This window comes from Chrysoperla carnea, chromosome 1, assembly GCF_905475395.1.
Source record: "Chrysoperla carnea chromosome 1, inChrCarn1.1, whole genome shotgun sequence".
Lineage (NCBI taxonomy): Eukaryota > Metazoa > Arthropoda > Insecta > Neuroptera > Chrysopidae > Chrysoperla > Chrysoperla carnea.
Window position 1 is genome coordinate 124,744,831 of NC_058337.1, and position 1,046,331 is coordinate 125,791,161.

Consider the following 1,046,331-nt stretch of genomic DNA (forward strand, 5'->3'; position numbering starts at 1 on the left):
AAAAACTAATTTTTGTTAAAGTTATTAACACAGACGAATGAACTTTATTGTCCTAGCGTATTTTTTTTTGCGATAAGATTATATCTCATACTTTATTCATAAAATGTAAAATGTCTCAATTTTTATCCATGTTATTTACATTTTTTTAACGTCACATTATTCATCACACATTTCATGTCTCAAGAACATTTTACATTTAAATTATTGAATTTTTAATAAATTTCCCCATTAGATATCACCCTTTGAGACCATTCACCCCCTCACAATAACCGCCCCACAGAGTCTCTGCTCAAGGCAATACTGCTAAATAGTTTCCAGACAACAAACATAATCATGTGATTTTTCAAAAGTTCATTCGCTATTGGTTTTTCGCGAACGGTGGCGATGACTAATTCAAGTTTATGTGTTTGTTATAGTCGTTTTCATAAAATATGACTTGAAAAGACACAAACAAAATAAAACATTTTGTCAACCGAATAACTCTTATGATATTTTACAATTGAATGTTTGTCGAAAGACGTGTATTTACGTCCTTAGGTTAATTTGGCTATAGCCCCAGGCGGCAAATATAATATTTTTGTCAAAAAATATCAAAAAATAAAAAGCAAGCAAACTTAAAAATTTTAGTAGTTTTTCAAAAATTTTGTTTCAATTTCTCTTTTATATCAAATTTCACTCCGAATTTAAATTGTGCCCGCTGGAGTACGTGGGTAGGTAGGTTAGGTTAGATTAGGTTATATTGGCTGTCCAAGAAGGACACACTTAGGCAAAAGAGCCTATTGTGAGACCATATATGTGTTTTACCACCTTTTCCGCTGATAATTTCATTTATCCGCTTCTCGATTATTTACAGAGGCTTAGTGCACCTCCTTCATGCATATACCATGACGGCGGGAATCGAACCGGCTACCCTTTGCATACCGTGAATGGAATTGGTTACGCCTTAGCCAACTGAGCTTCTAGGGTTGACTAAGGTTGACGTAGGTAGGAATTGATAAAAATGCGCTACTGAATCTCAATAAATTACCGAAGGGAAGATTAGGTACAATCAAATTTGAAGTTTTTTTTTTGTAAAACCAATAGCTCTTCTTTGTTGAAAAGAAAATTTGTAAGAAAATCATTAAACATCGGATTCTACAAAGAAAAAAAATTACATTTGCAATAAAGACTATGAATATTACATGTTTCAATATCTATTTTTAGATTTTTAAGCTGTAGGAGGTATACATACGAAATATAGATATTTCCTTCCTTTTCTAGTTGGTTTTTCTAAGTACATATAGAGATATGACTCATTGAAAACTTAAAAACATATATACAAAAAGAAAATTAGAAAATGTATTATAGATATGGCATGTTTGTGTTATTATATAAATATAGACCACAGTATGGTCTATTTGCGACCACAAGAAACTATAGGTGGTACTTTAATAGCGGTTGATGAAGATATGTATCTAAAACATGTATTTTTAAGGTATAAACAAAAAAAAACCATAGAATACATGTTCTAAGATAATGTTTACGACCTCTTCTCCATTTCAAATTGAAATCAGTAGATGTCAATTTACAGTTTTGGCGTTACGAATTGCTAAGAGTTTTAAGCGAATTTTCTACGTAAATAGAACTACCGCTTTTGTACTGATGGTATCTATACGTTTATGCGTCTGTAGCTTCTCTAGTGGTCTTCTAATTTGAATAAAATTTGGTGTCAAGAGAAGGGCTGTGGTATTTGAAAGGTCAAATTCGTTAATGAGAAAAATTGACAGATAGACAAGGGGTGGGTTGGTGCGCCAAGTACAAAATTTTGAGAAGAAAAAATATTTTTGTATTTTTTGATCGGTTATAAGCAAAAAAAGTACTCTTGTGACTTTTTCTCTAGTCGCTTAATTTTCGAAATAAAAATTCTTAAAAAATTAAATATGCAATATTCGAATTTTTACGAATTGAAGTTTGTTAGCCTAGTAATTAAATTAATAATATATAATTTTAAAAAGAACTATTGGTTTAATGTACTGTGGTCTAAAATGTAAACTTTAAGTTTTTCATTATTAATATATCTATATATCTGTTTCTACAATTTTCTTGTTTAACTTTTCTCGAATGCGAGTCATAACTTTTCCTTTTATTTGAATTACCATTTACATTATAAAAACACTTTATATTATTTATTCGTGACACTCAAAATTTTTGTAAAAAACGCAATATAAATTGCATTAAATTTAGAAAATGCGCATTAATAAAGGGTGATCGAATAGTAGCTACAGTAAAAAATGTTACTAAAATCAGTTAATAAAGGAAAATGAAAGAAACCGCTCGCATTTTTCTGAAACCTCACGGATTGCGTTTCTTAGTCAAATTTCCTTAGAACAGCATGGCAAAAGTTTCTATTTGTTAATAAACAATAAATTTCTAATTCAATAGAACGATCAATGTTAAAGTTCACTTAAAAAATTATTAATTCGGCAACTTGTATGACGTACATGTTAAGTGTTTTTCAAATAATCTAAAACTATTATACATGTTTAACGTGTACGTAATTCAAGTTGCCTATTTAGTAATTTTGTAAGTCAACTTTAACATTGATAGTTTTTTTGAATTAACAATTTATTGTTTATTAACAAATAAAAACATTTGCGCCACTAACTGATGCGTTCGTTACTAATGATATATGACACCTAAGAAACATATTCCATGGGGTTTTAGCACAATGAAAGCGGTTTCTTTCATTTTACATTTTTCGCAACACCTTTGACTGTACTATAAGGTGAGTTTCCTAGCTTTAGTTTTAAAAAAAACACACACACACACACACACACACACACACACACACAAAATATACCTGTGAAACTTCTGCAGCAGTTATTTGCTTGAAGTAATTTTCTATGACTTTTTGCGAGTTCTAGAACGTTATTTTGGCTATAGTTTGGGGGATGTTAGTTTTAAGGTGCTTCAAGGTTGAATGCTTGTTGATATAAACACAACCCTTAAGAAAATTTTAAGGAAATTTCCTTAAAAGGAAATCCAATGGCGTAATCTTGGCCTCTTTTTGCCAATAGTTACAGTTTCCTCGAACTTCATACCGTAAATGGAATGTTTCAAACTAAAATTTGACGTAAGAGAAAAGCGAAAGTATTCAGAGCATGCAAATTTTCAAAGCTGCAAACATAGAAAACTGAAATGGGATCATCTTTTACATGTATATTCGACAGAGAAAGTCGTTCTAAGACATCTGTATGGTCATTAAATACAAGGGTAGCTTTTTAGAAGATACGAGTACAATTAATTGAAAGTTTGATGACCGCTGAAATTATTGACTTAAAAAACAATTAGGGTGTTTTTCAATTCTTTCTTAATTTATTTAACTTATCGAAAATCAATTTGTACAAGTTTACTATTTTCTTTTCATTGGTTGTTCAGATAAAATGAAATAATTGAATTTAGTTTGAGTGATATTTCTTTTTCTCATTTTATTTGGGTAATTCTCATTTCATATAAAGTGATAGAAGTACAGCGTGTTTGTTATTGAAATTTTCAATTTCAATTGAATATCATTTTTTATTCCATAACGTAATATAATTTTTCAGTAACTATAAAGCTTACGTACTTTTTTGGATTTATTTGCAACTTATCAAAAATTTGTGTCGATGTAGTCCTTGTCTAACATTAAAAAAGGGCAATATTGAGATAGTTAAAAATTGTAATTTTTAGATCTACCTTCGTTCGTACTCTTATAAGATGATATTCGCTTCTTCGACACTTTTGTCTAACACTCAACAAAAAGAGTGTTTGTAGTTCGACATTTTAAATATTTCAATCAAATTTCAAATAAGTTATAGTAATGACCAGAATAAAATTCGTAGAAATCGTTCATGTGTTAAACAACTTTTTTGTTTTTGTCTGTACGAACTACGTCATTAAAGAATTATGTTTTTATGTTAGTAAAACCGTGAATAATTGATAAATTAAAATAAAATCCTTTATTTAAAAAAAATTGAATTGTAAAATAGACACACGGTATAAAAATAAACACATTTTCAATTTTATATATTTATAGACAAACATGATTAAATCTTCAATTAGAATTCAAAGACAATAAATTTCTATTTACTTTAATTGAGTATTAAGTAATTCTCCTATGAGAATTGTACCAGCTATACTCTGGTATAATCTTGTACCTATAACCAGACAATTCGGTTAATAGTCATGAATATGATCCAAACTTGTTACTTGAGTGATTTTGGGATCGCTGTATAACACGTATATTACAGTCAGAATTGATCCCCGACGTAACTGCGGCCCAGGATAAAGGCTATCCAGAAAATTCGTTATGTAATCGGTCCAAACTCGTTACTCGGGGGTTTTTGGGATCGCTGAACATGAATATCGCGACAGAATCGGGCACCAGATACTTGGTGCTCGTAGTAGCCAGGATACCCAAGGTACCATTGACACCATGTACCTAGGACTCTGGTATAATCTTGTACCTAACCAGACAATTCGGTTAATAGCCATGAATATGATCCAAATTTGTTACTTGAGTGATTTTGGGATCGCTGTATAACACGTATATTACAGTCAGAATTGGTCCCCGACGTAACTGGCCATTGGCACCATGTACCTAGGAAATCAATTTTGTCATGATATTCGTGGTCAGTGACTCCAAAAACCCCCCGAGCAATGAGTTTGGACCGACTATATTCGTTTATAGAACGGGATTCCCGAATCTATAAACCGAATTGTGAATTTAGTATTCACGGTTAATTTAAAATGTATATTATTTATGCAAATTGCAGATTTTAAAATTTCTTGTAAATCAATTTAGGTAACCAAATTTTCTGATGCTCTAACGAATCGAATGCCGAAAACCGCATTCAAATCCGACTAATTATTCAAATTTTTCGAAGTTTGATCGTTTTTATTGGTGAAGTTTCTGGGACTAAAACTGGTTATCAAAATTGGATAAAATTTGAATGAGATAGAGCAAAATTAAATTTTTTGGATTCTGATGACGTCATAAAGTTCAAAAATTCGATTTTTTTGATAACACAGGCAAATTTAATTCGATCTCATTGGAGTTTTTTTTGAAACCCACTAATTTTGGGTCATTCTTTTCAGCTGTGATGTCAATTTTTCGCTAGCTATCACTTATATGCTTAATTCCGTGACCAAGACTCCACAATCTTGAAATCCATTAGAGCTAGGTTAATTTTGATCACAAATTTGAAAAGTATGACCCAAATTTAGTAGGATTACATACTTTGTTTACCAAAATTGGATAAAATTTGAATGAGATAGAGCAAAATTAAATTTTTTGGATTCTGATGACGTCATAGAGTTCCAAAATTCGATTTTTTTGATAACACAGGCAAATTTAATCCGATCTCATTGGAGTTTTTTTTGAAACCCACTAATTTTGGGTCATTCTTTTCAGCTGTGATGTCAATTTTTCGCTAGCTATCACTTATATGCTTAATTCCGTGACCAAGACTCCACAATCTTGAAATCCATTAGAGCTAGGTTAATTTTGATCACAAATTTGAAAAGTATGACCCAAATTTAGTAGGATTACATACTTTGTTTATCAAAATTGGATAAAATTTAAAAACATAGGCAATTTCCATTTTGATATTTTAATGCATTGCTTTAAAAAATACATAAATGTAGATTTTCTAATTCTAGGTACTACACACTCCCCTAATTTACTGCTATACTAACTACTATACATTTTTAAGTATCATAACGCAAACATATTATTTATTAATTAAAGACTCAAGTTGGTAAGTAAGTAAAGTAGTATTTAAGTATACTTATACTTAGAAAGTACATTACCAACGTACTATTATATTATATTGAATAATACTAAAATTATATAAAATTTTATTATGTAAAAACTTTTCAAAAAACCGTGTGGTTTTAATTTTCCTTATACATGGTGTTCTATAATTGACTACAAAACTTTCGCTTTGTGAATTAGCTGAGAAAAAAAAAGGTTATTTCCCAAATTTGGATCTGAAGCCTTATTTACGAGATAATTAACATACTCTTATATTAATAGATTAATACAAATTATATTCATCAAAATAAAATTCATCCAATAAAACACTACTTAAACAGAGGATGCGTTTTATCATAGTGTGAAGGAGTGGCTTAAATGCAAAATTACCACAAAAAAAAAAAAAAACTCAATTTGACTACCTATAAAAACTAAACCATAAAAACTTCAAAAATTAAATTGTGTTCGAATCCTATCGTGCGCATATCACATACCTTAAGTATGAATTTGATCGAAACGGACAGTGTACTAACGTATAAACCACACTATGTATATTGTGATGAAGTTGTAAATTGGTTGAAGTTGTATTAGATTTTGTTTTAGAATTTTTTTTTGTAGAAACCACAACCTTCGACCGAAGCCGAAGCCGAAGGTTTAAAAACATGATTTTAAAATTTAATTTTAAAGTTGATCTCTAGAAGTTGATTTAGAGGTTATGATCTTGAGAAGTTGATCTAGAAGTCAATCTAAAGATGACTAAAAAAAATACCTTGAAATTTATTTCAAAATAATAACATTTAGTACAATTCGTTCAATTCCGACGTTTGCTAAGAACCTTCGGCCAAAGCTTCGGCTTCGGCCTGAATTCAGGCCGAAGCTGAATCTTTGACCGCAGGAGGTTTTTTTGGCCGAAGGTGGCCGAAGCCGAAGCTTCGGTCGGACATTACATGTAAGTCACTCCTTTACATATAAAACACATCCTCTGTTTAAGTAGTGTTTTATTCGATGAATTTTATTTTGATGAATGTATTTTTTATTAATTGACAAGAGTAGGCTTATTAGAGTTATCTCGTAAATTAGTCCTCAGATCAAAATTTGGTAAAGAATATTTTCTTCTTTGTTTTTCTCAATTTATTCAGGAAGCGAAACATGTGCAGTCAATTATAGAACATCCTGTATAATCATATATAAATAATTGTGCTGTTAGCATAATGTGTTATGTTCGATTATCTCACTAGTTCATTGTTTACAAATCTAGGCTAACAAAATGAGATTCAGATAATATTTGATGAAAATAATTTAATTTGTAAAAGGGTACCTTTTGGAGGAAATATAACAAAGGTGATACAAATTGAGTTGTTTCCTGATGATTCAGTCAATATAGACGAAAAAAAGGCCGGACCTGGAAAAAATTACAATAGTGACTCTGAGGTTATAGATCGTTAGGGGGGCATGTAAATAACTTTAAAAAAAATTAAGAGAATTTTTCGTTCCGCTGTTTTTGAGAAAATTCAAAAAAATGGGAAAAAAAAATTTGGAATGCGTTTTTCTCGGAATCTATTGGTTTAAGGGAAAAGTTTTTCAAATAAAAAATGTAGAAGACATTGTCAGCTACATTTTATGTCATTGAAGCAACGTCATACGAGTTAAATTACAAAAAGTAGGTGGCGTTAAAGTATCAAAAAAAGGGTTTTTCACGATTTTCATTAAGAAAAAATGATGTTATTGTAAAAGTGTAAATGAGAAAGTTGTTTGACTCAAAATTAGCTTCAACTTTTATTTAAACCATTTTTATGAAAAACTTACCGTTTCCGAGCTATAGTAAAACAATGTATGTTTAAAATAAACCAAGAAAATAAAAAGGAAATCAAGTACTCCTTTTCAAAATTTTAAAAAACTTAACTTTCAGATTTTTTAGCAAGCTGTATTTCAAAAACGGTAAGTTTTACAAAAAAGTTGTGTAAATAAAAGTTGAAGCTAATTTTGAGTCAAACAACTTTTTCATTTACACTTTTACAAAAAAATCATTTTTTCTTAATGAAAATCGTGAAAAACCCTTTTTTTGATACTTTAACGCCACCTACTTTTTGTAATTTAACTCGCATGACGTTGCTCTAATGACATAAAATGTAGCTGACAATGTCTTCTACATTTTTTATTTGAAAAACTTTTCCCTTAAATCAATAGATTCCGAGAAAAACGCATTCCAAATTTTTTTCCCCATTTTTTTGGATTTTCTCAAAAACAGCGGAACGAAAAATTCTCTTAATTTTTTTTAAAGTTATTTACATGCCCCCCTAACGATCTATAACCTCAGAGTCACTATTGTAATTTTTTCCAGTCAAAATGCCAGATTTACTGTACCATGATTTTAATTTAAAATAATAAAAATGAAAAATAAATGTAATATAATCTTCTATTCTTTGATTGGCGTGAAACTTTATAACTTTATTAAGCATTCGCTTTAATTTTCATTGGTGGAAAAAAATTTATAAAAAAAGCAGTTTTCCAGATAAGATTGGTTAAACTTACAATTGAACTTCAAGCACTGTGAATATACCCATTACTCTATCGCTTTGAAATTCGGATATGTTATAGGTATTATTTTTTTACCTGCCCTAGATAATTTATTTTTCGAAAATTCTGTAAAGTTTCCCATTTTTCATTTTTTACATCAATTGAATAAGAAAACTTTCTAAATAGTCCTAGGGCAGGTTAAAATACTCTCTCAGCTTAGACGCTACAACTTGGTAGAACGCATCCTGTGTCGATACACATAAAAGTTTAATTAAATTGAAGATATTGTTCTTTTTCAACGGGTTTTCTTCTCCTATTTTCATCCCACGAAAAACGTTTTAATTACATTAATTAAAAAAATTAAAAAGCAATTTAATCATATTTATTTTGTTTATATATTTATTTCATCACCTAAATTGATGTCATAAGTGAATTTTTAGTTACTTAGCTTGAATTTTTAGTTAGTAACTTGGAAAAAATTATTCAATATCTTAAAAAGTCTAAATAATTGAAAAAAAAATCTTGAAAATTTTGCGAAAGGAAGGTATCGAAAACAGGCTTCTCAATCAGTACGTTCTAGTTTTTTTTACTCAACAGATCGTGTTTTATAATAATGTAATTTTCTACTTTTAAGAAGCATATGTATATTTGACTTTATTACAGAACAAAAGATCTCGTTATATAGATACAGATTAGATGTTAAAACAATGGCTTTATCTACTCTACGGTCCCGTACATATATGAAAAGTATATTAAAAACTTTTTATCTGTAATGCTATTAAGAATTTATATTTATATTTTTCAAAATCCTATGCCATTACAACAATATGCTTAAAAATATATAGGTTGGCATTTTTATGTAATAGGGAATATCGATGATTTTTTTTTGGCCTTTACTAGTTAAAGCAAAAGTTTAGCTAAAAGTTCGTGCATGTAACAAAGAGCAAAATTATTTTTCGAAAAACAACCAAGATAAAAGCTATCAAAGATTTGTTTGTATCTCTTTCGAGCAAAATGGAATTTAGCATGAACTTCTTATCTCTCTATCTAATATCAGTTTTAATTCTAATTTCATTATTTGCTAACTCTTCTAGGTATTTTCATAATTTTGTTAGGAAATGTGGGAAAAAAATCGATATTCCTTATTGTAAAATTTATAATTATTTGATTTTTAGGTTCCATATATTCTTTTAGTCTTCATATCCAAATCTTCTTCAAATCCCGAAGAAAAGATTTTATTCTACTTTCGTTATTTATTTACATTAAAAATAATAATTCTACTTTGAAAATTGGCCATAATATTGAATCCATCCTTTCTGAGTTTCCCGATTTCTACATTAAAGTCGAGATTAGAAACTCTCCAGTTAAGGATTTTAGTTTACTTTTGTTGAAATTAAGACAATTTTCACTTAACAATCTCCGTTTTGAATTAAGAATATTCTTTCTAAGGATATAGATTTGTATTCTTTCTAAGGATGCATAAGATTCGTTATATTCAAAATGATCTGTCCAATTCCCACAAAATCGATACAGAAGAGTTATATTCATCTAAAATGACACATTTATATGCAATCTTAAAATAGACTGCCTGCCTTTGGAAAAATCCTGCCGAAATTTCAACAACTAATAACGCTTTCGCTTGTTTCAAAAGTCAAATCATAGTTTGAAACATTCCATTTACAATATGACCTTCAACACTAAAATTTTGCCACCACAAATCCACAGAAATAACAATTCTGTAGGAATTGTGCTATACTTAGACTTTTACGTGAAGAATATGGTTAATTTAGTCGTCCTAGTGAGCGAACAATTCTCTTTGTTGTGCAAAAGTACGAGAAGACTGCATTTATAGATAGGGTAAAGCGTGGGTATCATTGTAGCGTGCGTTCAGCCAAGAATACGCCATTTGAGTTCTTTTTGTCCAGTTTTCTTAAAAGATGCATCTATATCAATAAACCTACAATGTTGGAACACCTAAAAGCTTGCATTCGCCAAGTTATAGCCGATATTTGCGAAAAGTCCTCGAAAAAAAAACTCGAACGAATAAACTGCAGCAGAAGGCCCAGGGGCGGTCATTAGGCTGGCATCATTTTCCATGTTAAATGGAGTAAACTTAATATTCGATTTATAAAAATATATAACTGAGGTAATATGACTTTTTGTGTGTTAAAAAAAATTCAAGTTAGAAAACTCAATTTGGATTACCCTTCGTATAAATAAAGGTTTCTAAACTTTTTCTTCACTCGATATAATGAAATTGAATTTTATTTTTTTATTCATAATAGAATATTCTTTTAACTATTTTCATCTACAGTTTTCTATTATATTCATTTAGTTTTGTCTTTGTTTGTAAAGTGAAAAAAATTTTTTTTTTTAATTTCTATTCCTTTAGGAATATGAACTATAAAGTTTTATTTATTTTACAAAAAATAAAAAAAGAATTTGTTAAATAATTAAGTGACTCGTTTATATGTTATTTAATTATTAAAAATTTTATTATCATTTTTTTTTTGTATTTTTCATGTTTATACAAGTATAATATGGACGCTTGGGATTAATCACGAATTCGTGTTGATTGTGTATTATTTTATCATAATGTGATTATATTAAAAAATATTTTTACTTTTTTCAACATTTATTATTTAATAATAAAATTTTAACATTGCATGTAAAAAAAATATTCCAAAACAAAATTAAAAAAAAAAAAAAATTGAGTTTGAACCAATCGATGGATAGTGACTTTTCTATGAAGAGATTTAATCGGAATGATTCTAAGCCGTACTTTTTCCACCATTTAAGTATTTCTAATGACATGAGACAAAAAGAATTTTGAACAAACTGTGCAAAGAAAATGTTTTCAACGACATAAAGTTGTAAAAAAAATTCTACAAGCAATGGCCGCTTCTGTTAGCTGCTTTAAATTTTCAAGGCTAACGATTTTTAGTACTTAGAAGCTTAGAAGATAAAAATCCATAGGTACTATTAGAAAAAATTTGAACAAATAAATAAAAGGCATTGCCGATGAAATTTTAAAGAAAACGTAAGAAAAAATAACACAGGATCGATATGATTATACATAGTTCGAAACTTGAAGGCGAAAATTGGTCACAATAAAACCAAGAGATTACCGAATTATAAAAAAAATTCAGTCTGCGTGGCCACTTGAGACAAAGTGGCAGGCCACATATAGGATATCAATTGAAGAGAGTGTGACGTAGAAGAAGAAATTATAGAACATATAGAACCGTTGATGTCCTAGAGAACCATTTTAATTGAGAATATGAGAAACTTTAATAGAAGTTGAAAGTGTTCTAAAGTAAAATTTGATTCGAGTTCGATTTTTTTCCAGGACTGTGAGTAGAAATCGGCACAGTTGATTAACCCCTCTAACTAAGCTTATTATAACCTCTGCTTAGAAACATTTGAATGACAGATTTTATGTATTAATCCCAGATTGAAAAAGAAGGGTGTTAAAAGTTTAACGTGTCTGTGTGTCTGCCTGTGACTTCGTAGCTCCTAAGCGGATAAACCGATTTTAATTTTTTATTTTTGTCTGAAAGGTAAAGGTAAAAGTTCGAGTTTTAAATACCCGGCAACAATTAAAAATAGGGAGATGAGCCCCGCTGACTGCTGAGCGGATTTTCTTAAAACTTAGCTAAGAAAAATCAAAACCGATTCATCCGTTTAAGAACTATAATGGCACAGCCGAATCAAATGCATATCTCTGTAATAAGAATTCTAAAAATATGTGAATACCTACTCTGTCTTATTTTTTTCTTTAGAATTAAAAATCAAAAATAAATCTTCCTATTATTAATAAATAAATCAATGTGACGTCATAATTATATTATATTATTTATTTTGAGTGAGTAATTGAAATTCTATAAATACCATCAAATATAATACATATAGATTATTTAATTATAATATTATATGAAGGTATGTATATAACAACATTTACGTATACATATAATGAATGTTTTGTTTGAAATAGTAACAGTCGCACAAGCTTATACAGGGTGGTCCACAAGTAAATACACGGCTTTAAGAGTACACAATCTGAGGTATTGAGAATATTTACACTTTTATTTAAAATCCAATAGTTTAGAAGTTATAGGCAATAAATATAAGGCTCTTAATGCAACCGTCATGTCACATGACTAGCCAAGTTAAGGTATGTCTAATAACATGATACAAAAATAAGATTTCAAAACTGTTTAAGGAATATGCTTTTAAAAGTTTGCGTATTCATTCGCGGTTGTGACACCCAGTACATAGTTTATATACGTTTTGCTTATAATAATAATATTTATTTATTTTAAAATTGATTGGATACTTTAATGATGCAAATTAAATGAAGAAGCACGTCTCTGTTAAGCATAAGCAGGCTTTTATAAATATGAAAAAAAATGCATACCTAAGGATGTATGAGCATGGCCACAATATTTTCTTTAAGGTAATACGAGTGCCACGGCAAGTATAGACTTGTGGTTTAAATTATTTGTACCTTATTTTCAACTTTGACGATGAACTTTGGCAAAGAACGAAGTAACCGACTCCACCCACATCATACCAAAAAAATTTGATTGCAATGGGATGTAGTTTAATAAATGAAGATTAAAAATAATGATGTGAGAGGCCTCTGCTATGGACATATATGTCTGGAGAACAGAGGTAAAATTCCATAAAAAAATAATTAACTTATATTTATAAATCTTTCAAATGGCGGACAAAAAGAATCATAGAAAATGCCTTTTATTATCTTCTCATCAAGGTTGCTAAGAGATTTTCTGCGAGAACTTTTGTTTTCTTTATATTTAAATGAGATTTTTATTATATACAAAGAAATCGTCGAGTATAGTTAACAACAGATGTTTTTTTATTTGAGGTTAATAATGTTCGCTTGATAAAACACTACCATTAACTTTTCGTGGAAAAATTTTTCTGTTCTAGATTCAAATGAGGTTTCAGTCTACATATAAAGGGTATCGTGTGATGTTCACACCAGAATTTTTTTTTCATGGGGTTTTTTTGTAGCTTGGTCGACAACAAAGCACTACCATAAACTGTACAACATCAAAGCTTTAAAAAATTTTTTTTACTCTGTGTATGTACGAGTTTAATGTTTAGCAGAGCTTTTGTATTGTTTTAATGATAACATGAACAAAAAGAACCGTATAATGAATTACTATTCTATGTAAAATGTTTATTTCTATATATATATATTGTTATTATTCTGATCACAAACAACCATTTGTGTCTATTGTTTTAATTATCGTAGCGGCTACATACAAATAAGGTAAGGTGTTGTACCTTCGAACCAATGTATCTAGCTTGGATGAAGCTACCAATCCTAGAACCAATCGGTGATACATTAGGTCTGATTCATGGTCTTCTAGCATGGATAACATATTAATCAAATGTACTTTAAATTCATGATTGCTTAATTTTTTTTTTCAAAAAAATACAAGGTATGTATGAATAACGATGCTATGAAGATACTTTTCCTTGTTACATTTGAGAAATCTCTTTAAAAAATATATAAATAGAAGCAGATCCGACAGACGCTGACCTGTGGAAACAAAACTCCAAGTCATTAATATCTATGCTGTGCCTAGCCTGCGCGATAAAATGCCTGAGCTTGAAAAAAACATACAGGAAATTTGTCAAGGCGAAAATTCAGGACAGTTTTCTAACATAGAGCATCACTATGGCTCTCAGAAGTGAGCTGTTGGCATTTCTGACCATGCCCTTCGAGAACGAAGGGCATGCTTAACCTAAATTAACCCAAATTTTGATCCAAGGTACGACACTCTCTCCCATACAATACAGAAACACAATCATTAATGAAACGTAAAGCTCTATAAAAGTGTGATATTTTGTTTTAATGAGATCGTTGTCAAAGGAAACGTAGAATATTAATTAATTGTAAATTTGAAAACATGTAGATTTACGTTAATTGTACCCACAATAAAGTTGATAGTGAAAAAAATGTATCGGGCCCGACTTCTGCTTTAAATAAGATTAATTCTTGATTAGTTTTTTGTATCATAAAAAACATCATTAACAATCACAAGACTTTAACGTTTATAACAAAATTTAGTAAACAATTCGATTGATAAACTTGCAAAACAACTTTTGCTATGTTATCTCTATGACAGTCGCAAATTATGACATCACCACGTGCTATTTTCCTCTTTTTTTTATTTGTACATTTAAATCTTTCTAGTTTTTGATGTTATCAAAAATTCTTTTCACACGATGTTTTGGCTTGATAACGAACGTCGATTGAGACAATAAAAAATTTAAGGTACCTACCCCATTATTTATAAACGAAAATAATGAATTAAAAACAAATTAACGTCATAGTTTTAAAATTATTTCAAATTTCATCTTCTTGAAATCATTTTTTCCCATCGATTTAGTTTCCCAATATTATTGCAACCAGTAATTACCTTCTCCCCCTAAAAACGTATAAATGTTTAAGAAAGATTGAAATGATTTGAGGCTTAGATTTTTGAACATTAAAATTATTTAAATTTTGGTATATTTTAGAGTTTTAATTTTAAACATAGAAAAATTTAATACGGAATACATATAAAATTTAACAAAAAAAAAATAAGGTCATCGTGTTTTTTTTATATTTAAAAAAAAAATACATTTTCATAATAGAGTAAGGTTTCTGTGGTTTTTATATTGAAATAACAGAAAAAAAAACACAAAACAAATCAACACTCATATATTTTATACATTTAATGTTTTTGCACGTGCCTTTTTTTTTTACTCGAATTTATTATTATTAAAACCAACCAATGATATCACAGTCATAATAAAAATATTTATAATAATAAAGAGAGCAATTTTATTAACTATATTAAAATAATAGAAAAAAAAATTATTAAATTTAAATAAAAAATTTATAATATAATATACATACATGCAAAAATAGTTGCACTTATTTAAATTTGTTATGGATCAATGGCGATCGTACTTTTAAATAAATAAAACTAAATAAAGAATACAACTGAAATTTACGAAATTTAAAACACCCCGAAAAAATTTTCGGGTACGGAACCCTAAACTCGCTCTTGAAATATAGTTAAGAACACTATCCATTAAATTACCTTTCAAATGAAACAAAAAAATCCAAATCGGTTCTTTCGTTTAAGCGCTACGATGCCACAAACAGACAGACAGACACACACACACACATAGCGGTCAAACTTATAACACCCTTTTTTTTTTAGTTCGGGGGTTAAAAATAATAAAAAATGAGCGGGTAATCCAAGAATACATGGGTATTTCACTCGGAAAGAGACAAAATATAGTTCTTTAGTAGTAGATGTCTTGGCGGAATAAATCTACCAACACTACATCTCATATTCTCATGCGCAAGCAGGACATGGTCACAACACAGAAATAAATTGTACAACGTTGCCGATTATACAATTACCTTCTCGATTAGACTAAATATTCATCAAAAAGTAATCTTTGATTATTGTTTTTCTCAAACTAATTCAATTACATTCTATTTAGGCTCAAAGCGCCCCAATTTATTTATTTATATCAAGTTTTGTTTGCAAAGTTACTTTCTGTAGCAAAAAGAACTAAAAATATTATTATATTTTACAATAAAGTTAATTTCCACAATAGAAAAGTATAATTTAATTCTAGTCTAAAAGGTAGATGACATAATCCCACCCGTTTTCCGTTTAGTGGGTAGAGCTATTTAATAGATAGCCACACGGTGCCAACTTAGATAAAAACAGACTAAATTTGTACGTTACTCAACAGTTCGTTCATAAAGATAAAAATAGATGAATATATTATTTTTGTTTTTCTACTAATAATAAAAAGTTTTCCATGAAGAGTCTTAACTTTAAACTTAAACAATCGTATTTTAAGAAGAGTATTTCATGTCATTTTGTGTGATATATTATACGATAATTAAATAGTAACCGCTTAATATCTTTGATAGTTTTGTTTATGTTTACTTTGAAGGACGTTGGATTAAATCTCAAGTTTCAACGGCTCGACGTTCGCGTGTTGTCTGGTTATTAACTGAACTGTTTGATCATCTCGGGAACGGCTCTAACGATTTTGATTGATGCAGATAGTATGTAACATAAGAAACCTAGATGGACCTTAATATCCCTGCAAAAATGCCTAAAAAAAATAGTTCCCTATGTAAATCAAAGTACCATATAGAAAACACCTATACATCAAAGAGTATTCCTACTTTATTGTCGTAATAAGCATGCTCTTATATGTATAAATAAAATAAGTGGCTTCGCGAAAAGAAAAGTTTGTTGAAATTTAGGTAATAATGAAAAATATTATAATGATACCATACAACATCCCTGTTTTAGTTTTAAAGTGATTGTAAACCTACAGTATTGTAAACAAATTTTAGTTTATTGCACGGAACATACATATAAACCAAATGCATGCTTGGCAGTCAAGTATTGAGTTATTTTTGGCTTTACAATACCACGCAACTACAAAAATATATAACATATTGTGTGCAAGTGATGCTTATAAATTTTAAAATATAGATATCGCTCTTCAATCATCAATACTCTAACTATAGTCGTCTCTGTTCATCAAATGATGGATTTTCGATGAACTCATAATTAAATTTAAATTTTGTTTTTATATCATCAACAACCTTATATTTTTATGTTATTATTATAAACTAGAAGATTGTCTATATATTTTAGATAGTTTTTTATCACACTCCCTAGATTTTTTGATATAGAAATATCCAATTGAAAAGGATAACCTATATGATTTATCCTTTTTTTAGCCAACTTGAACTGAACGATAAAATAATAATAAAAAGCCCGATGGCCTAGGAATTTTTTGTAATGTTTGGAAACTTAATAAAAATAATGTTAATAAAAAAATGTATTTATAAAGTTTTATTGAAATCCCTAGTATTATCCAATTCTTGCCTATCTCTTTAATTTATAGTATTATCCAATTCTTGCCTATCTCTTTAATTTATAGTATTATCCAATTCTTGCCTATCTCTTTAATTTATAGTATTATCCAATTCTTGCCTATCTCTTTAATTTATAGTATTATCCAATTCTTGCCTATCTCTTTAATTTATAGTATTATCCAATTCTTGCCTATCTCTTTAATATAAATTTCAGAAACGTTTAATGGAAAACCTTATATTTTCATTTATACACTTATACTTGAGTTAAGATGAGAATTTTTATGGTAAAAATATTTAAATTTTTAAGTATGTATTATAAGTGCATTACTATTATTGTACGTATATTTAAATTAAATGTGCACTTGCTATCTTTATATTTCTTCGTATGACGTATTTTTTTTTTACTTACGTTTTATTTTGTATATAAATATAAAAATAAATATACGATAAATTTTATTTTATCGAAATTAAATTTAAATTTGTTATATAAATATCCGGTAACGTAGAAATGTATTGTTTATGTAAAAAAATCTGAAGTAAGTTATTCTAACTATAATATTATAAATGTGAAAGTAATTTTGTTTGTCTGTTTATCTGTTACATTTTTGGGCCTAAACGCCGAACCAATTTTGATGATTTCCGGTTTAGATGGCACTTGAAGATGGGTTTTATATATAAGAAAAGGCTAAATCATAAATCCTCGAAAATAGGAAAACACTCCTCAAACTACCCTTTTCACTTCCATTCACGTAATAAAGCAAACGACGTAAAACAGAAACATTAAGATATGTGTCGTAAAGCTCCGAAAATAGAAAAAAACAGCTCAAAAACTATCTTTTTTTGTTCTATGTGTGCTAAACAGATGTGTGTTTTATTCTCTCGGCGTGAAATTGCATAAAACTTATGGTAAAAATCGCAAAATTTAAAATTTTAACCGCAATCCACCATTTTTCTCGTCCGAAAATCGATTTAATTTGTTTTTTATATTTGTTTTTTACATGATAGACTGCTTTCTCCTGTGATGTGGGGCCATGGCTACCTGAGGAGTCAAGCTTGCGAACAATTGGGAAATCGGCAACCTCCGTGACTAAAGGCCGTCAAGTTTGGTGTCAAGGGGGCGGCAAGTGAATAATTTTTACTTCATGTACAGAACAGTAAAAGGTGGATTGTCAGGAAACGGCCAACTGGGAACTAAAACAAGATTCGACACAAAGTACAATAAAAGGTAAACGGAATCGCCTAACAAAGAATTAAGCAACCACGCACTTTAATCTTTGGCAGACATATCTGTTAAGCCTTGCCTGACTCTAAAATCTAGCTTTTGTACGCAAATGAAATTTGAATTGGGGATTCAATATTCGAGTACTTTAAAGTGTAAAACATATTTATAATCGAAAATTCAATACTCGGACGTTTTGACTTGACCGGCCCATTCTTCCAAACTGTCATATGGCCAGTTCAGCACTGAAGAGTGTGAAGTTTCCGAAAAAATTTGGAAAAACACAAAATATGATCGCCGAAAACCCCTCACTAAACTAAGAGGTAGATACAGAAAAAGAAATATAGTCCTTTTGTATTCTTCTACATCAATAAAACCATTTCTACTATACACAATTTTACTACTTAAATGAAAATAGTACCAGACATCTGCTCAATTATAGAAACTAATGGGAAGGATATTTTACTCCTTTAAATATTTTGTCTTGCTTTTACAATTACAGTGAAACATTCAACCTGTGTTGAATTCGTTTATGTTGGCATTTCGCCACCAATCTCAGATATGAGGCTCTTTTCATGACCTATAATTTCATGGTGTATCTACATGGTATATACCATCCAATCTTTATTACAAATCGATGATATAAACAAAAAAAATCTAATAAACGAAAGAAGTAAGAAAATTGAAATACTAAAGTTGTTTAACATGTTAGGATTTGGTGTAATCATATATTCATATGGTATTAATTTTGAATGTTTCAAACAGGAGAAAAAACATAAAATGTATAAGAAATGTTTTTAGAAGAATGTAGAGATGAAAGGAGTTGAATGTGATGTAACTTATTGTGTGGGAAACTGTTTTTATATGGGTGTTGATCGTAAGGCTATTCGAAAGTGATAATTTTATGATTATTTTACCTAGTTTTAAGGAAATAAATAAAAACCGAATTGGATTTGCTTAGTTCGTTTAGGAAAATGCAACGGCAGATTCGATTTAAAATTTTGTACCTATAAGTTTAAAATACCAATTAAAAAACAAATTCACAGATATCTAAGCAATATTTTTTTTTTTAAATGTTGTTCCTGCATAACGTTTCAGTATTTAATTTTATCTTTTTCCAGGATTGAATAATACTAGGGGTTTCAATAAAACATTATAAATACATTTTTTGATTTAAAAAGTTTCCAAAAATCACAAAAAATTCCTAGGTCATTGGGCTTTTTATTATTATTTTCTCGTTCAAAGTTGACTGAACAAATGATGAATCATATAGGTTTTCCTTTTTAATTGGATATTTCTATATCCAAAAATCTATAGAGTGTGATAAAAAAACTATCTAAGATATTTAGAAAATCTTGTAGTCTGTAATAATCTTAACTAGCTGTTACCCGCCCGCTTTGCTGGGCAACATCCCCACTTGCACCCCTCCCTCCACATTTCCTTGCGTTGGATAACAGTTTTGTAATGTACACGTCATGCTCTTTTATTTGATACTCCACTTAGGTATATTTGTAAATATTCGATATTTCCTTCCCACTTTCTCGCTATACCTTTCTACCCTCCGAAGGTTAAAAAAATTTCTAAATGTAATTTAAAACATTCTGACCAAGTTTTGAACTATTAAAAGCCATAATTGAAAAATATGAATTTTTTATTCATGAACACCCCCCAACCCCCCTTGTTGGTGGAATTTCGTAAAATCCGTTCTTAGCTGACCTCTACTTGGCAAAAGGAATATTCCTGCCAAATTTCAAGTCTCTAGGTCTTATAGTTCCAGAGATATCGTGATGAGTGACTATCTATCTATATAGATCTATAGAAAGTCTCCTATATATATAGACTAGCTGTTTCCCGCCCGCTTTGCGTGGCGTAAAATATACCCGCTTTGCTGGGCAACATCCCCACTTGCACCCCTCCCTCCACATTTCCCTGCATTGGATAACAGTTTTGTAATGTACACGTCATGCTCTTTTATTTGATACCCCACTTAGGTATATTTGTAAATATTCGATATTTCCTTCCCACTGTCTCGCTACAACTTTCTACCCTCCGAAGGTAAAAAAAATTTCTAAATGTAATTTAAAACATTCTGATCAAGTTTTGAACTATTAAAAGCCATAATTTAAAAATATGAATTTTTTAGTCATGAACACCCCCGCAACCCCTCTTGTGGGTGGAATTTCGTAAAATCCGTTCTTAGCTGACCTCTACTTGGCAAAAGAAATATTCCTGCCAAATTTCAAGTCTCTAGGTCTTATAGTTCCAGAGATATCGTGATGAGTGACTATCTATCTATATCTATAGAAAGTCTCCTATATATATAAGATATATAGATATATATATTTCTTGTGTGCGTGTGTATGTAATTGAACTCCTCCTAGACGGCTGGACCGATTTTGATGAAATTTTTTTTGTGTGTTCGTGGAGATTCGAGAATGGTTTAGATTTACAATTTGGTCCAGTACAACTGTTTTTGAGGGCTCCGTACCAAAAAAATGAAATTTCATTAAATGGTGGGAGCGCATATAAATCATATCACATTATGTATACTATGTGTACTATGTATTTTTAATAGTATTCAGGTATTGTCAATAGGCATTTATTAGAGCCATATGCGAGCGCAGCGAGCTCTACTATCAAAGGTCAGGCCAAAGGTCGAAGGTCAGGCCAGTCCAATAAATAGGAGTTAAATTGGGGTTTAGCGGGATGGGTTTAGCGGACAGGCTAAACGTAGTATAGGTATTCATGAATTGGAGTTACGTTTTTACGGGACAACGTCCGTCGGGGCCGCTAGTAATACTATAAAAATATAAGGTTGCCGATGATATAAAAACAAAATTTTAAATTAATTATGAGTTCATCGAAGAGCCATCATTTGATGAACAGAGACGACTATAGTTAGAGTATTGATGATTGAAGAGCGATATCTATATTATCAAATTTATAAGCATCACTTGCACAGAATATATTATATATTTTTGTAGTTGCGTGGTATTGTAAAGCTAAAAATAACTCATTACTTGACTACAAAGCATGTATTTGGTTTATATGTATACAATCACCATAAGTTTACAATCACGTTAATCAAGGCTTCTTTAGAAAATCGAGCTAGAAATCTATTTCACGAGCTTTTACAAAACCTTCGTGTATTCTATCCCACAAGAACCGTGCATTTTTCCGAAATAAAAATTAGCCAATGTCATTTCCTGATCCCTAAACTATCACTACCTGTGTAAAAAACCATGTCAATTCTTTGCTCTACGAAAAATTAAAACAAATCTATCCCACGCGAACCATACAATTTATTGGGAAATTTGAGTTGCAAATTTCATTCAGATCCGTTAAGCCGTTTTGGCATGATTGAGTAACAATCATCCATTAATCCATTCAAACTTTCACGATTATAAAATATATCAGATTTCTTTATTTTTTGTAAAATTTGTTTTTGCTTATTTGTCCATTGTTATATAATATATATAATAGCACTTGAAAAAAATATATTTAAATATTGAAACGTTGTACAAAGTAAATTAATATTAATAAAAAAATATTGCCTACTAAAATGGTCGCCTTACTAAAAAAATCATTGAGTATAAAACCAGCAGATAATATTTTAGCAAGAGTGTTTTATAAAACTTTCAAAGTTATCCACTTTTGGACTATAACCAAAACAACAGACAAATAATTTCAGCATCAACAGGTAGATAACAGATTCTGTTATGTATGGAATGATAAAGTTTTCATCTTATATATGTATATAATATATTTACTAAACTGTAAATGGTTCGGAAAAAGCGATATATATGATAAATATATATTTTCTTCATTATGTACACACAGAGAGATTTTTTTAAAAAGTTAACACTCTTATATTCCGAAGACTGGAAAATCAAGGAAAGGAAAATCAAAAACACGTATAAGCTGATTTTTAATGGGAAATAGAAATACCCAAAGTATCTATGTAGTTTTTTATGGTGGGACATTTTCATGGTTAAACAAGGGGTAAGTTTTAGAGGTACATATTTTTTGAAACAGATTCTTTATCTTTAACTTTATCTTTTAACCTTGTGCCTTTGAGTCTTTTAGGCTTTAAAAGCACTATTTCACTCATTTTAAAGGTAAAGAAAAAGTGATTCCGTAATACCTTTTTAGACCGGATTTTTCTTGGCAACCGAAACCTCAGAGTTATTTGAAAAATGGAAAAAATCCAATGCTTGTCCCGGCACACCGCCTGTATCACGTCCTTCTTATGAAAACTGTTATACTTTTAGAGAGCAGTATTTCCCCACATCCATTTGGTTTGTGTATTCTTGCCTTGCGATTTTTTGTTCTCGAGATGTAAGTAATTTTAGTAAATACTTAAAAAATTCAAGAGCATACACAAATCTGCAATTTCGTTTTCCTCGATTTTTCATTCACACATTTTGTTATAATCATTTTTGAAGCGAATTCAATTAATCTTTTATAATTTTTTTAACCGTATTTCGCATATTTTCGAAGATATTTCGAGATATTTCAATTTAAGAGTATCATTTACAAAATAGTTATTTAACAACACAGAACTGTACGATTGTAAAATCCAAGACCTATGTTTCTCATTTAAGAGCACAACATCACTTTTTACATTCTTAGCATGCTATAAAAATTTCAACTTGATATCCCTTTTTTGTTTTTGAGTTATTCTGTCCACAGGCGGACAGCCGGATCTGGATTTCTTAGATGATTTTATGAGCATCTATACCAAAATTTTGTTCGTGGAATCAATATTTTTAAGCGTTACAAACTTGTGACTAAACTTAGTCTACCTTGATATATACGACATATATACAGGGTATAAAATTTGAATAGATAAAACAATATTTTTTATGATTTGACATCATGTGTATAAGAAATATAAAAATATGATTTGGGTGACAGAACCAACTCACCTTGTATCGAAAAGATGATACTTTATATAAATATCTATAAGTATTGTTGTTAGTCTGCTGTGGAAGGAGTGAGTAATATAATTTTATAATGAATAAATATATTTTCAGTAACGTATATTGTAAAGAATACTTTAATAGAAAAGAATAAAACTCTTGGAAAAATCAACATTACATGTTTTCTCAAACATTTTCAACTGTATAAATTTTCAATGCCTAATTCTTAACCCTGAACGAGCGGGCAATTTTGGATAAAATGCTTGATTTTTTTTTATATGAAGTTAGAGAAAGTCTAAATCAATTCTGAAAATTTCAGGGGTGCTTGCCCGATTATTTAAATAAATAAATGACTTCAAAGGTAGGCGTATTTAACATTGGTCTTATCGGAAAACAGTAAATGGAAGATATGTATCATAGATTTCTCCAAAAACTAGTCGTAGGAATTAAAAAAAAACTATTTAGATTAAAGTTAAAACCTAATAAATTTTTGAAAACAAAAACCGTTGTGCCTGACTAATTAACGATGTCTGAGCACGGTAGAGAGGACACAAATTTAACAAAAATATATATTTTCAATTTTAATGACGAATTATGTTATAACTTGGCAATATAAGACGAAAAGTAAGACGAAAATTTTTCGAAATCTGGAATAATTTTCAAAATAACGAAAATTTTTATTTGATTTTTCGCCTATGTTCATGAAGTTGTAACAAAATTCATCATTAAAGTTGAAAATATGGTACAAATGATTTCAACTACAAGTCTTAACTTGGCTTGGAGCTCGTACTACCTTAAACACCCTCCTATTATACAAAAACATCCTCTTTGTATAATAAGAGGGTGTTTTTAGTGCCGGGACACTAACAAGGATAAAATAAAATAAAGAAAAAACCCGACTGCATTAAATAAAATTTGAAAAGAAACAAGTCCAGTTGTTTACATAGCGACATCGGGGCCCATTAAATTCTAAACCGATTCAAATCTTCCCGATAATGGGCCCCGACTTTTAAAGTCGCTATGTAAACTACTAAACTAATTTCTATCTTTACAGTTCATTTAACGCAGTCGGGTTTGTCATTTTTTTAAAAAATTTATTTTATTAGTAATTTTAAGTTTATTAGGCCATTTTCATTTGGATGAGAGGGCTGAGGACAGTCGAATGAATATTTTTCAGAAAATTAATGTCCCTAATTTTCTCACCATAATTATATTTTACTATTTGCATTTGGTCTGTCTAGCTTCTTCACAATTCAGTCTGCTCTAATTTGGGTTAAACTGTAATAATTTTTTAAAATAATTTAGACCAACTTCCTAAGTGACCAATTTCTAAGACTAACCTTGAGCCCTTTTTCAAGTATTCTAAATGCTACAAAATTTAAAAAGATTAATTTTAGTGTAAGCAAGCAGTCAGTTCTTGTACCAAAACAGTTGGACCGATTATAACAGAATGACACTAAAAAAAAAAGTAAAATTATGTGCAGTTGTAATTGCGTAACCAATGGTTATTACGTCATTCGAGCGGTTTTTTTTTACATTTAAGGAAAGTTATTATTATTGTTTATATATGAAAATAAGACATAAGAAATCTTGAACGGCGCTTTGTCAATTTTTATTTACATAAATAAAAATATAAAATAACCAATTTATTTATACATAAAATTTAAACAAACAAAGCTATTTAGATTTGGAAAATACATAATTTATTTATTTATTTTATATTTTATCTACAAATAGAGATAAATGCTTAATGAGGAAATGGCACGATGTATTTATTTATTAGGAGTTACGCTCCTGAAATAACATACACCAGAAGTTTAATATTGTTTCCTTCCTAATTAATACATACTACATTCATTAAAAATTTTCAAATTATTTTATTTTTAATTAAAACAATGTCAACAATACCTATTTTTTGCTGATAATAGCAAATTTTTACATAATTTAAAAATTAAAAATAAATTAATAATAAAATAAAAATAATTTTATTTATTTTTTTTTTAATTTTCAAAAAATAATTTTTATTTTTTAAGATTTTAATAAAACAATTAAAATTGATTAATAATAAATCATAAAATTTACCTTTTTCTTTGGAAGAATAAAAAAACACACAATCAAAATTTTTCGTTAATATTTCACCAAAAATTTTCCACACACAAAAACGTGAATGATGAAAATTGAAAATAAATTCAATTTATTATATAAGATTTATAAAATTAATTTTTTTTTTAAGTAATTTTTCAGGATTATTTTATTTAATGAAAGAAAATTTAATGAAAATTTTTATTGAAAACATGCTTGTTTGACAAATGTTCGTTTCATACTGACTATACAAAATAAAAGTGATTTTCATTAAACTATAAATGTATATTCTTTGTATAGTACGTACGGACTAGAATATGGTACAAATACTATAACACGAAGCTAGTAGAGTAGAATCGGTATGGCTACAATATGCGTTGGTTTTAAAGCGCATTGAAGTGAAATTATTATATACATCTTGTCTCAAAATGTGAAATTTAGATAAATAGTAAATTGGCTAGGCATTTATGCGCACATTACTTCTTGGTGCGCTTATCTATAGCAACTGGATGACCGAGTTCTTTGCTCGGTAATTTTTGGGTTAAATACATACAAATTATATCACTTATATAAGAACCGTTTAAAATTTCTCCACAAAATACCAATTTAAATGTCCCGGTAATGTACTTTATTTCATTAACTACGATATACACCAATAGATGTCAGGAAAAATCTAATTTTGCAGTTTATGTTTCAATTTTTCCTGAAAACACGGATAAAACGACGTTTTTAAAAAATTTATTCTTGCTACCTATTGACTTTTTGCCCCAAAAGACCCCTGAATATTCATTTTTATGGAAATCGTTGGAACCATTTCCGAGATTGTTGATATATATATATATATATATATATATATATATATATATATATATATATATATATATATATATATATATATATATATATGCAAGAATTGCTCGTTTAATTATATAAGATACAGAGTGTCTTTTTTAAGTTACCATATGCTTGATTCTCGATAAATAAATTTAATCGAGGAAAGTTCTTCAAACGAAAAAAATGTTCAAAGGTACACATTTTATACCGATATCGAATTCGATCAAAGTTATCAAGTTCAATTAAAGGCTCACTCTGATTCATAACTACCAACCATTAGATGAACGCTTTAAATTAGAAAGTGGTTCTTTATAAATAAGCAAACATTTTTTGTTTGAAACATTTGTTTGTAAAGTTAATAGTTTAGACAGTAAGTGATAGCAAAAATCTAGCTTTTTGGATGATTCTTGATTCAATTTGAACAAAAATGTATCTTTATAGAAAAACAAACCACATTTAATGGATTTCCTGGAAAAAAAATTTCGAGGAGTGCACAGATTTCTCAGAAACCATTTTACGAAATAACAATTTTGATACGAAACGACAATTTTGGGTAAAACTTTTCAGTTCGTTTTGCCTAAACTGTACGGTTTGCGGAAAAATTTTTCGAACAAAAAATGTTACTTTCTTAATCAATTACAACTTTCTAATTTAAAGTGTTTATATACCGATTGCCAGTTATGAGTAGATTGAGCTTTTCATTGAGTTTGAAATTCTTGGTCAAGTATAATGTTCTCAAATAAGATGTGTCCCAAAATGCCCAGCAATGTTCGATTGATGCATTTTCATCGATACAAGTTATTTTTCGAGTTTCAAGCAAATGTCAACTTAAAAAAGACACGCTGTATATGGGTTATTCTACAAAATAAGAAAGTCTGATTTCAGATCGAATTGAGTCTGATTTCAGAACGAAATTTTTATACATTTTAGTTGTGAAATTTGGTCCATTATCAATTTACCAAATCATATAGCCAATATTAAGGGCGTTTCCAAAAAATAACGTTTTCTTTGGGTCATGTTTAAATCATGTTTTACGGTGTTAAATATTTAGATTCGTTTTTAACATGTAAATCCTATATTGAACGGTTTTAAAGGCATGCTTTATTATGTAATAAGACTATATATTATTAATAAAAAAATATTTATTAGGAAAACTAATATTTATTAGTTTAGACAAATATTTTCCTATAAAAAAAATTATAACAAGCGGGCTTTTTTCCATAAAATACATCTAGAGTAATGAAATGAATGGAATTTGAGTGTTGTTTCTTCTATAAGCGATTTTCTCTTAATCTTTAGGCATGTATATTTCAAAAACTAATGTATCTATCGAAAAATTATTGAATTAATTCGTTAATCGTTAATTTTCGTTTAATTTTCTCATTATCTAACAGAATCAACCCTCAAAGTTTGCAATACATTTTTCATGATATTTTACCTAAAACGCCGAAAATTCTCTATAATTTGTAGAACTGCCCACATAAACTATATATTTCAGTAAAAAAAAAACAAAAAAACTCGCGAGCAGAAGATATTGGTTTTATTTTCCTTATTAATATATCCACTTTATCCACGCTGCTACAATGATTAAATTTAGCTAAATCAAAAAAAGATTCGCTTGGTCAAATGATTACTTATCTAATTTTTATATTCCTACGATATACATATGATACTGTGAGTTTGTAAAATATTCAAAAGATGAATATTAAACACTTGTAGTGAGTGATATTCAATTAATTATTTATATGATAAAATATTTAATTTATAATGTCTATTTACCTTATTCAATTATTCAAATTTCGGGATTAAATAATGAAACATTACCTTCATATACCTATACGTCCATGGAAAATCGTTGATATGCAATTCCTTTTTTTTTAATATTCGAGAATAGAAAGTTTCTTAAATTAACTCATTTTTCGAAGAGCGAAAATGTATTAAATTAACTTATTTTTCTTCTTAATTATTTAATTTTAAAAATTTATTTCTCCTTTTTATTTGTAATTCACGAACTGTTTTTATTTTTAGCTCATATATTCTAATCTAATTGATGGTTGCATGTTGTTGTTCTTCAAAGTATTTTTAAATTTTTAATCTAAATACTTAATTCTATTTTTATTTTGTCGTTTTGTTGCTAAGAATTAGGAAAATGTATATATTTCCTACGAAAAAATAGGTGTAATCGGAAGTAAATTAAAATGCGCATAAAAGACAGGTTGTTTTCCTGAATTTGAGAATGGTTTGGGAGGATTTTTTTAATTATTATAATTAATTGGAGCAGAAGTAATGTGACTAATTATTATTGTATTCTATGTTATTAACCTACTAAATAATTTACAATCACTATAATACCTACATACGACATCTATCAGAAATAGTTTGCAATATCTTAGATTCTAACCATTCAAATAATTCTAGTAGATACAAATAGATGCATTATTTGTTGTTTTGTTTAACAATTTCATCGTTTTCCTACTGCAAGAAATAATCCATTTTCCTTACTGAAATTGACAAATTTCGAGCCCTTTTTCTTAGAGTGCCACCAGTTTCATATATTTTTGAATTTATATGCGAAAATGTTTCTGTCTTTATAAATCAAGATAGTCCATAAAAGAGAAAAAGAGAATCACGGAATTTTGCATTATGGTCTCATGGTCTGTTATTTTTTTCGCACATGATTTTAACGTAGTACGAGCACCAAGGCAATTTGAGATTTAGGGCTGAAATTATTTGTACCTTATTTTCAACTTTGATGATGAATTATGTTATAACTTCATGAATGTAGACGAAAAATTAGAATAAAATTTCTGCCTTGGTATTCGAAATATCGAAAGCTAAATAATTAAAAAATTTTCAATTTTCATAATTTTCAAGTTATAATATCAAACCATCAAAATGGAAAATATATATTTTTATAATATTTTGTTCCCACCACCGTGCTCATACATCGTTAATTAGTCGGGCACAACGGATTTTTTTGTTTTCAATAATTAATGATGGTTTTAACTTTAATTTAAATAGATTTTTTTAATTTCCACGGACTAGTTTTTGAGAAATCTATGAAAACGTCATCATCCATCCACCAATTTACCGTAAAACCAATGTTAAATATTCGGGCAACCGATAATATTTATTTAAATAATCGGACACCCCCCCCCCCCCCGTAAAATTTTCAGAATTGTTGTAGATTTAGTCCAACTTCATATAAAAAAAAGCTTTTTATTTATTTCCTTGGTGCACTTACATCCTTAAGGGTTCCCCAGTTTAAATACAAGAACCATTTTTCTCGATCTTGATCCAGAAAATAATCGTGAATACCTACATACTTATTTTAATATATTAAACCTAAATCCAAATGTTATTAAAATTTAATCGTGCAAAATAAAATTAATGTATCAATTTAATGATAATTATGTCTATAAAAATAATAATCTGAAAAAAATTGGAATGAAAGCCAAACAACTTCAATGTATATACCTACACGCGGTTTGGAATTTTTATAATATCCAACTATCCGTGGATATTTGAAAGTTTGCAATTCTGTTTCCAAAACTATTTGGGAATTCTGTAGCGGAGTAAAATCCTTAAGCCTCCCTTAAAAATCGAAAAAATTTCTTCAAAAATTCATCGATCCTACCTAATAGATATCAATATAATACTGTGTCCAAAAAATAAGGTGACATTTGAATTTAGACTGAGCGCGTTTGTTGTGCAATTCCTTCCGCCCGACCAAACAATCAACAAGGAATATTATTTGAACGTTATGCGTCATTTGCGTAACGCTATCCGCCTAAAAAGGCCGGAATTGTGGAAAGACAATTCATGGTTTTAACACCACGATAATGCCCCATCCCATACTGCACTCTTAACTCGTGATCATTTCGTCGAAAACTCAACTCATATCGTTTCACTACCACCGCATTCACCTGATCTGGCGCCGTGCGACTTCTGGCTGTTCAGCAAGCTCAAACGACCGCTCCGGGGACACCGTTTTGATACGATAGAGGAGATTCATACCGCAGCGAAGACGAAACTGAAGGCAATCCCAGAAAGTGACTACAACCAATATTTTGAAGATTGGAAAATCCGTTGGCATAAGTGCATTGTATCGGGAGGGGATTACTTTGAAGGGGATGAAATTGATTTCGAAGAATAAATAAATAATTTTCAAAATAAATATAATGTCACCTTATTTTTTGGGCACAGTAATCTATACGTTTATGTGTTGGTACCCTAGCGGGCGAAATTTAAGTCCGATTTGAATAAAATTTGGTAATGATATCAAGAAGGGCTTTGGTATTTGAAAGGACAAGTTCGTTTATGGGAAAAATCGACTGATAAACAACGGAGAGGGGTGAGGGGTTGCACACAGTATAAAATTTTGAATTTTTTTAAAATAAAAAATAAATTATTCTATTTTTTGATCAGTTTTAAGCAATAAAGTACTTTTGTGATTTTTTCTTTAGGCGCTTAGTTTTCGATAAAAATTCTTGAAAAATTAAAAATGCAATAGTCGATTGTGAAGAACAATTATGTGTTATTTTTTTTAATCTCTGAATTCGTTGAGTTAACTAGAGGTCCTAGGCTACGAATTTTTCCTAAATTTGGCAAATTTGGCTTTTGGTAAATCGTATAAATATATAGAGGAAAAAAATTGTACATATCTTCATAGAAAGGAAAAAAAAAAGTATTATATAATAAAAATTAATGGATGTAAGAACTAACTGTTACCAATAGTACCTACATTATAGGTGTGCGAAAGGTGTTGTACTAAAAAAACTGATTGAAAGGGTTAAACTAATGTATATATCAAGTATTTGTAATAATGAATAAGTAATGACCTTGATATGAATGAAAATTATATAAAAATAATTAAAATTAATTTTTATTCTTATTATTTCTGTTATTTAATGTATTTAATTTGTAAGTGTAATACTAATAATAATAATAAATACTTACACCTGTAATAAAATTGTGATATATAAATTAAAATTAGATCATTACCTACATATTCTTTAATTTTAAGTCGTGTATTCCGTTATTTAACAGTAGCAATTAATAGAATTAATATTGTAATAATTTTCAAGTTTATATATTTTGCAATTGTATATCTATGTTTAAGCAATAGTATGTCTTGAGGGTTAATTATTTACGCCTAAAAATCTTTGAAATCAGTGGCGGATGTACGAGAAGAAGCCTTAATAAGTGTGTGTGCACATGTATGTATGTATGTTCGGATTCAATTTTCGTTTCGCATATCTCGAGAACTAATCATATTGATTGATCATATTGACATGGGACCAGTGTCATTTAACGCATAATCAAATTAACGCATGTCACTATTATCACTTATCATTTATATAGTTTTAACGTCATGGGAGTTGCAAGAGGCGAAGCTTCCGCTGGGGGGTCTGCAAAAAAATGACAAAAAAAAGTTTACCAAAAAAAAATTATAAATATTAAAACATATGATATTTTTTTATCTTTTCCACTGTTAAGGATGTATGAGCATGACAACAATGTTTGATTTAAAGGCTCAAAATTTGTTTGTAGGTAGTCTTTTACTCAAAGAATATGTGGTTAAAATTTCAGATTAGGTATCCGTGCAAATTTTTAAGAAAAAATTCATTAAAAATCGATATAAAATACATTGGCTCTTATGGAGGAATCTCAAAAAACGACATATTTTGGAAGTTTTTGATAATTTTCATTTGGAATGAATGAAAACAAATTAAAAAAAAACTTTTTAATAGAAAGTAAACATATCAGCAATGACATAGAAAAGTAAAAAACCAAGTTTCTCCATCCATATAAGGGATGTACGAGCAGGGTAGATTAGGGGTTGAAATTATTTTTATCTTATTTTCAACTTTGATGATGAATTTTGTTATAACTTCATGAATGTAGACGAAAAATAAGAATAAAATTTTTCGATATGTGTCTTGGTTTTCGAAATATCGAAAGCTAAATAATTAAACAAAATTTTCAATTTTCGATATTTTGAAAATTAAGCCAGATATCGAAAAATTTTATTCTTACTTTTCGTCTTATATCGTCAAGTAATAATATAAATTTATCATCAAAATTGAAAATATCTATTTTTAAATTTGTGCCCCCACTACCATGCTCATACATCCTTAAGTTAGTCGTGTGGGCCGTTTCGGGTCGCACCTAGACCGCTTTTTTTAAATATGCAGTTGGATTAAATCTAACATAAATCCATTCTGAAAATTTTAGGGGGGTTACCCGATTATTTAAATAAATAAATGACTTCAAAAGTAGGCGTATTTAACATTGGTCATATCAAAAAAAAACTGTGTGTAGTGTGATCAAATTAACCTTTTGAATAATTTAATTCTGAGTTCGGAGAAAAAAATTGAATTTAGTAGATCATTATGATACAAATTGAAGAAACTAAAATCTAACATTTTTTGATGGTCGGAAGGGGTCCAAAAAAAATGGTAAAGTGGCCTAATCCGGTCTTTCGCATCAGACACCGTCGAATTGAGTTAAAAATAAAAAAGCGTTTAATAAGCTTAGGCGCCGTAAAAAGGCGTAAAAAATGAGCTGCGAATGAACCCGATCGGTCCATCGATGTCCCCACAAATTGCAAAAAACCATCGATTTTGCTCGAAATTTCAAAACTTCATAGCTCTTGTTGTTTTAAAGATTCAAAGCTGAGATTTAAATGGATTGTAGTTTTTGTACCCATGAAGTATCACAAACAATTTCAGCAAGATCGAAAGTATACTTTTTGCAAACCGCAGCTGAATGCAAAAAACAGGACTTTTGTAAAATGGCCCTAAAAAAGTTGTGGTGCGGTAACGCGCTATTTTTTTTACGCGATCATATGCTTCAATAGTTAAAGTAATACCTACTAAAGTGCCAACCTCTTATCTTTAGTAAAAGTTACTAAAATATTAATTTTAAATTACTATTATTTTAAATTATAACATTAAAAATAGGATGGAAGTAATGGGAGCTATTATTAAGAGACAGAAGTTATGTGACATTATAGTATGATACATATGCATTTAATATTGTGATTCTATTCCGCGCTTCTTATAGCAACGGAACTAATAGAAGCGTCCTTGCCGCAGATTGCACAATCGATAGTAGTATCAGCCATACTTTACAAATAAATCTCCAAACAAACACAATATTATAATAGAAGAAATATTTTGCAATATAATGTTCGAAAATTAATTATGTAACTTGCAATTTAATTGACAGTAATCAACTCAATTAATAATATAGTAAGTTACATAGGTAACTTAATTAATAAAAAAATTGAATTATATTTAACAGTCACTTATGGAAGTACTAGGAATTATTCAAACTGTTAACGGCAAATGCAACAGTTAAATTCACATGCAAAGAATATGTGTTAAATACAGTTACAATAAGATATTATACGATAAAATTTTTACTCTTGCCTTACGAAAGAGCAAAACATAATCCATCAAGGCAGCTAAATAGCAGCAAAAGTTCAATATAGTAAGTGCATCACAATATTAAATGCATATGCATCATACTATAATGTCACATAGCTTCTGTCTCTTAATAATTGCTCTCATTACTCCCATCCTATTTTTAGTGTTATAATTTAAAATAATAGTAATTTAAAATTAATATTTTAGTAACTTTTATTAAAGATAAGAGGTTGGCACTTTAGTAGGTATTACTTTAACTATTGAAGCATATGATCGCGTAAAAAAAATAGCGCGTTACCGCACCACAACTTTTTTAGGGCCATTTTACAAAAGTCCTGTTTTTTGCATTCAGTTGCGGTTTGCAAAAAGTATACTTTCGATCTTGCTGAAATTGTTTGTGATACTTCATGGGTACAAAAACTACAATCCATTTAAATCTCAGCTTTGGATCTTTAAAACAACAAGAGCTATGAAGTTTTGAAATTTCGAGCAAAATCGATGGTTTTTTGCAATTTGTGGGGACATCGATGGACCGATCGGGTTCATTCGCAGCTCATTTTTTACGCCTTTTTACGGCGCCTAAGCTTATTAAACGCTTTTTTATTTTTAACTCAATTCGACGGTGTCTGATGCGAAAGACCGGATTAGGCCACTTTACCATTTTTTTTGGACCCCTTCCGACCATCAAAAAATGTTAGATTTTAGTTTCTTCAATTTGTATCATAATGATCTACTAAATTCAATTTTTTTCCCCGAACTCAGAATTATCTAAAAATTGAAGCCATTTTTTTTTATTTGATCACACTAGTGCCCGACTAATTAAGGATGTTGGAGCATGACAGTGGAGACACAAATTTAAAAAAATTTATATTTTTTATTTGATGGTTGACATATTTTGTATTTGCTTCGAACCAAATCATCTTGGTTCGAAGCGTTTCAATAACGCTGTTTATAAAAGATATGTTCCATTGTCAGACAACGCACAGTCTAAATCATTGATAACGAAAATAGCAAATGTTATAAAGGTAATTTTCACTTAAGGAATTCAAATAGGTGTAAAAAATAATAATTAATTAATAACATTATTTCATTAGTTTCTCACCATTCCAAATATGTTATAGTTAGTAAACTACTGAAATGCATTTTGAATGAAAGAAAATTAATTAATTAATATTTGAAATTAATTGAATTTTATTGTTTTTTTATCTACTATTTTTGTTTTTAGGTTGTATAGTAATGTAATTAGAGTGTTACAAACATAGTATCAATATCTGTTTTTGAGTTATCGTGTCCACAGACGGGCGGGTAGTCGAAAATGAACTACTTAGATGATTTTTTGAACACCTATATCAAAATTTTGTTCGAAAGATCAATATTTTTAAGCGTTACAAACTTGGAACTAAACTTAGTATACCTTGGTATATTTCATATACATAGTATAATTATTTTGTCACCTATTATTTGAGAAATTTAAATTTTAATGAATTAGTAATTGAAATTTCAGTAAAAGTATAAATCCAGCTTGTATATTAAATTTACATTTAATTAATGTTTTTTTAATAAATAAAAGCTTGTTTTAACGTTTATTTTCTATCATATAGAAATTATTAAAAATGAATCATATTTTTTTCATAATCATATAATATTTAAACATTCACTTTTTATATTTAAATGTGTGCAATTACGAATAAAAAAAAAACTAATAATAAATTTAATAACTTTAAATCGATTTTTACATAAAATCATTTAATTTATAATTTTATGAATTTAAAAAATATATCTGTTTTAAACTTCATACAACCTCTATGTACAGAGTTTTAATTAATTTAATATTCTTTTTATTGCGTAAAAATATTTTTGGTTATTTCAACATATCGATCGATCATTTTAAACTTGCTAAATATCGAGACTCTAAAAAATAATAAATGAGTGACTCTAACCAAATGATTTTCTTGAGAAAATGGTTACAATCATATATAGATGAACTTTAATTTGTATACAGCGGTAAGTGAAATTATATACAGAGTTGCAAATAAAAAGTTCACTGTTTGTACTTATTGGAGCTTTAAAATCCATTTTTCTTCAAAAGTTTCAAAATTAATTACAGGAACATTATAATAGAAAGTTTTAGGCATTAAAAATTTCCAATTATGTTGTTATATGTTATTATTTTAATAACAATTTTTAAATATTAAAGGAAAAACTAAAAAAACAAGCTTTTGTAACTAGTTGAACTTAAAAGTAGAAAATAATTTCTATAACTCAAAAAATAATAATAAAGTGAAAAAAATCGTTTTATCGTAAAAAGGGTGGGGTGTTTGATTTCAATTATTGTAACTAATTTATTGGCTGGCATTGGTAATAGTAAAATCATTAAAAAATATCTTAAAAAGCATCCCAAGTTTTTTTTTTCGATAAATTGTTTTTTTTTCAGTACCAATTTTTTTTAACTTCTTATTTTCTACTTTTTAGATCAGCTAGTTGCAAAAGGGTATTTTTTAAGCTTTTTAAACTTTTTTTATTTCTTACTTTTTAGTTCAACTATCTACAAAACCGCGTTTTTTATTATTATGGAATGTTATCTGCGCTTCCACCATAAAATATTTTTTAGTTAGTCGTTAATCCTGAAGATCCTGATAGGGATAATCGAACATATTTATCAAATTATTGTATAGTCATTGTCCCTTGATAACTATGTGAATTTTCCCTTCAATCCGACGTTTTGAAGTTTGTGAAAATCACTTCCGTTAAGTAGATAATTTCATTAAAGCGTGAATGTGACACCCTGTGGAACCATATGTCCATACAGGTAAGTAAGTATTACTTATTACTAAATATATGTAAATTAAATAATAACCACTAAGTAGATAGTTACATAAATTGTAAGTAATTACCTTAAAAAATAAAAATAAAATTTTGTACATTAATTTTTAATGGATTTAATGAACAACTGAAATGTACACTTATTTTTACTTTATTACTAAAAAAAATAAATAAGGAGAATCCATTTAATTAAATTCATAAAATATTAATTTGACATTAATGAATATTTGTAATTAATAATGAAGCATTAAAAACACATTTTATTTCGTAATGTATTTTAAAAGCGTGAAGTAATTATTAAGATCAGGTGATCAAGGTGTTAGATTAAGAGCCAGACCAAAATCGTTGAATTTACTAAAGCTAATAATTTGAGGATTAGGAGGAGGTTAGATATATGCTATCGAAATGGTTTAGTACAAGCAACGTTTGATCTTTAAATAGTTTTTTTTTTTATTAAAATTTGTTTACTCTGTTAATTTCTTTCATGAAAATTGTGTCTATTTATTAATTAAAAAAACTAAAATATTGTATGTTAATTAAAATTTATATTTTGTACCTAATTTAAAATGCAATTTTATTAAAACAAACGATATAGAAATAGATATTTTCTCACTAATTTTGTTGTGTACGCAATAATATTAATAAATAAAAGATTTAATTTAATCCACAAATTCTATTCAAGTAGATTAAATGTAAGAAGTATCTTACCTATTGCAAGTAATTTTATTTAATACGAAAACGTTAAACCTGTTAAAAATTAATAGTAATTTCTTTTTAATTTTAACTTTAATATTCGTTACTTTCATTGTATTTCACTTGTGTTTAAGCGATCATAAATTTTCTATAAATATTATTACCGTAAAGAAACAAATATTAAATTTGTTAGGTGACTAAAGTGATACCCACCCGCTTCGCTGGGTTTAAAAGTAAAGATTGATAAAGATTGCTCTCGCTCATATTTCTTTATATTTATGTCCTATGATCCCGAGGGGACGTAGAGCTGTCGCTTATCCCCTTACTATAACACTCGAAATAATGGCAAGGATTGTTTTGCAGAGGTAAAATATATGTATGGTTTTCTATTTTTTTTAAATGTATAATAGTAATTATTCATTGAGTAAATCAGAGAAGATGGCCTTGAAATATTTTAAATTGACTATTTTTACAGTAATCTGCAATTTATGATAATGTCAAATTATATTAGTTTTGATTTTTTTTTTTAATTAATATATCTTTATAAATTATATCTCATGTGTTATTCTGATATATCAGCTATATTGCTGTACAGTTTCTTTAAAAACCATTCGCTAGTTTAAGCGTAACAAACAAACAAACAAACAAACATGCTTACTTCACATTTATAATATATATATATATATATATATATATATATATTAAATTTATTAGGTGATGATATTTGCTAAAAATTAATAAATTTGGCATATGGCGACATGTTTCTTATGGAAAGAATATGCAGATGGCATATGAAGAATACCTACTACACATGAGACCTTTCTAGTTTTGGCAAGATTTTTGATAAATTACTGAAAATTTAATGTAATCTTAATTTAATTAATTTTTGTTAAATTTGATTTATTTGGTTGCACTTTGCAAACAACTGGCGAGCAATATAAATATTTACATATTATTTACATAATATCATCATTTTAAATAAATTGATTATTTCTTAAACAGAGAACTTCCATTAATTTGTTACCACACATTCAATATATAAATGAAACAATAATTCATCTACACCTACAGTTTATTGAAGTAATTTTTTTTTGCAAGTGAAATTTACAAAATTTAAAAAACCCTCGACTCATTGTTCGGTTACATAACCCTAAGCTCGCACTTGAAACTACTATATAAGAACACTCTGAATTAAAATACCTTTTCCCTTAAAACATTATGAAGATTTTGGTCAATTTTTTAATTTTTCTGGGTACGCAACCCTAAACTCGCACTTGAAAGATAGCTAAGAACACTCTCCGTTAAATTACCTTTCAAACGGAAACAAAAAAATTAAAATCAGTTCATTCATTTTGGCGCTACGATGCCGCAAATAGACACACATAGCGAAAAAACTTATAACACCCCTTTTTTTAGTTCGGGAGTTAAAAATTAAAAATTCCATTTTGTTATTAATTATTAGTAAGAAATAGTTAAATTTTTAAATGTTTCTATTTGTTAATAAAAAAAAATTTTTAATTCAATGAAACAATCAATGTTAAAGTCCACCTAAAAATTAGTATTTAGGCAACTTGTATGACGTAAATGTTTGTCAAATAATCGAAATTATTATACACGTATAGCATATACGTAATTCAAGTTGCATATTTATTAATGTTGTAAGTCAACTTTAACAGTAACCGTTCCATTGAGTTAACAATTTATTGTTTATTAACAAATAGAAACATTTGCGCAACTTACTTATGCGTTACAAATGATATTTGACACCTACTACGGAACATATTCCATGAGGTTTTAGCAAAATGCGAGCTGTTTCTTTCATTTTTCTTTATTTGTAACATCTTTAACATCCTTAACCGAATCCCTTTATGAGAGTGTTACTTGGGCGGCATATGAGCTTTAGAATTCAGTATCGACTATCCTTTATATGGTTTTCTATAGAAAATTTTCGAAAACCAAATAAATGGCGGACATAATTGCTTTGTGTTGGTTTTATTGTCTCTTGTAATTTATTATCTTAATGCAAGCACTGACATTCAACCCTTTCTATACAGGGTATTTCAACAATTAACTTAGTCAATTGTTTGTTTTCACTTGTTCTTTGGTTCATTACGTTACTTACTGGTTTAATATCCCTATACATTATAAATATGAAAGTAAGGATGTTTACTTGTTTGTTTATTTGTTACGCTTTCACGCAAAATCTAGCGAATGGATTTTAATGAAACTGTACAACAATATAGTTCATACAACAGAATAACACATGAGCTATAATTTATAAAGATATGTTTGTTTTAAAAAAAAAATTAAATTTATGCTGACATATTACTGCTCCATCTATGATCTTCATCTTGAACCATAAATTAAAGATTTCTGTAAAAATTGAAAATAGTTAATTTAAAACAATTCATGGGCATCTTTACTCAATGAATTACGAATATTTTACTGTTTATATATTTTGGAAAGCTTTTGAGGTATGAAAATAACATCAGACAAGGGATATCGAAGACAATTCTTTGTGTTGAGTTACAAAATACTAAGTTATCATTATTCAGATAAAAAAGTATCTGAATCTGCAGTAATATTACACGCATTAATTAAAATTATATAGATATGGGTAAGTATTTATCTGATATATTTATAATTGATTAATTGGTTTATATTAATTTTTAATGAATATTCACAATATTAATTTAAATTATAATAAATATAAATTATTTAAAATTATTATTTACTTTTATAAGTGAAAACTTCTAATTAAAAATTATTGAAAATAAATAAATATCAATAATTATTGGAAACTTATTAATGATTACAAAACTCTTTATTGAAAGATGTCTTTTTGTCAACAGGATGACACAAAACTTCAATTTCATTTTGTTACAATTTAGCAGACTCTTCATAGGTACTACAGCAAGCCACAAAAGTCGCTCTTCCCGGAGTTAAAAGAAGCAAAACAGACCGTACTTGCGGCTAGGAGTTAAGAAAAATATCACAATCCATGGTCAGAAAGTTGAATCCGCTGGACCATTTGATATAAAGTTTCGACTTCGCTTCGAATTTTATATCACTTTTCCAGGCAATCCAACTTTCTGGCCTAGGGCCGTAATAAACTATTTCATAAATGACCTGGTCAAAACCTGAGACCATCATTTGTCCTTCAATAATTACGTTCGACCGCTTTCTTATAACGATTAAAATTTTGAGTCGGTATCTACCAGATCTTGTATCAATATTTGCCAGCAAGCTGTCAGACCTGTTTTGTCATTGATATGCCTTTGGAAATAGTAGTAAGTTTAAGGATAATTCGAAAATACAAGAATGTTATATTTGTCAATTCTTAATAAGGACGCTCTAAGCTAATGCTTAGCTTCTTTTCGGTATTACTATTAATCAGCACGAGCGAGTGTCCTGCGATCTCCAACTTCTGGCTTTCTTTTAATTATCCATCTGCATTTCTCAGAAAACCAGTTAAATAACGGTTTCGCCTAAATTCGTTCTTTCTAGATGCGTTTACTTACTTGGCACTATATTTCTTTCAAAGAAGCTTCTCTTACTATTTTCTAAGGAGTTTTATCCCTACGCTAGTCATAGTTTACGTCTTTGTTTCATATAGCTACGATTCACTTATCTAATCAGCGTCGATTTCTACTTTTATGCCCTTTCTGCAATATAAGATGGTTTCAAAATGCTTATAAGTTTTCCATGTTGGGATTTTCCGCCCTCCGCACAACTTACAACCTGAAGAACCAAACAAGATTCTCTGCTCGAAGTTTTTATGCCCTCCTGTGACCCTTTCTCAATATCTTAAAAGAAAAAGAGAAACTGCAGAAGAGTTCTTCACCAAAGATGAAACTTATACTAAAAGAAATTAATTATTAGCTAATATTTTAAGTTCCTCTGTCTTCTAGATCCAGGATATCAAGAATATTTCATTTTAATAAATTTATACATTTTTTTATGAATAGGAGTTCCACAAATTAGGAGTTCCACAGATATTAATGGTAGTTTTTAAAATTATAAATAATGGTAATTAATAAAAATATTTTCTGAAAAAAATTAACAAAATTTGATTATTCAAAAAAAAAGTTTAGATGGTAGAATTGAATAAAGTAATTTTATTTTTTCCGAATTTCACTAAACATATCACAAAGATATAAAATTATTTTTTTATAAAAAAAGTAATATTTTAAAATTTGCATGAGTCAATAATTTATGTACCTATAGTAAATATTTATTACTAATTGTTAAAAAATGTGTATGGTTTAAAACGGAACAAGACTTTTTGAATATATAATTTAATGGATATTATATTTTGTTATTATTTTCAAAGTCTAAGCGACTACAAAATACTAACATTCGAACAAAAATTAAACAGAAATAAGCCTTCGAGTAAGTAACTTACATATCAAAACGTTAAAATTAACCATATTATTTTTTATTTCGTAAGTAAATATCTTACTAGGATTTTGTTCAAGGGACACTGCAGGTCTACAGATCTACATAAAAACAAGTGAAAACCAAAAATATTTCAAACAAAAGTTGTTTATTTTTTTATAAGGAACATTTTTTACATATAAACTTTTGTTCTATCTCTAACGGTTTACAAGATGGGTCCTAAGGACCCAAGACCCAATTGTTCTATGTTGCTCATTTACGAACTTGATCTAACTTTTTACGTCTTCAGCACGCTATAAAAATTTCAACTTGATATATCTTTTAAATTTTGAGTAATCGTGATAACAGACGGGCAGACGACAGACGACAGACGACAGACGACAGATAGACAGACAGACAGACAGACAACCGGATAATTAGGTGATTTTATGAACACTTATACCAAAATTTTGTTCATAGCATCAATATTTTTAAGCGTTACAAACTTGGGACTAAACTTAGTATACCTTGGTATATATCATATATATGGTATAAAAATAAAATCCATGAAATTGTGAACAAAAGGGATTGTGTATAAATGGGTACAAGAGAAGTGAATGCTATAAACCCGGTACTCTTTATTTTTAAGTTGAAACCTTTGAAACCGGATAATTTTCGAAATGTGAATGCCAACTTCCATTGTGCTATAAGAATTAAACACATATAAGGAAATTAAAATGTGAAATTGATTAGGAATAATATTGAATTTATTTTTGTGCATATTGATTTATTCTTTTAACACTATAGATAATAAAAGTTTTATTAATTAAAAAATACTGAAGCACATGAAATTAATCGAGAAATTTCTTGAATAATTTATTTCATTTTTCAGATGTTATATTGTTCTTAAAGAAGAACTGTTACTTCTATATAGAACAAGTGAACAATTTGAACGTTGAGCGTTACTGACCGTTTGTTAGGCGATTCATATCTTTATATAAAAATTGAGATCCTTTTTCCGGTGAAAAAATCATAAAAAATATGAATAAGAAATGATATTATTTAAAAAATTTTTGGAGTCATGCACTAATTTTTATAAACATAGGACTATTAAATTTGTATTAAATTATTATTATGTAAGCAATGTTTTTCAATAACTTAATTAATTTGAAACATGTAATTAATAATTTTATGAGAGACAATTGTTAGATGTGTTAATATCATTATTTATTATTGTCTATTGTTTACAATTTTCAATGTATATAAAAATTAATAATTATCAAGTTGGTTTTTTGATTTTATGTCGAGTGGCTAGTTTTAAACGCTCCACCCTCTTTGTTTTTAGATTGCGAAATATTGAAAAAAATTAAATAAACTTATTTAAACATATGTTTATGTTTTAAGTAAAACAAATTGTTTTTTGTCCAAAATCTTTAGAAGATATAACATCCATCTTTTTTTGCACATCTTAAAAGTATGCATTTCAAAATCAAATATGTTTTTCGAATGTTATGGCAATTTTTAATGTGACAGTAAAATATTCAAACTAGCCTTATAAAAAACAATTTTAGTTTTTGCAAAATTTGCACTTTAAGAAAAAAAGGCGTGGGACGTTAATAACTGGCCACCCAGTATACAAATAAGATTACACATCAAAATTTTTTTTTAAATTATTAAACTTTAATAAGTTTTTCCTACTAGATAGGAAATTTTTAGGCACTTTCATTAAGAAGGTAATTATTGGAATTTTTAACACTTAAGAAAAATTGTTTTTCTAAAAATACTGCGTTCAAGTATAAGACCACTCGGAGAGATATTATTTCCCATTACCAATGTAATTTATTAATAGAAATGAATTCAGCAGATTATGAGTGGAAGTATATGTTATAAGGCCCACATGCGACATTTAAGGTCCACCTAAATTGACAATGCTATAAAAAGCATATATTCAGAATAAGGGCGACAAAATATACTTTATCGCATAGTTTGTACATTTCGTTTAGTTTGTAGAGCAAAGAAAAGAAAATACTACAAAAATTAAAACTTTTTAGAAATATTTTAGTTTCTAAAAGCAATTCTTTGGGCCTTATAATAAAAAAAGGAAATAAATAAATATTCTAATGTACCTTAGGACGGAACGTAGAAAAACTCATCTAATGTACCTTACTCTTAACTCATCTAATGTACCTACCCTAAGAAAAAAGTTTACCTTAAACAGAACAAGTGAAAACAAACAATTGACTGAGTAAATTGTTGAAATACCATGCATAGTCAGTGTTGATTTCTTTATCACATAACACATACAAACATGTGACACATACATAACTGATAATCAAGTATAGTACATATTTTAAAATTTCCGCCTAATTGGAGCCCTCACGGGTAAACAGTGATGTTTACGAAAAAATGTTTCAAACAAAAGTTGTTTAATTTGATAAGGAACATTTTTTACATTTAAACCTTTGTTCTATCTCTAACGGTTTACAAGATGGGTCCTACGGACCCAAGACCCAATTGACCTATGATGCTCATTTACGAACTTGACCTCACTTTTTACGTCCTGAGTACGCTGTAAAAATGTCAGCTCGACATCTTTTTTCGTTTTTGAGTTATCGTGTCCACAGACGGATGGGCGGACGGGCAACCGGAAATGGACTAATTAGGTGATTTTATGAACACCTATGACGCAATTTTTTTCCTATCATTATTTTTAAGCGTTACAAACTTGGGACTAAACTTGATATACTATGTATATTTCATATATACATGGTATAAAAATTAGTACGTTAATGAAATTTTGATAATATATTTTCTAATAATAGTGCAGTTAAAGAAGCAGGCTTTGTTTTCAACTAATTAGTAACTGTAAATTTTGTAGTTTGCCCTAATTTACATAAAATATAAAATTTTTAACCGACTTCAAACAAAAAAGGAGGAGGTTATCAATTCGTCTGTATTTTTTTTTTATGTTTGTTACCGCAGAACTTTCGACTGGGTGAAACGATTTTGATGATTCTTTATCTGTTTGAAAGCTGATGCTTCCTGTGTGGTCCTATTTCATTTTGGTCTAGTTCTGACAACGGCATCTATGAGAAAATCAAAAAAGTCTTAAATTTGCATTAAGTATGCACGACAAGAGGACGAATAACTCAATATCGCGCCAACCGATTTCGATGATTCTTTTTTTAGTGAAAAATTAGTTAGTGTATTTCAGATTCACCAAAACTCACAAAATAAAAAAACAAAAAGAAAACCGACTTCAAAAAAAAACTTTTCCAAAACAAAATAATATGCACTAAAAAGTAAAAAAATAACGATAATATAATGTAGTTAAAATTATTGTTATTTTTGGAGTTGGTGTCAGCCAAGGTAATGTAGCAAACTGTTCTGGCAGAGTTGTTTCCTAGGCTGACACCGAGTCCAAAAATAACAATAATTTTAACCGCATTATATTATCGTTATTTTTTTACTTTTTAGTGCATATTATTTTGTTTTGGAAAAGTTTTTCTTTTGAAGTCGGTTTTCTTTTTGTTAAAAGTTTTTTTTTATATGATGTACCTAGGTATCTACATAAACTTTTAGTGTTTTACGTTATCTCTACAGTAAAATTAAATTTAATTGTCGTATAGTTATTAAGATTCCGTCAGCCCATGAAAAAAATTAATCCGTATATTGACCCTGTGTCTATCATATCACCTGCCTTCGAAACTACTTCTTACGAAAAAAGTTAAAATTTGATATATGGTGTAAAAATGATAAAAACGAAGCCCTTGCTCGAAAAATGCCAAAAAGCTTTCTGTTTTAGTATTCTATCCCCTATCTCCATTTTTCTGCTGTGTACTATTTTTTGGACTCCCTGAACATGCAGAATCCGATGCTTCAATAACAAACGTATAGGATACAAGTAAATCAAACAAATTATGGTTTTTGGGGTTCGTTTTGACTACAAAATCTATGTACGTCCTTCAAGTGTATATAAGACACATGAAATAAGACACAAGTGTATAAGACACATGTTTAACCCCGTGGTGTACCCATTGTTTATACCTTATCAACCATAGATAGATGATATACGCATTTATAATTAAGTATATAATTGATTACCTATTCGTAATTAAATTAATTAAAATTGCTTGTACAATAAACCATTTTAATTTCTATATCGGTAATTAGTATGAATTGATAACCTCTAAATACTCAACAATAATGTTTACTATGTAGGTATTTCTTGACTACAAATAATGCAAAAGCTTTTAGGAATTATGTTATATGTGCTTAAACTTTTTAACACGCTTTTATTAGGGGCATACGTATGTTAACATGCTAGTATATTAGTATGTCACGGAAACTTTATACATGATTTTAGCCCCTTTCAAAATGTGGCATACTTATTATTAACCGACTTCAAACAAAAACGGAGGAGGTTATCAATTCGACTGAATTTTTTTTTTTTTTTTTGTTACCTCAAAACTTTCGACTATGTCTACCGATTTTGATGATTCTTTATGTAATTGAAAGCTGATGCTTCCCGTGTGGTCCCATTTCATTTTGGTCCAGTTCTGATAACGGCATCTATGAGAAAACCATAAAAGTCTTAAATTTGCATTAAGTATGCACGACAAGAAGACGAATAACTCAATATCACGCCAACGAATTTCGATGATTCTTTTTTTAGTGACAAATTAGTGAGTGTACTTCAGATTCACTAAAAATCACAAAATAACAAAACTTTTAACAAAAAGAAAATCGACTTCAAAATAAAAACTTTTCCAAAACAATTTAATATGCACTAAAAAATAAAAAAATAACGATAATATAATGTATTTAAAATTATTGTTATTTTTGGAGTCGGTGTCAGCCAAGCTAGTGTAGCAAACTGTTCTGTCAGAGTTGTTTCCTTGGCTGACACCGACTCCAAAAATAACAATAATTTTAAATACATTATATTATAGTTATTTTTTACTTTTTAGTGCATATTAAATTATTTTGGAAAAATTTTTATTTTGAAGTCGGTTTTCTTTTTGTTAAAAGTTTTTTATTAATCCTGTTATCCTTATCAGGATTTTCAGGATTCGCGATTTTTTGGTATCTGATTTCCGGTAATGTCTTTGCGCTGTGACCATTGTGATAATAGTTTTAAAAAATCTAAATAACACACTTTTATAGAAAATTCAACTAAAAAATAAAAAATAAATTTGAATTAAGAATAATTTATATTGATAAAAATTTCTTAAACTATTCTTAATTCAAATTTATTTTCTATTTTTTTCGTTGGATTTTCTATAAAAGCGTGTTTTTTAGTTTTTTTTTACTATTATTAATTTAGTAATTATTAACTATTGCTTTCATATTAGATAATATGAGAAAGAATTTTGTATGGGATATATCGTGTTGGAATTTAGACTGTACTTATAAACTATAGTGTATTGTTTATTAAAAAGCAGATATGTAGCCCTGAATGTATGTATTTCTAATATTATGAGACAAAAAGTATTTTTCCACGAAATATTCCAAAGAGGTATTATTTGCCATTCACGATAAATCGTATAGGAAAAAAAGTCCGAAAACATACACACAAGCACATGCACAGACATCGATTTAAAAGTAGCATTATTTCGTTTTAGATTTTCGGACTGATTACATAAACTTCCTTAAACTACCAGGGAGTTAACAGTAATCAAGACAAATTCTTAGTATTCTTCTATGGTAGTTTTTTAAGGTAGTACGAGCACCAAGGCATGTTTAGACTTTTGGTTGAAATTATTTGTACCTTATTTTCAATTTTGTTATATAACTTCATGAATTTAAACGAAAAATTGGTATATAATTTTTCGATATCTGCCTTGGTTTTCGAAATATTGAAAGCTAAATAATTTAAAAATTTTCAATTTTAGATATTTTGAAAATTACTCGCCATATCAAAAAATTTTATTGTAACTTTTAGTCTTATTGTCAAGTTATAACATAATTCACCATCAAAATTGAATAAAAATATATTTTTTTAAATTTGTGTCCCCGCTACCGTGCTCATACATCCTTAACTAGTCGTGCACAACGGGATTTTTTTTTTTTTTCAATAATTTATTAAGGTTTGAACTTTAATTTAAATAGTTTTTTTTTTAATTTCCACCGACTAGTTTTGGAGAAATCTATGAAAACATATCATACTTTTGCCAACTTTTAAAGTCCTTTAAATATTCCTACTTTTGAAGTCATTTATTTATTTAAGTAATCTTCAATTTTCAGAATTGATTAAGACTTAAAAATTAATACTTTTATCCAAATTGTCTTGGCGCTCATACATCTCGCTCGTACAAATTTTTAAAGCCCATAATTTCATAACCGAAAACTAAATAAATTAACAGGAAAACGATACGATTTAATTACATAGTGGACTTTTATTACAGATCATACTTGACCCTTCCAATTATTTTCATATTGAAAAAAAAAAATTTTTTTTATGTATTCACAAAAAATTATAAATTTAATCATTAAAAATTAACATAATATGTAAAAATTTCTCTAATCACAATCAAAACTAGACAATAAAAAAAAATAATTAAAATGTATAAAGCGATAAATCCTACGGTAATTAAACTAATTTAATTTACCCAAAAAAATAAAAAAAAGATAATATACCACCCATGTGTCAATTTATTCTTCAATAAAGAATTAATTATCACATATAAAATATAATATTGTGCATCCCCACCCAAGAGGGATACTTTCTCCTATATATGATTTGATATAAATGTATTAATAAATATTATAAAATGCTCTGTAATATATGAAAGATTTTTAAAACAATAGCGGTTACATTACCTGTACCTTATAGAGTTTGGTTGTTACCTGTTAGTGTTTAATATTCATTCCGATATCAGGAGAATAGGAATTGTATTAATTAATATTTAGTGTCATTTTTTTTTGTTATAAATAGTGATTTGTAAATGATTTCTTAATTATTTTTGTTGGACTATTTTGTTATTTTTAAATGTAAGTTTTTAAATTTTTTTTTTTTAATTTTTTAATAATGTGTTTAAAGTCTTTTATTTAATCGACTTTAACTTAATCGACTAGAAAGTGCATTTTCATGAACTAAAAGTAAAAAACTAAAATTTGATAAAGCCCTGGTTTAAAATGTTCAGAAAAGTTATATATTTCGTTTAACATAAAGACAAAAATTTATTTTATAATTTTTCATAGTTTAAAATTTTTGAAATAAAAGATTGCCTCAAAAAAATTGATTTTGAACCAACTTAATTTTCTAACATTTCCATCATTTTGTATATACTCGCGATTTTAAATTCTATAATATTCAAACAATTATTAAATATTTTTTCACCAGAACCAAAACAAAAAGTACTAGAAATTGAAAGAAACTAAACCTTGTCGATAGATTTTCTACATTAGACAATTTCTAGAAATTTTCTACATTTTGCCTATTCAATAATGGAGCTTTTTCTAGCCATTGATCACATCTTTTTTGTTTTTTTTCCTCATTTTCTGAATACCATGTACTAAGTTAAAATAAAACTCATAATCAAAGTTGAAAATAAGTTAAAAACAATTTAAACCCTAAATCTACTCTGCTGGTACATGTCTTACATGGATGGAAACACTTAATTTTTTCTTTTTTATGCCATTGCCTAGATGTTTACTTTCTATTAAAAAGTTTTTTTTTAATTTGTTTTCATTTGTTCCAAGTGAAAATTATGAAAATATGTCATTTTTTGAGATTTTTCCAACGTGGATTTTCGAAAATTTATATCTTTAGAAATATGAACGGTTACCTACCCTGAAATTTTAACCCCACATATTCTTCGAATAAAAGTCTCCCTATAAAAAAATTTTGAGCTTTTAAATCAAACATTGTTGTCTTGATTATAAATCGTTAATACTCAAACATTACTTCTTGGCTAAGCTCTCATGGATATTATCTTGAAGCGATTCATAATTATTACCTTTCAAACATTTCATGGTTGCTTTTTGAGTTACATTTATTTCTATGAACTGTCTCATTTCCTTCTGATTTACTTGTATCAGAATGATTGGTTTATACATTCAAATTATTACAATTTAACTGTGGAGCTAAATTATGAAATTAAAATTGCAAATTCGTTTTAAAAGGAAATAAATAGTACAAATATGAATTTTTATATAATGTAGATCAATGTCTTAATTATCTATTTAAAAAATAGTTGTATTATTGAAATAGATCATTATTAATCTATACGGAAATTCCGGCAATAAAAACGAAATACATACATTACACTGCATTTTTAATGAAGCGAATCAAACACACAAAAGTATCAACAATACAAGTGTAATATATTACAGAGAGATCAGAAAAGAATGATTCTAATTGAATATAGTTTATCTAGTAATATAATAATTGAGAATAATCCTGATGATGACTTGTCCATATTATCCATAAAAATGTAAAACTAAACTTGATATGATAAAACGAAGATTTAAAAAACGAAGAAGTTATAAATCAAAGATTCCTGCTTCGAGTGTATTTTTTCAGTTCGCTTTAATTAAGATTACTAGACAAGATATTTGTCAATATTTAGTTTACACTGTATGTATCATATTAAAAATCATCAATTATAATCGAGAGACCATGATGTAAATAAATATCGTATACATGATTGAAAGTAAACAAAACAAAAAGGTAATAGTAATTAAGTTTCGAGTTTACCACCTTAAAACAGAGGATTTGTATAAGGACTTGCAGTTTCAACTATTTAATATCACTTATTAAATATATCATGCTGATTGAATTGAATTATTTTTTACAAAAATATTATTTATATTATATTGATTTATTAAAAACCTTGTTTTAAAATTTATTATCCTTTGTATGTAACATGCCTTTCTCATACCTATGGTCAGTTAGGATATAATTTATTGTAAGTTAATATATCTGTTTATAGATTTTATATAACACACTAAATCCGTATAATAATGTCTGTGTCTGAGTAGTAATACTTTCATTTTCCATGCAAATTCTGCATCTTATATTAAAGACACACATTTAGCAAAATATGATCTTATTTTGTTTTATTTAAAATATTTTTAGGTACATACAGAATTTAAAATAATTGAACTAAGTACATTATCATTAAATTTTGTGATTTACGATTTTTTTTCTTCGAATTTCTAAGCTTCTTTAATTTTGTACGAGCGCCAGAGCAGTATAGGATAAAGAGTTAGATTTTTTTATATGAAGTTGAAATAAATCCAAATGAATTCTGAAAATTTTAGGTAGGGTTACCCGATTATTTAAATAAATAAATGACTTCAAAAATACTCATATTTAACATTGGTCTTATAGGAAAACGGCAGATGAATGACAACGTTAGCGGGGACACAAATTTAAAAAAATATATTTTTTCAATTTTGATGATGAATTATGTTATAACTTGACAATATAAGACGAAAAGTAAGAATAACATTTTCGATACCTGGAATAATTTTCAAAATATCGGAAAGTTGAAATTTTGTTTTATTATTTAGCTTAGAATATTTCAAAAACCAAGGCAGATATCAAAAAATTTATTCCTATTTTTCGTCTAAAATTACCTTGGCGCTCGTACTGCCTAAAAACTATAATTTTGGCATTACAGTTGAAGATCAAGCGTTGGATTTGGCGAATCCACAAAATCATAAAAATTCAGCTCGTTTGACTACTATATATGACTATTATAAAGTTTTATTGAATTCTGTAACAAATTTCTTTTACAATTCCTCAAGAAAAATGGAGAAAATTATTGTTTTCTCCGATTTAAAAAATTTTCTTCTTTAGATTAATTTTGAACCAAAAATTATTTAAAAAAAACGCGTTTATTTGATGATAAGAAGAATAGTTTTTGAGATCTCGACAAAAAACACACAACAAGGTCTTATTGATGAATACATGATGCTTTCAAAATCATTATGTTAGTTAGTATAGCTTCAAACTTTTTACAATTCTACCGGTTGAAATTTTGTGATATGTCGAGTATCAGACTACCTTTTAAATACGCAAAGTTTTTATTTTATTTTTGAATACAAAATCAATTTATATATTTATATTTTTTATATACAAGTTACAAAAAAAATGCATTAATATATAAATTATAATGCGTGCGTTTATTATTTCTCAATACCACAACAAGTACAGTGACTTCATTTAGTAAATTCTTAATGATGCGGACCAAATAGACACGTACATTATGTCCATTCGAAGCATACAAAGATTATTGTGTGTAGGTTTTTGTTTGTTTGTTTATACATTCATTACTTTTACTTTTTGAGTTAATAAACTATAACTATTAGCGTTTCGACATAAACAAACCACATTGTTATGTTTTTAACGCTTGTTATATGTTATGTCATATTGGGTTTTTCAATTAAGATTTCAATACAAAGATCGACTAGAATTGAAAATTATTATTAATTTAAGTCAAATAATTAATTTTTTCTAATTTTTGACTGTTTAAAACGTGCGTTTTTAAAAATTTTTAAGAAATATTTAGAAAATATTAAGAATAATAGGTGTATAATTTTGATTCCTTGGAAACAAAAAATAACAAAAATTGCAAATGTTGTTTAATCGAATCATAATGGATTGGGTACTACGGAAGTGTCTGACTACAGATGTGTATTAGTGTTCTCGTGACAACAGCTTGTTTTGCGTAAGCAGAGTAGGAAAACCCAATAATTTTACAAGTTAAAAAAGTTTAAACATTTTTTAAGGAAAATTAAAAGTTAATAATGGTGTTTTTACTCGTCCATCTAAAAAAAGGAAACGTCATAAGATAGAGGCAGATTTTTTTGTCTACTCCAGTGGCTCTTTTGGATAAGGCATGCCAACATCTATGTGAGATATATGTTGAGTAACGAGTTGTATTTTCTCCATCACAACAAATATTAATTTTAATGCCTACGATGCGCTGTGTACAATATTGTGCCTTCGATGAAAGATATTCAGCTTCTCAAAATAAATGAGAAACTGAAATTAATCTATAAAATAGATATCCGACTGGGTCTAATAACTTCAGTGTATCCATCTTAGACAGCCTCGGTGACTTAGCTTATTCTATACTAGTGATAGATTTGTTTGCTCCATTTTCTTGCTTTTGCTATTTTCGTCAAATGCAAAGAACCTCAAGGATGAAAAAAGTAAGAAGAAAATTAATAACTGTGAAATGTATTGAAAAATTAATTTTCAATTTTTCAAGTACTTGAACTTACTTAACCATTTTTATATTTCAGTCATAATTTTTGGGGACTCAGGTTATTTACTTTCATCTTTTTGATTGACAGAACAAAATAATTCTAAACCAGGAAATTGCTGGATTTACTTAGAAATTCTTATGTAAAAATTTTTGTCATTATTGCCAGTTTTCGATTTTGAGTTCTATTATCGAATTCATTCAGTAAACACTTCAAAGTCGACAAAATCCTACTTGTTTCGAAAAATGGAACACGAATTATTCAATATCTTATCCACGCAAAGACGATGTATTTTTCATACGACCATCCCCACCTTCTCTCTTTTGAACATTACAAAATACTTTCGTCAATTACTCACATTTTAACACTCAATACCTGTCAATGTCTGGTCTAATAACTTAGATTTATGAAATTCCTCATTAACATACAAAGTATTATGCAGGTAAATAAATAATTACTAAAGTTTGTAGATAAAACTAATAAAACATCAATCAAGTAGTTTATATACAAACTGTCTTGAAAGACACGTTATTTTTTATGTATACTTATAAAATTCAATGCCTTTTATATTAAACTTAATATATATTTTTGCACTGAATAATAAATATTTTTAACTGCAATTTATGGAATAATCATAAATTTTATAATATAAGTCATAATGGATTAATTAAAAGTAGTAAAAAAACATTTATTTTTTCTATAAATAAAATGCTTATAATAAAAAACACTTTTTAGTTTTTCTTAAAACAATAAATATTAAAATAGAATAGGAGTAAATGTGAGAAACTGGAATGCCTACATCTTCCTTTTAAATCGATAAATAAAATTCGATAGTTAAAAACTTACATATTCTCCTTTTCTTAATAGATACAGATTTTCTTTTCTGTTTCATACTTGCCTATTTTTCTTGGTGTTTAATGTTTGCCTTCGTGTCTAGCCACAGCTTTTAGCCATCAAAGAATAGAAATAAACTAGCCCTTTGTATTACTATCGCTTTAATTGATATTAACAAATACCTAGTTTTATTATTAATTAACCCAGATTTATTTAGTTAAGTTTGTGCGATCGCCAAGAAAAGTTTAGATTTATGGTTGAAATTATTTATACCTTATTTTCAACTTTGATGATGAATTTTGTCATAATTTCATAAATGTAGAAAATTTTTCGATATCTGACTTGGTTTTCGAAATATCGCGATCAATAGCCAAATAATTAAATTAAATTTGCAATTTTCGATATTTTGAAAATCACTCCAAAAATCGAAAATTTTTACTCTTGCTTTTCGTCTCATATTGTCTAGTTCTATAATAATTCACCATAAGAATTGAAAAAATAAATTTTTTTAAATTTGCGTCCCCACTATCGTGTTCATACATCCTTAATTAATCGGGCACAACGATTTTTTTCTTTCTATAATTTGTTAAGGTTTTAACTGGAATTTAAATAGCTCTTTTTTTATTTCCACCAAATAGTTTTGGTGAAATCTATGAAAACATATCATCCATCTACCGTTTTTCCACAAGACCAATGTTAAATATAACTACTTTTGAAGTCATTTATTTATTTAAATAAATGGACAACCCCCCCTAAAAATTTCAGAATTGATTTAGACTTAACTCAACTTCATATAAAAAAAAAGCCTTTTTAATGTAAAATTACCCCAGCGCCCATACTATCCTTTATTTAAATTTTTATTAAATAATATTTTAATAACTTTCCGGTTTCTGATAAAACTATAATTTTGCATGCAAATGTAATTTGGATGACAATGCATACTTATGATAAAATGGCCTGATTTTCCTATGGCTTCGCTCATATTTGATATACATACGTCCTTTAGTTTTAAATTATTAAAAATATAATAAAAACAAGTGAAAACATACAATTGTCTGAGTTAATTGTTGAAATACCAAGTATAGACAGTGTTGATTACGCAATCGTATACATTTTTTACGTCATGTAAGTAAAGAAATATAGTCACTCCCCTTAGGTACACACAAATACAATACGTGTATACATACTATATGTTCCTAACCAAATTTGTGCTTTCACGGCTAAACAGTGATGTGTACGAAAAAATATTTTAAACAAAAGCTGTTTCTTTTTTAAAGGAAAATTTTTTATATTTAAACTTTCGTTCTATCTCTAACAGTTTGCAAGATGGATCTTACGGACTCAAGACCCAATTGACCTATGTTGCTAATTTACAAACTTGACCTCACTTTTTACGTCCTAAGCACGCTAAAAATATTTCAGCTTGATATCTCTTTTCGTTTTTGAGTAATCGCGATGACAGACGAGCAGACGGCAGACGACAGACGACAGGCAGACAACCGGAAATGGACTAATTAGGTGATATTATGAACACCTATAGCAAACTTGTGTTCGTAGCATCAATATTTTTAAGCGTTACAAACTTGGGACTAAACTTAGTATATCTTGATATATTTCATATATACAAGGTATAAAAATACTTTTTAAGTTCCTTAAAAAGTAACCTAAGTAACCTTATTGTAATAATTCATAGGAAAAAATAATTTTTCCTATGAATCACTCATTTTTTGTAAAAGCTAGAGGTGCTCAATTAAAAATATCAAGGATGAATCGGAGCTCCTTTTGCAGAAATAGTCATGTATATGTGACTCATAGGAAAAATTAATTTGTAACAAAAGCTTTAAAAGCCTGTTCCTTAAATAGTATTTTCTATAATCATTTAACTTAAAATACCTTGATACTTTTTATTGCTAATTGGTAACGTTGTGCAACTTAAATTTATAAATATTGTAGTGAATGAATTACTCTGTACATAAAATAACGACTTGCTTAAAATTATGTATAAAATGTATTTATTCTTAAAAAATTGTGTACATACATTAAATTATGTATCTGATATTAATCTGCTACACTTATGTCATACGCATATTTAGACCAACCAATTATAAATGTTAAGTAATAATAATACCCATATGAAAACATAAAATCGATATTATATAACTTCGTTGTATAATTCCCAATATGTAAATTATTATCAGTAAAGACAAATTTAAAAGAGCCAATTGAGTATTGAATATAGAATGAATATATTTTATATAAAAAGAACTTTTAACAAAAATAAATCCGACTTTAAAAGAAAAACTTTTCCAAAACAAATTAATAAGCACTATAAAAAGTAAAAAAATAACGATAATAGATTGTAGTTAAAATTATTGTAATTTTTGGAGTCGGTGTCAGCTAAGGAAACAACTCTGCCAGAACAGTTTGCTACATTAGCTTGGCTGACACCGACTCCAAAAATAATAATAATTTTAACTACATTATATTTTCTTTTTTTACTATTTAGTGCATTTTAATTTGTTTTGAAAAAGTTTTTATTCTGAAGTCGGTTTTCTTTTTTTATTTAGTTTTTTTTATTTTGTGATTTTTATTGAATCTGAAATACACTTACTAATTTGTCACTAAAAAACGAATCATCGAAATCGGTTGGCGTGATATTGAGTTATTCGTCCTCTTGTCGTGCATACTTAATGCAAATTTAAGACTTTTATGGTTTTCTCATGGATGCCGTTGCCAGACTCGGACCGAAATGAAATGTAACCACGCGGAAAGCACCAGCTTTCAAATAGATAAAGAATCATCAAAATCGATTCACCCAGTCCCTGTCGAAAGTTCTGAGGTAACATACATAAAAAGAAAATACAGTCGAATTGATAACCTCCTCCTTTTTTGTTTGAAATCAGTTAAAAATAATAATAATTATTTGTATTATTACCCACAATCGGAAATTGTAATATTAATACAGTACAACCTCGATAAGAAAAAAACCATGGTGTAAATGATAAGTAATTTAAGTTACCGAGTTTTAAACTTATACGGTTTAAGTTAAGGAGTTTTTAAAAGGTTCATATTTTTCACATATTGAATTCAAGTTTTGAGAGTGAAGTCTGTTAGAACTTGGGCTAAATTAGACGAAGATTAATAGTCAAATTTTACGATATGTACTACATTTTTTGAAATATTGATGCATTAAGATTTAGAGCAAATCACTTATGGAAGAAATAACACACAAATGACATTCATTTTAAATGTATTTAATGGAAAAATGAGAGCCACTTGTTATAATTTTCTTTATAGAAACTTAGTTTTCCAAATTACTCTTAAGCATACCTTTATAAACACTTCAATATAGGATTTACCTGTTAAAAACACAAACTTTAACAGCAAAAATCTAAAAATTTAACACTGTAAGGGGTATTAAAAATTTACCTCCTTATAAAGGGCATTAATGACAATGCATATACAAGATAAAAAGATGATGACATCCTAAGATAACGTGATTTTTTGGAAACGCCCTTGAGTCTTGAGATTTTTTGGAAAGTAACTGAGGTCGTCGAAACATTTTTTGAAGCCACTGAGGTCCAATGCTGAAATTATTCGATTAAGTTGTATTGTTTTTGTATTTTAAGTAAAAAGAGGTTTTTGGATTTTAGGGGAAGGGAACAAAAATTTTTTTTCTTTTAGAGGTTTTTACATTATAGGGGATTTAGTTATCTAGGTTTTACTGTATTATAATTACTTTTCAATTAATTATAATTAAAATTTTATAATAATACTGGGCCAATGCTATACGTCACGTGAATAATAGCCAGAAATCAACGAAACACTTGAGGGCGAATAATTAAATTTAAAAAAAAAAATACGACTTCCAGTGTTCAAGTTTACTTATCAAAAGAAAGTGTAATTGTCGAGTCATTTATTTTGTAAAAACATGTAATTTAAATAATTCCATGGAGACACAGTCATATAAGTGTTACGTATATTATGTGTTATAAATTGCGTTAATTGACCAGAAATAAACAGTTTTTAATAAATTTTGTTTTTTGTTTTGTTTTTATGAGCAATTTAAAATTGAGAAATGTAAATTCCATGGAGACACAGTCATATAAGTATGTATGTCATAAATTACGTTTATTGACTAAAAATTTAATAACTTATACCTGTATACTTATACTATTTTTTAACGAGCAATTTAATTTTGAAAAATGCTATGAAAGGCCCTGTTTTTCTCAGCTTCAGTTTTTTGTTCATGTTGACCTTGGGTCGGTAAATACCAATAGTTGTTTAAATACCATACTTTCCTTTCAACGATTCAAATTTTCGATTTTCGATGCTTTTTGTGTTTCAACCATATTTGTTGTACTATATATTATCAAAAGAAAAGTATGTATAAAAAAATGAAAGGATTGATGAATCGATTAATTTTTTTCTAAAATTGTACCCCAATTTTGAAAATTTTCCGAAAGCATTCAAAAACACTGAAATTAAAAAGTAAATTTTTTGTATCGCCAAACTAGAAACACGCTGAAATCCAGTTTTCTTGATTTATAAATGTTTTTTATTTCTCCAAAAGGTTGTAAAAATAATTCGATTATTTTCACATTGTTATGAGCTCATGAACAACTTTTTATTAACAATAGTGCACTGTAGGGCAGAGAAATGTGCGATTTTGAAAACGCTGTAAAAGAAATGCCATCAATTTATCCATATTTTTTTAGCTACCTTAAACTACAGAAAAAAAGCATTTAAGATAGTTGATTATCTGATTATCTGCCGAAGAGAAGCAAAGTGTAATAAAATATTGTTAATCAAGAAAATTTTATTGGAAATTAGTGGAGCCTGCTTTCCGTTAATTTATTTATTCAGTCTGGTATACCTTCTAGCAGTGTGCATACGCTGCGAAAACGTTTTATCAAAACAATATTAAAGCATATGCTTTTGAAAAAGCAAATACGACACGAAGTGAATCAAATCTCACTATAAATTTAGTGGCATGTGGTAAATAACTTCAAGGCTCGTCTGGAAAAATTTCCTATGTCCTGATGAATATCATCTTATTGCAGTTAAAAATCTTAAAACGAATTAAATACAATTTTTTTTAAATATACATTTAATTTTCTTCTGTAGTAGTTTTTCTAAAATGCTTTTTACATGTAATTTGAGATGATAAAGAGATAATTAGGAAAGATTTGATGGAAGTTCTTATAATAATATTTTCAAAATCGCATACTTCACTGCCCTCCTCCCAACATACGATCAGAAAGTGTCAAGTAAAAGTCTTGAACTATAAATACATTTTAAATTAGAATAAACCTTCAACTTTACCACTATATTTTATTACTGTGTAATATTTATTATATAATAAATTCCGCAATATATAAAGTACATAGATATTATTATAAAAGAGATTTTTTTAAATATTTCCTGGTAATTTTTTCAAGTTATAGTTTAAAAGAACTAAAAAAATATTTTTAAAAACTATCATATAAAACACGCTTAGGTAACTAGCTGAACTAAAAAGAAGAAACAAATTTCAAAAAAACAGTATAGAGTGAAAAAATCACGCGACTTTCAAAAGCGTGTTTTTTAATTTTTAAATTGTTATTTATTAATATTATAGAGTGTAATCTGCGCTTCCACCATCCAAATTTTTTTAATTAAGTGTACAAAATTTCAGTTCAATCCGTCGTATTGAAGTGGGTGAAAATCACGTTCAAAGATTCCTTTACATACATAGACACATAGATACATACCAAGTACATTTCCCATAGATACACACTCAGTATCCGTGGGAAAAACAGGACCGTCCTAGTGTGATAGTGAATTCATTCCTGCACTAAGGCGGTAATGAATTCAGTTACTATCGTAACCTTTTTAATTTTCTCAATAAGCCATGACAAATTTTAAATAATAATTATCGTTTATTTTCACATTTTGGAGGAGTAGATAAAGTTTTGTACGATATACGTGTGATAACGCACTAATATCTTACTTCTGCGATTGTCAAACTCGCGCTACACACTCGTAATATAATTTTCGTAGGCATACGCTGTTATCTCACTTGTTTCGTAAATTACTATTAATTGTAATCTAAAATTCAAAGCGTGGGTGATCTTAAATTAAAAAATCCTGAAATCGGATGTCAAGAAAACAAAATTCCACTACGAAAATTATGTAGTTTAATTTAAAAAAACCAATTTTACCCTTGTTTGATCCGGAAGACAATCTCTACCAATATAATTAGACACATTTTTTTCATTCCTTCCAAAAATAACCCATATTTTACCACTTTTTAACTACAGTACTGGAAACTTCTTAAATAATGACCCAATTCTACAGTAAATTAGGTATATAGGTATTGTTATATAATTCATACAAGATGGGTGTAGTAAATATTACATTATTGCACTAAAACTAAATGCATCATGATCTTAATATATTGTTATTATTTTATCGCGCGAATATATATAAAATAATACATACTTTCACAATATATAGTACAACAGTACTTGAGACTAATGTTTAATGTACTTGTTTTATAATAAAATTATAATAATCAATAACAATAATTAATTAAACGTAAATATAATATTATAATTAGTTTACAGAAAATATATATAATTAATAAGTACATTTGTATAATAAATATTATATTTATTATAGTTTCAGTTGTATTTTATTGTAATTTTTTTGTAAGTATCAATAAATGTAACGTGAAATATTAATGGCCAGAAAAATTGGCCAATCAACATTTTTTAAGTATCCGCAATCTGCGTTGGTTTTTCACTAGACTTGGTTTTTCACTAGACTATCTAGTGGTAAAAAGAAGAAACACTTCTATCATTTCACAATAAATATAGACAAGATGCTAAGACTTGAAATAATGTTGTTTAACGAAAGAATTTTGACAAAAACACGTCCAAAATACGTATATAAAATTCGTCGACCGTGCCAAAATAAACCGGCTTTTCTAGTATACAGGGTGTCCGGAAGTACCGCATCCTTTTGTTGCATTCGTCGAAGGACGAATAGTACGCTATTAATTAAAATAGGCAGCCAACAGAAGCATTGTAGCTAAAAATTAAAACCATTCGACTCTGACTGAGATTGACTATAATTAATTATTTTTGATAGATTAAAATTAAATTATTAAATAATTATTATTACTATTTACAAACAAACATTTTTCCACCGCCTAGAAGGAGTGATTACCATCCTACCTCTCTACCATATAATTTTTGTTTCTTGGGGTCTTACCGTCAAATTTTGCAAGTTAATCTTTGAAACAAATGTAAAAATTTTGAGTCTCTTGCACAGAACAGAATTACCTGAACGGATTCGGATGAAATTTGACACACAGATAGTTTATTATATGGATTAACACATACTTTATTTTTTCTGGACTCTATTCTGAAGTCTATCCAGATAGATCAGATAGATATTTTCATTTTCCAGCTTCTTATCAATTTCAAATGCCCAAACTTTAAAAGCTAAAACTTTAAAATATTTAAACTGTTTCACTTAACATAGGCTCAAAGACTTTCTATTCTTGATAATAGAACGAATTTCGCAACTAGTTCAATCAGACTCATTTTCTTCTTTTGTAGAACAACCCATATGAATATATCACTCACATCATTCATTCTTCAACTTGACCACGGAAATCTAAAATACAATTGCTCTAAGACTACAAGTCTTTATTTACATATAACAATGATTATTATATTTCAACAGTTACAATGAGTTACGATCAATCAAATCTAATATATTAAACTTTTTCTATTATTAGATATTATTTAATATACATATTTATTAGAAGAAAGTATTCATTCATGTTTTTATTTTATTTTATTATTTATTAAATAATTACTATTTCATGTTCAATATTTTTGTACTTATTCTTTTTATTTAAAAAAAAAAAAAAAATTAAAACAATATCGTTATTATTATATCATATATTTTATGATTTTATTAATTTTTTGATAAAACTATCGTATTCGCCTCGAAAAATGAAAACAAGAAAATATTCTTTCTACATCGTTAGACCATAATGAAGTTCGTGTAATCAGTTTTTCATACAGAATTAGTAAAGTGGTACGCTTTATTGTGCAAAGACATTACTATCCCCACTGACAGACGAACAGCGTTAAAATCCTTAAGGTCAGTCTATATCATCTCAAAAGTAGCACAGGACTGTCTAACGTCCTAAAATGAAGTGGCGGAACAAATGAATGTAAGCTTGATATGGATACCGGTACACAGAGACATGCCAGGGAATTATAAAGCTGGCGAGCTTTCTAGAAACGGCACGAGGATGTCGAACGTAAGCATTAATAGGCACCCATGAGTTCTTTTTGTGAACTAGAGGCTGCTCTTGAAAGAACAATATTAGACTGAGGGAGGAATACACTTGACGATCTTATCGTTTCAAAGGGCCTCTATGGGCAAAATTGTTGCGGCTATAACAGAATACTGGCTAGACAGTAGACACGTTAAATGACTGCGAATACCATAGGCTGTACCCAAATGAGAAAAGCCAATATTGAGTGGAGGGTGGAAAGCACTTGTAGTACTGCAAAACAGATATGGTTGAAGTACAATCGCGTTTCAAAGAATTCATCTCGCTTCAAAGGGTCCCATTATAAGCAAAATCGTGGCTTATTAGAGGCCACTGGTTAGGTAGCAGGCAGTTTGAATGAGTGGGTCTACCAGTGAATCATGATGATTGCAGGAACTGCCACAGTGGAGAGGAAGAGAAAACGATGTATTAAGTTCTTTGTCACTGCCCAGCTCTTGCCACGAAGAAATGAACTCACTCGAAGCAGCCTTTCTTTGACAATCTCTCCAATCTGAAGTTCGTTAACGTCAAAACACTATTGCTGTTCCTAAGCAGCTCCAAATGATTCATGGACTAGTGACCAGGGATGGGCCGACCCTCTTTTCGGTATCAAAAACAGACCTAATGGTCTAAGTGTGTTCCACTTCAAAACAGTCACTTTAAACTTATCTTAAAAGATTCTTGGCACCCTTGTGGAGAAAATGCAATACAAACAATAATCCAATCAGCAAATTATTGATCTTACGTTCAACGATCGGATCCACCGTAGGCAGTTATTATAAAAGAGTAGTTATTATTATGGAAGTGTGTTTTTTTAATTTTCATCACGATTATTTTAAATAAATTCTCATCTATTGTAGTTTTCCTATAAATATAAACAGAAAAAAATTGTAAATGCCTGAAGTATCTACGCAGGTATCTACATGAAAACATGAATTTTACATATTTTTTTCTTCAAATGCAATAATATTGTCATCGACGATTTTCTCACGGTATACACAATATCTGTAATTTATTTACAATGACGGAAGGGAGAGTGGCATAAAAAATTATGCATACTTAATATCTAAATTTGATTGATTGATTATGAGAAATTGATCATTAATCGATAAACCTGTATAAAATAGTCGAAAAAATTCATGGAATAATAGGTCTTTTTCTTTAAAAAAAATTCATGTAACAAACAACAAAGAAAAATTATTTTTCGAATAACTATAAAATTAATAAAAACTTTTAACAAAAAGAAAACCGACTTCTAAAGAAAAACTTTTCCATAACAAATTAATATGCACTAAAAAGTAAACAAATAATGATAATATAATGGAGTTAAAATTATTGTTTTTTTTTTTTAAGTCGGGGTCAGCCAAGGAAACAACTCTGACAGAACAGTTTGCTACATTAGCTTGGCTGACACCGACTCCAAAAATAACAATAATTTTAACTGCATTATATTATAGTTATTTTTTACTATTTAGTGCATATTAATTTGTTTTGGAAAAGTTTTTTTATTTTGTGATTTTTAGTGAATCTGAAGTACACTCCCTAATTTGTCACTAAAAAAGAATCATCGAAATCGGTTGGCGTGATATTGAGTTATTCGTCCTCTTGTCGTGCATACTTAATACAAATTTAAGAATTTTATGGTTTTCTCATGGATGGCGTTACCAGAACTAGATCAAGACTACACGAGAAGCACCAGCTTTCAAATAGATAAAGAATCATCAAAATCGGTTCACCCAGTCAAAATTTCTGAGGTAAAAAAAAAAAAATAAAATAAAAAATACAGTCGAATTGAGAACCTCCTTTTTTTTGGTTTGAAGTCGGTTAACAAAGATAAAAGCCATTAAAGATTTATTTGAATCTCTTTCTAGCAAAACAGAATTTAGCATTGGAAATTTTGTTTAATTATTTAGCTTTCGATATTTCGAAAACAAAGACAGATATCCAAAAATTGTATGCTTATTTTTCGTCTACATTCATAAAGTTATAACAAAATTCATCATCAAAGTTGAAAAAATGGTACAAACAATTTCAACCACCACAAGTCTAGACTTGACTTGGCGCTCGTACTACCTTAATGTACTGCCAGACAGAAATTCGATTGCTTTACTAACTTATATACATCCCGCGTTAGTTGAATCCACCACTCACGCAAGTGCAAGACGTACATCATTTCTACCTTATTTCAATAAGAAAAGAAAAATCTAAAATTCAGTCACTCTTGGAAAATGTTGCAAGATTTCTTACCACTGTATTGACACCGAATCTTACAATACATGACACAATTTACATATGCAATCGGAAAAAATACACTCATATATAATTATTTCTTACAATTAATTTGAATTAATTATTTTATTTTATTCAAATAATAAAAAACTGATTTAATTAATCTACAGAATTCTATTTAATTAATTATTATCAAAACAAAACAAAACTCTGGTAGGTAAACATTATGTAACAAAAAAAAAAAAAAATTCTGCGTATATTTTTCGTGTGTACCTACTAATGAAAATTGTTTAACAGTTAGCACACTCTAATTAATTAATCAAAAATATTTTGTAATTAGTATTGTTTAAAATAAATTTTGGTATAAAAGTTTGTATAGTCAAATTAATTGTGTAAGAATTTAATATTATGTTTTTAGTTAATTCAAGAGGATATATGTCAATTATTTAATTATCGCAATATCATAAATTAATTTTGGATGTTTCAAAATTACCGCTTAAAAATTTTGACCATTGTGAAATAATGTTTTCCCTAAGTAACGATAAGAAAAAATAATGAACACAATGCTCTCATATGCTCTGTGATGATACAATTTAAGAATGTGGTAAAAGCTATAAAAATTATCATGTATGAAGGATTTACAGTTCACAAAAATTTGAAACAAAATTTGGTTTCATAATAAAAATATGATTATTACAGTGTTGATAGTGTGGCTAACAAATTAAAAAGATAAGAAAAATTCTAAATATGATCCAATGCTTATTCGATTCCAAATGCTATCTCCATCAGTTTGGCAAAAATTATTCAGGTTATTGTCTCTGTATGGTCATCTCGACAGAAAATTCTAAATTTGTGTATACTTATTCAGAATATAATAAATAATAATACATTTATCATAAAAATTTGAAGTCGATTGACCGTCCTTAACTCGAGATAAATTCAACGAAAGTTCAGTTTTTTTTAATTCTAGAAAAAAAAAACTACTGATGTAACAAAACATAACACGTATTGTTTGGATCTGTCGAAAAAATCATAGATTTAATATATTTTCAAAAAACTAACTGAACATGAATGTATTTGTTCTCAGTTTTTAAAAAAAACCAAGATTATTGACCGCTTCATTCTTGAGATATAATTACTCAAAGTTATTTAAATTGTATAACAGAAACAATTATATTAAGAGTATAAGTAGTTTGAGAGAAATGCATATTATATACAGAATTACAGATGTCTATTATTATTATTTATCATACAGAATACCTGATATATGTACATATACAAAGATATGTACAGAGTTAAAAAGAATACTATATTTGCATATGTATTTGTGTACTAAGCATGTGTATTCATACAATTGCTGCATGATGTAGTAAACAACATTTTTACAATATTTTACGGACAACAGCCTTAAATATATAAACTCTAGTTAAATTTTTGTTTAAATAACATTTATGGAGTTATGTATAACATGACAGGAGATAAGAACGAACTTTCAGACAAAAAGATTTAAAAAATCTTAAATCCAATTTTCTAATATTATTATTATTATTGACATTCTTTGTGTTGATTTGCCAACATTTTTTATCACGATACATAAAAAAATAAAATTAAATAAATGCATGATGACTCTATATCCTCTGTTTTACTTATTTCTAGAATGTCTATTGCACTTTCATACCCTCTCCTAAAAATTGCATTGCTTTAATTCCTGCCTGTCCTTTGATAGTCTTGTCTACGACTTGCCTCACATTCTCAATTCCCTATCCACACAAATCATCCTATTTTCAACATTTCTATTTTACCTCTTGTTCTTCCATCCAAATTTGTACATCGTTCGTCGAACGATTCGTCGTACACTTCTGCCTATCATATCGAATGTCAAGGTTTTTTTGCTTTAGCTTCATTTAAATACTCTGTTAGGAAGTATTCTTTTGCTTTTTCCATTAAAATTCGATTAATTTTATTGTAACTTCCCAATTTGTAATTCTTGCCAATTGATTCCCCACTCAGTAATTTTATTTCTAAGCAATTCCTCTCAACCCATCTATAGTCAGATTTTCTGTATCAATTTTCTAGAGAAGCTAACTCTAATGTAGCAATTTATAGATTGCTAAATGCCAAATGCTTTGATAGTGTATCCTCTATCTGCCTCGAATTCCCATCCATTTTCTTGAAAGCCTTTTCAAAATCAATAAACCAGCAAAATAGATGTTTCTAAGACATTGAGAGATTAAAACACGCTGGGGGTCTAAACTCAATATCTTTGGGGGTCTAAGGAAATATAGCAATTCAGATAATAAAGGGAAAATATTACATAAATATTTCACCTACAATATTAAAAATAATAATTAACAATATTAGTATTTCAAATAATGTAGAACGGATATTACTTATAAAATAATAATTTGCCAAAATAAAGTGTTAAATATTTTCGGAAGTACTGTCTCAATTCAATAATTATTCTATTCAATAATTTATTTACATTTTATTCTTTAGAATAATGAATAATTGTTTTAAATTAACCAAGGTGTAGTTTTTATAATTATCTAAAATAAATGAAAATTTCTCTTATTGTTAGCCATAATTATTATTAATCACTTATTATAAATCGGTCCGTGATCTGTCTAATTAATATTGCAATAGTTCTAAGGTTTTTAACTCATTTCGTCAAAAAATTATTAGCAATCAAAAAAACTTAAAATTCAGCGAATATTATCGGAAGGGATTCATAATGAATATGAATATTCTACGAGTCAAGAAACAATTAGAAGAAGAAGGAAATTTTTATGAAGTAAAGAAGAAAAATTTTCTAGCCTTTCGACTCAAAACAGAGATGTAAAATTAAAATATTGTCCACAATTTACAATATCCATGTTTCCGACTAAAAGTTTTCCATACTATTAGCAAACGAGGTCGCTGTATAACCTAATGCCTTGCAAACACTTCTTAAATGATAAGCAATTTTTTGTTTGTTTGTTTTTATGGAGAGACAAATATGAATTGATTAAGTTTGATTATTATTTCTCAATTAAATAATTTCTCAATTAATTAATTAATTGTACAATCATATTGTATAATTATTTAATCAAGCTGAAAAAAACTATTTAAAAAAAAAACTAATATGCGATGAATAATTTCAGAAATTTATTAATTACTCTATAACTATATTTTATATTCAGAAAATATCTTTGAAACTCTTATATGTTGAAGATAACGAATTATTTTTGTCCTAAAAACACTAGGGTATTGTGTTAAAAACTAAGTTGGTACTGCTGTAAGTGATTTTGACGTTTAGTGAGTAGTAATTATTCAATGAATTCTAAAAACGTGTTTCTGTAATTTTAAAACTAATGTTTTACAATAAATATATTTTCATTCAATTAAATTTATAATCGAATAGTTATTTTGTAACCTAATAACCGAAATTCAAGAGGTTATGGGTTCCAGTACGTTTAAATGTGGTATTTCGTGTTGTGATTAGACTGTTGGGTTAAAAATAGCTGCGGTTATGGTTGATGAATGTGTTTTGTAAAATTGTTGAAGTTTTTATACATAAACTGTTTCATATTTTTGATAAAAACAATTCGAAAATAAACATTTTCATGAGTGAACGGTTACATATTTTTGATAAAAACAATTCGAAAATAAACATTTTCATAAGTGAAACATGTAATGAGTGTACAGTTTATTTTGCTCACGTGTGATTTCGAAAATATCTTTCTCGTTCGAGTTCGCCCATCTCCAAAATGGAATATGTGAAAGGTATAAAACCACTTAAAGGGGCAGAAGACTGGCAGATATGGAAGGATCGAGTTTTAGACGTTTTAGAACTGTTTGATGCAGTAGGAATAGTTGAGGGTACGCGAATTCCACCTACTCTTTCAACACCACCTACCAACGACGAGAAGAAAGAACTAAGTGCATACAACAAATCGGCAACTCAAGCTAAAATCGTTATCTCCCAGTGTGTGAGTGATGAACTACACCAACGAATATCAGGTAGATTATCAGCTAAGGATGCATGGGACGTTTTAGTTCAGCAGTTTGATAACAAGGCTGAAGACCAGTTGTTTCGGCAATGTCTCGAATTCTTCAGCATGCAATGGGATGAAACTGAAGAAGCTGCATCTATGCTATCTCGAGTGAAGAATCAACATCGTGAGTTTGCTGCTGGCTTGAAGACACGTAACATAGAAACAGTTGAGGATTTCTTAGAGTTATTATTTGTTTCAAAAGTCATGCATATTTTACCTAAGCGTTTTGAGTCATTCAAATCAAGCTATCTTTTGATGAAAGCGAACAAAGATAAAACTATAGAAGATATCTCGTCAGCATTGATACTTCATGAACGTAATGTTGTACCATCGTTAAAATCTGGTGAGATTTTAAGCGCAACTAACGCTCCTGGTAATCAGAAGAAGAAACTCAATAATTCAAAGTGCAATTACTGTTCAGCTAAAGGCCACTGGATTCGTCAATGTGCAAAATGGAAAGCTGACGGAAAACCCCCGTATCCAGCTCGTGCTGCCAGTGGAACTAGCGCCAAATCAGCTAATGACAGTAAACCAAAAGGGTCACACGCCAATGTGACTGATTCTCGCGTTGCACTAGTTTCTTTAAGCAGTGACGTCAATATGACAACTACAAATGACCAATGGTGGATTGACAATGGGGCTACACGACACATTACGTCAAATTTGAGCTGGTTTAGTGAGTACACTCCTTTTCCTGTTAAGTCGAATGCTACCGTCAGAGCGGCAGGAAAGGAAACTCTAAAGGCTCTTGGCAGTGGAACAATTGAAGTCGCAAATTATGACAAAGGAAAATTGAAAACTTTCACTCTCAATGATGTATGGTACGTTCCTGATATATCACGGAATCTTGTGTCTGTACTTGCGGCACATGATCGGAATCATGACAGCAAATTTGAATCAACTGACACTGACTGTCACTTCAGTATAAATGGGCAGACAGTATTCAGGGGTACTCGGAACTCAGGTGGAACTTTATATTGTGCTTCATTCCACACGATTCAACCAGCAGAGGCGTGCGTTAATGTAGCTGAGAATGATCAAACGCTTCAGCTGTATCATCAGCGCTGGGGTCACATGGACAAACGATATGTCAGATTAAAACTTGAATCTGAATTAGGTATCAAAGTTCCTATGGACAAAGAAATTTGCGAGCCGTGTCAGTTTGGAAAGGCGCATCGACTACCGTTCGGAACCAGAGTTAAGGCCTCAGCCCCTGGTGAGTTGTTGTCTGGTGATGTGTGTGGTCCATTCGACCCATCTTTCAATGGTAGGCGTTATTTAATCGTTATTAAGGACCACTATTCAAGATACCGTTACTGTTTTGTTGCCAAAGAAAAATCAGCAGTTAAGGAGGCCCTGCGGGAAGTACTAGCCAAAGCTCGTACTCGAAATCACCACGTTAAGGAGTTCCTCAGTGACAACGGCGGGGAATTCGATAATGGTGATGTGCGTCAAATTCTAAAAGAGTATGGGGTGACTCAGCGGCTAACTGCCCCCTACACACCAGAACAGAATGGTGCTGTAGAACGAGAGAATCGGACAATAGTCGAAATGGCACGCACATTTAAGTATGCAAATCCTGATGCAAAATTTCCTGTGGAAATTTGGGCGGAGCTTGTCATCACCGCCGGGTACATTCTCAATCGAGTGGGAAAGTCGCCAATTGCTAATAAAACGCCATTTGAACTCTGGTTTGGTCAGAAACCACGGATCAAACACCTGCGAGTGGTGAGCTCTAAATGTTACGTTCATCTTCCAGCACAAAAGAGACGGAAAATGGATCCAAAGGCAAAAATCGGCTACCTTGTTGGATATGATGGTGATGAGCGATATCGGGTCTACATCCATGAGGAGAGAAATGTTGTTGTCTCACGTGATGTAATATTTCATGAGAAAGTTGGAAATTGTAACATCGAGAAAATATGGCCTATCAAGAAAGACGAGAGTGGTGATGTTGAGGAAGATCAGGTGCATCAAGAAAAACCTGCTGAGGAAACATTGGAAGACGAGCCCGACACAGATGTTTCAGATAGGGAATCAAGCAATGATTCGGATTCATTCTCTGTGCCTCTTAAAATTCCTATCAAACCATCTAAGCCACCGACTCGGGAAAGAAAACCCCCAAAAGGGCTAGAGGACTATGTAACATCTAATTTTGCTGAAGTATTTCTGACCGATGACGAACCAACTAATTTTGGTGAAGCGATTAAATGTAAAGATAGCATTGAATGGAGATCAGCCATGGACAACGAAATCAAGTCCATGCATAAAAATGATGCATGGGAATTGACTGAACTCCCTCCAGGAAAGAAAGCTATCAGCAATAGGTGGGTTTATCGACTCAAGCGTAATCCTGACGGAAGTGTTGACAAATATCGCGCGAGATTGGTCATAAAAGGATGCGCGCAACGACCCGGCATTGATTATGCAGACACTTTCAGTCCGGTTGCACGGTTGGAAGTCGTCCGATCGTTGTTGTCCATTGCAGCTGTGGAAAGAATGGCGCTGTGTCAGTTTGACGTTGCAACAGCATTTTTATTCGGCGATGTTCTGGAGCAAATTTTCATGAAGCAACCTGAGGGGTACGAAGATGGGACTAATCGAGTCTGCCGCTTGAAGAGAAGCTTGTATGGACTTAAGCAGGCTCCACGCTGTTGGAACAAGCGGTTTGATGATTTTATGATTAATATGGAATTTCTTCAGAGCCCTGAAGACCCATGTGTCTATATTAGACAAACTCCGGCTGGCAAGATCATCGTTGCACTTTATGTTGATGATGGGTTGGTCGCAGCAAATTGCCAATCTGAAATGGACTTGTTCATTAAACAGCTAAGTTCTCAATTTGAAATTGTCGTGAAAAAAGCGTCCTTCTTTCTTGGACTTGAAATAGAACAACATCAAAGTCGGCCAATCGGCATATATAAAGAAAATCCTTTCGCGATTTAATATGGATGGTTGCAATCCTGTCCTTACACCGATGGAAAAACTCACTGCTCAAGGTCCAGGGAAAGCTCCTGATTTTCCATATCGCTCAGCTGTTGGAGCACTACTCTACGTAGCCCGCGGAACCCGCTACGATATTGCGTTCAGTGTAAGTGTTTTGTCGCGACACTTGGCAAATCCAACGGAAGAAGATGTTGTCCGAGCAAAACGAGTAATTCGTTACCTGGCTGGTACTATTAACTTAAAATCGGTATACCAGTGTGAGCCCAAAACTCGTGTATTAGAGTGCTACAGTGATGCCGACTTTGCTGGTTGTCCAAACACCATGCACTCAACTAGCGGTGTGATCGTTAAATTTGCAGGAGCTGCCATCACTTGGCTCAGTCGTCGTCAGGAACTGGTTGCAGATTCAACTTGTGAAGCTGAAATAGTTGCAGCAAACCTTGGTTCAAAGGAAACAATTTGGATTTCCAGACTCTTCAAAGAGCTGATTGGTCTATCAGCAGTTCCTGTCCTCAGAATTGACAATGAGTCAGCAAGAAAACTTAGTGACAACCCTGAATTTCACTTTCGGACCAAGCACATTCAACGAAAATACTTGTTCATCCGAGACCGAATTAAAGCGGGCATGTTAACTGTGGCTCATATCGGAACTGAACATCAGTTGGCAGACATCTTGACGAAGCCTGTTCCTCGCCCACGACTTCAAGCTCTCAGAGAGAATCTGGGACTATCTTATTAGTTTTTACTGGACTTCAAATAAGGGAAAGTGTTGAAGATAACGAATTATTTTTGTCCTAAAAACACTAGGGTATTGTGTTAAAAACTAAGTTGGTACTACTGTAAGTGATTTTGACGTTTAGTGAGTAGTAATTATTCAATGAATTCTAAAAACGTGTTTCTGTAATTTTAAAACTAATGTTTTACAATAAATATATTTTCATTCAATTAAATTTATAATCGAATAGTTATTTTGTAACCTAATAACCGAAATTCAAGATTATATTCTTACATACTTTTTTTCGCTATATTTATTGACAAATTAGCGACACATTTTTTAATAATTGAAGGAAATAAAACAAAATATATACAGGTTATTGGATAAATGTTATTATATTCAGTTTTTTATTTGTAATATTGACTCTTATTTACCTATTTTGCAATAAAGTATCCTAAAGATAATAATAAATCGCTTTAAAATAATATTAGGATATTTTAAATGGTTCTAAATGAGTACTATGTTCTTCTAGATTTAAAAATTTTTTACGTTAACATACTTCATTGAATGTCAAATTTTCATATCACGAAATGTTTTACATAAAATATCGTGAATTCACTTTTTCGCTTTTTGAAAAATACTTATCACGTATCACTTTACATTTTTTCTTACGAATCTACAATGAAAAGTATGACAACAACACTTTGTTTTGACATTTCTACATCGCCATCATGATGGATTTGACCCAAGCAATTACATCAGATGTTGGCACGCTTAAAATCATTTGACGCTCAATCTATGTTACTTAATGGTCTAAGGTACACATAGATATCAAACTGCAAGTGGTCTAAATATATTATCCTGACTATGAATCGTAAAAACATGTTGAAAATGTCTACTTGAATTTTCAGACCTAATACAATAACTTCCCTATACTTTGAGGTCAATAAGAAGAAATAATTGGTTAAATTGTATGCAAAAAAAATTATAAACAGTGTAAATATGAGATATTGTGTAACCTGCAAACAGTAGTTACAACAAATTTTAATATGACACACCTATTTAATCGATTAAGCGAACTATTTAAGCATCAAACAATTAATACAAGTGGAATTCTACAAGGTAAACAATGCATAAATATTAATGTGTCCAGGTGTGTTTATATCACGATTTCTTATTCCCTTCTAATTGTTTAAAATTTCATCTATTTAATCCCATGAGAAATTCTATTATTTTATTACACTGCACACAAAAAAATATATAAAACACCTCATCATGTTTTCGATTGTCGAAAAAATGTACAGCAGAAATTTGTAAAACAGTTAATAAAATATTAAAACAGAAAAAAAAAATGTAATAATTAATAACGCAAATAATAGCAATAATTTATAACTAATTAATATAAATAAAATAAAATGCTGAATAAATGATAACAATCAAATGTGCAAAGTGATTCAGGAATAACTCATTTCACTCTCACTGTAATAGGGATCGTTCACAAAGTTGATTTTTTTAAATGCTACAGGGGATCGAGTGTTGGCTCATTTGAAAGGATTTTTTTAAGTAAATGCAACGGAAATGGAAAATATTCTCTTCGATTTTTTTCGCGAGCTTACGATGATATGAAAGTGTTCGGATTTAGTAGTTTTTGTAAAATTAAGCGTACCAAAAACACAGATACATTTCAGACGGAACACACGCACTAAAAACAAACAAACGTGGGAATAAACATCATAAAGACAAGGCGCGCACGAGTGTGGCGTCATAGCAGAGACAGGAACTCAAATGGTCATAATTTCCTCCTCTACTGTTTAAGCTTGCGATTTTTGCGTTAATGCAACAAAAATCTAGTAAAAAAATACTATTAAATCATCGCCAAGATAAAAATCGAAAAATCGCCAAGATAAAAACAAAAAGTCTAAAAGGAATGAACGTCACTCACGAATCAATTTACAAGAAGTAGTGTTAATATTTGGATTTTTAGACCTGCTACCAGAGCTCAATCTAAGGAGAAAGCCAGTTGGGCAAATGCAGAGCGGTATTTTCCCGACATTGAGAGCGCGGAGTGAATCCACGGAGTCCTCAGTTTTTCATCCGAAGAAAATTCTTATTAAAATTTCCATGCTTAGCAACCCGATGGAAAAGTATTAACTAAAGTTTTGCAGCTGTAAATCCTTAGACAGGTCAGAGTGTTTTAAAGTGGTGTTATGTCTTATAATTTGTGAATGCTGTCGCCTAAGAAAATCATAAGACAGCCAAGCCGAAGAAAAGAAGAGGAAATACCTAAATAGGAAAGAAGGAGTCCACTTTTTCAATGAATAACATTTATTTTAAAAACACACAAAAATTACCCCGAATTTGTTACCGATTTTACACGGCCAACTCTTTTCCTTCCGTTTATGTTTGGCGGGGATATAAGTAATTATTTCGAGTAGTTTGTATATAAGTAACATAATATTTTTTGGGGGCATCCCATCCGACAATATCTCGCATATAACATCCCATCTTTGGAATAATAAGCCCATAACTTATATGAAGTTAGTGTAAAAGGTAGCGAACATAATTTTTGCCCTAGATAGAAGAGGAGCCCTGCTTATTACAATAGCGTTACTATATTGAGAAGTTAAAAAAGTTGCGAATCGCATAGTGATTTACTTAGGTAGTAATTGAGTATTTTTATATCTGTAACACCTTGTAATAAATTGTTAATTAATTGATTATAAACGGTAAACAATAGAATTCAGTTCCAAGTTTCATTATTATATCATATTTCACTTATTATTACAATGTTTTAAATATGTCAATGTTTCTCAAGTATAAGTAAGATTTTTTTTTATTATAATTTTATGTTAATTATTGTATGTACAATGTATAAATGAATTTATAATATAAATAATTATTTTATATTAAATATTATTATCATGAGACTTTCATGAATATAAAAGGTTGATTATACTTTTTTTTATATTAATTTCCTATAATTATTGCAACAAAAATCAATTAATTGGAATGTCTCTTAACCCGTCAGCATTCGCATCAATCCTTCGGAAATTTTAAGTCGCGTGATGAGAGATTTGCTCACGCGTTCTGAACATGCGTTTTTACGCGTTAAATATTCTGTAATTTTGTAAATCATTACATTAAACTTTTACATTATTTTATATCAATATATTTTTTAATGTACTAGCTAATTTAAAACAGCTTTATTACGTGATTATTGAATGATGTTTGAGAGAGAAAATATTTGAGCAGAGAAATAATATAAATAATTAAACTAACAAAAGTACATGAACAGGCCCGATAACTTCAGTTACTTAATATTTTTTTGCTTAGCTTTTACTCGGGTGATAAAGTACTGACCATTTTTGAAGGACTTGAACAAAATTTATTTTTAAAAACTGTAGATCTGTTGAAAAAATTTAAAAAATTCATAATTCGAAAATAGATAAAATTAAATGAAAATACAAAAAGTTTCGACCTCATATATACCGAAGCGAGTCAGCGAGTGCTGACGAATTTATACATTTATAAATATCGAAATATAGTCGATATAAAGAGGATAATTTAGGTCTGAGAAAGTAGTAAAAGATATGACTCTATTAGTACAAGCTGAGATGAAAATTCTACCTCTATTAAAAAATATTAACTCGTCCGGTTTTTCGACCCGATAATTAGGAGAAAAAAGCCGGTTTTTCCAAAAAAAAAATCGCGTGTTCTTTCATTTATTTTCTCAGTTTGTATGACTCACACGCAATCAGTTCGGGGTTCAAATTGTAGCTTTTAATGTTATCTTTTTGTACAAAATTTTCGTTACAAAATAATATAAAGTTCTTCTAAAATTTCCAAAAATGCAAAAATGAGTACTTCAGAAAAGCCTTGCGCGATCGGTAACGAAGCATCCAACGACAAGAGCATTTTCTTCGTTAAAAGTTTCCCTATAACATAATTCTTTATTTCGTCGATGTGAGTTGGAACCGTGCTCAAGAAGCCGAAAATTTGAGCTTAAAAGCTCATATGTTCATTTTATATACTTATATTATGCTTTATTTTTAACCGACTTCAAACAAAAACGGGGGAGGTTATCAATTCGACTGTATTTTTTTTTTTTTATGTTTGTTACCTCAGAACTTTTGACTGGGTGAACCGATTTTGATCCGTTTTGACTGGGTGAACCGATGAATTCTTTATCTGTTTGAAAGCTGGTGCTTCCCGTTTGGTCCCATTTCATTTTGGTACAGTTCTGACAACGGTATCCATGTGAAAACCATAAAAGTCTTAAATTTGCATTAAGTATGCACGACAAGAGGACGAAAAACTCATTGGCACTTCGATGATTCTTTTTTAGTGACAAATTAGTGAGTGTACTTCAGATTCACTAAAAATCACAAAATAAAAAAACTTTTAACAAAAAGAAAACCGACTTCAAAAGGAAAACTTTTCCAATACAAATTAAAATGCACTAAAAAGTAAAAAAATAACGATAATATAATGTAGTTAAAATTATTGTTATTTCTGGAGTCGGTGTCAGCCAAGCTAATGTAGAAAACTGTTCTGTCAGAGTTGTTTCCTTGGCTGACACCGACTCCAAAACAATAATTTTAACTACATTATTATCGTTATTGTTATTTTTTTACTTTTTAGTGCATTTTAATTTGTATTGGAAAAGTTTTCCTTTTGAAGTCGGTTTTCTTTTTGTTAAAAGTTTTTTTATTTAGTAAACAAAACAGCTTGTATTTGTCAATGCATCTCAGTATGTATATAAGATTTTTTGTAACTTTATGTTAATAACTGTATGGACAATGTATAAATAATTAATTATCTATTAAATAAATTACTATAATTAATAATTATTTAATTAAAATATTATTATCATGAGATTTTCTGTCTAAAACAGTTGAATATTCTTATTTTTTCATTAAATTCTTTTAATTATTACATCAAAAATCAATTAATTAATAAATATCTGTCTATTTAATAAAATAAATCCCAACAGATTTGTATTCTTGTTTTTTTTTTCTTAAATTTTTTAATTTCGAAATAATATAAATTTTTTGCAATCAATTATTTTGTGGTAATTATTCTGTAGTTAATTGTGTTAAAAACTATAATACATGAGAAATAATTATTTATTTTGTAATCTGAAAAATAGAAATTGTTTAAGATGAAGTATATGGTTAAATTGTTTGAAGTATGAACTTTTAAAATGGTTTAAAATTTTGTATCAATTCAATGTTAACGAATAACGTTAAAATGGAAGCGAGAGTTTACGAATTTCACCTCAAATTTTAGGATTAAACAATTGCATATCGTAGAAATGTTCATCAGACTTTATAACCAATTTTAGAGCATGCATTAAATGAAAAAAAAGTTTCAGCTGATATATTTCTGCAAATTTAGTTTCTGACACTTTGGATTTGCTAATATAAAACTGACCATGATATATGGCTATTTTTAAGAATTAGTAATAATTTGTGATAATGGTTTTGGTTGAAAAATTCGCACGCGTTGTTTATAGGACACCATATCCTAAAATTAATTTTGGGATTTGATGATTACATGAAAGAAATGGAATGCTAAAAAAAAATTCAAATTTGTTAACTCTCCACTTGACCCCTTTGCATGGGCACTACGTTGTAAAATTTACATTAGAGTCTCATGGACATGTGCACCAAATGTCATTACTTGATCATGTCTGTCTTGAATATGTTCCAATTAATTAAGGCCGTTTCCAAAAACAAGTTCAGTAGTTTACAAAGCGAAATTAACAGTCGGGGCCCATTATTAGGAAGATTTGAGTCGGTTTAGATTTTAATCGACTGTTAAAGTCACTGTGCAAACTGCAGGACACAGATAGATTTTTTATTTTTTTAATTATTTATTTTATTTTAGACTTTTTAGTGTCTCAGCACTAAGAAAACCGTCTTATTATACTTTAAACATTCCTAATTAACTTTGAAAGTATAACTTAATATTTTCTTATATTCCTCTTATAATATCCTTTATATTTTCTTTATTTTGACACCATACTCGATAGGTTTTGAAAATTTTTTCTTATTCACTCATTACTAGTTCGCTCCCATAATACGCTATTTTGTTGTGTTTTTTCAAACAACCATCTAAGAACACTTGGGTTTTTGAGACAAATATATAATGATACCTTAAATTTTGAAATCCATTGAGCCGTTTAGAAGATACGAAGTAATAAAGAAGTTTACTTATATACAAATAAAAAAAGATGGGATACCTACCTTCACTAATATTAACCGTTCAGAAATTCAACACGAAGTATTTTGAGCACCCACACGTTTTTACATACAAAATTTCTATATTATTTTAATCCATATTTTAATAAAGGTGTGTTATTCTCAGTATTTTTACTGCATTAAAAATGTCTGTTTATGATATGCTTTAATAAAAATTAAGAAAAATGTCAATTTTTACCTATTTAGTTAGATTTTTTTTTTTTTCAAAATCATAATTAAAAAATGTAATTTGTCAATAAATATAGGATAAAAATATAACTAAATGAAAACTGATTGATTATTTTTTATATTTAATAAACATTCTAGTTCACCTAAATATTTATATTTAAAAATCAATAACATACATATTAAATGCTGCTATATGAAATTATTAATTAAAAATTTGTTAAAATTGCATTTGTTAATAATTAATGTAAATAGGTTTTTTTACACTAGCTTGGCGCCATAATTATATTGAAAAGCGTCGTAATTTGAAAGGGCGTGCTAGCATGTAAAAATTTGAATATTTATATGCGCTCCCACCATTTAATGAAATTCAATTTTTTTTTGGGTGCTGAATCCTCAAAAACAATTGTAGTAGATCGAATGGTGAATATCAACTATCATCGGATCCAGTTGACCACAAAATTTCATTGAAATCGGTCCATCCGTTTAGGAGAAATTCAGTGACTAACATCTACACACAACAAATATATATATAATAGATGGGACATCTAAAGAAATGTTTAACAAGCCGTCAAATAATCGTTGATACATTATTTTGCAATTTCGGAAAATACTTCTTGTATTAATATCTTTCCTGAAAACATGCAGTTTGGCAACAAAAGCGTAAATAAGAACTACCATGACGATAGGCCACTCGGTGGGAAATATATTTCTTTCGTACCTTGGGTCTTTATATTATACATGTGCTCACTTTTTTTATTTATAAGATATTTTTTGAAAATTTAAGGTAGGTATTAATTTTTGTAGGTAAGGTAGGTATTAGTTTATTTTTATAGCTACTTACTGTATGAAATAATTGTAGTATCAGTTTAAAAAAGACATACTTCTGACTTAGTAGTCAACCCAATATGTGAGCACATTACGTTTGTTTTGATCAGGATATTTATTAAGACATAACATGAAAATTTCATTGTACTTACTTTAAATTATCTCTGTTTTCTTTAACTTCTGATAACTTTCACAACTCAATGTTTTTAAATGATAAAACATAAGATTTTTGCATTTTCTCAAAATTAATGGCAATCTGAATCGATTGTAAAAGTTTTAGTTTCCTAGGTAGCCTAGATGTTGGTTTTTGGTGTCTGTTGCACTTTGTTTTGTTTTAACTTCCAACCAGAAAACATATATCGTGCGATAGGAAGCATAGTTAGAATAATACCGGCCTTGGATAAAAACATTAATGTTAATTTTCAACCCATTTTTCCGTCTTTTAATTATAATTATTTCAAATTTCATTCGTTTCATTTTATTTATATCTATACTATAATAAATAACTTTCTTGTGATGAAAGAATTAAATTCCCAAACGTCATAAGTTATCATAATTATTATAACCAATTATTTTTTTTTGTTAAAGAAAATTTTAAACATTTCTATTTTGCAATAATTATTATTTTCATGTTTGTCTCCAATATAGTTTAGGTATATGTACCATTATAGTAAGTGTATATAATTTTAAACTAAATAATATATGTTATTAAATATTTTTAATATTGACTATGTTTGGAACAATCAAGTATTAAATATTAATTTCGTAATCATTGCCAATAGTAATCATAATATTAAATATAATATAACATGTCTTTAAAATTCTTTAATATATGTATATATCTCACTTGTTTATTCATTAAAATTTAAGCCGTATAGAAACTTTTGTTGGTGGGAAGTTTTTGCTTTTGTTTACTAGAAAAAGACAAAAATCCTAGGACATTTCAGAAATTACACGTTCAAAAATCAAATAATCCAAAAAATTACTTAATTTTTATCTAAATTTGCAAACAAGAACCATTTTAAAAAATGGGAAAATCATTAAGAAATTATTGTATCGGCATATGATGGAAATTGGTATATAAAGTAATTTTAACCCGTAAATTATAAAAATCGGGATGAAATAGTGAGATATTTTTAAGACAAAAAATCTAATCTAATCGTCAAATGGCTTTTACCCAAAAAAGTGGCCTTAGTTACCCTAAATAATCACACAAATTTGGTTGATTTTGTAATAGGACCCCAAGTTTTGAAGGTAAGGACTGAAATTACTTCGAGGTATAGCATCAAATTTTGGGTAAATCTAAGAAACTACACGTTCAGTTCTCATAGAGATTTTTGCATTTATTAAGTAAAAATTACTCTGCATGTACCTTTTGCGAGGTCTTCTGCAGACGATACAATTTTTTTTATTCTACTAGAGATCTATACAGAAGCGGTGAAGCTATTTGTAACTCGATGTGGGCGGTAGAAGAAGTAAGTTTTAGGACCTTTAGCTTATACTAATTTGAAAAATTGTCTGGAAATTATAAACTATATTGGCAAATGTGATGAAAAATGATTATTATCACCTCCGTGCAGAACATGTCAACTTTCTGCCCGCTGTGCAAAACGAAGTTGCCGCTTTGTGTCTCGGTCGGGGTAAAAATAGTATACACGCCACGGGAACAATTAAAGAATGCCTCAAATGTCATTGTTATCACCTTCGGCTTCACCTTCGGCTTCACCTTCGGGTGACAATGAACTTGAGGTCTGAAGCATTCTTTACTTTTGCTCCCTACAAGTGTAATATACTATTTACAAAATTATCTTAACAGCAAGATATGAACGTTTAAACAGGTGGCAGGCGTATTTCATCCCAACCTTATATCAATAACAGAAGAAATATTTAAATCAAGGTGTCTTAAAATCAACTTTTTCGTGACGTTGCTAGATACTTATATCTCATTAGTTTTAAAAACAAACTGTATACTCATTTATACATAATATTTTTTTAATTATTTATTTTAGTTTTGGTTGTTATTACAATGTAAGCAAGTAATTTAGTGTGTTAAATTGATTTCTATTTATTAAACAATTTTTTTGCGTGTAAAAAATATGTGTAATTTTTTAATGTTTACAAAATAATTATACCTACCTTGTTTTTTGTTGAATGCAATTTGTTACAATTTGCTACTTTTTTCTAAAATCAATTTGTACCTAATTGATGCAGTTATGTTATTTTTTAGTTTTTTATTTATTAAATACAAATAAAAAGTCTTTTAACATTGAAATTTTTCCTGGTTTATTTTAATTTGAAAACTTATGTTTTATTTATAAACAATTCTTCATTTTTTCAAACAGAACTCTATATTTTTTGTAGGTGAATCGTATTTTTTAGAGGAAAAAAGATAACTTTTTGTAATTTGAGCAAAAAAGAATAGATATTTTCCTGGTTTTCGTACGCGAGAACTTTTGTTTAAATACTTAAATAAATTTAAGAAATTTAAAAATTAAGAAATGTTTCTTTTTTAAACACAAAATCATTGAGAATTTTTGTAAATGTCAAATTAAAAAAGACGCTCTGTATATTATATATATTATATATCTAAATCAAAGCTCAACAATTTTCTTTGCACAAAGAAAATATCATGTGGATATCGATTACGATAATATTTCCGTTTTAAATTATAAAGCAAGCGTTACATCAATTTAGAGTTATCAAAAATCAATATCAAATGTGTTTTTGAGATGTATATTTAGGATTTAGCCGTCACAATTTTTTCCGGGGCTATTTTTTTCGCTAACCTATTTGAATTCCTAAATAAAATATACCTATTGATGTTTTAAGACCGATTTTCATAGCATAGTAAGTAGGTGATAAGGCTAAGTTTATAAGGGTAGAAAAATCAAAGCAAATTTTTTTTAATACCTCTTATTTAGTAATCAAAAAATATTGATTCGTACGGCATTTTATCTAACATGGCAACTGTCGTTTCGATATTTTAAATTTATTTTCATTTCTACCATATTTTAAATTTTTAATTCCAATAAATAATTTATAAAATTTATTCAAGCTTTCAATAAAATTGCATTATTAATAAATTTTTATCCGATAAATAAATTAATAATTTCTATACAAAATATTAAAAACAGCAGTCACAAAAAAAAATTGTTAATTTAAATTAAAAAATATTGATAAAAACATTCAAACATAAGTCACCGCTACTTTTTATACCATGTATATATGAAAAATATACCAAGGTACAATAAGTTTAGTCCCAAGTTTGTAACGCTTAAAAATATTGATGCTATGAACAAAATTTTGGTAGAGGTGTTCGTAGAATCTTCTAATTAGTTCATTATCGTTTGTCCGTCCGTCCATCCGTCTGTCATAACTCAAAAACGAAAAAAGATATCAAGCTGATTTTTACTGTGTACTCAGGACGGAAAATGTGAGGTCGACTTCGAAAATGAGCAACATAGGTCAATTGGGTTTCATCTTGTAAACTGTTAGAGATAGAACAAAAGTTTAAATGTAAAAAATATTCTTTATAAAAAAAACCAACTTTTGTTTGAAACATTTTTTCGTAAACATCAATGTTTATCCGTGAGGGCGTAATTTTTATAGTATGTATTATATGGGATTATCAATTATATATGTGTGACATGTATGTATGTGTAATGTGATAGAGTAATCAACACTGTCTATACATGGTATTTCAACAATTAACTCAATCAATTGTTTGTTTTCACTTTTTTTTTTTAATTAACAAGTAAATAGCCAGACTAAATATTTATTTGATCATATGTTAATAATATTGTACATACAATTTTTTTCTCATGTGAGTTTCAATCTGTATCAACAACTTACTTTCGTTTTCAATTATTAATTCATTAAAATAATATGTATTTTTGCTGTAAAAAAACTTAGTAGTAGGTTTATTATCTAGGTATAAATGAATTATAAAATTATTTCAGTTTAAGGAGGACCGCCCGCTGCAGCTGGCAAGTCAAAAGCAAAAAAATAGGCATATAAAAATAATTTTATTATTGCACAATTTTTCTACTTAAATTAAAGCGATACAATCGAAGCAAAAAGTGTCATCTAAGTGTATTTCGAAGGTATTTAACGTAAAATAAAAAGTATGTCATACACTTTTTACTATAAAAAGCCTTGAAAATGAATATAGTTTCAAGTAATTTGCACGAAAATTAACGGAGTTGTAATGAAAAGAAAGTTTATCTTTCCTTTTTTATACCATGTATATGAAATATATCAAGGTATACTAAGTTTAGTCCCAAGTTTGTAACGCTTAAAAAAGTTGATACTATGAACAAAAACGAAAAGAGATATCAAGCTGAAATTTTTAAAGTGAGCTGAGTGCGTAAAAGTGAGTAAATGAGCAACATAGATCAATTGGGTCTTGGGGTCCGTAGGACCCATCTTGTAAATCGTTAGAGGTAGAATAAAAATGTTTAAATGTAAAAAATGTTCCTTATAAAAAATAAACAACTTTTGTTTGAAACATTTTTTCATAAACATCACTGTTTACCCGTGAGCGCGCAAAATATGTGCCAATTGTATAGTATGTATTATATGGGAATATCTGTTATATATGTGTGACATTGTTTGACAAAATTGTTTGTTTTCACTTGTTTTATGTTTTATTCAGCACAAAAACTGATGAATTTATCACGGGAACTAAAATTAATGCTTGCTACTTTCCAGTTTACTTTATGTAGGTACTGACAACATGCTCAAAAAGTTCTAATAAGTTCGGATATAAGCACAAGTAAATTTGATATATTCCACATATTAAAGGCGGCTTTCTCAATATGTTCCTTGCTGATTTTTCGTTAATCAGTGTTACACAATTTTCTTACTTGCTAACTTTATAACATAAATTATTTATTCTACAATTTTATTTAAAAAGTGCGTAATCAGTGGGAGGATCTCCTTAAAATCTTAAATCACTATTTAAATTAAACTAAAAGTTAAAAATTATTATGTTTAATTTTATTAATGATATTATTTGCTCTTTGTATGTAATTTAACAACAATATTAATTTGTATAAAAATTATTACATATTATGTCAGTATTTCAGTTCCTTGAATTATTAATAATAAATTATTATTAATAAAAATTATCGAAAAAATTTAGATAGTAAAACAAAATTTCTCACGATTAACTAAACTAAAACATGGTTTACAAAAATCGTGTAAAATTAATAGAAAAAAAAAAATTATTTCTAAAATTTTGTAAAAAAATTGATATAATACAAATTATTAAGTAAAAAAATTATAAAATTATCGTGATTTTACCAAAATATCTAATTTAATTTTTATTATTATTTTCGTAATGATAATTTGTTTATTCATAAATTTTCTAAAAACCTGCTACACGCGACCTATATATACAAACAAGAAAGAAAAGAAAAATATAAGGTCTTCTATAAATGAACTAAAAAATTATCTTTTGATCCTATATAAAAGCGATGGTGTATGTTAAAGCTTAAAGGGTTTGGTAGTCGGTATTAATGTAAATAAACACTTTTTGTAAGAAAAATGAAACGAAAACTACCATAATAGAATTAAACACAGAGGTAGAACATGAACATTTGTTATTGAAAACTATTATAAAATACATTTTTACAATTATTGATTTTCGATCATTATAAGGAATCAAAAGTCATGGTGCATTTATTTCATATATAAAACATTTTTGTTTAAATTTTATGTTAAACAATTTGAGATTATTTATTGACTTTTGTTTATTTTGTAAACTTTTTATAAACTTTTTTTACGGATCCCTAAAAAGTAATTGGTTTTTTTAGTAAATAAATATAAAATTTAACTTTTTTACTAAAAAAAAATTATGTATGTTTTATATATCTAATATAATCTAATAAATAAATAATATAATATTGATTGAGTCACGAGTTTGAATATAATTACCATTTATTTATTGATAATAATATAATATTGTCATTACCTATAAGATTTAATACTTTAACATGGTTTATTATTACAATATAATAATAATAAACCATATATATCAGCTAAAAATATTAACAAGTTATGTAAATGCTGTGGAAAAAGATATCTGACTCTAAAGAGAACATCGGTCTATTAGATATCGTACAACTGAAAACAAGTCGATTTACCTAAACTTGCCTTAGCTACCTTCGTTGCTTTGGGAGGATTGTTTAATGGGACAAAAAAGGCCACACAAAAACTAAGTTTGTCACAAAGCTTACAGCGTAGAACTTGGAGGTTTTTAAAGTTCAAACTTCTCACATTTCTATGCACATGGAAATAAGTGTTGAATTTAGTTTCAATAAATTGTATTATTAAAAAAAAAGGAACTTCGCTAAAAATCGATTATCCTTATGGTTTGATTATGGTTTATATCCTTCTGGTTTGACCTCCAACTGATTGTCAGGCATATTCAGTGATTACAAAAGTTTCGTCATTTACAATCAAAATTTGACAGGTCAGTTTTTTGGTGTAGGTAATACACCTCTTTGTAAGTTAGTAGTGTTTACTAAAAGAAGGTATTTTAGTCAGGTACACGGTAGTTGAATCAGTTTTTATATGAATATAATAACTATGTTTTATATGTGCTTTGATTGATTTTTAATCATATATTTAACTCTTAATTAGATATATCTAGAAAATCAAATTCTTTGTCGCATTGGATCTATAATGACTCCAAATAACATTGGTATAAAATGTAAGTAATTTATGCATCCATTACAAACTTTCACAGTAAAGATAAATCCTTACTTAAGGTAGTAAGAGCGCAAAAGCAAGTTTATACTTTTGGTTGAAATTATTAGTACCCTATTTTTCCATTTCAAACTTTCACAGCAAAGATAAATCCTTGCTTAAGGTAGTACGAGCTCCAAGGCAAGTTTAGACTTTTGGATGAAATTATTTGTACCCTATTTTCAACTTTGATGATGAATTTTGTTATAGCTTCATGAATGTATAATTTTCAATTTTCGATATTTTGATAATTACTCCAGATATCGAAAAAAGTTATTTATACTTTTCGTCTTATATTGTCAAGCTGTGAGATAATTAACCATCAAAATTGAAAATAATTTTTTTTTTAATTTGTGCCACTCCACTACCTTCCTTAAGGTAGTTCCTCCGCGACAGTCCAGTCAAAAAGTTTTGGACTAATACTATCATTCAGTGCATTAACTGTGCTATGATTACTATGACTATACCATATATTATTTTCACAAGACTGTAGTTCCTCACTACTGTTTCTCCTATATATATAAACACACACACTATGATATATATATTTAACATTAGTCTGCATATCCTTTCCACAAAAAATCATCGCTAAAACGAGTTATTTATTTAAGTTTTTTATCGAAACTATATGGTAAATAATTTTTATTTTTTTAAATATATTTTCTAAATATAGTATTCTACATTATATTAGTTTTTCATAGAGATGGTGAACGTCATTCATTGATAAATAAATATAATATTTGTAAATTTGTGTATTTTTATACGCTTCTCCCATGTACACGTACAAATTGCGTCACTTTTAATTGCTAATATCTCATGTATGACATGGTAAATCATCTTCTAATTTTAACAGCATGTGTATTATGAATTAAATATTTTATATTCTGAGTTTTGAGAAATTCTTGAAATATCACTTTCGTGTAGGTACTACCTTAACTCACACATCCTTAAATAGTCGGTCACAACGGTTCACAACAAATATGTCTACTTTTGAAGACATTTATTCATTTAAATAAGCGGAAAACCCAGCCCAAATTTTTCAGAATTGATTTTGACTTTGTACAACTTCATATAACAAAAAGCCTTTTATTCAAAATTGCCCTAGCGCTCTTGCATCCCTAATTACAGTTTATTCAACAGTATTTTAGCATAAAGACTAATATATATATAATATATCCAACTAAATCAATGGTAAATTTAAAATCAGAGGGTGAGGTTGCTGTTCTGGCCTACCCTCTCTTCGAAATATCCATATAAATAACGGATTTATTCAATCATATTATTATTAAATCACGTTGCATTATATGTATATCTACAGGTACTTTAAAAATTAAAATTATATAATAAAACCGCAAATATTTATATTAAACAATGTACGTAATGTCGACTAAAAAAATTCTACTTAAAAAATTTAGATTAATAAAACAAGATTAAAAAAATGAATTTCATGATTAATCAATTATTTATTAATTATCAATCAATTCCATTGTCACAATACATAATTAATATAAAAAAAATGACTGTAACAAATTCATTCAATTTTTTTTTAAATATTGTCTTGCGTCAAATTTTTTGGTTTTGAATAGTAAAAAATGCAGCATGAAATTTAGTATCTAAAAAATCTTATAAACCCGATTAAAACTTTTTTTGAATCACTACATAGTATAAAACAAAGTCTTTTCTCGCTGTCTGTCCCTATGTATGCTTCGATCTTTAAAACTACGCATAGGATTTTGAAACACTGATAATTTTAGAGGTTTCTAATGTGATGTCGTGAATAAACACATTTTTACAATAAAGACATTCCGTAGTATATTTAGTGTCATCATTGTACCCGTACGAAGTGTACCCGGGGTGGATCGCTAGTGCTTTGTAATATGAAGTTATATATATTTTGACCCAAAACGTGTATTTTTTTGCAATAAATCTTAATATCAATACATAGTATAAAACAAAGTCGCTTTCTCTGTCCCTATGTCCCTATGTCCCTTTGTATGCTTAAATCTTTGAAACTACGCAACGGATTTTGATGCGGTTTTTTTTAATACATCCATATTATAGTAGAGTAAGGGGTTGAAATAGGGGTTGAAAGGGATATGTTTCAAAAACTAAAAAAGTTGTGCATCGATTAAGCTCAAATATTGACACAATATACAACCAGCTTCAAAGATCTATTGTTTTTATCTACTTTTAACCTTCGGAGGGTAGAAAGGTGTAGCGAGAAAGTGGGAAGGAATTATCGAATATTTACAAATACAGTGCAACCTCGATATAACGAATCTGAAGGGAACCAGTAAATATTCGTTATATCAAGTAATTCGTTAAACTGAGGTTTGTTATATTGAGGTTAAGTTGGTCTAAAATTCGTTATAAAGAGGAAAAAAGTGTCGGAACCTCTCGCGACATGAATTACATACTATGGAGTATACTAACTGTCATATATTGGTGGGACTTTATACGTTATATAAAGGTTTTGAATTGACGAATTTCGTTATATAGAGGTATTTAAATTTTTTATGTAGTTGAAAATTCGTTATATAGAGGCTGTTCGCAAAAAATATTCGTAATGTAGAGGTATATTTTATATTGACTCTTATGGACAATTCAAGGGGATTGCGAAAAATTCGTTAAATCGAGGAATTCGTTATATTGAGGTTCGTTATATTAAGGTTGCACTGTATACCTAAGTGGGGTATCAAATAAAAGAGCATGACGTGTACATTAAAAAACTGTTATCCTACGCAAGGAAATGTGGAGGGAGGGGTGCAAGTGGGGATGTTGCCCAGCAAAGCGGGTAGTTCACAGCTAGTTATTCAATAATTTAGTGTCTCTCAATCCTTTAATTTTACAGATACTGAGATTCTAAAACACCTATAGTTCGATGGAGAGATTTTTTTTTTTTTTTGGCCCGATTACAATAGATTTGTTCATATCCTTATTCTTAATCCTTATCATAAAATATAATCATAAATCAAAATAAAAAATTTTAAATGTTCGTTCACGTTGACCTATTGACCGGGAGCTCATAATGAAGAGAAATTTCCAATATTTTTTTACGTTTGTTTTTTGGAGAATAGCTAAATGTTTGGTAATGAAGATAAATGTAGTTTCAACTGTGGCTCAAAATTTCGTATTCATAGAATTAATATATTGCCATAAATGTTTAAAAAAAGTTATTGACGTTTGCAGAAGTTTGAAAATGTCGAAAGAATAGAAAAATGGACTGCCATTGAAAGAAACAAACCCCTTTTCAAATCTTTTGACAAATTTGCAAGGTTTCTGTCATGAAATTGAGCGAAGTGTATTAAAAAAAATAAGTGTTTGTCCAAGTACGATTCAAAATTACAGAAAACGGATACATTTAATTCTGGATAATTAATGGCTATATTTAAGCCTGCTTATATCTTCCATATTTAATGCTTGACGCCATCCACGATTTTTCCAATAACAGACTGTTATACTTATGACTTTTTTTCTTTCTTTCCAGAATGTATAAAATGGCTACAAAATTGTTATTGTTAAGTTTCGCTATAACATCCTCAAAATATTTTGTAACCGCCCAAGTATATGTACAACAGTCCACACCACATTTTAAATATTCATTATTCGGTGGAGGAGCAGGAGGACTATCTGAACTAGCTGGACATGGATCAATATTCAATCGCCGAACACCAACACCTCCATTAACTACTCAAACATCACCTTTTGGTCTTAGTGAACCAGCTGGATATTTTACAAGTGCTGCATTCAGTGGTGGTGTAAATACTGTAGATTATGGTCCTCCACCTCAAGAACCTGTCGATACAAATCCAAATCGATGTGGGGTACAAGCACCAGCATGTTTAAAGAGCCGATATCGTACATACGATGGATCATGTAATAATTTACGAAATCCAATTTGGGGTACAACAAATTCGTCATATGTTCGATTATTACCAGCCAAATATGGAGATGGTATAAGTACACCAACAGATGCTGGTAATCAAGATTATCCATTACCACGGATTGTTAGTATTGTATTATTCCCGACGGGTGAAAGACAAGATCCCAAATGGACATTGGCTGCCATGCAGTATGGGCAAATTATTACCCATGATATGGCTATGATTGCTGGGAGTACACAAATTAGTAAGTATTTTCTATAAACAAAATACTAAAATACTAGGCTAGTCAAATGCAGCCCTGTCCTTTGGAAGATTAATAAGAAAAGTTTGGTCAGCACTCTCGTCAAAATTGATTTTCGATTTTTCACACTCAAAAATTCTGACAAAGGTGGCTAAAATATTCATATGATTTTAGGTGCTCACCCAATAAACTGTTGTACCGATGATGGTCAATTGCTACCCAGATCTGCTCTTCATAATCAATGTTATCCAATTATTATACCTGCAAATGACCCAGTGTTTACGGATCGTCAATGTAATAATTTTGTACGAACAATTACTGATTTAAGTCGGGGTTGTTTATCCGAAATTCGTCAAGCCGAACAAGTATGTATTCCATTTTTATTTTATAATAATTAACAGGTTGGATGAAATCTAAATTAAATCGAAGGGTTTCGAAGAAATTTCGCTAACAAACTTGCAAATAGTTAATTGATAGTATTTAGAAAATTTTACTACTTATATGCGTGTCTTTTAATAAGGCTGAAAAAAATAATCAAATTTTAAATCATTAGATCTAAATATGTAGATTTAGCAATTTTAAGTTTTTTTCTTGAAACCTATCATTTAATTTAATGCTTCATTAATATACTTATCGATGCATATCAAAACAATATCTTTCCAAATAAAATAAAATATCTCATTTTTTTTTACAAATTCAAGGGTAATTTCAAAATTTCTCAATTATTAAATATAATTTATACTTTTACTAAAACTATAGGCATTAACTATAATAGTTTAGTAATAGTGCTAATGGATTCCATAGAAGCATTCAGTTTTTTATTTAGTTTCACCTGTCCGTAGTTTGCAATCAAATCTTAAAAGTTAAATTTGACCTAATTCACGGTTTTCGTTTGAGGTGAAAGAATCCCACAGATTAGATAGGAAAATGGCTTTCTGTGAAACTTTTTCTAAATTTTCTTTGGATCATTCTAATCAAAAGCTCTCACAGCCACGGGCGGTCAAAGCTTGAATATATTACTTTTAGTTTATGACTAGAAGAATAGCTTTCTGTTTTTTTTTCTCAATTACATAAGATAACAACCGTATTTAACTAATAACACATTTATTTCTTTTTTAGCTAACGGCAGTAACATCATTCTTAGATGCACATTTAATATATGGTCAATCGGTTCAACAAAACGCCCAATTAAGAGCATTTGTTGGTGGTCGATTATTGGTAGAAGATGATCGTGGTAGACAATTCCCTCCAAGTGCCATGAACAAAACTGCAGTCTGTGATATTCAATCAGAATTAGATGTTTGTTTCGCTTCAGGTAAAATAACAAATTTTTTTCTACAAAGGGAAAAAAATATTTGTTTGTCGTTTCAGTAAGATGTCAGTACTGTATCTGTTCAATATCAATGCTTTTCGTTTCCATTCAGCAATGTTAATTAAAACATATCCTTGCTTATCTTTCAATAATCTCATGGTTTTCAATTCGATGAGGGTCTTTACGTATATATATAGAACAAAAAATTATATTAGCAAAAACATCAAAGCAAATAGTTGAATTCCACTAAACGTCTCTGGATGTCAGATCTACGGCTCAAAAGCCGATGAGCAGTTCACCTGTGGATAGCCATCGCTGCACATATGAAGTATGTCTGATACCAGTTTTACAATAACACTTTTTTCTTGCACAAATGGAGTATGTCTGATACTGAGGCACTGAGTAATGTAATGTCTTCTTCACTCACATGTGCGAGCACAATTTCAGGATGATACCAAAGATAATAGATGATAGTGAAACTTCTTGGACTAAGTTTTTTTATTCCTATTATTACATTCCATATGTTTTTTTTTTAATTTGGAAACTCAATTTGGATCACGTTTATTTACAAATTAATCTATTTTTTTTGAATTGTTCCATTAAAATAGGTGATGTTCGTATTAATCAAAATCCACAATTGGCCTTACTTCATACAATCATGTTACGTGAACATAATCGAATTGCTGATTACTTACAAAAAATTAATCCACAATGGCCTGATGAATTGACATTCCAAGAAGCAAGACGTATCCTCATTGCTGAACATCAAGCAATTACTTATAATGAATGGTTACCAATATTTTTGGGTAAGTTATACAAGAGAACAAAAATTCTTAAAGGGATTTTATGGGAATCGATTGCAAAACGTCTGGCGTGTCAAGCCAAATGTTTCTAGCAACTAAATCTCTAGATTGCATCAAGTAAACTAACGTTCTTCCATTTTTTTAGGCAAAGACAATGTTTTACAACATCGAATTATTTATCAAACTAATCAACATGTTGATGATTATAATGAAAATATTAATCCATCAATCTTAAATGAACATTCAACAGCAGCTTTCAGATACTTCCATTCTGCTATTGCCGGACAGCTTGCGTATGTTTTTTTGTTATTATTTGTTTTTTATTACATGCTAAGACAGTATTTGCTAGTATAACTCGTAGATATATTCTAAAATTTACAATTAGGAATGGTAGAGCCATTGTGATCCAAGTAACTAATATTAAAACTGGTAAAAAATCCCAACTACCCCCAAAAAAGGAGTTTAGGTCCGCCTATGTGAGTCAACTTTTTGGTACGAAGTTTTTACAACCTTATAAATAACTATGGAAAATTTCAAAGCTTTTGAACCATAATATTGTAAAGGAGCTTACTGGGAAACTACCTAACCATTTAATTATTTACAGGCTTGTTTCACCTCATCGAAATGCAGCTAGATCAATTCGTTTAAGTGATTGGTTTGATCGTCCATCAGTTGTCGTAGAAAATTTCGATGATTTAACACGAGGATTAGCATCACAACCAGAAGAAGAAAATGATGTGATATTTAACGCTGAAGTAAGTTCCTTTTTTTAATAAATATATAAATCAGGGATCAACTAAATGATTCATTTTCTTCCAGATCAAAAACTATTTATTCAGAGGTAACAATATATTAGGCCAAGATTTACGATCAATTGATATTCAACGTAATCGTGATCATGGATTAGCATCATATAATGATTACAGACAATTTTGTGGCTTACCAAGAGCACAAACATTTGAAGGTTTCCTGGATTTAATAAGTAAAGATGTAAGTTTAATATTTTTAGACATTTAAAACCTCTTAAGGTAGTACCAGCATGAAATCACTTTTCGACAGATTTGGCCGAATTTTTTTTCTCGGGTTTATAATAGCTTTATTTATGAATTCCTAAAATTTCATAATTTTTGGCCGTTTAGATCGCGAGATATTTAAAGACAAAGTTCGCGATTTTGAGGTTCATGTCCCATTTAAAGCATGTAAAATGTCCGGTCTCTCCAACTATTTTTTATGATATTATTATATATTGAAGAAAAAGTAGAAAAAAATGTTTATACAATACAATTCTAAAAAAAAAATTTAGAAATTAATTTTCACTTTCGAGATATTAATTTTGACGTAAATTGATCGAAATTGGGACGTTGGCATAATTATTTCCCATTTTAAACGGTCAAAATTTCTGAAACTTTGGGAATTAATAGTAAGCATTATTAAATTCTTAAATTTAATTTTTTGTTAAATTCTGTCGAAAAAAATTTGTACCATTGCTTTAACATAGAAACTGCAAATACCATGCTGGAACATCCTTAACTAAAAAAAAAGGGTGTTAGAAGTTTAAAAGCTATGTGTGTGTGTGTCTGTCTGTCTGTGGCATCGTAGCGCCTAAACAGATGAACCGATTTTGTTTCGTTTGAAAGGTAATTTTATGGCGAGTGTTCATAGCTATGTTTTAAGTGCAATTTTGGAGTTCCTTACCCGAAAAAATTAAAAATTTGCAATTTTTTCTACTTTTTATTTCAGTTAGTTACACAAGCGTGTTTTGTAGTTTTTTTAACTATTATTTATTTTGCTATGTTTTAAGAAAATCGGTTCAGTTTGGAGAGAGCCACAATAAAATGACTGCATTTGTCGAGGTTTAAAAAAAAATTTAAATTTCTCTTTATCTGCTTTAATTTCTTTAGAAGAAATTTTGAGATTCACATTCCCAGATGTTTAGTTTCCTTCTTTCTAACTTTTTTTTTTGTATTATTTAGAATGTTGAAAAATTGGCCAGTTTATATAAAACTCCAGACCATGTAGATTTAACAGTAGGTGGTAGCTTGGAAGCTCACGTACCAGGTGCTTTAGCTGGACCAACATTTATTTGTATAATGACTGAACAATTCTTTAGAACACGTGTAGGAGATCGTTATTGGTATGAAAATCCTAATGCTGGATTTACTGTCGGTATGTACTGAAACATGTCTTTTAAATTTTAATTATTACAAGAGTTTTAACTCAAATTTTATTTATTTTAGAACAAGTAAACGAATTACGTAAATCATCAATTTCAAGATGGTTCTGTGATAATGGTGATGCTATTAAAATAATGCAACCACGAGGATTTGAAGTCATTTCTGCTGAGTAAGTAACATAAACTTAAGCGTATGTTTGTGCCTTGTTTTTAATAATGCACGAGCAAAGTGCATTCAAAAATCTAGAAAAAATTATAGAATTAAATTAGCAAAATTTTCTTTTCAGTAATCCATTATTACATTGTGAAGAATTACCGAGTGTCAATTTGGACTTATGGAAAGATATTTCTGGTGCACCCGTTCCTGGACAAAGTAATTTACATGATGAATTCTACTTTAAGAAAAAATAATTCATAATTAAACCATTAATTAAGTGTAAAATATTTGTTATATAAATTGAAAACAAAATATTTAAAAAGTAATTTTATACGTATATTTCATATTTAAAATTGAAATATATCAAAGCCGTACTTTGCATACAAAATAATTTGTAAATTTTTCTTTAGTGAAATATTTGTATCCATATTGAAAAAGTACGACTTTGATGCCTTTTTTTATTGTTAAAATTATTATTATTAATTCACAAGTAGCCATAGAAATATATTATTAAGATTTAAAAACTTTGTTAATTTATATGTTTATTAATTTTTATTACCTGGAAATTTTTTTTCAAAATGTATTTATAAAATAAAACAGTATTAAATAATTTTTATCAATAAAATTCTTTTTTTTTTAACTATGAATGCGGATCTAGCCGCGCCCCATCGATGGGGAGAAGGGGGAGGTAGGCTGCAAACCAGTGCACTTGCTCTGGAAATCATAATATTTGTTTGAAGAAAAATGTTTTAAAATGAATAATCCATAATATTTTACATTAAGCGCGTCCAGCTTTTACTAATAGTCATGTATAAATGATTTATAAGAAAAATTATTTTCTACTTTTTAATACAATAAAAGCTTGTGCCTAGAAAAGTATTTTTTATTTAAATTTTTTTAACTTTTGATTAGAAACACTTTTTTTATTAAAATTCCATTATAATTAATATATTATGTCATATAAATCAGAATTCATTCTCCGAAAAAACAAATTAATTTCGGTGAAGTGTTTTGTATGCCAATTAAAATTATTTCGTATTTTCTCCAGTGATTGATGAACCCCAACTGTTGAATCCTTTAATATAGCCTTGTATTTGTTACATAATTCTTCAAACTACAAAAAAAAACATAATTCTTCAAAATTAATCAATGTAAAAATATAGTCCATAATTTATTTAAGAAAGTATGTTCGATAATTTAACCGGATTTAGAACGGAGAGTTTCGAATTGTTATTGGTTGTGACGTATTTACATCCGTTGAGGTTGTGAGTTAATCGGAATCATGCTAAATTCACATTTTTCGTCTTGTTTCAATGGAAAATTACGTTACGATATAGTGAAAACAGGTTGAAAGACAAACCAATTATCATTCTGCATGTTACTTTATCATTTCTCCGTACGGTAGCGTAACTAAAGCAATGTGTTGACGTTAGTTGCATTTGAATTTCTAGTTTTAATAAACTTTGGAAAAAACAAAACATTTAAACACATGCAACTTCTCTATTGAAAAGTTCTAAAAAATTAAAGGATTTAACAGCTTTCTCGATGACATATATTTTTTACTTTAAAAAAACACATCTTATAACCAATTCGGCGGAATATTTCCGCTTGATTTGGAGAACACTGAAGAAGTAGTCCTCTAATTTTAGGGGAAATACCTGTTGTGTAATATAACTTACCTCTTCCAATTCTAATGTTGTATACATTTGTCTTGCTAATAACTTCATAAACCTGGATAATCGATCGCTTTTGGTTCCAAAACTTTAAATCAATGTTAGCCAGATCAAAATCAGTTAGTTTTAAAAATCATTTTGAAACTTACTACTTATGTAACTCTTCAATGTTCGTTTTAAAAAACTCTTTGGCTAAATAAAATCCAACTATATTTTTAGAGACAGACTCAAATACATACAGCATATCTTGCTTACGAATACCAGACACCGATTTTAGAGACCAATCTAAATATCTGTTGCAAAAGGAAAAATTTTCGAAATAAAATGAAATAAAACTGAAAAGAAAAAAAGAAGATTAAATGAATTTACCTCTTTAAAATCCACACTTCTTTGGAACACCCTAAACATTGTAATAAAGTTTGTTGCTCTGATCCAACATTTGATATTAAATATTTTTGCCATAAAAAATCCCATTCTTTTTCGCCACCATTTCGAATGGCTGTGCAATACACTAAATCGCGTAAGTCTTTTGGAATCCTACAGAATTTCGAAGAGTTACAATATTGGATGTTTATAATAATAATTTCGAAGTAAGTATTATACACTTACGGATTAACATTATCTGAATTTTTCATTTTCATCCAAGTAGCATACAAGTGATTTGCTTGCTCTTCACAATCACCGACTCCAAAACGACATGCCCATGCACTAATTAATACTAGACGTTTGATACCTTGTGTTGAATTTTTTTCCAATTGATAGGCAACTTTTTCATAAATTGGTGAAACCAATTGCCTTACATATTTCTGTAAAAAACAAAGTTGTAAAAAAAATGCTTAGAACAAATTAAAATTTAAATAATTTTCAAATTTCTCGAAACTGTGGACAGTTTCAATATTCTACCTTAATTAAAAGTAGTTTAAATATTGATTTCTCGATAAGGAACATTTTTTATCAAAATCTCAGAAATAAATTCAGAAATTTGTGGTAAAAACTGTTTTTGTTTTCTTAGGGGTCTACTTTTAAGGCAGTTATCTTGCTACAATATTATCAAAAAGTTTTGGATCATATGAGCGGTAAGAGTATATAAGCCTGTAGTAAAATTAAGTATAATTTTTGCCTAATACTGTATCACATATCTGTTTTTCATACCAAACTTTGTATAATCAGTTGTTTAAAATTCTGCTACTATAGTTTTATCTCTTACAACCACAATACTCGAACTATATTTGTTTTTATTCAACAATAAAATGTTTTTCACTTTGCGTTATTATATCTCAACAATGAAAGGGGCAGTTAGTTTTTTTTTTAGAATTAAAAATTTGTTAAAAACACAACCTCTCGGATGCTCTCGTGTTAATGATCCGAGCTTAAACAATTCTTAAGCTTACAGATTAAAGAATTGTTTTCATAAGTCCAGAATGTTATCATATATACTTACAGAAAATATACCATCAACATGAGTCCGTCTTAACATGACATTCAAATAATTTAAATGATGAAATGCAACGCTCCATGGTAAATATTCAGTTTCATGTTTCAGATATCTTAACAATTTAAATGCATAATGGTAGTCTAAATGATCAGCGCTTGCTAAATCCATTGAATCATCAATTAATTGTACACGATTTAAAACTGGTATGGAATTATGATCGTTTATTAGAGCCCTTATTAATAATTCCCAATTTTTTGTATCATAATTTACTTTATATAATCCTATAAATAAAAGGAAAAAATGATTAAAAACTATCCGTGAATAGAGTCTGATGCGACCCTTGAGGTCCGCACGAATAACTTCCCAGCAAAATAAAGAGTTATAAAAAATTTAAAAAAATTAAAATTCGACCGACACGGAACAACTTAATCGAATGTTATGCTGGGAGTTTAAAAACACTACCCTATATAAATAATTTTCCCGGTCTAGCACTCCATGTTTTTCTTAATCATGGCCAATCCACAACGAATACCAACAATTAGAATATATTTCAATTGATTCTCACCTGCTAATTGAATATTAAAAATAACCCATTGACTGCTATCTGGTAAATCTTTAGCAAATTTAATCGATGTGTGAGATTTTTCACCCAAACTACATTTCAACCATGCTTTCGGAGTTGTATCATTGAAATTAGATATTTTTGCCGTTGTATAACTCAACGGTATCCACCAACAGGATTTATCACGTGATTTTGTACCAAAACGTTCTTGTTTGATAAATAATCCACGATTATTTTTGTTACGAGTAACGGTAACTAATGGATAGCCAGTTTGTACAGTCCATGTGTCCATAACAGTTTTCACATCAACATCACTTTCTAATACACCACGCTTATGTGCTTCTTCGGTTAATGTTGCCCATAAATCATTTTTATCAGCATTTCCATATGCATATTTTCGTAAATAATTTGAAACACCTTGACGGAAAACTTTTTCACCCAAAAAAAAAGACATCATTCGTATTATAAACGAACCTTTACGATATGTAATTATATCAAATATATGCGTAATTTCACTTGGATGTCCAATCGGAACGGATATTGGATGCGACGATTCTAATCGATCTAATTTATAAATTTCCAATATATTATCAACATTTTCGTCCGCTATTGAATTCCATTCAGGATTTAAATAATGTACTGCTTTTGCAGCCATAAATGTTGCAAAACCTTCATTTAACCATAAATCAGTCCACCATTTCATTGTAACTAAATTACCAAACCATTGATGTGCAAGTTCATGGGCAATTGTGCTTGTGACATGATGCTGAGCTGCGGCCGAGGATATATTTGGATCGTAGAGTAATGCTGTTTCACGGTATGTAATTAAACCCCAATTTTCCATTGCGCCAGAATTGAAATCAGGTATGGCAATCATATCTTGTTTGGGTAATGGAAATGAAATATTAAAGTAATTTTCAAAAAATTTTAAATATTTTGGACCAACAGTTGCAGCATAGTCCACCTAAAAATATTCATAATTATTATTATTGTATGTCAATAATTATGTTAAGACCGTAACTCCAAATTTTTCGTCATTAGCCTGCACGATTAGCTTTAAAATAAGGGGTAAACCTAGGAAACTGCTAAAGGAATAAGATAAGATGTCTAACGATTGCAAGAACGATTAACATTCTACAAAATTAATAACATACGCTTTGATCTTATAAAATTGAAAATAAAATTGTGCATATACCTGTTTCATAGCATCTTTTCTCGCCCATACTCTAAAAATAGTGTTTGTAGCATTATCAACATATCGATAATCAAATTCTGTAACAGCATATGCCACCAAATATGTAGACATCTTTACTGTTGGAGCGAAATAATCCACTACCCACTTATAACCTCTAAAATAAACAAAATCTTTTAAGGATGTACGAGCGCCAGGGAAATTTTGAATAAAAGGCTTAAATAAGTAATGTTTTGTTACCTTTGTATGGTACTTTCCAATGGCATATTACTTATTGCAGTATATTTACGGTCATGGCCCATACTTATTCTAAACGTAGCCTTCATTCCAGGCTCATCGAAGCATGGAAATGCTCGTCGCGCATCAGTTGATTCGAATTGAGTAATAGCTAACCATTTTTTCTTATAGCTGGTACGATCTATATAACTGCTTCGATAATACCCAGCTAAGGCTTCCGTTAAGGTAGCATTAAATGCTATATAAAGGGAATAATTTAGATTCCACTTTTGTAAATAATCTTGTAATTCGATGAAATAAAAATCATTGGATCTATCAAAATATTGTCTTTCAATTCCAACTTCTCGTAAAGTATTGTCTATCAGTTTAACTTTATCAAATGCAATATCTAAATCCACTGAATGTAATATTACTGCATTAGTTGATTCCAAAATTTTTAACTGCAAAAAAATATAGCCTACATTGTATTTAACATTAATAAAATAGGGTTCTAGAAAAATCACAAAAACCATATCCATGAAAAGAGGTCCCCGGGAAGTACGATTAAACTCTATTTAGCTGGGATATCAAAGATTAAGTAAGTATTTTGAGTGATTGTTATACCTTTATGCCAACAATTGATTTTTCATCAAACTGTATTCTACACAACTGTAACTGAATCATTAACAGTATTAGCACTAGTCAATTATTATCCGTTAGCTATCTATTTTGATATTTTAACTTTGTAAGCGAAAGTTTCTTTACCCAAATTATACATTTATATTAATTCCTATATTACTTTGGGGGCGTAGAGCCGCAATAAATGCCTTGAACCGTACTCGATTCTAAAATCCAATTATATTTACCTTAATTAAAACATCTCCGTCAAACTTAAAATCATTTTCCAAGTATGTATTAATATGTAATATATAATGTTCAGGTACTATCGCACGAGGAAGACGATAATTATTCGATTTACGAATGGATGTTATCCCATCTGCAGTCCAAAACATACATAAGCTAACATAAATCAATATCTTTTTTGATAAACATTTAGTAGCCCTTTTTAACATTTTAAACTCTGAAATAAAACAATTATTACCTTGTTATACCATGCATATATGAAATATACATAGTATATTAAGTTTAGTCCCAAGTTTGTAACGCTTAAAAATAATGATGCTAGGAAAAATATTTTGTCATAGGTGTTCATAAAATCACCTAATTAGTCCATTTCCGGTTGTCCGTTCGTCTGTGGACACGATAACTCAAAAACGAAAAAACGTTTTTACGTACTCAGGACGTAAAAAGTGAGGTCAAGTTCGTAAATGAGCATCATAGGTCAATTGGGTCTTGGGTCCGTAGGACCCATCTTGTAAACCGTTAGAGGTAGAACAAAAGTTTAAATGTAAAAAATGTTCCTTATCAAAAATTAAACAACTTTTGTTTGAAACATTTTTTTCGTAAACATCACTGTTTACCCGTGAGGGCGCTAATTAGGCGGAAATTTTATAATATGTACTATACTTGATTATCAGTTATGTATGTGTCACATGTTTGTATGTGTTATGTGATAAAGAAATCAACACTGACTATGCATGGTATTTCAACAATTAACTCAGTCAATTGTTTCTTTTCACTTGTTTATTATAGATTTGATACCCTAATTTTACTTTAATTTTCTCATATTTTTAGAGCTTGCTGACTGTAAAGTCAAACTGGTTCCTCTATAGTAGGTAGTGTACCAACAAAAGTTTTTAATAAATAAAACTACTTTACTCAACAATATCTTTACTTTATTGGTTGAATTTAAGTAACTTCTTAACTATTGGGTTTTAGACAAAAGTAAGACACTTTCGACATAATAAAATTTTCCAAATAATTCGCTCTAAACTAAGCTATGTTCATCAAGTCATGGGACACCATGTATAAAAACGCCAACACTAATAATAAAAAATCGGAAATCAACACTTAATTTTGAAATAATCAACTCATTGAGTCTATTGAATTTGTAAATAATTTGAAAATTAGCTTAAAACAAAGCATCGCAACGTATTGTAGATTATATTATTGAAAGCATCATATTTTTATTATCAGGTATATTGTATTCTAGAAATATACACCCATATTGGTACAATAATGTTCTTTGTTTATTTTAAGGAGCCTTTCGCCCAAAATGATAATTAAAAAATATTCGATTACCAGGAAAAATAAGTTTTTTATAATAGTTTAAGTCTTTATCCATCGTAAATTTTCGAATTAAGTATTGAGATCGTTAACTCAAGAAATCTTTACTTGCTTTTATCTTTGTGAAAAAGAGCACAATTTAGTTTCAATCAGTCGAAGTAATGTTTTCTTTAAAATGTTCTTTCCTCTCGAGTTTCAAAGAAAGATAGTGTTAAATGTTTTTGGGAACTTAACAAATTAACACAGTAGCTCAATACTGCGAAATTTATTTGTCAAATACTTACTCTGCGAATAACTCAAAAAGCAAAACCCATTGCTGTACACGGATAAGTTGATGAAGCATTCACGTATTGAAGCATTCATACATTAATAAATTCGATAATGTTTAAACGTAGAAAATAAAGATAATTACCTGTATTTTATAACACTAAATATATTTACATAGTTAACGACATAGTTAAATTCATTAATTCCACACTTAACATATTACAAAATGAGTACAATAAGATCAAACTTTTATAAAACGTATTAATACAATGAATGCTATTTATTACGGCCAGTTTTCTTAGAAAAAAATTACAAGCCCACTCACTTTTTGAATGCAACGCATATAATTGAAAAGGAAGAATTATTTTTCATCAAATAAAAATTTATATGAATTATCAATGTGAATAGGAATTGTACAATAGTGCCTCAGTTTGGAGATACAAATTGTGTCCAAAATTTTATAAACGTGTCACAAAATAGTTTTTAAAAATGAAAGAATTATATGTTTTTTAAAGTCATTCCAGAATCTTTAAATTCTTCTCCAACCGCAGACTCAAATCAATCAGATTCGCAATCGTCAATCGATTGTCAATCGTCAATCGATTGTCAATCGTCAATCGATTGTCAATCGTCGTCAAAGAATCGCAATCTACTAAAAATAATAGGTAGTTCAATTTAAAAAAACAAAGTTGATCATCGTTTGATCCGGAAGGCGTCCTCGAAAAATAAAACAAGGCACATTTTTTTCACTCTCCTCGAAAATAAGAAGATCATCATTTTACCTATTTTGATATTCTAATCTTTTAAAAAAAATTTGCTGGAAACTTTATAAAAAACCAGCCTGTTTATATACAGAATGTTTGATTTACATCTAGGCATATAAATATTACGAGTATGACAGAATACATGCGTTAAGCGATATATCTAAGAGAGAGGTATTATAAACATGTGTTGAAACTTCGATATGCGTTTGATAGTTGTAAGACGATGGAGAGTGGGAGTTTCTAAGTTGAATAGATGAACTACAACAGATAAGCCACGATACAAGTCACTTTGCCATTTCATATAACACCTCTTACTTAGATGCATTGCTTAACGCATCTACTCTGTCATACTCGTGATATTTATATGCTTAAATGTAAATCGAACATTCTGTATATCGTATAACACGTAATCAGTGGCGGATTTAATGGATGGCACATGAGCAGTTGTCCACTGGGCCCTTAAATTTGTATAAGAGGGCACAACAAGAGGGCACGAAGTTCATAAAAGAAAGGCTAAAAAAAGGGAGAGAATACAAATTTGTAGGTAAGGGCAACATCGCTTTATATTATGTGGCAAGAATGTACCCAAACCTTTCTGATTGTCGATAATCTACAAGTTTCAAAGTGTCAATCAATGAAAACAAAGAAGAAATTGAGGTAAGCCATAACAGATCGCAAAACACTCGTAATATTTTCAACGTATCATAATTTTTCTTAAACTTTATTTATATGTTAAAATCACATTTAAAATTAATAATAATAATAATATATAAATATCTAATAATACATTTGAAACATTATTTTATAATTTAAAATATATAAATATATGCATTTCAATTTTTATAATAAAAATATTATTTTATATTTTTCTTTCTATTTTATCCATTGTCTCAAATAATGTGCTGATTTCATTGTAATGTTTATTTTGCCAATCGATATTCTTTCGTATTCCTTCCAATGCTTGTTGTATACCTAAACTTGAATCTTTCAATAAATTTTCATGTTTTTGTGTGAATTTTTCAAGCTACAAGAAGAAAATAAATTAATTAATTTTCGTACATTTAATCTTCATTTTTCTATTCCATTTTTCAATCAGTTTATGCAATACATATTACTTAAATATATTTTTTGAATTAATTAAATTTTAATTGCAACTTCATGAAGTAAAATCGCAAGGTTTGAAAAAAATACAGTAAAAACAGCATAAATTGTATATGGATCACATTTCTATCAAAAAAACCTGAAGGTAGCTGTCCTAACCACATGCGGTTGTGTCAACTACATGAAGATTGTTGTAACTAATTTACAGAGAGTTTGAAATAAACTTATTGATCATTTTTATAATTTATAACATATTTTTATACGTATATAAACAACCATCGGTAGCCCAGTTGCTTATACAATTTGTACAGTTCGTGGCCCCATTTGCCATATTTGCTCTCGCCATGAGGTTGAGACAACCTCATATCGATTGATATTAAGAATTTTTTTTCAGTGTACGCATTTAATAAATTTTTTAAATGGGACTGCGAAATTATAGAGTTTTACGTTTACTTTAATGGATAACTCAATCATAATTTTGGGTGTCAATAAATGTCGACCCTTATCCACATTCTCGCGTAGTATCCTCGCCGAGTATACTCGCCGAAGTAAACCGAAGTAAGGCCTATACATACGATTAAAATCTAGGACGCAAAACAGTTGGAAACTACCTTTAAAACAATCGGTTTTCTAAATTATTCGTTTAAAAATAAAAATGGTAAATTTGGTAACCCAAAAATTTATATGCCTTTGAGTAAACCTTGCCCTAACGATTAAATAATACAGCTAATAAATGCAAGAAACTGATTGAAGTTTTGAACAAAGTCAAATATATTGCTTACCTCTTCCAATTCAAGTGGTGTATGCATTTGTCTTGCTAACGACTTGATATATCTGGTTAGTCGATCGCTTTTCTGTCCTAAGCTATAAAAACAAACAAAAATAATGTATTAATTTAAAAATGTATATTAATTAACCTCTTCTAAATACTTACTATTCAGCTAAATCTGTAATTCTTGATTTTAAAAAGTCTTTTGCCAAATAAAATCCAAGTGGACTATTAGAAACCGTTCCAAATACATCAATCATGTCTTGTTTTCGAATACCAGATGTAGAATTTAATGACCAATCCAAATACCTATAAAAAAAATGAAAAAAAAAAAAAATTATTTCTTTTAACATTTTTCTGGCTGGAATAAGAAATGAAAATTGCATCCAGAAATTAATTTTGGCACAAGGCAAAATTAATTTCTGGAAAGTAAGAGATTTTAACTCTGAAATATACCTATTTAAAATCCACTGTTCTGAAGTGCATCCCAATGCATGTAGGAAAGTTACTTTTTCTGATCCAACATTTGATTTTAAATATTTTTGCCACAAGAAGTTCCATTCTTTTTCGCCACCTTTTCTGATAGCTGTACAATATACAACACCTCGCAAATCTTTTGGAATTCTGTAATTAAAATAAATAGAGCAAACAAGTGAAAACGAACAATTGATTGATTACTCATTTGTTTCTTTTTTAACGTCATGTAAGCAAAGAAAGATAAATAAACAAACACATACATAATATATGTAATGTATACAATAGATATCTATATGTATATACATAATACATAATGTTTCTAAGCTAAGTTGCGCCCTCACGGGTAAATACATTTTTTACATTTTAAGATGGGTCCTATAGACCCAAGACCTTGACCTATGTTACTCATGCACGAACTTCACTTTTTACGTTCTGAGCACGTTGTAAAAATTTCAGCTTGATACCTCTTCTCGTTTTGGAGTTATCGTGTTAACAGACGGACTGACAGACGGGCAGACAATCGGAAATGGACTATTTAGGTGATTTTATGAACACCTATACCAAAATTTTGTTCGTAGCATCAATATTTTTAAGCGTTACAAACTTGGGACTAAACTTAGTATACCTTGATAAGGTCATATAATATTAGCTAACTTACGGGTTAACTTCATCTGAATTTTTACTATTCATCCAATTTTTAAATAATTCAGCTGACTGTTCCTGACAATCACCAATGTCAAAACGACATGCCCATGCACTAATTAATACCTGACGTTTGATAGCCTCGATTGATTTTTCGGCTAATTCATATGAAACTTTTTCATAAATTGGTGTAACCAATTGTTTTATATATTTCTGTAAAAAAAAATTTTCAATATTGATTCCTTAGACAAGTGAAATTTACAAACTCTTAAAAACCAGGGACAAATTTTTCGGTTACGGAACCCTAAACTTGCATTTGTAACATATCTAAGAACACTCTCCTTTAAATTGCCCTTTTCCGTAAAGCTTTTTCCAAACGGAGCCAATTTGGAAGATCATCGCCAATTTTTAGTTTTTTCGAGTACGGAACTCTAAATTCGCACCCAAAACATAGCCAAGAACACTCTTCATTAAATTATCTTTTAAACAAAATCAAAAAATCAAAATCGGTTCATCCGTTTAGGCGCTACGATGCCACAGACAGACAGATACACACACATACCAGTCACTTATAACACATCTTTTTTCGAGGTTAAAAAAGATATTTCGTTGTCTAGTCTACTGACACTGGACTTTCAGTCTTATCGGGGAAAAAACTCGAGCACAAATTTTGTTTCGAAAATATAAAAATGAACCATGATATATAAAATAATTTCGACCCAAAAAATACATCGATAATCCTTTAAAAATTCGGAATGGGATTCCTTTAACAATTGAGTAGTTTGTGAGATATCCCCTAAAATTTGTTCCACAAACGATTCTGAAGTTATTTCAAATGAAGATGATTAGTACATAAAGTAATTTTGACTTAACCATACAGAAATTGACCCCGTATATTTTGACCCAGTCAAATTTTTAATTTTTGTTTAAAAGAAGAATACAAAAAAATAATGTCCAAAATAATGGATCTTTACTATTATACTTACGGTAAACAATCCAAAAACAGCCCGACGACTTAACATTATTTTCAAATAGTTCAAATGATCTAATGCCGTGTTCCATGCTAAATATTCATCTTCTGCTACCAAATATGTTAATAATCTTAATGAAACATTATAATTTAAACGTCCAGCGTTTGCTAAATCCATTGAATCATCAATTAATTGTACACGATTTAAAACTGGTATGGAATTATGATCTTCTATCAAAGCTTTTATTAACAAATCCCAATTTTTGTCATCATAATTTACTTTATAAAGTCCTGTAAATAAGAAAACCAATTTTAACGAACTTTTCAAGAAAACTGTCAGCATTCAAAAAACATTCTGGAAGGCAGTAGATCAAAAATAATAAGTAAAAAGGCAGGTTTTTTAAAAAATTACATCGTATTCTAGATTTTTGTCCTTCAAAAAGTTAATTCAAAAATTATAAATCGCCTATAACGAAAAGCAAGCGAAAAAGAGACTTAAGTTACCGCATAAGCCGGAAGTTACCGCATACTGATTATGAGAATAAAGTGCGTAAGTGCCAATGCTAACCATAAGGGAGACTGTCTAGAAGTAAGAGAGAGCATTCCGAAGCTATTTCCGATATTTTACGCACGTAAAGAACGCGTAAGAAAAGCTCTCATTACGTGAATAAAGATTACTGATGGTTAGCGCGAAGGTTACAAATTTTCGGGGTAGAGAATCATTTGCAAAATACCACTCACTCAGTACACCGGCATCAAGAGCAATAATATTAGAAGTATCTGGCTAAGCTATCTAGCTAAGCTCGGTATTTTTTTAGTTAAAAAGACACAAATTTTATCACTAATATAAGAACCGTTTAAATGTCTCCACACAAATACCAATTTGAATGTCCCGGTAATGTACTTTATTTCATTAACTACGATATACGTTTATATCACAACAGCTATCTATTAACCAAAACTGACAAAGCCACACGGACTTCACACTATACGATACATACGAAGCGAGCCACGTACAATGTACATATATACTCGCCAATAGCTGTCAGGAAGAGTCACATTTAGTAGTTGATGTCTCAGTTTTTCCTGAAAACATGGATAAAACGACTTTTTTTAAAAATGAAACCTAGCTAAATCGATTTTTCGCCTCCGAAACCCCCTGTTTAATTAATTTGATGAAAATCGTTTGAGCCATTTCCGAGATTGTTGATATATAAAAAAATTGCTCGTTTAAAAATATGTACCTGCAGATTGAATATTTAAGAGAATCCATTCATCATTTTCCGGTAAACCTTTTTCCAAAAGTTTTGTAGTAGGCAACTGTTTTGCATTTGAATCACATTTCAACCAGTCTTTTGGAGTCGTATCATTAAAATCTGAACTTTTTGCCGTTGTATAACTTAATGGTACCCACCAACAAGATGTATCACGTTGTTTGGCACCAATAACAAAACGTTCTTGATTGACTTCCAATCCACCATCTGGGTTACGTGTGACCGTAACTAATGGATACCCAGTTTGAACAGTCCATGTATCCATAATGGTTTTAACATCCATACCTTCCTGTAACACGCCACGTTTATGTGCTTCCTCACTTAACGCGGCCCATAAATCATCTGTTACAGCATTTCCGTATGCATATTTTCGTAAATAATTACTAACACCTTGACGGAATACATCTTCGCCTAAGAACAACGTAATCATTCGTAATATAAACGATCCTTTTCGATATGAGATTACATCAAATATTTGTGCAATTTCACTTGGATGACCAATTGTTACGGATATCGGATGTGACGATTCTAATCGATCTAATTTATAAATTGCGATCATATTTTCAATATTTTCATCGTTTAATGAATTCCATTCAGGATTTATTGCATGTATAGCTTTTGCAGCCATAAATGTTGCAAAACCTTCATTTAACCATAAATCAGTCCACCATTTCATTGTAACTAAATTACCAAACCATTGGTGGGCAAGTTCATGAGCGATTACACTGGCAACACGATGTTGACTTGATGCAGAAGATATATTTGGATCGTAGAGTAATGCTGTTTCACGATATGTAATTAAACCCCAATTTTCCATAGCACCAGCATTGAAATCAGGTATGGCAATCATGTCTTGTTTAGGTAATGGAAATTTGATGTCGAAATAATCTTCGTAGAATTGTAAATATTTTGGACCAACACTTGCAGCATAATCTACCTAAAAACGATAATATTTAATAATTTTTAATGTCTTTCTACTTAATTTGATAATGTCAGTGTAATACTTTGCTCATAAATTTCGCACAAGAATTCATGTTGAATACGTAAGAGATTGACTTCTATATGTGAAAGATAGATAAAGCACCATGGCGTCAGATTTGCATGGTACAGGTAAGAATATGAATATCACACCCCTTGGTGTCTCACACCTGTACCCGAAAATATGTACGGCGTAACTTCGGTACCGGCAGGACGCTTATGCAAAGTATCCAGCAACGTCGTACATATACCTATACCGCGCAAAACTGATGCCATGGTATTTAAACTTACTTTTACATAAAGAAGCATCTTTTTCAACATCATTCCTGGAGGGTCATTTCACCCGAAAAATTTTAGCATGGGGTGGGCTTGTAGTGTATGAGCGATTGCTCAACTGCCGAAATTAAGTGCCAAGTGATGATTTTTCTGTTTAGTATGTCAGCATTTATTTACTTTCAGTAGTCTTTACTTTATTGTCAAAATGGATGGAATTGACATATTCTCCCCCAAGCAAAATTAGGAAAAGCAATAATAACACTTACTTGATCGAGAGCATCTTTTCTCGCCCAAACTCTAAAAATAGTGTCTGTAATATTATCACCATTTTTAAAATCAAAATCGGATACAATAAATGCAACCAAATACGTAGACATTTTCACTGATTCCTGGAAATAATCCACAATCCAACCCTCACCACTGAAAAAAAAAATAGATCCGGTTTTAAAAAGGACAAAAGATAAGTACAAGAGAATTTCATTGCACCCATACCACCCAAAGTAAACACAATATTCTTTAAAACTCGGGTGCAAGTGGATGGTGAAACACTCTGCACAGCCTTTTTAAATTCCACTTACGTTTCTTCGCTTTTTTCCAATGGCATATTACTGATTGCTGTATAGTTACTGTTATGTCCAAGGCTAATTTTAAACTTAGCTTTCATTTCTGGTTCGTCGAAGCATGGGAATGCACGTCGAGCATCAGTTGATTCAAACTGTGTTGTCGCTAGCCATTTTTTCTCATTTGTAGCACGATCTATATAACTGCTACGATAAAATCCAGCTAAACCTTCTGTTAAGTTACCAGCAAATGGTATAAACAGGCTATAATTTTTATCATCATTTTTTAAATAGTCATTTAATGTTATTGTATAAAATTCCTGTTCTTTATCAAAAGATTGACTATCTATTTCAATTTTATTCTCATCATTATCTAATAATTTCACTTCATCGAAAGGTATATCCAAATCGGCTGAATGTAGTTGTATAACATTTGTTGGTTCTACAACTTTTAACTGTAACAAATTTAAAAGTATATTAATAGAGAATATCAATGGTTTTTTTTCGCACTTCTTAACAAATTATGAAAATACCGTTAAGAGATGGAAAAAAGTTAAATTAAAACTAAGATCGACCCAGAAATACGGTTGATTAGTCGTGGAAACAAAAAACTAAAAACCCTGGGTACCAGGTACCCCGGAGGCCAATTATTTAACCGATTATTTAACGAATTTCCCGAAAACTTCAAGAGACAACGAGGATACTATTCATTCTGGGCACCAGGTACCTTGGACGTCAATTCTGTCGTGATATTCGTGTTCAGGTACCCCTAAAATCCCCGTGTAACAAGTTAAGAATAATTGAATAATAAACTGCGAATTAAACAGATATTAGACGGAGAGATAAGACAGAGTATTTGACGTCATATACAATATTTGCTATAAGAACTCTTTGCTAAATTCTATTTTGCTAGAAAGAAATACAAATAATTCTTTAATGGGTTTTATCATAGTTGTTTTTACAGTTATTCGAAAAATAATTTTTCATTGCTGTTTAATACATGAATGAGCTTTTATTAAAGCAAAAATAAGTCATCAATATTCAAAAGTCGATAACTGCAATATTTTTAGCAGAAAAAGTGGGAAAATGCACAATGTCTCTAATTTTCACAAAGGACAACCCCACAAACTAAATAAATATGGTTCTTTATGTACCTTAATTACAACATATCCATTAAATTTAAATTCATTGTCCAAATAGGTATTAATATTTATTGTATAATGTTCAGGAACTATTGATTTGGGAAGACGATAATTTTGGGCGGCTGTTGATGCATTTATAATCCAAAAGATACATACGCTACAATATATAAATATACTTGTTGTTGTGTGAGCATTTTTTAACATTTTGATCAATTCTGAAAAAAAAATTAGTTAATTAATAAAGGTATAATTAAAATTTTTTATAAATTTTATATTTTGACATTTTTGTCAATAATAAAATAATCGTTTCCTCTTAAAACATTATGTCAACAATTTTGACACTGATAAACTGTAAGATAGTGATAGATTTTTCGCTTCTTTTCATTTTCTCCAAATAAGAATTGAAAAATTCGTTTGATTTTTCACATTTTCGAATTTTTTATTTTCCAGGCTCTTAATCTAATTTGCCCATTCGCAGATCTCATGCTAATATTTTCCAGGGTCTGACGAACTACTTCTAAAAAAATTCCATGATCTTTAAAAGATCGGATCCTTATTTCAACCCCTTGGCCGCTTACAAATCGTAATTCCTCTAGGTTTTTACTCTAGATTTTGCCACAGAATTTATTAAGGAAACATAACTGAGCCCATAAAAATTTAGCTGTTTCGGCAAATCTTTAGTCAACTGAAAGCAGTCTTTCCAGAAACTTTGAAAACTTTAGTGTAGAAACTGATTCTAATTTCCATCAGAGGAATAGTTGTTCTATCAAGAAATGACGATTAGTTATCACGAAATTTTCACTCAAGTGGAGTAAATGAAGTATTGCCCAGTAGGTAATATCCTCATGTTAATTAAAGCTTTAGGGTTTTTGAAGCACCATTTCAAGCAGAGGAGGTACAATAGATCAAACTGGTCGCAGTACAAAAGATCTTCTAACTCTTACTTTAACTTTTTTTAAATTTAATTAAATTTCTTACGACTTTATTTCGATACTTGCTGGAGATGTTGGGTAAAAATTTACAAAATGTTAGAGAAAACCACAGCAATTTAATCCTCTTACGAACTTGTTAAATGATTATTCTTAGTCAAAATATTATTAATACTTATCAATCAATTAATATTAAGTAATATCTATTATTAAAAAAACTGTCTGATAATTTTTACACGGAATAAATAAATAATTAATTAACCGGTTTTATTTAACTTTTGAGTTCATGGTCAGAAGTGTTTAGTGTTTCTATTATTAAAATCGATTTCTTATTTTAATTTTATTTCAAGTACATGCTCTTAATTTCGCAATATTGTTCATTTAGCGTATCGCCCAAAATTATGTAATTTTTGTTTTAAATACTTTTACGCGTTAATTTTTTTATCAGATGTTATTAATAATAGATAATAACTAGCTCGGCCCGAGTGGAATTACCCGTGGGTAAAAACAGTCGTGGAGAAAATAATATATCAAGAGTAATTTAATTTATTTTTATTTATAGGCAACTTTATTACAGATATGATTTCTTAGAAGCCGGATCAGAATTTAAATATTATTTTACATTTTTTCAAAAACTATTTGGCTAAAAATTTTCGGTAGGTCTTGCATATGAATATTAATTATTTCATTCTATAGGCTCTACATTTACTGGTTTTTTACTTAGGAAGCATTTTATAACGATGACACGTAGGTATTCACGGGCCACGTCTAGATAAGAATAGGTACTACTTAAAAATTCTGATCACAATTGAGGTGACAGACAATTTTATTGAATTATGTTTTTAACTTAATAAAAAAAAATATTCCGCAAGGTTTTAAACAATTTAAGTCAAGAACTTTATTCTGACATTCAATTCAATATGATTTTTTTTAATTTTATTGCTTCACGTGTAAAAATTGTCTAAAGAATATTTTACGGCCAATAACTTGTTTACAATTTGCAACAGCATCTAAACAAGAAACTTTTTTTTGCAAGTAAATAGTATATATTTTAATTGCCATAAATTAGAAGAATCATCAAACTAAAATGAATAAGTAAAATTATGTATTATTATTCTTACGAAATTATTGGTAGGAAAAAGACGGTGTCTTTCAAAAAAAAATTTTAATAGGAGTTAGAGAAGAAACGCACTAGATAAGGATGAACTGGCAGATCTGGCTTTCACCCAGAAGGCTCGGGTTCGATTCTTGATAAAAGCGATCTCTAAAAGCTGATCTTTTATAGAAGAAAAAGCTTAAATATTTAAATTTTTCACGTTTTATTACAAATGGTTAATTTTTTTTTCTCCTTAAAAAATCAAGCGCTATTAAAAAGGAAATAATATAGCACTCTTCTGATGCAAATATACCAAAAAAAGTTGTCTATTCAAGTTTTTTTTCATCAATTATAATTAATTAATTACTTTATTATTAATTCTAAATATTATTAATTCTCCGATTCTAAAAAATAAAAAAAATTGTTTTTTCAATTTTAATTAATCAAAAACAATAATATATATTTGTCGTAGATAGATTGCCGAATCAGTATATATAAAGCATTCAAAATGATGCGGTTAGATTAGAGACTGAGTGATTTGTGATTATCAGAGTTTTATAACTATCAGTGTAGGGACTTAAAAAAACCGTGATCCAAGCAAATAAAAAAAAATTCCTAGCAAATAGACATTCAGGTTTTTGACATTAAATTAATTCGACACTATTTAAATATTATGTTTATTTTTCAAGAATTACAAAATATATTTAAAATAATTTTGTAAAGTCATAAATTTCTATTCAGACACCAATAATATTTTGGTTTTAAAAGGTTAATAAACTCAGAATTCAGAATAATAACAGCTCCTATTTTGAATTTTTAATATCTAACAAATTAAGAGACATAATAGACACAGTATCAGTTATCAAAAATTTTGTGGGGATTGAATCGTTCGCGTATGCTCTTCAGAATGTATAATTTAAAACGCACTGTTAAAGATGTACAAGTGCCAGAGCAATTTTGGATAAAAGGCTTGATTTTTTTATATGAAGTTGGACTAAATCTAAATCAATTCTGAAAATTATAGGGAGGGTTGCCCGATTATTTAAATAAATTAATGACTTCAAAAGCCTATTTAACATCGGTCTTATGGGAAAACGGTAGATGGATGATATGTCTTCATAGATTTCTCCCAAACTGTCGGTGGAAATTAATAATAAACTATTCAAATTAAGGTTAAAACCTTAATAAATTACTGAAAACAAAAAAAACCCATTGTTTCGTACTAATTAAGGATGTATGAGCACGGTAGTAGGGACCCAAATTGAAAAAAATTTATTTTTTCAATTTTCATGGTGAATTATGTTATAACAATATAAGACGAAAAGTAAGAATACAATTTTTCGATTTTCTCCTCTGCAACTTTTATAATAAATGTAAATACGATTGAAGGCAAATGAAACTAGATACCCTAGACTTTTGCGATCTTTGACCTTGGACATTTAAGGACGCTCATACGTGACCATATGTGACTTTTGAGACAACATTTTTACTATCAAAATAAAAGTTTGTAAACTTATTCAGCTTATTCCGTAAGATTTGGAGGCGAAACTCTAAGATGATTGAACTATAATCAATATTTTTGATCGATACAATATTTTCGTTAGTATATACCAGCAGGTCTAACATGGTTCAACAAAATATTTAAATTAGATAAAAAACAAGTGAAAAGAAAAAATTGACTGAGTTAATTGTTGAAATACCATGCATAGTCAGTGTTGATTTCTTTATCACATAACACATACAAAAATGTATAGACAGTGTTGATGCGCAATCGTTTGTTTTTTTGACGTCACGTAAATAACAAAAGATATTCACTTTTAAATAGACACACACACGACTATATTAATACATACTATAATATTTGCACCTAATTAACGTCTTCGTCGGTAAACAGTGATGTTTACAAAAAAATGTTTCAAACAAAAGTTTTTTATTTTTTTATAAGGAACATTTTTTACATTTAAACTGTTGTTCTATCTCTAACGGTTTACAAGATGGGTCCTACGGACCCAAGACCCAATTGACCTATGATGCTCATTTACGAACTTGTAAAAATTTCAGCTCGATATCTCTTTTCGTTTTTGAGTTATCGTGTCCACAGACGGACGGACGGACGGACAACCGGAAATGGCCTAATTAGGTGATTTTATGAACAGCTATGACAAAATTTTTTTCCTAGCATCATTATTTTTAAGCGTTACAAACTTGGGACTAAACTTAATATACTATGTATATTTCATATATGCATGGTATAATTATTTACATAACCAGCAAGAGATATAGATAAACCATCTTTATATCATTTATCTTTCCAATAGGATCATAATTTAATAAAGTCTCCTGAGTCATATCAAATAAAATACACAATTTATTTAATTTGGTGTTTTTTTTTACTTGACACTTCATGGATATATTTTACGACCTTGGAAATATTTTCCTCATTAGGTGTCAAATTTAAGATAGCCCACATTCTATATAATTAAATATAATTAAAATCGAATTTAAATTAAATAAATAATATCTAATAATAATGATTTTATTTTATAAATAAAATTTTTGTCTTTATGATTCAATGTACAGAGAGATTAAGAAAAACTAGAGGTAATTAGTGATGTTAAAGTTGATTATTGATAATTGCCAAATGGCTACGGCCATGAAGAATTTTTTAGTACATATGCCAAAATTTTTTCTCTTTCCTTTTCCGTGTGAAAAGGATACACACGGTTAGAAACATTAAAAATTTTATTTTAATGGTTTTGAAATTGCTTTACAATTAAAAAATCGTTTATTTTATTGCCATTTTTAACCCCGGAACTAAAACAAGTGAAATTTACAAAATTTAAAAAACCCCCGACAAATGCAATGCTATAAAATGTTCTCAATCAAGGCGGTAGGGGCTACGATGCCACTGAGAAACACACGGACGCACTAGATAAACACTTTAAACTTATAGCACTCCTTCTTAAATCATTATCAAAGTGAATGGCCAAGGACATCAAATGAGATGAAAAGGATACTTAGAGAGCTATCGTTTTTGGGACAAATTTTTAGAAATATTTTAATTGAAATTGAACTATTTGAGTTGCGTTTGTTCTTTTGAATTATTGTTTTAAATTATCTAATTATTTTACCATTTCACTTTTCAAAATGAATTGAGCCAGGTTTATTTGATCACTCATTTCCATATAGTAATTATTTATATGTTAAAATTATACGTCATGCCTTTTCCAAACTGAATCGATTTTGAAGATCCTCGCCAATTTTTTAGTTTTTTCGAGAAAGGAACTCTCCGTTAAAGTACCTTTCAAAAGAAACCAAAAAAATTAGAATCGGTTCATCCGTTTAGGCGCTACGATACGCCAAGACAGACAAACACAAAGACATCCACACATAGCGGTCAAACTTATAATACACCTTTTTTTTATTCGGGGGTTAAAAAATGTTCTGGCATCCGATTGAAAATCGCTAAGCTACTACCTCTCTTCATGCCTTACATGTCAACAACACACTCATGTACTCTATAAACTTTTTTTTCGGGTTATATCTACCTAAAATAGAAAAAAGAAATTGTATAGTGTAAGCGAATATAATTGGCCTTTCGGGGGCCCCCGTGGCGAAAGGGGCTCTTGGCACGGCCCCGTATGAATCCTATGATTAAGACGGAACTGATCACATTCAGTGTCCCATGTGAGTCTGTTTTTACGAATAAATAGTGATAAGTACTACAAATAGATCATGTTGGAAAATATTTCAATTTCAAATATTAGTTCTATGATTGCTTATCTACTTTTATTTAAAGTTAACAGAGTGAAATTATTAAACTTCTTAATGTTAAAAATTTAAACAGTCAGTCGGCAAATCACGCGACGTAGCCGCAGGTACAGCCAGTAATATCACAGTAAGAAAAGTATGGCGTTTACTACAATGCTAGTATAATATAGAGGCAGATATTATAGTATATTAGTATAAGTAGTATTACACTATTGAATAGGGCTAGCCACCAGAAGTATTGTGATATCGCCAACTAGTATGGGCTCGCCATAACTATTTCTAATGTTACTATTCAATCACCGATACTGACATTGAGATAACCACTTAAAATTTCTTACCGTATAATAAAAAACGGTCAAGCATAATCCGTTTTCACAAAAATTAATTAATATCTATGAAAAATTCTCAAAATTTCATCTTACGTAAACAAAAAGCTCTTAAAATTTCATCTTCCGTAGATATAGGTGCGATTAAATTTAAAATTGTAAAATTAAATAATATTTTGGTCGGGAAAATTTGAAAATGTACAAAGCACTAACAAGTACTTACATTTGAAAAAAAAATTGATAATCAATTATTAAAAATAAAAAATTTTTATCATAAAAATTTTAAAATATAATAATTTGATATATTTTAATTGGCTAATAAAATTATTTTTAATTATATACCTTACATTCAAAATTAACTATGAAATTAAAAATAAATTACCGTATTACTTTATCTAAATTAATTTATTCCATATGATTTAAATTATATAAAAAAAGAAATATGAAAATTGCAATTTGTTATTCTTAAAATCGAAAAATTTGTAGAATAACAATTTTTAAGTGAAATCCAAGAAACTTTTACTTTTTACAAACATTCAACAATTATTCTAAAAAATGTGGAAATTTACCAAGAAAAACTTCACGATATTTTTAATTCACATAGGTATATTTTTGAAAATTTTATAAAAAAAAAATAATGATAAAATACAATAAAAAATTCACAAACAAATTGAACAATATTAAAAAATCCAATGGTGTTATTAGAACTCGATTGTTTGTGTAAAATAAAGCAAATTTCTATGTAAAATAAATCACATACCAGTTACTTTGTGTTCAAACGCACTGTTGAAACTAAGATTTTACTTTCCATAAGAATTTAATTTATAAAGAAATGATTATATCAATAATATATAATATATTGTAAGTGTGTAAAAATATTATATCCATTTATATTTATTATCAACGAATTTGTACATGAGAGAAATATACAAGAATTGTACTATTCTTCTTATACAAACTGGATTTTCAATCATGCATATATGACTTAGTATTATTAAAGTGAAATGATTTAAGGTAGTTCATTCGTTAAACTCATTTTTCTTCAGAATGTGAAGAAATGCAAATGTGCAATAATAAGCTTGTCTGGGTGCAGAGGATGGAGTAGACACAAACACATAATTTTGATCCAGAAAGTATAAAAATCAAGTTAATTTAATGATTGGATGCAGAATTTCTGAGATATCGCAATATTTGGATCGATTTTAGTCCGTATCTCAAAAACTATTCGACCAGTCAACAAATGCACCCGATTTTTGAACTTTTTGGGTCATAATTACCTTATATACTGAGTTTTATCGAAATCGGAGATTAAAAAAATTTTTCGATTTTTTGCAATTTTTTTAAGGGGTACCCCTTTGAAAAAATTGAGAAAATCGGAAAAAAAAATTATTTTATTTTAATTTGATGAAACTCAGTGGATCAGGGGGTAATTTTGACCCAAAAATTATAAAAATCGGGTTAATTTAATGATTGGATGCACAGTTACTGAGATATCATAATATTTTCATCAATTTTAGTCTGTATCTAAAAAACTATTCGACCCCCACTGAAAAATTATAATCCACAAAATGTGTGAACAAAAAGGAGGATAAGTGAGAACTATAGCGTGATAGTCTTTGTTTTAAATAGGAGAAATTGTCCAGCAAAGCGGGCGGGTATCTGCTAGTATGAAATATATCAGGGTAGGTATACTAAGTTTAATCCCAAGTTTGTAACGCTTAAAAATATTGATGCTACCAACAAAATTTCGGTATAGGTGCGTGCCTCCTTAAATATTACTTACTGCCACGAATATATTACCTTAAGATATAATTGCTTAAAAGTTTTAAAAAAAAAATACCGTAACTAATGATTATCTGTTTGTCGCAATCCTAGTCGAATTCATACAAATAGTTTATTTGGCTAGACTTATCACACTTGTAAAAAAATATCGCTTTCAAACATCGTTAAAAAAATACGCAGCTTAGAACAAACAAATTTTATTGTGCTCCACAATTTTTGGAATACTTTACGTATTCTTAAGTGAATTTTTACAAATCAAGTGGAAGTAGAACCCAAAAATTTCTAACTTTTAAGTCGTAAATGATAGATAAAATGAAACTGAAAAATTAAAACCAAAATAATGAACATTTACACAACAAGCTTAAAGTTTTTTTATTATACCATGTTATATATGATATATATATATATATATATATATATATATATATATCAAGTTATACTAATTTTTGTCCCAATTTTTTTGTAACGCTTAGAAATATTGATGCTACAGACAAAATTTTGGTTAAGGTGTTCCTAAAATCACCTAAGTAGCTGGCATTTTTATAGCGAATTCAAAACGTAAAAAGCGACTTTGAATTCGTAAATGAGCAACATAGGTCAATTGGATCTTGGGTCCTTAGGACCCATCTTGTATACTATTAGAGATAAAACACAATTTTAATAAACTACATTGGTTTGAAACATTTTTTTCGTAAACATAATTAATTTACTCTTGAGAGTTCAAATTCGGACAAAACTTTGGTGTCCATTTTCTCCAAAACTATAAAAGATAGGTAGTTGAAAATTGACGAAAAGATCAAGAAAATTCCGAAAATTTTCGAAAGCCAAAACAAATGGCGATCGAAAGGCCGCCATAATTGTGTTTTTAAACTCTTCTAATTTATTTAAAATAATTCGACACTTTTTATACATGGTATTTCAACAATTAACTCAGTCAATTGTTTGTTTCACTTGTTGTATCAATAAATTTAGTACAGCAAATTTCTTGAAAATCCTTAATTCTTGGAATACCTTATAATAATTAGCAAATTTTAATATGATATATTTTTCAGCCGTTTATATCATTCCTTTTGTATACCTAGTCAAACAACTAAAGAGTTCGTTAGCGCCTACTTAAGACACTTGTGAAATGACAATTTAATTTACGGTAAGATAAAGATTTTACAGTTAGAACTGCAGTAGGTATATGTTGTTCACTGAAAGATCGTCTACTCTCTTTTAAGTAAACAAAATTTCAAATTGGTTTACTTAGTATCGTACAGTGCGTTCGCGTAAAATAAAATTAAATAATTGGAATCAATAGTACCGATAATTAAAGTTTAATTTCGAAATGCAATTAGCTTTTTTTATTGAAATTGTATCAACGGTATCTGATTAATTTAATGATTAATTTAATTACAATTAATTAATTTAATGAGTCTGCTCCCAAAATTTTATTTTTTAATGTTAATAGGTTTATATGACAAATTAACAAAACTAATGATTTTTAATGCAATGGATTATTTGATTGGTTTCTGTAAACCATCTCAGAATATGGTATTAGCTAAAATTTGTAATGTTACAAACATGCTCCTCTATATATATTTACTAGAGCTGTCTAAGGGAGAGCTAAGACATTGCCGCCATATTCAGCTAAATAAGTTTGGTACTTATGATCATGCTGCGTATGGCTATTTTTACGGCATTCAACCAAATGAATATGCTAAATCTGAGCTTAAAGACGCCCTTCAAATTTCTTTAGAATCTAAAGTATAGATGTCTGCGTGTAATCCCTACTATCGTCTCGCGTCTACTTTAAAATAATTTAAAGAGATCATTAAATAGCGGCTTATATAATGAAAAAGCCACGGTAAGAGAGCACAGCGCGGAACATTCGTAATATTTGTATCTTGACCCTAGAAAATTTCGAAACGAATTGCTCAAAATTATTAAGTTAATCAGACTAGAAATTGGTTCTGAAATTTTCTTGGAATAAGAAACAATATTACGGTTTTTCCACTGTTCGCCGATTCCAATATGCTCCACATCCCCGTACTTGGTTTTAATAAAGATTAAATGGAAAATTTTGTTCCGCAAACATATAGCCGCGACCGTGACTGTGGTCATGAATGCTTAACTCCAAATTGTCGCAATTAATACTATTTTCATTTATAATACACAAAGGAATTTTTTCAAAAGATTTCGAATTATTTACAATTCCATATTTTATTCCTATTGTCGCTTAAAAGTATTATCAACATATTCCCGCTTTTTAGTATGCAAAAGTGTTAATGCGCAATAGCATAACATTTGTCTTATAAATATTTAAAAAAATATTAAAAGATTATTTTACCTTTTTGTCTTTTACTTGTCATTATTAATTAATTTTTATTTTTTGTGTAAATAAAAATTTTAATTAGAAATATTTTGTTTTTAGACTTTTATATAAATGTTATCAGTCGAAAAACCATTAAATTAGAAAATTTACTTTAATTGAATTATTATTATTGTTATCATATTATAGTTGTATAAAATAAATTTTATTAATCAAACAAAAATTTTTTTATGTTATGTATAAAAATTTCACATTTTAATTAATCTAAAATAAAAAACTTGGAATCAATCAAAAAATTCTTTTTAATCACTTTAGCAATTTTATATTTATTTTTATTATTAACTATTTCCACCGATTACATTTTCATATCGATTTTTCACATATGTTTGATATATAGTGAAAATTATTTATAGCGCCGAAGAAATAAACATAAAAAGTTTCTGCACATTTTAACTTTTTTGAAGATGAAATCGAATGATAATGAAATAATCAGTAATAGCCGAATAATTCGTCAAAATTTGATTAGGTAATATTCAAAAATTATTTAGCAACTTTGGTAAGTTCGAATGTTTTGTTTTTCGATCTAAAAAACACGGATTATAACGAATTAACAAAGTATAAGGGCAAATTCTCATATTGGGAGTGGTCCTACAGAGAACTCAAAAAACAACAAAATAGAGATAGATATTAGCGGTAACACTGGCACATAAATTATAATACTTCGTCAATGTAGGTAGTGTCCTTATAAACGGATTTCACTGCATAATTATGTATACAGACACTCTCATAGAAATACAAATTCGATATAGAAAAAAAGGTGCCATTAAGTTCTTGAACTGTACACATTCAATTCTAACTTAAACTAGTATTCGGCGGCAAATTCACGAGGACTACAAAGGCCCCGCATGATAGATTTTGCTTTGGGTCCCGCGCAGGCTTAATCCAGCTCTGGATTTAAATATTGTTTGCCTAGAACAATATGGGCTATGCCTGCGCATTCAACGATTAAACTAGCGACAAATAATATCTCGCTAGGCAATAAAAAAAGGGTTACTGATATTGGATTTGGTGATATTCCGACCAAAACTTTAGCAAAATTTGAAATCCACAATGCGCTTCAATCATTAACTCATTAATTTTAGTAAGATGATGGCTTATTTCTGAAGTAAAGTGTAGTAATATAAACAGTAATTGTTTAAGTCGTATAAGTGGAAATTATTTAAAAGTTGTAAGCGATCTCAAAGAAATAAAATTGAATTTCAGATTTTATTCCAAATAATATAGAACAGAGATACTTACCTTCAATTTCATTTGCATCAAATCTTTTAGTACCTTATCGAAATGAATTGCTTACTTTCAGAGGCGGATTAACCGTGTTGGGCCACGAGCAAATTTAATTCTAGGGGCCCCTTTCAATCGTTCGAAGATCTGATAAAATAGTTCAAAGATTGAAATAAAATGAGACACGAGTGTTTTAATTTTAACTTAATTCTTATTAAATGCAATAAAAAACAATAAACGAAAGAAAATAGTTTTGTCAAGAGCATTTAAATATTAACTTTACTAGCTTTTTTGGATAGATACAAAATCATTCATAACATTTTGAAAGATGACCTTTTCTCCGCACTGACATTTTGACCTTCTGACCTATTCTCCGCACGCGGGCCCCTGGGCAGTTGCCAACTCTGCTTAATGGTTAATCCGGCCCTGCTTACCTTTGTAGACAATAAATGCTTAAAGGCAAACGACACAAGTATTTTTACGTAGATGGAGATTAGTGGGTAACGCAGGTTTTTTCTGTAAACAATTTACAGTAAAGTGAGGTGACGCAATTTTTATGGAGGGAGTTTTTGTCACCGTCACTGCTACTGAATCTATCATAACTAAACCTGAGCCATCCAGAGTGTCGGATTAAACCAGCGCGGGGCTTGTGGCACTTTTTTTTTTAAGTCTTCGTACATCTCGGCTCCCAACAGTGAGGCACTATGCGAACAATTTTTCTGTTTCGTTCCACTTTTCTTCTATTTGCCCACTTTTTCTTTCTTCCTTTTTGGTTTTTGTAAATCTATCAGGAGCTCTTACTCTGGGCCTGTAGCATCTGCCACTGATCTCCCATTGAACTCCATCTACATAAAATTGTATCATGTAACATCACGAAACTTCCTCTCCATTTGCTCTCGGTCTTATAGGAAATCAATTACCATTTTATGCTCTTTATACAAGGGTATAAAAACAAAATTATCTTTTTATTACCAATAAATTGATTTAAATAAAACAACCCAAAAAACCAATTGAATTGTACTCTGTAAGGGAATCCCAAAACATCGTGTACAAAAATTGTTTTCATAGTTTAAAGTTATGCAGTCACTACCGTCATAATTGCATAAAATATGTAAGAACTAGCAGTTAGAATGATACCAATCAAAATCAACATTTTAATTGTTCATTTTTTAAACAGATGGCATTCGCTAGTGTATCCATCTATAAAATAAGTTATGGCCACTGATCTCTATATAACTGGATAGAGAATCTACATGGCGTTAAATACTTTAAGTGTTTAATATTAGACTAAAACTAACAGGATATTCTACAATGCTTGACAAGTACATCAAAATGTCGATTTTCCTAATAAAAAGCCACAAAAAATATATTTCGACAAAATAAACACGCTTCTTTGCCATTATATTAAATTTTAAACCTGTTTTTATTCTCCCAAAAACGCTGTCCCACTTTGGTGACCTAATATTGATAAAAACAACAGTTGTGTATGTAATTATTATATGCATAAATCAAGTTGATGGTAACATAACCTATAATTACTATGAAAGCCATCAACAAATAAGTTATTAATGCATGTTATTGTTGCCTATATGATGTCACATCATGGCGGATCGTATTTTACTACTTTTAATTTTAATATAACAAAACAATAATGTACTTTTATGACTCAAAATCAGAATATTTAAGTATATTTCTACATCTACACTTTCACTTCCGAAAGTACCGTGTATTACGGAATAGCAATAAATTTGTTTAATTCATAAATTTGTTTAATTCAGATTTTTGTCAAAACATTACTTAAATGGCCGTAGAACTTTAAATCAATTCAATGACCACAAATTTGTGTTTTTTCCCAAAAATAAAATAACAATTTTTGTTATTATTCTTTGCAGGGTAATAAAAATAACTAAATAAAATAAAAATAAAAAATATACACAAAAAAGAATTTTATTATTTCGGTTAAAACATTTTTTAATATTTTAATAACATTTTTTAATATATATTTCTTGTGTTATTTGCAAAATGAAAACAACTTTGAATTATTCTGTTTCTTTTTTTTCCTATATATACAATTTTACTATATACAAAATAGTGACTTAATAATTAATTATATCTATAAAAAAAATTAATTGATTAATTTAAAATTTTTCAAACAAAATCAAAAATTTTAATGAATTTTTTTTATTTTTTTTGAAGTGTGCTTTCAAGAAATATACGCAGATTTGTTTACCGTCTCTAAAAAGAAATGTACAATTGTCAAAAAATAATTAATTGGAATATTTTCATGTCAGCCATGTTTGTAAAATAAGGTTCGAATTATATGCATCAATTTTCCAATTACATAACTAAAATTATATCATGATAGTGATTTGGCAGCACGGTGTATAAACAATTAAAACAATTTTATATGATTTTCCATCACAAAACGGATAAAAAAATAGCTTGTTTATTAAAGAGAAAGAAAATTTAAAATCATAAAATTCCCAACCACAGAAAGTTCCCCTAATAATTTTATCTATGCTCTTAAACAGTATAGCATCCTGTTTTGTCAGTGTTTGTAGAGAGAATGCAACATGGCTTCAAAAAATGTTTCGATTCTAAAACACTATTTAGAAGACTTTTAGAAAAGAGAATGTTTTATTTTCGCAGGGCCCCAAAAATATTTAATTGTGTTACAATATTAAAATTGATTAATATTGTTTCATTTTATTATTATAAAATGAGAAGAAAATTAAACATTTTATAAAACTTAACAAGAAAGTCTCAATTTTTAGAGCTTCTTCAATTAAAAAATGTTTAGGCTCGCCATGAGGAAGCCATATACAATATTTCATCCTGTTGGTAGCCAGTTATGAAAAAGGGCCCCGTGGAATACAATGCGATTAGTTTATGATCCGATAACCAAATATTACCTTTCAAAAACTTCGATAAATCGAAAATAATCACAATGGAAGCATATAATTCGATACCAGATTTAAGAAATATTTTACTTAAAATACACAATTGAAAAAATAAACTTTAAGCTTTGAGGATTTTAATGGTCTCTATAAAATTTGCTTTTACACCACAAAAACTTCGCAAATCACGTAACTATCGATAACACACGGACCTTAAAACCCTCAATTGTGATGTAATTTAAGATTATTTATATTCAATCGGTATATTTCGATCGAATATTTCGATCGTCTTACTTTATTTTGTTACAAGAAAATGCAATTGGTTCATTTTTAAGTTGATAAAAGAAAATCAATGAATTTTTTAAGTAGATAAATGAAAATCATTGAATTTAAAAACAAAAATAGTATTTCATTATTCTAAAACGAGATTAAACAGTCAATTTAGAAGAACCACAGAGTGTTTAGCCAACTAATTTTTTTTTTTTAAACTAATTACAAAAAAATAGATTTCAATTTATTCATAAAATTCTATACTTCTTTCAATCGCATGCGTGTAGTATTCACGCACGTTACATTTAAATTCATTCGCATCACAAAATAATTTTTATTCGTTCAGACTTATAAATTTTTCCTTACACTTGTTTAAGCTTACAAGAAAATTTGATATCTTTGAGAAGTAAATGGATTAATGCTTTTTATTGCACATTTAAATTTTCAATAAATAAGAATTTCTTCAATTATTATTAATTTATTAATAAATAATTTAATTTTTTTTTCAATAAGTGTTTTTATTTTTTCAACAAATATAATTTTCTTGTTTTATAATGGCAAATGTTTTCCTGCATTTGTGGTACGTATAAATTTGTTAGAAAAAATTTAATATTGAATACTGTCTCTATTTAATTAACAATCTAATTCAAACTCATTATTCTAAATTAATATCTTATCTGGGCGCTGTAAATTATTTTAATACTTCTAAAATTATTCTAAATACTGTGAAATTAAAAACAACGCATTGAAATTTATAACAAAGCGTTAATTACGTGTATCTAAAACTGTCTTTAAGAAAAACGGAATGCCCTTTTCAAAATAAACTGCTTTATTAATTACGTTATAATGAGTTTTTTTAAAATTAACACAGGAAAATTAGAAAATATAGACTTTGAAATTTAACAAAGAGGTAGAGAGATTTGTTTACAATCATAAATCGAAAGCTATTACTGCTTCATGGAACGTAACAAATGATAGCTCATCGAGGACTGCATACTAGTAAAGAATCAATCTTCACTCATTCTGTCGTAGCATCCAGCCATTTTATGTGTTTGAAATCCATAAATAATCTGTCACATCGATCTATAACTACGTAATTAATGGGCGTCTTAATGAAATGGAATAAAAAATACAAAAAATATGGCATAGGTTATCAAACTCAAACGAAATAGACTTGTTTCGGTTTTTGGCAAAATACTCAACAAGTGATTTGCAATTTATCGAAAAAAGTTTAAGTTTATACAATTTATCGAGAATGCAAAGTTTAAGATTTAAAAAGAAGTAAAAATTGGGGCAGACATTTGAGTTCGCTCGCCTGAAGCTCTCAATACCACAGTTGGCAAGGGTGACGGGATTCTTGACATGATACTGTCGATTGAACTATCACCTTCATAACATGGGGATCTCTGATAATCCTCTTGTAGGGTCTGTATGGAGGACGGTAAAACCTTCATACATATTATTTTCACCTGCAGAAACTTGCAGAGCGTCAGGTTTAGAATGTTTAGAGTCCGTAACCTTATATCCATAAATTCTGGAAGAAATCCCGGCGGAGAAGCTGTGGGCTGTCTCCATGGCGTTTAGCCTCGACATAATTTTATATATCTACTTCTCGTCTCGCTTTCGCGTTACAGGTTGTTCTCAAGGAGGGCACGGCAGACCCCTTGGTCTAGCGACCAATTTGCGGTAACCCTCTTATGTATTATTATTATTATTATTATTAAGGCAGCAAGATGTCCGAAATTCTATTTCCGGTAATTTTTTTTATTATTTCATTAAAAGCTAAAAGTTAGTTCATTTAAAATAGATTCTTTAGATAAACTATTGAATATTTGCCCAAAACCTAACAAAAATAACTTTAAGTTTAATTGTCTATACATGCAGATAATTTTTCTCAAATAAATGAGTCTTACACAATCGAAGTAAGCTGCATAGATTCAGATATTACTCAAATCTCTTTACCTCTAAAGTCGATTTCGTATATTTTACATTATTTTTATGTAATTTTATAGTACTAAATGAGAAATTCGATTACATGCTACAGCAACGAAAATGTGATGAAATATTCTAAACATAAATGAAAGCAAAATATTTCCTAATAAATTCAAAAACAAAATTAAATATATCACTCATTCCCTGTCATGAAATAATTGCTTTATTTGTTTTTAAAAAAAAATTTGAGAAACGACATATACGGAAGATAGTTTTCCTCTTATCTTTCAAAATATCTACAAATATTAAGTTATCGAGAAAAAATTATTTGAAGCAATAATAAAAATGTTTGATCTGGTTTCATATAATAATAATTGAGCGCACTTAACAAATTTGGCAGTGACGGTTATTTTGAAAATAATTATCAAATATTGACAGTACGGTTTTGTTTTTAAAAATATGGTCGCAGTTTGTTTTTATATTGTTTTATATAGTTTTGAATAATTAAAAAAGAATGAAACCAGGGGAAGCGCTTTTACTCTTACTAAGAGAATAATTATTTATTGCTTGATAAAAAATAAATATTTAAAAATTCTCATTTCATATATCATTGAAACTACTTAACAATGTTCCTGACGTATCCTACAATTATTAAAATAAAACACAACCTATTTTATTCCTATCGACATATTCTATTACTAAATGAAATTATAATTCCCGTTCACATGAACCTATTGAATTTAAATTGGACGCCATTGGTGCATATTGGCTTACAAAGCTATTCCAGGATTTTATACAAGTGAAAACTTTTTTAGTTTTAAAGTATCCTCACATTTTGCAAACTTAAATACTTCCAGTTCCTGCTCTATTAAAGGAGGAGTCTTGTTTATGGTAATAATAATCTAAGAAAGTGACATAAGTAGATGATTAAATGCGACGATAAAGACAGCACACTGTTTTTGTTTTATTTCATATTGGCACCGTGCATGAGTTTTATATCAGGCGTTTTCCATAATTACGATACACTACTTTATTAATATAATTGTAGGGATGGACATATAATTCTATAGAATGAAATTTGGTGCAAAGCTTTTTCGCGTTCATCTTGATAAGTTTAATTGAGTAGTGTTTTTACTATCAATTAAAGAACACCCTGTATAGTTATTATAGGATTTTGTTAATGTGAAAATTTATTAGTTTTAAAGTATAATAAGTCTTCCTGACCGGCAGATGCAATGAATTTGATTCTAGAAAATCTTTTCGTGAAAATATCCTGTATTTTATCTTCCTAACTCATATTTTATTTATTTTACCATTATTGTAAGTAGATTGTCCTATTTTTTGGCTTAAGAAAACTAAATTAACAGGAATTTCAGGATATTATTACTCACCCGCTGCTCAAAACTTTGTATTTAATTAAATTCAATAGGCTGTAAACGGGCTACTAAAAGATCGAGGATTTAAACAGGCAGAATACAGTTTGCTTTTTTAAATAGTCAAACCAGAAGTTACACAACGCTTGGAGGAGGCTAAAAAATAACTAATTTTCGTAACAGAGCTATTAGTGGTAAAATATATTATATTAGAGTATAATTCTTTAAAAACTTAGTTTTTACATTAAATTTTTATAGGAATAACATTACAAGATAAATTTTCCTCTACCTTTTTACACATACGATCTTGAGGTATTTTTAGCGCCCTGTGTTATATGTCATCTACGATCGAATAAAATTTGCCCCGATTCCGCATTAAAAAAGTATTTCTATTATATTTTTTCTTTTAATATGGCTCGATCTTTGATGGTCAAACAAAACAAGCAATGAAAAGATCTCTTAAACTATCAATAATCTAAATAAATAACGAATTAATCTAAATTGTTAAAAAGAATTACGAATTGCCAGTCTCTACATAGATTGTGTTTGCCAATAAATTTTAATGGCTTGCTTTTATGTTTTTAAATGTATAAAATTTAAAGCCAATATTCTTATTTGTTTAAAAACTATTATCACAACTTGTGGTCGAACTGTTTCAAGATATAATTACATACACACACACATAAAAACGATTATATATATTTTTATATAATATAATTAATTAGCACAGAATCTTAACTTAATATTTGTAGTGAAATTTTACTAAATTTTTTGTTTGTTTTTTTTTATTATAAAAATATATTTTGTTATTGAGAATATATTTCAGTGCACAACAATGTTTAATTATCTGTCACATTTATTATAATATTTGTTTGCACATTTTTTTGTAAATAATTATACAAAAATGGCAATTTATTTAAATCAGATAATATTTAATTGTGGCTAAAATTAAGAAATACATAAATTGATAGGGCTTTTCATTTAAAAAAAATTTTTTGTTTTGTTTCGTACAGATGTCAATCAAGTAAAGACATATCAAATATCTTCTAGTTTTTTGACAACTGTCCGAAACAAAAGTAAATCGATGAACAGGCCTATCCTTGGTAGAATTAAACAAGGTATACTCGATGGTGGACAAGTTTTGGTTCAAATGTAAGAAAAGTGAATACGTTTGTGTGAACAATCCTTGTGTGAAAAATAGTTCCTTACAATGAATGAATAATTAATGATTAATGAACTTTTTCCGCCTCAGATTTTTTCAATCTTTTATGAGGCAATTTGGCATTGCAAATATGTAAACAAAACATTGACCAACTTGACAGCTCGAACGTAATGTTTTTTTTCTAAATTTCAATAGCTCAGGAGCTATGGCCGTATAAACAATTATATTTTTGAGCGATGAGCAAGCTAAAAATTCGGATTCAGCGGGTCAAAATACGTCGAAATACACTCTCTGTTCGGTAAGATCTGGAAATGCATACAAAACCTACTCAGCGCCTACACTATCAACAAATAAGCAATATGGCGGTGACTGGGTATCGTGCGAGAGAGTGAGAGAATGTCCTCATCCTACTCCTACCTTCATAAGAGCATACCTTGTCTAGTTCTACCATGGGCCAATCAAAGGAGTAGACTTTCAGATATTGACAAAAAAAAACAATTATTTTACAGTTTGTCAATAATAGGGGACATGTTTACAGTCACAAGCAGCAAACAGAACAAGTTTTTAAAGTCTGTCATTCATTTGAATAAGAGGCAAGACTGTTTAATACACTAAAAATTTATTGGCAGATGGTTTTCTGGTGTACAAACTTTACTGTAACAATATTTTTATACCATATATATATATATATATATATATATATGAAATATATAAAGGTATACTAAGTTTAGTCCCAAGTTTGTACCGCTTAATATGGATGTTACGTCTGAATGTCTGTCTGTCTGTGATCACGATAACTCAAAAAAGAAGAGATATCAAGCCGAAATTTTATTAGCGTATATTAAATTTATCTGTTGCTTGTGGCTGTAAATATGTCCCCTCCCTATCATTGGCAAACAGTACAAAATTACTAATTTTTTTCTGTCACTATATAACAGGGTGGGGCTGTAATATTTTCAGATCTGAAATGTTAAAATGATTTAAATTAACAATTATTCCCTTTTATTTATCAAAATTTTAGCCACAAACGTAATATTAATAAAATTAATATCTTTAATCGAAATGATTATTATTATTTTTCTTATCTGGAATGAATTAATTAATCTAACTGTTTTTGTAATTAATATATTTTTTTTAAGATTATAATTTTGATTGTTGAATACTAATGAATATACAGTTTTTTTTATATATTAATCGTATGCAGGACATTTTGCATGTATCGAATCGCCTTTATTTTTAAAAATTGTTAGCTTCTGTTCAATAATTTTATCGATGTTAACAACACTCATCAATCTATTGTAATTAACCTGCAATAACAATAGACAACAGATTTTGGAAATAACCAAGAGAAATTTTACAATAATTAAAAAATACATGTTTTTTTTATCCTAATAAGTCTTGAATACGTTTCCAGCGATTTCATTTATGTTTGCTAATTAAATGACTAGTTTTTTTTACGATTATTAAATTTTTGGTTAAAAAATATAAAATATTCTGAAGCTAACAATAATAAGAAGTTACACCAACAATTAATTATTAAGAATTACGTAATTATTGAGGGGAAATAACGAGCGCGTCAGGTTTAATTTTATTTGTTATAGGTCAATTTATTTAATCCAATTATTTTGAACTACCTTATGCTCAAATCTCCATAACATTCTTTTCCGATGGCTCCAAATAGCCGCAAAGGCTAGTCAAAAAAAAAAATTGCCTCTCATAAATAAAATTAACCATGTAACAATTTTTTTAATCGTTTTGCGATTACGTCATGACAATCAGCGCTGTGACCATTATTTACCTTTCAATAATCGCGTTATTTGACCCATTAAGGATCGTCATACCTGTAACAGACGTTTTCAAATGTTGTTTACCTTTCCTACTTTATAAACCGAAATAAAACTGTCCGAAAATACAATTTTAAACAAATTTTCTAAAACTAAGGGAAGTCAAAATCACTCTTGAAATAGGATTTAATTTGTAGTAATTATTTTCAAATAAATATTAATTGTTAATGTAATGCTGTTTCTAAAAATATAACCGAATCAAAAATAAAATTACTATAAATATGCTCAATTCAGTGTCTTAACCATTTTGATTCTGCTAAAATCTTTGAGCAACTATAAATTAAAGGCGATACACGATAAATCAGGTTAGTGGACTACACTTTTTGGTAACAGATTGCCACTTTTAATGATTATCATTTATTTAGAATTCAATTTATTTTCTTAGAAATATTGTTAGAAATTTTACTGCATACAAATTTTACGTCAGTTATGTGATGTCTATTTCGTGTTAATTACTCAACACTGACCATATTGTTTAAAATAATTTGATCTGTCCCGCAAAAAAAGTGGCGCACTTAAAAAATTATTTTTAAACTTTCTCGCAATTTCAAACAGGTATATCTTGGTGAAAAATTATTGGATGTGAATGAAATACATACATTCATTTCGTAATTTCTAGTTTTTGAACCAATATCTCAAACATTTTTATCATCCCTTAATATATTATGTGCTGGGCTGAAACTCTGAAAATTTATTTATAAATTTGATATGACCTTTAAAAACCTGCACGAAAATGAGTATGTTCAATCAAAAGCTTTCCTTGTACAAGCTTTTAACACCGAATTTTTCGCACACAAAGCAAAATAATGTCTGAATTGTCGCTCAAACGTAAAACGCATTTTTCGAGATGATTGACATAGCACCCCAAGTTCTACTCAACCGATTCCTTTGAAATTTGGTGAGAATATTCTTTATAAATCTCTCGGATGATAAAAATGTTTGAGATATTGATTCAAAAACTACAAATTATAAGCTATCGAATGATATATTTTTCATTCAAATCTAATCAGTCTCGGCGAGATATACCGAAAATTTTTTTAATTCGTCACTTTTAAGGCGAAACAGTTACCACGGACAGTAATAAGTTAGAAAAAGAGTAGCCACTTGCCAAATAATTATGACTTGCCCAAAAGCAATACTGTATTAGATAGAAAACATCCTATACATATTTTTTTGTTGAGTATATAAATAATGATTTAAACAGATGACCTAACATAAAACAGTAAATATGGTGTAGATGTCACTTTTTTATGATCAGCTAATTGTTGTTCAAATTCTTTCGATGTGAACGTACGTATAATTTCATCGTTACACTCCAACCACGTATGTATTGATGACATTTTAAAATCAATACAATTATTTTTAGTACCAGCCGTTTTAATCGAACAACATTGTAAACTACGACAAATACTATTCGACGATGTTGAACCACCACCAGTGGAAGCACTTGATGAATGATTTTTCATCAATATAATACCATCACCATTATTCTCACAATCACTGGATGATTTTGTTTTAAAAAATCGAGTTTGTTTTATTAAACGATTATTTGTTGATTTCTCATTATTTGTAATTGATGCGGATGTTGTAATCGGTAGCGCATAATCTAGATCACAATTTAAATAATCATTATAATTGGTTAAATCACGTACAAAAGACACATAATGACCTTCCGCCATTGTTGCACCTTTATGCATAATTATACTGAATAAGGTGTACATGTGAATATGATTACCATCACCTAATTGGCAACATTCATCACAGAAACATGGTATCTCTAACGGTGTTGGCATATAATAATTAATTTTCTCCGTACCATTTGCCGACGACATAAATCGTTTTAAATGAAATATTAATATACGTGGCAACTTTTGATAGCATACTTCCCGGCGTGCCTCATTATACCTAAAACATTTCTCACAATAATATTTATTTGCACCGGATAAATATTCACTGGTTACTGTTGCGTCTTTAAATATATTTTCAGCTGCATATCGATCACCTTCTTCGATATCGCCATTTATTGGAATGCATAAATCACAAAATACTTCTTTACGTTCTGTTACGGATTCACATTCTAAGCAACGTGTGCGTAATATGCTGACACCTTCGAAATCATCATCGATTAATTTACAACTTAATGATAGTTTTGTGAAGTCTAATGTTTCGGAATTGTTTGTGGTATCATCAGATAGATCACCTCCACTGCCGGTTGTATCTTTACCCAGTTGATTTTTACGTTTTTTCCATGAACGTACGCTCCATGTTTTTTCTTTTGAAGATGGTACTTTTTCTGATATACGAGAACATCTAATTGAAATAAAATAGATTTTAATTATAGGTATTAATTTAATTGATTAAGAGCTTTAACAAAATAATTTTGATCAATTTAACAATTACTAAAAATATGAGTTTGAGAATACATTTCACAAAAATATCGAATAGGTTATTCAGAGATTCTTTTAAAATCCTTTATAATATAGTCGCCGTGAAATAAACAAAAAATACTGGTAAAAATAATGGGGAGGCCACAAAGATTAGTTCTCTGATGATTTCTGAATTTCCAGTACAATTTGTCATACTTTTCCTTGATTTAAAAAAAAAAAAGCACAGATTAAACTCGCGATGAAGTTTTGCATCATGGTGGAATTTTTGTCCAAATAAACTTTTTTTTTTCATCATAAAATTTCAGCTCCTACTTATTATTGTCCCGATTTTTTATCTTTAGTAATCAGGATTCAAAAATCATAAAAATCTAGTTCATTTGACAATTAAATGAGTATTTTCCTAAAAATCGTTCTTCGAATGGAATTTTGTACGATATCTTATCCAATGAAAAATAATGTGATTTAATGAGCCAGTGACGTCAATATACCGCTTTAGTAACGCCACCGCACGGTGAATAGATAAAATAAAATGAAGAATGGTGAATGGTTTGTCTCTCCACTTGCTTTCACTATGGTAAAACGTAATTTTCCATTGAAACAAGCCGAAAAAAATGTGAATTTAGCGTGATTCCTATTGGTTCACCGTCTCAACGGATATAAATACGTCACAACCAATTACAAGTCGTTTTATTATTCAATAATATGATTATTTTTTATTAATAATTAATAAAACAAAAATGGAATTATTAATTAAAAAAAAAAAAAGTACTTAAATATGCTTTTGAATATATGAATTAGTGACAAAATAAAAAATTAACGCAACTGCTCTATACTTATAAATTGTTGTAGCTAGTTGAGCCCGACATTTAAACAATGAATAGACCTTTTTATTTTAAACCACGAATCTTTTTGTTTAAAACTGAGATATTTCCATTTCAAACATCGCTGATTTCCAAAATAAAAGCGAATCGTCATTTAAAATGAAAAGGTCTAAATAAACATTTTGACAATAATAATATGAAAGTAAATTTAAAATATCTTACGATAAATTCTCGCGATATTGAAGCTCCTTGATCTTTTTCGTCATCAGCTGGCACGTATCACCAATCGAACTCAGTAAACACATTAAAAACTCATGAGCATCTTGTTGCTGTGAGCCACTAAACGCTTTATGTTTATTAACAAATGCATGTTTAAATGCTCGTGGACCACATGGCTCAGAACTATCACGTACCTCCAGATTATGCATCGTTAAATACAAATCATGTAATTCATCAATAATAACTTGAAAATCGGGTTTGCTCGTTGCGGCATCATTATTACGTACATTACCCAACGATAACAAATCCTTGCTACTATTACTTCTCGAACTTGAACCAGTTAAACTTGGTATGTTACGTCCTAACGACGAACTCTTGTGTTTTGTTTGATATAAAATTGCATTCAGCTGATGTAAATCGGTAACTAGATGATGCACTTTACGTAAGAAACCGGGTGCATAGCGTAACGTATATAATACGCTATTTAAATAACATGTATTTACTAAATTACATAGTGATGCTCGTGTTATATGTTCATTATTTGTTGAATTATTTGTATTGTAATATAAGGACGATGCACCATTAGTTTGATGGCCGTTAAACATGTCAAAAAACTAACCTTAACCTAATCGAACTACTACTTAAATGTTCAAATAAAAGTATATAATAGAAGTTATTGTATGTTTTATGTATTATTTTCATTTAAATTTATTTATTGTTAACTACATTCATTCAAAATTATTTTATTCGATAATAATTATTAAGAAAATATATATTTTTTAATATTGATTTCTTAAAACACTGTCATGTATATTGTAATAATTGACTTTTTGAGTACGACATATAACTATTTTTTTAGGGTTTTTATTTTTGTTAAGTTTTTTGTATAAACTTTAAATGGATACCTACTTCCAATTTAAACTATAATCAGAATCTGATTATCTTGCAGGAAGTAAATAAAACAAGTGAAAACAAACAATTGACTGAGTAAATTGTTGAAATACCATGCATAAATAGTGTTTATTACTCCTCACGGGTAAACAGTGACGTTTACGAAAAAATGTTTTGAACAAAAGTTGTTTATTTTTTGATAAGGAACATTTTTTACATTTAAAGATTTGTTCTATCTCTAACGGTTTACAAGATGGGTCCTACGGACCCATAGGTCAAGCCCCAATTTACCTATGTTGCTCATTTACGAACTCGACCTAACTTTGTTGGTAGCATCAATATTTTTAAGCGTTACAAACTTGGGACTAAACTTAGTATACCTTGTATATTACATATACGCATGGTATAGAAGTGAAAATAATATGTAAACATTAAGTGCTCTCTTATCTTATAATTTTTTGATCAAGGGCCAGAGCTAAATTTTTTGAGCACTTAAGCAAACCAAACCGAAAAAAGGAAGAAGAAATACCTAAATAAGATAGAAGAGGAACCCCTCTTTCTGAATATGTAATGATTTTTGAATTTAGAATACTGAATTTCACCCGAAATTCAATCCATTTAGTATTTAGTATTTTCTGAGAAATTCTTTAACATGCCTACAATTATACTTACCAAATATATATGGTGTTATAGTGTAAAGAGCGGCGAATATAATTTTTGTCAGGAGCGACTAAATAGCTAGGTTAACTAAATAGCCTAGTTGTAGCAATATAACAACGAAAACGCTGGGTTTTACTGACTTTTTGGAGTCACAAACAGTTTAAAATTTCAAAACTACAGTTTGTTTAATTCCATTATCAATGTTAGTTCTAGCAACGATAGAAAATGAATTAGTAATTTCAAGCCTTTCAAAACTTCTATAGAAAGAAAACTATTACCAAGCTTTCTTATTCTCTAATTTGTTTATTGCAAAAGTAAAAAATGTGGGTAATAACATCCTTTTATGAATACAGTTATATCGGGAGTATTAAATATTACGCCATATTTGTAGTTCTACATTTTATTACATAAGCGGTAATGATGAAGGATAGGTGTGTGTCTTCTTTATGATGACGACCTTGAATTTATTAAAATCCAATTTTAAATTTATGTTAATATTTACTTAAAAAATAAATTACCAACAAAAAATTATTTAAATTTATTATAAAGTAAACCAAGCATGAAATTAAATTAAAATTTATATATGAATTAACTACTGAAGTCTTGAGGAAAAAGACGGGTAAGAATACACGTTATAGCGGTCTTTTCAAAAAAATGTCTAATATTTTTAAAACTTATTTTGATTATTATAAAATTTAATAATAGGGAATATTCATGTTACTTAAAATTAATTAATAAAAGTACAAATTCAGTAAGGGCATTTAAAAATTTCTAAAACGGAAATTCAAATTTTTATACGGACGTGACATCATAGTACGGACTTGTCAAATTTGTTAACATACTGTATGATATTAATTACTTACATTTTATATGGTATTTCATTAAATTATACTATTCTACTGCTTTTTATTAGAAAACTTATTAATAACGAGTGTAAATTCTGTGTTGTAAATTCATTTTTTTAAAGTGTCAATTATACATTGAACTGTTAAAAATTGACATATCGCGTACTTATACGTCATCAACAGAGAGCGCCAATAAACTGCGTTTAAATATCTCAAAATTATAATGTATTTTAAATATTTGTTTACACTTAAATACAACATTTTTAAGCAGTATTTATATTTTTTACTTTGTTATAACGGTGTAAACAATGAATTAAAAATATAAAAAAAATACATGAATATTCCCTATTGTTATCAAGAACTTTGAAGTTTATTTTTAACTTGAGGATAAATTAAGGAGAATATATGAAGGTCTAAATAAATTACATTGTTTACATAAATAAAAATTTTATTTTTTCATCATATTACTACGAAAATTTTCAATTTTTTTAAAATATAAAACAAACGAAAAACAAAAAAAAAAGTTGTTCAATTTAAAAATAACAAATCACTTAAAACAGTCTGGCACGTAAAAGATACAAGCTATTATTAATAAAAATTTCCGCATTTAATTTTCTTAAATAACTGCCGACATTGAAATAATCGAATCTACAAATGAGAAGTGTTTTACCTTCCATAATACCGCTTTACGAAAAAACGATTTTCCGTGTTTGTATGGACGATTTTAACTTTTTTCATAATACACTTTTTATTTATTTTCGGAAAAAACATTTCCGTTTTAAATGCAACTTGCCCTTGATAGCTTTGGGTACGGAATCTTACAATTAGTTTAATTAAATTATACAATTTTCTAATTGCCTAAGGGCTAGTTGACTCGAAAGTCGAAAAAGACTATTATTATCTAACTTGTTGGAATTTTTGTCTACGAAATGTGTTAAATAATGCTGAAGGAGAACTAGCTTTTTTTTTAATTAGCCAACTAGCTCTCAGGCTTCGAATTATCAATCGAAGTATTTGAAAGTGTTTTGTAAATCTCACAATAATTGTGCAACCCCTATTTGTACGCATAAAATAAAATAGGAACTGCATTTTCTTTTAAATAATAAAAAATATAATGCGATATCTATTTAAAAATATATCATTGATCAATTTGTTATCTAATTATTTAAATAAATTAAACGTAACGGCCCCATATTTCATTAAATTCTATTAACCAATCAGCAACATCTTGATAACTATTTTTCTTCCATTCAATATTTGCTAATACTTGATCTATCACATAATTTAAAGCCATTTCCGATGTATATAAATTATTTTCATGCTTCCGTTTGAAATGTAAAACCTAAAACAATTTTAGAATATTAGCAAATATTTTTATAAAGTTTTAAATTTTTTTGCATACCTCCTCCAATTGTGCTGGTGTATTCAAAAATGTGTGCGCGGATTTTACCATTTTTGTAACAGTGTTAAAAGCTTCTCCATAACTAAAAAATTAATTAAATTTTAAATCTTTTCGAGTAGTATAGTCGTAAATTTACAGTCGCCATTTTTAGTCAAAGTATTATAGAAACGATTTTTATCTCAAGTTCGTTAAGTCAATTAAAGGGAAAGTGGCTAATTATTACTCATTGTTAACAGATTTTACGGTGGTAATGAAATGCTGCAGCCAACTCCAACCGGAATCTCAACCAATAGGCTTAAAATGATAATCATTTCTTTGAAAGCACATCATGCTTTAATGCATTTCAAAAATTTGGATTATTATATTGAAGATAAAGAACGCTCTGGTGTACTGGAAATGTTCAGACATGAAAAAGGTCACTCCACTGGCAAAAAGTAAAAATTAGAACGATTTCATTCACAAAAGGCGAAAAAAAAATCGTGTGAATTTATTAGCGTTTCGCAAAATCTGAGAGCCGGAGATAACTTAGCACCAGTTTTGGACGTAGAAAATACTTCTCTACATTCCATTTTATTAATAGCTGTGAAATTTTCCGACAAAAGTAAAAGGATTCTTGGCATAAATAAATGAATCTGTACTTACTATGCATTAACTTGATCCCACTGATTACGTAGGAAATTAAGTGCTAATTCAGCACCATAAATATTATTGGCAATAGCTTCGAAAACTGTGGCTCCATCTTGTTTTCGAATTGGGCTATTTTCACTAATTGTCATATTTAAATACCTGCAACAAATAAAAATAAGATTAGTTGTTGAAAATAGGTCTTAATTTCCAATTTCCAAGTTTTCGTTTTTCATTTTCTGTTTTTCGCTTGGGTTATCACAAACTAATCAGGTATCGCTAATTTCTTGGAATATGATCAATTGACAGTTTCCATAGACTGCGACGTTCCCCCCCTCTATTGTCCCCCTAAAATCCTCCAATTTTTGATTTTATAAAACAATTTTGAAAAAAAATCTGACGTGATAGACGTTTTTTAAGATGTTATCCAATTTTTGTGGGAACAAAATAAATCCTATGCATTTTTGTTGTTGTAGAGACCTGTGTTATATGAGCAGAATTGAATTTTTAGAATTTTGAGAAGATTTTTGAATAGAGTTACCTGGCTAACAACCAATGCGTTGATGAACATCCTAATGATTGTAATATGACTACTTTGTCCGATGCTGAATCCGATTTCATATAATGATCAAACAGGAAATTCCATTCTCGTTCGCCACCCTCTCGAACCGATGTACAATAAACAACATATTTTAAATTTGGTTTAACCCTAAACGAAAAAAAAGTTCCATTAATTTCTATACAAGAGTTGTCATTTTATTTCGATACTTACGTAGTTCTTGGATCAATCATCCATTCTCTAAATAAATATTGGGCACGGTTTGTACAATGTTCGTATCCCATTTGACATGCTAATGATAAAATTTGTGCTCGATGTAATTTAATTATATGTGGATCTTCCGGTTTTTCATCAAAATCAAATCGTGAGTATGTGCCTTGTACAATTGTATGTATAAATGTCTAAAAGAAAATCGTGAAATATTAATTTTCATTTAAAAAAATAACGACGAGGATGACAAAAAAATAGCCAACTTCAGAAAATGTTCTTCACTTCACATCTCATGTTTAGAGGAAGGTCTTTTCAAACATAGCAATTGTCAAAGGAATTTTAAATAAACTGCATTTAGAAATTCATGTGTAGATAAGTTGTCTCTATCGAATACTTCTACGAACCCTTGTTATTATACACGTCATTTAGAAGTTCTAATGAAATTCTCCAAGAGTATTTCGTGCGACAGGAATTATTTAGAACGAAAAACCATAATTTTGACGGATTAATCTCAAGATTTCAATCGAGCTTAGTCTATGAATGCTTTTAGGAACTGAATCGCTTGACACTGAATAACATAGTCAGACTGATCTAGGTACCGGACCATTCTGGCTTTAAAGGAAGTTTAGAAGCGGACTTGTTGGCATGAGAGGGCTCGTCTCAAACGCCCCATTCACCCGAGCCTGTAATTCCTACAGCAAGATGCTCCGTAATTTATCGAATCAAGGAATGGCTACAATAAGCCCATCTTGATTACTTGGACTTTATGTATAACTACAGTTAGACCATTCGACTGCGCTCGCCTGAATTTCATTAGGACACAGTTGAAAAGGATGGTGGGACCCTTGGCAGGACACTGTCGATTAAAATACCACCTTTATAACATGGGGATCTCTGTTGATATTACTTTTAGGGAGGGCCTGTATGGATGACAACTCACCCCTATATGTTTCAGGATGTCGGGTTTAGAATGTTTGAGTCCGAAACCTTGGATTCATCAACCCTGGGAGAAATCCGACGGAGAAGCTGTGAACTTTCTGTGTGGCTAAATTGTGAACAAAAGGAGGGTAGTGACGGAATATGAAGTGAAGGTTATAACACAACAATCCTTTGTAAATTGAACTTGTTCAAGCGAAGCGGGTAGTTCACACCTAGTAGTTAATTAATAAAAATAATGATTTACCTGGAAATTGCCAAACGATGGACTAAATGCAAGCATATTGTATAAATAGTTTAATTGGTCAATGACTGTTTTCCATCCAAGATAACTAAATTGAGTTTTTGGTATTTGTTTTAACATATCCAAAGCAATACTATAATTTAATTGATTAGCTCGCGCAATACTCATTGAGTCATCGATAAACTGTACACGTGTTATTTCTGGGAAATTAACAAATCGTTGTGTTAACATTTCCCAATTGGCTTGATCGTAATTTACTCGGTAGAACCCTGTAAAAGGACAAAAAGTGTGGTTATATATTTATTAATTTGCCCAAGTCCAAGAACATATGTATTAAGGGCGTAAAACTAGAGAGAGGGTAGCAGGAAAAATGTCGCCTATCTGCAGGAGGTATAGTCGTCCCGATCGTTGCGTACTTGGTACTGCGCATTAGGCTGTCTTTCGTTTTCAATTTTTTGTCTTTTTCCATCAATTTAAAGTGGTTGAAAACATGTTATCAATCACTTAGACAGCCTGATGCGCAGTACAAAGTACGCAACGACCGATTACTAGAATAGGAATTTCATGTCCTAATTTATGTTCTTGTCCAAGTGATTATATTAAAACTTACCAACAGTTTGAATATTAAGAACCACCCAACCGTCCTTTGGTAAATTTTCAATCATTTCTTCTTTCTTAGTCATCCATAATCTGGTTCGTGTATCATTAAATTCAGGTTTAGTTTGGGTTGTGTATGTAACTGGAATGTACCATAATGTCTTTTCTTCATTATCAGTTTGGGGAGATTCAGTTATTAAGAATCTTTTCTGAAAATGTCCTCGAATGTAAGAATTTTATGGATAACGAATTGACATTCTCTATTATTACTTACTTGAGTAATAATAGCAGTATCATTTTCATAATCACGTTTAACTGTAATTATAGGGAATCCAGCTTTTAATGTCCATGAATCCATAATAGTTTTAACTGTTACACCTTTAGGCAATGTATTTTCTTCGCTATGGTCGTGTAATGCTCTCCACAAATCATCTTGTTTTCCATTGCTGTAACTGTATTCGTGTAAATAATATTTTAAACCATTACGGAAAGCGCTTTCGCCTAAGAACTGTGACATCATACGAATAATTGCTGCACCTTTGCTATACGATATCGGGTCAAATATTTGACGAATATCTGTTGGATTATTTACGGGTACTGAAATCGGATGTGATGATTTCGTTTGGTCTAAGCCGAATGCTTTGAAAGTTACTTCTAAAACAAATTGGTCTGCCATTTGCCATGTTTTTTCAATCTAAAAAAATAAGCAAAAACATTTGAAAATATTTGATTCGGTGCATAAATGCTTTTTCTTGTGGAAATTTTAAATGTTTGGACATGGGATAAAGGAAACTTCTATTTATCACCTAGAATTGCTTTCTAGGTCCTCCCCTAGATCCGAGGTTGTTCCTTCATTAACCAATAATGTCAAAAAACATTGTACCCAAGGACTAAATGCGATATAGATATAAAATAAATTTAATTTCTTACTTGATGAACACCCAAATACGCAGAAAAGTCAGCAAAACCTTCTTTTAACCATAAATCTTCCCACCTTGCTGGTGTTACCAAATTTCCAAACCATTGATGGCCCAACTCATGCGCAATTGTTGTTGCTGTACTTTGTAATGATCTTGCTGTTGATACAGTTTCATTAAATAATAACACAGACTCTCTAAATGTAATCAAACCCCAATTTTCCATTGCCGAAAATCCAAAATCTGGTATAGCGACTAAATCTTGTTTTGGTAACGGGAATGGTATACCAAAATATGTTTCAAAAAATGATAACAATTGTGGTGTGATAATTTGTGCGTACATTGTGCTATTTGTAACACTTTCACGTGACCAATAGGAAATATTCACTTTTTGATTAGGTGCGTCAGGTGTTATTTTTGTGGCTGCTTTTAAATCAGATACAACAAATCCCACTAAATATGTGGACATTACTGGTGTTTCTTCGTAATGATCCCATACCCAGTTTTCTTGTGATGGTCTAAAAATTTATTTACATTTTAAAAATTAATTAATTAAAAGAAAGGTCGAAAAGGTCAAATATCCAAAGTGACATTCACCGGATGGTAAATTCGTGTTACCCAATTTGCCTACAGCAATGATTTCAGTAATTATTAACATTTCGATTTAAAATAAAAGATGGCTTTTTTCCAATTAGATGGCATGTTGCAAGAAGTTCATTGTCGCTTGTCATTAAAGAAAATATAATAATTTACTTACATTTGTTGTGTTTTTCGTAATGGCATATTACTTAAAGATGTGTGACGTGTTGAATCACGTGCTATACTAATTTTAAATGTTGATTTAAAACTTGGCTCGTCAAAGCAAGGAAATGCACGCCGTGCGTCTGTCGGTGAAAATTGTGTACTTGCCATCCATCTAAAAATTAAAATATAATTTAAATTATACATAAACTACTTCAAATTAAAAGTCTGCGAGAAGGATGCTGTACCAGATTCGTATAAGAATTTATGTGACATGTTAGTTTTTATGTTTGATAACAATTATTTTAGAGCACTAATGGCGTGCCTTGCAAAATGGTTCATCTTGTGTTTCTGCTACTTGGATTTAAAACAACGTATGCTGGAGGCTTTACAATTACATCAAGCTAAAGCAACTAGTTTGCCTTTGTTTAAATGTCAATGTTTTTTTGTGATTCTCCAGAGCCACAAAAAAGCAGAGCAAAGTTATCGACCCAGGAAATGGTAATTTGGAAAGTTGTTATCTTTTTTGTGTGTGTTTTCATTATGGGGGAAAGTAAGCCGTAAAAGTACTGTCGGAAGCTAAGAGTATAGAATACCTTCGAGAAAACGCTTAGACAAATAACTGCCAACAAGAAGGCATTATTTATCTTGTGAGAATTATTATTCTGTCATTTTCCTCTCTTAGAAATGTATAGTTTTGTACAAACACTATGCTAAGAACTTACCTCTTTTCTTCAGTTTCTGGATCAATATACGAACTCCGATAAAATCCTTGTAATAAATCATTTAAATTTGAACGAAATCGTATATTTAAGGTATAATTTCTCGTGGTAATTAATTTCTCTTTTGTAATAACAATATATTGCTGTGTATCTTTATCATACAAGTGATCACGTATTTCAATATTATTACATTCAGTTTGCTTATAATCAAATTGACATAAATTTACGCTACGTTCATCAATTAATATATCATTAACATTTAATGTGATGTTATATGAATTTTTTAAACATGTTAATTTTATTGAGACATCACCATCCGTTGTAAAATTGCCTTCTGTTATGAATGGCGTTAGTTGAATTCTGGAAAAAAAGAAAATATTAATAAATTAAAAACTATCCAATTGTGTCAATATTGTGGAAATTTTTAATGTTTTCAAAAACTCAGTATTTAGACGGAAAGTACTTCTAAAATTAATTTATGTTTATTTTCGGTTAGACCTTCACAGTGAATTTAAGGAAGGGACCCAGTGGGAAAAATCTCTAGGGGCCTTGAAACTATGGTTTCAGCCCCCCTCCAATCGAATTTTGCGCTCTACTCTTTAGTTTTTATCAAAGATAATATAATTCAATTAATCTATGTAGGTCCAATGGTAAACTTGACAAAATGCTATTAAAAAATCAAAAATATGCAAAAAATTAGCCGAAAAAGATGCCACAAATTTGTTTTGGTAAGTGTAAGAGATCCGGATATATAGCGTTGGCTACGGTGATTTCAGTCTCAAGTCAGCAAGACCATTGTTTTTCGTAAACGGCTATGGCAAAAAATAGCAAATAATTAGCAAAAAATATGGTGTAAATTTTATTACGACCCTATGACTTGGCTACGCTAACTTCATAAACATATGGGGTTAATATGTAATATAAGAAAGCCAGTTTATTGCCCAAAGCAAAATTGCCAGTTCTGGTTATTGATGTCAAATGTTTTCCTCTGCACTTAAGCCTTTCGCTTCCCGCTATAAATTACATTTCAGATAAGTTATGATTTATATAGAGACAAAAATATAATATATCACCTAGTAAAAATATTAAATACAAAATAATTTCATAATTAATATACCTGTAGTGCGTTGGTTTCATATGCGTAGGTAAACGATAATTAACATTCTTCTTTGGTTTTTTATTATTAACAGGTAGTGATGCATCTATATTTAATAATGCACTTTTTAATAACTTATCATTATCTTTACTGTAGGCTGCAGCCGCTCCTGACGACGATGATGATGCGGGTGAATTACCATTATGATGGTATCCATTATGATGTCCATTCTCTTCATGATTTGCAGTTGTAGCATTAGCCTCAACAAAATGTATTGTTAAGAAATAGGTACCAATCACTGCCGCAATTAATAATAGTAAAAATGTTGATGCCATTAGCAAAATTGCTAATTTTGTTACTATTATTTCACCTTTTGATGATTTATTTACAATTAAATAATGTTTTTGTTTGTTTTCTTCGGAGGTTAATACTCCTGTGAACAAAGAAATAATTTTAATTAATTTTTTTATGCTTTGAATAACCAGTCTTGGCATTTATTACTTAGTATTTATTACCACAGTCTAAAAGTACTACTTGATTGAAATTAAAAATTTAATCTAAAAGAATATTTTTAAAATTCAGATGGTGTTGGAGAATACAGTTGTGACTATGGAGTGAATATTACCATATACCTACTTGATTCATTCGGTAAAGATGTTAATCAGACGGGGCTTTGTGACCTCCAATAGAAATGTTTTGCATAAAATAATAATATGTTATTTTGAGCGTTGAATGTCACAGGTCGACCATTGGATTGGGATAATCCTTATTCGACTTTTAAAAGTGATTAAAAAGATATGCCTGTTGTTATGAGGTTAAAAAAAACTTGTTTCTGTGATTTTTTTGTTTTGGGTTTATACGCCGGTAAAATCTTACAAAAAAGCAACTAAAATCACAAAACGTGATGTAAACCTGATTTTTTGATATGTCTATGTTTTTGCAAGCAAAATAAAGTTGTGCAAGCTGCGTAATCCATGATCCGTTTTTGCAGTTCAATTCAAAAACTTTGAGCTTTTGACATTAGTTGCTACTATCATTTTGCTTATGTTAAATCGCTAGAGATAGAAATCATCAAACAAAATTTTAAATGTAAAAAATGTTTCTTCATCATTGTTTTATCGTGAGAGAGCAAATTAGGGCAACTTTGGTGTTCATTTTCTCCAAAAATATAAAAGCCAAGGAGATAAAAATTTGTAGATAAACAAATTTTCAAAATTTTCGAAAGCAGTAAAGACTATGCACAGCTGCTTTTTTTTGGTATGTTATTTGGATCTTTCATTGAATGGATTCCTCAGGGGAGTGAAAACCACGTTTTGCAAGCAAAAAAAGTTGCTACCTGCGTATTAGGTGAAAATCTGAAATAAGTCCGAAAATTTGTAGCACAATTTTTGTTGCTTGGAAAACGTATTTTCACAATTCTGTAAGTGGTTCAAAAATATTTTCTGTGACTAAATCGTTTAGTCATGCAAAGACGCTTTCCCGAAGAATCTACATAGTGACTAGATCAACATGAATAATATGCGTTTATTTTCTGAATGCGTTCCTGTATTTTAAAGTTTACAATAGTATACGAATTTATGTATTATTAGTTTATTTCTTCTAAAAATTATTGCACGTAGGTTGACTAATTTATGTATATTATACACTATGCGTATCATTATAAAAGCAAATATGTACGTTTTTATGTTAGATCATACATAATAGTAATTCATTTCGATTTCTAAACAATTTGACATTATTTATTATAGACTGAGAGATGAGGATAAATCTAAATAAATAATAAATAATACTTCTGAGGCTACTATAAAGTGTCAAATATAACCCTTCTCTAAAATACTATAAATATTTTGGTATTGAATCTTCAGTACCTGGATGACCGAGCTTTGCTCGTTAGTATTTTTGGTAAATCATGTTGCTAGGAAATTATATTTAGTAGAAATTATATCTAGCGAGATCGATTTTTCGCCTCCGATAGGAGGAAAATCGTTGGAGCCGTTTCCGAGATGAAATGACGTTATCTAAAAATGAAACCTATCTAGATCGATTTTTCGCCCCAAAAACCTCCTGCATACTAAATTTTATGAAAATCATTGGATCCGTTTCCGAGATTCCAAATCGCCGAAAATTGTGTGTTACTTCAAAAGATTTTATTATTATTCCAATTCTTTAGTCACCTGTCAGTCACTATGTCCATCAGTTTCCTCTGCTCGAGCATATTTTCACAGTTAATAAATGCGTAAAGATGGTCTAAAAATTTCCACCATGTCTTGCTTGTACAGTCTTTAACATTTCAAGCTAAAGTTAAACTGCGGAGATATAAATGAAACGAATTTTACTACACTACAACGAAGTTAAGTTGTTTTTCATAGGTAAAGTTTAAGTGGCTGTCCTGAGGTGGGATACATTTAGACTATAGGGCCCGTTGTGATACCGGAAAAGGTTGACCCCCCACTATTCGATGAGCCATTTGGAGCTTTTTAACAACACCAAGGTGCTTTGACGCACTTCAACGGACTTCAGGCCAAAAACGTCGTAAAAAAAGGCTAACTCAAGTGAGTGCATTTTTTCATTGCAAGTGCTGGACATCGGCAGAGAAGATGTGACATCGTTCCCTCCCTCTCCCCATTGTGACAGGTCCAATCATTCAACGTGCCTGCCGCCAAGATAGTGTCCTGTAATAGCCACAACGTTTTGGATTATAGAGACCCTCTGAAACGAGATGAGATCTGCGAAACGCCTACGATTGTACTGCCACCATATCTACCTTGCAGTACCACAAGTGTGTTCATCCATCCATCTAAGATTGGCCTTTCTTAAGATTTCCCCACTCAGGAACAATGCAGTTCGCAAAGACAGTTCCCGGCTTCGCGATTCCCTGGAATGTCTCTGTTCTCGCTACCCATATTAGATTTACATGCATTTGTTCCACCAGTTCATTTAAGGACGTTCAGCAGTCCTGTCCTACCTTTGAGTTTTTCTTAGATATTGATCTAAATGTTTTTTATGCCTACCAAGATGTGACATCATATTATAAGTATCATATTATATTGATCTAAATTTTAAGACTCCAGGCAAAGTATAAACTGCACACCCCTACAACTTTGTTTATCTTTTATTCGATATTATAAAATATTAACAACTTGGGTTGAACGACTGTCTATGTAAAATGTAAATGTTAAAAAAAATTATTTTTTCAAAGGATGTGGGTTTATATTCGACAGCTTGTTTATCCAGCTTTTGTAGTAAATCAAAATATAGTTATTAGGTATATTTTATGTAGAAAAAATATATATAAATACATATTCATTATATGTAACTATTAAAAAGATCATTAACCTTTTTCCTTATTACAAGTTTTAAGTAATTTTAATAGTTGTTATTTTAATTTTATAAATATATAGAATAAAATTATTTAATTTGCTACAAATTTATAATGCAGTTATTTTCGTAGAAAATGGCAATCTAGAAATGAATGTTTATAGAATGCAGTTTTATAGGTACAGTAAAACTTCTAGCATTTAAACATTAACTAGATTTGCTTTAATTAGTGTTTTTTTTTAAATAATCAAGTCATGGGATACCCGCTGGTGTAAAAATTAAACTAAAAAATAACCAGACAGCACGCTATTGTACGTTAATTTATTTACTGCGTGTTATTTATTATTTACATTTCTATTTAACAACCGTTTAGAGTATGAGAGGTTAAAATGCAATATGCAGCAGTCAATCAAATATAGTTTGTTTTCAGATCTTCAAATTATTAGATTGCTTATGCTGACCATTTTGTGATAAATACTAAGAGCTTAAAAAAAGGAATTCTCAAATGAGGAGCTCGAATAGTTATCAATCCAATTATGTGACAACTCTTTTGATTATTTCTCTCGATATTCTGGCTTTCTGTTGTGAGGTACAAGCCTTTTATCATCAATTACACGGGTCGAATTTTTTTGTATGCAAGCTTATTTTTGTGTCAAGCTTTTGTATGCAAGTTTACTTTCTGGTAATTTTTGACGTGCTGTATCCAAATTTGAAGTAAAAATTATACACAGAAAAATGCGAAAAGGGTTGTGAAAGAGAACAACGGGGACTTTCTGAAGTTATAAATTGTTTCGTGTCGAAAAATTACTTCCCGAAGTAACATGATTTCGAATACGGGGAAAAATATTAGTTTGTGTAGTAGAAGTCCGGAAATGTGCTTTCCCTACGAAATGCACACGCTATTTTTGATAATTGTTAAACAATAGCTACTTTCAAGTAGCGTTTTGACGCCATGAAACTTGTTTTAAATGGTTACTGGTAAATTAAATTAATAATAGAATTGTTTGGGAAAATAACTTTTCCGGTCTACGACGGAAAATTTATTTTCTCGGATTGTTATTTGTTTCATTACCCGATAATCATTTAAAATACCAAAAAATCAGGTTTTCTGGCGTCAAAACGCTACATGCTACAACGAAATTTCCTATTGTTTAACAATTTCAGAAAAAGGACATTTTGTTGTTTATGATGGAATTTCTAGAGCAATTTTGAGCTTCAGATTAGGATTCAGCTCGCTAAAAAGGAACTGTCTACCACGCCCATCTTAAAAATACATTGAATTCTGTGAACTATATTCCTGAAAATATTGGCAGATCTTAATTGACAATTTTATTCCATTAATTTCTCAAAACATGACCGAATTAAGCTTTAGTTTTTATTATTTGTGAGAAAATGGGAAACTAAATGAAAATATAATGTAATAGAATCTTAGAATTCATCCTGTTATTCTTTTAAAGAGTTATATGTATTATTTATATTGTGGTTTCATTGTAGTTTTAAAAAGTATCACATCATTTTTAATAAATAGCAAAACAAATTTATTTTGAGATATTATTGTGTCTGTCCATTAGTGTGTCGTCTGTGACTCAGACACGTATATGCAATTCGCCAAGTGCGTGTTAAATACGCATAAGATAAAATTCCGTAGTAATTTATACACGAACCGTCAATTTCAATATCAAGGCTTTCAATTATACAAAACAAGTGAAATTATGCATTTTTTTGAGATGACAGTCTAAGATCTATTTACAGAATGCTTTTGGTATTTTTTTCATAAAATGATGGAATAAATATTATTTTTCGCATTTTCTATCCAACGCTGAGTCTCAAGGATAACCTTCCACATGGAAAATTACGAGAGAATGTTATTTATATCATTTTTGATAGACATTTCAATTGAGGGGAGTGTCGACTATAATTAATTAATTAGAATAATACAAATTTTTCATGTATGATAATCCATCCTTGGAAAAAAAAAAACTTTTCAACTACTGTATGCAAAATGTGTACTAAAAGGTGAAATTTGCTTTCAAAGACAATATCAAAGCCTTCTCCGAAAGGTATTGCATTCAAAAATTATCCATACGAGTGTTTTATCGATTTCGGTCCTCCGAACGAATGAAGAAATATAAAAACGAATTGATAGGTAAAACTATAAAGTCTAGTGAACCTATAAAAATATTTGTCTATAAAAACAAGCCTCTCCAAAAAAGATATACTGTTTTCAATGCAAGTTTTGTAGCAAAAAATTCGGTTTTGGGATTTTAACCGAAATGTCCGTTTTGGAAACAATTTGGAAATCTTAATTTTATTTTGACTAGTTTTAGCCTGGATGCGATGCCTGAATATGTAGTTTTTTTACAAGACAGTCATGTGATGTCCCATTAAATTTTATAACATTTTTAAAGGATAGTTGCTCGCGACTGGTTCTTATAGTGTATATATTGTTTTTAAGACCAACTTTTTCCTAATTATTTAAGATATCTTCATATTGGTGGAAGCGCGGATAAATGTATTATAAAATATTTTTTTATCTAGAGTTTCACAGAAAATATTTTGTCTCGATCTAGTAATAATTTGTCTCGTATCGCCTCGGTTTCGTAGGCCTTTGTCCTAAAATTTTGAAAAAATATAGGATTTAAATGTACAAATGGAAATAAAGAAAAACAATACGTGGTGACGTCATAACTTGCGACTGCCATTGAAATTACATACCAAAAGTTGTTTTACAAGAAAAAGATAGATAAAATTATTTAATTGCTCTTTTCTTTCATGTTTATCAATCAATTTTAATTTTTATTTCAGATCGATTGTCATGTAAGTATTTTCGCATATTTTTAAATTTTAACGAAAGGTACATTGAAATCGACATCAGGACAAAGATCAATTTTAATTTATTTCGGTATATAAACAAAAATCATTGAGTCTCGACAACGGTATTGTCTTGAACGATATAGTCTCGACTTCGACAATTTGGTCTTGGCTTTCATGTCATGTACATAAAAATGATTGTATCCAATACTTCTACCATAATCGTACTAATGGCATTGAATTTGTCATACGCAGCATAATTTTCAGTTTTTACTTGTTAATGAAAATCTATACAACGGCTTAACTTAGGTTATCAGCTTTTTTGAGGGAAGGGAAGTCTCTTCAATCAATGTCAACGCTTGTTAATTGAATTTTGACACCTGTTTCAATTCGTGAAAAATAAATCCTCATACCCTTACTAAATTACGGAACCCTAAAAATTCAGTCACTCCCAAGAAATTCGTGATTCTGTATATAAACAATTTTATTAATAATATATCATATTGTATGGTACGCGTCTAATGATATAATATAACCGGTTTAGGGCTCAATATATAATATAATGGATTATATATTGAATATAAAATTAGCGGAGAATCTTATAATATAATACAACAACAAAAAAATGATCGATAATAACTATAAACGATTGTCATATATGGATAAAGAAATCTTATATGGGTAAAAATAATTTTATTTTGTATTGATAATATTATAAGTAGGTTTGTCTTGAGGTGTTTTTTTATTTTATTTTATCTTATTTCAAGTTTTTAGTTTCTTTTACAGAGAAAAAAGAATAATAAATCTTCGATGTGGAAAAATATCTTATTGGTATTGTATGTCACAAAGGTATTTCTTATTGTCATCATGTAGGTCGTTAAAAAAATTAGATATTTTTAGTTGAATTCCTCCCTTCACTCATCTGTCTAATAAAAAGAATGGTTTTGTCACACCAAAAATAAATTTTTTGAAATGTTATTTGATACATTTATAATTTATTTATAATAGTTTGGTTTAGTAGAAGCTTCAAAAGCGTGGGTAATATATGTTCATATGATAACTAAAGGTTTAAATTACATTTCGATTTATTTAAATCAATCTCGGCAATATTCCGGGAATGAAAAGGCGTTATGGAGGTGTTTTCATTGCCCATATGATATTTATGAGTGCTAATATTTTTTGTTTAGTACCAGCCATGTGTAAGAGAGATAAAAAGCATATAAAGCTCACAAATGGGAAGTTGTCAGTTTGAACTGTGGTAGATTATGCTGTACTGACTAGTAATATTTCTGCACTATAATGACTCTAATGTTGGGGTAGTTCTCATTCTAAATCTTAATAGGGGACAAGGGTTTTTACAGAGCACCTTATTTATGCATATTTTTAAACTTATTGTACATTATTAAGCATTATTCTAACAATATTCTACTACATTTTCATAAAAAATATTGAAAATTCAGCCAGTGAGAACCAAGTCATCTCAACGGACTTTAACTCGGCAAGTTTTGGTCTTAATGGCTTCAATGAGAATATTTCTTATAAGTTGTAGTATCAGAAAAAAAAAATCGATTTTATACCCTTGTCTCCCCTTAAGAAAGGCCAATCTTAGATATTGCAAAACAGATATATTCGGAGTACAATCAATCATTCTAGAAACGGTGAAAAACCTTCCTTTTGTTTAATAAATACATAATACTTTTTTAACCAAATATTTCAATTTTATTGAATTCCTAAGAAAAGTGATTTTACATGGAGTCGAAAAGTATCAAAACAAAACTGATAATAAAAAAAAACCTTTTGAGAATATTCGAACGAGTAATAAAATTAAAATACAGGAATAATTCAATTATTTTCCACATCAAAACTCCTTTGGAAAAGCTAAATGAACCAATCTGGGAAAACGAGCCGTGGAAAATAAGAGTACATCTAAATCAGAAGATTTAGGTGGATCAGGCATACAAAAGTAAAAAATTTGGAATGAAAAATGAAACAACCAAGGACAAGGAAAGGTCTGCTGGGCATCTTACGTATTCCAACTGCCTTAGAGGAATGGGAGAAGAGTTGCGTTAAATATAGTCGGTTTTATACGATCAAGTTGTCTACGATCAAGTTGGGATGAGATGTTACATTTTACCTTATCTTAGTCTAAATTTGTAAGGTATCTTGCAAGAAATTAAAATTAAAAAATTTTATTTCATAATCAGGCATTGAATAAACGTACACTGGCGAATAAGTATCGATAAAAAATTATTTTATAGTTTTAAAGATATTTATCTTGATATACTGGTGATATTTTTAACAATAAAAATTCCAATTATAATTAACATAAACTATAAAGAACATTATCTGAATAAAATAACTTTGAATACTTTATAATAATAAAATTTAAATAAAAATATATAATTAAATATCACTTGTTGATATAATCGACTGCTATGGTTGGTCTTTTGATACGTCCCATTCAAGAAATAGCAAAAAACATATTCGTATTCATTGATTATATGCATGATTGTTGTTAAATGTGTATATAAAAGAATATGGCGAGCGAAACGAAACAATAATGTTTTTCAATTGTATGTAAATTTTATCAAATTAAATAAGATAAGAATAAGTTATTACAAGGGATCCGTAAATAATTAGGATTTGTTGCGATATTCAATTTGTTATTATCATTTACCGTTCAGAATTTGATACTTGAACAAAAAATACACGTTAAAAATAATGCTGGTTTTTAATGTCCCTGTTTTAGATATATCAACAGAGGCTACCCATGTATTTATTTTTTAACATTTAGTTAAATTCTTCATTAGTTCAATTATTCATGATGCGGTTTGGGGCAAATAAATTATATGAAGACTAAGAGACGGTAGATTAACGTTAGGTTTAGACTTAGAGCCTAAAATATGTTTTACTTAAAATATAATTCGAATAATTTCGGTATTGGACCTCAATAACTTCAAGTAATATTTTGACGATCTCAATAATTTATCTTTATTAGGCGAGCGAAGCGAGCCTCTACTAGGTTAAAATGTAACTATTACTTATTATTGTTGTTCACATTTAATTATGCACACAATATTTACATCATGGTCTTTCGACTAATTTTGATATATAATATGTTACATTCAATCGTAAACTAAATTGACAAATGTCTTGTCTAGCAATCTTAATTAAAGAGAATTGAAAAAAATACACTCGAACCAGGACTCGAACCCGGACTTCTTGGATTCATGTCAAGCGCCCTACCAATTAGGCTATTCGAGTTCTAGACACGAATGCAATTTTTTCAACTCAATGAATTTTTTACTTTGTTTATCCACCTTATTTATTATTATTACTTATTATTGTTGTTCACATTTAATTATGCACACAATATTTACATCATGGTCTTTCGACTAATTTTGATATATAATATGTTACATTCAATCGTAAACTAAATTGACAAATGTCTTGTCTAGCAATCTTAATTAAAGAGAATTGAAAAAAATACACTCGAACCAGGACTCGAACCCGGACTTCTTGGATTCATGTCAAGCGCCCTACCAATTAGGCTATTCGAGTTCTAGACACGAATGCAATTTTTTCAACTCAATGAATTTTTTACTTTGTTTATCCACCTTATTTATTATTATTACTTATTATTGTACTGTGTATTGTGGTAGGGCGCTTGACATGAATCCAAGAAGTCCGGGTTCGAGTCCTGGTTCGAGTGTATTTTTTTCAATTCTCTTTAATTAAAATGTAACTTTTTGGTGGTAAACTTTACAAAAAAAATACAAAAGATTTAGACATGAAATGAAATGTTGTAGTTCTATATTTATGTCTAGATGTGTTATCAATCATTATTTTTAGAAAAAATTGTATAAATAATAAATAATAAAAAACAACAGTATTTTTTATACATGTATGTATACAATCTATATATATGCAGAGACAGTGGCACCATCTGTGAGCTACATCTAATACTAATATATAATTGGCTACTTTTAATATTAATTTTAATTGAGTGGCCATCTGTAGATTCTTTCAAGTATTAAAAAACGTCATAATGAAAAATACAAAAAACGTGATAATAAAATTAATTTTTGCAGTTCTACAGTAGAATAACTAAAAAAATTAAGTGATATTAATACAAGTAATGAAAAAATTTTAATTATAGTTATTATAATTTTAAAGTTATTAAGTAATTGTTATTGAAGCAATAAAATGAAACGACGCCGTACGTTGATGGGTCGTAAAGGGGGTGATCGTAATTGATCATTAATGGGTGATGATCGGAAACGACGAAAAAAAATATCAAGAAGAATTATATCTTTATCGAGATGATATTAATTTTAAAATGTATGCAGAAAATTTTGAGATTACTCAAAAGAATTTTAATTTTGAAGTATGTAATGTATGCCATCGTCGTTGGTTTGATTTACAAATTAATAAAGATGAGTTTTGTTGTATTTGTCATAAATTTAAAATAAAAAATGAATTGAATATTTTCACAGCGGATAATAACATGGATCATGGTTTACAACCTGATGTTTTAAAGAAATAAACGTTTGTTGAGGAACAATTATATAAAAAATATTTGTCAATAATTGAAGTATAATTTTATTTTAGAAATATATATTTTATATGATACCATTCGCGAGCCATTACAAAGTTATACTTTTAGCTAGTTTATACTCTGTATATATGAAATATATGCCAAGGTATACTAATTTTGGTCCCAAGTTTGTAACGCTTAGAAATATTGATGCTACGAACAAACTTTTGGTATAGGTGTTCATAAAATCACCTAATTAGTCCATCTCCGATTGTCTGCCTTCCTTAAAAACTCCTTAACTTAAACCCTCAGTAAGTTAAAATCTCGATACCTCTAATTATTTCACATTTCCTTTGATTTTTATCTTATTAAAATGTTATTATCATAAGCAAATTTGTAGATAATAAATTGTTCTACAACTCATATTAAGTGCCTTATACACCTACGTAACCCTAGCAGTAAGTCTGTTAAAATCGATTATATGAATGTGTCCACTTATCGAAAAAGATTTTTATAATTTTTAATTAATATTGATTTAACGAAATGTAATGAATGTTTGATTTGTTTTCATCTAGGCCTCTAAAATCATTCTTAAGCCGCATGATCATTATATTTAAATCATTTTTTTTTTTTTAAATAATATATTTATCCATGCGGGATATTTATAAATATAAAATAAATAAATGTATACAAAAGTATAATTATAATAAGAACTATATTATTTATTTATTAAAAAAACATAACTGAGTTCTGAGCTAACTAATTAATTATTATTATTATTGTTATTACTATTATTATTATTAGTTTTAATAATTTGCATTGATTAATATGTTTTAATATAGTTGAGTGACTTAATTATTTTCTTAAGTAAATGATGTATGATAAAAATATATGTTAGAAAAGGTGCCAACTCGGAAAATTATAACTAATTAAATAGTTTGAATTTTTTTCGTCTACAATAAAAGTTAATGTTTACGTTTTGATCGTAGACAAAAATTTCTTTTCGCTTGAAAAATTTTCAGGTCAAATACACTGTTTTATTAATAGTTCACAGTACCTACAGATTAAAGTTGTTTTATTGAGTATCTGAAATTTTATATGTGAATTGGACCGAAATATTTTTGTTTGGAAAAATTCTTCAAAATGCTTTTGAAAAGTTTCTTCCACTTAATTCACTATTTCTGAAATTTTGTATATGGATTGAACCGAGTTTTTTTGTTTCGATAAACTCTTGAAAATGCTGCTGTTTCTTTCACAAGGTTCTGGAGAATATTTAATTGCAATACAACCTTTAAATGAAATAGTTTTGAGCTTTTAAAGTTTGCCTTTTTAATATACAAATCCTATATTGAAGTGTTTTAAAGGAATGCCTTATTATATAACAAGGCTAATTTTCTTAAAATTAATTTGGAAAACTAATATTTATTAGTTAAAAGCAATAAAAATATTTTCCTAATAAAGGAATTATAACAAGCAGTACTCGTTTTTCAATAAAATACATTGAAAGTGATAAAATGAATGACATTTGTGTTAATTTCTTCTATAAGTGATTTTCTCTAAATCTTTAGGCATCGATATTTCCAAAACTATGACCGAACAGAATCCAACCTCAAATATTTGATACACTCAATTTTTTAAGAACGTCTTTAAGAATTTGAATATGCCCAAATTTTTTGATACATACATTTAGTCATTACTTTGGTATACTTCACAGCGCTTCCATCAAATTTCTATTTGGTAATTCGCTCTTCAAAGTACTGTATGCTTTTGTAAGTTTAAAATTTAAACAGAAGTGAGTTAAAATCGAATTTTCAGATTATTTACAAAATTTAAACAAAAGTTAAACATCTTAAAACAGTGAAAAATAGAAGTGTATTCGAATTTTTATGCCATGTATATGAAATATACCAAGGTATATTAAGTTTAGTCCAAAGTTTGTAACGCTTAAAAATATTGATGCTATGAACAAAATTTTGGTATAGCTGTTCATAAAATCATTTAATTAGTCCATTTCCAGAAAGACTGTTTGTCTGTCGTCTGTCGTCTTTCTGTCCGTCTGTCATCACGACTATTAAAAAACGAAAAGAGATATCAAGCTGAAAATTTTATAGCGCACTCAGAACGTATAAAGTGAGGTCGAGTTCGTAAATGGGCAACATAGGCCAATTGGGTCTTGGGTCCGTATTACCCATCTTGTAATCCGTTAGAGATAGAAAGATAGAAAGTTTAAATGTAAGAAATATTTCTTATAAAAAATTAAACAACTTTTGTTTGAAAAATTTATTCGTAAATATCACTGTATACGCGTGAGAGCGCATATTATACGCAAATTGTATTATTATTAGGGTATATCAGTTATTATGTGTGTGACATATATGTATGTGTAATGTGACAGAGTAATCAACACTGTCTATACATGGTATTTCAACAATAAACTCAGTCAATTGTTTGTTTTCACTTGTTTCATTTATTTTTATTTTAAATAGTTATTAGTACTCAACTATTAAAATATATATATTTAAAATTAATTATATAGATATATTAGATAAAAAATGTTCTCAAAATATCAATAGGTTATTTTATTTAATGTTAGCCCAAAATGTAATATAATATTTGGCCTTTAGAAATGTAGTTATTATATAAAAATAGAACGAATTTTATGATTATTTTCTTATACCTACTAAAAAAAATGGGTTATTACTGTATAAGGTGACAAAAATGTTATCACCCATTATAAGGTATATATTATTTCAACGTGGCTTATTCGATGTGCGATGCTTTTTTCATGCGTTAAAATAAGATGTAAAGGATGATCCTATTTTAATTTCCTATATGTTTGCAACTCCATAAATAAGAATTCTGTGAATATTTTCGCTTTCTTCAAATCTCATATGTTAGTTTGAAATATTTCGTTTAACGCTCACTTCTTCTAGAAAGAATAATTCTGTAAGAACTGTGTATAAACTACTATTACGGAAAAAACACGAGAAATCGAATAAAAGGGGTGTAAAATATATTTCTTTAGTTCATTAATGAACATTGTATCTTTTTAATGTCACTTGGAAAATTATGATAATAAAAATAAATAATCCTTTGATGACATTAATTAGTAGATAACTATGTCATAATGAATGAAAGAACAAGTTGATTTGATAATAAAAATGGTATTTAAGTGTAACATGGATTAACATTCAAACAGACCTTATTCTCTTCAAGCTAATTTATTAAGTAGTTCTAAAATTTTTATGGAATATTGAAAAGTAGGTGACATATATTGTGTTTAAGGTAGTATCTTATTTTCAACTTTGATGATGAATTTTGTTATAACTTTATGAATTTAGCCGAAAAATAAGAATAATATTTTTCGATTTCTGGCTTGGTTTTCAAAATATCAAAAGCTAAATAATTAAACAAAATTTTCAATTTTCGATATTTTGAAAAATATTCCAGATATCGAAAAAATTTATTCATACTTTTCGTCTTATATTTTTCAAGTTATAACATAATTCACCATCAAAATATAAAAAAATGTTTTTTAACTTCCCGCTAAGAAAATAGGGAAGTTATTGTTTTCACCCTGTTTTGCCAAAATCGAGTTTTCATCAGATCTCGACGTTTTAAGGTGTCAGGAAGCTTCCCTGACTACTTCCGCGAGGGTGTCTGTATGGCTGTATGTATGTATGAGTGTGTGTGTGTGTGTGTGTGTGTGTGTGTGTGTGTGGATGTATGTAAACCTCTCACTTTTGAACGGCTTGTCCGATTTGATCGCGGTTGGTGCCATTCGAAAGAGCTTGACCAAACTTAGATTTTGAGGCCTATTTGGACCGATTCGAACCGATAGATTTCAAAAAAACTGCAAAAAAAAATTGAATAACTTTTAAACGGCTGTATCGATCAATTCCAAAAACTAATAAGCTCTCAACATCAAAAAACCACGTCGATCACCACCAGTCCGGTCAAAATCGGTTGATTCGTTCGTGAGTTATCGTTGACGAAAGAAAACCCAAAATTCGGAATAACCTCAAAATTTTTTGTTCTATCAATTGAAACTTAAAGATTCTTCATGAAGCTTCAAAAACTGCGTCGAATGCCACCAACCGCGTGAAAATCGGTTTATTCATTCTAAAGTTATCGCGATTTGAAAATTTAAAAAATAGTGTTTTATCAAACGTCTATGAAATTTTTGAGAAGATATGAGTCAATACTTAGACTATGAGTCAATACTTAGCGGGAAGTTACAGGGATGACCTGCAGGGTCAACCGTTTTCCAAAATTTTTTTTTTTAATATGTGTCCCCACTACTATGCTCATACATTCTTAATTAGTCCGGCACAACGGGATTTTTTTGTTTTCAATAATTTATTGAGCGCTTGTACATTCTTAAGAGTCACAAGAAGTTTTCTTGATTTCGAGAAACTATTTTACTTTTGAATTTTTGACAGGGTACTAAAACTTTGAAAGGAGAAATGGATAATAATGAAGCATATTTTTTCTGTGTATTCGTACATTCGAAATGCCAATGACATATTTTATAAATTATATCATCCAATGGAATTTTTTTATATATTTTAATATTAAATCAAAGTTCATTTCACCAAAATAAAGACTATAAGTAATAATTGTAAGTAGTGAGTGACTTAAGAGTAGTGAGTAAGATCATTATTAATATTCATTCATTAAAAACTTAAAACTATGATTATGATTTTTATTTTTATTCTAATTTGGTTGATTATTTATTACCCACTATAAAATTATATCTTATAAAAATTTAAAATAAATAGCACGGGAAACATATTAATTTTATTTGATTAATCTATTTATGTAAATTACATGATATAAGGACTTGTTTGTATGTGTCATTTCAATTATTATATAAACATTTATAAACACATTCACAAGATTACTCCCATCTATAGATTAAAACGAAGATAATTTATAAAATAGGTTAAAATTTATCGGAAAATAGCAAGTTGTCAAACAAGATATCCAATTCGAATTAATAGCGGTGTTCATCAGCATACATTGTCATTGATGAATACACATTTGACCCAAGGAAGGATATAATCGACTAACTAATACAAAAAATGGAAAATACGACCCAAAGATAGTAGGTTTCAAAAAAAATTTCATTCAAATCGAACAAAATTTGGCCAAGATATCCAAAAAATTGATTTTTGTACTCTATGACGTCATTAAAATCCAAAAAATTTGATTTTGCTCTATGACACCCAAATTTTATCCTATTTTAATAAACCAAGTATGTAATCCTACTAATTTTGGTCCGTACTTTTCAAATTTAACGTTACTGCAATATTTTCAAAATTTAACTATCATGGTTTCTAGATTTGGTCCAAGCAGTGGTAAAATCGACTTACTAACAAGAAAAATGGAAAATACGACCCAAATTTAGTATGTTTCAAAAAAAATTTCATTCAAATCGAACAAAATTTGGTCAAGATATCCAAAAAATTGATTTTTTATACTCTATGACGTCATTAAAATCCAAAAAATTTGATTTTGTTCTATTACACCCAAATTTTATCGTATTTTAATAGACAGAGTATGTAATCCTACTAATTTTGGGCCATACTTTCAAATTTCTGGTTGAATTTAAAGTTACTGCAATATTTTTCAAAATTTTACTATCATAGTTTCTACATTTGGTCCAAGGAGTGGTTTAAGTGACTTACTAACAAAACAAATGGAAAATACGTCCCAAAATTAGTATGTTTCAAAAAAAGTTTCATTCAAATCCAACAAAATTTGGTCAAGATATCAAAAAAATTGATTTTTTATACTCTATGACATCATTAAAGTCCAGAAAATTTGATTTTGCTCTATCATACCCAAATTTTATCCTATTTTAATAAACCAGGTATGTAAACCTACTAATTTTGGGCCATACTTTTCAAATTTCGGGTTGAATTGAACGTTACTACCATATTTTTCAAATTTTAACTAGCATGGTTTCTACATTTAGTCCAAGGAGCGGTAAATGCGACTAACTAACACGAAAAATGGAAAATACAACCCAAAGATTGTATGCTACAAAAAAAATTTCATTCAAATCGAACAAAATTTGGCCAAGATATCCAAAAAATTGATTTTTGTACTCTATGACGTCATTAAAATCCAAAAAATTTGATTTTGCTCTATCACACCCAAATTGTATCCTATTTTAATAAACCAAGTATATAATCCTACTAATTTTGGTCCGTACTTTTCAAATTTCTGGTCAAATTTAACGTTACTGTAATATTTTCAAAATTTAACTATTATGGTTTCTAAATTTGGTCCAAGCAGTGGTAAAATCGACTTACTAACAAGAAAAATGAAAAATACGACCCAAATTTAGTATGTTTCAAAAAAAATTTCATTCAAATCGATCAAAATTTGGCCAAGATATCCAAAAAATTGATTTTTTATACTCTATGACGTCATTAAAATCCAAAAAATTTGATTTTACTTTACCATACCCAAATTTTATTCTATTTAAATAAACCAAGTATGTAATCCTACTAATTTTGGGCCATACTTTTCAAATTTCTTATTGAATTTAACGTTACTGCTATATTTTTCAAAATTAAACTATCATGGTTTCCACATTCGACCCAAAGAGTGGTTTAAACGACTCATTAACAAGAAAAATGAAAAATACGACCCAAAGTTAGTATGTTTCAAAAAAAATTTCATTCAAATCGAACAAAATCTGGCCAAGATATCCAAAAAATTAATTTTTTATACTCTATGACGTCATTAAAATCCAAAAAATTTGATTTTGCTATCACATTCAAATTTTATCCTAATTTAAGAAAACAAAAATGAGATCCCACTAATTATCTGTATATAGAAGTTGTATGAGTGTTTTACACCGAATTTTTTAAGGCAATAAGTCAGTTTCATATAAGTAGTAGATGTAAAAGTATTTTATATATTGCGTGTAGGATAACGACGTAATACTTTTTATAAAAAAAAAAAAAAACTGTAAGAAAATAAATGGGACATATTATGATTATTAAGACATTAAAAATTTGTGGGTGTTAAAAAAATATTTAACAAGCAAATATTTACGTATACAAAACTATAAGAAAAATTTTTTTAAACTGTTTTTATATGTCCTATGATTTAATAGATTTGATCTAAATATCTAGTTTTTTATTGTTGTTGTATCTAGAATTGAGTTACGACTTTCCGGATACACTAAGTTTATTGTCCTTGTTAATACCATAAAAACTTTACTGATTTTTATACCATGCATATGAAATATACATAGTATATTAAGTTTAGTCCCAAGTTTGTAACGCTTAAAAATAATGATGCTAGGAAAAAAATTTTGTCATAGGTGTTCATAAAACCACCTAATTAGTCCATTTCCGGTTGTCCTTTCGTCCGTCCGTCCGTCTGTGGACACGATAACTCAAAAACGAAAATAGATATCGAGCTGAAATTTTTACAGCGTACTCAGGACGTAAAAAGTGAGGTCAAGTTCGTAAATGAGCATCATAGGTCAATTGGGTCTTGGGTCCGTAGGATCCATCTTCTAAACCGTTAGAGATAGAACAAAAGTTTAAATGTAAAAAATGTTCCTTATCAAAAATTAAACAACTTTTGTTTGAAACATTTTTTCGTAAACATCACTGTTTACCAGCGAGGGCGTTAATTAGGCGGAAATTGTATAATATGTACTATACTTGATTATCAGTTATGTTTGTGTCACATGTTTGTATGTGTAATGTGATAAAGAAATCAACACTGACTATGCATGGTATTTCAAGAATTAACTCAGTCAATTGTTTGTTTTCACTTGTATTTTATAATTTAACACGTTTTACCAATTTTAATAAATCTTCTATTATATGTGTTTATATTTTAAAATGTTTAGAAATGACTTTTACCAACAGTCAAACCTGCAAAATTTTATAATGCCAAGGTTTTGTTGTTTAGTATTCATTAAAAGCGTTTTAAACCTGCCTTAAACGAGAGAATTACGATTTTCTTATAAAAACTTGTCAGTTCGATATATTATAGGTCATCGATTACATTATTCTGAATGAAGGAAAGATATCTTGGTACAGAAATGAAATATAGAAATTTACTCAGAAGAAGGTGAAATAATTTTCAAATTAAAGTTCTGATTGCGACTGAATTTTTGGAAAATAGTTATTATTCTATTTCATTTCAATCCATCCAGGAATTCATATCCAAAACCTTCGGACAAAACCAAGAAATTTCGTGGATATAATTTCTTCTATTTATAATAATGTGATTAATTATATTTTGAAAATAATTAGTTTCTGAAACAATTGAAGTCCTTAAAAAGTCACTCTTATTGATCTGTAACTTCGTGTAATCTTGTAGATCGATATTTATAAGGGGACTGTGGAATTTTAAATGCTAAGGGTGTGGATCCTTTTTTAACGTAATTATTTTCTTATTCGAATGATTAACTTTTAATTGGCATCATAATAGAATTAAAAAATACGAAAGATTTTATAGGATTGAAACTTACAAAATGGTGGAAGCGTCGGGAAGATTCGCACCGTGCAAGAGTTTTATATCAGGCGTTTCAATAATAACGATATACTACTTTATTAAATTAATTGTATGGATGGACACATAATTCTAAAGATCACATATATTGTTTACATTGAAAATCTAATATTATTTTCTAACAAATTTAAATAAGTAATTATGTTAATTTACGTTTAAAAATATTATTTATGCAATTTCGGGTCTTATTTTCACAATGTCTAATGCAGCAAGTTCAATTAATTGTTATTTTTCACATTTATATGTAAAAACGCCGAAATTATCCCCTAGAAGTGCTGGCGTCGATTTGATTGTTCCTACTATGACTACGTACCCAAGGAATAATGACTTAGAAGAGTTTGACTTATATGAATCGAGGCTGAGTGATTTAGGTATGCAAAAATTGAAAATAATTTTTTCGACACCAAAATGATCTGCGTGCCTCATTGTGCCCCTTGCAGGATATTTGTGGTGTAAAAAAATTATTTTCAATTTTTCGGACTCTTAAAAAACGATTTAATGCGAAACATCAATCTTTGATAAAAACCGCGATATTACTATTAAAATAATTGCTGTTGCAAAATTGTAAATTAAAATTTATGCACACGTAAAAGAGACTAATAAAATCGATTAGTGTTTAAAATTGGAAAAGTATCAAACGCAGAGTCAATTAAAAATTATTTAATAATATAATTTTATTTATTATTTTATTTATCTAACAAATCATCGATTAACGATTGCAATAAAATAAAAAACAAATAAATGACACTAAATGTCTGGCCAATATTTTTTTAGTAAATTTTGTCAATCGTTTATGTGTTTTGGCAATTTTTCATAATTGTGAGTTCATTTTATAAAAATAAAAATTGCATTAAGCATCTCTAATTTAGGATTGAAACAAATATGAAACTGTAAAATATTGAAAAAATACAAATAAGATATATTGAAATATTGCAGTATTTTTTGTGGAAATTTGATTGACTAATATTTTTATCTTGAGTTTTATTAATAAAAAAAATTGTAAGATGGATATTTCTTCAAGAAATTCCTAGAAATCTACCTTTTGAGAAATTCAGAATATTGTTATATATAGGTTGGGTTATATTGGCTGTCTACGAAGGACACACTTAGGCTATAGAGCCCATTGTGATATCATATACGTGTTTTACCACCTTTTCTGTTAATACTTTCATTTATCAGCTCCTCAATTTCAGAGGCTGAGTGCACCTCCTTCATGCATATACCATGCACTACACCAGCCCATCACAACTATTAATTAAATTAATTTTTTTGCGACGGCGAGAATCGAACCCGCTACCCTTAGCATACCACAGACGGAATTGGGTAAGCCTTAACCAACTGAGCTAATAGGGCGACATTGTTATATAAAATGAAACCATTTTTCCATTTCTTTAAATTGCTTATACAGAAACTCCGTTCTTGCAAACGAAGTAGGTACAATCGCATAAGGCAATATGAATTTATTTGACAGACAATGATCATGAATCTAGGGTTTGCGTTTGGGCAACTACTTTAGGACACTCTGTGTTTGGGCAACTACTTTAGAATGTTTGAAAGTTTTGAAAAGCTCAATGCTTCTGCGTTCGTTGGTCTGATTATAGATCATGATTGTTTTCGTCTTCCATTTAGAAGATTATTAAAGTGAAGTTTGAAAAATAGAGAAAAATTTATGGAATCATATTTCACGATTTTTAAGTTTTGGTTTTCGTATACATAGCCAATTTTCTTATGCCTTTCTACGTTTATATTCAAAGAAAGTCATTTTTATTCATGGCTGAAAACTTGCAACTGTCAACGAGGTTGAAAAATGTAGTGAAATTATTTGATTTTACAAAAATATTTCCCAACCGTTTCCGAGAGATTCAAACTTCCTACCATTTGCTCGTTTGCATTGTATTGCCAATGACTTTTTTAACTCTTTATTTGCAAAAACGGTAGATAAAGAAAAATCATTCAAATACGAAAATTGACAGAACAAAAATAAAAAACTTCGAATACTTCGACTCGAATTTTGGTTCACGGCATAAGCCTTTATCGATTTTTAAAATTGAACAGTTTTACAGTTTGGTGTTGGCGCAGGGAAGAAAATTGGAAATGTGAAATTTTAGTTTCATCAAAGAATTTCTAATTTGGATTAATCAGACAATAATGATGAAATAAAAAATTAAATCGTAATGATTTCATGATTTCTTAACTGTATGTTTTAAAAATGATAATAATTCATACACGAATGAGATAATCATCATTTTACGCAAGTTATTTATTATTTATTTTTTTTCAAAGAATTATTTTCTACAATGACATCATACAGCACCAATAAATAAATATATTATAACAAATAAATAAATAAATTTTAATTATTCATAATACATATATTTAAAAGTATACTCTCGTGTAATGACAATAAAAATATAATTACAACAATGCAATAAACCTAAATATTATTGTATTATTGTGTTTTGTGTTCTCTATGGCTATTAAAAATAAACATATTTGAATAACATAAGAAATTATTGTTTAATTGTTTGACTTGCCTTTATTATTTCATTTCAATAATATACAGTTAAACCTCTATGAGCAGTGCCGGATTTGATAGTGATGGCACCCTAGGTCCAAGACGCCTTTTTGTAACGAAATATACATTGAATTATTTTAAATTGTTATAGATTTTCTCTAGATCTGAATTCATCGTTACTGAATTGGCATGAAAGACTCACTCAGAAAGACTTAGTAGTATATTTCGAGATCTTTGTTTGAGAAGAAGAAACTTCATTCTTCGTAATAAATGGTAAAGGAGATGTATATTTTGTATTCTATGACAAATAGATCCTACTCAATGCATTGGTCTGCGTTACCACTCATGTGCATCCTTAAAATTAACAGTCATTATTAAGTCATAGTAATTAATGAGTTCGACTGTATACAGGGTGTTAAGTTGACATATGCTTGAAACTCGAAAAATAACTTTTATCGATAAAAGTGCGAAAAATGTTGGGTGTGTAAGTGCACATCTTACGCAGATATTAAACTTAACCTAGGTTTTTAAGCTCAATGAAAAGGTCACTCTACTCCATAACTGGTAATCGATAGATGAACACTTTAAATTAGAAAGTCGTTATTGATTAAAAAAGTAATATTTTTTGTTCGAAACATTTTTCCAAGTTTTTCCCAAAATTGAAAAAGATCATTTTTGTTCAGATTGAATGATCAAACTCACAAAAAGCTAGATTGTTAATTAATTTAGTTAATTGTTGAAATACTATGTATAGACAGTGTTGATGCGCAGTCGTTTGTTTTTTTGACGTCACGTAAATAACAAAAGAGATTCACTTTTAAATAGACACACACACAACTGATATTCCTATATTAATACATACTATAAAATTTGCACCTAATTAACGCCCTCGTGGGTAAACAGTGATGTTTACAAAAAAATGTTTCAAACAAAAGTTTTTTATTTTTTTATAAGGAACATTTTTTACATTTAAACTTTTGTTCTATCTCTAACGGTTTACAAGATGGGTCCTACGGACTCAAGACCCAATTGACCTATGATGCTCATTTACGAACTTGACCTCACTTTTTACGTCCTGAGTACGCTGTAAAAATTTCAGCTCGATATATTTTTTCGTTTTTGAGTTATCGTGTCCACAGACGGACGGACGGACGGACAACCGGAAATGGATTAATTAGGTGATTCTATGAACAACTATACCAAAATTTTTTTCGTAGCATCAATATTTTTAAGCGTTACAAATTTGGGACGAAACTTTATATACTATGTATATTTCATATATACATGGTATAAAAAGAAGACACTCTGTATAGCTCATCCCTCTTTTATATAAAATATAGTATCATTTACAATACATAGTAATTTAGCACCATTAATATATAGACAACAAATAAATTTTACTATTATTTAATTTAAAAAAATATATATTTTGTAGATATAATATAATTATTTAAAACACGTATTTAATATTAAATATTTATATTTAATAAATCATCATAATTATACGTGTTTTACATTTCAAATCATTTTTATTTATAATTCCGTAATTCAAAAAAATAAAAATAAATCTTATAATGGTTATCTTTTACTAGCATCGAAAACGGTGAGCTTTGGTGAAAATTTCCAAAAATCAAAAAATACTTATCAAAAATAATATATCCAAAAATAATTATCCAAAATATAATATCTAAGTGCTTTTAAATTATATTTTTGAACGGAACCACAAAATAATCTTCATTTTCTTCAATAACGAGTTTTCAGCGAAATTTTCTCATTTTTTGTTTTTAAATGTTTATATTTCGAAAGCGGAGAGGTGAGATAAAGATTGTCAAGGTTAAAAAAAAAATGCTTAGAATCGTCCAAAATATAAAATCCAATAAAGCTTTTTTAGAGCATAAATAGAGAGAATGTGGTGTTCAGAAGTAGGGAACTTCTGGCCAACCGTATGGCCATAAATCGAAAATGCACAAGTTCGCATGAATACGATTTTGTTGAGGACACTCAGACAAACATTTTCCATCAGCTCCCATAAAATCCTTGGTCAAATGCTTCGTTTTCTACAGTATATCTACAATTCACAAAATGGTCAACTTTGGGAGAAATTATCCACATGTGGCTGGATACAAAACTTCCTCATTTTGATTAGCTTATATTATAACAGTTTTAAATTTGTGCTTCCGTTCATACGGCGGCACACAGTTACAAAATAATCTGAATCCTCAGTAAATAGACATTTTCACGCTTGTTCGTTTAAATTATTATTTCTTAAACATGAGAATTTTGTACAATATAATTTGTGATGCACTTCAGTCGTCATCATTAAAAGTTATTTTTAAATTAATATGATATTAATCATAATTTTTTTGTTATTTTTTGTGTGTGTAAGGAAATACATTCTTTATTTAGACATAGAAACATTAGTTTTTAGCTGATAATATACATTTTTAATATACAGAATGTTCGATTGACATCTAGGCATCTAAATATCACGAGTATGACAGAATGCATGCCTTAAGCAATGCATCTATGTGAGAGGAATTATATACATGTGTTGAAGCTTCGATATGCGTTGAGATAGTTGTAAGACACTTGGAGAGTGGGAGTTTCTTAGTTGAATAGATGAACTACAATAGATAAGCCACGATACAAGTGACTTTTCCAATTTCATATAACACTTATAATACCTCTTACTTAGATGAATTGGTTAACGCATGTATTCTATCACTCGTAATATTTATATGCCTAGATGTAAATCGAACATTCTGTATACACGGTATAATAAATCTTATGATGACAAATTGAATTTTTATTTTCATTTAAAGATAGGGGCATCTTCCGATACGCGGTAATCTTTAAACTATGTACTAGACACATTTATTATTCATAGTTTCAAAAAAAATAACTATTTTATAATGCATTTCACGATCCTTATCTGTAATTTTGGCATTTTTAATGTATACGTTTACGAAATTTTAATTTTGGATTTCGTCGAATTAGGTTGGCGGTGGGTCTGATTTTGACTTTATAAAATTTTTTTCACCTACCAACTATGTAAGGTCTGTCTGTAAATATTAATTATAATTATTTATTCTTAAAAAAATTTGAATTTCCGCTGGAAATGTTCCATAACATTTTCAAGCAATACATGCAAGAGGAGATTTGGTAGAAATAAATTCTGTTCCCGATTAAATCTAAATTGAAAGGAGAAGAAATCTAAGAATGGGAACTTGAGACTTGAGAAATTTAGTTTCCACTCTACGATAAAAGCAACGTACATTTGAGGCCAAATTTTTGGTGGCAGAACCATTTTACTGCTATTTTTGAAGCTGAGAAAAATGCATTCAAAGAAAAAGAAAGTCGATAATTTACTGTACACATATAATATAAATATTCGAATAACTCAAAAACAGATTTTTCTATTTTCCTGAAGTTTTAGGATAATATTCTAAAGGTTTAACGGTAAATTTTTATGTAAACAAATCATTTTCAGAAAAATATCATGGTTATAAGCCTCCTTAAGAAATAAACCGTTATCAATAACAAAAATCTTCATTCTGCGAATCCAAAATCTTACCTCTCTGCAAGTCCTTATAGTTTTTGAATGAAAATAATAGGTGAAACTGGTCTCCGTACAAAAGTTCTTTAAAGTCTCTACATCTAATAAAAGAATCTATAAATATCTCTCAAGATACTAATTAAAGTAACTTCCAATAGTCTCCACAATCTTAATAGTTAAACAGCGTAGGCAATTCAAAAGTTCCTGTAACTTCCACCATTAAAACAATATTAGAAGTTCAAAAATAAATGTACTGTAGTTATTGCATGGAAAATTTTTGAACAACATAATATATTATGATAATAAGCTACGAAATCTTCACTACTTAGTCATACTTAAGAAAACAAATTTTATTTCGTTTTAAGCTACGTGCTTAAGCACCTAAGACTTTAAATAATCTACAATAAGATCATATAATATTGATACATAAGATGATTCATTAAGCAAATGATGAAAAATTTAAAGAAAATTTATATAATACAAATATGGGTATAGGTGCAAGTTTATGATTCAGAGTAACATGACATTCAAATTTATTAACTGTAATATAATGTCTAATAATAATAAATTATTAAAAATATGACGGTAATTGTTTTTATAAAATATTATTTAAAAATATAACTTGAAAAATAAAAATTGCATAATAAAATTTAAAATGAAAAATTACTAATTTTATTACGGATAATTTTCCATTAGTAAGTACACTCAAATGTATGAAAAGTGAATCTGCCTAAAATGTCGAATAATATTTTAGCTGGTTTAAAAGCTGCAAAACTAACAAAACATTTCCAAGAAACTCACAATTTTTTAAGATAGTGTAACCACCGGTATTATTAATAGGGGTGGTTAATTAAGCTCATGGACGATTAAGCATTAACATCTTGATGCGTAGATAAATGGGTGAACAAGATGTTTATGAAAACTTAAAGATATTAATTAGAAAGCCAGCGTAAATTTTGTTTGAATTATTTGCATCTGGTCAAAAATTTTTTATAAGCGTGGTTTGTAGGCGATTTCTATATACGCGGCTTGGCAAATTTTTAAAACCTCCAAATGTCGGACAAAATGATTTTTTCTTTTTATAGTATTTTAAAACGATCCTGAAGATGTTTAATTAATAAATTATCATTTTGAAATTTGATACATTTTAAAAACAGTGATGTACAAGTAAAACCAATTTTGGATTCCGGAAAAAAAGCCAAAACAATTTACTTTGATTTTTTTATTTATTTGTAAAGTTAGTTAAAATTGCATTAAAGAAATTTGTCAAATAAACAAAATGATACTAATAATATATATAAAGATCATTACTTATTATTGTTGTTCACATTTAATTATGCACACAATATTTACATCATGTCTGTTCGACTAATTTTGATATATAATATGTTACATTCAATCGTAAACTAATTATTGACAAATATCTTGTCTAATAATCTTAATTAAAGAGAATTGAAAAAAATACACTCGAACCAGGACTCGAACCCGGACTTCTTGGATTCATGTCAAGCGCCCTACCAATTAGGCTATTCGAGTTCTAGACACGAATGCAATTTTTTTCAACTCAATGAATTTTTTACTTTGTTTATCCACTTTATTTATTATTATTACTTATTATTGTTGTTCACATTTAATTATGCACACAATATTTAAATCATGTCTGTTCGACTAATTTTGATATATAATATGTTACATTCAATCGTAAACTAATTATTGACAAATATCTTGTCTAGTAATCTTAATTAAAGAGAATTGAAAAAAATACACTCGAACCAGGACTTGAACCCGGACTTCTTGGATTCATGTCATTTATATAAAGATCATTTTTAATTGGTAAATATTCATTCAGGTATGCTCGATAAATTTGATCGCTAGAGTACAAACAAAGTGCATTTTGTGTATCATGATGCATGTTTGCACTCACCCACGGATCTATTAATTTTTTATGACGATCTTAGTAATCAAAATTGCTGGGTGGATACGTGGATTATTTTACCACAAATGACTTTTTATATAAATAAACAGCTCAAAATATATTTTATATATGCAGGGCCGTATAAAAATTAGTATACCTTGATATATATTTCATATACACAGAGTATAAAAACCAATTTACTCATCAGTGTTAATTATAAAATTAAAATTATCATATTAATTAAAAAGTATGAATAAATAAATAAATAATCGCATAAAAAACTCAATATAATAATTTTATGCAATATTAATTCTAAACTAAATTAATTTTTCGACCTTTAACAATTTGTATTTAGACAGAGTTGCAAAATCAAGTCATGTTTTCTTACATGTAAAGTGCTAAAAGCAGGAGTAAGCGCTCATGTGAACATTTATCAACATTTTCACAAAACAGAAACATTCTTGGACTTTAATACTTTTGAAGTACTTTTTTATAAGGAAAAATTTAGGAACTTATTCTCTATGTCATCAAAAACTAGCCACTTAAATTAAAACACACCAAAGCTTCTTCCACACTCTCCTGAAGTGGTACGAAATCAGTCTAGGAACGAGGATTAGTAGGTCATACTTGTAGTGCCCCGCCTGTCCTAGCCTCGCCTTTTTCTATTTCGCTTATCCCATATTGACACAAGAAAGTAGGCTATTCGCATTTTCATTACAAAATTTACACATATTGTTTCCTGTGAGACTGATAATTTTGCAAGTAAAAAAAAGGTTCATCACACGGGTACTCAACATGGCTCATCGAAATTGTAAAATGAAGACGAATCGAAGGTCCACCGAAATTGTTGTAAACAATTTGAAAGATGAGTGCCAAACTGTCAACCACTCCCTATTAGCGAATTGCCGAAGGAAATGGAGCTATTGATTTTGTACTGATGTACGTTTAAACTCTCTGTAAACTCTCTAGCGGTCGCAATTTAAGTTCGATTTGGATAAAATTTGGAATCAAGAAGGGTTTTGGTATTTGAAAGGTCAAGTTTGTTAATTCGTTAAAGTACAAAATTTTAAATTTTTGTTTAAAATAAAAAATATTTTTGTTTTTTTTGATCAGTTTTAAGCAAAAAAGTACGATTGTGTTTTTTTTCTCTAGACGCTTAGTTTTCGAAATAAAAATTCTTGGAAAACTAAAAGTGCAGTATTCGATTTTAAGGAAAATGTTTATTTTCAATCTCTGAGGGAATTCACTTAGCTAACGCAGCTCCGCTACGAATTTTTGTTTGATATGAACATGCAATTTTATTTATGACATTAACCGAACGTGAGCGCGAAATTTAAACTTATTCTTATGTTACAAGTATGAAATTTTGAAAGTGAACCATTTTAGGCGCAAGTACCTTGAATTTATATAAATAAATAATTTCACATTATTAGCATGTGATGACAAAACATTCTTTCCACAATAAATGTTTGATTTTAAAATCTATTTTTAATCATATATCAAAATATTTCCAAAAAATAACAATAATATTAATAAAAATTGTAAATATTCATAATAATTAGCATCTAAGGTATAATAAATAAAAATAATTATTATAAAATTATATGAATAACCAACCATCTTATACTTGGTAGGTTGATACCAGCTTGATTCAATTATAATGTATTATTAAACACTTTATAAAAGTATTTGCGTGCGGTGTTTTGTATCAAGAAAGCATTAATTAAAGAATTATAAAATATTAATTAAATTAAAATTAGTTGTTGTAATACTTGTTTTTTTTTTACATTTTTTTCTTGAAATTTAATTACAAACATTTTTTATGATATTTACTGTATTGATAGGTAAACAACTAATCCAAGAGATTGATTTGAAAAAAATGACTCTAAGATGATTGTCTTTAATCATTTTTTTTAGAAAGGTATTTTCTTTAAATTAAATTTCCATTACATAAGTATTCATTATTCATGTTTGTTTACTAAATTTTCAAGGCATATATTGAAAAATTTGATTCTTATTTTTCGTCCATATTCAAGAAGTTATAACAAAATTCATCATCAAAGTTGAAAATAAGATAAAACCAATTTCAATCCTAAATCAACCTTGCAAGTACATCCTTTATATAGATGGAGATACTTCATTTTTTCTTTTCTATGCTAATCTGTTTGCTTTCTATTAAGAAGTTATTTTATATTCCTTTTTTTCATTCGTTTCAAGTGAAAATTATCAAAAGCTTTCAAAATATGACGTTTTTTAAGATTTCCCCATAAGAACAACGATTCTCGATGATTATAGCTACGCTGAAATTTTTGATCACATATTCTTTGAGTAAAAATGTACCAATAGAAAATTTTCACATCCTTTTTAACCATCTACTCTACCAAACTATTCATGTATTATACATAAACACCTTCCTCTTGAATCACTCTACCTATTAGAAAAAATCGCATTCAAACCCGTTGCGTAGTTTTAAAGATCTAATCATACATATACTGCATTTTTGAAAAAGCACAAATGATTTTTTTTTAAATCGAACTAATAATTAAAGGTAGGTAAAGTTTTTTTACAAATTAACAAAGATGTCCGGATATATCATACATGTATACATACAATGACCTAATTGCATTAATTTAACAAATAATTCATTAAGTCTATCTATTCGCTATGTGTTGTCTGTTGAGTTGTGTTTAACAAACAAAACATTATACCTACAACGAACGAATGTTGTAAAATTAGCACACCATCGATAAATATAGCGTTTGTCTCATCATCAGTAAGTAATAACAGTGTGAAAATCAGATATACTGTTATTTAGTGTTGAACTGAACTACAGGAATTCAGAAATTAATTCATTTGAGTAAACTAAAGGAATTTTTATTATTTTGCCTTCTATCCTAATGCCGGTTTTGACTAGTTGTTTATGAAAAGGTATGGATTCCAAATCAAAGATTACACAGATCTTAAGGGACATTATCTATGTAAGTTTAATTCCAACCTTATAACAGTTAAACTTTAATAATAGGAACAAAAATTTGATATAAGTGTTGTTCTTAAAATGGTTTTTTAGGGATGCCATTTCCAAACAGCCATTTGTTGTCAAACCGTTGGCATGATACTAAAGTTGGAGGGGAATTCGTGAATCAGCAAAAGAAGCAAATTTGAAATCGAAATTTTTTTTTCCATTCTTAGAACAAACAAATATCTTTTGAAACACTTTTTCATAAGCTGCAATTTCTGCTCTAAAAATAAATATTGGTATTACGGCTAGTTTAACCTCTCATTCACACTATCACGTGGTATCCTTGCCAAAATTAGCCGAAAAAGCATTCTCTACCATTACTCTCATTTTACATCGCAAGTGTTTCATTGCTATGGCTGAAATTGAAACGGCATTAACAACAACAATTATTTGAAAAAATTTTTTTAAAGAAATTAACCGTTATCAATAATACAGCAATGTTTTATACAAGCTACATATTGCTATTGAACTATACAAGTAATCACGAGAATGTGGAGACGATGCTCGGCTATACTTGTCTGGGTGCCTCGTGTTACCTTTGCCTCAGATATAAAAAACCACCTTTTTAGCCAAGTTGGACAAAGTGAGACGAGGACAAGTAAGGCACCACAAGTATCACCTTCATACACTCGTTTTCCGCTCGACTTTGTGTTTCTTCTCGAGAATGTGGAGTAGATTTCAAGGCTCGATTTTACCAAAGTTATTTCTATGAGATTTAGTACCCTGGGGAGATTTTAATTCTCGATCAAGATTATATAATCAAATACCGAAAAACACTGAGAGGTTTTGGTAAAAATGGCACTTACATTAGTAAATAGTAAGTTCAACTCGACAGTATCATCTTGCTACATATTTTTCACGCTTTGATTTTTGGTGTGTTTATCAAATCGCTTTATTTAACTACGCTCCTATATTCAACTGTCACCGCTATGTTTGTTTTCACACTGCTCGTCACTCTATTATTCTTAACCTATTTTATCATTTTAATAAATATTGCTGGTATGACATTAGTAGTATCAATGGACATTATCGTACTAAATAGAATTACTATTCATCAGAAGTATTTTGGATATCATCAATCAGTAAGGGCCTGACAGCCATACTGACATCGGCTCATGCGCTCTAACTATTGCTCATGTTTCGATATATTTAATGGTAAAATTTTATAGCAAATTAAAATCATCGAAATCAGTATTGCATCACGCCTATACTTAAGTATTGAACAGTATTGCATCACGCATATGCTTACATAGTGATATCGGCAAAAAATTTCTTACCGTGTATACATAAGAATCAAATTGAATTCAAAATAGAAAATCCTAAATTAAATATCAATCCAACACTAAAAATAACAGTATCTGATTTTCATACTGAATATATTTATAATCTAAATGTCTATTCTTAGAGGACGATATACAAATTAAGTTTTTTTATACATCTACCTGTGCGCGCTAATTTTATTAATCAGATATAATTTGCAAACAATTAATAAAAGATACAATGTTTTTTTTGTTTGCAAATTGGACGCATCCTGTTTAATAATTCACCACACGTTTGATTTAATTTTAATTATTCCATGTGTATATGAATTCCATAATTGTATTACCTATATGTTTACAAATAAATATCGTTCTATAAATAGAATTATTATAGTCAAAGAATTACGTCATCGTTAGAATTGGAGAGAAAATTTGATTGACAGTTAGACATTGTCTAGTGGGTACTATATCTTAATTTGGAGAAGTATTTTGGTAAATATACATCAGTTTTTGTGTCACTGTACCGTTATCTAAATTCTAATTATTATAAAAAGTATGTAGAAGAAAAAAACCCTTTACCTAGACCACGAACAAAAAAATTATTTTAATTTTCATGTGCCTGCAAATATAACTTTGCCTCTTCTCAACATGTCCTTCTTATACCTCGATCACCTACATACTACGCAACAACGCTACCCTTCCTGAGACACAAATATCATATGCTCTAGACGCGATCGAGTCCGTCCTCAAGAAGGAGAAATGCATTAAATTTTGGAAATTCTCTACTGTCAGGTAGCATTTCGCTACTAAGCCTGATATAGTGCTCCAGGATATCTCATCCAAGACTATGTACATCATCAAGCTCTCTGCAACCGCAGAAACGAATAAATGCACCCTAGCTACTCATTCAAAATGATTGTTCTCATTATCGGTTGCCTCGATGGAAATCGTCCCACTCTCGAGACGAATCTCTCTCAAACTCTGGTCTGGAAGTCTCATCTTCCCCACTCTCTCGCTAACATGCAGAAGGCTGTTTTCATAGATAACATTACATTGAGATCCCAACAGACTGTCTTCAAGTAACACCTTTTGATTTTATATTTTCTCAGTAGGTTTCTTATCGCTGTAGAAGACAGGCAGACCTTGGGGCGTCACGTGGACTGACAGACGTACAGACTACACGGCCATAAGTCAAGAAACTTTCTTCAAAGGCCGCGGTTGCCTTGTGAAAACTATGTCCGTCAAGGAGATGGGTGGTTCTCGAGTGTAAGCCTTGTGTCCTCTACCCTCCCTCAGCAGGCATAAATCCGTAAATTTCTCAAATTTTAAAATAATAAATCATTATCAATTACACCTGCAAGAGATATGTTTGAAATAAGAAACGTTGTAACATTTGTTGCAACAAACGTTGCAACAATAGTTTATGGGGAAAATCTCGCAAAAAAACAAAATTATAAATAAAATATCTTGTTTCATGACCGGTGTATACAAATTTGTAGTTCTCAAATACCATTTCATACGATATTTCAGAATTAATTGTCTAAGATGATAACGTCTTTGTGTATTTTAGCAAATACTTTATAACAATATAAAAGATCGTGACTTTACGATTTGCGAATTCATTAAATCTAATTGGCAGTTAAGTTTTTAGTTATATACCAATGTGAAGATCGATGAAATAATGAACAATCATTAGTAATATATTATATCGTAGAAAATATCATTTTATAAACCATAATATAATTAAAAGACTTTGTATAAATTTCTCATTGATATCAGTAAATTTTATCCGTTGAGCCAATCGTATTAAATAAAAAAGAATAATCAAATAATTAAAAAAATTAATTGAACATATTATCTTCTTAATTAATTATTCTTCATGTAAGTATGGACACGTTTTTAAGACAGATAACATGATTGGATACTTTTATAGTTGCCTAAATATAACTAGAAGAATGCATGTATGCAAATTTTATTTATTGGAATAATTATTGAAATTTTACAATTTATATTGTACTGTTTTTCTAAAAACTTATTTTATTGTATTTTCAGTTAAACAGTACAGGAGAAAAAATAAGTGAGATCATAGAAAGAAAAGTCGAAATTTGATAACTTTTCTTGTTAAGAATCCTCCTAATAAGAATCGTATATGCTTGTGGTTTACTCGAAATTTGCTATGGTCTACTCGAAACTATAAAAATGATGTTGAATTGTTTCAGATGTTTTTATATCTAAAAGTATCGTTAATAGAGTACTTAGATATCATATTATACTCGTTAATAAGAATTTCGATTGGTGAGGCAAAAAAATTCAGAACGCTCTTAAAAAATTCATTACGCTCTCTTATCACACAATTTATGGTTTGCAAATATTTGAAAATGTGTGTTGTTTGTTTTGTTTTAAAAACAATTGTTCAGTTATGAAGGTAAAGTAATTATTTGATAAGAAAAACTATTAAAACAATCATACTAGGTATAATTTATTATGAATATTTGTGCTTACATAATTTAAAAAAAATTACTTATATTTCTCCTTCATTAAAATTTTCCAGTAAACTATTTCCTTAAAACTAGACATTTATGAACTTATCTTTACATATGGATTAACATCTTCCTTCGTATCTGGAAAAATTTCTTAACAGGAAAAATTTCTTAACAGGGTCAAACAATGGTCAACTTTGTCTTTGAAAAAATCGTGAAGTTTGGTCACTACACATTTCCCATTCACAGGTGGCACTTATGTTCTAAAATTCACAATAGTATTATTGTAGTTTTATTGAGTGAAGTTTCACTTCTGCCGTAGGTCCTAAGACCCATAGATTTTCTTTGAAACTAGTTAATTTTAACCCCCGAACCAAAAAAGGGGTGTTATAAGTTTGACCGCTATGTGTGTCTGTCTATGGCATCGGAGCACCTAGACGGATGAACCGATTTGAACTTTTCTTTATTTGTTTGAAAGGTAATTTAATAGAGAGGTTTTTATCTACGTTGTTATTTCAAGTGCGAATTAAGGGTTCCCTACCCCGAATAACTGAAAAATAGGCGATGATCCTCAAAATAGCATTACTAAGGAGACCCTGGTTTTATCATTTTTGATAATCCAATCCTTTTTCGAAAAACTTAGCTGGAACTTTATAAAATAATCACTCTATAAGTATTTTAGATTTTAAAGTTTTGAAATTTAAAAAAGGGCAGTTCAATAAGCGTTAAATTACATTTATTAGAATAATTAAGTAATTTTAAATAAAATTATAAAAACACCTGCATATATTAAAAATTACCACCTGGATTTCTATGTTTCCGGAATGATCTAACCATTTCCTTTTTCAATAAAAAATACATAAGCAATTAATTTATGTGTCAAGTTTTGTGCAATGAGTACCTACACCTATATGTTCGAGTAGTAATTTGTAATTTTGCATTCATTAAATTGACATCATACTTCATTTTATCTAAATCGAATTGAATGACTAACATGTTATCAGACTTGGCGACATATGACGATTTTAAAACTGCATCTTATTTTGCATATAATAATGCATTTTCTGAGACTTTGCAAGATGTAGCATAATTATGATACAGCAAAATTCATACCTTAATCATCTTTAAAAAAATGCGATTTTTCACTTTTATGGCAGAAAAATTTTAACAAACTACCTAGCTATTAATTAATTAACGTATGTATGTTAAAGAGTTCTTCCAATCATCAAGAACCAAAATCTTGCAAAATTTCCCTCGAAAAAAGGAAAGCAAAACTGGTGAAAAATAATGGGACTATCTGTCTCTGACTTCCCGGTTTTCGATTGAGTTGAAATTTTGCATGTATATGCAAATGGACTGACAATATATTTTTATGGTATGACCTGATTTTCCCATCGCTTCCACCATTTTTTATATAAAAACTTTTTAGGGACAAGCTTTTATTGAACTAAGAAGCAGAAAATAATTTTTCTTATGAGCCACCCATACATGACTATTAAAAAAGCTTGAAGCGCTCGAAAACATCCTTGATATTTTAAAGTGAGCTTTATATTTTAAAACAATATTTTCTACTTTTACTAGTACAATAAAAAGTTGTCTCTAAAAAATTATTTTTTATTTTTTTTAAAGCTTATTTGGTCAAAATGGTACCAAAGCTACATTTGATGAAAAAATGTTTTAAAATTGGCGGAAGCGCATGTCAGAAAATGCATCAAACATATCTGGTTGTATTATCATTGAATATAACCAGCGCTTCCACTAAAATTATATTAATTACATATTAAATATTTAGTTTTTATCTTTTTATATCATCACAGTCCTTCAACTAAGCTTACATTTTTGGTCAAATACTTAAATTGTAATTCAAGGTGATTTTAGTTTATTTTAAAGGTTTTTTGTACGAGTCGGTTCTTAGCTATATTTGAAGAAAAACTCTTCAGCCATTTCCTTAGGAGTTTTCGAGTTTGTGGAAGCATAGGTCAGTGCATTAAGTATTGAGTTTTATTGATTGTATTGCAAGTAATCTATCTGTACTGTTTACATCTATTTATGTCATCGCATTTTCTCAAATTTTACAATAAAGTGTATTTTAAGTTCGTTATTGATACAAAAAATATTTGTTTTGATAAGATCATCAATTTTTCTTTTAAAAACCGGTTAAATTTACCTCCAAAATAAAAATTACTTTCAAAATAACTTCAATAATTTTTTCAACGCACGATAAATTATCGATAACAAACGGAAGTCGTTCTAATGTCTAAAGAACACTTTATATATACAAATTACCAAACACCCCTATGGCTATGGCAGCCTTAACATAAACAAACTTTTATTTTATTTAAAAAAAAATCTTATAAACAAATCATCGTCCTCCCACATACAAAAAAACAAAAAATTTATTTAAACGTAAAAAAACCTTGAAACCAAAAATTTCAAAATTTCTCTTCGACACGTGTAATTTCAAAAAGCAATAAACACATTTTCCTCGAACTTACCGGTATAATTATAATGATTATTATCCTTTGCCATTTTGAAAATATTAAATTGTTTTTTTTTTGTTAAGCACAAATGTCAAGGAAAAGTTGTCCAAAAGAAAAAAACTATGCACTTAAAGTAAAAAATTTTTCCACTTAAGATTACATGTTTCACCTTCACTTGCGGTAAAAAAATTTTACCGGTGAAAATCATTAAATTCTATTTGTTTCATTTTTTGTTCTTTTTCTAACACACAAAGTTCACTCTCTTGAATTATTGGCTTATCTTAATTATTTTATGACTTAATTACAGAATTTTTTTACACAAACATAACTTTGTTGAAATATTTTTTTAAAAATAATAAATAAATAACACAAGCGCGCGTTCTTTAAGACGATTATCAACGGAATAAAGTAAATGATCGTCTGACTACAAGGCTTAAGTTAAGAAAGAACAGTTTCGCATAAACTTTTATTAAATCATATGTTTTATTTTAAAGTATTCAGCATGATTTTTTTTCTACAATTCAATGAGACAACGATGTAAAATTAATGCTTCGTTGACAATAATTAATAAATATTTTATGTTAACAATACATTTTGAATAAAAAAGTAGTATTTGTAAGAGGGGAGAAATATTAAAACGGCATCACGACTCATTCATTTTATTATTACCAAAGTCGAGTAGAGTGGGATTATTTATTATTAAATGTGTATATATATGAAAGTTGACGTCACTGTTATTTTTTTTAATATATTCAAATCTATGTTAATTAAATTTTGAAAAAAAAATTATATATTTTGTAATTTTGGTATCAAGGATTTAAAAATAAACTTTTGTTTTTTGTAGTATTTGTTTTAAGTATTGTTTTTGAAAAATGTGTACGGGGGAAGGTCAGTGTTAATATATAATTATTGTGGTGGTGTATATTATACCATGCATATATGTAATATGCATGGTATACTAAGTTTAGTCCCAAGTTTGTAACGCTTAAAAATATTGATGTCACGCTCAAAATTTTGCTATAGGTGTTCATAGAATCACCTAATTAGTCCATTTCCGGTTGTCCGTCCGTCCGTCCGTCTGTGAGCACGAGAACTAAAAAACGGCAAAAGATATCGAGCTGAAATTTTGTGAGTCGTGAGGTCGAGTTCGTAAATGAGCATCAGAGGTCAATTGGGTCTTGTAAACCGTTAGAGATAGAACAAAAGTTTAAATGTAAAAAAAATGTTCCTTATCAAAAAATAAACAACTTTTGTTTGAAACACTTTTTCGTAAACATCACTGTTTACTCGTGAGGGCGCTAATTAGGCGGAAATTTTATAGTATGTACTATACTTGAATATCAGTTATGTATGTGTCACATGTATGTATGTGTTATGTGATAAAGAAATCAACACTGACTATGCATGGTATTTCAACAATTAACTCAGTCAATTGTTTGTTTTCACTTGTTGTAAATTGATTTATGAGTAGTTATCAATTTTATGTCTACTTCTTTTACACAAAATTATATATTACATTTAAAAGTTATTTTGGACTTTGAGACATTATTCATTTTTCAATAAAATTAATGTCATTTACTTGCGTTTCCACTTTATTGAATATTTTCCCATCGCTTCCATCAGGTTGTTTAATTATCTTTCGAAGCAGTTTGGCCAATTCTTCTACCAATTTCAAGACATGCTTAAATGTTCCATTGATCAAGGAAATTAGGAAAGTCCATTAAAAAAGTATCTCGGCAACTTTTATACTCTATATATATCAAGGTATACTAAGTTTATTCCCAAGTTTGTAATGCAATTTTGGTAAAGGGGTGTGTAAAACAGCCAAATTGGTCGATGCATGGTTGTTTGTCCGTCCGAACCACGATAACTCAACATAAAATTTGTCGAGCGTGCTCAGGACGTAACCTAGGTCAATTGGGTCTTGGGTCCGTAGAACCCATTTTCTAAATCGTTAGAGATAAAATAAAAGTTTAAATATAAAAAATGTTCCTTTATAATCAAAACTAACAACTTTTGATTAAAACATTTTGTTTAAAACAGTTTACCCGTGAGGGCGCAAATTAGGACTAAACTTTGGTGTACACTATCTTCAAAACTTTAAATGATAGGCAGTTGAAAATTTGCAGGGTGCTTTAACTAGTAGTCTTATGAAAGAATCTGGAAAAAAGAAAAAAGTTCTGAAAATACTTTCGAAAGTTTTTCGAAAATCAAAACAAATGGCAACCCAAAGGCCGTCATAATTGTGTTGAAAATCTGATGGATTTGAAGATTGAGCTGTTGTTGATTAAATTGATTTGAAGATCAGTGATTTTCGCCAGGCTTATATGATTCCAAAACAGAGCATTGCAAAATATGCTATTTTTCAATCGCACAAGTAATTTTTTTTAAATCAATTGTGAAATTGGCATTTAAAACTGGACCTAAAATACTTCCCTGTGGTACTTTAATACATAAGAATATAAGATACTTTACAAATAACTCATTTTGAAATTTTATTCAAAAATGTCTGTTTGGTAAATATGATTTTAGAAGCGATAGTATTAATCTAGGATATTTTTCCACAATTGAAAAAAATAATTTAAAATTTAGTATCAAGGATTTCAATACACTTTTTTTTGTTAATTATTTTGTTTTTAAGTTGTACTACACGGAAGAAGGTCAGTTTTAAAATAATTATAGTGATGTATAGTAGTATTAATTGATTGATGAATGAATATCAATTATATATGATCTGTATAATTACAACAAGGCTTAGAGTTTTTGATAGTTTTTTTTTTTGCTTAAGTTTAGGTGATTATAAATAACAGAGTCGGTATGCCTATGGCTGTTCGCACAAATTAATACTTTTATTGCTTTTTAAATATAGAGGTAATAAGTCACGTAATCTTGTTTCGTGAATATTAAAAATGATGAGTATAATAAATATTGATTATGAATATTGAGCTTACACTTTATATATAACGCCGCTTAAACTCTATTATTATAACGCTGCAACTAGGCATGAAGATAAAGTTGCGATGTTTTTTATTTAGCATTTGCCGATTTTTGTTTGGTGTTCGTTTTGGTGTTTTTAGAAAAATTATTTATTCTCCAAAGGTACATTTGTTAAATTTTTTGTTTTTATTAATTACAAAGTTATTCTGCTGTATTAAAAAGTTTTTCTGCTGTAGGTATTAAGGAAAATGTTCTTGTGCAAATTTTTCTTTAAGAAACACTAGGTATTTTGTTTCTAACTATACTTGCTTGGATACTATTTGCTAGAAAGCTAATGTCTTATATTAGATTAATAATTTAATTATCTCAAAAACTGAGAGAATAATTTGCCCAAATTAGCTTTTGTATCGAGTATAGATTAATTAACTTTGATGACATCATCAGTGCCGGATTTACCTCTGACGGGGCCCCAAGCAACCTCAGGTTTTTGGCCCTCATTGTAAAATACCCCCCCCCCCCGATATTTCAAAATAATGAATAACTAGTTAATTTTGCATAATCAATATATTTTACAGTTAACTTATAATTTACTATCTAAATTACAACTTTTTTCTACTTTTCTCAGTCGCAAATTGATGAATGACATCATCAAAGTCAAGTTTTTAAAAGCTTGTCTTTTTCGATAAACAGTAAGCCTAAATCACTAACTTTTTTTTGACACATCGATGAGCGTAAATAATTTTTGACGCGTTTTAATGCGCTGAACGATCTCTCCCCTGTACTATTAGCTATCGGTATTGTAAGGAATAGCCTGATGAGGCATTCGACATTTGGAAACACTGAAAACAGTTCATCCTTGAAAATGATTTGGTACAATTCAACAAATGTTTTACGCTCATTTCCGTACACCTGTTTCACATAAATGTGAAAATTTTGGATTTCAGTCACACAGTTCATGTTAACATCCTTTGGATAGTCTTTAATCAGTCTTTCTAAACTTTGTGTGATTTCTTTCTGCGACGCATCTAAATTGACAAGAAAAGAGAACTTAGCCGCGATATCAGTGTACGCCGTAGCGCGTTCTCGCAAGTTGGTTGCCAAATGTTTTCAAAATTTTCCATTTTTTGGGGCCCCTATCCAAGCGGGGCCCCAAGCAATTGCTTCCTTTGCTTCTCGGTAAATCAGCCACTGGACATCATACTAACTTGACACAATTCCGCAAATATTTTAAGTTGAAAATTCTATCGCTAAGTGTCAATTTTATGAGGTAACAAGTGAAGCGTTCGAGTCATGATATCGTTAATTATGTTATAAAATGTCAACTAATAACGAAATATTTTGAATTACACGATACATATTTAAACAATTTTTATTATTTTAAAAGTATTTTCAGTTATTATCACAATTTTCTACTAATTAAAATAAAACGGTTAAAAGTAGAAACTGGATTTTTTTAACCTATGAAAACTTAGGACAGTTTTATATTGCCAATAGTAGTTCAAAAATTGCATTCTTCCCAACGATTATATACATTAATGATCTTCAAACTGCTTATCATATTTATGTCCAAAAACCGTTGAATGTAAAATAGTTAGAGTTAGAGATAGCTTAAAAAAGTTGCATTTATATTAGGTTCATAAACGTGCAGAAATTACAAAAGCAAACAATCCATTTTTTAAAATATACATAGATGAAATTCGTTGAGTATTTTTGTCAAAATGATCTTGACCACACAAGAAGAAAAACATTGCTTTGTATATTTTGATGTAGTTTATCAAAATAGAGATATTATCTGCGGTTGACTAGTACAATTAGTTTCAAATCAGTGTTTTTCCACCAATAAACTATAGAGACTAAAAAAACACACTTTATTGCACTTAAGAGTAAATTTTAATTGAAGTGTAAAATTCAAAGACAGATATCGACCACCCTACGCTTTGAATTTTACATTACAATTGGTTAGTTAAAAATTTGTATACTCTTGGGTACAAGATAGAATTTTAAAAAAATCAATTGGCATGGATGGGTTTCGATCGGAAAACCTTTCGCATGAGAAGCGAGTATCATATACACTGGTCAGAATACTAGTATACAATTATTAAAGTTTTGTATCATCATTGAACCTTGCTATGTGTACCAATTTTCAAGTTAATCGGACAAGAAGCAGGTCAAATTTGACTTTTGAGATTCTATTGCATTGTTTGCTAGATACAAGGGAAGTTAATATAAGCGTGTTAATACATAGCAGGTATAGCTTTGATAATCTAGTTTGAAGTTTCCAACTTGATAATAATCTACATCTCAATCCTTTGTGATGAAAGGCTTATCAGTTGATGAAAATTCTAAATTACCTACTAAACTTCTTACGAAGACGGTGAGAAACATGAAATTTTCAAAATCTCAAGTTTTCCATTGACAGCAAAACCATTCCCGTTATTCCTGGAATACATATGCATATAGCTGCATAGAAGTGATATTACTTGAATATCTTTGATTGTCATGTTGATACTCGTACATCCTTTTATAATAAGAATTTTAATGAATGAATTTAATTAGGTATTCTTCGTACAGCAGAGAAGATTGATGGAGAAGATTCAATCATCGACATCATTAAGACAATCTTTCTTTTTTAAAAAGCTGTTTTTTTGTTTTTTATAAAAGTCTGTTATTCAAAATTATTGTATGTTTGTTCACATGATGAACCAAATTGAGTTTCTTAACTTTCGGTTAAAAAAACACACACACACACACACACACAATGTCGTTAAATTTTTATTAATGGAAGATCTCTCTGGACCTGTCCTGAACTAACCAATGGTATTACAGCTGTCCGTGGACCTTGGCCTTCTCAACAGTTTACCTCCATAGCCAGGTCTGTTTTTCGCCTTGAAACACCATCCTTTGATCTGCATAATTCGAAGATCATCTGTGATATTGTACATCCATCTCATTTTGGACCTCCACCATCTCTTTGTGTTGTAAACTTTGGCATTAGATACTTTTTTAGGCATTCGGCAGTCGTCCATGCGTTGTATAGACGTCTTGGTTTCGCTCATCACTAGTTTATTGATATAGATGCTACTCTTAAGAAAACTAAACAAAAAGAAAACCAATGGCGTATTCTTAGCTAAACGCACGCTACGATGATATACACGCCTTACCAATGCTTACAATATCTTCGACCTTTTGCATAGCGATTCGAAGTTGTTCACTTACTAGGACGATTAAATTGACCATTATCTTGCCGTAAAAGTCTATACACGGTTACTTACAGAATCGTTATTTCTGTAGAACAAGTGAACAACCTGAGAAATGAGAAATGTTTCAAACTAACATTTGACGATTTAAACAAGCGAAAGTATTCACAGCATTCTAATTAAAAGAGTTGCAAACATAGGAAATTAAATTCAACCACCCTTTATTGCTACTACAGTCGGATTTTAACAGTCACACTTTTCGAGCTTGATTAAAATGCTCATAACGCGAGTACTGGCGGGTTAAAAATAAATTTCATGTTTGTTCATAAACGATATTAATTTTCACAATAATAATTAACGATAGAATAATCGTTAGGAAATGTGCAGAAACACTTTACATACGACATTAAATATGCCGTAATTATATGTCATATACATATATTATCCAGATACATATGAATACTTCTTCCCTAATCTAGTAGAATAACGGCGCCATCACAGATGAATATGATATTTCATATTACCATATAGACCGTGAGCCCATGAATTAAGTAAAAAGTTCCATGATTTTTTTTTTTCGAGGTTGTTACAGGTTTAAGATTTAAAACTGTAACTCCAGTGACAAATTTTTTAAATAGACTTTTTCGATTTTCGTGTTTTTCAACGGTTGTTTTTCGTCGGCGTTTGAAGGCTAAAAGAAATATGTGAAAAATGGCAGGAAGTTTGAAAGAGTTGAAAAATTAGTTTGTTTTGTTTAAACTTCACTGCATTTTCCAACCGTTTCGATATTTGCCAACTTCCTATCATTTTTTTTCACGTATTGTAATGTCAATAGCTGCTTTTTAACGTATTCAGGCAAGCAAAAAACATTAGTCGAAAAACTTGATTTTCATCAATTCAACACTCGATCCACGATTGAAAACTCAATTTTCTTAATTGCCAATCCTCAAAAAAGGCAGGAAAAAATATAATGTATTAGAAATTCCTTCTCATTATTTAACTCACGGTCTAAATATATGAAATAGAATATAATTAATCGATTTTGGTTATCTGTGATGTCTTTCATTGCACATAAAAATTATAAATAAATAAACACAAATAATAAAAACTTACAATTTTTTTTTTTTTTAAATATATAAAAATTTATTTATTTTTATTTCGAATTTATTTCAACGACCGGAATCGTTTCAACTGATGATATAAAACGCATTATCAATTTTACGAATTATATTTAAAAATAATTTATTATAGTTTAAAAATAATAAATAATTTATTATAATTTATGGCTCTGATACACTTGACTGATTGATAAATTTGACATACGCAGGAATTATTATAGTTTTAAAATAAAATTAAAATACATATCTACTCACAAATTGGCCACAGAAAATTTAATTACTGTCGTACCTAGACTCATTTAGTTGTCCGAGGTATTCGGTAAGGATGTTAACTTATTTTATGGGCAATATTTTGGTAGGATTTGTTCACCTTTTGTGAAAATCAATAAAGCTAACAAGCAAAAACCTTAAAGATAGGATTTGTAGAATCATAGGAAATATTAAAATTCAAATAATTCTTATAATTGCTACCATTTTCTAAATAGATTGCTGAATTGATATTAATTCTCGGTTAGAAGACACCGAAATCGACACCGTCTCTTTTTAAATTAAAAGAGACCCTGGAATTGACCGTGGGGCAGAAAGCGTACATTGTAAATGATTAATACATACTTGAAATTTTGTGAGTGGCTTCTTTTTGGTGAGGGTTACCAAATTTCTTTCTACAACTTTTTGTGTGCTGTGTTTTCAAACGAGCATGATAACTACATATATCAGCTATCAGTCTAAAAAAACGCAGAAGGGAATTTTTCGGACTCTTTGACCACTTGATCACATTAATAAATGCACTAATGACATATTTTTAAGTCGAATTTCCTACGAAAGCTAACGATTTTCGAAAAAATGCTTTAAATAAAAAATTTTAGTTTTATGTATGAGGATCAATTTTCCAATTTAAAGTGTTATTCTATCTCTTATGTTTCAGAATCTAAATTGACTATTAGAAACCAACCCCGAGAGCTTTTGGTCCAATATGATGTCAGAACATGATCAAATCAAACTCTTCAACTTTTTTTTTGATTGGTTAAACTTCAAAACAAGTTATTATGGCCGAAATGAATAATATGACCCCGGCATTATACAAATAATACTTTTAACAAAATAATTAAATTAGTAGTAATATAAAATAAAGATATTAAAACTTGTTATAGTTACCATTTAAAAAAGATAAGGCCCATAGTTATTTAAAAAAATATGTAATATACCTAATTAAAGAAAAAATTCATTATTTTTTTCAAACGATAAGTTTTTATGATTGAATTTTTTTTTTCTCGTGGCACATATTTCATATAATCAATAATTGATTTCGTTTAACATTGGCTATTTTTACAAAGAAATAATTAACACAAATATACAAATTTTTTCGTCACGTAATATAAAATTATCGAATGTTGATTTTAAATTTTTTTTATTAAAAAAATAAACTGTATTTTAATTTAAGCAAATTTTGAAGGTTACTTCTTTGAAATATTTAATATAAAATATTATATAATTTTCAAATTTCTGTGAGAATTCTTCTATTCACCCCAAAATTAAAAACAGAAGTTACATAATATCTCAATGGGTGTCAAATATTTGATACAAATGGAGTCGAGAGAAAGGGACAGAACACTGTATTTTTAATTTCTAGATTAATGTTATAAAAATGAAAATATTTGTCATAAGTTTTGTAATATAAATTTTATCGTTATAATTGGATAATAACAATTTTTGGATGAAATCAAAAGTTACGAAAATATAAAGGATTTAAATGTACAAATAGAAAGAGAAGAAACTAGCACGTAGTGACGTTATAACGGGTGCCATAGAGACTACATATCAAAAGTTGTTTTACAAGAGAAAGATAAAATTATTTAATTGTTTATATCTTTCATGTTTATCAATCGATTTTCAGAGAAAATAAATCTTTCATGTTTATCAATCGATTTTCAGAGAAAATGGAGGTGGTCCCCTTCGAAAAAGCCTGGATCAGCAGGGAAAAGGAGGGCTCTACATTGAAATGCGCATGGACCCAGAAGAAAAAGACGAGCCCGAGAAACATGAAAGGGAATTTTGGGGCAAGCTGAAGGCGCTTGTTGGAGACAGCGGCGGGTGGAGAGCTCTTTTGGATGCCCTATTCTCCCATAGGAAATAAAGGAAATATTTCAATCGATTTTAATTTAATTATTTCAGATCAAGTCATCAATTCTCGCAAATTTTCAAATTTTAACGAAAAATACATCGATATCAGGACGCATGCATAATGATGTTAGTTGCGTCTAGATCAGAAAAGTCGATCCATTTTTCGGGCAAAACAAAAAACATTAGAAAAAGTTATAGAAAATTATTCGACATTTCTCTAAGGTTCATATCCACTATAACATTTATATAAATTTATAACAGAGTCCATTCACATCATTAATTTTCGAATTCTTTTATTTCTTCTGTTGGTTTACATTCCAGACATTGGCTGAATGGTTGATTTTTGGAATTTATGCACATAACCTTCAAGAAGCCAGACGATACATTTATTAGACATAGTTCACATACCGACAGTTTTAAATTTAGCACGTTGATTCGCGTGTAAATATACTTTAAAAGGTTCAGTTGTTAAAGTGGTGCTTAATAATATAAGTATAAAATATCGTTCAAAAGATATCGAGAAAAATTTGAAAAATTTCTGTTTAAAATATGGGATTTAAAATATTTAAAATATGGTTGTCAGGTCCATACTGACTGGTGACATCTACAATACTTCTGGCGAATAGTACTATTTAACCCTGTTATGTCACTGATGCTACCAATTGGGCAATTTATTAAAATAACAATATTTCCAACTAATTAAGAAGTTTCTCCAAAACCACATTTCACAAGCTTTGATTTTCTTAGTTATACTATCGGATATACTTAGTCCAAGTTTCACATCCGTATGTTAGAACCGACCACACACAAGTCTTTAAAATTTCTGATTTATTGAAAAGTACTTTTTTTAATTTAATAAATATTACTTTGGCAAGGCTCTAATACGTCTATTTATTTCTTGAATACACTTTCCAGCACTAGTTATTAAGGACCCGAGGTATAAATTTTTATCACTTATTTTGATATTTTGATCATTCAGTTTAATGAGGTTTCTTTTTTGTTCTTTGAAATGACCATTCCCACAGTCTTTTTTGGGTTTATTAGTATTGTAAATAACGCCATAGTTATGGATATTACGGCAATATCACAGATTTTTTTCGATAATTTTTATGTATCAGTGCCTTTACCATACTAGCATTGTAATAAACGCCATGTCTTACTTACCGTGTATTCTTTGACGACATCTCCTATTTATAATCCGTTTAAGTAAAAACACTCTTACTGTGATTGAACAGCTATTAATGGTCCTCGGGATAGTACCCAAGGGTAGCCCCCTTTTGAGGTCTGATAATAAGATAACGATTGCATCAAAGCCTAAAAAATTACAGGTTAGTGTAAAGCCCGGGAATTTTGTTAATATAGACTAATTATAGACAGATTATCCCAAGGACTGTCTAATATGGATTATTTAATTTGAAAGTGCGTACCACGCATAAAATCGTTTCCTAATTATAACAAATATCAAATACAAGTAGAACTTAAATTAATTCTATCAATATAAATATTGACAAGTGTACTACTATTTTGATTTATACTTTATAGATTGTAATCAATAAATAAAAATATTTTTATTCAATTTAATTACAATAATTACATAATATATTGGCAATATGTAGAATATCTTTTAAAAATATTTAAAATAATAAGTAAGTATTTTATTAATAATAAAATAAATTGACTCTTGATTATAAGGTCCGTAAAATTAGCAGTGCAAAATCGGCGAAAATAAAAAAAAAAAACGCCAAAATTTGTTGCTTTTTAGTTGCTAATTAGTTGCCGAAGAAACGATTTTGTTGCTCAAACCGATCAAAAAAAATCGGCAACAAATCTAGCTTAACGTTAAGTTAGCGTGAAAAAATTAATAAAGGTGTGGTATATTGCTTGATTGCAAGTCAATTTGTTGCTAATTTGTTGCTTTGAAATAAATTTGGAAAAATTGAATTTTTCCATTTTTGTAAAATTTAATACTGTCCACGCCAGCTTAACTCCCAATTTTTCCAGGTTAATTTTGATCAAATAATTTGTTGCTGCTCCTGAGGTGACTTCTCAAGGTGTGTAGAGTCAGCAACAAAATATAAACCGGAAGTCGGGAAAGTTTGGACATCGGTTAGTTCACAAACCGGTCACGCCAGCTTAACGATCGATTTTTCCGAGTCAAATTTGGACAAATAATTTGTTGCTGCTCCTGAGGTGACTTCTCAAGGTGTGTAGAGTCAGCAACAAAATATAAACCGGAAGTCGGAAAAGTTTGGACACCGGTTAGTTCTCAAACCGGTCACGCCAGCCTAACTCCCAATTTTTTCGGGTTAATTTTGATCAAATAATTTGTTGCTGCTCCTGAAGTGACTTCTCAAGGTGTGTAGAGTCAGCAACAAAATATAAATCGGAAGTCGGGAAAGTTTGGACACCGGTTAGTTCACAAACCGGTCACGCCAGCTTAAATATCGATTTTCCCGGGTTAATTTTGATTAAATTAAAAGTAAAAGAAAACAATGAATAGGAGACTATTCATTGTTTTCTATTACCAAATTGGTAATAGTTCAGTTTTAGCAATTTTTCTTATAAAACATCCTAGAAAATCAGGAAAAAAAACATTTTCAAGCATTTTTTATGTAGATTATGAATCTGTATGCGACGATACCGAAAAATTCTTTAATTCAGGAAAATATGCTTTTTGAAAATATGAATTTTCTTGGTTAATAAGTTATATTTTAAGCCTAAAATGGAATATATGGGTTAAGTTAATTAAACATATGTTTTTATGGTATTTTATTTACCTTATTTATTATTAAATATGTTAAAAATATACAAAAATTATAAAAATATCAATAAAATAATATTTTTAAATATTTAAGTATTAAGTAGGTATCAAAACAAATATGGCGTCAACAAGTGACATCTACCTTGTTTGTGTATACAAAATAGGGTTGACGACACAATTGATGGATAGTATGAAAGCCTAAAAACCACAATTAATCTACGATACTCATGCTAACTCGATCCCGTTAAAAGTACGATTGACATCAAATCACAGAGTGAACGCAAGGGCCAAAAAACCCGCAGACCCGTCCTAACTCGACCCCATTAAAGGCATGGCCAACCCGTAGATCGCAGGGTGAATTCAATCACACAATGAACGCAAGGGCCAAAAAACCCGCAGACCCGTCCTAACTCGACCCCATTAAAGGCATGGCCAACCCGTAGATCGCAGGGTGAATTCAATCACAGAATGAACGCAAGGGCCAAAAACCCGCAGACCCGTCCTTACTCGACCCCATTAAAGGCATGGCCAACCCGTAGATCGCAGGGTGAGTTCAATCATATGGTGAACGCAAAGGCCAAAACTCTTGCGAGCTCGTGCCAACTAGACTTCCTTAAAGGCATGACCAACCTGTGGTACACAAGATGAACGCAGCCATTTGCCTGTTGTTTGTCTCATGCGTTCACCATGTGATCTACGGGTTGGCTATGCCTTTAATGGGGTCGAGTTAGGACGGGTCTGCGGGTTTTTTGGCCCTTGCGTTCATTCTGTGATTGAATTCACCCTGCGATCAACAGGTTGGCCATGTCTTTAATGGGGTCGAGTTAGGACGGGTCTGCGGGTTTTTTGGCCCTTGCGTTCACTCTGTGATTGAATTCACCCTGTGATCAACAGGTTGGCCATGCCTTTAATGGGGTCGAGTTAGGACGGGTCTGCGGGTTTTTGGCCCTTGCGTTCACTCTTAGATTTGATGTCAATCATACTTTTAACGGGATCGAGCTAGCATGAGTATCGTAGATTAATAGTTGGTTTTAGGCTTTCATACTATCCATTTCTATTAACTTCCGGTTTATATTTTGTTGCTGACTCTACACACCTTGAGAAGTCACCTCAGGAGCAGCAAAAAATTATTTGATCAAAAATAACCCGGAAAAATCGATAGTTAAGCTGGCGTGACCGGTTTGTGAACTAACCGGTGTCCAAACTTTCCCGGCTTCCGGTTTATATTTTGTTGCTGACTCTACACACCTTGAGAAGTCACCTCAGGAGCAGCAACAAATTATTTGATCAAAATTAACCCGGAAAAATCAGGAGTTAAGCTGGCGTGACCGGTTTGTGAACTAACCGGTGTCTAAACTTTCCCAACTTCCGGTTTATATTTTGTTGCTGACTCTACACACCTTGAGAAGTCACCTCAGGAGCAGCAACAAATTATTTGGCCAAATTTGACTCGGAAAAATCGATCATTAAGCTGGCGTGACCGGTTTGTGAACTAACCGGTGTCCAAACTTTCCCGACTTCCGGTTTATATTTTGTTGCTGACTCTACACACCTTGAGAAGTCACCTCAAGAGCAGCAACAAATTATTTGATCAAAATTAACCCGGAAAAATCGGGAGTTAAGCTGGCGTGACCGGTTTGTGAACTAACCGGTGTCCAAACTTTCCCGACTTCCGGTTTATATTTTGTTGCTGACTCTACACACCTTGAGAAGTCACCTCAGGAGCAGCAACAAATTATTTGATCAAAATTAACCTGGAAAAATTGGGAGTTAAGCTGGCGTGGACAGTATTAAATTTTACAAAAATGGAAAAATTCAATTTTTCCAAATTTATTTCAAAGCAACAAATTAGCAACAAATTGACTTGCAATCAAGCAATATACCACACCTTTATTAATTTTTTCACGCTAACTTAACGTTAAGCTAGATTTATTGCCGATTTTTTTTGATCGGTTTGAGCAACAAAATCGTTTCTTCGGCAACTAATTAGCAACTAAAAAGCAACAAATTTTGGCGTTTTTTTTTTTTATTTTCGCCGATTTTGCACTGCTAATTTTACGGACCTTTGATTATATACAATTTAGTTTTCTTTTTCAATGACATAATATTCTAAAGTAACTGTATATATACTTAGTAGGTATCTACCTATCTGTATATATAGCCTATAATATATATAGGCAATCAATATATTTATTATAGCCTAAAGTAAGTTGTAAAATCAAGTTGTAATTAAGATATACAGGTTGAATTTTAATTCATAATTTGGAACGAAAAGTAGATGAATTAAAGTTTATGAAAATTTGTACACAAAGTGAAATGCCAGGCATAAATTTGTCGGGGTCAAAACTTAGACTAGGTTGGTTAGAGTGGTTAACCTTGATTGAATAAGCCCGGCCACTACTTCGTGAACCATTTGAAACTGTTTAAGACCAGCAGGTGCTTTGATGTCAACGAGGTCCTCAAAGAAAGACTGACTCAAATAAGTCCATCTCCTCGAGGAAAGAGATGGGTAGTAACAGAGAAGATAAGACATCGTTTCCTCCTCCTACTCCCTACTGTGACAGCTGCAATATTCGTGATGCCCTGCTAGGCACAGTACCTGCCTAACCAGTAGGTATCCTGTAATAACCGCAACGATTTGGGTTATAGACACCTTTTGAAGTGAGATAAGATCTTCTGAATACTTCGTACCGTACTTCGATCACATCTACCTCCATCTAAGATTAACCTTTCTTATGATCATTCACATAAATTTGTCCGGGTCAAAACTTAGGCTAGGTTGGTTAGAGTGGTTAACCTTGATTGAATAAGCCCGGCCACTACTTCGTGAACCATTTGATGCCGTTTAAGACCAGCAGGTGCTTTGATGTCAATGAACTTCAGGTCGGAGAGGTCCTCAAAGAAAGACTGACTCAAATAAGTCCATCTCCTCGAGGAAAGAACTGGGTAGTAACAGAGAAGATGAGACATCGCTTCCTCCTCCTAATCCCTACTGTGACAGCTGCAATATTCCCTGCTAGGCACAGTACCCGCCTAACCAGTAGGTATCCTGTAATAACCGCAACGATTTGGGTTATAGAAACCTTTTGAAGCGAGATAAGATCTTCTGTATACTTCGTACCGTACTTCGATCACATCTGTCTTGCAGTACCACGAGTGCTTTTCTACCTCCATCTAAGATTAACTTTTCTTATGATTTCTTTATTCAGTAGAACCTTAATTTCTGAATGAGAAATAGTCCATAACTTAAGTAGTCAGCTTTTTCAGTATCGCTTCAGTGTTGTCGAACTACATTAACTGGAAAAATAATTCCACTTAATGTAGCTACACCAGCTTCAAGACTATAAATCTAGTGGCATTATGAAAAAAATTTTATGGGAAAATAATATGCAATTGGAATCACATTAAAAGTGTTTGAATAAGAAAAAGAATCCATAACCTTATAATTTCGTCAAATGTATGTTATTTCACATGGAGAGCATCTTGAATCTTGCTTGAATGAAGAATATAACTTCTCTATAATATCAAGTTACTACTTTTATTCTTTTTAGTATATACCACATACTTTACCACTACCAGAAGAAGAAAAAAGAGTTTAAATTGTATTATTTCAAGTGTAATTAAACGATTATAAATATATTTCACGTATTTAAGTAACGTTATCTGACAATTTAATAACTCAAAAAAAAAAGTTGTTAACAAGTTGGAACAATATACAATTAATTTGAATTGTTATTGCACCATTGTTTGAGGAAATTTCATATCATATAAAGTTATTTTTAGCCAGTGGTTTTAAGAAATTCTACGTGCGAATTCTTTCCAATATCAGCAGAAAATAGTTCAATCTATCCGAATAATATTGATAACAAGAAAACATGAACAAACAGCTTGATATTCGCCTCAATAATTAGATTTACAGTTCAATTATACGGATTTTGATGAAATTATGTGTATCATTTCATATTCATCGTACTTACCGTGATCCTTATTGTGTGTTGAAAGATTTTAAGTGTAAAAAACACTAATTTTTTTAGCAAAATTTAAAAATTTTTTACTGACGCATTTACAGTATAGAATTTTGTATAAAGTATCATAGTGGGTGTTGGGGCGTTGATCGCTGGTTCACAAAAAATAACATATTTCCCAACACTTAGCGATTTTAAGAACGTTTTAGAAATTTGGACTGTATGAAAAAAAATATGCACTCACCAGTTTTTTATGCAGGTTGATGGTAGAAGAATAAAAGTTGTTATTTAAAGGTTTGATATGGATAAAATCAGGAAGAAGGGAATTTAGGGTAATTTATCAAACCTTTACGTTGAATTTGTGGTTTTTGTTACTGTTGGTTATTGACTTTTAATGGCTACACCTTTCTTTATATGTCGAAAATAGCAAGGATAAACTTCCAGCACGTGGGCCATTCGAGTAATATCGAATATGCGTAAAATCTTGATGGCGCGAAAAATATGTAAAATGTTTAATGCACTGCACTAAAAAACCATGGTTCACTGACAACTATTCGAATATGAATTCAAAATTAAACTTGATTATCAAGATAACTATCGATTTCGAAATTAAACTTTAACACATTGTTAAATAGCAAATTTAAATGTAGAAAACCACGCGTTTCTACATTGAAAAATAAAAACTTGAAATTGAAACTTTGAAAAGAAAACAGAATCACTGACTCGACAATGTTTAAATTACATTTAGATTGATTTAATTCAATCAATCGAAAGAAAAAGATCCATTCAGATCGAGAAACGAATTAATTATATTTTTTTTAAAAGTAAAAAATTATGAACACACATCGGTCGATCCATGGCTGGATCGACCGATTCAAACAAGTGTACAAAACCAACTTATGCAGTTCAAGACGCTTATTATTGGCGGGCTCATAGTTTCCGCAACGATGAATATGATTGGTAGATGAAAGTCAGTTAGTACCAACTCATGGTTAATTAAAATCACTAAAGAAAAAAGTAAAGAAACTAACTTTATGAAGTGTCCCTAACAGTGGGTAAGATTTCAAGACTTTTCCAAGAATTTGACCATGCTGCATAAATGTGACTGAATTTCTTAGCTACAACTATTAATATCCTAATCAAGATGTGGGCTTATTGACGTGATTTTCATTTAGGTGGTTAATTATCTGAATTTAATTTCTATTTTCATATTTCATGAAGTTCAATAATTTTTTCGGCCATAGTTTTTATAAAAATAGCAAGTTTGCTGTACCTTTCAAACTTACATTGTTTTTAAAACCTTGCTTCACAGTATAATCAGATTTTTTTTCGTTTGATTTTTCACTATCAAAATTTCTAACCAGATTAACTCAAATTTTTAGACACTCATTGCATTAGCTGAGGTAAGAAATAAGTCAGTAGTTTTAACTAGTTTTTACAAGCTTTTATTTAGTTTCACCTGTTTATTCTGTTGTTTGTAAGCAAATCTTGCAAGTTATATTTGACCCATTTCCCGGTTTGTGATTGTTTTGAAATTTTGCTTGGTACTGTAAATCACATGACAATGCATTTTTCTAGTAAGTATGGCTTGATTTTCACATCGCTTCCACTTTTTTGTGGTATACATAACTTTTTTAGTTTTAAATTAAAAATTTAAATAAAACATAGGTACTTTTTTAGGGACAAACTTTTATTGTACTAAACAGTAGAAAATAATTTTTCCTTCAATTATTTTCTACTTTTTAGTAGTTATAATAGCTTGTATCTAATAAAGTATTTTTACTAAAGTTTCTTTTCTTTAGTATTATTATCGTAACATCCTCTATTTTATATGCAAATCTATTGTAAATTTTATAGTTTATAATAAACGTATAGTATGTAAGTTTTGATATTTCGTAAAAGAGAGACGAGATCTCTCATATATTTATGCATTTTAATATTTGTATCAAGGTTTTTCTCAATAACAATATATTTTATAACACAACACACACATATTTTTTTTTTCGTTTTGGATATATGAAACCATAGTTAATAATATTATAATAAATATGGATATGAAGTACATGAAGTATGATATCATCATATTTATAACATTTTTCTAAAGTTATAAACTCTCATAATTTACCAATAAACTTTTATATTTTGATGTTTACTGTGTGTATAACCATGAATATGTTATGGATTTAATAATGTTATTATTACATTGTTTTGGAATATAATATGTAAATGGTATATAGTCATTCAAATTTGTATACCATTGTGTTTCAAGTTTCAATTAAATATTAGATTCAAGTAGATATCAGATGCATGTAAGATAGACATTCTCAAGTCAAAGACAAATCATAAGACAATGTACATTTGGTAAAAATGACTTAAGAATTTCTTGTAGAAATTCTCCAAGAAGGACACACTTAGGCTATAGAGTCCATTGTGATACAATATATGTGTTTTACCACCTCTTCCTAGGATAGTTTCATTTATCAGCTTCTCAATTACCTTCAAAGCATATCAGCTTCTCAATTACCTTCAACTGAGTTAGATATTAAAAGTAACAGGAAAATAAATTCCCAGGGTTGTAAAAATAACTTTTTGAGTAATTTGATATTCGAGGATAATTTCGATTATATAAATGATTTGTATTATTTTTGATGCTAGAAAAAGGATTTGTATAAAAATTTGATTTTTTTTCTTTGAAACTTTTTGAAAGCGCTAGCATGTGATATGTGCCTTTATTGCTCTTCAAATTTGTTATGGAAAGTATTCTTCTTCAAGTACTAAATTGTTATGTATTCGAAATTGGTCCATAATAAACTGACAGCGTGAGTTCATCACATGTTTTCTTTGTAGGAAAAAGTGGTAAATATTGATGACTTGCACGTAAACACTTGTTCTGTATTACCACATCACATTTCATCTCCCTTTCAGGAAGAGCAGAAGTTAACAACGTTTCCTTTCTTTATGAACAATCTAGAAGTTTAGCAAAGCATTCAAGCTAACTCTTTGGTAAAAACTAGGAACAGAAGTTTCGTTTTGTACTTAAAAGCAGCTTATAAAAAGTTGTAAAGCCATTTCAGGATGTAATACTTTCTTCTCAGGTTATATGTACTTTTTTCTCTTAAAGATGAAATTATACGAAGTATCTGAGCTATCTATTTGGCGTAAATTTTAGCAAAATCATTATAATCTGTGTTACTACTGTGTAGCACGATTTTTCAATGATTCAAAAGTAATCAAATTACATTCGGGCTTCTTCCGACCTTTGGTTGATTACTCAACGTGAATGATGTTTATTTGTCAATATCACGAACTTTTTGAGATTTAATCCTTATTGTAATAGTAAGTTATCATGACAGTGAACCTAGCTATACCATTTTAAGTACTGAATTTTAAGAGGAAATTCTATTCTTCGGATAAGTTTGGTGTTTTTTTAATATTTAATAATATTATATTTCTAATTGATAGTAAGATCTTCTTTTGTACAAATTCTAGATACTTTTATTCACTTTCCTTGATCGTGTAAAAAGCTGCAACGTCTCAGTCTCACGCAACCGCATGGAACCATACATAACTCAACTTAAATACTCCCAATAGTGGTTTCAACCATCAAGAACTCGACTTTTATCAGAAGAGCAGGGGGTTTGTATTATTTAATATGGCTGCAATTCAGTTGTATTTTGCATTTCTTGTTCAAACTATTTCCCATCAGATCATTTAATTTGAATGAAATTCAGTATGTCATTCTTCCAAGATCTGAATACTGTATTGTGTACCTTACGTATCTGCATTGTATTGTGTACTGTATCGTATCATATGGTCAACATAACCAGCAACATTTCAAAATGATTCTGTACTTTCGTTTTATAAAAATAAATAAACATTTGAAACAGCATATCACAGTTGTATATCTATACAAGATACTCAAGTGTGTGTGTTCCTGTCCCTATATATTATACATAATATTACATATATCTTTTAGACATATACACTACAACTACACAATACACATATGGTTGGTTGACCGGTTATGTTTAGAACAACACTACATACACGGACAAGAAACACAGTCAATGCAGTACGTACACTTTTATAATAATAATAAACAAAATGATTTTTTTCATATTTAAATCTTTTAGCAATATAGAATGTTTATTTTCATTAAAAAAAAAACCTGAAACATTTTATACTAATAGCAAAAGTATGTAAGAGTATAATCGTAACACCTTTGATTTCAAAAATCATTGTACTACAGGCTGACAAGTGTGATATATACCTATTTTAGTTGAAAAAATTTAGTTTTTCCAAAATTAACTGGAAGACAATGTAAAAGAAATCTGAAGCTGCTTCAAATTAAAACAAATACTGCTTTTAAGAATATTTACCACTTCATGTGGCAAATACATACAGAAAGAAAAAAATACAGCCAGGGCTACAACATTTCGGTTTCCAATAACGCTGGCAGATAAATGGTCAATAATGTTTGCCATTCATAATTGCAGATAAACATAATAAAGTCATTATAAGATGAGTAATGGCACTCTGGAATCGATAGGAACGAAAAAGCTTACAAATTTACCCAAATGGGTGTATGTCTCCCTTGAACGGCCTAGAACCGTTTCTTGAGGTGCCGAAAAGCATAATTAAAACTAAAATAAAGGAGAAGATGGCCCACGAGTTCAACCAATCTTGGTCAAACATTTATTCGCTCAAGACTAAGATAATGGAAAAACTCTTATAGAAATGGCTTTTCGTGGAAAAGGCTTCAAAGCGTTTACATCTAAGAAAAATCATTTGAGGATACTTACTGCCCTGCTTACTGGCCATTGTAAACTATAAGATTTTGCCATGCAAAGGAGGAAACTGGAATAAACATTCTATGTGAATTCGAAAAGCTCTCTTTCGAACGCCATCATTACTTGGGACCGACTGATGACTACTAGAATGAAATAATGAAGTTTCGCCCATTAATATTTTAAAGATTGTTAAATGCTTTCATGTTCATTAAGTTTATCTATAATCATTATGTTAAAGACGATCAATCGACTTTAAATTTTCTTGATAATTTTATTATAATACTTGTAATAAGTATAAACAAAGGTAGAATTTTCTGACATGCCCGTAGCGAGACAACAACCTAAATAGTTTACACTGAAATATAGTTTATCTTTCGAAACGTGTCTTGTGTCAAGTAATCCGCGTAGAAAGACAATTTATTTACATTTGATATACTGGTGACATATTCACTTCTTTAATATTCATTTTGTAAATAAATATATAAAAGTGAATCAGATAAAAAGAGTTTACCAGAACACATGTTGGCCATATTACATACAACTTTAGCTTCGTATGTAGTTTTTTAAGAGCACTTTTAGTTTTATTATTTACTTGCGATCGCGTAGGTTTTTCATGTTAAAAAAAAACCTGTATTTGCATATTAAATACATTAAATGTTATTATTTATAATACATATACAAACACCTTATCCCTGGTAACATCATAGCATATTGCCGCAAGAGACAATGTTGTCATGGTACACTGAACAGAACACAATATGTGGAGACGATTTAAAGTTATACATAATGAAACACGTTTAAAATGAACATGAAATAAACTTATTCTCTTGCTGGTATGACGTCGAAGAGCTGGACTGTGAGGAGATCGTTTCTTCTTCCTCTCCAATCTAAGAACATCTTCACTAATCGTGATACACTGGTAAACTCAGTCGTTCAGCGTGACTACCGTCTAGCCAGTATCTTGTATTAGTTGCGACGATTTTGCTTATATAGACTCTTTGAAGCGGTATAAGATCTTCGAAAGTCCAACGATTGTAAACGCATAAAATGATATATGGTGTAAACGCGGAGGATGGTCACTTTTGATACCGTGCCATCATTTGAGGTAATTGCTTGGGTCAAATTCATCATGGCGGCGGTGTAGAAATGTCAAAACAAAGTGTTGTTGTCATACTTGTAATTTTAGATTCGTAAGAAAAAATTGTAAAGTAATATGTGATAAGTATTTTTTAAGTCAAAAAGCGAAAAAGTTAAGTGAAATCACGATGTTTTAAGTAAAAAATTTTGTGATATGAATTGTGATTTGTCCCTATATTCTTTTGATAGATGTTTTTTTTTTAAATTTTTATAAATGTTCCTAGCTGACCCAAGCAATTACCTCAGTTGTTGGTACACCTCTCACTGTACGAAAAAATGATGATGCTCAGGTATGTACTTAATGGTCTAAGTTGCACAGGAAATCATAGTATTTTCTTTTACTAGCAAATTAAGATGTTAGGAGTAGATTTTCGAAGTACTGCAAACAGTTTGATCTCTTGCTTCAAAGGTACTCCAAAAGCTCTACAACTTTAATAAACTTTAGAATACTCTTGAGCGACACTTCATTGTCCATCCCAGTTGAAGGTGTCGTTTGAGAAAGAAGCTTTCGCATTCACACAGAATGTGTATCCCAGTTTCCTCTTCTTCATGACAGAACCTGCAATAAGCAGGCCAGTTCAAGACTAAACTCAAAAATAAGTCAAGAACGATTTAGGCCAATACTCTAAGGTCTTCATCTTGATTCTTATTCTTGATCTTGATTTTCCATGCTTATTGTGTGGGATCCAAAATCGATTCTAGTAGCAACGTAGATCGCTAGAAGAACCGTATTATGTAGTTTTTTTGATTAATAAAAATAACTTCAATTAATAATTATTGTGTAACAGTTTTTTCATCGTAATAAAATCTACCACTCCCTAAACTAAGTATGGGACTAAAAATAATAAAATATTTACAAAATGTCATCAAACAGGAAAAAATAATCGTATGCTATATAAAACATTTTCTAAACTGATGTTTTTCCCCCATTACCATTTGTCCCACAATATAGTAGTCACCATTGTCACCACAAATAATTGTATTAAGCAAACATTTAGAATATTTAATATACATATAGGTATCATCTTTCTTGTGTCAATGCTTACATAACCTTGCGATTACATAAAACAATTATAATATGTCAACCGATACGGTGACATAATTTTATGTTTTTTTACAAGTACACATTTAATAGGAAAAAAATGTTATTTAAAGTATGTTCTACGACGTATATGTGTGTACTGGATTGACCTAATTACCTAGTTTTAATCATCATTTATTCGAATTAATTTACATGCAGAAATGTGGGCGAAAATGGAATATCTTAAATACGCGTGAAATATAGAGTAGAACGGAATAGATGAATGTTAAGATAGACATTCTTTAGTCATAGACAAATTATAAGACAATGCATTTGTTGAGTAATAGATTAAGGTAGTACGAGCACCAATCAAGTGAAATTTCATGAGCAGAAAGAAGACTTCATGAGCTGGAAGAAAATTAATTTCTGCTGAGTTACATAATAGGGTGAAAGGAAATAAGAAAGAAGATAAATTGACTAAGAGCAGAAAATGAGACATGCCGTTTGAACTTAGACTATCACGTTATCATAAGAGGAAACAAGATAAGTGTTTACTAAAGGATTGTCGCATATTTATTTTTCAGTTGTCATCTGAGAATTGTCATCATTGTTTTGTACGGTGACTTCGATCAAGCGTGAGTTTCGCTGAAGATTCAATATGATTCAGTACCTCTCCGAGACACAATCTTAGATCGGATTAATAGCTTCGAACAGAATGCTCAACAATGCAAAACAAGCGCTAGTTCGGCCGGATATTCAATATCTAGCGAGGCACGCTCTCACCCAAGAGAAAATCGTGAGCTAATAATGAGATTTCATCCTTGGTCTAATAAAAATTAGCTCTATTATGTAAAAATTGCTTATTTTTTCATTATTGTAAATAATAATTACTACAAGCAAGTGCAAGAGGGAAACCTACAATACCTTATAATAATTTTCTAAATGATCTAGAGCAGTAGAAACACAGGAGACATTATTTTATTAATGTTGAGCTTGGAATTCACAGTTCTCAAGTTGTGATTTTGGATAGTCTAATGATAGTGTAATAATTGAGCCTCCAAAGTCTATTTCGTTTGACTGTGTTGCTTTGCCAACTATTTTTATAGCTAATTTGCTTTTTCCCTAAATTTTCCTACTCTAATATCTGCACTACTTGTACAACTTATGATTCTTACCTTTGGATTCAGCGAAATCTTCGCTTTGACTCGAACCAAAAGTGCTGGCTATGTTGTAATTATCATTTTGTATGCCATAACCGAATTCGAAGTCGCCTTTAAAAAAATAAAAGCCTTACATTATTTTTTTTCTACGTCAATCATTCTTATTGAAGTTTACTAATCAAAAGAAGAGCAAACAACACAGTCAAGCTAAATAAACTATTGTGTTTATTTTATGTACATTGCGGTCGCCCTATTAGCTCGGTTGGTTAAAACGAAACAATTCCGTCCGTGGTATGCTGAGGGTAGCGGGTTGTATTCCCATCTCAACAAAATTACTTAATTTAATTAATAGTTGTGATGGGCTGGTATAGTGCATGGTATATGCATGAAGGAGGTGCACTCAGCCTCTGAAATTGAGGAGCTGATAAATGAAATTATCAGCGGAAAGGTGATAAAACACATGTATGGTATCACAATGGGCTCTATAGCTTAAGTGTGTCCTTCGTGGATAGCCAATATAACCTAACCTAACCTATGTACATTGTGATTATTCGAATATTGTCTTTAAGACAATATTATTTATTCTTCAAAGGGCTTCGTCTAATAATAAACCAATAAAAATGTTTAATAAAAATTCTTTTTATTATGACCATATACATCTTTGACGTGATACAACATATAAATGCAATATTTTTATGTTGATTAAATTCAATAACGATGTTTTTCCTCATATTTGTAAGTCGTTTTATTTGGTCAAACTTCCAATAAACATGTTTGTACTTCCACTTACATATATATTTACATTTTTATTATTAGTATATTCTATTTGAGCGAAATACGGATAACCCGATGGAAAACGAATGGTATATTCATGTGTGCCCATGTGTCTCCACTAATACAAATATTCTTTAGTACCGTCATGGTAGAATTAGACAAGCTATGTTCGATGGAGGCCGAGTTTTTGTACAGTTCGCGCACGTACTCAGTCAACGCCATCTTAGCATGTTCCCGCTTCCTGATGCAAATGTTGTAAAAAAGGTGAATACGTTTTCTGAACAATCCTTGATTTTAGTGATGTAAAAATCGATCAAAAAAGAAATTTTCTATGAGACAACTCAACATTGCAAATATGTAAACAAGTACCGTGCAAGAGAGATTACAGAGAGTAAAATAATGTCCCCAATCTACTCCTACCTGCGCAAGAGCATACCTTGTCTAATTCTACCATGAATACAGTATTCTTATAGTATTCTTTTCTATTATACTAGCGGTGGCCTTCAGGTATTATTCTCTTTGATTCTCTTTCGAAAATTCAAAAAATATTATCCACCGATACATTTTTCTTCTCAGTTATTTAGTCAAAAAGCACCAGCTGTTGCGACTTCGATATCAGCCTTAGCTATGAGATACTTGCGAAGTAAGACGAGAGTATGGCAGCAAGTGCTTTATTTCGGCTGGTAGCGTTATCGGTTGGTATCCATGGCGAGGATACTCCATGCGAGTATGGAAGGAGGGTTAGGTATGTAGACGGATTTTAATAGAAGATTTTACAGTTTTTGCGAGGTATCAATTTACATGGGATATTCAAGGAAATGATATGAATACATCAAATACCACAATATATTTGAATTAATTTTCATAAATTCTACAATATTGCATTTATTTCTTCATATGTAATAAGATAATAATATTTTATTTTTGTTATAAATTGTTCTAATTAACTTAAATTATAATTCAAGGTAGTTTTTTTTTTCTAAGTTGTTTGTCGTATATATTGTCAACATTATATCGTCGTCAACTGTCGTCTGGATATTTGAATTAATTTATTGATACGAGAGACGGTGATATAATATTTGTTATGTTTTATTAATAATTTATTATCAAAGGTATGAAATATTAAAAAACTTACATTTTCTTGATTTTTACAACTAAAATCATAGATACAAGAACATTCCATCATAATTCGGGTATAACAGAAGAAATAAGATGGAATTCTGCATATTTTGGCATTTTTAACTTCTCAGAGGAAGTTAATGTAATGGGACCGATTTTTAAAATCTCCAGTTTTACATATTTTCGCGGTTTAAAGGCCGCAATATCCGGATCAAACCTTTTCAATGTGATATCTGTGTGTGTGTGTGTGTGTGTGTGTGTGCGTATGTGCGTATGTTCGTTCGGATTCTTTTCGCCTCGATTATCTCGCGAACCAGTTATGACATTAACACGTGAATGGGCTTATTCGACGCGTAATCGCGTATTGAAAGAGTTTTCAGCAAATTAGTTGAGCCGCTTTTTAATGGTAATAAAAAACTGTTCCAGCTAAAGCTGTAGTACATGCTCGAAGAATAATCTATGGAAGCTAACAAGACCTTTTTTTAATGTTTTTCTCCCTCTGGGAAGTTGGTCGTATGGACTACAGGGGTCGCACTCACACGACTTCAGTACCACACCGACTTTTTGGAAATGATCTTTTATTCGAAGCGCCATGTCTCGGTAACAAATATTCATGTGTTTGAATAGCTTAACCTGTACGATATTTAACACTCTACAAAAAACTGACGATAAAAAATGGGGGGAAAGTCAAAAATTTTCTCCTCTCCTCTTTTTCCACACGATCCACGAGGTCGAAAATTTGAGAATACTAATTAACCATTCCTGAACAACATCCCAAAGTTTTATTAACTTACGATTTATTTTTGCTTTTCCTACTTGTCCCATTTTTCTCCTACCTGTCAACTGAAGTTATAATTATGCTTATTTATCAATGACAATGAGGGCTAATCTAATCTTAATAAATCTATGATTATCATGTGAAAATATTGATACTGAAGAATATGGGTATAGTGACACCAAATATTAAAATATTACCTCACTGTTCATAAAATATTCAAATATATGCTAAAAATAAATAACAATAAAATTTTAATATGGAAATATTAAAATTTTTCATGAAAAAAAATATATTACGATAAAAAAAATGAAAAAGTCGGTCATATTTGACAAACAAATGTGAAAATAATATTTATTTTATAAAATTATATATTTTTAGAATAAATTCAGAACATTTATGGTTCCCTGACTTTGTAAATGCAGATAATATATTTATTTTGAAATTAATTCATAAGAAAATTTTAGTGTCAATGTACAGAAAGAAATATTCAAGGTTTTTTAATGAATTTTAATTCAATTAATAATGAAAAAATAAATTTTGAACTAATATTATTAATATTCATTATTGATGTTTATGCATTCTATTTCAAACGTTGAATAGGTCATTTATACCTACTCTTGATGAAAAAAAAATTATTTTTAAGAAAAAATGGAATCGACATCAATATTTTTTTTTTTTTTTTAATTTGACAGCTTTCGAAATTATTTTCTTACAAAAAAATTTACAAAATTTAAAAAAAGCACTGGAAATGTATCTAAGAACTCTCTCCAGAAAATAACCTTTTTCCTTAGAGCCTTCTTCAAATTGAACCGATTTTGATTTCATCGCCTATTTTTTAGTTCTTCCGGATACGGAACCGTAGATTCGCACTTGAGACACACCTACACTCCTTTTTAATTACTCTTCAAACGAAACACAGACAGACAGGCACTAAGGAAGATTAGATTTCTTCATCTTTTGCTAAAGTTGTTACAAGGTAGCAAAATCATGTAATAAGCTTTTAGAAGCAAAAGAAAAATAAAACTTTAGGGAATTGTAAAACATTCCTAGAATCTTTGCCATTCTTTAAATGTATTTTTAACCCCCGAACCCAAAAAAGGGGTGTTATCGGTTTGACCGCTATGTGTGTGTGTGTCTGTCTGTCTGTCTGTGGCATCGTATCATCTAAACGAATAAAACAATTTTGATTTTTTTGTTTCGTTTGAAAGGTAATTTAATGGAAATGATTCTTGGCTTTGTTTCAAGTGCGAGTTAAGGGTTTCGTACCCGCAACAACTAAAAAATAGGCTATGATCTTCAAAATTGGTTCAGCTTGGATAAGGCTTTAAGGAAAAAGATAATTTCATAGAGAGTATTTATACATATGTTTCAAGTTCGAGCTTAGGCTTCCGTAAGCGAATAATTTTCCGGGGGTTTTTTAAATTTTGTAAATTTTACTTATAGATCTTTCTATAATTAGAGATTTTTTTTATTTAGATCGATTCATTTGTCAATAGTACTTTATCAGTAAATTTTTGCACAAACATACTACAAAGATACTGCAGAGAAATAGAAAAGTTTGTTTTTTGAAGTCGATTTAAAATATGTATAAAATTATCATATCAAATAATAATTTATATTTGCTCAGACATATACTTCATAACATCAGTACAAATAATAAATCAATTATTTAGTGATAAACTCATTTTTAACACTTATAGAGTAACATTTGATTTAATATTTTTAATTGATATTAGAACATATTTTAACAAACGACATGAAATAATTGAAGTATAATATAAAAATATACTTATTGTAACATAAATTAATAATAAACAAATCTTGATGCTCGCACGCAATCATTATTGTATTAGTAAAAAATACAGGAATGTTCTAAAACGAAAAGATTATAAAAAAATTTAGCTAGAAGTACCAACACATATAGTCCCCAGTAAATCACGTACCTGATAAGTATTGATACACACGAATGCATTCAATCGACTACGGTAATTCATTCTTTCGTAACTGTAAAATAAATAAATTTTTCAATATATTATTCGACGTAGTTCACTGATAAATTCCACCCCACTTGAGTTATTATTACCTACCAGAAACAAAAGCTTAAACCCTTAGCACTTTATAATTTTTTGGTTTCAACAAAGACTTCAGATCCAATAAAAACAGACCCAATATATCAAAAATTAGGTTGACAAATTCACTAATATTACAAACAGCTTGACGTTATCCACAGAATAAAAAATTACACAAGTAGAGCTTTATTTTAGAATTATTATGCAAACTATTATAGATATATTATTTCTTTCAGAATAATGTTGAGTATAGTAGATCAATACAGATTTCTTTTCGAGAAAATAAAAAGATTGCGGTCGTAGGACTCCGGTTAGGAACAAAGTTCTTTACGAAGCTGTACAGAAACAAATGTAAACGTTAAATAAAGACATATAGGTAATCTGTTCGATCTGTAGTGTCAAGTAGGCAGGGTTCCAAGATGCAAATGTATCCATAAATAGTTTTGGGATATAAAAAGTACAAAAAGCGTATAATTCATGTACTAAATAAAAATAATACAAAGTAGAATCACAAAGAAGGCACACACACAAAGCGTATCTTATTTTGTTACGTGACTGTTTTTGCCAGTTTGCTCACTATGGCAAGCCGAGTTAAGGAACTTCGTTCCAAAAATTTGAGTTAGATCCAAACATTATATTTATCTCATCATTGGTTTAATTAGTTCCTTAAATCAAATCATTTTTTTTGCGTGAGGGATACGCATTTTTTTAGGTATTTCGATTTAACTTTTTCATTAATTTCTTCACTAGAATATTGAAAATATCACCCTTTTCGAAACAGAGCTTAGCATGTAATCAAAATATTTATTTTATCCTATATATATCAGGTGACTTCGAGTACATATATTGTATGTGTCAAGAATTAATAAAAATCAATCGTAGATTTTCTCCACAGCGATGTTAATGATAAAAATGTCTGTTTTGAAGGACTATTCTAAATTTTTATTTCTTATTTATTTTAAAACAAAGGTAAAGTAAGTAAAGTATCTCGTTTGAATACATTCTACAATATACCATACTTAACATGTTTTCCGTTATGCCTTCAGTTTTGAACATCACAGTATTCAAACAATTTTTATTTAAAAAGAACTTTATAGTATTATTTTCAATGCTATTATCATCATTCTAAATACGCCCAAATCTGTATAGACAAAAAAAGACTATTAATAAAACAAATATTATTTAATATTATTTTTATTATCATTATTGTATATTTTCATAATTGAAATTTATGTATTTTCGTCATTTTAATTTGCATAGAATATTTTAATAGCATAAAATATTATTTATGTATATGTACATATAGTTGATAAAATCTATGTATATATCGTGTCGTCTAATTGGTTAATTGATCATTGAACTTTATTTATATGACGTGTAATAATTTTTCAACAAACATCTTGTATAAATAAATACTTACTATTTATACAAGGTGAATCATAGTTGGGTACCCGAGCTTTTTTTAAATGCACTTTTCTTAGCCCTTCTTGAAACCACATAATTACTTACTTAATATTTGAAGTGATTAATAAAATAAAGGTCGTACCCAAAGTATTTCAACCTTTCGAGTGGTCTTAAGAGGTTTAATCTAAGAAGATCTCAAAAACTATTCGACTAGTCATCAAATGCATTTGTACTCCGATTTTTGTACTTTGTGGGTCAAAATTACCTTATATACTGATTTTCATCGAAATTGGATATTAAAAAAATCTCTTTTTTTTTTTGCAATTTTTTTAAGGGGTACCCCTTAGATAAAATCGAGAAAATCGCAAAAAAAAATTTTTGTTTTGGATTTTGATGAAACTCGGTGGATGGGGTAATTTTGATCCAAAAAGAATAAAAATCAGGATTAATGATTGGATGCAGAGTTTCTGAGATATCGCAATATTTGGGTCGATTTTAGCCCGTATCTGAAAAACCATTCGATCAGATTATTGTTTTACAGAGTGTTTTTTTATTGATTTTAAGTCTAGTTTAATCAGCATGATCATTAGCTTGAGCACAATCATTCTCCTCCATTTTTCTGAGCTCTGTTAAATTTCCAACTTAATTGGTTTTGAAACACATTTAAGAACGGCTACACACTTTGCAACTTGGTCATAAAGAATTACATAAATCAGTATTAGATTTATTCACCCGTTATAAAAGTGATTCAGTGTATTTAAATATGGCATGTATGCCTTATATGCATAAGTGCTTCATCACTTTATAATGTACACTTTGCGTGTATAGTTTGATTAAATTGTTAAATACACATCAAGTGTCAAAACAATTTAATTGATTTTAATAAATATAATGGCAACTTTTATATATAATATAAATAAATTATATTAAAATATATTACATATACAAGTGATATTCAAGTCAGACTTTATATGGATAGCTTTGAACTCTAGTCATAGATGTAAAAGTATGACAACAGACATAAAGGAATATTTTACATTTTATTTTATTTAAGATAACTGATACACGTGGAAAAAAGGGATTTTAAGGAAAAAAAACAAATAGGAGCAAAAGTTAAGAATGTATCAGATATCGCGTTCATTGCTGCCCGGGGCGACAATCAGATTCATGTTCGTTTAAGACAGCGGAATAAAAGTTGACACTTTCCGCCCAGAGGAGATAAAATGAATTTTTAGACTTCTTGGCAGAAATACATATCAAAACCTCAACGTTGTTCATGCGCGCTCCAAAGAACTTCCTATAATATTATGAGATTTTTTGCGCTTACCCTTGCGATACTCCTAGTACTCCTAGATACTCCTTGAAAGAAATCAAACGAAGTAACTTGCCTGGGTGCCGGATTCAGCTATAGCTTTGTCGGTTATGGCCGTTGAACCTTATTCCATCATTTAGTCTTCATTCATTCATTGTCTGCCCTTATAGAGAATGAACACCACACACTCATCAAATATTTGAAATTTTTTTTACACTCAGGCAGGCGTTTATGCGCGTGGTCCGTAGCATTTTCCAAATTTTTTGGCTACTGAACCCTAAACTCGCACGTGAAACATATCGAAACACACTCTCCATTAAATTACATTTTTCCTTAGAGTCTTCTCCAAACTGAACCGATTTTGAGGATCATCGCTTACTTTTAGTTGTTTCGGATACGGAACTCTAAACTTGCACTTGAAACATAGCTAAGAACACTCAACATTAAATTAACTTTTTAAACGAAACAAAACAATTTAAAAAATCAGTTCATCCGTTTAGGCGCTACGATGCCACAGACTGACAGGCAGACACGCACACACATAGCGGTCAAACTTATAACACCTCTTTTTTGATTCGGTACCTAAAAAATGACGTTTTTCGGATAAATTGTCACTTTATCTGGAAAATGTTTCTTTCCGAAATTTTTGATCTGTAGAATCTAAATAAGATCATTATAATAAATTGGTTTTTTTCGTAAAATACTTTTTGTTATGATTTTATTGATGGTTGCATCTTACAATAAGTTTTATAAATATTTATGAAGAAAAATTATGTAAATTGTAATCTTATTAATACAAATCAAAAGAAAAGAAAAACTTCCGTTTTTCTTTTTTACATCTATAAACAATATTTTTAGATTTCATATACAAAATATAAATATATAATAACAATGTTTGTATAATAATACAAATCAATAAACATTTTAAAAATATAATAATTTTGAAATAGTATAAATATTTAAAATAGAATTAAAATTGTTTTTGAAAAAAAAAATAAAAAGAAGAAAAAACCTAAATAACCATCATTGTTTATAAAAAATTGAACAATAAAATTTTTATGTCTTAATATGATTGACGTTTCAAAAATTAGGAATCATATATGAAAATAATGCACTAATATTTCGAAATGAATTATTTAGACTTTGCAAGAGTCAAGACACATTTTTTTGGATTTTGTTGCAAGGAATATAACATGAATGTCCTTTCATTAAAAAGATATAAAATTGCATTTAAAAATATTGTGAAAAATTTCTATTTTACAAATGTCTATTAAATGTTTCTTAGTCGAGATAAAGTTTAAAAAGAATCACGAAGATTTTAAAAACGACAGACTTTTGTGTATTTTTTATAAAAGACTAGCTCGGCCCGTATGGAATTCAGCAGTCCAGTACCCGTGGCTAAAAGCTAGATAAGTGAGTAATTTACTTTCTTTTTATTTATAGGCAATTTTACTACAGGTATGATCAGTGGTGGATTTACACTAGGGGCAGTCGGGGCTAGTGCCCAGGGCGGCAAATTTTCTAGGGCGGCAAAATTTGGAAAGTGAAAAAATATTGTCAATACAATATATAATTAACTAATTCTTTTAAATAAACATTTTATTTTTCAAGAAATATAATTTATGCATTATGTATCAAATCAAAATTTTGTATATTATAATATAGGAAATTTAAGTGAAAACTATTAAAATAGTTTAATTAATATATTTCCATAAAGGTTTGCAAAAATAAAATTTGATATTTTAATTTCTGGAATTGATAAATTCCAGAAATATAGTTTTTTTGAAGAATTAAAAATATTTTCAAATTATCTATGTCTTTTTGATAACAGAAACTTTAATTGATCAATGAATTTTCCTAAAATTGGAGAATTATCCAATAACACTAATTAATTTAAATTTAAAAGAACAGTAATAAATAATATGTAATACATAATAAATTTTCTGCAATTAATTAGTTATTCTAATTTTTTTAAATAAGATATCAAAACTATTAAAGTAAAATTTCAGTCATAGGGCGGCATTTTCTTCAGCGCCCCAGGGCGGCAGAAATTTAAATCCGGCCCTGGGTATGATATAACAAATTACATAATAAATAAAATTAAATTGTTATATTTATCTAGTCTGTTTTTTCCTAAGCGGTACATTTTTAGACTATGAGTTTATTTTGAGTCATTAACCAAAACTATAAGCTTTAAAATTAGAGATAAATCATGGAATTAATATATAAGATTAAGAGAGATAGAGTAGTAGTATATAAGATTAAGATTTCACTTCCGATTTACCTCAACCTTCAATCTATTATGAATTGGATCCTTGTACGCACTTTGAAATTAATGTAAAATATAGTTCTAACGAACATATTCTAACCAAACCTTTTTCAAACAAATTAGAAATCAATTTAAGATAAATAAACATACCTATTTCTTAATTACAAAATAAACTACTTGTTTTTTTTAATTACGCACGTTTAATTAAAAGTAAAAAAATTGTTTTATTAAGTCAAGCTGAAACCTAGAGGTGTTAAACAAACTTCATAAAATCGGACAATCTTTTTCGATTCCATTATCAGAATAAATAGAGCATAATGGAAGTTTAATTATACAGTAGAACCTCGATAGCTTAAACCTCGGTAACATAAAAACCTCTGTTACTTCAAAAAATACTATGTTCCCTTCCCATCAGAGCCCAAAACCTCTATAACTTAAAATACGCAACCTCTATAACTTAAATAAATAATCTCTGTATAGGGCCTCAGTAACTACATAGAAACATGTACATACCTCTATATTAACTAGGGTACATAGAAACATGTACATACCTCTATATTAACCTTTACCTAACATAGACTCTTGATAACTTAAAACCTCTATAACTTAAAATATTTTGTGTTTCCCTTGGACTTTAACTTATCGAGGTTCTACTGTATATTTTTTTCAACGATTTGTAAAAAATATACTTTTAAGAATTATACTTTAAATAAAATATACTCCTACAAATAATTCTTCATATAAAGCCTACTTTAAAAAAAAATGCTCTAAAACCATTTTATCTTTATAGATTAATACTTCAAATATTTCTTCTTTGAAAGAAATTGACTCCTGTCAAATTTAATTCTGCAATACTAATATAAAGAAAAATTCAACCAAAAAAACGTTATCAGAAACGATCGAACCGTTTGATACCTCATATGCCAAGCATAATATAGAGCAGTTTCGAAAAAAAGGCTTCAAAGTTATAGTAGGCTCTTTTCTGTAAGGCGTTTTAATTGAAATTTTTCCATTATATCATTTATCCTTGAACTAACGGCGTAGAGCCATGAGTTAGTCAATTAGAAAATATTTAATATCAAAAACAATGTAATAAAATTATGTAATGCAAAATAATTTATATAGCTTGAAATAACTTTTTTAATTATTTCTGAAAAGTCACGTATTCGCATTCATACATTTATTATACTGAATGCAAATTAATCGACAAATTTTTATCCAAGATTTGTGCTACTTTGATTTTATTGAATTATACAGAATGACCCAAATTAAGTTTCTTAACTTTAATTTTTTTTAACTGCAGCAGTTTCTTCTTTCGAGATAATTTTCTATGACTTTTTGAAATTTTCGTGGGGTTATTTCGTCTATAACTTGGAGGATGTAAGATTTTTGATGCTCCAATGGTGCATGTTTGTTGATATAGACGCGACTCTGAAGAAAACCCTACAAAAAGAAATTTAATTTCGTATTCTTGGCTGAATGCATGCTACGATAATACACATGTCTTGCGCTATCTTAAATTCGACATAATCTTCCCGTAAAAGCGTATACACTGTTCTTACAGAATTGTTATTTCTGTAGAACAAGTGAAAAATTTGAGAGTTGAGCGGTTGTTAAACGATTCATATCGAATGGTATGTTTCAAACTAATATATGTCGTTTGAAACAAGCGAAAGTATTCACAGCATACTAATTTGCAAAGTTGCAAATATAGGTAACCGAAATTTTACCACCTTTTACCTTTAATTTTATTGAATTATATTCATATTATATTAATTAGTTAAACCAAATATTTTAATTACTTTTGTCACGATTCATTAAAACAGATGGTACAGATTTTCATTGTTTTTACAATTTAATAAACTTAAAATATTTAGTTCGCATCGAATTTTGGAAAATTTTCTTATAATCAAGAACTGCATTTGTGACTTCGATGTCCGTTTTGAAGTTAATTGTGTCGAAAACTAATTTTTATTTTTCAGGGATCCATGCATTGCATTTAATGAATTAGATTCTAGCTAGTTACGTCATAGCCGCATATAGAAAGAATATTGTTTAAATAAATGAATGAAAATAAATTATATCCTAATGCCGCCGCCAGATAACTAACTCTATTTTTATAATAAACCATTATAGGAAACAAAGATGGAGATATTCTTTTATGTATACAGTGTGCTTACTTCAAATTTTCCATTTCAAATATTTAGCTAAAAGATATAATTGAACACTAATTCCTTGTTTAAATATCCTATATATGTTTGACATATAGAATATAGTACTCGAACGGAAACCGTATCCGGAATAGGTTCAGAAATATTCTCTGAGTGACAGGGGCTGGACAACTATGTCAAACTAGATAAACACGTCGATATTTTAAGCTAAAGTGTGAGATGAAGTGCATATGTATTCTTATCAGATAGTCAGGCTGCACTAAAAGCGCTAAATTTACCGGAAACAAACTCCAAAATTATTTTGGAGAACACTCAGGAATCCGTGGAAACGAAGAGGCTTACAAATTAGCTATAAGGGATGCAAATACTCCACTAAACGGCCTATAGCTATTTCTTGGGTTATCGAACAACGCAATAAAATATAAGTTAAAAGAATGTTGGTACAGGAGTCCAATCGATGTTGAATAAATTCTCTGGAAAAGGACTTCAATGCGTCTGCAACTGAGGGAAAACCGTCTGAAAACATTTATAGATTTACTTACAGCCCGCCATAAACTCATTAAGAAAAACTGGCCGAATTCGAAAGCCTCTCTTTCAAACGACATTATCACTTGAAATGGACTAATCTCGGTTTAAATGAAATAAATATTACATCCAGAAATATCCTAAATTTTATAAAAGCTGTAAGATTTCTGAAGTACCTTTGAGGTAAAAACGGTACAATAAATTAAAATGGTTGCAGTATAAACATCTTCTAAGACTTGCTGTTATCTTAAATTTAATTTTATCTAATTATAGCATAAACTATCATGTAACTTGCGTACCAAAAAAAATTCAGCAAATCCCTTAAAATTTTAATTGAATATTTTATAAAAATATTCAAATTCTTATATACAATTACTAGCTTGATACCCGCCCGCTTCACTGGGCTCAAAAATAACAAGCACCGCTTTATAGCCTTGAGTTATCTCACTTGTCCCCCTTCCATAACACTTCCATAACTTTGATCAATTTTGAGTAAAATTACTTTTACTGAAACAATTGTTATTACCAATTGCAATTGTTTAATAAACACACGGTACACATGCAAGCTAAAATAATTAAAATATTATTAAGGATGTTCCAGCATGGTATTTGCAGTTTCTATGTTAAAGCAATGGTACAATTTTTTTTTCGACAGAATTTAACGAAAAATTAAATTTAAGAATTTAATAATGCTTACTATTAATTCCCAAAGTTTCAGAAATTTTGACCGTTTAAAATGGGAAATAATTATGCCAACGTCCCAATTTCGATCAATTTACGTCAAAATTAATATCTCGAAAGTGAAAATTAATTTCTAAATTTTTTTTTTAGAATTGTATTGTATAAACATTTTTTTCTACTTTTTCTTCAATATATAATAATATCATAAAAAATAGTTGGAGAGACCGGACATTTTACATGCTTTAAATGGGACATGACCCTCAAAATCGCGAACTTTGTCATTAAATATCTCGCGATCTAAACGGTCAAAAATTATGAAATTTTAGGAATTCATAAATAAAGCTATTATAAACCAGACAAAAAAAATTCGGCCAAATCTGTCGAAAAGTGATTTCATGCTGGTACTACCTTAATGTACAGTATTTATGATTAACAATTTCTAGGAAATGTCTTACATTTACTAGTATAAGTAAGCATGCAAGAACGTTATTCAATAGTTCTTATTTAGTACATGTGTCTTAAAATGACTTATTTAATACATGAAGGCGTGAAGAATTGAAAGATTAATAGTAAAGTAACTACATATAATGCCTCTTTAAACAAAATCAATTGATTAATTACAGGAAAATATATTATTATAGTAGAATCAATTTATTTGTTTTCTTATTTTATTATTATTATTCGTTACATTACATTAAAACTATTTTAATTCAATTTATTGTATCAATACTGGTATCGTTCATTGTGCATGTTGAATTAAACGTATTTTTAGACTTCTAAAGGGCATTTAATAGGAAAAATGCAGTCAAATGGCCGCCTCTGAACTTTCTACGGCAGTTTATTCGTTCGGAGTAATTTTCTATAACTTTTTTATGTTTCGGGGGGCTATTTCGGTCATAATTTGGCGGATGCTGGGAGGCATTTATGTGAACTGCGTTACAGGTTTGTTGATATAAATCTGACTCTTAAGAAAACCTAGATAAATTAAATTCAATGGTGTATTCTTTTGGAAAGTGGTTTTCAGTCATTCTTTCACAAACTATAGATCAGGCGAGTTATTAAGTCAAAATCACCATTGTTATAACTTTATTGTGTGTCTCTTTATCCAAGTCCGCATTGCCCATAGAAGAGGAAGCGAGACAGGTATACGACTCTTATACCTATCTCAGTTTCTCTAATAGTAATGAGACAGGTAGAAAAAATGTTGTCTCTCTATCTTACTCGTATTTTAGATTGTCACTATCTTACTCGTATGTTAAGTTAGGAGTGCGAGGGACTTCTTTAAGTCACGTTTGCCCATGCCTGCTATAGATGCTAGTTGGCTTAATTGAATAAATGAAAAGCCCCAAGAGTTCGGGCTTTTGAAAGATCAAAATTAAAACGATGTCCTAAGTTTGTACACTGTAAGAAAATTTTTTGATGGATATCATTATGTCAGTATCGATGTTGATTTGATCATTGAGGGAAGAATAACATTAGCAATAGTTATGGCGGACGAGTCAATGCAGTATGAGCGTCATACTGGTTGTCGTTATCACAATACCTCTGGTGGATGGCCTTATTTATAACTGTAATATTACTTATGCTAACATAGATACTATACTAAAACTGTCTTTATACCATACCAGCATTGCAGTAAACGGCATGCATTTCTTAAGTCTTAACGTGTAGAACAACCCATATACAAAACAGTCAGTTACAAGTTATATTAAGAATATATAACTACTAATCAATTATCCAATGTCATTTAAAATTAGAATTTCAAATCATTATTTATTAAAAGACAAATTAAGAAAAAATCAACCAATATTTATTATAAAATAATATTATTAATATAAAACAAATTAAACTTGTTTATTCGGTAAACATCAGTCATCGTTAATTAACTGATTTGATGACCAGTTGACAACTAATTGAAGCAAAAAATTACATAATTAATACAGAACAAAAAAACCACTACTTATGAAGAGATTGTTCATAGAATTAGTTACGTTTGAAAGCATTCATTTGCGCTACTGTTTTTTTAATATTTTTTTTTTAAGAAAAGATGTTTTATTTATGCTATTATCTGAAAGGAATGTCTTTAATTTACAGGCTTAAGCAGAAATTAAAAATTTATTTAATGTTATCTATATCGCAGTAAAAACTTTATTCCGTTAAAGTCAAGTAAGTAATTTTATCATTTTAAGTACCTTCCTATAATCAGGTAACTGACCCTTTTGTTGACTTGTTACAGTTGAGAATAAAATTGTAGATCAAGCATCTACGAAACATTAAACGTAGATGTGTCATCATTATTGGGGAGCATCCATAAACTAAGTCCTTTTATTTTCAATCTAAGTAGTACCAATTACAACACAGAAATAATTTTGAGCAACAAAAGCAGATTGATGAAAAAAACGCCTACAATTATAACAAAACTAGCTGTGAACTACCCGCTTTGCTGGGCAACATCCCCACTTGCACCCCTCCCTCCACATTTCCTTTCGTTGGATAACAGTTTTGTAATGTACTCGTCATGCTCTTTTATTTGATACCCCACTTAGGTATATTTGTAAATATTCGATAATTCCTTCCCACTTTCTCGCTACACCTTTCTACCCTCCGAAGGTTAAAAGTAGATAAAAACAATAGATCTTTGAAGCTGGTTGTATATCGTGTCAATATTTTAGCTTAATCGATGCACAACTTTAGTTTTTGAAGCATATCCATTTCAACCCCTATTTCAACCCCTTACTCTACTATAATATGGATGTATTATACATAAAAACCTTCCTCTTGAATCACTCTATCTATTAAAACCGCATCAAAATCCGTTGCGTAGTTTCAAAGATTTAAGCATACAAAGGGACATAGGGATATAGGGACATAGGGACAGAGAAAGCAACTTTGTTTTATACTACGTATTGATAGTACAATTCAATTAAAATAAGTATAGCAAACACCGATAAATAGACCTGAATTTTTTCGTCAATTATGATATTATAATACAGCATGTAATAATTTACTAGTTTCTAGCCATATTTATTGAAATATCGATATTTCGATTGCAACGCAAACATCGTTAGTAACTATTTATTTATATAACACATTTCAAAGTTAAAAGTAAACATGTAAAACATTATTAACAAATTACAGGAACATATATAAAGATAAAAATACAAAAATTAACACAAAATTGAAAAAATTAAATTTTCAAGACCACCAAACTTTTTCTAATAGTCCAGAACAAATTATTTAATGGGTTTGAAAAATTCTTTTATCGATCGTAATTAACTTTACAGGTAGAATTTTGTGAATTGTCATTTATCGTTTTTCACAATTTGAACAAGAAATTTGGTAGATACCCGATTTCTGAGAGTACAGTATTCTTTCCTTGGTTTGGACCAAGACCTGTTGCAATTTCTGGGATATAAAACCAACTTTAATTTCAGATTTGTTCTAAATTCTATTTATCCTGCTATTACTATGGTGATTAAATATAACTATAGCTCACTTATTCTTTTCGGAAACTTTCTCAAAAACTACGCCATTGACATTTTCGGAGGATAAAATCTACAACATCGGTTGAGTAAGAAAAGTTAAGTCTGTTGTATGTCCCTCTTTTAATTATATTTTTTATTTCGAGTATCGCGGTGTTTATTTCAATATATAACTATGTCTCAAGTCGAAGTGAAAAAAAATTTATTCTTATAGTTTCTATCCCATTTACCCTTTTTAAAATAATGGTCTGAAAATTTCACGGTAGTTTACACCATTATAGATCATCGCATTCTTAACATCCTGCAATTTCCAATTTACAAACAAGAAATGATATTTTAAAATTATGTATTACAACTTGTAATAAAACACCAGGAAAATCCTAGTTAAAATTTTATTACGATTTCAGTAATAAAATTTTGACGAACTATAATAAAAAAACAATTTTTACGATGTCATAAGATTTAGCTCATTTGCGAAAAGGAGGAAAAAATCAAAATAAATAAATAAATTGATTAATGATTTATACAATTAATGATTTACTCATTAATTAACAAAAATTTGATTTCTTTTAATAATTATTTGATTTTATTACTGTAATCAAAAGTTTATTTATAAAAATATATTTGTCCATTTATCAATTATTAAAAAACTATTTTGGTTGAAGAAAACGCTAAATATTTTTTTATTAAAAGATAATTAATGATCTCATCACGGATTTCGTGCATTAATTTTAATCAAAATATAAAAATACTAAAAAATGTTATTTTTATTTCATAATATTTATTTCATTTTTACTCTAAATGATTAATTAATTAACTAATTATAATTTTAATAATATAATCAACAACCATTATACACAAAAGATGAAATTGAAATAGGATTTAAATACTCGATCACACACAAAATAGAGGAATATAAAAATGATGATTTACTTTCCAGTTTTGAATAAAAATTTTTGTAATCGTAGGCCCAAAAAAATAGTATGAAGGAGACTTTCCGACCACAACTACTTTTATAATAAGTTTAACGTGTCTATGTACTTGTGTATCTGTTTGTCCGTCGGTGGCATCGGGGCTCCGGACCGGGTGGACACATTTTGATTTTTGGTTTGTTTGCAAAATAATTTAATCGAGAGTTTTCTTAGCTATGTTTCAAGAGCGAGTTTAAGGTTCCACCCCAGAACAAGAAGAAAAGAGGTGATAATCTTCAAACGGCCATGGTTAAGAGCTAAGTTTTCTTGAAACATGGCTTAAAACACTCTCGATCAAATTACCTTTCAAACAAAAAAAGGAAATAAAAATCGGTTCATCCGTTTATTAGCTACGAACCTACAAACGAAACGATCAGTCCTGATTTTGTATCGGGGGTTTCTTTAACTTTTTAATCTATGTGTCATTATTAATACAACTACGACTATTTTTAATCCAAAATCTTTCAAATGGAGTGACGACTTTTTTGTGTAGTCTATTTGTAGTTTCTAAATTTTATTTTATTTTAAAACTTTTGGTAGAAAATATCAGTCTGGATAGAATTTAATTATTTTTATTTTTTAATTCTTTTTGATTTCTGTCACTGTTTGTCTGATTAGTTTATCATGATGTTTTTTGCCCATAAATTTATGGGCGTACTATTATAATTGTATTACATTATATAGGATATTATTCAAATTAACGTATCATCTTTCATTTGATATCGAACACGACTTTGTCAAAATTCTTTTTTAGTTCATTTCTTTATGGTCTACTACGCGCACTGTATTTCCTTGTAAATTTCACTTGTTTCTTAAAACAATAGCCTGTCGAGACAATCCAACCAATAGAATTAAAATCCTTTAGACACAGTTGAGTTAACAAACCCTAAAAAATTTATATGCTGCTAAACACATAATTATTCTCTTTGTTTGTGAATTTTTACTTTTTCTGATATCTGATCGTGCGGGAATACTTCAATTTCGTGCACGGTTTTATTTTTCTACATGAAGTATGATAAGCTATCATTTGAAAATATTATATAAGAAATAATTTTCATATACAATACGTAGGTATAATGTCTTTTTTTGCATCTAACAGCATATTAGAGTAAAATTATCAATAATATCTAATAATATTTTGCCAATACGTTGTTAATAATTCATAAAACAAATAAATAGAACAGTTGTAATCATCATAAACACATTGATTTTTCATAAGTTTTATAATATTAAAAGCATTTTCTTGTATTGCAAAGAAAATATAATTTTTCGGAATTTTTTTATGCTAAGGTAGTAGGTATTGGAGCATCCAGGATCATTTTTTTATGATTGTCTTTGTTAAATTCATTTTTTTAATTTGGCGTTTGGTTTTGTTTTTCCGCCAACAGCTATATTTAGGGAAAAAAATTATATCTAAAAATTAATTTAATTTAACATTAATGACACAATTACAGATTTCTGTAAAAGTAGTCATTTAACATTACCATAAATTACAGATTTATGTAAAAGTAGTCATTTGACATGATCATAAATTACAGATTTCTGTAAAAATGGTCAATATAAAATATTTCACAGCCATGTTTTCTGATATACTCAATGAATAATTACGACTATTATTCTATTATAGAAACTTTTCATGCATTTTACCTCTGTAAAACAATCTTTACCATTATTTCGAGTGTCATAGAAAGAGGATAAGCGAGAGCAATCTTTATCAATCTTTTCTTTTACACTCAATATACAAACTATCAATTTTTTCTTTTACAGCGAAGAGGGTGAGTATCACTCTAGTTTTGATATATTTGCCCGTGATACCAGCTAAATAATTTTACGAAAGTTGTTACTGCTTAGGATGAGCTCTTCAAATTAATTCATAGAAATTATTATTATTTTTTAATGACTTCGACATTGCCATACTACCTTAATTATTATTTTGTATGCATAAATTAAATCAGTAAAAATAATAAAATATACATTTCAAGGAAATTGAAAATTAAGTCATAAAATCTATAAATAATTTTTGGGTGAAATAAACCAAAAGTTATTGTATAAAAGTGTTATATATTTTATGTAAACATTATCGGAAACTATTTTAAGTATAATGACGTTTTGCAACATATAATTTATATAATCTGACAGTGTGTAGTGATGTTACAATATTACACCTCTCCTGAGGGTGTAACTAATGGCCTGATTGGTAATATGGTAATAAAGCATTTTGGAAGGCAGAAATGTTTTCCTTTTTAAGAGTAATTTTCCTAAAAACTGCCCCTTTGACTATTACAGTTGTTTTCTAAGACTCGACAAAAATCGTATACGATAATAACCCAGAGCAATTTCGTTATCTGAAATTTGGAACACATTTATGATAAATATGACCTGATTTTTTCAACGCTTCCACCATATTTGATATAAATACGCTTTAATTTCAAATTCGAAATTTAAAAAAAAAATACTTTTTAGGGACAACCTTTTATTGTAAGAAAAAGTAGAGAATAATTTTTTTATTGGTCATTCATACATGACTATTGTAAAAGCTTATGGCGCTCCGAATTATCCTTGAAATTTTAAATAAAACGCATCCATATTTTATAAATAGTTTTGCTTGTGAGTGATAAGAAAAATTATTTTCTACTTTTTAACACAATAAATTTTGGTATTTATTTAATTTTTTTTTTATAGTTCTAAAAATATTCAGGTATGAATTATAAAATTTTCTAACAAATTATAACTTAGGAAGTGTAAAAAAATTAAAACAAATAAACAGTTCAAGAATAATGGCCTTGAAAATTTATTTAAAGATGTAAAAAAGTGGTATTAACAAATTATATATTCGATAATTCTTTGAAAAATGAAAATTTAATTACACAAATTTAACAGTTTTATGTTTGTAATAATTTGACTAAACAACTCCTACGAAAAATAGTTATCCAAGCATTTTTCAGCTTTAATTATGCCCTTTAAAAATATACGAGTGCCAGAGCAATTTTTTTTTTCAGATGAAGTTTAAATCAATTTTGAAAATTTTAGGGGGGATTGCCCGATTATTTAAATAAATATAAGACTTAAAAAATAGGCAAATATGTTTTTATATATATCCCCAAAACTAGTCGGTGGAAATTAAAAAAAAACTATTTAAATTAAAGTTAAAACCTTAATAAATTATTGAAAACAACAACGAAAACCGTTATGCCCGACTAATTAAGGATATATGAGCACGGTAGTGGGGACGAAAATTAAAAAAATACATTATTCTGATGGTGAATTATGTTATAACTACTTCATAGTAAAAGACGAAAAGTAAGAATAAAATTTTTCGTAATCTGGAGTAATTTTCAAAAAATCGAAAATTGAAAATTTTATTTAATTATTTAGCTTTCGATATTTCGAAAACCAATGCAGATATCGAAAAATTTTATTCTTATTTTTCGTCTACATTCATGATCTTATAACAAAATTTATCATCAAGTTTAAAATAAGGTACAAATAATTTCAACCACAAGTTTAAACATTCCTTGGCGCTGGTACTACCTTAAGCAACCATGTTGAGAGAACAATAATTTTGAAAAGACGAACGATGCTAAAGTATTGGAATAAAGCCTATATGTTAAAATATTTTGAACTACATAAAATCGAAAATGAAAATATTTATCAATCAATCAACACGGAAGTGAAATTTCATCCGCGTATAAAAAAAACATTAACAACATAATTTTTATCACACCTCAAATAATGAAAAACAAATTTTTCTCGACAATTGAAAATTGAAACGGCGCCAACAAATAATCATTTCAGAAAAACATGCGATTATAATATTTTGAAAAGTAAATAAACTAATAATTCTATTAAAGCTATTTACAAAAATATATAAACAAACAAACTGGAAATAAAATAAAATAAATTAAATTAAAATAATTAATTAATTAGTCTACCTGGATCCTTGCGTTTATTCATTATTCTGCTGGAATTAATTAAAAACACTAGAATAAAACACTAATGAAACACTATTTAAAACACTAGTAGAAATGTGTTTTTAATATAAATTTAATTTAAGAGATATGAATTCAATGAATACTGTAGTATTACTGAACTGAATTAAAATAAAGCGTCGCGGCGCACACCACGCGTCGAAATGTCTGTTTAATGTCGATGGTAAGTTTTTATTTTGTTATCACGCAATATTGATGGAAGTATATAAGTTTGTATATGGAATTCATCTATCCAATCAACACCGTTTTTTTTTTTGTTTTATTAGAAAGTACAAAACGGCATTGCGAATGTTTGAATTTTTTGTTTATCTAATTTTTGTAAACTTAAGGATGTACGATTCATACCGTCCAATTCATTTAAAATGAATCAACTACAATGTGGTATGAAAATATACGATTATTACAGTCTAATTGATTTAAAATGACTCAAGCTTAATGTGGTAGACGTGATCAAAAAATACTGAGACATTAATGGCTGTTGTCTTGCTGGCAATATTTCAAAAAGGAAGAAGATTTTTATCGTAACACACAAGTGTTCAAATCGAACATTCAAATCAAACAAAATCTAGCCAAGATATCAAAAAAATTTTGTATACTCTATGACTTCATTAAAATCCAAAAAAATTGATTTTGCTCTATCACACCCAAATTTTATCTTATTTTAATAAACCAAGTATGTAATCCCACTAATTTTGGGTCATACTTATCAAATTTAACGTTACTGTAATATTTTTTAAAATTTAACTATCATGGTTTCAACATTTGGCCCAAGGAGTGGTATAGGCGACTTACTAACACGAAAAATGGAAAATGTGACCCAAAGTTGGTATGTTTCAAAAAAAATTTCATTCAAATCGAACCAAATTTAACCAAGATATCCAAAAAATGATTTTTTATACTCTATGACGTCATTAAAATCCAAAAAATTTGATTTTGCTCTATCACACCCCAATTTTATCCTATTTTAATCAACCAAGCATATAAACCCACTAATTTTCGACCATTATTTTCAAATTTCTTGTCAAATTTAATGTAGCTGCAATATTTTTCAAAATGTAACTATCATAGTTCCACATTTAGCCCAAGAAGTGGTACAAGCGACTTACTAACACGAAAAATGGAAAATGTGACTCAGAGTTGGTAAGTTTCAAAAAAAATTTCATTCAAATCGAACAAGATTTAACCAAGATATTCAAAAAATGATTTTTATTACTCTATGACGTCATTAAAATCCAAAAAATTTGATTTTGCTCTTTCACACCCCAATTTTATCCTATTTTAATAAACCAAGTATGTAAACCCACTAATTTTGAGTGTCCTGTAGCCGCACGCTCTAAGCCATACATATTTATTTTGTAGATTTATTATTTTGATGTAGGCTATGTTTAGAAGTTAATAATTTTTTTTGTTAACAAAATACAACTCGGTTGAGTTTGGAAAGACGAAGATTTTTGTGAAGCTCGTGAAGAGTTACATATTTAGCAGCAACAAACAAAAAATTTGACGAAAACAATTTAAAAAACATAAAATTCACATTGCGATAACGACACTAAAATTACTTCACAGATCTTAACTTCTAATGCACATTATTTGTTAACTTCATCTCATAAATAACAGACACTTACTGAAATATTTACATACTTTACATAACATTATTACTAATTTTGCATGTGTTTTTTTCTTAAATTTAATTTTGTATGAATTATCTTGAAAAGGTCAATCTATGACCCTAGAACAAAAATAAAATTTAGAAAAAAAAAATGCATTGACAAATAGTTCTTTAAATACAAAAAATAATATTGAATTACAAATTTTAAAGAAACCCCCGACTTAAAAGCAGGACGGTTCGATTCATTTGTGGTATCGTATCTCCTAAACGGATAAATCAATTTGGATTTTTTCAATGGATCGAAAGTGTTATTAGATAAGTTTTAAGAAAATCTACTCGATCTTTTGAAGGTCATTGCTTCTCTTTGCTGTTGTTTCAGGTACCGAACATAATACTCGTACTTAAAACATACCTAAGAACACTCTCGAACAAGTTATCTTTCAAAAAAAAAAATCAATCAAAATGGGTTCATCTATTTAGGAGCTACGATGCCACAAACAGCCACATAGATACACATTTAACTTAACCCTCTTTTAAGTCGGGGGTTAAAAATAAAGTGAAAACTTCGTTTCATTAGATTGACTTTCACCTACTTGTAAACAAAGTTAAGAAATCGATTTCCATCCTCTTACTTACGTCCCGTTGTCTTGAGTAATCCACCACTTTTTTAGTCTTCGCTAATCCACTGCCTGTCTTTTTATCGAGTATAGAATAAAACTTTACACTCAGGGATACGGGTCTACAGGGCCCTTCAATACGCGAGGTTTATTCCATTTTAACAAATTTCAAGTGGATATGCCCAGTAGTTGTTTCATAATTATACAGGAACGTAACTTTTTTGGGTGGATAAAAAGTATCGTATGTGTTAATTCAGTTAATAAACTATATGTGTGCCAAATTTTACGAAATTGTACGAAATTGTACGAAATTGAATAACAAACATCCAAACATACAATCTTTCGCATTTATAATATAAGTAGAATTTCTTCTTATTTTTGTATACTTTTGTATATACAGAAGAAAAATTGTTTTATTCGAACAATATAGAATGTAGGACAAATCGTTCGAATCGATTATTTTCTGTGACAAAATATATTTGTTTTCTTTCTATTTGATGGCATATCCTGCTGATATGTAAGATATGGGTGGTCTTCGAGTTTACACTGCAGGAAATTGAAAATTTTTATTAGAAAGAATAACAAGAAATTTAATTAGGCAATGTTTGAAATGTTGAAATTAATTTTGCAAAATTGGATAAAAAGCCTAGCTTTATTTTTCTATTATAACCCCCAAAATGAAATATTATCTTAGTTAAATTTTTGTTCATCGAATATTAAATACTCCATTTAATATGAAAAAAGTCGGCCAAATGATCGCTTCTAAGCCTTCTCCAAGAACTTGGTGGATATTAGCTTTTAAGTGCTCCAATGCTCGTTGTTAGGTGATACGCACGTCTTTACCTTATCTCCATTACTTACAGTTTTTCTTGAACTTTGAAAAATCTATACACATTTCTTACAGAATTGTTAGTTCTATAGATCAAGTGAATAATTTGGGCGTAAAGCGTTTTTGGGCGCTTTGAACATTAAAGAGTGATTAGGACTCTTGGGACATAGGTACTGTATTTGCAAAATCTGCTTCATAAAGCATCAAACAATTTTGGGATCAGAGCTACAAATTGAATTATAAATATTAAATATTTCTTGTGGTAGCGCAAGGAAAGAATAAAATTTAAAACTTATCAATAAAAAAATTATATCTTTACCTTTTTCTATTCCCGAACCCTTCAAATTATCATCAGGATTAGAAAAATAGCAAAAAAGCAAACAACTATCCCCGGCCAAACCATGATGGCCATTCCAACCAAGAAACTTCCAAAACTAAGTCGTAATCAAAATCAGTCAATCTATTTGAAAGACAGTGCTACCAGACATATTTAATTAATTACTTGAATTATGAAAAATTATTAACTACTCAAAAATCGCTCGTGATTTATACGTTGTCTGGGTTCGTGCTAGTAAATACTTTTTTTAAAGGCACTAAACAGATGTTCGGGTCTTGTTTTTTTCAAAGGTCAAGAAATGGTGCGCATAGCTGGAGTTACCTTATTAATTTTGTGTAAATCTAAACGTATGATTATTGTTAATAATAATAATTATTTTGATTTTTAACAAAATTTATTGCATTTTATGGTTAGCAAAAATCGTTTATTTTATTTCGAAATAATAACCAATAAAAATAAAATCAAAAACGTAAATGTAAATATTTATTTATAACATTCATAAATTAGTATTAAAAGACCTATTTTTTTCACCTCCTTTTAACAATTCATTATTTGTAGTAATCATAGTGTTGGTATCACTGTCCCTATAATTTAAAGTAAAATGAGCAGAAGAGTAGTCAGTATTTTATCATCATACAAAAATATCAGTACTGATTGTTTCAAAAATGACATGTATTACACAAGAAAACAGTATATTATACCGAGAAACATGGATAATTACGTTTTATAACTTCCTCCGAGTTTTATGTTTGGTCACAAATCTTAATATAAAATCCCCAATATAGGTCTGAAAATGAAATAGAAATTTCCAACGGTTTTTACATGTCGCATTCAGGACAATGTAAAGAATGATCTAATTTCAGGTCCTTTTGTTTGTAACTCTGTAAATGTTGACTGCTGTGCATTCAATTTACCATAAGAATCGCTTTACTAGCGCACAACAGCACTCACTGCTCAAAGTTTTATTGCAGAAATCAATTTTGTAATATTAACTTTTCTTAAATCCCAAAATAAATAAAATATCCAAGTTTCGTCCTCATGGGTAGATTTTCATCACCAAATATTTCGGAGTGATAAATTTCATGCCAACATCATCAAAATGCATGGATCGTATCCGCATCATCCTGCTCAATAGGCTTTTTCGTGACTCTCTACTGGATAATCAAACTTGATTTAACTCAACATAAAGTTGGTTTGGGATTTATTTTTGGCTTCCATATTTAAAATTACAAATAAAATTGTTTGCATAATCCTTCTAAATAATGGATAACTTAGTACTTTATAGATTAATACAATATTATCTTTCATGTGTATAGATACACATGAAAGATTTAACGGAGTTGTATACAAAATTGAAGCATTTTCCATCGGTGGTAACTATAATTTGGTAACGTTATTTAAACTTTTTTTTCAATCGAAAGTCCATATACAACAAAAGGTTTTTCTAACGACATGAAACTAAAAGTATTTTGCACAAAGTTGTGCAAAGAGGTTGTGCAAAGACCGATATAAAGTTTTTAAAAAAATTGTAGAAACATTGATCTGTTAAGGTAGTACAAGCACCAAATCAATTGTCATAGCTTCATGAATGTAGACGAAAAATAATAATAAAATTTTTCGATATCTGCCTTGATTTTCGAAACATCGAAAGCTATTTTCAATTTTCGATATTTTGAAAATTAAACTAGATATCGAAAAATTTATTCTTACTTTTCGTCTTATATTATCCAATTATTACATAATATTCACAATCAAAATTGAAAATATATTATTTATTAATTAGTGTCCCCACTACAGGGCTCATATCTTCTTCTTCTTAATTAGTCGGGCACAACGGCTTTCTTTTCTTTTATAAAAAATATTCCTTATAGAAAAATAAACATCTTTTGTTTTATACATTTTTTGTAAACATCACTGTTTACCCGTGAGAACGGAAATTAAGTGTAAATTATATAGTATGCATTATATGGGAATAATCATCAGTTATGTGTGTGTGATATTTAAGTATGCGTGGCTATCTAAGAGTTGCTACCTTTCTTTACTTACAAGACGTAAAAAACAAACGATTTCGTGATCAACATTGTCTGTACATGGTATTTCAATAATTAACCTAGTAAATTGTTTGTTTTCATTTTTTTACCATCCATTAGATCCCTGCTTTGATTGGATTTCTTCTAATATGGATTTCTTCTCATACCTTCCGAATGCTAAACCGTACAGTTCTTTTTATTTAAACAATATATTGTATTCACTTAAACAAATTTTATATACCAAATAGCATTGTTTTTAGCTTAATATAATAACTTTCTTTTCGATATACATTTATTCTAGTTAAGTGATAATACGATAATTGACGTTTTACTCGCAATATTAAGGTGTGTTTTGTATATAAAAATAATAAGGGTAGGATTACTATATAGGTATATACGTTCTTCATTCTCAATAAAAATAAAGTTTATATCGAAAAACTCGTATGACGTATTATTAAAAAATATCACAGGTAGTTAGAAAGAGAACGATTTATACAAATACTGTGTATAAATCATACATTCAGTTTTATGCGTTTAGTTTTTATGGTTAAAACTAATTACAGTAAATGTTAGAAATAACATCATTGTATGCTTATATTATGTAAAAGTAACTTTTCTGATGTTGAAATCATTTGATTGCTTCTTCTCTAATATTCTGGCGGATTTCCTGCAGTGTTTCCAGTCTAAATAGGCCTGTTAACTAAATTTTTTTTTATCACTTCAGGTGATGAATTCTCACTGCACGGAGAGAAAAGTGAAGTTGCTTTTTGAAAATCTTTAGAAGTACGCAAAATATTGCCGTCATTGTTCGATATCATCGTATAGAGATCCATATAAAAGACAAAAAAAGCTTCTTTTTTGCTACAAGGAGATGGGAAATAATCTTTGAATTCTTATTACTTCCTCGTTTTTTAATCAATTTTAATTTTACTTTCCAATTTTGCCATGATATCATCTAGTTTTACATTTTTCTGCGAAATAAGGCATATTCGACATCAGGTAACTACCGTATTGAACATATTATTTTCTTAATGTTAATTTCCACGGCTTTTTTCACAGCATTTCAGGATATTTTGCCCTACAGTTTTAGTGCACTAGCTTTCGAGTGCAGATGTCTTATCGTTTCTCCTTTTCGTTAAGTTGAAAAAAACTGCACATTGTGCTTAACAATTGACCTAGTTGATTAAGGCCAACCTGGTTGGCAAGCGCCCTAGTTTCGACTGTGTGTATTTTTCAATTTTCTCTAATAACTCGAAAGTTTATTGCCCATATAGTTCTCCTTTCTCCAAAAACTAAATTTTTTAGGTTGATTCTGAAAGTACAGTTTCCTGGAATTACCGCTGAACTTATTCAGATAAGGCTCATCTCATGCTTTGATAATCATTCTGTCCTTCTGTTATCAATCTTCGAGCACAAGCTCATTCCGTCTGTCCGTATTCATGTTTGTTCATTCCACGTCATGTGGAATGAGGTTACAGCGTAGTTAAACCATTCTAGCCGTAACGTATCCATGACAGCGCTTTTGGACAAACCATCTAGTAATGCTCCATTTAATATGAAAAATTATTTCAGCCTAATGGCCGCCTTCTGAAGCAGTTTATTAGTTCGAATTTTCTATGATTTTTCACAAATTTTGGGAGGTTATTTCAGCTATAACTTGGAGGATGTTAGCTTTTAGGTGCTTCGACGTTGCAAGTTTGTTGAAATAGACACGACTCTTAAGATTATCCCCACAAAAATAAATCCAAGTGCGTATTCTTACGCACCTTACCCTATCTCTAATGCTTACAAGTTACACGAATATTTGCACAATGATTGCAAATTATTCACTCACTTAAACGATTAAATAAATCAAAATCTTCTTATAAAATTCTATATACAGTTCTTACAGAAGGGTTATTTCTTTGAGCATTGTTAAACGTTAGTTAAACGATTTATATCGTAAATGGAATGTTTGAAACTAACATTTGACGTTTGAAACAAGCAAAAGTATTCACAGCATTCTAATTTACAGAGTTACAAACATAGGTAACTCAAATTGGCTCACCCTTTACTTTCCCAATACAAAATATCATCAGAAGCATTTCCTGTCAAAGATATAACCGCCTTTATAAGTGTCTTTCACTACATTGAGTTTATCGTAAAAAATAAAAGTTAAAGGTAATTTGTACCAATTTGGTATAATAATGACCTAAATATAAAAATGATCTTATATGACATGGTGAATGCATTCAATTTGTAGTAGGGTAGTTTACTTAGTTCGCTAGTTAGTTAGGTATATATGGGGGTTCAATTTAATAAATCACTGACAAATCACCAGACATAACAAACATTTAAACTACCCCTTATTAATAACTTTGTATGTGTTGGTTGGTGGTGTTTGTTTGTTTTTTATGTGACCTATTTAGTTTTTAGAAAGTATGTTTATGGGATACCATCAATTACCGACCGACTTGATTTTAATAAGGTCATTTTATATATATATGTTTATATGATTTACGTTATTTGTTGGTGTTTTTGCACGTAGACAATATCGTGATGAACAATTTTTATTGTAAGAATATTAATTAGTTCATGTTTATGTGTCTGTAGGTAAGCAGTTAAAAATAAATATCAAATTAAGGGTAGGTGTCATGGACGTAGGCATAAAGCGGCAGAAATTATGGTAATGTTTTCGAGAGTTTATTTTATGGATTAATTTTGGATATATTTCTTTCAAAGTTGAACTTAAATACGGATAAAAAACGTCTTGCATCTGAGAGTGGTTGTTTTAATTAACGCAGAATACATGAGTTAAAAATAACACATCAATTTAAAATTTAAAGAAACCCCGACACAAAATAAGGTCTGATTGATTTTTTTTGTAGCGTCCTAGGTTCTAAGCAGATGAACCGATTTTTTATTTTTTTTATTGAAAGGTAATTTGATCTTCTCTCTCTTTTTTAGTTGTTATCAAGTACAGAACACCCCTCTTTGTTAGTCGAGGGTTAAATTTCATAATTAACATCATACTGGCGGATAAAACCATAGACAAGCCTAGCACTTAAGTTGGCTGAGGTAAAAAATTTTGGGTAATTATTCTTAAAAATGTTAAGAAATCGCAATTTAAAGTTCACAATTAAAGAAATCTCAAGTAAATTTTTATGAAAATCATGAAAGTTTTTCAGAAAATAAGTGGCCGAAAATTAACACTAGTTCTTGTTGAATGAAGTGATTAATAAAATTACGACTTTTTCTTACATTTTCCTACATTTTAATTGAAATTTTCAGTCAACATTTTTTTTTTTTATACAATATTAAAGCTTTAATCTTTAACAATCTTTAATTTCCCATAAGAACTAATGATAACTTACGGTAAGTTCTTTTCTGAATAACTTGCATTATTTTCAGATAATCTTTTAATATGTTTAATTTTAACTTGTTTACGTACAATTTCTCAAAATTTTATGTTAATGGTGTTTTTTTTTTCTGTGGCAACTCAACAATCTTAAACGAGTGAAATTGAATAATTTAATTATGTAGTTGAAAACTATACTTGATGCGTTTTATCGAGGCCAACTTTTAGAACTTTAAATTATGTTTTCGAATCTAATAGTACAATTTAATTGATTCGAACTTATATTTTTGCTAAATATAAGTTATTTTAAATCAGAATTAAAAGATCGAGATACTTAAATTGAACTAACTGTGTGCTTTGAAAATGCACTTTGTTTTTTGAAATGCTAGCCACGATAAAATTCATCAAGTACAGTATCTAATATTTTTGAGCTTAGTCCCAAATTGAGTGGTCGATTTTAAATTTCCAGTCAGCCACTTTAAAATTATTTTTATTGCCTTTTTTTAAAGCGTATGTATGAAATAATTATTACAGTTTAAAAATAAAAATGTCCATAAATTCAATCGTGTCGTTTCGTCACGGAGACATTGTTTTAAGACAGACAACATAAATTACTTTATACCCACAAAAATTTAACAAAATAAACCAAAAATTAGGTGTGTATCACCGTCTATTATTATAAATGTCTGTCTATGTAACAAGACATTGTCTATATTTAATAACAATGTATTGTTTACATGTAATAAACTAATTTTACATATTTTTAAAATAAACAAATTTTTCTAATAAAACATGCAATATTATTACGCACTCTAGCTTCTGTCTGCAGCTTCATTGCGTGGATTTGCGAGAATAAAAGAAAAATAACTAAAATTTACTTCAAAAATCTCAATAAATCATTTAGTTGGCATAAGTTAAGTTGGCCCTGATCCTAAGATGGCTCTCCAAATAAGTTTAAAATTCGCGTTCATGTTCGGTTAGTGCCATAGATAAAACTGCAACTTCATATCAAAAAGATCCGCCATTTCGGCATTATTTTTTGGCTAGCCCTTCACTGAGCAACTTCAATTTTAAATATACAAAGATTATTGTGTTATAACCTTCACTTGATATGTCACTTACCCTCCTTTTGTTAACAATTTCGTTTAACCTCTAAAATTATCAGTGTTTCTCTACTATATTATGCATGTATTATACATAAAAACCTTCCTCTTGGATCACTCTATATATTAGAAAATCGCATCAAAATCCGTTGCATAGTTTTAAAGATCTAAGCATATATAGGGGCATAGAGACACAACGGAAATTGACTTTGTTTTATACTATGTATTGAAGAAATTCATTGAAAGCATAATATATAACCAAAAAGGATAATATTTGCTGCCAGTAGTATTTGCAAAGGCCATAACTGCCGAAACGATTGAAAAATCGGAGATGCGTTCAACCTCTTCCACAATTGCAAAAAGCATGACTTTTGTTTCTAAAAAGCTCTACTTTCATAGATTCGTCACTCGAGGCACGGTTTAAACGTAAATCTTTTTATAACTCAACTTATCTTTACCAATTAAAGGTTTACCGTTTAAATCGTGAATACAAGAAGTTTGAGTTGTTTAGATCTGCTGGGTTTAGATTTGGAAACGATGATATCAAAAACACCCCGCATCTAGGAAGTTGATGGACTAGCCAGAATGTTCTAGAATGTCTAAGAGGGCTATTCCAGGCAGAACCTTCAAGGATACGTATTAAGTGATTGACCCCAAACCCTTAAACAGTTTACTATCCTTTAAAAGGTTCTAAAATTAAAATTTAAAAATACTAATGAGTAATAAAGTGCGTGTTGAACTTGAACCTTTCCGTCACCATATTATGTTTTTTTTTTTTTACTTTATTGTCTATTTATTTTTTTGATAACATTATTGTTATTATTTGTATTGTAAAAAAGGAGTGGTAACTACTTGCTATATAAGTACATACTTAAAAATTTTAAACTTTCGTGTGACATTTTGTTTTTCTATAAATCTTTTCAATTATATATTTTAAATGGATATATAAAGGTGATTTTAAATTCTATTCACAATATCGTTTTAATTGTTTATATACAAACCCTTCTTTTGACGTAAAAATCGAAGTGATTTTAGACGTGTACATATCTAAAAGTCTTAAGAGAAACGTTTGTATAAAATTTGGGGAAAACTATAATGCAACATTACAATAAAAAAATAAAATGTCGTTATCTCGTAAAGAAGTAATTTCGTGTAAAACGAGAAGTTTTTGTAAATGAATAGATATGACCAATAAATGCAAATAAAACCAATAACCGTTACGCATTCTTTTTGAACTGCAAAGACTTTATATTGACTAATATTTTGATACAACAAGTGAAAACAAACAATTGACTGAGTTAATTGTTGAAATACCATGCATAGTCAGTGTTGATTTCTTTATCACATTACACATACAAACATGTGACACATACATAACTGATAATCAAGTATAGTACATATTATAAAATTTCCGGCTAATTGGCGCCCTCACGGGTAAACTGTGATGTTTACGAAAAAATGTTTCAAACAAAAGTTGTTTAATTTTTGAAAAGGAACATTTTTTACATTTTAACTTTTGTTCTATCTCTAACGGTTTACAAGATGGGTCCTGCGGACCCAAGACCCAATTGACCTATGATGCTCATTTACGAATTTGACCTCACTTTTTACGTCCTGAGTACGCTGTAAAAATTTCAGCTCGATATCTTTTTTCGTTTTTGAGTTATCGTGTCCACAGACGGACGGACGGACGGACAACCGGAAATGGACTAATTAGGTGATTCTATGAACACCTATGACAAAATTTTTTTCCTAGCATCAATATTTTTAAGCGTTACAAACTTTGGACTAAACTTATAATACTATGTATATTTCATATATGCATGGTATAAAAATGGTAAAATTGGTGTGACGATTTATGGATGACCCCTTATTTATATAGTGAAAACAAACAGTTGCCTGAGTTAATGGTTGAAATACTCTAGATAGTATAGAGTATTGAAAGTGCTGAATATCCATGCTTGCATTGTTTTTAATAAATTATAAAATTTTAAAAAGGATTTTCTTCGACAACACTATTTGAAGGTATCTGCAAATTTTCAACTATACCTATCTTTTATAGTTTTGGAAAAAATGGCTAAGTTTTGCCTAATTTAAACCCTCACAGGTGTAAGCAGTGATATATACGAAATAATGTATCAAATAAAAGTTGTTAATTTATTTTATAAGGACCATTTTTTACACTTAAGGTTTTGTTCTATCTCTTACGGACTTAAGACTCGGTTGACCTATATTGCTAATTTACGAACTCAAACTCACTTATACGTCCTGAGCACGCTATAAATTTCAGCTTGATATATTTTTTCGTTTTGGATTTATCGTGTTTAAGAAACGATAGTCGCGCGGACGGACGGATAGCCGGAAGAGGACTAATTAGGTGATTTTATGGAGACCTATACCAAAATTTTATTCCTATCATAAATATTTCTAGGCGTTACAAACTTGGGACTAAAATTACTATACCTTGTTATATATATTTCATTTGTATAGGGTTTAAAAAGTATAATAAGTACACAAATATATGATTAACCCTGTATACATGAATAAATCTTCAAATTTTTTTTGTAACGAATTTTTTTGGAATCATTCAGAACGTAATAAATATATCAAAAATTATGGATCTTTACTATTTAGTCACATTTGAATATAATATACACATATAAATTATATTAGAATTAAAATTTCTATAATGAGTTATCCAGGCATGAATCGTTTTTAATTTGAATCAAGTTTTGAAAGAAAGCCAACAAGCTTCGACGCTTCTTGATACAATCACTTCCAATTTTTATATTCATAAATTGTTGTTTTTTTTTTTTCTGTTGTGTAATTGCTTCCATAAACGTTGGGAAATAAAACAACAGAATAGAAGTTAAATTTATTGATCGTTAAGTTCCTTTTTAAGGGCACAGCTGCAACTACGCGGTTGAACATTGATGTAAAATTATATTCGAATGGAAAATTTAGGAAAATCTTTATTTTCAGTTCTTATAATTACCAATGAAATACAAATTTTATCTCTTCATCTATTTTCTGGTGCCGAAAACTATATAGACTATTTAGCACTTGAACCACAGTTGAAACAATTTTCCCCGTTGGTTTAGGCGTGAATCTGGAAGAGACTTGGATTCGACTCTTATTATGTGTGTATTTTTCAAATCTCTCTACTATAAGCTCGAAAGCCTTTTGTCTATATAGTTTACGTTACGCTATCGTATCATAAAAAACATCAATTATAATCGAAAGATTTTTTGTTGTTTCAATTTGTATAAAAAATTTAGTAAACAAACATAAATAATGTATCATTTGATCCTTAATTTTTTATCCGCATACTAGAACAAGCCTTTGCCCTGATGTCGATTTCAATGATGTCGATCTTTCGTTAAAACTTGAAAAATGAAAATTGATAAACATGAAAATTGATAAACATGAAAGATATAAGCAATTAAATAATTTTATCCACATTCTTCTTGCAAACACAATTTTGATATGTAGTCTCTATAGTAGTCGCAAGTTATGACGTGCTATTTTCCTTTCTTACTATTTTTACATTTAAATCCTTCATATTTCTCTAGTTTTTGATGTTATCCAAAAATTGATTTCATACGATGTTTAGGCTCAACAACGAACGTCGATGGAGGCAATAACAAAATTTTGGGACAAAAGCCTATTTGATAAAGTACATATGTGATAAATAAGTGGAAGCATTTCAAAATTCAATTAATTTTAGATTAAAAATTCTATTTTCTTTAAGAGTTGGATAAATCTACCGGATTTTGATAATGAATTCGAAAAATTTTAATTTGGCCCTATACATAACCTCATAAGGACACGCGGATCCATTATTCAAATACGCGGAGTCATTATCCAAATCCGATAGATTTATCCAACTATAAATAGTAAAAGTAATTTTACAACCAACCTATGTAGGTATTAGGTACTATACTTTGGTTTAAGGTTCTACAACCTTCTGTGGCTCAAAATGTTCGTATATTGTGTAAATTCGGATAATGTGAATAAGATATTGTAAAATTTCTACTTGTATATTTTTTACAGCGAGAATATCCCCATGATTTAAATTATATGTGATTCATTCAAAAGTGATACACAAATTTGACAACTCAATGTAAAAAAATCTCTAAAAATTATTACCATCATTTAATAAAATGTTTTAATTAATTCATTTGCTATATATTGTTAATTTATTCATTATTATTTTTTGTTAATATTTTTTTTTTTTAATTCATAAGTTATTTGACTTAAAAACAAACATGAAATTTTGACTATAAAAAAAATGTTTAAAACAATAATAAATTATTTTTTATTATTACATATTATTTGTATTGTGAGTCATATTTTAAATACGTTTGAGTAAAAAAGAAAAAATTTAATTTTTTTAAGAGTTTTGTCAAGTTTAAAAAACCCAAAATATCTTAAAAGGAATGACCTCAAAGTGACTAAAATTTTTATGAATCATAAAAGTCACGTATTACAAAAAAATTTTATTGTTAATTCTTTTTGTTAATAAACTGATTTCAAAATTGATTTTTATGTAAAACTAATGGATCGGGAGTCGTTGAAAATATGTTTAATTATAGTTATTTACGATAAAAGTGGCATAAGAACATTATTAACGCACTCATGCGAAATTTGTACAAAGTGGGACATCGCAGAAGAACGTAAATAATGCGTTATCACATGTATGTTGTACAAAACTTTATCTAAGCCTCTAAAATGTGAAAATAAACGATAATTATTCTTTAAAATTTGTGTTGAGTTATTGAGAAAAAAAGAACGTTAAAAAAGTTACTACAGTAATCGAGTTGAAAATGAGTGTGTAATTTCGACCCTACAGAGGTATTTTTTGCACGCAAAATGGGCCAGAATAAGAAATTATGTTTCACCATTATCAGGAATTTCGATCCATTATAATGTATTTAATAGGAAATTTTGTCGACAAACCTTATTATCTTCAACTCGACGAAAATACCAAAAAGTAAAATAACTGAAAAACTCTAATTTTTTGAATTTTTGCCGATTTTTCGTAGGGTTTCAGTGTGTAAAATAAAATTTTCGAACTTTTTTGTTAATTGGACTCTATTCCGAGACGATTGGTGACGTGAGGATGTGTTGCAATGAAAATTTTGAAGTTTTCTGTTCTTTCCTTTAAGTTTCAAGCAATTTTACGCTGAACGCCCAAAATCTCATCTTTCTAGCATGTATAGAATAAAAGAACGAAGTTTCCAAGAGTTTTTCCGAGTTTTTTTAAAATTTACGGTGGGGTTGTAATGAAAAAGTTGAAGTTTTTCGATTTTTTCCGTATGTTTCAAGCAATTCCCTCTAAAAATTGCATTCTATCATGCCTAGAAGTCCTTTAGAATTTGTATCGGTAAGTGAGCCAGTGTCCAGTTGGGCTATAAAGTATTATAGACAAGATACTATTATTGTTACGATCAACAATTTTAAATTCAATTTTCTTGCAAAGCTTTCATAAATAATACAAAAATTGTTGGACTTTTCTGCAATAAAATTTATTTGATTTAGAGAGCACTATTGCAATTTTTTATTTTATATCTCTGGTTGGTTTTGTATTCTAATTTTTATTCCTTTTTAGTTCTGTATGCTAGAGTTTTAAGGAATTTCATATAATTAGAAGCCAATAGTGCTTTATAAAAAGTCTACGAAAAGAATTATTTAAAAAAGAAGTATTCAACTTTCCAGTTAAGAAACACATGACAATTTATAAATTTATGAATGATTTTCTCGCAAAATAATTTTTATTTTTCAATTCTTTATAAATAAGTTGCACTTACTAATAAAATTGGCCTCGCTTTTTTATTTTAAATGACAACAAACAATATTGATATTATGATATTATTATAAATATCTTTGACATCTTTATTTAAAAAGAAAAATAATATACTTATTTCATGTTATATAAAATATTGACCTTTTGTCATTTTTAATGTCACCTTTAATATAAAAAGCTATAAAAAAAATTAATGCAAATAATAAAAAGGGAAGGTGTAGTACCTACAATTAAATAAAAATTTTAATTTATGTGTTATTCCAGTGCTGGAAAGGTTTCGACTTTGGTTTGCTCTTTATGGCTTTTAACAAGAAATTATGTTCCTTTTTCAAGTGTCAAAAATAGTTTAAACACAGAGTGTTTACATTTTTTGTCCACAAGTCTACCTAGAGACGCCAAAATCAATTGTATCTGAAAGCGCCAATAATGAGAGATATTGATCGTCAGCAGAATGCAATTTTTCCACTTTTTTCGCAATAAATTTTGTTTTTAGTAGAGCCGGAAAAAAAAACCGCATTAACAATTAGTTTTCAGCCTACCTCCAATCTCATAAAATTCTCTCATTTCAATAGAAATGCTTTTCTCAGTAAATACCAATATCCGCCCAAAAACTAAAGGATGATTCAGGTCAAGATACCTTCATTGGACTCTAGGTACTACAACTTACCGGCCTATTTATAAGCAAGTATATCTATTCTATTTACATGGTATAAAATAAAAAAATGACTAAATACAATTGATATTTAGGTCAATAGAATTTATTCTATATTCGTAACCTATATTTGCAATGTATAGAGGCGCCTATAAATTTAAATTAACGATGGTAGAACCTTAGTGATCCAAGTATTATTATGGGCATTAAAAAAGCTATTAAATAGCAAGAATTCAATTATATTAGGGGCCGCAGGTTGCACGCACGGACAAATCAGACGCCGCGAAACTTGTTCAAACTTTTTTATTTTTCAAAGTAAATATAATGAAAAAAAGAGATTGTAAATAAAGTTCCCAAATCAAACAAACGAGATCTTTTAAATTCAGAACCACCACGAATCCCGATCAAAGCTATTATTATCGTATACATATAAACAGATAAAGATTATTTAAATACAAGCAATATAATATACAGTAGAACCTCGATAACTTAAACCTCGGTAACATAAAAACCTCTGTTACTTCAAAAAATACTATGTTCCCTTCCCATCAGAGCCCAAAACCTCTATAACTTAAAATACGCAACCTCTATAACTTAAATAAATAATCTCTGTATAGGCCCTCAGTAACTACATAGAAACATGTACATACCTCTATATTAACTAGGGTACATAGAAACATGTACATACATACCTCTATATTAACCTTTACCTAACATAGACCCTTGATAACTTAAAACCTCTATAACTTAAAATATTTTGTGTTTCCCTTGGACTTTAACTTATCGAGGTTCTACTGTAATTTGGGTCGTGGCGCATTGAATTTTTACTACAAATCGATCTTGTTTAAATTTGTTGAAACTATAATCAGTATTTTTAGAAGATTCCAAGGCTGGGTTTTGTATTTCAAGATTTGCGGAAGTTATGAAAACGATTGTTATTATATTCAAAATTCCCATCCTAATTTTTGAAAAATTATATTAAAATTATTGTATGTGAATTTGAAAAAATTCAAACTATTTTTACAAATTCATTAAAAAAATAAATATTATTTTAAATATAAAATCAACAGTATCCGAGAAAAAAATGGTTGTAACTTTAAAATATTAAGCATCGCATGCGAATGTGGACAGAAAGTTCAAGTATAATCGGAATATGATCTTCAATTCAGTAGTAGAGTCATCGATTTTTCTCTGTATCCCCAAAAGTCAGTATTTTCTCTTCAGAAATATGATTCAGATCAAGACTTGTGGTGAACTCTGACTCACAGGCAAATTACCTTTGTGTTATAATCGTGACAAGTGAAATTTACTAAATAAAAAAAATAAAACCAACAGATTTTTAAGGAACTGAACCCTAAACTCTTACTTTAAACATATCTAAGAAAATTCCCCATTAAATTATCTATTTCGTCAAAGCCTTCTCCAAACTAAACCGATTTTAAGAATCATGGTCTTAAAAAATTTAAATATTTCTAGAGTGAAAATAATAACATGCCCGTTCAGTAAATTAACAAGAACTTGGCTCTTTTTTACATTTCTGTTTTTGTATCGAATATTTATTTATATTTAATTACAGTATGTATTGATTGATTGATGAATTTCTAATGAAATTTAAAACTATTCAAGTGTGAAAATAAACAATATTTTTACAATTTTTTCAGAGAGGAGTTAGTTTTTCTGTAAGGTAAGTTAGTTAATGTATTATTTAAAATTAATATTATTGTTACATAATACTTATTGACGACATATGCCAAATAAAGTCATTAATAAATAGTAAGGTAAACAAAACAGTTAGTAAACTATTCGAATATTAAAGGTGGTCCAATTTCACTTATGTAAAGTTATTTTTTGTTGAGCATAAGAAATTGTTAATTTTTGACCATTTATTTCTAACAATTCAATGGTCGAAAGATAAAAGGTCGTAACTAGTTTTAAGGTGTTTCGATAACAAAACGAAAGTTTTAACAAAAAACTGAAATCTTTTGTGTCAATTAATAAGTATTTAATAGGCCTTTTGGATAAATTTGTTATAAAAAACAGCGCATTTTACTTGGTGGTATATGAAGAAGTCGTAATAAATGTTGGTTTTTTAGTCAATAAATGCTTTTAAAAATGTTTTACTATTTACATACAAAACTTTTATTAATATTCTCAATTTTTAAGCTTTAAAATCATCAAACAAACTTAAGAACTGTGCATAAAAATGAAAAAAATTTTTTGGGTAAAAACACTTACTTTGATAGTTTATTTTTCCTAAACCGTACAGAGAATTAATGTGAATTTTTCATAAAAGACGTATAAAAGAATGATTAACAGATAAATAGAATTTCTTTTTTGGATCATTTTCATCTTTTCGATATAGAAATACCTTAAACGACGCCTATGTATTTTTTTGAATATATACGACGTATTTTGAATGAAACGGTGTTTTTTTAAAAAAAATAAGGCAATAAAAGAAATTTTATAATTGCTTAAACTGTCATAAACTTAACAGTTTGTGGGATATTTGAAAAAACCCATATTTTCTCGACTTTTGACCTTAAATAACTTTCTTTACGCATATGATTTTGCAATGGACTTTTCATAGGTCATTTCTTGCTTCCGAATAAAGATAATACCGGTGAAAAAATTTTATTTGGAAGTACTTTAAGCAGAAAAACCTTTATTTTCCTGACCTTTTTTATAAAACTAGTCAATAAATTGACTTCAATACGACTTGTCTAATAGTTTATTAAAAATGTTATCAACACTAACTCTGTACCTATTTCAAAGGTTAAGAATAAGAAGACTTGCTTCAAAAAATCTACAATTAACAAAAAATCTTTCACTATTCGAGTTATTTTTGTGTAAAATAAATATTTCTTGAAATGTTTACAAACAAAACAAAACAATCTGATACTTTTTTTTTGAAAAAATATTTAAAAATTGGAGACAAGCTGTCTGTTGGAAAAAAATTCTTCCATTAAATGAATATTTATAAAATCTGCAATTTTTTACCTTTGTGATGATATCCTTTTAAATGTGTGGATCGAGTTATTCTTCTTTTTTTCAACGTTACATAAACTAAGACACCAACATAATTTTTGTTAAACACTTTAATATTTCGTCTTGATTTTACCAAACAAATATAGTTACTAAGTGTACTTTTATTTATGATTGATTATTGATAAAATTACTTTGATAATTATTGACTACTACTTTATAAATAATTTGTACCTCTATATACAAATTTATTAGAAGCTAAAATCTATCACTAAAGGAAAAAATTGAGTTGCAGCCAATACAAGCCGTCGTTGGCTGAACAATCCGGTAGGAATTATGATGCAATGATGGGATAATATAATAAGTATTTAAATAATAATAAGTATTTAAAAAAGTGAAAAATAATTGACTAAGTTAATTGTTTAAATACCATGTATAGTCAGTGTTGAATATTAGTGTTTTCGAAAGTATTTTCTAGAAGTTTTGTTTTTCGTTTCTACAATTATAACAAATGCTTACTAATTAAAGCTACCTACTAATTTTTAACTGTCTTATATAGTTTTGGAGAAAATATTTGATCGAATTTGCGCCTTCACGAGAAAACAATGATATTTACGAAAAATATTTCAAACAAAACTTGATGAAATATATCAAGGTATACTAAGTTTAGTGTTAAGGTTTAACATCCTTAATTAGTGCGGTTTTGTTTTTGTTTCCAATAATTTATTAAGGTTTTAATTTTAATTAAAATAGTTTTTTTTTTTTTTAATTTCCACCGACTAGTTTTGATTTAGACCTCATGTACATCTTCATATAAAAAAAATCAAATCTTTTATCCAAAATTTCCCTATCGCTCATACATACGTCAAAAGAAAAAAACAGTTTTTTTTTTTACTGAAGAATATTTAAAATAAGAGAATTTCTCTTGAAACAAAAAATTTGGGATCAAAAAATTTTTCTTACCACAAGTAAATTTCTCCTCGCTTCAAGAATTATTCTTGGTTCAATAGAAAAATTTCCTGCATCAAGAAATATTATTTTTTCTTCCGTATTATACCTGTATATTAAATGTTATGTGAATACTTCGAACCAAAATTTTTGATAGTGTATTTTTAGTGAAAAACCAATAAATTAAATTTAATGATTTAATTACCTAAAAAAGTAATGTAGATTAAATAAAAATTACTGTAATTAACACGTGTAAGAGTGATCCAAATTGAGTTTCTTTAATTTTTTTCTAACACACAAAATGTAATATCTTAGTTATATTTTTATTAATCGAATATTAAGTATACTCCCTTTAATGTGAAGTCAGCCAAAAGGTAATTTCCTATGACTTTTCGCAAGATTCGAGGGGTTATTTTGGCGGTAACTTGGTGGATATACCTAAGCTTTAAGGTACTCTAATGTTGCAGGTTTTCTGATCTAAACACTCTTAAGGATAAACAAGCGATAGGGCAAATTTGGATAAAAGGCTTGATTTTTTTTATATGAGGTTGGTCTTTCAAGTATAAATCAATTCTGAAAATTTTAGGGGGATCGCTCTATTATTTAAACAAATGACACCAAAAGTAGACATATTTAACATTGGTTTAAGACATAAGGATTAATATTTTTTAAAATTTTGTGAAATTGAAAATAATTTACCTTAAATGATGATAATCGCCCACTTTCCAAAACTTTCCCATTTTTGTTGAGACAGAGAATTTTCAAGTAATAAATCCCTCAAAAATAAACCACCTTATTAAAAATATTTTTCCTCCAAAAATCCGTCAATTTTCGTTTAAGAACCAAATTCAATACTTACATTCAACTTTATTCGTTTTAATAAATCAATTAATGTTTAAAATGCATTTCATTCAATTTCAATAAACTGAATGACTTAATAAAATTACTTAAGTTCAATTTGTAGAAAAAAATTAGAACAAATTAATACACTAATTATACTACATATGTTCTAAGGTTTTTTTTTAAAAGAAAAAATGGATAATTTATAAGTATCATCAACATTGGCGGTAAAATCTGTTTCATAAACAGTAGTAAAATAACCCATTAACAGGAGCTGAAATATTGAACTGATAGCGGGAAAACTTAAAAAAGGATTTACACACATTTACAAATGTTCTTTTAACGGCCATATGCACTAATCGCATCAAATATGAGATTTAGAGATTTAATTATTATTTTGAATATTGTGTTATTATTTCGACCATTTCGAACTTGAATAGCTATTAAATAGACAAATCGATTGACGTGAGAACCGTTAAAATCATACATGGCTGAATATGAAAGTCGGCGAATAAAAAGTGTAAAATAAAAAAAAATATTTAAAAAGTCAAAAAACCCGACTGCGTTAAATAAAAACTGAAAAGAAAAAAACAAGCTCAGCAATGTACACATAGTAGGAAAGCCATTAAAACCTAGACCGACTCAAATCTTCCCAATAATGGATCCCGACTGTTATAGTCGCTATGTACATTGCTGGACTTGTTTTTTTCTTTTCAGTTTTTATTTAATAGCTATTCAAGTTTGAAATGTTGTCAAAAACAAAAACCAAAACAAGTTGTACAAAAATTTATCCTGGGACGATCAATTTGGCGGGATTTTTGAAAAATTTTGAAAAAAGCCGTTTTTTGGGAATACTTTTGATTTTCACTGATAACATTAAATGGGAAAGTTGAAGATAGTTGAGTTGAAACAAATGAAAAACAAATGAAAACAAACAATTGACTGAGTTAATTGTTGATATACCATGTATAGAAAGTGTAGATTACTCAGTCACATTACACATACATACATGTCACACACATATAACTGATATACCCATATAATACTACAATTTGCGCATAATATGTGCTCTCACGGATAAACAGTGATGTTTACGAAAACACGTTTGAAACAAAAGTTGTTTAAAAGGAACTTTTTTTACATTTAATCTTTTGTTCTATCTCTAACGGTTTACAAGATGGGTCCTGTGGCTCCAAGAACCAATTGACCTTTGCTGCTCATTTACGAACTCGACCTCACTTTTTACGTCTTCAGCACGCTAAAAAAATTTCAACTTGATACCTTTTTTCGTTTTTGAGTAATCGTGATGACAGTTCAACAGACGACAGACAGACAGACAACCGGAAATGGACTAATTAGGTGATTTTATGAACACCTATACCAAAATTTTATCATCATATTTTTAAGCGTTAGAAACTTGGGACTAAACTTAGTATACCTTGGTATATTTCATATACATGGTATAAATATGTATTTTAAGCTAAAACTCGACCCTGCGTCTTTATCCGTTCTCTAGTTATAAGCACTTGAAATTTGAAATTGATAATTTTTTTTTCTCGGAAACGGTGAGGGTCGGAGAAAATAATAGTATGAAAAGATAGTACTTTTAATGTACTATTTACGATATTTTTTTCGAATTTTTATTACTGAATTAGCCTTCAGGTGTATGCCTAAATATCTGCAAAATATTCAAAAATCTATTTATTTTTTATTAACTTACCTGGCAGTAATTGCAGAATTAACATTTGGGGGGCATTGTGTATACCACAAAAACGTTTTTTTCCAAATAGGGGGAACTGCACTATATTATATTTTGTGTTCTTTTAAATTTTAGTTTAAAATTCAATTTGGGCCCCCTTTTAAAATTAAATTAAGGTTTTTGGTGAGCGACCAAAATGGGCCCTCAGGTGCGACTGATGCATATTGAATTTTCTTATATGCAGTACTTAGATTTATGATAAATAAAAAATGTGTTAAATTTAAATTGGCGTGTATGTTTAGTAAAAAGATACCGACCTATAAGTGGTTTCGTGTGTTCATCGTCATCACTTAAATATCTATATACTTTTACATTCATCCGACAAATAAATTAAAGAAATCTTTACAGGTCATTAATTATATCTTTATTAACAGTTATTAGTTAATATGTAAATATATTACTCATATCTATATCCTGACCTATGACAGTATTTGAAAGGATATAGGACACATAGGTGGCCCATAAATTTACTTTTTTTTTTTAAACATTATAAAAGTTAATACTTTAAAAAAAACTAAAAAAAGGCGTTTTTGAAACTAGCTGAACTACGTTAGGTTAGGTTATATTGGCTGTCCACGAAGGACACACTCAGGCTATAGAGCCTATTGTGATACCATATATGTGTTTTACCACATTTCCGCTGATAATTAATTCCATTAACCAGCTCCTCAATTTCAGAGGCTGAGTGAACCTCCTTCATGCATATACCATGCACTGCATCAGCCCATCACAACTATTAATAAATTAATTATGTTGCGACGGTGGGAATCGAACCCGCCACCATAAGAATACCGCGGACGGAATTGGTTACGCCTTAACCAACTGAGCTAATAAGGGGACTGAGCTAATAGACTTAGCTGAACTAAAATTTAGAAAATAATTTCTATAAGCCAAAAAAAAGTAGAGTGAAGTGAGCTGAAAAAGTATCCACCCGTAATAACTTTTGACCTGATGACCTGTGATTTTTTTTTAAGTGAAAACACACCGTTGAAGAATATATCGAGAGGGAAGTTCAAAAATGGTACCTTTAGAAATTTAGCTTTAATTCCTTCACTCCTAACATCCCTAACTTTGTAATTTCAAATAGCACCCCCTACCTCGCGATACACCGTTTGAATCGCCCCTTCAAATGATGTATCACAAGATAGGGGTTGCTATTTAAAGTTAGGGTTGTTGGGGTTGAAGTAATGAAACTTAAAATTCTCTAGGTACCATTTTTGTACCCCTCTTTTGATATCTTAATCGACCTGATTTCACTCAAAACAATAATTTCATTAGGTCAAGAGTTATTAAGGGTGGATACTTTTAAAATGAACACACTGTATTATCGGGTCAATTTAAACATCCGAAGGTACAAAAATTCGCACCCTGCTGAAATTAGGTAACCTTGACCAAAACATCTTCATAAACGAAATCTTAAAAGTTCCCATCGATTCGAGATGTAGGACAAAATTTACACGGGATCAAACCTCACAAAAACGGGTTTTTCGCGATTTTCAGCGAAACGGTAAGTTTTATCATAAAATTTGTTCAGACAAAAATTGTAGATCAGATAATTAAATATAAAAAAAATGTCTCATAGAGATAAGGGATAACTCCGATCATTGGGAGACTGTAACAAATTGATTTTGACTTTGATGTCACGAGCTAAAAGTCAATATGATGTCTATGTCGAAAGTCGTATTAAAAATGAAAATGTCAAATTCAAAGCCTGCGTAGATTTTAAGAGACCCTTTAGAAGTCACCAAGTCCTAGAGCATAAAAAAATATAATGATTTTGATTTTTCTTTAATTTATTAAATATATAAAAAATTATATAAAAGTTATAAAAATTGTATAAAATATCTTTCCAAAATTCGCAAACGTCATTAAAACCTTAGCGTAAAAATTTTTTTAACGGAAAACAAAATATTTACACTTTAATTTGATCAGTTACTAATACATTGCGCACAGTGGTACTGAATTGATAATGCTTCCATTGGCCTAATCAAACTTATTCTTGTTTTCTTAGAGCTTACAAATCATTTTAAGGCTTTTTCCAACCATATTCTTGGTAGCTTGGTGGTTTCACATAATATTGTGGGGGTATCGAACCAGAATGTGGCTCTTTAGTAACTCGATCATCTTTTATTTGTAAACGATAGCTATTTATTACCACTATATAATATGGCTGTAAACATAAGGCAACTACATCCCCTATTAACGAAGAAAAAATCACAAAGTTGAATGTTAAACAAAAAAGAATTAAACTTATTATAAATTCGATACACAACAACACAAGATTAACAATAGCAGCAATTATCCAAATTGCGATTAATGTAGTATTTGTCTTAAAAACACCGGTTAATAGTACAACGGCGAATATAATACCAATCACACAATAACCATATAAAAAAAAGGTATACACTGATTTATATCCCGTATAATCTTCATTCCCGTCTGTTCTAGCTATTAAAGAAAATACTATATTAAGAACAATAACACTTAGACCCGAAATAAGTTCCCACCAGCCTATAATCAAAGTTCCAGTTCTTAAACTACACCCACAACAACATTGATTTACACGACACGGCATTACAAAAACAAATTAAAAATAAAAATATTTTCACTTATTTTCACAAATTTTGGTTTTATCCTTTTTAAAATTGTGTTATGTATTCAACTCAATAATTTCTATAATAAAATCAAAAACAGTTCAAATATATTCTCTAATTAAATGAATAATAATTTATTGTTTAAAAAATTGTAGAAAATCGAAATGTTGACATATGATAATGCCTAGCAACTCAGATTGGTATGATTATTTATCATTTGGAAAATTAATAAAGGTAGCTTTATACTAAAAACTTATTTTCTACCTTTTAGTTCGGCTACTTAAAAAAGCGTTTTTTAGGCAACCCCCCTTTCTAAAATTTGCAGAAAGCATTAAGACTTAATTTGATCTTATAGTATATAATCTTATAGTTAATAAATTCCGGCTTATCCCGAAATTAGTAAAATTGGGAAACAGCACCGATTTTAATGAAACATTTTCTCAGCGTGTTTATAGGACCCAAAAGGTCAATCCGCCAAAATCCAGCCTAGATGAAGGGTGACCTAGGCGACATTCACCTAGTATAAGAAGGCATAGGACCCCAGTGCGGGACATGTAATCTAAAATTTTTTAGAAATACTTTTTTTGGCTTAAAATTGCCATCTAGAAGGTATTTTTAATCGCTGAATACGAATCCAATGTCGTATGACACTGATTCTTCCACGTCTTCCGAAAATCATGAAATTTTTGGCCAAGAATTTCATCCTCTGTACGGATGTATTTATACGGATGATTAAAATATTTTTATTTATCCAATAACCGGACTAGGACTAGACACTTCGAAAAAATAAAATAATTATCAAAATTGTAAAAAATACCTTTTTCAAAATTCCGAAAACACTGTTGAAATCTTGGCTTGGGCATTTTACAGCAAAAAATCATAATTATTACACTTTATTTTCATCAGTTACAATTAAATTGAACACAGTCGTACTCAAATAAAACTTAAGATTTTCCATGACGGTTAAACCAACCATATTCTTGTTTGCTTGGCGCTTGCAAAGTATATGGTGGTGGTTTCGAATCATATTCTTGTTTACTTGGCGATTGTAAATCATCTTGTGACGGTTTCGAACCAAATTGTGGTACTTGAGTGCCTTGATCATCTTTTATTTGCCAACGATAGCTATTTACGACCAATACGTTATATGATTGTAGGCATATTTCTCCCCCATTACAGATTATGCATAGAATAAAAAATCCCCATTTGTGATGAGGGAATAAGGTTTCACATACTAAACCAAATGCAATTACTAACGATATAAATGTAAGACTGAATAACACAACGGCAGAAATATTAGAAATTACATAAATTTTGATTAATGTAGGTTTTTTCATAAAAACACCAAGCAATAGTGTAGCGTTGAATATAATACCAATCACATAATAACTCAATAAAATACAGAAAATTGCTCTCCATTCTACACCCGAATACCATTTACGGTTTGTACCCGAATGGGTGTAAGATCCCTTAAACGAATGGTTATGATGCCACCCATGCCAATCCTTACCCCAATTATCGTCAGAATAGTCATCCCAATGTCTATTCCAATTTCTATCCCAATGCCGATTGTGGCTACGCCTATGCATAAAAACAAATGCTATACAAAGAGTAATAATAAGATCACGAACTAGTTCACAACAGCCAATAACCAAAGTTCCAGTTCTTAAGCTGCACCCACAACAACAGTAACGATTTACACGATACAACATTTTAAAAACTATTTTCACTATTTACCGAAATTTTTCTTAAATTATTATTAACTAAATAATTTGTATAATAAAATCAAAAACAGTTCAAATATTTCTCTAATTAAATGGATAACAAATTTTAATCCAAAAATGTTGACATGATAATGCCTAGCAACTCATAGATTGGACCCTCGACTAAAAAGGAGGATAATTAATTTAATACGTCTGTTTGTGTGTACCTGTGTGTCTATCTGTAGCATAATAGCTCCTAAATGGATGAACTGATTTGGTTTTTGGAGTAATTTGATCGAGAGTTTTCTTAGCAATGTTTCAAGTGCGTCAAATACAGTTACTATAGTTATGGTAGCTATGTCAGCGTAAGTAATCAAAAGGGTTATCCACCAAATTTATTAAAATTTTATTCGATTAGAGCGCTGCGGTTGACTTAGCTGTCCCCACCATCTACTATGATCCCGGCTAATACGCTAGACATGTTATGACCTTACTTCTCGCATATAGTTCTATCAAACCAAAGTGGCACTGAGCGAAAAGGAATGTAGATATGGGAGCACATACATATATATCTCTTGCTCGGTGCCACTTTCGTTTGATAGAACTCTATCTACAAAAATATGCTAACAATCAAAGAAAATATGACTCACCAGTATCGGATCTGTAACGTGGATGTGACTGTTAAAAATTCAAAATTTAGCAATGAAACTAGTAAATTTAATTTATTGCAAATAAAAAGTTTCCAAAAGGTTATACAGGGCAGTTTCATGTCAAAACTAATCACTGTCACTTCAACGCCTTTTTACGATCAAATGAACCCCCAAATATATTCGCGGTGCGCTCATTTACCTACCGACTGCATGAAGTTACCCAAAATGGCTCTATATTCATTTTTAAGAGAAACAAAACATTCAAGAGTTAAAAGAGTGCGTTATTCTGGAATTAAATTTTTCGATTAAACCTGCCGGTATATTTAATACCAAAACACTTTAAAGCAATTGAGTTTGCTAAAATATTAGAAGTCTTTCAAGGTTATAAAAACGGAAATAAAAAAAAGTATGCAAATTAATTTAATCCACAATATGTAAAATTTAATTTTAACAATAACAAAAATTTTATATATTTAATAATAAATATTACTAAGAACAACAAATAATAAAAATTTTTTATAAATGGCGCCAGACATTTAAAATAAAACATTCGAATTATTACAGTTTAATGTTTTCCACCTGTACCAACATAAACATTAAACATTAATACAACACCATTTACGCATTTATACAATAAATAAAATATAACTTTATTTAATACGACTTTAATTGGATTAAATAAAAACAATAGAACCGTATTAAGTTCAGTTTTCATCATTGGTTTCAATATTGTATAACTAAGGCCTTTTGTTAAAAAGATATTATTTTCCGATTATCTGATCAAAAGCAATATCGGATTAAGCCAGCATGGGGCCTATAGCAATTTCTATCAACGGATGTGTCTTTTTTTTAAGTCATCGTAAATTTACGTAAATCTAGCTTGGGCGTAAAGCAGGAAGGCCCTTGACCAAACATTTGACTGCTTCTTTCCACTTTTCTTCGATTTTTCCCCTATGTAGTAATGAAAGTGCTTTCGACTATTCTTATTTCAAGGGCGTGTAGACAAACTTAATAAGATATACAAGATAATATCCGTACTAAAAAACAAACGTTTAGAAACTACCCTTTCTAATTTTATGACTTCTAAATATCTAGAAACTGAATTTATTTCCAACACCTTAAATTTTACCTACTGGGTAGTACCTACTGGGAAATTTTAGTCCGAATCATCTTTTTGTAATTTTTATACCCTGTATATATACGTAATAAATATTAAGGTATACTAAGTTTAGTCCCTAGTTTGTAACGCTAAAAATATTGATGCTACGAACAAAATTTTGGTATAGGTGTTCATAAAATCAACTAAAGAATCCATTTCCGGTTGCCTGTTTGCCCGTCTGTCTGCTCGTCTGTTAACACGATAACTCAAAAACGAAAAGAGATATCAAGCTAAAATAGCTTGCTCGGAGCATAAAAAGTTTTATAGCGTGCTCAGGGCGTAAAAAATGAAGTTAAGTTCGTAAATGAGCAACATAGGTCAATTGGATCTTGGGTCCGTAAAACCCATCTTACGAACCTTTAGAGATAGAACAAAAATTTAATTTAAGAGGTAAACCGTTAGAGATAGAACAAAAATTTAATTGTAATGTTCCTTATAAAAAATTTAACAACTTTTGTTTGAAACATTTTTTCCTAATCGTCACTGTTTACCCGTAAGAGCGCAAATTAGATGTCCATTTTCTCCAAAACTATAAAAAATAGGGAGTTGAAAATTTGCAAGTAGCTTCATTTAGTGATCTTGTGAAATATTCTCGAAAAAAGAAAAAAAATGCTAGAAAATACATTCGAAAGTTTTTTAAATTTTTCCAATCGCTTCCGCACCAATCCACACCATATTTCGTGTTGTATTTGGTTTAGTAACTTCTCGTTTCTCATAAAACCGCAATTCAACTCACAGTATATAAACAATTGATTCTTTTAGTTTTTATATATTTTGCCTTTACCTCTGAAAGAATAATTTTGATATTCTTACCAATTAAAAAGATGTTTGTTACACCCCAATTCTACAACCCCTAATATTTTTCAAAACATAACAAATCGGAAAAAAAAATTCTTAAATTTAAAAATATATTACTTAATAATTAACAAATCAGTAAACATTTTAAGAACACAGTCCCTCCTACTTTTGTCACAAAGATAATCCCGATTGGACTAAAAAAAAAACCGACCATATGTGACAGTAATTATCATAATATAATCATATTTTGTCTTACATATATATTCTTCATATATATAGATTGAAAACTGAAAGAAAGCTTTTAATTACTTAAATAAATTCAATCGACAATTATCAACAGTGCATCGTCTTCTTATTAAAACAGTGCGCTTCGAGTGATAATGGAACAAATTAAAAATGAATATTATCATCCCATTAATCAACATAGTGATAATAATCAAACATATTATCATCATAATCAATTTTATCAATTACATCATAATGAAGAATTCTTATCATCCGATAATTCATCATCAGAGACACAAACACAAACATATTTACAAAATTCATCAGTTACTGATAATAACAATAGTGTTGCATTGATGTGTAATCAACAATATTTTTATAATCAATCAATAATCAATTATGATGAAAATCTGCCACCGGATTATTATTCAGCGATTATACAAAAATATAAAAATGAAAATATCAATGTTGGGAATTATCAACAGAATGAAGATTCATCGATTGATTTATCAACATCAACAACGGATGATTTAACAAGAACACAAAATTATCATAATCAAGAAAATATTATTGATGTGAATCAGGATAATAATAGTATTATTGATTTTATGGCATCACCAACATCTTCTGATTATACTACTCATGCAGATGAATGTTTAAGTAAGTGATTGAATTACTTTTTTTTTATAATGTTTATATCTTATCAATGTGGTTCTCAATTTGGTACTCTTATATCTTACCCTGCAGTACCAATTTCCTTTTTATCAATTTTCTATATATAACTATAAGAAAGGTCAACCCAACATAACTAAACCTATTAAATCCTCCTCCTGAATTATTAAATCCCCGTGATTTTTTCCCGCGGATGTTAATGGGTAATTTATCTAGCATTTTACACCTTAAAAAAAATCGATATTGAAAGTTTAAAAAGGCATACGAAAAATATTTCTGTAATAGTGTCCCACTTTTGAAGGCAAGAACTATAAAATTCAGAACCCAACTAACTCCTCCGCAATCGACAAACGTCGAGTCCATAAAATTTTCGGTCTATTTTTTTCGGATTTATGTTTTCTGATCCACCTTTCCTATTGCAACTTTTGGAATTTTGTTCAATACTATTTTTATGGAAATTAAAAGCAAGTATCTATTTAGGTAGATACAAGGGCGTATTTACGGGGGGGGGGGGGTAATAGGGGTAACTACCCCCCCCAGAAATCAGGAAACAAAAACGAAAATCGGGTCTCAAATAAAATTTGAAGTTTGACAAAAACAATGGAATAGATGAATCTTAAAGAGAAAACAAAATCAAATCTTCGGTAGTAGTTAGTTCCCAGAGTCATAATTCAATTATTATTGAATTATGACTCTGGCTTATATTGATATACCGGAAGCAAGTTTTTTTGACTCAAAAACGTTTTCTCACAAAATTCTTTAGTCATAAAATTTGTCTTAGTTCTCGTTATGAAATATCTGTTTTGGTGCAGGAAATCAAATAAAACAGGTTTATTCTGGACCATTCTAGAGAAAATGGAATTTTAGATTCGTAAATATCGTTGGATCTTGCGGAAAATGTTAGATTTATTTCAATCAATTATTTTTTAACAATAAGAATTATACATTTATTTGAATCTCCGTTTTAAAATGGGAATTTATCACCGAAATTTGAAGAGAACGAACTTTTTGTTTACACTTAACCTTACAGGAGGTTCTACTTTACCGTCGTATTGTGTTATAACCAGGGTAACGGTCAAAACCCTCGGACAAAACCCTCTCTTACAGTTACAAGGCGACTTCTTGAAGTTATTACCCCCCCCCCCTAAGAAAATGTCGTAAAGACGCCACTGGGTAGATATAAGTCGTATGGTAGTTTTCTTCTCATAAAATTTTAAAGAAAAATAACAAATCTTCACTTTTTACTTTTTTGTTCAAGTTGAGACATAGTTCTTGAAATAAATACCACAATACTCGAAATAAAATTATATATCAAGAAATTTTATTTAAACAATACAATTAAAAAGCATACAACAGAATTACATTTCTCTAAATATCGATATTTCGATTGCAACGCAATCATCGTTAGCAGCTGAATTTATTCATATAATACATTAAAAACCATTCAAAGCTAAAAAAAAATAAATATTTGTCATATTTTTAACTAAAGAATATTAACTTTCCAAATGAAACTTTAGAAAATTAGCATTGTTACATAATAAAGCATTCTTTTAAAAACACTTCAGTATAGGATTTACATGTTAAGAACTCAAAATTTAACAGGTCAAATCTATAAATTTAACACCGTAAGAGATATAAAAGAAATTAACCTACTTATAAAGGGCATTAATGAGAATGCGTTTACACGATTTAAAGATTATTCTAAGAAAAATGGATATGAAAGATATTGGATAATAAGCGGAATATCCGTTGTTAGTCAAATTACAAATTATAGAAAATTTGTTAAGCAGAAGTAAGCTACAAAAAGTACTCTTTAGACGAGTATTTGTCATACACTATCATACACTATCAAATATCGGGATCAATTCTCTAAATAATTTCTGGTGAGAAGCAAATCATCTCAGCGATTATTGAGTGATTTGTTTAGAAAAAATAGAATCAACTTCAAATTTGGTTCTTAATTTGCATGATATTGGCAAATATCTTCAATTTTTCATAATTTTGGCGTTTGAAAGAATAAAAGCTGGTTATACCGTTGTCATTTATTTTAATCTGGGCCATAATTTTCTAAATCCACATTGGAAGTAAAAACACTTTTTTTAAATACTTCATTGAATATTTCAATCTCATGACCACCCAAATTCATTCTACTTAGTCTAATATAAAAGACAATGTAATACCAAGAAAAAATATTATGAATGAATTGAGAAAGATTTGCATAACGCTAGTTAAGGCTGACTAGCTTATTTCGTTAATGTTAATATTGAATGAAGTAGGAGGCACTCGGAAATTCGGTCAAACAGTCAATTACTAGGCATTATAATTGCCTTTTTAACTAGTAAAATAATTGCTAGTACCTACGCATCAAAAACAATTCTCCAATGCTGTCTAGTTTTAGGAAAAGAAAATCTTGATTAAAAATTCAAAATTGATACGTCTTCGTCGATATAATGAAAAAAATAAATGAAAAACAGTTTTTTTAATTTATAATGCTCGCAATTAGCGGTCGACAAAGTAGGTTTATTTCAAAGTATATTTGCGCAATTTATTTCAAATTGTTTGCATTCTTATTATTTATAATTTATCTTCCTGTTAGAATAACAAAAAAAGCAGATATTCAATTTGAATAATCAGTTTTTAGCTGATTTGATAATTAAAAATTAGTCGGGGGCCGTACTTAAGTAACGAGGATCTTTGAATTATACCCTTGTTCAGAATTTGTATTTCAGAAAGAAATTATGAAAAAATTATTGGTTTAATATTGATATTATTATATTTAGTGTTGTTATACCATGTATATATGAAATATACATAGTATATTAAGTTTGGTCCCAAGTTTGTAACGCTTAAAAATAATGATGCTAGGAAAAAAATTTTGTCATAGGTGTTCATAAAATCACCTAATTAGTCCATTTCCGGTTGTCCGTCCGTCTGTCCGTCTGTGGAAACGATAACTCAAAAACGAAAAAAGATATCGAGCTGAAATTTACAGCATACTCAGGACGTAAAAAGTGAGGTCAAGTTCGTAAATGAGCATCATAGGACAATCGGTCCTTGCAAACCGTTAGAGATAGAACAAAAGTTTAAATGTAAAAAATGTTCCTTATCAAAAATTAAACAACTTTAGTTTGAAACATTTTTTCGTAAACATCACTGTTTACCCGTGAGTGCGCCAATTGGGCGGTAATTTTATAATATGTACTATACTTGATTATCAGTTATGTATGAGTCACATGTTTGTATGTGTAATGTGATAAAGAAATCAACACTGACTATGCATGGTATTTCAACAATTAACTCAGTCAATTGTTTGTTTTCACTTGTTTTTATATAGATTTCATAATTTCCAAATTTCTCATTTCTTGTAGAAATTCTATTCAGTTCATACATAACAGCTCGTAGTAAAAACAGAATATTTAAAAAATTGGTACTTTTAGTTTTGTTATCTCTTGTTATTGATTTGATTTTATTATTCACCAACTAACAAGACAGGTTTTATTAGTTTAACGTGTCTGTGTAGCTGTATGTCTGTCTGTGGCATCGTGGATCCTAAACAAATAAAAGATAATTTAATGGAGAGTGTTCTTAGCTTTGTTTCAAGTGCGAGTTAAGAGTACCGGACTCGATAACAACAAGAAACAACTGAGCAGAATTTCTTGAAATATATAGCTTACAACACTCTCGATCAAAGCACCTTTCAAACAAACAAAATCAATCAAAATCGGTCATCTGTTTAGAAGCTATGATGCCACCCACAACCGAATCAACCAGACCTGATTTTATGTCGTGGGTTTTTCTAAATTTTTATTTTAATATTATGATTACAATAATTTTATAAGGACATTGCACTCATTGCAACAACCACGATTATAATAATAATAATACAAAATATGTATGCAATTTATTATTTTGCATAAAAGGATGTAAATATTAAAATACACTAGCTCGACCCGTGGGGAATTCCGCTTCCGTAGTCACCATAACCCGTGGCTTAAAACAACAAACAATCAATTTCGTAGAAAAGTGAAAAAATCAAAAGTTATTAAATTAATATTAGAAGAACATGTATTAAAAATAGTAATTATATGTCTAGAGTATCAGGAAAGCATCAGTAAAAACTAACATGTTTGCCTAATAAACTTAAATTTATGATATTTTTCGTTCAAATTATTTGACTAGCGTGTTTTTTCCTAAGCGGTAGATTTTTAGACCGTGAGTATATTTTTCATCGAGGGGTGAATTCTGGAATTTGATAAAGGAATGACGAAGATAAGGGTAAGACAAAAACAAACTTGCTAGAGTAATAAAATATAAGATACTACTATAACTCACTATATAGCTGTACTCTGCATATAATGATCAAAGTAAAAACAGTAGTTAGGTTTAGTAACACATCATTAACTAAATAAATTTTAATTTAAACGCTTGCTTATATTATTACATTAACTAAATTATCTATATTTATTATGAATGTTATCATTAATTCGTAATCGTGAAGTTTTATTCTAAGAAGGTAAATAATTATTTTAATGCATTCGGATTTCAACCAAAACTTTATAATGTAGTTGGAGCCGTATATTTACCTTGACCGATATTCCATGACCAAAATGTGTTGCCCGTTTTATGTTTTTATAAATGGCATAAAAAGAATTGTACTTTTTTTTTACTTTCTAAGAATTATACATAAATTACAATATACTCCAAAATATAATACTACTTCTAAATAAAGATTTATACTTTTTTTTTCTGCTTTGTTGAATCTTTTTTCAATACGAACTGTAGCAATCGTTAAGAAAAATCGAGGTCATAAGACTTTCAATTACGAAAAATCGAGTTAAGTCTAAAAAAGCAAATCTTTAAAAAGTATACATTTTTTTTTAATTTTTGCTTCCATTAAATGCACCCGTATGAACATGATATGGATAATTGAAATTTTACCCATTGTTTAAGGTCAATATTTTCATGGCAAATAAATATATTTCTCTCCTAAACGGTACTGCAACGACTAAAAAAATGATACGGGAATAAGGACATCTTAATTTTATAATAGCGCTTATGTGTAAATAAAATTCAAGGAAGGGAAATTATTTGTCATTAACATGGTAAATAAAGTCCCCATGGTCACAAATAAACGATTACGTAATACTATTATTATTATTTCAAAAAATTAAATATTTAATTTTTAACAATATAATTAATTATTAGTAATATGTTTATTTATGTGTTTATTATTAATACTAGAGTAAACGGGGAAGTTAAACAGTAGCTATATTTACTGTGTACAAGGTGGTACAAGACCATTTCTCAAAAAAGCTTTTCCGTCTCACTTATAGATGGAAAAGCGCCTTTTCTAAATACAAAGTGTAGAAGTTTTCAAAGAAAAATCATATTTTTTTAATAACGTAATATACTTTTTGATTAATATAATGATGCATAAATAATATTTTTTTATTTAAATTTGTTAGAAAATAGTTTTAAATTTTCAATTTAAATCATGTATATATACCATAGACTTACACCATTACACCATATCTCCATTAAAGTTGTGGGTCATACCATGGAAACTTCTGAAATAAAATCCATGTATATTGGTCTATGCATTTATTTGCGCTCCCACCATATTTACTGTATTTTAATATGTAATATGCAAGGTATACTAAGTTTAGTCCCAAGTTTGTAACGCTTAAAAATATTGATGCTACGAAAAAAATTTTGGTATAAGTGTTCATAAAATCACCTAATTAGTCCTTTTCCGGTTGTCTGTTCGTCTGTCTGTCCGTCTGTCTATCGGTCGACACGATAACTCAAAAACGAAAAGAGATATCAAGCTGAAATTTTTATAGTGTGCTTAAGATCAATTGGGTCCGTATGATCCATCTTGTAAACCGCTAGAGATAGAACAAAAGTTTAAATATAGAAAATGTTCCTTATAAAAAAATAAACAACTTTTGTATGAAACATTTTTTCGTAAACATCACTGTTTACCCACCAGGGCGCAAATTAGGCACAAATTTTATAGTATGTATTATATGGTAATATCAGTTATGTCTACTTAAGAATCATAGAATATATAAAAATAACCGCTTTACCTTACTTATTTTTATTACAAAACTGAGTTAGTATCTCGATTATATAATTATGAAATATCAAACTTCATCTAAAAACATCTCATAAAGCATAATTTATCAAAGTGTCGTATATTTTATTTTCGAAACGATAGAAAATAAAGCAATATCTTCAAATCGTGGTTGATAAAATTACCCGAATATTTATTGTACCCGACTTTCATTTGTATATTCTTCCCAATGCAAAATTGTCCAAAACGCGTATATTTTACCACCACAATCAATATCTACATATACGTGCTATGGATTTCTTATATAAACGTGCAAAAAAAGACAATTACTTTTTTAATTAATTAATTAAAAATTTAAATTTTATTGAATAAAATGATTAATCATATAAAAAATATAACAATAATTTATCCACAAGTATATACGATCATGATATGTGTTTAATGAGTCATGCATGTTTTAATTCCTTCATAATTTTCATTCAATAATAATTTTTTATATAAAAAAAAACAACAACTTTGCGATACAATTTCAAGTCTGATATATAATTTCAATGCTAGTCCGATGTGAGAGAACTTTTTTGCCACAACGTATCCACCTTCGCGTTCCATACATGTAAATGTGTTTTTTACCAAAGTCTTTAAATACACTCCTACATATCTCAGGATTATCTGTTCTAAATGGTTTACATTTCTAAACGACCATTAACATTCCTATCGAATTTTTTCAAATTGTGGAACTTTTTCAAAAGTGAATAGCTGAATATTAATATTTTTAAAGCAGGGATTTTCATAAAGAATAACTTTTTTTTTCGTAAATCTTATAATAAAAAAAGTTTTCCATATTTAGCCAACTTAAGTAAACTCCCTGTATATTTAACTTCTCAGTTGAGTTGATAATAAATAGTAAATTTACTTTTAAATTATAGTGATTTCATTTAAATTTTTTTCTTTAATTTATCGCTTTAATTTCTATTCAAGTGGGAAAATCGTTTAGTTTGGCTTATTTAATTTACAATTTAAAATTGTATGTACTTCTTCTAAGAAGTTTATGTATACCACATCCTTGGGTATGGAGGTTAGCGGGCCATGCTCGAGCATCGGACCTCGAAGCAATGGTTCAGAGCACCTAGCCAAATAGACCCTTGTACTCTATCCCCGCTACGCTTTTCAGTGGCTATTATAACCAACTGATGTACTGAAACCCAGGATTTGCCTAGCGCTGAGTTTCGACTATGGTCGGACCACACCATTTCCTTCGCTGCTGTATGAGCGCTGGGCAGTAACAGAGAAAGTGGATCGATGTTTCTTCTGAATTTTCTCCGCATCTGTCACACGCGGGAGATTGTCTTTTTCCAATCTGATGTTGGAACTTGTTCAGGTTATCATGCCCTGTGAGTAACTCTACGATGACTCTAATATCAGCTCTGTTTAGTTTCAAGATCTCCTCGGCTCTGTTACTGAACCAGTTTCCTTCACCTAACAGGCTTTTGGCGGTTCGCCCTCCCTCGTAGCTGGTCCATGCCTTTAATTGTTGGTTTTTCAGATTATCTCATAATCTGTTAAGAATACCACATCCTTAATCGAATAACTTTATGAGTAATACCCGTCTCAATTATTGGAACCTATTGGATCATCTCTTGGCCTAGAAAATTGCGATTAAAAGGATGGCGTTTCAACGTGTTTTGTCTGTTTCATAATATGCAATATTTAACTTATTATATTTGTGTATAACAAAATTATTATATTATAAATATGCACACATTATAATTATAACGATGACGTAATTATTTGTTTGGCACAAATATTTTATTAATAAATTAATGTTGAAAAAAAAAGACAGTTAGTGTATGTAAACTTAATTTGTAGATCAATACAGGTAGCAAAAATATTTTAATTAATGTGTAAATGTTAGCAAAGGTAAAAACTGAGAGTTTCAGAAAGTCTTAAAACACAGTGCTTTATAAGACTTAAAACACAGTGCTTTTTTAAATTTTATTTAACTGACTGTGTCACATTGGCAGCGTTAAAATGCATAGCAGATAAATTTATTATAATTTGAAATATATCTTAATAAATTTTATTTTACAATTAGTTTTTTTTTAAATAATTTCATTTTTTAAAACTTTGAAACTTTTGTAACTTAATGAATAAGTTACAATTTTGGGATGCCAAGTATTTTATCGAGTTTTTGAGAAGTAATGTGACATTTTTTATTTTGAACAAAGAGCACCATAAACATACGGAAGCTAAATTTGTATATATAAGACACAAAAAGGGTATTAAAAACTATTATAAATAATAAAAGGGCAACAGCATACAATGTTCTCAATCCAAGTTTTCCCATCCAAGTACTGAATATGATCAATGTTGCTTAACTTCAGTGATCGGTCGTGAACCTTTGTCACGGAGAACCGAATCAACGCGACTAAAGAAAATTTTACTTGAAAAACCCTTATCTTTGCTCTGTTGTAAGCAATCTAAGCATAAAACATAAAAGAAAGTAACTTTCAACAAAACATATAATAAATGAGCATTTTGGACTTAGTATTACGCAAGTTTTGATATGAGATTTCTTGCACAAAACTAATGAAAAAAAAATTCAAAATTTTATCATTGATCTTTTTGAGTCAGTGTTCCAGATTCAGCTGTATTTGTTATGTAATTTCAAACAATTTAATTAAAGACATGCCATATGTTCTAAATGTGAAGAATAGTTGAATCAAAAGATTGTTTTTATCAAAACCTGTAATTATTTAACTAAATAATCATAAATTTTTTTTTGTTAATCTAAAATAACTAAACAATTATTAAAATACATATCAAATTAATGTAAGTAATGAGAATTATATTTTAATGAGAGTATGAAAATTAAACTGACATTTGGTGTGCTAAATTTTATGAGTAACACAAAAACATTAAGAATATATCGCTGACGTAATTTAAAACAATAATACAAAATTATAATTTTTTTTTTTTACACATTAAGTAAAAATAATTCTCATATGAATGCTAATTGTCAACACTATAAGTAAAATTTTTAATATCGAAAATATTTTTAAATGTACAGGTTGTCCGACAAAAATAGACGAAACATTTAACTAAAAGTGCTTTTCATATAAGAAATTTAAAATCAATTCATATATAGACTAAAAGGCCATGATCCACCAGAAATCATGTTAAACAAGTGAAAACAAACAATTGACTGAGTTAATTGTTGAAATACCATGCATAGTCAGTGTTGATTTGTTTATCACATTACACATACAAACATGTGACACATACATAACTGATAATCAAGTATAGTATAGTCTATGTCATTAAAAACGCTCGAATTAAAACATTCTAAGTGTTACTATTATAACATAACATATGATGAGTACGCTTAGAATGTTTTAACTGTGTGATTTTTATGGAATCAAATATACATATTATAAAATTTCCGCCTAATTGGCGCCCTCACGGGTAAACAGTGATGTTTACGAAAAAATGTTTTAAACAAAAGTTGTTTAATTATTTATAAGGAACATTACATTTAAACTTTTGTTCTATCTCTAACGGTTTACAAGATGGGTCCTACGGACCCAAGACCCAATTGACCTATGATGCTCATTTACGAACTTGACCTCACTTTTTACGTCCTGAGTACGCTGTAAAAATTTCAGCCCGATATCTTTTTTCGTTTTTGAGTTATCGTGTCCACAGACGGTCGGACGGACGGACGGACGGAAAACCGGAAATGGACTAATTAGGTGATTTTATGAACACCTATGACAAAATTTTTTTCCTTGCATCATTATTTTTAAGCGTTACAAACTTGGGACTAAACTTAATATACTATGTATATTTCATATATACATGGTATAAAAAGATGCTCCTATATGTAAAAGTTAAAGCACCATGGCGTCAGTTTGCGTGGTACAGGTGAGTACAGGTGAAATTATGAATGTCACACCTCTTGGGGTGTCATACCTGCACCAGCAAATTCGTACGGCGTTGCTGGATACTAACTCTGCATAAGTACTCACCTGTAGGAGCATCTTTTTCAACATGATTCCTGGTGGATCATTTCACCCGAAAAACTTTAACATGGACTTAGGGGGCGTCCATAAATTACGTGAGGTGTTTTTTTTAATTTTCTGTCCCTCCCTCTCCCCTTGGTGAGATGTCGTGAGGTTTTAGTCAACCCCCTCCCCCGTCCCCCAATCTCACGTGAGATTTTTCAGAATGTGGGTTTATTACGTAAACGCGTTAGATTGTTTATTGTAAAAAGAAAAAAACAATTTGGTTTGTGCTTTTATTTACGACTAGTTAAGACTACCAATCAATATTGCTGAGAGTTATAAATGTAATAAAAAGTTATAAATCATATTACGTTAACGCTTAAGATTAAATTTTAAACATGTACATACAATTTGGATTAAATTCAACAAAATAGTATAATATTTTTTTGTTTCAATCAGAAAAAAAAATTGCGTGATATTTGTCGAGACCCCCCCTCTCCCCAACGTGAGATTAGATGATATTTGACTCGACCCCCTCCCCCCCTTAATCATCTCACGTAATTTATGGACGCCCCCTTATAGTCTAATGGGGAATGTGTTAGAAAATGATCCTTCAAGGTAAATGATCCTTCGTTGTTTTAAATGTGAACGACAACCATTTTGAATCATTAAAGCCATATATTAGATTTATCGATTCACGTAATCAAATTAATCATTAAACAAAAACTTATGGCGATGTTAAAGCTATTTGGTATTTCGTAGCAAAAATAATAATTTTCCTGCCTTTGATCTATGGTAAGACAAATATTAACGTAAAATTTATTTTTTTGAGTTAGTTTCGCCGGCTGGTTGTTTTACTATTGGCTTCTGTGAACTTTTAATAATATTAAAACACAATTTGATAGATGTATAATGAATTTTGAGTTCAGTTTTTATGACGATATGTAAATATGTCGTTATGGGTAAAATGATCCCCTTTACGTAGGTTAAAATGATCCCTATTTTGTATGTAAAATTATAAAATGATCTCCCATCGTGTGACGAATCTTGAAAATGTTGATTTGGATGACTTGACAAGTAACTTTTGTGTTTATACTAATCGTTAATGCAATTGTGGAATAAAAATTAATACTTTTTGGTGAAATCAATATAAGATTTTCGCTTCCAATGACTTAACATAAATTTAGTGAGCTATCAATCCACAAGATAAAACAACTTTGACTAATCCATTCATACCAAGATTTTAATTTTTATTTGACTTGAAAAAATTGGGAAAATCACTAATGACGTCAAGCAATCAATATGGCATTAATAAGTAGGCTTAAAGTTGTTTTAAACAAATGTTCTAGGACAAAATTTAATTAATTTTCCGAGGGGGTTACACTTGGTACATATAAAATGATTCGTATGATTATCTCAAAAGTATAAATCTGTTGCAAATAATTGAAATATTTTAAATGTGTACAAAATATTTTATTTTCTTTTTAAAAATGATACATTTCTATAAAATCGAAATGTATGTATTTCCTTTTTGGACAACAGCCAAAATATGTAATTTAGTACTAAATTTTATGTGTGTACAAGTGAGTATAAACAATTAATACAATTTTATTTCACTTTTATCTTTTTTCTTTGCTTAATTATTATTAAATGACCCAAAATTGTTGTCCACTTTGCAGAAAAATATGTAAGCTATATTTCAGAAAAGAATTTCAACGAAGAATTGACGACGTTGGAACTATCGATAAAAGATGTAAAACTGAAACAAAACAGTTGAACCAGGAAGTTTTCGCTTCATTATGAACTCACGGTATATTATTTTTATTGAATATTACTAAACACCCATTTGCCGGTTAGGAACGGATCCTAAAAGTAGATGAAAAAAAAAAGTTTGTCAACAGTTACATTCAAATTCCACTAGAAGTTTCCACTTCATACGTGAACAGGAGAATAAACTTTTTAGTACAGTAAAAGATGTTACAAAAATCGGCTACTAAAGGATAATGCATGAAACCGCTCGCATTTTGTAAAAACCTCATGGAATGTGTCTCTTAGGTGTCAAATATCATTAGGGGTGCAAATGTTTCTATTTGTTAAAAAACAATAAATTGTTTATTCAATGAAACGATCAATGTTAAAGTTCACCTACAAAATTAGTAATTAGGCAACTTGTATGACGTAAATGTTAAGTGTTTGTCAAATATTCGAAAACTATTACAACATGTATAACGTATACGTAATTCAAGTTCCCTATTTATTAATTTTGTAAGTCAACTTTAACAGTGACCGTTCTATTGAATTAACAATGAATTGTTTATTAACAAATAGAAACGTTCTCGCCAATAACTCATGCGTTACTAATGATATTTGACACCTAAGAAACACATTCCATGAGGATTTAGCAAAATGCGTGCGGTTTCTTTCATTTTCCTTTATTTGTAACAAATCTCTAACTGTACTATCTGTTTTATGCATATAAATAATATAAGAAATTTAGCAAATGACAATAAAATGTTTAAAATACTTTAAGTAATCAGATATTTCACTGTCATGTGAAGAAAAATTGCAATATTCAAAATATTTAGTTGTAATCCATTGAGAAATAAATAAATAACTTGGATGTTAGTGCCAGAAAATTATATATATAATTATCTTCACGCGGAACTTGTGTTACAAATAAAATTATATGAAAATAAGAATGATATCAGTTTTGTAAATGTTGTAATGTATATTTTTGATTTTCATTATTCATTTTTAGTGACCCGTAGGTTGAATTTTCATCTAACATAAACTGTGGAAGTTTACTTTTGATGATTCTTTCATAACTTGGGGAAATCAAAATAAAATTTTCCGATGTATAACAAAGAATTTGAAATATTATTTACTTGACACAAATAACATTCTTTTCATAAAAAATACCCTTTTAAACAGGAATATAGGAACAAAACCCCCAAAAAACTTGACTTTGTTGGTAATTTTGATCAAAATGATGAATAGAAAAGATAAAAACGATCAGTTAAAACTTTTTATGGAAAAATGAGTTCCATATGCTACTATTTTCTTTAAAGGAAAATTTTGTTTTTAACTAATGAATAATTATTTTACAAATTAATCTTTAGAAAATTACCATTTTTACATGATAAAGCATCCCTTTGTAAACTATTCAATATATTATTTATATGTTAATAAGGCCGCTTTTCCGCTATATGCCTACGCCGCTGGTCAATACTCTTGACTCTCCTTAATCCCTTCCTGACCCCCTTTCGCTTTCCTTACCCCCACTTTACTACTTAAAGTTTCGCTGACTTGGGCCTAGTTTTTACTTTCTGCCTCAAAACTTGTTTTTCTCACATGTGACTGCTTTTTCATAACACTCCTTTTATCCCCACATAGCTCACTTGATTTTAATGATTTTTTTTCAAGTTTAGGTATACCTCGATAATATCAACTAAAGTTGAAAATTTTAGTAATGGAAACCTATTTTATTAGAAATAATTTAATCTCATTTTTAAAATTTTTTAATTTTATTTGTGATAATTTTACCTCACTTTTATTGTATACAAATTGTGTATAGAATTGTACAAAATTTTGGCAATTTGTAAAGTTCTAAACTTGCTTAAAATAACTCTGGAGGAAGCAATGGGCTCGTTATTGAACCACACTTGACGAATTTCTAGATTTTGTTTAATAAGAAAACTATTTTGTTAAAATGTTAACTTAAATAACAAAAAACAATTTTGAAACGTGACATATTCATTTAAACATTTTTGAGATAAAATATAATCACATAGGTTTACCATTTTCAATATTTAAAATCAATCAAAAAGTGTGAAAACAATCACGGAATCAAGAGCATCGTCAGCCTGTAAATCGGAAAAGAGGGGTCAAGATGGTGGACAGATAAAATAATTATAATGAAATTTATAAAATAATTTTATAGTAGTAAAATAAAGAATATATATATATATTTTTTAATTATGGTTCGAGGTATCCAGGACAGTAATAAAACTTCACTCGCTTTATATTGGAAAAAAAATTTACATAAATTATAAATATTTATAATTGATTATGTAGAATGGTAATAAATTTCCATCTGTGAATGGGAAATAGAACTATAGTTAAATTTTTGAACACGAGCGCCGCTTGTGAATTGGAAATGAAATCATTGTTAATATTGGACAGTGAAAAGACGAAGAAAAAGGGACGGAGTTTCAAGTTTCGTAATATTCCAATGTGATGACATCACAAACTGATTCATCTTCTCTATTTCGTTTTTGACTGGTGTGCAAAAGCAAAAAATGATGCAGAATCCGGAAATTATAAATTAGACAATAAATTACTCGTATTTGGTTAATCTTTTCGAGTACATATACAAGACTGCTGCCCCTCCCTGTCCATCTCGGAAACGTCCAAGCACGACATATTTCTCTCTAACTCATAGCCGCTATACGATTAAAACATAGATAAAGAATGGGATTAAAACATTGAAGGCAGCCGAAGGCGCATTAGAACAAATAAATATACATATGTGACAATATTAAACAAAATTTAATGATTGCAATTTATTATATTTTTTCTGGCGCCTTTGCTAATTTATGTAATATATTTTATATTATTACAATTAATATTTTTAATTATATAATATTTATTTATATACTATTATTTGTTTATTGTGTTTTTAGAATTCTACGTAGTCAACACGGAAATAATGACTTGAATTTTTGAACAAACAAACATCAGTTTTGAACAAATATATCTGCAAAGTCTCCAAAAAGTACAATGTCCAATTTTTATGCTACTGCGATAGATTGCAATAATTCTAATCTGATAACAATCCCCCAAAACGTGTTACTTAGGGCTACAGCTTAAGATTAATCGATTGCTTTGAAAATATAAAACCAATTGATTTAGCCCAACTTAAAATTTAAAAAATCAAGCCTCTTATCCAAAATTGCTACATCGTTAACGGAAAATATAATTGTAAATAAGACGTTCAACTATTATTAATTCAAATTTTGTCACATTAAATTAAACATATTTTTTGTTATTAGTCATAAATCAAAATTTATTCAAAATTTAAATAAATTTAGTCACGTTTAACGTCGCCCATAAAATTTTGTGTACGACTTCTTTTAATATTGTGACATATAAGCGCATCAACTTCGTCGGTAACCTTTGTAACAGGATATAAATTTTTAATAGAAGTTATTAAATTTTTAATTATCTGATTATGATTCAAAATTCATTTTTGCAACAATTGGTAGACTGAATGTCTATTGCCTCATTAAATTTTATTGCAATTGATTTCAACAATTTTCAAATCTATATATACCTAAGACATAAAAAATTGAAAGGAAATAAATTTTTAATTTATAACTAAAAAACGTATGTATATCAAATATGGTGGAAGCGATGGGAAAAGCAGGATTATACGAATTATTTTCAAAAATCAATATTTTTAGTACAACTGCATAACACACTCGTCAAAGGGAAATGGCACCTACGAAATTTCTCTTAGAATAAGATACGAATATTGTGAATTTTCTCATGTTCGATAAATTTTTTATAAAGATTTTTTATGTTTAAAATATGTTCCCCTATTTTTTAAACGACTTCAAACAAAAAAGGAGGAAGTTATCAATTCCACTGTATTTTTTTTTATGTGTGTTACTTCAGAGCGACTTTGTGAACCGATTTTGATGATTCTTTATCTATTTGAAAGTTGGTGCTTCCCGTGTGGTCCCATTCATTTTGGTCCAGTTTTGACAACGGCATCCATGAGAAAACAATAGAAGTCTTAAATTTGCATTAAGTATGCACGACACGAGAACGAATAATTCAATATTACGCCAATCTATTTCGATGATTCTTTTTTTAGTGACAAATAAGTTACTGCACTTCAGATTCACTTAAATCACAAAATAAAAAAACTCTGACAGAACAGTTTGCTACATTAGCTTGGCTGACACCGACTCCAAAAATAACAATAATTTTAACTACATTATATTATCGTTATTTTTTTACTTTTTAGTGCATATTAATTTGTTCTAGAAAAGTTTTTCTTTTGAAGTCGGTTTTCTTTTTGTTAAAAGTTTTTTTTAAATATATTTGAAATATGAAGATTCCCCTATTTTTTCATCATAATAAACATTAATAGAATGGATGAATCACCGTCAAATAAAATTTATTTTTCAAGTTTTGTTTATAATTTTTTCTTTAAACTTGGACAGTAGTCGATGGAAATAAAAAAATGTTACAATTACAAAAAAAAATTGCAGCTGTAGAATACAAATCAATGCCAAATTAGATGGGCGCGTTTTTTTTTTTGGCAATTTCAATGCCACAATCAATCTCAATATATTTTAATGTAAGTAAATACAAATGTATTATTATTTTTAAGCATTATATATTTTCACATCAATTAAAAAAAATTACCCAATTACAATGTTTTAGTGTTTATATAATGGTGCTAATTTTTAATATCTCTGTAAATTTTTATTTTATATCTTTTATATTTTAAATAATATTTTTTTTGTATCGTTTTGATGATTCATTGTGCAACTTCCTTAGGGAATGAATCAAACCCAAATTTTCAAGGTTCGAAAGGTCTTATCAAAAATAAATCACTATTTAAATAAAAATAAAAATTTAGTATTCTTTAATGAACGAAATTGTATGCCATAAGGTATCTCCAGCATGAATGCGCTTCATAGACTCTCGAAATTGCAGAATTTTTTACCGCTTAGATCGCAAAATACTCAGGTGCAGAGTTCGTAATTTCCCCATTCAAAGCACGTAAAACTCACTGTCCTGCCGGTTATTTTTTACGATATTAAAAAAAAAGTATGAGAGTCGAAAAAGATGTTTTAAGAATATAATATTTACAAAAATATAGATATTTCGAATTTCGAGATAATTAATTATCTCGTGTTTTAAACGGTCAAAATTTCTGAAACTTTGGGATTTAATAGTAAGGCTTATTAAATTCTTAATTTATTTTCTCGTTAAATTATGTCAACAAGAAATTTTACCATAGCTTTAGCATAGGAACTGCAAATACCATGCTGGAAATAACTAAAAATTTTACTCCGAGAAAAATATAAAACAAAAAATCTCTCTCTTTTACAAAAATACAAAAAAATATTTGGTTTAAACTGCACATAGTTTAACAATATATGATAGTTTCATTGTAGCGTTGACAGATTTGCCGGGTTGATACAACTACTATTCAGATAACTATATTTTTTTTCTTTCTAAGATATCAATAGAAACACCTTAACTATAAGATTGGGGCACAATTCAAAAAAATTAAAAATTTTCCAATCCATAGCATATAGAACCCTGAAAATTAATATGAAATTTAAAACACAATAAAAATAAATCATTTGGGATAATCCCTCAGTTACTCTTAAGTGCAAATTTGTCATCAATTGTTCATCAAATATTTGATTAAACATTTACATTCAGCAAAGAAAAATTAAATAGATAGTTTTTTTTTATTATATCAGATGACGTCATTTTGTAGCATTTTAGCATTACTTAGTGGGTGGTTTTTGAATAAAATACAGTGATGTACTTTGTAACATATTAAATTTTTTTTTTGTGCAGTGCAGAAAAAAACTACATTTCCTTTGGCACAGAATCAGAAACTGGATTAGTTCATGACACAAAAAAATTTGCATATCCAAGTCAAATGTTAAATATTTTTAACCTTTTTATACAAGTTATCAAAAATTGAAATTTTTCTTGATGTAACAAACAGGAGAGAAAAATTATTTTTCGAATAACTATAAAAATAAAAATTATAAACGATTTGTTTGTATCTCTTTCTAGCAAAACAGAATTTAGCATGGAGTTCTTATGGCAAACATATTATGACGTAAAATACCATGTTGGATCTCTCTGTCTAATATCTATCTAATTAGTAGTTTAAAATGCTTAATATCTGGATGACCGAGCTTTGCTCGGTATTTTTTTTAGTTAAAAAGACACAAATTTTGTCACTTAAATAAGTCACCGTTTAAAATATCTCCACACAAATACCAATTTGAATGTCCCGGTAATGGCTTTTATTTCGTTAACTATGATATACACCAATAGATGTCAGGAAGAGTCATGTTTTGCAGTGCATGTTTCAGTTTTTCATGAAAAGGCGGATAAAACGACGTTTTTTTAAAAATGCCATACCATACTAGATCGACTTTTCGCCCCAAAAAACCCCTGCATACTCATTTTCATGAAAATCGTTGGAGCCATTTCCAAGATCGTTGAAATATATACAAGAATTGCTCGTTTAAATATACAGTAGAATCTCGATAAGTTAAAGTCCAAGGGAAACACAAAATATTTTAAGTTATAGAGGTTTTAAGTTATCAAGTGTCTATGTTAGGTAAAGGTTAATATAGAGGTATGTACATGTTTCTATGTACCCTAGTTAATATAGAGGTATGTACATGTTTCTATGTAGTTACTGAGGGCCTATACAGAGATTATTTATTTAAGTTATAGAGGTTGCGTCTTTTAAGTTATAGAGGTTTTGGGCTCTGATGGGAAGGGAACATAGTATTTTTTGAAGTAACAGAGGTTTTTATGTTACCGAGGTTTAAGTTATCGAGATTCTACTGTATAAGATATCATCCGTATTTCTTGGTCGATTTTAATTTTAATTTCAGTTTTTGTCATATTTTTTACGGGATTTTCATATTTTGTTGAGAAATATGAAGAAAGTAATCGATATTCCCTATAACGCACTATTTCCAGAAAATTTTAATGCAAAATTCATGGTGGGAGCGCAAATAAGTACATAGTCATTTACGTTTAATATTGTTCATTGATTTTTCACAATTTGTTTGCTAAATTTTTCGCTTGCGTGTTAAATTATTTTTGTTTCTTAAGCCTCTATTATGAAAAGCACTCAGCCATATAATAGACTTTTTTACTTGCCGATGCTAACAGCTAAACAACTCGAAAATAGATCAAATTGATTCATACAACTTGTACTTTATGTGAACCTGATTTGGCTGATGACAAATCGAAAAATAAACACAAACTTCTTCGTGAATGTTTTTATAAGAAATAGTGTGTTGTGTATTCATTGTGATGATAGTTTTAATTACACCATATTTAGTAAACTAATAATAACAATAATATCTCATAACTTGTACAAGTTAACTAACTATGTGTTGAATTATTTATTAACTAACTATCTGCTCTGAACACAAATATTGTACTGAAATCAAAATAAACAATAAATAAAATAGTTAAAATCACAATATTTTATTATTAGAAACAATTTGAAATAGAATAATTTCTAAAAAAAAAAAAAATGAATTTACAGGAAACACCCATCCAGACAACGTTTTAACAACTGCTAATGTTTTGTGTTAAAATAAATTGACATTGATTAGATGGATAACGTTAAATTGTTGAAATCATAATTAAAAAACAAAAATTATTTCCTGATTAATTTTTTATTTGTTTTCGATGTTGAAAATTGGAAATTCAAAAATTTTGTGTAATACGCCAAAAGACTGTTTTTTCCTACTTGGTATCTGCTTACAGTTTCACTCGAATACTTGTACTCTTCTAACTTTCGAAATCTCCCTACAAACCCAGGAATTTTTTTCATTTAGAGGAAGGTAGCCTATAATGATCCCCCTAAAAAAAATGTAATTTATAGCCAAACTACTGTTGGTTATTCGACATTTATGTACAACGTCGAAATATTTTTGGTTTGGTTTTATTCAAATGTTACAATATTGGCAAGTCAATTTCTTTTGATCTGTTCAAATTTTTAGAGCTAAGTATTCAATACTTCTCAAAAGGGATCGTTTTGACCTACCTTGTAAGAATAGTGGGTAAAATGATACACATTCAAAATCCGCTACATGATGGGGGATCATTTTATTTATTATAATTTTACACACGAAATAGGGATCATTTTAACATAAAGGGGATCATTTTCTCCGTAACGACTTGATATTTGAATATCGTCATAGAAACTGACCTTAAAATTAACTATACGCCTATCAAAATGTGTTATAATATTATTAAAAGTCAATAGACGCCAATATAAAAACAAGTGAAAACAAACAATTGAATTAGTTAATTGTTGAAATATCATGCGTAGACAGTGTTTATTACATCACATTACACATATATACATGTCAAACATACATAACTAATATTCGTATATAATACATACAAAAAAATTTAGACCTAATTTGCGCCCTCACGGTTAAACAATGATTTTTGCGAAAAAATGTTTCAATCAAAAGTTGGTTATTTTTAGATTAACAACATTTTTTATATTTAAACTTTTGTTCTATCTCTAACGGTTTACAAGATGAGTTCTACGGACGCCAGACCCAATTGACCTATGTTGCTCATTTACGAACTCGACCTTATTTTTTACGTCCTGAGTACGCTGTACAAATTTCAGCTTGATATCTTTTTTCGTTTTTGAGTTATTGTGTTCCCAAACGGACGGACGGACTGACAACCGGAAATGGATTAATTAGGTGATTTTATGAACACCTATACAAAAATTTTGTGCGTAGCATCAATATTTTTAAGCGTTACAAACTTGGGACCAAACTTAGTATACCTTGCATATTACATATATGAATGGTATAACAACCAGCCGTTTTTACTCTTAATTTTCGTCTAATTATCCCAAGATCTAAAAGAATCCACCTTCAAAATTTGAAAAGTAAGTCTCAAATATTTCCATACACTCATTTCTTTGGGGAACGTCCTTAATGGTTTGCAATGAACATGCACATTATTAGTCATAACGAATTTATTTAGGTTACTCATTACAAATGGATGTTTGATTTTTTTTCTAATAAAAAAAAATTTCAAACATAAAATTTGATATGTTTTATATAAATAAATACACAATAATTTTTAAAATCTCATAATGTGTTGTTTTTGATCTAATAACTCTAAATAACACACACAAACGATTTATATATTTTTTTTAGAAACATATGAGTGAATAATGATTATTCGACGACATTCAGTCTAAAAACTATTTAGTTTTTTTTTTAGTTTTGTAAAGGTCAACAAATGTGTAGTTAGAGTGGTATTCATCGAAAAAGTAGAACAAAAATATTATTATAAGCTTTCCGCAAACAACAGCTGCATATTATTATGGTTTTCATATAAAATTTGATGAGATTTAAATATCGATTCATAAAAAAAAGAACTTCTTTTAGAAAATGATATTTCTGTCAATAATTTCCGTATCATTTTATAAAATACTTCTTCCTTGGTTTTCGAATACTCGGAATCGCTTCAGAATCTGACAAAGGCGAAAGAGGTCAGCTCTTTAAAGGACTTCCTATACAGATCTCTTAGTCCAAACGCATTTGATTATAAGAAAACCCGGCTGTTTTGTTGTCAACTGTGTATTATTAAACTAGGCAATTTGTATGACGTAAATGTAATAAAATGGTCTAAAAATATCGTAAACTAAGTAATTTCTATAACAATTTGCCAAAATCTAAAATTTTTTTATGTGTTCTTTTTCGAAATCACCTTAGGGTAATGTTTTTTTGCATAAACAAAATCTATGCTAAATTTTCTTCATGATGAAAGCTTTTTTGAAGCTCATTCACCAATAAATTTTTGTTCAATTAACATTATTGTGAGGTCTTCCATATGATGACTTGATGATCGATTTGGTGTAAATCTTAATTATATTAGTTGATTTTTTCAAAAGAAAATTACTTAACAATTTTTATTTATTTTCTTTCAGAATCCCCACAATGTGGTAATAAATCTCGCAAAGAACGTACAGCATTCACAAAAACACAAATACGTGAATTAGAAACAGAATTTGCATATTCCAATTATTTAACACGATTACGACGATATGAAATTGCAGTTGCATTAGATTTAACAGAGCGACAAGTTAAAGTATGGTTTCAAAATCGACGAATGAAATGGAAACGTTCAAAAATAACAAACGTAAACAACGTAACTGATATGTCTACAACGTGTCTCAACGATAGAAAAATTGTTAAACGAAAATTATCCTCTAAGTTGATGAAATGTTCAAATGATGTTTATAATTTGTGAATAAAAATAATAAAATAATTTGTTATCTTTTTCTTTTCTAATTTTTCATTTCACTAGCATCACTGTTTTATCGATGGGGAATCTTGTATTCTGGCATAGTCAAAATTGTCAACTTTTCGACAGACTGAGTATAATCGTAATACATTGTTCAAAATGAATCAAAATGCTTATTGTGCAACCTTCAACAAATTACGAACGCAAAAATTACAAAACAAAATTTTTTTAAATTGATTTTTCATGTAATTTTACAATTGAAAATGTAAACACATTGCAAAGATTAACAAAGAGAACAATATAATATTCAAACAGCCGACAGAGAAACACAATAACAGAGCATGATATTCAATGTGCATGATCGTATTGACGGAAATCGGCTGCTTCAATAGTTACTGTTTGTTTAATTAATTCTGTATAAAAGTTCTAAAAAAATGGTTAGATATTGTTTGGCAAGGAATATTTTAAAATAAACATGTATCACAGGTTAGTAAAGTTTAATAATTAAATAATAATATCTGGATGACCGAGCTTCGCTCGGTATTCTTAAAAAGACACAAATTTTATCACTAATAGAAGACCGTTTTAAATGTCTCCACACAAATACCAATTTGAATCATTAACTACGATATACACCAATAGATGTCAGGAAGAGTTATAATTTGCATTGAATTTCATTAACTACGATATACACCAATAGATGTCAGGAACAGTTATAATTTGCATTGCCGGTTTCAGTTTTTCATGAAAAGACGGATAAAACGACGTTTTTTTTAAATGAAACCTTGTTAGATCGACTTATCGCCCCAAAAACCCCTACATACTCATTTTCATGAAAATCGTTGGAGCCATTTCCAAGATCGTAAATATATATATACAAGAATTGCTCGTTTAAATATATAAGATTATTAAATTGCAATTATCATGTTGTAAATACGCGCCAGGATATAATATTTTATATTAAGACATGCGCATTAATAATCATACTCTCGCATTTATTATCCTTCTCAATCTCTTTTGAGAGGTGGTTCTCACTCTGTTGCCAATTTAGGATATTTTCAAAGATTCTCCCTTGTTCCTTACCTTCCAAAGTTTTATTTTTCAGATTATTTAGTGAATATTGTATATTCGTATACAATAGTGATGTTACGGATATTTCGCACGAATCGATGGGAATGTTTAGCGGATGTTCTTGACAAAGGTAATTATATAAGGTTATGTAATGAAGAAATAACTAATAGTATTTATATTTTTTATTTACTTACATTTGGATAAGAATTATAAATTTTTAACAATTATTTTCAAAAATAAATTTCTAAATTTTTGGACAGTTTGTTTTTAATGTACTTAAACCATTATAGAGGGTAGAGGTAGGAAGAATAATCTCTGTATATTAAAAGTGTCCACGAAAAGCAGAAACTTGGTAGCGCTGCTGTAGTAAAAGTGTAAGTTTTAAAAACAAATAATAAGAGTAAGATAAAGATCTAACCAAGTTGTTTGAGAAGGATATAGAAGTTCACATCAAACACAAAGTAATAAGAATCAATTAAAGACCTAAGCAAATTTAGAGAAGTTCACATAAAACAACTTTTTACTACTCAAGCGCTATTCTGGGCAATTTTAGAACTGGTATTTTTGACATTTTTTTACTTTGAAGCTATTTAAGATTGTCCTCCTTACCTCTACATTCCATGACTTACATGTTTGTTCTAATGAACTTATACAACAGAGAACAGACTTTTTTTACCCTTGAAGAATCAAGTGTATTAATTTAATACATTACACAATAGGGTATTATCGTTAGTCAAAAATAATTCATGAAATTTGAAAAAAGTTAAAATTTATGTAAAAATATACTTAATTAAATATTCTGATTTCGCGTCACAAAAGGACATTTTTCTTTTAAAATATTAAAATTAAAAATCGTAATTTTTAAACTGTATATCACGTGACCTAAAACGTGGGTAAGCCCTGCTGTGATGTCATAGCGGTATGAGTCATAGACCATCAGTTAGTTCAGTGTAGACAGTTGGGTATAATTTATACATAGATAAGTATTTATATTTATATTATAATCAGATGTCCATGAATTTATCTGTCAAACTTATTTGTGTTATTTCGTATAGTGATCCCATATTACGTCACCAAATTGGATGCCCGCGTTTTTGACAGTTTAAAAAAGGTTTAAAATTTAATTTAAGTTAACTTTTTCAAAAATAGTAGAATACCCTATCGTGTGTCCAGCGTGTTTCAGTTTGAGTCAGTAGGGTCGAATTAATCTAGATATGCAAGTTTTTAAAAGCTCACAAGCGCTGTATATGATTTTCATTAGATATATTTGAATTATTTATTTATTTTAAAACAAATTTATTAAAAACAGCTAGATTACAATTTGATAACACATTTTTTCCCGGGATCTTATTATTCGATATGCAGTTTTCTATGTTTTGCTAAATACTTCTCACTTGAAAACTTTTTATTACAAACATCACAGAAAAAACATTTTTTCCCAAAATGAGTATTTCTGTGATTTACTAAATTACTGTTACGACTGAAAACTTTGTCACAAAGATCACATGGAAAATGATTTTCTTCAGTATGACTACGTTTATGTTCAGTGAAGGTACTTGAATAAGTGAAAACATTATCACATAAATTACAAGTAAGTTTTTCTCCTGTATGAATTCGTTTATGCTCGGTTAAATTGCTCGATTGAGTAAATGATTTATCACAAACATCACATGAAAATGGTTTTTCTCCCGTATGAATACGTTTATGTTTAATTAAATTACTTTTTTCAATAAATGTTTTATTACAAACATCACATGATAAAAGATCTTCTCCGGTATGCGTTCTTTTATGTTTTACCAGAACATCTGGACGAGGAAACCATTTACCACAAACATCACATGGAAAAGGTTTTTCTCCAGTATGAATTCGTTTATGTTCAGTTAAATTACTTGATTGAGCAAACGATTTATCACAAAAATCACACGAGTAAGGTTTTTCTCCACTATGAATTCTTTTATGTTTGTTTAAATTACTTTTTTCGGTAAATGTTTTCGTACAAACATCGCATGAATAAACTTTTTCTCCGGTATGAATTCGTTTATGTCTAATCAAACTATCGAGACGTAAAAATTTTTTTTCACATACATCACATGAAAATGGTTTTACTCCAGTATGAATACGTTTATGCTCAGTTAAATTGCTTGACTGAGTAAATGTTTTATCACATAAATCACATGAGTAAGGTTTTTCTCCACTATGAATTCTTCTATGTATTGCTAAAGTACTTTGGTGAGTAAAGGTTTTATTACAAATATCACATGTAAATCGTTTTTCTTTAGTACCAAATCGTTTATTTAAATTTGAAATTATTTTCTGGTTATATTCGATTTGGGAGAAATTAGAATCATTTTCTTCTGTTATCTCCTGTTTAATTGTTACATTTGTATGTAATCCCTCTTCAATTTTTATATTTTCGACATTGATAAATACAGGATTTTTCCCATCATGAAATGAATAATTTGACATTTTTATTTTTGATAAAATTCGTGAATCAAAAAGAGGATGTTTTTCCATAGACCTAAATTATAATAATCAAAAACTACAGACTTAAAATTAAGCATAGGCCATCTATTGGGATCTGACAAAAGGAGGCATGACACCTGGTTGTCAAAATAGAAACTAATTTCAAGTTACAGCTTTTAGTGTTGAGCATTGAAAAGTTTGGAGTTGATTACTTTTTGCAAGTTATAATTATTACAATAATAAATAATTGATGAAAAATTAAATTATTTCGTCTGTAAAGTATTTACCTCAATTTAAAAGCACGAGAAAAGTAAAGTGTTGTGTGAAAAATTGCCAAAGACGTTCCAATACGAATACAGATCTGAGTTTTCATAATTTGCCTTTAGCAGGAAAATATTACATGAAAGTTGAAAATTATTTTGGTAATTTTGAGAAAATTGATGTCTTAAAAATATGGCAGAAAACACCGCAATTAAAAAATATCTTATCAAGTCAAAAAGTGGGCTCACTTCATTTAAAAAAAAAATTATTATGTCTTATCAAGTAAGTACAATGTTTATAATATATTATTGAACTAATATGTTTAAATCTAAAAAGATTACTGTGTTTTTGACATCAAAAATACTTGAAGAGATATTTATTTATCTATATCGATTTGATGAGGCTTTTCTCTTAAATTAGTTGTTGGTAAACAGAATGACGTTAAACTGAGCACATCCTCCTCACTTTTCGACTTGATTTTTTCCACATTTAATTACATGACCTGCTTTCAAAAGTATTTCACCTTCAGTAAAATTACGATTACTCGGTTTTGTTTGTCTCCAACAACAAATTTCATTAATATTTATCATTCTCTTCTTGAAAAATTGCACAAAGGGTATGTATTGCTATGTTATTTTTAAAATTTGTCACTTTATGTCAGCCATGTTGTTTTAGACCCGCTCATATGTCAGATCCCAATACATGCCTTCGAAGGATCGAAATAGGTTTTGTCAATGCATCTTGAGATCGATATGTGTCGACTTTTTTTGTTATACATAGTTGTTCTAAACCAATTTTAATAAACTGAAAACATATCTCTAAAAACTAACCATCATGTCACATAGATTTTAAGAAGTAGATTTTAAGAATCCTCTATCAATATGTTATACATTTCTATGAAATGGAGCCACTAGTAGATTGACAAGCGTCTCGCGACAGTATGAACTTGTAGTTACAGTAATAGCAGTACCGAATAGTAGTAAATAGTAATAGTATTACTCTACAACATTGCGAAAAGAGCTAAAAACTTGAGAACCCAACCAACTCCTCTATAGACGGCGTAATTACAAAAATACAGTGGTGCTAACATTTTATCGAATAGACAATTAGATCAAATACATTCATAGTATGTGTCAATATGATACGCTTTGGGCAGCCACAAGTTCAAACTCAACACAGATAAGTTTATAAATTAAAAATTATAATCTGTGATGCTCATACTTTTGTTAGTTTTGTTCATACTGTCGTGAGTCGGTCTAGTAGATTGATGTTGAAATTGCACTGCACTATCCAAGAGGAATTAGGTAATGAAAATGGGAAAACAATGAAGAGATGGCTTATTTTCGAAACTGCATACAGGTGCAAAATTTCTTAAACAGCCTCTGCAAGGAATTATTCCAGATACTGGTGACACAAATGAATAGAAATTTAATTAAAACAAACAAACTGAAATTACAAAAATAATTTATTTTATCTCTAAATCTAATCCAGATGGAACATTTGAAAATTTAAAATCATAATATACTCCATTTTGTAACAATATTTGTTTTAATTTTTCAATTTTTTTAACTTGTTTACGACAAAAAGCAGCATGTTTTTCATCAGTACGATTTTTATTTTTCTGTTTAAATGTCTTGATTTTTCTAAATAATTTCGGATAACATTTTTCACTAAAATCTAGTCCAGAAAACATTCGATAATGTTGGCGTTCTGGTGGAATATACTCAGCTGAAAGTTAAAAAAATTTCACTTATTATAGCTCAATTAAGGGCATGTATCTATAAAATAAGTTACCTTTTAAAAGTCGATTACACATTAAGTAATTATTCATAGTTTCAGCAACGATTTTAGCTACATCGGGATGTCTAAATTGAACAAATCCATATCCTTTACTTCGTCCTGTTTTTTCTGATCGAAATACTCGTGCTTTTGTAACTGTGCCAAATTGATTGAAAAATGATTTCATTTCGTCCTCATAAAATCCATGTGGAATATGTCCTAAATATACAACACCACGCTCTGGGCGTTTGCGTTTAAGCTTAACAGTTTTCGTAATAACTTTATCATCTTTATCTTCAACGCGAAGTTTACCTTCCTGTGTAAAATACAAATCGTTATAACTGTGACAATAAAAAAATTTACTTAACACGTACCTGAATATATTTTTTAATACTTGTTACTGCATTTGAAAACAATTTTTGAGATTGTTTATTAAGGGCGATTGACATTTTGTAATTTTAATTAAAATTAATCGACCTTAAAATATTAAATTAGTTTCAAGCACGTGCGAATGTTTGTAACGATTTAAGTTTACAAGACTTTGACATAAACTTAACCTTACTTTTTAATCGCTATTTGTATGTGCTACGATGTCTACATATCTCTACATAACAAATCAATAGTAATGCATTCAAAGGAGGTTTGAGACCACAGGTTTAGCATCGCGATTCCAAGGAACTGTGGCCACTTTAATGCCACTTAAAGAGGGTAAAACATTTATTTATCTTTTATATCATTGACATCTAGGCAAATGGCTTTCTATGGAACTTTTTCAAACCACCCCCAAAATGTTGTTTGGATCGTTCCGATCAAAAGGTCTTACGTACCTACGACAACAAAACTTTTTGACGGGTATTTTTGGAGCTACGGGCTTTCAAAACTACACAAATAATATAGTTATATAATCCACCGCTCGAAAATTACTCGTTAAAAACATTTGTGTTTCCGTGAGAGTTTTTGATCGGAATGATACAAAGAACATTTTAGGGTGGGTTGGAAAAAGTTTCACAGAAAGCCAATTCCTATCAAATATTGCGGGTTCCAAAGAACGTAAATTTCTCTATAAAAACTCTTACGTAATAAGGAATATTCATGAAATTTAAATTTGGTTCAAATATTTTTCTTCCGTTACTTTAATGACTGGACATTTCAACTAAACCATTATTTTAGTAATTAATATCTGTTTAATAACTTAAAATTAATTAATAAAAGTACAAATTCAGTGAGGGCATTTAAAAATTTCTAAAACGGAAATTCAAATTTTTATACGGACGTGACATCATAGTACTGGCTTGTCAAATTTGTTGACATAATGTATGATATTAATTACTTACATTTTATATGGTATTTCATTAAATTATACCATCCTACTGCTTTTTATTAGAAAACTTAATAATAACGAGTGTAAATTCTGTGTTGTAAATTCATTTTTTTAGCATGTAAATTATACATTGAACTGTCACCAATTGACAGATCACGTACTTATACGTCATCAACAGAGAGCGCCAAAAAACTGCGTTTAAATATCTCAAAATTATAATCTATTTTAAATATTTTTTTTCACTTAAATACAGCATTTTTAAGCAGTATTTATATTTTTTACTTTGTTATAACGGTGTAAACAATGAATATTCCCTATTGCTAAATATTTCATCAAAACCTTCTTAAAATAAAATCTAAATTCTTAGCACACTTTTACGCATGACCTGTAGCAACTACGTAGAACACAGAACATATTTATTTGACATCTGTATTTGACATTACTAATAAACTTAAATAGTGTAAGATTTTATTGTTTTAATCATGTGTGGGGGCTTTACATGCTCTAAAAATGCACTTACAGCTCTTAATATACTTTACATTGTAAGTATTATAATAATTTAATGATTTTAAATAACATTTATTTAAAATTCTGTTTTTTGTTAAATCATTATTCGGCAGCTGGTAGCATTTATATTAATTGGGGTTGCCGTTTATGGTAGAGCTGCTTCGTATGTCACTAATTTACCAATTATTGGTGGTATATTAGCATGTGGAATATTTTTAATATTAATCTCAATTTTGGGATTGATCGGAGCTGTAAAACATCATCAAGTTATGCTTTTCTTTGTATCCTTTTTCATTGAGTGATCACTGTATGTCGAATTTAGAACGAATGTTTTTCTTAATGTATATTTCAGTACATGGTGATTCTTTTCATGTTGTTCTTAATCCAATTTTCAATCGCTTGCGCTTGTTTATCCGTGAATATGGAACAACAAGAAGAATTGGCACAACAGGTAAAATTGTGTTTTTTTTAATGATATCCCTGAATTGCAATAATTTGAAAATTTAATCGTAATTGAACACCATTTTTAATTTTTCGAAGATTAAATAGTTAATTTGATTATATACTTGAAGGTCGATTGAGGTTTCATTAATATATCATTGCCAACACGGATTCTGTCCGTGTCAAGGTAAATAATACGTGATATGTAGTAATTTCTTTGGTATCGTCCGAAATTCTATTTGAGGCTCTATATTTTTAAAATTTTTTCGTCAGTATCTCGAGAATTACTTATCAAGTGGTTAAATAGCATTTTTAGTTAAATGTAAATTCCAGCTCGAGCAAAATACACAAAACGCGTTCATTTTTTCAGTTCGCTAATACGTAACTGAAATCGGGAGGCATATTTGGTAGTTGCCAATAAGTAGGAAGTGTGATAATAATATTACTACTCTTTTAACACTTTAACAAAGTAAAAAATATAAATACTGTTTAAAAATCCTGTAATTAAGTGTAAAAGATATTTAAAATACATTATAATTTTGAGATGTTTAAACGCAGTCCTTTTGGCGCTCTCTGTTGATGACGTATTAATATGTGACCTGTCAATTGGTGACAGTTCAATATATAATTTACACTTTAAAAAAATTAATTTACAACACAGAATTTACACTCGTTATTATTAAGTTTCCTAAAAAAAGCCGTAGAATAATATAACTCAATGTAATACCATATAAAATATAAGTAATTAATACCATACAGTATGTCAACATGTCTGACAAGCCGCATACTATGACGTCACGACCGCTTTTAAATTTGAATTTCCGTTTTAGAAATTTGAATTTCTCTCACTGAATTTGTACTTTTACTAATTAATTTTAAGTAATTAAAAAGATATTAACAAAATAATGGTTTAGTTGAAATGTCCAGCCAATAAAGTTTCGGAAGAAAATATTTGTACCAAATTTAAATTTCATGAATATTCCCAATTAATTGTTGAAATACCCTGTATAGAAAGTGTTGAATATCAGTACTTGCATTATTTTTTATAAATTAGAAGAGTTTAAAAAACCTTCTGGTCTTTTGCCCGCATTTTATTTGGATTTCAAAAATTTTCGAAAGCATTTTCTAGTTTTTTTATTTTTTTGAGAATTTTTTACAAAACCACTAGTTGAAGTTAGCAAGAAATTTTCAACTGCCTATCTTTTATAGCTTATTTTGCAGAATACGGAATACTAAATATAATTTCTGCCCATGTAATTGATTTTTTGAATTTTTCAGGGTTGGAGTCGTGTTCCACTCAGTGTAAAAGCTGAAGTACAAGAAGTATTTACATGCTGTGGTTTTGATAAAAATGATACATATATTGCACCAAATAGTGCCATGGGACATCCCTCTTGTACTGACGTTCAGGTTTATAAAAATACATTTTGTTTTTACTTAACGATGGTTTATGAATATTTTTTAAATTTGATTTTTCTAAAAATAGGAACGCTGTTGTCCGGGAGCTGATCCTGGTTGTCGATGTGATTATTGTATGCCTAAATTGCAGAGTACCATTAATTATGCATTCAAACTTTGTGGCGGTATTGGTTTGTTTTTCAGTTTTACAGAGGTAAAATTTTTTATTTTTAATATATTGAACTGCATGTTTCGGGTGTAACTTTTGTCTTTAAAAGTCCAGGGAGTTAATTTAGTATGTCTAACAATCTCAGAAGATGCCAGAAGACTATATTTGTATTAAATTTTGGCTGTAACTGGTAGGAATGAATCGATGGTAAATTATTTTAATTGTTTCAAAAATGGATGCTAGGCAACTATGAAGAAAAACCGTTCGCTGAATTCAAAGATTTTTAGTTTAAAACTATAGATTTATTGAATTAAATTAGACAGATTTCATACTAGTAAATTTTCAAACAAAAGCAGATCAATAGGCAGCTTTAGTTTGCAAAAGGATATTGATATTTTAAATCTGGCCAGGCCTGTGCGCACGGAAGCGATGCGTTGAGGAGTCAACTCCCCCTCATTGAGAATCTATTCACATAAATTGGAACTAACAATATAGTCTTGAAAACGAAGCCATTTATGAAACGAATTTACACTTCGTTTTTTGAGCTCGATACATTCTTTGACTTTGTCTTTGAATCGAGTACTACAAACAGAAAACCGGGATCTTGGCGAGTCTATCGAACTTGCGGAATCCAAGACTCGCATCAAAACCACAAAGTTTTAGAAAAGTTTTTTCTGTTCCTCGCAAATTAACTTATTGAAAATAATGATTCGAAAAAAGACAAACGTGATGAAAAAAAGTTTGAACATCCCCACCCCCCTCTTCTGGATGTTTCCCGTGCAAGGTCCTGTATTTGTCCCTAAATTTTCAGTTAATTATTGAAATTTTGAAGTTCACGACTGTGAGGCCTTACTCAATATTACTCAATTACTCTCGAGGCATCTTCGGTATTTTTGATACTTTTAGGTTTTCATTTTCGAAGTATTAATCTTATTTGACTTTATAATCATTAAAAAAATGTTTGCATGTTGTGTCTTTATGGATGTTTGTCATAAAAATATGGGATATTATGGCAAAAATTGTATTTAGAAATTCTTACAAGGCTTGAATATTATTTGTTTTTATATGTATATTTGAATGCATGAAATAAACTAATAATCTTTTATTAATAAAATTTTCCAGTTTTTGGGTGTTTGGCTAACAGTACGATATCGTAATCAAAAAGATCCAAGGGCTAATCCTAGCGCTTTTCTCTAATTTTCTTTGGAAGCATTTATTTTGGTGGGTGGATTATTGTATATTTATCGAATATCTGCATTTTTTTAAACTCAGTTATATGCAAATTTTTGTATTAAAATTAAAAGCTCAGTTTTTCAACATATTTATAAACAGAAAATTATTCTGTTACAAAATGGTAGCAACTACATGTTTCATCTTTTAAATGTGACTTGATAGTTTATAAATGATTTTTATTAAATTTTATTTTAAAACTGTCTTGAAACAAGAAGATTATGTATTCTCCAATAACAGAGGTTTAAAAAATTTATTTTATTTAACCCTTCAGACCGGTTGTCTTTTGTACCACAATCATTACTCTTGTGAGATCTCACACTATTGCGAAACCGCCAAGAGAAAAATTTCTAGCTTGCTAATGCAATGTGAGGTTATTATTATGGTTTGTTTATACCGACTTTACTGAAGTGATGAGAAAAACTCTCACAGCTGTCAATAAATAGGGAATATTCATGTATTTTTTTTAAAAATGTTTTTAATTCATTGTTTACACCGTTATAACAAAGTAAAAAAAATAAATACTGCTTAAAAATGCTGTATTTAAGTGTAAAAAAATATTTAAAATACATTATAATTTTGAGATATTTAAACGCAGTTTTTTGGCGCTCTTTGTTGAAGACGTATAAGTACGTGATCTGTCAATTGGTGACAGTTCAATGTATAATTTACATGCTAAAAAAATGAATTTACAACACAGAATTTACACTCGTTATTATTAAGTTTTCTAATAAAAAGCAGTAGAATAGTATAATTTAATGAAATACCATATAAAATGTAAGTAATTAATATCATACAGTATGTCAACAAATTTGACAAGCCCGTTCGATGATGTCTCGTCCGTATAAAAATTTGAATTTCTGTTTTAGAAATTTTTTAATGCCCTCACTGAATTTGTACTTTTATTAATTAATTTTAAGTAATAAAAAAGATAATAATTACTAAAAAAATAATGGTTTAGTTGAAATGTCCAGTCATTAAAGTTACGGAAGAAAAATATTTGAACCAAATTTAAATTTCATGAATATTCCCTAATGTAAAGCATAAAATTTTGTTAATGTAAAAAAATTTTTAAGTGGTCATTCTATGTAAAATTTTGAAAAAAACATTTTAAAACAAGCGTAAGAAAATCTCTCTACGAGACCGTTCTGGAGGGTTAAAATAATATTTTTTGTTGTCACCAGGCGAAATCACGTCCATTAAATTTCTAACATTTTGTTTTTTTAGGACATTTGATACAACAAGGTATAAAAATTAATATAAATTTTTAATTTTGAATATAACTGAGTTAATCAAAATATTTTCACTCTATTAAACAAAAATTAATTATAAACATTTTATTATTTAGTTAATTGGAGTGCTCTTAACAAAACGGTATAGAAATCAAGCGGATCCAAATGAAAAAATGGCAACAGCCATTTTTCCACGACAAAATTATATATACTAGTCATATTTTTACTAATCATAGTTTGAAAAAAATTTTAAACATGTTTAGAAATAATAATTTTTAAAACATTTATTAAATAAGGGCACTATTTTAATTCTGTGAATGCTTAGTTAAAAAACCATGCCTAAAAATATCGCATACAATATAAATAATTGAATATGTAGAATTTCGACAAGAAAAAAACCCTTCATTTAAAAACTATCCAAAATTCATCCATTCCAATCAACAAAAGTCAAATAACAAAATGGTCGTACTTTTAGTTAACTTTTATCTAGTCATAACACGGTTTTAGAAAATAACTTCGTGTAATTAACTGTCGAATGTATATAAATACTAAAATTCGTGTTAGAAACAAAGACTAATATATTCGAAGACATAGGCTTAGAAATTGATAATAAAACGCGACGAACGTAATAGAAACATTATACGGGAAAAATATATATTTTGATGTTGTAGGATTATCGATATATATCAAAACTTATGTTTCCGGTTAAAAGTTTTGAACTTTTAACTGTTTTGTCCTTTTATTCCGAATCATAAATGCATTGGTGCTGCTATGGTTTTGAGTACTTTCGCACCCTACAAACGAAAATGAATTAATTTATTTTGTTTTCATTACGTTTCGATTTGTCTTAATTCTTGTATAAAATTAATTAAAATTCGACAGATATTCATTCTTTGTTCTTTGATAATTCAGTCAGCTAGACCAGCTTCTTTAATCAGCATACTAGATCTCGCTTAAGTTATCTAATAATAATAATAATAAGAGGCGTACCGCAAATGGATCCTTAGCATCTAGATCAAGGGGTCCTCAGCTTCTTCTTCAATGTTTCGGATCAAAACATTCTAAACCTGACGCCCTGCAGGTTTCTGCAGGTGAAAATAATAAATATGGAAGTGGGATCAGTAGAAATCCCCTTGTTATGAAGGTGGTAGTTCAATCGACAGTGTCCCAGAGTCCCGGTAATCAAGATGGGCTTGTCGTAGCCATTGATGCGGTAAATTACGGAGGCAGTGTGACCCGTTACCCAGATTAGTCTGTTAAGTTTAACTCTTAAGTTTACTAGTCGGAGCTGTAAAGCAATTACCGTTAGAAAGTTGTTTCTAGCTAGAAAAACTTTCATTCTATTTTATATACACCTTGAAAACATCAAACTCCTAAAAGTATTCGTAGTGAACGTGTTATATTTTCAACCAAAAACGTTCGTTTTCCTACATTTCTAATATCTCTCAAGAAGAATCGAATGCAAAATTTTATCTGACTTGTTTTTTTTTCGCGTGCATTCTACTACTAGGAATTGTTTGACAGTGTTATATACTTTATCTCGGACTAAGTGCGACCATTTTGAATAACATTTAGTAATAGTTAAATAATAAATAACATTATCTCTCAACTTATGGTACCTACTTATTTTTAAAAATAAATTGCTTTAAATGTGATTATCATTAAGTAGTCATAAACGTTTATGTTAAGAATCCCAATAAACAAGAAACAAAATTGTTGAGTGCTCTTACTTGGACTGATTTCTCATTTTTGCTCATGTCAAATCTCTTCCCATTAAATTCTACTATATTTAATTTAATTTTACATTATACAGTGTGTCCCCGGATAGAGGTAACTATACTTGTAAATTTCCTTATTTTGAATTTTAAGAAAAAAAGTCATTCTTTATAAGAAGTTTTGCTTATTATGAAAAGTATGTAGGAATATTTAAAACTTCTAAATAATGTATAGGGTATCTAAAAATTTGATATCACTATTTTTTTTTTTTTTTTTTTGTAAACTACCCGTCGTTTTTAAAAGTTGACAAAATGTTACTAAAAAAAAGTTACTCGAAATTAACAATTATAACTCGATACAAAATATCAAGAAGATCTTTCCAACTTTGACAATTCCATTCTTGTCGAATGTTTATCCGATAAAATAAATTTTCTGTTAATTTTCTAAACTAGTCCACAAAAAAATGCACTTTCGGATAGTACATGTTAATTGATTTATTATTATTTTCATTCTTACGTTTTTTATAATTAGAGCTTTTGTTCAAATAAAAAATGATGCTATAATTAAAGTACACTTGTACAATTGTTAATTGCGAGTTACTTTTCTTAGTAACATTTCGTTAACTTATAAAAAAGAAGGGTAGTTTACCAAAAATAAAATAGTGATTCCAATTTTTTGGTTACCCTGTACATTATTAAGAAGTTTTAAATATTCCCACATACTTTTCAGAATAAGCAAAACTTCTTATAAAGAATGACTTTTTTTCTTAAAATGCAAAATAACCTATAACCTATAACCTATATCCGGGGACACACTATATATATATTTTTTTTACTAGTCCCAAAGCTAGTTTAGCATTAGGGTAGTATATTCTTATTTTATAGACATTGTTTTGTGATTGAAGAATTTCTTCATAGCTTTTTGTTAAGTTATAGTAGATTTTCCGTTAATCATGTCTTCTATTATACAAAACAATTTCCCCTCCACTGCCTTTTATTTTTTTTTTAATTTTATGACATTTTATAAAATATATGGACCATTTTAATTCTACCACCGAAAAAAATAAAAAAATTTGAGTCTAATTAAATGTTTATATAAATGACCTGATCTCTATTTTTTCAACATAATTGTGAATATATATATTTATTGGAAGATTAAAAAGATAAATTTGTTTTTACATTTTTTTTAAAATTTAGGTTTAGAGTTATTGCTATAAATATACAAATATTGACGTTAACCAGGTTATTTAATTTTGAAATTCAATGCAAATTTATGTCTTTTATACGTCTATGCGTAGGAAAAAGAATATATTACGGACACCCGACAGCTCAATTCCTTTTTGGAAAGGAATTAAATAGATACTGAATTTGATAGTTTTAATCATTAATTGAAACAGATTTCTACATGAGAAATTCATTGCATTGCTACTTATACAAATGGTACAACTTGAAGAGAAAAAAGGCATCTTACTCTTTAAGAATCATTTATATTATTCATTTTGTACAACAGGCTGCAATACTATCGCCGATTGAGGGCCGATTCAAGTCACATTTTTTTCTTGCCAATTTATTAGTTAATTTAATCTAGCCAATTTAATCTAGCGATATTCAAACGAGAATTACAAGTTAATTCTGAGTGCTTCAGATAGTAAGTGAAAGTTGGAAGCAGCCTGTCACAATTTCGAACGATTTGTGGTCAATTTGACGGCGATAGTCAGGTTGCCTAAGATGTGGGGACCTGTAGAAGGAAATAATCAGTTTTCTTGTCAATTTAATCTTTGTCTAACATAGAAAAGAAATTGAGCGTTACTAATGCTGTTAGAGCTAATAAACGAGTTCACGAGTGCTCGTATCGACATTAAAAAACAACACTAAATCTTTCTAAAATCGTTATTCTGATTGACTGCTGGTTCAATAGGCCTTTTCATCGATTTACTATTGTTTCGGACTGCCCGAAACAAAATGAAAAGGACTATCCAAGAACATATAAGGACGTGAAACCTCTTATGCCGAGCTATAAGTGCCCATGGCTGAAGTTACGGCGCCTATCTAGACGGGGTCTAGTCATCGGTCGCCTTTTTTCCTGCTACCCTGTCCACTTAAGTTTCACGTCCTTTATATATATATATATATATTCTTAAGTCTATCTACTTATCTGTCAGATATTAATCAATGCAACTCCTAGCGTAGATAACAGTAAAACAAAAATTTATATGAGTGTTCGGGTTTTAAAAAATTTATAAGATCGTTGATAACCTAGTTAACGTCAAAACTACAAAAAAAGTTCAATTTTTCATTTATATGGTTAATATTTTTTAAGATTTTAGATTTAACCATTCATTTGAAAAATTGTATATAAAATAAATGTTAATTAGTAAGTATATACAGGAACATTGAAAATTTGAATTAAAAACAATTTTATAGAATGATTTATTCCTAATTTACGAAGTATCATGGGTTTACCGAGGGGATTCGAGGGTGGGCAGCTGTCCCACTCTGGACGTGAAATGCTCATACATTTAGCTAAGTATTTAATTATGTGAATATAATATGACAAAATTCTAGGTCATAAATCTAAGTAGACCCATGCGATGTATCATATTCTTCCATTAATTTTTTTTTTATTTTTTTATTGTGTTTATTTATTTTAAGTCGCTCTGACAACTCAGGTCCCCATTAAAATTTTGTATTATATCTTTATTCAGTGTTATATATGGTATCACAATGGGCTCTATAGCCTAAGTGTGTCCTTCGTGGACAGCCAATATAACCTAACCTAACCTAATCTTATTCAGTGTTGTATTTTTTGTAGAAATGTTGGTATTTAGAGATTTAAATTATATCCAATAATGTACTTCGGAATATTTTGCCAATTTCAGATAATTTTGTTTATATATAAAGTTAAATTTTCATAATTCAAATTTTCAATGGAAAAAATTCACATTTGTTAAAAATATTTAAAAAAAAAATACATGTGTCTACATACAAACTGTGTAATAACTTGCCGAGCTTAGTAAATTTTTGTAATAAAAAATATATTCAGGCAAAACTTGTTAAAAATTAATTATTATAAGAAAATAAAAACAGCTTATCTTTGGCTAACAGATTCAAAATCATTTGATATTTATATACATTATTGTTAGATAGTGTCTCAAATATATATATTTGTGAAATTGTAGTTTATTGTAGAAATTAGTTTAGATATAGAACTTAGACATTTTTCATGTTAATGTTGTATGTGTATTTAAGAAAACATGATGAATAAAAATTTATTCTTAATCAAAATGTTTTTTATTTCTTCTAGACCGTAGGACAGAAAGGATGGTTTCCTAATACATACTTGAAACTTCATGAATGGATTCCTTTTGGTCTACCAAACTTTTATCTACGACTTTTTTCGAAAGTGCAGCAGGAAATTTGTCGAATATTATGACCTCTTGATAACATTAATAATCATTAAACAATTCAGCAAAAAATGAACTGTGTATGTATCGAAAGGCAAAAATATAAGTACGGAATGTCCGAGGTCGTAGGCATGCTCTCTGGTGCAGTATTTTTGTCGTACAAAATATTTTATTGTTTAATAATTATTAATGTTATCAAGTGGTCATAGTGTCCGACAAATTCCCTGCTGCGTTTTTTTTAGGACCGATAGCTTAAATATGACGTTATCGTGCTATGAGAAGTGTGTATTAATAATTTTACAAAGTACCATTTCTATCCATAATAGCCCAGCCAAAAAGTGTACAAAACAAAAAGCTCAAAAAAAAAGTATAGAAAAGTCTTCGATTGCTAGATATTTCAATCACCAATCTTCGTTTTTTAACCTCCGATGCAAAAACAGGGATGTTATATGTTTGACCGCTATGTGTGTGTATCCGCCTGTCTGTCAGTAGCATCGTAGCTCCCAAACGGATGAACCGATTTTGATTTTTTTTCAAAGGTAATTTAATGGCGACTGTTTTTAGCTATGATTAATTAAAAATCGGTTCAGTTTGGAGAGAGCTCGAGGTAAACTCTCCTCTACTATCTCTGTGTAGCCTTTGAAGTACTCTCCCCCCATTCTTGACGAATTCTCAAAATTAAAGATGTTAACGCTACCCATTCTCGTTAATGGTATCCTTTATTTTCATCTGCACTTCGAATGAGATAATTACGGACAACATCTGACTGAATAATTTCTACATTGTTGAATAAATGAAATGCATAAATTTTATTTATACTAATTTTATTGCAAAATAAAAAATTTACAAAATATACTTCTGGTAATGATAATTCACGAAAAAAATACTACAGCAATTTACTACTAAACACCATAAAAAGGTACAGTTTTATGTGAATAAAATTTTTCAGCACCACCAGCTTCTTGATGTCCCAAAATTGATTGTGCATCAAGACCAGCATTCACACCATACGCTTGTCCATTATTTAAATGTGCTTGTTGTGCAAATTGTCCTTTTTCACCACTATTCGTATCTAAAATATTTGCTTTCTCATATTGTCCCGTTTGTCCTTTATCTTGTTTATTAAACACTTGTTCCTCTTTACCACCTTTAAAGTTCGATGCTTCCTTCTGTCCATACGATCCAACTTCTCCTTTATAATGAGCATCTTCAGCTTCATCATGTGCCTCGTCATAGAATGTTTCAGATTTTTCTTCTTCATCCTTATGGGCAGATGTTTTGAAACCTTTTGTCGTATGTCCTTTCTTGTGGCCTCTTTTTGCATTATTCTCCTCACCTTTCTTGCCGCCTTCATCAATACTTTTTACTCCAAAATACTCTTTATTATCTCCAGCTTGTTTTCCAAAACCAGATTCACCACTATAAAAACCGGTATCAGCATGTTTATCTTTAACGGCTGTCACACCTTCTTTAAATCCTTGCGTTCCAAATCCACCAGTTTCACCTTTTGCACCGTATGCTTTTTGAAAATCTTGTTCATTTGCATTCTTTTTCTCGGCATCGTAATCGTTTTTATTTACATAACCACCTTCTTTACCAAAAGATCCACCAAAACCAAATCCGCCACCAAATCCACTACTCATAAAACCATTGCCAAAATTACCAAAACTTCCAATATTACCAAAACTTCCCACTTGTGGAAACATACCACTTGCACCGGTTTTCTGATCTATCGCAGGTTGTTCATCCTCTTTGTATGTTGCACGAAAGTATCCGATTTCTTTTGATAACACTTGTTGTGTGGTGATACAAATCACGATTGTTAGATAACGAAACATTTTCACTAAACTGTTCAATTTACAACTCAATACAAATTGATTGATTACAAAGCTAATATATACCTTTTTACGTTAATTAGCCGTTTAATTTGTCATTATTAATTAATAGATCTTTTCATAAAAATTACTTAAGATGTCTTGCTTGTTTCAGCTAAAGTGTAACTGATTAGACGAACAATTGTTTTGCAAATGAAACCTTCGATTCAATAACAATCAATATTTTGAATTATTTCAAATACAATTTAGAAACAACTGTTTAGGTATATTTATTTCATTTCCTGTTTTTAGTTTTAGAAAAAAATTTACCTATTGTAAATGTGATATAGGTATCTTAAAGGAAGTTAAAGAATTTGATTCAACGCATATTTGGTATAATGAAAAAAAAAAAAAAAACTGGGTGGATTGCGACATAAAAGAATCGTAATGAATTAATTTGAAGATTATCAGAGATAATCGACGAATTTTTGTTAAATATTTATTTGTATTCCGAGCACTATTCTATTACTCATCGCGTTTAATTTTAAAACAGAAAATATTCATCAATTATATTTATCTGTTTGAGAATGATATAAGAATTCATAATTGACTTTGAAAACAGTAAAAATTAATTGATCTTCAAAATTTTATCATTTCTGGCATCAACATCTGATAGGAACAAGTCTAAAAATTTCAACAGAAATCAATCTACAAACTAGGTATATATTTTCTCACTTATCCACGTATCACAGACAAAAAGACAATCCCACCTCTACAAAAATACGCCACCATTTTCACGTTAGTTTTTAGTTTTCAGTTTGGACATTGAATGAAAGTTTCTGCTTTTAACTACCGAGCCAAAAAAGGGGTGTTATAAGTTTGACCGCTATGTGTGTGTACCTGACTGTGGCATCCGGAACGTTTTATTTGAAAGGCAATTTAATGGAGAGTCTTCTTTGCTATGTTTCAAATACGAGTACATGGTTCTTTCTGTTCCTGAAGCATTTATCGGGGGGTTTTTTAAATCTTATAAATTTCACTTGTTTATTTGATCACTACGTTTTTACCAGGAATTGATTATAATTGAGTTGAGGAATGTTTATTTTAATGCGCCTTGCTAAGAAAGTCCGGGCCTTTCTAAGAATGTAAATATTGTATTGGATTGCCCTCCTAGCAATCAAACACGGCTCACGAAATATTATGACTGAAACTAAATGTCACCTGTTTTTAAGGAATATTCAGGAAATGTATTTCTTCAAAGGATCGCGACAAGCTTGATGTTTGAGCTCCAAATTATTTAACTAAATCAGTCATTCCAAATAATTTGGAAGAATAATATCTTCACGAGATCTATGATCAAAAGCCTGCTCCTGTCTTAAAAGCTCTTAGCCTGTAACAATGATAATGAACATTTTTATAGAAAGTTCGTACACGCCAACGTGTAACATGCCGAGAAATCACAAAAAGACATCTCAAAGGTGATAGTTAAAACTCAAATTAAAAACATTTAAAAGTGAACAGTTAATTAATGTCAAAAAACTAAACCACAGGGGATTCGAATTTTGCAATTAGATAAGAAACAAAAACCGTCTGGAATTGCGGGTGATCAGCAAATATATATAACCTGCAGGAATAAAATTATAACAGGAATCTTTTAAAGAAGATTTTTGTCACTGATTAAATTAAAAAAATTTAATTAATAAAATTAAACGGTTTTAACTTCGATTTACGTAAATTTTTTTAAAGTGACGCAATTTTTAACAATTATTATAATTATTTTTGAAATATTCTTTCTAGAATAATCAAAACGGAAATAAAAAGACACGCTTTTAAAAATAAAAAATAAATAATTAAAAAAAACAAATGGGTCCTTTATTTAAAAAAATGAACAATAAAATTAAAACAATAGAAGATTTTTCAATCAATAATCGATTATTATACAAATAATGTCACCTCCATTCTATTATTGATTGATTTTACATTTCTTATTCAAAGTTTATGTTTTAACTTTCTTTAAAATTAACCAAATTTTATTGATAATAAATAAATAGTGAACAATCCCCCAAATTATTTTTAGTATACTTTGAGTGTTTGTCCCAAAGAAGAGAAAAACTATGATTAGAATATTGAAAGCATTAATTGTTTCAATAATTATTCCGCTTGGTGTTTGTTCAAAAAATAATGTGCATGTGCTAGAATCGGGAAGCGAAAATAGTGGCTCTGGATCGTTTCATACTTCCAATCGAAATTATATTCACAATGACAACATTAATGCTGGAACAAATGTTGCTACAACTGGAGGATTACTTGGTGGAAATGGTTTGTTATTTCCACCAATGATAGGTCTAGCAAATCCTGGTTTATTATCACCAGGAATATCTTCAACAGGAGTTTTACATCATGCACAACCTATTTATCAAGGATATTATCCAGGTTTAATTGGACATCAGATGGGAATATACTCGAATGGTGGATCACAAAACTTTGCAAATAACAATAATTATGAGCAAGTGAATAAAAATGAGAAAGAGGATAAACAAGAAAAAGCTGTGGGGAAACAGGCACAAAGTGCGGAGAATTCTGCTCAAGGATATACTCAAAAACAGGTTGGCGAAAAGGATAATAGCGCACAAGGTGGTTACTTCAATGATCAAGCTGGGAAAAAATTAAATGCACAAGATGCTAAATCGTATGAGGGCGAAAAACAATTTAATAAAGAAGGTAAAATCGAAGATCATACGAAAACTCGAAAAGGATATCGGAAGGGACATAATACAAAAGGATCAAAATCATCACACACCAAAAATGCAGCAGAGAAAGTTGAAACATTCTTTGATGAAGCTCACGATGAGGCTGGTAACGCTAATTTTGATGCAAATCGTGGTGCATTTGAACATAAAGAAGGAGCATCGTATCAAGGACAAAATAAGAATGAGAAATTTGGTAATGAGAAACAAGGTAAAAAGGGTGCATTTGAAAAAGGATCTGTTCTGGATAATAGTGCTGGTGATAAAGGACAATTTGGACAACAAGGATTTTATAATAGTAATAAAGCGTTTGGACATAATATTGGTACAGATTTTGAGTTAGCAAAAGGACATACTGAAAAAGATGGATTTATGAAAAATTTTGGAACGAAATTTTTTTAAATTGATAATTATTTTTCCACATAATTTGTTGTAATGCACTTTTCTAGATAAATTAATAAAAAAAATTAAGTAGAAAATGCCTTTCTTTTTTAAATTACCTTAATAATACAATAAAAAAACAAGTGAAAATAAACAATTGATTGAGTTAGTTGTTGAAATACACTGTATTGAAAATATTAAATATCAGTGCCTGTATTATTTTTTATAATAATAAGAAAAGTTAAAAAAAACTAGCACATTTATGGTGGCTTTCCGCTCAAAAAATTCTAAAGCCCACAAATTTTCAACTTTCTATCTGTTATAGTTTTGGAGATAATGGACACCAAAGCAGATAATTTAATTTGGCCCCCCAAAAAATTTTGTTTTGGGTTAATTAAATATAAATCTTTTTTATCCATTGTTCGTCGTTTGTTCTTCATTGTTTGATCATTCAAATTATTTGTTCGACCGTTGTTTATATATTTTTTATTAAACTATTATCTGTCATTAAGTTAGTCCCCCATACTATTGATTCCCACTTTTTACTTCCTTAATCAATGTATTTTAAGGAATTATTGATTGTTTGCATATTATTAGCAATTGTTGGATTATAAACATTTATAAATGTATTTATATTAAATTATTGATATCTATTATGTCAAAGGTATAGAGTAGTGGTTAGCTCAGTAGCTTCATGTTACAGAGTTCCTCGGTTCGTATCTAGCATGGTCCCGAATGATTTTTACTTAAATAAGTTATTATGTCGAGATAAATTTATTTTTTTAGATAATTGTTATGAGCGAGGTGTATTTTATTTTATTTTAATTTCCACCCCCTGACAAAAGAGTGATTTATTATGACATAAGTAGGAAAGTGGGACTAGCACAATTTTTTTTTTGTGAAATAACATGTTTTCCTATTACAAAATCATATAAAATTTCATTTAATAAAAATAAATTTTAGCATGTACATACAACAAAAAAAAGCAAGCAAAATAAGTATTTTTTTAATATTTTGTAATAGGCGAATATGTTATAATAAAGTGGAATAAAATATAACATGTTCTCCTATAGTTTCTCCCAAAGCTGTTTTTGTACTTTTTTTTAATATTTTGTAATAGGAGAATATGAGTGAGATAAACTATATGACATGTTCTCCTATTAAAAAGTTTCAAATTTTAGCATAACCAAAGCTATTTTTGTACTTTTTTTTAATATTTTGTAATAGGAGAATATGAGTGAGATTAACTGTATGACATGTTCTCCTATTAAAAAGTTTCAAATTTTAGCATAGCCAAGCTATTTTTGTACTTTATTTTAATATTTTGTAATAGGAGAATATGAGTGAGGTTAACTGTATGACATGTTCACCTGTTACAAAATTTCATATTTTAGTCTAACGAACGATTTTTTGATTTTATAAATACATATTTTAATATTTTGTAATAGGAGAATATGAGTGAGGTCAACTATATGACATGTTCTCCTATTAAAAAGTTTCAAATTTTAGCATAACCAAGCCATTTTTGTACTTTCTTTTAATATTTTGTAACAGGAGAACATGATTTTAAAGAGTTAGATATATTTATGATTATTAAAATTCCCACCTCACGACAGAATAGTGATTTATGACATATGTATTACTGACGTAATTTATAGCAGGAGGGCGGGGTATAAAGATAATTTAAACTATAAAAAGATAGGAAAATTTTTAATATCAGAAAAAAATTAATTTAATTTAAAAGTAAAAATGTTAATTGCACCAGGATTCGAACCATCGTACGTTGGTTTCAGAGGCAAGTGCTATACCCACACAACCACCCAGCTTATATATTACCCTATAATTAACTTAATACTTACCTTTACTAAATAATTAATTAACTGGTAATTTTGTTCTGAAAGAAAAAATAGGATGGCAAATTTTAAAAATTAAACAAAATTTAAAATATATAATGATTTTTATTTATTTATAACTAAAAAAATTGTACATTTTATATATAACTGGTAATTTTGTAAGAGAGAAGTTAGATATATTTATTATTATTTGATAAAAGAGTTAGATATATTTATCATTATTTAAATTCCCACCCCCTGACAGAATAGTGATTTATGACATATGTATAACTGACGTTATTTATAGCAGGAGGGCGGGGTATATAGATAATTTAAACTATAAAAAGAGTGTGAAATTTTTAATATCAGGAAAATTAATTTAATTTAAAAGTAAAATTGTTAATCACGCTAGGATTCGAACCAGCGTACCTTGGTTTCAGAGGCTAGTGCTATACCCACACAACCACCCAACTTATACATCACCTTATAATTAAGTTAATACTTACCTTTACTAAAAAATTAATTAACTGGGTATTTTGTTCTGAAAGAAAAAATAGGATAGAAAATTTAAAAACTAAAACAAAATTTAAAATATATAATGATTTTTATTTATTTATAACTAAAAAAATTGTACATTTTCATAAAACAAATTTACAGATATTCTTCTTTTCTTATTAAAGTTTTTATACAAAATAAGTAAAATTCTATCACTTTTATATAATAATAATAATTATATTAATAAAGGGTGTACCAAGATTAACGTCTGATTCGAACTTCTTGTGTTAATTTTGGAACACTCCTTCATAAAACAATAAATACTTTCTTGCAAATACTACTAACTAAACCATGGAGATATGAAGATAGCGAACGCTAGCCTGTAAGTGGATATGTTTAGCGCAGCGAGAGAGAAGACTACCAGTAAGTTCCCCTGCGTTCTTGTCTAATACGTATACTTATACTTACTAATACATATAATAAGTATTTATATGCATATGATTATGACAAGGACACAGGTGAACTCACTGACAATCTTCTCTCTCATTCCTCTTATCGCATCCACTTACAGGGATGCAGATCCTTCACGTTCTCTATGTATAAATTAATATTCTATGAACTAAACAGATAAGGCACAGGTAAGGAGGTTAATTACTAATTATTATGATGTTATTTTTGGTTTCTGAAGTAAAAATTTAAAAAAAAGTGAAGATTGACCGACCTTAAACCGTCTCTTAGACTATAATGAACATTTTTACATTTAAACTTTTATTCTATCTCTTACGGTTTACAACAGGGGTCATACGGACACAAGAACCAGTTGACTTATGTTGCTTATCTACGAAATCAAACTCATTTGATATCTTTTTTCGTTTTTGAGTTATCGTGCTCACAGATAGACGGACGGACAGACGAACAAACGTTAATGGACTAATTAGGTGATTTTATAAGCACCTTTACCAAAATTTTGTTCATATAATCAATATTTCTAAGCGTTAAAAACTTGGGACTAAATTTTATATTCCTCGATATATATTTCATATACAGGGTATAATTAGTTCTCAGGATAATAAAAATATGTTCAAGTAGGTATAGGTATTTTCTATTCAAAATTTGATAATTGTGGATAATATATAAACTGATAACTTAAATTTAATTATTACATCACAGTTATGCAATTTTAAAGGTATGCATATGAAAATTGTTTGTTTCAGATAGTATGTTGCCAAGGTAATATCGTTGACATGACTTTTGCAAATTATATAGAGCTTCATATTACTATTCCTTATAATACAGTCTGTCCCAAACATTCTTAGCCACTTTTAAATGAGATCTTTAGGCACTTTAGATTAAACCTTGATCTTCAAGGCCAGTTAAACGTCAACTCGTTTTCGTTATCGGTGACATAGAAAGCCATTTTAAGCCAATTTTGGATTTAGGATTGAAATTATTTGTATACCTTATTTTCAACTTTGATGATGAATTTTTTTGTAACTTCATTAATGTAGACGAAAAATAAGAATAAGTTTTTCGATATCTGCCTTGGTTTTCGGAATATAGAAAGCTAAATGAAGGACTGAAATAAATGTTGATTTTTTAGTCAATAAGTGCTTTTAAAAATATTTTACCATTTATATAAAAAACTTTTATCAATATTTCTCAAGTTTTAAGCTTTAGAATAATACCAAAATTAACTCCTATGTATAAAAATGAAAAACTTTTTTTGGTAAAAGCACTGACTTTGGTAGTAAATTTCTCCTAAACCGTACAGAGAATCATCCATATGAATTTTTCACAAAAGACATATAAAAGGATGATTAATTGATAAATAAAATTTCAAATCTTTGGTATCATTTTCATTTTTTTGGAGGCAATTATTTTGAAGTGGCATATTTTTTTTGAGCCACTCTGTTAGTTAATATCTAGCTATTTGAAACACTAGCTTTACAAACAATACGAATGTAATAAACAAGTTTCCGATTTTTAAAAAATGCATGACATATTTTATGAATAACTTATATTACGAAACACTGATAGTGCAAGTACAGCTTGCACTTGACGCTTTTTTCTTCAAATGGTTCGTCTCTTTCTATGCCCTGGTTGACCTTTAACTCAATAAAAATTCGAGTCTTTTTTTCGTTATTCGCTGTGTACGATTTAACTCGAGAATTACCGATAACGCAACAATGAATTTGAAACATTTAATCCAAGAATTAAATAAATTTTAACAAAACGGAATATAAAATAAAATAAAATAGGACATTGCTATATATGACAAATGTATAAAATTCTACAAACAATTTCGAGCTATAATTTCCGAAAACATATCCTGCAATTAGTTGTTTAATCGATCACCATCCTAGAAAATTTTCCAATTGTACAACATATACTACAATTTACATACAGATACACACATTGAGAAAATCAAGTTGAATGTTATAACACAGCGCATGCGCATGAATTTGAGAGGGCGAGACACAGCCCTTGGTCGATCTCTTTGCAATAACCAACCATATACATTTTATATACCGGAAAAACACCCCACTCTCTCACCAACCCTGTATGAAAATTCATACAATATATTCTTTTGTAGACATCCATATAAGACTTAACTGTATTTAAACTACATAGTTATACGTGCTTTTAAATAGTGAAGTTTGATTATAGAAAATTTTTCTATTCTTGGTTTTTAGAGGAAAAATTTAAATTATCCAAAATAGCGGAAGAAAATACAGGAAAAAAACCAATTTTCATCATGGGATCGTTATCTGATGAAGAACTTGACGAGTAAGTTTAAAATTTATTGTACAAAAATTTGTTTATTTTTTTTTATTTATTTCTAAAATTAATTCAAGTATTGATTAGAAAAATTCCTCTTTTTTTTTAATCGTTTTTTTCTTTGAATATTTAATGGAGACTAGAAATGGTAGACAGTTTTACTGTAAAAAATTTATATTGTTTTCAACAGGTTTCAGAATTAATATTTTCTGATTCATATTTTCAGGGTTTCCCCTCAATAATTATTGGGTTTCCCCTGATTTATTAAGTGATTTTAAAAATAGAATCTGATTTAATATCATTTATGACAATTGATATTAATTTTAAGGTGCTGTTGAGTTGAGTAAAACTGTAATGTTTGTTTTAGGGCGATTAAAGGCTTTAATAAACATTGATTAGAATGCGTTTATGTTAGGAATATCCGAACCCTTTGATTATTTGTTTATCTAGAGATACGAACAAAGTTTTTGATTAATTTTTTTTATTATTTATTTAAAAAGTTGATAAATAAATATTTTTTATTTCAATTTTTGAATAAATCAAAATTTTAATTTATTATAATTTTAATTAATCTATTTTCATTCAAAGCTATTTGTATTTTTAACTAAACTAAAAATTTTTATAATTTTAATTGAGAATTTAAAGAAACTCACTACACAAATAAGCCCTGATCGATTAGCTTTTGACATTGTTGATTCTAAATGGATGACCCGATTTTGATTTTTTTTGTTTGTTTTGTTTCAAAGGTGATTTAATCGAGATTGTTTAATGTTACAAAAATATTTGCTCATATGTTTGAAGATCACCGACTCTTTTCTAGTTGACGGGTACGGAACCCTAAGCTCGAATTTAAACATAGCTATAGCTAAGAACACTCTAGATCTCTAGATAAAATTACCTTTCAAACACAAAAAAAAATCAAAATCAGTTCATCCGTTTAGGAGCTACGATGACATAAAATCAAGTGTGATCGATTAGTTTGTGGCATCGTAGCTTACAAACGAATGAACCGATTTTGATTTTTTTTTGTTTTGTTTGAAAGGTCATCCATTTGAATATCATCACCTCTTTTCTAATTGTAATCGGGTACGGAGCCCTAAACTCGAACTTGAAACATAGCTAAGAACACTCTCGATCAAATTACCTTTTAAACGAACAAAATAGATTCATCCGCTAAGAATCTATGATGCCACAGACAGACACACAGTTACACAGAGATACAGATACGTTAAACTTTTAACACCCCTTTTTTGTTAATCAGGGGTTAAAAAGAAAATGAGTATCAAAATGATCGAATCTTTTGGAGTTTTTTAAAATTTCATTTTATGTAGACGATAAAAGCTTGGTAAATTTGAAGAGAATCCGTACCACAGGAGTTGTGTAAACTAAGTGAATTTTATTTAAAGAACTTACTTAAGAGTTGCTCAAACTGAAATTATACCTATGAAGTATCAAATTCATAATCCAGATTCTAAAATGGATTTAAGAAACAAGGCAAAGTAATGCAAATACTGTTATTTCTCATATCTCATTGCAAAGGGATAAGTAATTTGAGTTCTATTTCGCCCAGATTTAATAGAGAGCATCGTAATTCCTAAAATCATTTTTCACAAAGACTTCTTCATCTAAGGTAGAAATGCTTGAATGGACCACAGTACCTGCCTATTAAAGCCTTACGAAATTTAAGCAATTACAGAAATTGCTATATAGAGATATTTCTTTGATAATTGTCTATTTTCACGGTAAAAGATGCTTTCTTAGTCTGATTTTCGTCCACGGTTTGGCTTTTGTCAAATTTTGTGATTGATCTGTTTAATAGTGTAATACGACTACAACCTAAAACTTGACTCACCCTGTATATACTTTGATTTCAGTCTCCCTGTATAATAGAAAGAAAAGTCCCTTCTACGTAATGAATTCAACTATCCGAAAAAAAAAGTTTTAAATTTATTCTCATTTATAAACAACTTTTTTTTTTATATGATTGGCATAGAGAAGATTAAGCATGGCACGAGTTTAAATTTAAACTTTTATATTTTTGTAGTAAACAAAGTTTTGCAAACAAATACTTTCAACAAAAGTTTGTGAAAGTTGTCCAATCGATTTTTATATATGTTTTGGGAAAAGGTTTTATTATCTCCGAAAACTACTGAATTTAAAAGTCATTTCATGTCATTTTTGCAATTCGAAAATAACACATTTTTCATGGTTAAACCAAAAAAACCAAGAAATATTTGTTTCTTAAATTCAGATGAGATTAAAGAATGTAAAAAATTTTGTGGTAACGCCCTAGAATATCTATCATACATAGTATAAAACAAAGTCGCTTTCTCTGTCCCTATGTCCCTATGTCCCTTTGTATGCTTAAATCTTTGAAACTACGCAACGGATTTTGATGCGGTTTTTTTTTAATAGATAGAGTGATTCAAGAGGAAGGTTTTTATGTATAATACATCCATAATATAGTAGAGTAAGGGGTTGAAATAGGGGTTGAAAGGGATATGCTTCAAAAACTAAAAAAGTTGTGCATCGATTAAGCTCAAATATTGACACGATATACAACCAGCTTCAAAGATCTATTGTTTTTATCTACTTTTAACGTTCGGAGGGTAGAAAGGTGTAGCGAGAAAGTGGGAAGGAATTATCGAATATTTACAAATATACCTAAGTGGGGTATCAAATAAAAAAGCATGACGTGTACATTACAAAACTGTTATCCCACGCAAGGAAATGTGGAGGGAGGGGTGCAAGTGGGGATGTTGCCCAGCAAAGCGGGTAGTTCACAGCTAGTAGCATATATACAGAATGTTCGATTTACATCTATTCATATAAATATTACGAGTATGACAGATAACATGCGTTAAGCAATGCATCGAAGTAAGAGGTATTATAGGTATTATATGAAATTGCAAAAGTGACTTGTGGCTTATCTGTTGTGGTTCATCTATTCAACTAAGAAACTCCCACTCTCCAAGCGTCTTACAACTATCTCAACGCATATCGAAGCTGCTACACATGTATATAATACCTCCCACTTAGTGCATTGCTTAACGTATGTATTCTGTCATACTCGTCATATTTATATGCCTAAATGTAAGTCGAACATTCTGTATATAGGGAACTACAGTGTAGCTATGTAAATTACAGCCATATTCTTTGCATGCAGAAACGAATTCAGCGCCGTTAGTGGTAATATTTATAATATTTGCGTTTACGAAAAACTGTTCCAAACAAAAGTGGTTAATTTTTTTATAAGAAACATTTTTTTCATTTAAACTTTTGTTCCATCTCTAACGGTTTACAAGATGAAATTTTGCGTAAAATCGTATAACTTGACAAAAATAGGCAAACTTTGAAAAAGCTGTATCTCCGAAACTGTTGGTTCTATAAAAACCGGTTTTATCTCAAATTATTAAAAAATTTAATCTTTAAAAATAAATACTACAATCTTTTAAGAGAAACCAGTCCTTTCGGTTCAAAATGGGCAAAAACTGAAGTAAGGTCAAAATTTTCGAGAAATTTTTTTTATTCTTCGGCATGATTTGGTCGCCTGCCGAGGTCGAAAACTTCGGCCTCTACATTGCAAACAACATATCAAAGAAACAAAAATATCTGATTTGATGCAACATTCAATGTTTAATTTGATTGACCTATAAGAGTCGCGTCAAAATTAACAAGCCTGCAACATTGGAGCTCCTAAAAGCTAGCATCCACTAATTTATTGCCGACATAGCTCCTCGAAATTTGCGATAAATCATAGAAAATTACCTCAAACGAATAAACTGCTACAAAAAGTCCATAGGCGGCTACATTTGAAAATTAGTAGTTATTTGTAAAATAACTTAAATTCTTTGTCTATTGCTATTTATTTGTTCTCAAATATTTTTCGCATATTGAAATAAGGAACCCTAAAAAATCTAATTTAATCTAGGTATACCAATATCTTCAAATGTTCAACAATATTGTATATCAATGTTCCCTAGAACAAATTTACAATTCATTCAATATACATAACATATATACAGAGTGCTCCATTTTAATATATTATGGCTAATAACTCGTTTTGTAGTAAATCAAACCAAAAAATAAAAGATAAGATCTAGGTCGAATGACCTTGGCACTAGGTCAAATGACCTTGGAACTCAGGTCAAAGTAATGGACAAAGGGGAAGTATAGTTGTTTAAGATAGAAAAATGATAGCTCACAAAAGTATCCTTTTCATCTCATCTGATGTTCTTGACCATCACTTTGATATTGATTTAAGAAGGAGTGTTCTAAGTTTAAAGTGTTTATCTGTGCGTCTGTGTGTTTCTCAGTGGTATCGTAGCCCCTAAATGGGCGAACCGACTTGATTTGAGAGAGATTTGAGAGACTTATTTTATAGCTAAGTTTCCAAAATCAGTTTACAAGAATTAAATCGATTTCTTCGAGGGTTTTTTAAATTTTGTAAATTTCACTTGTTGATTGGTTAGTTACAAAACGAGCTATTAACCATAACCGATTAAAATGATCCACCCTGTATATATCTATACAGAACTATTTTCTAGAGTATATTAAAAGAAATAAAAAATCATTGTTGAGATACTCGGATGAAAACGGTAACGGATGCATTACAACGTAATATGAAAATGTAGTCACGTACAAAACCTTTGTGTAGTCTTATATATCGTATAGTAGTTGTACATTTATTTGTATTTTGTTTGTGTGAAGTTTTATGTGAAGTATAGCGAGGTATATAACTTAAACAAAATACTTAAGAGGTTAGTTACATATGTAACTAACCTTTTATATAAAACCTCAAAATTTTCCGCACGGATTGTTCTTTTGTACATTCCAAGTTAGTACATGTCTTTAGTTTACTTTTAAGGTATTTCTAACCACCTACTACGACTAAAAGTAGTTTTGCATGAAATTGTGTAAGGGAGAAGTCTTCAACGGCATGATATTGTAAGAAAAATTGTAGAAGCTTTGACCGTCTCTGTTAGTTGCTATAAATTTTCAAAGTTATCGATGTTAAATACGTAAAGGATAGCAATTCATACTATTTAGGAGACATTTTTGAACATTAAAATTTCTCGTTTTTACCACAGAAAGTAACTTTGCAAACAAAAATAGATATATGTAAATAAACATATAGGGAACGTTTTGAGCCAAAATATGATGTAATTGACCGTTTAGTTTTCGAAAAAACAATAAACAAAGATGATTTTTTTAACGAATATTTAGTCTAATTTATAATTAAATTGTACAAGCGACAACGTTGTTCATTTTACCTATTGCTGAGATGAGATACTTGCTATACTGTGTGTGCAGATGAGTAGTACATCTAAAAGAGATGTACCCCTGACGAAAGCCACGAGGGGTGGCTTTCGGCTTGGCTTCCCATCACAGAAAAACCAATATATGAGAAAAACAATAAACCACATCTTTCTAGCTTGTAAAGCAGAAAAAATTTTTCTATGAATTTGATTTTATTTCCATTTGATTGGTGAAAATCGACTGGAAATCCATCTTTATAATATGTAGAGTACAGAAAAACGTAATTTTGTGAGAGTTTTTCCGATTTTTCGGGGGTTTGCAATGAAAAGGTTGAAGTTTTCCGATTTTTCTTATGTTTCCAGCAATTCAATTGCATTTCTTACCGTGTAACCTTGGAACGTAAAAGCATGTACTTTAAGTGTACAAAAGTATACAACTTAAAAATTTGAGCTTTTGTTTTTGAACTAAGCTCCCAAGTAAAATATTGAAAACATATTATGAAAAAGGTAATTCACCACACCAAACAAACATACCCACACACCCACCCATCAGACTCTGATGTGATGGTTGAAATATTTACTTTTAGAAAATCTATATACCTTTATTAAATATTGTGAAATAATACGTTTTATCAATTTATCCATTTGAATGAATCACACATATTTAAAAAGTTGATTAAAAAATATTCGTTTTTAATCTCTTTTTTATCCCATTAAGCATGAACTTCGATTTTCATTTTCTAAATACGTAGTTAATAGTTACTAAAAGTACCTATGTAAACGTTTCCACCCGAAACTTCGATGATATGATTTCATTGGATCTTTAAATGTAAAGATCCTCCAATTCCAAAAATACCATTTCTAAATCATCTCTATATATTATAAATGCGAAAGTAAGCATGTTTTTTTGTTTGTTTGTTTGTTACGCTTTAACGCTAAAACTAGCTAAAGGTTTTCATTGAAACTGTACTGCATTATAGGTCATACTTCAGAATAACACATGAGATATAATTTATAAAGATATATTAATTAAAAAAAATTTTAAAATTCATTTAAAAAAAAAGATATCTGTAAAAATAGTCAATATAAAATATTTAAAGGCCATCTTTTCTGATATAGGTACTCAATGAATAATTACGACTATTATACATAAAAAAAAAATAGAAAACCATGCATATATTTTACCTGTGTAAAACAATCCTTGCCATTATTTCGAATGTTATAGAAAGGGGATAAGCGAGAGCAATCTTTATCAATCTTTACTTTTAAACCCAGCGAAGTGGTTGGGTATCACTCTAGTTAAAAATATTAGTTTTTCGCAGAAAAATGCTTTTGGCATATTTTTCTAGACATCATTTCGAATTCAACGAGCTATCACACATATTTTTACAACCAGTATTTCTATATTTCACCAATTTAAGCTTGTTGACTAGACTAATGCATGCAATCAAATACCAGAAAGCTTATAATAATTAGACCAAGAAAAGATTAGCCTACATTTTTCAACAAGTTATCTGTTTTGTCTCAATAAATAATATTGTCAACCAGCATATTAAAACAAAACGATCACATAACTCTCAGCACTGTCTACACAACTCGACAATAATTAGGTCATAAGGGTATCAGTTACAAAATTAAACGTTTTAATGTAATCTAATTAAATTTATCATCACAAAACTATATGACATTATATCAATATTATTGTTACGAGACGTTGAAACAACCTGTTGAAATGTCAACTATATATATTCTGTCTTATAAGTTTATTAATCTTTTGAAAAAAATACATTTTTTTGACCCCCCAATTAAGGATTCAAAAATATATATACTTTAAGGTAATACGATCGCCAAGGCAAGTTTAGACTTGTGGTTGAAATTATTTGTACCTTAATTTCAACTTTGATGATGAATTTTGTTATAACTTCATGAATGTAGACCAAAAATAGGAATAAATTTTTTCGATATCTGCCTTGGTTTTCGAAATATCGAAGCCTTTTATCCAAAATTGTCCTGGCGCTCGTACATCCTTAAATATAAAAATAATAAAGGTGATCCAAATTGACTTTCCTAACTTTACTTTTTTTATTGATAGGCAATTTGATTACAGATAGGATATACAAATTACATAATTAAAAATTTTTTCTTTGTTAGCTAGTACGATAAGCTTTAAAATGAATGGAATTTTTTCAAGGAGAAAAGAACATCTCACGTGGCCAGGAGAAAAGCAGGCTAGATAAATAATATATAAGATTAAGTATATTCCATCTAATAAGAGAAATTATATCAGCCAAATGGCCGCTTCCGATTCTATAGAAGTTTATTCGTTCAAAGTGATTTTCTATCACTTTTAGCAGATTTTGTTGGGTTATTTCGGCTTTAACTTGGGAGATGTTAGCTTTTTGGTTTGTTGATATAAACGTGACTCTTAAGACGAAATTAAAGCCCACGAAAAGAAATTCAATGGCATATTCTTGGTTCAACGCACGCTATGATGTTACACAAGCCTTACTATATCTTCATTTCTAACCTACAGTTTCCTCGAACTTTTTCACAATGATGCGAATTGTTTACTCACTAGGTCTTTACACAGGTCTTACAGAATTGTTATTTCTGTACAATAAGTGAACAATTTGAGCGTTAGCTAAACTAACATTTGACGTTTGAAACAAGCAAAAGTATTCTCAACATTCTAATTTACAGAGTTGCAAACATAGGAAACTGAAATTGTATCATTTTTAATAAATAAAAATAATACAAATGATGGAGGCGCAAATAAATCCTTTGTGGATATTAAGAACGCATATATTGTACAATTTAATTGCGCTTCCACCATTTATATTCATTATAACTCGGATTATTTTAGAGAGATCATCGAGCCTAGTAGTACAATTTTATTGATTCAAATTTATAATTTTGCTAAATATAAGGTATTTTATTGCAGAATTAAAAGATCAAATCAGTTAAGTTAAACTATATGTGCTTTAATATACATCTAATGGCTTTTCAAATAATATAATAATAGGTTGGCTGATAAGTCCCCGGTCTGACACATAGATGGCGTCGCTAGTATTAAATGCATATTATTTTTATATAGTACCAACCTTCAAATGATTCGTGTCAAAATTTGACGTCTGTAAGTCAATTAGTTTGTGAGATAGAGCGTCTTTTGTGAAGCAACTTGTGTTATTGTGAAAAAAATGGAAAAAAAGGAATTTCGTGTTTTGATAAAATACTGTTTTCTGAAGGGAAAAAATACAGTGGAAGCAAAAACTTGGCTTGATAATGAGTTTCCGGACTCTGTATTTTTTCCCTTCAGAAAACAGTATTTTATCAAAACACGAAATTCCATTTTTTCCATTTTTTTCACAATAACACAAGTTGCTTCACAAAAGACGCTCTATCTCACAAACTAATTGACTTACAGACGTCAAATTTTGACACGAATCATTTGAAGGTTGGTACTATATAAAAATAATATGCATTTAATACTAGCGACGCCATCTATGTGTCAGACCGGGGACTTATCAGCCAACCAGAGTAGAGATCCCATGAACATTTTTATTCATTTCTCCAAAGCCCTTTTCGTACGAATTTTTGTTAGCTATTATCTTGATTGTTTTTATAGTAAAAGTAATTTTTCTCGATTGTTTGTTTCTCTATTGAAGGAGCTTTTATTAAAGCAAACAAAAAAACTTACTTAACAGAGGACTTATTTGACAATTATATAATACTAATAGTTTTCTCATTTTACAACTAATATAATTAATTACATTATCAATATTTTTAAAAATTTGATAACGAAATATGTAGTAATTATAAATTATTATCGGCATTTTTTCCCCACTCTATTCGAAAAAAAAACGCCAATCAATTAAGTTCAATATCGAAATAGTAATTATAAATAGTAATTTAAATTAAAAATATATACAGGCAGATGCTCAGTTATTTAATTTGAATACATTGGAAAAAAAAACTTCTAAGCAGGAAAGCTCCCATCATTAGGTCATATTTCCCCCTAGTTAAACATTTGAAAATTTATATAAGAACACAAAGTTTATATAAAGCACAAGAAAAACCGTCGCAATTAAAAAAACTATAAGAAGAGCAAAAAATGCACAGCACATTAAAATTTTAAATGAAATAGGCATCTTTTACCTTTTCATTCAATGAAAAGGTGGCGCTGACGTCTTAGCGTTAAAATTCCATATATAGATTTTAAAAACTCTAGCATACACGTTTGCAAAGCCTTAAAACCCTTCGGAAACCTCTCAAAATTTTTGAAATCAACCGTCACGTATTTTTTAACACCGTTTCGTCCAGTATACTACTCTACAAGCCTGGAAGTGTATCATTAAAGCTACAAGAGTCGGCTGGAGATGCCTAAACATAGGTATACATTAAAAAGGATTTACAACAGGCTCCAAAGCCTGTCTGACTGTTGACCTTCGACACTTCGACACAGTACATAAGTTTATATTTTCGGATATTAAAAATATCATATTAAAATTCCATGACCTTCGTTAACTGTAGAGAAATAGTTACTGATGCAACCTATCGATAAAAAAAATATCGATTACGAATACTATATTCAATATGTAGTTAATTTAAATTCATGAAAACCCCACTGATACAGGCGTCATTAAAAAAATTCATTTAATCTGTATGTCTGTAATTTCAATTTATAGTAAATTAGATTTGATAAATTTTTTTTTGAATTTTCGCAATATACGGTAAACCATCTGTCACGCCATTGAGTTTTTAATATTCGAAATAAAATATGAGAAAATATATGCCGGGTTGATCAGTTTTTAAAGCTTCACACGCTCTTTATTTTCGTAGGGAGAATTCGATGAGAAATTTAAAAAAAAATAAAATACACGTATTAAATTATTAACATCGCTTGACAAAATTCAAGACCCAATTGATCCCAAGTTGCTCATTTACGAACTCAAACTCACTTTTTACATCCTGGCCACGCTATAAAAATTTCAGCTTGATATCTCTTTTCGTTTTCTGAGTTATCGTGTCCACGGACGGACGAATGTACGGAAATGGACTAATTAAGTGATTTTATGAACTACTATATCAAAATTTTGTTCGTATCATCAATATTTTTAAGCTTTACAAACGTGAGACTAAAATTATTATACCTTGATATATTTTTCATATATATACAGGGTATACACAGCAAATCTTTTTGGTTTGGGTTTGAAAAATTATTAAATTTTTTTTGTGGAAAATTTAAATCTTTTATTTTTTTCCAATGCTTTCACAGTATCATGATTAACTAGAAAAAAGCTTAATTATATCAACTTTGACATGATAGGTACAGTTCAATCGTTTACATATTGTTATGCTTCACGAGTGTGTCACATGTCTCTGTCGACAAAAAACCTTAGACTTATTACATGCATGGACTGAGCATCAAACGATTTAAAGTGTGCCAACATCGGAGGTAATTGCTTGGGTCAAATAAATCATGGCAGCGATGTGGAAATGTTAAAACAAAGTGTTGTTGTCATACTTCATTATGACATACGTCATTTTTTTAACATTTTACATACATAGCACGATGTTTTATGTAAAACACTGTGATATGAAAATTTGTAGATTGAATGTATATTCTTTTGATAAATGTCCCTAACTGACCCAAGCAATTACCTCAGTTGTTGGCACACCTCTCATTGTACGAAAAGATAGACGATGCTCAGTCTATGTACTTAATGGTCTAAGATCTACAGACTCAATTGGAGTATTAATTTTCCCAGAATTTTAGTTTTCAATTTTTCCATAATTTCGAGAAATTCAAACGATATTTAGAACATTATTAATATTAGTCCTTGACAATATCAGCTGTTTGCTGTTTTTAGCTATTTTTATTATTGACAGTTATTTATTTTCTTTGCTTACCAACGTCATACGAGTGATGATAAGTGTTCAAGGGCTATTATCACTGTGTTATTTTTATACACAAATTGCATCATAATAAATAGAAATTTCGTTAAAGGATGTGTGAGCACGATACCGGACTATAAGTATAGTAGTAAAAATCGAAAAAAATCACTCATGATTGAAAGTATTTTTTTATAAGAAGCTATGCCCATTTTTAGGAGCGAAATTTGAATTGAAGATAAAATAAATCGTCTGGCAGCAAAAGTTGAGCCGTGGTCTACTGTAACAACGAATAAAATTTGGCCAACCTAAACAAATTCTACCCTCGAAAACTTACCACTTCTTCCAGAATTTTTCAAAGCATGCTTACAATGAATTTTTGTTTAGGTTATATTAACCAATACAAGACCTAATTTATTTTTTTTTTTATATAATTACATTTTTCCCTAAAATCTCAATTTTACGATATTCCGGAAATTGTTGAAAGTGGTGATATTAAGAAAAAAACAAAACAAAATCAAGCTAAAAACAGCATAAAAACTACTAATCTGTCCCGGAATACATATTATTGCTATGAAATGTAAAAACTGGACAAATTGATAATTTAATAGTATTATGTATTCAAACATTTCAATAAATTTGTAATAATTTTCAGTAGAGATCAAAATAATGCAAAAAATTAAAAATACTAATTTTGTCATAAAAATCGGTATATGGGTATAAAAAATATTCTAAACAACTTTTTCTAACAGTTTTTTTTCGATATCTCTAACCATCTCTAACGCTAGGCAAAATATTAAGAATTGGCCATATTTGTCAATTTGTAGTAGGCTCAGTTTAAAGTTCTAATTTCGGTTAAGTATCTTTAAAAATATGACCCATCACTTTTTATGACTGTGCAGAATTTCAAATTGATATTCCTATCAATAACGAAAATATGAGGGTGTCTTCATCTTAAATGCGACACACTATATATTGCATATAGATACCATATCAAAAACCAATAATTTATATTAGGTACAGATTGATGATTTTAATTTTTTTTTTTTTTTTTTTTTTTTTTGGCATATGATTTTAAACTCAATAATTTGATCGAACAACTTTATGACAAAAGTATATTCTCAATCTTGCCCTGTTCGTACATACTTAAAATACAATTTTTTATTAAAAATTCAATAAAAACTTTATATTGATAAAACGATTTTATTTATTTGAAAAATATTAAAATAACATTCAATTTTAAATAAATTACGTTTCTTCCTTATTATATATTATTAAATAATGTAGACAGTGGTGGATTTACACTAGGGGCTTTCGGGGCTAGTGCCCAGGGCGGCAAATTTTTCTAGGGCGGCAAAATTTGGAAAGTGGAAAAAAATTTCTTTTATAGTCATCAAAAGTTCTCTATAGGAATTTTTTATTCTTTCAATTAATCATTTATTATTTAGGGGATAATTTAAGAAATTCAACTTATACATTATTTGTCAAATCGAAAGTGGGTAAATTATAATTTTGGCACCTTAAGTAAAAATTAATCTTCGAAATAATTGAATTAATTTATTTTCTTGAAGATTTGATATAGTAATATTTGATTTTTTCTTTTTTTGGAATCTAAAAATTTTAATTCGGATTTTCTTTTTGAAAAATTAACGACGTTTTTGAGTTATTCTATATTTAGTGATGGGGCGGCATTTAGAGAAATTTCAGTGATGGGGCGGCATTTATTCGACTGCCCAAGGGCGGCAAAATTTTAAATCCGGCCCTGAATGTAGAACTTACTACGATGTTATCATAATCGAAATTGATAAATTTTATAAAGAATAATTCGAATGTTCTAAATATTTGTAATGTTCTATTTATTTTAAACAAAAAATATTCATTATTTTTAAATAAAAAAATTGCGTTTTAAATCTGCAAATAAACACATTAAATAAAACAAGTGAAAACAAACAATTGACTGAGTTAATTGTTGAAATACCATGTATAAATAGTGTTAATCACATTGCACATACATATACAATTTATATAATACTATACAATTTACGCCTAATTTGCGCCCTCACGGGTAAACAGTTATGTTTACGAAAAAATGTTTCAAACAAAAGTTTTTTATTCTTTTATAAGGAACATTTTAATTATATATTATATTTAAACTTTTGTTCTATCTCTAACGGCTTACAAGATGGGTCCTACTGACCCATACGTCAAGACCCAATTGACCTATGTTGCTCATTTACGCTGTACAAATTTCAGCTTGATATCGTTTTTCGTTTTTGAGTTATCGTGCCCACAGACGGACGGACGGACATCCGGAAATGGACTAATTAGGTGATTTTATGAACACCTATACCAAAATTTTGTGCGTAGCATTAATATTTTTAAGCGTTACAAACTTGGGACTAATCTTAGTATACCTACCTTGCATATTACATATATGCATGGTATAAAAATACAATTATAGATACGAAAAAAGTAAACCACAACAATAAAATTCTTTAAAATGAATTTCTTCTACAAATAGAGAGTCAATTAAATATATAAAATCCAATTTAAGTAAGTTGAGCTTTTTTGGACATTTTGTGTTGCGTCAACCGTTTTTGGGAAAATAAGTAGTGGAAAAAAATGAATATAATTCCTAAAAATCGTTATTGAGTGTCTATATAAAATACGTCGATAATATTCAATATTTGGATAGGAATGCTGAATAATGATCTCCATATTCATTAATGATTTGTAGAAATCGACCACAGGATAGGTTTCTAATAAAGCCTTAAACAAGTGAAATTTACAAAATTTTAAAAACCCCAGAAAAATTTTTGGGTACAAAACCCTAAACTCGCACTTGAAACATTTCTTAGAACAGTCTCCATTAAATTACCTATTTCCTTTGAGCCTTTTGCTCAAATTGCGCCTATTTTCTAGTTGTTCCGGGTACGGAACCTTAAACTCGCACTTGAAATATAGATAAGAACACTCTTCATTAAATAACCTTTCAAACGAACCGAAAAAAAAGCAAAATCGGTTCATATGTTTCACTAGGATCCCACAGACAGACCGGCAGACACACACATACATAACGGTCAAACCTATAACACCCCTGTTTTTTGGTTCTGGAGTTAATAAAATGGCATATACTAGCAATATACCCCTTTTAAACGGTATGATACGTCTCATAAACAATGCAATGCCAGTTTCTAATCACAAATTTTTGTTTTAAATACATACTTACATAATTTTCATTATTCAATGTTTTTTTTTTTCTTTTGAAGGATTGTATCATATTCTACAGACACGTTCTAAAAATGTTGCAGCTTATTTTTTAAACACTCTGTATATTTCATTAAACTTTTAAATCATTTAAAATTTCAAGGTTTTTTTGAGATAAAAACCTAATAAGTAGTTTAATTTAAAATTTAATTAAAGTTAATATATATGTATAGTAAACTTAGATCTTAACTTGAGTTTAGCAACAACTCTGGACGGAATGACCAAACTTTAAGTATCTTGGTAATGATTAACAACGAAAATTGCTATGGACATTTAATATTTGAAAATACCATACATACCTTTTATTATTTGACTGTTCATATAAGATTGCAGGTGACGGAAAAAAATTGTCATAAAACCCCAACCATTATTTCATCATCAATTTTCTTTATTAACAAACTTACTTTCGTCGATCCTCCATAATGTATGAAAAATAATATCATTCAAATGCTAATTCTAAATTAAATGATGGAGAGAGAAAATTGACACCACAGCTGAAAAGAATGACCCAAAATTAGTGGGTTTCAAAAAAAAATTACAATAAGATCGGATCAAATTTGCCTGTGTTATCAAAAAAATCGAATTTTTTAAGTTTATGGCGTCATCAGAATACAAATAATTTAATTTTGCTCTATCACATCCAAATTTTATCCAATTTTGATAAACCATGTTTGTAATCCTACTAAATTTGGGTCATACTTTTCAAATTTGTGATCAAAATTAACCTAGCTCTAATTGGTTTCAAGAATGTGGAGTCCAGGTCCCAGAATTAAGCACATTAATGATAGCTAACGAAAAACCAACATCTCAGCTGAAAAAAATGACCCAAAATTAGTGGGTTTCAAATTAAATTCCAATAATATTCCTGGCCATATTCCCCCGAATTACTCTACCCTACAAGTTCCAAAATAGTATTCATATTTGTTTTGTTTTTTTCTGTCAAGAATTTTTTCAAATTTTATTTTATTCGCCAATTTTTTCAAATCTCTAATTTATGTGCCCATATCTCCTAAACTAAATTGAGCAACTTTCATCCAAGCATAATAACATGAAATTAAAATTTTTACTTATTTTTAATAAGATAATAATAAGACAATTGGAAATAGTTTTACGTCGATATATTCATTAATTTTGTGCTCATAATAAAAATATTATTTAGAAATAAAACTAATAATTATATTCATTAAATAATCATATAAAATTTTTTAAAAACGTATAAACTTTTTTTTGTATCAATATACAAATAATATATGTGATTCTAAAAATACTTTTATAGTTTTATTACAAAGCCATTTGGCAAATAATGAAGTAATTACCATAACTGTACATATTGATCAAACATATGTATATAGCCAAGGGCATTACAATTACACAAAGTGTAACAAAATAAAATATTGTCTATAAAAGTATGCGAATTTATAAAATTAATTAAATCATTTCAAAAATATATTTATTTTGGATATTTGGATTTTTTGAGATCATAAAAATTATTAAATTGGTTTAGAAGTAAAAGGCATCGTTTTGGCTCATTTTTATCCCTCGACGAAGTAATTTTTTAAAATCATTGATAAAATCAAAACTGAATATATTTTAATATGGTACTTTCGGTAGTGAAAAATAAATTATGATAAAAATTAAAAATTTATGCAGAAATATTCTAATTTTAAGTCATATAAGCACATTATTGTTTTTATTATATTAAAATTAAAAGTCGTAATTTTTAATATGTATATCACGTGACCTAAAAAAAGAGCCGCCATGATCTTATGTCATGTCATATAGGCAAAAATATATATAATTGTAGGTTATGTATAGTTGTATGTTACCATCAACTTTTACAATATCTAACATATGTAATATGTATTTAATGTTTTTACCAATATTACGTCACCAAAATGGCTGCCAGCGTTTTTGACAGAATAAAAAAAGATTTAATTTAATTTTATGGCAAGAAAGTGTGTTTATTTTGCCGAAATATATTTTTTTTGTGCTTTTTTATTAAAAAAATCAACATTTTGAAGTTTTTTCAAACATAGTAGAATATCCTATTGCAAAAAAAATTGGAAAGTAGACAAAATTTCGTTGACTTCCCTGTGCCAAAACTAGCAAAATTTCTTTTTGCAACACTTAGAATAGATTATTTGTTATTTTCACAGCCGTGACACCGTGGCTGAAAACTTTTCAGAACGTCTATACATTCTAAAAAGTCTCTTTAATACTTCCGTTTGTTCTTAAATTAACATAAACGTATTTATTATTTAATTTTAACCTCCAATTTAATATGAATTACATTTTTTATTAGTGTTAATTTTGAATTTTATTACATTATTTTTGTCAGACTTTATTATTTTTATTTAAAGGCATAAAAAATGATAAAATTATTTTAGGAAATTAAAAATGAAAAACAAAATTTTTTATATTATTTTTAAATTAAAATTTATGATTAACTGTTAAAAAATCGTTAATCTAGCATAAAACAATATTATCAACATATCGTGATAACTTGTTATAAAAAGACTGCTTTGTTTCGATTATAAAAGAAAGAAGTAACTGTCAGTGCAGTTAGAAATATCGCAAAACTGACCTTGGTATACTATAACAACCGTACAATAAATACACGCTTCCAGCATTATTGAAGGAGTGTAAAACTTCGCTCGTAACTATAGGGAGCGTTTTTCCTATCAGTGCCCTTAAATTTCCTCTTTAACCCCGAGTAGTTCCAAATATGAGGTTATTGTTTCTTTAGAAATTTCTAAATTAGACTTGCTTAAAATTCGTTTGTCGGTGTATACCTCTGACAATCATCACAATACCTACACTACTAACACACAAAATATGACCTAAATTTTATATAATTCTAGAAATTATGTATGTATGTTTATTTTAGATTATGTAATCAATTTCCCTGAATTTGGTTTGTAAAATATTATCAATATTTCGCATTCATTTTCATACATACCGCTATGTTTAAATAAATGTCATTTTTACCGGGTATCTTAAAAACATGATAACTTAAACTAACATTTTGGAACAAATACTTTATTTTTTCTGGATTTCTAAACATAGTTCAGTCTATTTCACTAAAACAACTTTTCAAACAAATTGGAACAATAAGCCTTTTAATAAAAACTTTGATTTGAGTCTTTGATATCTCGACTGTCAACGAAAAGTAACTTGGCTTTTAGAGTATAGCCTGGCTCCGGATTATGGAGGTTACAAAGAAGTAGAACGATCGCTATAGAAAATATTGTCCCCAAAATATGGATAAAATAAGTGAGGCGCTGGGATCGCTAAGTTGTCTCATTAAAAGCGGGCTGTTGTGCGCTAATTTCAAATGATCTATCAACGTTTAATATACGTGTATATAATATCATTCAAAGGAAAAAAAACAAATAATGAAATTATTATTAATTATTATTATTATTTACTAATGAATAAATTAAAAATTATCTATTCTAATTTATAAATTTGAATAGTACTAACTTCATCTACTTGTACTCATAAACAGCTAACTTAGCAGATACTACTTACCGACGACAGCGCGGCTGGTGGCTGAAAAATGAACTATAAATTCTACAAATTTTCAGGGACTTGTAATGGAATTGGAACTTGAACAGGAATGCTTTAGCGCGTAGCGATCGTTTTCCTTCTCTCTAACCTCCATGCTCAGGATTTAAAAAATCGTATCACTTTCTATTTATAAATAAAGGGGGATGTTATTATTCAATATTATGAAAAAATCAATTGTATATGGATACTTTCCAGTTTATTCTAAAAGAAATAAATGTTTATTATTCCACCCTAGTTAAAAACATTTTTTCCACGTTTATATGACATACTCGGTACAGCAGAGACGATGAAGAAGAGTATAATGCCATCTATTTCGTTTTCGTTTTATCAATAAAACTCGAAATATTGTAAACAGAATTTGGTTAATAAAATTTATTCAAACATTTTAAATACTACTGCATACTTCCTCATTATTAATTACAATTTATTAATAAAAATGTAATCATATCATATAATAAAAAAAAAATTATAACAGTTAGAAGTAGTTGATTATAAACCACGAGTATAATAATTGACACCAGAGTATAACAGAGCAAACTCGGCAAACTTACATATTTGTTCAATTACCAAGAAGTGATGTTATTTAGTCAATACATAGAAATTATTACATATATAATAATCATTTAATTAAATCAACTGACATTTAGTTATTCAAGTTTGTTGTGTGAACAAAGTTTTTTTTTATAAAATAATTTTTAAAAAAGTTTTAAAATGTCTTTGTTGAATTCTAATAACGGGAATAATCATCCAGAAGATGAAGAAAACGGAGATAACGAGACTGAAACAAGGTATTCAATATCTATAATCTAAGATTAATATTGTATTGATAAAAATTATTATAACAATTAATCATTTACCATTGTTTTTTTTTTTATTTACAATTTTTAATTACCTATATGATAATTAATTATACTGATAAGTGGTATTAAATAATAAATGACCATGACTTTTGTAATAAAAATGTTTTCATTGATTAAATATGTTTGGAATTAGCTAAAATCGTATGATCAATAAAAAATTATTACTTTGGATATTTAGAATCTAAAAAAGGAATATTTTTTCGTATTATTCCTCTTTAAATAGTATAATTATTGCCTTTTGGGTACACTTGTATTCGGTAGAACATGTAATGACACAAGATTAAAGATTTGTGTGGATTTAATTAACATAATAAATAAATATTACCATATTTAGACTTTTTTTTAACCCTCAATGCTAAAAATTTGTGGTTTTTTTAGTCTATTAATAATTTATTTAGCAAAAATATATGGTACTGACAATATTTTTAATAAAATAAAAATCAATCTACTTCTAACGAAGTGTTAAATAATTCTAGTAAATTGAAAATATTTTTCATAATATTTATAAAGAAAATGGAAAACTCATTGAATCGATAAATAAAGCTGCCAATCATAATATGAATACTTATATATATTGTTTTGCGCATTTTAAATAAAATCGTATACTAAGATTTAAAAATATTCTGATAATAGTTTTCTAAAGGAAAATTAAATTTTAAATTATTCAAACTTTGGAAAAGAATGATTGCAAAAATCCGAATTGTGTTGTTATACTCGAAATTTATGTTTTTAAAAGAATAAAATATGGGCTGACCGTAAAATACAGTGCATGTTTTTTAAATTTTAATACCTCTACATTACATTTTCATAAGTTTCAAAAACTAGGATTTATCGCAATCATTATTTAATTTAAAATACATATTTAAATTTTGAATAGAATTAGATAATTATATAAATATATTATATAATAGTTCCTACATTTTCTTGGGGGACACAGAGCCGCGACAAATGTCTTCCACCGTACTCGATTCTTGGCTATTGCTTCATTTCTCTTCAGGTTTTCCAGAGTCTTCCACGTTTTCTGCTTCCTTGGGGTCCCCGGGTCCCAGCCTAGAACTTGTCGGCTGATGGTATTACAGAGCCTTCTAAAGGTGTGGTCTATCCACCCAAACTTTCTTTTCTTTATTTTTCTTTCTAAGGGATTTGATTTACTCTTCTTTTCAATTCGGCATTCACATGATAATTTTATACATTTCTGATACGATAATTCTTGTGATTATTGCATCATTTAAATTTAACTATCTCAATAAAAAATTGACGCGAAACTATTTTCGAAACAATCCCGTTTATACAAGATTTAAAAAACAGTTGTTTTTTTTATATTGGAAAATCTTCCCCTTAAATACGTTTAAAACAAACTGGCCTGAAGGGTTCAAAGTTTTGACAGCTAATATTTTAGAATTTATATTTTTAAATTATTGACTTAATTAAAATATATTGCATTAGAAATAAATTGTATCAATTATTCACCACATTTTAAAATACTCAAAAAGTATTTACACATATAAATATTCATTTTTAACCCACACATTCATATAAATGTGTACATCCATATACATAAAAACCTATATTACTGACTGAGATTTCTGATAACTTGTTTAATTCACTCAGAGATGGAGGGACTATAGTTTGCCTTATACCTCTCCTACAAATTTTGCAGATACGGAACCCTAAACTCGCACTCGCATATATCTAAGAGCACTCGTCTCCATTAAATTACATTTTTTCTTAGAGCCTTCTCCAAATCTGATTTCATTTTGAGGATTTCTTTTCTAATCATTTTTTTTATTTAGTTTTGCTTATCAAAAAATTAAAACTTTCCTTTTTTTTGAATAGATATCCAGATGGGACCGTAAAATTACGTAATCCAAATATTGAATTAATGGATCAAGATATATTGTATCATTTGGCATTGGGAAGTGAATCGCATGACCTTGTCGAAATGTTTGGTGATGTAAAAGTTAGTATTTCTACAAACTTGACGTTCAAACAATTAGTTTATTATATTCAAAACTGTCTTTTTTTTTAGTTTGTATGTATGGGTGGAACGCCAAAACGTATGGAACAATTCGCTAAATACATAATGAAAGAAATTGGGTATAAATTACCATCCGGTACTCAACTTATGGATATTACGGAATTTTCGTATCGTTATTCTATGTATAAAGTGGGTCCAGTATTAGCAGTTAGTGTAAGTAAAAATTGTTAATTGTAAAATAAAATAAGACGAATAACCAAAGAAGTTTCACTTAACCAAAGAGTCTCCATTAGGGAGAGGCTCTAGATTTTTAATTTGGTGAAAAAATTCTAATTTAAAATTATTTTTGTTTAGCATGGAATGGGTATTCCATCATTGGGAATTCTTTTACATGAAGTAATTAAACTAATGTACCATGCTAAATGTAAAGATCCCGTTTTTATTAGATTAGGAACAAGTGGCGGTATTGGAGTCGAACCTGGTACTGTTGTTATTACTGAAGAAGCTGTTGATCCTATGTTACACAATGTCTATGAACAGGTAAACAATTTAACGATTAGAAATTATTTATGTAAAAAAATTTTAAATGATAACATTTTATTTGTAGAAAATCTTGGGTAAGGTAGTTAATCGACCAGCAAAATTAGATAAGCGATTATCTAAAGAATTAAAAAGTTTAGCATGTCCAGATGATCCTTATCCAACAATAATTGGTAAAACAATGGCCACTGATGATTTTTATGAAGGTAAGAACTCATTATCATCTGTATAATTTATTTATAAAATTCCAATTAGCGCCGAATTTTAAAATGTTTCCAACACGATTTTCAAACCATTTTCGATAACGTGAAGAAATATTTTTCGAATTTTGCTGCCCTGGACACCATTCCTGAATGAGCCTGGTATAAATCCAGCGCTGACTTAGAATGCAACCTTGTTCCACTGAAATTTTGCCACCCTAGGAAAAACGATACTTATTTTTTCGATAATATCACGGTATTATCCAAAAAATCTTGAGAATAATTTAATGAATATGTTTTGTTTTCATTTAGCTCAAGGGCGATTGGATGGTGCTTTCTGTGATTACACCGAAGAGGATAAAATGGAATATTTAAATAAATTACATGCTGCTGGAGTTGTGAACATTGAAATGGAAGCAACTGCTTTTGCAGCATTAACTTATCATGCTGGTATTAAATCAGCAATTTGTTGCGTAACTCTTGTTGATCGTCTTAAAGGAGATCAAGTAAGTCGCAAAATTTATTGTATTAAAAATTAAACCTAGCTAGATCGATTTTTCGCCCCCGAAACTCCCTGTATAATAAATTTAATGAAGATCGTTGCTGCCATTTCCGAGAATGTTGATATATACAAGAATTGCTTTTTTAAATATACAGTGTGTCCCCGGATAGAGTTAACTATACTTGTAAATTTTCTTATTTTGCATTTTAAGAAAAAAAAGTCATTCTTTATAAGAAGTTTGCTTATTATGAAAAGTATGTAGGAATATTTAAAACTTCTTAATAATGTACAGGGTAGCCAATAATTTGGTATCACTTTATTTTTTTTTTTTGGTAAACTACCCTTCGTTTTTAAAAGTTGACAAAATGTTACTAAAAAAAGTTACTCGAAATTAACAATTATGACTCGATACAAAATATCAAGAAGATCTTTCCAACTTTGACAATTCCATTCTTATTGAATGTTTATCCGAGAAAATAAATTTTCTTTTTAATTTTCTAAACTAGTCCACAAAAAATTACACTCTCGTATAGTACATGTTCATTGATTTATTATTATTTTCTATCTGACGTTTTTTTATAATTAGAACTTTTGTTAAAATAAAAAATGATATATGCTATAATTAAAGTTCACGGATCTTCGTGATATTTTGTATAGAGTCATAATTTTTAATTGCGAGTAACTTTTCTTAGTAACATTTCGCCAATTTATAAAAAAAAAGGGTAGTTTACCAAAAATAAAAATAGTGATTCCAAATTTTTGGCTATCCTGTATTATTAAGAATTTTTAAATATACCTACATACTTTTCAGAATAAGCAAAACTTCTTATAAAGAATGACTTTTTTTCTTAAAATGCAAAATAAGAAAATTTACAAGTATAGTTACCTCTATCCGGGGACACACTATATAAGATAAATTATCCATTTTTTACTGTTTTACTTTTTGGGGAAAATATTTTTAAAATTGATTATTTTTTTGTAGGTCTGTTCACCTAAAGAAGTGCTAATGCACTGGCAACAACGACCATTAACATTGATTGGACGTTATATTAAGAAACATCTACAAATCACAGAACGAGTACCATTCGATCATGGATCAATGTGCGTCAAAAGTCCACGAAGATTTAAACTTGTTCAGCAAGAATCTCAAACATTTGATTAATACCATTTTCGATGTCTAAATGCTATTTTCTATTTTACTATGACAATTTTATTTAAAAAAGAAACGATCATATCTATTGACTGCCAAAAAACAATTTTTGGAAATGTTTTTTCAATCGTTTGTTGAAGTTAGTGAAGAAATTTAATAACCAAAATTTTATATCGTATTTTTCGGATAATAAGATGAACTTTTTTTATACAGAGTCTGTAAGCTTTTTTTACAAATCGTCTCGAAATATTTAGGGTGCGACTTATTGTCCAAAATATATGATAAATAATTTATCCTCTTCGTTTACGTTTTCTTTCTGGCGTATTTTCGTCTAAAAATGTTTCGAATTGTATTTAAATAAAAAAAAAAAACTCGCCCAAAAACTAAATTTATTTTTTTCTATTTTTTTAAATGGGTAAATTTATTTTCTAAATAATTCATATCAATCCAACGAAATTTTCAAAGAATTTGAACACATTCTAAACAGTATTCATATAAACTTATTTGTAGATGATAAGGAAATGTAGTAAAATATTTTCCGTTGAGAAAAATGTTAAAAAAAATATAAATTTTAGTACAAATTTCAGAATATTTCTTCGGCAACATCAGTTGTATTGGCAGTGTATTTTCCGATATAACAACATATATAACCGTATAAAATTTGAAAATATAATAATAAATAATTCTAAAGCCCATTTCTACAATGAAAATTGATCTAACTTAGAATGGATTCAATCTCGTCATCAATTTTCTAGCAAATAAGTACCAGGAATTAATATACAATTTGCTAGTTATTTTGCTTCCTTCAAAATAAGCCTCTTTTGATGCAACACAATTCGGTTAGGTTAGAGTGGCTATTCTGGGTTGGGGCACACTTAGACCAAAGGATCCGTTGTGACACCGAAAAAGAATCGACTCATCTCCGATCATTCTCCATGAATCATTTAGAGTTATTTAAGTACAGCAGGAGTGCTTTGACGTTAATGGACAAGCCCCAGAGGTCGTCAAAGAAAGGTTGGCTCAAGTGAGCCCACCTCCTCCCGGTAAGAGCTAGACAGTGACAGAGAATATAAATATTATCGAAGATAATAAATGAGAACTCTAGGATATTTCGAAATAAATTTCGATAGCGAGAAATTACAAATTCTTGGTACTTTTTTCAAGTAAAATCGATACTCATGATCGTAAAAAATGCAACGTCATTAATAACGTTATCTGGCAAAAAATTACGATAGTCAATTTTTGTAGAATACGGGGCTCTAATATAAAAAAAAATCTTAGACTTTTGAAGATAACAAACCAAGCACGCCTTTTGGTGTCCGTTAGGGAATAAAACAAGCTTCTTGCTGCATTGAAAACACAAACTGCTAAATGGTATTCGAGTACATTTCACTGTTAGAACGTTATCTTTTATGTGCTAAATGCCTCTTGTAAAATGCTCAATCGGAAAATTCACTAAATTTGATTAATTTTACATTCCATTTGAAATAAGTATTGTTTACAGAATGGACCAATAAAGAAATTAATCTTACAAAAAAAAGAAATGTTCGTTCATTGCATGGTAAATTCTACTATATATTTTGTTTCCAATTTGTTTCGAAAGAGTGTTCCACGAAGTGTTACGGAAATGTTATTATTAACAAGAAAAATAAAATAACATGTTAACTGTTATATTATTATAAATACTATGCAATTGTTATCCATTATATTCTATGTGTTAAGAAAAAAAAAATACAAAAATTATAGTGATTTTAGAAAGTAGAAATGTTTTTGTAAAATTAGTGTATAAAAAAGAAAATCATTGCATTGCAAGAAAACAAATATTCATTTTGAAAAATAAATTAAATAATAAACAGACGAAAAAAATATTTTATATGTTATATTCTAGTGACATCTATGTTGTACTGTCATTTATTTATCATCGATGTATAGAAATGTGGACGAAGTAGGGTTCCCTAGTTAGAAAGTCCGAGAGTTATATTATTTAACACCAGAAACATACTCATTGAAGTTCAGAAATTTTTAAAAACTTCGAAAATAAACTGTCTTCCACGAAGAATCTGTTATAAATTACTGAAATATATCCCTCCACTGCTTAAAAGATATTAGTCTCCCGAATTTATGCCCAAGTGTTACGGAAAACAAATAAATGATTTTAACTGAAATTTCCAAACAGACCCCAGAAACAACTAGAGTAGGGATGGCAACTAAGGACACCCGTGCTATTGATAGCACGCGACACAATATTTTGAGCATGCCACCGATCACATAGTTTCACTATGAAGTACTATATTACAAACGAACGCCAGTAATCTTATGCTCACGCGGTCGTTTGTTATTATAGTAACATCTTGGTCTACATTTGCTAATTTCAAACTTGGTAGACTAAGGAATATGGCATGATATGTAGAACTTCGAACCAGAGAGACAGAAATAAACAGTCAGCGTCTATGATTAAATATGTTTCAAAAAATGGCATACGAGCGCGGCAAGTTACTCGCCTACAAGTGTCATTGTTCGGCATAGTAAAACAGAGGGGGAGTTTTTGAAGTAAATCTGGATAATAAAGATAAGACATCTTAAAACTGGCCGGAAATGTAAAAGGTCAACAAAAAATTGACATTAATTTTGCCCTTTTTATATAGCTATGTCTTGACGAAAGCACTGACGTCACTAAACCTGCACATTTAGCTGTTTTTACTCGATATTGCGTATGAAACGTCATTAAGGAAGAATTAATTGCCATATCGCCTTTTCTAACAACTACCTACAAAGGGAAAAGATATTTGTACGGCTGTTAATCGCTTGCTGAGAAAGAAATTGATTTGAAAAAAATTGTTTCAGTAACAACTTATGGCTCTAATAGTATGGTGGACAAAACAAAATGGTTTTATTCAAACTAGCTTGGTACTCGCCCGCTTCGCAGGGCTTAGAAGTAAAAACCACCGCATTATAGCCTCCACATCTCTTGCGCTCGGTTATCCCCCTTCCATAATATTCGAAATAGGGATAGGAATTGTTTTACACAGGTAAAATATATGTACAATTTTTTTAAATGATATTGTTATATAGTCTTGATTCGGGACGTAGATACATAAAGGTTCGCCACACCTGATCTAAAGCAATATTGATTGTCTAATTGTCGTGCGATATTTTTTACGACAAATTTATTACGCGAACGTTACTAATCCATTTTCTCTATACATCGAAATTTTTATCATAATGATATAAATTATTAGATGTTGAGCTTTATTTTAAATAAAAAAAATTAGTACGAAAAATAATAATATACTATAAGTTATTAGAATTGAAAATTTATACAAATTGAATAAAGTAATAATTAAAATGCAGTTATTGACTTGAAACAAAATGCTATAATTGTTGTTATGTATTTATAAATAAATAAAAAATTGAATTCAAAAAAAAAATAAAAACATTCCTACGTAAACAAGGCCTGTAAAACAATTATAAAATAAAAATAGTTAAATGTTTAAAATATAGGTGTTGATTTTTGTAATTTTTTGCTTGTTGACGAAGATTTCATTTTCAAATGAAAACAAAAAATAAATAAAAACCAAAACGTTATTGTTGACTTATTACTAAAACGAAATTATAAGACATTTTTTATGGCATAAGCTGTAAATTTTAACATAAGTGACCATGGATAGGACTTCAGAAGTTCTGTTAAATATCGATGCCAACAATCAAAGGTGTCTTCAAACGTTGATCATAAGATCTATAAAGTTGAATGTACGACTTTTCCTAAAATTGTATAAATAAAATCACAGTCTTATTTAGCTAAACAGTTTGTTTAGATTAGATTTGAAAATTTGGTAGGCCATAATTATCATATGAATGGTCAATCTCTTCACTTGTGGAGAAAGAAAATGCATGCCTTTACCAAGTGTCCGCTATTCTATCGCGCCCAAAAAAATCGATAGATCCAAAACTGATAAAATCCTCTATTCAAGGTCACTAATTTATTTATATTATTTTTTATTTTAAATATTTCAGACAATATTAGCGCATAATGTGATTTGCATTATTGTAATTGTAATTATAATAATACGATATAGACCACGAGCCAACAACAGATTTTCATGACTAGGTCTCTCTCGGACGATAACTCGTAATTTGTTCACAGAATTGTATCATGAAGCCTCATGAACGTCAGCAGTAGTTCCGTAGGTTGAGCAACTGGTGCATTCGCGATAAATGTTCCCATTTGACTCTTGCGCCCCACTTTTCAAGGCATCAGCTACAATTTGATAAATTCTCAATCGGGTGGAAATGATTTTTTTTCTACGTGCGTCGAAGGTGCTCAACCCACCCACGAAACAATGATACAGTTCTCTGAATCATTTTACAAACTACCGCCCGATAGGAAATAATTGAAGACATTTGTTCCGTGCTCGTAGTCTATTACAATAATTTAATTATAATAAATTAGTTAATTTAATTAGCAAATTATATTTTTTTGTTTAATTTAGTTGATTTAATTATATTATACCTATATACAGATATATTCATCAGTGTATCTAAAAAAAATCAAAATAAAAACATAAATGAAATAATCGATTTTTGAAAAAATTTTATAAAATGGAAAAAAGTATCTTGCTGAAAATGTTTATTGTTAAGACCAAATAAAAAAAAACCAAAATATTATCTGTATGTTAAATGAATTTTCATTATGTATTACCGAAATATTCACATTATAAAAGTATATGTGAAACTATACTAAAATATTGAATTTATTTTTTAATTTACCAGCTTTGTACAGGATGATAGACATAATACCTAAGTATTTTTTATTGGGAAGTACTCGGTCGTTAGAAAAGAAAGAGGTGTGTGATTTGTTGCAGTACGTTTCTTAACCCTTTTAGTGATCAAGATTCCGCTAGGTTAACATAAGATTTTGTTTTGGGTGGAAATAAAGCCATTTCGATGAATATTAAATTTTTGACGAACTTCACGCTGTACCCCAGTCACTGACTCGTCCATCTGAACAAAACAATCACACGCGAATATGTTAACGTCTACGATAACTGAAAAGTAATGGTTTTGAGTTGATAAATGCAACAAACCACACAAATTCTTTTTTATGACCGAATATTTCCCGATCAAAAACACTTCGAGTATTATGTCTCACCTTGTAATATCCATTTCCGTAGATTTTTGTATAGTTTAGAGATCAAATAAATTTTCTAAGAGTTTGTAACAGAAAATACATAATGTCTTCTTGACTAAATTACGTTAAAACCAAGGGGAGGTCAGTGTAAAGCCTACAGCAGGGAAAAGCAAAAACCAGAAAGGGGTTCTAAAATCGGTGGAATTGAGCCACGTAGTCAAAAACCCTATACATAAAAAATAATTTCATGTCTTTTGAGTACACAAACATCAACAAATTTTACCTACGTACGTTGTATTTAATCCTCTATATCAAATTCGGGTTCTCACTCGAACAGTCGAAGTATAAAACGAGTAATGCGAGTAGACACAAACCAAACACATAGGTTTACACTTCGAGTGTACAGAGAGAGGTCGATTTTGATACTCAAACCAATTCAGAATTTAACAACAGTAAAAAAAAAACGTAAATATCAATTTTCAATAATCAATATTTATTTGTAAAAATTCAAATAGTTTTTTACTTATTTTGTAAACCAAAATCTGAAAGAATCAGAAATACAAAACAAAAACATAAATAAGAATCACTTAAAATACACCAATTAAGTTATAAAAAAAAAGCTGATTGCTTTAAAATTTTGCATCAAACGCTAGAACAACATGATCTGAAAGATGTCTTCCATGTTGATTTAAAAATGATATTAAATTACTAACAGCTATTTTATCTGAATCATTCATAAACATTGCAATTATATCAAATCGTGGTACATGAATTATTTCATTGAAAAATTGTTCGACAATATCCACATCACTTGGTGTACAAAAGTATAAATGTAAGCATTCCAACCAAGAGCTAAACATCGGTCCATCCAGTTTGTTACCTAAAACTATTATCAAAAAAATTTATAAACTATTTAATAAGGACTGTACAAGAACGTATGTAATAATTAAGGACGTATCAAACTAGAGTGGAGAGGGTAGCACAAAAAAGACGCCTATCTGGGCGAAGTCTGGTCCTCTCGATCGTTGTGTACTTTGTACTGCGCATGTTTAGTTTAGACAGTAAGTGATACCAAAAATATCTTTATAGAAAAACAAACCACTTTTATTGGATTTAGTGGAAAATTTTGTTCGAAGAGCGCCTAGATTTCGCAGAAACAATTATACGAAATAATAATTGTACTACGAAAAAACAATTTTGGATAAAAATTGCCAGTCCTATTTTGTCTAAACTTAACGGTTTGCGGAAAAATGTTTCGAACAAAAACTGTTACATTTTAATCAATAACAACTTTCTAATTCAAAGTGTTCATCTATCGAATACCAATTATGGAGTAGAGTGAGCTTTTCATTGAGCTTGAAAACCTAGCTCAAGTTTAAGGCTGCGTAAGATGTGCGCCTACACGCCCAACTTTTTTAAGGATTGAATCCGCGCTTGGCTACTGTAGAATAACCAATGCCTTCATTTAGCTCCAAGGCCGACCACAGACTTAATCTAGATATTTTAAACAAGTGAAAACAAACAATTGACTTAGTTAATTGTTGAAATACCATGCATAGTCAGTGTTGATTTCTTTATCACATAACACAAACAAACATGTGACACATACATAACTGATAATCAAGTATAGTACATATTATAAAATTTCCGCCTAATTGGCGCCCTCACGGGTAAACAGTGATGTTTACGAAAAAATGTTCCAAACAAAAGTTGTTTAATTTTTGATAAGGAACATTTTTTACATTTAAACTTTTGTTCTATCTCTAACGGTTTACAAGATGGATCCTACGGACCCAAGACCCAATTGACCTATGATGCTCATTTACGAACTTGACCTCACTTTTTACGTTCTGAGTACGCTGTAAAAATTTCAGCTCGACATCTTTTTTCGTTTTTGAGTTAACGTGTCCACAGACGGACGGACGGACGGACAACCGGATGGACTAATTAGGTGATTTATATTACCTATGATAAAATTTTTTTCCTAGCATCATTATTTTTAAGCGTTACAAACTTGGGACTAAACTTAATATACTATGTATATTTCATATATGCGTGGTATAATAATCTAAATATATTACCTGTTAATAAATTTCCTGGTGGAATACGTCTTATAACTTTTGCGCGACTAATTAGATCATTACGATCTTTAATTCCTTGCCAAGCTCTTGTAAATTCATATGGTGTTTGAATCAAATCGGTTTCTTCATTATTACAAGGTTCACCACTGCCACCTTTATCAATTTTAATCCGTTTACTCATAACAGTATTATCATCCAGTTTTGTCGTTGAATTTATTAAATTATTTTCTTGATCTAAAGGTTTGTTCGATCCAGAAATTATTGCTGGATTAAAATTTTTCTTATGAATATAATCACCTCTGTCAAAATTATTTGCGTAATATTCCACTTGAGGTGGTAATATTTGAGAAATAGGAATTACATTTTCGAGATTTTCGCCATTTGGTTGTGTATTTAATGATTTAGGATTCTCAAAGTAGGGTTCAGTATTTTCTGGATTATCATTGATATCCATTTGTAATTTTTCACTACCTAAATTACAATTTGCTGAATCAATTTTTTCAGGTGTATTTTCGATTCCTACAACAATTGTATTCTTTTCTACTGCTGATGGACTCATTTTTGGCTTGACGCTCTCGACAATTTCCAAATTCGATATTTTTGTATTAATAATCGAAAGTGAATCATTTATGATTGAATTTTGGGCACCTAGCGCATCATCAATTTCGACAATGTTCGGACTCTTCATATTTGAATTTCCGTCATTATTAATATCAACAATTTTTGACGACACGATTGAGTTCGAATAATTTTTAATCTCTTCAATCTTTTTTGACGTAATGGAATTGACATCAGAATTTGAATCATGATCAATTTCAACTATTTTTGATGAAACGCTCAAATTACAATCACTCTTAATCTCTTCAATCTTTTTTTGAGAAGAGGAATTAATATTTGAATTCGAATCAGTATCGATTTCAACAATTTTAGGTGACATAGATATATTTGATTTAGGTTTGATTTGTAATTTCTTTGCAGGATTATTGTTAGTTAAATTTTTAAAGTCATATGATTTCGTTGTGTCTTTAACAGGTTCCGTCACTTCCATTATCTTAATGTTAGGACCTTGAAATTTTGATGTACTAGGAATGGGAACAACAACTTTTTTCGTTTTGGAAATTGGTTTTTCATCATTGTTTATAACATTTCCATCATCGTCAATTTCTTCAATTATTAATCTGTTAAAAAATGAATCCAATGTTTAACTTTTATAGGAATAAAAAAAGGATTTATATCCTAACAAGATAGATCGAGGCATACCAAACCACGAAAATCACATGTTCTTGCGATTGCTATACGAAAAGGATTTCATTTTTTATTTGAATTTCTCTACATGATAAATCTAAATTTTAGATGAGTACCAGCCCAAACAACGGTTTTTGAGATAAAACTATAAAGTGAAAGGGAGAGTAAGACCTATACTTCTATGAGAACTATACTTCTGGCTTGTGGAAAAATTACAGGAGGAAATAAAACAAGATTAAAAATTAGCAGCGATTTGATGATCTGGCGAATATCATGTCAGAAAATGCTCTTGCAAGTGAGGGGAAGTTTCAATTGTAACAGCCGTATCTCGAAAACTCGTGACCTTAAGACTTTGTACTCTTTGAGATAATCTACTCATCAAAAACTATCAGAGTTCGTAGTTTATTTTTAGTAAAACCCAATTTATTTATAAAAACTGAATTTTTTTGTTGGATATAAAGTTTGTGGCGCGATGAAAGACGCAGTCACACAGGTTAGTTCGCTTCTCACCGTGGGCAAACTGGCATAATAAATTTTGTACTTACCTTTGTCTTTGTGGCGGTGAGATACCAGTTACTTTATTTCTAACATCGTTCATCAAACTTTGAGCAGAGGTATTATTTGGATCAATTGAAATTAATTGATCAAGGGTTTCAAAAGCCTAAAACACAGTTTTAATTTTTTTCATAAAAACCTTTTGACTTAAGAAATTTAAAAATAGTTACATTCGTGTAATCCTTTAAACCATTATAGGCTTGTGCTTTCCTAAATAATGCTTTAGTATTTTCTGGTTCTCTCCTTAATACCTGTGCGCTATCATCCAAAGCTTCTTTATACTTTTTAAGTTTAATATCTAAGAAAATGGAAGATTAAAATATTATGTGTTAAGAATATCTAAACCCTTCTTGACTATAATATTTTGAACCATGTTTAGAGTTAGAAATAAATCTTCCAATTTAAAATAGGAAAAGAAAAAGACTCAATTTCCACGAAAACAAAACTTTGGTACCTTCTACAGTGTTTAATCTTAACGAGTTTACAGTTTTGCAAGTCTTTTCTGACAGATCCTAGGCTTTTTTTAACACTTAGAGTTAAATGAAAACGTTGAGTAGTCTGAGTAGCCATTGAAAAAGATTCCGTAATGAGAGAATTTCAAAAAACTGACTACCATGCGTTTTAGTGATAACCCGCTTTTAGCTGGCAGCAAATTTGCAATTGCTAACTAGATAAAAACATTTCTTACAGACTAGAGAGTGTCTTTTAAACCACCCAATAGAATTGTCCATAAGAATAATCCTATGTAAAACGGGGACTGTGGAAACAGTTTCTAATATAGGTAAGTTTAGGCCCCCGTGGGATAGCCTTTAAAGAAAACGTGCTCTAGCGAAGCTTACTATCAATTCTTTAAAGATTCTATCACTTTTCTTCTATATGCAAGTTAAGAAGGGTTTATAAGCGATAATAAAAATCATTCGGAACTGTTTTTCATACTTGCAATGCATCGATTATTGTACGCTGCAGCCGTTGGTCGTAATTTGATACTATTTGTATAATATTTTTTTGCTTCTTCAAAATCATTCGCTTTAAAACACTCATTGCCCAAATCTTTTTCACGATTCGATAAAATTAAAGATTCCGTTTCTGTAAGATTTTCTGTGTCATCAAAACATACAGACTTTTTCTTCTTTTGTACATTTTTTATTTTTTCTTGTGCTTCTTTTTTAAGTTTTTCCTTTTTGAGTTTTTCTTCCTCTAATTGTTCACGTACTAATTCTACTTCAGGATCATATTTATCCCAAGCAGCATAATCCCACGATTTTATACGATTTACTTTCGGTTTATCATTATCATTTTTAGGTTTTTCTGTTTCATTTACTTTTCGTACATCCGGTAAATTTGTTTTGATTTTCAAATTTTTACTGTCTTGTAAATCACCATCGATTATTGAAACTTCTTCTTGCCAATTCTATTTTTGGAATTTATAAGTTATTACATTAGATTTTTTCGCTATAACTATTAAGGAATTTTGCACAAGCGTTCCTTAAATGGCGTGTGTACTAAGAAGGGATTTTTGGAAATTTGTCCCCTAAGGGGTTAAAATGAGCGAAGACAAGTGGGTTGAAGGATAGCTTGTTGATTTTCACTCTTGAAAGTTACGCCAGCATTGTCTATGCTTGCGAGTAGCATATAGACGAGATAATTGTGAGGTAAAGGTAGGTTCTCTAAATTAATTATTTAGGGAATCCATTATCACTTTTCTTCCTTACCTGTATATCTTGACAAATATTATTCCATTCTTCAGCGTCACAAGTAAACTTATTCAAAATCGGTTTGTTAACCAACAAAGCTCTGCTTTTCGGATTAACAGCACTTAAACGTTCTTCAGCACATTTTGTAAGTTCGGGATAATGACCTTCTTGCCCCGAACGTAATATACGTAAAATTCTTTCAAGTTCTTTTGCATTATTACAGTTCTTTATATATTCAAAATCTAAATGAGATACTGGAATGTTCCATTTTTGAAGTAAACTTTCAGAATGTGAGTTGTTGTATGCACTTTTTGAACATTCACTATAAGTATCAACCATTTTTTAATTAAATTTTTTGTTAAAATTTTTTTTCTTAATAAATTAATTTTTTTTTATAATCTTTACCAAAGTGACGCAAAAATTGCATAGTATCTTTTTCAATTAATAAATAAATAATGGAATTACCCATAGCAACGGTTTTTTTGTTGTAATATTGATTCAACAAATTTTAATTTGTCGTGCCAGGCATGAGAACCATAAACACCTATATTTCTTGAGAATAGATTAAATTTTATAGTTCGGTATTTTACCCGAAAGAAAAATATATCAAATGTTGAAATTATCGTTCAAACAATATAATTCTAACCCCGTCAGATAATTTTGCATTAACATTCGCTTTGAGATAAAACAATCTAATTCTTTTCAAAACTGAAGGTATTCAATTTCGATTCTACATATAAATACGTATTACGACTACCATGTATCATCAATACAATATGCATATCAAAAGAATTTATTTTAATCGTTATTTTTCTAAGTAAACGTGAACGCTGGCTATTGTAAAATAATAATTATAAGATTAGGCAAAAATCTAGAAGGAATCCCAAAAATTGATAGAAAAGTGACTAGGTCGGAGTCACTACAAAATTTGGAGAGTTAATATCGATCCAATATATATAGTATTGCTACTTACCTTCTAAAAGCATTTAATATACAGAATATCTCATTTTAAATTCCCCAATTAAATATTTTCAACAAAACTTATAGGGAAAAAAAAACCCGATCAAACTAGTAAAATTAAATTGATTATAACATTTGTTTATAAACTGAATGATTTGAAAAATCGGAAATCGAATTGACTTCACTTCATAAGAAGATGTTTCGTTCGGTTTGAACAGATAGGAAATCTAAGCCAGGCGACAGGTTTGTAAGTTAATGAAAAGCTGTTATTCAAGGGTGATTAATTAAAAACTTTTCAAGTTGTGAATCTCGAAGGAACTGTGCTAATAGGGAAGGTTTAACTGCAAAATTTACGATTTTCCTCAATTACTTACGTTAAATTTTCTATAATTTTGATTATTCAAACATGTTTGTGGTCAATTCGTTACAGAGATTAAAAAAGGAGGTTATTTTTCAAAATTTGCTAAAAATATAAATTTCCATCTTATTTCTGGTGTTATATCCGAATTATTATGAAATGTTGTTGTAATTATGGTTCCTGGTTACCATCACCAACTTCATTCGTTAAGTTTCTTGACAATCTCATTTATTCGTTGAGTTTCAAGACAGGGGTGCCCAAAGTAGTTGAATGTAACCAGAAACCATAATTACAATAACATTTCATCATAATTTGGGTATATCACAAGAAATAAGTTGGATTTCTCCATTTTTTAGTGAATTTTGGAAAAAAATGCCATATCTCAATAAGAATTGATATACAAATATGTTTGAATAATCAAAATTTAAAGAAATTTAACGTTCTCCAAAAAAGTATAGAAATGTTTTTGCGGCTTTTGTTATTGATCAAAAACTGGAGGTCTGAAACCAGAAGGTCGAATATTTTGCAGTTTTTCCTCTCTCCTTTTTTCGCACAGAGCGGCCCTTGAGGTCTAAAACTTTAGAAAATGTTAATTAACCATCCTTGAACAACATCCCAAACTTCTGACTTTTTTCTATCTAAAATGTCGACTGTACTAATAATCTATGAACGTTTTAACTGAAATTTTGGACAGATTCTAGCTAGCTTACAGTAGAATTAAACTTAAATTTTATTAGAAATAATATTCAAGCACGCTGATATTTATTTGAAATAAAAATTTAGTTATATAAGATCGCCCACGACCTTTTTTGTAGTTCAGAAATTTTTTATTAACTACTGAAACATATTTCAAAACTATTACTACCCCACCTCTAATAACCCAAGAAACTGTTTAAGTATTCACTGCACTGATTAAAATTTGGGGATTTGTTGAATAATTACGACAAAATAAATTTAAATAAATAAACTTTGTATCTTGAAATGAAAAATTTTACTTTCTTCTGTGAAAAGAGAAAAAATTGAAACACTTTATTTTTGTATTAAATCACAACATATATATATATATAGTTTTTTTTTAATAATGTTTTTTTTTCTTGAGAATAAATGATGATTTTTGTTTTTCAATAGCTACAAGTATATATATATTATTTTCATAAAATTGATAAATACAAACATACAAAAGAAAGTAAAGAATGTACACTGTTTAAAATTTTTTTTTTTTTTTTTTATAAATTTTTTTATATCATTTTATTCAAAATTGAATATTTTTCTTTGTATATATTTTAAAAATGTATGAAATCCAATAAAACCCCGATTTCTAGGACATTCGTTAGAAAATTCAGCAGTTTCGATCTGTTATGCGCGTTTTATCAACAATTACTAAAATTAATTCCTAAATCAAACATGGAAGCAGAGAACAAATTTTAACAAAAATTCTCTGTTGATTTGGAAGTTAATTTTATTATTCTCAGACTTGAAGATAAAGCTGGCATATGTAAAAAAAAAAAGCAGTCTTTTCTAATGAATCCTGGAATGAGTTTATTCTATTGGATTAAAAAAATGAAACGAACACAAAATTAAAAAATAAACAGAAAGGATTTCAAGCAATAAATAATCAATTCGGTTGAATGCTTTCAGAAAAATTTATAGTTTTCACAAAGAAATTACAAATTACTATTGCCACAAACATGCACTCTTATATTTTTTTTGCACATTCAATCTTTATCCTCATTCATACTTAAAATTTTTTTTTTACTTAAATTTCACAATCGTACAAGCTTCACACACAGAAAACCAAGCAATTGTTTTTTTTTTATTAACTATATTTATCCGATTTTTATAATAAAGTCATATTCAGCCATAATAGAATACATTTAACTGAAAATATATATATTTATATATATATAGATGTTTCTTAATTTTTTTTTTAAATTTTTATCTTACAACAACGCTTCCATGAAAGTGAGCTGGTTTTTTTTTTGAAATACACCCAAAAAAAGTGTGCTTTCAATACGATTTATATTTTTAGTTATGATGAATTATCATAGAGGCGTTATTGTACACATGTAAAGACAAGATGGTGGATTTAAATTTAAAATGGATGATGACAAATGTGTAATTGGTATTTAAATGTGTTAATATCCACCACATGTCAAGTCGATTTAATATATATATATAATTTTTTTATTTAAAAAATCATCTAAAAATCACATTAACGAGATTTATTTTTTTTGTGGTATGTATTTTATCTGCTAGTTTTTTTTTTTTTTGCAAAGAGATAAATGTTTTTTTTTCTTGACACTATTCTAAATGTATTTTTTTTTATATATTATATATAACAATATTTTTTTATTTTATATTTTTAAATAAAGTTGTGTGTGAATTGAGTCACAATTAATAATGCCTTCGTTGATTTCCGCATAGTTAAAATAATTACAAAAAAAGAAAGAAACAATTATAAAGAAAACACTTTGGCTTTTGCATATATTTAATCTTAAACGAAGGAAATTTTAAAAAAAATAATGGTAATAACAATTAATTTAAAAAAAAAAACACCCACTATTAAAATGGCACTAGAATTGCTTCACTGTTTCTGTCAAAATATGTGATTGGATTTTGGCTTGACTAGTGTTAACACGACGGCCATTCTCCCACACATCAATCAACTAAGCTTACTAAGCTAAGCTTCCAAAAAAAAAAATAATAAAAACAAAAATTAATGAAAAATTTTTATGTCCACACACTGCAGCACGCACGCGTGTATGGGTAATTTTTCTTTTAAACGCAAAAATGAGCAGATGAGCTTTTTTTTTTAGATAGAAAATAATTTTTTTAAATGAAAAACGACGATTTTTTCTTTGTGTTTATGTTGTGAGTTATTTAAAAAAAAATGTATTTTATTTTTTTTTTATTGTAGTTGTCCTCTGTTGCCAAAAATTTTAACAACACATTGTGCGATACAGTAACGGCGGTGGATACAGCGGTTGTGTAACAACACTGCTGAAAACCGACATCAAGGACGTCTTGAGGTACGAACGAGATATACACACATTAATAATTAGGTTCACGTCTCACAAGTGTAATAAAAGGGCACACATGGGCACTTGCAATGTGAACACTGACTTTTTTTGACCATATGATGAGACCACACCACTTGAAGACAATTAACACCTTACACCAAATTGTACTCCTTTAAATTTGATTGTAAAATTGTGTCTTTCACCGCCGCGAACACAAATCGAATGTTTTCAGTATCTAGAAGAAATTTTCATTTTACAATAAATGTGGTTTATGACTGCAAGAGAGGAATAGAAAAGGAAAATGATTTAAGCGGTTGAATTTATGTTAGTCCCTTTAAAAGAAATGTAACATGCAAAGACAGCCATTTTTAAAATTCTGGTTAAAAAAATAAAAAAACCATGCAAACTTTATGCTTTCCCTCGCATGTAGTCGTATCAATGCGACAACATTTGCCTCGATTACCTTCCTCATACTCATATCTTCAAGTACACACATATTATTATTATAATTTATCAAAATGGAATCTGATATATATTAAGATTCTTATAGGTTAGTTCACGCAACCTCAAAAGAAATGTAGATTAAATGAGTACCCCACCAGGTCCTACATTTCGTTTATAAATGCATATTCTCATCTTTCTGTTGAAAAAAAAGAAATACAAAGGGGGCACAATCGAATCGCTATGAAATAAACTTATAGGGCCTTCTTTTCTTCAGTATAACCTCACTTCTGAAGGCAAGAGTGTTCTCTGTTGACCAGTTTTACTGAAGGACATTGAAGCTGCAAATGAATTCTACTGACGTCCGAGAAGATGAAAACACAATGGGTATCAAGTTTCATACCAAATAACAGCTTATCGAAAATGTCTCATTAAAAGACCTTCTCTGATTAATCTTAATCGAGCATAATTAGTTGAATGGTCTAGCTGTGAATATTTGCAACGCAGTCACTTTCTGATTTAAAGCATCACCGAACCTTTTGTTCGCAGGCACCAAGGAAGGAATCTTTGAGATGGAGCTCTCTTGTGTCTATAACTTTGCTTGATTTTCTTGATGCCAGATGACCTAGTATTTCTGGATTAGCATGAGTGTGCTAATTCAACTTTAGGCGGTTATCAGTTCCTTGAAGTATAGTACCGCATTTACGACTGTTGTGCTTATTTCCGCCCGTACGCCACGGTAAACCTAGGTGCATTATCAAAAACTTTACAACTCAGAAACGCCTTCATCAATTCTATGAGCGAAATTATCTAGAAATTTTTTATGCACTGAAAAGTTTGTTCTTACATCAAACAACAAAAAGAATTCAAGTGTCTTTCGGTATATTTTAATCAAGAATTAAACGAATCAAAATGTTTTAATTAAAAAAAAAAATGTTTTAAGGCGACATTCTCATGAAGTTCTATTTCCTTCCTTTTTTTTGAAATTGGTAACAAATTCGAACAGCATGAACAAAAAATCATAAATAATATTCTTGTTTAGGATATCTAGATGAGAATATTGCCTTTAAACCAACAGAGGAAAAAAAAAGCAACACAAAATTCCCAAAATAATTATAATTTATTAAAATTAAAAGTTAACAACACAGAATTGGTGAACAGAACATAATCATGCTAAATTAAATTCTTTAAGTGCTGACTGCATAATTGTATCTTTCACAGCACAAAATACTAATTTAATATTTTCAGTATCTAAATGTCCCAACGAATTCCGACAAACAAAAAACCAATGTAAAATAAATCCATGAAAAAGAATGCATGCAACATAATAATTCGAAAAAAATTAAGTATTGACATCCATAGATAAAATAAAAACAACAACACCATAAATAAAGCAGAAGAAAAAAGCAAAGCGTGATGAATGGAGGATTGGACTATGTTTTTAAAAGCACTACAAAAACTTACCTGTGGCACACGTAAAATGAGAATAAATTATCTTCTCACTATCTGGATTCAAGTCCACAAACATTCTGAGTATGAATTCTCTAGCCGCAATTGCATCTCTCTGTGGGCCTATATGATACATACGAGCATAATACTAGCAATTAAATACATAGAAAATAGCCTTTATAAGGCTTTACAGCTGAAAATTATTTTTAATTAAAAAATGTAGAAGATAACGCCAAGGAGTTGTTTCTTGTAAATACTGGAAATATAACCTAGAATAAAAACTAGCCTACAAAATCTAGAATTTCTTTGAAATTGGAAATATATTTGATTAGCCTTCTAACTAGCTACATTTAGGAGCAAATAAAATAACCAAGTGCTCGTATTCTGAAGTTTTCTTCTAACGATGTGAAAACATCTTGACTTACGGCGATCTAAAAAAACAATCAAATCTGCAAGATTTTCGACCCTTTCATATGATGAAATTGCATGTTCTTAGATTTGCGGAAATTGTTTATCATAATTTATAAAACATAGAATGTTGTGAATGAAAATTTTGGCCAAAATATGTGTTTGGAAATTTTTCCCCAAATAGCAGATTTATTTCGAAGTGATATTTTTTTTTTTAATCAAATACGAACAATAAAAAAGTTGAATTACTCTAGAAGTATTCTAATGACATTCGATAAATTTGGTAGAAGATGGGAAAAATTTCTTTTTATCAAACAGATTCCAAATAGATTATTTGTTGTCATAGAAATTATATTGGAATTAAATTTAACGTCCGTTACAAATAACAATGCTATTTAAAAACTAAACGTTCCACTGGTGACGTCACGTTTAGTGTATTCTAATTAATGGAGCTCGAAGATAAATGTACATAAAAAATTGAAAATTTCAAAGGCGTAGATACCACGCGTTTTGCAGAAAAATAATTTTACAAAATGAAAAAAGTACATTCACAAGTGTCTAGAAGACATTTAATATCGAAAAGAAAATGTGGTTAGGTTAAAGTGGCTGTCCTGGAGACACATTTAGACCAAAGGGTCCGTGGTGATACCGAAAAAGAGTTGGCTAATCCCCAGATCGGAGAGGTCGTCCAACAAAGGCTGGCTCAAGTAAGTCCATCTCTTCATGGCAAGAGCTGGACAGTGACCGAGAAGATGAGTCATCGTTTCTTCCTCTTCCCCACTGTGACAACCTTTGCAATAGTCGTAATACACTGTCAGGCTCAGGTGTTCAGCGTATCAACAATTTTGCTTAGCGATATAAGATCTCCGGAACGCCTACGATTGTACTCCAATCATATCTGACTTGTAGTACCATAAGGCGTTCCTCACTTCATTTAAGATACACCTTTTTTAAGATATACCCATTCAGGAGCAGCTTGCAATTGTCAAACGAAACTCCCGGGTACCTATTGATGCTTGTGTCCGACAGTCTTATACCATTTTCAGCAAGTCGTCGGCTTCCCAATTCTCTGGAATGTCCCTCCGGTACACATACCAGGTTTACATTCATTTGTTCCACCAGCTGATTTAAGAACGTTCGGTAGTTCTGTGCTACCTTATATCCATTTTAACACGCGTTAAAAATGAATTTTCAATTTATTCAAAATATAAAATACACTAAATTAGTGAATGAAATAAATTTTTAGGATAAAGATGAAAAAATGTACACTGTTCTAGGTTCTACATCTTTTTCGAAAGCAGAAATTGAGCATTTTCAGATATAAATATAACGGGAATTTTAGCAATTGATTCAAATATTTACTTTTCTAGCAATACCATTTGTGTGATTGCTAATTTTGAATAGCAACAAACCTGTTGCAGCTGTAAAATGGGAGTAACACATACGATCTGGATCTGGATTTTCTTTTAAATATAATTGAAGAATATATTCTCGGGCAGGTTTATCATCATACTTAGGTCCTTTAGTTTATGTTTAGGAAAAAATCAGATATTGATTTTATAAAATTAATAAAAAGAAAAAAAAAACTAATGAAACCAAAACACTCACCGTCGTATTCTGGAAAATAATCTACTAGATGTGAATACATGATTTTCTCCTCTAACAAATCCTTTTTGTTAAGGAAAAGAATGACTGATGAATGTTGAAACCATGGGTATGTGATGATAGTCTTAAATAATGCTTTTGACTCTTCCATTCGATTCTGAAATGTAATTTAATTAAAATTCATTAATTGTTTCTCGCATCGCCATGAATTTAATATTGGGGGCAAATTGATTTTTCCATATAAATGATTTTAATGATGATCGAACTGGTATTTTGATATTTTTAAATGTGTTGATATTTATAAATGACTGAAGAGTATTGTTCAAAAGGTTGAGCTCAAGAGTCTCCATCAAAATTTTTATTTTGTTGGGAAAGAAAAATTTGATAAAATATTTCGACGATTCAAAAATCGATCCTGTCAACATGAAGAACCTTATTTTTGTATTTTCTGGGTCAAAATTATTCTCTTGCACACAATTTTTTTCGATATTTTACAATTTTCCTAAAAGGTAAAAGTGCACAAAGCAATTTATAAATTAAAAAAATAATATTTACCTCATTTTCTGATTCAAACAAAATTTGATCATATTCACTGAGAGCAACTAAAAATATAATAGACGTTACATTTTCAAAACAATGAATCCATTTTCGTCTTTCGGAACGCTGGCCTCCGACGTCCACCATTCTAAAAACATACATACAAACATATTTAGAGATAATCAAAACAAACCAATAACACATTTGAAGTTTGGAAGATTGTAATTTAAATTGGACGCGAAACAATTAAGATGGATTCGTCCACTATAAACCAAACCCAAAATACACAAAAATTTTGAAACATATTTAAGCTTGTTAAGTAGCTCTTGATGATGAACCAATAAGAATCGAGACTAGATTCAATGAGTTACGGCAGCATGTTTCTTACAGGTTGATCATTAACCGAACTGGTTCGCTTTTTATACGTTAAACAAGCTTATTATTACGAAATATTTACTAGCAAGAGATCTATTTATTCAAAAAACCAATTTTCTAGAAAAGATCGACAATTCAGTAAATCTAATATCGAATAATAACACCATTTAGATTAGGTTTAGATACAGGAATATCGAAAAAGAAAATCACGATTTCAAAAATGATTAATTACAAAATTTTTCAAAATGTATTGTAAATTTTTAGAAGCCTCGGAGGGAGATGAAAGGTATAGCTGTTTAATGCTATAACTTTTTATACAAAACGTTTGGCATTACTCTCAATTTCTAAATATGGGTATCGAAATCATTTTATGTAAACAAAGTTTTCGTAACCAAGTTCAGATTTTACCTTCTTTGGATTTTTGTATGGCGTATGATATATAATATGGGCAATATTTGCTGGATTTTCCGGACTTAAATTACGCCTATTACATTAAACGTGGTTCAATATACACGAGACAAAATTGATTATTACTTTAGACCAGTGGTTCTCAAACGTTTTTGTCTAGTAGACCATTTGCCAGTTATTTCATTATTGCGTGACAGATCCCTGCCACGCAAAGCCGAATTAAGACAGCGCGAGACCCGTAAATAATTGTATTTTTAAACTTTTATTGCCTTTAAACTTTCGTTCATCCACCACCTACCCCTTTCCCGACGCCCTTAAGTTTTTTGCACGTAATCCACAATTACGAGATGCCTGTATGCTTGTAAAAAAATGATTTATTATAATATTCTCTCTCTTATTTTCGATATCGTAGACACCTTTTTATTCTAATAAGATTTCCTATTCTTATTTTCGCTACGGTAGACTCCCTTTCGTCTTCGAATAGACTCTAAGGGGTCGATATTTAATCATTTTGAGAATGGCTGCTTTAGACATTTGAAGAGTTAAAAATCACATTCACAATCAGATGATATTGCAGTGTTATTTGAAACTTGCATACAATCATTTTTAACGCTATTAAAATTATTTTAAATATTTTTTGAATGATTTAATCAAAACTTTATATCTTTTTCGATAGGCCTGTATACAATTTGTATTTTAAGATATGTTCATAAATTAATCCAGAACCCTGATCAGTACAGAATTGCTTTTTACCAGCTGATTGGTTAAAAAACCGCGTTTCTATAGTTAACTGTGCTGATCAGCATTCTGAATTGATTAACAGACATGATTTTCACATACAGAAAAGCAAGCAAAAGCAGACAGATTTCTTCTACATGCATAATTTAAAATAGAAAATCACAAACAATTCTTACACAACCAAACATACTGCGTGACTTCGTGATAAATCTTACCTATTATTAACGTGTGAAAAATACGTGTGCATATTCTTTAATAGCAAAATTATTGGAAAATTGGAACTATTCAAAAGGAGACCAAAACAATTGAATCGAGGGAAAAACTACTGTAAATTTTAGCCAATACATTGGATATATAGCTAAAATCAAAATCATACCTAAATATGATGGAATCCAAATCAAAAGGATATTCAATAATACCCGTTGTAGGAGCTCGAGCTCGAAGAATATCTTGTTCAGTTGGTAAATAATCCGGTTGTTCAATACGATCTAAGTCACTTATATAACTATAAAGAAACCAAAAACACAAACATACATGCATCAAAAACAATATAAAAAAAATGAAACAAGAGAAGCATGGTTTAGAAAATTTTTTTGTTAACACATGCACATTCAGGTAATTCAGAATAACGTCATTTGATTTTTGTCTATGAAAAATTCTAAAAACTGAAGCATTTAAGCTTTTTTTAGAGTAATCACTAAATTATTCATCAACTTGTATCTCATCTTGATATATCGTACAAAATCATTCTTTGTTGACCACAAACGACAAACTACGCGAAAACGTAATAATCTTTCAAAATATGGAGTAAATTTAAAAGCACATTTATTTCCGTTCCTTAAATTTAAATAATTTTGTCATAATCGCAAAGTTCACGACCTGATAAATTAAGTAAATATTGCAATTTCTAGCCCCATTTAAAAAAAAAATATTAAATACGTATTCCGATTACAATTTCACTCAATAAGAATTACGGAGCTGTAATTATTCTTCACAGATATTTAACTTGTTGCTAAATTACCGACAATTTCTTAGACCTGGAATGTAACATTCATCCCAGCCAAGGATTACACTGGGGCACATATCAACATCTTTTCAGGCAGTCAAGTCAAGCCATTCATCGGGCCCTTGAGGCGTCAAGAATCTAATCGAGGATAGTCTATGAATGCTTCGACGAACTGAATCGCCAGGTACTTAATTAAACAGGAAGGCCGATCTGGGCCACTCTGATGTTAAGGGAATAAAGTAGTGGACTCATTAGCAAGAGGGGGGTCGTCTCAAACACTCTTTGGCCTGAGCCTGTCATTTTCATAGCAAGATGTTCCGTAATTTAAGGCATCAAGGAATGGCTACTACTAGCCCATCTTGATTACTGAAACTTTGCGCAGGCCATTCGATCGTGCTCGCCTGAAACTCACTGGAGTACAGTTGAGTCGAATTTATCATTCTCAGCCTTATATTATTACAAAAATGTAGATTTGAATACCAAATCAAATGACGTTAATTAAAGAATTTTAAAAATATAAGTAATGCCTGAAAAAAATTGGTGAAAAATTAATCACATGCTAGAACGAAAAGTTAGAGAAACATCGAAAATTAATCACACAAAAAAAAATAATGCAGATACACCCAGAACATTGTAGATGTCAAGACTGTGATATCCTGTGTAAAAGACATACCTAAACCTGATTTCCTCTAAATCAAAAGGATATTCAATAATACCCGTTGTGGGAACTCGAACTCTTAAAATATCTTGTTCGGTGGGAAGGTAATTTGGCGCTGCCACACGGTCAATGTCCATCAAATAACTAGAATATTACGATTTTATTTTTAAATTTTTCTTTTTAAAAATGACTTCAGGTTCGTTAAATTATAATTATTAATCGAAATTTAACCTTTAGTCCAAACAATAGGTAATTTTTTTTTTTCATTTCTATAGAAGAGCAAATTTTTTGATTCGAAAATAACGAAAGAAATTTTAAAGAGCATAAATATAAGTTTTAGAATCATGGGGCGTTGTTCTTTATAACAAAACAAAAATAGGCGCTTCGGAAAAGTCGTACACGATCGGTAAAGAAGCGTTCTACAACAACAAATCATTTTCTTCGTTAAGAGTTCTCCAACAACTTCTGCTTAGTTATTAATCTCGTAGATGCATGATGAAACCGTGAAAACGCAAAGAAAAATGAGAATTTATAAACCGTGTTGTATTAGTACACAGTCTAGTGTTGTGTTTTTCTTTGCGATTTCATGTTTTCATCATCTAGGTTAATAATAAATATGCAGAGGTTGTAAGAAAGTTCTTAACGAATTTTTTAAATTCTGCTGCTTCGTTATCAATAGCGCACGGCTTTTTCGAAGCACCATTTTTGCAAATTTTGTGGAAACTTGATATTATTTTGCGACGAAATCTTTTTCGTTATAAAATCGTGTTTTTTCGTAAACTTTCCATCGAATTTGACTTCAGCTAGTCTCATAGTTTTGATTGTTTTTTCAATAAAATGCTTTTCCGTCTTTTTTTTCCTAAAAACGATTTCTTTTGCAACTTTTCAATTTTTCAAAAAGAACTATTCTTTTTCTCTTAATTATTGCGTTGAAAAACCGGACAGACGGGTTACTAATTTTTCATCAATGAACTTGTTTCATAATGAAGAAAACACTTAGTAAGAATTTCATTCATCAAAAGAGAGATTAACGAATTATTATACAACCCCATCACAAAACACCGTTGTCGTCAGACATTATTGATGTCAAGTGTAGTTTTTTTTTTTCAAAACAATTTACCACCATCAGAAGGGTATTTAAAATATAATACACCTATTTAAAATTTGAACAATAAAATATAAATTTAAATAATTATACTATACATCCTGGGTAGATCTCCAAAAACGAGATGTAATTGTAATGATAAATGTACAATATTATTTATACAAGGTGACCCAAAAGTCAGAGGCTCATTTTAAAATGCAATAGCAAAAAGTAAATAAATTTTCATAATGAAATAATTTTAGTACTTTGAGTACAGATTCTTAAATCGGAAGCCCGGGGAATTTTTTTGAACCTATAAGAGATTAAATTTCTTTTATTTGTCCTCAAACAAAGGATGTACTTGTTTCCATATTTATGAATATGGTATTCTTTACTAGGGAGCATCCATAACCTCAACGGACTACGCCAGGAGAGGATGGCAATGAAGTCAAGCTATTAAGTAGCTTGACTTCAAGCTAATTAATTTTCTTAAACGACATATTCTTACAATTCCGTAATCCCAGTTTTACAGAAAATACAAAGTGCCTTCTTGACTTTATAATAAAAAATTTAAGTTACATCCGGGGGAGGGGATCTTAGTAAAGTCGAGAGGTTTCAAGAGCCTGAAATGGAGCCACGTAGTTTATGGACGTTCCCTTACCATGTAACATCCGAAAGTTTGAATATTTATTGCGGTTATCATTAGTTATCGTGGAAAGTAGTATATTTGAATATTTTATTTGGGCGTCACATATCCTAGGACATTTGGCCTGGTAATGTAATCCATCCATCCGTTTGAACGTAACAACGAAGTTTAATATGCTACGTTTTAAGAATCTGAAGTCAAAATATTAAAATAATTCTATTTTAAAATGGGCTCCTGACTTTTTTCACTCTGTATATATCATTATATGTATATCATTGTGTGTATCACTCTGTAAATATGATACTTACTATTTAGCAGAATCTGTGAGTTGATACTCGCGTCTACGATCATAGCATTCTTGAATGCCCGCATCATTCCATAAATCTTTAATAGCGTTTACAAAAGGCTCTTCGAATGTAGTTACTGTTTCAAAATCTACACTTCGTACTAACTCCGCTTTCTCCTACAAAAATTAAATTAACAAATATAAATATTTTATCACCATAAAAATATAATATTAATTGAAATAATTATTAAGTTGGTGTAAATTCGTAAGATTTTTTAGTATTAATAATTGTGTTTAATTAATAAAAAACGTATTTAGTTTGACGTAAAATAATGACCTATAATTAGTTGCAATTTCAATATATCCGTTTAGATTTTTGTTCAGGCTAAATTTTTTCAAATAAGAGTTAAGTCATAAATAAGTAAGTTTTTGTTGTTGCTAAATATGAGTATCGTCTTTGATTCTAACTCAAGGAGCCTTAGATGAAAAATACATAACCAGTGCCGCATTAAGGTAGCGCCCGTAGTAAATTGTATCAATATAGAAACTTTCGTTAGTAGTAATAGTTTTTATGGTCGGCTTTTAAAAAACTTGTCTGTCATTATTGGCTCTTTTTTATCGACACTAAGTCCGCGGGGCCCTCAGCTGTGCGGGGATTGTAGAAAGCGTTAGTGATGGGTATCCTACATTAGGTATCTAAGCAGATAAAAAACTATTTTTAATGTCTATAACATTTCGCCCTTCAACAAACAGTCTTTATGTTGGAATTCATAAATCCATATTTAAAATCTCAAGTGATGTAATATAAAATAGTTTTTACGTTATTTTCATCAAGCAAGACAAAATAAATAATCACTTGTGTTTATGAATTCTACTTGTGTGTAAAATTTCTTACAAAAATGAATCCGAGGCTTTCGTGAATTCATTAAAACTGTATTAATGCTATAAAACCGTAAAGACTTCAAAATGAAAACTTATCACTTTCAAATAGTGGAATTTCAAACCTTTTATCAAAAGTCTACCGTTATAATTATTATATAATTGTGGCAATATTCTATGTGTAATTTTATTATTATCATAGCCATTTTTTAAAACTTTCATGAAACGTAATCAATCGTCTGTCTGTCTGCTCTGAAGGTATGGTGACATGAGTGGCAAACACCACAAAGCACATAACGAACATTGTCGAATCAAATACGTATATCACCTCACAGAATGTATGAATAATGTAATTTTATCTAAAAATTTTGATTTACTTAATAAGATGAAGTATTATACGTAAAGGTTAAGCTAGGCACTATAGTTTTAACATATGTTGTATTTATCAAATCGATGATAATAATACATTATTCTGAACTTGAAGAATGTATGAAAATCCATTCATTTGTGAGGTGATATGCGTATTTGACTCACCTTTGTTCGTTGTATGATATTTGTCACATATGTGGCCGCAGCTTTAACTAAACTTATACACCGCAACTTCTTAAAAATAGTCAAAGAAAAAATTTGAAATGCAAAGTTATTGAAATTAAGACTTTACAAAAATACTTACAATATTGGAAGACTCTGCATACTGTATTTTAAGGAGGTCCATAGCACGAATCATACTTTGCATGGCCATAAATATATTTTGAAACACAAGTTTTATATAGCCACGTTTATCTTCATCTGAGTAACCAGATCCATGAATAATTCGCATCTGTTTAATAAATGTGGATTTACCGGACTCACCAGTACCTAAGCGAAAAAAACAAGGAATATTATTTTCAAAAATAGATACATATTATTATTATTATTAAAATCAACATGTATATGTAATACTTTATCTCAAAAACCACAAAGAAATAATTGGTTCGATAACACATCATAATTTATGCGGTTTTTGAGGTAGATTATTACATCTTATGTGTAAAGATTTAAAATGACACTATCTCTAACGATTTAAAAATTATCTCACTAGTAATAATAGAAAAAATAACTACTTTCTAGTTAAAATCAAATGAACAGGTAAAAGGTTTTTTCCCTTCTAAGGTTTTCCATAAGAAGTGTCCGAACTTTAAACTTATATTAAATAAATTCTATATGAGATACATTTGAAAGTGTAATTTTTGCCATTTTGTGTAATTTATGTAGCAAATACAATTCTTCGGGGACGCATTGGGTTCGATATCAACGATGGCATTGTTTGTGTTAAGGACATTCGGCTTGAACTCACGTTTCGATGACGTTCGCGTGTTGTCTCATTTGATACGGCTCATATTGAAGATGTGAGCCAATGAAAGTCATGAAATGTATCAAACTGCACACTCAAAACGGCTTGAAGTATTCTTTCAATTAGAAATGAAAAAAAGGGATAAAATATTCAAAATTTTTAAGGCTATACGATTTACAAATTTCTCTTCTCTGTTTTAAATTTTTCGAAAATTCTAGTTCATATATAAATTTTGATATCGAATGAGAATTCAGCTCATTAAAATTTTATATCGCATGAAATAGACCAATGAAAAATAATTTTTCCAGTTTTTTGGATTAACTATTTCAAAAACTTTAATTATAATAGAAATTTTCAAATCTAATTCGGATTCAGTACATCAAAATCTAAACGGAATGATACTTTGCATCAAAACTTAAATAAAATTGTTTCAAAATTATCATTTACCATTTTACAGTATTATTAAATGTTAAGGATTATGAAACTATAAAAATACAAAATCTATTATTAAAAAATAAATAAAAATAAATACTTCAATTAACATTAAAATATTCGGCTTACATTAAAATGGCTTCAATAGAAAAAAAAAAAAAAAAAAAAAAAAAACGAATCAATTTTCTCATTTAATATCGAAATATTTTTAATCCATTGTAACATCGAAATATGTATATTATATGAACATATTTTATTTTACAGTGGGTTCGAAAAATTTTTTTTTTGCGATAATATTAGGTATTTAAAACTGATACAGCCTTATTTTCGAAAAACCCAGATTAGATTAAATCAGAAAATTTTTAGATTTAGATTCACTAGTCTGATTGAAGTTTTCTTTGATAGAAGACTCCAGTTAAGCTCTCTAAGGCAGGTCTGTTATAACTTTATTGTGTGCCTCTTTATCCAAGTCCGAAATGCTCATAGAGGAGAAAGCTAGACGGCTATACGATTCTGCTACCTCTCTCAGTTTCTCTAATAGTAATGAGATAGGTAGAAAAAAATGTTGTCTCTCTGTCTTACTCTTATCTTTGGTTGTCACAGATTAGGTTATCACTGTCTTACTCATATGTTAGTTACAAAAGTCTGAGTGACTTCTCTAAGCCACGTTTGCCCATGCCTGCTCTAAGGCCTCTCAACAAAACTTCGACCGAGCTTTAGAAAATGCTACAAACTTATAGTAAGATGAAAATATATAAAGTTATCCCATTTTCTCGTTTCTACCTAAGTAGATACTGAAAAGTATATCAGTTTTCGCTAGAATGAAGGGAATGTTCGAGTTTTCTACAGGACTCTAGCATATCGTGAAAATGTTTACTGAGGCAATAAGGATCTGATTTGATAATTTTCTGCGTTTTAAAAATATTTTAATATGGTTCTGCCAATCAAAATTATGAAAGTGAATCAATTTAGAATAACGGTCTGAAAAATGGAAAATGAATTTTAAAATTGTTCAAGTCCGAGTGTGGTTAATGACTTTTAGAACAAACTGTATATAGATTGTACACATAACATATATAAGAGCACAAGTAAATAGGTATTTATCGACCTTGTGTGAGGCATTCGATAGCAGTAAATGGTGCACTCGTCACCGCGACTCCTCTGTTCAGGTTTCAATTCTATGAAAAACGTGACCAACCAAAGTGAGTGATTCATCATTACACATTTCCTCCACCCTCATTCATGATGTTATTATTATTATTATTGTGTTTTTAGAATTAAAAACACATTTAAAACTTAACTTTACTTAAAACAAAAAACAACTTTAAAAAAAAAAACATCGATTCTCTTTGTTAATAAATAAAATTATTTAAAAAATATTTGAAAGCAAGATGAATGAAAATTTTACAAATAATGAATGGGAAAAATCGTAATCCTTACTAATATTATAAATACGAAAATAACGCAATCATAAACTACTGAATCGATTTAAATAAAATTTGGTACAGAGATAGTCTAGAGCCTTAGAAAAAATATAGCCTACTTTTTATCATGAAAAAAGGGCAGTAAAGTGGTAGAAAATATGAAATATATCAAGGTATACTAAGTTTAGTCCCAAGTTTGTAACGCTTAAAAATATTAAAGCTACGAACAAAATTTTGGTGTAGATGATCATAAAATCACCTAATTAGTCCATTTTCGGTTGCCTATCCGCCTGCCTGTCAACACGATAACTCAAAAAGGAAAAAAGATATCAAACTGAAATTATTATAGCTTCCTCAGGACAAAAAGTGAGGTCGAGTTCGTAAATGCAACATGGGTCAATTGGGTCTTGGGATCGTTAGACCTATCTTGAAAACCGTTACAGATAAAACAGAAATTTAAATGTAAAAAATGTTGCTTATAAAAAAATAAACAACTTTTGTTTGAAACATTTTTTCGTAAACATCATTATATGGGAATATCGGTTATGTGTGTGTGACGTGTATGTATGTCTGGTTATTTTCTTTACTTATATGTCGTTAAAAAAAAAAACGATTGCGTAATCAACACTGTCTATACATGGTATTTTAACAATTAACTCAATCAATAGTTTGTTTTCACTTGTTTCAAGTATTTTGTAAAGAAAATAAATTTTAAAAATCATTTTAGAAGTTTGTTACGAAACTAATAAAATCCCCTGACTTTTCTCTTTTTTTATGGTTTTTCTTGACATTTCCAGGTCTTCCAGTAATGTGATTTCTATGGATTTATTGAATTTTCAAGAAAAAACTGATTTAATGATATAAAATTGTACTAATATTAACGATGGTCATTTTTGACATCTTTTAGAAGAATCTATTGGAAAAATTTTTTTGGCAAAATTCAATAATAATACTTTATGATCACATAGCTTCATCCTACAGACATTTAAAATATTTGATATAATTTACCTAGAAATTAAATTTATTAAAAACATTTTCTTTCTGAAATGGCACCAATAAAGTTTATTTTTAATATTTTTTTTATCCATTCTAAGAAATATGATTTCACGTAATTAAATATGATACTGCTGAGCTGACCTTTATAAAACATTTTATTTAAAAATCCGTATGAAATTTTCTTGAAAAAGTTCTAAATAATTTATTATACTCAAATTTTATTTTATTTTTTTATAATAGAAGGAAATAATGTAATTAAAGTAAGTGATATATTAACAATTACACACTCATGAACTCCTACACAATATGTGATAAAAATAATTAATATTTTTTCCATGAAATAACATAAGCAAATATAGCAAAAAAAAAAAAAAATGTTATTATGTTACCATATTACTCTAATAGGCTTAAAAATCATAACTTGATAAACTAAAAAAGTTTATTTGATTAAAACTTCCAATTTGATAAACGAGAATAGTTCATTTGTTTTAACTTCCAATTCACGACGTGTTTGTAGCTTCATATTACGTAATAGTACTTAGGCAGTAGCGTAACTACTGTCGTAACAAGGAGAAAAAGCGAATATTCTTTTGCGCTAAAACTTGATTATTTTTCTTATTTTTAGTGCGAAAATCTTCAGCAGCGCTAAATATGATTGAGACAGAAAAGCAAAAGAAACAACGCAAAAAAATACACGAGTTCTTTGAGGCTTACACTCCTTTCTCGTAAGTGCGTAAGTTGCAATGACGATTTAAAATTTCTAATTATATCCTGTATATATGAATTATATATCAAGGCCTATTAATTTTAGTCTCAAGTTTGTAACGCTTAGAAATATTGATGATACGAACAAAATTTTGGTATAGGTGTTCATAAAATCACCTTATTAGCCAATTTTCGGTTTGGCTGTCCAATTTTGATGTCCATTTTCTTCAAAACTATAAAAGGTAGATAGTTGAAAATTTGCCGGTATCATCAACCAGTGGTTTTGTAAAAGATTATCGAAAAATGAAAAAAAAAAATCTAGAAAATACGAAAACCAAATAAATGGAGGCAGAAAAGATATTCGACATCTTCTATACAGGATATTTAAACAATTAATGCAGTCAATTGTTAGTTTTCACTTGTATTTTGTTAAACTTGAATGAATTATAGACACGGTTTTTGACATACGGAACCCTTATAAGGATGCACAATGTATGCAATGACTCAAACCTTTTTTAATTTTCAATATTAAAGTGAGGGGATTGATCTTTTTTATGTCTACAAACATTCGAACATTAAAAACAAAAAAACGGATATGATCCACGGGAAATAAATAATTATAATTCATAAAATATATTTTTAAACTATTTTAATCAAAAATAATTCTCAACCACATCAACTAATACAAATTTTGTGGTCATTTAAAATTATTCAAATTATGTGATGATGATTAACTAAGAAAATTTTATACTCAACTTTCAAAAATTCTTTAAGGCTGTTCTATACACATTTTTGATTGACGTGAATTTATTCTTTGATTGGCATAAAGAAAACTTTATAATTTTTTTAAGAATCCTCTTGAATTTTCATTGGTGGAAAAACAAATTTATAAAGAAAATCGGTGGAATAAGAAAAAGAACCCGAATGTGAAATTTTTTTTTTGTCATTTAATACCTTTTTTATATCTTATCGTGACGTATGTATATGGCTAATTTTTATAGTAACACTCTGTATACAGTGTACAACGAATAATATCAAATGAAAGACAATTGAATGGATTGTAGCGCTGCACACTTATGAAAGCAATAAATCACGCGTTTTATTTAAAATATGACTATTTTTCAATTGTTTACATGCAATTCGTATAGTAAATGTCAAATAAGAATTATTGAATAATAACAATTAATTAAACTTGTTGTATTAGAAATTTTGAAAATAAAAGACGAAATTGCATAATTAATATTTTTTAAATCTAAATTAACATAATAACTTATTTAAATTTATTATATATATAAACCATAGACTTATATGTCCACTCATAAATTTATATTCATAAAAAGTGGTGTGTCATTACCATGGAAACTCCTGAAGTAAAACTTATGCACGGTGCGAATACACTTAAAATACATAAATACGGCATGATATCATTTAAGAATTTTATGAATATCCTAAGAAGCAAGAGCCCTTTATACTGACCCATGATGTATTTATTTTAATATAAAAAAAATTGACCTATACTGACTCGTATTTTGAAACAGATGTTTATTATGAAGCAATGGTAATTTCCAAATTAATTTGGAAAAATTTACTTCATTAATTAAAGATATTTCCGAATAAAATATTTCAAGGGAAAATTTTCGGTACTTTCATGAGAAACACGTTTGTTTATTTAAATTTTGTTCTATTTTTAAGCGAACCTATGCAGGTCTATCGATTTAAAAAAAATGAATTATATTTTGTTCCCAAAGAAAACATAATTTTTAACTTAACGAGAATAAAAAATTATAATTAAAAAAACAAGCTTTATTGCACTAAAAAATTGCACAATCATTTTAATTGTAATGTAAAATTCAAAGCGTGGGATGGTCTCTATATATTCATTCTTAAATTTAGCAGATATACATCCCACGCTTTGGATTTTACACTACAATTAAAATTAATAGCCACTTTTTAGTGTAATAATGCGTGTTTTTTTTTTTTGTTTTTAAATTAAAATTAAACGAGCAATTCTTGTACATCTCGGAAACGGTTCCAACGATTTTCATGAAAATTAGAAAAAACTGAAACATTGACAGCAAAATATGACTCTTCCTGACATCTATTGGCGACAAAATAAAGTACATTACCGAGACGTTTAAATTAGTATTTTTGTGTAGAGACTTTTTAACTAAAAAAATACGGTTTAAAGCTCGGTCATTCAAGTCCTAATTGATTAATCTACACAAAATTAGGTTTTATTGATTAATCCAAACTTCATTAATTTAATAATATGTAACAAGGGACAAACAAAAGGTCAAAATCAAAATGTTTAATTTTAAAAAAAGGTTTATACAATATATAATATTGTTATTACATAAACGTAATAAAAAAAAAAATTAATTTAAAAAATATTACTTTTATAAATAATAGAAAATTTAATCAAAAATATTGATTAAATGACATAATCGCAATTTATATTTTTGATTCGAATTGATATTGTATTAAAAAGTATATATGAGTGTATTAACAGTACTTTCAAGCTATCGATTTGTGTCAATGAAATTAGAAATGGTTATTCTAATATTCGTCGATTAAATTGAATTGATGTGAGATCGATTTCAAAATATTTTATAGAGAGCCTCTGTCATTGATAAGTTTTAGGAATACGAATTACGGATAAAAATATATGCGATGGTTAATTTAATTATTAATTAGGCGTAGAAAATGTGTGAAATTTTCATCAGACCAAAAAAGATTTAAAAAAAGAGGAAGATAATAAGCCCCCCTTGATGAAATCCTTGTTCCGCCACTGTTTATTTGTGTGGTATGGGCCCGTGTAGGATAAAAACTTGATTTTTGAAGATCCTACCTATTATAAGTATTTAAACTTGTTTTTCCACCAAATTCGCAGAAAATCCATAAGAAAATAGCGAAATTTTTAATTTTTTATTTTAAGTTTAATCGCATACACACGTGTTTCGTACGTACAATTTCATTTTTCAATTTAATAATCGATAATTTTAAAATTTACACAATATTAAAAATGCATAATTTAATGCTTAATGCTCTTTACATGTTTCAGGAGTTAAAAAAAAGTTTTGATAACGATTCAAACGATAATTGCCTCAATATCTAAATTTGCGCTCGTGTAAACAGCTTTCATTTTGCCACTTACAAAACCGAAGGAAAATCCTATTATTACATACCTGAGTCTAGGGCCAGATGTTGTATTTGACAGTCATTTAAAAAATAAATTTGAGAGACTGAAACCCCCGACATAAAATCCGATATAATTGATTCGTTTGTGGCATCGTAGCTCCTTAAACGGAAAAACCGATTTTGATTATTTTAAGATAATTTGATCGAAAGTGTCTTTAGCTATGTTTCAAGAAAATCTGCCAAGCCGTTTGTAGATCATCACCTCGTTTCTAGTTGTTATCGGGTACGGAACCTAAAACTCGAACTTTGAAAATATAGCTAAGAACACTCTTAATCAAATTACCTATCAAAAAAAACAAAATCAAAATCGGTTCATCCGCTACGGTGCCAAAGACAGACACACAGATACGTTAAACTTATAACACTCCTCTTTGGTAACCGGGGGTTGAAAAAAAAGAGGTAAAATCCCACTATTACATAAAGTACACAAAATTAAATCAGCCAACTATAATTTAATATTACTTTTCTAGAAAACTATTTTCTTGTTAGTCATAAAATTTTACCGCTTACATAATACTTAAGTTTTATTAAATTAAGGGTTATGAAAATGCACCCTTTGAAAACAATAATATAATGTAGGTATAACTAATAATAGTATATTATAATCTAAAGTAGAAAACTTAACACAACTATCGATTCAACAAAAACGGCTAGACAATTTTCAACTAATTGTTTCGAATTTATTATATTTTATCAGGCCAACAAATAATATAATTTTAATGTGGAATGTCCGTAGTAAACCCACTTTTTTACACAATGAAATAAAATTTTGAGTAAATGCTAAGAGAATCGAGTAATCTTCTGATACTACAACTTTAAGAAATATTTAAAATTTGAAGTCATTACGAACAAAACTTTCGGAGTTATGGACAATTGAGTTTTCGAGCGCTTAATTATACCATGTATAAATGAAATATAACAAGGTATACTAAGTTTAGTCCCACGTTTGTACGCTTAAGAATATTGATGCTACGAAAATTTTTTATAGGTATTCATAAATTCAACTAATTAGTCCATTTTCGGTTGTCTGTTCGTCTGTCTGACAACACGATAGCTCAAAAACATAAACATATATCAAACTGAAATTCCTTAAAAAATAAACAACTTTTGTTTGAAACATTTTTTCGTAAATATCATCGTTTAGAGTTTTTTTATTGCACCTTTATCAAAAATGAAAATATTTTGTAAATTATTTCGTTCAAATTCAAAATAAACTTATGCTCTAAGGAAATCCCTTCGGTTTCTTAATTTTAGATGAAGCAATCATCCTTGACTACCACATGGAAAAATTTGTTTTTGGGGTGACTGTTTTCTCACCACTACTACTGGCTGAATTTTCAATATTTTTTTTAATGAAAATGTTGCAGAATATTCTTTGCTTAATAATTTACGATAAGTTTAAAAATATTAATAATTAAGATGGGTATGGAGGTTAGCGGGCCATGCTCGAGCATCGAGCCTCGAAGCAATGGTTCAGAGCATCTAGCCAAATAAACCCTTGTACTCTATCCCCGCTACGCTTTTCAGTGTAGCGTATTATAACCAACTGATGTACTGAAACCCAGGATTTGCCTAGCGCTGAGTTTCCTAATTTCTTCTGGTTCGACTATGGCCAGACCAAACCATTTCCTTCGCTGCTGTATGAGCGCCGGGCAGTAACAGAGAAAGTGGATCGATGTTTCTTCTGAATTTTCTCCGCATCTGTCACACGCGGGAGATTGTCTTTTTCCAATCTGATGTTGGAACTTGTTCAGGTTATCATGACCTGTGAGTAACTCTACGATGACTCTAATATCAGCTCTGTTTAGTTTCAAGATCTCCTCGGCTCTGTTACCGAGCGAGTTCCCTTCTATGCCTTTAATTGTTGGTTTTTCAGATTATCTCCTAATCTGTTAAGACCTTCTTGGTATGGCATCCTCGCAAGCTTTTCTTACAGTTTGATAGCGCTTTGAGTGCTGCTTGACTGTCTGTGCAAATACTAATCACATCATCCTTCAAATTGGCCAATTGGAGGTGGTCAGCACATCTCATGATGGCTACCAGCTCTGCCTGGAATACAGTATAACTGTCCAACTTGATAATAAATAAATAAGATACAAATATATAATTTTTATTTGAGAATCTCAGACCTTCTTTAACCTCCCCCCCTCCTTTAAGGCATTATTATTTTTAAAAAATTTGGAAATCCTAAAATATTTTCTTAAAATTAAATAAACATTTCTTGAGTTACATGGATACAAATATAAAATAACCACAAGAAAGTTTGATATCCTTAACATAACAAAAATCATTGTACTGTAAAATAATTTCACAAAAGAATTATAATTTTTATATAACTTTAAACAATAATGAAAAAAAAGAGGTTTTTTTTCATTCTCTTTCAATCTTTATTTATTTATTCAATTAAAAAAAAAATACTACGAAATTATTGTGTATTTCTAAGAATATCATGGAATAGGAATTCCATCATGAAAATAACATATTTTTATATGAACAATTTGTTTATATTTAATGTTTATTTAATTTTACTACGTGTAACAAAAATTATTTAAATTTTTAGTTTTTTTTACTATACGAGCTTACAATTGCGTTTAGTTAAGACATACAAAGACATATTATTTATGTTTGTTTCCTAAATTTCCTAAATACAAATTTAAACATCAAAGTCTTTCGATTATTATTGATAATTTTTTGATACAATGGCGTAAAGTATAAAGACTTAATTTGTTAAAAGCACAACACAATTTGTCTAAAATCACAATTAATTATCTGCAGAACTTAAATTGTTAAATGCCTTCTTTTATTGTAGAACTAGCTGCGCGCCGCGGTGTTACTCGCGATTGAGAGTGCTGTCACACTCGAAAAAGAAATTTTGAGTTTTTATCGTTACTGTGTAAATTAATCAAGCCTTCTTGAGAAAAATGCTCTAAAAGCCTATTTCACGAACTTTTACAAAGCCCTTTAAAGACACTTTTTCTGTAAGCTGTCAAGGAACCATGGATTTTTCCGAGATAAAAATAAGCTTATACCACTTTCTGACCCCTAAACTACCTATACAGAAAATCATTCCAATCCTTTGTTCTATGAAAAATTAAAACAAATCTATCCCACGGGAATCATACATTTTACTGGGATAAATAGCTTATGTGCTATTCTAGACTATAATCTATTTCTGTGCCAAATTTTATTCAAATCCGTTCGGTTGTTTTTGCTTGATAAAGAAACAAATATCTATTCATCAATCCATCCATTCAAACTTTTATAATATACTAGCTTGAAACCCGCTCGCTTCACGGGGCTTAAAAGTAAAACCACCGCTTTATAGCCTCCATCTCTCTTGATATCACTTATCCCCCTTCCATAACATGTAAGGGGTTGTTTTGCACAGCTAAAATATATGCACAGTTTTCAATTTTTTTAAGTATAAAAGTCATTCATTGAGTATTTCAGAAAAAATGGCCATGAATTGCTTTACATTAACTATTTTAAATTTTTACAGAAATATTTAGTTTATAGTTCAAAATGATGATCATGATTGGAGCAGCAAAATGTCAGAATAAATTGAATTTTTTTTAAATATATTTTTATAAATTATAGCTCATGTGGTATTCTGATGTAAGTGCTATGTTGTTGCACAGTTTCATTCAAATCCATTACCTAGTTTTTGCGTGAAAACGTAACAAACAAACAAACATCCTTATTTTCACATTAATAATATATAGGGGTAGGAATATATCAGATAAGGTGATAAAAATTGAGAAAAAATTAAAGGAATTTCTTGTCGGTCCATTTCAAAATCGCACCTTCTCAGCCCCGCAATTTGTGTGCGAAAATAAACATGTTTTTCAAAATTCGTACTTTGAAGGGTGCTCAAAATTTTTTACGTGTCTTGATCCCAAAATTCGTTTTATTTAATTTAAATTAATAAACGTAAAAAAACATAGTTTGTATTTATAAATGTAATTTAATTTTCATTATAAATTTTATTGCGAATATATGAGTTCTTAAATAATATAATTTTCTTTTTATTAATTATAGTATTTTACATATGATTAGGAAAATCATACCAATTAAGCTACTAATTGTTTTGTTACGGAGCTGTCGTAGCCAATTACCTTAATTAGCTATTTAATTAACAGTCTAGCCTTTTTACTAAACAACGCCGTTCAATTAGCGACTCGAATATATTCAGCCATTCAATCAAGCAGCTAGGCAAATGACTTGAATCGATAAAGCTTAACTATTTGCCTAGCCCAGTCATTTAAATTTAGTTCCATTTTCTGTTACCTAGCGCTGAAACCAACACACATCAATTTGGCGTCGACAAGCAATAATATTTTTGAATGTAGTTACTTTAGTGTTTGATCTCATTATTAACAAATAACCAATAGTTGAAATAAACAATATCTAATATTAGATATTTCATCTTTTTTTGTCAAATGGTCACCGTCCTGTGTGAATGGCATGTTTGCATGTTCATATCATACGAAAACGAATATATACTTCAAAATATGTTTACATTTTGTATTAATCGAAAATCTATTTTTGATACAAAAATTACTATACACATAAAATTTATACTTTGTGACCATAATTTCTTGTTTTAGCCACAAATGATTATTCCCTTTTTTATGAAGTTTCTTTGAACTAAAAAGGTAAATTTCCCGATTTGATCGTGATTTTTATACGAACAAATAAAAAGCTTCAGTTTTTTTAAATCGAAAATTAACGATATATACAAGTACGATCGAAACTGGATAAACGAAAATTTAAAGGACTGAGGATTTTTTTTCAAGCTTTTAGTCAAATTTCTTATTTATGTGAGTGTAGGAACGGCTTCTCTCACTTGCTAAAATAAAAAAGCACACGGTGGGTAGGGGAACCCAGGATACAAGTTTCGTAGCATTCCAAGATGATGACGTCATGCTTTTTACCGATTCACTCTCTGTATTTCTTTTTGATTATTGCTCGTAAAGAAGTTTCACTTTCAAAATAAAAGAAGTTGCATTATTTAAATACTTAAGCAAACTTGATTGACCTATCTTCGACTTCGATCTTCGACTTGATTTAAATTAAGCCGACCTATCAGTACTTTTTGATTAGGGCGTGGAAGGATTAACAAGAATTTATGTTATATTCTGTTTTTTTTTTTTTTTTTTTAACTCGTACAATCGATTTTTGATGGCTTATCTAAAATCAAAATTGAATCTACGAGCCAAAAATATAGAAATTGATATAAATCCTTGTAAATCCGTTCATGCCTCTGCTAGCGACTGGAGTAACTGCACGTTAAAAAGGCCTAAGTGTAACGTAGGTTTTTTTGGTGAATCACCGATAAATATAATTAGTGGACTAACGTTTAAATAGCATAAATTTTTTCATTTTCAAAAAAATTTATGTTCAAGAAGCGTAAGTTTATTTCATAAACATTGTACTTATTACTAAACATTTTTTCAAAATATCACTCACATATAGCTCTATCAACTAAATACCTTGAATAAAAATATTTTCGAGTGATAATTTTGTTAATTTTTTCAAGGTCGCAGATTACTTGACATAAAGTGCTAAGTGTCTCACACAAACATATTATAAAATGATAGAAAATAATAAACAAGAACTAAAACAACTAACCAAGTTAATTGTTTCAATAATCTCTACAGATTGTAGTCCGTTAAGTTTACCAAAAAAAGATTCAAATAAAAGTTGAGTGTTTTTGAAAAAATACACTGAAAAAAAATGTAATATCAACCGATATGAGGTTGTCTCACACTCATTGCTATGTGGTCAAACTCTTAAAAAAATTTTCGAGATCTACGACATCTTTCGTCAAAGGTAGCACAGGATTGCCGTACGTCCTTAAATGAGCTGGCGGAACAGATGAATGTAAACCTGGTATGGGTACCGGGACACAGGGACATTCCAGGAAATTGCGAAATCGACGAGCTTGCCAGACATGGCACAATGCTGCCGAACACGAGCATCAATAAATATCCGGGAGTTCCATTTGCGAACTGCAAGTTGCTCCTCAAAGAGGGTATCTTAAAAAGAGTCAATCTTAGATGGAGAGAGGAACGTACTTGTGGTACTACAAGACAGATATGATCTGAGTACAATCGCAGGCGTTCCGAAGATCTTATATCATTTCCAAGGGCCTCTGTTCGCAAAATTGTTGCGGGTATTACAGGACACTGGTTGGGCAACAGGCATGCTGAACGCCTGGGCCTGGAAATGTATCACGACTACTGCAAGAACTGTCACAGTGGTGTGGCGGAGGAGACAATGTCTCATCTTCTCTGTCACTGCCCAGCTCTTGTCATGAGGAGATGAACTTACTTGAGCTAGCCTCTCTTTAACGACCTCTCTGACCTGGAGTCCGTCAACGTCAAAGCTCTAATTTGGAGCTGTTTGGTTCATGGAGTAGTGGCCGGGGATGGGCCAACCCTTTTCGGTATCACAACGGACCTTATGGTCAAAGTGTGTCCCATCCCAGGACAGCCACTCTAACCTAACCTAACCTACGACATCTTTGTGTTGAAGTGCTGTTAAAAAAATTCTATTTCGATTTGATAGAGAAATTGTAACGGTTAAAATAAATTTGTATAAAAAGCATTAACCTCAATCGTTCTCACAATAATCTTATAAAAATGTCAAACGTATATAAACAAAATTACGATAATAATTTTTCATTGTTAACAAAAAAAAAAAAAAAAAATTCTAATTTGAAACGGATGTGGTCAATTCATTTTAAGATTGTTCAAAAATTCATATAATTTCCGTTTAAAAAAGATTTATGTTAACTTTGACCTAATTGTAATAAAATTAAAAAAATTAAATATATAAATATAGAGTAAAGGTGGTATTATTAGAAACCCTTATATTATAATTTTACTAGCCATTAGCCGTCCGCTTCGCTGGCCATAGGTTTTTTGAGTGTTGAATATTAATTTTTGTTATAAATAATTATATGAGATTATTATATAGAGCCTAAATGGCCGAGCGGTCTAAGGTGTTTGTCCAGGTTTAGGGTGCGGGTTCGAATCCAGGCAGCGGCAGTGTGAACAATTTATAATTAATGGGAGTGCAGAATTGATCACAATGTCGTCGCTTGAATAAGAACGAAGTAACCATTTATATAAATAAAGATTAACAAATAATGATGTGGGTGGCCTTTGTTATAGGCATATAAGTCAGAGAAACGGAGGTTAAACCCCATTACTATTATAATATTATTATATGAGATTATTAATCTAACAAGTATTTATACCCCTACTGGATATTTTCGAAAATCATACGTCAGCGGAAAGATGCCCGGGGAGAGACGTTTTCATTTAAATTTTTAAACTAACTTAAATTTTGGGTTAATAATGATATCACATCTCAATTATTATAGTATTGTTGAATACAAGCAAGAAAAACATACAAATTAGGTGAATTTTATAAAATTTACTTGCCAGTGGACAAATTGACCATGCGAAACGACTACAACGCTGTGTCTTGTCTCGCCAACTTGCAAATAACAGTGGATTCAAGCTTAGTACAAATGTAAACATAACAAAAAATAAATATTAGAAAAAACTAAATCAGAACTAATTTAAACTGGAAAATCTTTATTAAATCCATAAACAAATATTAACGATATGTTTAAATGCATTGTCTTTTAAAAATTTTCCAAAATCTAGAAAAACAAACAAAATATACAGGGTGGATTATTAGTCATGTCCAAATTATGGAGAATGAATTTATTAGGCTCGAATAAGGAAATAAAAAGGATTTGGATTCAATGCATCATTAACAATAAATTGAAATTTTTGTGATAAAAACTTCTAAGGACTTTCGGCATGAAGTACTGTTGATACAACATATACAGAGTGTTCTTTAATTGACACTGGAAAAGTCTACTACGAGATTACACTCATCAAGACGAACGAAAAAGGTATTTACCAAATTGCGATCTGATGCGTAATTTCCGAGATATTCCGCAATTAATCTCACAGTAGAGTTTTTCAGGCTCAATTAAAGAATACTTCTGTACACATATTTGAAAAAAAGAAAATTAAAGAGAAACAAGTGAAAACAAACAATTGACTGGGTTAATTGTTGAAATACCATACATAGTCAGTGTTGATTTCTTTATCACATTACACATACAAACATGTGACACATACATAACTGATAATCAAGTATAGTACATATTATAAAATTTCCGCCTAATTGGCGCACTCACGGGTAAACAGTGATGTTTACGAAAAAATGTTCCAAACAAAAGTTGTTTAATTTTTGATAAGGAACATTTTTTTACATTTAAACTTTTGTTCTATCTCTAACGGTTTACAAGATGGGTCCTACGGACCCAAGACCCAATTGACCTATGATGCTCATTTACGAACTTGACCTCACTTTTTACGTCCTGAGTACGCTGTAAAAATTTCAGCTCGATATCTTTTTTCGTTTTTGAGTTATCGTGTCCACAGACGGACGGACGGACAACCGGAAATGGACTAATTAGGTGATTTTATGAACAGCTATGACAAAATTTTTTTCCTAGCATCATTATTTTTAAGCGTTACAAACTTGGGACTAAACTTAATATACTATGTATATTTCATATATACATGGTATAAAAACAGCTCATTAAAACATTTGACTTAAAATTCAAGAGGGCACAAAAATCGTGTCCACAATAGCGCATACATGCTTCACGTAGAAGAACGCGTATATTTTCAGAACCAAAGATATTATAGTTATGATCAAAAAATTCGTTTACACTAAGAGTAAACGTAAAAAGTTAGTCTTAAGCTACCACGTAATACGTTGAGTGTATAACAAAGCTAGTGCACAGGTAAAAAAGGAACTCCATTCTTTGTGATTTTTTTTAAACAGTACACGGGAAGAAATTTTTTCTAGATGTGAACGTCATACTGTGTACTGTGTTGAGGGAATAGTAACATTACCAATAGTTATGGCGGATGGGTCAACGAAGCAGTATGGGCGGCAAGTTCATACTGGTTGGCGATATCCACAATACTTCTGATGAATAGACCTATTCAGTACTGTAATATTACTTATACTAACATAGATACTATAGTATCTGTATCTATACCATACCAGCATTGTAGTAAACGCTATGCATTTCTGACCGTGACGTAATGTATACATAACATGAATGAAACACTTTTGCTGCTCAAAACAATAGTCATTTATGTAATTTGATACCTAGAGTGTCATCTTCGTTCAGCACCCAGCGAATACAATAGTAAAAAATAAATTTAAAATTAATTTAAACAGGAAAAAATCTGTATAATTAATAAATCCATAAAATTTTTCAAGTTCTTAACACGAAAAAACGAAATCAAACAAAATAAATTTTTAATTAATAAACAAATAAATAATAATGTTAAGCATTCAAAAAATATAAATATTAAAAACATGAGAAGAAACAAATGATGTATTTATCGAACGTATTCATCAAGAACACAACACAACACAACAGACATAGACAAACTGCAAACACATATAAAAGAATACAGGGTGGTCTCTAAAAAGTTTGTACAACGCTCTACCAGATAAAACTGAACTCAACATAGATCGATTTAGCCTTAAACCGATAAATTGTTATGTATAAATTTTTGATTGGCGTAAAACTTTATAATTTTTTTAAGAGATAATTTTTTTTTCTCTTAAATATTCATTGGTGGAAAAACAAATTTATAAAGAAAAGCGGTTTTCCAGATAATAATGGTTAAAGTTACAATTGAATTTTAAGCGCTGCGATTATACCCTTTACTGTATCGATTTGAAATTTGAATATGTTATAGGTATTCATATTCTACCTTTTATTCTTCGAAAATCCTGTTAGTTTTTCCAATTTTCATTTTTCGCACACACATACAGTGGAATAAAAAAAATTTCTATAGGCCCAAGAGAAGTAAAAGTACCCCCTTATTCAAAAAGTGAAAAAAAAAATTGCAAAATTTTCTTTCGTTTAAGCAATTTTTCTTTCACCTAATTTTTTTGGTATTTTTTACCTCCCTTGTTGCTTGTGGATATATAAAATCCGATTGATATACTTTCGCATGCTACATCCCATGAGTATGAGAGAGTACATATATATATATATATATATTAAGCAATGTTTATAAGAAAGATACTATTATGTTTGCTTATATGCTTGCTTGATTATTTCACCTACTCATATTCAGTCTTACAACTTTCACTGAGCAGAATCTACAAACATATACAAGTAAACATATAATAGTATCTTTATTATACACATTGCTTAATTTATATGTACTATCTCATGCTCATAAATCGATTTATCAAATGTACTGTATTGAATTATTTATTTTATTTTTAATCTGCCACTAGCTGGAGTCTATAAAGACTACGGTATGGCTACATGGATGGAAGGAAGGATTTCAAAGAGCCTAGAATTGATCTAATTTATGGAAGCTCCGCTACTATGGAGTAAAATTGTAAGGGGTAACTATAATTTTGATATGTTTTTTATGTCCAATAGAACAATATCATAGCAAAATTCGGAATCAGTCTATTTTCACTTGATCTTTACGTGGAAGAATGTTATACAAAAGTTTCAGAACACCCTGTACAATAAGTAAAAATATTATTTGTATATTTGTATCATTATAATACATGTATTTAAAACGTGAAAGAATACCTAATTTAATAAATTTCAAGATAATTATTTTATTTATACCAAAAAAAAAAAATTACAGATAACGCAAAGTATAATAATATTTTATATAAAATTATTTTGTTCAGATTAATAAAAAAAAATTTTTTTATGACTTCGCGATATCTCAGTATATATACATATTTTAATTTTCCATTTATTATTAAGGTTGTTGGTGTAATCAATTTATCCTCCTAAGAAACGTAAGTTGTGTTGTTATTGTTAAGACATAATATGGTTGTTGAACTTATTTCAATTTTTATCATGTTTTTGCAAGCTTTTATTAAGTCACCTGTTCGTTGTTTATAATAAAATTTAGGTAAATTTCCAGGTTTCCGATTGAACCGACATTTTACATGCATACATAAATCGAATGGCAATGCATTTTTATGGTAGGTGTGACCTGATTTTTCTGTCGCTTCCACCATATTTGATATACATACGTTTTTTTAATTTTAAATTATAAATTTCAATAAAAAATACTTTTTTCGGGGCAAGCTTTTATTGTAACAAAAAGTAGAAAATAATTTTTCTTATGAGTAGCACATACGCGTCCAACTTTAACAAATAGTCATTTCTGAGTGACTCATAAAAAAAATTATTTTCTATTTTTTAGTACAATTAAATCTTTTTCTTAAAAAATCATTTTTTATTGGAATTTTTAATTTAAAACTAAAATAACGGATGTATATCAAATATGGTGGAAGCGATGGGAAAATCAGTGTTTATCGAGTACCAACTCCTCTCAAAAAGTGTACCAAACATACCCATAAAAATTGCTCTAGAGCTTTAATGTTACCCTGTACATGTTTTTTATTAAAAAAAGATAACAGAATAACCATGACGTACCCGGGTACGAGTAATCATGTGTACAAACACGGCGGGTTTTTTAGCCCTTTAGTTAACCCTAATCCACGGATACCATTTAATGGGGTAAAGTTAGCACGGATCTGTCAGTTTTTTGTCCCTTGTGTCCACTTTGTGATCCACGAGTTAAATATGTTGTACCCGTATCTGCGCACGCAAGTACATGCGAATAATCATACCGAAAAATAATAGCCACGAATTGCATCATTACTAACGCTCATGTAAATTTTGCATAGGTAAATACAATTATTTCTCCTTTCCGTTTGTGTAGTACGAAAGCTAATGGACAATGCTAGCAGACAAATTTATTCTCCTCTCATGAATATACGAAACTCCCTGTACATCATTATAAATTTGAAAAAAACCCAAATATTATAGAAAATAATAAATTTTTATGAGCTTTTACATAAGTAAGTGAAAAAACCCTTTTAAAGAGACTCTTTAGTATGTAAGAATCACGTAAAAATTACTAAGATATCGAGATTTGATTTTTTTTTACTATCCAATGATCATTTTAATATATCCAATTAAACCATAATCACAAGAAGTCACTCAAATTTGTAGAAAAAAACGAAAATGCATCTATAATTTCCCTAGCAGTGTAGAATAATCGATTCGTTTCGCGTCTATCGAGATGCAAAACCTGTACAAAACTGTAATAAAAGATGGAGATGTTTACATTTTAAGTTTATTTTTTTACTTTTTTTAGTCAACCTACAGAAGTATTTTTTACTTAAATTAATTTAAGGCAAAAAAAGCTTCCAAATTCAATTTAGTTTTTCGTCACCTTCACCATAATAATATTATTTTTTTTCTGTCAAATGTTGTATACGATTTACTTATTTTATGTTTAGCCCTATACTGCAGGAAGACGTACCCTTATTTTCAAATACTCAACCCTCACAGGTGTACTACTAAAGAACAGGTGAACTTAAATAAAGCCTGTAAAAATCTCACACGCTTTTGTCATAATTTAACGCGCTTTTTGTTATTATTTTCACGCATAAACAATTAAAAAAATTTCAAATTCAATTTTTCCATAAAATAATTGAAAATTATATTCCTAAAGCGAATTTTTCCCATTTTTCAGTCTCAAAATTAATTCTGTCATATCTAAGTAATTAATTCTACCTGCAATGTCTTCAATTAGGGAAAAAACCCATTAAAGGTTTCATGTTTTTAAGATATTTTTAGACATATATAACAAGTTGAAAAAATTTATTGGTTATAATCAGGCGAGCGAAGTGAGCCTCTACTAGGTTAAAATGTAACTTTTTGGTGGTAAACTTTCCAAAAAAAATACAAAAGATTTAGACATGAAATGAAATGTTGTAGTTCTATATTTATGTCTAGATGTGTTATCAATCATTATTTTTAGAAAATATTATATAAATAATAAAAAACAACAATTTTTTTATTTATTACATGTATGTATATATCTATATATATGCAGAGACAGTGGCACCATCTGTGAGCTACATCTGATACTAATATATAATTGGCTACATTTAATATTAATTTTAATTGAGTGGCCATCTGTAGATTCTTTCAAGTATTCAAAAACTTCATAATGTAAAATACAAAAAACGTGATAAAAAAACATTAATTTTTAATTAATTTTTGCAGTTCTACAGTAGAATAACTTAAAAATTTAAGTGATATTAATACAAGTAATGAACAAATTTTAATTATAATTATTATAATTTTAAAGTTATTTATTAATTAATTGTAATTTTAGCAATAAAATGCCACGACGTCGTACGTTGACGGGTCGTAAAGAGCGTGATCGTAATCGATCATTAATGCGTGATCATCGGAAACGACGAAAACAAGATCCAGAAGAATTATATCTTTATCAAGATGATATTAATTTTAAAATATATGCAGAAAATTTTGAGATTACTCAAAAGAATTTTAATTTTGAAAAATGTAATGTATACTTAATGTCATCGTCGTTGGTTTGATTTACAAATTAATCAAGATGGGTTTTGTTGTGTTTGTCATAAATTTAAAATAAAAAAAGAATTGAATATTTTCATAGCGGATAATAACATGGATCCTGGTTTACAACCTGATGTTTTAAAGAAATTAACGTTTGTTGAGGAACAATTAAATTAAAAATATTTGTCAATAATTGAAGTATAATTTTATTTTGGAAATATTTATTTTATATGATACCATTCGCGAGCCATTACAAAGTTATACTTTTGGCTAGTTGGTTATAATGCATCAATATTTTTAGTATACAAATGTTAAAATTTGAACCCTAAATTAATAACAATTTTCTACTGTGAAAAATATTTAGCTTGGAGTTAAATAAAATTATACCACGCAAACCACACCGGAAAACCTGACTTAATTAAAAAAAAAACAACACCTGCTTGATAAACTATTAAACAATAAAAAGCTTTTTTTGCATCATTTGTTTGATATCAAAAAATGTTTTCTACTTTTTGTTACAGAGTTCTTAAACAAAAACGAATTGATGATTCTATTCTGAATTTTGCAATTGGATGTAAGAAATATCTTAAATTTTTTTTCTTGTGAATCTATTTTTTTACCAATCAGCTAAGAGATAATTTTTAAATCGCTAAGAATTGATCTAGATGAATTTTGGAATACTTACCCAACAATAATAATTTAAGTTCTCGTCGAGCATCTCGTTTGTCCCTCCGAAGTTGTCGCTCGATCTCTTGATTGATTCGTTTCTGCTCCTTGGCCTCCTCAGACAGACAACATGCTGTCATTGCCATGTTATACTCCGGAGGGTTTCACAGCCAATATTATCTATATCGAGCCGTGGCCGTGCTTTTGCAACACACTCTCACCAGACCGCTCGCGATCACGCACGCGGCTCTCCTAAACAACAAATACAAGACATGGGATAGACACACTCAAATTAATTTTTAAATAAAATCACCCTGCGATTTAAAATCAAAAAAAAAAAAATCAAAATTAAAATTAAATCACAGTCAACACTTCACCACTGTGCTACTGTTATCGAATTAAAATGTTTTTCGTTCATTTAAAAATAAATAATCAAAAAAAAATTAAAATCGAAAAAAAAAATTGAAAATGAAAAAAAAAAATGTTTTACGACACTCGTTTAAAAAAATCCTAATTTTATATGAAAAGTCGTCTGTATAAACACACTGATCGCGAAAACTCAAACAGCGAACGATACATACAGAATATACAGCCGGCCTCCCTCACTGGGTGTGGTAGTAGCTTTACGAGATAGTAGCGCTACCCTGTCAGAGATCACCCGGATATTTCAACTTATATTCTACTGTCATCGCACGTCATCTAATACAATAATCAGATTAAGTTAACTAGATTCGAAAGAAGCCAAATGCAACACACACGTGTATTTAACGGGATTACTGATTAACAATTATATTGGGCCTCACCATTGATGATATGTCGACACAAAAAGTCAAAGTAATCGAACGATGCAGGGGAGAGAGATCAAAGCACAGTGCACAGTGGATTCGTCGTTGATATCAACTATTTTTTATATATAAATTCACTTTAAAACACATTCAATTTTCACAATCACATTTTATCAATTCGTACCTAAGATAATATCCATATGGTACAAATATCTTCTACCACTGACAATATTGCACAATCACAATTAATATCCACTTTTTTGATAAGACGGCAGCCGCCTTTCCTCAATATGGCGGTATGTGGCGGACTCAACTTGAATGATTATGCGCTGCAGGAAACACAAAACGACAACGAACATCCAAATTCGTACAGATATTGCGCAATCATTTAAATTTACCGCGAATTATGTATTTAATTCATTAAAATATTTTATTTACTTATTTAATTATTATTAATATAAAAAACATTGAATGCACCCTTGGCCTGTATATTTTTTTATAATATTAATATGGCTTCTAATCCTCTCTCACGTGACAATTATTTACCTACAGGGTTAATTATAAAATATATACCTTGTAATCTTGAAATATTATTATTATTTTAAACAATAGAAAATTCTATTTCAGTAGAATTTTCTACCTTTCATTGGTCAGGTTGATAATAATTAATATTCATAAATTGTTCACGAATATACATGCATTTAAATTTTGGAAATTTCACTCTTTTTTAGTTTTGTTAAATACATTAGAAAAAATATATATAACTATTTTAGAAAACCTTTTACTATGAAATTTTTGTACATTTTTTTACTCAGATCCTATCTGAAATAACTTAGATAGGTAGTTCCTTTTTTAGAAAACCACCCTAATATTTTCTGTCGTGAGAACTTTATACGTAATTATCGCCAGAGAATATATCGGTAAATATTATTGCAGAAACTTGATAAATCCTGTAAAATTATGGTTTTAAGTATGTTTTAGTATTTACAAACTAACATAATATTGCTATTTCGTTTTTCATAAAATATTATTTGTTTTTGTTCTATTAATAAACAACTCTTTGGTATTTTTATGGAGTTATCGACGTCCACGATAATCAATATGGAGTTTGTTGGTTCCAAACAATCGATTTGTCCGTCGGTGAATCCGATGATCCGTCGGTGTCCCTATCCCATTGAAAACTACATTAATTACAACTAAAATTTATAAAATTAATTAAAAACGACAGATCCTTTTTTTCCCCTGTAGCTCTTTCCAAATTGAATCGATTTTCTTAAAATATAGCTAAGAACACTCTACAATAAATAATCTTTCAAAAAAACCAACAAACGAATTCAAATTAGTTTATCCGTTTAGGAACTTACGATGCCAGACAGACACATATAGCTGACAAATTTATAACACTACTCTTTTTGTGTCGGTGGTTAAAAATTAATCGTTTACAAAGATTAGTCGGAACTCTCGGAAATTTTCAAATAGATTATTCCGTTGTTACTCCACCACACGGTTAAGACTTGGTTATTACTAATTATTACCTTTGTAGCTAGTTTCGAGCACTAATCAAAAGTGCGTAGGTATTTCACAAAAGATTACTTTTCGTTTTTAAATGCGTTAAATGCTAGATGTTACAGATCAATTCTTATCCGATTTCGAGGAATATTAGTTCCATCGATCGGTATAATATCTGATTAGAAGCCTATTAATTTTCTTATCGTCAAACGGATAGTTGAAAACTATTTTATATACAATTTCTATATTTTGCAATTTTAATATATTTCTATTCGAAGTGTGCAGTTTTTGGTTTTAACGAATCGTGATATCTACTATTTTTTACGAATTATAATTTAAACAGTGAAAAATATTGATTATACTCAATATTTTCAATAATTAACTTATCTTTTGTATCTGTAAAATTGCAATAAAGATAATTGCTAATAAGAAAAACAACTGTTTATTGAAATTATCAAAAAGTTACTAAGTAGCAATTCCGATTTCGAGGAATATTAGTTCCATCGATTGGTATACTATCTGATTAGAAGCCAATTAATTTTCTTATCGTCAAGCGGATAGTTGAAAACTATTTTTTATACAATTTTCTATATTTTGCAATTGTAATATAATTCTATTCGAAGTGTGCAGTTATTGGTTTTAAAAAATCTTGATATCTACTATTTTTACGGATTATATAATTTAAACAGTGCAAAATGTTCACTATAGTCCATATTTTCAATGGTTCACTTACCTTTTATATCTGTAAAACTCCAATAAGGATAATTTTTCGAAAAACAACTGTTTATTAGAATTACCAACAAATTATTATGTAGCAATATTAACAGCTTTTTATCCACTGCTGAATGTTAATTCCAATCGAACTAGTTTTATTATAACTTTAAAACAATCATCCTTATAATTAATTTATGTTAGTAAAATAGGAAGTCTTATAAGGCAGTTATTAATCTTTAATTCCTTAGTGTTTTTTCCGATATACATTTTCATTTAATTTATTTATTTTGTCAATAATAAAATAATACTATTTCTCTAATTCGGGGTAAATTATTCTTGAATATTCCATAATTGAAGAATCTTTCATTATATTCATTTGAGTTTTTCCATTGTTTTTAAAACGTACTGATTTACTCGATTGTTTAGTAAGATATTCAAGCACTTTTACAGAAATTAAACTCTTTTTATAATATTAAAAATTTCGATGTTATAATATTATCCAACATTGTTCCCATTTTTAGAAATAATGTCGCTAAAAAGAGTCAATTTATTTGGAAGGACAAAACTTGAAAAAATCTTTAGTTTAATTGAAACCATTTTCATTTTCCTTTTGTAGAGGCACTGAGTAGCAAAGTTAGTTGATTTTCTGAAATCAAGTTTGTTATTAATAGATTTTCTCAGATTTCGAATCTAGAACACGCACTCTTTTCAATGGAATAAGATTTCAAAGAAAAAAAAATTTATTTTACTTCATTGGTGGTGTTTTTAAGGTTGTGAGGAAAACAAAATTTGATTAAATAAGTCATTCCCAAAGTGTTCGATTCCAAAGCGAAAGGATTCTATAGTACCGTAAATAAGAATAGGGAGTCCATGGGAATAGAAAGGGGTCTACGGTAGCGAAAATAAGAATAAGAGATCTATGATAATAAATCATTCTTCAAGCATACAGGGACCGCGTAATTAATTGAAGGTCCCACGAAGCCAGTAAGAAAACATTTTGAGTATTGGTGCCGGTAAAAGGGGCAAGTGGTGGATGAACGAAGGTTAAAAGGTAAAAAAAAATAGTGATGAACTAGTTTTTGACTAAAAAGGAAAGAATGCGGATAAGTTTTTGTTAAAAGCGACAGGGCGGACGGTAGATTCACGACTCTAAAAAATTGTTAAAAAATCGTAGACGAAAAATGGGCAATGGTCTATGAGACGAAAAAGTTTGGAACCCACTACTTTAAATGAATAAAACGGACCCGCACATTCTACAATCAGCAAAATGCAATAAAATCAAAACCAAAAGTATCTCTGGTCGAGTTCGTGGTAAGGATTAAAGGAAAAAATCAGTGTGCCGCCAACATTTCTAAAAAAATTCGGATTTGTAGATAGAAATAAAGGTATAATAAATATATTTCAATAAAAAAATCAATAAAATCGTAACAAATAAAACATTATAAACTTTATTTAAATGAAATTTATATAAATTGTACATTTTTTCATAGATTAATTTTTAATATTATCATCTTTATCAGGTTATACAAATGGCAAACTTAATAAAAAAAAATGTAGTCCATATTATTATTGAAAAATTATGAACAAATAAATAAAAAAAAGAAAAAAAAAACGATAGAGCACATATACCCTAAGAAAACAACAGTCCGAAATTATTAGGTAACAATATTATTACTTGATAATATTATGATGATTGATGATAAAATGAAAAAAAAAATTTTTAACAAATAAATAATTAATCTTAAAAGAAAAATTACACCATTATTTGTGATATCTTTGATAAAAATATCATTTCTACCCAAAAGTGTTAACAGAAAATTGTTTTAGCTCAGTAATTCTAAACATTCACCCAAAATTAATTTATTGTAAACGAAATTTAATGTAAATTTATGCTTCCCTCTAGGAAGACTCAACATTGCAACAAATAACAACTTCTCTGGTTCAAAAATAAATACGTCAAAAAGTGGGAAAACTGCTCTTCAATTTCGTACCCTTCTTCCTCTTGCAAAATTAGGAAAACACGTGGACCTTCAAATCATTAAGCGTGGACCTTCTTTTTAGAAGAAAACACGAGAAAAATTGAATTTTAAAACCATAATTCATAGGTCCAGTTTCGTATAAAATATAAAACATTTCGAATACAATACGGCTATTATCAGCTAATCGTGATATTTTTTGGCGAGATAGGACATTTGTCACTAATTATTGTCTGTTTCAAGAAGATTTTATCGATCAGTTGATCTTATTTACCCAATCAGCGTAGATCACGTGATTTAACGCAAGTCAAGTATTTGGACCACCAAATTTTGACAATACCAAAACTCAGTTGTAATTTTTTGAAATGTTGCCTAAAAAACTTAGCTTGGAATAAGGGTGTTCACTATTTAAAAGAAGGAAATAGTTTTCTTGAATAATTTTATCGTTTTTAATTTCTCTAGAGATCAAGAACAGAAATTTACCTCGAAATTTTGCCTGCCGCAAAATTAACTCTCGGTTTTGTTTAGAATTATTGAGCAAATTTGTAAAATAAACTATATATATTATTTTCTTTTAGTGTATGCTAACTAAAAAGTTAATTAATCTGTTAGTAAATTCTATATATTTATATTACAGAGCATTTTGATGTTCTCGAAAAAAAAAATGAGTACCTAAAAAACGTAATTTGAGTATTAAGCATATTTTTTTCATACTATTCTAATACTGGAAGACTTGCTAAAGTAGAACTTCACAATAAAATAAAAATATTTGTAGAAATAAATGCAAATAAGAATTTTTTATAAGAGATTTGTTTGATAACTAATATTCGTCATTTTTAGAAGTTACGTTCTCAATTTCCCATAATCCAAAATTAGCAATTCGAAAACTATAAGAGGTCAAATAAATCTTCAATTATAACTTTAATTTGAAACACGTAATCGAAGCACCAAGATTTTTTATTTAAATTGAACACATCCGCCTGGAATCGAATTTCGGATTGTTCTTTAACTATCGTCGCTACTCGGTAAGAGTCTTTCCATTCGACTACAGTTTAAAGTGATAATGATGTTTGTCACTTTGATTGAGCCAGAAGAAAATATTTAAAGCCCTTGCATACTGACTGCTTCTTTTCGTCTTAAAATGTTTTTAATCGTGTCAGAGTACACTTACGACATTAAATTTTACGACGTCTGATGCCATTCGTCATATTTCTACTTCAATATAGAAATTCTGTGCGTTGATTTTGAACCATATTCCTCTTAAAAGTTTTGGAATTTTAACGCTAAGGTGTCAGTGCCACATTATTTTGACGTCTTTTTTTTTACAAAATTAGCCTTAACAAGGCACACTCTTACTTATTAAGTATGAAAGGGCGTCTAGTTTAGAAAACACTTTAAAATCCGTTTTATTTCTTGATCTATAATTTTAATAAAATAAATAAAAGAATGATTATGTTTATAATTAGTTATCGGTTTTTTATTGAAAACTAAAACAAAAAAAACTTTAGCAAGTATTGAAAAATAAAAAGAATATAAATAAACTGATTGCCTGATTTCTTTTACAAAATAATAAATAATAATAATCTCTGGATATAGTTTGGAATACTTAGTTTGTTTGAGTTTATTTCTCTTAATGGCTATGTATATACTGAGATTATGAAAACCTTGTGATCAGATCAGGGGAAAAATGCATTTTTCAAAAATGATTTTTAAAAGAGATTTTTTTTTTTTTTATTTAATAAAAACATTCATTTTTACTAGCATAGACTTAAGTCTTAGACGCTACTTAATCGATTTTCTTATTAAATGCAAATATTTTCCATCAATTTTTCTATCCGTATAATTTAAATTTTTTCAGTAACTGGTTTTTTATTCCTTCGTAAATTAGACAGAAACATACACGAAAATTTTTTTCTCTGCTCTCATGAGAGAATCTGCTAACAGAATTTAGTCTAAAAATCACAAAAATCATATGGTCCGCAAAGTAGGTGGTGGAATTTAGTCTGCCCGCAATTATAAAAAACTATAAACTATAATTTTTCTGATTACGGGCAGACTAAATCCTCCTCTCTATCTATATTGCAGAGGCCGTGATTTTTAGACTTAATTCCTCATGTTAGTAAATTTTCAGCCATTCCGAAATCAGTTTCCTGATGAGAACCGACATACTTAGCGTTGCAGATGCTACATTTTTGGCACTTCTATCATCAATATTTTAAACCATGGTCCGTGAATTGGATCCTACAATTTTTAAACTATACGCTTGAAATTTTTTCGTGTATATTTGGAAAAACCTTTCAAGCACGAAAAGAACAACCAGATTTCATTGATGATTGAATTAAAATGCGTCTGTTAAATGATTTTAAATGATCGTTCTTGGATTAACAAACACAAAAGACGTAAATGCTAGTAAAAATTCTACATAAAATTACATGAAAATTACACATCTTGTGTTTTTTTTTCATCAATCAAACAATTACATACTTTATATTATAGGAAATAAATAACAAATAAAATCTTCACAGTTATAGATTCGCTTGCCATATTTTTTTTTCAAATCGCTTCTTTCTCAAAAAATTTATTTTTATTTTTTTTATATACATTCAAAATCATTTACAAAATATAATTAATAACACTTGGCACTTAAAAGGCAATACAAGTTTATAACCATTAAAATGTGAAGTACATATTTGTTCATTAGATTAATCGCTTACAATTAATTTTTAAATCGGATCCATTCAAATTAATTATGGAAGAGTTTTGTGTATTTAGGCCAAGATATATTTGGGGCATTTTTTTTTAGTTTAATTAATATTTTAATGTATGTCTCAACAATAGACCGGTTCTACCTTCGATTTCAACTCAGGGCTTATACATTTCAATTAGCCTAGGCCAGGGGTGACGAACCTTTATGTATAAATGTGTCATTTTTTCTAAAGAAATGTTTAACGAAGCCATATAAGTTATTGGTAATTGTAGTCCACGATGTAACTACAATAAAAAACGAGGGCTCGCACGCTTCGTAGGATCACACGGGTTTTTCCGAAATATAATACTTCATAGTGAACGTTGTCATCGTGGCGTTCCCAAAATATTGTATTGCGTGCCATCAAAGGCATGTGAGCCATTGGTTCGCCACCCCTAGCCTAAAGATACCAAAAAAAATCTAGAACGTGAATTTTTATTTACGAAATTTGACCCATTCTTAAATATAAAAAGATTATTAAGATTTTTACTGTGAGGCAAAGCTGTCAAAAACCCAAACCCAAACCTCTTTGGAGTGTCCATAAAATTCGATATAAATTCAAGAAAAACTTAATAGAACCATACTCAGATCAAATTTTCGACCCAAATAAAAAATCAAATCGTTATTTCTCGATGTAAACGAATATGAAGGAATATAATTGTTATTAGAAGACACGCAAACGACCCTTTTTCGACATGAATACCGGTCTATAAATATCAGAATACGTAATAAAGACAGTAAACGCAATTTTTAATCGATCAAATTTATTTTTTGTGAAATTAGGCTTTTAATAAAGCCATGTGAGCACCAGCAATATCAACCGTTTTATTTTTGTGAGCTTACTTGATATACCTCTAGAATTGAAGCACACGATTCAGTCATTGTATCAAAAAAATTAATGAACATAAATTTGAAGACTCAAGAAGTGCATTTTCTCTCTTTATCAAATTGTATTCTTATTGAGACTTCTATTCATTTATGAATGGAAACGAGAATGAATGATTTGGCGTCATTTTAATTCATAAAAAACAGGAAAATATATTTAATTTAATAACGATAAATCTAACGTCCAAAGAAATAAAAATTATTATTCCTGTTTATATATACATTTAGAAACAACAATATTAATTGAAAATTAATTAAGATATTTACACAATTAATTAATTAAAATGATGTGTGTGATATTATATTTTATTTATAAATATGTATAAGAAAAACAACGGAATTATTAATACTTTAAATTACTTTTTTATGCATATAATTTTATAATATTTTTAAAATTATCAACATTTCTCTTTTTTATGATTGCATTTTTATTAAAAACTCATATTCAATTGATTAAAAAAATAGATACAATACATTATTATTGATTGCGTTAAAAGTGGAATGATTTAGAGACCCTAAAATTAAATTAAAAGACCCCAAGAAACGAAAACTCGTGTTCTTGGTTTATTAAGTCTTTATCTCCAATTGAATCAATTCCAAGGCATCAGAGGATCGGGATGAGAACTTGCTTAAGCCAAACGGCGTTGTATTCTATACTGACGAATCTAAGTTAGAGAGGGAGGTAGGTTGTGGGATTTCTTCCGAAAATTTACTTTTATCTCTATCATTCCGACTACCGGATCATTGTAGAGCGTGTATCAAGCCGAAGTAATAGCTATTTACGAAATATGCAAATGTATGAGACTGAACACTCTCATGTGCTGCGATATTATTATCCTCACCGACATCCAAGTACCTCTAACATCCTTCAACCCGATCTATTTAACCTCAAAGGTTTCACAGGATTGGCGAACGTTTTTAAAAGAGCTGGCGGTACAAATGAACGTAATCCTAATATGGGTACCGGAACACAGGAATATTTCAGAGAATTGTGAAGCAAACCCATTCGAGATGAAGGGAGAACCGCACTTGTGGTACTACAAAATGGTCTGAGTACAATCGTAGGCGTTCCGAAGATATTATATTCCATAAAAGAGCCTCTATAAGCAAAATTGTTGCAGTTATTACATTATTTCAGGAGAAGAAGAAATGATTTCTCATCTTCTCTATCACTGTCCAGCTCTTGCTATGAGGAGTTTGACTCACTTGAGCCAGTCTTTCTTTGACCAGCTCTCCGACCTTAACACTCCTGCTGTTCTTAAACATTTCCAAATAGATCATAAAGTAGTGGTCGGCAATGGGCCAATCCTTAGGCCTCACGGACCTAAACCTAAGCCCGCCACTGATTTCTACTGTTTATTTTTTAACTATCGAAATATTTGTAGAAAATAAATTTAATTAAGAACGGATCTTCGCTCTTGTTAGAATGGAAAAGATGCTTTTGATAGTTATAAATTTAAAAAATACAATTTCGCCTGCGAAAATTGAAAATAAAGTACTTTTCAATATACATAGAAGGAATTCAAAAAATTTTGGCTCATATTATATTATTCTCATAAATGGTCTCATTTTATTAACTTCGTACCATTTTCGGCGGGAGGACTAGCAATGCATACTAATTAAAATTATTTTTATGATTTACGATGAATTTTAAAATTTTTCTACTAATTTTTTTTAATCAATTATGAATTATGAAATTCGAGACACACACATAGATAAACTTTACATAATCATCGTAAAAAAGAAATGTTGATAAAAAATTCCCATTTTAAAAAATATGAATAAAATTATAAAACTAAATAATAATTATTAATTCAGCACATTTGATTTGTTTTTAAAAAAAGTAGTCATTATATTTAAAAAAAGGAGACATTAATGATTTTTTTTTTAATTGGATGATTAAATTTGTTAATTTTTCTTTAAATCTAATTGGTCGTTATAGATTATCTCTTTCTTTCTCTAATAAAGTGCCGTATTTATTATTTAATTAATTTTTTTTTTTTATAAATATTTTTAATTAACATTATTTATGTGTTTAAAAAAGGCACTTAGACAATAATATGTTTTTTTTGTTATTAACTATTTTAATTAAATCAACATTTCATTTAAACATGAAATATATATAATTTTGTTTGTTTGTTGTAAATATGTATTGGGAGGGCGCGACGTATTGAACTAATAATGTATTTGAGAAAATATTTTGGAAGAAAATTGAGATTTTTTCCGTTTTTGGACTCAAATTATGTGTGGAAAATACATTATTAGTTGAATTGTTTTCATATACGTATGAGCAAAAACATAAACGAAAAAAATTAAAACAAAAAAATAATATAATAATATGTTTTTTTATACTCATATTGGCCTTGTGAAATTTGCAGGAAACATGCCTTTTTCATTTGTGCTTTCTTTAATTCCCATTAGCCAGCCTTCTTCCTGTAAATTTACAAAAATAATTTTTAGTGTTAAATAGTGCAAGTATGTGCGGCAGAAAATACAGCAGTATTAAAAAAAATTAATCCGTCCGGTTTTTCAACGCGATAAATAGGAGAATAATAGCGGAAGCACCTATTTACGACCACAAATTGTGTGGAAGTTACCATTAAAAGTTACAATTTGAGCTCCGAACGAATTTTTCGCTCATTGTCAAATATGATTCAGGGATGCTTAAAATGAATATTTCTGTTGAAATTTCAAAATCGAAAGTTTTTCTCGATGACAGTACTCCATTTACTTTGTACACTGATGTAAAAATAAGCAATTTCTTGATCGTAAACTATGACCCAAGTGAGAAAATTCAAGAAAAGACGGATTTTATTTACCTGTTCTTCGGGGTCATCGTATTCAACAACTCGAATTGTATCACCAACTTCAAATGACAATTCATCAACATCTTCCTTGTTATACTTATAAGTGGCTTTCACTCTGTATAGTACTCCAGGTGGCAAATTATCTGTGCTTGCACCTAAATGAATAAAAAAATTTGTTTTAATGAGAAATTCAAAATATCTGGAATGATATCCGAATCTGATCCGGGTCTGGAATGGAATGTATGAAATTTTCTTAATTTTTTCAAAATAATTTTGTAAGAACATTGCTTTAATCGGGAAATATTCTGTCTCCGATTCGGTTAAAAATGTCGAGTAGTTTTGACCCAAAAGGCACAAAAATCGAATTTTTTTGACGATTGAACGAATAATTTCTAAGATATTGATTAAAATAGTATGCAAGGAATGATACCCTAAACAAATATCTTCAGGCAATAACTCATTCTTCAGCCAGGAACTTCCCTTTCAATCGTAAATTCAACTAAATTTTCGTGTCTATTTATTACGTAGAGTATTGATTATCCAAAAAACATATATATTTAAAAATACGGCTTATTTGACGATTAGATGAGTATTTTTCGGAAAATCTTCAGAATAACTTATATATCTAATAAACTACTCACTCAATTATTAAACAAACCGGATTTTTCCTTTTTTTTTAATCAAAATTTAAATTATCATATACTAAGTTGTACGTTCATACTTTGATTTATGGATAATCCGCCTCTGATTACGCCCGATTTTAAAGTCTATTAAAAATAGTATACTAATTTTCTACACGCTATTTTTATTAAAACAAAATACAAAAGAAAAAAGCATTTAAGAAAAGAAAAACTCTTGAAAAAAAAAACATCTTACCAACAGGTATGTCGTACAATTCTTCAACACGTTTATTATTATTACTGGCATTATTAGAGTCTGTTAAATCGTTACTAGATGGATTTGTTGTTTGAACATTATTGGAAGTAGTAGTAGTATTGTTACCATTTAATGTTGGGGAATTTGTGGATGGGATTGATGGAAGTGGTTGTTGTTGTTGTAATGATGGCTCGTTCGAATTACGTTTATTAGACACATCACTTGCTTCTGTTTTTATTGGTGATTCGCCAGAATCAGCTAAAAAAATACATCAAAGAATAATGCACACACGTTTTAGCAACTTTTCCAATGATTTTTAAAATTTAATTTGAAAATTTTTATTCATATTTTGTATTAACATAATATGCGTATAAGCATTAAATAAAGTGGCTAGAATGGCGCTCGTGTAGCGGAGTATATGATCTTAACTGAACTGTATGTAGAGTAGGTTATAGGTTATATTGGTTGTCCACGAAAGACACCCTTAGGCCATATGGTCCATTATGATGCCATATGTGCTTTACCACCTTTTCCGCTGATAATTTCATTTATCAGCTCCTCAATTATTTTGAGAGACTCAGTGCATCTCTTTCATGCATATACCATGCCCTACACCAGCCTATCACAACTATTAATTTGTTGGCTACCCTAGGCATATCGGGTACGGATTATGGAATTTGTTACGCTTTGACCAACTGAGTTACTAGGCTTGACAACTGTATGTATGTGTATGCAATTGTATGGTCCTCTGATACAGCAAGGGCCATCTTACTTGAAGGCTTTTTGGGAGACACTTTTTTACACAGAGATTGTACTCCTTGTATTCTACCCTCCACATTTTGTAGCCAGCTGAGCTGGTTACTGTTACTTAACGCAGTTCAGAATAATAGCACTCCCGTTTTTTTCACCGTTTTCGGAATTATATTGATCATTGGAAAATGCCTATTTTGTTAATTATTTACACGAAATCTATTATTGAAGTTTATTCCAATAATAAATACTAAACAACAGTGCAAAACACAAACAAAAAAGGCGTAAGAAAACAACACTGCAAATTTTTGTTTCAAATTAAACAATACTTACTTGGAGTTTTATTGCTAATTGGAGACGATGGTGGACTTGTATTATTTGTTAGATGTACTGAGTTATTTGTTGTTTTAGTTATGGCTGGTGGTGAATTATTTAAACTCTTTTTAATTGTGTATGAACCTCTTTGACTGTTTGTAGCTAATTTATCAACAATTGCTTCTAATTCAGCAAAAGCCTAAAGGAAAATTTTATTTAATTTCATTAAACTTTATATCAAAGACAATAAAGTATTGGAAAGTCTGCAGGAGAGTGCGGGAGTATTATTTTACTATTATTAATTTAATCCGTTGTTACACAGGGTAAAAAGCTATTTCCCAAATTTAGATCTAATGCTTACTTTCCAAGATATTCTTAATTAAAAATCAATAAATCCATCCAATCTCTTATACTCTGACATGCTCTTTCCACCTTCCTTCTCCAAAGTGGACAGCCAAGTAGACGCTTCACTGCGCTACCAAGTGTCCGCTTGCTGACTCTAAGTGCTCTGTGATTGGATGGATTTATTGATTTTTCAATTAACAATATCACGGAAAGAATGCATCAGATCTAAATAAGGTAAAGAGCTTTTCCGTACGTTTTGGGGAGCTTAATCTCGTAGTACGGTTTTCCAACATCAATTAAAGAACATCCTATATAATTTGAATGCAATTTCATAAAAACTAAAATTTTCATGAAACATCAACGTCTTATTTAAAAGATGGATACATATACTTGCGATACTCGTTATGTAACATTGGAAAATAATTTAACTCGTAAATAAATACTCGAAACTTTGATCTCCTTTCGATTACTTCCCAATACTTTTTTAAAATAATTATTTAATTTTATTACCTTAGACGTTTCATTGTGAAATACTTGTTCAGCCGAGAATAATGTTTGTAAATTGGTAACTAAAAATAACACTCTTGAATCGTACAATGCTGGCAATTCATCGTGTAATTCACTATTTAATTGTTCATAAGTACGTTTTGCTTCCTCCAATTGTTCACGTGCTTTTGTTAATTTAACATCATCACGTTTCTTTGCATTATTTGCTTGTAAATTTTGAAAATTGTGTCTCTGTCCATCATAATCAACTAATTTTCGACCACGTTTATCAATTTTTTTCTGAAATAAAAATAAAACAAAAATTTTAAAAAGATTTTATGAATTTTAAATGAAACGTTTGTCTAGACTTTTTTCAATATAAAAAACAACCCAAACGTTAAGATCGAGCCATAACAGGAAAAACAAGGATAACTGAGATTATTTGACTTTCTTGGCTCTAAAAGTTTTGGTTTGATTATGGCAATGATATTAATGATTATAATCACCAGAGAAAGAAAGATTGATGTAGGTCTCAAGCTCAGTTTAACATTTTCTATGGGCGGGCATATTTTTACTCTAAGCGCAATCAATGGAATATTTATCACTTCAATTCAATTCAAATTATTACCGTATTTGGTTTCTGCCAGGTGCTTGTCGGTGAAATAACTGAGCTTTTCCGAATACCCACGATACCAATGTGTACATATTGTTTAATCAGAATGATATCGTAAGCATTAGGGAAAGGTCGCTTTGCCACCGGCCAAACCCAATGAGGTACTTATGTGATAAAAAAATTATGGAGAAATGAAATTGTTACGAATCAAATAACTAAAAACATTTTTGTATCGACTGTACATCATTTATTTTTGTAAAAATTAAAAGATAATCATACCCTCATTTCTGGAAATTGACTTTGATAAGTGTTTAATGGAATTAACACTTGATCCCCCAATTTGTGGCTAAAATCTTGCCATAACATTTCTATATTCTGTGCTTGTACGTATAATAAATCATGTCCAGTCCATTGGCTTTCGTATACTTCTGATATTGAGTCCATTAACGATTTGGAGGCAGTTTGTACAGCTGAAACAAAAAACAATAAATTAGATTCTAATTTTATTGTAAAGATTTTTAAGACTGTCATTCGGAAATCATTGAGAGTTGCTTCCCCGGGGCCATATTTTAATACAACTTGTTAAATTAGTTGTTATATATTTTTAAAGAAATATTTTTTTCAGCATGGTTAGGTTAGTCTCTTGTTTTTAAGTATTTTATCAAACAACAATAGGCTTTTTGTAAATATTAATTATTAATTTTAAATTTAATAAATAATAATTGAAGCGTAACTTAAAATGTAAATTGAAAAATAATTAATATGGTAAATATTCGTAATTTTTTGTTCCAAGTTTTGCTTTCACTATTAATAAAAATTTCATAATTTTTATAGATTTTTTCTTTCTTTATTATTAATATTATATAATTAATTAATTTAAAAAACATATTAATGATAATTTATTGAATATTTTGTTTACTATTAATTTCTTGATTAGATTCTTGATCTTGATTGAATTGCATTTAACCCGAAAATAGAAATAAAAAACGAAATTTTAAGATATTTTAAGAGAATTTATGTTCGTGTGTCTCCTTTTCTCGACTGTGGACAAAGTTTTAGCGCATTTGAATCCATGAAAAAATGATACATCTTGAATTTGGAATTTTGACAAATGACCCGAGCGACTTAATGAATAACTTTGATGCCATTCGAATTTCAGTCATTTCAGGAGGCAGAGAGAATTTTTTTGCCGATGGAACCGACTATACCCTTCGCAATTTTTATTTGAAAGATATTAATTAATTATTTTGGGTACATTAAAATCTACGCTAGGAAGATGTGATTGAAATGAATTTTTTCGAATTACGAATCGAACTGAGTGATATGATAATAAAAAACAGTGCAAAATCATTTGTATACATGTATGGTGGTCTTTTGTTCGAAACATCAATCTACTTTGAAAAATGTAAGGGTAGAATAGTGTCTCATAATGTTGATTTTCCTAATAAAAAGTCACTAAAAATTTCAAAAAACGCTTTCTTGTCATAGAATTAAAATAAATTTTAAACTTTTTTTATTTTAGCAAAAACGCTGTCAGCCATTTTGGTGACGTAATATTGGTAAAAACAACAGCCGTGTATGTAATTATTATATGTAAAAATAAAGTTGATGGTAACATAACCTACAATTACTATGAAAGCCAACAACAAATTAGTAATTAATGAATATAATTTTTGCCTATATGATGTCACATCATGGCGGATCGTAATTTAGGTCACGTGATATACAGATTAAAATTACGACTTTTAATTTTAATATAATAAAACAATAATGTGCTTTTATGAGTCATCAGAATATTTAAGTATATTTCTACATAAATTTTAATTTTTATCTAATTTCATAGTCTTTTTTTCACTACCGAAAGTACCTTATTAACAGAGTTGCAAACATAGAAAACTGATCACAAAGTCATTGTTCTTGCCTGTAAGAGTCTAGCCCATCATGGCTTGTTGATTATTTATAATTTTTTATATAATATAAACAAACATGTGTAGAAACTTTTTGGTCATACATTATTGATCATGATTTTGATTTATTTATTAAAATTTAAAAAAAATATATTCTGTCATAGTTTATTGCATGTTGAAAAAGTATGATTATTTATTATTATATTATGTAATCATTTTAAATATGTATACGTCATCTCTTCCTGATTCAATTAAGATTAATGTTGTTGAAATTATGCTTTTAAATACAGCATTTATCAAATAATTTAATTAATTTTGAATCTTAAATTACATATTTTAGGTTTGTTGAATTTCTTTTTAAAAAATATTCATTGTTCTACACACATTGTTCTAGGTTTATGAAAGACAGTATACTAATTTTAGACCATGATAGAGCAGTGGCGGATCTAAGAGAAATACATTAGGTCTAAATTCACTCATCAAAAAAATAAAATACTGCGATAAAATTACATTTAAATAGAATTTCTTGACAATTTTATTTCGAGTATCGTGATATTTATTTCAACAAGCATATCTCAATTTGAAGGAAGTCAACAAAAATTCATTTTTATATTAGCTAAATGTATGAGGCGTAGAGGTGAACCGAGTCTAGGACACTAGGTATAAGAAATATTCTTAAGGTATATCGCGAACAATAGTCTCGCCATCTGTGAGTGAATGAAACTAAGTTCTGTCAAAATTATTCCTTTAAGATGTATAGGAGTAAGAAGGACAAAATTATAATTTTCACATTCATTTTCAGGAAATCCAAACGCCAGAAAACTTTTTCCTTTGAGATATCTCTTTATTAAAGAAAAATCGATCATTCTAATGTGGTGAAAAGCTTAAATTGCGATATATATTTTATATAAAAGATTACTCAAATAATTAATCGAAAATCAATTATTAACTAGATTTGTTTTAAAATTAGTTTCTATTTATAGAATTTTAAATCACGCTAATCAAAACTATATTCGTAATCCACATTTTCCATTTATAATCCAATTTATAATTAATTTTATTTAATTAAAAATATATAATAATTGACTTTTGTATTTTTTTTATACTTAATACAATAATTATTATTATTAATTATTTCAAAAATAATAATTATATTTACAAATATAAACTATAGCTGTCAGTACTCAGTAGTCATTTTAATTATGCTCACGAAATAATAAGTGAGTTAATTTAAAAATAAAAACTAACAATGTTATTTGATATAGGAAATTAAATTAATTAGGTAATTTGTTATAACAAAATTATTATGGTATGGCGTGTTAGAGCGATTCGAGCAAGCTTACAAGTAGCGCCGCCACCGTAACGAATTAGAATATCTTATACAAGATTTTCAAAAAGTACCGACATTTTGCTCACGCTTGATTTAAAACATAAATAACTTTAATTTTTCAAGGTGGTTGAAACATTTTCTTTCTTCATATAACTTTATCTATTTTACAAATTATGAATTTTTTACATTTTTTCAAATTATTTACAGTTTTTACAAATTTATTTTTTTCAGGTCCTTCAGAAATTGTGAGAATTTCTCTCATCACGAGAGTAAAGGTGTGCGCAAAAAATATCAATTTCGGAAATTTTCGGACCTGTTCGTGTAATTTCGTCAGTTTAATATAAGTTTGTGATGGAAATATGGTCAAATTAGTTAAAATGAATTTAAATATATAGATTATTTGTCTGCTCTAATATTTTTACTCTGAAACATCATTCAATAATCACGTAATCAAACTATTTTGAATTAGCTAGTATAAATTTACAAAGTTTTTATGTTACACCCGGTAGATATTTAGTACCATATGAAACTAAATTTAATTTTATGGTTTATTAATTGTTAACGATGTTCCAGCATGGTATTTGCAGTTTCTATGTTAAAGCAATGGTACAATTTTTTTTTCGACAGAATTTAACGAAAAATTAAATTTAAGAATTTAATAATGCTTACTATTAATTCCCAAAGTTTCAGAAATTTTGACCGTTTAAAATGGGAAATAATTATGCCAACGTCCCAATTTCGATCAATTTACGTCAAAGTTAATATCTCGAAAGTGAAAACTAATTTCTAAATTTTTTTTTTAGAATTTTATTGTATAAACATTTTTTTCTACTTTTTCTTCAATATATAATAATATCATAAAAAATAGTTGGAGAGACCGGACATTTTACATGCTTTAAATGGGACATGACCCTCAAAATCGCGAACTTTGTCTTTAAATATCTCGCGATCTAAACGGTCAAAAATTATGAAATTTTAGGAATTCATAAATAAAGCTATTATAAACCCGAGAAAAAAAATTCGGCCAAATCTGTCGAAAAGTGATTTCATGCTGGTACTACCTTAATCAATTTATATGATGTTTTTTATTGTTTGTGGTCGGATTGTCGGATTTATTATTATTTTTATGAGTAATCATCAGACAGTTTTGTTTATATACTTCAAAAGTTACATAAAGAATGGGTTTCATGCAAATTCGAAGTGTTATCATAAGTCAACTGAATCATTTTTATTATTAATATATTTTTTATCTTATAATTTAGTCATTTAAACAATTCCATTTAAGGTAGTATGGCAATATCGAGGGTAATACTGTAGGAAATGAAGCAATTAAGGCTGCAATTCTATGGAACAATATGTTTTATGGGCCTGACTCAAAATGTTCTTATGAGTGTGTAGAACAAAGTCATAATGATTAGAAAGGGTGCTTTTACTATTCATCTCCACTTTCTCGTTCAACCCTTCCACCCCCCCCCCCCACGAAGATTAGAGTAGATAAAAACAATCTTTGAAGCTGGTTTTATATCTTGTACATATTTGAGCTTAATCGATTAACAACTTTTTCAGGTTTTGAAGCACACCCCTTTCAATTCCTATTTCAACCCTTTACACCACTATGCTATGCATGTATTATACATTAAAAACCTTCCTCTTGAATCACTCTATTCGCATTTAAATCCGTAGCGTAGTTTTAAAAATTTAAGCATAAATAGGGACATGATTGGTACAGACAGGCAGCGGGAAGCGACTTTGTTTTATACTATGTATTGATGAGAAAAATTACATAATAGATTGACAAAAAATTATTGCTTATAAAGTGGTACGACTTCGACACTGCTATACTACCTTAAATGAATTAAAACATTATTTTTCTTCGTCATTTGTTCATGAAAATTAAAAAAAATAATTGTCATTTAATATCTAGATAAGTTACATAAACAAATTCAACATAAATTAGATTTTAATTAGCTATGAAAAGTTAATTTTTTTTATTGATAGCATCATGGAAAAAATACAATTCCGATAGAACTTATTCTGTCTGTACTTTGATAAATTCAATTAGTTCTAATTGTTATAATGAATTTGTAAGAAATAAAGAACCCTTTTATGAATCGATAACGTCATACTTTGAAATAGACTGATACTTGTGAAATACGTTATAATAAATTCGATTTTCAGGTAGAATTGAAGTGTTGAAGTGGGAAACAGTTTAGTCAAATCAGCAATCTTTTTTGAGTTGGTTTTTTACAACTAATGAAGTCATAAAAACATTTTTTAAAACGGAGTTGACTAAAATTTAAATGTCAAATTTAATGATCAGCTGTCTTAAATTCCTCCGAATTATGGTTCTCGCCAAAAACCAATAAAATGATGACGTCATAAAACTTGAAATTAATAGATAATGTATTCAAATAAATCTGATATTCGAAATTTTTGAGTGAAAATTATCCTTCTATACCGAATTTCTATATTTTATTAGAAACTAGCAGATACCCGGCCGCTTAGCTGGAAGTTTTTTTTATACAAAATTTGAAGTAGATTGGATCAAGGAATCACGTTGTCCCATTCAAACTTTGCCCCCCTTTTTCACCACCTTAGGGATAAAATTTCAGATAATCCTTTCTTATGGGATGCCTAAGTCATACAAAGAACACACCCTCAAAGTTTTAGATTTCTACGATCAGCGTTTTAGGCTGTGCGTTGATCCGTCAGTCAGTAATGCAGAATGAAGCATTTTATATGTATAGATTATATAATATAATGTTATATACCAATATTATCTTGTAATATAACTGATAAATAAGAAAACTGCATATGTTATTATATGGTAGTACATAATTACTGTATTTAGATGGCAGACTTTAATTTATTATAAGATAAGAAAATTTCGTACGAATTTACTTTAATAATCCAGTAAGTCATTAGTTTGTCTAGACTTGAGTTTGGGTATAAAATTAATAGTTACCTCGAACACATCTGATGTAATTACTAAATTCTTTTTGTAATTTATTTGCAGCATTTTGTTGTCGTGTAAAATTCTCCAAATGTTCATCAAATATTTCATCTGCTGTTCTATCTACTTTGCCAAAGTTTTGTAGGAACTGCAAAAAAAAAAAAGAAAAATATATTAAATTTCATTATCTTAGAATACAGCTACAATTAGAGTGTTTTTTTAAATGAATAATTCAAGAAAATGAGAAAAGCTTCCGGAACTCACTTTTAAGGCTAGCTCTAGAGTTTTTGTTAGAAGGAGAATTTTTTGTTTAGAAGTAAAGGACGTTTTGCCCAATTTTTTTGAACATTGAATTAAATATTTTTAATATTTTATACTAAAAATAATTTGTACACTTTTATAAAGGTAATAAAAGTAATGAACTCATACAGAACATTGAATATGTTTGCCAAAAACAACTGTAAATTGCAGTTATATATTTTTGACTCCTACCGGGGGAATAACAACGATGTGATTCATACAATATCGTCACTATGACTATATGTGTAGGATTTTATTGTACATATATGAAATTATGAAAGGCCAATGCCCGGAAATAAAACTCTTGGTTTTTTTTGGATATTTTGAAAAATCAATATTATACTTTTTTTGTAGTTTATTAATGTGGGAGAGAGAAAACGTCTCAATATTCAATTCTTTTTATACCCTGTATATATGAAATTATCATCAAGGTATACTAATTTTATTCCCAAATTTGTATCGCTTAGAAATATGGATGATATGAACAAAATTTTGGCATAGGTTTTCATAAAATTACCTAATTAGTCCATTTACAGTCCGTCTGTCTGTCAGCACGATAACTCAAAAACCAAAAGAGATATCGTACTGAAATGTTTACAGCGTGTTCAGGACGTAAAAAATGAGTTTGAGTTCATAAATGAGCAACATAGATCAATAAGGGCTTGAGTTCGCAGGAGGGTATTGTCTGCCAGTATTGTGTAACGTTTGTGCGGTCGCCATGGAAGTTATTTGGCAAGCACAAGAAATTTTTTTTCTGTTTTAACTGACTTTTTTCTAGACCAGTTTTCGGGACTTCTTCCACGTGAGCCACCACCCTGTATGATTGTGAAAAATTTCAAGTTAATATTCCTATAAATAACGAAAATATGAGTGTCTTCATCTTAAATGTGACACACTATATAAACATTTATTTTTACCTACATTACCGACTTATCATTCACTCGATGGCGAGTCTATAGATCGCGATATACCTTAATATATAATAGGACTTAAAGGCAGAGAGCACTGTAGGTGGAGGGAACTGCTAAATCGATCGCAGCGCAGTTATCTTACAAAATTTGCAATAAATCATGCGTTTTATTTAAAATATGACTTAACTTTCAGTAAATGTCAAATTGAAATTATTGAAAAAATAACAATTACTTAAACTTGTTGCATTAGAAATTGTGATTTTTTACAAAATATGTAATATTAAATTTTCAATGTAATCCAGATATACAAACCATAAACTTATATGTTCATCCATACAATTATATTAATAAAATAGTTACCATGGAAACAGCCTGTAATAAAACTCTTGAACGGAAAATTTTCATACTTAATTTTATTTGAAAATGCATAAAATTACAGCCATAGTTGTGAATGCATCCTTAAGTGACTTGCATTATAAATAAAAATAACGCTTTAAATTTATGCAAATAGTTTTCAAAAGTTAACTTGTGTATAAAGAAATTATCAACTAAAAAAGGATAAAATAAATTGAGACGACAATAAAAATACAATTGATTAAAAAATGATAAAAGATGCAGACAACTTCAAGTCTCCGTTTAATCCTTTTCATAATGATAAAAATGTAACAAACGGAAGTCAAATGCAACATACAAAAAAAAAAAAAATGTCGCGTTCAATAATCAAATATCCATCATATCGTGTGTTGTCTATGTCTGCACAGGCAGTCTGCACTAACGAGCATTATAATGCTTGGTACTTACTATTTAAAGATTTAATTAGCATGATTATTTTTCAATTATTGTTTCCTAATGATTTTGTAAAAATTTTGCATGCGTAACCATTTTTATACCCTGAATATATTTAATATATATCAAAGTTTAGCCCCAAGTTTGTAACGCCTAAAAATATTGATGATACGAACAAAAATTTTGGTATAAAATCACTTTAAGTGATATATACGATAACTTTATACGATAACTCAAAAACGAAAAGAGATATCAAGTTGAAATTTTTGCTCAGGATGTAAAAACTGATGCTAAGTTCGTAAATGAGTAACATAGATCATGATTTTGGGTAGAGATAGATAGAAAAGTTGAAATATAAAAAATGTTCCTTATAAAAAAATAAACAAAAAATGAAAATTTGCAGGTAGCTTCAATTAGTAGTCTTGTGAAATATTCTCGAAAAACGAAAAAATTTCTAGAAAAAACTTTCGAAAACCAAATAAATAGTGACTTAAAAAGCCCGCCATAATTGTGTTTAAACTCTTTTAATTTATAAAAAAAAAAAAATAATGCAAGCACTGACATTCAGCACTTTCTATACAGATTTCAACAATTAACTCAGTCAATTGTTTGTTTTCACTTGTCTATAATGTATTTCTATGATTTTTTCCAATACTTTTCTAACTGGGGAAGAAAAGTGATGCATTGAAACTCAGAAATTGAAGGAACGGGACACATAACTTTCCTAATAACTTTTATCGTCTTGTCATTTTTTTGCAAGCCTAATATTTGATATATTTACGATTTTAATGTTCTACTTGTAAAACTGAGAAGTGGATTGATGTGAAGTGACTGAGAGGTGGACACTCACTTGTTATTTTGTATTTATTGGATGCACTTGTACATTGCGCTAAAAGAAGTGCAATTACCGGCAACCCTTACATGACAATCCAATTTTTTCTTTAAGATACTCGAGGTGCCAGTACTACCTTTCCATCAAAAATGGATAAAATCGGTTAAACGCAGAGATTAAGATAAAATCAATGTGGGATGGAGAATGACCTGGGTGTGAGTAATGACAAATCTGTCCACAGCCGACAGCGTGGAGATATCTGTCCACGCTATAGTCGTTTCTGTTCAACAATAAAATTGATTAACTTTGCGTTATTATATCTCAACAATGAAACGATAAATGCTTAGTTTTTTGTACATTTCTGACAGTTTTTTTTTTAGAATTAAAAACTTGTTAAAAACATAATCTTTCCTATGTATGCTCTCCGTGTTAATGATCCGAACTTTAATTAAGTTTCTCTCGAGTTAAAGACGATCAATCGACTTCAAATTTGTATGGTAATTGTATTATAATATCCTTAGTTAGTCTCAAAAAATTTAAGAATTTTCTTATACTGTTTCCATAGCGAGACAACAACCTTAACATAGAATCATAGTTTTCGTGGTGTGAAAGAACCTTTAGTATTTGTTACAAATAAAATGAATGGAATCTATCCATATTATTATGAATGAATATATTTGTTACGAAGTAAAATTACAATCTGAATAATAAATATTGTATGGTGGTGGTTTATCGACATCGGCCGCAGTTTATACCGTCATAATAATATCCACTCACTCATACATATAGATAACAACAATCTGTGCAGCCCCATAGTCAGTCAACAACTCTTTACCATTATTATTATATTATAACAATCTCTACTCTACATGTAATAATAAAAAATTGTTGATACTACAAAATTTAAATTATAAAAATGTGATGATTCTATCTAAAGTATCATATATTTTCATATATCCCACCTACGGATACAATATGTGACTATAGCTTACTTTTTATATTCATAGAATTTCAAATTTTCTTTTTCTGAAGAACAGTAGCAGTGCCGTAACTATACCGTTCGAGGCCTATGGAAAATGTATCGGAAATGTCCCTCAATTAAAAAGAAGCTCAACCAACGTGAAATTTTTTTATTTATTTTATATGTATATCACTACGTAAACAAGACTAAAAATCCAACAGATATGCTATTAAAGTAACCATCTTTGTGTCAATCTCAGGACTTTATAACGAATGTATTTTGCAGATTTTATTAAGAAGAGGCGGAAACTGGATTTCACATATTATGTGAAAATGGAAATTAGATTGGAATTTCATTTGTATGAAAAATAAACTAAAATTGTACACAAACATTCAAAAGTAAACGTGTCATAATACTCAACTCAATTATTATTATTACAAATGACAAAATGCCAATTTCTATAATCTGTATTTCAATTTAGTGATTTTTTTTTTTAAATCCAAGGACATTTATAAATGCAATTTTATTATTATTACTATTCATTCAATAATTATTATATAATTTATTCCGGGAAAAATAGTTAAAATAAAACAATCTCACGTGCTCTAAGTCTACCTATTTGTTACAATTTATAAAAATGTCATATGTATACATATTTTCTCTTTTTGGGAAAACGCTAGCCGTGTAAGGAACGGGTAGAATATAATTTTGAAGTTTTAGCTAGAATTTTTACAATTCTCCCAAAAGTTTGGTTAGTGAATAATTTCAGGGAATTTTTGAATTTTGAAAAAATTTTTGACTTTCGGTGATTTTTAGCTTTCGAAAAATAGAATAATATGCAGTAGTGCTTTTGATTTTTTGAGAGTGGCTTATGGCAAATCTGTTTTGAGTAAGACAAAAGATTACCAAGGATACAGGCGTTTCAAAGAGAACCGTTAATAAGTGCGAAGGATCAGATCTTTTCACAGATACCAAGGGCATCGTGAATTTCTAAGTGGTTGTAAGATCACTAAATAATTACTTGGATGCTGCGCCACCGCTTGCATGAATTAATCTAACTAAGTCGCTCAGAACTGTAACAAAGTCATTCTTGGAAATTAATATCAATCTCTTTTTTAACCCCCGATGCAAAAAGAGGAGTGTTAAGAGGGGTGATAAATTTAACCGCTACATGTGTCTGCCTGTGTTATCGTAGCTCCTAAACGGGTGAAACAATTTGGTTTTTAGTTTGAAAGGTAATTTAATGTAGAGAGTTCATAGCTATGTTTCAAGAAAATCGGTTCAGTTTGGAGAGAGCTACACGGTTATAACCACATTTGTACAGGGTTTTCTAAATTTTGTAAATTCCCCTTGTAACAGAGATCGAAGAGAACTGAACATCATTCCGAACAGTAGGTTATAGAAAAAGCGCTGACAAGTTTTTATATATGCTACAAGGAAATTGAAGGGGATAAAATTGAATTAAATTATTTAAAAAAAAATCTCCTCAGTAATTCTTTCTGCAAGGGTTTGGAGGTTAAAATATATAACTAATTATTTTGTATGTTGTTATATTTACAGACCTTTTAAATAAATTAAGGTCATAATATTAACCTAATATGCGTAGGAACATTTGTAACAATATGGTAGGTGTTTTGAAACAAAAAAAATAGATAAAAAATATTATCTATATGTTATAATGTTTTTTTTTAATTGTTCCATTAATTGTTACGGTTTACAAGACCTTCGAATATTAAGGTCATTTTATGTATTGTTACAGTCATTTTAATATACATTTACCGAATAATGTGCTCCAATAAAATTTTATATTGTCCACTGTCAATATAGGTATCTATTCGATTCAAATTCTTATTCAAAGTAATTAAAATTAGTAAAATTTCGTTAAGTGCTGAGCTACGTATTATTTTAAAAAAACCAGGGAAAGTATTTTTTTTAAACCCTTTTGGATAATTTTTTTTTATGAACTCAAGATTTTTTTTTATGAACTCAATTCTGTTTCTTATCGATTTATAGAGGCTTTAAGAGTTTATTTCTACGGACTTCTACGAATTTATACAATTCGTTATCTTCAAGCAATTCAAGATTGCATTCAAAGGTTGCCCATCTTCTTTTAGCAAAACAAAGTTTTATGTAATCTCTATGGCGATACCCACATATGACGTCACTAGTGGGTATCTTCCTCTTTGTTTCATTAGGTATTTTAAACTTCACTTTTCTATTCGTGAAGTGAGAATTATTCATCTGAGGTGATAAAAAAAATTTAGTACGATCTCCTATTCCTACTTAACTCGTGGAGACCATTGATTTTTATGTCTCTTACGGCAATATTATGAATTTTTTTGTTCTCTAGCCAAATTTTTTAGCTTTCTTTTGTCATATCCTTGTTTTGGCCAGTAACGTACAAAATATGGCCATAGCTAAAGAGGGGTCAAAAATCGGCTAGAAGATTAGACATATTATAGATCGTGTTAGCTTTGGACTTCCTTCAGAGTGGAAATTTTTTACCTTTACGGCCTGTCTTGTCCTGCATCAACCCTTAAACATTGACGACACAGTGTTGGGAAGATGAAACATAGCTTGCTAGAATCCAGGCGAGCTGAGAGATCGAGATCAAGATTCGGCAAGCGAGATAAAAGGTAATAACTGGATTCGTAAAGTAAATGCTAACCTTAAATATTTTCAAGGAGAGATTAATTTATCTGTTCCCCAGGGAAAGCAAGATTAATTTTTCTCTTGGACAATGGTAAGTTTCGAGCCTACAAAATTACGAAGAATTAGAACAAATTTTGTGACAAATACTATCGTTTTTCTGCCATATCTATTTTAAAAAAATTTTCTATGAATGTAAATTTTAAAAGATTTAAATCAAAATCAATTTGACGGATATTAATGCAATTTTTAAACCACCTTTCGCTCGCCTAAGTTTCCTATGTCATCATCTGCTATAAAAACGACATTTTTTCTTTATGATAATCATCAAAGTATTTCAACCAAAATAGTTTTGAAACACAATTTATAAAACATCCATTATTACGAACAACCCATTCTGTTCGAATTTTAATCATAATTGACAATAAAAAAAGCATTAATACAGAGTGAAAATATACATATATACTATAATATGAAAATTAGAAAAATTATACCAAAGCATAAAATATAATTTTATCTGCTGAAAATGTTGGCAAACGATCAACGACCTAAATATGTTTAAATTGAAATGATAAATATCTATGAAGTAGAATTAGAGTGTACTAAACGAAAAACCGTTTTTTACATTAGAATTGACAATGAATTCCAGATATTTGAAATGATGATGTGTTATGTTATGAGTGAAATAAATATTAAAAGGAGATTGAAGTTTTCTATTTGTAGCGGAAGAAATCATATACACAGAAGCAGCAGACGACTGCTGTAGATGATTTAGAAAAATATACAAATTAAATTATGAGTATATTTTAATAAGTTAATTTTATAATATTAAAAATTAATTGATGTGTTTAAATTAAGATTAAAGAAAATATTCTTTAATAAATTGTTGTTTATTTCTTTAGAATTTAATGTCAAAATATTGAGATTTAATCAATTACGTCGAATTTGATATCTTCTTTTTGATTTTGAATATTTTAATTCGTTTAGATTGTTCAATTAAAACATTACGGAGAAAATATGTTATCTTTTAATCTTTTAAAGGTCATTGATGTAGAAATGTCTTGCTGATTTAAGGAAGCATGGACTCAGTATACAGATAATTTAGATTACTAAACTTACTTCAAACGACTGAGTATATTTTCTTGAAACATAGCTAAGAACACTCTCGATCAAATTACATTTCGAACAAGAAAATAAAAGATAATCAGTCATTGGGACTGTCAACAAAAGTGAAAATTTAAAACTTTGGAATAACTGTGTTCTTTTTTCTTTAAAATTTTTAATTAATTATAGTTATAATAATAATGGGGTTTAACCTCGTTTCCTTAGACATATGAGTCTACAACAGAGGCCACGCCGAATACAACTAAAGTTTATGATGTAGGTGGAGCCGGTTACTTCCTTCTTATCCAAGCGACGGCAGTATAATCAATTTACCTCCTCTTTAATTATAATTGATCAGACTGTCCCTGCCTGAATTCGAACCCGCAACGTGAGTCTAAGTAGTCAAACGATTTAAGTAGATTGCGCCTTAAATCATTCGATCACTTGCCCTCTAATTTAATTATAGTATGAATAATTAAAATTTCATAATTTGTAAATTGAAATGTATAAAAAACTATTATAAATATTAAAAAAATACCATCTATGGACAGTAATCAGAAGTTACGAAAGATCAGAATCACTTATAATTAATAGTTAAATGTATAGCTTTAATTATAATTACATAGATGTCGTTTTTTCGATTGAAAAAAGTTTTAGTTTCCTAGGTTACGGTGTTATATTTGTAGCTATATTCATAGCATGTTGATGACGCGAAACCATAAGATTTTACCTGACCAAATATTATTTACTATACATATATTACTAACGCGCCTATAGAAGTTTTCTCTTCAAAAAACAAAACCGGTTCACCCTACCGGTAGTTCCTAAACGGATAAATCGATTTTGATTATTTGTCTGAAAGTTGAAAGGTAATTTAATCAGTCGTTTGAAGATCATCACCTCTTTTCCGGTTGTTGCCGGGTACGGAACACTAAACTCGAACTTGAAACATAGCTAAGAACACTTCCGATCAAATTACATTTCAAACAAAAAAAAAACAAAATCGGTTCATTTGTTTAGGACCTAAAATGCCACTGACAGACACACAGATATACAGAAATGTTAAATATCCCCCCCATTTTTAGACGGGGGTAAAAATTATGTGTACAAGTAAAAGTTAGGAAACACAAATTCTAACAATAAAACGAATAATTTCATTGAAGAAAATTGAAAATTTAAAGATGTATCTTAAATAATGATTTTATAAATAATATATCAGTTGTTTTTTTAAGTTGAATATTTGGGCCAATTTTTTTTTTTTATAAATTGAACTGCATGCGTTGAAAATAAAAAGAAAGGCGCCCGACTTTTCGTACATAACTTACTCGTGTGTTTTAAATAACATTCATACACACAAATATATTATTTTTATAACATGCCAAATATTGTCACGTCAAGAGAGTGGAGTTACTACTATAAATCTAATTTTAAAATTAGATGTTAAGGAAGTCTTATGCTCTGAACACACAATTCAAATTTTTATATCATAGATCATTGTCTCTTGGATATGTTGAGATAAAATTAGAATGGGGAACATTAACTTACCTACATTTGAAATTTATTTCATATTTAAACACTCAATCGTAAAATATATAGTTTTTCTCTATTATCATAGGCCAAATATTTTTTGTAATATAGTCGGGACTCGCGACACGACAATGCTTATCAAAATTTTAATTAAATTGGCATTGATTTCACATTTTTTATTAATATTTGTAATTGTTCAATATGGATAGTGTTACTTTTTTGGCGTATCGAAGACACTTTTATGATTGATTTTAACTAAAGTTAAATACGTCAAATTTTACAAGCTTTTATTTAGTTTCACCTGTCCATTATTTGTAATCAAATCTTGCAAGTTAAATTTGTCCCACTTCCCGATTTTGCATGCATATGTAGATTTTGTCATTAATTCTTGCACTTTTTTACATTTTGTCGAAAGGTACATTGTCGATATCAAGCGACTAGCCAATTACATTTGACTAACGACAACACTTTTAGTAATTAGTCCAAATTTGATAACGATAGTTTTTTGTAGAGGTCTCAAAAATTACAACATTTTTTTGCCACATATTCGGGATGTCATCGAATTATAAACTGTCGACTACTTTATTGAATTGAGAGTCTCATGAAGAATTCTTTAAAGATTGTTTTTTAAGCTAAATCAGGTTTTTACTTTGGAAACATTCTACTTGATTAAAAGAATTGAAGTTAACTTAAACTATCTAAACTAGATCCGGAAACTACGAAGGTTTCCAAATTGTGAGGAGAACTTGGTAATTGGTGAAAATTGGCAATTTTATACCAATATCTAAGCGTATCTGAGGAATTTATTGCATGCGAAATCGAAGAAAAATTTACTGCAACATACATACAATAATGGTGTGATTGGAACCTGGCAAAAATAAACTTGAACATTCTATAAAACGCCACTATATCATAAAATATGGTGGATATATTTCCAAAAATCATTCAAAAAAGCGGATATATTGATAAAAAAAAGTATCCGTGCCAGCTCGAGGAAAATTGTAAAAGCTCCAGAACGTCAAAAATTCTTACAGAAAATTTACTTCTTCAATTGAAACATGGCCTAAATCAGTAAGGATTTGAAATGGCAGTGTTGAACGTAAGAAGGTGTTGATTATTGCACATTTTTTCTAAGCGTTCTGTGCGCTCGCAAATACCTAGAGGAGTTAATGATGAATCAATCGAATTCTTCTACAGTGGAACTTCGTTAAGTCGTAATCCTCAGCAAGTCGAAAAAAATATCATTTCCTTCCGCTTAACCACTAAATACGCGGTATCTCGAATTATTTAGACTTTGTAACTCGAACAAAATGTTATTTCCGTGCGAGGTATTGATAGTATACTCTATGTCAAAAAAAAAACGCTCGTTTTAAAACATTCTAAGTGTTACTATTATAACATAACATATGACGAGTACGCTTAGAATGTTTTAACTGTGGCGATTTTTATGGAATCAAGTATACATTTTATTACGTAGGTAATTTCAAAAAGCAGACTCCGTATGTCGTAGGTAGTAAAATATAATTGCGCCTTTTTAAGTCGAAATTCAATTCTCTGCAACTTGTACTACTTGTTAACTCGAAAAGTCATTAAGTTTATATTTTTTGCATTTCCTTTGAGGTTCGAGTTATCGAGACTCCACTGTATTTTAACGATGCCTATCTTTCTAATAATTCTAAGAAGCGTTCAGAATTGTGGATATATAAAATATTCGTGCAAAATCGAGTGAAATTTCTGCTCTGTGCAAAAGCTCCAGGGCGTCACAAATTCTTGTAGAATATTTGCTTCTTCGTTTGTAAAATAGGATAATTCAGTAAGAATTTGATGTGACAGTGCTAAACGTAAAAAAATTATCATTTTTTCGGCATTGTGCTTTTCTACTTGGAGGAGTGAACGACTGACGAATCAATCGGATTCTTATATTTTAACGAAGCTTCTTTCTAATCTTCTTTTATGATAATCATCAAATAAAATCTATGGATGTATATTAACAATTTAATTACTTTCTCACACAAATTTCAATTAATAGCCATACAAGGAACAAAATAAACAAACTTTAAAATTTAAATACATAAAAAGTAAATGAAGTTTTGTTGATTACAAGGTCAAGTTGACATACACACAACATGTACATAGTACTGAGTACACAGTGTATATTTGTACTTGTTATAACTATTATAATCATATAATATGACCTACTTCATATTAAAATATTGCCCGTGAGTTGTTAAATACCATTGTGCATAAAACATAATAAATATAACATTATTATAATTTATAATACTACTATGTTAGATATTATTATTAAATATGATTAAAAAATTGTTATATAAATTATTTTTAAATTGAATATTCATTCATCATTTAATGAGAGATTTTAAAATGTGGTGTCAATGCAAACTACAAATTCTTTATTTGCATAAATATTCCCAAATCAAACTAATATATTTTTTTTTTTTTTAATGGAAAAACATCAATATCTGATATAGGGGAGAGAATCATGATCGTATCCCTTAAGATAAGTTGTTTATCTTCCTACCATATTGTAAAAATGTTTTGGATTATATGCGCGGTAAGAGTATATAAGCTTGTAGTGAAATAATGTTGGTTTTTAATCTCTACTGTACCATTCAACTGTTTATCATACAATAAACAGGGTGAGGAATGCACCAAACTCCAGACGTGTCTTCTACACGTGAAAACAATGTAAAAAAAAACCAAATGTACTTATCCGATTTTCATTTGTTTTCAAGTTATAGCGTAATTAATATTAAAAAATTCGATACGTAAAGAACCCGTCAAGCAAAGATGCTACGAAAACCGTCACAGATTCGCTGAAATAATTTCAGAACAAGTTGTACTGCACAAAATTTCCTTTATTAAGTACACGAGGTACAATTGAAAATCTTAACTCCTCCCACCGTGATACAAATAAAAATGTAAAATTAAATTAAAAAACAGATAACAACATTTAGGTTTTTTTTACATTATTTTCATGTGTAGAAGATACTCCTGGAGTTCGGTGTATTCCTCACGAGTTCACGATTACACCCTGTATAGTGCAAAAAGTAATTTTTTTAAAATTCTGTTAATATAGTTACTTCTCTTCAACCAAAATACTCTACCTATAGTGTAATTTTGCGTTATTATATCTCAACACCGACTCAGTGGCCGAGCGAGTTGAAGCGCAATCGACTTTACTCGTTTGGCTACTGACTAGGCAAAAAATGAATAAAAACTCTAAATAAATATAATTTGTGTGTTGATTATAGAAATTTAAATGTACGTTTTTAGCAAGATTGTGTTGGTACCATTTAGGAAACATCGAACAATTAAAAAAAAATATCCCTTCATAAATATAAATATTTATGCGTGCTCAAAGAAAGTTATAAATAAAATTGGAAAAAATGAAAATTTCAATAAATTTGCTAGTTCGTTTGATATTAAAGCCATCATTTGAGCCGGAATTTTGCGACTATTGTGGCATCAGTGGTTTCAGTCATCGCATAGGAATTTCACTTTTATTTTTAATCTGGCGACATGAATGCGGCCGGCCAATACTTAATTAGGTAATTATCGTTTTGAAATAGAAAATTTCCTTAAACAGCAAGGATTAAATATATATATACAAGCTATTAATATTTAAAGAAATAACATAAAATGAAAGTACGCAAGGAAAAATATCATTAAAATTCTACCTAATTTCGAAAAACACAAAATGGAAAGACCTTTTTATAGGTAATAAAATTTTTTACAACTTAAGTTATACTTTCAAATAGTACTATTTCAGTTTTATGAATGTTTATGTATGAATATTATTTGTAAAAACAAATTTTGTACATTCCCAATACCAATTACTTTTAGCAAATGAAAAACCACATGCAAAAATATAAATATTCATAAAAATAAAATGTGGTCAATGTTGATAACTGGTTTAGGTTAAATTTGAATATTCAATTATTAAAAATTAATAATTAGTGAACACGGATCATTTAATAAATTACTAGTTAGATTTATTGATTGACATCTATACATGATTTATTAATGGCTGCGGTAGCTATCAAATAAATGCATAGTCCTACACCTGTTGGGGAGTCAAATTCTCATAAAATAAATAATACTAACGGTGTTTGCAATAGCAACTCTCTTTGCAGTTAAAGAGGTCGAAATTTGGAGCAAAATTGTAGGAAGGTGCTTCGCTGGATTATGCAATGCAGTCATGCGAACAACAACTCTATATTTTTCATAATTTTGGAGGTTTAGTATTCCCCTTGACTGAGGAATGGTGTAGAGTTTTGGTGCAAAACGGTAGAAAGGTTGATATTTACGTATTATAACCTTGACGCAGCCATTTAGTTTAAAGTTTTCCCATTCACTTCCTTGGATATTATTTTTTGTCTTTTCTGACAAGAATGGTATCAGGTAGCTACTATAAATACCGTATTTTTGAAATTTTAACAAGGGAAATATGAATTTTGAATAGATCATTTAATATTAACTTTAATTGAGTGGCCATCTGTAGATTCTTTCAAGTATTAAAAAACGTCATAATGAAAAATACATAAAAAAAAGTGATAACAAAACATAAACAATTAATTTTTGTAGTTATACAGTAGAATAACTTAAAAAATTAAGTGATATTAATACAAGTAATGACAAAATTTTAATTATAGTTATTATAATTTTATAGTTATTTATTAATTAATTGTAATTTTAGCAATAATAGCCACGACGTCGTACGTTGACGGGTCGTAAAGAGCGTGATCGTAATCGATCATTAATGCGTGATCATCGGAAACGACGAAAACAAGATCAAGAAGAATTATATCTTTATCAAGATGATATTAATTTTAAAATGTATGCAGAAAATTTTGAGATTGCTCAAAAGAATTTGAATTTTGAAGCATGTAATGTATGCCACCGTCGTTGGTTTGATTTACAAATTAATAAAGATGGGTTTTGTTGTGTTTGTCGTAAATTTAAAATAAAAAATGAATTGAATATTTTCACAGCGGATAATAACATGGATCCTGGTTTACAACCTGATGTTTTAAAAAAATTAACGTTTGTTGAGGAACAATTAAATTAAAAATATTTGTCAATAATTGAAGTATAATTTTATTTTGGAAATATCTATTTTATATGATACCATTCGCGAGCCATTACAAAGTTATACTTTTGGCTAGTATAACTCATAGCCGGACAGGCTTTGACTTTGTTATACTCTTTATGGCAGGCATGGCCAAATGTGACTCAGAGAAGACCCTAACACTTCTGTAATTAAATAACGAACAAGACAGCGACAACCTAACCAGTGTCAACCAATAATACAAGTAAGACAGAGAGACAACATTTCTACCTATCTCATTACTATTAGAGAAATTGAGATAGGTAGAAGAGTCGTATACCCGTCTCGCTCTCTCCTCTATGAGCAATGCGGCCTTGGATAAAGAGACATGCAATAAAGTTTATGACACACAATAAAGTTATAACAATGGTGACTTTGACTTAAAATAACTCGGCCATGCTTGCTTTATGGCTTCTAACAAGACACGTATTTCCGGTAACCTTTTCTCAACCAAGGATCACTTTGATTTTTTTGTTTGCAGAGACCACAAGTTTAATGAGTAATAAACTGAGTTGAAAATATACTTTTCATATTTAATTCAAGTAAGTTTCCTTTATATTATCACGACAGAATAGAAATTTCTTATAATTTTCATTTTAAATTTCATTCAATCAATATCCAACCTATATGGAATAAACTATAAACAAGAACAATGTGGCTTACTTATTTTAAGTATAGTTATTATTAACAACAGGTTTTGATAAAATTTTAAGTCAACTCCAATCAATGAACTGAACTTGACCTTCTTTTTATATTATGAAAATATTTAAACAATGCTTCAAAATAAATATAAATCGTTCACTTTTTTTAAATACAAAATTTAAAAAATTTAAATTGCGTTAATAGGCATTTATGATATAACGATAAAAAAAAAACAATTTTCCAATTATAATTAAATCGGCATGTTTGTTAAAGAATTTGTATCCTGGTGAAATTAGTAAAATTCAAATTTTATAATTTTATACGCCAAAGTCTGTTATATTACATAATCGATGGCAAAAAATGGACCGTAGTTTTCAGTGTAGAACCGAATATGAAAAAAAATTGTTCTCGCCTCTCAGACCCTCGGTCCCTGGTTACCTGCCTGATGTTTTTGCAAACTATTTTTAACGTCTCTTTTAACATTCTGACAAAACCTCAGCCACGTACCTATGTTTTTCAACGGGTTACATTTAGTACTTGTAATAAAAGACAAAATACAATACACCTTGTACTTGTAGGTTCGATAGTACACACACTATCATCATTTATGACACACTTTTAATATTAAAAGTGTGTACATGTACAATGTATATGTTACGGTAAATGTACACTTTTACCATAAAATGTATACATTTCCCAAAAAGTTAGGTATATGTGAACTGAATATAATGTATATGTACATTTCCCGGCAAATGTGTACTCTTGCCTTCACGTTTTGGTAAATGTATACTCTTACCTTCATGTTTTAAGAAAAGTTAGAATACAAATAAATTAAAAATGTTGTTGCAGTAAAAAAAATATTTATTATAATAAACCTCAGGGTGAACGCAAGGGCCAAAAAATCCGCAGACCTGTACTAACTCGATCCCATTAAATGCATGACCAACCCGTAGATTACAGGGCATGGAATACACCCTGTGATCTACGGATTGGTCATGCCTTTAATGGGGTCGAGTAAGTACGGGTCCTGGAGTTTTTTGGCCCTTGCGTTCACTCTGTGATCTATGGGTATTATTTGCACATTTACCGAAAATGTGTACATTTGCCGTGATATCTACTTTTACCGTAACATATATAAAACAATTTTATTTATTTATTACACGAGAGATAAATAAAATGTTTCAAGCAACAAAGACAAAACGTACTCAATTTTTTTTATTATTAAATTTATTCTGTATATGAATATTTTCCATCCTTCTTTATTGACATACATTTTTTCTGAAGAAAATATTGTTATTTAGTTGCATACTAATTAGTGTCGTTAAGAAAAGTTTTTTTTTTTTTAATTTTAAAGTGTTTTTTTTTTGCATTTTATTTGCTACTGCTAAAAGGAGGCTTTTATTCTGCTCCAATTAATATTATTTACATAGATAAATTAAACGTATTTAAATTATGAAGTTCCGTATCAAGGGACAACGATTGGACAGTCAAAAAATTGAACATGAAAAAACGTCTATACTAAAATATCGAATTATTTTAATATAGATATCGGAAATACAGAAATACTGTAAAAATAAGTAGGTATTTTTCACTATTTTCATAACGAAATTATGGATGATAATTCAAAAGAAAATCATAGGTAACCGGCACCTGATACTAAAGATAAAAATTAGGTGAAAGATGTGGAATTGAAATGGTAGGTTGTATTCCACAATCTACTCAGATGAAGTACATCAAATTCTAAACTGCAAATTACATAAGTCAAACTAAACGATTTTACCCAGTTTCATAGATATGTGATAAAATCAAAAATTCACTTTAAAAATTGAAACCAATATATTTTAAATTTTGATGTATTATTTATTATTAATTCAACTAAGAAGTCAAATATGTAAGGAATAAAAATCCTTACAAATATCCATAATATAATTTGCGAATCAATTTTTATAATTAATGAATCAATTCGTAAGTCACGCAATAACTAAAAGTGTTGAGTTTTCTAACTTTTCTACGAAGTGTTGTTTGGTCTAAAGAATATGGACAAATATGGTTTTATTCCTTCAAAGAAAGTCTCTGAAAAATTATTTATTTTTGGTATTTCCTTTAAAAAAAAGAGTAATATTTAGGTAGATCCTAATTTCATGCATTAAGAGTTCAAAAAATTTTCTCAGGTAAATTTGATTTTTGGAATAAAATTTAAAAGGTAACCTTTTGTGGTTTATGTAAATGATAGGACTCTTATTTGTGTGGATCATTGACTCACTCATTGCATGTTTGACTCAGACTTGATTGTTATGTTTAGAAATTGACATTTTGCCTTAGGTCTATCACATTCTCATGTTAAATTGGCGTTACATAAATGATGTGTGTTGATTGTTAAACATGGGTACTTATCTCCTACATTTTTTTCTAATCTTTAATTGTCTAATGTTTTGATAAGAATCGTTCTATAGACCAAAGAATCAGCGTTTGGAAATGTAAGATTCGTAAATATATATACTAGTTATAACCGAATATGAAAAAAAAAATTTTTGTCGCCACTTAGACCCTCGGTCCCCGGTTACCTGCCCGATGTTTTTGCAAGCTGTTTTTAACGTCTCTTTTAACATTCTGACGAAACATCAGCCACGTACGAATTTCGTCCACCCGCCTTCTTTTGGAGAAGAAATATACGCCCAAAGTTTTTCAAAAAAAAAAAAAAAATGAATTTCAGAAGGGTAGGTGGAGTTTGATCTAAAGTGCTACCTATCTGTCCAGATTTTAGGAAATTATATCTCCTAATTATAGTTACGAGATCATTTTCTAATGAAAACAGCAGAAAGCAGAATGTCTTTGTAAGGTACTAAAATCTTCACGCAATCATCTCAATCGAATTAGGTGAATGACTGATAAAAGAAGCTTAGATACCATAACAATATTTGAAAGATAAATTAAAATTGATTTAAGAACGAAGAAGTTATAAGCATTCAAAGATTGTTACCCATCTCTTTCTTGAAGAACAGAGTTTTATATGTAATCTCTATGTCGATGATAAACAATGACGTCACTTTTAAAGTATCCTCCTATTTGTTTAATTAGAAGTTTTAAACGATCATATTTTGCGTACTTCTAAAGATTTTCAAAAACCAACTACACTTTTCAGTCCATGCAGGGAGAAATCTTAACCTGAAGTGATGAGGAATTTTACTAAATTTCTTCAGATCGAATACTCTTGAGAAAAGAAATCCAGTATCGTATATTAAAAGTGTTTTCATCATTTAAGCAAGATAATTTTCTATTACAAAATAAGCGTGATAATTTAATTTAAGATATACACACAAATAGTAATTTTAAAATTTTAAACACTTTGAATAAAAAAAATTAAATGTCATCATTGTCTCATAAAAAGAAACATTTGATTAATAAATAAATAAAGTGTGGTGGTAGGCATAGACAACTAATTATAATATAGATAAGAAACTTGAACTGTTTTTACCATATGAGTTCCAAAAACTTATCACTCTGTTCAACAGATTTCACTACTGTAGATCAAGTTCTTAATTTATACAGTATAGGCAATGAATATTACAAAAACGTTGTATGTATCACATAAACTTTCTAAATTTCTACAATCATTTTGATCATAGTTGCCTGGTCAAATTTGACAGACTAATACAAAAATTTATCTGAAATAGTGTCAAATAAAATATTAATTAAAAATTAAATAAATATTAAGATGGTTTTTCATTGTTGTGTAAAAGGTTGTGTAAAAACACAGAAGGATATTAGTTTACATGTGATTCCTAAGAATTTTGAGGTAAGTACAAAAATTGTTAACTTGGATAGAAATATTCTTGAAAGACTTAATTTTTCAGAAGTTTAAAAATTGGACAATAGCGATTGGTCGAACGGACATCGAATACTCGAAACGTGAAAACTATCGTGTCTGCGATTTACATTTCGCCGACGAAATGAAACTCCAGGCTTCAACAGGAAAATTGCGAACTAACTTAAAGCCTAATCCTTTTCCTAGCCTCCACTTAAGTAGTAAGTTAAAATCCTTATGTAACTAACGTATGTTTAATTTATTATTGTATGTAGGTCTTATAGAGGAACCACGAATGTAGACACAATTTGATTATAAGGTAATTTTTATTTATTTTAGGTTCACAATTTTTACATGCAGAGACCTCGAACATAAATTTGAACAAAACTGCATCAAAACGACCTGGTGAGTGAATTTAATTGTTAGATACTAACAATTATAATTTAAAAAGTAAATATAAAAATAAAACTTAAAGAGATATGAAATATTCATTAATGAATTTTTTAACTTGTTATGTCTACTGAATAAATCGCCATGAAACACAAGTTTATTTCCTTAAACGCTTGGAAAATTTAGCTTTTATTAGCGTTTATTTTAAAGGAGAACTTTTGATGGCGAACCACCATCCAATTCTGTATGATTTTTCATGAGAAGGCATATTTTGTGCTCATTTACAATCTTTTTGGATTCAATTATACTTTATTAAATCACAAAAAATGGAATTGTTATTGAAATGCATTTGTACTTTTTCACTATTTGATACCTAAAATCATAATATTATGTATATAGAACATGAGTTTTTTAATTGTTGTTTAAAAAATTTTTAATTAATTTTTATCAATAACGGCAAATTTAAATGAAATCAATTTTTAGGATCGCCTATTGCTTCTACGAGTCGAAAGATTATGGCCATAAATATCGAAGAAGAACAAATTCGACCTGCGTTTCCCTTGTTTCTTTTTTTTCTATTTTATCAAAAATCTATATTTTATTTTCATAGATTTGAAGAAAAAAATGTATTTACTAAAAGAAGGAAATGTGAGAAGGGTGAAAGAACTATCGAAAACAGCAAGAAAATATTACCATATTGCGAAAGATATGTTAAAACTTGCTCAAAAGTTGAAAGATAAAAATGAAACATATCTTAAAAGATTTGAAAATGCAAACACGGATGCAAACATTTATTAGTTTTAATTTTAGTTGTAAGAAACACGATTTAAAATTTTTATTTGTAAATAGAATGTTTTTATTTTATACAAGGGTGTGGGTTCGGAATGTAAATAATATTTTGAGGGGAATAGATTTAAGATTTGCTACTGATAGGATTAAAAAATTAGCTTTACGTAAATATAAGAAATATAAAATTAGGCATAAAAGTATAAACAAAAATAAAAGATTAGTTGTTTAATAAATTTATTTTATAATTTAAAAGCGTTTTTTTTTTCTTTAAAATATTTAATTATTTTTTGTTTTACTGTTTTAAGCACATGATTTGGAAAAAAGATATTTGATAGCATTTCAAATAAAAATTTGATACCAAAACATGTTCTAAAACAGTAAAACAAAAAAAAGTAAAAATTTAAATTGTATTTAGATTTGGCATTGAGTATTTTAAAAAAGGCGGTCAATTGATTGAAGCGCTGTCTGGTGAACAGAGTGAGAACTAAATCTCAAGTTTCCTTGGTGATGATAGAGATGCCTATCTATAGTATAATATAAATATTTATTATCTATGGTGGTAGGTACACAATATGTACTTACTAATTATGTTTGATTAGAAACAAATTACAAATTTTACAACTTTCTTTTTGAGAAATGAACAAACATAAATAAATAATAATTATAATGCAGTTTTATATAAAATATTATAAATTAAAACGTAAATATTTATGGTATATATAAACGGTGAGTACGTTTTTAGCTTGGTTTGGCTGGTTTTTATTTCTTTTAAATAATAATAACCACAATAAAAGCACGTGATTGAATTTACCTGTTACAATGGTATTGTATCTATTCTACACTGGTTGACAATATTAGAGATTGCTTACTGATTTACTCATTAAACACACTGGTTAAGGTGAAATTAATATATAGTAGACCAGTTGCTGCACTGACTAGAATTGAGAAAGCAAGAGGTGTCTGGAGAATTTGGAAAGTAAAATTTAAGGACATTTCAAGGATTTCCAGAACTGAAAATATTGTTTTTAAGGGCACTTTTTAATTAAAATGAATACTTTACTAATTTATTTTAAATTTACACTTATAAAGAAAACAACATTTTTCCGTTTAATTAGCTCGGCGCATTTTCGAGGATATAAAAAGACTATTTTCAGTTGATAAATTATTAATTTGCAGTAACACATACATGACCAGATAAAAGAGGGCAAACCAAGGACATTTCCAAGTTTTTCAGGAAAAAATTAAAAATCAAGAACATTTCCAGGTTTTCAAGGACGCTAGACACTCTGAAAAGAACACAATATAACTGAGAATCAAATTATTATGAGACCTTAGATACCAGGAGCCTCCGAACTATACGAAAGCATTTATTGACGGCTGGTTCCATGATTAATTTGCTCCTATCAGACTTTGGCAGAGTACAGCAACATTAAAAAAATCAAGGGCATTTCTAGGTTTTCCAGGACAAAATTAAAAATCAAGTATATTTCTAGATGTTCAAGGGCAGCTAAACACATGGGAAAGAACGCAATATAACCGAGGATGAGACTTTCTGATTTCAGGAGCCTCTTAACTATACGAAAGCATTTATTGTCGGCTGGTTCCATGATTAGTTGCCGAGAGGCACTGTCATGCATACTGACGACAAGGTCTGACTAAACTGGATTTCCAGCCATAATGATACGCGTAAGGTTAGCGTTGGGATACGATCAAGTGAAGTTTTGAACTCACTACCACTGTCGTCCAAATAGCTTCAAAAGTAAGACTATGCTAATACCATATTTCTACGTATATTTCAAAGAGGTGACTACTCTAAACGATTCATAACAAATACTCGTATTTTTCATACCCAACACCATCTAGCGGCTGGTCTAATATAAAATACCGCAGCAAATAAATTATTTACGTGAATTATGTCTATAATAAAATTTTATTAGACATAAATTGAGTAATTTTTGAATTTGTGAAAAACCCACAGGGATATATTATGCTTTTCCTTCCTAAAAATCTTACTAGTTTAATCTTACTTTAGTTTTAAGTTGAATTAATAAATTTGAATATTCTGTTTGTAGGCAGACACATATTTGAAACTAACAAAATTTGCTAGAAAATGAATCTCCAGCATGCTATTTGCAGTTCTGATGCTAAAACTATGGTAAAACCTACTTTTCGACAGAATTTAAGGATTTTGTTTTCACAGACTAAGAATAGGGCTTATTATTAAATCCCAAAGTTTCAAAAATTTTGACCGTTTAAAACACGAGATAATGAATAAATTTCCAATTTTGACAATTTACGTCAAAATTAATATCTCGGAAACAAAACTACGTGGTGCATTTTTGTTTTATTCTAATAACATTCATTTCAACTCTCCTACTTTTTTTAAAAATTCTATCGAGAGAATTATTTAATAGAAAACAGTAAAGTGTTTTGCTGTCTTGTCAAGCTATCGTTGAAATCAATTTTAAAGGAACATTTTTACAATGAATACATTTGAATTTTGGAAAATTTATAAAAAAAAATGAATGTCCTTGAACAAACGTGTTTTATCTCTTTCATGCATAGTATTTATTTTATATGCATACAGAAAAAATAACAACAGATATTTATAAATCTTATTTAATTATAATTATCATTAAAACAACTAAAAAATAAATCTTATTGTTTTCATAGAGGTAAAATTTGTATACAAAAAAAAGAAGCATTTCAAGGTTCTTGATATTCGTGTCAAATCATAATAATTTTTGAACAAATTGTTCATTTTGTTTAAAATAGTACTAACGTTTACATCACGATTTTATTAACAAAAGTGATATTTTAATCTTTAACAATTTCCTATAAAATTTGTTATAAATATTCAGTTTTATCGATCCTGAAAATTCATGCATTTTTTCGAGGTCGTTACTTAGAAATTCTCATATTTGTGCGAAATTAGTAAGCTTCCTATTTGTTTCAATTAATTCTCTTCAGATTTTATTAGACAACTATCCTAATGTCACAAAAATGTTTCATGTTTGGTGACACATCGTTGAAAATTTTTAAATATTAATATTTAAATTATTTCGTAAGATTAATGAAGCGTTTGTCAAAAATTGTATCATTTCATAGATCCGAAATAGATATTACGTAAATTTTTAAGTAAGAATCAACAATATGAAATTAACTTAAATGTATACACAGAACTTAAAAAAAATGACCCAATGTCAAATTATTAATCTTTAACCGGACTTATTGCCTTTGAAATAAATAAAAATATATAGCGGTGAAAATAAAACGATAATTTGATGAAAATATTTAAATTACCGTTAAGGCGATTCACCGTTTCCAAAAGATCGAAATTGTTTTGGACTCGTGAAGCTCAATTATTGATGATATATTATCCATCACTTAAATTGTATTGATCTATCAAAAAACGTACCTGAAACAAAAGAGAAAAAAATTAAATATTTATTTTTTTAATTTCTTGATAGAAAATTAATTTACCCCGAAAATTGGTATCAAACATTATGTAATAATATTGCCTATATCTATCAATAAATAGGTTTCCGAATAAATAATATCATTATTGTATGAAAACTCATACCAATCTTATATGTTTAAATGAGCAACTCATGATTTTCATGAAATTTATTACACAGGCGATTGCGGGGGCCAACACTCGATCTATCTAGGTTTCACTTTTAGAAAATGTCGTTTTAACCTTGTTTTCATGAAAAACTGAAACTTCAACTGCAAAATATGATTCTTCCTGGCATCTACTGGCGAGTATATACATTGTATGTGGTTTGCTTCATATGTATTGTATAGTGTGAAGTCCGTGTGATGTTATCAGTTTTGGTTGAATAACAGCTGTTGTGATATATACGTATATCGTAGTTAACGAAATAAAGTACATTATCGGTACATTCAAATTTGTATTTGTGTGGAGACATTTTAAAAGGATCTTATATTAGTGATAAAATTGGTATCTTTTTATCTAAAAAAATACCAATGGTCAACCATCGATCATACAGGTACTAATATAATAACAAGTGAAAACAAACAATTAACTGAGTTAATTGTTGAAATACCATGCATAGTCAGTGTTGATTACTTTATCACATTACACATACAAACATGTGACACATACATAACTAATAAAGTATAGTATATATGAAAATGACTTTATAGTTTTCTGCATTACCGACCGACATTTAGTGTATAGTTTGTACACATATCATAAAATTTCCGCCTAATTGGCGCCCTCACGGGTAAACAGTGATGTTTACGAAAAAATGTTTCAAACAAAAGTTGTTTAATTTTTGATAAGGAACATTTTTTACATTTAAACTTTTGTTCTATCTCTAACGGTTTATAAGATGGGTACTATGGACCCAAGACCCAATTGACCTATGATGCTCATTTACGAACTTGACCTCACTTTTTACGTCCTGAGTACGCTGTAAAAATTTCAGCTCGATATCTTTTTTCGTTTTTGAGTTATCGTGTCCACAGACGGACGGACGGACGGACGGACAACCGGAAATGGACTAATTAGGTGATTCTATGAACACCTATGACAAAATTTTTTTCGTAGCATCATTATTTTTAAGCGTTACAAACTTGGGACTAAACTTAATATACTATGTATATTTCATATATGCATGGTATAAAAACGGCATAGAAGTTAGAAATATTTCCGCTAACGACGCTGAATTAGAAGTAGCAAGCAATGAATAGAAAAATTTACTGTATTTGTGTCTCATGTGTGCTTTTTCATAAAGGTGTGAATAATGTGTACCATAAGGATTCCATTAAAGGGAAAGACTAGTTTTGCCTTCAAGTAAATTTGATTTTTTCTGAATAGAAGTGTACTAATTTACTTTTCATCATTACTTGACGATATAAAAAATTTGAATAGAATTGTCAATAACATTTAAAACTCTTTAAAATGATTATATCCTCCGTTTATTGACTCATAAATAATACAATTTTTTTTTTCTGTAACCAAGCCTATTGTTGTATAATATCTTTATTAATTCACTATTATAAGTAAATCTATTATTTAGTAATTGAATCATTTAGTTTGTTATATATTGTATTGTATGAGTAATTTATATCGCAAATTGTATCAATTTTTTTTTTGTCTGAGTCAAAAAGAAAAAGTGTATTATATCCAAAGAAAAAAAAAAATTCTTTAAAATATTTTAGTTAGTATAATTTAACGTAACGGATTTTAAATTAATCATATTATGTGATGTGATTCAATTTTAAAATTGTTTTTTACAATTGTTTTTCGGCTTCAATTTGCCAAAAAGATTCTCAGCTGTCATTGGATAAAAAAAAACTGCGAGCAGTAATGTTCCACCCTTAAACTCACACTTTCTCTCATATTATATGATTATACATTTTTCGGATCGACGCCCTTCTATCAAAAGATAGTGCCACCATTGGTATAAGAGTCAAAGTCAAAACAAGGATAACTCAAAAAGGAAATTCTTCGAGAAGAAGTGAGCAGGAGGTGGTTTGTATTTTATTAAATTAACAAGTGAAAACAAACAATTGACTGAGTTAATTTTTGAAATACCATGTATAGTCAGTGTTGATTTCTTTATCACATTACACATACAAACATGTGACACATACATAACTGATAATCAAGTATAGTACATATTATAAAATTTCCGCCTAATTGGCGCCCTCACGGGTAAACAGTGATGTTTACGAAAAAATGTTTCAAACAAAAGTTGTTTAATTTTTGATAAGAAACATTTTTTACATTTAAACTTTTGTTCTATCTCTAACGGTTGACCTATGATGCTCATTTACGAACTTGACCTCACTTTTTACGTCCTGAGTACGCTGTAAAAATTTCAGTTCGATATCTTTTTTCGTTTTTGAGTTATCGTGTCCACAGACGGACGGACGGACGGACAACCGGAAATGGACTAATTAGGTGATTTTATGAACACCTATGACAAAATTTTTTTCCTAGCATCATTATTTTTAAGCGTTACAAACTTGGGACTAAACTTAATATACCATGTATATTTCATATATACATGGTATAAATATATAAGTATCATTAATCATTATTTTTATAATTCATTATTCAATGTAAAATAAATACTCATAAAATAAAGATACATCTTAACTTTAACATAAAAAATAAATGGTTTACAAACTTTAAACTGTGGGTACATTAAAATTCAATAATTAAAAGTAAACATAATGAGTTTTAAATATATTTTTTGAGCTAAGATTATTAATTATATAATAAAAATCTGGTGGGAACAGCCTCATAACTTCTATATAACCGATTTGAAATATAATGATTTTGACTTAAAATAGTGAATTTAGGATCAAAAGAAATGACACTGTCTTACAAACTGGTACTGTCTCAGATTAGTGACTGTCTCACAAACTAGTGCGATCGAGGCGAAAATTGTATTGCCAAGAGCGGAGACCATGAAACGTTCATAAATTTCTGTGTAATTTTATACTCTAAGACAGGGATGGCGAACCAATGTAACGTAATCTTTTATCGCCAAAAGAATTAATTGAAAGTGCAATGAAAGACAGAAATAAACAGTCGACTTCTATGATTAAATATGTTGGTAAAAATTGTCATACGAGTGCGGAAAGTTACTCGGCTGCAAATTTCATTTCAACGACACGTCTATAACCTCATTAAACATTTCTTTAGAATAAATTTCACGTAGATACGTAAAGGCTCGCCACCTCTGCTTTAAGAGAAATGAAATCCCAAAATCCATTTGTATATAGAGGTATGAATATCAATCTTTTTAAAAAGTATGAACGAAATGTTCTTGAATTTTAATCTCAACAACACATTTACTACGAAGTTGAAGTACAAAAGTATGTAATTATAGTACCTACCAACAGTAATATACAAATGATCATAAAATTTTTTTTTCTATCCATACTAATATTATAAATGCGAAAGTAACTCTGTCTGTCTGTTACTCTTTCACGCCTAAACGGCTGAACGGATTTTGATGAAATTTGGTATGGTGATAGATGATAACCTAGAAATGGTCATAGGCTATAAATAATCACGCCATTGTTCTTAGGGGGTAGGCAGTAGGCAGATAACTAAATTGAGTTAGTTATTTGTCGTTTTTGTTGGGACTTTTGCTCTTTCACGTCTAAACGGCTGAACAGATTTTGATGAAATTTAGTAAGGTAATAGATGGTTACCTAAAAACGGATATAAGATCAAAATGATCACGTCATCGTACTTAGGGGGTAGGAAGTAGGTAGAAAACTGAATTGAGTTAGTGATTTTTTATGGTTTTTGCTGGGAGTTTTGCTCTATCATGCCTAAACAGCTGAACGGATTTTGATGAATTTTAGTTTGGTGATAGATAGTAACCTAGAAAAGGATATGGAATATGGGGGGAGGGGTGAAAGTGGGAATGTTGCCCAGCAAAGCGGGTAGTTCACAGCTAGTTCTTATATATTTTATTAAATAAACATTTTAATATACGTAAGAATATTTTATCAAAACATTTTTATACGAAGAAACATATGTACACAGTGTGTGTTACGAGCCATTTGGACTGTGAACAATCCCATTATTTTAATGAAATTTTGGATTATCGATGAATTTCCAGTATTTCTATACTAATATTTCTCTGGAAGAATTTAACTTAAAATCAATTTGACAGTTACAATGAGATTACGTCACCACTTCACTATTTTTGGTACATTTGGTACCGAAAGAATTGAACTTATTATACCATGCATATATGAAATATACATAGTATATTAAAATTAGTCCCAAGTTTGTAACGCTTAAAAATAATGATGCTAGGAAACAAATTTTGTCATAGGTGTTCATAAAATCATATAATTAGTCCATTTCCGGTTGTCCGTCCGTCCGTCTGTGGACACGATAACTCAAAAACGAAAAAAGATATCGAGCTAAAATTTTTACAGCGTACTCAAGACGTAAAAAGTGAGGTCAAGTTCGTAAATGAGCATCATAGGTCAATTGGGTCTTGGGTCCGTAGGACCCATCTTGTAAACCGTTAGAGATAGATAAAAGTTTAAATGTAAAAAATGTTCCTTATCCAAAATTAAACAACTTTTGTTTGAAACATTTTTTGTTTACATCACTGTTTACCCGTGAGGGCGCCAATTAGGCGGAAATTTTATAATATTATCAGTTATGAATGTGTCACACGTTTGTATATGTTATGTGATAGAGAAATCAACAGTGACTATGGTATTTCAACAATTAACTTAGTCAATTGTTTGTTTTCACTTGTTAAGAATAAAGTTCTAGTCTATATCCAATGCTAAATTCAGTTATGAACGCGAAATGTTTAACCTCCGAACTAAAAAAAGGGTGTTATAAGTTTAACCGCTATGTCTGTCTATCTGTGTGTCTGTCTGTGGCATCGTAGCGCCTAAACGGATGAACCGATTTTTATTTTTTTTTGTTTCGTTTAAAAGATAATTTAATGGGGAGTGCAAGTTCTGTACCCGGGAAAATGAATAAGTAGGCGATGATCCTCAAAATCGGTTCAATGTGGAAAAGGCTTTAAGGCAAAGGGTAATTTAATGGAGAGTATTTTTAAATGCGTTTGAAGTGTGAGTTTAGGATTCCGAAAAATTTCTCGTCGGTTTCATAAATCCCTGGAATGTCCCTGTACTCATATTAGGTATACATTCATTTGTTCCATCAGCTCATTTAAGGACGTTCGGCAGTCCTGTGCTACTAAAAGCAGGGTTCGAGGATATATATCATGATATATATCCGATATATATCAAATGATTATTTATGATATATATCAATACCAAAAAGATTTAAAAAATTTATATTAGAATTAAGTAATTTTTGACGTTTTTTACTGTACTTCTACTCCCCAAATGTAAATGGCGTTCGAGTACAGTTAAAACATATTCCCTAATGTGTTCTAATCCATAACTGACAACACTTCTTAAATGGCATTAGGCGTCAGTCGTGTCAGAAAAATTTCACTACAAAAGAGTAAGTTTTTTTGAATGTTTATTCTATTATTTTTTACAAAAAAAGTAATTGACAAAGTGCAGAAACGATTTTACTTCATTTTTGAGTATTTAAGAAGCATTAAATAACTTCTGTAATTATAGAATATAACTGTTTATTCTATAAATGTAAATATCAAACTTTTGATATATATCGGATATATATCAAAAATATCCGATATTTTGATATTTATAATAAATATCGGATATTTTCGAACCCTGACTAAAAGGGTCTAATTTTTATACTTACACTTAGCTATTCATATTGAACGTCTTGACGGTGACTTATATAGTTTCTTATAGTTTTCGTATGGCCAACTTTAAAGAACACACACTGTACATATGTGTATTCGTTTTCTACAATTGTTTTAAAATAATGATACACTATTTTTTAAAAACCTCTTTAAAATGAACATTTTAAGTGCATTTAAATTGTTTATACATTTGATAAAATAAAATAAAACATACACACTTTCTTTACTATAGTATTATGTTTTTGTTTTTTTGTGTGTATAAAGAGTAATAAAATTATAACGGGGTTTAGTTTATATTTACATCACATAAGATAATATATATTTCTGAATCTATTTATTTAATTATTGTAATTACCTACCGCGCGATTGTGTTTTTGGTTATGTGAAATATTTATAGATAGACCAGCCCTTGGATTGAAAAATTGGGTTTCTAATCCTGGACGCTACTTAAATCAAATATTAAATTAGCATTTATAGGGTACTCGGATAATTCTCTCTCACGTTTTCTTCGAAGAATAACGATTTACCGCCGCTTTTTTTACGATTTAACGGTCTGATTTTGCTACATAAATCGAATCTTAACGCCGTTTGTACTATCGATAAAAGATTGGTAGATGGCGTAAGGTTTTTTCATTGAGCCAGCCTCTCTTTGACTACCTCTTCAACCTAAAGTCCGTCCTTGGCAAAGCTCTCCTCCTGCCTTAAAGTTTCAAATGGTTCATGCAGTGGCCGGGGCTGGGCCAACCCTTTTTCGGTATCACAACGGACTCTATGGTCTAAGTGCGTCCCACCCCAGGACAGCCACTCTAACCTAACCTAACCTTATATATATCAAATGTTCGGCTCTTTTTCTAAACGATTTAAAATTTAAGTTAAATTAACTCATGTGCGATTTATCAACCGCTTTAAGATTTCAGATAAATTTCACACCGTAAGAAATACATGGCATTTATTACAATGCTGGTATGGTATAGGGACAGATACTCAAAAAGTATCTAATATAATATTGCCGTAAGATCCATAACTATGGCGTTATTTACAATACTGTATATGGTATAAAAAAACTTTGACGCCACTTACATTGGGACAAATTTTTTTGTGCAATTTACTACATTAGCAATAGTTATGGCAGTATGGGTGTCAGGTTCGGTTAGGTTACATTGGTTGGCCACGAAGGACACGCTTAGGCTATAGAGCCCATTGTGATACCATATTCCGCTGATGTCATTTATCGGCTCCTCAATTTCAGAGGCTGAGTGCACCTCCTTCATGCATATACCATGCACTACACCAGCCCATCACCACTATTAATTAAATTAATATTGTTGAGACGGCGGGAATCGAACCTGCTACCCTAAGCATACCGCGAACGGAATTGGTTAACGTCTTAACAACTGAGCTAATAGGGTAACCCATACTGGTTGGCGATACTCACAATACTTCTGGTGGATAGTCCCATTCAATACTGTAATATTACTTATGCTTACGCAGATACTATGGTATGTATATATCTCTATACCATAGCAGCATTGTAGTAAACGTCATAAACTTCTTACCGTGCAGTTTGATTTCTTACAGAAAGATCTGATACGTTCGGTTGTTCGTATTACAGAAATTTATGAACATTTTGGTAATTCTTGTAAAATGTTTAAGGATACTATTCACAAGAAAATTTCATAAATTATTTGTATCTATGAAGTATACATATACGAAATATTTCAAAATTAAGCAATACAAAATTAGGTTACTTAGAGAAATATTCACAAACATACCATTACAATGTATGAAATATTATGTGGTATTCAAATCGCTTGGAGCTAAAATTTATACGTCAATTTTAATATAATTTATGTAAAATTATTTTAACGATGATAATATACAAGTCGTACCCATTAACAAAATTCAGGCAATTATTTATTTTACTAGTCAACCAAATGCAAAAATGTCATTAGCAAAACAAAACGATTGCAACGACCACAAATTTCGAATTAATTAATTTTTTAATTTAATCTGAACCGAAAGATACTGACCATGACACTAGTTATCGAGATATTGAAAAGATATTAGGCTATTTGTTCCAACTAAGACAATCTCCGGGTCACAACAAATCAATCGCAACGATGGCAGAAAATTCGGCTACCCTCAAATTATTTTCAAGTGTTACTCGTGATGAGAGATTTTCTCACGAAGATTTCTCTGAAACTCTGGTGGTTTTTTCTTTCAATTCGTTGATTCGCTTTATTTACTGGGTAATTTTTCCTTTAAAAACAAAGACTATCACGTTATAGCCCTCACCTATCGTCCCTTTTGAAACTCTTTTTTGAAAATGAAGTTTCGCACATGATACCCGCTGACATTGTAACTTTCTATAGGTCCAATCATTAAATTCCAATGATTTTTATAATTTTTGGATCAAAATTACCCCATCCAACGATTTTTATCAAAATCAAAAAAAAATTTTTTTTCCCGATTTTCTCGATTTTTTAAAAAAATTGCAAAAAATCGAGAAATTTTGTTTATCTCCAATTTCGATAAAACTCAGTATTTAAGGTAATTTTGACCTAAAAAGTACAAAATTCGGATGCATTTGATGACTGGTCGAATAGTTTTTGAGCTACAGACAAAAATCGATCCAAATATTGCGATATCTCAGAAACTTCCAACACTCCAATCATTAAATTAACCTGATTTTTAAACTTTTTGGATCAAAATTATCCCTTCCGCCGAGTTTCATCAAATTCCACAGTAAAATTTTGTTTGCGTTTTTCCCGATTTTTTCAAAGGGGTACCCCTTAAAAAAATTTGAAAAAAATCGAGAAATTTTATTGATCTACAATTTCGATAAAAGGTAATTTTGACCCATAAAGTACAAAAGTCGGGTGGATTTGATGACTGGTCGAATAGTTTTTCAGATACGGACTAAAATCGATCCAAATATTGCGATATCTCAGAAACTCTGCATCCAATCATTAAATTGGTTATAATATTACTCACCTATATACAGAATACGCGATATATCTACAATAACTTTAAACAAAGCTATTAAATATTTAAAACATTATGTAATCCACAATAGATATTTGAATAAGTGATACGATACCGCATACAGTTTTTCGCTCATTTCATTATTATAGGGTAGTATCTGGGGAATTATATTCCTGTAATACATTAACATATTGTATGAAAGAAATAAAAGCAATTTTCACTATCGAATGAATTTTAATGTGTTTTTCACAACAGTATATGCTCGGTTATATATAAAATCACAAATAATGTTCTAGTAAAAAGATTATAGTATGAGTTTTATTTTCAAAAACAATTTGCTTTTTAATAAAACAGAGACGTTAAACACGAACATCTAAAAATCGTCATCGTTTGTTAAATACGATCATATGAAAATCTCTAAAAACGGCCAAAAAAAATCCAAATAAATCAAAAAATCCGTTTATATTTTCCATCCGTTGTACTAATAAGAGACAATCTATCGAAAAAAACGTTGAATTGAAACCTACAACCATTTTGATTTTACAAATATATTGATATAAGTATTCATTTGAAAAAAAAAATTGCTGCCATTCCTTTGAAGGGCCAAAAAAATTCTTTTTTAAAATCATTTTCCAACTTGTAATTCATAGTCTTTAGCTTTTGTATGATTATTCAATATTGTTTTCAAATTGGCTGCATAAACGAAAGTAGCTAATCACGTCTTTAAGAAAAAATTCATATTAAGGTCAAGAATAGGGCTTTTCATTTTAAAATCACGATTCACATTTGTTTCGTACTAAATGATTTATAGCCAATGTGATAAAATGAATAACAAATATCTTCTATCTTAGTCCTACTTATTGCTGTCAGTACGAAAAAATAAACTCTACACTTGCGCTTATGACATGATGAAAAAGCCTATGTGCAAAGCTACTTTTAATCCGTCAGCAATCGCGTTATGAAAATTTTGCTCACGCTCGATTTAAAACATAACCTATCAATAGTTTTTTAAAATATATTTTTTTAAGCCTTCCAGAAATTGTGAGAATTTTTCTCATCATGAGAGTAAAGGTGTAACTAACAAATATTAACTTCGGAAATTTTCGGGCCTGTTCGTGTACTTTCGTTACTTTAATATAAGTCGTACTCAGTAAATTAAAAAAAAACTTGTGATAGAAATATGGTGAAATTAGTTAAAATGAATTTATTTAGCGTATGTACAAAGTTAGAGCGAAGTATTTGACGCATGTGCAGAACGCGTGAGCAAATCTCTCGTCACGCAACTAAAGATTACCGAACGGCTGATGCGAATGCTGACGGGTTAAGGACTAGTATAACATTCCAACAAATTGACTTCAACTTTAAAATCGTTTTAGTGAAAATGTTCCCATATTTCCAATTTTTATTCCTAGAATGAATCAAATTACACTTCCAATTTAACGAGTATTGTTAAATCAGGAAAATCTATCGAGAACTCCTTAAGTATTATATGCAAATATTAAAAATTAATTATTATTAATTTATTTTTAAACTAAAGTCAATGAGCCCACACAGATATTATTAAAACACACCAATAGTATTTGAAAACAAATTACATATTGATTAAAATTACAAATTACACAGTAATCATATATAATACCTTTAGCTTTGTTGATTGATTAACAATTATATATTTAATATGTTCGTTTGGCATAAATCCAAGTTTTCATACCTCAACAATTTATTACTTTATAACTTTGTACATTATTATAAAAATATACACACATTGATATTACAACTGGTTTATGTTTATATTAATTATACAGTGCAACCTTAATATAACGAACCTCAATATAACGATTTCCTCGATTTAACGAATTTTTCGTAATCCCCTTGAATTGTCCATAAGAGTCAATATAAAATATACCTCTACATTACGAATATTCTTTGCGTACAACCTCTATATAACGAATTTTCAACTATCAAGAAATAGTATTCATACCTCTATTTAACGAATTTTACCAACAAAAAACCTTTATATAAAGTTTTTACCAATACATAATATGTATAACTCTTAATCTTATAATGTGATTCATGTCTCGACATGTTTCGACACGCTTTTGTTTATAAAGTAATCATTGTTGTTTTGATGGAAAGTAATGTAAACACCTCTGCTCGTCACTATTGTTAAAGATTTAAGTTAAAATGGCTCAGAAACTCAAAAAGAGAGGTTTGAGTGACGATGTAGTGAAATCCATTACGAAATTAGATTGCGCTTTGGATGTCATAACTCATACCGGTGGTAAACAGACAAGTATCAATGACTTTTTTTCTAATCAATGAACAAAATTGAGATTAAGCTACTTATAACCACATTGTTAATTGTTTTTGATTATTAATGTAAGAAAAAAAATTTATTATCTACCTAATTGTTTTTAAATACATAGCAAATACATATACATATGTAGTAATTTGATAAAAATGTGTTATCATTTATTAGTATAAGTACGTAATACATATTGAGGTGAATAAAACTATTCTTTTACCTCTTTATAACGAATTTTAGACCAATCTAACCTCAACATAACGAACCTCAGTTCAACGAATTACTTGATATAACGAATATTTACTGGTTCCCTTCAGATTCGTTATATCGAGGTTGCACTGTATTATTATACAATAAAGTTGGTATCAGGTGCCTAAAAATTTAATACCTGACAACTAATTATTAACACTAATACCCGTTTTACTCACTTAGGGGAAAGTTCATAATGATCCATCAGGGTAAAATGATCCCTCGTTGTTTTAGGTGAACCATTAAAGCCATCTAGTATCGTTGAACAAAGACTTAAGGGAATGTATAAGATATTTGGTGTTTCGTAGCAAAAATATTAATTTTATTGCTTTTGATTTATCGTAAGATAAATTTAAACGTAAAATTTCTTTTTTGGTGTTAGTTTTCGCTGGTTGGTTGTTTTACTTTTGGCTTGTGTGGACTTTTTATAACATTATAACATATTTTGGTGGGCAAATAGTAAATTTTAAGTCAGTTTTTATGACGATAGTCAGCCCAAGTAGCTCAGTTGATTAAAGCGTAACCAATTCCGTTTGCGGCATGCATAGGGTAGCGGGTTCGATTCCCGCTATTACAACAAAAATTAATTTTATTAATAGTTGTGACGGGCTGGTGTAGTGCATGGTATATGCATGAAGGAAATGCACTCAGCCTCTAAAAATAATTGAGCAGCTGATAAATGAAATTATCAGCGCAAAAGGTGATAAAACACATATATGGTATCACAATAGCCTATAAGTGTGTCCTTTGTGGAAAGCCAATATAACCTAACCTAACCTAACCTTTATGACGATATTAAAATATGTCGTTACGGGTAAAATGATTTCCTTTATATAGGTTAAAATGATTCTCCATTATTTTACGGGTCTTCAATGTGTTGATTTAGTTTAGACGATTTTACCAGTGACTTTTGTGTTTATACTAATCGTTGATGCAATGCAAAAGAACAATTAATATTTTATGTGTTTGGTAAAAAACGCAATGGGATATCATTTTATCCACTATTCTAACAACGACCTTTTTTGAGAAATATTGAATAGTACTAAAAAATTTTAACAAATCGTAATATTTCGACGTTTTAGATATCTCGAATAGTTTGACTATAAATTATCTTTTTTCTTAGGTTGATTTTTACAGGACACTTTCCCTTATTGAGAGCTGCATCGAGCTGAATTTAAGAATCGATTCAGTTTAAAACAATCGTCAAAAAATTAGGGAAAAAAGAATGAGAGAATTCATGGGCATTAGGTAGGAACTATGTTCCTTTCGTTATAAATTATGTATTATTGAATAGCAAACAGAATGGAGGAATAATAACAAAATTGTATTTAATAATAAAAGAATCTTTTGACGTGGATGAGTTTCGACTTGACGACCTTATACTGCCTGAGTAGCGAGCACCATAACTACAAAACCAAGACTTCATTAAGGATACTATCAAAACTTCAAGATAATAAACTATTTAAAAAAAACTGAGTTTAGAAAATTTTTGTTCTCCAGTTCCCATCCAGCCGAAACCGACAGTAAAATATATAGAAAATTCTGGAAATTAGTCAAATTTTGGTTTATTCAATGCATTTTTAGGTTGATAAATAAAATTTGTATAATAAAATTTCAGTAAAATATTTAATAGAGGTGAGGTACGATGACGTCATTCATATAAAATATAAATTGTTATTTATTTTTCTTCTATAGTCCAAGGTTTTATGAATGCACACACATTTTTATTAGAAAAATAAAAATACATTTGGTACATGTAGGTAATGTTTTTATGAGATTTGTCTCTTCTTTATATTTATGACTTTTAACCTATAACACCTAGCCTCCATATTTTCATATAATCACCAATAAAAATTGTTTTGTGCGTGTTTCATTTCTCATAAAAACGTAATTCTATTGTTTTGTCAAAATTCTGAAAATTCATCTCTAAGGAGTTGCGTGGCCAATTTTATTAGACGAAGCAAAAAAATACAATAATATTATATATATAAAAAGAGAGTGTTTGTTTGTATGTCCCCGATTTTCCCTAAAACTAACCATTGACCTTCGGTAGAGGATTATGTCATTGGGTAGCCCTTAGGCTCCCATTGTGAATAAGGGAGTTTGGTGGGGGAGCATTGTGAATAAGGGAGTTTGGTGGGGGTGGAATTAAAAATGATCTAGGAATTCATAGAAAATAGATAAAAAATAGTTCTAATAATTTTCAATAGATGGCGCCACTGTCAATAGTACAATTTTCACTAGATGGCGCTACTGGCGCAAATGTCTTTCGATTTTTCTCGAAAATTCTGGAATGTTCCATGGATTTCTATCGAATTTTCTAGAATTTTCTCGAACATTCTGGAATGTTCTATGGATTTCTATCGAATTTTCTAGAACTTTCTCGAATATTCTCGAATGTTGTATGGATTTTTATTGTATTTTATCAAACTTTCTCGAACAATCTGGAATGTTCCATGGGTTTCTGTCGAATTTTCTAGAATTTTCTCGAACATTCTGGAATGTTCTATGGATTTCTATCGAATTTTCTAGAATTTTCTCGAACATTCTGGAATGTTCTATGGATTTCTATCGAATTTTCTAGAACTTTCTCGAATATTCTGGAATGTTCCATGGGTTTCTATCGATCTTTCCCTTACTTTTCCGTACACACAGAGAGTGTAGACATAATATTGGGATCGGCCAAAAAAATCTTACTGTTCCGTACACACAGAGAGAATTAAAAAAAAAGTCTTTCATTTAACAATTTTGATATTTAAATGTGCAAAAACAACCCAGCGAAGCGGGTTTAACAGCTAGTTACACTATAAATTTTTTGTCGATATCATTATGTCAGTTTCGGTGTGAAGAATTATACGAAATAACAAGTTTGATACGAAAAGACAATTTTGGGAAAAACTTTTCAGTCCGTTGTTGCCTAATCTGTACGGTTTGCGGAAAAATGATTCGAACAAAAAATTTTACTTCAATGACAACTTTCTAGAGTAGACAAGACAAGCAGAGTGAGCTTTTCATTGAGCTTGAAAACCTAGGTCAAGTTTAATGTTTGCGTAAGATGTGCGACCACTACACACCCAGTAGTTTTCGCTTGAAGCATTTTTATCGATAAAAGTTATTTTTTGAGTTCAAGCATATGCCAAATTAAAAAAGATAGACTCTATACGGTATTGAGCGAATAATAGCATTATCAATACTTATGGCGGATGAATAATCAATGCAGTATGGGTGTCAAACCCATACTGGTTGACGATACTCACAATACTTCTGGTGAATAGTCCTACTCAATACTGTAATATTACTTATGGTAACATAGATACTATAGTATCTGTCTCTATACCATACCATCATTGTAGTAAATGCCATGCATTTCTGACCGCATACATCTCACCTTAAAGCTTTTCATTTTATAAACCAAGAAAGAGCATTTTTCCATGTTTTTCGTCATTTCCTATGGATTATTTTCTATGGAGTGGGATTAGATGAACCACAGACATAAGATAAGGACCTCTTGGAATACGCCGAGACATTGCCGGTATACGATTTACAGATTTAGCTTCATGCGATCGCGTCACGGTTTCCTTAGGGTCATAACGATTAATATAATTTTTATATGTTTAATTTCGGTTAAGAGTTTAAACTTTGAAAAAACATCCATTACAACGGAAAAATGAATCTATCTAAAAAATAACTCCTAATTAGAAGGTATTGAAGACAGTTAAGACATAAACTCTCAGGTGGAATTCAATCCTCTCGTAAATATCTTGTAAAATGTACATCTTTATATCTCAATATCTTGTAAAATGTACATCAAATTCTGGCAATAGACAATATTTCTTAAGGCATGCTATATAGATACCACGAGAGTCAAAAAAAAGGAAAATATGCGATAATCCTAGACAACTAACAACTTGTTGAAGCCATATTAAAAGATTAACACAGTAATCAAGTAACGAGTTTAAATTAGGAAATTTAGTTATTTATATAAACATCGACACTAAAGTGAAATCAATAAACTCAAATAAATAAAAAATTCTTTAATAAAATTTCATTCTTAAATAAAGAAAACCAGTTTCATATTAATGCCTATTTCATTTGAAATATACAAAAAAAAAGAAACTTACGGACGCATTCCATTCAAGTATACATAAAATATTTCGTATTTACAATAAATTGAACATTATTTGTAGATAACAAGACAAACGACATTTAGGGCTTTAGGACAATTAGGTGTAGTTTGTCTTTTTCATAACCGCAAAGACGGACACTGTATAGTTGAATATACGAGGGTGGTAATGACTTTCATTTGAAGGTTCTAGTATCCAATTTTTTGGGCAAGGTGATTGTACATCGATGAGAAAATATTCTTGGTAGGAACATTGAGGGTTAATATATCGAAATTTCAATCATTTCGTTCTTGAGTAACTATTTCTCAGAACAATTACCTTCCTCCCCTCCACAAGAACAGATAACTAGAATCCGAAGAAAGCAAATGTGCAACTCGAGTGGAGCCAAAATATGCCTATACATGTGGCTAAGTCAGCCCCATTACAGGCATTACTCGTTGAATGCCTGGATATCACAAAGTTAACGTAAGAGGCAAAAAAACCCAGAACCGTACCAGCTCAACCCTATAAGAACCATGGCCATCTCGTTGAACACTTGGATATTTCAAACATAGGGATAACGTAATAAGCAAAAATCCCGCAGTCTCATTCTAACAGGAACCTCTTAGAAATACGGCCAAGCCGTAAAACGCCTAGGACGATGTAAAGGATGAATTTCTCGGATATCTTATGAATTTCTAGGATTAAAAATCGAAGGACGACATAACAACGGTTTAAAGGACAGATGGTGAAATGAACAGGGGAATAATCGCTAGTACCTACTATTTGCCGCCACTGTTTCCGTGTCTTCAAAGATTATTCAAACTTCCTTAATGGTTTACCAAATTTTTAAAAATGAAGAAAATACCGTGACCCAGCCGTAGGTCTACAATGAAAAAGCTAATTAAGATGTTATTAGACATTTTTCCTTGCAGTTTAATGGATTTTCGATAGAAAATTGGAGCTTTTTTTTCAATGAAAAAGTACCTGCAATGGCGCAGAATCAAAATGAAATATTCCGTTGATATTTTGTAGAAATTGGGAAACTATAAGGTACATTCTAACCACATCTCAAATGAATTTTTAACCGACTTCAAAAAGGAGGAAGTTATCATTTCGTCTGTGTTTTTGTATTACGCGATTACTTCGCCAATTATGAATTGATTTTGAAGATTCTTCTTTTTATTGGTAAGTCATACTTCAGAGGGGGTCCCATATAAAATTTTTATTAACCGACTTCAAAAAAGGTGGTTTCAAACCGACTTCAAAAAAAGTTTTAAAAATTGCAAAAATTTTATATATGTAATATTATTATTCAACTGCCTAACTGAGATTAACAGATCGGATAAATTAGTGAATTAAATCAGATCATTTGCATAAAACTTATAAATAAAATGAAAAATGTTAATTTCGATCGAAAACACACACACACACAGTATCAACTTACTTTCCGTTGAACACAACAGTAAAATAAAAATAATACATCAAAGCACACACATTTTTCGTTCGGTATTCAGGTCATCAGTTGTCAATCGATGAGTTGCGAGTGCGTTTTGTTTATGTGTGACTGACTAGACTTCATTTGTGCCAATTTACTATTCATTTTCTGCAATGTATCGAAATGAAAATACATCGTTAAATATCGACTTTTGTCGATACTTTTGTTCGATTTACTGTATCAAAAAGTAAAGTCTCAGTTTATTTTCGATGCATATAGAATAACTCTAAGCGTAGATAATTTAAGTCAATCGAATTCAGTCCATTGCGCATTCGGTACTTCAAATTAAAAACTAAAATATATGGAGTGGGTCGTAATGACCGCATTTGAACAATAAAATTCTAAGCAGAGAAATAAAATTTACTCATGGTCTCGGAAGAAATAACGCCTACAAATTCAATACTATGTAATGGCACGTTAGATAAAAAAATTTTATTGCTTCAATGCGGTAGTGCTCTCTACAGGGTGTATCACAAGTCGCGATGAATCTCTGTAGAATAAATTCGCCAAGTTAAAGTTTTAAAGTCAATTTTTCCAGGCTGCTTCATTAGTCATCTTTACAATTTTGAGAATTTCTCGATTAAAGAACTACGAATGCCAGGGCAATTTTGGATAAAAGGCTAGATTTTTTTTATACGAAGTTTGGCTAAGTCTAAATCAGTTCTGAAAATTTTAGGGGGGATTGCCCCATTAATTAAATAAATAAATAACTTCAAAAATAGGCAAATTTAACATTGGTCTTAAGGGAAAACGGTAGATGGAAGATATGTTTTCATAGATTTCTCCAAAACTAATCGGTGGAAATTAAAAAAGAACTATTTAAATTAAAGTTAAAACCTTAATAAATAATTGAAACTAAAAAAAAAAAAACCGTTGTGCCCGACTAATTAAGGATGTATGAGCACGGTAGTGGAGGTACAAATTTAAATAATATGTATTTACAATTTTTATGATGAATTATGTTCTAACTTGACAAGTCTTTCGATATCTGGAGTAATTTTTAAAATATCGAAAATTGAAATTCAATATTTAGCTTTCGATTTTTCGAAAACCAAGGCACATACCGAAAAATTGTGTTCTTATTTTTCTTCTACATTCGTGAAGTTATAACAAAATTCATCATCAAAGTTAAAAATAAAGTACAAATAATTTCAACCACAAGTCTTAACTTTCCTTGGCGCTAATACTACCTTAATGTTACGTAATCGAATGAGAAAACTTCTATGATACAACCTGTATAAGAACAACATCTGAAAACATTGTACCCGTTGTTCAATCTACCAAAAACATAACCTTGTTCAAATTTTATCTTAAAACGTATATTCATTACATAAGAAATTGACTATGGTGCAACCAACCACCATACATAATTTAAATAGTTTTAATGTAATAAATGAAGTTTTAAAAACACTATTAGTTCTTTTTTTTGGGTTCTAATTGGTTGTTTTAGCTCTATTTTTAGATATGTATGAATAACTTCTGTCACCATGTGTCGCCATTGTGATATTACTTAAGTGTAGTCTAAATAACGATAGATCAGGTTTGATAAATCCAATACACGTTATCGTTTTTCGTCTATTCATTTATAACTATAAGCTTAGTTTATTTCATTTAAACACGTTTAAATTAGTAAAGCCCCTTAGCAATTATCCTCAATTATTATAACATATTAAAATTATGACTAGTGAAGTACACCTCTGCAAATGCCAATGTTTTTTCAATTAATGATGCAACTCCAGTCCTGTTTTTACCTTAGACCATTAATTATATGGACTGCGCGTCAAACGAATTAAAGTGTACCAACATGTGAGGTAATTGCTTGGGTCAAATACATCATGGCAGCGGTGTTGAAATGTCGAAACAAAGTGTTGTTGTCATACTGGTCGTTGTAGTTTAGTAAAAAAAATGTAAAGTGATATAAGATAAGTATTTTTTTGAGTCAAGAAGCGAAAAAGTTCAGTGAAATCACGATGTTAAATGTAAAACTTTTTGTGATATGAAAATTTGGCATGCAATGTATGCTTTTTTAATTAATGCCCCTATATTCTTTTAATAAATGTATTTTTTCGATAAATGTCCTTAACTGACCCAAGCAATTACCTCAGATGTTGATACACCTCTCACTGTACAGAAAGATAGGGGATGCCCAGTCTATGCACTTAATGGTCTAAGGTTTTTACTCGAGTTATTCAATCTAGCGAAATTGTCAAATTCGTACTCGAATGAAAACGAATTTGATTTGAGCTCGTTTATACTCGAGTTATCGAGTCAACTAGGTGCGACCGAGTCGATTCGGTGACACAAATATGGGGAAAATTCCTGAAAAATGCTTAATCCTATAAAAATTGTAAGGACTACATGGGGTCTGATTTGATTGTGACAGCACTTGAATATAGTAGAGTGAAATTACGCCTTGTGTATGGATTAAAAGTTCGAGCAGTGAAACTTTGGGGTTTTTCTTTTCACATCAAAATAAGTATTTTTTGAAATTTTTTACTTTCGCGGAGTGGTGATGTTTAAAAAACAAAATGGCGTCAAAAATGAAATTTTTTTCAGAAATTTTATCATTTTTATTTTATATTCGCAAAAGGAGACATCGGTGCATATCCAAATTTGGTAGGTTTGTAGTCCATATTAAGAACTACTCCTCATAATTTTTTGGTGGGGTTTCGTCCCTTCCCCTCCCAGTTATATATATATGTATACATACATATGGTAAAACAGTTCATTTGACTATAACTCGAAAAATATTCGATTGATTTTAATGAAACTAATATCAATAGTAGGTTTTATTACTTACAACTTTCGGTTAAAATTTTAGCGAAATCCGTTAAATAGTTCGGCCAAAATTTCCAATTTAGAGAATTGTTTAAAATGGCTGCCATTTTATGCCATTTTGTCCTACGAGGTTAAATTTTTTTTTAAATTGTAGCATTTTTTATTATCTTTTGGTTTTATAATAAGTGGCTTACCCGTAAAATGACTCCTTGATCCATATTTTTGCGAAAAACGGAAAATTTAACACTTTCTGGAAATAATTGTTTGGGGGGTGTATGGACTGGCTTTGGGGGGTGTTTTTTGCTTTGGCATGAGAAAACTATTTTTAAAAGAGGTCTATATGGTTTAAAGCAAAATTTTTAAGTTTTAACCCCCGGGCTGTAAGGGGGAAGGGGTGTATGAAATAAATGTATCTTAAAGGATTTTAAAAAGAGGTCAAAATAGTTTAAAATGCTAAAGTAACCCAAAATTTTAGATGCTTTTATTAATATAGCACTTTTTACAACATCCACCCTTTCCCCTCCCGCTTTCATATTTTTTGCAAATTCAAAATTTTTATGACGTATAAAGGGGTTTTTGGGGTCGCTGATCTCGAATTTTGCAATAGATTATCAAAAACAATTGTAATATTTTTAGGGGGTGTACTTATTTGGGCCAAAAGTTCGAGATCAGCGAACCCCAAAACCCCTTTATACGTCATAAAAATTTTGAATTTGCAAAAAATATGAAAGCGGGAGGGGAAGGGGTGGATGTTGTAAAAAGTGCTATATTAATAAAAGCATCTAAAATTTTGGGTTACTTTAGCATTTTAAACTATTTTGACCTCTTTTTAAAATCCTTTAAGATACATTTATTTCATACACCCCTTCCCCCTTACAGCCCGGGGGTTAAAACTTAAAAATTTTGCTTTAAACCATATAGACCTCTTTTAAAAATAGTTTTCTCATGCCAAAGCAAAAAACACCCCCCAAAGCCAGTCCATACACCCCCCAAACAATTATTTCCAGAAAGTGTTAAATTTTCCGTTTTTCGCAAAAATATGGATCAAGGAGTCATTTTACGGGTAAGCCACTTATTATAAAATCAAAAGATAATAAAAAATGCTACAATTTAAAAAAAAATTTAACCTCGTAGGACAAAATGGCATAAAATGGCAGCCATTTTAAACAATTCTCTAAATTGGAAATTTTGGCCGAACTATTTAACGGATTTCGCTAAAATTTTAACCGAAAGTTGTAAGTAATAAAACCTACTATTGATATTAGTTTCATTAAAATCAATCGAATATTTTTCGAGTTATAGGCAAATGAACTGTTTTACCATATGTATGTATACATATATATATAACTGGGAGGGGAAGGGACGAAACCCCACCAAAAAATTATGAGGAGTAGTTCTTAACATGGACTACAAACCTACCAAATTTGGATATGCACCGATGTCTCCTTTTGCGAATATAAAATAAAAATGATAAAATTTCTGAAAAAACTCATTTTTGACGCCATTTTGTTTTTTAAACATGTTGCACCACTCCGGGAAAGTAAAAAATTTTAAAAAATACTTATTTTGATGTGAAAAGAAAAACCCCAAAGTTTCACTGCTCGAACTTTTAATCCATATAACAGCCTTTTTTTTGCTTAGATTTACTCCAGTAATATTGCATTATTTTTCTACGAATTCAAGAATTTATCAATAGTACTGTTTCTAGAAAGGGCAAATTACAAATTGCACATATGCAGCACTGAATGGGAAGAAAGTCATTAAAATCGACAATGCCAACTTACACACATTTTTCAACGATTCCGATTTTATTTTCCGGTACAAAACCGAATTTACTAAAATCAACTAAACTAGAATAAAAATTAAATTAAATTTCATTAAAATAAAGTTCTATTAAAAAATTTAGAAGTTCCAGATATATGGAAAAACCACGATACTCTCTCCATTCCATCCTAAGTTTCCATGTATATTTCCAAGGTTTCGTACAAAATAGTCTCATATCTTTATGAAACAAAAACTATTTAATAAATAATAATTACTTTAAAACCTATAATTATTTTACATAAACAAAATTTCAAATATTATTTCGTGTATGAATATTTCAAATTATATTCATAACATGATTATTCTATTTAATACAATATAACGGTATTTATTTCAATTTCAATCATTGTTGAATATTAAAATACCAATTATTTGGATTTTTATTAAACCAATTTTCAATTGACCAAGTTCAAGAATCATTCAGTAAAATTAGCAATCAGTAATTAGGTAAAATAAATTATTATTCTTTCTTTTAAGCCTCCTAGAAATATTCTTAGAGAATTACCTTCATGACCTTTTCAGTAAAGTGCAAACGCATTCACCATCGGAGTAACCTAGGGCATGGCTGCACTGAATAATTGTCTGTGTCACTGTAACTTAACATGGAGCTTCTTTTAAAATTAAAGAAACTAATTCAATTATCATTTTTAAAATTCTAAAAACTATTTTTTTACATGAAGGGTAATGAAGCAGCAGACTTGCTGAAATGGGAGGATCTTAATTAGCTTTCTCGATCGAGCCTTTGATGATTAAGATTCTATATAGACTTGTGATTATGAAAAAGATAAAACTAATAAGGATGTAGTTGAGAAAGGTCGGTGAACTGGACATTATCAACCAAATTTGGATATCTCCATTAATATAAAACAAAAGAAAATTTTTTGGGGAAACCAAAAATTGTTCTGGCTCACTCTCACAATGTAGTACAAAGTCGGGCGGAGAACAAGAATGTGGAGATGGTACTTGTGGTGTCGTACTTGCCCTAGTCTTATCTTGTCCAACTTCGCCAAAAAGACGGTTTTTTGTACCCGAGTAAAAGGCAACACGTAGCACCCAAATGAGAACAGGGGACATTGTGGTAGTGACTGCTTCACTTCGACAAAATTTTGCGAGTATACTCCGAAAGACTTTGGATGAGAAGTAAGAATTGTCTCCATTCTACTAATGACGTTTTATAACAATTGCAACGAGGAAAAAGTGTTCAATACCTTTCCAAACACTCCTTAGACATAAATTGAACATAAATTAAGATGTTTAACTACACATAAATCTTTTAGCAAACCACAATCAACATACTAAAATAATTGAAACAACGGTTCATACACCTTCTGGAAAAAAATATTAGCATGTATGTACGCATGCTATATGCCGCACCGCCGACCATAAGAACATATACACGATTCTCTTAAAAATATCTTCTCTTCATTGATTGCACCAACAAATAAATTAGCCTATGTATTTGCTTTTGCATCACAGCTATTGTTCTTGTATACAAAAATCAGATACTTAATACAGATTATATGAAGTTTATTATGCGTGGTGCGTGGTAGTCATTTTTTTTATATTGCTGTAGTAGTAATATAGTGGGCTTTGTTGTTTATGTTTAGTTCGCTAGCCATAAGGTATTTTGTTACCTAATTAGGTATCTGAATATTATGTATATTTGTCGCCTGTTTGTAAATACAGGGTGGGGGTCAAGAAGTGTGCGATTTTGAAACAAACAACCGTCAATTTTTCCAAAATAGTATTTACCTACTAAAAATATATAAAGAAGCATTGTATTTTTAATAAATAAACCTTATTAAAAATTAAAAAGACTTGAATATAACACACACATACCAAAACAGAAGTCGAACCTGGGTCTCTTGGATTCATGCCAAGCGCCTTAACCAACTAGAGTTTACTTAATTAGTGTACAAATTAATTTTAATTTGTAAATTAGTATAAAAACCTCAGTCTTATTATTGATGTTAAACTATATAATGACAAATAACATGTCGAATTGATATTGATTAAAGAGAATTGAAAAAAATACACACATACCGGGAGTTAAACCCGGGTGTCTTTGGATTCATGCCAAGTAACTTAACCAAGTGGGTCTTATATGCTCTTTGCACAATGTGCCCACTGTATTTTCAAATTGTTAAAATATTATTTGGAAAATTGATCTGTGTTTTCAAAATCGCACACTTTTTTGCCCCACTCTGTATGTTGTCTGTCTAACTTCAATATGATGACGTATTTCAAATTATTATTAATATAATGCACACGTGAAGTTGTTGAATAACTTTTATTGTATATTTCATTGAAAAAACACAATGAACTTTCCTTTTTTAGTGCCAATTATGGATAAATGAACAACAGAGTTCATTGGGAAGTAGAAATAATTTATTGTTGTAAAAATTGAAGTCAAGAAACATGGTTTAACCACATTTTTTTGGGCATGATGCCAACTTGTTCTCATAGCAAATCTATATATATATATATATATATATATATATATATATATATATATATATATATATATATATATATATATACAGGGTGTTCTGTTATTAACTGCACATCGTGGGTGGTCGTTTTTTTACTAAGAATCTAATGTTTTCTTGCAAAAATATAATAATAAAAAAAGTGGGAATTGACCAAACCAATGAAATAATATAATAGTTTTTTTTAAATGTTTTTTTCAAAATAATATAATCCAATTGAAATCAGTTCATACCCCTTTTTTAGTTGAATATTATCAAATGACATTTATTAATATCTACTGATTATCATTGGCTACTGGTTATCGAATGATAGCCAGTGAATTTACTAATTTATCAATTTTTGTCATACCTGTAGCGCCCAAATTAGGGCTCAGATCCAAAATTGGTAAATGACTTTTTCTTTCGTCTTTATGAGCTTATTCTGTAGGCCCACGATCTGCAGTTAATAACAGAACGGCCTGTATAAGAATGGAAGCTGACTGATCGATCAACGAACAGATGAAACAGTTGGGTCTAGAAGAATGAAAATTTGTACAAATGTTCCTTAAGATACGTAAGTGTGCACTAAGAAAGGATTTTCGGAAATTAATCCCTCAAGGATTTAAAATGAGTGTTGGAAGTGTTGGAAGTTGAGATATCGCAATATTTAGATAGATTTAATTTCGTATCTCAAAAACTACTCGACCAGTCATCAACTGCACCCGATTTTTGTACTTTTTGGGTCAAAATTACTGAGTTTTATCGAAATTGGAGATACAAAAATTTCTCGATTCTTTGCAATTTTTTTAAGGGGTACGTACTCCTTTGAAAAAATCGAGAAATCGCAAAAAAAATTTTGTTTTGGAATTTGAAGAAACTCGGTGGATGGGGTAGTTTTGATCCAAAAAGTATAAAAATCAGGTTAATTTAATGATTGGATGCATCGTTTCTGAGATATCGCAATATTTGGATTGATTTTAGTCCGTATCTCAAAAATTATTCGACCAGTCATCAAATGCACCTGATTTTTGTATTTTTTGCGCCAAAATTACCTTATATACTGAGTTTTATCGAAATTGGAGATTAAAAAAATGTCTCGATTTTTCGAGAGATCCTTTGAAAAAAATTAAAACCCATAAAATTGTGATCAAAAGGTAGGATAAGTGAGGGCTATAACGTGATAGATTTGCTTTATAAGAAGAAATTTCCCAACAAATTTTACTAAAGCAAAAAAAAAATCATCGATATTCGAATTTTGTAGATACAAAAATGCTGTCAATCATTTTGCAATTAACTTTATATAGAATTAAAATTAAAATCTATTGAATAAATGACTGAGGTATATTACTTAAAATTGTTTAACCTAATTATTTTTAATAAAATAAAACAAAACAGTAATTAATCATAAAATTGCATTGAATTTAGATAATTATAACAATAAGTACAAATTAAAATTTACGAAAAAAAAAACTATATCTCACATCAAAAGATTTGGTTCAAAATAGTAAGTACAACCAAGTTAAAAAAAAAAATAAGCAGGGTATTTGACTGGTTTCTGGAGACCATCTCAGATTACAAGATGGTATTTATAGAGCCCATAAAAAGTGTTGTGAAAAAGTGGCTGTAAGGGGTTGAAATAAGTGTGCTTCAAGATCTTAAAAAGTTCTGCATCGTTTAAGCTCAATTTTTGACAATATATACAACCAGCTTCAAGGATTGTTTTATCTATTTTTAACCTTCTGGAGGTAGTGAAAGTGGGGATAAACAATCGCAGTTGTGGATAAACAAGTGCAGTTTATAACACAATAATTCTTGTATTTAAAATTGAAAATGCCAAGTGAGCGGGTAGTTCTCAGCTAGTGACCAATAATTTGTACAAACGCTTACCAATATTTTGAATTAGACATTCGAAAATGTTCCATATTTAGAAGAACGCTCTTACAAAGAAGGTGATTATAGATCCGACAACAATGATTCTATTTTCTTGAACCGTATTGTATTTTATAACATAACCATTAACATCTCTAGTCTAACATAATAATAACAACATAAAGTAGGTAATAATTATAAAATGATCTTTAATTACAACTTCCGAGAGTTTTTCTTGCGGTATATATGATGATGGTTTTTTTTTTTATTTATTTTTATTTAAAATGAAATTGTACATTACAACGTTCAACATACATAAATTCAATCGTAAATGACAGCAAGGTCACGGTTATAAATAAATACCTTTTATAATGTTTTTTAAATATACTAACTGATTTATTGTATTTTTCAAATAAATTGACTTTATAAAATAAAATTTTACAACGAGAGCACATTGACTTATCATCCTATCTGAGAATATCAAAAAGCTTAGATAAAAATGATACAATTTGATAATAGTACCCAAATCAACTTTGCAACTACCCAATAAACATAAAAATATAAAGTGTTCTCACTTTTCTACTAATATATTTCTATCGAAATGAGAGAGAACGCGATGTATTAGAAAGAGAATATATATAGTTATATTAGTGCAGTAAATCTGTCAACGCTACAACGAATACTTGCATATTTGGTTCTTCTGTGCTCACTGTATAGCAAGCAGCACATGGTTACCACACGTCGGTAAATTGAACAATGTTGTCGCTTGTACAATGCACTTTTCGATTAGAGTAAATATTTGTCAAAAAGTATCCTATTTAGACTCAAAAGATCCCTAATTTGTTTATGTATAACTTGTATACTTGTGTGCTGTCACAAAACATCTATTGTTTGAAACTGCCAATAACCTGACGAAAAAAGCACAAAGTGTAGTTGTTACCGACCTATACAGAATAACGACATAACTACTCAGTCAAACGGATACTTGCGAACAAAAAAATTCGACACTTTCTTATATATCAGATATATTTGATGGTTGAAAAATACACATTTTTTAATACGCTTATTGCCACCAATATCCGATGTATATAAGTGTCGCATTTTTATTGGCCGCAAGATTCATCGAACGTCTTCGGGCTACCATATATAAACTATGCTACTCAGTACGTATAACAGACAAATAATCTATTTTTGAAACTAACAATAGCCTGACGGACACAGCACACTATACAACACTTCAGGAATAAACTCCAGTCGTGCGTCGAAACACACACGCAGTTTTTTTTTTTGCAACTTTATGTCGTTGAAATCTACCTCTTTGCCTAATTTCATGCAAAATTATTTTTAGTCTTCTTCGTTAGAAATACCTTCATTAGATCAACCAACTTTGTCTGCAGGATAAGACATAAATCTCGGATATTTAGAACTACATGTTTACGGAGTCGAGCCCGGAAGTGGCAAATTGTCAATTAAAATTAAGTGGAGATGGTTAATAAACTAATTTTTTTTTCAATTTCCTGTTTCTGTACCCGGGTTATCAGTTTCTCAATTATTTTGAGAGATTGAACACACCTCTTGCACTACACTCCTGCCCATCAAAACTAATAATTAAATTAGTTTTTTGTTGTGATGGCGGAAATCGAGGACGCTTCCCTAGGCCACTGAGACATTAGAGTTGACTTTATAATTCAAATTAAATGAAAAAAAAATCTTTTTTAAATACCTATTTATTATAAAAAAATGGATCTTTCTCCTTCGATAAACTCTGATTGGTAAAATAAATAGTTTTTTTAAATGCATTTTAATATAATAATTTTAAATGCATTTTATAAAATAATAAAAAAAATGTATAATTAAAAATCACATACAAGTCAGTCAGTCAGTCAGTTATAATATTATTATCATTGTTTCTCATGAATTACCCCGAATCATAATATTTATAAAAATGGCATCTACTATTATATACACATAAAAATATTATTATTATAACTACTGAGGTATGCTTCTTCTTTATACCGGAAATTTACTTTTAAATTATAATAATAGAAGAAAATATTTTATATGAATCTGATTAATAGACTGTAATAATATTTTTTTTATTTGTATAATTCAGGAAAAGTTATCCATTACTTGTTTATTCATCGATATAGTTTTTGCCAATGTATAAGAAGGCATCGGGAGTTAGGAATAGCTAGCTTTACACGAATGCTCACTCCAGAAGGAAACAGCTTCTTCGATTCCGCGAGTGCTTCCAAAGTACTCGTATCTACGTTATTAGTTATATTTTTTACCTCGCGACTGTGTAGTGACCGTACAATGAATTAAAGCGAATTGAAAAAAAAATGCATTCGCACCAAGAGTCGAACTCAGACCTCTTGGATTCATACCAAGGCCTTAGTCAGTTCGGTTTTACGAGGTCTAGACAACATTAACTTATTATACCATGTAGATATGAAATATATCAAGGTGTACTAAGTTTAATTCCAAGTTTGTAACGCTTAAAAATATTGATGCTACGACCAAAATTTTGGTATAGGTATTCCTAAAATTAATCCATTTTCAGCTCATCGATAGCTCAAAAACGTTAGGACGTAAAAAGTGAGATCGAGTTCGTAAATGAGCAACGTAGGTAAATTGGGTCTTGGATCCAAGAACAAAAGTTTAAATGTAAAAAATGTTCCTTGTAAAAAATTAACAACTTTTGTTTGAAACATTTTCTCATAAACATTACTGTTTACCCGTGAGGGCGTAAATTACGCGCAATATCAGTTAAATATTCTTCTTATCGAAATTAGAATGTTCGAGAAACTCTTATTCGGTCTCATTTCGTTTAGAACTATCTACAACTGTCTTTGATTTCAATAACTTAAAATAAAAATCTTCAACAGTCATAGCTCATAGAACTGTAAGGAATATGGGGTATCAAAAAGATATGAGCAAAAATTTCTTAAAAATTGGAAGCAATTTACAAAAGACACAAACACTTTGATAATAACGAACGCCAATGATTCTTATAATTTCGATAACTGAATTTTTAAGGAAAAAAGTCGAAATATGATTTAAAATTCAATTACCTATCACTCGCAAGCTCCAAGATTCATTGATACATAAAAAAAAAAACATACCTGAAACAAAAAAATTAAAAATAAAAATAAACTCAGAGATTAGCCTAAAATATTCTAGACAAAACAATATTTAACTTTTGATCATTAATTTTAAAAAACTATAAAAATATTGAATATTTATTTGTAAATAAGTGATAATTATAGTTTGTAGATGTATAAAATATGAGACTCCTAACAATAACATGTAAATAAATAATTAACATATTATAGGTAATCAATTAACATACATGAACATAAGATATAGATAGCACTGACGAATTTTATCATTATATATGTATATTTATTATTAACAATTACTATTAATAAACATTATACAAAAACTCTTCCATGTATTTATTAAAAAATTAAATTTTATTATGTCATTATTGTTATAAAGGCTGTCCCACCGGGCACACCAAAATCAATTTTAAAATAAAACTTAGCAAACTTTAAGGTAGGAGAGAGAGAACGCGATATCTTAAAAAGAGAAAAAATATTGTTCTCTAAAGAGTAGTTGTAATAGTGCAATAATTTAGTCAACGCTACAATGATTACTCTCATATATTGCTCATCTTTACGCACAATATAGCAAGCAACAAATTGTCACACCATATAAATTGGACGACTTGGCGACTTCGAATTCAGTTATGGATTAAATATTGGTCAAAAAGTAATATTTGTTTATTGTTTTTTCGTCAATTACATCCTATTTAGGCTTAGGCAAATATCGTTAGAAATACCTGAATACATTATGAGTAGAAATACCATAAAGATGAAATCCTTTATGATACTTCATTCACCAAGAACAGCAAAATAGATTTGATACCGACAGATTTCAACTCTGATAGGTGCCAAAGAATGGTTGACCTAAGTTTATCAATCTTCGCATAACAAATTCTGAATAGGGCAGATCAAGTTAGACATCCTTAAACTTTTCACCGCATCGAAGCAGATCTTACTACAATCATGGTACAATGGTACGTCCAAAAGTTTAGTACATTTTCCTTCCAGTCATTACTTCGAGAGATAGTATCTTCGAAAAACCTTAGTCTTTCATTGCTATAAATATTTTGTTATCTTCATTTAATATTGGCCTATTTTTATTTTAGTCAGGAGTTGTTTGATTTCCTTAATATCCTTATATCAAGCACTTATATTTGCCGATAGCTTTATCAGAAAAGATTTTTTAGGATTTTATCCCCGCGTCGATCATCTATCAAAGAGTACAGTGATCTATTGAGATACTTCGTTAATTGTCATCACTTCCACTTGATGCACACTACAGAAATAATACACATCGATAACAAGGCTACCGGAAGCGACCGCCATCAAATTACTCCATTAAATAACAATTTTCTATATTTTACTGTTAAATCTGGCAATATTTTTGAGGTATACAGCGCAAATAAGTTTCTGTGACCTTGAAAGGAAATAAAATATAAAATAGTTACTTCTAGAAAGAAATTCAAATTAATGATGCTTCTAATAAAGAATAGTTATTCTGTTGAACCTTGACACTTTACTCATGCAAATGTAGAGAGGTTGAATATATTCAGAATTAATTTTTCTGATAGTTGTACTTATATTACTTGCCTATGAATGTACTGTTCCTGGCGACAAAAAATCGTAAAATAAGCAAGTAAATTGTAAAAAATGAGAATAATTCTCAAATCTCGTTATTTTAATCTTTAAAAACCTCCAATTGAAATAGAAATCATAAGCGAGAATAGTATTTTCCATGCTAGGGCTTTCAGATAAAACTGCCAGTCAACATAGACCTCTGTACCAATAATAATCTAATTAAAAAAAATTTTGATTGATAGATCAACAATTGCGGTCAACACATTATAAATGCAACGAGCTTTTAAATAAACAAAAATAATCTAGAAATAAAAAGCTTTGCATTAAAATTTTCAAAGGGTATTGCACCCCGCCATGCCATATGAATAATATAAATTTTATTAAACGAAAAATCAATAATGTAATTATTATTATCAATACTATATCTGTACTTACTAAGAAATGTTTAATAATAATAAAAACGCAACCCGCACATTTTGTTGTAACAACAAAACAAAGTATTATGTGTTTATATTTATAAAATGTTTATTTCCACTCTTAATTATTTATTTTTTTTATCGATTATTATCAATTAATTTTTTTTTTTTTGTTAAACGGACATTGACTTTTTATACAATATATACATTATTAGTATATATCATGAGTATATTATATTTAGTCCCAAGTTAGTAACGCTTAGAAATACATATTTGTGTTAAAAATAAAATTTTGGTATTCATTGTGTGCGTAGTCATGGTAGGGACAATAAAATCGATGTCAGCGCTACCAGTGAAAAATTTTGGCGTTAAAGGAGGCTGTTATGACTAATTTGAAATTCTTTACATGTTAATGTTATAGAAAGTGTCAAATTAAAATAATTGAAAAACACTAATTAATTAAACTTAATGCATTAAAAATTGTGAAAATAAGAAATCAAATTGCACAAATATTATTTTTCAATGTAAATTATCATAATTATTTATTTAAATTTGTGAGACAATAATATTAAATTTTCATTGTAAGTCATAAATGCAATCCATACAATTATATATGCATCCATACAATTCTATAATTTAAGTAGTGTATCGTTACCGTGGAAACGCCTCCTAAAAAACTCACGCACGGAGCGAATAGGTGTTCATAAAATTACCTATTGAGTGCGGCCGTCAAAAAGAAAGAGATATCGAGCTAGCATTTTTATAGAATCCTCAGGACGTATTAAGTGTGCGTGAATCCGTAAATGAGCAACATACGGCCATTTGATCTAGGATCTTGTAAACCGTAAGAGATAGAACAAAAGTTTAAATGTAAAAATTGTTTCTTATTAAAAAGTAAACAACTTTTGTTTGAAACATTTTTCGCAAACGTCTTTTTTTCCCATGAGGATTAATACTAGGGCAAAACTTAAGTTTCCATTTTCTAAAATAAATGACGTTACGGTTTAAAGTGAAGTTAGAGTAAATACAGAACTATCGATGGAGGTCCACATTCCCCCACAGCTTAATGGAAGAGACAGATCCATCAATTGTTGAAATTCAAGAGACTCAAGAGACTGCTTTATGAGTTTTACATTTTTTAATTTAAAAATATTATTCTTCTTAAATTTCATAAAAATTACTTCAATTACGAATCTACAAGAATACTACTGCTCAAAAAAAACATATCAAATTAATATTTCTGATGATAACCATTCAACTGTCTACTTATTAAATTAACCGCCCCATTAATTATAAAAAATATATATAAATATATACCACGAACAGAGTATATCTCCCCTATCTATAAACTTAACCTAAGTAGATTACAAACTGATCAGTCTATTTTGTACAGTATGATTTCTTTTAGATCGTAAGATTATGATAGCCTAAATTATCCCATTTTTACGCTTCTGCCCCAAGGTTAGTAACGAAAATTATATGCCCTTTTCTCGAAACATCTTTTGATCGAAAGACCTAAGGGTCTTAAGTGGCAAGGAAATAAGTGGCATTCTAAGGAAATATAGAAATTTTCTGTGTTTTATAAGTATTCTGCCAATAAAAAGTGCGAAAGTGGATATCGCGATAAAACAAAAACTATTGACATAAGATTATTGTCATACAGTCATTATTATTGAGTCGTCCATCTTGGATAATACATATTGCTCATTTACGAACTCGACCTCACTTTTTATGTCCCAAGCACGCAATAAAACTTTCAGCTTGATATCTCTTTTTGTTTTTCAGTATCGTGTTGACAGACGAACAGCCGGAAATAAACTAATTAGGTGACTTTATGAATACATATCAACATTTTGTTCGTAGCATCAATATTTTTATGCGTTACAAACTTGGGACTAAACTTAGTAACCTGGATATATTTCATACATAAATGGTTTAAAAATGCACGCTTACTAGGAGTCAAACCCGGGTCTTCCGGATTCATGCCAAGTGACTTTAACACCTGGACCCATATGCACAATGTGTAATTATTTCAACTAAACAAATTTTATTTTTGTTTCTTTGCTAACATTAACTTATTTATTTATTATTTATATTTGTTTACTAAATTTTGTATACAAATCATTAATAATCGAAATACTTTGACGTTTAAAATTTGAATACAAAATTTAGTAAACAAACAATGTAGATAAATAAATAAATTGAAAAATTATGCATTGAGGCGCCCCTCTTCAAGGCATACACGAGAAAATAAGGCACTCAAACCTATCATTATCCTACGATCTAAAGTTAAAACTCCAAACCAATCAATCATTTTTTTTTTACTCTATGGGTTTCTTTAAAACAATTAATAAAACTAAAACATAATCTTAATAATATATATATTTCTTGTGTGCGTGTGTACGTGACTGAACTCCTCCTAGACGGCTGGACCGATTTTGATGAAATTTTTTGTGTGAGTTCAAGGGGATTCGAGGATGGTTTAGATTTACAATTTGGTCCAGTACAACTGTTTTTGAGGGCTCCGTACCAAAAAAATGAAATTTCATTAAATGGTGGGAGCGCATATAAATCATATCACATTATATTACAACTTACTATGTGTACTATGTATTTTTTATTGTCAATAGGCATTTATTAGAGCCATATGCGAGCGCAGCGAGCTCCACTGCCGAAGGCCAGGCCAAAGGTCGAAGCTCAGGCCGGTCCAATAAATGGGAGTTAAATTGGGGTTTAGCGGGATGAGTGTAGCAGACAGGCTAAACGTAGTATAGGTATTAATGAATTGTAGTTACGTTTCCACAGGACAACGTCTGTTTGGGCCGCTAAATAATTTTGTGAATTCAGATGTTTTTTTAATTAATTTTTATTTGTAAGGAGTTTTTGATTTTGTATTGAATGCGATGATAGCGCCATCCGTCGAATCTGATGTAAAACATTCCAAAATCAAAAACGTGTGTACAGGACAACGTCTGTCGGGTCCGCTAGTATCATATATTTTTTAAATAATTTTTCTTGAATTAATAAACAATATAATATAATATGTATTAAAATGTAAATAGAAAGTCGTCATAGATTTTTGTAATTTGAATTAAAAGGACTTTTATGGTCTTTCAAACTAGATATTTTTTATAATATCGATTTGACTTGTGTGTTTGTAAAATGTTTATATATATGTGTGTAGTATGACTCTGTATGAGTTTTGTTTATGATTTGAAATATCTTCAACAAGTAGGAGTGATATTCATATCATAGAACAGGTTTATTTATTTTTTTAAGTTGTTTTTTTTTAATATAAAAGTATAATTATTGGAGTTTTCATTTAAATGAATCATTTAAATCGCATAAGCACAAGAAAATATTAAAAAAATAGTATGATAACAGTGAGGAAGTTTTAATACAGATAATTATTAAAAGAGATATCAGTCAAAATGTGAATAAATAAATCTAGCCCAGTCTCCTTTTAGGATTTTGTTTATTTATTTTGCGAATGGCTGAAAATACTTTCCTAAAGGGTAATCTTATGCGCTGATCACGAATTTTTGGGTCATTTTGTTCCCAGAGGTGAGAAAAAAAAGATATGGAAATTTTTAAGCGCGAAATTAGACTTGGAACTTGGAGAACATGGAAATTTCAGTTTTCTTGAGTCTAGCTTTGAACAGAGGGGTCGTATCAAAAGTTTTCAGACAAGAGTTGTACTTAGATTACATACGCACAATTTTCCACCAAATAATCGTCATCTTAAGGTCATGGGGTCCAGATATGCTCATTTTTATCGATATTTTGAATGATTTTTTTCAAGTAGAAGATTGACTCTAAAAATAAAATGTATGCCGGAAAAGCTAGTGGTTTCTATGATGTTTCACCTTGTTTTTGGCTTTCTTGAATAGCGCAACTTCCGATGCCAAAATCAACCACTTCCGTTGTCAAAATCAACCACTTCCGGAAAATTGTAAAATTGAGTTTTTAGGCCAAAAAATGCAATTATTTAAAAAAATCAAAATAGGTCTTGTAGATTTAGGTCAGTATAACCTAAAAATATCATCCATTGTGTGTTTGGTCAATTTGGTCGACTTCTCAACTTAAAAAAATTGGGACCTCGAAAAAGTGGAAAATTTTTGAGGTTTAGAATTCTTTTAGTTTTGCCAAATTTTACACTTTGTTAGAGTACAGTACGGTCCAACTTTTGCCGCCAGCCGTTTTTTTTTTCTCATCTAGTACTGGAGATATTGATCAAGATGCGTTTGGGGCTACCTTGGGTCCAATTTTGGGCCTAGAAAAAAAATTCCAAATAAGGGTGGTAGATTAACTAGGAATTTTTTTTGATTTTTGGAAACTTTGTTAATCAAAAAATGTATTTATAAAGTTTTATTGAAATCCCTAGTATTATTCAATCCTTGCATATCTCCTTAAGTAAGAACTTCTCTGAAGAAAACTTTTACAAATCTCAGACTTCAGAAATGAATTTAAAGATACGATACCTTTCAATAGTCCTGTTCAATTTATATATAAAATATAATATAGGTGTTTTATATGATTATACACATAATAGTTTACTTACAAAATAATCTTGTCAGCCCACATTTAAAAATTCCTTTATTTGTTCATAGAGAAAGAAATGTTTATTATATTTATATTATAGTCTATACCTAAATGTATGTTATAAATACGGATATATACAATGTAAGTTTTTATAACCGATAATAGATTTATTTATAAGGCAACTGAAACTAGACAGGACCAGCTTTAATTAATTTATACATTACATTATATTATATACATACAAACAAATCAATATTATTAATATTAATATTAATTACACTAATTAACTTTATATAAACTTAACTTTATATATCTATACCATAAATGAATTGATGTATACCTCAATTCAATCATTATTTTATCTTTAATATAATTGAAAAAGAGATAACCCGTTGAAATCAATGATAAACCGATACACATAAATCTCTACAAGGATATCGCTCAAGAAAGTTGGTGGAGGGTCAGTATCTATCTACACCACTCTCATTCTTGGTCGGTTGTAGAGACTCTACAACCAAAGCGATTCTTCGCAATTAAAACGAGTGTGTCATCTATTATTCATGAGTGACCTATGCTATAAACATACATATACTCACTACTAATAAGCAATCAAATGAACTTGCAAGACTTGCGAGCGCTTCGTAAATAATCACTCTCATTTTTAAATAACATGTAAATGAAATTGTTAACTATTCTAGAAAAAATACGGAACCTCAGTTTTTATATGAAAATTAGTTTTTTCTCATTATTTCATTAACTGTAGATTCTGAGAGTCAGTGGAGAGAAGTACGAAATTTTCACAAAGGCCTAAGAAAGCAGGTGTTTGAAATATGGCGAGACAAGCCAAAATTCAAACATGTATAGATAATAGAAGCCTTCGGAAATCTTCCTATTTCAATTTCCTATATCTTATAGTATTTATGTATGAATGCCATCCATTGTACATCGGACAAACTATACAATTATATGTATGCTGACGTGCAGATTCTTGGTAACTTGGTTAACATGGTACAGTGGTCATCATCTTATTTATTATGGCGCCTAATAAATGTCAATACAAACCTACATATTTCTTATTTTTAAATTTATCAAAAATAAAATCATTTTTGTTTAACTGTGCCTCAGGCTTTAATGATTGGATTCTAATTAAAGGACATTCAACACTCTTTATGGAAATTAGCTTTCTAACAATTCTAATCAAATCAGTTTCCTAGGAGGATTAATTTGGAAGTTTGAAGTTTCAAAACTCCTAAACATGTTTCATTATTTTATAACAAAGTAAATTTTTGTCATGCCTTCCTGGAAGCGGAAAGAAAGAAAAATATACAAGAAAACTTGGAGCTGTCAAAATATTTCCTATTCTTCCGAAATTACATCCAATAAAATTCATCCGCATTTCATGCTTCAAACATTTTATTTTCAGGTAAATAAAAGTACATAGAAGGCATTGTGGGATCCGTTTTTGAGCCAATCCTTTAATATTAGCTGGGGAAAAACGAAACAAGACAATTTTTTGGAACCAACAATGGTTCTATTGCTAAATGGTTTTGAAATATTACGATTACGGAGCCTCGTAATATCTTTTTAGAATACAGACTTCCTTAGTTTACACCAGCAACACATAAAGAGGAAAAAGGTGATGCCTTTCTCGGTTGCTAAATTCTATAATTTTCTGAAAGGTCTAGAATTATGTATTTTAGGGTATTTCTATCGGAGTGAGAGAACTCGATATCTTACAAAGAGAAAAAATTAAATTCTCCAAAATAGTAGTTGTATTTGCGAAGTAATTCTGTCAACGCTATTTCACTTCTGGATTGGATTAAATATAGGTCAAAATAGTTAGAAATACCTTAAGACATTTTGACACCAAAATAGAAATACCTTAAACGAATTTATACTAATTTTTGAAATATTTCAATTTACTTTAAAATAAACATCTTATTAAATTTAAAAAAAGGAAAGTAATTTTGTTCAAAAAACATAAAAATAACTATTCTCATATGAATAAATTATATTTTAGGTAGAGACAAAATTTAATATAAATGAGTATCGCCCACTTCGACCACATTTAAAGACATCAAACCATATGTTTTATTTGATTTATAAAAATCACAGTACTTAAATTAAATTTAAAATTTTAAACTCATTGCGGTATGTTTTTTATAAACCACATGCATATTTCTGTAATTATAAACACTTGATTTTCCTGCTTATGTAGGTACTAAGTAATTATAATTTTGTACTTTTAATTTCGTGTATTATTAATTCAGATTTTAATCTGATTTATTTAATTCTGGTAAATTAATTTATAGGTGTGTCCAATTTTAAATGAAACGTTGGTTTTTTTTCTATCGTTTGTATACTAGCTTTATATCTAATAATGGTATTTTTTGTAGTCACGCAATTTGTAACGCTAAGAATGCACGTTCATAGAAAACAAATTGAAGGTGGCGCTAAATAAATTGAATTATATTTTTTTTAAATATTTTCGTTAGTAATTATTGGGCCTCTGTTCGAAAAGTTGTTGCGGCTATCACAGGACACTGGCTGGGCGGCAAGCATGCTGAATGCTTAGGCCTGGCAGTGTATCACGACTACTGCAAGAGCTGTCACAGTGGTGACGAGGAGGAGACAATGTCTCATCTTCTCTGTCACTGCCCAGCTCTTGTCATGAGGAGATGGACTTACTTGAGACAGCCTCTCTTTGACAACCTCTTCGACCTAAAGTCAGTCGACGTCAAAGCCATTCTGCTGTTTTTAAACAGCTCCAAATGGTTCATGGAGTAGTGGCCGGGAATGGGCCAACCCTTTTACGTTATCACAACGGATTCTATGGTCTAAATGTGTCCCACCCCAGGACAGCCACTCTAACTTAACCTAACCTAATTATAAATAAGGTAAAAGCGCATAAAATGGTCCACTTTCAAAATCTCATACTTGTAAGCGTTCGAATAAATTTAAATTTCGCGCTCATATTCGGTTAGTGCCTAGATAAAACTGCAAGAAATGATTCATCGGGAAACAATTTGAAAATGATGCACCTATATGTAAAAGTAAGTCACAGTAAATCACCATGGCGTCAGTTATGGCGCGGCCCAGGTGAGTGCAAGTGAGAATATGGATGTCACACTCCTTGGTATTTCACTCCTGCACCAGCAAATATGTACGGCGTTGGTGGATACTAACTCTGCATAGGTATTCGAAGCGAATAACATAAATGCTGTACAGAAATAAACCCGCAGGGCTTCGGAAATTGACGGGAGACCAAAAATTGTTTTTAACTTCCGGTACCGAAGTTATCACATTTTTTTTGTAGGTTATTTATGTTATTCGCTTCGAATGCTTATACAATGTTAGTATCCATCAACGCCGTAGATATTTGCTGGTGCAGGGGTAAGATACCAAGGGATGTGGCATTCATATTCTTACCTGTACTCGCCTGTACCATTCACACATAACATTTTAACATGATTCCTTGTGGGTCATTTCACCCGAAAAATTTCAGCATGGACTTCTGGTCTAATATAGTAGTAAAATAATGGAGTTTTACTACAAAATGATATAAATATCGAAATACTCTACATCGTTAGTAGAGCATACCTTAATATTCTTTACTAATTATACCATGTATATATGAAATGTACATAGTATTATAAGTTTAGTCCCAAGTTTTTATACCATGTATATATGAAATATACATAGTATTATAAGTTTAGTCCCAAGTTTGTAACGCCTAAAAATATTGATGCTACAAAAAAAAAATTGGTATAGGTGTTCATAAAATCACCTAATTAATCCATTTCCGGTTGTCCGTCCGGCCGTCCGTCTGTGGTCACGATTACTCAAAAACGAAAAGAGATATCAAGCTGAAATTTTTACAGCGTGCTTAGGACGTAAAAAGTGAGGTCAAGTTCGTAAATGAGCAACATGGGTCAATTGGGTCATGGGTCCGTAGTACCCATCTTGTAAACCGTTAGAGATAGAATAAAAGTTTAAATGTAATGTTCCTTACAAAAAAATAAACAACTTTTGTTTGAAACATTTTTTTGTAAACTTCACTGTTTACCCACGAGGGCGTTAATTAGGTACAAATTTTATAGTATGTATTAATATAGGAATATCAAAGTGAATATCTTTTGTTATTTACATGACGTCAAAAAAAACAAACGATTGCGCATCAACACTTGCGCATTATATGAGAATATCAGTTAAATATGTCAGATATGTATGTATGTGAAATGTGACAGAGTTATCAACACTGCCTATACATGGTATTTCAACAATTAACTCAGTCAATTGTTTGTTTTCACTTGTTTTTTATTACGATTTTCTAGGCGAAAACAACATTTTATCAAAAAGACAATATAGTGTTCTCTAATCACGGATTAGCTAGGTATTATAGGTGTTAAAAGACTAATTTACATGTTTTGAATTGGAAGAGACACAAATTTTATTGTAATTATACTTGCAAATGTATTGTGGGTGTAAAGATCGACGTACCCTAACTCTTTTGCTCAATCCATAATTATAAGAATATGTCTGAGCGAATGGGTGTAATGGGCGTTGTAAAAAAATATATTTTTTGACTAATTGATTTCTGAATATTGATTACGTAAAAAGAACAATGTCCGTCAGAGAATATATTTACCTTCCAGTATTACCATTTTAATTTAAAACAAGTGAAAACAAACAATTGACTGAGTTAATTGTTGAAATACCATGCATAGTCAGTGTTGATTTCTTTATCACATTACACATACAAACATGTGACACATACATAACTGATAATCAAGTATAGTACATATTATAAAATTTCCGCCTAATTGGCGCCCTCACGGGTAAATAGTGATGTTTACGAAAAAATGTTTCAAACAAAAGTTGTTTAATTTTTCATAGGGAACATTTTTTACAATTAAACTTTTGTTCTATCTCTAACGGTTTACAAGATGGGTCCTACGGACCCAAGACCCAATTGACCTATGATGCTCATTTACGAACTTGATCTCACTTTTTACGTCCTGAGTACGCTGTAAAAATTTCAGAATGATTTTATGAACACCTATGACAAAATTTTTTTCCTAGCATCATTATTTTTAAGCGTTACATCATTATTTTTAAGCGTTGGGACTAAACTTAATATACTATGTATATTTCATATATACATGGTATTAAAAAAAAAGTAAGAAGCTAGCAAGTTATATACGAATTTGTAAAAATTAAAGCACGCTAGAGATTGCGAATTTGACTGAGAAGTTTGTAGAAAATTTTTTTCCCGTCTATTGATCACATGTGTATAATAAATATTTTTTTCTCTATTAATCGGGGCCCTTGTTCGCCTAGCTACGCCACTGATTGATAATTATTTGCTTTGTTATTATAACTCTTTGTTGAGATAACAAAACATGTTATATTTGTAAACATATGCAAAAAAAACCTCGAATAACGTATTCTAACCATTATTTTTTCAGCAAAACAATTCCATTTGTTTGTTAAGTCGAAATATTTAGGTTAGCCAGTACTTAAATCTGTAATTACTAGTTAGCATTAGCATATTAAGTGGAAAACATAATTAACATAATTATATTTATCTACGAAGTTACATGATAATGTCATTAGATCTTTTCCAAATAGTTTATCATTTTCATTTCTACCCTCGTCACAAAATTCTTACCAAATAATCTATGAAACATTCATTTTTAAACTCCGGCTAATTCAGATAGTCAGGCCGCTTTTCGAGCCCTTAAGACGTCAAGATTCGAGGGTAAACTATAAATGTTTCGAGGAGCTGAATCACCTGGCACTGAACAACACAGTCAGGCTGATCTGAATACCGGGTTACTTTGCCGTTAAAAAGAATGAAGCTGCAGACTCATTGACACGAGAGAGGTCATCTCAACCGCCCCTTATGCTAGCGGTTTCTTTAAATTTTTTATTTAACGATGTTCCAGCATGGTATTTGCAGTTTCTATGTTAAAGCAATGGTACAATTTTTTTTTTCGACAGAATTTAACGAAAAATTAAATTTAAGAATTTAATAATGCTTACTATTAATTTCCAAAGTTTCAGAAATTTTGACCGTTTAAAATGGGAAATAATTATGCCAACGTCCCAATTTCGATCAATTTACGTCAAAATTAATATCTCGAAAGTGGAAATTAATTTCCAAATTTTTTTTTTAGAATTTTATTGTATAAAACTATAAACATTTTTTTCTACTTTTTCTTCAATATATAATAATATCATAAAAAATAGTTGGAGAGCCCGGACATTTTACATGCTTTAAATGGGACATGACCCTCAAAATCGCGAACTTTGTCTTTAAATATCTCGCGATCTAAACGGCCAGAAATTATGAAATTTTAGGAATTCATAAATAAAGCTATTATAAACCCGAGAAAAAAAATTCGGCCAAATCTGTCGAAAAGTGATTTCATGCTGGAACTACCTTAATATTATTAGTGGATGTCAGTAAGAATTAGGAGTACCTACACATGATGAAAGTGGATGTTTTTTTCAACTTTGATCTTGAATTTACATACATAATAATAAAAAAACAGGTTTAACTTGAAAACAAAAACATTTATTTAAGTGAATCAAATGATTAAACCACTTTACTGATATTGTATAGGCATCCACTTTACTTTTATTGGTATTGTATAGACATAAGTAAACAAAAATTTAATCCAAGGAGAGATTCTAACATACCATAAATATTTGATTGAAACCACCGTGAGGAATATTAAAAGAAAACTAGATTCTTTAATCGAAGAATTTTCCGTCATAGATTTGGTATTTGTTAATTTATAATTGCAAGACACACCTTCACATGTCAAAAAATTCAAAATGATGCTTTCTACAAGCGTGATATGAAGATTTCAATGAGCAAGAGAGTTTTAGCTGCTTTTTCTAGAGATAACAATCTCTTCCAAGATCTCTGATTTTCTTGAAACTTCCCAGTTTGAAATGAAGTTTACGACCGCTGGAACATTTAGTTGTTTTTGCATTTGCTTAATATTATTATTGACAATTTTCCAATTGTATTTCCAGAATCTGTCTCAATTTTTTGCCAACTTTGTAAATGTACATTATGAGGGTGATTGTGGTGGTATATTGCAACTGAGTGACATCTCAAAATAATCTACGGGAATGACAGACAGGAAGTCCAACGTGTATTTTACCAATATATTGTGTCAAATGAGCGTCAATTTAAACGCACGTTAGAGCATTCTAAGAAACGTGCGTTGAAAATACGTGGTTCAAAATCAACGTTCGTTCATATGGCCGTAACCTAAAATAGTCAATAATGAAAGATTATCCAGAGATGTCATCATTTAATCAGACATTGCAATTAAATCCGCAGATCTCCATGCAACTTGAAAGAGTATCCCATGTGTTGATATTGATCAAATATAAACTAGCGTCTCCAATAAGTGGGTAGAACTAACAAGAATGAAATATTCTAATCATCTTAGGGTTTTGATAGTACAAATGTTATGTCAAAAGTCACATACATATGGTCACGCAAGCGCTTCCTTAGATATTCAAGGTCAAAGGTCGCGAAAATCAGTTTTTTGTGAATATCTCGTTTCTTTTGTCTTCAGTCGTATTAACATTTTTATAAAAGTTGTAGAAAATAAAGTTTTCTACAAATTTTGTCTGAAACTTTTTTCTGTATGATGAATCGTTTTTGAAATAGAGAACGAAGAGGGTGGAGCACTCAGCTTAACGAATTTTAGTGCTGGGTCAATATTTATAAATATAAGGTATTAATAAATATAAGGTATTAATAAACACTTAAATTTATTTTACGCCATATAGATACTATATACAGTTATATAGAGATCAGTGAATTAATTATTCCTAATTTCAAAGAGAGTAAACATATATCGATTATAAGAATAAACCCAAATAAATTATAAAATATAGTAAGAAATACATCGAATTGGATCAAAAACCTTTGCATATTAAATGGAGTATTTTGCATGTAAAAGTATTTATCACTAAAAAGATTCATTGAAAGTTATATCATCAACAATAATCATAATAAAATAAAACACACTAAGCAATGATTTAAACACGAAATATAATTATGATTATTGTGTAGAAAACAAAATGGTTTTATCTTTATTATTTATTGTTGGTAAATCTTTGTACTTGTTATCATTTATTATGTTTTCATATATTGTAATGAATGATTGTTGATGTAAATCATTTTGAAGTATAAAACTTGCATTCAAGATGTTGTATTATTATTATTATCTTGATGAATGAGTTATAACCAAGTCAAGTATCTTATAAAATCGTGAGTTTTGTTTTATAGCTTTATTATGTTGAATTTAATATATAAAATTTAACACTTGTCGAACATACTTTCATATTTAAACGGATAAAATAGTTCCAACATTCCTGACATCTTGTATAATGAAATTATCTGAGCAAAAATAGGAACCCTAAACTTACGACATTCCGGAACTGTATTCTCCTATGAAATTGGATGCGAATTTATTTATTAACGAAAAAACGCTATACGAAAATGGTAGCTACATTCATATATTTTTTGAGTAAATTTAGTATTATACAATAGTTCTATTTAATATTTTTAATACTGCGCACATTGTGTAGCCGGTAAAGTCAGTTTCTATTTTGACAAATAAATGCAAAATCCGCCATTTTTCTTCATATTCTATAACTTAAAATACGTCTAAAAAGGTTGAAAATTTAATTAATTTCTTAGAAAAACAGAACTGGAATCTCTATTTAATTTAGTTTCATCATAGAATTTGTCATCATAGACACGACAAAATCGTATCTCTTTCAAAAACGATTATGTTCCTAAAGAAATTCCAATAGAACGTGCAAAAAGTGCAATACCTCCACCAAATATGAATACTAAAATATATAGAAGTAAACCGGTGAAATAGTTTAGATAACAATCGTTAAATGGCTATTTATAAATCTCTAATGGATTTTATCACATTTTATAAATGTTTCAAAACAAATAATAATATTTTATTTTATTATTTTTGTTTTATTTTATTATTCAGGTGAAGTGAAAGGTAATTTAAGTGAAAGGTCAATAAATAATTGATCACTTTCATGCATACAGGTCATCAAAAGTATGATTTTATTCAATGTCCGATGTACTAAGTTCAACGTCACAGCAAAAATATCTCAAATATCGACAAGTAATTGTTAAAAATGGAATCCAACGTTCTTTCTACTCTTAATTTGGCTACACCATGTCCAAAAAATGTTAAAAGTGCTTTCCCAGACGAGTTTCAAAATTTGCTTAAATTTTATAACGAATATTTACATAAAAGATTTTTAGTCCCAAAAAGTTTTTGTTTATTTCTTACTTTTCCGCTAAACTCAGCGTGCATTCCAAATTTCAGGTTTCCGAGATTTCAAAAAGTATCTTAAAGATGATTAACTGTATGAATTCGATAGTAAGTAAAAGCCGAAATCAATGTAAGTTGTGTGTTTGTTTTTATTCATTTTTAACGGGCTTTTTTGTCTGGTCTGAAATAATAATCATTATTAGATTATATTTCAAATAATTGTTCTCACATTAATAAAACAATCGAGATCATGTAACATTATATTTAATCAATTCTTTGCAGTCTGTAATATCTGATATTCAAAACAATTCAAGTTTAATAAAATGAACGTCGGCTAGTCAAATGCTAGTGTCATCATTTTCTATATTTCACTTGGTAAAAACGCAGAATATTTGAGCTTTCCAATAATACAATAATATCACTATTAATATGAGATCTTCCAAGATAAATAAGAAGAGGATACAATGACTCATATCCTCTGTCAATGTCTTGCCATCAGAAAAAAAAAGCCTATCTCATGCCATGAGAAAATTGATTCACTTTGGTCAGCCATTCTTTAATGATCTCTCTGATATCACGTCCGTCGACGTTAAAGCATCTCTGAAAATAAGCCAACTTTATTTTTGAGTATCACAGCGGACCTTTTAGCCTAAGTATGAGACTGACACTATCTAACTTCAAAGCAAGCCGCCTAAAAATATTGTCTATAGTCCAATCATCTTAGTGTTTCACCTGATTGACAAAACTTATGTTATAAATTATGTGTATAATTTCTAGTAATCAACGTGTGTGAAATAATATTATTAGCGCTAGCATGTGTACAGACACGGTGTTTAATAGAATATAGGTTAATATTATTCTCATTTTTATATATAAACAATTGTTTCTAAACAAAAAATACACTTTTGGCGATTAAAGATTGATTGCATTTTGGATACATACAAATCGAAAGATTTTTTTTTTCTTGATTCATTTATTTTTTAGACACAATGGAATTGATGTATTATGACCCTGTTTCTAATATCCCATCAACCTTTCAATATGTTCTAACTGTAAAAAAAAATCCTACATTATCGGAATTAAATCAAACGAGATTCAGGTTTAAATTATAATGCCTGTATTTCATGTCTAGGCACGGTTATTTACATGCTTGTAGTAAAGAGGAAGTTCTCCTGTCTTTTTTTCCTCCTTCTTCTTCTTCGTAAAGAACATAATGGCAATGAATTCATGTTGTCATACAATAAAAATCGCCTGTAAGCAAATAAATCGCTATATTCAGACCAACAGACAAGCATCTTCAGGCTGCTCATTTTCTACTAGAAATCGGTGAAATAGTTTGTGCTTCCCAAGCTTGCTCTTTAGTCAAGGATGCAACGTACAAGATTTTGAACTTGGAACTCTTGAGAACACGAGCTTGAATGTGAACAATTAATTTATAAATGACTCTGTTATAAAATATTTAGCATTAAAATCTACGCATCAGCCAAGAAATATCTTGTCAAACAGGTACACGCCTTGAAAAAATTCGACCTTCATAAGAATGCACTATCCAATATTTTTAATGATATAATTTTACCCGCAGGCTTTTTAATAACGCACGTAATCACCAACATCAATTAAATGATAAGTATACATTGTTTAAGGTTGTGCGGCTACTGTCGTCACAATAATACTCACAAAGCACAAAGAAAGGCTGTAAATTAGTTTTTTTCCAGTCGAATCTTTCAACTTAGGCTGTGTCAGACAGGCACGAGAGTACTTCTATAAAACCTTGTTCCGTGGCGTGATGGTTCCATTTAAAGATTTGTTCCGATGGCGTAGAAAGAAGCTAAATAACTCCACAAACAAAAAAATTGTAGGAACGAATGATCGATTCATACGCGAAATGAGGCTTTTCGTGCATCAAATCATCTTCCAAAAACAAACTTTTGATGTGGGAAGGGCTTAAAGAAAATACAACAGAAAAAGCCTTATTCTCACGGCCTGTTACCTCGAGCCCTCTCGAATACTGACAAGTCCTTGCATTCCTATGGAAGTGAGGTTCTGATAATGTTCCAGCGATGGTACGTCTAACTATTAGCAGTAGGATCAAGGCTTAAGGATTTCATTTTACCATCGGCAGTACGGAACCCTAAGAAGAATCAGAGGTGGATTGTCCATAATGCAAAGTAAACACATGCCTACAGACGCGAGGTTGCAAAGGTAGGCGTTATTCAAATGAAAGACATTTGTGCAGTTATTCAAATGTATGACAGTCTAATTCATATCATTTCTGCAGAAAGAAATTTTAATAAAAATCAACAGCAAGCCTTGGAACTCTCAATAGTCAAAGAATATGAAAAGGACACAAAGAGGATACGGAAGAAAAATCTCACAACATGAACCTAACGAAGGCAATACTTCTTCGTTATCTCTTCGCGGAAAAGTTCAGAGTGACAGTATATCTGGTAATTATAGAAAGACTTATGGTTGAACTTGACTTAAAAAGAAGCAAAAATTATACAGCAATTTACGTTTTTAAGCAATTTGAACACTGAAGAAGATCAAAATAGAACAAGTATCTACATTCTTATTTAACAACGATAGCTCGAACCGAATATCTGCCCCGAACAAACAACGCGATTTTACAGGTACTAAGAAAAAAAGAACTTGGCACTAAGAATCAAAAAAAAGGTCTTAAAACTGCCGACGGGCGCAAAATATCTAATTCATCTTTGAGAAGAATAATTTTACAACGCATTTCCAGTAGCAAACCCTTAACGTATTCTTCAACGAAAGTAAAAAAGGATTAAATTAATCAATGGTTGATTTTTTCTTTTTAACGAGGGAAAAACAGTTAAAGCATTTAGATGGTTTCACTTAAATGACAAAACAAAATGTTGTAAATAAAAATGAAACATGCTAATTAATTTTCAATGAAAAAAAAAATTAGAGGAAAAAAAAGTTTATGAACAACACATCGCGCATCATTAGAGGAAAATATATATATACAGTATATGTGTGCATCCTTGGATTACATAATGACATGACTATTATATCTTACAATAACATACACAAACAAAAAATTATTATTATTATATAGGTAAATATGGCTCCAATATATAGTGCATTTCATATAGAATGAACATTTTTAATTATGCAATGCAACAATTGAATTTGTAAGAGTCGAATTTATCTTCTGAACACGGCCATTCTTCTAAAGACACGTTCTCGATTTTATAGTGATCATTGATTGAGTAAAGATGGCCGCCTTTGGTTTGACGTTTAGTAAGTAGAATCAATGAAGACTTGAAATATTATTTCTGGAATTCCTTTTGTTGATACCTCAATAATAATAACCTCAAAATAATTAATCATTTTCTTTTAGATGAGCTACTTTTTTAAAAAAATTACACCAATCAACTTAGTAGTAGTACCTCAGACCATCAACTGAGGTAATTGCTTAGGTCAAATCCATCATGGCGGCGGATAAGAAATTCAAAACAAAGTGTTATTGTCATACTGTCATTGTTGATTCCTAAGAAAATCAGTGAAATCATGATGCTATATGTAAAACATTTTGTGATATGTATATTTTTTTATAAATGTCCTATATTCTTTTGATAAATGTCCCTAGTTGACCCAAGCATTTACCTCAGTTATTGGCACACCTCACTGTACGGAAAGATAAAAGCGATGTACTATATTGTCAATGAGTGACACTAAATGAAGCATGCTTTAAAGATTTAATTCAATTTTCGACATTCCAAAATCAAATCACACCCGGAATACCCATAAATGCCACGATTTGCTCCCCGTTCATGATCCAAAGCGGTCCAAAGCATATGTTAAAATGTAATTGTCGACATGCTGTTTGGGAAGTGTAATTTGATCGAATATTTCGAGCCGTGTCTACAATTAATCTTCAAAGAATCTGAATTTACTTTACAAGGCTCCTATTTCAATTTTAAACTTAACATTACTTGCATACCACTCTTGCCAAAGTGAAAGACTTAGTACAAGATCCGAATTAGGGTCGACCTTCACCCATCTGTTTACCGAATGAAAGTTATTTTTTATGAAATGTAAAATATTAACAAATATTGCTGTAACGGGTTGCCTTAAAAAATATGGTCCAGACCATTTTTAATATAAATATCAAAACTTGGAAAGCTTGTAAACATTATTTTTGACCAATATTTTGTGGCCAATCATATGCCACCGTAATTGTAACAAAATTATCTTTATTTAGATATGCGAGTCAATGAATTAACAGATGCACGTAATTACTATTTTCAACTTGTATAAATGCGATAATAGTGAACGAAAAAAGGCAGACAACATAGCTGCTACATATTCTTTATGGCTTTTACTTTCGAGTAGATCAAAATTCGTAAGATATGCGAGTCAGTGAAAAATTTCTAAAAATTTTACTCTTGATATTTTCACTAAAAGTAGTCTGGACCACTTTTTTTTAGGCAACCCATTGCAGGGATATTTGTTAACATTTTATATTTCATAAAAAATAACTTTCATTCGGTAAACAGATGGGTGAAGGTCGATCCTAATTGGGATCTTAGACTAACTTATTTGGTAACATTAAATAGATTTTTAAAAAATATTTAACGCCTAATTTCGGTATTTTTCTATCTGAATTTCCATGTGCGCTATTGGATCTAGTCTTTATTCAGCGACAAATTTAAAAACATAATTATTTATTGCACATCTAGACTATTAGAAGAGCCTTGATCAAAAATTTCAGCTGCTTAGAAACTGAATTCCAGAGATAAAGTGGCGTGACGAGTAAATATGGCATTAACTGTGCAATTATCATTTTCTGTTTCTGATATGTAGGAAGAAAAACAAGCTGTCTCTTTTCAGGAAATATCACCTCTAAAGAAAAACTTATGCATTTATTCACTTAAAATATTGTTTTTAATTTTTGGCATTAATCCTAATTTTTTTCTGAGAAATCATAGACACAATTCTTTTTAAACTTAAATTGCATACAAAGTTGCATACAACTTGGAAGCATGCATTGAGCGTTTTACGTCATTGATTAGATTCCAATTTTAATAGTATTTTTAATTTTACGTGTTTTTAATATCACTTTATTCAAGTTCTTGCCACGTGAAAGATTCCTTTAAGCGCGTGACACTTCGTTTGTTTTGTTTTCACTAATTTTCTTTTGTTTTCTTCAATCTACACTTTGATTAAACATTTTCAAAAACTGTGCCATTTACCACACAAAAGCTTAATAATTTTAAAACCGTAAAAACCGAGCCTCCCAAAACAGAAACTGGATTCATGACGATTTCAAAGTCGAATCACATTTATGGGCTGTTAACATCACGTCAAATTTGTTAGCTATTCAAGCATTCGCCTATAAACTGTCACTCTTCAACGTTTTTCTAATTATTTAAGTTTGCAAACTTCCAACTTAAGAAAAATTACTTCCGGTACGATTAGTTTTGAACACAGAATGGCTCTAATTTTAAGTCTCACGGATGAAATTATGTTGACTAAGTTTGTTTTACTCCAATTATCACGTTTTCGTATTTCGCAATCCAAAAAATCAGCTGACTTTGACATATCAGCAGATGGGACTCACACATACGTAACGTCGAAGTATTCATTTCCTCAATATACGTTCCAAAAGTGTGAATCAACCATTATTTCAACTTGCACTTTAGAATCAAACTATCTTACAACCGCATGATTGCAACACGATTTAAAAAATCCCATACTTTGGTAAATATTCTTCAAAAAGAATTCAATTTCAACAATAAATCACAAAAAATCACTTTTGAATCACTTTAATTTTAATAAATCACTTATGATGTCACACTCAATTTTATTAACATTTATTAAAAAAAAAAAACTTATTAATAATTTTATTGAAAAATTGCTCCTATTGAAAAAAATTACAATTGATTCGAATTAAAATAGTGTTCGGTTGATTATTAGGGATATCATTTCTAGAATTTATGGGAAATAGATAATTAAGTTTGCAATTTAATACAATTGAAATAATATAATTTCTCTTATCATTAATCATTTCTAAATATTAATTACAAAATTTAAATATTTGAATATATTTTTTTTCAAATATTAATCGTTAAATGTTTTCTTCTAATGTTACCTTGAATTTTAGTTTAATAAAAAAATTATCACGTGTTACGGTGGAAAATACTAATTTAAAATGTTTGGTATTAAATTTTAATTTTAACTTATCAGGAAAATAATTTCCATCTATTCAATAAATTGGGTAATTTTAGGAAATATAAAGATTTCAACTAATTTTTATTCAAAATTTACTGTTAACTGATTTTGAACTTTATGAAAACACTCCTTAAAATTGAGCATTCCAATAAAAATAGCTCATCGTATGCTAATTCAAAAATTAATAATTTATTTATAAATTCTTTATATTTTTTCTTTTATAAATTATTTTGGGTACTTTTACAATAACAATGCAAAAGTTGTAAAACTTTTTAAAAAGAGTAAACATTTGGTTGGTATGTTTTGGTTTTTGAATTTTGACACCTGTCAAAAACATACCCGATATGAATATTACAAAAATAAAAATTTCCTATAATATTTCTACATAATTATAAATAATTTTTACGTAAATTACAATTATTTTCAATTAGTTTTTCATTCAGAAACGATTTATAAAAAAATAAAAAGGAACTTTTTGAATTGTTATAAATATATATCGAGCTGATATGTATAACATCCAAAAATAACCTAACTAGGCAGCTTAAAACAGTTATTTAAAAGGTCTTATATCCGCATATAATAAATTACAATAAAATTATTTATTATACAATAGCCAAAAAAATTTACATACCTTTTCTTTCGCTCTTCCAGCATGTTTTTGCACTGTTTTAGCAATTAATGCACCTTTACTCTCTGCCATCTTGCGCACTGTTCCCAGCCAACTAGTCTCCGATTTCACCAATTTCTTATTCAACATACTCCAAAAGGATTGATATTAGCTATTCAATGCGCAGCCACAAGAAACGAGGTACGAGCATAGGCGGATATGAAATTATAACTAACGATACTTTTCAAAACTGTATGTTAAATATTACAGAGCGCAGCACTGAACTACATAAAATGTTAAGAATTTTTTTACGATTTGGCTAAACACCAGAAAATTAATTTTAGTTTATTGGGATATAACACACAATCATATTAGTTGAGTCTCATTCTCAAATTTTTTTGATTTAAGTAGGCATTAAGGGCATGATCTCTTTTTTTTTTCAGTGAGTCATTTTTTTCTAGAGAATTTCTATATATAAAAACAAATATTTTAATTAGCAATAATCGATTGCATTGTTTTCTAATTAAGTTCTAACGATTTTAGCGTGTACTTACAGGTGTTAAGTAATATATTGTAAATGCATGTGTAGGCTATTAACGCCTATACACTACTTAAGAAAGTTTACTTAATGCATAATTTTAAAACAGTTCAATTACCCATTGTGTAATCATAGATCAGCGCACCTTCATTGAATTTTAAATTCTAAAAGTAAATTCACTACTATTATTAATTCGATACTTACATCATAGTCTAAAATCATTGCCTTACCAAGACTATTTAATTTCTAACTAGTTTATTCGAATTACAAACTTAAGTTTTGAAAACAAATAATTCGATTATTTTGCAACAATCAACTATACTCTACACATATTATATTCCCTTCTTGACAACGACCTTTCACCCGAAGGCTATTCTAAATTTCTAAATCGGACACCCAGTAGGTGCAAATAACGTGTATGGAGGTTTCATCGTCCTCCATACAAACCCTAGAAGTGGGATCATCAGAAATTCCCATGTTATAAATAACTAAAAGATCGGAAATAAATCATGCGCTCACCTGTGGCCATTTGATTTTATTCATCGGAACCGCTAAATCTACATCAAACTTTGAATACTTACACCATATAATGTCAAATTGAAGTGTCTCTCGATTTTACTTGAAGGCTTCGAAACAGTTTTCGTTAATTTTAAGTATATAGTCTCCAACATGATAAAATGTAAAAATCTTCCTAAAGATTTCAATTCAGTACAATACTTTTCGAAGTATCAAACGCAGTATGTCAAACTTCCCGTCTTTAGCATTTCGTCTTCGTTAAAATATTATTTCTAAACCTTAAAAAACAAGAATATGAAGGTTAGATTAAGGTGACTATCCTGGGATGAGGCACACTTCGACCAAAGGATCCAGTTGTGATACAGAAAAAGGAATTACCCATCCTCAACCACTACTCCATGGACCATTTGGAGCTGTTTAAGTACAGCAGGAGTGCTTTGACGAAAGAAAGGCTGCCTCGAGTGAGTCCATCTTCTCATGGCAAGCTGGACAGTGACTTCTTCTCATGGAGAAGATGGGGTATCGATTCTTAATCCTCCTCACTGGGAATAATAATCTTAATACACTGTCAAATCCAGGCGTTCAGCGTGCCTGCCGGCTATTCGGTAAGAATATGAATAAAGAAAAAAGGACAACATATCTGACCAACTTAAAAGATAAAGACGAGCTGTGATCCAGAGTAACTCTTTCAATCACTCATAATGAAAGTGTGGAACATAGTAATTTAATTCATTCGTTAAATTTAAGTACGGTTAATTTATATTTTGGCAAGTGTTACCGAATACTGGCAATTACACACACTAAGAACTTCATTTTACTACATCTTCCGAAAATGAAGCGCATCCATGCACCCGTTTAAAATTATGTAACTTCAATAGTTTCAAGTTTCATTCACTTAAACTTTTAATAACAAATTAAAGTTGCATTTTCTCGAATGAAAATATAATAATGAACTTCATATCCCACTTGTTTTTTGTAACTATATTATTTTTATTTTAAATACAAACTTAAAAAAATAAAACAAAAAAATTTCTTGATCCATTTCGATTTCCATTTCCAAGGAAGATTTCGAAAATTTTTACTGTAAAAAAAATAGAAAAACTAAAAAAACAAACCAAAAATATTAAATACTAATATTAGATTCTGAAAATTTTAATCAAGTAGATGAGAACATGTTTCTTCAATAATAATTAATAAATTACAATTTTTTAAATTATTTATTTTTTTGTGTAGCTACAATGGTCTCATTTTTAAAAAATAGAATTTATTTTTCTTTTAAATTAAACTCAATAAGAGATTTGTACTTTCAGTGGTCAAATTTTTGTCAACAATAGATAGGTCTAGAATCAGGCGTAGCATTTTAAAGTCATTTTAGAACGGTTGAAAATTTGAGAGACGGTGGTCAAGGGCTTCTACAAAAATGGCTTCATCTTCGAAAATTTTCATATACAGGATGGTACTTGTATTTCAGGGCCTCGAAAGTTTATTTTTGCACCACATGCATAAAATTGATCATAGAGGGTGCATTATCAAATAAATGAAAAAAAAATGCAAAAATCATTTTTTTCGAGCCTAAACATCGCCCGACTCCTTGAAAATTTTAAGTTGTTGGACAACGCAAATCTCGGATAAAATGATTTCTGTGTTTGTTTATTCAGTTATCTTCTTATTTGAATCTCGTTCTCAATTTTAAACTTTCATTAAGCTTTCAGCTCAATTAAAAATTTTCCAGGCTTCCTAAAAGAAATCCCCAGCTATGATAATTTTCGTGGAGGAATAAATTGTTGGGTACGACATTGGCAATCGCCTCTCAAATTTCCAACCGTAACTGTCAAATACTACATCTGACTCTAGAACTATTTTTTTTTTTAATAAAATGTTGATTAAAAATGACATTCATTTTATTTTTTTTATTTTATAGACCATTGTAACTTTTGAAACAAATTTTTAATATTAAAATTTACAAAAAACATTATAATAAAAAACATTAAATAATCTTATAAAAATTTGTACGATATATTTTCAACAATTCGAACCATTATTCAAAACCGTTTTTGTATTAAAAAAAAAACGCTTTTAAATTTTATAAAATATCGAATGTGTGTAAACAGATGCGTAAACAACTAAAACGTGTTTACAAATATGTTTATAAAAATTAAATATACTTCTCTCCGTACTCACGAAATATTCGAAAGACCACTTTTAACTAAATTCTGGAAAATTAACTAGGATAAAATTATGACATTTTTTTTTAAACGAATTAATTTTTTCTTTTATTGGGATTGATAATTTTAAAATACATAAAAAATAAATTAAAAAAATGAAAAATATAGGATACACAAAATTTGAACTTGTAAATTGGAATTATAAAAATTATATTTTAAAAAATATTTTTAAAAAAACACTAAATGCCATTTATTATTTACAATTAAAAAATAAATTAATTTTTATTTAACGTTTTTTCTTTTGTTTTCTACTGTCTGGGCTCATTTTCAGGATATAATAATACTTTAAAAAACTAAAATCCTTTAAAAGTGATATGCTTTTTCAATTTCACCTCCCAAATGTGAATTTTAATAAAAAATCAAAGATTTGTTATTGACTTTTTGTATCGGGAGCAAGTAAGGAATGTCTCAGATCTCATGTTTGTTACCATCGGCTTCGCCTCGGGACAATGAACGTGAGATCTGAAACATTCTTTACTTTTGCTCTCTACATGTGTAATATACATTATTCGCCACTAATTTTTAAGCTCCTATTTCAAAAATAAAACCTTTCCTGGCATTGAATTTTTCTTTGATATATGGATAACCTATCCCACTTTATTATCAAATCCAGCAAATTGCTTTTATTTCTAGCAGTATATATCTTGACTACAAATTATTAGCCGAAGATCTCTAGTTGGATTTTGAATTGTATTTCGCGATTTCCGAAAAATAAAGATCAGAACGTTAAACGAAAAAAACCGGATTGATTTAAGATATATTCTTTGCACAAAATTCTTAACTATGTCCATCAATTTAAAATCAAACATTTTTGACAAACTCAATCTCATCAAATTTTTGAAAAGCGTTAATTTTTAATTGAATATCATTACGTTTTTTGTTAGGGAATAATTTCTACCACCCATCAGAACTGTTACGAACGTAAGAATTCTCCCACGCTTATATTAAAACGATTTTTTTTTCTTCAAAATTTCAAATGTAATGAGCACTTGAAAATTTTTTTACCTTCACAAAATTTCATGCTTTAAAGTATAGTGAATAGCAATTTTTTTAAAGCTCAAAATATTAACGGCTTTGAGAGTTTTTCTCATCACTTCAGTAAAGTCGGTTAAAAAAAACCGCAACTCGGGTATCTTCCTTATACTTCGGCTATCTCCGTAGATAGTCGAATAGATGTGGCTTTTACTTTATTAATACTTCCAATTTTTGGCTCTAGGTTTACTTTTGGAGTTGTTTGAGAGGTAATAAGACTGTAATGATATTGTATCAACAATTAAATTACTTTTAAACTCAGCGCTTTAAAAATTTGATCTAAGAAATATACGAATTTTTAAACTAAAAATATTAAAATAAATCGCATTTAGTATTTTCCCTACAAATAAAGAAAAATCGTATCGAATAAGATTATTTAATATTTTTTTTCTCAATCAACCATATTATTTTATTAATTAATAACACTAAATAGGTAATTAAAAAAAAAACGGAAAACATTTGCTTTAACAAAAACAAACATACATTTAATTGTATAAAACTTCATTTATTTAATTACATAATCTAATAATGCCAATGGATTTTTCCTTGCCGTAACATAATATTCTTTGATTTGTTTTTTTTCTTTTTCTCTTATAAAATTTTTTTTTAAATCGTATGTAAAATTGTGATCAAAATAGGTCCTGTCGTCCATTTCAAGGACAACGGACACTTTTCATCCAAATAAATATGTACCATCTTTAACCATATATTCTGTTTTCTCTTTAACTGAATACTATTTATTACAGTTTTATGACGTCATAAAGTTAGTTTTTTTTTTGGTAATATAAAAAATAACTACAGAATATATGACGTACGTTTTTTAAAGAAAGGGTGGTTATGGAGAAAAATAAAATTATTGTGTGGGAGCGAGGAAGATGGTATATTTTCTTTTAGGGGGGCAGACTATAACTCTGCAATAATTGATTTGTAAATTTTTTTTTGTTTTACCTTCATTCGTTCAGCTCTCTCTTAATACTCAATTTTTTTTTTAATCAGTGATGAATTACCTCACGATTGGTAATGCTCCACTGAACTCTCAAAACAGATTGCAATGTATGTTTTTGGATGTCTTCAAAACTAGAATTATCTATAAAGTGTGCTTAAAATCTAGTGCAAGAGATATCTCTGGATTGTTAAAAACACATTACTGGTTCTGCGCATATGTACACGCATGCGTATTTCTGAAAAGAAAATGTTTTATAAAAACAATAAAAAGAAACAAAAAAAATTACTCATTTACAATTATTTCTTAAATACGTGTTTATGTAACAAAAAACATATATTTTATACAATTAAATTCAAAAAAATTAAACATGTTTTACAAAGTTTAAAATCCAATAATGTGTTTATAACCTAAACTTAAATATTATGAAAAAAAAAAAAGGAAAACTTGTTTTGGACGTGTTCATGCGCGTGCGTTATTGATTTTTTTTTTTTACACTGCGTCATATATCGACCAATTAAATATATACTTGTTACTTAAATATATTATGAAAATTGATTGTAAATACTTTTGGGACGAAAAAGAATGATTTCAGAATAATTATATAACCTCTACGATGTTATGAAAATCCTTTAGAGGGATTTGATTTGTTTTTTGGGGAGGATTCAATAAACATGGTGTACATTATTTTTTTTGTTTTGTTTTTACAATTTCAATCTCACACTAAAATTGTTTCTCAAGCACGCACTTTTTCTTGTTATCTGTTTTGTTGGTCGATTGTATTTATTTATTTTTAATTTTTATTTTTTGTTTTGTTTATACACAAGAGGATTTACAAGGCCTCCACAACAGTCCAAAGTCCGTAGACATTTTTGTTATACTTAAAAAATTAATTTGCTTCTCCATCCTCGTGCTTTCTCTTTTTCCCTCTGGTTGGCGATTCTGTAAAAAAAAATTTGTTATTTCAATAAATTAATTTAATTTTCTGATGAGAACAAAAAAAAAAAAAATGCTTTTCAATACTATTGGTTCGAATTGTAAATAAATATATATCTTAGGTGCTAAAACCCGAATCGTTTCAAGAAGTTTCTAGTGCCAAATTTTAACTCTCACTACACTTTCCTAATAATTATTAAGATCGTATTTCTTGAATTTTAATGTGAAAAACATAAAAATCTAAACGAATAAATGGTAGATCCAAATAAGAATCGATATATGCCGATATAAAGGCTACCATTATCGAGCAAAATTATGTATATTAAACCTTAATCGAAACTGACTAAAATCTGAAAATGCGTTTGCCCATTTTGTAAGCCGTAAAAGCATTATAACTATACTATAAAATATAGGTTATTAATGACAACTGAAGCAAATTTGATCATTAGAGGGGAAATACTTTCTAACAAACACAATTCTGTAAAATAAAATATTATTAACTTCCTTAGTATGAAAAATGGGCTTTATCCGTTGAATTGATACTATTATTATTTTACTAAAAAAAAAGTTGGGTAATAATAAGAATAAGCGGGATACAGCAAATGGCTTCCTAGCACCTAGACCAAGGGGTCCTCTGTGGTTCCCTCTCGGGAACAACCTTTCACCCGAATGCGATAAATATAGTGTTTCCCAACTTTTAAAAACTTGGTATTGCCATCTTCTATGCCAAGAATTTTTTAATATTTGAAGATTTCAAGAAGAATTTAAAACAATTACATACCTTGTTCGCCATCTTCTTCCTCATCTTCTTCATCAACATCCTCATCATCTTCTTCTTCATCCTCCTCTGCTTCATAATCTTCTTCTTCACTATCATCTTCCAAATTCTCGTTATAAACTGCTTGTAACCCAACTTCTTCATCATCTAATTCATCATCCTCGTCCAATTCATCGTCTTCATCTGTGGATACTAATTTAGTATTACTACTAGCAAAAGTTTACTTAAAATAACTAATAATTTGTGGCATTAACTTTTAAGATGATTTATGAAATGGCGGTAAAATTAATTAATGAGGATAATTCTTTTCGACTCGAATTTATCGCACTTTCCCTCATTTTTTGAAGTCACATAGAACTTTATCGTCATAAGAAGTTAGAATTTTTGGTCAAATAAATATCAATTTTATATTTTTTTCTCATATAATTCCAGATCTCGAAAACTGAATTAAAAATGAAAAAAATAATCGTGTAACTAGGAAAATAATGGTTAAAAAGTTGCAAAAAATTGATCCAAGTAGCCAACCTTCGTAAGAAATTTTGAATGCTAACTAAGACACTATGCCTTCAAATATAATGAAACGGATTTCTTTATTTTTTGGAGTTAAGATTATCGTAAGTACTGAGTTTATTGAAATTGGAAAGACGAAAAATTTTTTTTCGATTTATTGTATTTTTTTTTTTATTAAATGCTCCTTAAAAAATCGCAAACAATCTTTTTGTTTCAGAGTTTCATAAAATTGGGAGTGATTTTGTCCCAAAAAATAGAAAAACCGGGAGAGTTGGTGATTCTACGGTATCTCAAGAACTAACTACTCGAATAATCGGAATTTTTGAGTCTTTTTAACTTAATAGAAACAACAAAATTTTGAATTTCTCCTCTCTTTTTAAGAGATACAAACAATATCCCCGAAAATCTATCTTAAATATAAATTGGAATGACAGGAGGATCAAATGAAATGGTATGCCACAACTGATGCTTACAGTAAAGCTTTCCCATATGGAAGATCAGCCCATAAACCATATACATGAGTAGTGGCAGAGAAGAACTATTGCTTGTAGGAACGTCATCATTCTTACCTTCTTCATCTTCTGAATCTCCATCATTGCCGTTAACTTCATCATCTTCACCTTCACTATCTGCTTCTTTGTCATTGACATCAAAACTAAAATTAAAATAAACAGAATTAATTAATCATTTTCAAAAAGTATACTTTCAAAATCATAAATTTTATTCACTACATGTTCCAGACAACAAAAAATAACCTAGATCAGTGATTTTTCACTGAAGCTTATTGTGGGAGACACAAATTTGAATTCAATATTTTATCTGATCGCTGTTTCTAAAAATGTTCAAGACTACGAAAGTGAAATAAAGTTGATAAAAATGGCATACGGTCGGAAGACGGATAATCGAATCTATTTAAGACTTTGTTTAACAGCCTCGTCTCAGTTTATTTTAAGTGTAAAAATTAGTCGTTAATTATCATTAATATAAACGGCGATCAGATTAAACGTTCAGCACGAAAAAAATTCAATTCTCGTGGAAAACGATAGTGAAAGCTTTCGAGCGGGGCTAGAATTTTTGTTGTAAGGAATCCCAACAATTTGCTAACAGTCTTAAAGTATATCTCTCTTGTTTTAAGAATCTTTATTGTGTTATAAAATCTATCTCTCTTGTGCTATGTAATATTTTCACCATTTTTATGGATCCTAAAACATCCTAAAACAATTTATATATCTTTAAACCGTTATTAAGCCTGATAAATCTTCATTGACTATGACTTCGTCCTATATCTGTTTTCCCTACACCTGGCCGCAGCTTAGCAGAGTTTTAGAATCTATTTATTACAAATTATTATATAACCAAATTCAAGATAACTTACCCATCAAGATATTTAAGACTTGGAATCAAATTGAATACTTTCTGTCTGTAACCCTCAACAACTGTTGCTTCATTATTGAACAAATCCAAATTTTTCAAATTTTTGAATTCTTTCAATGGTTGCAATGTTTCCAAATCTTTGATCTTGTTACCACTGAGATTTAAATTTGTTAATTTTGGACTTGAGACCAATAAATTTAAACCATTTGAAATTCTGTTATCGCTCAATTCGAGCCTTTTTAGATTTGGTAATTTTGGAAAACCTTTGAGTGATGTTAAACCAACATTGATCAAGCTTAATATTTCTAAATTTGTAAATTCATCTGTTAATCCAACAATACTGGTACTTCTGCAGTTATCTAAATTTAACTCTGTAATCTGTGAACAAAAAAAATGCATGTTAGTTATGAAAAATTTCATAATTTAGATATTCATAGTTAGGTATTGTCATAATTTAATAATTTTAATTAATGTAGAATTGAACAAAAATTTCTTGATAATGGCCGTGTTTCTTCGTTAAAAAAGGCATTTAGAAATTATCATCTAGAAACATTTAACACCTCTTATCGATCATTTTAAAGTATCTATGTACCAAACACCAAATGCATAGAGATACGAGAACACGCCTGAATTGCTTATTGTATCAACCACGGCCGTGATATATAACGGCAGCATATTTAGGGTCGAGTGCCCAATTTGGATCATATCCACAATAAAAATAAATTTTTGTGGATTTCAAACAAAAAACTTGCGTTTCGATACCAAAACGATAGTGTTACTAAAAATTTGAAATTTTTCGTTTTAATGTCTTCTATATAAATTTCAAGTGGATTCTTGGTACGGTTACAAGACACTAATTATATTAAAAGCAATCCTTTTTACATGGTGGTATATGGAGAAATCGTAAAAAATGTTGGTTTTTACTGTTTTTAGTTAATAAAAATGTACAATATTCCTTAGGTTTTAAGCTATAATAACGGGTGGAAAATTTCGCTTATTATTTTTTGTTGTTGTGTCAATTATTACCAGGAGAAGGTTTATATGAAAGAAAAAATTAAGGAAATTGTGCTAAACATTAGAAAATTAAAGAAAAAATATTAAATGCAATAAATGGTGGAGACACATATAAATAATACATTATATTACCCTACTATGTACTCATGTATTTATTTCCGCTTCCACCATATTTATCTAGAATTGTGAACAGGTATTTTAATAGTATTGAGGTATTATTTATTATTATTAAGGTGTTGTGAATAGGTATTTATTAGAGCTATATGCGAGCTTCACTGCCGAAGGCTTTTGCCAGGCCGGCGGCAGAAGGACTGCCCAAGAGATAGTAGTAAAATTTGTGTTTAGCGGGCGGGCTAAGCTTAGTATAGCTATTAATGAATTGGAGCTGCAGGTTAATGAAGATTATAATCGCTACTCAAAAGTTACAATTAAATAAATTGTAGGTGAAACGGATCATCTTGAGGTATCGATATCGAACTCAATATTCCTAGTTAAGACAGGGCAATGCAGAAAAACGAAAAATCGATTTACACTCAGTCAAAAATAAACGTAAAACTTAAACCATTCTAAGTGTTACAATTAGATAATATTATATGTGAATCGCATACTTATAACACTTAAAACGATAAAACACGTGTATGTTTTTGATAAAGGGTGAAAATGAAAATGATACCGAAAATTTTCAATTTTATTTATCAATTAATCAACTTTCTAAATGTCTTTTGTGAAAAATTAATATCGATTCTCTGTACGGTATGTTGCTTTTTTTATAAAAACACTGACTTTGACAGTTAATTTCTCATAAACCGTACATAGAATCAATATTAATTTTTCACAAAAAAAAGTATTAATTAAAGAGTGATTAATTGAAAAATACTATTTGAACTTTTCTTCTAATTTGATCGAATTTATAAAATAGGTTTAGAACCAGTGTACGATTCAAAAATTAAGAAATGCAATTTAAGAAGATATTCTCAAGAACCCATCAAGTAATTTTTCTCTTCACGAAAATTCTCAAAAGCAGAAGTTCAGTAATACAAAAAAAAAATTTGGATCGACAAAACAGCGTGTTGATTGCCTGTCACCTTGAAAAGTTTTAGGAAATCATCATGCCGGAAGAATCTTTGAGCATAGCATTATTGATTATAAATATTTTTTATTTTATCTGTTTCAAATTTTATTTCGAATACGATGAGATAGAAATAAGACTATTACGTTAAAGTTAAGTACTTTTTTGCAAAGTATGAATGCAAGATAATCACGTGGCATAATAATCGGAAGTTGTTTTAAGTAAAAATATTCAATTTCAGTAATGCCGTATAGTTATAATGAAAAAATTGATTTTCATACAAATTCATATTTAAATAAAAATTTGATCGTAATAAGAAGAAAACAAATGACAATACATATTACAAAACAAAAATCTAAACAAAATGAAAATATTCGAATTGAAACAAAAACGTATCGTGGTAACATAAGAACTGCAAACTTCTTGTTCAAGGTGAAAATATGCATGGTAAATACGTATAAATAAAGTACAATATATATTATTATTGATCCAATGATGTACTTTATAAATCAAGTGTTTGAGGCAAACTACACGCTATGCGAATTCAAGAGCACGGCACGTCGTTATGAGGAGCACAGAGCAGGAGATACACAACTATGTGTATAATATACATTTATTATCCAGTAAAGACTAGAGGAATCGACCAACATAAACGACGAACTTCAACGACAAAACTCTATTTAGTTTAATATAAAAATGGACGAATGTATGTGTTGACACTCGTCTACACTACATAATACACATGACGCCGTCGGAACCGCCCTCACAAAATGCACACAAGTGCAGCAATCAAATAGATAAATATTTTTTTATTAAAAACATTCGATGTTATCTTAAAAATTGAATACCTTTATACATCAAAACTCTAAAATTATTCAACAAAAATCATTCTCATACAAATTTTTCAAACATATCTAAAAATTATTTCTTATCAATTCTTAATATTGACCCACTAACAACCGGATAGATGGCGGGTAATGCAGTGATTAAAACGTCGCAATTCAAATATGGCCGATAAAAATACCTTGAACGATAGACCGCTAAAATTAACTATTTCTACATACAATACGATATTACACTAACAATAATCGAATTAAATTGATTAATTATGAAATTTTAAAGTTAATTTTAAACAATTTTAGTGAATATGATCATTATTAATTTAGTTTAAGCGTATTGACGTTTCAATTATGGCGTCATTCTTGTTTCAAGTTCAGCTTCCAATAAAAAATAATGTAAACAAATAGCTAACTTTAATGAATTTCGGCGGAAAATATAAAAAAAAGTTAATCGTTGAAACTTTTTTTACAGTATTTTCAATTAAAGTTAATTAACATCTCCATATTTTCTTTAGAAGTATAAAAGAAGTATTAAAATATGGCGTCATTAGCGTCCTAAAATCTTATATATATGAATTAATTAATTACTAATACATATAATTACTGAACTTTTTATCAGAAAGTTAATTTTTCCCCAATTTTACATCGAGGGAAATTTTTCGAGTTTTCTTTCAATTATTTTTCCAAACTTAATCATTTATAAATCATGTGTAATCGAAATTCTCAAGTACTAGATTAAAGCAGTTGTTTACACTTTTTCAAAGATAAATAAAATAACTCAAAGAAAAGTTTTAAAAAAAAAAAGATTTTTTGTTTTTTTTTGAAGCGGAAGAAAGTAACCAATCATGTTTGCGTATATGGAATGGAACCCCGCGTTTTCTTCAATTGAATGTATATTCTAAAATATTACACAAATTTCATGAAAAAATTGATTATTAATAAAATTTTTAATCAATTTTCGACCTTTATCGTATAATACCTGAACACATGTATTGACATGTAAAATGTATGTAATATATAAATATGGGACGATATCTTAATAAGTTAAAAAATAAACACTTACTTCGCCAGGTTGCCTTCCTCGTTTTTCCAAGTCTATTCTTTTCTCCATGATAATATAAAAAATATGATTGAACTGAATTTAAAAAATAGATTAACGTACACACACAAAACAATATTCGTATTGAATTATTTCACTGTTATTTATTTTTAATATTATTTTAAATACAACCTTGCAGATTCGTTTTGAAAAGAGAATGATGGTCAGTTACCACTAATAGCCGCCACAACGTATTCGCGACGGTGCAATGTGAGAGGTTCTAGAGGGGACCACATTACTTAAATCAGCGCTGTCTACAGCCATACGCGGGAAATAAAAATTATGGTTTATTTTATATTATTTTATTTATTTTAATTTCATATTTGATGCTAATATATTTACAAAATGTACAAGAATATTTTCAAAAAATAATAATATAACGAAAAATATTACTAATTGGATGAAATTTAATAGATAATTCATTTTTTCCACTGTTGATAATTCAAATTTAGTTACGTTTCAATTCAATAAATATTTTCATATTTATTCATTTTTGAAACAGCGAAATTCAAAAGTTTGCATAGTTTTAAACAATGTTCAAAAATTTTAACTATTTTAAATTATAAAATTCTTCATATAGTTCGAATAAATATCTGAAATTTAGGAAAAAAAATTATTATAAATTTTTTTTTTGTATAATATAATAATAAATTTAACTTCCGCTTACATACATAGTAATTTCCTTGGTAGAACTAGACAAGGTATGCTCTTTTGTAGATAGGAGTATTGTCGACGTATTTTGACCCGCTGAATCTGAATTTTCAGCTTGCTCATAGCTCTAAGTGGTGGGAAATTTGTTATAAACAAATAAATTGTTTATAAGGCCATAGCTCCTAAGTTATTGAAAATTTTGTATACTAATATTATTTTATTCAAACATGTAAAAGCAAATATTTCCTTTTTTTATTCGTCTTGATAAGACCAATAGATATGGAGATATAATTAAAATTGTATACAAAAATGATAATGCATAAGATCGGCGCGAAGCGCTTAGTTTGAAACGGCCGTAGATTGGCCAGTTAAAAATATTTTTGTACTTTGCGGTACTCATTTTAAAGGTATGGCTATATTTTAATGTTATGCACATAATAATACGTTTTATGAAATAGTAACGAAACTAGCACGATTGTAACTATTCAGTTTGATCATTTTTCCGGCCAATTATTAGTTTATAAGTCGATCGCGAGCCCTTAGCGAAAGAAAATCCCACATAATTATATATGAGAAAATTGCAAATTTGTTCTAGTTTAAGAATCTTTTTGTAGACACTCAGCGCCTTCACTATTCCATTTGAGCTGTCAAATTGGTCAATGTTTTGTTTATAGATTAAAAATTGAAAAAATCTGAGGTGGAAAAAGTTCATTAATCATTAATTATTTATTCATTGTCAGGAACTATTTTTCACACAAGGATTGTTCACACAAACGTATTCATGTTTTTTACAACATTTGAATCAGGAGGCGGGAAAAAGCTAAAATGGCGTCGACTGGGTACATGCACCTACTGAGCCAAAACTCGTCCTACATCGAGCATACCTTATCTAGTTCTACCAAGGTAATTTCAAGTACATTTAGGGATTTTTTATTTTAAACTAAAAACGTTCTATATGTCAATCATTTTATAACCTAGAAAAATTGCACGTCCTTTTTTTCATAACAAGGAATCGAATTAAAAAATGGCAAAAGAAAATGTAAATGGGGATACAGATGAAGGGCAACAAGATAAACAACAGAAAAAAACTGCGAAATATGATAGTGGAGCTGCTGATTTAGAACGTGTTACGGATTACGCAGAAGAAAAGGAAATATCTTCACAAGATTTCTCTGGAGTAAGCAATGAATTGCATTAATCGTGGAATGATATTAACATTTTCGTAATTATAGGCTTTATCGTTGATCGGTGATCGTAGAAATAAAGAAGCGGCTGAAAAACAAGCAAGAGAACGTGAATTATTAAAAGTATCAATTAAGAAGGAAGATGTAGATTTAATTGTAAAAGAATTAGAAATATCAAGACTTGTTGCTGAAAGAACATTACGCGAACATCATGGGAATATCGTTGAAGCTTTAGTTGCGTTGACTGATTAAAGATTGCTGCCATCTTCTCATAAATAATTTTTAATGTTTAAATATTTGGTGTTTTGTGCTTTGTATCGTAACGTAATATCTATACGAAAAAAAAAAACTGAGTAGTGTTATTAACGAGCATTTTATTAAGTTTCGTAATCAAAAAATAACAATCATGACACATGGTTTTTGGTTTGTGTGTTAAAATAAAATCTGAATTCGATTCGAGTCATTTACAGTAATTCCAATCATTTATAAAAGTATAAATACTTGATTATCCAGTCAAATTAGTCCATAAAATATAAGTAAGGTTACAAAAATTCCCATAGAGCTAAAAATTGGTATGAATGTTCCGAATACTATTATAAATGAATTGTGAAAAGTCCCCATCAATCCGCCTTGTGCAAACAATTTTATTGAGGGGGGAAGTTTGCAAAAATAGGTTTTTCGCGTTTTTCAGTGAAACGGTGAGTTTAACAGCAAAAATAATTCAGACAAAAATTATAGATAATCCGATTTTCTACCAAAAGTGTCTCTACACCTTTTTTCATAATTATTGCCATTTTCGTGATATAGCGGTTCAAGGAATTGAACAAATTATTTTTTTCGTAATACATTTTTGAACCGTTATACGAGTAAAACTATGAGGACTTATTTTTGATGAACCAGCTTCTTCTTCTTGGCGCTGTCTTTTCACAGCATCAATGCTACTCTTTCCAGAATAATTTTTTCGACACTGCACATGAATTTTTACAGATGACTGGTCTTTCAGGTACTCCCAAAATTCACCACCTCTTTCAATACTTACGACTAAAAGTATTTTGTGGAGTATGAGACCTTTGAAACCAGGCAGGTATACGAGCATCACCACGCTGACAATTGAATGGAAGACAGATGTTACTCAGGCCATGCTATTAAATAAAAATAGGGACGGAGTTCTTGACGTTGATTTATATTCTAAAAATTTTAAAATTGGTATATATAAGATATAGGGACTCATATTTTTACTCGTATAACGGTTCAACGAATAAAATAATTTTTTCAATTCTTTGAACCGCTATATCACCACAAAAATGGCAGCACTTATGAAAAATGATGCAGAGACACATTTTGTAGCAAATTGAATGATCTATAATTTTTGTCTGAACTATTTTTGCTGTTAAAATCATCGTTTTGCTGAAAAGCGCGAAAAACCTATTTTTGCAAACTTCCCCCCTCAATAAAATTGTTTGTACAAAGGGGATTGACGGGGACTTTTCACAATTCATTTATAATAGTAATCGGAACATTCATACCAATTTTTAGCTCTATGGGAATTTTTGTAACCTTCAAAGTGTAATTTGACTGGATAATGAAACGTTCTTTATTTGATAGAGGGATGTTTCGATTTTATTGAATATTAATTTGTACAAATGAATTATTTGTTGTAAAATATGTAACCGTAATATTTAAATAAATGGTTTTGTATTTTGAAATACATTCAAAGGGTCGCAGAAAATACTTTTCAACAACACATCTTATAGGAAAAGAAGTTACTGGTATTAAATTTTTGGAAATATATAAAACGACAAGAGTAGGGAACGTGTTTCAGGAGGCAGGATGTTTTCAGTTAAATAAATACAAAGATCTAAGAAAATAAGTATATATTTTCGGAGAAATCAGAGAAGCAAGCATTTCTTATTACTATTCACGAAGTTGTAGAAATGCACATTATCTTCGTCGAAGCTCAGATTGAAGGATTCGTAAAATTGTGAAATACCGTATTTTTTCATACGTCTATATATTTATCAAATTCAAAATATTTCAAAAATGAATTAGTTTCCAAACAGAGGCGGATTATCTATAAGATAAAGTAGGCACATGACTACAGGCGCGAGGTTAAACTTAATTGAGTGAGTAAGTATGCAAAAAATTACAGTCCGTTGATATTGAAAAGGAAAAATTTTAATAAAAAGGAACAGCAAGCCTTAGAATTCTCAATAGTCAAGGAATATGAAAAGAACACAAAGAGAATACGGGAGAGAAAGTTCACAGCAGATGAATCTGCCGAAGATAATACGTCTTCATTATCTGGTCGGCAAACATTCAGAGTAGACGTAATAATTATAGCAGACTTGTGGTTGAATTTCAAGGATCCTTTTTGACGTAAAGATGTAAAATTACCGGGTAGCTTTTGGTTCAAAAAATTTACATTTGACTGTTTCTGTAGAGGGGAGAGGGATATACAAAAATTGGACCAACAGGATTGCTGACAGCACCCGGAATATTAATCTATAAGCTTTTCTGAAAAAGAATCAATTGACAAAATGCGGTACTCGACTTTTGCAAACTCAACTCTATCTAGCGCCTGCTCTAATATTCAAAGGTTATCAATCGACCCAGGAAATGTTTGTAGGAAGCATATGAACTTTTCATGAGCATTTTTGAGTAAGTAATCATTTTATACTTTCCATGATCTTACAGATGATGATCTTATTTTTTAGTTCCTTTTGTTGTCCTTTAACAAAGTATACAAAAAGTTGTTTCGGAGACTAAATTTTTCTCCGATCTTTTGCAATTTTCGCAAAGAAAACACAGGTTGTAAAACTGTTCCTTTGTATATATAGAAGTAAATAGTGGTATTTTTGGAGAAAAAAAATTAATTTAGGTGATATTTAGAGAAATATTTATATACATTTCATATTTTATAATAATTTGATAATATACGACCCCATAAAAGGATCTTAATTATTAGTTTTACGGCCATTAAAATTAGAATAATAACAATATAAGTTTTTAAAATTATAATAATAACAATAAAAGTTTTTATTACGGAAATTTGTTTCCAATTTATAGATTTAGTTATGTAATTTATTGAATACTAGTTTGATACCTGCCCGCTTCAATGGGCTTAGAAGTAAAGTAAAGTTTATCTCTCTTGCTCTCACTTATCCCCCTTCTATAACACACGAAATAGGGGTACGGATTGTTAAGTTAAGTAACACAGGGGTTAAGCTATATATTACGAGTGTTATGCATGGGGGACAAGTGAGATCTTCCAGCGAAGCGAGCGGGTTACTGCTAGTACAACAATATGCATAATACATGGTACGCGAATGAACCATGCAATAATTCATTAAAACTTATCTTAATTCAAACTCCGCCTTGTTATATGATTTCAATATTTTATAAAATTTTATAGTAAATTTCAGATAATATAATTTCAGATACGCCTTTAATACAGGCTTTAAATATCATCACAAAATATTTTTATACCATGTACATATGAAAAATATTAAGGTATACCAAGTTTAGTAACAAGTTTGTAACGCTTAAAAATATTGATGCTTTGAACAAATTTTTTGAAAAGTGTTCATAAAATCACCTAATTAGTCCATTTTCGGTTGTCTGTCCGTTCGTCGGTCTGCCTGTCGATACGATAACTCAAAAATGAAAAGAGATATCAAGCTGAAATTTTTATAGCGTGTTTAGGATGTAAAAAGTGAGGTCGAGTTCGTAAATGAGCAACATAGATCAATTGGGTCTTGGGTCCGTAGGTCCTATTTTGTAAACCGTTAGAGATAAAACAAAATTTTACTTGTAAAACATGTCCCTTATCGAAAAATAAACAACTTTTGTTTGAAAATTTTTTTCGTAAATATCACTGTTTACCCGTTAGGGCGCAAATATATTTATTTATACGTTACATATATTATTAATGTGTTTGTTTGTTTATTACTATATCCATTGAAGAAGTGAAAGGAAAGATACTCTTATTACTTTGTGTGTAAGAGTGGCTATCTTTCTTTATTTACATGACGTACAAAAAACAAACGGTTGCGTAATCAGCACTGTCTATATATGGCATTTCAACAATTAAGTCAGTCAATTGTTTTAATTTATAAAGGCGTTAATCATAAATTTTTATTATTATTTTTGCAATGTAAGTATACGTACTAAGCATTAACATCGCATAGTATATAGTAGTGATATAATTGTTGGGATTTGCTAATCTATTATGTTACTTTTAAAGTCAATACTTTAGATAATTACTTATGATAAAATATTTAATAATAACTTTGTGATATTTATATCATTTAGTCAGTTTTTAAAAGCACTCTCCTTCGATGTGGTTTAATAATGGAAGTTCAAATATTTTTAGTGTGTTTATATTTATTTTTAAGTATTGTTTTTATCAATTGTGATCACGGTAAATACTTACATCAATAAATCGAATCGTAATAGTTATTTTCTAATTAAAAATTTTTTTGGTTTAGAATTAGATCCTAAGCCACCAGATATTGGATATTCGTTAAATGCTTCATGCACAAAAGTATGTTTTTCATTTGAGTTACTTTGTAAAGATAGTATTTGTGTTTGCAAAGATGGATTTTACGCGGATTATGGAGCGGAAGAATGTTTTAAGTGTCCAGGTATTTAAAAAAAATAAAATAAGTGTTTTAGTGCGATTTCTTGGCTTAAAAATATGTGTATCATGCGGAAGAAAGCATGGAAATTGTCATGCATGTAATTTTCGATATTTTTTTGTTCGGTTTGTGCCAAATTATTCATTCGGTTTCGAATGTTCATTTATAGCAAAATTAAAAATTTTTTTTCAAAACATTTGTTTAAAAACAGCTGAAAATTTCAATACAAATCGCCTGTAAAAAATGTTCACTGGTTTTGAACGTGATAATTTGTAGACAGACTGTTGCCAGGCTGATCAGCTGGCTGCCAGGTTGATGATTGAACCAAATTGCAAAAGTGTACATGTATTACTATTTGCATACGGCTATCAATGTTAAAATGGTGGAGGTGTTGGGAATTTGATAAAGTGAATAAGTATTTAGTGATAAAATGTAAAATATAATAAAATTTTAAGTGTTTAAAGTCTTTGATATGTAATATGTCGGATCACAAGGAATTTTTTTTCAAAAAGTTCCGGAATACAAGGGGTTTGTGGCCTAGTACTCTATAGTCCGACAAATTCGATAATTCGACACCCTCTTGCAAAACGTTTATCGGATTACCGTGGATCCACTGTATTTTAATTGCCCCATTGTTTCCGAATTTGTACGCAAATTACTTGTTTACTAACGATTTGTTTTGTACTCACGTTTTGTTCCACATTGTGTTTTTGAGCTAAGAAACTGCACTCACCAGTGATTAAATAATTAACTTCTTAAATTGTATTTTTAGGGCTTTTACAAAAGTGTGATGTTTCAAATTGTTGCCAAAAAGGATTAGTGTGCTATAATAATACATGCCAGTAAGATTTTAATTATATATTCTTTTCGGTAATATTTTAATTTGTGTTTATTTAAGATAAATTATTCATAGTCTGTCTTTATCCATAAACAAAGTTCCTAAAAATCAGAGGCGTAATTAGACGCCTTTAGTTATTTAAGTTTTTTGATAAGTTAGGCAATTTGGAGTCGATGTAGAAAATTCATCCAACTGTTGAAAAAGTAAAGCCAATTTTTTGTTCGATGTCGCCACCAAGAACAAGTGTTTTTTTTTTGTTGTTGTTATAAAATTGATTGGAATGAAATTTAATTGATTAACATTCTTGGATTATCAAAAGTTGATAAAATTTGCGACACAACAAAAACTTCTTTGAGATAAAATATGCAGTTTCTTCGTATGTTTTTTCAAAATATCCAAGCGCATTTATGTACTTTATTAGATCTGTACATTAGCCCAAATCTCCATCCTCTAACTATTTCTTCTATTAAAGACGTTATGCTAAGGCCCTAGGAATCAATTTATTCGATGGGTATCCAATTTTTAGAAACAGTCTCTTGAATTTCATTTTATTGCAGTTTTTCTATTACGCGTTTAATAAATTTGAAAATTTCCATATTTCATTTTTTTAATTAGAAACAGGAGCGTATTTCAGAAGACTATATTTTGTCATTAACTTCGTAATCATAGTTTTTTATCCACAATTTAAGGTAACTTTGGTGTATTCTTTTATTAACAGAAATTTCTTATACTTATCGAAAACGGTAATTCATAAACGTGGAACTTACTAAACGGTAACCTTTTCTATCTTTAGACGTTCACGGGCAGTATTGTCAGAGAATATATCGGTTTACTGATTTAGTCTCTGGTATTGTTTGCTAAATTATCATTAATAAAACAGACTTCAAGCAACTTGGAGCTTCTCAACGGTTAATACGTTTAAGCTTGAACCTGTAGGAGTAAAGAGAAATTAGAAACCGCCCGTAGGTTCTGCAAGAAAATGCTTGAAACTCCTTTTTTACAACCACTCAATATATTTTATCTTATTAATTATCTTCTATCCTCGACTGATTCTTTTAGTTTTAGAAGTAGGTAAAATTTTCGTAAGTGTGATGTGCGCTCCTGATTCCAATCTTTATGAAACGACTTTTGATAAAAAAAACCACTTAATTTTTTTTCTAATCAATTTCCTTTTACAAAAATAAAACATAAAAATAAGTTTAGGCAATAAATTTTTTAATTAAAGAAAATTTTTCCAGGCAGGATGTGAGTATGATTGAATATACATCGTCCGTGGCATTTGGTATAGCTATTGTTCTAGGAGTAATTGCACTTGGATCAGTTATTTGGAAAGTTTTCATATCAACTTACAGGTAATTAATTGATAATACCTAGATATTTGACACTTATAAATAGTACCTATAATAATTAATCTTATAACGATAAAAATTTTATTTACTAAAAAATAAGAATAACTTGCTTACAAACAGAGGTGGATTAAGTGTCGAGAGCACCCTAGGCAAGCAACACTCTGGCGATCATATTTATAAATTTTATCTATTACTTATATAATAACATTTACTTATATAATAACAAGCTTCTTTGTTTAAAAACTTCCACGCCCCTAGGCACGTTCCTACTTTGCCTTACGGATAATCTGCCTCTGCTTATAAGTGTCTTAACGTATTTTGACTTTGAATTTCAAGATAGATCTCACTCTAATTCATAACCGATGTGGCATAGAAAAACACTTATCATAGAAAGCTGTTCCTTATAAAAAAGCCAACATTCCAAAAACCAATAGTTTAGTTTAGACAGAAATTTGAATAAATATTTTGCAAGTCATTACATCCTAAAAAATTTTTCATAATTTGGTGCTTTTATGAGGCAAAATGTCGTACAACTAATTTTATCTTCGGGGTGAAGACAATAACTTATTTTAGGGAAGCTAAGAATACTTTTAGACTGAGAAGCAACAAAGACTGATTTATTACAAACAAATTTTTTATGATTGTGTGCTAATTGGGGCCTCATAATTTTAAACCAGGATCTGATAAAAAGATATCTACGTAAATATTTGTTACATACACCTCATATCAGTATAAATTACTTAGCTCCTTTATCTAACACATCGAAATGTAAATATAGAAATACCTATTTTCTAAATAACAAACATTTTATGTAATGAAACAGTAGCGTATTCATACAATATTATATCTGTTCCGATTTATGAGCCAGCTATTCAACTTAACATGTCGAGAGAAGCTTTAAGTTTAGAAAACAACAAAGAAATCTCGAATGTTATTCTTCAGTCGTTAGTATTTGATGAATGTATTCGGTGTTAACGATTATGGGCAATTACGTTAAAATTCAACCGTCAATAAACAAAAAATTTCTTTGGTGGTCTCAGGTTTAATTTCCATAGGAGTATTGTTTTACAAATGCAAGTATTTAATAAATTACTATCTACTAAACAATAACGGAACATCAATTAAATTTTTTCCTTGTTTCTTTCGTACTAATAATACAAAAGAATGAAATTATTTTGAACTTGAACGGTATGACGGTAAAAAATCCTTGTAAAGTATGTATCTATTGTTCTTTTGTTGATAAAAATTTTCACTACATTATTATCATGACTTAGTTACACAATATATTCATTGCATTATTTTGAAAATCCGGACGATTTGAGATTTTAAATTTCAAAAGAAAATTGAAGTCCACATTTCAATTCCTATATTTGGGAATAAAAACAACTATGAATAAGTTTCAGAGTCCTGTGTCAGTAGCTCTGGCACGAATTCGGAGTCTTATAATTCATTTCTCTGTTTGCGTTAACCTCTCTAAAATATTTGTCTTGAAGTATTTCCAGCTTTTAGCAAAGGTCATTTAGCAGTTAAAACCATATTTTATTCGACTGAACAACCAGCGTGGAGTAATATACTCAAGCAACTCTCGCTTGTAATAGTACGGTTCTTTAGCGATGGTTAGCGTAGTTTAGGTTAGGTTAGGTTAAAGTGACTATCCTGAGGTGGGACACGCTTAGATCATAGAGTCCGATGTGATACTGAAAAAGGATTGTCCTATTCCCGACCACTACTCCATAAATTATTTGGAGCTATTAACACAGCAGGAGGTCATTTCTTTGGATATGGTTCCATCCAAAGCCATTTAACGAATTTATACTTCCATATCAATATGGAAATATACTTTTTTTCTTGAATAGATTATTAAGATTTAGGAAAACTATTAATTATATCTCTTATTTCAGATTTGAATCTGATAGAAATGCTGTTGGCCGTGCAAGCCAAAGAAGTAATGCGAGTATGAATTCGATACAACGATTAGTGATTGAACGGTTACAAAATCGACCACCATCTTATGCTGAAACAATGCGACAACAAATAATATTAAGCCGAGGAGTAAGTTTCTTTCACAATTTTTATTCTTTCAAACATCTTGTTACTTCGAAACTAATTCTTGTGATATGTATTTAGGGATTGGATAATGTTGAAGCACCACCTCCATATACATTATTCTGTCGAGACGAGACAAATGTCGTGCCAAATGAATTTGTTGAGATTATGGATAATAAAGAGAATTGTCCGAATGACTTTGTTACTGAGGATACCGTGGTTCATATTTAAGCTGAACTGAAATCTAAATTATTAAATTATTTTTGTAAAGTGTTGATTAATTGTACAGTAAATTAAATTTTAAACCGTACTGAGACAACAAGGGGTTAATGCGAACGCGGCCAACCATTGCTTCGTGCACGATTGTCCCTTCGCACAGAGATCGATTTCAAAATGTTTGTATACATTTTTTTAAGAAATGTGTTCATATTATTAATAAAGAATATGTACTTTCGAAAATACTAATATGAACACCCAAACTTAACCGATTTACAATTTCTAATCCGGAAAATGTTAAAACTTTTTAATTTCAAATATGATTGATCATTGTGACTTACATCGGATATTTTCCGCTACATGCTCAATGAAGTTCTAGCTTAAAACTATTACAATGAAAGTTAAGGCTGTTTAATCACAAAAATCGTTGCTTATCTCAATTTTTCTTCGGCTTTCTTTTTCAATGCATTGAAGAAGTTCTATAATGAATTTATTTCTCATTGCTCCGAATCGCGTTGTAATAATTAAGGTCACGATACTATCGCGGTTGAAAAGTAGTTTTAATTTTCGTCAATCTCTTGACTTAGGCTTTAATTTTAACACGTTTAGGACAATTTGTAATTTATTTACATTCAATGGTCATTTTCATATTTATTTTACCCGGAACTAAGTTATACTTAGCATGCGGCCGGAGACATTTTGAGTTAAAGTTCATAGAAGTATTTGTTGAGTATCCAAAAGTGTTAAGTTTGTGAATTATTCGATAAAATTGAATATTTTCAATTTGTTTTACTCATAATTTAGTCAATTTTGTACTTATTATTATTAATTAATTATGTTTAGTCAATAACTTTTCTGTGATAAAATTTGTTTTTATTTAAAATTTAATAATAATAAACTTTTTTTTTTTTTGTACTTACCTGTTCATTCATTTGATTACAGTTAAATATTTTCTTGGAATGTGCTTAGCCATCAGAATATTGTTTCAGTAACGAGGATGATAATGAAGCCAGCACCTCAAGTCTCTGATCTCATTTCGATTAATTTCAAGTGGGTTAAAAGACCGAAAAGTTGCTGCAATAGCGAAAATTCGTAAAATTAAAAATTTTGAACAGCCCTTCTATACTTTTTGTTATCTGGCACACATTTTGAAGTCTGGCAAACAGGGATTGTATGGTATTACTTAAGATATACAATCAGGATGTTTCCTAAATAAATATAAATAAGGATGGAAGTGAAAGCTGCACAAAGACCATCGTAAGCTCACGTAAGAATACATTTTAGTTACCCAAACCTCGCTATAAAAAATTACTCAATATATAACGAGTTTTTTTAAACCTCTTTAAAATTCGTCACACCGAGAATCTGTTTTATTGAAAAAAGAAATTGTTAAAGCTACTCAAAATAATTTGTTTATCTTGATTTGTAATTTGGGATTGATAACATCTGTTTTTATAGCCCGTAAAATAATAGGATTATACAATTCAATTGTAGTTTGTAATCAATGATTGAGTATCGGAAATGATTGAGCCCTACTTGAATTATTTGTAGACATGAAGTACTGCTTTGTTTTTATTTCAATTTTTAAATTTTTTTCTAATATAATCATCAACGATAATCAATGACTCTGCAAGAATCATATGAAGGGCTTCTTCATATCCCACTCTTAGTTAAATAAACGTAGCTAATCGTAATTATACTTTGGAGAAATATTTTAGACATAGTAAATATGGAAATTATTTCGATAAGCTACGAGTTACTTCTTCGAAAAATAATTAGGAGGGGGTTTTGAAGAAGCTACTTCACATGATTCTTACAGAATATTAATAAAGTTATCAGATGGGTGAAGGTCGACCATATACCGTCTCTTGAGATTATTATAAAATTATAGTCTAAGAGACGGTATAAGGTCGACCTTCACCCATCTGATAACTAAATAAGACTTATTTTTTATGAAATTTTGATTGATAAATACGCACATGATAGATAAATTGTCTACCGAAAAGTTTCGATAAACAAGCTATTACAGGCATGTTCATCAATCAATAAAATTTCATTAAAAAAAAAATAGAACCGTCCCCTGTACTATAATCTTTTCACTTAGGCTTTAAAAATTCCAGCTTTATATCGAAAAATTCCTACTTACATCATTTCATATTTAAAAAATTCCATTGCTTGATCGATTAAACTTATAAATAATAGCCTACCATCCCGTGCTTAAATGTGCATTTTATGGACAATCAAATTTTTTTATTTAAAAAATTATGCTTTTGCCAAAATTTACTTGAGGCTCATAGAAACTTTCTCCATAAAATTACCTCATCAGGAATTAAGCGCTTTTAAATTTGCATTTACTATAAAGTGTTAACATTCTTCCAAAATTATTGTTCACTCATTTCTATATCACCTCCCCTAGAAACATTGACTATTTATAATCGAATCTAGTTTGAAATAATTAAATAATATTATCCATTACCTGTTTTGAGAAACCACATAATTTTTGTTACCTAAAAAATCTAAGGCAAAGAAAATAAAAAACAAAAATAATATTTTTTAATTAATAATGAAAATTTTATTGAATTTTGGTGCATCAAAACAAAAAAAAAATGTATGAAAAAAAAATTAAACGAGACAAAAAAAATAATAGTTAAAAATGTGTGTGAATGAATAATAAAAACAAAGACGATGAAAAAGCTGGCCACGGCTTTGTCGTCGGCACTTTTGACTTATATACTTTCTTCATACACTCGAAAAAAACGATTTTAAACTTAATTAAATAAAACTACTTGTTACGTTTACAAAATCAAAATTAAACTATTTGTTTCAATTTCTATTTATATTCTTAATTATGAAAATTATATCGAGCTGATGATCATGATACGATTAACGACGCTGAATAATGACATTAGAAACCAATTACGTGTGTTTGGTTGGTCCTAATTTATTATATTTTCGATTCAGCAACAAGTTTTTAGATAAATGAGGTAACGATTGTTTCTTTTTTTTAATAGCAAAATTGGTATAAAGTGATTTCAGTGACATATTTTATCTAGTTATGAGGTCAAATCAACTTGTCTGATGACACCAGTCATATTTCTATGTTTGGTTGTGGTTTTCTGGGAATATAATAGTTTAGATAAATATAATTATGTAAATAAAAGTATTAAAAAATCGAAATTCTCTTAAGATATCAGAGAAATGTCGATATGATACATTTGTATTCATTTTTTTCTAGTTACAAATGGAACCAACTGAGCGATTTGATACAAAATATAGTTTTTTAAATCGATAATCACATGTTTATACCAATTTCGTACTTAAATATTGTACTTATTAACTATTTATAATGCAGTCAAAGTTATTTCTCATTGGTTTTTAAATTTTCTAAGCATATTCGCTAAGTGTTTTCTTTTTTTTTAATAATTTATTTTGTAAATTTTTTCGATTTTAAAAATACAGACAAAAAATAATGTATTTTTTTTTGTCTTCAACAAAAAGGTAAAAAAAAACAAGAGAAAATAAATGAACTTATGTTGCTTAATGAACTTATCACAGAATAAATATGGCATATTTAAACATGAATAAGACACGTTTTTGGAATAATAAAAGTTACTGGGTAAATATTTTCAAAATTGAAATTTGAATTGGTAATGTGGCTCTAATCAGTTAATGTTCCTACCGGCTGCGCCAATTATAAAACTGTATTGGTATTTGGAATAAAACGATTAAAATACTTTTCAAGAAAATTCAGTTCAGTTATTAAATGAAATTAGTTTCAGACTTACGTTAAATTTAAATTTTATTGAATATTAAGTTATGAATGAAGTCCATGTAAAGAATTTAACTTAAAAATTTAACACAAACAAAAAATTTAATCTAAAGGCCACATTAATCTCTAAGCAGATTACCAACAAAAAAAAAAAAAACAATTCTTAAATATTTACCTTGTATGACTTTATCATCCAAAATTATCAAAATATGAAAACGATAAAATGATTTAAAAATGGGGAAAATAATATTTATATAACTCAAAAAAATATTCTCAATGCCATTATTTAAAAAAAAATGATGTTTTTATTTAAATTTTTATTCAACAACATAAATTAAAAATGAATGATTTTTTTTAATTAACGAGTAGTTTTTTTCCTTTTAAAAAATACTGTTTAGATCACAAAAAATTATTGATTATTATTTTTAAATATATTATTTTATTAATTATTAATTATTTTAAATCACTTACATTATTTTTAGCTTCCAACAAGATGGTAAATTTCAGTCAATATTTTGCGTATAACAACAAAATACAGTACAAATTCCTAATTTACAAGTATTTACTAGTAAAAATCAACCACAAAAGTCCAAAAAATTTGGAAAGCAGAAAAAGTAGCGAAAAAATGGTTATAAAATTGATTTATAAATTTTCTCCTGCCTTATTTAGATTAATTATTAGTAGTCTTTTATCCTTTTTTAATCAAATATTTGAATAGTATTTTTATAGACAAAAATTCAATGTTTGTGTATTTTTTGCTAACCCGAAGGGGTTTCTTATAAAATGATTAATTTTAAAACGTGTTTTTCAATTTAATTTTTAATAATTTGAATGAAAATCGAGAATAATACACCTGTAATTTACAAAAAAGGCAAAAAAGTATCACAATAAGTTTATGGGATCATATTTAGACAATAGTTTTTTTTCGACTCTGGTGTAGTTTTTAAAAGTAAAATTATAAATTTTACTGTATTATTGTCAACGCAAAATTAAGAAGCTTAAAAATCTGACAAATTTCGATCATAAATTTTGTGACGTTACGTTGGAAAATTTCATGAAGAAATCAACAACAATAATATTATCGATTTATGATCAAATTTTGTTTGGAAAAAATTATTTTTAAGTAATAATCAAAAGTATACGTAAGTTTTAACGAAAAAAAAATAAAATGAAAAAGTGTTTTACTGGTTTAAAAAGAAAATTAAAAATAAAAAGGCCAATAAATATTTTCAACAAACACTGTTTTTATTTTGAAAAAATTAAATTTTTTTTAAATGTACAATTTACAATATACTTTTGATTTGAAATAATTATGCTCGGGTTTTATGCTACAAAAAAATTAAATCAGCTCAACACGTACATTTGTTTTAATCATATTTGATAAATTCAAAAATTTTCTAAAATTTTGTTATTTCAAAATCAAAAGAATATGAATAGGTTTATTTTTTTTTTCTGTGGATTACAAGAGAGATTTACATTGAAAATTACATTTTTTTTTTCTTTAAATTTTCATTGAAACAAATTTAATTTCATTTTTTAAGAGATCATTGTTTTTTTTTTAATAATATTTATCATCTAATTTTTTTTTATTTAGAATCGAACTAGTAGTGATTTAACTTTTAGCACATGAAAGAAGATTACAAGAGGGAGGGATGATATTCTTTTTATTGATGATCATGCGCATCAAGTTATTATAACTTATTTGAATGGCCATTTTAAAATAAAAATAAATCTATTGGTTCTTTTTAAAAAAAAATTATTATTTTAAAACAAAAAAAACAAAAACAGCAGTATTCGGATCTTCTTTCGATTAATAAAAAAAATAAAATTGTCAAGACAATTGCTTATAAAATAAAGAAGAATAAAAATGAAACAGATAATAATTAAGGAACACAAAACGAAAACAAATTAATCATCAAAGCTGTGGCCACACGTTAATAATTATCACAAATATATATTTTTTTTAAACGAACGTTTTTATTTTTGTCAATTTGAATCCTTTAGTAGTTCCTTTATTTTTTTTTTATTTCAAGAATTAATAAACCACCTAAAGCATTTTTTTGTGACAACACACTATCTTTTAATAAATTCTAATTTTCTTGGGGGATAGAGTTTTTTTTGTAAAATTTCTATTGCCGCAATTATAAGGAGAACACAGGAAAAAACACAACACACAATGGAAAGGTAGAAGAGATGGGGGGAGAGAGAGATTAAAACACAACACACAAATTATTTAACGACGATATTCGACGACAGAGCGAGACAATATCAATTGCATTTTTTTTAAATATTATTCAAGAACAATAGACAACAATATTATATTGTCGTCAACACTGTTGGTGGGAAGATTCAATAATAATAATTTTAAATGCGCATGTGTATGCGTATGCGCATTACAATTTTTCTTATTTTTCTTGTTTTAACACTGAACACAATATTAATAATAATAATGATAAGTCAATTTTTTATTAATTTCTGTTTTAAACAATTATTATTATTATATTTTTTTTAAACACAAGTGTTTTCACATTTTTAGGTTAAGAGTTGATGAAGGATTTGATTCTAATTATTCCATTTTTTAAAAATTCATTTAATTTGTCCATTTGTCTCTTTCGTATTCAAAAAAATGAATAATTATTTTTATTTTGTACCACACAACACTTGGTATTTTTTAATTCATTATTATTATTATTTTATTTATAATAGTAATTATTATCACATATTTGTGAGGCCCCCGCTAACTGCAGGGGTAGGAGTACACGGCAGATGCGACGCGGAGGGCGGTGGCTGTTTTCAGCTTTGTTTTACACGTTTTCGTGGTGGTCCAATCGGAGGGATTTGTTGTGTTGCAAGTGCACGAAATGCTTCGGCTATTAAATGCGGATGAGTCTGTATCATTTGTTTCCATCCAACTGTATCCATTACATCTGTCGCATGGCTGCTGGTAAAAAAAAAATCACAATTCAAATATCATTTTTATCTAATACATATAATTATATATAATTTATTTCAGTATCTAAAGAAAATCTCGAATTATTTTCAATACAGGAGAACCGGAACATGTTCGCTAAGCGTCTAACTGACAAAGATTTCCGGACTGAATGGAGGCTTTCACTTTGAATTCCTATTTGTCTTTTCTTGAATTTAGAATACGAAAATCTTTTACAGCCTCGATTCAATATCCAATCTCACAAACATGTTTTACAATCCGTCAAAACTAATTTTTTACCGACAAAAAGTTCTGTGTTCGCCATATTTGGAAAATTATAACAGTTTTTGACATTGACAGAAAAAAACAATCTAGCTCTCAAATTTTAACAGTCATATCCGATTTAATTTCATTTAGTAGATTTTTTGGTCACTAGAAGTGCTACTAAATGCTTTTCAATGTGAGAAAATTTTCAAACAAATTATCTTTAGATAACTGAAATAATGAAAATCACATTTAGGAGGGAACAACAAAATTTAGTTGAATTTTTACTAACCTACGAAGTAAAAATCCTTCTTTTATGTATAAAATTAGACTCATGTCGTTTTGACAAAAACGATGGTTTAAAAAGTCGTCGTTCAACTGAACTACGATTCCTAACACGGGAACAAAAAAAGTTGAAAAGATCCTTATGAAAAAGAATCCTTAAAATTAAACATAAATCATAAGTTAAATACTCACGTGTTAATAAAATCAATAGCTTGAGCTTTTAACTGATCAGCACTATGAAGATCCGCTAGTATTAATATTTCCGCTGCATTCTCTATCGATAAATTTGTACATAGTGCTTCTTCGCACATTACTTTTAATCTTTCTAGGGCATACTAAAAGACATAAAAACAAAAATACAATTAAAAATAAAATCCAAAATTATGGGATACAAAATTTGAGTCGCTGATTTTTGTTGTTTACCTTATCAGCTGCTGCTAAGAGATCATCAGCCATTTTTTCTAAATTTGCTGCTTTTCCTGTGTATATAAATCGTAACATTTCTCGTAAAACTTCATGATCCACATCAGTTATATCTACACGATTATGTTTCCGTTCTTCCATTTCATGTTCGAACATTGCGGCGAACACAGGACTACGAGCTGAAATTAATAACATATTATTAGTGATGCGCTTTAATTTAGTTTGATTCTTATCTTTAAATAATTAATGCAGACTTCCTACATTTTTTGGCCAGAATTGAGTGAATTTTTACTACGCTAGGTAACTTAAAAAAAAACGTCTCTTCTGAAACTTTTACGATCTAACAATATATACCTTGTAGCTTGGCTTTTTTATTTTTATCGATTTCAGGTAGGTTAGGTTAGAGTGGCTGTCCTGCTTGGACTTAAAAAGGAAAAGCAGGCTGAAGTGAGAATCCCCTCGTGGCAAGAGATGTGCAGTGACAAAGATGAGACATCGTTACTTCCTCCTCCCCAATGTGACACACACCTACAATAATCGTTAGTTTAGTTTGCCTGGCGCCTAGCCAATGTCCTGTAATAACCGCAACAATTTTGTTTATAGAGGCTCTTTGAAGCGTTATAAGATCTTCGGATTCAGATCATATCTGTCTTGTAGTACCAGAAATGCGTTTCTCCCTCCATTTAACATTGCCCTTTTTTAAAATATTCTCATTCAGGAGCAGCTTGTAGTTCGCAAACTACCGGACGCCTATTGATGCTTGTGTCCGATAGCATTGTGCCATTTCAAGCAAACTCGCCGTTTTCACAATTCCCTGGAATATCCGTGCGGACTCTGTATCCCGGTACCCATACCATGTTTATATTCATTTGTCACGCTAGCTCATTTAAGACTGTTCGGCTGTTCTGTGCTACTTTTGAGACGGTTTCAGATAATTATTGTAAAACTTTTAGTGCAAGTGGCAAAAAATTAAGAAAATAAAACATATTACAAACCTGCTAGTATGGCTTTATGCGCTTGAAACTCCCTACCAGCAACTGATAACGTGACGTCACTAAACTTTTGATTTTCGAATAACATACCAAGATCTTCCGGTAACCGACATTCTGGCACTTTGAATTGTATTGTATTTGACTGTCCTGAGATGTTTACACTGTCGGCTACCACACTGACCTAAAAAAATCAATACAAAAACGAATTAATAAAAATTTTACTTAAGTCATGCATAGTGCAGGCTTTCTGGGTGTTGTCTGCCCTCAGCAGAATTTTATAGCTTCATCAGCTTAAAATAACATGGAGACGTCTCGCCTTCAGGTGACAGATTGGTCCAGGTGCTTTTTTTATTTTTATTATTATATAACTGATTGAGTATTTAAGTGGTTCAGTAATACAAAATGCTTTTGAAAAATGAGTAAATGGAAAATGAGCTTACCTCACAAAATATTGTAAGTTTATCATCAGGAAGTAAACCATTTTGTTCATCAAGTAAGAAATCCCTTCGAATAAATTTCTTAAAACCCCAATCTTTCCCCTGTACAAATCGATACGCTCTTTGTGATTCCATTGCTTTTGTTTCTTCACGTTTGGCATTTAATATTGAAAATTTAAATTTCGCTCGTACTTCACTTTTATTGCATGATACAAGTAATAAATATAATGATAGATAATCTTTGCTTTCTTCGTCTAAACCTTTGGGATTGACTCTGAGACACCTAAAAAAACATCAAAATAAAATCATTAAATAAAATTCATTGATATGATTTTAAAAAGTCAAAGGAAATTAAACCTTACCATTTTAATTTATCATTGGCACCTGCAGAAAACGTGGAAGATTTTAATACTTCACCCATTTCTTCTCGGCAAAAACTAAAATTGTTTATGGTCCACATGTAACTGAATTTAACTACTTTGACCTGAAACAGAAAAATGTTTTTATTTAGTATTTTTTTGAATTGGATTCAAAATTGCCTAAAATTTTCGAATCACAATAACTCATAATTACTTATGCACAAAAATATAGTTTTCGTTGTTAGCAAGGAAAATGGTTTTTGCTCCTCTTATCGGCAGCGGTCTTCCTTGCAGGACGCTGCGATGTAATTGATTCTTTCAAGCCTATGACCCAGATACAACAGTCTTAGTCGTATAATATAAGAGTATTTTAACTTTGATGTAGAATTCGATGGTTCATTTTTAGTAAGGGTCTCTACAAGGTAAAAACGAAAAAAGATATCAAGCCAAAATTTTTACAGCGTACTCGGGACGTAAAAAGTGAGTTCGTGAATGAGCAACATAGGTCAATTGGGTCTTGGGTACGAAGGACCCATCATGTAAACCGTTAGAGATATAACAAAAGTTTAAATATAAAAAATGATCCTTATCAAAAAATAAACAACTTTTGTTTGAAACATTTTTTCGTAAACATCACTGTATACCCGTGAGGGTGCAAATATTGCACAAATTGTATAGTATATAGTATTATAGTATATGTGAATATCAGTTATATATGTGTGACATGTATGTATGTGTAATGTGAGTAATCAACACTGTCTATACATGGTATTTCAACAATTAACTGCGTCAATTGTTTGTTTTCACTTGTTTTTTGGTTAAAATTACGAGATAATAGAATGTAGATATACAAATTAGGTTTTCATATAAAATTACAAGGATGAAAAATGATATATTAAAAAATTCATTACCCATGAACAATTAAATTGAGTAAAGATTATAACATACATATTATTAAAAAAAAAATTATAACCCCGATTTATATAAATCGTAACCCCGATTTATATAAAAATTCAATGTTAAAATTAAATTCCGATAACAGATAGCAAGTAGTGTAGCTGATATTGCATGTAAGATTTCCTCCCATGATTTTTGACCAAGGAAATAATACTTATGTTTTAAGACCTTTCTGATTCAACCTATATTTAAAACACTTTATATAAAGGTGAAAGATGTATGTTAAACTTTTATATTTACAAATATATATATAATGTTATATTAAACAATTTATTAACCTTGCATAAAAGGTTACATTTTTTCAGGTCATGAATTTATTTTATTTCAATTTAATAGTATGCAATTAATATAATATGTACAATGTAGTTAATGTTTTATTTTATAACACATCTTTTTTTAAATAGTACACAAATAAAAAATTAAAGGATCTTCTCCAACCGTGCAATATACAACAGTTAACTTATTTTAAAGTGAATGGAAATCTAAATTTTATTAATTAGTTTCAATTTAAATATATACTTTTTTTTTAAATTAAAACCTATTGATACTAATTTTTGTTTTTTGTATTTTGTTTATTTGTAACCTTGTAATAAAAAAAATTGTAACAGTTGGTCTAAATTACTTCGTACCCTTAAGGATCTAAATGCTCAAGCGAAACACCATGTGGTGAAGGAAGTGGGTGGATCGTTTTTTAAAGAACATCATTGGCCAGAATATTAATTCATAAATCCTCATAACATATTAAGGTTAAGGTTACGCCGGAGACAATTATTGTCGTAACCTAGCCACTTGAATCTTAAATGGCAATAGTCGTAGAAACGAAGCAATGAAGTTCGAAAAATTTGAATAGTAAGTCAGATTTGAATGCAGTAAATATATTAAACACAATTCGGTTATTAGTGATGAAAATGATTCCAAATTTGTTACTCCGGGGTGTTTTTGAGGTAGCTAAACACGAATATCGTGTCAAAATTGGTCTCCGAATTACCAGGGGCTCAGGATAAACGGTATTCCCGTCGTTTTTTTGAATTTTTGGGAAATTCGTTATAAATCGGTCCATACATATTACTATGAAGTTTTTGGGGTCGCTGAGAACGAATACCGCGACAGAGTTGATCACCGAGGTACCTGATGCCCAAGGTACCCCCTAAACTAGGTACCTGGTGGCTGATTAGCTCGCTTTGTTTGTGTTCAGCAACCCCAAAAACCCCCGCGTAACGAGTTTAGACTGATTATATAACGAATTTCCCGAAAACTCCAGGAGACGACGGGGATACCATTTACAAGTTGGATTTTGAAAATCTTTAGAATTACGCAAAATATGAACGTTTTAATATTCCTAATTAAACAAAGAGGAAGATGTAGGTTAGTGACGCCATTGTCCGATATCACCATAGAGATACATATAAAATACAAAAAAATCTTTGTTTTGCTAAAAGGAGATGGGCAACAATCTTTGAATGCTTACAGCTTCTCTGTTTTTTAATCATTTAAAATTTTATTCTATCTCTAACAGTTTACACTATAGGTTTTACAGACCAAGGACCAAATTGACCTATTTTGCTCATTTATCAACTCGACTTCACATATTTTATCTTGAGCACATTTTATAAAAATTTCAGCTTGATATCTTTCGTTTTTGAGTTATCTTGTTGACAGACAAGCGAAAATGGACTAATTAGGTAATTTTATGAACACCTATACTAAAATTTTGTTCGTAGCATCAATATTTTTAAGACTTACAAACTTAGGACTAAACTTAGTATACTTTGATGTATTTTATATATCTATGGTGTAAAATAGATTTTGGTAAAAAAAAATTTGTTATTACTAAATAATTTTTAAAACACATATATGGTTAAAAAAAATCATTGTGTGTAAAATAATATAGAGTTAATAGTTAAAAAAAAAACTTTCACTAATAGCGCGTGCTCCATTGATCCAAATGTAAATTATGTCTGAGATCACACAGTATCTACTACTATACCACTCACAAATACGATAAAAATCCTTCAACATTTCTACTCTAACTTTCCTTCAACTTTTTTTGTTGTTGTTGTATTTAATTCTTGTGTACTGGATATTATACAAACTTTCACAATAACACAGAAATCAAGAAAATAATATTAAAAAAAAAATTATTATAAATCTATAATGGTCATTGTGTTTAGTGATCCGTTGTTAAATAATTAAACTTACTAATTTCATGCTTCTTATAGATTTAAATCTTTGTGGCTTATATTTTGGAGTTATTATAATTCGGATTTCTTGAATTTTACCAGACAAGAAGATATGGGATTGAAAAGTGTCCAACAGATAGTCCATTGAAAAGTGGCTGGAAATATAAGAATAATTGCTTCTTTGGCAGGAAATCCATTCAACATATTTTGTAGCTCAACAACACGTCGCCAATGGCTTAGTTATTGGCTAATGGATAATATATTGATTTGAGGCGTCTGAAGACTTTTGAAATGAAACTTCTTTACGCGCACCACTCAAAAAAGAAATACAGAGAGTGAATCGGTAGAAAAACTTGACGTCATCACATTGGAATGTTACGAAATTTGTGGCAAATTCTATTGGATAACTATAAATTTATAGACCAACCGAATAAAAGAGACGTGGCTTATAAAATCTCGAATGCTTCATACAAAGAGGCAGCTGTGTATGCGGCTCATATACATTTCTGATTGATAGAGAAAAATATGGAAATGGTCTTAATCTAATTTATACAAATTTTGTTTCAATATAAAGAAAATTAAATTGTACTTCAGTCCCGGGTCCCCTGAACCAAATCGTTTTTGTGATAGCTTATGGACGTTATAGCCAAATATTTAATGCGATGGTCCTTTCAAGGATTCATTCTTTCAAGTGTTATTTCATTTACATAGAACAAAGTTTAAAGTAGATTAAGAGAGTTTTCTTTGTAATCTGAGTAAGCTCGATAGCCTCTTTTAATTTCTCTTTCATTCTCCAAAAATTGATTTTGCTGCGAATTTTCATCACCGTCTTTTTAGAAGAGGTGTTGAGAAATATATTAGGCAACTTATTGAAATAATACTTGATGTTTTTTTCATAGCTAGTGGATTATTTCTTTGCCTAATCTTTTGTTTTTTGGGGTTATATTACCTTGATAGACAAGAAAACAAATTCAAACCGCGATAAAAAAAATATGTATAAATTATTTATCTCACAACCTTCATTTGCACATTATCATTTCCTGTTGTTTATGGGTGACCTAAAAATGGATCATTAAGGTAGTTCCTTAGAAAATATTTGTACGTAAAAAAATTATAGCTAGTGGTATTCGTTTTCTCATATATTGAAAATGAGCTGCTTTTGATCGTTGAATTTTTACAGATTTCTGTCCTTGAGAGTATTTAGTGTTATTTTCAGGCATATATCGAAAAATTTATCTTCTAATATATTTAAATGAGAAAATTAATTTTTAGGAAAATCGCTAATGACTTCAAAACAGTCAATATGGAGATCATAAGCAGGCTTGAATCATAACTAAGTTCATCCATACATTCAAACAGTTTTGTTGTAAATTACTATGATTTCTCAACATCCTTCTATTTATTCAACGCCTGCTGAAACCTAATTTAAGCCTTTGGTCGTAGTTCTAGTTTAAGCTACATGGCAAAATGATTTCCCCCAATAGTTGCACTTACATTTTTTACTTGCCATAGGGCATACGGCTTCTAATTGATATTTTTCTGCATTTTGTCTCCGCTACACTACCTTCAAATTCGATTGCTCTAGGCGGTTAACTATTTTCGTTAATAGGGTGACGGTCCTGTTTACAACGGACCATTTAAAATATTTTAAACATTTATAATTCGTGGAAATCGAATTATTAACAAAAAAAACAAGGGTCTATATAGTTTTGATATCAGTCCTAAAAGATTTTTAGGACGTTAGAAGTGAGTTTATACCACACAGAGACAGACACCGATAATCATCCAACATTCAAGGCCAGAAGAACACGCACAATAAAAAAGATGCGAACCACCAAAAAAGGTTAACCTCTATATCACACACTGGATACTTAAATATTGTTTAAAAAAAAAAAAAACGTAACCAGTTGAATGCACACAGAATAGGGAGTAATGATCTAAGCTGGCCAGTGACCGCTTTGCTGTTAATGCGAGTTCGACCATTTAAGTCTTCGTTTGTGTACTCATCATGATTAAAAAAAATACACACATATTTTATCAAACGAGAGGTAAGCCAAGGTAAGCGAACGAACGAGCTTGTTTTGTTTGTTGTGGCATTATTTTTATGGCTCCATAAATTTTGTTTTTTAAACAAATTTTTTTTCTAGATAAGAGATTGTATTTTATTTTGTCCTCAGAGAGCTAAATATGAACAAAGATATTTTTGAATGTTATTATTTTGTAGGTAGTGACTAAAATTACGCGAATTTCGTCAGTCAGAAAATTTCTTGAATTCAAAATTTGATTAATATACTCCCGTTTTCCTTTTTCCTTCTAGGAAGGGAGATTTGCTGTAGGGTCCATATATTCATTCTGCCGCCTATTAACACGGATTACTCGAAAATGAAGAGATAGAAAGTTAGTAGGAATTTTTGGCTTAAACGAGTCCCCATTGAATCTAAGACCTTTTGCTAGTGATAGTTGTACATGGATGCTGTAAAAATGAATTCACGTTTTTTAGTTTTAATATTTAGCTTCGTTTTACTCAAGAGCTTCTATTGCACAAAATGCAGGGGCGTAGGGCTAGGTGGTGCAGTGCACCAAAGTCTCGAAGCTCAACAAACGTAGAGCCTGACAAAAATAACAGAACTCCTAATTTAAGACTTTCAATACATGCGCCAAGCGTATTTGATAAGCATGTACTGTATTTTATCGTTATTTCTGACGATAAAAGAGTTATTGAAAAGTAAAGAATGTTTTTTTAAACTCAAGTTTGAATAGACAAATGACCAGAAATTATTATATATAATTATTAACTGATTTTGACTTTAATTTCGATAGAAAACAAAGCGCAATCAAACTTGGATTTGAGTCAAGTTACAGACGAATTTGCAAAAATTAAAACACTCAAGAGATTGTGAATTTGACTAGGACTTTTTTGAAAGTTTTCTTTCCCGTTATTGATATCAATTGCATCCCTATATATTATAAATGTGAAAGTATAGATGTTTGTTTGTTTTTTACGCTTTTACGCAAAAACTACTGAATGGATTTGAATGAGATTTTATAATAATATAGCTCATACATCAGACTAACACATGGGCTATAATTTATAAAGAGATAGATTAAAAAATAATAATTAAATTTGCCTTTGACATTTCACTACGCCATCTATGAATATCATTTTAAAACTAAATGTAAGATTTCTGTAATATATTTTACTTGTGTAAAACAATCTCTGTTCCTATTTCCAGTGTTATGGAAGGGGAATAAGTGAGAGCAAGAGAAATCAAGGCTATAACGCGATAGTTTTTATTTTTAGGTCCACCGAAGCTGATGGGTATAAATAGCTAGTAATAAATATATTTATATTGTAATGTGCATCATGGAACGTGAAAAGACGACATAGGGACTCGCTTTTTTCTCTATACACCCGGAACCTTTGCCCACCTAGCTACGCCACTAACAAAAAGTGATTTTTAATATTTGTGTAATTTAGCTACGGCCAAATATTATTATTGGAATATTTAAAATAATTTTTGGTAATGAGTGTTGTTACGTGCCAAATTGTCTATTTGAAAATAGTTATATTGCATGATTAGAATAATTTAGTATTTAATATAATTTTTGGATTATTAATAATTAAAAATATGACATTAAACTATTTTTATGTTAATTTATCGGTAAATTAGGAATGAGAGAATTTGGGAGGCGAAATTATTTATCTGTCTGTTTCTAATTAAAAATGGCGTTATAATATATAAAAAAATAAATGAAATATTTAAATATTAAAATTTACTTTTTTATTATAGATTTTTCGTTTTTCTTTTCAATGCCATTTTCAGATTACTTTTCTTCATCTATAGGAAAACGATTTTTAATTGGACAAAAAATCGTTTTCCTATAGATTCTTAGACTAAAAGACGTTTTTCGATTTGATGCACCGTTAACAATTAAAGCTACGTTAATTATCGTTTTCAAAACAATCAAAACGCAATTTGCGATCACGTCACCTTTATAAAAGCTTGTAGGCAGTTGAATAAAGCTATTATTGACGTACCTGGGTAATACAATTTTGTTCATTCCAGGGTAATACCATGATAAAATATGGATTTTGTGAATGACTTTAGGGTTAGATGGTCGTTTAATTTTTTACATGAATTTTAAAGAAAATATAGATGAATTTTCTTTTTAAAGATTCAGAGAATTGCATTTTCAAATAAATGTCAATAAAACATGAATAATAAAACTTCATAAATTATAGGTTAGAATTGCTGTTTGTATTTATACCATGGAGACCATTTTAGACATTTAAGACTTCATAAAAATACCTTTTTTTAAAAAATTTTATACCCATCTTAAGGTTTTATTTTGATGCCCCTTAAAAGTACTATGTCGATTGACCTGTGGAAGCTGAAGTTTTTCAAATATCACATAAATTACCCTGATAAGATTTGGTCATAAAAAATGTACGTTTCGAAAAAAGTGAAGAAATTTTCGCAGCTTTTTTTTCGCTCTTGGGTGTGCCAGACGTACTTCATCCATATCTAATTTCAAAAATATCTTAATTTTTTCGTGACGATGCTCTTATACCACTGTCTACAATCCTAATTGAATAACCTCTACAAGGTAAAAAATGAATCAAAACTAAACAATCGACCTGTACATACATAAACATTTTAGGTATCTCTAAACAGATAGTAAATAACGAAGATAATAGAAATACCTTTATAGTTTTAGTAGTTTCATTACATTACCATGAATGTAGTTAGTACAAGTTATTTTACTTTTAGTACGGCTAAAAAGTTGTATCGTAATGGCAGAACCAAAGTCAACCAACAAGGCTCTTACCTTACCTCGTACACAAGCCATCAAGCCATCCGATCAGTTTTACAATACACATAACGCGCGTTCTTTTCTCCTGTGCGAACTACAAAACTTTAAATCAAAAGAAGTTTCGTATTATAACGATACAACGTAATCCACATGTACTATAACGAACATAGTTAAAGGTCGTTAACCGTACATTTAAACGTATATACCATATACCTAGCAAAATAATATACTGCTAATAAAATATAATTCTTAGAAAATTTCTGTGATAATTTTGATCTTATACGCATGTATTCTGCCAAAAAAAGTAATTGTTTTTGTTAACTTTTTGGTATAAGCACGATTTGTCAACAATTTATGCACAAAGATTTGAACAAAAATTTTCCAAAAGATTTCGTGGGGTGAAATAAAATTTTGTGGGGCGTGCATTAAAATGCCAAAAATAATTAAACAGGCTTGGTGAATTTGTTTTATAAAAAAACAAATGTTTTTCAAACGCCAAAAATTTGTTCCCTGCTGCGTTAAAAGGGCCAGAATTGTGAGACAACAAAAATTTGAGCATTTTGTACATTAATTTGTACAGCGAAAATTTTTTAACTTTCATCGAATTCAAGACAAACAACTCATTTTTTCCCGTAGTCTTGATCTCGCTTTCCTGTTTTTTTTGGCTCTCAAAACTAAAAATAGGGAGCATCCATAAACTTTGTGATTCAATTCCAGCCTCTTTGGAACATCATTCTCCCTCCATGTAGCCTTACCGTAGCTTTTACTATGATCTCTCGGTTGGTAGTTTTTTTATTATCAAATTAAGAAGACCTTTAATATTTTCTGGAACATTGGCAACATTGTAAGAATATGACGTTCATAAAAGATTCATAGGGCAGGAGCTGCGTTAGCTAAGCGAACTCCCTCCTCAAAAGTGAATGTTGCATTTTTTATTTTTCCCAACGTTAAACTGTTAATAACTCGAAAACGGAGAATTTTAGAAAAAAATCACAAAGGGGCTTTTTTCTGAGAAATGACCCTAGCAACATCCAGAATGTTAATCTATAAGCTTATTTCAACAAGAATCCATTGAGATTATTAGATAATTAAATGCGATGATCGATAAAGACAGCAAATGAAATTGCTAAATAGTTTTTTTGTTCGTGTGTTTAGATCACTCCTCCAAACTATAATAATATAAGGTTTAATTGATCTGTTATTTCATGAATATCTTAAATTTTTATGAATTGGATTATTTAATTCTCTCGCAAATTAGGAATCAGATCCTTTTGGTAAAGAGGTTTTTTTTTTATATTTTTTTCAGGTTATTCAGGAAGGGAAGAGATCTGCAGTCAATTATAGAACACCCTGTATATGAAGTATAAAAATATCTAGTGATTTTGATATTCGCAAAAGGTCAAAGTCCTCTCCCAGTGTTTTTCGAACAATAAACATTGAATTAGCCATATATATTTTAGAGGTATATGGTATTTACTTACTACACAGTACACACATTAAATGTTGCTTAGTTTTCGTATATTACGTATATGACACAACGACAAGGAATTATACGTACTGTATTATAAATAGAGCAACATATTCCACCAGAAAGCGTATAGACAAGGGGAACACCCCGACGTTCCAATTCAAATTGCATGATCTCTCTCCTATTTAGTTACAACGTGTATATATATATATATTATGTGTAGTATATCGAAGAGGAGAAATATTTGTATTATCTGCTTTGTATATACGCTATGAATACTTATCATTTTATAACTATCTTTTTACAGGGTGTCACCGAATTAAAAATGAGTGAAGTGATCGGGACATTGTTTCTCAAAAATATGAAACTAAGCAGGCTTTTGTACTTTGCAGATATTAACGCAGCAATATGTTGCGAAAAATTAACTAACCTGAGTAGAATAAAACTAAATAAATTAAGTTTTTGAGATATTTCATCCCGAAGAAGCAACGTTGAATATCTAATTATATTATAATTTTCTCTGTTTGAATGATCAGTTGGTAAGTAAAACTTGTAGCAGTACACATAGGAGAACATTTTGGGGTTCGACGGTTAGTAATAAGTCAAACGTTAATCAACAAGTGAAATTTACAAAATTTATAGAACCTTCGACAAAGTTTTTGGGTACGGACTTGAAACATATCTAAAAACAATGTCCATTAAATTATCTTTTTCCTTAGAGCCGTCTCCAAACTGAATCCATTTTGAGGATCATGGCCTATTTTTTAGTTGTTCTGGGTGCAGAACCCTAAACTCGCATTTGAAACATAGCTAAAAACACTTTCCATTACCTTTCAAATGAAATCAAAATCGGTCTGACGGACATAGCGGTCAAACTTATCACAGCCCTTTTTTTTGGTTCGGGGAAAAAATGGGAACAACTGTGTTCGGGAAAATGGGAAAAACTGTAAAATTTAATACAATTTTGTTGCTTTTACAATCATAAAAATTGGTATGCAGTCTGACTTGGTTGGAAATTAACATATTTCAATGTTTTTGGGGAAAATCAAACTCTAGAATGTAAAATTTCTATGAGAAATCTACCATTCTCGAACATCTGTGAAAGAAAGTGGCTTAAAAACGTAAAATTAGAATATAATTTTCTGCCAAAAATTAATTTAAAATTGTACCCTTTCATGATTTGAATGCTCTCGGGGACATAAGTTGAGAATAACCTAAGCAATATTTTTCCGAATTTAAAAATTCCATATCATTGTTGTACGGTTTTTTGATACACTAAAAATTTTCCCGTCTACTAGACCACCCTGTATGGCATATGATGTTTACATACAGGAGATATTCAGCTGTAAACGTGTTTTATGTAAACAAACATATATTTTTTCAATAATCAATGGGAATGTTATGTAATCTATCCATATATAGTTTATTTTTTTTTGTAGAAATATATTTTGTTTAAAAAAAATAGTTTTTAACTATGGTTCCGTAGTCAAACCGATCCCCACTTAAAAAAAAATACGATAAAATTTTTTTGGATCCCGAAAATTTTTGACGAAAAATTTTACAAGCCATTCTATGAGATTTGGCATTGAGAGCCTGTGAGTTATTTTTAATTATTTTTTCTATCAAATTAACTATTTTCCAGAAGAAGAATTCTTGATAAACAAGAAATATACGATGTAAAATTTGACAAAGAAGTAGTCCCTATTTTTCAATTTTTTATCATAAATGCTTTATATTTCAGCAAATTTTGATATATTTTTGTCCCACGGTGTGAGCGGTTTGACGGAGGAAGTAATTTTTTCAATATGTTAATTTTTGACAATGTAGGATAAAGTGATTATTAGAATGGAATTTTGAAATACTTTGTCAGTTTTTCATTAAAAAAACAACCAATTGTTTAATAATTGTTTATAAATTAAAAATAAATAACAGAAAAATTTAAGTACAAAAAAAAAACTTTCACTACTATTTTTTTAATTAAAACGAAAATTATAAATAACAAATTAAAGATATTGTCTTCGATTTAATATAAAATGATAATTAAATCATTTATTTAAATGACAAATAAATTTAAACAAAAATTATGTTATGAAGTCACACGACTTAACTTCACGCGTGTTTAAAATCTATTTTTAATAAACAACTCGAAATGGGTGCTCTATTCTTGGAAAACATTGTAATTATGAGTCATTGAAATTTGTAGTAATTTGTAAAAACATGAAAATTATTTAATATATATAAAAATAAAAATTATTATTTACCTGTGTATAGCACCAGTTTTCAGCAACGGGTGTGTTAACCTCCTGAGGTGGCGGACTTGGCACGCGACTAACGGCCATACTGCTTCCACTGGTCGGGTGCAGGTTCGAACTAACCCGCGCAGTTTGCCCCGGTGAGCAATCACTCACCACTGGCAGTCTGTAACAATGAAAAAAAGTTATATTATTACTTAATTGTTAAATATTAAATTATTTTAAATATATTCTAAGTTTTCCATTTCGGAATGTAAAGGTTTTTATCAAGGTTTATGAGTTTATTAGGCAGCAATTTCCGATTAATCGAAATACATGTTTCGATTATCTAATAATTAAGTTATGGCTGATAAATACTTCGGGCTATAGTTTCATGATACAGTAAAATATGCCGGAAAATACCACTAAATGTGGAAAAGTGATGGAAGACCTCCAATTTAAAAAATTCTTGTTCGTACGCGTTCCTTGATCCTTTGGGAACATTCAGCTCTGCATAGTAACAAAAAATGTGAAAATGGAGATAGTTTTCCACTTCCAAAGCAATTCAAATAGTATCAGTGATAGAAAAATTAAAAAAATTCGAAATTTCACCCTGAAAATGGTATTCCGGATATTTTTGGGGTCGCTCATAATGAATTCGACGTCAAAAACGAACTAAAAATGATTGCAATTCCATTAAAATCACTCAAAAAAACTGCCATACATAAAAAATGTATTAAATTCAAAATTTAACCGAATAGAGATAAAGTGATGAAATTTAGAAAATCTAAATTTCACATCGGAAATTGTCTCTCTGAAGTTTTTGGAATCATAAATTCGAGGCCAAAAGGGGATTAAAAGTAGTTGCAACTGTAATAAAATCACCCCTAGAAATTACAGATAAAAAAAATTTCTAGATTTGTTTAACCATTGTCTAGGGGTGATTTTAATGGGATTGCAACCTCCTTTAATTACTTTTTGACGTTGAATTCATGATTAGCGACCCAGAAAATCCTCTAAAGTCCATTTTCGGGGTAAAATTTAGAATTTTTTTAATTTTATCACTGTTACTAAATGGAGTGCTTTAGGGGTGGAAAAACTGCCCTCATTTTTTGTTACTATGAAGAGATTAGAGCGTCTGAATGTTTTTAAAGGTCTAAGGTACGCGTACGCTTATATTCAACTAATTAAAGTACGAGCATGAGCGAGTGCTGACGGGCTAAGGCGATAAAAATAAATAAGAAAATCCAGCAACACCACCGGGTACTGCAAGTAAAAAAAAAATGAATTGCAGTAGATACTAAAGAATGTACATTTGTTCATCAAATTAGATGAATCATTTGCAAATATTATGTTTTTGTCGTCACAAATGCCAGTTATGGATTCCGTTGCTTTTCATATAATATATATTAAAGGATGATTATTATTATTTTACAATAAAATATCAACACATAATAGGTCGGTCATCGGCATTGAACCCATCCGTTGTTGGCCGTATAATGTTATAAAATGTAATATACGAACACAAAACATAATACAGCTTGGTGGTCATTCACACTAATACAGTGACTAGAGAAGCAGGCAGGCGGCCAGACCAGAGGCATCATCCTATCCGTCCCCACAGAGTGTATAAAAGCAGGCAAAGCAAAACACGTTATAGTTGTGAGTGCAAGTGATAGAACATTATAAACAAAAACAACTAAAACGCACTTGTTGTTCCGTAACTTTAAAACGATGTGAATCATAAAAATACATTATTTTAATATAATTTTTATTATTACACAATAAATTTATATAAATGATAATCAACCATAAATATAAGAAGTACATTGACTGATAATGTACTGTTTATTGTAGTGTGATCCTGCCTTTATAATAGTTTATTTACTCTAAATAAAATAATATATAGGGAGTATCAGAAGTCATGAAGAATGGAGAATCAATTCGTCAAATCAAAATAGTAATAGAGGCATGATTTCGTTATTTACTATTATTAATTTTGAAAATTTTTCACTTAATATTAGGAAAAACAAAAGTTTAGAGAAGGAAAGATGTTGAAAATCTATTTGAATACAATTGATCATCCGACAATTTTTTCTAAAGTTAAATATTTACAGAAAAACTTAAATAAAATTATAAAAAAGAAACTGTTGATTTTTTTAAATTTTGAATGATTGTTTTTGAAACTTTGAAATTATTTTAAATGTAGCAAAATTTATTTTCAATCAAGGGAGACATGTCACGTTCCGTTCGTCAGGGCATCATTAAAAAATGATCTTGAATTTACGATTGGCATTTCAACAAGTGGATTCTTTGATTATTGGAGTAGCTTATTTTCAAATTCACTTTTTTAACCTTAAAATAAGAAGTAAAGCCCAAAATTACCAAGGATAACAAAGCTACATGCCTACAAATATTGTTTCTAAACAATAAGTGCCGCGTTTTTTTTATTGGCGGCTTTAAACTTATGTTGGAATTTGAATTGAAACTGATTTATCGAAGAGTTTAATGTCACCCATAATAATTCATATTTACTAAGAATGTATAACAATGAAAACAATCAATGTATTATTGACAGTAATTTATTTGATAATAACAACAATTATTATACCATGAGTACATTGACTGATAATATAAATACGTGTAGTGTAAATTAGCCATTATAAGTTCATTATGATTGCGTGGTACGTCTTGTTTGTGGCTGGGTTTCTAAATATTTAATACATGTCTAATATAATCAATTACTGTAATTGGAAATGGAAATATTTATTGGTACTGTTTTCTTTCTATAAACATGCTGCTGTTAATGAACTTTACGATTAAAAAATTTTTTTGTTAATTCGATTGTTTTATTAAAAATCGATACAAAGTTCAATATGTTTTAATTATACATTCAGGATTTCCCCATTTGAATAATAAAAAGCGATTCGATTGAATAATTAATAATTTCACTTTTCAAAAATAAATAAATTAATACAAAGATTTTGGTTTTTTAGAAATTGCAATTGTTTTGAAATCATAGGTTTAAATGTAAACCCTTGTGTGAAATTGACTCAATATAGGAGTCTGAGTTCTGAGGTTGAAGACCTAAACGAGATTTCAGACATCCCTGAGGAAGGGGGGGGGTAGTGAGTGCGGTTTAACCCGTCAGCCCTAGCTTTTATCGTTCGGTAATCTTTAGCCGCGTGATGAGAGATTTGCTCACGCGTTCTTCGCATGCGTCAAATATATCGCGAGCTAAATATTCTTATCTTTGTAAGTCATAACCTCTACATAATTTTATATAAATTTATTTTTAAATGCACTAGTTAATTAAAAATGCAGCAAAATAATTTAATAGTTAAATTCATTTTAACTTCACCATATTTCTTATTTCTCTCAATAAAGAAGGCAAGAATGGAAATAGGTGGTCATTTTGGGAAAGTTACTGTGCATCTTGCAGTCTGGCAACTACTTGATCATTCAGTTGACATCATTGGCATAATTGGGCGGAAAGATCCCTATCCTTTATCCGATAATCTTTTAACCACACTGCCGTTACTTTTATTGAAGTAAGTAACCTCCTAGTTTCAGTATGAAATGCATTTGACAACAGCCCGGACTCTTAGCTACTTAGACGTACATGCTTAGACATGTCCAGGCATAGAATTTTGCTCAAAACTTTGAAGTATTCTGAACTTTTAATTCATCGAAATTAAAAATTGTTTTTGTGCATAGTAGATTAACCAAACATGCAAAGTCGAACGTTTTTAATAAGAGAGCCTAAATGGCCGAGCGGTCTAAGGCGCTAGTTTTAGAACGTTGGACTATTTAGACTTAGGTTGCGTTGGTTCGAATCCAGGCAGCGGCAGTGTGAACAATTTATAATTAATGGGAGTGCAGAATTGATCACATTGTCGTCGCTTGGAAAAGAACGAAGTAACCGACTCCACCCACATCAAAAATGTAATTGTAAAAAATGTTTGTAATGGAATAAATAAAGATTAACAAATAATGATGTCGGTGGCCTCTGTGATTAGGCATGCGTCAGAAAAACGGAGGTTAAACCCCCATTATTATTATTAATAAGTTTAATTCTTCTTTGTACGTGTGTACAAAGGATACATAATTTTTTCTTTCGAAATTATCTGTATGAAAAAAAGTTAAATATTTATAATTAATAGGGTAATTTATTTTTTCCTGTATCCATATAATCACACGAAAAAAATACATGATGGGTGTGCTATAAAAAATGGCGTATGTGAATCATATACCATTTTTCATCAATAACTTTTTATAATAAAATAATTAAGTATTTATGGTAATTGTTCAATGTAATTTATGTACAATGAAATTATAAATTTACCTGTTATAATTTTGAATTGAACTATCTCTTTCTACCCTTATGTGTGCTTGTGAAGTGAGTATACAATTATTTAACACATACTCACTCTGAAATCGATATACATTTTCAACCCTATGTTTGGATAATACCCAAAGTGGTTAATTTTAAATGCATTTGAATACGCAAATGAATTATTTATTCCGAATTTTCATTTAGGGTTGTTTTATTTGTTTTTGAAACAATAACCCTTGGAGAAAAATGCCATTCTTAATTATGAATGTTATTTTTCTAGACGTGTAATTTCTAGGAATGATATAGTACAGTTGACGTCTAGAGACTGTATGCAAATCATTATTGACTCGGGGAAGATCATTGATTCGAAGTACGAGCGCCAAGATTAGTTTAGATTTGTGGTTGAAATTATTTGTACCTTATTTTCAACTTTGATGATGAATTTTGTTATAATTAACTTCATGAATGTAGACGAAAAATAAGAAGATAATTTTTTGATATCTGTCTTGGTTTTCGAAGTATCGAAAGCTAAATAACTAAACAAAATTTTCAATTTTCGATATTTTGAAAATTATTCCAAATCTCGAAAAATTGTATTCTTACTTTTCGTCTTATATTGTCATTATAACATAATTCACCCTCGAAATTGAAAAAAAATATATTTTTTAATTTGTGTACGTGATCATACATCCTTAATTAGTCAGACACAACGGGTTTTTTTTGTTTTAAATAGTTTATTAAGGTTTTAATCTTAATTTAAATAGTTTTTATTTTAATTTTAACCGACTAGTTTTGGAGAAATCGAGCAACCCCTTGTAAAATTTTCAGAATTGATTTAGACTTAGTCCAATTTCATATAAATAAAAAAATCAAGCCTTCCAAAATTGTCTTGATGCTCTTACATCTTTAATTCAGTCGATTTTTATGTTTTTTTAACGACAAATTTTTGGAAAAAATTAAATGTGGTGTAAATAATCTTACTATTAAGAAAAGATGTTAAGAAAAAAATGCCCTCAACTTTCGACAAAAACTATTTTTAAATTATTGAAATCTAATAACGATCTATGAAAATGAAACCGTAATTCCATACAATAAAATGGATTTAATATCGTAATTAAATAATCATTAAATATTGTAAATAAAATTCAGTTAGTTTTTATATATTAACATTATTACTACCTCACATAATTTACAAAAGGAGATTCATTTCTACAAAAAAATTATTATTAAAAAATAAAAAATTTCAAAGTTCAAATACCCATGCGGTAGTTGAACCTACAGGGAATAGTTGGAACATTCATGCGAGCATAAATAAAATCGATTCAGTGGGTAATACTATTACTAACCACACTTACAATGATACTGACAATACTGGCAGAAATTATTTGGATAGCAGCTTTATGCAAATTAAAAACTAGGAGAAAACTTAAATCGAAATTATCCGTTCCTAGCCACCACCCTTTGAATCTGCTGGAAACATTCGAAATCGGCAATACGATTTTGAATAAATCTTCTTTAAATTAAAGATTTATCATAGCAAGAACTAAGTAGTAACGTAGGTAGGTCACTGGCCCTTTTAATATTGCAATTCCTAGGTCACTGGCCCTTTTAATATTGCAATTCCTATAATGTGATCATAACACTGTGTTAAATGGTTAGCGGGTTTGCCTCTTTTTGTTATCATCTTTCTGTAAATGGAAGGCCTTTTGCAGGGAGATTAGTACCAGCGGAACGTTCCCGATTGTACTGAATTTCCTGCATTACAGTACCATAACTTCAAAAGTTATTCTCCCAACTTTATATTGGAATTTTCGCATTAAGTTTTGGTGCGAAATGGGTTGGAGTCTGAAAATTTGGGTGAGACCTTCTTTTCCAACGGGTTTTTCTTTTTTTTCGATTCGAAAACGTATGATAATGAATCAATATGCCTTATTAGCAACTTTCGTTCTCCCTGTCCGCCTTTAATTAAAATACTCGATCTCTAATTTTCTAACTTCAACCTAGCAAAGCTCTCTAATTTCTTACTAGCTCACAATATCATGTTTTCAAGGATACTGAGTTTCAGTCATCAACTGCGTTGATTCTGCTCCAAAACAATGGTGATTTGGGAATAAAAAGTAAAGTTTTACATTCATTTCGCTTGACTTGCTTGAAATCAAAACTTATCACCCAAAAGTACTTCCGGAAGTAACGAATTTTAACGCTCTCGTGGCACAAGTTATCGTAATCATCATCGAAGATTTATCTAACCTAAAACCAGCAAATTCCTGTATAGTGGTTAAACTCAACAAAAGTAAGTCGTAATAACAACAATTATCCGGATCTACAAAATTTGCGGTCTATTTTTTTCGATTACCGATTACGCTACGTATTTTTATCGGTTTAAAGAAGTTTTACTTAAAAAATTACCAAACCATCGAAAATAAATTTATTGTTACGGAATCCTAAAATTTTACAAAAAAAAAAAATTGTATATTAGTAAAATAGAGGTGACAACAGTTATTCGGCGGAATTATTAACGTATTTGAATTGTAATATACACATTGAGAGGATGTGCAATAAGCTACCGGTGGTCGGCTGCGGCCGGTGCTAGTGCTTGGTCGATCCCCGTGAAGGTGTGGTATGTTGTAATCATTTATATATATATATAAAGAGTTTTGTATAATAGTAGAGTTTTTATCCATTGTATTACCTTGTAACGTGTATTATATAGTCATCAGAGTGTACCTAGTTGATGTTAGAGGTTCATCAACATGTCAAGGCCTCTTATCCAGAAGGTGAATGGACTTTGAATCCAAATCACAACAATATTCATTATCGGATCGCGTAATCGTGGCGTTTTTATACAATATTTTTTAACTGAAAAAAAAACTAAGTGTACCGCATCGAGCAATGTTGAGCATCGTCTCTCCATATATTACAAACAAGTTAGCAAGTTTAATAATTTTGTGTTTATGATTATTTTTTCAGGTTATTTTTTTTTTCATAATTAATTAGTTTTTGTAATCAGATTGTTGCTTTTTAAATATTTAATTAATTGTCACGTAACTTTCACTATAATTAAAACTATATTATCTACTGTTTAAGTATCTATGTGGGAATAAATTTATTATTTATTGAATTCATTAATTTTTTTTAGTTCAAGCTTTTTAAATACCTCGAAAAATAATTCGATAATATTTTTCATTTTGTTTTTCAGTTTTTAGTTTTTAAAAAGCAAGTAGGAAAGTATTTAAGAAATCAAACAGGTGTGACTATTAGTGGAAAAGTTATTTCTAATTTTTTGTGGAGGCGATTTTCTTTCTACTAAATATTTATAGATATTTTCCACACGATACGTATATTTCTTGAACATCAACAAGTTTAGCCTGGCATGTCACCTTGACTTTCCATTCTAGAAAAACATGGTTTTAGCAACGAATAGGACACAATTCTCTATATTTTAGATGCTTTGTGAAACTTTCAGGTTCAAAATGATAATGTCTGTTTTTTCACTGAAATGCAGATATTTATTTTTGTGTGGCGAAAAATCTGCCACAAAACGAAAGTTTTTCGGAAACTCACGCCGGGCAAGCTTACAGATACAGATCCTTTGCTTCGTTGATGCACCACAAAAAAGGTATGAATACGATTATCTATATGAAAAATTGAAACTGAAAGTAGATCCAAGTTTGACACTGAAATTCAAATTAAAAGTCGAGCGATGGTAAAAAAAAGGCAGGTTTTTTTTGCTTAATCATATGTGACTTATTGGACAATGATCCAACTCTCGCAGTTTCTTAAATCTACCACCCCCCCCCCCCCCGCCCGGCGGCTGTAGAGCGCTTCTGATTGGCTGCCCATTTTAATTAATAGTTAATTATTTGTGAATTGGATCAAAAAATGAATGAGGACTTTTCGTCTTGTAATTTTATCTTCTACCTGATGCGTCAAGGGCGTCCGGTACTCTTGAGCCACCCTGTATATCAGATCTGGTGGTTGAAAAAAACAAATTTTTAAATATGTGCAGTGACAAGAAATATATTTGACATACGAATAGTGTCACATTTTTATTGAGCGCAACTATACATTGTCTGTTTGGAAGTATTTTATGCTGGGCTGCTCAATTATGACGAAACTGTCATAGAAGGTAGCTTTCGATTAGAATTGATGCGTTTAGGTTTAACAAAGAAGTAATTTGACATTTGACTTCAACTATACTATTAACTCCATAACTAAAAATTTTAGAGATTTATGCCTAAAGTTAAAACCGAGTAAAATGTAGACTCGAGGTTTTTTAGAGTTTCTTGTTTTGTAACAATTAACTACTGACAATCCTAAATTATTCTTACTTCCATCTGCACTCCCCTTTCTGTATTTCAGACAATAAAAATTTGATGTAGGTAAAAGCCGTAAAAATATTATGATTTTTATGTTCTTCGAACAAAATGAGATTTACAAGAATGCAAGTAAATAAATAATAAAATCGTTTAACAATAATATTTTTTACGATCATGTTTGAAGTCTTGCACTCATACAGTTTACTATACGGGGGAGTGTATTTTCACATAAAACGAATTGGTGATACACGTTTAATATCGTTGTAGGTAGACGCAACACTCAGCAGAAATACTTTAACCATGTTATATGCAAGCACTATTAGCAGAGTACACATCGAAACTACTAAAATCTATCTGACATTATTTTCAAATATATATGGTAACACCTAAAAATAGTTCAATAAACTTTGTAATAAATATTTTTTAAACTTGAAAATTAGGTTACAAAATTTTTATGTAATATTATTTATTATTAAATATAACGGCGCCAATTTTGGAATACAATCTTGTATTTATTGTAGAGAATAAAGTTCTGACCAAAGATTGATAAAATTGTTTTATTTTTGAAATCGTTACCCCAGGACATACAAAGAGGTGGTGGATATGACTCTTATAAATCCAACTAATGGAAAAAAAAATGGTTTTTCTAAACTACATAGTTCAAACGCCAGTGACGTCAACACATCGTTTTTAGTAACACCACTGAACGTAGAAATGATTAATGATTAATTAATGATAAATGGTTTGTTTCTAAACTTATTATTATAACGTAATTTTCCATAGAAACAAGCTGAAAAATATTTATTTAGTGTGATTACGATTGGCTCACAGCCTCAACGGGTGTAAATACGTCACAACACTCACAACTAATAACAAGTTGGTTTTTTCTTTTATTCAAAAATATAACTAATTTTTAATTAATAAAAAAATGAAATTAGTGTAAAACGGTTTCTTACAATTTAGTTCCAAAAGGAATATTTATTTATGAAGCGGCTATTGGGGAAATTTACTTACCCACCCCTCTTAGAAAATGACATATGTTAATTTCATGAAAATTGCATGTAAACTTCAGTCAGACATTGGAAAACTTTTTTTAATCAATTATTCATTATTTATTCAAACCAAACAGCATAAATTTCATTTATGTACATATATATGAAAAACTATTGGAAAAGGCTTAATGAGAATAATAATATTGAAAGCTAGAAAGAATTTATATGAAAAACCACCTAAATTGTAATTCATCCACCTGAATGTTGTACATTAAATTGCATATAGTTTATGAAAATTCGGTTAAGTAAAATTTTTCGTGCACTAAGGGCACCGTATATTTTTAATATAATGTCTTATAAAACAGAGAATAACCCCAAGGTCCTTGACTCTTCAGTAGGATGGTATTTTGATGATCAATTAATAGTACAGTTAAAGATGTTACAAATAAAGGAAAACGAAAGAAATCGATCGCATTTTGCTAAAACCGCATGGAATGTGTTTCTTAGGTGTCAAATATCTTCAGTAACGCATAAGTTAGTGGCGAAAATGTTACTATTTTTTAATAAACAATACATTATTAATTCAATGGAACGGTTAATGTTAAAGTTGACTTACAAAATTAATAATAGGCAACTTGAATTACGTATACTTTGTACATGTATAATAGTTTTCGATTATTTGACAAACACTTAACATTTACGTCATACAAGTTGCCTAATTACTAATTTTTTAATGAACTTTAACATTGATCGTTTCATTGAATTAAAAATTTATTGTTTATTAACAAGTAGAAACATTTGCGCCACTAATTCATGCGTTATTAACGATATTTGACCCCTAAGAAACATTCCATGAGATTTAAGCAAATTTTCCTTTATTAGCTGATTTTTCTAACATCTTTTCCTGTACTATAATGTTATGTACTCCGCTAAAGAGTATTTATTTGATTTTATCATTCCATGTATCGAAAGATAAGTCAGGAAACGAAAAATATTAAAAAATTGTTTTAATCTGATTTTGACTGTGCCAATAACTAAGATTTACTTAAAGATACGATAGTGGCAGAAAGATGGTTGTATTGACAAGATATTTTTTCTACGTACGGAACCCTAAAAATGTTTCTCAATTTTAACTATTGCATGGCGCATAGTGCATTTACGTAAATCAGACAGACAAATAACATAATAAGTTTGTTAAAACAAACTATAATAATCGTACATATTGAATGATTACTCCTACTCTATGGTACCCTGGCTGCATATTGTGCATAGACGTCCTCTTTGGTCAGTCCGTCACAACATTGGTTGTAACCGACACACAGACATCATATGTAGACAAACAGACAAAAGAATCAAGTGGGGAGTTCAATGTCCTGCCGTTGAATGCGCACATGCGTGCATTAAATAAATCAGCTGTGGATATGTGTATATTTATTATTTAGTGTCCCGTCTCTTCTGTTCATTGTATGTCATGAAAAGAAATAAATGAAAAGTGCTTCCATAAAAAAATGAATATGTAATTGTTACGATGAGAGAGTGACGCGTATTCTCAAAACACAACCGTATTGACGTAATAATTGTGTGTTTTTGCTGTTGTTGAATTGGGAATTATTTTTGAAGAGATCGTTATATTTTTAGGAAGTAATTAAAAAATAAAGTGTGTACACATTTTTTTAAATAAATCGTATCAAAGAATTTTAATGACGCTTCGCACCAAATGGTTTATTTATTCTGGTTTCCTTTTTCCAAAACATTAAATATGTATTTTCAATTTAAATAAATATTTCTAAAGGCTAGTTCAAACTAATTCCATAATCACTTACACAAAAAAGATAACAAAGCAGTGTTGTTAATATATTACTTCGATCGAGAGTGGTTGCTTGTACATTTAAGAAAAGATCAAATTATTAAGGAAATTTCAGTTTTTGAATGTGTCTTTATAGTTTAAGGAATTATTGATATTGTCAAACAAATTTTTCGATATAAGTTTGTTTATTTGGTGCAAATTCCTTAATGAACTATTCAAAGCATTCTTTTTCCTTGATTTTTGATAAGAATTATGCTGCTCTATCTAGAATTCGTGAAGAATTCGACTTTTCTATTATTTTCATTTTGTCTGCACGTCCGCTTTACTCATTCGCTTTACTCATCTGCAAATGGTCCATCTCGATAGTTGTATGAGGGAAAACGTATGAAGTGTTTATCCATAAAAATATTTTTGAAAGATTTGGTCCTTTGAGCCGAATAAGGGTATTATTTACCTTAAAAGGGGGCTTAAGTTTGTATTAAAGTTCGTATAGTAGGCGTAAGCAATTACGTCCGCGATATGCTTAGGGAGCGAGTTCGATTCCCGCCGTCGCAACAAAATTAATTTAATTAATAGTTGTGATGGGCTTTTGTAGTGCATGGTATATGCATGAAGGAGGTGCACTCAGCCTCTGACATTGAGGAGCTGATAAATGAAATTATCAGCGGAAAGGTGGTAAAATACATATATGGTATCACAATGGGCTCTATAGCCTAAGTGTGTCCTTCGTGGACAGCCAATATAACCTAACCTAACCTATATAATTATTTGAATTTCTTTTATCCATAAAAATATTTTTGAAAGATTTTGTCCTTCGAGCCGGATGAGGGTATATTATAATTTACCTTAAATAGGACATAAGTTAATATTTAAACCAAAGTTCATATAATAGCAGAGATTTTGTGATTTTTTTCTATATAATTACTTGAATTTCACTTTATCTAATTTTTAAATCTAAATCAATTAATTTTTTTAATGAATGTGCAATGCAACAATTATTAAAAATTATATGATTTACAGAAATGAAGTTATTAATTTAATTTATTGTTTGTGAAATTTTACAATAAAATTGTAGGTGAAATTTATGTAAAATACAAATTAAATGAAAGAAAATAATTAAATTCTTTGTAAAACGACGAAAGTATGATAGAGAAGACCTATATAAATATTATCAACTTTATAGTATAAGAAGTATATTATAATACAATAATTAAATAGAAATTTAACATTTCAATATACTGAAAAAAAAAATTAAAAATTTCACATTAATATTATTAAAATGAAGAAATATTAAAAATAACTAGGTAATAATTTCCCCTTTATATAATATATATAAATACTAAACATTATACTAAGTGGGATATGATAAACCACAGTCCAAAAGGTTCGATAAACACGTTCACACGCATTTCTGAAGAACGTTTTCGTCGAAATGATTTCTAAACTGTCTGAGACGGCCACAAAAAGCTGATGTTAATGGAGAGGTACATTTTTAGAACAGCGTGTCACGGGCCTCATTTTGAGTGTCGAAGTTGAACCTTTGAAACTTAACTCAACCTATGAGTACAAAACTATTAACAAACTTGGTACGATATTCAAAAATTTGAAACAAACTATTAAATCTTCTCAGAATTGAAAAATTAAATCCTTACAAAGAATATCGTACAAATTGATGGGAATTATCAGAATTCCTAAAAAAATATTAGATGGAAAAGGATAGTTTAGAAAAATGATCAAATCATTTATAAAGAACTGGTCCTTCGAGCCGGATAAGAGATCATAAGAAGCCCTAGATTGACAGCTTATAATTACAGAGTGATTTCCTGGATCAGTTTGATTTGACGCTTGTTGAGTTGTCTAGAAGTGACTCAGGATTACATGATCAATAAAATGCTGGGTTATTACCAGCTTTAGCAAAAAGAATCTAACATGATTTTTGTTTTTAAATGGAGATGTTGATTTTAGATTTTACGGATCCTAAACATTAAATGAATGTTTTAAATAATCACAATTTGGTCCTTCGTGCCGGATAAATGATTTTAAGAAGCCCTAGATTGAGAACTTATAATTAGAGCGTGATTTCCAGGACTCTTGGTTGGATGAGCTTGGCCTCAGGTTTGTTGGATTATTTCGAAGTGTCTTAGGATTATATTATCAATAAACTGCTGGGAGTGTTACGATCTTTAGCAAAAAGGATCTAAAATGAATTTTTTTTAAGTGGAGATGATTTTAGATTTTACGGACCCAAGACATAAACAGAATGGTTTAAATAATCACACACAAATAAAAACAATCATAATTGTATTTAATAAAATTTTTTGACAGTTTATGTTTGTTCCATTCACATATTTAATAACAAAAAAAACAATTACACATCGTTTGGTTTAAGAGAAGTTTCACCAGAAGTATGTATGTATGTCTAGTCTGCCTGCACCATAGGTTTTATAGCACAAAGTAACATGTCAATAATATACATAAAATGTCATCCATTAATAATAAAAATATGAATTCGAAACTCTAACATTCATAATTGATAAAAATTATATTTATTTGAAGAAAAGAAATAATTTGCTTTCCCTTCACTTGAGAGATCTCTGAAACATACGTGTGAGTAATTTCAATTTAAAATTAAGCATATAAAAAAGTTTACATACCGTACGTACATTTCACGCATTGTATTTTATCATCACTTTCAAAAAAATTATTTTATTTCGTTTATGCAATAATTGCATTTCAAAAAAAAAAAATTGTTGATTCCCCGTTTGGGTGTGTTGGTTTATTTGTATAATAAAAGTTGTAACAATTTTTTGATTATATAATAAGGTGTTACTTTGAACAGCGGATGGGGTAGATAGTACTAAATCGATCAATACATTTAGTGAAAACTAGATTAAAATAAATTATTAAAAAAATTAAGTATTAAATATTTTAACTTAAGATAATATAAATCCTTGTTTCTCTATAAAGGTTGCACCAAGAAAGATTAAATAAGTGTTAAAGCTTATCCGGCTCGAAGGACCAAATCGACAAGTTGGTTAATCAGGTTTCAGTAAACATGTGCAGCCTTAAATGTAAGAATATATATGTATTGTCCTTGGAACGTGTAACAAGCGACATGAACACAATTGAAAACCGATTTGGTGTAGCTTATCCGGTTCGAAGGACCAAATCTACAAGTTGATCAATCAGGTTTCAAAGACATGTACAGCCGTACATGTAAGAATAAACCTGTATTGTTCTTGCAACGTGTTACAAGCGACATGGGCAGAATTGAAAATTGATTTGGTGTACTTGTACCAGAGTAACGTCTTACTTAAAATATTAAAAACCAATCTCAGTTATTTTAAATTCGAATTCTATGACGATCTGTGTATAGTTACTGTTATTTTTTAACGAAGAATACGGGAATTGTTATTTTTCTGATATCTACAGATGAAATATTGTATGTCTTCGAGGTTATTGGCCTTACAGATGAGAAGAAAAATTCCAAATCTCGGTAAAACTTAAGGTTTAGTCATTTAATAATTTTATATTAGTTTTTTGCTTTACTTAAACAATATTTGCATCATCTTCTCGATTTTTCAACATCAAGTCTAACTTTACCAACGCAATTGACGTAAGTAACCGGCGTTATACACGATTGGGGTGTATTTATTTTGCAAATAAAGAAAGAACTGTGTTGGTATATTGGAAAGTTACCATCGTCTCTTGTTGTTTTAAAACTAATTTTAATAACATTATACATACAAATTTGGTCCTTCGAGCCGGATAAGTTTTGTTGATGTATCTTAGCCAATAACGAAATGTGTCGAATATAAAAAAAAAATTTATCAACGTAGATTATAATGATGTCTATAACCTTTAAATACATAAATTAAAAGCTGACATGACTTTTCTCATACAAGAAATATTAAGAGAAAATATTAAAGAAAAAAAATTAACAATTCCACAAATAAATATCAAAACAAAACAGTATCATAATTGTGAAAATTGCCATATAATCTATATTTTATTTATTTTAATACTGCAATATGTGTATATTTAAAAAAAAAAAATGTTGAAATTTTAGAAATTGAGGTTACTTTCAAATAATATGTATAGCTAACTAACTACACCTCATGTAACTATAACGCGTCGTGGTAACAGCCAATACACATAACAATATAATAAAATTATTATTAATACTACTCATTTGTATTACATTCTCATTTATTTAGGGTACCATAATGAAAAATTATGGACCATTTTTATGATATTTATTCGAGATTTTTAAATGATTTAGTACATATTAATAATTATTTATGATACAAGTGTCATAAGAGCATTATTAACTTACGCACGGGAAGTCCTTAACCCAAATTTCTTAAAAAAATCCTTACAATGCCCTCTTTTTTACTACTCGACTTAAAAGAATGGTGTTCTAATTTTAATGTGTCGGTGTATCTGTCTGTGGTATCGTAGCTCCTAAACAGATTAATCAATTTCTATTTTTTTTTTTTGAAAGGTTATTTGAACGAAAGTGTTCTAGGTTATAATGTCTGTTCACGAAGGACACACTTAGGCTATGGAGCCCATTGTGATACCATATATGTGTTTTACCACCTTTCCGCTGATAATTTCATTTATCAGCTCCTCAATTTCAGATGCAAAGTGCATCTCCTCCATGCATATACCATGCACTACACCAGTCCATCACAACTATTAATTAAATTAATTTTTTTGCGACGGTCGGAATCGAACCCGCTACCCGGATATCGAGAGTGATCTAAGATTGTTTTCAAGTGCGAGTGTAGGGTTCCGTACTTGATAACAACTAGAAAAGGGGTGATGATTTCTAACGGTTGAGCAAATTTTCTTGAAACATAACAAAAAACATTCTCGATCAAATTACCTTTAAAAAAAAAATCAAAATCGGTTCATTCCTTTAGGAGTTACAAGATTGTTACAAATGAATCGATCAGATTTGATTTTATATCGAGAGTTTCTTTAAATTTTTAATTGATGTGTTTTTTTGTATGAAATTTTAAAATAATGTTTTAAAAATTTTGTGTTTATTAAATTTAATAATGTTATTATTTATGAGTTTAAAACACAAAGCACTTAAAATTTATTTAACAATGCTTGGCTTGTTTATATTTTTAAACAATAACGCTATTTTATATTTTTAAGTTTTATTTTCTTTTAAGAGTGTAATTATTAAATTAACTACATGGAAGTATTTGTGTTTATTACTTGAAGTTTACGACATTCTTTTTACTTTGCTATCGTTTTTTTTCTAAACTTTATGTACAGAGTTTAAAATTTATTTTAGTATGTTTTCAAATATTGCCTCATTATAAAAGCTCAGCGTAGCTTTATAAGTCTCGATTCAAAATTCATAAAACTTAAAGTTCTATAAAAATGTAAAATGACTTTGGAATCGCTTGTAGAATAATTTAGTAAATGCAAATAGACTATAAAACAATTACGTTATCACACATTAAACATAAAGATTCCTGAAGGAAATGAGGGCACAAAGCGAATGCGATTTTTAACCATTCATTTATGTGTAATCGAATCGAAGTTTATTTAATAAAAAGAAGAACAACCCGTTGAAAAATTAACACTGTTCTATTAATATTCAATCTCAATACTCAAAATGACCAAATATTTAAGATAAGTCAGTTTTGTTAATATAGACACATCTTAATTTTCATTATTTTTACTCGACTGCGTCAGAAGGAGGGTTATGTTTTTGGTGTGTAGGTATGTATGTGTGTGTGTGTATATATATTACTTTGGCAAGCTGTACCCTAACCGGCTTGGTAGATTTTAGCTTTATACGTAAGCCTCTAGATTCCTCTTAATTGTGAGAGTGACATTAGCTATATCCAAATTATAAAAATTACCCGACTCCACCAGAAGAAGTGCTAACTAAAAAAGTGTAAAATATCGTAGCTAAAAAGTGTATATTTTGTATATTTTATAGATTATTCAGGCGACAAAAAAAATTATATATCCTTTTAAGTCAATAAGTATATGTAAAAGACGATGCATTCATCTGTTAATGATTTTTTTTATATAGTACCATCGTAATATGTGCATCTCATCATTGAAAAAAAGAGGTTATAGACGTAACTTCCGGCCACTTGCAACCGCAATATTACTATATAATAACAATAAAAACACATGCATTTTATATTTCAACTTGGTGTGTTGATAATATAATATTCCAGACATAAAAGATATCCGTTTAAATTATCATTTAAATCCAAAAATTTGACGCAGAATATAATTTTTATATATAAATTCAAAGTAGAGAGAAAAAAGGGGGAGACGTTTGGTTTGTAAATATAGCACCACATACCTTCGAGGCATTTTTTCTGTGTACTTTAATATTCTTTAATTTAAATAATTCAAAAGGCGTTCTGTATTATTTGGACGTTTAATAATTCTTTTGATAAAAGCTTCATTTTTCCATTTATGTGGTTACATAAATTTATGAAAAAGCTTTTTTAATCAAGAATAATATTTTCATGGTCAAACGAAAAATCCATTTAAGTCTCCGGACTATTTTCATTTATGATTCGCATGGCTATTTGATTTAAGGTAGTACGAGCGCCAAGGCAATTTTAGACTTAAGGGACAATTTTTCGATATCTGCCTCTTGGTTTTCGAAACATTGAAAGTTAAATAATAACACAAAATTTTCGATATTTTGAAAATTATTCCAGATATTGAAAAATTTTATTCTTACTTTTCATCTTATATTGTCAAGTTATAACATAATTCACCATCAATTTTCACCATTTATTTTTTAAATAGTGTCCCCACACTTTTGATTGGCGTGAAATGATTCTCAAGCATTGCGATTTACTCTATCGATTTGAAATTGGGATATGCTATAGGTATTCATATTCTACCTGCCCTGGCTACTTTTATTTTTCGAAAATCCTGTCACTTTTCTCAATTTTCATTGTTCACACCCAATTACTTGTTCTTATTCCACTATAGCTGGACGTGAACAATGAAAATTGGGAAAACTAACAGGATTTTCAAAAAAAAGTAGCCAGAGCAGGTAGACTATGAGTACCTATAACATATCCAAACAAATCGGTATCGTAAAAGTAAAAATTGTAACTTTAGCCATTCTTATCTGGAAAACTGCTTTCTTTTATACTTTTTTTTTCTCACAAATGAATATTTAATAGGAGTCTTTCTTCTTTTAAATTTTCACGCCTATCAAAAATGTGTATAGAACAGCCTTAAGGTTTTAACTTTAAATAGTTTTTTTTTAAAATTTGTTTGTTTAAGTTTTAGTTTAGTTGTTTTAGTTTAGTTTAGTTGTAGAAAAAATGTTTGTTTTAGTGTCCAAAATATTATACTTTGTCTAAAAATTGCTATTATCAGTATGATAACAGCTTTATGTAGGACGATATTCGTACCCCAATTTAAAAGCCTAATAACGAATCAATAACCATTATTATCTTCAGTATCAAATAATTTTATAAATTATAAATATTCTGATCTTTCACTTTTACAGATTATATAACATATTTATTTTTTCAATCAACATAAAACAAATTCTTTTACAAAATACACTACATTAACTATTTTTTTTGGAGTAAAAATAAAATTATAAAAAATTACTTTCTATTAACTAATTTCTGATTTTTTGTGTGAAAGGTATGTGTGTATGTGTATGTGTATTTGTTTCTTTTTGAAGAAATGTTTTATTAAAACCAGCTGTATGTGCGTTACCAAAGGCGGTGGATTAAATAAAACACATTATATGTATAAAAATACGTCAACTTCATTGCAGTGAATGAGGGATTTTATAATAAATATTTCAAAGTTAACAGATGTGTTGTATTTTAAAAATATTTTTTATTTGAACTTGGGAATTATTATGATAATAATTATTATCGTTGTAATTGAAAAAAAAAGTCTTATCAATATGTTGTATAACTCCGCCCTAGTCCGATATACAATATAAAACCATATCCTCCAAATTTTATTGTGAAAGTGTATTAAATATGGAGGGTAAATATTCATGCAAAAATATGCCACTAGTTCTTTAATTCATGCTGTATTTTTGAAAGTTGCGAAGCATGGCTGAAAGTAGAGCTAAAAAGTCCTTGAAACACAAAACTAAATTTTAGGGCCCCATCCAAAAATATTACAGAAAAACAGAGTAGAAATAACAGTATTTTTTCGATTAATACATTTTATTCACAACGAAATTATAGTACCACTCTCCGACGTTGCTTTCACTGTCTAGACTAGAATATAGTTCACAATCGAGGTTATGTTATGTTATATCCTTATATAGGTAACAACTTACTTATGTGCTTAGATTTAGATACATATTTGACGTATATCAATCGATTGATATAGCAAACAGTAGAGGCACTTAATTTAAATTTAATCTACAGTATCGACAGGAAATAATTTTATGTGCAAAGAAACTTTTTTGGGATGCTATGAAAGAGAATTTCTTGCCATAATAATTTTTATAAGCCACTGTGTATTTTGAGTATGAAACGTTAGTTAATACAGACTGGAAACCAGTGATTATCAGTGGTGAGGAATTCTCTAATGCGTAATGTATAACTTGGCGTCATTACCAGTCTAACAAAATTAAAATACAGATAAGAAAATCAAATTTGATATTTATTGAAAAGACAAAATCATTGAATTTTTAAATAAGAGTTATTAGCTTTGAATTCACAATAAATTTTTTTATAATTTAAGTCAATTTTATGACAAACAGAATATTTGGCATTATTGTAATATAAGATGATATTCTTAATACCGAAGAATACTGTTAACCAAAAACAATATTAAAGTTAAGATTGAGAGATTAGCCTCTCTCACATTTTATACACATACAAAAACCCTTTGGTTCTGAAGTAAGAGATTGACATTCTAGGGATTTTCATCGTACACACATGCCAAACTCTTTATTTTAAGTAAATATCTATTACTTGGATCTGAGTTAACAAACATTATTGATCTGAGTTAACAAATTAATCAGATAAAATTTAACGATTCTTGATATTACACTGAAACGAAGTTCCTTAACACGGCTTGTGGAAGAGAGCGAACTGGTAGAAATCGTCACGTAAGCATGTGAGGTAATTCTATTGAATAACTATAAAAATATAGACCAATCAAATTGAAGTCTCATACAATATATAAGTTCCTATGTAAATCATGTAGAAAACACTTCAATTTACTATCGCCGTTAATTTGAGTAGAAGAAAACGCAAACTTCGTTCTTGGCGTGGGTCCCACGAGCGCCCTCCTTTTTTTTAGATCAAGTTAACCCATAAAGGGTTAATGACTTAATTATAAAATCAACAAAAAATTTCATTCACAATTTCCTTTATTGTTAAAAGAAAGTTCTATTAATAAAAATATATACAGCGAAAGTTTTTTAATTCGAATATTTTTTATGAAATACATAACTTTTTTTTGTAAATATAATTAATTTTCTCTCATCATTTAATCAAAACACCTTCATTGTTGAAGAATAATATAATTTTGTAAGGTTTCTTTTCTTCCTTGATCATAATAATATCCTCATAATTGTTTATTTGAACGTTGCATGTCACCATATCACACCACTGTGAATGAATTCATACTGTGTGGTGCACTCAATTGATTTTTAATTAAAATCTGTGACGTTATTCATAGAAAATATTGAATTCTGGAAAATGTGTTTTGTATATGGCTGTGACGCATATTGATACAGCCAACGCAATCTAAAAGATTCCAGATGAAGCGATGATTTTTTTTAGTTTCGTTTAACTAAATTTTGTTCTGTTTTACTGTGTAGGCGAATCAAAGAAAACATTATTGAAATATTTTCATGCTCTTGGAAGCTTCATTAGTTCAGCACTTGAAGGTGAAAATATTGTTCAACCTCGAAATTCAAGTAAATAGATAAGAACATTACATGATGTTTTTTGAATTGTTTGTTTTGAAACTTTTTTCAATCTCTGCCATATATACCCGATGAGAGAAAATGTTCCACATGGACTCAGGAACTTATTTACTATGTGACAGAAAGTTAGGGTTTATGGATTTTCTGACGGGTCATATCCTATATTTTCAAGTAATGGAATTTTGACATTCTAAATTACTTCAAAAAGCAATACAGCAGTTAATTTTTAATAAAAAATTTAAAATCACAAAAAAGTTCAAACTTTGATTTATGAGCAATGATCGCATAACCTTTAAGAATTTATAAAATAATATCAGAAATGCATTAAATACAAATTTAATGTACCCTGAATAGCCATTTTTTGTAAAGAAAATATGCTGTCAATACATAAGAGATCCTGATGATAAATGAAAATATAAACAGGCAAGGGAAAATACACACTTGTGATATGTCCAATTGTCCTCAAAATTGCATTTATCGCAAAATAATTGTTTTTGTCTTAAATTAAAACAAATATTTAACTTTCTTCAGATACAAAATGAACACAAATCGTTAATGACATATGGCTTAGTCAGAAAAGTGAAATTCGTCAATGGGGATGATGACTAAATTATTTTTTTATCACTTCACGTGAAAAATTCTCACTGAACCGACAGAAAAGTCAAGTTGGTTTTTGGAAATTTTTAGAAGGATGCAAACTATGAACGTTTAAAAAAACTCTTAGAAAAAAAAAAGAGGAACATATAGAATAATGACGTCATTGCACGATATTACCATAGAGATTTCATATAAAATTATGTTTTGCCTGAAAGGGACGAGCAACAATCTTTGAATGCTTCTTCTTCTTAGAACTTTCAAATTTTGTTATGGTATCAAGCCTACTTTTACATTTTTATGAATAATTTGTCAAATTCAATATAAGTCAACTATGGTACTCATGTAATCAATCCAAGAGGTTGAGAAGGCGTTAATTGCTGAAAATAATGCAATGAATAAGCTAGTTTTAACACTACTATGTTATATTGTGTATTGCACTGACGAGAACAAATTTAGTCAAATCAGCAGTAATTTAACTAATGATAAAAAAATCATAACAATAATTTTAATTCAAATATTATTTTGATTATGAATAAAATAAAACTAATAACATATATTATTTACACTTAATAATATTTGACAGCATTTAATTATTATACCATTCATAAATACATCGTTATATATAATCTAAGGAATTTGTTACAATTCAAAGCGAACAAAACACTTCTTAATATTTCTGATTAAGAACAAAGACAGGAATTAAATTATGATAATACCATATAATTGTACAGACATAAGAAACGCAAGAAGTGCATTCTTGACCGATGTGATAAAGGTGGAAAGAGACAGACATTGTAATTGTAGGCCTATAAGAGAAACGAAGACAGGCATATGCGTCTACTTTATCTGCTTTTATCTGTCTCTCTACAGCCATACGCGACAACTTTATCTTTATGGATAATACAAATAAAATTAAATTTAATTAAAACTATATTGTAATTAGTATATAATTCTTTTTTGGTGAAGTTTTGAAAAGTTATGATTTTGTGAAGAATTATGAACTATGAACCTCGCCAATGCTATACTACTTTAAAATATTTATGACTTGACAAGATTTCATCACTAACCGACTACATATTTTAGGAGGAATATAAAAACTTTTATATATTTAGATTAAATATAAAAGATATTACCACATATACACAACAGCAAACTGTTACCCTACTATACAGTCCGTCATCATCATCTCTCTCCCTGTTATATAAACACATTTATCCTAAGGGATACAAAAGAGGATTTACGATATCGACAATCAGTCAACCGATGTCTGAAATGAAACAAAAGATACACCATCGTTATAACGTGAAATGAATATCAGAGGAATATTACTCAGAACAACAGTTTTGTATAACGAAGTTCAAGGGAACAGCTATACTACATACGGTAGCTATTTACAAAGTTGTCCAAAAGAAGGGACACTCCTAACTGATTTATCTTGCCATTGGAACATGTTTTAGACGAGCTGTTGTTTATTGAAGACCTTCACTACAATGCAAAGTCGCTTCCCGCTGTCTGTACCTATGTATTTACGCTTAGATATTTAAAACTACGCAACGGATTTTGTTGCGGTTTGAAATTTATACATTTTACGAAAGGTCGCCATTGAAACAACCAATTGAGTGAGTCAATTGTTGAAATACCCTGTAGAGAAAGTGTTAAATGTCAGTATCTTGCATTATTTTGAAACCACTTGAAGCTACCTGCAAATTTTCAACTGCTTGCCTTTTATAGTTTTGGAGAAAATGTACATCAAACTCACGGGTAAACAATTAAGTTCACGAAAAAATGTTGTAAAAATAAAAGTTGTTTATGTTTTTATACGGAATATTTTTTATATTTAAATTTCTGTTTTATCTCTAACGGTTTAAAAGATGGGTCCTTACGTCCAGAGCACGCTATAAAAATTTCACCTTTATATAGACAACTGACAACTTTATATAGACAGACAGACAGACAACTGTAAATGGACGGATTAGATAATTTTATGAACAAATACAAAAATTTTGCTCGTAGCATCGATATTATTAAGCGTTACAAACTTGGGACTAACCTTAGTATACCTTGATATATATATTTCAAATACACAGGGTATAAAAAACCAGTTAATTATTAATGGATCCGTTCCCACAAATCGTTATGAACAAGATGAAAATTTTGTATTTTTCAGGTTTATGAAAGGGTAAAGAAATATTCAATGATTAGTGTTCTGTATTTTTGAGAGACGCTGTATATATTTCAATCCCTTACTTTAATGCTGTGTAATGTTGAAAGTAGAAATCGTAAAGGTATATATTATATATATGGAAAAAAATCTCCCTAACATTTCCCATTAGATCTTTTTTCAGACGTGAACAAAATTTTACCATTATGAATGGAAATAAAGAAATGTGTTTTCGAAAGGAAAGTATATATACTTATCGAAGACCACCCTCAATAGAATTTTCTCTGCGTAAGCATACAATATTGTCGATAAGGAAAGAAAAAATTGTTTGATTTTCTTTATAAGAAATACTTGACAATTCTAAAATATTTCAATATAGAAATCTGAATATTATTCAATATTTTTATTTTTCAAAATTCCGTAGTAAAATATCTGATTTTTTTCAATTATTATTATGGAATTATAGCATTTTATGAAAAATATATGAAAATATATTCCCTTGATCGTTTGTTTAACATTTCTAAAATAATTCGTAAATCAATGCTCTTATTTTATAATAAATATATATAAGAAATTAAATATTAATATTTTGAAATTCAAGAAAATGATTTCTTTTATAATTTTAGAAAGAACAAAAACACAAAAAAAGAAATTTATTTCATATATAATTGTGGAATGTCTCTCGGTAGGTACTATTACGTTTAAAAAACGTGAAGGAAAGTTTAAATGTCTTACTTTCACAAAAATTTCATGGTCGACTATAATATATTATGTATTTTATTTTTATAAAAATCTAAGTTTATAAAGCCTCGTTTACACAATAAAACACTGTATGCTTTATTATACGAAGATGTTTTACATTTACTCACAAATAATATTTGCTTTTTGATGGCATGGTTGACTCCAATAGGTGTCATATGAAATTTAGTAATTACCTGAAACAAGAAGAAAATTATATTATTATCAATTAATTATAGATAAACTGTTTAATTTAGTGAAATAATAATATAAAAAAAAAAATAATTCAAAAGTACTGCCCCCTTTTAAAAATTTAGAACCTCGCCTATACACACATATAAACCAAATACATGCTTTTTAGTCTAGTAATGAGTTATTTTTAGCTTTACAATACCACGCAACTACAAAAATATATAAAATATTGTGTGAAAGTGAGGCTTATAAATTTGATAATATAGATATCGCTCTTCAATCATCAATACTCTAAATATAGTCATCTCGACTGGTCATCAAATGAAAGGATCTTCGATGAACTCATAATTACATTAAAATTTTGTTTTTATATCATCGACAACTTTATATTTTTATGGTATTATTATAAACTACAAGATTGTCTAAATATTTTTGATAATTTTATATCACACTCTCTAGATTTTTTGATATAGAAATATCCAATTAAAAAGGATAACCTATATGATCCATCATTTATTCAGCCAAATTTGAACGATAAAATAATAATAAAAAGCCCGATGACCTAGAAATTTTTTTGTGATTTTTGGAAACTTTGTTAATCAAAAAATGTATTTATAAAGTTTTATTGAAATCCCTAGTATTATTCAATCCTTGCATATCTCCTTAAGTTACGGTTATTTTATTCAAAACAATCAAAACCATCTTGATATCAAAACCTCTGTAATAAGTAATATATACTGACAATTTCCGGTTTAAAAAAATGAGTGACTCGATTGAAGAAAAAAAACAGGTCTCACAACAGAACAATATGAATAGAACAAAAAATTTCAATATTTTTTAAAGCTGTTTACCTTGTCTATATGTTTAGTGTGCATACAAGAGTAACAATAATGTGACATGTGTTTATGTGTGTGTTTGTGTAACTCACAAGTAAGCAAATGAAGTTAATATAAAATTATTAACTTCATGTGCATGCCAGTAATTAAGTCACTATACATAAACCATTTAATCACGTTTTTATTGCATCTTTAATTATTATTTAATTAGATTTGTATTGGCGATTCATTTTAAGTTATTTTCATCGAAGGATATACGTGTTTATAGAGCATATCATTGTTTTTAAATTTTTTCATATTTTATATACAAGGTATCATATAATGATCTCACTGAATTTAGAATTAACTCTGTGCGTAGTCATAGCAGGGAGAATCAGATCGACGTTAGCGCTTCTAGTGTAACATAATTGTTAACATAATTACAAACATATATACAAACCATAGACTTAGTTGTCCACTCATACAATTATATTAATAAAGTAGTGCTCGTTACTATGGAAATGCTTGAAGTAAAACTCATGCATGGTGCCAATAAGTCGAAAAAAGGGAAAAATGATAAAGAAGTGACATTAGAATTATAGATATTCGTAAAATGCATATAACAATTTTAAAATATTTTTTTTATTAAGTCTAATGCGACGATAATCTGAGTAATTTATAAATTATGATTAATTCATGTACTTTTACAAATATTTATTAAACATTATTATGATTATTAATAATTCGTAATAATTTATAATTTTTAATAATTTTATTAAATTAATTAACAAAATAATTCAAAAATTTGAAACTATTTTCGCTTTTAGTACTATTTCTCTTGCCTGACATAGTTTGTTAATGTACTATGGCAAGGATATGGAACGCGCGCGAATTTACCAGACACACTTTACTGTTTGAAGAAGCTGACTCGAGAAACATATACACAACTAAATTATTAAGCGAACAAAATTTTGAAACCAAATTTGATCTAAATTTCAAACAGCTGTATCTCTGCAAAAAATCATCGAATTTGAATTGCAAAAACTTATTTGAAAACTTGTTCTTTCTACTTCTAGAATCTATAGCTTAAAAATCACCCCTTGCCGCTTTCTACGGAGGGTTGAAAAATTGAGCAATGTTATTAAATTTTATAAGTTTAGAAGCGTACAAAAATTTTAAAACTTATTTTACAACTGGAAAGCTTGCTTACTTATATTGAAAATGAGCCAAAAAAAATTCCCGTACGAACTTTTCGGACCAAAATATTCGCTTTCCAAGCAAAATTGTCATTTCTGGATTTTAAATCCTGTATCTCTTTAAATAATCATCGCACTGAAATTTTTCTCACATCGTACGAAAACTTAGTCTGCCCTCTTTTAAGCCCTGGCGTGTTTTTTTGTAAAAACTCACTCTTCCACTTTTCGTTTTTAAAACTTGCCAAAAAACAGGATTTTTTTTATATTTTTTCACCTGGCTGCCATTTTATAAAAAAAAAGCGTCTTAAATCTAAAATCTTATCACGCTCATTAGAAAATTTGTATTCAAAAAAGTTGATCACGTCCTGTCGCGGTAAGGAAAAACTTTCGTAATGATGCCAGGTCTTTCTTAAGAAGAAAACACTCAAAATTAGATGTTTGACACAAAAGTTGTTTTGTTCAAAAAGGATCAAGCATCTTATGGCAATCTTATATTAGACCTTGATCTTTAGTATCATCAAATAAACATTTTTTTTTTCAATACTGATGCTAAAGGTTATTTAAGAGTCTCAATCGTCTCGATGTAAAAACTATAAAACATAGGTAAGCTATTTTTTCTCGAGCTATTTTTTTAAATCGAACTAATCTATTATTAATTGATCCCTCCCACTCTCACGTATTTCATCTTCAAAATTAAAACAAATGACAATAAAATTGTGTTAATAGTTAATAAAAAATATGTATTATTAAAATGGTAACTAGATACAACTACACACGGAAATACAAATATTTGAATACCCTTGAATCGAAGTAGCTAATTAATAATAAAAAAACTAATCTGCAAGGTTAAATTGTTTATTCAGAAGGTATGATTGTGTTGTATTATTAACAAATGAACTAACAACCAATAGAAACAAAAATCAAAAGGCCAAAATTATTATATTTTTGTCTCTATAGAGTGTTTTACATATGTATGGCACTATTTTAGCTTAAAATTAGTCAAAAAATTCATATTAATATATGTCCGAAAATAATTTATTACCAAGATATCGAAATTAATATTCAATAAAATATATAAAAAAGCCTTCTGACATAAAATCAAGCCTGATCGATTTCGATTTTTTTGTTTGTAGTTCGATCGAGAATGTTTGTAGCTATGTTCCAAGAAAATCTACTCAGCAAGTTGAAAATCATCGCATCTTTTCTAGTTATTTCTGGTACGGAACCCTAAACTAGCACTTGAAACGTAGCTAAGAACACTCTCGGTCAAATCAAAATCAGTTCATCCGTTTAGGAAATACGATGCTACAAAATCAGGTCTGATCGATTCATTTCGTTTGTGCGCTCGTAGTTCTTAAACGGAAAAACCGATTTTGATTTTGGAAATGTAATTTGATCGAAAGTGTTCTTAGTTATGTTTCAAGAAAATCTGTTCATCCGTTAGAAGATCATCACATAGCTACGAAAACTTTTGATCAAATTACCTTTAAAAAAATCAAAATTTGTTCATTAAGTCAGGAGCTACAATGCCACACACAGACACACAGATACACAAACGAGTTAAACTAACAACTTGCCTCTTTTAAGTCGGGGGTTGATTATTGGTTTAGGTAATTTCTTAAATCCTGATGGCAATCAAATGCGAAATCAAGTAACCCATGGCTTAAGAAGTTTTAAAACAATATATAAATATTGTTATTTATACAACACTCTATATATTTTATATTTTTAACCACACATAAAAATTTGTCAATGACAATATCATTATTAATTTTGTATTGGAGACTTCATTATCATTTTGACAAAAAAAAAAAGAAGATATTTTAATATTTGATAATGGCTGGAAGTATCGACTGTTGAATATCGATATTTTTTATTTTAAATGTTTTATTGAAGGCCATTTTCATTATTCAAATTTTATTGTTAAAATTTGGGCAAAAACTATTAAATTTATTATAGGACGAACCGTAATTATTGTATTCGAATTCGAAAATTAGCAAGCAAGTTTCAGTAGTGCTATTTACGCTTGGAAAAAGCTTCTTTTTATACCATGTATATATGAAATATACATATTATAAGTTTAGTCCCAAGTTTGTAACGCCTAAAAATATTGATGCTACAAAAAAAAAATTGGTATAGGTGTTCATAAAATCACCTAATTAATCCATTTCCGGTTGTCCGTCCGTCCGGCCGTCCGTCCGTCTGTGGTCACGATTACTCAAAAACGAAAAGAGATATCAAGCTGAAATTTTTACAGCGTGCTTAGGACGTAAAAAGTGAGGTCAAGTTCGTAAATGAGCAACATGGGTCAATTGGGTCATGGGTCCGTAGTACCCATCTTGTAAACCGTTAGAGATAGAATAAAAGTTTAAATGTAAAAAATGTTCCTTACAAAAAAATAAACAACTTTTGTTTGAAACATTTTTTTGTAAACATCACTGTTTACCCACGAGGGCGTTAATTAGGTACAAATTTTATAGTATGTATTAATATAGGAATATCAAAGTGAATATCTTTTGTTATTTACATGACGTCAAAAAAAAACAAACGATTGCGCATCAACACTTGCGCATTATATGAGAATATCAGTTAAATATGTCAGATATGTATGTATGTATGTGTATGTGAGTTATCAACACTGCCTATACATGGTATTTCAACAATTAACTCAGTCAATTGTTTGTTTTCACTTGTTTTTTTTTTATAATATAATATGAATATTAAAATTTCATAATTTATAAATTGAAATTATTTAGGTATGTATAAAAAACTGTAATCATAAGTTACCAAAGATCAGATTCACTAATTTAATTGTTTATTGTACAGCTTTAATTATTATTACATAGGTGTTATTCTTTCGATTGAAAAAAGCCTACCAAATATTATTTATTATACATATATTACCTATGGTCTAACGCGTTTATGAAAGTTTTTACTTCAAAAACTTTACAGATTACAAGCTCAAAAATCCAAATCTCTTTTAAGCCACAAATATAGCTACATTTACTTATTTGTTATTTGTTAATTATTGTCAAAATAATTAACAAAATTGACGGATCGGGATACCTACACGAATTTCGGAGCAAACCTTACTTGACCACCGTACTAATGATTAAAAAAATAATAATCTTTAGAACTTCAATGCACGCAGACATACACATTAAAAAGTTTTTGAAAACACCAACCTTGAAATTAATATGTTGTTTTAATTTAAATGACGATGTTTAACTATGACTCTATAAAGTGATTTAAGGATGTTCCAGCATGGTATTTGCAGTTTCTATGTTAAAGCAATGGTACAATTTTTTTTTCGACAGAATTTAACGAAAAATTAAATTTAAGAATTTAATAATGCTTACTATTAATTCCCAAAGTTTCAGAAATTTTGACCGTTTAAAATGGGAAATAATTATGCCAACGTCCCAATTTCGATCAATTTACGTCAAAATTAATATCTCGAAAGTGAAAATTAATTTCTAAATTTTTTTTTTAGAATTGTATTGTATAAACATATTTTTCTATTTTTTCTTCAATATATAATAATATCATAAAAAATAGTTGGAGAGACCGGACATTTTACATGCTTTAAATGGGACATGACCCTCAAAATCGCGAACTTTGTCTTTAAATATCTCGCGATCTAAACGGTCAAAAATTATGAAATTTTAGGAATTCATAAATAAAGCTATTATAAACCCGAGAAAAAAAATTCGGCCAAATCTGTCGAAAAGTGATTTCATGCTGGTACTACCTTAAACAAAAACATAGTCGTCGGTCGGTAGTGATAAGATTTTCAAAATAGAAATGTAAATTATTTGTTATTCTTTGTAATAATATAAATTTCAAATGGAATTAATAAAATGAAAGTTGATTCGTCTTTATAGAACGGTTGCTAATCAGCTTTCAGTATACAGAAAAATGTATTTTAATAACTGCTAGTAAAAAATATAACTTGAAAAGATTTCCTTGAAAATTGCAACAAAATCTTTCTTTAGTATTTAAATTTTTATGCTTTTCGAATAAAATTAATTAATTCAAAAATTTGCATATCCAATTCAATGACAACTTAAGTTTATGAAAATTAATGAAGGTTATTCTACCACTAAAGAAATATTGATAGTCAGTTGATAAGCTAGTTTGAATGGTCGTTACACCATCATGCCTCAAAATCAAGCAATAGAGCGCAATGAAATCAGACAGACGTAAATAATGACCTAAAGATGCATAAAGATCTTTATGCATCTTTATTAAAAGTAGCTCGAGCTACTTTTAATTTCAACTGTGAACAGCAATTAAGTGAAATTATACTTTTTCGAGTCAATCACTTTATCGGAAATGGTTAGCCCGATTTAGAAAACACGGAAAAGGATATAAATCGAAATATCTATACTAATATAGTGCAAAAAAATTAGATTTGAGGCCGAAGATTTTCCTGATGATATCAGAGGACATGGGTTTAATCGGGATCAAGAATTGCTATATATAGAACTAGAAGTTTCAGGACAAATTTTTCGAGTCAATCATTTCATCGGAAATGGCTAATTCGATTTCATATTTATCGAATTCATTTGATTAAATGAAATGTACAAAATTTAAAAAACCCCCACAAATTTTTCGGATAAGGAAGCCTAAATTCGTATTTCAAACACATCTAAGAGCACTCTTCATTAAACTACCTTTTTCTTTAAAGTTTCCAAATTGATTCGATTTTGAAGATCATCGACAATTTTTTAGTTATTTCGTGTAAGGAACAATATTTATAAATGGAGAAATTTAGAAATTCATTGTATTCGCTATTCGTTATTAGAGATGATGGCAGTTATTATGACATTGCCATCATAAACTGACTGGCATCAATCACCAAAAATAAAAAATTACAGTTGAAGTTAAGTTTTCAATGACTTGTGCTAGGCTAGCGAATGACAACATCGAAAAAAAGTTACAAAATCAAAATGCTAGGCAAATAACTTAACGATGAATAATTATTATTGACTTACTAGAATTATTATTTCTGATCAAATAAATATGACTGATGTCATTGCAAAATAAAATTACGGAAAAAAATTATTTGAAAACCACGTAAACAAATAATTTTGTTCAGTGGTTTCCGATTGAGATTATTTCATTTCAAAGTGATTACAAATAGACCTGATGACATTTTCATTTCTAAATATAGCAATATGTAAGTTGATATGGATATTAGTTGAGTCAGCGAAGACTAAACACAATAAACATTCCATTCCACACGATGCTTCAGTACTTATAAAGGTTTTAAAAATTGTGATAACTCCGAACGGAATGTCGTTTTTTAATCAAACATAAAATAGATGTCTGAAAAAGCGACGCAATTAACCCCTAATTAATACTTTTTTTGTCCAAATTATTAAAGAATTTAATCTATTTCGGGTTTTTTAGGATTCAAATTTTTATGAGGAGACATGACCGATTCTTTACTGAAAGGCAGAGAAAGGCTCGCTTCGATGTAATTTTAGAACACAAGTGAAATTTACCAAATACTGTTTTATCCTTGCAGCTCTCTCCAAACTGAATCCAATTTCTTGAAACATAGCTAAGAAGCTTACTTTTAAAACAAGAAAAATTAATCATAATGGATTCAAAATAGACAGACAGACATACACACACACAAACATAGCGTTCAATCTTATAGCACTCCTCTTTTTGTGTCGGGGGTTAAAAACTAATATTGTTGAGAAACAAATAAAAAGAACTTCTAGGCATGTGTAAAAAATCATTGAATACTGTCGTTATAATTTATTTAAAATTGTTCAACAAACCACAAAGATTGTTAAAATATTTTTTTAAATGTTTCATTTCAAGAAATTATTACAATGTTTATTCTGTTATGTGCGAAACGCTTTTAAAAAGCACTCATATAATTACACAAACACACCTTCATATTATATTTAATATAAGGATCCTTATAAGGTACTTAAGCAAAAAAACAATGCCCCTTAAAACAACACAATAAGACACATTTATTTATTTTTAGCCACTTTACCTAGGAAATTAATTTAATAATTGGATTTTAGTAGATTTTTTTTTCAATTTTATTTGTACATGTGAGGCAGTAAATTTCTGAATACTTACAACTATCCGAGAAAAATATTTTCAAAAATCTCAACTTAGTCCCTGTTTAAAAACAATATTTTTCGAATAAAGGTTGAAAAATGCTTGGATAAAAATTTCATGAAGAAACTTTTTTAACAAAAATATGATAAAATCGATTCTAATTGATATTCAAAAATGAATCATTTTTTGTAATATTTAATAAAACTAGCGGCCCCGACGGACGTTGTCCCGTAAAAACGTAACTCCAATTCATGAATACCTATACTACGTTTAGCCTGTCCGCTAAACCCATCCCGCTAAACCCCAATTTAACTCCTATTTATTGGAGTGGCCTGACCTTCGACCTTTGGCCTGACCTTTGATAGAAGAGCTCGCTGCGCTCGCATATGGCTCTAATAAATGCCTATTGACAATACCTGAATACTATTAAAAATACATAGTACACATAGTATACATAATGTGATATGATTTATATGCGCTCCCACCATTTAATGAAATTTCATTTTTTTGGTACGGAGCCCTCAAAAACAGTTGTACTGGACCAAATTGTAAATCTAAACCATTCTCGAATCTCCACGAAGACACACAAAAAATTTCATCAAAATCGGTCCAGCCGTCTAGGAGGAGTTCAATTACATACACACGCACACAAGAAATATATATATTAAGATAAGCATTTTGTGAAGTAATATTTTTAATATTTATCAAAGCGGAAATTATAAGTCACCACAAAAGGTTGTAGAAATGGAAACCCCCCTTTTTTACGGTTTTCATTGTACGAAGTAAAGGAAATATTCTAATCGAAAAAAAAAACTTTAGATTTTTTGAAGTTTCAACGGAAATATATAACTTTCTAAACTGAAACTTCTTTGTCGACTTCCTCATTTTTTATAGCATGTTTTCCAACATTTGAATCGTCATGTTGGTCACATGTCGTCACCAAACCTTTATTAAACTTTCTATTTTAAGTTCTTTCTACCGTATTCTGTATCGAAAACCTTGTTTCTCGCCAACCACATCCAACATATTCCCACATGAACATGTTTATACGACCAAAACGACCATTTAAAAAAAAATACGACAACAATAAAATGCGTTACATATAATAATATAGCTTCAAGTAATATGAATACCAATTTTATTATTACTTTGAGAATAGTAAGTTCTGAGTTGCATATATTGACCTTGAGGAATGTTGTTTTATTTATAACAAAAACAGGGGTAAAGTGTAGAGCCAAGGATCAAAATTTAAAGACATTTTTCAAAATATACAACATCATACAATTATCGATATAAACTTATGCTCCATGGTACAAGAACATAATGTACCATGAATCATAAACCTTATGTACCAAGGATAGCCTCCACCGATTGTACTTGAGACTGAATATAGAAAATATAAAAAAGCCAAAAAGTTTCAACTAGCATTTTTGTTGACTCGGAGTGAACGAAACTTCTGCTTTACCATTTTCCACGCTAACTTGTAGATGGCAACATATACAATTAAAAGCATATCTATTATCACGTATTAGTGGTACAGTACGTTGTTTGATTAAAGGTACATGACTGTGCGACTTTTCAAACTTGACCTTCTCAGTACCTTAGTTGACTTTATTCTTAAGCATTGATTTGAATAGAATATGATTTACTTTTCGCCTTATTATAGTTGCTATTTCATAGTAACAGCAATTAATATCAGTCGAGAAATCTATTGAGTGTGGTTCAAGATACATTGTTTCCGAGGTACTACACATTACCCGTACCGTATTATAAAATGAAGAATCACAATATTATATTTGATTTGACGCCGAGGGGAAGAACAAAAACACAATCTTATTAAGACAATGTTTATTCTGATAATAAAAATTTTTATAATAAAATTGTTATTAATAACATAAGTCACCTAATGACTAATGACTTACACAAATATAAGGTAGCAACAATAACAACACGTTATACTCAGCTGATTTATAAACATTACATCGATATCTGTGTGTATTTGTGTAAAAACATATGTCATTTGATACAAAGATGCGTGGAATGACACGTAAAATAAGATAAATTCATAGTTGTCTATTACAAATTGTTATATTTTTCTGGTTTAGTTTTTATTGTTTACAAGAAAAAAAAATTTTTTGTGTGGACAAAGCCATAGCAAGCTACTGAGCGATCGTAAATAAAAGTTCGACTTATGAGACTTACTCTGTACTGTTAATTAGAAATTAACCAATCAGCACTCACGTCAATCGTTTGGTAATCTGAAGTCGCGTGATGAGCATCGAATATTATACATACAGAATGCGATTTCCCAAAATTTGCAATATGATGAATGAGAGAGAAGACTGTCAATTAGTTCTTTTGTGTCCTTGTCTAATCTATATGTCATTGGCTAGATATTGTTTACATTACACAAAATATCTATGCATCATATGATTATGACATATGACTATGACAAGGACACATAGGAACTAACCATAAAAGTAATAGCATAGAACCGTAATGTGGCCATTCAAACGGTTGATCGTTATAGAGAGAGACCTAAGACAGGCACGTGTTTATACAATAATTCAAAATATTAATATACGCGCTTTTTCTTCAGGCGGGTTCTGGCGGGTTAAATATGAAATTATGTGTTAAAATGAATTACAAAGACTGATATTTCTCGTACAAACATTGAATTTGTATGTCGGATCTAAAAATGATTAATTCCGATTATTATTGAGAAAAAAAGATTGAAAACATATCAAATTCAGCCAAATCCTTGAAGTACTTTTACATTTGACATAAGAAAACAATTTTCCGATTACACAATCAATCTATACAATTTTAAAATTTTATTATAAAAATAAATAGAATTATTTAATTTCGTGCAATATGCAATTGAAACACGTGAATTGTACACATGAAAAATGAATAATAATAAAAATAAAAAAGAACGGAAAATGTTAGTTTGAAAATGTGATGTGAAAACATGTGTTTTTAAAATATTAGTTGAATACTTGTCAAAAATAATAATCCAATAATAAAATTAATTATCAAACTCACGTGGAGTTTGAAGTATTTTACACATCATTTACAAGTAAAGCCACCATCTTTTGCATATGCAATTAAAAATAAATATAATTTAATATTTATTCTAATGTTATTGGTAATAATATTTTTATTATTTATTTAAAATAATAATATAATAAAAGAATCGCATGTTCTTGCGTATTTATTATCGAATTATTTCAAAATCTTTTCAAACACTTAAAAAAGATGCAAGTATATAATTAGTATTGAAGATAAGAAATAGATAATTTCATCAATCAATATTACAGTGAATATACAGAGTGTTTGGGAAAACAGAGCGAAATTTGTTTTATTAAAGGTTAGATATGTTGAAACAGACGTAAAATTTCGTTTCCATAGAAAGTATTTGTCAAGGTTCAAATGAAATTAGTAGGATCTTAATAATTTCATTTGTGACTTTCTATCAGAAAAAGATTCGCTCAAGCCCCCTCCCCTAAAATTTCTAGGTCAACGAGCTTTTTTATTATTATTTTATCGTTCAAAGTTAGCTGGAAAAATGATAAATCATTTAGGTTATCCTTTTCAATTGGATATTCCTATATCAAAAAATCTAGAGAGTGTGGTAAAAAAACTATCTAAAATATTTAGACAATCTTGTTAGTTTATAATAATACCATAAAAATATAAGGTTGTCGATGAATAAAAACAAAATTTTCATTTAATTATGTGTTCATCGAAGACCAATCATTTGATAGACAGAGACGACTATAGTTAGAGTATTGATGATTGAGAGCGATATCTATATTATGAAATTTATAAGCATCACTTGCACAAAATATATTATATATTTTTGTAGTTGCATGTTATTGTAAAGCTAAAAATAACTCATTATTTGATTACAAAGTGTGTATTTGGTTTATATGTACGTACCGTGCAATAAAACAAAATTTATTTACAATACTGTAGGTTTTCAATCACCTTAAATTAAATTCTTGTCTCTTTTACATCATTAGCATCCGGTGTGTAAAGAAATGATCAATATTGTTTTTCAAACGTAAGATAATTTTAAGATTATTATACGACATTTTATTTATGTTCTAACTAATTTCAGATTACAATCGAAGACAATTTCTTCGAAAGTATGTATATACAAAAAAACTTTTTCGGATAATAATATAAGGATCAATAAATGCGAAAAGGAGTTCTGTTAGTAAATATATTTATATACATGGTAACGCTCATTGAAAGTGCGTTACGTTTGAGTGTGTACATGACGCGCTTTTACATTGTATTTTAAGAGTCACGTAGGCATCAGTTATGGAATAGAAAATACATAGAATATACACAGAAATAGGGAAAGTTAACGAGTAAAATAATGTGTTGTGTTTATGTTGTCGGAGTTTGTAAGAATCGTTAGTTTATAATAAATCTAGTAAAATTGTAATCTAACGATATACAAGGTGTTCTGTTATTGACTGCAGATCGTTGGCCTACAGAATAAGCTCATAAAGACGAAGGAAAAAGTTATTTATCTATTTTGGATCTGAGGCCTAGTTTGCGAGATTATTAACAAAATAAATTAGTATAATATTAATAAAAAGTAAATTACTTTATCGAATCACAGTTCTATTTTTACTTTATTTCAATATGAAATGGCCAACTTCGGGATGAGGTTGTCATTATTTCAATTTTTTTTCAGTGAAATATATAACGCTTATATTTTCGTGAGATTATAAACTAACGTTTATAAAATGATTGATAAATTTAATTCTATACATATTAGTCGACAATGAGTGATACGGGGCCTGAGTTTGACCAGGGAATAGAATTGATAAATAACCATAATTACATTGCTGATAACAATTTACCTTCAGTCATATTTTCTAAACACCCACTCTTACTCGATTTGTATATTTATAGACACAAACACGTGCCGTCTATAACAATAAGACTGATTAGTGATTGAATGGTAGCTTTCATGTTCGTTTATAAGCTAACGGCTGAATATCGTTAGATTATCAAACAAAAATAAAACCGTTAGATAGTAAGTCTCGTTTGTTCACAATGTATCGTTAGTTTACAATCTGGCTAGATTTTTTATAAACTAACGTTTCCTAACAATAATCTGTTGACATATATACATGAAAAGGGATAGATGGAAATGTTTGGTAAAATGCGCCCTTGGCCCGGGCTTAGCCTACTCACTCTATATTTATACTATTATTTGATACAACTCCAGTTTTCTCTTTAGTGTATATTTTCAGGGTTGTTTTTCCATCAAACCCATCACACACACACATATATATACATGTATAAATATACTAACATTGAGTTTTCCCTATTCAGAATTAAATGGGGTTGGTTTTTACATGAAATTTACTGTGTTTGATGTAAAAAGGAACATATATTTTTTGCATTTTCCTTATTGTATTGAATTTTCATTTTTCCTGTCTTTTACTTACTCGTAAAGTTTTTATGAATAATAAGAAGGGATTAAGAAAAATTCAAATTAACTAATTTTAAAAATTTATTTATTTCTTTTAGTTGTGATTTTAAAGTTATATTAAGGACGTACACGCGTCAAAAAAGCTTCAATTTTCAAAAAAAAAAAAAAAAACTTATTAAGATAGTGCGTGTAGGAATTTTCATGTAGTAATAACTTAAATTAAGTTCCCAAAAAAATGAATGCATAAAAATGTTTGAGACTTTTGGTGAGTGTATTCTGTTAGAACTTAGGTAAATTAGACGAAAATTAAGAGCACAATTTTTCGATATATACCATAGTTTTTGACTAATAATTATTGATTAATATTTGACTAATATTCATTAGTCAAACAATAAAAAATATTTTCCTATAAAGAAAATTTAAACAAGCGGCACTCGTTTTTCCATAAAATACATTTAAAATAATGAAATGAATGGCATTTGTGTGACATTTTTTCTATAAGAGATTTTCTCTAAATGTTTAGGCATCAATATTTCAAAAACTATGATTTATATCGAAAAATTTTTACTCTTAATTTTCGTCTAATTTTCTCAAGTACTAATATTCATTCATTTTTTTTTGGGAATGTCCTTAACAGTAATCAGCATCTCGCTTGAAAAATCATTATTGTATATTATATTCAAAATTTAAGTTTTATCTCGGTTTTGCCCTACAATCAGGCATGGGCGATTTATTTTCAGTCGAAGTCACCATTGTTATTACTTTATTGTGTGGCTCTTTATCCAAGTCCGCATTGCTCATACAGGGGAAAGCAAGACGGGTATACGATTCTTCAACCTCGTCTTACTCGTATTTAAGTTACAGAAATCTGAGGGACTTCGGTAAGTCCCGTTTGCCCATGCCTACCCTAGATAACGAATAATTTAAATCATAAAATAATGTAACCTTTTCTTTGAAACAAAATTTATTCCTCTTTAAAATTCATAAAATTTAGACGGAAACAAATTAAGATAAAAAAAGTAAAAATCTCTTGGCTGTGTATTTCGAGATCTACAAATTTTTAGCCATTTTAATATTAATTAAGCATTTGATATCAAATTTGTACAAAAATGAAAACATGCAAATTTGTTTTTTAGCCAAATTTTCTGAGGGAAAATTTAGCTTTAATAAACTTTTTGATAATCGAATAAAAATAAATGAAAACAGTTGTGTTAATTACAAGTATAAGAAAATAAAAATATATATTTGTTTACCTTTGACTTCGATTTGACGAAGTTTTCATTCTAGAAAGAGAAAATAAATTCAGTTTCAAGAAAATTGGTTAAAAATACTAAAAGAACATTAATTAATATTTTCCGCGTGTATAAAATATAGAAAATTATGAATAAAATTGAAAATATTTTTTTCATTTTTATATTTAATTGGGGAAAATTTTACAATTTAAAAAAATATGTGCATATAAATAAATAAATATAAGAAAAAGTTTTATAGGGTCACGGTGACTCCACGGTCATTTTATAAATGTATACATAATCATATTTGAAAGCATTTGTTATAATCCTATGTATGTAGTATGTGATATTATTAATATCATTGTTTAGACCGACCATATACAAAACATATAGGGACATGAAAGGAAGTGTGCGATTTTGAAAATTCTTGTAAAAAAAATTGCAGAAGTATATCAAGCGGCACTTGTTTTTCCATAACTTGAAAGTGATGAAATGAATGGCATTTGTGTTATTTCTTCTATAAGTTACACTTAATTTCCGTCTAATTTTCTCAAGATCTAACAGATCAAATTTTGAAACCAAAGTCTCAAATATTTTCATAAACTAATTTTTTTGGGAACGTCCTTAAATGCCATAAAAAAGAATTTAAGAAAATTTATTGTCTTTTTTAGGCTGTTGTCTTGCTAAAATTTTGCCAAAAGGTTTTGGATTAAGCGCGGTAAGGGGTCATGAATTACGAGAGGGAAGGGGGCTAAAAATCACTACATGCCCTTATCTTGCGGTGGGGGGTTAAGCCAATGGTATTGTAAATCAGTAAGAACGGTTCTCATGAGAAGCGGTTAAAATCCCACTAAGATGCTGTGATATGTGGCGAATAACTGCCAAAATTTACCTTTCAAAAATGTGTACGCCTAGAAAAACGCCATCGGAGTTGATACTTGGTTGAAAAAAGGAAATATTGGAAAAATTGATGGTCTTTCCGTTCATAGCGTTTTCAAAATTGTAAACTTGTCTGTCCTACTCTTTATAGGATTGTGTAGTGGTCGGCTTAAATGAAATTAGCTATTTTAAAATGTAATACATTCGTGGTATGTTTCATTTATAATGAAACTATTTTTAATCATATCAAAAAGTTCAAGCATGCTATGTATGCTCTTATGCGAGTGCGTTAGATGTTATTATCAGGTTTTTCATCTAAGATTTCAGCTGTTTTTGTATACAAAATTTTGTGCGTCTGAACGAGAAAAAATTCAGATTTTCGATTAATAAAGATATATTCCTAACATACTGCTTATGAGAATAATAATTAGAATTATAAGATAAAAAAAGGTTAATCATATTTAAAAACTCGCGTTAGACGAGGTACTTCTTTACTTTTTTTATTTTTGAGAAGTGGTTTATCATTTGTTTGATTTATTTTTATTTTTTTTTGTAATTATAAAAAAAAAAAATTATAAAAATTAAAGCAATCGTTCTAAATCTAATGCGTTCAGAAATTAATACGCCTTTTTGTGTTTGCATCGTTTCTTAGTACACTTTTCGCACAATGAACTATAATTATTAAAAAACTTTTTCATTAAAAATATAATTTTCTTTTTATATTTTAATAAATAAAACAGACGAAGTGTTATTCTTCTGGTGCTTGTTAGATAGAAATATTAGAAAAGTTTTTGAATGAAATAAAATGGTTAACAATTCTTCCATAAAATAAAAAATAATAACTATTTTCATTTTTATTAAACAAAAATAACACAAAAGATGCTCCAAATATGTCAACTTATAACAAATAAACCATAATTTGTTCCCCATGCTACACCAGCTAGCAATGAAATATAAGAAGTGGTAGAGAGAGCTATGCTTCGATGAACAGTTTAGCAGATGTTGAACATTCTAGGTATTGCCTTGCCTCTGCCTGACTATGTTCGTTGAAGTTCGTACGTACAGTAAAGTACACACTAAGTTGAATGCTGTCAGGGACATGACAACCTCTATGAAGGTTGGTTTTTGCTTCACGTGAGGTTTGGGTCACATTATACTTCTATCTCTCATATTATCCCTCTTATTATCCGTTCTCATTTCTATAATTCATCTCCCTCGTCTCCTGCACTATACAGTGTGTCCTCGGATAGAGGTAACTATACTTATAAATTTTCTTATTTTGCATTTTAAGAAAAAAAAGTCATTCTTTATAAAAAATTTTGCTTATTATGAAAAGTATGTAGGCATATTTAAAACTTCTAAATAATGTACAGGATAGCCAACAATTTTTTATCACTATTTTTTTTTTGGTATACTACCAATCCTTTTTATAAGTTGATAAAATGTTGCTGAGAAAAGTTGCTCGAAATTAACAATTATGATTCAAGATTCAAATTCATGACTGAATTTCAAGAAGATCTTTCCAACTTTGACAATTCCATTCTTAGTGAATGTTTATCCGAGAAAATAAATTTTTTTTATCATTTTGTAACCTAGCCCACAAAAAAATACACTCTCGAATAGTACATGTTAATTGATTTATTATTATTTTCTTTGTTACGTTTTTTTGTAATTGCAACTTTTGTTTAAATAAAAAATGATGCTTTGATTAAAGTACACGGATCTTCTTGATATTTTGTATTGAGTCATAATTGCGAGAAACTATTCTGAATAACACTGTTTTTGTCAACTTATAAAAAGGAAGGGTAGTTTACTAAAAAGGAAAACAATTATTTCAATTTTTTGGCTACCCTGTACATTTTTTAGAAGTTTTACATATGCTTACATACTTTTCAGAATAAGCAAAATTTTTTTATAAAGAATGACTTTTTTCTTAAAATGAAAAATAAGAAAATTTACAAGTATAGTTACCTCTATTCGGGGACACACTATATATATGTTTAGTATACACACACAGACGTACGTAAATATTCCATTTGAACGTTAAATGAAAACCACATCAAACTTCTAGTTTCAGCCATGTTTGTTTTCAGTTGAAGGTGGTATATAAGTGTGTATACGGTTTATATATGGGAATTGGTTGGATGTTGTGTGGAGCATACATACGACATGGCAAGGCTATATTAAAGTCTACCTTTATCTAGAAAGTAGAGTTTATGTTTTACTTTAGTTTGTGTTTTACTTTGTTTGAAAATTATTATTTTTATACATTACAAAGAATCCACCTCTGTACTCTGTTTTATACATATTCAAAATACTTTTTATTTTTTTAGGTCTGTAGACAAAAGGAAAGCACCTAAAAAGCACTATAGTTTAATATTAAAGACGAAAGTAGCCAAAATAAAATAGTATCCCTAAAATGGGGAAAACCGGGATTTTCTAAAAAAAAAAAATTCGTGAAAACAAACAACTGACTGAGACACTTGTTGAAATATCCTGTATAGACAGTGTTGAATGTCAGTGCTTGCATTATTTTTAATAAATCAGAAAAGTTTAAGGTATTGTTGTGGTTAAAATTATACCCCCCCCCCTAAATTTTCAGAATTGATTTAGACTTGGCGCTCGTACATCTTTAAAAAACTAACACAATTGTGGCGAGCATTAAGAAAATTGGACTTAACAAGTAATTTTTATAAGATTTGAGAAAGTATTTGCAATAGTCTTTATATCATAAATTTCATAAGAATTCTATTAAATACGTTTATGTATTTCAATAATGGTGAAACATAATATCTTTTGAAATAAAATATCCTTATCCTTACATTGTATAGGGTTGAGAAATAAATAAGACAACATGGAATGTAAAAAAGAGGTTCGTTCATAGGATGACTATAACATTTTCTGATCTCTCAAAGGAACAACAAACATAAAATATATTATTTTCTGTAGCAAAGAATTTTTCTTATAAGGGTCATTCTATGATAAAATATATTTTTTCATTTAGAAAAGCGCCACTAACTTCTCTGAAAAGTGGCAAATCAATTTTTCGTATTTTTTTGTTTTATAAGAGGGGAAAGATTGCAGTCTTTATATCGAGTCGAGTCTCTCCCTTGGACACTTCAAAAACAAGAAAAAATGAAATTTACTGGTTATGTTACAGATATGAGCAAAGTATTTATAGTTTTACTGAGTATTTTAGAAAATCATACGAAAGGAGAGATGCTTACCATAGAGAGAGCAAAATGGTCGCCAAACGGTTAATCGCAGTAAAAAAAGATATATAAATTTCTGTCTTTTCTGCCTATTTCATTGCGATCAAGAATTAGCTCAATGGCATTATCTCTATGATCTAAACTGACATAAATTTTGGGTCAATAATGAAATCACCTCTGAACTATTACAATTACAGTATTTGTCAGGAGAGATACAAATTTTGTGATTGACCAGGGGAGTCACAATTTGATCATGGAAACTGCACCTAAATATCTCGTCGGCCCAACTATCAAATAACAACAGATTAATGGCTTGTGTGTTTAGTATTAATAAGTAATAATTAACTATCGGTTGGTAAAAATGAAATTATTGAAAATTTTTTTTGTATGTTTCCTACATAATACTTAGGTTAAAACATTTATTTTAGAATTATTGGCGAATATATTACCTCATCTTATCGTAGAATGGCCCATATAAACAGTATGTTTTCCCTTTACTGTTTGTAGTGTTTCCTTATGAAAAATATATATTCCTTTTATAATAATTTTCATATCCATCATGTTTCTTTTTTTTTTAAATATTAATTTGAAAATGTTCGAATTCAACAATTTTTTTAATATTCAATAATGTTGTCATGATATATGGAATACACAAATGTCATCTTATTTCTAACCTGCGTTATGTAACTTCGTCCACCTTTCCCCGAAAGGTCATAGAACATTTTATGAATAAAAAGTTGAGGAGATACAAAATTTAACACAGTTCAGTAGTGAAAATTTAACACAGTTTTTGAGTTAAGTAGTTTATTAAACAAAATTTATGATTAAATTTTTCAAACTACAACCAATTTTCCCCCAATATATAAAAAAAAACAAAAAAAGAACAAATTTAATTGATCGTTGTACAAACACATTTAAGAGAACTAGTTCATATGATCATTATAATAAATAAAGATTACATACGAACCGGAAATGAGTAATATCGATGTAATTGTTTCGTCTTGAAATTATTATGGAAATCAGGTAAAACATATACACATACGCATCGTACACATTTATTTTACACTGAAATGCATCTCATTTCATATGCAACTGCACAAAAATAATAACATATACTGATTCGATACAACTTAAGAACGGACTCAAAAGTTTAAGACGCCTACTACTCCAAACTACTCCTTAACCAATATATTAAAATCGTATGGAATATAGAAATTATACGAACGTTCTATAAAATTTGTTCGTCTCGGAAACAGCTCTAATCATATTAAAGAAAATTCGTATACAAATAGTATTTTACATAAATATAATTTGAAAGGTGGTGACATCCCTGCAAAAACCCGGGGAATAAAATAAGTCCTTATGAAAGTAAAAGTACCATGAAGAAAACACCTATAAATTAAACACTATTTATAATTTACTGCCATAGTAAAAATGCTCTTACATAAATACAAATTAATAGTTCAAAAAAAACTAACTAAAAGAAACACGATTTTGTAACTAACTAAAAAGTAGAAAATAATTTCTACAAGTTAAGAAAAAGAGTGATTAAGGAAAAAATCATTTTATCGTAAAAAAGCGTGCATTCCGTTACATAGAAAGCACGTAAAAGCGTGTTAAAATTCGTGGCTTCACGAAGAGGAAAGCCTGTTGAAATTTAGATAAAAATGCTTAGTCTCCCAGCAACTTATAAAAAAGGGGACTAAGTGTAGAGTCGGCGCATATCCAGAGGAATATTTTCTTGTTGATAACACGGGACAAACTAAAAGTGTTTTTTGGACGGATTCTAACAATAAATGCAAAGTTAGTGATTCAGATTAGAGTCATGACTATTTTTTCGGACTACAGACTTGTGTATAATTATTTATATCAAAATCCACCGCGGTTTGTTGATCCCTGGCCTAAGCTTTACTTAGGATGACAGTAATGAGATTATTGACAATTAATAACAATCTTCGCTTAGAAGATATGAATGATTTGGGAAAGATGTTGTGTAAAAACAAACAAAAATCTCTGGAAAGAACATTAATATCAATGCAAGCCAAATATTTTAAGCTTAAGATTGCATTTTTATTTTTATACGGATTTAATTTTTATCAACAACATACAAACAAAGTTCATTTTGTCTTCTCACAACATTTGTTGTGGGCTGATTTTTAATTTTTAATTAAAACGATAATGTTCTGGGTACTAAAAATTTATTTATTTTGCAATTTTAATTTAAGTGTTACTAAAAACGACCTCTATATACACATTTTTAAAGTTTGTTCCTATTTAACAATAGGAAACAACTCATAGTTTCAATTTTTTCCCGTCCCTATCAAAAAGGTTTCATTTTCACTATAAAATGTCCGAAAAGAAGTGTTAAACGTATAACTTTTGAGCAAAAAAAACCATCGGTATTTGCTTCGGTATTAATGTAAAATTTTGTATATAGAAGTAATACGGTGAATCTTTTAATTCCAAATATGACATTTGATAATGTAATGACGCATGACAATAGAAGTTTTTACACAGAAAGGTGACTTAAATGTTTAATTTTAAAAAAAATGTGCAAATGTTAGTTTATTTTCCAAATAAATGACGCACAAGTTAAAATTTTCAACATTTAAAAAAACATAAATAAATAATGTAATAATAATAAATTCTCTACCCATTGTTTGGCCAAAAATATTTTCAATTTTCCAACTGATGCAGAAATAACTTTCAGTAAGTTTAATGAATATAATTTTCCAAATTTCAAAATAAAAATAACAAAATTTGCAATTGCCTCAAATTGTTCTATAAAAATTATATTTTTAGTTTTTTATACTCGTGGGAGGATTGAATAAATTAATAAAAATGACCTTAAATTTTCATATTCTTACTCTTGTAGTTTTGAAAAATAATATTATGAGATCTTTAACCATAATCTTTACCGAATTAGCTTATTGGTAAAAAATCAACTTCTTAAATTTGTGTACAAATCTGGTTACAACTAAATGAACTAATATCAAAGCGTTAAAAATAGAACTAAACTGTAATTTTGTATTTTTAGGTTGATCGAGAATTGAAATATTGAAAACTCATGTTGTTTTATAACGGAAATTGAAAACTGATACCTATATTTTTTTAATTTATGCAAAATAATATTGATAGCGCTTCTAATCGAAAAATATATTTATATACCATGAAATTTCAATTAATTTTATGAACAATGACTTTACCTAGTTCTCAAAAAATTTGGTTTTTAGTGAAAATTTTACCAAAATAATTGCATACAAGTACCAAATAATTTTCTCGACATTTGTTCTGGATATTAATATCAATGGGAGCTACAGGCCTCAATTTGACAACAAATTTCTGAAAAACTTTTCAAAATACAACAATTTTTGCCTGGTTTTGAGATTTTTGCAAGATTTAAATTCTTAAGAGATTGCGTTTATTTCCACGTTAATACGAAAGATTGTCAATTGAACTGCCCAGAGTAATCAAATTTTGCTTTTGAAGTTCATCATATTCATCGCTCATTGATTCTATGGCAGTTTTTACACTATTGATGTAATTTGTGTCGGATAAATAGTGTACTTCACTTCAGTCGCCCTTATGTCGAAAACCAAGCGACTTTCAAGTCACATAAAGGTTAACTGGGCTCAATACCGTAAGATTAACCTGCCGTTTTTATATAAATCGGGAATTGAGAGTGCTTACCGGTCACTGCAGAGATAGAGGATGGACCTTACCTTCCACAGGACGTTTTGAAAGAATGTCGTTCCAAAGTCAAAATGGCCTTAAATCACTGTCTTTCGTAGGATAGTCGACACTGATCAAAAGCCTAGCGGAGAAAGCGTTTTAAGATGTCGATAAAAAAAAGAGAGATGACCATAGTCTGCCTACAGTAGAGAAAACTTAAAACTTGGAAAAACAGTGTTTTTTTTTGGATTTTTTAATTAAATACAGCATTAATAATCAAATTTTCCTTATTTGTAAATTGAAATTATTACCGAGGGTATAAACAACTATTATAAATAATATTTTTTTAAAGAATTTTGACAATCCAGCAGCGATACCATTGATCCATCAGACAGTTTAGATTCAGATTGAATTATTAGCATTTAGTTTCGCAAGATAAGTAAATTTTTTCTATCTTAAAAGTATCCAACGCGCCTAGTTTTCACTTCAAAGAAACCAAGTAGTCTATTTACCAGACTTTTACCACTTTTCCTCTATTTCTACTACCTTCCAAATAAAACGAAAAATCCGCTCACAAATAATAAACTCTATATATGTAACCAATACACAAATAATAATAATGATTATTATAAATTATTAATATATAATTCATTTGTACTGAAAACCGATTTAAAATAATAAGTACATAAAACAGTTTTATAAAACAGATACATAATATAGATCTTAAAAACATAATAACAAATAAGCATCACATCGTGTATAATGTACAAGCTAGCTACGAGGCTATTCAGATAGATTTAATTCAGTCTCTACCTCTCTAGTTATTAAGAGTTCTTTCTTTTTATATTTATACATACATTAACTTATTATTATATTATAAGAGAATGAAAAAAAAAAAGATTTTGTGAATAAATAAAAATTATAGATTAATATAATGTGTAATGTAATATAAACGTATCCGATGATAGTAGTGTTGTTGTTTTGCACTGTAAATCAAACAGTCACTATTTTAGATAGAAAGTAGAGCGAATATTATATATTTTTTTAAATATCAGTTCGATTAAGTGAGTAGTGACTAATATGAGTTCTTTCCAATAAGGCTTAGGGTTCTGTAATTTGAAACCTTTGAAGAATAAAGAGAAGCTAATATAATAAATGTGAAAGTTTGTATGTTTAGATAATGGAATATTTGTTACTGCATCACGCATGAACAGTTGAACGGATTTGGATGCAATTTGGTAGTCGGATAGTTTATTACTTGGAGTAACACTCTATCCCAGAAGAATGTTCCTGTGAACAATAGGACGTATCCACTTGCAATTTGGTAGAGAAGTGCTAGGCTACTTTTATTTTAGAAAAATAATTAGGATTCCAAACCAAAATATTGAAACTGAGAACAAAAAGAGGAAGTAGGATAAGTGAAGACTATAATGCGGTAATTTATTTATTTATAACAGAAATTATCCACCGAAGCGGATAGTTAAATGCTAGTTATAATAAATCACCCATATCATCTTAGCGCACTACCCAGATAACTTTCAAATGTTCGTTAAGAAGTCATCCTAATTTTCTTTTAGGAGCAAAAAGATTTTATCGTCAAAATTTTTTATTTAAATCAGATATGCTGACAATTATATGGTATCGGTTTCTCAAAAAAGTTCTTCAAAGTGCAATAATATCTTACAAAACTCTGCAATTTTGCTATGCTCTTTTGTTTTGGAACCCTGCAAACAGACTCAGTTACCCAAAGTTTCACAGGTTCGCTAAGAATTCTTATTGGACTAACTACAATTACAAAGAATATTTTAAAGAGCTATAATGGAAAATGAAAGTAGCTAATTTATGTGCAGACCCAGAAAATTGAAAAACCTTAACTGAGGGACTATATGCCCCTGACAACAAATGTCGTAAAAATGAGTAACTTTCTTTTTTAAGATATTCTGCCATGTCGTAGTTATGCTTTGCAAATTTAGTAGACTATTCACGTGCCATAGGCTCATACAGACACATACAAATTTGGTAGCTTACAGTAGTTCAACAGGCTTGGACACCCAAAAGAATGAAAAGCTTCAGTTGACGGACTATTGTGTCTCTGATAAAAAGGGCCATAAAAATGAGTAACTGTATTGGGTGACTACATGAGTAACTACGGCATTTATTGGCAGGGTCGCCTAGTCAGTTCAGTTGCGAGACATATAAACTTGGTAGCTTGCAGGAGTTCAACAGACTCTGGAATTAGACGAAGCAAAACTTCTTCGAGAACCAAGCTTTATTTCTAACCCACGACTATCAAAGAGAAGTGTTACATTTACTTTATCAACCGTTTTCAAATATTTTTGACAGTGAGCCATGAACAAATATTCTTACAAACCAAATCATAAAAACTTGCAACTTTACTTGAATTCAACGTAATGTGAATTCTATCTTCATTTTGATTCTAAATAAAATTCTCTAATTCAAAACCTTTCTATGGTAATTTTTTTTATACCAAGTTTGCGTTTACAGATAGTTTATTATTATGGTTACGGAATCCTAATAGACACAGCTTCGAAAGTGCGTTAAATATGATACACAATTGTATTTATTATTCACATAAATTTTTTATGAAAGTACAACACAAAATGCATCTGAAAACATTAATTTCAAATCATAGTTCTTTCTCCACCTCCTCTTCAATGCAGCCAGCAATAATATTTATTGTTTTAATTATGCTGCTGTGTGTATATAACTTGGGGGCCATTTGTAACATCATAAAACAATTTATAATTACAATTGTTTTGGCATACATTTTTAATCGGTCATAGCGAATCAGAAATTGGACCGATATCGTGTCTAACAGTTTTCAAAACTATTAATGTCTTTTGTAGATTGTAGTTCGAGAATAAGAGGTTATCATTAACGGTACCCATTAAGAATCCGCGAGTCTTTGCGTTTTATTGTTTCATCAGCAAAACATTTGTAAAAAACAAATTAACCAAAATATATTTTCGATTTTAAATGGATAAACTCTGAATAAACAACATGCACAACTTTCTTATTTGCTTTGTGCTTATCTAACGGATAAACAAAAAGGTTTTCATCTTTTCTTCAACATTTCGTTGGAACCTGAAGTCTTGATTTAGAGATCTACATTGAATTTCTTTGAGATTTTCAGGAAAATGAAGTCTGTCGTTCAAGACAGTATCCCCACTTGCGGAAATAATAGTTTGCTTATTTTTACTTCGATATCGAGATGTTAAGTATCACTTGACTTTCCTTTTTATTGCTGTTTGTATATTGCCAGAAAAGTCAACCGATGTCTATCCATTACAGTCAGATTGTCTTTTTCATCATAGATCCAAGAAAATATAGACCTTTGTACTATGCCGAAGATCAGGAAGAGCTTTGTTGAGCTATAAATGCTTTTGTACCGTTAGAACGCTATTTAAGGGGTTTTGGAAATGTCTGATATGTGTATTTCTATATATTGTTCCCCCGCTGCTTCAAGACACCTTCAACAGATTCCCAAAGTTCAAATGAACTGAAATTTGGTTTGTAGGGTTGTTTAATAGATACAAGAGTGGCGATTTCGCATTTATGTCAAATCGCCACTTATATAACATTTTTGTGGCGATTTCGCAATGGGAATTACTCGTATCTATAGTCCCTCCAAATTGAGTTAGAGGATTGAAAATTAATATTGAAATAGTATCAAAGGAGCGTCTTTCAGGGGGTTTCAACATCTCAACTCCCCTCAGATATCCAATTCTTTCATCCAGAATCAAGAGATCCCTTTTCTAAGAGGGATGTCGACTGAAGTTAAGAAGTAATTTATAATTGTGGATTATTCGGATTGCCATGACTTACTTTACTTTATTCAAACTAAGATGTGAAACCTTCAGTCACCTTGGACATGCTGTATGAAAACCATGACCAATGAAATTAAAGTTTCTTCAAGCCCCCGATTTCAATTCACTACCAAAGGTCAGACACATTTTCTAGTGAATACATCAAAAAGAACTAGAAATGATATTTAAAAAGTGTGTCAAAAATGACAAAAAAAATTTAAAACAACGAGAACAATTAACAATACTTATTATTGTGGTCTAAATGTTAACGATATATACATACAAATACAACCCAGTATAACACTACTCAGTCATCATATAATGACAATGAAAGAGAACAGAGTGAGATGTTGTGACCCCAAACCGTCTAAACATAACTTGGCCCGGCTGGTTTGTTGTCATGCTATGGCTTGGCCCCGGTGCGTTCAATGAAATATAATTTTTGTTTTTGTTTTTTAAGTATAAACAAATTGTGGTGAATATGACCAACAGGTCAGAAAAATTACGGATTAAGGAGATATACAAAGATTGAATAATACTAGGGATTTTAATAAAACTTTATAAATAAATTTTTTGATTAACAAAGTTTCCAAAAATCACAAAAAATTCCTAGGTCATCGGGCTTTTTATTATTATTTTATCGTTCAACGTTGGCGGAAAAAAATTATGAATCATATAGGTTATCCTTTTCAATTGGATATTTCTATATCAAAAAATCTAGAGAGTGTGATAAAAAACTATCTAAAATATTTAGACAATCTTGTAGTTTATAATAATACCATAAAAATATAAGATTGTCGATGGTAAAAATACAAAATTTTAATTTAATTATGAGCTCATCGAAAATCCATCATTTGATGAACAGAGACGACAATATTTAGAGTATTAATGATTGAAGAGAGATATCTATATTATCAAATTTATACGTAGTACACAATATATTCTATATCTATCTGTGAATTAGAAATAGAACTATTGTTAAATTATAGTAAAAGATCTCTACCTGTAAATGGGAAATAGAACTATTATTGAATTTAAGAACACTAGCTTCACCTGTGAATGGGAAATGAAATTGTTGCTAATATTAAACAAGGATGAATTAAATTTTACCGACAAAACTCTAAATTGTATATTGATCTCTCGTTTTATAGCCAGAGAGGTATCTCTAATTCTTTTCTATACCTCAATAATTCTGAAAATTTAAAGGTGATAAAAGGTTGTGGGTAAGCGGCTAGAAGAGTCAAGGTATCAAAGAATTGTTGATTTCGAATTTCGGATGAATACAATAACTTCCTTTCAGTCAACTAAAAAAAGGGTATAGTCCACACACACACATCAACTCAATCTGAGTGCGCGCGACAAGAAAAGAACCACAAAAAAAATATTCAATATAAAAAAAATTTTTATCAAACCTTGAATTAATAAAAAAAGATAGCTACTAATGATATACATTCAAATGTATATGTTATGTCTCTGTCGGATAAGCGAATGATGAGAGAGTTTGTAACGTTTGAATACACGCATTATATATGTAGTGGGCCATAAGTATACCGACTGCTTGCTTGGTTGATCGTTTGCCGCTCGCTGTGGCTGCGGCTGGGCTCTCTGCTTCTACACACATTGTGTATATTATGATAATGTTGCGTTGTTCCACTTGCCTCAAATCTTACAACCTTCAATTTATAATAGTCTTCTCTTGTTGTATGCCCGCATTTATACCAATAAATTATCTTTGAAGTAATTTTTTCACAATTATTAAATATTGTTTTTTTGTTTTTGAAGAAATTTAAATTAATTCAAGTGTTTATAAATTTAAATCGATAGTTTTAAAATTGTTTTTAAATTTAGAATATGAAAGAAATGTATTTTTTATTTAAGGTATTTCCAGCATGGTATTTGCAGTTTCTATGTTAAAGCAATGGTACAATTTTTTTTTCGACAGAATTTAACGAAAAATTAAATTTAAGAATTTAATAATGCTTACTATTAATTCCCAAAGTTTCAGAAATTTTGACCGTTTAAAATGGGAAATAATTATGCCAACGTCCCAATTTCGATCAATTTACGTCAAAATTAATATCTCGAAAGTGAAAATTAATTTCTAAATTTTTTTTTTAGAATTGTATTGTATAAACATTTTTTTCTACTTTTTCTTCAATATATAATAATATCATAAAAAATAGTTGGAGAGACCGGACATTTTACATGCTTTAAATGGGACATGACCCTCAAAATCGCGAACTTTGTCTTTAAATATCTCGCGATCTAAACGGTCAAAAATTATGAAATTTTAGGAATTCATAAATAAAGCTATTATAAACCCGAGAAAAAAAATTCGGCCAAATCTGTCGAAAAGTGATTTCATGCTGGTACTACCTTAATTGTTTATGGTTAACTTTCCAAATGTGATCATCTCATTTCAATCTCTTAGGTTTTAAGGCCACCGTTGTATTAAGGTAGTACGAGCACTAAGGCAATTTTAGATTTAGGGTTAAAATTATTTGTACTTTATTTTCAACTTTGGTGAATGAATATAGACGAAAAATTAGAATACAATTTTTCGATATCTGCCTTAGTTTTCGAAATATCAAAAGCTATAAATAATTAAAAAAAAATTTCAATTTTAGATATTTTGTAAATTACTCCAGATATCGAAAAATTTTATTCTTACTTTTCGTCTTATATTGTCAATTTATAATAAAATTCACTATCAAAATTGAAAAAATATTTTTTTTTTAAATTTGTGTCCCCACTACCGTGCTCATACATCCTTAATGAGTCGGTCACAACGTTTTCAATTTTTTTATGTTTTCAATAATTTATTTAAGTTTTAACATTAATTTAAATATTTTTCCTTTAATTTTCACCGACTAGTATTGGAGAAATCTATAAAAACATATGAACCATCTACCGTTTTCCCATAAGACCCAATGTTCATCAATAAAAATTTTGTTTCATTAATCTTACACCGAATTATCTAGATTTTCTCGAAAACGATTTTTATTTCTGCACTTTTATTCTTTGACACTCTGTATATACTTTGGTGTGACAAAAACTACATAAAATTAATCAATTAAAAGAAAAAATGAGAATAGTTCAAATTCTCAAACAACCATAAAAAATTATTGAAATTTTCAAAAAAGAAATTTCTTTGAAAAAAAAAAAAAATTAAAGATTATTTTAACCTACAAAAAATAACTGTGTACTAATTCCATAAATTAATATCATATTTCAATTATTGAAATTGAATCGGTACATTATTTTAAATATTTAATTAGATCAGACACAGTAAAATACTTTTTTGACCATGAAACAGCACATTAAATTGTAATTTTGCAAGATCTTCAATTATGTTTTATTAATTTAATGGTTTTTTTGTCTTCATAAAAATACTTTTTCTCTCTTTTCAATTTAACCTAAGTGCAAATAAATGAACAAGTGAAAACAAACAATTGACTGAGTTAATTGTTGAAATACCATGTATAGACAGTGTTGATTACTCTGTCATATTACACATACATACATGTCACACACATATAACTGAAATACCAATATAATACAGACTATACAATTTGCGCTCTCACGGGTAAACAGTGATTTTGACGAAAAAATTTTTCAAACAAAAGTTGATTATTTTTTTATAAGAAACATTTTTTACATTTAAACTTTTGTTCAATCTTTAACGGTTTACAAGATGAGTCCTACGGATCCAAGACTCAATTGACCTATTATACTCATTTACGAACTCGACCTCACTTTTTACGTCCTAAGCACGCTATAAAAATTTCAGCTTGATATCTCTTTTCGTTTTTGAGTAATCGTGATGACAGACGACAGACAAACAGACAACCGGAAATGGACTAATTAGGTGATTTTATGAACACCAATACCATAATTTTGTTCATAGTATCAATATTTTTAAGCGTTATAAACTTGGGACTAAACTTAGTATACCTTGGTATATTTCATATACATGGTATAAAAATAATAATTCTAAAAATATACTCAATAGAAGTTCTCCTAGATTTATGGTTTCTAGTTTATATTTTGGGACAGTTTGAAAATGATCATTATAATCGAAACATGTCACATTAATAATAAAAGTGCTTTTGTAAAATAACGAAAAATATTAAAATTAACAAAATTTGGTTTGGGTATTTATGAGACTCAACTTCTAAAAAAAAAAAATATTTTGCAAGGATAAAGAAAGTTTATTTAAGTGTTAACATATTTCAAATCTATTAATTAGCACATGTAAATTAGTGAATTCTAAACATGAACCAAAATAAACAATTGAACATTTATTTAAAAATAAAAATAATTTATCTTACATCTTTTTTTCATGCAATATATAATTACGAAGAATTTCATTATTGCAAACGTTTAAACGAAGACTGAAAAAAATGTATTTAATATCTGACGTTGTTATCCGTATAACATCAATTTCGTGGCCGTCCTCAATTGTATGACATCAAACAAATATATGATTAATTGTTTACATAATTTAAATTAACTAAGTTTATTATTATTTAATTAATATTAAGGTGATTGGTGAAGTATAAAAGATTTAAGATTCAAACTTATAGCACTAAATTATGAATTGAATGAGACTTTGTTGTTGACTATCCCTATATATTATAAATATGAAAGTAAGGATGTTTGTTTGTTTGTTACGCTTTTACGCAAAAAATAGCGAATAGATTTTAATGAAACTGAACAACAATATAGCTCATACTCCAGAAAAACACATGAGCTATAATTTATAAAGATAAATATAAAAAAAAAATTAAATTTAATCTGACATTTTACTTTTCCAACTATAATCATCATTTTGAACTATAAATTAATGATTTCTGTAAAAATTTAAAATAGTAAATGCCAAGAATTCATGGCCACCTTTTCTTAATTATCATCTTTTCTGATATACTTAATGAATTATGACTATTTTACACTTTTAAAAAAATTGAAAACTGTGCATATATTTTAGCTGTGTAAAACAATTCCTTCGTGTGTGATATTTACTTTTAAGCCTAGGGAAGCGGGCGGATATCAAGCTAGTTTAGACATATTTGTCAAATTGTTTTTGGCAGAAATCGAACCACAAACGATGGTTTTCATACTTGAAAAATACAATAGACGATTATTTATTATTTTTAGTAATTAAATAATTACATAAATCCAATTACAAGTGATGCTAGATTCTATCTAAATTAAATTAATTCAAAGATAAAAATTTTTAATTTCTGTTAAAAAACAAATATCATTTTAATAATGCCTTGCGGGATTGTGTCCCAACAACCTTAATTAAAAGTATTTTTGAAAATTTAATCAAATTTCATTACGCCAATAAAATTTTTATTTCAAATAATGATATTAAATTTGAAAAATGATATATCTTGAAGTAATTTGTTTTCTTTTGTGAATTGACTGTATTTATTTCACCAACAACCTTAATATATAATGATTATTTTTTCAATTATTTACGTTTCACATTTTTTATCTTTACAAAAACAAAAGGATTTTACACATTGATTTCATTTTTTAGGACGAATCATTAATTTTTTAATTCGAGTGTATTTTGTGACATATACCCGAACCAAACATACGAAATATCACGAAGTATATTATATTCAATGTCACAAATATCTCGAAACTGTGCTAAAAAACAAATTAAGTGTAATCGAAACCACTTTATTGAAGCCAAGATAAACGCAACAAATCTTGAGGACAAATCAGTTTGTATTAATCAAATAAAATAAAAAAATTATTTTTTTTTTTTTGTATATATAATATTCGTATATGGATGCTAATCAGTAATATTTAAAACTATGAAGGCCAATATTTTGCTATTTTTGTTGTTAAAAACTTTATTATATAATGACCTTTTTTTCTAATATTTGTTTTCTATGCTGCTTGCTATTTGTTTAGCGATAATAATTTTTTAACAAGGTTAAAGTATTTTTTAAAAATACATAAGATATGAAATTGTACTATAATTCATTAACAAATACTGTGTGTTTCAGGTGCACAAAAAAACTAAAAACAAGTGAAAACAAAAAATTGACTTGCTTCATTATTCGTTAATGCTTGCTTTATTATTAATAAATATTTTTGCCAAAAATGTCTACTATTTACGTGATAACATCTTACTGAACAATTCTGTAAGTATATTAAGGTAATTTAAACCTACAGTATTGTAAAAAAGTTTTGGTTGATTGCACGGTACATACATATAAACACAATACATGTTTGAGTTAGTTTTAACTTCACAATACACAAGTAACTACAAAAATATGAAATATATTGTGTGCAAGTGCTGCTTATAAATTTGATAATATAGATATCGCTCTTCAATCATCAAAACTCTAACTATGATCGTCTCTGTTCATCAAATGATGGATCTTCGATGAACTCATAATTATATTAAAATTTTGTTTTATATCATCCACAATCTTATATTTTTATGGTATTATTATAAACTACAAGATTGTCTAAATATTTTAGATAGTTTTTTATCACACTCTCTAGTTTTTTTGTATAGAAATATCCAATTGAAAAGGATAACCTAAATGATTCATCTTTTGACCTAGGAATTTTTTGTGATTTTTGGAAACTTTGTTAATCAAAAAATGTATTTATAAAGTTTTATTGAAATCCCTATATCCCTAGTATAATTCAATCCTTGCATATCTCCTTAACTTTGGATATTTGATTTTATTAACTTTTAATTAAATGGAAAATTACTTGAAATTAAAAAAAAATATCCGTCTCATATTTAATAAAATAAAACTTTCAATGACTTTTTGAAAGTGTGAAATGAAATTTGAATTAGAGAACCAGTCGTAACCTTTTCTAAATACCTACATAGGTGAGTAAGCAACTCTCAAATTTGAAACTCAAGGGCATTGTACGTAAAGCCAATCAACATATTTAACAGTAATTTATGTTTCCTCAAAATCGCAAAACGCGTTCAATATTAACCGTCATTTTAATACGAATAAAATAAATTTCTTAAGAAATTAGAATCGTTGTGTGAATTTTATTTGGGATGTCTAGGGGTTTATACCATGAAGATTGCATGTTTTGTATTTCAACTCCGTATAAGATCAATTCAGGTAGATATGATTTTATTTGTTTAACCTTAAGAATATAATAACGATTTTACCTGAAATTAAAATAATGTTTTTTGGAATACATTTGATTCGACCAACATTTTTTTAAAAATCATTTACTAAATTTTAATACAGGTAGGTAAATTTAGTTTTATTTTGGAAACAATAAAATTTGAAAAATAAAGAAGGTACAGGATATTAAGAACCGTCTGACGAATAAAAGGACTGTTCTTAAACGACAATAACATTAAATTTGAATTTATTTAATTTTTTAGTTTGATAACTAAAATCACAATCAGACTATCCCCTAAGGCTTGCAAGAAAAAGAATCTAAGAAGTTTTGGCATGACTAAGACATTGTCTTTAAGACACCCAAAAGACAATACTCATTGAGATTTATACATTTGAAGTCGTCTGAACAAATTACAAACAAATTTGGATTTGGAAAGGTGGGTGAAAATCAATGACTTCCTTGTTTTGTTTACAAACTTGTACACGTTATTTCTAGGATGAATAATTAAAGATGAGTGAAAATCGATTACCTCCAAGTTTTCTTTAAAAACTCATTGATATTTGCACATATTCATTATATATTTTGGTGCGGAACACTTTGAAAAGAAATAAAAATTTAATGACTAACTAAAAATAAGTTGACCGACAAAGATACTACAATGCGATCTAAGTATGAAATAAACACGAAAGTCACATTGAAAAGTGGAAAAAATATTTAAAACTATTAATGAATCAAATTCATTGGCTAAATTTACATCGTGTTTTGTTAGGTGACCTGACCACTTGATTTGTTACACGTTTGTTATAAAGTGAACTACTTATGAAAATTTTATCGACTTTTTCTTGGAATGCAATTTCTTAACGTGGATTGCGAGAGTGAGCAAATTGGTGGAAAGTACCATGTAGAAAACACCTACAAATTCAATAATAATGCTGTCGTAGTAAACATAAGTTCATCAATTTGAGTAGTAGAAAAAGCGTTAGGAACTGTGTTTTCAATCGACAGTTTTTTGATGAACGAAGTTACATTTTGTTTAAGTTAATGGTTAAAATAATTTGTCTTTTTTAAGCCAAAACACTTGTTCGTTATTTTTTTAATATGATAGCTAAAACATAGTACTTGTGAGAGATATAAATATTTTACTATTGATTAGTTGAAATATTATAAATATAATACACTTGCGCAAATAATAGGAGATCGGACTAAATTTTTTTTATCGCTTGAAGAATCGCTTAACTAAACGCGCAGAAAAGTGAAGTTTGTTTTTTAAAATCTTTACTAGTATTCAGATATAAGAACGTCCTTCCTTATTAAACAAAGATGAAGATACCAACTAGTGACATCATATGTGGGTATCGCCATAGAAATTACATATAAAACTTTGTTTTGCTAAAAAGAGATAGGCAACATCTGAATACAATGATTGCTTAAAACTTCTTTGTTTTTTAATCAATTTTAATTACACTTTCAAATTTTGTCATGATATGAATGAAGTCTAGGTTAACATTTTTATGAGTAATATGGCCAATTCTACATTAGGATTACCCTCTATTACGAATCAAATTAAGACACCAGTATTAAATGTATAACATCCCAATTAAATTACTTAAGAATTTAAAAGTGATATCATTTGATTCAACAAGATCATTGAGTTTCTGAAAAGCTTAATTAAATTGATTTCTAGGAAAACTAACCCACTCAATTCTAGTACGAAGCGTTTCTTTTTGTTATGAAAACGTTTTAATGTAATATGTGCCTTTTTTCCAAGTATGATTTTATAAAACTATTGATTAAATTCTCTCATGAAACTATTTTATTTCATTCGATGAAAAACACTACAGTAGAATCTCGATAACTTAAACCTCGGTAACATAAAAACCTCTGTTACTTCAAAAAATACTATGTTCCCTTCCCATCAGAGCCCAAAACCTCTATAACTTAAAATACGCAACCTCTATAACTTAAATAAATAATCTCTGTATAGGCCGTCAGTAACTACATAGAAACATGTACATACCTCTATATTAACTAGGGTACATAGAAACATGTACATACCTCTATATTAACCTTTACCTAACATAGACACTTGATAACTTAAAACCTCTATAACTTAAAATATTTTGTGTTTCCCTTGGACTTTAACTTATCGAGATTCTACTGTATTATGTATCAACCTTCTCCGAAATAATTTGTGTCATCGTTTCTGAAATACAAATAAAATACCTTTTAGCTTAAATTTCTACGAAATACTTGAAGCTCTAGGAAAACTAAATTCCACGTTATAAGAATTAAACGATTTAAAAAATAGAATTATCTTCAGTAGAAAGATTTCCTCTATTTCTTTCTAACCCATCACATTCTCAGTTGTCTCTATTGCAAGAAACGTACACCAATTTTTTTTTATTAGTTAGAATTAATAATATTGGCATGTGTTACAAACTGTGGTTCGCGTTCGTGTAGTGTTGCCTGATCTGCCTACCTATTCTAACACACTTACAATAAGTGAGAGAGTACATACACCACATACAAATAGACATGTATGTGTGTTAGAATGAAATAGATAATATTTAATGGCACATTCACAAACACGTGGTGTAGTCTCAGTAATAAGTATACTAGCGTATGTATGGATGGATGTATGTATATGTACCTATGTATATACTACACAAGTAAACACATACGTATGTATAAGAGTGTGATTTTATTCAATGTGATTTCCTGACACCCACAAATCATTTATTTTCACGGTCATTATAAAACATATGTAATCATCAAGTTAATTATAATTATTGTTCGAATACTTCATTATCGATAAGTTTTCATGCACTTCTCAACTTTTATTTAATTTACCTCTACAAGGTTTCACACTACTTCACTCTCCCCTGCATAAGTTGACAATACACCTATTTACGTATTTTAGATTGTAAAGGTGCGTCCACACTATTGATTAGGACATTTTTTCGTATTTACCCTATCGTGGTCAAAGTCAAGGTATTTTGGAGTAAGAGAGAATGCGATATCTTAAAAAGAGAAAAAATATAGTTATCTAAATAGTAGTTGTATTAGTGCAGTAAATTGTCAATGCTACAACGAATACTATCGAATACTACACACAGTATAACAAGCTTCACGTGGTTACAGCAAATAGGTAAATTCAATAACGTTGTCGTTTGTACAATTCAGTTCTAGATTAGATTATTTGTTTATTATTCTTTTCGTACACTTAACGATCATTATATCTTATTTCGGTCCTTTGTTTGCAATTTGCTTTCCGTAGCAAAAACGCAAACTAAAAATGTTTAAAAATGGCCTCTTAACAGTATGTAAAATTGATTTTTCCCATTCCAAAAATAGAAAAGGTTTTAAAAAAATACATTTAAATTGAATTTTTAAGTATATTGTGATTTTAACTGCGGCTCTAACAATTTGCGACTTTTTCTTAGTGATTTTATTTGAAAAGAAGAGAATCCAGGCAGAAAGAAACCGTACCAGGATAGTCGACCACAAACAAACAGTTAAAGCACTGAAAGAACGGAATTGGCAATAGGCGTTTCAAATCCTGCGGAATGTGACGAATAACTCAATCGTCTAGTAGAATGTTTACGCTTCAATAGGCGTCATCATACTGGAGCTTTTTTTTAGTTTTTAAAAATACAATACATGAATTAATTCATGAATTCAATTTATGTTGGAATTATTTGTTTTACAGTGTTTTCAAAATCGCACAATTTTTTGCCTCAGCCTGTATACTTATACCAATGATGTTGTAATAACGAAAAGTAATTAAAAATTTTTATTATTAATGCCTCAATTACAGTAAGGAATATTGCATATTTATTCAATTTTCTATATATACAATTAGAATTTTAAATACACATATACAGGGCCTAAATTATAAAATTGTAATCTACCAAATATAGTTAAGATTCCTTTTTAAGGTTCCTCTAAATTCAAGAATTTTTGCAAGCTCTAACATTCTTTAAAATAAAGAATGATTTAAAATTATCTAGTGAAAATTTTTCATTAAAGAACCCAGCGCGTTGTTTATGAAAATGTGATCCCATAAAGCTCAAAAATTGTTTTACGAGATGTTATATCTGGAAATTGAGAAAAACGTACATTGGGTTTTAAGTATCAACTGTTTTTCTTTAAAACTTCAAAAAATTTTGAAAATTATAAACCTGATTTTTCTCAATGAAAACTTTTGTTTTACTCTTGAAGAGCTAATATTTTCCAAAGTGATTCTTAGAAAATTTTGCTGTTACCATTTTCCATCAGAAATATGCGAGGAATTTTATTTATAACCAAAAAAACCTTAAACAAATCGAAGGAAAAACCAGAAAAACGGAAAAACTCACCTATATAAGTTAGTTATAATTTAATTAATTGATTTTTCCATTTGAATTTAACATTTTATTTTAATTACATTATTCACAAACATTAATTGTTTAATTATAAAAATTGCATTTTTAAAATTATATAATCATATGTTTGTACATTCAATTATGTAATCAATATAAATATAATATTTTTATCAATAATAAATATTAAATGAAATATATTATGAATAGTAGGAATTATGTAAAACATTTCAAATATTCTTTGTTTCTGTGTTACATAACCGTTTATAATAGATCAATCATAATAATTTTAATTGTTTACAATAGTTATCTGAGAATATTTAACGAAGTGTGTAATATTAAAGTTTCATTTCCTTGTTATGTATCGAATGCTCGATTTATAATTATTTCTAAGTATTAACATTTAAAGAAAATTATTAAAATGTTTTCTTAAAATTTATTGTTTTTCTTGAAGGTTAAATCATTTGAAATATTTTCTTAACGTTGCACTTCAGATAATCGAATTTCATTTTAAATTAAATATACGAGATATATCTTTGTATAACGATTTTGATTGAAATTTTAAATTTATATAATGTTTTACTTTCGAAGTTGACTCATCTCACGAGAAAAACCATTTTCACAATAGTAATCAACCCCTAACGCCAATAATAATACATTGATTCAACGACAGATGGCACGATCGAGGGAAAGTTAAGACAATATTTTTTATTGTAAAAAAAAACTTAACATGAACTCTATTGTTGGGCAAAACTATAGAAGTAATAACATAGAACCGTAATGTGGCCATCGAAACGGTTGATTGTTGTAGAGAGAGATCTAAAAAAGTACGCGTATGGCTGTCTTCGTCTGTCTTATATTATTTCTATGAAATACACAGGCAAGCATGTGTTCATAAAATAATTCAAAATATTTATATTCGCACTTTGCCAGGTTGCGAGGCAAAGAGGGAAGACGGTCCCCTTTTAAGCGGTCAAGAATTCATTTATTGCGTTTCCTAAGCTTTAAAGCCTGTATGTTATATAACCTCTTTGGGCAAAACTGAGAATAGTGATCTATATTCTATATTTCAAGTGATACCTAACTTGTTTGGCAGAAAATGGCCAACTTTAGTGCCATGCGCAGATACATTGATTTTCTACTTGACACGACAGATGGCACTTTTTACATGGCACGAAAGTTAATATTAATCAACTACTAATTAAACTGGCTAGGAAAGTTCAAGAAACAATAATAATTATTTATAAGCGATAGCCTCAGGTACTTTTATAATTTCGGATAATTGGAAAGATAATTAATTCATTAATTATTAAAGAAACGATAAATAAATATTATTATTAAAAAAATTATTACATCCTGTTTTCCAAAATATGAATTTTCATTGTTTTTATTGATTTAATGCCTTTCTTGATTTTTTATTTCGATTGTACTTTTAGTGAAATGAATATCTTGCTTCATCTCCGAAAACTTTCACTTAAAGGTCACCATTTCGAAAACTTCCAAAAAAAACCTTGGTATAACTTTAAAGCAATATTAACGTCGAATAATTTTCAATTTAAAAAAGTTTTATGCCTCTTAACTATTTTTGAAAAAATCGTAATAAAAATTTATCCATTGTCAATTGTCATTTTATTTTACTACCTACTAATTTCTAACAATTTAAACAGGTGTGTTTTTTGAAGTTCACCGCGTTTACAAAGCAGTACCTAAAGTTTCAGGTAGTCGGATAAAATAATTTTTGATAAAAATATTGTGACAAATTACTTAGATATTTTACAGTTATACCAAAAAAGGTATAATAGCACTGATTCATATAAAGATCCAATACTGTTTTCTTAAAAACAAAGAATTCGTTTGTTCATTAACCTTCTTTAATTTTTGAGTGAACAGTTAAAAATTCTTACAAAATTAATTAAAAAATGATAACTATAAAAGTAAATAAGATATTTTTTTAAACGATAACTATAATTTTGCATCTTTGAAAACAAGACATTTTCAGGTCTATAGAGTTTCATTTGGTTTAACGGCTGCACTTAAAGCAATTGAGCTCATTATTTGATATTCATGACAAAAACAATTGACTAAGTTAATTGTTAAAATACTCTTCATTAAAAGTTTTAAATATTAGCGCTTGCATTTTAAAAAAAATTAGAAAGGTTTAAAAAACCAACAAAAATTATTGCCAAAAAAGCCAACACAAATGGCGACCGAAAGGCAGTCATTTGTTTTGATTTTCAAATATTTTCTTTTTATCTTTCACAAGACCACTAAGTTATCGGCTAATTTTCAACTCCTTATTATTTATAGTTTTGGAGAAAATGGGTACCTAAGTTTTGTCCTAATTTTCGCCCTCACCGATAAACCAACGAAAAAATGTTTTAAACAAAAGTTGTTTATTTTCTTATAGGGAACATTTTTTACATTTAAATTTTTTTTTTCATCTCTAACGTTTTACAAGATAACCCAATACACAATTGATTTATGTTTCTCATTTACGTGCTCTAAGTTACTTTGTACGTCCTCAGCACGCTATAATCTCAGCTTGATATCTCTTTTCGTTTTTGAGTTATCGTGACAGACGAGCAGGCAAACGGAAATAAATAGGTGATTTTATGAATACCTATTCCAAAATTTTGATCGTAGCATCAATATTTTTAAGCATTACAATCTTGGGACTAAACTTAGTATACCTAAACAGAGTATGACAACTTGAAAATTGATATTTTTCTGTTGTCAAATGCCGGATAATCCCTTTTTTCCAAAGTTTTACACAAAATGTTACTGGCATTTATAATTCGATTATTTTCTTATTCGAATAAAAAGAAGTCAATATTGAACAATTTTATGCGTGACGAAATTATTCAGAGGTTATAAATCGAAAATTGCCAATTTATTAACTATGAAAAATTTAATATTTAATAAGATTTTATGTTACTTATTTTCTTTAAAATTTGAAATATCCATAAAAATAATATACTAATTTTATTACTAAAAGTTTCAAAATAGTTTCGAAAAAAAAATTCCAGTAAAAGTATTAAATTCATATATATTTCTTTTATTTATTTTTTTTTGAAAATGTTTTTCAAATGACCTCTCCCCATGACCAGACCGTCAGTCAGCCATATGACGCGAAATATATAGGTATGTTGTGTAATTATAAGTACACAAATAATAAAATTATAAAAAATATGTTTAATTCTTTTTTCTAAATAATGGCTACCTTGAATTTTCATATTTATATTGTTATGAACACAATGGTCGTCACTTTGCAAACATACAAATTATATTTTAAAAATATTTGCTGAAATAAAAATCATGAACGTTTCATCTGTTTTTTTTTTTTTTCAAAAAGGGTTTCTGGTTTAAAGATTATTTGTTTCGTTGAGATTATTCAGGTAAAGTTGAAAATACCTTTTGAATAAATCAGAGAAGGTCATTTACTTTTTTTTTTAAATAAGTTTACCTTCTCGATAGTGAATGGATCGGTTTAAAACGAAAAATTATAGACATACCTTTATATTTACCTGCATCGAAGCAGGGAATCGACATCTGTTGAGTATTTCAATGTCAAAGTCTCGTAATAGTATATTTTACTCATAGTCTATCGAAAATACGATGGCTTCGTAACTCTCACAATATATATAGCTAAGCAAATTTCGAGTAAGTTTTTTCGCATGGCTAATTTGTCTTTCCTCTGACAAGTCATAAAATTTATTGAACCCCCGAGCTAAAAAAGGGGTGTTATAAGTTTGACCGGTATGTGTGTGTGTCTGTCTGTGGCATCGTCGCGCCTAAACGAATGAACCGATTTTGATTTTTTTGTTTCATTTGAAAGGTAATTTAATGTTGAGTGTTCTTAGCTATATTTCAAGTACGAGTTTAGGGTTCCGTACCTGAAAAACTAAAAAAATTGGCGATGATCTTCCAAATCGGCTCAGTTTGGAAAAAGGTTATAAGAAAAAAGGCAATTTAATGGAGAGAAAACCCTCGAAAAATTTGTCGGGGGCTTTTTAAATTTGGCAAATTTAACTTTTATATATTAATCCAAAATTTATTTCATTTTAAAAAATTAAAATTTTTCAAGAGAATGTCAGTCTGCTGGGTAACGATTGCGTGTCGTAGTTATTTAATTTACAATCATCCTGTCACGGTCGCCAACTGTAACGATCTCGTCATTTGACTAACTTCGATTATTTCCAGAAGAAAATAGTGAACATGGTTCAAAATTGAAACCATCGACTGGCGGCCGTTAAAACTTTAAAAAAGGTACTTTCATCTAGAAATAATGAAAGTTATCAAGTGACGAAATCTTTACATCTGGAATCTTTCTCCTGGCGCATGATTTTTCAAAAATTTCAGTGGAGATATAAATACTTATTAAATGAATCCAGGGGAGAAAATCTACTCCAAATAAGCACTGAAATCTTTTCCTGGTCTCGCACGAAAAAATTTATTCTATCGTAGATTGATCCATACAATTAAATAGAAAACCTTTTCCTTTTGTTAGTTTCTTTCTATTATTTCTAATTAATCTTCTTATATTCACGGTTTATAGAGTAAAATTAAATTGTTTAAAGAAAAATTGAATCCATTATTGTACAAACTACTCGATGAAGCTGCGAGCGCAACAAAGATTGTTTTAATATTTAAATTTACTTGAATTTTAAAATAAGTACTCTCAATATTATTTATAGAGAATAAAAATATTTAAAAATTTTATATACATAATTTTGCTGACTTAAAATTTTATTTCATAATAATTTATAAACAGTTCAGTGTGCTCTCGCCTGGTTGCTTGCTCTTCTTAACGACCGATTGACTACACAAGCCAACAAATACACACACACATACACACCCAATATAAAAAGACGATATCTTTTCAACATACGAGCACACATAGTGTTTCCAGCCGCCTCTGTGTTTAATATAATTTAACCTTTTTAATATTATTACATACGTTCAGACAAGGTCGTAGTTAAGACGATTTTTTTACTCTTTCATAAATAAATATTATAAAAAAGTTAATAGAAAACTATGTTGATTATTCCGATGTTTATAATGTAATCCGGTCAGCAAAGTAATTTTACGAATATAACATAGTTTTGAAGAAAAACTCATTTTTGAAGAAAAGACGCGATTTGAAGTTTTTAATAACTAATCGATAACTTATTATTATTATAAGTATAAAATTTTGTATTCATTGATAACTATAGCAAAATCTTTATAAACAAGTGAAATTTACAAAATGTAAGAAATTTTCTAGATATTTTTCGGGTACGGAACCCTAAACTAGAACTTGAAACGTATCTAAGAACACTCTCCATTAAATTGCCTTTTTCCTTAGAGGCCTTCACCAAACTGAACCGATTTTGAAGATAATCGCCTACTTTTTAGTTGTTCCAAGTGCGGAACCCTCGCACTGGAAACATAGCTAAGAACACTTCCCATAAAATTACCTTTCAAACGTAACAAAAAAATCCCAATTGGTTCATGGCTAAACTTTTTTAAACTTCGCCCAATTATTAAAAATTCAAATTTCGAGTAAACGATTCGTACTAAGAGTACCCCTTTTTGTAATACCCAATTTATTGAATCTAAATCTAACACTTTTAATCTTTTATTTCCACGGGCGTAGAAATACGGAGGATTTAAATTCTAGATACTACAAAAGAAATTTCTATTTTAGAACCTTCAAGCTTCCAAACGACGCAACCTTATACTTTGACAAGTTTTGCTACATCGAATTATTTTGAAATGCATTGGTATTTCGTTATACAGACCTTAAAGGGGGGGCACCCTGTATAAGCAAATTTGGCTTCATTTTTGTTGAGAATGAGCAAGTATTAACATTTTGAAGAAGAATATATCAGCTTCTAGTGAAATAACGTATAATTTTTTTCTAGACTGTACCAATCAACTGTTTCTGTACATGTTTATAATGTACGATGAGTTTAAAATTCTGTTAATACAGCTATTTCTGTTCAACCCATAGTTATTTCTGTTCGACAATAAAATTGCTTAAATTTGCGTTTTAATATCTCAACAATGTAACTGTCAAGAATTTTCGTTTTTTAGCTCAGAACAAATACATCAATGATCAGTTACCTTTTAGAAAATTTCTGCCGTTTTCTTTTCTAGAATTCTTGCTTATAACTTAGCGAGACAACAATCTTAAGGTATCTAGTTTTGAAGGGTTTTACTGTAAAAAAATATTGTCACTCAACTAGTAGACTTTATTCATAGTTCTTATGAATAAATAACGAATTATAACGAATTTAAAACAATTTTTTTCACACGTGTTTCATTGTGTGTTAATTACAAGTTTTAAAATTTGTTTATGATTACATAAATATAAAATTTAATAAACGTCCTTTGATGCTACGCATATTGAGTTCAATTATTGGGATCACAGCCATCTCTGATGATAATAAAATATAAATTAAAATGCAAATAGATATTTTATTTAAATTTAATTAAAATATTTTTTTTGACAAATATGTATATGAATATGTGACTCAACTGATTAATAATATTATTGATGACTTGAAAATTTTTTTGAAAGCATGTTCAAATAAATTTTTTAAGTAAAGACATAAAAAATGTAGGTACAGTTTTAACATATATCTGTCTTTCTCTAAATATTTATGTTATAATTATTATTTTATAGTTATTTTTATGGTGTTTTTTCTCCTAAAACATACTTTTTTTTATTAGTTGATAAAATTCTTACTGGATCACGTTACCTTCATGTATATTTATAAAAGGAGGCGAAATGTTTTGGATTATATGCACGGTAGTATAAGTTTGCAGTGAAAAAAAGAGTTATTTTTATCTCTACAGTAACTCTCGAATGTTTTTCATACAATAAACAGTGTACGAAGAGTTGTTTAAAATTCTGTTAACATAGTTATCTCTCTTCAACGATAGTCTAACTATCGTTTCTTTTCAACAATAAAACTGATTAACTTTGCGTTATTACATCTCAACAAGTTTTAATCTCTGTATATATGAAATAGAAATCAAGGTACACTCATTTTAGTCCCAAGTTTGTAACGCTTAGAAATATTAATAACACGAACCAAATTTTTATATAAGGGTGTTGATAAAATCATCTTGTTAGCACATTTACGTTTGTCTGTCCACTCGTCTGCCTGCCTGCAGATACCATAGCTCAAAAACGAAAGGAGATATCGAGCTGAACTTTTTTTTAGCATTCTCAGGACGTAAAAAGAGAGTGTAAATTAGCAACATACGTCAATCAGCTCTTAGAAATAGTACAAAAGTTAAAATGTAAAAGATGCTCCTTAAAAAAATAAACAATTTTTATTTGAAACATTTTTTCCCAAATATCTTTGTTTACCCGCTAGGTCGCAAATCAGGCAAAAATTGTTCAAGATAGATGGTTGAAAATTTGTAGGTAGCAACAATAATTAATCTATTGATTCTCATTTCATACCACTGTCGAATAATATGAAAGGGGAAAAAAATTTTTCTTTTAAGTTAATTTACAAAACAATACAAGGTCTGGTTATTCAACACTGTCCAAAGGGTATTTCAACAATTAACTCAGCCAATTGTTTATTTTAACTTGTTTTTTATAATTAAAAAACTTGTCAAATCACAATCTCGCCTGTGCTCGCCGCGTTAATGATTCGAAATTTAATAAAATTTATCTAGAGTAACAGGCGGTTAATGGGCTTTAAATTTTTATGGTAATTATAATATTATTGTAATGATTATATCCTCAAAAAGTAAAAAAAAAAAAATAGAATTTGAAACTATGCCTATGCAAGGCCAACAACCTTAACGCTATTTTACGAACTCGTTTGTCTTTGTATCTCATCTTAAATCATAATTGAAACATTTGACATGAGTGTTAACATGAGTTGATATTTCACAATTAAACAAAAAAACACAAAATAATTTCTTCTTAAAAAAAAAATTTTTCAAGCCAAGTGTAATTATGTTTAATTATTTTGATGATGATTATAACAGCAACACACACAGCACACAAGTAAGTAATATAACCTCAACCGTTAGAATTATTTGATAAAGGTCGATCTACATCATTGCTATATTATGTTGAATTTCCGGCATTAAAATTAATTTAACTGTGTTGCTGTATGACTGTTGTTAATGTTATAAAGTATTATTATTTTAAATAAAGTGTGTATATGTATATACTTTTCTACTCTGATGTAATAATTCTTTAATTGTTCTCTGCCCTCGTTATATTTAACAACAAAAAATAATTTAACACACCTTCAATATTTAAGGTTATTCGATCTACACATATAATAAATTAATTATTCTTGAATTTAAGGTTGTCCGAGTTTATATACTAAATGTCAAGTAAATATTGTACAATCAAAGTGAATTATTCAAAATTTTTAAGGTTGATCGAAGTGTCTAATTTCAAACAGTGAAAATTCTAGGTATCTGAAATTTCATTTCTATACAAACGAAATCAAATGTTTAAATATTATTTTCATTTGAAAATCAAGAGTAAAACCAATTAATATCTCACAAATACCGCCACCATTTCAGTTCCCTATATAATCAAGAATTAAAGATATTAACCTCTCATAAGTACTATGTTCTGGCTATATTAAAATGAGAAAGTGTTTCGAATATGCGAATAATTTAATAATTTAATGAAATATACTATCGGTTCGTCAACTGTCCGAAAAGAGCTCTATATACTTTTTTCCGCTGATCGGCTAGAAAGCTTAACATTTATTAAGTTTTGAGTAGTTTTTTCAAAGATATCATACTCTATTGGAGAATTGCTTTAGGAATTAAAAATAATTCAATTTTATCAATGATACGACATTTTTGGTAAGGAACACACTAATAGAATAGCATAATTTGACGAATAAGAATTCGGTCCAAATGACATTTACTTGGATACATGTGCACTCCTAAAAAATACTTTTAGACAAAAAAAAAAGCCGATTGATTATAAAATAGATAAATTTGTTAAAAATGTCATGTGCTTAGCAAGAAGGTCAATATAATTGAACAACACGTGATTAACAAAATTAGTTCATATTCTATCATTGTGGCGCTGAGAATTTTAAGTCACAATAAAGATATCAGGTTTATTAATTTTATTTTAGTCTGCGTTAGTGATCGAATAACCTTAAACAATTTATTCAACCTTATCAATAATAATTAATGAATATCTCAATAAAATATTTTTACACTCTGTTTAATTTATATTCAATTTTTTTTTTTTTAAATACAGTAAAATCGATCGCATGACCATTTTTTTTATCAACAGACAAAAAAATTAGGAGCGTCTTAATTTTTTGAATGTGTGTGGTTTTTTTAAGTTCGGTGGCCGTATGTTTTTAGTAACCTTTCTTTGTTATTCGTTTTAAGTTACATGTTACGTTACTCATCTCTTGTTTCTGAGAAATGCTTATTTAAGCAGTTTTATCTGCTATGTAATTTTATACTACAAAATTTTGTTTATTCTTAAATCGCTTGTATTCAGAAGGTCTTCTGCTCCTGGAACCATTTTTGAAAAATTTGAAATTTTTTTGTAATATCTGCTTTCATTTCTAGTGCATCTCCTAAAAATTCTGATTTTACCAAAACTTTTGAATGATAATTTCAGTTTAAGTTTGATATTGATTTTGTTTTTATAATTGATCTGTATCTGTTAAGGTATAAGCCCAGCTTTACTTTCGAATAAAGACTTTCAATATTCAGTTAGTTTCTTGAAAATTTTAGACTTTTTATTTTAGAATTAAAAAACACTCTTATTCGATAATAAAATTGATACTAACCAGGAATGGGCGAGTTATTTTAAGCCGAAGTCACCATTGTTATAACTTTATTGTGTGTCTCTTTATCCAAGTCCACTTTGCTCATTGAGGAGGAAGTAATGAGATAGGCAGAAAAAAAATATAATCTCTCTAACTTATTCGTAATTTAGGTTGTCACTGTCTTAGTAATATGTTAAAAGTCCGAGGGACCCCGATTGCCCATGCCTGCTTTTAATAGAGATTTTATGAGACACAATATAGTCTTTTGGATAAATTCTTGTTTTGCCAGTCATTGGATATTTAAAATTATTAAAAAAATGATCTTATTTTTCAAAAATTATTTATTTGTCATTAAAATATCAAGTTTTAAGGGAAACAAAATACACCATCCCTCTCTCTAATCAAAAAAACAGTAATTGAATAAGCTATTAGTAAATCTTGTACACATAGAAACTTAAACAGATGAGAACTATGGAGAAAACGGTTAAAAGATATACACACAGAATCATTTAAAAAAAAATCGTGTATTCAGTGAAGGGCGTTCTTGTTTGACGAGTGCTGACTATCCCTTTATGATATATAATATTTATCAACCCTCGATAAATATCCTTTTCAAATATATACCCTTATGTCTCGTCTTTTTTTCTAAATCATTAACATTAAACTGGTCAGAAAAATGGATTCCCACAAAAAATATTTTTTTGGATTTTTTCAACCTTGATTTAATATTTGCTAAAAATAAATTTTTTAAACTAGAAATGTTAATGGATTTGTAAGTTTTAATCCTATATACAGGATGTTTATTGGTTGAATTCTCACTTAAAATTCAACTATGTCGATCATTCAAAATGGTTTGGATTTAAAAGCCATTTCGATTTTCAAAATGGTAAAAAATGACCAATTTTCTTTACCAAAAAAAGTTCAAAAACATTTTGTTGAATTATTTAGCTGTGATTTCTTTCCAAAATGGGTTTGTTTTAACCAGGCCCAATTTTGTTTGAAGTAAAGTTTAAATGAATTAAAATTGAAGGGGTATTGTTTACATAATTGACCAAAAAAAAATCTATGTGAAAGAGGAAAGAAGCACTTGTGTACAAATAATTTGATTAACGAGGGTGTAGTATTTTTAACGGAAATTTGTTCAAAGGGTTCTGATATAATCACATGTAAGGGCCAGCAGCTGATTTTATTTAAAAAAATCCCTTAAAAAATAAATATGTATAATCCATGTTGCACAAAAGAAAAATCTACATATGTAAAGGGTCAGTCGAGGGAAATAATAAACAACCGACTTCAAAAAAAAAAGAAAGATACAAAATAACTTTTTTAATGTAATATTTTTATTAAGGCCGTTCCCAAAAAAATTACGATGAAAGGTGAAAGGAATGGCATTTGTGTGTTCTTTCTTCCATAAAATCTTCTGTGAACCTTTTTAAAGCATCAATATTTCCAAAAGCTATTTCGAAAAATTCACTGTTATTTTTCGCATAAGTTTTCCAAATTCTTACAGAATCCACCTTCAAAATTTGGAACGTAAGTCTCAAATATTGGCCATACACTCATTATTAATGAGAATTTCTTGATTGTCATAACAGATTTTAGATTTAGTATAAACCTTTTTCGAATTAAAAGCTATTATTTTTGTGGCCAAAACTTGGAACTAATGAACAAGCACTTTAAAATCACGAAACAAATTCTAAAAATTTATTTATCCCCTAGAACCAGGTAGAAAAATTTGTTGAAATGGACTTACACGATTTTGGTCTTATCCTAACCTTATTTTTTTGTTTCTAACCGTCAATCATAATTTCTAACCGTCAAAAATATACGAAAAAGTAGCGCTTAGATACTCTGTAATGTGAAGCCGCTTCAGCACATTTTCATAGACCTTGCGATTTGAAGTTTGTTAACGCCAAATTTCACTGTTTTTGAACAGTTTGTTAAAATGAAGAACTGACTGAGTCAGAGGCCTTCAATATCACAAAGAAACTCTTTCATGAAGTCTCAACAGCCGCTACCAAACCTGTTCTACTTCGCTACCTTTTTCTATTTCAAAAGTTCTTTCAAAATTTTTTTTTTTAAGATACTATTTTATTTGTTCCAACTTTTTGAACTTATATAGAATCTTAGAAAATCCCCAACAACTTAATTTGACCACATGTTTTCTAACAAATAGTTCAAAATGGCGTATACATGTGCTTAAAAACAGATCAAAATGTACATTCAACTGTTTTTCGAAGTCGGTTAAAATATAATCTTCGATACACAAAAGAAAAATATACATATGGTCACGTCAAAGGGTCATTTCAAGGGAAAGGATTTAAAAAAATCACCCTTTATTAAATTCTAACCGATTTTGATGAGTATCTATCTCTTAAACAAATTTTATATTAATTAAGGTTAGATATCACACACTCGCATTGGTAACAGCTGATTGATTTAGACTGACACAAACTACTTTACTAAAAAAAAAAATAAGGTTATGCTATGTCCATGTACTCAAATATATTAATATATCATTTATTAAAATCTGTGTTTAATATAAGATTAATTCATTTGATATTTGAATATGATTTTGGGGTCATTGAAAAAAAAATATGTACGACAAACAGTGAGTGCATGTTTTTTTTTTTTAAATACAAAATACTTTAGCTATGCTCTACATAAAAATTTGGCACAAATATTTTTGAAAAAGTTAGTTTATTAAATTTTGGAAATTACCTTGCCAATGCCATTCTAACATGAGATAATCCACAAATAGGCCCTGCTAGCGTATCCACGGTTGCAACACAATTATATTACCCCCAAAAAAATGTATAAAAAAAATATAATAATTTTTCACTAAGCTTTTACAGGATGATTACAAAAAAAGCACACTCTTTTTAAATCATCACACTTTTCAAAAAACACTTTTCGTAAGTACAAAATTACACACTTTGTTGTTTTTTACTTTTCGAACACTTCGATTGACACAAAACACACATTAAACTTTTATATAATAATGATGTGGGTGGTTTCTTCACACTGTGTATATAAATTGATAAACATACAAAAACCACATGATAATTCAAAAAAAAAATTAAAATCGGACGAACACTATATATTTTTTCAAAAAAAAATAATAAAAATGAAATTATAAAATAAACTGAACTGAAATATTACAGTGTTCACTTCCAAAGTACAAATATTCAACTAAATCCGTTGAAAATTATCGAACATGCTGCTTTCAATTTGATTGTCTTTTTTACTTGAAAATAAATGGTGGTGGTAAGTAAGCTCCACCTACAATGGTTTTGTGTGTGTACATGTAGCGCTAGCTGACGGTTATATCCATGTACTAAAATGACTGAACATACAATTTGAATTCTCAACTGAATTGTCTGTGTATATATGGACTGTTTGCATGTACAGTCAAAATCGATTATAGTGACTTATAACGACGACTCGATTATTACTAGAAGTTAGCAAGAATCGGACAGAATTCAAACGTAAATGAACCGCTTTAATAACTTCGGATAAAACAAGATTTCGATAAATCAAATTTTTTTGGATAAAACGAGATTTCGATCCATCGAATTTTCGGATAAAACAAGATTTTGACCAAATCGAATGAATTGATGACCAATTCGAATTAGTCATCTATAAACTGTAGAATAATCACGCGGGGATCATTTTATTACATTTGCTAGCCCCTTTTATTTCAAAGAATCGGCTTCATTAATTATATAAGTCCTTATAACTCTGAAAAGAAGAAACGAAACAAAATTGAAATATGTTTAAAAATGACCGATTCATAAGTGGTTGGAATTGGAGTTTGATACTTTCCTGGGATGAATGAATACCAGGTTACAATCTTATGACAACGAACCTTATTTTGAGTTTGGACCTTTCATGACCTTGCTTTATGTGCGCATTTCTTCTAATAAAAGTAGATAATCTACAGAATGTAGCAACAAGTATCTACGACGTAGCTAGCCAAAAATTGGCTATAGAACAATGTATGAAACTAAACTCGTGGTATAAATAGAAAAACGTTAAAAAAGGAGTCAAATTTAAAATAGTCGAACTAAATTTTTACATCTGTTTTTTTAGTTTCCTTTTGTACTACCAAATAGCGATAATAAAACAACTGGAAATTTCCTAACAAGGAATACTGATGATTATTTTGCTTTAATAAAAGCTAATTCATATATTAAACAGTAGAGAAAATTTATTTTTGAAATAACTATAAAAATAATCAAGATAAAAGTTATCAAAGATTTGCTTGCATCTCTTTCTAGCAAAACAGAATTTAGCATGCTGTTTTGATGACAAACATAGTATATGACGTCAAATACTATATCCGATCTCTTTGTCTAATATCTGACTAATTAGTAGTTTAAAATGCTTATTTCACTCGCATTTCTTTCCCGATTTACATTTCCCTTTTTGTCACCTCTTTTAGGGTATTTTCATATGTTGCATAAAAAATATCATCGATATTCCCTCCAATTGTAGCTCCTTTATGTCGTTATAGCTGGTTTTAACTGTACAACAAAACAGAATATTACACTACTGCAGAGGTATATACCATATCGGAGTAGAAGACAACAAAACGAGCTTTTATAATATCATCATTCTATCTCGTTTACTCTTATTAAATGGATATATATTTCATTGAGTTTTCTAGTTTCTACCCGTTTTAAATACAATTGTATATGATATGTATACAACACGGTCAAAGATCAGCCAGCCTCGATGCCAGAGCAAACATGGGACTAGGAGTAGGAGCTTCCATTCATATTATATTGTGAGCCATATTCCAGCCAGCCAGTTCCATATCTTCTATATTATGTATAATTGACTGAGACATCCTCTGCCTGATATTCGACGACATATCAAAAAAAATATCGGATTTAGGAAATATTTCTAAGGATTTTATTGCATAGATACGCGATTGTTCTTCGATCTTCAAATATTGTAGAAGAAAGGAGTTTTTAATAGCGTTTGATTTGTAAGTTTCTTACACGAAGGCTTATTTTTGCTTATCTTTTTGTTAAATGTTTGAAATCGATGTCTTTTTTTCGAAGTTATTTAAAAATATAGAAAAACCCAATTCTCAAAAGAAGTGTATAGTAATTTTTCAAACTTTCTGCCGCATTAGATTATTTAGCATAGATTACAGGTAATGCAACTTTAGTCTAGCCTCCAGATTGGAAGATCAGATTGGTACGCCATTTTTAGGCAAAAATAAGATTAAATATATTAGAGAGAGATCATAATTTTCTCTCTCTTTTACTCTTTGATTAAAAATGGCGAATAAATGTTGTTTGATTAAGGTGTCTCAAAAATCGTTAAAATATTTAAAAACTTGTCAATAGAATTAGTGATGCTACTTTTTTGATACAAATAAAGGAATTAAATATTTAGGAGAAATAAAGAGCACCACTGTGGGGAGAGGTGGTGGTAAACATCCTACGTACAAAGACTTGCAAGATTCTGCTCTTGCCGAGGACAACTTGTTGAAAGCCAAGGAATAACATATGATCGAACGCATTCCGATGAATTAATAGTAAGAAAGTTTTGGTTACCTCCTACCTTGCAGGGTCTTAACAGGATGTTGGAACACTTGGACAAGCAATCTTTTTATGCAATATCGGCAATGAGTAGACGTATTTTGGAGCTCCAATTTCAGTTGCCTATGTTTGCAACTCTGTAAATTAGAATGTCGATAATACTTTCGCCTGTTTCAAAAGTCAAATGCTAGTTTGAAGAATTCCATTTATGATAATCGTTTAGCTAACGCTCAACAAAACTTGACGCGTTGCAAATTTTTTGCTTGTTCTACAGATATAACAATTCTGTAACAACTGCGTATAGACAGGAAGAATGCAGATTATGGTCAATTTAATCGTTCTAGTAAGCGAACAATTCGCATCATTGTGCAAAAGTTCGAGAAAACTGCAAGCATTAGAGTAAGGCGTGTGTATCATCGTAGCGTGCGTTCAGTCATGAATACGCCATTCGATTCCTTTTTGTGGGATTTTTGAAGAGTCACGTCTATTTCAACGAACCTGCAACGTTGGAGCACCTTTGGGATCCGCCAAGTTATAGCCTAAATAACTCCCCGAAACTTGCGAAATATCATAGAAAATTACCTCCAACGAATAAACTGCTACAGAAAGTTCAGAGTAAATCATGCATATAATACAAAATTGCAAAATTTGCTACCGTTGGTGATGTCTCTTGTTCTGCATGAATAAATGTGAACAATTGAAAAATGTAAGGTTTACCGTTAATTTTTCAACATGTTTCAACAGTAGTTTGTACTATATAAAATGAGGAAAATTTATGGTTATACAGCTCTTTCTCCAATTGTTCGTTTTTCGTTCGTTTATGTTCAATATTATATAAATTTGTTTGTTTGAATCCATATACACCACACATTGCTCTGCTCTGCTTTGCTTTGGCTGTGCTCTAATGTTATCCAGTATTGCACATTGTATTTATATATCTGTATAGGGGTTGGATTTTAATGCAGTAGTACTCTCTACATACGGTACACGGTTGATTGTGACGAGTGTAGGTAGGGGGTGCAAATTATATTGTTGAGTATGAGTTGGAGGAGAGCCGAGTTGATGTCGACATTATGAGAGGTTATTTTAACAGATTTGTTATATATGTATGCAGTTTAATTATGAATCATTTCAGCTTTTTTTTTTATCTCTATATATTATAAATGGCGAAAGTAAGCATGTTTGTTTGTTTGTTTGTTATGCTTTCACGCTAAAACTAGCGAATGGTTTTTAATGAAACTGTACAGCAATATATCTCATACTTCAGAATAACACATGAGATATAATTTATAAAGATATATTAATAATTAAAAAAAAAAATTTAATTTAATTTAATTTAATTGATTTGCCATCTTTTCTGATATACTCAATGAATAATTACGACTATTATACATTTAAAAAAATAGAAAACCATACATATATTTGACCTGTGTAAAACAATCCTTACCATTATTTCGAGTGTTATAGAAAGGGGAAAAGCGAGAGCCATCTTTGTCAATCTTTACTTTTAAACCCAGCGAAGCGGGTGGGTATCACTCTAGTATTTTACATAAATCTGGATTGTTTATTTAACTCGTTACTGGGATTTTTAAGAGTAATTTAGTGTTATTTGTTTTTGAATGTCAATGTAACTAACTTTCAACAACTAAAAAACTTTTACTTGGTAATTTTCGTTAATTGAAAAATAAAACCAAAATGTAGTTACACAAGTTTATATTTTATATGGAGAACATATTTTTTGATTTATTTATAGAGAGAGGTTAATAAATGACCACTCGAAAAATTTATTTATCGAATAAATGATTTTAATTGTGAAATGTGGCTGTTATAGATGTCGCCAAAATAAAATGATCGACGAGGGTATTGTGGATAATGTTATACTATCCCTATATAGGCTCCCCCCTATATTTTACAAATGTGAAAGTATGGATCTTTGTTTGTATGTTTGCTTTCACGTAAAAACTACTCAATGGATTTGAATGAAACTTGACAATAATATAGCTAATACATCAGAATAACACATAAGCTATAATTTATAAAAATAAATTTTAAAAATATTATATTTATTGTTTTGACATTTTATAAAACAGGGTGAGGGAGATACAATTTATGGACATCTGTTCAACCAAAGTTATCAGATATACTTTTACATTACATCATTACTTCAAATCGAAAATTAATCATAAAAAGTTCACATGCTCAATTTATAAAAAAAAAAACTTTGAAGTACCTATTTATAAAGCGAAATTAAATACATGGTTAGTAACGCCTTACAAAATATCAATATTTCTGAATAACCTTCAATTTTCAAGTGTGTGTGTAAAACGAAATACCTTCAATTTTTTTTTCTCTAATTTTAATTACGTTAATAATTTTTTAATCGAGAATTTGTTTTTACGCTTGTGTAAGTTGTGATAATTTAAACTCAATTCAAAATACTAAAAAGTTTTATTTTTTTATATTTATGTATATGTGAGAAAATATTTTAGGTGATTGAAACTGAAAATCAGGGGATTGATTTACATTTCAAAATTTATATATGTTGGATAAAATCAAAAAATGAACATTTACATATGTTTGGGTACTACATAAAACCCTCTTCCATCACAGATGGGGTCTGCAGGATAAAAAAATTTTTGGCAACCCTCTCCGGTACAATTAATGTAGGGAGGCGCGTCGTAATCAGTCGAGCTCTCAAGACCTTGTTAAGATATTTACTTACAAAATAAATATTATGGATAATTTTAGCGTTTTTATATGTAAGCTTACACGAAGGGTTAGTTTTGGTTAACTTTTATTCAGTGCCGGATTAAGCCCATCGGGGGCCCTAGGCCAATAAAATTTTGGGGCCCCCCTTTTTGAATAATTGTAAAAAATTGTAATTTTTTCTGTTAAATTATATATTTTCTGATTTCAAATAATTAACAATAAATTATAATTATTGATGAAACAATCTTTGATGAAAAAAAATAACTTGAAATTGAAAATTTTTGTTCAAAAATAATCATATCAGATTTTCGTGGGGGCCCCTGCCCGTCGGGGGCCCTAGGCCATGGCCTAGTCCGGCCTAATGGGTAATCCAGCACTGCTTTTATTCGAATGTTCTAAATTGATATTATTTACAAATTCTCAGAATCCTGGTCTCAGTATTAAAAACTATCCAGCGTCTTGAGAAGTTAAATATTGTTTGTGTGTGTTGTTTACTCAATCATGTTTAAGCGGCAGGACGGATTAGGATGCAATTTGGCGCACATACAGTTTAGGATCCAATTTTAAATTCTATGCAGACATAAATCTAATAGAATCTTTAACATAGGCTTCTTCTGCCCTACTTAACAGATATTCTAAAAGACATTGAATTTTTGATAATAGACTGAATTTCACAACTAGAATGTACAAAAAATGTCTCGATAATATCAAACTCATTTCCTTCTTTAGTTTGTAGAACAACTCATATATCGTTACACTCGCTTTCGAAAATTAATGCTAGGATAATGAAACCTTTTTTTAGCAGAACTATATTCGAAATAATAATAGAACTATAAGTTTTTTAATCGAAATAAGTTTAAAATATGAATAAAAAATATTCAATTTCATTTAATACAAATAAAAATTGTTTGTGAAATTTACCGTTTCGAGAATCATTTGTAGATGGAAAAATGTAAGATACGCACCTGAAACAAAAAATAAAAGACATATTAATTATTATTATCTACAGATTCTAACTAAAAGAAAAGTTTGAACCATAATTCATAACTTTATTTAAGACTGAAAAAATTGTAGGTATTTCGAAAAAATGTTCAATTTTATATAATCTTCTTTTCTGCCATCATATGCAGTTCATTCGAACTCCTTATCCGGGCAACATGTTTACGAAGTTTTATTGTCCAAATACGTATATTTCTCATATCATAAAAATAATATTATATTAATTATCTTATACATTTTTAATTAAAATCAAATCTAATAAGATCTTTCACTAAAAAAAATTATTACTTATTTAACTTACAAAATGAAAGTTTAATCAAGTTAATTGAAACTAATATTATTTAAGAAAAAAATAATATTGAATCTAACTCGATTATATTTTAAATTGGAACACAGTGGATGCCAACAGTTGAAAATTGAAATGTATCAACAAAATCGATCGTACTGCGGGGTACAGTATAAGTCATCTATAACGTCATCGTAACATACAGTGGAGTTATAAAATTCAGTTCAAGCGTTATTAACAAAGTAAGAAGTCATGAGAAACCAACAAGTGAAGAAAATTTTAACGATTAAAGATAACATTAAAAAATGATAATCTTTGAGACACTCTATCGACCGAAGTGAAAACTTAAAACTTCGAAATAACTGTGTTCTTTTTTGTTGATTCGACCCCCGAACCCAAAAAAGGGATGTTTTAAATTTGGCCGCTACGCGTGTGTGTCTGCCAGTCTGTAGAATGGCAGCGCCTAAACGAATTAACCGATTTTGGTTTTTTTGATTCGTTTGAAAGGTAATTTAATGGAGAGTGTTATGAGCTATGTTCCAAGTGCGAGTTTAGGTTTTCGTACCCGGAACGACTAAAAAAGCAACGCTACCACTGCTCCATCGGGTAGGTGAAATTCTTATTGAAATTTTAACGTTTAGTTTCGACTTTTTAGGGTGACGATCACGCGAGTTCAGTGGTTTTTCCCCATCCCAAAAGTGCCCAACGCACCTAAAGAAGTTTTCACTTTAAAAATTGATTTTTCTAAGTGTATAGCAGCCGTAGAGTGCTTTGTTTTTTGGAAAACCCCGTTTATTCAATGTTCTAGGTAGTGAAGATAGTCCTATTCAGGATTCTTGAAGATTTTGTGGAGACTAATACTTCGTCAGTTTAAAAATGTTACTCGTTTTTAAACATTAACAACTAGTCGAAAATTTTTTAACGAAAACGACTACGTATATGCTTTTTTAATAAAAATTAACTCTGTGTTTTTGGAGATAAAAATTGAATAAACTTTTATGTAATTATCGATTTCACTACCCAAAGGACCCAAACGGCTGGACTATTTTAAATTTATTAGAGAACTTTAGATAGGTAGTTCATTAACATGATAATTACACTTTCCCAAAAAATAAATGTTAAAAATATAGAAACCTTACCAACGCACTGTGTGATTCTCTACGATTTTTAAAGTGTAAAAATAGCAATGTGGTTACAAAAAAAGAAGATAACAAAAAAATTAATTTAATTCCAAAATTTGAAAGTAATTACTGTAAAGGTTAATTATAAACATGTGGGTGGTGAATAAATAATTAAAAATAAAAATGATTGAGAACCACTGCGTTACTTTTTTTTTCTCTCATTTTAATGATTTTTGTAGTTGATTGAATAAATGATATAATTTTACATATTATAATTTTTATGGTGATAAAATGAAAGTAATATTTCTGTCTACACTTGTTAACAAAAATATTGAATACAATTTTCAAATATATTTGTAAATATTTCAATTTAAAATCTGTTTATGATTTTGTCATTTTGATACTGACAAGAAACGGTTTTACAAGAAACATTACGTTTTATTTTAATTTATTTTTATTATAATTTTGAAAGCATTGTTATCTTGAACATAACTTATAATATTCATTCAATTCAGTAAATATTGACAAAATAATTAATACAATTTTATGAATGAAGGCAGGACATTAAGCTAACATTTGATTTCCAGATTCAACAAGTGAAAACAAACAATTGACTGAGCTAATTGTTGAAATACCATGTATAGACAGTGTTGATTACATATATACATATCACACACATATAACTGATATATCCATATAATACTAAAATTTGCGCATAATATGCGCTCTCACGGGTAAACAGTGATGTTTACGAAAAAATGTTTCAAATTTTTGTATAAAAAACATTTTTTATATTTAAACTTTTGTTCTATCTCTAACGGTTTACAAAATGGGTACAATGGACCCAAGACCCAATTGACCTATGTTGCTCATTTACGAACTTGACCTCACTTTTTACGTCCTAAGCACGCTATAAAAATTTCAGCTTGATATCTCTCTTCGTTTTTGACTAATCGTGATGACAGACGGACAGACGGACAGACGACAGAAACAGACGCCAGACAAACAGACTACCGGAAATGGACTAATTAGGTAATTTTATGAACACCTATACCAAAATTTTTAAGCGTTACAAACTTGGGACTAAACTTAGTATACCTTGGTATAAAAATTTGTGATAGTAAGGAAAAATGGTTCCAATTTAGCAAATTTTGCTAATTGAAAATAATATTTTTTGCAAAAAATTTCCTTTTTTTACTTGGAAAAGGGTTTTATACCAAAATAAAAATCATTATCATTAAAAAAGACACACAACTTTTATTTACAAGTGTATTGTGTTCGATTAATAAATAAATTATTTTTTATTTCCCGTCTCCAGATTTTTAAAAAAAAGATCTCTTCCTTATATTGTAAAAGAAAACCTTTACAATAGAGATTAGTAAACATTTTTAGAAAATTCACGCCTGTTTCTGTTTTTTTTTTCTATTTTAGAAGATGAAAATTAATCAAGAAAATAAATAATATATGTCACCATCTACTATACAAAGATACTAGCAACGACTGATTGTCAAGCCCCTAGAGTATACATAAAAAATTGAACGTGTCTAGACCGAGAACAAAAATCATTTAATTCAACGTTTTTGATGCCGAGGTCATTTGAGCGTTAAAAAATGCAGACGTTGCTTTTAACATCGTTTGTTTTAGTAATATATAATTTAAAATAAAGCTGCAATTCGAAATTACAACCTGCGTCAAAGTAGCATTTAATATTCCTCTTAATTACCGTTGAACGATCAGTCGATCACACGATTTATCGTGTGTGTCATAACTTCAGCGTCACATCTAAGTATTTCAATACATTTGTCCGTTATTTCGATTACTTTCGATAGCATAGTTGTAAACTAGCTTTTTCCTGCGACTACAATTGAGATTAGGATTCAATTCAATTAAGGCTGCAAACCAGCCAGACCTAAATGAAACTAGATTGCAACCAATTTCAAATCGGTTGCCTACGATGCTTCTTGGATCCTTAGAAGTTTCATTCTAGTTGCCAACCGATTGTACAGTAAAATTAATTTGCAACCTTAATATTGTAACTAGTCTGGTATCGTCGATAATTCTGAAGATCTTTTCTAGAATTAATGAAATTAAGTTTGAAATCAAAGGAATGGAAATGTGACAACCTAACCTAACCAGTGACAACCGAAAATACGAATAACACAGAGAGACTACATTTCTTTTATAATTATCTCATTACTATAAGAAAAACTGAGATAGGTAGAAGAGTCGTATGGATAAAGAAACACACAATGAAGTTTATGACACACAATAAAGTTATAACAATGGCGACTTCGACTTAAAATAACTCGCCCATGCCTGCAGTACAGTGCGAAGACTTGTGTAGAATTAGATTAGTTGGGAATATATTTAGAAATGAAGATTGTTAATTTATTTTGTTTTTAACAATTAATGAACCCTTGCAATAAAAATTAAAGTATATCAAAGTTTTCAAAGAACTTTCAAGATTAGGAACGATATGTACCATCTTCCTCGTCTCACCTTGTTTTTATATAGGAGTCAAAATCCCAGTTATCTTGGCTCTCGACAATATAGTTCTTCTCGTGGCAATGGGTATGGGGGTATGGGTATGGAGGTTAGCGGGCCATGCTCGAAGATCGCGCCTCGAAACAATGGTTCAGAGCACCTAGCCAAGTAGACCCTTGTACTCTATCCCCGCTACGCTTTTCAGTGTCTATTATAACCAACTGATGTACTGAAACCCAGGATTTGCCTAGCGCTGAGTTTCCTAATTTCTTCTGGTTCGACTATGGCCGGACCAAACCATTTCCTTCGCTGCTGTGTGAGCGCCGGGCACCATCTGTCACACGCGGGAGATTGTCTTTTTCCAATCTGATGTTGGAACTTGTTCAGGTTATCATGCCCTGTGAGTAACTCTACGATGACTCTAATATCAGCTCTGTTTAGTTTCAAGATCTCCTCGGCTCTGTTACCGAGCGAGTTTCCTTCACCCAACAGGCTTTTGGCGATTCGCCCTCCCTCGTAGCTGGTCCATGCCTTTAATTGTTGGTTTTTCAGATTATCTCCAAATCTGTTAAGACCTTCTTGGTATGGCATCCTCGCAAGCTTTTCTTGAGTGGGAGCCATTGTAGTTCCCAGTTTGGCTAGCTTGTCTGCTCTCTCATTACCGTTCCAACCAGAGTGTCCATAATTAATGGAATTTAATTTCGATTTTATCATATTTTATGATCGTCAGGCATTTAAAATCACTCATTACATAAATTATAAGTGCAAAAGAAACTGTGAAATACATATAGACTTGAGTTGGGTGAGTAAGAGTGAGCTCGTATAAGTGGGTGGTGGATTATTTTATATTGTGAATGTTGTTGCTTGCTACAAAAGAGGTATACGTTATCTATTTAATATAAGGTATCGTCGTATAGATACCGTACGAACGTACATTGGTATTCTCTGTTATGTAGATTTCACAAAATTTCACTATTTTAATAGAAAGCATAACAGCAGAGAGTATATAACTTTAAAATATAAAAAAAATAATATTATTTACTTTATAGTAAAAGAAACGTTTATTACAAAATTCACATTCTAATTAATAAAATTAATGATTTTTTTTTTTTTATATTTGAATAATAATTGGTTTTTTTTGTAATCACATTTTTTTAAATTCTTTTTTTAATGGTAAATTTCATTCAAGTTGAATTTGAAGTAAAATGCAGTTTTAATACTACAAACTAGTGATGCGACTCGAGGCCTGTTTTTTACTCGAGTGAATCGAGTGGATTTTTCAAACTCGTACAATAATGTTCCTTTGCAATCAAGCTACCAAGTCAACTCGATGCGACCGAGTAAATTCGGCGACACAAATAAATAATATTAAAATATTTTTTTGTATTTTATTTCATATTTATTAATAATAATTAATATTGCTAATTGAATGAAAATATTTAAAAACGTGTATTTTCAATTTTTTCTTCGAATACTATATAATTTTTCTAACCTAATTTGCGCCCTCGTGGATAAACAGTGATACAAGAACATGTATAATAAAGACATGAAACCTCCTATGCCGAGCAGAGAGAGCGCTGAATTTAAGGTCTAGTCATCGGTCGTTGCGTACTTTGTACGCGCATTAGGATGCTGTCTAAGTGATTGAAAGCTGTCCATTGGTTCAAATGATTTAAAATAAAATACAAAAAATAGAAAACAAAAGACAGCTTGGTGCGCAGTACAAAATACACAACGCTCGCCCAGATACGCACCTTTTTTCTGCTACCCTCTCCACTCTAGTTTTAAGTCCTTATTATATATGTTCTTACAGTAATATTTACGAAAATGTTTCAAACAAAAGTTAATTTTTTTATAAGGAACATTTTTTATATTTAAACTTTTGTTTTATCTCTAATGGTTTACAATATGGGTCCTACGGATCCTAAACCCAATGGACCTACGTTACCCATTTACGAACTCGACCTAACTTTTTAAGTCCGAAGCCCGCCATAAAAATTTTAGCTTGGTATGTCTTTTTCAGTTATCGTGATCACAGACGGACAGACAGATATATAACCGGAAATGAACCAATTAGGTGATTTTATGAACATCTACACCAAAGTTTTATTCGTAGCATCAATATTTTTAAACGTTACAAACTTGGATCTAAACTTAGTATACCTTAATATATTTCATATATACGTGATATAAAAAAAAAATGAAGTAATAAAAAACATGATTTTTTGCTCTTTACGATGGAAAGTTCGAAATGAAAAATCCTTCAAAGTACTCTTCACCGTGAATTTCAAAGTTCGACTGTGAAAATTTCGAAATCGAGAAAAAGTCATATATATATACAAAACAACAAATTGGTTCCATTAAAGTAATTATATTTTTTTACACCACGTATAAATGTTTTGTTTTAGATAACACAAATTGAAATCAAAATATTATACTTTATATTTTCACAATAAATAAACAAAATAAAATTTAAATCAAACAAATTAAGACCTAGTAAATTTTTCATGTTCTACATACATAATTATTATTAAAAAAAACATAACAAAACCGAATATAGGTACAAATTTAAATATTAAAAAACAATTATTGTGTTAATTCAACAAGTTTTATATTAAATAAAAATTATGTTAATATAAAAAAAGGTTGAAAATATACCGGATGACACACACACATATTATATTTTTTTGTTAGATTAATTTTCTTTACGAAGATATACTTTCAGTTTTCTTAAATACTCTTGGGTTGTGTTCCGTAATATTCACCAGTATACTGGCCAGTGCCCATGTCGTTAGAAATCGGCGCCATATTGTATTCGTATAAAACGGGCATGACAGTGTAAATGTATTCACCGGGTGTTGGTACAAGAAATTTATTTAATTAATTCGATAATAAATGAAATTATTGGATCAAAACATAATGGAAGGTTTTTGTTTTTAATTGAACACAGATTATTTTTTTAAGAACGTTTCGCCCACTCATAGGCGTATATCCAACATGTACCTAATTCAATAATTTGCATTCAATTTCTCTGATATTCGGAGTAATTCTTTCGAAAATAAAATATACCAAATCTAAAAAAATTTAATATTGCTCTATCACATCCAAAATTTATCCAATTTTAATAAATCAAGTATGTAATCCTACTAAATTTGGGTCATACTTTTCAAATTTGTGGTCAAAATTAATCTAGCTATAAAAGATTTCAAGAACGTGGAGTCCTCGTCCCGGAATTAAGCACAGAAGTGATAGTTAGCAAAAAACTGACATCAAAGCTGAAAAGTTCGAGCCAAAATTAGTGGATTTCAAAAAAAATTCCAATAAAATCGGATCAAATATGCCTCTGTTATCAAAAAAATTGAATTTTTTAACTTCATGACGTCATCAAAATCCAAATTTATTTGTGTTCATTAAGAAGGAATAATGGCGTCTGAAAAAGACTTACTAGTAATTGACGAATACAGTAAGAAGACATATTTAAGAAAATACACGCACTGGCCAGTATATTTCGGAACGATTCATCAGTATGCCGTTGGTTTATGACGTCATCAGCACTAGCTGGTATACTGGTAAATATAACGGAACACACACTTGAAATTATGATCTCGATAATAAATAGGCATATATATATCGAAAAATGGATTAAAACCTTGGTCTGGATCCTACTCGCATCAAGTAAGAATACTCTGATAACCTTTTTCATCGAGTAAGAATATCTCTTACAATATCGGATAAATCGGAGGTCGAATTGGCCACATTACCTAAAAATATGTAAAACTAGACTTGATACGATGACAAAATTTGAAAGTGAAATTATAATTGACTAAAAAACGAAGAAGTTATAAGCAATCAAAGATTGCATTCAAAGGTTGCTCTCATCTCCTTTTATCCAAACTAAGTTTTATTTGTAATCTCTATGGTATGACGTCACAAGTGGGTATCTTCCTCATTGTTTAATTAGGAATTTTAAAAGTCCATATATTGCCAGTACTAGTTAAGATTTTTTAAAACTAACTTCACTTTTCTGCACGTCCAGTGAGAATTCTTCAATTGACACTGAGAATTCGTCAACTATTGGCATGTTTGGATTTAATTTTTAGTATCTATCAATTTCCGCTTAAAACATTCCATGCAGTAAAATTTGCTTTAAAGCTGTTGTCTTGCAACAATATTGCCAAAAATTTCTGGATTATATACGCAGTAAGAGTATATAAGTAATGTATAATTTTATCAATACTGTACCTCTCAAGTGTGTTTCATACAATTTACTGAGTACTGAGTGTTTCAAAATGTGAAATAAGTTGGAAAATGAGAAAAAATTAATTAATTTAATTCGTAGTTTAAGTGGAAGGCCGTCTTGTGTATAAACAAACGTTGATTTATTTATTTATGAATAAATATATTTAAAAAAATGATTTAAAAACGTAACAACAAAAATATATATACTTTCTACTTTCTGTATTGTGTCCCTTCTGTGTTGTATATCCGTTTTTAACTTTTGTTTTTCTGATCGTTGTTTGTTTATATTCCCTTCTTGACCCCTCCTGCACGCTTTTATGCGTTCATCATTTGTCATTTTATTTTTTATTTCAATATTGTTTTAAATAAAAAATAGAATATTTTAATAATACAATAAATTAGTAATACATAATTATTTAAAGTGTTATGCAATTGATTAGCATATGTAAAATTTTAGGTGGAGCGTTAAAGAGTAATAGGGGATAATCTTGAATTGGCCATTTTACCCATCAAAATGTCAAACTAGAATTGATGACAAAATTTGAAAGGGAAATTAAAATTGATTAAAAAACGAAGAAGTTATAAGGAATCAAAGATTGCATTCAAAAGTTTCCCATCTTTTTTTAGCAGAACAAAGTTTTATAAGTAATCTATATGGCGATACCCACGCATGACGTCACTTGTGTGGGTATCTTCCTGTTTGTTTCATTAGGAATTTCACACGTTCATATCTTGCTTAGTGAAGATTTTTAAAAACCAAATTCACTTTTATATTCTTGAATTTTTTAAAAATTTTTTTGGGGTATATAAAAGTTATCCCAATGAAGATTTATCAAATATTTTAAAATTTTAAAATTGAAAGCCTTAATTTCCTTCACTTTACATATGTGGAGTAGAGATTGTTCAACGGGTAATCTTTTCTTAAAAAAACAAAAAAATCAGCTTTTAAAAAACTTTTAAAACTAATAGCCTAATAATTTTTTTTCAAGTAGGTGTAGCAAAAATACCAGCAAAAAAAAATGGTACTAATATAATTATATACTTGAAACAATTATTTATCAGTTCAATAACTGAATAAAATACTACATGTAAACCGATTAGATCAGAGATTTAACAACAAAATTTTTACAAAATATTATATAAATAAAGTATATACACAGTTCACGCATGGGAACACTGGAGCGTGATCAGGGCCGACTAGTTAGAAAAAGGTGTGCCCTATAATATTATTATTATTATTATTATTAATATGGATTGTGACTTGTGTATGCGTCAGTTTTCTTCTATGTGTGTGTATTTGTAGTGTCCCCAGTATTATAATCATAATATTTAAACACAATTCACATGTTCCGCCCCAGTTTACATTGCGGTCGACATGAGTACCTACAACTGGATATCTTTTAACTCTACACTTTGTGTTAATGCCTCATTTCAAATAGTTTTTTTTTTTTTGAATATAAATTATAATTTTAATTATTTTATCGTTTTTGTTTTGACAGGTTTTATTAAAACTATACGAATCGGAAAACCAGTAGAAAAATCAATTGTATACCATGAAAATGAATTAACACGTATATATGTTTACAAAAGAATAGGCACTTAATCATAGTGTAATAAATAATGTAAGTAATTTGGTATCAAGAATAGGAAATTTGAGAGGCTGTTGCCAATATCATATATAAAAACTTTTCACTACACAAAATTAATTCAAAACGATCAGAAAATTTAATTTTTTAGATCTGTAAAAACAAATTACGATTAGTAAAGATTGTGAGTTTTAGAGAATTTAAAATGACCGGCTATATTTTAGACGTGTTTTCGACACAATAGCTGCAATATGGTATAACCTTCCTCCATATTAATTAAAACGGTGTGTTTCGACATAACAATAACCATTTATAGTATATTTATTTTTTGTATGCGGTGTGTACATTTCAAAAATTATAAATTAATTTTTAACCTCTATATACAGAAGAATATAGAGTGTCTCTACGACCTGTATATATCGACAAGTAGCTTTAGTATTCGTGTGTCCATCGTATTCTTATTTATTGGTTAATTTACAAAAATAAAATCAATTAAGATATTATGAACTTTTAACATTAGTTGCTACTATCATTTGGGAATTGTATTAAATTTGAAACAATTGAAGCCAAAACAGCTTCATTTGTCTAATAGCTTTTGAGTTATGGTGCTTGAAAAATTTACATGGTATTTAGAAATGTACAAATTTTGAGTTTTGCTTATGTTAAACCGTTAGAGATAAAACAAAAGTTTAAATGTAAAAAATGTTCCTTATAAAAAAATAAACAACTTTTGTTTGAAACATTTTTTCGTCTTTTGATTTGAATAAAATTTTCTTTAAAAAAGCAGTTAACCATGATCTTCGATACTTTAACATATTTAACTTCTTTGAACATATTTAAGGAGGGTCCCTCACCAGTAATAGAAAAAATAAATTAGTAGAAAATGATCCAAATTTTTAGTATGTTGTAGTTAACGATACATATTATTAAATCAAAAAAAAAATTTGGGTATCTTATCGATCAATTAAGAGAGTAATTAATTAATTAAAAATACACTAAATAACATAGCTAACATAATCATCCTCATATCATGCTATGTTATTTAGTGTATTTTTAATTAATTAATTACTCTCTTAATTGATCGATAAGATACCCAAATTTTTTTTTGATTTAATAATATGTACCGTTAACTACAACATACTAAAAATTTGGATCATTTTCTACTAATTTATTTTTTTCTATTACTGGTGAGGGAACTTCCTTAACTACTTTAACATATTTAACTTCGAATCTTGTAGCCATGTTTAAACTGTCACAAATAGGTATGGATATTTTTAGTCCACATAGAGGATGCGTGAAGGTAAATTTAGATTGTTTTAGTTATTAATATTCTATCAGGATTATATATACAATTTTGTTAAACGTTAACTGGTTAAATAATTAATTAAGTTTGATATTGATATAAATTTTTGGTGGTTAAAATATGATTATTTTAAATTTATTATTTAGAATGGAAATTAAAATTAAATAACAATAAAATTTTGCCTATATTTTTATAGCTGGTAAGCACGAATTTAGAGAAGGGCGCTTTCAAAAATTTGTCCTTGAATCGAAAAATCAATTATATATTTAGTGTCTGTATGGAATAAGTAAAAATTTTGATAATAAGGATCCAAAAAGCATAAAAATTCAGTTGATTTGACGAGTGGATGACTATTATTCGAAATATTTTCAGAATCGTCCCGAAATATAAGCTTTTTTTACAGGATTTTGAAGGATATCTCAAAAGCTACTCAACTATCGGGATTCCTATCGGGAAAAAGAGGATTAACGGATGTTTTATCTGAAGTATTTCTACATTCTAAAAGATACAGAAAACAAGTTGAAAGAATTAATTTTTTTATCTTTCATTTAATTTATAATCTGTCGATGAGTGAAAAAATGGCAGTAAATAATTTTGCTCTCTTCTTGATATTACCAATAAGCAACTGATAGTAATATTCCAATCCCTATTCAGATATTTAAAAATTAAAATATATAAATAACATGTATTAAGTGTCCATTTTTACAATAATTTTACTTCTACAGATACATAAACGGCTGTAATGATGAAATGTCCATTAAATTTTATTATAACAATTCGCAGATAATAAAAAATATAATTAAAAATAAATAAAATTTATTATTATTAAAATTAATAAAAAAATTATTTTAATAATCAATGATTTATTTGTTTAATACATAACTAATAATATAAGTACGGATTATTAAAAGCAATAAAATATAAGATATAGACCTTAAGCCCATAATCAAGCGGAATTTCTATGATTTTGTTGTTGTCTCATATTTGGAGCATTGATAAAAATGAACTTTTAATGGTGGTTCGAGAATCGAACTTATATAGAAATCGTTCGCTATTTCAACTCACATATCAGCTTACAATGAACTAGCTCAGTTTGGAAGGCTTGTGAAGGTGTATAATGTTTTCAACACCACGAAAAAACGTGATTTTGTGATATAAAAAGGGAAACTGGGAAGTTAAACCCTCCAAACACATCCTTTCGATTTTCGACCCTCTAACTTGATTTGGAAAAGCTGCACAAGCTAAAAAATGGTTTTTCTCCTAGGAATCCAATTCTGTTGAAATGGGTTCCCGCAGTTTTTAATATCAATCTTCTCGGTAAAGAAACCATATATAGCGAATTTTAGTTCATTTAAACCAAAGGGGGTTGTTGGAGAAGTCCAAACGTCGATAAATAAAGACGAAAAGGACTTATAATTCAACACCACTCCTCTTCGATAACCTTCGATGCAGTGTCTAGTCTTTAAATTCATCGTTCGAGCTACAATTAAAAAATCAAAGTTCTTTATTACCAAACTAACTTTTATCAATTCTCAAAAAATGAATACAGAAAAAACCATGGAATATTAACTTTATTATGTGCTAACGGTCCATTTCCAATTCAGTAGTAAAAATGTCACCACCATTCAGGTGAATGGATTTTGTAAAAATATGTTCACATAAATTTTACTGTAGGTATTATTTACTATAAATAATTAATTAATCGCATAAATTGACGCCACATGAATTATATATTACACTGACATTTCTTTGATCTTATCTGTTATCTGTCCGCAAGAATGTAGGATGATCATGTATACCAAGGGTTCTGTACCAGATATACCAATGTTGTGTTGCCAATAATAGCATCTGAACGCCGAAAAAAATTTTGCCACTAAAATAAAGTGTCCTCAATGGCAATAACTGATAGCACTGTGTCTTAATTATTTTCAGCATTCAGTTGACAACACCTGCGCTCATAATTTTACCTTTTCGATACTCCTTTTTTGAAAAAATATTTAAAAAGTAAAACTGGAAATTTATCTTAGTTATCATATTATGTATTATCTTGGTCTTGGTATCGGTCTTGGCGATAGTATTTTGACATTGGTTTTGTATTATTAGTTTTGGTCTTGCAAAAATATGTCTTGGATTTGCAGAGTTAAGACTCGGTCTTGTAGAGTTGGGTCTTGGTCTTGATTTTGATTCATATAGATAGGGTCTTAGTATTGGTCTTTTCGAAGTGGTGCTATATTAGTCTTGTTCTTGAAGAATTTGCAAGACCAAGACTTGAATACCAAGACTATTTTAACTCATTACTAATTCGATTTTGAGAAAATTGCCACCTTTTGATGACAGCGAATCATGACTTTAAAAAATACTCTATATATCTCTCGAATGCTAAATTGAGGAGATTTAGGAAATAATTTCAAAGTTCACGCAAGTACTAAGATTGAAGCTCTTTTTGAAGAAGCAACTAGACGAAATGAAGGGATGCTGGATTGTTTCCTGTGATCGAATCAGAGGGTAATGTTAGTATTCTTAATTAATGCTGTGGAATAAGGGTATGTTTAACAAATAATTCACCTTCATACGGCCAAGTTAGATAAAACCATACCAGATACTCAGGCAGGATGCAATTATTTGAATTTAATTTTTTTGGAAAACAACTGATTTATCATCTTAATCCACTCACGATATTGATTTTTCAGTGTACACGATGTGCACACGTAGGACTTGAATATTTCAAAATAAATTCTTCTCATCTTTGCGTGGACTTCTTTTAAAAATCTATCGTGTTGCGTGCAACTAGAATTCAATAATTAATTTTACTGCAATAAATTAACAAGTCGATTACTTAAAGACTCTGACCCATAGATTTAGCTAATGATAAAGTAAACCTTCCTCTGTTCGTATCATGATAATAATTGAATTTTGAACAATATTTATACTACATTAAAAACCTTCCAATTGTTCAATTAATAAAATGTAATCGATAAATATATATTACTTCGATACATGTGTACTTGGAAAATGTTTGAATTGAAATTATATCAAAAATAATTGAATATTTCAAGGAATTTGAACTATTTTATATTAGTCAGCAACATTAATCCAACCAATAAATAATATTTGGAGGCGTAATTATTAATTTTATCTACCAATCGATTGATTGATATTGTTTTTATTAGACAATATAGTGTTGTTTTAATCTAAAAATTAGATATGTACTTCAAAAATAAATTAATTTTTTTTTTTTCATTAAAATTTGGAAATACTTTATTAAGGTGGTTCAATACCAAAACGAAAGTGGTGACAAAAAACTGAAATTTTATGTGTCAATTAATGAGTCATCTGTATAAATTTCAAGTCGATTAAGTCGATGGTAAATTAATAGTTTAAAAAAAGCCCTTTTTACATGGTGGTATATGAGAAAATCGTAATAATTGTTGGTTTTCTATTCAATAATTGCTTTAAAAAATGTTTTGCTATTTACACAAAATACTTTTCTAAATATTCCTCAAGTTTTAAGCTCTAAAATCATACCAAAATTAAGAACTGTGTATCAAACTTTTTTTTGATAAAAACACTGACTTTGACAGTTAATTTCTCCTCAGCCGTTTAGAGAATCTAGATAAATAATATATCCAACTTTTTTGGATCATTTTCATTTTTTTTTGGTATCGAAATATGGTAATCTTTGATTTAAAAAAATTTCGAGAAAACATGTTTTCGAAAAAAACAAGAACTGTAAAATTGAGAATCGCTGCTGAAGGAAATGAAGAAAAGCTGATGAATTAACAAAAAGACATGGAAAAGAGAAATTTACAAAATTTACGATTTCAGCAAAAAGGCTGTGCTGCCTAATGAAATGGTGAATTAGCAGTAGAAACAGCAGGGGTAAATACTTCATAAATGACATAATTACAAATTTAATTTCAATGAAATAACCAAAAACTTTTGCTACAAAAAGTAGGATATAGACTAAGTAAGATATTATTACTCCTGATTTATTGAGTTTTCGACAAAAGTAAACAAGGCACTTTCGTCTTCGCTATGTCCATCGAATGACCTGGACACTCTGTATATGCAACTGAGGAAAATATAAGGTTTCAAATTTTTATTGCAAAGAAAATTTAATTTAAAATGTTTAATGCCCTACAATCAATACTTAAAACTTGTTTCAAATTTTCCAACTGTTTTACACATTCAAAATACTTAACTGTTTTGAATTTAGTTCGAATTAAACTTGTTAATTGAAGCCATAACAGATTTTCAATAATCCTAGATAACATTTTACACTTAATTAAGTCAAACTATGATTAATAAAAAATATTTTATATCTAATCAAATTTTTTTTTTAATTAAAAAAAAAACCTATTCCCTTGGAAATTTTTTCCCCACTTTAAATCATAAATACGTCAACATACGATAACGTCATTTTTCATGGTCAAAAGAATCCAAAAATAAAAATTGTGTATATAAAATAATTATTCTTTTATGTTTTTAGTTAAAAAAAAAACTGCTATACGGAAAATCAATTATTACTGACATTGAAAATGTTATTTTTATCTTTTAAATAAAACATAACGTTTTATTTTTCTTTTAAACATGAAATAAGTATAATATTACTTAAAAGTCAGGTTATCTGCACATATATTACGATTACAATAAGTGATAACAGAATTTTTATACCATGTATATATGAAATATACATAGTATATTAAGTTTAGTCCCAAGTTTGTAACGCTTAAAAATAATGCTGCTAGGAAAAAAATTTTGTCATAGGTGTTCATAAAATCACCTAATTAGTCCATTTCCGGTTGTCCGTCCGTCCGTCTGTGGACACGATAACTCAAAAACGAAAAAAGATATCGAGCTGAAATTACAGCGTACTCAGGACGTAAAAAATGAGGTCAAGTTCGTAAATGAGCATCATAGGTCAATTGGGTCTTGGGTCCGTAAGACCCATCTTGTAAACCGTTAGAGATAGAACAAAAGATTAAATGTAAAAAATGTTCCTTATCAAAAATTAAACCACTTATGCTTGAAACATTTTTTCGTAAACACAACTGTTTACCCGTGAGGGCGCCAAGTAGGCGGAAATTTTATAATATGTACTATACTTGATTATCAGTTATGTATGTGTCACATGTTTGTATGTGTTAAAGAAATCAACACTGTCTATGCATGGTATTTCAACAATTAACTCAGTCAATTGTTTGTTTTCACTTGTTGCTAAATAATTTTAAAGGATAAATGTTTTTCATTCTTAAATGAAAAACTAGATGGTTTTGTTTAGTTTAGCTAGGAAAAACTTTTTTATAGATATTCTAACTTGTACTCTTGTTTTACTATCTAATAGGACGTCGGTTGGTGCAATTTTCGGCGTACTGTTGCGAGTTATTTATTATTCGTACAGAATAAGAAAATTGTCTCAATCTCTCACTTGTTATGAACGTTATAAAAAGATCGAAAATGTCTACATTGGATACATCCCACTGACAGAAGAGTTTAAGGAGTTTATTTTCGTATTCAGTACAACAGGAAAAACCGAATCGCAACATTAGATTTACTGGCCGACGTACCATAACCACTTGACGAAATAGATATTGAAAATGTCAATCAACATTTAACAAGGTTCATTATAATATTTTAATTTTATTATCAAAATTATTTATTTACAGTGTGTATCAGTTATGCAGTGTCTGTTCAAGAAAGAATCTTTGCATATCGTTAAAATCTTTTTTGCTTATTTAAAAAAATTGCAATCACGTTTAATTAATAAAGATATAAATGATGCTTAAACGGCTTATAAGATCAGCTTTTATCCTAGACAAATCTGAGTGCAACCGATATGTTCCTCATACATTTAAATGATTGCTTAATTTGGAATTATTTATCCAATTTATTATAGAATAAACAAAAAACGAATATTCAACGCTAGTGGTATTACGAGTCAACAACCTTCTTATTCGATACTGTCTACGATTTTTTTAACCAAGTATCTCAAAAACAGGGAGCCATACGTATTGGTTATCATCAATCCATGATGAAATAGTTTTAAAATGATCAAAATGAAACTACAGGTAGATACTTTATTGAAAAAACTACTCTATTTTTTCAGGATATCTAAAATTAAATATTGATATCTATGTGTTATGTCTAGGTATCAGGTATGTATTCGGTAGGCAAAACAAACTCGTCGAAACATTAAAAGCTTGATTTTCGTAGATTCTACATTCAAGTCGCTTTTTTGTAAGAGCTTGTCCTTAAATTTGATGATGAATAGATAAAAAACCAAAATATGCTTCAGAAGTCTAGTCCACATAATCTTAAAGAAATCACGATACGTCATAGCAAAATTTTGAAACGTCGTCACTGATATTTCGAATTATAAAAGATAATTCATTCTAGCAAAGTGGAGAACCATGGTTCAACTTAATCCTCATTTTCTTTTATTATTAAACTTATCTTTACTTTATCCTCCAAAAATCAGACAAAAAGAACCATACGAATTTCGATTTATTTTGGTCAGAAGCCATTCATTTTTGTAGATTTTATGGATCTATGATAGAAATCAATCTTGAAATTTTAATTTTTTTGGGTCTTTTCGATGGAAATTAAGATTTTGTACACAACCTCTACATTACAGAATACATTACAAAATCAAAACGTAAAAAACGAACAACAAGCTAAAGCTTCTGTATATAGGAGATCGCCCGTTACGAAATCATTTTTAATTGGAACATATTCCTACAATTTTATGTAAAAAGAAATTCAAGTAATTGAATTTTAAAAGTAAATAAATAACATTTTATTTCAAATTACCATAAGAATTAAAAAAAAGAAAAGAAAAAACTTTCAAAAACATATCTACAACAAAAATAAATAAGCAAACATTAGCATGCAATCAATGCTGCTGCTGTTGCATATCTGTGCATTAGGTTCTAGTAGTTGCTCTGGGTTGTTCTTATTTCATTTTACAAAGATTTAGGAAATGGTAAAGTGGATCTCAAGTTATCAGACAGGTTCAGTATATACTTGCTATTTATAACGTTTAGTTATAGAAATTTCAAAATTTTGGAATTTTTAAAATATCAGATACAAAGCTAAAACAAGTGAAAACAAACAATTGACTGAGTTATTTGTTAAAATACCATGCATAGTCAATATTGATTTCTTTATCACATTACACATACAAACATGTGACACATACATAACTGATAATCAAGTATAGTACATATTATAAAATTTCCGCCTAATTGGCGCCCTCACGGGTAAACAGTGAAGTTTACGAAAAAATGTTTCAAACAAAAGTTGTTTAATTTTTGATAAGGAACATTTTTTACATTTAAACTTTTGTTCTATCTCTAACGGTTTACAAGACCCAATTGACGGACGGACGGACGGACGGACAACCGGAAATGGACTAATTAGGTGATTTTATGGCAAAAACACCTATGACAAAATTTTTTTCCTAGCATCATTATTTTTAAGTGTTACAAACTTGGGACTAAACTTAATATACTATGTATATTTCATATATTCATGGTATAAAAATTATTGTTTTGATCTATATGACCTGGGAACTCAGAATTACGACTATAAGCTAAAAAAATTATTGTTTTGATCTCTATGACCTAGGAAAAAAAATATTTTTTCTGCGCAGAACCTCCGCCTAAAAACCAGTCTGTTGTTTAAGAACTACACGAGTAAACGATTCGTTTTTTAATACTTTTCTTTTAACTTTCAATTTTTTGCAGTGATTTTTTTAGCTGCAGAAGTATAAATTTTGTAATTCGGAAATCCTTTTTATTTTGGAACTTTAAACCGTATATTTTCTAAAACTGGCGATTTTCAAGATTAATGCTTACTTTTAGCAAACGCTAGGAGAGCCTTAGGTACCATATAAAACAGACGCAAAATGAATTGGGAAGAAATTGGTGGAGAATTATAATTTATGCATCGTAGAGATGGTGAAGGGTTAGTTGAGACAGCATTTTTTTATGAACTTAGTTCTATGGCCATTGGGCGTTGGGTGATGTTATACTAACAGGGGGCACCATTATCACATTATCTACAGGATGGGTCATTTTAACCTATACACCTTAATATCTCGATTTGTAGTTAACCAACCAAAAAATATCTTAAACAAAAGTTTTCCGAGCTTGATAGTAGATATCATGTTCTGACATCAAATTGGATCTAGTTCTTCGGGTTTCTTTAATAGCTAATTTAGATCCTAAACGGTAAGAAATAGATTTAATTTAGAAAGTTAATCTACACAAAAAAACCAACAAATTTTGTTTAAATTATTTTTTGCGAAAGACTTTTAACTTTCGGGAAAAATGCAACTTAAAAATATGTCATTATTGCATTTAATCGAAAGAAAGTATGCTACTAAGGAATAATGTTTTAGCCAAAAGTTGTCAAGCGCAATAGAGGACCTTCACCTGTGTCCATGACTTTGACCTCAAATTATCGATAAACTTTAAGCGTATTTTCTTTCGATTAAATGCAAGACATATTTTTAAGTCGTATTTCCTACGAAAGCTAACGTTTTTCGAAACAATGTTTTAAACAAAAATTGTCAGTTTGTTTATGAGGATCAACTTTCTATTTAAAGTGTTATTCTATCTCAAACCGTTTAGAATCAAATTAGCTATAATAGAATGGCAATCTGATGTCAGAACATATCCCCCCCCCTTCAAACACTGCAACTTTTTGTCGATGTTAAATAAAACAAAAATATTTTGATGTAACATTGATCCCTAGGAAAAAGGGGATCAATGGTTGCTTGAATCGAAATCTATAATATTTTAAGACACGGTATCCTAGAAAATATTCTACTGTTGCAACGAAATAAACACAAACAATATTATTTTTAAACTGCACCCAAATAAATGGTTTTTTTAACGTATACATTTACGTTTTTATAACAATATAAAATGAACCAAACATTCACTAGCGATTGTATACTTTATGTGTGGAGGGTGTATAAGAAATGTGTATTTTTAAAAATAAACTTTTGTGACAATAATTCTCACATTTGAAATGAGTAAAAGTTATAGGTGTGTTTTTTAAGAGAAATCAGACTTATGGATCTCGTTCATTTATCGAGTCATGAGTCATTTTTAAGTATGGAGGATTATTATGAATAAATAATAATTTAAAAATATTAAGTATCTACTTATTGTTAAGTTTGTAAATATTATTTAAGCGGGTTTTAAGTTGTTAATTTTATTTACGAGCAAATTATGTTAAAACTTAGCGAAGTTTTTCATAATATTTACATGATTTTTTTTGTTTAAAAAGACCGACATATTGTATGGGAAGAATTCAGCCATAAATTTTGACTCATGTTTTTTGTATTTTTAAGGTTTTTGCACTTTTTAATTTGCTAGTGGAAAAAGAAACCGTTTTGGTTTTGACATCTGATGCTTAGCTTGTAGTAACCCTTAGCCGTTAAAACAATTTATGATCTGAGAGTCCTGCATGTAACAAAATAGGGGAATAATCCTGATGTCGAATTGGCCATATTACCCATAAAAATGTAACACTAAATCGAAAAAATCGGGAAACAATTTTTGGTTCCGTTTTCGATAAAACTCTATTTATAATGTAATTTTAGCCCAAAAATTACAAAAATTGGTTTAATGCATCGATTGGATGTATAGTTTTGAAGAAAATCGGTCGTTGTGCCCAATTTTGGAATATATCTCAAAAGCCACGCATCCAATCATTAAATAAACCCGATTTTTTGATTTCTTGGGTCAAAATTGCCTTATACAGTGAATTTTATCGATATCGGTGGCAAAAAAAAACTCTCGATTTTTTGCCAGAAACCAACTGCAACACTTTTTTTTAAGGTGAACCCAGTTTTTTTTCTATTATCTGACTAACGTTACCTGGTGGTAAGTTTTAATAATACATCTGCGAAAGTTCGAAAGAAGTGTTTTCAGAATTAAAATCTTCAGATTTATCTGCTTTTGTGATGAATTTCAATTGAGAAATATTTTTGTTTGAAAATAATATTTTGCATATTCATAAAAGTATTTCTCAAGGAAACAATGTTCTTTTTTTTCGAATATTTAAAAATCTGCGATTAAAAACAGGTGTTTGATATTGAGCCAAACAATTTTTAAATTTTTTAAAGGATAACTTTTGAATATTAATTGGAATTCACCTTCGGGTTAAAATTGAAACAAATTATCTGTCATGTTCTAACCATTCAACGTGAGACATTCCCGTTCTAGACAGATAGACGGTCATACATTATCAAATAATAAAATAATAAAAATTATGGGTGACATTTTTTTTCATTCATTGTAAGAAAATACACAATTTTTTATTGTCGGTAATAATTTAACTTGACGCATGCTAAAATATAATTTATTAAAAAAAATTTCAGTGTCATTAGTTAAGTTAAAGACTGCGTCTAGAAAACAATTGCCCAATAGAAATAAATCGGGCTTCGTATTACAAGTGAAATTTACAAAATTTAAAAAACCCCCGACAAATTATTCCATGTAAACCGATTTTTTGGAAACTTAGTTATAAAATGTTCTCAATTAAGGCGGTTTGACCGTTTAGTGGGTACGATACCACTGAGAAACACACAGACGCACAGATAAACACATTAAACATATAACACTCCTTCTTAAATCAATATCAAAGTGATGGTCAAGGACATCAGATGAGATGAAAAGAGAGCTATCATTTTTTGGGACAAATTTTTGGAATTATTTAATTTAAATTGAAATATTTGAGTTGACTTTGTTCTTTTGAATTATTGTTTTGAATTACCTAATTATTTTACCATTTCACTTTTCGAAATGAATTAAGCCAGGTTTATTTGACCATTAATTTCCATAGTAATTATTTATATGTTATAATTATACGTCATGCCTTTTCCAAACTGAATCGATTTTGAAGATCATCGCCAATGTTTTAGTTTTTTTCGAGAAAGGAACTTTTAGGTCGCACTTAGAGTTAAATTCCCTTTCAAATGAAACCAAAAAAATTAAAATCGGTTCATCCGTTTAGGGGCTACGATGCCACAGACAGACAAACACACACATAGCGGTCAAACTTATAACACCCATTTTTTTGATTCAGAGGTTAAAAAACAAAATAAATGTCTGTAACAAACGTTTAACATAACCGCAAAATATAAAAATTTGTTTTAACGATAATAGAGTATTTGTAATGTTTTATTACAAAATTGGTAAATTATTGATTTACTGACTCCAATTTCACACTGGCTAACAGTCTATTCAAATTTCATACAAAAATGTTATTCCTGTAGAACAGGTGAAAATTTTCAGCGTTAGTTAAACGATTCATATCGTAAATGGAATGTTTCAAACTAGCATTTGACGTTTGAAATAAGCGAAAAAGTATTCACAACATTCTTATTTACAGAGTTGCAAACATAGGAAAATGATATTGGTACGTACACCTTTATAAAGAAATCATTTTCTCTTTAATCTTTTCCATCTTTCAAGAAACATTTTTTATGAAAAATAAAAATATTTTTTTAACATTTACTAGCAAGGCAGGACATACGGGGTTCGATTCCCGGCAGATGCGTATTTTTTTCACGCCGCTATTATTAACAATCAATCATATTCTTACAGCATCTGTTTCCTTTCTTCAACGTTATCCTCATTTTTTAAGATACACATCCTATATAAATTATTAATTTTATGAAATTTAAAAATATTTATGTTATGTTCCTGATTACACATAAATAGTAGACACTCACACAAACATACCTAGGTATGTGAATAAAATTATTGTTATGAAATAGTGGAAAGGTACACATATAATATTTAAACTAGGTGTATGTACATGGTGGAGTAAGGAAGTGTGTGATTTTGAAAGAAACTGTAAAACATAAACCATTCATTTTTTCAAATTAATTGTGAAAACTTCTTTAGGCGTGTTGATTCTCTTTGGAATGGGAAATTTCACTAAATTCTCGTGACCGTCACACTAAAAATTCAACCATAATTCAACCAGCTTGGTGAATTAGTGGTATTGTTGCAGGACTGCCATTCAGCCCTTAGTCCGAAATTTAACCCTATCAAAATGTTTTTTACCCTGTTATATAAGTAATATATACCGAGGTATACTTACTTTAGTCCCAAGTTTGATATAGGTATTCATCAAATCATCTAATTAGTCTATTTCCGGTTGCCCGTCCGTCTATCCCGCTGCCTGTTTGTCCGGTGGACACAATAACTTAAAACGAAAAGAGATATTAAGCTGAAGTTTTATTGCGTGCTCAGGAAGTAAAAGTAAGGTTAGCTTCAACTAGTGGACTAGTAAAACATTTTCAAAAAACAAATTTAACTGCTAAATAAATTTAACTACTGACTATGGTTGCGTTTTTAAATAGAATATCTTAATAAACAATTTCATTTCCACTATCATGGTATTTATTTCAATAACTATGTCTCAACTCCAAGATAACAAAAATTTATTCTTATAAATTTAAGTAATTAAAATTAGAATTGATTCCAAATTCAATGTGGTAAAAAATACTTGATAAGTTTTGTTTAACTGTTTTCAAAATTGCACACTTCTAAGCCTCACTCTGTATATATGAATGTGTGTATGTACATACTGCTCCCACAATGGCGCTCTCCAAGAGTTACTAAATAATATATAATACATTCACACTATAAAATTCAAGAGAAATTGAAAGTGAGAATGAATTGAATGAGTTAGTAAGCGCTAATAAACACAATTATTACCCATTATTTAGATGTTAAAAGTATTTGTAATAAACCGTGTCTTGTTTGATGTCTTCATCACATATTAGAGATTCTTGCTTGCTATCATTTCAATTATTTGACATTTGGTATTAGTATTTTTGTTGTATATTACAAATTAATAAAATAACTTTTCAACGATAAAATAATTCGCTACTTAATAGGTCACAAAATGACCCAAATGACCCCGTACTTTTTATTTCTGTGAACTCAAATTTACTGAAAGTAAACATTCCTTATATAAATAAATAAGCAGAGAATTTAAAAAGAATTTACAAAAGAATACGAACGTAAACAACAGTCTGTTAAAATTATAAATAATATTAAAACTAAGTAGTAAGTAATAATGTTATTTATCGAAAGTAGGTTTTCAAAACACATTTGATTCTATTTCGTAACAAAAAAAAAATTATATCGCGACTATATTTTAACTTCTATGTATTAAAAAGTAAGCAGTAATACATTACTATATTTTAACCGAGTGATTTTAAACGGCTGATTGTCACATACCTAAGAATATTTAAAAAAATAAAAGAATCATATCGTTCTCAAATCGGTATTATATTTTGATACTTCTTTTATGGGAAAATATTTAAAAAAAAAAGTGCAGATTACAAGTAACATAATGACCCTACAAAAAAAACTCAAAAACTACCCCAACTTACTGAGCCAGTATTAACTTAACTTAGATATATAGAGCTAAAACAGAGAGATTGCACACTCAGGACGAGGACGGTGACAAATAAGCCAAAGTGGATTCATTTAAACAATGGAAACGGCTCAGAACCATTTCATGGAGTACAGAAAAGTACAATTAAAACTAAAATAAAGGAATGAATGTTACCCATCCAACCGCACTTTGGCAAACATTCAAGATCAAGACTATGCAAAAGCCTTAATAAAAGACTATTAATGGAAAAAGACTTCAGGGCGTTTACAACTGAGGAATATCCTAAAGTTAATTAAAGCTGTAGTGCTTCTAGAGCACCTTTGAAACAAAGAAGGAACAATAAGTCAAACTGGTCGCAGTACTTCTAAGATTTACTAGGGTTATCACATGTATTTTTGAGCGTTGTCCGTATCGTTAGTAATTTTTGACAAAATGTCTGTATATTTCATAACATCATTCAAAAATTTAAAAAAAGTTAAGAACTTGAAAAATTATGTTTTTTGGCGATTAATTTCATAATTCTGTCCAATTCTCTTTTGTTTTGCTCCAAAACAGAGAGAAAATAAAGATTGAAAACGAGCAGAGTATAAGTTGGAGAAGTGACCAATCACGTGGCGCTGAAATTACTAGAAATTACTAGGTATCACAATACATTTACTGTGTAAGACCACTGCAACCGCAAGTATATCTGTATAATATATTTTATCTATGCACATGAGAAAAGAAGTACTTTTCTCACTCAGTTTGCGTGGGAAAATAGTTCATTACCGCCCTAGTGTGATAGTGAATTCATTCTCGCACTAGAGCGGTAATGAATTCAGTTACTATAGTAACTTTTTTAATTTTCTATTTATTTTTAAGGCTTAGATAAAGTTTTGTACGATATACGCGTGATAATGCATTATTAACGTACTTCTGCGATTATTCAACTCGTGGTACGCAATCGTTTTGCAAATTGCGCAAGCGTACGTTAATAATGCTGGTACCCTACTATCAACGTTAATAACTAGTATCTCGTGTTATTATGATTATGACGAAAGCTGTAATTACAATAGCAAATAATCTAATAACTTTTGGTTTTTTAAGAAAAATTTTGAAATGTCCGCATTTTCGATCGAGGTTCTCTGGTACCCTCAAAGACTTACTCTACCTTGTTAGAGTGTTTTTGGTAGCTCGTTGGTAGTCAAGTCAAAAATCATTTCAAATCACTCTGTACCTATACATAGTCGAGCACCAAACCGTATGAACTGTATCTCAACTCAAGTCAATAGGTATAATATGACTTAATACACATAATGTTTTACTGTATATTATTGTATTATTCAAAAGAGACTTTCTTTTAAATTTGTGCTAATTATCAATATATAAAAAATATTTCTTTTTATTTTTGTTATATATTATTATATTTTTATTATTATTGTATTCAGTTAAGTCATTAAGGTCATTAAATGCACAATTTTTTATTTTATTTTACTTGATTTTATATTTAGTTAAAACAGATTATTCTACATTTCCTAATTTCAATGATAAAACAAACGGTCGGTGGGTGTTTCTATGTACATAGGTATGTATGTAAGTGTAATCATTAATTGTTTTTTAATTATGTATGTAGGTGTTTTGTTAAAAGTAATTAACAACTTGAAGTAGCTGTGTTTATTATCTTAAAATTTTTTATTCTGTACGTTCATGTAAAATCAATTAATTTAATTGGGAGGTGTTACGATATTCAATCATTTCAATCGTAAATGAATGTTAAATAAATAAATTTAACTCTCAATCAATATCTCAACAGGTTTCTCGATAATAGGCAATTGGAATAAATTTTTTATATCACTTTAGATGAAGAATTCTCATTTTACGAGTAGAAAAGTGAAGAATCTTTTAGTATGCAAGATATGAACGTTTATAACTCCTAATTAAACAAAGAAGAAGATACCCACCTATTGACGTCATACATGGGTATCGCCGTAAAATTACTTATAAAATTTGTTTTCCTAAAGTGAGATGGGAAACTTTGAATGCAATTTTTGATTGCTTATAACATCTTCGTATTTTAATCAATTATAATTTCACTTTCAAATGTCATGATATCAAGTTTAGTTTTACATTTTTATGAGTAATATGGCCAATTCGACATCGGGATCTCTATTCTCGACAACACAGGTTTGCAACTACAAAACTGAACAGAATTTTGTAATTGCTTCTTACAGATTTTTACCCACTGAAACTGGGTAACATATATTAGAAAAAAACTATCAGTTCAAGTTTTCTTGAAAATATTATTTGGAAAATCCACAATTCGAGGAATTGGGGGCGATATATATTGACTAAAGAAGAAACCTAGAATTTTTTCTTTATAAATTCGAGGAATTCAGGGTGTTAGTATGGCAAATATTGACTCAAGAAGAAATCTCGTAGTCTCTATATTTTCGTAAGTTTCTGATCTATAGGTAATTCGACCAATCGAATCACTAAGATGGTCGATCTTATAGGTGACAGAAATTCAGGTTTTAAATTCCTAGTGAAAAAAATGAATATATTAAAGTTGGGAAATATTAAAATTTGTTATTGAAAATATCGAAATGTACAACATCACAATTTATGTTCACAAATTAAATCTTAAAGAAAATTAAATCTGCATATTCATCTGAGGCAATTATTTGAAAAAAATACTATTCCATTCTTCATCGGAAGATTTACTCTTGAAAATTGCAGAGTAATCATTAGAAAATATTTTTTGCAGTGTAATTAAAAGATGCTCCAACCTCTTAAGGAGAAGCGGATATATTACACAAAAAATGAACTGAAAGAGATAAAGCATTTAGACCGGATCCGATTCCAGGCCACTGTTTAAATTTTCCACTTACTTTGATTTACTTAAAACACTTATTTAAAGCTTTATATCAGCTAATAAGACATTGTGTAAAAAACTTCATAATGTGTTCGGCGGACAAAATAGAATTTTCAGATTTGGCTCAATTACAACAATTTATTATATGGTAATAAATAATATATTATATATCAAATCAAAATAATAACTTCAGCTAATATGTATCAACTAGTTTCCGTGGTCCAAAAATCTATAAGTGAAAGATTTGCAATCAAAAATAAGAACGTTTAACATCAAATCAGAAATCAATAAAAAAAAAAAAACATAATATGTACAGTTAGAGCAAGTAATATTTAAGCAGACTTTACAACAACTATGCACTGGCTAAGTAAGTAACAAGAAATAGATAGTCAATATTAAAAGTGTCAGTTTTCACTTTCGATTTCTCTAATCAATTCAATTGCAATAGTTTAAATAATAATAACTAAAAATTTATTGAATTGAGATTGCAATAATACATATTATAATAAATGTATGAGCGAGCAATCAGCAACCAACAAGTAAGTACATTACATACATTTAAACAACATACCATTTTAAATTAATCAATAATTACATTCATTATAGTATTATTATTATTATTATTGTATACCGGGTGTTAACACAATATATACAATCCCCATAGGTATATTATAAACGTGAAAGTAAGGTTGTTTGTTTGTTTGTTACGCTTTCACACAAATATAACTAAATAGATTTGAATGCAACTGTAAAATGATATAGCTCATATATCAGACTAATACATGAGCTATAATTAATAAAGATATTTTAAAAATAAAAATTGAATTTAGTCTATGACATTTTACTTAGCCATCTGTGAGCATCATTTTGAACTATAAATTAAAGATTTCTGTGAAAAATGATGAACAAGATACAATTCATGGCCACCTGTTCTGATAAATTCAATTAATCAAGACTATTAAAAAAATTGAAATTGAAGTCTGTACATTTATTTTACCAGTGTAGAACAATCCCTACCTCTATTTCGAGTGTTATGAAGGAGGTTTAGGGAAAGCAAGAGAGATGGAGGTTATAATGCGGCGGTCTTTACTTCACCCAGCGAAGCGGGCGTGACAAATTACAGATATGAATATATAGAATGGCTTTTTTAAAATAGTTTTCATCCAGTCTCATATTTCAAAAACAGAATGGAAAATCAAAAACAGGAAAAAAACACGAAACCAAACTTCGTGAGTGTCTTCGTTTGGACGAGTCTACTATACTTTACCATTGCGACAATTTTTAGAAATGCAACGTTTTCGAGCTTCACGTCTCTAAGCATGTAAATTTATTTATTGCAAATGAAAAATTATGTGATCTAAATATTAAGATCTAATTTTTGTCCGACAAATGTAATAAATTTAACAGGAAATTGATTTCTGATGACCAGATGAGCGATATTGCGAAAACGTTTAATAAACGTTGGTCCAACATATTTTCTGTCCCGTTTAGTCAGTCTAACGAACGAAACATGTCGCTTTAACGGGATTATGATTACTGACTAACACACGTCGGACAAAACTACCACAGATCAGAAAACATAGCCCTGTTTAAACTACATGTTTTGAACGTCGGATTGGGTAAACGCAAAAAAAAAAAATTTGTCGGACAACACAATCTAACGAATTATGAATGGTAATCGGAAAAAATAGATCGAAAGTTTTATAGACTGTTGTCTGGGTTAGGTTTGACAACTATAGATGAGTTGGGTTCTGGAATTTTCAGCCCTTGCATTTAAAAATGGGACACTATTTCAGAAATTTTTTCGGTCCATTTCTTCCGGTATATTTTTTCCTAAATCTGTTTAATGACTAATGCATTTTATTATTTTCCTAGTTTAAATAGTTTCCGTCAAGAAAATTTCTAACCAACATATTCTAAAAATAATAATATTTCTCTATGTCTATAGTATTCTTACAGTTGTCAGCCTTTAAGTCAAATCACGTGTCTCGCAGTCTGTGTTTCTTCATTGTCAACACGTTCGATTTATTGCTTTTTCGAGCACCCAGTAATCTGACTAATTAGTTGTTTTATTATCTCGATAAATAGAAATTATATGATTAAATTTTGTATGATTAAATAAAGCTTTAACGAAGGTTATTTACGACAAGAACTTGGTAGAATCGTTGGCCATTTGATTTAATTTCAATGAAAGGCCGTAGTGGAAACAAAATAAAAGATATAATAAAGATTATTCTATTTGAAGAGGATATTTGCTAAAAACTTAATAAAACCTGTAAAGTATGAAAAATTTATGGTATGGAAATTACGTAAATTGGTTAAGACAAAATTGGAACATTCCCAAATTTCAGCCGATCACATTTGAATAACGTTTTCTTGAATTATAGATAAATAAATTTTATAGAAAATATTTCATTTTTTTACATTCTAAAAAGACATTAACATGAAATGTTAAGGTGTGAAATTTGTACCATATTAATAAATAATAAAATTAATTATATTGTTTGGCAAAAAAAATAAAAAATAAAACTTAATATAAAGACAATTTCATATAAATAATTAATTACCCACCTAGTTGTGAAATAATTAGAGAAAAAATTGAAATTGAATAGAAAATTATTTATTAATTTCTGAAAAAGAAAGTGCATCATGTATCCGTACGCTTATTTCTTATTTTTAATTTTAATAATTTTACAAAAGAAAATATTATTTTTTATTATTACAATTTTTACTTTATTATATTATAAATACAATAAAGTATTGCGATCGAAAAAAAAAAATCGATATCGGGGTTTCAACGGAAACACACGTTTTGAGGGTCCCTGATTCCAAAAAAGTGGTTTTTAAAAAATGTTGCGTCCGTCGGTTGTCGGTATGTCTGTTACCAAGCTGGAGCCTTCAATTTTCAACCGATTTTTCTCAAACTCGGTACATAGGTTCAGTCACCAGACGATTTTTCATTTTTTCCCAAGGCCTTTTTTCAAGGGTACTTCCCTCTAGGCCAAAACATAATTTTTGGGGTTTTCTCAAAAACGGCTCTAACGATTTCGATTAAACTTGGTACAAGGCTAGACCTTACGGTGTTCCTAGGATTGGTATAAGCCCATATCCGGGAAAATTCAAGAAGGCCCACACCCTAGGAAAAACCTTTCCAAATACAGGAAAATGGGATTTTCTAGGGAGAGGCAGAGGGGACAGCAGTGAAACTTCCTATCAGGGTTTATATCAACAAGGTCCTAGGTTTGATATAACTTCCCTCTGAGACCCCTCCCCCCTGGAACCGTGGAGCTAGAGGGGATAAAATCGTCAAAAGTGGTCAAATCAACCCTACCCAAAATCGATCAAATATTATTTAAAATGTCTTTTTAAGTAACTTTTGTAACTTAAGAAACTGAAGCTTTTCCTTATTTTTAAATAATTCTTACAATTGGCTGCTTTCAATAAAAATATTACAAGAATAATATATCAATTTTATAATATAATAAAGCCTTGTCCGATGTTTCGGACCGTTTATTTTATTTTTTATTATTACCATTTCATATTGAAACATGCATTTCGCCGTGAATATGCATTTCTTTGTTTCTGTATTTTCTGGGATCATAATAAACAAAAAAGTATCTAAAAATCATGACCAAGTCTTTTTGAAATGTGTTTTTTTTTATTTGAAAAGAAATTAAAAATAAATAATTTAGGTGAAGTGTTGTGTCGAATGTAAGTAATTTAAATAAAAATATCGTTTTTTTTCGAATATGAGTCAGAGTAGTATATGTACTTAAAAAAAATCAATTACTGTTGAGTTTTTACTGTAAAAATATTTGGACTAGTTTTTTTTATTTCAAATTCCTGTCTGAGTGTTTTTGCTAAAAACGATAATCAGATGTCTGTTTAAATCAAATATTACGTTTTTATATAAATATTTTGCGTGGAAAAAAACATTACAATTGTAATTTATCTTGGTCTTTTGAAGGATAATTTTAAGTTTTTCCAATTTGCAGGGTGTTAAAAACTGTGGAGAAATTTTGAAAACTAATAGTTCTCTCAAAAATATTAGTATCTTGGAAGTATGTGAACCAAATTTGTATTTTATTTTGCTAAAAAGAAATTTTATACAAATTTTTGAATTTCTTTGTTTTGAGAGGTAGTGTGTATCATCCGATTCATTTGCCGCGGTTTTTGAACGATATAGCTACGCCACAAGGGCAAATAACGAACTTTACTGTTAATAAGTGGTTCCATGAGCACATTTTTAGCCTAAGGAAGGGTTTATAACGAATTTTTCCTAAAAGATGGTAAAATTTCATAAATACAACAGTAGGTACTTGTAAATGCGTAAATATCTAGCTAAATAAATGTACGGAAAAACCAGCTCAAGAACAGGGCACCAGACCTTCCCTGTCCCCATCGCCTTTCGCCCATAAGTATTGCTATGATGTTTCTAAGAGAGTAAAGGGATTAAAAAATTCTAAGCCTAGCCTCAACAAGTGAAAACAAACAATTGAGTAAGTTAATTGTTTAAATATCCTGTATAGATAGTGTTGAATGTCAGTGCTTGCCTTATTATTTTATATATTAGAAGAGTTTAAAAAACCAAAACAATTTTTTCGAAAGTACTTTATAGAATTTTTTTCGTTTTCCAAAAGAATTATGTTTCACAAGACTAAGTTGAAGCTTCCTGCAAATTTTCCATATCTTTTATAGATTTGGAGAAAATGGACACCAAATTTTGTTCTAATTTGAACCCTCACGGATAAATAGTGATGTTTACGAGAAGATGTTTCAAACAAAAGTTGTTTATTTATTTATAAGGAAAATTTACAATTTAACTTTCGTTCTATCTTATACGGTTTACAAGGTGAGTCCTGCGGACTCAAGACTCAATTGACCTATGTTGCTCATTTACGAAGTCAATCTCATTTTTTATTTTCTGAGCACGCTATATAAATTTCAGCTTGATATCTTTTTTTCGATTTTGAGTTATCGTGTTTATTGACAGGCAGACGGACAACCGGAAATGGACTAATTAGGTGGTTTTATGAACATCAACATCAAAAATTTATTAGTAGCATATAATAAGGTATAAAAATCAGTTTTCTCAAATAACGAGGAAATTACTCTTTAACTGAAAATAAGTTTTAATAAAACGTTGAAGCATTCTTGTCGGGTAGTTGACGTTTTTTAAGGTTTCCACACTTTTGCATATCCTCTAGATTGAGTGTAAAAGTAGGTAAATGAACTTTTTGTTTGTACTAGGTAAAGGCTAACCTCCAGAGAGCCTGTTTCACTTTACAATTTAGCAACTAAAATATTGCAGTTGAATTTTGGAAGTAAACTGAAGTAAACGTTGAAACAAAATTTAGCAACGACTTCTAATAGATCTGACAATGAGTACGTTATTTAAAATTGTGTCTAATCTACTTAAGAAAAAAATAAGTTTATCTAAAATTAACAAGATTAGATCTATCAAGTGGGTGTTTATTAAAATATTTATAAACTAATTATTATTAAAGAGAAAGAATAAACTTACATTACATTCTTTCAACAACAAAACCAAATCTTAAATACAATATCACAAACATTATAAAATAATAACTATTAAAAAAAATGTAAATTTAGTTCTAATTATCTGTGAAATTGAATATATTAAGTCATATTCATATTTTGATTTGAAGATAAAATAGAAAAAAAAAGAGAAATTTGAATATTTTATTTTAAAATGTGGTTTAAACAATATTTTTTTGTATTATAAATATTACAAAAGTGGGCGATTTATTGTTATAAATATCGGGTCATATAATTACATGACAGACATATACTACATAGTCCAAAGCCACAATATCTCATACTCAATATGTCACGATATTTTTAATACGAATTTGTACATACAGTAAGTAAGAGAACAAAGGTTTCAATATTTATTACATTCCAAATCATGATTAAATCTGGTGAGAGGTATTCGTAGTTTATTTTTACTCGTAGTGGATTAAACCTTTAAATTCTATCCTATAGCTCCGATTAACCTGAAATTTGACGGTAAGTAAATAAGACCTGAATAAACAAAAGTTGTTGTGCATTTAATCAGAGGATGGTGTAATCACCCCTAACTAGAAGGTGGAAAATATACGTTGACAACGGGAATCGATAAATTAATGAAAACGGAATTAAACTGTTGAAAACCTAGATAAGATTTATGGCTATGAATCTCGAATAAAATCGAGACGAGTCGAGAAATAAGAATAACTTTTTTCGTAGCAATACTACATATTTTTTGTCGTTAGACAACATAAAAGAGGTATTTAAATTAAATACAATTCCAAAAATAAAATATATTTCTTTTGAAGTACCCACTCATGAGATTTTTATAAAATTTAAATATTTGATTCCATTTTAATGAGGTTTTATATTTTTTTTAAATACACAATACAACAATATACAAGAATTTGTCAATAAAGGTGAATAAATAATAAATTGCGAATATTTTTTCTGAACCGTATTATAATTTGAAAAATTTATAATTGAAGAATGAAATTCAATATATACAAGTATGAAAAAAATACATAAATAAGTAAACACACAATTTTCAATAAAAGCTCTTACCTTGACTGCTTCATTTAAATTCATTTCAAACAAAATGGAATTCTGTAAAAAATAAAAGAATAATAAAAATTTTTATATCTTTTAACAAACAACAAACAATACTTAAAAAATTAGTAACGGCGTATGCATATGTTACAAGACGGGGTATAATGGCGATATCTATTTTTATTAAAAGTTTTTATTTAACTTGCGATGTTTGTATGTATGTATCTAGTATCTGGGCGATCGAGGTTTATTTTATTAATAGCTGTGAATTACCCGCTTTGCTGAGCAACATCCCCACTTTCACCCCTTCCCCCATATCCTCCTGCGCAGGGGTTTAAGTTTTTACGTCATGCTCTTTTATTTGATACACCACTTGGGTATATATTATGAGAAAATATTCGAATATTCATCCCCACTTTCTCCATCGCTCCACCTTTCAACTTCCGAAGGTTAAAAATAAATAAAAACAATCCTTGAAGTTGGTTGTATGAATAACAGTAAGTTTTTGAAGCACACCCCTTTTTCAACCCCTATTTCAACCCTTTACTCTACTATATTATACAAGTATTATACATAATAACCATCCTCTTGAATCACTATCTATCTATTAGAAAAAACCGCATCAAAATCCGTTGCGTAGTTTTAAAGATCTAAGCATACATAGGGGCATGAAAACATGATAAAAAAAGACAGCGAGAAGCAACTATGTTTTATACTATGATTGATTACCTAAATTTTAACAGGCTTTATTTTTTGGGGAAGACACTAATTTTATTTATATAAGAAAAGGGCTTTTACGGCAGTAAATTAGAAAAAAATTGATTTAAAGGTGTTTTCTACATGGTACTTTGGCTTGCATAGGCACATATTTTGTTTTCCACGTTCTTAACGTAATTAAATTTCTTTAGTTAAATCGAGCTGAAATTTTGCATACATGTTTAGTTTGGATGGCAATGCACAGTTAGGTAAGTGACGTCTTTCTACATTTTATGCCCTCCCATTCTATGCGTATCAATTAAAGGGTTTGTAAAGGCGTATCAAGCTTTTATTGTGCTAAAAAATAGAAAATAATTTAAAAATATTCACGCAGTGACTGATTGAAATAATTCTTTTCTAATATTTAGTACAATAAAAGCTTGTTCTTTAAAAAGTATTCTTTATTTAAAATGCTTATTTAGCATATTTAGCACAGATGCTAAATTTGATCACCATGACAGAAATTAACTGCTTCGTATCTTATTTTAGGCATTACAGTGATCGTAATACATTTTTGTATAAAATTTTATATAAAATGATACTTTGATATTAAAACACACGCAAAATCGGCATTGATTAAATTCACATTAAAAGTTCAATCTTACAATAAATGTATTACATAATTGATTGATTTAATTGTCTTTATGTTAACAAATTAAAGCACGTGTATGGAACTGCAATGAGTACCAACTTTTCACATAGCAACGCAACCAACATTGGTTCTTATCACGTTGAATGGTTGTTGACGATTTTATTTTCCTATCAATTTTTTATACCTTGAGCACGATACAGAGAAATTATAAAAGATTGATGAAAGCATTAAAAAAAAAATTCACTATTTGTAAGAAATATAATTATTTTCAGAAAAAAATCTTTGAATTCAGATTTATTTTAATATAATGTTTCAAAGACAAAAAAGCTAAACTTTCCCAGACCTCGAAGAAGAAGGAGACATGTCGAAGTTTTCATGTAAGTTAGTATCCTTGGCCCCTTCAATTAACAGAATTCCCAACTTTTGGGAAATTTTTGTAAGAAAATCTGATGGAATAGAAGGAAATGGATATTATACTTGAAATCAGCATCATAATAAATTCACAAAAAAAATCCCATGCAACTGAAAATTTCTTTTTTCTGTAGAATTGTTATGTTAGTTTGATGTTAGTATGTATTGAGAATTTTTTCCATTCAAATTATGAGGGAATTTTCAAGCAGTGACACATATGGAAAATTCATAACATCATGTGTTGCGATAAACAATTTTTATGACCTTATTTAAAGTTATTATCGTTATTTTATCAATAAACCAAAATAATGTCACAGGGTTGAATAAAAAGCCTAATCAGTAAATAGCAAATATACAAGGTCAGGCAGAGAAGTCTGCGATTTTGAAAATGCTAAAAAAGGAAATCTCACCAACTTTTCTAAATTAACTTTTTACCTTCTTAACCTATACAAAAAAAGCAAGACAATTAAACAAGTATACAATAAAAAAAACTTTTAACAAAAAGAAAACCGACTTCAAAAGAAAAACTTTTCCAAAATAAATTAAAATGCACTAAAAAGTAAAAAAATAACGATAATATAATGTAGTTAAAATTATTGTTATTTTTGGAGTCGGTGTCAGCCAAGCTAATGTAGAAAACTGTTCTGTCAGAGTTGTTTCCTTGGCTGACACCGACTCCAAAAATAACAATAATTTTAACTACATTATATTATCGTTATTTTTTTACATTTTAATTTATTTTGGAAAAGTTTTTCTTTTGAAGTCGGTTTTCTTTTTGTTAAAAGTTTTTTTTATTTTGTGATTTTTAGTGAATCTGAACTAATTTGTACACTACACAAACTAATTTGTCACTAAAAAAAGAATCATCGAAGTGATATTGAGTTATTCGTGCATACTAAATGCAAATTTAAGACTTTAATGATTTTCTCATGGATGCCGTTGTGAGAACTGGACCAAAATGAAATGGGACCAAACGGGAAGCAACAGCTTTCAAACAGATAAAGAATTATCAAAATCGGTTCACCCAGTCAAAAGTAATAAGGTAATAACAAAAATAAAAATAAAAAAATAAAAAAAAAATACAGTCGAATTGATAACCTCCTCCGTTTTTGTTTGAAGTCGGTTAAAAATTTAGTATTTTCGGACACATTGCCCATAGCAAGACAACTACCTTTAACCACCAGTTTTTTTAACCACCGAACTAAAAAAGGGTGTTATAAGTTTGACCTCTATGTGTGTGTGTCGGTCTGTCTGTCAGTCCATGGCATCGCAGCACCTAAATCGATTTTATTGTTTCATTTGAAAGGTAATTAAATAGAGAGTATTCTTAGCTATATTTCAAGTGTTAGTTTAGCGTTCCGTATACGAAAAATCTAAAAAATTCAATTGAGAGTTTTGGATTCCCCGAAAAATTGGGAGTGGGATTTAAACCAGGATCTATACGTCAATATTGTTTTGATAAAACACTTTCACAGCGAAAGTATAAGGTATCACTTATCTTATTAATTCTGACTGAAAAAACAGTAAAATTTACTTCATTAACGATATTGACTTAAAAACATAGTACAATTTGCTAAACACAAATAATTTTCTTCAGCACTTAATTTTCTTGTTTCAAATGTAGTAAAAAGATAATTTAAAAATACTGATGAAATTTAATTTAACGGGGATTTCAAAATCGCAGATTTCCCTATCCTGCCCTGTACTTGAGAAGAAAAACCGCAAAATAAAAAAAATATTTTCAATATATACAATGGCTTATAAATTTAAATTGGTCACATATTTATAATAATATTAATACCATATTTACATGATACACAATAAAGTATATAATTATTTTGTTATTAAGGACAAATTTATTAGTATCAATTGTTTGATTACCATTTTTTCTGTTTGTTCGTTGTGTTATTGAATGCGTGGTTGATTCTTAAGAGTTAATTTTAGATATCTTTTCAAAATATTATTTAACCATAATATAACTTATAACTGCTGTGTGTATTATTGACGTGTGACAGACGACCGCGACGTTTGCTTTTCAATAACATATGGCAACCAAATTTTTTTTATGTTATTTTAAGTATATTTTAATTATAGTTTTAAAATTTGTTTCTTATATTAAAATATATATTGTATTCAGAAACCCTTTTAAAAAATTGTAGCTTAAAAAATATGTTTGAATCAAGGTTATCGACCTTTGGAAAAGAGTTTGTAAAAAGTCTAGAGTAGTTTTCACAGAAGTGTGAGTTTTCTTATCATTATCTTGACAAATCTTAACTAATAGTATAAAGCTGAAGAGTTGGCTTGGTTGAACACGCTCATCTCAGGAACCACTAGTTCGAATTGAAAAATTCTATTAGTGTTGGATTGCCTATTTATCGAGGAAGGCTAAAGGCTATATAACATCAGGCACTAGCAGTTATCCACCCACTTCGCTGGACAATTTCACAAACTACTGAATCGATTTTAAAGAAACTTTAAAATAATGTAGTTCATTTGTCATAATCTTCACTCCGACGGCTTCACTGGACGATTTCGATTCTAAAGCCAAAATAATTTTGTTTCAAAATAAAGAGTAACATACTTATATTTTAAAGGCCTTTTTAAGTTTGAAATGTCTAGTTTTAAGATTTTGAGAGGTCAAGTTTTTTTACGGAATCACGCTCGGCGTTATTAATACTAGGGTCACTTAAGCTAGTTTTTAGCTTCAGCCTGGTATATGATCATTTTCTATTCGACCATTTATTTTTTAAATATCAGCTCTTAAAATGAAAAATGTATTTTAGAAAATTTACAATTTTGCAACACACGCTTAAAATCAGAGTACATTAACCAAAATGAGCTTAAGATCAAAGTACATCAACCAAAGTTGTATAAAAATTAAAGTACGACGTTCATTGCTCCTTATAAATTATTTTTTGTTGTTAAGAATTATAATCTGCTCAGTTTTTTGCTCTAGTGTTAAAAACTCAGTATATGAGTAACGGTTATGGGTTCGATGCTTGCAAGAGGGCACTTTTTTACTGTTTCACTTAAAACTGTTCAAACATATTTCGTAATAGAAACCCTTGCAAATAATTCAAACCTTTACTACCGTGGCAGCCTTCGGCTTTGGTTTCGCGTCGCAGAAAAAATCATTCCATGAAAAAAAAATAGAAAACCGCATCTTTCTAGCTTGTAAAGAAGAAAAGGGGTAGTTTTAGAGGTGTTTTCCTTATTTTCGGGGGGTTGTGATGTATGGAGGAAGTTTTTCCGATTTGTCGGGAGGATGCAATGAAAAAGTTGAAGTTTTTCGATTGTTCCGATAAATTTCAAGCAATTTCGCGTCGAATGCAAATCGCTCGTCTAAGAAATGCCTTGGAATTTGCAACGGCATGTCAGTCTTTTAGTGAGCTTCAAATGGGGGCTTTTCGATACACAGCTATGGTACAAATTAATTGCTCAGATGATAGGGCGCTTGCTCCGTTAGTAAAAGTGTGAGTTGGATTCCTAAAAAGTCTGAGTTGGATTCCTGATTAAGTGTATTTATCTTCATATCTTGCTTGTTGTATTCAAAACATTCAAACGATGTCGCACAATGGTTGCCTGCACTCGCAACGTTAACTTTTTCTCTACACTTCAAGTTCTAAACAAAACACGTCGGTACAGCCGTACAGTTTTTTATACCATGCATATATGTAATATGCAAGGTATACTAAGTTTAGTCCCAAGTTTGTAACGCTTTAAAAACTGGTGTTCATAGAATCACCTAATTAGTCCATTTCCGGTTGTCAGCCCGTCCGCCTGTTCGTCTGTGGACACGATAACTCAAAAACGAAAACAGATATCGAGCTGAAATTTTCACAGAGTACTCCGGACGTAAAAAGTGAGGCCGAGTTCGTCATAGAGCATCATAGGTCAATTGGGTCTTGGGTCCGTAGGATCCATCTTGTAAACCGTTAGAGATAGAACAAAAGTTTAAATGTAAAAATTGTTCCTTACCAAAAAATAAATAACTTTTGCTTGATACATTTTTTCGTAAACATCACTGTTTACCCGTGAGGGCGCCAATTAGGCGGAAATTTTATAGTATGTGCCATACTTGTATGTATGTGTAATGTGATAAAGAAATCAACACTGACTATGCATGGTATTTCAACAATTAACTCAGTTAATTGTTTGTTTTCACTTGTTTTTATTATAAAAACCACTAATTTGAATTACAATAGAAAGGAAACAGTAAAATATAAAAAATACAAACGATATGTATAATAATATAATACATATAATAATTTGATAGCCTTGATATACAAACCTCTAAAACCAATGATCCAGACAAAGAATGTAATGTGTGTAAACAACTAATTTTTATCAATTGAATATGAATATTATAATTATAGGTACTTATTATATTAAAATGAATATAATTCTTACTTTTGAACAAACAAGACGTTATTAAATTATAAACATAACTCAACTTATCTATCATTCACTTCATTATTTAATTATTTATTGCAAAATCATTATTTATATATTTGTAATTTAATATCAATTTTATTTATTTATTGTAATATTAAAAAATTTAAAAGAAACCCTCGGCAACAAATCAGGTTTTATAATAAGACTCTTATTGATTTGTTTGTGGCGCCTTACCTAGTAAAAAGATGAACCGATTTTTATTTCTTTGTTTCTTAGCTATGTTTCAAGTAAATCTACTCAGCCGTTTGAAGAACATCATCTCTTTTCTATTTGTTTCAGGTACGAAATCCTAAATTCGCACTTGAAACATAGCCAAATAATCACTCTCGATCAAAATATCAATCACAGAGACTCGTTAAACTTACAACACTCCTCTTTTTAGACGAGAGTTAGAAAATGGCTAACAAATGGTAACCTCGACAACCGATTTTCCTGAATCTAATATTTTCTAATTTATAGTAATATACGGATGCCACGTGTGGGGAACCATAATTTATTGCGAATTTATAACTCACAATGATAACGTTTCTAATCTCACAGATTTGTTTTTTAATGAAATAAACTCTAAATCGTTTAACACATAAAAGTAAGATAAATCGCCTCGATATTGAGTTCACCGGTAAGCAAATTTTATGCCATTTTTGTAAAAATAATATTTTGGGTCTAAGCGGGAGTCAATTTGATAGCTAACGGATAATTTGTGCTCAATATATTATGCCATTTCATCGTATAGATAAAATCATATAGATCTTATAGGTCTGCGCAAGAATAAGAAAAATTGTGCCGTTAGTGTGATCTCACACCAAAGACAAATTGGAATCTAGCAAGTTACCGTGATACTGACGATATGCCGCCATTTTAACAGGCCACGCTTCTTTTAGGACTAAAATCATATAAAAAAAAAAAAAAAACAAGTGAAATTTACAAAATATAAAAATCCCCGACAAATCTTTTTTTTTTTTTGGTCTGCGGGTTAAAGACACAAAATTAGCATTCCAGTGAGCCCAATATGAAGACGAATGATATTATATAAGATTATTTTCTTTAAAAAAACAATGACACCTAATGATACTTCTTCCAAAACAGGAAACTGTTCTGGAAATGAAAATGAATGCTATCATTTTTCTCGGGTATGTAAATTATGAAAATCTAGACCTAAAAGTAATAAATTTTAATAAAACAATGAGGTTATTGTTAAAGCTCAAGGTTCTTCCCAACGAGATTTGGTTCCCGGTTGTTTTTTGTTTTGAAACTTTGGAAAAACATTCTTCTTAACGTTCTGATAAAAACTGTTACTCGACACAAAGACTGATATTGATTATGATAGTAAAAACACAATTTCAAAATTTTCATGCATCTTGTTATTAATTTCAATAGTTATTTTCGACAAAATTGTGGCGTAAAAAACTTAAGACTCATTTTCCTTACTTGACTTTAGTAATAATCCGATCCTGTATAAACTAAATTATCACTAATTACAGAATTGTTTTAAACATAAATATACCTTTTAAATTCTTGAAAACTGTATTAAACAAAATAGCAAATACCTCTTTCAATTCACTATACATTTATAAATTGTGAATAAGAAAATGTTTAAATCAAAGTATATATAAGAACAAGGAGAAGTATTCTCGTACTTCGAATTCTTCTTATGCTTTAAAGAATTTTCTTGTTCAGTATTTGTTCTTAAAACATTTTATTTTGATTTTTTTTTCACATCTTCTTCTGATGATATATATTATGAAATCCAACATCTGTTTGACAATTTTCTACTTTTCTATCGTTTTCTTTTCCAAGTTTACTTGATTTCGTCGCGTGTATGTATTCTCTTAACATTCTAGTCGAAGTCATTTAAGAAGAATTATGATTGTGTTGTAATATTTAAAATCATTGAACTATGATTTTTTGTTAAAAGAAAAATATTTAATTTTTTCCATGATGTTATTTCAAACAATATCTTATAAAGTCGAGATTGGGTATTAAATATAGACATTATTGTACTTTTTTGTAATACTAAGTTTTCGAAATCATCCTAATTTTGATTCGTTTTATTTGAGGTTATAAAGTAACAATAAAAAACATTTTTTCTTGTCGCAATCAATAATATAATCTTTTACGAATAATTTTTGTCCTGGATAATTTCTCTAGGCCATCACAATCCTGGATTATGGCCAATTTAAAAAATTTCCCCGAAAATTCGCTATAAGGGGACCAATTTTCTTTTTTTTTTAATTGATCAAAAACGCTCGTTTTCTACTTGGCAGAAGTAACATTTTTTGTTAATTATAATAAAAAATGAATCACTCACAGCGAAAACAAAAAAAATGAATTACAATTATCGATGAAATTTCGCTATTTTCTCGGGGAATGACTAACGAAATCGTAACAAGCCTATTTTATTCTCTGCAACTTTATCATTTAACTTTTTTTAAAGATTTCTTTTTTAACCGACTTCAAACAAAAAAAGAGGAGATTATCAATTCGACTATATATTTTTTTAATGTGTGTTACCTAAGAGTTTTCGACTGGGTGAACCGATTTTGATGATTCTTTATCTATTTGAAAGCTGATGCTTCCCGTGTAGTCATTTTGGTCCAATTCTGACAATGGCATCCATGCGGAAACCATAAAAGTCTTAAATTTTCATTAAGTATGCACGACAAGAGCACGAATAACTCAATATCACGCCAACCGATTTCAATGATTTTTTTTTTAGTGACAAATTAGTTAGCGTACTTCAGATTCACAAAAAATCACAAAATAAAAAAATAAAAAACTTAACAAAAAGAAAACCTACTTCAAAAGAAAAACTTTTCCCCAACAAATTAATATGCAGTAAAAAAATAACGATAATATAATGTAGTTCCAATTATTGTTATTTTTGGAGCCGGTGTCAGATAAGCTAATGTATTAAACTGTTCTGTCAGAGTTGTTTCCTTGGCGGACACTGACTCCAAACATAACAATAATTTTAACTACATTATATTATCGTTATTTTTTTACTTTTTAGTGCATATTAATTTGTTTTGGAAAAGTTTTTCTTTTGTAGTCGGTTTTCTTTTTATTAAAAGTTTTTTTTATTTTTTATAAATTCAAAAAAACAGACTCCTGAAAAAAGCTACTTTTTTGGTATGTTTCCTTCTACTGACCAAATTTTTTGCTTCGCGATAGCATGCTTTAAGGCTTTTTCAGTGACTTGAAACACTCTGTATAGATCTTATTTAATAAAAAATCAATTGAGCTCAATAAACAAAACAAACAATAAGAATAATTTAAATCGAAACGTATTTCAAGTGATAATGATTTAACAAAATTACTTATAAACTATTCAATTGCAAATCTATTTTTTGCTGTTGGTACGAATAGGTATTAAATAAAGTGAGATGAAAAATAAAATTGTTGAATCAAATTATAGTAATGAATATTTTTCAAGGGTATAAAATAAACAATGATAGCATTATATTTTAAAATGAGATAGAATATTACTATACTCTAAGTTTTCTAATATTCTACGGTTGCAAACTAGAAAATACCTACATTTACAATACAATACATATGTACAGAACATCTCAAAAATGATTATGGGGAAATGATGATAAGTATAGGTAAAAAAGTAGCCATTTTTTTAAGCAACTTTTAGATTTGCAGAAATTGCATAATTTTATTGCTACACACAGTGCCACATAGAAAATTTTAAAAGTAAAATGAAATTAATTTTAATTAAAAACGTTTATCATTACAATTTTTAGTTTCCACAAGTAGAAAACTAGAAAAATGCTGTTATACTGTTATAAGAAAAGTTTTCTATAGTGTAGCGGATGTAACAAGTTCTGTACACAATAATTATAGTTACAATGTTCTAAATTTTCTTAAAGGACTTTTCAGGTGATGGTTACTCAATAGAAACATTTTTATTTACCGTAACATAAAAATCTGGGGGGACAAATAAATGTTAGGCTAGTACCAGAACACAGAGCATACCAGAGAATTGCGAATCTGAAAAGTATGCTTGAAATGGCACAAATAGTTCCGTTTTCGAACTACAAGCTGCTCCTAAATGAGGATATCTTAAGAACGAGAAATTTTAGATGGAAGGAAGAACGTACTCATGGTACTACAAGACAAATATGGTCTGATTACAATTGTAGGCAGTCCGAAGTCTTATATTGCTTCTATAAGCAAAATCGTTGCGGCTATTACAGAACACTGCGGCCATTACTAGGCAGCAGGCACGCTGAACGAGTTGGTCTACCAATGATTATTACAGGAGCTGCCACAGTGAGAAGGAGGAAGAAACGATATATGATATTCCTTGTCACTGCCCAGCTCTTGCCATGAGCAGATGGGCTCATTTGAGTCTTTCTTTTACGATTTTTCCGACCTGAATTCCGTTGAGGTCAAAGCACTCCTGGTGTCCTTAAACAGCTCCAAATGGCTCATTAAGTGATAGCGAGGTATGAGTGAACCTTTTTTTTCGTATCACAACGGACTCTATGGTTTACGTATGTCCCACCCACCCCAGGAAAACCACTCTAACCTAACCAAACCTAACATCAAAGCAATCACCATAATTTTGAAATACCTTGTATCATGGGTATTCAGTATCGATCAGAAGCATATAGTATTCGCGACAATGCTGAGCATCTCTCTGTGTATGACCTGACCTCGACGTATATAACATACACACTGTTATTCGTCCTTCGTCTCACCTTAACGTTATCCTGTTGTGTCGACAACGTAAAGACCGCCCTCCATAAACTTGTGTATTTCATTTGCTACTGTGTACTGTGTAGTGGGTACTTTGCTTGTGCTGTTTGCTTATCAATGTTGCTGCTAGTTGTTGGTAGTAAGAATCTCTTAATATACAATTCAGTTCAATTCTGTAGTAGTTATGTCAGTTTCTATACCTTATAGTTATTCGCAGAAACGAAGCAATGAAGTTCGAAAAATTTGAACAGTAAGTCGGATTTGAATGCGTTAGAGCGTCAGGAAATTTTGTGACCTAAACTGATTTATACGAAATTCAAAATATGCAATAGTCCGAATTTGTCTCCGAGGTACCTGGTACGCAGGGTAAGCGGTATTCCGGTTGTCTCCTAGAGTTTTCGAGAAATTCTTTATACAATCGGTCCAAAATTATTACTAGAGGATTTTGGTGTCGCTGAGCACGAATATCGCGACAGAATCTATCTCCGAGGTACCTGGTGCTTCAAGGGTATCTCGAGTATTCTGGGTTTCCCGGGAACCAGGTACTTGGTGCCCAATTCTGTCGCGATATTCATGTTCAACATTCAAATCCGACTTACTGTTCAAATTTTTCGAATTTTACCATTTTTAGTGTTTCGTTTCTGCCACTATATACTGTTTTGTTCGCTTTGAATACCATATCAACATGGTTGTACCTATTTCACGTACAAGAATATCTAGAATGTGTATTCTAGGTAAAATGGATGATTTTCTGTATGATATATCTATCTCTGATAGTCAGCAGTATCGTATATATGTGTATAATGTATATGTGGCCCCATTCAAGATGAAACAACCTGGTTAAATAAGAATTTCAGTGAACGAGGTGGTGGTCTGTCATATTTAATGGATTTTATCCATTTTCCTTCTCCCTCGGAACATAAAAATTTTTATTGCTCTGACACAAAAAAATGGATATTAAATTTTTCTAAGTTCAATATTTAAAATGGTTCAAGTGGTCGTATCTCGAAAGCAAACGAATAATTTATATTATTCGCACGTATGAACATTATTTGTAAAGTAATTATTAAAATAAATGTATTTTCTTGAAATTTTCATCTCATTTGTTTTTCTCCTTCTCCTTAATTATATTGCATGGCATATGAAACTAAGATAAATAGAGATCCCACCCTTCGAAGTTACTTACATCATCTACCTTCTAGTTTCAGAGGAAGTCTCTGGGAAATAAAATTGCGTACGGTTTACGCCCAGTAAAATTTCATTCATGGCCATCTGTTCTAATATACTTAAAGAATTATGATTACATTACATTTAAAAAATTTGAAAATTGCACATATATTTTACCTGTGTAAATCAATCTGTACGCTTATTTCGAGTGTTATGAAAGGGGGATACGTGAGAGCAAGGGAGGGGAAACTTATAACGCGGTGGTCTTTATCAGTCTAGTCTATTTATAATTTTTTGGCAATTATAATAAGAAAAGGTTATAAAAAATGATAAAAAAAAATATACTAAAACTAATCGAGATAAATTAGGTAATACGTGACATTCAAACGCTAAATTCGGGAGCGAGAATCGATCCATCGTTTTCGGGACATTAAATTTTTATTTCAATAAACATCAATTTTCAAGTTCGAAAAGTATTTTCAGACAGTGGTTAAGTAGAAATGCATAAATCTATTTAAAATTTTTGATTCGACTTTCAAAGAATTTTAAATTATTTCAACTAAATAGAACATAGTCATAATCTTGGCACTTTTCAGATTCAAACTTAGCGTTTGCTGAACCAACTTTCTTACTACTAATATAAAAAAAGAAATTTGATGCATACCTTTTTGTTTCCAATAAAAATCGATTCAACGCTCAAAAAGTATTTTCAGACAATGGAAAAATAGAGATGCATACAACTTTTCACGAATTTTGTATTATCTCAGTTTTAACAAAATTAGTAAAATATTAATAATAAATGGACCGATATTTGTTAGAAAAACACAACGCGGAACTGTTTTTTCATGAATTTTTCAAAACGGTCAAAAATTAGTAAAAATCAAAATATTTGACATAAATTGATAATAATTTTTAATATTTTGTTTCTATGGTTTCAAAAATATATTTAGACAAAAATGCTAAAATTTGATCTTAAGGTGTTTCGATACCAAAACGAAAGTGTTACCAAAAAACTGAAATATTGTAAGCCCTTTAATGAGTATTTAATAAGTAAGTATTAAAAACAGCCTTTTTTTCATTTTTACGGTATCGAACTACCTTAAATCAATCAAATGAATTTGATAAAAATTATTTACTTAGAATAATGTCACAAATATCATCGTGTAAAAAAACTGTGACATTTGTCCAAGTAAATAATTTGTATCAAATTCATTTGATTGATTTAAGGTAGTTCGATACCGTAAAAATGAAAATCATACCAAAAAGAAATTTTATTTATCAATAAAATTCCATCCTTATGATTTTTGTTAAAAATTCATATCGATTCTCTGTACGGTTTATGAGAAATAAACTAAGTCAATGTTTTTACCAAACAGAGGCTTTCATTTTTATGCTCAAGTCCTTAATTTTGTTATAATTATAAAGCTTAAAACTTGAGAAATATTGGGGGGCGCTTAAATATCGATATGGTCGATTTTTCAAGAGCTGACTGTACGATTATCGTTCAAGGATTTAAGGTAGTATGCCCTAAAGAATTTTTGAAGACTTGAAAAAAGGCGATCGATTACAACTATCGCTCAACGATTAACATCGCTAAGCATAAGCTTCGTTGAATGATAAATGTATACCAAAAACTGAATACCTTTATGATTCAGTCAATATAGACGAAAAAAAGGCCGGACCTGGAAAAAATTACAATACTGACTCTGAGGTTATAGATCGTTAGGGGGGCATGTAAATAACTTTAAAAAAAATTAAGAGAATTTTTCGTTCCGCTGTTTTTGAGAAAATCCAAAAAAATGGGGAAAAAAAATTTGGAATGCGTTTTTCTCGGAATCTATTGGTTTAAGGGAAAAGTTTTTCAAATAAAAAATGTAGAAGACATTGTCAGCTACATTTTATGTCATTGGAGCAACGTCATACGAGTTAAATTACAAAAAGCAGGTGGCGTTAAAGTATCAAAAAAGGGTTTTTCACGATTTTCATTAAGAAAAAATGATGTTTTTGTAAAAGTGTAAATGAGAAAGTTGTTTGACTCAAAATTAGCTTCAACTTTTATATAAACAATTTTTATGAAAAACTTACCGTTTCCGAGCTATAGTAAAACAATGTATGTTTAAAATAAACCAAGAAAATAAAAAGGGAATCAAGTACTCCTTTTCAAAATTTTAAAAAACTTAACTTTCAAATTTTTTAGCAAGCTGTATTTCAAAAACGGTAAGTTTTACAAAAAAATTGTTTGAATAAAAGTTGAAGCTAATTTTGAGTCAAACAACTTTTTTATTTACACTTTTACAAAAAAATCATTTTTTCTTAATGAAAACCGTGGAAAACCCTTTTTTTGATACTTTAACGCCACCTACTTTTTGTAATTTAACTCGTATGACGTTGCTCCAATGACATAAAATGTAGCTGACAGTGTCTTCTACATTTTTTATTTGAAAAACTTTTCCCTTAAATCAATAGATTCCGAGAAAAACGCATTCCAAATTTTTTTTTCCCATTTTTTTGGATTTTCTCAAAAACAGCGGAACGAAAAATTCTCTTAATTTTTTTTAAAGTTATTTACATGCCCCCCTAACGATCTATAACCTCAGAGTCAGTATTGTAATTTTTTCCAGTCAAAATGCCAGATTTACTGTACCATTATCTCGAATTTTGTTTGACTAATAGATGCTAAAGGTAGTAGCTATTTGCTAGTTGTATTGAATGGTAGTTGCTATGTGTATTAGATAGTAAATAGTATCTCAAAGTAAACAAGCAGCAATGCATGCATTACTAGAGTGCCTTTGTATAGGTATTTGTTTACAACATGTGATGTTACGTACTTGGCGTCGTACTTAAATTTCCATTGTATGGATGGCTTTGTGTGTGTCATCAAATAACAACAATATATCGTATTCAATTCATAGGAATTTTCAATTTTCTTGTTATTGAAAAACCACAATGAAATTGACATAAAAGTAAGAGTATGATGGATATTTCTCACACGTAAAAATGTACTTAAGTTCAATACAAAAACAACATATGTCTAAAACTTGCAACGCTTCTTTGAAAATTAGTCTCTTACTGATTAGGGCGGTCATAAGAATCATTGGTAAAATGCACTTTTATACCATGTATATATGAAATATACATAGTATACTAAGTTTAGTTCCAAGTTTGTAAAGCATAGAAATATTGATGCTACGAATATAATTTTGGTATACGAAATTTTTAAAGCGTACTTACTCAGGCCGTAAAAATGAGTTTAACTTTTAAATGGTCTAATGACTTAAATAAATATAGGTCAAGATCGTAGGAACCATCTAGTAAAGCATTAAAGATAGAACAAAAGTTTTAATGTAAAAAATGTTCCTTATACAAAAATAAACAACTTTCTTTTGAAACATTTTTTCGTAAACATCAATGTTGACCCGTGAGATCGCAAATTAAAACAAAACTTTTTTTATGTCTATTTTCTCCAAAACTATAAAAAATAGACAGTTGAAAATTTGTAGGTAGCTTCAACTAGTGGTCTTGTCAAACATTCTCGAACAACGAATAAAATTCTATAAAATACTTTTGAAAATCTTCGAAAATTATCACAAATTTTTAAACTTTCTCAATTTATTAAAAATAATACAAGCACTGTCATTCAACACTTTCTAGACAGGGTATTTCAACAATTAACTCAGTCAATTTGAATAGGCAACACTCTTTTGTTTGATAGTCAATTTACCAGAACAAATGATTAATTTGATTTGCCATTTCGAGTCATTCCAGAGCAACGCTTGCAAATTGTTAAGTTTTTTAATTATATCAAATATTTTTATGAAACTTTATGAAATTTTAAATTAGTTTCACGTAATGGGCCTGTTAAAATCATTCATGGGAAGAATTGATTAAAATTAATTTGATTTAAAATTATTAAAATTACATACAAAATATGTCTCTCTGGTTATCAGATGAGTGAAGATCAACCTTATACCGTCTCTTAGACTATTCTCATGAAAATCAAATTTAAAAATTATTTTAACAAAGTTATTATTTTTCATCAGAAAAAAAGACATACTAGTTATACCGCCCAAAATTAAAGCACTGAATACATTAAAAGTTATGGACCAAGTAAGTGCTTGAATCGATAAAAAAAACTCAACTGATTGACCCCAAATGATTGCCTCATCTTGGGTCATATTTCATCCAGGCAATCCTTTTAAACTCCGAACCAAAAAAAATGGGTGTTATAAGATTGACCGCTATGTGTGGCATCTTAGTGCCTAAACGGATGAACCGATTTTTTTTTTAAATTTCGTTTGAAAGGGAATTCAATGATGAGTTTTTTAACTATGTTTCAAAAGCGAGGTTAGGGTTCCGTGTCCGAAAAATTTCTCGGTGGTTTTTTAAATTTTGTAAAATTCACTTGTTGAACTCTATAATTTGATATAGGTTTGATCTTTATAACATATGACTCAAGTAAGTGTGTGAATTTTACAATAAAAAATTACTTCCTCCTCTCTTGGGGTTATATACGGAATCCAGGCAAACATGGCACTTATAATTCTTTATAAACGTGAAAACCATCATAAATATATTAGATACGCTGGAAATTTTTCGACTTTGTCTTGGTACATTAAGCTGCAATCGATTCAATCTACCATCTCCAATTTTCTGATGTTCAATATTCAATTCTCAAATTTGAAGCGTGATTCATAAACTGATTAATCAACAAAATACCTTTCAAGCATTTTTGTATCAACTCCCACACACATGAGTATATAAAAAAAAAAAACCAATCAATAATGAGATTGGAACGAAATTGGAATGTAAAATCGTATGTTTTTAAATTCAATAAATATATGGTGAATAATTCATTCATGCATAACCAACTCTCAACAAAAACATACTATAAGTACATTATTATAGTGATTATAATAATTAATAATTAAATAAAATTATCTTAAAATTTATCAATGACTATTATAATATATATTATGTTATAATTCTTATTTAAGCACTGCAATACACATAACTATAAATTACATATTAACACATAACTTTCTATCAAAATATTATAAAAACAAGATCTTTAATTTTGTTTTAATTAAATAGTAATCAGGCGAGTGAAGTGAGCCTCTACTAGGTTAAAATGTAACTTTTTGGTGGTAAACTTTACAAAAAAAATACAAAAGATTTAGACATGAAATGAAATGTTGTAGTTCTATATTTATGTCTAGATGTGTTATCGATCATTATTTTTAGAAAAAAATTATATAAATAATAAATAATAAAAAACAACAATATTTTTTATTTATTACATGTATGTATACAATCTTTATACAGAGACAGTGGCACCATCTGTGAGCTACATCTAATACTAATATGTAATTGGCTACATTTAATATTAATTTTAATTGAGTGGCCATCTGTAGATTCTTTCAATTATTAAAAAACTTCATAATGAAAAATACAAAAACGTGATAACAAAACATAAACAATTAATTTTTGCAGTTCTACAGTAGAATAACTTAAAAATTTAAGTGATATTAATATAAGTAATGAAAAAATTTTAATATAGTTATTATAATTTTAAAGTTATTTATTAATTAATTGTAATTTTAGCAATAAAATGCCACGACGTCGTACGTTGACGGGCCGTAAAGAGCGTGATCGTAAACGATCATTAATTTGTGATCATCGGAAACGGCGTAAACAAGATCAAGAAGAATTATATCTTTATCAAGATGATATTAATTTTAAAATGTATGCAAAAAATTTTGAGATTGCTTAAAAGAATTTGAATTTTAAAGTATGTAATTGTATGTCATCGTCGTTGGTTTGATTTACAAATTAATAAAGATGGGTTTTGTTGTATTTGTCATAAATTTAAAATAAAAAATGAATTGAATATTTTCACAGCGGATAATAACATGGATCCTGGTTTACAACCTGAGGTTTTAAAGAAATTAACGTTTGTTGAGGAACAATTAAATTAAAAATATTTGTTAATAATTGAAGTATAATTTTATTTTAGAAATATCTATTTTATATGATACCATTCACGAGCCATTACAAAGTTATACTTTTAGCTAGTTTATACAAATTAATACAGTAGAGTCTTGATAATCGGGACTGAATAAAAACTAGAAGTGTTCCGATTATTGAAATTGTATGGAAAATCGAATCATCACAGAACTTTGAAGGATGTGATACAAGCGCTGGCAAAGTTTTCAACAATAGGGGATCGGACTCGATTTTGTTTATCAATTCAGAGGAAGAATTCTGACTTCACGAATGGAAAAGTGAAGTTGGTTTTTAAAAATCTTTACTAGTATGCAAGATATGAACGTTTAAAATTCCTAATTAAACAAGGAGAAAGATTAAGATCCACTTGTGATGTCATTCGTGGGTATCGCCATAGAGATTACATATAAAATTTTGTTTTGCTAAAAGGAGATGGAAGAATATAATTTAATTACGAAATAATGAAATAAGCTTGCCTGAAAAAATTATTTAAAATTAAGTAAAAATAGCCATGAACATTTTTCGATAGAAAAGCTATAGGAGTGTTTAAAAATTTATGTCATTTCATAAAAAATATGTCTCATTTGCTAATCAGATGGGTGAAGATCGACCTTACAACGTCTCTTGTACTAGAATTAAAACAAAAGAAATAAAAAGGAATAATAGATCTAGTATTTGTTTCCAGTACTATTGTTGCGAATTTTAAGAAATATTTTACATGTATTTTCAGTTAGATAGGTAATGTAATGGATCTACCCAAAATATATTTATCGATTTAATAATACCATACATATATGATGTACGTTGTATAATCGCGTGTCTTCGAAAATATATACATAATTTTGTGAAAAATTCTTCTAGACAAAAATAAAAGAAATTTTTTCCAGTGCAGTAAATCAATACGAAACTAGCCACCTGCACTAGGGAAAACATCCAAAATATTGTAAAAACTTCATCAGATTAATAAAAGTCATCACGAAAATTTTAAAATCTAAAGAAGTAGTAATAAACACGTGAAAACAAACTATTGACTGAGTTAATTGTTGATATACCATGAATAGACAGTGTTGATTATTCTGTCACATTACACATACATACTTGTCACACATATATAACTGATATACCCATATAATAATACAATTTGCGCATAATATGCGCTCCCACGGGTAAACAGTGATTTTTACAAAAAAATGTTTCAAACAAAAGTTGTTTATTTTTGTATAAGGAACATTTTTTACATTTAAACTTTTGTTCTATCTCTAACGATTTACAAGATGGGTCCTACGGACCCAAGACCCAATTGACCAATGTTGCTCATTTACGAACTCGACCTCATTTTTTACGTCCTCAGCACGCTATAAAATGTCAACTTGATATCTCTTTTTGTTTTTGAGAAATCGTGTTGACAGACGACAGACAGACAGACAACTGGAAATGGACTAATTAGGTGATTTTATGAACACCTTTACCAAAATTTTGTTCATAGCATCAATATTTTTTATAGCGTTACAAACTTGGGACTAAACTTATTATACCTTGGTATATTTCATATACATGGTATAAAAACAAATTGAATTGGTTTTCGTCAAAATAAGGACCTGATTTCGTCTTTTTGTCGTAGCATTTTACTTGAAGAGAAATGTACATAATAAAAAAACTAAAACTAAATTTCTACACTTTTTCTAATTAAAAATTCAATAATTGTATTAATTGAATTTACTTAAGTAACAAATATAATAATAATTTATCTATTTATTTATATTTATACTTAATTAAATTAAATAATTAGTATATGATTTAAAAATTGTACTCTGATTAATGTGAAACTTTTTTTTAAAATATTGTTATGTAGTGTGATTGTTGTACTAGATTTATTTTGAAAAACGTTACCCGATAGCTTAGAACGATAAAACTAATAACTTATGTAAATGCTTTCACTTGCTTCGCTTATACATTATAATATTGCAATGTGATGTTTTTTAAATAGAGGCGAAAGTTTTAGAAACAATTATTATAAATATTATATTTCTTAATTTTTTGTAAATATCATTATTTATTTTCTCAAAAATTATTTAATGAATGAATTTTAATTATTTCTCTAAAATTTATAAATAATTTTTCATTTCTAATCCAATTCAAACGTCAAAACGAATCTGCCTTTGGAAAATATTCTTTAACCTTTAATCGCTCAAAAACCTTTCATTTCTTACCTTCATACAATACGTACTTTTTAAATAACTTTTCTGGAAAATAAATAAAAATTTTGAAATAAAAATAATATGATCTCAAATTTTTTCAACTTTAAACAACTTTACACTCTAGTGATTTTTAAAAAGTCAACAGTTTCTGAAAAGGTCGTAATTTTAGAAATAAAAACGTAAAAAGCGTACACATAAAAACAGTTTTTTGAGTTTTCAGAAAAAGAGGAAGATAATCTTGAAACTACAGGAACAGCGGATATGCATCAATCGACACATGTAAATAACAATGTTTTGATTTGAAGTTATCGTCCGAATTCAATCTGTCAGTGTCATCAAAAGTAAATTCATTACCGCTAAGCCCAAAGTATGCCGGACTTGGTCTAATAATTTCAGTGCTCGTTCCAATAAAAAGATATTTGAGGTTCAATTCGAAGCATTTTTTTAATTGAAACGAAGTTCCTTAACGCAGATTGCCATGGCGCCTAACTGGTAGTAATCGTCACGCAACAGTGAGAGGTATGCTATGTGTCTATCACATATCTATGGCAACCCTATATGTTCACACTAACCAAATTCATTACTTGTTTGTTAGCTTTCAAACGAATAACAAATTATAAATGTTGAATTATTATAACTAACTAATTTATAACTTGATAGAGCAATCAAAAACAGATTATATGTATAATACAGATTTAGAAAAGTAAGTTATTAAATTTGATTATAAGTATTATTTTAAGTTTACATTTGTTTTTGTAGGTTTTGCAAAGAACATCGTTCCTAACGGGGATCCGACGACTGCACTCGTTTTTTCTGTTCAATTCAATTGTTTACTGTATTTGTCCGGGACTGTATGTTTACTTCATCCGGGACTGTATAGAAACAATTTTGTCAAGTCACAAAAGTTGCTCTTCCCAGTGTTTAATGCGATTGGGAAAATCGTACTTGCGGCTAGGCGATTAATGAAATTAATATAAAATCCAAGGAAATGTTTTATGGTCTGGAGAAAGTAGGAGGAAATCCAACTTCCTAGGAGTCTTAAGATACTAATTGTTAAAAAGGTAATCGTGTAAAAATATCTGAATAAAAATGACAAATAGAAATTTTGTAAATATTTTGTTTATGTTGTTGACCTGTGTTTAGTCAACAAACCCGTATATCGTGCTTGTACACATATAAAAGTCATATTTTAAGTTATCGTAAAATACGATCATTATATCACTATCAAATAAATTTCAAACAAAACATCAATCAATACCGACAAAATATATATTAAATATATAAAAAAAATATTAAAAAGTATAAAATAGTAATAATTTGAAGGGAAAAACTTTCAAATTAGGTATAAATAATTACATATCTAAATATTATTCACAATATGCAGAAACAAACTGAAAGTTGTAATAATTCTCTTTCTTATAACAAATGATTTTTTTTTAGAAATTAAATTAAAACCACCCACCACCTTAATGTATTATAATAATCTTCGACTTTTAAAAAATTAGGTATGTTTTAACTTACACAGATTTATTTAACTTCAATATATTAAGGTATTTCTAATGACAGAGTTACATAAAAAATTGTAGAAACATGGACCCTTGACCGTCTCTGTTAGCTACAATAAATTTTCAAAATTGTCGATATTTAACACATAAAGGATAAGAATTCTTACTATTTTGAAGATATTTTTGAACATTTTTAGTTCGCGTTAATTAACTTTGCAAACAAAACTAGAAATAATTAAATAAACAAACTAGGGATTCTTTGAGGTAATCAAGACTATTTTTTATACCCTGTCTTTATATGGGATATATATCGAGGCATGCTAATTTTACTTTCAAGTTTGTAACGCTTAGAAATGTTGATGATACTAATAAAATTTTGGTATAGGTGTTCATAAAATCAACTAATTAGTCCATTTCCATTTGTCCATCCATCTGGAAACACGATAATTCAAAATCAAAAAGAGATATCGAGGTGAAATTTTTATAGCGCTATTTTCAATATAGGTCAATTGGGTCTTGGATCCGTAAAACCCATCTTGTAAATCGTAAGAGATAGAATAAAAATTTAATTAAATAATTTTATTTAAATTTTCAGTAGATGGTCAAGCTTTTTCCTTATTAGTTGTTTATGATAAATGAAACTGCAAGCTTGATATTATAATAACGAAAAAGTCAAAGAAAAAACAGACTCAAATTTCATTGAGTTATATAAAAAATATATTCTAGCCCAAGAAAGATAAAACAACACAATATATAATAGAACTATATAAAGTTAATAGTAATTGCCCATTATATATGGTAATATAGCTTTTATAACAATATTATTTATATATTAAAAAATATAATTATGATATTAGAAAAGACAAATAAATATTCTTATCTCATTCATATTTATTTATATTATGAGCGCATGTTTCGATTTTTAAATTTATCATTTCATATTTAATATACATAAAGGTATACAGAATGTAACAAGAATTTCATACACAATTGAAAAATTTCGTTCAATGCAAAGTTATTTAAGGGCGTTCCTAAAAAATCATCTTTAAAATTTTCGTAGGATCATCTTTAAATAGTGCATATGCATTCTCATTAATGCCCTTTATAAGAAGATAAATTATTATTCTTAATAGAATAATTAACAAGGGTTATTTCTTAAGATTAATTTGGAAAACTAATATTCATTAGTTAAAAGCATGACAACTATTTTCCTAAAAAAAAAAATCATAAAAAACGGCACTCGTTTTTTCATAAAATACATTTAAAGTGATGAAATGTATGGAATTTGTGAGTTACTTAGAATTAGTGATCTAAATCTTTAGGCATCAATATTTCAAAAACTGGGATATCTTGAAAAAATTTACTCTTAATTTTCGTCTAATTTCCTCAAGTTCTAACAAAATTCACCCTCGAATTTGAAAATCACAAATATTTTCATATACTCTTTTGAGAACGACCTTAATATAACCTAATCATGATACGTCTCTGATTGTCTGTAGCTTTCATATTGTCAAAGATATCAAGCTTAAATTCCTTGAACAATATTAGATTGGGGTGGAGAAGGAAGAGTATCATCTACTCTTGTACATTGTATCAAGTTAGAAAATTTTGACGTGTTAAAAGTTGTGATAGTAAAATTGCTGCTTGATCAAGAGTGTACTTAGCTATGTTTCAAGAGCGAGTTTAGTGTTCCGTACGCGATAACAACTAAAAAAGAGGTGAAGATCTTTTAACGGATGAGCAGATTTTCTGGAAACACAGCTAAGAACACTTTCGATCAAATTACCTTTAAAACATTCAAATCATTAAAGGAGGTACGATGATAGAAATAATTCGATTAGACTTGATTTTATGTCGTGAATTTCTTTAAATTTTTTATTAGATATTTATAATAATAAATTTAAAATCACCTAGTAATAGTGTATATAAAATGTAAATGCCCTGATTTTGATTATAAAGAGATGAAAGCATCATACATATAGAGTCATCCATATAACCACCGTATAACTTGTGTATGAACCATTGTTGGCTTATTGCATGTTATTACTTAAAACTTACTATTAAAACACTTTCACGACATCATTTTACATTTATATATAAACTAAACTGATACAGAGAGAATACTACAAAATACAGAGTGAGCCTTAAATAGTTATACAGTTTTTTTAAATTATTAGTCTTTAAATTAATTATTTAGTTTAAGGAGATATACAAGGATTGAATAAAATCAGGGATTTCAATGAAACTTTGTAATATATTTTTTGACTAACAAAGTATCCAAAAATCACAAAAAATTCGTAGGTCATCGGGTTTTTTATTATTATTTTATCGTTCAAAGTTGGCTGAAAAAATGATAAATCATATATGTTATCCTTTTCAATTGGAAATTTCTATGTCAAAAAATCTAGAGAGTGTGATAAAAAACTATCTAAAATATTTAGACAATCTTGTAGTTTATAATAATATCATAAAAATATAAGGTTGTCGATGATATAGAAACAAAATTTTAATTCAGCGAAGATACATCATTTGATGAACAGAGACAACTATAGTTCTAGTAATGATGATTGACGAGCGATATTTATATTATCAAGTTTAGAAGCAGCATTTCCACACAATATATTATATATTTTTGTAGTTGCGTGGTGTTGTAAAGCCTAAAATAACTCATTACTTGACTACAAAGCATGTATTTGGTTTATATGTATGTACCGTGCAATAAACCAAAACTTGTTTACAATAAAATAGGGAAACAATCACCTTAATAATAAAGAGACCAACGCTTTTATAATAATTGTACATCCAGTTACGCCACATTCTGTATTATGTTAGCTACATACAATGTTTGTAGTACGAATTTAAAATTAGTACACGATGTTTTCTAAATAATATATCAACAATACAAACATAACAAATGAACATATTCATTTTAACACTTTTGTGTAATTAAAAACACACTAAACAAAATATAAATGTAATTAATTATTGAAATTTTCGAAAATGTAATTAAGATTCTACGGGTTTTCATTTGCTTAAAACAAAGATAAAAGGAAAATCACAGAAAACAAATAAATATAATATTTATTAATCCAATTCAAACCGTTTACGACTACGTGATATCAGCTATAAAAATTTTAATTTTGTTCGATTTTTTAATTAAAAAATCCACTTTTTAACCGTTTGAGCAACGCAAAGGAGTGGTAATATGTTTAAATCGGCCCAAACACGTGGGCCGATTTTGATGATTCAGAAGTCAATCGATTTGTCTTAACCTTGCTGAGTGATACTGAAGATTTGGCAGTAATGAAATATGGCGACCACCAGACGCCATAGATTTCACTTTTTTTCATCTCTTTTACGGTATATTCATACTTGCGAAATAAAATTCTCAATTGTTCAAATAAATTTAATTTAAATAAAGCACACTGTAAATTAAAATGCATAATAATGATAACTAATTCTAAACATTTAGTTCATTAGCTTAGAAAGCTGCAACAAAATAGAAGTAAATAAAGTTTATTGTTTGTTATGACAGTTGGTTTAAATAAACTAATAAAGCTATGATTACATAAGATGGTGAAGCGAACGAAAACATAATATTTATTACACAACTAGAATCATATTTGCAATTGCAAATGCTAAGTGTTGACATCGGAATAAAGGTGGTGTTAACTTTTAACTGTAATGTTTTAAATATTGTAATAATATGTTAATTGTCTTCATGTTATTAATTTTATGGAACGAGAACCGATAACGTTCTCGAGAAATTATTTTAAGACGGTTGAAGCTTTCGATATTTCGAAAGCCAAGGCAGATATTGAAAAATTTTATTCTTATTTTTCGTCTACATTCATGAAGTTATAACAAAATTTATCATCAAAGTTGAAAATAAGGTACAAATAATTTCAAACCTAAATCAATTGCCTTGGTGCTCGTACTACCTTAAATACAATTTCTCAAAATTTTTCTGTAGCGCCTCAACATCCTTAAGATCGGATCCGCCCCAATCAATCAAATTAGATTTAATGAAGCGACGTTTTCCGCGTTCCTCTTCAAGGATAAATAAATTCAGTAATTATTAAAGTTATTATGAGCTAAATATTATAATTTTTGTTTTTAATTGAAAAATTATACAAAACCAAATGATTTTAATGTCTCTAAGATGACCCTTTAAGGAAATTTGGAAACTCTAATAACCTTCTTTTATTCAAATAAAAAATAAAATATCGGTTGAACATTAAAGAAATAAATACCATTATTTATTAGCCAAATAAAAAAACCAACCTATCTGAAAAAAAAGTTGTTAATTTATGTCATTCCAAAAACAAACGTTTAAATGAATGTCAAGTCCTTGATGAATTCTTTCGTTATTATTAATAACTCAATTTTTATATTCATTGCAAGCCACTTGGTAATATAAGTGCCTATTAGTGTTTGTAGTTTCCAAAAAAAGTATGACTAGTTACAAAAGATTATTAAACCTATCATCTGCTTATAAATATTTATTGAATTCCAATTACATATACAGTCAAACCTGGGTAAGCGAGGGTTCAAGGGAGCACAATCTCATTCTCGCTTATAGAGGTTTCTTACTAACCCGATCTTCTCGCTAATGCAGATATATGGGTTGCGTTTCTCTCTTATAGAGGTACGCAGCAATAACAAATCACAGCAAGTGCGGATGTAGTAAATATGTAACATGATAAAATGACTGTCGCTTATAGAAGTATAGATAAATAGCAGTCTCACTTACGGAGGTGCATGAGGGAAAAACGACTCTCTCTTACAGAGGTTTCTGTTTCTCGCTAATAGAGGTTTTGGGAGCTTAAAATGACGGGTCTTGGCCATTACTCTCACTTATAAAGTTTTCTCACTTATCCAGTTCTCACTTACCCAGGTTTGACTGTAAATATAAATTTACTAAATCGAATAAACACTTATGATTTTAAATGTTTAGATTAATTCACCAAAAATAAATACATTTTGTTTTTAGATGAAATTGATCACTTGACCTTCATCTATAAAAAAAAAACTCACTTAGTTTGCTGGACGGTATAAATTTCACGCTATAAATTTCTTATGATTGGGATGATGACTAAATTTTTTTTACCGCTTCATGTGAAGAATTCTACTCTACTGCATGGACAGAAAAATGAAGTACCCCAGGGAATGAAGGTTTTGACCTCCGAAATCCAAGTAACTGAATCGATTTTGATGAAATTTTGGGAATATGCTCTACTTACCACCCTATTCAAAATCTATATCACGCCGAAGGGCGCTTCCTTCTTGGGGGTGGTTGCCACCCCTTCTTGGGGGTGAAAATAGTTTTGGTCAAAAAAACCCCTGGAATCGATAGAGTGACCAATTTTGAGCAAAAAATGTCAAATACACTTATTTATTAACCAAATACTTTTTGAGCTATTTGCAATAGAAAGCGCGCAGATTTGACATAAAAAAAAGCATGTTTTCAGTTGGTTTTTCGTGAATTACTCAAAAACTAGGCGTTTTTTCAGCATAGTTGTCATGAATAAAATTGTAGCCAATAAAAAAACAAAGAGAATGATTTCTTAATCGATTTATTAAATACAACGATTAGTAAGAAATACCGTATCAAAAATTTTTTATTCATTTTTTGTTTTTTTGGTGTTTGACGTTTAAAAACGGGAAAAAAATAAAATTTTATAGCTTTATAAGCAGAGAATACCTTCAAAATGAGCTGTGTTAGAAGTCGATCGGACAAAAATTGAGTTATTAACGTTCTAAGTCCGCATATCCGCGTGAACAGCCCATGTTTTGAGCCATTTGACCCTTTCCTCTTCAAAACTAAGGGTTATAAAAAGATGAAACTCTCAGATGTTATAGTCCTTAAAATTACCTTCCAAAGGCTTTTTGAAAAATCAAAATCGATGAAAAATTACAGAAGTTATCGCAAAAAACAAAAAAAAGTCAAGTTTTAACTGAATTTGACGAACCCTCAAAACTTGAAACGTAAGTCTAAATATTTTCATCCACGCATATTTTTGGGAACGTCCTTAATTGATTAATATTTCCGGAGATGGTTTTATTTAACTTAGTAAAGTTTTTCTCAATATTATAAAAAGCCTCACATAAAGATAAATTGGCTTATGAAAGTAGTATTTTTTTTTTCAGTTTTATGTGCGGGGGAATAAATCGGTAAGATTGATTAGAGTTACGTTGGTGGAATCAATTTTAATGAATATTAATTTCAATTATTATTTATTCTTAAATAGAATGTTGCAGCAATTCTTTGATTTTATCAGTTTTTTCTTTTCAACGCCACTGCACACACTATTTATAATAGAAATTCTTACTAGTTTTAATAACGCCTACCCTATTTATATTTTAAGGTAGTACCAGCATGAAATCACTTTTCGACAGATTTGGCCGAATTTTTTTTCTCGGGTTTATAATAGCTTTATTTATGAATTCCTAAAATTTCATAATTTTTGACCGTTTAGATCGCGAGATATTTAAAGACAAAGTTCGCGATTTTGAGGGTCATGTCCCATTTAAAGCATGTAAAATGTCCGGTCTCTCCAACTATTTTTTATGATATTATTATATATTGAAGAAAAAGTAGAAAAAAATGTTTATACAATACAATTCTAAAAAATAAAAAATTGGGACGTTGGCATAATTATTTCCCATTTTAAACGGTCAAAATTTCTGAAACTTTGGGAATTAATAGTAAGCATTATTAAATTCTTAAATTTAATTTTTCGTTAAATTCTGTCGAAAAAAAAATTGTACCATTGCTTTAACATAGAAACTGCAAATACCATGCTGGAACATCCTTAATGATTTTAGTTTAAGATAATCAAAGATAATTTGGACAAGAAAACCTACAATAACAATTCAAAACTTTTTTTTAATGCATTATTTATTTTGCAGTGTATAAAATCGTCTCAGCTTATTTTGGCCTGAGGAGGCTAGGCAAAAAATTGGACCAAAAGTAATATCAATTTTTTTTTTTTTTTTTTATTCTTAAGAAAATATGAAAATACCATAAGATATGAAAGCGAGTCACTTACGTGAATTATTTACATATGGATATTTGCCATTTTTAAGATCCTTAATTTACTGTGAATGGAAAATTAAGGGTCTTAAAAATGGAAACTAGTTTCAAAATTTTCTGGGAATATCATGGTACCCACGATTATTCTTTCGTTTGCAAAACATTTCAAGAATACTTTGTACAGAATAGAGATTATCGATGGTTTTTTAACGCATTTCTTAACAAAATTTTGAAATACCGTAAAAAACAAAAAGTGAAATTAAAATTAAAATTTAATCCAAATACCATTATGGAAACCAAAGTCGAGATAAAATTATGATCGTGTGCGATCAAAGTATTTTTTTACAAGATTTTTTCTGTAACTTTTATACAATTTTAAATCAATTTGATTCAAATAATGGATAATTCAAATAATTATTATAGTAATTAAATAATTAAATTTCATTTAATTAATAAACAATTATTATATTATATAAGTAAATAAAATCATTGCATTGGTATTGATGTATGGAATGAGTATAATTTCTTTACTTAAACGAATAATTTTACCGAGTGTTTCAAGATACTTTTCATTTAATTTCAGATTTTTTAATCGCACAGGTCAAAATTTTTTGATGGAATTTTGTATTCGTCTTTAAATACCTAATGACGCTCAATCTAGCCAGCATTTTAAATTAGAGAATGAGAAAAAAATTGGAAAAAAAACTTTCCTTGGAAAAAATTTGAAAGTTGATTAGATTCTGTAGAAATCGATTAGAAAAACAAGTATAGACAAATTTTTACACTTGATTACTGCCCAAATTATAATAATGTATCCAACAAAAGTTGTTTGTTAGAATATAAAAAGATATTTTCTAACTTTCACGAGCTTGTCATGAAATATGTTACGGCAAACAAGGGGAGGGTGTTGGGTATTGCTTAACATGACGAAGTATAACTTCGGGCGGGACTTCAAGGAAACGTAAAGAGGGCGGAGACTTCAAGAAAACGTGATGCTAGTTTGTTGCCAATTTAATTTACGTTTTATTTAATACTCGTTTTTGTTTTTGTAAATTTTGATTGAGAAAGAAAGGGTCTAGAAATTGTAACGATGTTTATGAAGAGAGAGTGCAGAAAATATGAAACAGTCTGACGAATTCAAAAAGACGAAATTTTCCCTGACGGAGTTTATGGATAAATTTTTATGAGCTGTTATGAGCATGAGGTGAATTTTAAACGACCTTACAAGGGAAATTTATTCCAAAAGGCTTTCGTTAAGGAAATTTTCAGATGAATTATTTAACACGAGAGCCCCGGTATATTAGCCCGCGAAAACCTGTTGAAAGCGAGGATTATCTTTGAGAGTTATCTCCAAAACGACTTCATCAAAATGTTTTGACTCAAAATGCATTGAAAAAAAATTTTAGGTAAAATTTTCCAAACTTGACCAAACTTTCAAGCACACAGTATGATTTACATATGAACATAATTTTCTCTCACACATAAAACAATAAATAAATTCGATACAAATGTGCGTGACATGATTTATAAATGTAATCCAGTATGTATGTGTGTTGTTTATTATAAATATTATATATAATAAATACAGTGCACTCAACTAAATAATAAAATGAGCAGAGCAGAGCAGAGCAGCACAGCCAGAAGCAATATTTGCCAGCCAACAGCCAACAAACGACCCAACCAGCATGTTGTCATTATAATTATGACTACCAGTTGTAATGAGTTATTATTAGTAGTGTATATGCATTGATTACTTTATTATGCACATATTTACCTCAGTCCTCTATATATCCGAACTATAATTTTGTTATTTAGAGTAATTATATTGTTTTTCGAAAAAGAATATAATCAGAGATTTTGATGCCACAAGCACCTAAAGAATGTCCGAAAGACGCAACATTGCTAACGGTCACAGTGATCAAAATGTCATGGCTAGCCAACGCAATCTTGTACAAAACCTTGCAAGTCTTAATTGCCCTTACATATGTCTCGAGCAAGATAAAACAATCGAGGTAATAAAACTAAACAATAACCGAAATGTAGGAATTTAAAGTTACAACTCCGATTTTTACAGGATCGGGTGCAAACTATTCGTATCATGGTGTAGAAAAAATAGTTTGGAAAGAAAGTATGGCTTCCAAATTTTCTCTCGTGAGCGCGCTGACAAGTTCGTAATAGCCAATGGTCCTGAAAATCATGAAAATAGATAAAAACAAGTGAAAACAAACAATTGAATTAAGCTAGCTGTTGAAATACCATGTATTGACAGTATTGATTACGAAATCATGACTGATAAACAAAGAGGTTTACGAAAAAATGTTTCAAACAAAAGTTGTTTGTTTTTTTCTAAGGGCATTTTTTATCTCTACCGGTTTAAAAGAAAAGACCCAATTGACCTATGTTGTTCATTAACGACCACACTTTTTACGTCCTGAACACGCTGTAAAAATTTCAGCTTGATGAATTTTTTCGTTTTGAGTAATCGTGATGTCGGACAGACAGACGAATAGACGAACAACCGAAAATGAACTAATTAGGTGATTTTATGAACACCTAAATCAAAATTTTGTTCGCCTACACCTATATCAATATTTTTAAGCGTGGGACTAAAACTTGGGACTAAACTTAGTATACCTTGATAAGTTTCTAAACAATTTTTGTCTTAAAAACTGATTTCATATTACACATTTTTGGTACTCAAAAATGGGCATACAATTTGGATGACTTTTTCATTTTACATTTTTTGCTGTCTTTGAAAATTTGAAAAGTCTTTAGCAAAAAGTTTTTTGTTGTGTATATTGAATAAACTTTTTTTTCTTTTGAAATGCTTCTCATTGCATTATTCACTCAATAATTTGTGGATTTCAAAGCTGAACATTTGTACAGCTTCTCCGAATTGAACTGTTCACTAGTGGGTTGAAAATCGGTAAATAGATTAGTGTATCGCTTATTAGCTGCTCAATCGTTTTCCTTACTTTCGAATACGATTCATTTCTAATGCTTTCTATTTCCCAACCTCTTCACAGATGCCTGGAAACATTCATCAGATTAAAACTGTTTATATAGAGGTCGAATGAACGTTTGAAAATTAATTTTTGTGTGTGTACCTATTGCATTGTAATAATTGTAATAAATCAATGCAGTTCAAAAATTTACCACCTACATAGGCACTAACATGCATTATATTATATTACTTCACATATTAATGCATTTTACATACATAAGTATATATCTAAAACACACCTATCAAATTTGTAATATTTACATTGTAAATGGTTTTCTTATATAGTTATTAATAAACCACTGGTACTAGTTAAGAGGGTAACTCCCAACTTTTAATCAAATAAATTATATCAATCAAACCTACTTAATTTTACTTATTTAAATAAAGACTCACCTCAAAATCTGAATAAATTTTTATATTTATTTTTGCACGTTTGCCATACAAGTTTCTATAGATAATTTAGTATTGTCGCTCGAATGTACGGTTTCTACGGTTTATTCCTATGAAGCTGTATAGCTGTATTATCTACATTAGAAGGTATTCATCAGATATTTTGATGAACTAGTCACATTTGACATCCTGTCAAGAGGAACCGAGTTTTCCTTTAGAAGCTTTTATTTAACTAGCAATGTTTATTTCTATGTATGTTTGTTCGGGGCAAACCTTGTAACTAAATAAAGCAATTATCCTCAACTGAAGTGAAATATTGCATGCATGTTTAGTTTGAATGATAATGCATCATGGTTAGCTAAATGACATCATTCTAAAACCAAAACGGCGAATTAGTTATTATGTATGCACTTCCATGACATGCGTATCAAAAGAAAAGGGTTTGCTGAGAAAAATACGAATAACAACATATGCAAATCTAATAATAATTATGATCAAGTCTAAGCAAAAAAGTACTCTTGTGATGTTGAGCGCTTAGTTTTCGAAATCAAAATTTTGAAAAATGAAAAATGCAATATTCGATTTTAAGAAAAATGTGTTACTTTTTCAATATTTGATGGAATTAGCTTAACTAACGCAGCTCCTGTGCTACAAATTTTTCTTTATTTGAAAGGTAAGGTAATAAAGAATATTCTTAGCTGTATTTTAAGCAGTTCGGTTCAGTTTGGATAGAGCTACAAGAAAAAGACCAAATAATAATTATTTTTTTAAAGATAATCATAAGTTAATTTAGACAGATGTGAGGGATTACATTTTTTTTCTTACTTTACATGTAGGTCTCAAAATCAGTTCATTATTGTTGTCGACAATGTAATAGATTGAGAGATGGTGACTGATTTCACCTGACGATTTTCTCGTTAATACCTCCTAGAATACTGGAAGATGTCAAAGCTCCTAATTTTGTTTCAAACTTCAAAATCAAATCAAAATATGATCTTTGATTTAAACCAAAATAATTGTAGCGACGCTGACTTATATAGTAATTAGTTTCTTGACTATACAAAAGCAGCGGAAACCTATCGAAATAACGCCAGCAAGTGCATATCTTTCAAAATTCTGAGGAAAAAAGCTGGATATTTGTTTGTATCTGGTGCATGGACGGTGCATTGGCATAGTTTTTCACGGACTATTTTGGCAACATATTTTATTATACCATGTATATATGAAATATACATAGTATATTAAGTTTAGTCCCAAGTTTGTAACGATGCTAGGAAAAAAATTTTGTCATAGGTGTTCATAAAATCACCTAATTTGTCCATTTTCGGTTGTCCGTCCGTCCGTCTGTGAACACGATAACTCAAAAACGAAAAAGGATATCGAGCTGAAATTTTTACAGCGTACTAAGGACGTAAAAAGTGAGGTCAAGTTTGTAAATGAGTATCATAGGTCAATTGGGTCTTGGGTCCGTAAGACCCATCTTGTAAACCGTTAGAGATAAAAGTTTAAATGTAAAAAATGTTCCTTATCAAAAATTAAACAACTTTTGTTTGAAACATTTTTTCGTAAACATCACTGTTTACCCGCGAGGGCGCCAATTAGGCGGAAATTTTATAATATGTACTATACTTGATTATCAGTTATGTATGTGTCACATGTTTGTATGTGTTATGTGATAAAAAAATCAACACTGACTATGCATGGTATTTCAACAATTAATCCAGTCAATTGTTTGTTTTCACTTGTTTAAGTTAGTTTTATGATCAATTTAACATGAATACCAAGGTAAATTTCCTGTTAAGAAGCTGGTTAAATCTTATTAATGAATTACCTGTCATTGAAAAATAGCATCTGCACTTGCATACAATAAAATTGAAGAATACGTACCTGAAACAAAAGATAATAAATAAGAATTAATAATAATTAAAGTGAATAAATACAACAACAATAAAAAAACAAACAAACAAATAGACAACACAAATAAAATAATAGATAATGTTTGAATTTTAAACGTCATACCATAGAGCATGGTAGTATGTATACCAACACAACAAATATAATACCAACAACAATGAAATGTATAAATGTACACAATATAAATAATATCGCATAATCTATTATTTATTAATTATATTTATTATTAAATAATAATTTATAAATCAATCAAATGTCAGATATAATATTGTTTTATAAATATTATAGTTGGTTTTTAGTTAAGTTTAGAGTTCTATGATAATGATTTACAAATAGCTTTGACTTTAAAATATACATAGAAAAGGGTAATGATTGACTTCAATCAACAATTATTTTTATCAAGATACCGTATGTGCAGTTTACGGTCATCTATTGTTGTGAAGTCAATAATTGAAGTGAAAAGTTCTTTTGGCACGTTGATCTCTTTTTGGGTGAATAAAAGTCATGGAACTCTCGTCAATCACGCGATGACGTGAGTTCTATGACTGTTGAATAATTGAACTACTTCTAAACGGATGGACCGATTTTGATGAAATTTTATGAGTGTGTTCAAGTGTTTGCGAGGAGAATCACAACTTTCTAAAGGTCCAATCAATAAATTAACCTGATTTGTATACTTTTTGCTCCAAATTTCTTTTTGGATCAAAATTTTGGATCAAATCCACTGAGTTTCATCAAATTCCAAATCAAAAATTTTTTTTGCGTTTTGCTCGATTTTTTCAAAGGGGTACCCCTTAAAAAATTTAAAAAAATGGAAATTTTTTTTAATCTCCAATTTTGATAAAACTCAGTATATGAGGTAATTTTCACCAAAAAAGTGCAAAAATAGGGTGTATTTGCTGACTGGTCGATAGTTTTTGAGATACGGACTAAAATCGATCCAAATTTTGCGATATTTCAGAAACTCTGTATCCAATCATTAAATGAACCTGATTTTTATACTTTTTGGATCAAAATTACCCCATCCACCGAGTTTCACCAAATTCCAAAATTAAATTTTCTTTAGCGCTTGCAAAAGATTGCAAAAAATGTCGAAATTTTTTTTATCCTATTTCAGTAAAATAGGTATAAAAATCAACACAGGGTATAAAAATCAAGTATAATAAATAATATTGGAATCAATTATTAAATGTAATATTTTATTTGATAGTCTGTTTATGAAATTTCTTAATACACGATTTTCAAATCAAATTCTATTATAAAATGTAAATAACAAAATTTTACTATTTTATAACATAATAATTATATTATTTGTGGTAGGGAGATGCAATTTTTATGTTATGTCATAATAAATATCCTAATCAAACCAAACATAATGTACTCACATATTGGGTTGACTATTAAATCAGAACTATGTCTTTTTTAAACTAATACTACAATTATTTCATACAGTAAAAACTAAAAGAAGCTATACAATTAAATTCTTTAAAGAATCAAGCAAATATTTGACTTCTTAAATTAATACCTTAAATATATCAGATAAACATCGTGCAAATAAGAAAATATAGCAATACATTTATAATGTACCAAGGTACGAAAGGAATATAGTTCCAGCCGGGTGTCCCACATCACCTCTCAATCTTTTTTATTTTTAGTTTTAAACGAACAAAAACAAAATTATCTGTATAGATTAATTGCTGATTGATTTATTTTCAATATAGGTAATACTAACTATGTCAAAGCACAAAGGTCAATTAATTTTAATGACAATAATTTTTCTTCATTTTAATATCTCAAACAAATTAACAAAAATTCGATACATACAAGGTCGAAAACAATACCTTCACATATATAACATACTATACATATATGAAGGTAAGAAAAAAAAAATTATGATTACATAAACAATAAATCATTAATATTTTAAACAAAGGATGGGCGGTTGCTAAAAACTTAGTAATAAATAATTAGACACATCGATAAATGATTACCTCAGAATAGATTCAAGGAAGGTCACACTTCAGGCGACTGAAATGTGCCACCAATATTATTATTTAAAAGCAACAAGAACATTAGTCAAATCTTTTAGTATAATAATAGCTACCTAAACTTTAAACGTCCATGTAATGTACAAACGTGAGTGTTTAGGTAATCATTTCTGTGTTTTTAGTTTTTAAAGTGGTCTAATTTTAGTTTAATTTTTGGCTTATAATTTGTCGAAAAAGTTGTCATGAACAGAATTGAAAGAATTGAATTAAAGGCTATTAATTTTGAACACAAATATAAAATAATTGATTTTTTATTAATCTAAATTGTAGCTTTTAATGATTAACGCTGTTGCTATGGATATAGTGTCAAACTGGTCTAAGATGTTTCATGTTCAGGAGCGAAAAAGCCTTATGCCGATTTTCCACCAAAGGGACCGATAAAACCAAAACACAAACTCAAACAAGTGAAAACAATTGACGTTTCAAACAAAAGTTGTTTCTTTTTTTTTTTTATAAGGAACATTTTTTGCATTTGAACTTTTATTCTATCTCTAACGGTTTACAAGATAGTTCCTACGGCTCAAGACCTTGACCTATGTTGCTCATTTACGAACATAAATTCACTTTGTACGTCCTCAGGTCGCTATACAAATTTCTGCGTTATATCTCTTTTCTTTTTTGAATTATCGTGTCTACGCACGGACGGACAGATAATCGAAAATGGCCTAATTTGGTGATTTTATGAAACTACCATACCAAAATATTTTAAATCTTAAAAACTTGGGACTAAACTTTGTAGACCTTGACATTTTTTTTTTTATAAACTGGACACAAACTTTTTGAAGGCGTTATTTGAGACAGTTAGATAATAATAATAGTCAAAAAATTTTGGCATGAAACCTTTTGGAATTAGAGGGACGATATCAAATGTTTGTACATACATGTTATGTGAATATGTTCCATCCTAGTTTTTAAATATTTATTTACATAGGAAATTATATCCTCTTCTTTGTCTTACCAATTGTTCAAAAGTTAATCGATACGCTTTTTTTCCATCAGTCATTAATTATGAAATACAACAGTTACATAAAATTTTAACTATTAATAAATTTAATTATATGAGACAAGGTAGTCATAAATAAATTTATGTTCTCAGTACTGCGTTTAGTAGACTGCTTGCTGTTGTTTATGGTGGCAATGAAATCTATCAAAATATATTCATAATCAATTATCAGATTAAGATTTACTGAATTTATTAATTTATTTAAATTATGTCGTCTCCAAAAATATGGTAGTTGTTTCCATATAATTTTAAATAATCATTTAAATTCTTTCGAGCACTTTGAGTCATTGGAGTATAATGGGGTCACTTACTTACAAAATATTAGCATAAAATATTTTGAATTGATAAAATCAATGTTTTTATGGCAAAAATGTGATTTTATCAGTATTAACTTAAGTTCGAAAATAATATTTCATTTCAAATTTAACGTATCTTCAATGAATTTTGAAAATGCAGTATTATGATTTCCACATTTGGCATAATGGCTAATATAAATGAATAATTACCACAAGAAATGAAAAATATGACCCAAAATTAGTGGGTTTCAAAAAAAATTTCATTCAAATACGATAAAATTTGGATAAAATATCGAAAAGATTAATTATTGGAACTTTATGACGTCATAGAAATCCAAAAAATTTAATTTTGCTCTACCACTCGCAAATTTTATCCAATTTTGATCAACCAAGTATGTAATTCCACTAATTTTGGGCCATACATTTCAAATATTTGGTCAAATTTAACGTATCTCAATAAATTTCGAAAATGCAGCATCATGATTTCCACATTTGGTATAAGAGCTAATATAAATGAATAATTACTACAAAAAATGAAAAACATAACCCAAAATTAGTGGGTTTCAAAAAAAATTCATTCAAATACGATAAAATTTGAATAAAATACCAAAAAAAATTAATTTTTTGAACTTTATGACGTCATTTAATTTTAAATTTTAAAACTACTCGAAAGTTTTATACAATTTGGATTAACTATGTAATCTCACTAATTTTGTGTCCAACTTTTTAAATATTTGGTAAAAATTAACATATCTTCAATAAATTTCGAAAATGCAGTGAGTAAATCAGTAAAATCAGCTGATTTTTTTGTCTTCTAAATATGAGGTTAGCTATAATTTGGATCAATTTTGACTGACGTATACGAGGCTTCATGATTCAATTCTCTTATAAATATTTGATTAGAGTTATCATCCAAGAGGGACTTGATCATGAAAATATGTTTCTGGCTCGCGGTCTATTTCCACTCGACTAATGTTTGTGAATAAAATATAAATTGTAGGTAGATTGAATTCATTTAGTAAAAAATATTAATTAAGCATATTTCCTTAAAAATCATAAAATTGGTACAATCTCATTAGCAACTTGAATGTCTTGTAATCAATCCAATTAAAAACAGTGTGACAATTATACAAATCTTAAAAACAAGTCTTTTCATTGTTCTATAATAACTGATATCCATTTTAAAATGACCATGACATCTGAGTGGACAACATAAGTCTGTCTATACTATACTAATATATATAAAATGATACCCTCTATGAATTCATAATATTCGTTATCAAAAGGCAACAAAACAAATATACATTGAATAAAAAAAAATAATATAAAAGAAATATTATATGTTCAGTTGACACACTTAAAAATTAAAGAGTGAATATTCTTGTTAAAAAGTATCTACACTACCAAACACTTCTTTCATAGTTGAAAAATTTATCCCTGACCGAATCTTACACGACTTGGCTATGTCAATTACAATAAGTACTAATCATAATACCAACTGAATATATGTATAAGGTGGTCCCAACAAAAATTAAATACTAAATACAACCATTAACGAAGTTTAACACAGTTCGCTTAAATTCGTTACATTCTTTCCTCTTGTCTTAAAATTTTTCTTATCTCATTTAGCTTAAACTGAAAGTGGTTGTTATACTCATGAATCAACTTTATTCGTTCATAAACCAAAATCATTTAGCTGCAAAGCTTCTAAAACTTCAGCCCGTTATTTCCTTTCATTTTAAGGGTAATTAAATCCTGTTTTTGAACATAAAATGGTTCAATTTCTGTATGATCTGCCACAATGACTTCTATAATCGAATCCAGTGTCGGATAAGCATAAACAGTGGCGATTGTACCTTAAGTGTGCTCGTGTGCCGAACAATCAGATTTTCATTGACCCATAAAAAACATTTAATTCCATTTAATTAGATTCTGTAAAGATTTAATTGTTTAATGAATAATAGTTAATAATTATTTAATATGCTGTTTGGAATAGCGTGTGTGCATTAAGAGTTGTGAAAATGAGCATTAATATTTCAAAACTAATCGGATATAAAGACAGCTGAATCGCCAAGTCCATTTCTTAATTTAAAAAAAAGAGTGCAAATCGAAAAAAAGTACATATTTACAAGTTTTAGTGAATTAGTAAAGTACATCACCAGTTTTAAGACCATGCAATTTTAAAAGTAAATGACAATTTTCACGTTTATTAAGTTTGTGCCTACTTTTCACGTCTGAAAGTAGGCACAAAGATGGAGCGAAGAGAAAGACAAAAAGCCCTTTCCAATCCTGCTTTGACTAACCGAAGACTTTTTGTAGACCACGATATCCACTTTCATACTTTTGATTGGCCGAAATCGTTTTGATTTGACGAGCCTATCGTTTTCTTTTACTAAGTTTCAGCTCAGAAAATTATACTCAACACTACTATAAGCAAGTGTTGTAGAGCGGACAAAATCTTAGCAAAATCGATTTTTCAAAAAATTCAGCGCTGAATCAAAGAATCATGGGCAAAAGGCATTAGAGCAAGAAGAAAACATCAGCATAGAATTTCTCACGATTAAAAAATTTATCATCAGACCTTGCCCTTTGACTTTAGTTATTACAGTAACAATTTGCGATATATTTAACGTTTTTTTCGATGAATGATTTTACATTTTATTTTACAAGCTTTGATTTTCTTTACTTTTATGTCCTGGAATTTAATCACTTCCTGGTTAAAATTTGACTCATTTCCCGATTCTACTTGAGCTAAAATTTTGTATGCATATGTTAGTCGGATAACAACAATGCATTTTTATGGCCCTGGCAATAAAAGCTTGTCTCTAAAAAAGAAGTTTTTATTTAAATTTGTATTTGTTACTCCATCCTGTATTTTAGTACACACATACAAAGTTAATATAATAATACCAATTACTCTCTACGTTGATGCTATAATAAAAATTATTTAAATTTATTATATAATTAGTTTTTTTATAAACTTTTATTAATTTACTAACATAAAAATGATAACTTAGTAAGTAGTTGTAATAAATTAATAGAAAATTGACTTCTTGAAAGAATATAGGCATTTGAAAGCGTTGCTTAGTTTAATTTACGACCCTAAACAAGCATATTTTATGCTTTTTTTATCGTAGACATATAATAAACTTGAAATTTAGTTTTATTAAAAGGAAATTTTAATGAACATAACAAAAATAATTGCTTTTTTCAAAATATTGTTATACTTTGTTGTTTTATTTAAGATTTGATTTTTCAGTTAGCTCCTTGTAGCTCCTAAAAACGAATGAACGGATTTTGATTTTTTTTTGGTTTCTTGGTAATTTGATCGAGATTGATCTTAGCTATGTTTCAAGAAAATCTACTCAGCCGTTTGAAGATTATTGACTCTTTTCTATTTTTTTTTTATGTACGGAATCCTTAGCTAAAACTTAAAACATGGCGTAGAAAATTTTTGATAAAACTTCATTATAAAAAAACAAAATCAGCTCATCCAATTGGATGATACGATGCCACAGGCAGAAGCACAGATACATAGACATGTTAAAGAAATAACACCCCTCTTTTTAATCGGGGTTGATTATCATTAACAACAATGGATCAAAATTACGAACTGTAATGGTTGATTAAGAAAAAATATAGGTTTTCAATTGATTGCTTGACCACACATGTATTTTATTGTAAAATTAGATGCGGAAAAATTTGTACAGAAAATTAATCATTCTTTTAATTGGAAAATGAAACTAGAAGATTACAAATTAAACATAATTATCTTAGTATTGCAGACATGTAACAAAAGAAAAATTTTTTAATGATTTATTTCGTTCGAATGTGAGCCATTAATTTTTATTTTCACTTAACTATTTTTCAGTAAATTCATTCATCAAAACGTAATTTGACACACTCATGAAAAACAGTGCTGTATCTATACAAATAAACAAAATCTATTTCAAGTTTAAAATATCACTAATTTTAAAATATTCGATTTTCCTTTAAAAACAAATGTTTTTAAAAAATTCAATGACATTATAGTAAAATAACAGGCATGTTGCTTGGTACGAAAACATTCGTACCAACTTAGCAAATTTCCACGGAGACGATTATTCTTATCCATTTTGTAACCGGCCAAGTGGCCGAACGAGTAAAGATGCAATCACCTTTAACCGTTTGACTACTTACACTAGGAGGTTGCGGATTCAAATCCAGGCAGAGGTATTCTGATCAATTATAACTTGGAATAGAACTTGGAAGAAGTATGTATTCGAATGTAATTTAAAGATTAAAAATAATGATGAGGATGGTCTCTGTTATAGACTGTATGTCTGAGGAACGGAGGTTAAACCCCATTATTATTATTAACTTCCAATCCAATCCACACGAAGAAGATGAGGCAAGCCTAGACTCAGATGGTTGGATCAAGTTATCGACGACCTGAAGGTGATGCGAATCACTGGATGGAATTCGCTGTCAAGGACCGAGCAATCTGGAAGAGGGTGGTCGAAGGGGCCAAAGTCCATCCCGGGCTGTAGCGCCTATTAGATTTGGATTATTATTATCTACTCTGTAATAAAGTAGGTTATTACATTATACCTTACTCGGACTTTTTTTGGACAATCTTCGACACTCCGAAAACCATAAAATGATTTTTTCATTTGTAGTATAATTATTAATTTCCCACTATAGGAAACGTCCATAGACATTTTTATCGTCATAGATATCGCGCGAATAAAAAATGATATCGACTTCGTTGAGGTGCTGATCGAAGCATATTAAAGTCATTATGTTCCGAAACGAATTTCATAACATTCGGTTTAGTCGTTTCGAATCGGTCGAACTTTTTATTATGCTGGGAAGTTATTCGTGTGGACCTGAAGAGTCGCACCAAGAATAGCAAAAAAATCTGACATTTTCTGAACTCCATAAAAAATTCCGTAAAGAAAAAATTCGATAGGATAAGTATACTTATTCCTGGGCATATTTTTGCCAATGACATCATATGACGACGGGCTCCAGGATTTAAATGCGCCTACTATTCCTGGATAAACCAATTTAACGCATATACGAATTATAGATTACTGTAAATAGTTTGAATAACATTATATTCGAATTACCTATATTTATAAATTGACATATTTAACATGATTAGATATTGAAAATGTTATTCGAACTAGATAAAATTAAATTAATTCGACTCTGTTAAGCATGATAGCATTTTTAATAGTTTATTATTATTATTATTTTTTTTATAAATGAATAGTGAAATACATGTGATATTTATGCATGATTTGTTGCCACGTGACAGACTTTAAATTATTGGAAAACATCTTGTATATCATTTTTTATTTAAATTATAGAAATGAATAACATTAACCTTTATTTTTTTAAATAGGAAACAATTAGATTATTTATTTAAAAGTTTGTTTTAAATCATGTACAAGGTGATTTTAATAAGGTGATGTTATCCAATTGTTTCTTTGTGTGGTAAAAATAGACAAATTTAAAATTTTTAATGATTTGAATGTTGTATAGTTTGACAATCAAGGTATTGTTATCAGAGTGGGAGAGAATGCGATATCTTTGATATCTTTGAAAGAGAAAAAATATAGTTCTCTATAAAGTAGTTCTATTCATGCACTAAATCTGTCAACGCTACAACGAATATGGTCACAGCACATAGGTAAATTTAACAAAGTTGCCGCCTGTACAATTCACTTCCAGTTTAGATTAAATGCTCACCCAGAAAATTTTTCGGAAATTAAACGATCAATTACATTCTTTTTGGACTCAAAGGATCCCTAATTTATTTATCTACATATAGATACCTTGTTTTGTTTGCAAACATACTTTTTGTGGTAGTCCGCGGGATAGCAGCCTAAATGTTAAATGATCAATGCACACTTGAACTTCGCGAGTGGCTTCCATTTTGCGAAATTACCCAACTTTCTATCTATGACTTTTTTTGGAAGTGTTGCGTTTTCAAATGAGCATGATAACGTCATACTTGGGATATAAGTCTGAAAAAACACAGCAGGGAATTTGTTGGATACAATGACCACTGGATAACATTAATAATTATTAATGTTATCAAGTGGTCATAGTGTCCGACAAATTCAAAGCTGCGTTTTTTCAGACCGATAGCTCAAATATGACGCTATCATGCTCATTTGAAAATTAAAATTAAATTAAACTAATTGCAGTACTTCGAAAGAAGTCGTAGAGAGAAAGTTTGGTAGACACGCCAAAAGGAAACCACTTACGACCATTTAACCAAAATGGAGCAGTCCCACCGTGTGTAGCAGAAACGCGAACTAAGAATGTTCAAAAATGTCTTCTAAATATTATGGATTCTTATCGATAACTCTGAAAACTTATAGAAGCTAAAAATTCTCACATATACAATTTAACTAAATAATTAAAAGGAAAAAGTGTTGCAATACAACTTTTATATGAAATATTTTCTCATAAACATGACTGTTTACCCGTGATGACAAAATTTTGGTGTCTATTTTCTCCAAAACTGTAAAAGATAATGAATTGAAAATTTGTATGCAACTTCAACTAGTGGTCTTGTGAAACAATCTCGAATTTTTTTTTTAGAAAAACCCTAATAACAATAATGGTGTTAAACCTCCGTTTCCCTGACATATACGCCAATAACAGAGGCTACCCACATCATAATTGGTTAATCTTTACTTACTTAACTATATTCAGATATACAATTACTTTTATGATATAAATGAAAACAAGCTATTGACATCTTTGAAAATTTATAACAGCTAACGCAGGCAGCCAATCCTTCTACAATTTTTTTTACGACGTTATGTCGTTAAAAATTACTTCTTTGCACAATTTCATGTAAAACTACTTTTAGTATTATGTCGTTAGAAATACCTTTAAAAAAAATGTATGCGTCAGTCCAAAACTAACAGCGTCAAAAGTAAAACTTTTTATGTAATTCAAAAACTGTCAATGAGTGTACAAAAAAATACATTGCAGCAAAGAAAAATTGACTGGAAATTATAATAAAAATGATTTATAATAAAAATCAAGAAAAATCTACAGACTATCCCGAATTAATTACTACGGAAGTTTCACTCGTACGTACTATTATTTACATATACATAAAACTATATACATATACGTACAAGTGAAACTTCCGTAGTAATTAATTCGGGATAGTCTGTAGATTTTTCTTGATTTTTATTATAAATCATTTTTATTATAATTTCCAGTCAATTTTTCTTTGCTGCAATGTATTTTTTTGTACACTCATTGACAGTTTTTGAATTACATAAAAAGTTTCACTTTTGACGCTGTTAGTTTTGGACTGACGCATACATTTTTTGTATCTTCATTGACAATAACTGAGAATAATTATTTAAACTAAGATGGTGACGTAAAAAAAAACAATATTAAAAATATTAAATAAATAAATAAAGATCGACATATAAGATTTAAATGTAAGTAGGTTTGAACTATCCTTCTTTAATAAAAAATTATCAAAAAAAGATAGTAGATACAAACATTTACTGTTTATTGTAAATTATAAAATGAATATTCTAAACAAAGATATCTCTAAACATATATTAAATAGATATAGACATTACATATAACATTTAATAAATAAAGATCGACATATAATATTTAAATGTAAGTAGGTTTGAACTATCCTTGTTTAATAAAAACGCTAGTGTCCCATAAAAAGTTTCACTTTAATAACATTTAATAAATAAAGATCGACATATAAGATTTAAATGTAAGTAGGTTTGAACTATCCTTGTTTAATAAATAAATGTTATATGTACAGTTATCAAGTCCCACGGCCTCTCTCACTCTGCTGGAGTAAATGGTAATAAGAAAGAGACAAGGAGTTTAACAGTTTGTTAGCTTGTTAGCTTGTTAGCTGTACGAGTTAACTCTCATGACAAAACGCTAGTGTCCCATAAAAAGTTTCACTTCAAAAACTTTAGGTGAATTGAATTCTGATATCTTTAGGTGAATTGAATTTTGTAACTCAATAAGCTGACATAGCCATAATAAAAATAATTCATAGACTTTTATATTATTCAAAAAGATTTATCTCAATAAGTGCGTTAATCAATTCACCGCTTCGTGCTGTGTGAGTAATATTATTATTTAAAATAAAATTTAAAAAAAAAAATATTTTTAAGAAAGTTGGTGTTACTTGAGCCAACTAACTTTCGTTTGTTTCTCATTTCCGGTGAAAACTATATTATACCTATACCAACTTATACATATAAACAAAATATAATTCAAATAACATTATATTATTACAAAACAAAAGACTTCGAATATAATATATTATAATATATAAATCGTAATATGATGGGGAGAGGTATATTATAAAAGTACACCTACTCTACCAACTATTAACAAAACCAACCATGGCGGTATCGCATGGGTCTGAATCGAATCATTTTTGTTGTTTTATATGCGTTGTTTAATTCATCAAATATCTCACATACACATAATATAAGAATGTGTGTGTGTTTTGTAGCTTAGTAATAATAATATTCAAAAGATTCAGTTTCTTGACCCGTACAGTCAGTCTAACCAATTATTACTAAATATAATTTATATAAGTTTTAAGTTTGTTCAGATTTGGATTTTTTTACGCCCGTATAACCCATTAAGGAGAGAGTACAGAAAAAACACCATTTACTTAAAATTTTCAGAAATTGTTCTTAAACATGTTAAGAAGTCGTAGTTAAATTTTTAAAAAGATTGTCTGAATACTTTGCAAGTTTTTCAGAAAATAAGTTAACGCATAATAACATAAGTTCTTATACTGCAGTTTACACAATATACAAAAGTAAAACAGGGACAATGAACATAAATAACGATCACCGTGATCCTACAAAATAATTTTTGCATTGCCAATTAAAAAAAGCACAGAAAATAGGACATTCAAATTGCATATTCAAAACTGAAAAATCACTAACGGTAGCGATCTCGGACAGCAAAACGAAGATAATTAACCGAAGATATTAGATAATCAACTGATTGTTGAACAGTCGTTGTAAAACCGGCTCAGCTTTGAAAAACAAACACTTCATTTCGTATAGTTAGGATATTAGTTTTTTTGGCGACTTAAAGAAAAGAATATATGCTCCATTATATTAGGATACACTTGACTTTAAAAAAAGAATCAGAGATACAAGTCAATAAGTAAAATTTACAAAATTTAAAAAACTTCCGAAAAAATTTTCGGGTACGGAATCCTAAACTTGCACTTGAAACATATCTAAGAACATTCTCCATCTAAATACCTTTCAAACGAAACAAAAATAGATGAAAATCGGTTATCGGTTTAGGCGCTACGATGCCACATATAGACAGAAATACAGACAGACACACAAACATAGCGGCCAAACTTAAAACAACCCTTTTTTTGGTTCGGGGGTTAAAATATTATGCTGGAAATGCTCCCGAAATTAACGTTAAGGGAACTTCAATAAATTATGTCAGCAGATTTAGTAGTACTGTGCCTAAATTGCGTGGAATTTTGCATGGGGAAAATACTTATACATGTGAAGTCAGACACTCCCACCATCTTTTCCGATCAGTTAGTCAGTTTGAGTTCAAATAACTTAAGCCGCAACAACCTAACTTAACCTAACGTATATCTTTTAAGTTGAATTTCAGTGTATCCTAGTGCTAACTAAAATGAGAAGAAATTTGCGAGTGAGTTATATGAATGATTTACATATCGAAGTTTTCCATTTTTAGGCCCTTAATTGACCATTGTCAGAACTAATTCCAGAATCTGAGGAATTCGCGATATCTACTTTTATGCTTTCGTTAGGAAAAACATTTCTAAAATACTTTGTAGGGAGCAAGGAATATTATCGATGATTTTTTACGCATTTCTAAACAAAATATGAAAAATCTGAAAGGGACGAAATTAAAAACTCCTAATTCGATATGCTTTTCTTTCCTGTCCCTTGCAATACTGAATTTTGTGAGAACACCTCGTAAATTTTGCATGTTTAAAGTCAAAACCGATATATTTTTCAGCCTCATCTAAGTCACAAACGACCAAATGGATAGCTTGACCTACCATCATCTTTATCATTTCCAATAACTTTTAAAAAGAATTTTACTAATATCATATTTTTATACCATGCATATATGTAATATGCAAGGTATACTAAGTTTAGTCCCAAGTTTGTAACGCTTAAAAATATTGATGCCATGAAAAAAATTTTGCTATAGGTGTTCATAGAATCATCTAATTAGTCCATTTCCGGTTGTCCGTCCGTCCGTCTGTGGGCACGATAACTCAAAAACGAAAAAAGATATCGAGCTGAAATTTTTACAGCGCACTCAGGACGTAAAAAGTGAGGTCGAGTTCGTAAATAAGCGGCATAGGTCAATTGGGTCTTGGGTCCGTAGGACCCATCTTGTAAACCGTTAGAGATAGAACAAAAGTTTAAATGTAAAAAATGTTCCTTATCAAAATATAAACAACTTTTGTATGAAACATTTTTTCGTAAACATCACTGTTTACCCGTGAGAGCGCCAATTAGGCGGAAATTGTATAGTATGTACTATACTTGAATATCAGTTATGTATGTGTCACATGTATGTATGTGTTATGTGATAAAGAAATCAACACTGACTATGTATGGTATTTAAGCGCGATTAACTCAGTCAATTGTTTGTTTTCACTTGTTTATAGAATAATTAATATTCGATTGATTATTTAAATAGAATAGATTAAAGCAACCAAAAAAGAACAAACTTATATGTAAGAAATAAATGAAATTGTTTTATATAACTTAACTGTTACATATGTTTTCAAATAAGTAAACATAGTGTGTAGAGAAAATAATAATTATCTATTTAAATTCGAAATTTCCGGATATCTGATTTCTCTCTATTGTCTTTTGTTTTTGTTTTATCATCATTTTTGGGACAGATTATATGTTTCAAAAGAGAAATATTTTATTTCTAAAATAATTTCTTCTTAACGCTATGATTGACAATAATTGTTTTTGAGATATAATTTGACTAGTATGTAATTTGATAAAAATTACTGTTAATGCTTTATATTTCCTTACATGAAAAATTGAGAGCAACAATAGGCTATTTGACAGAATAATTAATGAAATATTGTTTGAATTTTTTTTTTTTTAATTTTTCCTTTCGGAAAACAAAATTGGCCGTAGCCGACTATGAATTCCAAAATATTCCACAACTATTTTTTCTGGATTCAAGTTTCACTATGAGACCCTAACCTTTGAAAAATTTAGTTTCAATTTCAATAATTATCATTTTATAAGGTTATTTTGATTCAAATATTCCGAAAATCTCCATTGGAATGCCGACCCATTTATTCCGAAATATTCCACAGGTAATTTTTCTGAATTTCAGTTTCATTGCTATGAAAATCCTACCGTAAAATAAAACTTTTTTGTCCAATTTCAATAAAAATCATTTTCTAACGTTATTTGGACCCAGATATTACGATATTCCATTTGAATGGCCGACTTATTAATTTCGAAATATAATACATCCAATTTTTCTGGATTCGAGTTTCACTTGAACAGGAACATTGATTTTGCTGTGTCAAAATGGGCTTAAATCGAAGGTTTTTCCAAATAGGTTACACAAAATATTTTCAAAAAATATGAAACTTAGGAAATGAAATTTTTGGATTTCTCGAGTATTTTCTATGGTAGTGCCAGAAATTCTATATGAAATCATATATTTTGTATAGATTTTTGGAAAAATCTCCAGGACTACTCATTCTGTTCGTTAAAGTTATTAGAAACCCAAAAATTATCTGTCGATAAAATCGATTTTTGATATCTTAGGTTTTGCTGAATCCCATAATGACCGATTAATCATATTTCGAGAAAATTCTTACTTTGGTGAAGTAATAACATAAATTTTGGTTGGAAATGCCAGCGATTTTTGAAAATTAGACAAAGCAAACTCTTTCTCGATGTACAGCGTATAATTTTTACGATATATATCGTAAACTTTTTACGATTAGCATTAGGAAATGTATATGTATAACACATGAATAAAAATTTAATGAAACCCCCGACACAACCGAAGTAAACCGATTGATAAACTAGAACTTGAAATAAAGCTAAGAACTATGTTTGAAGAAAAACTGCTCGGCCGTTTGTACAGAACCCTAAACTCGAACTTCAAACATAGCTAAAAACACTACCGATCAAATTACCTTCCAAACAAACAAAAAAATTCGAAATCTATTTATCCGTTTAGGAGCTACGATGCCACAGACTAACAAACAGATCCACAGATACATTTAGCTTATAACACCCCTCTTTGTTAGTCGGGTTTTAAAAGCAAACTTTTATATCTTTTAATAAACTTCTAATGTGAAATATTTTTCGTAATAATTTTATATTTCTTTGAAAATATCACCTTAAATTAAAATCAAATTTGTCGCAGTAATTAATATGATAAATTGACGGTACGCACATACGTGTGTTTAATAATAATAATTAAAAGTGTTTTTTTAGTTAATTATCTTAAACCATTAACTTTACATAATTCTATAGTGTAGCTGTGTGGTCAATAGTTATAATTAATACATTTAAAATATTTACTCACATAAATCACCTTTCAAGGTGACCAAGTTGGACCAACTAAATATAATTGGAATACAATGATATACGTGACTTATTTCAGTTTTCGAAAATATATGTATTTATCGGTCAAGTATAGATTCTATAGATACACAAAAAATGTATAAGAAATAAATCAGGAACCAGGTGAAAATTATCTTCAATCATTATTTAAAAAAATTTATGAGTTAATTTTATATAGAGTGGAAAAAAAAGTTTTAGGGCAATTTTAAGAAATGTTTCAAAAGAATTCTATATTTTCAAATAATCTATATTAAGACTTCAACAATGACAAACAATAAAGACAAATAACTTGTCGGATTAATCTTAATTAAAGAAAATTGAAAAAAATTCTCACATGCTGAGACTCAAACTCGGGTCTCTTGAATTCATGTTTAGCCTCTAATTCTATTTGGCCTTATGTGCTCCAGGCACACTGTGTACTTTTCAATTGAACAAATTTTTAACACGCTATTGCCAGCTTGGTATATATCTATACAACGGAATATTTGAAAATGATTTTCACCCACCTCAAAACATCGGATAAAATTGATGTCAATACAATAGTTTAAAATTTTACGATTTTTTCCATATCTGAAAACACGGTAATGAAACACGCTTCTGTAGCAAGCAGAAGTAAAAAATAGCAAATAAATAATAATTTAAAAAAAAAACACATGCTTTTAGCTGAACTAAAAAGTAGAAAATAAATTTCAAAAAAAAAGAAAGTGAAAACCAACAATTGACTGGGTTAGTTGTTGAAATATCATGTAAAGACAGTGTTGATTACGCAATCGCTTGTTTTTTTACATCATGTAAATAAGAAAGATAGTCATTCTGACACACACAGTAATACCAGTATCTTTCTTCTCAATTCCTCAGTGTACATAGTAATAAACAAACACATCCATAAATACAAAACTTATATACTTGATACAATAAAATACACGTATACATACAATATTGTTGTTCTAACCTAATTTGGGCTCTCACGGGTAAACAGTGATGTTTACGAAAAAATCTTTCAAATAAAAATTCATATTTTTATAAGAGACATTTTTAACAATTAAACTTTTGTTCTATCTTTAACGGTTTACAAGTTGGATCCTACGGACACGAGACCGAATTGTTATATGTCGCTCCTTTACGAACTCGTTCTCACTTTTTACGTCTCAATTTACACGTCCTGAGCACGCTATAAAAATTTCAATTTGATATCTCTTTTGTTTTTGAGTTAGCGTGTCCACAGACAGACCGACAACCGGAAATGAATTTTATGAACACCAATAACCAAAATTTAGTTCGTAGCACCCCACTCTTTTTTTACGATAAAATGATTTTTTTCTTAACTATTTTTTTTTGAACTTATAGTTTATTTCTTTTTTTTTTTTAAATTATTATTCATTCTTATTTTTTGTTTGTTTACTAAATTTTGTTTGTATACTAAATTTTGTAAACAAACTTGAACGTAAAAATCTTTTGATTATTATTGACGTTTTTTATAATATTGTGTGATACTTATTATTTTTTTAGTTCGTTTTATCCTTTAAGTACAATCAAGTATTTCGTTTTAGCTTTCTTTCAATTACTGAATTAGAAGCATTAAAATAATAATTTATAACGTCTATAAGCTTTAAATTCAAGTTGGAGGAACAATGTTGTAACGTATTAAAGCTGTGAATGAAAAAAACACTGGTCAAAATTGTTAACCAACGATTAACGTTCAACGCTCAGTGACCACACCCTTCCTGCGATATGCGGATCGAAGTATAGAACCTGATCTGTGGTATTATATAAATTAGTACAGTTTAATGTTTCTCAACCGATATAAACAGGGTATAAAAAAGCATTACGCAATCCAATGTTTGTTTGAATAATCAGATAATTTATGAAAACAAAATTTTTTTTTTGTATATACGTATATATTTTTATGCACAATGTTATGATCTTTCGAGGCGAAAATTGTGCCAAGGATGTTGTTAAACTGTCGTCGTCACTCAATCTACTAAATACTTATACACGGAAGTTGTTCACAGCATTTTTTTTTTAAACAAATTTATAAATAGTGAGATGGTGTTTAACACATATTCCAATTAATAACTTTTAAATCATATATAATACTGCAGACAAAATATTTTAATTTTCCGTAAAAAAATGTTCTAAAAAAATCGGTTTTTGCATATCTGTGTTTATTAATAAAAAATGAGATTAAATAAATTTATTTTTACATATTTATTTTTTGCAGAATTTAAGATAAATTGTTAGTATATGATGTTTGCTGAAGGTGTGTAGATATATCAAGAGCCATGAAATGTCCGCAAACTGCCTTTTGTTCACAATATTAATTTTTTTTGGGGAACTTTTTGAAAACGAAGTTTTGCCCATGATACTTGCTGACATTGTAAGGTCCAATCGTTAAATTAACCTGATTTTCATACTTTTTAGATCAAAATTACCCCATCCACTGAGTTTCATCAAATTCCAAAACAAAATTTTTTTTTGCAATTTTTTCGATTTTATCAAAGGGGTACGTACCCCTTAAAAAAATTGCAATAAATCGATAAATTTTTTTTATCTCCAATTTCGATAAAACTCAGTATATAAGGTAATTTTGACCCAAAAAGTACAAAAATCGGCATCATGCATTTGATGAATGGCCGAATAGTTTTTGAGTTACGGACTAAAATCTATCCAAATATTGCGATATCTCAGAAACTCCGCATCCAATCATTAAATTAACCTGATTTTTATACTTTTTGGATCAATATTACCCAATCCACTGAGATTCATCAAATTCCAAAACAATCGGTTATAAGTAGGTAATTCAAAACTGACGAATTTTCAAAAAAAAACTATCATCCCTTTTTCACCAACAATATTACAAAGTTTCATATAAACTTTCATCCCCAATTTTTATGAAAAAAGTAATATAAACTTTTGCCTCAAACCATGAGCTCAGCTATAATTTCCAACATTTTTTATGAATTCCAGCTCAAATCATTTTCAATATCTACTTCAAAGGATCAAATTGGAAACATTTTTGTAAAAAGTTACCCTTTCTTTCAAAAAATGTGCTGAAGATAGTTTTTAAATATCCACAGTTAACATACCAACCCATGTTTGCTTTACAAGTCGACGATTTTTTACCCGTTCTCCTGTTGTTAACTAAAGGTAAGAACAGTAAACACACTGTATAATTTCAATTATTATAATTTTTTAATGACTGTTACATTAGCATTATTATCAGTTAAAATATATCTAACAAAAATTTTGTATATTTGTATGTGTTAGCCATATTAAAACATTTTTTGGGTTAACACTCTTTTTTCGTATAAATTTTAATTTTGTCAACAGTTAAAACAACATGTCAACAACCAGTAGTATTAAATAATAATAATATTGTATTTAGATTATACGGGGTGGACAAAAACTTCAAAAAAATAAAACCATGATAAAGTTATACCTCTCCTGTTAATGTATTTCAATTCCCTGATTTTAAAATGCATTAATAGAAAAATTCTATCTTATATATGGTTATCATTTTCTCATAGAAAAGTCATCTACAATAATTTAAAATTTTAATGTTAGCTACCTATTAAAGAAAATTACGCTAGTCTTATTACCATTTTAATTAGTTTTTAAACTCCGACAGAAATAAAATATATACGGATCTTCTTAGGACCCACGACAGAATTGAACATTCAATCGCTTTATATTGAAACAAAATTTATATAAATTATAAAAATTCATGATTGATTATGCAGAACGACAGAAAATTGCCATCTGTTGACGGAGAAATAGTACTATTGTTAAATTGCAGTTCACGAACACTATCTGTGAAAAAAAACCCAAAATTAAGTATACTAACTTTTTATTATTACAATAACAATTTTGAAACCCCAAAGCTAGGGTATTTAAGTTATGAGACGGTATTTAAATAATAAAAGAATGGAATAAAAAATTTTCAGTATTGCTAATTTTAAAAGTATGATCTTAAACTCCTAATATTATAGTATGTGGATGACTGATAGCTTTGCTCGGTATAACACAAATTGACACTTTTATCACTAATATAAAAACCGTTTAATATGTCTCCACAAAAATACCAATTTGAATATCCCGATAATGTCCTTACGTTTACTATGATAGACGTATATATCACAACAGCTATCTATCAACCAAAACTGACAAAGCCATAAGGACTTCACACTATAAAATATATGCGAACCACGTACAATGTATATACTCGCACAAAATGTCAGGAAGAGTCATATTTTGCAGTTGATGTTTCATTTTTTCCTGAAAACACGGATAAAACGATGTTTTCTAAAAATTAAACTTAGCTAGATCGATTTTCGCAACCGAATCACCCTGTATAATTAGTTTCATGAAAATCTTTGCAGCCATTTCCGAGATTGTTGATATATACAAGAATTGCTCGTTTAAATATATAATATTAAAGCTTTCGTGATTAGTTAATTTTAATAGTCCAAAAGTCTATTGGTTTACGACAGCCTTATTTTTTAATTTTGAAAATTTTAGACTTTTGATAGAAATATTAAATATATGTTTTTGATTTTAAAGCCTACATAAATTTATCGTTATATTCAGAGTTTTAACGATTTTAAAGTCAACCTGTATGATATAATGTGTTCTCTTACATTGAATTTTTACACTATAAATTTGTGTAATATTAATTATACATGTATTTATTTATTTTATTTTTTCAGTTCCTTTGCATACATGTTTTATCAATTAAAGTTGTAACTACAACAAAAAACAAAAAAAAAAATAAAAATACTTGAAATTGAGTGCAACATACGCGTACAATTAAACACAAATGATATTATTTAAATTTAATGGTATTATTGGATTATACAGAGTTGCAAACATAGAATGAAACAACCGTATTATTATATCGAACCTAAATTACCTAAATTTGCATTAATATCGCAGAGTTGGTAGAGATATACGTTACTTTTTATACCATGTATATGAAATATACCAAGGTATACTAAGGTTAGTCCCAAGTTTGTAACGCTTAAAAATATTGATGCTATAAACATAATTTTGACATAGGTGTTCATAAAATCACCTAATTAGTCCATTTCTGGTAGTCTGTCTATATGTCTGTCGTCTGCCCGTCTGTCATCACGATAACTCAAAAACCAAAAGTGGGATTCTTGGGCCCGTAGGATTCATCTTGTAAACCGTTAGAGATAGAACTAAAGTTTAAATGTAAAAAATGTTCCTTATAAAAAAATAAACAATTTTTATTTGAAACATTTTTTCGAAAACATCACTGTTTACCCGTGAGAGCGAAAAATATGCGCAAATTGTAGAGTGTGTATTATATGAGAATATCAGTTATATATATGTGACACGTATGTATGTGTAATGTGACAGAGTAATCAAAACAGTCTATACATGGTATTTCAACAATTAACTCAGTCAATTGTTTGTTTTCACTTGTTTTTTTATATATTTGAAACAAATTAAAATGAAGCAGTCGGAGTACGCTTGGTACAATTTTTTTTATATTTAAACCAATAGAAAGAAACACAAAAATTACACAGCAGCCGGAACTCGAATCTAGGTCCTATAGATATCCGATCTAGGACATAAGCAACTCCATCACTCCTGCTTTATGTGAGTGATAGAAATTATATGTAACCTGCTCGTGTCTTTATTCTATTTGTTTGTTTGTTTATACAAAACAGAACACACAAACGTTTGTTTCGTACTATTAATTATAGTTGAAAGAGGGACGCAAGAGCTTCAACGTTACGCTGGCGTGTACGTATGCATACGAGTGAACGTCTAGGAAGAGGGGGATGTAAATGCATCGGATCAAAAAATGGAAGAGGACTTTTCCTCTTCAAATTTTATTTTCTATACGATGCCATAAGGTCTTCCCTTACTTCTGGGCCATCCTGTATATAGTGATGAAACAAAAACTTACAAAACTTTTGCTCATCACTAGCCCTGGGCCAATGAACTAAATGCATCAAATTTTAATAATATATGCCTATAATTAAGTTTTGCACAAAAGATGATTTTAAAATATTTTGATATTGTCACGTAACCAACGGCTGTACTACTCTATTTACAGTAAACAATTACAACTGATTGTATGGATGCATGCATGTATTTTATTTGCTATAGTAGTATCGTATGTAATATTATAAAATGATGATATCATTTAAACAACTGATATGTTTTAGATAAGATTTACACTTTAATAATATATTTAATACAGACACAATCGGTTATAGTGACATTAAAGGGACCGACAATTGATTTGAGAGGTGATATGTATTTCGTTCTACCACGCTTGGCTGAAAAGTCCGTCCTATAATTGCTTCACTGTTTCAAAATAAAGTAAATACGGTATAAAGTTATGCTTCAGAAGCTACCAGTCGAAATAGCTTTGGTCCAACCTGCCTCTCCAATCACCTGAGTCTCTTCTGTACATTTTTTAAAGGTTAAGTTCGCCTGCCGAATCACCCAGACCAGTTCAGTATATTCCGAAAGAAGATTACCGACCAAGAAAGTCAGCAGGAAAAAATTCCGATCATTTTGACAGGCAGGTTTTCGACATTTCCTAGATTATTCAAGGCATTCCAGGACTCTTTTGAAGATCGAGCTTCTGCCCTTTTGCAGGCTTGGAAGGAACGTACTTATCGCTCTTTCGCTTTTCTTGGAAGGAACGTACTTATCGCTCTATTAGCTGTATTTATCTCTTGTATCTTCAGTACAGTTTCCCTTGAAAACAAATTTTTTTGCCTATTAATAACTGTATTAACTCTAGGCTTATCTCAAAGGTCTCGAGTCAAAATTGTAGTTTGAATCTCTAGAATATCTTCTTCTTAATCACTTATAATTCTCTATATTTCAAAATTATTGCTTTTCTAGTTTGCACGGATAAATGAACTGTGTTTCAAAATTTTTTTGCATTAATTTTGACTTAATTTTTTTTTTCTATGTCTGACTATCAAAGTACTACTATATGGCTGGTTGAATATCAGCCACTGGTAGTTTCAAGGACATTATAAAATTAAGTTATTAATATTCAAAGCAGTAAATGTTTCACTTTAAAGGAGACTGAATCAAATAATAAAGGAAGATCTCTCGGCCTGGCAGAAAAACAATATACCGATTGTAAGTTATCTCCTTAGCCATATAAAATATATGAAGTAAGAAGAATTTTTAAGGACGTTCTTATGTATAAAAGAAAGAGGGAATGTGTACTGTGTGTTATGTATGGTTATGTGTTACTGTGTGTGATTGGTATTGTACAACTTCAAGTGATGAGTCTAATCGGCATGATTCATGTATACCTACACATATACTAGTTCTCTTTAGTATATACATAAGAACGTCCGTAAGAACTCTTCTTATTGCATATAATATAAAATCTATGTAATATATATATTGTAAATAATAAGTCAGTCGATATGAAGAGTTCAGTATGAATAGTCGATAGAGTTCTCTACAGACAGTCATTGTGGATGATTGTCACAACAGGACCAGTGTGAAAAATAGTTATGGAATTACTTTTCAATATATTGATTCGAAATATATACCTTTGCAATCAATCAACATAAAAGAGCAAAGTTTTCAAAGAATTTACCTTGTGGTGTTTTTATTTTATCGAGTCTATACTGAGGCTAGAGAGAAATTTTGCTCATGTCTTTATCATTTATCGTTATAAGCGGTGTCGCACTAATAAATTTTGACTGTACATATTGAATATAATGTTTTAGATAAAATTTACACTTTAATATAATACATTTAATACATATTTAATATATAATAATGATCGTCCCGTTTTGTTATTTTATACCAATGACCGGATGATCAAATGATTATAAAGTCACTCAACTACTTATAATTCTGTGTTAGCGTTTTATTTTATTTTTTATTATTGTTATTTTATTGTTGTAAATAACAAGATATAATGAGAATACGTCATATGTATCAATTGTGATATTTGTAAAAATTAAGTGCACTATTGTACAAGTTAAATGACTCGATTTAGAAATTATTAAATAGCATGACTTTAACATATACCTTACACTTGGTACAATGTAATGGAATAGAACATGAAGTCTGCGACATTTATTACATGAAATATGGAATGTAATAAACATGAACTATGACTTTTTAGAACTTTACGTTGGACTCTTATTGATGTCATTTTTAAATCGTTCAATAGGTCAAAATAAAAACCACCATAGTTAAAATGTTTTACAAGTGGACTTTTTATTATTATTTTATCGATCAAAGTTGGCCGAAAAAATGATGAATCATAAAGGTTATCCTTTTCAATTGGATACCTTTATGATTCAAAAACTCATCAAAAAATCTAAAGATTGTGATAAAAAACTATCTAAAATATTTAGACAATCTTGTTGCCGATGATATAATTACAAAATTTTAATTTAATTATGAGTTCATCAAAGATTCATCATTTGATGAACAGAGACGACTATAGTTAGAGTACCGATCATTGAAGAGAGATACCTATATTATCATATTTATAAGCAGCACTTGCACACAATATATTATTCATTTTTGTAGTTGCGTGTCATTGTAAAGCTAAAAATAACACATTCCTTGATAACAAAGCATGTATTTGGTTTATATGTATGTACCGTACAATAATGTAGAACGCGTGAGCAATTCTGCCATCAAGCGACTCAAAATTACCGAACGGTTGATGCGAGTGCTGACGGATTAAAATATTTAATGGTAAGAATAATTCAATGCCGAAACAAAAATTTATAACTCATGAAAATATCTTCAGATAACCTTTCCATTCTGTCATTTAGGTACAAACAGCAAAAATTTATTTTGTGTTTTGAGCAAACAGCAAAATTGTGCTGAAAGTGTCCATTCCTCCAAAAGTAATTAGTCCAAATTTCTAACCAGAAGATAATGGTGTAATTCGATTCGAGCATCTCCAACATTCTTCTTTAGAATAATATTTATTTACATTAAAGCTATTATTCGAAGGAGTAATCAGCATTAAATAATATCGAATATCATGGTTATATTAAACTTCGTTTACACCTTTTAAAAATTCCTAAAATTTATTTTTTTTACCGAAAAATAATCAAAAATCCATTTAAAACTAACACCTTATTGAGTGCGTAATATCTGATTTATCAACATAGACAAAGAAATCAAATTTTCGCAAAATACACGAAATGACAAATGTTATTACGTATGCCCCAAAACTGCGTCAATTTAGTAAAATGCGTCAGAGAAAAGTTCAAAGACCTTTTTCATGAGCACTCAATGTTATCACATACATTCGATATAGGTACAAACAAGTTTTATTGAATTTAGTTGGATGAAATAAAATCATATTTAATTTTCAACACTCATCCCTATCTAGTCCAGATTGGTGTCGATGACGATACATCCCATTGACGTCATTAACTAAACATTCATGATACACAATATGAAAAAAAAAAGCATTATATGCACATGGTATGATTTTGTAGGTACTCTTGTTATACATTTTATAATATTTTGTTTATACTTTCTTTATCTAGGTCGCTCACATTGCCTGCTTCTTTTTTTTTTTTTGCTGACTGATAATAAAATTGAATAGTGTTAAAAATAAAACATAACAATCGGTTGTAAAATATTATTTTTATTAATCTGTAACAAATTTTTGACCCTTATAATTAATTGACGATAGAATTAGAGTTTATATGTACTTTCTAGATATTAAGTTGTGATAGTCGCTCCGAAAATTTAAAATATATACGTTTTAGGGTGCCTGCAAAGTTACACTTGATTGCAGTCAAAGTTTTATCTTATGATATTTCGATAGCATACTTAATCGCATTAGATTTGCAGTCAAATGCGTTAAAAAGAAAGTTTTTTTCTTAGTAATCTATCTTCAATATCACTGAAATCTTCGAGTTCGATAGTTACGGAATACTGACATATCTAAGCAGAGGCCAACCAGAGGTCATATGATGAATTTGAACTAGTACTTATAAAGGGTGTCCCAGAAATAACGCACGCTTTTGTTGCATCAGGTAGAAAATTAAATTCTAAGATGAAAAGTCCTCTTCCATTTCTTTGATCGGATGCACGGATAGTTAGCTATTAATTAAAATACGCAGCAAATCAGATTTTTGTCCTAGAATTTTAATTTCTACCTGTTGCATAAAAGCGTGCCTTACCTCTGGGGGACTCTGTACAAATAGCTACATGGTAAGAAATACAGTGCGTTTACTACAATGCTGATATGGTACAGAAACAGATACTATGGTATCTTTGTTAACATAAGTAATATTACTATATTGAATAGGACTATCCACCAGAAGTATTGTGTGTGGATATCACTAAACAGCATGGGTCTGACGTCCATATTGCATTGACTCCTCCGCCATAACTATTGCCAAGCTACTATTCCTTCAATACAGAATACAGTATATCGTTCACATTGAAATTGACACAGTGATATCCGCAAAAATTTCTCAATGTTAATCTTTGTTTAAAAACTTCCGCGCGCGCGTTCTTTCTAGCCACGCACTCCTAGGCACGTGTGTAGTTTGTCTTACGGATAATATGTCTCTGTATTTAAATAATGGCTAAAGATATTTGTATAGAAATATTAATGCTTCAAAACCAAAGTTTTGATTCCCAAAATTAGTTAAAAGTATAAAAGTTTTGATTCTTAAAATTGTTTTGAAATGAATTCAGTTTAGAAAGTTATTGGTTTGACCCTCTGAAGTTTTAGTCACCACGGCGTGCGATGATATTTTATTTGAATACCGCGAAGCGAAGTTGAAAGACCTACATTAAAGTGTATTATTAAGTACTCAACATACACAAATTATTAATTGTATGATTAAAAATGTTTAGTATTAGTTTTATTTTGTTATCAGATTGTACATACAAATTTTGAAAAAAATTATTTATCATTCATTGACTTTCGAAAACAAAATAAGAACATTTTATTTTTAATTTTTATTTCGAAGCGAGACGAAAGACTCGTTGAGCAATCTAAGACTCCTTTGGATTTATGTAAAGCTTATATTCGAAAGCTTATAAAAATCAAACCTTAACTTTTTTGAAGCTCGTAAACTACTTAAAATTTTGTAGATAAGACACAAATTATCACACAAACAACTAAATTAAATTTGATTAATCATCTGAATTTCTTGGAATACATAGTAGTCTTAATCCTAAATTGCTCTCGATTGGTATTTTATTGAAATTTGTATTCTTGGAATAGATATGATTAACTGGCTTACTTTTTTTAATTGAAATTTTGCAGAAGATTTGCTAAAATATCAAATTTTAGCTACAGTGCCGTATTCTGAGGGGGGCACAATAATTCATGATAAAGGACTGTTGTTTTTATTCATAATTAAATAATGAATCCTTTGTTTTGACAGTTTCCCAAGCAACTTTATTATAGTTACAATTTAAACCACCAGACTTCATGACTAAAATGGTAAGTTGTCAATATATAATATCAATTAGTTTTTGGTTAAATATGGCGGAGTCAAAGGTATCATCTCCAAATAATATTCTTGGTAAAGTATCTCTAGCTGATTGTGAGCCCTTCTGTAGTAAACAGTACCGCTTACCTTTGACTAAAATGTTCATGAATGACATGTATTTCGAATGCCCTCAAAAAAGTATAAAATAAATACAAATAAAAATAAATACACCCCGTATAAAAAAAACAAAATATGAATTGAATACGTGTATGAAAAAAGAACCTTGAATCAAATTTATATATTTTATGATCCAATGAAACACACCACAAGCAAAGTACTTGAAATCAAGGATATGCTGCAATTGATTTTGTCGTGTTTAAATAATATAATTGCACCCTTCTGGAACTAAATAAAACGCTTATATCAACAAACTTTAAAATAAAATCAATAAATACGTTTATTTTTTTATTTTATTAAATTGATAAGCTAACTCAACCTAATTTGCAACAAAAATTTACTAACGATACTTTTTTTTAGTAGGTAATCTAAATCCTTGTATTTCAGCCCAGGATTTATTTTAATATTTATTTATCTCTGTGATACATATAAATATTCGTTTTAATAAGTCACACGTTAGCTTCGTAAATAAGATCCATTTGTGTTACGTAAAGGAAATTATATGCGTACTTTGAAAAAATGTCCTCAGACTTGAATAGGGAATAAGCATGATTTTTTTTTTTTACAAAAATCAAGATGATAATTTTTTCTCGATTTTGAATTTTCCACAGTAATAAGTCACGAATTTGACTATTGGACAAATATTTCCTAAGAAATTATCTAAATAGATGCGAGAACTCGATTCTTAGTATGGAATTTTGTACGATAGCTCAAGAATTATGCATCCAAACAAACTAAACTTAAATTTTAAATTTATGAGGTCAAAATTATCATAGGTATGTTCCGTAATATTCACCAGTATACTGGCCAGAGCGAATGACGTCATACTGGTGAATCGTTCCGAAATATACTGGCCAGTGCGTGTATATATATTCTTATTCGTCAATTACGAGTAAGTCTTTTTCAGACGCCTTTATTCCTTCATAATGAACAGTAAATAAATAAATTTTTGCACAGATACTCGGTGAACACATGTACCCTATCATGCCCGTTTTACCAGTACAATATGGCGTCGATTTCTGACGTCATGAGCACTGGCTAGTATACTGATGAATATTACGGAACACACTCCATATGTACGGGGTTTTATCGAAATTGGAGAATAAGAATTTTTTTCGGCTGTTTAACAATCATAAATAGCTTTTTGTTTCAGAATTTGATAAAAGTCTATACATTTAAGCCTCCTCCAGGCTGTATCGAAGTAACACGAAGACAGGCGCCAGTGACTAGTCAGTCCTCGCCTCGTCTTGACCGACTTCGCTAAAAAATCTGTTTTTATACCCGAGTCAAAGGCAACACGATACTTCCACGCGAATAAAAATGAGTATCATGTCCACATTATCGTGATTACTTGTGTATTTCGTGATTGTAAGCAGCTGTTGCCACTTTGATGTAAGCTATTAGCAATGAGATACTTGCTATAACGAAAGTGTGGCCGTAATTTCTTTGAATCTGACTAACTTTGACGAGTATACTCGAAGAAGAGTATTATGAGTATTTTTGATCCAAAAAATAAAAATCAGATTCATTAGACGATTGGTCAGCTATTTTGTATGGTTTCGTGCAGAATTGTGTATGAAGTTTGAAGACCTATACTATTTTGCAAGCATTTTCACCGGTATTTCATCTAATCGCCAAATAAATCAAAAATTGGGACCCCTACTAAATATGGAATTTCTCAATACCCATGTATCTTTGCCAATTGAGCATCGGTAAAATACCAAATATCAGGTATCAATAAAAATCATTGGTTTAGGACTTTAGGTAATAAGAGCAAAAAAAGAAAAAAAACTCGAGTTCCAGGTCAATTATTTCCCCAATGTTTCCAATTTGTAGCCAATTTGTTTACTTTCTGTATACCAGCTCCCCTCTTTTGAGTACTACTTTTTAGTTGCAAAATGACGGAATAATTAATGAAAGTGTAAATTACACCGATGTTTATTTATATAAAAAAGGGGACAACTTTTCGCCTTGGCGTGTGAAAACTGATACCCTTAATAAAACCGTTATCTTTCTAACGTGTAACTAGACTTTTAGTAGCGTTTAATATTTGATTAATCATTTTTTTTTAATTTTATATGTTATCAAAAGAAGGCCACACTATGTACATGTTTATTTATTTTTTAGAAATTAAATTTTTTTTTAATGGGAGCAATAAAAATTCTTAATTGTTTTATTTACATTCAAAACAATTAATTATGAAATTTGCGAATAAAAAAAAAAATATTGTTATATTTTCATTTTATTTTTGATCTAGATTTATAATTTGTATCGAAGGTTCCCTGTTTTTGTGTTTTGTGTATAAATAGCAAGCGTACATAATAAACTTGAGTTTTTTTATTTTTGCTTACAATTGCACAAGGCTTTGAAACATTAAAGGTCATTTTTAATTTATACTGCAAGCACGAACTTAGTTTGAAAATTCATAAATTTTATTGTAAACCATTAAAAAATTTTATGTAAGTACTTAGATTGCGTTGGAGAAATAATTCTAAATTCCATGTAAAAGTAGTTTAAATACAGAATGTTTTAAATAAAACTGGGCAACAAATTTTCGAAAAGTGAAAAAATTTCCAGTCACGATTTTCCAATACAATTTATCATAATTTGCGCATATTTCTTCGATTTTCATAATATCGATTTAAGCCACATTGAACAATCTAAAATGTATGACAGTGTTTCTCAAAAGGGCGATAACGCCACCTTGTGGGTGATAGAGGGGGGATGGGAGCGGTAAAGCTAATTTATATAGGATAAGACTGATATAACACGCTTTCGGGGGTGCTGAAAAATAATTAATTCTCGAAGTGGGCGGCAGAAGATATAAGTTTGAGAACCTCTGATGTAGAATTTGAAAATAACATTATACGGGTGATCCGAGTTATAACAGCAGGACTTCAAGTCATCAAGTAGTGGCATAGTTATAAAATTTTGGCGACAATCGACAGAAATAAAGACACTAACTGTGTGTATTATTTGTAGCAGGAATAAATAAAATTTCATAATTTGTAAACTTATTTGTAAGCAATTGTTATCAATAAAAAAATTATTTTGACTTGGTTGAGTTTCGAACACTTTCTTTTTGAATTGCAGTCCAGCAGCGATACCACTGATCCACCAGGTAAGCTGAGTTCAGTGTTTTTCCGAAACCCTTAAATGCCCAACGTTCCTATAGAAAATTTCATTTAAAAAAAATGGAAATTTTGGAAGTATGAGCTAAGAATTCTTCAAAATGTCAGGCTTATGAAAATCGAAAGAAAAAAAAATTTCTAGCACGACTGTTTTTTAATTTTAACAAAATTTAATTATGATCAATATTCAATTTTTATGACTAATTCAAAATATTTGTTTTTGCTAATACTAAATGCAATAAGCAATAAAAAAAATTTGCTTAAATTACAATTTTGTGTCCTTGCTTAAAAATTAGCATCGTCGGTGAGAAATTCAGACAATATAAATTAATGAAATAGTCAAAAAAATATCGGTAAAGTGTGTTTTAGTTTAAGAGGTCCGTTGTATCATTTTTTTAGTTAGGTGGTATGATAATAATTTTTCCGGACTTTGAATATAAAATTTAGAAAAATATATTACCAATAAGGCAAAAAAAAAACATTTATTACCCACAATTTGGTAAAATCAGCACTTTCTTGTATGTATCCAAAGTAAATACGTACCTGAAACAAAAAAATTTTAATTAAAAATCATTTTTTATTATAAATGCATATTTCTAATTAATATGCAGGTGATAAAGATTTTCTGTTATTGAAATTTTGGACGAAAAAAATGCTGTTAATTTTTTTTCAAATATTTAACAAAATAGAATTATTTTAAACAATTTAAAATGTTTAGGTTTTCATCTAGATGGGAGATGGTGATAGATTTCATTCGATGATTTTCTTGGCTACGTTTTCGAGAAGGAAAAAATAGTAACAACATTATGTAATACTTTGTTTGGTTTTCTTGGGAATGTAGGACACAAATAAAATGTATTCGAACTCAATTTTTTTATTTGCATACGTTTCGACCTCAATTGAGTCTTTTTCACATTTTGGTAAATAAATTAAATAAATAAATAAGCATAAAAACATAAGACGTAGTTTTAAATTCACATAATAATACAGTTAAAGATGTTAAAAATAAAGGAAAATCAAAGAATCCCTCGCATTACGTTAATACCTTATGGAATGTGTTTCTTAGGTGTCAAATATTATTACGTATGAGTTAGTGGCGCAAATGTTTTTATTTGTTAATTAACAATAAATTGTTAATTCAATGGAACGTTAACGTTACAAGTTTACTTACAATAGGCAACTTGAATTATGTATACGTTATACATGTATAATCCATTTCGATTATTTGACAAACACTTAATATTTGCGTCATAAAAATTGCCTAATTACTAACTTTAAAAGTGAACTTAAACATCGATCGTTTCATTGAATTAAAAATTTATTGTTTATAAACAAATAGAAATATTTGCGCCACTAACTCATACGTTACAAATTTGACAATTAAGACCCATAAATCGAGGTTTTAGCAAAATGAGAGCGGTTTCTTTCATTTTTCTTTATTAGCCGATTTTTGTAGCATCTTTTACTGGACTATAAGTTAAAAGTTAAAAATTAGATAACACAGTTATTGTCAATTTCTTTTGTAGTACATTAAAATTAAGCTTCAAACTCAGAGTGAAACTGAAATTATTCAGCGCTAATAATTACGAGATATTTCAAACGTTGCCCCTTTCAGCAAAGAAATCAAATCAAATTACACACGGTTCTAATCGCGATTTAGAAATGGTACGGTATACTAAAAAGTCACGAAATTATTAAAATTAGCAATAAAATTATTGTCTAAAGTTCAGGACCATCCAATTTGAAATTAAGTGTATTCAGAGTCTGACATCATTATTAAATAATATATTAACATTTTAAATAAATTAAGCATGTCTATATTTTATCTATAATTATTTGTAACTACTTTATATTTATTATATTTTTATTGTAGTTTCATTTTAGTTTATGATTTGTTACTTAAAATTAAAATTATATTACCACATAGTAGGAGGTAGATTTTATTTTCTATTTAAGTAATGATTTATTTTTAAAACAATATTTTAAAAAAATCAGGTCTCTTGTAATGATTTTATTTCTAAAATTTATGACTGATTTTTTAAAATAGTTATTAAATATAATTATTATAATTTATATTAATATTTGAATTGTTTAACTTAAGATTCATCGAGTTATTAAAAATAAAATAAGTATATTGAGCGTTTGTCCATAGTTGAAAAAATTCAAAAGGTTATTTGACAGTATGAAAAAGTCGCTTCCCGCTGGCTTAGAATTTTAAAACTACGCAACGGATTTTGATAGAGAAACGCAACGGAAAATGATGAGAAATACTGATAATTTGAAAGGTTAAAGGAAATTGTGAACAAAAGGAGGATAAGTGACGGCATATGAAGTGAAGGTTATAACATAATAATCTTTTGAATTTAAAATTGAAGTAGCCCAGCGAAGCGGGTAGTTCACACCAGAAAACATTTTGGATTCTCTGTCGTGATGAAAGAAAAATAACGATCGGATTAAACGAAAAACGATCGGCTTTAGTTTCTGTTCTGTCACAAACACAAAAAATATTTGGCTGAAAATAGCGGCATTGGCTTAGCTGTTTCTTCAACAACTAAATATGTACTAATTGTATACGGCAAAGTTATGCCATAACTTCTGGTTCATAGGTATATTTCAAGTACCACTTTGATGAGTTATTTAAATCGTGTATTTTTTAACCCCGGAACTAAAAAAAAATGTATGCGTCAGTCCAAAACTAACAGCGTCAAAAGTGAAACTTTTTATGTAATTCAAAAACTGTCAATGAGTGTACAAAAAAATACATTGCAGCAATGAAAAATTGACTGGAAATTATAATAAAAATGATTTATAATAAAAATCAAGAAAAATCTACAGACTATCCCGAATTAATTACTACGGAAGTTTCACTCGTACGTACTATTATTTACATATACATAAAACTATATACATATACGTACAAGTGAAACTTCCGTAGTAATTAATTCGGGATAGTCTGTAGATTTTTCTTGATTTTTATTATAAATCATTTTTATTATAATTTCCAGTCAATTTTTGCTGCAATGTATTTTTTTGTACACTCATTGACACTTTTGAATTACATAAAAAGTTTCACTTTTGACGCTGTTAGTTTTGGACTGGCGCATACATTTTTTGTATCTTCATTGACAATAACTGAGAATAAAAACAATATTAAAAAATTTTTAATATGAAATAATTTAATAGACATATACATATATATATATATATTAAATATACATAAACATTCTACATTAAGAAAAGAAGTATATAAGTAATTAATATGACTTATGTTAATGAATCACAGATTCAAATATCTTTATCTGCACTGTCATTTTTATTTGGCAAAATAGAAATAATTGGCTTATAACATTTAATAAATAAAGATCGACATATAAGATTTAAATGTAATTGGCTTATAACATTTAATAAATAAAGATCGACATATAAGATTTAAATGTAAGTAGGTTTGAACTATCCTTGTTTAATAAAAACGCTAGTGTAGGCTAGCTAGCTAGCTAGTGTACTAAATAAAGATCGACATATAAGATTTAAATGTAATTGGCTTATAACATTTAATAAATAAAGATCGACATATAAGATTTAAATGTAAGTAGGTTTGAACTATCCTTGTTTAATAAAAACGCTAGTGTCCCATAAAAAGTTTCACTTTAATAACATTTAATAAATAAAGATCGACATATAAGATTTAAATGTAAGTAGGTTTGAACTATCCTTGTTTAATAAAATATGTACAGTTATCAAGTCCCACGGCCTCTCTCACTCTGCTGGAGTAAATGGTAATAAGAAAGAGACAAGGAGTTTAACAATGTTGTTAAAGCATATGTTTAACTACGAGTTAACTCTCATGACAAAACGTCCCATAAAAAGTTTCACTTTAAAAAAGGAGTATCATAAGTTTGGTCGCTGTGTGCGTGTCTGTCTGTCTGTCTGTGGCATTGTAGCGCCTAAACGGATGATCCGATTTTGATTTTTTTGTTTCGTATGAAACGTAATTTAATGGAGAGTGTCCTTAGCTATGTTTCAAGGGTAAGTTTAGGATTCCGTACCCGGAAAACTAAACAATTGGCAATGATTCTCAAAATCGACTCAGTTTGGAAAAGACTTCAAGGAAAAAGATAATTCAATGGGGAGTGTTCTTAAATATGTTTCAAGTGCTAGTTTAGGGTTCCGTATCCAATAAATTTGTCGGAGTTTTTTTTTTAAATTTTGTAAATTTCACTTGTATTTGTTATTTTTTGAAAATAATCAAATACTTAAAAGTACCCACTTTTTATGGGCTCTATAAATACCATCCAATAAACGGGGATGATTTTCAGAATTTCGAATCTATATTGTTACGTCACTCTAAAGTTGCGGTCGCCATTTGGCTTATATGTCACCAAAAATGGCATGCAAATAAAAAAAAATTCAAACTTGTTTCATTTGAATTTGAAGTTCAGACGCCGTGAATGAAAAATCCTTTAAGCATTTTAAGGTGATGATAAATAAATAATGATATAATTTAAACACGGAAAAAATAAAATTTAAAACACATTTTTATGCAAATGAAAAACATAATAAATTTCCATATTTTACAATAATGTTATGTAATTATAATTTGCGTATTATGATACATATAAATACTTATGCAAAATATATTTTGCATCATTTTCATTTTTCCAGTAATAAACCTCAACCTACACCCAGTTTCCATGTAATGAATGATAATTATCATTAAAAATTGATAGCTGGCAGGGTTCTGTATCAAATTTTTATGTTTAAATATTATCCAAAGTTAGTAAGAAAAGAGTATACCTTTAAAAAAAACCGATAAAACCCGATTTTTGTACTTTTTGGGTCCAAATTACCTTATATACTAAGTTTTATCGAAATTAAAGATAAACAAAATTTTCAGTGTTTTTGCAATTTTTTTAAGGGGTACTCCCTTTAAAAAAATCGAGAAAATCGCAAAAAAAATTTTGTCTGGGAATTTGATGGAATTCGGTGGATGGGGTAATTTGGATCCAAAAAGTATAAAAATCAGGTTAATTTAATGTTTGGATCTATAGAAAGTTACAATGTCAAGGTGTATCATGGCCGAAACTTCATTTTCAAAAAAAACTTCCCCACCGAAAAATTAAAATCTATTTAATTGTGAACAAAAGGGAGGATAAGTAAGGGCTACCGAAAACGGACTAATTAGATGACTCTATGAACACCTATACCAAATTTTTTTGCGTAGCATCAATATTTTTAAGGGTTACAAACTTGGGACTAAACTTAGTATACCTTGCATATTACATATATGCATGGTATAAAAATACCGAAGGTAATGAAGCTTTGAATATATATTTTGTTAAGTTAAAAATAAATTTCATAAAATTTGATACGCAGCCTTTGCTGATCATAAGTTGATGAATAAACATTTGATTAAATGCTTATTTTTTCATGTTACTTTTATTTCCATCATTGATGATGATAAATAGATAATTAGTTTGTTTTGTTTATGATTATTTAACATTGAATATCTATAATAATATGAATATATATAATAATAATTGTTATGCAATTTGCCCTTGTGACAGACAGGAGGCAGTGTCAGCTTAAGTACCTACTAACTGACGGTTGTAGGATTATAGTGATCCAAGTATCATTTTTGTTACAATATATTCCATGGAAAAGTTTTTACCACAATTTAAAGAATGATAGATTTCTACTTAAGGAGATATGCAAGGATTGAATAATACTAGGAATTTCAATAAAACTTTATAAATACATTTTTTGATTAACAAAGTTTTCAAAATTCACAAAAAATTCCTAGATCATCGGGCTTTTTATTATTATTTTATCGTTCAAAGTTGTCTAAAAAAATGATGAATCATATAGGTTATACTTTTCAAATGAATATTTCTATATCAAAAAATCTAGAGAGTGTGATAAAAAACTATCTAAAATATTTAGACAATCTTGTAGTTTATAATAATACCATAAAAATATAAGGTTGCCGATGAAAATCAAATTTTAATTTAATTATGAGTTCATCGCAGATCTGTCATTTGATGAACAGAGACGACTATAGTTAGAGTATTGATGATTGTAGAGCAATATCTATATTATGAAATTTATAAGCATCACTTGCACATAATATATTATATATTTTTGTAGTTGCGTGGTATTGTAAAGCCAAAAATAACACATTATTTGACTACAAAGCATGTTGATTTACATGTATGTACGTACAATAAACCAAAACTTGTTTACAATATTGTAAGTTTACAATCACCTTAATTGAATATTGTTTCCCATTATTCCAAGAATGTTTAATATTTATGTTTATAAAAATTAACCAGTAAAAAACATTAATTTCCTTACATCTTAAAGACGCATTTTCTTTATTTTATGACGAATTTAAAGGTGTAACTTGGATCACTATGGTTCTACCGTTCCGAACTATGATAGACAATAATTATAATCATTATATTACTGTTGTAATAAAGCCACAATATCGTCCTCATTGATTTGTGAACAAATTATAAAACGATTCTAGTTACAGTCAATGATTTTAAAGTGCTGTTATGTAGTCGAAACAAATTCAGAAGGTCGAACGAGCACAGGTGGGAATTATTTTACTCCGCAATTTTCGACTTCGAAAGAGAAACATTAACGGTGAAGAAGAGACAAAAACTGATTAACTTTAAAACGCTTTCTCTCAGAAATTATTGGCTCTACAGAGACAATTCTAGTCTGATATTGTAGCAAATTTGGTCTACTTATAAAAACATCTTGAAAAGGTTCTATCAAAACCAACTCTTTAGAGTTGGTATCGTTAAAATCTGAAAAAACCGGCAAAAAATATTTTCGATTATTGACACTCGGCGCTCGAGAATACAAGCTTGGATTATTCATTGGGCCAACATAAAAAGTTTGCTAAAAAAACAGAACTATCGGATTTAACGCAAAATATACCCTGTACTTTCAGACGACAAGCCTACTGGATTACTGATTTACTAATAAAGAACTTGAAAGCATCAGCCGTTATATATCAGCACATATCGTTAATTAAATCAATTTTAATTAGTAAGACTTTATTAAATTCATTTTGCACAATTTTAACGTTCAATTTTGTGGAAAGATTTAAGTCGGATTTGAAAATACAAAAAATTTTTGCCTTCTCAAAATTGGTTATATTAGGCCGACTAAAACCTTCTACAAATTACTACTATTTAGTATGCATACATAGAACACTAAGTGGAAATTGGATGATCAATTACCTAACTTTCCAACTGCAAAAATGTAAATAAACTAATTATAAAGCGACATATAAATGGAATTAGGTTAATAAGCTAATTAATTACAAATGAAAATGGAAAAAGTAATTAATGAAAAAAAAAAAGCACAATATAATTTATCCTTTTTTTTATAGGCATATGCGTTATAAACGAAGAGAAAAAATACTGATGTTAATGTTTTTGGAAATAAGATGAAAGCTCTCGTATTAAATGGGTTATTCAACATTCTAAATATTTGCTTTTTTTTTATTCAACAACACAACGAACGCAATGGTTGGATAAAAACGATGAACCAGGCGCCAGGCTATTACAGATACAAATATGTCTGCTTGTATACATTATTAAAAATATACTTTATCAATATGAACTCAAAATGTAGTATTCAATCTTTAATTTGACTACTTTTTCGCTATAGAAAATATAGAGCGTGTTGGTAAAGTCCCGGAACAGCTATTGTCATGTCTTCATAAAAGGTTGTATCTCATTTTAGCCCCAATTTTCTAGATCAATTTTTCTATTATCGTAAAGAAAAAAAAATTCGTATGCTAAAATATTTGAATTTAGTCTGTATAGAAAAAATGTATTTCTTAAAAGTAAAAACAATCGCTTTATAGCCTCGGCCTCTCTTGATCTAACTTATACCCCTACCATATACCAGCTAAAATATATGCAGTTTTCAATTTTTTTTAAAGGGTTACAAGTCATAATGCATTGAGTATTTCAGAAAAGATGGCCATGAATTGTTTTACACTTACTAATTTTACAGAATTAAATAAACTAAATTTTAAAATTTAAAAAAAAAATATATCTTTATAAATTATAGTTCATGTGTTTTTCTGATGTATTAGCAATATTATTCTTAAGTTGCATTCAAATCCATGTATTAGTTTTTGCGTGAAGGCGTAATAAACAAATAAACAAACAAATATCTTTACTTGCACATTTATAATATATAGGGATATACAGCATCTCAAACAACTTTATTATAATTAGATTTTTATCTACCAGACGTCAGGACTAAAATTGTTAACTGTCGAAAAGAAATATAAAAGCTTCAGTAAAAAGACGTTTTGGTGATCAAATCCATAGACATTTATAATCGACACTTATTAGGTACTAAATTTTACGACTCATATGAAATATAAACGTGTTATTCGCATCTATCAAAATTTAGTTCGAAGTACTCTTTCTCCATCATCGTCTCGTATCACAAATTTATGATTACCACAAAGTCTTTTTTGTTGTACAAAATTAATTAAATATGAAAACGATAAAATTTTTACTTGGTTTCATCATAAAAAAACTTTGTTTTAAGGTCAAACTCATAAATATATTTTGAATTAAAGTATATATAATTTTAATGATATCGAAAAAAAATATTTATTTATATAAAAAAAGAAATATGCGCTGTAATGTAGTGTTGGTTCGAGTAATTCTGATTCTAGCATAAGAAATTTTACCATATCTTTCGCTAAAGGCTCAGTGTTTGTATTTTTACCAATTTTACAGAAATCATTAAGTGGTTCGAAATAGTGCTCATAGATGGCGCAGTGAAATGTCAGACTAAATTTATTTAATTATTTATTTTAAATATATCTTAATAAATTATAGCTCATGTGTTAGTCTGATGTTTTAGCAATATTATTGTAGAGTTTCTATCAAATCCATTCAGTAGTTTTTGCGTGAAATCGTCCCAAACAAACTCACAACCTTACTCTCTTGAGATTGAAATAGTGAAAATAGTGACTATTCACTATTTGTTAGTGAGAAGTATACCAACCACTATTTCAAAAAGTGGTATAATTCTCATTAACAAATAGTGAATAGTCACTACAAAATAGTGATTTTTTATAGTTTTCACTATTTCTTTTTAAGACAGTACTTTCACATTTATAATATATATTGATAGGAGAAGGGATTATTACTTTGATATAAATTCTTTTTACTTGAAATGAATTACGTTAATCGAATTTTCTTAGCTTAAATTTGTAGTCAGTTGAATTATACTACATTAGATTTTTATTAGATTTAGAATTTTGTATGTTTATCTTTATAGTCTTGTAAGTGCTATAAACAAAATGTCGAACTTAGTAAAAATTAAATCAAAATAGATCATGGAATATTGTGCTGATTACAGTAAAATGAATTAAATCCTGAATCAGAGTTACTCAATCCAACACTAGTTGTAATTTTTTATTTATTATTATCGGTTATTGGTTGAAAAATCGAGTAGTCACAGTGTTGTTTATTTATTTTGTCTTTTCAGCTGTTTCGTTTCTGTGTAAGAAAAAAAAAAACACCTGGTGTTTTTAATTTGCATAAAATAAGTCCGTTATTTATTATTTTAATTCAATTTTCTTTTGTTTCAATTATTCACGCTTATTTTAAAATGTTCAGCAGGGGAAATGGAAATAATTTATTTCCTAAAGAATTATTGAATCGAAAAAAGTTTAGTATGACAATTTACCAATTTAAAGAAATTTCATTTCATTATTCTGTAAAAGTTGTTAGGGTAGTCGTAGTGGGAAAATGTATTGTAGGAAAATCCCGTGATGTAGAAAACAACTTTTAAATGGATAAATACGAAAATGGGAAAGATTAGGTACAATCCAAATATACAGATGGGCTGGAAATTTTATGCTGTTATTCAAAGTATTTTTCCTTTAAAATAGTTTTTAAGGAACATTCAAAAAACCAACAAAAACGTGGAATTTAAATGTACATTGATTGACGTAGTATTTTTAAGGAAATATGAAGGGTAAGAACAAGTTTATACATACAAATCGATCGGAAATTTTACGTCCGACAACTTTAAGCTGACCTATTTTTTCTCTAAAATGCATATAATCCAGTAAATATGTATGAAAATATGGGGTTGCTGTGCAAAAGGTCGGGTAGTTTTGATTTTTGGATATGTTGTTAGTGTTGAGCCCATGACTTAAAATCCAAGTTTTCCACCTCGGGGTGCCAAGGCGCGCCGTGGGGCGCGCCACTTTTTAATGGAATATCGAAAATTTGACCATTCCTAAGTGAAATCTCGCGAACGGTTTATTTTACAGAAAATATTATTTTAATAAATTAAAGGGTAATAAATTTGTGACAGTTTAAGCCCAACACCAGGTTTGTAGCGTAAATAATGGCTGAATTATAGATCTTCAAAATAAATTAACTAAGATAATTGGGATCAATGATATAGGTTGGTAAACCTGCATTATTAATTGATCAGCTGAGTGTTAGTAGTTTAGTAAAAACAAATTAATTCTATTGTCATGTTATTGTCAGATTTGTTGTTTAAAATGATCTGAATGTTCGTGCATGGTTATTGCTTAAAAGTATCATTTTTAAGATACAGAAGTGGCTAGGTCAAGAGAAAAACCCTCTTGAATGGGGCTGGGTATCTACCAGATTTGGGCTCTCTCCCCTCAAAATGGACAGAGATGCAGCTCCTGAATCCCTTCTTAAAATGATATCTTGCAATTGTAAGAAAGCGTGCAAGAACTCATGTGGTTGCCGTAAAGCTGGTCTTATATGTTCTTCTCTATGCACCTGTTCTCTAGGAGAAACTTGCGAAAACGTTTCGGAAATAAATCCGTTTGAGGGGAGCTTTGAAGACGAAGACGACATGCTGGCGTCAATAAATAACTCTAAACATGAAGATATAGGAGAGTTAAATTTTCCACTGGATGAAGAGAACAAGGAGCATCAGGCAGAGCTTGAGCATTTCCATCCTGGCCCATCAAAAATGCGAAAACTTTAAATAGATACTGTTATCGTTATTTGTAACAAATACTTCCAAAGTGTACTGTATTGTTTTAACTAAATAGGACATTCATTGATAAAAAAATGTTAATATATAACTCCTACAAACACACTTTTCATTCTTTCTTTCATAATTTTATTAATACTTTCTTTTATTCTTTTATAGCAAATAAACTAACATACACAATTAATTTATACGGCGTTTGATTTAAACAATTATATTGTGGAAATATTTTTAAAAAATCACGATTTTCACAAATCTTTGAAAAATTGGTTTATTTTGAAGGTTTGTATTTCAGCCATTATTTACGCTACAAACCTGGTGTTGGGCTTAAACTGTCACAAATTTATTACCCTTTAATTTATTAAAATAATATTTTCTGTAAAATAAACCGTTCGCGAGATTTCACTTAGGAATGGTCAAATTTTCGATATTTCATTAAAAAGTGCCGCGCCCCGCGGCGCGCCTTGGCACCCCGAGGTGGAAAACTTGGATTTTAAGTCATGGGCCTAACACTAACAACATAGGAAAAAATCAAAACTACCCGACCTTTTGCATACCACAATGTATTATTTTACTGAACTAATAGTTTACCAGTAAATTGCGAAAAAAATTTATGAATTTTCCGAAATCACCCTTGTTTTGTTTTGCGCATATGCAAATTTTTATTCTACTGGTAAAAAGCTCAAAATTGGCATATGTGACTTTGCTATACCCAAAATCTCAATAAATCATAAAAAATCTCATCTAACTTGATGGACTACATATAGATGGCGAAATTTTAAAAGGTACAAGAAGCTCTTGCTGTAAGAGGCTCTTGTCAAGAGCGGTTCTTAGTCAAAGTAATTTACAGGAGTTTTACATGTTATGACACTTCTCGAAATTGAAAACTTTCATAAAATACAAATCAACATTAGAGGTTTTTTAAAATTGCTTCAAAATAAACATACATGAATTTAAATTTCTAAGGTTGATTGGAGAGGATTTTTTAAACTTGCTTGAACAGAACAGTTTCATCTGTAATTATTATTTATTATTACCAACAAATAATTTTTAAAAATTTTCAAGATGATCAACAAATCAGATAAGGAGGCCAATTGAACATCCATCAAAAATGAAAGATAAAATTTTTACAATATATTAAATGTTATTACAGTATGGTAAAAAATAAACATATTTTTTCAATTTATGCATAATAAAATTTTATCTCATTAATTAAAATCAATTAAAATATTGTGTTTTTATGAACATTGTTAATAGAGAATGACACATGGCGTCAACATTTTCCAACAGAATGTACAATACCGCAAGGACCCAAATATATGAGATTAGTTTTTTTAGGACTCCGTAGTCGAAAAAATAGTGAATCTTGTTAAACGAATGGTTTTCTATACTCCAGAATAGATCCTACGCAGATCGTAGGCTACTTCAAATGTAGGTTCAACATAAAATACACTACAACCGTCGTTTTCTTTGAGACAATAGGGATTGGATCTCTTTCTGGTAAGGCTTTTTTTAAAATGTCGCTGTATATTTCCTAACCTGTCTTACGTCTGTCTGTTAATGTAAGACTTTATTTCAAGTTTTAGCACGTCTATTATGAACTCTACATATCGATGATCCGTAAAAGAGTGTTCGTATGAGACTTTTCAGGCGCCCAATTAGATTGGCGAGGTCTATTGACAAAAGTTATGTCTAGAACATCCCGCCAAACTGATAGGGAGGCCCTTGATATTACATACATGGTTTGCTACTGAATATGTACTCGAATATAAACTCACTTCGCTAGTTGAGATTCGTGCACCCTCACGTCGAAAGACGTGCTCTGGCGTCGGAAGAAATATTGATTGATATTCTTCTCCTCTCCGCTTCCGCTACTGCTTTCCGCAAGTACGCCGGTGGAGGGGAATTGTTGTAGGCCATGTAGGATGACAGCAGCCAGAGATCCTGTGTTCTCAACTTTACTGCCACTCTCCCGATCACTGGAATTTTCTGAAGTGAAGGTCTTGTATTCTTTCTTTGCAAGAATACATGCTCTAGGCTTTCCTTCACGCAAATATATATGGTTTCATAATCTTTAATGTTAAGTCCATAAAACCGGTCTCAAACAACCTATGATTCCTGGACAAAATTAGGCCCCCCTCTTTTCGAAGAAGGAGGCGGAGGAATGCAACTGAAGTTGCTTTAATTTTGACTACTTTCATCTGTTTTTTGGTCAGCTACCTCGATTACGGAATCAAGGTTTTCTTCCCCAGATAAAAGGCTAGTCACGCCATCAGTTATCTCTTTTTTTCTGTCTTTCTTTTCTGTTTCCTTAGCATCCTGGTCATAGATGTTAAGAGAAATTGACCCGAAGCCGTAATAGATTTCCCCTCGGGATTCTTTAAGGGGAGTAATGGATGCCTGATTTAAAATGATTATAGCCCGCCTAAAGCCTCCAATAGCTTCGCCAACTTTAACTACCCTCCAATCTTGGGTGGGTAACATTGGATTGCTTATTTGAATTAGCTCAAGTATTTCATTCGGTTCAGAAGGTTCGGCTGGGATTCGGGCCCCCGACCTTGGTCTGCTCGGGATCGAGTCCCTTGAGATAGCTTCCAGTCTACAACCCTTCCATACCTCACCCACCTTTCCTATGGCCGCTTTATAAAGATCTGCTGATCTTTGATCCCCACAGGCCACAAGTTTAATGTGACCCTGGTACCAGCCAGCGTCTCTACATCCTTGTATACTCTCAATAAAGCGGTTTCAACCATCTTCCCATTAGCCGGAGAGATGGATCCGTCGGGGTTACTACGGTCTACTACCGCCCAGAATAGGTGATCCTTGAACACCTCAGTGAACGGCCGACTCGATAGTTGACTCCCTTGACGTGGCGCGGGGCCAATTTTCGACTTCTTGGGAGCGGGAGCTTAGCTTTTCCCTTTCCCGTTTCTCGACAATACCCTTCGCCCATTCTTTCGAGGCTCTCTGTTCATCAGTGAGATTTTCATCAGAAATGGACTTGAGTCGATCAAGAAGTCTATAAGCTGCCCTGCGCTCCTTGTATTTTTGGTCTGAAGTTTTTGCTGGCCTATTTGCCTTTGCTTTGAAGTTATTGGTTTGTTGCGTATAGGGTCCTGGATTAGCAGCCATAGATGTTTTTAATGTTTTTTTGTTTGGTGATTTATTAGCCTTTTCGTGGTGGTGCTGATGTCAATGAAGTGTTGCTTGTTGTTAATAATGTGGGTGTGATTAATTATCTATATTGAAATGAGAATGAAAAATATTATTTTATCAGAGTGGCAAATGCTGAATAACTCCAAAACAGTTATTATAATTTTGTCCATGAAGACATTTATAAAGTAAGCTTCGAACACCGATTATAAAAAATTCAGATTAATATGTAGCTATTTCTTATAAGGTTCGTGACATTGCCATTCTTTCGATTGATATCAGTCCACAACCCTTAGATAATAAAATTTAATAGCACAGGAGACGATATAAGATCGATCTTCACCCATTTGATAACCAGATGAGTCATATTTTTTATGAAATTTTAATGATTGATAAACACGACTAGCTTGTCTACCGAGAAACTAATTTTAATCAATTTTTTTTCATAATGGTTTATTGCAAGCAAGCATATCCCATTATTTTCGTAATCTAATTATCTTTCTTCTGATATCAATTTCGATTGGCTAACAGAAAGGTGTAGTTATACGTATATTGACTAAAGGTATGTACAGGTTTTTATTTTTTAACCGCTGTTATTCGAAATTATAAGAAACTTTTATATCAGATTCGGCTCCAGTTTTTATTTCGGATCTCCGATAGTTTCGGTGACGAAACTCCATAACATTTCTACGTTTAATCTTATAAATATACCATTAAAAATATTGTAAATATACCATTTAAAAATATGACGTTCTTAAAAAGAATGCGGATCCCTGGTCGGCGAAGTCGAACTCGCACTTGGCTAGTTTATTATAATCATATGCTTATTACATTGTATATAAAATATAACCTTTTAATAGAGTATATTTCACGGTTTAAAATCATATGATGATTAATACCATTCCGAAAAGAATGACTGTTTGAGGCCAGGTCGCGAGTACTATTATTTTGTTCTATTTAAGTTTTACGGCTACGATAAATTATTCACAACTTATTACGCGTGACTAATTAATTCAATTTTATATGGCTGAATCACTAAATTTCGGACGACTTATGACTCAATACCAGATCATATTTTTAACAAAAACTTAAAATTTATTTATGAAAATGAACATGAGTGAAAATTATTATCAGACATCTAAGCTAGAACTGCCGTTAAGGATTTCGAATTAATGTAAGAAAGTTTGTTCGGACCACCACCATACAAAAAATTATTATCAGACATCTAAGCTAGAACTGCTGTTAAGGATTTCCAAATTTGAAGTTATTTTAATAATAAAAAATCTCAAATAACGCAAAGGGATAAAATAATAATAGAGCCTACAACGTTGACTCAAAAGGAGAAATAAAACATGATTGAGTAACATGAATACATGAAAACTAAATTTTTCATTTTTCGTGCAGTGTAAAATGATACCTCGATGTTTTAAATGAACTATTAAAGCCATTAAGTAGTTTATTTATGGATACATGGCTTCCATGTGATCAATTTAATCGTTCAACAATGATTTATGGCGATGTATATAAGCTATTTTGTGTTTAGTAATAAAAATATTAATTTTACTATTTAGGATCTATGGTGAGACAAATTTCAACGTAAAATTTTCCTTTTTTTTTGTGTTAGTTTTCGCGTACAATAAATTTTAAGGTTAGTTTTTATGAGGATATTCAAATATGTCGTTACGGGTAAAATGATCCCCTTTATATACGTTACAATGATCCCGTGTTGATTTAGATGATTTTACCAGTGATTTTGTTTTCATACTAATTGTTGATGCAATTTAAGAAAAAATAATTAATATATTATGTGAACTGTTAGGTAAAAATGCAATGGGATTGTTTTTTTCACCTATTCTTACAAGGTCAGTAAAAAGAACCCTTTTAAAAAATATTGTCTTTTATATTACCCTGAATACCAAACATAATTGACTAAAAATGGCGGCCTTGCCTTAACTGTCCCTCAAAAGGCAATAAATATAAAACATTATTTTAATGTCATCAGAAATTTTAGTACATGAGTATCTATATTACAAATACCGTTTTGATGGATTATTTAAATCGATTTTTTTTATTTGAAACACTTTTTATGAACTCTATAAATTTATATCATCTAATAATCTAAGATGGATTCGCAAAAACCATTAATACCTTATTGCAAATGGTAAAAACAATACAATTATTTTGATAAAAAATACTCATTTAGCCGTCGTTTTACTAAAAATAGTACATTTTCAGTTAATTAATAAATTATCCGTAATTTACATATTATTTATTTTTATCTATATGTACTTTATATTGTTATACATTGCTCTTTTTATTCCAATTGTTATGTACATATAAATCCATTAATCTTTTTATACTATACAGTATATATACATTATACGTACCCTGTGTTTAAAAAGTTTTCACATTTATCTCACACAATTGTCCTATCTTGTCTCCTTTGAATAGTTTTTATCTCATCAAAGTTTTTGTTGTTGTTAAAGTTTTGCAAGTTAGTTTTTTACTTTTGTTTAGTATGTTTGAAGATGTCAATTCTTTAAGTTCCACTGAAGATGGTATCGTTTATCACTTTTGATAGTAGTGATCTCTATCTAATTGAAACAATAGCTTCTTTAGAATTATTTGACTTAATAGGAGAAAACTAAAATATAGAATTAAACTGTGCATAACATTAATCTATATTCATAAAACCGTCAATCGTCATTTCGCTTTTTATCTGGAAATGTAACTTTTTAAATTTTCTATATGTTTGAAGGCAAATACTTTTTGTCAAATAAAACCTACACACTTGGCATGAACAAGGCACTCGGTAAGAAATATATTGCGTTTACTACAATGCCGGTACGGTATAAAGACAGATAATAATACAATATCTATGTTAGGATAAGTAATATTACAGTATTGAATATTGCTATCCAGACGTATTGTCATCACCAACCAGTATGTACCTGACGCCGATATTTACAATTACAATTTGGTTTGGGTGGAGTCGGTTACTTCGTTCTTATCCAAGCGACGACAATGTGATCAATTCTGCACTCCCATTAATTATAAATTGTCTAATTGTATAATTGTCTAAACTACATTGACTCGTCTGCCATAACTATAGCTAACAGTAAAAAACTTCTTACAGAACAGTAACAAAAGATTCTATTTTTAAACAAATGGACTGTGAAATAGAATCATAGTTGCATTTATTTCGCAAAGTTTCTTGGAACTATAATTATTTCAATTATTTTCGGATATAAAGAAATTTGTTTCAATGAAAATAGGATATTTTCCCAAAGAATCCTTCAAACTAGCTTTAACAATAAAAAATTTATCATAAATAATCGAAATATATTTTCCATAATTTTGACCATAGCGAGTCGTATGAAATCACTGACAATCAATAACCATTTTTTGTCCAGAACATCTCATTTTCGATAAATTTTGACATTTGGAAATAATCCGAGAACCGTCATGAAACACGGGTATTTCAACCATGGCCAATCGAATAAATCGCGCATATTTTAACCATCAAGAGTCGAACAAAACCAACTCCTTCTCGATTCCAGTTTGGACCGGAAACGTCACAGTTCTGTTTTTCTCAAAATAAAGTCTCCAAAATAATTTATGGCTGTCTCCTAGCTAGTTTATGGCTCGTATAGAGTATAGGAAATGTTTTTATTCGTTTAATGTATCAACTTACACAACTCATGATGGATTTTTTTGAAAATTAATCATTCCTTTCCGGTCGGATCGAAGCGGAAGTGGTTTTATTCGACTTACGATGACCGAAGTATGTGGAAATGATATTTCGAACATCAACTTATTCTTTCTCTTTTAAATTTGACGGCCATTTTGAACAAAAGAGCTTATGTATCTATTTCCGTTAAAAAAATTGGGCCAGATTTAATTTTAGAGAAGATTTAGTGCTATTTCCGAAAGTGTACCATGAAAAAGTGCGTTGAGCGCACTATAGCCTCTCATTCGGTAACTAGGATAAGTTAGGTTAGAGTGGCTGTCCTGAGGTGGGACACACTTAGACCATAAGGTTCGTTGTGATACCGAAAGGGGATTGGCCCATCCCGGCCACTACTCCATGAACCACCGGTTACTAGGAAGTAATATGAATTTTTGATCTCCTTGTAAATATTTATAATCAAATAGTTGACGGCTTAGAACACATATACAGTATATTTAATTATACATATATAATTCGCAAACGCAACAATAATAATTTTATTGTTAACATATCACATTTTAACCAACAAGCTCTATGTTATATTTATATTATTATTGACTCTTTGTCTAACTATTTGTATACGATATTTATTTATTCACTCACTCAACCATACACTATACAGTATACACCGGTGATGGCTGATCGTTCGGTACATATGCATATATTTATTATATTATTATATTATATATTTGTTAGTATATTGAAATGTGTGTAATATAACGCGAGCTACTAACCTATTTTTTATGTAATTATTTTAGATATTAATCACAATTTTATATGTATGTATAAATGCATGTATGTACAGAATGATTTTCAACTTCACAGTACTGGCAACTAACATAGGAGGCGTTGATTAATAAATATGGCCGATTTTAGGTTGCAAGTTTAAAAACAATAAAGTTTTTTATGAGAGCAAAGTTTTATATTGATTTCTTTGTTCGAAATTTTTAATTGGATCGGTTTAAGAGTGGCTTGAAAAAAAGAAGAAAATATAAAATAATTAGGTTAATATGCAGGAACATACGAAGTGCCCGAGTATAAAATATTCGTATAAGTACACTCTTTGTCACAAATATGGCACGGAGAGTATGTATACTAAAATGTGCATTTTTGTAGCACAGAGAGTATAAGTTTAAGTCAATATTAAGGTTAAAAATCTTATTTTTGTTATAAAAATAAAAGAAATTTGTATATTTTAGAACCCATTTCGTTTTCTAAAAGGCTTAAACACATTAAAAATTTCGATTACCACTTTTTCAAAGAGAAAACGGGGAATCCTTAAAATACTTGTCGATCTAAGACGGAAAGAAATATCTTATTTTTTTCAATATTGAAGCATAGAAAAAAAAATTTCCAAGTTATTAAAGCATCAATACAAAGTATAAAACAAAGTCACTTTCCGCTGTCTGTCCCTATGTAACTGTGTATGCTTAGATCTTTAAAACTACTTAACGGATTTTGATGCGGTTTTTGTCTAATAGATAGAATGATTCAGGAGGAAGGTTTTTATGTATAATACATGCATGATATAGAGATTTAACGAAATTGTGAACAAAAGGAGGGTAAGTGGCGGCATATGAAGTGAAGGTTATAACACAATAGTCTTTGCATTTAAAATTGAAGTTGCCCAGGCGAAGCGGGTAATTCACAGCTAACGTGCATTTTGCCAAGAATATGCCATTGGATTTCTTTTTGTGGGTTTTTCTCAAAAATCAGGTCTATATCAACAAACCTGAAAGTTGGAACATTTAAAAGCAAATATTCGCCAAGTTATTACCGAAATAGTCCCCCCGAAACTTACAAAAAGTCATATACAAATTACCTCGAAAGAATTAACTGCTGCAGAAGGGTCAGAGGCGGCCATTTGATGGACCTATTAAATTTTTGGCATGCCGTATAATTTTAAAATTAAGTGAGCAAATTCAATTTTTCTATAGTTTCATTTAAAAAAAAAAAAAAAACAAAACAAAGTTGATCCCTGACTGAAAATGAAGGCGGCTCTGTATAAAAATGTGCTGATACGTACTTTCGCGTTTAATGATTTTGTTTTTCCATTCCGTTTTCAAAATATAAGAATGGAAACTTTATAAAAAATCATCTTGTAAGTATGTTTGATTGTGTATGTATATGTTAAAAGGTATTCTGAAATTATTTTTCAATTATTATTATTGTTGATAAAATATGTAGCTTATTTATAAATTGGTGGCCTGGATAATTGTATGCGAGATTAAAAAATAAGAGTTATTATTTTTTATAATACCCTGCTTTATTTGTAGGGTGATTGATAAACCAACTTATTCCTAGAAAATAACTTATTTAATTTAGAACATTTTATCCTATTAGATTTAGTCGGAAATAGGGTCATTGACTACGAGTATCAAATTGTTGGAATTCTTTGAAACAATGATTGAAGTCTAGCTGTCTGATTATTTTAATAAAAAAATTTTAATTTCTTATGATCTATTTGTCCATAATTATGAAAAAAGTATAAAACTGAAATATTTAATATTATTAGATGGCGTAATTAGTAATTAGTGGTAATTGCCAACGTCACGAAAAAGTGTTTCTTTTCTTATTGAAAAGGTAAGAATGCAGTACGCCTGGCACTTAAGAGAAGTTGCTAATACTATTGTAATACTAACAAGTGAAAAACAAACAATTGACTGCGTTAATTGTTGAAAAACCATGTGTAGACAGTGTTGATTACGGAATCGTTTGTTTTTTCACGGTATCTACACATGACTGATATTCCCATATAATACATACTATATAATTTGCGCACTCGCTGGTAAAGAGTGATGTTACGAAAAAATGTTTCAAACAAAAGTTGTTTATTTTTTTTCAAGGAACATTTTTTACAATAAAACATTTGTTATATCTCTAACGATTTACAAGATAGGTCTTACGGGCCCAAGACCTAATTGACCTATGTTTTTACGTCTTGAACCCAGATTATCGAAAATGGACTGAATTTATGAACCTATACCGAAATTTGATCGTAGCAACCAAATTTTTAAGCGTTACAAAGTTTTAAAAAAAATTATCCCGCATATTTTCTTCTTGCTTTTTCTTCTCAAGTCAATTGTGTCAAAAGATAAATGCATCGAAGAGTGGAATTAAAGTATCCGCGTCAATTTTTTGGTACGGAATCTTATCACACAAAAATATCTAATATTTTATGTCGGTTAGTGAGTGCATTTTGTTTCTTTAAATACCTTTTTTAATGCAGTAGTTAATTTATTGATTATAAAACTACTTGTTTCGCATAAATAACACATATGCTAACATATTTCATATATTAATAGACTTAACAAATTAACTATAATTATTATCAATCACACTCTAATAATATAATTATTAATATCTATTAATTAACATATCAATCAATTAAAAGAATAAAATTGATTATGTGAACCTATTAAATTTTTGGCATGCCGCATAAGTGTGTTATAAACTTGTTTTGAAAATTAGATTCGACATTTATAATTGGTAGTGATGCCATAAGAGTCGACAGCTATACTCCTTTCCATTAAATATTCGAGATAAATCTTGACATGCTGCATTCATCTCCGCTTGTATCGCGTTTTTAGTTATTTAAGTAGAAATTTAAACATTCAAATATTTGTTTAAGCTTCTTCACTTGATTAAGTTACAAGGCTTGCCAAAGAACGAGCTTTGAAATTCGACAATTTCATTGATAATGCCAATTCGTACCAGAATTATTATCAACTAACAGAGTCTTTCAAAATTCGCCTACATTTTCTGCAGAAAAAAATATTGCGAAATCCAATTTACATCCGTCCATTTTTTGAATCAATTTACTCATAAAATTTAAAGTTACCTATCACTCAGCCGTCGAATTTTTCAAAAGTACATACCTGCAACAAAAGAATATAAATTAAAATTTTTTACCAACATATTTATATTTTTAAAATTCATATATACATTATCGGGAATACATCTGATATATATTGTAAATAATCGTGAGTTTGGATGGATGGATGTTTGTTATTCACTCACGGTGGAACGAATCTGGATGAAATTTGGCACAGAGATAGATTAATTATAGTCTGGAATAGCACATAGACTATTTTTACCCCGATAAAATGTATCGTTCCCGTGGGATAGATTTGTTTTAATTTTTCATAGGGAATCGACATGATTGTTTGCATAGGTAATGTTAGTTTAGGGATCAGAAAATTACAAATGCAATTGGGCCGTTGGGAGAATATAAACATAAAAATTGAAATTTTTCTTTAAATTTTTTTAGTGACTTTAATTGAGCAGGGCTAGCATTGACAAATAGTCATATATGAGTGACTCAAAATTATTTTCTACTTTTTAGTATAATAAAAGTTTGTATATTTTTTATTTAAAAAAATTTTTTAGGTTTTACTGTAATCATTGGTTAAAACGACATTTGAGGGTACCCAACAATTATGTAACTGAAGTTTCAACTAGTTATTAACTGAAAATTATAAAAAAAAAAGTAGGCCGCCGTCCACTTTTTTGGCTAAAAAATGATTCTTTATAATGTACTGAATAAAAAAGTATAAGGTCATTTTAGAATTCAAGGAAAGGAACACCCCCTCAGGGGACATGTAACTTATTCACTTCGGCCGTCCACCGATTTTTTCAAAAAATGATTCCTTATAATGTACTGAATAAAAAAGTATAAGGTCATTTTAGAATTCAAGGAAAGGAACACCCCCCCAGGGGACTTTGAAAATTTTGTACATATACATAAAACTGACCCTTATTCACTTCGGCCGTCCACCGATTTTCTCAAAAAATGATTCCTAATAATGTACTGATGAAAAAGTATAAGGTCATTTTAGAATTCAAGGAAAGGAACACCCCCCCCCCAGGGGACTTTGAAAATTTTGTACATATACATAACTGACCCTTATTCACTTCGGCCGTCCACCGATTTTCTCAAAAAATGATTCCTTATAATGTACTGATGAAAAAGTATAAGGTCATTTTAAAATTCAAGGAAAGGAACACCCCCCCAGGGGACTTTGAAAATTTTGTACATATACATAAAACTGACCCTTATTCACTTCGGCCGTCCACCGATTTTCTCAAAAAATGATTCCTAATAATGTACTGATGAAAAAGTATAAGGTCATTTTAAAATTCAAGGAAAGGATCACCCCCTCAGGGCACTTTGAAAATTTTTTACATATACATAAAACTGACCCTTATTCACTTCGGCCGTCCACCGATTTTCTCAAAAAATGATTCCTTATAATGTACTGAATAAAAAAGTATAGGTCATTTTAGAATTCAAGGAAAGGAACACCCCCTCAGGGCACATTGAAAATTTTTTACATATACATAAAACTGACCCTTATTCACTTCGGCCGTCCACCGATTTTCTCAAAAAATGATTCCTAATAATTTACTGATGAAAAAGTATAAGGTCATTTTAAAATTCAAGGAAAGGAACACCCCCTCGGGGCACATTGAAAATTTTTTACATATACATAAAACTGACCCTTATTCACTTCGGCCGTCCACCGATTTTCTCAAAAAATGATTCCTAATAATGTACTGATGAAAAAGTATAAGGTCATTTTAAAATTCAAGGAAAGGAACACCCCCTCAGGGGACTTTGAAAATTTTGTACATATACATAAAACTGACCCTTATTCACTTCGGCCGTCCACCGATTTTCTCAAAAAATGATTCCTAATAATGTACTGATGAAAAAGTATAAGGTCATTTTAAAATTCAAGGAAAGGAACACCCCCTCAGGGCACTTTGAAAATTTTTTACATATACATAAAACTGACCCTTATTCACTTCGGCCGTCCACCGATTTTCTCAAAAAATGATTCCTAATAATTTACTGATGAAAAAGTATAAGGTCATTTTAGAATTCAAGGAAAGGAACACCCCCTCAGGGCACATTGAAAATTTTTTACATATACATAAAACTGACCCTTATTCACTTCGGCCGTCCACCGATTTTCTCAAAAAATGATTCCTAATAATGTACTGATGAAAAAGTATAAGGTCATTTTAAAATTCAAGGAAAGGAACACCCCCTCAGGGAACTTTGAAAATTTTGTACATATACATAAAACTGACCCTTATTCACTTCGGCCGTCTACCGATTTTCTCAAAAAATGATTCCTTATAATGTACTGAATAAAAAAGTATAAGGTCATTTTAAAATTCAAGGAAAGGAACACCCCCCCCCCAGGGGACTTTGAAAATTTTTTACATATACATAAAACTGACCCTTATTCACTTCGGCCGTCCACCGATTTTCTCAAAAAATGATTCCTTATAATGTACTGAATAAAAAAGTATAGGTCATTTTAGAATTCAAGGAAAGGAACACCCCCTCAGGGCACATTGAAAATTTTTTACATATACATAAAACTGACCCTTATTCACTTCGGCCGTCCACCGATTTTCTCAAAAAATGATTCCTAATAATTTACTGATGAAAAAGTATAAGGTCATTTTAAAATTCAAGGAAAGGAACACCCCCCCCCCCCCAGGGGACTTTGAAAATTTTTTACATATACCTAAAACTGACCCTTATTCACTTCGGCCGTCCACCGATTTTCTCAAAAAATGATTCCTTATAATGTACTGAATAAAAAAGTATAGGTCATTTTAGAATTCAAGGAAAGGAACACCCCCTCAGGGCACATTGAAAATTTTTTACATATACATAAAACTGACCCTTATTCACTTCGGCCGTCCACCGATTTTCTCAAAAAATGATTCCTAATAATTTACTGATGAAAAAGTATAAGGTCATTTTAAAATTCAAGGAAAGGAACACCCCCTCAGGGCACTTTGAAAATTTTTTACATATACATAAAACTGACCCTTATTCACTTCGGCCGTCCACCGATTTTCTCAAAAAATGATTCCTAATAATTTACTGATGAAAAAGTATAAGGTCATTTTAGAATTCAAGGAAAGGAACACCCCCTCAGGGGACTTTGAAAATTTTTTACATATACATAAAACTGACCCTTATTCACTTCGGCCGTCCACCGATTTTCTCAAAAAATGATTCCTTATAATGTACTGATGAAAAAGTATAAGGTCATTTTAAAATTCAAGGAAAGGAACACCCCCTCGGGGCACATTGAAAATTTTTTACATATACATAAAACTGACCCTTATTCACTTCGGCCGTCCACCGATTTTCTCAAAAAATGATTCCTAATAATGTACTGATGAAAAAGTATAAGGTCATTTTAAAATTCAAGGAAAGGAACACCCCCTCAGGGGACTTTGAAAATTTTGTACATATACATAAAACTGACCCTTATTCACTTCGGCCGTCCACCGATTTTCTCAAAAAATGATTCCCTATAATGTACTGAATAAAAAAGTATAGGTCATTTTAGAATTCAAGGAAAGGAACACCCCCCCCCCAGGGCACTTGGGGGGGGGGGTGTAAGTTAGTATGTTATTAATTCAGTGTGTTTTGGGTGAAAATTTTTTAAGTTTTTGAATTAATTCAGAGTTTTAATTAGTGGAATATGTAGTTTTTGAATTAATTCAAAGTTTTAATAAATAGAATATGTAGTTTTTGAAATAATTCAGAGTGTTTTTTTTAAGTGAATTTGTAAAATCTGTGAAAAGCATTGTTTCTTAAATGTTGAAAGTGATTAAAGTGAAATGAGTGAAATTCAGTGAAAATTTCATTACAAGGAATAAATGAATGAAAATCAGGAAAATTTTATTACAAGGTAAAAAATTTAGTATTACGAATTCAAAAAAGAGAAATCAAAATTTTGTATTTGTTCGTAGTATGAGTTTTACTTACTGTTCTTAATAATTTACTGGAAAAATTATTATTAATTTAATATTCACGTTAATCAAATGAAAGTTACATCATGCGAAACAAGTATGAAAATAATTTACCAACGGTAACGCATTCAGCGGCTAAACTTTAAAATTGAAACAGTATCTTAAATAAAATAATATTATGTGTATTATATACAGGCAGCATGTACGAACCCACTATACAGAATGTTTATTAAAAATGAAAAAACATATATCTCTTGGTCATTAAAATCGAAATACTAAAATATTTTAAGCGTTATAACTTTTTATTAGTAGTTATTACTAATTATTAGTAATATTAAAATAGTATTACATCATATTCGAAATTTTAATTAAAAATTTTTAAGTTAAAAAACATAAAATTTCAAAGCGAACCACGGAGGTGATGGGCCCTCTAAATCGAAAAATGCCTCGCTAGTTAATTCTTCAGGACGTTATAAGGAATCCTTTTTTGGCATTATTTATGGACAGCGGATAAAAATAAGGTTCAACAATGTATATGTAAAAAAATTTTAAAGTGCCCTGGGGGGGGGGGGGGTGTTCCTTTCCTTGAATTCTAAAATGACCTATACTTTTTTATTCAGTACATTATAGGGAATCATTTTTTGAGAAAATCGGTGGACGGCCGAAGTGAATAAGGGTCAGTTTTATGTATATGTACAAAATTTTCAAAGTCCCCTGAGGGGGTGTTCCTTTCCTTGAATTTTAAAATGACCTTATACTTTTTCATCAGTACATTATTAGGAATCATTTTTTGAGAAAATCGGTGGACGGCCGAAGTGAATAAGGGTCAGTTTTATGTATATGTAAAAAATTTTCAATGTGCCCCGAGGGGGTGTTCCTTTCCTTGAATTTTAAAATGACCTTATACTTTTTCATCAGTAAATTATTAGGAATCATTTTTTGAGAAAATCGGTGGACGGCCGAAGTGAATAAGGGTCAGTTTTATGTATATGTAAAAAATTTTCAATGTGCCCTGAGGGGGTGTTCCTTTCCTTGAATTCTAAAATGACCTATACTTTTTTATTCAGTACATTATAAGGAATCATTTTTTGAGAAAATCGGTGGACGGCCGAAGTGAATAAGGGTCAGTTTTATGTATATGTACAAAATTTTCAAAGTTCCCTGAGGGGGTGTTCCTTTCCTTGAATTTTAAAATGACCTTATACTTTTTCATCAGTACATTATTAGGAATCATTTTTTGAGAAAATCGGTGGACGGCCGAAGTGAATAAGGGTCAGTTTTATGTATATGTAAAAAATTTTCAATGTGCCCTGAGGGGGTGTTCCTTTCCTTGAATTCTAAAATGACCTATACTTTTTTATTCAGTACATTATAAGGAATCATTTTTTGAGAAAATCGGTGGACGGCCGAAGTGAATAAGGGTCAGTTTTATGTATATGTAAAAAATTTTCAAAGTGCCCTGAGGGGGTGTTCCTTTCCTTGAATTTTAAAATGACCTTATACTTTTTCATCAGTACATTATTAGGAATCATTTTTTGAGAAAATCGGTGGACGGCCGAAGTGAATAAGGGCCAGTTTTATGTATATGTACAAAATTTTCAAAGTCCCCTGAGGGGGTGTTCCTTTCCTTGAATTTTAAAATGACCTTATACTTTTTCATCAGTACATTATTAGGAATCATTTTTTGAGAAAATCGGTGGACGGCCGAAGTGAATAAGGGTCAGTTTTATGTATATGTAAAAAATTTTCAATGTGCCCTGAGGGGGTGTTCCTTTCCTTGAATTCTAAAATGACCTATACTTTTTTATTCAGTACATTATAAGGAATCATTTTTTGAGAAAATCGGTGGACGGCCGAAGTGAATAAGGGTCAGTTTTATGTATATGTAAAAAATTTTCAAAGTCCCCTGGGGGGGGGGGGTGTTCCTTTCCTTGAATTTTAAAATGACCTTATACTTTTTTATTCAGTACATTATAAGGAATCATTTTTTGAGAAAATCGGTGGACGGCCGAAGTGAATAAGGGTCAGTTTTATGTATATGTACAAAATTTTCAAAGTTCCCTGAGGGGGTGTTCCTTTCCTTGAATTTTAAAATGACCTTATACTTTTTCATCAGTACATTATTAGGAATCATTTTTTGAGAAAATCGGTGGACGGCCGAAGTGAAAAAGGGTCAGTTTTATGTATATGTAAAAAATTTTCAATGTGCCCTGAGGGGGTGTTCCTTTCCTTGAATTCTAAAATGACCTATACTTTTTTATTCAGTACATTATAAGGAATCATTTTTTGAGAAAATCGGTGGACGGCCGAAGTGAATAAGGGTCAGTTTTATGTATATGTAAAAAATTTTCAAAGTGCCCTGAGGGGGTGTTCCTTTCCTTGAATTTTAAAATGACCTTATACTTTTTCATCAGTACATTATTAGGAATCATTTTTTGAGAAAATCGGTGGACGGCCGAAGTGAATAAGGGTCAGTTTTATGTATATGTACAAAATTTTCAATGTGCCCTGAGGGGGTGTTCCTTTCCTTGAATTCTAAAATGACCTATACTTTTTTATTCAGTACATTATAAGGAATCATTTTTTGAGAAAATCGGTGGACGGCCGAAGTGAATAAGGGTCAGTTTTATGTATATGTAAAAAATTTTCAAAGTGCCCTGAGGGGGTGTTCCTTTCCTTGAATTTTAAAATGACCTTATACTTTTTCATCAGTACATTATTAGGAATCATTTTTTGAGAAAATCGGTGGACGGCCGAAGTGAATAAGGGTCAGTTTTATGTATATGTACAAAATTTTCAAAGTCCCCTGAGGGGGTGTTCCTTTCCTTGAATTTTAAAATGACCTTATACTTTTTCATCAGTACATTATTAGGAATCATTTTTTGAGAAAATCGGTGGACGGCCGAAGTGAATAAGGGTCAGTTTTATGTATATGTAAAAAATTTTCAATGTGCCCCGAGGGGGTGTTCCTTTCCTTGAATTTTAAAATGACCTTATACTTTTTCATCAGTAAATTATTAGGAATCATTTTTTGAGAAAATCGGTGGACGGCCGAAGTGAATAAGGGTCAGTTTTATGTATATGTAAAAAATTTTCAATGTGCCCTGAGGGGGTGTTCCTTTCCTTGAATTCTAAAATGACCTATACTTTTTTATTCAGTACATTATAAGGAATCATTTTTTGAGAAAATCGGTGGACGGCCGAAGTGAATAAGGGTCAGTTTTAGGTATATGTAAAAAATTTTCAAAGTGCCCTGAGGGGGTGTTCCTTTCCTTGAATTTTAAAATGACCTTATACTTTTTCATCAGTACATTATAAGGAATCATTTTTTGAGAAAATCGGTGGACGGCCGAAGTGAATAAGGGTCAGTTTTAGGTATATGTAAAAAATTTTCAAAGTGCCCTGAGGGGGTGTTCCTTTCCTTGAATTTTAAAATGACCTTATACTTTTTCATCAGTACATTATTAGGAATCATTTTTTGAGAAAATCGGTGGACGGCCGAAGTGAATAAGGGTCAGTTTTATGTATATGTAAAAAATTTTCAATGTGCCCTGAGGGGGTGTTCCTTTCCTTGAATTCTAAAATGACCTATACTTTTTTATTCAGTACATTATAAGGAATCATTTTTTGAGAAAATCGGTGGACGGCCGAAGTGAATAAGGGTCAGTTTTAGGTATATGTAAAAAATTTTCAAAGTGCCCTGAGGGGGTGTTCCTTTCCTTGAATTTTAAAATGACCTTATACTTTTTCATCAGTACATTATAAGGAATCATTTTTTGAGAAAATCGGTGGACGGCCGAAGTGAATAAGGGTCAGTTTTAGGTATATGTAAAAAATTTTCAAAGTGCCCTGAGGGGGTGTTCCTTTCCTTGAATTTTAAAATGACCTTATACTTTTTCATCAGTACATTATTAGGAATCATTTTTTGAGAAAATCGGTGGACGGCCGAAGTGAATAAGGGTCAGTTTTATGTATATGTAAAAAATTTTCAATGTGCCCCGAGGGGGTGTTCCTTTCCTTGAATTTTAAAATGACCTTATACTTTTTCATCAGTAAATTATTAGGAATCATTTTTTGAGAAAATCGGTGGACGGCCGAAGTGAATAAGGGTCAGTTTTATGTATATGTAAAAAATTTTCAATGTGCCCTGAGGGGGTGTTCCTTTCCTTGAATTCTAAAATGACCTATACTTTTTTATTCAGTACATTATAAAGAATCATTTTTTAGCCAAAAAAGTGGACGGGGGCCTACTTTTTTTTTTTATAATTTTCAGTTAATAACTAGTTGAAACTTCAGTTACATCAACAATTGTGGTACTTATAACTATAGTTTCCAAAAATTGCTTTTTTGGAGCATAGAATAAAAATCTGCTACAAAAAGTACGTTATTCCATTTAAAAAACAAAGTTGATTCTCAATTGCTGTCGTTGATTCTACCCATCTTCAATAATTTTGAAAGGCGATCGTTATCTAGGTTTGTTATAAAACTGCCTAATTTTCAATAAATTTTATAGCAGATACGCGATATTCTGTTACTTATAATTCCTTGCTCATTGTTTTGTCTACTAAGTTAAAATATTTTATAAGTTTATGAAAGTGATAAACACAAGAACAAAAAAAAATAAAATAAAAATACTAAAAGAAAATTAATGTTGAATAATAAAAATTTTTATTTATGAGTATAAAAAAAAAGTTTGAAATAGTTATGATTAATTATTTAATCAAAGTAATAAAATTAGAAAATACTTTCTTTTTATGTGATATTTACAAATATTAAATATACCTTGCTTGCTTGCTTGCTTCATGTGTGTCTGTTCTGTTTATGAGCTGAACTGAGCGTACGTACGCACACACATTCAATTCACTCAACAGTGTACAATAATTATTTATTAACAATTTAAATTGAGAATTTTGTAATAACTTTTTTTATTTTGAAAGTATTATTATTTAGAGAGAAATTAAAATTGGTATTCCTTTTAAATGGGAACAATTTAAATGATTATATTCCTATATTTTGTAAAGTTCTGTAGGATGTAGTAACAAAAACTCTTATCTACTAAATTAAACTTATTAAAAACCTGCGGTATTGAGTATAAGGACAAAATATATCTAAAAAGTTTGTACTGTTTTGGATTCAATTTACCAATCACGATACAGGAGTTCGTTACAAAATGCATTTTTAACGACAAACAAAGTTGTAGAGAATATTCGATCAGAGGAATTGTTGTCAAAAATATGTCTAGTTTGCCCTTGAAATCCAAAACTTTGAATTATGGAAGCTCTCGGAGCAAGAATTCCGTATCCTAATAGCCAACGCCTGATATCTCTTTTAATTAGATTTTTATATTTTTGGGGGTCATATTATACTGCACAAGTGAAATTTACAAAATTTAAAAACGCGAGACAAATTTTTGGGGTACGGAACCTTAAACTCGCACTTGAAACATATATAAGAACACTTTCCATCAAATTACCTTTTTCCTTAAAGTATTTTGAAGATTGTCGCCAATTTTGTTGTTTTTTTCGGGTACTTAACCCAAAACTCGCACTTGAAACATAGATAAGAACACTCACTTTCCGTTAAATTATCTTTCAAACGAAACCAAAAAATTATAATCAGTTCATCCGTTTCGGCGCTACGATGCCAAAGACAGACACACACACACAAAACGATCAAACACTCTTTTTTTTTAGCTCGAGGGTTAAAATTGATTTGTATTAAAAACGGTGAATATAATTTTTATAATAAGATTTATTCAAAGAAAACCCTTGCAAAAATTTAATCTTCAGAGTTGTGGAGCATGGATCTCGAAAACCACCCGAAGGATATTTCGACTGAATATTTGTACTTTGTGGGTTATAACTAAAATATTTTTTTATCGAAAACGGTGACAAAAATTTCTAAGAAGAGAAAATTTGACAAGAAGTATGATTTTCAAGATGTTTCATTAGTTATTTAATGTGTCGAATTGCAAAGTTTCGAATTCCAGAGGCTTATAGAGAAAAGAAGTCGAAAATTATAGGTTCCCAAAAGTCTATTTAAAAAAAAAAAAAAATGATTTTTATTAAAAACGGAAAATTTTTCAAACTTTGCTTAATTATAAAAATTGACGACTGAACCTTTAATCTTCCTATGTCTTGATCGATTTATAGTATTAAATAATATTTTAGTAGGTAAATAAAAAATAAATAGTATTTTTTTTGGACTAATTGTTTTTTTTTTTCTTCAAATTATCGATTTTATATCGTTTCGATTATTTTTCTTCCTCAATTATTTTGCTATAAAAGTATAATATAAATATTTTTCAATTAATGTAATTAGATATTTGTGTATTGCGTACTCATTATTACTTTCTATAATGTTATTTGAAATTATAAGCTTTCTATAAAGTAGTCAATATACTTTTTACACAATCATATACGGTGGATGGATGCTTTCGATTCAATTACAATTTTTATAAAAATTAAACCGAACCTAAATTATTTAATCCGCGAGGCATGTTAAATGATTAATACATACTTGAAACTTCGTGACATCCTTTTGGCGAGTCTACCAATTTTTCCCTCTATGACTTTTTCGAAAGTGTTGCGTCATATTTAAGCGATCGGATTGAAAAAACGCAGCAGGGAATTTTTCGGACGCACACTCTGACCACTTGATAACATTAATAATTATTTAACAATTCAGCAAAAGCGAACTATATATGAAATATTAAGTACGGCATGTTCGAGGTGATAGACAAACTCATCGATGCAGTATTTTCAATATGGTAGAAAAACTCATCTGCTGTTTTTTTTCAAACCGAGACCTTAAATATGACGTTATCATGATCACATGAAAATGCAGCAATTTCGAAAAAAATCGTTGATAGTAAATTTGGTGGACTCGCGAAAAGGAAGTCACGAAGTTTCAAGTATGTATTTACCATTTAACAAAAAGGTTGCTGTCCCGCGGACTAATTTATTTACAAACAAATTATTTTCCCTAAAGAATTTTATCTTTAAAGTGTAAAGCTATTTCCTAATAGTTATGTGCCTCTCAGTCAGCGTAAAAGCGGGTCGTCCCATTATTTCTACTCTCTAAAAACGAAATAGTGAAAAGTCATGACTATTTTGTAGTGAAACACATCACTATTTTGTAGTGACTATTCACTATTTTCACTATTTCAAACTTAAGCGAGTAGTCTAAAATTTAATGTCCTGCGGAAGCCAGACACTGTCCCGATTTTTTTATACATTGTTCCTAATTGAGTTTGCACTATATGGAAAGCTTTGTTTGTTTCATGAAAAAGTTATTCTTGATAAAAAGTCACTCTAAGTAACTCTTCCTTGCCTAATAGGATTGTCAATATCCCGAGGAAAAAACGAGATGAATTTATGTACAGTAGTTCCTAGGCGTGAGAAACGAGATCAATGTTTGCTTCATAGTTTTTTACTTCTTAGAGATTTTTCATTTGTATCGCGAATTTTCTTATATTTAATATTATTTTCAAAAACAATATTTTAAAAATTTGTTCGTTGAATTACTTATAAAGACTTTCAGATAAAACGGAAATCTTATGTTTTAAAACATGTATCATTTTCACATGTTATAAAACTTCAAAAGAAACTATCTAAAAATAAATAAATCTAGCTCAATAGTTTAAGGTTACGTAATCACGTGTTCCACATTTCCCGCCGTACTTCTTCATCTATGTAATAAAATGTGAAGTATTTACTATTTATATAAAGTGAAATTAATAAAATTCACTGTGTAATAGAATCGATAATGTCAAGGAAATAGAAGTATACAAAAACTGTCATTCAATTTGTTTTTTTTTTTAATAAAATCATCTTCCAGTCGTCAGTCAATCAGTCACCTATTGGTTGTGACTGATGGTGGGTTGATGTGTGTGTGAGTTGATTGTATGTATTGATTGGTTGAACCAAGGTGAATATGATTAATTACTATCTCTAAAAAGCGATTAACTTCATAAAATTCGTTTATAAAAATATTATATAGGATAAATAAAACAAAAAGTAACGAGAACTAGGCCACACATTTTAGCATGACACATATTCAACTTTTTAGGATTCCGTAATCTTTTTTTTTGTTAATTATGTAACAGTTGTTTGTTGGAGTAAAGCATGTACCAGTAAGAACGAAAAAAGTTTTAAAATAATATTAAATAGCTTATAAGTACAAAAAATACCAATTTTTAACTTGTTATTTAATGTTCGTAGTAACGATCACTTCTTAACAACTAAAAGCTAAAATAAAGCAACTTCTGGAACAGGAAGAAGATTATGAGAAGTTATTTGGCTTATTATTTTATTTAGCCCAGGAATCGCTCACTAATAGAAAGTAGGAAAATATACATTTAAAAAACTGTAAAATTTTTCCTAGAAATGTGTTTTTTTTTTTACAAAACGATTCCCACGATTCTGAAAATAAATATTCGACCTATCGCAATATATGAGCAATGCACGATGTTACTAAAAAAATTTGTTTGGTTTTTTTTTTGCTTCCGACCACTGAAGGTGATTTAGGTGGGAACCGATTCGGACCCATTTTAGATTTCATGTTTACAACACTACCAACGTGTTGAATCAACCTTCAACCATCAAACATGAAAAATTATCAAAAGAAAAATTAAATTTTGGTATATTCAAATGTTTTTTTGGTATTTCCATAAAAGGAATCCAGAAAATGTCGATTTTCTATCTGAAAAACTTAAAAGATCCCTTTAAAAAATTATTGCATTCACATTCAGACATGTTCATTATTCAGATCATTTACATTTATCAGTTTCAATAAAAAACATTGACTCCAACAAAAAAGAAATCAGAAGAAAAGAAAAAGGCCGAGCCTTCATTTTGTCGTTCTAAGTTTAAGAAATATGATACTAATTTTCTCATCCTCTCGCTTCTGGACAAGTTTATATTGCCTGGTTCCGAAATTATCATTATACAGTTTAAAAATCATTACTAGAAATTATATCCAAGTATAAGTATAAAAATGAACGACATAATCTTTTCGTATGTTTTATTCGAAATTCAAATTTGCATCTTTCATTTCGCTTATGGACAGAAAATTTTCTACGAATATAGAATAACCTAGCAGTTTAAAAGCGGTAGCTAATATGCGAGTCTATAATTACTGCGAAAATAGATGTCGATAATCAAAATCGAAATATTGTATCGACTTTCCAAAATTTGACTTCCGCAACGATGATAGTTGAAATAATTATCTATTTAGAAAGAGATTCTGTCAAGGACAAAAGCATCGTTTTTCGCACAGTGAAAACAAACGATGACCCATTTCTTTTTATTAAATACTTGAAATTATGGAACCCTAATAGGAAATCAACCAGTAATAAAAATGTAATACATTAGTGATGTGTGTGTGTATTATGCCTTGACCGATTTTTCATTGTTCGTATTATTTAATAACAATTCTCTAAATGATGGCAGTAACTTGATACGTTTGCTGTCACTCAAATGGCAATAAACTTATTTAGGTTATTTCAATCAAAATTTATATTAATAAAATACTTATATAGTTCATTTTCAGTGCATTGTTATAATCAAATTAGAGCATATATAACACACACGAATTTGGCAAATTTCATTTCAATGATGACAAGAAAAAATATCTATAAATTACATAGCGCGTTACCACTAAGCGAGGAGTTTTGTATTTGTATTTTTTAGGTATAAAACTGAATTTTTTTGAACAATGATATTACATTCTTTTTCGTGGAACGTTTTGGGATATCGAAAGCATCGTCGATTTTTGGGATGTCGTAAGTAACCGTGTAAATACATACTAGACTCGCATATTAGCTCGTGTGTTGAATATTGCATTCGTATTTAATTTTAAAATGTGAAAAAATTAACTCCTGCATCTGAATAGTCCAGAAAACCCATACTTTCTACACTAATTGTACAAACTATGATGATTAACTACAAAACATTTATTGAGCGTTCGAGGTATTTATACTCCATCAGTTTACGGTAGTGCGAAACGCTTTTTCAATAATCATCTACAAGGAAGAACTTCTCTACGGCCACATTTATAGTCATTTTGATACTTTAATAATACCCTTGACAATATCCTAAACTTAAAATGTTTTTTTTCTTTTTTTTAAATTAGTTGTACATTAAGAATGAATAATAACCTTACATTAAGACAAGAACATCAAATACAAATGTGTTAATTGAAGAAAAATAAAGACAATTTTTATACAAATTATTATTACCTTGACCAAAAACCAAACAAATCTTACAATTCAATGCAAAAAACATGGAAAAATTAGCACATAAGAAATCAGGGGAGAAAACACGGCCAACTGAAGAAAAAAAAACCAAATGATACTTCTTATTTGAAAATTTAATCACTTTCAACGTGATCTATACCAAAACTTAAATACTCTTATAAAGAAAATTGAATCAGCGGCCTTTGTTTTTCCATAAAATACATTTAAAGTGATGTAATTAATGGTATTTGTGTTGAATTTCTTCTATAAGTGATTTTCTCTAAATCTTTAGGCATCAATATTTCAAAAACTATGGTATATATATATCGAAACATTTTATTCTTAATTTTCGTCTCATTTTCCCAAGTTCTAGCAGAATCTACTCTCAAAATTTGAAACGAAAGTCGCAAACATTTTCATACACTTATTTTAATTATGTATAACAAATATAAAAATGTTACTTGGATCACTTCGTTTCTACCGCCCATAACATGGGATTTGATATAATATCTAGCCTGGCATATGAGTATTCATATGCCAGGCTAGATACATATCAATTGAAGGATATATTTCCCTTGTCGATAAACATAATCAGGAAAGTTGTCTTTACTTGAGTCTATTTTCAAAAAAAATTTAAATTTATTGTGTCTTTGTATCGTAGACTTTTCAACGGGTATAATTAGTTATTAAATAATTGATTTTTGTGTATTGTTTATTAACTATACTAAACGATTATCAATAATAAGTGCTAAGTATGTTTTAAGGCCATTTTGTAATATTTATTATTATATTACATCAATGAAACTGAATGACATGTCGCACACACATTGCAGATTTCCTGTCTTTTTTTAACACAACTAAATGTGTTTTTATATACAATAAGTTTTTAAAATTATGAAATATGCGTAATTCAATCATTTTAATTAATTTAATTAGTATTTAATTTAGCTTTTTCATTTTAAATTAGATTGTCATTTTTTGCTTAGGTTCTCAATACTTAAAGTGAAGTCCATGATATTGGTAAATGATAAATTCTGCTGTGTCAACAAATCCTATGTTCCTTTAAAAATAAAATGCGCTTATACCTACGCCAATCGAATTTTGAAAAAAAAAAAATGAATTTTTGCCGATGTAAGTAACACTTTAAACTCAAAAGATCGCACATTTTGAAGCTTTGCTTAAATTTTTAAATCTAATTTAAGCAGTAATGTAATCGGATTCTTCTATTAGTGAAGAAAAGTTTGCGATTGATTGTGATAGTTCCAGAAATAAAATAAATGTCTTGTTAGAAAATTCCACGAAAATTTGATTAACTGTTTGATTTGGTGTGCATCATTGAGTAATGTAGAACAGTTGGTGGAACTAGGAAAACATCAGTCTACAAGAGCCATAGATAGAAAAAAAATCTCTTGGATGGATAATATAAAAACCTAGTCGAAGATGAATCTACAGCAACTTGTACATAATGCGCCAAAGAAAACATTTAGGATCATTCCAAACGATCTCAAACTGGAATTGGGTCAAACATAAATTCCTAAACAACTCATCACTACATCGAACCTTAAGCTTTCTAGAGTATGATAAAAAGGTGTATTTTTTAGACAGAATTGGAATCGATTGGTAAATAAGATCTTTTTAAGTATACCTAAAAATTTTAAACGCAAGCTGTATAGTGTGTTATTATTGCATAAGAACAGCAACCAGACCCTTTGTATTGTTATATTTCATAAATAAATAAAAAAAATATTGTATTACTTTTGTTATTTGACATGTTCGGTTCATTAAAGACATTTAGTGATGTCATCGAGCAACAAATTTTTTAAATATTTGTTATTTCATAATAAGCCGACAGTTTATTTGTCGTAAGAGAAATTTGCATATGAACGCATGGAGCCAGGTTCAATAATTTTTTTATAACGCGATGAATGGCGGTCTAAAAATGTCGAACAACTGAATTAATTAATTCTTAGTGAAAGAAAATACATACAAGTTAATAAAAATAGAATTATATTTCTAAAGATTTTAGTACGAAAAAACCTTAAGGTAGTACTACCGGTAATAGACTGTGTGTGCATTCAGAATTTAATGAAACTTGGCATAGTTGTCCATTATTATATCATAATTAACCAGTTAAATTTTTAGGGGCCTTCAGAGAACTGAAAAATCTGAACGTCCAGTTTTGTGAAATAAAATAAAATCTGTGATTTCCCATAAGGGTCTATGTTAAAATATCTTTAAAATATTTCTTTTTCAGTTCTCTGAAGGCCCCTAAAAATTTAACTGGTTAAGTTTTATATAATAATGGTCAAATATGCAAAGTTTCATTAAATTCTGAATGCAAAGTCTATTACCGATAGTACTACCTTAAATAATTCATTTTAGCTTAACTAATTTTCGCCATACTTTTGAGCAAATAGGTAAAAATTAAACAATTTTAAAAACTATTTTACTAGAAAATAATGAAGGACGCTAAAAGAAGGCCACTAAAAATAAAGTTATAAATGTAAAAATATATACACACACCAGAAATTAAAATAAAATTTCGAAATACATAAATAAAATCGATCGATTTGAGTCCAGGTGTTGATATTATAAAATTTGAAAGTAAAGAAACACTTAAAAAAAATTAGGCCATCAGATTAGTTATGTATTTACATTAAAAAAGTATATAAAATAACGAATTTGTTTACTTTTTGTTACATACTGTAAAAATTTTATTTTTTTTATTTTTGAAATATATAGGCCACAGTACTTAACTATACTAGGAAAGATAATGATAATATTGAAGAGGTCGAAGGGCTTGTGTGTAGTTTGTGATACATACGTTTACTGCTTACCTCAAATAAATGAATATATATTATATTATTTAGTCTAGGCGTCGAGAGTTGGTTCAAAAAAACAAGGTTACATTCAATGATTTAAAAGAATAGATTATTAAAATAAAAGAAGGTATGTATGTTGTAGGGCAAATTTTGCAGTGCCGTCACTCAATCGGAAGCCCATTGTTATATCTTGTAAGTATTTGTTCCTCTCTTCAATTATTTTATGAGACTGCGTATATCTCTTTCACACCAGGGACTACCCACAGATTCCCGCTACTAGACATACGCCACTTTTGTACTTTATTTAAGTAACTGGCTAGTATTGGCTGGGAAGTTGCGGGTTTGAATGCAGGCAGCGGCAGTGTGAACAAAAAAATTAATGGGCGGTAAATTGATCACGCTTTCGTCGCTTAAATAAGAACGAAGTGACCGATTCCATCCACATCATAAAATTAATTGTATATTCGAATGACCCTTAACTACGAGTATATGTCTCTAAACGGATTTTTCAAAATTCGAATTACTTTCGAAGAAACAGCGGATTTTCTGGTAACGAAATTCGAACTGATCGCTCTGTACTGCGAGCTTCTGTTGCTTCAAAAGAAGGCAAAATAGCTTGGTTAGCAGAAATAACTTTGCAAGACATTCTATATGAAGTAGAAAAAGCAATGTATGAGATCTGGGAACGCCAATTAATCCAAAATGAGTAATATTATTATTCGAGTTACTCTGCTGAAATTGTCTCTCAAACTTAAAAGGCGTTTTTCTTGAAACTACATTTTTTAAGGTGAAAATTTCAATTTTTATGAAAATGCTTTTCATTTTTTTTATAGTCGTAGTTTGAAAAGTGCCTACAATTTAGGCTTCTAGGCCAGAATACCCCCTTAAGCTATTTTTTAGTCTTTGAGAAACCAGATTTCAATCCACATCTGTCTTGGTAGTATCATCTCCGCGGTATAAATTGAATAGAAAGTTGGGCCCAGGACGTTGCATTGCGGTACACCGGATTGGATGGAAAACAACTCAGATAACTCATCTTGAATTCTATGCCTTGTAAGATGTACCTATTATGATATTCCTGAGCTGACTTTAATCCGGTGTAGATTGTGTCAGATGATTACCAAAAGAATATCGCTCAAAAACCAACTTTTTGGCCTGTTGCTAGCAGACTAAATAAACACCTACCTATAAAGTACAGTCAAGTAGTATGTAGTAAATAATGAGTGTGTTGTATTTGTAAGTACTACAGTACCATAGTAAGTTATAGTAGTAATACATTTGTGTACAAACAGTATCATCAGGCCAGGGCTAATAGATCCCATTTAATGTAAGTTTAAACATAAAATGATGTATCTCATTTAATTCTGTATGTTTTACTGTAGAGTGTAGAGTGAAGAGTGTAGTGTACCTACTATAGTGTATATATTTATATACTATACTATATTATGATGTATGTAGAAGTGACAATAAATTAGTGTTTTGAGGTAACCACGTCCTCGTTTTATTATGAAACTTGGCCACGGCAGTGAAAGTGGTGCTACGTTTCACAACACCTCTCTCAATATTATTATTATACTTTACTTATGTAGATATATTTGTTATACAGTTGAGTTCAATCCATTTTTATGTATAAGGTTTTTCAATAAGAGCGATACTTTTAAAAATTTGAATACAAAATAAATAGATAGATATATCAAAGTAAATTTTGCTTTATTTTGTAGCTTTAACAATGGAGTTTTGTTGTGCACAAAATGTCGTTCAAATATCTACCACAGTTATTTTGCCGACCTGAAAATGAATTTTTTGAAGTTTAAAAGTGATACCAATTATATGGCTTGAACTATACGTTTAAAGTTTTGGTCACAACGTAACTGTAAGGTTTCAAAATAAATCACAGTTTTCTTTGTGATATGTTGAGTTTTTTAAATTTTATTAAAGTATCATTCTTATTGAAAGACTCTTTACTTGATTTCCATTTATTTTCCCAACGGTATCCATTTATTTATCCAACGATGTATATATATACTCTGCGTCACCAAATATACACAGGTTTTACCATTCTAAGTAATATTACTGTATGATATGTTACAGCTATATCATATAGAATGGTAAAATCTGGGCACATTTTGTGACGCAGACTATACTTATCCCAAGATAAATGTTTACGAAGTAAAATGACCTTCATAAAATAATTATTATAAATTTCATATTAAAAAAAAGTTTTCTACATAAAAATGAAATGGTAGAACATTTTTGTTTGACGCAACCATTTTAAGAAAGCTTGGATCAAATGGAGACTTGTTTAGGCGATTATTATAAACTTCAACGCAAAGACCAAAACAAAAAACATTTTACTGAGTTGAGAGGCTGCACAATCGCTTTATATAAAAGTAATATTCCATCTGTATTCATTTGGTCAAAGCTTTTTTTAAATTCTTACATCAGACCGTAACAATATCCTCAACATACCCAGCCAGCAACGAATATCTCTTGTCATTTTCTTTATTGAGAGTGGTATTATATTCAAAAGGAACAGTTCTTGAAAAAATTACATAGTGCATCTACAAAAAAATAACTTTACGGACCATTTTCATTAATTGTAAATATTTTTAAAATAATGCATTTTTGAAGGTAAAATCAGAACTCCACTGTAATTTTCCATTAAAAAAATTGTAAATCTTATACCTATATAAAATGTATTAAAAACACATTTCTTTGTCTAACCAACACGATACAAATTTAAAGTCAAATTTAATATAAAAATGTAAGACATTTACAAAATTCACACGTCCTCCATATATATGAACGAATGAATTGCATCTGTTTTCATTAGAAAAACATAAATTTAATTAACAGAAGTAAAGCTCAAACCTATGCAAAGGTTCAAACCATTAAACATGCACTGAAAATTGGAATGTTAAAATGAACTACTGCATAACCAGCCGAGGTATTTTTGGAAAAACGTACTATTTAGTCGAAAATATATAAGGTCAACCTTTACCAGATGAGACATATTTTTTATCAAATTTTATTGATTTACTAGCAGATACTCGCCCGCTTTGCTGGACAATTTCTCCTTTAAAAACAAAGAATATCAAGTTATTTACGTTTAATTTTTTGGTGGGGAACTCTAACTTTTGCCCTTGATACTCGTTGACATACTAACTTTCTATAGGTCCAATCATTAAATTAACCTGATTTTATACTTTTAGGATCAAAATCGGCCAATCCACCGAGTTTCATCAAATTCCAAAACAAATATTTTTTTAATCTCCAATTTCGATAAAACTCTATATATTTAAGAATATAGATACGTATTTATCAATCAATAAAATTTCATACAAAATATGTCATTTGATTATCAGAAGTGTGAAGGTCGACCTTATACCGTTTCTTAAACTAAAAATTAAAAAAAAAATGAAGTGGACAACGCTTAAAATCCAATTACATTTCATGTACAAAAAAAATATAATGAATTAAATGAAATACAACTTGAACTTTAATAAAAAGGTGGTGGGTCAAATCACAAATATGTCACTCAAAATTTCTCACCAAACACAGACACATAAACATCAAAATATATTAAACATATTTTCAGGATGTCGCCGTATTATTCTCTATCCATTTCATATAAAATATTTTTTCCAACAATGGGGTAATTTTGTTGTCATTGCAAAAATTGATGTGATATTGGTACTTACAATTTTGGATAAAATCCAAAAATTTTCTCATACATGTAAACATACTTTATTACGAACGTGTAGGGAGGCGAAGTAAAGACAGTAAATACAAATAAAATTTACAATCTGAATCCACCCGTCTTTTATGTTAAAGTTCAAGAAAAAGTGATTGTACAATGGAAAAATTGAGCCAACATATTGTCAAAATAATTTCCTTTCGATTGAATTTTTGCAATAAAATTGCAAATATTTTTGTCTGCATTATGCAATATGGTTTGTTTAATAAATATTTTTGTTTATGTTTCTTTGAAATTGTTTTTTCTTTGAAAAACAAAGTATGGATGAAGTGCTATAACATACATAAAGATAATTTTAGTTATTGATTCAGAGAAAATAATAAAAATTTCATGAAAAGTTTTTAAACCTTTGTTATTAGGCGAGCGAAGCAGCCTCTACTAGGTTAAAATGTAACTTTTTGGTGATAAACTTTACAAAAAAAATACAAAAGATTTGGAAATGAAATGAAATGTTGTAGTTCCATATTTATGTCTAGATGTGTTATCAATCATTATTTTTAGAAAAAATTGTATAAATAATAAATAATAAAAAACAAGCAGTATTTTTTATTTATTACAATGTATATATCAATATATGTGCAGAGAGAGTGGCACCATCTGTGAGCTACATCTAATACTTATATATAATTGGCTACATTTAATATTAATTTTAACTGAGTGGCTATCTGTAGATTCTTTCAGGTATTAATAAACGTCATAATAAAAAATTCAAATAACGTGATAACAAAACATAAACAATTAATTTTTGCAGGTAGAATAACTAAAAAAATTAAGTAATATTAATACAAGTTATTAATAATTTTTAATTATAGTTATTATAATTTTAAAGTTATTTATTAATTAATTGTAATTTTAGCAATAAAATGTCACGACGTCGTACGTTGACGGGTCGTAAAGAGCGTGATCGTAATCGATCATTAATGCGTGATCATCGGAAACGACGAAAACAAAATCAAGAAGAATTATATCTTTATCAAGATGATATTAATTTTAAAATGTAATGCAATTTTGAGATTGCTCAAAAGAATTTGAATTTTGAAGTATGTAATGTATGTCATCGTCGTTGGTTTGATTTACAAATTAATAAAGATGGGTTTTGTTGTATTTGTCATAAATTTAAAATCAAAAATTGAATTGAATATTTTCACAGCGGATAATAACATGGATCCTGGTTTACAACCTGATGTTTGTTGAGGAACAATAAAATTAAAAATATTTGTCAATAATTGAAGTATAATTTTATTCTATAAATATCTATTTTATATGATACCATTCGCGAGCCATTACAAAGTTATACTTTTAGCTAGTTTTAGTAATTGATTCAGAGAAAATAATAAAAATTTCATGAATAGTTTTTAAACCTTTGTTATAATTATTTTCTTTATATTTTATTAAAATATTAAATATTTTAATTAAATATAAAGAAAACTCCGATTTATTGAAAAGTTAAGAAAAAAAAAAAACTTATAAATTTTCAGTTGTATGTGTGTGTGTGTGTATGTGTTCAGTGTATGCTTAGGTACAATGTCTCAATATTGTACGCTCTTGTCATAAAAAGTAAACAAGTAATAGCATATTTTTAAGGAATTGACTATGACGAGTAAACTACCTTAATAAAAAAATTTTTCTCATAAAAATATCAACATCTTTTGTTTGAAACAATATTTTTCGAGACATTCGACACGATATACAAAATTTCTAATATCTATGGCTCCGAAGGAGATAGTTCCCTATGATCCATGTTCCTTCTTATATCAAAATGTTTAGTGTACATTATCACTCCGTAGAATATTGACCATTTATTCTACAACCGATTTGAACATCAAAATAAATAATAAAATTGTTGTAAAAATAATGATGAAGACGGGTCATGGTTATGGTTATGGTCCGTTCGTTGTGTAAAGTTGTGTTATTGTAGTAAGAGAATTGAACACTATAGGATGGATGAGCTTGTGAAGCTCTACTTGAAAGTCCCAAAGGAATACATAAAATAAACCAGTGGTAGCACAACAAAATCAGTACGAATCCATCAACTGAATGCTTTTACATTTATAATAGATATCAAAACCTTAATGGTATATGTAAACAGAATCATTTATACAACATTATAGAGTTGGTATAAAATTGATTGCGCAAAATATAAATAATAGTTAAGTTAAAAAAACTTCTACTTTTATAAATTAAATCTCATGCAATATGTTAAAATTTAAAAATTTAAAAGAACTGGCAAAAAGTTTTGAAAATATCTAAATAAAAAAAAAATTAAAAATCGAAAATTTTTGTCGACTTCGAATATTTATTATTTTTAGTAATTAAACAATTTCTGTGAAACTTTTTCTAATCCACCCTAAAATGTTCTGTGGATCATTTTGGTCAAAAGCTCCCACAGCCACAAAAAACGAGCAGTTTTCGAGCAACGGGCAATCAAAGCAACGAATATATGGCTAGAAAAAAGGCTTTTTGCGAAACCGCCTCAAAATTGTTCTTAAAATCGTTCTGAAAAACTTTTTAACGAATATTTTTCTAGCTGCGGGCAATCAAATCTGCTCGCTTTAAACTTGCGCCATTAACGTAAACGTCAACTCGCAGAAGTACACGGTAAGAAATGTATGGCATTTACTTCAATGCTGGTATGGTATAGAGACATACTATAGTCTCTATGTAAGCCACCAGAAGTATCGTGTGTATCGTCAACCGGTATGGGTCTGCCGCCAAAGTGGGTCATACTGACGCCAGTATGGGTCACACTCATTTTCTCAATGGTCAAATCAGTACGGCGTTCACACCGATACTGGCATAGTGATATCCACGGTAAAATTCTCACCGTGTAAGAAATGACAAATGGAAATCAAATACTTCAAATTACAAAGCTTCGGTGGTTAAAAATAAAATAATAGTGTAGTCAAAATAATTTTCCTTTTAAAGCATTTCTTAAGTGTAGAAGCAAGTCAATACACTCTGTATTCCGTTTCAATCGATTTTGTAACAATTTACTTTGTGCAAAACAACAATAAAAAAATAATAAACGTGATATATGTTTACAAAATTATGATCTAAATTTAACAGATTTGTTATGAACTAAATTTGTATCAATCCATTTCCATCATACCGAAAGCAATTCTCTCTCAAATATAAAATACCATTCGAATGAATGATTAACACGAATTCAACCAACAACCTAGATTGACCAAAAAAATCAGTAACCACTAACAACAATATGTGTATAGCTTGCACCATGTTAATATAATGGTAAAATTACAACCCAACGTTATAAACATGACTCCTCCATCTATACCAACGGTATGTTAGTCCAAGCTCTCATAGCAGTAACAATTATGTCATAAAATAAAAATGAGGAAATGGTAGTAAAAGGCATACATGTAAAGGCTATTCTACAATTGGAGTCGCATGCGTTTCGGGTGTTTGACACACATTTGACATTTATAGGATACTTATAGTGCATACGGCGCATGCGTTCCACATTCGACAGCAGGTAATGACGTACTGCCTCACTTATACCATAGGCTTTAGGATTAAAAGAGTACGGCAGAACAAATTATAGACTTGGAGACCTCACGGGAACAAAATTGCAACTCATTACGCATATAAAAGGTCGAATTACATAATTATTGGCAATAAAATGGCAATCGAACTTGTTAAATCACTTCCTCTTTCTTATATTAGTGTAGATGTAGATGTAATTTTTTTAAACATTATTGAACAGTCAAGAATAAATATCATTTTGCCAGACTTTCCGGCGATTCCAAATAACCACCCTACCACTATGATTTTTTGGTACTCATTTAAGTATTTTTGAGGATAATAAGGACTCATAAGCTACGAAAAACCAGTTCATTTAAATAATGTTAAATATTATTAATGTTTTCTAAGAAATATTCGAAATCGATCCGAGAAATCGTTCTTATCGTGGCATTTCTGAAGATACCTGAGAAATGACGCATCCAATCATAAAATGAACACGACTTTTATATTTTCTGTGTCAAAATCAACTATGGAATAAGTTTTATCAAAATTGGATTAAAAAATTTTTATCACATTTTGAAATTTTCTTATAAGGGGTTGTTACCCTTTAGAAAAACGCAGAAATCGGATTAATTTTACGACTTTGACCCAAAAACTACAAAAATCGTGTTTATTTGATGAGTGAATGCTTAATTTATGAGATATCGACCAAAATCCTCGACAAATAACAATTTAGCGGATCATTTTCTAACATTTCTTAGAGCTAGATTTTCATGACGTATTTATTACCGCTATGGGAACTTAGACTATGTGTGTAATATACGATCTCAGTTTTAGTCAAGAGGTAATACGACAACTGTGCACTCATATATATGTATACTGAATGAGCCAGTCAAGCAACCGAGTATACATATACTACACTCAAACGATAATGGAATGAATTCGCCGTTTATATTATACCTCTCCGAAAGTAGAACATACCATACGATGTTATTATTATTATATATTATATTGTATATGATGACATGGCTATGGTGACCCAGTTGAGTTAGAGAAGGTGGGTGCTCAGGCACAGAGGTCGTCCCCACCCTCACATCCAAGCATATAACACACATTATTCAACAATCAACAGAGTGTATATGCTATATTATTATTATTATTATTATTATTATTAGTGTACAGGCATGTTCAAAAATAATGCGTCTTGAGAATGCTTCTTGTGTCCAGTATTAATCAATACTATGTGGATTCTCGGTGATTCCAGGAAGATGGATGTGAAGAACACTTTACTGTAACACAAATAAGTCTTAAAGTTTCACCAAAAGCGCTGAGATTATTAATTAAGTTGCCATGGCATAGACATATAACAATAGACTGAAGAAGTTGGCGTGATCTGCCCAGACTCGATAAAAAGAGAACGATGCTCTGACGTACGTTTTGTTTCTAGACAAGTGCTTACTATAAGTGGACAAGTGCATCAGTAGATCACGCCCAAAAAAGATTCAAAACGTACGTTTAAATATGACGTCATCGTGCTCATTTGAAAACTCACGACTTACGAAAAAAAGTTGTAGGGTGAAATTTGATAGACTCGCCAAAAAGAAGCCACCCATGAAATTTCGAGTATGTATTAATAATTTTACAAATCACCCTCTCTGTTCCACGATCTATTAGATCATAATAGAACTCAAACAAGATATGTTTCTGCAACGGTCCAGCTTTTTAGTAACAAATTAATCAGACTGCGAGGAACAAATCTAAAACTTTTGTAACTATGTGTAAACAAACTTTTTATTAAGTAATTCAATCAATTTATTTTTATATATAAAGAATTCTATCCATCTCTCTCAATAACAATTAAAAGTATTAACATCGTTCACATCTGATTCAAATGCTAACCAAGTTACTTACACCCAAAAATATCATACAATTTACATTACAATTATATTGGTTCTATATGTAAAGGTGCAAGCGCGGATCTATAGGCAACAACCGGTACAATTACCTCCTCAAGAAAAGTAAAGAACTGTTTTTTTTTTAAACTAATTAACAATAGTACAACGCAGACCCATAACGAGTAAGATAGTTAATAGCTATAATCTGGAAAAACGAATAAGTTCTATTCTACACTTGGAGTCGCGTATATTGATTATAGGACTCATGCACAATTAAAACCGTTTTTAATATTTATGAGTGCTTTATCCACTAAATCTACAACAAATCTATATATTATATGAAAGTAAGGTTATTTGTTTGTTTGTTTGTTTATGATGCTTTCACGCAAAAACTACTGAATGGATAACTCAAACATCAGAATAACACATAAGCTATAATTTATAAAGATGTATTTAAGCAAAACAAAAAAAATAATTAATTTTACTCTGGAATTTCACTGCACCATCTATGAGCATCATTTTGAACTATAAATTAAAGATTCCTGTAAAATGGTAAACGTGAAAATGTTAAAAATACAAGGGTATCAAGCTAGTATCACAAGAATGACAAATATGGTTTATATTGGGCAGGCGTACGTCAAACGACGCTTCAACTATTAAAAATGTAGAAAGAAGCAAAAAATAAAAAAACCTGAATTCATGTAAGTATTATACTAAAAATATTTAACCACTCATGAAAAACCATCGACAAAATTTTGTAGATCCGTGCCTGAAGTATATAAATAAATATAAAATTGACGAATAACGACAACATACAAATCATCATTTCACTGTTAAGAAAAAAAAAAGAAATATTTAATATAATAACAAACAGGGCCAAGGTAATGTTTTATTGAAGAATTTATTATTATGATAATTTCTAAAGGTAACAAAATCTAGACACAGCGATTAAATATGTTAATATTTAATAAATATGCCTTCTTTAAACTGTCTGTTCGTTTGTCATAACAAAATAATATGTCAAGATGTCACAATTCCGTATCAAAACTATTACCTCATTCCTGTACCCGCTATATAATTAAAATAGGAATCCTTTAGACATCAATATCCGATATGCATATGTTTTAGCAGGGGGTTGAACTTACAATCTGTTGTATTCCAAAACACCGCTCAAAGCAAATAAGCTGCCAGGTATGCTACCAAGACAGTACCTTGGAAAATTTTCACATATTGAATTATTTCATCATATTTTCGGAAATAGCTACCAAAATTGTCTCAGGGAAAAATATGTTTACCAATTATTAAAATTTAGATTGCAACAAACATAAATATAGTTGGAGGACCCAGAACAGAAGTTAAACTCGCTTTTTATTGAAACGAAATTTATATAAATTACTAGTGATACCCACCCGCTTCGCTGGGTTTAAAAGTAAAGATTGACAAAAATTGCTCTCGCTTATCCCCTTTCTACAACACTCGAAATAATAGTAAGGATTGTTTTACATAGGTAAAATATATGTATGGTTTTCTATTTTCTTTCTTTTAATGTATAATAGTTATTATTCATTGAGTATATCAGAGAAGATGGCCGTGAAATATTTTATATTGACTATTTTTACAGAAATCTGTAATTTATAGTAATGTCAAATTAAATTAACTTTTAATTTTTTTCATTTTTTTATTAATATATCTTTATAAATTATTTCTCATGTGTTATTCTGATATATCGGCTATATTGCTGTACAATTTCATTAAAAACCATTCGCTAGTTTTAGCATGAAAGCGAAGCAAACAAAAAAAAAAACAAACAAACATGCTTACTTTCGCATTTATAATGCGAAATGGCAATAAATGTTATTCATAAATAAATTCTGTATGTAAATCTTTTTCTTTAACATTTTCTTCATTAAAACATGAATGCCACCTGTGAATGCTAAATTGAATTATTGTTAAATTTCAGTACACAATTTATCTTTAATAGGAAAATAGAACTATTGGTAAATTTTAGAACACTAGAAATTTTAGAACTCACAAATATGTTTTGAAAACAGTAAGCAAATAAAGTCAATGCTGAAAATCATTTTATTAGTACACAGAATTTCAAATGATAAAACTTTGATTCACACTTAACTAGAGTTTTATTTTTTAAATTATAAATAAGGGTAACAAACATCACACAAAGAGGGTGGATATGAAATGTATTTATTGGAGCGTAATAATGCATTGAATATACAATTACGGTATAATCAATTCCCCACCGTCTCTTCATTGCCATGCCATGTATTTTCCAAGGAAAATAAATTTTTTATGAATTAGAAAAAAAAAATGGTTCAGGGTTATTTCCCTTTTATAAATTTAAATTTTGAACACATTTTGCGCGCGTAACGCAATGATTATTACAATATTTTAAATTAAATTTTTTATTAACTTCTTTCAAGTTATAATCTTTAGTAGAAGAAGAAAATAAGAGAAAAACGACTGTTACAAAAAGGAAATGAGTTTTCATTATTGGGTCGACAATTTACAAATACACATCCATAATTTATGTATCTCTCTATATCACTTTTAAACAAGTGAAATTTACAAAAATTAAAAAACCCCCGACAAATTTTTCTATTACGGAACCCTTAACTCGCACTTAAAGCATATCTAAGAACACTCTCCATTAAATTACCTCCATAGAGCTTTCTCCAAACTGTACCGATTTTGAAAATCATCGCCTATTTTTTCGTGGTTCCGGGTACGGAACCCTAAACTCGAACTTGAAACAGCTAAGAACACTATTCATTAAATTACCTTTCAAACGAACAAACAGAATCAAAACCGATTCATCCGTTTAGGAACTACGACGCCACAGACAGACACACACTAGCGGTCAAACTTATAACACAGCTTTTTTTTAGTTCGGGGGTGAAACACGCAGTTTTATTATATTCTAAAAATTTCAATTCAAAACAAAATTTGAAGAAGAATTATGCGTCTATGTGCACGTACGTGTGTGGCCATTTTTTCCCTGATCAATTCGTGCGAACCAAAAATGATATCGACTTCGTTGAGGTGTCGGTCGAAAAGTTTTAAAGGCAATGTGATCCAAAAAGATTTTTGATTTCTTTTATAACTCCTTATTATACTGGGAAGTTATTTGTGTGGGCCTAAAAGGGCGTACCAGACCTCAACCCTTATTTGTCACCGGTTGGAAAATTAAATTTTTGTGCCAAATTTTCTAGAAACAAAATTTAAAGCCGCATTTATATCGAAACATTTAAAAAAAACTGTATATCAATTGTTGTCGATTTTATTTGATGATAAAATTATATTATTGTTTTCAATAAAAACATGAAATTTATAATATAAAGAAGTTTCACATCATATTTTGACGAATTGCTTCTAAACACGAAATATAATAAGAAAAATCCACCTACAATTTTCGAAAGACAAACATAAAAGATCGTTTAAGTAGGTATATTGATTTTAGAGTGAAGTAGTTGAACCGAGGGAAAATCATGTTATGACAATAAAAATGTATTGGGGTGAATAAACTATGATATACACGAAAAATTGGGCAGTTCAATTTTCATGCATGCAAACATAGTTTTCTTTTCTATTATAAACTTAAAGCTATCATTTAATCATTTGTTTCTTTAATCGATTACATCAAATTAGTTTTCTTCTACATTTTCTTTAGATTTTCACACGTAAAAATTTCTTAAAAATGAAGAATATTCAATTAGCCTCGAAATAGCACGATCTAAGACATCTCCTACATGGCACAAACTCTTATTTTAGATTAATGTTAAAAATAGAAGTTACTTAATTAAAATAAATTTTTGCCATTAAGGTAGTTAGGCACTAAGGCAAGTTTCGACTTAGGGTTGAAATTATTTATATCTTATTTTTCAACTTTGATAAGAATACAATTTTTCGATATCTGCTTTGGTTTTCAAAATATCGAAAGCTGAATAATAAAACAAAAGTTTCAATTTTCGGTATTTTGAAAATTATTCCAGATATCGAAAAGTTTTAATCGTCTGATATTGTCAAGTTATAACAAAATTCACTATCAAAATTCAAAATATATTTTTTTTTAAGTGTCCCCACTACCGTGCTCATACATGCTTTATTAGTCGGACACAACAGGTTTTTTTGTTTGCAATAATTTATAAACGTTTTAACTTTAATTTAAATAGTTTTTTTTTAAATTTCCACCGATAAGTTCTGGAGAAATATATGAAAACATATCATCCATCTACCGATTTCCCATAAGAAAATGTTAAATATTGCTACTTGTGAAGCCATTTATTTATTGTAATAATCAGGCAACCAACCATCCCTAAAATTTTCAGAATTGATTTAGACTTAGTCCAACTTCATATAAAAAAAATCAACCCTATTATCCAAAATTGACTTGAATTAGCTCTTAAGCTTTTATCAATAAATATAACAAGTAATATAGTTATTAAGCTAGGATACATTGGGAAAGTTGGGAGATAACACCTATTTTTAATGAAACTTTTCGTAACGTGTTTATAGGACTCCAAGGAACATTCAGCCAACCTCTTGGGGGGGGGGGTGAACTTCCCAGCCCCTCTCCCATCTTTATGATTCCAATTTCAATAAGAAGCACCTTATAATAAGAAACATCTAATTAGGGAAAAATTTGACGGGAGAAATGAAGAAATGCTGTTCATTGAGCTTTTAAATTTTCATTAAATGTCTATTTAAGAGAAGCCTGCAGCGCATATCTACACGGGTAATGTAATATGTTTGATAATCGTGTCAGATTATCATAATTCCAAACAAAGGAATGTTAGCAGCCCCCCTTGAATCTATTTTTTAATTAAAAGTATGCCAAACACGTTGTACAACACATTATTTATGCCACTGAATACTGTGATATTATTAAATACAGAGATCAAAAATTAGTTGTTGAGATTATAACTTTGTTTGGCTTATTAAATACCAAAACATTAAAGACCAGAGATCACATCAAAAGCAAATAACATAATAAGACTATAGCATTATAACGACAATATAGTTCAATAAAATACCATTATGTATTCGTTGTGTGCGTAGTCATGGTAGGGATAATAAAATCGATGCCAGCGCTTTAAGTGAAAAATTTTGGAGATAAAGTGGGCTGTTATGACTAATTTGCAATTATTTACATGTTAATGATATAGAAACTGTCAAATTAAAATGATTGAAAAACACTAATTAATTAAACTTAATGCATTAAAAATTGTGAAAATAAGAAATCAAATTGTACAAATATTATTTTTCAAATGTTAATTATCGTAATTATTTATTTAAATTTGTGAAACAAGAATATTAAATTTTAAATGTAAGTTTTCAATGCAATCCACACAATTATATATGCATCCATTAATTCTATAATTAAAGTAGTGTATCGTTGTCATGGAAACGAAATTCACGCTCGGAGCGAATAGTCAATAGTTGAAACTCGTTGAAAAATTAAACAGTGCAATCACGCCTTTCTTTATTTTTCTTCGCCAACCTTCCTTGGCTCACCAAATTTTTAATTATTATCGAGCAAATATAAAGTAATGTACGATACTCCAAAAGGACTGTATTCGGGCAGCACAATGATGTAGAAAATAAAATTCTTTATAGAAAAGCTTCAAAAGTTTCACAGATTGATGCACAATTTGGTAGGTAAACTTCGCTAAATTCAAGTTTCGCTTTTACAGGAGGAATTTTTATTCTATATATGTATGTTTGCGACAAACTAGAGACCAAATGCATGGGTCGATTTTGATGCTTCTAACGTCAATCGATTTGTCTTAATCTTGCGAATGTTACTAGAGGCATGAAAATTATGAAAATTCAATATGGTGACAACTAGACGTCATATTGTGAAAAAGAAAAAAAAAAAAAGTTTACGAACTATGTTAAGTGAGGTGTGAACTATGTTAAGTGTGTATCTTCGTAGGGTGCGTTCGGCCTAGAATATTCATCAGATTTCTTTTTGTAGGGTTTTCTTAAGGGTTGCGCCAACAAACCTACAATGTTGGAGCATCTTAAAGATAACATTAGTCTAGTTATAACCGAAATAACTACTCAAAACTTGCGAAAGGTCATAGAATTTTAACTCAAATGAATAAACTGCTGCAGAAGGTCCAGACGCGGCTATTTTCCTGACATCATTTTTCATATTAAATACCTAATTTACTTAACTAACAACTACTTATTAACTTATGTATCTGAATTATTTTTGAAATAAATATTGAAAATTTGGGATAGAAATGAATCAAGAAATTGCTTCTACATCGTGCATGGGTAAACGTGGCTTAGAGAAGACAGCACACTTCTATATCTAAAATACGAGTAAGACAGTGTCAACCTAACCAATGACAACCAAAAATACGAGTAAGATAGAGAGGCAACATTTTTTTTCTACCTATCTCATTACTATAAGAGGAACTGAGATAGGTAGACGAGTCGTATACCCGTCTCGCTTCCTCTTCTATGAGCAATGCGGTCTTGGATAAAGGACAATACAATAAAGTTTATGGCACCCAATAAAGTTATAACAATGGTAGCTTTGACTTAATAATAATCGCCCATGCCTGTTCTACATGTTTCATCGTACATGGGACATATACGATAATTATATAAATACAGTATAATGAAATATGTATGCACATGGAACAACCAATTTCCAATAGCAACAGGGGGTAAAACAACAGCAAAATTATAAGAACAAAAGCCAATTGAATGATATTTACAAGCATTATCATGATATGATGATATTAATATAACGGGGCGCACCCGAAATACTCTCTTTATATACACAAACATAGATATCATGTGATACAATTGTGTTATATTGTGTCGAAACACAATAAATACACGAATTTTAGTAGTAAGGTGAGTTGGTTTAATAGTGATTATGATTGATATTAGTTAATTAATCTAGATTAACCTAGTACGTTTAGTTAAAAAAATTTAATGAAATTGTTTTTATTGACCGACTAAACCAACTCTTCAATTTTTACTAAACTTTTAAACCATGTATATATGAAATATGTCAAGGTATACTAAGTTTAGTCCCAAGTTTGTAACGCTTAATAATATTGATGCTAAAAAATTTTGGTATGGGTGTTCATAATATCCATTTCCAGTTGTCCATTGTTTGAATGTCTGTCCTTCCGTCTGTCTGGCCACACGATTACAGCGTGTTCAGGACGTAAAAAGTGAGGTCGACTTCGTAAATGAGCAACAAAGGTCAATTGGATCTTGGGTCTGCCCATCTTGTAAACCGTTAGAGATAGAACAAAAGTTTAAATTTATAAAAAAAAATGTTTCTAATAAAAAAATAAACAACTTTTGTTTCAAACGTTTTTCGTAAACATCACTGTTTTACCGTGGGGGCGCAAATTATCAGTCATGTGTGTGTGACATGTATATATATGTCTGGCTACCTAAGAGTAGATATCTTTCTTTCCATACATGGTAATCAACACTGTCTATACATGGTATTTCAACAATTAACCTAGTCATTGTTTGTTTTCACTTGTTTTTAAATAGTTGAATATAGCAAATCTAACTTTCACTAAAAGAAAATTTATGACGTTCTTTGGGTCTTAAAAAAAAGAAGTAAAAATAATCTCTCCAACCTCGACATTTCGATACTCAAATGAGCCTAGTGACACTAAATTTCTCTGCGTATATTTCGTTTCTGGAGCATATATATTGTTTCTAATTTTTCTTCTGGAGTATAATTTTCATTATCACATATGCGTCCCAAACGAGGATCTTGGGATGTTTTTCAAGATAAGTATAATTTATACCATGCGTTTAATTTATATCTTGGCATAGGTATCTCCCCCGAATATGACAGAGTACATGCGTTAAGCAACGCGTGTAAGAAAGAGGTGCTATAGGTGTTATATGTTTCTTTCAAGTGTTATAGCTTTGGTTCTCTTCAAGCTGTACGATGGTTTTACTGCTGCTGTGTGTGCTGTGTACAACTTAACGAGTATCGAAGCTGAACTTATATTAAGAAAACATGCCTACAACACCTCTTTGTTGAGCGCATTGCTTAATGTAAACATACGTACTCCCTCGTACTCGTGGGAAATGCACTATGCCAAGATGTAAATTAAACAACCAGTATATCTGCATTATATGTCGTGAAAATGATGATGATGAATTCCTTAAATTTTAGTAAATTCTCTGAAGATGGAAATCTAAAGTTGAAAAAATTTTTATTATTCTTTTAAAAAATAGGGGATCGGACTAAATTTTATATATCACTTCCGATGAAGAATTCTCACTTCATGAATAGAAAAGTGAAGTTGTTGATTATTAAAAATAATTACTGGTATGCAATATATGAACGTTTAAATACCTAATTAAACAAAGAAGAAGATACCCACTTGTGACATCATATGATGTGGGTAACGCCATAGAAATTACATATCAAACTTTGTTTTGCTAAAAGGAGATGGGCAATCTTTGAATGCAATAACTTCTATGCTCATAACTTCTTCGCTAATTAATCAATTTTATATTCACTTTCAAATTTTGTCATGGTATGAAGTCTAGTTTTACATTTTACGAGTCATATGGCCAATTCAACATCAAGATTAACCTCTATAAAAAAAATTGTAATTTAAAAAAAAAAAAATCAAATAACTAGTGAAGACACAAATATATTAGTCATGTACAATAATTAATGAATGCATAACTTAATTTATTAATGTAATATGTAACGATTAACCATTAAGTAACTAATAGAATGTAATAACTGTTGGATACCACGCATGTCCGGTAGTAAACACAAAAAACTATGACTAATGGTATACGTTATATATTTTATTTAGATCATATATTTATGTCAATTATTTTTGTTGTTAATCAAACATATATATGTCAAATTATTATACACAGCAGCACCACTTAGTAGATATATTATAAAATATGCATTCTTTACAGAGATATTAAAAACGTTTGACTACGGCATAGTAGCTACCTTAAACTCTGCTACAACTGGACTGAATTCAAGTTCGAAGAGACACATTCGAGAGACAATAAAAATTGTTTATTTCGTTCGAGTGTTTATAGGAATTACTCTCTCTATCTCATTTAACTAACCCTACGCTTAAAATATAAGTAAGAAGAAACGCAATGTCTCAGCATAGCTATTCGACCAGTCATAATACATCCGATTTTTCTACTTTTTGGGTCAAAATTACCTCATATACCTACTGAGTTTTATCGAAATTGGAGATTAAAAAAATTTCTCGATTTTTTGCATTTTTTTTAAGGGGGCCCCTTTGAAAAAATCGAGAATAACACAAACAAACAAAAATATCTCAAAAAGAGATATCTCCGTAACTCAAAAACTAATCGACCAGTCATCAAATACACCCAATTTTTGTAGTTTTTGGGTCAAAATTACCTTATATATTGAGTTTTATCGAAATTGGAGACAGACAAAATTTCTCGATTTTTTGCAATTTTTTAAGGGGTTTTGAAAAAATCGAGAAAATCGAAAAAAATATTTTGTTTTGGATTTTGATGAAACTCAGTGGATGGGGTAATTTTGAGCTTAAAAGTATAAAAATCGTGTTAGTTTAATGATTGGATACAGAGTCTCTGAGATATCGCAATATTAGGATCGATTTTAGTCCGTATCTCAAAAACTATTCGACCAGGCATCAAATGCACTCGATTTTTGTACTTTTTGGGTCAAAATTACTTTATATACTGAGTTTTATCGTAATTATAGATAAACAAATTTTTTTGATTTTTTGCAATTTTTTTAAGGAGTACCCCCTTTGAAAAAATCGAGAAAATTACAAAAAGGAGAATAAATTGTCCATTTATTTATTCTCCTTTGTGAGATATTAACGGATTAAGTGTGTCTGTTTTATAGTAAGTCTATATTAAATCTATATTTTATAAACATCAATCACTAAAAATCGCTCACTCCTACACATCCATTCTTTGTAAACGAGGAACGAGGACTATTTTGTGTACAATAGTAGTAAATACTACAACAATTCACATTGGCTAGCTATAATGATATATGATTTTTATATATATGTTCATGTATGAATGGCAATGAAAAACATACCGTAAAATGTGATGGTTTCATTTATAATATTTGACCCACTTTAGAAAATGTACTGTTTTTTTAATTCTAGAAATAATACTTGAATTTTGTACATTGTACTCAAAAATTTATTGAGAAATCAACAGTTTTTTTTTTTTTTTTTTCGAAAATTGCAGCAAAATTTTGTGAATTGAGGTTAAGGGTGTTCAATTACCTTGACCATAGCGACTTAGTATAACCTAATATAACCTAATTGAATATAAAGCTATCTCTGTACAAATTTTTTAAAACCGCGTTAGTAGTGACATCTAAAAATTCGAAGGTGTAATATTCAAAATTCAAATAAGTTCCTATTATTCATCTTTATAAATTATTTCTCCATTTTTTCTACCCATATCTTATCTTCTTCACTCTTTTCTCAAATTTCGTGATTTATCCCTCATTTTCAAGCTCACCATCACGATTTAAGAATGTACCGCTTAGGAAAAAACAACTTAGACAAATAAATTTAACGATAAGATATCATAAATTTAACTAAGTTTAAATAATAAGTGAAACATGTTTCAAATTTAACAGTTTTTTTAGATGTTCTTCTAATACCAATTATCACGGGTACCGGTAGCCACAGGTGCAGATTTCTGCACGGGTCGAGCTAGTTAATTATTATTAATATTATAAATCTCTCTATATATTATAATCGTAAAAGTCTGTAAAGATGGATGCCTGGATGTCTGTTTGTTACTCTTTCACGCAAAAACTACTGAATGGATTTTAATAAAACTTTACAGTAATAAAGCTCACGGAATATTTTATATCAAAATGTATCATAACAAAAGGTTTTGCAGCAAACAGATCGATTTTTTTCATTTATTTATCGAATTATTTATTTCATACGATTCGAATAAAATTTCAATTTATTCAAACACAATCTAAACAATGATTCTATAAACCCACGCAATGAAGCCCGAGGCGCAGCTAGTTATTTAAAAACAATTTATCAATAAATAATACATAAACTCGTAAATCTATGTAAACTTACTACTATACAAATTAAATTTTTTACAATAATCACAATAAAAAAAAACTATGATTATTGAATGAAATTCCCTTCTCTAAATATCCCTCTCTCTCATTCCACATCATGCATCCATGTGAGATCAGATTCGAGTAGTTTAACTACAAACATTCTCTTACAATAATAAATAATCCCACCTTCACAAAAGCAGCGTTCTTCATCGACGATTATTCATTGTTTTAAATCATCATTGTATCAACGCAACGTTTTATAGTCGAACATCAACGACTCGGTCGGCCACGAAGATAACTATATATCAAGAGACACTATGAGCACAAGTATCATCACATGGAAGAACATCAATTTACCTTTCAATCATTGTTTTTAAACTGAAAATAATGACGATTTGTATTGAACAACCAACACAAATAAATGATTTGATATTAACTGACGCGTGTTACAAAGTGGTTTGAAATTAAGTGCACCCAATTCATCTACTTAATTCATTCAAGAAATCAGATGTTTGTAATTCAAATAGTGTTGTGAATCCCTTTATTGGGTTTTCTAACTAAGAGATCTTCGGTAAACAACCTGTTGTTCACAAGAACATCAGAAGTATTTAGACAATTACGTCGTATATACTACGTTTGTTAGTTTTTCTTTTCCAACCTGAACCGATTTTGAGGACCAACATTATTTTAAGTTGCTCCGGGTACGGAACCCTACTCTCGCACTTGAACCACATCTAACAACACTCCCCATTAAATTACCTTTCAAACGAAACAAATAATCCAAATCAGTTCATTCGTATAGGCGCTAAGATGCTACAGACAGACAGACGCACATAGTGGTCAAACTTATAACACCCCTTTTTTGGTTCGGAGGTAAAAAAATAAAAAAATTACGTTTTGAACTGTCAAAAATTAGAGAAAAGTAATTATTTGACATAAATAAATAAAAATTTAAATTTTTTTGTTGAAAAGACGTCTTGTCAAACGCAAAAAATTTGGTAAACGTAATTGATTGCTGATTTATCAAAGATGATGGTTGGTATTTGTAACATTATGGCGCTGAAATCTTAATTATGATATAATGATATTCTTGCTCCTTTTGATTCTCGAGTAGGCCCTAAAGAGCAACACTCCTCTATTTAAACTCTAAAGGATACTTTCAGAAGTTTTGATGTAAAATTCATCAGCTTTCTCAAGGTAACTACAAGAATAAACTAGAAAAATAACTTGAAGATTTCTGATTTTCTAATACAGGGTGTCTCCGAAGTAGCGGACGCCATTGTTGCCTCAGGTAAAAAATAAAATTCTAAGACGAAAAATCCTCTTCCATTTTTTGATCCGATGCACAGATAATTAGCTATTAATTAAAATAGGCAGCCAATCAGAAGCGCGCTGCAGCTGTGAGACATTACGGGGGGGGGGGATGGAAAATAGAAAGAGAGATTCAAAATTTTCTATGGTATCATCAGGAACTCAACTAATTATCGAATTTTTATAATAGATACAAAATGCATCATTTTAAATATTGCTATTTGGAGGATACAGTTTTTTTGTAGTAACGTTATTTTGCCGACTTGAAAATTAATTGTCGAGTAATACAAATTCTTTCCATCGCAATCTATTTGGGAAGTATAACTAAAAACTCAATTTCTTTTCTACCGATGTATAAATTAATTCGAACCATTCAGTTCTTAATATAAGAAATTATTCACAAGCCAATATTGCACACGCTGAGTTGGTTGATAAATTTATAAGACAAAGATTAATGTATTTTTAACAATGTATGAAAAATTTGTTGTATTAAGATGACCCAAAAAAAAAAAATCTTTGATCACAAAGATTTAACTTTATTTCCTGATAGCGATGAAATTACAGTCGTTTTTGAAATTTAAACATAAACATATCAATACTGTTGCTTTTTTTTTAAATATAAAATAGTACAAACAAGTGTGTGGAAATATTGATGTTTTTGTGGAAAACTTATGAAAAACTTAATTACCTATTATTGGAGCAAGAATTCCTTGGATGTATCCAAAATCAATACGTACCTGAAACAAAGGAAAATTATTTAATTTATTATTATAATAGAAAATTCAAAATCATATTACATTCTCATATTAATCTTAGGATTTGACACTTTTAACTCCGAACTCTACCAGAGAGAAGAGAGGTTAACTAAAAGGGAGCGAGAGGTTAACTAACTAATTTAACTGTTTAAATAGCTTGTATATACTCTACATACACGATTATGATCATAACAATAATAAATAACTTAAGTTTAAATTAAAAATGTGATAAAAAAATTTTTAATAATTAATTAATTAACTCGAAATTTTAATTCATTATTTTCGTGTTTACTAATAAACGAGCCGATTGCTTCGTTACTACATTTTAAAATTAACTAGATTGGATCTAAAAATTATTTCAGAAAATTTGCTAATTTTATTTAGGTAAAAAGCTACTGGTAGCTTAAACATTAATTGAATTTTGATTGTTTATAGTTATCGATTTTACAAAAATAATATGATACTCCACTCATTTTCAAACCACTCAATTTCTACATTGAATTATAATATATATTTCATTTAATCAAATACTGGTCATTTACTCGGTGTCCAAGAGCAATCAGGCAGGCAATGGCACGGATAAAATTATATAAAGTATAATATTTGCCGTTTTTTTCGCTGAATATAAACTCCCCCCACATAGTTTTATTTTAATCAGTGTTACATCTTAATCAGACTGTTATCAAAAAAATTAGATTTAACAAGTGAAAAAAACAATTGAATGAGTTAGTTGTTGAAATACCCTGTATAGAATGCATTATTTTTTTATAAATTAAAAACCAACATAATTATTTTTTTAATTTTCGAAACTGTTTTCCAGATTCTCTTTCGACCTTTATTGAAGCTACCTGCAAATTTTCAACTTCCTATCTTTTATAGTTTTGGAGAAAATGGACACCAAAATTTGGGACACCAAAATTTGGTCCTAATTTGCGCCTTCATGGGTGTACAGTGACGTTTACGAAAAAATGTTTGAGACAAAAGTTGTTTATCTTTTTATAAGGAACAATTTTTACATTTAAACTTAGGTATATCTCTAACGGTTAACAAAATGGGTTTTATGGACCCAAGACCCAATTAACCTATATTGCTCATTTACAAACTTAGCTTCACTTTATACGTCCTGAGTACGCTATAAAAATTTCAGCTTAATATCTCTTTTTGTTTTTGAGTTATCGTGTTAACAGACGGACAGGCAGACAATCGGAAATGCTACGTGATTTTATGAACACCTATACCAAAATTTTTCATCAATATTTTTAAGCGTTACAAACTTGGGACTAAACTTAGTATACTTCTTATACATAACAAATATACAGGGTATAAAAACTCTATTTACCTATACTATAAAAAAATCGATTTGATCTTAAAATTAACCTTCATGATCAAATCCAAGGCCATCATTAGAAAATACAAACGAAATTCTTCAATTTTGATCTTGGTCATTATTTTCTAAGCTCCACACGGAAAAAAAAGATGATTTTAAATTTGCCCCACAAATGATGTAAAAATCTGATTGTACAAGTGATGTTAATTTCAGATTGAGGTGATACAAATATTGTATCACCGTGATGTGGATTTTACTTCACTGTGATACTGTGAAGTAAATTATGCGTGCCCTTTACGCATGCGCATGCGACTAGCGGCGAACCACATATAGTATGTTTTGCTTTGCCCGCCTGAATATTGTTTAGGTTATATTTATTGTTGACAGGTCGTGTTGTATGTATGTTTATTTATTAAAAGTTTATTATAAAATAATTAATTAATAATTAATTAAAAAATATATATTCCTGCTAATTTTAGGTTATACATTGACATCTGATACTATCTACTGACTTGTGACAGCCACTGAGTAAACTATAGCATCTATAGTTTAGCCATGTCAAGTTAGTCCCCGTTTAAAATACATTAGATACAAAAATTGTATCATCGGGTGATGCAAATTTTGTATCACCTCTGTGGACTTCACAGGTGATATAATTTTTGTATCACCTGATGAGATTTTTAAGTCACTTTTTTTTCCGTGCAGAGATAGGTCTCGAACTTTTCGAACACCCTGTATACCTAAAATAGGTATTACATTAACCAATTTATTCATATATGCATACATAATAATGTATATGTTAATACAATTTGGTTATATCTAAATAGTGTTGTTGTACATAACTGCGTGATTCTGTGTATTGTATACGATATGGTTTAAACCATACATATTTACAGGCCAAACCAAGCCAGGCAACAATATCTGGATGATGACTACTAGCTAGCTCTGTATGTGCTAGGTCAGAGGTCACTGTACTATACCAATCGAAATGCTATACACATTATTATACAACCTCACAAAATTTAAACGGACAATAATATAAAAAAAAACAATTTAAGTATACCCAGAAAAAAATAATAAATATAAATCGCTTAGAGTGATTTTGTATTAAAATTATTTCATGTTATATAATTATAATAGTTGGGTTGATGATGATGACCTTAAATTAATCTGTGAAGAAGAATAAGCAAATCTTCTAACGTATTTTTTAAGTATCTGAATAAATTAAAAATTTAAAAAAATCTGAAAGTCGATGATATCACTGTGATGAAAAATATGTCCAAGCGGATCTTTGATTGGTAGTTTTACGACTTCAACATTCAATCAATTTTTGAGGATAAGATAAGGCCTTCATAACTATTAATGATTATCAAGTGGTCATAGTGTCCGACAAATTAATTGCTGCGTTTTTTCAAAACGATTACTTAAATATGACGTAATAATGCTCATTTGAAATCGCAGCCTTTTCGAAAAAATCGTAGAGGAAAATTAGGTAGACTCGTCAAAAGGAAGCTACTCACGAAGTTTCAAGTATGTAATCATCATTTAAAAAAAAACGTGGTCTCCCACGGTATATTCTAGAAGTGTTAAGAATAGTCAAAAATATAAAATCAGTTCGTTTTCAAACCAATTTGATCGAAACCACTCGATAATCGTCAAACTTATTGATAACCAAATTTTAGCCTAAAAAAAGTTTAAAACGTCGACATTTTAACAAAACGGTGAGGTTAGCTGGAAAGTCATATAACAAAAAAAAAAAAAACGTGTAGCGCAGGTGCCACGTAAGCTAAGCGAATTTCTTCAGAGATTGAAAAAATAACACATTTTTCTTAAAATCGAATATGGGATTTTTAGTTTTCCAAGAATTTTTATTTCGAAAGCTAAGCGCCTGAAGAAAAAATTCATAGAGTACTTTTTTAATTAAAATTTTGTATACTTGGCGCAAACCCCCACCCCAGCCTTTGTTTATCCCCCACCCGATTATGTGGTTGATTGGTTAAATAAGCTTTTTTGTGTTCCGAAATGAGTCAACATTGCTCTTTTTAACCCCCGACTAAAACGAAGGATATTATAATTTTAATATGTTTGTGTATCTGAGTGCCAGTTTAGGGTTCCATATCCAATGACAACTAGAAGAGAGGTGATGATCTTCTAACGGATTAGGTGTTTTAATTGAAACATAACTAAGAGCACTCTCAATCAAATTACCTTTCAAACAAACTAAAATCAAAATCGATTCATCCGTTTAAGATGCCACAAACGAATCAGACATGCTTTTTGTCGAGGACTTCTTTAAATTTTTAAATAAATATTATTTATTAAAATTCTCTTTTGGATAAGGGGGCGTCCATAAATTACGTGAGATGATTAAGGGGGGGAGGGGGTCGAGTCAAATATCATCTAATCTCACGTTGGGGAGAGGGGGGGTCTCGACAAATATCACGCAATTTTTTTTTCTGATTGAAACAAAAAAATATTATACTATTTTGTTGAATTTAATCCAAATTGTATGTACATGTTTAAAATTTAATCTTAAGCGTTAACGTAATATGATTACGATTATTCACTAATTCGTTCGGAAAAAAATTATTTCATTCATACTTCGACGTTATATATCTACTGAATGTCGAACCACCATATTTATTTTAATCTAAATAGCTCAATTTAGTCTGAATTCACGGTACAGTGTAGCCTGTCCTTTGTTTTCGCGCCACTATCAGCCGAACTTGCGACTCGATGAACGAGAGCGTACGAGCTGAGTGGCAGCGACACATTCTGAAAAATCTCACGTGAGATTGGGGGACGGGGGAGGGGGTTGACTAAAACCTCGCGACATCTCACCAAGGGGAGAGGGAGGGACAGAAAATTTAAAAAAACACCTCACGTAATTTATGGACGCCCCCTAATATGAATTTACAAAAGTTGGCGGTCATATACATAAAATATGGCTAATTTCGATAAGACTAAAGATAAATCTGACTCAAGAGAAATAATTATTATAAATATTGCAATATTTTTTTATTACCCCAAATAAATTGATTTTTTTCATAAATTAACAAAAATTCACTTTTACTTAATTATTACGGTTAAAAAATAAACAAAAAATCGAAAGAAAAAAAAAAAACAAACAATAAGTAATGGAAACTAGGGCATGTAAAAATTATATATTATTGTAATGACATAAAAATAATAAATAAAAATATTGAATAAAAATTTAAATTTTTTTTTTATTGACCTAGTTAATTTCTTTTTTTGCAAGAAATTAAAAATTAATTTTCAAGTGAGAAAAGGGACATTCTTTTACAAACAGAAATTTGTCAATTGTTTAATAATGGAGAAGAAAAAAAAATTTGTTGATTTTAAACAATAGATTTACAAAATGAATATTTAGAAAGACAAATAAACAATTAGTTTTTTCGACCCTTTAATTATATAAATTAAATGGGTACATTCAGCAAATTTAACCTTCGTAATTCTCTATTCGTAAGATAATTACTGTATTAATAGTAGGTAGCATAGCCACTCAACGAGCCGATAGAAATTAAAACTTTTATAAACGATTTTATTTAAATTTTGGATACCCAAGAAAATCAGATTTTCCAGACCATATGAACTATGGGTAAATAGAATGTCCATCAAGATTCATTGTTTTCGTTACAATGGCATTAAATTGTCTTTGCATTTTTAGCAAAAAAAACAATAAAAATTTTTAACTATTAAACTTTAAAATGATTATAACGAGTAAAATTTATTTAAAGTGAAGTAATTTATTCGGTTATATCTCTTAATTATTATATTGTTTGTAGCTGCAAGGGTCTGTCTTTTAGTCATTAGAGCAAAACTTTCCGAGTTATAGGCAATTGAGTGTCTTCGGGCGCTTTTTTAATCTCTATTCTATTCATGTTTTTCTACAAGTATCAAAATTTAATCGCGTTTTTCCAAAACTTTCTGGCGCGTTTTTCCGTCGAAAGTCGAAAATCAAAATTTTCTCGAAAACCTTCGGATTCAGTTCGCCTAAAATTTGCATCCTTCATTTACATACTAAATACTAGTTTCTGAACGAAAGTTTTTTTTTTTTAAATTACAACATGTTTTTCAATTTAAAAAAAAGAGCAATTTTTGTCAAAAATCCAAGTTTTAATCAGAGTTTATTGCTCCTTTAGCAAACGTTCAAAAATGAATATTTTGTTAATTTTTTCTTTCAAATTCAAAATAAAGGTTTGTACGATAGAAATTCCTTTGGTTTTTTCATTTCAGATGAAGCAATCATGAGTTACTTATCCTGACAACCGGATGGAAAATTTTTTTGTGAGAGGACTCGGTTCACACCACTACCACATTGGCTGAATTTTCAATATTTTTTTATGCAAATGTAGCAAAAAATATTCATAAATAAGGTACTCTGAACAAAAAACGTTAATTGTCTTTAATTTTTAGTATTAAAATGGAATTGATTATTTTCTAAATGACCAGAATTGATTCAACTTTCGAAATGTTTTCTCTCTTCACAAAAATAACTACTCTCTTAGAACTATATGCATATACTTTTACGGGAAGATTACAGCCAATTTAATCGAACTAATGAACGAACAATTCGCAACATCGTGCTAAAGTTCGATGAAACTGTAAGCATTGGAGACTGGGTAAGGCATGTGTATCATCGTAGGGTGCGTTCAGCCAAGAATACGCTTCATGTTGTTTTCTCACCAGTCGCGTCTACATCAATCCTGCAATATTGGAGTTGCTAAAATTTTACACCGGCCAATTTTTAGCCCAAATAATCATCCCGAAACTTGCGATAAAGTCACAGAAAATTACCCAAAACGAATACAACAACTTCAGATGGTCCAGAGGATGCCATTTGGCTGAGTATACTTAATATTCGAATAATTAAAACATAACTAAGATAATATTATATTTTGTGTTTTTTTATTAATTAAAGTTTGGAAACTCAATTTTGTACATCGTTTACAAAGAGGCAGAACTAAGTCACCAACTTAAAACAACATCCCCTTTTCATTTTTCATATTTTAGTCATTGTTTTGAGAATACATTTCCACTAAATGCCAATTTTACGACACGTTGAAGTAAGTCTTATTATCTGAATCCAGCGATAAAAAGATGCATTCACATGTAAAATAATTGCTAATCAAACTAAGCTGAATGAACCCATTCAAATAAAATATAATAATGAGTAGAGCAGTTGCAGTGAACAATATGACTGTGTATGACTGTATGACTCAATATAATAATTTCAGTGAAAGCCATCCATACATACAACAAATACACAATTCTAATTTTTATCTTAAAACTAAAGAGAGTGTATTTATTATACCGAGTTAAGTGTAGGTTGAATAAAATTAGTTAACCTCTTTACCCATGCTAACTCTTATTTAAATACAATTTGACCTCATAATTAAACAAGCCGTGTTGGATATCCCCTTTGAAGCTTATGCCTGCCTAAAGCTTCCTGATTAAGTATTTATCCTTTCTAAAATAATCGGCTATGATCGCTTTGACTATCACCAGTTATTTCTATTAAGGGCGTTCCTAAAAATCACGTTTTCTTAGGATCATCTTTATCTTATAAGCAGGTAAATTATTTAATATCTCGTACGGTGTTAAATTTATAGATTTGATCTGTTCAAGTTTGCATTTTTACAAATAAATTCTACATTGAAGAGTTTTTGAAGTTATGCTGCTCTATTATGTCTTCTTAAAATTAATTCTAGCATTTATTAGCTAAAGCATGACAAATATTTTACAATAAGGAAAATTATAACAAGATGCACTCATTTTTCTATAAAATAAATTTAAAGTGACGAAATGAATGGCATTTGCATGTCTTCTATAAGTGATTTTCTCTAAATCTTTAGACATCAGTATTTCAAAAACTATGCTTTATATCGAAAAATCTAACTCTTAATTTTCGTCTAATTTCCCCAAATTCTAACAGAATACACCCTCAAAATTTGATACGTAAGTCTCAAATACTTCCATACACTAATTTTCTTGGGAACGTCCTTAAGGCGTTTCGATACCGAAACGAAAATGTTACCAAAAACCTGAAATTTTGTGTGTCAATTAGTGAGTATTCAATACGCCTTTTGTATAAATTTCAAGTCAATTCTCTGTACGGTTAACGATAAAATAATAATCAAAAACAGCGTTTTTTACATGGTGGTATATGAAAAAGTCGTAATAAACTTTTGTTTTTTAATCGATAAGTGCTTCTAAAAATGTTAAAAACCATTTACATAAAAACTTTTTATCAATATTCTTAAAGTTTTAAGCTTTGTAAATCATACCAAAATAAAGAACTGTTCATAAAAAGCTAAAAAAATTTTTAGGTAGTTAATTTAATTTTTTCTCAAAAGACGTATAAAAGGATGATTAATTGATAAATAATTTTTGGTATCATTTTCATTTTTACCGTATCGAAATACCTCTAGGCGATGGCAGCCTCATTAGAATCCGAACCTGGGCTTTCAGGCTAGAGACTTGTCTATAAAACTATTCTGACCACTTTGCTCAAAATGTAAATACATACAATATTAAATTTTCGATTTTCATGGAGAATATAGAAACTTTCTATTAGAATATTAATAGAATACATCATGTATCCATCCATCTAACACAACTATAGTAATAACATTATTTTCTCTCCACTATACTATATTCATTTTTTTTTTTTTTTTTCATTTATTATAAGTGAAATTTAATAATAAAACAATATCAATTATATTATTATAATCTAATCTAAAAACAAATAATTTATTTATATTGTATATAATTAAATATTATTTATTCAATTTAATAAATTGTTAAAATAAAATATAAAAAGAATTCATAAGTATTTTCAATAAATCATAAATAATAAATTTCATTATTATTTTATTTATTATATTTAAAATACGTGATTGAGCGCCATCTATGTTTTTTATTGTACAAGTTTATTAATTAACTGGTGTCTTTAGTGACATCTATTTTTAGTTTTTAATTATATTAAACAGTTATTATTTTTATACTTTTTTTGGATTCTGGTATTCTTCTGGCTGTAGTTACCTGTCCCTCTGGCATCATGTATAAACAACTTATAACGCACAAAATATCCAAAAATTTGAAAAACATTCACGGTTTTTTGCTGCCCATGGTACATTAGGCATGAAGGACCTTTTCAGAACAATTTATTTCTGTAAGACGTAGGTAACCGTATTTCTTAGGAAATAATCAACAATAATATCTACACTTGGCTAGGTAAATGAGTGTTACATAACATCGATATTGGAATATACATTTTACCGACCTTTCATTTCATTAGATGTTATTTTACTGGATTCGTGTTAGTCTAAGAGACGGTATAAGGTCGATCTTTACCCATCTGATATCCAGATGAGACATATTTTTTATGGAATATTGATTTATAAAGACGCTTTTCATAGTTTTTCTATCGTAAAGTGTTCATGGCTATACCATTATTTTCAAAATTAAATTATCTTTCTTCTGATTTCAATTTCGACTTGTTAAAAATCGATGATTTACTTATATTGACTTACCTGTTCATATGGTATGAACAGATCTACACTAATCTGTTAACCAATGGAGATTGGTATCAAAAGAAAGATAATTTAATTATGAAAATAATGGTATTAGTGTCCGACCGAAGCTTCGACTTCGGCTTCGGCCACCTTCGGCCAAAAAAACCACCTTCGATCAAACATTCGGCTTCGACCTGAATTCAGGCCGAAGCCGAAGATTTGGCCGAAGGTTCTTAGCAAACGTCGGAATTGAACGAATTGTTCTAAATGTTATTATTTTGAAATAAATTTCAAGGTAATTTTTTTAATCAGCTTTAGATTGACTTCTATATCAACTTCTCAAGATCATAACCTCTAAATCAACTTCTAGAGATCAACTTTAATATTAAAGTTTTAAAATCATGTTTTTAAACCTTCGGCTTCGGCTCGGCTTCGGCGTCGGCCGAAGGTTGTGGCGATAGCCGATTAATCGGCTTCGGCCAAAAATCGACCTTCGGTCGGACACTAAATAGTATAGACTTGCCTTTAAAAAAAACTGTTCATGGAAAAAATCGATTAAATTAATTTAATTAACAAGTGAAATTTACAAAATTTTAAAAACCTCCGACAAATTTTTCGGGTACGGAACCCGAATTTGAAACATATCTAAGAACACTTTCCACAGGGCCGGATTAACAAGTAGGCAGAAAAGGCAGTTGCCTGGGGCCCCCGATTTTAGGGGGCCCCCAAAAAATGAAAAAGACTTCTAAAATTTTCTTACAAACATAAAATTCTAGAGAGTGAAAGGAAATATAATCAGAACTGAAAATAAATTTTACTCAAATAAATAAAACTCAATTGGCCGCATTCAAAAGGCGACGACCGACGAACTAGACAAAGTTCCTAAAAAGGACATTTCCGACTACTTTGACAAAACTTATAGTCATTTGTATAAGATTCTAATGGAAGATCAATTAGCCGATGTATTTCCTAACACAGAAATAGCTCTTCGGATTTTTTTAACATTAATGATCACAAATTGTTCTGCCGAACGATCCTTCTCGCAATTAAAAAAAAATCAAAGCTGCTGAAAGAGCTACAACGCGACAAGAGCGATTCGAGATGTTAGGTATACTTTGCATTGAGTCAGATTAAGTTTGTATTTTTTAATCGAAAAAAGAAGGGAACGGGCGTGAAAAAAGGGCCCCCAAATTGATGGTTGCCTAGGGCCCCGTTGAGGATTAATCCGGCCCTGACTTTCCATTATAATACCTTTTTGTTTAAAGCCTTTATCAAACTGAGCCGATTTTGAAGATGAAAATCATCGCCAATCTTTTAGTTTTTTGGGAACGGAACCCTAAACTCGCACTTGCGACATATCTAAGAACACTCTTCATTAAATTACCTTTCAAACGAAACAAAAAAAATTAAAATTGGTTCATCCGTTTAGGCGCTACGGTGCCACAGACAGACAGACAGACACGCATATAGTGGTCAAACTTATAACACTCCTTTTTTTTAGTTCGTTCGTGGATTAAAAATAGCCATGCACACTTTACGATAGAAAAAACTATGATAGGCATGTTTATAAATCAATAAAATTTCATAAAAAATATGTCTGATCAGGTTATCAGATGAGTGAAGTTCGACCTTATACGATCTCCTGTAGGTACTATGTGTTGAGTCTCTAATTAAAATCGCATAGTCGCAATGTTAACTTTCATTAAAGACAAGATGAATAAAAAGTAGCTCTAATTATTATCAACCTAAAGTGGGGGTTGCTGATATGAATGAATAGATTCAATTTTAATTACACAGACCACTATCACGGTATGATGGTGGTCTATTTATAAAATCATGTCAGGTACCAAGTACCTACTTGTTTAACGTGTAATTATTAGTTTCATATCCTATTGTTATTTTTATACCATGTATATATGAAATATACATAGTATTATAAGTTTAGTCCCAAGTTTGTAACGCCTAAAAATATTGATGCTACAAAAAAAAAATTGGTATAGGTGTTCATAAAATCACCTAATTAATCCATTTCCGGTTGTCCGTCCGTCCGTCCGTCCGGCCGTCCGTCTGTGGTCACGATTACTCAAAAACGAAAAGAGATATCAAGCTGAAATTTTTACAGCGTGCTTAGGACGTAAAAAGTGAGGTCAAGTTCGTAAATGAGCAACATGGGTCAATTGGGTCATGGGTCCGTAGTACCCATCTTGTAAACCGTTAGAGATAGAATAAAAGTTTAAATGTAAAAAATGTTCCTTACAAAAAAATAAACAACTTTTGTTTGAAACATTTTTTAGTAAACATCACTGTTTACCCACGAGGGCGTTAATTAGGTACAAATTTTATAGTATGTATTAATATAGGAATATCAAAGTGAATATCTTTTGTTATTTACATGACGTCAAAAAAACAAACGATTGCGCATCAACACTTGCGCATTATATGAGAATATCAGTTAAATATGTCAGATATGTATGTATGTGAAATGTGACAAAGTTATCAACACTGCCTATACATGGTATTTCAACAATTAACTCAGTCAATTGTTTGTTTTCACTTGTTTTAAATGGATATAGGTTCAATATCATTTTATAAATGAATCAGATTCTACGAAATATGAAACACTAACAAAAAATTATGATGTTTAATTCTGTAAATATTTATTATTGTTCGAAATGTTGTACATAACTACTAGCCGTTACCCGCTAGAAAACATTGGACTATTCCAACTTTTTAAACAAATATCATAATTTGATCCTTCTCTTCCAAGCATTAGAACTCAGTGAATTATTTCTTTTCGACGTCAAAAAAACTTTCCATCTGACTTCGGTAGTCGGCAACAGAGCTCACTCCAATTGAAAATGGCGCAGAACACAGTTACTCAGATTTACATCCCGAAAATTGGGTGAACGTAAGACATTGGAAGTCATACAAGCCTTCGGCCTCAAAACAATGTACACAATATGGTTTTTGTATCACTAAATATTTGAACGGTATCTGACTCCCATTAAAGTAAAATCTCACTAAACCGGCACTATTAATAACCAGGAGGTGCCGGATTATTGGCATGTTCGGATTACTGGATTTTATCGCAAAATTCATAATAAATATCAGCACTGACACGAAAATCATCTTTATTGGGAATTTTTTAATAAAATTCAATTGTCTGAGGGTGCCGAATTATTAGACGTATCTGCCAAACAAACTAAAAATCAAAATCAGTTCACCGTTTTGGAGCTACGATGCCACAAACGAATCGATCAGGCCCGATTTTCTGTCGGGAGTTTCTTTAAATTTTTAATTTATGTGTTATTGTTCTATACTAGCAGCGTGCACAAAAATTTTTGGAATTTTTTTATGTTCCTTATCACACGATATTTGTTTGCTGGTTGGGAGTTAAAACCAAAAAAAACTGCAACGGATACCAAAAATCGGAATCAGGTTACCTAGGAAACTAAAACTTTTTCAATCGATTCAGGTTGCCATGAATTTTGAGAAAATGCAAAAATATTTGTATATCTGTCAATTAGTCTTTTTTGTCGAAATTTTATGTTTTATTATTTGAAAAAATGAATTGTGAAAGCTATCAGAAGTTAAAGAAAATAGAGATAATTTATAGTAATTACAATGCAATTTTTATGTTATGCCATAATAAATATCCTAATCAAACCAAACGTAATCTACTCACATATTGGGTTGACTACTAAATCAGAAGTATGTCTTTTTTAAACTAATACTACAATTATTTCATACAGTAAAAACTAAAAGTAGCTATAAAAGCTATAAAATTATCAAACAAGTATTTGACTTCTAAAATGAACACATTTTCAGAGAAATTGTAAATAAAAAAAATTAAGCGGTACATTTATAATGTACCATGGTACGAAAAGAATATAGTTACCGCTTGTCCCACGCTCGATCTTTTTTTATTAGTTATATTCTGGAAATTGATTGAATGGAATAATAATTGAAAACTAATGGAATTCTTCAATGCATTTGTGATTAAATGTACAAATTGTCATCATTAGTTCGACTATTGAAAACTTTCATGTGTTTCTGTTATTCATGTATTTTTCTTTATAAATAATAATCAGTGATAGTGGTCATTAGCCTCCTAGTGAATGAAGAATGCATTTTATATTGCATATTAATTTTTTCATTCAGAAATATTGATTTAGTAGGTAAACCACTTTTGTAATATAACCTTTAATGCCATTTCACATTAAGCAAAATTGTTGAATGCGATATACTTCGTATGCTTAAAAATTTCAAACAATATTGCTCAAAATCTCAACAATACAAATTATAATAATATTAAATTAAAAATTACAGAAACCCCCGACATAAATTTATGTCTGATTAAATGTCATTTAATCGAGAATTTTGGTATCTTTGTTACAGGAAAATCTAATCAGCTTTTTTTTTATCAGGATGATATTTGAGCCATAGAAATTGGCGAACACTACGCCAAGATGAAGAAAAGTGGGCGAAAATTGTGGACCAACCCATGGGTCAGTATTGGCTGTAACGTTAAAATCATTATATCTCTAAGTATAAGTGAGTAAAAATTTTAACAATAATTTCGGTCTATAAAGTAAAGTAATAGTTCATTTTTAGATAATAATACTTTTAAAGTTTTTTTTTACCTTAAATTTATTTTATCGAGGTACTTTTCAAAGTCATTTTTTTAAGTGTCTCATCATAAAATTTTTTTAAAAAGTAACACAGACTAGTCAAGCAATTAAAAGTTTTTTTTTCGCAAAGGCAATAAATATCAAATTTTTAGAGGTTATTTTAATATAAATATGATTATTGAAACAAAGTTCATTTCAACGAGATGGCAATTTAAAATAGGGCCGTATTTAAAATTTTTCAGCGGATAAGGAAACAGAAAATATTTGTTAAAACATGACGATTAATCCTGTATGCGATTCTTATTTAGATATAAAAATTAATTCATCTTTTGAAAAGTGTAAGTATTTTAAGGTATAATGTCACTTGTATTTTCAGTTATTGGTCTGTGGAGCTGATATCTCGAGAAACATGAATTGGATCGTATTTTAACCAACAGCATTGTTTTTGCCAGGTCAAAATTAGCCTAAAAGATTGTCATCTTCATTTGATCAAATTACCGATTAGAACGATTTTTATGGCTGAACAAAAAAATTTAATAAAAAATCAGCTGTTTTAGCGAAGATGATGAATGATTTTTGTGATATTATGGTGGTGAAATCTTTACTGGAAAACTCAACAGGTAAAGCACAGGTTTAAGAGGTATAAATCCAACCCTGTATTAGACGTAAAAAAAACAAACTCGGATTAACTAAGCTAACTATTTGTTTCTGTGTGCATTAAAATATGTTCGGTTCAGTTCAGAGTGTTTGTATCTGGTATTATTATTATTATTTATATAATTTTTATATTTTGTGGTCCAAGGTTGATCTCAAATATATATAATTTTATTGCATTTAATTAAATCCATGGCTTATTTTTATTTATAAAATAAAAAACACTAAAAACTCATCTCCGCATTCGCTGTGTAGTACTTGAATCGATACACATATACACACACCAAAACAGATTATTATAATTATTTATAAGTGATCGCATGTTCAATTTGATTAACAAAAAACAAAACTCGAATGAGCTGCAAAACTCCATAACTAAGATCATATTTCTTTTTCATTAAGGTAGTACGAGCGCCAAGACAGTTTTAGACTTAGGGTTGAATTTATTTGTACGTTATTGTCAACTTTGATGATAAATTCTGTTATATCTTCATGAATGTAGACGAAAAATAAGAGTAAAATTTTTCGATATGTGCCTTGATTTTCGAAATATTGAAAGGTAAATAACTAAACAAAATTTTCAATTTTCGATATTTTGAAAATGATTCCAGATATCGAAAAATTGTATTCTAACTTTTTCGTTTTGACAATACATTGTCAAGTTATAGCATAATTCACCATCAAAATTGAAAATATATATTTTAGAATTGACACTTCTAAAAGGCACTTCCTAGATCAATTGGAAGTGGCTGTACAGAAGTATAAAGTCATAAAAACCATGAAAAAATTGGTTTTTCTCCTAAAGATCCCCTTCAGTTTACCGAAATCAAGCCCTGCTTACATAACATCTCTGCTAATAAACCTCCCAAATCTTTTTCTAGAAGAAATAAAACGGATTTATTTCGAACCTATAAAATCACCCTTCTCCGTTGACATTCGACTCAGAGTACAAGTCTATATTTTCGGGGGAAATATGACTAAAAAAGATGAAGTTTATTAATTAGTTTTAATTAATTGACCTATTTTTAATTTACATAAATAATCATAACAAATGTTTGATAGTTAATGATGTATTTAATTAATTAAGTTTATGTGTAATCATATTCAAATTATTTTTTAGAGGCGTGGTTAGGTGTTATCTAATGTGACCTCTGCCTGTGTATCCTAGTTGTCTGATGTAGGAAAAATGAAAAACATGTCAGTAAAAGTTCAAATTATTTAAAATCAGCTATCATAGGGTAAGAAAAATTAAAGTCTTACTTTCTAGAGTATGTTTCGATCGAAATAAAATTATTTATCAATCATAAAAATCATTTACTTCGATAGCTCAGGTATAAAAGTAGATGCCGTTTGAAGTTCAAGTCAATCGGATAAAAATTACTCGAGTTTTATTTTAAACTAATTTTGGCAAGGTTAATTTTGAGATAGCAGTAATAAGAATTACAAACTATGGAAGTAAGAGGGAGGGCAAGCCACAATCACATCCCTTAGCACCTAGACTTAAAGATCCTCTTTTCAGTCTGATTTCGTTATCTGAAGGCAGAACGTTTCCCAATGAAAGATTAAGTTATAAGCAAATAAAATTTTCCACGATTTTGTCGAGATCAGAGGCAATGGACACATTTTCTCCACGGAGTTTGCTCCCATACCTTCTCCACATGTGATATCATCTGCAACTCCAAATTATGATCATGATAGATCAACCGGCTATCCATCAAAAAACTCACTATCTTTTTTAACTAAAATCTAATTAGTTTCAATACAGGAGAGTAAAATGGTCTAGTTGTGGTTGTGCACAGCTTAGAAAGTCGCATGCCATCCTGGAACTCCTTAAGATCAAAGTGAGCTTATCATTAGCACTCTTATACACCAAGTTGCGGACATCTTGCTAAAGTACTGATAGGCTCAGGCAAAAGGGACTAAACTTTCCGAAAAAGGCGAACATGTGTAACATAAAAATTCTAAAATAATTACCCCTTAGAATAATTTCAGCCTTTTGTCACCAAGATTTTAAAAATGACCAAGAATTTATAATAGCTCAATACAACAACTCAAATTCTGTGATATGAAAAATGGCTTTCGTCCAAATTTTCATATAGGGGGCGTCAAAGTTCAAACATATTCAAATATTTTTAAATCCCCTATTTAAACCCGAGTTTTTAAGAATTTTCTTTAAGAACTTCTTGATTGAATGCATTGTTGCATATAGTTTGGCTGAACGCTGTATTCCAGAAGAAAAAAAATGCAAGTTCAAATCAAAACTCAATTGCACTGTTAACTGTTCAATGAGTTTCAACTTGCATGAGATTCTAAATGATTTAAAATACATAGTTGAAAACATTTTTTTTTAAATATTTGTTTTGATTGAATTATTTTCGACATTTAATTGAATCAATTTCATAAAAGTATTTGAAGTAGGCGACAATAATTACTCAGTGAGTGTATTTTGATTGTGATATCAATCAAAATCAATATATCAAGTAATAAATAAAAATTCAATTTTTATAATAAAATGTTGAAATAACATAGTCAGTTTGTTTGGCCTTATTGTCTGATTAAAGAATACAAGCTTGCCTCCAGACGGTACTAATGAGTGTATACTTTTTTTTCGTCTGGGTTAACAATGCATAAATATTTATGAATTTTTTTCTTTTTAAAGTTTTTTATTTTTCTTTTTTTTTGTGGGTACAACACATTTAGGTACAATTCAAGGACAATCGTCTATATTTTTATCAATTATTTCTGATTTCATCTAAATTTAATCATATTTCCAAATATTTTATTGTTTGTGATTTGTAAATAGAATAAGAAATAAATTTGTCGATGATATTCAACAGTGGAGTGTGTAGGGTGGTTCCTTAAGAGAAATCTGAATCTCCAGGTCATTAATAGATAAAAGAAACAATGGTTAGGTTAGGTTAGGTTAGGTTAGAGTGGCTGTCCTGGGTTGAGACACACTTAGATCATAGGGTCCGTTGTGATACCGTAAATGGGTTGGCCCATCCCCGGCCACTACTCCATGAACCATTTGGAGCTATTTAAGAACAGCAGGAGGGCTTTGACGTCGACTGACTTGACTTTAGGTCGGAGAGGTCGTCAAAGAGAGGCTGGCTCAAGTAAGTCCATCTCCTCAAGACAAGAGCTGGGCAGTGACAGAGAAGATGAGACATTGTCTTCTCCTCGTCACCACTGTGACAGCTCCTGCAGTAGTCGTGATACACTACCAGGCCTAAGCGTTCAGCATGCTTGCCGCCCAGCAAGTGTCCTGTGATAGCCGCAACAACTTTGCGAACAGAGGCCCTTGGAAGTAATATGAAAACTTCGGAAAGCTTGCGATTGTACTCAGATCATATCTGTCTTGTAGTACCACAAGTACGTTCTTCCCTCCATCTAAGATTGGCCTTTTTCAGAATATCCTCTTTCAGGAGTAACTTGCAGTTTGCAAATGGAACTCCCGGGTATTTATTGATGCTTATGTCCGGCAGCATCGTGCCATTTCTGGCAAGCTCGTCAAAAGAAACAATAAAAAAATAATATTTTTTCAGAAAATTGGCTGTAATTCTCCGGCGATCCTGAGTTTTTGAGATAAAGCAGATCAAAGTTCAAGCATGACCATAAAACAGGCCTTATGGAGGGAGCATATGTCTGGTGTAATAAGAATATGTTGAAAGACTTTTTCCCTCAAAATAACAACGAAAAAAGGATGAGCAAAAAAAAGTTTATGTACTGTGAAAAACATTTTGCCAAGAGCACTCAATGGCTTCAAATAAATCTACAAGCTTTAAACGTTTCAGCAGATCCTGAATAAATAAATAAATGGATGCTAAAAAACTGCAGTAATTTACAATAATATTGCTAAAATGAATGAACTTAGTTGTCATTCTTAGCCAAGTCATTCCATAGATCACTGCTGTTTTTTTTAAACTGACTGCTTGACGTCATGAGTGTTTTTTCTAATAGCAGGTCAAAGTACTGCCCTTGGCACTTTTATTTTTCGAAAATCCTGTTAATTTTTTCAATTTTTATTGTTCACATCCAGGTAATTTTTCGTTACTCCACTGTACCTGGATGTGAACAATGAAAATTGGGAAGCCCAACAGGATTTTCGAAAAATAAAAACACTGAGAGCAGGTAGAGTATGAATACCTGTAACATATCCAAATTTCAAATCAACAGAATAAAGGGTATAATCGCAGTGCTTGAAATTCGAATTTAACATGCATTCTTATCTGGAAAATCGCTTTATAAATTGTTTTTCCACCAATGAATATTTAAGAGAAGTCTTAAAAAATATAAATCTAAACGCCAATCAAAGCATGATTTCACGCCAATCAAAAATGTGTATTCGCTCCGTGCGTGAGTTTCGTTTCCATGGTAACGATACACTACTTTAATTATAGAATTGTATGTATGCATATATAATTGTATGGATTGCATTTAAAACTTACATTTAAAATTTAATATTCTTGTCTCACAAATTTAAATAAATAATTATGATAATTTACATTTGAAAAATAATATTTGTTCAATTTGATTTCTTATTTTCACAATTTTTAATGCATTAAGTTTAATTAATTCGTGTTTTTCAATAATTTTAATTTGACATTTCTATTACATTAACATGTAAAGAATTGCAAATTAGTCATAACAGCCCCCTTTAACTCCAAAATTTTTCACTTAAAGCGCTGGCATCGATTTTATTGTCCCTTCCATGACTACGCACACAACGAATAGAACAGCCTTCCGTATACACACAATTTTTTATATGCCCAAAACTCTTTTAAATATAGGCAATTATCTTACATAAATATATGAAAAATAGTATAACAAAATTATATAATTATTTATTTTTCGTCACAAGTGGTGAAAATTATTTTCAGATTAAAAAAAAGCACCTTTGAGAAATAATATATGGATTTTTAATTTTAGTCGTAAAATACAAAAATGTAAAGAAAAAAAAAGAATTAATAAAACAATTATAATTTTTTTTATCAATTATTGAAATTTGTTGAATATTTCAATAAATCAGCAATTTAATCGGGAAATCAGAACAATAATAATATTACAATTACAATAAAATGACGTTCGTTGGAAGTTGAACCCTTGATCTACTCTCGGTCGGTCATAGCACATAAGTGTCGTATATATTGTATTTTATGTATAGCTAGCTAGTGAGAGCCAAGAAAAGAAACACAACGAATTGAATTGAATACACTTGCTATCTATTTATTGATATAGTTATTATTGTTACAGGGTGCGCAAAAAAATGAAACGCAGCTAACTAGCCATTCATGGAGAATAGAAGAGAAAAAACAAGGCATAGAAATAATCGCAAGTTTACCAAGTACATCAAATTCAAATCGATAAGCAGTCGGGAACTATCCAGAGTTTTTAAAAATATCGTTGTTTCCCCTAGTCCCAGAAATAAATAATTGACTAAAATAAAAATTGTTTGATTTAATGGGTGAAAAATGATTCAAGTCTCTCAAGTGTTGCTCGAAACTCTAAAGAGATATAGGAAAAGTTTAAGTTAGAAAATGTAATTATTTCTAAAATTGCCTTATCATTCAATTTTTGTGGAATCAATTCTTTAGAACATAAAAATCTAAGTAGAAAAGTTCTTAAACTTTCAAAATTTAAAAAGTAAAAACAAACAATTGACTGAGTTAATTGTTAAAATACCATGTATAGACAGTGTTGATTACGCAATCGTTTGTTTTTTTACGTCATGTAAGTAAAGAAAGATAGCCACTCTTAAGACAGCCACAAATACATACGAACAATGTTTCGAACAAAAGTTGTTTATTTTTTTAAGGAATATTTTTTACATTCAAACTTTTGCTCTATCTCGAACGGTTCACAAGATGAGTCCTACCGATCCAAGACCCAATTGACCTATGTTTGCTCATTTCGAACTCGACCTCACTTTTTGCGTCTTGAAAACGCTGTAAAAACTTCAGTTTCATCTCTTTTTTCGTTTTTGAATTATCGTTTTGTCAGACAGACAGACTGACAGACAAGCGAAAATGAACTAATTAGGTGATTTTATGAACATCGATTTCAAAATTTTATTCGTAGCATCAATATCTTTCAGCATACAAACTTGGAACTAAACTTAGTATACCTTGATATATTTCATATATACATCGTATACTACGACTAATAAGAGCCTAAGTGGCCGAGCGGTCTAAGGCATTGGTCTTAGACAGTTTGTCTACTTAGACATAGGTTGCGGGTTCGAATCCAGGCAGCGGCAGTGTGAACAATTATGATTAATGGGGGCGGTAGAATTGATCACATTGTCGTCGCTTAGATAAGAACGTAGTAACCGATTCCACCCACATCAAAATGTAATTGTAAATATGTTTTTAAATAAATAAAGATTAACAAATGATGATGTGGGTGGCGGAGGTTAGACCCCATTATTATTATTATTATTACGACTAATAAGAAATACCATCGATGGTGGTACCTACTGCGACAAGTCTTCCTGATAAATCTTTCTTGTTATTCTCGAAATTAAAATTCCCATTGAATTTGTAACGCAATACCAGAATAAATTGAATGCTATATCTTAAAAATTTTACAAAAATATATATTTCATAAAAGATGAGAAGAAAGCCACTCTATATATAAAGAAGACCTCATCAACCAACATCTCCTCCAAGTAGCAGCAATAAAATCGAGGCTAATCTTTACAAATACCATTCAATTTCCACTCCAATAATTCAAATGCATAATTTTCTATTCTGAAGTTTTATTTTTTTTCTTTATATTACTTTATTCTTAGACGACTTCGTAATAAATTGAAAAATTTATCGATAGATTAAAGAATCAAACGAGAAAACTTTATTTAGCTCGAGAGCTTTTTATTTACAGTGATTAAGGATGTTCCCTCGCCAGTAATAGAAAAAAATAAATTAGTAGATAATTATCCGAATTTTTAGTATGTTAACCTGTTATGAGGATGGTTATGTTATTTAGTGTATTTTTAATTAATAAAAACTCTCTTAATTAATCGGTAAGATACCCAAATTTTTGTTTTATACAATAATATATTTCGTTAACTATAACATACTAAAAATTCGGATCCTTATCTACTAATTTATTTTTTCTATTATTGCCGAGGGAACATCCTAAAAGTGAATGAAAGGTCGGTCGGTCGATTGATAGAATTTTTGGTAATATAAACTTGATTTTTGAATATTTCTTTATAGAATTTCTCGAAAACTCTACGTTAAATGGTCAAACAATCATATTTTTTGAGCACTAATAGCCCTTAGTTTAATCGGTTCTTAAAAGAATAAGGGAGCGAACTAAATTTTTTTTATCACTTCAGATGTCGAACTCTCACATCACGAATAGAAAAGTGAAGTTTTTAAAAATCTTTACTAGCATGTAAGATATGAACGTTTAAAGTTCCTAATTAAACAAAGAGGAAGATATCCGCTAGTGACATCATAAGTGAGTATCGTAAAAATTACATAAAAAAACATTGTTTTTAAAAAGAGATGGGCAACCTTTGAATGAAATCTTTGATTGCTAATAATTTCTTCGTTTTTAAATCAATTTTAATTTCACTTTCAAATTTTGTCATGGTGTCAAGTCTTGTTTTACATTTTTGTGGGTAATACAGCCAATTCGACATCAGGATTATCCCCTATTGCCAAACAATTTTTGTCAATCTTTAAATTTTCTAGAAAAATTAGATCAAACTTAAAAGTCACGGAAAACCAGTTCATTTCAAGATAAATTTCTTCTAAGAAATTACCTGAAATCGATCCGTTAAATAGCTCTTTTTGTGGGATCTTTAACAATATCTTAGAAACTATACATTCAATCTTCAAATAAACCCGATTTCTGCATTTTTTGGGCCAAATTTTGGATAATTTCTATAGGAGCCCTCAGGAAAAAAACGAAAAAATTCACATCGAACTTTTTTGGGAATTTAATAAAGCTTTGTTTATAATAATACTTTTGTCCACAAAAAAAAAAAAAAAAGAATCGAGGTCATTCGACAATTGGGCGAGTATTTTCTATGGTACTGCCTAAAATTCTATGTATGAAACCCTATGTTTACGAGAGATTTTCGAAGGCATTTCAAAAAAAACAGGCCTCGAATCAACTGAATGATGAAGTACCTGGATAACCGAGCTTTACCCGGTATTTTTTGAGTTAAAAATATACAAATTTTATAACTAATTTAAGAACCATTTAAAATGTCTCCACACAAATGCCAACTTGTATGCCCGGTAATGTACTACATTTCGTCGCCAATAGATGCCAGCAATATTTTGCAGTCTATGTTTCAGTTTTTCCTGAAAACACGGATTAAACGACTTTTTCTAAAAATGAAACCTAGCTAGATCGATTTTTCGCCTCAAAGGTCCTTTGCATACCAATTTTCATGAAAATCGTTGGAGCCGTTTCCGAGATTGCTGATATACATAAAATATCACGGTTCATTCATTCAAGTGGTAACTTTTTTGTGGATAAAGTATCTATCTCTCTTATTTAAGTGGTAACATCTTTTTGGAAAAAGTGTCCTCCCATTTACGTGGTAACACTTAATTGAACAACTCTGTTTATTTGCAATGATTTCATAAAATTAACCTTTTATTTCTGTCCATATATTGCAAATACATAAATATTATTTCCTTATCATACTCCAATTTTTTATTTAAAACTGTTTTAAGGCCAAAACTTAAAACAATGATTTTTCTCAATCAATAATGTGTCAATAAAATTGTTTATTTGGAATACTTGAAATCAATTATTTTATTTGCCGTATAAATTAGAGGTTATTTACCGATTAACAAAACAGTTTATCAAGTCAGTTAATTTAAAAAAAATATTATTAATTTTTAATATCAAATAATGATTAACAATAATAAAATGAAAAATAATTTTGAAGTATTGATTCTACAAGGGACGAAAGAAATAAAACAATATGACAATAAATAATCGATAGAATGTGATTTTCGATAAATATTCGAAAGTGAAATCCTTTTCTATTTTAATTACTTCAACTTCTTGTTATTTTTAAGCAAATCAACAGCGCAATATACAAAATCGGTATTCATTCTATGCGTTGTCATTCTTCCAGTCGATAATTTTGGCGATAAAGAAGGCTGTTACGACTAATTTTCAATTGTTGTAAATGTAAATGGTATAGTAAATGTCAAATTAAAATTATTGATCAACAACAATTAAATTTGTTGCACTAGAAATTGTGAATATAATTGAATACATGAATTGTGAATAAGACGAATTGAATACATAATTTCTTTAAATGGAAATTAACATAATTACTTATTTAAATAAGAGTATTAAATTTTCAATGTAAGCCATATATACAATCAATAGACTTATATGTCCATCCATACAATTATATTAATAAAGTAGTATGTCGTTTCTATGGTAACTACCTGAAATAAAACTCATGGGCGGAGCAAATAGGCCAGGCGATAGACTGAGTCTATAACTATTTTCTCAATATATACACCCCCTCCCCCGCCACCTCTGATATTCCATCTTTTGTTTGTAATACGGGAAAGATTAAGCCCCCAAAACTCTAAGCTCAGCTCAAAAACTTGTTATAAATTAATTAATATTTAAGTAAGACTTATGAACTTTAAGAAGATCTCATTATGGCCTTCAAGGATCCGATTATGATACACCGATTATGACGATTAGGGGCGATGAAAACGGTATTGGACGCACGGTAGACTGGGCCTCTAACTATTGTCCCATTTTCCCAATAACCCTGAAACGATGAGCATGTTAAAATTCAAAATTCCCGCTGATATATCGTCTTTTGTTGATCTTGGTTAAGCTCCCAAAACCCTAAGCCTAGCCCAAAAACATTTTAAAAAAGATTAACATTTGAGTAAGAGCTATGAAGTTTTAGGAGATTTAGGATATGCCCTTCCGTGATGAAGTCTTTATCCCACAAGATTTGTCGCTAGGAATATTCATCACCCTTTCCATAATTTCCACCGCGCAGATAACAAAACTACATCATGTTAGCGGTTGAATTGATGTTCAAAATTTCTCTATTTTGCTGAATCTATTCCTTTTCGTAGTATTTCGTATAGAACGCTTATCGATCTAAAATTTCTCATTTATTTTTAACATTAATTATTTCTTCCTAAACTACGAAACCCTGTTGTAAATATTTACCACTGCACATTTTTTCAGTAATAGAACAATGGCCCAACAACTAGATTTCTTGTTAGACTTTTGGTTTTAATGACTATCAGCTTAGGAAAACGTATCATCCAAAAAATTTTGAATTTACTACACTTAAAACAATCTTTTGGATTAAAATAAAAATTCAAACAATTTTAAAACAAGTGAACATTGGAAAATCGTTCTAATAAATCATTTGTTTTTAGAAATTTAAATCTCAAAATAGCTTACCGAAACAGAAGATCGCAATCATCAGGTGGTGTTGATCGGAATTTCGGCATAAGATCACTGTACCAAAAAGTCTAAAACAAAATATAAGTCAGACATTTTATCAAAATTTGACATAACAAATCAGATAAGAAAAATAATTTTACCAATTTTAATATTTAAACGAATTGAAACTATCTAAAGTATACACAAATTAAAAATCAATAAAATTTCGAAATTGGAAAATTACGATTTATCTGCGAATTAATTACAAAATGACATATATTCAAATTAACCAACGTAGGTCAAGGTAAATATGACAACATAACTCAAATATTAGCAATAAATTATGAATTTAATTACCCCCCGAGTAAACAAGAGTTTTTTCATGTGTAAATTTTACCCAGAAAGTCAAGGACAATGTACGAGCAACACAAGCCTATACAAACAGCTTATCAAAAGGACAAAAGATAACCTTCGAATAAAAATCAATTGACTTACCAAAATAATTTTTTTATCCTTTGCAAAAATTAATCGAAACTTCTATTCAAAAACAAATTACAATAAGATTACAAGAAATTTGTGAAACTAGATTATTTTGAGTCCTTTATTTTTTTTTTCTCCAATAACATAAAACACACAAAACCTCAACACATCTCAACTGACACAATATGAAAAAAAAAACACGTGTGCCAACTTTTAATTACATAAATTCCTTCTGGTAATGTAATTAATAATAATAAATTACATAATTCAAAAATTTTGTTTTTGAGTAAACGTAATTAATTAGTAGGTAATGAAATAAGAAATTTCGATTGTGTTCTTTTTTTTTTGAAAATATAGATTTTCATTTATTTTTATTATAAATACTGCCATCTTGTAACGATTATAAGAAATAAAAAATTAAATATTTTATTTAAATATAACAAAGTTTATTATTATTCATGATCTAAAAAGTGTTGTAAAAGAGATCCTTCAATTGGAATGTGTAATAATTCGGCTCCATCCAAATTCCGCTTTGATTTTATTAATTTGTGGTCTAAAAATTCTGTTAGTTGAGCACGTAGAGCAATATCTGAACTAACAAGAAACGCTTCACGGCATGACCAATACAAATCTTTGAATGATATTCCTGCAAAGAAAAACAATTTTTATTAATATAAATAGTATGAAATAATAAAAAGTGCAGCGCCTACTAAACGGTTAAGGCTACCGTCCATGCCTTTTTGCATCTTTTATATGAAAATTTTTAAGCCCAAATCGAAAAAGCGGAATTGAATGCTTTTATCCACTTAAAATTTTATCAAACATCCACACGACTCACTCTTTCTTTTTTTTAAGATTTATTAGTTTTTCTAAAAAATGCAGCCTAATTTACGCTATTTTTGCAATGAATAGCCCTCCTACGCTTTTTGCTTGTTAAAATGATTGCTAACACGAAACAAGCGTAGGAGATTATCAATTGCCCACACGAGGAAAATTAAAACGACACGAAAAACCATCAAACAAAAACCATTTTCAACCATCCGGACGGATCAATAAAACACCCGGACGAGTTATTTATGCTTAATAAATGGTCAATAAGTCATGGTTCCACTAAAATGATTTGTCTTCAAACAAGACAATTTATTTAACAACGTTTTGAATTATTGGCCATCATTTGTTCGATCAGTGCAGTTTTAAGCACCGTTATAAAAACGCGTCTTTGTTTGTCGGGAATAATGTTAAGCAACGTTTTTTAATTTTGTATATCATTCAAAAATAGGAAAACGCTACACCGTAAAATAAAATCGTTTTCTCAAATTTCAAGAGCCCAACAAGAGATGTTTCATGAATAAATCTTCCAGAAATGTATACTTGCAATAGAAATTAATTTCTTCAATTCTCTTTCGATTTTACTGAATAGGGAATGTTTATGGAAATGTTTTTTCTCATTTCTTAACAAAATATGAAAAAAAAAAACATAAAACAGATGACAAAAAGTTAATTAGACAGATGTAAGACAAAGAGATCGTACATAGTTTTTGAAGTCATATTCTGTGTTTGTTGTAAGAACTTCGTGCTAAATTATGTTTTACTAGAAAGAGATAAAATAAATCTTTGACAGCTTTTATTTTGGTTGTTTTTATAGTTATTCGAAAATTAATTTTTTTTTTCTGCTGTTTATTACATGAATAAACTTTTATTAAAGCAAAACAAGAAAGTCACGAATATTCCCTATTTCGTGCCTTTTGTTAATGCTAGATGGAATGTGGGATCCCTGAGCATCTCATCTCAAAACTTAATGAAGTAAATATTTCAAACAAACCTTGATAATGCGCATCTTTCTTATTATCTAAATGATGTTTAATGATTATATTAAATATTCCTCGAGCATTCGTTGTCAACGATTGGAAAATGTTCTTTAAAGAAGATAAAGTTAACGTTCCCGATTTTTGTACCAGTAAAGAACCTTCAAATGATGTTTCTTCTGCATATGGTAAAAATGTTGTCGTATCCCACCACGTGAAATTATAACGATTCAATTTTTTATGATCCCAAACTAAAAAACATTATTAATATTTTAGAATTTATTTGTCAAGTTTGCACAAGCCCAATCAATAAAAATTTCAAACAGACTTCAGACATAAAGCTTTTTTATTTCAAGTTTCTAGAGCCTATAGTTCGAAAAATAATGAAATGTGATTGTATTTTATACCCTTTGAGTAAAACTTACACGAAAAATATCAACATTTAAGTGAAAGAACTATTTTAAGAAAGTTTAACACCCAAAAACTTTGTCATTAAAGTATTTTATTATAAGTAGTCAAAAAATTTATTAATTTACTGTAAATAAGCGCTGAACTCGAGTCGTTTGCATAAAATACAACAAATTTGTACTTTACTTGCTCTAAAACTGAGAAAAATTCAAAATATTTTAAAATAAAATCTAGGATGTACACAGGACCGGATTTAATCTTCTGCGGCCCTTGGGCTTATTTTCACTTAAGGTGCCAAAATTATGATTTACAGTATTTCGATTTGACAAATATTGTATGAGTCGAATTTCTTGAATTATCTATTAAATAATGTATGATTAATTTAAAAAAAAAAAAAAAAATTTTTTTCCACTTCAAAATTTTGCCGCCCTGGGCACTAGCCCCGATGGCCCCTAGTGTAAATCCACCGCTGACATGTACAACAAAATTCTAGAAGGTAAATCAAAAAGCAAAAATGACTAACCAAAATTAGGCATCTTAGTGATACAATTTATAAAATTTAATATTCTGCAATTTTTTAGTAGACAATATTTCTATCTGTCCCAAGTTTGAACTGATTCCAGAAAAGGTAGAATTGGTTTTAATCGACAGATATTTCAAAAAAATATAATCGATGTTAGATCCTCCTCAATAGTAGTGAAGAGGTTTAGCTAGTCCGCTAAATATGTTGGTTCCGCCTCATCAGGAAAATGAGTACAGAATGGCTGAAATTTTTCAGGCTAACACGCCTTCGCCCCGCCTACATTGCGAACGATGCTTTTTGTGATTTTTAAACTTTTCGTGTAAGCAAATTTTCTGCCATTATGAAATCAATTTCCGGACAAGATAGTACCAAAATATGTAATGTTGCGGGCTAGTTAGCCCCCTCCTATTACGGACGATCTCCCTATCTTCCTTTTCTGGAATCAGTTCAAATTTGAGACATACGCAACATTTTTGGCACCCCATTGGGGCCAAAGGGCTCCACTTAGAAAGCGTGAAATAGGTTTACGATTGATAACGCTGGTTTACACCTACGAATATTTCAGCCTTTCTGAAACAATTCACCGAAACTACGCTTTTCGAACAATTAAAAAAAAATTGGCTTTTGATACTATGAAAGGCTTTCGGTAATGTTTTGGGCTAAATTAAATTGCTTATTTCGATATTGTAAAAATGTTTCTCTGATATTTTCGATTCAAAATTTTTATTGATTAAGCTACTGACCAAAAAATAATACGTACTTAACGGAGCATTAATATTATCAATAGATGCAATCATATGAACATTTTTTATTGACGCTAATTTCGATAATATATTTTGTGTTTTCGAACTACGTAACATTTCTCCATCGATATTGCATACAATTAAAAAAATATGAATTTCATCGTTATTCACTAAAAACTCATCAATTTCATCAATTGCTTCTAATGGATTCGATGAAACATCTTTTAATCGTAATAAATCGTTTGCAATCAAATCAATAACATCTTTAATAACTAAACTCGGAAAAAATCCATTTATAAAAATTACCGGACTGTTTTCATTTTGTAAATATAAACGAAAATGTTCTAAAAGAGTACGTTTCGAGCCTAATCCGTACAGTAAAATACTAAAATGTCCTTCGTACATTAAGCATAACCATTTTTCGAAATATGTTTCGTATTCTTTTGATAATTCGGTGATTTTTTTAACATGTTCACGATTAGTTTTTACATTTTGTAAAATATCGTTGATTTTATCTTGTGTTAATCGTGGATTTTTTAATTTATCTAACGTATTATCTGATGTAAATACTTTTGTATTTTGAGTACTAAAATAATCGTCTGATTGTAAACTGTATGTAATTTCTTTTTGACTTTTACGCGTAGATCGTACATTGCGTATTTGTTTCGGAGTTACTGGAACGATTTCTTTTTCCTCTACATCAGAATTATCACTGTCTGATGATGAAGATGATGATGAATTGGATGGATCATAATCACTTTCACTAGGTGAAAAATCAGAAAAATCTTCATCTTCTAATTCCCGAACTACATGCTCCAACTCTAAACAAAAACAAATTTATTAATCCTTGTAAATGATAACGATTTTAAGAATCATACTTTTTCGAACTTTATTCCGAATTGCTGCTGGTGTTTTAACTGCATCGTATTTTTTAGTCGTAGATTTAGGTGTACGAGGTGTGAGTGTCATTTTTTCAGTTTCCTTTCGTAAGGCACTCAAAGGACTGTTTGCAACTGATATTGCTTTTTGAAGTAATGCAGTACGTTTCTTTGGAGTGTGAAAACCATATATTTGCTTGCCTTCAACATCTTTCGATTCAAATAAAACTGAAAAGAATTAAAAGTGATTATTTTATGTCCTAATTTTTGAATTATTTTTGAGTACTGTTGATTGCGAAAAAAGTTAGGAAGGAGTCCTGTCGACAAGTTAATGAGGGAAATGATCCTCGTTCGCTCTTTCAAAAACCGTACAAAGGTTTTTGGATTTATAGTCTAGCCAAGAAGCATCGTTTTCGGACGAACCAGATCTAGTTCTCGGAAAATTATGATGAGGTTGTGGTAAAAATTACAAAAGTTATAAACAATTTTAACTTTTCACCACCTGAATTGGGGATAAAATACGAACCTGTTGGTTTTTCAATGTCTTCATCTACTTCAAATTCACTTTCGCTACTAGAAGATGAAATAGTTTTTTTAGTTGGAGTGCGATAACTTGATGAAGATTCCAATGCCTTCATGCTTAATTTTACCGGTCTACCACTACGGCGTGAAGTTTTAATTGGAGTTTCAGTAATTATTTCATTTTTCTAAAATATAAGAAATTGAATGCATTAAAAGTTAAATAAATTGTATATGAAGCGATTTAGGGTCATAAATTTCCAAATTAAATAAAAAATGTAAAAAATTTACTATTCAGTAGATATTCTCTTCCCTGGTGTTTTTGAAATTCATGGTTAGAATCGACATTATCATTAAAAAAATAGAATAGGGAATATTCATGTATTTTTTTATATTTTTAATTCATTGTTTACACCGTTATAACAAAGTAAAAAATATAAATACTGCTTAAAAATGCTGTATTTAAGTGTAAAAAAATATTTAAAATGCATTATAATTTTGAGATATTTAAACGCAGTTTCTTGGTGCTCTCTGTTGATGACGTATAAGTACGTGATCTGTCAATTTTTGACAGTTCAATGTATAATTGACACTTTAAAAAAATGAATTTACACTCGTTATTATTAAGTTTTGTAATAAAAAGCCGTAGAATGGTATAATTTAATGAAATACCATATAAAATGTAAGTAATTAATATCATACAGTATGTCAACAAATTTGACAGGCCCGTACTATGATGTCACATTTTTTTTCAATATTTACGATAATGTAGAAACCGACTATCATGGTTTCCAATACTCTTTTGGGTAAGTTATTTTAACATGATATAAAATTTGTATACGAATTTTTAGATCAATCGAAGGTAGGCCTTCGAAGAAAAGTCTTCGAAAGTCTTTATAAAAAATATAACTTTAATACCTTTGGGGAATTTTGAATTTTTATACTTTCTTCTATTAACTGGTCAAGTTCTGAAAAACAAACAAAAACAAAGTATATTATTTCATTTTGCCCAAATTTAACTTTATTTACTTACTAGTTACTTTTTTCTTTTTGCTAGGCGTTTTCGGAGTAGAAACTTCTGAAAATAAATACCTTTTATATGATAAATATTATTTTGATAGTAATTTCTTATCTTACCTTCAGATTTAGTAACCGGTTGATCTCTATTGGATGTATTAACCTTACTGGAACCTTGATTTTTGTCAGATTCTTTTATTAACTTGCCAACTTCTAAAAGAAAATCAGAATTATATTATTTTAATTTTCGGTATTAAGGCATTCGGACACTATCATGTAACTAACGGCTATTTAACATTAACGCTATTTTTAAAAATCCGAATTAAAGCATTTTTAACGTAGATTACGAATCCGTGGCGAGAGCTGGTGTAAAATTAATATTTTCCCCTGTTATTGCGTTCATTCACTTATCCTCGGATTGGCCATTCCTTTAACGGGGTCTAGTTAGCATGGGTCTGTGGGTTTTTTAGCTTTATTGTTAACCCTGTGATTGCGTTCATTTACTAATCCTCTGAAAATCTGAGAAAAGCTCGAAAACTTTAGATAATATTCTGTTCTAGCTAGTCTATTCCATATTATCTCAACGTGAGACTCACACCAAAGACACGATACCGTCTAAATAGCTCACCCCTTAATTTAAGACAATAAAATTTGCGTTTAGGTACTTACGAGTAGCTCCTTTCTTCTTGAGAGGTGTTTTTTTAGTTGAAATTTCTGAAAATCAATTCACTTTAAGTGTTAATTATTCAAAATAGTAATTTTTTGTCTTACCTTCAGATTCAGTAGCCGATTTTTCACTATTAGAGAACTGATTTTCTAGAAATTGAAAATATTCTATCAATGATCAAAAACTCACTAAGAAGTCAAATATAGCTTACCGTCTAATGTTAGTTTTTCCAAAATAACAACAGGTTTCCACAATTCTGGGTCATCCACGATCTTATCTGGACTACTTTGTTGTAATTTTTTAGTGGGTGATTTCATTTTATGCTTTTGATTCTCATCTCTATTATCCGATTCACTGCTTGTTATTAGTACTGCTTTCGAAGGTTTTTTCGATTTATTCCGTTGATTTTTTTGTATTTTATTATCTTCATCATCGGATTCACTAGTTATTATTTTATACACAAGTTGCTTCTTATTCTTTGATTCTGAAAAGTAAGGTTAAAATATAAATAACTGGAACAAAGACATGAATTAACAAATTACTTTTATTTTCTTTCGGAGTTTCTTTCTCTGAATTAGATATGTAAATAGGTTCTTCATCTCGAAAATCATTATTAATTAATGTTAATTTAGATTTTCTACGATTCCTTTCTTCCATGATAAAACAAAACTTCAATTTCAAAAATTTATAAATACAGTAATACCAACCATGGAATCATGCGCACGAACTTAAGGAACAAACACCAAAAAGAGCGGGCTCAGTTAAAGCGGGCGAAATTTTTAAATGCCCTCACTGAATTTGTACTTTTATTAATTAATTTTAAGTAATTAAAAAGATATTAATTACTAAAATAATGGTTTAGTTGAAATGTCCAGTCATTAAAGTTACGGAAGAAAAATATTTGAACCAAATTTAAATTTCATGAATATTCCCTATTATCTCCATTTTGATTAATTTTGAAACCTTGAATACAGACCCAAAGTTGAGTTAATTAACAACAAACAAACAAGAAACAATTAACAAGTTTTTGTCTAAACGGAAAGAGAAAAATACATTCAATGGTTGATTGAAATTGTTATTTAGGCTCACAAAATGTGGAGTAAAAAGATTTAGGGATAAATGGCGAGAAATATTCAAAATATGTTGAATTGTTGACTGATAAATTTCTAAAAATGCGCCCAATGAGATTCTTTTTGTAAGATCGTTTTGTTTTCCATTCAACAAAGCGAAGCATTCGCAAGAGCGAAGTAAGAATTGAACTTGCGTTAAGCTACAATTGAAATTTTCATATTTTCAAGCAATTTTTTGTGTTGATTTTTTATTTTTTGATAATCAAGTTTCGCTCAAGTTCTGCACCTAACGACAAGATTAATACAATAATTGGCATCATTCACGGGGTAGAAATCGAATTTTAACTTGATGAAGTTTATTACTACCATTTCTGTTTCGATTTTGGTTTTTCGAACAAAATGGGATAGTTTGCTAAGCTTTCGAATATATATGAGGGTGCCGACTGATTATCTCTCGTCTAAGTTGTTTATTCTAAAGATAGAGAAATATTTTAAGGTCAATAAAAAAAATTAAATTCAATGATGGACATTTTTATTAAAATTAATATTTAAAAAAAATAACGAAGTAATTTTTGAATAAAAAATAAACTTACACATTCTAATATGTATATCTCTTTGGATAGCTAGCTTTTGGCATATAATTAATATCTTACATGAATTCTTTACTTAAAAACTAATTACTTAACTTAATTTACATCATAAACATAATATATTTATTTTTAAAATATAAATCGTACCAAAAACTATAAAAAAATATTATTTCAAAAATAAAATTTAACAAAAAAAATTTAAAAAAAAAACATCTTGGAATGATAAATACAAGAATTCGATTATCAATTTTCTTAAACAAATTATAATAATTCTAAGTACATACACGAAATAATGTTAAAAAATCATATTTGATATAATAATTAATATAAAAACAAAATTATTTACATTTTATTGCGACAAACCCTTGCCTTTTTCGTAAATTATCATCTTTGGAAGACAATTACGGTAACTATTAAAAAAATGTTGGCACCTCGAATTCACGAGTAAAATTATATCTACATCTATTAGTATAACTCTCATGTAAAAAAAATTGAACTAAATAATTTGAAGACGTCGTAATAAAAGAAAATAGTTAATATTTATAAAATTCAAATGCAATACGTTTAATAAAATACAAAAACTTTTAACAAAAAAAAACCGACTTCAAAATAAAACAGTTCAAAAACAAATTAATAAGCACTAAAAATTAAAAAATTACGAAAATATAATGTAGCTACAATTATTGTTAGTTTTGGAGTCGGTGTCAGCCAAGGAAACAAGTGCGACAGAAAAGTTTGCTACATTAACTTAGCTGACACCGACTCCAAAAATAACAATAATTGTAGCTACATTATATTTTCATAATTTTTTACTTTTTAGTGTATATTAATTTGTTTTTGAACTGTTTTATTTTGAAATCGGTTTTTTTATTTTATGATTTTTAGTGAATATGAAGTACACTACCTAATTTGCCACTAAAAAAAGAATCATCGAAATCGATTGGCGTGATACTGAGTTATTCTTCCATTTGTTGGGCACATACTTAATGCAAATTTAAGACTTATATGGTTTTCACATGGAGGCCATTGTCAGAAACTGTATAAAATTGAAATGGGACCACACGGAAAGCACCAGCTTTCAAATAGATAAAGAATCATCAAAATCGATTCACCCAGTTAAAAGTTCCGAGGTACAAACATTAAAAAAAAAATACAGTCGAATTGAGAACCTCCTCCTTTTTTGTTTGAAGTCGGTTAATAAATAAGTCAAATTGTTCGTTTAAAATAAAAAGTGAACATCCAAAAATTTTTTGCATGTTGCGCTTCATGGACACCAGCGAAGGAGTAATTTTCTTTTTACTCCGAAATGAATATAGTATAATAAATAGGATCTACAAGGAACCATACGCGGAGCAATATCTTTTGACAAGTCATTGAAAAAGCAATGAAAGTTTTCTATGACTTTTGCTCCTCAGGAGAATATTGCGATGTTTTTAAAGTTACCTACGCCTTCGTGGTTACCATGCAAATCGCTTGTGAGATTCTGTTTTGAAACAATTGTTACTACTTAATAAAAAGCTAAATTTTTGATTCATATATTAGTTCAATTTCTTTTTGAGATCGAGAGTACATCACATCAAAATAATCATATTTGTCATGCTAGAAATCTAGAAGTACACAATTCGATGTAATGTTACTTAAAAACTAAAACTATACAGAGTATTAATACAGGTACCGATTTAGGCCTTTATTTACACTATGTTATAAAAAAAAATACTGTTTATACATAAAATTATTCCCTGTATGGTTTACAATAGGAATATCTGTGATTCATATGTTGACTATATGATCCAGAATGTGAAAATCGTTTTAAACATTTTCCACATTGAAATGGTTTCTCTCCAGTGTGTAATCGTTTATGCTCCGTTAAGTGATGCTTGTGCTTGAAAGCTCTTGTACATTGGTCACATTTGTATGGCCGTTGACCTGGAACAAAGAAAATTTTTATTAGTAAGTAATAAGGATATTTTTAAAATAATAGCAGGTAGATTGTTTTTATTTAATAACTAAGCACTCTACCCCTCTTGTGGAATGAAACGTAGGAAATTAAGAGTACATTTGAACTTAAAGACGACCATTTTGTTATAGTTACATTTTTTTGGGAGAAAGTAAGAATAGGCGCCTTAATTTCAGTACAAATTAGCCTTTTTCCTGGGAAGATTAAAAAAAGATCCTCTAGATGGCAGGATATATTTGTACCCCCCTAGTGTTGCTGTCTAGCGGATCTTTTTTTAATCTTCCCAGGAAAAAGGCTAATTTAAGCATTATATTTTTTAAATAATACTAATAAAAATTTTTAACTAACTACATAAGACAAATTATAAACATTATCATATTATCATTAAATCCGGACATACATTAATTAATAATTCCAGGCCTTTTTTTCTCTGAAGATTAAAAAAAGATCCGCTAGGTGGCGACACTAGGGGGTACAAATATATCCTGCCATCTAGAGGATTTTTTTAAAATCTTCCCAGGAAAAAGGCTAATATCTGTAAAACATGTAACTAACCCTAGATAATAACCAGTGTATTAAAGCTTCGAACTTTTTACTGAATCTTTTTTGCAATTAGACACATTGGTGAGAATGGGATTTTGATTGGCCATCGTAACTTGAACTTGAATTAAAAAAACGATAACTTGAATAAAGTGTTTAACGCTAGTTGTAGATGTATAATGGATTCTGTAATCGATTTAACTCGATTATTAAAATACAGAAATCTGTAATGTATATATAATGTATACTTTTATGAGGAAAAATTGTAGATGGCATTAGATGTGCTTTTAAAAATGATGAATCGTGTTATGTTTTTAAATTCGGTCGATATAGTTAGGAAATAATTTTAAAAAATTTGTACTGATTCTTACCTGAATGTTCATATTTATGCCGTGCCAAGGAACTCGGTTTTGCGAACGCTTTATTACATTGATCACATACAAATTGTCCAGTATTAATATCAATATTAACTATAGATATCGAACGAAATTTACTAATATCACATTCTTGTTGAGATTTTGTTTGATTCGTAATTGTTTTTAAATACATCGGAGATTGTTTTTTCAATTCAAATAAATTTGATTTTAAAATTGGTGAAATGTGTTGTGAAGTTAGGAAGTTCTCTGAATTATCCAAATATCGAGAGGATTTTTGACTTAAATTAACTGCCTCATTATAATGTTCCTCCTCTAATATCGGTGATTTTTTAATCGATAAATCCAATGGTTCATCAGATGATTCCGGTAAAATTTGTTCTGAATACGGTTTTTGTTCAATATTATACCATCTACCTTCACGACGATCTCGTGCTCGAGTATTTTGAAACCAAACTTGTACAACACGTACTGGAAATCCAATATGATCAGCAATTTGTTCTAATTCCTCACGTTTTGGTTTTGGATTCGTATTGTAATATTCTTTTAATACTGTTAATTGTTCCTCACCAATTAGTGATCGAACTCGAACTTTACGTTCATCACTAGCTGAGGATGTTTCATCAAAATCTTCAATGGAATGATCATTTTCGGATACATCATTATATTTTTCGGAATGATAATTGTCTTCTAATTTCATTGCTAAGCCTTCGGATAATGATGTTGTACTATTTCTTGAGGATAACGAAGATTTCCGAATAATATTGCTCAAATCATTCGGTGTTTCATCTTCAAGTTTTTTATTATCGTCGTCAACCTTAACAACATCAATATTTTGTTCCTCCGTTTCCATTTTTTCTTCTTTTGTTTCATTTTCATCATCATATTCATCTTTATATTTCACAATTTGAGGTGGAAAATGATAAAATGGTGGAAAATTTAAAGGAAAATGTTTCGCACGCATTGATGCTAAAAAAGCGGCAATTGCATCATGTTCATTAAACGATGGTGAAAAATGTGGAAAGCTGTAAGGTGCTGGTAAATTTGTACTGTATTCTTCAGTTTTCACATTTTCATATTTGTCAATAGATGATGTGTTGCTAGTACGCATGCGTTTATTTTCATTTGGATTAATTACCGAATTAGTTGCTAAGCACTTTTTTTGTGTCGAATGAGCTGAGTACGATCCGGAATGTGAAAAACGTTTACCACAATTATGACATTCGAATGGTTTTTCACCGCTATGTGTACGAATATGCTCTTTTAAGTGATGCTTAAATTTAAAAGCTTTTTCGCATTGCGTACATTTAAATTTACGTAATGATTCACTTTCATCATGGCTAATCATATGTCGTTGAAGACGATATACGTTGGCAAATGTTTTTTGGCATGTTTTACAACTCTGTAACAAAAAAAAGAAAGTATATTAAAATCTTTTATGTGGAGGTAACTGTGTAATTCAATATTTTGTTAAGTTTTTTTGCAATATTTATAAAAATCAAGTTTATAAATTTTTTTTTGATCTGTTTTTAAAATAATAAAAGTTCTGCTGCATGTGGTCGTGTCAAGCTATTAAAATGTAGGAAAAAAATTATAATTTAGCACAGATGGTTTATTTATTAATATTTTTATCAACTCTTTAATTTTAATTAAAATAAAAAACCTATTTGAAACAGATATTACGAGAACAGTAACACTTTTTTTCATAAAATAATTTATTAAGATACATAGTTAATATGTATAAAGAATACAGGGTGTTCCATTCATTATATTCCATAGTATCGGGCGTACTAAATAAATCATTAAATAAATTTTACAACGTAGACTTGATAACGACAAGAGCTTTTGCCTTGTTTTCGATTCAACTAGGCTTACTTGTTTCTTTAAGGTGCAATAGGAAATATCGATGATTTTTTTTCGTATTTTTTAACAAAATACGAAAATACCGTAAAGGAAATGGCAAAAAGAGGAATTAAAATTAAAATCGGCCAAAAAATACGGATGATTTAAGCATTTTAAACTACTAATTAGACAGATATTAGATAGAGAGATCGTACATAGTTTTTGACGTCATATACTATTTTTGTCATACGAACTTCATTCTAAATTCTCATTTGCTAGAAAGAGATATAAATAAATCTTTGATGAGTTTTATCATGGTTGTTTTCACAGTTATTCGAAAAATAATTTTTCTCTGCTGTTTGTTACATAAGTAAGCTTTTATTAAAGCAAAAAAAAAAAAAAAAAAAATCACCGATATTCCCTATTGACCTTTTCATTTTAAAAAGGGATTACCTTTATTTTCGGGCGGTATTTCAAAAAACAAATGTGATAGAATGAATAACAAACATCTTGTATCTTTGCCTAACTTATTACTGTCTATCCGAAACAGTAATGAATCGTAATTTAAATGAAAAGGTCTATTGAGAAGTGCAATTGATCTTTAACCAGTCTATGGAAGAAACAGAAGAAATATAAGGAAAAGAAACCTTTTATTTGTGCCGGTAGATGCGGATCAGATGCTTAATGTTAGTAAGACAAATGATTTCAAAGTGCAAAATTGTGGATTTTGTTTTGAGAAAAATCCCCACAGAGAAGTTATGGACCGAAACGCTAAAAAAACCAAAGTTTTGTGCAGCTGTTAGATTCAACTTAATTTATTTAGATGTCAATTTTAAAATTCCTATTTTAAGAGGACTAGCAGATGACACATAAACTAGTATGTACGTTTTTGTTTAGAATTCTTTATTCTCGTGTTATACACAAAATACAAAAGGAATTTTGACAAATAGCTTGGTCCTTACTTGTATAGTGCACCAAAAAATGATACTAAAGTTAAAAGTTGAAATTGTCTGATAAATATTCAATGAAGAAAGTTATGTTGTAACTGATTATCAGATACTTGCTGCAGTGAATACACATATGTTTATAACACAGTTAATAAATGTACAATGACCTGGCTTAAACGGACGATTTTAGTTTAATAAACGGTATTAATTGAACAGTAAGATTCAATCTACCTATATTTAAAAATTTGATTCAATTTTTATAATAACTGATCACAAAGTGATTTCGATAGTAATAAAAGTTATGATTTTTTTTACATAAATTTTAAAATAATATATATATTATATATAATAAAAACACATGTTTATATTTTATGCGCTGATGTGAGATACTTTAATATTTGTTTCACACGGGTGGAGATACCGTTTATATACTTATACTATATATTCTTTATACTTTATAGTATTAATGATGTATTGCATCACATATGTGGTGTTATTACGAGATGGGTTTGGTATTAAAAAAAAAAAGTGAACATTTTTTGTGTTATTACCACCGCGAAGAATATTATATTATTATGAAGGAGTTCTTCTTATCCATAGGATAGAGTGCTGTACCTTGAATCACAATTTACATTTACGAGTATTTTAAAGTTATTTTTGAAAGTATAATAGAAACGACAAAACTATATCTACAAGACCATCATGTATCATGGATCAAACCTTAATAGATGTTGGTTGCATTATAAGAGTAGTTACACTCATTTCAACATGTTATCTTTACAATTCATTCTAAGGAGCAATATCATAGAATGTGTCTTATTAAATCTTTTAAAATTCTGCAAGTTTCTTCTATTGGCACCCTCTTCCTTGAAAACCCAGTAACGATTTCAGCTGCGTTTTTCATTTCATCAGTGATAACTGAAAAAGGACTGATCTAAGTTACGATGTATCTTTCCAAACTTTACCTCCTCAACATTTTATATTATTTTTAAAACTGAAATATGGCATAATTTTATATATAATTTTTTGCGTTTTGCAAAAGCACTTGACAACCAATATATCAGTTGATAGTATTCTGTTAAGTAAACTTTGTCTTCACATGGACTGCTATCCCCCAGATACCAATATCGTTAAAGGCACTGAAGAATGATTCAAGGTACAACACTTTTAATCCTAATATAATAACACATATGATATACATACATTCAAACAGTGATATTAATAAATATAGTTAATTATTTTCTTTATATAAATATATACACTTGTTCTTCTGTGTTAATTAATTCATGTTATTTGTACACGGTTTTTTTGTTATTTTGTGTTCAAGAAGTTCATTATACTCTCTCAAGTGAACACACAAAAAAATAAAAACAAACATTAAGGTTTGTTTCTTTATTTATTTTTTGTTTTACATACGTCATTGACATTTTTAAGTTTATTACCAGGATTTAAAATTTTTATACTCTTTAAGAAATGTTTATTATATAAAAACTATAAAACTAGTTTATGAGACGGTCAAGAAATACCTTGATTAGATGAAAGAATAGAATCTTTACTGGCTGAGAGAACACTCTGAAATTTTCAAGAAATTCTCAATAAATCTATATGGATACTATTGGTGATTTCACAAAGAGGAAGATGGTCATTGCCATCTTTTACAACCAGAAACGTTAGCCACTTTATCAGCAATTCTTGGACAACCTCTTTGATTTAATGTCTAATATCAAATCACTCTTGATGTTCTCAAATATCTCCAAATGGGTCATGGGATCGTAGCTCGAAATGAAGCAACTGGAGATGATTCCGCCCGTGGGCACTGGGCAGAATAACCAACTCAAAACCTTTGTATAACTATGTGATTAGTTCCTAGCTTGTATAAGAATAAACGGTAATTTTTACCGTATTTTTAACAGTATTTTTATAATTTGCAATAATTACCAGACATCAAAAAAAGCCATGGAATCGTCGAAATCTTTTATATTTCACCAAAAAGTTGGAGCAGGACTTTGATTGCTGATTAACAACTATTGACCAGCCAGAAAGCACCCATTATCAGATGAATTAGAATGGAATATAAATCCATTATTGGAATATTCGAGCTTTACATCAAGATTGTATGATTAGACAAAAAGAGGATATATTCTAAGAGGTGAGATAGTTTGGACTACCTTAAAAGATCATCTACTAACAATTTCAAGATTGTATCCTGAAAAAGGCTAAGCTCGTGAACGTTTTAAAAAATTATTGGACTGAAGATCATAAAAAATTTATTTCTTGATTAATTAATACCAGCTCGACCCTAGAGCAGCCTAGAGAAATAACATATAAGTGAGTAATTTAGTTTCATTTTATTTATAGGCAATTTGTAATACAAGTATGATATACAAATTACATAACGAAACAAAATAAATATTTATATTATTTCTATAGCCTGTTTTTCCTAATAGGTACATTGTTAGACCGTGATTCTATTTTTCGTCATTGTCCAGCTCCATAAGCTTTAAAATGAAGGATAAACCACGGAATTTTATAAAGAAATAAGGAAAAACAGGCTAGAGAATTAATATATAAGATATAATTATGGACCTCTTAAATAAAAAGTCATTAGTGGCCATAAAATGTATAGAATATTCCAAATGTATAAAAAACAAAATTCTAAACGTATTTAATATGACGTTGGCGGGTCAAATTCCTTCAACCTGACAATATATGTATATTAGAATGTATTATGAAAACAATATAATAATATTTAAATGCCAAATAGCTAAAGGAATAAATAAATAATTCTTGTTGGTTGTTAGTGTTTATTTATTAAAGACGGTGTAGAGGGAGATACATTTAGTTGATTGGTGGGTCAAATTAATAACTATATAGAGTTGGCCGTCATATTATTACATGTGCTGCCTGCCTTTATTATTATCATGAGTTAAAAAAGAGTATACATTTTATTAAATGTATTTTAATTAAATAGCTTGTAACACAATGTTGTATTTAAAAAAATAAATAATAATTATTATTAATAAAGTAATAATGATTGATATAAAAACATCTTAAATATTTTAATTAGATCGAAATGTTAAATGAAAGTAAATGGTTTTTGGGGTCAAATTTTTAATATAGACCTGTAGTGTCTGACTGGCGTTTGTCTCACTAGTGTTTAAAATTTTAATCGGTTTTTATTGATTTTATTCTAGAAAGAATATTTGTTCCAATCACTTCCAATCAATTAAGCGACCAATACAGCACGTTTTGGATTGCCTATAACATAGACTTATTTCAATATTAAAAAGCTCAAAGCTGTGGGAAGTTCACGAAGTATGGCATATATTTATTTTACAATTTTATACTTTGAGCATAAAGTTAATACTTCTCGTTTAAGTTCTTAATTTAAAAAAAAAGTAGATAGCCCATGATTTCTCTACCAAAACTACTCCTAAGATAGGTGGATGGATGGTTTCGGACTCAAATATTTGATATCTAGTGTCCTGTAGGCTTCTAAAGGTGAGATCTCCAAATTATGAAAATGACAGTTTAACCGACAGAGTCCTATAAATAGACCGATTATTCTTCTCAATCGTATCCCACATAGTTTCAACTATGGAGTGTAAAGATAAAGGAGCGCAATCTCTTATGGTTGCTTGGCTCAAAAAGTGTTCAAAAATAGCAGTAAATAAAGTGGATAGAATGGCGCTAGTGTAGCAAAAGGTGTTTCATGAGAACTTCTCTATTCTTCTCTAACAACTTATTTAGATCTTTATCTTACTTTAATTACTTTGAGCACTTCTTTTAAAACTTAAACTTTTGCTACAGCAGCGCCACTCTTATTTTCTACTTTTTTGGACACTTTTTTTTTGTAGAGAGAGTCCCACTTATCTCTACCCTGTATAGTTTCATGTAGTGATACGTATTTACTTACCCCGTCGTAAGGCATTCGTGAAATCTCAACAAACTGAGAAATGACTATAAGTTTTAGAAAAGAAAAATAGACATTATTCCCTTGCGATGGTGGAAAATAACATACAAGAATCCAGGAATATTGAACTTGGTTATTTCAACTTATGTTACAATGAAGACAATTATCTCTTTAAAAATTACAAACGGGAGAATTAGAAAGATTGTTTTACAAAAATATTTCGAAAAGCTTATCCATACAGCTAATATAATCTTTATTGTTAGTATGGAATCAATCTTTTGACCATGATCTAAGATATTGCGTGCCACTTGGCAGCCGCATATTTATAATTAAGCAGGCATTTAAATATAACGATTGCGTTATTTCAATTTCATTTCTATTTTAGATATTAATTATTAAAGAACCTCGGATTAATAAAAATCTAAGGTCTCCACATCTTGTTGCGCATAAAAAGAATTTTAAAATACATCACACTGGTCAAAGAATGTAACATAATATACATAAAATTATGACTTCATCTCTGTTATATTTTTATTTAATAAATGAATGCAATTAAAAACACCAGTCAAAGTGATAAAAACAAAGTAATTAAACACTTAAAATATTGCGTTTATGTGTGTAACTGTGTAAATAAAAACACATATATGGATTTATCTATTATTTTTACTCCTCCCACTTTTTACTCCCACCGTATTTCAAAATATAGAGAGCGTGTATTACATTTCACAAAAAAATAAATAACATAACCTCTACTCAGCACACTATAACCTTCTTTAATAAAACACATTTAACCTAAACAATATTAATAATAATTAAAAACAAAAATAAAAAGATACCAAACTTATTAAAAGAGTTCAAATCGTCTTTTCCATCTTGTTTAATAATAATACTGGTTACGTCATTGTTTTAATACTTATTACAGCTGTGTGTGTGTGAGTGAGGTTAGATTCATTTACGCCGCCATCTTGTGTATTATGACATTTCGTTAATAAAAAAGCGTGGGAAATGTTATTCATCTTAATTACTTTGTGATGTTACTTACTAGTTAAGTATTTAATTTTTTTTAGGTTTTTAGATTATTATGCGAGGAATATTTTAATCGTTTGCTAACTTTTTATATTAAATTTGTTTTTTTTTACCAATGACGATGAGTCATTCTGGAATACTTAAAACAAACTATTTATAGTGTTATTTTTAGGTAAGTTGAAATTAAATAATATTTTATCATCGTATGGACTGACGGACTTATATTTTATGAGTTTTTTGTGTTTTTATAATTAAAATTGATTAATTTTTTATATGAATTACTGTTAATAATTAATTTTATTATTTACTTTGATAAACTGGTGTTTTATTATTCTACTTAATGACCAAATCAAAATGCTTCTTGGAATAGTAATTTATAGTTTTTCCAATTTTATATTTTTTGAAGCAGGCCTCTCAATATTTTATTTTAAATCATTTTATTTCAAAAAAGTTCAACGGACAAGAAACTGGTCTTGAAGTCCAAGAAAAAATACCTTGTTATTTGACATGAGTAGCTTGTAAGACAATATTTTTGATTAAAAAGGTAGCTCAAAGATTCAAAGAAATTCGAGATAAACACGAAAAAAGTGACTCTTTATGAACGTAAAACTGAAGTCTAGCACTGTAGTCACAAGACACGTGCTGAACTTAGACAAAAATCACCCAAGAAAAATTACATAAAGACAAGTCAATATCTTTACGAATAAGTATGAAAAGTGGTCTATAATGATCCGCCAGGGTAAAATGATCCCTCGTTGTTTGAAGTGAACCATTATCTTGTATATTGCATTTTTGGCTACAAATTGCATTTTTTCTTAGGGGAATCATTATAGGCCACCTTCCCTACTATGAATGCTAGAAAATCGATCACCATTAAAAAGTCTTAATGTTATAATAATACATGGAAATAGCTAATCGTAGAAGCAGAGAAAAAATGGGACTGCAGAAAGCAAGAAGATGTACAAGTGTACGACAGTCCCACAAAAAAAGGAAATGGGGAAAAGAAGCATTAAATAGAGTTAAACGAAGAAAATCGCTTACGAATGCGAAGCCTGAAGTTTGACTACGTCTGTAATAAATTAAAATTTTTGTTCATATACTTACAACTTGCGGATGAGTAGCTTCATGTTTCTTAAATTGTTCTTTTGTTGTAAAACCCATAGGGCATTGTGTACAGTTAAAACTAAATGTCGTATGAAGACCACCGCTAATACTATTCGGAGATGATGGATCCGTGAATGTTGATGATGTAGGCGACGATAAATCTGATGCTAATGATGCCGATGGTGTTTTTATATCATCCGAACTGATAACAGATCTTGGTGAATTATTATCTTCAAAAAATAATTGCGGATGTTCAACATCCAAATGTTCTTTAAGTGCTGGAAGCGTTGAAAAACCAAGTTGACATTTTTGACATTTCATAAAGTATTGATTGGAAATTGTATCGTCTTTGGGTGCCATATTTGTTATATCTGAAATACAAGAAACAAATTTTTAAAAACAGGTAGAAAGCGAACATACTTGGTTTAGTGACCTAAGTACACTCCTAAATTATTTATATACTTATTTTTTGGATTTTATATCATATATATCATGTTTAATATGAAATATATCAAGGTATATTAAGTTTAATCCCAAGTTTGTAACGTCTAAAAATATTAATTTAACGAACAAAATTTTGGTCAAGGTGTTCATAAAATCACCAATTTATTTTCGGTTGTCCGTCGGTCAACACGATGTCAAAACTAAGGGATATCAAGCTGAAATTTTTATAGTGTGCTTTTTATATGAGCAATATAGCTCAATTGGGTCTTGGGTCCGTAGGACCCATCTTATAAACCGTTAAAGATAGAACAAAAGTTTAAATATAAAAAATATTCCTTATTAAAAATAAACAACTTTTGTTTGAAACATTTTTTTGTAAACATGACTGTTTACCCACGAGAACGCAAATTAAGTGTAAATTTTATAGTATGTATTATATGGGAATATCAGTTATGAATGTGTGGCTATCTAAGAGTGGATGTCTTTCTTTACTTACGTGAGGTCAAAAAACAAACGATTGAGTCATCTACACTGACTATAAATGGTATTTCACCAATTAACTCAGTCAATTGTTTGTTTTCACTTGTATTTTTTTTAAATATTGATGTTACTTAAAATGTTTTCACTCGAAGCCAAGCTAGTTAGCCAAAAATCAAATAAAATTAAATAAAATTTATGAGAGCGGTGATCTAAATTATGATTAGAATAAATATTTGTGTGCAAATTAATAATTTTACCATATGTTCTTGTTAATTAATAAAACATTAGAAGGCCATAAATATTATGATTACTTCAATTCAATTTTACTTCCGTCATTTTTTTTTTTCATACATTGAAAACGTGTTAAGTATTTAATTTCAAATTAATATTTTTGTTTTTAATTGATTTGAATTAATTAGTAATTAGCTTTATTTAACAACTTATTATGTATGCTATAAGTTAAACTATACTGTATACCTACTTTATTTTGAGCATTTTAATAATTATGACTTCTGTTTAAAGATAAAAATTTTATGGAGGGATATGAATGCGGTTACGAAATGGTGACTTCCCATAACCGCTATCATATATTTTAAATATATAATACTGTAAAATTCTTCTTTCAACACCTAATAAAAAGATATAGAGTTTAAATGAAGTCCATAGTCATGTTTTGAAGTACCTACATCGATAGCTATCATCAATGTCTTCCTTTCGTTAGCGGCTTTTTCTTTTGTATTACTTTTGAGTTGAAATGTAAGTTTTGTAGCTGAAGCTTGTCTTAATATTTTATTATTCCGCTTCTACGAGATACGGTTAATAAGGGAAAGAAAATTTAAAACAGTAAAATAATGCTCAAGCATATTTTAGTGCCAAATGCCTGCCAGAAGACTTGTTATGATTGAAAACATTCCCCAATCAAAGACAAGAGATTTTAGGTAGAAAAGGAACCACTTTGCTAGCATTCATTTGCATGATTCATTTTCACCTCTACTTATGAACTTTAATAATTGGGTTCAAACGAGAAATGGAAACAGCAGGAAAAAAAAAAGATAGCAAGGAATAATCCCGCAAGGTCAACCTGTTTAGTAGGGTGTGTTTACTGGTCATTGCTGATTCAAAAGGCATCTACCCCTAATGAGCCTGAAGGATGTGCAAACTGCTCGAAGAAGCAGAAGAGAATGGCATATATAGTTTTTGCTCAACCGAAATGAGATAGCTGGAGTTGAATTAAATTAAATGGATTTCAGTCTTGTCTTTAAAAAAAAAGGAGAGTAAGGTCCGACGGTAATAAGAGAAAATGGTTGTCAAAGGGCTAGAAGAAACGAACCAGGCATGGCAGAGAACGCAACAGGTCGAAGACACTTTTCCAGATTCATGCTTCTCTATCACTACGAGTACTACTTCTGCTACTGTTATGTAAATTGAAGAAGAATCTACAGCAGATTCATTTTAGAATTATAAAGACTTGATTTTGCTAAATCTGCTACTAAATTATTTCAAATCAAAACATAATTTATTGTACAGTGGAACCTCGTTAAGTCGTGATTCTCAGTAAGTAGACAAAAAATGCCATTCCCTTTCGCTGAACCTTTAAATATCCCGAATCATTTCGACTTTGTAACTCGAACAAAATGTTATTTTCCTGCGCGGTATTGATAGTACATATTTATACTCTATAACTCGAATTTCAAAAAGTAGATTCCGTAACTCATAGTTAATAAAATAGAATCGCGCCATCCTAAGTCGAATTTTAGCTATTAAATCCTCTATATATCTCGAACTACTAGTTAAGTCAAAAACATTTTAACTCGAATTTTGCATTTCCCTTGAGGTATCAGTTATCGAGGTTCTACTGTATAAACAAGACGGTGGTCAAGAGTAAAAATTTCCAAATAAATAAATCAAATGATAGATTAAAAAGTAAATTCGCACTAAAACCACACACAAAACAATGAGATAAATTAACATAAATAAAAATCTTTTTAACATAAATAATACCGTCATTAATTTGAAAATAAAAAGTGATAACACACAACAAATGTCGTTTAACCAAAACATACATATACATTTACATACAAACTTAGTCAGGGATTTTTTTTCGTATATAAAAAACACAAAATACTGATAATAAAATTATCAAGGTAAATGTTGCATATTTTGTTGAACACAAGTGGAGAAGATATATTGGATAAAAAAAAAAACATAACTGACGGCAGCAGGACATCCCTATGTGATAATTCTTCAGATTTTATTTGAATAATGTGTTTTGAACAAAAAAAATATATTTTTATTTTTTTGATATCCCACATATTTCCTGTCATTGTTATAAAATAGTTGTCTTGAAATTTATTTTTATTTTTGATTTAAACAAAGGGTATTAACAATTAAATTGATTTTTATATAATTCGTTATAACATAGGGTTCTGTAATAAGGGTGAAGTTCGTTCGTTCTTATTTTTACCAATAGATGGCAATAGTTTAAGCATAACCCAAAAGAAAATAACTTACAATGTTTTATTTACTTTTTTTCTGATAACAAGAATAATTTTTTGTAAAACGACTTTCTTTAATTAAGAAAAAAAGAAATAAAACTGAAAAATTCCTTAATGTCGTGCTCCTCTTTGATATTTATCTAAAATTTACTTTTTATCCTGTTGGCTATTTTAATTCTTGAATAATATAAACACACACCTGTTTGAATGAAACTGTTTTTTTTTCGAGCAATTTACAAAGATTCAAATTAACATAAAAATTGTGTATGACAAAAAGCTTAATTAAAACCTATTGAGATTTTTACCCGACTGTCAAGGAGTGGTTATGTTTTCCGCGCATTTGTCTGTATGTATGTATGTATGTATTTTTATACCATGCATATATGTAATATGCAAGGTATACTAAGTTTAGTCCCAAGTTTGTAACGCTTAAAAATATTGATGCTACGAACAAAATTTTGGTATAGGTGTTCATAAAATCACCTAATTAGTCCATTTCCGGTTGTCCGCCCGTCCGTCCGTCTGTGGGCACGATAACTCAAAAACGAAAAAAGATATCGAGCTGAAATTTTAACAGCGTACTCAGGACGTAAAAAGTGAGGTCGAGTTCGTAAATGAGTAACATAGGTCAATTGGGTCTTGAGGTCCGTAGGACCCATCTTGTAAGCCGTTAGAGATAGAACGAAAGTTTAAATGTAAAAAATATTCCTTAACAAAAAATAAACAACTTTTGTTTGAAACATTTTTTCGTAAACATCACTGTTTACCCGTGAGGGCGCAAATAAGGCGTAAATTATATAGTATGTATTAAATAAATTGTATATGTATGTGCAATGTTATATAGTAATCAACACTTTTTATGCATGGTATTTCAACAATTAACCCAGTCAGTTGTTTGTTTTCACTTGTTGTTTGTAAATTTCTTTATTACCTCGACTTATTATTATCTTTCAAACGACTCGATGGATTTGGACATTCAAGGTGTTGTTATTATCCGTCTTCAAAACTCCAATGTCCTTAGATAGTTGTTTGAAGAAAAAAAAGTCGGATTTTTGGCTCGAAATAGTAATACGTTAATAAACAAAAATTCATTGTCGAAGAAAACATCATCGTCGACCGATTTCAATTACGATAGTTTGTTTAAGAATCGTTGCATCAAATGAGCTATCAAAAATTTGTTGCTTGAAACTAGATCTTAGTACTTTGGATTGAAACTAATTGGAGAAGGCTTCATTTTTATTTAGGTTTTTTTAATAATGGCCGAATAACCTTAAGTTTTTGTTCCCACATAAAAAATTTACTCGTATAATTATGATGTAATTGTACTGATTTAAAAAAAAGAAAATTAAAAACAATAAATTGCGGTTGAATGAACATTTGAACGATAAAGCTTCGTGAACCGAATATACCATTGTGTCACAAGACTTGTTTGAATAAATTAACCACAGATGATTAAATTGAAACCAATATGAAAAACAAATTTGCACCTCGTATTGTTTATAAAATAGTGATATATTATTTTTATTACGAAAAACCGCATTAGATAATTTAAAAAAATTTTAATTTTCTGGAAAGTGTGAGTGGCGCCAGTACATTAAGGTGCGATACAAACGTATTAATTGATTATACAAGAACTTTAATAATTAAACAGAGAAGTTGCTATAGAGAAGAAGTTAATATATATAAATGAAAGAATAATTGATCTAAAGTATATTTAAGCAATTTTTTTTTTTTTAAATTAATAATTCCATTTTTTATTAATTATTAATAAAAAATAGTTATATTTTTGAATAAATAAAATGGTTGTGGCGTGTTAATCTCCGTTGAAGCTGTAAGCCAATCGGTTTCTATGGAAATTTGCGTTATAATATAGTGAAAACCAGCTGAGAAACAAACCATTTATCATTATTCATGTTATATTATCATTTCTCCGTACGATGGTGCTACAAAAGCGGAGTATTGACGTTACTAATCTAATTAAAACAAAAGTATATATAAATTTTAATTACTTTACTATTTAATTACTGAGAAAAAGAAATAAATAAATAAATCACAATTAAAAAATATTTAAAATTGATGATAACGTTTAGAGGTTTTTGTTAGAACAACAAAAATTACATAGCTATGATGAAACCGTTCAACACATAATAATAAATTGATAATAATAATAAAAAAAATTATTAATAAAAAGGAAATGATGACTATGAAGATGATAGATAAAAATAGTTCGGTTTCAACCTAACTAACCAATAAATTTTTATTCGATATTAAAAAAAAAATTATAAAAATGATTTTATTTTTAATTTGTTATTTTTATAAAGTTACGAAATTTTATATCACACAATATAAACTTAGATTAGTAGACGAAGACCGTGGAAATATCTTTAGAAACGTAGACTAAAACAAGGAAATAAGCAAATTATGCTTAAATGAAACTCAACGATTTATTGATTGTTAAACATAAAAAAGTGATAAAAAATACATTGGGCATTTTGCATAAATTAAAGAATTTAATTTTATAGCTACTTTTAGTTTTTACCGTATAAATTAATTGTTATATTAGTTTAAAAAAGACATACTTCAGATTTAGTAGTCAACCCAATATGTGCGTACATTACGTTTGGTTTGATCAGATAAGATTTATTATGATTGATAACTTTTACAACTCAATTTTTTTAAATGATAAAATATAAAATATTGACAAAAAATACAAATTGACAATTATAATAATATTTTTGCATTTTCTCAAAATTCATGGCAAGCTGAATCGATTGAAAAAGTTTTAGTTTCCTAGATAATCGAGATGAAATTAGTCGGTTTTTGGTGTGGTTTTTTTTTGTTACACATTTTTGGTTTTACTTCTCTACCAGCAAACAAATCAAAACGATAACGTGCGATAAGGAACATAGTTCCAAAAATAGCCCACTCTTTTAATAATCTAGTCATTCCCAAGAGAACTGCTGTCTTTTTTAACATTTAAGCCTGCTTGCTATCATCATATTGAATGTTTGACGTCATTGGTGATTTTCCCAATAATATCTCAGAATATCGGGAATTTTTTACAGATGAAGAATGAAAAATAAGTGAAAAGTAAAATAAATAAATAAATAAATCAAATTTCATTTAATTATTGGCTGGACTATCTTAAGTAGTAAAAAAAAAACTTTACATCAATTAAAATATTTACACTATTATTACATAATTTTAAAAATAAAATGACCTATAAGGGTTTTCTATCCTTTATTCGTCTGGCTTTATTCTCTTATTCTGATTGTGTAAACAATATATTTTTTAAATACATAGAACATATAACATACAAAATAATTTATGTATTTTACACGCTACACTGGCTATTCAGAGAGCTAAGCTATATTAAAAAATTAAAATTAATATATTAATAAAAAAAAAATATTTTTATTTAACACGTGGCACATAATATTTAATTGAAACTATATTATATTTATATGTATGTATTATTATTACATTTGAAAATACATATTTAATAAAGTGAAATAGAATATCAACATTTAAATTAAAATAATATTCATTAAAATAAGATGGAATTAATATTGTTGTTGTATGTTACTAAATAATAAAACATATTTAATAAATAACGGGTGGTACACAAAAAAGGAAGATTCACTGGATTCAATATTTTATCTACTTTACTGTTGAAAGGTAACTGCTTAGTGCAAAGTTTGATATTGAGACTTATATTGAATAAGCTATATAGGTTTATATATTTATCCGGCTCGAAGGACCAAATGTTACGTCTTAATATGTAATGAATAACATGTAAATTTGAACTATATAGGTTTATATATTTATCCGGCCCGAAGGACCAAATGAAAATTGAAATTACTAAAGTAGTTTCCAAACTTTCGCAAAGTAGCATCAAGTTGGTCGACGAACGTGGAGATTTCATGACGTCTGATCAAAGGCAACACGAGACACTCAGGTGGAAACAAGTGAGCTTCATCTGTATATATTATCTTGAATACTTCTGCAATTCAGTAGCTCCTGTGGAAGGACAAAGCAACTAAGAAATACTGTGCCTACAGCTGACATAAGTCTAGAGATCGTCAACGAAAATCGCTGTCAGATTTTGAATTCATACCTTTTCAGTTTTAAGTAGGTTAGACGAGTTAACGCTGTTCTTCTCTATTGATGATTCGAGCTACGCAGAAATAAATCTACACAACTCAGTGATGCTTATTAACAGATGCGCGAAGGATATCTTTTAGTTACAATGGTGACAGATTGTGTGAAGAATATCTTTTAATCATGATGGCCACAGTTTTTCCAAGGGGAAATTAAAAAGAAAATCGGCGAAACTAGCCGTAGAAAGTGACGATAGATGGGGCTAATTCTGCATAACAAAGAAACAACATTGCTAAACATACATTTAATTACAGGTATAAAGAATAAGAGTTTCGACTCAAGAATACCCGAAGACGATGAGTTGATCAAGAGAGGGGGCAAATTTGAAAGAGCTAGCCAGAGATTAGACACGAATCAAGACCCGTGTTCGATCAAGAGAGAAACTAACCGCAGAAAGTGAAGGTGGATTATATTCGCAACCAATCAACATTGCTAAACATACACTTAATTACAGGTTTTAAGAATAAGAGTCTGATCGAAGAACACATGGAGACGAGGCATTGATCAAAAGGGAAGGGAGAGCGATGAAAGAGCTAGCCACATATTAATACACGAACCAAGAATCGTGTTCGAATGTTAAGATGATAGGAGACACAAAATGATAGCCATATTGTATAACTAAATAAAATAGTACGGTATAACCACACATTACTTATAAATATTACGCGGTGAATTTTATATATTTATAAAAGCCAAACAAACGAACAACGGTCAGGGCCTTTATTAACCTCTGGGTTTTCTGTGTATATTACAATGAACTGTACAACTAAAAATTCTCCAACTTATATTTATAAACTCGACTCTCGAACTCTGTTGATTCCAACTAAATGATTATATGATGATGATGGTTATAAAAATTACTTAAAGGAATGGGAATGCATCTAAATAATAAATAATAAACAATTATTATTAATAATAATATTTTTATATTTTATATTTATTTCAATCCATTAGTGAGTTGGATTGCGTGGCATAGCCTGTCCTGGCCTGGCGACTATTTAAGAAGTAATTTAAGTTCAATTAAACGTAGTGATCACTAATAAAAACTGATACACGAAATAAATAAATAAATTTATTTTATAATCAAAATATGATGGTTTTGTTTGATATATGTTTAAGGTTATTCGATCACAAACGAAAAAAAAAAAAAAAAATATTAAATGAAAATCTATGTTGCGATAGAATATTTGACGGGTTCATGGAAAACGTCTCATATTATTAGATAGGTTAATATAGAGATCATAAAAAGTGTTTTCTTTTATTTATTGTATGTATTTAATGAAAATTCGTGACGTCCAAACATAATGTTTTATGTTTACTAGAGTTCGAAGGAGAGCTAACACAATGCAGCCATTTTCAGCCAAATAGATTTGGTATCTAACAGGTTGGCTGATAAGTCCCCGGTCTGACACATAAATGGCGTCGCTAGTATTAAATGCATATTATTTTTATATAGTACCAACCTTCAAATGATTCGTGTCAAAATTTGACGTCTGTAAGTCAATTAGTTTGTGAGATAGAGCGTCTTTTGTGAAGCAACTTTTGTTATTGTGAAAAAAATGGAATTTCGTGTTTTGATAAAATACTGTTTTCTGAAGGGAAAAAATACAGAGTCCGGAAACTCATTATCAAGCCAAGTTTTTGCTTCCACTGTATTTTTTCCCTTCAGAAAACAGTATTTTATCAAAACACGAAATTCCTTTTTTTCCATTTTTTTCACAATAACAAAAGTTGCTTCACAAAAGACGCTCTATCTCACAAACTAATTGACTTACAGACGTCAAATTTTGACACGAATCATTTGAAGGTTGGTACTATATAAAAATAATATGCATTTAATACTAGCGACGCCATCTATGTGTCAGACCGGGGACTTATCAGCCAACCTATTATGTTAGTATAAAAGCTGTAGCCAATCGCGGGCTTATAACCAACAAAAATCAATTTGTATAGACTTAACTTAACTGTCACTTTAATATTTATTAATTTTTTATTTTAATCGTTCTCGAAATAGCAGCTAAATTTGCTTCGCTTTTCTTTGAATAAAAAATCAATTTTTAACCGACTTCAAACAAAAACGGAGAAGGTTATCAATTCGACTGTATTTTTTTTTAATGGTTGTTTGTGAACCGATTTTGATGATTCTTTATTTATTGAAAGCTGGTGCTTCCCGTGTGGTCCCATTTCATTTTGGTCCAGTTCTGGCAACGGCATCCATGAGAAAACCACAAAAATCTTAAATTTTCATTAAGTATGCATGACAAGGGGACGAATAACTCAATGTCACGCCAACCGATTTCGATCATTCTTTTTTTAAGTGACAAATTAGTTAGTGTACTTCAGATTCAATAAAAATTACAAAATAAAAACAAAAAAGACAACTGACTTCAAAAGAAATATTTTCCAAAAAAAATTAATATGCACTAAAAAGTAAAAAAATAACGATAATATAATGTAGTTAAAATTATTGTTATTTTTGGAGACGGTGTCAGCCAACCTAAGGTAGCAAACTGTTCTGTTGGAGTTGTTCCCTTGGCTTACACCGACTCCAAAAATAACAATAATTTTAACAACATTATATTATCGTTATTTTTTTACTTTTTATTTAAAAGTTTTTTTATTTTGTCAGATATCACTAGTTATGAAAGAAAATGTTTTTCATGCTGTCAAATTGATTACAACTTTTGAGAAATTATATTCATTTATAAAAAATAAAAAACTGAATGACTTAGGCGAATTACAGATTGTTTTAGTCACTTTCATCACTGGAGCTAAACTTAAATTTAAAATTGCATAATGAATCCAGTACCTAATTTTTTTGCTTATAATTTTTTTCGAAAATATCTATACCTTAAATGCATTTCCCTTCACAAGCTTATCAATTTTTAATTAATTAATTTTTGTAGAAAAATAAACTGCTTTTAATAAAATAATATTATTCTATTATTAAAATGATTATCGAAATGCGAATGTGAAATCAATATTGATATACATACTTAAAATTTCACCAATTTGAAAACCTGAACATTGCAGGGCAACATTTCAAAAGATTTAAATGTGCTTACCTTAAATTTCTTCTAATATATTACGAAAAGTTTACTCTAATTTTAAAGCACTGTTAGATGTAATTTTAAAACACTATTGATACATTGAAACTATTGAAAGCGTATTACGTTTTCCTCAGATTTCAAAGAGTGGATTTAAACTACAGAAAAATGTAATATGAATCTAAGCTCAAAATAAATTTACCGATCTGCAATATTTCCATTAAATCGTTATCAATTATAATGACGTCTGGGGAATAGCACTGTTATTTACGCGTCCGGGTCAAAGAAAGTTTCATCTAATAATTCACTGTTTTTCAAAAAAAAAAAAAAAAATTTATTATAAAATTTCTGGGAAAACATTTTTGATAAATGTATCATCGAGGATTTTACATTTATTTTTGAAAACAATTCTATATGGTTTGGAGTTCGTAAACAGAAGACGTAGGAAAAATGTATAGAAATTTTCATATTTTGAAAAATAATTTAACATAAAAAAAATGTATGGGTCAGAGAACTCAGTACAGAAGTGAAACTTTACTCGCTTTGTACTAAAACAAAATTTATACAAATTGTCAGGGCCGGATTTAAATTTCTGCCGCCCTGGGGTACTGAAGAAAATGCCGCCCTATGACTGAAATTTTATTTTAATAGTTTTGATATCTTATTTTTTAAGAATTAGAATAACTAATTAATTGCAGAAAAAAGAACCGCTTCATAACGAGCTGACCATCTGGTTGCAGATACAGATTTTAACGCAATTCTTTTTTCAGTATGAAACTGTAAGACTTCCCAGCGATGCGTCGATGCAGTAAAAAAGTTGTATAAAGTTTGTACTGTATGAAAGAATGAAGCAGCTTCTGGGGCGCATTCTACTGCGTGAACTCCAACTAAATTCATAGAATGAGCAGCACAAGGAGCATGTTCTGCAAGATATAATTTCATGAATTCTTGCCTGTAAGCCCGAATAAATCCCTGATACATTATTCGCGTTATCATATGACTGACTTTGACAATCTGAGAGATCAAGATCAAAAAACTCAAGAACAGATAATACAGCAACTAGCAAATCTTCAGCTTTATGTCCAGAGTTCTCAATAAACATGAGAAAAAAAAATTTTTTTAATTCTTCAAAAAAAAAACTATATTTATCAATTCCAGAAAAAAAAATATCAAATTTTATTTTTTCAAACCTTTATGGAAATAAATTAATTTTATTTTAATATAGTTTTCACTTAAATTTAATATATTATAATATACAAAATTTTAATTTGATACATAATGCAATTATATTTTTTGAAAGATCAAATGTTTATTTAAAAGAATTAGTTATTTATATATTGTATAGAAAATGTTTTCTCACTTTCCAAATTTTGCCGCCCTAGAAAATTTGCCGCCCTGGGCACTAGCCCCGACTGCCCCTAGTGTAAATCCAGCACTGCAAATTGTAATAATTGATAATGCAAAATGGTAATAAATTGCCACCTGTGAATGAATATTAGATAGAGAGAAGACAACCCTTTATTCAGTATTGAATTTTGAGCAGACATTTCAGCAGAGAAATATTCCAATTTAGCTTTATCATTATAACTATTCGATAAAATATGGTTGCCATACTTAAACGTAAGTACATAATTAACTTTGAGTTGACAGACATAAAAAGTAATTTTTTAATAAAAATAATAGTTTAAATGGTAATCTCTTTAAAACACAAAAAAAACAATCAAAGTTACCAGTCATCATTAAAATATAAAAAAATCAACACAAATTAAAAATTTTCAAACACAAAGAAGATTATTCATTTTATTTTGAAATACATTTATAAAATAATATGGCCATATTAAATGTTATAGTGTCCGCCATTCTAAGAAATACTATTTAAATGATAGATTACGATAAAAAACAGTAAAAAAAAATAAGTAAATGATACAACGATATTTATTTTATATAGCCAACAGGAGGATTTGTTACCGTTACCAACCACTGACTGCATCAAGTATACCATGAAGAATTGATGAAGAAGAACACACAATACTTTAAAACTCTTTTTGAGATAAATATTATATTAGTCAGTCTCACATATAATAAAGAATATACAAAGATCATGGCTTTGTCAGGGTCAATAATATACTTTATATACAACTGGAGTTCAAAACATTTTTAATGTTTCTTTTTTTCTACTTGGTTTTAAAAACAGGATCGGATTTAGTAATAAAACGTCTGGAATCCAATTTTTTATTTATTATATCGCTAGGTCTTAATGATCTGTAAAATTCTTTTATATCATTGAAAATGTACTGATCAAGTTTATAGTGTCTCTTTACATTTTTGAAGTGAAAAACGAACTATAGAAAGTAAATCGGTAAAAATACACGACGTCATCACTTTAGAATATTACGAAACTTGAAACTACGTCCCTTTTTCTTCTTCTCACTGTCTAATATTAACAATAATTTCATCTCTTATTGACAGTTGGCGTTCCTGTTCAAAAATTTAACAATAGTCCCATTTCACATTCACAGATGGCGTTTGGCTACTAAAATTTAACAGTAATTTCATTTTGCATTCACATGTGACATTACAATTTATTTCAATATAAAGCGAGTGAAGTTTCACTTCTATCCTGGCTCCACTGACCCAATTCATTTTTATTTTATTTTAGAGTTGCCCTGTAAATATGGCAAAGTTGATTTTTTTCTTTGTCATTTTGGAGGTTCTTATAAGTTATTAGTGCCTCTTTTTCGAGATAATTTAATTCGGAGGTCTTCTATTACCTCTGTCCTGAATGTTTCCGTCTCAAGCTTTGTCAGCTCATTCGTCTCAATGGAAAACACCTTTTAATGTTCTTTTTCACATTAATACTTCTGAGAACTTAGTAGAGATTTATTTAAGTTTTAGACAATCCACCAGTTTCAGTTTTTGAGTAAATGCACTTTTATCGGTGAATCCTTTGTAAAAAATAAACCCAAAGTGTTAATATTTGTATAAATTTTGAAGTCCGGCTCTGATGAATACGTATATGATTTTGTGTTTCATGTAATATGACTTTTTAATTATAAATCCTTCCACTATGTATTAATTTTAATGATCCGTAGATAAAAAACAATGATGTCATTTGTGAAACATTTTAATTATTAAAAACCTAGCCAAGGAAGGCGCAAGTTCGAAGAATTATTATAATAATAACTGAGTATTGATAAAACTGGTTTAACTAGTGAAAATTCTGTCAATTTTACTTCACGGAGCGAATGACAGAATTTTCTAAGATAAATGTTTTCTAAACTAAAAAACGTGTATTTATCAAGTATGCTGAAAGCGATGGGGAGAAGAAAGTAATACTTTTTTTTCAAGACTTTCACCATATTTAGATTATTTTTAATGTCATAATATTACTTTATCATCAGATTTGTAGAAAGCCTGCGATTTTTTGCTCTCTATCCCATCAAGTACTCTGTTAATTTTCAAGTGGGTACAAGATTTCTACCTAATAGAAAGAGACAGATAAGCAAAAAAAACCGAGTTACTAAAAACAATGATGACAGTAATAATTAAATGATGCAAATACGTAATAACCTACGGAATTCTGTACATTGCAGTTACATCGTTTGAGATATACACAATTTTTTTGATTGATTCGTTGTAAAATATAAAAGAGAAAGCATTGGTAATTTGACAGCATTAAAAGAACACACTGTGTTGCAGTTTAAACCAGTAAATAATTCATGATTATTTTTATGACGTCAACTATATTAGATTTGAAATTTCATTTATTTTTTTTAAATTGTTTTACAAAAGAATAATGTTAAATGTATGCAGAGATTGCGTTTTTTTTTATTAATGTAGTTTAATGGCTGTACGTTAAACAGCTTAGGTCATATGTACAGCCAATAATGTTTCCGTCTCAAGCTTTGTCAGCCCATTCGTCTCAATGGAAAACACCTCTTAATGTTTTCTTTCACATTAATACTTCTGAGAACTTAGTAGAGATTTATTTAAGTTTTATACAATCCACCAGTTTCAGTTTTTGAGTAAATGCACTTTTATCGGTGAATCCTTTCTAAAAACTAAACTTAAAGTGTTAATATTTTTATAAATTTTGAAGTTCGGCTCTGATGAATACGTATATGATTTTGTGTTTCATGTAATATGACTTTTTAATTATGATTGCGTATTATATTTAAATATTTTCAATGTTGTCACACAGGTCTTGTGGCGCAACGGATAACGCGTCTGACTACGGATCAGAAGATTCCAGGTTCGAATCCTGGCAAGATCGAATAACATTTTTTTAAATTTTTCGACCATGGTGTCCGATATTGATATTTTATTTTTGGTGCTTTTAGAGTAAAAAAAAAAAAAAGACAAATTTTAATGGGATCAACATTATAAATATTATTAAAAGTATGGTATTCAAATTTCTCAGAATGATTTTCCCGTTTTACTCGTATTTGCGCTAATTATTTGACATAAAAATTACGGAATATCAATGCTGTTTTTCGAAAGTGAAATAAAAATTGAATACCTTGTTTTCGAAAAGTGGTGGAATAATCAAACAAATATGGAAAAAAATTAGGTTTGCACTTGAATAAAACGAAAGTAGCTCTAAGAATATTTTTAAGACTTCAGCGTCGCCGTATTAAAAATGGACTATTCTGGTAATCCAGCTGATCATTTTCATTGAATAACGATTATGGAAAGCGTTGATATATTTATTTATTTGAAATTTTGTATTATTGTGTTTAAAGCTTGTTTTTGACAGCTATGATTCCTTTCGTTATTGAAAAAGATTGCTCTCCTGTGTTGTTGATATTTGTAATTTTCCTGTGTTGTTGATATTTGTAATTTAATCGTGGATAATCACTATAAATAGCATTTAATTAACAACCATAATTATGGTGAAGCATTACATTTGAATAACAGTTTATGTCTAAAAAAAGGTTCCATGAAATCGGTAGATAGGAGTCTTACTAAGCAAGATTGTCGAATATTTTCTCTATAACTTTAAAACTAGATCCGATCTTAATATATTATTTAATGTCTAAGAGATATATATATTTCTATTTGAAAATATAATCATATAACAAACACAAATCACACGCGGTTTATTTGAATTTGATAAGGTATTATTTAAAAAATAATAATTATTATTATTAATGTTAATAATTTATTTTAAAACAAACTATTGACAATTAAAAATAAATTTGTTTAAGAATGAACAACATAAGAGAATAAAATATCTTATCAATATGTTCGAAACACAATTAATATATTATTTATTACAATATTTTTCTAAATAAGGTATTTTAATGTTATTTACATATTGTGGTAGTTCGTTTACTTAGGTCTTAAATCAGTACAAAGTTTACAAGTAGTTATTACATAGTTGAATCATCAATGTATATCTATATAGAGTGGCCCTTGAAAAGTCTTAAATACTCACATTTTAGCAAGCATGGAAATCTAAGAGGCTGTTGTCAAGATTTTGCTTAACTTTTTCTGTAGGACAATTCTCATAAACGGGGTCTTCTTTTCCCAAAGACCCGGAAAATTATTGATTAGGCTTGCACCCCTTTTTCTAGTTGTTTTTGGGTATGGAAATTTAAACTCGCGCTTGAAACATAGCTAAGAACACTCTCGATCAAATTACCTTTCAAACAAACAAACAAAAACTCAAAATCGGTTCATTCGTTTAAAAGCTTTGATGCCGCAGACAGGTACAGTAACACAAACACGTTAAATTTATAACACTCCTCTTTTGAGCCGGGGTTTAATAAACCTAGTTTAATCTCACTGTATGATGTCGCCCTATTAGCTCAATTGGTTAAGGCGTAACCAATTCCGTCTTCGGTATGCTTAGGGTAGCGGGTGCGATTCACGCCATCTCAGCCTCTGAAATTAAGGAGCTGATAAATGAAATTATCAACGGAAAGGTGGTAGCATATATGGTATCACAATGGGCTCTATAGCCTAAGTGTGTCCTTCGTGGACAGTCAATATAACCTAACCTAACCTAACCTATGTTCATATGAAAAACAGCCATTTCAAAACTTTTTACCAGATAAAACTTTTTATCAGATAAAGAAGAATTAAGTTTTAACTTTGTATTGAGCACGGTATGAATAATTATGCAGGAACAGTACTTCATCGATTTTGAGTTATAAAAAAGTTCAAAATTAGCCAAATTCAATTGTCAAATTTAGGGTCGTTAAGCGGTCAACGCTAAATAAAGACCTTTCAAAAAGAATTACGCAGAAGTAATACGTGGTCAAATATTTAGTGCTATTGAGTTTTAACGCTAAGATGTCAGCGCCACGAGTAAGAAAAACGTACATCATACATAACAACTCAGCTGATTTTTTCATTGAATGAAAAAGCAAAAGATACCTACTTTATTATACATTTTAATGTGTTGTACTCTTTTTATATGCGAATGATATGTACGTACGGTTTACAAGATTATAAACAAACATTTCCGTAAAATATTATTTATCTATGGGTGTTGTAAACTATAGTTATTTTTTCTACCGCTAGATAGAATCTTTCTTACTATTAAAATCCAATAAAATATTTAAAAATGAGAATTCAACTTTCAAGTTCAGACTTGTTAAGCCCTCAACGCATTAAGACCTTTCAGAAAAAAAGAAAGGACACTCTGTATTAGTTTGAATCATCATTTATAGTAACACATATAATCTTAATATTTATTATGTTGTTATTGATTTGTGTACCTAAAGATTAGGTCCTTTTATTCAGATAATATTCAGAGGTCTTGTTTGTAAAAGGTATTAGTAAGAAATATTTTATTATTATTATTATATTTACAATTATTATTATTATTGATAAAAGATATTGGTCATTTTTGTTTCAATGACATTTTGAACTCTTATCAAATGTATCAGGAATTTATGTTTATTTTTTTCTATCAAAAACATTTTAAACAGTTACACACGTGATATTTTTATTTCTGATGATATAATAATTGGAAATTTTGATTCTATTCTTAGATTGTCTCATAAATTTTAGTAAATTATTTCTCGAGACTGTTTTTCTGCCTCATCGTGATTTTTTCCTTATTCCGTTATCAATTTCCATGATTTATCCCTCATTTTAAAGCTATTCGTGCTGGCTAATGAGGAAAAATCGACTCACTGTCTAAAATGTACGGCTTAATTAATATACCAAGTACGGCAGGTAGGCTGAGATTTGTTGTCAATGTGGTTTTGCTATCTAATAAAATAAAAATAATTTTCTTTTTCCGAAAAATGAAAAAATGTTGATTCTTCTGACTGTCTATTTACAAGCTGACCTATTTCTAATTTCTAAATATTTTATAAATCGTACTCAACGTGAATCATTAGTTATTGATGAATAGTTTTACCATATACTTTTAAAAAAAACGTTTAAAACTTTGAAGAGATGAAGTTTCAATTACATAAAGTGATGTACCTTGAATCTAACAACATAATGTACAATTGATAAGACATATAAAAATTTTTAATTCCGTGTACTACATCCTCCTTTGCTAATTTATTTTGCTCAAGGAAAAATATTATTTTATCATGAATTCATGTACTTTCGAGAATTTGGGAATTTCAAAAGATATAACTAACTCACAAGATAACCCGAGATAAATGTGGGAAAAATCATGTATTTTTTGATATTGCATTAATAAAGCAAAATAAGAATGTATGAACAACCTTTGAAACTTTTACTCAAAGCAAATTTTTCAGAAAAAAATCATTGAAAATCGATATAACGTACATTGGCTCTTATGGAGAAATCTCAAAAAAAAAACATTTTTTGAAAGTTTGTGATAATTTTCACTTCGAACGAATAAAAAAAACAAATTTTTAAAAAAAGGTTTTTCCATGTAAGATGTACGAGTAGGATAGATTTAGGGTTGAAATTATTTTTATCTTATTTTCGACTTTGATTACGTATTTATTTTATTACAACTTCATGAATGTAGACGATAAATAAGAATAAAAATTTTCAATATCTGCCTTGGTTTTCGAAAAATCGAAAGGTCAATAATTAAACAAAATTTTCAATATTTCGAAAATTATGCCAAATATCGAAAAATTTTATTCTTACTTTTCGTCTTATATCGTCAAGTTATAACATAATTCACCATCAAAATTGAAAAATATATTCTTTAAACTTGTATCCCCGCCTACCGCGCTCGTACATCCTTAAGTTAAGAACAAAGGCTTTTATATAATTGAAAATAAAAATCATTGCACTTGAAATATGCATCACGGGAAAATTATCTGACATATCTAAACGAGAAGGTATCTACATGTTTTTATTACGCACGTGAATTAACAAAGAAATATTTTTCGATATATAAATAAATTCTGAACATTTTATTATTTATTTACTTGTGCATGCAAACACAATATTTAAGAAAAAACATCTTTTTTTTACCTTGACACAATAAAAGTGTACTCATTTTTATTTTTTAGTGCATCACACTTTGTTGGTATTTTTCGTCATAGTTAAAACATTTAGTGACATGCCTATTATTATTAGGTGGTATTTTCTTTTTAGAATTGCCAAAATTCTTTTTAGTAAAACAGGAATTTATATTGTTTTTATTTTATTTTTTGAAGCGATCATAATTGAGATTATTTCGAATAACTATTAAGAAATAGGATACGACAAATTTGTTGAATTTTTGCAACAAGTTTTATCCCTGTTAAAGAAGATAAAACTCGATCGAAATTTGAATTAACCCGCAAAAAAAATAATAGAATTAAATTCTTTATTGTTAACACGCTTTTATAAGCTTAGAATGTACATCTACGAAACGGAATCTTTTTCAAAACGTCGGACTGAATTGAAACTTCGCACAATTATCAAAGACCGAGGACAATACAAGTTTATTCGATTATCCTGATCATCAGCTAAAAAAACAAATACTAAAGAACACACTTTTATAACTAGCTTAACTAAAAAGTAGAACATAATTAAGTTAAAAAAAGAGTAAAAAAAAAAAGAAAAAATAATCCTTTTATCGTAGAAAAGCATGGGGTGCTTTTTAAGATATTTTATAATGACTTTACTTTTACCAATAGGCATCTTTCCTTAAAACATTTACAATAATTGAAGAAAGAAGAAATGACATAAGATTCGTCGTTGTTTATTTCAGTTTTCCCAATAATTTTAATCAAGCACCCCACGCTTTTTTTACAATAAATAATTTTTTCTTAATAACTCGAATTGTTTTTATTTTTTTTTTTGAATTTATAGAAATTATTTTCTACTTTTTAATTCAATCAAAGAAGTTTTTTTTATTTTTATTAATCTATTATTTATTATTTAAAGTTTATAAAATTTAATTTCTTCCTGATATTCCGACGCGACGCGAGAATCTAAACAATACTAAACTAGATTTAACTAGTTTAATTTTCGAAGAAACAAGGAATTAAGAATGATGATTGAAATACAAAACAAAGCAGAAATCTCGCCGTAACATTTATATTTTTTTGCTGGCGAAATTATCCAAATTTTTTTGGTTTAAAACATGTTAACGTATACAAAAAGATACAAAAGAAGATTCAAACGGGAAAAAACTGCGTCCAGAAAAATGAAAAGGATGAATTCAGAGTTTGCGAAGCATTCGACATCGAAAGAATGCAGAGATTTAGAAAGAGATATATTTTTTCTTAGGCAGATTGTTCGACGGATAAGGATAAACCGGTATATTATACAACTAGTGCGATAAATTCTTCAACTGCGCACAAAAGTGGAGTAAGAAGTGCGAACGATATGCGTACTTTTACCACTCGAGGAGTGTTTCGTAGACAATTCGCATGAATTGTATACACTTTTTTTTGTTAACGAAAATGGGATTAATCGCTCTTTCTGTACTATTTCTCGTACAATAATAATTAGGCTAATTATTCGCCAAATTTTATTACTGTACGATATCGCACGGCAAACTATGCAGAAAAGAATACTTATCCTGCATATGAGTTAAGAAAAAGATATTTATATAATTCAATATGATTATGTTTTGAAAATTGAGCGCCAACAATATTCGACGCAATGCGTTGTTGATGACGTCATTATTTGACATTCAAATAGTAATTTATGAAAATTCTAAATTTGTACGTCTTGTGTGAAAAATTTTCCCAAAAAAAAGAGAGATATGTACACTAACTTTTCAGATCTAATTCAAGTGATTATCACCCAAAGAAATTTTTTATTAAAGTTCATACCACACGAAAAACACTATAATTACCAATAACTAAAACACGGTACAAAACGGTTAAATTCATATTCCATTTTTTTAATTATTATTCATAATTAATACGAAATCAATCACAATTTTACATAAAAAATCGAATTTCCATGACAAAAATCCAAGAGTAAAAATTATTTCAGCAACAAATGATTATTAAAAAGAAAATTACTCATGCGCAGTGTAAAAAAAATTTGTTCAAATAAAAATCGCGCGCCAAATACAATTTTACCTTATACAATTAAAAAATAATTTTAAAATAAAAATTCTACTTACAATTATAAGGACTCCATACATTTGCCAAACTCCACAATTTAAATGAATATGATGATGGTCCCGAAGAACTATTATTATTGTTTTTCGAACTATTACTATTATTATTATTATTTTCGACTGTTGTCGAAGTTGTATTTATATTACTACTAACAACGTCGTTAGAATTTGAATTATTATAACAATTATTAAACATATTTTACTTCCCAAAAATTATTTAAGTCTTAAAATTTAACAAGCACAAAGTTTGTTGATTAAATCACTAACAGTTATTTTCATTGTTAATAAAATTGTTCGAACAAACACGATTAAAAATAAATTTCACTTGATGATCGTTGAAGGTAAAAATCACGTTGGTTTTTTTTCTTTTCTGGATGACAACGAACTGAACGGTTTTTGTGCGAAGTGCGTGCGATGTCTTTTATTTTTGAATACAAAATGTTTTTGTTTTGGATGTGATGGTAAATGTTGGATGATGTATCATCAACAAGCTTATAAGCCGGGTGTATTGAATTGAAGTTTGTATCGCCTTGCGTTACATGAGTGGAGGTGGTCGAAACGATATATTGTATTGTGTGTAGTGTAAAGTCATGTAATTCTTTCTATCTTTGTTACATTTTACATACATTTTGTATTTAACTATCTTTATTTAGTTTTAATTTGATTGAAAAATTATGTGTAAGTAAGGAGAAACTAGGAGATTGTTTCAAATGTGACCAATGTGTGATGTATTTTTTTGTAACCCCCATAATTTTTAAGGTAACAGACTATACTTGCTACACATGGATACATATTAATATGGTGATATGTGTGCATGTTGGCTCTTCCCACTTATAAAGTAATTTGTACATTAATTAGGGGTATGTTTTACAGTTTTTTTTTGTGGAATCTAAGGGTTGATGATATTTGTTAACTTTTTTTGTTTTTTAATTGTTTGGGGTAGATTTATGATTAAATATTGAATAGTTTAACATCAGTCTGACTTTTGATGAATTTACGCTTTTTTGGAAGAAATAAAAATAAAAATAACTTGTCCTATTCGAAATTCTCTTGAGAATTATTTCGACTCCGAATAAACAATTGAAAAAACAGCAAATTAAAAATACTGCTTTAATTTGGAAAACAATGCAAAACTCACCGTAATAATTTTGAGTGTAGACCAATATAATGAAAAAATGCGAATTTTGTCATAAAAATCGGTATCTAAGCAACTTTTTCCAATAATTTTTTCGATATCTCTAACCATCTCTGACGCTAGGCAAAATATTAAAATCGGTCCTATTTGCCCATTTTAGAAGTCTGAGTTTAAAGTTCAGATTACGGTTGAGTATTTTAAAAAATCTGACTTGCACCCTGTATGATTGTGCAAAATTTCAAATCGATATTCTTGTAAATGACGAAAATATGAGAATGTCTTCATCTTAAATGCGACACACTGTATACACAAAGTATAAAAATTTAATATTGGGATGATATCAATTAAAGCAGTTCTATAGGACTTGGAAATTTGTATTTGATATGTTTCCTGTAATATGCGGGGAAATTTTATATTATGAATTAAAAATTAACCTTGAGCCGTTATCAGTCCAGTGATAAAATAAATCTATGAAATTGCATATTACAGAAAGGAATAAATTTACATTTTTGCCAAAAGTGACGTTGTAAATTTCCTGTTTTTGTCATGAATTTCGTTTCGTTGCGTGTGATATGCAATACCGACATTCACTTGTCCGATAATAATGATACACCTATCAGTTTCTGTGCTTATGAATTTCTTGGAAATCAAAAAATGATTTTTGATACCTACACATGTTTCCGCTAAGTATTAAATATTTTTTTACAAGCTATCCGTAAATCTGACCTATAAAAACTTAAAATTTTGTAATTATTACTTAAGTGGTACTTTCAATATCAAAGCCGAGAATTCATTAAACTGCAGAATTCATCTAAAAATTAGAATTCACAAACTTTATTTTTCATAGAAACTTTGGTCTTTTAGCTCAAACAGAAGCGTATTTTATCTACTAAAGATTTTTCAGTAGTAAAACCTTGAATGAGACCCTAAAGTTTTAATTGTGATACAAAAACAAAACAAGTGAAACTTACTAATTAAGAAAAACCCCAAACAAATGCGTATTTTTCTTGTATAGCTTGTATCAAAACAGATCGTTTTCTTGAAAAATGGCTAAGAACACTTTCCATTAAATTACTTTAAAAAAATCAAAATCGAGTCACCCGTTTAGGAGCTACGATTTCACAGGCAGATATACAGACAGACAGACACCCATAGCGGATAAACTTACAATAATCCTCTTTTTGCTTCGGGATTAAAAATAACATTCATTAAATAGAAAATGGCACCTCAATGAAGAATAACGAAAATATAACTTCCAAAAGTAACAATGAACTGATAAAAGCAGTTTATTTTTATTATATTTTATGGAAAAGCGAATATTATCGTTTTCTTTACACGGAAATTTTTTCATATTTTTAGTTAGAATTTAAGTTTTTGAAATCAATTAAAGAAAATTGACGAGCTAGATGAAAGTCCTTCGGTTGGTTTTTTTTTAGATTCTTAAAGTGTTATCTTGTAACCTCCCGACTAAAAATTAGGTGTTATTAGTTCGTATCGTATCCGGGTATGTTTGTGTCTGTCTGTGGCACCGTAGACTTTAAACGGAGGAATCGATTTTGAAATTTTTTTTGAGATGTATAATTTGATCGAGAATGTTTTAAGCTATGATTCAAGAAAATCTACTCGACAGTTCGAAGATCGTTATCTCTTTGATAGTTATCATAAATCTTCATCAACTAGAAAAGGACGATCTTCAAACGGCTGAGCAGATTTACTTAAAACTAATAAAAAATAACGATAATTACGATCGAAGCCTGTGGAATAGCATGTTAGTCAACGTTTGGTGCAACCAAAAAATGACAATATCATCATCATCAATAAAAAATAAAAATCGGTTCATCCGTTTAGGAGATACGATCCCATAAACGAATCGATCAGACCTGATTTTCTGTCGGGGATTTCTTTGGAATTTTTGGGGAAGTTTTAATGGAAAATAAAAAGTTAATTTATTATTATTAGTATTTTTCTCCAAAAACAATTTACTCCCTTATTACATCTAATTCCTCAATTTTCTTTGTCAAAAACGGTTTTTTTTTACGTTTCATGTAGACAATACGTAATCCACCTATAATTAAATCTTACAAAACTAAAAAACAATAATTTCTACCAAAAATACATTACATCCGTTCGGGAAAACGGACATAAAGCAAAAAACTTTGTTTTATAGCATATGTTACATATTGTTTTTACTGTCAAAAAAAATAAATAAACAATGCAATAAAAATACTTTTACCACCTGGAAACTTGTTATCCAAATATGTTTGCAACATGTTTTTTCCAAGTCATAAAAATTCATAAATACTTTTTTTTTTTTTTAAATGTTTATTTGCTAAAAATTAAATGAATCAGTAGTATACCACTTACAGTACTTACACACTAATCGTATTTATCTTTCCTTATCTAGTTACAATGAATCAGCATCCTATTTCCTTTTATCTATCTCACACATACAAAATTAAAGATTTCTCTTGACCAAATGAGATGAATAAATGTTTTTGACAAGTTTATACCTTCTTTGTGTTGTAGGTTCTAAGGAACGCGTGATACAACTGCAACGCATATGGAGTTAATACACCTTAGCTAGCATTCAATTATTTGAGGTAGGATTTTGTAGGAAGCCTATTCTTTTTAATAGAATTAAATTCTTAAACTTGCGTAATAAATAGTAAGAATTTCTCACAGATTATCATCTGTTAGGTGTTTAGAATGTGTTATTTTTCGTTCTTGAAGAATAATATTATTCGTGAAATTTAGAGTTATCGATTTCAAAGTATTATAGAAATTTTATTTTTGCAAAAATAAAACACATTCTACTACTACTCGAACTTAAAAAAGCTACTACTCGAACTTGAAACTCTGACGGTTTATCATCTGTTTGGTCAGAGGTTCTCAAACTTATTTCGTCTACGACCCACTTCGACAATCAATTATTTTTCAGCGTCCTCAAAGCGTTATTCCAATCTTGTCCTATTACATTTATCCTATATAAAAAGCTTTACCGCCCCCTGTAGACCTTTAGCGCCAACAAATGGGGCATTATCGCCCACTTGGAGAAACACTGTGTTTCGTGTTTAGAATCTTTATTTTTCGTTCTTGAATAAGTCATTTTCTTATCCGAAAATTAAGATCACGCTAAAGTATTAAGTCTAAAAAAATAAAGAATGGCTGGTTGTCATCGATTTAAAAGGTTTTTTGGAAATTTTATGAAAACGTATAAAATTTATTTATTTAGCTAATTTATTGATTGCAAATAGAAAAAGCTTTTGATTGATCAAAAATTGTATTTATTAGAACGGATAGTTTCTTAATTACCAACCGAAAAAATCTATTAAAAACTAACTGCTCGAACTTGAAACTACCAACACTTTACCAATGCTGTAATAATCGAATAACATCGTTTATCGAAAAATAGTCTGATGGAAACGGGAAAATTTTTATTTCCTTCTGATAGAAAAGGGGTGATTCAATTTATTCAGCAGTTTATTCTTTCTAGGTAATGTTCTATGACTTTTTACAAGTTTTGAAAGTTTCGAGGAGGGGGATTTTGGTTATAACTTGGCGGATGTTGACTTTTAGGTGCTCGGACATTGCAGGTTTGTTGATATAAAGGCGACTCTTAAGCAAACCTCATAAAATGAAATCCAATCGCGTATATTAAGAGAATGCACGCTACGATGATTCACTCTCTTTATCCTATCTCCAATGCATACAGTTTCCACGATCTTTTGTACAACGATGCGAATAGTTCGCTCACAAGAACGATTAAATTGACCATAAACTGTCCGTAAAAGTCTATACACAGTTCTTACAGAATTGTTATTTCTGTAGAACAAGTGAAAAATTTGATCGTTGAGCGTTGTTGATCGTTATTTAACTGCAAGTTTATCATTGTAATTTTTTACAAAAAAAGAGATTAGATTTAATGCGGACCTGCCTCTTAATTATGATACAATTGTGCTGTAAGAACTCGTGTACAAATTCATTATTCATGTCGATACAGGCTCAGCGGTATATTGTTTGACTAAAATACAAATTGACAGGTTTTATAATTAAATATCGAATAAAGTTCAAAAACTAATATTCCGACGACTGCAAAATTACGCTCTTAAATGAATAAAAGAAGAAAATTATCATCTGAAATTGTTATTATAAGTAAAATTGTTATTATAGTCGTGGGATTCCATAAATATCTTTTTTTTTAATTATTGAATATCTTTTTTAATCTTATACTTCAAATTTTATTGAGTCCCCCAGAAAAACCATTTAAAGATTGGACTGCCTTAAACTATTTAACTTTGTGTAATACGTATGTTTTGATAAAATCAGATATAAAATTTTTTTATTTAGGCCCCTTAAAATTACGACATTATGATTAATTTTTAATTGTAAAAGTAAATTAAAATGAATTTAACTATAATATGTTTACAATAATTATATATAAAAGTGATTTTTAAAATAAAAACAATACAATACTTATTAATCATAAAAATTATTACTTATAAAAATATATAAAACAAAAATATTCATCCAAAAACTGAATCATAAATATTATTTAAAAAAAAAAAATCAAAAAAACACAAAACAAAAAATATTTTTAGATGAATAACCTATGCTGGAATCACTTCGATTTAACTAGGAACAAAAATAAAAATGTCCCGAAAATAAACAAAATTCTTGAAAGGGTTAATAAAAAAATATACGAAATAAGCCGTGGATATGATCTTTAGAGTTCAGAACAATAACTACTGTCTGATTTGGAAAATATTAGTCTAAATACTTCTATTTTATAGTATAAAACATAGTCACTTGCTGTTTGTCTCTAGGTTCCTATGTATGCTTAGATCTTTAAAACTACGCAACAGATTTTGATGCGGTAGATCTAATAGATATGTGATTCAAGAGGAAGGTTTTTATGTATAATACATGCATATTATACTAGAGAAAAACTGATAATTTTAGAGGTTAAACAAAATTGTGAACAAAAGGAGGGTAAGTGACGGCACATGAAGGGAAGGCTATAATACAATAATCTTTGTATTTAAAATTGAAGTTGGCCAGCAAAGTGGGTAGTTTATTATATTACATAGCGGATACGAACCGGAAAGATCTGGAATTGTTACGAAAATAAGGACTTCTAAGAAGTTTTAAACATCTTGGAAACTACCTAACATAAGTGTAGATTTTTATTGTTTTTTTTTTTTTTTTTTTGATTTTATTAAGACAATATTTTTATCCATATTGCATAAAAACTTCTTCGATACGATACTTGATTTTTGAGATTTAATTGCTAAGCTAAACAAAACTTCTATTTTTAGAATATGTATAATAAAGAAGAATCACAAAAGACAAAAAAAGCTAGTTTTTTTGATATTTTTCGGTCAAAATTACGGTTTCATCAAATTCCGAGACAAAAATGGTTGCAAAATTTTCGATTTTTTCACGGGGCCCTTAAGAAATAAACAATATAGAATTTTATCCCAAAAAATACAATAATCGCCTTCATTTGATGATTGTATGCATATATTCTGACATATTGCCCAAAACTCTATACGAAAAGCGATTTTTCCTCTCGAATTTTTTAGAAATAATTTTTTAGCAGTTAAATGAAATTAATTTTATGACCTTATGGAAATTAGTATTCAAAAAACACAATTATTTAAACATATAAAAATTTATCGAAATATTTATGAATTTCATTAAAATTTTTGCAATCTATTTTCGGTATTAAAACAATAGGTTTCTAACCGAAGGTCAAAATACAAAATAAATTTTCATATACTAAATCAAAAAAAGGAAAAACACATTTCCCTAATCAAAATAAATAAATAAAAATAATAAACAAAGATTTTCTTAAGCTAAAAGATGGAATAAGAAAAAAAAAAGTAAAAATTGTTAAACGTGTTTTCGCATGAACGTAAACAATTTAATGAAAATAAATCATTTTTGAAAACATTTTTATGATATGATCATCGGTTGTTGTCTTATATTGTGTGAGGGGGATGAATTGTTTGAAGAGGGTTTCTTATAGATGATCTATATACTTCACTTGATTTTATTTATAAATATACGTCTAGCGTCAGGCGTAGTATTTCATTTCCGAATTACTTTTTCCGAGGACGATATTCTAATTAAAACTTAATCGAACCAAAATTCCATAGATGACTGAAATCTAATTAGCATCACATTACTCCTAAAAAGTAAAACTAGAATTGATTCCATAACAAAATTTGAAAGTAAAATTAAAATTGATTAAAAAACGTAGGAGTTATAAGCATTCAAAGATTGTTGTCCGCCTCTTTCTTGCAAAACAAAGTTCTATATGCAATCTCTATGGCAATACTGAATAATGACGTAGCATTTAAGTATCTTCCTCTTTGTTTCATTAGGAGTTTTAAACATTCATGTTTTGCATACTTCTAAAGATTATATTGTGAGAATTCTTTCATATTCATCATCCCCATTGATAAAATCACGTTTGTCGACATACAATCGAAAAAAGATGATGTCTTTTGCCAGGTACCTTTAAAATTGAGAACGAACTCTTTGATTGTGCCAGCAGGGGTCTGCGAGTTTTTTAGTCTTTACATTAACCCTGTGGTCATGAGTTTCTTGTGTTTTACGGATTGGTCCTGCCTTCAATGAGTCGATTTAGCACGAGTCTGCGTGTTTTTGGTCCATATGTCAACCCTATAATTGCTGATTCACCCTGTGATCTTGACCGTGCTCCTTATAAGATCGAGATAGGATGGATATGCACGCTTTTCAACCTTTGTGTTAACCCAATAATTATGTCCTTTCACGGTTGTGTTTCACGGTTTTATAATGCCTTTAATGGGGGAATGTCGTTACTTCAGCATGTCAGTTTGACATATAAATGAAAATGATCTTTTTCAAAATTTCCCACTCCAAAAAAACATTTATTACTTATTTTTATCGGGTATTTTGTCACTGGTCATTTAACAATTGGATATTTCGCCTTATTGGAGTATTTCGTCATTTATAGTGGTTATTTTGTTACTGGTAACTTTGTCGTTGGTACTTTTTTGTTAGTTCTATAGTCGTGTGAAACTAATTTTTCTTAGACCATTTTCGTTAAGGAGAAAGTTGTTAGGCAGGACCTTGGCAACCGCCTCTCTGAAATGACTTTCAAATGCTACTACCGGCCCTAAACCTATTAGGTGTAAAGAAAAAGAAGGAAGAGTGATGACTGAAGAAAAAAAAACTTTTAGTATAGACAATGTCGTCTTAACATTGATATGACATCATATGTAACAATGGTGACCGTTTTGTTTTTCCCTTTACAGATAGCAAAATTTTGTTGAACATAAACCACTCCATAAATGGTTCGTATAAACGTACTTTATGATGGACATGATTTGTTGTTACTTATGGAAGGGAGATAAGTGAGCGTCAGGGAGGTGATAGCTAAACGGTGACCCTTACTTTTAAAATGGAAATTGAGCAGCAAGGCGGTCGGGTATGATGCTAGTATCTTTATAAATACTAAAAAAATATTCCGTACTTGATCAGTAGTTTCAGTTGTTTCTGCTACAAGTATTTCCAATTTATTACTACTTACTTTTAACCAAATTTTGTGTTTTATAACACAGACACTTATATACATTAAAATTTCAAATACTTTTATAAATAAATATTCAACCTGTATTATGATAAGTTTATTTTCTTCAATTTTGCTTACGGTAAATATCTCCATTTTATAAACACTGGCATGTTGCGCACATTTTTGTAGATTACCTTGAAATAATTCAGAAAATAAGAAACGTTTATTATGAATTATGAAAAATTCCTGATAAAATAGATTTTTCAGTTCATATCGACAACGGACCTTAACAATAAAAGTATAATCTGTAATGTCATTGACGGCTTTGACAAACCCGTTGCGTTTACTGGTTTTTATTACATTGTTGAATATTAAACATAAAATGTTCGAGCAAACAAAGTATAATGAATCTCTAAATAAATAATTTTTTCCTAAATGAAATTAGTGATTTTGAATTTTATGCAACCTTTTAGTAGAGTGAAATTGCGCCTTGTGTATGGATTAAAAGTTCGAGCAGTGAAACTTTGGGGTTTTTCTTTTAACATCAAAATAAGTATTTTTTGAAATTTTTTACTTTCCCGGAGTGGTGCAACATGTTTAAAAAACAAAATGGCGTCAAAAATGAAATTTTTTTCAGAAATTTTATCTATTTTATTTTATATTCGCAAAAGGAGACATCGGTGCATATCCAAATTTGGTAGGTTTGTAGTCAATGTTAAGAACTACTCCTCATATTTTTTTGGTGGGGTTTCGTCCCTTCCCCTCCCAGTTATACATATATGTATACATACATATGGTAAAACAGTTCATTTGACTATAACTTGAAAAATATTCGATTGATTTTAATGAAACTAATATCAATAGTAGGTTTTATTACTTACAACTTTCGGTTAAAATTTTAGCGAAATCCGTTAAATAGTTCGGCCAAAATTTCCAATTTAGGGAATTGTTTAAAATGGCTGCCATTTTATGCCATTTTGTCCTACGAGGTTAAATTTTTTTTTAAATTGTAGCATTTTTTATTATCTTTCGATTTTATAATAAATGGCTTACCCGTAAAATGACTCCTTCATCCATATTTTTGCGAAAAACGGAAAATTTAACACTTTCTGGAAATAATTGTTTGGGGGATGTATAGACTGGCTTTGGGGGGTGTTTTTTGCTTTGGCATGAGAAAACTATTTTTAAAAGAGGTCTATATGGTTTAAAGCAAAATTTTTAAGTTTTAACCCCCGCGCTGTAAGGGGGAAGGGGTGAATGGAATAAATGTATCTTAAAAGATTTTAAAAAGAGGACAAAATAGTTTAAAATGCTAAAGTAACCCAAAATTTTAGATGTTTTTATTAACATAGCACTTTTTACAACATCCACCAATTCCCCTCCCGTTTTCATATTTTTTGCAAATTCAAAATTTTTATGACGTATAAAGGGGTTTTTGGGGTCGCTGATCTCGAACTTAGATTATCAAATAGATTATCAAAAACAATTGTAATATTTTTAGGGGGTGTACTTATTTGGGCCAAAAGTTCGAGATCAGCAACCCCAAAAACCCCTTTATACGTCATAAAAATTTTGAATTTGCAAAAAATATGAAAACGGGAGGGGAATTGGTGGATGTTGTAAAAAGTGCTATGTTAATAAAAACATCTAAAATTTTGGGTTACTTTAGCATTTTAAACTATTTTGTCCTCTTTTTAAAATCTTTTAAGATACATTTATTCCATTCACCCCTTCCCCCTTACAGCGCGGGGGTTAAAACTTAAAAATTTTGCTTTAAACCATATAGACCTCTTTTAAAAATAGTTTTCTCATGCCAAAGCAAAAAACACCCCCCAAAGCCAGTCTATACACCCCCCAAACAATTATTTCCAGAAAGTGTTAAATTTTCCGTTTTTCGCAAAAATATGGATGAAGGAGTCATTTTACGGGTAAGCCATTTATTATAAAATCGAAAGATAATAAAAAATGCTACAATTTAAAAAAAAATTTAACCTCGTAGGACAAAATGGCATAAAATGGCAGCCATTTTAAACAATTCCCTAAATTGGAAATTTTGGCCGAACTATTTAACGGATTTCGCTAAAATTTTAACCGAAAGTTGTAAGTAATAAAACCTACTATTGATATTAGTTTCATTAAAATCAATCGAATATTTTTCAAGTTATAGTCAAATGAACTGTTTTACCATATGTATGTATACATATATGTATAACTGGGAGGGGAAGGGACGAAACCCCACCAAAAAAATATGAGGAGTAGTTCTTAACATTGACTACAAACCTACCAAATTTGGATATGCACCGATGTCTCCTTTTGCGAATATAAAATAAAATAGATAAAATTTCTGAAAAAAATTTCATTTTTGACGCCATTTTGTTTTTTAAACATGTTGCACCACTCCGGGAAAGTAAAAAATTTCAAAAAATACTTATTTTGATGTGAAAAGAAAAACCCCAAAGTTTCACTGCTCGAACTTTTAATCCATATAACAGCCTTTTTTTGCTTAGATTTCATCCAGTGTTTGTCTTTGCGAGTGATTGGGTCTTTGGGAGAAATTTTATTTATTTTGCAGCACAAACCCTCTCCTTAATATTTTAAGATTTTAGAGAAGAACAAACAATCCCAAACTTGAGAAAATAATTAAAAACAGGAAATATATGAACCAGTAAATGCTAATAATATTATACTTACAGTTTTCTAAATATCTCCGGATCCCCAAGGGTCTCAAAAATGTGATTTGTACTTTTAATAACTATTGATTTTATCAAGTGGTCATTGTGTCCAAAAAATTCTCTTCTGCGTTTTTTCGGACCTATAGCTTCAATATGGCGTTATCATGCTCATTTGAAAACGCAATAATTTCGAAAAAAGTCGTACAGAGAAAGTTTCTAAAACAGAAATTCAAATTTTTATACGGACGTGACATCATAGTCCTGGCTTGTCCAATTTGTTGACATACTGTACGGTATTAATTACTTATATTTTGTATGGTATTACATTGAGTTATATTATTCTACGACTTTTTATTAGAAAACTTATTAATAACGAGTGTAAATTCTGTGTTGTAAATTCATTTTTTTTAAAGTGTAAATTATACATTGAACTGTCACCAATAGACAGGTCACATATTAATACGTCATCAACAGAGAGAGCCGAAAGACGTTCGCGTTTAAACATCTCAAAATTATTCTGTATTTTAAATATTTTATAACACTTAATTACAGCATTTTTAAACAGTATTTATATTTTTTACTATGTTATAACGGTGTAAACAATGAATTAAAAAAAATACATGAATATTCCCTATTTCTCGAACAATATTCAGGAATGCAATTTCACTAAACCATATAGAATGGGGGTTGTTCAAACTTACAAAACTATACCTTAGTACTTGATATTTCAGACGTAAGATTAACAAAAACCATAGTGTATCAAAAACCGTAGTGGTATGGTGGGTACCTCAGGGAGGGATATAAAAACAATGTTCACTTGTTTAGTGAACAGTATAAGATATGATTACAATACAAATCATATCATAATCATAATCGCTAAAAGTTTTATTTGTGTAACATTTATGACATTATACAGATGAAATAAAACAAAACGTGAAGAAAAAATAGAAGAAAATTTAATCATTCAACCGTGTGCGTCATGCTTTTATATTAACGGATAGTTATTCTATGTCTTATATTGTTCGTTCGTCTATTTTTATATCATCGCCATGTTCAACCGAATGCTAGCGAGATGATAAATTTGTATGTCGATTCCCTAAACGATTATTGGATTCTTTAAAATTGATCTATGAGCCAACATTGGTTTACAAAGCCTTTGGCTTGCCAATTTGGACCTGAGCCTTTGCTGAGGCATATAAATCAGGCCCCTGAGGCATATAAATCATTACCAATTTTACCAAAGAGTAATTTAGCCAAAAAATTGTGACCAATAAAGTAAAAAATTTGAAAATAACTGTTCTTCCCGAATCAAATATACCTTACACGCATGCGAATCTTATAGACAGAAAGAATCTGGAGTTTTCCTTTTCTTATTTGGCATATCGACATCCAAAACTGCTCCGCCTAAGCCTAAATAATTTTATCCGCACTCTTTTCTAAATTGTAGTATTCCTTTATGTGCAGTTGAAATACCACGTTTTATTTCATTTTTCTAGAAGAGAAGTAGAAAATTGCAAGTTTTATTCACTTAGACTGCAGAATGATATAGAATCACTCTTTGAAAATAAAGAACAACAAAATTGGACTTGTAGCGATTTAATCGACGTTATATATTCATTAATGGGGTGACAAAGTACACCTAGGTAGTGGAAATCGAGTATCACTTTTTGGCCCATCGAATCGAATATTGTCATAATTTTGCTGTTTTGAACGCAGCAGGAGGCGAATTACCCTAAGAGGGGGAAATATATTGCAGTTGAAACCTCGGAAGCGTAATCAGCGATCCCGAAAACTTCCGAGTATACTTTTCTGGTCTATTTTGTTGAATATTTTCAGAAACCATATTAGAAATGGATTCCTATAAGGTCGATTTGGCCGATAGCAATTGTCAAACTTTCTAGCGGCACCAAGTTCGATGTAGATTTTGTTTTTTGCACCTTCAGGATATATTAAAAAAATTGGCCTGATAGGTCGAGATACAAAAATAAGTTCTTTTTGGGCGAAGAAGATGCGAATATATTCAAGAGAGAGAATGCTGAATAATTACTAAAGTAGTAGCGTGTAACTATGTAGCATGTGACTAAAACAATAGCGTGTGACATACGGTATGAATTTTACTAGAATTGAAGTAGAAACTGCGTCAAATTTGGTTACAATATAAAATATTATCGAATCAAATGATTATGAATCATTGTTTTGTGTGTGTCGAAGTGCAACCGAACTTATATTAATCATATGATTGTGTGGTTAAATCAAAAACTGTTTATCATATAATATGTTTGTCTACAATTATATGAGTAAAATGCACTAAAGTGATAATTATAACATAAACAGATAAGAAAAGAAACCAGCCGTTAAATGATAAGTCATAAATATTCAAATTGTTAATCTTTCAGGTTTAATATTAGTTTGTTTAAAGTATACCAAGTTTTCAGGATTCTAAATATGATATTGAGTTTCCCACAGAGCAAAGACAAAACTTCTCATTCAAAAGCTTTAATTTGAAATAAAAACAAAAACTTATTAAACAGAATAAATGTGGAAAAACAATTTAATTTTAAACAGATACCCGCCCGTTTCACTGGGCTTAATAGTAAAAAACACCGCTTTATAGAATCCACCTCTCTTGATGTGCACAGTTTTCAATTTAGTTAAATGTAAAATAGTTATAATTCATTGAGTATATCAGAAAAGTTGGCCATGAATGATTTGACATTTACTATTTTAAATTTTTACAGAATACTTTAATTTATGGTTCAAAATAATGATTATAGATCGATCAGATCTATAGTATTATTATTACAGATTTCTGTAAAAATTTATAATAGTAAATCAGATTAAATTTTATTTATTTATTTATTTTTTAATATATCTTTATAAATTATAGCTCATGTGTTATTATGAAGTATATTTTCTTGAAATATAGCTAACAACAATCTCGATCAAATTTCCTTTCAAATAAACAAAAAAATTGATCAGATTTGTGTCGGTGTTTTCTAAAAATTTTTAATTTATGTATTTCAGACCAGACTTGACGTATAGTAAAAAACCACTTAATCAACTAATTAAAACCTTTTCTTGTTCAACATCAAAATGTGATATTTCTTTAACATCAATTAAAGTAAAATAACATACTAAAAACAAATTACTAACAAAAAAAAAAATTTCATTTGAAAAAAGTGCATCTATATATATAGGATAGTAAAACGGAAAAAACTAAAAAACCCTATAACACAACTGTCTTGTTTTTTAATACTTTTCACTACATTCATTTCTTATTTTCCAATGTCTTGTGGTTTTAAAGAAACAAGTCACTTACTTAGCTGATGAAAACTTACTTCTTTTTTCTATATACATACTAGAGTGATACCCACCCGCTTCGCTGGGTTTAAAAGTAAAGATTGATAAAGATTGTTCCCGCTTATCCCTTTTCTATAACACTCGAAATAATGGTGGGGATTGTTTTTACACAGGTAAATATATTATTTTTTTAAATGTTTAATAGTAATTATGCATTGAGTATATCAGAGAAGATGGCCTTGAAATATTTTATATCGACTTTTTTTACAGAAATCTGTAATTTATGGTAATGGAAAATGTCAAATTAAATAAAATTTATTTTAAATATATTTTTATAAATTATATCTCATGTATTATTCTGATATATCAGCTATATTGCTGTACAGTTTCATTTAAAAAACATTCGCTAGTTTTAGCGTGAAAGCGTAACAAACAAACAAACAAACATGCTTACTTTCGCATTTATAATATATAGAGATACACATTACGTTTACTTGGGTGTTTTCAACTTGAGAAGTAAACGAATAAAACATTAAATGTAAGAAACTAAACAGTATTTTCAATAGTGGTTTTTCTTTCCTCGGTAAAAAAGTTTCAAATGTACGTACTGTTCAATACTTAAATGTTTTATTTCTTTAGTTTGTTGCTAATTTTAATGTAATGATCCCAAATTATATAATACACAGCAAAAAAATGGTTTTCTTGACTCAATATTATTTAAAAGAAAACAGAAATTTTCTTTCAGTAAGGTTAGGTTAGGGGTTAGGTTTTATTGGCTGTCCACGAAGGACACACTTAGGCTATAGAGCCCATTGAGATACCATATGTATGTTTTACCACCTTTCCGCTGATAATTTCATTTATCAGCTCCTCAAATTCAAAGGCTGAATGCACCTTCTTCCTGCATATACCATGCACTACACCAGCCCATCACAACTATTAATTAAATTAATTTTGTTGCAACGGCGGGAATCGAACCCGCTACCCTAAGCATACCGCGGACGGAATTGGTTACGCCTTAACCAACTGAGCTAATAGGGCGACATTTCTTTAAACAGTAATAAAATTTCTTGCTTGAAAAATTTTTCTTTTCATAGACAAATTAGTCCGTGGTATATGGTGTAATTTCTTCAGTTATTGCATAACGATCCGTGAGTGGCTTCGTTTTCACGTGTCTAGTATACTTTCTATTGTGACAATTCTCTGAAATGTTTGCGTCCTCGAGCTTGACGCATCTAAGCCTTACCTTTCCGTAAAAACTAGTCAAAACTTGGAAATTGCAAAATTTAAAAAACCACTGTCAAATTTTTTGGGTAGGGAATCCTAAACTCACACTTGAAACATATCTAAGAACACTGTCCATTAAATTACCTTTTTTCTTAGACCGTTTTCCTGAACTGAACTGATTTTGAAGATCATCGCCTATTTTTTAGTTGTTCCGGGTACGGAATCCTTAACTCGCACTTGAAACATAGCTTAGATCACTCTTTATTAAATTCTTCTTTTCAAACGAAACAAAAACAAATCAAAATTGGTTCATCCGTTTACGATGCCATAGACAGACAGACAGACACATACACACATAGCGGTCAAACTTGTTACACCCCTTTTTTTGGTTCGGGGATTAAAAACTAAATCAATTAGATTTTCATGCCCTTGGAGTCGTAAAAAAACACCATTATTTGACTAAAACTGTTAAGTTTAAGTGCATTGCAAAATACGTTAAAATACGTCGCAAAATAAAAATTTAAAAAGTGGACGCAGTAGGAAAACTATTTGTCATTTGAAAACGAAGTGATCGACTTCACCCACATCATAAATATAATTCAATGTAATCGTATGTAGTTTAAATAAATAAAGATTAAAAATAATGATGTGCGTGGCCTCTGTTATAGACGAATATGTCTATAATAATCTATATGAGAAACGGAGGTTAAACCCCATTATTATTATTATTATTTTTAATAGACGAACTTTATTGTTTTTAAAGTGATTGTAAACCTACAGCATTGTAAAAAAGTTTTGGTTTATTGCACGGTACATGCATATAAACCAAATAGATAGATGTTTTGTAGTGAAGTAATGAGTTAATATTGGTTTTACAATACCACGCAACTACAAAAATATGTATTATATTGTGTGCAAGTGCTGCTTATAAATATGATAATATAGATATCTCTCTTCAATCATCAATTCTCTAACTATAGTTGTCTCTGTTCATCAAATGATGGATCTTCGATGAACTCCTAATTGAATTAAATTTTTGTTTTTATATCATGGACAACCTTATATTTTTATGGTATTATTATAAACTACAAGATTGTCTCAATATTTTAGATAGTTTTTATCACACTCTCTAGATTTTTTGATATGGGAATATCCAATTGAAAAGGATAACCTACACGATTCATCATATTTTCAGCTTTGAACGATAAAATAATAATAAAAAGCCTGGTGATCTAGAAATTTTTTGTGATTTTCGGAAACTTTCTTAATCAAAAAATGTATTTCTAAAGTTTTATTGAAATCTCTAGTATTATCCAATACTTGCATATCTCCATAAAAATCAAAAGTTCTAAAAATCAAAAGTTTTTTTTTTTGTAGAAGAAATAAAAAAAATTACAACGAATTTCATCGTATCGTTTGTGACATTAAGTTTACAAAACAATAATTAGTTTATGACATCAATAAGTTCATATTATGTTGAATCAGAAGGATATTTCCTGGTGAGAATTATCAACATAATCCTTCGTTCATAACAGATACACATAGAACATATAACATACAACTTTCGATATATATCTTCTATATAATATTTCTCGAACGAATTTGATTAGTTAAGTATAAATTTTCGTATTTTTCAGTATGTGTTCTTGCGATATCTTGCAGTGTTTCTTATTCTCCTCTCAAAAAGAATAGGAAAAAAAACCTTAAACTATAATCTTGATTATTATTTTAGGCAAGACAAGCAGTATTAAAAACATTTGCTATGTGTGATTGTGTGTTGATTGTGATGCCGAAATGATTTTCGAAGCAAATTTCCAAGTAAAATATACGACGATTCGATTCATTTTGTATTATAAAACATAAGATAAGAAATTCCACATTTCGACTATATCGTGACGACAACAACAATATTCTATGTCCAATGACAACAAATATTCTATGTATGTACAGGGGAGTATTTCTCCCAAATTTTCAGATATAATATAATATTTAATATAATTGATTTTTAACCGACTTTAAACAAAAAAAGTAGAAGGTTATCAATTCGAATGTTTTTTTTTTAAATGTAAGTTACCTCAAAACTTTCGATTGGGTGAACCGATTTTAATGATTCTTTTTCTATTTAAAAGCTGGTGCTTCCCTTGTGGTCCCATTTCGTTTTGGTTCAGTTCTGACATACGTTCCAAACTTCATGTGTGGCTTCGTTTTGACGAGTCTACTATACTTTATATTGTGACAATTCTCTGAAATGGTGCGTTATTGAGCTTGACGCCTCTAGATATGTCAATTTACGACCACATACAGTTTACTTTTAGTAGGTAAATGAACGAATATGTGGTCTCAATTTCCGTAAAAACTAGTCGTGTGGTCGTCAGTAAATAAAATGTTCTGTCAGAGTTGTTTCCTTAGCTGACACTGACTCCAAAAATAACAATAATTTTAACTGCATTACAACTAATAACATGCATCCGTAAGAACAGGTAGATTGCGGCTTACAAAACAGGCGGACGAAGTTAACTCAAGTGACCTGTTTTTGATGGAGTGGTTATCTAACTACACCAAAAAATGACTTTCAAAGCAAAACAAAAGATTTGAGTTTTGTCCGAAAATTAGGTATAAATACTCCACTGTGGTATGTTTGTTACTCTAAAGTGTATACATCTATAGTTTGTGTATATTTGCTTAGTCATATTTCCTGCACCCAGGATAACGACCACGGGATGGCAAGCTGACGGGCATACTATAACTAAAACGTATATTTGTGTAATATGATGTTATGTGTGTATATACTTACACTTGGATTCTATATTATTATATGGTGATGTTATCAAGGAAGTCAAAGATAGGAGGATAGTCCAGTGTGCTAAACTGACTTAGTACTATTCCACCGGATGCTCATTACAAGATGTCCGTAGTATTATTACATATCTTTAGTTTATATTTTCAATGTTTGACAAATTTAAGAAAGGAATTTAAATAAAGATTCATTCAAATTGAATTTCGTTACTTAAATATTAAACAAAGCACACAAAATATTTTTATTTAAGATATTTAAATTATTTCAGCTAAATAGCCATCTTTGGACCCTCTAAATCAGTTTATTTGTAAGAAGGAATTTTCTATGAATTTAAAGGATTCTATGAAATATTAGCTTTTAGATGCGTTGTAGGTTAAGATATACGTGTCTCTTAAGAAAACTTCACAAAAAGAAATGGCGTATTCTTGGCTGCACGTGCACTACGATGATAACCATGCTTGAATCTATCTCGATTGTCTAAAATTTCCTCGAACTTTTGTACAATGATGCCATTTCTTCGCTTGCAGGGATGATTAAATTGGTCATAATCTTCCCGCAAGTCTATATACACAGTTCTTTCAGAGCTGTTATTTCTGTAGAACAAAGGGACATTTTGAGCATTGAGCATTGTTGAGCGATAGTTAAACGATTCATATAATAGAATGATTCAAACTAAAATTTGACGTTTAAAGTTGTTATACAAATGGAAACCTAGGAAAATTGGATTACTCTTTATATTTTGTTATTTATTTTAACGATTTGTTAATTCGCAAGGAAACAAAAAAAGAATCATTGTTAGAAAATCGAAGGTCGTAAAGCAGTCTTAAGGTTTGCCGTTTTAACAGCTACTTAAATTATTAAAGTCGTGTTAGTATTTTCACTTTTAGTTAATTCGTGGTGATAGTGAACCTGTGTGGTTAATGACCCATAAAAAGTGCAGAAATGTGCAAATTGATGTAAATGAAGTGTCTGACATTAATCGACACTATTGACGACAGTCTCTTGCTTTTTTTGGACCACGATAAATAATTTTTATTAAAAATTCTGCGTTTGGTTGCCAACAAATAGTATATTACACTACAAGGGCAGAAACTGTGAGATTCCTTCGCCTCGGACATCATATTATACAGTTCAGGGCTCTCAAACTTTCTGTCCGTGTGATGAATACTATTTTTCTTTATTTTCGGTCGAAAATATGTACTTTCTGCTTCTGTTTGGAGGCAGAAAGTCCGATTACGATTATGTAAATAATGAAAATGATTGAATTTCAAGGATTTCTAGATTTAAGTGGGCATTCAATTTAAATTTAATGTAGCCTATAATTAGTTTAAGAAAAAATGGAAACTCTGTTATTAGACAAAACATCATAAAAGTATCCTAAGTTTCCTATGAAGATGTATGTGGAATAGTACCAAATTTTATCAAATATTTGTCAGATACTGTCCCTTAAGTATATTGTCCTTTGTGTAACGTCAAACCTGATAGTAAATTTTCATTGAAAGTTGTGTTATATATATAAGAAGGAGAAATGATCATTGGTTGTGATATCTTCACCACGGCAGCAGCAGGAGATCATACTCTTCTTCTTCATCTTCTCCGTATGTAGTAAATACATGATGTACATTAGAAGTGAATGTATGTACGATGTACGTATTTCCTGCAGATTGGACAAATCGCTTTTGATCAGATATAATAAAGAGTGGTATGTATGTATTTATCTGAATGTGTTTGTTCTAGGTATACCTAGAAGAACACTCTCGCTATAGTAGCTCTGATGATGATATTGATAACTATCACATACTGTTATAGCCAAAGAGCTGGATGTTTCGCAGACAACTATGTTTCCACATTTTCCTCAGGTTATAAATTTTTTACGAGAGTTTGTATGGTTATTCTTAAAAAACCTTGTTATAGTAGTGATGAGCAAAAGCAAAAATCGGACTAGGATTATAGCAATCTTTGTCTAGTACATATGGTTTAATTCTTAGATCTTCCTCTTCAGCATATTTTTCTTACAAATTTATGCAAGATCTTGCTTACATAATTTTCAATATTGAATTGAAAGATGCGTGACAGTACCGATATAAATATTGATTTCTTTAATTTATCTTGTATTTAAATAAAACTTGCTGTATCTTCCGCTTCGGTATTTTGAAATGCACAAGGTGTCTCAGGAGTAACGGACACCTTTGTTGCATCAGGTAGAAAATAAAAAGACGAGAAATTCTTTTGCATTTTTTGATCCGATACACGGATAAGTAGCTATTAATTAAAATAGGCAGCCAATCAGAAGCAGCAAGACAGTAGGGAAGGGGGGAAATAGTAAGAAACTGCGACAGTGTGACGCGAGAGCTTCAGAATGAATGTGTAGAAAGGGGCGAATATCCGAGCAACGTATCAAAAATGGTAGAGGACTTTTAGTTTCTACCTTATGCAACAAGGGCGTTTGTTACTTCTGGGAGACCCATGTATTACCCTGAAAAGATGGTAGATTTACAATTCCATTTTCGAATCTATTAATTAATAAAGATTTAATATGTTTGTAACTTTTTAGATGTCACATAGATAGCTTTCAAATTTCCTTCCAAATCGGGATAGTGGGTTTTCCACAAATAAATTAAAAATCATACAGACACACTTTCGTATTTATATTTTTGTGTGGATTTCCCGAAACAGAAGATAATAGATAGGCTTTGTTTTTTGCAACAATTCCTTCCGGAAAGAATAGTAAGCGTTTTCTCTTTTGAAACTATCGATGGATTTTGTGCATTTACATTCATTACGTGATACTGAACCTATTTAAATAATAATATAGCTTCTGTAATTTAGTGCATTATGGACAAGAGTAACTAGCTTCTATATTACCCGAAGTATATGTACTCAACTTTTGGACGACTCATAATTAATGTTACATCTTTTTTAGACAAACAGCTCCTAAACTATAATTAATACCAACAAAACACTGTTAATAATAACATTTAACAAGACATAAACATTACGTATTAAATAGTGACAATGTTACAACATCTTAGTTCTATTTTATATGACTATATATGGTGGTATCACTGAAAACATTCTTTGGTTGGTGACAAAACATTAACTACGTTGTTTTCTAACAAATAATAATCCTTTAGATATCACTTTACTATCATCATACCTCGTATTTAAGTTTCTGATGATAACAGACATGTAGTTAGTTGTTTGTGATAACATGAAATTTAATTTACCTCATTTGGATCATTTTTGAATTTTATGTTTATATGATTAAAGACCATCAGCAAATATATAATGTCCTAAAGTTCTTAGAATATGGGGTTGGTTTTCTTTAAATAACAATTGATAAGATTCCTTAAATATGGTCAGGTTTTAAGAACTATATTCCTTATCGCACGATATTCATTTGCTGGTTGAGAATTAAAACCAATAGAAACTGCAATAGACATCTAGGTTATCTAGGAAACTAAAACTTTTTCAATCGATTCAGGTTGCCATGAATTTTGAGAAAATGCGAAAATCTTTTTATAATTGTCAATTTGTATTTTCTGTCCAGATTTTATATTGTGGAAGTTATCAGAAGTTAAAGAAAACAGAGATAATTTAATTTTGAAGATCCTTCATCAAGCATACTTCATGAGCTTCGATTTCTCAGCTATAGTAGACTATTGGATATAAAATTTCTTTTCTAAATTTCATATCTGTCTATTTCTCACCCGGAAGATTATCCATATGATCAAATTACAATGGGTCTGGCACCAAAGAATTATACTCATCGTAAATAGTTTGAGAGGCAGTGTGATAGTCACGTCAGAATTTGTGCTGATTAGAAAGAATATCATGAAAAAACTATACAAAATAGGATAACAGTGATTTGGCTTTAAAACAGCATTTTCTTCTTCCCGGCGCCAACACCAACAAAAAAGTACGTATTATTATATAATTTAGATATTTCTTTGTAATAAGATACTTTCTCAAAAAGTGAGTAGTACATGATAACATTTGGAATTTTCGTTTCGATGATGGAGTCGTTTAGAATTTGAGGAATTTATACGAAAATCAATAGTAAAATTTATCGATATTTACCGAATTATCGAAGACTTAAAGAACATCACTATTTAGAAGAAATACTCTATTTACTTCCCTTATCAAGAATTTGGGGGCAAACGCCCTTAAAAAAACTCGAGTTTGGTGATTATTTTGATAAAAGGAAGGTAGAAAGGATCACCTTCGTATTCTATGGGAAAAACATGTTCCATTTGCTACAATTTTCATTATTAGAAAATATTTGTCATTTTTTTAACAGTTTTCGAATAAATTCTTAGAAAATTAACATTGTAACATAATAAAACTCATTTGAGTGTTAAACATACAAGTTTAACTGCTCAAACCTCAAAGTTCCTCAAAGTTTTAGTTCGTATCCCAAAATTAAAGGTGATTATGATTTGGAATCATTTAAATGTCCGGATTCAGACCTTTTATTAAATGTTGATAAAATAAGTATTCATTTTTCTGTGATAATAAATGAATATGGATGATTAATAAGCTACTGTCATTAATAATTAATATGTTCAGAGCTCATTTGCTACTTCATTTTAAAGAAAAATTATTCAAAACAAACTGGAACTAACTACAAAAAGATTACAAAAAGACTACAAAAAATAAAGTAATTAAATTCGTTCGTTGAATAACAAAAAAAAAAGATCGTCTAAAGAACACATCAAATTCTATGCAGAAAAAAAATCACGATGAGATGAAACAGGAAATTTTTTGAATAATATTAAATAGTCATTTATTTAGATTTAAATTGCTTCAATAAGATATATAAATAAAATTTTATATTCCACACAAATGATTATATTCTGTACCTACCCCGTTATGGTGTTAAATACAGAATGGCTCGCCAAGAATAAATTTAATATAAGATACTTTGCTTTTTGGATGTGATAGAGCAAAATTAAATTTTTTGGTCTCTGATGACACCATAAAGTTAAAAGATTCGATTTTTTGATCACAGGCAAATTTGATCCGATCTGATTGGAATTTTTTTTTTAAACCCACTAAATTTGGGCCATTCTTTTCAGCTATGATGTCAGTTTTTCGTTAGCTTTCATTTATGTGCGTAATTCTGAGACCAGGACTCCAAATTCTTGAAACCTAATAGAGCTAGGTTAACTCAGATGAAAAATTTGAAGAATATAACCCAAATTTAATAGGATTTCATACTTCGTTTATCAAAATTGGATAAAATTTTAATGTGATAGAGCAAAATTAAATTTTTTGGATTCCGATGACGTCATAAAGTTAAAAAATTTGATTTTTTGATAACACAGGCAAATTTGATCCGATTTTATTGGAATTTTTTTTGAAACCCACTAACTTTGAGTCATTCTTTTCAGCTGTGATATCAGTTTTTCCCCAGCTATCACCTATGTGCGTAATTTTGAGACCATCCCTCCACATTCTTGAAACCTATTACAGCTAGGTTAATTTTGATCGCAAATTTGAAAAGTATGACCCAAACTTGGTAGGATTACATATTTGGTGTATCAAAATTGGATAAACTACTAATTGGACTACTAATAATGTGTTTATATCTAATTAGTCACACGGATCAAATACTCGTATTGACTAGCAGAAGATGAAAAGTGTTACAATATTTATATCTTCACTCGTTTGATTTTATTCATTTATGTATAGCAGGACAGCCGGTATAAATACGGTATATACCGTTTCTAAAAGGTATGAGTATCAAAAATTAAGAAAAAGGGTTACTTTTAATTAAAGAAAATAAAATTAGTAAGTGAATTGAAGAGAATGGTGGTATGATGGAGCTAGAACGTCATCATCTTCAGTAGGTACAGTAGAATCTCGATAAGTTAAAGTCCAAGGGAAACACAAAATATTTTAAGTTATAGAGGTTTTAAGTTATCAAGTGTCTATGTTAGGTAAAGGTTAATATAGAGGTATGTACATGTTTCTATGTACGCTAGTTAATATAGAGGTATGTACATGTTTCTATGTAGTTACTGAGGGCCTATACAGAGATTATTGTTTAAGTTATAGAGGTTGCGTATTTTAAGTTATAGAGGTTTTGGGCTCTGATGGGAAGGGAACATAGTATTTTTTGAAGTAACAGAGGTTTTTATGTTACCGAGGTTTTAGTTATCGAGATTCTACTGTATTATCTACCACCTACAACCTACACTGTCTTGTCTATGTAGTAGGAGTAGTATTATACATGTTGGTCCTCATCTATGGATGGTAGTCGACGTTTTTTAATGTTTACAGTTGTTACAACTTGAACTACGTTGAAGAAGATAGATCGTGTAGTGTAATAATGGTGGTATATTTAGGAAGGAAATATTCTATGATCTTGTCCCATGTTTTTAGTTGTATTTATAGCATTTGTCAGTTGATTTGGATACTTTTACTCGTCGAAAAAACTTGAGGAAACGTGAATGTATATGGTTGAACCTACTGGACTTGTTTTACTCTTGACAAATCGAGCTTTACAAGCAAATCTATAACTCTAGCTTTGCAAGGAAATATTCTTGACAACTCCAGCTTTACAAGAAAATATCAAAAATCGTTTAATTGAAATTCTTTATGTTTGAGAATCTTACTATAGCTACGCCAGAAAGAGATGAGCACTCCTCAGGTGAGGGGTAGATAGCCGGTAGAAGGGGATGAAAATAAAGTGAATTATTTATTATTCTCTTTTGTAATAACACTCAACTTCAAATAGCCATTTCAAATTAACGTTTTTTGTTTTACGTATCAAAAGAAACAATTGTTAACTCGTTAAAATTCGAAGTAAACGTATATGCCTATCCACACTCTTGCGGAGTATCCTTGCGAAAGTTAGCTGAATTGAAGCACTCGCGAGAATGTGGAGATGATACTCGTCTGCAATCACATGAATGCCTCGTGTGGCTTTTTGAGCGAATTCTAGCAAGGCTTGGTGAGACACCACAGGCATCGCCTCCAAATACTCGTTCCTAGCTCGTTGCTATGCACGTTGTAGGTTTTACTCTGATGTAGGCTTTACCCCTCATCCACACTCTCGCGGCATATTTTCGCCAAACGCAATTATCTTCTTGATTTGGCTGCCATAAAAGTGGTCACAGCCACTGTTGTAAGCAGAAGTGGCAACAGACGCTGTCATTGAAATGGTAACAAAATTCTCTGTGCTTGTAGAGCATTGACCATGATCATTACAATGAAAAATATAAATTTTTTCATAAAATAAACAATTACAATTATTTTGTTTCTACTTCAATTATTCAATTATTCAACCAGCCACAATAGCTATTGAACTACAATATTTGACTCTTGTCGTAAGTGGGGTAGCTTGAATATTACGCGCCGTTCAACAAGACCCCCCTCTAATGGCAAAGGCCACTTTGATAAGCCCAGTTAGCGCACCAAAACTTCTAGTCTCCAAAACACCAAAACATCTTCTATTTTATCTTCCAAAGTCCCTAGCAGGTCAAGACAGCTATTGAGTTACACAAGTAATCACGAGAATGTGGAGACAATGCACGCCTGTACTCGCCTGGGTGGCCTGTACTAGTCTGGATGGTGTTCCATTGGATTTGCGAATAAAAACCCGCCTTTTTAGCAAAGTCGAGCGGGGACAGGCAAGACACAATATCACTTCCATGTTTTCGTTCCTCACCCAACTTTGTTCTGTTTTGCGGGAGTGTGGAAGGAGCATATAGTTTTCATACTTTAGAAGGATATTAACAATTGAAACCCTAGCTCATTTTTCGGGCTAACGACGAGTCTATTTCGATGTTTTCCAAATGATTCATAAATTAGGGCCTGATTAAGGAAAATTTTGTAGAATAGGTGTAATTGAAATAATTTTCAAAGATAAAAACTATAATTTAATGTTCATTTTTGTTTTAACTTAGTAATTAATTCTTTACGAAGTGAATAAGAGAGATGATGTCTGTAGAAAAGCCACACTCATAGTCATATGAGTGCCATACCTATAACCATTTTGATGGCTATAAAACTTATAGAGTGAAATTATTGATATGATGGGTTCACGTTAAATGAATTTGAATATTGTTATTCACAAACCAACATAGAAGTTTTTCCATAACCAAACAAATTTTAATATAAAATGCATTCGCAATTCATTTGATTATCATAAAATAAATATTATATACACTTTGTTTGTATACATACATATATTTATTATTTTGAATATAATTATTATTCGTCTTTTTAATAAGTTCAAGGGTTGAATGTAACGACGAGCAGGAGAGAGATTAAATCAGTTTTTTTTTTATTTAATATTATTCGTTTTTATACTTTTTTATTTTTATTTTTTAGTTAATTATCTTAGTGTTTCTTATCATGGATTTTTCTTAATAATTAACATCTAATAATTATTATTACTTGTTTGTTAATTTTTTCAAAGGAGATTAAGATATTATTTATGTAGAAGGGTTGTTGTAGGTTTTGTAAAAATAAATTATTTACACGAAGTGCTCCGTTTTGGAAAAATTTGTTATAATAATAATAAAGTTAAACTCAGAGCTGGAAGGAATTATAATAAAAATTTTGGCTTCTTTTGCAAGGTTAATTCAAAGCTTAAAAGAAAATTAGTTTGTGAGTGAAAACTTTCCAACCCGACTAAAACGGTAATAAAGAATATATTTAGAGTATTTTTTTTTCGCATTTCTTAACAAAATATGAAAGTTACAGTTAAAGATGACAGTGAATAAGCCGGTAGTAAAGTGTCGGTAGTGGAAATGGTTGGAAACAACTCCGATTTTCATGAAATTTTTGTTACGTGTTTATTTAACTTAGTCATAGAGGGGAGGAGCTTAAAGACCCATTGGCATAGAATTGCCGTCTAGTAGTTATTTTTGATCGCTGATTACGTATTCGATGTCAAATAACACGGATTCTGTCACGTCTTCCGAAAATCGTGCCATTTTAAGCCCAAAAATTTTCTTTAGGAACAAAAAATACCTACCCATACAATGTTGCCGTTGGCAGAACTACATTTTACATTTTGACAATTATATCAAGGTATAAGTAGTTTCTAGAGACAAATTCACCGACCAAAAATACCCCCAAATTTTCCATTTTTGTGCCAAAAAGAGAAATTTCTGGTAAAAAATGGCACGATTTTCGGAATACGCGACCGAATCCGTGTACTCTGACATCAGATTCGTACGAACGTATTCAACGATCAAAAATACTCACTAGATGACAATTTTAAGCCAAAATAAGCATTTAAAAAAAATTGGGCTATATATACCCTCTGCTTGGAACTTATGTCGCCGTCTAACTAAATTAAGTTGACTAAATGTTCTTTGATGTGACAAAAGTTTTCATTAATATCGGTGCTGTTTTCCAACTTTTCCAATGCATCCCGGTTTACGAACTGTACTATACTAATTAAACAGATATTTGACAGAGAGATTGGACATAGTATTTGACGTCAAAATTTGCTATAAGAACAATATCCTAAATTCTGTTTTGCTGGATCGAGACCTTTGATCGCTTTTATCTTGGTTGTTTTTATAGTTTTTAGAAAAATAATTTTTCTCTGCTGTTTGTTGCATGCATGAGCTAGCTTTTATTAGAGCAAAACAAAACAAAAATATATTTTCCCTATTGGTGTATTTAATCCTTTTTTTTTTTAGGTATATAATATACCCAATCTTAATACTTAAGTCTATAGATGAAAAACAATTTTCATAAAGTTGTATATTACTTATAAATTGCTGATAAATTAGTTATACGAGAACCATTTCCTGTTCAGTTACCATTCACACTTTAAATTTCCTATATCCTTTTTGATATAAAATTAAATCAGTGCGGTATACCATATTATCACCATCATCATACACAGGACATACATATACAAGAACACTGTATGGAATATACCTTTATACGAACAATCACCCATCTACCTAGATGTCTATGATGCACAAGTAAAAGGAAATTAACAATTTCCCTTTTGTGTTCTCCACATACCGGGTGTTGTAAGACATGGGGCGAAATAAAAATCAAAATAATCAAAAACAGTGATTTTCTTAGGATAGATTGTAGCAGCACATTTATCATTTGGATTATAGTGGAAGCTTAGATTAAATTGATGCTCAAATATCAAGTTTCAATTTAAATCACAAAATTTCGTTTTTCGCATAAATCTTTCTTGTTCCTTCTTAATATGAATGTAAAAAAATGTAATTTGTAGTGATTAATATATTTGTATCCAGATTCCAGGAATATCGAGGGAGAAACGAACTTGTGATACCACAAACAGATATGGTCTGAGTACAATCGAAGGCGTTCCAAAGATCTAATATTTCAAAGGACCTCTATAAGCAAAGTCATGATTACTATTACAGGGCACTGTCCTGGCGTCAGGCACGCTGAAGAACTGAGCCTACTAATACATCACGATTATTACAAGAGCCGTCTCAGAGGACAGAAGAAGGATACGATGCCTCATATTCTCTGTCACTGTTAAGTTCTTGCCATGAAGAAATGTACTCACTTGAGCTATCCTTTCTTTGACGACCTCTCTGCCCTAAAGTCCGTTCAAAGCATGTCAAAGCTTTGCCGGGACTCCGCTAACCTTGTTTTCGGAATCACAACAGATTCTATGGTCTAATCGTGTATTACGATAGGAACACCACTCTAACCTCTCCTAACTTAATCTATATCGCCTCAAAATACTATGAAATGTATAATCATGGTAATACAATAAGGAATATAAAGTAGATCTGAAGACGCTAAAGACAAATGGCCAGATTTATGCTACACTCGGTATGGGGTCGTAGGTAGATATAAACCATCATCCACATAAAGATGTGTCTGCCTGTGCTCCATACCGGTATAATAAGTGACCTTTGTGAAAGCAGTGACGAGGATGGTGGGTGACCAACGGCATTTATTTGCATAACTAATCATGAAACAAATATCTTTCTGGTTTGACATCAGAACGTGAACATGGAGACGTACAACACACAGAGGTGATAGTACTCTATATGTTTAGTATACGGGTTCAATTCTTCCTTCATCTTTGGTATTAATTACATAGGTTTTAGTCCTGTATGTTGTGAAATACCTGTTTTGCATTTTACTTTAGTGTTTCAAGAGTCATTTGGTTATCATCGCATGCTATCTAAAGCTTTCTAACAGATAGGCAAATTTATATCTCATACCAGGGATATTAATTTATCTCATTTTGTACGATGATGCTAGAAATTAGAATGGGAGGGGTTGATTACACTGTTAACATTTTTTAAGTTCTATCTAATTTTGAGACCATATTATTTGCATTATTTATGAATGTTTGATCTGTCGCTATATTGGATTTCAATAATTTTCATTCGTTTCAGAAAAGTTATCCTGTTGGAAAATAAAAACTTAAAAAATGTAAAAGAAATCGAAAAACTTAAAAATTTTTTACTGCAAATGTTCATGGATATTTGTAATAAAAAATTGCGCCCCCGGGTGGGCTCGAACCACCAACCTTTCGGTTAACAGCCGAACGCGCTAGCCAATTGCGCCACGGAGGCTGTTGATTCTAAAATATAAATTAAACATCACGTGTGAATAACTATAATTTTTCACTTAATATATAATACATAAACATTTGGAATAAAATATTTTCGCCCCCGGGTGGGCTCGAACCACCAACCTTTCGGTTAACAGCCGAACGCGCTAGCCAATTGCGCCACGGAGGCTGATGATAGTACGATGGTCATTTTTGACATCTATTAGGTAGGATCGATGAAAATTTGAAGAAACTTTTTCAAAATTCATCAGTTCAAAAGCAATAGTTCCTCTGAAATTCGCTAATATGTGAGAATGCCGGAATATGTTTTAAAGCGAATGCTTGAGAGGAGTCAATCTGTTTTTTTAATGCAGGGCTTTGCAATAGATCAGAGTTCTCTGAATATGTGTCCATAGTGAATACGATCTTTTCCTAGAATTTAATTTTGTGTGGAATACATTTCAGATTTTCATTAAATTAATTAAATCACCCATCATATTGTAAATATATAATCTGGCAAATAAAATAAATGAGTATATTGAAACAATATAACAATTAAATGAAATGAGAAAATTTTCTCGGGGACTAATATTTATTATTATCTGGTTATATAAAAGTTGACAACCCGCATCTTTATCAACAACATGATAAAACTATATACACCGTTATAACGCGTTCTTATATTATGTACATTATCAAACTATACACTACTATTTTGAGGTATAGTTTTCAAATATACAAATATTGTATTTTCTCTATGAAATGTATAAGTAGTTAAATTGTGCTTCTTCTATTCTAGGGAGAAGTGCTGTACCTTGGTGAATATGTAACTTTATAAGGGGAATGTTTACTTGGCAATGAATGTTGAGGAAAACAATCTGGAAAAGACGCATCGTCCAGTGTTTTGGATTAAAAAACATCCTGTACCAGTGATCAATGTATAACTTTGTTATAAGTCATCGTGATGTACCTACCCTAAGGGAAAGAAATTAGAATTTAAATTTTTATACAGAAGAGTCTCAGTAATCTGAAAACTCGATAATCCGAAACGTGAAGTAATCCAAACGCTTTTTCGTCCCCTTTCTCTACAACGCTGCCTACGGCGCTACAATCCCAGTAGTTTGAACAAGTCCAGTAGTCCGAAAACCTTTGATTCTACATAGAATAGAGTGCTATTCGAAAAGGCTTAGAAGTGTTTGCTCACTTAGCTCCTCTGTGTCTGTTATCGAGGTATGTTAGTGTGTGATTCGTGGTACATTATGGCCTTGAACCATGGATCACATATTGATAGAATATACAGTGACATAGTTTTAACCGCTGTGTGTGTGTGGTTGTCTGTCTGTGCCTCCGTAGTTCTTAAACTAGGGAACCTATTTGAATGCGGTTATTTAGTTTGAAAGTTGACTTGAATGAGAGTGGTCTTGACTATGTTTCAAAATTGGTTTCGTTTGGGGAGAGTTACAAGGACAAAAAAAAATTTAATAAAAATTCTAGTTATGGAACAAGCTTTTATTTTAATAAAAAGTAGAAAATAATTTTTTCTACGAGTCACTCATACACACCTATTTGTAGACTTAGAGAAAAAATTATTTTTTACTTTTTAGTACGGCAAAGCTTGACCCTGAAAAAGATAAGGTGGAAGCATTGGGAAAGCCTTATACCTTACCATGAGCGCAATCGGTTGACGACAACTGCTTCAAAATTGAGTTGCATGATCCAACGGGACCAACGTACATACATACATATATTGCAAGTTAAATAAAAGATTGAAAAAACCGCGTTTGTCGTGGTTTATAAAATATGGTAAATTTCACTTGCATCAGTATAGCCTTCTAATAATTACATTCTATGCTATAATGATGCTATAAGTAAAGATCGATTTCTATGTTTCCATATAAAAAAATGGCTTTGACGAAATTTGAGAAAATTAAAAATGTTACCCAAGATACAAAACTCTCCCACATACATATAGTGACTATGTTTTAAGTGGTTGTTTGGTTTATAATGGTCCAAATGGCTTTATGATTGTTAGTTAAAACGTCTTTGTCAATAATAATAAAATATATACTAACAATTAATAGAATACAATAGGGTGTATTGTGTTATACATATATGTGTGTTATATGTTATATATGTTATGTCTTATATAGGGGATATTTTATAGAATTGATTGTGTTTTTGATGTTACGTTGTGAGAGAATTACTTTAAAAAAGAAGGGGTGGGTTTACATGTGGCATAGGTTGGATACTTTTAAAAATCTAGTAATTGTGTCTTTGACTTTTATAATGAATGATTAATTATTATTTAAATAATTTCTGTACATTTTCAGTATTTTTAATTATTTTTACTCTGTACGTTGTAAAAGCGGTTGTTATAATAAAGAATCATGTGTTTTTTTTCCAAAAAATCTTCTAAATTTTTTAGCATAGATTAGAATATACTATTAACTCGATCATCATAGTAAAAAAAAGTAGCCAACCTCGGAATCAAACGGAATAAGGTGAATTTTTGTGTACAAACCTTTATTTTGATAATAAAAATGTTGTCTGACGTGTGCTTGTCCTTAGATATTCAAGGTCAAAGGTCGCAAAAATTAGTTTTTGGAAAATATTTCGTTTTGTATGCCTTCAATCGTATCATTTATTATAAAAGTTGTAGAGGATAAAATATCGAAACGATGAAGACTTCACATTACTTTTTGAGAGATTATCCGAGGCAGGTGAACGTCAAATTTAATAACCCATGCGAAATTTTCGACTCTGTATTTGACCAGTCATCAAATGCAACCGATTTTGGTAATTTTTCGTCTGCCCGTCTGTCTGTCGAGACGATAACTCAAAAAAGAAAAGAGATATCAAACTTCCGACTGCACGTGCAGTCCGCCACCAAATTAGCAAAGAGTAACATTCATAATAAGAGTAATCACGGCTAGCTAATTCTTACTGATGATGACCACATGGTAGTCGAAATACGTATTTATAAAATACAAAAAACTGATCTAGGAAATTGGGGTAAAAATCGAAATTTAACTTTCAAATTGTTTAGAATGAATAATAATTTTAAATGTAACGTAAAATTCAAAGCGTGGAGTGTTCAATATCTATAAAATCAGTTAATATAAAGAATGAATCTAGAGAGCACCCCATGCTTTGAATTTTACATTACTAAAATTACTTACCACTTTTTAATGCAAAAATTCGTGTTTTTTGTAGTTTTAAACTATAATTTATTTTATTAATACGCAAAATGAAGTTTTAATTTGATTAAAATTCATATATTAAGAAAAATTTAGCATTTCTAATAAATTTTACGAAAAGAAGGAACAATATATAAGAAAAAAAAAACTTTTTCCTTACAACAATAAGTTTTTCTCGTTGAATGCGATATTTATATTATTTATGAGATATAATTTAAATATTTAGTATATCAATTTCATATACATATTTTTAATATATTCATATAATATAAATAAATGTATATGATAACAAATGAAACAAAGTGTAGAAAATCAAAAGAAAAGGTCAGTATATGTATATTATTATGGTTCTTCTTATATGGTTACCAAGACAAAAATATTATTTGTGATATTTCATAGTTCACAAAATATGTAGATATGTATTTTGATGTATATGCATATTATATGTGTACTATACACATACATGATGATGGGGGTAGGGTTAAATGAAAATCTTACACTTAGATTTTCACTACATACAAAAAAATAAAAAATAAATTTATTATTTTATAGATACAAGGATGTTTAAACTTCGTGCTATTACGTTTTCGTTGAAAACTTTTGAAATATTCCTTTGCTCGTGCTTCACTTTTTAAAACAAATTTAAAAAAATGTACGATATAATATCTTCCTACAATATTGTAAAAATGTTTTGGATTATATACACGGTAAGAGTGTATAAGATTGTAGTGAAATAATGTATAATTTTTATCTATTTGGTATCTCGCAACTGTTTATCAAACAACTAGCTTTCAACTATCCTTTTTGCTGTGCAAAATCCCCACTTTCACCCCTCCCCACTTTGTCCCTTGCTTGGGCGTTACAGTTTTGTAATGTACACGTCATGTTCTCTTATTTGTTACCTAACTTGGGTATATATATAATATTCGATTATTCCTCCCCACTTCCTCGACCCACGATTCCCCCGCCCGAAGGTTAAAAATAGATAAAAACAAACCTTAAAGCTGTTTGTATATCTTGTCAATATTAGAGCTTAATTGATGCACAACTTTTTAAGTTTCTGAAGCACATCTCTTTCAATCACTAAGCTAACTCCTTACTTTACTATATTATGCATATATTATACATAAAAACCTTCCTCTTCACTTTATCTATTAGAAAAAACTGCATCAAAATCCGTTGCGTAGTTTTGACGATCTAAGCATACATAGGGATTAGGGACAGATAGACGGAACATTGAAGCGACTCTGTTTTATACTATGTATTATTATAAAGAGTAGAAAGATTAAATTAAGATTCCGTTTATATAACTACGTCTCTTCAACCACAATACTCTAACTATAGTCGTTTCTGTTCAACAATAAAAGTAATGAACTTTGCGTTATTATGCCAATATTGCAAAAATATGCCTATAATTCTTTACGGGTAGTGGTGGACTACTTATGTAGAAAATGCTACAGGTTTCACGCAAGGGCCTTTCCAAACAAATTTTTGTCCAAAATAATGGAATAATAGAATAAAAGAAGACAAATAATCCAAATGGTCTCCTCTTGGAGAGCTCCAGGTAGATATACGAAGACTAAACAAAAAAACACACACCTGTTGATAGAATTTACTATAGACCAAGCTCTAGTTTAATCCAGCAATGTTTATATTGTATTACGTTAGGTTATGTTAACCTTATATTGTATTATATAATACTGACATTTTTGAATAACATTATATTATTTTGTTCCCATATACATGTTTGGCATATGTCCAAATCAAATATAATTTTTATCCCTTAAAATGTTATGAATATTTGTATATATGTTTGTACTAATATTTTCTTTTCAAAATATGGAAATTTTTTGATATTTTTCGTGTAGATGAAATGTGTGTATCTTATACGTATATTATATTTGTGTGTGAGTATGTTTTTTTGTATACAAATTGAAGACAATTTAGAAATTTCTCGTGAAAATGATTGATGAATTTCTTCACTATATTAGGATTTTACAATAGTGGATTTTGTAAGATATTATTAACGTAAATATTTTTTTTCATTTGTGCGAAAGATACTATGAAGTGTGTTTCAATGGTCTTAAATTTAATGGTTAATGGAGTCACAAAACGGCAATTGCCTGTCATCGGATTTGCCATATAACCCATAAAAATGTAATAATGGACTTGATACCATAACAAAATTTGAAAGCGAAATTAAAATTGATTAAAAAAAGAAGCAGTCATAAGTAATCAAAGATTGTTACCCATCTCCTTTTAATAAAACAAAGTTTTGTGTGTAATCTCTATGGTGATACAATGCAATGACGTTACTAAACTATATTTTCCTCTTTGTTTAATTAAGAAATTTAAAAGTTCATATCCTACTAAAGATTTTCAAAAACTAACTTCACTTTTCTGCTCGTCCAGTCAGAATTCTTCAAGTGTTAAACAATTTAATCAACATCCCTATTATCTGCCTTGCCGGGAGTGGTAACGCGAAACTTATATTTCCAAACTCGCCAGTAACGTATAAGACATTGAATAATTTTGGTAAATGATTCACTAATTACTCATTTTATACAAAGAACAAAACGCGGGATATCCATGCTAGCCCTAAAATATACGTGCCAAACAGTGCTTATTAATTCGAGGAAACATGTGTTTTTGAAACTTATTGAATAACTAAGGAATCATGATATTATTATCTTTCTCTGGAATCTATTTCTATCTATTCTGGTATTGCTCTTATACATAAGCAAGATCTAACAAGACTTGCAAGTCGATGGCCAATGGATTAGACAAAAATGTAAAGCTTATAACACTTAGTGAATTAAACATTTATTGAATTTATTTATCTATTGAATTTTACCTTACTAATATGAAACTAAAAACTTATTGGCATTTTACCCCCTATATACACATTCACCCCCTGAAAATAGGTAATATTTTTAAGTAAACAAACATAACCTAAACTTAAAAAAAAAGGTTATCATACACACATAACCTCACCACATATTTTAATCTATGATATATAAAATATTTAACGTATACATATCTATCTATATATAATAATGATTACAAAATCATTAAATTCATCATTGTTAATTCTGGAAATATTATAAAATAAACAAAAGGGCTCCACTGCACATACATATATGTCTGTTATATATTTATATTGACAGAAGTAAGTTTGAGGTTAGGTTGTAAAATTGTTTTACCGACAAAATAATAGTATGGATATAATTATATCTATCCTACTTTAACTAATAGTAAAATAAATAGATTCTATCATTATCATTATAATCATCATCATCATCTCATCTCATCATTTACCTAACCAACAACTCTTTCGAACAATCAACAAACATACACACATTTAGTTTATTCTGTGTGTACATATTTTCTATGTTTACTGTTTGATGAAGTGAAATTTGTAATTAACCTCATCGTGGCAACATAAATATCAGTGTTGTTAAGTATTTTGTATTCTATATTGTATAATGAATTTGTCTGTTGTGTGGTGAAAAGTTTATCTATTTTTTTAAAAACTTTTTCATATTTAAAAGTTTTTCATGCTTCCTGTTGTAACAGTACCCATATAGAATACTTTGTTTGTTATGCTGACGTTGCCAAGTACACTTGAGAGAACTCCCGAGACAAAGTCTTTCGACAGTTTTGTCTGTCTATTAGTGATAGCCTTGAGCTGAGATATTTTTTAAGTAGTTATTTCCTATCTAACACTTTCTATGGTTCGGACAGTATCCATATAGAATACTTGGTTTTATCCTGACGTTGCCAGATTCACTTGAGAGAACTCCCGAGAAAAATTTTTTCGAGGACTTTGCCTGTCTATTAGTGAAAGCTTTGAGTCGAGATAATCTCTCATTTGCTATCTAACACACGTGTTTCCTATTGTACAAACAGTATTTATATAAAATATTCTGTTTCTTATGCTGACGTTATATATTTCACTTGAGAGAACTCTCGAAACAAAGTCTTTCCAGAGCTTTGCCTGTCTATTAATGATATCCTTGAGTCCAGATATTCTTTAAGTCGTTATTTCTTATCTAACACACCTGTTTTCTATTGTACGAACAGTATTCGTTTAAACACTTTGTTTGTTATGGTACGCTGCAAAGTATACTTGAGAGGAACTCTCGAAGCAAAGTTTCCCGAAAGCTTTGCCCGTCTATTTGGTGTAGTATTCATTCTTTAAGTCGTTAGTTACTATCTAAAACGTGAGTATTTGATAGAAATTCTTAATGTTAATAAATGGTTTTCCAATATAGTCCGAGAATTTATCATTTATTTATAAGAATACAGAACCACGTGGTTTCATGATGTCTAGGTACTTTGTTTGCAAAAGACTCTTTGTAGAGATCCAAAATAGTAAGTAGCTAGTGATTTTATGGCTTAGTTGGATTTTCGGGACTAAATTTATATTGAAATATACTCAAATATTCTGACTTTGAGTCATAAAAGCACATTATTATTTTATTATATTAAAATTAAGAGTCTTAATTTTTAATCTGTATATCACGTGGCCTTAAACAAGAGCCGCCATGATGTGACATCATATAGGCAAAAATAATATACATTTATTACTAATTTGTTGATGGCTTTCATAGTAATTGTAGGTTATGTTACCATCAAGTTTAATTATACATATAATAGTTATATACACGACTGTTGTTTTAACCAATATTACGTCACCAAAATGGCTCACAACGTCGTTGCGAGAATAAAAAAGGTTTAAAATTTAGTTTAATTCCATGGGAAGAAAGCGTGTTTATTTTGCCGAAATATATTTTTTGTGGCTTTTTATTAGGAAAATCAACATTTTGAAGTACTTTTTCAAACATTGTAGAACACTTTATTATAAAGGCTGATAATACCTGTAGCTTTATAAATAACTATTATATTGAAAATAAAATATACATGAATACACCACTGTAAGAATTTAAACATATTCAAAAGTGAAAATATTATGATGCATCAAAATTGATGTAGACAAAATATAAATGTATACGTTTACGTACGTACGTAATGTAATCATTGTTGTTAACATTGGTACAAAAGGCACTTAATAAAATGTTGCAATAATTGATATTCCAAGCTTTTATAAAACTATACAAACAATGAATGAACAATGAATGTATGTATATACAGTATTCCCCTTATTCCTTCCCTCAAATACTTTAACTATCTCAACCTCTATCATATGATTTTAATTATTATTATTATTATTATTCTATCAATTTCGAATATATTAAGTAAATAATGTTAATTTTGAAAGCTTTTTCCTTAATAATAAATACATAATAGTAGGTATACCTATCTAAATGTATTATCACATTGTGTATCAAAATATTGAGCTTGGGAAAATTTTAAAGGAATATTGATGATTTTTTTTGCTTTAATAAATGCTCATGCATGTAACAAACAGCAGAAAAAAAATTATTTTTCGTATAACTATAAAAACCACAAAGATATGCATCCAATCATTAAATTAACCTGATTTTCAGGTTAATTGATGATTTTTTTCTTTTTTACATCCATCGAGTTTCATCAAATTTCGACACAAAATTTTTTTTTCGTTTTTCTCGATTTTTTCAAATGGGTACCCCTTAAAAAAATGGCAAAAAATCGAGGAATTGTTTTAAGCTCCAATTTCGATAAAACTCAGTATATAAGGTCATTTTGACCTAAAAAGTACAAAAATCGTGCATTTGATGACTGGTCGAATAGTTGTTGAAATACGAACTAAAATCGATCCAAATATTGCGATACCTCAGAAACTCTGCATCCAATCATTAAATTAACCTGATTTTTAACCGACTTCAAACAAAAAAACGGAGGAGGTTATCAATTCGACTGTATTTTTTTTTATGTTTGTTACCTCAGAACTTTCGATTGGGTGAACCGATTTTGATGATTCCTTATCTATTTGAAAGCTGGTGCTTCCCGTTTGGCCCCATTTCATTTTGATCCAGTTTTGACAGCGGCAGCCATGAAAAAACCATAAAAGTCTTTTAATGAAAACTTAATGAAAATAATTTTCATTAAGTGTCCACGACAAGAGGGCGAATAACTCAATATCACGTCAACCGATTTCGTTGATTCTTTTTTTAGTGAAAAATTAGTTTGTGTATTTCAGATTCACTAAAAATCACAAAATAAAAAAAATTTTTAACAAAAAGAAAACCGACTTCAAAAGAAAAACTTTTCCAAAACAAATTAATATGCATTAAAAAGTAAAAAATAAGGATAATATAATGTAGTTAAAATTATTGTTATTTTTGGAGTAGGTTTCAGCCACGCTAATGAAGCAAACTATGTTCTGTCAGAGTTGTTTCCTTGGCTGACACCGACTCCAAAAATAACAATAATTTTAACTACATTATATTATCGTTATTTTTTACTTTTTAGTGCATATTAATTTGTGTTGGAAAAGTTTTTCTTTTGAAGTCGGTTTTCTTTTTGTTAAAAAATTTTTTTATTATACTTTTTGGATGAAAATTACCCCACCCACCGAGTTTCAACAAATTAAAAAAATTTTTTTTTGGTTTTCTCGATTTTTTCAAAGGGGTACAAAGTTTAGGATACCGCAGAATTTTATTGAATTTCCGATTGATGTTCAATGAATTTTGGATTGATTTTTCATCTCATAAAAATATATTTATTATTCAACTAATGTTACCTTCTGTAATATATCATAATATATTCATATGTAAATTTTAAACATATATAAATAAGATGATGATGGTAGCTTTAAAAAGCTCTTCCCTCATATGTATGTTTGGTAACAGACAATGAAAACGCATCATTGTTCATCACACAAATAACAATACAACATATATATCAGTAAGTTACTTTTAATATTTCTCATATGCAAATAAAACATGTACTGGATATGATCTTTAGAAGACCAATAAGTTTCTGATGATTAAGTAGATTATTGGTTTGTATGCATTGATAAAGTGCTATGTCCCTTTGTATGCTTAAATCTTTGAAACTACGCAACGGATTTTGATGCGGTTTTTTTTAATTAAATAGAGTGATTCAAGAGGAAGGTTTTTATGTATAATACATCCATATTATAGTAGAGTAAGGGGTTGAAATAGGGGTTGAAAGGGATATGCTTCAAAAACTAAAAAAGTTGTGCATCGATTAAGCTCAAATATTGACACGATATACAACCAGCTTCAAAGATCTATTGTTTTTATCTACTTTTAACCTTCGGAGGGTAGAAAGGTGTAGCGAGAAAGTGGGAAGGAATTATCGAATATTTACAAATATACCTAAGTGAGGTATCAAATAAAAGAGCATGACGTGTACATTACAAAACTGTTATCCCACGCAAGGAAATGTGGAGGGAGGGGTGCAAGTGGGGATGTTGCCCAGCAAAGCGGGTAGTTCACAGCTAGTATGAAATATACATAGTATATTAAGTTTAGTTCCAAGTTTGTAACGCTTAAAAATAATGATGCTACGAAAAAAATTTTGTCATAGGTGTTCATAAAATCACCTAATTAGTCCATTTCCGGCTGTCCGTCCGCCCGTCCGTCTGTGGACACGATAACTCAAAAACGAAAAAAGATATCGAGCTGAAATTTTTACAGCGTACTCAGGACGTAAAAAGTGAGGTCAAGTTCGTAAATGAGCATGATAGGTCAATGGGGACTTGGGTCCGTAGGACCCATCTTGTAAACTGTTAGAGATAGAACAAAAGTTTAATTGGAAAAAATGTGCCTTATCAAAAATTAAACAACTTTTGCTTGAAACATTTAGGCGGAAATTTTATTATATGTACTATACTTGATTATCAGTCATGCATGTGTCACATGTTTGTATGTGTAATGTGATAAAGAAATCAACACTGACTATGCATGGTATTACAACAATTAACTCAGTCAATTGTTTATTTTCACTTGTTTTCAATTGGTTAGATGACAGAAATCGAATTTGCCATATTACTAATAAAAATGTTAGAGTAGTCTTGATACCATAACAAAATTTGAAAGTTAAATCAAAATTGATTAAAAAACGAAGAATTAATAATCATTCAAAGATTGTTGCTCGTCTCTTACTTGCAAAACTGAGTCATTTTTATAGTATCTTCCTCTTTGTTTAATTATTAGTTTTATTTAAACGATCATATTTTGCGTACTTCTAAAGATAAAAACTTTTCTGTCCGTGCAGTGAAAATTCTTCAACTGAAATGATAATCAATTGAAAATAATTTAGTCATCATCTCAATCTATTTTATAATAATTATTTCAAACTTATTAAAACCAACAAAATTTTGACAAAAAAATTAAAATAACCTTGTGAATAATACAGAAAACTTTGTCAGAAAATTTATTAATGAAAATTTATATAAACAATTTTTTCTACAATATTAGTCCTTTAAAAACTTCCAAGACAAACGCATAAGTGGCATAAATGACGTCTCTTATAACAAATCTTAACGAAATTTAATTTGTATTTACTAAGACAATGTATTGTGTCACAAGTCCGTCGAAAACGGTGGGAAAACTGTCAAATCTCGTCAAATTGATTACACATCTACCATATACTCGTCGCCCTATTAGTACAGATAGTTAAGGCGTAACAAATTCCGTCCGCGGTATGCTTAGGGTAGCGAGTTCGATTACCGCCGTCGCAACAAAATTAACTTAATTAATAGTTGTGTGATGAGTTAGTGTAGTGCATGGTACATGCGTGAAGGAGGTGCACTCAGCCTCTGAAATTGAGGAGCTGATAAATGAAATTATCAGCGGAAATGTGGTAACACATATATGGTATCACAATGGGCTCTATAGCCTAAGTGTGTCCTTCGTGGACAACTATGGATATACTCCACATTTGTTAGCATAGAAAGATTAATTACAAAGCCCAATCTGGACAAAATCTTTGGAAGTGGAAGCAATTCAAGCACTAATGGTTGAAATGTAATCAAATTGTAAATATTTAATATCGTTAAATATTTAAAATTCTAAACGGTAAATCAAAAGTTTATCAGCCTTCTCTTAACTAAATTCTATTTGAAGAAAAATATAATAGGATCGAGTTCTCTTGAGTCATATCCTTTTACAAAATTTAAAATCCATCTAGTATTTTTCGTTCATTAGCCAAAATTTGGCAATAAACTACGCACAAATAAAGATACATACAGCTTTGAATTGAATTTTCGGTGTAGAAACAATAACTTCCTTCTTGAAGTGAAGAAAAATATATGATTGAAACAAATCACTCAACAAAAAAGTATGTATCCAAACTCATAACTTTAGATCAAAATGATGATTTATGATGAAAAAATCAAAGTTGAAGAAGGTTTTCTCTTTACATGATGTATATGATTTGCAAAAAAACATTTAATAAAACCCACAAAATATTAAGTATGTGAAAGTGATTGAATTCTTCGCTCGTTACATTAATGGATATGACCTTCTTTTTTGAGTAGATTTTTATTCAAATTTGTTATTTTTATGCGTTCATTGCGTATGAATAAATTATGTAGAAAATAACATATTCATAATGATGGTTTAAGGTCATATATGTGAACTAGTTTTTAGCCTCCTCGTGAAAAGAATGAGGTTTTCATTTTTATTTTTTCTAATTCTCAACGGTGGTCGTTTTATACTACTATCTGATGTCCGAAAATAATTTCTTCGAAAAACCCTGGTTCTAAAAATGATCCTCCTTTATGTCTTAAAGATTTTTTTGAGGAGTGTTAATTCGCTTTATTAATTTTAATTTCAAAGCAACCGATTAAAGGATTACATTAAAGAGTATTTAAATTTCAATAACAAGATATTCGACGAAGAAATCTTATAAAGGTGATAATTTGGGAGCTCAGGTCTTTGTAACAGCTCACAGATAACTAAAAAACGAAAAAACATATCGATCGAGCTGAAACTTTTATAGCGTACTCAAGAAGTAAAAAGTGAGTTGGAGTTTATAAATGAGCGAAATAAGTCAATTGGGTTTTGGGTCCTTAGGATCCATCTAAAAACCGTAAGAGATAAAACAAAAGTTTAAATATAAAAATTTTTCTTTTAAAAAATTAAAAAACTTTTATTTGAAACATTTTTTTGGAATCATCTATGCGTTTATCCATGAGGGTGCAAATTAGGCTAGAACATAATTTTCATTTTCTCCCAAACTATACAAGATAGAAGGATGAAAGTTTTTATTTAGCTTCAAATACTTAGTCTAGTGATTTTACTTCAATACCAAATCTGTCTGAAGATATAAAGGGAGGGGGGGCAAACAGAAAAATTTTCAAATTTTCGAAAGAGTGACCAGAAAGTAATCATTTTATTTGACACTGGCAGATACCCACCCGCTTTAGTGGAATTTGATGTGGAGTCCTAACTTTTTTGAAAATATAATTTAACCCATGAAAGTTCCTGATAATAAAACTTTCTACAGGTGAAATGATTTTTAAAATCATACTGTATATATAATAATACAAACTGTCATCCCTTTTTCACCAAAATGACGCAGTTTCATACAAACTTCCCTCCCCTATTTGACCCCCTAAAGAATGAATTTTCACAAAAAAATGATACAGTAAACTTATCTCAAAATGTCTCAAACCAGGAGCTTATATATCAATTTTTACATTTCTTCAAAAATAACGTTTCATATAAACTTTCAGCTACTATTTTACTCTCTTGTAGAATGAATTTTTTTTTGTATTGAACCATGAGCTCATTTTGTTGAAACTTGGTCAATTCTTACTTTAAAATTGACCAAGTTTCAACAAAATTTCAACCCTCATTCTCACCCCTTAATGGATGAATTCTCAAAAATCTCTTGTTAGTACACACTTACGGAAAGTCATTTAAGGAAAATTTCATGCTTCTAAAAACAGCGATTTCAGCTGTGTGTTGTTCGATCAGTCACTTTCTTCTTTTATATATAGATAAATATTGTGTTTTCAACCTTATCTAATTTATAAAATAATACAACGTCTGATATTCGACACTATCTATACAAGGTATTTCCACAATTAACTCAGTCAATTGTTTATTTTTCCTTGTTTAAAAAACATTCAAATTATATGAGAAAACAAATCATGTGACAATAGAAACAAATGTCATATAATTCAACCGTATAACACACATAATAAAGAATAACATTGAATATAAGTGAATCGTTCCCTATTGGCAGATTTGAAATATAATAAACACATTTCATTAAAACTATATAGATATAATAACAATAATAGAATATATTATATTATAGTCATTGTTCTTGAAACAACGCAGCGCAGCGCATCAAACATTAACGAAAAGAAAATTTTCATCCCCATTATCATTATTTTATAAAACAAAATGCCTTTAGATGTAATAATAATTATAATTGTTATGTCTTTTTATGAAATAACATGATATGTATAAGTTGTCGTTGTTTATTTTAAGGTAGTTCCAGCATGAAATCACTTTTCGACAGATTTGGCCGAATTTTTTTTCTCGGGTTTATAATAGCTTTATTTATGAATTCCTAAAATTTCATAATTTTTGGCCGTTTAGATCGCGAGATATTTAAAGACAAAGTTCGCGATTTTGAGGGTCATGTCCCATTTAAAGCATGTAAAATGTCCGGGCTCTCCAACTATTTTTTATGATATTATTATATATTGAAGAAAAAGTAGAAAAAAATGTTTATACAATACAATTCTAAAAAAAAAATTTAGAAATTAATTTTCACTTTCGAGATATTAATTTTGACGTAAATTGATCGAAATTGGGACGTTGGCATAATTATTTCCCATTTTAAACGGTCAAAATTTCTGAAACTTTGGGAATTAATAGTAAGCATTATTAAATTCTTAAATTTAATTTTTCGTTAAATTATGTCGAAAAAAATTTTAACCATAGCTTTAGCATAGGAACTGCAGATACCATGCTGGAAATACCTTAAAACTCTAATGGCAATCATAATACACGTCTAGAGCCAGGGATAATATTTGATAATCTTAATCTTCAGAACGGTTAGAAATTCGGGTGGCTTAAAAAATGCATTTGTCCAACATTTAAAAACACAGTCTATTCGTTGTCCAATACCTTGAAAAATAATTTTTGCATTTTTTGTTTAGTTAGGGGAGAGTAGTCATAGTCGTATGTAGAAGTATACATAAATATTCTGATTATGAGTTATAAATGCACATTATTGTTTTATTATATTAAAATTAAAAGTCGTCATTTTTCATCTGTATATCTTGATGGCTTGATGGCTTTCATAGTAATTGTAGGTTACGTTACCATTCACTTTATTTATAATTATAATAATTACATACACGACTGTTGTTTTTACCAATATTACGTCATCAAAATGGCTGACAGCGCCTTTGCAAGAATAAAAAAAGTGTTTCAAATTTCATTTGATTTTATGGTAGCGTGTTTATTCTTCCGAAATATTTTTTTATGGCTTTTTATTTGAAAAATCAACATTTTGAAGTACTTTTAGATACTCCATTGATAGTCATATTTAACATAAAAATCACCTGCTATGAGAAAAACACCCGGTATGAATTAACAACTGGTATAAAATAAGCTATTCCCCTTTATTTTTATTCGGATAACGTGTTCAACAGATTTTTATCAATTTTAAGCTCACTCAATCTAAAAACTGAAAAAGAAGCGATTTTCGAAGATAAAAAATTTGTAAAACACGAATAATTTGGAAAAATTTAAGCCCTTCTGAAATCACTAAAAAATACATCTGGCTTTAGACTTAAAAGTAGTTATTTATTTTAAAACTCTAATGGCAATCATAATATTTATAAAATATTAAAGTATACAAGTAGGTGCTTTTAACTTTTAGAAATTCAAAACACTTTTATATAATAATTCTGAAAGTGTTAATGGTTTTGTTAATTGGTTAAATATTATTGTTATAATTTTGATTTTAAACCAGGGTATAATTTTTATTTTATAATGTTATATCATTCATATGTGATGTGATTAAAGACGTTAACGACCAAACAAGCTAACCTTTATGACTTTAACGGTAATAAATAAACAAAAATGTATTTATTTTAATAACTGTAACGATTCATTTTCACTTGATTAAAATGTTCTCTCCAAGTTTAAATTGGCAATAGTTCCTAGGGTTTTTCATTATAATATCACTGGATTAAAGATAAAGACAGGGTCCATGGCCATAGTTTAACAGCGTATTCTTTTGAAAATTTTAAGTTGAAAGTGCCTCATATATTTTATGACCAAAACTCAATAGTTAAGGAGTTCTAAAAGATTTTTTTCAGCGAGAATTTTATTTTACCTTTTTATAAACATAATTTAAATAGTTTGATTCGAAAAGCAGAGGTATTTATCAGATAGCCATTTCATTTTGAATTATCGAAACAAGAATATTATTAATATTTACACTAACAGATATTCGAGTAGAGTAACTAAATACCTCGAATAGAATTCTATATTATATACTATCTATTTTGTTCAAATATTGTTAATCTGTTTAAAATTGAATAACAAATTGTTGTGTGTCCATCTTATTATTAACACGACTTAAGAATTATACCAAGAACGTTCAGATCTACATCTACATTGGAACAAATGAATTTTGCAAGAAAATTTATTGAACAGATGCGGCACTAATTTAATGTGCTTGAAAAAAAAATTGACAATACGTTTAATTATTCAAACTCTTAAAAATTCAAACGTTTCTTCTTCAGATTTGATTTCATTCGATCGGCTCGTGTCTAGGACACATAATTCTTCCTCATTCATAGAGTGTCTAACGTGACCTTTTCTCAAGATATCGCGTGGTATTCAAACTTCAGATAAAATTTGCCGTCCACGCGAATTTGAGCCATTCAGAGTCGCGTCACTTCACTTCACTTGACGTAGTTCTTCTTTTAAAAAAGTAAGTCTTTAAAATATCCTATCCATTCTGTTATCTTATTTTTGCACGTTTCTCGCTGATTATTTTAGCTCCTCAATTATTTTGAAAGACTGTGTACGCCTCTTCCATGCATTTACACGGTAAGAAATGTATGGCGTTTTCTATAATGCTGGGATGGTATAGAGACAGATACTATAGTAACTATGTTAGCAAAAAAAGTATTACAGTATTTAACAAGGCTATCCACAAGAACCAATATGGGCCTGACTCCTATAGTGCCTTGACTCGCCTGCCATAACTGTTGCTAATGTTACTATTTCCTCAATGGTCAAATCAGTATGGCGCTCACGCCGATATTGCATCAATAGTAACTTCTACAAAAAATTTCTTACCGTGTATTAATTACTGCTGGAAATATCGTGTACGGAATCGTTTATGTTATAACCAAATAAGTCACTAAGGATACCATATTATTTTTAGCCCCCGGCTTAAAAAGAGGGGTGTTTTAAGTTTAAAGCGTCTGTATTTGTGTGCCTGTCTATGGCATCGTAGCTCCTAAATGGATGAACTAATCTTGATTTTTGTTTATTTCGAAGACAATTCGATAGTGTTTGAGAGTGTTTTAAGCTTTCTTTCAAGTGCGAGTTCGGGATTTTGTACCCGATAAAAGAGGTGACGATCTTTTAACGGATGAGAATATCTTCTTGAAACATAGCAAGAACACTCTTTATCAAATTATCTTTCAAACGAAAACAAGAATAAATAAAGATCGGTTAATCTGTTTATGAACTACAATGCCAAAAACGAATCGATCAAACCTGGTTTTATGTAGAGAGTTTCTTTAAATTTTTAATTTAATATTATTAACTTTTTCATTCTGATTAGCATAAAAATCCACCTCTGTTAAAAACAATGGATCGTAATAAACTTCGTTAATCAATGTGAATACTTCTTCTTATAAGTAATATACATAACAACCCAACCAACCTAAGAATCAAGCAACTAAAATACTACTTGTAAATAGTATTATTGCCAACTATCAAGAACTAAAACTATTCTCTATTTACTTCATATCAAAATATAGGCAAACTAACTACATATAAATGTTCGCTTCGTTCTTCTTTGCTGGTATAATATAAATGTATTTCAATTGTTTGAAACTATATAGGTATGAGGTTTTTATACACGTTATACTTTGCTTGTATTGTAGTAACTATATTTGTTAGTAGCTCTAGCATTGAGTTTTGAGGTTGTAAGAAGATATGCCCGCCGGCATCAAGACGCCTCACGTATGCTATATTCTATTTTCTTATATGGACATTCTAATCCGTAGTAATATCAAATCTAACAATACTATTAAATATTATTATGTACACATTGTATGTACAGTATGTTCAAAGATTGAAATTCGTTTCAACCTTTTCTGAGACTTTTTAGGAACGAGAGAAAAATTCAATGAGACAGGCAATTGGATATTTGATTAGGCTGAAACTAGCACACACTTGCCCGTTTTGCTGGGGAATTTCTGCTTTTTAAAAAAAGACTATCACGTCACAGTCTTCACTTATCATTCATTTCTTTTGTTCACAATTTTATGGATTTTAATTTTTCGGTAAGGAACTTTTTTGAAAATGAAGTTTTGCCCATAATATTAACTGACAGTAACTTTCTACAGGTCCAATCATTAAATTAACCTGATTTTTATACTATTCGGATCAAAATTCTTCCATCCACTGAGTTTGATCAAATTCCGACACAAATTTTTTGTTCGTTTTGCTCAATTTTTTCAAAGTTGCAAAAAATCGAAAAGTTGTTTTTATCTCCAACTTCGATAAAACTCATGATATAAGATAATTTTGACTCAAAAAGTACAAAAATCGGGTGTATTTATTGACTGGTCGAATAGTTTTTGAGATACGGACTAAATTCGATCCAAATATTGCGATATCTCTGAAACTCTGCATCCAATCATTAAATAAACCTGATTTTTGTACTTTTTGGATCAAAATTACCCCATCCACCGAGCTTCATCAAATTCCAAAACAAAATTTTTTTTGAATTTTCTTGATTTTTGCAAAGGGGCCCCTTAAAAATATGGCAAAAAATCGACAAATGTTTTTAACCGCCAATTTCGATAAAACTCATGATATAAGGTAATTTTGACCCAAAAAGTACATAAATCGGGTGCATTCGATGATTGGTCGAATAGTTGTTGAGATACGGACTAAAATCGATCCAAATATTGCGATATCTCAGAAACTCTACCCACCCGCTTTGCTGGGCAACTGCAATTTTAAATGTAAATACTATTTCGTTATAAACTTCACTTCATTTTTTTTTTGAATATTGTAAATATTTTAGGTATATTAAAAAAACAGCATTTTAACTGATACACACTGTAATTTATTATATTCATAGTAATACTCACGTTTTAAGTATACAAAAAGCAAGGATATCACCAGATATTTCCATATTTATAAGAATTAAGTTATTCTTACTGTACTTTTAAACAATCTTTCGTAGTTAGTTTAACAAAAATTGGGTGATTTTGTTGATACAAATATTTTTATTTGTAATTTTTGTTCAAATAACTTTTTTATACGGCAAAAAATAAAGCAAAAAAAAATCAGAAATGATCTAAAAAGAAGCCAATTTTAAGGATTTTTTTAATATATGATAATTACTCGTATGTTTGATCTTACTGGCACAGAAATTGACATAAAAAGCACATGTTTAATCATGGGTCTTTTAAGATTTCTAACAACTCCGAAGTTGCTATATAGTTACCTTCGATATGCCAGCTATTTATAAATGAGCTCCTGTTACAAAGACTTGCAAATTAACGAATCTTTAAAAAGAAAATATTTGGTTTAAATAGCAAAGCTGAACTTGTTATTAATAGATATATCATAAATCTACATTTATGAGAAAATTTCGATTGTTGTATGGGAATTGTGAAAGAAAACCTGTGATTCAAGCTGCAATAATATTAAATCTTCATTTTCACATTATAATTAGTCTAGAAAATGATTAGGCTAGACTGGGAGTTCTATTTCACGGGAGCTTTCACGGTAGTTTTATAACGAACAACAATCTTATCATTTGACAAAATTGTATTTTCATTTAACGCATTAATTTTAATGATTAGCGTTTTGTTTAAAATATTTAAAAAAAAAAGTATTTTCTTTAAAAGTATTGAACACGACTTATTATCATTTATAATTAAGAAAAATAACAAATGATGGTAAAAACAAAAGAAAACATTTAATTTTTCCATGATTTACATTTTAAACTTTAATCAAGATTAATTAATTTCAAAAGAAAATAAAAAAAAAGAAGTGAACTGACAGTTTATCTGTCATTTAAAATTAAAACAACAAATTTCTTCAATTCATTTAACTTAGAAAAGAAAAATACCTGGTGTAAAGTACTCGTAGGGCATCCGTGTGCACAGCAGATAAGAAGCAATTTAATGAGCTATGTTTAAATACAAATATTCGAATATACAGGGTGCCAGAACATGATCCCCCCACCAAACTCTGAAACTGTTGTTACATGATGCCCCCATCAACATTTGAAACTGTTGTTACATGATGCCCCCATCAAACTCTGCAAGTTGCTCATTTACGAACTCGACCTCACAAAATTTCAGCTTGATATCTCTTTTCGTTTTTGAGTAATCGTGATGACAGGCGGACAGACGGATAGACAGACAGACGACAGATGGCAGACAACCGGAAATGGACTAATTAGGTGATTTTATGAACACCTATACCAAAATTTTGTTCAATAGCATTAATATATTTAAACGTTACAAACTTGGGACTAAACCTAGTATACCTTTCATATACATTCTTTTGACGTTCTCTGTTAATGACGTATTAATATGTGACTTGTCAATTGGTGACAGTTCAATGTATAATTTAACTACACTTTAAAAAAATGAATTTACAACACAGAATTTACACACATTATTATTAAATTTTCTAATAAAAAGCCGTAGGATAATTTAGCTCAATGTAGTACCATACAAAAAATGAGTAATTAAGACCATACAGTATGTCAACAAATCTGACAAGTACCATACTACGACGTCACGTTCATTTTAAATTTGAATTTCTCTCATTGAATTTGTGCTTTTAATAATTACTTTTAAGTAATTAAAAACATTTTAATTATTAAAATACTGGTTTAGTTAAAATGTCCAGCCAATAAAGTTACAGGAAAAAAAATTTGAACCAAATTTAAATTTCATGAATATTCTCTATTGTGAAAACAAAACTACAAATGTCCAAAGAACCCATCTCATTAATAATTATTATTTTACGTCGGATAGAAAGAGCTTCAATGGACTAAGCATAGAGGTTAAGAAAAAACCTTTTTGATTATAATTCTTTGAGAAAATAAATGAAAAAAAAGAAGAAAAAATTAAAATTGTTGAAAATAAAATAGACAAAAATTGTTTGTTGTTATAAGCATGGCTTGTTTTTATTGTAATATTAGTTTATGTAAATGAGGTTTTATATGGAAAATGATAGGAAAAATAGATGAAAATCACTGTAAATAAGTACACACACACACACACACACACATTCTACATAGCATCTCTATCTCTCTATATATTATAAATGCGAAAATAAGCATGTTTGTTTGTTTGTTACGCTTTCACGCTAAAACTAGCGAATGGTTTTTAATGAAACTTTACAGCAATATAGCTGATATATCAGAATAACACATGAGATATAATTTAAAAAGATATATTAATAAAAAAATAAAAAAAAAATTTTAAAATTAATTTAATTTGACATTACCATAAATTACATATTTCTGTAAAAATAGTCAATAAAAAATATTTCACGGCCATCTTTTCTGATATACTCAATGAATAATTACGACTATTATACATTTAAAAAAAATGGAAAGTCATACATATATTTTACCTGTGTAAAACAATCCTTACCATTATTTCGAGTGTTATAGAAAGGGGATAAGCGACAGCAATCTTTATCAATCTTTACTTTTAAACCGAGCGAAGCGAGTGGGTATCACTCTAGTTATAGATAGTTTTTAAAAATATTTAAGAGATTTTTATATAAGAGAGAATGAAATGTCTTGTCTATGTTCAGGGTACAAATGATTTATCATTATATTTTTATCTGCTTACTTTCATTTTCACGAAAATGAATGGTTTTTAGTTGTAAATGGGTTTCTTGCTCGTTTAGAATTTGGTTTTGTATATATGTTGGCTGGCTGGCTGAGTTCTATGATGATCCATTTTTTCCCTCCTGCATATTATTATGTATTATAATAGTCGTTACTGAATTGAAAAACAATTTAAAAATATCTGTAATAATAATGATATTGTTTTTATCTATCAATAGAGATATTTATTATTGTTATTTATAGTGAAACCTCTTTATTTATAGTGAAATGAAGGGGAATAAAAAAATAAAAAAGTTATGGAATAACACCTCTAATTCTACTAATTCATGAAATTTCAAATTTTTTAAGCAGCAGTGTTCTCCTTTTCTAATAAAAGCTCATTAAAACATTTGGCTTTGTAAAAAATAAATGATACATTTATTAACTTTTTAAAATTTCTTAACTCAAATAAACATAGTTCGACTTTTGTATAGTATTTAAACTGTTTGACTTATTAGGAGCCAGTACCAGCTGACACAACTTATGACAAATTGACAAGATGAGTCATGAAATATTGATCAAATTTCTACCACTTTACTTTGACTTGTACAGGTTTTTAATCTGTGCCTAAAACAATAAAAGCTTTAAATATTGAAACAAAACTTTTACAAGTCGACAAGTCGACTCTTACAAGAAACAAGCTCCTCTCGGCTTGTCACATCTCGCAGGAATTACTAAGTCCTTCTTACATCTAACGAATCAATTAAAATACTTGATAGTGTTTAAATATGTTGTAGGCGATCACAGTAAGAAATATATGACGTTTACTGCAATGCTGGTATGGTATAGAGACAGATACTACAGTGTCTATGTGAGCGTAAGTAAAATTATAGTATTGAACAGGCCAATCCGCCAGAAGTATTGTGATATCGCCAACCAATTGACTCGCCCGCCATAACTATTGCTAATGTTACTATTGCCTTAATGTTAAATCACCTTCGCTGTGTAGTCCTTTTTCCGCGACTTATGCGTAGATCTTTCGAAATAATGTTTATAAGTTAGACAAAACTCTCGAAGATGATTTAGAAAAACTCCACTCCACTCCACTTACACTACATATTTGATTTGAGGTTGTTTAATCCGGAAATCTTCTAATGTGATTGATAAAAGAACTCGATTTTAGTGTAGAAGATCCTCCCGATCTTAATTTCCCAAGGAGAGAAATAATAAGATGATCATTTTTATGTTTCTAGTTTTCTAAAATATAAACATTGCGTCTTACAAATCAGTCCCTAAACGGAATAGTTTTGAAATCAAAATTACGTATACTTTTCCTACAAAGTAAATTGGAGTCAAATTTTTGTTTAATTTGTTGTTGAATTTCTAAAGTTGATTGAAAGAAGTCGAACTATACTATTTATACGACAATAAGATAATTTATATATTTTTTTTCGATTCTATAAGGTACTATTTTACGGTAGAAAAAAGAAATCGAATAATTTATATAAGGTAAAATTTTATTTGAGTTTCTTTTTAAATATATTAAATGATATTATTATTAATATTTTTCATAATACTTTCATTCATGTTCACAAGCTTTTAAACCAATTGAAATGTGTTTTTTTTTTTTTTTTTTTAAATATTTTTTATTTATTACTATATTTACGACTTCACATTATTTTTTCTATAATATTTTGAAGGGTATAAAATATGAAGATGCATTGAAAGGAAAATGGACTTTTCATTTTATTTCTGAAGTATTTTATTAAATTACTATTCGTCACCCGTTCGTTTCGCTTTTCGAAGGGGAACCTTCTTTAACGGTGTTGAACGTTTTTATCATTTTATTATAATAGTTTTTTAGTAGGTGGTAAAAATTCTAATTTGGTGGTCACCATGGTTTGGATTGTCAGCTCAGGAGTGACATGCATAGCACGTCAAATGCATCGCACGTTTTAAGCTCGGGTTCACAACAAATCACTGAAATTGAGCAACATTGGGCACATTCAATACTTGGATGGAATACCGCTTGAAGAAATTGTGTGCTGTTACCTTTTTATTATTTATTTATTTTTCTTTTATCATGGTAAGAAATTTTTGGCCGATATGAGTATAGGCGTGAACGAAATATTCTATGGTTCGATGATTTTGGTTAGCCATAAAATTTGCACCGAAGTCAGGATGGCTGTCAGGCCCATAGTGAGTGTTGATTTCTATTAGACTTCTATCGAATAGTACTATTTTACACTGATGCTACTAAAGGCATACCGGCAATATTTATTAAAATGATAGAATAAGTTAAGAATAATAGAGTGACGAGCAGTGTGACAACAAACATAGCGTTTACACAATGCATTTTTTCCATTTGGATGGTGAATTAGGTTATAACTTGGCAATATAAAACGAAAAGTAAGAACAAAATTTTTCGATATCTCGAGTCATTTTCAAAACATCGAAAATTGAAAACTTTGTTTAATTATTAAGCATTCGATATTTCGAAAACCAAGGCAGATATCGAAAAATTGCATCCTTAGTTTTTGTCTACATTCATGAAGTTATAACAAAATTCATCAAGTTGAAATAAGGTTCACACAATTTCCATCACAAGTCTAAATGGCTTGGCGCTGGTACTGCTTTAAATGAGTTTCTAGACTTTTTTTTATTTACTTCCCTTATATTTTATATCAGACAGGCGAATTTTGGCCTGGTTTAGCTAGTGAGTTAAAAATTCACACATACCAGGAATCAGACAGATGTAAAGAAAGTCCCTCGGATCTCTCGTTTGCCTTGTTGGAAAAAATATGTTTCGGAAATTATCGAAAACTCACAAAAATAATAAACAAAACTTTATTTAAAAATATAATTTAATTTCTAATTTCTATATCGCAATTCACTTATATCGGATGTTAAGACATATGCTTCGTATGGTCCTATAGGAAAATCAGATATGGGTAGAATTGTGCCCAATGGTAAAGTAGCATATACACTTTTTAATTCTACTTTAAGTCTACTCTTCAAAGGTAATTGTGAGTAACATTCTAGATTAATTGTGGCATTCTTTTCACCCAAATTAAAAACAAACACAAAAGTATCATGACCACTTAGCGAACGAGTCATCGTTAATACGTGATCGCTTAAAGCTTTTACAACTAAATCTCCATCTTGTATCGTTTTCTCTTTACGTAATTCCAATAATTTTTGATACAATTTATAATGACTTTCTGGATCGGCTTTTTGTTTCTTTAAATTAAGTGTTTTATAACTTTCGTTTACTGGCAACCATGTACCATTTTTTGAAGTACTAAATCCTGCGTTTAGTGTATCGTCCCATTGGAAAGGAGTTCGTTCTGGATCACGTGTAAATAATTGATAACGATCAGGACCAGCATTCAAAGCCATTGGATCGTGAGTTTGTTCCCAAGTGATAAAGGTATCTAACATTCCAATTTCGTCACCATTGTATGAAACACCTACACCGGGTAAGAGCATTACTAACATATTTAAACCATCAATACGTTCAGCTCCATATCGGCTTCCAACACGATGTACGTCATGATTTCCAAGCTGAAAATCCAAGTAAAATTTTTATTAATTCTTATTAGCACAAAATTAAGAAATTTCCTCTAGAGCGAAGATTTGTCGCGGGCGTGAATGAAATCTACATTCCATAAAAATGAAATCGATCTAAACTTCAGCAACTCGACTAGTGATAAGCGAGATCAAGAGCAAGACTGCAATCATAGATATCTTGATCTGGGCCTTGATCTTATAGATTGAACCTTGGTATTGGTCTTGCATTATTAGTTTAAGCCTTGGTCTTTGACTCGCAAAAATATCTCATGATCTTGCAGAATCGAGTGTCGGCTTAGCAGAACTGAGAGTCGGTCTCACAGGACAAAAAATCATTCTTTGCTGATGAATACAATAAAAAATTTTTTCAGAATTGAGAAATTTTTTGTTGAGGCTTTTTTGCAGAGAATTGAAATAGACAACCATTACTTAAGGGTGGTAAACATTTTTAAAAAAGGTAAAATTGTATTTGCTAGCAGGAGATTTCATAAAAATTGATGTCTGTAATACTTACAACCCAATTGGATGTATACTCTAGTGGTAAATATGACAACCATTTATTGATGGTGAACATAAAATCATGAGCGGTAGAATTGACATTTAAATCACTAATTAATAGGAAATTAAATGTGAAATGAGCACCTTCTGCCGTCCCATTTCCATAATACAACATTTGTTGTTTAATTTCACCATTTGCTTCAGTCATCATGATTCTATCAGAAGAAAAAGAAATTTAAATGTTTTTCTAACTTTTTAAAATTTGAAAGATCAATATTCGAGTATAAAGAAATATTATTCTGTGCGGGAATCGAACCCACAGCCATGTTGAATTATCCTTCCTAATTTTCTAATTTTTATAATTGAATTTTCGTTTATTTTTTGAGATAAACAAAGCCATAAGGAATCAGAATTTTGAAAATTAGTTATTTTTTAAGTTTGATGATTTTTGTGGAAATAATTTCTCACTTATGATTAAAAATATGTTCCCCAATACAAATTTACAGACGGAAAAAATCGCTGGTTGTGAGGTTTAGTTATAGTTATAAATAAATATCTTATACCGTGTGCCCAATTAAGTCGGCACTATATATAAAGGTATTTTATTCCTGTGCAAAATTTATATTTTTCGATAAACCTTCCATGCAGGGCTTTTTATCAAAAATAAATTTTTTTATAAAACAAATAAAAAAAATTTCCCATGTAATTTTGATTAAATTTGTTTTGACACCCTGTATTATAATTACCTTGTAACATTATCAGTGGATTTAGTGTAATTATCTAAAACAGCTCGCCATTGATAAAGCATATCATAAGTTTCAGGTAAATGATTGGTATATGTATGTACTAAATATCCATAATCTGTGGGTTCAGCTTTTGGATCATACGAGCGTGGTTCATCACGTAAATCTTCTACTTCAAATAAAAACGGTACTGCATCCACCCGAAAACCATATACACCTTTGTCCAACCAGTAAACAAGAATATCTTTCATTTCTTGAACGACCTTTGGATTACGATAATTTAAATCTGGTTGTTGGACTGCAAATTCATGTAAATAAAATTGTTTACGACCTTCATGCCATTCCCATGGTGAGCCGCCAAAATTGCTAACCTATTTTAGAGAAGAATACAAATTCTATTACATTTCAGTATAAATTAGGCCAATCTACTCGAACAGATAAACCATTAGCATTCATAAAAGTTACAAACTTGGGACTAAACTTAGTATACCTGGGTATATTTCATATATACATGGTATAAAAAGCTGAAAGCTGAATTTTGGATTTCAAATTTAAACATTTTTATTTAAATCTGCAAACCTAAAGAGTAATATCGTAATATTTCTTACCCAGTTATTTGGAGGAATAGGTTTTCCATCTTTATCAAAACCTTTAGCATCAACCCAAACATAGTAATCTTCATAACCTTTAGTACGATTTGCAGATAATTGAAACCATTCATGTTTATCACTCGAATGATTTGGTACAAAATCTAGAATTATTTTAATACCTAAGCGTTTTGCTTCAGCTGTTAATTCTTCGAAATCCTTAAGTGTACCAAATTCATGATGAATATTACGAAAATCTGAGATGTCATAGCCAAAATCAACCATAGGTGATGAAAAAATTGGTGATAACCAAGTAGAATTAATTCCAGCATCCTTTAAATGTTGTAATTTTGACTTGATACCTAGAAAAAGAAAACGATCAAAATTTATCGTATTTGGGCAACAAAATGAGAGTCAACTTCGGAAAATTGCTTTTGCGGAGTCTTACAAATACGATTTGTATTGTTTTCACAAGTAGTTATTATTCCGGAAGAACTAAAATTGAGTTTTAAAACCACGGGAAGATAAAACTTACCTTGTAAATCACCAACCCCATCGCCATCACTATCCATAAAGGATCTCGGATAAATTTGATAAAATACTTCATTTTCCCACCAATCTTTTGCACTGATTGAAACACTACAAAGTGCTACAGCCACAACTATACATTTTACGAAAAACATTTTTTTTTAAGTAAACGATTGCTTACTTTTATTATGACAGTTAATGAATGAATAATTTTAAGTTAAGTTGAGCTTGTATTTAAGTAAAAAATGTTATTTTAATGTTTTGTTTTTTTGCTGAATAATAGCTTAGCATGAAGTGGCCTTAGAGTGTGGAAAATTTTGGAAATTAATTTCTTGGACATTCTTAAGGTATTCTTTTCTTCAGGTATTCCCATAAAATGAATTTTTTTTAAGATCATCTCTAAGTCTCTTTATGATCAGGTAAAATTTAAAAAACTCTTTATGGTGTTAAGTTTATATATTTCATCTGTTAAAGTTTGCGTTTATTACATATAAACCGTATATTGTTTATAAAGATATATAAGTGTTTTTAAAGATATGCTTTATTATGTCAAAAGCCTAATTTTCTTAATTTCGAAAACTAATATTCATTAGTTAAAACCATGACAATATTTTCCTATAAAGAAAATAACAACAAGCGGTACTCGTTTTTACATAAAATACATTTAAAGTAATGAAATGGGCATTTGTGATAATTTCTTCTATAAGTGATTTATTTTCTATTAATCTTTAGGAATCAATATATCAGTATATTTCGAACAATTTTACTCTTAATTTTCGTCTAAATTTCTCAAGTTCTAACAGAATTTACACTCAAAATTTAAAGGTATCAAATATTTGCATACACTCATTGTTTTCGGAACGTCCTTAGATATGAATTTAGTAGGTATACGAAATATTTTTTTAATTTTTATTTCACCAAACCTTCATTCCAGGTAGTGCATAGCTACCCGATTAAGTACCACAAAACGTTTTGTTCCTCCAATTTTTTGTTTCTAAGAAAGTTTCTAGTGATTTTCCACTGCAAAAGTTTAAAAAAATTTTTTTTAGTAATTTAGGGAATATAAACATTGGAGTAAGATGAACCTGGCTAGATAACATTCACATTACAAAAGAAAACCAAATTAAACAAATTTTGCAAAGATTGCAAAACTTTTCGAAGAGTTTAGAATTGATTTTTGTTCTGAATGTGTTGAATGGTGAAATGTTAATTCTTCCTTCAGTAAATGTTCGCCTTCTATATACAAATTTGTATGCCAATCAGGTGAATTGTGGTTTTATCATCCTATGATGAAACATAAGTGGATTGGCAGCTTTCCATTACTATAGTGATTGCTAAAGATAGTTACAAAAATAATTCCTGAAAATTTCCAAACTTCTTCGCCTTTCCTTACTGTACTAATGAAATTTTTTTAAAGGGGTTCAGGTGTGATGAGGTCTATCTATTAGTGGTAACGTGACGTTGTTTCATTGATAAAGATTGATTACTATTCTATAATACAATTGATTTAATTAATTGTAACACAGTCCGTCATAGTTCTTGTTATTTAAGAATAACAATAATATTTCAATATAGTAACAGGAAAATTTTTTCTTAAGGTTATGCTGAAATTTCTATCTGTTCAAATAATTATTGTTTTCCACATAATTTGATTTTTTTTTAGTAATCGAGACTTTGAAGTAAATATTTTTCGCAATTAAAAATATTTACTTTTCACATTTCTGTTTTCTTTACTTAATTGTTTGAACAGTTGTATTTACAGCTCAAAGAAAAGAATTTCATTAAATTAAACCCTGATTTTTAAACGGTAAACTTTGTTTAATTAGGAGTTTTAAACGTTCATTTTTTGCGTGTTTCAAATATTTTCAAAAACCAACTTCACTTTTCTGTTTGTGTAGTGGGAATTTTTCACCTAAGGCGATAAAAAATTGTGTCATCATTCCAATTGCGACGATTTACAAAAACGTCGATTTTTTCAAAATATTATTATATTTAAAATAATATTTTTAAGATTTAAGACTCTATAATACTTTTTTGAAATTTTTTATGTCATAAAAAGTAATTATAATCCAGTAAATATGTATGAAAATATGGGGTTGCTGTGCAAAAGGTCGGGTAGTTTTGATTTTTGGATATGTTGTTAGTGTTGAGCCCATGACTTAAAATCCAAGTTTTCCACCTCGGGGTGCCAAGGCGCGCCACTTTTTAATGAAATATCGAAAATTTGACCATTCCTAAGTGAAATCTCGCGAACGGTTTATTTTACAGAAAATATTATTTTAATAAATTAAAGGGTAATAAATTTTTGACAGTTTAAGCCCAACACCAGGTTTGTAGCGTAAATAATGGCTGAATTATAGATCATCAAAATAAATTAACTAAGATAATTGGGATCAATGATATAGGTTGGTAAACCTGCATTATTAATTGATCAGCTGAGTGTTAGTAGTTTAGTAAAAACAAATTAATTCTATTGTCATGTTATTGTCAGATTTGTTGTTTAAAATGATCTGAATGTTCGTGCATGGTTATTGCTTAAAAGTATCATTTTTAAGATACAGTGGCTAGGTCAAGAGAAAAACCCTCTTGAATGGGGCTGGGTATCTACCAGATTTGGGCTCTCTCCCCTCAAAATGGACAGAGATGCAGCTCCTGAATCCCTTCTTAAAATGATATCTTGCAATTGTAAGAAAGCGTGCAAGAACTCATGTGGTTGCCGTAAAGCTGGTCTTATATGTTCTTCTCTATGCACCTGTTCTCTAGGAGAATCTTGCGAAAACGTTTCGGAAATAAATCCGTTTGAGGGGAGCTTTGAAGACAAAGACGACATGCTGGCGTCAATAAATAACTCTAAACATGAAGATATAGGAGAGTTAAATTTTCCACTGAATGAAGGGAACAAGGAGCATCAGGCAGAGCTTGAGCATTTCCATCCTGGCCCATCAAAAATGCGAAAACTTGAAATAGATACTGTTATCGTTATTTGTAACAAATACTTCCAAAGTGTACTGTATTGTTTTAACTAAATAGGACATTCATTGATAAAAAAATGTTAATATATAACTCCTACAAACACACATTTCATTCTTTCTTTCATAATTTTATTAATACTTTCTTTTATTCTTTTATAGCAAATAAACTAACATACACAATTAATTTATACGGCGTTTGATTTAAACAATTATATTGTGGAAATATTTTTAAAAAATCACGATTTTCACAAATCTTTGAAAAATTGGTTTATTTTGAAGGTTTGTATTTCAGCCATTATTTACGCTACAAACCTGGTGTTGGGCTTAAACTGTCACAAATTTACCCTTTAATTTATTAAAATAATATTTTCTGTAAAATAAACCGTTCGCGAGATTTCACTTAGAAATGGTCAAATTTTCGATATTTCATTAAAAAGTGGCGCGCCCCGCGGCGCGCCTTGGCACCCCGAGGTGGAAAACTTGGATTTTAAGTCATGGGCCTAACACTAACAACAGAGGAAAAAATCAAAACTACCCGACCTTTTGCATACCACAATGTATTATTTTACTGAACTATTAGTTTTCCAGAAAAATCGGAAAATTACTAGTTTCAGTTTGCTTTGAGTTTTTTTCATTTTTTGTATACGAACTATCCGCTTATTAGTTTATCGTTTTGATAGGATATATTCAATATTTATGAAATAATACATTTCTTGTTGAAGCAAAAAGAAAGAAAATAACCCTAATGGGGTTATTAAAAATGATAATATCAAAATTAAGTTTAACGAGTTACGAAGTTTACAAAGTGAAAGAAGTACGAGTTAAAGGGTAGAGATTACGAGTACGAGTTAAAGTATGCTAAGGGCCCACCCATACAGTTTCCGGGATAATTGTTCTATTTAGAGCCACCCTGATATTTAAACTGACAGGTCCAGAGGTTATTAAGATCAGAACTTGGATGTAATGTTTGGTGTTCAAAGTAAAGGCTTCATTTCTTTACTTTCCAAAATTTACCGCATGGATTTAAATTTCACACCTACAAAACAAAATGTCAGAAGGAAAGATTTAAACAATATCAAAGATAATATAAACTTGAAAGATATTTTATGTAATTCATAATTAATTACAAAATTGGTACAGTATCCTAAATTTAACACATTAAGTGTTTACTGAATAACAAAATCAAATATTTAGTAAATACACAAAATTTAAAGTGTTTTACAAATAAAGATTAATAAATACTAAGACATATTAGTCAAGAAACCTTAAATAAATTTATATCAAAGTTTAAATGGATGCATAAAATATATTGAAATAAAAACCCTTTCAAACTATCTCCAAAAATTATAATAAATTAAACATTACCAGATCATTTTGGATAAAAATACTTCTGCTTGCTCACATATCGTTTTAAAATACATCACGTGCAAAATAATTTAAAGGTTGTATTGGATCTAGGATCCATTATTGTTGATATTTTAAATTTAATCCATACTCTAGGAGATCCCAAAAAGAAGAGAGCTCCTAATCAATACTCAAACGAGTAGGTAAATTAATTCGCGCATCAATCATTGCGCATAAGAAAGTAGTTCTATTATTTTATATAATATGTTTGTTCGTAATTTATGTACTTTAACCGACATAAATTACGGAACATTCCCCAAGAGTCAGGAAAAAAAAAATTTTTTTTTTTTTGAAAAAAAAAAAAAAAATTTTTAAAGCAATCACCCTACGTATAAAGAAAGCAAGAAAATTCGCCCCAAATCAATCATTCAACGATATGCATCCATTTTCACATTTGTCTAACTAAGTATAACTATAATTTAAGAAAAACGATTAATAGAATTTTAGACAACCTTAACTAGCATCTATAATACAACTTAAATAACAACTTTAAGAAAAACTTCTAACAATGTTAAAGAATTTTTAAGCTTTAACAAAACATTATTAATTTATCAAAATTTTTTAATCACAAATCTAACTATCTCTTAATAAATAATTTTTACATTAATTATAAGCATAAATTTAAGAAGGAAAAGCACAATTATATCAATAACTAAGCTATGTTTCGCTTAGTTAGACAATCTTAATTAGAATCTATAATAACAATTTGAATAACAAATTTAAGAAAAATTTCCAACAATCATAAAAAAATTCTTAAGCTTTAACAAAAACTTCCCTAACTTTCTACTATCTTATCAAAATAAAATATTACAACTTTAGCCATCTCTTTTCTAAATAACTAATTTTAATTTTTTTACTTATACGTACAAAGAAAATACACATGAAAAAACGATATCATTAACATTTATAATGACAAGAAAGAACAAGTTACACCTCTGACATTTTTAGAGGGTCAAAAACAAAAATACAATGTCAATTGGCGAAAAGAAAGGAAGAAAATTGCTTTTTAAACAGGCATGTCTCCATCATGATCCTGATATACAATTTTAATTATAAGATTCAAAAAAAAATTATTTAAAATTATACAATGTCAAGTGACGAAAGGAAAAAGAAAATTGCTTTTTAAACAGGCATGTCTTTATCATGATCCTGATATACAATTTTATTTATAAGATTCAAAAAAAAATTATTTAAAATTATCGAAAGTGTTGAATTCCTACTTTTACATATACAAATTTACTCAACAAAGAAAAATTAAATTATTGCACTCGTTATGTTTAAAATTTAGATTAAGAGTTAATTCACACCATTATATTAAACCACCTTTATGTCACTTTATTCTTCATATATGTTGCTGATGCAGATAAAATTCCAGCGTACATCCGTTAACAGCACTTAGAAATTCATACATTAGGCAAATTACAAATTAATACGTCAACTGCATGCATACAATATGTTAAATTTTTAACATACATAATACAACATTCAAAGTATCTTCTAAACGGTCAGGCAATCAGTTATCATTAATGTTATATCGATTGCATAAAAATTGACGCCATCATCCAAACACGAATATATACACATGTATCATGGTAAGTTGTTTATTGTGACCAAAAAATATACAAAATTTTCCATCGAATTTTATGTATCCAAATATAATTATGCATAATACATTTTTGTAAAACTTAATAGTTCAACTCCATAAATGAAAATAATTGCCGTAAGTGTATGAAATTTCAAATCGTTATCTATTAGCAGATTCGTGTATTTTTGACAACTACATTTGTGTCAATGACGTTTAATAAAGATGAGGTTATGTTACAGTTTTTGAAGAATTTGATGCTTAATTTATTTGTTATTAAGGTATGATGGTTAATTTATTTGTTATTAAAGTATAATTATTTGAGTGCGAAAATTTTAAAGGAAAATAATTCGATCAAGACTTTCCCTTCTTTGTATGAAATTATTTTATTCATTAACTCCCAGTAAAGAGTACTAAAATTACAAACATCGTATTTGTTTAAATACACCAAGGTATACAAAAAATATTTTTTATTTAAGAAACGGTCATATTTAAAAAAGAAAAAGACTTGATCTTTACAATAAGCTTTTACATTATGCAATAAAATATTTGATTTGTAGGAATTCAAACAAAAGAAAAATCAAAATTAAAAAAAAAAAATATACTAGGTGTAATGCGAATTTTCCGCTCTTCAACTAGGAAAAAGAAACAGTTTATCTAAAGAAAACTTTACTCTAACAAACAGAAATTTTTTCTTTTTATTTTATTTTATTTTTTTTTTTATTTTTATTTTTTTGAAAAATACGTCCGCGGTAATAGGTAAAATTCCTTCAGATAACGTTTAACCAAAAAGATAATATTAAGGATCTCTATGGAAAATTCTAGTATAATATATTATAAGTGAACAAGTTTAGAAAATATAATAACAATAATGATCCAATAAATTATACTGCTGATAGGTAATGATTTAAACAATTTAAAATTAACTGCACGTAATATACGTTTTACAAGTGTTAAATAATTATTTTTATTTCAGTTTTAGGTTATGTTTATGATAACTTACTTTATATAAACAATTGATGATGAAAAATGATATGAATTTTACGAAAAAAATTAAAGTTTGAGAAAAAAAATTAAGAATAAAGTAATTTATAAAAAGCTCCATAAGTTTTTAATTTACAATCTTGATGTATCAGTTTCTCTTTCAGATATATCTCTGTTTGTTTCGTAATACCGGAATGAGATAGATTATGAAAATACTAAGTGTATAATTTAAAAATTTTCGGAAAGAACTATTCTTTTCGCACGATTTTCACCCCACGAATATACACAAAAGACCATCCTGAATAAAGAAATATATGACATTTAAACCCGACTGGAAGTCACGGTAAATGAATTTACAATAATCCGAACTTTTCTGTGATTCTCGTAGAGATAAATAGTGTTGAGATAAATAGCCCTAGATAATAACAGTTTAAACACCGAAATATGAAATTATTTATTTAAATTACCGAGTATAGTATCTTTCTCGTTTGTTCGAAAATACGCAAAAATTAAATTAAGATAAACTAAAGGCAAATGTATGAAAATACTGAAGTGTATAATTTAAAAAAATTTTTTTTTTTTGGGAAGAACTATTCTTTTCAGACGATTTTTACCCACGAATTTACACAAAAGACCATCCCGAATAAAGAAATCTTTGACATTTAAACCCGACTCGATGTCACGGTAAATGAATTTGCAATATTCTGAATTTTTCTGTGATTCTCGTAGAGATAAATAACCTTGCGGTTCTGTGTGAATAATGTTAGATACTAACAGTTTAGACTCCGAAATATGGACCTTTTTTAGATTATCAAATACAGTATCTTCCTGGTTTGTTCGAGAATACGCAAGAAATTAAACTAAGATGCAAAACGCACAGTTAGTGAAAACAATACGAGGATGATTTAAACTAGAAATTAATTTACTATATGAAAAATTTGTAGCCTGTGTACTAGCATTTCTATGATTATTAGATGAAGCATTTATATCATAACAATTTGTAGATGATCGAAAATTAGTACTTGACAAACAGTCAAAAAGGAAGCAAAACGGTTTTGTATTTGTTCGATTTTCAAAGCAAAAGAATCTAAATTTTCGAAATTACGTGGCATATCCATAGTTTTAACTAAATGATATGTCCGCGAGTTTAAATGAGAAAATATAATGGTAATTATTTCTTTTTGCGAAAATACGGACAAATTACTCTAAAATATTTACGGATAGAAAGACAAAAATTGTAAAATCAAAATTCAATATTACTGTAACTACTGTGGTTTAGCTGCATTTGCGTATTTCTAGTTAATTCAGCAACAGAGTTCTGTTGTTTGTTAACGGCCAAAGATAAATTCCGTAACAAGTTTGTGTTTCTTGCAAAAATAATGAAGTTTGTCTTAAAGAAGGACTCACCAAATCATCAATTCGCCTTTTTGCTCTTCTACAGGTAGATAATGGCGTACGTTGCCGTCTACGTGGACTAGTGCCTGGAACAGGTACTGCTGGTCCATCTTGCTTTTGTATTTCTGTGATCGATGAAACCATGGTAACAAATCAGATTAATGAATTTTACAGATGTAATTAATATACAACCTATAAGAAAAAACTGCACATAAAATGTTCAAGAAAAACCTAAAGAGAGAAAGAAAATACACCAGGTATTTTCAAAAAAAATTTTTAATAGTATACAACAAGTTATCTATTAATGCACAAAAGGTGCTTTAAATGAGAAAAAATGTCAACTTTAAGGTAAAAACTTAAAGAGTGAAAGAAAATACACGAGGTATTTTCAAAAAAAAATTCTTAATATCACAACATCAAGTTGTCCATTAGAATATTAGTGCACAAAAGGTGCTTTAAATGAGAAAAATCTCAACTTTAAGGTAAAAACTTAAAGAGTGAAAGAAAATACACGAGGTATTTTCAAAAAAAAAATTCTTAATATCACAACATCAAGTTGTCCATTAGAATATTAGTGCACAAAAGGTGCTTTAAATGAGAAAAATCTCAACTTTAAGGTAAAAACTTAAAGAGTGAAAGAAAATACACGAGGTATTTTCAAAAAAAAAATTCTTAATATCACAACATCAAGTTGTCCATTAGAATATTAGTGCACAAAAGGTGCTTTAAATGAGAAAAATCTCAACTTTAAGGTAAAAACTTAAAGAGTGAAAGAAAATACACGAGGTATTTTCAAAAAAAAAAAAATTCTTAATATCACAACATCAAGTTGTCCATTAGAATATTAGTGCACAAAAGGTGCTTTAAATGAGAAAAATCTCAACTTTAAGGTAAAAACTTAAAGAGTGAAAGAAAATACACGAGGTATTTTCAAAAAAAAAGAAATTCTTAATATTACAACATCAAGTTGTCCATTAGAATATTAGTGCACAAAAGGTGCTTTAAATGAGAAAAATCTCAATTTTAAGGTAAAGGAAAAGAAAATATTAAAAATTATAAGTAATGACAATAAAATATTCATATTAAGGATTTGAGACAGAATTGAAAGATAAAATTTAGTGTAGATCAAAACGAAAATAAATTATCTAGTTGGATAACCGAAGAAATGTGTATATCCATCCGTTTACGGTAAATTTCGGTTATAAAACACCAAACATCCATCCATTTGGCTCGCTGCCAAATGAAGCAAAAAGAAAGAAAATAACCCTAATGGGGTTATTAAAAATGATAATATCAAAATTAAGTTTAACGAGTTACGAAGTTTACAAAGTGAAAGAAGTACGAGTTAAAGGGTAGAGATTACGAGTACGAGTTAAAGTATGCTAAGGGCCCACCCATACAGTTTCCGGGATAATTGTTCTATTTAGAGCCACCCTGATATTTAAACTGACAGGTCCAGAGGTTATTAAGATCAGAACTTGGATGTAATGTTTGGTGTTCAAAGTAAAGGCTTCATTTCTTTACTTTCCAAAATTTACCGCATGGATTTAAATTTCACACCTACAAAACAAAATGTCAGAAGGAAAGATTTAAACAATATCAAAGATAATATAAACTTGAAAGATATTTTATGTAATTCATAATTAATTACAAAATTGGTACAGTATCCTAAATTTAACACATTAAGTGTTTACTGAATAACAAAATCAAATATTTAGTAAATACACAAAATTTAAAGTGTTTTACAAATAAAGATTAATAAATACTAAGACATATTAGTCAAGAAACCTTAAATAAATTTATATCAAAGTTTAAATGGATGCATAAAATATATTGAAATAAAAACCCTTTCAAACTATCTCCAAAAATTATAATAAATTAAACATTACCAGATCATTTTGGATAAAAATACTTCTGCTTGCTCACATATCGTTTTAAAATACATCACGTGCAAAATAATTTAAAGGTTGTATTGGATCTAGGATCCATTATTGTTGATATTTTAAATTTAATCCATACTCTAGGAGATCCCAAAAAGAAGAGAGCTCCTAATCAATACTCAAACGAGTAGGTAAATTAATTCGCGCATCAATCATTGCGCATAAGAAAGTAGTTCTATTATTTTATATAATATGTTTGTTCGTAATTTATGTACTTTAACCGACATAAATTACGGAACATTGTTTTGATTTCTAAAGCAGTTTTTTTAAATGTACTTCAAATTATTGTTGATAAATACTTAAAATGTATCAAGAAAATATTAAGATATCGAGATAATTTTATTATTTCGAGAGTTTTAACATTATCTATTTCCTTAGATAAAAAAATTCTATTATCTAACCTTGTTTTGATTTTATTGATGTTTAATTATCGATTTCATATTTTGGAAAAATTTTCCGTAAAGTATATAAGTAAATATAGGGTGATTTTAAAAAATGAAATAAAATAAATTAAAGATGAAAATAATAAAAATGGATGAACATTTATCTGCTCATTTTTGAGAGGTACAAAGCACACAGTATTTACTTTATCTGTCAAACAGAGATCAATTTTGGTTTTTTTTTTAAAATCGAAATACTTCTTTTCACAGATTCTTTTCTTTTCAAATTTACTATCAATACCGCTACAAATTGTAGGAAAAGTAAAGGAAAGCAACTTTCTTACAAAAGTTTTTTTTTTTTCGTATTTCGACAAAATCTGGTCAAAAACTTTTGGGTTAAAAATCAAGATAGGGTGAAACTTTTAAAAAAATCCCCCCATATATGATACTCCATTTTCAATAGATTATCAGTAAATATTATAAAATCTATCAAGATAGTAATTACAATACCTACTTTAAATAAACAAATTTTTTTCGTGTGACGATAACGCGTATTGAATTATCTACACACTTACTAGCTAAGAAGTGCCATAAAAGTTTGACTTCGGAATTCAATATAACAGCAAATGTATTCTTATAAAAGTACAGTATGCCACTTTTTGGTAAAAAAAAAAAACAAAGAGAAACACCTGATCACTCTAGTAAAATAAATTTATTCTTATTTCAACCAAAACAAACTTATCTATGCTATGTTTTTGGTGAGACAAAAAATGCCCAACGTTGTCTGTTTTTGAAAATAGCTGTTACTCTGTTATATTTTCTTTTTAACCGACTTCAAAAAAAGGAAGATGTTTCTCAATTAGGTGGAGTTATTTTTTGTATTTGGTACTTAATGGACCGGTTTTAAAATGTTTTTTTATGAAATAGTGTAGTCTCATAGTTGTTTTGTCAAAATTGGTTCAGTAGTTTTTTAACATATGGATATGGATTTATGTGTACAAGTGACTTTGTTCATTACATACGAAGGTAAATCTAAACTCACTAAAAAGTACAAAATACAAATTTTTTGCTAAATTAGAAAGGACTCCAAAATGAATGCATTTTTAGCTATAAAATACGGCAAGCGTCGGCTTCAAAGCGTGATGTCCACAAAAAATTATTAATTAAAGTCGTTAATTTAAAATTCTTTTTTCTTTTTTCAGTGCGTTGCAAAAATCATTAACTAATTTTTTCTTGTGATTGAATTATTTATGTCAAAACCGCGAAAAAATAACGGTGATATCTTTAATTTAAACATTGAATATTAATGAAAGTGAATTTTCTGTCCTAGATACATTATACTAAAATTAATGTCATATTTTCCATTTCCACACGCATATTAAACGTCATATATAATTCATAAATTTTCTCATATAGAGCAGTTCCTAACCCGAAAAATAGGTCCAGCTAATAATTATGACGTGTTTATCGACATCTATAAGCTATGGACAAAAGAAGAAAAACTGAAATAAACATGATAAGGGACATCTCGACGTCTGCCTGTCGGACTCTAAAATGGCATAGTCACAAAGGAATATGTAAAAATATCTGGGTATAAATGTATCCCTGCCAAAAGTTCAATCCAGCGTCTACTTTTCTCTCAACGCGGGAAAGAAGTCTTCACTTCAATAATTTTAATTAGTTATATTTCGAAGTAAACCTGAATAAAAATTATTGGAGTTGAATAGGAATGTTTTTTTTAGGGGTTCTAACAATCGATGCAAGTGGCTCTCAGATCAGAATCCCGACCCATTTTTCGGACTACGGATCGGTCTAATAAACAAAGATTTGAAGTTTTTGATTCTTGTATAAAATATATTGATAACCACTATCATAGTATTAATTTCGATTATGGGTTTGTGAACAACATTCTTCTTCGTCTTAGATGTTTAGTTTAAGATGTTTATTATTGTTCAAGCTGCTTAAACATTCAACTTGCTTGCTTGTATCTCTCTTAATATGCTTTGTGTAATACATTAAATATTTTGGGTAGGTATATCCTTTTTAGGATGTTTTAAGAGTATGAGTGTGTTGTGAAAAGGACTATCATCACTAATCAATGTTGTAATCCATCATAGAATGTATTAAGAGGAACATCTTAATACATTAGTCCTGAAGGATAGATTGGTATGGATAGGCGGTGATGTGTATATGGATATACACTTAGGACCTTTACGATTTATTATTTTATCCTTGTCTTACTAATTTAATACAGTTTTGATACAGAAAAGGATATTTAGTATGTTTATATGAGTGTTTCTACATAGTGGCACTCATCGGTTTTGATATCCAATTTGATTATTTTTTATCTGGTTAAATAAAGACCAAAAGTATGGCACGCCATTTTACTATTTAATGTCCGAAAAAAAATGATCGTAATAATAATACATTATTATTATGTTATCATCATAATAACAATCATTTTCATTATGTACATAATTTTAATTCAATAATTTTTATTATGTACATAATTTTAATTCAATCATTTTTATTATGTACATAATTTTATTTCATATTAAATAGTAAAACGGCGTGTCATATATTTCCATTATCTACATAATTTTAATTCAATCATTCTTATAATGTACATAATTTTAATTCTCTATTTCTATTATGTACATAATTTTAATTCAATCATTTTTATTATGTACATAATTTTAATTCTCTATTTCCATTATGTACATAATTTTAATTCAATCATTTTTTTTTAAATCTAATTCAAATAAAATTAACTGATTTATTATTATGTATCATCAAAATAATAATACATTTTTATTATGATGATAACATAATAAAAATGTATTATTATGTTATCATCATAATTTTAATTCTCATCTCTCTTTTCTCATCTAATCTTATATCAATCTCTCTTTTACTAAGATTTATTTTACAAAATATAAAATATAAAATGTAAAATTTCTGATTGGAAAAAAAATAATTAATTAATTTTTTTCTCGATAAAAATTAGCCTATTAAATAGTAAAATGGCGTGCCATACCAAAAGTTCAAGGCCTGTGGTACTAAAGTTAAAACTTTTTGCAGAATAGTTATTTGTTTTTACACTAAACGTAAAATGAACAGTAACAATATTAAATTAAAAATTTAAAGAAACTTCCGACATAAGAACCGATCAGGTCATTTTGCTTGTGGCATCGTGGCCCCTAAGTGGATGAATCGATTTTAATTTTTATGCAGAGGTTTATAGAATGAGAAAGTTAAAAGTGTGGGCCATTTTTGAAATGAAAACTTCTTTTGGCACGTTGAGCACTTTTGTATGAGCAAAAATCATGCAACTCGCGTCACCGTTCGTCAGGTGACGCTCCATACTTAATATCACATTGCAAACAACGGTTCTCTCCCGATCCTTAAATATATGCAACATTGAGCACACTAATTTCTGGGATGGATGACCGCTTGAAAGCACTGTGTGTTTCGTTTTTTTTTCAGAATGGTTTTTTATACACACGTTAATAATTTCAATTTACAATTTTTGCAATTTTAAATATTTATAATAGAATTTATTAAAAAATTAAAAAAAAAAAAAACACAGTTATTCCAAAGTTTTAAATTTCCACTTCCGTCGACTGTCGACTGACCATCTATTTTTTTTTAGACAGTTCATTCCAATATTTGAACAGCATTAGAGTAAACTACTATTGTTTTTCAGTAACATCTACAAAATCTAATATTACAGGTTGAGCGTTTTGGATGCTCAACCTGTACCTATTACTGACATATTCAATTATATAATCATTTGTTATATTCGTTATAATATTTTGTATGATTATTTCGAGTTTTAGTGATAAGTGAAGTAGTTTTTATTTTTTTATTATATTTTTTTTGTTATTCGTTTCAGAGAATAGCAACTGTAGTATATTCAAAATGATATTATACTATGTTCATTTTTGTTCTTTAAGGATTACAGATCTTGTTACCTAAATATGTCTTAATTAAAGTTGATTTGTTGTATATGCAAGCGTATATTGGATTTTCTTTTTTGTCAAATATGAAATAATCTTTGATTTGACAATAATTTTTTTCTCAATTTCTATAATTTTTAAGGTTATTTGATTATATTAATCACATTTTTTTCTGTATATCCTGTTGAGTCACAAATTGATTGAGATAGTACATTTAAATCACTTCTCTGAAGTAAGCGACACTCTTAAGGTGTATTTATATTTTTACACTTTGATCTTAAGTATTTCTATTGAAGCGATACTGTAAGGCACCACTGTACCAACTGGGATACCGGTGGCCGTTATATATTTATAAAAATATGTTATATATTATAAAAAATTTATATCTAACTCTCTGTAAGTTAGTACCAACAATCTTCATGAAGTTGAGACAACCGTATATTGGCTAGACACGACAGGTATGTGTTCACAGTAACCAAATCCTATATTTATAACAAACGCAAAGAAATGTTCTTTTTAATTTGTCGATTCGCTTTATTTACGCGATTATATATTCCAACTAAGTAGGAACAATCTTATTTTCCACCAATACAATGCATGACTTTGAACTAAAATCAATCTCTTTCATAGAAGTAATGATTTTGTTTATTTAACTTCAGTGATTTTGTATCAATGAATTCATATTTTAAATTCAATTCCATTCTATTGTAAATACAAATATTTAGCTGTACTCATCCCAATCATAAGGCAATTGTTTGAAGGTATTTTGCTTAATATCAATATGAAACGGTCAACTTGACGGGATGAAGTTGCCAATATTTATTTATTTTTTTTCATTGTATTATAACAATATTGAATGGGGCTAAATACCAGAAGTCATGTAGGTATCGCCTTCCAGTATGGGCGTTACGACCATACTGCATTGACTCACCTTCTATAACTATTGCTAATGTTACTATTCCTTCAATACAGTACACAGTATGGCGTACACACCGATACTGATATAGTTGTATCCACAAAAAGTTTCTTACCGTGTATAAAATATTACTTCTATTTATAAAATAGCATTACCATTCAATTTTTGAAAAAAGTCATTTTTCCAACAGTTGCCAACCAGTTCTTGCATAGAAAAAAAATTTATTAATGTAAGTTAAGTAGATTAGGAATAAATCGCCCATAAAAATTTGAGTAATATCCACTATATCAATTTTTCAATACAAAATTACGATTCTATTCAAAAATATACGAATATTTCTCGTTTACATATGAGTACACAAAAGTCATTCAGCCATATTCATTTCACATAACACAATACTCACTTACGGTGATTTAATAATAATCATTTTCTTTACATTTTCCCCACCCCATATTGGAGGACCATAGACACACGTTCCACCTATACATGCATATAATATATAACAACTACCCCTCATATCATAGTAGTAGTATTCACTTAAGTAATATCTGTTTGTATAATGAACATTGTAAGGTATCTTTTGTAAGAACATCGTAGGGGGTATGTTTACTATTAGGGTAAGTTCAAGTTATTCTCAATAATATTTTTTCCCTGTTTATGTGTGTACACGGTTTGTGTTCGTTTTATATTGAACAAATGAAATTAAGATAAATGATTTTTTTTTTGGTCTAAAAAGAAATTAAATGTATAATGAATTGTTCGTTATTGAAATGGGTGGGGTATGGAGTAGATATCAGTTGGGCAATAAATGTGGTAACTTTTTATGAAAGTTTTAACTATCAGTAATATTTGGCGTTTTACAGTTAGCGGCTGTGTAGTATTATTTGTATCATAAGTGATACACGGTTAGAAATGTATGGTTTACTACAATGCTGATATGATATAGAGACAGATAGATACTATTGTATCTTTGTTAGCATAAGTAATGTTATAGTATGGAATAGGTATTATCCACCAGAAGTATTATGGGTATCGCCAACCAGTATGGGCCTCACACACATGGTGCATTGACTCATCTGCTATAACTATTGCTAGTCTTACTATTCTAATATAGTATACCGATACAGTATGACTTTCATCCTGATACTGAGATAGTGATGTCCACAAACTTACCGTGTAGTAATCATGGGAAATCTGAAGCCTGGTAAATAAGACTATCTCGAACTTTTCAATTGACCCCTAACGAAACTGCCTCCTCAATTTTTTCCATCCTCTACGCCTGGCTCTCGACTTTAGTGGCTCCGTTGGTTATAGCGTAACCAACTTTGTACGCGGTACGACTAGAGTAGCCGACTCAATTCCCACCGTCATTATACAAATTAATTTAATTAATAGTTTTGATGGGATGGTATATGCATGAAGGAAGTATGCTCAGGCTCTGAATATATTGAGGAGATGATAAATGAAATTATCAGCGGAAAAGTTATAAAATTCAAAAAGGCATCACAATGAGACCTATACCCTTAGTGTGTCCGTCGTGAACTGCCAATATAACCTAACCGTTTCTGGCACTGCTGAATTTATCTGTCTTCTTTGGCAGGAATACCTTATATGCCTTATATTATTAACACCTTTTATATCTGAAATACCTTATCCCAGATCTGCATCTAAAAAGTTTATGCCTTTTCTATTTTCTCTAACGCGAGACATTCACTTTATGGTATTGTGTTGCACTATCAATTGGTTAGCTTATCTATATCGTTCTGAAGGATTTTCATTCTCTGTTTATAGAGCTTTCTATGCAATCAATTAGGGCAGAAATAATATGCTTTCTAGTAATTCCTAGATAAGATACTGGTCCCAGATATAGGACTTTTCTTCCATCAATAGCCAGTTCAGCTAGCATTAATGGAAGTTTCTTTGCTCTCGACATTAAAGAGTGTCGGTACCAAATCAATCTTACTTCTTTTATTCTTGCTAACTTTAAGCACTAATTATATATACATTCTAGAACAAGGAAAATAGATGTTTTGGTGGGCTTTACAGTAAAGTATTGATTACATAAACCCTAAGTGGCAGGTTTTAAGTGCCGATAAACCCGTTTCTCAGTGTATTCCACTACTTTTTGTAGATTTCTAAGAAAACTCCAGTTCTCGATAGACAAACTTTTAGCTTAAAGGTCTCCATGCAGTAGTATACTGATATCTCGGGTTGTGCTACACCCAAATTAAACTCATTGGAATAGCATTAAAACACACACACATGAGATAGATAGTTAAATATCATTTTTAATTTAATTATCACAACATGAATAACAAACAATTTACGTTAACGTTGTATGAAGCCATTTAATTTGATATGAAAAACTATGTTTGTTGTTGCATTGTGTTTGACGTCAATTGGTTACATATTATTTTAAATAAAGTCTATTTGATTATTGTAAATAGAGTAAGTACAGTTCTCGTCAATAAAGCAGTGATATTTTAGAACTCTGTTCATAGGTTTTTTATTGATAAATCTGATATTTTCGACTGATTAAACATAGTTTGAAAATCTAATAATTAAATGAAATCGAAATCTTAGTTTCGTTTTATAAGATTTTTAAGCTTACTAGTCTAACTAAATAATCTTATTCTATTCCAAAATTTTATTAATTGTTGAAAATAAATTACTACTTAGTTATTAAATGTCTCAACTGGAAGTTAACAAAAAAATAAAATTCATCCGAATAAAATACATATATATTTTATAACTTAACAACTAGTCAAAGCGTTCATTAATGCCCTTTTTGAGCAAATAAATTTTTAAATACCCATTACGGTGCTAATTTAATAGATTTAAGCTGTTAAAATTTACGATTTTAAAATATAAATCTTATGTACTGAAGTTTTTTTAATGGTATGCCTTATTATGTAAGAAGGCTAATTTTCTGAAGAATAATTTGAAAAACTAATATTCATTTGTTGAAATATGAAATATTTATGGAAATATTTTCCTATAAAGAAAGCAGCACTCGTTTTTCCATAAAATAGATACACTGAAAGTGATGAATTGAAAGGTACTTGTGTTAATTTCTTCTACAAGTGATATTCTCTAGATCTTTAGCCATCTATATTTCATAAAACAGAAATTCCATCCTCAAAATCGTAAGTAAGCCTCAAGCGTAAGTAAGGCTCAAATATTTGCATACATGCATTTTTTGGGAACGTTCTTAAAAGATCGTAAGTTGATTCAATGGGCAAAATTTGGAAGCGCTAGGAAAATTTAAAATAGAATTTTACTAGGTAAGCTAGTAATAATTGAATTTCGGCGTAGGAATAAACACGAATTCAATTCAAGATTATTCATTTTAATATGGAAAGTTAAATCCAGGAAGCGTATACGAAAATGGCAGGAAAATGCTAATTGAATTAAAATATGATTCAATATATAATGTAAACAAATAAATATAATCAATAAATAACCCAAATAAAAAATCATTGTAATGCTTTTGAAAATAAAAACAAATGTATAACAAAAATATTGCGTGCATAAATAAATGCGTAGTATACGTACATGATACACAGCTTTCGAAAATTTTTATCATTATGTGAATAGCTTAATGTAAAAGTTAAAGCAGTTTTTTTTTTAATTTGAGCGAATATTGATTTTTAACGATTATTTGCGGCGTATGTACCAATTCATACCTAACATTCCATTTTATCATGGTACGAAAGTGAAAGTTTTTGAAAATTTATTTTAAGTCGGCCGAATTTCGAATCTTTTTTAGAAGTGAAAACTTTTTTTGACACGTTGAGCACTTTTTGGGCGAACAAAATCATGGAATTCGTGCCATCGGTGTTTGTAATTGAACGAATTACCTTATATACTGAGTTTTATTGAAATTGAAGATAAAAAAAATGTCTCGATTTTTTGCAAATTTTTTAAGTACCCCCTTGAAAAAATCGAGAAAATCGCAAAAATTTTTTTTTTTTGAATTTGATGAAACTCGGTGGATAGGGTAATTTTGATCCAAAAAGTAAGAAAATCAGGTTAATTTAATGAATGAATGTAGAGTTTCTGAGATATCGCAATGTTTTGATCGATTTCAGTCCGTATCTCGAAAGCTATTCGACCAGGCATCAAATGCACCCGATTTTTGTACTTTTTGGGTCAAAATTACCTTATATAAAGTGTTTTATCGAAATTGGATATAAAAAATTGTCTCGAAGTTTTGTAATTTTTTTAAGGGGTACCCACCCCTTTGAAAAAATCGAGAAAAAACGCAAAAATAAATTTTGGAATTTGATGAAACAACATGCCATGTGCAGGGTAGACAAAATTGTGGCTGTCGAAAATTAAAAAATAAATTTTATCGATATGTAAGTCACAAACACGAAAATCTCGAAAATTTCCCTGTTTTAAAACAACGGACATTTTCAGTCACTTCTGCGACCATCGCTAAATAGGACACCAAAAATATTTTAAAGCTGTTTCTATTATGAAAGATGTTTAAGCTATATGGTCAAGCTTATTTGATTTACTTATATAATATCGATAAATTTCAAACACTCGTTTGATTTAATATATTATGTTTGTGTGTTTTTATCGTGAGATACTTTTATATACGTGATTTTATTAATACTAAATCATATTACCGATTTAACAATAATAATAATAATAATAATAATTGTATAAATATGAATTATTGTTGACATTATATTATGCTCCATTTAATTTTTATATATAAAAATCCATTCTTTCTAACAATAATACTCTAGCTCTCATGACACTCTCATAGAACGAACGCACGACGCACCGATAACACACGGTGTGAGTGGGTACCGTACGTATATAATATATATGTTTGTGAAATGATGTATGGATGGGGTTCAGATCATATTATATGAGAGAAGTCATCATCATATTATTCTAAAGTGAAAAATATTACAAGATATATAATTTGATTAGGTGTTTATATAACTCCATCCACGTGGAATTCAATTATTTTATTTATATTTTTAATAATTGATATAATGAGTCATATTTATTCATCATGGACTAGAATCATAGATTCATAGACGAACTAGAGAAACTTTTCTAGAACTGTCACATTACACGATCCAGAGGACAAGAGGTGTCGTGGGACATTGTTCCTTGGTACATTTTAAATGTAGCCCTTACTTTTTTATTTACAAGATATTTTTCTGTAAAATTAAGGTATTAATTTTAGAAATCAAATACTTGTTGGATTCTTTAGAGAATTAACTTTTATAGCTACTTTTAGGTTTTACTGTATGAATTAATTGTAATATTAGTTTAAAAAAGACATACTTTTGATTTAGTAGTGAACAAAAAATGTGGGTTCATTACGTTTGGTTTGATCAGGATATTAATTATGACATAACATTGAAATTTCATTTAATCTACTTATCTCTGTTGTCTTTAACTTCTGATCAGTGACGGATTTAGGCTTGCTGCCGCCCTAGGCCCGTTCGATGCACCGCCCTTTTTGATAGAATGAATTTCATTAATTTTGATCCAGTTTTTCTTTTAAAGTAACTTAATTTATTGAAATATAATTTTTTAAATATTACTGATAAACAAGACAGATAAATATATATAATATTATATATAAACTTTGGACAGATAAATAATTCATATTTCTTTTAATATTAATCAATTTGAAAATTTCTTTTTCCTGGCTTTGGTTCGTGCAAAAATGTCAATTATGTCGTCGTATTTAATTTCTTGGACTAGTTGGGCTTCAATAGACAGTAATGCAAGTGCATTAAGTCTATCTTGGCCCATGCGCGTAAATAGGTTTTTACCCTTTTAAGAGTAGAAAAAGATCTTTCTCCTGAACAATTTGTAGCCGGAATACTCAAAAAAAATACGGAGAGCAATGTCCACATTCGGATAAACATTTCGAAGATTCCGTGAATGCAATACATTGCATATTTTTTTTTTTTGTGCAGGGCGTACATCTTCCATATTTGCCAAGGAATCTTTGAGTTGACAATGTAAATGAATGCATTCATTGCCTAACGTCTCTTCCAAATCATCAGGATACTTACTGATTAGTTTATTGGCAAGATTTTTTAATTCATTCGTGTCTATTTCAGATAAATTATCAAAAAAATTGAAATTTTCATAAAGTTTTTCATATGCACTTTTACGCTTGGCCAATTGTACACTCCGAGTATCTAGAATAGGATAATACACATTTGTACGAAAATTTTCTTGTCCAGAAGAAGGTGTTTTCATTTACCCGCGATTCATCTGGCTGAGTTCTTCTGGTTTTTTGCGTCGAGTATCATACCAATAATAATCGTGAACTCCAGATAGTGCTTTGGCTTTTTCTTCATATTCAGAAAATTGTTTGTCTCTTATGTCTTGAAGAAATTGAGCCAGAGAACTATAGATCTGAACGACGGATGATAAATCAGCTTGAGATTCTTGAAGCTTCTTACTAGCAGCACTAAAACGATCTAAAATTACATTAATGAATTGGATTATAATATTTTCTATCGAAAATTTTTTATAAAAACTATTCTGAACCAATTTTTATAATTGATTGTCTTTACTTTACTTTGGCATTTCATAAATTTTGCCGCCCTTCAAATTCTGCCGCCCTAGGCCCGGGCCTCACGGGTATAGGCCTAAATCCATCACTGGTCGAGAGGACAAGAGGTGTCGTGGGACATTCGGTAGGAACTATATTTCTTTTGTTCCTTGGTACATTTTAAATGTAGCCCGTACTTTTTTATTTACAAGATATTTTTCTGTAAATTTAAGGTATTAATTTTAGAAGTCAAATACTTGTTTGATTCTTTAGAGAATTAACTTTTATAGCTACTTTTAGGTTTTACTGTATGAATTAATTGTAATATTAGTTTAAAAAAGATATACTTTTGATTTAGTAGTCAACCAAAAATGTGGGTTCATTACGTTTGGTTTGATCAGGATATTAATAATGACATAACATTAAAATTTCATTTAATTTACTTATCTCTGTTGTCTTTAACTTCTGATAACTTTCACAACTCAATTCTTCAAAATGATAAAACATAAAATTTTGACAAAAAATAGAAATTGACAGTTATAATAATATTTTTGCATTTTCTCAAAATTCATGGCAAGCTTCAAAATCAATTCAAAAAGTTTTAGTTTCCTAGGGAACTTAGATGAAAATAGTCGGTTTTCCTTGTCGTTTTTTTTTTTTTGTTGCACCTTTATTCGTTTTACCTCTCAAAGTAGAAATCGGGGGCTCCGGGCAGACAATACGAGTCAATGCTTAGGCTATGATTTAATTACTTACATATATATTTACTTTGAATATTATCCATTCTTATTTATGGTTTCTTACCTTTATGTAAAATCATTCCTAGCATAAAATTTCGATGACTTCATGTAAAACAACTTTTGTCTGAAATAATATATTGAGGAGCACACTCTCATCATCATGAATATATAAAATTTATGATGAGTCATATAAAGTATTATAATATGAATATCTATTACTTCCAACTAAATAGCTTGAAATAACTAAGCGGTTTTGAAAAACGTCTGCCCGATCATTTAATTCTTTTAAATATTACAGAAAGATTTAATACCACAAAATATTTTGGTGGAAGAGCAAATTACATTTAATTTGGATATAAACAGATATGTTTAATGTACTGTCCTGCGTTTCCACCAAAATGAATATCCTTAATTTAGAAATAACAAGTGAAAACAAACAATTGACTGATATAGTTGTTGAAATCCCATTTATAAACAGTGTTGATTACGCTATCACATTACGCATACATACATGTACGACATACATAACTGATATTCCCATATAATACATACTATACAATTTACGCCTAATTTGCGTCTTTAAGGGTAAAAAGTGATGGTTACGAAAAAATGTTTTAAACAAAAGTTGCTTATTTTTTTTAAGGAATTTTTTTTACATTTAAACTTTTGTTCTATCTCTAACGGTTTACAAGATGGGTCCCAATTGACCTACCTTGCTTGATATCTTTTTTTGTTTTTGAGTTATAGTGTTGACAGATAGAGGGACAGACAATCGAAAATGGACTAATAAGGTGTTTTTATAAACACCAATGCCAAAGTTTTGTTCATAGCATCAATATTTTTAAGCGTTACAAACTTGGGACTAAGCTTAATATACCTTGCATGTTACATATATGCATGGTATAAAAACTGAGAAAACCCTTAAATCACCTGAACGAGACGTTTTGGATCTACGATGTCATAGACAGGAACTCAAACAGATTACAGCGTTGTTCTTACAGTCTTAAATCTGTTTAGTTTTGTAAGATATAAAAAATAAAAATTCTGGGCAATAAACAGGCTGACAAAATTTTTTTTTATCATTTCAAGTGAACAATTCTCACGGCACCGCAAAGTGAAGTTGGTTTTTGAAAATATTTAGAAGTACGCATAATATGACCGTTAAAAATTCTAACTTAAACAAAGAGGAAAATATAGGTTAGTGTCATATTAAATACATTTAAAACTTTGTTTTGCTAAAAGGAGATGGGCAACAATCTTTGAATGCTTATAACTTCTTTCCTAAAGACGAGCCTCACATGCACACAATTTTTAGAGACCATTTTGTATGTGACTGATACTCAACTCAACTAATAGTCTTATTTTGATGTGGTATTAAATAAAGTATCGGTGAAAAAGATAGATGAAAGATGAAAATTTTTGAGTATATTATAATAATAATAATAATAACAATAATAAATGGAGTATTGTTGAGTGTTTTCTCAATATGTATATTAAAGTAACAAATCTATTCAAAATAAAAATGCTTACTATTTTTTTTATATTTGTTACATACAGAAACTGTGGGTTTATTATCCAGGAAAATAAACATTGTATTGGATGATTTTTTATTTTATCAACATATTAGGTTGCATGGACGTAAAACAATTCATACAACTTATGACAACTTAACAAGTGAAATTTACAAAATTTTATATGCAAACAAAACGAATAACCCCCGAGGAATTTTTCATGTACGGAACTCTAAACCTGCACTTGAAACGTATCTAAGAACATTCTCCACTAAATTTACCTTTTTTTTAAGAACCGTCTCCAAACTGAACCGATTTTGAGAATCATCGCCTATTTTTTAGTTGTTCCGGGTACAGAACTGGAACAACTAAAAAACATAGCTAAGAACACTCCCCGTTAACTTACCTTTCAAACGAAACAAAAAAGTCAAAATTGTTTCATCTGTTTAGGTGCTACGATGCTACAGATAGACATACAGACACACTGACAGACATACATAGCGGTCAAACTTGTTATAATACCCTAATTTTGGATCGGCTGTTAAAAACTATCAAACGGTAGACAACGATGTTATAATGTCGTACCAGGAAAGTGATATTTCTGTGAATAAAACAAAAATATCTCAAAAAATCCTTTATGGCTTAGGTATTATGGTAATAAATTACGAAAACCACCAGCGGAGATATGACCTTGATGTCACTCTTTTTCCAGAAAATGGATGGATGATATGTTTTTATCGATTTATCCAAAACTAATGAGTGGAAATTAAAAAAAAAACACTAAAGAAATTAAAGTTGAAACCTTAATAAATTCTTGAAAATACAAAAAAACCGTTCTGCTCGACTAATTGAAGGTATATGAGCACGGTAGTGGGTCACAAATTGGTGAATGGAGATGGTAAATTATGTTGTAACTTGACTAAGATGAAAAGTAGGAATCAAATTTTTCGATATCTGGATTAATTTTCAAATTCTCGAAAAATGAAAATTTAGTTTAATTATTTAGCTTTCGATATTTTGAAAACTAAGTCAGACATTGAAAAATTTTATTTTTATTTTTCGTCTACATTCATGAAGTTATAACAAAATTCATCATCAAAGTTGAAAATAAGGTACAAATAATTTCAATCACAAGTCTAAACTTGTCTTGGCGCTCGTACGACCTTCAGTTCAGTTTCAGAAAGTTGTAAATTGAATGAGGACTTTAAATTCAACCATTATCAATTGAATAAACGAATAGTTATTGTTGTTACTCTTATACTCTCGTATCGTATGTATGAAGCGAGGTAAATAATGTATATTATAGTTTTCTTTTCAATATAACCTGCACACATGCTGACATAAGTTCAAAACTTCCGATTCTCTATGTTTATGTATGCATAATGCCCCACTGAATTTTTATATAGAAATTTTCTCTCATCTTAGTCAATATGTAGTATATGCATATACACAGGAGATGATCATATAGCATATACTACTATTATATGCATACACATGCATTTGTGCATTCATGTATGATGCAGTAAATAATGTGCATTTTACGTTGAGAAGCATCGCACAATGATGCTAGAAAAATAGTGCATTTAATTTGTTGTTCTTTTTTTTGAAGTTACTAAAATCCACTTTTCATAAATACAGGATGATGCTTAAGGTATTTCTAACGTCATGAAACTTAAAGCAGTTTTGAACGAAATAAGCTTTTGTCCACTAATAATAAATCGAGTTGGATAAAAGTTTCGAATAATTAATTATATTAACAAACACAAAATTAATTTTAATAAAATGAAAGGATAATTAATATTTTTAGGTAATAATTTGATGCGTGACAGCAAAAGCAATCAGATGTACTTTCGTGGTATTACGTCACATTATATGAAAGACTGTGTAAGCTTACAAATACAAAAACATATTACTTGCAAACATACGTATACATAAATGACTAAAAGTCATGGATTGACATCATGTAGGACGCCATTACACTCTACACTGTTTATACCATGCATATATGTAATATGCAAGGTATACTAAGTTTAGTCCCAAAATTGTAACGCTTAAAAATATTGATACTATGAACAAAATTTTGTCGTGCCGTCTGTGGGCACGATAACTCAAAAACGAAAAAATATATCAAGCTGAAATTTTTACAGCGTACTCAGAACGTAAAAAGTGAGTTCGTAAATGAGCAACATAGGTCAATTGGGTCTTGACATATGGGTTCGTAGGACCTATCTTGTAAACCGTTAGAGGGTACAAAAAAGTTTAAATGTAAAAAATGTTCCTTATCAAAAAATAAACAACTTTTTTTTGTAACATTTTTTCGTAAACATCGCTGTTTATCCGTGAGGGTAAATTAGGCGTAAATTGTATAGTATGTATTATATAAATTGTATATGATGTATGTACAATGTGATATAGTAATCACCACTATTTATGCAAGGTATTTCAACAATTAACTCAGTCAATTGTTTGTTTTCACTTGTTTAGAACTAAATTTAGATTTTTAAAATCAAAATACATAAGGTAAAGGTTTTTTTTTTAAATAATATTTTTTGGTGTAAATCAGATACTAATGTAACATATAAGATAATTTTGCAAATTAAAGACAAAAGCATATTATGCAAAGAGATAGTTTCCGATGATCGGGGTCAATATTTTATAAATATATAAGGAATTAAGTAAATATCTAAGCTGTATTTAATGCACAATTAAGTAAAAAATCCGTACAATATAGACATACATATTACTTAATTATTGATTAAATACTCCTTAAGGTAGTATGAGCGCCAAGCAAGTTTAGACTTGTAGATGAAATTATTTGTACCATAATTTGTTATGACCTCATAAATTATTTATTATGGTTTTAACTTTGATTTGAACAGTTTTTTTTTTAATTTCTACGGATAAGTTTTGGAGAAATTTATGACATATCATCCATATACCGTTTTTCCATAAGATCAATGTTAAATATGCCTACTTTTGAAGTCATTTATTAATTGAAATAATCGGCTTACCATCCTTAAATTTTCAGGATTGATTTAGACTTAGTCCAACTACATCAAAAAATCAAACCTTTTATCCAACGTTGCTCTGGGGCTCATACATCCGGAAATAATTATTAAATACCTTATATTTATATAGTTGGTAATTCTCTATTTTTGTAAACAAAGATATTTGGAATATCAAATTGATTCGTATTTTTGATAACTATCCAAGGAGTGTGATATAAAAGTTAGAAAGTTAAAATCTATTGGTTCTGGCCATTTGAAAATATTTGGGCGATATATTGGCGTCTAATATTAAAATACGTATAAAAAATCAATTTAACCTTACAATAAATATTTAATGAGAAAGAATGATTCAAGAATGGAATGAATAATATAACTTTCTGCTTATGTGTTTCATCGAAAAAAAAAAACAAAACATTTCGTGCGCAGTAGAGCTCCATCACTACGGTCACATTTCCCTGTCATTAGATGCGTCTTATTATTTAATGTTTATTTTGTTAAAATATAATTTTAGAATTTACATGCTTTCGAACAAAGGAAATATTTGCGGAAAAGGGATGGAACAATCCAATTGATCGAAACTACCAAAAGGTAGTTTAACCATACACAATTTTTAACCCTCTACCACAATTGGTGAATATTTCGACTCAAAAAAGGGGGTGGTGGTGCTTTTATGTTAACATCTGCTAAAAGGCACATTTTGGACCCTAGCCTTAAGGACAAAGTGATTTTCAACCCTCTCAAACTTTAAGACGATCGCAAAAGGTGGTTTTAAAGCTTGCAAAAATTGCTAAAATTGACCGCCACTGTTATAATATTCTTCTGCAACTCTACAAGCTGAATTTCATCTCATTTCAAGTCATGGAAGCTGAACCTGCCCAAATGTAGCGAGAATTGTACGATTTCGCTCGTACAATTCAATGGTGGTCTTGTATGTAACTTTAACCTTGACCATGTAGATTACTTCAAGATCAAGCCGATTTTTAAAAATGATTATTATCAGTTCTTGATTATAAGAGTTCAGAATTCATTTCTTTTATACCATTGTCTAGAATTCAAGGTGGATCTCGAACTTTTAGCCCGTATGCTCGTATTTTAATACATTCCCAACACTTCTCTTTGACTTTCGATACAGTGCATAGTTTCTAGTCCATATTTTCGTGGCAAATTTGACTAAAAATAACATATATACAACACAATACCTTTTTATACATATTATTGTCCTTTTATATATTATTGTATTGTCCTTTTTACTGATGATACACACAGGAGCAGGAGAAGGACTAGAAACAGGAGTTGACTATAGATTGTTTGTGTGACATATATAACAAATAGTAAAATTTACTAAAAATACAAATATATATATCTATATAATATGAATGACAAGAACGGAACATGGTGATAGAAAGAATAGGAAATGAAAACAGGAAGGTGTAGTACTGTGCAGGAAAAGGAAGACCGAACAGAAATAAATGAAGCCTAAACATTAAATGATGATGATGCTACACAAGAACATTATGAAAACACTCCTTATTTTTAAGTTGGATAAATATTATACTATTATTTATAGTTGGTTTCATGTAATAATACATTCCCTTAAAGCGAACAAAGTTTGGAAAAACATCCAGAAATTAACTTTGAGATATCGTTCACGTTAGTTTCAAAAGAATCAAGTTGTTCTGTTAGGGTTCCATTCCCGTGAAATTTCTGTCGTATTTTTCAAAATGACTTAAATTTATCGTTTGATAATTCACATTTGACATTGTGTAAAAGGCCTTTGTACTGATGTCGATTTTAATATACCTTTCGTTAAAATTTGAAAATGTGCGAGAGTGGATGACAAGATCTGAAATCAAAAAGGCCCATAATTGCTTCCAACTTTTCTCTTTATCAATGAACCGTTGACCTCCTTTACCGTGAGTCGAAACAATCAAAAAACACAAAAACTTAATGAACTCAGAGTCTTATGATACTTAGGTACTAATATGTGTACCACGTATATGTGAAATGTACATAGTATATTAAGTTTAGTCCCAAGTTTGTAACGCTAAAAAATATTGATGCTACGAAAAAAATTTTGATATAGGTGTTCATAAATCACTTAATTAGTCCGTTTCCGGTTGTCTGTCTGTCTGTCGTCTGTTGTCTGTCGTCTGTCGTCTGTTGTCTGTCGTCTGTCCGTCTGTCATCACGATTACTCAAAAACGAAAAGAGATATCAAGCTGAAATTTTTATAGCGTGGTTAGGACGTTAAAAGTGAGGTCGAGTTCGTAAATGAGAATTGGGTCTTATAAACCGTTAGAGATAGAACAAAAGTTTAAATGTAAAAATTGTTCCTTATAAAAAAATAAACCACTTTATTTTGAAAATTTTTTTCGTAAATATCACTGTTGTTTACGTAAATTGTATAGTATGTAATTATGGGAATATCAGTTATGTATGTGTGACATGTATTTATGTGTAATGTGAGTCACCAACACTGTCTATGCATGGTATTTCAACAATTAACTCAGTCAATTGTTTGTTTTCACTTGTTTTAGTTTAATTTGTTTTAAGATTTTTTGCCTAATATATGTACCTGATAATTATAACATAATAAAAAATTTCAAAACCATTTGAAGGCGTATTTTCATTTTTTATTTTTCAATTTTATTATGAGAATTTTTTTTTTTAGTCAAATAAAAACTTTTTTATAATGTTATTTAGTTTATTTTTTTTATTAGTTTTTCTTAATGCAAACGATTTCCTTAATTTGTTGTTTCTTTTTTGTCTTTAAAATTATTTTTTTATATAATTTTAATGGTAATGATTCGTTGATATAGTAAAATTAGTCAAAAGATATTCCCCAGATGAAAACTTTTCTGTTTTCAATCAAATTTGATCATCTTTGTTATACGTTGCAGATTGCAGTGCATGTTACTAATTTTAATTCATAAGTTTCAAATATGGGTCACGAAGACTCATGAATGACTTTAATATTAATGTGAACTATGCGCCTATTTTCTGTTTACCAATTTCCTCCACTATGGATCCGTTATTTCTATATTCAGAATTAAATCGCTTTCTAAATTTAAATCCCTTGAAAACGTTAAATAACAAAAATTAGTCAGATACTTCGAAGTTTTTGTAGTTAAATTTTGGGTAGGTTTTCTTTTATTCTTTTTGGCCAAATGTTATGCAAATTGACAACATTCCATTTTCAGATATTTCCAGCAGATTTTCGTTAAGGTTGGTTGCTAAACTTGTTTCATTTAATGATGCATTTAAAAACAGATTTATGATTCATCTTTGTCAAGTGTGCTTTGATAGTTTTTTAACAAAGAAATAATGACACAATTCTTCTTTCAAATTATGCAAGAAGAGTTCTCGAAGGCTTTTATTTAATTGCTAATTAAATCCTCGAATAACTAAAACATTAAAAGCAAGCTTTAAAGGAAATTCAAAGCCACAAGTAAATTTGGAATATTCTGATCTTATCTGCTGTAAATACACCATAAGTTCGAAAACAGCAAGCTTTAAAGGGAATTCAAAGCCACTAGTAAATTTGGTATATTCTGATCTCATTTGCTGTAAATACACCAAAACTTGCGCTCAAAGTTCATAAACACTGCTTTATCTTCAACTTCAAAAAAATCACTCACTAGGCGAACATTATGGTATAACAATAAATTAAAAAAACAGGTTTAAAACGATCCTGTAGTTTTATTCCCTCATGACCTAAAAGCCATTTTTTTCATTTAGGATCTTAATTTTTTTATAAGAAGTTTTTTTTTTGATTAATGAATTTAACTGGTTAAAAAAATCAAAATATTTAATCTCGTCCCTGACAAGCTACAAAATGAGATTAAAAAAAAACCAGTTAGTAGGAAACAATTTAAAGGAAACAGACTTTCAATATGGACCCTTTTTTATTTCCGTTATTCATATTTTCTTCTATTTATTAAATATTACTTTCCATTCTTTGAATAATAAATCATTTAAAATCTCTCAAATATTCGATAATTGGAAATAAATTCTTGTACCATCGTAATATTAGTAGGTATTTGGCAAATAAAAAACGATCATCTGCTCTAATGAAAAATATTTTGCAATAAAGAAACTTAATAATAATAATAAAATAATAATAATAAGTTAAAGTTTTCGTAATAATAATAATATGCATACCTCACAACGTATTTATTATTAGATTTTAAACGTTGGAGAATGAATCCCTGCCCTGTACGTTTTGGTATGAGGGTGTATGTGTCTTACTTTATCAGATCATAAAAAGGGGTATGAGAAGTTAAGTCTGTTTATATTTTATGTACAGGGGAAGTTTTTTCATACTCAGCTAGACAAATTTGGAAATATCCATATATATGTGCGCACTTGATCCTAATATTAAAACTTGATTTGAAACTGACAAAACTGACACCCTGCAGGATTCTGCAGGTGCAAATAACAGGTATGGAAGTTTCATTGTCGTACATACAGGCCTTAAAAGTGGGATCATCAGATATGCATGTGTTATGAAGGTGTTAGTATATCGACACTGTCCTATCAACAGTCCCACCACCTTTCTCAACTGTATTATAGTGAGTTTCAGCCGAGCACAGTCGAATGGCCTAGCTGTGGTTAAGAACAGGTTGGCCTGTCGTATGCTCTGCGTAAAATCTCAGTAATCAAGATGAGCTTGTCGTAGCCATTCCTTGATTCGGTAATTACCCTGGAGGTAATAGTAAAGAGGTCTAAAGAAGGGAAACGCAATAAGTGAATTCTTGATGGCTAAAAAAGAGACCGAAAAAAGTCCGTTTTTATGTATTAACTTGTATAAACAACACGTACATACAAAAATTTGCCAGGCTCAAAAATTTGCCAGACTGCATATGATTGTCATTGAAATGTGAAGCAATTAATTAGAATAACGATCTTCTAACGAATGTTTTTGTTCTTCCAAATAAGAAAATTTTCAAAATACTAATATTAGATTACTTCTCTGGTAAATTCGCAGCATCAATGCTATGGGTATGACTGACGCAGGTGATAGGAGTGTTTTCCGCTGCTTCTTTCCCTTTAACGCCAAAGTGGTACGGTACTCAGATCAGTCTAACTGTGTTATTCTGTGCCAGAAATTCAGTTCTTTAAACCATTCATACACTATCCTCGATTGGAATCTTGTCGCCTCAAGGGCTCGAAGTGTAGCATGACTGTCTGAGAAGATTCTGATATATGCCCAATTTGAACGATTTTTAGACGATCACTAATAGTAAGATTTAATAATCAAGCAATATACTACATTTACCACCCTGTTTTTGATATTAATTTCGCCTGATGGGATGTAAGGAATGCCTCATTATTTTATTTTCCATATATACATACACATACTACGTGAATCTTACGTAGTAATGTTTGGCACACAGCTAGCTACTAGCTCTACGTTCAAGAGGTGTATCATCTGATAATGGTATGGATGGAATGGACCTCTAAATAAAATACTTACTTACACTAACACTTACAAGTAACTTAAATATTTCACAGCAACATAGACGTGTATATTATTATACATCTTTATATGGTATCCTTGGACTGACTGACTCTTTGCTGATGTTAGCTGGACGCAATAACAATTTCATAAGATGGACGTTAAAGCTGCTAGAGAGCTATATGTTTATTACATTTAAATTTGCCTGTTTCTATTCAAGTACTGTTTTATAGTTGTTGAATATAAGTGTGTATATTTAATATTATAAGAATTACAAAGAGTTTCATTTAAGGCTATTGTTTTGTGCTATGGACATAATGAGCGAAAATTCGAAATTTTTGTATACTTAACACTACACAGAATAAAATAAAGTCGCATCCCGCTGTCTGTCTATCCCTATGTATGCTTAGATCTTTAAAACGACGCAACGGATTTTGATGCGGTTTTTAATAGATAGAGTAGAACTATAGTACGATTATTGTGGTTATAAGAGAAATAACTATAGTAGCAGAATTTCGAACAATCCATCGTACACCATAGAAACAGTTGAGTGGTACAGTATAGATAAAAATTATACCTTATTTCACAACAAGCTTATATACTCTTACCCCGCATATAATCTTAAACTTTTTGACAATATTGTAACAAGCCAACAGCCTTCTATCTATAACATAATCTAAATATTTCAATATTAGTATTTTTTCAGATGATGGACCGACTATTATCAAACCCATCAGGCTCCAAATAGACATTCATGTATCGATAGATACAGGCGCTTTAAGCTTATAGCATACTTGATTTTATTATCAGATAAAAATTATTAATCTCATGAAGGTTTGCACAATAACATAGCTATTTTGCACTTTGAGGGTGCACACTCAAAAACTATGAAGCTTGCGATCTATTTTTACAAGCTTTTTTTAAGGTTCACTTGTCTGATTTTTTAAATTTACAAGTTAAATTTGACACGATTGAATTGAAATTTTGCACTATGTTTGATATAAATACGTAAGGGACAAGGTTTTATTGTACTAAAAAGTAGAAAATAATAAGAATTTTGCTTATAAGTCACTCATACATGGCTATTTGTAAAATTTTTAAGCGCTCCGAATCCCCTTGATATTGCAAATTGAGCGTGTCAAGCTTTTATGAATGGTTGGTGACTGATAAGAAAAATTATTTTCTACTTGTTAGTACATTAAAAGCTTGTCCCTAAAAAGAATTTTTTTATTTAATATTATAAGAAAAAGCAGTCTATTTACGTAAAACTTTCACAGGAGCTGCGTTTGAGTAGGTTTATTATGATTAATATGCTATTACAAACACTGTAATTAAAATTTATTTTTTGGTAAAAATATTTCTGCATAAATAATTTATTTATTTTTAGAGTGTAATTATTATTTGGTACACTTTGCATATTTTAATCTTAAGTCCAGTCTATGTAATGTAATAACACCGTCTCCAGTTAAAATGAACGCTCGATAATATATTAAAATATTTAGGTATGAGGTGGGCTTTTATACCATTGGGGGCGTAAATAAGGTTTAGAGGGGTATGATGATCTGTTGATTTAACATTCATGTATACACAAAGATAATGGGTACGATAAAGGAATTTACTAATTGCACAACATCTTATGTATCGTCTTGACTGGACTTTGGACTACTTGTGTGTGGACTATTGCTCACATATATACATATACACAAATTAAATACGTTTTATTTTTTGGACCATTTTACTGTGTTTGGAGAATTCCTTTTGATAAGTAATTTATTCTTCATTCCATTATATATAGTGAAAATATCTTTAGCAATTTATTATATCGATGTTTATTTGTTTTCATTGGTATGAGTACAAATTACGTAATTAATTTTTTGTAAAACATAAGAAATATATTACATGTAGGTCAGTTGTTGGAAATAGATTACAAATAAAAGCTGGCGAGATGGGTGCTTATTTTTAACAATAGAGAGGGGTGTTATAAGTTTAGCGTATCTGTCTGTCTATCTGTCTATGGCAGGATTTTTTATTTTATTTAAAAGGTAGTTTGATTGCGAGTGTTCTTCTTCTTGATGATAGATTTTATAATATTAACATTAGGGGGTTGGAAACAAAAATTTGTTATCCGATCTTAATCTCGCTTCGAAGTAATTTAATTTATAATTGTTTTGATAGTTTTTGAATTTGCATACAAGTTCAAAAGAAAAAACATTCAATCTTGTAAGACTCTAATATGGGGTCATGACTGAGAATACCGAGACTAATTTTGTCTACCACTAAATGCATGACTTGACTTCAGTTCTTAGAATATTAATTCGGCCGAAAATTCTACGTGATTTGCAATTTCAAAAAGAATTTCCAAAAAAATTGTGACAAAAGTTAAAATTTGCTGCCTCTGAAAGTACTGTAGTTATTCAATACAATGGAATTCGTCCAAAGTTGGAAGAATAAAAATTTAAAGAAATCCGCAAAATCGTGTCGAATCGATTTGTTTGGGGCATGGTAGCTCCTAAACAGAAAAACCTATTCTGGTTTGTTGTTTTTGTTTGAAAGGTAATTTAATCGATGTATTCTTTACTATGTTTCAAAAAAATCTGCTCACCTCTTTGAAGCTTCATCTCTCAACCGTTTGATAACCACCTCTTTTCTAGTTGTTACCGGATTCGGACCCCTAAACTTGAACTTGAAACATAATAAAAAAAATTCTCGATCAAAATACTCTTAAAAGTCAAAATCGGTTTGATGACACAAAATTGAGTGTAATCGATTCTTTTGCGGCATCTTAGCTCCATAACGGATGAACCGATTTTGATTTTTTGTTTCTGTTTAAAAGGTAATTTATTCGAGAACAAACTACGATGCCACACTCTACGAGGCACACAGATACCCAGACACGTTGTACTTATTATACCAATCTTTGTTATTCGGGGGCTAAAAAAATGATTATTTTCCAAAAAAGTTTTAAATAATTAATTTTTAGAGGCTTATATTTGTAACGTAACCTGCAATCATGGTCTCAGATATAGTTTAGTGGAAATCAATCGTATATTGATTGATATTATATGTTTCAAACACAAACGCAAATTTTTTTAAATTTAATAAAAAGGGAATGAATGGTAATAATTTAACTTTGCTATAGTTTGTAAAAATTTATGTAAACTTAAATCGTGAGAACAAAGAAGATTGACCATTAGTAATTTTACTTTAATCTTTGAAATATAGAAATCAATCTTCGATTTATTTCAATTTACCTAACACACATTCGTTACACTGGCAAAAAGTGGGTACCCTTATTTTCGATTTTAATTACCAATATATTATTGACAATGTACCTTTATTGAAAAAAGGCCTTATTAAAAATAATTTGATACTTCTCAAAAGCATACATATTTCCCATAATCCACCACTATAATATATAGGTATATAAATATTTTTAAGTGATCAGAAATTACCTTTAAATTAGAACAAATGGGATACAATGTTTTTATTACCGTTTTTGAGTATGCCCCTATGATAAAGGTAACATAACGCACAGAACAAGACCCTCAGAGATGATGATGATGCTTTCAATTACAATTTACTGTAAAAAGAAACTAAATTGGTATCAATTTAGAAGGATGCGGGTTTTTTTTTGTGTTCAAAAAATATTATTATTATTGCTTGTGACGTGTTGGTTACGTTTTTACAAAGTGTGTTTCAATTAACGGCAATTATTATTGTTATGGTATTAATATTTTTGACTTCTATGTACAAACCGCAAAATCATTAGAGCCAGAAATAGAGAATTGTTATACATAGGTCACGATTTTATTTGGTGAATTTTAATATAAAATTAAATAGCGAATTTAGGAGAAATTTATGGAAATGTTAGAATTCCTTCCAAATGTGCATTTACAAAATAATGAAGGTAAAAATAAAAGATAAGATGATAAGAATAAAATTTTGGTAAACGTGTTCATAAAATAACCAAATTAGTCCATTTCTAGTTGTCCGCCTGTCTGTCTGACTGTCCGTGAAAGCAATAACTCAAAAACGAAAAGGGATATCAGGCTGAAATTTTTATAGCATGCTTTGGACGTAAAAAGTGAGTTTGCGCTCGTAAATGATTTACATAGGTCTATTGAGTCTTGGCTCCGTAGAACCCATCTTGTAAATCGTTAGATATAGAACAAAAGTTTAATGAAAAACTATAAAAGATAGGCAATTGAAAATTTGCAAGAAGCTTATAGCGGTCTTGTGAAAGGTTCTTGAAAAATAAGGGTGTTTTAAAAATTACCTCGGTCAATTGTTTGTTTACACTTGTTGCATTGTAATTTCAGAAAGTTTTATGGTGTATTGCTTAAAGAAAAACTTTATTTTGCCAATAGAATTTGACGGTTAGTTTTGTCTGTCGAATTTAAAGTTGAAGCTCTAAGATTTTGCAGACTACATAGAAGCTTTGTGATGCTTTGATATGCATGTAGTTACTTTCATTTTTGGTGTTTAATCATCGAATTTCAGAAGAAAAACTGTAGCTGTCCTTGGTGAAGGCCAAACGAAGATGGCAGGAAAAAGAAAAGTATCCAAAAACATTTTTCTTTTTCTTTAAATTTCGTATTTTAAGTAACGCTTTTCAAGTCAAGATTGGTGTGTTTTACTATTTTCTCTGATACCGATATGTTTTGACTTATGAGAAATTATGTTCAGTACAATATTTTATCACCAAAAAATAAACACAATTTTAGTTAAATGTTGTTTAGTCAAATTAATATAATTTCTTTAAAAAATATTAATCAATATATAGAGGTGGTGTGGAATGTTTATGATTGGTGTGGAATTTTTTAGTTTAATTAAATATATATTTTATATAAGTTTTTATAACCATCATTTTTCGTAAAATGTACCAAATGTTGTTACAATTTTTAGATGATAATATTATTGTATTTGGTGCCGAAAAAAATTAACTTTTAATCAGATAAAATTAATTTAGTGTCGTATATGGGTGTTTTTTTGGATGTAATTATGTGGCATTAATATTATTTTTAGTTTTTGAAGTAGTTAATTTACAACACTTAAAACATGTCATATATAATTAACGTGTAGACTTCATGCCATGATACGGTTCATGAACTCCAATTGCCAGGTGTTATCTGATTATGTCTCGTGGCATCAAACTGGTTGATGCCACGATTACGGTCTGGTGCATTTACATAAAAATTAGGAAAATCTCGGTTAAATTTGGTAGCGATTTTTTGAATTTCAAGTCGTTTCTAAAAATTTAAATTAGCAAACACAGCTAAGCATTGATAGTGAAATTTTTTCTTAGTAATTTTATAATATTTTAGAAACTATTCTACAAAGGGCGGTATCTTGTTTTAATAAAAAAGGGTTTAGACAGATATTTTATCTTTTGAATAATTCTTAAAAACCACATGAATCATGAATAAAGAATTAGTTATATACCTCTGGACATTATCACGAATGTTTTTACAATGATTTAAAAAAATTGTGTTTCAAACTGATAAGGAACGCTTCAATATCTATTCATATTCACGTGGTCACTATGGAAAGTCAACATACCCAATGATATTTAAAGATATATTTAAAAACCATAATTATTTGATTTTTTTTTCTTTGAAACTTTCCTTCACCACTTTTTAACATTATCGCATGCAAATTATGCATTTTAACAAGGTTGCTAGATTCAAAATTGAGGGATTTCCTGCCTGCCTTTATACTCACCGTCCTGCTTTATTGGTTTTTTCACCCCTTTTCAAAAAATTTAAACTTTTGATTTAACAGAAAAATAAGTATATTTGTCTTTGTTTTAAATTTTGTTTCAAATAGATAGATCCTTAGCTTGGTAAATCGGGATTAAGAACGAAATATGATTGACCGGGCATTAATTATCATCATAAAAATCAGAAAAATAAAAATCTGGTTACCATATCGAAGCATTTCTTTGGTTATACTAACAGCCATCATTATTTTTCATTAGAAAAACATTAATTTCTCGCCGTTGTTGGAAATAATATAATTTTTTAATGAATATAAATAAAAAGATATGGTAAGTGTTTAGCTGAAAACAAAGTATGATTTCTACACCGGATATGTAGGAAGCTATTTGAACAACACAGCATTCATTCATTGGCATTGTGTAAATAACGTAATATATATGGTGGAGCAGAGATGTGTGCGTTTTTGAAAACGTTATAAAAAGAAATCCCATGAATTTTTCCAAATTATATTTTATCACCTAAAACTACATAAAAAAGATTTCGTTTTTGATATAAAATATTCGACTAAAAATATTTTTGCATGCAATTGTGCAAAGGAAATTCACAACGCCATAGTGTCGTGAAAAAATTGTGGAAGCAGTATCTGTTACCTGCTATAAATTTTCAAAGTTGTCAACATTTATCACGTGAAGAATAGGAATTGATAATATTTAGAAAATAAAAGTACACGAATAGGTCCGAAAATTTCCGAAGCTAGTATATTTTTGCATACACCTTTACTCTCGCGATGAGAGAAATTCTCACAATTTCTAAATGACTTGAAAAAAAAAGTTTCCAAATGTAGAGAAGTTGAAATATCCGAAAAAATGCATTATTTGAAAATAGATAAAATATATGAAGTTAGTAAAAATTTCAACCACATATACCATTTGAAAAACAAAAGTTATTTATGATTAAAATCGAGCGTGAACAAAATGTTCTTAACGCAAGTGCTGGCGGCTTAAAAAATTTACCTGCTCATAAGAGGCATTAATGAGGATGCATATACACGATTTAAAGATGATTCTATGAAACATGATTTTTTGGGAACATAATTAGTAATATAATTAATTTTTTTCAGTACTTCCGTTTCTTCAATGCTTTTTTATAAATTTTGAGATGGTAAAATCATAATTTTTGAAAAAGTTCATGAAATTTCACATTACATCGTTTCCAAAATCACACATTTCTCTGTCCCACCCTCTCAAGTAATATAGCCATATAGTAATAAGCAACAAGCAGCAGCCAGCCAACATTGAGCATTGCACTGATTGCATACATATAAAGTAAGTAATATAATGAGATGAACGCTTACAAGAGAAGAGGAAGGAGCTTATCATACTCGGACCACGCGCTACGTGTTAACTATACCTTACACGTGTGTGGGCGACCCAACAACACACATACACATACATTGACAATATAACATTATAATTATTATTATCAATACCACACTCTATGAGTGTGGTGTGTTTCTTGACTGATTTCTCTGACTAAATATATTCATAACCATAGAGTTATTATGATCAGATTTATTGGATCATACTCTTGGATAAAGTGAAAACATGACTCGCTATTTAGTATCGTTGATAAAAGTCTTTCTTAATCTGTTTAATTACCACCTGACAAAAATGGTGGTGGTATAAGTTTGTGATTTCTAAATCATTAAGATTCATCTTCCTAGAATTGCCGAGGGCTTTTTCGATTATTTATTTCCTTGCGCTTCCACCACAAAAATATAATCAGTTCTTGTCAGTTTTCTGCAATATCAATAACTCCATATTACATTCTAATATGATAAATATAAAAGAAAAGTGAAAACAAAGAATTGACTGAGATAATTGTTGAAATATCATGTATAGATAGTGCTGATTACGCAATCGTTTGTTCTTTTTACGTCATGTTAGTAAAGAAAGATAGTCACTCTTAGATGGCCACAGTTCTGTATATATAAAACGAATGTGGTGTCACACACACTCAGAACTGATATTCTTATATAATACAAACTATATAATGTTCAAACCTAATTTGCGTTCTATCGAGTTAATAGAGTTTACTACTTTTTATATCTCTAACGGTTCATAATATGGGTCTCTACGAGCCTAAAACCCAATTCACCTATGTTGCTCATTTATGCACTCAATCTCATTTATTATTTCCTAAGCATGCAATAAATTTTGAGCTTTGTATCTCTTTTGCCTTTGTATTGTATGTTTTTTTGTGGAATCTTGCAACTCAATTTTGAAGCAGATATCTTCAATCGATTGAGCTGAAATTTTATATACACGTTTAGATTAGATGAAGATACATTTTATGGGAAACATGACATGACTTTTCCATCTCAGCTTTAAATTAAAAGTTCAAATAGGATAAGCTTTTATTGTACTAAAAAGTAGAAAATAATTTAGCAGAAGTCATCGTACAAGCTTGATGACTATTCGTAGAAGCTTGAGACGCTCAATATAAAATTTCAACTATGATTCGGAGCACATGAAGCTTTTACGAATCATCATGTATGAGTGACTCCTATACAATTATTTTCTACTTGTTAGAAAAATAAAAGTTTGTCCTTTAAAAGTATTTTTTATTTAATTTTTTCTTAGATTCCATTAATAGTGAAACAATAAGTTTTAGTAGATTTCTTTTTTCGCCTGCATCTTTCCAATTATAAAAGCCTTTTGGACCATGATCGATCTTCATCAATAAAGTCAATAATATTGACATATATATTTATTGTTTATACAAATGAACATTAATATTCTTAACTAAACATTATCTATAGCACAGCGAGTTTAGTTTAGTTAGTAAACTGCATTGAGATGATGCTGATGATGATGACTTATTCCTGTACGTACACCCATCATACTCTCATCTCATATCCACCCGGTCATTGGCACATGCTGATGATGATTACCCATTTCCTGTATTTTACCTCCTCCCTAAAATATGAATGAACATACATATCATATAATAATAATCAGTCAAGTCCACTACTGTATAATCAAATTTAAACACCTCTGTTATACAGGATGTTCAAAAAATAAAAATAACACAATGAATTTATTATCATTGTAATTTGTTATCATTGACCAGACAAGTATACATATGGTTGACTGTCTTATCGGTAATGGTTGTGTTCGTGTATTTCTGCATGTAAATTATTTTTTTTATGATATAAATATTAACAGCTTTTTATATTAGGACGGTTTAGAATCCTTAAAAATAAATTCATAATTTCATTTTTATGTATAAATATATGAAATATTTATCCAGGTATACTAATTTTAAGTTCTAGTTTGTAACGCTTAGAAATATTGATAATAAATATTGGGGATATTGAGTTTCCAGGGAAAATTGAGTTCGTAAATGAGCAACATAGGTCAATAGGATCTTGGGTCCGTAGATCTCAGTTTGTAACTGTTATATAACATTCAACAACTTTTGTTTGAAATATTCTTCTGTAATTATTAAAATAATGCAGGCATTGACATTTAACAATTTCGTTACAGGGTATTTAAACAATTAGTTAAGTCAATTGTTTGTTTTCACGTGTTTTTAAATGTTTTCGGAGCTCAGATGTCAGTGTCATTAGAACTTCAGAGTATTATGTTCATTCATTTTTAAGCCGCTGATATAACCTAAGTTTTTACACTAAATTTGTGTAAATTTCACATGAACACGTAACAATGAACATATAAATTAAAAATTTAAAGAATCCATCGACACAAAATCAGATCTGATTGATTCATCTGTGGCCACGTAGCTGTTAAATGGATGAACCGATCGTTATTTCTCTTTTAGTTTGTAAGGTTATTTGATTGAGAGTGTTCTTAGCTATGTTTTAAGAAAACTTACTCAGCCATTTAAAGATCATCGCTTTTTTTCTAGTTGTTTGGGGTACGGAACCCTAACTCGTAAGAACACTCTCGATCGAACTACCTTACCTAAACTAAATCCAAGACTAGGTATATTAAGCAAGACCAATAGCAATAATGAATGAGCAAGACCTTTGAACTTTGGCCTTGGTCTTACTGCAAGACTGACACCAAGACTAGTTATATAAAGCAACAGTAATTATTTAATTACAGTGATTATTACAACTTAGAATTACAACCTGAAACGCTAACAACACAATACAGTAATTATAGAATCTGAAATTTGAACATACAGTGATTATTAATAAATAATAAAGTGATATTATTCAATAATTAAAAAAGGTCGTTTTATCTACAAAGGATTCATAAGGTCTCTCCTTTCTAAATACAAAGACCTTTGGTGGCAGCATCTTCCCCTGGACCAAGCCAGTTACTTGACAATATACCCAGACTAATTGAGCCTCATCCTTGGGACTCGGCCTTGCCAATCACTAGAGTTAATATAACTTTTAAAAACATTAAATGTTACACCCCATATATAAATATGAAGTGCGAATTATAATAGTTTATATAGATCTCATTATATAAATTATCATTAAATTATAATATTGTATATTACATTATAGATCTACATATATATTGTTATATACAAACAATGAAGGTGTAATTACAATTAAGATAATGTATGTATTATATATGTACATTGAAATTGTTGTAGGTGTTGACTGTAGGTGTATGGACTACCTTATACACAATATATTTGTATTTCTATGATATTGATATAATTGAATAGATTTGTGTCTATATGTTACATACATAAGTATATCTAGGTACTTACTATTATTGAGAATATCAATTTGCTTTATTATTTGTGTAAATTGTTAAATTAATTTACATTTAAATTATATTAAAATTCAATAATAGAATATTACTATTGATATTATTATCAATTCGAAATCGCTGTAATTTTGTTAGCAATATCTGTCTTAAGGATGTATGAGCATGACAACAATGTTTGATTTAAAGGCTCAAACTTTGTTTGTAGGTAGTCTTTTACTCAAAGAATATGTGGTTAAATTTTCAGCTTAGGTATCCGTGCAAATTTTTAAGAAAAAAGTCATTAAAAATCGATATAAAATACATTGGCTCTCAAAAAACGACATATTTTGGAAGTTTTTGATAATTTTCATTTGGAATGAATGAAAACAAATTAAAAAAAAAACTTTTTAATAGAAAGTAAACATATTAGCAATGAATTAGAAAAGAAAAAAACTAAGTGTCACCGTCCATATAAGGGATGTAAGAGTTTACCCTGCTCTATGGGTTGAAATTATTTTTATCTTATTTTCAACTTTGATGATGAATTTTGTTATAACTTCATGAATGTAGACGAAAAATAAGAATAAAATTTTTCGATATGTGTCTTGGTTTTCGAAATATCGAAAGCTAAATAATTAAACAAAATTTTCAATTTTCGATATTTTGAAAATTAAGCCAGATATCGAAAAATTTTATTCTTACTTTTCGTCTTATATCGTCAAGTAATAATATAAATTTATCATCAAAATTGAAAATATCTATTTTTAAATTTGTGCCCCCACTACCATGTTCATACATCCTTAATATGATTAGATGTACAATAGGAAACCTTTAATTAATTATATTTATACAGGGGATGTAGGCTATTATTTACAAGTGCTTAGATCGTACCAGACGATTTTCAAATCGGTAATCTAGACGAGAAAATTTTTATACGGAGGAAAAATGTGAAAAAATTAATACAGGTAAATCAAACAAGTCAGGTAAGTCTATTGTAATATTTTGATATTTTTATCTAGCTATTAAGAACATATTTCCAAATTCGTACCAATACATAGTTGTTTTCTAGGTTAGGGTACGTTATCCTGGTTGTCCGCGATACACACACTTAGGCCATAGGACTCATTGTGATACAATATATGTGTTTTACCATCTTTTCCGCAAATAATTTGATTTATCAGCTCTTCAATTATTTTTAGAGGGTGAAAACTCCTTTTTCATGTATATACCATGCACTACACCAGCTCATCACAAAACATACATGATTATTTTAACATAACTACGTTACGAACATGGCACACTGTGCCCAAATAACGTTTGTAATCTGTGAATTCTTTGTTTATTCATTTTAATACATTTATATTTAATGATACTTATTTAATGATTAAAAATTGAAATAAAATACAAAGATTGATGATTATTTTTTATTCAGCAACCCAATTATACCTTCTCTCACTACGTGATTATTAAGAGACAACGATGGCATAAGGGTTGGTCATCGTGGCTTTAACACAGAAGGATTCTAAGAACTCGTTACTTGTGTTAATAAAACAATTTCTTTAAATTATTTAGGAGTGCACACAAAGCCGGAGTTGTATATTTGAAACAATTTGTTGTTATAATTTTAATGAATTCTTTTTTCTTTTAATCTAAATAAAACCTTGAATTCTAATTAATCTGCAACGAACTTTATGTTCATAACAAACAGACTTCATTTATCAATAATTTTACCTATTGTCAGTTTTAAGAATTATTTATTAATCACAGCGTGTGAGGTATACGCTTTATAATTAAAATGAAATACATAAAATAGACCGTGAGCATAAAATGCAGTCATTATTTTTGTATACCTCTTTTAGGGATTATACAGGCAAGTTTGAAAATAAACAAAATGAAGGTTTTGTCCGCCGTTCGTGCGGGCTTTTGTATTTATAGTTCCTAATCTTTTTTGAAGGAATTTTTTCTCCAAAATTTGTTTAAAACTGCACATAAAAAGATTTTCTTCGACTCTTTCGTTAGCATTAATTACCATGTTTGGTCAGTTGCAAAGTGTCTGCCGTTTTACATGTGCCCTGTAAATGAATAACTGTCTTTTAACACATACGCCAGGCAAAAAAAAAACGTTAAATAATACCCGAAAAACGCAAATCTCGATTTTCATTAATTCGATACTCGAGCTAGAATTAAAATCTCAATTTTCTTTACTATCGACAACTTTTTTTATAAATCCACGAAATGACATTCAAAACAAATCATGAAAATTCACCTTCATTATGGGGACACGGTGTTTAAAATGTTATTAATTAAAATGGAATTTAAATTACTAATGTTGTTCTTATTATATATGTTATTAATTATGATTAATTAAAATATCGCTAATTGTTTTTCAAAAACAAATGCATTATTTTTAATAAACTTTTTTTTAAATTTTATCAAGATATATTTTTATTTTGCACCAGATGTTCTTGCATTTATAAATAAAATACTATATAACTAAGAACATATAATAATAACTTATTTATAATAAATAATTCATGGAATTTCGATGAGTTTTTATATTAATTACCTCATACGAACCTAAATCATATTGTTTGGGTCAAAAATTTACCATAAAAACAGGCTGGTATTGATGACTGATTTCAGCTTCATATGTTTGCAACTCTGCAAATTATAATGCCGAGAATACTTTACTTATTTCAAACGTCAAATGTCACTTTGAAATATACCATATTCCATTTACGATAAGAATCGTTTAAGTAACATTCATTTTTCGAAGTAACATTCAACAACGCTCAACGCTCAAATAGTTCACTTGTTCTACAGAAATAGAAACTCGAGAAAACTTTAAGCATTGGAGATAGAGTATGGCGTGTAAATTGTCGTAGCGTGCGTTCAGCAAAGAATACGCCATTGGATTTATTTTTGTTATGTCTTCTTAATAGTGGAGCCTGTATCAACGAGCCTACAACGTTGGAGCACTTAAAAGCCAACATCCACAAAGTTCTAGCCGAAATGACCCCACGAAAGCGAAAAATAATAAAAAATTACCTCGAACGAATAAACTGCTACAAAAAACCTAGAAGCGGCCATTAAACTGACATTATTTATCATACTTTTACCTGTAAATTTCTCACCAATACAAATAATGATGTATGTTTCTACCTTTAAGGTATTCAACCTACATTTATACTACGGTGAGTATTTTATAGGTAAACTGGCTACAGAAACCAACCTGTTAGAGAGCGAACGCTAAACTTTCCTATTCACAGTATACGTAAAGTTTATAACACATGCTGTGCTAGGTAGTACCTATGCGGTATACATGTAGGTATAATCTCCACACACAATAAGATAATCGATATGGGTATACACTAGGTAACGTAACCTAGCACACATAGGTGGAGCTTGAATGCTACAGGTGACACAGGTGTCCAATCCTATAAGTTATGTTGTATAACTGGTTGTCTACCTGTTGTTATTACTTTATTTTATCAACCTGTTGTTATACGTACAACAAACACTGAACACAGTTGGAAGTTTACCTTTGTGATTTAATTCGTTCATACCAACAGGTAATATAACAATCTGTTATCCAATCATAAAAAAGATTGTAACTTTTATATTTTTATAAGAAAAAGTTTTATGTTATAACAAAATGTCTTGTGGGAAATATATAGGATTTGATAGAGTTTTATTTTATACGATTTCGGATCAGAATAACGTTCTGTACGGCATTTATGTAATTCGCTTCGAATACTCATACAGAGTATTCGAAGACGTTGCTGAGTACTAATCCAGATACGTCGTACATATTTTCTGGTGCAAGGGTGAGACACCAAGGGGTATGCCATTCTTATTCTCACCTGTGCTGCGCAAAACTGACGTCATAATGCTTTAACTCACTTTTATAAGTAGGAGCATCTTTTTCAACATAATTCCTGGTGGGTCATTTCATCCGAAAAATTTTACCATGGGCTTGCAGTCTATAGGAAAGGACAGAAAGTTGACCAAAGTTCTTAACAAAATAATTTAAATTCATCCCTATTATGTTATTTATATCGAAAATTCATTTTTAATACTATAAGAGTTAACATTTTTTGCCATTTATGCTACCATTTTTTAAACGAGTCAGAACCAAGTCACAGCTTTTCTTGAATTGGTGGTCATTTTAAACTTTGTTTAAACTGCTATACAGGCCATTGTAACATTGATGACATTGACATTGATGGGCCATTTTAATTTATTATGGCTTGGTTCGTTTTGGTATTTAATCAATCAAAAATTAACTTCAAAAAAGTTGCAAATATTGATCGGGTATATCATATTCGGACATCAGATTGAACCTAGTTCTCCAAGTTGCTTTAGTAGTCAGTTTAGATCCTAAATGTTAAGAGATGGAATAACACTTTAAATTAGAAAATTTAACCTAAAAAAATCTAACATTTATATTTCGAACATTTTTTCGAAAATCGTTACCTTTCGGAGGAAATGGGACTCGAAAATATGTCATTATGGCGTTTAATCGAAAGACAATCAATACGCAAGCTTTAGAAAAAGTTATCAAAGACAATATAGGTCATTGTCTATGTTAATAACTTTTAAAAATTTTCAAGATAATTTGACGATCAATGTCGAATGACCTTGAAACTAGAATTTTATGTCAAAATTATAGACATAGATGACTGTCCTCTTTTGCCCTTGACCAGTTTTGGCATGTTTCTGTAGCTAGAGTGTTATTTTCGAAAATAAAAATGTTTTTTTTAAGATGGTCAAATTTTTAATTTAAAGTGTCTCTCTTACCTTTTAGGATCTAGCTTGGTTGGGAGACAAGCCTAAAATTTGATTGGCATACACATATTCTAATAAATTGGATACACTTAAAAAATAACTAGCCTGTTATCTCGTTAATGATCAAAGATATAGAAACCATCATCAATTAATGATCCTTAAACAAAACTTAAAATGATTGATATCCCAACCCTGATATTTTGTTACGACATTAAAAACGATTATTACAGCCTAACAATTACCTCAATAGATATTTTTAATTCAAAGAACTCTAAATTAATAATAAAAGTATTTTAATAATATATATCATAAATAACAATAACAATTACGTTTCGTAAAAAATAAAGTAAAATTATTAAAATAAATACATATAAAAAGAGTCGCCACGTGTCGATATTTAATGTTACATATTGTTGTTAGTAAAATATCTTGAGGGTATACTACATACATAACGTATGTATAACAAACGATATCTATCATCTCTTTAAAAATACTCACTAAATATACGATATATAACGATATTTACCGTGTACCGTGGATAGGGGATGATAATACTGATGATTATTATGATTATTATTATTGATGAACAAAAAGAGGGTAGTTATGAGACTTTTATATGTCGTACAATGTTCATTTAATAATCATGAATGTTATAAACTAAGACTGGACTGAACATATTTTGCTCAGATGATCATCACTTATTGTTGCAGAAACGAAGCACTGAAGTTTGGAAACTAGAACAGTAAGACGTATTTGAAGGCGGGTTTCGGAGACGAAAGCGGAGAGTCAGGAAATTTTGTGACCTAAATTGATGTTTAAGAAATTAAAAATATTTAATTTTCATAAATAATATGCATTTTATAATTACATTTTAAATTGACCGTAAGTATACCTACTAAATTCACAATTCAGTTAATAGTGATGAAAATGATTTCAAATTTGTTACTCAGAGGTTTTTGAAGTGGCTGAATACGAATATCGCTACAGAATTTGTCTCCGAGGTACCTGGTGCCAAGGGTGAACGGTATCCCCATCGTCTCTTGAAGTTTTTGGGAAAGTCGTTATATATTCAATCCAATCTAGTTACTCGTGGGTTTTTGGGTTCACTGAACACGAATATCGCGAAAATCGGTCTCTGAGGTACTTGGTACCCATAGTGAATCGTATTCCCTGTTCACTCTGAGCATGAGGTACCACAGTGCCCATTTCTGTGGCGATATTCGTGCTCAGCGAATAAACAAAACTTCCGGCAACAGAATTCACTGCTCTGGCAATAGGTTATTGTACCTCTATTGAAATATCATGAATAAAGCTACAGATTTATTTAGTAAAAATATAACCCTACCAAAAATTGTTTAACGCGCCTATAGAAGTTTTCAGTTCGCTGTTTTTGAATTATCTATAATAATTAGAACCTAAAAGTAATAAAAATTAAATTTGTTTACCTATTAGACGAATATTTTTTAAGAAATAAACCTGAAATCAATCCCATAAAATGCTTTTTGTACGTGTCTTTGGATGATATCTCAGTAACTATGCTGACTTGAATAAAACAAACCCTATTTTTCTATATATGTGTTAAAATCACTTTGAATACTTAATTTTACTGAGATTATAGATAGAAAATTTTAATAGATTTATTGTGGTTATCCTAAAAAAATTCGATTTTCTAATTGAAAATATCACAATTTTTGTTTGTCAATTAGTCGAGTATTTTTAATGGTATCTATGGAAATCGTCCATGAACTAAGAAAACGGTTGATTAAGAAAACACTTAGCCCAGCAAAAGATTTTTCTATTTGAAAATGAATGTATTTTTACACAATTCACAGTCCAGTATTTGTTTCTGATATTCATGGTTCTGTATGATAAAATAGTTTTTATAAACGAAAGTATCCATGTAGTATACTTTGTTAATATCGAATATGTTGTTTTGTTCACGGTAAATGAATTTTGTTACGCTTTTATGAACCTTAATTTATGTTTATACATTTTATATGAAAACCAAAAATAGTACTAAAATTCATATAATACCTAATATCAAAGGTAATTTTAAAAAAAATTATTAAATATTTAATAAGTTAGTTTATGCTAAAATGATTTTTACTCACACTTTAACCTGTATTCCATCCAAATCATATCTCAGTTTTTGACCACTTTGGCCACTTTTAGGTTACAGATTTAGATTCTTCTAACGACTTTAGTTCTGACGATAATATGGAATAAGTTTCAAAATAATGTGATTATTTGTCTGATCACATAATGAAATACGAAAATTTGTTGTGGAAGTGAATTATGGTGGAAGCGCAAGGAACAATTTATAACATTCTTAAGAAAAATGGTGAACGAGTTGCGAAAACTAAAATTATTTGTCTTTTGCTTGTCATCTATAAGTAAAAATTTATTTTCTTCTTCTAACTTGATTTTAAAGGCGTCTGTAAAAGATCAGGTAATTGATCTGATGCCCTGATTACATCAATTACAGGAAAATTAATCAATAATAGTCTAAATAACAGCTGATGTTAAATTATCTTTTCTTTTTTTTCTTTTTTGGTTTTTTGAATAGGAAAAGTAAACTAAAACTGCATACATGCACGGACTTCATCTTAAAATCCTAGATTTTAAATTATACAAAGTATTCAAAAATAGAAGAATCTGGCTCGAATTTCGGCTTCTGTGTAATTTTTCATATCATTCTACTTCATTCAAATGAAAATACGTAATAATTCGTAGTAGTGAACAGTCTAACCTTGTTCAAACTATCTTCCCTTAAAATTTTCAGAATTGATTAGACTTAGCCCAACTGTAAATAAAAAAATCAAGTTTTTTATTTAAAATTGCCTTGATGCTTGTACATCCTTAATTAAAAAGATTTCTCAAGAATAATTAACGATAGCATTCTACACTACTTATAAACTAAAGATGTTATATTATTTCATAATTAATATTTTTCATCAGAATTTCAAAAGGTTGTATTCATTATTCATCACGTTTAAACCATATCTTGTAATAAGTATTACTCTATACAAACCAACTAACTGATGAATTGTATAAGTAAAATATTTATATAATATAATAAATATAATAATAATAATAATATATATTTTTATTATATTAAAACAGGAAATTAGTTATGACCCGTTAAAATTTTAACAGTCAATATTTAAAATTATAGTTTGAAAACAATAACTACAGTTGTATTCAATTTAAATGGAATTTAAACATTTTTATTACATATATACCGTGTACGGTTTGTTCGTTGATGACGTGTAAGTATACTTAAGTTCATTAAATATTGATGCAATAAACATTCAACAAAATTGTTCAAGATCGATAACGAATTCCGATATTTTCAAGCAGTTAACTCAGAGATTCATTAACAAGCATGTATTTCAATTTTCCAAGAGAAAATAATCTATGATTCGCTTATTTGTTTTGCATTAATTGATGGCAGGGACGTCTCCAGTCAACAGACGGTAGAAGGGGGAGAGTCCGACCAGCTCGCAATCCTGTCAGTGTTTTAACAGTAAATGCATTCAATGAGAACCTTTCTGAATAAGTTTTCCTAGGCGAATTCAGAAACATGTTGATAATAAAGGGCAGTTAAATTTCAGTTTCCTATGTTTGTAACTCTGCAAATTAGAATTCTGTGAATACCATCGCTTGTTTCAAACGTCATATGTTAGTTTGAAACATTTCATTTACGATATTAATTCTTTAATTACATCTCAACAATTCTCAATTCTCAAATTTTTCACTTGTTCTACAGAAATAACAATTCTGTAAGAACTGTGTACAGATTTTTACGGGACTTATGGCCAATTTAATTGTCCTAGTGAGCTAACATTTCGTATCATTGGGCAAAAGTGCGAGGAAACTGAATATTGGAGATAGAATAAGGAGTGTTTATCATTGAAGCATTCTTTTTATGAAGTTTATGGGAGTTACATCTATATCAAAAAACCTGCAACTTCAGAGAATGTTGAAGTTTACATAAAAGTTAAAGTGGAAATAACCCTCCCCCCTCCCAAAACTTGCGAAGAGTCAGAGGAGAGCCAAAGAGGATGCCATTTGGCTGACATTATTTTTTGTACTAAATTTAGTATAATTAGTATTCGATTAATAAAAATAACTAAGATAATATTATAATTTGTGTGTTTAAAAAAAAATTTAAGTTAGGAAACTAAAAATTTGGATCATCGAGCATTTTCTGTTAAACAAATTTTAAGGTAAGGTAAATATTTATTTGTTGATGTTAAAGGTAGAACCCGGGAAAGAAGCGTTCCCCTTAGTGACATCATCTAAGGTTTACACCACCATAATAAGTATCGTACCAATCTTAGTTAAAAATATTGCAGATAACAGATTTTATACTTGTAAACCTTCATGTCTTTAATCTCTTTTCTATAAAAATCAGCTTTGTTTGTTACCAATACTGAAAATTTAGATTTAATTCTTATTGAATAGAGTTTGGATATTCGATTAAAAAAAAATATTTTATATTGGTTCAATATTTTTCAAATTGATTGTAACGATATGTTTCATGGTCTGTAGTATAACATTGTAAATATAATGTACTTCATCTTTAAAACCATATACAACATAAAATATAATTATTATTGCCACAAAGCAGCCAGACATTATATTGATTGATTGATTTGATGAGTTTTGTCTGTCTACTATAAATTAGATAAAGATAGATAAAAACACGTAAATTTGTCAATCAACAATTATTTTTTTTTAATGTTTATGGATCAATTAACAAGTTATTGTTGATATACTTGTACAATTTCATGGCTGTTGTTTTATATAAGATATTTTAATTCTTTAAAATTCATGAGTCTTATATCTATAATAGTAGAATTACGTTTAAAATGTATGTAAAATGTATGCCATGCAGAAAATTGATGGAAAAAAATTACTTTGTGATTTCTTAAATATATTTTTTTATTATGGTCTGCAAGAAACGCTTCAACATTTGTTTGATAGTTTATGGTAAATGAATAAATTTCGTGATTAAAATGACCTACACGGAAAATGTCAATAAACGCCATTCTAATAAAATTAGTAAATAATCAAATTTCTTATTCCGGAGATAAAAGATTCACACGTAAAGTGTAATTTATTGAACTTATAGTTTTTTCTGCAATTTCACTGCGCTTCCACCATTTTTTACTTTGTTTTGTTTTGAAATTCTAACAAATTCATTATTTTACATAAATGTGAAAGTTTCCAATCGATACCACAGTTGAAACTAGACGTGACATAATTTATGCATTTTGAGACAATCATGGAGGGAGCAATATTTCGTGTTCTTACTTCCTAACTTGTTTCGTTGCTTGATGACACTGAACTTTTTATTTATATACTTGAAATAAACAAGAAAATCTATTTCCTTTTCGGATTAAAGAGCGAGTTTCTGAGATATTGTTTGAAATTGCTCAGGATCGTATATCATCTTTAGTTCAAACCTTTGCCGTTATCTCAGAAATTACTCGTCTAATTCTTAAAGCGACCGATTTATAACGTATTTCTTTTGGTCAAAATTACTCTAGACACTAACTTTTATCCAACAAAATCGGGAGCACCAAAATTTCCCAGCATTATTGTATTTCTTTAAAGGTACGCCTCTCTAAAAAAAATAGTGAAGGTTCCATAAAAAGTTTTTTTTCGAAATGTGACACAAAAAATTTCAAAACTGGATTTATTAAACATTTGGGTGGGTTGTTTTTTAGATATCATCTAAAATCTTGTATCAAAAACTTAATTTCGGGACATTTTTGGTGACAAATACACATCAAACTATCAAACGGGGTGGGTTTTTATGCCTTTTGAAGGAAAATATACTAAAAAAACTTGGAAATCTGGTTGAATTTGCTATTGAACGACAAATTTCGGGTATCAAACGAGGTATCGGGTATAGAATATTATTTAAAAAAATGTAATTGGAATTACTTAAAGTATTTGATTTGATTATTTATTATTATTCCGTCGAACGTTCAATCGCTTATTCTGTTGTTAGTGTAGACACTAAACATATGACTATTTGCCTAAGAAGAATACTTAGGCAAATCTATCTCTTATACTTATGCGAAGCCACTTCGCACTCTTTCAATGAGGATGTACATTACGTGGTTTAGAGGGAGTTTGCGGATAAACCGACAGACGTGCAGGGCGACTTTCTTTTGGGCGACAATGTATCTGTGAATATACAACAAAATGAATCACTTCAAGGAGGTATTTTGTTTCCAAATATTTTTGGTAGACAAAAGGCCAAAAAAAAAATCATCTGTTTCCCATATTAATCAATAACATTAAAGGTAAAAAGAGAAGTCCCTTTTTCTGGCCTATCTGAACAAGATAAAAATATAATTTAGAGGTTTAAGCAAGGTATAAAAATATGATATATTCTCTTTTGGTCTACAAAAATATACTCATCAAAAGTATTAAAGGAACATTTTTGCTATGTCTACGAAAGATCATCAAATTTAGAATCGTAATACCTCATTTGAAAAAAATATACTTTCCTATTTTCGTATCCATTAACCATAAATTTTTTTTAATTCCCTGTCGCTTTATTGAGGAAGAATGAGGATTGAGAGAATACATGTTGTCTCTCTTTATATGAAGTTTAGAAGCGTATCAAAAATTTAAAAAATTATTTCACAATAAATTCGTTGAGTCCACTCGAAAGTTTGTTTATTTTCTTGAAAATAAAACGAATTGATACTTTTGGATATAAAATTTAAAATTTCAGTGTGATGATTATTTCTGCAGAAGACATAGAATTTGAAACGCCCGTTTTACTTGGAAAGTGAATATCTGAGTCCTAAAAGCGCGCATGGCATTTTTTATAGCCCATTTTCAAGAAAAAATTAAAACAAAATTTCAGCTGTTCGTATTTTTATGTTAAATAAATGTTCCTTTAATACTTTTGATGAGTATATTTTCTAAAAAATATACATCAATAATAAATATATAATAGATATATTCTTCTGGAACCAATCATTCCAGATGTGGCTTTAAAATATGTTTATGTAAAATCAAAAACAGGTAAAAAGGGAAAAAAACCTGTCGCCAAAATATATATGATGGCATTTATAAACGAACAAAAAAGTGAATAATATGTGACGAACGGACGTTAACATGACAGTTCCTAGAATTTTAATTAAACGAACTATCCTTAACAAGATAGGTATAAGTTTTTTGTTTTAAAAATGACGGTTATGATTTAGGAGGTATACAAAATCATATGTTTTTTTAATATTTCAATATTTTTTAAATAAACAAGTATTTAGCACTAATTATTATAATTTTACTTAATTGGAGAATTAATGCCGACAATCCTAATGAGAAACGTCTCACATATATTGTGAAAACAATGTCTCATTGGCGACATTTTAATATAATAATATGTACCTATGATAAACAAAGGAAATAAATTCCGAATTTTTGCGCTACATACGAGCCGTGGCGGGGATAGTCAATATCACGTAGCGACTTATAACTGGCGTGTTTGTTCGTGGTTTTTTACATTTCACAGCGAAACGGTCCCTATTATGCAACTTTACTCTTTGTAAAAGTTTATACCGATACATACCTCAAACAATGGAAGAAGTAATTCGAATTATATATATATATAGCAGCACTACAGGCCTAGTAGGCCCATGGCTTTTGTGGAGACTTAGTCTCCCTCTGCTTCTTTTCGTAGTATTTATGTTAAATAAACGTATATTCACGTTGTATCAAAACGTTTACGTAACCATAAAAATTACACTCATACAATTCGTTAACATAACATGATACAGTGCAGCCACTTAACAAATCACAAATTTTATAAATTTTTCACGTATTTTGGTTTTAATTAACTACCAGTCCACAGAAGTTAAAAAACAATGAAAACTTTAACACTTATGACTATGTGGCGTAAGAGACTTTCAAAAAAAACAACTATCTCACACTTTTGCATGAAAAGGATTATAACTTAGACAACAAAAGATAAACTATAAATTTTTAACTTTTAACAAAATAACAAACGATAAACTATAAACTTTTAAACCATAACAATATGTAAACTTTAACAGACACGTAACACACTATAAACTTTAAAAATTTAACTTTTCTTTTTTTTTTTTTTAACATTTAAGATTTTTTGCTTTTGAGCAGATTTGTCTCCATCTGATTCTGTTCTCAGCTGCTTGTTTCCAATTATGGATTCCTAGCTCTTCCAAATCTTCTTCTGCTGATTTTAACCACGTGTTTCTGGGCCTGCCTCTCTTTCTTCTTCCTGAGTTTCCTCTGACTAACACCTGCCTTGCTGCTCTATCCAATGGTAATCTAAATACATGTCCCAACCATCTCAATCTCTGCGCTCTAATGGCGTTTGTAATACAGGGTTCTTTATAGAGTTCGTAAAGTTCCTGGTTTGGTCTTCTTTCCCACAAATTCATCACTTTCTTGCCTCCAAAAATTGTTCTTAATATTTTTCTTTCCCATATATTCAGGGTGTTCTTTTCTTTTTGGTTTAATTTCCATAACTCGGAACCATACATAACTGTTGGCCGAATTATGGATTTATAAACCCTAATTTTTGTATTCTTAGATAAATTTTTGGAAAAGAAAAATTTTCTTAGGGCTCCAACACTTCTTGAACCTTTGGCGATTCTTTCTTGTATTTCTGGAGTTTCGTTACATTGGTTGCATAAAGTAACACCTAAATAGTTAAACCTTTGAACTTCTTCGAACTTATAAACCGTATCGTCGCTTACTTTAACTGTAAGTACTTGTTCCGTATTCGATGGGGTGCTTGACGATCGAAGTTTCATGTATTTAGATTTATTCTCATTTATCATTAACCCTTTCGATTTTGCTGCCCGTTCAAGATTTTTAAAAGCCACAACAAGGTTTTCCTTTGTTCTTGTAAGGATTGTGATGTCATCTGCATAAGCTAGGCATTGGTTTAGGTGGTCGTATATTGTTCCGCATGCATTTATTCCGCTCTCTCTGATCACAGATTCTAGGAGTATGTTAAACAGTGTAGTGGATAGTGGGTCTCCTTGCCTCAGCCCTTTTTTGACGTCGAATCCATTTGAGGTGTAGCCATCAACCGTAATTTTATTTTTGGTTTCGTTAAGGGTCATTTTCACAAGCCTTATCAATTTTGGTGGTAATCTCAACTCATCCATTGCCTTGTATAGCTTACTTCTGTTCAGTGAGTCATATGCCTGCTTAAAATCAATGAACAGCATGTGAAGCGGTAGATTTTGCGCGTAACTGCTGTCTTGGATCTGCTTGACAGTAAAAATTTGATCAATAGTTGACCTATTTCTACGAAAACCACACTGATAATCCCCTATTACATTTTCAATGACATTTTCAAGCCTATTTTTTATTGTTATAGCCAATATTTTATATGTTATGTCTAACAGTGCGATTCCCCTGTAATTATCACATATTGATCGGTCACCTTTTTTAAATAAAGGTAATAGCAGCGCACTATTCCATCTCGTAGGCATTTTTTCCTGCTTCCACACCTCACATATAAGTTCATAAATCTTATTATGCATTTGATCACCTCCCTCTTTAAGCATTTCTGCCGTTATTCCATTTTCTCCTGGGGACTTGTTATTTTTTAGTTTCGCAATAATGTTTTTGATTTCCATAAAGCTGGGAATTTCTTGCGAATCCTGATGATCCCTTATATGGACTTGTTGTTCAATGTAATCTTCCTTATTATTGAGGATGTTTGAGAAATATCTTTCCCAGCGATTTAACTTTTGATGAATTTCACCAATGAGCTCCCCATCCTCGTTTCTAATAAAAACTGGGTTCCTTTGTGTGGTTTCATTTAAACTTTTCACACCTAGGAAGAATTCTCTCGACTGGTTTTTTGAAAAATGGTCTTCAATATCTATTATTTTCTTCTGTAGAAACAATCTTTTTCTTTGTCTGCATAGATTCTTCGCTGTTTTCCTTAAAAACTTGTACTTTTCTTCGTTTTCTATTGTTTTGTTGCTCAACCATTTTGTTCTACTAGCTTTTCTGGCTATTATTGCAGCTTCGCATTCTTCATCGAACCAAGATCTCCTATTTACCTTTGCCTGGCCTTGTAAGGTAGTCCCTGCCATCTCCAATATTCCTTCTAGATATTCCCAGTCTTTATTAATACTAAGGACTTCATCATAACATTGTAAATTTTCATTAATTACCTCTTGGAATTCAGTTATCTTATTTTCGTTTTTCAGTTGCTCCGAGTTGAATTTTATTCTTTTTGTTACAGTTTTGTTGACTGTCTTCGGTTTCTGAATTCTCAATTTTGCTGCTATCATTATGTGGTCAGTGTTAGCATCAGCTCCTCTATAACTCCTAGCGTCGGTAATGGTTGTGAAATGCTTATTTTCAATTAGGATATGGTCTATCTGGTTTGTCTCTCCAGTACCCGGTATTATCCATGTGCCCTTGTGAATATCTTTATGTTGGAAAAATGTTGTTACAATTTTCATCTCGTTTTCCATAGCCAGCTCGATCAGCTTTCTTCCGTTCTCATTTGTTTCGTTGTGTTTGCTATGGTTGCCTATTACTGGCTTATATATATCCTCTTTTCCTATTTTGGCGTTGAAATCACCTAGCATTATCTTTAAATCATACCTGGGAATGGTTTTATATAGACTATCTATTTTTCCATAAAATTCATCTTTAATTTCTTCGCTTTTGTCTTCTGATGGAGCATGAATGTTAATGAAGCTAATTTTTCTATACTTGCTTCTGATTCGTAGCATGCATATTCTGCCAGATATCGGCTTAAAATCAACCACTGTGTTCTTCATTTTAGATCCTAATAGGAAACCTGTGCCAAACATTCTATTCTCATCGCCACTATTAAAAAATATGTAATCGCCGATCTGACTTGTGCTATTACCTTTTTGTTTAGTTTCCTGCATTGCCATAATGTCTATTTTGTACTCCTTCATTATTCTGGTTAGATTCTGTAATTCACCTTCAGCAAAAGTCCCTCTTACGTTATATGATGCCACTAACATTTTTTTGTTTCCATGTTGCTTACTCCTTAATTTTTTATTTCTGTTTACTATGTTTTCATTCGTTGTATTTTTTCTTGCCATATTCGTTTTCGTTTGGTCTGTGCATTTTACATTTCCTACTTTTTTGGAGCTGCGTTTTCTATTTCAAGGGTGTCCATCTCTCTGTTCCATACCCACTTTATGCCATTTATAATTAGTTTGTTAAATCCTACTTTAGCAATATTTCCCTTTTGTCTTTCATTTCTGGCAACATCTCGTATTTGTTTCTGGATTCCTCGTTCCTTCACCGTTAAATCATTTTCGATATAAACCTTTCCCCCGGCATAACTACGTAGCTTATTTTTATTTTTCATCACTTTTATTTTTGATTCGAAGGTAGCCATTTGCACAACAGAGACCACATCATTTAATCTGTGGGCGGATGCTATTTCGACATCGACTTGAAGATTTTGTTTGATGAAATTTTTTATGCCTTCCGTTATCTGAGAACCGTTCTCTGAGTTGAGCTTAAGACCCTTTATAATAATGTTTTCTTTGCGTTTTTCTTTTTCATATTGCTCTAATTTACTTTCAATTTTTACCATTTTATGTCGAGTTTCTATTAATTCTGTTTTCAACTCTTTCACTTCCGTTTCTAACTTTTCCATTTTCTCTCTATATTCTTTGTTTTCTCTCCTTATCTCCTTTATCTCAGATAACATTATCTTTAACATCTCCTGTGTGCTTATGTCATCCTCATTACGATTTGTTGCGGGTGAGCGCAACACTTTTTTACTTCTCTTGAAAACTGATCCGCCATCTTGCTCCCTTAATCTTTTTTTGTCTCCAGATGTGAAATCTTCGCTATCCGACATCTCAATTTCGTTCTTATAGAATAAACTTATAGTTTCAACAATTATCACTTAATTTTCCTTAAATTTCAAACAATCAGTAAATTATCAACTTTAACACTCTGGGAACTGTAAAATTTTCGGAATTAACGATCTCTGAACCACTCCAGCGGTTAACAGATATTTAAAAAAACCAAAAAAATTCCAAATAGAAGAGTTTTTATACTTATTCGATTTTAGGCTTTTGCTTAAATAATAATCTGTGATATTTTTAAAATTAACAAATCATATATTATTTATAACGTAGAAAAATATAAAACTTTAAAAATCAACAATCTAATTAACATTTCACCAGCACTATCAACATTAATAAAAAATTCTCAGTTTTTTTTTTTCTTTTTTTTTTTTGAGTTTATATATTATTTATAACGTAAAAAAGTATAATACTTTAAAAATCAACAATTAAATTAACATTTCACAAGCACTTCCAACATTAATAAAAAAAAACCTCAAAATTTTGAGTTCGACCCTGCCCAAATCACATTTGACAAACACAACAAGGTACTAACACGTAAACAAAAATGACACCCGAATCAACTTCTCGGAGGTTATATGTCTGTTTATCAGCCTATACACCACAAAAACTATTTAAATGATTCGAAAAATTTATGAAAATAGTATTACACTGTTTATTTAACACACAAAAGCTTGTAACACTCACACCAGCTCGAAATACTCCAAGTTTTTGAAAATAATTTCGGAGCTGTTAGAAACACGACTTTACTTAAACACCGCCAGGACCGTTTTCCTCGAATTCGAATTAATGTGAAAAATTTTGGAAAAAGGTAGTTTCAGCAAATGGTTTTGTGGAACATTCTCGAAAAACGAAAAATAATTATAGAAAATACTTTCGAAAATTTTTAAAATGTTAGTAAACCAAATAAATGGCCATAACTGTGTTGGTTCCTTAAACTCTTCTAATTTAATAAAAGCTAGCTGTGAACTACTCGCTTTGCTGGGAAACATCCTCACTTTAATACACGTCATGCTCTTTTATTTGATACCCTCCTGGGGTATATTTGAAAATATTCGATTATTCATCCCTACTTTTGCGCACCACCTTTCCATTCCCCAAAGGTTAAAAATAGATAAAAAGATTCTTGAAGCTGGTTGTATATCTTGTCAATATTTGAGCTTAATCGATGCACAACTTTTTAAGTTTTTGAAGCACATCCCTTGCAATCCCTTACTCTACTATATTATGCATGCATTATACATAAAAACCTTCCTCTTGAATCACTCTATCTATAAGAAAACCTGCATCGAAATACCTTATGTAGTTTTAAAGATCTAAGCATACATAGGGATTAGGTATAGACAGATGGATTGAAGCAACTTTGTTTTATACTATGTATTGATAATGCAAGCACTGACTTTCAACACTTTTTTACAGGGTATTTGAACAGTTAAATAAGTGACTTGTTTGTTTTAATTTTTTTTTTTTTTTTTTTAATTTTTAAAAAGGATTGTATAGCAGTGATGTAGCCAAAATATGTATCGTAATTTTTTTAGTGTTGGAAATTTTTTTAAATAGATTTTGAAAAGTACTTCAAATTCCCGGCTGACGAAGTGATTTAATGGTGTACATTAAAAATAAAAACAGCCTAAATTATCATCATAATTTATTTGTCATCTACCGCGACTTTTTCCAACAACAGAAAAAAGCATAAATTTATTTAGATATACCTCATAATATTATTTAAAATTACCTGTCGCATACAGTGAATTTCACTCGTCCATCAAAACAGTATCAAAGCATAAATAAAACGTTCTAGTGAACACAGCAAGCAAAGCAAGCACATAGTGCCACAAAGTAGGTAAATGTTATTATGTAGTAAAAGCGGATATATCAATCTGAACAAGTTTAGACACTTCATAGTTTAAATTTAATGCTAGATTTAAGTGACACCCACGATTTTAAAATTTATATGCATGCATGAATACTTTACTTGTAAACATACTTAGAGCCATTTTACAAATTTATTTACCTTTTATTTAAATGTACAATTTCCTATAACTATCAACACATATGAAAATTTTATTAGTATTTTTTTTTAATTTTCATGTAGGTTTAAAAAAAACCTATCTACAAGAATTACAATAAAAATTGTTTTGGCAAATCGCCTCAATTGTCGAAAACACTATTTTCAGAAAGTAGACACTTGATTAGATCGAAAATTCGTATAATTAATTTTATGCCAAACCTTTATCTGTTTTCGGGTTTATCGACCTTCTATTTAACAGGAATATCGCAGGTAGGTTAGGTTAGGTTTTATTGGATGTCCACGAAGGACACACTTAGGCTATAGAGCCAATTGTGATACCATATATGTGTTTTACCTCCTTTCAGCTGATACTTTCATTTATCAGTTCCTCAATTTTAGAGGCTGAGTGCACCACAGTGCAATTAGAATTGGTTATGTCCTTAGTCGGATATTTAGAGGGCCTGGGTAATCTTATACTTACTATATGATTTTCATTGCGCCCTATCGTTAATATGTATCAACTAATCATTGTTTCATAGAGAACTTTAAGTTCTTAAATAATCAAAAGTACGCGAAGGTCGTCGACACGCTAGGTTTGATATACTACCCCCAAAAAGTACGCTTCTAGTGTCTAAAAAATTCCACCGAAAAATACCCTTTCCAATACAAATTTTCATATTACACAAGTTATATAAATATTTTTAAAGATAAAATAAATAAAAATCTAGTATTATTCGAACTAAATTTCTATTTTTGCACAAATTTCGCAAATTAGTTTTTGTATTATATAAATACGTATTTAGATTATGATGTAGTCATCATTAGCATGCATATGCTTATCAAAATGTCTATTATAAATAGCGTATGTTACTTGTTGCTAATTTGTACACCATCAGCCAAATAAGCTACGAATAACATGCGCTATTTATAAAAGTACTTACGATTAGCTAATCCATACTAATGCTGACTGAATGGCAGTCGAAATATGTATTCACTACATATTATAAAACAAAGTCGCTTTTTCTGTCCCTATGTCCCTATGTCCTTTGTACGCTTAAAGCTTTGAAACTACGCAACGGATTTTGATGCGGTTTTTTATAATAGATAGAGTGATTCAAGAGGAAGGTTTTTATGTATAATACATCCATATTATAGTAGAGTAAGGGGTTGAAATAGGGGTTGAAAGGGATACGCTTCAAAAACTAAAAAAGTTGTGCATTGATTAAGTTCAAATATTGACACGATATACAACCAGCTTCAAAGATCTATTGTTTTTATCTACTTTTAACCTTCGGAGGGTAGAAAGGTGTAGCGAGAAAGTGGGAAGGAATTATCGAATATTTACAAATATACCTAAGTGGGGTATCAAATAAAAGAGCATGACGTGTACATTACAAAACTGTTATCCCACGCAAGGAAATGTGGAGGGAGGGGTGCAAGTGGGGATGTTGCCCAGCAAAGCGGGTAGTTGACAGCTAGTTATACTATACAAAATTGATCTAGTCAATTAAGTTGTTTAATTTTTTGTCCTTTTTAATGGAAAAGGGAATAGAAAGATTGAAAATGCTTTAATATTTCTACGTTTCTTGACTTGATCTACAGATATTGTGACCTAAGAAATTCATAATTGAATACTACTAGAATGAGTAGTTAAAAGAGTTTTTGCAAACAAAAGATCTTACAAATAGAATAAAATTATTGCTTACATTTAAGTTGAAAAAAATAAAATAAATAAATGTAAAAATTTTTAGGAGACATATTTTTTCACTTAAGAAGTCAATTTTTGTGTTTGAAGGTATGTATCCGTATATTTTTGAAAGGTAAACTCTCACACTAACATTCTGTCAACATCTGGTAGCCATCTTGACCATACAAATGAAGTCACGTAAAAATCATTTATGTTCTTTTTGTGTATATTTTGTATAACGAAAAAAAAAGGGGACCTCCGTAAAGGTAAAAAAAAAACTAAAGATCTTCTCCTTTCTTGTGACAGTTACATAAATATTAATGACTGTAATTATTACTCAAATAAAAATTAACAAATTTTTTTTCCACTTTAACCATTTTTCTGTAGGTATACAAGCTTTCTGTAGGTAAGCGTGAAGAGTTTGTAAGATAAAAACCTTTATTTTTTTTGAAGTGTACAGCAATTAAAAAAAGAAGCTTTTCGAGTATCTAAAAATACGAAATGTTTTTCACTTGGAATGTTTTTAAGATGTAAATGCGTATTTAGAGAAGATTCAATCCTTGAAAATTTTCGTTATCCAGATTTCCACAAAATTTTTTGCTAATTTTTCTCACTTGGTTTCCACCAACTTGTAAATATCGTTTCTAGCTTAACCTGTAGTTATATTTATGTTTGTGTCATTTTTAAATAAGCTTTCATCTAATTCGTGACTCTTGAATGATTTGAAATTTTTCAGTGGCATAAGAATCAATAATAATACATACAAGAATATTGGCTACATGATATCATCGTGGGAATCGAAACTGGATAAAAGTTGAAAATGATAGAGGTCAAGGGAAGACCTATATCTTCCTGATTAGCTTGAGTGGTGGTTTTTGGCTTGGATTTTAAAATACAGTCTTAAAATACTCTATAAAAAGTTAACTATAAAAATAATTTTCGTGAGAATGTAAAATTACAAAACGTGGGGTGCTCGATATCTGTTAAATAAACTAATAGGGATTATTGATGGTTTTTTGCTTTAAAAATTGCTCATTCATGTAACAAACAGTAGAGAAAAGTTATTTTTCGAATAACTATAAAAACAACCTAGATAAAAGCCATCAAAGATTTGTTTGTACCTCTCTTTCTAACAGTATTTAGTAAGTTCTTGTGGAAAATATAGTAAAGGTTGTTAAATTCTTTGTTCAAACTCTCTGCTATCCGTATACTATCCGAATTTCTATATCAGTATTTCTTGGCCGATTCTAATTTTAATTTTATCATTTTTTTTACGATATTTTCATATTTTGTTAAGAATTGCGAGAAAAAATAATCTATTAGAAGAAATTATTTGGTACTTTTTAGTTTCTCATCCCAATAAATCGTGTTTTTGTATTTTTAACACTATATTTTATAATAGTTATAAATCAGTTTACAAAACACCAAATAGATAAAATATTAAAATTCCAAAAAATTAAACAAGTTTAAAATACAAAAAAACAAGTGAATATCATATAAAAATGACATAGTCAGAGTAACACATTTTGCGGTAAATTTAAATACAATTTATATGATATTTGATCCCTTCTCAAAAAATACGAAAAAAAAAACCATACTAACAAAAAACTATTAGTAATTTAATATCAATGATATTAGTTAAAAGAACGTAGAAGACTTTAACGTTTACCCATTACCTTATTTTCAACAGACATGTTTTATAAATCAAATATATTATGTAGTCCCAAAACTATCTATAATCTAATTTATTTCGTATTAATTTTTAGGGAGAAGGGATCGATGTTTGGTTCGATTTGTATGTGGCGTGTTGGGACTCCCCCTAAACAAAAATATTTATAATAAATAGATACTATGATTTAATTTATCAAAACATTTATTTTTGAACAAAATAGTTTTTTTCTTTTACTCTTAATTTGATAAATAATATTTTAAAAGCGTGTGTATTCTATTTCATTTAATATTTTGTTCAAACTAATCTAATTAAATTTATTTCATTCGATTTGGGTTCACATTCGAATATAAATATATTTTTATGTTCCCATAGTCATTAGTCTCAAATCATCTCACAAGAAATTTTGTCGAAATGTAGGTTCCTTGCTAACATTTTAAAACACTCTCCAAAATAGGTTTGAAAAACCGAACCCAGAGCTTCCACTAATAATAATCTCGAGTTTATCTCCACTATTTGGAAACTGTCCTGTTATTAGAGGCGCAGTGGACATGGAGGTCACTCGGCCAATCTTCGTCGTAATTAAAAGAGGATGCTAATGAACCCTAAGTTCAAGTGCAGAGTAAATCATCTCAATTCGATCCATTTCAGATTTTTTTACCATACTGAAAACTTAAGCTTTATTTTTCCAACAAAACAGTGGCGTAAATTAACGGACACTATGCTGGAGTGAATATCGTCACAAAAACGATGTCTGTATATAATATTAAGGAGATTGCAAGGATTGGATAATACTAGGGATTTCAATAAAACTTTATGAAAACATTTGTTTAACAATTAACAAATTTTCCAAAAATCACAAAAAATTCGTAGATCACCGGGCTTTTTATTATTATTTTATCGTTCAAAGTTGGCTGAAAAAATGATAAATCATATAGGTTATCCTTTTCAATTGGATATTTCTATATCAAAAAATCAAGTGAGTGTGATAAAAAACTATCTAAAATATAGTTAGAGAGAGACTATAGTTAGAGTATTGATGATTGAAGAGCGATATCTATATTATCAAATTTATAAGCATCACTTGCACACAATATTTTATATAGTTTTGTAGTTGCGTGGTATTTTAAAGCCAAAAATAACTCATTACTTCACTACAAAGCATGTATTTGGTTTATATGTGTGTGGGGCAATAAACCAAAACTTTTTTACAATACTGTAGGTTTACAATCACCTTAAATTAAAAATTTAAAGATATCTCCCACATAAAGTCAGATTTGATTGATTCGTTTGTAAAATCGTAGCTCATACAAGAATGTACTTATTTTGGTTTTGTTTTCAAAAGGCATTCGATAGTGATTGTTCTTAGCTATGTTTCAAGAAAATATACTCGATGCAAGTAAAATAACTTAAGTTAAAAAATAAATATTAATCAGGAGAACTAATCAAAAGTTACACAAGTAGTAATAATTAAACTAAAAACCTTGTACGAATAGTCTGCCTGCCTTGTTAAATACTGATAATTATGATTATTTTAAATATTCTGTCATTGATTTTATGAATTCATTCTTCGTATAAAACCTCAACCTTTTGCAAAGTAAACTTGACCCTAATATTTTTCTATACTGTTATAAAATACATTTGAAATTAACAGAATACATTTTAATTATTAAATTTTATTATTTTGTTTGATAAATATTAGTTTAGTTTAGATTATCATTTATAATATCTATTAACTAATATTTAGATAAATTTATATTGATAGTGAGTTATGGATCCGTAGGTTCATTATATGAACCTTTTACCCAATTTGTTGAAATGATCCAGAGTGATCAAACAGAACATCGTTGATACTTGCCAGTGTCTTCCAGTCTAAAAACTATACAACTGAGAAAACACAAGAAAGATTATTCTGTGATTATTTAATAAATGCACAAATTCCACAATAATCAGAGAGGTTTAACGAGAATTGGGATACCATCGATCATTTATTGTGGATCTCTCAGTGCTAGAAAACAAACGCTTCATTAAAATGGGGTCTACAACAAGAAAAAATGTCATCGAGTAAATTTTGGTGGTATTATGTTCCAAAATCGCTTAGACTGAAGACTGGTTGTAGTATATTGCAGGCAAAACTTTGCGCAATAAGAAAATAAGTAGCTATGTTGCAATTAAATGTAGCGAAGGTGACACAAGAATAATGATAAGCAATGAAGAAACACTGTTCTTCAACCCACAGAGATGTCAAGAGAACTACCGTCCAAATGACTAAAAGATCAAGAAAAAAAATGGCAGATTAAAAATGATTAGGTTATTGGTCGAAAATTTTTCTGTGAAGGTTGAGAGCAGATCTACACCATCACTGCATTTACTGTATGCAACCGTGCTTCTTGATCAATCTCCAAAAATAGTGTATCACAAATGACAATTTTTGTAGAGAATGCAATGAGAAGGAAGTAACGATTCAGCATCTATTGTATCGTTGCCAGAAAGAAAACAAATATTTTAGAATCTTGTTACAAGGTTTTCTAAGTGGTATAAAAGAAATGGGTATAAATAAGCTCATTCCGAAGAATTTAGTGATGTTATTGGGTTTTTTATATAGGGCAATAGAATGGTGATTCAATATCACAGTTAGTTTTGCCACTACCAAACAAGCTCTTCCATTTAACCTTTAACCCTTAGACTTAACCTAGCTTATGAATCACAGGCCTCTTAGTCAAAAAATGGCATTTAGTGGATTAATTAAGTCTAGGATAGACTTTCATAATTAATAAAATAAATAATTATGTTAACTTTTTCGCGATTTACGTATCGTTATCAAAGAGACATAGTAAATACAAAACTCAAATTCAAATCCTTGCCCGAACAACAAATTTATATCGAAAACTGTAAAGTTACTGTTTGAAGTAATTACATCGCCAGAATTCATTAGTCAGTGATACTGTCTCATGCCTGTTATATTGAATTTATGTTATTGAAATCAGAAAGATTTGTTAATGAGTATAAACGCCCATTTTACTGATAATTAAATATATTATGATGATTCATAATGTTTTTCATACAGTAGATTGAAAGTTTACCGGAAATAATTGTTTACTTTAAAATTTTACCCACAACACATCAAAAATAGCGTCTTTATTTATTGTATAGTGCCTATTTGGTTTTACAAATAATGATTTTTTATACCTAAAATGTACATATTAAAGTTTTATTATCGAAAATGTTTATGTAAACAAATTTATGGATTGTTTATCACAATTATTCATAAAATATTCGTTGTATTTGAGACTATACCATAGGTCATTTGAACATTTAAGTGTCTCAAATTTTGTCCTACAAGAGGGGATGCATCGAAAAATAAGAGTATTAAACGTTTAAAGATTAGCCAAATATACAAAAGTAAAAAAATTTTCGGGCCAAGCTTTTTTTATATACGTAAAAGCAGGACGCACTCAAGCTTCTACAGTTAGTTTTTTATGAGAGACTTCTAAGAAAAATGATTTTCTACTTTTTATACAGTAAAAGCTTGTCCATAAAATAGAATTCTATTTTTAAATTTTTAAGTTTCATCCGATTTACGTATGGATGTAAAATATCAGTTCAATCGAGGAAAACCGAGTAGGTCAAATTTAACTTCTATGATTTGATTGCAAAAAATGGATAATTGAAACTAAATAAAAGCTTGTAAAAATAAGTCCGCTTCGTAGGTTTTACTTTTTTTTTCTGTATGATTTTGAAATCGGATCGCGGTTTTTTATTGGTTAAAAAAAATCAAATAAACACATGTCTGCCTATTTTTAGATGAAATGGGAAATAAATTATTTAAAATTTTTATGAGGATTCGTATTCATAGCCAAAGAACTTGATATTTTGTTAAAAAATGTAATTTGTTTATAGATTCTTATTTTTATCAACTATTTCTTGGTACTATTTCTCAAGTAGCCCTAATTTACGGTAAATCAGGTGCCAAAAAAATTTATTTAACCAAAGCTTCTTTTGTAGCTACAAGGAATAAGAGTCTTGTCTCTAGATCAAGAAGACGACATAATAACTATACAGGGTGCTTTTTTAAGTTAACATATGCTTGAAACTCGAAAAATAACTTCTATCGATAAAAATATTTCAAGTGAAAAATTTTAGGTATGTAGGCGCACATCGTACGCAGACATTAAACGTGACTTAAGTTTTGAAGCTCAATGATAATAATAATAATAATAATAATAATAATAATAATAATAATAATAATAATAATAATAATAATAATAATAATAATAATAATAATAATAATAATAATAATATTTTTATTTTCAAAAGACCATAACTGTGGTATACAAATCGTCTTAATGAAAAGCTCACTCTACTTCATAACTGGAAGAATTTTATAAAAGAAAAGTGCAAAGTTTCAGATTCCTTAGCTATCTATTTTTAGCAATATTTCGATATCAAATTCGAAACAGTCATTGTAACGAAGTTTTTTTTTCTGCCTTCTCTTTCCTTCTTTGTTCCCGATTGATGAGGTGATGAAAATTCAAGTGTCTATGTACTTAAAGCATTTACCCCAAAAATTCGAAATAAACTATTTTTCAAAAACAAAATACTTATAATACACAACACAGTTTCATCGTGATTAGTGTACAATTGTATCGGAAAACCAATTTTTTTATGTCTTCTCTTTTTCATATACTTTTTTCTGGGTGGCAGACAGGTGAATGCACGAAATTGTTTTAATAAGTTTCTTGATACAAAAAATTAAAAACATGTTCCTACTAAAGCAAATTAATATTGCATTAACAATATTTCAAATCATCTCATTTCGTGTTTATTAGTATGTATTTAGAGATGGTGTGAAGAATAACACTATAAAAATAATTTATTACAAATTCTAAACGCATACAGAACATTTATAATAAAATATATATATATATATAAATATTTGAAAACATTAATATTAATTATCCATATCATAAAATCATAATGATTTACAATAAATTATTACTAAAAATATATTACACCTGTGTAACTGTTACAAACATATTCAACATATTATATGTACTTTAAAATGATTTTATACGTGGAATTATTAGACAGACAAACACCGTTTGTATAGAATAACAAGCTGTGGTGATGAATATAACCATAAGATGTCTGAACAATGACTTTTTAACTTCCCGCTAAGACAATAGAGAAGTTATTGTTTTCACCCCGTTTTGCCAAAATCGAGTTTTCATCAGATCTCGACGAGGGTGTCTGTATGGCTGTATGTATGTATGAGTGTGTGTGTGTGTGTGTGTGTGTGTATGTGGATGTATGTAAACCTCTCATAACTTTTGAACGACATTCGAAAGGGCTTGACCAAACTTAGATTTGGACCGATTCGAACCGATAGATTTCGAGAAATCTCAAAAAAACTGCAAAAAAAGTTTTTTTTTTTTTAAGTGTTTTTTTTTTTTAATAACTTTTAAACGGATGTATCGATCAATTCCAAAAACTAATCAGCTCAAAATATCAAAAAACCACGTCGATCACCATCAGTCCGGTCAAAATCGGTTGATTCGTTCGTGAGTTATCGTTGACGAAAGAAAACCCAAAAAAGCGTTTATCGGAATAACCTCAAAATTTTTTGTTCTATCAATTGAAACTTAAAGATTCTTCATGAAGCTTCAAAAACTGCGTCGAATGTCACCAACCGCGTGAAAATCGGTTTATTCATTCTAAAGTTATCCCGATTTGAAAATTTAAAAAATAGTGTTTTATCAAACGTGTATGAAATTTTTGAGCTAGAAGCTCAAAAGCATCGAACATCTTCATTTTTGAGCTCAGAGAACTACCGATCGATTTCAAAAATCAGATTTTAGTCTAAGATCACATCTAATTACAATAAAATGCGAGTGGATATAACATCAGAATAGATAAAATTTTTTACACGTTATGAGTCAATACTTAGCGGGAAGTTACAGGGATGACCTGCAGGGTCAACCGTTTTCCAAATTTTTCTCTAAGTAAATCCAAACGATTACAATACTGGTCCTACCAGTATATCACAATTATGGCAGTCAGTCAGGAAAAGAAGGATGTGACTCCTCACCTTTTCTGTCATTGTCCAACTCTTGCCCCGAGTAGATGAACTCATTTCAGTTACTCTTTCCTTGACGATCCCTCTGATCTGATGTCCGTTGACGACAAAGCACTCCTGTCTTTCTTAAACATGGTGGGCCAACGCTTTTACGTTATCACAACGGACCCTATGGTTTAAGTATGCCCCACCCTAGGACAGTCACCCAACCTTAAATTATCTAAGGATCAAATGAGACTGCTATATTGTCTAAAAATTTAAGTAGTTCTTAACTCAAATGGCTGTTCACAATTTTAAAATGAATATGGTGGGAGCGCAAAAAAATACATTTGAATAGTAAGATGTAATGTAGCATACCATTAATATGCGTTTCCACCATTAATTCATGGGTTTTAACTTTTTGAAGCGGAAACCTAAAAAAACATTTTGTAGTGGACCGAATTGCAAATCTAAGCCATCCGTTTGAACACACACAAAAAATTCCATCAAAATCGGCCCATCCGTTTAAGAGGAGTTCAATTACAAACACGCGATGACGCGAATTCCGTGATTTTTGTTCAGCAAGTGCTCAACATGCCAAAAGAAGTTATACTTGAAAAAATACAGGTCGGACGTTTCTATAAATTTTTAATGTAATATTATTATTATAGTTTTTAACTAATGCTTACAGTAAACATTACACAGATAATACAGACCAAATTGTACTATTCTTATCTCTATTATGAGACAGGATACGAAAATTTTCCTGTAATTTTTTTGATATCAGATATATCATTTCAGGATTTCGATTTTTTGGAAGAATACCTGCAATCTAACAACTTTATATCAGAAATTTAATAATATTTATGATAATTTTCATTTGGTATTTTGTAATGAAAATTTATATTTTAAAAGCCAATGTACCGAACCGTACCGTGGCATACACCGTACGTACCTATTGCCATTCTATCCTTTGAATGTTTAATCTTTTTCACTTCAAATTGCATGTAATTATTTGTTTTAGTATATAAATTATTTCAATATTATGTTTTATGTATAATATAACATTAATGGGATAACTTAAATCGTAATATTATTATATACATTGGCGTTACTTTGGAAAACAAGAGAGGGTAACTATACAAATCCATATTACACGTAATGGTGATTTATTTCAAGTTACTTTTATCAAAACTAGAAAAATAAAAATTAAACAAATTTATCGGGTTATCTTTATTATCATGCAAAAGAATCGTTCTGGACATTAATTTTTTCATGATTATTGTGTTGTCTGTAGTTCATATGATCTATGGTGTAATTACTATTTTCGCTCGAGTAGTTCGTAAAACTATTGTTTTATGTAGCTAACATTTTTGTTAATTAACTGATTGCCTCTTGAGGGATTATTCTGGTCTAGAAGCCTCAATTGTACTCACTTTTCAAACTAAGATTAAGAAATTTATGTAGCCAATTTTTTCATATAAGATATTTATTAGCATTTTAAAAATACAAAATAAAATTCTTCGGATAATAATATTACTCCCTTTGGATTAAACGGAGATCCCAGATCTATACATTGGGCTTTCTTTTACTTCATATGCAATGTATTGCAAAGTTATTTCTACTAACCGACCTGTTTTGCCTTCTTCTGAAGCAGCAGAAGCTCGCAATACAGAGTGATCAATTTGAACTTCGTTACCAGAAAATCCGCTAAAGAACATATTTTTAAGGGTCTAACCTTTAAAAATATGCACACAAAAAAATCGAATTCTTCAAACTTCAAGACCAAAATACTGCTATAAGCTATTTCTAATAGTGTAGTGTCAACGCTACAATGTAAACTTACTCTTATATATTTATCATCTGTGCACACAGCTTAAGCATCCCTCAAAACAACCCCCTCAAAACATCCCTAATTTGTTTATTTAGATATATTTAGTTTTGTTGGCAAAATTACTTTCTGTATCGATATAACGAGATTGAAAATGTTCAAAAATGTCTTTTAAATAGTATAGAAATATTGACAACTATGAACATTTATGTTGACAGTGTTTCAATGCTTCTATAATTTTTTACAATTTTATGCGTTAAAATCTACCCTTTTGCACAATTTCATGCAAAACTACTTTTAGCCTCTTGTCGTTACGAATACCATAAATTGTTTTGAATCTTGACTGTGTTTAGTGACGCCAATGTTCATCATTTACCTAAGCAATATTCACATTTTTTATTTGACTTACCTAGAACTAAACTAAAAGTAAACGTGTAACATAACGGTGTGGTTACATAAACACGTACACCTAGTATTAAATTAAAATTATTTTTGTTGGATCCAATCCAAAATATTATAATAATCATTAAAACATTGTTCTAAGTGTTTTTATTAATGTTTTTAATGCTATTTTTTGTTTATTAAATAAATATTTATGAAATTATGCATTCATAACACTTATGAAATAAACATAAATAGCCAATGGTATTTTGTGGGACAAGGGATGAGAGAAAATGGTTTCAGGTGAGGATGAAGTTTTCAAGTGATTTCAGATGGATTCAGATCACCCGGTATCTGAAATCGTGCTTCATCGTGTTTCATTTGGTAATTTGATTCATTAATCTAGGGTTACAGGTGTTGAATTAAATAAAATAATGCTTGAATATACCAAAACAAATTTCGAGTTATCATAAACAAATTGAGACATTAAGAAGTTATTGTTAAGGCTGGAATTTTTGTGGCTTTATTGTACTTAATATTTTTACTAATTTTTCTCATTCGTTTATTCAGAACTTTTGAAGGTTAATAATAATCGGCGTTTCGAAGTAACAGTATATTACGCAACTCCAAATTCCACATAATTCATTAATTCGTTTGTTTTTTTGTTTTTTTTTTCGTATATTCCCATTCTAAATAATAGCTAATTAACCTGATGGAATTTTTAATTGATTAAAATTTCTTAAAAGCTATGTGGGATAAATTTCTCTGAATTAAAATAATTAAGTTTTAATCAGTATTATTATGGTCTTCTAACGGATATATCACTTCCTCAAATACATTGTGATTAATTATTATACATAATTAGGAAATAATATACTACCTCAAAACCGCAAAACCTTTAAAAAGTGTACGGCTAATAAAAATTTACACTTTTTTTTTTTAAAATTTAAGTTATCCACATTTAAAAGTAGATCAAATGAGTAGAGGAGAGTGGAGTTTTGGGGCTTATATTATGATTTTTATATACGAAAACTCATTTTTCGACAAATTTACAATAACTTACTTATTCGACGAGACTATCCGACGAATTATTTAATTAGTTACTATTCATTATTACTTAAATAAATTCATATTCACCAGCAAGTTGTTAATTAACAGTATTTTCCTAAAAAAAAAAATAGGGTAGTTGCGCATTCTTCATTTGAACCAATAAAGGGTAATCACTTACATAAATATCGACATTACAAGGATTTTCAAAGAAGCTTTATTATTACTTTTGGATATATTTTGCATCGATGCATTATTTAAATTTATATCTAAGCGGACAATCATTTTTTTTTATAACGTAACCGAAAAAAAGGACTCTTTTTACAACATCATGTTTGTTTATGTAATAACTAAAGTGACACAGACTTCTAAAAATATACACAAAGAAGTTCTATTTATGCTTATTTTCATTACGATTTTTTTTGTTTTTATGTTTAGCTTTGAAAATGCACAATATTCTTAGAAATTACACAGGACCATTTGTCACAATTTATATCTCGTACAAAGTATATATAAAATATTATAGCATGGTAAATACTGAGATTAATACATGCATATGTCGGAATTAAATTCTTCTTAGCTTGTATTGTGTTATTTACAATATCTTAGAATAAGAAAAATACATCTGTACGCATAGAATAGCAAACAGCATATGGTCAGAGCACATAGGTAAATTGAACAACGTTGTTGCTTGAACACTTCACTTCTGGATTAGATAAAATATTCTTGGAAAAGTAGTCAGTATTTTTTCATAAACCAAACGGTTATTTACATCCTATTAAGGCTCAAAATATCCCTAATTTGTTTATTAACATGCATCTAGTTTTGTCCGCAAAGGTACTTTCTGTAGCAAAAGAGTGAAGTATAAATATTCAAAAATGTCTTCTAAATAGTGTGAATTTCACCAGCGCTAAGACAAGTTTAGACTTGTTGTTGAAATTATTTGTACCTTATTTTCAACTTTGATTAAGAATTTTGTATAACTTCATGAATGTAGACGAAAGATTTTCGAAATATCGAAAGCTAAATAATTAAACCAAATTATCAATTTTCTTTTTTTTTTTTGAAAATTACTCCAAATATCAAAAAATTTTATTTTATAACATTGGAACGTCTATTTACAAAATAAAACTTTTATTTAAAAAATATATTTTCGGATAAATATTAAAGATAACGGTGCATCGAAATAGTACCAGTTTAATTTAACAAAATAGCATCGCTATCATTTTATTTTTACTTTTCTTCTTATATTGCCTTAATTAAGTTATAACATAATTCACCAACAAAATAGACAAAATATTAATTTTTTTAATTTGTGTCCTCACTGTCGTGCTCATACATCCTTAATTAACCGGGCACAACTTTTTTTTTTGTTTTCAATAATTTATTTAGGTTATAACTTGAATTTAAATAGTTTTTTTGTTCATTTCCAACGACCAATTTTGGACAAATCTATGAAATCATCCAAAAACATGTCAAACATATCATTGTTTTTCCATAACACCAATGTTAAATATGCCTACTTTTAAAGTCATTTATTTATTTAACATTTCACAAAATCTTTTCTCGAAAATTTCATTCTCCATATTTAAAGAATACGGTTTAATAGAGTCTCTCCTAGCTGGAAAATTTAATTGAAAATGACCAAAAATTTATCGTAATCTTATATGTAAATAATTTACATTGTACATGCTATAATATACGGTCTGTACATTTAGAATAAAAAAAAACTCCTGTTGTATCCACCTTGCTTTGAATTTTGTTTTTTCATGAGCTGCCTTTGTTAAAATATATAAACATAACATGTAAGTATGCATGGACGTACGATATGTGCTATACATATATTTTATGCTTAATATAGGATATACACTTTTTCGATATAACAATATTATTATGTATAGTCTAAAATGTATCCTGTTAAAATATTATGTATGTTTTTTTTTACATGCTTTTTTTTACTATAACGTAGCTGGAGCAAGGCTCCACCTGCTTTTGAACTGTCTTTATGAAATATATTCCTTGGGTTTTTATTTTTTTTTTTTTTTTTTTTTTTTTGTATAACTAATGGATACTTTAACATCGATATAATTTGTTTTCAATTGTTTGTCGTTTACGTAATAGAAGCTATTTAGTATGACGTAAAAAGGGATCGAACTAAACTTTTTCAGGTGAAGAATTCTTATTGGACGTGCAGAAAATGAAAAAAGTCTGTTTTTAAAATCTTTTACTAGTATACAAGATATTAACATTTAAAATTCTTAATTAAACAAAGAGGAAGATATCCACTAGTGACGTCATATGTAAGTATTGCCATAGAGATTACATATAAAACTTTGTTTTGCTAAAAGAAGATGGGAAACCTATAAATGCAATCTTGCATATAACTTCTTCGTTTTTTAATCAATTTCAGTTTTCTTTTTCAAAATTTGTCATGGTATCAAATCTTGTTTTACATTTTTATGGGTAATATGGCTAATTTGACCTCAGAATTATACCGTATTAGAATAACACTCGTCGAAAAAGTCTAAACAATATGAGTTCTACAGGATAATGTACCTTGTACCGTAAAAAGAACTTACATTCAGAGAATCTCTGATAAATTTGATCAAATTCTAAGAAAAAAAGGGTTTGGAAGCTATTTTTGTAATACACTATATAGTTAACAAGTATAGAAGAGACAAATTAGTTACGACAAAGTATTAATTCAATCTTGTATTTTTTGTTATATAAAATATAGTGTGGCTTGATATATTTATGTACGCTGGAAATTTTACCTGTACGATCATTAATTTAAAGTATAAATAATATCTTGTCATATGGGTTTTTTATTATGCTTAGCTTAGATATACATATTATAAATAAAATGACGTTGTTGTTGTTGTTAAAATGGCGTCTAAGTTTGGGGCCAGGTGTAGTATTTGCCAAATCATTTCACATTCATAGTTATGCCTTCCTTATAACTATCTTCCACGAAAACTTTCAAACGCATGGAATTGTTTTAAAGAGAGAGAATGAATGAATAGAAATGCAAAAAAAATAGGACCGGAAATTGTAATAAATGTTATATAAAAATTAATTCTATAAGTATGTAATTCTTTTTCTAATTTTGAACGCTTGCGCTACCTGTGAATGGTAAATGGAATTAATATTAAATTTTAGTATACCAGCGCCATCTGTGAATGGGAAATATAACTATTGTCAAAATTTAGAACGCAAGTGCTATTTAAGAATGGAAAGGAAATGAAGAAAAGGGGTATGGTTTCAAGTTTCGTAATATTCCAATGTGATAACGTCACGTTTTTACCAATTCACTCTCTATATTTCTGTTTCATTCCAAAAATTGCAATTTTCAAGATTTTTGGACCATGGACGCCCTGGTTTGTTGAGTGTTTGAAGGAATGAAGTTTTATTTGGTTATTGTTCTTAAAGCGAATTTATCCCCATCAAAAGCTTGAAGCCGTTGTTGTATGACTGTCAAATACTACGCCTAGTTCTAGACTCAATCGTATGCATGGACGTATTAAAATAATTGTTTATGTTGAAATAATGCATAAAATATGTATTTTATTTTCTTTAATAATCATTTTTCGTATATGTCAAAAAAATACATAGAAATTGTTTTAGGTAAACAATTTCACGATTTTTGCCAACAATTTTTAGACATTTCTAAACAATATTGTTTTGTGTGTGTAATATGATAATTATACGATAATTGACATCGAGGAATTTTGCATGTTTCTGTATCTACCTCTGAATCAACTTTAGTGTAAAGAATGGATTATATCTGCTTTTTGCGAAGTTTGTTTTCCCATGAACCCATGAACTAACAAAACTTTTGTGGCCATGCACTTACACCCTTCAGGATTTTTATTATTTGAAAAGTTAATGAAAAATTGACAAATAATTGGGGTGTTATGTTACAATAATTTTTCGATTTCCTTCCTTCAATTTACGATTTGCACGATTTACGGTTTTTTTCTAATATATGTTCAAGAGAACTCATTGATAAAAAAATATGTAAAAATAGCACGAGAATTTAGAAATTTATGAAATGGTGAATAATATGGTGAAATTTTAAGAAAATATTTAGCAATTTATCAGCCATTTCGAGAGTGCAGGCAAATTTGCGGCAATTTATTTTTACGTATTGTGCTTTCAATGCCTGCCTTTTAACAAAAACGCTTGACAAAATACTAAGCCTGAAATATAATTTTTTTCTAGTGCAATGAAGTATCGATTACATATTGGAGTACTTTGAACCTTGCAATTTCAAATTTTTATACAAATGGAGCAAATACATAAATTTATCGGACTAATTTAAAAACTACTTTACTACGGAAATTTTTTTATTAATAAATCAGAATAAATTAAGATTATATAGAAAAGTGTTGAATCAAATGAATGTTGTTTTTACGAAAATTGAACGACAACAATTTACATTCACTTTTGTAGTCTAAAAAGTCTACATTGAAATAGGAATTTTTTTACAAAAAATAATTGCATTCTAATGTTATTCAAAAATTTTGACGCCAATGCGTAGGTGATTTTAATATAAGATGAGTGTAGATGACATTATTATAGCAAATAGTGTTATACTTACAAGGTGTTCAAAGAAGGTTAATTGTATTAAATTCGAGAGTAATAGTACACACAATTTTAGAAAAGTATGTCTCACTTTGTATAATATGTTTATGAATTACAAAGTTTAGAAATTTAGGACAAATTATTATAATAAAATTTATTACAATTGTTGTTTTTTTCGACAGAATAATTTAATTTCTATGGTAAACATGCATTTTAATTATTACAAACTTTTGCTTTTACTTCTTACGAAACAAGACAGGTGTGATGTTAATTTTAATTTTGTTGCAGACAATGTTAATTTTGTTGCAAAATTATTTCAAAAGTGTTTTTCATTTCAATATGAAATTAAATTTGAAAGTAAATTTAATAAATAGGGTCGCCATCTCTCCGGTTTTTGAGGTATGTCTCCAAACTTGGTACAAAAGTATAAATTCTTCGAATTTAATAGATAAATACTCTCGCAGACGAGGAGAAAAAAGACAAAATCTCTAAGTTTCGTTTGACCTTTAACATGAAAATTTGGGATTAAGCTTAGTTCACTGTCGAGATCAAAAGTTATATGATGAAGTGGTGCTTTTGCCTGAAGTGGTTATCACCCTTTCTAGCAGATGGAAAAGTATATGTCGAAAATGACAACGGGAATAGATAGAGAGATTAATTTTTAGCAAAAAGTAATATAAATATAAATTTGCCTCAATATCCTAGATCAATTTTTGTATTATATAAATACGTATTTAGACTACCAAGTAGTCATCATCAGTATGAATTAGCTAATCGAAGTTACTCTTATAGTTTATGTCACTCGTTGGTAATTTGGTGACGGACTGTAGACGTGTTTATATATTTTAAAAATTGCTCTAGAAAATTGGATCAATAATCTAAATTTACTAAGGTAAAACTGTTATTCAAGCATATTTCGTAAATTCGAGAAATCCGGACATTTAGCGTCAAATAAGTGAAAAATTTGAGATTATTTGAAAAAAGTATATGATACACTTTCTAAAGTACTATAAAAACCCTTGAAAATGAAAAAGTTTTAAGTTATTTACTCAAAAATTAACTGAGCTATGAAAAGCAAGTATCGAATCCTATTTTTATGCTTTATTCATCACAAAAACAGATGAATTTACCACGAAAACTAAAATTAATACCTACGTTTTTTCAGTTTACCTTGTTTAGGATCTGACAACCTGCTCAAAAAGTATTAACAGTTTCGCATATATAGTTTTCGAAATATTGCAATTTAAAGCAGAAAAAAATTGTCTTTCTCGCTAAATAACTCGAAAAATAATAAAGTTTCAAAATAAGTTTAGAAGGAAAAAATTTACGACGGGGACGCTAATTTTAAAGTCATAAGAGGTTGAATAACAGAAGTAGAGTTCGAAAATGTTTAACGTTCATCTGTGAAACCCTGTATTTATCATGCATATACGCTCCAATTTATCATATAAATATCCCAATTTTATTCTAGAATCACATTTACTAGATGTTATTGGTCACTTGATTTCGTAAATAATAAGTTATAATGGTCATATCCACCTATTGTTAAAATATTCGTATATATAAACACAAACTTTCTAAAAAAAACTTTTCGAATTCTATTTTGTGTCATATTTCTCTTTTAATGTTGCATAAACTTATTTTTCACAAGTATTATAAATCTTAAAACTCCACATATATACAAAATATATATTTCTATATATTCAAATTCAATGGACATCTATTTCATCTGCGAAATATGGTGCCGGACATTTCCCATTCAAATGAAAGAAAAAATAAAGTTTTTTTTGTTCGTATTTATTTTTATTTATTTTTTTTTTTATTAAATTTATGAATTTTCTGTATATAATGTCGTAAGCTAATAATTTTCCATGTTACACAAAAAAAAAAGAAACTTTTGAGGTGTATTTTATTTTGCATATATGAGAAGTTTTTTCTAGTCCTTTTTTTTCTAGTTCAATCGTTAAAACTCATTGTGTTGGTATTAGATGAATTTTTGTAAGAAACTTTAAATTAAGATTTGTTTTTTTACTTTAACTTTTTGGTACAATATTTGTTTTGTTTGATATAAAACATATGAAATATTTTTGTTCTGGATTTATGGTTGACATTTTTTTTTTGGAAAGTTATTTATTTAAATAATAATTTTTGTATTATTTTTATTTAATAAAGAATGATGAGTAAGAAATATATCGGTTTGAGTGTTTAACTTTTCAACCCTTGTGATTTGTTTTAAAATATTTGTATTTAAAATATTTATTTGGAATTAGGGAATCATTTTTTCGTGTTTTATTAGTTTATTAATTTCTGTCACTTTTCCAAACCGGATTGATTTAATGAGTTTTAACTTTATACGAAAAGCTGTGGAATCATAATATCTTTTAGCTTGATTGCTTCATCCTACTAAATTTGGGTCATACTTTTCAAAATTGTGATCAAAATTAACCTAGCTCTAATAGGTTTCAAGAATGTGGAGTCCTGGTCCCGGAATAAGTAATAGCTAGCAAAAAATTGACATCACAGCTGAAAAGAATGACCCAAAAAAAACTTCTATAAGATCGGATCAAATTTGCGTGTGTTATCAAGAAAATCGAATTTTTTAACTTTATGACGTCATCGGAATCCATAAAATTTAATTTTGACCTTTCACATCCAATTTTGATAAACCAAGTATGTAATCCTACTAAATTTCTGTCATACTTTTCAAATTTGTGATCAAAATTAACCTATCTCTAATGGGTTTCAAGAATGTGGAGTTCTGGTACCGGAATTAAGCACACAAATGATAACTAGCGAAAAACTGGCATCGCAGCTGAAAAGATTGATCCAAAATTAATGGGTTTCAAAAAATATTCCAAGAAGATTGGATCGAACTTGCCTGTGTTATTAAAAAAATCAAATTTTTTACGACTTTACGACTTTATGTAAATTAATGAGCTATTTCTTATGCGACGGTGGCGGGTGCCTCCTAGGCCACGCCCTTACGTTACGTTACGGATCTGACTGTATGCGAATAGGCTCGTCGAAAAGTAGAACGTTTTTAAAATTATTAATCTTTTATCGTTTGACTTTAATCTTAAAAAATAATAGTTGCTATCAATTCAACAAAATTAAGATAAATATACTTAAAAAAAAATTAAGACCCCTTTTTGTTAAACATTTAATTTTCGACAAGTGTGGTAATTAAATTCAACATAAATAGGTCTATAAAGGTATTCTTAACTTTAACAAGAAAAAAATTTAAATAAAAAAACTAGCAATTCATTTCATATTGCATACAGATACAATGCGTATCTTTGTTTTTTTGTAGATGAATAACATTTCATTTCTTCTTGGTAATCGAATATCTGATACGTTAAATAAAATTTTCAAAATACTGTGCGTAAAAAACTTATTTTAACTCCAATGTATTTAAACAGTAATATAATTGTACACTATTTAAGGCATACTCTATTACATTCTCTATTAGTCATCATGTAATATAAATACATACCAATGTGTGTAGAACGGTGAGTTTAACAGTCGTAAAATGTTCTCACATTTAATACTCTTTTTTTTTTTTAAATATAAGTTATTTTTTCATCTTAACACAGTGTTCAAGTTTAAAAATGAAAGGTCAAGTACCACATGTGTACTTTGAAAAAAATTATTATTTATATATGTACAGTTTGTAAATACAGTCTAGGCTGTTTAAATCGTTTTGATAAAAATGTAAAGGAAAACAATTTTACTTCAGTTTACCTAAACTGCTTAAAATTATTTCTTATAAAGTCCCATTCAACCAAACTTCATTCATATTCCTGCCTCAAGGTTTTTTCCTCTTCCCTGTCTATATAGCGTTCATATCATGGAGCATTATTTCCATTTATTTTCCTGAGACATTTTTCTTTCGAGTGTTTGCAACTAGACGTTTGGCTTGAAATGAAATTTTTTTACCTGTAACAGTTGAAAACGAAATACAGAGATTGTATCGATAAAAATACGTTACGTCATCACATTGGAATACGAAGCTTGAAACTCCATCTCTTTCTCTTATTCTTCTCAGCTCACTGTCTAATATTAACAATAATTGCATTTCTCATTCACAGGTAGCGCTCATATTCTAAAATTCAAGAGTAGTTCTATGTCCCAATCATAGATAACGCTGGTGTAGATATTTAGATGGCAATGCATTACCATTTGACATAATCAATTATAAATACTTATAATTTGTATAAATTTTGTTTCAATATAAAGCGAGTGAGTTTCACTTCTGTCCTGGGTGCCCCAACCCAGATGTTTTGTTTTTTTTTTTTTTACAAAAAGGGCTCACAGTATTTCTTACGAAATAGAAATAGGGGATTGATTTCAACTAGTAAAGTGTCCTGTTAAACATTTTCGCTTTCTAGGATTTGTGATCATTTTCTAAACATTTATTTTACATAGTGTATCAATTTCTACAAAATAATCTGATTTGTTTTCCAAATTTTTCAATCTAAAGACGACAAAACAATCTCTTTTTAATAAAGAGGAAAAGCGAAGAATTTGCCGCACGTACACTTGTTTTAGTTTAAAATAGCTAATATAATTAAAGTTAATTGGTCATTACTATACAATAGTCTTATAAAATATTTCATTTTAAGGTACGCATTTCTTAAAAAAAAGTAAATACACTAACATTCAGTCTCAAAAACATGGAATAACGACCTGGGAGATGTTGATTCTTAAACAAAAAACAGCTGTCAAGTGTGAAATAACTGTCTAATGTGGTGCAACTTTTCTTTGCAGTTACATATTTAAAAGTTGTTAATATTGAATTGAATATCCCTTATTTTCGTTTAGATAGCTATTGCTTGCTTTATTGAGATTCAACAGATTTTTGTTGGCTAAGTAAGTGTTTGGGCCAAAATGTTTTTGTAGAATTAAGGCAATTTTAAACCAAAAATGTCTGAATTTGCCCCTTCTAGATCAAAAATTTCGATGTACTTTTTGGGACAATATTTTGGCACGCCTATGAGTATAGTTTTGTCATGTCTCATTTAGCACCATCAAGGTTTCTTAAAAAGCTGTTTATTTATTTTACACAAATCATCTACAAGGGAAAGAAAGACAGAATATGATATTCTACTATGTTTGAAAAAGTATTTCAAAATGTTGCTTTTCAAGATGAAAAGCCACAAATATAATATATTTCGGCAAAAAAACACGCTTTCTTGCCATAAAATTAAATTAAATTCTTTATTCTCGGAAAATCGCTTCCAGCCATTTTTGTGACGTAATATTGGTAAAAACAGTAGTAGTTTATGTAAATATTATATGAAAGGGTGCGTTTGGCAGAAAAAAGCGCTTGACAGCGCTTACTATCGCTGAAAAACAAACTGTACAGTTTTCGGCCAGGACATGTTTGCTAACTTAATCATCACCGAAAATATCTTCCATCTCTTCTTCATCATTCACAACATTATTTAATATATTATTCATTATTGGTAATTTTTTAATATGAATAATTTACAAACATATATTTAAATTAGGTTAGGTTCCCCGGTTAAAGCTAACTTAGCGTCCTAGAGGAATATAGCTATTTACTATTTGACAGCTTACCGCTTAACAACCGCCATTTTGCTTACAAGCGCTTCCTAGCGCTTTTTTCTGCTAAACGCACCCAATAAATAAAGTTATTGGTAACATAACCTACAATTACTGTGAAAGCCATCAACAAATTAGAGATTAATGCATATTATTTTTATCCATTTGATGTCACATTATGGCGACTTGTGTTTTAGATCACGTAAAATTCAGATTAAAATTTACGACTTTTCATTTTAATATAATAAAACAATAATGTGCTTTCGTAACTGGAAATCAGAATATTTAAGTATATTTCTACATAAATTTTTATTTTCATCAAATTTACTCTTCACTACCTTATTCTCAAGATAAAAGAAGCTGCTATTATTCATAAGAATTGAGTTTCTTCTTAAATCTAGATGCATCATTTTAAAATTAAAAAAAAAAATTTTTTGTATAATGAACCATAATCTTTTAATGTCATGATGTCATAACTCATAAAGTAGAACATGTCCAACCCTCTTCATATTAAGCCCGGTAATTATAACTCAAAAAATTCAATATTTTTTTATCAATTTATAAAAACATTAGAAAAAAAAAAAATATTGTGACTCTTATTTTTTCTTTTCTATTGGTGGGAGAATATTTTATTATCCCTCTCTTTCTCCAAACGTTTGTTCATTACCTTAATATTTTCATAGATAAATTATGTCTTATCTTAAAACTAATTATGACAGGTTAAAGGTTACATAACACATAGTCTTCATAAATATGATATTTTTCATTATATTTTTTTGTGGGTGATTTGTACATATTTTGTGTATTTAGTTAATTAACGATTTCATTTAATTATTTATATGATTTTGTTATCGTCATTGAAAGTAATGATAACATATTTAGGGTAGCTAATTTATAGTTTTGATAAGAAAACTTACATGTTTTATGATATAATATTTCGGGAGTCGGATAATCGGTTATGGGGTTGATAAGGAGATTGTTAAAATATCACAAAAAAAAGCTAGACAAGCATATTATGTTTCTGTTTGGATTTGTTTCTTCATAAACCGATCACTAGCGTCTATCTGTCTATGTAAATATCTATGGGATTGTGGCTTCCAAATGGGCGGACCAATTTTAAATGCAACTTTTTATTTTAATGCTTTCTTTCATTAGTGTTGCTTCGATAATCTAAATGAAAATTTGATTAGACGTTAGAAGAAAATTTTGATACTTGTCGAGTAAATCTTTATTAAAGAGACCTGAGTTCGATTTCTAGGGTAAGTGTAATGGAACTTTTTTCCTTATCGCGCGTGCGGTGGGTGGAGACTAGACAAAAAATTAAATATTATTGGTATTCTAAATAAGCCCGTGGTCTTGTGGTTAGAGTGCCCATTTCCAAATATTTACATGCTGAATTTAATTTTAAAATAATAAAAATTATTTTTGAAATTAAAAATACATAAATTATACCGCAAAGAACACAGTTCCTACCGGATGCCTGTCTATTCTGTTTAGTTATGGAATGTTCATAATTTCTTAATATGTATAATTTTAAGTATACTCCATTTAATATGAAAAATGATGTTAGCCAAATGACCGCTTCAGGACCTTCTGCAGCAGTTCATTCGTTTGTAGCAATCTTCTATGACTTTTTGCAAGTGTCAGGAGACTAGTTTTGCTATTACTTGGTGGATGTTGGCTTTCAGGTGCTGCAACGTTGCAGGTTTGTTGATATAGACGCGACTAAGAAAACCCCACAAAAATAAATCCAATGCCGTGTTCTTGATCGAACGCACGCTATTATGATACACAGGCCACATCATTGGCTTAATGCTTTTGGTTTCCTCGAACCTTTGTGCAAGGATGACAATTGTCTGCTCACCAGGACAGTTAAATTGGCCATAATTTTCCCGTAAAGGTCTATACATAGTTCTTGCAGAAATTTTATTTCGGTAGAACAAGTATCGTTAACGGAATGTATAAATTAACATTTGACGTTTGAAACAAGCGACAGTTTTAACAGGATTCTATTTTACGTCTACGGAGTTGTAAACATAGGAACTGCAATTGGACCATCTTTTACTTTTACTTAGCTATAAAATTCGTTTACATTGTCTTTTCTAATAAACAGACGTAACTGAAACGTAAGACAACTCGCTATAAACTTATTTACTTCGTAAAATTAATTTTTCAAATTGAATTAAAAAATTCTGCAAACGAATCTTAACGAACAACACTTTAACATCTGTGGGATCTTTTTTTTATCCGTTTGGATGCAGAGCAGACAACAAACATTACAAAGTCAATGTCATTGTCTCCACTTTGGTTAATAATCCAATTAACAAAAGTACACACACATAAAGTCTAATTAAATAATGCATCGCATAATGTTATGTTTTTTTTTTTTAAACTATTTTTATTTGAAAAAGTTAATTTAGATACGTTAATTAAATAATTACGTCATTTACACATTTTATCTTGAAATGTATGTGTATGGCCATTACGTCATTACTAATTTAAAGTGGTTTTATTAAGTAAGCAACAACCATCAACCCCCATTGTTTTGGATATATGATATTGACGGTTCGAATTACGTTTAATTTCATATTTTGTATTGAAGTTAGTTGTTTATTATATGTTACTACCGTTTGTCGGGGTCAAAATTTCATTTTCAGAAAAATGGAGGATATAAACAGACTGAAATCTTTAAGAAAGCAGCATTGGTCTATGGAACAACTATGAGCATTTAAAACGAGAAATTTGCTGACTCCTGACTACCTATATTCATGCAAAAAATTATGTCGATCATTTACTCTGTGAATTTTAAGCAAATCTGTCTCACGGGAACCATACATTTTACCGGGATAAAAGAAGCATATGTGCTATTCCAGACTATAATCTATCTCTGTGCCGAAATTTTATCTAAATCCGTTCGATAGTTTTTGCGCGAAAGAGCAACAAACATCCATTCATCCATCCTTAAGTAAATATTAAAAACCAATATTTCAATAAACCATCACATTATCAAAGATAATAAAATTTGGTCATAATAAAAGAAGTATGCATAAGGAAGAGAACACGATAGGCGAGCTGTATTGTCTAAAAACTCTCTAATTTTTTTAATCCAGTTGTAATAGTAACTATTGGCTATCTATACGCTCCTATGAATTTGTTAGCGTAAATAAACTTGGAGATCCATTCCAGATATGAATCGAATAATAGAGAAACATGGTTCTCATTTTGGTAAGACTTTCTACGACTTCAACTGTTTTATCAAAAAATGCTGGCAAGCAACGTTTTCTATCAAGTACGAATATGTGTGTTGGTATAAAGTGTTAACTAAGACTACCAAATTAGGAAAATAGATTCACATCGGCAAGAAACATAATAATCTAGATGAAAGTTTCTTCGCAAGTTTCGAATTTGGACCATTTATAAGATACGGCTTTATAAAGAAGCTTTTCATTACTATTGAAGAGCTAGAAATTGGTAAAAACTTCTCTGGCTTATATGTTTTGCATGCAATGAAGTCTGGAAGTGATATTGATAAAATTATACATGGCAGATGATTGGGAATGTTTTACTTGAGATTGGCTAAATTCCAAGGCTCTTCCGCCATGTTTTCGATTTTAGAAAGAAAGGAATATATATACTTACCCTTAAATATTTAACAACTCTTAGACAACAACTTTTAGACTATGACAAACAGTAAATATTATTGATATAATTTGTAAAGAATGTACACAACACTGTCTGAAGTACTTGCCTAGTTAGATGTTATAGTCCAATCCACCTTAATTAGTTAGACAAGCTATAATTTAACTCAACACTATTGGGTATAATTGGTCTGTTATATATTTCATTTTTATTGCAAGCTAAAATTATATATAAGAAGATATGATATTTATTATATTAGCTTATATACAAAAAATAAAAAATATAAAAATGAAAACAAATTAAGAATTCAAAATGATTTATGCGGGAAGCAAAATAATATTTAAAAATAAAAAGTAATTATTTAATTACTATAAAAACAACATGTTGACCATTTGATAGAATAAGGGTTAAATAATTTTTTTTAAGTGTTATTTAATTACAATGTATGTAATTAATTATACCTTAATGATATGAAGTCACGTAAGGTTATTTTCAATAAATTTTGTTGAAATTGCTGAATATCCAATTCATATTGGACCTTTTGGTGTATGGTACGATAAATTAGTGAATAATTTCATAAGATATATTACATTTCTATTTGTAGGATTCGTCTATTTCATGTGTTAAATTTTGATATATGCAACCTCGTAAAAATCTGGAAAGGAAAAGAAAAAACGAAGCGATTTTTATGTAATTCAATGTGTAAAAGCTACTTAAAGTGTCTATTTAAGGGCTTCATATTCAGGGGTGGGCCTTTTAATATATACACCAAAATATCTTTTTTGTAGTTAACCAATTAAAAAATAACTTATACAAAAGTTGAAGAGTTTGATGGGGGCATCATGTTCTGACATCAGATTGGATCTAGTAATTTGGGTTTAGGGCCTAAATTGACTATTAAAGCAACCCGAAGAACTATGTCCAATCAGGTGACAAAATATTGCGTCCCCCATGAAGCTCTGCAGCAACTTTTGTTGCAAGTCTTTTTTATTAGAATGTACTTTTTTATGACCAATTAGGTTAGGTTATATTGGCTGTCCACGAAGGACACACTTAGGATATAGAGTCCAATGACCAATGAGTTATAATTATTATAGACTACTGCACCTCTAATGTTCTCTTCCCTATCATGCATGATTGAAATTAAGACGCAATTAATTTCTTTGTGTTTTTAATGATAAGTAGTACACTGGATTAAAATAAATCCCAAAAAATTTTCGCTGTTTAGAATTTGTTTCTCCAAGTGATGAGTAATAAATAAAATCGCGATCTTCTATTCTAAGACAGGTGTTACTTCCAACAAACCAAGCATACATATAAACTAAATTGGATTGTCTAAGAGTCTTCCTAATTCATATGACACCAAATAGAAGAAAAATCATAAAAAGTTAAAAGTAAATAAACAAAAAATAAATAATTAATGGTCGGTTTTTCATTATCCATAGTAATACATTTTTATGGTGGTACTAGCGCCAAGGCAAGTTTAGACTTGTGGTTGAAATTATTTGTACCTTATTTTCAACTTCGATGATCAAAATTAAAAATATATTTTTTTTTAAGTTTGTGTCTCCACTATCGTTCTCATACATCCTTAATTAGTCAGACACAACGGGTATTTTTTTGTTTTCAATAATTCATTAAGGTTTTAACTAATTTAAATAGTCTTTTTTTAGATTTCAACCGATTAGTTTTGGAGAAATCTATGAAAACATATCATTCATCCATTGTTTACTTACTAGTTTAAATATGTTAACTTTTGGAGTCATTTATTTATTTATATATAATGGGGTTTAACCTTCGTTTCTCTAACGTATACGCCAGTAACAGAGGCCACCCACAGAATTAGTTTTTTTTTTTTTTTTTTTTTTTTTTTTTTATTTAAAACTGGCTTTAGCTACTGCTATACAGCCATTAACAATGGTACATTTAATTTACAATGCAAAAAAAATAAAAAATACATATATTAAAACAAAAAAGAAAATTATTTTCGGTAGTCCTAAAAAAAAAAACAATAAAATAAAGTAATGCATTAATTCATAAAGTTTAGGACAAATTAGTTTCAAGTTTTGACACACACACAAAAAAAAAAAGACGAAAAAAGTTTAAAAAAAAAAGGGTGATGTTAAAAAAAGCGCAATTCTTATTTTATACTTATAAATTGTTAAACGAGGACACATAAGGAATTAGAAGGATTTTCGTCGTCGGGACCCGTCGAGACTTTAAACAAAGGTAGATGACAATAAAAACATAGGTTGGGGGCCGCGGAAATGTTTACAATAGCCAAAATTAGTTGTTAGTCTTTATTTATTTAACTAAATCCATATATACAATTACGTTTATGATGTGGGTGGAGTCGGTTACTGCGTCCTTATCCAAGCGACGACAATGTGATCAATACCTACCGCCCCCATTAGTTATATGACCGCAACCTAAGTCTAATTAGATGAACGTTGTCCATAGTAGGTGACCTTAGAACCCTCGGCCACTTAGTCTCTCTGTATTTAATCGGGCAACCCTCCCCCTCCCAAATTTTCAGAATTGATTTAAACTTCATATTTAAAAAAAAAAATCAAGCGGCGCTCGTACATCCTTAATACTTCTCACTTACAAATATAACACTCCGTCATAGTTCTTTCTCTTTATACAAGTAAATTCATAATATTTATACCTATAAATATTTATATAAGAATATCCATCTACTCTTGTTTAGTATGTAGTGGTATTTGTTTTTATAAAACAAATTCAGTTACCTTTTGGCTTGGAGCCAATGTGATCTCATTTTAATAGTTGTATAAAAATATTTAGAAAGCTAAATAAAAAATTTTAAAAAGTAGCATCAATGCATAGATATACAGTGGAGGATACATGAGAAAAGAGAATTTACAATTTCTGACAGTAGTTTTGAGTTTCGGAACCCTATGCGATTTCAATCATTCGGTTCGGACTATTAGTCGCAGAAACACTAAAAACGGTCCAAGTTCGAAAAATTTGAACAATAGGTCGGGTTTGAATGCGGGTTTCGGCATTCGATTCGTCGGGGAATTTTGTTTATAAGAAATTAAAAATATGCAATTTGCATAAATAATATGCATTTTATAATTGCATTTTAAATTAACTGTAAATATACTAAATTCACAATTCGGTTAAAAGTAATGAAAATGATTTCAAATTTGTTACACGAGGGCTTTTGGGGCCGCTGAACACAAATAGCGCGTTTCAAAATTGGTCTCCGAGGTACCAAGTCTCCAGGGTATCTCGTGTATCCTAATAATAAATATAACAAATATTTTATACTTGTTGGTGATTTTAAGTAGTCTACTTTCGTATGCTATAAACACCAAAGTCAGTCAAAACCTAAAATTAGTAGTTTTGAAACAAGTTTCTTCTTTACATTTTTGTTTTCCTTTTAGCAGAACTTACCCGCGAAGAAAATTGGAAATTTAAAAAAAAATCATCCTTTAATTTTTAAATCACTCCTATAATGTGTGGAAACATCGTGGAACACTCATACACAAAATAAAAGTGAAATTGACAACCTTCTTGTAAATAATTAAATAAGTTTAGTTCTACGAATTAAAGCGCCCAAAAATAAACAGTCTTAGGACATTATATGCACAAAATTAGTTTTGAAATCGATTTATGTTCAAAAAAGTGCCATTGGGAAACAAAAACTTAACACGATGCTTTTTGAGAAACAAATATATCCGCCACTGTTTTAAACACATGGAGCTTTAGTTGTATTCGTTTCGAGTTTAAACAAAAGAAGTTGTAATTAATGTAATGCACATTTAGAAGGTACCACCTAGATATTTTACTATAACCTGTGCAAGCATACACGGTGAACAAAAAAATATATTTGTTTCACATTGTCTTCGCTTACTGAAAATAAGTTCAACGGATTTAAATTTTCTAAACCCTTAAGATGCATTTTAATATTTGCCACAAGTTATTCAATTTGCCACAATTCCCTAAGAAATACTGCATAAATCAGATTCGCTTGATGTTAAACATAATTTAAATCTGTTTGAATTATTTTTTAATTTACAGAAACTCTCTAAAATAAAGCTTAACACCTTACTTTTTGGCTTGTTGAAAAAATTGAAAAAATGTGCTCATGCCTACAAATTTCAGTAGGTAGCGTTTTGATTAATCACGTGACAAAAGACGAAAATGGGAACATCTAAAGATGTTATGGTTATGTATTTACGAACTCAAATCTGAGATTCTCAAGTAGTTATTACCAAACGATATTTTCGCCTACTTGCAATGTAAGTGTATAAAAAAATTGTATAAAATATTTTCGTACTTTGACCCAGAAGATATTTTCATGTCTGGACATATTAAAAATAACAAAACACTTTTAAAACTAAAGATTAAATCACCTGTTACAAAAAATATTATTTTTAATGTTCGGTGATATTTAAAATTTTTTTTTGATTCCATTATTAATTGTCACAGACACAAACAAAATACTCTCAATTTGTTTCACTGAAAGTTCTTTACAGATTTTCATGCAGATAATTTTATATAGTCAATTTCATTCAAAATGAATCATGAATTTTATATTTATTTATATTCGATATTGTTTATCGTTTATATTATTAATGAAACTGTACAGCAATATAGCCGATATATCAGAATAACACATGAACTATAATTTATAAAGATATATTTAAAAAAAATTTAGAAAATGAAAAAATTAAATTTAATGTGACATTTATCATTTTTTAAATTTTTACAGAAATCTTTAATTTATGCTTTAAAATGATGATTATAGATGGAACAGATCTATGTTCATCATTTTGAACCATAAATTCAAGATTTCTGGAAAAATTTTAAAATAGTAAATGTTAAACAATTCATGGCTATCTTTTCTGATATACTCAACGAAATATATATCTATTTTACAATTAAAAAAATTGAAAACTGTGCATACCTTTTAGCTGCGTAAAACAATCCCTTCAAGGGTTATGGGAGGTGGATAAGTGAGATCAAGAGAGGCGGAGGCTATAAAGCGGTGGTTTTTACTTTTTAGCCCAGTGAAGCGGGCGAGTATCATGCTAGTATTTTCATATATATGAAAATAATATATTTTCGAATGATTAAAAATATATTTTCGAATGATTAAAAATATAATATATTGAATAAAATTTTTAAATAGACAATTTAGGAGGTAGACAGCCTCATTAAACCTGTAAAATAAAAATTAACCCGTCAACGTCAACATAATTTGATAAAAAATGCTGTGTAGGTAGAACATTAATGTGCTTGTCCCGTCGCATCACTAGATATTAGAGTGGAGATTAATACTTTTGTACATACATGCGATTAATTTAAAATCAAAATGTCATAGAGTTAGGTATTCAGATTTCCGCAAAGCAAAAACACTTACACTTTTCGAATTTCGTCAAATTAACTCATTCATCACATTATCTAAATCGAGATTGTCGGTAATATTTGAATACATTAGTAGGTCATATCCGAATATCTGTATAAGTAATGGCAACGTGGTTGAGCCGATCTTGCACCATTTGACGATCTCAAATATCACAATTCAGGTGACCCTGGAATTGCGATGAGCAAATGAACAAACCGCACGATTTCTGGAATCAGTCATCTAGTCCAATCGTATTTTTTTAAGGATTTCACAACTTTTACCAATTGTTCCCGTGTTCATTTTGTCTCTGTAAAAGCTGCCAAAAACATTTCCCTGTTTCTTAACAATTTTGCGCTATCTAAATCATCTTTATAAAAGTTGGCAATCTTGACGACATTAGTGGTCTGACTGCTAGTGAATCGGCCAATAAATTCAATAAATTTGCCTAAATTTGATTGGAAACGACTTTTCAATTATGATTAATGATGATTAATAGAAAACTTCCAAATAAAATGTGCTGAAATATTCTTTACGAGTCAAGAATTTCAAAGTTTCGGGTGAACAGGGATCGAATCGTTTGGAAGTAAAATTCCAAGTCTTAGTTCGATAATAACTTTGACGCTTTACTCACAAATTTTTTCAAATTTGGAAGTGCGAGACTTACTTAAGACATCAGCAAACGCTTTCACTTTATCATGAAATTGACAGACACTGCGAGTCAATCTGATTTTCTCACCGCTTCCAGCATATTAGATATACATACGTTTTTAAATTTTAAATTTTAAATTTAAATTAAGAATACTTTTTTCAGGATAAACTTTTATGGTATTAAGAGTAGAAAATAAGTTTACTTATCTCACTCATTCATTACATTACATCGATATTGTAAATAAAGCGCTTTGCAGCTTCAATAAATACAACTAGCCGCTAAAAAATATTTTATTAAATATTTTTACAACGTGTCGCTAAAAAAACTTTGTTTTCGAGTTCACACTATAAATTTATTGTGGTTATTATTGGTTTTAATTTAACCAAACGTGAATGTAGCTAATTAATCCATCAATAACATTAATTAATTTATATTTTTTTTATATGTATTATTATTACTATTAAAATTTATTGATGTAATTTTGAAGCCAAATTATATATTGAATTAAATAAGAAATAAATAAATAGAACCATACAAAATATATTTAACAATTGATACTTTGCATTACATTGTCACATATTTGTATCGATCGTATAAGAATCATGTATTTAAAGCAGCATCATTGCTTGGTTGGTATTGGTATGTGTAGGTATGACTTTCTATAATTAAATCCAACGAAGACATTATTCTTAATTGCATACAAATAAATATTGACTTATTTACATACCATTCATTGTATGTTAAGGGATAATCAAAGTTCGACTTAACACTCGATTTACCTATTCGTTTGTGGCATTGTAGCTCCAAAACGTACGAACCGATTTTCAACTTTTTGTTTGTTTGAAAGGTTTTTTTGAAAGGGTGTTCTTAGTAATGTTTTATGAAAATCATCTACTCAAGCATTTGAAGATCATCGCCACTTTCAAAATAAAAATAAACTCAAAATTAAAATCGGGGTATCCGTTTAGGGACTACAATGTCACAGAATCAGGTCTAATTGATTCGTGTGTTGATCGTAGATCCAGTGCCGGATTAAGCCCATCGGGGGCCCTAGGCCAATAAAATATTTTTAATAATTGTAAAATTAATCATTATTTGTGTATTCATAGCATTCCAAGGTTATAAACGAAATAAAATTGAGGTTATAAACGAAATAAAATATCATTCCAAGGTTATAAACGAAATTTGAAAAAAAAAATAACTTGAAATTGAAAATTTTTGTTCCAAAATAATCATATCAGATTTTCGTGGGGGCCCCTGCCCGTCGGAGGCCCTAGGCCATGGCCTAGTCCGGCCTAATGGGTAATACAGCACTGCGTAGATCCTAGATCGATTATTTTTGTTTGTTTTAAGAATACTTGATCGAGAGTGTGTTCTAAGCTGTGTTTTAATAAAATCTGGTCATCCATTAGAAAATCATGACCACCTTACCAGTTGTTATAGAATCCAGTTGTTATGGAATTCTTAGCATGCACTTGAAACATAGCTAAGAATAATCTCGATGAAATTCCCATTCATACAATCACAATCAAAATCGGTTCATCCGTTCTAAAGATACGATGCCATAAACAGACACTCAGATGCACAGATACGTAGACACGTCTAGCACTAGAAATCGGCATTGTAAAATCTTGACTATAAAGACATCGATAATAAGTTTTGATAAATGCGATGAGTTAAGAGATAATAATGGAATTTTTAATACATGGTAATATTATATAAGCCATAAGAGTCGGTATTGTCGACAGAGCTTTTCAGCTTAGCCTTGTTTAATATTCCTTTAATAGACCAACATTTCCAAAGAGAACCTTCGGAGAGGAATGAGCTTCGTGGAAGTAATCAGTATGAATTTTCACAGTCAAGTTTAGTAAGTTTTATGAAAGATAATAAATGATGACTAATTTGTAAATTGATGTAGGAAAATGGGGCAAAAACCAAAATTTATCAGTCAAGTTTATCTAGCAGTATATATACATACATCTTTTTATACTTTTAGTCGATCGCCTAAGCTGGATAATAAATCGAGTCGGTGTTGGTTCATGATAAGCATACTGCCGTTTCTTTAAAGAGCGAGTAGGAGTAATTTTATCTAAAAACAAGTGAAAACAAACAATTGACTGAGTTAATTGTTGAAATACCATGCATAAATAGTGTTGATTACCATATCACATTGCACATACATATACAATTTGTATAATACATACTATACAATTTACGGATAATTTGCGCCCTCACGGGTAAACAGTTATGTTTACGAAAAAATTTTTCAAACAAAAGCTGTTTATTTTTTGATGAGGAACTTTTTTTACATTTAAACTTTTGTTCTATCACTAACGGTTTACAAGATGGGTCCTACGGATCCATAGGTCAAGACCCAATTGACCTATGTTGCTCATTTACGAACTCGACCTCACTTTATACGTTCTGAGTACGCTGTAAAAATTTCAGCTTGATATCTTTTTTCGTTTTTGAGTTATCGTGCCCACAGACGGACGGACGGACAGCCGGAAATAGACTAATTAGGTGAATTTATGAACACCTATACCAAAATTTTGTTCGTAGCATCAATATTTTTAAGCGTTACAAACTTGGGACTAAACTTAGTATACCTTGAATATTACATATATGCATGGTATAATAATAATCATTCTTTACTTATTGTTTACTAAGTTTCTAAGGCCAAATTTTAAGGTTTATCTCATTCTGTAAATATTTTTACGATTAGTTACGATAACTTCGATTCTGTTATTCTATGTTAGGAAAATTCCCATGCAAAAATTACTTCCATTAAGAGGAATGTCAAGAAAGCGTTTATAATGGACCAAATGGAACTAGAATAAAATATCTTGAACGGAATGTTTAATCAAGTAATAAAAAAACCTATTTTTTTTTCGGATTTCTTAACAAAATATCTACTGTTAAATTGAAATTAAAATTAAAATTAAAATCGATCAAGAAGAGTGATACAATCATTTTAAACTATTAATTAGACAGATATTTGACAGAGAATCGAATCTACTGACATCTTTTAATATTTTTACCATGAGAATTCCATACTAAATTTGCTAGAAGAAAGAGAACAAACAAATTTTTGTGGCCTCTATGTTGGTAGTTTTTATAGTTATTCGAAGAATAATGTGCCTGTGCTGTTTTTTACATGATTGATCTTATATTAAAGACAAACAAGTGAAAAGAAACAATTGACTGAGTTAATTGTTGAAATACCATGCATAGTCAGTGTTGATTTCTTTATCACATAACACATACAAAAATGTATAGACAGTGTTGATGCGCAACCGTTTGTTTTTTTGACGTCACGTAAATAACAAAAGATATTCACTTTTAAATAGCTACACTCACACTGATATTTCTATATTAATACATACTATAAAATTTGCACCTAATTAACGCCCTCGTGGGTAAACAGTGATGTTTACAAAAAAATGTTTCAAACAAAAGTTTTTTATTTTTTATAAGGAACATTTTTTACATTTAAACTTTTGTTCTATCTCTAACGGTTTACAAGATGGATCCTACGGACCCAAGACCCAATTGATCTATGATGCTCATTTACGAACTTGACCTCACTTTTTACGCCCTGAGTACGCTGTAAAAATTTCAGCTCGATATCTTTTTTCGTTTTTGAGTTATCGTGTCCACAGACGGACGGACGAACGGACCACCGGAAATGGACTAATTAGGTGATTTTATGAACAGCTATGACAAAATTTTTTTCCTAGCATCATTATTTTTAAGCGTTACAAACTTGGGACTAAACTTAATATACTATGTATATTTCATATATGCATGGTATAAAAAAAGAGAAACATCGATATTTCCTAGTATTATATAATATATGACGTGTAAGGCTAAAACCCATAATCCAATAATCAAATCAATGAATTTTTCAGTAATCAATGAATTTGTACATCCTTGAATAAAAAACTAAAGCAATATAGAAATGACACATCTCAAAGTTCATATAAAAGTTATTTATCTATTGTCTAATTCTATTGTACACAATGTACTAATGTAAGTATTATTCACTTGTGAAAAATATTTCTAATGTTTTAATGTTTGAAATACCATTTAGAAATGTGACGACATATTTTTATAAAGTTTACCTGGGCGGGAAATTGTGACATAGTTAACATTGTATGCATGCGCAGACTTATGTCATACCTTTAACCTATTAATACCTGTCGACTAGTGGCACCAACCATCACATTATATTTAAACAATTAAATGTATAATAGTTTATTATATATGTGTGTGTTGTGCTCGAATAATGAATTCGGAATAAAGTGATTTTGAAATACTTGTTTGTATGCTTCAATAATGTTATTTGTTTCAAATGTATTACTTAACAATATTCATAGGTTTGCAATACATCAGCGATTGAAAAATTTGTGGTAGTCAATTCCCTGTTCCGTTACATTTAACTCGTCACACAGTGCTGGATTAAAACTACGCACGCTTGGCCAGCGTTTAAGTTAACTCTAACTTAACTTCGAGGGTTGAGAAAAATAAGATAATCAGTCATGCCGACGGAAGTGATAACTTAAAACTTTGGTATAACTGACCTTTAGCTTGACCTTCGTTCATGCTAGAGCCTTTAGCAGTGGAGCTCACAATACCTCAATATGATAAATAATACCTCAATATTATTCTCAAATAACTGTTCACAATTTCCATATAAATATGGTGGAAGCGCAAACAAATACGTTTGAATAGTAAGATGTAATGTAGCATGCCATCTGGGCCATCCTCGCATCCATTTGAACACACACACACACACACACACACACACACACACACACACAAACTTTCATCAAAATCGGCACAACCGTTTAGAAGGAGTTAAATTACAAATACAGGCGATGACGCGAGTTCAATGATTTATGTTCACCCAAAAAGTTGCGTAACAAAAGCGTGACAAAAGAAGTATTCTTACTTATTGTTGTTGTTTACTTTTTATTATGCACACGATATTTACATCATGGTCTATTCGATTATTTTTGATATAATATGTTACATACAGGGGTAAACTAAATATTGACAAATATCTTGTCTAATAATCTTAATTAAAGAGAATTAAAAAAAAAAACACTCGAACCAGGACTCGAACCCGGACTTCTTGGATTCATGACAAGCGCCCTACCAATTAGGCTATTCGAGTTCTAGACACGGATGCAATTTTTTCAACTCAATGAATTTTTTTAATTTGTTTATCCACTTATTTATAATTATGACTTATTGTTGTTGTTTACTTTTAATTATGCACACGATATTTACATCATGGTCTATTCGATTATTTTTGATATAATATGTTACATACAGGCGTAAACTAAATATTGGCAAATATCTTGTCTGGTAATCTTAATTAAAGAGAATTGAAAAAAAAATTTTTTCATGAATCCAATATGTACATGATGTAAATATCGTGTGCATAATTAAAAGTAAACAACAACAATAAGTAATAATAATAAATAAGTGGATAAACAAATTAAAAAAATTCATTGAGTTGAAAAAATTGCATTGGGTCTAGAACTCGAATAGCCTAATTGGTAGGGCGCTTGACATGAATCCAAGAAGTCCGGGTTCGAGTCCTGGTTCGAGTGTATTTTTTTCAATTCTCTTTAATTAAGAAGTTTTCTCTTCAAAAATTTTAAGCTGAAATTATCTCAAAGTTTATACTTTCAAAGTGATTCTTGACAGTCTGGAATTACGAACAAAACGTTTAGCATATGAAAGGAATTTTGGAAAAATAACGTATAAATAAATACTGAATTTGTAAATTTTGATATGGTACAGTAAATCTGGCATTTTGACTGGAAAAAATTACAATAGTGACTCTGAGGTCATAGATCGTTAGGGGGGCATGTAAATAACTTAAAAAAAATTAAGAGAATTTTTCCTTCCGCTGTTTTTGAGAAAATCCAAAAAAATGGGAAAAAAAAATTTGGAATGCGATTTTCTCGGAATCTATTGATTTAAGGGAAAAGTTTTTCAAATAAAAAATGTAGAAGACACTGTCAGCTACATTTTATGTCATTAGAGCAACGTCATACGAGTTAAATTACAAAATGTAGGTGGCGTTAAAGTATCAAAAAAGGGTTTTCCACGGTTTTCATTAAGAAAAAATGATTTTTTTGTAAAAGGAAAAAGTTGTTTGACTCAAAATTAGCTTCAACTTTTATTTAAACAATTTTTTTGTAAAACTTACCGTTTTTGAAATACAGCTTGCTAAAAAATCTGAAAGTTAAGTTTTTTAAAATTTTGAAAAGGAGTACTTGATTTCCTTTTTATTTTCTTGGTTTATTTTAAACATACATTGTTTTACTATAGCTCGGAAACGGTAAGTTTTTCATAAAAATTGTTTGAATAAAAGTTGAAGCTAATTTTGAGTCAAACAACTTTTTCCTTTTACAAAAAAATCATTTTTTCTTAATGAAAACCGTGGAAAACCCTTTTTTGATACTTTAACGCCACCTACATTTTGTAATTTAACTCGTATGACGTTGCTCTAATAACATAAAATGTAGCTGACAGTGTCTTCTACATTTTTTATTTGAAAAACTTTTCCCTTAAATCAATAGATTCCGAGAAAAACGCGTTCCAAATTTTTTTCCCCATTTTTTTGGATTTTCTCAAAAACAGCGGAACGAAAAATTCTCTTAATTTTTTTTAAAGTTATTTACATGCCCCCCTAACGATCTATAACCTCAGAGTCACTATTGTAATTTTTTCCAGGTCCGGCCTTTTTTTCGTCTATATTGACTGAATCAATAATAAAGAAATTCGTTAACGATCTAAATGTTATTAAGATTAAATAAATATTATTTCTCAAACTTTGAGTCTTCATTGGATGATGAATTTGTGCACTTTCACGCGTATTGCATTGAATGAACGGAACAAAAATGCTCGATTTAAATAACCCATCTGTTTGTTATATAAGTACCAATGCCTTAAAATTTGAAAAGTCATAATGTTTATATTAACTAGAGTTATTTAAGGAACAGTTAAGACAATGGCGCCATTTTCAGTCAAATAAGATTGGAACTTAATAGAATAAGAGATATAGCCATCGCGTCGTGAACTTATGATCCAGCTGTATGTGGCCGAATCAAAAATTTAATTTTACTGACTTAACTCTCTTTTGAAAAAATTTAATTTTTTTCGTTTTTCAAATTTCAAAATATACCACTAATTAAGAAAATATTTTGTTTACTGTAAAATAGCGTATAGTAAAAAATAAATGGTTTTGATTATAACATTCACGAGTTGAAATTTAAAAGATATATACACAGAAAAATAATCACTTTCTAACTTCACCTTTTTTCTTCGAGTTTTCAAAATACAAAGTTATCCCACTAATTGGGCGCCATTTCTGCGATTGTATATACGATTTTGAATTCCTTTTTGCGTAGTTGTCTTTTTGTTAAAAACACGGACATAACATCGTTGACAGATGAACAATTATTATTATCGGAACACGGAATCAATCTATTATATATACACAAAAGTTCCAAGACATTTTCTGTATATTGTTATACCATGCATATATGTAATATGCAAGGTATAATAAGTTTAGTCCCAAGTTTGAAACGCTTAAAAATATTGATGCCACGCACAAAATTTTGCTATAGGTGTTCATAGAATCACCTAATTAGTCCATTTCCGGTTGTCCGTCCGTCCTTCCGTCCGTCTGTGGACACGATAACTCAAAAACGAAAAAAGATATCGAGCTGAAATACAGCGTACTCAGGACGTAAAAGTGAGGTCGAGTTCGTAAATGAGCATCATAGGTCAATTGGGTCTTGGGTCCGTAGGATCCATCTTGTAAACCGTTAGAGATAGAACAAAAGTTTCAGTGTAAAAAATGATCCTTATAAAAAAATAAACAACTTTTGCTTGAAACATTTTTTCGTAAACATCACTGTTTACCCTTGAGGGCGCCAATTAGGCGGAAATTTTATAATATGTACCATACTTGAATATCAGTTATGTATGTGTCACATGTATGTATGTGCTATGTGATAAAGAAATCAACACTGACTATGCATAGTATTTCAACAATTAATTCAGTCAATTATTTGTTTTCACTTGTTTTTAATGTATATAAGTACAGTAATTGTAATTGTGCCAATTATTTTTTACACATAATTATTTTACTTACGTTAATTGGTAATCCCCAAAGCGTCATAACATAAATGTTGAGGATACACACACAATTTTATTTACATGCAAAAAAAACAACAGCACACAAAATTTTATGATTTTTGTAACGCTGTATGAGTGGTCATCAATTTGGAACAAAGTAACAACAATTATTTTATTTTGTGTAGCACACGTGTGGCTGACTAGATTGTATAATGCCATTTATTGGACCATTAAGTACGGATAATTATTTTTTTCAAAAAATCTATTTTTGTTTACTAAAAGTGTCTTAATAAGTGAAATTTCAGAGAATACATAAATTTATCGATCTCTAGAATCCGCAGGGTGGAATAGAGTTTATGGGAAGCTTTTGCATCTAAAGTATTTACATAACAGAAATCAAAAAATCCGACTGCGTTAAATTAAAATTGAAAAGAAAAAAACAAGTCTAGTAGTTTAAACAGTTGGGACACATTATTGGGAAGATTTGAGCTGGTCTAGATTTTAATGAATCCTGTTAATTAACCCAGTTAGCTTTTTTAATTTTTTTTTTGTTTAATATCTAACCAATGCTACCCCCCTTAACATATTACGTCAACTTTTATTTTCAAATTATGTTCGTAAGTTTGGTACTTTGTGGCGCTCTAGAGGCCAAACTCGTGAACCGATTTCAATGATTCTCTCGTCAATCGTGCCTATTTAATAGCTACTCAACGATATCTGCACATAATTCGCCAATCGCAAGATTAGGGCAAATAGATTGACGTGAGAATCATCAAAACCGGCCAACGCGGACAAAACCGGTTTGGGCTCAAGTCTGCCGCATATAGAAACACGCATACACACATATATAGACTGATAAACATATTACCACTCCGTGCGCAGTCGGTAAAAAGGTTGTTTTTTTCGGCTAGAAATATTCCGACCAATTTTTCAGGCTTAGGACCGGTCTATAAAGAGAAGATAAAATTATAAATTAACAACAATCGCGTCTATTTATTTGACCGTCTTCTGTTCAAACTCGGGGCTACAATAGTTTCCTATACGAACAAAAACTATATTATTTGAATATTATTAAGTGTTTTTAATGTTTATTTATTATACAACTGCCAAGAATTCCTTTGTAATTTTAATTTATAATATTCACCTGAGTGTGTGTGTATTTACAGTGAAAGTCACTTAGAACGTTATTGATTGTTGGGTAAAGCTAAACACGATCCAAGAAATAAAGCTCTGTTTATCAATAGAAATTTGAGTTTTATGAATTCATTAAATAGACTTATAATATTTACAAAAGCAGATCCAACATACGTTGTAATGGCTGACAATTGGTTTACCTGCTTTAAAAATACTACTTACAACCAAACTGTTTTACACATTCAGATGTAATTAGCTCTTTAGCTGTTTGTTCGTTATACATAAGAGCGGTGAAACTAAACAATTTCGGTTTATTTACGGTTTTATCCATGTCATTACAATGTATTTAATATAAGAATGCCAAAGATTAAACTGTGATGGCCGGCTTGTACTTAGGTGTATTGCTAAATACAAACCGGAACACTGTATTCAACATTTCCAAGTTCACTTTATAATTCTAAATTTCGAAGGAGGAAGTTTTATTTGACTTTAACTGTAAATATATGTGAGTGAGTGCGTTGTCTAACGGACTATGAATTTTTCTATTAATCTTTTGATACAAGATATTTTCTTTATTAAAATTTTTCTCATTATGATAATCGTAGACAAATTTTAACAAGATATATATTTTGAAATTGATTTATTTTGTTTTCCACCTGAAAATAATTTTTAAAGAATCTATCGCAGTTTATTTTTTCTCAGTGATTGTTTATCGAAATGTATTAATTAATAAGATAACTTTTTTATGTCAAGTTTTTGACTCAAAATTTTTATACCATGTAATCTATATATGTAATACATATCAAGGTATACTAAGCTTAGTCCCAAGTTTGTAACGCCTAAAAATATTGATCATAACCAAATATACAAATCATAGACGGCATAGAATTGTATGCTCATCCATAAAATTATATTAATAAAGTAGTGTGTCATTACCATGGAAAGTCCTGAAATAAAACGCATACATCCTGCGAATGAAATTCACAACTCTCGAGATGAGACGGATTTAGGTTCTTATTAAGTTTTTTCGTCATAACTATTCGATACCCAATGTCTTGATTTAGGTTTTTAATAAATATATGGAAATTCGAGTGGATATGAGTTTTAATAATTTATGATATTTTGAAAAAATTTTCTATATAATTTTGAAACTCTCGAAAAAGGTTTTGAACTTTTAAAATCAGATTGACGAGAAAATCAATTAAAGATCGAAAATGAATATTCAAAATGTGTGTATATATTTAGAAAAACATGATAGACTGTTCTATAAAATTATGGAACTAACTCACTCTGACAACGTCCGACTTTTAGAATATAAAAATACTGGGTTTTATAATATAAAATTTTACGGAAGTATCTTCGTATTAACTTAATTCAATTTAAACATGTTTATTAAAATTAGGGTCATTAGCATACAATGTTTTATTTTGACTGGATCAAAATAATAATTTATTGTCGAATTAATAACGTAAATGTTACACTGATATTTTTTGACAATATCAATACTTATTTATAAAATAAGAGAATAATAAGTATCGTGTTGTACTTCAATGTTATTAATTTATTTACGTGGCCAAAAATGATATTTCTTATTAGTTTACTTATAAATTCCACATTGATTCGATTTAACATTTTTTAATTTTACATGCATATTTAGGAAGCTCCAAGCACATTAAAACAAAATTAGTGAAATAATATTATAATAGCGGATAATTTGAGAAGATCGACTTTCCAAAAATTTCATGGATGTCAAATTTTGGAAAGTTACTTTCCTTAAAAAATTGTTTAATAAAAATATTTACTATGTACGAGATGAATCGCGGGAATTTACTTACAACTTTGATTTTGCCAATGCCATTTTGAAAATGCTCCTCATACACACGGATTTGGAAAATGACTTGAATGAAAAAATTTGTCAATATTATTTTTTTCTATGTACGAGATTGCAATTTTGCCATATTTAATGCAACTAAAGTCATTACCCATTAATAAGTTGGAAAAACATTTTTAATTTGTTTGAATTTATTAAGAAATTCGATTATTATTTTCAAAACATCTTCTCAATAAATTCAAGTTTATGTTACCGTTAACTAAGACAGTGACAAAGTAAGTTAATATTCCCTGCACATGGATAAACCGGACTCGATCGAAATTTCACAGATCAGGAAGTTTAATTATAAAAAGGACGCTTTGTAAATACACGCTTATTTGAGTCTTGAATTGGCTTTCTCGGATTAAATTTTCAAACTTTTGATTTTTTGGTAATTTTTTCCATTAATAAAAGCTTCATGGAAAAACAGCAGCGAAATATTATTTTTTGAATAACTATAAAAAAAAAACCAAGGTACAAGTCATCAAAGATTTATTTGTATCCCTTTCTAGCAAAATAGAACTTAGCACGGAATTCTTATCAGTAAACATAGTATATGACTTCAAATACTATGCCCGATCTCTCTGTCTAATATCTAACTAATTAGTAGTTTAAAATGCTTATATCATCAGTACTTCTGATCCGATTTAAATTTTAATTTCACTTTTTATCATTTCTCTCTTTTAATTTCACTTTTTATCAATATTTTCATATTTTATTAAGAAATTTGAAGAAATAAAAACCCATCGATATTCCCTATTATTTTATACCGAATTCTAAAAAATGTCCCGAGTTCCCTAATAAACACAGATAATACCAAACTACAAATTGAACATTGTTTAGATAGAAGTGGGTAACCAAATGTGTTGTGTCTAAATTGTAAATGATATTTAACCAAAATATAATATATTGTTGCCACTTGTTGTAATTAATTAATACATGAAATGTCTAGACAGGCAATAATATATGAAATCGTGCCAAATACATATTATTGGGATTAGGATCCAAAAAAACAAATTCACTATATCTTAAAAATATATATACAAAACAACATATAGGATGTTTTCTAAACATATGCCAACAAAATTCAGAAAAGTTATTCATTAGGTTTCGTTGCAAATCGCGGTTTAGGAGAAATATCGATGTCCTAAGTTTATATGTAGCTTCTAAACGGATTAACCAATTTTGATTTTTGTTTTGTTTGTTTAAAAAAGTAATCTGATTAAGCCGTTTGAAGATTTCAGCTCTTTTCTAGTGGCTATCGAGTACGAAACTCTAAACGAGTACTTGAAACATAGCTAAGAACACTCCCGATCAAAATATTTTTCAAACAAAATAATCAAGATCAGTTCATATGTTTAGGAGCTACGATGTCACAGACAGATACACAGGTACATAGATATACGGAGTATATCTTACACGTTAAACTTATAACACCCGCCTTTGTTAGTCGGGGGTGGAAAAGCAATGAATTGGAAATCTGGTTTGGCGCTTTGAAATGTTTTTCAAATATTTTTGGGGATTTTTTTTTGTAGAAATATTAATTACTTCGACTACAAGATAGGGTGTTGTTACCAGCCGCGAGTTGTGCAATGTAACTTCGTGCTACTTCAAGAAAAACGAAACTTATAGCACCTAAAATCAGTTGATAAAGACTAAAAAACAACTGTTTCATTTATTTACTTGCTCTGTTAGGGTTGAAGCCAGTAGCGGATTTACCGGGAAGCAAAGGAAGCAATTGCTTGGGGCCCCGCTTGGACAGGAGCCCCAAAAAATGGAAAATTTTGAAAACACATTCGAAAATTTGAAAAAAATAAATAACACATGAAAAAAAGAAAAAATCCATGTCAACAATATCGATCATTCATTGTCCCCAAACGATTTGAAATTAGTTTAAATCTGTATTTCCCGCGTATAGTTGGCGCTTCGGTCGCTCGTATTTGTGTCTTCGTCTGAACAGCTGTAATTCTAAAAGCATCATCGTCTCTTACACACAGAGTAATAGGTAATTATATTGTACCTCAGATTTCAATAACACAAAAAAACTCACTTCAACTTTGAATCAAAACTAGTTCAACGACCAGAATTGTACTATGATTAATTAAAAAATGAAAACACTTTTACTTCATTCCAAAAATAACAAAATTTTTCAAAAATGAATCTGGAGGGAGGCCTGTCAGATGAAAACCAACCAGTTGAAGAAAGTATTCCTAGTTCTATATCAAATTCGCATGATCTGAGTGAGTCGGTCGAAAATTCGGATGACATTTTGAATCAAGTTATGGATATTTCGGTAAACGTCGAGGCAGATGCACTTCTTCCAAATGTCGATGCAGATGATCATCCAAATCTACGCAACGACGCTGGATTATGGCACAATTTATCCTCAACTGACATCGAACATTGGGTTCGAAGAGGTCCAAGTGATTGTCAACATTCTAATGGGCCATTCGACAGCTCCAGAAGAGTTTTTAATGGGACGGCAAGACAGTGTACCACGAATATTTTACAAAAATTAAATTTATTACGCTCATCGATGTGTCAAAAAAAAGTTAGTGATTTGGGCTTACTGTTTATCGAAAAAGACAAGCTTGAAAAACTTGACTTTGATGATGTCATTCATCAATTTGCGACTGAGAAAAGTAGAAAAAAAGTTGTAATTTAGATAGTAAATTATAAGTTTACTGTAAAATATATTGATTATGCAAAATTAACTAGTTATTCATTATTTTGAAATATCGGAGGGGAGGGGTATTTTACAATGAGGGCCCCAAAAACCTGAGGTTGCTTGGGGCCCCGTCAGAGGTAAATCAGGCACTGGGTTGAACTAGCTGCAAGATTATTTCTACTCCTATTCGACATGAAAAATAGATGTAGACAAAATTTGCACACATTTAACTCTAAGATTGCAATATAATCGGTAAAAATGAATATAAACGATAATTTTATTGTTTTTCTGCTATCTTTGCTTTTAAATTTCTTAAAATTACAACTTTTAAAAATTATCAACTGAATAAACAAAAATTTATTTTTGTATACTTATTTCCAAAACACTCTGTAACTATTTAGTGAACATACGTTTGACTTACAATCTGATTATCAATATATTGTTAGAATACCACCTCTTGGTCAATGTTCAAATATATTTAAGAAAGTTGACTTAAAAGTTAAGTATATTCATAAATCATTTATTTAATTTTCATAACAGATTTATTTTACCTGGTACGTTTTTATTTTCATTTTTCTTGAACAACAGAATAATGTGATTTTGAAAATAGACTTTAAAATTATTTTTTTCAAAAAACCTTGAACTCTATAAAATTTAATTCTAAACAATTTTCATTTTATCTTCTCAGAAAGATTTGCATAGTTGTAAATAAATTAATTTTATTCAAAACGATTATCTAGTCTATTGACTCGATAAAAACGTAATTCGTGGTATTGATACCTACCTTCGACGATAAATAAGTTTTAATCCACGATTTCGCTAGCTTAATTTACATAATCGTTCATGATTTTTTTTAAACTCAAGTTTAAGCTCCAAGTGTTTTCTAAAATGCTTTATAATTATTATGTTGAAATTTTTATTGACCCTAATTTCAGATTGAATTAGGGTCAATTTATTTACTGCAAAATTTAATATTTTTAAAGATAGCGCTTTTTAAAATAAAACAGCACAATTGCTTGAAATAATATTTTTTGGAATTAACAAGAGTTTAAAACGTAAAGATCTGTTGAAATATCTTATTCGAATTTTCAAAAGGAAACCCGTGTGTCTGTATTATTACATAGTTGGAGATAAAATCGATTATTTCTGCAATATATAAATTAGTAAACAGTTACTAGAATCTTACACAAATATCAACAGTTATGTAAAGCTCATTTTTTGCCTGGACAATTTTTCGAAAATATACCTCAAATTTGTCAGCTCTTGTCAGAGTTAAAATTTCATATTTTTCCTGTATTTATATCAAGAATGATCGTAAAAATTAACACAAGATTACTTCGAGGGAAGACAATAACAAAATCAGGTCACTTAAAGAGCTTTAATCCGATTAATGTTAATAATTAATCTCGAGCTGTTACAAAAACATATACTTTTAGTAAATTTTCTTCAGGATTATCTTACATCCAATGTAATTATTCCTAATTCATTACATAACTAATTTAAATATACGTTTATTTTTAATCATATACACCATATCCATGTAAGAAAATACTTAAACTTTTCCAAGTTTTCAAAACAAAAGCTCTTTGACAATTTTATAAAATTTGTAACAATTATTTTCATACATTTAAACAAAATACAAAAAGTAAATACATCTCCACATATTACGAGTTACATATACGAGTTCTGATAAAGCTCACATTAAATAAGTAACATATATCTTTAAGGAGCTTTACTTAAAATATTAATACAAACAATATCAAATAGATGGCATTATTTGTAACAGTTTAAATAAAATGAACAAATTCTAAATGATACAAGTGAAAACAAACAATTGACTGAGTTAAATGTTGAAATACCATGTATAAGCAATGTTGATTACTCTGTCACATTACATATTCATACATGTCACACATACATAACTGATATACCCATATACAGACAAAAGTTGTTTTGTTTTTATATAGAACAATTTTTACATTTAAACTTTTGTTCTATCTCTAACGGTTTACAAGATGGGTCCTTCGAAACCAAGACTCAATTGAACTATCTTGCTCATTTACGAGCTCGACTTCACTTTTTACGTCCTCAGCACGCTATAAAAAATTCAGCTTGATATCTCTTTTCGTTTTTGAGTAATCGTGAAGACAGACAGACAGACAACCGAAAATGAACGAATTAGCTGATTTTATGAACACCTTTACCAAAATTTTGTTCATGGCATCAATATTTTTAAGCGTTGCAAACTTGGGACTAAACTTAGTATACCTTGGTATATTTCATATACATGGTATAAAAATTTTAAAAGCTAGAAAAAGATGAACTTATATAAAAGTACATGTTAGGTTACTTTTATAAGTTGTATGCGCATGGACTTATTTTTTAAGATAATTTATAGTGAATAAATTTTGTGTTTGCCAACCAAAAATGTTCTAAGAAGATTTATATAAAACTAAATTTGTATAGTGTATTAGTGAATAATGTGTCCTGTATATTATGTATATTATTATATCATGTATTTATAATAATATGGGATATTAAATACGGTTATTTACGGCAACATACATACATGTTCCACGTTCAAGGAATTTAAGGATATAAGTAATAAGTATGTATACATAAACATATAGAACGAATAAATTATTTCTAGGAATAACAAGTGAAAACAAACAATTGACTGAGTTAATTGTTGAAATACCATGCATAAATAGTGCTGATTACTCTATCACATTGCACATACATATACAATTCATATATTACATACTATACAATTTACGCCTAATTTGCGCCGTCACGGGTAAACAGTGATGTTTACGAAAAAATGTTTCAAACAAAAGTTGTTTATTTTTTTATAAGGAACATTTACACTTAAACTTTTGTTCTATCTCTAACGGTTTACAAGATGGGTCATACGGACCAATAGGTCAAGACCCAATCGACCTATGTTGCTCATTTACGAACTCGACCTCACTTTTTACGTCCTGAGTACGCTGTAAAAATTTCAGCTTGATATTTTCTTCCGTTTTTGAGTTATCGTGCCCACAGACGGACGGACGAACAACCGGAATTGGACTAATTAGGTGATTTTATGAACACCTACACCAAAATTTTGTTCGTAGCATAAATATTTTTAAGCTTTACAAACTTGGGACTAAACTTAGTATACCTTGCATATTACATATATGTATGGTATAAAAATATAGTTCATTCTTTATGTAATATTGTTTTAGTACTTTTACCAACTATTACGAAATGCATTATTAATAGAGTATTTGATTGGTTTTCTGAAACAATTTTAAATAATTAGATGGTATTGAAAGAGTCCTTACACCAAAAACCCCTTTATACGTCATAAAAATTTTGAATTTGCAAAAATATGAAAGCGGTACGGGGAGGGGTGGATGTTGTAAAAAGGGCTATATTAATAAAAACATCTAAAGTTTTGGGTTACTTTAGCATTTTAAACTATTTTGACCCCTTTTTAAAATCTTTTAAGATACATTTATTCCATACACCGATCCCCCTAACAGCGCGGGGGTTAAAACTTAAAAATTTTGCTTTAAACCATATAGACCTCTTTTAAAAATAGTTTTCGGAAGCCAAAGCAAAAAACACCCCCCAAAGCCAGTCCATACACCCCCAAACAATTATTTCCAGAAAGTGTTAAATTTTCCCTTTTTCGCAAGAATATGGATCAAGGAGTCATTTTACGGGGAAGCCACTTATTATAAAATCGAAAGATAATAAAAAATGCTACAATTTAAAAAAAAAATTAACCTCGTAGGACAAAATGGCATAAAATGGCCATTTTAAACAATTTACTAAATTGAAAATTTTGGCCGAACTATGTAACGGATTTCGCAAAAATTTTAACCGAAAGTTGTAAGTAATGAAACCTACTATTGATATTAGTTTCATTAAAATCAATCAAATATTTTTCAAGTTACAGTCAAATGAACTGTTTTACCATATGTATGTATACATATATATATATATATAACTGGGAGGGAAAGGGACGAAACCCCCCCAAAAAATATGAGGAGTAGTTCTTAACATTGACTACAAACCTACCAAATTTGGATATCCACCGATGTCCCCTTTTCAATTTTTGACGCCATTTTGTTTTTTAAACATGTTGCACCACTCCGGGAAAGTAAAAAATTTCAAAAAATACTTATTTTGATGTGAAAAGAAAAATCCCAAAGTTTCGCTGCTCGAACTTTTAATCCATACACAAGGCGTAATTTCACTCTACTAATTGGAGACCGCATAATTCGAATATGTAACAGAAACTGTGTAAAACCGATTTTATTGGTTTACTTTACATTTTTAAAGAATTCATCCTAAACGACATAGTTCGATTCATTCAAAATTCAATTGTATGTTCGATATTCACAGGTTCAATTCACTTTTTACGTACTACATTTAAATTAGAATCGGTGGATTCCATCAACATGTATGTCTTATTTCAAAATAATAAGAACTTATGTTCGATCACACTATTTTGTGTTTCTTGGTTTTCTTTTTCTAAAACAGACGAATGAAAAATTTATCAATCAATCAATTACAAATTTAATCAATCAAACAATTCTGTTAATCAAACCATAATAGCGATCCTAATTTTAGCCAATGTCACCCAAATATTTTATTTCGTTCGAGACAGTTTTCTATCACTTTTCGTAAGTGTCAGGGGGTTGTTTCGGGGGATTATTTGGCGGATATAAGTTTTAAGATACTGAAAGTTTGTTGATATAGACGCAACTCTAAAGAAAGCCCCACAAAAAGAAATCCAAGGTCGTATTCTTGGCTGAACGCACGATGTTGCTCGAACTTTTGATGTGAATTATTCGCTTTAACTAACACTTAATAATTCGTAGCGTAAATAGAATGTTTCAAACTAAAATTGACATTCGAAAAAAGACAGAAGTATTTACAGCAATTTAATTAACAGAGTTGCAAGCGTAGGAAACTGAAATTGTATTACCTAGTTATCTCCGAAAAAACTATCTTATCAAATTTTTTGAAAATTAATGCAATCATATGGTATTCTTTTACAAATTGCTAACAATAATTTTTTATTCAATAACCACAAGTATATATAAGCTCCAATTTAATTATAATTTCTTGGTGTATTTCTGAACACTTAATACATGTTGCTTATTCGTAGATACCCTATGTATCATTGAAAGCTTATATAAAATTGATTTTCCTTCGACTAGGTATTTAAAATAAATTTAATAGTGAATTATTTCGTAACATATTCCATTTACCAAAAGTAGGTAGGTACCTTTGATAAAATCTAAACTAAATTTATTTCCAATGAATAAATAATTCGAATGGTCAATTTATCTTTTATAACCATTGAGAAATATTTCAATTTAAAATTGTCAAAAACTATTATTATAAGCACACAATAACAAGATACCTCTATTCCACAAGAAATATCTTTACTATACATATTAAATGAGCTTTATTCTGCAATAAAGCTCAAAGCTTTCTTATATATTTACGTAATAATATACACATATACAATACAAAACGTAATAGATATGACTCTTTCATGTAAAACGAATAATTTCCTATTTTCCCAAAAGTAAAATTATAAAACCGATTTTGTAGGTATACGATTTATCGTTTTATTTGGTTTTTAAATTTGATCTTGAAGTTTAGGTTAAGAGAAAATCCAAGGCCACCATTAGATCGTATGAGAGAAATACTACAACTTTGGCCTTGATCATTTTTTAGGCCTTAGCAAACTAGCAAACATACACAAACAGGTTTGAAAATTTCCGTAGCTTATATTTTGGCTTACACCTTTACTCTCTTTCTAAAATTTGTACTGAGCGATTTCTGGCTAGAAAATAAATTATCTGAGTATATTTTTAAGATATCAGCGCCGCGATAGAAAAAAAATTGTAAACAAACTTTTCATTAGTTCAGCTGGGTGACATTTTCATTGAATAAAAATATTATAGAACGATGATGGAATTAGTTTATATATTTATTCTTTTTGTAGAAATTTTGGTATGATTGTGTTTAAAACGGAATTTTGACAGGTGATTCCTTTCGTTATTTAATTAATGCCAATTTAAAACTTTTATGGTTTTCTCATGGATGCCGTTGTCAGAACTGAACCAAAATGAAATGGAACCACACGGGAAGCACCAGCTTTCAAATAGATAAAGAATCGTCAAAATCGATTCACCCAGTCAAAAGTTTTGAGGTAACAAACATAAAAAAAAATACAGTCGAATTGATAAGTGTTTCTGATAAGTGTTTTTTGTAAATTTTGTACTTCAATGGTGTTGTGTGTTTTAAAATATATTTTGTACTTTTGAATTTTGCGTGTTTTGTGTTTTTAAAAATACTTCTGATGTGACTGTTTTGTGTATTCGGAGACTGTATATACTTTATCGTGTTGTGTGTTTTTCTTATAAATATGGTACTTAATTGTGTTATGTTTTTCCTATAAATTTTTTACTTTTGGTTTCAGTGTGATGTGTGTTTTTTGTATAAACTTAGTAGTTAGTATTTAATTTAATTTTTTCGTATTAAAAACTAAACAAGAAGTGGCCCTATATATGTATATAAGACATCTGTACAATGTTCTATATCTATAAAGTGACCTATTGGATAACTCCATTTATAAAAGGCATTATGGAGAAAATCAAATAAATGAGTTTAACTGGAGGTTAAGTGGCGAAAATTGGTCAGAAGTAAAAAACCACGAAGATGTAAATGTGATGTATAACAAATTTTTTGAGATATATTCCTATAACTTTGACATCAGCTTTCCAAAAACAAGAACTCTTAATAAAAACACGGTTAAAAATAAATGGATTACTCCTGAGATAAAAGAACTAGTTAAGACAAAAAGACAAACTTTTGAACACCTCCAAAATTCCCTTGAAACTGAACTAAAAAACATTCAACAGGAAGAATACAAAAGAATCTGCAAATTAATTCGGGCTAAAGTTCGTTTGGCAAAGCTAAATTATAATAATAAGTTAATTGAAAACTCCAACAATAAAAACAAAACTACCTGGGATTTAATAAAAGAAACAGCAAACGTAAATGCAAACAATGACTCAAACATTAAGATAATTAAAGTCGAAGATACGTGTATTGAAAATCCGCATGAAATTGCAAATAAATTTAATGATTATTTTGTGAACATTTCAGAAAGTCTAGATCTAACACCATCAAAATTAGATTCAAATATTGAACGGCAACGTCAGAGTATGTTTCTTTATCCTTGTGAAGCATCTGAAATCTATAAAATATGCATGGCCCTAAAAAACAAAAATTCGGTATCCTGGGACGACATACCAACAAAAGTTCTTAAAGCAAGTGCGCATACAATTTGTGAACCGCTGTCGAGAATCATAAACCGATGTTTCGAGGAAGGTAGTTTCCCAGATGTCCTAAAAACAGCAATTGTAATACCAGCTTATAAAAAAGGTGACAAAGGAAACTTGAACAATTATAGACCAATATCGTTGCTGTCCAATATATCCAAAATATTTGAGCTAACCATAAAAAATCGAATAGAGGAATACATGATGAAATACCAACTTATTTCCGAACAACAACATGGATTTATTGCAGGTGGCTCAATAGAAGTAGCAATATTCAAGGCAATAACAAAGGTACTGAATGCTTGGAATCATAAACAACTATCTATAGGCCTTTTTTTCGATTTATCAAAAGCATTTGACTGTGTAGAAACCTCAGCTCTTGCCTACAAGCTGGAGAGATATGGCATTAGAGGAAATGCATTGGAGCTACTTGAATCGTATCTATCGACTAGAAAGCAAGCTGTTGTTATTCAGAGTCATAATCATCGAATTGAATCAACATATCAGGAAGTAAAAAGAGGAGTGCCTCAAGAAAGTGTATTGGGACCATATCTGTTCATAATATACCTCAATGACATAGTTTCTAATATAAAAAATGACCCGATACTGTTTGCAGATGATATATCGATTGTATACTCATCTGAAAACAGCGCAGATTTGAAAACAGAAATCAATGATTCAATTGCTGAACTATCTGAGTGGTTTAGAAATAATGGTCTGAAACTAAACGTCTGCAAAACGCAAGCAATAAAATTTGGAAATTATGGCGAAAAGATGGGAGAACTAGAAATAATAGACAACCAAATAATTAAAATCGATGACTGCAGTAAATTCCTGGGAATATTTGTAGACAAAAATCTAGATTGGAAAAAACACATCGATTATGTAGCAAAAAGAATCAACAAATCTATATATTTACTGAGGATTCTAAAGTCTAAGTTGCCGATTGATGGGTTACTACAAGTATACTATAGTCAAGTTTATGCTATATTGAGGTATGGAATAATCTTCTGGGGAAATGCGGGATATGCTGAAAAAATATTTAAATGCCAGAAAAGATGCCTTCGTGTAATGTTCACCTTAAAACAACAGGAGCACTGTAGACCTTACTTCAATAAGCATAAACTTCTGACAGTATACGACATCTACATTCTAGAAAGTTCCCTATTCGTAAAGAGAAACCCAAAACTTTTCGAGTGTAAGGAAAATATGAGAGCGCGTATCACTAGATCCACCTGGGAATACAAGATTCAGCAAACGAGAGTGAGCACGATATTAAAAGGGCCATACAACAATACGATAAGAATTTACAACAAAATCCCAGTTGAAATTCGTCAAGTCCGCGACGAACATAAGTTCAAGGTAAGTCTCAAGCAGCTGTTACTGGAGAGATGCAATTATAGTGTCAGTGAATTTTTGGACATGTAAATCTACTCTGTTCTTTTCTTTCTTTTTTTTGACAATTTTCATGTACAAATTTTGTATATTTTTTCTATGAAATAATAAAGTATTATTATTATTATTATTATTATTATAAAAAGGTTCCAATAAAAATCGATCGATAGAATATTCCTTAGTAGGGATTGTCCAATCAAGTTATGATTTTGAGATGAAAAGTAGAACTTTCTGTCTGAGAAGTGAACAATATATAATATGGTATATTTATTGTTACCGTATATATAATTTTCATTCGTAATATGCTTATATATATAATATAAAAACAGCAAAGAAGATTTAACCAAAGCATAGCTAGGCTAGCACAGACAAATTTAAATCTGATCTTATAACCAACCGTTCATTCGTTCGTATACGTATACCAATTCTAGTAAAGTCTTGTTCCTCGATGTTTCTATATAAATACATACATACATACATACATACATACATAGTGTAAGTAAAAGAAGAAAGAATCAAAGTAAACTTGGGATCTTTTAATTTTCCTATTCATTTATTTTTATGCTTCATACAAGAATTAGTGTAGACGCTAAGCTTTTGGTAAATTAAAAGCTACACACATATATATATATATATATAAATATATATATATATATATATATATATATATATATATATATATATATATATATATATATATATATATATATATATATATATATATATATATATATATATTTATATTACGTACGAAGAGAGAGTTAGCTGACTGAAAAACTGTGTTACATCTCGTGGTTAGAGTAGCGTATGCTACAGGTCTGTAATATTTACTTTTTTTTTTTTTTAAATTAGCAGATTTAAACGTGAATATCAGAATTTTTTAATGCACTCTTAGGCTCAGTACTTTCCAAAAAACAACTTTTTTTTTAATTACTTGGAAGAAAATCATTTTTACTTCTTAGAGTAACTAATAACTACAAACCAAAGCTTTAGTTTTTCTGGTTTAAAATGTTTTATATGGGCAAATTCAGGTTAAAAGTTACATTCATCTTTTTATTCCAATGAAAGGAAAGCTTTTTCTTTAAAAACTAGTTTCAGATGAAATTAATATTAACAAATATTATATTCGTACTTTTTTTATATATTTTTTACAGCCTTCCCACCAAATTTCTGTTTATATTATATGTAACTATCAGTTACTCACCCCCTTTCCTGGCTAATTTAAACTTTAAAAACAAAGACTTCCGTGTTATAGCCTTAATTTTAATTGTCTGGACTTATCACCCCCGCCTGTTTACTTACCTCCACAATTTCATGAATTTTAATTTTTTACTCGCTGATATAGTAGTTTCGATAGATGAAAAAATGAGGTTTAAAAATGGTAGCTTTCATCTCCTTTTTCACCACCTTGGGAGTTAAATTTCTTACCCTCACTTCTTCTGTCCTTGCCCTCACTTATCCTTCCTTTTGTTCATAATTTCATGTGTTTACTTGGTGGGAAAAATAAAATAGAGCCGATGTGACTCGCTGATAATCTAACTTTCCATAGGTGAAACAATTTTTAAAATTTTTTAAATATGGATTTAAAAATAACGGATTTCCCATAAACTTTCATCCCCTTTTTGGCCACCTTAAGAGTCCAATTACTAAAAATCCTTCTTTTCTGCTCTCCTTTAGTGTGAAAGAAACGCAGATGAAAATATTCCGGTACTGCCCCCAGGGACTGTGAATAGATATGCCAATCAGTCAGCCGTTATTCTTTTATAAACACAGATTTTATGATTAAACAAATAATTTGCCAATATTGTATTGCCATCCAAAGCGACTGAAAAGAAGCATATATGGAAGTATACATACAATGGCTTTACGCTTTTCCGTATTTTATAGCGAAACTGTATATTCCTCATAAAATTTACAACATCAACAAAAAATTTACCACATTTTTTTCAGTCCGTTGCTAATTAGAAAAACCATCCTCATAATTTTACAAATTTTAAGGGAAAAAGTGAAAAATATTTTCTATTTCCGTTGAATATTACCTCCGAAATTTTAGAATTTATCGGACTTCAACTCTACATTTCGAAAATCTGAAGAATTCAAGAAAGTAGTTCATATTGGTTTTAAAATCAATTTCGAATAAATTTTGAGAAATTAAAGTTTGTAATAAAATTGAGAGACGCCAAATGTCTTGAAACATGTCCCTTTCTTTTCCTACTCGGGAAACAGCAAATTTTTTAAATTGTATTCTTCAGTAGAACCTTTTATTAGAAGTCAGTTCAGTAGAATTTTTCCCAAAATTTGAATTATTCAGTCCAATTCATTTCTTCATTTCTTATAATAATTACGGACCTGTAATGACCAAGCAACACACATTTATAGTCACAAGTATTGTAATGAGGTAAAGATTGGGATGATACGGATAAAATAAAAGGTAAATGAGAATGGTAGGTAGATTTTCGTTCGAAATCTTTGAATAAATGAATGTCCTTTGGATTATATTAAAATGTGGGAGTCGAGTAAAGTTGGTATATATATATATATATATATATATATATTAATACGATGGAGTTAGAGTGAACATTTCCTTAGGATTGTTAGTAGTAATTGGTAATTAATTCTTATAAATTAAGTATATAACCGTATTTTTCTTTTTATTATTCTATCTTTATCCAATTACATATACATTTATATATTTTTTATCCTTGTTTTAAAAAGGATTATTATTATGATTATGATTATGATTATGATTATTATATGCGTTAGTTAAGGAGTTTAGTTGTTTTTTTGATATTTAAATACAAAATTTAATTTTCTACAAAAAACTTTTATTAAGAATAATTATTATTATCAAAAACGTTTTGTATATACCGAATGTTATCTTGAATATCTCGAATATTCTATGTTATCAAAGTTACAACAAAAATGTATACCTCGGTTTTAGCATTCCGTATACATTTATACAGTAACCTTTTGGTACTAGGGAATATTCATGTATTTTTTTATATTTTTAATTCATTGTTTACACCGTTATAACAAAGTAAAAAATATAAATACTGCTTAAAAATGCTGTATTTAAGTGTAAACAAATATTTAAAATAGAGAATAATTTTGAGATGTTTCAAACGTAGTCCTTTTGGTGCTCTATGTTGATGACGTATTAATAGGTGAGCTGTCAATTGATGTCAGTTCAATGTATAATTTACACTTTAAAAAAATGAATTTACAACACAGAATTTACACTCGTTATTAATAAGTTTTCTAATAAAAAGTAGTAGAATAAAATAACTGAATGTAATACCATACAAAATGTAAGTAATTAATATCATACAGTATATCAACAAATCTGACAAGCCACATACTATGACGTCTCGTCCGTTTTAAAGTTTGAATTTCCGTTTTAGAAATTTGAATTTCTCTCACTGAATTTGCACTTTTATTAATTAATTTTAAGTTATTGAAAAGATATTAATTACTAAAATAATGGTTTAGTTGAAATGTTCAGCCAATAAAGTTACGGAAAAAAAAAATTTGAATAAAATTTAAATTTCATGAATATTCCCTATTCTGTGAGTAAAATGTTATTTTGATTTGAGGTATTTCGATAACGAAAACATGAAAATGATTTAAAATTTAATTTATCCATAATGGTAATAAAATTACCCAGGCCTTGAAGTGCCCTTCAAGGTAAAGGGCCATTGGATCTTATGAGGGAAATCCTACAACTTTTGTGTTGGCCTATTTTTACAGTCATTATTTTCTAAAATCAAGCGTTAGGTTTTATAGGAACCTTTAAAAATCCTGTATATACAGTTTTCTTGTCATATTAAAAATGCTACCTACATACATGGTGTTAAAGATTCAAGAAATTTGCTCCATAGTGTATATTAGTATAAAATTAGCCTAATATTTATATGTACGTGTATGATGTATATATATATTAAAATAGAAATTCTTAATAGCATTTATTTATTTCTTTTTAATTTCTTCTTGTATAATTTTCTCTTTACTTCAAATGTAAAAGTAAAGTAGGTAGTCCGTACACAATTTTCAACATTTTATTTATTATATGACAAATAATAATAATGATGATTATAAATTTTCCTCTCAATAAAATTAATTGAATTAATTATTTTTCTTTTAATTTAAAATTACTTCTTAATACTTTTTAAGAGTTATTTATATACTCTTTTTTTTGTGTGTTTGATATCGTAAATTTAATTTTTTTTTAAATTTTTACTTGGAATTAACAAACGCAAAAAGTAAGCAGAAGGTATTTACAATTTTATGCTTTTGTAAAGTAAGTTAAATTATAATAGGATATATTTTCAAGTTGATGACAAACATTTGTTATAAAAAAATATTAATTGATGTAATTTGTTCGACTTATTAATATTTATTCTCATGACCGTTATATTTTTGCATAAAACATTTCAAAATAACTAAATCTTATTAGTAGTTCTTCAGATTATCGGTAGTGAAATGTGTGAGGTGCTCTCTATACACTTTTATAATTAGTTAGTCATTAAGGTAGTACGAACACCAAGGCAAGTTTAGACTTGTAGTTGAAATTATTTACACCTCATTTTCTACTTTGATGATGAATTTTGTTTTAACTTTATATGAATGTAGACGAAAAGAAAAGGATTTAATTTTTCGATATCTGTCTTGGTTTTCGAAAAATCGAAAGCTAAATAATTAATCAAAATTTTCAATTTTCGATATTATGAAAATTTCTTCAGATATCCAAAAAGTTTTTGTTATTTTTCGTCTTATATTGTTAAGTTATAAAACATAATTCACCATCAAAATTGAGAAAATATGTATTTTTAAATTTGTGTCTCCACTACCTCGCACCTACATTCTAAATTTGTTGGGCCCAACGGGTTTTTTTTGTTTTCCATAATTTATTAAGGTTTTAACTTTAATTTAAGCAGTGTTTTATAAGTTACACCGACTAGTTTTGGGGAAGTCTATGAAAACATAATATCCATCTATCGTTTTCCTACAAGACCAATATTAAATATGCCTTTTGAAGTCATTTATTTATTTAAATAATCGGAAATTTTCAGAATTGATTTGGACTTCTCAGCTTCACGATTTTAAAAACTGTTATCCTGATAAATGGGATAGATATGGAATGGGATAGTTATGGCTTAAATATAAATGGAGAGTATCTATCCAATCTCAGGTTTGCAGATGATGTAGTAATCTTTGCTGAATCAGCTGAAAAGCTGGAGACTATGTTAATGGAACTAGCTACAGAGATTAAAAAAGCGGGGCTATCCATCAATTATAATAAAACTGCAATCATTACCAACGGTACACACAGAAAAATATCAATTGAAGGGTATGAATTGAAATACACCGAAGATTACATTTACTTAGGACAGCTAGTTAGTTTCATCAACAAGGAAACAAAAGAGGTGCAAAGAAGATGTATTACAGCTTGGAAGAAATTCTGGTCCTTAAAAGAAATTTTAAAACGAAACTTTCATTGGACAATTAAGCAGAAAGTCATGGATACATGCATCTTACCGGTAATGCTCTACGGATGTCAAACTTGGTCTAGGAAAGACACAACAAACACAGCAATAGGAGTGTGTCAAAGAAAAATGGAAAGAGCAATACTAAATATACGACTACGCGATAAAATAACAAACAACAGTATCCGTCGTAAAACAGATCTTAAAGATGCGGTCTTCATGGCAAAAAAACTCAAGTGGTCTTGGGCCGGTCACATTCTAAGAACGCAAGATGACCGATGGACTAAAAAACTAATATATTGGACACCTAATTACTGCAAAAGAAGGCAAGGAAGGCAGAATATAAGATGGATGGACGAATTTAAACGCTATGCTGGTAACGAGTGGACCAGATTTGCAAGGGACAGACATGCGTGGAAAAATGCCATAAAAATCTTGCCAGCAATCTAAAAACATAAAAAATTTAAAATTACTTTTCCTTAAAAATGGAGGAGAGGCCCATACCCACTTAGTGGGTCCAGTGGCTAATTATTATTATTATTATCCTGATAAATGATTGCAAAGTTTATCAATTTTGTTCTAGTTGATTTTATTTTGTTTGTCTTGAGTTTCTTCAAGTATTAACTGGTCAAACTTTTATTATACCATGTATATAGTTTCGTTCCAAGTTTGTAACGCTTAAAAATATTGATGCTACGAAAAAAATTTTGGTATAGGTGTTCTTAGAATCACCTAATTAATCCATTTCCGGTTGTCCGTCCGTCCGTCCGTCTGTGGACACGATAACTCAAAAACGAAAAAAGATATCGAGCTGAAAGATTTTTACAGCGTACTCAGGACGTAAAAAGTGAGGTCAAGATCGTAAATGAGCATCATAGGTCAGTTGGGTCTTGGGTCCGTAGGACCCATCTTGTAAACCGTTAGAGATAGAACAAAAGTTTAAATGTAAAAAATGTTCCTTATAAAAAAATAAAAAACTTTTGTTTGAAACATTTTTTTGTAAACATCACTGTTTACCCACGAGGGCGTTAATTAGGTGCAAATTTTATAGTATGTATTAATATAGGAATATCAGTTGTGTGTGTGTGTATTTAAAAGTGAATATGTTTTGTTATTTACGTGACGTCAAAAAAACAAACGATTGCGCATCAACACTGTCTATACATGGTATTTCAACAATTAACTCAGTCAATTGTTTGTTTTCACTTTTTTTTTTATAATTTTGAAGTCATTAGAATGTATACTTTTTAGTTATAACTAAACATATTTCTTCTCGCCTCTTTTTTTTGATATTACATTGACATTTGTTTACATTGACGTCCGCAAATATTCAGATTATTTGACATACGAAGTGGGTGAAAACGGAAATCAGAAACTTCATAACATGCACACGTATAGACTGATCAAGCTAATAAATTCACAATTTTAGTGAAAAGTTAAACATTTGCATCAGCGAAGACTTCACGCACATTTACAATCGGCAACAAGAAAGTTTACCTAAGCTAACCGAAATTTTTTCCCGTAAATAATTCAATTTTTCTTCTCTCGAATGAAAAAATTATGGTTGTATACTTATACACCCGGTGTGTACGTTGTTTACAATTTCTTTGTTAGACATATTTGTAATCTGTAAAAATAAAAGGAATAAATAAGGGTTTACATAAGTTCATTCCAGATAAAATTACAAAAAAACAACAAAACTATTTAAAAATATTCAAATGACGTAAATTAAAACTACAAAAAAACACAACAAAAAGCATAAAACTATGTCCGGTTTTTAAAAATGTATTTAACACTGGTATCTATCTCATTCATATTTATCTATATCTATCCATTCATTAAACTTTTGTTGTTTGTGTTGTTTTGGTTTTTTTGTAATTTTTTGTTGTTATGATGCGTTTATAATATAATTATTTAATTTAATAATTAAAAACACAGTTATAGTTAAAACTGTCATAAGTAGTATGGCAGTCAGTTAGTAATATAGAATGTTTAGTAGTAGTATAATTGTTAATTTATTTAACAAAACAGATTTGATATTTGAGACGCGTGTGTAACACTCACTCACAAACACTCTGGCAAATGCATTTAACTACAATTTTGTGTATTGTGTTTGGGTGCTTTTCACATAATTAGTATGAAATTTATTAATAATACACTACTGTTACAAAATTTCATCGAAAAATTTATAAATTTGTCATAAATTATATTATAGACAAAAACTTTTTCTTTTTATCTCATTTACTTTGCTATTTGTACTGCAAATCCAAAAAGGAAGAAGTAAAATTTGTTTAATTATTATCCAATAAATCAATGCACAACGTTGGCCTAATCTATTTTTATACAAGAAGGAGAATAATCCAGAAGTTAAAGAGACTGAGCACCAAGTGCGTAAAATTCTTAACTACCAACAAACGCTAATGATTACCACAATTTACTCATTTCAATCAATGTAAGTGATCATTTTTAAAAAACTCAAGAAACAATAATATTCGTTCGATCTTGTTTTCGCCCATGTCAGCAGCAATTTGCAGAGTGTTAGTATTAAAATATAATAAATAATGGTGGAAGCGCAAGGAAGCAGAATGAGTCAAAATATAAAATATTTTTTTTAAACACAAGCAGTGTTGTAATAAACTTCAAAAAAAAAATAAAAATAAATTTGTTACCTGCTTCAAAGGCTAACACTCATAAAAATCAAAGGTTGTCCTCCAAAGTGAAAGTGTTTTCTGGTATAAATCTTTTCCAGAGATCCACAACATTTAATACCCATTTCAAAATTCAAATATTCATCCAAACTAATATTCTAAATATGAAAGTAACGCTATCTGTCTGTTACGCTTTCACGCTTAAACTACTGAACCAATTTTGATGATTTTCAGTTTATAGATAAATGGGACCTTGACAGTTTATAGATAGAATACTTTTTGTCGCGAAAATAACTGGAAGGAGGTGAAATAGTGTCTGCAACACATACACAATAGGATATAGACTATAATCCACTTTACATTTAATATCTATATCATAACTTCCCGAAAATGGTAATAAATCATAAATCCCCGTAAACTACCCTTTACAATTCTATTCGCGCTAACTCGCTGGGATTTCAAATCGACGCGTTATACAGTAAAATTGGCAGAAAACTTTTTTCTCTTATATTAAATACATTAATTTGTTTGTTTTTTTTTTTTTTTTGCGTTTTTCTACTTAATAAGCTGCTTTATCTGTGATGTGGAGCCCTGGCTGCCCGAAAAGTCAAGATAGCAAACGAAGCGAGAAAAATTTTTTTTTAAAAATTACTTTATATAAAAAAAATTTATAAAGAAATTATGTTTGAAAAAATATTACATTATTCTGTTGGGAATGTTTGATTGTGGGAATTGCATAGAAGTTCTTTTGAGTTTTATTTGAGAAACTTCATCTACACTTTGATTAAAACAACAGAAATCGTGGTTGGTTAAATATATAGATGTTTTCAGCGATTTATTGGATTTGTTTCCTCATAATCTTATAAATAACACAAATGATACAATTTTTGAAACATAATTTTGGATTGAGGGTGAAGGTACATATACCTAAAATTTATTGACTGATAGTATTTTAGACTGTATGTACGTGAACATAGTTTGTATGTATGGTATATTTCATTATAATATTTACAATGACAGTAAATATGTTATGGTACAATGCACAAACAATAATTTGTACATGTGGTAGCCAACCAAAATGCAAAGCGCTTTCACTCATAATACAAATTTATCCACTCCATTCCACATTAGTATTTCTATGTAATACATATTATATACTTGTGCTCTTGTTATTGAAGCGCTTACGTGCTACATACGTTTGGATACACTCAAAACTATTCCTGTGATATGAGTAAAGTACTCTATCCTATATAATATATATGTACAAATGCATCTAATCTACAGTTCAATCTTTTCAAAAACTTTATCAAAAATAAATTAAACAAGTGAAATTTGAAGAAAAAACTTCCAATTTTTTGCTAAGTCCACTTGTATTTTATTTTTATAATTTTAAACATGACATTACATTTTCAAACTGTCTCATTTTCTTACAGTTTGAAAATTCCTATATTAGACGAAACATGTCATGTTTAAAATTATTAAAATAAAATACAAGTGGGCTAAGCAAAGAAAATTTCAGGATTTTTCTTCAAATCCTAAATTTGGAGTTCATTGTCAAGTTATCACAATCCGTAATTTCATTTTTTTACTCCTTTTGTTGAAAGTTTTTTTGATATTTCGCCCAAAGTTCAAGCAAATGCAACACTTTCATTTAACAGTATAGTTTCTGGTGATTAAGATCTTTATTAATTTTAAACAGTGGTCTGCTTTCTTTATAAAGACCAATGCGGAGGAAGTCCAACTTTCTGAACAAGGGTCATAATACACTATTTCATTATGGATGAAGCGAATTAATAGGTTTTACTGTAGATTAAGAGTATTGAGAGTAGAGTTGCTACTTACAATTGTAACAGAATTACATTATCCCATAAGATTGTGTACACATACACACACATACATACATAAAGGGGAAATTCTGAATGAGTTAGTATTTGCTGTTGTTGTTTGATTCAATATTGTGAGAGATGTAGTTGCAACCAGGATATGACAGCATGTGTGGATGTTATACTCCATGTAGTATGTATAACGATGCACATATAGTTAGTTACTGTTGCTGCTTGCTGTTCATATACACGTGTATGACAGCAGATCGAACCGGACATCATGTCAGATTAATCTTCTACGGCATTGCAATATTATACATATAAGTTCATTCTGTGTGTGTGTAGTCACTTAAAGAGAGACAATTGCAGTAGGTAGTATGCGTTGGATCCCCCTTGCATCTATTGTATTAAAATTTATTGATCTCTGGAAGTGTAGTAAGCACTTAATGTTTATAGGTTTTATTAAAAGATATTAAAAATATTTTGTTATTATTGTTTGAAAAAAAAGTATAAATTTATATGTTTAGATTTTGTACAGTGTGCTTCATGAGGATTACATTCAATATTGGTTATGCTCAAACATTTTCAGTGCAGAATAGATAACGTTAGTTTATATTGGTGGTCACAGAGTGACATCCACTTAAATTATAAGATCCGTCGTGTCACTTAAAAATGGGAAGGACTATTTGTTTTTACTTCATCGAACTTCAAATTGGAGGGATTTTCAGAAAATCGAAGTGAGTCAATCTAAAGAACAGCCAGGTGGTGACATGACAAAAGTTGAGCCATCGTCTCTTCTACACTGGAAAGTTTTCAGTATATATCTCACCTAGAAAGTGCCTTGTTGTAGCTGCATTATCACTATCTTTTTCTTGCAATATCTACATTAAAACTCACAAATTAAATCGTTCTAAGTGCTAAGTCTATAACATTACATGTGATGGTTACACTTAGAATGTGACTTGCAAATATATTTACACTAAGTCATGTTCCTTCATATAATGTTGACCTTTTAAAGATGATTCTACTAAGTAGTGCCTTGCAGTCCAAAAAACCCTCCTGAATGCTTAGTGACACTTATCTGCATCAACTCTTTACAATTCTTGGAGTACTCGCCAGCTCTACAATCATCTAGAATGTTTCTAAGACTCCGTTCCTATAACAACTTTACATAAAGCGGCAAAGATTTAGGCAGAACCAAAGATTTTATAGTCATGATTGTGCCGTCACCGAAAGTTAAAGTGTTAAGCACATTCTCTACTTGATAAAAAACGGAAGTCATCAGGCAGTCGAAATGATAGCCTTAGATTAGATTTTTTCTGGAAAGAGTATTCTTACCTCCAAATTATTGACGAAGTTAGAATAGGGTTCGTGCTTCATGACGACTATAAACCTTAAAAAAATACAATTGGCAGATGAAAATTTTGGTAATAACGGGAAAAGTCACCAGAATGATACCCGCATGCTTCCCTGGGCTTAAAAACCGCCACGGTATAGCCTTCACATTCTTTCTTCTCACTATCCTCCTTCCATAATACTCTTAAATAGGGATAAGGATCTTTTGCAAAGGTAAAATTTAATCTTATATCTCATTCATTCTTTTTACAGAAATCTTTAACTTATACTTTAAAATGATATTCATAGCATTCAGTGAAAAGGGTCAATTTTATTTTTATGATAATATTTGTTAAAATATATCTATATAAAAAATAAGGATAAGTGGAATGTTTATTAAACATACGGTATACATTTTAATCTAGATAAGCCCTTCATAGATATAAGTAACAATTCTTAACAATTGAATTGGAAACAGATCATTTGAGTGAATAACATTTGACTGATTTTTATTATAAAATATCATTTGTTGTGTACGAAAAATATGATTCAATTTATATATTAATTTAATCTACCGTTCAAAATTAATCTGGGTAATCATATTGAAAGCTTTTTACTCAATTCGATTTTAGTGAAATTGTCATTTTGTATTATATCTACTTAAAAATAATTAAATATTTTTATTAAATTCAATTATATTATTTGAATGTCAAAGAAATACTACAAAAATAGATCTGATAGGGAAATAGAGGAAAAGAAAGAAGAAATTATAAAAATTGAAAAGGAATAGAGGCACATGGTGTTGGTCGAGTGTCAGTTAAATACTTTTCATGAATGTCTTTTGGTTGCATATCTTGGTGTCCAAAATATATAAGGATGCCCCAAAACCATCCCCAGAGGTAATTTTAATTGAAATACACTTTCTATACAGAGTGTTTCATCAATAATCTCAGTCAAATGTTTGTTTTCCCTTTTTTTTTGTTTTATTTGCCTAATTGTAATAAATATTTCATAATTACAAAAATTCCTTAACAAAACCATTAATTAAAATTAATTATCACCACAATATTCTAAACAATATAAAATTATAATTAACTATATTATTATTTATTTTATCATCCAATTTTAAGATAATTCTTTGTAAACTATATATACTTACAAATAGTTGTTACATTGTAATAATATTTACACATACATAAATTATCCTGAACGTACACTTATCCAAATAATAATTTATTAACAAACATTAGCGCCCAAACAACATATTTGGATTAATCTAAGATTGCTTACGTTGAAATTTATTAGTTATACACTAATATATTTTATTTGTGGTCTTTACATTACATCTTAAGAATCACATACTAAAATTACTTGACCATTATTACATTAAACAAACTATACAATGGTTTGTTTTTACAGGGTGTACCAGTACCATTATTGTATCTTTGATCGGTGTTAATCATTAGAATCAGCAATTTGGAACCTAATGTAACCAGGCTAATTTTGTATAATCCAGAATGATGTGTGGCGACCAGTTTTACTTGTTTTTGTTTATTTTATAAGGGTAGTGGAACCAGTGATGGCCTGAATTCCTATGAAAGCCCAAATTGAAAGAATTTAAGTATTCAATGACTAATTCACTTCATATTTCGTGGACATGCGTAAAAACTATCAGTAACAAAAAGGAAACCCTACCTATACACTAATACGCCATTATTTTAACGTTAGGTTTTACACGAAAAAAAAAGATGATTTAAAATTTGCCCCACAAATGATGTAAAAATCTGATTATACAAGTGATGTTAGTTTCAGATTGAGGTGATACAAATATTGTATCAGCGTGATGTGGATTTTACTTCACTGTGAAGTAAGTAAATTATTATATTTTTAACTAAAGTTGTAGTAAATAACCTATTCTAAGAGTAACAGTTAAATAATAAAGATAATATTTTGCATAAATAATTTTTTAGTGTCTTTTTTTTCAATAATTACTTTTATTTTTCCCATTGCTTTAATGAATTAAGTAATTAATTAAAAAATATATATTCATGCTAATTTTAGGTTATACATTGACATCTGATACTACTGACTTGTGACAGCCACTGAGTAAACTAAAGCATCTATAGTTTAGCCATGTCAAGTTAGTCCCCGTTTAAAATACATTAGATACAAAAATTGTATCACCGGGTGATGCAAATTTTGTATCACCTCTGTGGACTTCACAGGTGATAAAATTTTTGTATCACCTGATGAGATTTTTAAGTCACTTTTTTTTCCGTGTAGTTTTCTTTGGTTTACAAGACCAAATTGTTGTATATTGCTCATTTGCGAGCTCAAACTCACTTTTTACACCCTGAGCACGCTATTAAAACTTCAGCTTGACATAGCTTTTCGTTTTTGAGGTACTGTGTCGACGGATGGACAGACAGGCAGACGAAAATGGACTAATTAGGTGATTTTGTGAACACCTATACAAAAATTTTGTTCGCGTCATCAATATTTCGAAGCGTTACAAACCTGTTACTAAAATTATTACACCTTCATATACAGGATGGGCCATTTTAATCTACACCTAAATATCTCCTTTTGCAGTTAACCAATCAAAAACTAACTTAAACAAAAGTTGAGGTTGATGGGGTACAAACATTTGATGGGGGTTCTGACATCAGATTCTGCCTTGCTCTACGGGTTTCTTTAATATCTAATTTAGATTCTAAACGGTAAAAGATAGAAAGACACTTTAAATTGAAAAGTTGATCGGCATACAAAAACTAAACAGTTTTCTTTAAAACATGTTTTAGAAAAACTTTCGGAGGAAATGCCACTTAAAAATATGTCATTATTGCAATTTAATCGAAAGAAAACACACTACGGAAAAATGCTGTAGTCAATGGTGGTCATTGGCAATGAAAACACACTACGGAAAAATGCTGTAGCCAATGGTGGTCAAGGGCAATAGAGGACCTTCGCCAGTGTCTATGACTTTGACCTACAATTATTGGTAAACTTTAAGCACATATTTTTTCGATTAAATGCAATAATGGCATATTTTTAAGTCGCATTTGAAAAAATGTTTTATACAAAAATTGTTATTTTTTTTTTTAAGAAGATCACCTTTCTTATTTAAAATGCTATTCTAACTCTTAACGTTTAGGATCTAAATTGGCTATTAAGGAAACCCGAAGAAATAGATCCAACCTGATGTCAGATCATAATATCTCCTATCAAACTCTGCAACTTTGATTCAAATTATTTTTGGGTTGGTTAACTACAAAACGAGATATGTAGGTGTATAGATTAAAATTGCCTACCCAGTGTATTTCACATATATAGGGTATAAATATTTTTTCACCCACTGTAACATTCTGTAAAATATAAAGTCCAGAAAACTTTTGTTCGTAAATATAATAGTATGGTGTATTATTACTATTTACCCAGAAAACCAACATTGAAAGTTCTCTTCTCTATTGATGGTTGCTAGATTCTATCATAGTATCATTTTATGTAATAATATAAGAAGGACATTGAAAAACAAACCAATTTACAAATATTAACTTAAGTAGATTATGTGTACTTAAAACATGCTTATAAAGTCTTAACTTAAAATTTGTTTGTATTACTTAATTTTAATTCTGACCATTGACCAATATAATAATATACGTTTATTTTCAGTTAGAAAGTCCTCTCTATATGTGATTGTTTTGTAAACTTTGGTATTTTGACAAATCTTTATAACAACATAAATGTTTTAGTTTTAGTGGTTTTGATTCAAGTTTACCGTTTTTAACTTATTGATAGTTTGTTAGGTGACAATTGTTTAACCTAATGTCCTGTAAATGTAAAGCAAATATTCATCTTAGATGCAGACTTAGGTATTTCAAATAATTTCTAACTTAATATTTATCTTAGCGAGAGATATTTGAGCATAACTTGTAATTGGGGGGTTTATTGTTCACGGGCGTAGACATATTAAATATATTTTTTGTTTTCAATTAAGATTTCAGCGCCATAATGTCACAAATAACAGCAATCAATTTCGATAAGACGGCTGTTTTTTTGTTTACCAAATATTTGATTTAATTTAAGATCAAATTTGATTTTAGATCAAATTACAGACACTTTTATCAAAATATATTTTTAACATCACAGAATCTAAATAACAAAACACTTTTATTCTTTTATGTCAAATAATTATAATTTTTTTTTCTAATTTTGGACATTTTAAATTTTCTAATTTTGCGTTATTTATAGAATGTTTTGGAAAGTATTTAAAAGCAGCTACAGCTCGCGATTTTCGTATAAACTATGGTTGTAATGGCGGATGTAGCTTGCTCAAATATGAAACGCTAAATATTAAACAGTTCAGAAAGATTAGACCGCCAAAATCATGGGTTGTTCAAATTTATACATTTCTGTCTACTTTAGTCAGACATCAATCGATTTAACTGCGTCTCTGTAGCAGAAAATTTTAATTTTAAAGTGTCGAACTTTGGAAGTCCCACTTTGTTAATTATTGGATTAAAGTCGACAATAACGGAGAATTGATTATCTTCTTTCGACACTTTAATTGATTATTCTATGACTCAAATTTTTAACTTGTTGAACATAAGTCTAAAAAATTTATTCTTTATACCCATAAAGATCCCAATTTAAAGCAAGTGAATTTTTTGCCACTGCAACTAAAAGTCAGTACCTACCTCACCCCCTATAAATAAACAGAATTTTACAAAAACGAATAAGTTAAGGCAAAAATTAAAAGAAAGTTGTCCCCCATATCACACTTTCTAAGGTTAATTAATATCCCTCTCTCCACATGCTTAAGTTTTATGTAGTTATCTGTCTATATATGTAATTAACTAATTTTTATAAAAAATCAAAAGTAAGTTGTCTCCTATGTCACACTTTTCCAGGATAAGTAATGTTCCTCCCTGCCCGTGCTTCTATGTATGTAATAAACTAATTTTAATATTCCCTTATTTTGTTGCGAATATCTAATTATGCACCTCTCAGTATATTGTAAAAAGCTCTTAAATTTACAAAAAAAAAAAAGTAATTTAAACAATGTTTTACATAATATTAAACATACATTGTATATTCTCCTCTATATTTTATCAAGAGAATAACTTTAAAAAGGATTTGTTTAGAGGTAGATAGGGATGTTATCCCCTACATCCACTATAAACAAATTAAATTGTTATTGATGAGACTTGTGACCCAGTCCAGTGTGTTGTATCCACTAATAATCGTAATGTACACATCTATCTTAACGTAAATTCATTAGTGGTCATGTTTAAACAATTAACATTTTGATAACAATAACATATACAAGTAACATATATATATACACATTTGAGAAAAAGGGTTTCTATGTTATGGCCACCATCTCTAGCTACATATATATATCCTTTCTAGATTCTAAAGGTTTTTAATCGAATAAAATATCTCTACAATGGTTAGTAGTAGTACCCGTTTCCTCTCTTATATATATGTATAACGTAAGATTAAACAACTTTCTTCATCAATGTATATAATTCAAGTGATTTTAACTTAACCCTTAAATGATTTTCACTCAAACTAAACAATTTGTGAGTATTTGTACTGTATGATTCAGAAGGCACATTTATACACATTTATTACTTATTAAATTAAAAATTTAAGCAACTCCCGTCGCAATATTCAGCTGTGATTGATTCGTTTGTGGGATCGTACTTTCTAAACGGAGACCAATTTTTTTCTCTTTCTTTCCTTTGAATGACAATTTTATTGAGAGAGAGTTATGTTGCAAAAAAATTTTGAAGTTCATCACCCTCTTTCTTGGTGTTATTAGGTACGAAACCCTCAAATCGAATTGGAAACAAAGCTTATTACACTCATGATCAAATTACCTTTCAAAAATTCATAAAAAATTAAAATTGTTTTTCCGTTTAGGAGTTACGATGCCACAGACAGACACAAATTCACCTTAAACTTGTAACACTCCTCTTTCTTAGTCGAGATTTAAAAACAAAACACGAAAGCATGTGGCTTAGAGGTAGACCTTGAATGGGCCCGTCCTCTTACTAACAGCGCATACTTGATGGCACCCTATCCTTCTCAAAATTTCAGCTTTCATTTGATGCAGACCGCAACTTTAAATTCCGCTTCCTTAATATTCTTTGGAGAATAAATATATTACTCGAAATCTTGAAATATCTCACGAAACAAATTTTAGTTTAATTTTCTGAAATAATGTCGTACAATTCAAATCTATGTCAGATTTTGTTCCTTGTCGCAAAATATCATAAAACACTTTATTTTAGAAAGAAAATAATTTTAAAGTTACTTTCTCCTTTTTATCGAATAAGGAAAATGGAGTTCCTAGAAAATTAAAAAATTTGTACTTTCTCTTCAATAATTTTAACCAAATTTATCCAGTAATGCTATTGTTAACACTCGACAGCTCTGAGAAACGATCAATTCGAATGAGCCCGCAGAAAAAAAACTGAATCAAATATAAAACAAAATCAAGCACGTGATAATTTATTTTTGTTGTGATGGACTGAATTAAAGGCAGCCTTTTTTATCTGGCTTTAGGCTTTTTCTTGAAAATTTAAATGAGGCTTTTTTTTCGATGATTATTAAAAGAATTTTTTTTTCGGTAGAAGCCCAAGGCTTCCGCTCCTGTATCTAGTTATGTTTTTGTTTCTTCCAAATGTCTGGATCGATTTTATACCATATACGAAGTTAATTATTACCTTGCTTATTTTAAACTTGTGACATACTGTATTTATAAACTTTTATGAAAGGAAAGGGTGTTTTGTTTGGCTATTTGCTTGACCATTCCTCAAATATGTTTGTTAATAGTTGTTATGTTCCTGGTTTAAAACTGTTTCTTGACTATAAGTTTTAGTAGCAGTAAAAGGAGTTTAAGTTGTTTTGTATTTATGTATATTATACATGTATGTATACACACAATACTTCTTGGTAGTGCCTCTGACTTGCCTATAAGCTTAAATAACAATTTTGAATGAAGTTATTTCACAAATATACATATAAACAGTATAGAAAGTACCTAGCGAGACAAAGAAGTGCGCGATTTTGAATACGTTATAAAACAAAAACCTATTAATTTTTCTCAATTATTTTTTAACCACCTAAATTTTATTAAGAAGTTTATATATTTTAGAAAATTACTGAAAGACATTCCCAAAAACTTAGGAAAATTAAACGAAAATTAACAGTAAAATTTTTGAACTTATACCATACTTTTTGAGATATTGATGCCTAGAGATTTAAAGAAAATCACTTATAGAATAAATAACACACAAATGTCATTCATTTCATCACTTTAAATCTATTTTATTTAAAAACGAGTGCAGCTTGTTATTATTTTCTTTAGAAGAAAATATTTGTCATGCTTTGAACTAATAAAAATTAGCCTTGCTACATAATAAAGCATACCGCTAAAAACACTTCAATATAGGATTTACATGTTAAAATTGCAAACTTTTACAGGTCAAGTTTATAAATTTAACGCCGTATGAGATATTAAAAAACTTACCTGCTTATAAGGCTTTAATGAGATTGTATATACTCGATTTAAAGACGATCCTAAGAAACCTGTTTGTTTGGATAGCCGACACCAACAGTTAAAATATTGAAAGAACGGAAATGATAAAAGGTGGTTATTTCTTTAAAATGTGTTAAATAAAATAAATTAAACATAAAATCAATTTTCTTGAATACTTAATTTAATTTAAAATACAATTTATAATTCTTTTGAAAATACAAGTAAATGTTATTTTCTTGAACAATTTTTTTAACGAATTATAAGAAAAATTTTTTTAACGAATTGAAAAGAATTGATGATTTTCTGTTTTACAGCTTTTTCAAAATCACATACGTCTTTGGTCCCACCATATACTCACTTTAGAATATTACGTGATATCAAACATATAATATTAAATGAAAGCTTCTTGTATACTGTTGCTGGCTATAACTATCAACTAAAACTTCATAAATTAAATCTATTCCTATTACTTTGAATATCTATGGAATTTCTTTACCGTTTATTTATAAGAAAACTTTTCATTGAGTTTTCGTAAAATACTAACAAAATACCAGAGAAACACTTGTTAATATCTTATTCGGTTGATATAGCCAAGTGTTGCTCACATATCTTTAATTGAAATTACTTGCTAGGAAAGGTTAAACTGAGGTCAAGACTTGATAGCCTACATCCGAAATTTGGTTGTAACTTAAGAATTCTTTGTATTGGTTGTCTTTTTTTGAAATTTGGTCCTGTTCTTCTTTTTGCTACGATAAAATCTCGTCTTTGGAAAAATTAAATATTTAGTTGTCTTTAGGTGTAAGCAAAAAATATTAACTTAGAATATTTTCGGATTTGTTCGTGTACTTTCGTTAATTTAATTCGTTAAGTCCTACTGAGTAAATTAAAAAACTTTGTGATAGAAATATGCTGAAATTAGTTAAAATGAATTTAATTTAGTTTATCTCTGCTCTAATATTTTCACTCTCAAACATTATTTATTAATCATGTTATCAGACTAGTTTCAATAAGCATTAAAAGTGCATAAAAAAATAAATTTATATTAAATTATATCAGAGGCTATGATGTACAAAGTAAAATAATATTTAACGCGCGGAATATTGAAATCTCTCATCATGCGACTAAAGATGATCGAACGGTTGACGCGAGTGCTGACGGGTTATTTTTAAATATCTTTGTAATTTTATACCATGATGCAATTGAACTCTTATGATCCTTGGACAAAAATACTAGAAGAGGAACATACAGAAGCGTAAATCTGACACCGTTTATTACAGTTTGTAAACCATCTCGTTAGCCATTTATAATGCAGTAAGAAGAGTATAATATATGAAGTAAGACGTTCGTATGCATAAAACAAAGAAAACAACTCAACAGTGATGTATCGCAATCACATAGCAAGACAGGAGTGGTGTGTCCATTGACAGCGATCATACCACATAGGAGAGAGTAGGGCCTTAAATAAAGCATGATCATTGTCAATGGACACACGAAACCTTCCTGGCTATGTGAACACCGCTGTGTTGTTTTCTTTTATTTTATGCATAAGAACGTCTTACTTCATATATTATTCTTTTCTTATTAAAAGCGTTGTTACTTGACGATTAATTGTTATTGTTATTTTTAATTCTATTATTAAAGGTCACCCTATTCGACAACACGAAAAAGCTTTATTCTCTGTAAAGGTACAGCAAACACACTAAATAAAATAATACCCAAAATACAACTCTCTAACACAAGTAGATGACGAGAAAGAAGATATGGAAAAAAAAATTAATAATCCTCAAGTATCTTAAAGTTAAAGTGAATGTTTGTTTTGGTATTAAATAGCCATTAAATGTTGAGTCCTTCTAAAAGTAAGTCCTGATATACTACCATCTCCATCTTGTATGTATGTATGTACAATCGACTCAATTATGTTACACGAAAAACTTATTTTTACTAAAAACATTATACAACACATTCACCTAAATATATACCTTCTCTGGGCTTGTGAGCAAATGGGAGAAAAGCTCCTGCTTCTACAGTTAGGGAACGGACGAAAAAAAAAACATAAATAATAGAAGCAGGGGAAAAGAATCATAGAATTTATTGCATAGATATTTTTTTATTGGTTTTAACTATATTTTTCCACAGTTGTTTTCAGTGCTATGCTTTACTTTTAGTAATTAAGAAACAACGAAAATAATGGGAAAAAAATTTATAAATGCCTTTAAAAATACCGTCAGGCAGACGTAAAGGTTATGTTCATTATAAACTATGTGTTCCTTATAATTGTGTCACGTTGTTACGCCAATTTCTTGCCAAATTGTTTTTTGTGTGTGTTTTGTTATCCAAGATAATCAATGAGAAACACAGAAATTTGAAATAAAAATGTTTGGATAAGTTCAAGGTGAATCAAATTGGCGACGAGATTAAATTTCGCTAATGAGAATAATCCGGAGAATAATTTTTATCCGCTAATGATAAGCTAATTCATATTATGGAAGATTTTGTTGCAATCGAAATACGTAATTAAAATATAAATCATGACCGTAACACTCAAGTAAACGAAGAAAATAATAAACAAAAACTCTAAATTTTGATTTAGAACAACGATTTCAATGAAAATTGGAGATTAAGCTTTCTTCACCCTCGAGATCAAAAGTTACATGGCGTGGACTAGTGCTTAAGCACAGCAGGGTGGTATGCCCTTCTAAGGGATGTGAAAGTATATGTTGAAAACGACAACGGGAATCAATAGAGTGATGAAATCTAAGAAAAAAGAATCATGCAAATATATATTTCGAAAAATGATTAATTTCCGAGTTATTTTCAATTGAAATTCGGAACGTAAATAATTATAACTGAAAAATTGGACGGTTTTTTCAAAAAAATTGATGTGGTTGTAATAAAATAAAATCCATCGTACCTTTTTTTATGTTTTATACAGCACAAAAACTGATGATTTTATCACGGGAACTAAAATTAATGCTTGCCGCTTTCCAATTTATTTTATTTGAAACTAACAACATGCTCAAAAAGTTCTAGCAGTTTCGGGTATATATTTTTTGAAATATTTGAAAAGTATTTACATTTCAAAATAAACTTGAATGACATTTTTCCCTAGAAGGTGATGAATTCGTGAAAAATCACCATGAGTCTTGGAAGAATCATTCATACATCCTAAGTTTGGAACAACGATAACCGATCTATCTCTATCCTCGACAAATTTGACCTTGTTTTGAGTCGACAAAACCAAATTTGTTTAACGAACCGCACGCAGTAGTTTTTGCGCAGTAAAAAAAGTTTAATTGCAATACTCTTGTAGCAAAAAAAAAAAAAAAAAAAGAAAATTGGCTGTAAAAATCTCACTGTTCGTAAACTTAACGTGTCTGCAGGTATAAGAGGTCTAATATTATATTCTTCTGAAAAATTATACTTCTTAGGAGAAAAATTTTTAAGTGGTACACATTGTAATAAAGAATCGTGATTTTTCTTATTTTTTTCTTAATTATAGACTTTAATACCTCGAACAAATTGAATTTTTTTCAGAATAAATTTCTTTCCAAGACATTACATTTTTTTTAACTAACGAAAAACTTATTTTTAATTAATTAAACAAGAAGACTAAAAAAAAAATTAAAAAAAGAACATCGGACTACTTTTTAAAAACAAATCCAAACAAATTAATAAATTTCTCTATTCTACATAACTTACAAGGCGTAAATAACAACAAAAATTATTAGAATGTTTTTATTTTTGTGTTCTTTTTAGAAAAATATTTTTTTTCCTACTATTTTTCGAGCGAAAAATTCTCTCTCGTATCTATAAAATTAAATTGAATGGAAACAGTTTTATCAATTTGGTAACAATTTTTTTTCCCTGGGCTTTTGAAGTTGTTTTTCGTGTGTGTGTGTGTGTGTGTGTGTGTGTGTGTGTGTGTGTGTGTGTGTGTGTGTGTGTGTGTGTGTATTTTTTGATCGTCCATCGTATGCCGCATTATTTCATACAGTTTTTTCTTTCCTTAAAAGGGATAATAAATTTTTCCGATTTGTGTTCTTAATATACAAACAAATAAGCCGTGGTGGATATGATCCATAGATATGAATTTTTCTAAGATGACGTTGCATGGATAAGTAAGAGAGTAATCGGCTATTCTTGTGAAGGTTTTCTGTTGTCGCGAGAGTAAAAATGGATATATGAGTAACGTGACTATTGAATACGATTGCTTCATCCTAGTTCATCCATAGGTCTTCCAGGAACTAGCGTAACTATAATACTCCTGTCCTTAAATATTTAGAATCTGCAAATTCCCCCTTACTAAATAAAAAGATGTAATGGTTTCTGCCAATTAAGCAAGAATTGGGCTAAGAAATTAAATGGACTTGAAAACGACTGGTAGAGAGTGCACCCTACAAAATAGACATCGTACCACTTATCCCGTCAGCGCTCGAATACGAGCATTTTGCTCACATTCGATTCAAAACATAAATAACTTTTTTTTTTCAAAAGGAATTTCACATGGTTGAAACTTTTTTCATCTTCATCGAAAAAGTTTTCTATCTTCTCGGTATGAAAGAAATTCTAAAGGTGCAAGCACAAAAGTGTATTAACCTCGAAAATTTTCAGGTATGTTTGTGTACTTTCGCTAGTTTCAAATAAGTCGTACTCAGTAACTTAAAAAAACTTGTGACAGAAATACGGTGCAATTAGTTAAATAAATATTCTCTGCTCTAATACTTTCCCTCTCAAACATCAATAATCAAACTATTTTTAAATTGCTGATGCATTGAAAAATTAATTTAAATGAAATTATGTCGATATTATAATTCACAAAGTTTTGAAAAAAACAAACGCGCGAAATATTTGACGCATGTGCAGACCTTGTAAGCAAATCTCTCAACACACGACTACGGGAATCAATATAACCGGTTGACTCGAGTGCTGACGGGTTAACAGAAAAAGACGCCGTCAGGCAAAACGATAATGACATATTATCGAGAGCGATTCAAAAATTCTACGACAAAGACAGGCATGGTTTTTATTACTTTTTGTTTTTGTTAATCTTGATCATGTATACGATATTTATTTACATCATAGTCTCTCGATTATAATTAATGATTTTTAATATGATACATACAGCGTGAACTAAAAATTGACAAATACCTTGTCTAGTAATTTTAATGAAAGAGAATTGAAAAAACATTTGGTTTGGTTTTTGATTGACGAGATGAACCAATAAATTTCTTTCGGAAAATTAATAATATATAATCATATTGAAGAAAATATGTGTGAAATATATCATTAATTCTCTTACATGGATTGTATTTTATATATAAATATTATTTTCTTAAGCTTTTTTTTTTATTTGCTTGGCATTTATAAAAAGAAAATCATAAAACTAATTGTAAATATCGTATGCAATGGGATGGAAAATTCAAATTTCAATTTTATTATATGTTTTCCATAATACAAAAAATGTTGCATGTTGTGTGAAGAAAAAAAATTATGATATTCTAAGTCAAAACTATAAAATAAAAAAATGTATATATTTGAAAAATGAGTGAAATGTATCCGAATATCATGTACGTATTGTGAAGTCTATTGTAAAATCATTTCTAGTTTTGCTTTTTTGCATTTTAGAAAATTTATCAGTATTCATTTATTACTTTATGACTTTCCCATCATACTGATAGACGTTTTCATAGAAAAATTATTTGCGTAGGACGGTAGAATTAAGTAATTTCATTTCAAAATTGCTTTAGCTGTGGGATGATTCATGACTTATTATTCATATATTTGTTATTTCAAATATCAAAAAGGAAATAATCAATCAGTGACCTATTCACCGTGCTAGATTCCAGGAAATTTCCACGCATTAGTAAGTATTAAGATAACGAATCAAAACAGTAAAGCGTAAATTTTCGAAATAATGCTTAATAGAGAACTTGCAGTCATTTTAGTTACCAGAAATTCATATATAATTGAAAGAATAATTCATCTTAAGTATTTTTAAGTAATTTTTTTTAAAATTAATAATTTCATTTTGTTATTAAATATTAATAAAAAAAAGTTATATATTTGACTAAAAAAAAAGGTAGTGACGTATTTACATCCGTGGAGGATGTGAGCTAATCGGAATCACGCTAATTTACATTTTTCATTTGGTTTCTATGGGAAATTACGTTAAATTAGACAAACCATTTATAATTCTAGATGTTATTTTATCATTTCTCCGTGCAGTGGCGTTGTTGCAACGATGTGGTGACGTCACTGACGTTTGAATTTATAGTTTAAAGAAAACCATTTTCAGTTACATGAAAAATCAATTTAAAAATTTTTTTAAATTTTTCTTAACAACTTTCGAAAAAAATAATAATAATAAAATTAAAAAACATGCAACTTCTCTATTATTAAGAATCGTTGTTCAATTGTTTATCGTTAAATTAAAACTTCTTAAGAAAACTCCGTTGCAAGTTTAATCTCTGAAAAACTGGGAATTTGGGGTTCCGTACTCGATAGCAGCAACGAATAGATCAGACCTAATTGTATCTCAAAATAAATTATTTATTGTGCAAGTCTCATTTTGCCCCACCCTACGGCTAAGCCGAATATGTGGGAGGAGATTTTTGCAAAACAATAAACATTTTTTTGATATCCTTGTAGCCAAAAATGAAGAAGAATAAAAGTAAATAACTTTCTTTTTATAAAAATAATTTTATAATTATGCATAGTCGACAATGAAAAGTATATACAACATGTCACCAACAAAGAACAATGAAATTAATGTGTTTCATTACAACGATACCGTACAAAATGATGGCAGAATGTACCTCTAAACGTAAAACAAAATGGTATTTTAACGAAATAAAATAGAAAAGCATGGTTACAACAGAGTACCAAACAAGACGAAAAATATACCAACGCAACGTGAAAGAAACAAGAAATGAACTCGACGCGGTGAACTCAAACAAAAAATAAATAAAAAACAAAATAAACTTGCAACTTGTTTGTTGAAACTACATTCATTCATACAGAGAAGTTTATGTGAACTTTTTCATAAAACAGTTTTTCGAACATAATAAAAGTGTAAACTAGCATTAGTGAAAATAAAGTTATTAAGATTTTACACTTTCTTCATTCAAATTATAAACTTAACTTGTATGATGTTCCCGGTACTAGTAAGGGAAATTAAAGAAAGAAGGAGAAGTGTCGTGAGACATCCGGTAGGAACTATATTACTTTCTTACATTTTTTATTTACATAATATTTTTCTGAAAATTTAAGGTAAATTTAAGATAAATTAATTTTAAAAGTCAAATACTTATTTGATTCTCAAAAGAATTGAATTTTATAGCTATTTTTAGTTTTTACTGTATGTATGAAGTAATATTAGTTTAAAAGAGACTTACTTCTGATTAAGTAGTCAACTCAATATGTGCGTACATTACATTTGGTTTGATCAGGATATTTATTATGACATAAAATAAAAATTTCCTTGTACTAACCTTAAATTATTGCTGTTATCTTTAACTTCTGATAACTCTCACAACTCAATTTTTTTTAAATGATAAAAACATAAAATTTTGACAAATTATGAAAATATTTTTTGATTTTCTCAAAATTCATGGCTGAATCGATTGAAAAAGTTTTAGTTTCCTAGGAAACTTATATAAAAATGATCGGTTTTTGATGTCCTTATACTTTTTTGGTTTTAAAAATGATTAAAGCTTGTATCAAGAACTGCGAGCTTTTATGTCCAACTCGAGTTTTCATAAAAATTTATCATCCACAAAACGTAATCGTTGATCTGCCAAAACTTATTTGCATCATGCTCAACTATATTAATAATATGAATGTACCTATTCGTTTTATTAAAATACTAGAGTGATACCCACCCGCTTCGCTGGGTTTAAAAGTAAAGATTGCTCTCGCTTATCCCCTTTCTATAACACTCGAAATAATGGTAAGGATTGTTTTACACAGGTAAAATATATGTATGGTTTTCTATTTTTTTAATTGTAGAATAGTAATTATTCATTGAGTATATCAGAGAAGATGGCCGTGAAATATTTTATATTGACTATTTTTTCAGAAATCTGTAATTTATGGTAACGTCAAATGACTACTTTTACAATAATCTGTAATTTATGATAATGTCAAATTAAATTAATTTTTAATTTTTTTATTAATTTATCTTTATAAATTATATGTCATGTGTTATTCTGATATATCAGCTATATTGCTGTACAGTTTGATTAAAAACCATTCGCTGGCTTTAGCGTGAAAGCGTAACAAACAAACAAACAAACAAACATGCTTACTTTCGCATTTATAATATATAGAGATATATTCCAAAATGTATACAGAAATGATTAAAACTGTCATGTTTTCTTGTAACAAAATGTGGTAAATATAACAAATTTACCTTCATTAATAAAAACAAATCAAATAAATGTAAAATTATTCTTATTTACAAACATTTTGTAATACAAAATTATACGTACACTAAAAATATTTGGGTCAGTTTTGTTGTAAAATAAATTGAAAATGGTAATTGGAATAATTGGTGCATTACATACTTTGTCAGAACGAACATAATTATTTCTCAAAAGAATTAAATTAAATTTGAAAGTTTTGTACATACACAAACTTTAACCAGTCAGTCAGTTATGGTAACATTTAATATGTTTATGTAACAGATATTGTTGATGTAAGTGAATTTAATTTTAAGATATATTTGAATACTATTTTATCTGAGTTCCAGAAATGAGCGGTTAAAAAATTGGGTTGAATAAACAAAAAATGAATAAAACACAAGCCGTGGGGTGAATCTGTTGCGGTGAATCCAGTATTATAAAGAGTTAATAAAATAATAATAATAACTATAATTAACTCGACCTACTCGACCGAATGGTTTTTGAAAACAAAGGTCTTCAATAGGGTATTTATTATATTCTGTTTGAAAAAGTACTTCAAGATGTTAATTTTCTTAATAAAATGCCACAAAAAAATATATTTCGGCAAGATAAACACGCTTGCTTGCCATAAAATTAAATTAAATCTTAAACCCTTTTTCTTGTCGCAAAAACGCTGTCAGCCATTATGGTGACGTAATATTGGTAAAAACAACAATCGTGTATGTAATTATTAAAAATAAAGTTGATGGTAACATAGCCTACAATGACTATCAAAGCCATCAACAAATTAGTAATTAAAGCATATTATTTTTGCCTATATGATGTCACATCATGGCGGCTCGTGTTTTAGGTCACGTGATATAGATATTAAAATAACGACTTTTAATCTATATATATAAAAAGAGAGTGTTTGTTTGTATGTCCCCGATTTTCCCTAAAACTAACCATTGACCTTCGGTAGGGGATTATGTCATTGGGTAGCCCTTAGGCTCCCATTGTGAATAAGGGAGTTCGGTGGGGGTGCATTGTGAATAAGGGAGTTTGGTGGGGGTGGAATTAAAAATGATCTAGGAATTCATAGAAAATAGATTAAAAAAATAGTTCTAATAATTTTCAATAGATGGCGCGACTGTCAATAGTACAATTTTCACTAGATGGCGCTGCTGGCGCAAATGTCTTTCGATTTTTTAGTTCTAATAATTTTCAATAGATGGCGCCACTGCCAATAGTACAATTTTCACTAGATGGCGCTACTGGCTCAAATGTCTATCGATTTTTCTCGAAAATTCTGGAATGTTCCATGGATTTCTATCGAATTTTCTAGAATTTTCTCGAACATTCTGGAATGTTCTATGGATTTCTATCGAATTTTCTAGAACTTTCTCGAATATTCTCGAATGTTGTATGGATTTTTATTGAATTTTATCAAACTTTCTCGAACAATCTGGAATGTTCCATGGGTTTCTGTCGAATTTTCTAGAATTTTCTCGAACATTCTGGAATGTTCTATGGATTTCTATCGAATTTTCTAGAATTTTCTCGAACATTCTGGAATGTTCTATGGATTTCTATCGAATTTTCTAGAACTTTCTCGAATATTCTGGAATGTTCCATGGGTTTCTATCGATCTTTCCCTTACTTTTCCGTACACACAGAGAGTGTAGACATAATATTGGGATCGGCCAAAAAAATCTTACTGTTCCGTACACACAGAGAGAATTTAAAAAAAGTCTTTCAATAACAATTTTGATATTTAAATGTGCAAAAACAACCCAGCGAAGCGGGTTTAACAGCTAGTTTTAATATAATAAAACAATAATGTGCTTTTTTCAATTACGCAAAATCAGAATATTTAAGTATAGTTCTACATAAATTTTAATTTTTATCAAATTTCATAATTACTTTTCACTATCGAAATCTATACTTGCATTTTCGATACTAAATAAGTTACAATAAAATTAAACCTTCGTATTTAGCACAAGCACATTATATCTACTTTAAATAAGCAAAAAGTACTGCATACGACTGTTATTTAATAAAGTAAAAAGACAAGTCGAATAAATCAAAAAATAAATGTCATAAAAATTTTTGACGAAAACATTTTTATTGAAATATCTAGGTGATATTTGTGTGTCACATAAAAAAATAACAAAAAAAAAGAAGCCAAATTAGGTTAAAACAAAAAGCATAATATACAATTCATTTCAAACATTACATTTAAATGAAACCCAAAAAAGAAATGAATTTATAACAAAAAGAAAAAATGAAAACCATGAGAAAAATCTGAGAGTACTTCTATACATTCATTGTATAGAAATGTTGAGCGTGTAATTAAACCATACAGTATAGAATTCGTAATAGCGTTTAATCTTTCATCGAATGATTGTTTAATTCTGTTTTTATATTGCTCCTTAGGATAATTTTTAGGATATCAAGCAGCATTCATTGTCTTATAACTTACAAGCTTGTCTTTATAAAGCAAGAAATATAAGCTAACCTATCTCTGCCTGCAGTTGGTTGACTTAACACCAGGAGTAAGTTGACTTTTAAAGTACATGTGTTGAAAATCTAGGGATAAGTAGAATAAAAATTAAGAATTTTCTATCATCAATTTTTTAAACAGTTGACAAAAATAATCCATCTATCCACAGTCTCACAGAACATCTACACCAGTTATACTCGGCAAAGTTAGCCGATGTTAAGAACTCACAACCATGCTTTCGTCTACTTTACGTCTATCTCATTTCTATGGCTAACATTGAAGTGATAACCGTTGCAGAAGCTCCTTGAGCAATTGAGCTACACAATTAATCACGAGAATGTGGCGATGATATTCATATGTACTCACGTGGGATGTCCCGTGTTGCCTTTGATTGGGATACAAAAAACCGCTTTTTTACTGAAATGGGGCAAAACGAGTCGAGGATTCACTCTACTTCATTCTACTTCCCGAAGATGTAGAGGAGGCTTATTACTCAAACATGTTACTTTAGTCTTAAGCAAACGAAATAAAACTTAAGGCATTTCGATCCCAAAACGAAAGTGTTACCATAAAAATGAAATGTTGTGTGTAAATTAAGTATTTAATACGCCTTCTGTTTAAATTTCAAGTCGTTTTCTCTGTACGGTTTATGATAAATTAATTATTAAATACAGACCATTGTAAATGATGGTATATGAAGAAGTCGTAATAACTGTTTCTTAGTTAATAAGTGTCTTTAAAAATTGTTTCACCATTTACATAAAAACTTTTACAACATTTACAAAATTAAGAACTGTGGATAAAAATGTACAACTTTTTTTGGTAAAAAAGCAGACTTTGATAGTTATTTTCTCAGAAACTGTAAAGAGAATGTATATGAATATATACATTATATTTTTCACAAAAGACGTATAAAATGCTGATTAAATTGATAAATAAAATTTGCATTTTTTGGGTTCATTTTCATTTTTTCAGTGTAGTGAGTCTTCGCAAAGCTATAACCAATGTTTTGTAGGGAATAGCAGACATTACAACAAAACAACAAAAAATTTTATAATGAAATTATTTAGTTAAATGTATTGTTTTTGATTATAGGCTCCCTTTCCTGATTGTTTTGCATATGCTGTATGGTATCCCCCATAACCGAGTGGAAGGACCTAGTTGGAACAATTTTGAGTAGGTCGACTCTATCAGTTAATCCTAGCTAACCCTTTAGTTAACCATCTCGGCATCCTCGCAGGGTTTTTATCTTTGACACAATTTGGAGAAGAAAACACTTTAATGCTAGATTTTTTTCCTACATTCATGTATGAATAGAAAAAGTAAAACTATATATGTATACTTTACTACTTTCAATTCAGTAGAACGTAATACGTAATCTTTCGGTTTTTGTAAATCCGTATTCAGTATTCGATGGCATGAACTTACTTTACTATATTACTACACGTCTCCACATACATAAACATATAATATCATACCATACATACATGTGCTAAAATATTTTCTTATTCTATTTTCTATATTGTTAAATCCTCTTCATCATACTCTTACTTTTTGTCTATGACACCGCATTACACCACTAAACTACCCCATTTTTACCTCATTCCTATTTATAATTCATGTAACTCATATATTAAATATAATAATGATAATAATACTAAATTATTTCATTACGTATTCCAATGAAAATATTCTTATTTTACGATATAAGACTGGTTCACATGTTACAATAGATTTTAGTATAATCTGAAGTAATGGATTTTTTTAATTAAGGTAATTCTAGCATGGTATTTGCAGTTCCTATGCTAAAACTATGGTAAAAACCACTTTTCGACAGAAAATAACGAATTGTTTTTTCACAAGCTGAGGCTTATAGGACTTTTAAATCTCAAAGTTTCAGACAAAAAATATGAGATAATTAATTTTCCTGTAACTAACTTTATAACTTGCAGTCTGAGCCAAACCCAGTTCTAATTTTTCGCAGATTTGATTAAGATGTTGGCCCAATGAATAATCCAAATTTGTGGTCTCGAGCACCGAACGAAACTTTGTTAAAAATCGTGATAACTTCGAAATTTTGCTCATTATAACCTTAAAAGACTAATTTTGACATTACTTTTTCAGAATGTTTCCAAAGTAGACTAAATTTGTTACAATATAAGATTAGAATTGTCTCTGTAGACCAAGTAGTCTCCGTGAAATAGCCATTCAAAGTTTATCATTTTCTCGAAAGTTTATCAATAATCTGATATGCATGAATTTTGACCTTTGATTCTTCTCAGCTCCTCGTAAATCTGAAACAAATTTTCAAAGAATCAGATAAAAATTCCTTCTAAACGACAGAATATTGCGAAAAATTGCCAAGTTCGAAAAAATGATAAATGAATTAGCAGTGGCTTTCGGAAAGATTAGGCCATTAAAATAGAGATTTTTTTATATTGGATAGTTCGTTTGTACATTTGAGCAGTATTTTTGTAAATTCCCATGGTTTGTTCATATACATCTATGCATATTTATTAAACGCACGCTGAAAAGCAGTTTCAGCATCTTATTTTAGGTACTTCCTCATAATTTTTAGCTTCTATTATTTAGCAAGTATAGAATACAAATGTGAAATAGCCACTATAAAAATAAAATACGTCATTATTATTTGTAATATCTCTATGTGAAGGTATAAAGATTTACACATCCCTAGCGTGAAAGGTATATTAGGTACACTACATATTACATTGTTAATCATAATCATATTTATTTTTAATCCTTTTCATTACTGCTGCTAGTACCTTATATTTACAGACTGCGGCAAAAATGTTCGGCCATATTTTTATAAAAACTTACCGAATCCTAAGCACAATATGACAATTCGTGTTAAATTGACCTTCGTTTAGGATTTGGAATGAGTAAAGAATTTCCAATCATCGGACAAACACCCAGCCATGAAAAACACAATCTTATACATGTATGACATATACGTTATACAAGTTGCCTATTTATGAATTTTATAAGTCAACTTTTACATGGATTGTTTCATTTAAATAACCATTAATTGTTTATTAACAAACAGAAACATTTGCGCTACTCACGATTTTCGAATGACATTTGACATCTAAAAATCACATTCCAACAAGTTTTTAACAAAAAATGATAAATTATTTCATATTTTACTGCACTAATACAAAGCACCGAAACATCTCTTGATACACGCTGTATAGTAATAATACCTACATAGGTATGAGAAATTTTGTGGTATATGATGCATTGTTTTTATGTAAATGTACTAGAATGAAAAGGTATATTACACATTATATGTCTCACTTTAAAACGAAATTTGTAAAAATTATATAAAATGGATGAAAAGATTGTATGTTTTTTTTTGTTAGCTAAGGCTTTATTCAATTTATTCAAATTGGTCTGTAATTAATTCGGTCTCATTCAAGATTACTAAATCCTAATTGAAGACAAACAATCCACTAGTGGTGGGTCTAGAACCTGAATTTGGCATGTAGGCAGAAAATTATAAAATATTAATCTGAATACTTATTTCTAGTCGACAATAACTCATATTTTTATCTAAATATTCTATTCCTTTTACGTGATGCAAGCAGATATGTGTTTCCAAAAAGCACTGACATATTTGTTTATTATTTCATTTATAGTTTTGGATAGCCCATTTATCGAAAAAGGTTATAGGCTATATAATATCTCAGCCAAGCAATTACCCGGATTTAGGAAAACCAGTTTATTTTCACTTTTAAAGGAATTTCGATACCAAAAAAATTGAAAATTATCCAAAAATTTTGATTTTTATTTGTCAACTAGCAGATACCCGCTCGCTTAGCTGGCCAATTTCTCCGTTAAAAACCAAGACTATCAAGTTAAATCACTCACTTATTCCCTTTTGTTCACAATTTCATGGATTTTAATTTTTTGGTGGGGAAATTATTTGAAAATGAAGTTTTGCCCATGATACTCGCTGACATTGAAACTTTCTATACGTTCAACCATTAAATTAACCTGATTTTTATAGTTTTTGGATCAAAATTCATCCACTGAGTTTCATCAAATTCCAAAACAAAAATTTTTTGAGATTTTCTCGATTTTTTCAAAGGGTACCCCTTAAAAAAATTGCAAAAAATCGAGAAATTTATTTTATCTCCAATTTCGATAAAACTCAGTATAAAAGGTAATTTTGACCCAAAAAGTACACAAATCAGATGCATTTGCTGACTGGTAGAATAGTTTTTGAGATACGGACTAAAATCGATCCAATTATTGCGATATCTCAGAAACTGTGCATCCAATCATTAAATTTGACAATGTAAGACTAAAAGAAATCATTGTTCAATAGTTCGAAAACCAAGACAGATATCGAGAAACTTTGTTCTTTATTTTCGTCCATATCCATGAAGTAAAAATAAAATTTATCATCAAATTTGAAAATAAAATAAAAATAATTTCAACCATAATACTACCCAGCACTTGCTTTTACTTCTACAGCTACACTTTTTTTTATATACGTCATTGCTAATATGTTTACTTTTTTAGTAAACAAATTAGCAATCTCTTGTAAAAAGTTTTTCTTTTTTGTTTGTTTTAATTCGTTCCAAGTGAAAATTATCAAAAACTTTCAAAATATGTCGTTTTTGTAAGATTAAGATCCATAAGAGCAATGTATTTTATATCGATTTTCAATCATTTTTTTCAAAATTTGCATGGATACCTAAGCTGAAATTTTAATCACATATTCTTTGAATAAAAGTCCATCGACAAAATAATTTGGATCTTGAAAATCAAGCATTGTTGTCATGCTCATACATCCTTAAGTTATTAATTTCTTCACATCAAAGCATTCGATTTTTAATCATTAAAACATCAAAAATTCAGATTTTTATTCATACATACAAATCATTAAAACACACTATAATTTGCAGTGTAATTGTTTTAAATTCAATTATCAAATACCAAATGATGTTATTATTACATAATATAAACCAATTATTAACCTATTGCCATAATTTATCGATACATGTTATTATTAATACACACATAGAATTTGTGATATAATAATATTATTAATACACATATTATGATATAAATGTGTATGACGTAATACCTTACACGTAATACAATTGTGTGATTTCATTCAAAATTTAATAGGCACTATATTATTATATCGATATAATATAACATACTAATACCAAAATCGATATAAATAACAAATTATTCATCAATGATATAATTTATAGACACGTTATGTATAGTTAGGGACAATAAAAGTTCTTAAATACAAAACGTTAACAGTAATGGATACACGTTTGATAATAAACTATATCGACGATTATATTTATCTTTTGCTAATTCATTAAAAGCTTATCCATGTTACAAACAACAGAAAAAAATAATTTTTCAAATAACTATACAAGTGAAATTTTCAAAATTAAAAAACCCCCCGACAAATTTTTCGGGGGTTATCTTTACATTAAATTTCCTTTTTCCTTAAAACCTTTTCCAAACTGAGCCGATTTGGAAGATCATCGCCAATTTTTAGTTTTTTCGGGTATGGAACCGTAAACTCGTACTTGAAATACAGCTAAGAACACTCTCCATTAAATTACCTTTCAGATGAAACAAAAAAGTAAAAATCGGTTCATCCGTTTAGGCACTATGATGTCACAGACAGTCCGACAGACACACATACATAGCGGTCAAACTTATAAAACCCCTTTTTTTAGTTCGGGGGTTAAAAAACAACCAAGGTAAAAGCTGACAAAGCTTTGTTTGTATCTCTTTCTAGCAAAACAGAATTTAGCAAGTAGTTTTCATGGAAAGCATGTAATATGTATTTGTAATATGACGTCAAATACTCTGTTCGATCTTTCTGTCTAATATCTGAGTAATTAGTGTTTTTAAATGCTTATATGATCCGATTTACTTGATCAATTTTAATTTTAATTTCAGTTTTTGTCAACTCTTTGACGGTATTTTAATATTTTGTTAAGAAATGCGAATTAAAAATAATCGATATTCTCTATTTTGTCTTGGCAATCGGCTATAACTACTAATGTAAGTTTTCATATTTCCCGATGGTAAGATTTCTTAGTTCCGTTCAATTGTTCATTATTGAATATAACTCATTACTGAATATTATATTTTGTACAATATAGGTATATTTTTCCTTAATTTTTTCTTCAGTAACTAGGTACAAAAAATTTCATTGTGGATATATTTTTGAGTCTATAACTGTACAGATTTATGAATATTTTGTATCGATAACAATTAACACTCTTATCATGTAACATTAAGGTTTCTCTGTATAACTTCATCAGTATAATCTCAGATATGGCATATTTTTCAAATTCAAATAGTGACGACAAATTGAAATTTAATACGTCCATTTATACCTGCTTGCTCTTCTGCCTTTTCATGAAGTAAGGAAATTTTTTACACAGTTTCAAAAAGTCTTCTCAAGGTGGTCGGTCATATCTCAGTTTTTTTTACGAAATAAAAAAAAAGACTTATCTTTCAAATTATTCACTATCACAGGACTAGAAAGAACTGGGTACAGACTTTAGCGGGAAAATTAAGGAAAATTTAATCGTCCTAGTGAGCGAACAATTCACAAGGTTGTTCAAAAGTTCAAGAAAACTGTAAGAGTTGGAGAAAGTGTAAAGCGTATGTATCATCGCAGCGTGCTTTCAGCCAAGAATGAGCCATTGGATGAAATTTTACATGGTTATCTTAAGATTCACGTCTATATCAACAAATCTGCAACGTAAGAACACTTAAAAGCCAAAGACGGAAAGTCCAAAGACCTTATAATAAAAATATAACTAAGACAATAATATAACATTTACCCTTCAATATCTGTCAAAAATTCCAAATGAAGTGTCCTTTGTGAATAATATTTCAAGAACGAGATACTCTCAGTATCAAATTTGTCCCCGATACAGGATTCTTAAGACAATTTTATATACAATTTAATTACAATATGGGCACTAATGAATAGATTTATGTAAAATAATTATATAGAAATATTGTATGCATACAATTGAGATATTATTAGACCAATGTCCAAATTAAATTTTATCTATATAGACACATAATAGGTACTTATCTATCATCTATATCAATGTATAAAATTATATGTTTACTACTTATTATGTAATCTGTAGGTAGAAATTTAAAGCATCAATTCTCTAAGGATACATTCTTTTCATTTCTAGACAGCGTAATGACTAGTTTGGCTTTAATTTATATATCTATTTTATATATACGTTATATATAGATTTATATCTGCATAATATTACTTTTCTATTCACAATAAGGGTGATTTAAATTAAGATTATCCAAGTTTTCTCCCTTAATAATAGGTATTTTCATTTTTCAAAATGGACAAAATAGATATATGTCTATGTACTAAACATGACGAGATAATTGTATAGGTATCAAATTCATAGTTCTAATTAACTGATATAAATTTGCTCAATTTTCGATTTTTAAATCTGAATTTACAATAAATCAAAATTAAAATACCTATCAGAGAGATAAAAAATCTATTTCAAATCCACCCCTAAATTATAGTTCACTCTGTGTACGATTCCGATTTACAAATGCTGGAAAAGGCTCATAATTTTCTATGCCAATTTTTCATAAATATTTTCTTAGACATTTTTATACGCCCTTTTGGTATTAAGCAAAATTTTTGAATACAAAACGATGTATTTCATGTGACTTATTCAGAGAAAAAAGTAAGCAATCGCAAATTTTGAAAACTTATTATAATGGTGGAATAAGGACTTTTTATGACTAGTTTTTTGAGTAGTAATTTATCTACGAGTACTTAATAATTAACTAATTTCGAGAAAATCACGAAATTATTTTTATTTCCAAATGTGATGAAAAATAGTAGTATATTTTAGCCTGAAAATTACAAAACTTTGGTTCATTTAACGATTAAGATAATATTTTTTTAGATATAATCAAAAATTCTGTACGGAAAGCTTATATTTTGGAACACGTCTGGAAATAGATAAAAAATAATCAAATACTCATCGAATTACTACAAATAATCCAAAATTTACTGAATTCGAGCTATTTTTGCAAGTGATTCCTAAGCGATATCCCAGAAATTAAATTTCTAATTGTCAATTGGACACGATTCCTGCATTTTTTGGGTTACTCTAGAAAATGACTTTTATCGGAGTAAAAAGAAAATTTCCTATTTTTACAATTTTCTTAAGGAGCACTCCTTAGAAAAAGTCGAAAAAACCAAGAAAAAATTTTAGTGCTGCAATTTGATAAAATTTTGTAAAAAGGTTAATTTGGAGAATAAATATTGCAAAAATCTGGTTCATTTGACAATAAAGTGGGTTATTTTTGAGGTATCACTAAAGCCCTGTACAAAAAGCTTTTATTTTGGAGCACTTCTGAAATCCTTAAGAAATACTCATCTACTTTTGAAATAAGCTGGATTTGTACGTTTTGGGGTCCAAATTACTCTAAATTACACAAAGAAACTAAAATTAAACTGAAAATTTCGAAACGATAAGTTTCTGACGTATCGTCTGTAGAAATTGCACTGGAATATAACCAGTTGAAACTATGCGTCCACCTTTCAAAGAGACCCAATTCTTACACAAATATTATCAAAGAGCTAATTCATCCTGATGATGACTTACTTGGTAGTCGAAATACCTATTTATATCATATAAAAAAATTGATCTAGGAAATTGGGGCAAAAATCGAAATTTATTGAAAATTCTTATACTTTATAGGTCAAAATTACAGCACAAAATGATTTTCCCAACCAACAACATTGATCATAGAGAAAATCGCGAAAAATTTGTTTTCTTGAAATTCGATGAAACTTGGTGTATAGAGTAATTTTGATCTAGAAACTACTAAACAATTTCTTATTTCGATTAGGTTATTCGTTTTTGAGATCTAACTTAAAATAATGTACGCTTCATCATTAGATAAAAATATATTGATGAAAATTCGATGTCATTTTTGATAAATAGAGCCTATAACAGTGACAGCATAACTTCCACGTGTAACAATGAACCATTTATCAATATAGAATAAATTCTACACCCAGAATGAGCTTTTCTATAAAAATAAAAAAAACAGTAAGAAAAACGACCCACATATTTTATTTTCATAAACATACCCACCACCACATACGCTAAACGTTTTAAAATGATAAACAAGGCTGAATAGCAGTCTTTAAAAAATACACATAATCGATACAATTCGATTATAAAAAACAAATTGAATTTAAAATTTAAACGTAGAGAAAAAGAAAGAAAAAAACGTAAACGTTGGGAAAAAATTTCTCTCCTGCTTTTTTCCTGACATTGTTAGTGTCATCAGCATTGAAAAATATGTGTTTAGTGAAATTGACATGGTAAGACAGGTTTAGCTGTTAACAACAGCTAACACCAGCAATATATAATATACCGTTATTATACCACATATATGTGAAATATATCAAGGTATATTAAATTTAGTACCAAGTTTGTAATGCTTAGAAATATTGATGCTACAAACAAAATTTTGGTGTAGGTGGTCATAAAATCACCTATTTAATCCACTTTCGTCTGTCTGTATATTCTTCAGCACGATAACTCTGAAATAAAATGAAATATTCCGCTAAAAGTTTTAAAACATACCCAGGACGTAAGAAAATGAGTTTGAGTTCGAAAATGAGCAAAAGAGACCAAGTGGATTTTCTTGTAAACCATCAGAGGTAGAACAAAAATAAATATCTATTCTCACCTCCGGGCTGAAAGTGTCAACTTTCTGCCCACTGTGCTAAACGAAGTTGCCGCTTTCCGTTCCCATCGGGTGGAAAAATAGTATACACACTACGGGAGAAAGTAATGAGCATGAGATCTGAAACATTATTTACTTTTGCTCGTTCAGTGTGTAATATACTATTCTCTCCCCTCCGAACGGAAAACGTAAACTTTCGTCTCGCTACGCTAAACGATGTTGTCGCTTTCTTCCTTCGCCAAGCTGAAAAATAGTATACAAACTATAGGAATAAGTAAAAAAATGTTTCGGCAATAAGCAAGGGATCAGAGACATTCTTTAATTTTGCTCCTTAGATTTGTAATATACGGTTTTTTTTTGTCTGAGGGTTCAAATTAAGTCTTAACTAAAGTTGCTATTTTCTAAAAACTTATATAAGATAGAGAGTTGAAAATTTTAAATAGCTTCAAATAGTAAGTTTATTGATTTTAATTTTATAAACCCATCCGATGAACGGGGTAAATTTTGGATTAAAAGCTAAAATTTTTGATATTCTCGGAGAAATAGTGACCTCAATTTTTCCTACTTTAATATTTTGGTTTTTGTTTTTTAAACTTATCCTATTTATAAAAATACTACAAGCAGTGATATTTAACACTGTATAAAAGAGGTATTTCAACATTTACCTCAGTCAATTGTTTATTTTTTTCACTTGTATATTGTTAAATAGAGCTCATTATAAAAACTGTCTCGTTCACCTCTTGTTAAATATTATAAAGGTGGTAACGCTAAGTAAACGTTGTCAAGTTATTTCTATGCTCTTGTTGTTGCTAGAAGAAAATTTAATTTCTATATACACACACCTCGAATACATACACCTAGACCTAGGTGGCAGTTACATTGCTGTGCATGGTTACTTCGTATCGTATCATTATTTTATGTTCATAACATCAAATGTCTTTTCTTTAAGCAGATTATACATGCTATAATCAAAATAGTTTTACATGATCATTATTATAAATACTCAATGGTGACATGCTGCTTAGACGTGCTTAGACGCCAACGGTCCTCAGGTCGAAGAATCCAAAAAAGCTGACTATAATCATGGCACGAGCTGGGCAGTGGCAGAGAATATGACACATCGTTTCCTCCTCTTCCCCAATAATCGTAATGCATTGGTAGGTGCAGTTATTCTGCGTACCTGCCGCCTGGCCAGTGCCCATTAAAAGCGATATAAAATCTTCGAAATGCCTACTATTGTACTCAGATCATGTCACATCTAAAGTTAGCCTTGCAGGACGCAAACGGAATTCTCGGATGTCTATTAATGCTTATATCCGACAGCCTTGTACCATTGCTAGCAAGATCGTCGGCTTCACAGTTTTCAGAAATGTTCCTGTGCCCCGTACCAGACATACATGACTTACGTTTAATCCCGAGGGGGGCGCAGGGCATCAACAAAGGAAAAAAACTTGTTTTCTTCGACTATTTCCTTTTCTATAGTTGCCAGGAGGGTCAAGGGTAGCCTCCTGATGCCTATGGATGTGATTGATTTCTGATGCCTCCTGATCAAGAATTAATACAGTGTTTCACCTTTTGGCAATGCCTTTAGGTGGTCATCAGTTCATTCACATAATTTCGACTATACAATTAAAGTAAAACGAATTTAGAATCTACTCGAAGTTTTCTAACCGTGTGTTATGTCCTTGTAACATGGGTGTAATGTCGTACGTATACTACACTATATCGATGGTTCTTTCGTATAAATAGGTAGCTACGTAGATGTGTGTATAGATGTACACGTAAAGTATAATCTTGTCGACGTTCTGTATAATTAAATGTCACTACATATATTTACTTATTTATGTTGTTACCCCTGCTTACTGCTTACTACTTACTTTTATATATTAAGGTAGTTCCTCCGCGACAGTCCAGTCAAAAAGTTTTGGACTAATACTATCATTCAGTGCATTAACTGTGCTATGACTATTATACATATACCATATATTATTTTCACAAGACTGTAGTTACACACTAATTTATCTCCTATACGTATACAGACACACACTATGATATATACGTTTACCATTAGTTTCTATATCCTCTCCACAAAAAAACATCGCTAAAACGAGTTATTTATTTAAGTTTTTTATCGAAACTATATGGTAAATAATTTTTATTTTTTTTTATATATTTTCTAAATATAGTATTCTACATTATATTAGTTTTTCATAGAGATGGTGAACGTCATTCATTAATAAATATAATATTTGTAAATTTGTGTATTTTTATACGCTTCTCCCATGTACACGTACAAATTGCGTCACTTTTAATTGCTAATATCTCATGTATGGCATGGTAAATCATCTTCTAATTTTAACAGCATGTGTATTATGAATTAAATATTTTATATTCTGAGTTTTGAGAAATTCTTGAAATATCACTTTCGTGTAGGTACTACCTTAAATATACATACACTTGATAAAAAAAAATAGAATTAACAACAACTTCTACCATCGATCAAATATACTACTTACCTCTTAATATCGAATGTACGACCTATATATTTTCTATGTATTCTATTCAGAACCGGCTTCTGACAAACGCGTGCATCAACTTATATATTCAAACCGTTTTGTACTACCCACGCATAGAGTAGAGAAATTATTCTGTTAAATGTATTTCTAGGAAAATTAAACTTGCACAATTTATACTGTTTATAGACCATTGCCAAGTCCGACAAATTGATCGGATTTCTATATAGATGCCAGATTGCAGCCGTGATAAATTATGGGAATTCTAACATTAATTATAAGAATCCCTTTAAAAAACATGTATAGCCAACTTTCGTAAATCTCAATCACGTTTGCTTCTCAATAACATCCATAAAAAGAGTAAAATCGGAATAAAACACTATGAAATACTCTCAAGCAAGAGTTTTTGTGTATCAAATCAGAACTTTTTCGACTCACTTTCAAATGTAAATGAAATAACTAACCTATAATATACAATCTATCAAATAATTTAAGTTTTGTATTAATAATGGGGATAAAAGATATCACAGTCCAAGTCAGTGTTCCGTCCTATTTTCGAGAAAAACACTGGTCTATTAGAAATTAGAATTGTTATAACGCTACAACACCAGATATTATTTCTATAAAATCTGCAGAAATTAATCAGTAAAAAATGATAAATTGTCATCAATAAACTCGGCTTTTTAAAAAAAAAAAGAGAAACGACTTTTCAAAATTAGCTTCGGCTTACAATCTGTACGTATGTAATTGAACAAAGCACGTTTTTCAAGTTTTTTGTTTGGCATATGAGTCGAAGATAAAAATATCTGAGATACGATGTCTTCTTTTAAGATTTCATATTGAAACAATCTTGTAAAGTGTATTTAATAGAAGAGAAGGTAATTTTTTTTTTGCAATTACGTACCCTTTATTGATTATTCCGGTCCTGTTTTTCGTATATGTTCCTGTTCGTTACTCATTCCTGAATATATTGAGTGTACTTTTTTTTAAACAAAATTATCATATATTTAAATTAGTTGTTCAGGTTTGACAGTTATTTTAAAATTTAATTATTATTTACTTTATTCGAGTAGAATATTGATTGTGTTATGTTTTCCATTCGAAAGTAAAATCTATCAATATGGAAAAATATAATCGTTTTGTCTTACTAATGTGAGTGCTTTTCAAACAAATTTTTCATTGGCAATTTTTTTTGTAAAACGAAAGAGATCCCTTGACATGAATGGTTTTTGAAATGAAATGTGACACAGTGAATAAAACGTTTGAAATAGCA

General features: G+C 29.3%; 22 protein-coding genes and 3 non-coding genes across 41 annotated transcripts; 7 read left to right on the top strand and 18 right to left on the bottom strand.

The window, feature by feature from the left end:
* The first annotated feature begins 71,219 nt into the window (after positions 1 to 71,219).
* Positions 71,220 to 94,766, top strand: LOC123294443 (peroxidase). The gene is made up of 11 exons (XM_044875482.1): positions 71,220 to 71,746; positions 89,427 to 90,067; positions 90,239 to 90,429; positions 91,184 to 91,379; positions 91,985 to 92,182; positions 92,325 to 92,472; positions 92,784 to 92,934; positions 92,999 to 93,169; positions 94,153 to 94,345; positions 94,417 to 94,522; positions 94,640 to 94,766. The coding sequence occupies exons 1-11, from the start codon at positions 71,220 to 71,222 to the stop codon at positions 94,761 to 94,763; spliced, it is 2,646 nt and encodes an 881-aa protein (XP_044731417.1). The 3' UTR covers positions 94,764 to 94,766.
* A 686-nt stretch (positions 94,767 to 95,452) lies between these two features.
* On the bottom strand, positions 95,453 to 100,600 carry LOC123294456 (aminopeptidase Ey-like). Its single transcript, XM_044875492.1, has 10 exons — positions 100,454 to 100,600; positions 99,612 to 100,048; positions 99,375 to 99,528; positions 98,183 to 99,143; positions 97,624 to 97,898; positions 96,792 to 96,988; positions 96,552 to 96,719; positions 96,332 to 96,475; positions 96,189 to 96,270; positions 95,453 to 95,623 (listed from the first exon to the last, which is right to left on the bottom strand). Exons 1-10 carry the CDS (start codon positions 100,598 to 100,600, stop codon positions 95,453 to 95,455), a joined length of 2,736 nt encoding a protein of 911 aa, XP_044731427.1.
* A 3,037-nt stretch (positions 100,601 to 103,637) lies between these two features.
* LOC123297973 (aminopeptidase N-like) lies at positions 103,638 to 111,209 on the bottom strand. Its single transcript, XM_044879822.1, has 10 exons — positions 111,007 to 111,209; positions 109,871 to 110,307; positions 109,559 to 109,712; positions 108,009 to 108,975; positions 106,781 to 107,055; positions 105,811 to 106,007; positions 105,132 to 105,299; positions 104,841 to 104,984; positions 104,689 to 104,770; positions 103,638 to 103,829 (listed from the first exon to the last, which is right to left on the bottom strand). Exons 1-10 carry the CDS (start codon positions 111,196 to 111,198, stop codon positions 103,665 to 103,667), a joined length of 2,781 nt encoding a protein of 926 aa, XP_044735757.1. The 5' UTR covers positions 111,199 to 111,209; the 3' UTR covers positions 103,638 to 103,664.
* A 21,035-nt stretch (positions 111,210 to 132,244) lies between these two features.
* Positions 132,245 to 136,115, bottom strand: LOC123298063 (ubiquitin carboxyl-terminal hydrolase 1). Its single transcript, XM_044879961.1, has 2 exons — positions 135,402 to 136,115; positions 132,245 to 134,281 (listed from the first exon to the last, which is right to left on the bottom strand). The coding sequence occupies exons 1-2, from the start codon at positions 136,001 to 136,003 to the stop codon at positions 133,168 to 133,170; spliced, it is 1,716 nt and encodes a 571-aa protein (XP_044735896.1). The 5' UTR covers positions 136,004 to 136,115; the 3' UTR covers positions 132,245 to 133,167.
* Positions 136,116 to 138,326: 2,211 nt separating this feature from the next.
* Positions 138,327 to 228,264, bottom strand: LOC123297959 (aminopeptidase N-like). Of its 2 annotated transcripts, none has more exons than XM_044879803.1 (13): positions 227,977 to 228,264; positions 145,864 to 146,275; positions 144,750 to 145,106; positions 144,041 to 144,199; positions 143,297 to 143,801; positions 142,641 to 143,060; positions 142,380 to 142,575; positions 141,773 to 142,038; positions 140,593 to 140,780; positions 140,362 to 140,529; positions 139,839 to 139,982; positions 139,197 to 139,278; positions 138,327 to 139,136 (listed from the first exon to the last, which is right to left on the bottom strand). In XM_044879803.1, the coding sequence occupies exons 1-13, from the start codon at positions 227,996 to 227,998 to the stop codon at positions 138,969 to 138,971; spliced, it is 3,087 nt and encodes a 1,028-aa protein (XP_044735738.1). In that variant the 5' UTR covers positions 227,999 to 228,264; the 3' UTR covers positions 138,327 to 138,968. The 2 variants fall into 2 exon arrangements, with proteins under 2 accessions (XP_044735738.1, XP_044735746.1); XM_044879811.1 differs by lacking the exon at positions 227,977 to 228,264 and adding an exon at positions 206,505 to 206,554.
* A 24,553-nt stretch (positions 228,265 to 252,817) lies between these two features.
* Positions 252,818 to 255,140, bottom strand: LOC123305649. The gene is made up of 2 exons (XM_044887425.1): positions 254,294 to 255,140; positions 252,818 to 253,078 (listed from the first exon to the last, which is right to left on the bottom strand). Exons 1-2 carry the CDS (start codon positions 254,355 to 254,357, stop codon positions 252,909 to 252,911), a joined length of 234 nt encoding a protein of 77 aa, XP_044743360.1. The 5' UTR covers positions 254,358 to 255,140; the 3' UTR covers positions 252,818 to 252,908.
* A 3,026-nt stretch (positions 255,141 to 258,166) lies between these two features.
* LOC123294466 (homeobox protein Hox-D11) lies at positions 258,167 to 280,844 on the top strand. Its single transcript, XM_044875503.1, has 2 exons — positions 258,167 to 258,671; positions 280,522 to 280,844. Exons 1-2 carry the CDS (start codon positions 258,167 to 258,169, stop codon positions 280,842 to 280,844), a joined length of 828 nt encoding a protein of 275 aa, XP_044731438.1.
* A 342-nt stretch (positions 280,845 to 281,186) lies between these two features.
* On the bottom strand, positions 281,187 to 284,375 carry LOC123294470 (zinc finger protein 239-like). The gene is made up of 2 exons (XM_044875517.1): positions 283,382 to 284,375; positions 281,187 to 281,251 (listed from the first exon to the last, which is right to left on the bottom strand). The coding sequence occupies exons 1-2, from the start codon at positions 284,373 to 284,375 to the stop codon at positions 281,187 to 281,189; spliced, it is 1,059 nt and encodes a 352-aa protein (XP_044731452.1).
* A 1,723-nt stretch (positions 284,376 to 286,098) lies between these two features.
* On the bottom strand, positions 286,099 to 286,961 carry LOC123294480 (MKI67 FHA domain-interacting nucleolar phosphoprotein). Its single transcript, XM_044875529.1, has 4 exons — positions 286,787 to 286,961; positions 286,428 to 286,728; positions 286,164 to 286,361; positions 286,099 to 286,115 (listed from the first exon to the last, which is right to left on the bottom strand). The coding sequence occupies exons 1-4, from the start codon at positions 286,859 to 286,861 to the stop codon at positions 286,099 to 286,101; spliced, it is 591 nt and encodes a 196-aa protein (XP_044731464.1). The 5' UTR covers positions 286,862 to 286,961.
* Positions 286,962 to 288,154: 1,193 nt separating this feature from the next.
* LOC123299751 (tetraspanin-13) lies at positions 288,155 to 293,970 on the top strand. Of its 2 annotated transcripts, XM_044882096.1 has the most exons (7): positions 288,155 to 288,275; positions 288,354 to 288,521; positions 288,593 to 288,691; positions 289,960 to 290,091; positions 290,168 to 290,293; positions 291,371 to 291,469; positions 292,827 to 292,925. In XM_044882096.1, exons 1-6 carry the CDS (start codon positions 288,216 to 288,218, stop codon positions 291,443 to 291,445), a joined length of 660 nt encoding a protein of 219 aa, XP_044738031.1. In that variant the 5' UTR covers positions 288,155 to 288,215; the 3' UTR covers positions 291,446 to 291,469; positions 292,827 to 292,925. The 2 variants fall into 2 exon arrangements, with proteins under 2 accessions (XP_044738031.1, XP_044738024.1); XM_044882089.1 differs by lacking the exon at positions 291,371 to 291,469 and having other exon boundaries at positions 292,827 to 293,970.
* A 4,723-nt stretch (positions 293,971 to 298,693) lies between these two features.
* On the bottom strand, positions 298,694 to 299,823 carry LOC123305615 (keratin, type I cytoskeletal 9-like). Its single transcript, XM_044887385.1, has one exon. The coding sequence runs from the start codon at positions 299,665 to 299,667 to the stop codon at positions 298,732 to 298,734; it is 936 nt and encodes a 311-aa protein (XP_044743320.1). The 5' UTR covers positions 299,668 to 299,823; the 3' UTR covers positions 298,694 to 298,731.
* Positions 299,824 to 307,747: 7,924 nt separating this feature from the next.
* LOC123306161 (uridine phosphorylase 1) lies at positions 307,748 to 335,560 on the top strand. Of its 3 annotated transcripts, none has more exons than XM_044888061.1 (7): positions 307,748 to 307,885; positions 328,560 to 328,683; positions 328,753 to 328,914; positions 329,056 to 329,241; positions 329,309 to 329,447; positions 329,754 to 329,947; positions 330,926 to 335,560. In XM_044888061.1, the coding sequence occupies exons 1-7, from the start codon at positions 307,854 to 307,856 to the stop codon at positions 331,103 to 331,105; spliced, it is 1,017 nt and encodes a 338-aa protein (XP_044743996.1). In that variant the 5' UTR covers positions 307,748 to 307,853; the 3' UTR covers positions 331,106 to 335,560. The 3 variants fall into 3 exon arrangements, with proteins under 3 accessions (XP_044743996.1, XP_044743995.1, XP_044743994.1); XM_044888060.1 differs by lacking the exon at positions 307,748 to 307,885 and adding an exon at positions 326,377 to 326,622 and having other exon boundaries at positions 328,552 to 328,683; XM_044888059.1 differs by lacking the exon at positions 307,748 to 307,885 and adding an exon at positions 326,378 to 326,651.
* Positions 335,561 to 336,850: 1,290 nt separating this feature from the next.
* On the bottom strand, positions 336,851 to 342,153 carry LOC123294489. Its single transcript, XM_044875540.1, has 7 exons — positions 341,815 to 342,153; positions 341,039 to 341,513; positions 340,273 to 340,400; positions 340,093 to 340,208; positions 338,600 to 339,480; positions 338,303 to 338,536; positions 336,851 to 337,107 (listed from the first exon to the last, which is right to left on the bottom strand). The coding sequence occupies exons 1-7, from the start codon at positions 342,133 to 342,135 to the stop codon at positions 336,851 to 336,853; spliced, it is 2,412 nt and encodes an 803-aa protein (XP_044731475.1). The 5' UTR covers positions 342,136 to 342,153.
* Positions 342,154 to 345,453: 3,300 nt separating this feature from the next.
* Positions 345,454 to 380,014, bottom strand: LOC123305795 (guanine nucleotide-binding protein G(q) subunit alpha). 5 transcript variants are annotated; one of them, XM_044887623.1, is made up of 10 exons: positions 379,876 to 380,014; positions 378,926 to 379,158; positions 357,328 to 357,512; positions 355,798 to 355,952; positions 353,775 to 353,903; positions 352,472 to 352,600; positions 350,593 to 350,722; positions 350,041 to 350,194; positions 348,040 to 348,147; positions 347,710 to 347,826 (listed from the first exon to the last, which is right to left on the bottom strand). In XM_044887623.1, the coding sequence occupies exons 2-10, from the start codon at positions 379,050 to 379,052 to the stop codon at positions 347,744 to 347,746; spliced, it is 1,200 nt and encodes a 399-aa protein (XP_044743558.1). In that variant the 5' UTR covers positions 379,053 to 379,158; positions 379,876 to 380,014; the 3' UTR covers positions 347,710 to 347,743. The 5 variants fall into 5 exon arrangements, with proteins under 5 accessions (XP_044743561.1, XP_044743559.1, XP_044743558.1 ...); XM_044887626.1 differs by lacking the exons at positions 347,710 to 347,826; positions 353,775 to 353,903 and adding an exon at positions 345,454 to 346,369; XM_044887624.1 differs by lacking the exons at positions 347,710 to 347,826; positions 352,472 to 352,600 and adding an exon at positions 345,460 to 346,369.
* A 9,429-nt stretch (positions 380,015 to 389,443) lies between these two features.
* LOC123298523 (amphiphysin) lies at positions 389,444 to 475,058 on the bottom strand. The gene is made up of 8 exons (XM_044880555.1): positions 474,889 to 475,058; positions 399,916 to 400,051; positions 393,993 to 394,183; positions 393,125 to 393,400; positions 392,288 to 392,468; positions 391,205 to 391,462; positions 390,341 to 390,483; positions 389,444 to 389,954 (listed from the first exon to the last, which is right to left on the bottom strand). Exons 1-8 carry the CDS (start codon positions 475,012 to 475,014, stop codon positions 389,874 to 389,876), a joined length of 1,392 nt encoding a protein of 463 aa, XP_044736490.1. The 5' UTR covers positions 475,015 to 475,058; the 3' UTR covers positions 389,444 to 389,873.
* A 5,846-nt stretch (positions 475,059 to 480,904) lies between these two features.
* Positions 480,905 to 487,954, bottom strand: LOC123305495 (acidic leucine-rich nuclear phosphoprotein 32 family member A). Of its 4 annotated transcripts, none has more exons than XM_044887223.1 (5): positions 487,702 to 487,954; positions 483,718 to 484,094; positions 482,816 to 482,997; positions 481,836 to 482,015; positions 480,905 to 481,060 (listed from the first exon to the last, which is right to left on the bottom strand). In XM_044887223.1, the coding sequence occupies exons 1-5, from the start codon at positions 487,747 to 487,749 to the stop codon at positions 481,008 to 481,010; spliced, it is 840 nt and encodes a 279-aa protein (XP_044743158.1). In that variant the 5' UTR covers positions 487,750 to 487,954; the 3' UTR covers positions 480,905 to 481,007. The 4 variants fall into 4 exon arrangements, with proteins under 4 accessions (XP_044743158.1, XP_044743157.1, XP_044743159.1 ...); XM_044887222.1 differs by having other exon boundaries at positions 481,836 to 482,024; XM_044887224.1 differs by having other exon boundaries at positions 481,836 to 482,024; positions 482,912 to 482,997; positions 487,702 to 487,953.
* A 1,374-nt stretch (positions 487,955 to 489,328) lies between these two features.
* Positions 489,329 to 490,106, top strand: LOC123305038 (huntingtin-interacting protein K). The gene is made up of 2 exons (XM_044886641.1): positions 489,329 to 489,565; positions 489,621 to 490,106. Exons 1-2 carry the CDS (start codon positions 489,413 to 489,415, stop codon positions 489,822 to 489,824), a joined length of 357 nt encoding a protein of 118 aa, XP_044742576.1. The 5' UTR covers positions 489,329 to 489,412; the 3' UTR covers positions 489,825 to 490,106.
* A 3,793-nt stretch (positions 490,107 to 493,899) lies between these two features.
* On the top strand, positions 493,900 to 499,367 carry LOC123305502. Its single transcript, XM_044887233.1, has 6 exons — positions 493,900 to 493,992; positions 494,060 to 494,215; positions 494,982 to 495,051; positions 496,286 to 496,399; positions 498,298 to 498,448; positions 498,524 to 499,367. Exons 1-6 carry the CDS (start codon positions 493,923 to 493,925, stop codon positions 498,671 to 498,673), a joined length of 711 nt encoding a protein of 236 aa, XP_044743168.1. The 5' UTR covers positions 493,900 to 493,922; the 3' UTR covers positions 498,674 to 499,367.
* Positions 499,368 to 505,101: 5,734 nt separating this feature from the next.
* Positions 505,102 to 786,784, bottom strand: LOC123305166 (protein roadkill). Of its 5 annotated transcripts, none has more exons than XM_044886799.1 (11): positions 786,632 to 786,784; positions 786,155 to 786,225; positions 635,636 to 635,677; positions 559,650 to 559,679; positions 519,798 to 519,954; positions 508,120 to 508,241; positions 507,761 to 508,040; positions 507,324 to 507,501; positions 506,329 to 506,507; positions 506,098 to 506,240; positions 505,102 to 505,365 (listed from the first exon to the last, which is right to left on the bottom strand). In XM_044886799.1, exons 3-11 carry the CDS (start codon positions 635,647 to 635,649, stop codon positions 505,221 to 505,223), a joined length of 1,248 nt encoding a protein of 415 aa, XP_044742734.1. In that variant the 5' UTR covers positions 635,650 to 635,677; positions 786,155 to 786,225; positions 786,632 to 786,784; the 3' UTR covers positions 505,102 to 505,220. The 5 variants fall into 5 exon arrangements, with proteins under 5 accessions (XP_044742734.1, XP_044742732.1, XP_044742736.1 ...); XM_044886797.1 differs by having other exon boundaries at positions 505,102 to 505,368; positions 786,632 to 786,782; XM_044886801.1 differs by lacking the exon at positions 559,650 to 559,679 and having other exon boundaries at positions 505,102 to 505,368; positions 786,632 to 786,782.
* Positions 786,785 to 787,040: 256 nt separating this feature from the next.
* LOC123304309 (origin recognition complex subunit 2) lies at positions 787,041 to 793,857 on the bottom strand. 2 transcript variants are annotated; one of them, XM_044886350.1, is made up of 12 exons: positions 793,719 to 793,857; positions 793,388 to 793,660; positions 793,281 to 793,325; positions 793,179 to 793,223; positions 792,662 to 792,722; positions 792,526 to 792,575; positions 792,411 to 792,460; positions 791,500 to 791,680; positions 790,974 to 791,201; positions 790,113 to 790,916; positions 788,439 to 788,672; positions 787,041 to 787,262 (listed from the first exon to the last, which is right to left on the bottom strand). In XM_044886350.1, exons 1-12 carry the CDS (start codon positions 793,831 to 793,833, stop codon positions 787,069 to 787,071), a joined length of 2,280 nt encoding a protein of 759 aa, XP_044742285.1. In that variant the 5' UTR covers positions 793,834 to 793,857; the 3' UTR covers positions 787,041 to 787,068. The 2 variants fall into 2 exon arrangements, with proteins under 2 accessions (XP_044742285.1, XP_044742284.1); XM_044886349.1 differs by having other exon boundaries at positions 792,526 to 792,570; positions 792,630 to 792,722.
* Positions 793,858 to 796,502: 2,645 nt separating this feature from the next.
* On the bottom strand, positions 796,503 to 827,808 carry LOC123302821 (zinc finger E-box-binding homeobox protein zag-1-like). The gene is made up of 4 exons (XM_044885915.1): positions 827,686 to 827,808; positions 806,540 to 806,910; positions 797,705 to 799,109; positions 796,503 to 796,762 (listed from the first exon to the last, which is right to left on the bottom strand). Exons 2-4 carry the CDS (start codon positions 806,897 to 806,899, stop codon positions 796,569 to 796,571), a joined length of 1,959 nt encoding a protein of 652 aa, XP_044741850.1. The 5' UTR covers positions 806,900 to 806,910; positions 827,686 to 827,808; the 3' UTR covers positions 796,503 to 796,568.
* Trnar-acg lies at positions 821,367 to 821,439 on the top strand. Its single transcript has one exon. It is a non-coding gene; the product is annotated as a tRNA-Arg (tRNA).
* A 30,044-nt stretch (positions 827,809 to 857,852) lies between the features above and the next one.
* Trnan-guu lies at positions 857,853 to 857,926 on the bottom strand. The gene has a single exon. It is a non-coding gene; the product is annotated as a tRNA-Asn (tRNA).
* Positions 857,927 to 858,020: 94 nt separating this feature from the next.
* On the bottom strand, positions 858,021 to 858,094 carry Trnan-guu. The gene has a single exon. It is a non-coding gene; the product is annotated as a tRNA-Asn (tRNA).
* Positions 858,095 to 882,958: 24,864 nt separating this feature from the next.
* Positions 882,959 to 886,221, bottom strand: LOC123291074 (maltase 1-like). Its single transcript, XM_044871518.1, has 5 exons — positions 886,040 to 886,221; positions 885,526 to 885,866; positions 884,921 to 885,288; positions 884,191 to 884,389; positions 882,959 to 883,670 (listed from the first exon to the last, which is right to left on the bottom strand). The coding sequence occupies exons 1-5, from the start codon at positions 886,185 to 886,187 to the stop codon at positions 882,978 to 882,980; spliced, it is 1,749 nt and encodes a 582-aa protein (XP_044727453.1). The 5' UTR covers positions 886,188 to 886,221; the 3' UTR covers positions 882,959 to 882,977.
* Between the last annotated feature and the right edge of the window lie 160,110 nt (positions 886,222 to 1,046,331).

What these genes read in the sequence shown, in the direction of transcription:
- LOC123294456 (XM_044875492.1), bottom strand. Translation starts at nt 100,600, where the DNA reads ATGTTTTGGACTGCAGATGGGATAACATCCATTCGTAAATCGAATAAT. An exon ending in GAAAAGATGCTATGAAACAG is followed by an intron (nt 99,144 to 99,374) that starts GTATATGCACAA and finishes GAATATTTTTAG; the next exon opens with GTGGACTATGCTGCAACTGT. An exon ending in ATGTTGATGGTATATTTTCT is followed by an intron (nt 96,989 to 97,623) that starts GTAAGTATATAT and finishes TGTTTTTTACAG; the next exon opens with AAATATGTAAGGCAATTGGT.
- LOC123305166 (XM_044886797.1), bottom strand. An exon ending in AAAACTGGTGCTATACACAG is followed by an intron (nt 508,242 to 519,797) that starts GTAAATAATAAT and finishes TTTCTGTTTCAG; the next exon opens with GTCAAAGTAGTTAAATTCAG. An exon ending in GCATAAAGCCATACTAGCAG is followed by an intron (nt 506,508 to 507,323) that starts GTTTGTAATATG and finishes TATTAATTTCAG; the next exon opens with CTCGTAGTCCTGTGTTCGCC.
- LOC123297959 (XM_044879803.1), bottom strand. Translation starts at nt 227,998, where the DNA reads ATGAATAAACGCAAGGATCCAG. An exon ending in GAATAAACGCAAGGATCCAG is followed by an intron (nt 146,276 to 227,976) that starts GTAGACTAATTA and finishes CTTTGTTCACAG; the next exon opens with GAGTATTAACCTCCGAAGAA. An exon ending in TTACGAAAAACACAACAAAT is followed by an intron (nt 143,802 to 144,040) that starts GTAAGTAAATTA and finishes ATAAATTTTTAG; the next exon opens with ACCATCACAAGAAAACTGGG.
- LOC123302821 (XM_044885915.1), bottom strand. Translation starts at nt 806,899, where the DNA reads ATGGCACCCAAAGACGATACAATTTCCAATCAATACTTTATGAAATGT. An exon ending in AAGCTACTCATCCGCAAGTT is followed by an intron (nt 799,110 to 806,539) that starts GTAAGTATATGA and finishes TTTTTGTTACAG; the next exon opens with AGTTGTAAAACATGCCAAAA. An exon ending in GCATAAATATGAACATTCAG is followed by an intron (nt 796,763 to 797,704) that starts GTAAGAATCAGT and finishes TCTTTGTTCCAG; the next exon opens with GTCAACGGCCATACAAATGT.
- LOC123294480 (XM_044875529.1), bottom strand. Translation starts at nt 286,861, where the DNA reads ATGTCAATCGCCCTTAATAAACAATCTCAAAAATTGTTTTCAAATGCA. An exon ending in GTATTAAAAAATATATTCAG is followed by an intron (nt 286,729 to 286,786) that starts GTACGTGTTAAG and finishes TATTTTACACAG; the next exon opens with GAAGGTAAACTTCGCGTTGA. An exon ending in GTGTAATCGACTTTTAAAAG is followed by an intron (nt 286,362 to 286,427) that starts GTAACTTATTTT and finishes TTTAACTTTCAG; the next exon opens with CTGAGTATATTCCACCAGAA.
- LOC123297973 (XM_044879822.1), bottom strand. Translation starts at nt 111,198, where the DNA reads ATGTTAAAAAATGCTCACACAACAACAAGTATATTTATATATTGTAGC. An exon ending in ATGGATATGTTGTAATTAAG is followed by an intron (nt 110,308 to 111,006) that starts GTACATAAAGAA and finishes AATTTGTTACAG; the next exon opens with TTAAAAGTTGTAGAACCAAC. An exon ending in CACCACTTGAATTGGAAGAG is followed by an intron (nt 103,830 to 104,688) that starts GTAAGCAATATA and finishes TTCTTCTTGTAG; the next exon opens with CTTGAAAAATTCACACAAAA.
- LOC123298523 (XM_044880555.1), bottom strand. Translation starts at nt 475,014, where the DNA reads ATGTTGAATAAGAAATTGGTGAAATCGGAGACTAGTTGGCTGGGAACA. An exon ending in GTCAATTTCCAGAAATGAGG is followed by an intron (nt 393,401 to 393,992) that starts GTATGATTATCT and finishes TTTTTATTTCAG; the next exon opens with AAAAAAATTGATAAACGTGG. An exon ending in ATTGTACGACATACCTGTTG is followed by an intron (nt 390,484 to 391,204) that starts GTAAGATGTTTT and finishes TTATTCATTTAG; the next exon opens with GTGCAAGCACAGATAATTTG.
- LOC123304309 (XM_044886349.1), bottom strand. Translation starts at nt 793,833, where the DNA reads ATGGAAGAAAGGAATCGTAGAAAATCTAAATTAACATTAATTAATAAT. An exon ending in AACTCCGAAAGAAAATAAAA is followed by an intron (nt 793,661 to 793,718) that starts GTAATTTGTTAA and finishes CTTACTTTTCAG; the next exon opens with AATCAAAGAATAAGAAGCAA. An exon ending in ATCGGCTACTGAATCTGAAG is followed by an intron (nt 793,224 to 793,280) that starts GTAAGACAAAAA and finishes ATTGATTTTCAG; the next exon opens with AAATTTCAACTAAAAAAACA.
- LOC123305615 (XM_044887385.1), bottom strand. Translation starts at nt 299,667, where the DNA reads ATGTTTCGTTATCTAACAATCGTGATTTGTATCACCACACAACAAGTG.
- LOC123294443 (XM_044875482.1), top strand. Translation starts at nt 71,220, where the DNA reads ATGGATGGTTGCAATCCTGTCCTTACACCGATGGAAAAACTCACTGCT. An exon ending in ATGGTTACCAATATTTTTGG is followed by an intron (nt 92,183 to 92,324) that starts GTAAGTTATACA and finishes CCATTTTTTTAG; the next exon opens with GCAAAGACAATGTTTTACAA. An exon ending in TGGATTTAATAAGTAAAGAT is followed by an intron (nt 93,170 to 94,152) that starts GTAAGTTTAATA and finishes TGTATTATTTAG; the next exon opens with AATGTTGAAAAATTGGCCAG.
- LOC123294470 (XM_044875517.1), bottom strand. Translation starts at nt 284,375, where the DNA reads ATGTCAAATTATTCATTTCATGATGGGAAAAATCCTGTATTTATCAAT. An exon ending in CAAAGTTTTCAGTCGTAACA is followed by an intron (nt 281,252 to 283,381) that starts GTAATTTAGTAA and finishes ACTTTTATACAG; the next exon opens with AATTAATTAAACAAACAGTA.
- LOC123294489 (XM_044875540.1), bottom strand. Translation starts at nt 342,135, where the DNA reads ATGGTTGATACTTATAGTGAATGTTCAAAAAGTGCATACAACAACTCA. An exon ending in TCACCGCCACAAAGACAAAG is followed by an intron (nt 339,481 to 340,092) that starts GTAAGTACAAAA and finishes ATTTTTTAACAG; the next exon opens with ATTAATAATTGAAGAAATTG. An exon ending in CGCAAATAATTTTGACAGAG is followed by an intron (nt 338,537 to 338,599) that starts GTGATTATATTC and finishes ACAAACCTTTAG; the next exon opens with ATCAAGAAAATAATTTAATA.
- LOC123306161 (XM_044888059.1), top strand. Translation starts at nt 326,575, where the DNA reads ATGTCTTTGTTGAATTCTAATAACGGGAATAATCATCCAGAAGATGAA. An exon ending in TACACAATGTCTATGAACAG is followed by an intron (nt 329,242 to 329,308) that starts GTAAACAATTTA and finishes TTTTATTTGTAG; the next exon opens with AAAATCTTGGGTAAGGTAGT. An exon ending in ATCGTCTTAAAGGAGATCAA is followed by an intron (nt 329,948 to 330,925) that starts GTAAGTCGCAAA and finishes ATTTTTTTGTAG; the next exon opens with GTCTGTTCACCTAAAGAAGT.
- LOC123305649 (XM_044887425.1), bottom strand. Translation starts at nt 254,357, where the DNA reads ATGATTTTTTGCTGTAAAATGCCCAAGCCAAGATTTCAACAGTGTTTT. An exon ending in TTTTCGGAATTTTGAAAAAG is followed by an intron (nt 253,079 to 254,293) that starts GTATTTTTTACA and finishes CTTCGTTAATAG; the next exon opens with GGGATGTAGTTGCCTTATGT.
- LOC123299751 (XM_044882089.1), top strand. Translation starts at nt 288,216, where the DNA reads ATGTGTGGGGGCTTTACATGCTCTAAAAATGCACTTACAGCTCTTAAT. An exon ending in CCTCTTGTACTGACGTTCAG is followed by an intron (nt 290,092 to 290,167) that starts GTTTATAAAAAT and finishes TTCTAAAAATAG; the next exon opens with GAACGCTGTTGTCCGGGAGC. An exon ending in TGTTTTTCAGTTTTACAGAG is followed by an intron (nt 290,294 to 292,826) that starts GTAAAATTTTTT and finishes TTTATTATTTAG; the next exon opens with TTAATTGGAGTGCTCTTAAC.
- LOC123298063 (XM_044879961.1), bottom strand. Translation starts at nt 136,003, where the DNA reads ATGTTTAACGGCCATCAAACTAATGGTGCATCGTCCTTATATTACAAT. An exon ending in CAATATCGCGAGAATTTATC is followed by an intron (nt 134,282 to 135,401) that starts GTAAGATATTTT and finishes TATTTCAATTAG; the next exon opens with ATGTTCTCGTATATCAGAAA.
- LOC123291074 (XM_044871518.1), bottom strand. Translation starts at nt 886,187, where the DNA reads ATGTTTTTCGTAAAATGTATAGTTGTGGCTGTAGCACTTTGTAGTGTT. An exon ending in TGGGGTTGGTGATTTACAAG is followed by an intron (nt 885,867 to 886,039) that starts GTAAGTTTTATC and finishes TTCTTTTTCTAG; the next exon opens with GTATCAAGTCAAAATTACAA. An exon ending in TCCACTGATAATGTTACAAG is followed by an intron (nt 884,390 to 884,920) that starts GTAATTATAATA and finishes TTCTTCTGATAG; the next exon opens with AATCATGATGACTGAAGCAA.
- LOC123305795 (XM_044887623.1), bottom strand. Translation starts at nt 379,052, where the DNA reads ATGGCAATGACAGCATGTTGTCTGTCTGAGGAGGCCAAGGAGCAGAAA. An exon ending in CTCACAGATTCTGCTAAATA is followed by an intron (nt 353,904 to 355,797) that starts GTAAGTATCATA and finishes GTAATATTCTAG; the next exon opens with TTATTTGATGGACATTGACC. An exon ending in TCATTTTACGTGTGCCACAG is followed by an intron (nt 347,827 to 348,039) that starts GTAAGTTTTTGT and finishes TGGGACATTTAG; the next exon opens with ATACTGAAAATATTAAATTA.
- LOC123305495 (XM_044887222.1), bottom strand. Translation starts at nt 487,749, where the DNA reads ATGGAGAAAAGAATAGACTTGGAAAAACGAGGAAGGCAACCTGGCGAA. An exon ending in GAGGAAGGCAACCTGGCGAA is followed by an intron (nt 484,095 to 487,701) that starts GTAAGTGTTTAT and finishes TTTTGTTCACAG; the next exon opens with ATTACAGAGTTAAATTTAGA. An exon ending in AGTCTTAAATATCTTGATGG is followed by an intron (nt 482,998 to 483,717) that starts GTAAGTTATCTT and finishes TTTTAATTTTAG; the next exon opens with TTTTGATGTCAATGACAAAG.
- LOC123305502 (XM_044887233.1), top strand. Translation starts at nt 493,923, where the DNA reads ATGGAAGTTCAAATATTTTTAGTGTGTTTATATTTATTTTTAAGTATT. An exon ending in GTTTTCATATCAACTTACAG is followed by an intron (nt 496,400 to 498,297) that starts GTAATTAATTGA and finishes CTCTTATTTCAG; the next exon opens with ATTTGAATCTGATAGAAATG. An exon ending in AAATAATATTAAGCCGAGGA is followed by an intron (nt 498,449 to 498,523) that starts GTAAGTTTCTTT and finishes ATATGTATTTAG; the next exon opens with GGATTGGATAATGTTGAAGC.
- LOC123305038 (XM_044886641.1), top strand. Translation starts at nt 489,413, where the DNA reads ATGGCAAAAGAAAATGTAAATGGGGATACAGATGAAGGGCAACAAGAT. An exon ending in CTTCACAAGATTTCTCTGGA is followed by an intron (nt 489,566 to 489,620) that starts GTAAGCAATGAA and finishes TCGTAATTATAG; the next exon opens with GCTTTATCGTTGATCGGTGA.
- LOC123294466 (XM_044875503.1), top strand. Translation starts at nt 258,167, where the DNA reads ATGGAACAAATTAAAAATGAATATTATCATCCCATTAATCAACATAGT. An exon ending in TCATGCAGATGAATGTTTAA is followed by an intron (nt 258,672 to 280,521) that starts GTAAGTGATTGA and finishes ATTTTCTTTCAG; the next exon opens with AATCCCCACAATGTGGTAAT.